Here is a 1,117,409-nt window from a genome sequence, read left to right as displayed (position 1 = left end):
AGAAGAATTTACCAAATTTGCTTCAGAGGAACCAAAGCAGCCAGTGCCTAATGCAGATTCTGTCAGGCAGACAGCATAGCTTTGTGAGCTCTCAGGTGTGTTTCATGTTGTAGTATTTGTCCAGCTACACCATTAAGTTCAGTGTTGCAGCTCTCTCAGAAACCAACAGCTGATGCCGAGGAAACAGACAAAGACACCTCGTGCAACATCACAGCAATGGTGTAGCTTCATAAGCCAAGGAGGGAAGAAGTCCTGTGCTCAACTGGCAAGATTTGCCATGGGGTTTTGTTATTAATAAAGTAAAAATTAAATTAAAAAGTCAGTCCTTCCATCTCAATCTAGTAAAGTCAAATGATGGCAAATTTGGCTTCGGTATGATACAGAGGAGAAATACTAAGCTGCTTTTCAGTGAAACCTGTTCAAATTCAGTTGTTATGCCTCCTGTCAGTTTCTCCTTTAGCCATTGGGACCCGAGTAACAAATCACTTTCCTTAAATCATGGAACCAAATTCTACTGTTATATCACAAGCTTCATTTGGGCTTATATATTTGTGTTAGGGTAGTGAGAACAGAAGTTGGTCTACAGCATTGATCTTCACACGTTCATTAAAAACACAGCCTTATTCTATTTTCATGTTGTTGATGAGAGCTATTTCTGGGCACAAATCACTAACTGTTAGCCTTTCCTTTGAGAGTATTGGCCTTTCTTTTTCTAACTTCTTCACTCTGCTCACTTTTTCCTCCACCTAATTTCCAAATTTAAAAGTCTGCCCAACACAGAACTGTTCTCATCAAGCCCCTGCTGGGGCTTTCAGGTGATGCAGTAGCTAATGGTCCTGACAGAAAATGAGAATCTACCACCAATTTTGGAGGAGGCAAATTTTCCAGGAAGCAACAGACCGTGAGCAGATATTGCGATGCTTGCAAAAGTGGCAATTTAGGCTAATAGTTAACTGCCAAAAGGAATTAAAAGTTATTGCAGAGTAATGTGCTGTGCTAGGAACCAAAAATGTGATTACTCGCTCTGGGCTTCTGAATTTCAACACAAAGGTTAGATAAACCTAAGTCAGTGCTGCCTGCCAACAGAGCCCAGGATCCCTCGGGATATCTAGTATGCTGCCCTAAATCTATATTCAGTGACTGGAAAACAGTACTTTGTTCCATCACCAGCCAGATCTGCTCAGCTTAGGTTTCATACAGAAAGCGCACGGTAACAACCAACGTCCTGAGAGAGAAGGGCTTGGGCAACTTGGCAGTGCAGAAGAAAAGTAATACATTAGGCTACAAGAAACTGGCAGTGGAACAACAAGAAAAAAATTGCTACAGCTGATGTTTTGTGGCACTGCCTTGCAGGTTTTAGAAGTGAGACAAAAACCTGCAAGTGTCACGTAGCCCTCCCTCTCCGGGCAACTTTTACAAAGAAAGTCAGCAAGCAGCCCACACACAACTTCAAAGTACAAAACGGTTACATACTGGCTAATACAGTCAGTAGGTAGCTAGGACTGAAGAGCTACTAGAGTAAGGATTAATATGCTTTCCCGTCTCGGTTAGATGTCTGCCGACCCTTTGCTGCCAGATCTGCTGGGCAGGTGGGGAAGGGCCAGTCTCCATCACACCTTGGGCAGGCTGATCCTTGATGTCGCTGACCTACCAACTTCAAGCACCCCGTCTTCTCCTTCGGTTTTATACCTCTTCGTATCACTGTGGTTTTTTTCTTGAACCCCTGAGCTTCTAATCTTGCCTCTGCCTGCAGTTTTACCTTTCTTATCTTGCAAGGCTCTCATCTCTGTACTTTCTCACAATTAAGCAATTTTCTCAGAAGTCCAAGCCAAGGTTTTGCAGCTGTGCTGTATCACAGCAAGGTCTTAGACCACAGAGAGCTGAATCCTTCAGAAGAGGGTCATGGCTCTATGGTCAGGGCTATAAAAGGTAACTGGAAGGAACTGAAGTACCAGAAAAAATGTCCAGCAGACTAAGCCTTCGAAAAACTAGCTAGAAAAAGGCTACCAGGTAGGTAAAGGGGAAGGAAAAAGTGAAAAGAGGAGATAAATTACCAGTTGGCTGGGCTGGTAGACTGGATACAGAAGTGAAAGTCATTACAGAAAGAAATCGTAAGGAAAAAAAGCAGAGCACAAGGCAACCTCTGTCTGACTATGACAAAGAAACAGAGATGAGCAGCAGACTGGAGAAGAATCTAAGGGGTAGGAGAGAATATGGTCAAACACAGAAATAGGCGAAGACTATTCAAATATGTGATGTAACATCTTTGTATGTCTTTTACTGCTGCTCTTGAGAAAGCAGCCATCTCAGACATGAATTTGCCAAAACGGTCTTATTTATATAGGGCTTATAATGGAATGGCAGAAAAACCTCTGCTTTCCATCTCCTTTGTAGCTGTGGATAACTACATAGAGATCTGGAATAGTGCCATATATGTTTGTAAGATCCAGTTTTTCCCTTGGCCAAATACCACATAATGATCACAGAGAAGATAGCTGAGGATGTAGTTTGGTGCAACCAAACTGTTTGTATCCAAAATGATTTGAGAGTTTTAACAGCAAAACCAAGAGTTGATAAAAGGAGATTTGACCAGAATATTCCAGGCTTTCTGATCCCAGTGACATTGGATGGTGAAGAAAGGTATTCTTGCGCAGGCAGCTGGATGTCTATGACTTACTGATCCCAAAGGACCATCTGGCCATGGAATGCCTGTCAGGATACAGAGAAGCAATAGCACCTGACAGCGTTACCACAGCCTTGTGAGTTCCTGACTCAGCTGAGCAACAGGAGCTGCTCACGCCTTTGCTCCTGGTCCATCACATATCCAGATCTCCTTTTTAAGGCATGAGCACACATGGTGATTTGCAGCTGAAACAGGCTAGAAGCATAGATGTAGCTTCTCAGTTAATTATAACATAGTAGATTGCAATAACCAGGTGAGCTGTAGTTGTCCCTGTTTGGGCCGGGACACGATACAGGCCCTTGGGAATCTGTTTCCACCATCTGCTCTTCGGTGCAGCTTGAGGTTCCTCCCCTCTGCTTGGGGAGGCTCTTTGTACTAGCTAAGCATGGCCAGAAAGGGCTGCTTGAGTGGCTGATGTAGGAGCTCTCAACAGTCCTTGCCCAGGCAGGCTTCAGCCTCCCAACAACTGGAAAACTTCTTCCAGCGTCTGACTGCCCCGTCTCCTGTTGGGAATTGTTTCACAAATGTGTGTAAATAATACCAGTGAGCCTCAAAGCAACTTTCCTAACAGTAACTGGTATGGGAAACACATGCCCTGGGGCTTGGGAAAGTAACCCATGAGTCACCTACTTGACTTTAAATGCTGGAGAGAAAAAATAAAAGGAAAAGCACCAAGTTTATTCAACAGAGTCAAGGTTTAAATTTTGGATTACGAGCATGAAACAAAGCTAGAAAAGAAAAACACAGACATGACAACACTTACAACAAATCTAACCTTGGTCTGTCCTTCTAGCTTGACCAGGGATTTCTCCGAGGCATATCTTCGCCTGGGAAACCAGGCTGGTGACTCAGCAAGCCATCTCCACTGTCTTGTCCCACTTGCCAAAGCTGACTTGTGGCCTTGTTCACCCACAGAGCCAAAACAGCATCCTCCAGACCCATCTTCCTCCTGGGCACTGTCTTTCAGAGCTGACTTTTCAGTGTAACAGGCACCTCTGCCCCAGCTGCCTCCAGGCAACATTGCCTGAGATGCAGCTGAGGCTGTATCTTCTCCCTGCTTCTTGTTTCTTTCAGCACCTCTGGCTTCAGACCTCCCTGATCCGTTATCGTCTCACAGGAACACAGCACAGTGCATAGTACAGCACTGCGCAAAACTGTACAACCTCAATTTTGCCCATGCACCAACTTGCCTTTATTTCATTTAAGTAGCCTCATTGATGGCATGACATTTTCATTACCACTGTAGCACTTTATAAACCATACATCAACCGAAGGATTAACTACATAAACATCTTGTTAAATTCGCTGTCACTATTTCACTATGATCTGATGATAATCGCATAACTTATTGCTAATACTAATTATCAGTCTTGACAGATTTGGCATGTATAAAGATTTCTACAGTCCCTTCCCAGCATAAGCATTTCCCCACCTCCTGATCACCACTGCTTTTGTGTCACCCAGAGAGCCTCCTGCTTTCTCTACAGGATTTCTTAACTCTTTCAGCTGATTCCACAGCTGCTCTACATCCACCTAACTGAAGTGGTCCCATCTGGAAAGGAAATGTAAGCATGAGTTGATACCATATGATTGCTTCTGGACATGGTATTTCCTAGTGATGTCACACATCTCATGAAAAGTCTGCAGGCAAAATGCATCTTAGCCAGAACTGAAAAGAAGAATTAAAAGTCAAAGACGAGGAGTTGATGAAGGCATGGGTTTGTTTTTCCTTTGTGGCAGGAAAATTACAGCCACTGACCTGCTTTAATAGTTGACTCATTAAAAGATGTACTACAGCCAAAACTGAAAATATAGAAGCTGGTTTTGGTTTATAAAAAGTACATAAATTATTATGAAGTATTTTTTGTTTAAAAGTGGTAACTCAGCACACTTAATAACTAGGGTGCCAGCAAACTGATAATTTTATCTTTACAAATGCTGGTACAAAAATGTCTTCCAAAAAACTTTTGGCTTCCAGATATGAGAACTACGTACCTAGCAAACTTATCCTGGGGTTTAGATTTAGTTTCCAAAACTATGTTTTTTCCAGGTGCTTATACTGACAAATAAATTGTGTGGTTAACAGAGGTTAAAAGAGGCACTGCTAAACCTTCACTGGTTTGGAGAAAAGGATATTTGGTAGATTTTGGAGAGAAGTATAAAAGCAGAATTTCTGAATGCAAGCATGCTAGCTAGTGCACGTCCTTCACATTTTTCAGAAAGCAAAGGATTCCCCAAAAGAGACCAATAGTTTCCAACTATGAGTTTACTGCATAGATTTATCTTGTACCTTTTTAAGAATGAAATTAATTTTGCTTCAGGCAAAAAAGTATCCCTATATATACTTTTAATGTTAACTATACAAAAAATTTGTTAGACCTTTAGAGTGTTACTACTGTAGTAAAAGCCACATTTCTTAAAACCTGCTAGCATATATTAGCTAACAGATTTGCACAACACTTTAAAACCTCAGGATTCTTGCTTAGGATAAAGAACAGGGAAAGTCTGTTAACAAAGCTAGTGCTGTTCTGTTTGTAAGGTCTAGTATAAAATGGCTTTACATTCATAAAATGGTATTACATTCACCTATTGCCTTACACTCACCCATAGCTCAAAATGTGTATACAGAGCAGTAGGACTTAGCTAAATATAATGGATCTGTGATGATTCTACCTGGTTATAAAGAACTGTTGAAATTGGATTAACCTGTGAAAAGTGAAGAGACAATGAGTTATGGAGATAGCACTTGCTTCTCCCATAGTAAAGTGTCTGCTACATTATGCTGTTAAAAGAGCGCTACTATTTGGGAGGGACTTTTCACAAAAGAATTGATATCTTACACACCATATGGTCTGCCCTTCAAAAACCATAGCTAGATGACAGATATCCTACCTTAGCAAGTGGACTGCTGCAGCAGTTCGCATCCCAGTGCTAATGGCACATTCTTGTCCATCAGTGGCAAAATTCCACCCAGCCTAGCTTTAAAAGCCTCTGTGTAAATGGAGGATAGAATCACTATAAGTTTATCACATCTAAAAATTTATTAACATGCTAGAAATTATTTAAATGGATTAATTTTTGCAGCCATATTTGATTGTATAAGTAGTTTTTCCCTTTGACTTGCCTGCTTAAGAACTCTCTTAAGCTGTCTTCCAAAACATATCTGCAGACATTTTCTATACTTGATCTGTTGCTGGTTTTTCAATTTCCTACCCTGGCTAAAATAGCAGAGGTGCATTAATATTACTCAACTTTCAAAGTAGTGCTAAAAACAAGAACTCAGCAAAGGACTAAATGTATCTTCAATGTTTTACATAGAACTAACCAAGAGATCTTTATTGGGGTTATTTCAAACAGAAATACATTTTCAGTTAACTTTTTCCAGGGAAGCACAGATTATATGGGAAATTTTCTGTATTAATCTAGAATATTAAAAAAAAACCAACAACATTTCATTTCAGGTTGGCTCATACAGAAATTAACGTATTTCATTTTGCTGAGCCGACTGACATGACTTACTTTCTGGCACTTAAAAAACCAGGAAACTACCTCTCCCTTTGCCCCACAGGAAATATTGAGTCCCATTCTCATCCAGGGATGACATTACAAGTTTCTCTCTGGCTGAACTGCTTGATGTGTGGGAGTCCCGCAAAAGTAGGTGATTCACAGGAAAATTATTTTTGTAAGAAGGGAAGCATATCTATAAAAGATTTTTTTTTTTAAAAAAAGGACACTTGATCACCCCTCCAAGGCACTCAAAATGGGAAAATCTGGGTAAGTACTGAAGTTACAAAGTGCCTTGGGATATTTCAGTAATTCAAGTCATGTGCAATTTACAAACTTTAAAGTAATAAAATATCTTGAGATTGAAAATATTTCTACATTTGTAAATTCTTGATTTTTAAGGACTTGATTCCCAGGAAAAAAACCTTGAAACATGAGCATTTCATATCAGCAAAGCTTTGCATGCAAATACCAGAATTCCTTGTGCGGGGCAATTCCAAGCCCTGGTTAGTTCTCATAATAGTCCCCTTCACTCTGAGAGGTTTCTGTAGCATGCATCAAGTGAGTGTAATTATTACTCTCCTAGAAATTCTTCTATTAACACTTTCTGCTTATACCTTATATAAGGTAAAGAACATTTCCTCACCCAGGCTACTACTCAATGATATAACTGCAACTTCCTGGAGCTGAGATTTCTGTGTATCGCTCTATAAAGCCAAGAAATCTTTTAAAGACATTTCTCAGCTACATCCTGGCTGTGCAAACACAAGTCCCTGGGGTACCAGGTGGATGCAAAACTTCTCCCAGGTAGAGAAGCCTTGTCCTCTCAAAATCATCTTTCCAAGGTCGCCATTTGTGTGGAAAGCACCATGGAGAAAACAAAACAAAACCACACCCCAGAGCAAAAGCAGTTGGGTGTCTTGAATTTCTTTGGACCTGTTGCCCATCAAAATGACTTAAAACCAAAGAAATTTGGTAGTCTACTGATGTCTAACGTTTCTAAAAAGTACTCTCATGTGTTTACCCATAAGGACACAATGGATTCCCCATTCCAGCTCAGCAAAGAACTTATTCTGCAATCAAAAGGTAAAGCACCCACTGAAGTTTTTTGCAGTCCCATTTTTCTCCCCATGATATAAATCTGGCCACACCAAAACCACCACATCACTATTGCACTGACAACCCCTAAGACTGAGCTTTCGCTCGCATAGCACTAAGTAAAACCTGTCAAACTGTTCTATGACCACTAAACTAACACTAATGACTTCTTCATCAGCAGCCCCTAGGCTCTAGCAAGCAGAAAATGACATTGATCTTAATCAGATCAGACACCAGCTTCTCTCAACTCTATCTCAAAGTCTATTTGATTTCATGCTTCATTATAAAATCAATTAATTGTTTCATTGCCTAGTCATTTAATATGTTATTTATAAAACATATTGTGTTGATAATCAAACGATAGCAGGCAGTCAGGATATTTTGTACTAGCCCCAAACAGCATGCATGGAAAGCGGCATTATTTTTAAAAGATGCAACACACATAAACCAATGCCATGAATGAGTTCACCTGATCATCCAAAGTGGCGTGATCAATTGTACCAGCCAGGGGGCATTTTCTGCACCCTAAAAGCCCTGCTTTCACAGGGCCTTCACAGCCTTTGACAAGGAGAGAAGTACCGTTCACAAATCCATCCTCAGCATCACCTTTTGCCAGTGCACTTGCACTTCCCCGCAGAAGAGCTCAACCTCCTTAGAGCTGAGAGCAGAAACATCTTCAGTGCAGTGAGGTATTTTAGAAGCTGAAACTAAGCATGGAACACCAAGTTAATTAGTACAAACATTACAACGTGCACTGGACATGTGGAAAATTGAAGCCAAAATGAAGCTCTTTTGTTGTTTTGCAATAATTATTTCATTTTCCAAGTAACCTGGAAATTTGAGTTGATGTTTATGGAAAATGGGATCATTCACTCGAGCATGAGTTTCCAAATGAAGTTTATTTTTAAGGAAGTTATTTATAGTTTACTCTATCAAGTTTTTCATTTACTTCTAGTTTCAGTAAAGCACCCAGCCATGACGCATTTGAGTTCAAGATGCACTTCTGAGGATATATATCTAGAAACATTCATTTCAGACAAACAGGATTCTAACATTAGCAATAAGAGAAAGAATTTGCTAAGCTTGCACATATTCCAAAGAGCACTTTACCTTAGCTTTCCTGAATAAGTGCTCCTATAAAAAATATTTTTTTACCTTGGATTTAAATTGTACAGTGTAGTTCTATCCACTATTCTTTTAGTTTATTTGTTGATAATCTGTCGTGTTCTCTTCTTCTGTGACTTACAAATAGTCTTTGGAAGTGGCACAATGACATTACTTTAACCCTGCCCCACTTTTGAGGTATCAATAATTTATATAACCCTGTCCTGCAGCTCTTCTGAAACCATTCCTTATTCATGTTGAAGCTGTACAAGTCTCAGTCAGAGCTGAGTTTCATCCAGCACAGTATCCCACTTTTGACACTGACCACTACTAATTATTTCAAAGGACATGCACCAGGACTTAAAAAAGTAGATATGGAATAGCTTGCTGCCTATAGAACAATTTTTTGCCCTATTAATTAGAAGTTGATTTAGGTCTCCTCCCACATTTTTATTTCATTTAATCAATATCATGACAGCTTTTGATAGTTGAATTATCTACAAAAGCATATACCCTTTTTTTGAGTCCTAAAGCTCTGAGTGTGTAACAGGACACATCTGACCACCCCGGGACACTGGCAAAGGCAGTCCACTACCTTCCTCAGGCAGGACATCTCCTGTCAGTCAATACGATCAACGCCACAGACCTGACTTCAGTTTGGCAGGTACCCTACTGGCAATGCAGGGAATGACTGGAATTACAAGTGACTGGATGGCTTTCAATAAGCTAAGTCATATTCACCCAGAACACAAGTATTCAAGGGAGAAATACTAATCTCAAACCAGCTTAAAACTATCTTACGTTTTAGGTGTTCCTCTGTCTTTTACACAGAGGCAGCTAAAGTCTACAGTGTTTCACATCCTCCCTGCTAGGTCCATGTCTGCTGGTCAGGGTCTCATTTCTATCCATTCCTGAAAAGCAATCTGTACACAAAGGTTATACTTCTTCAAGCTTCTTCACTACTACTCTGACCTCCTTTCCCAGCACAAAGCCCTAACAGCTGCATTTACCTGCATTGCTTAACTGCTGAGAAATTGCCTTAATCAAATTTGTCCAACTAATGAAAACCCCAGGTGCATAAGTTGAGGTCACATGAGGAGGACCATGTCTTGTGACAGATATGCCCCTGTGAATGGAATGAGCACACTGCAATGCTTTATTGCTGCTAGGGAACCTGCCTTCAAGGGGCCCGACATATTTGGCCTGTTGAGTAGAGCCCTATCTACCCCATGGGCTCCCAGAGTGGGAGAGCAGCAAAACTTCCATGCTACAAGTGTAGTAAATGCCAGCTGGAAAGCATTGGAAAATAGGGTCTGAAGGAATGACTCTCACTCTGAACACCCGAGGTTAAATAAGCCTATTTGACAAGTCCTTAGCTTTTGGAAGATGAAAACTATTACTCTTCTGGAGTGAGGATGTGCATATTACAAGTAAACACTTGGCCTCACCAAATTGCTGATAGTTGCCATTGACTTGGTGAGGGATTTAATAATTTTTTCCATTTAAACTATGTGCTACTAGGAGACATTTTTATTTAAGTATCAATTTCCAATATTTCTCTGAGGCATAGAGGTCTAATACAGCTGGATTACTTATTCAGCAGTCTTTGTTCTCTTTGCTTGAAAGATACCCATCTCTAAGAATTAGGTAAAATATTTCTTCTGGCAAATCTACTTACAACAGCACTTTCATAAACTTCCATAAGTTAGGATGATTGTATACAATACTCATAAGCTGAGAATTACATTTCCTCACGTGTATCATCCATAAGTACAAGAAGCTTTGCTTCCAGGCTTCTGCCTTCACTATTTCAGAATCAAAGAGTGATTAAGGACTTCCTAAATAACCCTCCCATCTTGTAACTAGGAAGATAGTTACTAATTTCAAATTCAGAGGAGAGTCACTTTCAGGACTGTACCCCAATAGGGAAGAGAAGAAAAACAGCTGTAGATCATAATGTCAGTGGTTTTGACATCCATGATATGTCTTCTCTACTCAGTTTATTAAAATTTAATGTCACCATTTGGCCACTGCAAGGATGCCACTTAGGAATAAGTGGGTTTAAGTCTAACTTAATCATGAACAGGCCAGGTTGTTTTCACGTTTCTGTTGAGTAGGATTCAAAAGCTTTGCTCAGTGCCAAGAGCTCCCATCAAGTGCTACAGAAATTGAGATTGCACAACACCGTCCTGGAATAAGTTCTAAATTTACATAATTCACTTAGGCAGCAAAACTTTTCCCAGAGGATAGCACAAGTCCACAAACAGGTTTAGGTACTCACTTCTGGTGGGTGTACCTTCACCAGCTCGAGTCACAGTTCTGGGCACGCCAGTAAAAGAAAGATATGGACTTACTGGAGTGAGGCCAGCCCAGGGCCACAAATGTGACTAAGGGACTGGAGCGCCTTTCATATATGGAGAGGCTGAGAGAACTGGGGTTGTGCAGCCTGGAGAAGAGAAGGCTCAAGGGATCTTATCAATGTATATAAATACCCAAGGGGAGGGGTGTGAAGATAAGGGAGCCAAACTCTGCTCAGCAGTGCCCATGGACAGGACAAGAGGAAATGGATATATATTAAAGCACATGAAACTCCATCTGAACACAAGAATACACTTTTTTACTGTGAAGGTGGTCAAGCACAGCAACAGGTTGCCCAGAGATGTTGTGAAGATATGAAAAACCCAACTGGACATGGTCCTGAGCAACTGGCTCTAGCTGCCCCTGCTTGAGCAAGGGGGGCTGGACTAGAAGATTTCAAGAGGTCCCTTCCAATGTAAAAGACTCTAACATTAACACCATAATCTGCAACAGCAACACTAAAAACATTATTCTATTACTGCTATGTTCTTGCACATATAATATCAATTTTTGCATCATCTGTAGTTTTCATTGGGCTACAAGTAACTGCAAATAGTTTCTATTGATTAGCCTCTAGTTGGTGGATAATGTAAGGAAATGAGGTCAAAGATAGCTTCAGCAATGGAACAAACATGTCATCTGCAGCATTAGTGGTCGGCTAAAGTGTTTGCAACCAAAGTCAGACAAAGGGCAAATCCTCTTTCCAGCAACTCATTGTGCTAAAAGAGATAATCCTTGCATTGCCTGTGATTGCTTTTGGTTCAGTTCTCTGCTTAGGAGAAGGACCTATGTAAAATAAACCTTGTGAGAAAGTGTAAACTATGCTAAACTTAGAGGATGGGTGCCAACATTTTTACCTTTTTACTTTCCACCTGAAGAATGCAAACACATTCCTGAACCACTGAGTAACTAAATCAACAAATGTACTTCTGCAGGTGGCACAATTCTCCCTTGCTTTTAAACACTAACATGCACATATAGGTACTCCCAAATAAACTCTTACTGTACTTTCATTCCAAAGCACTGCACTGTGTCTCATGCAGTGTCCTCGAAGCCCTTACCCCTTCTGAATTCTATCAGAAGGTAACTGATCTATCTCAGGTCGTAAAGAGAAATGTCACTCTTCAGCTTCTACTGGGTATAGAAATCTCCACAGGCACTCAGAAAAGAGGGCTCCTTACCTAGCTAGCTGGATTTTATCATCTGTGGACTCTTCTCATTTTCTTTCTGGCCAGAATTACCCTCACTCATGGCAAAAGCTCAGCAGTACAAGGTGTAGGCAGATAACACTGTTCCTCTTTTTTTTTTTTTTTTCTATCAGCTTCCTTAAATGAATGTACAACTTTAATTTCAGTTACTTTAGGTCAACAGCTTTAAAAAGTTTGCAAAATATTATATTAACTATCAAGAACACAAAGCTACTTTCATTTCTTTCAGTACTGTGCTAAAAAAGTCAGAACACTGCAATGATTTTGCTGTTTCTTTAGAGGAAAAAACAGAAGTGTATTACTGAAAGCCTGTATAATAGAAGAGTTTGGCTAAAAGAAAAATTAAAAGGAACTTAGTAAGTTTACTGACATCTTATCAAAAGTGGAAATTTCAAAGCAGAAAGTACTCAGTAGGGAGCATTTTGGTATGGAAGAAGAGCCGTACGCAGCTTGGTGAACATATTCTGCAATGTTTTTCTATTGTCTGAAGACAGGAAATCCATTTATTAGGATTATGTATTCTGCAGTGAGAAGCAGATAGTGTTCACCACTTAAGGAGACTCTATGCTTTTCATATGCAGCACAGAGGGAAATGATACAGTATCATCTGGTGTCGGGGAACGCAGAAATTGGGAAAAGAGAATAAGGCAAAATTGACATCTGAAAAAAGACAGCGGTACCCAAGCAAGTGCTCTCTGTGTTTCTCAGGCATACACCAAGACTGCAAGCCTGCTTGCACACAGGCGAGGATCTGTACAGGACACAGCACTCAGCCTGTGAGCTGCCAAGTGTCTTCGCTCTCACTTGGCCATGACTGTAGACTGCACCTCTCCAGCTCCGACTGCCACCCTTTGAGGAGGGATCTCATGTCCTGTCTGAGCAACTGGCATTTGCTGCTTGATGGGGAAGAAGCAGCCCTCGCTATATGTAGATCAGCAGGGAGTCTGATGTGGAAATGAGACAAGGATGGCTTGGGTGACTTCTAACAAACTCAGGAGACGACCTGGATAAGCAAAAACTCCCTAATCAGTCATTCAGACAGGTCAGGAGATCTGTAAAGAACTGAGAAAGCTGCCTGCAGGTAAGCTGTCGGACTGACAGAGTAACATTTAGGGTTGGACAAATACCTCTGCTTTATCTTTCGGCATGCAACCGGCCTGGTACGACCGTACATCTGATATTCAACCCCACCCTAACAGCACAGTCAGCTCCTCCAAGCCCCGTGTTGCAACCTGCTTTCCTCTCTTCCTGCCACTGTCTGAATCAGTGGAAACAAAAGGGCACATTGTCTGAACGGGTGAGTGGTTTCATCACGACTTCCAGAAAAGCTGAGCACTGAGAAGGAAAACAGGCAGATATGTTACCTTGTCTCAGTTTCAGTCCCCTGAAGAAGTGTAGCGATTATTTAACATCCAGAGGGCTGGGGGGAGCCTCTATTGCTTGCGGGCTTGTCGTGGTTTAAGCCCAGCCAGTAACAAAGCACCACAAAGCTGCTCACTCACTCCTCCCCCCTGGTCCTGGTGGGATGAAGAGAAAAATATAAAGAAATGCTCATGGGTCAAGACAAGGACAGGGAGGGATCACTCAACACTTTTGGTCACAGGCAAAAGACAGGCTCAACTTGGGGAAGAAACAAAATCAATTTAATTTACTACAAATCAAATCAAAACAAGGATAATGGGAAGTAAAACCAAACCTTAGAACACCTTCCGCCCACCGCTCCCTCCTTCCTGGCTCAACTCCACTCCCGGTTCTCTCTCCCTCCTGGCGCAGGGGGATGGGAATGGGGGTTGGGGTCAGTTCATCACATCTTGTCTCTGCCGCTTCTTCCTCCTCAGGGGGAGGACTCCTCACTCGTCCCCTGCTCCACCGTGGGGTCCCTCCCACGGGAGACAGTCCTCCATGAACTTGCCTGTCATGGGTCCTTTCTGCAGGCAGCAGTCATTCAGTCACAGACTGCTCCAGCGCTGGCTTTCCCATGGAGTCACAGCCATCTTCAGGGGCCTCCGCTCCCCTCCGTGGGCTGGGGGGGGACAGCCTGCCGTCTCACCACGGGCTGCAGGGGCATCCCCTCCTCTGCTCACCTCCTCCTCCCCTCCTTCTGCACTGACCTCTGTATCTCCATAGCTGTTCCTCTCACATTCCAATCCCACTACTCACTGCAGGTTCCCCTTCTTAAATCTGTTCTCCCAGAGGTGCTACCACCGTCGCTGATGGGCTCAGCCTGGGCCAGAGGTGGGTCCGACTTGGAGCCGGGGAAGCTTCTGGCAGCTTCTCACAGGAGCCACCCGTGCAGCCCTTCACCCGCTACCCAAACCCTGCCATGCAAATCCAAAACAGGGCTGCTGTATATTCACAATTTTGATGCTTAGTATAAAATAGCGCTGTATGTCAAACCATGTGCCATGTTGTAAGACATTGCTAAATCGGTCAGAACTTCACAGGAAATTGCAGGTAAAATATCATCTTAGTTATCAAAACAGTAAAAAAAAAAAAAACCAAAACCCACACACCATGGAGACAAGGACAACTTACACAGGTACTTAACACTCTTGGAAAAATCTATTTTCACTAAGAAAAACAGACTTACAGATAAAGATGATGTTGCAAAAGCCTTAAGATTACAGCAAATATTTTGGAGAAGACGTCAAAATAGTTGTAGTTCAAGCAATTTATGTTTTCCTACGATTTTATGAGGGTAGTAATCAAGTAAATCAAATGTTTTACATCAGCGTCCAAGTATTTTTCCTTCCCACAGCAGACAATGACAAAAATATCGATGTCTACAACAGTGCAGAACTCGGTCTTTTCACACAGTGCACTTTTAACTTTTTCGTTGTTGTTGTTCCTTTCTGTTAACAAAGGACTCTGAAACACCAGTTGCACCCAAACCCAGAAACATTTCTGGTGAAGTGCCAATTGTACTTGTCTAACCCTCTAAGTAGTGCAATAGTAACACTCCCAGTACCTGCAGCAAACGCGAAGAGTGAGCTGCTGTGCAAATACCACTGCAGTTTGCCACCAAGATTTTCTGTATTTCAAAATCAACAACAAAAAGTGCTATAAATTTAACAGCAAAATATATGTAGCCCCTTTACAGTCCTCACAGTCCGTATTCGCTGGATGCATGAAGTCAGTTTTATGGCAGTATCTGTCAAAAGCAGGAGGCTCTCGTTTTCATTCCTTAGAAGTCTGCAGTTTATGGAAAAAAGGAGAGGAACAAATAACTGAAGGACAGTGGCCTTTTGAAAGTCTTAATATTTCTCAGAGACTGTTATGCTATCTGCATCTCCTGGAAAGAAAATTGGAAGGAGGAGGGAAGGCAGAAATAAACATTTTCATGATATCATGATTGATGGAGGACCAAGCATTCAAAACCAGAAACCTCTTGGGAACAACTCGCCAAACAGGAATCTTGATCTTTTCAGATTTCTGCAAGGGAAGCAGGTGGAAGGTGGAATGTATTCTGACTTTGGCGAGGCAATAGAAGTACTGATACTAACCTTGAAAGGCTTGTCTCTGCAAAGTTGGAGTTATTTCACATTATTTTCTGTTATGCTGAAGAGAAAAGAAAACAAATGCAGGAATCCTGAAAGGGCAGGCTCTGGTCTTCATATGAATTAAAGCTCAAATCACTGAAGTTGATGAATAATTTTGCACTGACAGAAAGTAGTAGTCAAATTGGTTTTATATAAGATCGTTTTACCCAAAAGTGACTTCCTCCAGCTATGTCACTTTGCTCAGTGCCATCTCTGTCACTTGGGAAACTGTACAATTATAAGCAAATATCTCTGGCTGGTTGCTGATGATGGACACATCTTGTCTACCCAAATGTATCCAAGGCACTTAATAATACACCCAAATATCTCCCCAAAGCTAAAATGAGCATGCTACCAGAAAAGATAGGATTTCTTCCATTTTGCCTCTACAGAAGCAGTGTAAAGAGAGAGTGTTTGCAGTTTTGCTCTGCAGTTTCATAATTACCACTATGTGTGGTTATCAGAGCAAGAACATAGAGCATAACTGCTGTTGGAAAGTGCATTTTGACCCAGATCATCCTTCCATGTACCATGCTGGCAGGACTATTTTATGTTCTCTGGCACCTGAGAAAAAGGAAAAGGGCAGACATCCCTCTGTTCTCAGGAGCTGTGAGAGGAGATTCTGAAGCCAAAGGCAACTCCTGATGCTCTCCCTGCAGAGCTTTTCCCAAATGATTCTCATTCGAATCATGACTGCTATTTGTTAATTTTTAATTAGTTTTGCAGTTTACACCTGTCTAACGTCAAACAAATACTAGCTCCCTTCCCCTTCTGCTTCGTTTTCAACCACTAAATGAAAGACACTGCCTTAATGTATTTAACCTTTGGGCCTCAACAACTGCAGACAAGCACAAGACAGAGAAAAAGCAGTAAAATATTTATGGCTAGATTTAGAAATGGCCTCCAGGTCTATGTATCTAGCTTTGTGCTTCTTTGCTTTCTGTGGGCAAATCAGGAACGCAGCTGCCTACCGCACACAGTTACCTGTGGTTTTGCACCGCGAGCTTCAAGCAACTGGAAGCAAGTACCCTTAAAGACATGCCCACAGGTCTGAACACAGCATCAACCCAAAAGAGGACGCAAACGAAAGGCTGGGAGGCCAAGCGATTGCGCCACGGGGCAGGGCAGCACACGTCAGCTGAAGTCCCCATAAGCCTCAGCCAGCCAGAAGCACCACCACGTGCTGCGCGTGGCTCATGCGCAGCACATCCAGCTCGTCCGGGAACACACACGCTACGTGATCAGGCTGTGCTTGGGCAAGAGCTAACTGTCTGCAGCTTCAGAAATCATCAGACAGACGAATGGGGCAAAGAATAGAGGAGGCTAAACCCCTTTTACCTACCTACTTGCTTTTCCATACCCACTATAAATTCAGACAAAGAACACCTGAGTAATTTCTCTTTAAGCACTTCAGGCTATTGCTTAATTCAGGGAGGAAAGAGAAAAACTAGTAATCCAAATATGAGATTATTTTTATTTTGCCATGGTCTTTGAGAAGCAGAACATGCAGAGTCCCTTTCTCCTTAAGCACAAAAGAGTAAATGCATGATTTCCTTGCTTATAAATCCAAGACAATTTTCTATTCACTTCTGTTAATTTTCTATTGACTTCCACACTCAAAGCTTCCCTGGTTTTTGAGTTCACATTTGTTTCTGGTGCACAGAGACAGAGATTCACCATTTCTTCCTCCTGTCTCTGCAATCGGTTCCAAGGACTTCCTCAGTCCCTTGATGTTAATTCTTCCTCAAGGTTAACCATTAATCATAGAATGGTTTGGGTTGGAGGGGACCTTTAAGATCATCTAGTTCCAACCGCCCTGGATGGGCAGGGACACCTTCCACCAGACCAGGTTGCTCAAAGCCCCATCCAGCCTGGTCTGGAACATTTCCAGGGACGGGGCATCCACAACTTCTCTGGGCAACCTGTTTCAGTGCCTCACCACCCTAATAGTGAAGAACTTCTTCCTTACATCTAATCTAAATCTACCCTCTTTCAGTTTAAAGCCATTACCCCTTGTCCTATCAAAGACATCCAGAGTTTCAGCTGAACAAGTTCATTCCTCACCTAACATTTTCAGTAGGGTTTTCTTATATATATCACATGTATACTTCCTCTAACCTCCTTCAACATACCAATATGCTGGGGACACAGTGAGCTTTAGATGTAGGCTAGCTACGGACCTGGGCAAGTTCTGTCATTTGGAAACAAATGCAAGTATTCCCCTAGTGCACTTATATTGCATTTACCAGTACTGGTTTCTATTGTGATTAGAGCAGTTGCTGCTGGAAAGTCACTACTGGAGCCATGGGAGACATCTTGCTCCTTTAAAAGTAGAATTCTGGTTTTCAGGCAGGATGAAATATTTCACTTATGTGCTTCACAAGGCACCTATTACGTAGTAGCAAAACTAAGGCTTAGACATTGCCTCACTCTCTTTTGCCTCACTCTCTTTGCCAGATCGCCCCCACATACTTCCAGGAACAGAAAACTTCTCCTACAGCAATAATCTGGAAAAAAAGAAACTCCAACCACCCAAAAAAAAAGAAAACAGCAGCAACAATGACAACAAAAAAAACCCCGCAAAGTTTTTAAACCCTGTTCTTAATCCACTTTAGTTTCCTTGAAAGTGATTGTGATATTGAATGATTCATTTTGTTGAATCACAAAGGATGGCGTGGAGAAATTATTTTGGGTGGGAACGCTCACATTTCAAAAGGTTGAAGTGAAGAATTTCTCCTCCTTCAGCCCTTCAGTGCCTATCTGTAAACAGGGAGCGTGTCCTCCCTGCTGAGGTCCTCTGCCTGCTCAGGACTCCCCGGGGGGTTCCTAGTGAGACCATCCAGTACTTGTTCACGGGATGAAGCAGCTTAATGTTTTTAAGAAGGCTTCTCTTTAAAAGCTTTTGATATTTGCTTGTTAAGTAACACATTTGTGTAATGTTATCCCTGCTGAAACTGACGTGGAGGAATTGGGCAGACAGCACATGTTACATTACATTACGAGGCTTAACATTTCACTAATTGCTTTGACCTACTTCTGTGAATCACAGATTATTCTCCTACTCATAAAGCACATCTGATTCCTTTACATAGTCGTTCATGCAACGCAATAGAGTTGCAAGAGTCCATAAGGGGACAAAACCTTGTGATTTAACTATCCAAACATAAACAGACAGCATCTCCAATTTTCATCAATACTTTGACCACATGCAGGAAATGAGGAACAAAGCTCTCTTATCTTCTGCAACTTCTACACAGATATTTATTTCTTAACTCTTACTTCCCTTTTACAGAGGGATAACAAAACATTAATTGAAATAAGAAAAGCAGCTGACTGGCCTTGACTATGTGTTTTTTTCCAGTTCCATGAGGGAATTTCTGCAGGATGCAATGGGAAACAAAGCAACAGTAGAGAGACCACAAACGGGCATGGGTCAGCTGTCAGCTGATGTACCAAGGGCCTCCATTCTATGTCTCTATGCTGAACTGCAGCTTCTGAAGAGATGGATCCTCTGGCTATTCATCAAGAATTTGTGCTTAAATGTCATGTATGCATGTAACTCCCTATGAGTTGGGAAGAGCATCATTGCTCCTCTGCTAAGCCAGAGAAGCTATTACGATAAATGTATTCTATAGGGTAACTGGGCTTTCATTACCGTGACCAGTTTCTTATAAATAGGAGTGCTAAGATAGAGAAAGTAAGCAGTCTGCCAGGTAACTGAGGACTCGGCGTTACTTACATGAAATGCTGAAGCAAATGCACTAGAAAAAGTAATTCCAAACGCTTCCAAACTAAGCAAAACATTACGGTCCCGCGCAAATTCTCAAGTGCAAAACCAGCACCTGAGACAAGAGCCTGCTGAAGTTAGCACATGTCCTTAAGCCAGCTTCACCAGGCTTTGGATCAGGGTCTTTCATATACAACCACTTACACCCATGAACTTTCCTACTTCTTATGAATAAAGCCAAGAGCAATTTGAAGATGAATCTCTCAGCTGATGCTTTTCATTCTTCTATGCACGAAAGCTCCCTGCTGCCAGGAACAGAGGAAAAAAAGTTATCAGCTAACCCCAAAACCCCCAAATTGCAGGCTTCTCTGTAGTTGATTACTTCTCTAAGCTGCTCTGCTTCAAAAGCAAATCTCATTATTGCTCATGTAATGATCTCATTGATCATTAAACATTGCCTTTTACTAGAGCTACAGTAACACTGGAAGGATGTTTGAGTAAGAACGGATAGTTTCCTTCAAATGCATTCATGACCCTTCTGTATACTTTCTACAAAATATCATAAACAAAGCAATGCAATTTGCATGAGCAAAGCAAGCTGCAAATGTTAAAAAGTGTTTATATTCACACAGATGGTGTTTTTAAAGTACACTCACCTTTTTATTTTATGGTTATATTTCAAATTAGTAAAAAGCAACAACATAAATTCACAATAAAAAGTTTAAACATGTCAATTTTTCAAAAAATAAATACCTGGTATTTTCAATCCTCCTACAGCACTTCTTTGAGCAAAACTTTGTAAACTTAAGTTGCATTTGCCAAACATTAGGTCTGTCTGAAGCTGTATTTCTTTGGCTGAATTTACTGCTTCCTAAAAGAGAATGCGAATTGCTGAGCTCTATTACATATAAACATAAAAGTCGAAGCGCCTTTGCTGCATTTGCAGGTTTCTAAATACAGGCCTAATATCCCTCATTAAGGGGCTTAAAAATTGTGAAAGGTATCATTACTCACTTCCTATATCTTATACTAAATGTTCATTGGCTCAAGTCTGTAATGGCAGCATAACAGTGTAATTAAAAAAAAAAAAAAAAGGCAGGGATGAGGCGAGGGAATTGCTAAGGAAGTGAACACGACGGCTATATCTAAATTTATAGTGAAACTTCACACTTGACTGGATTTATTCTCCTGGACACACAAGTAGCTGCACTAACAGCAAGTTACCAGTCTCAATAAGATGGTCATGTCTTGCACAGTGCAAAAGTTGGCTCGCCATAAAAGCCTGGTTGGGATTTCCCTTCCAGCAGGGAAAAGCCTGCAGCATGGTCAGGTACTTACTCCCAGTCCAGTTCAGGGAGAGCTGGACCCTTACTATTCCCCAAGCGAGCCATCAGGAAACGCTCCTGCTGCAGATGTTTCTACTGACACGCACAGTAAGCAAGCTATCTCATCGTAGAGACTTAAAATAAAACATGGGCAAAAGCATGAGATGCTGTGTCTTGTTTCAAATTTTCTGCTTAACTATTAACTCTGGGGCGGAAGGTGGAGCAGCAACTGGGAAAGAAGAGGTGGCGAAGGGCTGGCCATGAGTGGTTATATTGTGGGGGACTGAAAATACCAGGTATTTCTTTTTGGAAAAGCTGACATATTGCTTTTTTTCTAATTTGAAATATAACCATAATAGCCAGAATGATCCTACAACGCTTAGGGAATCACGGGGCACGAGATCTGCCCTGTAGCGTACTGATCCCGTAATAGCCTGGGAATGCTCTGAAAGGGACATCTGCCGAACTAAATCTTGGATTTAATTTTAATCCATGTGACTTCCTCTGCATTTATCTAGGGCTTTCAAACTGAGAGGAGTGCCTCTGTGCTGACCAAGAAAGAAAATGTGTCATTTAGTTAATGTCTTCACGACCCTGTGTAAAACACACAGAAAACATCCTTTCGCCGACTTGGTGACTGCACGCAATTGCCAGACACATGCCCGCAAAGCTGTCCACGGGGCTCAGCCGACTGCAAGAAAACTAGATGTTGCTCCATGACCAAAGGACAAATTGTCAAAATGCAAACCACTGAGTTGCGGGGCGTTTCACCGCAGATTCTCCCATGAAAATGCCTCTGCCACAGTCCGAGGGGAAGGTGTCTGACCTCAACAGATGTCTCTCTACCCAGGTTATATACACACTTTGTTTAATAAATCATGATCTTGGCTGGTTTGTTCTCCCAGCCCTAAAGCTTCCAGAAGTTGGAGAGAAGTGAAAGACACTTTAGGCGAAATGCCTCGTGCAACAAACTGATAGACAGTCCCAGCTTTACTGCATACAACTGGCAGTTCAGCAAATTTTTCATGCCATCAACAGCTGTTGCAGGCCGAAAGGACAACAGAAATGGAGAGCTTAATCTGTAAGAAATCATCAACAGAGGGAGCTAAGGTTAAATCAGTTCAGCGCATTACTAACTTCATTATTTTAAACTTGCAGGCACAAATCACTTCCAATTTTAGGAAGTGCAGGAATTTATTTGTTCGTTCACATGCACATTGAGCAGAATCTGGCAGAAAAGAACTGCTTTTTCTTCAGAAGAAACCTACCTCCTGATCTTGTAAAGAGCTGTGCTCACCTGAGTAATGGGTGCTTCTGAGCACAACCTCTGTAAATTCCACTGTTTGTATAATCGCACTCCCTGCCAGACTCTAAGGTGCTCAGAGCAATGCCGAGGGAAGGGAATAATGCCTGCTCACGATGCATGGCCTGAGCACGGCTTCCACTGGGCAGGGACTGAGTTACCCGTTCAAAAGATGAAGTTAAAAATTTGGTCCCAGCGCAGTTCTGCCACGAGCTGGAAAGATTTTCTCCCCTATCCACATTAAAGATTTCCTACAGGCAAAGGGAAAAAGGGCTTTTTACTACCTTGTCGGTCATTTGAGGTATAATTGTAGTGCAAAGAGGTGGTTATTCTTCATACCAACTCAACAAAGGGAACTCTTGGAGTGAGGGTACAGTTTTAACTCATAAACCAGCTCTCATCGAAAGTAAAAGCTACATTACCAATCTTCTTATGAATGCTTTACCACATATTATCACTGGTGACCTTGCCAAGGTAGGAGTAAACTGCTGTCTGTTGAAAACAATTCCTGGAGAATACCTTCTGCTTCCCTTTGAGAAGGTTCCAGATCCCACAACATACTGCTGTGTTCTACACTCTGCTCCAACTTAAAATAAACTCAACTTCTTAGTGGCTCAAAATCTTGCAAACATTTGTAAAATAAGTTTGTTTCATATTCCATTTACTTGTCTCCAACAACAAAGTTTGAGAACCATAAATATTGCTTCACTTTTCTGCTAATGAAATGAGGAAAAAATCTCAGCTGCTCCTCTGCAACTGAACAAACTCTCATACCCCATAGAGGCTGCTTTACGTACAATCAACAATTAAAAACTGGTGAAATATGGTTTTAGTGAAACCACTTTAAACTTCCCTTTTTGGGATGTAATCAGAATCACCACCCCCGCATTGACACGCTGGAGAAAAGGAATGTTAAAGCATAAATCTGCAGCCAAGGTAAGTCCAAAAGCAGGGATGTGCCACCATTAAGGTAAGCCTCAGCAATTTGGCTCAAAACTCAGATTACACCAGTCCCAATTAGAAGACGCTTTGGGTTTCTTTTGTAAACTTTCTCTTAGCTGTAAAGGCTGCTGGTGGTTGAAAACTCAGTTGTTGGCACCAGGGAAAAACATGTATTGCATGGAAATGAGTTGATCTGCGGCAAATGATTAATGGTGTAAGCTACAAGGATCTGGCACCTCCTCATGCCACGGGGGAATGCTTTGGTTAGTGCTCCTCTGCAGAGAGGATGCCTGCGAAGAATGCCAACAACCGTTTATTTCTACAAAGTGAACGAGGCCTCAAAGCAGATTTGTGCGGTACACATCAGACCTATCTCTTTAGCAACAGAAAGCTTTGGTCCAATGCTACTGCATTCTAGTCACACACAAAGAGGAAAGAAAAGCACAGCAGTGTTGAATGGACTCTGTTAAGGTCAAAGTAAAAATGACCTGGAAAAAGAAAAAACAAACAAAAAATCACAACATCCATGACAGAGAAGCAGCAGTAACATCACAGACCTCTAACTATTAATGTGCATTACTCATGGACAGAGTTTGCTCAAATCCTCTTTCTCCTTCTTCACTGATAAGAGAAAAAAAAAAATCTTAAATCACTTTGTTCTTTATGACAAAGGCTTGGAAGTTATATTTTCTTTTTTTGGGGTTGTTTTCTAGTTCTGACTCCTCTGTTTTAATGAGATTGCAACTATTTAAGGCATTGTTCTATAATTAGATTGCATACTGTAGGGCTTCACATTGGTTAGAAATAATCTAAGACAGACATTTCTTGGCTTGCTCCACACTTTTTAGGTTTTAAAAAAACCCACCCATCATCTGACTCAGCTCCCCAGTGTCTATTTTTTTATTATTATCTTTTTTTAAATGTCATTTTAAAGCATTTCTTGCCCTTGAACAGGAGCTGAAAAACTCCAGTACCCATTTTGCTGTACTAGTCCAAAAAGACACAAAGCTTGCTTGTTATCCGAGGGAATGATGAGTTTGCTTTGTGCGTGTCTGTGTGTGTGTGTGAGAGGGGGGAGAGAGAGACTCATGATGGCATACTTGTCACGGGGAGTGGTTTGCATATTAATAAACAGTATATATGAGCCTTTTCCACGGAGGCCGGCACTCAGAGGGACTCCTGTGCACTGAGGAAGGGACCACGTATCACTGCACCAGAGTGAGTTCTGTTTCAGCTTTGCTTCTTGCCACAGTCCGGCTCCTCTCTGTCCCCTTTCTTCTTCTAACCCTGCTCTGCCCTCCCTAGGGCTACTGTTACACCAGCCGCGTGGGGGTTAGTCTTGTCAAATTATGCTATATGTAGAGCAAGTACTGAGAGCATTTCATTTTTAGGGTTTTGTTAGGTTTATTCAGCATGAGTCTCTGACCAGTGCTCCTGGTGTAGTGAGGGATAGCCATGAGCTCTACACAGCGGCTGCAAGTGTAACTCAAGTACCCCATCTATATACCTTCTTTGCTACTTACAAGCATCTTTCTTTAAACTGCCTGCTGTAATTAAGACATCCGTACGATCACATGCACTGCTACAACCAGATTTCAGAAATTACAAACTGCTTTTCTAGCAACAAAAAGGCAGATCACTAGCCTGTTGTTACAGCAAGCCCCCGTTTCTCGCCAGTGCCTGACCCTACCAGTACTAAGCTACTTCGATAATCAGGGTGCCTGTCAGAGAGAGACTTTCCAAAGAAAAGACAGCCTCATCAGCATAGCAGCAAGAAGTTGGTGTGGGGAAGCTCCTGGCATTCTGCAGGGAGTTTTCAATAAGTGAAAAACCATTTCAAAGCAATATTCTATTAGATGTAAAGGCTGATTTATATGCATGCACTTACATAACCAAGCCAAATCTATGCTAATGTCAGAGGAATTAGATAAATATTAAGCAGCAGCAACCAATTCCTCCAGGTCATTTCTGTGCACCGTTCTGTCCATTTTCCAAATTCCTGTCTTCTGGTTCACTAATGGATTAACATACTCTCGTCCTAATTCCCACCACTATTCTGTAGAGGAAAACCTCCTGCATATGCTTCCACTCGCTCCATTTTTCCTCTTATCAAAACTCACAGGGTTTTTTTGCTGTTGATTTTTGTCTTTTACTTCCAAATGACACTTTGAATAGCTGTTCAGGATTTTTTTTTTCTTTAAATTCTAACTGCTGTCATTTGCCTGTGTGCATAATCCTCCTGCACACATTTCCTCTGTTAAAAGCCATCTTTTATTCACTGCTCATTTCAAACTACCCAAGCTAACAAACCGTAGCTATAAAGTATTTTTCCTGGACTTCTATGCTCCTTAGAACTGTTTATAAACACTGGTACTTTCGTACTCAAAAGTTGCAACTTTTGTAAAGCAAAAAAAAAAAGTTAGACACAGTCTTTTGTAAGTTTACTTTTGTTTATTCTTTTGTTTTCTTTAATCCAAAAGAGAATCCACCTCTCCCTAAAAACGTGTACATAGTGTGAATTACTCCCTGCCGCAGATGCGCACACGCCCAGATGCACAATCAAATCTATTTGGATAGAAATAAGCCTGAAGCTCTCCAAATTTTAAACCGAAAATACACACAAAGTAATTCTTAGAGTTCTGGGTTTGTGCACACGCAAGCATGTTAGCCAGTCATCTTAAGTGCAGCACACCCCTGTGCCACCGACAAACACACTCTGCTGCTCTAAGGGTTTGCTCTTAAGATTTTTGGTTGCTGTCTGCCATACACAACCTTATTCTAAGCAGTCAGAAAGCAGAAGTAACTGAAGATGGTGCTCACTTTCAAAATACCTTTACTCAAAATCTCACTGGCAAGTAATTACACTGCCTAGGAACCACTAACATATTGCTGGTATTGGATTAGCAAGTGGCATGCCATGCCACTAAAAGCTCTGCTTGTTCACATCAGCTGGAGACTTGTCACATATGCTGCAAATCTCAAACAGGTGAATTTTTCACCCTTTTGCCAGTTAGTCCGGGGGGGGGGGGGGGGGGGGGGGGGGGGGGGGGGGGAAGAATCTGCCAAATCCCACATATACATTTTTAAGTGCCATCATTCTGAAAAACCTCACTTATCAGGAGTTAGTCTGCTAAAAGTCCCATATAATAAGCTACAACAATGAACTGAAAAAAATGAAATGTTTAATTTTGCATCTCTTTAGAAGTAACTAAAAACGTTGCTGGAATGACTCTGTAAAGCATGAGCATGAAATGGGATAGGAGAGAAAACAAGGACATTCAGTGAGACCAGACAGACACATCTACGCTTTGGATTTGAGTAGCAGATGGCAAAGGGAGAAGGAAAACAAAGAAAGGTATACAGAAAGGATGGTTTGAACAGTCTCACAATCTTTCTTTAGTTTATGTTTGACAACAGGAAAGAACAAATGTGGGACACCAGTCTCTGTAACTGTACGCCTCAGGTAAACAAGCTTTTTTTTTTTTGTGCCAGGGTACTCTGGGGCAGAGCAGGGAACCCGCAGAAATTGGCACTACCGCAGAGCCAGAGTCTACTCAGTGTTTTCACAAACAAAGGTGAAACCGGCTGCAAACTGCTGCTCAGAAAGTACTTACTTCTTAAGTGTAGGGACACATAGGTTAGGGTTTTACATACCAGGCAGTTTGTGACCATAACTCATGGGGTCTTGGACGTTTACCACTTACAGCCAAATTTTGATGGTCCCCAGCCTTCTGGCCAGGTGTTGCTCAGGGCTGTAGGTCCACACTTGCTGGTGCTGGTCCTCTCAAGAAGACTGGCAATGTCCAAAGAGCGCTTTAGAGAGGTCCCGAGCGTCCTCAGGCTCACTTCTGTCTGTGAAAACAATCTCAAAATATCTGAAAATACATGAGATCTGCGCCCCAGCCCACTGTGCTGGTGCCTCCTGGGCAGGGTGGTATGTGCCAGGCACCCCAGGGCAGAGCAGGGGGACAGCAGGAATTTGTGGCCGGGAGACCTGGTGGGTGGTGCTGGAGAAGTCTGCAGAGTGAATAAAACCTTGCCCATTCTTACCCATGCCAGCTACAGGGAAGATATACTGTGCTGAAAAACCTACCTAATTCTTTTTCTTTCATGCCTGTGATTTTGTTTATTTTTGGCAAGTTGTACAGAGGGTTCACAACATGTGACAATTAAAGAGCAAAATAGTTTAGACGAGCAGGGGGAAGGATTTGGCTTTTGTATTCCCCCTTGTACGTATACACACACACGTACCCGCGGCTGGGGTAGGAAAAGCAGCTCATTTTTTCACATCCAAGGAGAGATGCTAGGTGGCCAAGAGAGTTGTTATACAAATTACTGTGCTGGACCAGCTTGAGAGTTCAGGAAATGGACATGAAATCACCCTGCTAAAACCAGCAGCCGTCTTTGGAGAGCTGACTAAACCCCTGTGACTCACAACTGTGCTCTTTGCTTTGTAGGGCTGTTGTGAGGGGGTGCTGTTTTATCTGGAGACTACAGAGACAGATGCAAGGCATGAATTTTACAGGAATGAATGGTGTTGGCAAGAATTAAGGTTATTTAGGCTTTCGTTCTACCACAAAAGGCTTCAGGGAACTCTTAAGACATCTGATGAGGAAATAAAAGACTGAAATAGTCTCTCCTGAGAAATTATCCTAACCACTCCTTAGTCTGCATCTTTCCTGAGATCTCTCCTCTTGCAATTTTATTTACCAGTATTTTGCGGTCTCAGGTGTGCAATTTATTCATTTGAAGTTCATTACAGCTTGGGAGGCTGCACAAAGCAATTTTAAAAGTTATTTACATAAAACTGGGGCCAAGTAGCTGCAAATCAAGAGACAGAGGATCAGACAGAAAGCAAAGTCATCACAGATGTTCAGGCCCTAAACCGAAGAGCCTGGCATGCCAGGCAGAAGGAGCCGCACGCTGCCGAGGCAGCCCAGCGCAGCCCTCTCCATCACCGCCTCTCTGCCTCCTTGTACCTGCTGACATGTGAGCACTCCCTCATTCACTTGAGTTAAAAATGAATGGGGTGAACTTCAAATATCTGAATTCTTATCGTTTTGTCTGCATGTGCCTGAGGGGCAGTCACATGAAGAGCAGAGGCTACAAAGTCAGCTTGGAGAAACCCAGTGGACTCTGGTGTTCTCCTTCAACAACAGCCTTGACACTGACCACCCATTTGCTGTACACTCACATTGGACTCTCACCTTCAAAAAAACCTCTCAGATTAAGTAGTTTTCTAATCCTCCCCTTTCACCAAGGTGTGGGTTTTTTCCCTCTGTTCCTGAAAGAATTTTCTAGAACTCCTATTTCCCACATCAGTAAACCAAGCCTGGAGCTCCCTTGGACAGATAATTGCTTTAAGCTCTGCTACAGCCTCTTTTTTAAACCCACACATTGACAGATCAGGCTTTCAAAAGCCCTCGCTCACAGCACAGCTTTACTCATCAGGTCGCTTAACATACTCATATCATTAGTACTTCTCAGTAATCCCACAGCAATGCCTTAAAAACTATTCTCATGTTAGGAGGCTAATTTCCACCACAGGTTGCAAATAGCCAGCATGCTGGGTAAAGACATGCAAAATCTCACCAAAAAAAAAAAGAAAAAAAGTGCTTTAAGCCGTGCATACACCTGATCTGGAAAATCATGCTAAGAAGTATCAGGCCACAACCATTACATTGGGATTTGTTATTTCAAAACTCAACCCTACATCAAATTGCATAAACATTTACATCAGATGATTTGTGTGTTAAACAGAAAAGAGCGTGCAGTTTTTTTCTCTTTTCTCTCCAAGGTCGAGATTTCTATCCGGCATAGAAAAAGAACTAATTGAATTAAAATGTTTATTTTCTAGAATTGGAGTGGAACTGGAAAAGACACCATTGCTTTCCAGAAAGACAGTTTATGTCAGACTGAGAGCTGACAGGAATTAGATAGAATTACTTAAAGCTTTTCATTTTATTCTCTGTCAAAACACAGACTTCTGTGGAAACCTTCCACTGGAAGATTTGCAGTCTTCCATTAATCTGCCAATATTCTCCAATTGTTCTCCCCCAAAAGGGGGGCAGAAATTTTCCTATTTTCTTTGCTAAAAAATAATTAATTAAAACATCTTTTGGCAGGAAAAAAACACAAACCAACAAACCATTACTATTTTTAGTTTTCAAAGGCTGAAAGTATCTCTCAAGCCTCTAATATTTTTTACTCCATGTTAAAAGCAGGAGAAGTTTATGCTGAAGAAAAGGAAAATGAGCATTTTTCCTTTTCACTGTGCAATAAGAGAAGACCATCCTGATTCTTCAATTCTCTGTTTCCTAACGGGAATCCCAAAGTCATTAGCTTCCCCATTCAGGGAGTACAACACTTAAGATACCTGCCATGCCCCTCAGTTTTTTCCAGCGAAAGGCAAAAGTTATTTGTCTTAGTGTTAATTACATGCGGATAAACAGCTTGGATTAAGCCAGTGCCTTTGCCAGGCAGAGTTGCCAACCTTCGAGGAGTCAGAAGGGGACCAAGAGCCAGCCTGTGACTGGTTCTTGCTGGCATGGACGGATTTCTCACCATCAAACTCTTTTCTCTCCAAAAAGGGCCAATACATCACTATTTCTGTTTGTGTTTTCAGCTCTGAATTTAGACATAAAATATAAACACAGGGAGTGTTTAGAAAGAATAATTTTTCATCCGAAGGAAAAAATTTAAGGCATTCCTGCACCCACCGATTTGATCAGCAACCAGAAGGAGAGCTGCAGCGTCCCCTGCAGACAGGGCAAGGCTGCTTTCCAGCTGACTCCTGCCTTTTCGGCATTTCTCAAGCAGAACAAGGTAACCAAGCACGCCTTTCCCCAAACCTTTCTGACCGTTATGTGAGGTTGGTTAAATAAAAACGAAGAAATAGTGAACACAGGCATTTTCTATTTTTCCTACTCTGCTAAAACTGCAAATGCATTCTGTAAAATTATGGCTATGGAAACTTTTCTTTACTTGCCTTCTACAATAACTATTTAGGTCTTGTATCTCTGGTTCCTTCCTCTGAAAACTGAAAATTTAAAAAAATGGAGGCAGGAAAACTCACTTGGACAGGGAAACATTTTTTAAAATTGAGGAAGGAGAACGCTGCTTTAATACTCGGCTCTCCAATTACAGGCATGAGGAATTCACATATCTGAGAAGGACAATAAGCAAGACAGGCAAAACTGAACTTAATATTCCTAATGCTTCTCAGGTGAAATAAGGCAGAGTTAAAAATCTTTCTTTGTACTCCATAAAGTAACACAACTCTCCCTGACCCCTAAGGATCAGAACCAAAAATCCGTGCTTCATATTTGGATAGGCCACTCCTGAGATAATAGCCTCAGGAAAATCTCTCCGTTAGTGTGTAGAGATTCTTTTGTCTGTATATACAAAGAAAAAAACCCATAGACCCAGCCAGCTTCTCTCCTTTCCCTTTCTAAACTGAGTTTCCTAATTGACATTAGCACTATTGGGCCCTGCGACTGGGAGTAAGGAAGAGAAGGAATAGTTTTCCCTCTGAAATCCCAGCGTTACCATTAATGGAAAATGTTCAGCTGATACTGGTTATAAGAACCTCAAGCTGTATACGTGGCATGGTACATATAGGACATCACAGGAATATATGAGTAAATATATGAATTGGCTGAAATTGCAGTGCCCCCTTCACCCCAGTAGGATACCCAAATCAGGATGTTGGGTATGCATCTATTTCAAACCTGCTCATCTAATTTCCAGGCCAACTTTGCAGAAATACCTTGTAAAGAAATAGCAACTGCTTTAAAAGCAGCCCTAAGAACAAAAAGAGAGAAAAATGTCCACCAAGCTTTTCAGCTTTGGCTAGGTTATTGCTTAGAGGGGGCACGAACTCTGTTTCACACTTCATAAAGCAAGATGCTTCTTGGCAGAAAGATACCTGTATGAGTGGACGTCGATTTGTTGCTATGCTTTCACCTTCCAAAATCATGAAAGTGGAACATATAATATCAGCTCCAGCAACCCAAACACTCCGGACTGATATAACAGCTTAATCTTACAATAAAATCAACAGAGGTATCCACTGACTGAATCAACACCTACTAGTCCTCAGAGGGACTTTTTCACCTTCCTCATCAGACATAGCAGCACCTTCCCTTCTCACACCCCTCAGCAAGCACTGGCTTTCCTCCGGGAGATGCCAAGCTCCAGCCCGCTCTCCCGGTGGCCGATCGCAGGCCCTGAGTTCCCAGATGCAGCCCTAAGTCGTATTAGCACAGGGAAATGAAATGGAGCTCCTTCAAGGACCATGACTGGTTGCAATTCAAGCCAGGACAATGACACTATCAGCCGAGACCTCCAGCTTCCCCTTTTTGGCAGGCCCATGGCCGGGGCAGCATTGTGTCAGGTGCTAGCTAAGTCACTCCTAAATTAATGAAGTACCCTCATGTTAAATAAATACACATACAGTGCAATACATCGTCTCTTCCAGGCAGACAATTCAAGTCCCAGATTTTTAGAATTACCCAGATGAATCTTAACCCAACCCTACCAGTCTTGCTTGCTGGAGGGAACAGTTGGGCTTTTTTAAAACTTCTAACACTAATGAAACCTTAAGGCCAGAAAACCCTTAATTTCTCACAGTGCAAAGTACAATTAAAGTGGACTTTGCACCATGAGGTTCTTTGTCAGACTTTGGACGGATGTGAACAAATAGCTCAACTAACTTGTTTCTTCCCCTCCGCCCCTAGCTCAGGGAAAAGCTCTCTGCTGCCTGTCACCTCAAATATTAATAACCTTATCCAAGAAAATGAAATAAAGCGCTGCCTTGTGTTTTAATTTTTTTTTTTTTTTCTGAATTCACACACTGAGTATCTGCATCCAGGTTTTGATGTCTCTTACTAGCCTGAGGAATATTTCCTTGTATTACTTTGAGGGCTGGCTTTTCCAAAAGGGAGATGAAACACTGCTCCTCTCCAAAGTCCAGCAGAGTTGTGGTGTTAACTTTCACAGGGCAAAGGCTCAGGCTGGGCGCGCAGGACTGTGCACGGGCTGGCAGAGGCAGCCTGCTCTGGGTTGCACGGGGCACGCACCCGAAACTCATCTTGAGCAGGCGAAATGCAGGAGGTGAGCTTGTGAATTACCCTTTAAAGCAGGGACACATACACTGTCATCCAGTAAAAGCAAAAGCATTGCATACCTTGCAGACACCCGGACTGTTTGCTTCCATATCCTCCCAGTACATTCATAGTTTCTGGTGCTTTTTCTTTTCTGTACTAGTGCTATCTGAAATTCAGCATTTTAGTTCTTGGAGAATGACACTGATTCTTTCCTGGGCCCTGGGTTTTCACTCTAATCTTGCTTGAAGATTTCAAATTAGTTGCTCGGTCCTGCTTCAACTGGAATAAAAGCATCCCAAATTCATCAAGTAATACACTATCTCCATAAAAACATGAACAGTCTTAAATTATTTGAAATCTGTCCTAAGATGTCTGAGATGTTTGTAACTTCAACCTGAACTTTTACTCATGAGTAACTTGGAGGATACCACCTTTGACACGTATTTGATCTTCTCTCAGATTTTCTGTTTGATTTTGTAACTGAGTGGCTCCAAAAGTTGAATTTAATCACAAGATCCATTAATCTTCTGTTTAAAGGTATGTTAAAGCCAGTTAAGCTGGCTTTAAGAAAGACACAGAGGAAAGCTAGAAAATCAGCTAAGCAGGTCAACAACTTTAAAGTATTAAAGCTAATTTGATAGTAAATTTAGACTAGTTCACTGCTTTGAAAGTTGTATGTGATAAAACTGGGGCTGAGGTTTCCGCAGGCGCTGTCAATGTAGAACAGGGCGGGTGTACAGGTGGGTCCTGGCCATGTATTCGATGCTTCAGAAGTTGAAAAAACATTGCTTAGATGGCACATTTATTGGTGGAAAGTAAATCAGCCCCCTCCTGCATTTATACACATTTGGCTTTGCAATGAACTCACCAAACATATTTAATAGCACTAAGCAGGTGGCTAAATGTTTGCAAGTCTGGGCACTAAGGTCCTCCCCCCCACCAATGTCTTACGGTATTTTTAAGCCATGACTAAATCTAAAAAAAGAGAAGTCATTTTAAATAGCTTTAAAGATTCCCCCCCCCCCCCAAAAAAAAAAAACAACAAACAAACAGAAGCACAAACTGAAAGACCCCAAATAGACCTTTTTCCCCCTAGAAGTGACATTTTTCAATCATTTAATATTTTGGATGTTTCAAAAATGGTTTTAATTTGTTCCTCATGATCCATTCCTTTAAAAAACACACTGGGGAAAATGAGGTAAAGGAGGATAGGAAAAAAACCCAGCAACATATTTTGCATGATTGGCAAAAAGCTAATCCGAACACAGACATTTCTTTCATTTAGAAACTTACCTGTAATTGTTTAGGAAGCGCTACTGACATTTCACAATGAACACAAATGAAAAATAAAACCTATAAACATTTCAAAAACATGCTTACAAAAAAAACCTATAGAGGCCTTTAAAATGTCAAGTATTTTTGCTAAACTCCTTGTAGGGTTTTTTTTTTGTTATTCAGAGATGGAAAAAAATTCCTAAGCTTAAATGTGCATCAGCACTGCAAATACGTGATTACTCCTTATGGTGTATTCATTAGAAATTTGTTTAGCTTTGCTTTAGACATTTCAAACAATAGTTTCCACTGCTTCCTTGACAGGAAGGAAGCTCCACAGGCTACTACAACAGCCAGAAAATCTTCCTGATCTTCAGCCAAAATTCCCTTTTCTTTACATCATCTCACTACTCCTGATTATACATGTCTTTGTATACAAAGTTCTCCCACAGTAAGAAACAGACTCTCTCAAAATGCTCGCCACAAGAAGTGTTAGGCTTCACTCATCTCCAGCCCGCTCTCTATATACCTGTCTACTGCCTTCCTCGTGACTGTACCTTAAAATCTTCTATTCCTGGGCTTTTAAATGCCTTCCAGCTGTCGACAACTTTCCGCTAACACAGGGCTAAGCGGGCTAGAGGTAGCTGAGATGCTGGAGCTGGTGTGAGTGGTGTAGTAAGTCCAGGGCACTGGAACTTCTATTGCTGTTTATGAAGAAAGGTCTGCGGACACCCCTAAAGAAGGGAAGCAGGCAGTACGGGGTTTGCATCTTAAAGGTCGTGTCTTCTCCAAACGCAGATTGAATCAGTAGTATTCGCTTGCCTTTCAAAAAACTGGAAAGTAAGAATCAAGTGGTTTTTTTTTTTTCCTCTTTGATTCCCAAATCACTAAGTCATGGCTAATTTGAACCTCAGATAACGCATGCTCTTTTAAATATGCCATTCCTTGCTCACAAATGACCACACAAAATCAGAAGCAGGAACAAATGGGGGGGGGGGGAAAAAAAGCTACAGTCTCATCCTCTCTTCTTACTTTAACTTTGCAGACATATAATCCAAACTCATCATGCATAAGTAAATAATATAGTATAATAATATATACTATTATTATATAAGCACAATAAAGCATAGTAAGTAATAAATCTGGGCACAAAATTTGAAAATAACGTAGCAAAGTTTTGCCACTTACCTAAAACATGCTTGAAAAAATTTGGAATTGTCAAAATTTCTCTTTAGAGAAAGAAACTGTTATACCCGTAATCTGCGAGCTGCATTTACCAAGCAGCAAACATAGAAAAATAATCACATCCTAATGTAACTCATTTTGTCTGCAGCTTTCTTCTTTATACAGTGCAAAGGAACACAGCTGCTTGACTTAAAAAAAAAACCAAACAAACAAACAAAAAAAACCAACAAAAAACCCCCACAACATTGTAGTGGTGCCTTTGTTTTGAAGCACTTGTAGATATCTCCACTGGTAACTCTCCATCTCTGCTCCTGCTTCTCTGCTCGGCGATCAGCTGTGCAAAAATCTCCATTTACTAATAATTTCTTCTGACCTTGCTGTAGGGGAACAAGTATCTTTCACAATAAATTAAGCAGCCTCCAGTGTGCTCATTTGCTGTGATTTTTTTTTTTTTTTTTTGCCTTTGCTACTCTGAGGACAGAATGTAGATGTGTTTACTTTTGAGGACAAAGTGGCAGAGACAGTTTGCTCTCTCCAGCGTGTGTTAAGTGCAAGCTTTCCCAGTATCTGAACAAAGAGCCTCTCCCTCTAAAGTGAAAGCTGATGATACATTTGCCCTCAAGTATATGTTTTCAAAGGCAAAATGACTAAATAGGGGGTTGTTTCTATTGCAAGGTTATGTAGTAGCACTTACTCATTAAAAAAAAAAAAGTTCCCTTTCTTTCCTAGTGCAGATGATCTGTGTTGCGTGCTTTATTAATAACACTCTGAATCTGGTGGATATAAAGAATGGTAAGTGACATGCAAGGTCTACTTTAAGGCCAAAATGAGAAAGGGTTTTGCTTTGGGTGAGGAGGTAGATGGTTGTTTTATTTTCCTTTAGCCAGTACATTTAAATCCCAGCTGAGCTCATAGATCTCTCTTATTAAGGTGCTATCTGTGCAGAGTTTAAAAGCTTACTTTTGGTTTAAAGCAGCCTTAGCTGTTCACCTTTCCTGCACCATCCTTTTTGTACAATCAAACCCATAAAGTATTTTCTTCTGTTGCCTGCTACACCAAGAAGCAAACATAGCCTTCCTGTTACATGGTTCCTAACTAGAACTGAAGGAAAAAATTCACACGTAAACCTAACAAAGTTGTTTCAAGTGTTCTTTTGGCTTCTGTACAGAAACTGAGAATTTGATGATGAATATCTCACAACAACAGTGTAGACTGGTTTCCATAGCAAATTTTCCTTCTAAAATAACTTGGGTCAATTGCCTACGCAACTAGGGTAATAATTAATGAGAAAAATCACAACAGTTTGGCAATTCCCCATGATTTGATCTTGGATGAACATCTCCATAAGCAACAGAGGCTGAGCAGGACAGACTTGAACAAAATTGCTGCTCAGGACAGCAACGATCTTCTGTTACAGTATATGATTTTAGATTTGCACTCTGAAAAACACTTTATAAAAATGGCCCGAGTTTGGACTCACAAAAAAAGTAAATGAAAGCTGAAAGTTCTTAATACGTCTGAAAAAATCAAGCCATTTTTCTGAAGATACACAAGGAGGAACTGCAGGTTTAACTGTCATTGTCCACATCTGAATATTGTGGCTGACAAATGCAGAACAAAAAGATGTGACTAATGCAATGATTGCAAAGTACAACACATCATGACTTAGTGTAACATGTCCTTTCCATTGTACAAGCATATGTTTCAAAAGCAAGCATATGGTGCGCTTTTGTAAAAAGGAGTTGAGTTACTCATAAGCAACACGGTGTCTTCCCTTTCAGGGATCCAGCATGCCACAGTACAAGCTGACATACTTCAATCTGCGAGGACGAGCAGAAATCAGCCGCTACCTGTTTGCCTATTCAGGCAAGAAGTATGAAGACCACAGGATAGAGGCAGCAGACTGGCCCAAAATCAAACCAAGTAAGTAACAAGGGATCTTATATCCAAAGCTCTGCTAGAAATGCTGTCAAAAAGCAAAGCAATTGAAGAGATACCTATATGTTTCATAAGCAGAAATACATTTAATTCCTGGCTTTAATTAAGTCTATGGGAATTTTATTGTCTAGACAGCCAAAATGTCATTCCTGATGCTCTCATGGAAATCCAGATCCAAAGCTTCAGACAATCTAAAATGAATTACCTGCTGTCATCCAGCTGGGCTTTTACTCCTTGTAAATTCAGTTCAGCTTTTGTCTGCCCAAAGCTAACCAAATGAATGCTAATCTTCTCAGTTGCTTTGGAGGATTTGGTCTCAAAGACCACACTGCAGCCTTCACCCTCATTTTAGAAAGTCAGATTGGAATTAAGTGTCAAGAAGGACACTCCTTTTCAACTAGAAAAGTCTTCAGAGAGGGAAAGCGATGACAGAAAACAAAAAGAAATCAGTTGATATAGCAAAAAGAAAACAAAAGGATCAAAAATGGTGCTAGAAAATAATTGTTCCTAAGAACAACCCCTCCCAGCCCTTCCAAGAGTACTCTGCAGGCTACTATACCCCATCCATTTCACGTTTTTTAGTTAGAGTAACCTCTTTCCAGCTATTAAAACTATTTGTTATTTCTGTTTATTGAATGGGCCTTAGTTCAAATGAAACAGATCTTGAGTTTGGAGACTTGGGATATGAAATCAGAGATAGCTGTGTCTTCATTTCATGGATTTGGCCCATGTTTTGCTACATGGGCTATGACTTTTCACATCCAGAATGAAGAATAACGCCTTTAGTGTGGGGAAAAGGCAAAACTCATGCACAAGGCAATTTCTATTAATCAAGTAATTTTTCTTGATAGGTTTTCACACCATTTAATAAACCCAGCCAACAGGCTATGAAATGTTTGTAGGGTGCAGTTAAATTTGTTTTTTCCCATAATGCTCTCCAAGTGGCAGCTGAAGCCCATCTGTGGTGCTCAAATCTAGAAAACACTAGCTAACAACGCACAGAGGAGTGTAAATGGGATATTTTCAGTTAGGGATTGTTGACTTCAGAAACCTTTTCTTTTTAAGAGCTTAAACCTGTTGGCCATGTGATATAGCTTACGTCTCTCCCACTGCAGTTCTCAAGGAAGCAGGGCAGAAGCTAAAGGTGAGACTGAGAATTCACAGGAATAGCGGAAAGCTCTTCATAGGCCTTCTTCATACTTAACTATGCACGTATTCACACGTACACACACCCACTTATGTCCTGAAGTAAAGTTCAGAGAATATTAGCAAAGTATAATTCTATGTAGAGTTTTGCATACTGATTTTTAAGTGAGACAAAAAGACAAAGTGTAAGTAGTGACTTAAAGGCTACAGAGGCATTCATATCCTAGGACAAGATGTTCTAATAGCAGATCTATCAATCAATATTGACGATGTCCCCAACATCCAAGCCAGCACAAGAAACAATGCAGGAAAATCCTTCCTATGCTTTTCTTCAGTGCTCACATCATGAATTTCCCAGTGAAGCTTTATAGGTACCGTACTTGTTCACTACAGTGTATGCCCAGCTGCCACACCATTACCACCCAAACACTGGGAGAAAAGGCATCCTAGGAATCCTAAGCCATACAGTTTGTAACTGTATCTGCTGCATTAACAAATGTCTGTCAAGTCATTTAACCTTTGGATGTCTTTGTTTCTTTCTGTGATGTGAAAAGTTTGTTAGCAGGTTTACCAAGGGTTAATTAAGATTTTTCATTTTCTCTGCATAATGGCCTTTCATAGCAGCCTCTACTATGGAATTTAATCTAGGGATCAGTCAAAGCAGTTAAGAAGTTTAGTAAAATGTGGGAGCTGCTGCTTTCAGATATGTGAAATCATCTGTGCAAAATTTGTGCTGGCCTAGGAGTTCTTTGATTTCAGGCTTCTGTAGACAGCGTGCTTCCAGTGAGTCAGTGGATGGGAACTGGAATGTATTGTGCTATTTGACCAGGAAAATGTACACCTACAAAGAAATGGTTAGATGCATGTCTGAAAGTGCTATTACATCTCATACCAGGATGCTAAACTTTTGCTTCTGGAAGGCTCCCCAGATCCTAGCTCAAGCACCAATGTAATGATGGCATTTGCCACCAGCAGCATCTGCATTGCAGACAATATGCAAGTTAAGAGGTTCATCAACTAAAACAAGAGTAAAGGTATCTTGTTTGTATGCATAACAATGTAATGCTGCTAAGGAAATTGCCTGGAGATCAACTAACTGATGACTACCTCCTCCTCCTCCTCCTTTGTGAAGCAATCGTTACTCATGGTATTTCCAGACAAAGTAATCTCCCACAGGCAAATCATTCAGCAAAACTCTAAATAAAAGGTAGCAACAGGGCTTTGCAGTAAACAGCCTTACAGGGCACAAGACCACCAATAGCCACTGCTCCAGTCTGTCCTAAGTTACCTAAACACCAACTTTGCAGGCCATGACTCAACACAAGAAATGGTTGCCTCCTAGCTAGGGACTAGGTCGCATAGGGTCTGTGTGTCTTAACGCTCCAGCAATATTGCATACAGCAGAGATGCACCATTTGCCATAAGGAAAACAAACCACTTGCATTCTCCACTATCCTGAATTTTCAAAATGTGCCTCAGCTGCCTCCATGGAGGTGGGGATTGAAGAGAAAAAAGCACCAGCCCTCAGGAAAGCAGGTAGCAGAATCCTTGCCAAAAAGGCTCAAATATTGCTGTGTTCAGCAGTAAATATGAAATAAGGGGATCTCTCCAACCAACTGAGAATACACAGGCATAGTTCACTCTATTGAGACATCTCCTACACTACTGTCATTCATATTCTGTATTCAGGTCTTTCTTATGAAGCTCAGGATTATTTCCCCCCCCCCCCATTATGCTTGGACTGGGTCCACTTCAAAAAGAACAGAAATAAAGTAGCAGATGCCAGTCAGTCTCATCCTGGTGAAAACCAAAGGGTGGTGTTTAGCAATGATAAGGGGAATTACCGCTGCATTTGATGTAACAGCTAATGTAATAGCAGTTTGGTACACCACTTGTTTTGCAGCCCTCAAAAATCATTAGAAATGGTTCAATTAATTAAACTAATTACATAATTATATATTGAAGTGAGATTAAGAAATACCACTCAAATTGCTATGCAGACTTGCATATAGTATGTTTGCATTTACCCACTTGCCTATGAAAGATCTGAAATCAGTTTTGACTGCGGAGTCTGCAAGTACAAAATAATGTCCCTCTTTTTAAAAAAACTTCAAGTATGGTGAAGTAAGATAAAGAAAAAAAAGACCTAGGGAAGAGGAAACTCTATTCTCTTAATAAGTTTGGACAAGGAGAGCCTCTTCGTGATTCTTGAACTACTAAGGGAACAAATCAAAGCAGCTAAGTTTCTCTAAGAGTACAAGGAGTCAGGTCTCTGCAGAGAGGATAGGTTTGCTTCATCAATTGTCACAAAATTAGAGAAGGTTTTGCAACAAATACCACCCTCCCACCCAAATCATCATACCATATAAACCAGAAAATACTGTCATTATACTGAAGAACAGACTTACTTCTTAGTTGTCCTGTAAAATTGAAGGGAAAATAGAAAATGTGTGCATTAAGATTAATGCATGCACAGAAAGGCCATTTAGAAAGCAGACTTGCAGCTGCTGCAAGTTTAATTTTGGCCTGGACTGAAGAGTGCGATGGGTTTTGTTGTTCATTTTGGCATTTTTCATGTGGCTCTCCCCAGCAAGCTGTTGTCTTAATGGTCCTTCAGGCAAATAAGTAACTCCTCGCTCCTAGAAATACTGTCTTACTTCATTTTGTTTACACCCAAGTGGTGCTTTTTTTTGTATGAGAGGGAGGCATATCATAACAAAAACCTTTATCATTTGGCCTATACACTCTGAAATTAAAATCTGTCATTTGGCCTACACACTCTGAAATTAAGATTTCTGTAACTCAACTGTTGGAGTTTTTTCCCTTCTATCACTAATCAGATCATCTTTGGTAAGTTTTCCATTGCTGATTTCAGGTGAGGATTATAGTTTATAATATAAACAAATTTAAGCAAGCTAGTATGTAAGTATTAGTGTTGACTAGCTTTAGCGCAGAATTTTAAAAAACAGCTGAATATCAAGTAGCAGCTTTACATGACCCTTCACTCTTTATATAATCAATAATTGTTTAAATAAGTAAACAAACTTACATTTTACATTTCCTTTTGAACAGACTGCGACTTGACTGTACCACCATTGAAAGCATACTTAATTCAAGATCTATGCACCAGCACACAATAGACTCATTCAAGATCTGTATTACCACATAATAGGCTCCTCACAAAAAAACGTCCTTGTACTGACATAAGTCATGATATAGCAGATAATCCATTGTAATGGTGCACAAAGTTACCATCCTCTTGAGATATCAGGCTAGCGTGCAGTAACAGCTTTTGTTCTGTGGCTTATTCAGGGAATTTGAAGCAATGGCAATTATGCAGACTTTATAGTCATTGCAAAGGACGCTTTCATTGCACTGATGGCTGTAAATGTCCCATAAACTGTTTAGGAGGGGTGGAATGTTGCTTGAAAGGTCCTCAGGAAACTTGACAGACTAATTATTGCACTGAAAAGACTTCCAACATAACAGATAAATCTTGAGAGATACCTGACAGCAGGCAAGAGTTCTTCAAGGGAGCGCTCATCCTGTTTCCTGAGTGACTTGCTGCTTTGTAGCTCTAGCTAAGATGTGGAAATAGCAATCTTTGGGTAAAAAGCAGAGCTTAGCAATCACTTCCAAGGAGAATCTGAGTTGTAATAACTACAGTGCTAAAGCTGGGCTGAGGTTAGATCAGAGCACCATCCTGGTCATCCCTTTCTAGAAAATATGGATTATGGATGCCTCCAGCTCCAGGCCAATTGCTTCCCAGGGGCCTTGCTCCTCTGCCAGCCTTACATAAAATAAATCTTTCACATGCTTCTTATTGGAAGATGCAAAGTATCTCATATATTTGTTACTCATGATCCAATTTAAATATTAATGGAAAGGAAAAGCAGTTATGGTTAGTTTTCAAGGCAAAGGAGAACTTATTTTGACATATATATTGTAGTAAGAAGCATGTCTGTGACATTTATTTTCCCCTGTCTTTGACCAACCCAACTGCCTTACTATGACATCAATCTAAACTGCTTGATTGCAAAACCATTAATTATTCAGATTTTGAGGAACATTCAAATACTTAAAACCCGGCTGCTTAGCATCAAGGCTATAGATGATTTCAACACAGGCAGGAGGAAGGATGGGAAAGAGGAGGTCAACGCGGGAGCGTTCGTCATAGGAAATAGGGGAGACTGAACTCGCGTCTGGGAGCAAAGCTGAGGCGAGTCAGGATAAACGTGGGGAAGAAAGAACAGAGATGAGGAGGAGAAGAATAATGAAGAAGAAAAGATGATTGGACAAGGAAGAAGGAGTCAAGGGAAGGAGAAAATTAAAAACTGTATCTGTGTAGGGGTTCCTCACTAGCTGGGCAAGAACAGCAGGGAGAAGCGCAGCACAGCACTAAGCTCTGGTTTCTCCACACCAGCAGCCAACCAGCGTAGCTGCCAGGCTTGGACAAAACTGTGCGTGGCTCTGTGTTGTGTTTCCCTTCCCTGTCCTTGACAGAGAAACAGGCCCAGATGAGCACCATCCACTGGTTCGTGCCCAGGAGGATGAGCCAGGAGCTCATGGTCAAAGGGAAGGCCTGAACACTAGTGAGAATCGATAGGCATGCCAGGACAGGAATAGTGACCACAGCCCTTGGGGACTTCGTGGGATGGAGACAATTTATACAGGTGTCCTTGCTTTTAACACACATCAGGCCTCATCTCCCCTGCTTAGTATCCAGCAGAGACTATATAAACATCACAGTTCTAGTCACAAAAGCCAACCAAAATTAAAATATATATAAAAAGGAATTCATCCAACTCCTTAGCACTGCACAGATACTTCAGTGAGTCCTTTCTCAAACGAGAAGAGAGACTGCAGATCAGTCTGATGAATTACACTCACCCTCTGTCAAGGTTTTCTTCATGGGAAGTGTAAAGTCTGTGCAGATTTCATTGCAGCATGCAGTGCTAAAAACAATGAATAACTAACATAATAGGAAAAGCAAGAATTTGCTGATAAGAGTTCAATTTAAAGAAGACTACAGGTTTAGTTATCCAAACAGTATGCTTTTTAAAATCCCTGTTCCTCTTTTCAGTGAGTTTTCAATCTAAATCTGGAAATCAACACAAGGGTTCTTAGTGCCTTCTACTTCAGATGAGCAACAAAGCAAGCAGAAACTGAAAGGGAAAGGGCATATATTTTGTGCATGCCTGAGAAATGACGCTGTTTGTATGATGATGGCAACAGACTTTTCTAGTTCTCCTTCTTAAAATGTATTTGCTCAGGTGGGAGTTGGAAACTTTGCAAGACAACATTGTTTTGAAAAACATGGAAAGGACATCCATATGGATACACAGGGGTATAAACTGACGTAAGTATGAAGCAGCCCCCTAACCGATCAAGGTTAAAGAAAAACTAGCAAAGTGACACTCAGATCCTTCCAGGCTGCACTACTTTGGCTTAACTGTTCATTCACGATTGCTCTCCAGTGCATGTTGTTTCATGATTTGCCCCCACCACCCTCATTCTACCCAAATGAGATCCTTCTCACATTCCAGCTTCATGTGCCACCTCTTTCACTTGCTCGTCTCACGTAGGAGCCTGGCAGGAACAGCCTAGGTGCTGTGTTCAGCTGGAGTCACACGAACCATGCCTTTCACCAAAACTGTGTAAAATTTAGCAGTTTTAATACAATGCTTATACACAGGGCACATTTGGACATCCCCAGAAGTTCCTTGAACGTGTGTTGTCAATGAGCAGAGCTAGGGCCAAAAGCACCATGGGAGGCTCAAAGCAAGCCACTGAAAGCCCATATCCGTGAATCTAAGGGTAACGCTGCTTAAATTTGTGTACAGACAGATGGTTTTCTGTTGCAGTTTGGAATCCCCGAGTAGATGGCCTGGCTGTGGGTTTTGCTGCACTTCAAAAAACGGGCTATGGGCAAGGTGCGTAGAGGCCACATCGAGGTCATTTGTCAAATCTTGACCTTGCCTCCAGCAATCAAACTGCACCCCATCCAGCGTGAAGGCTCTTCATGCACCCTTCCTGAGGATGAACTGTGTGACAAAAATCCACCCCTTCTTCTCCACTTGGAAAAGGAAGTCTCCAGTTTTCACAGGGAACACATTCCTGCCCACAATTATATGCAATCAATCTCCTGGTTTTGCTATGAATTTATCAATATAGGAAATTGTTCTTTTAGTTACAAGAGCAAAAAGGTACTTCACTGCAGGTTACTAAAAACTTTGGTCTTGTTATATGAATTTTGGATAATAATGTTTCAAAGGCAAAGAGATATTTTTTTTCTATAAAATTTTCCAGACTTAAAATGCAACTTTATAAGACATTATACCTTCTCCTCCAATAAGGAGGAGATGTACTATAAATATTTTCTGCCCCTTGACCATTCTTTGCTATTTTCTTCAGCTGTAAAGCAGCCTGGATATCTGCCATACTTTCCAGTGTGAAAGAATAGCATTCCCTGCACCCAAGAAAAAACAACAGATTTTTACAATGATCTGCACAGCACAAGTGTGATTTCTTCAAACATCTCAGAATTGCACTAATTTACAGCCTATTAACTCAATACTCAACAAAAGTCAGTGCATAATCATATACATACACTCTATCAGCAAGAAAAAAAAAAATCTATGTTTATATTCAAATCACAATTTTTTTTCCTGTTCTTTATAAGAAAAAATCAAATGGCATTTTAAACACACAAGAAAGGAAGGAACATCTCCCATTTACCATCTGGTATGATTTAAATAGTCCATTGTTTAGTAATGATGGCAATAGATATGCTGCCTCTTAGCAAAAAAACCCCAACCCTCATTATAAATCAAAGCATAATGCCTTTTGAACATCTAAGGCTCATGGGACAATGTGCAATAAAATCTGCTTTCATATATTAATTTTATACTCACATGATAAATCATGCAAGTGTATGAATATTTCTACTGCACACAAAACAAAGCTGTGTTTGCATATTTTTAGTGGTAAACTCAGTTTCTTTTCCAGGAAAGAATAACCAGATCTTAATGAAAATAGGTCAGCACTGAGGAGGAAACACTTCGTAGGCATTACTCATGTTTTCAAGAAAGGAATAGCAATTCCCTTGAATTCTGTGGGCTGCTAGGAAACAAAAAAAAAAAAAAAAAAGTTAATCCAGAAGTAGTCAGATTACTGAGAAACAGAACATGAGAGATTACTGCCACTTTGCACCCAGCTGCCTTTCACACCTTAATCCATGTTCCTCAATTGTCAGAAAGATGCCTCCCTCCTTTTGCTGTAATCAAGGGTTTCTTAAAAAAAAAAAAAAATATCTGTACAAACAAACCAGCTTTCATTTTCCTTGTATCAATCAACAAACTGAAGCATCAGTCAAAGCTCCAACTTTTAGACTTTACCCTGTACATAAACACAGCAGAAAATGGTCTGTTCAGTTTCTAGATGAAGCAATTGTAGTTTCCCAACCTGAGCAGTGATCATCATGTTTTGACAGTTATTGCTACAGCGCCTGGCTTAGTCACATTGGCCTCGCCAAAACTGCATGGGCTCAGCAGCACTTCTACCCGGGGCCTCCAAAAAAAGGACAGTTAACCCCTTCAGGGGCAGTGGTTATTGCTCCTGAGCTGGCTGCGCTTTTGCCATTACCTATTGCCAGGCATTGGGGTACAGCCTCACGTGGTCTGGGGGGATCTGAAGATGGCCGTAGGCCGACCACGCTGGCACGTCCAGCAGTCACGCGTGCTCTCAACCCCTCTGCTTGCACTTGCTTGAAAGATGTGCTGGTGTCCTGCACGAGCAAACGTTATTTCACAGCTCTGTGGCTTTGGAGGCAGTGATGCTCAGGGCACTCTGCACCGTTAATCCGCAGCACAGAACCAATGCTCGTCTCATCTTCACAACCAGAGAGCTTTTCGTTTTAGCATCTAGGGATGCATCTTTTCCTCTCTGGATTCTCAATGAAGCGATACATGGACTTGCCAGGACCTTGCTGCTCTCTGGGCATTAAACATATGAAGCCCTCTGTGCAAAAGTCTATTATTGTTTCAATAACAACTAGCAGTGCATGCTTTCTCCCTGGAGTACAAACAGCAGCTAATGCTCTTTGAGCTCTCTTGCTTCTACTAGTCATTAGCATCAAAATTTATACCAGCTTCACAGAGTGCTGAACTTGGGGCGGGGGGGGGGGGGGGGGGGAAGTATCATGAGTACTGAGGTCAGATGCAGAAAAAAAAAAAACCGCACAGAGGAGTCCTGAATGTCTTGTGCAGCTGCCAAATTAATTTTGCAGATACAGATTTGACATCTAAGATACCGTACCTAATGTTATTCACACACTGCATGCTAAACCACAGAGCCACGTGGCAGTGTTCATCATTGATGAAGTTGCCTTGATAAACAGGTCACAAATACGTAAGGTTTCATTATTTTTCCCTTTTCACTAAGAACTAAAAAACCTCATGGAATAGAAGCGTCATTCCAGCTGTCCCATAAAGACAGTTCTCCTGGGTTTGAAAGCACTTTGCATTTTTCCATTAGCCAATGTTCTTACTTTTCCGCTACTGCCCTTTCACATCGCAAGACAGTCTTAAGATGAGCGTACATCTTATTTTCATAAAGTGTAATCCAGATGAAAATTGGGTACAAAGCATTTGGCTATGACCAGCGCTTGCAATCACATACTTGGAATTTATGAAATAGCATCCTTTGAAATGCAGAGATTTAAAGTTCCCCCAGTGAACAGCACTGGGTTCCCACGAGTAGTTTCTCACTGCCCTTAATGCGACAGTTTTTCCCAGCTTAAGCTTTGCTCTGAGGTTTCAGCCCCATTTGATATCATGCCAGCAGCTTCTCCAAAATGTAGAAAAACAGCAGTCCAAGTTTTCACATACATTATGCTACTAAATTAATAACTGAAAAATAAGATTGATCTTTTATCTCAAACTCTCTCACAGATATCCATGATGCCTGCTTAGTTTGACTTCCACTATATCTGGAGGCTTCCTCCCCATCACTGACAGAATATTTTTTTTTTAATGCAAGCCAAGTCAAATAAATTTGAGTATCTTCTTAGCATTTGCAGTTCAGTGTGAAAGCTGTATTTGTCCCTTGGTGATGACTGTCAGCTGAAATGTCTTGTCAGAATATAAGTTCTGAAATACAGATACCTCTCTGAATCACTACTTCTGAATTTAAAACAAGTGTAAATGAAAAAGCACCTTTGTAGTCTTTACCCAATCTCTTACTTCATACCCCAGCTGGATCCTGCACTACAAATCTTTGCTTAACCTTGGCAGTCAGTCTCCTGGGGAGGAAAAAAAAGGGAAGAGAAGGAAAAACCAAGATTCCACTGAAAAGTTTCCCTGCATAAAGAATTCAGGGTATGTAGGAGCACATTCAGCCTTTACAGCACAAGGCTAGGAAAAAGGAAATGCAATACCTGTTTTCTACGCTATAGTTGCCTTCTTGCAGGGTAATCTGGTTATATCCTTAACCTTACTTTTCTTTTTTTAGTCCATGCATTTCCCTACAGAAATACTGTGAAACTTAAGTGCTATGAGAATGCATACCCTCCGAGTGGTAAAAGTGCAACTATTACAGACTCCCACTGTTAAGGGCTATGATTTAACTTTTGGTTGTTTTTTCTTTTTTTCTTTCCCCTCCAAGCTATCCCATTTGGCAAAATCCCTGTTCTGGAAGTAGATGGAGTTACCATTCACCAGAGCCTGGCAATAGCAAGATACCTTGCCAGAGAATCAGGTAACACTTATTTGACTATTGTCTTGCTCTGTTCTGCACCCACCTTTAAAGCTCAGAAAAAATACACCCACAGCAAAAATAGAAACAAACCAACACCTCAGCAAGCCCAACCTAGCAGAAGTCAACACCAGTGTGGCAATACTGGTATTAGTGGTCTTCCCAGGCATGAAGAGTTAATAGTTTCAGCCTCTCATTGTATCTGCAGTTTGTCTACCAGCACCAAGTGTTGACCACAGAAACGCAGCATACCATATAAGATGCTATTAGAGATGCCAACTCAAAGAGTGATGGTTTAAATAGCACTGAGGAGCACTGTGTGGTGGCATGCCTGTGTTCAGTGGCCTTCCTTACCATAATTTGGTGCCAATTTTGCTCGGTGGGTCGGGGCTGCTGTGGCAATCCTGATGAGATCTCAAGCTACATCCCCTGTGGTTCCAAGATCAGAAAGAAGAAACAGAGCAAGGCACATCCTCCAGGATGCTGTACGACAGGGTTTAGTCACTCAAAAGTCACATAGAATGTCAAAAAACAGAAAAAAACCCCCAAAACCAAGGTTCAAAGTAACAACCTGTAGTGTGAAATGCTACAATGTTCTGAAGTCATGGGGCTGAGCTCCATACTCACACTGCAAGCACGCACACCTAAAGGAAAACTCAGAAATAATCACCCTATATGTCTGATTGAGTTTCCCCTCTGCATACTGTACCTGGGGTTTGGGCTGATTTCTTCAGCCAATAAACTTTATTCACCTGTCGCTGCATGACAGAAAGCGTGTACCTGTGGCTTCCCTAAGGTTCTCAGGGAAGTTTCCCCTGGAGCTAAATTTGAGCTGCCAGGCTAACAGAGAGATTTCCAGGAGGAGGAGGTTTTGGAAGCATTAGAGATTATCACAGTCAGCAGGCAGAGCACTCTGAAGCAGATTTAGGCAACAATTCTGAGCTGGCAGAGAGATTAGATCAGATGGTGACATCACTTGCATCTTAAATACTTACATGCTACGGAAGTAGTTGACCAGTTAGATAAAGTGATATAAGACTTAGTAATGCAAGCAATCAAAGAGAGTAGTCAGGGCTTGCTTTAGGTCAGCAAGCTGTCATTCAAAACCATCTGCAAAACTGGTCCGGCTGAAGGCAGACATGTTTGTAGTGTGCTGAACGTCAGCAAATCGAAGTGGGGGCTGGGAAGCAAGCACTATCCTACTTTTTTACACTCTGAGCAAAGAGATGTAACCTGCCTTTCAAGATTTCTCACATTTTCCAACGGAGGCAACAAGCAGAAGCGCAGAGTGTTATTCTTCAAGGCACTAGCACAACATATTTTCAAGCGTGTCTGCAATACTGTGTTCCTGCCAATTTCCTCCATCCTTGATACAATCTACTACTTGCAAGGGAAGAGAATGATGAGCGTCCACCTGGTAATGAAAAACGATGAGAAAGCCTGCCTTCCACCCACGCTGCCTCCCTCCCTGTCTCCTATCGGAAGGCTGATCTGGAGCTGTGCTCCTTTTACGGTCTGAAGTTCTGAGTTAGGCATTCCCCAACACCTTTTCCATCAGCTTGCAACAGCCACAAAGGCTACAGTTCTGGAGCACACTCAGACCATGCTGTTCTCCATTCAGTGTTAAGTCACGCTGTCAGCTACAGTGGGAAAAAGAGCATCCATGGAAGGGGAAAAAAATCTTTTCACCTTCCTAGTCAGAACTTGCTAGGTCTGCCATTAAGTCTGCATATATGTCCCTAATACTTTAAAATTAAGAAATGGTATTTTTTGTGTCCATCACTAACAACTCTTTACTGAAGGCTCACAGAACTTAATGCCCAAAAGGAGAGGCACCCCCCTCACCTTCAAAAGCATAAAGTTTCAGTAAGGGAGATGACTTGGCAGAGGAAGGGCATACGGTTTATGGGAAACACAGAGCTTCCAGGTGAGGCTTAAAGAACAGAGGAAGAGAAGGATGACCTGAACCCGCACAGAGGTGAAAGCATGAATGCAGGTCTGTGAAAAGAGAGCGAGGGAAAAAAGTAGCAGCATTAGGAAGAGTGCAGGCAAGCCAAAGGACAACAGGGGAGGAAAGCAGATTTGTAAACAAGACAAAGTTTGGCTAAGGTGCCCAATTACAATGAAGTAATCAAAAGCAAGCAGGATGTCACGAGAAAGTTCTAAATGGGGCTGAATGGGCAGGATAGAGGGAAAGAGAAGCAGACTTTCACAGAAGCACTTTCAGAGATTGTGTTGACCAAGATGGAAAGACCATGAGATGGAGAAGGATATTGAAAGCTGGGATGGGGAAAGATTAACAGAAAGGAATTAGTGCTGACCCTCACTGAACATGCTGGGGCGGTGGAAGGCAGAGAAGATAAGAAAGCAGTAGTCAGGCTGTGGGGTCAGGTGACGGAAAGAACAACTCTCTACCTAGAATGGCTGTATGAGGCTGGAAGGGGAAAAAAGCAAAGGTAGATGAGATTGCACCTGGATGCAAGGAGTCAAATGCATGCTGTTAGCGTCCAAAAAGCCCTGGAGAGCATGTATTTTTACGGAAATGTTCACAAAGAACAGAGTTTACCTTTGGGGTATCAAAGACTCCTGCTGATGCTGTCTCTAACCTCCCTTCATATGCTTGCTTCCCACAGGTCTGGCAGGTCAGACGCCTGTGGAACAGGCGCTAGCTGATGCCATTGTGGACACCATAGATGATTTCATGACACTGTTCCCTTGGGCAGAGAAAAACCAGGACGTGAGAGTAAGACAATCACTAATTGAAACAAAGATAGCACATAAGCCATGACTCTGTACCTGAGCATCTCCTCTGGAGACACTGCCATGTGTCAATCCCTGGGTCTATCACCTCACCTCAGCAAAGCTGAGCTGGAGGAGCTCTGTGGTTCTTCCTCAAGGCTAATCCAGCCAATGCCGTCTGCTCCTTCCCACCTTGTCCTTCACCAGATTCTTTTCACCCTTGGTGGAAATGATGAGGCCATCATGAGCCGCCCCTCACTAGTTCACCTTGAGCCAAGGATGCCATATGGGCATACATCAAACTGCTCTTCAAAGGGGAAAGACACAACACTTCCACCCCAGCCAGCACTGTGCAATACCTGTATCTTGTCGCAAACAGACTAAGCTCAAATCATTCTCTTTCTGCTAACTCAAGATTAACAGCTCCACCCCACCTTTTTTGCGCTTCCACATCTTGATTTCTTCTTGGTTTTTTAGTAAGCATCAGTCTTCAATACATCAGCTGCCAGGAACAAATGCTTTTCAATTACCAGAGCGGTGTAAGACAGCAAGTGCCTTTAAAGAGCGGAGGTAGCACATCCCTCACTGTCACTGCAGCCGTGCTCTTCAGACCCCCGCGGCCCCACCTCGGTCCTCGGCAGTGGTGCTGCAAGTACTGACACCAGGCTAACACGCTGCCATGGCTACTTTAACATACAGTCACAGGCAAAGTCCTACAGCATTTGGGTTTTGGGGTTTTTTTGTTGTTTTTTGGGGGGGTTTTTTTTGTTTGTTTGTTTGTTTGGTTTTTTTTTTTTTTTTTTTTTTTGCATCGGTCCAGTCCCTCTCACCAGAGCCCCAAATGCAGGCACGCAGATCAGCTGCTGGGGGAAGAGGGTGATGGATGTGTTAACTCCAGTGTTACAATGGCTCCACACAGCTCCGACCCAAGCAGATGACCTGACCCTTTTAGGAAAGGGGTAGCGTAACAGCAGGTCTCACCATTAACTACCAGTGCAGCCACCTTCCATTTATTCGAAGGTAACGTTTCAGATCAACTAGGGTATCCTATTACAGAAACCACAGAGTACAAAATGTTGCCCCAAACCAACAATAAATAATGAAACAATATGAAAGTGCTCTGAAATCTTGCAGGGGAAAATCTGAAAGTATGTGTTGAGGTTTTAGTATTAAAAAATGTGAATTACTTAATTTCCTAATGATTTCCTGACATTTCCTAATTTGGGGAGGGGAGATTGACTCATGATTTTTTAATCATTTAGGAACAGCCACACTATTGCTAATGCGTTAGTGGAGCAGCAGCACTACTGCCACAGTACTGCTACTCCTTTACAGGGAAACTCCCACAATAGTGCCTCCGTGTGTCCCAGCTTGTACTCAAGCACTTCTCCAGAATAAGGACCCAGACCATGTCACCAGTGATTAATTTAAAAGGGAAGAGAGGCCGCAGGCAACCCTTATATGCCTGTACGCACGTATGCATGCAAGGGAGTGTTTTGAGGCCAAGGAAGATCGAGAAGCTTACTTTCTGGGGATCTTTTAACATTTTTCTCACTATTAGCTGTTCTCCTTCTCTCCTTCTGGGTCCGCTGCCACCACCTTGTGGTAGAAGTGGCATCTCGTGGTCTCTCAAGGCCAGATTTAAGTCGTGTACACATGGTAAAGTCAGAAAACTTCCCCAGGCCACAAGTGGTTACAGGAACACCCATCCCTCGGAGAAGGGTGGAAGGATGCGTTATGCTACTACCTAGCCAGCAGCCAAGAGAAAACCAAGCAAGGTAAAGGGAGCAGAGGTGGAAGCTGCCCATGGAAGCTTGCTCCGTGCGAGGCACGGACTCACTCTTCACCCTACACCCCCCAAAGAAATAGCTGCAGTTGCAACAGTTTTGTCATGCTTTGCTAGAGAGCTCCAGGATTGAGACAAGTAGGTCGTGCTACTCCAGAGGGTGGATCCTGGTCATGTCCCCACCAGCTTCACAGGTTGACTGGGTACTTCTGTAGTTGGAGGAGGTCATTACCATCATGGTCACACAATAGTTTGGGGTTTGTTTTGGGTTTTTTTATTTATTTGTTTTGGGTTTTTTTGTTGTTGGGGTTTTTTTTTGTTGTTGGGGTTTTTTTGGTGTTTTGTTTTTTTTTTTTTTTCTTTTCTTCAGGGAGGGCAGGGGAACTTACTTAAAAAAAGGAAATGCTACAGCACAGGGTACAAATACGAAATTTCTAGACTGCAAACTTCTGGCTGTTAATTGCAGTCACCACATTCAGCTGCTAAGCTCTTAACAGACAGCAGAAAATGATGGCAAATCTTCGAACACATCTGCAAAAATACTGATTTTATTTCAGCCTGCATTTTTGGGACCATTTAGGCTGCTACCTCTTCTAAATTTTATTCTTTTTTTCATTAACCTGAATTTCAAAGCTGTTGAAATAATTCCATTCCTGTATAGCAGTGCTTATTTAACCAAGCCTGAGTATGTTCCTCCAAAATTAGGCCAAGCACATTAACTGCACAAACTGTGCCACACGGGTCAGACCAGATGATCACAACAGTCTGCAATCTCACTTGCTTCCAAGCAGGTGAGAAGAGAAAACCAGACACAGTTTCCTACTCCAAAGGAAACAGCTAACCCTTCAGTAACAGTCTTAAAATTTTCTGCTATGGGGAACAGCTGGCAGAGAACCACCATACACTACCTCATCCTTCATCCATTAACACACAAATACTAAGGCCCATACCCTTCAATGCAGACTTCAGCCTTTAAAAATGTATTTTAACCACCTCAAATCTCATTGCTGTGGAGACAATAAAAGCAGAATAAGCTGCTAACATAAAAGTTCAAAGATAAACCCAGCAAAAGCTCATAACCCAGGTTCCACATCTCACACGAGAAGGACTGGTAGGGAAAGATAACTGACCAGCATCTAACTGACAGCACGGAAAAACCGAGCTTAAGGGATTCTGGAAATTTGAGACCCTGTACACTAGAAAACACAACGTCCAAAAGAATCCCCCCAAACTATGACCGTGAGACATTGGGAATACATTTATAGACGGATTCTTCCCAACTCTATGCCAGGGCTCCCATCTTGCTGCAGCTTGGTGGCTGTCAGCACAGATAAATGAGCAGCATCACTCCGCACATCGTGTTTTAGCATCCAGGAGCTTTCAGGTGTTCATTAAGGGACCAGTTGGCTTAAATCATGGCTCACTGAGCCATGAATGCCATGTTTTGGGCATCTAACCCACTTGATGGGTAAATACCTCAGCTTTCCTGAGTTCTATCATGCCCCTTTGCATGCATTCAAGTGACAGTTACCTCTGCATTTCTTCACTTATCTTAAATAACTGCTGTTTGCTGCATCAATCCTGACTCGGGTGTTAACACATTCCTTCCTCCAAAGAGAACTGAGAGGACTCTAAAGTTTGGGTCAGACCAAATGATTTCACTGCCACCCTTCTCAGATTTCAGCTTTCTTTTTCACAAGAAACCCCCCAGATACCAATTTTGCTGACTGACTGCTGTGCTTATGCCTTGGTGTGCATCTTTGTGTTCCGTTCTTCCCCCAGAAACAAGCATTTGATGATATCCTCACCAACAAAGCACCTGAGTTACTGAAAGATTTGGATACTTTCTTAGGGGATAATAACTGGCTTGTAGGGAAGTCTGTAAGTATATTTTTTGTTTCTCCCATTCCAATCAGGTTGCCAGAAAAATGAAATCATTGACTATTGCTGAATTTCTGGATTTCGTTCCAGCCCATGAAACAACCCTCCCCACACTTTTAACTCTTTGTTCTTACCAATACACAGTTGGTTGCTCATTTGCAAAGTGAAAATTGTTTTCCATACTATTAGAAAAGTGAGGCAAACCAGGACTAGGATCTACATTTTCTAAACCAGTTTAGCAGTAAGTTACCACAAAACATTATAAATGCCTTTATGCTAGTCAACACAGATGGGAGTTTAGAAATCTGCTTATAATCACTGATCAATTTATAGGACAATATGAAAAAAATTCTGAAAATATAATCCCTTTTTACCCAAAACTGTTTGGAAACTAATTAAAACACTTTCCTGCAGCAGTTTCAGCAGGAAAGATTAATATTATAATGCAAGTAATATTTGTAGCAAGGGCTTTATTTAATGAATTTTTACTTAAGTCAAGCTTTGCATTGCAACCTAATTACTAGCTCTATAATTATAGGCTTTAAAAAACACACAAAACTGATCAATTCATGTTTCATTTCTGCAGTTTGCCAAGAATATTAGTAGTCCCAGCTCTTGAGATTACCAACTACAATTTAGTGCTTTCTCTCCCATTTCCACCAGGTAACATGGGCTGATTTCTACTGGGATGTATGCAGTACAACACTTCTGTCCTGTAAACCTGACCTGGCAGACAACTACCCCAGACTTTTAGCTCTCAGAGACAGAGTGCAAGCAATTCCAGCTATTGCAGCCTGGATCCAGAAAAGACCGAAGACTGCAATGTAGATCAGCTGTTCAGACTGGAAAAAACAAATGCATGTTTAGTTTTCAACATGACAAGCATCCTAAGTTATTAATTGCAACGCCTCTAAAATTAATTTCAGATGGGTATGCTATATCAAATCAAAATCTACCACTTGTATCCATTTATAAGAGAGAATCTAAAAAGCTGATTTAGTCAAGTAGAGCCTGTGGTTTCAATCACATTCCCCCCACTACTAATAAAGTGCTTGATCAATCCAATTATTGTTCTGTGGACTCTCAAAGGGAAAAGAGATGAGTAAACCTTCCTGGTGAGATGCAATCTCAACAATACTTTGTTTATTGTAGACTTTCAATCTGGAGGAAAGCAGGCTAATTAACAAGAGGATAAATGTGTGGGAGGACTAAGGACACTAAGCAAAAAAGAAAAAAAAAAAAAAGACAGACCCACTTAGTCAACAAACTTCAAGCTTCTCAAGCATTTTCTTTAGCCTCTTGAAGTTTATGCTGTACCACTGGGAAAAAAAAAAACAAAACCAAAAACAAAACACAAGAACCCCAAACAACAGCTCCCCCCCCAAAACCAAACAACCCCCCCAAAACCCCAAACCCAACCCAAACCAAAAAGCAGCTGCTCACCTGAGCTGGTGCCCACACCAGCACCAGTTCTCCATAAGCACACCAGCTGCAAACTGAACATTCAGCAGCTCTGTATCTCTTCCAGTATGTAGGAGACAAAAACTGAGGGGCAGTGGTGGCAGGGGTGGAAACCAGGTTTAGGACAAATGAAGAAACAAACAGTTTGTTCTTCCAGCACTTGGGAAAACAGGTAGGTGAAAATCCTGGCAACGTGGACAACTGTAGATGCAAGTGGTTTACACAAACTCAAGGAGAGACAAGTGCTTGCAAGAGGACTCCACTGCGTGGTGTAAGCAGGTAAAGCACAACAAATTTGGGCAATCCTCTGGGCTGAAAATGGCCACTGTTGGAAAAGTTATTTCCCTTCACAATTGCTTTCCCCTCCCACCATATGGATTATTTCATTGAATCATATGAGTGACACCAACCAACCACTAAAAGTTCAGAGACAAACCAGGTATTGGCAGAACTGAAAGCAAGGTCCAATCTTTTTCTCATTCCCATACGGTATCTCCACCTGCTTTGCAATTCCTTGCATGCTTTGTTCTAGCTCTTTACAGGTTTTTCCTTCTTCAGCTCCCACTCTGCTCTCTTCTTCAGCAACAGACTTCAGATAGTTGGGGTTGTTTGTTTGTTGTTCCCCCCCCCCCCCCATCTTTCCCGACCAGAGACACAGAATCACAGCATGGTTGATGCTGAAGGGACCTCTAGAGGTCATCTGTTCCAAACCCCCCAATCTCTTAAGACCTCCAATTAAACAGGGTAGAAAAAGTTACAATAAACAAAAAAAGGCAGAAACACATATAAGCTTCATAGCACTTAAAGACAGATACTGACCCCAGGGGTCTAGGGATGTGATTGTTTAAGGAGTAACCACTGCTCAGCCAGACTACATTAACTGATTACATACACATACCAAACTGAAACACCACACAAGCCACCCTATAGGGCAGGCATTTTGTTTCATTTCACATTTGAAGCAAACAGGCAAGAAACATGCACATACAATGGGACAAGAATTGGGTTAGGATCATGCTCAACAGAAATAGACAACCTAATTAACTGCAGCATTAAACGCTTGTGGTTGTCTTAAATCCCACTATTCAGTCCAACAAAACAGGTGGAATTAAAGCAGCATGGTAGACAAACTGATTCTCACCCTTCTCCCTTCCCATATAACAAACTATTTCTTCACCCTTCAGCTGTGCATTTTGGAACATGCAGCAGTGTCACAGATCTCTAGTAAAAGCCAAATAAAGTTCAGTTCAAACTCTGAAACATTTTAAAAGCTTTCATTTTCCATCCATTTTGTACTTGCAAAAATCATCCACAGTTGGAAAAAATACCCACAGCCATAACCAAACCAAAAAACCCAGATGCCCAACTCACAGATCATCTCACTGACTAATCAACTAGCAGTATCTGAAGACAGGCTGAAATACTGAGCAACCATGGACTTCCACAGCTCTTCCCTACTCTTCATATAAAACTGCTTTAAGCTCCTTCAAAAGATGCAAAAAGTGTCTTCTGACTGTGATAACCACACACAGAAGAGTGGTAACTATCAACCCCATATTGCAAACCACAGTGAATTCTAAGATGCAATCCTCCAAGAGATTCAGCCTGGTACAGATTTGCTGACCTCTGCACAGAACATACAGCAGCTGAGGCTTTAAGAGAGGGCAGGGGCAATAAGGACTTCCCCATACTTTGCCTTCCCCTCAGCTTCTAAAAAAGCAGCAGTCTGAATCTTAACTACTCTGAGTTCAGAAGACCAAATTTCAGTCTTTTCCTCTGTCCAGGGAAATGGATATCCTCCTCTCCCACCTCCTCAAATCACATCCTTGCCAGCCGATTATAAACTTCAGGTGGAGACACACCTCATTGTTGACACCACTGAAGCTCTTCACTGAGAAGAATTCAAAATTCACTGAAGCTTCAAGAAGAGAGCAAGACACAAGCTTTGTGTTTAGGGCACTTCATTGGCAGAGCGCCCATCTGGTATCTACACCAGGGACTGACAAAAAAATTGCAGCCCAGGTAGAAAGTTCCATTTGGCAGGAATTCTGTTTTTATAACTGGTATCCTAACACAACTGTGATTAGAGTATAATGAAACACTAGTAATTAACTACTGCTGGATAAAGCCAAGTCAATTCAAATGGAACATTTCAGCTAGTTTGAAAGCTGCCTATTTGATTTATAACATGCAAGTTATCACCCCCTCTCCTCAAATAATCACAAAATGAAAACATTTTGTTAATCTATGGAATTTTATTTGAACAAGTTGATACAAAACCAGTACGGTACATCAAATGAACCAAAACAAGCAGAAACAGACTCGAGCATTGTCAAATAAGGCACATATAAAAAAATCTACACTTGTAATCCAGTGAAACAGACAGTTTATATATATATATATTTGGAGGTAGAAATAATTACAAAAATACTGACAAATCTTAAGCAGTAGCAGATTTGTTAAAACAATTACTACTTAGGTCCCCGTTTTGAAAAGTGAACTGTAAAATGTTTATTCAGCATCTGATGTTGGCACATTTGGGCCATTTATGTTTTTAAGCATCAAAAGAATGCTATTGGTGTTAAAAATTTTCAATACCATGAGGAATACAATAAAGAAACTACAAAAAAGTTATAAATGTTCATAAAATTCACGGTCATCAGTAATGTAAGAGTCCTTGGGGTACATCACCTTTCTTCCTTGAATTCCACAACATATGTACATTTCAGAGACCTAAAGAAGCTTTTAATAGCGTGGCTATATCTGCTGGAATGGTTCCTTCTTCTCCTGAGAAATAAAAACAAGCGTTAGTACAGCTCAAAATATTTCACATAAATAGACAAAAGTCTAGATCCCCAGAACTGTACAAAATCCTCTACTTGTAGGAATCTGTCATTGATTTGTGGGTCAGACTCAAAGGGCTTTTCCTGTCAGACCGAACAATAATCAGCACAAATACATCTTTCTAGTTTATTTAACATGAAAAAAAAAGGCTTGTCTGCATCAAGAACCTTGTTTTTTCAGAATAATATATTGCAGCAACCTTAATTCACTTAAGCAGACATCATTACGTGCAAGAAACTTACCTGAATCTGCTGCAGTCATATCTTGTTCTAACTTCAATTTCTGCTGGCTGATTTTGAGCATGGATTCTTCAATAGTTCCCTTACTGATTAGCTTTATGACTTTTACTTCTCTGAAAACCACAAAATAGGATAAATCCGTTTTTATAGTTTCTTTGTAGTAGTGCAAAAGGGAAGGATGCTATGCCTTTACTCAGCTGGCAGTGGTTTAAAACAAGGAGGAGGAAATGAACAAAAGGGCAATAGGAAGAGCTTCTAGTTTTTGTCTGGACCAACTGTGCTCTGTACTGCCAGAAAACTTGTTTTCTTCCGCACTCCCAGCCACCGCAAATTCTGAATGGTCACAAAAATCTCCACTAATAGAAACAACTTAACTTTCTCCTCATCCCATACTACAGTTGAAATACCAGTTATTAAACATACTCTATTGCTCACATTAGCTTACTCTGACAGAGGACTCTACAACGGCCCACTCTTGATGATAGGGTGGCACTTTATTGCTTAGAAGTCTCCTGAAGAGAACAAACAGCTTTGCCAAACAGTCCCAGAGACTTCAGATCTGCCTTGAAATAGTTCCTTGCACCAGAAATTTTAAAATTATAGAGAATTTGAGAGTTACAGAGAACTAGAAAAAGGAGAATGTAAGTTGGGTTTGTTCTGGCAGCAACATATGCTAAGACAATTACAGTTACCTAGCTCCCACACAACCCAGAGCTGGTTTACACAAGTCTCTGCTTAAAATGGCAGTTTTAATCATAAAATATTGTCCTTTTAGCTTCCTTTGAGAGCTTGCCTCCAAGAAAAGCCAAGCATTATAATTAAAAAGTCTTACCTCGTCTGACCTACTCGATGGCATCGGTCTTCTGCTTGCTTATCATTGTAAGGGTTGCAATCAATGTCATGAAGAATAACAACGTTTGCTGAGGTCAGATTAATTCCCAAGCCACCAGCTTTGGTTGACAGGAGGAATACAAATATACCCATATCCGTATTGAACTGATCTATTAGATGTATCCTGCAGAACACAAGAAAACACACATCAGGCCTTGGAGAAAACACCGCACGGGCTCCAGAGTTGAACACAGAAGTTAGGATGATCTTTTGAAAGGGAGGACAGTGGTGTTTGCAAAGCAGCTCAAAAGTACAGATGTTATGCAGAAGGAAAAAGGGTACCAACAGTCCTCAGCAGTGACCAGCGAAACATACTCAGTGACAGATCGATAGCAAAGAATGAGAACAGGCTTGGAAAAAGATTTTGGATGATCATAGAATACAAAGAGCAAGTTGAGGGAAGACTGAAGTACATGAAACAAATCGGGGGGAGGGAGGAATTTAGCTTCATGACTGTCTTCTGTACTAACTGCACACACAAGGGAAGTAACAGACTTCAGCTGTAAGTGGGAAGTAATACCACAGCAAGAATGACAATTTTTTGAAACAAAGAGCACCTAAAAAAATCTAAAAAAATCATGAAACAGGAAACAGCAGAAAACCAGCACAGCTCAAATACAAGAAAAGCATTGCAACATTTTCAGCTGTAAAGGACAAAGTAAATGGTCTGTCCTAGAGAAACAAAGGGGCTTCTCTGCCTACTGTAACAGAGATGTACTTCCAAGGAGTATCTACAGCTGAGCTTTTGTTATGGCATGCTGACACACAAGCAAATCAAACACACCATGAACTGCTGAAGACAAAAGTTTTCCATTTCGATAGCTACGACTGTAACCCAACCATCTAAAACTCACCTTTCAGCCTCATCCTTACTAAGGTGATCTGAAATCCAACATTAAACCCCTTCAATGCCCAGTGACCACAGAATTCTATACATTTGTCATGATTTAACCCCAGCTGGCAAATAAGCATCACATGGTCACTTGCTCACTCCCTCCTCCCACAGTAGAATGGGGAAGAGAATCGGGGGGGGGGGGGGGGGGGGGAAGCAAAACTTGTGTTTTGAGATAAAGACAGTTTAATAGGACAGAAAAGGAAGGGATAATAGTAATAATAATAATAATAATAATAATATACAAAACAAGTGATGCACAATAAAATGGACCTGCCGAACAGTACCCAGCCAATCCTTGAGCCGCGGTGGCCCCTGGCCAACTCCCCCAAGTTTATATACTGGGTATGACATCATATGGTATGGAATACCCCTTTGGCTCATTTGGGTCAGCTGTCCTGGCTGTGTCCCCTCCCAACTTCTTGTGAACTCCCAGCCTCTGCTGGCAGGGCAGTACAAGAAGCTGAGAAGTCCTTGACTTAGTATAAACACTGCTTAGCAACAACTAAAACATCAGTGTGTTATCAACATTATTCTCATCCTAAATACAAAACACAGCACTATACCAACTACTAGGAAGAAAACTAACTTTATTCCAGCCAAAACCAGGACAATATTGGAAAACAAAGGTAAGGGTTTTAAGTCACCTCCCCGCCTCCATGCACACATCCACTTTTTCTCTCTCATCTTCAGCAAAAAAGACACATACCGATCAGAAATCTGTGTTTTTCCATCCAACCTAATATATCTATGTTGCCAATGTTTTAGGAAAACTTCCAAGATATCCAGCATCATAGTAAACTGGCTAAACAACACAACTCTGTCACCCTGGAAATGACAAAGCAAAACAAAAGTTTTAAAAGACTTCAATGACAGATAACGAACTACACAAATACTTTATTGGTACAAACACGTGATTTTACTTCAACTGAATTGCTATTTTCCAAACTAAAAGACTAAGCTGAAATTCATCAAGTCAGGACTGACTTTCAGTGAAGATATCTTATCCAGTATTTCTGCTGCATTAACCCACCTTTTGTCAGTGCAATAATTTTTTTAGTTACTTTATACTTAGGTGGCCCAAGCAATCTAGAAATCATGTCAAATGCATAATTGACAGACCTACTCCATCTATAAAAAGCAATAAAATATTTTCATCAGGAACTTAAATTTAAGCTATATTCCATATAATACAGAGCAGTAGCACTCTTTTGTCTGAAATAATCAAACAGATGCACAGTGTACACTTGTGCAAACTCAGGATACTCTGAAGTACATGCTTATTTGTAAAATAAGCCACTTTGAATCTATGACTCAAAGCAGTGACCGCTTCTTACCTTTACACTGGCTTAATACATACATGATTATTCTAATGTAACACAGTCTTATTGAATTGCCAAAAGAAGGCCAAAATTCATGTGCTGTGAAAATGATGCTAGCCCTCCGTACATTGAGAAAGTAGTGTTAACTCGGGATTAATATTCTGAAACTTGGAAAAATGGGAAAGCTTATTTCAGCTGTCTCTAAAGTGACATGCGTAGGCAGGACTGCATGTTAAAAGCTGTAAGCATTGCTTTGCAATACTGCACATGTACTAAATCACATTGTAATACTCCACAGAAAAGCAACTGGGTTGCATATACAGCTAGCAGACATTAATTTAACCAGTTATTTAGAGCCACCCTTTAGATGGACAGAAAAAGATGTTTCAGCTATCTCTAGTACCAACCTTCTCTTTAAGGTCGGAGAGAATGCGTTCCAGTGCTCTAAACTTTCCAGAATCCAAGATCTGATCCATGTCTAACTTGAAGTCACTGACGTGAGAATATTGCTTACAAAGCAAATGCAGCTCAAAATCTGTCATTACTGTCATATCTTCAAAGATAAGGTCAGGGTTAGCATCACAATGTGTGGGTTCCTGTTAGCAAAAATGAAGGGAAATAATGCAATACACGATCTCGCCAGACAGACAAGAAAAAACAAAACCACCACGCAATAACATCCAAAATTTCTGAAAGAACAAAGTAGCACAACTAGACATGGACAAATGCCAGAGTGTGGCTCATGCAAGCAACAAAAGATGAACTCTGCAACCCCAGGTTTATAGTAGAGGATCATTACTTTGCAATTTAGCTTTTACAAGAACTTGTACTACCAAAAACTAAGAAGTATATGCTCAACCTCCGTAGCAATTACCTACTTCCCATCAAGCCCTATGACCTTTTACCCCTGTATCAGACCTCTTCCCCTGAAGACACATTCCCTAAAAGGGAGGTCCAATCCTTGGATAGATGGTAGAAGACATGGGAAGCCCAGCCCAAGATGTAGGGTGGGTAGAGGGATGTCATGCCTGGAAGAAAGAGGAAAAGAAAAGCCACATCTGGAGAGTACGATGGTATGAGTAGGAATAAAAAGGGACAAAAATCCTTCATAAACCAATGGGTCACTTCTTCCCTTCCCCCCAACCTTGATTGGCTTTATTTTAAAACAAAGCTGAAGCTATTCAAAGCCAGCTGCAACTTTCTTAGAGCACCTGCTGCACGTTCAGATTTTTTTTTGTATACTTTAGAAAGAACCAACAATTTTCCCCAAACTCCACAGGCATTAACCCCAGCCAAATTAAAAATAAATAAATAAAAAAAAATCCTCAACAGTTCAATACTTATGCCTTCCCTATTTTAGTTCTGTACAGCCTAGATTTCTTGCTAGTCAGAAAATACTAGTAAACTCAAGTGCCCACCCAAGATATTTTTCATAAGTACTTTGGTTTTAAATTTTGGGGTGGAGGGAAGAGGTGTTAAAGGGGAGCTCATGAAAAGGAGATGACTGCAGTCCCACAACTGTTCACTCCATTCTAATATCTCATACAAAAGTCAGTGTTAAACACATACAGAGCTTGACTAGAGCACTGGATAGATGCAGAGAAATAAAAAGCAGCAACAATGAATTAAGTTTTGCAAAGACACACTTTTGACCAGAGGACTGACAATTTAAAAAAAAAAAAAAAAAAAATCTATTTAAGTTGCATTAAATGTTCTGAGAAATTAAAGATTGCTTCTGAATCTCATCACCTTACCTTGAGCATAAGCATGGACATTGTCCTGAGCTTGTCAGTCGTGTAATACTGACGATGCAAGAGGGGGTGATTAGCCATTTTTCTAAGTTGCATCATTACATTTCCCATATCAGAGTTTTTCTCTGTAAACAAAGAAATAAGGTATATTCAGAAGTAGTACATAGATGCCTATCTGACACATCTTTATCTCTCAGGAGAACTTTATTTGTAAGGACTGAATTTGACATTTCACCTATTACCTGAACTTAGGAAAAATTCATAGAAGGGATATAGTGAGTTTCTGAGTATTAGACATTTCTACAAAGCAAGGGCTTTGTAGTCACATTTGACATATGTTTGGGCATGAAAAAAATCCAGCAAAAGGAAATGAGCCCCTCACATACCGTTACTGTTAATAGTTTTCTTGAGCTTGTTTAAGAGATCACAGTATAGTTGTTCCTGTTTCTCAGACATGGCACATAATTCAATGAGATCTTTTTTGGGAGGTAGTTGTTTAAGGACCTGCCAAAATAAAAACATACCAGGTAAAAACTGTACTGTAGTGAACAGTCAGTAATTCTGTACTGTCTTACAAGCCTGCTTTTAAGCTACTCTGTTCATTCTCCCCTCCCCAACTCCTTTTGTTGGCTGCAACTTTGCTGAGTCAGCAGTTTGACTTATTCAGAACTTGATTTGGATTATACATCACCCCCCCATCAAGTAACATGGTCTGCACACTTCAAAACTGCACAAAATAATAAATGTAATACCTAGAACCTACTCCCCTGCTAATCAGAGATACCCTCTTCAAGCCACTGACTACTAAAGTATGCAAGTACACAGAAACACTTTTCAGATCACTATTAAGTTTTTCCTTTCTTTTATATATCCAATTCTAAATAGAAGAATTTAAATAGGTTTTGGATTTTAGAACAAAAAATAAACATTTTGATGATAGCAAAATAACACACATTACTAGTAATATACATATACACAAATACATACATGCACATTCACTGCCTTAATCCTTTCAGTTAAAATAAAACATCATTACTACAAAGTCACAAATATTTTTGTGGTTAATGTAGAGGATTTCTCACTTCTCATCGCTTAGCAGTTAACTGAATCATCTTTCAGTGAGCTTTCCTAACTAAAACTTCCAGCTGTAAATAGTCAGCAAATAATAAGCACCAAATCCCAAAGCTGCAGCAAGTCATTTTTTTACTTGCAAACTCCTGAAAAATAGCTCAAGTTTCTTGCTCCTCCTAGATAAACAGCTAAAACTAGCACTGACAAAATTTGACCTTAAATTCTACTTTTTGTCTCAAAGATTATCAGGCTTTTCGATAATATGAAACCATTATTTTAAAGATAAAGCATTACCTCATCTTTTACTCTTCTCAAGATGAATGGTTTTATTATCTGCTTTGCATGTGCAATCCTCTCCTTTTCATATATGCTTTGTTCTTCAGCACTCTTCTAAGGAAAATATTGCAAGAATTAAATTACAGTGTGAAGTTTTCAGCTGTAACAACACTACCTTAACTATTCTAACCTGATGAAAAACCCAGCCAGAACAGACAGATTCAAGAGGACCATTAGTATTCTGAGATATCCTGTTATGCCACATTCTTACTTTAAATGGTTTGTTTCATTGTTTTATTTTCTAGATTTTGATAATCACATTACCTGTTTCCATAAGACACCAATAAAACAGAAGTTATGCAGCAATGGCAGTGTTGTAGCAAAAAAAAAAAAAGTTATTTTCAACAAGAGAATATAACATACTTACTGTTTTTGAAGAGAACATCCTTCGGATTTCACTTGTGCTACTGCTGAACATATGTGGCATGACAAAATTCAAAAGGGACATCAATTCCAACAGATTATTTTGAACTGGAGTCCCCGTTAGCAGTAAGCGATTCTTTGCCTGTTTGTCCAAAGTGGAAAACAGCAGTGAGAAACATTAGTCGAACAGGTTAAAAATGGATATTGGCAGAAACAACACAGCTATGGAGAACTGAGAAAATGAGCTTGGTTTAAATTATAACTATTTAAACTTAATATATATTTAGAACTCATGAAATAATTTCCTGGTTAAGTCAACAAAACAGTTTACAGATCTGTGGGGAACTGAGCATTTTAAGACTATTCAGGAAGCCTAATCCAGATGTAAGAAAAGCCTTCATGGCTCTATTCGGGTTTTTATTGTTTGGTTTGGTTTGTTTTAAGTTAATGTGCTAATTGTTGCTCCTATATCATACCTTTTCTAATGTCATACAGTACTTGCACGCAAGTTTTGAATTGCAAGTACAAGCCATAGTTTAATTGGTTAAAGATCAGCTTCTTAAAAAGGCTTTTCATGAAAATATGATCTTGAAAAAGTCATCGTAAGTGCCAAGTACAAATACTACAGTGCTAAATCACAATAATCAGAGAAAGAGCTGTACTCAAATTCTCTAGTTTTCAAAATGCTGCTGACTCAAACCACAAGCTACACGAAAAAATAATTTTAAAGCTAGTTTTTCTTGCGCAGTCTTATCAGAGTAGGTCCTTAAATACTACAATGTTTCAGTGCAAGTCGTCAGAACAGCATTTTTATAATCTTTACTATTGTGGGATAAAACTGGAAATTTGCTTAATACTGAAACTGAACCACTACTGTCATTGTAATGATGCTATAGGAAATTTATTACATTTCTTTGGGAGCTTGTATCCCTGAACGAGTTCACAATGCAGGATCCACTCCTAAGACCACATCAACACTTATAACTACTCACATACTGTAGTTTCTGGACCACTATGTGTATATGAACTTTACAGTTAATACTCCATTTTTTGCCAGCCCATAACTACAAAACAGAAAAAAGAGGAGTTGCCCCCTCTAACCCAACAGTAACTAAGCCTCTTACATTAATTGTCATAAGGTGCTGGTAGCGTACAGAGCTCATGTTCTTGAGCATATGACCTTCATCAAAAATTGCATAGTTAAGCTTCAACCTGCGAAACAGTCCTCGATCATCTGAGCTGCTAATTGCACAGTTGTATCTGTCAGAGAAAGATATCATAAAAGACACATTAAATGCAAATTTAACATGAACATGCTGTTATCACATTCAAATTAAATTCTCTAAAATTGTTAAGAGTTATGGAGAGAATACATGAGGGCCAGTAAGTAAAACTGCCTAGAAGTAACCAACCATAACACAGTTTACTACTGGCAAATAATTACAGTTGACTTGATGAGCCAGTGCTCTCAGTAACACTTTCCAAAAAACTGTGCAAACCTATTACAAAGTAATATATATCTATTAGCATGTATTATGTAATTAATAGATAATATCTAAAGCATCTATAACATAGTATCTGTTAGACATTAATAAAACCTTAGTTAACCATTACCTGAAAACAAAAATAAGTTCCCTTCCCATCTCACCAAACTCCAAACATGGTTTGTTTTGTTGTACCACTAGAGGTCAGTAGCAGCTAACAATCTCACTTGTCACACAATTACTGTACTTACGTAGTTACAATCACATTGAAATCGACAACTTTATTATTAATGTCCACCCTGAGATGTTTCCTGTCTTCTTGGGATCCTACAAAAGGACAAAACATAAAATGAGTACGATTACATATATTTATATACATACAAAAATTAAGACAGTACACAAATACATTCAGCAATAAATATGCATATTTAAACAACTGTCTTAAAACAATGCTTCCATGAGCAATTCATCTTTTCTTAGGCTGACCATGCAAGCAACTGTATTATTGGATTCATTTCTAAATTAGATTCCTCACCATAGTAAAAAAGGACATTCAGTTCAGGACACCACAAATGAACTTCTCTTATCCAGTTATCTGTAAGACATCATTAAAATAAAAAACAAGTCATTTATCCTTTGTTATGTCTTATGTAACTTCAGACACACCTCAACATTAAACCAAACATCTGATTTGAAAGCAAATCCCTTTAAATTCCCCTGAAGGTCAAGAATAATATTTAGGGAAATTAAACAACCCACGACCACACTGCTGTAACTCACTCTTGCTTAACCAGCTTGGACTTTAAACTCCTACAGAAACAGACCCTGCGTGGTCTGTAACCACCACGAAAAAATAATACAATGCTTAACTTTTCAGCCCAATTGCTTCCCTAGATGGCTAAATCCTCAGAAAGCACATCACTTCATTTTTCGGTACTCGCATCCAGACGTGTTTCATTCAGGAGACACAGCGCCTCTGGGAGTAGGCAAGAAAGCCTGACAACTCGACCCAGCTCCAGGAGTACAGCCAGCAGAGCGGCCACCAGCAAGGTTACCATGCCCAAGGGGAAACTGCTTGACAGTCAACAAATGCTGACCCCAAACCACAGCAGAAGGGGGGGGTCTCTGGTAAATTCCACGTGACCCAGATCAGAGCTGAGGAGACACCTCCAGAAAAGTGACAGGAAAGCTGCGGATAGACCATGCTTCCCAGGCATTCCTGTGCTGGATGGCTTGGGCCAAGCTGCCGCTGCAATTCACGAGCCTCTACGATTCGCTTCACAAAAGTGCCTTCATTTACACCTTTATGTACACCTCAGGTTTTAAGGAACATGCATATTTAAGAGTTAGTTAAAAAAAATGGCTTCTGGTGGATTTTAAAAGCACACTGAAAACGGCAATTTTGAACTGATGTTGAACAACCAGAAGCTTTTCTGATGCGTTAAGAGAAATTTTTGAAGCCCAAATAAGTATTTTATATTAAAAGCAACATTTTCTTTCTAAATTAAACTTGTTACTTTCTCCTTTCTATAATCAGTGAACAAAACCAAATTTAACTCCACGGAGAACTAGTTTCTGCTCGAACTCATTGGCTTCACTGACATATTTTATTCCACCATATTCTTCCTGCTTTTGACTGAGGTCATTAAACAACCAAAATACACAACTAAAAGTCAACCTCATGATTTCAGGATTTTGATCTGCTTTGACAGATTCTGTGCAGCAAAGAGGAAAAAAGACATTGAATGTCTCAAATGCCATGATACCTAATCCTAAGCATAGCCTGAAGACTGGGAATTTCAGCCAATATTCAGTAAGCAAAGAGACTACTTTGCTAAACAAGTTCAAATTGTAACAAGCAGCTTTATTTTTTGTGAAGCATACAGAGCATATTAAAAAAAAATTCCATGTTAGGTCTAATTAATTCAGAACAAGCCTGCCTTCAGTATGGTTTGCATTCCAATTCAAATTACTTAAGGAGCTGAATATCACCATAAGAAAATTAAGTTTTCTTTCACAAAATTATCTTTGCTTCACAGTCTGTCCATGGTTTTTTTTTTTTTTTTGAACAAACAAATAATTTTGAGGCTTGTAACTTACCTAATGTTGAAGCTGGCACAACTATCAAATGGGGACCCCTATTGCCCTCTTGGTAGAGATAAGCTAGAAATGCAATAGCTTGAATTGTTTTTCCTAAGCCCTAAGAGAAAACAAAACCATTTAAACAAAACTTACAATCTGTAGAACATTAACAGTGTTTTGTACTCATAAGACAATTATAGTGTAGTCAATGTTAACTAAAGATTACAAATCTGCATAGAAAAATTGTTCTGTTTAACCACATTGTTTTACAGAAGACAATTCCTTCTTAAGTACAATCACAGTCAAACTTAATTATCTTTTCAGCTCAACATTTGAGCATCAGGAATTCATCTTTTCCATTTATGAAGTTTTTCATTTTAGTTCAAGTTCATCCCTCAAATCTTCTTCAAAAATTTGCCTTCCTGAAACAGTGCTGCAGACAAGTTATTACTTGGAAACTAATTGTTTCTTTCCATTTGAGCCAGTTGTACAAAGGATATTCCAGCTATTTCTGAAGTGGAATTTAATATGGAAATCAGATTTCTTTAAGATAAGCCTATGTATACACCAATACTCACTTTCCTGTCTTCTGTATCATGGATTTAAAAATTTATCTTACCTACCACAAAATATGCACATAAGGTAGTTCTTACAAATACGAAACATACGGAAGTTGAGAAACACTGCCTGAGTCTTAGCGAAGCAAACCCATCCATTCATTCATGGTTCGTCACAAGATGAACAGCAGCCAGGATTAAAAGCAACCGACAACAAATTTAGCATTTGGCAGCAGCATCACTAAGTTTGTTCTGTTGTACAATTACTGGTGGTGTCAGCACGAAACAAAACCTCAAACCCCTAAGCTCTTATTTCAAAACTTACAGGGAGTGTAATAAGAGATGGCTGAAGTACTGGAGAAACAGAAGAGGTTTCTACGCACTTAGTTTTTTCTGTATTGTTAACTACCTGTTTTGAAACTAATGGAGAAAAGTAGAAGATAGGGGCTCACTGCAGCTAAATGCTGGACAAGTAGAATGAATTATATTTATGTGCAAGGAGCTATTAAAATGAATGGTTTGAGGATAACCTGTTATGGTAGAAACTGCTTCCATTGCATCAGAAGATATGACATGACTTGTAATTATCAGTGTCCATGAATCTTAGGCTACCTTTGACTTTCAAATTGAAAGTAAGAGCTCATCAGCTTCTAAACATTTGGAGAAACTGTTTGCAATTTAAGTTGTACTAGCTAAAACAAATTACTTATCTTCTGCTTGGCATTTCTAGGAAATGAAGAATTTAACAACGTCATTTTTGCAAAACTTTTAACAATTCTTAAATGATCAGTTTCACACTTACCATTTCATCAGCCAATATGCCATTCAATCCGTGTTTATGCAGCAGTGCTAACCAGTTCAAACCAATCTTCTGATATGGCTTGAGTTCCAAACTGTTAAGAAATCAAGCTTAACGTTTAACCATCTTTTATTTGTTTCTCCACAAAACACAACTTTACACTTACGTTAATCACAGAATGGTAAGTTTAACATTGCCTATATTTTAATGCACTTCAGATCGCCTCGTGTAGTGAAAAACACAAACTTTATTTAACCAGTCACCTGAATACCAAAGAGCATTTCTGAACTTTGCAAGTAGTTTATCTGAATTTTCATATATCTTAAATCATCAAAATGAACGTTACAATAAATAACTTTCTTCTCAAATAAGTGGTCTACAACCACTTAAAAGCAGCTCAACAACTGCTCATTTTTAAAATATGCAAAAAATTAAGTGGCCTTTAGTGGCGTCGGCACCAAAAAAACACCTAAACACACACAACCCACAAAACACTCAACAGCAAGTCAACCAGTTCAGCATTTTTTGCCAAAGAAGAAACATCACTGGTAGGCTCCCTCCAAACAGTTCCCTCTTCTTCTCAGGTTTTATTTTGACATAGCTGAAAAATCCTTTTGCTATTTACCACTAACAGCCTCCAAGTCTAATCCAGGTTGCTACCCTGGCCATTCCCACTTCACCCACCCTTCTGCTTCCTAACCCTGAGGATAATGCCCCCTACCATACCCATTTCCATTCCTCCTAAGCTCTCTCTTTATTCCCAATATCCGTTTGGAGATCCTTACCAATTTACCTCTCTGACATTAGTCCTTCCCCGCAACACATCCCCGGTGCCCCTCCCACTGGATACAGAGTTCTAGATCATTTTGTACATCTGAACTTCCTGACCAAGGCCTTCAGTCCAACTAATAAACTTTACAAGTTTGCTCAGGTTCATTTCAATTTGGCACCTTTGAAAGAAAAGGTCCCCCATTACAGAAACAGTTTTGTTTGGGCTTTTGTCTGAAACAAGTTGACAATTCATGATCCCATCACTCAAGGTTGGCTTCTACATTCATCACAAACTGCAACAAGTAACACAAGGTATTGAGCACTGTTATATCTTTTTGGTTTTATGTTCTTATCCTCCTCACCAACTTTCCTGATACATTTAAAAACATTTGTTGTATTCCCTCAAGTATTGCACATTGCTATCAAGCTCACTGAGAGCTGGTAAGTGTCAAACATTTGCAACTCTACTTTCAGAGACTGCAGTTTTGAAAATCCCAGTATTCAAGTATACCTTATTCTCTGAAACCCTTGTAAGTATAAAAAATTGAAAGATACCTCTGATTCAGAATGGAGGGTTGCTCTATGTTCCATCCACATCCTCCATCTTCAGTAATCCTGGTTACTTGTTTTGTCAGTTTATTTGAAATGTCTTCACATTTATTCATGAGCTTTAGAACCACGTCCCTCTCCTTCAGCAGTATCTTGCAGTTCCACACTATGTCTTCTGACAAACCAGTAGTCTTAGTCATTTTTGTAAACTGCAAAACAATAATAATAAAAAAACCCAACTATGAACACTGGTAATAGCAGCAAAGGTGCTATGGTGAAAATCCACAGCTGCTGCAGGCAGCAAGTATTTCAAGTAGCAGACAGCAACAGCATCCCAGTCTCCTGTCAAAACTTCAAATATTCATTACATGCTTGGCCCAGTGCAAAACTTTGTGAATCCACACAGAAGGTCAGCATTACAGCTCCTCACACTGTAAAACATATCTTAAAATAAAAGAAACAATTTCTCTGAAGAGTTTCTAATGTAAAATATAGGAGCTTTAAACTCTTAAAATCCTCAAGGAGAGGCAATGTACAGCGCAAAGCAAGCTTTGAAGGCCCGGCCCACTAACAGAGCAAAACCACAAAAGGAAGAAAAAAAAAAAAAAAAGAGTACCGATTATCATTAGATTTCCTTTTAAGCAGTCCCTATTAGATACTAAAGGTGTAAGATGTAAGCACAATGTAGGCATCAAAGCAAACCAACCTATGAAGAAGGCTATTAAGGTTTTGTAATTAATCTGTCCGGAGCTCAGCATTACTCGGTTCCAGTTCTAACTGTACCACAAATGGCACATTCAAACCAGATTTAGGCAGACTGGAAAAAAAAAAAAAAAAAAAAGATTTAATGGCTAAGAAGTTTCCCAAAACCGTGTCAGGTTTTTTGTGATCACCAAGTACTGACAGGCCCAAAAGATCAACAAGAATTGGTTCATTCTTTTCAGTTCTTCACATTTCAGTGTTGGAGGAGAATTTCTTCACTAAGCTAAGATTTACCTAAAGTCTTTTTTCTTGCAATGAACCTGACCACCTGTGAAATCTACGAAACACAAACTTAGACAAATCTACCAGGTCATTAGCACTTGTCCACACATTTTCACGGGCAGTACCATCATCCTGACAAGGTTTTAGCACCATTTAGTTTCTCCATTTTTTTGCATAGAATCATAGAATGGTTTGGGTTGGAAGGGACCTTAAAGATCACGTAGTTCCAACGCCCCTGCCCCCTGCCATGGGCAGGGACACCTTCCACTAGACCAGGTTGCTCAAAGCCCCCCCCAACCTGGCCTGGAACACTTCCAGGGACAGGGCATCCACAACTTCTCTGGGCAACCTGTTCCAGTGCCTCACCACCCTTACAGTAAAGAGCTTCTTCCTTACATCTAATCTAAATCTACCCTCTTTCAGTTTAAAGCCATTAACCCCTTGTCCTATCACTACATGCCCTTGTAAAAAGTCCCTCCCCAGCTTTCCTGAAGGTCCCCTTTAGGTACTGGAAGGCTGCTGGAAGGTCTCCCCAGAGCCTTCACTTCTCCAGGCCATGCATGTTCTTCTCCAGCATGTGTGTGTTTCATGTCAGTATTACCCTCATTTTACAGAGGGACAAACAAGATAAACCACACAAATGCATTTTCTAAACGTCACAGCAAACAAGCTGGCAGAGGACAAGTCAAGCTACCAGAATCTCAATGTAAATACAAACTAACACGAGGCCTCTGCACCACTCCTGAGCACACCAGTGTTTGAGTCAAAAGCTTGCAGCTGAGCCATGTGGACAGCCCACATTCAGTATCACTGTGGCTCCCTATCCCGCAATAGCATATTCCCTCCTATTTTGGCTGAGAAGAGATCTTTAAGTGCTGTAACTGCTCTGCCACCATGTCCTCATCTTCCCAGAACACGTGTTCCCACCTTGACCAAAGCTAACTTCCTCTGCTGCTTTGTACTCTGAGTCTACTACTTAGAGCAGAGGTTGCTTCACTCATGCTTGCTAGAAGATGCATCTAATCTAGCATCAGTTTTAATTTTTTTTTAAAATGGCTCCATGTCACAATCCTTCCTACATCAATCATGAACACATGCTTTCTCCAAGAGCTCTTGATCTTTTTGTAATGAGAATTGCTACTCACCAGTCTCATTCTCACAACCTTGTGCCAGCCACAGACTTGCCATGTGACATCGTGTCTTTAATTAAAACTTAAATTTTCCTAATTTTTTCCTTTTAAACTATAAAGCATTATTAATTTTGACACAGAAGCCTTACTTCCACCACTTGCTTCCTCAAGACCACACCAGCTACTTTACATTTCCTTTCGCTAAACTTTGTATCTTCACTACAATATGGATATTCTCCATTTCAGAGCCAAGAAGCCTGAAACTGCATCAAAACAGGCCCTTCAGGCCCACCAGCTTCTCCTGGATTCCATGTAGGGCCATCTACAAAAAGTGTAAAACCTTCTAATAAATGTATTTCTGCAGTAACTGGGGTCATATTTGTAATTATACTATTTTCATGCATATTTATGCATAAATATATTTCACTGTAAAGAACAGACATCTTCCTTTTTTTATTAATGGATTTAAAGAATTGAGGAATACAAGATCCTTTGGATTTGCCATTCTTTTGTTAAAACAGAAGTAATTTCCACAGATTTTTCTGAATTTTAAATCAGGGATCTGTTAAAATTTAACACAAGACTTCACATGCATGTATTCTAGAATTCCTTCCTTAAAAAAAGGAGGGGTCATATGATCCAGCTATTACATGTTAAGTAACTGATTAATATTGCCACATTGCAGAGTACAAGCAAGCTTTGTTGAGCTGAAATGTACAAGCAGGCTATGCTTTGACTCCAACAGAAATAAAAAAAATAAATGGAGTGATGCCCTCTACTGACAGCCTGCCGTTACAGTTTTGGGGGTGTTTGGTTTGTTTGTGGTTTTGTTCCATTTTAAACAAAACCCAGAAAGTTTACCAACACTCATAGCTTAAACCAGGCTAAGGCACACTTGTCAACACTTGCAAAAAAGTTTGCTAAATAGACACCTCTTAAGAAATAGAGACGTAAAGAACATGATTTTTAACAGGCAATTAAAAATTTCAACATTTGTTTTGATGCCTAAAGCTTTGGTTGGCATGAATATAAATCCTGTAATCTATAAATAAAGGTATGGAGAACGAAGCCATCTGTTATTAAGAGAAATTGTATTGTTTCATGTCAACACATTAACATCCATCTCCAAGTTACAACAAGAAAAAACTTTAGCCACTGGTTTACATGTGAAACACACGATGTTACCCTGTCGTGCAGAACACAAAGCAGATCCTCAGGTGGCCTTTGGTTTACTAGAAGCTCTGACATGCTCCCAGGCTAATTTTTTTTTTTTTTTTTTTTTTTTTTTCCCCCCTCATATGAGGTCCAAAAACATGAGACCTTCATGGACTACTGAACCTCTGAGCTTCCACAGCATGCTTTGAAGAAAGGTCCACTGGAGTCCTGGGCTGCAGCACTGCCCATAGTGCATAACCGCCACACCAGCGTGCTCTGCTCGGGTTTACTTTACACCACTTCAAGGCGATTTAGGATTTCACTTTACTGCCTAAGGGTGAAAGGCAGCCTCAACCTCCATCAACAAACTCCAGTTCCACCGTAAGCAGCTCCCATTTCTACCCTGATGCATTTGCTGCTTCCCTTCAGTTTGCTTGGGTCCACAGTGCTTCTGGATTTTCTTCTAGTTTGGTTTTTGTAGCAGCTTGTACATGTGCAGCCAACCAAAATGAGAGATTATAAAAAAGCCAAAGCTACCCTCCCCTGAGTTTGTATCTCCTAGCTCATATGCTACTGCAGTATACAAAATATGATGCACAAGTAAGTCCATCTTTGACTGCTCAGTTCTCCCATTCCCCTAAAAGTGATAAGCTAAAAATATGCTATGTCAAAATTTCTATGCAATATTTTGCGTCAGTTTAACTTGCATGTACTCCTTAAGAATTTGTAATTTTTAAAAACAATAGACATTGTTTAATTCACGTAAAGTCTTTAAATGCAAAAAGAGAGGGTTTATTTTGTGGTAGAATAATACCACGAATGAGAGAAATGAGAGGATACAGCAAAACTCAGATACATATGTTTCTATGCTAAAAGAAAATTCAAGCAGTTAACAGGTATAAACCTTAAAAATAAGAAACTAAATAGCATTAAACTCCCTCCAGTTTGTACCCCTGCATCTAGTAGAGGCAGTGTGAAATTGCATTGGGCACATACACCAGGCCAAGGAACAGGACACCTCCCCAGACCCCAAAAGTTCAGCTGGGCTCCTTCTGGAGCCAGTCTTGGCTCTGCCCTTGTTCCTTTGCACACACTGAACAGGCAGGTATTGGCATTACATGACCGTGTTTACAGCCTGTCTGCTGAGGAAATGGTGCTGAGAGCTGCCGTTTCCAACACTGGCCAATTCCAACAGTCTGGAAAAAAAAAGCGCTGTTAAAACTTAATTAAGCACCAACGAGTTTTTTAGAGGAGTGAGGGTGAGGAGGAAGGGTGATGGGTGCCCAGAAGTGCTTCCACCAAGGAAAGAAATCATGCTGTCTGCCAGCCCGTAATGTGTGCCAGTGGGGTGTCACCAGCACCCCGAAGCAAACAGGAGAAGAAGGTGGGAAGCCAATGTAGGAAAGGACCCACCAGGAGGGGAGGTGTCTCTAACAGCTGTCGGTTTACCAACACATCTGTCCTGAGGAGGTGTAGAGCATGAAGCCGGTACAGAGCAGGCCTGCACCGTGAGAAGAAAACATCACTAAACACTGGCCCCTTGCACAAAAGCTACTTAACATGTGACATCAGACCAAGACACAGGGAGGTAAACTTTCCTCTTCACGCTGCCCTGCAGTCTGCTCTGAACCCTTGTCTTCGCCTTGCCCTCCACAGCCAGCCATGTTCTCGGTGCTCCTCCCTCCCTCTCCTCCCAGCCCTCCCAGCCCCGCTTTCTGCTGATCGCCCTTTAGTTTGCCTACCCCTGCATCCCCATCTGCTCCCCTTGTGTTACAATCCCCAATTTCCAGCAGGGGAGAGCTGCTCCTCATGAACTTCTGCTCCTGCATCTCCCATTTGGTCGCCACACCTCCTCTTGTGTCCCAGCTCCATGCTTGGGCTTGCTTCTACAGCACGGGCACCTGGGACCACCCTTTCAAACCTTCTGCCCTCAAAAAGCAACGCGCAATTTTGAGTTGTGAATACAAGGAGTACTCAGAAAGACGCTCCCTCAGAGCACACATCCCAATCTATTTTGTGACCTACTACCCTCCCTACGCACACAACACATTCGGGAGAGGCCACAGGCCCTTGCACAAAGAAGCATCACTTCTCTGAACAAGGAGACAGACACCTAAAGCCTCAAGGACATACCTGAGCAGTCTTTATGCAAGTTAGTGTTTGAGAGGAGGCAATCCTGGCTAGTCATCTCCAGCACTGAAAACTGGCTAAAACTACCCTCCTGGAAAATGTAGTTGATCTACAGTACGGGCATTTCTAAATTGCCAAGGGAATTAATCCTCATGAGCAAGGATGTTTTCAGGTCTCTCCATTTATTTTTTGAGAACCATGTTTGTTAAATTTTTTTCTGTGTGTTTTAAGTGTTATCAGATCAAGTTAAACATCTGTCTTAAATATCTGCTGCAAGGAATAAGTATTTTCAAGCATTCTTAATAACTTCACAAGCTTGAAGTTCATTTAAATCCACCTGAAAAAAAATTCTTAGTCCAACTTAAAAAGCTTGTCCAGAATAAAAAAAAAAAAAAAAAAAAAAATTAATTTACATTTTCCTGGAATAAGATGTTCAATTTCCAAGTAAGTAGGCTTTAGTCCTAATCTCAGGCTGACAGCCTTAAGATCTTCCTCAATTCTAATAATGAGCAAGTGGTAACAACTTCTAGTGCTTTACATTGTGTTACAAAAGATACCATTACAGTAAAAAGAGACTTTAAAACTAAGCCAATTTCTTTAATGTTGAAAGTGAATCAGCTCTCTCCATTATTCTACCACGCTTATTAATTAGTAGGAAAAATATCGGGTCACTGAGCTACTGGATCTTTAGAAACAATTAAATCCACACCAATACAAAACATCTGCTAAGATCTGCTGCAAACTACTACTCTGGGCAAGTATTCACAATACTACATAAACATGTGGTTGCTGACAGCAGCAATCTTTATGAAAGACAAATTTTGAACACAAACAGGCCCATGCAGCTTTTCTTCTGTTAAATATTTCACACAGAGAAAAGGAGAACAGCCCTGTAGCAAATATTTCTGCAAAGAATTAAGCTCAGGCAAAATCCAACAAGTTTAGAAAGCAACAGCCGTATGACAGATGTTCTGTGAGAAGCCAAAGGCTTGGGGCAAAACGGATTTCTTTTGCAGCATACCTGCACCCTGTATTTTTTAAGTATGCTCCTCTCATCTCCCCCCCTTGCAACACAACATACAAAGATCATTTTGTTTTCCTTAAAAATCTGTTTAGTATCTCTTACTGTTTTGTGGTAAAACATTTCACACACCAAATAATAAATGTTATTGTTTTAGCCATATTGAGGAAGTTCTGTTCTGCTCTGAAAAAAATACAAGCAGAACTTGCATACATCAGTGGGGGAGGTTTCAGAACGCATACTGATGAAAAAACATACCAATTACTGTGTAAGAGGGCCTACGCTCAATTACTGCTTTAAAATCCAAAGCACTAATAAATTAAACCAAGAAAATCTGCCGTAATACACTTCAAATTTCTTACCAGGATGTTGCTCTTATCAGGTCTGATGTCTTGCAGTTAACTGAAACTGCATGAAACGTGAAGGCAACAAACAAACCATGGAAAACATTTGAAAGTAACATCCCAATGACAGTAGATATTCTACTTACCAAGAGGTATCATTTTCCCTTCTGCTGTGGATTGTGGTTTAGCCTTCTGATGCTTTACCTTTTATTAATAAAAACACAGCAGCTCGCGCCACTAAAAAATGGCTGCATTACTTAGCTAGCAAAACCATGCTAGAGACTAAGCTGCAGTAGATTAAAGAAAAAAAAAAAAGAGGCAACCAAAAAAACCCCACACGACTGTTTCTTGTATGAAACTGAAAATATCCATGCTGGCACCTTCAGTCATGGAGCTACCCTGGAAGCTGCTGCTGCTATTCAAGTGTCTGCAGTAAAGGTCCTGCCACGTTCTTGCCTCCTGCATGGGTTTTCAGCTACAAGAGCTCAGAACAGGCTAGCAAACACCTCCTTCCCAAATGAAAGCTCTAATTTCTTCTTCTACAGTGAAATCAACCAACTTTCTATGCTACAGAGTGAGTGACAGTAATGTCAGCCAATCAGCTTGAGTTTTTCAGGAAAATCACCCCTTAATTCATTCAAAATCAGGTCATATGACACTATTTGAAATGCTATTGGCTTAGGAGGAACATAGCATTTTAGCCTAATCAGGATAAGGCCACCCATCTAAGCCTCCCTAGGCTGAAGCCACCTTGACTCTAGGCAGGCTGGGGATAGGAAAAGAAGAATGCAAACCTACCAGAGCCTCCCAGCTGTTAAAGGGCCGGAGCGCTATTATCTTCTGAGCCTTTTTCTGAGAACACTGGGGAATCAAAGCCAGTTCGCTCGGGGAAGCATCCTGCAGGAAGCTGAGGATTTTCACTTTGTAGCCATCCTCCATCACTTCATCGCCGCTGCCGTAGTCCTCGTCAAGGGAGCTACCACCGTCTTCAGAAGCTGACTCGTCCTCCGAGTCTTCTGTTTCTCTTTTAGTACTCCAAATGCTCCTTTTGCCTTTGTCCTTTTTCCGAAAGCCATTCTGCTCTTTCCCGGTAGATTTCTGCTTTGGCTTCTCTTTACTCTCATCACTTCTGCTCTTGGCGGAGGCTTCAGTCCAGTCAGAAGCTTCACTTTTGGGAGGAAATCCCATGCCTATGCATGCGATATAGAAGGCAACAAGTCAACGCGTACTGGTTAAGTGCGAATTAAAACCCACTGTTCTTCCAAAATAAAACCTATATAGATATAAAACACCTTTCTAGTATTTAATACACAACAACTCAACAGCAGGTGTTACTAAGAAAAAAGAAGAGAGGAGCAAACACCATGCAAGTCTGTTTAAAACATGTAAATAGTACCAACTGTGAGTATGAGATGAGCAATACTAATTTGAATACTGCTCAAATAGCAGAAGGTTTTAAGTAACTATCTTCAAATACAGATGATCAACGCTATGTAATATGTGTCAGCTGCAAAAGCTCCAAGGTAAGAGCAGGTAGGCAAGAACTCTGATGTATCACTGGGATGAGATACTGGTCCCACTCCACCTGACTGCAGAGATATTAATTCTGCTGATTTCACAAAACAAGCCTACTTTCACCATGAAAATTATATACTTTTTCCATTTTAATGGATCTCAGTACAGCATTAGAGGTGGGACAACAAAAACATGCACTTGTTAAAGAAACTAGAAGAATGAGGTATTTCAGACAAAAATAACCCTACTGTCTTAAAGTAAGATAGAGGTTATTTATACAGAATGTGAGCAAGTAATTTTCAGAAGTGACTTCTATGGGTTTTTCTTCCTTCTTTGGAAGAAAGCACTTGCAACGCTTTCTCTTCTGCCCAATCCCAGCTTGCTGCTGATTGACTCCAACCCTGATGTCTGCTTTCTCAGAAGCAGCAGCAGCAGGAGGCAAGGACCCAACCTCACACATACTGATAGCTTTCTCCACTTGTAAAGAATCCAGTCAAGAATACTATCCTGTCCCAAGAATACTTAAATAGCTGATACAGCAAAACATATAGATATCTGACAGCTGTGTAACACAAAAATAATCAACTCATTAAATAGTGTTCAAGTTATAACTCACAGATTTACCTGGAATCATGGTTCTTGCTCCCTACCACATTTAATGCATGGGTATTTATAAATTGGTTGCACAATTTAAGGCCTATTTCTAGTATTTTTCTCTCCTAGAATATATTTTAAAAGGATAAAACAGCATATGTCACTTGTCACCTACGCAGTTATTTGCAATTACTAATTTACAGATTACCCGGTTAAAAAACAAAACTTATTCTTAAACAAGCAGGAGGGGAGCAGGTGTCAGCTTTGACACATTTCAAAATATATTTTACGATATACCTACAGGTACTTACAACTTCTTATATAAATCTGTGTTAGCAAGCAAAGATATTTATCCCTACTTACAGAGCAAAAGATAAAAAAAAAATCATGACACTTCAAAATACAGAAGAATTGAGTTTCCTTCTTTTATCCTCCCCATAATACTATTTTCAAGTATCACTGCAAGTTTCTAGGCATAGTGCTGTCAGGACTGTTATTGCTGGACATTAGAAAATATTTGTATCACAAGTCTGTTTATCTTGGGATAAAATGGATTATAAATCTGTCGTTACCCTCATCATCTTCTGCAAACACTCTCAGGGCCTCCAGTGCTTCATGAAACACCCAGTTATGTTCCTGAAGCACATCTCTGAGTTCCTAGTAAAAGATAAGAAATTTTGTACTGTGGTAAGATAAGCAAAAGCTAAGTTTCTGTGCATAACAATGTTAAGGCACTAACACTTAATTGCACATGGCAAAGAAAGCCCCTGTAAATCAGACGATTCAAAATAAAGGAAATCAAAAGGAGAAAAACCTTTCAATTTACCCTTATACACTCAGTTTAGACAGAGCTGCACTCCACTTTTCAGAAGAGTAACACACATAAACAAGCTTTGCTTCCAACAATTTAAAGCACAATATTAAAATGCCCTGACCAGTTGCTGAGTATCGTCAGGTACTAAACTAATACAAAGTGCACAGCATATCTAGTTGTCCAGGGGAGTAGAGTGTGACAGAGAGGGAGAGATGATTTTTCCACGCATTTTTATAATAGGTCATCAAATTTGACTATGCCAGGCTTGTCACAGGACCAAAAAGGTAGGATGAGAAGTTCCATATAGTCCTGATTACATCCAACTGCTCCGAGTTCAGGGCAAATTACATTCCAAAAGCAGCAGAGAAGACCTTCCTACCCTGGGCTCTTTCCAAGAGTGCTGCTGGTGTAAGGACTGTTTCATTTGGACTATCAACAGCTGCAATTCTCTTAAGTCGTCAAAACCTGATATGCCATCAGGAGACATGAGCTCACCTCCTTATCCAATCCAGGGAATGTATTTTGCAGCTTCTTCACAAGCATCTCTTGCCTCTCCCATTGTCTTTGGGGTTCTGACTCATCCAGCTATGTTAAAAAAAAGAAACCTATTAGGTTTAATGTAAATTACAAGCATAGAAACAAACAAAAAAAACCCAATTCAAAACAATCAAGCCTAATCAATATTGCTTACACTTAAAGACCCACTCTTAATGACAAAAGCACTTAAGACAAATCCAAGTTGCAGAAGCGATTCCTCATACATAGTCAATGATCAAAATAAGACCAAAACTTTCATTAAGCATAGAAAATGTCTTCAGTCATAAAAGACTGGCATTCTTTACTTGATAAGCATACACAGTGCAAAGTTACATACCAATATAGAAATAATTTAGAACTATCTAGTTTGTATTTCTTTAAAACAAAAAGTTAGTAGTGATTCTGCATGATACTTAAGGCAGAAGATGGCAGGGTTAACAGTCAGTCACTTAGGTTAGATTACCAAGCATGCAGTATTTAACCCACCATAAACATGTCAAATGGTGTGTTTATGTGAAGATTTACAGGTGAAAAAAAATCCACAAATACTGTGTCACAGCACCATGGAGTCACATCAAAAGCTGGCTAAAGTTTTCATCAACAATAGCTTCACTAACAGCTATTATCAGCCTGCAAAAAGGGAGGTTTCTTATGAATAAGTGCCAAAACTTCCACATGCCACAAGCTGCTCTGTTATGTATTCACCACAAAGAATTATGCAACTTCCTTCACACAGCTTTGAATGCAAAGTGATTACAGATCTACTTATCTACAGCAGAGATGCCAACAGGTTTGATCAATATTTACTTCGCTGAATGATGCCATTTGCTGAAATAGCACAAACCAGATCACCCAGAAGCACTCCAAGTAACAGAGGACAGTTCCTTTCCTCAACGAGCCTATGGTACAGCTACAGTACGTACAATAGCTGGCAAAGTATGTTCTAGTCTTAGGAACAAGACAAAAAGGAAGAGGGAGAAGAAAACCCTGCCAGTTTTCTATGATTTTCTAGTACGAATTCTAAAAACCCGTGTTTCTGCTTTATTTTTCCTAATTCTTCCCCTTTTAACTGTAATGGAACTGTTAACCAGAGAAATCAAACTGCTGCATGAAACCAGGTCCAGTGAAGCATTGTTTGCTAGTCTGGCTGGGTAATAATTCAGTAAAGTCTCCTTTGTAACCTAACCCAGGGGTTTCATGAGAAAGAATAAACCCAAACCCTGGCAAATCTTGCCTCACAAATTTCACAGCTGTCCTCCAGGAAGTAGAGGGCTACGCAAGTAATATTATTTTTGCTTTCATGGAAAACTCTGCATTTTCTTCGGTTTTTTTCTGAGGACAATTTTTGGTTAAATTTCAACAGAGATAGTCACCATCCTCCATCCAGCCTCCAGTATTTACTGTAGAATTCCCTTTCTCTACCCTAAATGGTTTTCAAGGATGTCTACTGGGATGCCTGGGAGCTGACCTCATGACAACACTGTAGGACCATGCATAAGATCTGCCAAATACCAACCTGAATGGACCAGGATAATTACATAGATCCTATTTATTAGCAGAGGTCAAAGTAATCATTCCTTCAAATGTAACCAATTAATTCCTTTAAAGATTTCCCTAAGTCATAGTTTCAAATTGTCCTGGTTTCAGCTGGGATAGAGTTAATTTTCTTTCTAGTAGCTGGTATAGTGCTATGTCTTGGATTCAGTAGGAGAAGAATCTTGATTACACACTGATGCTTTCAGTTGTTGCCAAGTAATGTTTAGGCTAAGTCAAGGATTTTGCAGCTTCTCCTGCCCAGCCAGCAAGAAGGCTGGAGGGGCACAAGAAGTTGGGAGGGGACACAGCCAGGGCAGCTGACCCAAACTGGCCAAAGGGATATTCCATACCATGTGGTGTCAAGCCCAGTATATAAACTGGGGGGAGTCGGCCTAGAGGGATCGCTGCTGGGGACCTAACTGGGCATTGGTCAGCGAGTGGTGAGCAATTGCATTGTACATCACTTGTTTTGTATATTCCAATCCTTTTATTATTATTATTGTCATTTTATTATTATTATTATCATCATTATTAGTTTCTTCCTTTCTGTTTTATTAAACTGTTTGTATCTCAACCCATGAGCTTTACCTTTTTTTTTTTTTTCCTGATTCTCTCCCCCATCCCACTGCAGGGGCAGGGAGTGAGTGGCTGCATGGTGCTTAGTTGCTGGCTGGGGTTAAACCACAACACAAATATATACATAAACAAGATTAATTCTGTAACACAGAACAGTAGCAACAGATGTTAAACTTCATCTATTTGAGGAAACACAAGGAATGACCTGATGAGGCAAGGTGATCTGTAGCCTTTAACTTCCACTGATGTTCACAAGAACTGAATAGTATCACAGCCTCACATACTGCTACCTGCCACCAACCACTTCCACAAAAGCAGTGAACAGGCTATTGGGATACAAATCCACAAATGCTAAAGAACAAAGCAGATAATTCCATTCAGAATTACCAAGGAGAAGAAAGTAGAAAAACCTCATTCACATGGCAAGATTTGAATTTGATTGGATTTTCTGATAAAACCCACCAACTTCATGACACCATTGTCATTGGCCAAGTCAGCTAATTCCACTTATTTTACAATGCACAGAGAGAAAAAACAGTACTTACATAATTAGCTTTTGGCTTTTTTGTGACTTGCTCATTTCTGGTTTTGCAATTTGTTGGAGAACCTTTTAGTTTCCTTTTACGAGAGGCAGCTTTGAAAAGAATTGAGGCAGAAAAGAAGAATTAATTACTTTCATCAAGTTCACCCCAAAACAGTAGGATCATTCAACCAACACTATAGTAGCTACTTATTAACTGCACAAGACATTTACCAGTCTCCATAATAGCTTCCTATTATAGTCCACAGATACATTGAAACTTCAAGCAAAGCAGCTGCTTTAAAGTATATGTTAATTTATGTCTGAGTTTTCTTTAGTAGTTTGGCAATTAATCAAGCAATTACCTCACATACATAACTGAAACAGCTTTTTTTTTTTTTTTTTTTACTTTATTTATAATTGCCAAGTGTTTTACACACAAGTTGCATAAAGGTATGTATCTGTCTGTTTTTATTCAAGCACATTGCTTTTGGAAAGTTGGCATTTAATCAAGGCTGAACCCCAATCATGAGTTGGAATATGTACATCACTGCCAGTCTGGAAGTGCTGATGACTAATTTCTGGCTCAGGTGCACACCCGAGAGGTTATCACCAAACAGTTTTCAACATTAATTCCAAAGGTCTGAAAGAAAACTGTGCATATTAAGTCAGTGATAACTAAATATCAGCGATAACCATATTACTTATAAACAGTCCATATAAGCCAGAACTTTCTGAATGTTTTTGGGCCCTGGTGATTATCAAGAGATTATCACTTAGCATTAAGACCTGCACCATCAGGCACATTTTCTGACTGCCACCGTGCACACTCATGAAGGAAAGAGCACATTACCACTATTTCTGCACATTCACTTTGCTTGAAGCAGCAACTGTTACCAGACCAAATTATTGTAAAAGTTCCTAGTCCGTGATCTGGAATAGTACTGCAAGTTATATCTTTTTTCCAAGAATGACTGCCTGCAGAGCTTTGATGTCTGATACTAGCATCTCTGGCCAACCTGCCCTCCCAGACTGCCAAAGGAGACCAGGGAACAAGCACACGCAGACACACACACACAAAGCACGCTTACTTTCCAATCCAAAAGACTGTCCAGATGATCAAAATAGTTTTAGTTGTGCAAAATTAAGTAGCCATATCTTTGCACAAAAAGATATTTTGCATTGAAATATTTTCAAATAACCTTTCTACTAGACTCATTCACTCTCTCTGACATCAGAGATGTGACATATAAATATTTTTTAAAAATAAATCATTAAAACATCCCAAAGGCAGAAAAGTAAAGCATCAGCAATTCTTCCTTTCATGAAGGATTTGGCAAGAGATACTAGAAAACACTGATAAGATTTTTTTTCCAAAGTCTATGTATTTTTATATATATCAGTATAAATATATGCAAGAGGCACAGTTCAAAGCATCCAGAGAATGTGCCAATGGAGGGGAGGCAGCTCTCCTTCACCATTCAGACCTTGACCTTTCTGCCCAAGAACCTCATTTAAACAATATTGCCAGGAAAAGCCATGCTACTAGCTTAAGTCTGAGTAATGTGTTTGTCTTGATAGCAAAGCTACGGGCTGTCGAGCTGCTGTTGGGTAAAGCTCTAGAAGTCATGGGGGCCTCATGCTATTACTGCTTAAGCTCAATTAAAACTGCACTCAGGATGGATAATTTGTAATACGAACAGTGACCCTGCAAACATCTTTGCCCTAAAAAATACATGGGCTCCATATAAGAGTATTTCAAGGATCTCCCTGCTTTGAAGTCACGGGCTGAGCACTCAGTAGTCTCTGAAGAAAGCCTGAGCGTGAGCCATTTTAGAGGCAATTAGACTGTAGCAAAGGATCTGGATAACCATGGTCTCAGGAACTTATCAACACAGAACTCTTCAGAAATCAACCTGTGGTCTTCTGAAACCCACCACATCAGAAAGTTGGGATTTTTTTTTTTTCTTTTGACATTTGCAGAAGACATTCACTTTGCAAGGTACACTTAATTATCCCTTCTTGTGCTAAGGAAGCATACAGCTGAGGGGATGAAGAAACTCTACTACTGCTAGATGGGAAGCATCCTTGGACCGGAGGCAGGGCCCACTGGGACTTCGAGGAATCCTTGTCCTCTCTATAAATTTTATCATTAACAAGCAATGAGAAAAGCAGCTCCAGGGTTTCAAAATTTGAAGAGGCATCTGTAATTACTTCCAGTGTTATTTGCTGCTACCACTACAAAAAAAAAAACCACACCTTATTACTGTGACTTCCCCCACCACTACAAAAGAAACAGTCATTTCTGCCCATTCAAAAAGCAGTGAATATCAGACAGGTTTACATGAGGCTTCAGCTCAGAAGCACCCTGACTGATTTCGTGGTTTTCAAGATGTATGGAAAACGACACCAGAAACAAATCACAAGCAGCAGGTATTAATATAACTTCACATCTTTTTCATACACATATTTTCAGAGTGTCACGTCTAATCTTTATACTTATAAGTCATTTGCAGTCCTTCTTGGTTTAGCTATATACAACTACTGAATTCAGGCTATAAATACGAGTTTGTCATTTTGGAAGGATAGAAAAATTTGAGGACCTCAGCCACGCTTTTTTAGCAAAGCCATGCTTCACAAAACTGGATCTTGTCCCTGACCTCTCACACAGTGAACACTTCACAACAAGTAAAGCATATCATAAATTGACATAGATAAGCAGATGTTCATTAATGTCTCCATTTTTAAAAAATGTGTCCAAAATAAGGTGATTTATACCATCACTTTCAGGCATGCTTACTCCTAACTAAATATTTTATACAACAGCTGTGATTAGTGAGAATTTTGCTGCCAAGAAGATTTTTCTGTGGGCTCATATTGAAAGGATGTGAAACAGCATTCTTAGATCAACACAAAAATGGCCAAAAGGCAGCACCTACATACCAGAAATCAAAGTGGTTTACTTCAAACACTGTGAACTGCAACAAAGTTTAAGGACATATATTAGCTTAAATTGGTTTAATGTTAATCAAAACCCTTGAAAAGTAATCATAGTCTTCCAGGAAGGGATTTTCCAGGAGCAGCAGCACTCAGAAGTAGTATGTCCCTCAACAGTATGCCAGCTTTAGTATTCTATTGCCAGCATCCAAGAAGTCCCATCTATAGAATCTGATCATGCACAGTGATAACCTCAAAAAGTTGGTCTGGTTGGGTAAAAAAAGAAACAACAAACAAAACACAAAAGCAACCTTTCATTAAAATTAGCCCAATGTTTTAAAGCTTTCTGATAATTGTTAGAAATCTTTGAAGTTGCATATAAAAATCAGAAGATGAAAATATGGTACATACAACGGGGGGAACCAAATGGGCAAAATATCTTCTACTTTAGAAAGGGAGTAAAACTGTTCTCCCACAGCACATGAGCTTTCTAGACATATTGCTTCCAAATACATAGGATACTGCATGAAAAGACATATGAACCTCTTAGAACAACTAAAATAATCAAGAGTGATCAGAAATAGCTTTTTCCATCATATCCAAACCATGACGATCTCTCAGGAAAACCATGGACAACTGAACTGCAAACAGATGGAGACTGCTGACATGGATCAGCTGTTTATAATGATGTTAATATTCATACCAACCTTCCACTCTTCCCCCACCAACTCCAGTAAATCAGTCAAAAAGATTAATATAAGAGAAAAGATTTAACCCTGGACTTAGGTGATGTCAAGAAACAAACCCAAAGCCCAAGAATGATGACCCTTTTACATGCTTACCACTTTCTACACACTCCCACATCATGTGTTGGGTTTTTTGGTTTGTTTTTTTTTGTTTGTTTTGATAACATCATGAGACTACACAAATTCAGATGCAGAACAAAAAACCCTAAATAAGCTCTGAGGGCTCAAAGGCATGGTTTGGGGGATGTTTTGCTAGAGAACCATGGGGATTTGTCTAAGGTTTAAGACTAATAGTTCTTATTCAGAATTACAAGCAAGTCTTGAAGTCAGCCTGAAAAGAAAATTGTGATGGACCCTGACACAAACAATATCTAGTTACGAGTGGCTACATACTCCGGTATATTTTTTTCATACCGCCAGATTTCTCACCTACAACATTTAGAATTACTATTGCTAACTCATTACTATTTTGCTCAACTTCTGGGCAAAGAAGGAACCAGCAAGAACAGAAATCACTTAAGGACCCACACAAAAAGCAATCCTGAGATTCACAGAACAAACTCCCCTTTTTTGTTCTATTTTTGGATTTTGGTCCGCATCCTCTATTCACCTTTCCCCTTGCAAAGCGTGTAATTTCAGGTTTGTATTATTACAATAACAAACAATAGTATAACTTTTAGCCTATGCTTTGCCACTTTTTAAATACCTCCCAACCAAGTTTACTTCACTGAATCAGCTACAGCTTCTAAAGTTTTTGTTGTTTTTTTTTTTCTTGTTAAACATACCTTCGTCATTGAACTTCAAACCAGCAGCTATTGCTTCATCCATTGTGCGTGCTGATTCTATCAACTGCAAAAAAAAGTCAACTGCTAAGTGGTGAGATTTAATCCAGTTGAACAATGGAGGATAATGATAGATCAGGGTGATTGAAATACACTTTAAAAAACACCCCCAAAATACATGTATTGTAAAATCCAACAACAAAATTAACAGGTACCAAATTAGCTAGACTGATCACATAAGCTGTATTTGAAAACACTTTAAAAAACCTACTGGAAAACCTTTTTAATACAATCTCATTTATTGTCGCTTTTTTTCCTACTTCACAAACATGCTGTGCAGGTTTACCTAAAAGCTTTTTTCCAAAACCTATTCAATGTTACTATCACAAAACCAGATGATCCAAAAAACTGATTTCTTAACTCATAAAACGTCTGCATACTGTTGTCACACTGGCCGATTTCTGGAAAGTACATTTCATGACACTGCTAACACGCCTCAAAGTTTATCTATACTTCCCCACAGTCCTAGATTCTTTCTCCATCTATGTGCAATCTCAAAATAGATCATTTTTACAAATTAATTGGATGTTGAGACTTTTAGAATGCTTTCTGCAAGTGAGATAACTGCAACACAAGCAAATGGCTTAAAGGTTACAAATACGAAAAAACATAAAAAATGAAGTTATGAGGAATCCCAGTTCCCAAGTATCTGTCCATGTTTGTAAACAGCATCTTACAATTTTGATAGGAACACATAATTTCCTTTTCAAAAGGCTCATGATTTTTCCTTAACAGCCTTCATCAGTTGCGTAGCGTTTGTCAGGACAGAGTGTTCCAGATTCTCCATCTTCCTTCAAAAAATGTTGTGGCTATGTAACTGCAGACAAAAATTTGCACACCCTCTATGTACTACAAAGTTCTACTGATACAGGAGCTATCTTGCACTCTGAGAATAAATACCATCAGCACAACGTACCACTGAGTAGTTAAAAACACCACTGCAGTCACAAAACAGCAGCCAGACACACGTGTCATTTCTATTTACTTTCTAAGCTACAATGAACTGTTATCACTCTTTGGTTTAAATACATTCTTCATGGACAAAAACTGAAACTTCATACATTCTGAACATCTACAATGTAAATTTCATTACAACATCCAGGAAAAAATTCCAAAACTGCTATTTGCAACCCCTTCTTTCTTCCTACTGTAGAGAGCCTAAACATAAAGCTTGATCCACTGGGAAAAAAACACCCAGCAAGGAGCACCAGTAAAATTTCCATATTTCTTTAGTGACATTTCAACAACCAGGAAACTTAACAGATTAATTTAAACACATTTAGCTTTGAAAACTAAAGCTAGTGAAACCTATTTATTTACACATCAGCACTGAAAAGTAACCTTGCTAAAAGTGTATTTTACTGTAATAAGTTATCATAAGGTTACTGTTGATTTGTACTGTACATTGGACAATGGCCAAGAGTATCTCAGTGTCCTGGTTTTGGCTGGGATAGAGTTAATTTTCTTCTTAGTAGCTGGTACAGTGTGGTTTGGATTTAGTGTGAGCATAAGGTTGATAACAGACTGATGTTTTAGTTGTTGCTACGCAGTGCTTATCCCAAGTTAAGGATTTTTCAGTTTCCCATGCTCTGCCAGCAAGCAGGTGCACAAGAAGCTGGGAGGGAGCATGGCCAGGACAGCTGATCTGAACTAGCCAAAGGGATATTCCATACCACAGAACATCATGCTCAGTATATAAACTGGGGGGAGTTGGCCAGGAGGGGCCCATCACTGCTCAGGCATCAGTCAGTGGGTGGTGAGCAACTGCATTGTGCATCACTTGTCTTTTCTTGGGTTTTATTTCTCTCTCTTTTTTGTTACATTCCTTTTCATTACAATTATTATATTTTATTATTGTTATTATTACATTCTATTTTACTTTAGTTATTAATCTCAACCCATGAGTTTTATTTCTTTTTGATTCTTGTCCCCCTCGCACTGGGAGCAGGGAGGTGAGCAAGCAGCTGTGTGGCTAGAGTTAAACCACAACACTCAGGTTCACGTCAGCATAATCAGAATAAATTACAGTAAGTTCAAATCTACTCTCTTTTTGCCTCACTGGAAGTACTAAAGGCTTGGAGTATTAAATTTCATAAATGCAAGGGTGCAACATATCATCTGCTGAAGAAGATGGCAAATATTTCACTCATTCTGCATTTAATCAGTTAGCTGCACTCCAACAACAGCTGTTATCAGTAGTTATCAACCAAGACAGCTATAACTAAGATTAAACATCACAACAGAAAGAAATAATAGAAAAAAATTCTATATACTGGAATTCACTATTGCCAAGTTGATCTAAAGGTTTTTTAATATATTTTTATATATATAAAGAGTGTGTGTGTATATATTCATTTTTAAATATATATAATTGTCTGTGTATGTAAGCATGTGTATATGGAAACATTACACAGCTGCAGTTCCCCTAAAATACATTACTTTGATATACCCTTTTGCTAATAAGAATTAAGGCTGTTCCCTCTAATAAAGACAGAGGCTCAGCAGTACTGCCTACAAAATAGTCATCAAAATAAATCAAAAGAACAGCGTATTATTACTTGTAGTAATTCTTGGTCAGTTTTTTGGGGAAAAAGTTCCTTCAGTGTTTGCAGCTTTGCATCTCTTATGTCTTCCTCTACACTCTTTACAGCTGGCAGCTGATCCCCACCATTTACATATGCCAACTGGGGTAGTTCATCTTCAGGCTGTTCATCATCATCAGACTGTTCAGAGCTGCAGCGTGTGGGGGAGGAGAAAAAGAATTAAAATTTATTTTTGCGTATGAATGTTTTACTCTACCAGAACATTACTGTAAACCAAAACCAACAGGATCGCACAAAATGTGTTTAGATGCATTCAGTAAAAGTGAATCAACTTGTACCCAAAGTGATACCTCCTATTCAGGACAAAATAAAGCATATATGATTAAGAACAGTCTTCTGTTTGCAGTAAACACATTTCAACTTCACAAAGGAAAGAAGAAAGGAGGAACAGATAAGGGAAATACCATGACTTACCCTCGCATTGTGCTATAAAAGGTTACTTGCCAATTTAGCAACAACCATCTTAATACATTTCATCATTTCAGCTACCTGAATTACATCACACCATCTCAACTTTGTCTCAAACAGTCTTGCTAGTATTTATTTGCCCAACAGATAAACAGATGTACGATAAGTTCTTTATAAAAACTTTCCGGGTGCAGTATCAACTCTGTCCTAGTTCTCAGCTCACTGAGAAAGAAGATTCAAAAATCCTTATGCAGTGTCTTAAACATCTAAACATGGGAAGAACCTTTCTGAAAAAAGCAAAGTCCTGAATTTACTGGAAGATTTATTATTAGAACTAACCTGCAGGAAAAGCAATCCCTATATATTTTTCATGATACTCAGTTGCACAGAGAAGACTGAATGTAAGTACAGGTCTCCCATCCTACTGCCCTCCATAGACAGATAAAAATCTCCTTTCCTGAATGAACATTAATTAAACTGTATGCAGTTTGCCATTTCATAGAGACTTCACCATCAGAAAGGCTTGCCTGCAGGCCTCTTCACACGGATACAGGTAAAAGACTAAAAAGAAACCCGTTTTTCCTCACTATCTTTCTTTAGCTGTTGCAACAGACAGATTGCAATACAATTGTGAAAAAAGTAGTAACATGCCACTTATGTAGAAGATACACACTATTTTGAGACAACTGTTCATCAAATAATCCTTTTCTCCCTATCCTGTTCAAAAGGCACACACAGCCATGTGGAGTCTCTGGTTGTGCTTCTCAGAGAAAAAAAAAAAAATAAAAAAAAAATCCTCAAAACAAAAAATAACCTGAATTCCTCTTCAATCCACCAAGCCATTTAGTTGTAAGCTTCAGAAGATGAATCCAGCATCCACTTTAAAAAAAGTCTTAGTGAAAGGGTATATTAAAATTCTATTAGGATGTTTCAGATCTTTTTGCCTTAATAAGGAAAAAAGTTTCTTTATAAACTGCATTTGAAAATGCAAATAAATCAAATGGATATGGTAAAACTGCAATTCCCTATCCTCTCCTATTGGGGATTAGCATCTAGATACTTGTCAACAAAGCCAGAGTTGTACACATCATAGTCTTGTCCTCTCTGTATAATCACATTCTTATCAAGCATGAAAAAACACTCATTTAACCGCTAAACGAATATGACTCCAACCCACAAAATCTAACTGTGTCAGAGTTCTGCTTTTTTCCAACAGAGTCCAGACAGCAATTCTGCTAGGGAAGCTTGCAGCACTACTTTCTGCTTTATCCCTTATTCAGGATAAGGGGGCTAGGATACCCTGCAAAAAATAAAAAATTCACAAAACCCTCAAACACCAGGTAACACATGCACTAAAATGCACAGTGCAAAGACACTCGATTGACTGATTCTGTGCAAAGCCAGGCTAAATTCAGCACAAGCCAGAGCTCATAAACCTGGCCAGATCCAAGCTAACTTCTGCCACGCTCTCAATTTGTTTATTAGCTCAACCAGAATGCCACTTGTGAGACAGCTTAGTGGGTTCAGTATACATCAATTAGCACCTGAGCCAACACACCACGCCAAAGTGTCAGGCACTGGGGTGCCTAGTGCGTAAGAGACTGGTGGCTCCACAGGAGTAATGAAGAGTACAAGAGGATGTAGCTTATGTTCATCAATCCCACCAGGAGCCACTTCGCTGTCCGTCTCTCACTCCCAGTAATCGGAATACAGTATAGAAATAACAAGCTGTGGCTCCGCAAGTTGGATCCTGCATGGCTTATTAGTGTCTGCTCCACATGGTACAAAACTGCTTGTACTGCTTTCAAATCAGGTTGATCCCAGAAGCAGTGTAACTATGTTCACACAGCACTTCACACAAGCCAATTAGGTGCATGCAAGCAGCTTGCCATCTCTGTACCCTTGCACAATTTACAACTTAAACCATAGACAGAAACAGAAGTTCACTCTGCTAACTACTAAATTTATTTATTTTTTTCTTACCAAGCATCTGCCTTAAGTTGAAACTTCGGGGAAGATGCATCAAAAAAAATATTCAAGAATTTCAGGTAATAGCAGCAGGGAAAAGCATTATTGCATTTCTGCTGACAAGCTCCAGTAACTCCATACTCTGTGCAAGGACTGAAAAATCTGAGAAGAGACTATGCCTGTTAACTATGCTATTCCCATAAAAGTTTTCCACAGATTATTTCAGCCAGACTTTCAGAAAGGCAGGTTAAGCCATCTTGTTTTGCTTAGCACTAGAACATTTAAGGGGCACAGACAATTACCATATTTCAGTCACACAGACGTATAACTAGCAGGTAATAAATAGCAGGGGTTTCGTTAAACCATTCCAACTGGTTGTGTGAGATGTCTGTCTGCATCTTATCTCTCCTGCACTCTCCATGATGCCTTTTTAGCACCCACACAAGTGACCTGCACACTTATTTTCTTCTCCCAGCTTATTCAAAAACATAAATTTCCAAATCACTAAAAAACCCCAACTTTTCACTAAACATAGCAAACACATCAGGCAACTAATACTTTAGCTCAGGAACTCTTATACTACACACTGAAGCTCTACTTGCTTTCCTGTCCACTATGGTTTCATAAGAAAATGAAACGAGCTAACATCAACTCCAATATAGTTTAAAACTAATAAAGCAAATATTTTATGGATAAGCTTCCAAGTGCCATTAGAAGGGTTTCAGAGGGACAAATGCACAAACGTATAATAAACACCACACATATCATTCAACATCACAGAATTCCTCCCTCCTAAGTGTCTTCTCTGAGAAAATGGCTTAAGATCTGGATTCTTCTTCCCTGGAAATCCAGTAAAGTTTAGTTATGGGCAGGTAAATCACAAGCCAGTAAACTAGAACCTAGCCTCTGACTTTCAAGTCAGTATTTCAAATTAGAACATCACATCAGGTTGCACAAACATTACAGAAAACTGGTTTAAAGCATACATTACAACCGCATCTCTCCTTGGAGCCCTGTTTTCTTTTGCAGCACTGAAGTTTCTTGGTTCTTCATCTTCGCTGTCTGAAGACACATCTAGGAACTGTACCCCTCTTCGATGCTTGAAATAAGATCGTTTCCTTGTTCTCTTGGCTTCAGGAGTTTCTGGGATGGCAGAGTACCGTGTGCAAGCAATTTCAACAGGAGAAAAGATAGGAGACAATGACTTAAGACTTCAAATATTTATCTGTACTTAGAGCATCAGACAGCTATGATTTCATCCTTATACACAGCAACCATTTAAAAAGAACTCACATCCTTATGCATGGAAGATTCCTGTAAGCTGTATACCTCAGTGGTAACTTACCTGGCAAAAGATCCTCAGCCCTCTTAGATCAAACAAATAATTTTTATACCACAAAGTTTAAGAGATCATGTATTTCAGGTTAATAACTACTTATAAATACATTTTTATTTTTGGAAAAATGAATCATCAGCAAAATCCTCTGAACTACTTCCAGGCTGATCAGGACATAGACAGAAACATACTGGTGTATCTGATGGCTGATTTATGATCTGCTTGTCTTGATAGCGTTTCAGAAAGCAAATGCTGGTGGTGTACCGCAGAAAATTAGGAAGCTACACCAAGGAACTTGACAGGTAAGTTGCAACTCCTATAGAGATATAATGTATTTAGCCAGTCTTTTCCACATTATGCTCCAGATGATTCTTAACAAAGAAACCTGGCATATGGAAGGATGCTTTGTGTTACGTACAAAGCATCAGGATATACAGAATCTATACATAATCAGGATATATCACTATGAAGACATCTCACAAATCATATACTACCTTCAATGACACTTGCAAAATTGACCCACTACGTGTGCATTAGCATGTATTAACTTTGCAGTTTTGAACACGCTTTTAAGACAACCAAAAGCATAAGCAGCCAGTCTATCTATATAATTCCTGAATTAGTCATGAATTATGCATGACTAAGTCCCCCAATGTCAGCTACAGCTGAAACCAACTCCATGCACATATCTAGATGGGGAAAACATGACCACACAGGCAAATCCACACAAAACCTGACATACAAAATAGGTCTTGCACCTGAAGTGGAGAGATGATTAGAACACTGTAAAACAAAAAATCAAGAAGCCTACACTTTACTAGACTTTGCCCTGTCACCCTCTTTCAGCACAGTACCAAATGCAGCTAAGGTAAAGTATGCTGTAAGTGCATATATTGTGTATTTCAAGGTGGTTCTAACTAAAACTCTGATGCTCCCATATAAGCCTGGACAAGGTAAAACACATGGTTCAATCCATTGCCTACGGAGGCTAGAACTGTTGTGCTACCATCTCTAGAAAACCCTAAGGAAAAAAAGATTTTTAGTTGATACACATGGACTTGAACATGCAGCTTCTAGCTCTTCTGTCTTTAAACCTGCATTAAACAGAACTAAATACTTGGACACAACTACCACCTCTTAAGTGTGCTATTTCATGTCAGTAACTGAAGAAAAGCACTCAGGGCATTTTGCAAAAGGTGTGAGCCAAGAACCGTACATAGCCTGACCTAGTGCAGCAGTCCCACGCATTCAAGACTTCATTCCTTTCTACCACTTCCCCATTTTTACAGCCAGTGCTAGAAAGAAAGAAACAGTTAGTAATCCAAGTAATTTTGTCTAAGACCAGACAAATTACAGACCCCAGAGGCATATGACTGAAGAGAGGAAGGAGAACGCACGAAGCGGAGGATATGACAGCTGCAGAGAGCATTTTCTGTATGAAAGTAATCTTGCAGAAAATAAATTTAAAATAACTCACTGTGGCAGCATTTGATGGAAACAAAGATAAATCCTAAAAGTACAAGCAATTTGCTGACACAGGAAACTACCAGGTGATACTGGCTTTGAAAGGGAAAGGTACCCAATAAACTAAAAAATTATGGTACCAAATGTCACATAGCGCACTACTGAAAAAGAACTTGAAAATGGAGCTTAACACTGGTTAAAAGGATGGGACTAAGTGTAACTCAACCTTCTTTAATATCCATGAGGAAATGTAAGTAAGGGTTCAATGACAGTTCAAAAAAGCAATCATTGAAGCCTTAAGTCTTCATATGACCTTAGCTATGCATAGGAAAAACCCTACTGAAAATATGAAACACGCTTCCAACCAGGCATTAGTCCATTAGTTTGGAAACAGAGGAGAGAGAAGAAGGAAGAACACGTAATTATTGTAATCTCAGCTTTTAATTCACAAAAGAACATCACAGTCTGCCAAAGAGTTAGTTACAACAAGTAAGAATTGTCTTGTTTTGGCATCCTGTTTCAGCAGAGAAACCCATGTTTTAATTTCCATCTCAAAACCTCTATTGTCTGGCATTTCCATATTTCTTACTGACCAGGTTTAATAAGAAGGGGTTTGTCTGCCTTTTGTGCCAAAGAAGAATCTGCTTCCCAGGTGACTGGCAAGTTTTACCTCCTATCTGCTGCTGCTGCCACCCAGCCCACACTCGCTTCTCTACTCCAGAACCGGGGCACACAAACAACAGCCGCCTCCTGCTCCCCTCCTGGCTGATCAGGACAAAGGTCTGCTGGCAGCAGAAACACACACACACAACGCAGACCCCTCCGGTCGCTGGCCTTAGATACCCAGACCACCCAGGATGGAGCCTTAGCCTCCTCGCTTGCTGGCACCAGAGCCCCCAGGACCTACACCCCACTCTGGTTGGCAGCGCAGACCCCCTTGCACAGGCTCGCAGACACACGTGCCGTGGATCATTCCACCTTCTACCTGGTGCCTGGCACCGGCTCCCCTCATCTTGGGTTGCCCCATGCACAAACAGGCAGCTCAGACCCTCTGGTCCCTCCCTGGCTTCCCAGGCTGCTTCACCTGCTCACTGGCTTGTCCCCTGGTACCCCCACTCCCTCCACAGGGGCTGCGCAGGCGGGTGGCACCAGAGACGCAGGCCTCTGCAGCCCACGCTGGCTGTCACTTGATTTTCCACTCGCTCTGGTCCCTCCAGCTGCTGGCACACCAGACACATGGGCCCCTGCGACCCCTGGTCCTTACTCCAGCTGCTGGCACTTAGACGCCCATTGTCGTGGTTTAACCCCAGCCAGCAACTAAGCACCACGCAGCCGCTCACTCACTCCCCCCCCCACCCAGCGGGATGGGGGAGAAAATTGGGAAAAAGAAGCAAAACCCACGGGTTGAGATAGGAACAGTTTAATAGAACAGAAAAGAAGAAACTAATAATGATAATGATAACACTAATAAAATGACAACAGCAATAATGAAAGGATTGGAATGTACAAATGATGCGCAGTGCAATTGCTCACCACCCGCCGACCGGCACCCAGCTAGTCCCTGAGCGGCAATTCCCCGCCCCCACTTCCCAGTTCCTATACTAGATGGGACGTCCCATGGTATGGAATACCCTGTTGACCAGTTTGGGTCAGGTGCCATGGCTGTGTCCTGTGCCAACTTCTTGTGCCCCTCCAGCTTTCTCGCTGGCTGGGCTTGAGAAGCTGAAAAATCCTTGACTTGAGTCTAAACACTACTTAGCAACAACTGAAAACATCAGTGTTATCAACATTCTTCACATACTGAACTCAAAACATAGCACCGTACCAGCTACTAGGAAGACAGTTAACTCTATCCCAGTTGAAACTAGGACACCCATGCACACAGAACAGATTCCCCTCACCCAGGAAAGGAGCTAGAAGAGGATTTTAATGAGAAGACAGGACTGACTATGGTGATCACAAACAAGGTATGGTCACACAAGTATACCTGTCTATGTGTAACTGACCCCCTGTTATCCCCTTATCCCTCTACCTTCCCCACACTTGTTCCTCTACAAACCACTGTGATCCCTCCCCTTCCCCACTTTCGGTTCCTCCCCTTAAACATCCCACAGCAAGTTTCGTACAAACCAAAGAAGCTCCTACTTGTATCTCATAATAAGTCCCATACCCCTAAAAGTAGCAACCCCCCTCAGTCTGAACGGTGCTCCTTGGGAGCCTTGCTGTTGGCTCATGGCGACGGGCATCACCCTCAACTCATGGGGCTGACAGCCCTCCTGTGACAGCCCTGGGAGAAGCCAGGGCAGGGGCCATTCCTCCGATCAGGTTATTCGGGCTCCCCCACCCGCCACTGTGCCTCTGTGCAAAAACAAGCCTTTTACCCCATGATGTGACACAACAAATCCCACCTATGTGGCTGGTATTGAAGAAAGAGGAGCTCCCCACTGTTGACAGCGTCTGATTTGCGTTGTAAGAAGATGGATGAGAACACAGAGCAAGAGTGAACAGGTAGAAGAGACCCCAAAATTAAAGAAAGAATAGCTATAGTTTATTAAGAGCCTCAGTGAAGGACAACCAGACAGTAATTTACTCTGAACTGGGGTGGTGGATGGGTGGCAAATAAAAAAAAAAAATCTCCACCTGAGAGCTTTGAATCACAAATAAGAAAACAGACCAAAGCAACTACACAGGGAAGGTGCAGGAGAGTCAGCTACATAACTGCTGGGAGAGTTGAGTTTTAATGATACGACTGTCAGAGTCAGTCCTCATATGAAAGGATTTTATAGCCTCATAATGCAAATACAGCATCATGGGCATCCTCTCCCCTCTAGCGCGTCAATCCTTTCTTAAAACTCACGTGCCTATAATCCAAACAGCAGTGGTGCTTTCTCAGCTGCTAACTCTGGAACCATAATTTCGGCTGGAAATAAAAGCAGTTTCTTCTGCCTCCATTCACTAACGCAGAAACTTGCTGAGTCAAGTTACTACAGAGCATAATGCCAGTTTTCAAAACTGATTTGCCAGCAGAGACTAGACACATAAGAGGCTAGAATAAATTCATCTGATAATCAAATGCAGGAAAGAGCTACATGGTGTCCAGTTCCTTCACCTGTGATAAAAGGCCTCAATTTTAATCGAGTTATCAAAAAAATCTAAACTGTTTCTATCACTTTCAAAACATGACAGAGGATTATGGCAATGATTTGCAGAAGAGGCAAAAGTCTTACTTTGCAAAGTAATCTTGTTATCTGGTAAAGCCCATACACATGTAAACTTAGGAAGGCCTAAAAATTACTAGTTCTGAAGCAGTAACACACTGTCCCAAGACAGGCCTCCCTGCAACCTCCCTGCAAGACCAACATGCCGTAGAGAGTTCCTCAGCAGTACCTTCTTCTATCTGTCCATGTTTGGAAGGAGACATGTTGTCCTTGACACAGTTACTTTGCTTTATCTGAAAACCATATAAGTTTTAAGATGAATACTGGAGAAGAGCAAGAGAGACCTCTGGGAATGTATCAAACATTTTTGTTAGATTTAAACATAAAGATGCAGGCAAATTTCTTTCAGCAATTCCTCTCTAGCAAAGAAAAATATATAAAGTTGTGCTAGCTGAGCAAGGGTTATCACAATAGGACAGAAATAGGAGATGCTTAAAAAGATGTGAATGGAAATACCAAAACAGGTCTATAAGAAACAGGAGAAGTTCATATTTCTACTGAATTAACAGACTTGATCAAGCCAGTTTTCGTGATCTTTGCTTTATAGGCTCAACTATATTCCAGACTTATTTCTCCTACAAGTGGCATGACATGCAAATGACAGGTACTCATGACAGCTTTGCTAAGAAGCATCCTTGCTGGATTTAAAAAACAAAAACAAAAACCAAAGGAAGCTTACAAAAGTAACACAGTCTTAAAAATAATTTTATTCTTTACAATATAAACCTTGGAAGAGGTTTAGATTTAAAGAAAAAGAGTATTTACTGTTTCACGTGGTGACTTCTCATTTTATTTTTACTTTAAATAGCAATCACTGTCCAGTCTTCAAGACAACTCCTAACTCCTATACCTATGAAATGCTGAGCTGCCTGGAAAAAGCGTTCTCCCTCTCAAAAAAGCAGTATTTCTTTCTCACCCTCCTCTACCTATTCCACTGAACAGAATCCCTTATTAATTGGGGGAGGGGGGAAGAGAGCAGAAATCACATATGTCATTAGGAGTCCTCATATTTAGAGCAAATTATAACCTTGTAGAGTAGTAACAAATTAAACAGTTATTGCCACAGCATGTAATTATTGGAGGCAGAATTTCCTGATTATAGGCGATTAAAGAGGACTATTAAGGAATGCCTGCAATCATAAAACCAGTGTTTGACTCTAAGGCCAGAAATAAGAAAACACAGAAGTATCCCTAACTGGAGATGTAAACAACAAAAACAAACCCCAACAGCAACTGATTTTTGCTATCATACAAAGAGACTCCATGAGAATAACTGGATCAAACTGTCTATGATTATATGGAGACAGTGTTAAGTTATGGATGAAGGTACTCAAATGCAACTATTTTTATAATGTTAGAGCAAATATTTTTTTTACTTTAGTAAACACACAGTCTCAACTACTCTTGAAAAAAGGTCACCTTGAATTTTTTTTTTTTTTTTTTTTTTTTTTAAATCATACTCACTACAGTCTTTCGGGAAGCATATACCTAGTGCAGAGCCATAATATATTGCCCTATAATTCCAAATAGAACCTCTTACACAAACCATTCATCACACTTAGAGAAAGCCAGCCTCTCCTCTCCCAAATAAAAAACAAAACTGAGGTAATACTTCGAGGCTTACCACATTTACTAACACTGCACAACAAACATTGTCAAATGGAAAGTAATTTCCACCTAGTTTTGGAAAGCAGTACCAAATGCATGGTACTCAAGTCTACAAGCTAATTAATATTCCATTATCAAAGGAAAGTCTTTTTCATTTGCTAAAACAATCTTAAATGTGTTCCTCTAAGGAGACTTCTTAAGGAGACCATATTAAAATGATGGTTACTTCAACATATTTTCCCATGAATCCTCAGAAAAGTTCACTAGGTACCGCAGTCATTACTTTTCTCCAGAAATGCTTTAAGTAGAATTAGACTCTACGAACCGTGACATACGCAAAAGACATGACTTCCTCACATCATAAAGAAAATTATTACAGATCAGAAAAAAAAAAAAAAAAGCAGTCTCAGTGCAAGTGGATGATATGACACTCTCAACATCGTACACTGAAAGTGCAGTCATTTGGGTTATATATCTGAATAGTATAGAGGGGATATCAACAAAATCAACCATCAGTAACAGGATTATATATAGTAGTTTAATTTCATCTACAACTTTTATTTCAATTCATTGTTGAAGCTTTGTAAGCATGCTTTTTGAATACTAATCTCATTTTGAAATTCATAATCGTAATTATTCTGATTTATATAGTTCTAGTACAGTTCTGCTCCATTTCTACAATTGGAATAATCTCATTATCTTAGTACACCAGGCTGTTTACATAACTAAAAACATGTAATTGAAAATTAAGATAGCTTCACTGGTTTCTTAACAGACTAACAGAAACCAAATGTGTGTATTATTTAGTAAATAATACTAATTTTTACAGAAATTTGTAGTAAGCCACTTCAGTGCATTTTTCCAACTCTTTAGATAGGTATCTTCCAGATATAATTTGATAACTGCCCCCATAGTAGGTTTCTACCCCTCAGTTAAGTGATGTTCAGAATTACCAACTACAAGTTGGCTGCAAAGTGACTGCAAGCCTGTGTAATTTTGAATATACACAAGTGTATAAAGACAAGCAATTCTTCTGGCCATCATACTACAAATTGCTTATTAAACTGTAAGGTATGCATGTTCAATACAAAGCAACAAGAAACATTGCATACATACATACCCAGGGTGCAGAACAATCTACCAATATTAGTTTGTTCTGGGAAAACAAAACAAAAAAAAGAGCTAAAAAGATTGTGTCATGAAACACCATAATAGACGTACATCATCTGACTATTTTTCCCAGGATGAATGAAACTAAAACAATCATATATTTTTGTTAGATGCATATTTCAGGACACTTGACAAAACAGCAATCTAAAGAAAACCCTAGGAAATGATACTGAACCATTTGCGCTCCTGAAGGAAAAAGTCTGATTTTAAAATTATTTTTATATACACAATATGACTGCATAATACCAAATGAAATAGGAAAAAAAAGCCATCAGCTATTTAATAATTCTTTTTGTTTGTATAAGTGAAATCCAGAACACTCTTCTCTTGTTTCACCAGTTTCATATACCAGTATTTTGTGAATACACTGTGTTTGTCTTTAGAAGAAATATGAGTAATTGTTATCCTCACATGATTTATTGAGCATTAGGGCAAGTTAATTTTAGTCAACTTGGTGTAAACTGCTTCTTGTACAAAACAACTCAATACTTTGGCTTATGTATTTAGCAGTAGAGAGAGCACTCAGTGCCATAAGCTGGTCATCTCTGTACCTTTTCCATTATAATACAAGGAAAAAAAACCCCAACAAATAGCTGTCCATTTTATTTGACCCAAAGCAAGAAAACTTCTGTCTTCCTGTTGCTAATTTGGAAGAAAAAGGAGGACTGGCATCTGCTAATCAAATCTAGTTTCCTCTTCTACGTTTAAGTGCCTCCTATCCTGCAGACAAAATTTGAGTGTTTTATTTTTGGTTAACTTCTATAGATGTAGAAAATGTTATTTGATTTTTAAAATGGTTAATTAATTCCTTTAAATGGGTTACACAACAATGATGTGCAAATAAGTGAAAAAAAGTCACCAAACCACTCCATCTTCTTTAAACACTTAGTATCTGTGTAAGATGAAGCATTATGTAAACACAAAGTACTAGCAATTACATCTCTTTTTTAAACATTAATTAGCACCCCAGTTCTACACCAGCATCTGTGTCCATGGACTCTTACTTAAGTCAGCTACTTGCTGTAATTTTGTCTGCACTTCTACTCTACTCTGTTTTACTGGTAGCTACTATCACCTCCCACTAGTTTTCCCTCACAGTTACTTTGCCTTCCACAATGGCTCCTCTCTGAGGCTGCCCTTCATCTTTCCTTTTATTACCTTATATCTAAACTCATACTCATGCGTCTAAATTGGATATTATGTCCCTTCTCCTCCTCAGTCCTACCCCTGTAGGATATAAGCCAAGGGAGACCAGTATTTTGAAAAACAACAAGCTCCAAAGTTTGTTGGCCTTGGTAGTTATGGTCTATCTACATGCTTCCACTGACAAAGTCCACAGGCAGATAAAAGGAAAAAATATAATATTAAAAAAAAAAAATCATAAAGACAAATAAGCCACAAAACAAGCAGCACCATCCATTATTTCACATCTATGTTCACAGTTCAAGAAGGGTACCTGCATTCAGTAACGCCTACACCACACAAGACGTTGACTTATCACAGACAGGAAGACGACACCTGTTCCAAAGCATACTTCCTCAGAGTGCCAGTTTTTTCATGCAATCCATTACACAGCACACACACGCAGAAGCCACAACTAACAGTTGCTCGCTTCTTGTGTTAAGTTCTCCCTGCCACCAAAACATCCTTTCTGCTAGTGGACGCAGGCTACTTAACTCCAGACTGGCAACTCTCAAGCCAAGATTTAGAGGTTTTTTATATTTTTTTAAACATAGGGCACCGATTGATATTTACTAACGTAAACATAACAGCACTCCAGTTAACCTGCACAAACCCAAAATTCATCGAATAGTAAATATCAATCTACTATAATATTGATTTGCCTCACCTTTAAAAGAGGAACTCCTCCTTGTACATGAAAGGTTCTCTGTTATCGCATAGATAAGGTACTATGATAAACTACCTTCCACCAAGGGGAAGTTGTATGCAAAACAGATGTAGTTAAACGCCAACTGATACTGTTGCTCCATTACTGACTAAATGCATAGTCAAAGTCTGTCTGATCTCTCCAATAACACTTGTATCTTGACATCCGTATCAGAAGCGTTACAGGGAATGTCTGAAACGTATAAAATAATCAGCAACAAATAATTTATGTTCTTCCATTCTTACTCCTTCAGTAACAGAAAACCTACTGGTGAATGTGATTATGCAGTTGACAGCTGTTACAGTTGTTTATTACTATTAACTGATGAATCCAACCAGAAACAGCACATGTCTAGTTTATCAGCCAAACAAACCAATAAATTACTATACAAGCAAGTTTTTCTCATTTCCGTGAAAACAACAAGCTGCTGCCAGAAAAGAGAACAAATGCTGCTACAAAACTATTAATACAACCAGCTTGTGAGAATCAGCAGCAGGTTTCTCAGCACTTTACAAAACCAGGCCCAGCTGAAAAGAAACTGTTTTCTTTCTTTTCAGTTTTATCTGCAATATTCCACATTGCATTAGCCTAGGACTCTAGTGAAAAAGTTAAGTCTGTATAGCGATGCATTTTTCAGACTACTAAAGGTGGTTTTTTTCCTTTGAAAACCCTGAGATACTGTATTAGTGTGAAGTATTAGTAAAGATAATAAATAGGAAAGCATGACATACGTTAAACATTTAACTTGTAGGTTGTTTACTCAACGGAAAAAAACATTTCAGCTTCAGTTATCGGACGGTTTCCAACTTGCCTGTAAAGGTACAGATTCAATGAGAGCAAGCACCGTTACAAATGAGGATACTTTTGTGGAAATTGCTGTGAAATGTGTCTGCACAGCAAAGCACGTTTGTAGAACAAGCAAAGAGGAAAAACAAAAATCCCAAACGAAACAGTTTTTTTCCTTCTAGCGGCGAGGTACCTACGCTGTTCTTATGCTACGTGCAAAACACCTGACTCACCGGTTATCTCTGTCACATCCGAACCCGGAGTATCTGGCCTGTTGCTGTCATCCGTAGCCTCATCCTCATCCCCTCCGGCAGCACCACCCGCTGCAGAACTAGCCGCCTGCGCCTGGGCTCCCGAAGGAGACACGGTTTCCTGCTCCGCGTTTTTTCTCTTCCTCTCAAAGCGAAAGCGGTCCAAATTGTAGAGACTCATATTCCTGACCTACCGCTGCCGCCCGCGGGAGAGAAGACGGGCTCCACCGGGCAGTTTCTGTGGGAAAAGCCGGGAAGAGGCAAGAGGCGGCAGGGCTCAGCAGACGCGGCTCAGCAACGCGCCGGCGAAGCGGCCGCGGCCGGAGGGCCCCGCCGACCGGGCGCTCCCCAGCGCCGGCGCCCCCGTTCCCAGGGAAACGGGAGGCAGGCCAGCGACGCCGTCAGGCCGCGGGGAGGCACCTGCCCACCCCCGCCCACCGCCCTCCTCCCGCTCCCCCGGCCTCCCTCCTCCTCCTCCTCCCCCCACCGCGGCCCGCACCCCCCGGACCCCGCCGACGGGCCCCGCACACGCACCTGCCGCGCACCGGGGCCGGGGCCGGCGGGCCGCGGCCGGGCAACGGAGGGAGGGAGGGAGGGAGGAAGGGAGCGGCAGCGGGGCCGGCCCCCGAGGCAGCTGCCCGCCGCCGCGACGGGGAGGGAGCCGGCGGCGGGGAGCACGGCGCTCCCCGAAGGCTGTGGTGGCGGCGGCGGCGGCAACGGCCCGCTCCCTTCAGAATCTGATGCGCGGTGGCGTCGGCGCCCGGTTATGGCGTCACCGCCGCCCCACCAATCGCCCCGCCCGGACGGGGCGCGCGGGCGCGTGCGCCTTCGCGCCTTTTCCCTCGAGACCGGCGCGGGCGGGTTCCTGCCCCACGCCGGGGGGGGGGGCGGGCGGGCGAGCGACCGACCGTCGGTATCGCGGGCAGCGGCCCGTGGGGTTGGGTGGCTCTGCCCCGAGAACGCCGCCGGCGCCGAAACGGTGCCCTTAAATGCCGTAAGCGGCAGCGAGGTACCGAAACTGCCTTTACGTGTGTGTTCTTCAGGTGCTAGCCACCTGCGAAGCAAAGCGCTTCGAGGCCTGGCAGAAATGAGGGAGTATTATACTGGGGAGCCAGGTGCGGCAGCTGTTAAAAACTATCCGGGAGAGGTTGTACCAGCTAGCAGAAAAAAACGGGAAAAAAAAAGCGCCACTTCCCCATCCGTCACGCCAGCTCTGCAGCGCTGGGCTCGCAGAGAGCTCCTTCGCCGTTGGCGATACTCGCCATTTAAACGGCGGCATCCCAAACGCCCAAGCGGGGGTCACGGCTGTGCTCTGCCAGGTTACGTGCCGCTGTCAGCGTTACGTAGTACCGGGCTGCGCGGAGGCAGGGCTGACGCTGTTGTCTGACAAACTTGCTACAGCCTGAAGGCTGGAGGTGATCCAGGTATTTCCAGAAATGCCTGGAAATTTCTTCCTGTCAAAATTAGTTTCTGTCACCGGTAGCCAGCAAATCTAGGTCTTGGCGACCTCATGCCGAATCATCATCATCATTGATCCTAAAGTTTGGTTTTCTGAAGGAGACTCTCGTGGAAGTTGCTCGGCGCTACCTTTGCCGCTGTGCCTTTTACTACCTATCGTGGTGCTCAACAGTCGCGTTCACCTAGCACGAGCAGCTGGTTCGACGCATTTGTGCTTGATTCCAGTTCTCCTGCCCTTTCCATCAAGCAAATGACAAGGAGAAGCGGTACTGGCTTCAAAAGGCTTTTCCACCTCACACATCTAAGTGACAAACCCATCCCTCGTATTTATCAGTAGTGTCTCCTCTTACTCCAGCCTGAGGGCTGCGGCAGAACAGTTTGTCATTTTGGTCTGCGCTAGAGCAAGAAAATAAAACTCGGTACTGAACAGGCAGACAAGCTTTGAGGAGCAAAAGGATTTGGAGGAACCCCTTCCCAAATCAGGCTTCAGCGAAGATGTCTTGCCTCCAAATCAAATACTAATTTAATATTTGGGTAGCAGATGAGTTGAAATTGCTCGGAAGCTGCATTGTGTCAATTCCAAATTCAAATAATAAGTTGCAGCTGAACGTGTAAATTGAACGGAAGGCGGATTTCCCCTGCTGAGGTGGGTGCCAAGGCACAGGTGGATTTGCAGACGTGGCTGGTGGTGGAACAGTAGACGGTGCGGAGATCATCTGAGGTTTTCCCCTGAGGTCATCCCCTGAGGTGGGCTAAGTTGTGCTGGAGAAGGATGAGCGCCTGGGCTAGAGACACTGTTGACGTACAAAAAGGCAACTGGTCTAGGGCTCTCATAGGAGAATTCTGCCTTGCAACTCCTACCCAAGAAAATAAGGCAAACAGCAGTCTGAAAAGGGGAGAAGGATCTGCCTGTCAACACAGGCTCGGGCTACTACCAACTTCAAATTCTACCCACTTGAAAGGCAAGTAACTCCCAAAAACGGGAATAAAGCAGTTTGTAGGTACATCAGAAGCTAAGCTGGGTGAGGGTTATAGGAGCAAAAAGGATGGACTGTGAGGACACTTTCACCTGAGCATGTGGGTTTAGCTCCTTCCTGGGACCTGGTGTGATTGCCTCACACAAACTTACAGCAACACATATAAACGTCTATATTTTAAGGATCTTGACAAGATTTAGACTGCTCTTTCCATGAGGAGAGGATAACAAAATACACGTGCGAGATGTTAAGCCACATTGCTTGACTGACTTCAAGGACACGGTCAAACAATGATGGTAAATGTACAGAAATGAATAGGCTGTGAAGCTGAAAAGCTGAAAGTAATAATAGAAGAGTTGAGAAAAGAAAGATGAAACTAGAGAAAGCAAGTGTAAAGGGGAGCATACACTCAGGCCAGCCTGTGACTCAACAAGGCAGTCAGGACCACCAGCCTTGGGAAAAAAACCAAAACAAAACAAAGAACATGAATTCCAGAACTTGGGAGAGAAAGCACCTACAAGCTAAGAACACAGTGAGAATGAAAGGGATTAAATTCAACACTCCAGAACATGTCAGATTTTAAAAGCATTGTGTTAACAGGAATTAGCATGAACCTAGAAAATGCTGCAGCAGATTATTTCAGTTTTTTACAGTGCTTTGAACTTGGAAAGACTAGGTAATTGGTAGGTATTAGTATTATTAACAAGCTATCGTGAATTCCTGGCAAGCAGGGTAGGTAAAACATCTTTTTTGAGGTGCTAATGACACCGGTTAGACAGCTTGTGCTTGCTGGAGAACTGACAGATTGCTGCCTGCTATTGTTTTGAAGGCTGATTTATGAGATTTTTTGGAAGAATGGTAGCAGAAATTTGAAAAGAATCTATTTATATACAGAATTGCTTTACATGCAACATTAGAGCTGTTAAATTTGACTTGTTTTTACTTAAGCTACAGTTTTGTTGCTACACCAGTGATAGAGAGGAGCATACCAGATGGTATGTAGGCCGCCTGAGATAATTATGAAGGTTGTCCTGATTTTGGCTGGGATAGAGTTAATTTTCTTTCTAGTAGCTGGTATAGTGTTATGTCTTGGATTCAGTATGAGAAGAATGTTGATAACACACTGATGTTTCCAGTTGTCGATAAGTGGTGTTTAGACTAAGTCAAGGATTTTTCAGCTTCTCCTGCCCAGCTAGCAAGAAATCTGGAGGGGCACAAGAAGTTGGCACAGGACACAGCCTGGGCAGCTGACCCAAACTGGCCAAAGGGGTATTCCATACCATGTGACGTCATGCCGAGTATATAAACTGGGGGGAGTGGGACTGGGGGGAATTGCTGCTCGGGAACTGACTGGGCATCGGTCAGCAAGTGGTGAGCAATTGCATTGTGCAACACTTGTTTTGTATATTCTAATCATTTTTATTCTTCTTATTATTATTATTGTCTTCCTTTTCTGCCCTATTAAACTGTCTTTATCTCAACCCATGAGTTTTACTTTTTTTTTCCCCGATTCTCTCCGCCATCCCACTGCGTGGGAGGAGTGAGCAAGCAGCTGCGTGGTGCCTAGTTGCCAGGTGGGGTTAAATCACGACAAAGATTTATAGAGCGGTGATATATAATAATGGCCCAAACACTGAAAGGAGCAAAAGAAAACAAAAATATCAGATTAAAATTACTCTTTTTTAAATTGATGCAAATTGATTTTCATTATCTTTAGTAGAAGTCAATTCAATTTTTCAGGTTTAGTAATAGGAGTTTAAATCTGTCCAGATACAGAGAGTTGCATTTTATATGACATTTTACAAATCGACAAGGTATTAGTAAAATTGTTGTTCACTGGTAAACAATGAGCCAAGACAAAATGTGTCTATAGCCATTCCTAACAAGTCTCTTTCTTCAACTATTCTTTCATCTTTGATTCGTGCCCTTTTTGTGCCCTGTCACTTCAACGAGCATTGGTAGGGGTGCTCTTTTGTATTAAAAAAAAAGTGAGGGGGAAAAGTCTACATTAACTACAATGTAAGAACACACCGAAGTTGTACTGTGGTATAAAATCAACAGGGTGTGTGACAGACAGATCCTCATAGCACATCTGCTGGGGCTTGCCACCAAATATTGTATAGGATTAGTGGGAAGTGTTTCTGCTTTGTTGTAAATTGTGAGCAACCAGACAACTTGTCAAATGCAGATGGTTTGTACTTGATCATAAATTTAAAAAAGAAAATAAAAAGAAAAAAATGTAGTAAAATGTTGAAACTAGTTCAGTTGCAGCTGGAAAAGCGATGGGAGTTGTACGTAGTACATGACATTGCTGTAGCAACCTCACCATACCTAAATATATGAATATCCAAACTATTTTGATGTGTGAGCTGCACAGTGATTACAGATTAAGGCCTCAGGTCGGAACTGTCCCAGAGCAGTCTCTTTTCTCTCTTACCCAAGGGGGTGTTCCTTTTTATTGTCCATTGAATGGACAGCTTATTCGATTCAGCAGACAGTAAAAAAAACCACCGTTTGGGGAAGAATAAGAGGGTAAGACTGGTTTTGTAGTATGACTGGTTTTGTATTGGTATTACTTTACATGAGTCTCATTTTTTGTGTCTGAAGATACTTTAAAAGTGTTTAGTGTGGTTCATGTTTACTAGGAAAGTGTTATTCCAGTATCTTTTTTCTCACCTGGGGTTATTTGAGATAGTTTATTTCAAGCACTATTATTTCAAGATTAATAATACAGAAAATAATTTTTTGTAGTTTATTTTATTTGTAAAAAAAACCCCACATCTTAGTTATTTTCATTTCCTCCACTTCTCTGAAGTAGTCAATTGCTCTTTTTGGTTTTATATGTATTTGATTAAGAAACGAGAGAAAAACTGACTGTAGAATTTAGGATGTTGTACTTGTTACCCATGTCATTCACTTGGGCAAATGCTATCTCAGAAATCAAGCTAAACATATTTTAAAAACTGGCTAGCTCTCAGATGGCTATGTCTTGTCAGAAATTATGCATCTATGATACTTCCAGTGATTTTTTTTAGTATTTTGAGGTTTATTGTCATGTGTTTTCCAGCATGATGCTCCGGAATAAATATGCAATATGATTCAGTACTTAATCATAGAATAAATGGATTCTGCACCAGTAAAGGTGGTGGTTATTTCTCCAGAGATTGAAATGGCAGCATGCTCAAGCCTAACAGGCACAACTTTCCACCCTTCCACGCTGCACTGCCCTCCTCCTGCAAAGACTTACATGCATTTTAAGTAGTCCTGCTCCTTTGTATGCCATTGTTTTACCTTGTAATGGCTCAATGAGAAGGTAAACAACTTTATTTCGGAACAGTAGAGTTAATGAAGCTTGGTTTCCTGTTAGTTTAGGTCTTTGTCCTTCAGCTCCTCCTCTCTCCCTCTCTACATAGTGTCCTAACTCCCCATTTAAGTCCTGCACCATACCGAGCAGATTGCTGCCTCACCATAGCACATGCTATATATGCTGAGGAGCTGGCTGTGGAACAGAAAAGTTCTGCCTTGTCCTCTCAGAGTTTCACTTCCAAGGAACTTCTACTTAGTGTGAGGACTTCTGCTTCTCTTTCAAATTCGGTTGAGATTTGGATGTCCATTTCAGAAGTTTTTGTGAGGAGCAGGAAGGGAGTGTTTGCCTGATTGGAAGCTTGTCCTCCTTAGGAAATCAGGCGAAATGTTACAGCAACCAGACAGTCCCCTGTAGTAAACTACAGTCATTTCAAAATGCCATTTTGTTGCTTCTGAAATTACTTATTTACAACAATAGTTATAGAAGGAAGGTCCGAAATTTTCTCTAAGCTCTTAGGAGACTTGAGTTCTTAGGCATTTCCATTCAAACAGATTTTTTTTTTTTTTTTTTTTTTCTGTCTAAACTAACTTAATTCTGATGAGAGAAGTTGGGTATGTATTTGGAAGGAGCAGAGCAACGGGGGGCTATTCTCAGAAAGCAATCTCGGAGAAAAGCCCAGAGGGCATTTCTGGACTGTTTAGGTGCTGTGAAGTTACATCAGCCCTTGATACCTTACAGGATCATGATAGCATACCATGGTTAGGAGTGCAAACTAGAGTATGTGCACTGGCAGGCTCTCCTGGGGCATCACCTCTGGCCTTTATATGCAAAGTCTTGGAAGGAACACAGCAAGATCATGCCCATATCAGGGGAGTCCTTTGGCCAGGTATTACCTATTAATGCTCCTGCATGCTTAGATAGGCTTTCCTCATTGTTTCTGAATCTTGCTCTTCATATGTAATATGATTCTTAAAAACTTTCCTACACAAAGCAGGAATTGCTCCTGAAGCATGCTAAATGGTACTGATCCAAAGGAGTAATGCCCAACCTATTGCTGATTACAGAAAGAGTAGAATTCTACTAGATATTTCCCAGAAATACTTTATACTTATGAAATAAGATTTTGAAAACATTTGGTTTATCTAAATGTGGAGACATATAAAAATAATTTTCTTACAAAAATGTGAATATTACTTTTAAAGTGCTATATATTTTCTCAAAGTTCATTAATGATCTTAAAGTAATTAAACTGTGTGCAATACCAGCGGTAGAATAATTGCTTAAGTAGGGGACTCAGTCCAAGGCGGCGGGGGGGAACCCAAAACTTTACTGCTTTCCATATCTGTTGCAGTACCAATTTTATTGTGAGTGGCAGCTACAAAGATTGGTACCACTTTCATGTTATGTACCTCTTCAAGGTGTGGACCTTATGATATTACAGCTGACATTTCCTCTTTTTGTTCTAAGAAATGAAAGCAGACTAGTCTGAACTAGCTTTGTAGGTTGCCTGATGAAAAGCTCAATTTCATGAAATATACATTTAAATCTATGGTTTATGTCAGAGGACTTCCTTCTGTCCAGATCTGTTCCTTACAAGCACATGCTGAGTTGTAGATACATCTGTCTGAGCCTGGAATATCAGTTTCATTGGAACAATCAGGGAGTTTCACATTTCATTCTGCTCCTGCTATACTTGCATTTGGGCACAGCAGATCACCCATGCAGAGTTCACCGCAGGACTGCAGACTATCTTTAGATAATTTAAAATGTTCTCGATAGGGCACAGTCAAGTATGATCATCTACTGCACGATTTGCCTTCCCTCAACAGCCCTGATTTAGGGGCATCCTACATATCCTAAGCACTTAGAATCAATATTGAGTCAGAAAACTATGCTAGAAAGGAAAGCAGTAGTTGCTGTTTATTTGATACTTAAGGAGTTAAATACATTTGAAGAAAATGCAGCTTCATCAAAATCAGTTTTGCCTGAACTGCTGAACATATGACCTTTGGAAAAATAGGAAGGGACATACATATCTTATTCTTATAAGTAATTGCTGGTGTTATCAACTAGTGAAACACACAGTATAACAGTAAGCCTTGCCATTATTTTTAAAACAGCACTGCTCAGGAAGCACACTGCATTACATTTGGAAGATTATTCTGAAGTTAAGGTGTTATTTTAAAAACTGGGGACATTTCTTACCATATAGATTTTTGTATCACAAAGCCTGCAGTACTAACCGGGGAAGTTTCTTTTAATACAGATTGGTAGATGACTGTCCTGGTTTTGGCTGGGATAGAGTTAATTTTCTTTGTAGTAGCTGGTATAGTGCTATGTTTTGGGTTCACTATGAGAAGAATCTTGATTACACACTGATGTTTTCAGTTGTTGCCAAGTAACGTTTAGACTAAGTCAAGGATTTTGCAGCTTCTCCTGCCCAGCCAGCGAGAAGGCTGGAGGGGCACAAGAAGTTGTGAGGGGACACAGCCAGGGCAGCTGACCCAAACTGGCCAAAGGGATATTTCATACCAGATATTGCATACCATGTGACGTCATGTCTAGTATATAAACTGGGGTGAGTTGGCCTAGCGGGGGGATCGCTGCTCGAAAACTGACTGGGCATCGGTCGGCAAGTGGTGAGCAACTGCATTGTGCATCACTTGTTTTGTATATTCCAATCCTTTTATTATTATTGTCATTTTATTATTGTTATCATTATCATCATTAGTTTCTTCCTTTCTGTTCTGTTAAACTGTTCTTATCTCAACCTGCAAGTTTTACTTCCCTCCCCCCCATTCTCTCCGCCATCCCACTGGGTGGGGGGGAAAGTGAGTGAGTGGCTGCGTGGTGCTTAGTTACCAGCTGGGGTTAAACCACGACAATGACAAAACCTGCTATAATGGTTCCTAAATTGTTCAGTTGCTAGAAACTTGACATATCTAAAAAACCCCAGGCATGTGCTTAGGGTTTGATTCCACCAGATAACCACAGGATGCTATGGCAGTGAGCTTAAGCTGCTCTCTGTAAAGCTGAGAATGGACCCAGAATGAGAACCTTAGAGAGACTTTTTGAAAATACTTTTCTACACAGCACCTTCATTTGCTGTTAAATTGCAAAAAATGCCCACAGTTTATTAATTAGATACAGTTCTGCAGCAAGACAGTTGCCATTGTTTATAAACACATATTTTTTTTCTCTTTATACTACATTCAGAGTTTGTACATTACCAGGAAAACTACTAGCATGTTAAGGCTATCAATAAAAGCCCAAAGTCAATAGCTGATGACTGAATAACCATAAAGAGGCTTTAGAAGCAAACCAGTCAGTATGAGAAACTGGGTTTTAAAGGCGATAGCGATCCTGTGGACATCTGTTTGCCAGTCCTAAGGACTTAAAGGGGAACTTAGGTTCAGAACTGTATGAACATACATCATTCTTAAGGATCTTGGGTTGGTCACCCGCAGCTGACACCTCCCGTATAATTTGCAAATCATAGACTAATCACTTTTTGTTTCAAGGAACAATTTGGTGAGGAGCGTAAGCATGCCCTTCTGACTCAAGTGAAACAAGTAAGTTTCCAATCTATGCTCGCATTCTTACTTTTTGGCTTACTGCTATCAGGCTACACTGCTGTAACTCTCCTATACTGGTGCATACTCAGTACATAAGCTGAGAGAGTAAAAATGAACAGGAAATGAAAGTGCTTTGGCCCAGTGTTCATATAACTGTCCCCATATTTCACCAAAGCAATGTCACAGGAGCTTGCATAAATAAATACAAACATAAATACACATTTGCACAAACACACCTTCTTTTTTTTTTTTTACAAATTATATTTGTAAAACCTGATCCAGCTATTTTTTCCCAGCTACTTTTGAGAGAGAGGCGGACTGAACTGGACTTCAGAAAGGGTATCTTTCAGGGCCGAACTTGGCCTTAAGAAAATAAAATTTATTCACTGGCACATTATTAATGCATAAGCAGTAACAGAGTTCTGTTATGTACTGTTCTGAATCTCAGAGAAACTGGAGCAAGGCATATACAGTCTTTCATTAGATACATTTACGTGTTATTTTATGCCCCTTCCTTTGTCTTTAATTCATGCTTTAAATTCTAAAACCTCATTTTACTGCAAATAGAGTGCTAAAAGAAGCCTTGCGTGCTCTGGATTAAAAAAATCAGCTAACTCTAAATATACTTAGACCAGTTCTTTTTCTAAAAGAAAACCTTAAATAGTTCTTTGCACTAATTTTATACTTTCTTCAAGTTTCTTTATAACCTACTATAAATTGTTGCTTCAGTTTTTGATATTTAAAAATTTGGGTAAAGGTTTGTGTAAATGCCTTATTTTGCATACAGGAATAGATTAAATAAAGGTGCACTTCCACTCCTAGGATCCGTGTTGCTTCCTTCATTTCTGTTTCTGTAATTGGATCAATGCACTTTGTTTTATTTTATTTTCCTTTCCAGGAAAATAAGCCTTATTCCTAAAAACACGTCTTAATATTAGAAAAATATTTTTACTTCCTGATGCCAAAGCTGATAATCTTGTTAAGAAGCTATCTTTAAAACTTTGGGATTTAGAAAAGCTGGCATAGTTAAACTGGGATTTATATAACATTTTTTAATAGTAACTGCTTTTTAATTCAATTTTGTCATATTATTATAAACTTTGCAACTAATGATTACTGTTATTAGGCTGCATTTAACTATTTGCACACAGTAAAGGCTTCACACGTTTGGAGAAAGAATGACAATTTCCTGTTGGTATCTGTGTAGTGAGATTCTGTATTTACTCTAAAGTGAAAGATAATTTTCAAGGCCACAACACGACCAGCTGAAGCTTGAAACACTTTAAATGAGAGGGAATGATTATGCCAATAAAATGCCAAGAAGTTATAAGCACTTAACGCACGCCCACACACACGCCCCCCACACGCACCTAAGGAGCAACAGCCAGCAGGGACTTGTGAAAAAGCAACGTCAAACCAATTTAACTTCTTTTGAATCAGAGCAGGAAGGCTTCTGAATATGGGGAAAACAGCAAATGTTATATATGTTGACTTCACTAAGGACTTTGCTATGTAAGCAATACAATGTGTTTGTGTCATTATGACATATCGATAACTTGGGGTATCCTATAGCATACCCATAAGCCATAGAAACACCATCCAGATTAAACTCCAGAATTGGTTGATGGCCCAATAGTGAATGGTCAGCATAGAAGAATATATTGAATGGGGAGTGTTCACATGGCTTCTGTGCAATCCTTGTATTTACAACCCAGGTCAAGGGATACACGCTGCACGTACCAGATTTGAAGATGACACCAAACTGAGACAGGACTGAAAGCATGCTGGAGGTCAAGGTTAAAATTCAAAATGGTCTTGCAAATTAAAGAAATTGTTTGAAAAAATTACATGTTATGCAACAGTAAAAAGCACAGGTTCCACACAAGACAAAAAAGAGAGTAGCACAAATGCAGTTGAGGGGGGGAGGAAAAAAAAAAAGCCTACATAACAATTCTGCAGAAGCAGATTTGGGAGTGATAACAGGTCACGCCACTATGAAAAATGGAAACACCGTGTTTGGTTGTATGAAAACAAGTACATCCCCAAGACTTCTCTTTTCTTTGAGTAGAACTGTTACACCCAGCGCCCAGTAAGGCAAGAGCACTGTATCCAGTTTGGGACATACAGCTTTTTTTATTGCGGCTGAATTGGAGATAGTTCAGAAAAGACCTCTGTTTATTCTCATTTCTCTAGGTCATGGTCTTTAAAGAAAGATTAAATAAGCGGGACGTACTGAATATAAAGCAGAGAATACCAAGGAGAACATGTCTGCAAGTACACAGAAAGATACTGCAGGAGAGCTAGAGAAACATCTGCCCCTTATTTTTGTGAAAAACAGAACAAGTAGTGATTGCATTAGGCTTAAGAAATTCTTTCAAACCATAGAGATAATTAAACGCTGGAGTATAACATCTGGTGAGGTTGTGAATTTGTCATCATTAGAAACTTTTAAGAACCAGTTAGGCAAACATCTGTCAAAGCTGACATAGATATAGTTGATCCTGCCTTTGAGCAGAGAAAGGACTGGATAATCTGCAGCCCCTTCCAGCTACATTTTTTAAATGATTCTTTCTCTCTCTTCCTCTGTTTCATTAGTATACTTTTCCCAGCTTCTTAATCTGCCTTCTTGCACCTGATTTCAACTAAAACAACACAGGACAATTCAGAAAGTCATGTAGACCTCACGGAGGCTTTCCTTAGTTTAGGCTTTTAATTCATTTTTACCAGGTAAGACAACAATATCACATGAACAAGCCCGTGCAATTGGTTTTAATACATTACAGTTTTCTTTGGTCAATAAGTATATCCTTCAAATGAGAAAAAACAATGTTTGAATCTATTTACAATATAGGTTGTAGTTAGATTATTTAGGGATGTAACAAGCCCCAAGATTCCCAGCTCCTGCTTTTGAGGTGAGAACAAAGAAGGGAAAAGGAAAATGCTGAATAAGGACTCTGGTTCTCAAGCTATGATGAACTGAACTACAGCTCCTAGAGATAGATACTACTGCCTCTAGCCAACTGCCTCTTCTTCCTTCCATGGTCTCTGCCTCTCTGTAACGTAGGGAAAGACAGGCCACAGCTTTGCCGGCAGACTTCACAGCCCCTTACACGAGGTCAGATACTCGCTGGTCTGCTAAGGGCTGGGGCTGACAAGAGTTGTCCTATCCCTGCTGCCAGCCACACTTTGTGATGAACATCAAAATGACAGACAGACAGCCATGGCCTGCACAGAAACAGGGCAACTTTCCTTCTCCTCCTGCGATCCCAGCAAAGCCAAGAGCCGGAGCACAGAGGTCATCCAGCTAATGCATCTCCAGCCCCAGAGGTGGGGAAATCAAGCTGATGTAGCAGTCCATAAAGCAGCTATTGACAAATGAACATAACCCCATATAAATGCCATGTTCTCCCTGGTTTGTTCCTGTACCGCATGTTTATAAAAGGTCCTTTTTTCACTGTGAGAACCAGCACAAAAGGAGCTCGGTACCACGCAGAATTCATCTCCGGAGTTTTTTAGATTTCTGACTTTTTATATTCATTTCTTTTTGGAGGGCAGGGCAAGGGGAATATTTAATAAGTGTTTCTGAAGAGATGCTTCACATTTAAGGCTTTGTTGAGATTTTCAATTAAAACAGAATAAACCTTTTGGGATGAAAACAAATGTGCCTTTTAATTGGCATGGCCCATTAAATGCAAACACATTGTATTGCCTACATAGCTAAAGCCAAGAGGATATTTGCTAAGTATTCCCTAGCAAGTACTGTGGTGCCTTATTTTCTAACTCACTGCTATGCTGACAGCTCAGTTTTCAAATACTCATTAAGTGAAGTCATTAACATTTCTGTCACTTCTGTCTTAGCTCTGTAAACAAATGAATGTCAAATACATTCTCTCCTTTAAGAAGACTAAGAATAATAAAATACATATTCTTTGTCTTTTCTATGGCTATTTGGTTAAACAATCAAATCATGGTAGAATTTTCAACTGGAGCAAGGCAGGCTCCATCATCTGCATGTCAAGAATTTTTGTTACTGCTCCATTAATGTCTTAAGAGCCAGTCTGGAGAAATCTCTCGCCACTGCCATCTATAGCAAAGAATGACTTCTGTGCTAAATATCGGCCTGCTAGCAATTTTCATTTTCGGCAGAAATCCGGTCATCAAGTGCCTAAGCAGGGCAAGTGGGATGAGGGATGCTGCTGGTTTAGAAACTGGGGCCAGCTCGTTCCCATGGCCACCGACTGGGGGGGGGGGAACTGCCCCAGGGGTTGGGGTTGGTAACGCCCTCCAAATCAGGTTAAAGCAGCACGGGTTTTTTTGCTAAAACTTTTCAGAGACTTAGGTACATCAATTGTAATAGTAGTCTTACTGAATTAGTTATGAGATAGTGATGCATTTTCGGGTTTTTTTGCTAAGACTTTTCAGAGACTTAGGTACATCAGTTGTAATAGTAGTCTTACTGAATTAGTTATGAGAAACTGATGCATTTTCGTTTTTTTCTGCACTACTGTAAACACCCCATGTAATACAATCTTACTTAATAAATATAAACCAATTTAATTATTACATGGATCATGTCCTCTCCTTCTGTTAATGTTGCGTATTAACATTTCAAAATTGATCCTATTATTTTTAATAGGATTGCATAGCAAGATATAACTTAGCATGAGGAAGTACAGAAAAATACTGCTCTAAGTGAAAGGAACAAATCTATTCAAAGCAACTATACAGCATAACACATACTTACACCTTGGCCTCTAATAGAATCATAAAATCATAGAATCATTTAGGTTGGAAAAGACCTTCAAGATCATCAAGTCCAACCGTCAACCATGCCCACTAAACCATGTTCTGGAGTGCCTTGTCTACGTGCTTTTTGAATACCTCCAGAGATGGTGACTCCACCACTTCCCTGGGCAGCCTGTTCCAGTGCCTGACAATCCTTTCAGTAAAGAAATTTTTTTTAATATCCAATCTAAACATCCCCTGCCGCAACTTGAGGCCGTTTCCTCTCGTCCTATCTCCAGCCACCTGACAGAAGAGACTCAAAGAGAGTAATGTGTGCTCACATTAAATTCAGAATGTAAGGAAAGAAGAAATTTAGGGGGGGGGGTTGCATCTTCTTGGAACAACTAATAAAAATATATTTGACATTAAATGACAACAATGTGAGTTCTTCCCATAGTATACCTTTTATGGACATTGTACCTTGCGTGTCTCATTCTGAGCAGGTATTCAGAATGATTTCCCCATGTATCTTCTGACATTTTTTTTTCCACACGTTTCCAGTCATTGTGGGGAAAAAACAGAGAAAATAGGATGTATGGCACAAAAGCAAGATTGTTTTTTCCATGCGTGTACAGTCATTGCGGGGAAAAAACAGAAAATAGGATGTATGGCACAAAAGCAAGTTCCATGGAAGAGCTATTTAAAATACAGCTCAACTGCACCTTTTTAAGCAGCAACTGGTCAGATTTAAGAGTTGGCATGAATTTTTAACTGCAGTTAGGACTAAAGCTCACTACAACTTGCAGTCAGGCACACGAATTTAGGGTCAGGTCCAGTTTTAGGGTCGTGTATAGGTAGCCCTCAGCTCTACTAAGCAAAAAGGTAGAAGTGATGCAATAGCTAAATGTCCACTAGATGCCAGGCTTCCTTTGCGGAGCAGAGCGGTCGCGCCGGCTTTCCACAGGCTTTCCACAGATGGCCGTTCTGTTCACGCTCTCACCGATGTAGTGGACACAGGCTTTAGTGTTTAGCACCAAATCCTGATCCCTTCGATGGCAAACCCTCCGGATTTATCTCTGGTATCTCCCAGAAATTTCCGAGAGGCAAAACATTTTTCAGAAGGATTAAAAATAGGAGTCATCAGTAAGAAGAACTGGGGGTTTTCTGTGTCCCTCTGTTCTCTATCAGCAGAAAGCTCCCAGGGAAGAGAACGGCATGAGTTTTGTGATTGACACACTCAATCAGCAAACAAACCTAGCTGAACAGTGGCATGGAAGACTGCTGACTCCCTCCTGTGCTCCTGGTGCCGTCATCGACAGGTAGGTGACCTCCAACCTCTGGCTGTCATCAAATAGGCCAGGCAGCAGCTCAAAATATTGACTTAAAACTACATTGGGGCAGTATTTGCTTTCTGATTATCTCGCTTCTGCAGTTGAGAGAGGCTTCCAGAGTGCAAGCGTCCCTCTGCGCAGGGGGAGCAGGGGATGACAGGCCAGTAGCTCTGCCACCACTAGCAGTGCCTGGGGCAAGGCACGCTCCATCTCACACCATGGACCAGCCGGAGCACCAGCGTGGGGCACAACACGCTCCGGCAGGACCGCGCACCTCTCCAGGAGGTCACAGCTGTTTATGATGCTACTCCCTCACGCTGGCACAAATTCAGGCTTTTCTGTTGGGATTCGGGTTACCTCTAAGAAAACGGCACGGTGATCAGGAGCCACGCTGGCTCCAATTTCTGAAGAGACCAGAGTTCTGTGGTGCTTGTTGTCTTATTAAATGGAGGGTTGGGTGGTCTGACTCCCTCATCATTAGTTCAGCTCAGTGGTTGTCTGCTGTGAGTAGACACCTTAATTTCAAAGGGCTGCTCGCAGGAGAAGAGAATACCTGACCTGAGTAAGGGCCTCTGGCAAGTTAGAAGCTACAATAGTTAAATTACCTATTGCTAACTTAGAACATTAACTACTCAAAAATGCCTACCTATATTATTCAGAAAGCCCTTTCTTGAATTCCAAATAGGATAATGGACATGAGATCTTTCTGGAAACAAACCAGACCAATTAATTTGAGAAAAATCACTACTGGAAAATAATAATAAATGCTTTCTTCTGTCTAGGGTAACATAACTGCCACTCTGCAACTAACACATTTTCTTTAGTTTCATTTAAAAAAACCCCAAAACTTCTTTTGTTCATTCATTAAAATGAACTTTGGTGAGCAGACAGGTTTACAAGTATTTAGTATTTGTACCCATATTTCTCCTCTCGGCTCTCAGATTTTGCCTCTGGCTCTGCAGGCCCTGTGTAGCGTTACGGCTTGATTTGCAGAGAGCATCCTGCGCAGCTCCCACAGCCTCTGAGCAGAGATCCAGGCACCTGAGGGTTTTGAGAAAATCACTCAGAGCGGAGCAGTTCTCTGCTCACCTACCAGCTCTTCCTGATAATCCTGCCATACACTACACGCTGGAAACAATTAGGGGGGTAGAATAGGGCTCTCTGCCACTTCGCCTGTCATCAGCTTCCCTGTTGAGATCAAGTTGCATAAATGTTAATGGTCCGGCCCGTCTCATGCTCGTCATTGTTGCATCCCTAAACCCAGCAAAACTCTGTGGTATTGAGTCAGAGTAATCGACATATGTGAAAGGATTGCTGCGGTATTAAACTTTGTCAGCACTGTGAGCTGGAGATTTATTTTAGAACTCGATTTTCCGTGTGAGTAAAAAGGAAAAACGATAAAATCTGCTACTAGGATCCCATACAGGAAAAAAATGTTACTCTTTAAACATGTTAGAGGGACCAGCCGTTTTACACTGGGCAGATCCTCGTAGATAGAGACATTTCTTTATTCATGTATCTCAGTGAGTGGTAAATGAGGCATGCTCACAGAAGTTATTTGGGATGGAAATGAGTCTAATTAGTCTATCCAACTTAGGAATAGCACTGTGAGGCAAGTCTGGGGAAGACGGGAGTTAGCAACAGAAACAGCAGTGGAGAAACAGTTATGTGCTTTCCGCAGTTAAGCAGAATATTTATTTGAGGTTTCGTTTGACAGAATAAACAATAGATAAGGGGTCAGTTCAAGCAGGCAAACATTTCTAAGAAACTTGTTTAAAAACATTCTTATTTTAATCGCAGGGTCTATAAGTAGCCTCCTACATATTCCTGCCTTAGTTTTCAACTTCATAATTTGTTGTACAGTGAACAGTAAAAAGCTGCTCAGTTACTTCAGAGCTTTCTGAATGGGGCAGGGGCAGATGTGCTCCGAACTTAAATTATACTAATAAAAATTGGTGTATTTTAAGGTTAGCGAGGGCATAACAATGATTTTAAAATAAGCTGCTAGAATATGTACATGTATTTTATATACTGACAAATCTTCTAATCTGCAAGAATCACATCTAGTAATGAATCACATTCTTGGAGTGAATAATTCAGCCCTTGACGCCAACCTCTGAGGGAGAATATTGTGGTCATGGTGTCTGAACAGTGTGGTAGCTATGGCTACCTATATAATTCTTAGCAATGGAAAAAAAAGTGACAATGACATTAAATTTAATCAGGTTCCCCTTTTCTGTGGTTCCCACTGGGATGAGCCACTAGTGTCTTGCCTTAAATATTCAAAGCCTTCAAAGTTTGCATGTGTTCATATACTGGGACAATATCCTGCTAATAGAGAACAATGGATCTGTCATGTATTTCTCCTGTGGGTAGCCGTAAGTCTGAATTTAGTTAGTATAGGGTATTATGATTGCTGCTTCTTTAGCGATTGTCTTTACATTAGTCTTCACTTAGAAGGAAGGAGAGCAGTAATGAAATGTAGGCAAAAATACAATGAACTTGGCTATTTTGGTTTGGAAATATGGAGCAAAGGACTGTGTCTTCTTAAAAAGATCCAGCTTTATTTCCAGTCACACTTCATCTGATATGAATGAGCTGGTACTACGTATCACATGGCTGAATACATTTGGGAAGCACAACCTAACATATATTTAGGAAAGAGAGCTTAGAATCAAACGAAAGGAGCTAAATGCACAAATTCTTTCAATTTTCATCTGGTAAAATTCATAAATACTTTTTGTGTTTTGTTGACAGAGCAGTGAAAATGTGACTTTTATTAATAGTTACTAGCACAGGAACTTTCATTTGGATTTCCTTAATCTGCAGTAAAATTCAGTAGTGAAAAGGTTGAGACTGACTATAAATATTTGTGAGTATTGATTTGAAGAAGATATTTTAAAACATAGTCCTTAAAAACCATTTGTTTTGTTTATTTTTAAGTGGGAAAGGAAAAAAAGAAGGGTATTTTTTGCTATTAAGTTGGAGGTAAAAGTTTCACAGCAGGTAAAACTGGTGCCTGTAGCTCTTACAGTTAAGCACATTTGACAGAAAATTGTTCCCCCAGTTTATATTTCTTTGCAGAGTCCCTGTGGTTAGAAAATTATCAGATCTGTGATGATTTTATATTCTGTCTCTGCCTTTTTGGTAGCTTAATGGTGCTTATCTCTGTCTGGCATAGTAATCTATGTTCTTAATACTTTCTCAGAGAAACAGAGCCACAATTTTTAAAACATCCCTAGTAAGGTGTACCTTTTCTCACACACATACTCACAAATGAATACTAGTAAGTGAGCAAACACATAAGCGCCTGCCACTATTTCCACATGCAAACCAAAACACTTGAGAAGAGCTGACTACCTCTGCATGTGACATTCTTGCAATCTGTATCTCATTAAATGATGTGCAAATAGGATACCTATTTGTCCTGTTGGAACTCAAACTAAAGAAAATGCCACTCTCTTCTACAATACAGTACATCATAAATGAAACAGGATGTTATCCACCTTTATTTATTTTTCTAGGTTATTATATAGTCATATATGCTACTCATGATCTTGCTGCCTGAATGTTTCTCATGGTTATGATGCGTTCACGTGAACAAAAATGTTTATTTTTCTTGCCCTTTTTTTGCTCCATTCAGAACACATCAAGGACCCAGCTTTATTTTATGTTGTTTAGGTCATTTAACATCAAAGAGTTAGATATATATTGATCATGTAGAAAAGGCTACATGCTCTTCTTTTTATTTTTACATCATAAAATCCATTCTGTAAGGAAAACAATTTCCAAAAAGCTTGTTTGAGTCAGGGCAGTTTGCATCCTAGCTAGAAAACCAAGCTCCTTGGTATGATCAGGGACATCAGTCTCATCAGCTTCAGTCCCTGAAGCTGCAGCACCTTAGGTATAGTCTAACAGTAGAAGGAGACGTTTAAGTTTAATTAAACATAACAGCATCTTTTTAGGCACAGTCTATCCCTAAGGGGTCACAGAAATGCTTGCCCAAACAGAAGCAAGAGTAGGACTGTCCATATTTCCCAGACACGCTTGCTGTCTCCACGTGGAGATTTTCTCCAGGTGGGACACAAAGACTTTGGCCTTTTGTCTAGGTTTTTACAGGCTGCCCCACTTAGCGCAAGCCTCTTGTTCTGAATGCAAATTTCACACCAGTGGCTTTTACACATGCACAGACTGATGACACAGCATGCGTGCACTAGTTACAGTTCTTCCTCAATTTAACACACACATGAAGGTCGGATGTCTCGGGCTCCCCGTGGATGTGTGCTGCATAGCACATGCTTCTATCCAGGAGATGCCAGATAAAAATGGCAAATCTGCTCAAGACTTCTGGTTACCTTTAAGGATGAACAGAGGAATGAATTCAGCCTGCTCTGTTCCTCCTTGCTCGTTACCCAGATGTTCTTGATGATGATTCCCCAGCCCTACTGCATGTAATACAGGTTTTGGTTTGAGATCCATCTACATTTTAAACTTGTGTTTGGTCCTGTTGTATGGAGAACAATTCAGATTTTGAACAGGACTAGATAAATTTATGGTTTTGAACATCTGTAGGACTAGTAATCCAGCTTTATTTTAACATAATTTTTACTTATAATTTTCCTTCAACCCCCCTCACCAAAACCAACCTACCCCTCTTACTGCCACTTCAAAGCTTTGCTTTGCAGACTGTATCACTGATATGATAATGCCAGAAAAAAGGCTTAGGGGAATAATCACCCCAAACCTGTTGACACCACAAAGTGATGTGTGGTCTAATTAAGACTTAATACTGAGCTACATGTTAAGATACAGAATAATATGAAGCAAGTCAGGAAAACTGAAAGAGTTTTACCTCTTGCCGAATCAGAGTTGTTAACTGGACAGTCAAGCGCAAGAGATGACATCTGCTTTGACAAAACAACTTTTGCTTCTCCAAAAAAGTGACACCCAAATTTAATCTATTTTTAAAGGAGTGCCAGATCTTTCTCTTAAACAGAGCAGTAGCAAATACCTGACTAGTAGTAGCAAGCTGAACAGATCAGAATAAAATAAAGGGCTGAGCCAGTTGGTTAAAAATTACCGTGCCCCCAAAACTGGCCACACGCTTCCTACCTCTCTGCTGGCACCAGGGTTTCCCTAGGAGCTCGGAGGTGTAAGGTGAGTCAGCTCAGTTTGCTGATCCGACTGTGACCTAAAATGGATGGCAGGGGGAAAAAAATCCCATTTCAGATTTAATCTTGGTGCAAGTAGATGGTAGTTTTCCTTCATCTGTATCTTTTATGAATATTTGGAAGTGTATCAGCTAGTCACAATGCTTTAAACAAACATTTTTATTAGCATTTCCCTGGAATAAGTAAAGGGTGAGTTCAAAGTAAATGACTATTAACAAGGCACTTCTTACCCAGCCACGTAGCAAATCCATAAACTGGGACACCTAGATATGATAACTCCTGCTAGCCAGTATGTTCTTAGATGAAGCAAAATGATAAAAAGGTGGTTCCCCACAGAAGTTGTGTAAACCGGTTTGGGAGCAGATATCACAGAGGCTGAGAGGAACAAGAGTCTTCCAAGGAAGTGGTGACAACAGGAGGGTTCACTAACAGGCAGCAAGGTGTGGGCACCATATCTGAACCACAGAGATGCTAAGGGGAATTAGCACAACCATGAAAATATTTCATTAGAAAAACACGATTCTCTCTTCCCTGGACAGATCACACCACTGATGGCCAAAACACCACTCCTGATGATCACTAATTGATACCTAGTTGACACAACTATACATCTTGCAATGAATTTGTCATAAAGACTTTTTAGCTGTTGTTTTTTCCTGCAGTACTGTATACTGATGATACAATAACACGCTGGTAGGCTTAGTTCTCATTTGAAATTGAAGGATCTACGACTGAGACCAAGAAAACAGCAAACTACAAAAAGAACAAATTTACCGGAAGAGAGAGCAGAAAAGCAGGTTGTGACAAAATGTTGTGCTCAATACAGAAAGACATAAATTCAGATATTGGGATATCAGTTTGAATTTTATCAGAGATTCCTACAGCAATGGCTACAAGAAAGCATAAATTACCTTTATCAGTTTTTTTCTAAAAATTAATAGTGGGCCAAGAGAAAAACATCAGGGACTTTTTTCTTCCCCCTGCTCTTGAAAGTCAAGTCAGGATCTTAGCATTAATACAAAAACGACTTCAGAGTTAAACTTCCTTGGTGCATTTAGGGAAATGATGTTGCCATCATTTATTTTCTTTCTGGTTACACAGCCAGATCCTAGTGCAGGGCTGTTTAAAAAAATATGTATTTTTCCAAGTAACTGTATACTTCAAGGCATGGTTAAATGAAACTTTTACAAGAATACAGCCGTGAAAATGTTTAAATCATCATTTAAAAACTATGGATACTGGGATTCATTCTGCTATAGCATGATACCTAAACTTATGGTTGATGCATGTTCTATTTCCCGTGACTACAGAGAATAATGCATGTGGTTTACTTATTCTCATTTGACTTTTAAAATTACTTCACTGATTGTTTTATTATCATCATGTTTAAGTTCAAAGTCCTAATACGGGCCCAAGACTGAAATGAATATCAGTATACATATATTTACACTCTAGGATCTGTACATATCTGCATAAGTATTCAGTCCCAGCACATCAGCTTCACTCCTTGCATTTTCACAGGAGAGGCACAAAATGTTTTAGATGAATACCCAAAGTGCTAAACCTGGCAAATGTGATCCCCAAAGAGGTAAAAGCAAATGAGATGTACCCACAGTGACCACTTCCAAAGTATGGTAACAGCCTTTAAAATAGTCACATCATCAATAAAGCCATTTAAATGAGAGGGAAGTTTGATCATCTCAAGATTTGGTAGAAGAGCTGTGTTACTAAAATAACGTTACCAACGGATAAAAAAATCAAACAAGAAGAGCCTTTCGAACTAAGGCAGCTAACAACAGTCAAGGGATTTCATCTTGACCAAATGGCCAGAGAAGGTGTAGACTCAGGCAGAAATGAGGGGCTGGATCCCCACCATCCCACAGCAGCTGAGGCACAGGATAATCTTATGTATAATACAGATTTCAGATTATATGGTTAATGGGCCACACATTAACACGTTTGTCTTCAACTGCTAGCTCCTCCAGACCTGTTGTAAAAAGCACACTTACCCCAGCTATCTTTTTGTATTTTAGATGTTTTCCCTTTTTAATGCAAACTCAGTCGATCACACAATCTTGTCTGAGTATGATTAAAATAGTGGTTGGCCAAAACTAAAAGCTCTTCCCCTTTGACTTTCTACATTAACCATGGGGAAACCACCTGACTTGCTTTTGGAGTGTCCTGGTTTTGGCTGGGATAGAGTTAATTTTCTTTCTAGTAGCTGGTATAGTGTTATGTCCTGGATTCAGTATGAGAAGAATGTTGATAACACACTGATGTTTTCAGTTGTTGTTAAGTAGTGTTTAGACTAAGTCAAGGATTTTTCAGCTTCTCGTGCCCAGCCAGCAAGAAGGCTGGAGGGGCACAAGAAGTTGGGAGGGGACACAGCCAGGACAGCTGACCCAAACTGGCCAAAGGGGTATTCCATACCATGTGACGTCATGCCGAGTATATAAACTGGGGGGAGTTGGCTGGGGGGGGGGGGGGGGGGGCACGAATCACTGCTCGGGAACTGACTGGGCATCAGTCAGCGAGTGGTGAGCAATTACATTGTGCATCACTTGTTTTGGATGTTCCAATTCTTTTATTACTATTACTATTATTATTAGTTTCTTTCTTTCTGTTCTATTAAACTGTTCTTATCTCACCCCACAAGTTTTACTCCACACCGCCCCCCCCCCCCCCCCGCGATGTTCTCCCCCATGCCACTGGGTGGGGGGGAAGCAAGTGAGGGGCTGCGTGGTGCTTAATTGCTGGCTGGGGTTAAACCGCGACATGGAGGTATAAAAATACTAATCAAAAATGATGCTGCTACAAACTGAGGCTATACAGGCTTAATGAAGGTGTGGTTTTTTATTGCTCAATTCCCCTGATCCCTGTGATAGCTCTCCAGGGGGGAACGATGTAATAAAAAGGGTAAGCTGATACAGCCCTTTAGAATAACAATCTTCTTAATTGCTTTACGCATCTCTTCCGTGGACTTGCCACAGGGGAGCACACCCTGTCGGCAAACAGCAGTTTCTGTAATACAGGTATTAAACGGCAATTCCAAAGTGCACCAACTTGCGAGTGCCCAGCAGAGCCCGGCTGATCCTTTATCGGCTCAGCACAGGGCTGGTAAGATTATTTATTGTCCTGTGGTGCAGCAAGGTTAGTTGTAGCTAATTCCACAACACATTCCTCCAAAGCAGTGTAAGACTGGTTGTTAGGACCATGTTAAGCCTGGGGCACAAGCTACACATCTGCAACACTGAACGTCCTTCTGAGCTAACAAAACTTCTGACCTGGTGCCGGGTGTGTCCCTGCTTAATATCTTGAATCCCTTCAGAAGGGGGAATAGCTTTCCTGGGATGCTGGGGACCACAGGGATACTATTGTCACAAACTGAAACGTACGGCATGACGGTTTTGGTGCCCTCTTTTTGGGTAGGATTTGGTGACAAGCAAATATTATACCTTTGTCATTATGACAAAGACTCGCTGTTCTTCCCATTGCGCTAAAATAAACCAGCCAAGTCAGCACAGTTGGGTTTCAGATTCCAGAGGACAGTGAGTCTCACTTGGGAAAAACTGTTTTTTATTTCACAGACTGACCGACACGGACAGTATCAGTTGGGGACACATTGATTCTGGTTTGTTTTTCTGGTGTTTGAGAATTGGTCTGTAAACTCTGCTTGCTTCAGAAGCCAGTCACTCCAGAGCTTGTGGGATGCATAGCTTCCCCCATCTCATAAAGTATCAAAGCCCCAAGCTTGCCACTATGATATGAGGAATTTTTAGCTGTGGTGTTTAAATTAAGAGAATCTGTGAGAAATCCAGGAACACCTGAATCGTTTATGAACGATTAACAGCATCAGGTTAGTCAAGGGTCAAAGGGGAGAGGTAACTACAATATATAGTGATTAGAATTGGTATTACAGGCTAAGGATAATTTGATACGGTTGAAATGCTGGTGTATGCGGTTTGCCCAGATGCCACAAACACAACAAATAATTTACAAAAACATCCTGTGAAATACAAAACCCCTGTCCTTCAAGAGAGTAACCACAAGAGTAAGGTCCTCTTGAAAGAGGACACTTGCAAATTAAGACTCTCACATGTACTTTTTCCCAGTGTGATTCTATGCTAAAAGCCAGTAAGTAAAACTCATAACTTCTCTTCTGGGCTTAGCATAATAACTGACTAGATGACTAATGGCTGGAATACATTTGCACTGCTCACTCCTCTCCGTGACCCTGGAGGACTAAGGCAGCTCTGACAGGAGGAGTGGATTCTGCACCGTCCTGGTGGGCAGCTGACTGGAACCTCCAACATCCTCAACCTTGCCCTAAATGTATTTTACCGGCAGGAAGAAAAAGGTCTTCGCTCTTCATGATGGGTCCTTGTGAGACTGAAGACAGCATTTATTTTGTTTGCTTTGAGACTGAGAAAGTATTTCACGGGTGCTTCTCTCCGGCTTTGGGAGAAAGTCTACTCAGAATTGCAGCTTAAGGAGACCTAATCAGGATCTGTGTCTGCATGGGTGGCAGAAAAAACTACGCCCACTGCTCATAGAAGCCAGAAATAACCCCATAAACATTTCCACTTTCCAACGAAGTAAGGGGGCAGAGCTGTGACTGAGTAATGAAAGCACCCTTCCTTAATTCTTGCAAACAGACATTTTATGCCCCAGTGTGTATGTCAGTCGAATTCTGAAAGATTTTTGCAGCTTTCATTATTTGCTTCCTTGCAGCATGGTTCAGCATCAAAAGTTAGCTACACTCTTTGCTCCTAAAAATATTCTTCTTTTTTTTTCATACCTAATATACTTACAAGAGCAAATTTAGTTGAGGAACAGGAAAAAAGTCTCTTAGTAAGGATAAATAGAGAAAAATAGCTTGCTAAGAGAGGCAGGCTGTTAAAAACTCACCAAGGGCTCACCAAACAACATAAGGACATTTTTTTCCTATCTTGTAATAGCTTGCTGGTTTGCAAGTACATTCATCTTTGTTCCTTTATGTCATTACGCATTACCTAAAATATATTTATGTGTGTATTGCCTATATTCAGAGTTAATATGAGCTAATCAAAATTTGTCCCATTAGGAATCTTTGATCTATTCCTGTATAGTGTTGATGCTGTGATAGAGCAGACACTCATAAACAGCGTGCCATTTCTCATATTGTGCCTATTACAGCCTTTGAACCTGCAACCTTGAAAAAGCGTGGCATGTGGTGATGTGGGAGCACAGCAAATCTGCGTCAGTCAAGCAAAATTACTAGTCCAAGGGGTTTTGTTGTTTGTTAAAAAGCACTGACTGTCTCCAACCCAGCTTAATGCTGTTTGCTTTTGTGTGATGTCAGGGAAATTCTTCCTGGTAAATAATAAATATTTAGCGAACCTCCCATAGATTAGATATGTCAGCTTCTAGATGCTTGAACATTTTGAAATGGAATGGGAAAGAAGGGGCTCAGTTGTTCCCTTAATAAAATTATGTGTTTCAGAAGACAGCTTGGATCACCAAAAATGGCAACACAGAGCCTGCAACTTTCTTGACGATTCTTCTGGTGGCTTTCAAACTTTTTGCCTCTGAACGAGCCTCCCAAATTGTGCAGATTAATGTGAGAAATCCTGCAGCTGAGTCGCTCTGTTTGCGCAAACCGCGGAGAAGCAGGGGCACCTGACTCCTGCCCGCTGCAGACAGTGATGGATGTCCCCGAGCAGCGCCGGGTTCAAGTACTGGGATTCCTGGCGCACAGACCGTGCACCGCTCTGCTCTCAGATGCCGTATCAAGAGCTAATGTGGCGACAAGGCGCGCCAATCCCTAAGGTTCAGTGTCTGGTAGTTAGACTCATTACAATTAGTCAACTTGATATATTGTTTACAATTTACACCAAACAAGCTTGGGGCTAATTATGACTTAGCTAGTTTGTCTCTTTGATGTCAAGATCCTCCGCAGGAGGCCCAGCAAGTGAACAGCAACTACGTTTAGTCTCAAGCTCAGGTACAGAGAGTCAACATGGCCTTCAAATTCAATTGTAGCTGGGCAAAGTCCTCAGACATTAAGAACTATATTAGCGCAGCTGATAAACTTGCTGCGAATAGATTTATTTCTATGTCCTTTTAAAACACCTGCTATCCAGGAAAGCAGCGATTAAGAAAAAACCCCACAACTGTGAATTTCAGCTATTGCTTAGTGTGTCCAGACACAGCAAGACTTCATCCACAGAAAATGCAATGAGAGAGGCCCAAATATTCCTTCATTGCACTGAAATTTATGGATGGCATTTCTGGTTAAAGTTGCATTTTTAAAAAAGCTATAGCATAAAAGAAATGGTTTGACCCTTTCACAGAGAATTCTAGGTTTACTCTACCATTGTGTTGCTTAAATAATACTGTATGAATGACAGCCATGTGATCAGACATGCCAAGGTATTTATTCTACAGTTTCGAATCACTGAAATGAATTAGTAAAGTTTTTAAGGAAGAAACTAGATCTAGTCGGAAGTGAAATAAGAAAGTAAAGGGTTTCCAGAAGAACACAGTGCTCCTTCCCTCGATGAGAATAGTGAGTCACAAAAATCCCCTTTGCTGTGGACACCACTGTCAGATCGTTGACCTTGACTCTCACTCTCACCTTTGGCACTGGGTGCATAACTCACGCTAGAACCGATTATCCCATCGACATGCCACAGTGGCAAGAAATGCTGCAGTAAGAAAAGTCTAGCATCGTGTAAGCCTTCTTAACAACTCCTAGATCAAATTTGTATGTTTCATAGCTACAAGGTTGGGTTTTTCACCCTTCGTTTTTGCAGCCTAGCATAGGAAAAAAGTTTCATACTCCTTTTGACTTGGTAGCAGTAATAAAGAACCTGCAGCTTGGTTTTAGCTGACAGCTACGGTGGTGAATCACAAGACAAAATAGCATTCCCTTTGTTCTTGCATACTTGGATGGAGTCTGCCCTGCCTCTCAGAGAAGTCAAAATGTACGTCTATTCCCACAGTAAGATGACATGCTGGAGTGTGAGTTTATTCACTAATTTGTGGTTTACAGCTCTAACCGCACTAGGATTATAGACAACATTTTAAAACTATAATCAGAATTTTTATTTTTACAACACCTAACCTTACAGTATCAGTTTTGAATAAAACCAGAAAAGATACCAGCCTTAGCCTAAAAGATTGTCACCTTTGCGTGACAGCTGTCACCAGTTGGGGGGGGGGGGGAGTGAATTCAGTGGAAAAAGCCCCTTACCTCTCCCTGAAAAGTTAACTAAAAACCACCAACAACAACTTAAGATTTCCCAGTAAACTCTACCCTGTTCCTGAACAGTACTTTTATCAATTAGTACATAAGTATTTTAAAAAATTGGAAGACGGGTGAAAACAGATATTAGAAACAAACTCTGAATAGTCTGAATTTTATAGTAAATTCCCAGCCACTTTGTATTCTTTGACCTCTCTCTCTATTTTTCTGTAATTACAGCAAAATTTGTTTAACTACTGAGGCAAAACGAGGTTAATAGATGGGATAAAAATTGTGGTCATGAAAACATTAAAATAAGAGTGGGTAGTCAAACAAGATGATGCCTATAAATGCCACTTTCCCTGACTGCCTCCAAAAAACCCACTTGTGAGTAGCACCGATGAGAGAGAATCCCAGGTAAAGTCCCTGAAAAAAATACCGTGCCTAAAGTGAAATCAACCCAATTTTGCAGACCTTATTTTTAAAAGCTATTTCAGTTGCAGCTTTATCCCTTCAAGTGTTAAAAGAAGAGATATGCCCCAAACTTGCAGTCTGAAATGGGATGCAAACTTTCCCCACCATTTCAGATAGCCAGTCAGCTTATCCACAGAGATGGACATTAACAGCGACTTTTAGACCCATGGTTTGCATTAACCCATCTCTGCTACACAGAGAAACCTGCAAACTGAAACACCAATATCTGAGAAAGTCCTAACCAGCTTCCTCATGAGATTTTAGCTTAAAAAAGGAGCTTTCTACTGGATCCATTTGGGGCATAGCACACTGGGTCAAAGTCTTCACAGGGACCGAACTGAAGTCCTCCTGAAACCTCACGGGCGTATCTGAGAAGATAACTGCAGTCACAGCAGTTATTTCCATATTGATAGAACTGTAATGGACAGTTTACTAGTTACAGCTGGGATTTTCTGTTTCTTTTGAAGCTGAGGGACCATTGTTTTGCAGCTATGGCTGCTGTTATGCGCTATGTTTATTCCACTTGAAAATCTCTGACCTCTGCATTCCCTGTGTCATAAAAAGAACAAAGCAGTGAAAATTGATTAATAAAAGTCTTCGACTCTACTAGCAAAGCAGTTACGAGCATCAGGAGTTTGTCTGAGTTGAAGAGTATGTCCTCCGAGACTAAACACCTCTTTTTTCTAGTCTTTTGACCCACAGGAACCTGCTCCTCTCTCCCTCCACTGAGTAAATTCACCTGGCCAGCTGGTAGCAAAATTGTATTTCCATCCCTCCTGCGACAGAAGGATAAAGCTGAGGGAATGTTATAATGCCTTTATAACATGAAAACCAGTGGTGAATCTCAACCACCTGAGTTCTGTCTCTGCAGGACAGTGATAAATGTCCGCTTGAAGTGCAAAGATCAAGTGCTGGGAGAGCAAGGTCAGATGCTTTACATGACATCTAATGTGACTGTCATTTCTCAGGCTCGGTAGCCGATGGAAATGTGGCGACAGGATGAACCAATCACTAAGGTACCATGTCTGGCATTTAAATAGAGTGCAGTAATTCCAGCAGTGCCAAATGATTAGAGATCTAATTGCCATTGTCTAATGAATTCCTCTGTGGCATGGCGTGTATGTTCAAAAAAGCGTTATGCTGAGTCTGGCAAGGTATTCTCACTAAAAAAGCATTTTTAAACTATTAATTTCTGGTTTTCTACTCCTAAATAGTCTCATGAATTAATGAAAGGTTCCATACAGGCATATCTATAAATAATGGATGACCATTTTGCTGTTTTATTGGGAATTACCTTTCTATACATTCCAACAGTTGGCTCAAGGGAAATACTGTTGTCTGTATTAAATGCCCATCCAAGATCATTAGAATTATGCAATTCAATTTTTTGTTTTAAAAATCATTATCAACTTCTTTTCTTTGAAGAGTATATCACCTTATGATTGTTTCAATGTACTAGTGACAGATACAAGATATTAAGCATCGATTAAAGGAGTAGAAAATATAATTTATTGGGAGACTGAAGACCTCCGTGTATTCCAGATAAGGTGACTTGATCACACCCTCTGAGCACCTGTGGGGGAACAGAAATTTGATGACGGATTGCTCTTCAGTTGATTTAACACAAGCCATTACACCATCCAGTGGTTTCATATAACAAATGTAACTTTGGGTAAACTCATCCACAAAATTAGATGTCCCTTTTTAAAATGGGATAGTAGTCAACCAGTCACACAGTTCCCAAAGACTGTCATGACCTTTCTACTCCTGATGATGTCTAACTACAGAAGGAATTTTTTTTTCCTAGAAAGCTATGTTCTGTTTCAACAAAATACGAACTAAGTCAGGCAGTCCAATGGCCTGTGTAACACCAAGGAATCCTGCAGGCTATGACGGTGTGATTCCCATCTGCTCATGTAACCTAAACATTTCCACTTGGATTCAGATTTTGACACTCGCCTGTGCCACCTCCCCTTACAAAAAAAATGCTTTTCTCTAGAATCCTGATTTTGATTTGTTCCTATTCCTGAAAACTTAAAAAACATGCAGATAACTAAAAGTCTTGTCAGCTGAACATCTGCTGACGTGGGTTTTTAGCTGCCTTCTTCATAAATGGGGAGGTCTTCTAAATGCCTCTCCACATCACTTTCTGATCTCCTCCTAAAGGTCAGATCAAAGTGAACAAATGTAGGCAGATAAAGTTGAATGCAAAGGGGTCCGAGCTTTTTTCAGATCCTGTGATTGACAGCTAAGGCCTTGCACAGTGACAGTGTCACTTGAGAGACCCTACACTTTTTTTCCCAGGTTTTCTGCAGTCTCTGGTGTCACGGGGGGACAGCCCCCTGTGGTAATGCCAGGCTCCTCACTGTCAGGGGGCTAAGACCTGGACTAATTCATTGCGGTGCAGTTTAATTAAACTGCACCGGAGTTGTTTCCCTGGTAAAATAAGTGTGGGAAGAGAATGTGTGTCAAAAGAGACATGCCTCTTACTGTGTGTGCTTTATTGTTACACCACAGCTAATATATTGTGGGAATTCCCATGGAGTCAATGATAAACTATATTATCAAGCTCCATAAAATAGGCATTCTACTAGTGAGGGTTACTGTAGCCCACAATTCCATTAATCCTCCTAATTTATTATATTATAGCTGTATGTGAGGTCTCATAAATTTATTATACCCCTTTCATCTTGATAAAAATGCTTGTTTCTCCTCTCAAATAAAAACCCTTATTATTTGTTGTGTCTGTCTCTAAAAAATAAATGTATCGGCCACTTGCAAGAAAATATGATTATTGGCTGAGAAATGTAAACTGCACTTGACATGTCTTCTGCCATAAAATTAAAGAATTTTATTAAACCTTGCTTTCTGAGTACAAAAACCAGTATATGAAGGCCCATTGAATTTTTATTTGCTTTTGTTTTAGAGCATTGCATTCTCTTTTATTTATATATATATCTTTACAAGGTTTTTTAATTTAAAGCCACAAAACCTGCATCTGTCAGCTTTGCCTTTCATGAAGGCGGCAATTTTTGAGACTCAACATTACATGTCTCTTGGAAGTTGATTTGGGTGGCAAATAAAATCATTACCTCTTTTAGGGCATTTCCCATGAGTAAAATATTTGACGATAAGTTACGCTGCAGTAATCTATACTGAAACATTTGATGTATGCTAATATATGTGCTATGTTAGGTAAGTCTATATGATGAAAATAGCAAACTTTTCCCCTAGAGCTTGCATCCCTGAAAGCGATGCAAAGTGGCCTCCATCTTTCACTGGGACTTAATGGATGGGATAGAAAGCTTGCTTCAGCCACAGTCTAAAGAGAGGAAGTCCTCTATCATGGTTCAAAGCAAAATATGATCTTGACTTAGTGGAGTCTCACAATGAGCAATGTCAAGTTTGGTTGAGGAACGCAGGAAAGGCCATAGTGATTCAGCCCAAGGGCCCTTCCAGGCCAGTGTCTCTGGTGGTGGCCAGAAGCAGGTGCCTGACTGAGAAAAGGGCAAAGTATGTGACACTTTCCCCATACTGCTATCTCAGCAGTATGATATCTCATACTGCTATCTCAGACTGCTTTCAGCTCAGAAGATTTCTCGAAAGTGATGTTGTTGGTCTTATTTACTAATCCTCCTTGGATCAGTCTTTCAAACATTTCTCCATTCGCCTCTTGAACCCATGTAAACTTTTTTAAATCCACAACATCCTTTGGCAAGGAGTTCCATGCAGCTACTTCATGTTGGGGTGAAGAAACCATATCCTTGCATTCGTTTTGACCCCAATTCTTCCTCACATCACCTGAGAGCCCTAGATTTTGTATTAGATGAAACAACAAAATGGTACATCCACATCCATTCTCTCCAGGCTGCTCCTTATTTTGTTGATCTCTGCTATCCTCCCAGTAAGTCCCCTCTCTTGCAAGCTGAGGAATCCATGCCTGCTCAGTCATTCCTTGTGCAGAAGTCACTCCTTGGACACCTACATTTTAAGAACAGGATTTCCTCACCCTCCTGTATCTTTCTTCCTTTTTGGATTCTACTCCCAATTATCAAGGTGTATTATAAGCTTTGTTATGGGATGACAATCTACTAATCCAGCTCTCCTTGTGAGTAGAGTGCAAAAGCACTTATCCGGAGCAGCCAAAAATATATCAGCTTTATCTGTGGATAATTCCTATTCTTACTCCTTGCAACAAATAAGACTACCAGGCTGGTCAATTACTGCAGTGGTGTTTCTTCCCCCACATACTCGATGCTTTGCACAGTCTTTGTTCTAAGACGTGCGCTACTGTGGTTGAAGACTTTTGTCAATAACTTACTGAAAGAACCTCTCCATTTGTCCTCAATCAGATCTTAGATTTACATTAAAATACAAAGGAAGAACAACTAATAAGACCACTTAGTGCCTGCTAAAAGCTAAGAAACGGCAGAAATGGGGGCACCTGTATCACACAAGAGGTACTCAAAGCTGGAAGGTCTTTGTGGGGAGCTGGCAGTATCAGTGCATTAAACTGGCTCAGACTACTCCAACAGGTCCCAGACTTTCTGCTATAGTAGTCAGGAATAAACTAAAGCTCACGTCACCTGAAACACAGGGAGCCAGTGCTCTTGGGTATTTCTAGCATTAAGAACTACTACCACCCAAGGTACAACCCACGGATTTCACAATCAGTAAATTTAGTACCAAAATCTGGTTCCAAGTCCCGATGAAAAGGTTTGAAACACAAGGAAATGATGCTGAAATCCTACTGAATAGGAGACTTCAAGACAGGATAGTCTGAGTCAACCAAATGTAAATCTCCCCTAGGCCACATTACAACAAATGTTGAAACTAGCACCTCACGTGGATCTATAAATTGTAAAAAGCTGCTAGTGTTAAAGATTACTTTTAAACATAAACAAAAAGGCTGAGGGAAAAATTCTGAAATGTTGTGATATGATCTTAAAAAAGGCATAGGGAGGAAGGGTAAGAAGGCTAAGAAACACTCTAATGTGAAAGAGGATTCAGTGTTATCTCAAAAGCCACCCAATTTTCTGTTTCAACACAGTTTCCTGTTCGAAGCTAGGAAAAGTCACTTTTTAGAAGACTATTATTCCAGAAAAGTGAAGTTATTAGAAGTGTCTGATTTGGTGTAATTAACTGCAGTTCAAGAAATGAACATGAAGCAAATTATTTCATTGGGAACCTGGGAGGAAAAAGAGTATTGTTTTCCTAACAGCCTGAAAAATAATGACTTGTAGGTCATTTCCTAAGCACGCCTTTGCTCCTTGGGGAAGAAAATAATAGATTTAAAACTGCATTGAGAGTGTAGCATCACGAGCCTGGGTAATTAGTAAAACCAGAAACAATGCTAAGAGAACAGTACCTAGTATCCATGCTGGCCCTTACCTGGGCTGTGTGTATGGGGGGTGCAAGGTGGAAAAATCTCCTATTCTCCAGAACAGTTGATAGGCTTTGTCACCATGGGGGAAAAAACTTTCCCCTTCAAGCTGTTTAGAATAACCTGATGAGAGTTGCTTTCTATGAATCTTTACGGAAACCCTCAACGTGGAACATGTGAGTCCAAGAGAAGACTCACTCATTTCTGTGCTGATCTGCACTACAGCGCATGCTCGGACAACGCTACTAAAACTAACAGAATGATGGGATTTTCTTGGAAGTGATAGAGATAAGAATCTGTTCCATATCATAAAGTCTGCCTCTCCGCACAGCAGCCTCTTAAGTGGGCAAGGATAGGATACTGGACTCTTAGCTGCCTTGAAATCACATTGTGTTTGCTAGGGAATGAGCTCCCACTCCTGTCGCCTCCTGATGTGGCCACTTTTAGACTGTTTTGTGTCTAAAAGCTTCTGATCTCATAACAGAAGAAAGAACTTTTAGGTATTAAGCCAAGTACACGCCTTGAAATCAAGAACATGTTATTAGTTCAACATTTAAACTCTTTGGCCACATTTCTGTTACTGCTTCTGAAACCACAGTGAGACATACCTTCCACAGCTGCATTAGGCACCACAAGATAGAGAAATACAGAAACCTAAAGTAGATCATAGGCTGGCTGTGCCATGAAATGTGATGCTACTTTGGCTGTCTATCAATTCTGTTGTTAAAATTTCAACAAAAATTGTAAGGCTAAATGAGAGTGAGGTCTTAACCACAGAGCTGGTACATCCTGAGACACTGTTTCATAGAGAAACTCACTGTTCGAATAGCAACATTTCACACACTCTTCCCCTCCTTGTCCCTTTTCTTTCTGTCAAAAGATGATCTTCATTCTTCAGATAAATACATTGCTTGTGGTGATTTTATTGTGCAGCACAGCCCTGTGCCAAGTTGTTTTCTCAGTTAAGGACATCCCTCTCCAATGTTAGGTGTGGATTTCCACTGGCCAGCAGATTGTTTCCTGCCTAAAGATGCTTGCCTGTTTTTTTAAATGCATGTATCCACATCCTTCTTGTAATGACCAAAAACAAACAAAAAAAAAATCACTATGAGCAGCCAATGTGAGACAGTTTTCTCATTCTAGATTGCAAAAATTGCTCTTTTATCACTGAACAGTGTTCAATAGCTATTCCTTATGCTGCAATCTTAAATTTGTCATCCTCTTTTCAGTATTTCACTTAGTCATATTTAGCAGCCATGTGATGAAAACAACTGAAGTCTTTAAACCTCTACAACTGGTATCCTCAAACACGAGCAAATTTGTTCCATGCTATATTAAAATGATCCATTTTCACATAGGAAATCGATCCATCAGAATTACCAACCTATAAAAAGTGTCCTTCAAAATCATTTTTGTGCAATACCCATTAAGTACAACCACAGTTCATGACTATCACCTTAACTGTCAGCATGGAAAGACTTTGAAGCAGTAGTTGGAAGACAGGTCACTGCTTTCAAAGAGGACATTTACTGCCTGCCTTTTTTTCTTTTTCTTTTTTTTGTTTTTTTAAACTATGTGAAATTTAATTCTAGATTTTGGCTAGCCAAAATCCAGTATTTGAGACAGAAGGAATGTGGACCTGAATATGGTATTTCATCCCATTTGTCCCTTTAGCATGATGCTACCTAGATTGAGTAACACTCCCTATTATTAATGGACATTGGCTGATTTCAGTGTGATTTGCATTGCTCCAATATTTTGGGATACCTCTATGACTACTGCCATCACTGTATATGGGCAGAGGAAATGGTCTTCACATAAATCAAGGCTTTGCATTTCTCTACCTTAGTATACAAAAGTGATCCTTCACATAGCAAATACTTGGCTTTTAAAGCCAAGCTGAACAGGTCGGAGGAGAGTATAAACACACTCCCTGACTTGCCTCGGCTAACATCTCCCACAGACAGAGTAACGTTCCATTAGTCGCAGATACGGGAGATATGCTCAGGACAGAGTTTAGTATGCACATAATCCAGTGGAGAGACAGGATTCAGATTCGAAAAGGTATTTTGGACTGACTGCGTTTAATTGCAATAGAAATGAGGCATTGAGGTAGTACATGGATGTGGGTATGAGTACTTCTGTATTACAAGATTAATGAATATGCAAAGGCAGCAGGAAGAACTTTGTAGGACAGTTTCCTAGAGGTCTGAGATGTATACACTAGAGTGAGACTAGACCCACATGGAGATTAAAGCTTTGTTTTCTCAAGAAGGAAAGAAAATTCAGTAGGATTTACTGTGCACAGCTACAAAAGCACAGTTAGTGATTTTCACATAAGTCAGCAAGATAAAACAAATCCCACATTTTTCACCAGTGTTTAGCTCAACTCACTGAAACTTGTAAATTCTTTTGCCTATTAGAACAGATCCTATTATTAGTTAGTTATCTTGGGAAAATGCACGCTTAGGAAAAACTTTGCCATTGCCATTTTGTAAGCACCCCTAACACTGTAGGCTCATAGCACCCAAACTGAAACTGGGAAAAGAAATAAATAAGATGTTCATAGAATTAATCTATTTTTATCTGTAGGATGATTTAATATATTTGATTAAAATTGGAATTAACCTGTCATACAAGACAATTTTCCTTAAACTGTGGTGAACAAGTACGAATCCGTCACACGTGCTGCACATCCTATCTTATTGACACATGGAGAAGCTACAACAGCTACATGTCTTGCTCAAGAATAGAAACGCACCACCATACTAATGAAGTTACCTCCAGCCTGGACAGCAATGTGAATCTCAAAGCTCACCTCATATACAAATGTTTGGAAAAACTGATTTGAATCATGCCCAGGAGGTTGACACTGGAAGAAAAGCGTGACACTGAGAAAAGTGAATGCTAACAAAGAGGATGCTTTAGGGAAACAAGCATGTCACAAGATTCCTTGCTCTGGAAATCAAGAGGCTTCTGCTTTGAGTCTATAGCTAGGCTGAACTCAGTTGTCACATGAAGGGGTGAAAAGGGGTGATGCAGGCTAACAGTACAACTTTTATATTGATTTCTCTTTGAGTCCAGAAATTTAGTTGGGGAAAAAGAGATCGGAGGCTTACGTGACTTGGCAAGGAAACAGACATTTGGGGTAGAGAGGTGTGCAGGCAGGGAAAAGGTCCAAGTGTGAATTACTGTAATAAAGTTGAGACACATTCAGTGCATACAAGGTTCTTCCATGTTTGTTGGCAACAGTCCTGAACTGACAGCATATGAGGAGGCTTGAATTTAAATAGCCTCCAATGACAGCCATTTGAAGAGGTTGTTCAATCTTAAAACAAAACAAAAATAAAGCCATTACACTCTTTGTCTAGAGGAAAGTTCAGGGGGAAAAAAAGGGATGAGAAAGCTGTGCAGTTGGTCAAGGTTAGGAAGAAGATCTAATAGAAATATATGACACAGTTTCTCAACCTGGGGAATTTTTTTCACTATACTTCTGTGGGGACTTTGTTTTTTTCCAGTACTGCTGTAACTTGCAAGTGCTTTTGTCATGCCTAATACCTAGTGAAGAGGTGAAGCGAATAAAATTTCACCCCTGCCTTCCAAATCTGTATACTGCTGTAGTGGGTTGACCTCGGATGGTTGACAGACACCCACCCAGCCACTCTCTCACTCCCCCTCCTCAACAGGACAGGGGGCAAAAATAAGATGGAAAAATCTGTGGTTTGAGATAAAGACAGGGAGATCGCTTAACCAGTTACCATCATGGGCAAAACAGAGTCGACCTGAGGAAAATTAATTTTGTTTATTGCCAATTAAAATAGCCTTGGATGTTGCGAAACGAAGATGAAATTAAAACACCACCTTCTCTCCTCCCCATGTTCCCTGGCTCAACTTCACTTCTTCATTCCCAACTCCTCCACCTCCCCAGCCCCCCTCCTTGAGCAGCAGAGAGGGATGGATTTGGGGGATTGTGGTCAGTTGATAACAGCCCTTCCCTCTGCCGCTCACTCTTTTCCCCGGCTCCAGCGCGGGTTCTCCACCGGCTGCGGTCCCGCAGGATAAACCTGCTCCCCGACGGCGGATCCCTGCTCCCGCGCCTGGAGCACTTCCTCCCCCTCCTTCTTTCACCTTGATACTTGCAGGGCTGTTTCTTACACTGGTTTTCCTCACCCCTCACTGCTGGGCAGCGTTTTGCCATTTCTTAAATACGTTTTCCCAGAAGCACAGCCCTGCCCTGCGGTGGGTGGGTTGGATCCGGCTGGAACCGGCTCTGTCCGGCCCGGGGCAGCCCCGGCCTCTCCTCACGCAGACCGACCTGCAGCCGCCCACTGCCAGCGCCTGGGCGCCTGCACTCAATACTATTACTCATGAAATTTGAGTGATAAGGCCATAATTTGGCCTTTTTTTTTTAAAGGGACCAAGGGCGAGCGTATGCCAAGGGACAGAAACCCAGATATACAGGTGACCTCCTCCCTCCAGCACCTCCTGCTTTTCCCGTGCTTGGCTGCTTACGCTTCAAATTCTTCTTAATACATTAAAAGGGGTATGTTAACACGTTTGCCGCTGATAACCAACCGAGGCAAAGCGATTACAAATCGTACTGCGGGTGACAATCCTGCCGCTCGGCATTCAAGGAGACTTCTCCCAAAGACTTTTTAAACATCTCCCGGCGACCTGCAGTCTCAGTGGGAGGAGGAAGGGCTCCCCGGTAGCAGCCTCTGCGCTTGCCCTGAGGCGGGCTCGATTCCCAGACTCGGTGGCAAGCACAGCCTGTCCTGCAATAACCCAAAATTCGAACGCGCCCGATGCAACCCAAGTCCCACTAGCCGTAAATTTTACTTTCACATCTCCAGCCTGCCGCTGGGGCTGGTAGGAGCCTTGTGTCTACACAGAAGATGTGCTTCCAGGGGGTGGTGACAGCTCTCAGAAGAAAGCAGTGAGTGAAAGGGGAACATGACAGGGGGCTCGCTCTGACATGGACCTTCGCAGCATGGGAGAGGTTGCAGGGACGGCGGAGGGAGCCAGCGCAGCCTGGCGGGGGGACAGGACGGTCGGCGTTAATTCTCACCCTCAGACAGAGCCTTCTACCAGCAGCTTGAATCAAAAAGAAAGTTTGCTTTTAAATCATAAGGAAAGTTTCAGGGTGTTAAAAAAAAAAAAAAGTCGTCCACCATAAAGAATGTAAATTAAAATAAAGCAAAATTTAAAATGGACTAAGAGTAATATACATTTCTGATCAAAACAAAGACTATTTACCTCAAACTACTCGCACACAAACCAGTATTTTCAGATAACAAGAATCACCTTCTGCCTTGACTATTTATTTATTTATTTTATTGATTTGTTTGAAACTCTTGCTGGGGACTGTTAAGAATTTGGAGTAAAGCAGCGTCTTGCTAGAGACCAGAAACACCATGTGCATGAAATAACTGAGTGCGCCTTTTAACACCTCAGGAACAGCCCAAGAAATAACATGAACATTTTCAAATACAAGTTTTCTATTTCTAGAACTAAGAAATGAAAATAAAAATCAGAGATCACAGCCAGTGTTAAAATAGTTAAAACCTGAAGCTCAGCGTGTATGCATGGATTAATTTCAGCAGTTGTGATTGATTACCCAAGTCAGAGAGCAGTTTTGCTTCCACTGTAAATTGGTGTTATCACTTACAGAATTCATCTTGCTTAAGTGAGAAAAATGTCTGTTCACAGGTAACACTTTAACCCCATACACACTCTGGAAAGAAAACAGGCAGTGAACGTAAAGGCAACGGCAGCTACGGACAGAAGGACTTGGATTCCTAGGATTTTGCATTGCTCTGCCTGCTCTTGCAGATGGAGCGGGCTGGTGGAACAGAGGCTACAGAAGATACACGCTCCTGCATTTGTACCACAGACACGCTCGCTGACCAAATTGCAGCCAGCTTTATGAATCCAGCCTTGAACTGAGAAGTCAGAGCGCTGTTCCTTTGTTCTTATTTTGCTGGTTTTGTTTTTTTGGGGGGAAAAAAAAAACCAGTGCAGATCTAGCATTCCTAGATAAAAACTGTATTACAAAACAGTAAGTGAGGGCTGGTGGTTTTCACAGAGATGCCCTTGAAGAATATTATTATGAATTGGCCTCTGATGACTCATGAAGTATGTTAAACATAAGATCAATTCTTCTTTAGAGTTCTCTAAACACAATTGCACAAATTTCAGGAAGTTTTAAGGTCAGGGTAAATTAGAAATACGCACTTATTCTATTACAAAATTCAATTGGAAAAAACCCAATGGTTTGCCATGGAGCAAAACCACCAGTATTTTGATTTTAACACAAATTCTTGGAAAACTGGTTGAAAAACAACTTCCAAAAAACCATACCTCACTTTCCTCATATATGCAAGCAAGCAGTGAACATCTTTATTAAGTGCAGAACACAGTCTTAATAGGCAGACACTCTTAGTGCCACTCAATAAAAACCACATTAAAACATTTCCGAGACGTACTGGAAGTATCTGTCAGCAGTAGATTGCATTGCTACATTCAGAAAACCAAACTAAGTCCCAGCATTACCAGGCTGGTAAGATGCATGAACAGCACGAAGATAACATCTTAAGTTTGTTAGGGAAAAAAACCACATCACCTATCAGCTATCATCTTTGGCCAGCACCTGGAATAAAACAAAATAGCTCTGCAAGGGTGCTTCATGCAAGTCTTCTCTGCCACAATGGCGCAAACACAGGAGGAGGGACGGTAGGAGAACCTGCACAACAGTGTGGAAACCCATGTGGAAAATAAGCAATTAAGAATAAGCAGCAGCTGTCAGTCACTGGCCATGCCAGGTCCTTTCTGAGCATGCCATTAGGGCTGTACATGTCATGTCTAGCATCCCCAAGCATTTTGCTTGGCTAAAAGCTTTTAGGGACAGAAATTCAACTAGGACTCCCAGAAGTCAGGGTCCATCCTGAATGAACAGAAACAGAAATACTGTCTCGCAATGGACATGCTCAGAGGTTATAACACATGAATTCACATAAACATGGTGCTTCACTGGAGAGGAGCTAAAACACTTGCCAGCACAGATCATCTTGAGAAGGGAAGGGCTAAGAGGAAAAAGTTCTTCCAAAAAAGAGGCTTACTCGGTCAAAAAAATCAACCCAGAGTCACCAACCTGGCCGCTTTGCAGGCGTTTCCTAACGCAAGCCAAAACAAAAGTGAATTTTTAAAAACGTTACCAGAAAGAATTACAGGAGTGGTAATTCTGAGCATTTGTGCTCCACGGACATACCCTCCTTTTAGAGGAGTAGGGAAAGGGCTAACTCAGCACTCTGGCAAAACTCGGTGCAGGTAACTCCATGCTGACTGCTGAATTTCTCCACATAATGTCACAGCTGGACCTCAATGACAAGAAGAGACCACAGTCCCTTTCACAGGGAACTCTGAGAAAGATCTGTCTGAATTAGTCTTGCAGGCACAGTTTGTGAAACTCCACGAGCTCTTCCAGGTTCTCTAGTACATAAAATTGCAATGTTAACTACAGAGCGGTTACTGTTAGAGGACTAACAATTATTTAGCAATGAGTTGAATACAAAAGAACAAGTAATTGCTTGTTTTCTTTACAGATTACTTAGACTATAAAATAGAACTTTAGGCAAAAAGTATCGTTCGCCATTAATTTCTAGCTCAGTAGATGCAAAATATTTGCGGTACAAAGTGAACGTGGACCCCTGTCAAAGTGCAATGTTTTCTCCTGTCTGTTTAAAGATACCAGAGAGGAAAGTGCAAAGGAGAAATGCCCCCAAGAAAAGCCAGCTAAACTCTGCTTGCAGTGAAAAGAGCCTGGAATATAATGTGGTACCAGCTCTCCAAACCAATCTTTGTGCGAGGAAGTAAATGTTAGGGCTTGAAATGGGAAACTGAAAGAGGTCACTCTGCTTTTATTGAGCTTTTCCTTCTTGTCAAACCAGCGGGTTGTGTGTTATACTCCTTATGGGTCACTGATAGCCTATCACAAAGCCCCCTCTGTTTGGATACCATCCCCGAAACCCCACCAGCCAGCAGAGCAGAAACACTAAGGTGGAGCTACCGTCCAAAAAGCTTCCCAGCACAATAGCTGCTGCTGTCACGGTAGGACAATAAAGTGGATTTTATGCTGGTATATTTTTCTCATCATATGCATGACAGAAAGTCTAATGGGCCTTGCTAGTTTCTTAGTGGCTTTTAAGGCCCTATAAAATAGCCTACTATCAGTTTGATCTGTGTTCTCAAGATGTCTGCCTGAACATCAGAGAGCTCCAGCAGGAGCTATGTTTTCATTCCCCCAACCTGCATGGAAGAGATAAGCTAATTAGCTGAGAAATTAGAGAGGGAAACTATTAGCATCACAGAAGTGAAAATGAAAGCACTATGAGAATTTATAGATGGGGAAGACCTACCCACCTACTGCTTTCTAAGGTCTGGAGGGGTTTTGTTAACATACCTTTTATTTTCTAGGGGAAAGCAGTTCCTGCCAACAGTTCTGATCAGCAGGGACTTGTTTAATGTTGGTGAAGAAACACTTTATCCTTCAATAGTCTACTTGCAGTTGAACCTCCAACTTTATGGAGTTTCAAAAGGAGCCTATTTCTAGAGGACAAAAAGATTGAGCTTCAAAATTACTGATGACAGGAGCTACAGACAGAGATTTGGGTAAACAAGTAGAAGGGGAGATGCTTCTCTTCTGGTCAATACTTCATGCCTGGCCACTGAAGTCGTACCCATCTCCCTTCTCTCTTGGCAGCCTGGGGCTGTCCTACATCAATTCACTTGGTACCAGCTCCTTTTGTGGGACTGGTATGTCCTCATCATTACCCCATATCCATCGTTATCCTCAAATCAGGACAACAGATAAAGCTTTTTATTTTTGCTTTCTCTCAGTCTTGGTTATACTGGACTGACCTACTGCAGCTGAGTCCACAGAGACAGTACTCCAAGAAGAGAAGACAGATGGATTGCGTAATGTTTTTGCAGCATCACTTACAAACTTCATTCTTAGAAAATAAAGAGATTGATTTATTCTGTTTTCAGTTTTACACGGATCCGGATTTGCTGTCTTGCTCCTACAGTCACATCTGATAGACTTGCATCTTTTCATTAATAAGTTATCTACTGCACAAACACGTGCTGTCATTGACCCAGATTCTGCCAGACTCCCTCACAGTCAGGAATACCTTCCTTTGCAACAATTTCCCACATATTTAGCAAAGCTTTCCATGGACTAAGCCTCATACAATTTGAGCATCGTTAGTAGAGTCAGAATGGTGATTCGGACGATGCTGAAGTTTCACAGAGAACAGTTAAAAATTGTCTCTGAAGTAGCTCACAAGCAACTTCAGACTTTGAAAACTCTGAGGTTCGGGTTAGTTTCCAGAGATTACTTCCACAACTGACGTCCATCCTACCTGAAATCAAGGCTGCAGAAAATGTTACACTGGAGTAACATTTATCTTGCAGCAGCTTATGTTTAGACCTTACAGACTGATGGCAAAATATATCTCTGTCCTGCAAGCAAGTCCATCTAGATGCTGAAGTTCTGCAGAGCAAATACAGTCACAGGGGTTTTGATGATACAAAGCAGAGAAAAATTGGAACAATGAAACTTTTGTCTCCTCTTAAAAAAATGTAAAAGATAAGTTATGTAACCACCACATGAAAAAATAGGCAAAACGAAAGCATACAATCAAGGAAAATCCAATAGATATTTCACACATATTAATCATACATATAGAAAGTCAGCTGCAAAACAATTCATTTTTAACTCCTTCCCTGGGAGATATGAAAATATCCTTGTCTCTGCTAAACACGGCAGAAATCAGGGTTGGTGGTAAAAAGGAACAGAGACAGGAGTAGACCTCGTTCACCTAAAGTTTTGTTCCTAGCCCTGACCACAGTTGACTCTTGTTTCTGACTGAAGAGGAGATCCCCTTTCCTGTCACATCTCCTGCCACATCTCTTTCCTGAGTTACTTTCCAGGAGGCTTCAGACCCCTAACAGAGGGAGTACTGCCAGACCTGCTCCAGACTGCCCTAACAGCACTTCTTCATGACTATTCCCATGTTCCCTTCTTGCTGCTAGAATGGTTCTCTGTTCCTCTTCCCTGTCTCACCACAGATGCATTCCCATAAATAGATGATAAGGACCAAACTCATCCCATTAAAGGAATTTAAGAGAACTATGCTTCTGAATAACTCTCCCCCCCTCCCAAACTCCCTCTCAGAAAAATTCTGTACATAGCAGCAAAACCAATGCAGCAATTGATGCTGTGTCCCTTTCCACTTAATGTTCCTTTGAATACTTAAAATGCCTTCCTTTAGATATGCCAAGCTTTCTCAGTGCCAGTTCCTGGAATTCCTCTTACCTTCATGTGATCCCACAAATGCAAGCAACCATTTAGGGAGAAACATGCTCCAGGAGCCAACTCATGGAGGGAAAGATACTGCTTCGCTGCAATGGTAAATTTGATTGCAGCGTGCTCGGACTACTTCTACTTGACACTGAATGGGTGTACGACTGCACTAATTCTGTCACTGTACATGGGACTACTCAGCTCAGTGAGGTAATTACAAGTTAATTTTGCAGCAACATGCCCAGTACTTCCCATGTTATTGCATACAAAAAACCCTTGCAGCAGCTACCAGTGCTCTCCCAACAGTGTCATGAAACAGGAGGCAGGCAGAGATACCCCCACTGATGGAAGTGGAGAGGTGTCTTGTTTTTTCCAGAGCACCTAGGTCAGAAGAGATAAGTATGCATCACAGCCTGTTTTTCCTGGTGTGTCCAGGCCATTTTCAGGACAGAAAACACTTGTTTTATTACCTAAATGTATGTATTACAGTGGTACTCAGCTCTTCCACAGACACGTGGGAACAACCCGGCTTCTGGCACTCCCCACCTCTCTCTGCATCGCAGTGTAAAGACACAGGATTATGTGGCCCAATATCCTACAATAGTCCCTTTGAAGAACACAGAAAAAAGTAGAAGTTAATAAATCTCTCTCAATACCCTCTTGAAAAGCAGAAAGTTTTTCCATCAACTGCTAAGGAAACGTTTCTTCTGTTGACTAGTACTTGCACTAAACATATATATATTTACGTAAACATTTTGTATATTTACTGTTGGTTTTGAGAGACATGATACACATGTCACTGAGGTCAATAACATTTTAATTGCTAAAGAATTTTTTTTCGAAGCCACCTGGGAATGGTTAAAACAGGATACAGGGCTTTTATTTCTGCTTGCCTTCACGAAGCAAGCTCTGTTCTCTGCTGTACACACGATAGTTGCTATGCATACAGATAGAGCCTTAACAATACTATTCTGACATTTAAGTATTTCACCCTCTGTGCAGGACAGCCTGTTTGTATTTTTAAGCCTGGTTCTTGGGCCAAATGCAAAGAGACCACTGTGTGACTCTGAGCTTATCTTCTGTACTCCCATCTAAAAAGTTAATGCTTGGGTGTGTCAGATATCACCTGGGGATTTAAGCAAGAGGCTTTTTGCAGTTAACCCAATCCTGTGACCTGCTCTGAATTACCTTTGATTTGAAGGCAGTTTAGTTAACTAGCAAACTACCCCTTCTGTTAATTGGAATCAAATTCTCCTGAAAGGTGGGTGCACAATAATTCCTATTTTGCCTCCTTACTGGCTCTGTACATACTCTGTTACACCTTAGAGCAAAAGTAGCGGTGAGACGCAGGTGGAAAAGGTTATTTTGTTATGCTCACCTTCTCAAGTCTAGTTTTCTTTGCTGAACATTTTTGAAGTATCAGCATCTAGTTATCCTGGCAGTTGTCTATACAAAGGTTAGTGCCTCCTTGGTAAAAATGCTTTCTCTTCACTAAGAGAAACAGTTTATTCACCACTGGTTTCTGTTTGGCCTGTGCTACAGTCAAACTCACTTTCGTCCATCTTTCAGCATCTGGAAAAGCAGGGTAATAAGCATGAGCTCTGTCTCATTTCTCCTCGTTACTGATTGCAAAGTTGGTATCCAGCCTGTTTGCAGAGTGGTGGTCCTGGTTGCTAGACAGGCACTCTTCTTGTTTGCGGGCTAAATAAAACCTGATATAAGCCCTTAGTCAAGGGCTGCAGTAGGATTTTGTATTGATGCCACAAGGGAACTGAGCAGGTAATAGAGGAAAAGTGTCTTTATAGCAAATTGTACAAAATAGCATAGGCAGCGGCTGAGTTATCAGCCGGATTTTAGACTCAGACAGGGAGCTCTGGGGGATTTTTCCAAAAGGATTACTGGTGCAGTGTCACCGTGAGCCAGGATCATCATCCCACCTTGGGTTGCTCCGTGCTGTCACTGTGTTAGCACACAGAAGGCATGGGCAACTGCAGCTGCACTGACATGACTCCTGCAGTGCCCTACAGCGTCCATGGGATCGACTCTGCCACTACAGCCAGGATCAGCTTCTCTTGCAAGGCAGATTACTCCATCACTCTGCGGCAATGCCTCCTTAGTTCTAGCCACAAAACTATTGCACTGTGAGAATAGGCAGCAAGGGGATGTTTTAAGAAGTTACGTTTCAGAAAAGAGGGATATTTGATGAAACATCAGTGCTGGTTACTTTCAACAGTTTACCAAATTATAACTGTTTTATAAATTCTTAATTATGGCAAGAATAAATAGCAACTGAAAAAGGATCATCAGCCAGATACGTGCCTGGAGAGCTGGTGTGTTGCTAGTCTCTCCACCCTTCACTATACCTGCTGGTTTTGTCACTTCTACAATTAGACTATCAGAGACACATGGCACATATCCCATGTCCTCCTTCTGCAGACTGACTTGCCCACGTAGGGGACGGCGTATATGATAGATATTCTGTCTTACTTCCACAACTGATGCAAAGACAGAGGCTTTACAACAGAATCACTTGCATTGACCTAGGGGACACATGGACATTCTTGTACACAGCAATTGTTATCATTTTGTCACCCTAATCTTTCCTTGAGGACTGATGCCTTTTTCTTACTGCCCTCTAGGTTTTTAGACGAAGCAAGATTACTGGTTATATTTAAGATATACATTAAATATAACTTTTGGTAAATGAACAACACCTCTTGAAAACCCTGCTAGGAATTGTCCCCAGGGTATTTCCTCTGGGAGAACCTAACTCAATTTTGGTGATTTAAAGGTTCTGTCTAGTTCTTTTAAATATTCCTTTGACGTTGTATTGCTCTGCTTGTAATAGATTGTTATTGCCCTATATTGAGTTTGCAGAGTGAAGGTAAATCTTTTGTGATGTGATTGTGCTGCCCCAAACTCAATATTGTTCAGAGGTCCTTTATAACTCTCTGGTTTCACTGCAACAAGCAGGACAAATTTTCATTTTTACTCTTTTAGATTTTTATTCTCTGTTCTGCAACTCTAGGGGATATATTTACAGGTAATGCCTAGTGCACTTTTCATGAACTGAGAACTCAAATGCCATGATGGGACCACTGTTACTCCCTCTCCCCCAACCACTGATTTACAATATATGTAGGGAGAGAGAAGGAGAGAGAGAGCGCGCATGTGTGTCCTGGCATCCTATAGTAGTATTCCTAGTACTGTAGAAAACCAAAAAGCTTCCAGTTCTGATATCAAGTATTTCTAAAGCAAGAATTGCCATGATATATGTAACGTACACATTTTCATGTAGTATTACCAGCCTGATTCCTTATATTGGTACTACAGGTACAGTAAATAGCTACATAGTACAAAAGAAGACTTGTTGACACAGGTAATGAGCAAACAGCAGTCAATGTACTATACAATATAAGCTTTGCTTTTTCTATACTGCATCTACACATGCAAATGCATGCATGAACACACATCCAGTGGAAAATTTGCCTATGTTACATCTGCCCAAATGGATTTTTTGAGAACCCTTCCTAGATGGACAAGTGGAATTTCGTGAGCATGGTGTCGGGTACGAGCACACAATACTGACATCTGCAGGTCAGGAAACCTTTCCTTTTCGATGGTATGGGCCCAAAATGTCCTGAAAGCATTCACAGCCTCTGAGCGCACAGGACTCTGGCACAGGTCTTGAGCTTCTTCCTAGGTTGCATGCACAGAGCCAGCAAGAGCACCCACTTGGCTCCCCAGCTCCTCTCTCGGATTGCCAAGAGCTCTCTGGGTCAGGGAGGGTAGCCCCAAGACCATTTTTGAAGTAAGCTTTGCAAATGCATTTCAACAAGGGTGTATGACAAACCCACTTCAAGGGCACCATCCCTATGCTTGCTCTTGTTCATCACGCACCTCGAGTTCAAAAGGCTCCCCTGCTGCCAGATTTCCTAATAGAGGCTTAAATAAAAACAAGGAAAACTTTGGAGGCAGATCACATTTCTTAAATGAGGCAATCCACATATTAAATTTCCTCTCCCCTCTTTTTAAAATATTTGGTAGTGACAGTGAATGTAGGATGGGATTTTAAAATTTTTCCAGGGAATTAGTGTATTTTTGTATGAGGATATTTTCATTTTGCATTCTGCCAAGTAGCTTACTAGACAGAAAAATAAAGAAAACTCTCAGTTTATCTCTTTAAATGTCAACTGTCCCCAAAGTCTTTGTGTTTCCCTAAATGCTTTGACCCCTTTTAATGTTCAGGTTTAATTTGGAAAGCCACACAGACTGCAGAGGCAGTGTTTCTTCCGAGGAAAAAAGGAGCATTCTTTTTTTCTCATCCTTGTATTAGCAAAAAATATCTGTACTGCCTAAGGCTATTTAGGAAAGAGACTCAACATTTATGCAGGTTAATAAAGCAAAGAAAGAAAATAGTTTGTCACTATTGTGTAGCTCTTCTTGTTTCATTTCGGTTTTCATTTGGGGTCTCTTTTTTTTGTGTGCGCACATACTTCTGGGGAGGTAGGATTTCATTAGAAACGCTAAAGAAAACCAACCTTAATTAGTCTGAAACACATCAGTAAACTCAAGCTTGCTGGCGCAGAGTCATGTAGTGTGAAAGGCTGATACACTGGGGTCAGTCATGGTGAGTTAGTGGTTTAGTAAGACTCCCATGAGTCTACCTCTCAAAACTATAAGCGGTCAGCAAGACAAAATAGCCTTGATCAGCATTCAAAGTCATGCCTCTCTGGACAGGATGGTTAGCTACAGTTTTCTGCCTACTAATGTTGCAATTATTCATGGTGCCCTTTGTATCCTGGGTCTCTTATTCTAAAATGTTTGGCTCAAACCCTTTTCCCAGGTGAGTGTGCTTTGACTTTCTGTAAGTTAAAGGTCCTTTGTGAGATGTGGCTCTGACTCAGAGAACACGATCTGTGAACATTTTATAAGACATTTGGGGCTAAAATCTGTTCTGACATTCAGGCAGACACCCCATGCAGTACAGGCAGTGCTGGCCAGGCCAACGGATGTACCCGCAGCATACCAAAGACCTTGGGGTGAACAAGTCTGAATTTTTATGGAGACCCTCAAAACATTTAGAACACAACAGAAAATTGTTGTGTTTTCTTGGTTTTGGTTTATTTAACATGGCCAGCTGAAAAACTGAGATTTTGGACTTGTTGGGAACGCTTGTAGGAGAGTAGAGATGGACACTCATCAGGAAACAAAGAAGCCAGCAGGCAGGGAAGTCCCATGTTGGATGCAGTGAGGATGTCTGCATTTGGCATTGGGCCACAGACGTTATGGAAGGGGATGATGTCCTCACCCAGACCAGTAACTTGGCTCAATTCAGCCCGTTTCAAATACTGGGGATTCCATTCCAACAAGAACAAGGGATTTAATAACAAAAGTCTCTTGAGGGTATAATTTCTTATTTGGTGATTTTCCTCTGGTCATAAAGCTGAAGGTGTCTTGGGAGGGAGGACAAGAAGGTCTAGAGCAGAGATTGCTGCGCATTCACATGAATTCTGGAGCAGATGCTTGGCAAAACAAATTAAAAAAAAAAAAAAGAAAGCTTCAATGCTACTCTCAATATTCTGGGTTCTACAATAATATAAACTGACAGAAGTGCCTGGTATCAAATAAAAAAAAGTATCAACATTGTGAGACACAGAGCAGCACTGCAAAGCGTTGGCAGCTATAACCTAAACAGACCCAACTAAGATAAGTACCCACAAAACCCCAAATTCGTTCCAATCTTACCTGTCTATTTCCTGACCATAAACAGACTCACTAAAAATCCCCAAAACATCCTTGCATCCTCAGGAGCTTCTGCTTCCCCTAAGAAAGCAAAGGAAGAAAAGACATGTTCCAGTGTTCCTGCTGAAATGACTGGCAAAACTGCAGAAACAACCCTGGAGAGAATTCAGGGGGAGGTATATTAGATTATAAGAAGCTGCCCAGTTTACTGCACGGAACATGGTAAAAGTGCAAGATGCTATTGGAGACAACCCTCAGCACAGCCCAGTGGAGTCAGGCTCCTAGGGAGGCAGGGAGAAAAAGGGGCCCCAAGGCCAGTTTTGCTTATTTTGTTGGTTTTTTACTTCCATATCTATATGGAGATCTCTCTGGCTGATGTTTAGCTTTCTTTGTAGCGATTTTATCGCTGCTACATAACACATCCCAAGGCATTAACAAAAGAATAAAGCTGCTGGGACAACCCAGCTGATCACCAGGCTCCGATACGCCGAGCTGCCATCATCTGTCTTTTCACCAAGTGCCTTGACTGAAAGGAAGCTGGAAATAAGAGGCGAGGAGCCAGTGCCCAGTGGCACTGCAGGGACCACAGGAGGAAGATCACCTAACGCATTTTGCTTTCTTATTGTTAGCTTTGTCTGATCCTGAAGTACAGCTGCTGGTAGGTGAGTTTTCCTAGGGTCACTCCTTCTCTTCACACTCTGCATTAACTCCTTCGCTGCCCCGTGGCGACAGCTGTCACACACCTCATGTAGAGCATTTTGAGAAGTTGTGTGGAAAATTGACAAAGAATTTACAAAAATCTTCCAATGGTGAAGGATTTGGGGTGGCAGAAGTACACTGAAAACAAGAAAGATTATACTTTCAGTCTTTCTGGAGCCTCCCTCTTTTCAGTCACATATGCACAACAAAGCTTAGTGATTTTGTTTCTTAAGGAAAATCATAGCTTAATTTACACAAAGTGGAATTTCTGAAGTGGGAAATGATTCTTTCTGCAATGGGTAGCAGAGAAATAAAATCAAGCATCACCTTTCCCTCCCTTACAGGTCCTTTCCCCCTCTTCCCCAGCCTTTGTAGGGTCTGTTTTTCTGAAGAGTTAAATTGGGTGGTTCTCAGGGGTTTACAACAGGCATAACTATTCCTGAAAAACAATCTGATACATTCAACTTAGCAAGGCCCTGCTCTTTCCCTCTAATCTTTCAGCAGGACCCAAGGGAGGCTAAAGCTGAGATCAGCCTATTCTCCCCTCGAACTTTGATTCACTATTAAATTCCGCCTAATGACGATGACTTTGCCATCTCACGTTCATCAGCGGGCTACACGCAGAACAATGCGGGCCCGGCGGCGTATAGAGGGACATTGTTCCTGCCTCCCGGTTGCTCTGTTTGAGCAGCATCACGTGAAAATCCTCGTTCACGAGAGACATGTAAAACCAGCAAGCAGTATTACTCTCCAGGGTGCGACGGTAACTCAAGTCATACCTTGTGCATGGGCGTTTGTATTTACGTGATCTCCTGTTGAGTTTAGAAAAACAACAACAAAACCTACAAAAGAATAATGTATAAGGAAATACCGGAGAACTCGGTGGAAAGTGAAATGAGACGCTGTGACAGAGGAGTCTTGTGCATGTTCACTGCCCAAGTGACTTAATGATCTGTGCTAAAGTCCTGTACCTCGATTTGTACATCTATGCATAGCAGAAAACAATTTTTATAGCCTTTTAAATCCTTGATTCCTTACCTGTTTATAAATAGCATGGCCTTTAGCAAGTCGGCATGTTCCCCATCACTACTAACCACTACACAAAGATTCATGTGCAGACTTCTATACCATTTTACAAGAGTGCCCTAGCCAGGAACAGCACTCGTTACTCCAAAGAATAACTCAGTTTTCTTCACTGTCCTGAGAGTTTATCGATTTCTGTCCAAGATTTCCCAAGCAGACACATGCGCATGTATACCTTACGTGATATCTGCAGGGTGCTGCAACCCAAGCCGCACAGATCATATGCAGGGACGCTGTACGCTCGAGGTCGGCACACACAGCAGCACTATCCCTGGGACTGCGGGACAGTCAGAAGGTCAGGCAGGTAGCCAAAAGCCTCTTCTCCACCCACATTATTCCACCAAGTACCAGCCCTACTGTATTGTAATAAGGACCACAGCTCTCAGTATTTGTCCATCTGTTTTCTACATCCCTATTCTGCATTTCCAAAGTTACAGGTAGGCCATTACGGGTGCACACTGTAAGCAGCAAGAGCTGAACCTTCCATGTTACTTTAGTAGACACTAGGCAAGAAAACAACAAAAGCCTTACATTTGCTAGGTTGCTTGCCTCTTTACACACTAGGTAACTCTTTTACTGCCTTGCTCCAATAAATAACATTCTCAGTACACGAGCATTGTAGACTCTCTGGGGAAAAAAAGGCAGAGACTGAAAGGCAGTAGTCCAGGCATGAAGCATTTTCAATGCTAGCAATTGCTTGGAAACTACAAGGACTCTGTGTCTTTCCATCATTCCCTCAGCTCCGTCTCTAAAAAAAAAAAAAAAAAAAAACCAAAACCAAAAACAAACAAACAAAAAAACCCAAACAAAAAACCAAAAAAACCTCCCCATACCTTTAACAACAAATTAAATTTCATTATTTCAAATATTTTTCTAAACTACTTTTGCAACTGAACCTAGCTAGTTTAGTTTTCTATTCACTGAAGTGTATACAGCTACTCAAACTAGGTGCTTTTTTGAACTGAAGCCTGAATGTGTTATCTGAAATTTTTACCAATCCAGCTCAAAGAGTATCCACTGCAAACAGGAGTTGGGTGCCCTTTATTCTCTTTCTGCTTTTTTTACACTAGCAAAGACTTTTTAAAACATTTCATATAAGATGTTCAACCTGAAGGAGTAGCTCATTACCCAGAGGCAGCAGCAAAACAAAGTAGAAGGAAAGTAAAAGAAAAAACCTAATGCCACGCATCAAAACATATTAGATATTTTTAAGTTTCTCTGCATGCACACACATCAGCTTGACTCAGGAACACAATGTCTAAAATCATGCTAGCATCAGCATTGGTTAGGGACAAAGAAATCCGTTCCCCCAAGCACAAAGCTTAATCTGATTTTTCTCATAAAGTCTATTATGAGGTTTTCACTTGAGTCATTAGATCAAACTGATGCAGTCATCAAATCAGGTACTAGACCCAAATTTACTGAAAATCAAATTTTAACAGGTTTGTGGAAGTTTAATATACAGTAATGAATATCCAGAATATAATAAGTTATCAGAAATAACTGGTGAAAATAGAACTTTATCCACAGGAATACCAACATCACTAAAATAACCAAGGTTGAAGCTACCTGTTCGTTTATGAAAGGACTCAACATAGGCTCACATTTTGTGAGGGCACTGAAAGTTGTACGCATTAGAACACAAAATACTGTAATGCTATTAGCCTCACAAGGGAGGAGAAACTGAATTTCAGAAGCTGGAGCTTTTTTTTTTTAATATTGGCTAAAAGATCTTTTAATCCTTTTTCTGATTATACCAACAAAAGAACAAAGAAAGATCTAAGGACTGGCAAAGAATGTTTTAACCCATGTTCCCGTCAAAGGGAAACAAATTACTCTGCCCTTATCTCTGAAAGGAGATCCAGTCTCAGAGTAACTTGGCCTCATGCGAGGATGTGCCTAGTACCAAAAAGGAGAGCTCCAGAGTGAAAAGGAAACCATTTGACTTTGTGATTATTTTTATTACTTGCTACATCCTTTTCCACGTCAGGCACTCACATGTTAGGATTCATTTACCTAACTGGTCACAATTTCTCTCCCTTTTTAAGACAGTGACAAATAAACCTCAGCTCACTTTAGGTGCATCTCTCAGCCATTTTGAAAGATAAGGCACAGCCCTCCTGTGGGATTCTTGCTCAGGTTTATCGCTTGGTTTATCAACCAAATACCAGAAGAGAGAGCGCGTGGGCTAGAGAGTGCGAGGAGCAGCACTGAGAGCAGGACCTCATCAAAACCTGCCTTTGGAAGGCAAGTGCAGAGCCCCTGTGAAATGCCTTTGCTTCTGCAGTTGCCATTTCATTCTTCTGTTTGGCTTATTTTGTTCTGTTTCTCAGCTCCACATGCCTGTTTTGTACTTTGGAAGGTGACTGCAGTACACCAAGCAACCTATCAGACCTGCGGTCTTCTAATTATAGCAATTTAAGTTGGATACCAGGCAGCTCTCAAAGCAATGGATCTGCAAACCTCACGTAGATGAGTCCCTGCTTGCGATGTGGAAAGTTTCTCCCTCACCTTCCCTGGGACAAGCGAGTCCCACCCTTGTTCCTGAAACACCCCAAGTTCAGCCCCCCACATGTTACTCCCAACAACTTTATTGGCGGCCTGCGATGGATATTGCATCAAAAATTAAATTCCAGTTTATCTTGTATCAAGGCAGTACCCCTGTCATGACATCTGCTCAGCTCAAACCACCTCATACCATGGTAACACCTTAATTTGTCATTGTGACAGGGGCAGAAAGTGGCATTTCTCTACCATGTACAAATATATAGGCAAGAGCCACTTACAATGAACAAACAGATAATGGTTCTTCAACATCTAAAGCCAACCCTCACAGTTGGTTACATTCATGCAGTTACACTGAAGCCAGGACAGGTAACAGAAACATGAAACTACGTTGCTGGCCTTAAGGAAACAACGTACCTTTTAGGTATAGCCCACTTTTTAAAATGGTATTTGAACAAAATATAATTGCTTTGATCAAGAATATTTCAACTATTTTTTTTTTTTCAGAAGTGTTTGCAATCAATAATTATTTCATAAAGCAAATGTTATTTCAGATAGGAGGTGAATTTCAAATCTCCAGCTGGCCTATTAATCATAAAAATTGCAAAATCCTAAACTTTGGGTCAATTGTTCGCTGTGCAGGAGAAGCAAAAAGATTGCTGTAATATCATGTTTTCTTCCATCTTTCACTCATCTTTCAAAACTCGGATGTGAATGGATTTTTCCCCTCTCAAAGCCTCTCCCCTTTAAATGCTTGTTGTCTCTACCACTGATCAAGTTTCTGAGAAATGACTTTATGTAAGAGATTGAGCAAGATAAAGTTGCCACATTTCGTTTTATCTTTTTGGTTGAATTATTAGGACTTAAAGTTGTGGTGACAAGACTGCTACCTTCTAATAGGCCCTGTTGCCATGGGAGTGGGCTTTTTGAAAAGAACAAGGCCCACGGCCACCAAGACCTTTTTTGCTATTATTTCCATCCTCGGCCAACACAGAAATCCTTAGTCACAGACAGGAAAATGCGGTGTAGTATACACAGTAACACTTGCTGACAGTGAAAAACAAAAGGAGTGGAAACTAATACTGCAGAAAGATGAATTGCATCACAGCCTACAAGCAAAAGCATTTCTCTTCTGTAAAAGAAATGCTTTGTGCATCTAAACAATTCCCTCGCTCTAGGTCTCTTCAGAGATAAAAAGGAAAGAGGGCTGTCATCGTACAAAGTAGGCATTTTGGAACCGACAGGAATTTATTTTCCTCTGGGAAAAGAAAACACCATGTGGCGACAACAGGCAAATGAGCAAAAAAGTGTCTACCAGCGATCCACCAGCTCCAGTGCCTGGCCACCAGGTACACCTGGAGAGGGATTAGCTGCACAGAGAGGATTAACGGGGAAGGATTGCTGTGCATGTGAACAGGGAGACCTGCTTCTGCCATCCCCATACTGAGAAATGCCTTCAGTCAAATAAAGAGCATTTAAAGCCCAGCTGGTGGACTCCATCCAGAATCACCCATGGGAATACAAAGATCACGGGACAGGTTGGAAAAATCTGGTGCCTTTCTGCAGGCAAACATTTCACAGGCTTAATGTCTGCATTCAGTTAAACATTTAATTAAAGAGGTCTATCGGGTAAAACTCTGACTGCAAACTGATTTTTGCAATTCAGCATGTTCTACGTGGGTGAAGACTCAGATTTGTCCATAGTTCAGTAAAGCACATTGCAGGCTTCTGGTAAAAGAGATTTAAATACAGTGTGGTGGCTGATGAAAACTAAACAGTTTACCTGTGACAGATGTTCACTATTATTTTCTACTCAGAGCAATTTTTAGAAAGTCAGCTTTATTAATACCCAAGTATTCTTCTTTTTGAGGAAAATATTAATTTAGCTGCTAGGACAAAAAAATAATAAAAAAAATCAGAAAGCTAGAAAGAGAGATCTCTATGGATCACGCCGAAGACAGTTATCCATGCAGTCAATCCAGCTTTTATAAATACAACAAAAATCGTGTTATGCTCCTTGGGAATTTCCCATATCAAAAATGGCCTTATAAAAGCACAAAAATATTTTTGAAACAATGCATCAGTAGCAAATTTCAACACACACACTGACAAACATGCATGCACCTTCCTAAGAAGCTATCTTTCCAGACAAAGGGTGAGAACAGAAATACACAAACAAATCAGCATGAAAGAGTACCTTAAATTGTAAAATGCATCTCATTTGGCAATGCTGGGTTGCTCTCAAAAATATTCTACTTCGTTTATCCAGTCAAGTTTTAAAGGATGGTGCACCTATTCTTCCTCTGCATTCTCAGCACAGCTCTGAATATGGCACATTTATTTGAAACCAGGTGTCATAGCAAGAAAAGACTTAATTTTTATTCCCCAGAAGTACATATTAAAATCAAAATGTTTCTCAAAGAAACCATTGTATTGCACATCTTTTGCAATTTTCACATTCATTTCAGCAAACTCCCAGGACAAGGGATTGGACACTACCTCCCCGTAGTGTTCTCCTGAGCATGGGTTTGCTGTATTGAGGCCAGTTAAAGCCCAGTGTTGAAGCAAGGAGTAGCAAGTCACCTCTGCCTCCCATGTCTTCAGGGATGATTGCCTTGTTTGAAATTCAAGGCCCACAATTGTGACAAACGCTACTCTGATTCTGCAGCGCAGCTCCTGCGAGTACCGTGGAGGGATAAAGACTCCACAGGGCAGTAACCCACACACCGTAGCTGAGCCTTGTGGCTAGAAGGCAGGGAAGCTGCTGACAAGTGACTTGTCTTAAAAAAAAAAAAAAAAAAAAAAAAAAAAAAGAAGAAGAAAAACTCAAACCAAAACATCAAGACCAGCATTGTATTGCACATCAAGACGCAACAAGAACAAAAACAGAAGCAACACCATTATTTTCTTTTCCTGCTTGTGCTACAATCTAACACACTGATGCATTAAGTAATGTTACTGCATAGGAAATGCCTAGCAAGCATCGTCCCTGCTCCCTTGGGAAACAATATTCAAAATTAACCAAATTATAAGGAAAATTTTTTTTCCCCAACTCTGGTCCTTAGTCTCCACCTTTAAAGCAACAGCACCACCAAAAAAACTTAACCAAGAACCTTTACTGTTGCTTTTTGGAGAGTGAAAATTTTTTCACCTGTCTGGGATATCTACCTGAAATTTGAAGACATCTTAACAAATCAGCTCAGTTAAAGCCAGGTTTATCAAAAAAAGAAAGCTTGATTAATATAAAAGAAACAAGATATTCAGTGTATACCACCTATTTATTGCAGTGTGGCTCCTTAATGCTTAGCTCTACCCATTTTTGCTGGTTGGCGATGCTACTTCTTACCAACAGAATGGGATTTTTTTTTTTTTCTTCCCACACCAGAAAATTTTCTACCAAGTCCTCTGAAATTGTATACAATGGTATTACTGCAGTTTGCACTAGAAGAAATTGTCTAGGATATCACCAAAAGGCATAGTCCTGGAGAAGAGTTTAATCAGGCAAAATTACTGCTTACTGGTAGTTTGTTATAAGAACTGCAAGAATGTGTAAATCTGTAGGTAAATGAAGCTGTTCCCTTGTTAACATCTACAGATCTACACTAGCTTAGTTGCTCTGTCTAGAGCAACTGCTTTATTTAATATTCGGTCTTGAGCAGTTGACCTTGAGCAGCTTTTCCTTCCTGTGAGCGAACAAACAGTTGCATTGAAATAAGAGACACATTTTTAATTGGAGAAACGAGCAGCTGATACTACAGGTCAAGCTGGATGGATTAAGGCATCTACAGCAGCTCTGGAGAATGGGGCAGAGCCAGTCTCCTGGAATCAGGAGGTGGGTGTGGGTGCTCCAGGGGAGGGCTCCAGGGATCTCAGGGGTCCATAGACAAGGCATTTTCTTTTCCTTTCTCTCCCCATCTCCCACTACTAGTCTGCACTGCTCCTGCAACACCCTCCTTCTCCTCTTATGTGTGGGACACCCATCTTCAGTCAATGCCTTTTGCTCAAAGTGCCTGTATTTGCATTTACACCCCTACAAAAATGCTCTCTTGATTCTGTCTCCAGTGCATTCCCCAGTCACTTTCAGGCATCTGCCAAGTTTTTGGGAAAAGGGTTATGAAAAGGGATTCAGGCTAGGAGGAAAGGACCAGATATACTTTTAAGAGAAGGGTCAGGACCACAGGACTTTCTGCTCCTGCATCCATGGGAAAGGGCACATGATAGCTGTTGATGCTTAGGATAAAGTGTGAAATACTGGTATTACTGTCAGCTATTATATACGTGACTAATTCATGCTTTGAGTGTTAATAGGTAGTTCATAATGGAACAATAAGATGTCTGTGAACCCTTGCTTACTGTGTAATGAATTTAAGGTTAGACTCGATGTCTTAAGTGTCTTTTGCAGCCTAAATGATTCTATGATTCTGTGAATGCAACATTTAGTCAAAAAGTGAAAACAAAAAGGTGTTACAATGCGAAATAATTCTGATGGCTGTCATAATCTATTTTCAGAATATATTAAAAATATTCAAGCAAAATAAAGTCTCTAAGTAATAACAAAGCAAATCAAATGAGGCTTATGAAACGTATGTAAGTCACTCAAAACATACTGAAGAAGGATGCATATTTTAAGGATTAAAAGACTGTATAGGGAATTGAAGACTGGAAAGTACTGGTAAGATACTAGCTAACAAACATCACGGTTCTCTACTTACTTTTCTTCTAACTACAAAGAAAAACATCAATTCATTTTCTGGTACATCTGTGCATACAGTGTTATTCCTCACGTACACAATGTTGTTCTTCCCACTATTTCATATTAGAAGAGCCTAATTCATATTAGAAATACTTACTAAAATCAACAAAATCCCAGCAGTTTTCTTGAGAGGCGCTGGGAAGTGCCTCTAATTCTCTAATCCTAAATTACATAGACATCACTTCAATTTAATTTATGTAGGAGAAATGTCAAGTGTCCATGAGACTGGACCTCCTGGGAAGCATTCAGAAATGTAGATGTAAGGCCCATGCCTATTCCTATTTAATCACATACATCCTTAGAAGCAGAGACTTGAAACAAACTGAGTAGGGGTATTCTCTTGATCCTCACCTTTTTCCAGGCATTTATTTCTGACCTGCCTTCATTTTTAGTGCCCAACTTACACTTAGTATCGGTCTTCTAAGGTAGTTTCATAAGGATCTGGAAAGAGCACTTTGTAAAGAAAATTGTTAAGCAGACATCTCTATAAATGTCACTGTAATAAGTTCCACCGGTATTTCCAACTGTGCTCAGGTGGCTGAGCATTTATACCAGGCTCTTCCTCATGGACCCCAAGCACCTCCTGTGCAAGTAAACAGCTAAACAGATCCACATTTCCATCTTACCTCCTGCCTCCACACCCCTACAAGCACGTGTTTTCACACCGACTTTCTTCTTTTCTCTGAGGGGATGGTGTACTGGGGGGAAGCACAAATAAAAAGCCATGGTCTTTAAATTTGATTTGAAGGTGGCGAGTTTTGTGGTGGTTTTGATCTCCTCCAGGCATTCCATAATCGTGGGCCAAGTTGCCTAGAGATCTTTGTCTCCCACACTTCCAAGTCTCTCTGTTGTGGCTGACAGATCCATTGTTTTGGAAGCATGTAGCTGTCATGGGAGGTCATGATCTCCCAGGCGTGAGGCAGTCCCTTCCCTACTTTGGGTTGGGCTTTGAAGATAAAAATGGTAAATTTGAACTTGGGCACGAGTGCGTTAGATAGAAAGCCTTCCCTTTCGCTCCTTGAAAGCTTGTGCTGGTAGGCAGTGGGCATCGCGACAGCAAACCACAGATATGGTGATTGTTATTAATGTTATGGTTTAATAGCCAAAGTCAGCTGGGTCAGGGCCCATAGTGCCTGGGATACTGTAAACATATAGTAAGTGGCAATCGCTTAACCAAAGAGCTTTCATTTGACCTTTATATTCCTTCCATTGCATCCCCTCACTCGTCACCAAAAAACATCTGCAATGACATTGGTGTAACATCAATGTGATATTGCCTTATAAATTTAACCTGAGGATGAAAACTGGAAGTTCCTGAAAATGAATCCTATGCAAACCATGCAGAAATATAGACGTGAGGCTTTTGCCTGCTCCTATATGATAAAGTTAAAGAAAACCCACACCAAACATGTTTATATTACACGCCTAGTGTGGACTCTGTCTTCCTACATTGTATCTGTAACATACACCATTTCAGGGCACATTACCTCCCTCTGCAGAGGGTACGCAACATAAATATAAATACAGGCAACATTTGCTACCACTAAGCTAACAGGCACATGCTCGGTTGGTCCCGACGGAGCCCTTCCTTATGGTTTTCTCAGGAACCAACCCTGCCGCTTGTTGTGTGACTTCAATTATTATTTTTTTTTTCCCTTCCTACGCTGATGCTCTGTCATCTCTGGGTACCAGCAGAGTGGATTAGAGCTGCCTGTCAGCTTTCTCTGCCTGTGCGAGCTCACAGAATAGCCGGGGCTCACGGCGTGCTGGCCCCGCTCCTGCTCCTCTTGGCAGAGGAATAAGCTCCGGTTTCTGGCAGTGCATCCCCCTGGCACACGACAGATGTGGGGCTGCCCTTGCCCTGGTGCAGCTGGGTAGCCTAACAATGGGACCGGATGGGTGCTCGCCCAGCTTTTTCTGCTGTTATACTGGAAGAGGAATAAAACACGTTTATAGTGGTATATCAGCGTGCATATGAAGGAACGAACCAGCCCAACCACACTGGAGAAAAATAGAGGAAAAAAAAAAAAAACAAACAAATTCTATGAGGTTTAAGAAAAAAACCTTTAAGAGGAACAAAGTTACATTGGCTCAAAAACTGGTTAATACTGCTTGCACCCAGCGTCACGCACCCACCTGCTCCCCAGCTCACGTCAGCAGCTCGGGCTTCACTGAATGCTGACCCTTGGTCGTGTAACCAGAGAGCCAGGACTGGAAAAAAGCAAGCTGCAAAGGGAAGCAGTTGTGCTCCAGCATGCTCTGAGCCACCTGAAGGAAGCTGCAAGGCAATCCCTCCGCTGACCACTGTCACACCTGAAAGCTGCTGGATCCCCGCTTTCAAAATAGACTTGCCCAATATGCACCCTCTTGTATCGAGGGCCACAGCTATACACATTAATCAATCAACGCTGCCTAAAATGTAGGTTACTGTTGGAAAGGGAACCTGTTGCCAGCCTGTTATCCTAATGGGCAAACCCCATCTTTCACAGTGGTATCATTTATCCTCGCCAAGGAGATGTACTTGGCAGATGCTGCAGGTAGAGGTAGTTCGAAGTGCTGAAGGAAGCCTCACCAAGTCAACTAACACCTCCCAGGAGGTGCGCTTGCTAAGCTTGTCAAGATGCACACTTGTTCTTAACAAGGGGGTAGGTTTTGTGGTGCTTCCCCTTCCTCAGATGCATTTCTGCATAGAGGGAGTTACTCCCACCAAAGTCCAGAGCAGCCTTCTGCCCCACTGGGCAGTGTTTGCAGGTCAGCATGCTTGGGATGAGGCAGCTGCACCACAAGTGAAACTGGAAACAGGAACCCAAACTGAAATACCCCAGTCAGTATGGTGGAGCAGAATATTTTGGCTTGGGAAAAACATTGTGGGTTTAGATTTTAATTTGCCAAAATGTCAAAAAAATACTATGGAAATTATTAATGAAAACATGAAACCTTTAAATAAAAAAAATACTTGGCTTTTCTTGTCAAGAGGAGGGCAATAACATAGCTTGTGCCCAGCTTTCCTTGCATCAGTATCTATCAGGCATGAATGGCACAACTTTTCTGCTTTTTTCTTCCACCTTTTCATGCTTAGAAAGAACAGGAGCGTTAGTACTTGCAAGTACAGTAAGAAATAAAGAAGTGTTAGTGAAAAATTAATAGCTTAGAAAGCTGAATTATTTAGTCCAAAAATTGTCATTTCTGCTACTAATGTTATAGTTGAAGTAAAAAAATTATATTAGGTGATTTTTTTTTTTAAGTCAAAAAAAAGGATTAGTACTGAGTTTTAGATTTTAAAAATTAAAATTCATCCATTATTCAAGTAATTAATTACTTGATGAGTAACACTCCTTAGAAGCTACTTCAATGCACTATCATTGTTTCTATTTTATAATCATGCCTTCTCCTGTGGTTCTGTGGTATGAGATCCTCTGAAAATGAGGCAGCGTTGGGTAGCCAAGGGTCCAGAGTTTTCCAGATATGGGAGAAGACAGGAATTATCACCCAGCATGGAAACTGAACACTGGGGAAAGAGTCCACGTATTAGTGGTTGAAGGACATGGGGTAACTGTGCTGGACAAGCAGGGAAAAGAAACCCATCGCGGAGGAGATGATGCCTTTTGTGATATCCTCATGTGTGAACAAAGGGACTGGGGCAGCAGGGAGAGCTCTCAGCTACAGCTTCCAGTGACCCACTTGCTCTGGCAGGGCCTGAATTTGTTGACCTTCAGCATCTAATTCAAATGTTAACTAAACACTTAGCCTGTGCGTGAGGAGGATGTTTGGAGAGCTTTGTCCTTTGAATTATTTTGCCAGTTTATTCAGTTCAGCCTCTTTGGATTTATAGCACAGATACTTGTGAAGATCAAAACCGACAGGCTGCAGTTCAAAAAGAGAAATGAAAAGTAAATTCTTCAGAGCAGAGACTGGGAAAAGGGAGTCTCGAGTGCTATGGGACAGGAAAATGCAGAAAAAAGTAGCTCAAAACTCAACCGTGATATCTCAATTTTGTCATAGTGATAATTAAATCTCTTAGTCACTGCTTTAGTTTAATGTACGTTAAATGCAAAAATAATTTTCATAGGTAAAGTCAAGAAAAGCTCATTCTTTGAGAATTAGGCTGGGACGAGAGGAAATGAGTTCACCTGACAAAGTACAGTGGAGAGATTCAAAAAAAAGAAATGAAAGAGGGAAAAACCCCCAGCAGAGAGGGATTGGGAAAGGTCTGCCAGAAGGACCGATACTCTGAACATCTGGCTTTTCAGTTGTTGGTATCTTTTATGTATCTTCCAGGTTTTTTTAAACTAAATCTTTCATAGCCAAAAGTACTTAGGGACTTTCATCCCTAAAACTCACGGCAGACAAAATGCTTTCTCCCTTTTAAATGGAGGGGAAAGTGATGCACAGGTGCAGTCATTTGTTCAAAGTCCCCCAAGGAAGTCACTGACAAAGTCAATTAACATCTTGTCCACTCAACTATAGTGCCCTGCAGAGAAGGCGCCTCTACGTGATGTGGGTCAAATTCATTGCACAAGCCATACCCACGGATTTTAAGTCTGTTCCTCAGAAGGATGGATAAAGCACAGATAACTTTATTTCCAAGTATTCCAAAACTTCATCCTAGATCAGAGCTTCATCTTGTACCAGTGTTTCACCATCGTATGTTACATTTATGTAGATGTATGTATCTCTCCGTAAAATATACTGATGATGCAATATTTCCATTGTTAAGCTGTCAGCGAAACGTTGACCTTTGCTCCTTCTAAAACAAACTTTCCTGTCAATCAAAATCTTGTTATACATGGATATGACATTAGACCTAGGAATAACAATCTTGTTGATGGACAGCTCATCTGCAATGACTCTCTTTTTAAATTGCCCACAGTTTAAAGCCTTGAACAGCCAACTAACAGCACTCCCCTCTAACCTGAGAGCTATCCTTGAAAAAATACAATTAATAGTCATACACACTGTAATTTTCCCAAAGCAAACAAGCAAGCTGGGGAGTTGTGAGCATCTGGGGCTACACCTGAGAAGTAGGGGAAATGGAGAAAAAGTACAAGAAAACAGCTGAAGGTTTGGTAGAGCTTTTTTCCCCACCCCACCCCTGAGGGGGCTGAGATTTAAACTGGGAAATTTTCAGTGCGTTACTTTAGCAACTACCAGTTTAGAAAAAACAAAAAGTTAAAACAAAAAGTAAAATTTAAATTAAAAAAATAGCTTATTTCTAAACCAAGAAAGTCAGTGACAAAAATTAGAGTCATCTTAGGATTACTACAACTTCCACTAGCTTGATGCAGTCACTCTCTAGGAGACCTCACACCTTCTTTGTCACAAAAGTAGTAGTAAGGAGCTAGCACCATTTGTTAAGGTGCATTTACCACTCAACAACTTCATGTGTGGTTACAGACAAACTCCTTGACTTCAAGTCACAAGGTAATTTGGGTTGGAAGGGACAGCAAAAGGTGTCTAGTCCAACCTCCTGCTCAGATCAGGATCAGCTAGGAGATCAGACCAGGTTACTTGGGGCTTTATCCAGTCAGGGTCTTGAAAACTATTCATTTTGGTTGAAGATTATCTCATTACTAGAGTACTTCCATGGAGCATGACTTCCAAAGAACTCTGCCTCTTCTTTATCAAATACAGACACCAAAAATTACTGTGATCGAGAGGGGGAAAAAAGCATTCATTCAACAAGATAAATTAGAAAGGATACGCTTGTTTGAGCTGATCATTATAGCTTCCAAATAGACACCTGAATCCGTTTTGTGCCATTTTGCTCGCTCTGTTGCCAGAAGGGCATCAAAAAGGCTTATCTGTTTCCTGTCATATCATTCATACGCTCTTACCCTCCTTATAACTACAAAGGCTTCAGTTAACTTGCCAGCAATCATTCAGGCTTAGCACCTCACTTAAAAAGCTCCAGCAAAACAAAGCCATGTAGGAGTGCAGAACAACAGGGGTCCATGCAGCAGAACCCGTCCACACCACAGTTCCCCGGCATCCAAAACTCACCGACCTCCTGGTTGCACCTGCCCAGCCAAAAGATCCTGCCCTCTCCCATGCACCAGACTCAAAAACAACTACAGCAGAAGAGAGAATGGTATCGCTGCCAGTTTAGTACACTAAAACAGCTTGCGAGAAGAGCCCTGAGCATCAGAGGTGAGCAAAACACCGTGCTGCTGGTATCTATGGGAGCTTTTCAGCATCACTCAGTTTTAGTCATGCCCTGGCCAACAGGACTCTGCCAAGGAGCATAATTCTCAAAAGACACAACATAGTGGAAGAGGCCCAACTCCTACATGTGTCGGATGCTGAATGATGCAGAAGCACCACATTTATTAAGCATCCTATCAGACACTCACACCAATATCATTTACATGTGCCAAGACCATTTAACCTCACAGCTTCCTTTGGAACACTGAGGATTTCCTTAGGGTGCACTAGGATTAGGAAGCAGATTATTTCCCAAGAGTCCACAATGTAGCTTTCCCTTCTCTTTTTGCTTTGTCTTTCTCACATATACTCTCTTAGCTCTAACTCTAGTCCATGCTTCAAAGCTATGGGAAGGGAAAGCTTTAGAAAACAGAACACGGCTTGCTGATTTGCTTTTCTCCCACTTCTGGCAGCTTTGCAAAGGGAACAAATTTTTTCTGTGCTAGTGAGACTTCTCTAGGTGTAGGGGAAAGACAACACCCCTCAGCTTTACATGGGAAGAATGAATGTACTTGGGCTCTCCAAAGAATAAAGGATTTGGGTTTTGGGGAAGACTGCGAAGCTAAACCACCTCCTCACACCGTAGGAACTTAGTCATTGCTGAGTACCAGGATGTCACCACCCTTGGTCAAAATCTGGAGTGCAATGACTGGGTATTCTCTCAAGTTGCTCAAGTTTTAACTCGACACTCACTTTGTGATGACTTTGTGGAACTGCTAAGAAACTGGGTTTGGGGACAGTCAATGTTATATTAGTGCAGTTTTTGTTGTATAAAGTAGTAAAAGTTAAAAAGTGCTGGGTGCTCTTTGACATTACCAGATCCATCCCTGCTTCCGTGCAAGGCAACAAAAACTTGTTCCATCACCTGCAACAGGAGCAGACTCAGGTACAGCCAGGTGGCTTGCAGGACAGATTTCTGCAAACCTACCCCAGATGCTTAGCCACAGGGCTCCTCCATTCACACGTCTTTCCCTTCTGCAAACCTCTTCTCCAAAAAAAATCATGTCTCCTTTCTCAGAGAAAATAGTCTGCATTTTTCATCAGGGCCACACCACAGGTCTTTATGATTTACAGATCCTGTAATTTAGAAGAAGGCAAGAGAGGGGGGGTTTGAAAATAGAATCAAGAAAGAAGGAAGCATTATGTTATTCTACATTTAGTAACCATAATGCTATAGAAACACTACTGTAAGCAGTAGAGTTTTGGTGTAACATCAGAGAAGATTCACTTTTACTAAACAAAAAGCTTTGAATTAATGGAAGTTTCTGATGAGAATTAAGAACTGTACCCCACAAGGAATCCAAAACAAAAAGAGTTGAACGCACAGAATGCCATACCTGAAATATTAGAGTCAAAATGTTGTTGTTTTTAATGGGTGTCGCTTTCAGATTTGGGAAATTACAGGCACCGTGATAAATATTTCAGGCAGTTGATTACAATGAAAAGTAATTAACCCAGCTACAACAACAGGTGTTGTATGGGGAAATGCTGGCTTTTATCATGAAGTTGTGGGTGCATGTGCTAAGTGCATTCGTCATTTTCTCCTTTCTTTTATTCAGAGAATGCCCTGGGGAAAGTATTCCAGTGCCAGCATTTATAGGATATAATGAAACCCCATTAAATATGTATCTGACTGCTAACAACTGTGTAGAGAAAGAATAACCTAACTATGGTTATGTAAGGCTGTCCGTTCAGACGGTTTTGGTGGTGGTAGTAGTAGTCTCGTCTGATCTCATTTACCCTGTACTTAAACTGCTGGGTTTGAGTTGAGGAAGAGAACTGTTATTTTTTGTGTCACTTTACTTCATTTTCTAATTAACAAATGCACACAACAGGATTCAAAGCTCTGTTTGCTTTAACAGATGTTCAGAGAGCTAGTGCATAGCACACGTGTGGGTTTGAATGTTGTTACACTTGTTAACCCAGAGCCCACCCCTGACAGCCAGACTTAGGCACAGACTCAAGCACTTGCAAGGAAGGGTGCTAGAGTCACTGTCAGAATTGGACTCACATGTCCAATTCTCTTTTCCCGCAGAAGTCGCCCTTACATAGAAAGTGCCAATAGACATATTGCAACCGCCCACTCCCCCAAATAATGCAAAATACATGCAGAAGCTTCACTCTCCCCTTCCTATCTGCATTTAGAAGGAGACGGAGGTGCTGTGTCTGCTTTACCTGGCTTCCTCCAAGCTGATATAACCTTCCCCAGGCTCTGAGCATCTTGAACAGAAGAGGAAATACAGGTAAAAAACAGAGCAGACAAGCCAGGTGAGAGGCTCCTGCAGAATGGCAGGAGGACAACGACACTAGTTTTCCTGACCCAAGCTGCCCTCTCTTCCATAAGAGACCCCCATCCTTTGCTTTTTGGCAAGAGATGTCTTAGGCTGCCTGGGCCAGTGTGTGATTGGCAATGGGTCAGGAGCCGCAGTTTAGCACGGGGCATCCTCTGTGCATACAGACTCCTCACAGCCCATGGGGAGAGGCAAGCTCCCGACTCTTACAGCGGGGGAGAAACACAGAGTCAGCATTGGTGAGCTGCAAATTCTCTGAACTCATAAACTTTGCATTTTCTTTCCCCTTCACTGGTTATTTCTTATTAGGATTATGCAGCAATATGGAAAAGAAAAACATTAGTATAGATCGCTATTGTTTTCCTCACCAGTAATAAACTTAGCTGCACGCATTCCCTAAGGAAAAAGGCAAAGAAAATAACATTTGTGATGGCACTTGTTATTTTTCTCCAGTAGGAGTAGATATAGGAGATGTGTTTTAAGGCGGGTTTGTTTATCTAAACAGAGTTGTCTCTCTTAAGCCAGTTACATGATTTATGAGGGAAGACTTTTCAGCCTCTAAACAGCCTTAACAGCCTCCAAACATGCTCATAAAGTGTAATGTTCCTCCCGTCTGAGGCTGCGTGAGTTCAAAAGTCATCTCCCACTTGTGCAGAGATCACTGCTGCCTCATAAACTGTGAATTTACGGGGAACAGGTTACATCCACTGACCCCCAGAGACAAAAGCCGAACCTGACACTGATTATTTAACATCTTACTGACAAATGCAGCTCAGAACAACAAAAAAATTTGACTCCAGGCATTTTCCTTATCACAGTCTGAGCTTTTGGGTTTGGGCTGGACTTTAAAATTGCAGGGGGGGAGGTTGTGGTGCCTGCCATGTTACTTCCCATATTCAAATACAGACATGAGCATCTTACTTAAAAAAAAAAAAAAAAAAAAAAAAAAAAAAAGGCATTTTCCTTATCACAGATGTAAAGTAGTTCAAAAAAGCATCCAGTCATGTGAAATGAACATGACTACTTAGAGTGTCTTCAAGAGTACACTGTAGCAGGTTGAAAAGAAAGAGCAGACAACGTGAAGCAGGTAGAAAAGATATTTGAGGGTAAAAGGCCCATTGCCACTAGCAGATTTGGGTTTCCATGTTAAGCACCTATCTTAAACCTGCTACCTAAACGGCGACAAGCAGCTTGCAATCCAAGTACAAACATATTTATCTGTCAGAAAAGGCTTCTTGGGAAGATCGTGCCTTGACACCTCAAGATTGACTGATAATTTTAATAGAATCTGTTATCTGGCAGGGGGTTGTTTACCGCTGACATTCAGTAACACCGCGTCGGTGCGTACGTGCACACGCACACCGCACGTGTGCCGAAAACACGGTCGTTCTCTGGCACTGGGAGCCTTTCCCTTGCAGAAATATTGCCGCGCTGACAGAGGCGGAATGACTTTGCCCGGACGGCTCTGCCTTTCCCTGTCCCGTCCCAGCAGCCCTGTGCTCGGCACATACCACCATGTCATCGGCTCCCCGGCGTGCCTGGGGCTGCCCCTGCTCGCCCGGCTCTGCCAGGCTCCCCAGCAAGGAGCGAGAAAACGATATGCAGGAGAGCAGCTCTCTTTGTTTAACCAAATTCAAACAGTCCCACTGGAAAGGAAGGATGGATGCTTCCTAGGAAGGGCCCGGCTGCCCGCCGTCTCGTGCTGCGCCGAATGAGGTCTTATGAACATTTCTACCCAGAGGTTTCTGTACATCACCATATAATCCTGACAGCCGGAAGGGCTGGTAAATATACTTGCTATTCCTCTCTCAAAAATACATACATAGAAATTAAACCCATCATCAAGAAATCTAGTTTTACTAAGAAAGCAAAGTAGCTGTAATGACAGGCAAGTGCCAGGTAGCTGTTGAATAAATTCCGTGGTCTGAAGCTAGTAAGAGCCAAGAAATTTAATATCTTTGGGGAGACTTTTCTTCCCATTTTATGAAAGAACAGTTACAAAGATTTCACCCAGGGTCTGTTTTAGTATTATGCATTGCATAATTTTGTTCACTTTTCCAATTTATCTTTGGAAAAAGCACAATCCAAAGTGGGATATCTGGCAACAGCTTGAGAAACAGCAAGGCTAAGCATCTTCAGTTGTAGCATCTCTTGCCATACATGCAAAAGTCCACCTAACTTGACCAAATTATAAGCCACTGAAAAACTCTGCTTGCAAAAGTTCAAACTGCTGACAGACACACTCTCTGAGCTACTGAAAGCATGGTGCATCCCATGGCTCGAGGGACTAAATAATTCTGAAGAGGTTCCCCTGCAGCTGCAGCCCCAGGCAGAGGAGCTGAGGGCAAGGAGACCACGCTTGCTCACACTGCTGCCTCTCAGAAAGCAGGGAGGACGGCAATGAAGACAGCTGGGACAGCAATATGATGGGAGAGGGGAGGCAGGTCAAGCATGGGAGGATCTGGGCTGCTGCAAGGGCGAGTGGTGGGCATGTGAAGTCCTGGCAGACAGTTTTGGACCTGTGAGCCTCAACACTTCCCTGGGGGCAGCAATGACTTCTGAACCCCCCGGGGAAGTATGGACTTTTAACCATTAGTAACAAGTTACCTTCCAGCTTGAGACCTAACTACCGTTACCTGTAACCTGTTGGCTCAAGTCACAAAAGGTTCTAGTCCTGTTGATGGCCAACATAAATATTAATATGAAGACACACAACAGAAACTCTAGTTTACTAACAACTTTGAAAAGTTAAACAGAGAAATCACAGTAAAGGCATTTGAGTGTGCAACATCACAGCCTAAAAATTCAGGAAATACTAGAATTGAAGTTGTTGTTACAAACATACTGCAATACCTCCTTTAGTCATGTTAGCACAGACCATTTGCTTTTTTTCGATAGGATAATTCCTTCATTTAATGCATTTGGGGAACAAATCAGGATTGTGTAGCAAGAAAGGCTATTGCCTGTCTCCAGGGTTGCAGAAATCGCAAGCGGTCTAGAAAGCAGTCAAGGGGTGGCAGAGTGGCCTTGCACTTTAGAGCAAGCACCAGAGAGAGCCCTTCCTAGACAGTAGATGCATTCTCCGCTACAAACGTGCTTAACGCTGGTAGGCAAGAAACACGGCCAAATTCTTCACAGGTGGGATGTGATTTCTATCCCTCTTGGAAAACCCTGCTTCTGAAAAGCTGAGTAGCAACAGCTGGAGCTGAAGCAGCGATACCTGTGATGCCTGCTACAGGACCATAAGCATCTTGGACTGATCCCCCCAAGTTTGTCCGGACTTTAGGCATAGTCTCATTATTTCTCTTCCTACCTCCGCCTCCCCGAACAACCCCAAACAACCCACCCTACTCCCTTATCCCAAAGTGTAGTCTTGGAGCTAAGCTGGTATCTGTGAAGCACTTGAAATACTGGGAAAAAAAAAACCTGGAAAAAAAAAAAATCACAAATAAAATAGCTGCTTTGTGTACAGAGTAGGATATAAACTGCATACAGTAAGTAAGGTAGGGGCCAACTGAACCACATATTCAGTAGGTCAACACATACTCTCACAACAGCAGTTACCCAGCGAATTAACTAATTACTTGTGCAGAAGAATAATACTCCATGACCATGTAATTAAAAATAAAATAATAAAAATCTCATGGGCTTTTGAAGACACTAAAACCAGCCTTAGGAAGTGAGTTTTCATGACAAAAATTAGTCTGGCACTCCGTAACTTCTGAAATCTGTCTTTCCAACTTTTACAGTGTTTATAAAACACTTCATAGATGGTTATTTTTTGCATGTAACTGAGTGCACAGAATGTCCTGCAGACGGATGCATCAGCTCAGCTCCCTTACACAGGGGGGTTATATTGTTTCTGGGAATGGGAACCAACTGCTAGAAGACTGCAGAACACACAGTTTTGTTTTCAGAATGGTTTTAGATATCAATTTATTTCTAAAGAGACCCCTTTTGGGTTGCTTTTAACTAATTGAATGAAAAAAAAAAAAAAAAAAACAGATCACTTCCTTTGGCCTAGGCTTTATTTTTTACTATTTAGAAAAAATAAAAATCAATAAACTGACAAGCAATTCTTTTGCGATACAGACTCTAATTTATACCTCACTTTAGCCAGGCAGCAGGCACAGAATTTGTGGTACGAGCTGTCAAGATGCTGAAAGTGCAGCCTTGGCAAAATAAAGGTTTGAGAGAGTCTATCTGTGGTATTATTTACAGACAGGACAGCTGTGCCGGTGACTGAAGTAAAACACCCTGACTAAATATAATCTGAAGCCAGAGATAAGTAAGTGTTTCAAAGCTACGTCCCTACAAGAGGCACATGTTTAGCTTTTCATGCATCACAATGGATGTCCCACATGAACTTTTCTCTTCTTCAGGTTTCCTTCAGCCCCCGACTGTCCCTGTCACCCTGTGCCAGATGGGAAGTGAGAGCTAAGCCGATCCACCTCTTTGTGGTGGAAACCCCCCGAGCTTCAGCTACAGGTTACTGAAGCCTTCATGAAAAATTCAGAGCTGGTATAACAAGCTTGCTGAAAGTAAAATGCGTGTCACATTATCCACCCTCCCCTTTTGCTAGCACTGAACTACCATCGCTGAGAGGTAGAAAACATGCCTGTAACAAACTTGTACAGGGATACAGATGCAAAAATAAGCATTAAACTCATTCCTGTTTTCACCTTTTTAATTTAGTGGTAAAATTAATATAGTGTAAAAACTAAGGAGCAATAAAAGAACACAATAAAGTGATTTATAGAGACGCAGAGAAGAAATGGACATGGAAAACTGCTAAGCTGCTAAAAAGATTGGGACATGGAAGTATTTTGTGCCTTTCTCAGTAGCCAAGCCCTTGTTGTTATCGTGCATTAGATGTCATTTATAAGTGGTAGTACACCACTTAAATTTTTGAAACTATTTCAGATGCTAAATTTAGTGCCTTTTAAAAGGTGTTATTTTCTGTAAGAGATCAAGCAAAACAGTGGAAGGCAGAACGGCCCAAGTAGAAACCAGCTTTGGAATTTGGCCCAACCTTCCCATTTATGCTTTCGCCCTGCAAGTGCAACGGGACACCCACTGCCAGCCCTTACTGCGGGCAAGCGTGCAAGCTCATCCCTGCCATCTGACATGCAAAATATTTGAGATGGGCTGTGGAAGTAATATAAACGCAGCACTTGGTTCTGTTCATTAGAGACTGTGGGCTCAGGGAGGTGGGGAGCGGCGTTCCCCTTTCAGCCAACTGCCTGCCATGTCACCCCCTCGGGAGTTTGCTTCTTGCCTACATACTCTGTAGTAGTAGTATTTGTAGGGAAAAGCATAAATAAGAGTGGCAGATAAACCAGAGAGAGGCTGTACAGGGATATATCCTGGTTGGGATAAACAAAGACTGTGTAGGACATTGCTTCTTTCCTTAGCAAGGCTCCAACTTCCAAGACTTTGTCCCATATCCATTTGCCACTCAATGATTTTTTTTTTTTCCCAAATTAAAATGGACTCAAGCATGTCTCTAGATGTCCCCTCATATGGTGGAAAAGAAAGCCAGATGCAAAGGGTGCCCCACATGCTGCCTCTGACTGCCTGCCAGGAGAGCCCCACGAAAGGCACATACCCAGCTCTCCACAGAGAAAGCAGTGGAGTCCCAGCTCTGGTCTTCTGAAGAAAAGAGCTCCTCAAAGATGCACTTCACATGGGAAAATCCCATGCAAGTGAAGTGTGGACAGAGAGATCACCATGGTCATCTTAACACTTGACTAAAATCAGTGCTTCTTTCAGCCCTGGTGCTGACACGCGCAGTTCATTTTGGGTCACGCACACCTATTCGTGGGGCTTAGGCATACTTCAGAGCCCTTGGAGTCATCATGGACTCAGTTCAGCTGTTTCAGAAGTATTATCAGGCTACCAAGATTACAGACAAAACAAAAACCTTACAGCAACTACGTAATTTGAAAACCAATTCTCAGAAAGTAGTATTAGTAACAACTGATTGTTTAAACAGAAATCACATTATTACAGTAGAGAGAATAATCTCAGTGGAGCTTTAATGTCGGGCAGGGCTTGACCCAAGCATGATGGAGATACAGGGAAAATTTAGCATCACACACAAACTCTGCAACTTCCCACAGCACCAGTACTCTCTTTCCAAGTAAAGGGAAACCTGTGCTGCATCCACAACCTACGCAACTCACTACTACGCATGTGGGTGAGCATTGATCTTTTTTCCTTTTGTCTTTCTAACCTGCAAGTCTCTGTTAAAGTGTATTAACACCTGCATCTCAATTTAGAAGTGCCTTTCTTCCCTATCCAGAGAAATAAATATGGGGAGTCAGTATAAATATTCATGCAGTAACTTTAATGATCTCAGAAGGTCTATTGGTAGAATGAATTGGCGGGGGGGGGGGGGGGGGGGGAGATGTCTGTGCAGGGATCTTGTTATTTGCCACAGAAGGGCAGCTGCCTCTGAAGTGAAACAGCAATTGCCAGAGCCATGCTGCAGCCTTACACAGCAGCTTGGGTCACAACTTGTGGATGTTGTATTGATCTGAAATGGCACGGGTGATCAAATAGGTTTAAAAAAAAAAAAAAAAAAGGGAAACATGATTGCAATATGGCAAGACCTTAGTGTTGTTAAAACACCATGAGACTGTTAAACATTTGAGATAACCTGAACTCAGAGTCTAAACGTCACCTTATAAAACAGCTCCCACAACAGGGTCCTGTAGAAGGTACATGGTGAAGGTCAGGAGCACGCTTCAACTCTTAAAGCCCTCTCCTCACTAAAGCATTATGGAAATGATCTTCACTTCTCACAGCCCCCTCTACTATGATGTTTTATGCTTTGCTGCTCATCAGGTGAAAGTATTATTACCTGCAATCTTAATGCAGAACAATTTAATGGAGACAAGAATGTTACTAAGTCACCTGACATACTTTTTAAAGAATTGATATGGTAGTGCATGCTACCTTAAATTTTGGGGCTATCAGTGGAGCTTAAAATTCCTGTTTCATATTTCATTTGCTGTTTAGAAAAGTAAGAAAACCCCAAATCCTCCTAGGAGAATAAAGCAAGTCTTCAAGACATTTTATGTGCTGTCCGCTGCTGTGCTAAAGCCTCACACCTGCCAGGGGGGTACAGATGTTGAGCAGAGCCTTCTCTTGGGCACGTGGGATGGGGGGAGCCAGGGTGGAGGGGACCCTTTTCCCATTCCGTCCCCATTAATTCCTTGCAGGGGCCAGCACAGCAGAGGGGAGGGACCCAGGAAGAAGCGGTTGCAGCTGCATGATGCCCCCAGCTTTTGCTGCCTGGGGAAGCAGATTTCAGCAGGAAGGTGTCGCAGGGGCAGCTGGGCACACAGCGGCCGGTGGATTTCAGTAGCTCCATAATAAAACATGGGACCCGAGCATGCCGAGTGCAGCATACCCCAACTCCACAGCAGGCTAAGCAGCATCCACCTCCCTTGCCCCAGCCCCTTTTCCCTGGAAGAAAACGTGGGTGCAGGGGTCAGAAGAGCGCATGGTGCTCCCCGACCAGCAGGGTGGTTGAGGCCCAGAACGGCAGGTCACCCCGCAGAGCTCCCCTACCTTCCAGGCAGCCCTTCAACCTGCCAGCTTGTCTCAGCCAAGCCAGGACCCCACATACAACAGCAGCCCTAGTAGACACCCCAAATATAATCTCCCTAACAGTTAAATTGTGCATGAGAAAACAGATTCCTGGAAGGCATCTCACTTACTTCTCATACATACAGGCAACAAGTGTCCCTCCATGTCACTTATGGCAATTACTTTCTCCTGGAAAAATAGACCTTTGCTTTTATTAGACAGCATTTGGATTAAGGCTAATTACATCCTTGCTTGAAGACTTTAGATAAGAGGTTTCAGGCTAAAAAAAAAGTAGCTTGTGCAGGTATAATGTTATTTCTACACACGTGTTTCTTGCTTTTCCAATTCCTTCTTGCCAAGAAAACTTCAACGTAATCATTTCTGCATGAATACTCACTGATAGGGCGCCACATAAGACTGATATGTACACAAGCTACTGAGAGCATGTAAGTAGTCTCAGACAAACTGGAGAAAAATCCACAAAGACTAGAAACTCATATGACTACATCTGTCTTTCTACTCACTACTTCCACCTCTTGCCAAACTCAGAATTTAAAAAAGAAAAAAAAAAAAGTAAGTAAAATCCTAAGCATTTTTGTCCTAACCAACTCTGAGATTTGTGACATGGTTTTACTCAAACTTGAGGTAAAAAGTGCTTGCAACTGTTTCCCCAAGTCTTTTCTATTGAAGTTTTGTAAAACTCTGGCTTTTGAAGTCATATCCGTCATATCCAACTTTGTCGTCAAACACCGGTGCAATTGCTTAATGAAAATGATTAATAATTCACTGGTGTTTTCTTTTGCAGTATAGGGTGGCTTGTGACAGTTATGAGTAACATTCAGTTTTGTTTGCTAAGGATTTTTTCCTTATTTTCCCCTATCTCTATTATCTTACAACCTAATCCTCTACCTACCTGCCCTGGCTGCTTTTACACTCCCTCATTGTTTACAAAATGAATAATGAATGGCTGATAACCTGCAGCCAAATCCCTCCCACCCTATTTCTCCTGCCTGGTCTATGCCATTTTCTAGTTTATTCCAGCAGCTTGGTTTACAGGACTTGATATCACTTACATGTTTGAAAGAAAGAAATGGGAGCAAATAAAAGTGTAACAAGGTGAAAGTTCATGTCAACATGAGCTATAATACTTATCTATTTGTAGGTCATTTTTGTAGCATTTGTTATATAGCAAAATTAAATATGTCTAGCCTTATCTTTAGAAAGTAATACAAAAACACACAGACCGTCTAGAGCAGCAAGAAAATCACTGCAAATGCCTTAACCTGTTTCTGAAACACTTCTCCCATTTTCCAGCACCAGCCTATGTCATCCCTGTCCCTCAGGTCATCTTCCCAGCATCCACAAATGCCATTTGAATTCTCTACCTCTCATGGCTCAGCAAAACACTCATGTCCACTTATCACTTGTATTATCATATTTTGTCAGTCAATGCACAAACGTCAAAAAATGATCTTTGCCCCAACCAGCAAGCGATGACTTACAAGAGTCTATGAAGCAGAGCCATCTCACGGGCACACACAGCCCTCCATGCAGGGATGAGCTTCCGCTTCCCTGCACAGCAACAAAAGCTGGGTCAGGGGATGCTCATTTTGACTTTCCTGTGATGGCCCTGACTTCTGAAGACTCATTTTTAATTTAATTTTCCAGCTCAGCATCTAAACTAAGACCTGGGCTGCTGCTGGCTTCCATTTGCACTAGCAGCAATTTTGTTTGAGTCACTTGTGGGCATCGGAGCCCAGGTGCTGGCTCTTAGCTTGCCCTAGGTGTGTTCCTCAACACCTGCACAAGGAAGCTGAAGCTGCCCAAACTGCAGGTGAACAGTTAAAAAAAAAAAAGTACATGTGGTCCAGACCAAGCATGCCACGAAATTCAATTGTTGGGCATCCATTTTTCTTTTTCAAGCTAAAGTTGCATACATTTCTTTTGGCATCAGAAGCACCCAAACTCTGGCTACAGCTGTAGCCAGGAGCGTTCAGATACTGCATTAGCAATGAATGCCCATCAGCCTAGTTTAAACCAACTGAAGTGGGCTTTGGCATACAAAGTAGTGTTGATGAACTTCATATTATTCACACAATACCCATTCAGCTGGGATTTTATGAACCAAAACAGTAAAGCATGTGTTCTTGGGTTTGTTGATGATTCAAAAAGTTAAGACGACCTGCTTTTACAGTTCTTCCACTAACATACATCATGCAAACAACTACAAAGCCTGTTCAAATTGTTAATATATATAGATAATTAAATGCATCACATACTGTAATCTTACCAACAAAGAGAACATGATGATAAAACAAGTGAAAGGCAACAAGTGAAGCTAAGAATTATTAAAACGCATGTAAATTGTAAAAACTGGTAATTTAAAGTTTACACATTTCATGGGAAAGCCAAATTCATGCCTGCTGACAAATAATAGAAAAAGAAGTCTCTCTCGCTTTCAATTAATTTGGGGCCTGATCCTCTGGGCAGAAAGGGCAGAATCAGATTCCTGTGTATTAGTGGCATTTTCACCAGCACAGTGAGGTGGTGGTAAATCCTCTGCCTTTCAAGAGAAGGAAATTAGTCAAGCTGGCTGGAAGATCAATGCTTTGAGACTTGATTTTGTTCCAGTGCCCATTCACTGGAAATTCCAAAAGAGACGTGATTTTCAACATGCCACTTAGGAGTTTATGAAATGAAATCTGGTTTGCATGATGCCTGTGGTTTCTGACAGCAGCTGCCCTGCAGAGTCCCAGGCTCTGGGCAGATCGTGCTAGGTCCAGACACTGGCACTGCTTCAGATCACTTTTCTTTCAGGCTCCTTCAAGATAACTCAAGACCCCCAGACCACGTCCTATGGGATTTCAGGGACTTTTGCTGTCCCAGGTCAATGACGGTCCTGACATTGGGGTCTTCCCCCAAAGCCATGCACACTGGAAGGTCTGAGTCTTTCTTCGTGATGGCTGGCTTCTGAAAGGCAGAAGACCTTCAAGGCCCAGTACCTGTGACAGAGCTACAGGTTCCTGGCAGCCTCCAAAACCTACCTACACCGAGAGGTTTTCTGCAGAACAGTTTGCAAAACACTCTACGAAGCAGCACTTTTTTTTCCCCCCACAAAGTTATTTACTTAGAAAACCCTGACAAGTTTAATTGTTCAAAGTTTGAAATTAAACAGAGGGGCACTTGAGAAGGTTACCAGGGCAAGAGGGTTGAAGAGATGAAGAATGGCCAGTGGGACATGAACCCCTGACACTATGTTCTGGATACCACCAGGCAAAACACCATTGCTGGTGTCTCACTTGGAGGCAACATCTAACTTCTGATCATTTCTGCTTTTGGAGACTAGCGTGCAGTAGTAGGACATTCAGAGGCGAGTCAGGAGGTGTCGGCTCATTCCTGACGGTATCACAGAGCTTAGACAAGCAGGTCTGAAGCAGATCCTCCACATCTAAAATGGAGATGTTAATTCCAAACATAGTTCGGCAGGATACTTAGGCTTGCTTCATCCAAGCGCATAGCAGGACTTGTAGTTTTTGGATGGCAAATGCTATGAAATACAAGAAAAGTTTAAAGGGTGGGGCTCTGTTGAAAGGAAAAGAACACGAAGAAGGTAGAAAGCTTCCTGCAGTCACAGGTGAAGGAAACGGATCAATAAAAGATGGCATAGGTATCTGGCATATAATGGGAGCCTGAACATTTTTTTCAGGAAGATATCAGGAAACACATGAAAATTTAAGATGAGACATGAGGACATAAACAGATAGTTGGAATGAGGTGCCTGTGAAACTACTGCATGAAATGAAGGGACAAGAAAGGAAGCTTTTAGAGGGATTTCAGAATAAGCAACATTATGACTAGCCCAAATCCCAGATGCTAAGGAAAAAAATGGAGAAGAGCAGGAGAGAGAAAGGAGTAATGATATCATCATGACAATATAATAAATAAAAAAGTCATATCTTTCTTAACCTAGCAAACAATCAAAGCATTTTTGTGGGAAAATCTTGTACTAAGAGTGCATAGTTGCTTAATTTCCAATTAAATCCAGCACCTAAACCTTTCTATTCTTTGCATTAAAAAATTAAATAATGCAAAACAACTTCTGAGAAATTTAATACTCTAATCCTCTCAAGAGGCTTTTATAAAAGGATTTTGAGACTCAGCAGTTAAACAATTTCCACTAATAAGACCAGAAACACACAAAGACATTTTGAAAAATTATATCCACCTGTGGGTTGCATGCAGGGTTTGGGGCTTTTTTTTTTTCTTCCACTATTGCCAAAGTATCTGAGAAATAAAAGTAACCTACTAAGAAACTAAATAACATTTTTTCTTTTCTTTCTGTGACGCAAGTTTTACACAAAGCTTCAAAATGAAATTCTTCCCATGTGTTTTATTTCAGCCATAAAATGCACATTATAGTACCACTGAAATGCTACAAGACACATTTATGCTGTGCTCATATGGCTTTATGCCACCTGGCCAAGAGGCATTGGTAAGGCAGTCGAGAACACACCCTGTCGTGTGCACTCAGTTTTTATGGCCCATTCAGAACGCATCATTTTCATCATTTTGAAAAGGAACAGAACTAACGCCAAGAAAACACCAGCCTGGGTAAAATTAGAGTCAGCTAAACTTACAGCCAAAATACAAAGAAATCTGAATACCAACTCCCTATGCTGGAAAAATATTTAGCCAATTCATTGACTTTTCCATTGTCACACTGTACCTCCCTGTTACAAGCAGGACTAAACCTTTCAGTGCTATCGATATCTAGTGAAGCTGCTCTTCAGTTATCCAATTTATCACCTTTTCTTCGGAACTACTTACCACCTCTTCTCAGACTGAAAAAGAGCACACGCACATGCGCAGCTACGTGAATTTTCAAAACAGGCCCCGCAACAGGCTGGGCTCAGTAGCGCGCGCCAGGCGCTGCCTACCCTCCCGAATCCCCATCTGCTAACTGAATAGGTATTCATTGCGTAGGGGGCTTTTGAAACACCCCTTATGGCTGCGTAGCAAAGGGCAGACACCCACTATAAACACCATTGTTTTGGAGCCCTCTAGTAGAAGATTCACACAGAGTTGTAGTAGCAACCCTTTCAATGGGCATCTCCCGTGCCAGAAGAAATTGCTGTGCTGGCAAATTAACAGTTGCGTCTGCTACAGAAACAGGAAGGAAATACATTTTTAAGTGAAGGAGATGAGCTTTCCTATTTTGCTTTCTTCTTTTTTTTAAGCAGGGATCTGTCTCACATGACCGAACCAACAGAAATGCCCCCAGAAATAAGTACTTTGATTCTTAAATAAAAGTGTGAATCTGGTAAGGAATCTATTTCTTTTGTAAGGGGAGAGATGTGTTTTATGACTTAGAAGATGATCCAGTTTTCAGAAACCTAAACGGCAAAGATTAACTTTTACAAGGTTCTCTCAAAACTCACCACGAGCTGGCATTTGTGCAGTGCAAAAGAGACCTTCAAGGCACTGATGCAGTCCGTTCACCTGCTCTAGCTTTCAGATACATTCTTACATTAAGTGCATAGATGATTACAAGACATTCAAAGCCCGGGCTTACCACCCTTACCTGAGTGATACATTAGAGTCCTAAATGAGACACCGGTATGGCTCCAGCTAAAACACGCATATGTACGTTTGTGTGAGCAGGGCTTTGCAGGCCCTGAAGTTGCCCATGTAAAATCACCAAAGCTAGAAATATACAGTGAAACTTCAAGCACCTACATCAACAAGAAACATGCTATTATTGTTTTAATAATGTTTTATAACATCAACAACAAGGGCTTTCCCTTCATGTATGGGATCCTTGTTTTAATTATCATTGGATAGCTCATTTTAGTTTGGTTTATAGGCACATCCTGTGCACTCTTGCACAGTTGAGTAATCCCATTTGATTCCAAAGGCTTATTTACGAGCATGAAGATGACTTACAGTAATAAAGAGCTACACCCTTGTCGTTCCAGCACTCACCTGCTTACCGAGAATGTTATCATAATACAAACAATGAAAAAAAAAAAATAAAACCCCCAAACAGATTCCGTTTTCAACCATGTCTGAGCAAAGCGCAACTACGCAGAGAAGGATAAACAAGGATCCTCCCACAGCTTCCAATTCCTACACTGGTTCAAGGTGAGAGAAGGAAATTGGAACTACAGTTCTCAGAAGGATGAAAAGTTCTTGTTTCACTGTGGATCCAAGACAGATGATTCTGACTCCCCCCCCCCCCCCCCCCCCCCCCCCCCCCCCAGGAATGAAACACCTACTTTTGAATGCCCTACTTCTGTTTTTTTGGTGTTTTTTTTTAATGCTATGAGCATTTCTTTCTGATTTTATATCAAAACTAAATTCTTGTGCAAACAACCTAATTCTATCAAGCATTCTGCTTTAATGTAATTGCAAATTCTGATAGATTATAGTTCTGCAGGGACTTTTTTTTTTTAATAAATGCTTTTGTTATCTTTTGTTTTATACCTACTTATGTCAGTGTTTTTATTTCGTCCAGCAATAAGCCTCCATGTCTCTGTCTTAACTTTTTTCCCCCCATGGAAAATACCCCTCTCCTACCCAGTTTTTCATCCTGTTTGCTTCTTGTCTCTTTCAGACAGAGGCCCTGCTGCAGCAGAGGACAGGTTAACATCCTGGGGGTAGAGCCAGCTCAGAAGGAAACAGATCTTTCCCTGTCAGCCACAAACTATTGGTATTCTCCCCACACAGAGGCAGTTCAGGGAGAGGCTCCTGCCAATATAAATCCACTTGGGCTGTGTAAACAGACAGAAGGATCAGAGACTGTGAGCTCCAGAGAGAGATTGCTTCCTTGTGATAAACTAAGCTAATAAGTAAGTTTTAAAAAGACCAAGACCTCAAACATTGAGAGCTTCAAAGAAGGATGAGGTTATGCAAAAAATATCACTTTGCATGGCCAATTGCATCCTTTATTTAGGCTTCAGAGGCTGCTGAAAAGGAAATCCAGCTAAAGAAAACAAGAAGAGAGTCAAGGCCTTGCCTGTGACTCCACAGCTTACCCATGCCAGTGCAATGTGCTACACCGGCATGCCAGAGCCAGATAGGGAAACACTGAAAAAGTCTGTCCCCTGATTTGTGCCACCTGCTAGTGCCTCTTAACTGATGTTAGCTTACAGCAGAGAGCTGCTGTTTCATATCAGCTAGCAGACTGGGCACTGAAAAGAGCAAGGGACTTCCAGTGATTCCAAACACACCCACTTCTTTTTTCTCTGGGGACTGTGAGCTGAATTTTACCATGATGCTTTGGGTCTATCAACTCTGTACTCTGAAAATACGATCCATGCCACATACAAGTAATTAATTACTGCAGTTACCAGTCCTTGTATCTCTCTCTCATGTATATGCCAAAAATCACCCACTCAACAGCCCAAAGGATTTATTTTGATGTGGTACTTTTTTTTGGATGAACAATATTGTTAAGTTAAATCACCAAACCATAGATCTCCCTATGGACAGCATTCCTGAAGATTCAACAGTCCTAAGATTGATTCTTAGCACAGTTATTGTAAGAACTTTTTATATTTCATTCTGAGCATTTTTTACCTTCAATATTTTGTTTCATATTAAAGCTCATAAATTGAAATACAGACTGGATCAATATTGCCTGTTTTCAGCTATATCATAATGAAAATCATCTTGCACAGTTTATACGAAAGACAATCTGTAGACCCTCAGAAGAAATTACCACTATGTCACCTGTGTAACGAGCCCAGCTTCTGTGCTTCACATATTACTCGGGTCTTACAGCTATGGATGCCATATAGATTTAAAATACAAACTGCATTAAACAGGGAGGGGTGAAAAGGGGTTTTTTTTTTGGGGGGGGGGGGGGGGGGGGAGGTCGGGGTGGTGGTGGTGTAGCAGTCGGTATTAGCAGGAAGGGACTAAACCGAGGAAACAACCCCGGAGTTAATCAGCAGGGATAAGTAAACGTATAACAGAAAAAAAGGCATTACGAGCTGCAGAATAGTCTCCAGAGCCCGCAGCACGGCGGCAGAGCCGGGAGCTGCCCGGCCGGGGCGGCCCGGTGGCTACCATGGACAGAGCCCGCCGCGCCGCCCGGCACCGGCCATGGGGGACCGGCACCGGCATCGGGGCCGCCCCAGCGCGGTGAGAAGGCAGCGTCCCCGGGCAGAGCAATCCCTACAGGGAAATATTTCTTGGGGGGGTGGGGAGGAGAAAGAAAAAAAAAAAAAAAAAAAAAAAAAAAAAAAGAGAGTTTCTGGCGCGCCGGGGCTGAGGAGCAGAGTAACAAACCCCGCGGCGGGAGCGGGAGGTTTTGCTGCCGCCGCTTCGTGCCGCCCACCCCCCACCCCCTTTTTTTTTTTCTTTTTCTTTTTTTTTTTTTTTTATCGCGATTTCTGGCTTAGGTCAGACTTGCCTCTGTTGATTCAGGGCATCCTTCGGAACACCTGCCTCGGAGCAGTTACCGCATTGGTATTAGGCGAGCACAAAAGCCATGAAGTTCAGTTGCAATAAAACGTTAATAAAAAAAAAATTTATTGCGGGGTGTGTAAACCTAAAATTTTAAATTAATCAAGAGAGAAGCTTATAGGCAACTTCAAAGGTTATTTTGTTAAACATAAGCATGTCCTACTATTTACAATCCAAAAGCTTTGTTAAATGCATTTTGTTTTGGGCAAACTATTCTTCCTGCAGGTTGATCCTGTAGAAGGGGAAATCGTCACCCCTCATGGATTTTCATTCATTCTGGGTATACAGTATGCTCAACACGGGAATTAACCGTTACTGATTTTGTAGTCTATTACTTCTGAAGGATGGTTGCCGTTAACACCTATTTTCCCTAGATAATGTGATGCTGAAGGGAAATCTGAAACGGCAATAGAAAATCTGAAAGGAATATGCTGACACTGCACTTCAAATAATTTTTCAAAAAGCTCCAAAAGTAGAGCTAATATCTTTAAACGACTCAGTAGGGGCCAGATGCTAACACTGTTATTCAAACCAATTAAGTATCATCAAAATCTGAAACTGAACTCAGTGCTAGAAATGAAAATATGTAAAGCTGATTAAACTATCTGATGCTGCCCATTAGTAAAATAAAGTGTTTCTTGCCCCAACTGAAGATTTTTCTGAGTATCAATTTTGTCTCCAAAAGATTAACAGTCAAGTAACCTCACCAAAAAGCCAGTGACCTTAAAAAGAAATAATCAAAAAAAAAAATGCAAAAATGTGTTTAATTATCAGAACCAGTTTCCTTCATCTTAACATTAAGATTTGTAAGATTTGCAGGAAATGCAAGCTGAGATTTATATGCAAGTAGGACACAATTTTTGGTGGAGCACGGCATTGCTCAGATTTGCCTCTAATTTTCCTTTCAGTCAAATAAACACCTTGACTTCATATTTTTCATTTACATTTCTCAAATTTAGTTTATGAAAATCAAGAGGATCCATCAAAATTGATGCTTTCATGAAAAAAAAAAATGTACTCAACTGATAATCTGCTGGGGTTTTATTTGAATAAACAAATTAAAGGTCTGCCAAAGGAAGACAGCAAGCTATTTGTTACCAGTATTTGCTGCAGACTTTGAAGAGTCTTATTCAGTCTCGCCTGCCAATCCTCTGCATAGACCCTGATCCTGCACCATCCACTTCAGGAATCTCAGGGTCAGGTCCCTGCATCATCTCCACCAATGTTGTCAAGGCGTGCAAGTATAATAAATACGACTGCAAAATACACCCACAGATATCACTTCAGTGTTTAAGTAAGAGGCTGCATTTTCCTCCCTGCTAAGCGCCCAACTGCCACAGAAACAACCAAAAACCTCTGAACACTCAGCAGCTTTTGAAACCCAGAAGCCTGACTTTAGATGCTCATCTTTCATTTTTGTTATTTCTATTTTGGGGAATAACTTTTCTTGCTTCCTGTTTTAAGAACACTTGAAATTACAACGACAGAGTCTCAATGGTAAGTTTTGACCCAGTCTTTTCAGTTGGGCCATGACGATGCTCTTCTATTTGCTCTTCTTTGATTACTTGGAAAACAAAAGGAAAACAAAGACAGAAGTATTCTTTCCAGCTGTCAATTCCCCCAGCGGTGGGAATACTAGTGGAAAAAAATATGAATCACTTTTTAAACTCTTGTTTAACCAGGGATACGTAGATGCTAGTGTCCCCTACGCACACCTCTACAGCTGAATAGCCACAGGCACACACAGCCAGGGACCCTTCAGCATTGGAGAGCATCGGGGAGGTTGTGCTCTGGGGCTGCCACCGCAAGCTCCAGCTGTGGAAGTGCTGCAGGTGCAGGCCTCGGGATACCTGCCATGGGGGTGTCACCCAGGCATCACAGCAGCCCCAGGCAGGTGCATGGCAGTATTAGGAACTTTCTAGCACACTGCCAGTCCCTCACAGCTGCTTAAATCACACTGAACCATGCCCCAGCCCCTGGAGCAGCCCAAACCTGCAGGCCAAGGTTGTGAAATTACCATTAAAAACACAGCACAGAGTCTTCACACCCCCAAAGCCTGAAGGAGCCCAGCTGAGAAATGGGTTCATAGAAATGATACCTAGCAGCCTTTGCAGGATTAGGTAATGAAACCAACTAATACTGCCTTTCCTCAAAACATGCATCACTCCTGCAGCCTTGGCTTTGAATACTGCTTAGTCTGGTTCCCCTGGGAGCTGTCAGGGATGGAGTCAGCAGTCACAGGCAACAGCAGCATCCAAGCAAAGCAATCTTGCTAACCCCAAGGTTACAGCCAGCAACAATTCTGAGCTTTTGCTATCTTTCTCAATGGGCAAACCCTGGGAACCTAATAGCAATTCAGAGCCCTTCCATCCCAGCTTCCACCCTCACAGCACCAGACTTCAGTTTTTTCAAGCCTTTTTAAACAAAAAGCTTTCCAGATATTATGCAATACAGAGAGGAAGTCACCAAACCATAAGGTAGGGGAGAGGGTTATTTGGATGCTTTGCTAGCCAAGTAATAGAAGTGTAATTGATTTCATCCAGAAGTCTTTCCACAACCAGAGAAGAACCACATGAAAGTTTGCTATGAGAGTATTTTTGCAAGACATTCTGGGAAGTGGTGCAACATGACACAGGTCTGGCTGTATTTATCACAGCTTCACCACAAACATTGCAGCACTAGTAATTTCAGAAAAATAACAGATATGCTTCCTACCTGAGAGGTGACTGAGGCCAGTAGATACTGCATGTTCTGCACATCAGACTGTGCCTTACCTCCTCACATGCCCTGGAAAACTACCTCAGACCCATACTTTCACCCACTCCAGATAGGAAGCTCCAAGAGGAGCAATTTATGCAGCCTGGTTTGGGCTTCCTCACCTCCAGGTACTCCTCATCAGACTTAACGAGGGAACAACCTATGGGCCCAAGGATTTTCCTTGCAGAAGCCTGCATCTAGTTGCCATCCTTCCCAAAGTGTTGCTCAGCTTCACCCTGCAGCAGAAAAATTGACCTGTCCCTCCCTCTCAACCCACCCTAAATAACGGGCTACACCTGGAGCAAGGCATTTGCTCTGCATCCTCCTTCCTCAGGTGTTGGGACAGGATGACCCTACCAAGAGGCATGGTGAACCATCTCTCTGCTGGTGAAAAGTCAGCCTCAAGCTGAATATCCTTTGCTTTGATAGCAACTGGAAATGCTTTTGAAGGGACTGGAAGAAAGCACGTGGTGTGAGAAGGCAGCAGCACACAGCCTGCACTCATGCCCTGTCTTTGGCCTTGGGCTCCTGTTGTCCACAGCATCATTTAATGTCGCTGGACCTCAGGTCCTTCTCCACAGACAGGACAATACCTCCCAAGGATGCTGAGGAGCAGCTTAGGGACTGAGAACTATACAAGTAGCCCCTATATAAGCTTTAGTCAAGCTCTCAACTGTGCTATTTCTCTAGTATTGAGTACATAGCTATGATGGTCAGCCTACAAATCATCACAGTTTGCTGAGAGCATTTCAGGGGACTTTCATATAACACTGGCTCTTAGTTCAGCATTAGTACTTGCATGAGAAAAATAAAATAGTAATAATAATAAAAGATTATGTGGGTAAATACAAAACAAATACTAAAGTGATACTTTTGCCTACAGCAACTGAAATCCAAAGAAAACCAGCTGTACAGCAGCACTTAGCCCACTTTCCATTGCTTTTTTAAAATGGAGTACAGAAGAGCCCAGTGCCCGCTCTGCCAGGGATCCCTGCTTCCCCTGGATCCCATCTTTTCTCTAACCCCGTGAACAGCCTAATGCCGCTCTAGCGGAGGAAACCAGCAGCAAGCCTTCTCCCGGCCTCGCCGCCGGCAGTAACTCTCCCTGCAAAACACTTAGGCAAAAGGACTAGCCTTTCTACGTTAAAAAAAAAAAAAAAATAATGCGCCACTACCACCTCTTTTTAAAAGGGGACTTTAGAGAAAAGATGCTGCAGGAGACATTATCGTGCACGGCTCTTTCAGAAGCTGGGCTGGTGGATTAAATAAATGAATAAATAAATAAGTAACCCGGTCTTCTCGCACTGCTCCCGGGGAGAAGCGGGGGCGGCCCCGGCCGGGGGGGACACCGGTGCCCGCCGGGGAGCGGCGGGAGGCCGGGGCGTAACTGCTGGTCGCGGATGCCGCCCCGGAGCCGGGAGCGAGCAGGATCCCTCCTCGGGCAGGATAAAAATATTGACTGTAGATAAGGGAGGTGCAGGTGGCGACTGAGGGCACGGCGGCGGCTCCCGGCGGGCGGGGGTCAGCGATGCTAGTTCCTCTGCCGGGTCCCCGAGGATTGCTTTGGGGATTTTATGGGAAGCAGGTGATGTCGCTAAACGCTCTCAGGCTTATTTCAAAGTGTCCCCTGAACTGGGAAACTTTACACCTGTCGTGGGTGTGGGAGGGTGCGCGGAGTAGCAGAGGACTTCGTCAGTGCATCTGCCTCCCGGCTCGGCAGAGCCCTGGAGGAAGGAAGCAGGAGAAATAAATAAAAGTTCAGAAACTTGCAGAGTCAAACGCTTTTCCCTGCCCGTGGCCGGAGCTCCGACAGCTCCGCTGGGTCGTTTTCGGGACGCACTCCCGGGGGCCGGGCGCAGGCTGGCGCCCACTCGGGATCAGCCCCAGGGGCACCGGCCCCGGACGGGGTGGAGGGACCGGCCAACCACCCCAGCGTGTCCCGCCACAGTGCGCTGCCAGCACAGCGATCACCGCTAGCGGTGACGGGGTCCTGCTCTGCCTGCCCGCCCGCGTCCTCCCCACGCGTGGCGGGGTCCCGCAGCGCCAGGGAGCACGCCGAGGGGCGACGTGCCTCCCGCACCTCCGGGCAAGGGCTCGATTACTCTAAGAGAGTAAGAGGATTTTGAAGCCGTGCAGTTTTTGCACCACAGACCCTACGTGATGCCCAGCCTATGCACCTCTTGCTTCTGCCTCTGGATAAAACTGTGTTGCTGAGCATTAGATGGGAACAAAAAAAAAACCCCAAACCAAAGATCCCGAAACATAAAAATATTAATGGGTGGTTGGAGATGAAATGATACGCGCTGACCCGGTGGGATCGAGGGATTTCCTTGTCCCAGGCAGACCTTTTGAACACCAATCTGACAAGTCGAAGAGGGGTTTACCGTGCCGGTGGGCTCGGTGTCTTATTTCAGCGAGTCACGTACCATTAAAGAGGCACTTTTACAAGTTTGCGGTGAGGCGACGAGGCATTAAAAGCTGCTCGCTCGGGAGGAAAACGCGCGGCGGCAGCGCTTGGGGAAAGGGTTAACCCGCTGGCCGCCCTGCCTATGAAATGATGGTAAATTACCCGGCGCGTTCTCCCGGGGAAGAAATTAGACTTCAAAAGGGCTGGAGCCCTCCTGAATATATATCAAGCAGATGGGCTGATGCGCTGTCTCGCTGATGTGCAGTTGATTAACCGCCCCATAAAAGTGCAGCAGCCCCGCTCGCCCGCGGCGGGTGCGCGCCGCCGCCCGCCGCTCTCCCGGGCACCCCGGCGGCGGCAGCGCGCATCTCCGGGGCTGCTGCCTCGGTATAGAGCAAGGGGGGTGGGGGGAGAGAGGGGATGTCCGCCGCAAGGGACTGGGAAAGGAAGAGAAGAAGGGAGCAGAGGGGTAATAACGAGAGGGGAGAGCCGGGGGAAGGAGGGGAAAAAAAAAAAAGCGAGCGGGGAAACAAATTGGGGTGAAATGCAAAAAGAAACCTCTTCATAAGCGGAGGGGATCTGCTCTCCCACTCCCAAATCTCTCTATCCCTGGCAGCGATACACAAAGCCCACCCCCGCCTCGACACAAGCTCCCACCGCAAGTCCCGGCTACCCGCCGTGCTGAAGCGGGTGCGGCGGGTCGGCACCCCCCCCTCCCCGCCCCGAGCATCCCCGGTTAAACCGAGCTGGGGGCGAAAAGCCGCGGGGAGCGGCAGAAGGAGCTGAGCGCTCCCCGCTCCCGGCTGCAGGACGGGGCAGGGGCGGCCGCTCCGCCGCTGTCGCCCCGCGGGAAAGCGCCCGGCTGCGGTACCGGGCTCGGGGGGCTGGGGGGTGTCGCACCCATCCCTGTAGCTGCTCGGTAAAAACGCCTTCTCCCTCCTCCCGGTCCTAAACGGGGAGGGAGAAAAGCACACGCCAGAAAAGCCACCCATTGTAGCGTTTAAACGCCTCGCCGCTCAAACCGCCTTTGACACGCCTTGGCTGGGCTCCCGAAGGCATCCTGTGCCATTCGATAGCACTTCAGAAGGGGCCTCTCTCTCTTCCCCGCTCCGGGGCAGCCTGGACATGGCCAGCGCCGAAAGAGGCAGCGCATTCACCGTACACGGGCAGCGCCGGCAGCGGAGCCGCGCTCTCACCTAACTCCCCGGGGTGGCGGGGTGTGGGGGTGTGTGTGTGCAGCAGCTCTGCAAAAAAAGACTTGGGGAGACTCAGCCTGAAGTTAGGCAGGGCAGCATATGGCTCTTCGGGGCCGGACCCCAGCTCCGGGAGGGCTGCCGGCTGCGCGCCCCGGCCCCCGCGGACACCCGGCCCCCGGGCAAAGCCCCTTGTCCCCGGCCTGGGCGCTGCGCGGCTGGGCTGCCCGCGGAGGGGACGCTTCCCACGCCGGGCTGGCAGGGCCCCCGCCTGACCCCCGCACAAGCCGCCCCCTAGCCCCTTTCCCCGCATTTTTCTCGCCGGGACTGGCAGGTCCCGGGCAGATGCGACGGCAGGCGGCCGGACCCAAGGACGGCTCCCGCCGGGTGCCGGTGGGTAGCGGTGTCAGAGGTGGGGCCACCCGTGTCGGGGGTGCACAGCGGAGCCCGAGCCGGGAACTGCCCCACGCGGGGACGGGGCTGTGGGGCGGAGAGGAGCCAGCGCACTTCCCCCATGCTCCTGCGCGGTGGGAAGCGGAGGGCGGCTGCGTGTCCCTGCTGCAGCCGCTCGGACCCCTGCGAGCGTGTGCACGCGTGTGCGCGCCCGTGCGTGCCGGCCTTCGCGTGGGCTCGCCCGTCCCTGTGGGCGCCTGCCTCTCCGAGCTGTCGGAGCAGCCACGCTGGGCCGTTCCTGCGTATCCTTTTCTCCTCCTTTGTCTCCCTTTCTTTGGCTTTGACTCTTTCAGGTGCCCCGGCGGTGCCCTCGCGTGCTGCTGGTTGCTGGGAGGTGGCGTGGCTGCCACTGCGCTGCTGTTGTGCGAGGGGAGGGAGGGAGGGAAGGGGGGCTTGAATGCTGGCTGTTGTGCTCGGCCGGGGTGGGGGGGCCGCAGAGGAGGAGGAGGCCGAGGATGATGATGATGGAGGGGAGGGGGTGACGACGGAGCTCACCGCGGGCGCGCAGCTCCCTGGGGAGCCGCCTGAAAGGCCGCTGCGCTCACCAGCTGACAACGCGTGCTCCGCTCCAGACACGGCGCACCGCGGCCGGGAGCCAGGCCAGACCCCCCCCCCCCCTCCAGCCCCCCTGTCCCCCCCATTGTCCGCCCCATCGTATTGTCCGCCCCGCTCTAATTAAGAAACACTGGCCCCACGGCCAGCTCCCCCCGCCGTGGTCCCTGCGCTTTTCTGGTCTCCCTTCGCCGGGTTTAACCCTTTCTCCCCCTTCCCTCCCTCCTCCCTCCCCGAGGCCAGAGGTTGAGCAAACAGCAGCCGGAGAGCTGCACGGCAGCGATGCGCTCCGGCCGCCGCGCCGCAAACTCTTCGCCCCGCCACCGCCGCGCCTCGCCCCCCCCCCCCCCCCCCCCAAATCCCCGCCGCGGAAACGGGCGGGCAGAGCCCCGCACCGGAGCCCGCGGCTGCGGTTTATCCGGCGACCCGGGCTCAAAAGGCAACGGAGCCGCCGTGCGCCTCGCACAAAGGCGACCACCTCCCCCAGCCCTATGCCATCCCCCTCCCTCCCCCGCAGTCGTTTCGCACACCCCGGAGGATATTTAGCGTTCAGCCAAAATTTAACGCTCGGATAGTGCGCTTCTGACTCGCCCTTTTCAAATAAAAGCCCGTTTAAGACGATAAAACCCCACGAAGCAAACCGGGCGAAACTGCTTCCAGGGGCTGGTGCGCGTCCCCGCTCTTGTTAAAAAACTTTGCGCTAGTCTATACAAAACAAACACTGTCGCAAGCTCAATAAAGCGATTTATCCATCTTCATTACTTAAAGAAATGTTGTCTCTTTGTTTGTTTGGGAGATATTAAGCATGCTTAGCTTGCAACACATAGTTGATTCCTTTGCTAGTATCTTGGATACTTGGATCTGACTTTGGAAGGTAGGAGCTAATTGCTAATAATGGAGAGAAAGGAACCAGCCAGCATAGCGGGAGTGGCCTGGCATATGGGGAATGAGCACTCTGAAATACTCAATATTCAAGTTTCCAAAATATTAATGAGATTATAGCAACCTGCAGCTATACGTTACAGCTTGTTAACGGAGTGTAAGAGAGGGGGGCTGCCAAGCGGTTGTTATGCAAACTCTATAGCTGAACCTTAAAATGGAAATGCGGCTGGGTATGTCTTTCAAAGAAGCGTTCAAAAAAAAAAAAAAAAAAAGAAGAAAAAGACCCTCAGACGGCGAGTGCCGCGCTGTAGCTGCGAGCACCGACTGCGCCATGCGGTGCGCTCATCTGCCGGGGGCAGGGACCCCCTCCGAGGGCACGGGGAGCAGTTTGATCCGCGCTTTTCAACCCCCGCGCCGGTCCGCAGCCGCAGAGGCAGCGCCCGGGACGGCGGGGCCGAGGGAGGGTGCACGCACCCCTTCCACCCACGGTCGCCCCGCCGGCACCTCCGGGACCCCCTCCGCGGGGTGCTGCCCCCAGTCACGGCGGCAGCCGCGTACCCAAAACAAAACAAATAAACAGAACAAGACCCCCTCCCCCCCCCTTGCCCCCCAAATTGGTGATATTTTGCTCCCTCGCATCACTCCCGTGCCGGGAGCCCACGCGTGCTCCCTAAGAAGCGAGACTGGCTCCCAGAGCCCAGCAATAAATGCCGTAGACCAAAGGTGACCCACCCCGAAAAAGCTGGCGGGTTTTAGGAAGGAAAATGACCCTACCGATGAACTTTTCACCCTACGGGACCGTACCCGCCTCGGCAGGTACGGGGGGGCGGCGGCGGCGGCAGTGGCGGCCGCGGGTGTTTGCGGCGGGCAGGGCGGCAGCCCGGGATTACCGGGGGAGGGCAGGTGCGCCGGGTTAGCGATCGTCCCTTAGGAACCCCCCGCCCCCCAGGTGTCACCTGCTGAAGCCAGCGGGACCCCGGCACCGGCACGGCTCCGGCTTAGCCCTGGGTCTGGTATCACGGGCAGGCTGGCCAAAGCATCAGCCCTCCCCCCCCCGGGTTTAACCCGAGCCCAGGGGCCACATCCTGCTCTCCCGGCCACCCGCCGCGCCGCTCGCGTGTCCCCAAAACCCCGCCGGCTTTCCCCGCCCGCTCCCAGCCCTTCCCGCACGGCTTACACCCCCCAGCGAGACAGACGAGGCTCCGTAGGGGGACCCGCTCGTGTCCCCGACCGCGGGGGGGGGGGGGGGGGGGCTGGAGCTGGAGAGGGGAGGGGAGAGAAGGGAACGATGTGACCCGAGCGGCGGTGCGGGGACAGGCGGGTACCGAGCAGCGCCAAGCCCCTCGCCCTGCACTTGTTGCAATTACCCCGGCTCAGCTGGGGACGGCGGGACGGAGATGGGGCCCGATCCCGGCGCTGCAGGCAGCGGGGGGCAGCCCTGCTCCACGCGGGGCACAGACACCCCCCCAACCACCCCCCGGCCCCAGGGTCCGTGCGGTCCCTCTGCAGGGAACCGGGGCGTTCCGCCCGTCCGGCGCGGTCTGCCGTCTCCCGGGGGCATCGCCGTCCCGGGGGCTGTCGCGCTCACCCTCCGCCGCCGGCTTTTGGCACCAGCCCGGCTCGGGGCGTGCGAGGAGAAAAAGCTAAACCCGACCGCGCTTTCAGGCTGGTTTTGGTTTGGTTGTTTTTTGGGTTTTTTTTCCCCACGTTTATTTGATCTCAAAAAAAATTGTAAAATTAAAATACATAAAACAATGGCAGCTGGCTTTGCTAAAATTAAAATAAACGATTCTTGTCGTAGAAAAGTTGTTTTTTTTTAAAAAAAGAGAAGCAGAAAGAGTAGCAAACACTCCATAATAAATACGTTTCCTATTACCACAAAAGCAAAATAAAACGGACATAAAAGTTTGACACGACAAAACTGTTTTCGTTTTTAAGAGAGCGTTAGGATTAAGTGGCTTAATTAGATATTGGTCTCCAATTGGCAGTTAGTTAGTAGCTTTCCTCTTGAAACCGCATCTCCAGCCGCTGATAAAGTGCTTGCGCCAAGTTTCCCCCCAAAAAGACGCCGACATGGTGCGCTAAGGAAAATCCATCTTTTCTCCGCTATTTACTTTTTGTGTGTGTGTGTGTGTTTCCACAGCAATACGACCCACGGCAGGATGGGTGTGCTGGAAGACGTGGGTGTCAGCGCGGGTGCACGGCCGGGTGGGGAGGGCGCCGGCGGCACCCCCCCCCGCGCCGGCCAGCAGCAGCAGCGGCAGCAGCGGCAGCAGCAGCAGCAGCGGGGCCGGACTTTTCTCCTTGCGCATCACCTGCTCGCCGGCGGCGCAAGCCAGGCTCCGCGCTGCAAGGCGGCGTGTTGGCAGGAGGGAACGGCAACGACTTCTAGGCAAAATAAACTTTTGACAGTGGTAACTAAAAATGAAAAAAAAAAAAAAAACAAAAAAACCAACCCCAAACCAAAAACCAACCCCAAACAACCGACCCTGACAGATAGGGCGGGCACAGTCACTCGCTAACAGCCATCCCCCTGGACGAACCCAGGAGCTGCCGGGGGTGGGAGAAGAGGGGGCGGATTTCAAAGCGACCGAGGGGAGCCGGTGCCGTCCGAGACGGCACGGCGGCCGGCTGCTCACCCCACGGCGGAGTCCGTGCTCCGAGGGGCGGCCGCGGCCCCGGGGGGGTGCTGGGGACGGCGCCCCCGCCCTAGCTGGCCTCGTCGGAGTCGCTGTAGTGGGAGCGGGGCGAGAACTCCCCGTCGCTCCTGTGGGACCGGGGCGACGTTTTGCTCCTCTCCTGCGGCGGCTGCCCGGGCTGCGGCATGAGGAGGGCGGGGGAAGGGGCTCTCTGTCCCATCAGGGCGCCCTCCGCAAAGGCGGGGAAGTGCAGCGGGTCGAGCTGCACCGAGTAGCCCCCCGCGGCCGGCGGCGGCGGGGGGAAGCGAGTCCTGCCGTGCCCGGGGGGCGAGGCTCTCGGCGGCCCCGGCTGCGGCGCCGGCGGCCCCGGCGGCGGCCCGGCCCCGGCCCCGGCCCCGGCGGCGCAGGGCGGCTCGAAGGGAGCCCCGCGGTGCTCGGCCTTGCCGGGGGCGTCGGGGGGGGCGGCGGGGCTGTGCAGCAGCTCGGCCAGGGCGCTGATGTAGATCTGCGCCATCTGCAGCGTCTCGTACTTGGAGAGCTTCTTGTCGTTGTTGAAGGAGGGGATGACGTTGCGCAGCTGGTCGAAGGCGTGGTTCAGCCCGTGCATCCGCCGCCGCTCCCGCGCGTTGGCCGCCAGCCGCCGCTGCTTCTGCACGCCGCTCACCTGCGCCCGCAGGCCGGGCCCGCCGCCGCCCCGCGGCCGCCCGCCGCCCGCCGCCGCGCCCCGCGCCCCGCCGGGGCTGCTCCCGCCGCCCCGCGCCGCGCTCCCCTCCGCCGCCGCCGCCGCCGCCGCCGCCTCCTCCTCCTCCTCGCCGGGCAGCAGGTAGCGGGGCGAGGCGGCGGGCAGCCGCCCGGCGCAGCACACGCCCAGCCAGCCCGGCCCGAAGCCGCAGCCGCCCGACTCCGGCCCCCGCGGCGGCTCCGGCGCCGCCAGCTCCCGCGCGCCCTCGGCCCACGCGGGCCCGCGGCAGGCTCATGGCTCTAGCGCGGGCGCCGAGCGCCCATGGGGCGGGGGGGGGGGTTGGGAGGGGGGCGAGGGGCAGGGCCGGGCCGGGCCGGCTCGCGGCGTGCCCGCCCGCCTCGCGCGTGGCGGCCCGACGTCTCCGGTGTCGGCCGGGCGCCGCGCCCCCCTTTAAGGAGCGGCACGCGCCGGGGTCCCCCCCCGCCTCCGTCCCCCGTCCCCCCCCCCGCTCCCCCCCTCCCCTCCCTCGCGCCCCACCCCTCCCGCCGCCCGCCCTCCACTCGCGCCGGTCGCGTGTCGGCGCGGCCAATGGCGCGCGCGCGGGGGCCGGCGCGTGCGGGGAGCCAATGGCGCGCGGGGCGCGGCCCGCCCGGCGCGCGGCGCGGGGGAGCGGAGGTTGGGGGCGGGGGGGGGGCGGGCGGTGTGTGTGCGAGTGTGTGTGTGTGCGTGTGTGTGCGCGCGTGTGGGTGAGCCGGGGCCGGCGGCACGCGCGGTCCCGCCCCGCCCCGCCCGGGGAGGCGCGCGCCTGGCGGCAGTCCCGCGCGCGGCGGTGCGGAGCGGGGTCGGGGGAGCGCCCCGGCAGCGCGGCGCCCTGCGCCGGGCGGCGGCGGGCGGCCCCGCGGACGGCGGGAACGGGAGCCCGCCGGCACCGGCCCCCCCTCGCCCCGCTGCCGCCCGCCGCTGCCACCGCCGAGGACGCTCCGTCGCGCCCGCCAGGGGAAACGGTCCGTTTCCTTCCCCGGCGGGCCCCCCGCCGGCCAAACCCCGGAGGCTCCGGTAAATGCCCGCCTTGGTGGGCACGGCGCCCTGCCTGCCCGCGCCGGGCACTCGCTTCCTGCCGCCGCGACGCTGCCCCCGAGCTAGCGGTACGGAGGGCCGCCGGCCCCGGGCCGCTGCCGCGGGGCGCCCCGGGCGCTGCGGGCGGCCGCGAATGAAGCGCCGCGGTGCTTTGCAGGGGTTCAGCTGCGAAGCTGCCGAGCGTGTGCCCTGGGCTCTAGCACGTTAGCCCCGCGGGGACACGCGGGAAGCCCGCGCGGGAGGCGGTGGGTGAGAAACGGCGGGGCGTGCGGCCGGGACAGCACGCTCGCCCTGCACCCGGAGCTCCACGTTTTCGGCAGGGTCCCGATCCGCCGCCGGCAAGTTCTTTTGTTCGGCCAACAATAGCTCCCCAAAGGTGGTGGTGAGGGAGATGATAACTCCGCGCACGCATCCTAACTTTCCTTCCGAGCAGCCGCCCCTCCCGCCACCGCCGCCCGCTTGAAGAGGAAAAGTGGAGGTTTACTCATGTGAATAGGCGCGTTGAGAACAAAGTGATGGGCACAGTATGAGGTAGATATGTTTTTTCAAAAGTGAATAACTCGCAAGCCAAGGAGGGAGCGAGGGAGCACAGCAGCTCAAAGCCGTGCAGCGGTGACATAAAATGAGCAACCTTATTAGTTTATTAGGCTGGCTGAGCGCGCTCAGCGCATTGCAGGCGCCTGGGGCCCACCTTCCACAAACAACTGGATGTTTTCGAGCAACCGCGACGTGGATGGTTTGCTTTCTTTAAAAAAGAAACCGAGGCAAGCCTTCGCTATTCTTTTCTGCTCGCAATTATGGTTTAGAGGCAAAGCTGCCGGCCTCCCCCCCCCCCCCCCCGAGCAAGTAATCAATTTCCGATCAAAAAATGAAAACGTTTACTTAGTAAGAAAGATGAAAAAGGAGGAGAAGTTTATGCCTTGTTTCTGTGTATTATCCATGAAGTTGGCAGGCCATCTATTTGTACCCGGCAGCGACTTTTATAAGCTCCTATCGTATTACCGCACACACGTAGATGCTTATAGCATTAAAAAAAAATAAATAAATCCTCTCCACCGTGCTGAACGGTACTGTTTGCCAGCTAAATACCCAACCCTCCAGCTTTCCTTTCCGTCGCCAGGCACCACGTGTTCCCTCACCCGGTCCCGGCGGTACAAGGTTTCTTTGCGAGGAGTCCCGCCGCACCCTCCTCCCCGGGGTTAAGCCTGCGCGTCCCCGTTTCGAGCTGCTCGACGCGAGGACCGCGGGCCAAAGCGTGGAGATGAGCGGGAGCTTTGCCAAGCGGGAGCCGCTGACACGCGTTCGCAGACGCCTAGCAAGCTCGCAGGCATGGGGAGAGCGATGGCGGTGCGGTCTCGAAGTCTTAAACACCTCGCTCCCGGCTGGTGGGCCACGGGCCTGTTGCTCCCTGGCAGCGGGCCCAATCCTCCAGCCCACAAGCCACCTGCTTTCCAAGGCCCCAAGCACGGAGGGAAGCGGCATCCCATTAGCATCCTGTGCGGATGTGGGGCGACTGGTGCCCAGGAGGGGCCCTGGCCTCTGGGTACCCCACGCTCCCGGCAGGGCCGGAGCTCACGGCAGCTGCTGTGGGGCTGCCCTTAGCAGGACCGCAGTGGTTTTACGGGGCGCAGGGGAGATCAGCCTAACACCCTGGCACGCTCCTCGGACCGTCAGCCCGGCTGAGAAACACTTCCAGCAGCTTATTTTCCAAGCGTGTGTTTTGTGAGCGCGCGCTTGGAAACTGGAGGCATTTGAGACTGGCTCGATAGTTTGCCTTTGAAAGGGCACACACAAAAAGCCATTTTCCCCACCAACACTACTGGTCAGAGGGGGAAAAAAAATTATTTCATTGAAACCCATTGCTCTGCGTATGCCCACGGCTGCTGTGCACGCACATGCACTCTGAGTCAAAGTCAAAGGCAAAGGGTGGTTTATGTCAGCGCTGGGTTTAGCTCTGCTCTCCCAGAATAAGATAAATGTAAGTGATGAAGAACTCCTGGGGCTGGCTGAACTCATTTTGTATTCAACACTGCCCGGCCCTTTTCTCTTCCCTTTCTCCCTCTCTTTGTATGTTCAAGCCTACTTGAGTTTCTTTTTTTCTTTTGTAGAAGTTGGTTCTTTTGAAGCGGTTCGAGGCACGCCCTGCCGCAAAGGGAACTTCACGGGAGTCGGAAACACAGGCACACCGGTCTGAAACACTTACTGTACAATAGCAGGAATGTAGGAAGCCTTGAAAATGAATCTGCTCTCTCTAAGAAAGTGTCAAAGCTTTCACAGGAAAACAAACTGAACTTATCCCCGTATCTTTATGCAGATTTCCCCCTGCTCCCCCCCCCCCCCCCCACTCCCCGCTCCCAGTCTGGTTAAGGGCCGAGGCAGCAACTCAACTCGGGGTCAGGCACATATTAGTGTTACAGAAAAATGGGTTACGAAAGGGGGGGAGAACAGACTTGCAAAGCCAGAGACATTTTCAAAGCACACAAAGCACGTGGGCCAGCCCTCAGCTTAACTGTTCTCAACAGTCTAATTGCTCATTCAATCCCATTTCAAGATCAGCCGGCTGCTCTGCAGGCATCACCACTGGTTAGGAAGTATTTTATTCCTTCTCTTCCCTTGCCCCACTTTCTCCACACGTTCTCCCATTTCCTCCCTTCCTTTTGAAAAGCAGGGAGGAACCCTCTCCGTGCCTCCTCTGGCTTGTGATCTGGTCTTCAGGCAGTTAAACGCACGAGTGGATAGAGACAAAGTGTGAGTGTCGCTTACTGAGGTCAGGTAATCCTCGCTGAATCCCAACCGCAACCTGCCCAGGCCTCCAGCAAGAGGAGGGAAGGGGGATTCCTGCCCACCTGGTGGCCGACCTGCACCCTGGGATGGCAAACCTTGCCTAGAAGCCACTACAGTGAGCTACAACAAGCACATAAAGACAATGCACAGCCTAATTTTCAGTCTCCTCGACTGCACCATGGGAATATTCACCCAGAGAAAGCGTTCATCTTTACATTATTCAGAGCAAGTGAGCCAGCAGCAAGTCTTTCTCAGACTCCTCCTATGACCAGTGCCTGATGCTTTACTGTCAAATGTGTTTTAAATACACATTAGAAGTGATGACTGGAAGAAATGCAAAAGCCCAGGTACCTGGGACGTTGCTACAGACTCCAACGTTTGTGAAACCTGCCCCTTTCCACTCGTCAATAATCGGGACCACGTTGCTGCTGAAGCAGATGTGCCCTCATTTCTGCAGAGCAACCTTCCTGGGCAGGTCGTTAAAATTACCCGATGTCATTCACTTCGACTCTTTGAGGGTCTATAAAACTAATTCCCATTTCCTGGTGTCATTTAGCCCCGTAAAGATCTAGTGCAGACCGATGCTCTGGGGTTAACCCTGCAGACACTTTCTGTTTGGTACAGTTAATTCTAGCGCGAGTACTCCCACTGCCTCCAAGAGAAATGCAAAGCATTGCTGTAACAATACTTGCCTACCTCCTGGGGTCATTGTGAGGCGTAATGAATTCAGCTTTGTAATATACTTGGAAATCTTATCTATAGAATTTACACCTACATACTCTTTGCCCTTTTATTTCAATGGCTGTAACTGTTACTGTGAATTTAACTTATGCTCATGTTTTAAAAATAAAAAGCTTCATATTCAAGGACGCATCACTAATAATAACAGTTTTCCTTCGGTCACTTTTTGTTTTAAACACTGTCTTGTTTTTACACTCGGCTTGGCAAGGAGTTTCCACTAAAACTGCTAAATGCCTTCAGTCCCACCAAAGTCTCGGAGAGTTGGGACACTTCTCAGCTGTGGGACACGTTCAACAACAGGCCTCCAGGAAAACAAAACAACCCCAAACCATCAAAGACCATCACGCAGGGGCTTGCAGGGCTGTTGCCATGGTCTGGTAAGTACTGCCATGGCACTGGATGATCAGAGGACCTGGTATGGAAGGCAGCAAGCAGTTTCCTCCCGTCCTAAGCTTGGAAAAATCTGACCATGGAGGCGCACAAGTCTGCATTTGCTTGGTTGCTGCTTCTGACAGGAGCTGTAACCCAGAGAGCTGGCAGTAGCTCAGACGGGCAGCTTTTGGATTAGGATCTGCATTACCAAGTATATCCCAGAGCTAAGCTCTTGAAGGGAGAAGAGTTAATGACTTAAAAATAATTACACTCTGCACAGAATTGAAAGGTTTTCCTTGCAGTGCAAGACTGCTTTAATGCAATGGAAACACTAGTATCAGACCCAAGGGATCTGTGTGTGTCAGAGGCTTTACACTTTCCCCATCCTTGAGCTCCTCATGTCTTTAATAGCGATGTTATTCCAGGTATAGTTTGTTGGCCCTCTGCAGCAGGAACAATTCTGCTGGGCCTGTGTGTGCTCACACGCACCACCCACAGGTCCATCATTTTAGTCACTCTTGAAATGAGCAACAACAGAATGCCAATAACTGTCCTTGCTTAAGACATTGTGTGTTAGAAAGTGCTTTAAAAACAAGTGTTGTCTAGCATGCTTTCATTAGGCTGTTACTTAATACGTTTTACTGATAAAAATCACTTGACCAAGAAAATGAACAGTGCCATCAACAGTTCTACAGCATAAGAACACCACTTTATCAGGTTTAAGATTAGAGTATTAACATCCATCCATCCATCCACCCACCCACAGAGACAATATATGCCCTTCAAATCACATCTGGTCACCTCCACTTGCTCTCAATGTCTCTTGCACCAGAACCCAGGGAGTGTAAGTACTCCAGATTTCTAGGCACGTAGAATTAACTGGTACTAGATCTGTTTTTTTAAGTGATCGCCACAGCATTCCCTCTTTCACTGTCACTTTAGCCATTGCACAGAGTATAGTTTTAAAGGTCTGCTCTGGGAAAAGATTCTAATCATAGGCTGGAAGTATAAACTAAAAATTTAGCTTGCAGACTCTGTGGCACAGTAATAACGTATTTCAGTGGACAAGTGGGAAAAAACAACAGTTGATGTGTAAGCAGGAGGAAAAAAAGGAAAAATCTGACATCTTAAACAGTCGACATTGCCTCTCAACAACAGTGTTACTAGAGCAGTAAACTGGGAGCGGGGGTGTGGGGTGTGTGTGCTTCAATTGTACTGGGCCTTGGATATGGCATTCTCGCATCCATCACCCACAAAGCACCTGGCAATTACGCAGCCCTGTGCCTGAAGGAGGTTTCTTAGCAGTGGAAATACCAGCCTGGAATTTGAATCTTTGCAGGTCTCCCGAGGAGAGAAGGTGTCTAAAATGCAAAGAGTAAATATTTACAGTCACAGAAGCCAAAATAATGCAGAGAACAGTGGTCCCTCTAAGGGGAAAAAAGCAAGCAAATGGACCCAAGCTGGTGCTGATCAGCACCTTACATCAATCCCCCAGAGCAAACAGTATTTCCCCATGAAAGAAGCACTTGTCAGCCAAGAAAAAATACTACCTTGCCATCCACGGGAAATCTTCCTGTTTAATCCCTGACAGCAAAGATCACGGGGGCTTCTAGGAACAATCAATTTCCAACACAACACAGCACCAACACAACTTTCAGGAACTACCCCTGTGAAAGGCTGTGAAAACAAATCCCTCTGAAGACATCTTCATGTGGTCTACTACCTTGTAAATTAGGATGTCTTCAGAATTTTTAAATACTTGTTAAAAAAGTAGAACCAGAATAATTTTTCTTCTTCTTTTTTTTTTTTGCATGGGGTTAAGATACCCATACATCCCCCAGCACAGAAAGATTTTAAAGTGCTCTTAAACAAATCCTACGTATGACAAAAATTAAGCATTTTAAGAGGCTTAAGCTTTAGGGGCATCTCAAAATGCCAAGCCATGCAGAAGACTCTTTCCAGTCTATCAGACAACAGACATCTTCAGCTGAGCGTTGTTTGCAGTGCTTGCGATGGGTTTCCTCATTGGTTAAGTTCAGAGACAGCGATGCTCAGTTGCAGTCCTGTAGCTCTTGGGAAGCAGTTCTCCTGTGGCAGCAGGCTTGCAAAATCCTGCCTGTGGCAAGATCTGTACCTCTGGCATACCCCCGGGCTGCAGATCGGTTTGCTCTGGAGCTGGAGGGACACTTGCTATAGTTTGTAAGCATTTCTATTTTCCAGGCAAGCAGGATGTTTTGAACTCTGTAAAATTTTTAGGAATTCCCGCAGGGTGAAGCCTCATCTGCAGCATGCAAGAGCTATGTTGAGGTAGAAGGCGAGGCTAGGCACAGCTGATGGCCTGGTGAGGCCAGGCGCTTGAGAGCTTTCATCAGGAACCCCCAGTTTTCACTAGCTTGGGTGTATAGCTCTCACAGTCCACATGACATCCCCTGTGTGGGTCACACAAGTGTTCAGTGTGAGAACCCGAGCGGCTCGGCTTTGGGGGGGGGGGGAGTGGCAGGAGTAACCACCATCCCACCCTGCCTCGTTTGTGAGCACAAAACCCCCCCTCTTGCTTCTGCGTGGCTGTTGCATCCGTGCCACTAGAAATTATTTTTGCTGCAGGCCTGTGTACACCTGCATCCCAGTGAGAGCGCGAGGAGACGACGTCTTGCCGGGAAGGCAGCGCGAAAGCAACGTCCAGCAAGAGCTGCTTTGCTAAACAAAAGCCTGGTGTCTCGGCAGGTCCCTCCGTGCCCTGCCACAGCCTGCTGGGATGGCCATGCGGGCGTTTCTCTCCTACCTCTCCCAGCAACACCGGTCTCCCCGGCTCGGGGCACCCATTTTGGTGGCGCAGCTGCTTGGTGGGCACCATTTGCCAGTCGGGCTCGCAGAACCCAGGCCACCCAACCGAAGGTGCTCCCCCCAAAGCCTCACCCTCGTGAGACGGCGGCGAAGCCCACCGACCCGTCCCCGTCCTCCCCCCGAGCCCCTCGGGTGGGGTGTGCGCCCCGGGGCTGCCCCTCTGCCGGCAACAGGTTGAATATTGTAGGTGTGGGCGATTAAAGTGTCGCCGGCACAATGGCGGTCTGTGTCCCATTCGCCACGCCCGGGCTCCTCTTTGGAAAGCGCACACAAGAGGTGACACGGCGCTGGCCCCCGCCATTATGCCGGCGGCATAGCGGCGCGGCCCGCCCCGTCTCCCGGGAAATGCGGCTCCCCCGGCCGCCGCGGGACCACCGCGGCCGCGCACGGCTCCGCGCGCCCCGCCTCAACGGCTGCCCCCCTCCTCCAACGGCTGCCCCCCTCCTCCAACGGCTGCCCCCCTCCTCCAACGGCTCTCGCCCTCCCAAAGGCTGCCCCCCCCCGGGGGAAGGGGGGCACACGGGCGGCGGGCGCCTGGCGCAGGGAGGGGCGGGCGAAAAGCCGACGGCGGCGCCCCCGAAGCACTTCGCGGGGACAAGGAGCCCCGGCTGCCCCGCGCCGCCGAGGCCCCGGCGAGCCGGAGCGGGACCCGAGCGCCGCCGCCGCCGCCGCCGCCGTGTGGGAGCCGGAGGCGGTGCCGCAGCGCCACCACCCGGGCGGCGGCGGGCACGGCGGGGCGGGCAGGGCTGCCGGTCCCGGCCGCAAAAATCATCCCCGCTCCTTCACCGCTGCTTCCCGCCTTCCCCCGCTCCGCTGAGGGTAAAGGCTGGTCAAGCGCTTGTTGAGCCCCCGTCCCTGGAGGGGCAACAGCCTCCCTGGTGAAACTCCTCAAACGCAGACTTGCTCCCGCACAACGTGCAAGGCTGATGAAATACAGCGCGCTTTTCGGCTTCGGATTCCCCGAACAGCAGCATCAGCCCGGCTCGGTGCGGGCACTCACCGTGCTCCCCGCAGGCGGCCGGGCTGCTGTTAGCGTCCCCCGGCCCGCGGGGTGCCGGTGCAGCAGGCGGGGCAGAGCTGGGAGCCCGTCCGCAGGTTCCCGCCTCCGGCCGAACGAAGCACCCCGGCTGCCTCACCTGTGCTAGGCCGTTAACGGCAGCGAGGAGCCAGGTAAAGCCGTCAGCGAGTAAACACAGTGGTTATCCGGGGCAGGTGTGCACGAGATGATAGACAGCAGTAGATTCAAGCCAGGCTGAGAGACAAGGCCGAATTTAGCCCCTCCAGTCTGCTATTGACAGGAGCGCTGAACCGAGCAATGCCACTTTTTTGTTTGAGAATTAAAGCCAAAACTCTCCATAAGGGAAAAATCCAGCTAGGTGTTGTACAAAGGAAATAGGCTGCTGGGTTTGGGGGTTTCCAACTCCAGCAGCAGAGTAACCAGTGCTAACAGTGGGCTTTTTTCCTCGATCTTTTCCTCTTTTTTTGGCCATGCTTTTGTGAGTGACCACTGGAAATCTGTATGCAAACGCACTGCACCTGCTTGTTCCTCATATGGCTTTAACCTACGAAATAATAGAAATGTATGTCTGTACTCCAGGTTAACATCTATTTATACTCCAGCAAATTATACCATGGATAATCATAGAATCATAGAATGGTTTGGGTTGGAAGGGACCTTAAAGATCATCTAGTTCCAACCCCTCCTGCCATGGGCAGGGACACCTTCCACTAGACCAGGTTGCTCAAAGCCCCATCCAGCCTGGCCTGGAACACTTCCAGGGACGGGGCATCCACAACCTCTCTGGGCAACCTGTTCCGGTGCCTCATCACCCTCACAGTAAAGAACTTCTTCCTTACATCTAATCTAAATCTACCTCTTTCAGTTTAAAGCCATTAACCCCTTGTCCTATCACCACATGTCCTTGTAAAAAGTCCCTCTCTGGCTTTCCTGTAGACCTTTCCTTTAGGTACTGGAAGGCTGCTGTAAGTTCTCCATGGAGCCTGCTCTTCTCCAGGTGGAACAATCCCAACTCTCTCAACCTGTCTTCATAGGAGGGGTGTTCCATTCCTCTGATCATCTTTGTGGCCCTCGTCTGGACTCGCTCCAACAGGTCCATGTCCTTCTTAAGTTGAGGGCCCCAGAGCTGAACATAGTACTCCAGGTGGGGTCTCACGAGAGTAGAGTAGAAGGGCAGAATCACCTCCCTTGACCTGCTGGTCACGCTTCTTTTGAAGCAGCCCAGAATGCGATTGGCTTTGTGGGCTGCAAGTGCACATTGCTGGCTCATATTCATTTTTTCATCCACTAATACCCCCAAGTCCTTCTCCTCAGGGCTACTCTTAATCCATTCTCTGCTCAGCCTGTATTTGTGCTTGGGATTGCCCTGACCCAGGTGCAGGACCTTGCACTTGGCCTTGTTGAACTTCATGAGGTTCATAACACACTGGCTGTAATTTTTAGAAGGAAAGCTGCTTGTATGTGTCAATATTTATGGAATAAATCCTTAGAAATATTTAAGGAAATAAGTTTTCCCTTTTCAAACAACCCATACAAGATATAACAGGCCTAATATACTTATGAATAGGCCTACATTTGTCAGATGATGTAGCAAGCCTTTAAAACTGAAGATCACAATGATATTTATTGAAGACAATAAATATCTTTCAAAAGTCAGATTTCCAGGTGTATTGGCTCTACTTCTACCTATCTTTCATCTTGATGTAGGAAAAACAAAGCTCCCTGTGTCTCATATCAGTTATACTTTCTGTATTGTATAGAGAGTCTAAATGGTTGTCTTTTTTATCATATAAAGTGTTTTACGGAATTCTGTTTTGTCAGAGAGGAAGAAGAAAACTTCACCCACAGTTTCCTCAACCTGCAGAGATATAAAACCAATCCAAGCAACAGCAGATATTATTCAGAAAGGTCTGTAAAAGTTAGAGCAAGGCAAACCATTGCAGTGTTGCCTGAGCACTATTTCGTCAAGCAACATGCTTTTCTGTTACACTACATCAATTTCTTGCTGTGTTTGCTGTCATGCTGCAAAGACTATTCCTTAAAAATGTGTCAGATAGTAGGAGTAGCAAGTAACCACATTATTAGCTTTGTTCACACTATTTGCTTTCTTTCTCCCGTTCCCCCGCGTGTAAGCAAAAGAATTAATTAGTAACAACATGGGTCAGCTGTGATTACTCTTACTGTGGTCCACAGGGAATATTCATATACAGGGAATATTCAAAACCAAACAAGACCTCCCCACTGTGTGTGTGAAGAAGCATGTCCCTGGCCAGTGGGGGAGAAAGGCAAGCTTACCAGCGGTGGCAGGGCTACAATGCACTCATAGAGCTGCCCACTCCCCTTTTTTTTTTCCTGGCACTTGACAGGGACACCAGCTAGACTGGCAGACCGAGGCAAATGTAACACAAACAACCCATGAGAAGGTTTGTTTTTTTTTTTTTTTCCCAACTGTGCTTTTTAATTTCTAGGAGTTGTAAAACATTTACCACCTTCACACCAGGCTCCCAGGCAAAATGCTTGTGACGGCATCTTCTGGCCGCCTCTGGCTGTGCCGAGTGGGAAAAGAGCATCCCTCTGCAGTCAGGTAAGGGGAGTAAGCAGCACCTCTGAGCCTTTCTTTGAGTGGCAACAAAAGTTAGATTCAGGTGGGGCAATTTCCTATATGTAGAAGGAGGATATGATATTTCCATTCATGAGGATTGTTCCTGTGGATGTTTGCAGACGGGGCTTTGATCCAGTTCATAATGTATCCATCCCGTACATAGTCAGAGAGCTAACAGGAAAGCCTGCGTAGTTAGAAGGGGCTGCTGCGAAGGAAGGGGCTGCTTTCTACTCCCTGGCTTGCTACATTTTTCCAGTGATGTCCCATCTATAGTCATGTGCCAGTGTGGGGGACTGGGATACTGCACCCTGCGTAGCAATGATGCTGCCGCAGCCCTGCAGGGAGGGGAAAGGCAGGCAAAGTTTGTCTGTCCTAGTGGGCAACCAGGTGTGAATCCTCAACTTAGGGGTGGGGGGCATCTTTGCCCTGAAATAATCACCCCTTTCCTTTCTCCTCCTTCTTTCCATAGCCTCCCTTGAGTCTGGTGCTGGGGTCAAATGGAGGGGGGTGAGGGGGTGGGGCAAGCAAGCAGCTGAAACAGAGCTGGGGGCAGGGAGCACAGCTGCAGAGCACTCACCTGGTGGGCTGTAACACGAGGCTCTTATGGGGCTGCAAAAGCAAACCTGCACATTGCACCTTGGCAGAGGCTGTACCTGAGCTGCTAGTTTCCATGCCTTGTAAGGCCAAGTTACTATGCTGCCACGCTGGCTGCGGCATGGGCAGGGACAGCAATCTAGGGAAGCACCTGCAGCTGTGTGGTTACATGAGGAGCTCAACAACTATCTCATGAAGACATGCATGTGCACCCCCCCCTTTTACTAATTAATGGGTTTCCCTTAAATGCCTTATTTTTATTTGGGGGGGGGGCAGTATTATATTGGATGATAGCTGGATTTGCAAATAAAGCTGTTAATTTTTGTTTTGGCACTCCGCAGCAGTCCCTTATCCCGTGTTGTCTTGGTGCATCACCCGCTTGGAACAAGGAATGGGACACAAGCATTTTTTTTTGTTTAGAAGGGGAAAAAATTATCCTGCTTTGAAGGAAAGGTTGGCCTTACTAGTGCTGGTAGGAGCAATTAGCTACAGGAGCACCGAGCTGTCATGTCATGGTGGAGGGGTGTCCTGTGCTTACTGGGCTGCAAGTAGCCTTCTTTCTCCACTGGTATGGCAGTTACTGATGCCAGGCATTTGTACCAGGGCTCATACTGTCGCTGCGCCCGTTCACATGCTTTGGGCAGCATGAGCAGCACCTCTGGGGAAAGCTCCCTGTTGTGGGAGGCTAACCTGGCATACAAAGGGCTCCTGCCCTGATACGTGGCACTTCCCAGCTGCTGGTGGGCTCACACACCGCTTCTGGAGGGAACTGGGGAGAAATGTGTGACCCACTTATCTGCCTCTGTAGCCCTGCTTACGAGCCTCAGGTATGTCCATAACAGCCCCTGCTGTTTTTAAGGGGCCAAAACTGGTCTGAAATGACTGCTGGGGCAGAAGGAGCTGTGGTGAATGTGTGTCTCTGGCCTGTGAACAGGACAACCATTGCCTCTTCCCACTGCCAACCCACCCGGGTGGTGCAACCCTCTCCTTGGCTCCCTGCTTGCCTCTCTCTCGTCCCAGTATCCTCAGCTAAAAGCCCTTCTCTGAGCATTTGGGAAGGAAAGATTTATTTTTCCCCTTACAGCAGTGAACTGGTTCTGAGATGCTGAATGCTTGCTTCTGCCTCATATTTCCTGTGTGACCTGGAGCACAGTAGTTAATGACTTGACAGTTCAGTTTTCTGGCTGTAATGTTTTTCTTCCTTCTGATGTATGTTATAGAAATAAATTCTGTAGTACATGCAAAGCGTCGTGCCACTGTGACGAATGGGATGGGGGGGCAGATTCTGTAAGTCTTGACAGATAGTAAATTTATTTTTATAACTACACCTCTTGCAAGGTAATTTTTTTTCATGAAATTCATGGCTGTAATTTTGGGGCATTGGTACAGTTTTTTGGTTAGGAATTCATTAAGCTGTGAATCATTTTGCCGGCACTGACCTTCCTTTGGAGGCTTCTGTTTCTGACCTCATGAATGATGCCTTGGGCAAGACATGACAAGCTGATAGGTTGTGATGATGCATTTGCAGTTGCCCACTGGTCTTGATGTGACATGTGGATGTGCTGTTCATGTCACAGTGTCTATCAAAAGCTTTGTCTATGACTCATACTTAGGAGCAGATACTTGATTTTGACATTTATTTCAAAACAGCTCTGCAGAGTGAAGAGGAAACACAGGTATTGTGACCGAGAGAAAAATGGATAAAGCAGATCTGTGTTGGTATGATGCCTTCGTTGCTTTGGAGACCCTATTTTTTTCATTAGCTACACCCACAAGCGTGCACACAGGAAGCTGGTTTACTTTTCATGTCATCACTTTTGTGCAGACTTGAGAAATTAAACTTATCTGGGGTATTAAGCTCCAGTATGCTGTATTGAACCAGCTACAGTGAGTCTTCACAGGAAGGCAGCTTTACATTCTCATCACTTCATAGCATTCTATGTGAGTGGGAAAGAAAGAGAAAAAGATACTTCTAACAAATCTGATCTATTTAGGGAAACAAAACTAGCACTTTGTTTTGTGAATACAGGAGGGAAATCCAGGAGACTTTGGCTCTGGTCATGCTGCAGGTGAGTCAGTGACAGCTATAATAATTCCCTTGATTGGTGCAGCAGGATGATTTTTTTATCTTCAGGTATTTCACTGTTGGTCAGTATAAACATCTTTCTAAGTGATCCTTTGAAATCGGATAAATATGTTTTCTTCTACTACTTGCTTTTTGTTTGTAGCTGGTATGTCAAAATGATTGTATGACTAGAATCACCATGCAAACAACTCATCTTTATGTACAGCTGGCTTCTACTTCCAGTGGAGCTACTGCAGCAACACACTTGACAGGCTTTAACACTATTACTTCACTGGATTTTCATTTAAAGAAAGGGAGGAGAAGTGTAACATAGGGTTTGCCTTAACGTAGCCTGTTATATAGAGAGTACTTACTTATGTAGTATCTGTAAAACTACCTAGCTCTAGGGGTGTCTGTGAGCATAAATGAGCGGGACAATGCCTATGCTAAAGACAAAATGAATGACTTATGATGCCAGCAGGACAGCACTTTCCAAGAGGTCATGATTACTTTACAGATCAGGAATAGCCTAAAACTAGGACCCTGATCATGCAAGCATCTTTGTGCCTAAGTGAACCCCTATTAGACACACTGTAATGTGCATAAGGGCTTGTAGAGTCAGTACCTCAGTTTGCCATAGCTCTGCCTCAGAGAAAGTAAGTAGAGTTGGTCTCTTGGCTGATATGAAATAATAAAAGTAGCCTGATTATAAAAGCTTCTAGCATCCTGTTGCTAGGCATTTAGTGCCCACTGATGTACAAACCTATTGGTATTAGTGTGTAGGCACCTTTAAATTTTAACCTCAAGTCACTTTCACTAATCTAACTTCCTTTAGATTTTTATGTTACCTGGATTCAGTTTTTTTTTTTTTTAACGTAGCAATGAACTGAGGACTCCTTCCAATGTATTTCTGAAACTATAAAATTAAATCCCCTGAATGCCTGCTAAGCTTAATAGAAAATTCTAAGAGGTCAAAAATATTATTAAGTGAATGAAATACACTGAATGTAAAAAGCCAGCAGACAAACGTTGGATGCTGCAAGTTAAATCATCATGGCTGATGTTCTTGCAGTACATTCTGCATGACTTACTTACTAATGAGTAGGCCATTAAGTTTAACATGTTAACAAAACTTAAGGATTGAGAAGGCCATAATGAAATACGGACTGAATTCTCACACACTAAAACTTTCGTCAGATCTAAAGGCAGTGTATGTCCAGCATCAGAGCAAACTAACTTCTGTGCAAATAAAGATGGCAAATGTGATTCTATAAGAATAATGACCATGTTCCAAGAAAATTCCTAGATTACACTAAAAAGGATGGAGGTGGGATGCAGTATTTCTACAAATCACGTCCTGTATATGTCAGTGCCAATGAAATCTCAAATCATTCTCCAAAACGCCGTCCACATATGCTTTCTGAAATCTAAGCCTGACATTGATAAACATGGTAAATCGTGGTGATCTCCACGAATGCTCTACACTGACCTGACTCATTGCAGCCTGGCGAGCTCATCCCATCTCCTCAGGCTAAATCCCCTTCAGTAATGGTGCCGCAAAAACATTCACGAGTGGACACCTTGCTACAGACTGAAAATCCCACAGCACTCAGCAATTAAACAGGAGGAAACGCAAGTTTAGAAAACAATTTTATTAGACAAATTATTTAGACAAATTATACACAGAAAGCTCTGCCACTTGTAACTGAGGCCTCCAAAAAGTGTTTTGTGTATCTGTATAATAGGCAACACATCAAAATAGGCCTATTTTAAATATCGTACATGGTTAACAGGTTTTTTTAATAGCTAAAATCACTGCAACATCTGGTATGTCCCTACGTAGCTTGTTGGAAAGAAATTTTCTTTTTTTTTTTTTTTATTTTACTCAGAAGTGTGGATGAGTTCATGAATGTTACAAGGGGGAAGCAAGTTGTGCATGCTTTTAGACACTTGCTACCCTGGAAACAAAATGGCCTTTTGCATGATAAGAATTTGTTCTGCCTTACACAGTAGACAATATTTGAAGATTTAGTACAAAAAACAGTGACAGTACAAGATGCTCCCCCAGAACAGAATTAGCATCAAAATAGAATAGATCTGAAGAATATACCTTTTAATTTATCCTAAAGCAAATCACATAGGCTGATTCCTATTAATCCTAGCCAAAGAATGAGTTAGGTTAAAATAAGTGTATGGTTGCATTAAAAACAAAACCAAACCAAAAAACTCACAGGATAAACTGCTTGCTTTCTACTTAACTGCATTTTTAGTTTTAAGGATTACAAATTGAAAGCTCTTCCTACATTTCTAACAGGTAACAGTGTTACTTTAAAAAGCTGGTGCCAAAGTGGGCACTCGTTTTGCTCTCACTGCTGTTCTTTCTCTTGTTCTATACAGTTGGCACTAATGTAAAAAATACATAGCTCCTCTAAATCTAACTTAACATATAAAGGGTTAAAATGAGCGCCTGTTCATATTTTTTTTTTTCCTTAAACAATACATGATTATAATTAAGGCCACATCTGTATTTCTCGAGGGCTTTTTTTTTTTTCTCCATTAACACCGTTATTGTATTGATCAACTGCACTGATTTGGAAAATAATTTATTAACCTTTGATCTATGTTTAAACTTCTCTAGAACTATATTAGTTGTTCATGAATGTGGTATGCCTAAGAGAGAGTTCCATTTGTCTAATTAATTAAAAGTGAAATTATCAAAGTTAGCCTTATAGAATGCTCAATAGCCAATGCAAAACCTAACCAAAGGAGTTACATCTAGGTACAAATGTTAAATTGCCCCAGATGTTCTAATAAAAAAGTATAAAATATGCTTTGTTGGCAAATGATGCAAGTCAGAATAACATTAAAGCAACCTGTCTTTTCTAAATGAAAAGACCCCCTGCACTGTACATCTTTCCTGTATACAACACATTTTTACTAAAGCTTTATTAAATGAATTGCAATAGCAATGGCTGCCATTTTATAGCTATATATACATGTATATATATATACACATACCTGTGTGTATATATGTATATATATATATGTATGAGATACTAATTTATTTAACACAACAGAGGCTTCTGCCATATGATACAGTTTACTGTACATAAGAAAAACTTTTAACACTGTACAATCACATAAAGGTCATATGCACTGTTGCAGTGCAAAAGTAGATTTAACTGTAGTCTTTACTGGCATAGTAATGGCTTTTTGTAATCCTACAAAACTGCATTCTCATATTATGGGGCCTGAATGGTCTTTTAACTTCATTTGCTTTGCTTTTTTTTTTTTTTTTTTTTCCTTTTTGCTTTTTTTTTAATTTTTCCATTTTTTAAACTGCAGGGTTTGCCTTTGGTCCACAGTTAAAAGGACACACAGCAGTGGAGCGCTGACTGGATGCAGCAGAATACATGAAAAGGACTTAAGTTATTGCAATTATAGTAAAAAAGAGCGGTGGGGAAGGAGGAGCCAATGCCCTTCTGTAAAGTAATCCTCAGGGTTTTTCTATGCACGAATTGCTGCATGTTTCCTATATTTAAAGTATATGAAAAGCCTGAAGTAACCAAAACCTAATGTGGTGATAAACCAAAGAATAAGTGATTCAACTAGTAAAGAGAATAAAGGGAGACGGAGGAGACCAGACTGAGAAAACAGAGAAGAGGAGGAGGAAGAGTTGTTACTAATAATCCTGATTCTTAAATAAAATAAAAAAAGGGGGAAAAAAAAACCCCAAACAGAAAATCACCCCCAAACAAATTAACCCTCAAAACCAAAAAATAAGGAAAAGAAAAAAGGTTACATCCATGTTAGTCCCACAATATTACAGCTGCTCCTTGCAAAGGGAGTCCTAAAAAAGAAACAGTGAAGAAACTTGGTCTGATGCTCAGATGGAGGTGCCTCGGTCTGGGTCACTACCGATATTCAGCCCCAGAGTAGGAGTTGGTTGGTAAGGGATAGATGACATTGTTTTGATGGGGCTTCTGAAAAAGCCACCATTGGGTGCCCTGTGCCTGAAAGGGCCAGTTCGGTGCTCGGGCACACTGCCGAAGGAGAAACCCGAAGCGGCTTTAGCAGACAGCGTGCGGCTCAGAGTCTGGATCTGTTCTGGTATGAAGGTGGTTGTGGTGATGTGTGTGTTTCTGAAGTCACTGATTTGCTCCAGTGCCTGACGTGTGGGTAAAGTGTCAATGTCCAGCGGGGTCAAGTCAATCGACGAGGTGGAGAACTGTTTATGGGGACTGTCGTCGTCTGTGCAGAGGCTGTTCACGCGCCTGTGGAGGTGCTCCAGGTCGATCTCCTTGTCATCCTGGGGAACGAGAAAAACAAGAGGCACAGCTCACCATCGCCATTTGTCCTGGGTTGAAGCTTCACAGTGCGATCAGAACTGCTTAGGAAGCACAACGCACAATTAACTACAGCTGGCTGTTGGCTGACGGCATCTCTGAACGTCACCAGCAACCACCCCCACCACCTGCAGCTGGGTGGGCTAAGCCAAACCGAGGCAGACCCTTACACCACAGCTACCTTCAAACACTCAGTCCGAACAACTAAACTCCAAGCGCTACCGCTTGGTTTCCATCAGGAAAAGTCAGGCTCAGAGCTAGGTGGGTTGGACTAGCAACAGCTGAATAAGAGTAAATTTTGTGCCATGAAAGCAAAGCATAATCTCAAATGCCTGGGATGATGCCAGTTCTTCAACTCTGCATGAGGACTAAATTTGGATGTCAACATGGGAGGCTCCGAGGGACCAGGTTGTGGTCTTTGTCATCCTCTCAGGGCTTAAGGAAGGGCTAAAAACATCTCAGGTTGCTTTTTGCCTTTATAATATAAATTGTGGTGTAGAAAAGCTGAACTTCCAGACAAAAAAAAAAAGCACTGGTGACTCACTGACATCACACAGAAAGGAGTACACCGGGCAGTTTTAAATTATGATGCCAACAGAGGGTTTAACCCTCCCCTTACCTACAAAGAAGCAATTCCATTAATTCTGATGGAATTACGCTCTTGTGGGTGAGAAGAAGAGAAGGCGGCCTCAGGTATTTATTATAATATATCATTCCTCCTCTTATCTCTGTCCCTTTTCCTTCTTAAATCTCTCCTCCCAGAGAACAGGTTTGTTATAATTGAGAATTTAAATGCATGGAAGTTAAAAAAAGTGGCGATGTCCTGGGTGACACAATAAATCATCTGTATTGTACTGAACTGCAAAGCTTAATTCAAAGTGGCATTAAGTATATATATACAGGGGTATTCCCTCAGTCTAGGTAGCACAGCTCGCTCAGAACAAAAATCGATTTCAACTAACCTTAAAATTTACCTTAATCTCTGTGAAATCTACTGGCTCTTCCAGGCCACTAGAAATATCTCACACTCTAGGACCTCACAGAGGATAATTAGGCAGCCGATAGGTGTGCACTGATGACTTCCAGCCTTGATTACTGCAACTCAATGACTGGCTTGATCCAGAGCTCCCTGAATCAATGGCAAAACTCCTAGTATACCGAATGGGCTCGAGATCCCTCCTTTGTCTAGGAATGAAGTCAAGCACTCTGAAAAAGTCCACACCTAGAACAAACTGCAGGAGTTCATCTACTTAGCAAAATGGATCACCGAATATTTGCACTGGTACCACGCCGAACACAGAGCCCGACTGGAAGGAGGCTGAGAGGCCAGCTCCCCTCCTGGATTTTACCCTCCAAGGGCAGGGACAGGGAGACAAACCGGGGGAAAAGGGGCAGGGAACGGGGCATCAGGGATCTCCCAGGGACTGGACGATCGCTGACCACAGAGGCTTTGGTTTGAGCTCATCACGGGAAGGAAAAAATGCAGTGCTCATTTCTCAGACTTAGCTTTCTGTCTATAGTTTATTCACATGTGGACATAGACATGGGTGCACATAACAACCACACAGGTGACATTGAAACCAAACGCATTCACCAAACGCTCTCTCCTAAAAACTTTGGAGCTGCATATGGATGCAGGAGAACTGGGGCCACATTGGAAGCTAAAGAAATATACAGAGGCTCCGTTAGCACGAGCAAGTCATGACTATGTCTCTGAGGGACAGTCCTAAATATTTTTGCTTTTTTTTTCCTTTTTTCCTTTGTTGGGTTATTTTTGTTTGTTTGTTTGTTTTTAATTTTGAAAAAACATACAAACACTGTAATTTAAAATGCCGATCAGGAAAAGATTGGAATTTCATCACTTCTGAGCCTCTATAAGTTACTCAAAATATTCCTCTTCTCTTACAGAGATGCATTTGGGGCTAGGGTCAGACCAGTGAAAATATGTAAGTGGTGATATTCTCCCATGCTTAGCCCACAACCCAATCTCCACCCAATCGATACACCAAAATGAGACCCACTCACAGTAAGATTGTGCATATCTCCATAATATGATCTTTCCTCTTCTCTCTTGTGTGATCAGTAGTGAAATATTCAGCAGTTTTCACACTTAAATTATCATCAGGCTTCAGAGTCAACATCCCATTGAGATTACTGGGGCGGTTCATACTTCTCTCAGAGCTACCGTTTAAGGCTGTCTGCAGACTCAGGCAGACATCATTGAATGGATTACTTCTGGTACGCGACCGAAATGTTATCTTCGCAACCATAAGACAATTTTTTTCAGTATAAATGCTTGCATTCTGGAGCACAAGATGGCAGCCACCAGGAAAAAGGGTTGGCTTGCTGACCACAAACTGGCCCAATCTGACCCCCGATTCTGGACTAGTGGCCTGGAAGAGCCAATGGATTTCATGGAAGCTAAAATGAATTTTAAGAAAGTTAGTTAAGATGTATTTCTTTGCTGAATGACCCCCACATCCAGGAGAGTGGGGACATTCAGCACATACGTCCATGTTAAACTCAGTTTTGAGCCAAGCTTTTCAATTTAGCGTTGAGATGCAATTTTAAATGCTAAGCTAATGACCACGTAACAAAGATCAAGGAGGCCAAATTATACCATTTGTGGAAAGTATACACTTGAATTTCTCTGCATTTGAAAACTGAAATAGGAAATTTTATAGTTATATAAAATATCCGTGTTGTTTTTTTCTTTTCATTTGTTATTTATTTTTAAGTTTTGCACCAGATAAATATGTAGTATGAAGTTCTGAAAGTTTGGGTAAACAACAGTCAAGTAAATTTTAGGTTTTTAAAATAATTTGCCAGTTGAAACTATACGGTTTCTATTCCTGAGAAACCCAATTCAAAGACTAGAGATTCTTTTTTTTCTTTTAATAATGGTCCGGTCCAGATCTTGAACAAAAAAAAGCTTGGGAATAAAAACAGGCAAGAAAAGATTAAACGTATTCTAATATCAGTGCCAATGCTGTCTAATTAGGTAGTGTAATTAATCCAGCCTGATTACACAGCATTAGATTAGCAGGAATAAACACAATGGAGAAACTGCAGAGAAGGCGAGACCACGGCACAAATTAACAGCAATACCCCACAAGCTACACAGATATGTCTAAGCTACACAGATAGAAAAGCTATAATTGATAGTGCTACATTAAAGCTCATATTTAGGTTCAGCTTTGGGCATCACTGCCAAGTACATTTTAATAACTTCTTTTCTCCTAATGTTTTTCTAGTATTTTGTAGAGCTAAAGACTCAATTATGAAGGTAAGAAATTTGTCGTAAGACTGCATAAGGCTCAGATGGCTGGTAAAGGGACAGGCAGATTGCCACAGGAAGGAAAATATTACACACGCAGGTGTAGAAGCAAGCTCATCTCTGGTATAAAATAACATATCTCCCCATGGTCTCCATCCAAGATTTTCTGAAACAAGTCTGTGGTACATTTCAGAAATAACTCTGGCCTGAATCTGGAAAATATAATGTACTCTTGCTTCCCTGGACTTCAGATGAAATAACGAGAACTGAAGTTCATGGAAGTCTCAAGAGGTTAACATTTCTGAAAATGGGGACAAGCTTATTTAAGAAGCTAACTGTTGATTAAAGGGCTAAACTTTGCAAATCTATTTTGAAAGACTCAGCCACTGAGCTTAGGGGATATATTTTTCAAGAAGCCGCCGAGAAACCTTTGAACTTACTGGTGAGAATTAGCTCTCACCAATGGGAATAATGAACTAAATATTGATGTATTAATAATGTACTATTCTACAAGTAACAGTTGTGTTTTACTCAGAATAGTTGCATATTTATACATCATCAATATACATTTTTTTTTTTTCATTTAAGCTTTTCTAGAAAGAACAGCTAAAGAGATTTTGAGGAACAACATTTACCTTAAAAAATCAGGGACCTAAGGAAATACCTCTGAATTTGATTCCCCACCCTCTCTAATGCTATAAAGTCAAGCCAGCAATCTTTAGGGTGCATGAAAATTCCCCAGGAGAAATGGAGGGTCTAATACCTCTTTTGATGGAACCCGGGAGCCTTTCCTTTTATTCCACCACGTTTCCAACATTGCAATGAAACAGGATAGGACAATCCCAGCAGCGAGGATGCAGAAAACACCTGCAAAACTTTTTATGTCCAGGGCACCTCCTTTCTGTTTGGTATCCACAGATGAGTAAAGATCACATTGACCGTTCTTCGGCCACCACTTATGCTTCAGTATGTCCATGTCACCATTCTGCTGCAGCTCCAAAATCCTTGAGAAGAAAGCACAGAGTCAGGGGTTACAGTGGGGCAGTGGAGGTGGCACCTGAGAGTGCGAGGATGTAATCCGACTACTTGAAACCTTCCCATGAGTCTCGGAAAGCCAAGCAGCTGATGACTCCAGATAGACTGATTTAGCCAGAAAAGAAAGCTTGAATATGGGGTTGCCTGTAAGACTAAGCATATAGATATCTATGCTCCACTCTAGATACAGGAAAGCACACACAAGTCTCTCTTTCCTTCTTTTAAGACCCTTAATGAAAATCCTTTACTTAATATACCATATTTTCTTACCTGTCTTTCACTACAGACTATGTCATTTGACTTGTGTAGTGCATTAGATATTTGATAATATATATTTTGCATTTTAATTGCTGAAGAAGAGACATTTCAATCAATAAAAAAAAAGAAAATACAGTTCAGATGTACCACAGGATACACGTTACCTTATTGTAAACTGATTTTTATCATGTTACCTACTTGCTGCTTTGGAGAGAGAGCAGAACCATCTTAGCTGCATTCAGTGATGACCTAAGCTAATCTTGCCCAATGGGAGCGTGCGACCTGCTGGTAAGTGATTTCCATAGGAAGGTTCTTTGCTGCGGAATTCACTCATCCTTGCACCTATGTACACAGCCCATCACCAAAGATTTACTGGGCAGCTTGCAAGGCCAACGTATTTAGCTAGACTTCCTGTGGGATGAACAGTTTGAGAAATGACAATTTTGTTTGGAAGATTTTCATATTTAGTTCATTTATTCCTGAGGAGAGTGTTTTTTTAAAAACATCCAGAAGTGACTAGAGTAGCAGCTGGGTGCATCTGGTTACCCAAAATAAAAAATTCAATGATTACACTTAAAAAAAATAAAACAGGGGGAATGTTTTCCTTCATGTAATGAATTTGTTTTTCATTTCAGTGTTGGAAGGCAAACAATTACTTGTGCAATCATTTGACACAGCATGCAAAAAATCCAAGTGCACACAAACCAGCAGAGGTCTGCAATGTTGCTACCAGAGACTGTACTGCATCAAAGGGGGAAGAAAAGCTGTCCCACTCACTCAGGGCTACCATAACAGCTCAATGCAGTGGTCTACCTCAACCTCAGAAGACCAGAATATTATGAAAGGGAGTTTGAATGCACCTCAGAAGCACAGGGCAACTGCTCTATACAGAGATCATTCAATCTCTAATGCCACTTGAACAGGTAGTCATGTCAATGAAGCCACTAAATTTTCTGTGGCACATTCAAATGACTATATACTTATGCTGTGGTCCTACCAGGAATGGGAGACTTCAGGCAGCCATCAGTGGCTTAAATCCCAGCACAGCTCTGGAGTGCACCTCTGCTTCCTACCTAGGAGTAATTCCCATGGCTGAGCTCCTGACCTGTTCAGAGGGGAACTGCTTGTCCACCTCTGTGCTGTACCAAAGGGAACAGTGCCCTTGAAGAATAGATTGCAGGTGATACACACGGCTTTGGAGTTGTCAGAATCACCTTGTTTGCATATCTTTGTGTTTATAAGAAGTGGGACAAATTCTGTGCAACGCCTGCTGACAGTACATCGCTGAAGGTCCAGCCCTGAAGAACTGTGAACAAGGTCAGAGTTGCCTGGGCTATATTTTGAATTGTCCCAACCCAAGGACAACTTAGGGAAGCCCCACCCCAAAGCTTCCTGAGGGGGCAGGGATAAGTCAAGGACTGGAGGACTCTCCGTTCTATTGCAAGAGACAGAATAGCTGTTATGAGACATCCATGTTCAGAGGAGCTTTGGGGGCATGGGGACCATACACAGGATTGCTGCCATTGCTGCCCTACAGCTGCCTGTTGGGAGCCTGTAGAGAAGCTGGCGCCAGACCCAGTAACAGGAGGAGATGCAGCTGGGACAAACTGGAACATGAGCAATCCTGACTAGATAAAAGGAAAAAGGGAGAGGTCAAACACCAGAACAGAGAATTTGCAGCGTCTCCATCCCTGGTGATATTCAAAGGCCCACTGGGCAAGGCCCAGAGCAACCTGACCTAACTGGACCTGCTTTGAGCAGAGGGCTGGGCTGGAAACCTTGAGATCCTTTCCCACCATAATTACTCCTCTGTGACGGCCAACACAGTCCATATGCTACTCTCTGTCATGGCATAGAGTGGTTACAGACATAACTCACCATAATTCTGGTTCTCACTGCCCTAGCATCCTGCATTCGGACTTACGCGAGTATTTTGGCCCAAATATTCCAGTCTGTCAGGTTAGCAGGAGCAGCAGATAGTCAGCATAAACAGAACCCTTTTGTCTAAGTTGTTGTAGAGTAATAGAAGATTAATTTTTGATGCCCAATCCAAACATTTGGCATATATGTTTTTTTATTTAGGAGTTACTGTACTATCTACACAAGGCAGTAACAAAACAACATTGTGGGGCTTATTTCTTCCAGCAGCAGCTCTAATCCCTGAGCAGGGCTATTTTCTCTCTTTTATTCAGTCAGTAATAGAATGAACCATCCAAATGATTGCTCTATTCTCATTAATTAAATGATTCTTCACTTGTCAGTGTAATTCCTGATTACACAAGACATCTTTTCAACAATAGGCATTTGCATAAAGACACTGAACTTTAGCTTGTTCCTTAACAGAGATTTATTCCTAATTGTACTCCTGTTAATTATTGGCAATTTTCTTTATGGATGTAACATACAAGTTCAATTATTTAAAGGAAAACATAAAAAAGAAGCAGAAACTGGGGATAGTAATTACATCATTACATGGAAAAGCTTAAGAGATGGAAAGCTTATAATGAAGCCTTGTAAAACTGTAGCTGAAAACAGATGTTGAGAGATAAAATACATATCAAGAGAAATTATAAGAGCATGAATAGCTAACTATATTAACTTCATACAGAGAAAAAGGGGGATCCCACTTCTATTACACTTAGTAAAGACTTTGTTTCTGAATTCACCAGTTTGTGGAACCAAAATAATAGTTAACATACTAAGAAGATTTAACACTACCAACCTGTTCCTAGTTATGAAACTTCCTATTTTTGTAGCACGTTTTCAGAAATGAAAATCGTACTTTTATGGAAATTCCATGAAAAACAACATGAGGAAGGGTGCTTTCTTGAGAGCCTGCACAGCCCATAGGCCCTGCTGTCCTTGCGTGCTGCAGGCGCTTCCCACACGATGGCACCCTTTCCCTAAAAATACGTGCTTTTCCTGCAGCTCCTGGTGGGTGCCCTTACACACTAATCAGACACCTGTGGGGTGGCAGGCACTACAATCAGTTTCGAATTTGATTTTCAAATTTAATAAATGACTAAAATAATAATGCATTAACTAAATGCTCTGAATGATAACGATGCACTAGACACTATAATTCCAGCAAGTGCCTCTTCTCCCAAGTCCCAGATTTTTACAGCTGAACTTTTTCCTTGACAGCCTTGGCTCCTCTGAGCCTGCTGCCTTTGCATGGAGTAGTATTGCAACGCGTAAGGCAGTAGTAAGAGTGGTGGAAAGTAGTAAGTAGGGTGTGTGAGTTCCTGCTGTTTTGAAACACCATAGTCTTAAAAAGTTTACAAAAGAGGCCTATATATTGAAATAATCTGATTTGTCTGAAAAACATGACCTTTAAAACTTGCTTATGGATAGAGTGCACGTCTTAATGTATTTTTCTCTAGCAGGCAAACTGTTACAGTAACATTTTTCAAGGCAATGACTAAAGTTACTGAGCTGCACAAAAGAAAACGTCTGCATGCACTTCAACTAATTTGGCCCTGAATTCACAGTGCCAAGTGATGTCTAGTGGATATAAACACAGAAACCTAAACTGCCTGCGGTTTCCAAATCTGACAGTGATGTGAACAAATCCTACTGAATCAATGGGAATAGGGCTGGATTCAACTTGGTAACTACATACTTTGCTCCTGGCAGTGAAATGTAATTACTCCTGCAAAATACCCACAGATAAAAAAAATCCAACTTATTATGATAGCAAGGTGTCACAAATGCTACAAAATTGAGACATCTGTGACAACACTGTTTTTTTGATCTTGTTTTATTCTTTCTGAGTTATCAGTAGCAAGCAAGAAATGCAACAGGCTATTTACAATGCGATCAGAAACGCTAATGCATGGTCTGAGATGCCAAAGGTTACTGAATATTGTCTTCCTGCACCCGGAACGTGTTATCCAGAGGGATAACTTCACCATTGGCACTGACAAGGAAGAGGAGACGATGACGTGCTACTCTGGCTCTAGTCTCCCAGATCAGGCTGCTGGAGGGAGGAGATGCACAGAGCCGTACAATGAGTGCCCACTGTCAAAAGGGGGGGCGGGGGGGGGGAGAAAAAGTAAATAAATTTAAAAAAAAAAAGGGGGGGGGGGGAAGCTGTTTGTGTACCTCAGTGGGCTGTGCCTTGGGAGCCCAAGCCGAGATCCCAGCCCTTGCGCCAGCTCCCGGGGAGCTCCTGGGTATGTCGCATGGGTCACGTCTGGGAACGCTTAGTGCCTGTGGATGGGGCCAGGTGGTTAAAACAGCTCAAGTAACTTCTCCAGTGGCTAGCCAAGAGTCAAATTCCTCAGGCAAAACCTCCACACCAGAGCTTTTCTAACAAAAATCCAGTACCAAGCCTTCGTAGAATTCAGTTCTCTTCTTGTTAAACTAGATATAAAACTAAGCTGATTTGTGACCATCCTTCACTTCTCAAAGTAGACAGGCAAGAACCCACAAGGAGGTTTTACTTTGTTTCAATGAAGCAACTGCCTAAATCTTCCTTATTCATGGCAATAACTGGAGTGATGCCAACTCCTACTGCATCTCCTTGAGTGGGCTTTAGGTTTTGGCAAAGCAGGCCCCCCTCTCGGCAGCAGAGCAGCTTTCGCAGGTGCCACCTGCAAGGCTGGCTCGGGGCTTCGGTGCTGGAGAGGGATGGCTGCTGCCCAGTTCAGCTTGCTGCCTCCTGCCTGGGGAAGAGGCAGTCCCAGCCATGGGGAGGGAAAGAGGGAATAAGGGTGGAGACAGGCAAGTAGGAAGCTCTTGGGGGTCCTTTTCACCTCCTCCCCTGCCAGCAGCCTCGCTGAGACCCAGTGAGTTTCCATTATTCTGACCTTATCCTTGGGGCCTCGCAGGAGATACACGTTCATGCTCAAAGCCTTGACTTTGAGGCTATTCCCAGCGCCAACAAATAGTGTCATTCCCCAGCTGCCCAACAAATCACGTTTGCATCATATTATGGCCATGGACCACGATGAAGCTGCTGAGGAGAGCGAAAGATACTATCTGTGTTCACCTACAGCAGGGGAAGGTTCCTGTGTAATTTGGTCTTGCTCGAACACTACAAAATAAAGAGATAGGGAATGGTCAGAAATAAAACTCAGAAGCATTTAGAGAGCTGGTGGGAAGGTGTTCATCCAGAAATGGCTGCTTGCCTGGCATCAGCTGCACTACCCAGTTAGCCATCCCTAGACCTAAGCCCAGAATTAAAAGGGGCACCAAATCTTTGAAAAACACAGCCCAGAGGTAAAGGAGGTGTGGGAAGGTGTAGGGCAGAAGTAGATGTCCCGGGGTGAAAGAAAGAGGGGAGCCGTGCCAGCGCCTGTTCCCGAGCAGACTGAGGTGATGGTAGGAGAGCTTACAAAATGAGCAAAGCACCTGGAGGCAGAGAGATCATTGCTATTCCAGTCCTTCCTTCAACTACAGGTCTTGATATCTGTAAACAAAAATGCTGGTGTTGAAGAGACTGTTTTCTGTGTGGGTTGTTGGTTTTTTTTTTGTTTGTTTGTTTGTTTTTTTTTTTTTTTCCAAGCCAGTATTTTAATGAGCTGCCAATCACAGGCTCCACGAGAGGGAATTTTTCATGCCAGCCAAATGCAGCTTGGGCTGCCAGATTAGACGAAGCCATGCTCCCTCTCCACCCGTTCCCACCACTTAACCCAGCAAAAGAGCACCCTTGGGTCCAGCTGGGAAGCCTGTTTTCTGGCAGGGACTCCAAGCAGATTTAAACCCAGCTAACTTGTGCCCCACAAGGGCGGGCAGGTGGTCGCTCCAATCTGCCCTTAAGCAGCGCTTGGCATCACACTGCTGTTGCTAGGAAGGCAGTACGCAGAAACAAGGATAAGCATCTCACCTTCTAGATAAGATAGAAGAAGCAGTAGTAAACCAGACGTGCTGTTCAGCATTAAGGATTTGCATATCAAACAATACGATAAGAGAGAAAGCAGCTGACCTTCTGTTTTGCTCAGCAATAAACCATTAGCTTCAGAAGATGCAGCACTCATGACTTGGATCCCATAAATTAGTATCACTTTGTTCAAATTAGTGAACTTCTTTTTACTTAAATCTGTTAAACTTATGTGGACACTCTCTCAAATACAGAAGGCTGAACTTAAATGAAACAGCATCCGCAGTAACAAGAAATGAGATATTAACGATATTGATTATACAGCTGTGGTGGAATTTTATAAGGACGGCTTTATAATAGTTTGTTTCAAGCCACGTAGTTTTGCTGAATACTAACAATTCAGAAACCTAGATAAAGATGAAAATCAAGTTATTCAAGATCTTCTGCTTACTTTTAATATAGAAAAAGTTGAGGTGAGCTTAACTGGCCTTTCACCATGCAGATCTTTCCTGCTCAGGAGAAAGCAGCGATAAAAGTATTAGTACCTATTTATAAATCCCAAATGACAACAGAACATCTACAGACAGTCGCATAAATATCATGAGTTCATTAAACCCAGTGCTGTTATGATAAACACCAAATTAATTCATTATGGCAAGTCATGGTACACCACCAACCTTATTAAAACAACGAAACGTACTTTCAAGGTTTATTGGTTCCTGTGCACTACCTGTACTCCAGCCCTCTTTTAGAAAATTACTTGAAAAGCGACAGTTACTAAGCTTTTTAAAAAAATTCAATACATCATGGTCACAGGAACACCTAGTTTTCCTCTTGCTTTCATAAACCATAAACCAAAAGCAAGTCCCTGCACATGAAGGCAGGGACAGCTCCTGGATTCTGCAGAAGAGCAAAGCAGACTTGCACGTGCTCCCCACAACCAGGACAGCTCTGCACTTCCTCTCCTCGGTTTGCACTGGGAAAGGCTGTCTTGCTAACTGCCATGCTTCCAACATCATCTCTGAGATCCAAAGATCAGCTGTGATGTTGCACGTGATTGCCGTAGAATGGAGATAGCGCTCCTTCCCAAGATTACACTTTCTTCAAACTGTCCCCTACCATAATGCTCGTGCAACACTGGAAGCAGTCATAAATGACATTTTGACTATACGAGGAGACAGTACGATTACATACGTATGACTTGAGTCGCAGGTCCCAAGTTGCATGTAAGCAAACCAGTAGCTCTTTTCAGAACTGAAATAATTGATGATTTCACACAAAATCAGGAAACCTCAATGTCCAAAGTCAGCAGGAGTTTCATCATTAACTTACAGACAGCAGAGACCAACACAGAGCACATTTGGGAACCCAACCCTTCTGGTTAGGCTGTGACAAAAGTGACATTTTTCTGCCTCGGTACAGGATACCTGGATTAGCCAAAAATGGAAAGCTTGGAAAATGCCCTTTCAGTCACCACATACTTCTCAGATGTCTTCTCCCCCAAATCTCACCTGATCGAACATTTCTCCCCGGTGTCACTTGTCAACTGTCCCCTGCCTGAGAAGCCCTGTGGTTAACAAGCCATGTAAAGAACTGCACTCCTGCTTAGCAGGAGAAAGCAAACTATTGTAAAAAGTACTTGAGTTTGACTTTGTTATTGTTTTTTCTCCAAGAGTGAGATGCAAATGGACGGTTATTTGGGTCAATTACTATTTAATGTAGTTCATTCTCAGATTTTTTGAGTACAAAGTGATAAATGAAACACAAAGAGTTTTCATTAAGAAAATGCCCAAATGAAATATTAAAATGCTTGCCTTTTAAGGAAAAAAATATTTTTTAAAAAAATTACATCATAAGGAATAACTTTAACTAATCTGTTTAGACCATCTGCTGATGCCCTATGGGAAGGATAAATAAACGAGGAGTTCACTGAACCTGACCTAGCACTGAATGAATATGCAAGCCTTATCTTCAGCTAAGAAGCAATTTCATGAGAAATCAAATTACTAACATGATTAATCTTAAGAGTTGTGGTGACTAGTGAACTTTAATTTTTATATACTGTATATGTTTATGCTACCTTTAAAAGTCAAGCACTCATTACAGCTATGACAATATGGTCTTTGCTAATATCAAAGTTGGGCTCCAATGAATTGATAACAGGCAGAAAGCAAGCAAGCCCAAAAGACGCAAGAGAGCTGAAAAGGAAAAGACAATTAAGTCCCACAGAGACCCTGAACATATCTGCAGTCAGAAAGTGAACACCTTGGGTGGTCTTTGAAAATGTCAGCATCATCCTTAAGCACACTGTGATATTTGGGTTATTGGGTGCAGGAAAAGATCTTTCACTTTAGCGTAAGAATCTGGAAATGATCATCTTTGCTTGGAGTCACGCTTCAGGCAGTGCAAAGCCTCATTCTTATACGAACTACCTATATCCACATTTTGAGAAACAGAAGACATCAGTTGCATTAAGTCCTGTTAAGTGACAGTCTAGAACAGCTCATTTTTAAACTGAGATCTAGGTGGCACTTGCATATTTGACATTTATTTGATATTTACATAAGCAAAGATGACAAAAATATATAGCTGATGATTCTCTCAGGTTTTTTTAAACTGCTTGTCCAGTGCTTTTTTTTTTTTTAGCCCTTAAAAATGTAAAGCAAAGCCTTCAAATTGTTCTTTTAGATAGTGTTTAAATGAGTGATTTACATAGCTTGATTTAAATATCATCATTTGGATTACAAAGAACCCAAATCAATAGTTTAAAGCTATCTCCAAGGTGAACAGAATTGTTGATAGAATAGGAGAAGCTAGACAGATAAATACAGAGTCTGAAGATCAAATCACAATAATACGCTTTGTGTCTGAAATTTGACATTTAAAAATATCTCAAAGGCTCTTATCTCCTAGATACTTGGTTAAAGTAGTGAAAGCTTCCCAGATCCATTCCCATCCAGGGTTTTAAACATATTGGGGTTTGAAACCAGTACTTCTGAACATGAACACTGCATTAACCAACCACATAGATTAATGCTATACGAAGGAGAGCCCTCTCAAAACAATCCTTTAGACACTGAAAGTGAAAATGTTTAAGGTATCCTATAAGATATATTAGTGCTTCAAAATTCAATTCGTTACTTTGATTTGTTTTCCCAAGCAAAAGCATTTCATAGAAGAAGCATTTCTAGAGATACCCCCAAAATACACTCTTTCTTTAAAGCCTTTTTAAAATCATAGTAATGAATACTCTTCAAATACACACAGCAGTATAGTGACTATCTGGGGAAGCCTAAGGAATTGCCACAATTCTGCCTAGGAAATTATGAGAGTCCCTGCCAAGTTTACAGGAGGCACTGAAGAGCGAATTTGACTGTCTTTTTAAAAAATTAAGATTTCTTACACTATATCTTGCAGTTTGAGAAATGCCACTCCTGCTGTTCAGGCTAAATGTGTGTCAAACCACACTTTTAACACAAGCCTGACCCAAGTAACAAATAGATCTGCCTGAGATGGGTGCCACTAGAAATATTGCCTAGGGCACCTCAGCTGCTCTGGGGCTAGCTCTGCCTACTTTCCCTTCCAAGGTGCATCAGGTAAGCCTTCCTCAAAGACACACGAGATCTTAAATTTCTCTACCTTGATGAGCATTCAGATATTTTAACCTCCCTTAGGTGTAGAAGGAAATGATGAAAGATAGAGTAGTACAGCTTTGCAAGCAAAAAAACCTGCCTGACTGCTGTGCTATGCTCAGTCTGTGCATAGCCCTAACTGATGCGATGCGTTGCTGCTGCCTTCTGTAACCGTGTTGCTCTTATGTATGGGGAGATAAGCTCGGAATTGGTCTAGTCGCTCATCTTCACCAGACTTAGCGATTACCTTCAATAACGCATCTGTGCCAGGCTGCTGACCCCGTGTATGTTGGTTTTCTGCCGATGGGAGAGCTTACTGACAGATTTCGAAGACAGAGCATCTTTCAGTGCCGTTGCAGGACTACCAGCAATACAGAGAAGCTAAGAAGCCTGGCACAGAAACCCTGCTAGCTACTGGAGGTTACAAAAGTTAATAATTGATGGTTTCTTGCCCACCTTCCACTGCAGTGTGTGTCCTGAGGGGCTGCAGTCTACTTTGCATGATAGGAATCAGCACTTTAAGCAGAATAATGTTTACTCACAGGATCACACTACGTGAGATTTCCGTATTAGAGAAGTGCCTTGATAAGAACCGAGTGCCATTCAATCTGGATAACAACCTGCAGGAGGACCGAGTGTTTATTCTGTTAATAAAGGCATCTCGCTGGTAATGCTGCAGTTTTTCAAGAGCCGCAGCCAGCTAGCTTGGCTGTATTCTTGTCTCCCAAACTTTGCCTAATCAGGTCCTCTGGTCCCTTCTGCATTGCAATAAGCGAGGGCTGAACCTACTCACATGCATAATGGTACTTTTTTTTTGGCCTCTGGGTTTTAGCGCTTTGGAACAAGGCAGTGCAATCCAGACCCACCATTACTTTCGCTGCTGGAGGAAGCAGAGCAGAAGGAATTGGCAGGAGGATCTGAAGATTTGCATTTCAACTCATACCTTTTTTCCACTCAAATCTAGGCCCATATTATTCACACAAACTTGAGGGATGTCTGTTCTGTGCAAAACAAGTTCATTAGGCAAAATAGACACGCAGCAAAGCCACTAGCATACTTAAGTCTTCTGTCAGAAATTTCAGCCCAGGCAGAAGCACGAGGAAATAACTGCTTTTCTTTGCAACTAATCCATCCAGATCAGAAATGAGACTTTTCCATAGGGTAAGAAGAATAAATAAGAGAGTAAGAATAAGTAGAGTAAGATTAAGTCCTAGCCACCCACAAGAACATACCCCTCTTATGCCCTATATTTCTAATATTTCATATTGGAGTATCCAATGATTACATTCAACAGCAAACATACAGAAGCATAAGTTAGAAACAAGGTAAACAGGAAAAGTTTCACGGAGTAATCTCAAGCTTAATTTTTAAATTGAATGTTAAAAAAAAAAAAAAAAAGCTTCCCAACAAAGCAATAGTACAATCTGATTCTTTTTTAACTCCAGAATGATTTTAAAGCATTTGACACTGTGACAAAATTTAGTGATTTTCATGAGGAAATCTGCCTTCTTTCACTGTGTATCTTGATTATCAAAGTTCGCATGGTTAAAGCGAGTAATTTTCTTACATTCTACTCTTAAAAGTAAGCAACACAATTTCAGTATTTAGTTTTTCAGCCTTAGAGCCCCTAATTGTTTCTCAGTGTTTGGGAGGTTCCTATGTTTTTAGAAGTGTGGGTTTCCCCCCCTCCCACCAATCTATTGGTAACCGACCTGAATTATATTCCATTTGGCTCAGGGGAATAGGAGACATAGGAAACATAGGCTTGCAGAGCACACATAATTTGTATCCTAAAAGTGTTTTACAGCTTGACCAACCAAATCTGCAATTACAGGAAATGCCTTGAAGCAAAAATCTTTCATAGTCAGCCAGACTGGATAATGGGCACACTTACCCTCTGTTATTGTACCTACTGTCACTTCTTTTATAAAATGATTAATCCCACTTGCAGTTATGCAATTTCTACTATCCAAATCTCAGAGGAGGAAGCTTGGGAGCAAATAAGTGAACCTTTCCCTCCTTCTCCCTTTCCTCCCTCTCCAGTAGGCACAGCCCACAGAGCAGCTTCCCACAGAGGCTGCTGGGCTGGGCTTGCTCATGCTCTCATGACACCGTGCCACAGCAGACTGATACGGTTTGCTACTACTGACACAAAGCGATGCAGGGTTTGCCATGTAAAGTTACAAAAAGTATCCCATCATTTTCCTGTGCTTTGGGCCAGGTAAACTGTGGCTGAAAGAAATAACCCCAGAAATAAACCACAAGGTGCTCTTCTATCAACTCCCCTCTGCAGAATGCCAATGGCTTTGTAGGGAATTTAACAATTTTACAGCATAGGTCAAAACCAAGCCACTTGGTACTGAGATTCAATTTGGATAAACTGGTGAGCCTGCTCAGACAATCTGTGCATATCTTGAAAAAGATCAAGGGCATGAGGTCAAATTCTGCGGCTTCTTTTTGATAGCACAGAGAAGTGAGCTCCTTCTTTCTGCTGGCAGAGGCAGATCCGAGAGCTGGATGAGGGCTCCTGTTGCTGCCCTGCTGCACGTTGCTCAGCTCAGAGCACAGGGCAGGTTTGGTGATAACCAGCTCCCATCAGAGAGTCTCCCTAGCAAGATCCACTGCACTCAAAAGTAGAGTTTTTCAAAAGACATAAGAGAAAGGGAGCCATATAAAAAAAAAATAGTCTCCCAAGTTTAGGGGGAGAACCAAGACTATCCTGACTTCTCTTGAAAAGCTGTCTGGCAGAAGAGATGGTAGCATGAGTGGCAGGATATTCCCAACCCTAATTTCCCAATTCCAGAAAGTAAAAGTTTATTTGTGGGAGGGGAAAGGAGGATATTAACAGGTTCTTATTTTTACCCAGCCAGTTCACCTTTCTCTGCCTCTGTGTCAGACTGAAAATTAGGATTCCACTGAATGGCCCTGTCACCATGCTGCAAATCACAGCTGCAGAAGATGACACACAGTAAATCACTGTCCTTTCACTGAGAGCTGCCATAAATAATGCCACAGGAGTTCTCCCCCTGCAACCAGCAGCTGGCTGCAACTGCTGGGAGCAGAGCTGTAATGCAGCCCCAGGTAGGGAACGGAGAGAAAGTGGAACAGAACAGTCTGAAAAATAAGATCCTGGCATTTATCATCACATTAACTTGTAAGCCTTTCAAAATATTTGTCTCTTCTCTCCCACAGGAGAATTTCTATAAGCAAGTTGTCATAACTTCAGACAAATTTCAAGAACGCGCTACGTTAATTTTCCTAAAGTACTTAATCTTAAAAAAGTATTTTCATTAACAGCAAGTATTATCACTCTGCTTTTACAGAAGAGAGAGCTGAGGCAGAGACAACGAAGCAGGCATGGCAAGATCAAACCCCAGGTGACTGATGGAAGCAGTGGCTGAACCCGGTCCCTACTCTCTCTATTCCCTTTCGCAGTGGGTATATTTATTTGTTTTCCTAAGAGAAAGTGGAAAAAAAGAGAACACAAGGAAAAAGAGCAGTTTGGCAGGCTACATGACAGGTGGAAAAGGCCAAAGATGTGGAAGTGTATTAGCCATGACTTCCCAAGCAAGCAGTTGGCTGACTCTATTGCTCAGCCTCTTCATCAATGACAGTTTTTGAAGGCTTGTGCTGCAGCACAGCCTCTCTCTTGCTGGTTGTACGTGTTTCCCAGGCATGGGCACAGCCCCAGGGTTACTGGCAGGGCCAAACTCTGGGCAGGCTCAGCCCAGAGGGGGACCCCCAAGGCAATGGACTGCAGGAGAGCTGGAAGGGACATGGCCCTCATGGTGGCCGGGCAGTACCACAGCCCCTCTCCAGCTCTAGAGGGATTAGAGTGGCACTGGTTGCTGGTGACAAAAGGGAGCGATGGAAGATCCTTCTTCACATTCCTAGCAAAGCCATAACATTTCCCAGCCCTTTCCAGCCCCACCTGACACCAGCCCTCCCCTGAAACTCTGCACCATTCCCACACTGCTGTCCTTAACTACAGTTTTTTCACCTACTTTGGGTCAGACCTCACAAATACCTGGAGACAAGCTCCAGGAGATACTTCTCTCCCAGGGAGCACTTGACTGAAGAAGGTGACCAAGGATATTTATTGCAGTCTCTCTCGTGGATGCTGCCTGCAGCTGGGGGTAAATAGCAAAAAACCTAAGGTAACCTCAGATTCATTCCTCTCATGCTTGGCAAAAAGTAGGAGCAGGGGCTTTTTGCAGCACACTCACGCTGCTCTAAGATTCATATAACTATGATCAACTATATAGAACAGTTTTAATTAGGATTTTGCTAATCACCAAGCATCTGGCTAAAGTTTCCCTTGAATATTTTTCTAGCCAGCATGGAGGGTAAGTGGATTTGCCAGAGTTCTGTAAATACCAGTTGTTAATAAAGATGTACCCAACCTCTGAGAATTGGGTAAAAAAAAAAGAAAAAAAGAGTCCAGGAACATTCAGATATGGCTGTGATTGACTGTGGAGATCGTGACGATAGAGGGAGCTTTCCATGGAGATTGTTATATGGATATTTAGGGCTGAGCACATTCCAATGAGTTTTTTTGGTTAGACCAGTTTCTAATTCTGATTTCAATTATAAACTAAGAAGTTTTGGGTTTTTTTTCCTTCCAATCCTCCCTTTTTGATTGGGCTTCAGGTCAAATTGGGTGTTCTGGCCAAATTTCTCAGAGAGAAAGATGCACATGCAGGTTGAAGGCAAACTGGGCTCCTGCCCTGTTTGCCCAATTCAAAGCAAGGACTGGAAGCCAGATGTCCTTTAAAACAGGGATTATCAGGTAGAGAAGTCATGCCAGAGACAGCGATAAGAGACTCTTACCCCTGCAAGTAAATCTCTAGTTTAGAAAGCTACTTCAGGGTGCAGGAAAATCAGATATAGGAACCTGCCTGCATTAAGGATTGCTGTAAGCCTCTGGAAAAACCAGATACCAAAGCTTAGGTTTCTTCTTATTTTTCCCCCCTCCGAAACAGAAATTTGGCTTTCCAGTCAGCTCTTCCAAAAACTGGAATTAAATACCCAGCACAGCATTTCTCTGTTGGAGAGGGCCACCTTCAGCTGTATTGCTGTTGGACCAGAGCCTGCACTAGCCACTCATCACCCTCTCTGGCACAGGGAGGACATGGATGCGAAAAGGCAAAGCTCACCTACGCTGCCTGCTCAATAAAAGCTCTTTATACCAGTTAAAAAGATTACAGAGGGCTGGCAGCAGCACTGACTACTTTTGAAAAGTCAGAGCAAACCCTCTGCCTTCTAACACCTACCTTCTCTCAGGATGAGCTGCAGCCAAAGAGATCCCAGCCAGCAACACCTTAAGCGTGAGACCGTGCCTGCACTGTGGGAATGAACCAACACCTGTTGCCTAAGGAGCCTCTAATCACAGGCTGTGTCTTTTGATTGTGTAATTCCAATTACAGGTGAATGGGATCAAATAAAATGGAACCAGCTGCAGAGTAGGGCAGCAGACATTTTCTCCTTGCTGGAAGCAAAAGCCAGCACAGCAAGGCAGTAACTAGTGTTAACAGAGGTGGGAGGAATATTTTGTTTTAATGCCACTGCTGACAGAATGGAAAGGCAGGCCAGGTAGCCCAGCACAGAAAGCTTTTGCAGGCAACAAGATACTTATACTGGCTAATTCTCTTCTTACACCCATTTTACTTTAGGGTAGTAATACTGACAAAACAGTTGGTTCTTGTCCCCATCTACAAGAGAAGTCAGGTTTTATTTCTTTTCCTGATAGATGAGCTCCTTAAGACTGTGCACATATTTGCAAATTGAACTAATATTTAACATGACACACTATGGATTTTTTAAGCTCATTTTTAGTGCAAGCTTTGAGTTTAACCAGGTTTCAGGTGAAACCCCTTAGAGTTAAGAATGAAGTTCAGAGTTACTGCTTGCTTTTTGCTTCTTTTTCTTAAATAGATAAGGCAAAGAATAAATCCCACGTGAAGACTCACCAGTTGATGGAGAGTTTCAGTAGAAAAAAGAGATTCACATTTAATTTTAAAAGATTTTTTGGAATACACTATATTTTCAGGGTTTTTTTTGTAGTTTTTGTTCAGAGGACATGAACCTGTTTTGCATTTGGCACTATTACCTGTCTTTCCAGTCCTGGGCATGGCCCTGGGGGTAGGAAGAGACTACTGGATAAGTGGTCACATTAGAGTGGCTTCTGGGATGCTTCAGCCTTGTTTACCTGCTTAGATTTTGAAGTCAGGGCAAAGAGGGCTCTGCTTGCAAGGGAGAGATTTAAGATCACTGCCTGAAGTCTTAAGCCCAGAAAACTCATGGAGAAACCTCCAAGCTCCTTGGACACGCTGATCCTTTGCATCGGCAGCATTTCCAACTCTTGTAATAGAGCCTTTTCCCTAAAGTACACGCTGAGAAAGGACAATGAACACTTCAGGTTTTCATTTCATTAGCTCTTCATTGCTCGCAGTCTGCCTTGCTATGGGGGAGAACTGCCACAGTGTCACTCTCAGATGCTTAAAAACCAGAGAGAAAAATGAAAGATGCATTTCCTTTCCTTTAAATATATCTCTTTTGAAAAGCTAATATCTGTTTTTTTGGAGCTGTGATTCACAACTTTGGGGTGTGCGGTACTTTAGACCTTCACTATTTCTCTTCAGGCTGCAAATGAGGTGATGCAATACATTCCTGTTTACCTCATAGTATTACTTCTGCTTTATAGATCACAGATCAAAAAGGAGGCAAACTAGGTCACACGCAAAGCCAAGAAAGATGAGAGGATAAAGGGTTATGAGCTGAGGCCGAGACAAGCAATTGTACATTTAGGAAAGAGAGGTGGAGATGGAACATGAGCCGAGACTGTAAATACCTGACAGGTAGCAGTGCAGCCAGCGGGAGGCGATTAGGCTGGTAGAGATAATTGGGTGGCTGAAAGCTGAGACAGGACATGTAACTGAGGCCACCTACAACAGGGGAAGGAAATCCTGGTGGGGGACAGGGATCTGCAGCACTAACTCTGGCAAAGTCCCCCTTAGCTGCAGGGAGATGTCCCCAGGCTGGGAGGGTGGGCACACTAAGGAGACATGGTGCTGGCAGAATCAATGGCAAATCTCTCCCTAACCAGGGCCCATGGCCCCATGGGCATTTAGTGCCTGCTTCTCTGTCAAGGAGATTCTGACCTTCCGTGTCTTGCTGGAGCTGCTCTCTGCAACTAAAGGTTTAGCGGAGGGGATGGGATCATCAAGCTGATTGACCTCATTTGGCTGGAGAGGAACCAGTGACAACATAAGTAAGTAGCCAAGGAAAGGAAACTGGCTGATTTTATAGTCTCCCTTCCTTCTGTCTCAGTAAATCACATTTGAGGGCTTTTATGACAGTCTGATAAGAACCAGAGTTACCTGGTAAGCGGCACTGGAGAGACAGGTACTTGTGTGCTCCGTAGAGACATGTAAGAATGACACAAAGTTTGGTAGTCATGGGGCCTTAAAAATGTAATGAATTTAATTTCTTTTCATGTTGACACATAGTTTATAACATCACCTCCTGAGCTGAGAATTTCAGGCAATGTTTTCCAAAGCAGCTAAATAACATCAGCATCTCAGGCTTTTGCAAAAATAGACCATAGGTTAGGGCAATTTTACCTTTCTTGCCACATTACAAACAGTGGCCGTAAAGGTATACCCAGTCCATCTCTGCCCATCACTGAATCACTGCATCTTAGACACGACTATGTTCATGACTTATAACTGACTCTATTTTGTATGTCACTATATAGCAGCAATATCCCAGTGGAGTGCCAGCAGGTTTGGGGAACGCCAGCACCTCAAAAGGGGTGCAACTAGATCACAAGGAGCACACGTTGCAACATTTTCTCCTGTGCAGATGCTGTTCAAAGAAAGATGAACGCTTCTCACACTGGTGCTTTTTGCTTTGGTACGATATGAGATCTCAGTGCCAGCATTGAGACCACCAGGCGCACACACGTGGCTGTGTTTGAGCAGGGTAGCAGGCAAATTCCATCATCTTTATGGAGTATGCAGTACCGCACACGGCAGTCAAGCAGCAAAGCTATTTTTCCTCTTGTAATTACTTACAACAGCACTTCTTAACCTGTGTGGCACTGCCCCCTCCCCATCCCGCCCTGCTGAAATGCTACGAACAGCAAATGAGGTGTGAAGCCCCCACCTCACCTCAGGAGCCATCAAGTATGATAAGGTACAAAGAGCTCTTAATTAGGCTACCATGGTTTAGAAGAGCAATTTATACAGAAGCACAGGTGAAGCTTTTGAGAGGCTCTGAGAGACCTCCCTGTCTTGTAGTGCTCATACAACATGAGCTCCAAGTCATTACCAACCTTTCAGAAAATACAAGATGACTACCCAGCTCTCTCTTGGTTACAAGGGGCAGGTGGGAAGAGCAGCCATATGAAGCTGTACTTACAATGTCAGATTTTCCTCCAATATACAGTACCCACCGTACAGATAAAGGTGATGCTGCCATAGCTATGTCACTTAGCTTGATGCCTTTACGGTTTGCATCTGATAAGACGCTGGTTCAGAAAAGGTCTCCAGCACAGCCCCTTCATTAAGAATGGAGACCATGGCCTTTCAAACATGGAGTCTTTCTTATTCACGAGATTATTATCTGTTCCCATGGGGCTAAGTTAAGCAAAAACACTCCTCAGCTGACTCATTTCAGCAGCCAGAAGTTGCTCAGTTTTTCTTATTAGCACCTTGTAAAAGACTTCCCAACTTGTTTAATTTCAAAAACTTAACAGTTGAAAAGAAAAAAACTAGCTAGAAAAATAAGATAAAAGACAACTATAGAAAAATCATTATCTTAATTACAGAGCAGCTTTGTCCTCTAATGGGAAGGTAATTTTTTCACAAGACAGCATCGCTCTAATGGAGGATGCACTTTAAATAGGACCGCAGTTTGCACACTGCACTGAACTTCTAAGCCCTCACAATTTGTATTATTTACTGCATTTCAGAATTGTACTAGTGGATAAAAAAACACCCATTTTTTCCCAGGACTGCAGATTCATTTTGCAGAGCTCCCCTGCTATGGAACTAAATATCCCATGATATTCAATGAAGTAAAACAATAGCAATGGACATTTTGCTCAGTGGGTTTTGGGGGTTTTTGGTTGGTTGTTGGTTGGGGTGGGTTTTTTGCCATGGCAGGCATTGCTCTCTCTTCTCTGCAAATACAACAGACAAACTTGCAGAGGTAGAAAACATGATCCTCTGTCTTTTGCCCCACTATGTGGCTGTCAGTCTGCGAGGTGCTTCTAGGGAACTGCAGCTGAGCCAAAAAGGGATTGTTCATCCCCAAGGAAGTATCACTTGCAACCACTCATCCTTCTGAGATTTGGTGCCTCAGCTGCAAGCTGAGGGAGTGCCCTGGAGCCCAAGCTCCCTCTTTGCACTTGAAAACGGTGCCATTGCTCTGCCCTGAGGTGGCAGGCTGTGCATTACTGGCTGCTTTTGTCCCTGCTCCCATCCCCTATGGTCCTATTATTCTCCCTGTCTCCAAGGTAATGCTGAATGTGGTGGAGTACTGTGGACGCCCACTCCACAGGAGACTGCTGAAGAGGAGTTATTGGCAAATAACCTTTTTGTTCTGTGATTGCTCTTCTGTCTTCTTGCCTCCAGCAAAACAGAAAAAAAAAAAAAAAGTCAAACCCCACAACTGTCCTTGATGTAGGTAAGTATCCCTTCACTAATACTGGGTATTGCACTGCGCTATCCAGTTGGGAACCGACCTTGATGTTAATTCTAAAAAATCACATCAGCTGAAATCACATAACTTAGAACAAAGTTGTCACTTTGCATGTTTGGAAATTCGTTAAGGGCATCCTAACATGCGGGATGCTCAAGTTGCTCTGGCCAAGGAGATCTGTAGCATATTCTGAAAATATAGCACTATTTTACACAGCTCATATCCTAACAGCATTTAAAGCATTTCTCCGCTACATTTTTTCCTGCAATGTTGTAAATACTCAATTAAATTCTCTAATGGTGTTATCCTTTCAGAGGGGAATATAGAACCTGTCCTTTTCAGATCTTGCATAAATGCATGCTTCTGGAGAGCATCAGGTTAACTCTGAGACTTAAGGCCTTCTCGTAAGACTTGCAGAGGACATACAGGATGGAAGATTCATGCAAGCCTTAAGCTGAAGTCTTTACATGGGAGGTCCTTCTGATCAACAGTTGCTCCTGAAACGTTCAAAGGCAGTTTATAAAAGAGGTATACTCTTTTATAAAGAGTGAAATGCACAGCCATAGCTTTAAGGAGCCCATTGTCAGTGGGGTAAGAAAACTTATGTTCATGATTACAATGAGAAGACCTGACAGCTATGAGGACTCCTGAAGAACACTGAAGTGACTTAAAAATAGGAAGCTACTTGAAGATTCATAGCACTCCATAGGTTGGAAAAGATGTTTTGTTGCTACTAGCTCACTCTGGTAATCAACATCACCACAAAGTTGGCTGCTTCCAGCAGACTCAGATGTCCTTTAGCTGGCAGAAACCACATTCTGTCTGCTTGCTTGGATGTAGGTGGGACAGAAAAGAACACCAGTGCTAAAGGGCAGGGCCACAGCTTCCCAGTAGTATCTGTAACATCCCAAACAGGAAGTTGGAGGTGTTGTATGATGTCATTCCTCCTTGCAGCTGGAAAGTATTTCTTATTTGCCCCAATAGCTCCTGAAAACTGTCTGTCAAAGTGGAGAGAGGGCCGAAGCATAGATCTGATCTTCTGGGGGTATGCCAGTGGGAGGATGTTGGATGGATGGTCCCACCACTGGTGCCAGAAGTGCTCTTGAAACTTTTGAAAGTGTCATTGTAGAGTGCCACAGGAGCAACTGAAGTCTGAAGGAGGCCAAAAGTATATTTCCCAGCAGGCCTGTAGTCAGGCTTAGTAATCCACACCACTACACCTTTCTTAAATACCCAAGGAACTAGTCTGAAGTATACCCCCTGGTGCACCACTAGAAGATGAAAGGATCATTGGATTTGGTCACAAAGGTGACCAAAGCTATCATCAAAAAGGCTGCCCAAAGAACAGCGGGACTCATGGAAACATACTGGCGGCTTTCAGTTTTATGGAAGATCTGAAGTAAAGGTCACCTAGCTCACAAAAGTGTTTCCCACCTGGGACATGTGAGAGGCACAGCCACGGACAGAGATCCCATACCAGAATCTCAAGCCACTCACCTCTGGCAGACCCTCAGAGATAACAGAAACAGCATTTCCACCTTCATCAGGGATAGACACAATTTCAGGTGCAGCGCTGTGTAGAGAAAGTGTACCTCCTGAACCTAACAAGAAGAGTTAGGCCCAAAAGTCTTTTTCCACTCAATTTGCATGAATTAGGTTTTTCTCTCAGTGGTCCATTTCGGGTTCACAAGATGAGTTATGACAAGGACATTTCCTTTTCTGTCAAGAGTGCATCACTCACCAAGGACCCATTCTTGATATGGACAAACCATTTTAAGATTTATTTCTGATTCTAAGCACTGCTTGGGAAAGTAGTTGCAATTCTCTTAATTTATGTAAAAAAAAATAATATTCATTTACCTGCTCAACATCTGTTCAAGATTCTTTTTGGTAAAAGCTGTATATAGTGGAACATAAATAGGAAATCTAAATATTCCGTGCAAATGTCAAGACACACTCTAAATATTATGATCCCACACAATGCACAGTGTCAAACGTGACAATGAAGGCAGGATTTACTGCTCACAGTCCAAATACATAAACCACCATTAATTCAAGTGCTGCCAGTAGCTGATCTACTTTGTGTAGAAAAATTACACTCAAATGTGAATCAAAATTTGAGCTATGCAAGCTGAGCTTTCAAAAAATACTTGAAAATATAGTGCTGCAATGGTAAAACAAAACCTACAAATTATATTTTCAGCACCCAGCTTGGCATATATAATTACTCATTTCTGAGAAGGCAGTTTGGCTCAATTTTTGATAATTTTAACTCAGTATTTTATTCATCATGTGGCTTGTGGAACATCAGTTAAAATGGGAATGCTCATACTTGCAATTCCTCTTTTTGTTCAAATAGAATTGCTCATACTCTGTTTTTGTTCATGCACTTCCAGTCATGGCTTTCTCGCAACAATTTTTCCTAGGGAAAGGTGTAATATTTCTGAACATTACCATCTGTAGAAGAGCTGGCTCTGTGTTAAAGATTCAGAAGTAATAGCCAAGCAATACAGATTCAGTTCTTTACCAGGGAACAGCCTCCCTGTGCTCTCACATGGGAGAGCCTGATCTGCAACTTTGCTGAAGAGGAGGCAACATAATGCAAAGTACGAATCGATCTTTTATTCTGAGCTGTCAGGGAAAAATACATTTCCTCTACAAAAATGTAATTTCTTTCAGAGTTTCTATGTCCTCATTCAAATACAATGAATAACCAATAAGCTATATCTACTCTCCTGTCGATCCGTAGGTATCATTATGGAAAGTGTTTCTGCAAAAGAGCTTTGTCTAAGGGGTACTGCAAAGCTTGAGTCTCAGTTCTAGAAATCTGGGTTCAAACCTTGGAAATTAAAATTAGGTCTCTATAATGTTGACATAAATTACTTCCTTTCTTTCTGTACGAGAGTAACTTAAAACCACATATCTCCAAAATTGAGAAGAGAGTCTCTTAAATCATGAATCAAGACCAGACATTCTTCCTTTAGGCAAAAATCTAAGTTTTGACGACAAGCAGTGCTGATTTTAGAATGTAAAATATGCCATCAAACTTTAAGGCTATTGAGGCTAGAAAGAATCATCCTCACAAGATGGTCTCCTACAGAAGAGAGAGAGGACGAGAGAGACAATTCCACCCACAGCTCCCACCACAAGCCCAGCTGGTGCTAGAGCAAAGGCACATCTTTCTGAAAGGCAAGATTTAAAATCTCTAAGTAATAGAAAATCTTTCATGCCCCCCTTCCCTGCCCATGGAATTGTTCCAAAACTTAATTACCATTGTTCAAAAGAAAAACACAAACCAAAAAAACCAAACTCCAAGCTTTAACTCATGACTGAGTTCATCTGGCTTCAATGCTTTTCTAGATTAGAGTACTCTTATCAAAATTTTCTTCCCACGTAATCACACTATAATCACGCCACAACTGATCACCTCTTCTCTCTCATTTTGATAAGCTGAATAGCTTGAGCTTCTAACATCTTTCATGATAGTCATGTTTCTCAGATTCCAGACTGCTTTTATATCTCTGAATTTTTATGATGTATCTGTACCAGAAATGAACTTAGTATTAATGACCAATAAAAATCTCACCAGTGTTGCATATAGAAACAAGTAGTCCTTTTTCCTGCTCAGTAGCATCCAACTTGTATATTCAATTCCCATTATTTCTCCTTAGGACTCTCCAAATAATTAATTTTAGAGGCTGTTTGTAATAGAAAAAGATAATTTCATTTCTAATGAAATACTTCATCTGGCCTAGAGTAAAATGCTTTGTTTCAAACTTAAGCAGCTAAGAACTTTCTTTTTTTTTTTGAAGTGAAATGAAAGACAACTAGATATAAAAATAATTTTGAATAGAAAAATTGTTATTAACATTTTTATGTCAATATTTAACATTCATTTTTGGGCCCAATTTCTGAAAGACAAAGAAATTTATGTCACCATCCCAGTACATTTTGTCTCTTCTTGCCTTCTTTTCCCTCCTGAAATCATCTCAACAATTTCACAAACAGGCAAACTGCAGAACCAAGACACAAGGACTACAAAGGTCTTGTTTCCATGCAGTTTATTCCACTTCAGAGCGAACCAAGTTAAGTAAGAACACAGTACTCATCTTTCTGAGAAATAATCTACGTGCACCGTTATTTAGATGAAAGTGGATTGTAACAACCTGAATGCAGGGCTCCAATACATGCCAAAAGAAGAGTGCACTGAGTCACTCAAGGCAAAACGCAGCTTGGAGAAACTTTATTAACTGTAATGCTAAGTTAGCACTGAGCTGGCGCAGCTGGCAGCTAGGGAAGCAAAGAAATATTCCCGTTTGAAACATGAATACCACTGATTTGAAAATTTTTGAAACTATAAACACTGGACCCAGCAATGTAATTTTAAAGTTAATTTTCAGAGAGCTGATACAAGAGCAGTCAATGCTGGAATAAATCAACACACCTCACTGAACTATTTATTGTCAGAACAATAGCTATGATACACACAGCCACTATTCTGGAAAACAGCCTTAGTATTACTTTTTAAAAGGGAAATGAATGCAATAAAAGGTTCTCAGCCACTGCAAAAGCAATAACAATATTAATGTCATTTGAAAAGATGGTCAAAGCACTTTGCTAACGTTCATGAATCATCAGCTTCTTTTGCAATGTAATTGCTGTGTTTGGAAATTGCATTTCCTCACTCATTTATATTATTCTAACCATTCTTCCAGTCTATTTTTTAAAGAGTCACCACATGTCCAAGAAAAAATAAACATGAGCATTGGACGTGCTTTTCTTCTGCTTTCATTACAGAAAGGGAAAATATGGTTGCAGGTGCCCCCTCTGAGCAAGAAAAGCTGTCCTTCCCGACAAGCAGCTCTGCAACGTGACCACGAGCTGCTGATGGAGTTGCTATGGTTATAAAGAGGTCCTCTGTGGGAGACATCTTCACTTGTGATTAGGTTTTGACAGAGGCAGAGGGACGCTTGATGTGGGAAGGAAGGAAGGATGAAAAGAGCATCAGCCATTTTACCCACGTGAAAGTGGAGTTACGCTACATCTGAAGCGTTTTTGGAGAAAGCCCTGTTTCTCCAGGAGCAGTGCACCAGGACAAACCTTGTTTCTGACATACAGGAGATTTCTGCACAGGCCAGAAGTGATGACCATACACAGAAATAAAATAAGCAGAAGTGGAGCTGGTAGAAAATCTGTGGATTTTCCTGCAGTCTTATGCAAGAGACCATTACACTTTCCAAAAGGCAATGAGACTAGAAAAAAACTAATAGATGAGTGAGGACCTGGATGTGGCAGCTCGTAAGTGAGGTTTTGTGCCCCTGCACCAGAAGCGCTAAAGGAAAACAGCATTTGGGCTTTTCATCCTAGCTGCTTCTACTTTTGTTCCTGAAACTCTGCCTCCTCACTAAGGAAGGCTGCTAACGAGGGCAGAGAGGAACTGGGGAAGATGGAGCTGGCCTGTCCCAACTGGGGCAGAATTTAAAGGAATAAAATGTTGAGCATGGGACTGCAGCACTTAGACTGCTGAGGAGACTGGTTAAATCATCAAACAATAAAAAAAGCCCTCTTCCTTTACCTCCCGTTGCCTCTTCTCTGTCCTTTGGGATCTAGCCCCTTGCACAACAGTCCTCCTCTCCTCCTGCACACTTCTTTCCATCCATCCTGCCAGTCCCGGTCGAGAGGGATGACCATCTGAGATCGTGCTGGAGGGGAAGCTACGCTCCACTTTACTGTTTATTAAACTATTTGCCTCATCATATAAAATGTGTGGGTTTTGTTCCCTCTCCCCACATCCTCATCTTCGATCTTCAGAGTAGACTTTTACATGGGAGGATGGGGCGGGAGAGCTACATCTGCTATAAGAGAGACCCACCCTTGTGAAAGGGAAAAATGAACTGAAATCTTTATTTCAGAATACCAGGAAAGCTCAAATACCGACAAGCAAAAATCCTTCCAAATGAAGTTTTAGTGAAATAAAGAAGGCTGACCAGAATGTTTCAGAGCGTGAAAAATTGTGAATAATAAACAATATGAATTCTGTTTTACTGGCAAATCTCATCACATAAAAAAATCAGTCCTGTGAATCATCCTTGATGCTGGCTAGCAGACTCTATGTTCAGAGCACAATGTCTGCACTGTCTATAAATATTACTACGGCCAGTAAACTCAAGGCAATGGCAAGGGGGCTGTAAAACTCTTGAGGGTACCATACACTGCAGTGGTTGTAAAAAATGCCGTAAAAGCAAAATGATCTTTTATTAAATCTTTTGTTTGGGAGGAACTTTGCATTTTAACAGGGCATTTAGCAACCAGGATAGCTTTCCAAAAGCAGCAGTCTCTGTGCCCACAGATCGGATTTGGAGCCCCGTGAAGTCCTAAAATGACTTCAGGCAAGAGGTGAGGGCCCATCCCCATCTGAACAAGTAGGACGTTCAGTGCTAACACAAAGATCAGCTTGCCATCCCCTCTTCCCTGGCCTTTTACAGGTTTTACCACACTCGATGTAAGGGGAAAGGCGAGATGCAGCAAAGAGCCTAAAGCAGCCTTTCCTGTTACAGTTTTGCTTTCAGCAAATGGAAACCCCAGTTTGCAAACTCGCTCTCTACCCAGATGATGCCCAGGGCCAGTGCGAAGCTTCACTGCAGGCGCAGAGGCAGGAGGTGGCCCCATGGCACGGTGCACAGCGCGAAGGGCCACCGCGTTGCTTGTGAAGGAGCTACTTCGGAGCTGCCGCTCGCTCTCAGGACACAGTTGACAGCTCAGGGGCTGTGGATGGCTGATGGGCCACATCTATCCGCTGGTACCAACCCATCCATAGCTAGTATGGCAAGGCAGGGCGTGCCTTTTGCTTGCAATGAATTCAAGTGAGAGTGTAGACTGCTAAGTCTGTCTGTAGTTTTATGTGTTCTCAGCTAAGACCAAACCTCCGCCACCTCGCTCAAATATTTTGAATTTAAATATGCAGAAGTTCAGGAAAAAAAGAATTGCTTCTAAAAGCTCAGTACGCAACTGCAAAAGCTCAGTATGGAACTACAAAGACTGATGTCTAAAAAGCTACACACAAGCTAGCTAGAACTAAACCCCATCCATTTTATTTATCACATGTAGCTAAAGACAGTGGCAGCGTAAGAAAGTTGCACGGGGCCTGATGGGCCAACTGTTGTGCTGTGGCTTAGTACCACAGCTGATAACCAGGCTTTTCTTATTCTTTTCCTGCAATGGGATACAGCTGAAAGCGCTCTGGGGTATCCATAAAAATCAGAATGGTGGGGGTTTCTGAAGTGCAACCGTCTTATGAGATGAGAGAAAAATTTGGTCTTGACGTCTAGACTGTTTCCTGGTCTTAAGGCAAATACTAAAGAACCTTCAATGCCCTGGCCAGGGTGGAGAAAGCTCATGTGAAGACACAGATATAAAACTCATTCGAACTGCCTTCAATTCAGATGTCAGGACTGACAGGATTATGACCAAATCGAGGGAACTTTAATATTAGAAAGCCAGACAGCATCCTCTCAGACCAGATGTTGATTATTTCAATGGAATAAAAATAAACATATTGCTTACAAAATTAATATTTTAGAGGTTTGATAGCATTTGTCAACATGTGCATTCATAACAAAATACGATACACTCTAAAGATTAAGCATGACTCTCGTGTAATGCCAAATGAGTACTTTGAGAGTTGTTTTTACATATCAGAGGTGTAGAACTTGGCCCTAAGAGCATTAATATTACCTTTAGGAATAGCACATTAACAGCAAATCCAGCAAAACCCTTCACAGTACACTATAAAACACATCTAAAACAAACTCCACCTCACCCATAGAGAGCTTCAATCTTTGGATAATTCAACACTTCTCATTCCTATTAAAAAAAAAAAATCCCTCAGACTGACATAAATTCAATCTGTATCATCTTTTCTATTACAACACAGTCTGTCTCTATTAGGACATGCATAGCCTAATCAAACACAAATGTTTACTTAAACTAGTCAAGCTCTGTGTATTTTGTACTAAGCCAGCATATCGTATCTATTTAACCCTTCTGCTTTTCTGGCCATGTTGCTTGGATTGCATCTAACTGAGTACTAAACCTGTTGCAATGGAATTTAGGTAAAGAGCTCATGAGGGAAAAATTGCACTCCATTCACCTTAGCCTTTTGTCGCATCAGCTAGTAACATTTTTAATACGGCCTGTATTCCACCAAAATACATCCCAGAAATACTTCTGCAACTGCACTGAGGGGGAAAGAGGGCAGCACTGCTTCAATCCAAACAAGATTTGTGGCATCACACTATAGGCTATAAGAGCAGCATTTGCTCCTGCAGGCACGGTAACTGAATTTCCAGGCTATAATTGGATGATGTGGTTTGCACCGTCTCCAGAACCCCTTGATGGAATTACATCTGCCTGATAAATTATATAGTTTTCAGAACCGTATTTTACACAATGCGTGGAGCCCTGTATCCTAAAGTCTTGATGGGTATCATCTACCTTCTGCTCCTGCCACTCCAAGAGAGGCTTAAAATACAATGAGCAGCCCTTTGCTCAGACATGAGGCAGAAAGGGAATGCCTACGAGCTAATGGGAGCCTGCTCCTTGCCTAAAGGACCTTTCCTTTCACAGAGTGCAGTTCGTTCTCCCTCCCCGGGCTAATGAGAAGGGCAGGAGGCGGCAGGGAAATGGGATGTCTGCTGCTGTCTACAACAACTTTTCTTCCCACAGAAAAGCAGTACAAACCCACAGAGCATCAACCACCAGATTTTCATATGCTTGGTAAACTGCAAGCGTGACCAGCATCAGGGACAGGCTGCTGAGTTTGGTTTGACCCAATACGTCTTTATTAAAGAATCCCAGTGTTCTTTTATAGCTGAAATTTTAATATGCTGAAACAAAGTGGGAACGAAACAGGATTAAATTTTGGGTTCCTCTGATGCCTTTAAGTAGAGGACAGTATATGCCAAGGGAGTGGATTTCAATCTGAGAATGTAGAAGGAATTGAAAAATAACCTGCATATAACTGTAGCAGTCCTAATGGCAGCCTAAGCCCCCGAGAACCGATGAAAGAACAGAGTCTGCCTTCCTCTATCTATCCCCTGACTAAAAGAGAATACGCAATGAGGTTGGACAGAGAATAAATGAATGAGAAAATAGTCATTTAGTATACTTATTTAATTAGTTCTTTCTGCTTCTAATGGTAATGTGGCAGACTACGAGACTGAACAGAACAAGGTAGCTGCCTATGGCATAATTAGGCCTTTTAAGGAGGGGGAGAAAGGCATCAGGCTGCACAGACTGGCAGAGAAGGGAACTTCAGTGAGTACCTAATTTCCATAGCTGCAAACACGCAGCTTCTTTAATTAATGCCTCTGATAAAGCACATAGGTTTTTTTGTTTTGTTTTGCTTTAAATTTTTAAATAAAACACAACCGTTATCTGTCAATCGAAAAGTACTTATTAGGTGTTTACATTAGATGATAATGGAGTCCCCAGACAAAAAGATGATCCCTGGCCCCGAATATGTAGAAGATTACCTTAAGTTTTAACACCTGAACACTTTTTAAACAAGAGAGTGAGTAGGAATGGGACACGAAAAATGGAAGTCACCAGAGGGGAGGACTGTCCCAGACCTCTCTTCCTCCTCCTCCTCTTCCCCTTTAGAGCCAAAAATAACCACTTTGGATTTTGACTGAGTGACCTAGAGCTGGGCACTCTCCCTTTTCTAACATACGTAGCAAGGGGCAGCTTAACACACAGCCACACACCCCCCCACTGCAGCCCCTCGTCCCGGGGCAAACCTGAGGAGACCAAACACCTCTTGGGAGGTTATTCAGCCCACTCAAGACACTACTGGAAACAGTCAGATAATTTGGTCACCAGCAGCTTGTAAAACAAAAGTAGAGTAGGATAAAAAGCTGACCTTGTAAAAGAGCACTCGTAGATCTGTGTGACCCCCGCCCCGCGTATCAGGAGCAAACACGCTGTCAAAATTTCTAGTTACAATAAAGATGCAGCCTTAACTAAAATTCTTTGATTAAAAATACTATTTTGGCCAAAACATAAATATTTTCATTGGGCCAAAATGCATATGTATACTTACGTAGATTCATCCCTAGGTGAAGTGTAATCCTATTACAACCCTACATCTGTAGCATTAAAATCCAGAGACTCACATAAATCGATTTTTTAATGGGTGTTTGATCTTTTCAGAGAATCCTGCCCCAAATCTCTCTCTTTGCTGAGACTTCTCCTAATGTGTCAAGCCTCCAAACAGCTTCAGTGTCCATCTGCAACATACATCGCAGTTTGACAGAACTCTTTCCCTTAAACTAATCAAAGTTTGGCTCTAACCTACACTCCTGTGAGACACAGGACAAGCATTATCTTAAGTGCATCTCTGTTCATTTAACAGCCTAATTTAGGGTACACACAAGCACAGATCAGGATCATACCTGGTAAGAAGCTGCTCTGACTGAAGTTGATAAATACCTAGCAACTGATTTTAGTTGGAATTGAACTACCCAATAGGTCAGCAAAATTAGTACCTTCCTGAAAATTACTATAACTACTCCAGATTGTCTCACAGAATTGCATAAAAATAACACAGAGGGTCAAATGAGGAATTCATACCCGGACACCAAAACCAGCCTAGAAAGCAGCATTGAAAAAGTGGTCTGATATTCATGACAATACTCTATTTATTCCTAATCCAATGACATTAATGTTTATGTCTTTCTTGGTATGAATAAACCAGCATTTCCCTGCAACACATGGAGAGACACTTTACAGATCCTTCAGTCTTATTTATCAGGTAGATAAGCATTTCATCAATTTTTTTTGCTTAGCCGTGCTTTGCACGGCGTTGCCCTTTCATCTCTTGCAACAGTTTAATCATGCAATTAGGAGGTTTTTCCTTTTTTAAAATTCAACTCAGCCTTGTATTTCAGCACGTTATCTTTATCTGGGGAGATGAGTAACACCTCTACTTAACTTTTATGGTTAAATTTGCAAAGGCTGGTGCTGTTGAGGCCATTCCTGGCAGATGTTTGGCATCGGCTTGCTCCTGTAGAACGGGCACCTGGGTTTATCAGCCTGCAGGATTGCAGCCAGCCTCCCCAGCTGCTCATAAAGCACCGTATCAGGTACCTTCACACTAATCTGCCCTCATATCCCACCACCCAGGACTTGGACTTGACATTTTCGGTCCAGTCCTTATAGAGGTGCACATCGCTGTGACGAAAGGGCATGTCACTTGCACCTTTGTGCAAACACTATAGGTATTGGTTAGACACCTGGGGGTCTGACTTCACCCCAAAATCAGTCTCTCTGGGTGTCATGATGATGTCCACCATGCCTGCATAGGAGCGAAGACCCAGAATTGCGCTGGTGGTACTCTTCAGTTTGGAAACCAGAGCCAAAAGTGGGGGTCAGCCCACAGCAGGCAGCTAGCAGGCAGGCTGCCCTCACATGTGTGCGGCAGCGCTTGTGGCAACAGACTGCTTCATTTTCAAGAACTCACCTTTGTTTTTCTCCTAAAGGGAAAAAAAAAAATCAGCAAACAAGCTGATAGGTGACGGGGGACTAAGCTAATGTCTACTAAACTCCTGGAAGGGAATAATTGACTTTGGTGTGTTTTGGATCTCTCCCTCATTTTGCAGGATTATTATTTTATCTTATGCATGCCTTGCTTTATATAAGCTTCTGTGCCACTTCTGCAAATACGCTGCTACACCTGATTCTGAAAAAACAGAGCAAAGTATAATATCTTTGGAGAAGAGAGTTGATAACAACACTACAAAACAGACTCCATATCTTGCAAAAAATATCAGTATCTGAAGTCACTGCCACTCCTTTAATCATGCTAGTTAAGCTGGAACAGAGATTTTGCAATTTTCTGAGCAAGATTTGCTCACTACTAGGAACAAAAAGCGAGCACAGTTAACATTAGACTGGGCAGTGCACCTTCTGGACAGGTTTGTAAGCTTCTTACTGGAAGAAAATAGTCATACACTTTTCCAATCATGCTCCTTGGACAAGGAGCTGCTCTTTCCCCTTTCAGATGGGTTTTACTTACAATGACATATTTACTGTCACATGTACCAAAGGGAACAAAATAGTAAGGAGGTCTTGGTTTTTTTGTAAGGTCCAAAGCATCAATTTAAAATTGCTGCATCTGAGATCACTTTAAAAACCAGAACAGGTGAACATAGCATTATTGTTTCCAGACCCATATGCATATATCTCAGAAACCAGAATATTGGGGTTTTTTTATAAACAGAACTTTAGCATCTCACCGTCTATTAAAACTGGGATTTGCTAGATGAATTAATGGATTTTGTTTACAGTTTCGATTCAGTTTATCTTTTCTAAATAAATACATAGGTGAGAATGACACGGTATCAGCAAATTGAAGTGATAAGTTTCATAGTTAGTGGTCTTCATGTTACTTCTTTTTTACTATTAATTTATTAAAATGATAACATGTACCATATAAAACAAATTAATTTAATATATAACATGTAAATATTTTTTAAAAATTACGTAACAATTATTATTTATTACCAGCAGAAATAGCTGCTTTCAGAGTTGGGTTCATGGAAGTCAGTGCAGAGCCCTGATCTAACCTGAATCAATAAGCCTGGATAACTGGCAGCAGCTTTCTGAATATGAAGCATTGATAACAACCCAGTATGAATGTACAGGAACCCTAAAACCATTATTCTTTGAAAGGAGTTTGGCCCACAGGTTTCACACAGAGTGTCTCCATTTCTTCTGTCCTTCCTTCCATTTCCTGGATGCATGTGATGTGGCTGTTCAATAGACCAAAGTATGAAAAATACTTAATAATGACTTTTTCTCACCACAGTTAGCATGCATGAAATGAATGAGGCTTCCTGCATAAGGGATAAATCTATAACTAAATGTCAAAAACTATAACTCTCTCTGAAGGTAGCTTATTAAGAATTTGCTATGGTTCATTTTACAGTGACACTTCCATATTCAGGAGTGTCAGAGTACAGAGGAGCAGCCTGGGATCAATTCATTCTGACATAAAAAAAAAAAAGGAGATTAAAAAAGGGGGAAAGAGGGAGAACAGAACTAGCATCTAACAAAGCATCTGGACTCATTCAAAGGTAAAGCAGATTCAAGATTCATTATTGAGCCCCCCCAGTCCCAATCAGACAGGCTCTGTGACACAGTCAGGGTGATTATAGCTCACTGGAGGAATGCATGGCAGTCCTAAAGCCCCATTTGCTTAAATAGCATGATATAGTTCTTCCTCCCAAATCATGTATTAAAGCTCTACAGAAAAATAGCATAAGAGTGAAATACACAGTATGCATATGCCAGAAAAGACCAACACCAAGGCTGTTGGAAGGAAAGTAAATTAATGTCTATAGTAAACTCAGGTTTCGGATACTATCAGTTTTTAAAAGCAATACTGGAAGCAATGCAAAGTTTTACCTAAAGGCAATAGCAAAATGCAGCTCTAATTCTGCAAACTGAGAGACAGAGAGCAAGAACATAGGTTTGGGGTTAGTGATTAAAAAAAACCCAAAAAACATCAGTTCCAGGGGCTGGCTAAAAAACTGCAAGTGAAAACTTCCCCTCTGGAAAATGACATCTCTGTAGCAGTGTGCCAACCTCACCAGAACACTGATAGGGAAAGCTTCAACACCACTGGAAAGGGAAGTGTCTCTCTATACTGCTTCCCCCAACACACAAACTTGATTACTTTTTATCACCATCTTCTGGTTGGAAAATGAGGAATGGGCGTTTTCCACCTTTAGAGAAGCCTTTAGACCTCTCCAAAACAGAAAAATTGCAATGGAGGGCGGGCACAGCTCGAGGGAGCCCTGCTCAGCTCGTTTGCTGCCTCCAAACTGCTGCAGAGGAAAATGGTGAAAACGAAGGGGAAGCACGAAAAGCCACAGTGTGTCCCTGCTGGCTCAGCGGGACCCCCCTGGCAACGTGTGTCAACAAATGCGTGGTCCTGAAGGTATTTATTTTTGAATTTGCTTTCACAATTGCTGGCTGATAGTTGAGATGGGACAGTTACCAAACTACCTGGGTGGTTATTGGCTAAGTACTCAATAAAAGGGATTAAGACATGTTCCAGCAGCTCTGTGATATATAGCAGCATTCCTGGGAACTACCATCTCTTACTGCCAAAAGTTTGATGCCACCTTGTTTGCATTTAAGTGCAAACTCCTGGGGCAAGCCTGAACCGGAGGTGTTTGCAACGTATCTTGGCTTTGTTCAGCGCTCAGACTTCTTCAGTTCTAGGGCAAACAGTTTCCCCACTTACATATCTTATTTCAAAGTTTTTACAGTGAGCTTTATATCCTAGCATTTGTAAATAATAATAAAATAAACAAACAGCCATCTCAATCCTTTTGACCTCCTTTTGGGATTATTTGTAATGTCACATCAGAAATGAAACCCATCTTCTAATGAACTAAAAGCACCAGCACTCCCAGACCTGTGCGTCTTTTATGGAGGTTGGTCTGTAAGAGCCTGTTTATGAGAAAGAAAATTACTGCCTGGCCCAGAGCTTGGACTTTTAGGTGCTGCCTGCCTATATATTTGCAGACTATCCATAAGAAAAAAAAACCCACAAAAAAACAGGGAGAAAAAATTGGGATGCTCTTAAAGGTTCATAAAAGCAATGGTAATTGCAAACCACCCAACATACCTTTGCGGTCTTGGGTGGGGATAACATTACCAGTAAAAACACACAGGCATCTCTAATAAGCTAGCAATTTTCTCTTTTGGCCTCCCATCCCATATTGGCAGTGTCTCACCTCCACAGCTCTGGCTTTGGGTGTCAGCAAGGCTGGATGTGACCTGGAAAGGAGAGATGGTGCAGAGCTGGGGGGAGGCCCCCAAAGAAACAAGTCTGGGGAGAAAGTTAACACTGAGCTTCAATTCTCATCTCCTTTTAAAAATTGGTAAATAAATGTAAATGCAAGGAAAGGCCTCTGACTTTCCAGAATATAAAGTCTGGTCAAGGCCGTGAGAAATTACCTGTGATTTCTAACGAGTGGCTTTTCACTCCCTCTGTCGGAGAAGATGCCTCAAACTGATCACAACGGCATTACCGGGGCAAGAACAGCTCAAACGCTGCTTCTGCTGATTTTTCCCTCCTTATGAAAATGAGCAAAATCTGACGTTAAAGAGTCACCTGACATTGCCGAGATACTGCTGCTGCATCCAGTGCCAGTTTCTCAGATGCTTTATACTGTTTATTAACGGAGAGAAAAGTTAAACAAGTTTGAATATTTTAAACAATGAACAAGCTAACAGCTCTCCACCACAAATAGATACACAGAGCTCAAGTAAAGACAAAAAGATTAAAAAAACCCCAAAAACCATTATTTTAAAAAGGATGTTTAAACGTGTTGCTAAGGAATCTCCCGATTCCCAGGATGACTCCGCGTGCTCTCATGGGGGTGCCGACAGCTCTAGCGCCTGAGTACCTTGCTGCCTTGAGACTGTTGCTACATGGACCATACTTAAATGCTCCCCGTGTTTATTCTCCTGTGTGTACGTACATTAACCCTGGCTTCCCTTTGGCAGTGTACTGCCCTGCTTATTTGGTCTGTGCTCCTCGGCGGCTGGAGCTGACTGATGGGCCATCAAAAGCAATGTGAAGGGCAGTGCCGGTTAGGGGATTGTCTCAAGCCTTACGCTTTTTGCAAAACGCTCCCCAAGCGCATCCCAACACGGCACTGACTGTACCCACGGTCGGGTCCTGAGCCTGATGTAAATGAAGTGCTTGGAGAGGGACCACCGTGGTTTAAACTGATGGGAGCATGAGCACTTCTAATGCCCTAAAGAGGCTTCTTCAGTAGCTCCGCTGGAGTTAAAGGATGATTCACATCAGCAAAGTTAATTACATGAGCACATGTTTCAGGACAAAGCTGAAAATGATTAGATAACTACTTCATTTCAAAACCCCTTCCACTTGTGTTTTTTAAGTGCCTATTGTCTAGCATAGCACTTTTGTGCATTTTTAATCACAAAATTTTTGAGTACAGAGAAACAGGATATATAAGTACTAAATTTACACATACATTACATTTTATATGAAAATTATTGAAAAGACATCTCTGATGCCCATATTGCAACAGGGGGTCTGTGCTCTCTCCAAGAGGCAAGGCGGGAGATTTCTTCTGGAAACTTCTGGACGGGAGAGAGTCACATTTGCAAAGGAACAAACTGAGAAGCTCTCTTCTTCTCTCACCTGACATCATTTTCTGCCTGCCTTCTTCTGCCTGTTTTAGAAGAGCTACTTTCTCACTCACGTAGAGAAGAGATAATACCTCTTATCCAAAAAAGCTTCCATTTTAATCACATTAGCATTAATTAGCAGAAAAAAAATGATATTCTAATGACGATACTAATTACTTGCAGAGATCTCAATACCTTCAAAGCATTGCATGAGAATGAGTAGAGTAATGCATAACTGTGCATGCCTTTTGTCAACTCCAGTATTATTTGATGTTCATTAAATATTTTCTGGAATTAAAATGCACGGTACTTTATAACTGAAAGCCTAATTGTTTAAAAGAATAGAAGCCACAGAAGCAGCTTTCTATGATGGAAGAAAGTTTAATGTTCTCATCAGAAGAACAAAACATGTTTAGCTTAGCACCTTTACTGTCTATGTTATTATTTGAGGGAGCACTGTACACTGCAGTTGTGTGTCTGTTTTTCAGAGGGACTGTGGATAAGTACAGTTTATTAAACCCTGCTGAGACAATCTGTTGTGTCTGTCTGTTTTAATGTTGTTATAAGTCAGTTAAGCATGCACCATACTTGTTAGCTGCATATATACTAATTTAATGTATTGATGGGCTGTCAGCACAAATACCTAATGAATATTAAAATACAAACTCAGATACAGAAATGCAAAGCAGAGCCAGCATGTGGTCAACATTTTGAGGGACAGGCAGAGAAAGGAAAAGACTGGCGTTCAGAGTAAATGACAGTAAACACTCATGAAATGAACCTGAAAACAAATCACTAGCAGCTTCTCCGGAAAGATGGAAGAAAATAATAATTAACAGTCTCAAAAACACAGGCTCTAAATATACGGTGTGAACTTTGTCTTCTGCCAGCTGATTTCAATATAAATGAAACAAAGGACGGTTAGAAGACCAGTATGCCAGTAAGACAAAGAGAACTAGAGAAAACAGAATAAAGACACTGTACCAGGGGACGGAGGGGAGGGGAGAAGGAGAAATCTCCCACTGTCTCTTCCACGATGCAAATTTTCTGTTTAACAATGGCTCTAAAAATGGATAGCCGTTGATACTTTGCATGTTCTGCATAATATAGTCTTTCAGCAAAAGCGTGTACGTACAAATTTCTCCTGCTTCAAGAGAATGTGGCAGGAGTTTGTTGGGCATGTTTCTCCCTATTAGATCATATTCAGAGCTGCAGCCAGCTGCTTGTTAGAGATTCAAAGCCTTGTGCACCATTCAGTCCGAGCTCAGAGGCATGCTGTCTATCCTTCATGAGGTTTGAAGTGAAAAGCGAATTACAAAGAGAAAGCCCTTGGGCCAGACGAGAAAATATCAAACCGTTTCAAGCAGGGAGGCAGCAGGGTAGAGACACGTGAGCAGCCACACGGCTGATGAAACCAGGAGAAACAGCCCAAGTCGTGCAGGATCTGCCCGGAGTTTGATCACTGCTTCCTTCTCCCTGTCCCACCTCCCCAAAATCATAAAACTGCCTTGAAGGTGATGGGGAACTGGCACATCTACCAGTTGCAGAAAAGGGAAGAAGAAAAGAGCAGTTAAATAGCAGGAGAGCAGGAGGGAAGTCGTGGTGGGCTCCCACCTGGGAACACCCCGCCAGTGCAGAAGGGACATCGAAAAGGGCCCAGTGCAAAAAGCTACCCCTGGAGCTGGTGGCTCCTTCATGGGTGGAAAGCCTGCGTGGACCTCCTGCTCCCACCCTGCGGGGTAGCGACTCACCACTGCCCACCCACCCAGCAGGGACTGCAGGGATCCGCAGCGTCCTGGGGATGAAGGGACTGCAATGCAGATGCTGTGTGCTCATCAGCGTGCAGGGACACGTGGAGGCGTCGGGAAATCTCTGCCTCCGCGGGCGACAAGGGAGATGCAAAGCTGAAGCGGGCTCCATCCGCGGTCGTTAGGGAGAGCGGTCAGTTTTGATTTAGAGGTAAGTGACGTTTCTCAGCAGAGACCTTCGTGCAGGAGACAACGGGGGGGAAACCTGCAGATTTATCTATGGTAGAGCCTTCCTAGTTAGCAGCCAACAGCTGTGTTTGCTGATGGGGAAGAGAATATGTCCTCACGGGTCAAATGCGCAAGGGCTTGTCAAAATTTCAAGCATTACGTAAACACCCAGTGGAAAGACAGACAGCAAGCCTTTGAAATGAAAGGGAAAATCAGCGGAATTGTAAAATTACGTTAAGAATCAGAATCCCACACTACATTAAAAATATGCTTCCCTGGTGGCATCAGTCACAAAAAGATTTAACAATAATCTTCTGATTTAAATACAACCTAATATTATCAAATACCTCACCTTATCATTTGAGCCAGAAAAGAAGGGTGAACATACAGGTTTCTTTAACATCTCTCTGCCCCCTGCACTGCTCCTCTTCCCCAGTTCCTCTTCAAATTACTTCAAATGGCCCCCTACAGAGCTACGAGGTGTGAAAAGCTTTCTGCTTCCCTGATCATTTGGGTTCTGGCTGCTCCTTCTCCAGCCCGGGAGAGCAGTCGCAGCGGTGGCCATCAGAAATCTGCTTGAGGAACCACGGCTGGGTGGCAGGCTGGGATAGTAAAGCAGAGGAGGAAAGACTAATCATAGCTTGGCACGAGGTACTTCATCACTTTGACTTTACAGGTAAGCAATCTCCCCGGGTGAGGCAGTATGGGCAGGGACATTCCTGGCAGAAGAGAAGAACAACCTGCTGGGAAACTTCAGGAAGAAACAATTTTTTGGTCTACCAGCAGGTGGTGGGTAGATGATGGAAAACCCAGCTACAGAGATAAGGTGAGGAGAAAGAGCATGTGTTTTGAATCCAAGGGGATCTACAGTTTTGGGGTGGTGAAGAGCTGAGGTTTGCACTCATTAGAGATTTCTTACTCAAACCAAAACGTGTGTTGCAGAGAGCTCAGTGCAAAGCCACCGCCAGACTTTTAGTGAAGAAAAGCAGGATCTGGACAAGCACTACTGCCTACATCCAACCACTTTGTAAGTCACTGCTCTTTTCCTAATTTCCAGGGTTTTTTTATTTGCTTTCTGCCATTAGAATAAGGCCTGGTACACAAAGGTAGATGTCAAGCAAACATTCAGTTCAGTTTAATATGATAGAGTGTAAATAACACAGACTTTACATTCGATGCTCACTAAATAAGACTGCATTATTCCTGTCTCTTGTGGCTTTTTTCATTGTTTCTGGGAGGAAAACATAGAAAGGCAGGAAATCACTTACTCTGAGGTAGAGGCTTTGCTTCTGTAATAACTCACCAAAGGCCTAATCCTGCTGGGTTTGAAGAACTTCGGTGGGACAAAGGATGTTTAATTTAATCAAGTGTTAAAGTCATGCGTAAAACAAAAAATAAGGAAAATAAAGGCGAAATAAAATGGAACCCTTCTACCAAGAGGCTGAAGGCAAGAAAAGGAAGTAACAGCCTAACCGATGCCTTCGTGGATGAACAGCTAGAAATATTTGCTATGTCCAGGAAATAACTGAAATATCTGAAATCACCCTTTAAAACAGAAAACAGCTCCTATTGCTGATAATGGACAAGCCTACAGACTGCTTCACCGTGTGGCAGCAGCGCTGAACTGGGCAGTGGTACAAGTGGGAAAACAAGGCTGCACGCACTAATTTCCCCAAAACTAGTGAGGAGAGAAGGAACGCAGGTTCGGCTCCACATGCCTCCCCCCAGAGAGGGACGGCGGCTGCAGCCAGCTAGCGCAGCTCCCGGGGAGCGGGGCTAGAGGGAGGTGAGGCCAGGGCACTGTGGGGATGTGCTGAATGAGGCAGAATAAATCCCTGCTCAGCCAAAGCTGACTTGGTGAGCACGGGGAGGTGTAAGTGTGCCCGCTGGGGTGAAATATTTCCAAATTCAAGCAGCCATCCACGCATCTATCATCCAGGCACCGGGGCAAGAAAAGCGACCTCGTAATGACTCGCCCATTTCCCTTGCTCAGTCATCTTAACAGCAACAACAACAGAAGAAACCACCTTGAAAGCCTGACTTAGCTAATATATGCAACCTCAGGTTCCCATCAGCGTCACTCCTGCCTGCTGCCTTCTTCAGCCCTGCCACGTGTCAGGCCCACTTCTCTTGCCTTGCTATTACCTGGACGCTAGGCGTGCAGGTTAGCTACTGTACAAACCTGCTGCTTCAGCTGCAGACTCGAGCATCATCTGCTGAGAATTTTCAAAATACCTCTTTTTGCATTGCTCTGGTTTTGCAATTTCTGTGTTGTTAAAGGTCCAGAAAATAAACTGGTCTCTGGCACTGTCTTCGGAGGAATTGAGGAAATGGAAATGCCTCGCAACTAAATTCCACATTTGAAGCTACGTAAAGTTAGTTCCAATCAAGCCATCACTTGTCAAAAATTAAGAGAAGGCCATCATTAGGCCTCATTTCAGCTGGTTCGAAATCAGTAATTAACTTCTCAGAGAAAACAGATGTTTTGCAGGGAATCAGAGATGACATTTTTATGTGTGATGTACTTTTTGAGCCAAAGGAGGCTGCACATTGACAGTAAACATTATGCCAACAAACCTCAGTAGGTTGGAAGAATCTTCTTCTGCCCTAATTGGGGATGGTTTTCAACAGTGGGGAGATTAAAGCTGAAGCAAGTCAACACATTTAAACTGCAGTAAGCGGAGCCTTAGCAATGCGAGGTTCCTATTAACCACTAGCAGAAACGACAGAGGAATAAATGTGGAAACGATCAGCTCTGCCCTGCGCTGCTGCCGGCTGAGGAGCCTCGATCCGGGAAGAGGAAAGCAGGGAGGGAGGCAAAGCAACATTAGCCCATCACAAACCCTAAATTATGGGGCCTCCAGGGTAGGAACGCTCTGGCTCATGGGTGCTTTGCTCTTGCTGGGATCTCATGCAGACCGGACCAAGGAGAAGTTGCAGGCTAGTTGCTGGCAGACCACGCTGGGCCAGTTGCACCAGTCACAGACGTGGAAAGGCTGGGTTTGTCTGTAACCACAGCACGCAGTCGCTTTTGCATCGGTTGGTTAGTTGTTCCTCGTTCGCTTTTTTTAAAAAGCTGGGAATTTGGGAAATGATAGAAAGGCCTGTCTTATCTCACACCTGACAATGCTGATACAGGCTAAAATCAGCAAGCTCTGTAAAATGCTGCAACTCATTTAAACATACACAACTGCACACACAAGCATAAGTATTAAGAATACAGCCGACAATCATAAAACATGCCAGCCCATTGTGCATGCAGGAAGGGAAAAGAGAGCTGTCACTTTGGTGCTCAGACACCACAGTGATGGGCACCATACAAATGATAGTTCTCATCTAATATAAATTAGATAGCGGTTGCCTAAAAGGCTACTATTTTGGAGTACAAAGCACTGAAACTTGGGTAAACCAATAATATAATATTTCCTGTAGCAAGAAAGGCAGGAGTGCCACAGGAGAGTAAGGTTTTTCTTATTAATGACTAGATAAAATACTTGATTCCTTCCACTTTGAAAAAAACCAAGACGGCAGAAGCACAAGGAAATGAAGAGGACAGATACCGGGAAAGGCAGAGGACAGATCTGCTTTGGCAGGGAAATGAACTGAGTGACCTAACAAGCCTTTTCCATCTCCAGCTCCTGTTTCTGTGTTAAGGGCAGGGTTTTCTTCAATTTGCAGAACTGCCTCTGCCCCAGTCAGGGCAGCGTGGGAGAAAGCACGCCAGGGGAAAATTCCTGGCCTCTTTCTTGCAGGGCTAAAAGCACGCAAACCTGCTAACCTGCACCCTTGCCTTGTCTCGGAGGGTCTCAGCTGCCATGGCTCTACCCAAGTACCAGTGCAGCCTTTGCCGCTCCAGCTAAGAATCAAACCGGTAGCTTTTATGTTGTAAAATAAATTTAATACAACTGGGAAAATCAATTTTATTTTGTTTTGTTCTAAACTGTGATCTACTTGCTGACATGGATCATTAAGTAAAGTAGAGCGAAAAGGACTGGGAATGAATGAAAACCTATTTAACAGAGCAGCAGCACTACCTGTAAGGAATAACAACAAAAAGACAATGCAGAGTATTTAAGGTGGTGGATGACATTTTATGTTCATCTCATCATGCCAGCATAGTCCAGCTACTCTGGAATTTGTCTATGTAACTCAAAAAGACAGAAAAAACATACTGTGGCAATACGCAATTTGATGACAGAAAATTAAATTCTGTACAACAGCGACACCCAGTACTGTTACGGATGTAGACCCTTGGAACATTTTTTATTATAATCTCTGTTATACAAGGCTTTGAAACATGGCCATAAAAAAATTGCTTCATAATAAAACTTGGCATATAGCACAAGAAGATCTTAGCCCAGAAGAGTTGTTGATTTCCTTTCTTCTCCCTGCACAGACCAAATGCTAAATTCACTTACAAAACAAAACCAAATAAATATATTTTCATTAAAGATGAATTAAGCATGACAGTTTGGCCTGTCTTACACGTAAAAGAGAGAAAAGAAGGTTGTTCCTAATTTAGAAATACACTGCCTTCATGGGCCACAGTGGCAGCTGGGACCTAAGCAATGAAATCTCACAACTCTGCATAGTGATTTAATTGCTTTGGGTTTTTTAACAAGTTCCATAGCATACAGGATAGCTATCGTTAAACACAGAGTTTTCTTTCTTAAAGCTCCCTATTATGCTTTGCTGAAATACGTAATCAGAACTGGCCTAACGCTGTTGAAGCCTGTAAGGCTATGTGTTTTGTATTTCCACTGGGTCATGAGAGTAACTCAGCCCAAACAGACCTTGCAAAACCAGGGCAAGCAAAGGAATCTCCGAGATGTTGCTGAGACAGAAGAAGAGCTCCAGAGATCCCTCGTGGTAGTACAGCATTTCTTTGGTCTACTTTCCCAACAGGGACTTTTTGCAGAATCTGACTCTTTTCTCCCCACAGAAGGGATGCTCGGCATGCTGGAACAGATCTGTGCCAAATGGCAAGAAATCTTGAAGGACTAAACAATCCAGTGAACAATGTTTTTTACAAACACCCTCTGTGCAGGCTGACATATACAAAAGTTCTAGTTGTAAGATGATCAGAGCCTGCATACCACTACCTAAAAATGAAATTTGAACATATTTATACTCACTAAACAAGTGGCTGTCAAAGGCAAGTATCAACTTCAGCAAATATTTAGTTGCTTCAGTTACAAATTGCACAAACAAAAAACCCCAAAGAGTTTGATGCAACAAGCCGATCCCCAAGGATCTAGTCAATGATTGAGAATTAGTGAGAAAAGACTTGCAAAATTCTGAATTATCCCTGCCTTTTATCCAATCAGTCTGGAAGGCGATGCTTTAATGCACTCTTTTTAAAAATAGAAATTAAAAGCTGATTTTGCAGGACATATGGAAAACTGTGAATTCTGAAAAATTAAAATACAGCTCTCCTTTTTAAAAATGTGACAGTGCACGAAGTTAAATGCTTTCCGTAGTTACTCATGTATGATTATAAAAGATTTAAATAGCAGCTTTATGAGTTTTAGTGAAGGCAGAAGGCATCCAACCTGTGAGACTGCCGCGTTAACAATATTGGCAGGGACTGTACAACAGCAAGCATTTTCTAGTAGGACTGTGTTGCTCAGTATATGTAGCTCAGACTTTTGAAAAACAAAACAAAATACCCTCTCCATTTGGTGAATTTGATTCCTGGCTATTGTCTCCCAACTTTGCCAATGGCTATTATATACAGGTACCCTTTAGGTAATAGATCCCTCTATTACGTTTTATTTCCTTGGCTCCCACCAACAGTTTCTAGAAAGAATGCGCTGTTATTCACTTAAATTGGACAATTCAACAATAGTGGAGGGAATAATGGAGAAGAACCACAATCCCTCAAAGTGATAATAACCTGCAGAGATATTTCACTGCTCATTTTTTAACCAAAACCTGACATTTCTCATTATTTCAGAGTGCAGACTGCCTAATCCAGAAGTATATCTATCACAAGTAATTCAGGTACAGAACTGACATTGCAATTATTTTTACTAGTACTAGCCAAAAATGAACTATGTCTCAATGACCACAGATCAAATCTCTCCTACAGATATAGCAGTATACCTGCATTGAAAACTTCCAATTATTGGAATGAAAACATGCAGTTGTTGATCCAAAGAAAGCATTTAGGGAAGAAAGTGTCTCTGTTTGACTCCATTTATTACTTTCCAATAGCCCATCCCTGTCAAATAACAACAGTATTTTATATGTTATTTAACATGTAAAAATCCATCAGAAAGCATAATGAATTTATCTATCAAGCAGAGACAATAGTAGTTCTAGTGCAAAATGCTCACAATAAAATTTCAATCCATGGGAAACACACCAGAGCCTGGCTTTTGCTGGAGACTCCAAAACAAGCCTGGTTTTGTTAAAAGATTCAGGACCCAGGTGAAGACCACTGAGGCAATTTATGTTTTTCATCTCACAGCTCTTACATGAAACCAGGCTCTTGGTGGCAATCATGAATACTACCTCTGACTATACAAAAAAGAGAAAAATAGACTTTGTTCTACTTTTACCAAGGCTGTTCTGCATTTTTTTTTTTTTTTGCAACGAACTGTAGCAAATCTCAATGGCACTATAGAAAAATTCAAGATTCCTGTAATTGTCCTACTACAATGAATAATCAGAGACCAAACGCTGTGTTATTATCATCAGCTACATCTCTGATGTAATCTGCATTTATTATTCTCCAGGTTTGCAAAGAATAGAGGCTTGCTTGGAAGAACTGTAAGCTTTAGTTTACAACAATGGCATTTTCTTCTGTGCTACCATTCTCTTTATGCTGAAGGAATGTGGGTGTGAGAAAAGTGAATGGAATTGAGCTTTCTCTTAAAAAAAAAAATTGAATAACCAAATAAAGGTTTTTTGCTGAACTACAGTAATACATTCACATCAGGCTTTTTCCTACACGAATGAACAAACTGGTATTACTACACTGCTACTTAACTACATGATTGGGATTTTTCTGCCAAAGGCCATCTTCAGTGTCGGAGTAAAACCAAAAAAAACCCCCAACACCCCTATATTTATGCCTCCTATATTTATCATTTTTACCGAGGTTTCAGTAAAAATTATTTACCATGTTGAGGCTTGGGTTGCACAGCCGATGAGGAACAATATATACCATACCAGCTAGGAATTCATCACTTGGACATGAATGAGGACAACAAAGGTTGGGGTGTAATAGTGACTAACAACCACCAGCATGATGAAGTTGCAAAACGGGCAAATGCTGTGCCAGAATACGCTGAGCAAAGTACTTCTGATATAAATTGTGGAAGGTACAGGTGCAATTGCATCCGACACACTGCACAACTGCCCTTACCCACCTTCAAGAAACCAGAACTGGTGCAGATAAGTGATACAAGGATAAATGGGAGAACAGAGACCTTATCTCAGGAGAACAAAAGCCTTTCCAATGTGCATGAAAACAAGGAGAACCGAGAGTGAGTGAAGGCAGAAAGAGCGATGGAGAAAAGCAATATGAGGGAAAAGCCAATGACAACAAAAGCAAACAGTTACACCCTGGCTATGAAGAAATCCGGACTGTAGAGAATGCCCTAGGAGTAACATGAGGGAGGAAAAGCTCCCCAGCAAGAACAGCACTAGAAAAACAACAGATCTCTCAGGGGAAAACACTCAAGTGAACAAAAATCCCCCAGTCTGGTATTGAGATGGGGCTTGATGAAGTTATGAAAGGACTCATATGGTGTGCTTGCCTATCATAGCAGGATAATGGATTCGGTGACCCAGCAGACCCCTTTGATTCTTACGGTCATATAACAGCAATAAAGCAAATTGCCTGTAGCTTTGTCACTTGGGTCTTCTATCAGACGAATGAATATCTTGGACTGCAGATCTAAACCAAGCACCCCAGCGCAACAGTAATGGGTTTTGGCATGCTCCATTGGTGTTCCCCCAACGGTAAGGGAGAGACGTGGTGGGTGAAGGACACCAGACCTCTCATCTCAGCGCTCCTCCCCTTCTCTGCTCTGCCCTCCTCCTGCCAGTGCCGCTTGGTGCTCCCCCTCTGCGGGCCTGCCTGGGAAACCTGGTGTGGGGCTCCCGGCTTGCCCAGCTGCCAACCCCAAACCTAGCTCCCTGTATAGCCAAAACGTGAGAGGGATCTCAGCCCAAAGACCACATCAGAGGCAACTCAGAGCACCTAAGGTAAAGTAACCTCTGGAGACCCTTGGGTGGTGCACAGCTGCCAATAGCTGGCTTTTGAAAACAGTTTAGCTTTCAATGGCCTAGAGTAAGTGGTCTTTCTAAATAAAAACGTCTATATAATAGTAATGAACCATTAACTTTATTAATGCCAACCAAGCTTACTTAAAATATTCTTATAAGTGAGCATATAAATAGCTAAGTAAATGCAAAGTTATTTCAGAGCGCTGCAGGGGATATTAATGATGATAACTTCACTCCGCTGAGACCCTGAAGACTCTACTCAAAAGTTAAGGTTTCCTTATTAAAATTACACTTAAGACTTCCTGGTCTAGCAGAGGTTTATTTGCAGCAACCCACTTTTAGTGCTGAGGGCTTGTAACACTATTACTCTGGCTTTATTATTAGCGGGTAAAACACATATACTAGTGAGCTGAAGGTCGAATCCCAGTGTTTGATGGATGGATGGTTCAGGGACCACCCCTCCTTTCTGTGAGGATTTTACACACTTTACTCTGTGCTAACACGTGATACTGGGAAGCACTTTCTTTCTTCTCACTCATTACATGTCCACAAAGGAATATAAGATTAACTCTCACTTCACCAGCTGTCTAAATGTCTGTAATCTCAAATCACTGTCTCTAGTGCCTTCTGCTGATAATAATCCTCGATATACAACGTCAGCACAAGTATGAAATTAAAGCATGTTATGGCAAAATGCCTTCCAACACTGTTAAAAGTTTTGGCCTCCCACATGAAATGAATCATTACAGTATTAGTTTCCTTTTGCCTTTGCTGTCAAGTTCTCTGTAGCAAAAAAACTGCCAAGGGTTTTATAATGGCTCCTGTCACCTTGCATCCAACCGCCTCAGAAACATGTACAGTTGACTTCAGCTATCGCTTTATCTATAATTTCATCCTAAACAACCCCAAGCCCATAAAAGCCACAGAAGAAAAATTCCCACTTTATTATCATATTGAACATGTCATGTTCTTGAAATAAACCAGTATCATGAGGCTTTAATCCTCTTTCAACTTCCCCTAAATGCCATCAATCAGAAAACTGTCAGCTCAAGAGTGACAAGAAACCTGCTTCCATTCCCCAGAGACCCTGGTGAAATAAGTATTATTAGCCCATTTTTTCCTTTAGAGGGGTTCATTACAAAAGAGCGAATCATCGAGAAATGCAGCCTCCAGCACAAGATCAATATTGATATATCCCCTGTTGAGAAGTTTTAAAACGCTACCCAACATGCGGCAAAAACCTTTGCTGTTTTCCAAGGCATGTGGTTAAGAAAGGCGCTGGAAAGGTGGTTGTGCGACTTCAGCAGGCATGTGACAGAGCCTCCCTGCAGCAAAGCTGAAACACGTGTGTGACAACCTGTGTGCAAAGACTCCTCTTTTCCCTCCATCACGAAAGCCAGACTCTCAATAGAGAAGTAGACAACTCTTGCCCAGACTTTTGCCAATCAATAAGCCAAAGATCCTTCTTGTCTTCTTTGTCTAAACATAAACCAACCATCAAGCAGCCTGGGATATTTCAAAACATCTCTGTTTGTGTCAAGTTGCTCAGCAAAATAACAAATTCATACCAAGATGTGCCACAGAGATGATTTTGTCCTATTAGGTGTATCTGACTTAAAGGGCTGTGAAGCATTTTCTCCAAATTTTGACAGAAATTAATTTGATCCTGTCTACGGAGCTCTGGACTGAACAAATAGGTACTTCTCCCCCTTCCCAGACTTGTTTTGCATGGAAAGGGTAATTTTATTTTAAGAACAGAAGATGCTGGGAGAGCATATTTGAATAGATATATATTGTAATACTGCTTCATGGCCCCACTCTACTAATTTTCCCTGTCATCTTATTGAAAAGAGAATTGGTAGATTACTCTTATGAACACCTGGCATGTTTACATAATTTTCTTTATCTTGCATTTTCTCTATCAATTTATGTCTATTTACAAGGATTTCAACTTCCTCGGTCAATACAGACAAAATTCCCAGGGGGGAAATTTAGTGGGTGGAGAGGTTTAGTAGTTGAGAGTATGAAGCCTTCTATTTTGTGTTTATCATCTGGTAAAAATAATCCATAATTCAGTTAGTGGTAACAGCATGCTGTCACCACATGTGGTTCTTCTTCAATCTTATGCAAAGAAGTTTTCAGACTTACGTCTGCCTCCGCTTCATAAAAAAAGTAACCAGACCAACCCACCGATGTTAGAAGTGTCAATAGGCAGCCCCAATGTTCAAAAGCACTCAGACGGAAATAACAGCCTGTGGGCCCTGTCCACAACGTAACATGGTCACACGAGTCTCCACTTCTGTAGTCTCTCTTCCCTAGAGCATCGGGGAAGCTGGGGCTAAGCATCGTGGAGAGGCTAAAGGACATTAATGAGAGTCCGTGTTTTTTCAAATGTGACTTGGGGCTTCTTTGTAAATTATTTCCTACTAGAAAATGGACAAATGCATGCTGGATGGGCAGATGTGTGAGTACTATAGCAACTTGAAGAATTACTTCATAGAGAATGACCCATTTCTTTTATCAATTGTTTCAAATGTCATCTTGATTATTAAAACCCAATAATACTCATCTAGGAGGTCACATGAAAGACACAGGATATTGATTCACATCAAATGATCTACCAACTGCTACAGCCCCAAACATTTTGGTCACTAAGCAGTATTAGTAACTGATACTTTATGCTTCTTTGAACTGCTACTTCTTCTTCTGGCCATCACCTTTCCTACCCTCTTCCAAGCATCCAAGTTGCAACCATCTGACAGTAATTGCCATGACAACTGATGCTGGTCCCAAGAGTATGAAAGACAATACTGCCAGCAAAATTCAATAAGCAGTGTAATGAAGTAGAACAGATCATGGGAAGTTAGTTGTGGGTTCCTGGTATGGACAGTGAGCAATCTGGAGGATTCCCTGGGTGTCCCGGGGCTATCCACGTCCCAAGTTGGAGCATTCACATATGCTGCTGAGGGTGACGTAAGTGCCCTGAATAGGACAGAGAGATGCTGCAAAGGAGCAAACTATAAGCTTGGAGGAGAAAGGCAGCAGGCTGATGGCAGGGGAAGAGCAGTTTAAAATGAATTGAACAGATTTGCAGACAGTAGGGCTAGAAACCGCCATCCTGGTCAACAAAGGTCATCCTGGTCCACAAAGTCCAGCATCCTGGTCCACAAAGGATCTCACACTGATGTAGGAAAAGCTGGTGGAAGATTTTTCAGAGCACAAATCAGGATTAGGCGCCCTCTTCCCTTGTATTTTCAACTTCCTAAGCTTTCAGCTTACTGCTCTTCCCATCCCTTCCACGAAGTAATCATCTGAAGACAAAAATCTAACATGTTCTTACAAAATTGAAAAGAAAAGAAATGAGCACACTTGTTTTTATCTACTCAAGTTCTAATAACTAAGGAAAAGCCTTAATTATAAGCATAGGTTAACTGCATGGCATCATTACAGGGCTGATTTGGAGCTGGCTGACTGAATTAATTGCATCCCTTACCTTCAGGTTTCTTTGATACGGAACTTTAATTCAGACTTTACTCATTTTATGATGACTGATTCTGGAATTATTATAAGCATTCTTTTCTATTTCTTTCTATCAAATAATGGTCTTCTACTTTCAACTTTAACAAAGATTTCAGTTTAAGAGTTTCTAATGACATTTAAGTATCTAGCTAATACTAGCTAATTTAGCTAACTACAATGTTATCTAGGAGCAGACAGGGTAACACAGGAGAAATGGTCCGCTAAGAGCAGCAGTTCTGATTGACAAGGCATTGAGCAATCATTTCATAATTTCATAATTTGTTCCCTCTTTTGAGTTAAAAAATAATCCCTAAATATCATAGTATTTCCTCCTTCAACCACAAATTACTCCATTTCATTAAAACCAAGTCCAAAAACTTAGCTGAAATTTCTTAGAAAGAAAGCTCAACTTCAGAGTGGGTAATAAACCTCCAGCCAGGAAACAATTCTCTAGAAAAGCAAATGTTGCCAAGAAAGCTTCTTGCAACCCTGCTGTCAAAGCACTATGACTCAAGGCAAGCACCACTAACGCCCCAAATGAAAGCGATGCAGACTGCTGAAAAGAACAGCAGAGAGAAATAAGGAACTTGCTCGCCCAGATGCAATGTTTACATTAGCGCTGGCAGTATAGCAAGAGGCTCATGAAGTCCTGCATCAGACCTGCGGAGAAAAAGACTGGTTTGTAGGCAGCACACCAGGTATATTGCCATATCCACGAACAGTAAATCATCAGTTTTACCTGCAAGCACCACAAACTGAACTTTAAGGTGCCTCCAGATAGGAATAAACTATCCTGTTTATCCAGATCAATATATCAGTGCAGACCTGCAGCATTCCTCCTGCTGAATAAAGATACTGTGCTATTTACACAGAGATAACCTGCACCATTACTATTAAGATTCAGCCCTGCGATAATTCCAGCTGTAAAGGATCAGCTAGATGTATATTAGCAATCTAAAGGGCTGTAACATTTAAAAATTTTAGCAAGGAGCTTATCGTTGCCTAGCCAAGATGAAGGGCTGGCATCTCTACTTTTTCCTCAGTTTGGAAAAAGATACTAGTGTGTATGCAAGTGCCTGTGGGGGATGAGAAAGCTTCTCTGTGAGCAAGCAAATCTTCAGAATTGAACCTGAAATGTAGCACTGTGGGAATCATCTTGAATTGCAATAGGCTGAAAGGAGCACAGCATGGTCTGCTCCCAGTCCTGCCAGCCCAGGACAGAAGTCTCCCGGTGACAGTCACTTACCCAGGCTTTATTTCAAACACAAGCAAAAAGATGACGACAGTTCAGCCCAATGAACGAGACAAACCACTCACACTTCCTAGAAACTGGGGAAAAAACCCAGGAAATAAAAAATCCTCTCTTCTTCACAATGAACAACAGTACTGATCCCAAACACCAGTTCTGTTTTTGAGGAGGTTTTGAGACCACCACCCCAAGGGAGCAAGTGCTCACAGCTCTCTCTGCACCTCCCAGACCCAGACCTTGCCCAGCCGTGCCGGGGACTGCTCCCCTGCACCCACCCAGGGCTTCACCCCGCGGGGTCCCACCGCAGACCACCACCCCTGCTTGCCAGCGCCAACGGGTTTCTACACAACACTGAAGCAGCTAAAAGGGTCCGTGTTAGCTGAAGCAGCCGTAGGAAAGCGCTTTGGGCAGAAAAACAGGAAAGAGCCGGTGGTGCCAAGGCACCAGGTGATTTGAAATAAAGCCGGCGGGAGGGAGAGGAAGGATGCTATGCCCGCGCACAGCCCGTGGCTGTGTCGGCTCCGCAGCCTGCAGCCTCCCTTAATCTCAGCCATCGCAGCTCTCGGTGGAAGCAGAGAGGCTGCTTCTCCTAACTTCAGCCCTTAAAAAAACCCCAATGCCAAAACCACCCTGGATTTCTTGTACAAAAAAAGGCCTCAGAGCAAGTAAACAGTTAAGCCATGTGGCCTGCGCTAGGAATAAAGAAGGAAAAGCTGGGAGAATGGGCAGAAATGGGGTGGTGGGAGAAGTGGCTGCTTTGCTAGCTGGCCGAGTGATTCATGGTTACCTTAGATGTGTCGTTCATTCCCCTGAGCTTAGTTTCCCACTGCAAGTTGGAGTGACAGCCCCTTTGCTTGTAAAGCAGAAGGAGAGGGTATTGCTATGCGTTATTCCTCTGCTCTCTGCTGCTGGCCCAGCTATGCGCACAAACATTTCATTTTGGGGGTGAGAACAAAATATAAACGCTGCTGCCAGCACAGCAACTTACTTATACAGCCATGGATATGTTTGTTCTTGGGTTAAGCACCTGTCAGTAGTTCTTTCTAAAAGCCCTTGTTTTCAAGAGGACTTATATATTTAACTGGAAGCAAGATTGCTACTCTTAAAAAAATTAAAAAATGAGCATTGCAGGTGTTTCTAATTTAAGAGGGACATGAAGATCAACTAACCTTCACTTCCTCTGGGTTTTAACCATGCTTCATTTTCAATGGCTTTTTTCCTATGGATTTTACGCTTTTTTTCCAGATTTATATAAAATGGTGGAAGAATGCAGGGAAATTTGGTGCTGCAAGTGAACCCCAATGGTTTTTTGAAAGCCCTGACGGCTGCACAAGCGTGACTGTCAGAGCTGACACCTTTCTGTAGCTTTGTATAGCACTTCACAGGCAGAAAAAGAAATGAACGTAAATTCCCTGTTTCATGGGGATGTTAATCTTGAGCCTTACACCTAAATTATGCCAAAGACATATTTATAGGATTAAATCCTCCCGTCAGCTATAGCAGTATAAATCTGGTGTAATTCCATGATCTGAAGATCCATTCCTAATTAGCTAAAGTCCCCCAAACCCAAGGAAATTAATGCAACCAAACGATATAAAACTAGAGTGCATACTTCTCAACTAACTCAAGGCTCAGTTCTGCATGCTGCCTCTCACATGCTGCTCTAGGAATACCCCAAGCAAAGACAAAAAAAATTAGTCCTGGGCCAGGAACTTCTAATCCCTGCTCTCAAGGCTGCAAATCTGTGCTTACTACCCTGCTACTTTTCTCTCCAAATATTATTGTAATGGAGTTTGTTTGGGTTTTTTTAATTAAAAAAATTCAAATTTTTAATTAAAAAAACAAACAAACCCCAAACAACATCTTATCTGTCTTACTGGCTTTCTGTAGGAACCTGATATCTTTGGAGATACTGATAATCTCTTTTGGTCGTTTCATAGGCATCCCGCCTACGAAACTGCAGCCAATAAAGTTATTTTGCCCTTTCATGCTTGTTACTAGTCGAAACCTTTCTGCTTTGGTGAGAGCAGCTGTAGTACGTAGCTGTACAAAGCCAGGTAAGTAAGTGGCAGCTTTTCTTCACTGCTTTGGAAATTCGCCTGTTGTTATACTATTCTTTCAGCTGAACACAACAGTAGCAAATATAAGGGAAAAAAATTATTTTTTTTAATTAAAATAAGCATAAAAGCATCATTACCTTTCCAAACAAGTGTGCTTCCCCCCAGGGTTCAGTCCTAAACTGTAATGGCTTTTAGAGTGAACTAGCAAAGCCCCTGCATGCTATTAAGCACATGCAAGAGGGAGATGTGCTCATGTGCCATGATAAATTACTACCACTAGGACTTAATCAGGAGTGTAAGCATCCTCTCGGGCTAGGCCAAAACCCCTTGGTATACTGTGCTGTGACTATAATGGACTGATTATTAAAATCCTTCTACTGAGAGCGATTATTAGAGGAATACGATAAAGTATTTGATTAAGAGACGGTCCAAGTATAACATACTTTAATGACTCACTACCAGGCAGCAGAAAAGAACATTTTCGATACCTTGTATGTGAACTTAAAAAATTAGATTTTTCCTGATTAATTCTGTTGTATGGGATTACAAATCCTGCCTTGCCCTCCTCTCTTTTTTAAAAAAAATTATTTATTTGGCTGGTCATTTAAAGCATCTGTTTCTGTTCATTTACTCTAATTTTATTCTGTTTTATCTATTGTTTTATTGAGCAATTTCAATATTCTGGTTCTACATATGACTTTTCCCTTAGTCAGGAACTGCAGTCTGTAATAACAGCAATCAAGGCAGTTCACTCTGACAAATGTATGTCAGAAAAAGACTGCTGTGACTTTGAAATATTGAAAGTGACTGATAACATAATGTGTGAAGCAGAATAAATGCATACAAATGGAAGTTTTAGCTGAGCAGTCAAAGTATGAACTAAACACAGTGTCAGAGCACTGCACTGAAAGCTCTACGTGCAGGTGGTTACAATGGCAAATTACTAAATGCACTTTGCAAAAGCGTTTTATGAATAGAGTGGCAAGCGCAGTTTTTCCTTGGCCACATCATCCTTTTTTTTCTGCTTGCACTTAGTCATAAAGCAGAAAGAAGTCATGTTTAGGTAAAAAACCTGGGTCTGGAAAGGACTTGACTAGAAAAGTCATCAGAGCTATGATGGCTGGGATGAGGGCCCTGCTTTATTTTGGGCTAACCTAACCCGACTGGTGCTAAAGCAGCGTATAAAACACATTGTGCAAACAAGAGACCCCAGCACATCCAACTGGTTCATGTTAGCGAATGCCTCTATCTGTTTTGTCCCTGCAAAAAACCACAGAGCCAAGGTGTGCTTGTTTGGGAGCCCGTTCTGAACCAGGCCAACGCCAGGGACTAAGTCTGTGAAATATTTCACGGGAAATTTGGAGCAGACTGGCAAGAGCCTAGTTAAGCACACCTGCTGCCTGTGCCCGGGTTTCGACGTGCTGCAACCTCGTGCTCCTCGTCGTGCTTGTGCCAGGACAAGCCGCAGCAGCGCTATGTCTCTGCCTGGGCTGGGCAGAGGCTCTGTAACGCCTGCAGCAGCAGGACAGCTGGACGTGCGCTCCAGGTGCCTACGTGCCCGCTTCCCGTGACTCAGACCTTTGGGGGCTCCGGTACGCGGTGCAGCCCAGCCGGGTTACGTGGTAACTGAAGCACACAGCACAGAAGTTTTCCAAAGCCACTTACTGTTTACACCACGACAGACAAAAATCTTGACACAAGCCTCTCTGCAGCTTACTGCCTTGGTTTCCTTGCCACCACCAAGTCATCTTTGGGATTTGGACAGAGGTCCATAAGACCTCATGAATTCTCATCCCCAGAGCATTTTTTCCTCAAGGCTACTGAGGTCCATACGTTCAGAGAGTAAGCGCTTCGCTACCCCATCTTCACCTTCCAACTAATCCAACCCTCTCTAACCACCAAGCTCAGACATACTGGTGACCCTGCTGGGGACACTATCCGACTCCTCCTCCCAGTTTGCACCTGATTGCTTCGGGGAGCAGCCTACCCCACAGGCTTGCTCTGAGACACAGCAGAAAGCTTCTCTGGGTAGTTTCCTTACATTTCTCACTTTGCTAATCTCCTCCCTGCATGGAGCTGAGCAATAAGGAAGGCTCCATTTACTCACCCCCCATAATCATTCACAAGCACCCAGCTCCTCCCTCTTCTCAGTGCCTCTCCTCTCATTCCCTCTGTCCCTGCAACCAGCTTTCTTCTTCCTTGCATCCCATTTCAGCAAGGGAAGACACTTCTGCTACAAACCCTGCTACCACTCTTCCTTGGCTCTACATTCCGGAAACTTTCCACACACTCTTTTTTTCCTTTCACTACCTCCAAACTTGACTGAAGTCATTGAGCAAGGCTAGCACCTTTCTTCACCTACCGACGATTCAAGGATGGGTGACAAACAGCAGATAGGTGTTTTATGGCAGGGGAAATCTCTGCAGGCTGAGGTAGGCCCTGTGGCAGCAGTTCCACAGACAGAAGCTAAATTCTTAGCTCAGGTATGGATAAATCCCTCCAGTTGTCATACCATCAAGTTCACTATTTATGAGAACATATTTCAGCTTTGAAAACAAGCTTTATTTTCAGGCAAAAGCCTTTCATTTTTATCTGGAAAACAGGACCAGCTGAAGACTAGCTTTATGGTCCAGCTAAAGGTTAATTACCTTTTAAGCCAACAAAACGGGTTAGGAAAGATCTATTATTCTCTCGTGTTTTGCTACTCTTGCTCATTTTAACTGAAATAGGTTGATGAGTATTTTGAGCAACTTGGGTAAAGAGTCAGGAACCTCTGGCAGGTAGTGCTGATATGGGGTAGGCGAGCTAAACCCTTACTTGTGGTTATTATGATTCTGTTGTCAAGACAGCTGCATGACTGAATCCTTCCTATTTCCAGGGAAAGCTTTGCACTCATTTTCCACCCCACTTTAAAGGCAACGCTGCTGCCCAACCGAGTCAGGGTGAGTAGTTAAACCTGTTCCTCCGAAGACTGATGCACACAAACATAAAAGAAGGTAGCCAGAAAAATGTACTACAGGAAAGCGTGCATTAACTGTAAACCTAATCTCTTCTTTAGGAATTCATAAAAAGGCAAGTTCTTGGAGGGAAGCCACTCGCTGAGACTTCTTTTAGCTTTACTTTTAGCAAGCAGTTTCAAATTCTGCAGCCATGCACTTACTTACTCTATAAAACTTTAAAACACATGAACAACTCAGCTTACAATAAATGTTCCTTCCATATAGTTCGATGAGCAACACTGCTTCCACTGACTGTACTGCACACACGTCGCTGGGTAATATCTGGTCATTTTACACGCCAACTCTGAGGTGCCTAAGGCTATAGAGGTGGATAGAAAGTAGTAAGAAATAGCTTGCAAAGTGATATCTACTGGCAATTTAACACGTTACAATTAGACTGTTTTCTCTGGGGTGGTGCATGGATAATGATGGGGAATTAATATGCGTAAACAGCTTACCTAGCTTGCCTTTCTGAAACCTTGAATGCAGTGCCCTTTCTGAAAGTGAGCATTGATTAGGAAAAAGAGAAGGCATGAATCTGTCCTTTTCATGGCACCTCTTTTCCAATGTGCGGCAACTCCTCCACCACAGCATCATTTGGATGCAGCGGTGCCTTCCCATGATGACGCTGGCAGGCAGGTCTCTGATTTTCATAGCTCTATGCTGTATGAATGCAAGAAGATCTAATGCCTTTCCCTTATGATTTTCTTTCTTATGCTTCATCTCAGTGCTGCTACTTCAGGATCCTTTAACTTACCCCATCAATTAATATTATGGTGTATTTAAAAAGCCCACTAATCTGCTCGCTGTCTATATGTTTTCATTAATTAATTTTCCATCATGTGCATGTTATAAACTTCAGATCTGCTGCAAAATCTTTTAACCCACCTCATCAGTTAATATTACAGCAGATTAAAAAGTTGCTAAAGTCTGTGTTTCTGTCGGCGTCTCCATCTTTTTCAACTTCTAATCATGAATTTATTGTGAGACCTGCAAGCACCAGACGCACACCATCAGGAACCAATAAAACCATTTTTCCTGCTCTCGCAACGCGATATGTGGGAGCCACAGCTTCTCTCTGGTCCTACAGCCAGCAGCCCCCGCTAGCAAGTGAGATGCGAACGGCTAATAAAGCCAGGAAACGTTTCTGATGACGGTGCAGGAATCTTCAAAACCTGCAGCTCTGCATTAGGCAGTTAGCGGAGTAGGATGCAAAGGGACAACATCAGATCATCTGGTCCTTAGGGAAAGCTATTATACAGGATTACAGAAGACTGTAAGCTTGGATCAGATGGTCGTGGGCTTGGTAGAAAAAAGAAGAGAGAATAGTGGCGAGACAAAAGCTTTCTGCTAGGGCTTCATATGAAGTGATGGATGCCATTTTTTAAAATCAGAATGAAGCTACATCTTTTCTTATAATCTGTTTGAGGTTACAGGTCTCCAGCCTGGATGTGGTGGCCCGGGAGCGAACTGTGCAGAACACGACTACTCTGCAGCTCCGCCGGGGCAGGCAGCTGTCTGTCTGAGCAGCACTTCCACAAGGTGAGTTTCCCAGCATGAAGGCCAATTGCAGTTTATCTTGGATGACTTGGGTCAGGAAAAAGGAAGGTGGACGTGTTTTGAGACCTAGGGCCTGGTGCAATTCCCAGTTTCACCCCTACAAGTCTAACGTAGACAGCAAAAAATAAGGACAGCCGGTGTTATTTTGGATGGCCAAGAAATATTACATTGGTGTGTTACTACAGCGTTTTTTACTTAGTATCCTGGTTATCTGAGAAACTATCTTGTTATTATGTGCTACTCTGAAGTTAAGGCTCTTATTAACGGTGACTATATCTGAATCAATTAAGACTGGATTCTCATGTCAGATTGCACAGAAATCTGGAATTAATTTTGATTTTTTGTCCTCTCAGTAATGTAATTTCAGTTATATGAACTTGTGACATGATCTAAGGGCAGGCTCTAAGAATTAAAGTCTTCTATCTAAATTCAGGAGTTTGCTTCAAGTCCAATAATTCTCCTAATTTGCAGAGTTTTCTAATTTTCTGGAATAATAAGAAAAAAGTTCTTTCGGTGAGGATTTTACTAGTTTCTCTGCTATATTTTTCAGAATGTTATATATACATCTCAGAATAGTACTTCAATTCTAAGCAAATAAATGAGGCAAAGCAAAGCTGAGCACTTACTAAGGTATCCACCATTCTGCAGATGATCACTGTATTTAATCATGAAAAATCCAATTAGATCATTATAGTCTGTCCTCTGGAGGGTTAGGATGTAATCCAAAACTCTTATTTTCCCCATAGCTGGTAAAAGATAAATCAGAGAGTAAGGGACACTCTCTTGAGTTTTCATATTAAAAAAAAAAAAAAAAAAAAAAAAAAAAAGAGGAGGGCAGGATCTCCTCAAAGGGGTACATAGATAGTCTGAAGGACTCTGAAAAAGAAATCAACGTAGTTAGGAAGGAAGTAATTTTCCTTGCACTGCAGTCTTTGGACATCAGTGACCTCCAAGACACAGAATGAAAATCTAAGGAGAGAGAATTAATAGCGAGGAGACAGGAAGAACACATATTTATGACTCAGGGCAGGAACTTTCTAAAACTCAAGGTTTTGCTGATGAGATTAAAAAAGGACAAGAGAAAATCCATACTATTTATTTAAAGTATATCACTAATGATTTGCTAAGGGGGAGTCTGAAACACTACACGATGGCTCTCTTCTTTGCCTCCAAAGTTTTGGACATCTGAAAGTGCAACACTTGCTGCTAGTGAGGTGTCTTTAGGCTTGCCATGGGGAAATCATTGTAAGTCTCTGTTTCTTTTTCCCTCCAGGACAGAAAGAAGTGACTGGCTTCTCTAGCAGCAATACAAATTCTTTGTGACCTTTTGTGATTTATGCCAAATTCAGTCCGAGGTTTCTGCAGAAGCTATATGGTAGTTGTACCTTCCATACATTATGCCATCACATACCCCACCTCTCACAGATGCCCACCAGGAGGTATGCAACTGCTGCTTCTTCTTCTGGAACACAGAAAACTTTAAGCGTCCGTAAGCTTGTGCTTGCCGGGGTGAGTGCCATTTGGCGAAACACAGCTGACGAACAACAAGCAAGAGTCCCACACTGCGGGCTCCGAGGGCAATCTTGCCTTCTTTCTTTTCTATTGTCACTGTTTCCTTTTATTTAAAAGTGAATTCTTTGGGGCAGAACGTACATGGATGCTCTTGAGATATGAGGAATGCAAAACAACTACGGCTTGATTTTTCAGCGATACTGGGTGTTGACAGCTTCTAGTTACTTAAGTGAAAAGCTGGCTGCTGGCATCTGATGAGTTTCCTCTCCCTCTGCCTCTAACGTGCTGCGTGGCCAGGACTGTAGCGCAGAAGAAGAGAGTCAGCCAACAGAGGAAGAGGGGACGTGAGTGGGATCCGAGAGCTGGGCTGCCTCCCCCTCCATGACCCCCACCGAAAGCCAGCCACCAGTGCAGGGCTTGAGCTATTGCTGCTGCACTGTAGGAAGCACAGACATCCTCTGAAATACTCTTGAGAAGAATTTGCAATTATACTTATACCTCCCAGGGGTGCAATGGAAGTTTTAAAGTCTAGGGCTGAAAAGACTTCTTAACAGGTGTCAAATTTAGTGCCAACACACAGTTCCTCATGAACCAAATGACACATCCTCTTCAAACTCTCCTAGGAAATTTGGCAGTTCTTATTATTAAAGCCCCTGTCATTACCTTGAAAGAAAAAAATATATAGAGAGAAAACTGACACGCTGCCTGGAGGCTGCTGGTGCTCAGAAGGTTAAGTCTTAGTGGCAGAGGAAAGGGGACAGCAATGTACCTGAGCACACATCAGCTGGCTGCCTGACGGCATGGCCAGATGTGTTTGTTAAGATCTGCAACACGTGAACGAAGTCGTCAGGGTGCTACGACAGGTCCATCATTCAAATGTTACCCAGGTTTTTTTTCTGTATTATTTGTGCTATAGCCACAGACCTATTTTCAGGATGGACTTGAAGCTTCTGTTTTCAGAGAGAGTGTTAGGCAGAGAGTGGTCACAGGTGCCGTGTGGGACCCCAGGTGGCCACTTTGCCATCCCAAAACAGCAAAAAGCCAATCTCATTCTGCAGTCAGACAACTCACTGCTGCCCACTCTTTGTTTTGCAGAGATTTTCTGCATGTGAAAAAGAAAGGTCTCAAAGACCTGTTTCTTTACAGTGCTTTCAGTCGGTTACCCTTCTCCTTCACTAAACCATACCTGCACAAAATGCTTTTTTGAAGGCATCTTGATATTGCACTATGAACTACCGGTATAACTTTTCTTATCAAAACCATTTTGTTCATATGCAAAATGTTAGATTTCCTTGAGTCTGGAAAGAACAATCCTGATCAGGGTTTCATCTTCTGTGGTGTGGCTGGAATTAATTTTTTAAAACCCCACCAAATGTGCATGGAGTTTCTAAGTGATGTGCATTTTGCCATGCTCTCCACTAATATTTCACTATACTCAAACTTGCATTTGTAAGAATAATTCTGATTTTAAATTGCATCTGTTCAAATGTGTGGGAGCAGTCACTCTTCTCTCTAACAGATATAGGCATCACCTTACACCTGTAAAATTATAAACACAATATGAATCAGTGCAAGCAAGTGTACCTCAATGGCAGCACATTCCCATATAATACTTGTTTAATTGCATCAATTTAAAATCAAGTATATACTGAACATTTTGTGCTAATTTAGCTGTAGCCTAATATAAGCATTTCGCTTTCTGGTTCCTTGGTAACTGGAGGCTCATTCCGTACTGGTAGGACTGCATCCCATGCAAATACACGGGCACTAGCTGGTAGCAGCAGTTTGAGGCTGGGAGCAGGGCAGCTGTCGGCACCGGCTCCACACCATGCTCCGGGCACTGCAGCTTGTGTGCTTCTTCAGTGCGGTGGGTACCAGATAACCAGGTGGTCATCAGCTGCGGTCCCACATCCCAAACGCAGGTACGTGACCACTAGGAACATCACCGCGGCTTTGGTTCTCACAATGTTCTCAGTTGTTTCGGGCTTCTTTTTAGCACCTCACAAACTGCCTGCGGTCTAAAGGGACACGCCATCATGGTCAGCTACGGGAGGAAATGACATCAGGGAATTTAATTTTTGCAAGGCCCTGGATGTCTTTTGATGGCACCTCAGCATTTCAAACTGATCCCAGGTTTAACGTCTTTCTTAAGTAGCCTAACTGATGGGTAAACTCCCGTAGAGACTGGAGTACTTCACAGAGCAGGTGAATATCGTTGCAGTCTCCAAAGGCCACAATATTTTGCATGTGTTAATCCCCTGGAGAACAACATAGCCGACGTCCCAAACACAGAGTGTTTTTGGAAATCCCAAATGCCTAAGCTTTACCACAGTGTTATCTTGACAGCAACTCATGCCCCATAGCATTGGAGAGAAGGGGTGGGTGTTTACACCTCTCTATCTGTTTTCCTGTCTCTCTGGAAATCGCCTGAATGTTCAGAAAAGGTAATGAAAAGCCTTGAACTCGTGCCCATGCTTCCTGCACTGAGACCAAAATCTCCTGTAAGCTTGCCAGACCTTTTACAGCTGCACCCTAGGGAATTAACACTGTGCAGCTTATGGGTTTATATGAAATTTCGTAAAAGAGAAGCCCTGTATTTTCACATAAATATATTTATTTGGGGAAAGATCAAGAAATGCCAATATATTTCAAACCAGTTCCCTACTGCATTAAAGAATGTGAAATATTCATGTGAACATTTGCTAATCCTATACAGTGAAATCTATTTCCCTCTCTATTTAGCATGCAGACTGCAGCAGCTGAAGGTTGTTCAGCCTTTTCATTAGGGAGAAAAGTAAGGATGATTTGTGAAAACTACATGGAAGTAATCACAAGGAACAGTACTGAAGGGTTTTTAGAACAAAACCTTGTAAGCTACCTTGTAAGCATGCTTTCTCTTTCATGTGTTTGTTTCTTGTATGGTGTTTCACAGCTTCAAACTGTAAATTTATATTTATGGACATAATTAGAAGTGCAATATAATATGCTTTCATAATACAGAAATAAAAATTTAAGGGGCAGCACACACATTTTCAGAACATATATCTCAGGCTCTCTAAATTCTTCAGTAGGTAGCATCACTCCAAGCAAATTCCAATTTCTCTGTTCAACCATTACTCCTGATAACGTAATGAGTTGCTTTCTCATCAGTGCTAAGTTTTGTGTATCCATCCAGACCCTCTGTGGCCCAATATCTCACAAATAATCCCTTTCTTCATCCACCTGAACTCTGATAACTATAGCAGAAAATGGAAAATGAGGAAATCTGAGTGCCTATGATCCCTGATTCAACCAGGGAAAAACATCTGACCTTGGGAATTCATTTAAGTCTCCTTATGCTATGGATTCCCTAAGCGTTAAATGGAACTGGCATTTACTTTCCACTGAGAGATGCTAATATTTAAATATTGCTTCGAAGATCCTCAGATAAAAAGAACTATATATGTGCAAATTTTTATGCTTCTTTCTGCTTTCCTACAGATTCAAGATACAATAATACACTGAAGTGCTGAAATTTTGTAACAAAATAAAATTGCACTTGGAAATGTCAGGTCTGCACAGACCAGTGATCCAGAAGTCACTAAAGGCAGTGTATCAGAAGATGATGTAACCTAGCCTCTCCAGGTACTGAATACTGTGACAAAGAAGATAATCGCTTACCAGAACCAGCCGTGACCATTTCCCCCGTGTACCCAGAACTGTAACAAGTATATAAATGATGTCAGAAGCAGTCTCTAAGGGGTGGTTTGGATACATCCACCTTGACTTGGAGAGGAGTGGCGGCAGGGAAGAATGCTCATCTGTGCGGGCATGAGCCATGCCATGCCACTTGGCAGGTTCACTGTATTTAGTAACAAAGGCACAGCCTATGAAACTTCCCTGTGTCTTCAAATTTTTATACTCAAGCTTACATGGGTAATGCTCTGAAGAGGATCACTTAACACCTTGACTAGCACCTGAGATCTCTAAGAGCTGGAAGCATTTCTTAGAAAGATTACAGGAAGAAATTTTACTCCTTTGTTTTGCATGAAGACCCTGAACATCGCAGAGCCAGCCTGGTCATGACTGGAATATTAAAGTATTCAGTAAATAATTGCCTATAATGCTAATTGTAATATATAAAGCACATATATATTTCATTGAAATTAAAGTTTTCGTTGATCCTCTGAACTTTTGTATTACGTTACTGCTATGTCAGCACAAGATTCAGCCAAATCACCCCCAACATGGAACAGTGTCAAAGAATTCAAGTCTTCTCTGTTCATGCAGTATGTGTGAGCAGACTGCCATTCCTCTGAATCTGCATATTGTTACTTACTACTTTTTCCCCTGCCTCATCCTATGGGCTGAAGTCAAAGGCACTAGCCTGAATGAAGCATATTCATATGCCATAATGGTTCACATTCATTATGGCAACCACACAAAAGAAATTCCATCACAGCAACTGTAAAGTTTTGTTACGTGTATCTAACACAAACAATTAGAAACCTGGGTGAGAGAATAGGTTCAGAATGAAAAAGGATCATGAGATTAGCCCACATCTTCTAAAAGCCGGACCGCAGATATTACACTTTTAAAATGTTTGGTTGTTTTTCACATTTCACACACATCCTGATTTAGGAATCAATACTAGACTGAAGCACAAATACTGCAAAGGCACAATACATACAATTAATCTAGTATTTCCGATCCTAGTAGAAACACAGTACCAGAAGCATCTCTAGAGATCTCACTTTTGTAGCCCAAGTGATTGATTAGTACAGGGATAAGCATCTAAGCTCTTGAGTACTAATAGGGGTCTTTTCACTGAAACATCAAATGTTCATGTTCATCCCCTTCAGTTTTCCCATCAGTGTCCAAGTTTACTTTTTTCTCTTTAAGAAAAGGCTTCTGTAACAGGAAGAGTTGGGTTATGCTGTCCCTCTATAACAAATGAATCAACTATTTCCTCATTTTCCTGCTAATGAAGTTCAGCCTATCTCAGTAATGTTTTCCAAAAGAAATGAGAACAATTCAAATAAGAGCAACACAAAGTATTTTTAATGCAGTTTCTAGAAAAGTGAGTAATCCTGTGTCTCTGAGGAAATGAATGCCTATGTAAGAAATGAAGTGGCTTGCAAGCACAAGATGTTTTCCCTTCACAGAAAATTAAATTAAAAGAAGGGTCCAGAGCTGAGAAAGACCTTCCCTTAGGACCTGCTCCTCCTCCTCCAAACCCTTACCTTTGTGAGAAAACATCTCGGTAGGGGCTGCCGTGCTGCAGTGCAATCCCATATCCTCTGTCCGCAACAGTGTTCCCAACCGTGTAAAAAGAGCAGTCTGCGTCATTGATGGCCACGTACTCCAGTACCGCTGCATCCCATACAAAGGCATAGTTCCCATATTTCACCTGCAGTAGACAGAGGAAGAGCTCAGACTAAGGACTGTCAAGTCCAAAAGGAGGTCAGTGCACCTAAAAACGTGACAGTTTCAGCACAGTCTGTTCGTTAAAGAAAGTGAAGCTTGGGTGTCCAACAACTGTCAGCACAAAAAGTGCACCGTGACTGCTGCCACGTGGTGCTTTGGCCGAGCACCTCAGCAGAAATGGAAGAAATGTGATCTGAGAACAACATGCTGTCAGTGAAACAGCGCCGTGCAGGAAACCTGTACTGTCCCTCTTCAGGACACAAAGGAAACATCAGGCTCCCACCATCAATGCTAACTTCCACCCCAAAATCCCCCTTAAGTTTTTTCTTTGAGGCATAAAACCCACCATTATTTAGAGGGAAGGTAGGCATTCACATTGGGAGAAGCGTGGGAGGGTAGGCATGGCTATCCAGATGGAAGACCACCATTCAAGATGGTTGACATTTCAGTCATTTCAGGTTGCTGTAGATGTCATGAACACCCATTTGTCTTTTGGGCTCCGTGCATGATTGTGGGCAAGATCGCACCAAGCAGATTTTTTGGGATTATTTTTCTCAGCATGAAGGGTTTTCACATATCTTCAAAGACTTTCGTACAGCAAGATCATGTAAGCCATTTTAACTGTTTGACTAAGACAAATCCAAACCAACTCATTATATTGAAAAGCTTTTAAAGTAACATTTTACTATCCATTCACATTTGAAACAAATCCAGATTTCTCTTTTCATTTAAATATATGGTATATATACAAAATTTAAACATTTATTCAGCATTTATTCAGAAGCAAGCTTATCAAAATAAGCAATGTCAGTACATCATTTAGATTAGGCTTTGACAATGTAGATTATGTTTTTAAAGACTGTTTACACATAAAAGTTACTGAAGCAAGCCACACCGGCTGCTTGCTCATGAGATGTAGTGCAGAAGGAACGATTGCATTTGGGACACATTCCTTTTCATGCATAATGAATCTGAATTACACACTGCAGGCCTGGAAAGGGAATATTTCCTATTTCCATTCATAGGCATGGTATGGGGAGGATTTGTGCAGATTTTGGAGCAGAAAGGGAGCCATGTTATCTGTGGACTCCGCATGATTGGCAGGAAAAAGAAAATTCTTTTCAAAATACATACACACACAAATGCAGGACTGGGTCAGTTTTAATCTTCAGGCTCTGAAAATGGCCAAGAATGGGGTTTTTTTTGCCTCCCAGTGGAGGTTTAGGTCTATCTAAATGGCTAGGGAATAAGGCATAGAAGTGAACCCACTGTTAACAAACAATACAACTTGTATGCTTGTCTTACAGGCACTGCAACTCGCAGAGCTCTTCCTAGCTTGGGTTATTCTGATCTTCCTGCAGGCACCACTCGGCTAAGAAATAGATAACATGACTGAGAAAAAAGCCCTTCCTAGGAGCGTTTAAAAGGATAATGACTCAGACTGAAAAAGTATCATGATGTGCAGACAGCAAGGGAGGGAAATAGGAGACAAAAGCAGAAGATCAGAAGGGGGAAAATGAATCCTAAAGGATCAGATGGACTTTCCAAACAAAGGAATTAGGGAAAAGTGGGGTTCAAAAGACAAGTAATTCTACAAGCGGGGACATAACCTTTGAGGTGATGGCAAGAGCAGTGGGTTGGTTATGTTTTGTCCTAACCCACCCTTTTAACGTCCTAGTGCATTGAATTCACATAAGTGCTTGTAAAGAGACTTATCAGCTGCTCAGCTGGTCAGGAAAAATTCTCTTGATTTGCCTGCCTCGCTGTAAAACAACTCACAGTGAGAATATATAGAAGTGGTAAAAGCACTTACTGTCAATAATACCTATGATGAAGTGGTACATATAAGATCCTTAGAACAGACCTGATAGTATCACAGTTCAGGTTCCCACAAAGATATTACTTTTCATAGATAAGATCACAGTGAGCCTCAGTTAAAGCACATGGGGCAGGAAAGAGATTGAAGAACCAGAAGGGATCATCCCAGCCATCTACCTTCAACATACAATTGCTCCATGCAATAAAATAGATCCTTTTTAGCATTTTTCCCCTGTCCATTTACAAATCTAGGGAATTCAAATCCATGGAGCAAACCTAAGTTGCAATTGTCATGCTTGTAATCACTCTCTTTATGGAACTACTCCTCAGTCTAACAGTTTTCATTGCTATTCAATGTATTTATTTTTACTATTTAAAAAAAAAAAAAACCCACAACTTTCTTATGTCATTCCTAGTTATTTTTCCTTTTGCAGTTCTAAATATGCTCACTTTGGGGGCTGACACCTTTCAATTATTGATGAACTTTTCTGTTACTTAGCTGAGCTGGATATAACTTTCTTTAATCTTTCTTTGCAAATCTATCAGTTCAGTCCTCCCATTAGCTGTGACCCTACTTTTGAACTATCTACAATTCTTAATTTTTATATACGAGGAAAACATCTGCCTCACTAAGAGAGAATCAGTTATCTGGCAGCTCAGGAGGCATATGATTCCCTTTTTAGCATACCCTTCTCCTGAGATTCATAGTCTAAACCCTCTGCCCATGGATATTTCACACAGCTTAAGACTGGTTTTAGCCTGAAGATCTTAAGAATAAAATTTTGCTAGATTAGAGCATAACTGCAATACTGCTGATGTTTTACAGATTTGCACCTACAAATAAGGAGTAGCTATCATATGAAAAGCTTTGGGGGATGATGCTCTGTGTGAAAGGAGAAGGGAATTTCAGAACAAAATGTCAATTAAAAACCTATATCCTTCTCTCTCTCCCTTTTACTATGAGAAGCACTTATTTTGTAACTTTCCAATAGCTATGCTGAAGACTTCCGCTCTGGGCCTCAAAACGAACAGCAAAATTCCAGCTCTGCATTATGAGAAAAAGTTAAGGAACTTACAGTCAGTCAATTATGGGGGCTAAATGAAAGCAAAATCTCCTTGGAAAAAGAAACAGTTCTTTGTAATATTGTCATGGTTTAACCCCAGCCAGCAACTAAGCACCACGCAGCTCCTCACTCACTTCCCCACCGACCTCAGTGGGATGGGGGAGAGAATTGGGGGAAAAAGGTAAAACTCGTGGGTTGAGAGAAGAACATTTTAATAGAAAAGAAAGGAAGAAAATAATAATGATAATAATGATAATGATATTAATAGAAGGATTGGAATATACAAAACAAGTGATGCACAATGTAATTGCTCACCACTCGCTGACTGATGCCCAGTTAGTTCCCAAGCAGTGATCCCCCCAGGCTGACTCACCCCAGTTTATATACTGGGCATGACGTCACATGGTATGGAATACCCCTTTGGCCAGTGTGGGTCAGCTGCCCTGGCTGTGTCCCCTCCCAACTTCTTGGGCCCCTCCAGCCTTCTGGCTGGCTGAGCATGAGAAGCTGGAAAATCCTTGACTTAGTCTATACACCACTGAGCAACAACTGAAAACATCAGTGTGTTATCAACATTCTTCTCATACCTAGCTCAAAACCATAGCACTGTACCAGCTCCTAGGAAGACAATTAACTCTATCCCAGCCAAAACCAGGACAAATATATACATAACTCAATTCTTGCAGAAGATCTGCATCCCTGATTCTACATTTCCACATCATTATATTGGCATTTTGCATTGAGATGATAACATTTCAGGACGGTGGCAAATCTGAACGCTGTTCATACACCACTGCGCAGCCCAGGACAGCCAGGAAAGCATTTGTAGGAGGGCAGCATATTGTCATACAGCAGCAACCCCAGCTTTCCAGTCCACCAGGGCATGGAGAACCAACTCTTCAGTCTCCTTCCCCGTGGCATCCCGCCTGTCAGTATAGCAGAGGCTAAAAAGGTTTTTGGAGTATTTGATGACTATTGCTATAGGAGAAAAAAAAAAATTACAGGCAAAATTGAACCTGTTCATCAGGGTATTTTGAACTCATGCGCTACACTGGTCATTAAGTGAAACTGGGAGGTACGGTACCAGACACAAATGCTTGACTAGACTTAACGGTTTTGTGAGCAATTCCAAAGGAGTTACTGTAAAAAGAGTTGTTACACAGAATAGGGTCCATCAGCACATAGATGGTAAAACTATTTCTATGAGGCTGTTATATTTCTATTTTCTATCACTGCACATTTACAAGATTTTTATTTGCTCAAGCCCTGCCTGTAGATATTAGTTAAAATTTATCTTTGATGACTCCACCAAAACCCAGTTGAGTTATATGAGGAAAGCATTTAAAGCCATTACACTGTTGCATATGCACATATTTTATGCCAACATCGATGTGGGTAGTATTTCTTCTTACAGCTAACCCGTTCACGCAGAGTAGGCTGAATAATGTATTTGTGTAACTCCAGCATTCTAAAACCACATTTTTAGGTCTAGAAAATTAAAAATTTCAAAAAAAAAATTGTAAGTAAACAGCGACCAACTATTGCAATTTTTCACACTTGAATTCTTGGACAATAACTTTTCTGTTTTTTAAATTCTTCTTTAAAAGAAATACAAAGAATCCTCATGAAGGAAAAATTGTACACAATAGGCTGCAGGTTAAACAGAACTGGCAGTTATTTTTCCTGCAGAACTCTTTTCAATATTTCATCATAAATAAAATGTGTTACCTGTTAGAAAAACAATGCAACTTTTAAGGCCAGGGAAATCTTAGTTAAGTTTCAACTGATTAAAATAATACTAATTTCCTGGAAGAAAATCTGAAAATTATTAGATAAAGCTGATGAAGCACATTTTCTGAATATCCTGTGCCTACACCCTGGTGGCACAGTGGTGATGCTTTTTCTACTCATTTCCATTACGAGTCAGGTGCCATCCTTCCCCGCCGACTGCTGTACACCTTTCCCTGTCTATAAAGTTGTCAGCTGCATTTTAGCCAATTTAGTTTGTATTTTTAGCCATGAACAGAAACAGACTCTTCCACAGCATAGCAGCAGTGACTCCAGCTCTGACCTAAACCCAGTCAGGGACACTGATTAATTATGGGCTCCACACAGCGCTTTGAGAATAATTTTCTCCAATATGGACAATTCCACTGCACTGACTACACAGGGGAAAAACACCATCGATGCCGCTAGCCCTATGCCTATCAGTGTGGACCTGAGACTTTGGCATATATAAATACAGAAATTAAATTTTTGACATAATCTTTGCATATTCAGCAAGCATGCAGTAGCTGCAGCCTGCAGAGGGCTGCACTCCATTCTACAAAACAGCCTTGCCAAGGCTGCTATTACATGAGGAATGGAGAAGAGGGAACAAAATTGAATGAACATTTGCAAATATATGAGTCAGAGCTAATATATATAATGTGGATATTGTATTCCGAAATGGGAAACGGCAAAGATAAAATTGGTGGTGGAAGCTTAAATCTAGATTTTTTGTTGTCAGATGTTGCCAAACAGTTGATGGCATTCACAACGGAGTTTTTTTTCAGCAGAAGGGAATGGAAACACATTGATCTCCATAATCCTCCTGCAAGAGGCCAATGAAGTTGCTGTTAATCAGACTGAAGCAGAAGTCAGATCTCTTCTACCTTCAGAGAAATTCTCATTTGCTAATTTGTTTTCCTCCAGGGACAAAGGTTTCAAGTCTTGGTTTTGTTCACAAAGGGCACAATTCTGGCTAACTTCTATTTGGAATCCCAGTGAAATAAAATCTTACATTTCAGCTCTGTTGAATAAAACACACTAATTTACATTTCTCTCAAAACTGAACTTTCTGTAGTTCTGAAGTGCAATTTTGGAGCTTCTTGCCCCACACTCCTTGCAGGCCAGCACGTGTGGCTGATTTACATAACTTAAGAGTGAAATGTAGTCATGTGATCGGGGAATATGAATCTGACTGACAGCTCTCTGCAGTGCATGATGGAGTTGGATTCCCATGGTGGTATTAGAGCACAGAATAAAAATTCCTATATACATAAGACTCTATTCAGTCATCAAGGCAAGCAGCTAATTTAATAATAATAATAACAATAATAATAATCACCACCACCCTTTAGGATGTCATTTTGCAGGGTCTGTAGGAAGATAGGGGCACTAAATTAAATTAAATTCAAGGGGCACTATTTGACAAACATTGAAACTTGTTCTTTGTACTTATTCAAACAGAAAAGTGTGGATTCATTTCTAAAAGCATTATTGAGCTAGTGCCCAGGGGTGAACAGCAGCAGGAAATGAAACACCGGGGAGCTTAGGGGAAGAAAGAAGAGGTTGGAAATCCCAGCCTCATCTCCTCTTCAGTATGAAGTTTATCTTTCATTACATTGTCGTATCAGCTTCAATGGCATGTCTATTTGCTTCAGATAAAACTTAATCAGGAAAAGCATTAATTCCTCATATGCAACCTGCCACCAACTTCTTGAGAAAAGCCTAATGATCACACATTCACTTGTTACACTGGGCAGACCTTGAATAATTCATCTGGAATTAGAAGAATTACTCGGGTATGAGAGCTCTGTAATGAGAGAGCGCCTTTGTGTTAGAATTTTTCCAGTGCTCAGTGCATTCCCATTTTGCCATTGTAATTAAACGCATCTTGTAAGTTACAAGAAAGAAAACAACAAGCAGAGCAAAACAGAGTGGAGACCAATCAAAGGTACAATTTCTGAGGGCAGTGGGAGAACAGAGCCAGCTTCTTCTCCAGGTAATCACAGCAAAGCACTAAAAAGGCAGCAGATCACGCTAATTGCTGACATGCAGCTGAACTACAGGTTCGTTACAGCTAACATTAATTTCAGATGGAAGAGAAATAGGAGAAAAAAAAAAAAAACAGAAAAAAAAATCTCAGAAAAGCAGACCTTTGAAAGTTAAGGAACCAATTTTTTTTAATGCCAGATTCTCATTTATTTTATGACAACTAAGTGCTGCAGATAGTAATGGAGACTATTTTAAGGGGATCACCAGTGAAGGTCATACACAGAAATGATATGAAAGCACTTCGGGTTCCTCAAAAACTTAGATCTGTGGTAGCCAAGTGGCAGTCTCAACAATGAGGCAAATTTAAACGAAATGTCACTGAAGTGACTTCCCCCCTTCTGATATATTTGCATTTTTGTGGCAGCTAATCCCCAATAAAGAACATTTAAATGAGAAAATGTACACAGATAAATCCTCTTCATTTGGGTGAAAAAGTAAAATTCTGTAGATTAAAGTATCATGAAGAAGATAAATGCAGGTAAATTTAGAGAAGCAGCATCCCTCTTTAAATTAAATCAATCCAGCACCACACTAACTGAAGGGTTCTTGTTCCCATTCTTTAGAACAGAAGCAGAGTCAATCTAACTGCAATTCTTGGGCAGCATCCCTTATTCAAAGAAATACTCATTGAATACCAACTGCAAGGATAGGAAAATCATCAAAAGTCAAAAAACTACTCATCAAAACCATTCATCATCTGAAAAAGAACTTTAACCACAAGAAAATTCTTTGCAAAACTACCAACGTTACTGAAAAATCCTCCAGTAAAAGCTCATTTGAAACAATACAGTTTCATTTTAGAAACTTTTTTTAAAGAAACTGACTTAATTTTCAGTTTTTATGTTCCTTATACAAGAGCTCTGACCGCTTTCATAGTGGTAATAGGATTCAGGATGTCCCACTACTCACGCAAAAGGATTTAACTATCTTCTTTTGAACCATTTTATCCTCCTCTCTTCGATAAGTGTCTCCTGCCCAGGTTTGGATGGAGCCAGCTTGGCACTGCAAATCTAGACAGAGTATCCTGAAGCTCCAAAATAAATGCTTCCCAGCGCCTCTTTCTTCCCCCTCTGAAACTACATTGCACAACAATTTAGCTTGTTTCCCCTCATTTTGGTACCCTGCAGGAGACAAGAAGCACCAACTGCTGGCAACCTGCACTGCATTTCACAAGCTGGGGCTGGGGTGCGAAGGAACAGGTTTGGATCATAAAGCTCAGTGCTTCCACAACAGTTTGTTTTCAGATAGACTTTGGTGGTCTTGGAAGCTGCTTCTTCCTCTGGAAACCCTGCACAAAACCATCAATCTTCTTCTCTAGAAGCAAATCTTCCCCTTAAGTGCAGCTGTTCATGCGGCTGTGGAAAGAAGCAGACTGAGATTTGTCCCAACCCCTTAAGTTTTCTACCTTTCAGTGATACCTGGCAGCCCCCTTCCCTGAGAGTTCATTAAAGGCTACTGTGGGGTCTCTCTAACTAGGTATTTCTTTCAGGCTATAAGTTCAGGCTGCTGCGCAGACTGGTGCCATGGACGGTTTCCAGCAAAGCACTCCGGAAAAACTCCACAGAGAAATGTCTGCCCTATGGTATTTCCAGCTAAAGCAACCGTTCTAAGCCCGATCAGGTCTTCTGCAGGCGAGTCAGTCCCTTCTCACGCAGGCCCAGATGGCGGATGCTGCACAAATAACCGGTCCTGCCTCCCCAGGTCAGGGCATTGTTAAGAGCTGTTATTCCTCTAACGTGTGGGTTCCTAATGCCATCACACCGCCCCTTGTCACCGGCTTGTCAGGTCTTTGGAGACCCCACTGCTGAATGCATTTTAATTCTCACGAGAAGGTGCTTTGAACCCATAGGAAAGGAAGACATTACAGATCTGAGCTAAGAAGGTTTTCTCTTTCTTTTACAGTTTAGGATCCATGGAAAACATCAGGAGCTGTGGGAGGAGGAAGACCAGTGCGGCGGCATTTTTTACTCAATTCAGACTGCCTGCTTGCTATCACTGTGCAGACAACTGAGAAGATGATGCAGCCTAACAAGTTGTCACGTATTATCCCCGTCATCTTAAAAGCTAGCTCCCCTCTGCTGCTGCCCACCCCACAGCAAGCTGCTAGGGGGAGCAGCGTGCCAGGGCGAAAAATACAGATAGCACATCTCCTGCAATCCAAAACACTCAGCATTTCGCACTCACCAACTAGGAAGTCAAATCCATCATATAAAACAGTTAATACACAGAATACGGTTACAGTCATTTAAAACCACAACTCGGCCTCTGCCAGGCAGAGCAAGTCCAGGCAAAGGAGCAGGCACCCGGGTTCTTTATGTACAAAGGTACATAAAGATATAAATGATGCCTAGGAGTTTCAAGCTCAGACAGCACCCAAAACAGTGTAACTTATTCATCTGAGCACTTTTCACATCCAACTAAGGATTTTATATGTTTATTGCAACTCTAATTTCAGGTGATAGTAGGGCTTTCGCATCCTCACAGAGTGAAATACTTACAGCCTTTGCCTTAAAGTGTAGACAACTTAGTTCAGCTCTGGCTACAACCTGTGCAGGCATTTCCACTTATTCAAGGCTATAACATTCATTTTGCACACCTTTGTAAATAACCAATGAAATGCAAGTCACAGACTCCCGTTATATTTGTTTCTAATTCAGCCTGACCTGCCCACACAATAGCTCAGATGCCAGAAATGAGTTTACAGTTGACAGAACTAGGAAACAGCAGCCAAACATCAACTAAAAAAACCCCAGAACAGCCTGTTGTAAAACAATCACTCAATTCCTTATCATCCTGGAGGATTCATTCAGAACTGATATTTTTCATGAAAGATTTCTAATCCCTTCTTTCTCCTGAAGCAGAAATAAACAGAAATTCCCAGGCAGTGCACTTGACACAAACTCAGAGAGATAATGTTAAACCCAGAGCTTTTGCTTGATGCAAGTGATAAATGGAGCTGGACAGAAACTAGTTATCTTTCTGCACAAGGAGTTGCAAGATTTCAAATTATGGAAAAGAATCACAAATTTTGGGACCAAAACCAATAAAAAATCCATACTGGAGAATGTTTTATTCCAAAAAGTTGACTTTGACCTAAATTATTTCCCTGCAATGGATTAACATTTCAAAATGAAAAAACATTTTGATCAAAAGTTAATAGTTCAGTATGGAAATGTCCTATGATGACATGTTGACAATTTTACAGCTTTTAAAGGTAAACAATGTCTTATAAAAATACCTCCTTCTTTACACAGTTTCAATTACTGTAATTCTCTAGTGGATAAATCCCTAATGACAACTCACTCTGGTTTACTTGATCTATATTTGTAGGCATCTTAAAAAAAATCTAAACATATATAAATAGAATCATTAATATAACAAGCAATTGTGTTTCCTACTTCACTCTAGATTTCCCATAAGTCTGCTAAATCATGGAAACTTATGTCTCCTTATGTTTTTCCCGAGCCGCTCAGATTCAAACTTGGACAAAATATGCTGTGAAATCTCATTATAACATAAACAAGAAGAATAGTTCTTTGGTAAAAATACAGTGCAATTAGTCAGCCAGTCTTATTTATTTTCTTAATTTGAGTTTGATGTGTATACCCTGTGTCACTGGTGTTCTTTTGAAAAATATAATGCAGCTGGGTTAAATTCAAGTACTTGTAGTCCTACCACATTAATAAAAATGCCACGGAGTCTTTGAGATGAGTAATGAGAAAAGTGGAGTTAAAGTACTTATGGAATGGAAAAAATGATGGTACAGGATTATTTTAATTATGATGATACAATGCAATCAGCTGACTGGCCTTCTTAAAATAAAGTAGCATTTCACCTAGAATTAGGAACATCAGTTGAGATTTTCTTAGTTACACAATGCACTTGCAAATCAGGTATTTGTGCATGCAGTGTGGACAGCTAAGTGCCCAGTTAATCATGTACACCAGTAAATATCTTGTGTGAATGAAATAATTTCATTAGTTAGCACCAAACAATGGGAAAGGAAAATGTAAAACACAAGCAAGAGCATCATAAAATCATCAACTTGACATTCTAGCACTTCATCCAATGTACGGCAGGTATCACCTGGCATCTGTGTGGAGGTGGCTTGAAAAATGCCGCTACCTTGTTAGGAAATGTAATCTCATTCAGTGTCATCTTATTTATTTTACCTTGGACCTTGGACTATAAGTAGTCAATTGGACCATGACTATAAGAAGAATGAATATCTAAACTGACGGTTAAGTTAGTTACATTTATATCATAACCTAACTTAAAAATAACTTCTACAGAAAAATAACTTTTACAGAACTATGCCATGAGAGGGATAGCACGTTGGATACATATATACTAAATGCGAGGAAGAACTGCAGTTTTTCCCTGGCTTTGGAAGAATTAGAGAGAAACCACAGTACTTCACTGCACCTGGGAACCCAGCACAATGGCAAGGGTGGAGAAAAGGCCTTACCTTCTTTGACAAAGCAAAAAAAAAAAAAAAAATTTACTTGCCCAGGTCTATTGTGTTGTCATGCTCCTCATTCCTTCAGTATGGATTTTTAAACGGAAAACAATGAACACAATTTTCTTCTTCACTTGTTTAGGGAGATATTGAAAGGATGCTACACAGCTGCTCACAAATTGACGATACATGCCTGACCAAGTTCTCAGGAAAAGCAGCTGCACGCCTGCATCTGTATGCACAGCCCACACAAACAGCTATGCAGCTGCACAGTGCTCTGTGTGTAGATACATCCCCTTTCTGTGTTCAGTTATATTAAAACATCATATGCAATGCAACTGCCCACATGTGGGTTCTTCTTCTGAAAATATGTTCCCTTCAGACCCAAATGGAAAGCATAATTCCTACTGATGGACATCTACATCAAGTCCAATGTAGTATCTTTGCTGCTATATCATTCATGTTAAATTTTAGAAAAAGTTTAATTCAGAAGGTGTATACAAGAAAGCAGAGGAAATACAATGCCAGGAAAATATATCCTCCTTTATCTTATGTATGGCATATCTATGAAGACCGTATTTTATTTTATCTGAAGAAGATAAAACCACAATAATATTTTCTCTTGTCTCTTTTGACTTCTTTTTAGCTATGTTTATTCTTTTTGTCATATTTCAAATTATTTAGAGCCCAATAATGCAAGCTCAATGGGAATCTAAGGCCCAGTACAGACATCTACATTTGGCAGCTACTGAATAAGTAACAGTCAGTTCAGTGGACTTACTCTGTACCTACATGGGGCACACACTTGGAGCAGAACCTAGGTCTAGCAATGTTCGAGCTGAATGAACCGAGAGATAAAACACAGACCTGTAAGGGCATAAAATATGGCAAAAGCATAATAAGAATAATAAAAAAAAAATCTACAGATTGCGTATAATACGATAAAGATTAAATCAAAACTGCAGTCACATAATGTATGTAAAACTTGTCATGGGGTGTTAGAAACACCGCATAGCTTACAAATTTTATAGAGTAGTAATAACTAAAACATACTGAAAGCCATATAGAATGTGTGTGATATAATCATGAAAGGATACAATACAATTTGACACAGTATCTGTCAAAAAGTGTACAATGTAAAACTCTATGGGGACTGAAGAAACGACACCCGGCCTAGGACTATTATTAGAAAGAAATTCAAAACAAACCTTCTGTAAGTTTCTCTGTTATTTGGATGTAATTTGTCTTTGTTCAGCTAGGAAAGGATCTGGATGTTACATAATGTTATGCAAAGTAGTCCTTGCTCTTATGAGATTTTCCCTCCACGTTACTCAGTTCATGAAGTCTGGAACAGTCAAGTCAGCTTCCAAATTGGTGGATGCAAATACAAACAGAGCTGAGGTCTACAACTGACTGTTTTCAATGGATGCCAAATTTGAGCTAATGATTTCTCCTGTTGGATGTGAGGAGCAATTAACTCTAAAGATAAGAAAAAGGGTGTTGTAGAAAGACAGGGCAAACCTTTAATGGGATGTTCTGGGAAGGTGGAGAAACGTGTGCAGAAGCCAGTTGATGAGAGGCTGAATTGGTTGATTCAAGATTTTGAAAAGCAGGACATTAGTTTGGGAGTGGAGAAGTACAGCAAGAAGGTTAGTAAAATCCATCAGATGCAAAGAATTTATGTGATCTTGAGTTACACGCTTGGCTGATGTTTCCACTCCTTTCCACTAAAGTTCATTTTAATTTTGCAAAACTGCTACTAGGTCTGATAATGGGGAGAGTCTCAACAGCACAGCATGAGAGGACGTATTCAGAAGTACAATTCTCTAAATCAGGATTGTTGTTGGTATCTATGGAAAGACAAAATAATACCCTGAGTCTTTTCCACAACTGTTGTCATTCCCAAACATATGTTATGTGCCAGTATTTTAGCCAGAATTTTGGTATGAGCTCTTTTGATTTACTTTTGGATTTGTCTACTTCAATTCTCTTCTGTGATCTCATGTCATGTTTCATTTTTTTGTTGTGCTGCTCTCTGTGTTGTGTTCCATCTGCCGCTCCCTTTGTTAAATCCAAAATGATTTAACGATCAAGCTAATCAAGAATAAGATACTGTTTAAGGAAAACCGTCTCCTTCATTTAGCTTTCAGCACAACTATAGCATAAGCGAAGATGTTCAATTTAATAATAGCATCATCTGAAGGACTGAAAGCATTTTACAAACATTCATTAACTGATGCTCACATTTTCTTTTGTGAGAAATTGTTCCCACCTTTGCTGTTTACACCTGCCCCACCTGCACCTACATTATTATGTGTTGTCTCCAGACTATGCTGTGAGCTGCAACGTTTAGGACTCCAAGAGAGATTCATATAACAACTTGTGTGGGAAGACAAGACTTCAGCAAAATTTTAGCACTTGCGGCCAAAATTCTGATTCTGAAGATACTGCTGCTTATAAGCACCTAATCTTTTTCATGCCAAATTCTGCTTTTGAGCAAGCAGTAGCTGTGTGCCTCTCTTCTATAAGGGATGAGCAGACTGGTGTCCTCTCTCATACCAATGCTCAGTGAAGACCCATGAATGAGGTGACAGGGTACCAGTGCCCATTGAGAGGCTCAGTCCAGCAGCCTCCCCAGGGCACACTTGAAGTGTCACATAAAACACAACCACGCTCAGAACTCCTGCCAAACATGAAACAAAACTTAGAGGTTTTCAGATTTGGATTTGTCACCTTCCTCTTACCACCTGCCGTGTCGGAAGCTACCCCACGCCATTTCTCCATGCTGCAGGACACAGATTATTTTTTCCAGTGTCTCCCACAGGTCACAAATTCAGACTGTTTTGGACCAAGGTATGTTGCAGTACCTTGGATCAGTCACAAGAAAGATGTCCTGGCCATCCATCTCTTACACAAAGGAATACTCAGGAACTGCAGCCAGCACTTAGTGGAAGATAGATGAGAAATTTTGAGGTTTCCTAGGAATTTCTATCCTGGTTAGGGACAAGACTCATTGATGGGAACGTGCCATGTCCTAGATTTGTTTACTCACAGGTTGAGAATTCTTGCGGGAAAGTCATGTATGCTGGTTTTGGTTGCGATAGAGTTAATTTTCTTCATAGTAGCTAGTATGGGGCTGTTCTGGATTTGTGCTGAAAACAGTGTTGATAATACAGGGATGTTTTTGTTACTGCTGAGCAAGGCTCACACAGAGCCAAGGCCTTTTCTGCCTCTCACCCCACCCCACCAGCGAGGAGGCTGGGGGGGCACAAGAAGTCGGGAGGGGACACAGCTGGGGCAGCTGACCCCGACTGACCAAAGGGATATTCCAGACCATATGATGTCATGCTTCAGCATATAAAGCTGGGGGAAGAAGAAAGAAGCAGGGTACGTTCGGAGTGATGGCGTTTGTCTTCCCAAGTAACCGTTCCACGTGATGGAGCCCTGCTTTCCTGGAGATGGCTGAACACCTGCCTGCCGATGGGAAGCGGTGAATGAATTCCTTGTTTTGCTTTGCTTGTGTGCGCGGCTTTTGCTTTATCTATTAAACTGTCTTTATCTCAGCCCACGAGTTTTCTCACTTTTACCCTTCCGATCTCTCCCCTATCCCACTGGCGGGGAGTGAGTGAGTGGCTGCGTGGGGCTTAGTTGCTGGCTGTGGTTAAACCACGACAGTATTACAAGGAAATCCCGTCCCGAGGTCAGAGCAATAAAACAACCAAAGCTTCGGCTCTTTGATTGATGTTATGACCAGAACCCCTTGGTACTTACAGACTTGTATAATACAGCTGCTTATCTACTGTTTTTTTCATTACAGATGCATTCTATTTTCCACCCATCTTGATACAGTCCCTGGTATTTATATCCCTCCCTCTGTTATATTCAGCAGGGAATGGGGTCTGTTTTATTTGATTAACGAGCCATTCTGCAAACAGCCACAAACACCAATCAACCCCCGTGCAGTGGGAAAGCTTTAGAGCTGGGAATGGTAAACAACTGTCTCCTGCCATTGCAGTCCCAGTGAGGGAGTTGTGCAGTCTATCTAGATCGGGTATTTTATGCAAACTGATAGAAGAATGAAATGTGATTACAGCCTGGTTAAAATGCTTCTTAAAATACTCTGCGTGGCAGTTTAATCCTCTCCTCCCATAGCTTGGCTATTAAAAGGAAACTGATTTATTGTAGTCACATTTTCAAACTGGACAACTCTGCCACCTAATTCAAATACAAAGAGACGTAAACTGCTTGCTGGCAATTTAACTAAAGAGAATAAAATGGTGGAAAAAACACAATTAGCATTACTCTCCAGCCTAAGGAAAGATTCTGGTTATTTAACAGAAGAATGTTAGCTTTATTTTTAGTTGACACACTTTAAGAAAGCCAGCTTACCTACCTGGCATACCTTCCTCAATGCTGTGCTGTTACTTCTAAATTTTTAACCTGATGGCTGGAAAGTTCACTCCATCTAATTTCTTTCCAAGAAAAGCACTCAGAAAACATCTTCTCAGTTGCCTGAATAAGGTCAGGAAAAGACAGTAGCAGGAGGCATCGTAATATGTGGTACAGAAAAAACACATTATTTTGTTTGGCTTTCTAAGGATTTTGTTGCGTATGAAAGGTGCCAGGTTAATGCCAGAGAATGAAAGGTCTTTTATGATTTTCATTTGTCACTGCCTATGCAAGTACACCACTGACACATTGCAGTCTTGCAGATTTGACTAACAGGAGAGGGAAAACTATTTTTCTACATCCATCTGATCCTCTACTCTACTCAGCTGGGACTGCCACACTGGTGACACTAATGATGCAAAACCTGCAGGAGCTGAAAATACCGTTTAGGTAATGTTTAGAAAAGCTCCTCTGCACACCCACAAAGGAGCTCAGAGGCAATGTCAGGAGCGAGAGCCCAAATAATGCCCTGCCGGGCTACTCCCTGGTCCATCCCAGGAGCCACCCACAGCCCGTATGCACAGCCACGATGCACATGCAGAGTCCCATTTTAGTTCAAAACACTTGTCTTCTAGATTTCTGAGCCCTGCACAGGTGTTAGGAAGAAAGCTGTGTGAAACTTCTGGCTGAATGAGATTTGAAACCCCCTGAGATATTTAGTGGGAGTTAAAGAGCTGTGTTTTCATTTCACATTGCTCCAGAGGAGGCAAGTGAATAAGGCTGGAGAGCAAAGCACCCGCAAGAGCCGCTGATCATGTCCTGACACCAGAACTTAGCACAGCCCGACAGCCTCTGCACTGGAGACTTTCTGTTTACTATAATTGCCCTTTAAAGAAATACCCCCCTACAACCCAACCTCAGGATTTTGTTGGCATGAGTATGGTTTAAGCCCACAAAAGTTAATTATATGTTCTGGCACTCTGCTGAGTAAGACACCATTTTTTTTTTTGTAACAACTATCCAGTTTGAACCACCAGATCTGGTGCTTCAAACTGGTCCTCTTCCTCCTCTCTCCCTCCTTAAAAACAACATAAACCTTTTTTTTTTTTTCTTTCTCAAAACACATGGGGTTCAATAAATTGATATATTACAACAAAATGCAGTTTTACTAGAATATTTCCCACTATGTATAATCAGATGACTAAGGACAATGTCAAAAAACAGCCAGCAGCAAAAGTCTGCTCAGTCTCCACTCTCCCAGACCGGATGTTTTAAGATCTCTCTGGCTCTACAACCTGTACTTGCATTTAAATGCACATGGGTATTTAGAAGCACAGGCCTGGAGTTTGTAAACATAAACACCATTTTAGGGATGCATAGGTAAAATTTTAGGTTCTTTTGTATTTGAAAAGTTAGCCTTTTCTGTGCTTTATTTCTCTACATGATATCTTAAACCATACTGGACTTTCTCCTCCCTCCTGTTTTGAGACTAGGATGTAATTAAAGCTTCTGATACTTAGATACTTGATACTTATATATGTTAGCGACTAGAAAGGTTGATTTTCTTAAGCATTCTGCCAGTGCTTTTTAGTCTATGATTTAATTTTCCTACACCATCCTTATTACTTCACTAACATTTCATTGCCTACCAATATACTTATTAATGTATTGATTATTCAAGGATGATAGTGTAAAAATTTGTTATCAGAGCAGCTGCAGGTTCTCCTTGAGCTATCCTCTTTTGCTTTCCTATTACTTACAGCTGTAAGAGTATTAGAATTAAAAAATTCTGAATGATTTCATGAGGGACTATTAAATGTCTTACAGTGGAGAATTGCTACAGGTCTACTCACTGCAATTGCATTTACTGGTCTCTGGAATAGACTTTTTGTTTGTTTGTTTGTTTAGTAACAAGTTATTTAACAGAAATCATATAAATCTGTCAAACTGTTTTATGAATAATTGGTATAGCAGCTCCAGAAATACGAAACAAGATCTCTCTGTTACCTCTTATACCTCTCTCACCGTTTAAAATTTGCAACCTCATAGTCCAAGACATGCTTTAGAGCTGGAATGTACAGCACATTTTATACATCCCTTTCTCATTACTTCTATTCATGTCTTTTTTCTGTTGCATATATCCTTTAAACAACCTTACATTCAATCCCGTCATTTGCATTTGTTAATGCACCACAATGTATTTGAGTATTATTAAAATATGTTAATACACAAAAATGATAGCTGGAAAGATTTAAGCAAGAAAGCGAATACATTACCACGTTCTGCGCCTGAAGCAAGAGTGTGCTCTCCTGTCTCCATCTATTGATCATTAGACAGAGTCTGCATTTCCCCTGATCTGTGTGTGATATGTCCCTGGTGCAGCCCACCACACTGTGAGCCTGCAACTGGGCTTCAAAGTGACAGAGTTTTGGAAAGCTTCATGTGATTGCAAAATGAAAGTCACAGAATTCATTGCACAGATAAACAGCGAGACAATGTAAGCCAATGGAGATAGCAAAGGGGAAGCGTGACCACATAGAGAGGTGAAGGGTGGAAAGAAGAAAGGCTCAGAGAGCTGGGAAAAAGCTGAAGTAGCTGGTATCCAAACAGAAAGGACAGAGGGTCAAAAAGCAGAAAAATGAAAAAGTAAAAGGGAGGGAGCAAAGTGAAGCGAGAATTCAGAAGGAAAAGAATGATCTGAGGTTGCTGGAACTGTGTAGGAGTCTGTGTAGTCCCCAGACACCCTCGGTATGGTGGTGTTATTCATCTTCATGAACCTGGAAATGTTACAGAACCTCTGTAGGAAAAGCACTAAATTAATGGAGAAAAAATGGAGAAATAAGAGTTCACAGGACCAGAATAACAGAAGCCTAATATGTTTCGTGTCCCATGTAGCCAAACAAGAGTGCTCCAAATGCCAAACTGCTCTTCTCCATCAGGCACTTTATAGAGTTTTTCTTTCTTAGGATAACAAGAATCCAAAATGAGGAATCAGAGCACGGACATGTCTCTCTGCCATGGAAAGGGACATGAGTCACAGAGAGGGTTCAGCGAGGGAGCTGTGGTTTTACTACTGCCATTGCATGAGTGGGTTAAAAAACGCAGGAGAAGGACAGGAGGAACCAACAAAGGAGGAGACATAATTCAAATTTCTATTTCTCCCTGAGGCAGCAATTTTTGACAGACCTTTTCCACTGATGGTTTTGAAAAGGGATATGGAACTAGATCTGGGCACAAAAGAAAATGTGTGGTTGTTAAACTGCACAAATTCGAATCCTTTTGTCACCCTCCCATAGGAAAATGGCTGCAAGAAGTGACCTGAGGATGTAACAAAAAGTACTTCAGGGTGGACTTTTTACTCATCCCAAGCTTTGCCTCCCCACAGGTTGCACAGAAATGGCCCACATCAGATGTGACCAGAGTAAGGGAGCATATTTGCAGGAGTTTGTAACTTCCATCAGGAGTCTCTCTTGTTTAATAAAGAGCAATCTCAGAGGCCTAAAGGATTACAAGACTTGTTATGTCATATTCATTCCAATTCCTGCTAAATCAAAATGAATGACCACTTGCCAAAGTGGAATGACATGCAAGCAGCACACCTAGTTTCTGAAGACACCAGGCACTAACAGAGCAGAACAGCGAGCGCTGAGCTCAAAGTCATCCTGCAGTAATAAAACCTGAGATAACATACATGCTACTCCAAAATCCAGAGAAGGGTATATCCCTCCACAAGCTGCTGACACACAAGGGGAGTTTCACTGCTCTGCTAGTGTCCCAGCAGAACTTGCTCATCCCTCTACAGTTTTTGGTCATTTATAGCTGCTGGTCATACTCTTTTTTGCTGAAGCAATGCCATAGATGGAAGAGCCTAGAAAGGTAGTACATACAATTTTAGCAACTGCATTAGAAGCAGATTTATGGGTTGGAAAAATTAGCAAAAGTTTATTACCTAGCAAAAGTTTCCCTGTATTGCTTTTTCATTGTATATACCCAACATGCTTTCACTGTAAGATGCCACATCAGGACCAACGTCACTCTAGCAGCAGTGCCCAAATGACAACTGACACTCTACAAAACTACCCCCTCAGTACCTTTCTGTCCCAAGGAATCTTCCTCTCCCAAACCCTTCCTGGCCTCTGCAGCTGATAAACAGAAGGGAGATCATCTTGTTTTGGTTTTAACTGAGAGAGTAACATGCAGCAGAACTTCTGTTTTGCTGCAAATATATCCGTAAAGACATCTCCTGTTTTGCACTCTTTACTAAAGCCTGTATTTTACTCATGAGATGGTTTGTAACAGCACCCATGAGAGCTGTTTCTCTCTCAGACCTCTCCTGTGCTAATGCATAATAAATGCACTCATCACATAGTAAATACTCAGCCCCCCCCCCCCCTTTTTTTATGGAATATGACAATAGCATTGCTCTGTTAGACCCTAATATGCACAAATTAAGCAACTCATTTGTAGGGGTGAGTTCAGCATCCTTTTCTGTTTATGCCACCCTTTCTAACAGGTGCCTCCGTAATACTGAGTGTGGCCAGCTGAGAAAACTTCAGCAACAAATAATGCTAGCAAAAAAATTGCCTTTGAGCATTATCCTGACATACTCATGTTCAGCTTTTACAATCACTGACTGCAAATGCACTCTTTTTCTTAAATTATTTTCTAATTGTCAGTTTTCTTACTCCCTGCTCCCTTGCAAAACTTCCTGTCCCCTAAAAATCCCAGCTTCAGGAGGGAGCTCGGAATTTCTACAATTAATCACTTGCCAGTGCAAATGAAAGCAGCACTCATGCTGCTTAGTTATTCAGAAATTTAGTGTGTCTCTCATATAAATCTCAGGATTACGGTATTCAGATGTGATATGGCCATGGAAACAAATGGGGATACATACCACCCTGGCAGCAATTCCCAAAGTTGCACACTACCAGAAAAAGGCACAAGGAGCTATAAGGGGGATAAACTAAGCGTTGCCAGCTAGAAACTCCTCATACAGGTAGCCATCAGCAGTTACTCTGCATGTTGTGGTCTAGATACACTCACTGTCAGTGTGGTGTTGCGATCCTACCTTCCCCACCTATCAGAAATATCCAAAGTTCTCCAGCATTAAAAAAAAAAAAAAAAGGAAACACCTATTCATTTTCTCTACAGGTAGAGACTGAGGGCTATTTAACACAAAATTAATTCTACTTTTTGCATGTGCATGCAGATTGTTTTAGACCAAATACCTGGCAATGCACCATGTGCCTTATAGTGGCAGCTACGTGCACTCTACAGAGCTGGTCTCCTACCATTGGGACAGGGATGCACTCCGGGTGTTTCTCTCATGACACCATCCCACTTAGTCCACTTCTACACAAAAGAAACCCCAAGTGAAATCTCTACCAACAAAGGAATCAATTTTCCTCTCTGGACTGTTTTGCCATGTAAAAAGATGACTACAGGGTTAGAAACAGGCTAAGGCATGAAGTACTTAGCTTTGTATTTGGCCATCAGGATGAAGGGTGGGGACCCCCCCATCCCATGCTCACTCCTCAAAGGGCTGTCAGCCATCCTTTCTCCAGCTGAAAAGTCTGGACTCAGCTCTCTGCAGAATGCAGTTCTACAGGATTCGAGCAAAATTAGTTCCTCGGGGTATATTTTGCTGTTTCTTATTTTTATTGCAGTTTCTAGTCATGGAATATGATCTTATTTTGATAGGTAATGTACAAAATAAGCCACCAAGAAAAATAGGTTCCCAGCTTAGGCACTCCCAACCACTCTCTAGAGAAGGAAATTGTCTGTCTATGATAGCTAGGAAAGAAACTTGGGCACCTAAATTAGGCACCTAAGGTTACATATGATGGAAGTATCGTTGTAGCCATGACAGTTTAAGGATCTAAGTGAACTAAGGTTTTAAGAGAGAATTACCTCTGAACAGAAGAAGGGATATATCTGTGGGGAGACCCCTAAATAACCAAGCTTTCAGGCAAATAAACCTTCTCTGAAAACAAGCAGAAAACTTCAAGATTAGAAAACTGTTTCTGAGATTAATGCAATTATGTTAATCAATGAGGCAATTCAAGAGAAATATGTAGCTGCCACCATTGAAGCTGGAGAAAATGAGAGATGATAAGGACCGACTGCTCAATAATATCTCCCCCGCCCCTGCCCCCATCTTTTTATATTCTATCAGACTGTTACAAACTTTAGCTCCCATGCTCATCTTTTGAAGTTAGGCTGTAGTTCTACTTTGAGGATGAAGGCTGAAAGGTCACACACAGAGAGGTTGTTTTCTGAGAAACACTTCATCTGATAATGGTTGTGTTCATTAACTTAGTTCATTCTAAGGTATAGTAGTCCTTCGGTTTCACCCACATCACATCTATGATGGTATTTAGATGACTATAGTGTGAGTTCCTCTCTCCCCTCTTATTTGGCAGTTATAAAATAAGCCAAATGAAGGGAAAGAGCATAAAGAAACAACAAAACAGTGCTGCTCAGTTGATGGGTAGTGATCGTAGTACACCAGAGACCTAGTTGTCAAGGTTTTAGTTAGTGCAATAACAAAGGAGAGTGTTAAGGAGTTTGCAGAAAAGACAACACTACTGTCTTGAGGGAAAACTTCATACCTTACAGAAGAGTCCTTGGAGAAAGCATAAAGATGCTTGCTTGAAAAAGGAGTTGCACTGAAAGCTCACACGAATGATTTCCAATTCAGAAATGAGAAAGCTACAGGGAGAGTCAGAATCGACCACAAAGGGCCTTGAAACTCAAGACAACTTTTCTTTTTTTCTTCTTTTTTTTCCAGAAGCATTTTCAATAGAACTAAACGCATAAAGAATGCTTTATAAAGGCCCCAGAAAATAACATTGAAAACTACTGAAGCGATGGTCTGGAGCTTGTACGGGTAAATCACAGACATGTTATGGAAGGCGAATTGGCAAAACTTAAACACGAGCTTAAGCAATAGAAAGCCACAGCAAAGAAAATGAAGATGATGAGGTCAGCTACTGTGGGTCTGAGGTTGAACTAAGTTAGTGGTCAGACATGAAAAGACAGTAGAGGAAAACACACAAATTTTTTTGCTGATAAAAGGAGCTCAGTTCAATGTAAGAGAAGCAGAACTGCAGGTTGTCTCCCTGGAGCCACTAGCTGAATTTGTCTGGACTTGAGAATACTCAGGGATGAGCTACAGATAGAAAAAACTATGGTCTTAGATGTAGGATAGCCCACAAAAATTGAACAGATCTGCAAAATTCTCCAAAACAATAGAAAGAGAAGAGAGAGAGCAAGCAAAGACAGTCGTGGAAGGTAGACTAGCATGGCACCACAGCAGGACATCAGTCAGTGACATCTGAGGCTGTTAAAGTGACTGGCAGGCATATGCAGACTGACCTTTGAACAGAAGTCATGAGCAACTTGGATGGTATTTCAGTGAGAGCAAAAGGGGAAAGGTACATTCCGGAGCAGGTAAGATGAAACAGGAGATGAACTCAGACAAAATTTTCAGGAAACTTTGGAGACAAAAGGAATACGGCAGTAGTTGGCTTGCTTAGTTGTTGGATGAACACATGTCTGTGTAGATCCATTTCTTGATATGTAAGATGACTCAAATTTTGATTTAAATTTTTGTTGGAATAAAGCTAAACTCTGCAGAAGATAACTTGCAGGTGTTCTATTCAAGATAAAACCTGTGAAAATTCTCTAGAAAGTCAAAGTTAGATCAAACTTTAATATATGCTTAGGAACATTCGTGAAGGAGAGCAAGCCTTTTCTTGAGCCTACCTTGAATTCTGAGAAAATGAGGCAGCAGGAAAACAGTTTTACATTTCATTTTTAAAGCTATGCACAGAATCTTCGTCATGCTCTGTTAACTGTCACAGATCTGTTATTATACATCCAAAACACATTGACCCCCTGAGCTAATCCAGATAACTATTAGCCTTTTGATAATGCCTGAAAGTAACACCACACTGCGTTTGCAGTGTTTTCTCGTCAGGATTCTAAATTTTTGCACTGCTGCAAGTTTGTTTAAGCCCAAGATATGGAAGCAAAGATACACAGGATTACAGGAAAAAAAACAACCACCAAACTTTCTCCAGGCTGATTATTCTTTTGGCTCATGCAAACTGAAGCCAATTTTTGATAAGGCTATGAGAAATACGCTTTGTAATGAAATATACCCCATTCCCCCACCCCCATAAACCGACATGTTGACAGGCTATGAGACTTTAAACAACCTAGTGTCAGTGGATCAGGCATTCCTCCTGTCATTATTAACAGCACTTCACTGGTAAATCTGGCTCAGGTTTTATGTTGAGACTTGCTTTCCAGGAAAAGGATGCTATATAACAAATAAGATGGAGCCAGACCACCCATGATAATACCAAGTAAGGACAGCAGGTGCATTTGGTACCCCCAGGCACCTGTCAGCTCCAAGTCATGGACTGTGCAGGAGACAGTAATTCCAAAATAGATAAACTGCACTGCTGAATCACAGTGCAGATCCAGTATCCAAAAAGTCTGTTTTCATTTTCTCTTGTTTTCAGTGTCTTTTCATTGGCCAACTCCATGGTCAGAAATGTTCACAACAAAGATGTATGGACTTGCATGTATTAACTAGTTCTTTTTGTGGTGTGATCAGTGTATCTGCCACCAGAAGGGCAATTCCAACAGCAAATTTGTGAGTAAATCAGGATAATTAGTTAATTCAGGGGTTTTTTGGCCCATCAATAGAAATCTTCATGCTGTTGCTACTGCTGCAAACAAATTAAGAATAACCATGTCCAGTTATTAATAACTTGTTCTAGCACAGAATGGCAAATCATTATTACCCCTTTCTTCCCCAGACAAATCACCTTAGCAAAGTGTTGTTATGGCCTATTCATAGGTAGTTTAAACAATATTATTACTGTTACAATATTCTCAGGAAGGTAAAAGTGCCATCCACAGTGTCCAGGGAAAACAAACAGGCTCAGCAGTTGCTAGCATGTTTCTACTGGCAATGTAAGTAGGATCACAAGAAAATCAAAATCTCAAGACCAAATTCCTTTTGATACTGTGTGCAAGTTGAAGAGGAAATATTATGAGAGCCTAAGAGGAGTTTCTTTTAACGCACCATCCAGAAGCATTATTTCTCAAGTTTCCTACTGGCTAAATATTTGGCAGATAGAGTTAAATAGGCAGAGGTTTCAAACGCATTTGGATTCTTCGTATGCAGCCTGGGAAAGGAATTTTCCACTTTGTACTGCTGAGAAAAATGCAGATGCTGTAGGCTATGGTATCATGTTCAGAGGAACAAGGAGGGTAGGATAGGGCATTAGGCACTATTATACTCTAGGGAAGAAAGAGCAGACAGGGGCACAATGGAAGCACTTCATTATATTTTAAATGGGAATAGTTCCAAGGATAGGAAAGCCTGTGGTGCTTGTAAAGGATTAAGCAGGGTAATGTGCTTTTTAAGAAGACATAAAGAGGTATGTAATGTGATATGTTTAAGCCTAAATGATTTTTCTTGGAGTTCTCAATGAATGTTTAAGCAGGCATGACTTAGGGCTCTGTAAATCCTCTCCAAATAAATAACTTCTGTGAAAATAGAGATTCCTTTGACAGAATGAGATGCATATTTCATAACCTATGCAAAAAAGGAAAATCAATTTGAGATACATGAAACATTTGGGAATAATAAAGAAAAAAAGAAGATAAAAATGAATATTCTCCAGAATAATCCAAGCATATATAGGAATACAGCTACCTCCCCATCAATTTTGATTTGACAGGGCAGGAAGACAAACAACTGAATGCTTCCCTACCTTCAATTCAGATCTTCAACTGCTTTTTGTTGCCTTTTGAGAAAGGAAGAGACAATAAGTGGCAAAAAATATCTGGAGTGCCTGCGCTTTTCAGGCTGTCTCCTGTTTGAGGTATTTAAAACTCTGCTCTCTCTTCAGGGTGAATTACCCAGCTGCTCTCTAACCAGACCTGATGGTGTATATAGCTGTTCACTACAGAGGGAATAGGAGCACACACAGTGATACGTATGCACCTGATTTATGAGAAGAACAGGGCCAATAAATATCAAAATATGAAAACTAACAGTGGCATGATCTTCCCGTCTTATTCCTCTTGCCTGCCCTGCCCTCCTGCCAGGAAAAGCAGGTCAAAGTGGTAGATTGCCTGATGCAAAATGGGACTACGCAATCATTGTCATTTGGCTGTATTGTATTTTCACTCACACAGGTGCCTTTCCCCATGAAGTCACTGGTACAGCAAGCAGGCAGTCCTGCTGAGCGAGCGGGATGATGCGATGAGTAAATCAGCAGTTGATCCCCCTCTCCTTCCCCCTGTTTATATATACATTAGTATTAAACTGCTACTTTCCTCAGAATAAAAAGAGTGCCAGCTCCACTGTAATTTGCAGAATAAAAGCAAGATAAAACTAAAGGACTTTTAAGATATAACAGAAACGTTTGGCAAAGCCTCTTCTGCGATGGCTACGTGTAAACCCCATTTAACCTCGGAGAAGGTGCAGCAGGGAGTGTTGTTAAAGAAGAGCATGTCCGCCGCATCCATAACATCCTTCCTGCACACCTCTCTCCCATGGTGGTCCCTCCTATCGCAGTCCCTTCATGGTCATTAGGCAGCCTAGTGGAAATCCCTTTCCCTGTACCCATTTGGAAGCACTCGTTAAGCCTCAGCCCTCACTTAGCACTCCAGGAACGTGTGCGGAGGTAACGGCCTCGGAGAGCTTGGACAAACTGCTGTTCAGTCATGCTTTAGTGCTGATTAATGGCAGAAACAAAATGAAGCACAGAGGGAGACCTGTTGGCTTAGCTTGTCCAGGGTTATAATCTGGTTAATAGCTCTGATGTGGCCAGTTAAATTCGTTCAAGGCCCTGAAGAACATTACGAAGTATATAAATAGGCCAAGGGGACCCATGAATTCTTTCCTCTGAAATGTTTTCATTTTTTTGAAGTATGTTACAGAGATTATAATCTCTGCCTCTTATCAGCTACCTTTTAAAATATTAATTTTCCTTGCCCAAGATTAGCTTTTAACATCACATTCTTCATCCACCTTTCTTCCTGAGCAGGCCAAGTACAATCTCCCAAAAGCTTCTGTGTGAACAGCAACTGGCAAATAATCTTTTTCTGAGTCATTTCTTCCTGTAAGGCAAAAGAAGGGGAGACACTGCGCACACATAGGTGGATGTGTATGTTCATTAGAATTGGGTCTGAGCCCTCTGATATTTTAAAATTGGAGGGTGGTTGGCCTGCTAACATGCTGCAACTTGGTTTTTCAACATCATCATTTGCAAGTGCTTATTCCTGGGAAGCAAAGGCATGGGAAATTAAAGAACTCAGATATTTCTGGTTTTGTAGGTTTTAGGACAACAACTGCCATGTTTCCAGGAATGAGAAATCAAAGGCTGTAATCTGGAATTACCTGCCAGCATGATACACCGTTGTTTTTTTCAGCTAAAAGCCATTAGTCAACACAGCTGTGTTTGACGTGCTCTGGTTTTTGATTCTTCTGAAACCCTTAGTATAACTTGGGAAGGCAAACAAGAAGGAGGGCAGCTCTTTTTTTTTCATACAAAAGGCAAAACCCAGCTTTATCGGCCCCTTACAAACTGAGCTAAAATATATTTTCTCAAAAAAAGCAATTTCCTCTAGCCAATACATTTTCAGACTGTCTTTTTTTTCTTGCTTTTTCAGCTTATGACTTTATCTAAAGGGGTTTCAAAAGTGCAGTTCCCCAGGGCCTCTCTTGCCTCTTCTTTCATGCTGTTTAGTCCTTCAGAGGAGAAAATATGATCTCAGTTATACAGAGGGTGGATTAGTGATTTTTCAAACTCCAAAGAATCTTTGTTATTTTGTAGTTCTTTTATTATCAAGAGATCACCAGTGATTTCATCATTCTTTTTAACATACTCTTTCCTCTTACATGTTTGTATCCAGTGTGAAAACACCAGAAATTACAGGTTTTCCTGGCAAATGGATTTTGGTGGGGACAAAAGGCAGGTTTTGTCTGGATTTTTAGTAATCTCTAACCCAGGCTTAAAACAAGTTAACACACAACTTCATGCATATTTGCTTTAATCAATCTTCACATTTTGAAGTTTAAAATAAAATATATAAAATACGATATTTCTCAGATTTGATCTAAAACTCTGAATATGAAGATACAATGGTAGGGGAAAAGTTTGTATACAGTCACTCATTAACCCATATTCACCCTCATACTGAACTTTATCATGGATTAGTGTTCTTATAAAAGCTGTAGCTGTCAACCAAAAAAATAGGAGGGAACTATTGCATTCACAAATGTGCCTACAAAAATTGACTCCTGCTCTCAAAATATTTTCCCACGGCTTAACCCACTACAGAAGGTGGCTGTGAGACTCTTCTTTAAACGCAGATCATCTTTTTCTGCCTGCCTCTCTCAAAACATACATGACTCAGAGCTACAACTGAAAGCCAAGATTTTCAGTGTCAGGAGTCTACAAAAATAAGTTAATCAATGTCTTGTATTCAAAGTGCTTTAAGCTTTGTACAGTACATTGCCATGTCTTCTGGGGTTATAAGTCCAGCAATCCTATTCCCATATTGCATCCCGACAAATGCATTAATCATCTCTCGTACCTATAAATCCTTTTCAGAGCAAACGCTCTAGGTACTTACATTTTAAAAAGTCATTGAAAACAAGCTACATAGCTGAGAAGTCCTAATCCTCCATGCCAATGCAATAGGCTTGCAGAAACTGGTACCAGGCATGATTATTATCTGGGTGCAAATGCATCCCTTACAGTTAAAAGCAACAATTAAACAAATGTGGTATTACAGCAGAGCATCTCCAATGGGAAGCAAAAAGGAAGTCATACCAGTACCTTTTGAATGCCTGCGGTCGACTCCAAGACGTTGTTCTCTGAGCCATTACTTCTGTTAATCATCCGCCACATTTGGGAATACATGCTGTCCCTCTCAAAAGGATTCATCCCTTTCACTCGGACGTGCTCATAGACTGCGGAGTCCAAGACAGTGCCATAAGGAATATCCGTCTGTCTTGAGAGATCCTGGAGAGACCTTAATTGTTGGTGAAGAAAAGAGACACAGGAGACTTGAAGCCACATTTTCAAGAGGAAGGAGCTGCAGGCTAGCAAAGGGCAACATACAGGAAGATGGCTGTCAAGCTAGTTTCTCTTGTTGTTTTTTTTTTTTTTTTTTTTTTTTTTTTTCTTAAAAGACGAAGTGAGACTGAAAAATTTTTTTTATGGTTTAAGACACAAGGAGGAATATGAAGTGAAAGGAAGGGGTGGAAAAAATGAAAATGGATGAAAAAAGAACAACGGAAGGAGCAAGAGGATACTGCCAAATACCGAGCTACTTTGAGCAGGGGCAAAGGAGAGAAGGGAGCGTTACAGTCCCTCCAGCCATATGCAGCAAGTCCAACAGAAGTTGGGTAACCGCCTATGAGAGTGTGGTGCCACCACACACCCTGCTGCTGGGGAGCAGGAGTGTTAGCACCAGAATTCACCAAATCTAGCCCAAAGCACCTGAGTACTTCTATGTGCTACTCGGTTACACGGTGAAGAGCAGCTTTTTGGTGGTATTCCTGCACTGAACTGTGCACCCATCACACAGGTCACATCCCACACTATTTTCAGCAATAGGAAGATTTCTGTTGCAGTTTCATGAACTGTCTTTTCATTACAATTCCTGTTATTTAGTCCAATAAATTTGTTCTACTTTACATATGATCTCATCTTATCCATTCCCTATAAGAAGAAAAATTAACCAGTTTAGAAGTTTCTAAAGCATCCCAAATATGTTTTTTTCAACCCTGCTTTGGACTTGAAAAGGTATATTAGAACTCTTTAAAGTCTCCTTACCTCTTGGCCTTTATTTTCCTGTCCTATAGAATTGCTCTCCCGTACTTTTGGTTCTTTAATGGCATTCATTAAAGTTTCAAAATAACTACTGCAGTATGTCTACTGCCTAAAACCCATTACAGCTTTCCTGGCACAAATTAACTTTGTATAAACTGCACAAATCTAGTGGATGACACATAAGGACAAATCAAGGGGCTGAATGCTGTCTTAAAGTAGGCAATAGCAATTTGTATAAGCTCATTGCAGCCACAGAAAATGCAAGCACAAATGTAGGAAACTCATCAAATTTCAAGTTGTGTTTCTGAAACCCATAAATATAGAGGTTAGTGAAAATGGCTCTATGGGGTGTGAGTGGGGGAAGGAGTTCTTAGGTGTTCCAGGGATGGCACTGAAGAAAACAGTAATCGGATCTCAAAGTATATTGTATGCCGCTGAACACAACAGAAAGTAGGAAAAGAAAAAATCAATAGAGCTCAATGGCAAGGGTTTAGAGGTTAGTTGAGTCAAAAAGAAATCCTTTGAAATTCAGACATATGGGCTTAGAAAAACATTGAACAGGAGCTAAATTCTAAGCAGATAACATATAGCAAGTACAAGGAAGGGATAAATTTAATTTTGAAGAGTAAATAACTAATGGTATTAAAAATCCCACAATCCTTTCCTCTTTCTCCAACAAGATGGCATTCCTCTTCAAGCACATAAGCAGCAGGGAACCTGCAAAGAATCAGTACACATATGGGATCATCAAAGGTGAGCTGCTAAATGAAGCTTTTCTTGAAACCAAGTATATTGTTCTTCTACCAGAGAACTGAGACATGCCCTTTTCTAGGAAGAAAAACCTAAGACTCTAGTAGACTAAGGTATCAGGAGAATAAGTACTGTGGCTAATTTGTAATTGAAAAGTAAAAAAAATAATATTATCAAGTCCAGATAAACACCTATGAGTTCTGAAAGCTTAAATATGAAACAGCTGAGCTGTTAGCAAAAATATGAAACCTCATTACAGCCAGTGTGTGAAAGGGAAGCAGTAAGTATTTTTAAAAGGCTCTAGTAGTAATCAGGGGAATTACAAAAGTAAACTAGTAAGATGTTATGCTTAGCTTTAATAAATAAACTGAAATAAGGATTAATACTTTTCTAAAGATCAGTACTGAAGATTAGACATAGCCACCAGAAAGGTTTCTCCAGGGAAAGCAATTCAATCATCTATTACACTTTGGAATTACTAAACAAACCCAAGAATTTAAAAAAGGCCTTCATCTCATCAAACAATATAAAGATGGAAGTATGGACAGGCTACAAAGGAGGAGTTTAGAAACACTTCCTGGCAACTCTGGATAGCATTAGGAAAGCCAATACTCAGCTAGAGTGGGTGCTCTTGAAGGACTTCAAGGGTAACAAGAACAGCTTTTGCAGAACTAAAAAGAACGAGGAAAGTGTGGATCTGTTGAGGGGGACAGCAGACACAGCTAAGGCTGAGGTGCTCAATGCCTTCTTTGCCTCACTCTTCCCCAGCAAGGTCTCCAAGGTCTCTGTGACTAGAGGCAGGGTTCAAGGAGGCAATGAACAACAAGCCGTTGATGGTCAGGTAAATCCCAACCAGACAAGGCAGGGGCTGATTGAGAGCACTAGATCCATAGAAGTGCATGGGACCTGGCAGGCTGCATCAAAGTGTGCTGAGAGCTGGCCAATGTCCTTGCAAGGCTGCTTGCTTTAATTTTTGAAAGGTGAAGGAAATTGGAGGACATCCCCGACCACTGGAGAAAGGAAACATCCAGACTATATTCAAAAAATATTAAAAACATCATGGAGTGAGTCCTCTCAGAGCACATTTCTGAGCACATGAAGGAGAAGCAGCTGACTGGGAGCAGTCAACATAGATTTACCAAAGGTATGTCATGCCTGACCAATCTGGTTGCCTTGTACAGTAAAATGACTTAGTTTGTGGACTAGACTAGAGAAATGGATGTAGTTTGCCTTACTTTAACAAGGCTTTCAATACTCTCTCCCACAATATTCTTGTATCCAAATTAGGTCATTAGGCCTGGCTGGGTAGTAAACCAGCTGGATAAATTCCTGGTTGGATAATCAGACTCAAAGGGTAGCTCACCTGGAGGCTGGTAAGAGGTACCACAGAGGTCTAACCTGGGACATGTTTTTACCAATAACCTGGAGGAGATGAATAAGCACCCTGTTGTCAAGTTTGCACATGACACGACATTGGGGGACCAGCCGATTGCTCAAGGACAGGCTGCTGTGCAGAGGGACCTAGAAAGGCTGGAGGAATGGGCTGACAGGAGTGGTATGAAATTCAGCAAGGACAAATGCAAAGCCCCGCACCTGGGGAGGAATAACACCCTGCAACAACACGGGCTGGGGTGCAGCTCTGCAGAAAGGCAGCCTGGTAGACAGCGGTGGGCCTTGGTGAGAATTTCTCTCTGTTTCACCATTAGGCAATGTGTTGTGTAGAAGTAGGTGTACTACTGTTGCATTGACAGTCTATCTATCTGTCAGAAGCATCACTGGTGAAAGGCACTAGATAAATACAACATACTATATTCACCCATTCTGTGTTACTGCTGCTGCTGCCAATACACTTCTGTATCTCTTGGCAGTGCTGAGAAGTGCAACGAACTGTCGCAGGATGCATATTGTAATGTCCTGTAATTGCTGTGTTATTTGTCATACATATGGCTAGAAAAGTGTACAAAAAGTATTTACTGAGTCTCCAATTTCAAGTGACGACACCTAGCAAAATTGCAATCATTACTTTACAAGACTCTGTATAGCCATACAATTTCTAATGTAACAAGCAACAAAGCATTTTTTCTGAAATATTATTGCTAACTGGTATACAAATGATATGTGTAGCTGCTGCCACAAAGCAGTAAGGTTAGAAACAGCACAAAAGAAAACCAGCTCCTCTATATAGCTTGTGGCTATAAAAGCAACCTTGCTATTTTCAGAAAGGCAAACCAACACAAGACACAAAAGGTTAGTCCACAAGCGTACTACCATCAGGTATGGGAAGGGTACTACAAACAGTCTGAGAAGCAAGCAAGAGTGCCATCACCCACAAAGGCATCACCGGCAGGGAAATAACAAGAAGGAGAATTAATGTTGATGCCTTCAGGAAGGCATGTTGTAGCTGCCAAGTCTAGCATTAACTACAGTCTGCAGTTCTTTACTGTTTGGTGTGCTATCCTAAAACACAGGATGCCTCTCAGCTGCCCTGCTCTGCATCTTTTCACAGTTGCAGCAGGTGCTGCTCTATGCTGAGAAAATGATGGCAAGAGGACAAGAAGCAAGACAAGTATGAGTGAAACTCTACAGACACACTAAACGCTGTTGTCAGCAGGAAATCCCAAGTTTTGGTTTGCCTGACCCTATGCTTAGGAGTGAGAAAGAAGTTTTGCAGCCTTTGAGGTATACATGTGCGTATGCTGCTGCACAGGCAAGCTGCAAAAATGGAAAAGACCTATCACATCAGTGGCTTCATCCCCTTACACAAACGTGTCAAATGGGATCATAATATATATGACCTCTTTTAGAATCTGTTTTTTATAACCTGCAACTCTGCAGACTACTGGTATGACATTCACAACCTAGCAGCTAAGGTACAGCAAAACAAAGAGAAATGACAGACCTTGACAGAACTAATAAAATTATTAAACTATTGAGGTTCCTTTCCAGAAGAAAGAGTTTTCATAACTACTTTGCCTCCAGCCTAGTTTGTAGGTTACACATTGTTTGATGTACCTTTATTCCTGGATTAAACAACCCATTCTCTGTTCATACCAATACATTTAGTGGAGACATAAATGCCCAGCCTCACTATGTCACCCAGTCTCACCACACAGCTGCCACACCAGATCTCAAAATAAGGAAAAAGTATTTGTCAATCTGATTAATTCCCATGGGGTATCCTTTGATGCCCAAATGCTGATACCGTTATCCACACTGGATGGGGATTTAATTTTGCTATAGTTTTACTGATCTCAGTTGAACTACCTGCAAAGCAAAGTGCGGATCTAACATGAGTAAGGGAATTATAATCCCACATTTTAAAACATTCAACTCTTTAGATTTCTAATTTTGAAGCAATAAGGTAATGAATGATAAAAATTGTTTAAAAATAAAAAAGCAGATATAGTTGAAAAAATTGTTATAAAATAAAATACCTTTAACTGAGCTTGTATATAGAAAAGTTCTACTCCTAGGGAAGTGACCATGCAGTCAGGTCACAGTTCAGCTTATTTTTGGTTATCGCTCATGAAGCATTGTGGGGAAAAATGTTATGTGTGGTATTTATGGTAAGTTTTTTTCTCATTACAATTACTGGGAAAATACCAATATTATCCCATACAAATTAACTACAATATAGGGTTATTCTGAGGATGAACTGAGTCATTTGAGGATGAATTATTAACAGACACATGCATTTTTCAGCATTTGTTGATTTTGTTTAGTATTCTGCACCTTAGTCAGGCAGCAGTTGTCAGGTCACTTTCATTTTCTGGTTTAGTACAAATTAATTACTTTGTAATTTAAAAAATTATCCCTGCTTCCAATGCTAAGAAAAAAACCCCCAACGTATTAGGATTTGCATATGTTTCTTTCCCCAAAGTATACCCACTTCTATAAATTCAAATCCTAGACTTAGAATTGGTAACATGTTGTTCATATATGTGAGCCAAAAGTGTTTAAAAAAAATACACAGAAAATGTAGAAAAACAAAAGGTCAACTCCATAAAGGAATAACCAAATTCCTTTTTGGGTGATTAAATACCATTGAGGTCAGAGGCTTGGGCGTCAAAGTATCTTTGTAGATCTGGGTTATAGATCAATTTAGGCTAGCCGTGTTGTTAGACTTGACTGCTACACAGAACTGCTTGCAAGAAGTAGTCACTAAATTTTAGGAGAAAATAACTGATGTCATGGTTTACACTGAAGTCTTTATGACTAATTCAGATAAAGCTTTCCAATGCTGCCTTTTTTTTCTTTTTTTTTTTTTTTTTTTCCTTAGGACATTAAGGATTAATTCACAGGCAGGCTTAGGGAACAGAGCACAGCAAGCCAAGAGATTTGATTGTTGGCAGTGACAGCTGTGTCAGAAACTAGTAATACTGCTTGCTAGCCACTTTGAAGATCTGGATGAACCATGTTAAAGGAAAGGTTAAAGAACATTCTGGTTTTCAGCATAAGGAAATATCTACTCCAATTACTGCATTCTTGTGCAACCCCCCCTTGCAGAAAACCTGTAGGCAGTTGTATTGAGGTTTTTAAAGCCTTGGGGACATCTTGGCTTCAAGTGAATCATGGTTTAGGAAAAATGTTGTGAAAAGAATGACTAGGCAAAACAAGGATGACAAAAGACATGCTTTACTGCTATGCCTCCATTATTCGGAGGCAGAGGTCTCACCTATCAAATAGGACGTACTACTTATAACGTGGAGAACGTAATGGGAGCTTCTTGTTTTACAGAAGACACAAGACGCAGACTCTCCCCTGTATAACGCATACAATCTAAAGTCTTAATCAAGCTTCCACACTTTTAGAAGTGGATTAGATTTAAACTTGAAACCACCTAATAGTGGCCTTTCAAATGACAAATCCTTTGACTTCCCCCCTGCCCACGCCACTCCCCCAACTTTTCTGCAAAATTTCAGTGCCTGTGAGAAGGTGGCAGCACCCTGCCTTTACCCAGGAAAACAGTGCAGTGCAGTAGTCTGAGTAAAATCAGTCTCTGCCAATGGACTCTAATTCTGTCCTGAAGGAATCATAAAACACAGTAATGGCAATACTGGCTCAGTGATGAAATTCACAGCATCAGCACCTATGAGAAATAGCTCGAGACCTCCAAATTTATTTGGCATTTACCAAGAAAAGCCACTCTTAATTACTATTCATTCATGTTGCATTTGAGACAGTGATGTAAAGATTTAAGGAACATAGAAATTATGCTTTGCTTTGCTGCCACAATGTTTTGGCATTTGAAATGCTGACTGTCTTGATTTAAATGTCATCTGCAATGTGGGTCAAGCATGAACAAAAGATGCATCTAGGAACTACTTTATGACTTGCGTGCCTCTACTCCTGATATTGCCTGTTGGCAGAAGATGAAAAGCTGAGATCCCAAAGGTATTGAGAGTAGCCATTTGTCTGGAAAAGGAGATTAACGTCCACTCTTACTCTTCTTGTTCCTCTAAGTTCATTTAAAAATTGTAACAATTTGATCCAAATTAATCAGTGAAGCAGAGAACAAATGCCATCAACTTCAAGTGAGGTTATATGGCAAAGATCTACTTTGAGACTCTAGGGAAAGGGAACATTCCACTAGGCCCCCCCTAGGGCATTGCCTAAAAAAATTTGTATGCTTTTCTTCTCAAAATAGACTTCTGGGTACCATGAGGCACTGATTAGGAAAAGTGGCCCAACCTTCATGCCAGCTGAGAAAGGAAAGCTGCAAGAGCTCTGAACAGAAACTGGCTACACATCCAAAAGCTGAAATGCAGTAACTACCCAAATGTTCCATGGAAATGAAATGTGCTGTGGGCTGCTTGAATCCTCCTATCTTTCGTAAAAGATATCACAAGGACCGTACCTTCAACAACACACTGTAATATCTGATGCTAGCTGGAAATCTGAAATGAAAACCTATTAACTACTTGTTACATCTGTGCAAACCCACTGACTTAGTTTCTTTCATTTTTCTGACTTCTCTGAAGCTGGCTGGATAGCACTACAAGCAGAATTTGGTTTATTTTCTTTAAATACTTAAACTCATTTCCATTCTGGCCTTCAAAGCTCCCCAAGGTACAATTTGATCTGTTAAAAAAAAAAAAAAAGAGCATCAGCTTTTTTCTTTATTGCTTATTCATGTTTCCCACTTTGCAGTAATTCAGCATGGTAAACAAACAGCCTCTCTCTTATGTGCTGGTTTGAGTTCCAATTTTGGCAGTTTTGTAAACTAAAGTTTTACACTCCCACCATAGTTAGGATAACTTCATTCCCTAACGGATACTTAACACATCTAATTACTCTATTTTTGAGCTGCAAGTGCTGTTGAAAAATGTCTTCGTTCTTTCATTCCAGGAGCTTTCCAGCTGCAACATTTTCTACTGAATAAAACATTTTCAGTGACTTTGCCCATAAATAATACAGCACAAAGACCAATGTAGTCCCAACTGTATATAATAACCTCAGAATTCCACTGAGGGTTTTCTAGTGACATCATAATAAACTGCATGAAAAAGCTGAAGATGTATTAAATTATGGTTTGGATATATTTTATTCTTTTTTACACATGATAAGAAAACTCAGACATTTGTCACCGCAATTTGAACATTTTTCTGGACTACTTCAAAACTAGAAGGGACATAATTTCAAAGCAGGATGCAGAGGCATATTTCATATTTATGAGGACAAACCAAATCAATGAATGTATCATTATTATTTATTTTGCATGTACAAATTCCCATGTTATTTCTTTACGCTCCTTAGTCAAATGTAAAGCTTTTTAAACTTAAAAAATATAAAAACCCCAACCTCCCTCAAAACCTCAAGATCAACTCTGACAAACATTGACGCAGAATATCATTTTACTCCCCGATAAATTGTGAAGGGATTATAATTGGGACTACTGAGTCAAACAGTTGGGTTGTGTCAAAATAGCCCTGAAGTATTCCATGATCTCAAAGTCTGTTATTCAGATCTCAAAAGAAAATGATAACTTGATTTAACTGGTAATGCAACTGCATCAGGGGAATGATTTGCTCATGTGATTTTAGTCTGTTTTACATGTGTCTGTCTTGGAGTGTTTAGCCCTCTAATAGATGAAAGTGTTGAGGTTGTTAGCTCAGAAAGGAAGGATAACAACCACAGACACTTCATTTCCAATGGGGAATGAATAAGGACTGGTAATGCCTGCACAATTTGGGCCACAGGACACCAACTTCCTCCTCTGCCCCCGCTCAGGGAGAAAGAGAAAGGGTTTATGAAGTGCAAGAGGATGCTCTTAATGGGGAGAGTCAGGAGATAACCATGCACCTAAAGTGAGGGACTGCTTCTGCTCTTGGGTCTGAGCTTTGGCTCCCAATCGCAAATAAAACTCAGCTGCTATTGCAGATGTTTACTCGTCTATGTGCTGTCAAAGCCTGGATTGGGTTTAGTATGTAGAAAATCTTCACCTAGAGGAAAAGTGCCTTAGTGAGACCGTGGTGATTGGCTGGCATGCAGTGATGCTTGAACCTAACCAATGAATTCACAGGAGGTCAAGGCTCCCCCTGCCCAGTCTACACTAGTGGCTCACTTCAAAGAGATTTGGAAAGCAGCTGAACTAGAGGCAGCAAGACCTTAGGGTGATGATACACAGAAGACAGGGACTTGAATCAACAACTGGAGTGAGAAAACTGAATTTTCCCTAAGGTCAGCATTAAGCCTGACTTGAAGGTCAGGTTCTTACCTTTCTGGAAGAAGAAATACAGGAGAATGGGCCTCTCTTCTTTAAAGTCACTCTATCACTTTTGCAAAGAAGGATTTATGGGAAGGGCTAACTTTGCCACTCTCACATACTTTCATGGATTAAAAACCTGCTATGGAAAAATGGCCAGCTGCCACTTGGAGTGCTGGGCTAGCTAATGCTTCGCTGTATTTTCCAGTCTCTGCTTTGACCCAAGAGGAAGGATTTGGGGGTGGGGGAGGTCACTGGAGCAGTGGGAGTGTGGATAAGTCAGCATGCAGCTTGCTGAAGGAGGGGAGACTGGAGAACAAAAGGGCAGCAAGAGAGGGTAGGAGACCTAGAAAGGTTTCTGTGGTATGGAGACATGAGATGATCTGGAAAAAAGGACTGGAAGGTGTGATAGAAAAACAGTTCACCATAAAAAGAACAGGGGAAGACAAGGACATTCATGTTAGGGAGGCATGAAGCAAAAGAACCAATAGACAGAAAAAAGAGAACAATGTGATCTGTTAATGTAGTAAGAGAGCACCTGGGAGCACAAGGAGCAAAGGTGACTAGTAAGTGAATTTTTATTGTTTGTTGCCTTGGCGAGAAAAGGTGAATTCAGCTTTGAGCTCCCCATACATTGAAGAAGCATTGGGCTCCTCCTGATCAGAGTGTCAGAGCACAAGTATTGTGGAATTCATTTGAATGGAAAGCATAGCCTGAAGACACACAGCAACAATTTATACTTTCCCATTTCAAATACTGATACACTGGTTATCTCAAACTCAATTGCTTCTTTCAAAATATGTATGTGTGCATAGACATGTATATATATGTGCCACGGAAGAGTATCTACCAGATGCCAACAATTCTGATCCTAAAGACAAAGTGCCTTCAGGGAGACTGGCAATCTATGGTATATTGTCATTTTTTTAGCTTCCAAACTACTTCTCAGGGTGATAAAAATTTCTTTCTTTTCTCATATTTAAGTATACATGTATATACTTATTGTTTGGGTATATTTTATATATTTATTATATATATAAGTATGTATTTTATATATAAGTATACATGTATATATAAATTTATACATATGACCACTCTCCTTTTTCCTTCAATTCATTCATTATCAACTTACTGGATGGAGTTCTCAATGCGTGTGATGGTGAGGAAAGCTGCTAGGTTTGCCGTGTAGGACGAGATGACAATCAAAGCAAAAAGCCACCAAGCTCCCATCATCAGTCGGGTTGCCAGGGTTGTGTATGGAACCTCTCCTCCTGTGGGGAAGAAGGAAAAGCAAGAGTTTTCATTTGGCAGAAGGAAACCCAGATCCTCATTGCTTATGCATTTCTTAGGAGAACTAGGCCCCAAGGTCAACAGGGTAAAGCAGTTTACTAGAGCAAGGTGCTTTAGTAAACTGAGCAGGACTTGGAGTCACACTTTCTATGCAATGAAAAGCACTGAAGGAAGCCCACACTGTCAGCCATAATTACTGTATTTAATTTCTTTTGCTATTGTGGCTTTAATTGCAATTCATCTGCCAGTCCTGTCCAGTAATGGAAATAGACTTCAAGATCACAGAAAAAAACCAGCAAAAGTAAATTCTTACAACGTTCTTTCCTTAGAGATCTTATCTACAAACCTTAATTAAGTTGTTCTTGCATTCTTGAGAACACAAAGTTAAAAAACCGCCATCAAAACACAATTACTTTTCACAGTTCTGTAGGCAGGCAGATGCTCATGAGAACCATATGTATGTGTCCAACTTGCTGCAAGTGAACTCGGACATGCAAAAAAAAAAAAAAAATCACATGTGTTGAAGAAGAATGCAAAATTGTTTTGTGTTCCCATAGTTGCTTTCCTTTAAAATCCACCTGCCAAGTAAACAAAATATTAGCAGTGGTTAAACCTACCAGGATGAGCTGCACAGCACTGCCTGTGTGACCAGAGCCCAGTTCAGCAAGCCATGAAAAGCATTATTTTTTATTCAAATAGCTGCCCCCAAAACACACTAGTTCGGAGTCTTTGAGAGAGCTCTTTCAGTTAAAAACATACAAATCACAGATTTTTAGATGAAAGAAAATTCATTGTTCTAAAAATACCCACTTTCCCTGCAGTATAAGTTTTGTCACAGCTACAAGTAACTAGAGGGAACAGGTGAATGCAAAAAACATCCACAGTCAACTGCTCAAGACATTCAACTTTTTCCTCTCCCCCCTATACTCTGCAATTTGAACAGCTGTCATTATTTTTGAGGTAGCTTTCTCAGATGCAAAATCTTATGATGGTACAATACCTAGGATTTGCAAAAGCAGTTGTTACAGAGTCAATCACCTGGAAATATTTTGTGCTGGATCTTCACTTACATAAAAATTCCTTCACATTTTCCCAGCAAGTAGGTTTAAAGGGAATATAAATTACAACTGTTCCCATTCCGAGTACAAATAATTTTCAATTATGTACATGAACCAGATATTTAATCAATGCTTGAATATGAAGAATCACCTTATTGTTTTGTTCAAAGCTTGTCCTAACTATACAAAGCATTGGGAACTCTGCATCACCATACAACAAACAAATTTGAAACTTTTTTCCTACTTCAGTGATGTGGAGTTGTAACATGTGGAATAATAACTGACTCCATTTATATTTTTGTATATAAGTACTGAATTCCTTTGCCTTTTAAGAATTCCAGTACTGAAAGACAAAATCTGCATTAGACCTGCGCAGTCGGAAATAAATTTCCTTTTATTTCCAAGATGCCATGTAATTATCTGAAATAAGATTCTGCTGATCAGATTGGGAGATATTATTTCAATATAAGGACTTTAAAAGATGAACATTAACTTCAACATCTGATGATTTGGTTTTCTCTCCCACATAAATTTTAAATGATTTTTAATAGAATATTTCTACTTTACAACAGGTTTTGCAAAGTCTTTGGAATACTTCATTTAAAAATGATTTTTAATAAAATGAGAGGAGCAGACAGCAATATCAATTTATCGGGAAAGGCTGTTTGTACTTTTAACTTTCAGGTGCCAATTCCTGGAGATAATCTTCATATTGAATTGAAATGGGCAGAATGATATAGTAGAAGCCAATGATCTCCTGGACATCCTTGCGTTTTCATTTTTCAGCTTAATGAGTAAAACTTTAAGTTCTGACTTTTTTTTTTAATTGAAATGAAATGTCAGAAAAGAGAGGACCACTGAAAGTCATACACCTGCCTTCTGGTTTTCAAGCGAGGATGCTGTGCAATAAGTGACCACGAAAGTCTTCATAGACCTCTCAGCCACAGCATTCCCCTACTGTTCATACAGTGTAGTTTTCCCATACATTGGTAAGGTTGTCCCCACTATTCACTGTTAGCTTTTCTTTTTTAACACCCATGTTAACAACAGACTTAAAAAAACTGAGTGCTGGTCATCCCAAGTGCTTTTAGTTCACCCAGGTGTTTGTGAAGTCTTGTTCCTAACTCACAGTTGTACCTTGTATATCAGTAGTCAATAAATGAAGATGGAGGACAAAGCTTGCATCCAAGTACACATACAATAAACACATATCAAAATAATTCATCACTCCCATCCCTACTCTAAAATCTTTGCACTGATGCTTCATAAACCACCATTTCTAAAGCAAGACTGACACCGCAACTGCATAGGTGCATGATTTTTAAGTAGTATGGGCAGGGCAGTCCACCTCTCCCAGTGAAAGAAAGAAACAAACAAAAATCAAAGATCTTTTACTGCCACAGTATCATTTCTTTGGCAGCTATTAGGAGACCTAATGTGATACGGTCTTGTTCTATCGTACTGTTTGCTAAAACACTTCCTGCACCATGACAGCTCACCTTAAGAAACCTCTTTGCTCCCTTCCCCCGATTTTGTTTCTAGGGATAAAACTTTCCAGAGTTTTCTTTCAGTCCAAATTTACATGTTTTCTCAGTGCAGAAGAGCACCAAGTCATTCAGGAGAGCAACAATCATTGGTTTTCCATTAACATTACCACAAAGAAGAGCTACAGACCTAACAGTCGCAATTGTTGACTGTAAATTAGTATGCAGAAGGGACATGCATATAAACCTCCTTGGGCTCTCCTTCCCAATATCTAGTATGAGTTTCAGGTTCATGGACATCTTTATGGATGACAGCATATTCTAGTTACAAGAGGCTACGCACAGGACACATGGTGCAAGGGAGGAGGGAGCCAAGAAGATGAAACAAGTCTTTCCCTGGTATTATCTTTCATATCATAACAGCAAAGCTTAATAACCCCTAACGGCAAAGGGGCCACCTGATGCCATGTAAACACATGATGGTGACCAGAGTAAAATCTGTGCTATCACACCTCATTCCTATAGCAAAATTCATCAATGGGAGTTAACATGCCGGTTGTTGTTATACTAAAAACTACTGTTGTAGCATGCTGAGCAACACTTAAAAATACTGAGCTCTGCTCATGAAACAAATGGAGATCAAAGAAGACACTTAGCAGCCCTGGAGTTGCTTTGTCATCTTAAGAGACAGACCTCAAATGAATACAGAGGCTGTATTATTCTTTAGACTTGTCCCTTCCAGTACACTGGCAGAAGGGTATAAAGCAGCACAAAAATGCCAATACCCATAGATTACCTATGTTGTGACTACAGCTCCTAGTACAATTCAGCTGACAGTTTTGAAGTGTACTAAAAATCATTTAAAAATCTAATCTGCCTTTCAAATTTTCAGATTGCATGTGCAGGAAGGAAAAGAGATTTTCTAGAGTAAACTGACCTAGCAAAAATCAATCTTACTGAGAGTTTTCTGAAAGAGTTGAATTACTGTAGAAATGCCAGTGAAAGAAATTACTTTTAGTCCTCCCACTCTCATCTAATGCAGCTCTCCTTCATCAATCCTAGACTAGTTTAATGCTGGCCTACTTCAGATGACAGGCTTAGGCGGCAACTTATCTTATGAATTCTTGTTTAGTCCCATTTCTTTCCAAGTGCTTCACGCTAAATATCGGAAGGTAAGAAAAATAACTCATTGCCTTGACAATGCAAACAATACAATGTATAATTATGACAGACTTAAATATAGGGAAAAACCCACCTTAGGAGATAAAACGTGAACCTATACAACTCCCATACAGATTTCTAATACCTTTTAAGTTATTCTCTCTTGTTAACAGTAAGTTTAAGGGTTTCTTCAAGTAAAAAATCACAAGAGAGGATTACAGGCAAGGAGTAGGACTGAAATCATGAGAAAAATGGACAAAACAGGGAAATTGAGATCACAGCCTGGTGAGATCTTGGTATTCCATAACTCTGGACTAAATTTGAATAATTCAAAATGCATAGGCTGGTTCTTCAAATATCTTGTTCTCAGGGATTTGTCAACTGCCTGAAGAGAAATTGCATTTGTCTGTGTAGTCCAGAACTATGAAAGCATTACAAATAGAAATGGAAAAAATTCTTTCTTGTGGACAAAAAAGAAATGGTGAAACGTTTCTTGAAGAAGTTTTAACCGCATTTGGCACTTCTGAGATCAAGCCTGGTAGCAGCCATCTTGCTGAAAAGCAATGGAATTTTTGTTACCAGTCATTCACACAATAAATGTGCAAGATAAGGTCTCTCTCTGATTTAATATCAATTTAACAACTTCACTGGGAATGCATAGTATTTGCAAATAAAATTCATTTGCTTTACCAGCTCAAAAATAATTTTTTTACTATTACCAAAGCAAATAGCTTGGCAGCACAGAGCCCACAATGTTGAGAAAACTTGGAATTGATTATTGAGAACAATAATGCCTTTTGAAGATTAATTATTGAAACGTACTTTTTAAACAACTACACACACAGAGAAAAGCCATAAACCACAATTATTCTATGATGTCCTGAATTTGATAACTCTACTAAATGATGTTTCTGGGGGGAGTTGAGAGCTGGACTGGGTGTCTACTGCAGCTAACCCCATATGTGAAGAAAGAGGCTTAGATGAGAAGGCTCTGCCCTTCTCCTACAAGAAGGAGACTACAAGAATCACAGCTTGCAATTTCTATTTGTGATAACCACAGCTGCCAGGGAAATCCCAAAGACTAGGTTCTTATTATAGACAAAACTCAGTTTGTCACCAATACTTACCATCAAGGCTACCCTACCATTCTCACTTCAAGAAGATATCTCAGGTGCGAATAACTTTGTCAAATTTCAATCATTTAATTTGCAATAGTCTCTGCTGCAGGTCTGCAGTAAGCTGAATTTCTGTGTAAGGAGTTTTAGCGAGATTTTTTTTCAGATAATTTTGAGAACCATAAAAAAGATGTTAATTGTGACTGTTTTGTCGAGGAACTGTAATACTATCAAACTTGAAAGCAAGGATCTTGACTGTGCTTGGAAAAGGAAGGTGAAGAAATAATAGGGTGGGTTATCTGGGGACAGATTTTGGTTTTGCTTTTTCTTGCAAAAATTCTGCCCACATTTAGTGAATTATTGGCCTTTGGAAAAAGACACAAAGGACTGGGAGTTGGCTGCAGTTTAGCCTTTAGCTTGTTAGAACAGTCACATCAATTATGCTGTGCATCTGCAATTTCCATTTGCACAAATATAAAGTGTAGAGTTCTGTTGCAAACAGTTTAGATCAATGTACATCTTATGTTTTCTTTGTGAAAGGGACATTAATAGAGAGTGGGTGTAAGGGGAGTAGTTTGTATTAACAAAGAGGCAAAGGCATTTTATATTTCAGCTATTTTTGCCATGAGAAACAAAACCTAAAGTTTGAGCTCTGATATCTTTACAAAACTCTGCAAAGCAGAGCTCTTCAAAGGCAGAATCTTTCAGGGCATTAGCTATTGCTATTGTTCTGTTAAAACCTTTCTTGATAATATAAAATCTCTCCTGTTTTCAATTGGCAATGTTCAATTCAGTATAGGACCAAAAAAACCCCAAAACCTCTACAGTCAATGAAGCCTGTACTTATTTGTACCAGCTGAATAAATGCAGCTTGGAAGGTGTTGGAAAATCTCTCATCATGAATTTTTCTTCCTTTCTTTTCATTTTTTACCCATACTTTTCCTTTCTTCCCTGAACTGTGCAGAATGCAGTCATTTCCATAGCATATAAGCTGGCATGTCATAACCCAAGTTTGTAATATTACATTGTGTGCTGAAGTTAACACTCATTGACCACAGCAGGCATGGCATGTATTCTTCAACAGGAGAATACAGCCCCTTGAATTGGTAATGCCTTTCAAATAAGCTTGTAAATCAGTGGCTGAATTCCCTAGCCTTGCAAATATTGGCAGATTGCAGGGAATTGAGAGTAGGGAAGGAACTGAGCATGAGGCAGGGCTGGCAGCCAGATTCTACAAGGTCTGGACAAGTTCAAGAGCCAGCTATTGCTTTTATTCACCACACCACCTGTTTCTCCCCTAGCATTTTGTTTTTATTAAAATGTAGTGATTTTTGTTTATTTTTTAATTTATATATGAAAAGAGACATTCAGATATTTTGTTTCACACATGAAACATTTTTTCAGGTCTTACTTCCTAAAAAAAGAGCACTGCATCTAGGTATTATTACTACCATTACTATTAATACTGTGACAATACTCCAAATATATTAGGTAGTAAGTTATAGGAATTGGTTTTTTTTGGTTCACTGGAAGCAGTAGGATTGGAAGGGAACCAATTTTTTTTACTAAAGTGATTATAAAAGGTTCCATCATATCCAAAAGATCAAGCAACATTTTTTTTTTTCCATAAAATAGTAGAAGTCATGCATAGCAGCGTTTTTCATTGTCAAGATATTCTCACATATTAGTTTGCTAAAAATAAACGCGATGTAAATGAGAAACTAAAATCACTTCAAGAGAGATATTTGAAACATTTAAAAATGTTGAAATATTTAGAAATCTTCATATTTTCTTCTATTTACCATTAAAACAATTTAGTGGAGCCATTGTAAATTCATGGAAGTGTTGGCATTCATTACTCTCAAAATTTGAAATATGAGATAAATTTTTGATGTCTATCTTCCTAGCATACAATTGATAGAGAAGACATTTTCCTATGCCTACTCCAACAGCATTAGAGCTCTCCTGAGTTTAGAGCTGGCCTATTCTTTTCACTGAACAGGAGTCCTTTGTATGTTGAACTGTGCTTAAGGGAAAAACCAAACATATCCTATCTCTGTCTATACTGAAAATCTCCTTGTGTATCCTCTGTTACTAGCTTCCAGGCATATTCTCTCTCCTCAGGCACTGTTCAGTGTCTGGCTCGGGTGTGGCTCCCAGCAATACATGACAAAGCATTTTTCTGTATGCCACTGGTGTACTTACCATGGACACACTTTGGCTTCCTTTTTCCCGTTATTTCTACAGCCTTCCTCCTCCTTCTCTGGATGATTTTGAGGAAAAGGGCTGTTGTTGTACTCTTTGAGAAATACTAATGTTTTGTATAATTATATAACTTCAATACCAGACTTTTTAATGGTGATATCTTTTGGAACTGTCAAGTGTCTGTCTATATTTGTGAAGTCTTTCAAGCTGTTACATCCATATATTAAGATGGAAGAAACACTTGAGTTGAAGGTTCATTTTGGTCTTCAGGCTTTACATTAGATTTTTTTTGTCAGCTTTCTAAAACCTGCCCAACGCTCCAGGACTGAGATCAACAAATAGTGGTCCTGGAAGCTCCTTAGCAAGCTCTTTTAAATTGTTTGGGTGACATTTGTTTGGATTTGCTGATTTGAAAATGTTTGACATTAGTAGCTACCATTTAACATCCTCTTGACATGGAAAGTATTTAATTTGTTTTTTTCACAAGCACAGAAGAGAAATATTTATTGCCTATCTGGCATAACTATTTTGAATGGTATCACCTTCACCTAATGCACCATTATCATTAAGGTTTCTTTAGCTCCTAATAAAATATTCAAAGCCCTGCTTCCTGTTTTTCTCAACTCTGACTCACCCCTGTGTACACTTGCTCCCCAAGTCATTTTTCCTGAAGTTTGTAGCTTCTAACTCTTGGTGCGATCAATGTTCCTTTTTGTTCCCATCTGCTCTATATGTGCATTCAAGATGCTTCAGCATGGGCAGCCTGAGACTTGAAACATACATCATTCAGATTGAATGCCCCTATTATATCTCTCATTTTCCCTTATGCATTACAGATACGCACTAGAGGAGCCAATCATTATCTACTCCAGTGTAATTTGGTGGTCTACAGCAGATATTGACTCCCACCTCATTTTGTGCTCCAGCCATTAGTACATGGTCCCACAAGAAATTAAGATCAATTCTTTCCAAGTTCTCAATGCCTCTGAAATACCTAATGCCATTTTGACATAGTGAGACTCTTCTCCCCCTTTTGCCCACCTTGTCCATCTGTTTTTCAGTACTTCATAGTGTCATATGGTCCTACTAGATTTCAGTAACACCATGAAGACCAAATCTATATTTGTGAGTAATTCCAACTGCTCTTGTTTATTACTCAAGATTTCTCGCACTGGTCTACAGGCAATTAAAGAATGTGTTCACTTTGTGATTTGGTGCCGTGATTAATTTTTTTTCCCCCTTAATGTCTTAATTCTGAACTAAACAATCACTTACTCTCTCCCATTTGTTGTTAGTGTAATGATCCCCTGACTAATCTCATTACACTTGCTCCCTGGAAGATTGTTTCCTTTCAGCTGGGTAGGAAGCACTGCCCTCATTGCCCTCCCAGAAGGGAAGCAATGATCCACAAAAGAAACCTCTCCTCATTTATTTCTCCCTTTTATGTGACAGGGAGAGTATCTGATATGATCTTTCTTCTCCTTCAGGCTTATTTCTAATCACTCCTAGTCATCTGAAATCTGTAAAGTGGTTTGAGAAGCTGCATCTTATACATCCTTACAGAGCCTTATCAACAGCTCTGGAAGCTAGCTAACCTGAGGGTATATGCACAACCTTGTGCAGGTAAATGTAGGCTCCGCCCAACCTCCTACCGACGGGGCCAGGCATGAGCCAGCCCCAATCTGAAAGAGATTACCATGCTACCTTGTCACTCTTGGTTACTGCTGGCCAGTAATCACCTCCAAGTTATATTTCATATCTTGCAAACTCCCTCTGAAAATCCTCCATTTGCTACTGCTGTGCATCTGTTTGGATGTGCCTTTGGCATTTGACTTGCATACTAAGGCTCATTGCTCAGCTCTGTTTCCTCATTAATAGGAAGAGATTACCCATGCTGATATTTCAAATGCTGGGGCTAATCAAGGACCAGTGGCACTGCCACCAAGCCCTCATCAAGTTGTGGCCCAGCATACCCATCTCATAAACCTGGTCGGACAGCCTTGACACATAACCTGATGGACAAATAGAAATATCCAAAAGATGGCCCAAATGACTACTCACAAATTATTTTGCTTGAAATGCCCGATCCTCAGTCATGTTCTTTGAACCCTCCCTCTCTGAAGCTAGAAAATGCTCTAGCGCCAAGGAAAGAGCTAGCGCTACCCCGTGCAAAGCATTTCAGCCTACTACAGTATTGGCTCACCACTGGATTAGCAATCTACAGAGTGTTTATAAGTTTGAGTCTCTGCTACTTCTATTATCAAATTATTTTTCTATCTGCCTTCAAATGCCAAGCGTGGGAAAATAATGGAAGATTGGTGAGAAGGATTTTAAACACGCTCAAGTGACTTACATCTGAGCTGTCGAAAAACATATATATCATACTAATTGTTGTTTGGCCTTGCGTGTTGGATAAGTAGAACATCTGTGTTTAGATAACATAGGCCTGTGATAGAGGCACCCTATGGAATGTGCTTCAGTTTCCTGCCCTGCTGTGGGAAAGATCAAAGCACAGTGGTAAACTATGCCTGCGCGAATCCCTGAAATACAGGCGAAAACAGCAGGTTCGTTGATCCTCTACCACGGACTGAGCTCCGCAGTGCCTGTGTTCCCGCTTGTGTGCCTCTGCCCAGGTGCTACTTCGGGCGTCCCCTGGTTGGTGAGGTAACGAAAATAAATTTACTCTTTGCATTTCATACGTGGTTTTGTGGTTGTTCCTGCATCCTGCCTGTGCCTGCTCACGCACGAAACCTGCCCAGCTTGCTGTCTCTACTGCAATGGCTTCATTCTAGTGACAGAGGGCTAATCATCTGGCCACCAGACTCCCTTGTAAAACTCTGCCAAGGTACAGCAGGAACTGTCATAGACATCCTTGATTAAAATTTTGTTTGAAAATTAATCTATCTGCAAAAGTCTGTCAGACACAGCTATTCACTACATGCTTCCAATCACTCGTTTATGCAGAGCCCCCTTTTCTCCTTGGATCTAATTTATACACAACAGTAGTTAGAGGCTCTATAAACCTGAAAATTAATTCGTGACAATAGCACTGCTAAGGGCAAATCAAGGAGGGCAGCCAGATACAACATCCCTTTAGGTAAATGGGAGTTGTACCCGTAAAAGTCAGCTTTAACTCTGTCTTAATCCTCAGGTACTGAATACAGGCTTTCTAAATGTTCAACATTTCCATTTTGAGAACGAATGGGTTAGAGTCTCTTTTAAATCACTTGTAAGCTGTGACTAGACCACACAGGATTCAGCCTCTAGAATAATCTAGATAGAACTGTGCTCTGTCTGCTACTACTTTTTAAAGCTGCTGCTTTTTTATAGCTGTAAAACCAATCCATATACCAAACCCCTATTCATCCTAAACATAATGATCAGGTTTGCAGAGAAGAAAGCAGAGAAAATTTGTTCATAGGAGAAGCAATAGCAAGTCAAACCCAAAATCTAATGGACTTTGTTTAAGGCTATATTAAACATATATTCAAGCCTCTGATTAAAAATGAGAACAGTACAATGATGAACATTTTTACTTACTTGTTCTAATCAGGAATTTTTAGATAAAACACAAATATTTAAATATATACTGAAAGTATAAAAAAGGGTCTAATAACTGCATTCCAGAAGAAAGGGATCTAATGTGATAATGGAAAGTCTAACCTCTTCTCAGCTGAGCTGAGATTCCAATTTTCTGCATCACTAGCAATGATAATGTTACACAAACAGTGTTCAATCATTAAATTAATTCCCATTAAATCAATGTCCTTAAAGGCCAAGCAGTCCTTTAATAATTACCGGATTAAAATGATGTTAGCATAACATACTAGTTATAGTATATTTATAATTCCCTTCCCAATAATAAATTGTTTCTTTCCACCCATCTTGCTGAAATGGTGACAATGAGGCAAAAGTTGGGACGGGAAGCACATCATATCACCACATAGCAAATGGCTGTGGTCTAGCTTCTCCTGGTATCAGTGATACTTCAACAACATACATTAATCAGATTTGCATTTCTATTATGTAGTATTTACAGTATGAATCTTCAAGAGCTCTAGGAATTAATTCCTGGCTTTTAAGCCTAGACCCACAAAATAAATGACTTCTTTCAGATATTAGCAACTTTGCCATGGTCAAATTCCATCTTTCTGCAAAATTAGCAAAATATGATGTTCTCAATTGGAAATCAAAGTGCATCATAGATAAATGAAAATGCTACAAATAATAGTGTGCAGTAATTTAATTCCAATACATTGTAGTGACTTGTGCAACATAATTACACAGAGAAAGGATGGATAGACTTTACAGTGCTTCTAAAAGTTCTGGAAAATGTATCATAAAACTATATTTTGTTTTTTTCTTCTGCTCTTCCGTCATTGCAAAAGAAAAGTAATGACTGGAGCTGAAGTTTGAAAATGGAGGCGTCTACTTGTATTTGCTAAAGTTACTGGGAGCTCTTAGATGAAGCATTACCAGACTTCTGCTACACATATCCAGATGCTGACCTATCATGCAAGTCTTGATATTTGAAAGTAAATCTTTTGATTGCTATAACTATGGCCAGTCTGGAACTGTGAGGCTTGCTGCCCACCTCTAATGAGTAAGTTGGCCAAAATCTTTCATATTAATGCTGCTGAAATGCATTGTTTTATCAGAAGACTTAGCAGCGTTTCAAATTTAATTTTGGGTTTAGCAAATACAGTACCATTCAATTACATAATCATAAATAATTGTGCAATAAGCCTAGCAATTTTACCAACAGCTGTTTGCTCAAAAGAAGCTCTGACAGATAATCTTTCGTTGCCGGTTTTATGACATAGGGCAATAATTTTACATGATATAATTATACACACATGTGGAGGCAAACACAGACTAGAGCTCAATGTGCATGTGTAACAAACACAAGGATCTTCTGGGATCCTCTTCTATAGCACTGTGATGTGTGCTTTTAGGATTGCACCTGACCGCCTGCCCATATAAAGGCATTATTTGTAGCCACTGCAAATGCATCAAAATGATACATGCTCGCTATTATTTTAGAGAATACTGGCACCTGATCTTAACAAATAACATTGCACGTTGGCAACCTTCTGATTAGATTTCAAGAGATGCTGAGATGCAATCTCCCTATTACTAATGGCTGGATTCAAATGCTCTACAGCCTCAAACAATCAACCACAATTATCATCTACGGTACATATTCTTAAGTGGCTAAGAAGCTAACTGTCACATACAGTTTGCATAGTGGTGGCCTTTCCATAGACTACTGACAGTGTTATACGTAATACGTTCCGGGATGGCAAAAAGAACTGTGCACAATGGACTGAAAACAGGCCATCTGTACATACAATTAACATTAAACTGAACAATGTCATTAATGAGGTATTAAAGTGCTGCTTTAGCTAAAAGCCTGTCAGGGAGGACATTATGAACACAAGGGAGAAAGAGTCCCCTTTGGTTGCAACTGAGCAACTATGAACCACACAAAACAAAAGACAATTCAGTGAGACCATAAGGACAAACAATAATTCCAGTAAAGCCCCTGCATCTTTTGACACGTACTTTTCTCCATCATGTTTTTTTACCTCTGCACAGCTCTGTGACTCCAGATTTTGAGGGTGAAGAGAATTTTTAAAAAACATCACATACTGAAAGATAGTTTTTTGCTTGAATTTTCAAAGTATTATGAAATGCTTTATAAATCTGTTCTTGCAACATTTCCAAGCATCCATCATCACAGTGGCACCTGACGACTTCAGAGGCAAGTCAATCACAGACATCTCGGATACAGTAGTTCAGTTTTCATGTCACTAATTCTAGTTATCCTTTAATTTTCAGAGTGCTTCTCTGTCATGAACTTGTAACCTTACAGAATTCAGTCATCACTAATGCAGAAGCTCTAATTATGTTCCTAAATAACACATTTTAAAATTTAGACTAAAATTCTACTGCAGGTACATCCTGTAATGTTGTTATCAAAGTGATCTCTAAAACACAGATGACCTAAAGTGGTACTATGACAGTTCATAGTGAACAGACGAAAGAACAAAACCCTCATCCTTTTAAGTTTCACTGAGAACAATGCTATAATGTCATTTATTGATGAAAATCGCTAATACAAATGCTTATGTGTGAAAGTTGAATAACCTGTTTTTTACTGCAAAGCAGCTATCACCCTGTTTAAGATCATGACTTGGATTTGTTAGAAGTGAAAAGCAACTTCAAAGATGACTTTAGTGGATAGTGAGGGTTATCCTCTTTGGGGATAGATATAGAAATGAAAGAAGCTATTGTAAGAATGGAATACATGCTTATACCTAAAAATGTTCTATTAGCAAGTATATCTGGGCATGAACAACAAACACTCCCACTCAACAGATTTATTGTCATGGTTCCTTAACAGCCTGTTAGCAGAAGACTTTCTATCTTTCCCCTTTACTGTTATCTTTACTTTATCCTAGTGTGGAGGAAGCAGACTTTTCAGTCAAAATCACACATGTTCCTTCATCTCAGTTGTTGTTTGGTAGATGAGGTATCACACATGTTTAACCCAACACCATCTCACTAATTTTGAAAGCACTGAAAAGGTGAAGTCCTACTTTATGATCTCTCCCTCCCCTATTGACAGTGGAAGAATAGAAATTAAGCAGCAGGAGGTTCCTACACCAGAATGCTGCTGTAATGAAGGCAAACCCCTTAATTTGCATGCTGGGAAGCTGACTAAATAAAAAATACAAATAAAAAGACCAACAGTGCTCATTTTCCCATATTTGCTGAGTGGACCTTCATCTCAGCAATCAAGGAAAGCAACGGGTTGGTTAACTTAATCAAAAGGTTAATTTGGTATCATTATTTGCTTCCTTTCAATATGAATTTTGGCCTACTCTTTTTATACACATTTTAATATTACAAGAGGTCTGAGGAAAAAAACCTCAACAGCTGAGGAAGGGAGACTTTCCTGTCAGCAGCTTCAAAACCTCTTTGCTACTCCTGCCTTTACAGTTTGCAGGCAATTTTCCTGGCACCTACCCACCAGTTGGTGTTACGAAGAGCCGCATGGGTGGATACAGCTATGGCACAGCTGCTGCAGAGGAGGGATCCCCACAGATCAGAAAAGCAGTGGAAAACTACCATGGGTTCCCCTCTAAAGCCAGGTTCATCTGGTGCCTTGGATATCCTCTGCTGAAAAAGGCTCATCAGTTTGTAGACAAAGCTTGTGTCATCCAAGCAGAGAGGGAGTATTTTTAATAAAGCTAAAACTCATTTCTCACTTCCTCCCTACCTTAAACAGCCAAAATTGCCAACTTAAGTGTAAGCTTCTGTGCAGGAAAATCAAATAGCAGGACAAGTAAGGCTTGCCTCTTCAGCTTCTAAACACCTTTGCAGATAAAAATGTGGGTTACAGTCCTCCTCCATGCAAGAAGCATTCAGTTCCTGGCTAAATTGTTCTTCCTCATTTCCTCAATTAAATATATATTATACACAGGTGAACTCTGTAAAGTCAAAACTGATTACTTAATCTGACTCTAACTTATCTATTCTTTACCCAAATATAGTATAAAGTCATGTTAGAAATCATAACAATTAAAGAAACTGTTCTGAGTACAATATTCACCTCAGGATGCTTTTGAAAGACCACAGAAATTGATAGATGCCACAGACATCTAATTCTGCTTTGTCTTTTGCCTCATTTGGTCTTGATCAGCATTTATACTATAGCCAGAAAGACATTACCTTTTCACAGTCAATTAATCAGCCTTGGAGCTAGTCCTAGGGGAATGAGGGTGTTTTTTTGGGCTTTCACACCACCATTCATTCTCCACCTCCTCACAGAAGGTGTGTCAGACACATCTCTAAATATACTGCCTCATGTACCCAGTGCTATTACTCAAGCAAGCAGGTGCACACAAGATATAGAAATCCATTATTTTAGATACTTCCGAGAACGGCCTGAGTCTTAACTTCAATTTAGGGGAAAATCCAAGCATATCCCCTGGCACTTTAACGCTAGCGATATCACACTGCTGCAAACAAATGCCCATGCTACCGAACAGTTTACTTGGACCATGGTTATTCCTTGGAATTACATTTTCAAAAAGAGACAATCAAATAAACCTCTGAAAGTGGTATGCACATGAAGCTACATCCAATGTTTGCAAATGTGTACTGTATACATGACAATAATTCTCAGTATATGTTGTCAGTTCCAGTGACGGCTTGTACTTTCCAAACACATTTGAGACATAGGACACAGTTGCCAAAATTTAGTTATTTTTTTGATGCTGTCAAGAGGGCTGGCCAAACCATTGAGACATGCAGAAAAGGAGCATGGGCACCAGAGGGCTGCAGGACCTCTTTCAGAGAGATGACTTTATGAAGGTACATACTCATACTAACACGTAAGCCTAGATTTAATATAATAAAATGAGAATTTGGGGGTTTCATGTTTAAAGGTGGAACTATAATGTCACAAATATACCTGCTGGTGTACGTGCTAGAAAAACATGGAAACTGGTTTGTTTCCTAATGTGTTTGGTATCTGACTTTCATTTTCCCAGCTTAGTGCTGTGCATTTTAGGCTTAGCAAGTCTCTTCCTCTTGTTACAGGAACGTGTTGAGACCTGGCATTAGTTTGAAGAGCAATTGATATTGTTAATTAATGAGACTGGCATTTAAGTTTTGCTTTCTATCAGAAGATATAAAACATGTTTTTATGAAGGAAGATAGGTAATATCTCCATTTTACAACTAAAGAACCAGTATACAAGGTATTAAATGAAGTTTCTATGGTCAACCAGCGGATCAGATACAGAATCCAAATTAGGAACTAGGTCTTAGTCCTAAAGCCTTTATATTGGATCTTTTTTGATTTTCTAAACTTGAAAAATAATTAGGATTCACCACTAAATATCACACGTGAAGATATAATTGATTTTTTTCAAAACGCTTTTAGAGTTTTCCTTTGAATATTAAATACATAAAGATTGGTGTACAGTTAATTAAGAGAAAATGTCACTAAGAAAATACATTGTTACAGCATAATGGTTTCCTGCTGATAGGGATATGCCGAGAGTGAGATAAGCAAGATGGAGTAATTTATTAAGCAACAGCACACTCCAGGCAGTGCATTTCAGGAGGATTATATCACGCCTTGGGTGGTAATACAAGGAACAAGACTGAGAATTCTGAGCAGCTTTAACCATCCGAAAAGTATTATAATGACTTAGAAGTGCCAAGGCTTGGAGTCTATTTTATTGCTCTTATGAAATGTAATTTAAAGAAGGCAAACAGTAAGATTTGCTCATTAACTGGGCATTATGAACATAATTGGCCATTACTTACACCACTGATGACCAATCAAAATCTCCAGTTGTGACCAGCATTTTAAACTAACCAAAACATAAGGGGATAAAAAAATGGCCCACCAGTGATGCTTTCACATCATTTATTTTATAACTTTGCTAGGTTAAGCAAGAGTATTAAGATCTCTGAAGAAAATAATACTTTTGCAGGTAATACTTCAAGCACCCATTATCCTATGGTCAAACCCTATTTATAAAACTATAATGAATGTTTGTTTTGTTGCAATCACTGAGAAGTGGTTAAATCTTGAATCATTCAGCCATTTTAAACATATTTCCTGTTATAGCAAAAAAAAAAAAAAAAAAAAAAAAAAAAATCACCTGCCTGGTTCTCTTTCTTACAGACATTTCCAAGTGAAACAGAGCCTTGCGTCTTTACCTGCATAAACTAAAATCCTGCCAGCCCAGTTCAGAAATACCTCCTCTTACAGAAAAATTTAAAGTAAAATGAACAGAGTGGGATAAGAGAGAGACAAAGTCTTTCTATTGTGTCTTTCATATTAAATACAAAACATTGTCATTTTCTATGTAACTTCATTATTTTCTCTACATTCAGTTGAATTCTATTAAACTAAGTAAGCTTATCACTGTATTCTGAAGCAAATTTTGAGAGGCTGCTCTCAAAATAAAATCCTCTAGAACATTCCTCTGCAAGTTCTTGGTAAAAATTACGCAGCATTTCACCTGTCTCAAAAAACCAATCTATTATAAAAAAAGGGTTGGGAATAACTCTAAATCCTGAACTTCTGTTTCTTAAATCATTGGTTTTCTTCAGTAATGGTGAAAGCAGAGTGCTCTCTAGAGTATTTCATAACAAGAGCCCATCAAGTAGTAGAAAGCTAATAGAAAACCTTCAGGAAGTTAAACTAGGTTCTCAGCAAGTATAAATAGACATTGTGCCATTGCAGTGATTTGATTCAGTTAATCTTGATGAAGCTTTTAGTAAAGTTTTTAGTAAACCCAATTTCCTCTCTGAGACAGTAGTTTGCTCCCTGTTCATATGGCAGGTTTCCAGTATTGGTGTGTTCTAATAAGGGCACAATTTGAGGGTATAGTGACAATGCCAGGGCTGAAGAGAAAGAAAAATGCGGTTGTACAGAATAGCACAAAAGCTGAGCAAAGGCTATATGATATAGCATTATAACGTATCACTCAGACTGGTTGAGGTAGGAAGGGACCTCTGAAAGCCAACTTGTCCAGACAACCCCTGCCCAAGCAGGGCCACCTAGACCCAGTTGCCTAGGACCTTGTCCAGATGGCTTTTTAATATCTCCAAGGATAGAGACTCCACAACCTCCCTGGGCAACCGGTGCCAGTGCTGTCAGCTGGGTCGCCCCCAGCATGTACTGGTGCACAGGGTTGTTCCTCCCCTGGGGCAGGACTCTGCACTTCTCTCTGTTGAGCTTTGTTGAATATATAATAATAGAGGCCTGAGGAGGAGCCAGGCCAATGGAGAAGAGCAGGAACCGCAGGACCAGTGGGGTCACGAGTGATACCCAAGAAGAATGCTACAGCAATGGTGACCACCAGCTGCAGCCTGAGGCAGGCAGAGAGCAAGACCTGTGAGGAGTGGATTGAGAAGCCAAGGGGAAATACAGAGGGACAGAGAGAAGAAACCCACTGAAACGGAAACCTTAACAACATTTTCTGTCCAACTGGCAAAAGGTAATTTTGAAAAGAAGCAAAATACAGAGCTTTTTCTACTTAGTTTTTTAAGATAGCAAGTCGAAAAGAACAAATTCAGAAGTCATGACGCTAAATTTCAACATAACTGAAATCCTCCACAGTCTGAATCTATAAATTTGCTTCATCTTTAGACATAAATAAACAACTCAGAGATAACAGATATTATCTGAACTACTCATGCCTGAATGAGTAGTTCAGAGTCAGAAGCATTTGTTTTTAATATCATCCACAGCACTGCATGGCCAAGATCACTGAAAAGTCTCTGCCTTCTCAGTAGTCACAGTATATTGCAGATTCTGTGGGCATATTGGGTAGTAAGACAAAGCATTTCAGTGCACTGGCCATCATTTTTTTTGTTTAAATGAAGAATAAAAAACCCCACTTCACAGTTTATACACTTTTATATTAATTGAGCCTCCCTAGTTACATTGCAGGTCTACTGTCAAAATCGTCTCTTCTAACAAAAAATCACATGTATCTTACAAATACAAAAATAATGTATATAAATACATACACATTGATCTCTGTAATGAATCAACATAAAATTAAAAGGGCAACTGAGAGAAGATACACCTCTAAATTATGAGAGTCTCAACATGGTACGTAGACTGGTCACTCCAACATGGGCAGGGGCAGGGGGGGGAGAAAGGCAAGTTCAAGACCTAAGCTTATATGATATAAGAACCAGTGACAATAAGTTTCAGTCTACGTTTGAAGGAACAATTCAAAATACTTAAATTTTGCAACTGAGTATGATAGTAATCATAGACCTGCCTTAAAAACTATTGGACTGGTCTGTGCTGACTCTAGTCTACAGACAATGACACAGTATTTTTCTCTGATCTTTCAAAAGTTGCAAAAGGTTAAAACCTGTTAGTAGAATTTGATGAGAACATCAGAGTCAAGGCTGAAAGAAAATATAAAGTGACACAGTGGACCAAAGTTACCTGCTAAAATCTTCAGATTTTTTTAACTATTTCAGAAGAAACTAGCAAAAGAAGTCCTTTCTGTTTCAATCAAAATAGGTTATGAGTTTCCTTAAGGAGTGATTTGTATTTTTGCACCAAAGGCCTCTTTTGTCTTCAGAGATGTGGCAAGTCTGGAGCCAGTCTGTGTGCTTGCAAATCATTCCTCTAGCTAGAGGAAAGAAAGAGAAGACAATGCCAAAATGTGCTTGCTAGCCCCAAAGAATCCAGCACTATCAAAGCACTAGGAATCCTTGGTTAATGCTGCTTTGTTTCTGTCAGTGCAGGATATAAAAGCATCGTTGGCTGTATGTTTTGATAACAGAAATGAGTACCTTGTCATGTTTTAAATCAGCAGCTGAAAGACTTCTTAAGTGAATGTGACAGTATTTGAAATGTCCCATGCTGCCACACTCAAGACATGCCAATCACAATTAATAGCAACAGATTTGCTATTCCAAAACAAATAAAACCTGCAGAGTTTTTCTGCTGAATGAAGAGCTGATGAGTGAAAACAGAAGCAAAATTATCACAATAGCCAGTTAGCCTGTCAATGGAAATTACATTCATTTGTCTGTATTCACAAGGATTAGTAAACAATAACACTTCAGCTAATATAGTTTTTGTTATATTCGAATTGAATGTGAAATACAGGCTGACATTATAAATGGATCTCTTACTCCTTTGCACTGGATTTCTGAGGTCTTCTGAGTCTTTATGTTTAAATTGGTCTGTAAGTTTCCTATATTTTGGTATCAACCCTATTAAATTTGTGTCATTTTTCCTTCTAGGAGATTAAGGACTGTCCTGCTTGTTATTTGAAGGAGAGATTTATCTATAGCTTCCCCTCACTCAGTAGGAACCAAGTGAATATTTTATATAATTCTAGTGGATTCTAAAGAGTTGTGCTGAAAATTCACTTGGTAGGGTGGTAAGATCTCTCTCTCTCTGAAAATAAATGCCTCTCGCCTTCCAAGTTCTGTGAATTTCTTTTTCTGAAGTCCCACAACAGTTTTGGTGCTCCCAGCTGCCATGTCCCACCAGCAGGTTTTACTAACACTGAGTTGCACCTCATGACCCTCTTACCATGGGGAGTGGATGCAGATCTCCTTGAACAAATTCCTTTTCTTTGCTTTTTCCAGTAAATTCTGCTTTTTTGTCATCTGGTCCCACTTATTTTCATCTAATTTCTTCCTCATCTTTATGCTTAATTCAAGGCTTCCCTCTAAGCCCTCCTCAAGCATTCATTTTTACTGACTGATCAAAAACCCTTTCCTTTGTAAGCTAACTGAGCATTTATTGAAGGGCTCCCTTGCAGGCTACTACTCTGGACCTATGACTTAGGAAACTTTGGGACACCAGGCAACACAGGCTTACTTGGATAGACATTAGGCAAACAATTCAGATAATAATTCATGAGATTGAAGTGTGTGATTAAACTAGCTTTGCCTCCTTTAAACCTTTGCTGGGCAGTCTCCTATAAAGCTTTTAGGGACTAATGATGTTGGGAGTACAGCAGGGATGCTAAGGCTAATACTAAGCAATAAACCTATGTAAAATTACTCACATTCATGCAGTAAAGAAACTAATTCACAAGTTTTAACCTAACAGGCAGACAGATGTAATGAGTCTAGCTCTGTAACGGACCAACTGCTCTCTCACAGTTGGATTCCCTAAGCAGTTACACTGGGAATATTTTGGACAGAAAGAAAACTTTATAAACCCACCCACATACATTCAAAAAACTTCTGTAGCTCTCAGCTGGCTCTGAAGTCTTTAGTTTTCTTTAAAAAAAATCCACAACAAACATGAAACAATCTCTTCAGCTTTCCTCAGCTGGCCATCACTGCTCAATGCAAATGATAATTTTAAAAGTAAGGTCTCTAGGTCAATGTGCTTAAAATCAGACCTCTTGTGGAACTTCTCAACTTCAGCTTTTCTTCCTTTTTTTGGATGGTGATGTTAATTTAGCTTTTTTTCCCTTCTAGGAGTTTCATACTTGATATTCATGCATACCTTTAGCTTTTATGGATGTAATCTGATTGTTTCTAATAGGGAATAATGTAACTTCTAAGTTACATGTTGCCAGTGTTACACAAATATGATGCTTTTACCTACAGGATTCCATCCAAATTCATGTTAAAATCCAAAAAACTATCTGGGAGTTTTGAGGCTGCAGTGGCCATGGCTCTTTGTAGAGCAGATGCTCCATGCAATTACAAATTGCATGTGTACCTGCAGTGCTAGTAGTAACTGATGAACAACTACATGGATATGCCAGAAGGTATTCATTCTGTTTTGTTTTCAAGTGTTACTATCCAAATCTTCTTCTCATATGAAGCTGTGTTTTCTTATTCCACTTTGCATTACAACCCTAAGTTGTAGACCAGAATTTTAAGTAGTATATACTAAGCCAAGATCTGTAGTCCCTGATGTCTTTAGGATGCATGGTTAAAGCTCTGCCTGAAGAGGTAGATTATGAAGGACTTGGAGAAATAAACAGAATTGGGGAACAGCCTGGGCTACACCAGATGCTAGAGGGGATTGAGAAAGCATCCAAGAAGGCCAGAGAAGGTTGAGTCTAAACATTGTATAGGAAAATTGAGATAAATCAGAAGAGGGAGGAGAGAGTATCAGATACAATAAGACCATTTAGCACTGGTGGCTACTCAAAACTTAGCTCAAAATCCAAATCCCAACATTTTCTGTCTGGCTGTGTAAGAACACAGCACTCACGTTAACTATGAATAATTCTCCAGCAGATGATGAGAAATACTTTTTTTTTTCCCCAGAGAAAAATCATCTTTCTCTAGACATCTACAAATCAAAGCAAGCTAGCATGTAGTGCTCTGAACTTCTCATGGTTCCCACACTGGGCACCCAAATGTCTTAGAAACCATATAGCACAAGGCTTTCCAGTGCTCCCAGTCCCTCATGGACTGTGGGAGGGAGGCAGGGAAGAGGAAGGTCTCTATAGCGATGGGGAGGATATACAGGTTTTCTCTCAGAGGCAGAGTCTCCCTCTGTCTCTTACCTTGTTGCACAAAGGATCCGTACACAAACCACATGGAGTTGTAGAGGGTTGTGGAGGTCATGGATCCCATCTGAAGGCGCGGGGGGTTGAGCCAGTTCAAGAGGTAGACCAGTAGCCCTACTAACAGCACAGTGCCAGCTATGCATGCCCACAGTGAGAGGTCAAACGGCGCCAAGCAGGCAAACATGTCCACTGTCTTCTCCGCCTTTCGAAGCAGCACGCCCACTGAGTAGTCCATGTAACGTGTTGTGAAGTCCACCACATTTTCCCTGTCAGGGGTGATGGTTAGGGCAGAGATCCCTATATCAGCTCTCTGAGGAAAGAGGGAGAGAGAACAACATGCATAAGTAGGAGCTACAGAAAAGATCTTTATTCCTCTGTGCTTTATAGCAGCTAAACTTAGGGAGAAGCAGATGCCAAGGCCAACATCTTAAGCATCATATGTGTGAACACAGAAATGTGACTAAAGCTTGAACAGAATAGCTGTACCACGTGCCTTAGTTTCTGTAAGAAAACCTCACTTGGTGGGCTTGGGCACATTACCTCTCCAAGTTGTTATTTTCCAAGGAATCAAAATACTTCAAATACAGATAATAGCTGGAGGAAATCTACTTCTGGTTATTTTTCTCAGCCTGGCATACTGAAGCCATCATTGCCATTGTGGCAAAAGGCAGACCTTGTGTATAGCATTTCCAATCAGAGGAAATTAGTTGCCTGGCAGAGCCACATGATATCCAACATTTTGATGACATGATGATCAAGACAAAGGGCCACTGCACTGGGGGCACTTGGAATTCTGAAAAACATCAGTTTTGGCTGCAGAGTCTGAAGTGCAGAAAAGCAGATATTCCACACAGTTCCTTTACTATTAATTCCTCTATATCCTTCTTTCTGCTAAGCAATTCCTCTCTATGCCAACCTGTCCTGCAGCTACCCCTTGGACTTGTTTTGTGCCATTTACATTTTTTTGTTATTTAAAGAACCCATTTCAGATGAGAAGAGGATGAATAACATTCCTTGATCTAATCATTGTATTTCACAGCATGTCTGGGTATGGGGTCTCCAGAGGCACCAGGCACAACTACAGCAGGTGCTATTTTACTTTTCACAGGTACAATTAGAACTGCCGTGAAAACAAGAAAGGGCATTTAAAGTCGACACATTAACACCATTTTAAAAAGTCCAAATACTGAACAAAAAGATCATAAATTCTAGATATTTTAATATGAAAGAGAGTACTTAAAATACTTTAAGCTGCTACTAGTTTGATTTAATCCCTTTCTGTTCTGCCTAATGCAGTGTGTGGTCTTTTGGAAGGGGGTGAGGAGAGCTCAAAGGCTTGAAAGTGTGTCAAGTTTTATTAACTCTCTTGAATTTCTTTCTTCTTGCCCAAAGAAGGCCATAGAGATTACTAGCTCTTTAGAAATGTGACGTGAAGTATTAAGTGAGAAGGTATGGCAGCTGAAACTGATTGGAATCACATTTGCAAATCATCTGGGCTCTTTTAATACCATCTGCAAAACACTCTGCAGCCCATGGTACAAACATATTTTTAATCACAGTGCACTTAATACTTTGGTTTAAATGATGTTACTGTATATTAATTGTTCACTGGCTTGAGAAAGTGGTGGAAGATAGCTGGAGGCCTGATGACTTGGACAAAAAAGTGTTTGAAAATATTGATTTGCTTAAAAGCCATGAATTACAGCTTCAGCTTTAATTTGTGAGTTAGATTCTCTACTGTCTTAAGTGAAGCTGTGTTGACGTGCACAGCTAAAGCATGGCTTCATGAATTCACTTCATGTCCCTTCCTAGCAATTTTTTGTGAGTGATGATTTAACTGCCCTTTGCCCATGGGCAGCAGCAAACCCAGTCAGTAAGCCAAGTAAAAGTTTTTTTCAGAATTGTCCATGGAAACATTCAGATCATCTAAGTCTCTATCCTCTGATTATAAAACTTCTGGTCAATGAGTGACTTGAGTGATTCACAGTATCTGCTAACAGTTAAGTCCTAGCTCCAGCGAGCAAGTTGCAAAGCAGTCATCATCTGAACTGTTTTCCACAATTGTGAATATAAATATATTTTAAAAATAATTTAAAAATGTGAAAGTCCAATGCTCTATACCAATATTAGTCAAACAGGAAAATATGGTTACATTTAATGAATAGGGTTGTTTGTGGTTTTTTACCTGAATGTATATAAAAAAGTGAAATAGGAATTCAGGGTTACAGGAGGACACATGAAAACAAAAAGTTCTAGACTTAGCCCCTGCTGTTTAACTTTAGCTGCGTTATTAATTATCAGCATGTTACTAAAATACTTCCCTACCACACTAGATTACTGTGAGGTGCTAATTCAAGTTGTGTTTGTACGATACTTAAAGATTCTCCACTGAAAAGCAATATACATAAGTAAAGAAACTTTTACCAGATAATAATTACCGTAACACTACATGACTAATAGAATTTTTTGCTTTTTCCCCTCTTTTTAAAAAGATAAACATATTTCTCCATGAAATATGTTGCAGGGCATTGCATGAAAAAGCACAGTATGTCTTATTTGTGGAAATACTGCTTCTATTTTACATCTCTGGGGAGCAGTCCCTCCAAATTCCTCAGCATTATGGTTCCACTCTGGTTATCAGCCAGCTATGACAGAGGAGCGACGTTGTCCCAATGGAAACGTTGCATTTCCTTTGTCATACTGCAGCAGCAATTGTGATATAATTATGTCTTGTGATTAAAGAGTGGTAGTAAAGTAAAAAACAGAAAGGAGGGAGGTAAGTCTTGACTTGTCAGTACTCCTGTGTGTAGCTGTTTACAAAAAAGTTACACTGAAATATGACAACTCATATTCTTAACTTACTAAATTGAATCATAAACACCAGTTTACCAGAAAACTATATGTTTAACACAAAACCAAGCTTAAGCTTAACTTAATAGTTGATCTGCTGATGGTGAGGATTCTTAATTATTTACAGATTCTGTCGACTTGTATCAAAATTGGAAGATGAAAAAAATTAAATGCTTGTCATTAACATGTCAAATTGGATCAGAGAAGACATCAGTTTGAAGAAGTCAAGTTTCCCTTAGTGCTTCTGAGATAGAAAGGCAAATGCATGCAATTATGTCAATATTTAGATGTAAAGCTGCCAATCTGAATTATAAACATGTAAAACTGTCCACGCACTAAGTTTTTGCAGTGCCAAAATCAACCAACAGTCTGCATCTTAGATGTCTGTTTAACACATTTCTGATGAATGAAACTGCAACTCCTGAAACTGACTGACTGAAAAAAGCAGCAGAGGGCATTATTTTTCTTTATGTGACCTGCTTAGGAATTTATATTCCTTAACAGCAGTTCTCCTGAGGTCATTGTAGAGCAACATTACCAGAACCAGAAAATCCAAAACAAATGACCAAATGGGTCTGACAGCATTGTTACTGGTGTCACAGAACCAGCTCTTCAGCAAAGCCTAGAAATCCCTGAAATGCCCCTATGCTACTGCTTAAGCAAGCACATCTTGTACACATAGAAAGCAATCTTATGATGATTCCTGTGGGGTCATGATCAAGAACAGGGAAACTAAAGGAATCTACTTTAAATTGCTCCTGTGAGGCTTTTCATTTTATCCATTTTCAGTGTCAGATCAAGTTTCAACAAATGTTGGAAGTAATAAACCACAGTCTCACATGTTATACAGTTATTAATATGGACATGCAAAAATTAATCAGAGAGACATTTTTGCTCAAGTTAACACATATACATCCAAATAATTCTCCTTTTACTCAGCTATTATTTCTTCCTTCTCACTTTGTCCTCCCTGTATGCTTTCTCCCTTCCTATGCTACTCCCCTTAGGAAGATGGATTAAAAAAAGAGCCTCATAAAAAAGGCTTCTACTTGGCTTGCAGTTTGTCTTAGAAATGTTTAGGCATGTATTTAGTTTTCCTTTTCTGATGGACCTGAGTGGAATCAGGCAGTTTTCCCTACACTATTTGCTTCCTGATGGCTCCTCATTGAAAAAAAATCCCAGCAATCAAGGTAGCATGGTGAAATGTGGGAAATAATGGTTGATGGATGTGAGTATCACCAGGAATTCCAGAGCCATGCTGGAAAGCCTGCTGTCCTCTCCCAGAAGTGGCATTAGCCACTTCTCTTGCCTGTCACGCAGGCTCATCCCTCTGGTAATGTGGACTTGAGGGCAACTAAAGTAGTGCTGTGGAAGTGCTGTGGAAGGACACAGATAACTAATAGCAGAAAAAAGATCTGCAGTAAAGCGCTGCTCCCCTGACATGGTTTTAGCCTCTCCACAGAAAGCTGCTGCGCTCTCAACTAATCCTGTTTGTGAGCTGAAGCTCTGCGGGATGCACTGGAAGCCCCGGTCATTTGACAGGTCAGGGGCAAGAGAACTACATGCTTCTCTCAAAGAGCATTTTTCCTCCATAGACCTTCTGGTTCAGGTGTTCAGAAAACAGAAAGCTTTCCATAGCATGGTTACATTCAGTTTACTTTGACAGGAGAAGGTGTATGGAGCAAGGATGTACCTAACATAGGTCTTGACAATCAAAGGAGGGGAGACTTGAATCAATTTCCAAATTCAAATTAAAGACCAGTTGCTTTGATCTGCTGATTCCAGCTCCTATTTTAGCAGCCAACAGGGACTTTGTCTTCAAAGCTGGAACAGAGTGAACTTGGCATAATGTCACATCCATGAGGCCAGCTGTGGACCTAGGGCATATACTTGGCACCGCAAGGCTTCTGCCCTGCACTGCAGCTCAAGCAGGGCTGCTGCAAACAAGAGCAGCCCCGGACTGCTCTCACTGATACCAGGACCTGCATCAGAGCCTGCTGCACGCTGAATCAGATTAATGCAAACAGCACGTACTGATCTTGAACACAGAAATTATGTGCTTGCTACAGCAAATGCCATTTCATATGGCACATCTTCTGTACTGGCCACAGACATCCTTCTCAATGAGATGCACTCAAAAAGAGAAGGCAGCTATTTTCTATTACCCTTGAGTGGGACTTGCCTTTTGCAGAAATACATTGTTCCCAACTCATTTCTGGCTCAAGCACTAATAGGCAAAGAGCATTCCCTCTGTTTCTGGATTTCCTCCACATGTTGGCGAGACTATCATGGGAGACTTGTTGGGAAAACAAGGAAACGCTCTGTTTTAAACAGGTTAGACCTTTAATTTGAAACTATTCTCTGCTCCTTTGCTTCCCCTCACAAAGTTGCCAAGCAGATAGATATTTGAGTTCTGGGAGCAGAACTCAGTTCACAGTAAATAAGAAAGCAGCCTTTCAAGAACAGCTTGCACTTGGTAAGGGGTAGATATACCCTGGCTGCTCGCCCAGAGGTTCTCTTTGGCCTTAAGAGGGACAGAGAGCGGGAAAGAAGGACACAGTGAACCTTTACTGTTAATTATATAAGGGTTAAGGGAGATAAAAAATTATACATTGCAATAGTATTGGGAAAACATGTTTTTTGAATTCCAAACGCAGTTCCACTAACCCTTCATACTTTCATAACTGTACAGAAAGATTTCATATCCATTAAGACTCATTTACAGCAAAATTGTAGCAGACTGGTAAATCTGTTCCGCTCATGACATCTACCTACAGATCTAGGTGGTTACTACCTTAAGCATGTTATTAGAATTATATGAGTCCCTGCCTACTAAGGGGACAAGAATGCCACACATATTTTTCAGTGAAACATTTGATTTCAGTTGTTATGAGTTCTGCCTTATGAATCACTCATTTCAAACAAATAAAAAATGTTCCAGGCCCACTTCCATCTCCAAAGCCATCTAGGACTAAGACCCCTCCAACTCGTGTTACACAGCGGCCTATTGAGTCCCTTGCTGAGTACTGTAGAGAGTAGGGCATAGGATAACATCAGATTTAAGGAGCAGAAAAAATGGTAAAAATAACTCAATAGGCCATTGTGGTGTTACCTCTCATTATTAGATGAGGGATTTTTAGTTGTTAGAGTTTAGAAGATGGAGGAGAATACACTTTTCTAAGTGGCTCCAGCGTATCATCTATGATCACAGTGTTCCACCTTCCAGCTTTGTAAGGGCATACAGAGATGGCAAAGGAAGTTTATTACTACAGTCTAGATGTATGACCTGTGCCACAGGTATGGCATGTGTGATTGTTTCCCATTCCAACAGGTTTCCTACTGCTCAGGAAGGCAGAATAGGTTAAACCTATCACTAATCTTTTTCCCCAGGGGGATCGTTTTTTCATTTTTTGATTATTTTTTCCTTTTTTTTTTTTTTCCTTTACTGCAAGACTTGTTTTCCAGCATTCTGCTAACTTTTAACTGAAGTATTTAATAATTAGGTCCTGTATCTGACTGCGCTGCTCCTTATTCTTTGCTGTGATTACCAATTAAATTCCACCTGCAGATTTGGAAAAGCATTTCCATAAACAACCAGTAAGTTATTTACATGAATATCTGCTGCAGTTATTTAAGGAAAAACAACAAGTGTAGGTCTCTAGCTGTAAAAGCTGCCTCTACAGGTTAACTAAGAGCAAATAAAATATATATGTTCATGGCACAAATGAGACATCAGCAGAATAGAGTCTGCATAGCCCTTTCTCTCTCAGTGGGAGAAACTGCAAGCAGATAAGATGTGAAGAGTGGAAAAAAAAAGAAAAATATGGTACATTTATTTGGTTTAATTTATTTATGAAACAATATTAAACATTTAATGTAAAATTAAGTAGACTAAATGGTTTATTAATTACAGAATAGAGAATATACTACTCTTGATTCACACATCTACATAATGTAAGTGTTATTATATACCAATAAAACATTTTCTGTTGATTATATACTTCACATATTCATCACACCAACATTTTTCTAAGTGGTATACATTATTTATGTAATGTATCACTAATTACTGCAACACCAATTTTTCCTCTTTTGAACAGCCTCTTCAACTCATTTTTGTCGGGTCTTGCCAAATTAATTAGGATGCTGTGCATCCCATTATTTGTCTGTATTCAGATTTGATACTCTTGTACTTTGGTTGGAAAAAAGAGATTGCCCTGCTTCTTAAATAATTACGAGCAAGCACTATTTCCAGCTTTTTTCTTTGCCACCCAATGCACCTGGGCATACTATCAAATGCTGGTGACACGCAATGAACAAAGTGCTATCAATGGCTCATTAAAAAAGGTTACTGGCTAATGTAAACATAATATACCACATATTATTTAGCTTTATCACATGACCTTATTTGGTAAGTTATTAATAACCTTACCTTAAATACCAGTTCTCCTATCAGTCCGTTCCACGACCCATCATCTTGAGGACTCCCATACTTGTGATCCGGTGCAACATAAATTTCGTATTTAAAGCCCAGGTAAGTAGCCAAGGCTTCCAACACGTCTATTGAGAAGCCCTGATACTTCTTCGGTTTTCCCAGAACATTTTCAGACACCATGACAAAAGGCTCTTCCTAAATAGAAAATAAAGGAGGCAACTGTTAGTAAAGCAATTACACACCACATTTGGATGCTGTTTTTTTTAAAAGGAGGAACTATTTAAATACTGTTTATACAAAACTTTCCTACAATGCATTGTTAGTGGTGCCTCTTGCATTCTGCAAAATGATAATTTGTTATGTATCTACTTCAACAGAGAAATTTTATTCTCTATTAAGTATTTCAGAAGTAAATCTTCTGTTGTAATATTACAACTGAAATGCTTTTCAGTAATGCCTTCTGACCACACTTATACTTGGTAGGGCAGACATATGTCTGTCTATACGGAGGATTCTACAGTGCTGCCAGTTTCCACTGGCTGGGCAGACACTCTATCTGACAAACACAACTACTAATTGGTGCTGTAAGGAATGAAAAAACATGGCAAAATAAGTCATACCACAGAAACCTGCATTCCTCTTGTCCTTCTATTCTAATCTGAATCTGAATACAAGCTGGTTGATTTTAAATAGTTCTATCCAAAGAGCATTGATTTAATTAGTTTAGGGAAAATCAATTATGGGACTTAAGTTTGTCTATAAGAATGATTGGTGAATATTCATCAAAAGGATGACCATAATAAAGGATACAAATAGACGCTGAAAGTTGGAATTGGTTGGTAAGATTTCCAAACAATATGCTTTGCTTTTCCTTATCCCCAAAATCTGTAATTGTTTTCTCTATTTTTTTAAATTCATATTTCTAATAACATTTTCAGAAAGAAATAATATTTTTTGCTAACTTTAATTTCTTTTTTCCCCTCTCTATTATTGTTCCTGTTGAGTATTTAATTTCTAGACATTCTCCTTCACACAAGCACAAAAAGAGATCATATTTCTGAGCACAAAAATATATATATTAGCCATAGATGAACCTCACTTATGTTTGTTCTTTATTTTCTCTGAGAACATCTGTCTCATCTACCTAAGTAGAGCAAAGTATCAAATCCCCCCAAAAAGCATGAGGGCACTGTAACACTTATGGGGCTTTGTTTTGCCTTTTTTTTTTTTTTTTAATATTCTGTATTTCTTCCTTTTAATTCTTTACATGGTGCTGTAATTTAGTATGAGTTTATCAGGAACATCTATTCTGAGGCGCAAAAAGTTAGTTCTGGTTTGTCATGGCCATGACAAGCACATGAAACCACATCCTGATCACTTCCTCCTAGTCTGCATAACCCACAAGCATACAGAAGAAAACAGAATTGATTTTCTGTAGCATTTGTGACCCAAACTTTAATTGTAACTCCAGAGGCATTTTTGTTTGTGTTTAAATAATTTTTTTCTTTGTTATTCTACTACTCACCTGTCAATGACTTTGAAGCCAAAGTACTTTCCACAAATTTTTCACTAATACTTCACTAAATATTTTTAGTTTGTTAGTGTGTCACTCTATATGAACAGGTATCACTGAACTTCAGGCAGGATGTTCTCGGAATAAGAAAGCATCATTTGTAAATGCTTGAGTTAACATTCATGAGGATAGCCACATGCTGAGGATGCCGCCAAAGAAGCAAGGATGCAACCAGACTGCACTGGCAGGATGTTCTTTTCTGACTGCAGGAAATCCAGACCCCCCCACACACCCCCCCAAAACAAAAACAAAACCCCAAACCAACCAACCAAAAAAACCCGCACAAAAAGAAAGAAGGGTTGACTGTCTCAAGTTATTATTTCTCACTTGTCAGATAGAATTTCTTTCTTCCAAATTATCCAAGATCAGCCAAATGGAATAAAAATGGAGGACAGCAAGTGCAAGTGAATTTTTAAAGTAGTTTTCCAGTTCCTGGGTTCCAAGAACATTGAAGGAATTGAGACTAAGTTGATGAAAGCCTCTCCTAAATGAAAACACAGAGTGAATTCAGCTTTGCTGATCACTTGGATGAGAGATTCCCTACATAGAGACTCAAAACTACTGGAAAAAAATGTTTCCACAAAAAATAAATATTGCAATTTACCAATCTAAGCACACTATGCACAAAATTCTAAAGATCTATGTATACAAAGGGTGTTTTAGAAGTTGGTAATTTTCACATTAGAAAGGATTTATTCTTATCACTTCTAAGTTATTAGAAAATAGTTGCTCATAAACTGAATTTTTATTCTGTTAGTTAAAAAGCAATTACTAATTGTACTGATTTAAAACACTGTTTAAAATGCAGTTTATCACAACTAATTTTAGTCTGTTATTAAGCTGTGTAATATTGTTTGCTGTTGAGAGATTTACCAAAAAAACCAATGACCAGTGTGCTATATATTTAATGAAATATAAATAGTCAAATAGCTTTATGCAAAGCAACTAACACTTCCCAACTTCTGTTGAGGCCTGGAGCAGCAAAATATTTAATTATATTCCAAACAAAACAAATCTATTGCTATGTTTTTTTTGTAATTGTTTACATTTCTCATAAGGCATTGAAAGAAGACAAAGGTATTTGTCTTGACACCCCCACCTCCCCCCAAATGCTGCAGGCTGAAACTGTGCCAGTTGCCCTTTTGTACACTGGGAGGGTGTTATGGGAGCCCCTATGGAAAGACATACACATCCCTACAGTACTGATGCTAAAATGATTGTCTCCATCTTTGAGAAAGCAGATCTCGTAGAAAGAAAATACACAAAAGAAAAACAGCCAATACATTTCTCACCTACTGAACAGAAAAATGCTGAGAACAAAAAATTAGCTTGATGAAAGTAGGTGTCAAAACCTGATAAGCTAACTGATGAGTTTGGAGGTGGTAAAATACACCTGGATGATGAAGCTTCCATTCGACCCCAATAAATTCAAGAAAATCCTGATACACTTTCTCTCCAAAGCAAGTAGTAATTCAGACTATATAAGCAGGTCTTTCTCAGAGAAGCCATAGAATTGCCATCTTTGGAGATACTCAAAACTCACCTGGACACAGTCCTGAACAACCTGCTCTAACATTAACCCTGCTTCACACAGATGCCATCCAAGGGTCCCTTCAAACCTAAATTGTGCTAGGATGCAGTGAAGAGATCCAAGGAAGGCCACTGTTCCTGCTTCTCCTTTTCTTCCATTTTTGGAGACACCTCTCTAGGGAACTGATGAGCCTCTGTGGGGCAAGAGCGGACTTCACAGCCTGTAAAGTCAGGGAAGTCTTGAAAAGCAAAGAAGTCACAACACGCATGACCGAGGAGGAAAAAAAAGGAAATTAATGGATTGCTCCCCTTTAACATCTTGGTTTTGCAAGATGGATAATCTGCCTCACTAGACCCTACAGCCATCGGGTAGGGGATGGCTTTGCATCCAACCTCAATGGAGATCCGTTAAAAGAGGAGCTACTTTCCTTCTACTTTACCCCCAGTGTGCCTCCTTGTCAACTGAATGCAGCACTACTAAGCCTGTGATAAGGGCTCCTTCTCAAAATAGCTCCACAGTTATCACTGTCTGGTTTCTTCTTGGGATCTAAGCTGTGCTGCCCTGATACAGAGGAGGATGGGTTTAAGATTCGATGTGGATCAAAGGATTTTACACAGTGCTGTGGGTTAACCCTGGTAGATAGCTAAGCACCACACAGCCAATATACTACCTGCAGCAAAATGAAAGTCAGCAGCAAACAGGTAAAGTTTATATTGGGTGAAGCTGTGCATATTGCTTTTTACAGCTGTAAGAAGGCAAAGTCTGGTTCCAGAGATGATTACCCCCTGAGCAAGAGAAGCTGCAAAATGCTAGCACACTAGCACATCTTAGGAAGGCTAAAGGCAGACTCAAGATTAAGGCAACACGGCATAAAAAAAGGAAATTTTTGAAAAAGATGATGTGACAGTACAAGTATGTTGGAGAAGCAGCTCACAAAAACACTTGTCTCCATTTATTTACCTATTATCACTAGGTTTCTAAAAGTTTTTAAGGAAGAAGCTACATCTTAAGACTGACATAGGTTAACAGCATGCTACATATTAAGACTGACACAATTTAACATCTTCCTCCCACCAGAGCAACTAGCTACCTTCTTATGCAATAGCTCTGCTGATGCTTGGTTCCTTCATTAAAGTAATTCTACTACTCAACCATCACAAATCTACTCAATTTTTGTCAGTTGAGTTGATCTAATTGCCAGATAAATGCCAGCCAGGACAAGCACTGGAATAAGACTGTACAAGGAGAAGGGACGGAAGTACCAAGAATGTGCCCTTTATGGTACTAGGGAATGGTTAAGCATCTCAGACATCTTACCCAAACCTATTTTCAGATGTTCAACACAATATTATTTGAGCACATTTCACAAATTAAGGTTTATCACTGAAATACTTGGTTGAGTAAGAAGACTTATCATCACCACTTTCCACATGCAGAACTGAAATGCACAGATTTCATGACTTGTACAGTTGAGAAGTGAATCCAAGTGTGTTGGGTCAGGGACAAATGCCTTAACCACAGACTGTTTTCCCTCTCTCTTATTTTAATGCTTTAAAACATTTGTACTTACATATGTATCTGTGTTGTGGCGAATCATGAGTGTAAGAGCAGGAAAACCAATAGTAGAAAGCAAGCATTAGATGAGAACAAAGGACAGTGGGATCCAAAAATGAGATGTCTAGACCCAGGGAGAGAAGAGTCTTACTCTTGAAAGGACTGCTTGCTGGTGTAAAACTGCAAGTGGACAACAGTGACTGTAACATGCCCTAGTCCAGGGAGAACTGATAGCAGGGCAATATAAGCACAAAAAGGAATGTGACACATCCAAAACCCAGCCCCCAAGCCCTGCCCTGAATTTTACACAGTGGGAAGTAGGGGGTAGAGAATTTATTTTGTTTTATTTTTAACATATCAGTGGAAATCAGGAGTTGATAGTACAGAGCTTGGAGCAGTCTAGATTCAAGATTAGTAGAAAGAAATGCTGCACTTTATTGCTTTTTCCAACAAGATAAATGGCCAACAGTTTTGCCTATTCAGGACTTAGGTTCTGGTGCACATAAAAATGAAGTAACAAAAGGTTTTGTAAGTGCTTCAAGAGTCTACAATTAAAAGTACAAACTATGGTTTTTATTTACTCCGGTGAAATTCTTAGGCACGTGCAATAATTTTGATGTAACAGTTGGACTGAAGTAATATTTTTATATCCTTTACTAGACCACTTAATAAAGTTAAAAAAAAGAAAGAAGAGAAAAGCTTTTGGGCAGAGAAGACCTTCATGTTTGAAAAGAGAAGGAGCAATACTCAAGCTAAATAGCAGAAAAGAACAATTACTCTGAGTTTAACTTGGTTCTGTTAATTAATTAGTCAATCAAAGAGAAACACTGGCTTGTAACTGTGCTACAGGGGTGGATGATAAAGTCAAGCAATAAATTCAGGCCTTAGAGGAGGCAGGGAAGGAGAGCAAGAGAACAATTGCTTGTGAAGTGTTTAGGGACAATTTACATGTAGGGGAAAAAGTACATCCCTAAACCCCGAGTCTCTATTTGGGATGATTTTTAGCAGCCAGTACGATAGTGACTTTAAATTCCAAGCTTTGATAGTCATCTTCTAGCTCTTCAATGAAAATCAGGTTTTGGAGGTTCTGGTATTTTTGTATAGATTCTCTCTTTTTGGACAAATCACAGAAAAGTCTCTTGAAAGAACAGAAAAAGCACCATTCAAATCTTCATCACAGCACTCTAAATAAGGGGAAGAAAAAGTTGCGTTTGGTGGCCTGTTTACAATGAAGTAGTGGTCTCAGTGCAGCTGTTAATGACTTTACATGCACACCACATCATCAGGAGATCACTGAATGGGCAACGAGGCAGATTTTCCTTGTAATTACAAGGGTGGATTCTGTGGCTTTAAGCTGAGAATTATTTCAGGATAGAAACTATATGGAGCCATGATACACTGCTCTGCTGCACTCATTTATGAGAGTCTTATGCTTGCTCTAAAGATAAAAAATGCTAAAAAAAAATGCTAAGACATACTTTATAAACAGAAAACCAAAAGCAAACCAGAATGTTTGGGTTTATTCTCCTGCTCAGCTGAATCCTCTTTTCCCCTTAGCATGGGCAGAGAAACTTCCTAGCCAGGAGGCTATACAGAAATTATTAAGTAAACAAAAAGTTATTGGCTTCTGAGATCAGAGAAACTGATCACTGCTGAGATTTACAACACATATTGGGGCTCGACTCTAAAACTACAGATGGATGGCCTTACGTGCTTCTACTATGTTTGGAAGAGAGTTTTGAAATTAGGTAATTATATGGGTGGTTAGAATTCGTAAAGCGTATGAAAATGACCTCTGTGTCTACTCATCAGAAATTTCTGAACACACTGGAATATAATACTTTAATATTGACACTCTGTATTCATTAAATGGGACTCTGTATTCATTAAATCTTCCCTTCTTCTCTACTGAAAGTAGAAAGAGAGAGGAAAAAACAGGAGCAAGATATGAAGCTCAGTTGTGGGCAAGACTGTCAACCTGTGCTCGGCACTGACTTTAGAAACAGGGGACAGGCACATTCAATGCCCAAGCACAGCCTCGGCAATCACTTGAAGTAAATATTCACTGTGACACTTTAAAACTCCCATCACCTGCAAATGCTAAGAAACTGCTCCCCAAACTGAAATTCACTGTCATTGCTGGATCTCTCAACATCCTTCCAATGGCTGCTGGCTGACCAAGCACAGCCATTATAACCGACAAGAAGCGCTAAGTCTCATAAACCATAACCAAAACATTTTCAAGCACAGGATGCTATTGTCTTGTTGTTAGGCATAAATATTTTTTTTCTTGACTCCTAAAATAATTAAACACCCCATTTTATATGTTAGTAATTTTGCATTTCTTTCCCCAAAAGATTTCAGTGAAATATGCAGTCCCAAATACTTAATTTCATCAAGTGCTTTATTGACCACCGTTTGGTAGATTTTATTTGGCTAGGAACAGCACAGCAGCTTGTTATTTTTAATTGAACAGCAATGTACATTACTTTATGTTAGAATCAATGACCAAAATTTAATTGAAACATTTCATTCTTTCATTACAGAAATTCTCCCACTAGCAATGGTTATAAAAGTTGCTGCAAAACATAACACAATCCCCACCCCTTAATAACACTAAAACAAAGATGAAGATTTCAAATTTACAGAATCTTCGATAATTAAGGTATTATACTCATTCAATATCCTATTATGCCAACGGGCTGTGTAACAGTATTGGCATCGAAAACCACTGTTCTTGGATCCTGTGCTTTTCAAATAGACTGATTAGAAAGTCAGTTGTACTAACAGAAAAGTCTCCTTGCCTGCAGCGAGAAGCTAGTTCACGTCCCAGAAGCTGAATTCAATATTAAAGGAAGGGGATTTTACATTTGGCCTTTGTTTACCACTCTCCTTATGCATGTGCTTAGTCTCTTGCCTTTTTTAATGACAGTTTTAATGTCATCCTCAAAAAGACATGAGTTTGTGCTTTCAGTTACAGTACTTCAAACAATTTTTTTTCACCTGAATGAACTGGTGGCTTCTGGATTTATTATGCTATTTAGTTTAGTGCTATTTAGAAGAAACAAACAAAAAAATGTTAGCACCCCTCCCCAATACCTCCCATGGCCCTGCAATGGGACTAAGGCTTCTTTCAAAGCAATCTATGGCAATGGTCTATTAGGATGCAGCCAAGCTTTGTGTATTGATTTTAATTCACAATAACTTAATGCACCTAATAGCTCTTTCTGAACCGTTATAGTTATATGATAGGAATATGGATTGAGATTGGAATCGATTGGAGTGTTTTAGAGTATGTCTAAACAGCGCAGTGTTAGCTTTAATGTAGCTAGCTCAGATACTGGAATTAACAAAAGTGTAGTATGGGTATATTAACCTGCTGGGAGCTGCATTATGCTTCTTCCAGCAGCCATGCAAGAGCTCCTATTCATCATGAATTCATATAATACTTCATGACATTGCACTGTCATGCAGTTCACCTCCTTTTCTATCTTGCATGGTATGGAAGGATAATTACAATCAGAGTAAAAACCTCTTTCTGTTTAAAAGCCAAATTTCCTGTGTGCTCTGTGAACTATATGAATCGCCCTAGAATGCAAATACGCCCACAGAGCAGATAGGTACGTGTCAGTGAGAAGATAAGAGCTAAGGAGCCTTGAGAGGTAGCCCTTGACATACAAATGAGTTAGGTTGGTCCTACCAGGTTTTGCATTGCACCTACTTTGCCGTCAAACTGTGGCCCCAGCCAGGTCCCCAAATATTTTAATTCCTTGATATTCACCTCATCTAGTATATAGCACCCGCTACTTTAGAAAAATGGATTGGAAATATTAATTGAAAACAAAAGGGGCTGGGTTTCCCAGCAGGCTCTGAGATTAAAGCTTGTAAAACAAACCATCACACTAGTCCAAATGGCTCCTGTCCCCATTTTCTGCTTAGTAAGTTAACCCTAAACAGGGCTGGCAACCCGTGGGAGAGAAGCAGGGCAGATGGATGAGGGCAGGAGGCACTTTAGGAACCTTATTTTCTTCCATCTCTGTTTATGGGTCATTGTTCTTAGTCGCCAAGAAAGAAATGCACAAATTCCACTCCTCTCTGCTTTGTTGCTTTAATACTGCCACTTTCTCTGCAATAATAAAACAAACTTTTTAGTAAGGCCTGTTGCGATAGGACAAGGGGTAATGATTTTAAACTAAAAGAGGGTAAATTCAGACCAGATATAAGGAAGAAATTTTTTACAATGAGGGTGGTGAAACACTGGAACAGGTTGCCCAGAGAAGTGGTGGATGCCCCATCCCTGGAAACATTCCAGGTCAGGTTGGACGGGGCTCTGAGCAACCTGACCTAGTTGGAGATGTCCCTGCTCATTGCAGGGCAGGTTGGACTAGATGACCTTTACAGGTCCCTTCCAACCCAAACTATTCTATGATGCTATGACTCTAGTCTATATTAAGGATTCAATTTTTTTATTAAGCACCCAAGTATATTAAATACATTGATGTGCATGTAACGATGGCATGCTGTCTGCATATACAGAGAGGAGTAGTAGCATTGAAATATGTCCAATATAATGGCAGAGATAAGGTTACAGAGGTCTGGAAGGGATTAGCATCCCAGCTGACTAGCAGTGTAGAAAGTTTAGGCTTAATTCAGTGTACGGCACTAACATGTATTCTGGAAGTTTGTGCCTGTGCAGTAAGCTGGGACCTGTTCAGTCAGTGCCAGAAGGCACCAGAGCTTAAGGAGCAACTTTTATATGCTAATAGCTCCTGAAGTGCTGAATGGGAGCACAAGCTAGAAAAATAGTAGGTGTTATTTGCTATGCAGGGTAAGTAAGGAGAAAAGGTGAAGAGGGAGAAAGACACGTATCAAGTCTTCTGAATGTTTGTAATAATTATAAGTGCCACATAATGCAATTATTACCAACTTTCAGCCTTTAAGTTTCTACCTGCTTGAGATCATAAGCTAAAAACTAGGGAACTTCACTGTGGAGCTAGTATTTCCCAGTACTGTCTCCTTGCTTTCTAACAATACCTGGCTCAACTGAAGCCTAGATGTCTTCCCTTATTTTCAGAAATTAAAGTGTCTATGTGAAGAACATGAGATAACATAATCAGGCTTAGAACTGCAATAAAAGTGCCTGTTTCTTACAGTTAAATTGTTTCTAACCAGTACCTTCATAAGATGAAATCTTTACTAAAGAAGAAGTATAAAATGCATTTTATAGAGTCTGGGAATAACAGCACTATTGCATTTCCTGCATACTCAATATTTAAAAATACCTAAATTACAAATAATTCTGACTAAAGTTTCTGAGCAGAGTTACAATACAAACTGCTCCTGCAAACCCCTCTCTTTAGATTGTAATTCTCTATACATGTTACTATGTTCTTTTATTCCAGTAATATCAACCTATTTTCTTTTATTTGCCTAGAAATAGATATGGTTTCATGGAAATGCAAGCTAGAAAGAATCTCTAAACCCTTCTCTGCTTTCTCTGACTCAGGATAAAACTACCTAGACTAAGCAAGACAAACATGAACCTACTCTTCCTGGACAGACCTCTGACAAAGTAGAGTCCACAGCCTTCTTAGAACTGAATGCCTAAGTACTCTTAGCATTAGAAAGTGTAATAGGAGCTCTGAGAGCTACACTTAAGTTGTGATGAGAAGCATTTGCTATAACTATTAATAGTTTACTTACCCTTAGAATCGTTGAGAAAAACTTTTGATCAACCAAAGAGCAATTAAGTTCCATTTTTAATTTTAAAGATATGATAATAACTTTTTAGGAGACTAAAAAGCGATTCATATTGCCAGCATATATCCCAAGCCATTTAAAAAAATCCTCCTTATGTTAGAAATGAGTAACTACTATTAAAACCTGTAAAAGTGAATAATTTTTTTTAATGTCAAAATTTCAGTTTCAATAAATGCTTGTCCAGAATCACGCCCTGAAATCTGAATTCAAGTTTCCAAATTGAAAAATCTGCCCCATGAAAAGTTATTCCAACTCCAATTGACTTTTCCATAGGTGAAAGCCAGTCTTGTCACACATATCTCATACTGAATGACAGCTTTCAGTCAACAACCAGAATAACTATGAAGAATAGTAAATAGCAAGCCTAATCCTGTCATGCATCATTACTCCTGATGATTTCATTCATTTACCAATGAAATGAACACCTCTACCACTGTTGCTATAATTTACCACCATTTCACTGAACATTTTTCTTGATATGTTTGTCTATAAAAGATCCATTCTTTCCAACTTTCTTTCAAAGACGGACATAGGCAGCAAAAAGGAAGAGAAATCAAGACACAGGGATTTGTTGCTGTCTAGGAAATTTTGCATTCTTTACAACTAGCAATGGAATATTCTAAATCTTTGAGTATTTTTGTAATATTTTAACTACAGCACACATGGTATATGCTAAATACATTACTGAGTTATAGTATATGGAGATTTTTATGAAAGACTCCAGATAGAATAAACTACATAATTCACAGCTTTTCTTTTTCAAACTTAGGTGCATAAATAGCCATCAAAGAAGGATTTATCCCTTACAGATAAAAGAGTAAAATATGTTTGCTCAAAAGACAAATACTACAACTGATGAAGATAGTCAAGTAATGTTTCTTAACCTTACCACTTCCTAAGACATTTCTGCTGCCATAGGAAATTCACTACGGTGCACTATAGTCCAATATGCTGATATTGTTGAGACACAGAGCAATATATAATTTAGTATAATATGTACCTTAAATAAAATTATTTTTTAAAAATATTGTAGGCACTGATGCATAGAAGATGTTGCCTGACAGAATGAAGAAGGATTCACAGAAGTGCACACCATTCAATTCTGGAAGTGGGAAAAGGGATCAGGACTACATGAGAAAAGTAAGCACCCAAAAAATGGGAGAAAATGAAAGAGGCATTATCTATGACACTATTCTGATTGTACACTATTATAAAATATTTATTCAGTATTTCCTGAGGTATCCTACATGTAACCAACCTTTGCTGCAGTTAATCTTTATTTTAGTCAGTCACCGATGTTTTTGTCCTGCCATTGTTTTTAACCTTTATCACTTCTGACTGTTTGCTCCTCTGCGTATTGCTTAAAATGTCTTATGCCTTTCCTTCTTCCTCTCACTCTGAAAGCTGCTCCAGCTTCTTGGAAAGGACTTTTTTTACTTTGTTTAAACCAGTGTTGGAAGTCAAATCCCAAAGATAGTCTCAGCTTTTAAAACCAGGACTTAGCTTCATATCTTACTTTTCATTTTTACTCTGAGTGGCAAGTTCCATAGAAAAAGGGACTGAAGATGCAGACCTCCTGCCAGCTCACGTCCGTGAAGATATTGTCTGCTTTCAGGATTGTTTCTTTCCTAATCTGGGCAACAAATGCTCATGCATTTAATGCCAACCATTGAGAATTAAACTAGTCCACATATGATAATATTTTCCCTGGTGTAAATGATGTGTTTGGGTTTTTTTGTTTGGTTTTTTTTTTTGTTTTTTGTTTTTTTGCTATGCTTATCTACCCTTCTGCCAGCCCTCTTGCTACACCATGTCCCATGGTGCCCACCTGGAGCCAAGGGTCTACACACTACCTCTGGTCTACCTAGCTCTGTGCAAGTAACCTAGGTAATAACTCTCAAGAAATAGTGCACAGGGATGTATGGCAAAGCATAATTCAGTATCGTTTGCTATTATTTTTCTTTCCTTCATCCTGCCTGCATTTTCAGAACCATCCAGATATGAAAATACATGCCTCCTGTTTGGGACCTGTATCTAATTTTCATGTAAAGTACAAATATATTTTGCACCATTAGGAAGTTTTACCTTATGTACTTTCAGAAAAGGCTCTGTGCTTTTCAGTCAAGGCATTAATTCTTTAAAATGGGGAATTTCAAACTTTTTCCTTTTTCAAACAACAGGGGCTTTTTTAGAAACATGATTTTGCGAATACCTGCTGGCCTGTTCATTGTCAAACAGGCCAAATCTCATTCCATTTCTGATGGCTTAATATTCATATGAATAATTCATTAATTGCCACTGCTAGTAACATGATATTATGAGAATATCTGCTGTATTCTAGCTCCCTTTCAATAAAACTGAGCAGCTGAAAAAGAGGAGGATAAACTGAAATAGCCAAAATGGATATCTAGCTAAATTCGTTCTTGGACAATTGTTCATTCAAGACACTCTGAATTTGTTTGGAGTTATTATGCTGCCCTTTGATTGAGCTACATTTCAGAAACTCAGAATGCATTTCAGAAATTCACCAGCAAGTCACTTGAACTTAGAAGTAACTTGTCAAACACAAAGTTTAAACTTTGGCTGCACATGGGGAAGCAGTTCAAGACAGAGACATCTGATATTTAAGTAAGACAACACAAACCTCTTCTAGAAGCGTAGAAGGTGTGGTATTAATCCAAGTCAGATTAAAACTTTGAATCACATGTACGCAGGCATGACTATAGTTCCCCTCAGAATAAAACACAAAGAATTCTTTCTTATTCCTATTTATGCAAAGGAGAGAATTCCCATTAACTTCAGAGGAGCCAGGATTCACTGCCAAATGAAACCAGAGATTTCCAACTGGGGGACATACTGTATTCTGTCATATTCACAAAGAGATTTTGGGTTGGATCTGCAGACACATAGCCCAGAATTATTAAATTTATCTAGGGAAACGAATTAGTAGATGGATGCAGATGATGGGAATTGTTCAGCACTCGCTCTTTGAAGGACTGCTTTGGGAACATTAGTTGCAATCATTTATCATTTTCAGACTGCAGAATGTTTCATTTCCTAATAAGTATAATGCAGTAAAACCCAGTTTTTGCAATTTGCTGTCCTCTCAAATTCTACTACAATTTTTAGAATGAGTCGTTTTCAACCTGAAGGCATAACAAAATGAAATTGGAAGAGGAGAAGGGTTGCTATCTAGAAAGCCATGACAGATTCGAAGCGTTAACAGAACAAATTCACAAATTAATGTTAACTTCTCAAATCTCAATGAAAAAGAAACCTATTCATATTCAAAGGTATTATTATTTAATTTTAACATAAGCTTTCTTGTTTCCCAGGTCAAGACCATACTGTTAGAAACTGGCAGAATTAATAATAAAAACTAATCATTCATAGTCAATAATAGATTCTTTACTTTTAACAGAAAAGTATTGACTTAACTGAAGAACTTGGAAAAAGGTGGAAAAGTATGATAAAGGTTGTTGCTAAAATACAGCTGATGGGTGAAATCCCTCTTGCATTCGCATCAAAGGCAAGAATCGCACATTTTCATCACATAGGTTAAATATGTCTCCTGTTTTGTCCTCTCCAGCAGATATAGAACCAGATGAACACTGCACTTCCACATATTACTATGGCCTTGATTTACCTGAAAGAGTTCTGTTGATTTGTCCAAACTATAACTTGAAATTTTTATTCTATTTCACAGAATTAATGGCTTTAACAACAAATTTCCTTCAATAATAGCTGTAAAACGAATAGGGCTTAATGAAATTCTAATCAGTGTCTTTGTTGATGAAGTTTTTCTAAATTGAATAACAACAGAGGGACTAAAAGTCTAATCTTAAAATGAGAGAAAAGAAGTATTAATACTTTTTTTTATAGCTTTGCTTAATTTCCAGTGTGATGGCATCCCAGCTAAGAATCCACTCAAATTCAAACATTATATCTATTTATTCATTCTATTCCAGTAAAAATAACATAATTGCACCTTTATAATAAGATATGTGAATAAAGATGGAAACCAAGCTATAATTAGCAACAAGGAAAGGCCCTATGAGTTTATCCTATAGCAACATATATGTTTCACGTAATGATATACTTATGACAGCTATTTAGAAGCCAGCATACCCTCATGAATAACGCTTACTTATGCATAGTAAGAGCAGTAAGAGAAACTGCTAGAGAGTAAGCACCCTAAATAATGCTCTGGCACCCACAGGGGTGGCAGCAACGTCCATGGATATCCAAAGATTAGAAGAGGTTAGAAATAATTAGCACTTTGCAATTCTGGCATCTGCACTGTCCAACTTCTCTTCAGGCTTTCGGTTAGTAGCTTGATGTTCTGTCAGTGTATGCCTGTCTGTCTGCCTGCCTCTCTCAGCGCCATGAGAGTTTGTGGATAAGAGAGAAATAGTATTTTATCTTCCTGTTTTCTGGCATTTGGGGGAAAGTACCATCAGTCAAAGGAACTGCTAGTGACAAATAGTGTTTCTGGCTCATGAGTTTGCATAAGTATTTGCTTCCTCCCTTTATTCACACAGTTTACAAAATCCTTGCCTCTCATCATTGCTGGGTAAAATCAAATGAACCTCAATTTGTTGTGTGGTTCACAGTTGGTTTTGTCTAGATTGCACTGACCAGCCATGCAAAGCTCTACCATTTTAAGAGAATAAAGGAAGGTTTATGCTACGAAACCAATGTAAATCATTTGCATCTTCCCTGTGTATTGCCTTCAGTGCACGTTCTACATAAAAGGAGTTTCAGTTAGCAAAATGGTAAGATAGCAGATTTTAACAAAGCACGATTCAGACTTATCGTGTTTTTCACTAGTTGTGCATGGAAGTTGTCACCAGTTGTGCTTTAAAACTGTCAAGAAAACCAAATGACTTTTGTGTGCTTGCATGAGGCAGTGTGTGAGGACTGCAGTGAGGACACTGAACTGTAATGTGCTATGTGCTGAACTTTGAATGTCTGCCTTCTCTTTTTATTACTAATATAGAATCCTATCAGCATAACTAATGACTTTTTTGTATTTTTGCAAGTTGCTAAATATTCATGCTATAATGACTTGAAGGAAGAATGCTCTCTGGCATGTTAACTAAAATAACTGGGGATGAAATCAGAGGAATAGAGTGGGGAGAGGGGGAAGAAGAAGAAATACCAAAGAAAAGTCAGAGACTCTAATTTGAATTTATTTTGCTAGACAACATCTACAGATCATTTTTGTCAACAGAAAATTACACTGAATCAAATAACATGAGTATCAGGCAAAACACAAAGACCAGCCACTGCCACCATGATGCTATTTTGATGAACATGCAATTAAAGTATAAAAAAATCCACTATACTGCTTTGCCTTTTTCTGTGCATTCATCCTTCTTATTGGTTGGGGGTTTTTTTGTTTTGTTTTGTTTTGTAGATATTATCACAGGAAGTTCTCTAGTGTACTAAGAGCTGGAACAGACTGGACAGCCTGACAGATAATAGCTTTTAAAGACCCATAAAATTATTGGAGGGGTGCAAAACTGCTTGCTCTGTGGCACTGACACGCTCTGGTGATTTTACTTTCCACTCCTGACCGAGCCTTTTCCTTCATCATGCAACGTCAGCAATGCAAACCATGGAAACCACTCTTGCCTTGCTCTTTATAAGCAAGAGGTCAGGCCCTCAAACACTGAATTGGTAATGAAAAACATGAGTAGATAGTAGAGAGAAGGAAGTAGCTCAATATAACCTTTACAGTTCTGCAGCCCTGGGTCAACTTTGTGTTCGGGCATCGGTCCAAAGAGGCCTATACATCTCTTATTCATTTCTTTTTCTTTCTTTCTTTTTTTCCACTCTAACAACTTCTGCTCAAGCAGCCAAAGTTTATGACAACGAATACACTGGCCTCATATCGCAAATACCTTCCTATTCTGGTAGACATTGTCTGTTTGGCTTTAAACCAACAACTTTGCTCCAGCTGCTTAATGCAAGGTGTTCACACAGGGAAAGAACCTGGCTGAAGAAGAGCTAGGGGGGGACAGTAGATGTTTTACTGAACTAATGTTACTCACCCTAAGCTGACCTTGAATATTTTCCAAGTGCAGCAATTTGTGTCAGACTACACTCAATTTGGCAAGGTAATTGGAAGGCAGCTATATCTTATGAATCATTTAGAGTTTCAGCTAGGTAACTTTAGCTTACAGGGCACTTGAAGTTGCGGTTTATCAATTCATACAGTTGTGTTATCTAATTTAATATGCGTCTGTGCGAGAAACGGGTTTTAATGTGTTTGATTCACTCGGAAATGAACTGTACTGATAAATAATTTTATTTCGTAGAAATTGCTCCATTGCTCTGGTATTGACAAGCTGAAGTCAGACACTCGAACACCAACTAAGTTCTTGGTAAAATGGTGTACTTAATAAAAAGTTGAGGCAAGAGGAAGAAAATACATTTCTGCTAGTGCAAAAGGATGAGGATCTACTTACCAGCACAGTCACCACACGCAGAACCACTCCTCGCATGTTATTCTCCAACTTTCTGTCTGTTAGTGACCCATTCAGACCAGTGATGGGATTCCAGCAGCCGAGCTGAAAGAGAAAACAGAAATCATTTCCTCATTGCCCATAAAACTTTGCCAGTCATTCCTCTTAGGTGGCTTTAAGCAGGAACGTACCAAATAAACAACACCTTCTGGAATCAATGGGATGGAAATTCAGGGAAGGGCTTGCTCACAGATTAGTCTTTAAATTGCAAATGAAGCAATTAGGGATATCAGTCTGTGCTTTTAAATACCAGTGTGCAATGGATGACAGCATCCAGAGTTTGGGGGTATGTGTTTTGCTTTAGAAGAGCTCAGGGAGGACTTTTATATTAATGAAAAACACATTAAAAGTAGTATGGCTGTGACAACGCTTCTACCTTACTTTCAGTAATACACTATGTCCTGGTTTTGGCTGGGGCAAAGTTAATTTTCTTTCTAATAGCTGGCATAGTGTTATGTTTTGGATTCAGTATGAGAAGAGCGTTGATAACACACTGATGTTTTCAGTTGTTGCTGATTAATGTTTAGACTAAGTCAAGGATTTTGCAGCTTCTCGTGCCCAGCCAGCAAGAAGGCTGGAGGGGCACAAGAGGTTGGGAAGGGACACAGCTGGGACAGATGATGCAAACTGGCCAAAGGGGTATTCCATACTATGTGATGTCATGCCCAGTATATAAACTGGGGGGACCTGGCTGGGAGGATCGCTGCTTGGGAACCAACAGCATTGGTCGGTGAGTGTGAGCAGTTGCATTGTGCATCACTTGTTTTGTATATTCCAATTCTTTTATTATTATTATTATTATTATTATTATTATTATTATTATTATTGCTATTTTATTATCATTATTATTATCATTATTAGTTTCTTCCTTTCTGTCCTATTAAACTGTTCTTATCTTAACCCACAGGTTTTACTTTTTTTTTCCCCTGATTCTCTCCCCCATCCCACGGGGGGGAAGAGTGGGGGGGAAGAGTGAGGGGGAAGTGAATGTGCAGCTGCATGGTGCTTAGCTGCTGGCTGGGGTTAAACCACGACACACTAATTGGAGAAATAATAGCTACCATCATTTTAGCACGCTGTCTGCTCCAGCCCATCTTTCCTAGCAGAACTCTGATGAAAGGAATTACACTAGTTTTAATTAAAGCTTGTACTACTCATTGACAATGAAACAGCAGTGATTTTTAGCCAGGTTAAAAATCACTTTTAGAGATGATTGAGGAAAAGACCATTGGATAGGCATATCACAGTATTGAGAAAGGACTGCAACAGATAACGCAGAAAAAGGAATTCAGCTGTGAGATGCTTTGCATTTGTGCTATCATATTTCTTGGGCTTCTATGGACAGAAGCTTTTTCCCAGGGATCTCTCTAGGACTAAATGCCCTTCAACCTGAATTTAGTAGATTTTGACCTGTAATTTAGCTTCTCTGAAAATATAACTTGTGTACATTTTTACACCATGGTAGATGCTTATCTTGGGTACAGAGAAACAGACCAACCAACCACTCATCCCTTAGCACCACGTATAAACATTACTGGTTTCATTTTTGGAATTCATTACCACATTCATCTGGCTTGTGCAATTACCAGTGTTAAATCCAAAACCCAACAGAAGGACAATGGTGGACTTCAGAGGACTTTGGAGCAGAGTCTCAACTATGGCATGTAAACTAATTGCCTATGTAAACCTGTTATACAAAGGTATCAGCACCTGCAGATACCAGTTCTTGCTCTGAATTGCCTTCTCTACGGACTGTGCATGAAATCCACAGAGGGATGCTCATCTTCCGACTTGGATAGCTAACAAGCCTCTAAACTCAGGTGGTTTTCATGTCCCTATTTAAAGGCACAAAATGTAATGCTCTGACAAGATCAAGACTAACGTCAGTAGGTTACTGCTGGGCCCAGTGGCCTCCACTAAGACTAGTCTCTCAGAGAATTCAGCCCTATAATCTGTGAGAAATATCAACTGTAAAACATGCAAAACGTTATTGTACTTTAACGCAGTCACAGAAATGGCAGGGTGCCTGAACCAGCTGAAGGGGTCTGTGAAAGAATGGGAGTAGCTTTGCTGACTGTGATTGAACACAAATTTACAGAAAACATTATTTTCAGTCCTTCATGGGAAAAGCCCTTGTATGTGTGTTTCATAGATCTTTCAAAGTGAGACAGAAAACAAGGAACAAACTCCGAGTACACACGTTTAACAATTTAAGAAGTGGACCGTTTGAAATATTTGTTTTCTTCATTACACCCACTAGGCTATTTTAGAGCAACTTCTAAATTATTTAATTTCAATATATTCATATCAATTCTTGGAAGATGCCTCCTTAAGAAATGGGTGCCTCAAAAAGTAAAAAACCCAAACCTTTCTGCAATGATATAAAGGTTAGGTTTGACTTGATGATCTTAAAGGTCTTTTCCAACCTAAATGATTCTATGTTTCCCAATAGAAGATGGCCTTAAAACAATGTAGTCATTTCTCTCTGCCATTTTCAGAAGTGCTCAGATCTGTCCTAATTCTTGCTACTTTGAAGTTAAGGTTATACTATTGTCAGGGAACAAGCAAGGGTAATGATGAGCACACTTTTAATCTCAAGTAATAACTAAATCAAGGATCTACTGGATCCAGCAGAAATCATTGGAAGTAGCAATAGGATATGAGGAGGAACTAAAGTATGAGGCATCATCTCTTCCAATTCCTCATCTGTCCAATAGCTATTTCTAAATAAAAGCACAAACTATTACTGCTTGTTTTCCTCACTTCATGTTCCCATCTGATCACAAAGACCAACAAGAGACTATAGTAGCCATCTCTGTTTCTTCTATACCTCCACAGCATGTCTAGCTGTTCACAGCAGTATGGATGGACTGCTGGCACGTTCCAGGTCCTCATCACTCCTCTGGCAAAGCCCTCCAACACCTTGAGCTGAATAATCTACTTGCTGATGTGTGTTACCTGTAACAATGCAGTGAAATGTAGTGAATGTATTTGAAGTGTGTGTACTGTACACTGTATGCAATAAACCACTGCCATCCTACAAAGAAAAGCATTTGATAGTCTACATTTTCTGTACTAAAAATATTGAAAACAGCACTGAATTGAGAACAAAAGTGCATTAAATTAATTCCACGATTGTCATTCTTAGTCACATAAAGAAACTAATTAGAACTTAGATCCACTTAGCATATCCAAATGTGTTGGAAGCATAATTACCACACAAACCGTACTGCTTTTGACAGATTCAAACCCCTAGGAAGTTATTGAAAAGCCTTTGTATCCTTTTGACGTTAAAGTCCATTTTTAATTATGTACATTAATGCGTACATATTTAACTTTTTAGCCCGACCCATTCTACCTTTTAAGGAAAAAAAACCCCAACATAACTGACTCCTGGATATTTAGCATAGCACTAATTCTCCTTCAAAAAGGCATATTTTATTTTCAATTACTGTGCATTTAATTTTCAATTCAATTGTTCCTTTATGTAGCACAGCCATGGCGAAGACAAATGTGCAGTGCCTTGTCAATAAAGTTGAAATTGATTTTGAGTGGGAGCTACTTACTGTTATTAGGTGAAAACAAATCTACATTTATTGATGACAATTTGAGCCTGTCATTGCAGCAAGCAGCAAATGTAACTTGCTGAAATAGCAAGATGGTGGTGGTATGAAGCTACCTCCTCAGCTCTACCTCTCGCTTAACTGCTTCTGCAATGCATTTGTTGCTTCTGCAGTTACTTCCTTTTTCTTTTGTTCTGTCTTTGATAGTTGAAATGAGAGACTAGATCAGGCAATAACAGAATCTCACATTAATTCTGGTTGATTTGTGTAGAACAATATGGGGGATAGAAACTCTCTATTGAGCACAGTACTTGTCATCTTCATATCATATGAATTTTGTCATTTATAGTGCTTGGTACTTCAGTTGCAGTTTCTTTTATTTATTCTAATGACAACATTCACTTTGCTACATTCCGTTATAAAATGATGAAGATGGAAAAGTTGTCAATGTTCTGCTTCCTTTGATATCAAATTTACAATCTCTTACTGATCATCCCACCTCCCAGCCTGTTATCCCCTTTATCATCATTATTAGAATGGTTTTTTCTCTCCTGTTTTCCTGGCAGAGCCGAAAATTGATCTCCCTTCTTCATTAGAAATTTTTGCCTATGTGAACTATGTGTTATGGAAGGTCTGTAATTTGTATACCAATATTAAAATAGGCAAAACCTATCCTACGTATATCTGCAATTTCCAGACACTGATTTATAAGGAACTTGGAACACTAATCTATAATGCTTTTACAACAGCTTACAGCCAGATTTTCTCCCCTACTTCCTATGAAATCAGTGAATTCTGCTGGATACCTGAGAGCTTTCACTTTTTTTCTGGCAGAGTAAAATGCAGATTAAAACTGTGTCAATTAATCGAGAAAAATACACTGGCCTGGTGTGATAACAGTTGAGGACAACTATAGAAAATAAGGAAAACCAGAATACTGATATGAATGCATTACTTAAGTGCTTGTCACTACAGGAGAGTGTAGAGTGTTCTGCTACTCCAATTAATATAGAAAATATACAGGAACCGGTTCATCCAGCACTGCTATGCAACCACCTCTGAACTCAGACTGCATCACAGCAAAACTACAAAACAGTCAAGAGCAGAAAACACTCTAGAGAAGCTGCAAGGGAAATCTGAAAGATAAAACACCACTACATCTGCAACTGGAATCAGTCAGGACACCAGGATTTCTATCACTCCTCTTTCCTTATTTTCCTGGCATTTAAAGAAAAAAAAAAAAAAAAAAAAAAAAAAAAAAAAAAAAAAAAAAAAAAGAAAAAAAAAAAAAAAAAAAAAAAAAAAAAAAAAAAAAAAGAAAAAAGAAAAAAAAGAAAAAAAGAAAAAAAAGAAAAAAAGAAAAAAAAAAAAGAAAAAAAAGAAAAAAGAAAAAAAAAAAAAAAAAAAAAAAAAAAAAAAAAAAAAAAAAAAAAAAAAAAAAAAAAAGAAAAAATTAACAAGATCTTGGTTTTACTACAGACAGCCTGACAAAACATTTCCAGTGGAAATGCCCACCACAGAGCACTGTTGAGGAACCACTCTATCAGCAGCTCATAAGAGAGCCAGTCACCCACAGAAATATGAGCCTTCTTGCCTGCAGTACCCATATGTTCTTCAGAAACTCCCTTCTCAATTTTCATCCAGGTCCAACCTGCTTCAGGAACTGACTTTTTCCAAGATAGGACTTCAACAGAAGAAATGTGCATTAACAATGCCCTTCTTGATTCCAAAGCATAATAACTTCACACAACTGGAAAAAACATCATGAAGCTGTCATGGAACAGCACTCAGCTAGGAGATTTTAACTCCCAGGTGTGCTAGGAAGACTCAAAATGGGATACACAAAAAAAAAAAAAAAAAAAGAAGAAGAAGAAGAAAAAGGGTTTTTTTGTGATGCGTGGATTCAGCTTTTACAAAATTTGCTAGGATACCAGTTTAGACAAAATTCAAGCATGGCAACATAGAAATAGTTTTGCACAGAGTATTCCTGATGCCTCTTGTCAGCTGTTGTTTAATACATCTGACAGTGACTGGGAAATCAGAGACTAAATCCTATAGATGAAAGACTATGTCTCACAGAAGAAACACCAGAAAAGATATGTTTCAGTTGTCATTCTGATACTGTCAGTTATGTAAAATTTAGTCGGACACTCTGTCACCTGGTTAAAGAGTCCTTTCAGTTCAGCTCCCTAGCCAGCACCCAACAGTTGGTCAACCAAATCTGCAAAACGTCTGATGGCCAGGGGTTAACCTGGGCTTGATTAAAGAAACAAGGATTAGTTTTGCTCTTCACAGCAATTTCCTAATACGATTGGTTAGCAGGAAAGCTTTCTGTGTTTAACTTCTCCCTTCACTGGAGCTTAGGTAATAGTCAGCAAATAATAAGTTGTTAAAATCAATAGAAAATACTGTGTTCAACAAATTGGATAATGTATAGCAGCACTTGTTTCTCCTCCATTCTGTGTGCTGAAACCTATATAGTTCTGTGCATTCAGTTAATTATTTTGTACAGTATGTTTTATTGCTTTAATTTGTCTCTGGACAAGAAGGAATGACCTGCCCCTGGACTCTGTTACTTTCAAGCTATGTTAGGAGAATGTGAATACCCAAGTTTAGTTTTATATCCAGTGGCTTAAGGATTATAATTGCAGCAGTCAAGGTGGTCTATTTGTTTTATTAACTGATCATAGACACAAGTGCAATAATCTAAGTAAGAATTTCCTTCCTCAAGGCCAAAGCACATGGCAGAATAATGCTGCACACAGTTAATAAAATGTTTTGCTTTGGGGACTGCTCAAATATCCTTTTCATATTGAATTGAAATAAAGAAGCTAATGGAAAGTTACCTGCTGGTAACCTGCTGTTTGTTTGCCTACCAGCTCTTGACTCAATATTTTCTCAAGGACTCATGCACCCAGATTGGTGCCAGAAGTTATAATTGGATGTTTTAGACCACTGACAAATGTTGAATATATGGGAAAAAAACATAGACTGCATAGCTGTTCTCACACTGCGTGTTCCACTCATGAAGCTCATGCTAAGCACTTAGGCCAAGCTTCCAGATGAACTCTAATGGTATGATTTTTGGAAAGTATAGTAAATCACCACATCTCAAAGATAATGAACCATCTCCCCAAGTCAGTGGTGTCATTCTAATGGTCCCTCATGTTTTTTTCCCTTCATCTCTACCTTACTTTCTCTATTACTGCTTTCCCTTTCATTTGAAATTTGGTGGTTTTACTGCTTTCCCTTTCATTTGAAATTTGGTGGTTTTAATCTATCATTTCCCACTTCTAAGTGTCCTCTTTTATCTTTGGAAAACACCCTTTTTTCCTTCTTTAGTCCTGTCTGTGAATTCAGTACTCCCAGTGGTTCCCTAACCTGTGGTTATCTTCCTCTTTCCTACCTTGCAATGCCTCTTGCCATTTCTCTGTGTACTTTCAGCATACTTTCTTTCCTCTGTGCTTGTCTTTCCCTTGATCTTCCCTGCTGTTTCCTGTGCCTTTTTCCTATCTTGCTCTTTTAGTTTAGAGTTTGGGTTGGTAAAGGGACCTTACTTCTAACTTCATCCAGCTGTGACTCATCTTTCAAATCACTTTGGGTCCTTTCTCTTTAGCCCTTGGATCGCCTTTTCTCTCACACAGTCCTCTATGGAAACTTTCCCTCAACTCCTCCCTCTCCTCTTGTGTTGTGAGGGAGATGGGACTTACCAAAATACATTACCGTATAGCCCTGCTTCCCTTGCTTTCACCTTTCATATTCTTTTCACTCCTGTCCCCTGAAATCCTTAACACAACTCTGAAGAAAAGACCCAGACAAGGATATTAATGAGCCGGATGGTGTCTCTTTCCCAGTGCCTCCGTATTTCAATTAAGTCAAATACTCAGAAAAGCCTGTTCTTTGACCCAATACAGACATCACCCCTTTGCCATTTGGTGACTTCACTGTGGATCGCTGTGCACGAAAAGCTCCCCTGGGAATCCCGGTGGTGCTCAGGGGTTGTGTGGCAGCAAGCATTCACGGGGAAAGTATCTGTCCTTCTTCATTCCTTCTGTACCACAACCCAGAGCACAGAGAAAGCACAGGCATGCAGGCTACTGGCATGTTCTGGCATTGCTTAAATGTCAAAATGACCTTTGTGAGGAGGCAGGTTTTGTTCTTCTTTTGCTGAAAATTGAGGTAAGAGTGTAACAGCTGACAAGAGCATGCTGCTGGTGGCTGCCGGTTTTGGTCAACAGCTATAGAGAGGCCAGTAACCACTCAAGATGAGTAACACACTTGCCTTTCAGACTTTATGAGTCGACCTGACTTGGCCATATATCACCCAGAATACACTGCAAACAACAGGAAGCTGGGAAGGAAAAAAGGAGTTTCACTGAAGACATATATCAGTTATTAAGTCTAACATCTACTTTTATGATTTTTTTTAACAGTATATTTTACTGTCTAGAGTCTGTGTTATCACCTTGTTGTGGTTTATCAGGTGATGTAAATAAATTAACTTAAAATAACATAAATAGACTCTTCCTCCTCCAAAAAAAGAGAAAGTAATAATTTTTCCCCAAAACACAAATACACACACTTTCTTTTTTCTTCAGAAGGCAACCCCCCCTTTAGACTATCAAAGTTCTTCATACTGCCAGAGTAAAACTCATTAATGCCACTTCTATTTTACATTGAAAGCTTGCTCACTGATGTCTGAGTTATTCCAGAGAAATTGGTAATACCAAGTAAGTTCAGGTTTGTGTGTAAATACAGTCACTTTGATTTTTTAATTGCAAATCCTTGTCTCCTTTCTCATTAGGCATATTAAGAGTTTAAAAGGATCTCTTTTATCTAAATCATGTAAGGTCTGGAAAAGAATACTTTAAAAATCAGGGTTTATAATTTAATTTTGTCCATTTCGTGCTGAGACACCACTGCATCTTTATGATACCAAAGAGAAGAATATTTAAAGTTACTACTCCAGCTTGTATTAGATCACAATATATAAGGCTTTTGTATCATAGTAAAACCTTTGATCAAACCTGATCAGTGACAAACAATGAAAAAATATTGTTTTCCACTGGGTTGCATGGAACCTCTCTACAGGTAACAAAAAAACCATGCGTGGCACATTTCAGCTTCTCATCAGTTCCCTGGGAGTATATGAGTATTCTTCAATAGACTCCCAGCTTTCCCTTCAGCTTAGTAAGGTGCTTTTTGGGGATTTGATTTTTCAGAAAGGGTTTGACAAAGTGGAACATCAACAAAAACCGTTTGCACTGTTGCAGGGCTCAAAAATTCTGGGGGCAGCGTTCCAGAAATAAATCAAAACTGTAACAGCATAGAACAAACCCAGCACTGTTTCACTTGGAGAGAAGTGGGTTTACGGAGCAGGACTCTGAACAAACCAAGTCCAATAAACCACATAAGTGAATCCTTCAGAGGAGAGTAAATCGGCCTATGCTGAACACCCTGCTTCTGCAGCAGACTGCTGCCAGTGCTGAGTTACTTGGGGTACATCCACACACACTGCATTGCAGTCAGCTCTGTGAGCAGGCATGCTGAGAAGCACCTTGGCTTTTTTTCCGCAATGCAAATCTCCCCTTGAATATAACCACAGAATTAGCAGTCCAGGAATCAGTTCTGGAAGTAAATCCACACAGAGAATTGTGTATTAGCTTCATCACTCTCCAAGCTGGGAAGAAAAAGAAAGGCTGTTGTCTAGTTCCAGCCCAGGAGCTGCAGTAGTAGAGCAGTAGTACTAAAGAAATCTGTGCTTGTTTTAAAGGAAGCTGACAAGGAACGCTGTGTTTAGGTACACATGGGGCACAGTGAGGCTACAAAACATCTGGACTAATCTCAGTGGCACCTCTTTAGCCCTATTTTTGAAGTGTGAGCAGAATTATTACACCACCACTTGCACAGAAATGCATCAATGAACTCTACATGTGGTTATCTTTTCATATGAAGCACAATGTTATGAAGCATACTTTTTTTCAGGTATAACATATGGGAATCTCCCTTTTGCTTTGGCAGGCTAAAGGACTTTAAATGAAGCAATACTCCACCACTACTTACTCAAAAGTAGATGTATTTATTTATTTATTTAGCAACTAAATGCTCCTTGAGCAGTGCTGCTGCTGTGGTTTTCCTTATGCATGAAACACAAGAGTTGCATTCACAGCACTTGGGTAAAGGGTGGGAAATGTTCCTAGGTTTCACATACCATGGAAATACATGTTCTGAAAACCTCTGAAAGAGGACACCCTAATTTTTAAATATATACTTACACTTAGCATGTTTGGCATTGCTACATAATTCTTAACTTCAGCATGAAACAGAGAATAAGAAACAGAAGAATACATCCCTGCCTTACTCAAGGCACTGATATACTGGCATGAAAACCCTCCTTCCAAATACCAGATGCAAAGTCAAAGAGAGGCACATGTGATAAGATACTATTTTTATCCCAAAGAATGTGGGTCCCTGTCTCCTCAGACAGGTTCAGCCTCTCATCATCAACATGAGAGGCAAAGGAATTAGTATGGAGGTAGTGTGAGAACATGCACCACTGTTCAGTACAGATGATATACATATCTTAAAGCATATTTGTACATGTCTAGAAGCTGTTCAAACTTACACAACATCAAAGTAGCTTACACTCTGTTTTTCAGCACAGAAGAATTTGCCAGCTCCTTCTTAAATGTAGTAGAAAGAAAGAAAGATCTGATAAAAGCTTCTCCTATTCATCCCTGCCAGTGCAACATGCTTCCCAGGCACAGGGGCTGTTCACAAAGCATCAACACCAACGACAAAAAAAAAAAAAAAGATTAAAAAAAAATGCTGATGGAGCATGAGAAATTCACATGAAAGGCCAGTTTAACTCATTTCCATTTTATATATGCACATGTGAAGGCACTCCTGAGAGTGCCTAAAGAATGGAGACCTTTGGTGAAAAGGGGAAAACCAAAACAAGTTGTTACTCAAATATTGCCTTCAAGTTTCTCACTACAGAGTAGCTAACATGTTCATGCAGCAAGCATAGCACTAGATGATAAACTGCTTTCCGTTGATTCTGCTGATTCCTGTGACGCTTAAATGGGAAATACAGAGATTGAAACAATCTTTGCTTAAACATAGATCAATACTCCATTCCTAAAATCCAGGATTTATTCTCAGTGTTGTCAGAAAAAAAAAAGAGGCTTGCTAAGTTGAATATGTCACAGACTTACTAGCTTGATGCTGGCTAGTAAATCAAAGCAGCATTTTGTCACTGATATGTTAGAAAATATTATTCCAGTATAACCCACACTCACAGGGTGTATGGCTAGAGTGTCACCAGTTTTCAGTGCATTATGGACCAGATATTACAAGTGATTTACTGGATCATATAGTTTTGAGACTTTGGTAGTAAAGATAATAAGGTTGTGGGATGTTTTTTTCCACTCCCTCAGCACAGAACAGCTTTCTTAGGAATCAGAACTGACAGCGAAGAAAATAAAAAAATTTAGCACAGCAGTGACCAAGCAGAGTATCAGTACCAAGCAGTAGCTGAGAAGAAGCAACAGCTTCTTCTGAAGGCTGTTTTTGGACCATGAGGCTTGGAGCAGTGAAGAACAAAAAGCTCAAGAGTGAATTTGAGGAGATGGTTGTGGCCAACAACCTGGATTACAAAAGTGAACTTCTTCCCACTAAATACAACTGCAGTGGGAGCAGATGTGTTCACCTAGAGTCCTAAAGATCAGCACAGGGGCCGGGAGCACTGAGCACTGGGAAGTCTTTGAAGAACTAGGTCATGGTCTGTCTCACACCAGGAGTCCCTCTCTCCATGGGGTCCAGATTATCCTTTCTAAGATTTTTGCTTCCAGATGATCTAGCCTTAGTTCCAAAGCACAGGCCTTTTTAGCTTAATAAACTGTTACTGAAATTATTTCTGTGCTAGAGGCCCTGACAGAACTGCTACACTGATAACCAAATGTTATACTGATAATGATCAAAAACAATTTCCTCTCTAACTACCAGCACTATAAACTCACCTTCAGCACAGACAATACATTCAGCTGCTTTCCTTTCTACATACCACAGGACATCTGCTACCTCATTATGTAGCAGAAAGGCTGTCCCTAAGACAGACAGACCTGTGCTTCTATGGCCTTCTGATGATGCCCTCAATGACACTTTAGAGGTATCATCATCTGACCACCAGGAAAAATGTAATTCTGATAGCTGGTGGTGATGCTGCACAGCAATCACAGCTGAGTGTCAGACTGTACAAAACCTGTTTAAAATGTTTATGTTACACCTGTGCATTACACAACACACACAGTTTAAGACAAGTTTGGTGTCCACTGTATTTACTACTAATCAGTTTTCCACAGAAGAATACCTAAACCCTAGCAGGATTTGTTAGTAGGTAGTTCAGTAGAGCCACATACAGGAGTGGGTGCTTCTGTATTAGAGAAACAGAGGCACGAGTGAGCATAAATTTCATATGCTGCAGTAAGGGTGGGGAAAAAGGTTGCCTATTAAAGAAGGGCTCAGATGAGTAGTATAACATTTTGTAAAAAAGTGAAACATTTCTATATGTCTATTATTTACTTCTGAAAATTCTAAAAAGCACCACAATAAAATAGCATTACAAAGGCAGGCTATGACTCTCTCTCTGGTGCAAAAAAAACTACTCTGACAATTAGACACAAAGTTTCTAAGAAGTCTCTGAAAAGTGCTAACAGAAAAAAAAAATAATCACCTTTTCTGCTTTACCATCAGTCGGACAAAACTGGAAGGTTAAAGGATTTGGGGAAGGAAAAAGCTGAGTTTTGCCTACTAAGGAAAAACATTTTTAGTAGATTGCTCTGGAGAACCTGAATGGCTGACAGTGTGAGTGATTTTACAAAGTCATTGCTCCATACAGTGCAAGTATTTGCCCTTATTATGGTGAATAAGCTTGTCAGAACAATCTACATATCATGAACACTTAAATGGCAAAGTATATGTAGTAGAATACCTGAAGGCTTAAAGTATCCTTGTGGAAAATAGTAAACCATTAGTTTAAAAGATGAATTGACACTTCTAATAAGCCCTCTCTAGAATAGCTGAATCAGTAAAATACATTTTTATTACAAGTGAAAAATCACTGCTTTAATGACACTAGAATTTGCCACAAAAATAAATTAGCAATATATCTTTAGTAATTAAAACTACAAAACACAATATAAATCTATCTTGCAAAGGATGGAATTATATTTGCTAGTACACTATATTCCCACAAGAGATCCTGTTTAGCATACACAATCCTGAAATTGTGTAAAGAAACTAAGAACTTTAAGCCACTGAGATTTTTCTTAGTTTAAAATTGCAAAGAACCTTCTAAGAACATATTGTGGCATATATGGCAGTGATTATTTAACCAGCTAAGTAGTTATACTGTGCTCATCACTACAGCGTTTCTAGGATTTAATTTTAAGGGATAATATGAAATTTAAAATCATCTTTCCATTTGAAAAGATCTACTACTTTTAAGAAAGGAGAAATGTCTATCTTAAGATTATATTAACAAATCAGTAATTGGGCTCAAATTACCTTCTTGAACACGTTACAGCTACCATACTTGCCCTGATTGCTTGCTGCTTCCTATTTTCAACAGCACCCACTTGATATGACTGTAAACAATATGAGGTAGGAACTACACATGAGTAACCTATGTAATGGAGCTTTTTACTGTATTCATAACTATCATGAGAGATATAGCCAAAATCAAGTATTTTGACCCCATTTTTCCCTGAGTTTCAGCTGCACCTTGTTTATGTTGCCTGCCTGATAGCTACCAGGCTGTTTCTCCTGTATAACCAATTATTGAGGGGTTAGAAATGTCCAAGAATTCTCTCTCTGTATGATATACCCATGGATATGCCAGAATCACAGCCTTTATGCTATTGCTGATGAAAGTAAGTATGTTAAGCTCCTTCCCAAGAGAAGAGAAAAATTTCTTCAGTTGGTTACTTCAGAAAGGTGACTTAAAAATAATAATATCCCTCCAAATGTTAGACACAGCCCAGGAACAGAATCCTGGAGTCCTGTTTCTCAACAGGTTGTGGGTACCACTGCATTATCTTCCAATGCACACTTGAAGAATTTCACTGGAGACGCTAATTATCTTTCAATCAGTAGGACCCAAGATTAACAGCCACACTAGAGAGGATGTAAATAACTTCAGGGCTAAGCGTACTTGCTTGAAAGCTGACTCTTGTCTGGACTACTCTTGTCTGAGTGTTCATCTCCATTATTGGAGGAACAGTTGCAACAGAGAATTTTACTAGTTTACATAAACTTAGAAAAAAGACATTATTACTGTAGTTTCAGACTTTAACACAAACTTCCCCTATTTATTTATTTATTTTTAATATCATGGTCTTTTAAAATTTCACTCTCAGACTAACCTCCATCTATGCAATCCCAGGTAACATGCTGTAAGTCTGCTACTTCAGGCTAAAGAGAAAAAAAAGTCAAAAGAGCCTATTACATGGTGTGGCATCTATCCATTGTCTAAAGCGGAGATGAAGGCTATTAGCCTGTTAGCATTAGTTCTGATTTAAACACTTTACTCTAGACACTTTCATTAACTGTGTTGACATAGCTATATATTATTCATTTAACCTGCATTTCATTGCACTCCTAATATGCAATCATGTTTTGCAAATGTGAACCTGAATATAAGGCATTCAAGAAAGGCTAGAGTCTTGGCTGGTGTAAGCCAGAGTATTTTAGTGAAAATAAGCCTCACTAGCCTAGTTGAGATCCAACCCTATCTCCACACCTGCAAATGCAACTATATTTCTTCCTAGAATAGGACCTGAATATATCTCCATTTTTAGTACAACACCTGGGATTTATGCTCAGCTCACTTTTCATTGCATTAAAACACTCATTAGAATGAGAATTTGTACTGTTATAGGAAAGGTAAAATGCATCTATGCAAGATGCACTAAAACTAAGTGAATAATTCATCTACTTTTCATATACAAATTTATTCGTGGAATAATATTCTCTAATAGTTCCTGTTATGGAGATTACAGGCAGTTTCTCCAGAGCATTCAATAATCAGAAAGCTATGCTCGTTCATTTGGCTGGACACATTGCCCTTACAGAACTTCTTTGTCTCATGATTGGACTATCAGGTTTCTGGCATGAACATCTGCATTTATCAATTCAATTCTTACCAGTTTAAAACCCATGAAAATACAGACCACATACTTTCTAAAGTAAGCATTAACAGTAACTTAGTGTAAGCATTACACGGCACATGGTAGTCCTACTCTCAGTAATTGTCATTCTGAGTTTTTAGCAAATTTAAAATCCTTGAACAATCAAAACCGACTAAGTCCTTAGGCAAACAAGCAGTGGCAAGTCCAAGCCCCTGGCACCCAAACCAGTCTGTCTAGTTGTTTTGTGATTTATTTTTTTTTTTTTTTAAAGATAGGTTTGAAAACTCAGAGTACTATTAACAATGTATTAAACTGTAATATATTCACTAATGTCCTTCTCCCCCAGCTAATGGGATTCATAATTATCTCACTTCGGTAGCTAAGATAATTTCCTCAATATTTCTTTGCTGTTACTTCTTATATGCTATTTCCCTGATGAAAACAAGGTTTAAGCCCCTCCACCAGGTGTATTCCTACCTTTAATGCACTGGCATCTTCTACTCCCATCTCCAGATAGCTATTAGGGTCATACCTCTTTTGAAAAAAATTCTCTAATCAGCCCAGTCTATTTCTGTGCTAATTATTGCTATGCTCAGAATGACTATATTGAACAGATAACCTTAACATATACACATTATTTTGAATTGTGTGGGCTTCTGTCTCCCTGCTCCTATAGAAGTGTCATTGTAGCTCTGCTGGTATAATTCTATGAACAGGCTAGGCTTGTAGAGAAAAGTAATATCTTTTATTAGACCAAGAGATATAGTCAGGGGAGAGAACAAGCTTTGGGCTCAGAAAACTAATGAAAGTCCTCAGAGACAAAAAAGCTTTCTTGTTTTTTCCTCCAACTGTATTATTTGGTCTTATAAAAGATATAACCTTTTCCCTATAGGCCTGACTGTCCTTGGTTATAACAGATTACTTACGATGGAGATAGGTCAAAAAGAAGTTGTAGAACAAAAGAAAGTAAACCAAAAAGCCAAAACCACAGCTAGGGAAGGTAAAATCATGGCCTAGATAAATAGCAACTCCTTGCATAGAATAGTCTGCCTGACAGTTCTGAAGATGGTCACTTCAACCTCAATACCATGACAGGATTGCTTGCCAAGACTACTAACCTCTTGCCCAAAACACAACGATCAGTTTTTTGGAGAGAGCACACAGGCGGGTTGTTAATTAGCACACTGTCAGCTATCTGCAGAAAGCAGGCAGGAAAGTGAATGATGCTCAGGTGAAGCTATGTGCGTCTAGATTTAAGGATATGAAGGCACTGAAAGAAGGGCTCCCCATGCATATCCATAGCAACAGGAAAGCTACGGAAAATACAGGCTTGCTGCTCAATGGGCAGGGGACCTAGAGACAAGAAGCACAGGAAGAGCTGAGGAACATGCTTTCTTTGCTGGAATCTTTACCGGCAACGTCTGTTCCTGTGCTTCCCAGCTCCTGCACCTAGTGACAGATTCTGGGGGAATAAACTACCACCTGTGATGCAGGGAAATCAGAGGGGATGCTTAAACAAGCAAATGAGTCCGTGGGACCGCACAGGATATATCCGGTAGGGCTGAGGGAGCTGGTGGATGTCACTACAAAACTCTGATGTTTGAAAGGTCATAGTGACTGGAAAAAGGCAAACATCACACCCATCTTCAAAAAGCACAAGAAAGAGGACTCAGTGAAGGAAAGACTGTCCAACTTAACCTCAGTTCTTTGAGGGATTATGGAGCAAACCCCTTTGGGAGGCACTTCCAAAGACACAAACAACAGCAAGGTGCTGAAGAACAGCTGGCAGAGATTTTCCAGTCAAATCATGCCTGATCTGCAGATTGATTTCTGCAGTAAGGAGGACTGGCTTGATGGATGAGGAGATAGCAGTTTGCTTGACTTTAGCAAGGCTTTTGACATGGTCTATATTCTTGTAGCCCAGGCTACATTAGCAAGAGCATAGCCAGCAGAGAGCTAGGTTTGTTCAGCCAGGATAGGATATGAAGAGGAATCTTACTGCTGCTTATAACTGATGGAGGGGTGGGTTACAGAGAGGATGCAGCCAGACTACTTTGTGGTGGTGCAGAATAAAAGAATGAAAAGCCACAGTCACAGGTTGGAGCAAAAGCAATTCTTTGCTGTTAGAGCAACCAAACACTGGGAACAGAGGACCCAAAAGGTTTTGCTCAAAAGAAACAGCTTTTGTGTCACTGAAAACTATGATTTTCCCAAGAAAGGAAAACCATTGTAGATGTCATTACTCAAAGGCCATATAATCACCATGGTTAACAAAGCTAAGAATCTGAGGGGGAAGAAGGGAAGGACATGATCCAGGTTTCCACTCAGACAGCAGTGAGATGCCAGGCATAATCTAAAATAGAAGTGAAGGACAGCCCTTTCCATCTGAAGGTGATGCTGTCTAGGGATGAAGGCAGGACATCCCGTCCATGTGGTTCACAGGCAGATGATGCCTTTGAAATGAGAAAGCAAACTTCTTTAAGTAGAGTGAAGAAAAATGGTGGAGATTTTAAAGCCTCTCCTTTATCCAAGCTTTTCTATCTGTATCTTCCATCCAAACAATCCTCTTTTCCTATAAGATTCTGATTCTTCAAATCCCAGTTTATCAATTAATCCAGATTGCTTCTTACAGTAGACAACTGCTCCTCTAGCTATCTGCAAATTTTACCAATGATGGTTGTCTAGTTTCTTGAAGAAGGTTGATAAAAATATTTAAAAGGAAAACAAGCCATTTTTCTTGAATATAAAGAGACCTCAGGACTAACAGCAGTTATAATACAGAATCATAGCATAAATTGATGTATTACCAGACAGGTATAATAGATGGAGGTTTAAACAGTAATTATTAAGGTCACCCTATGATTTGTGCTATGAAGCATCCTTTTTTCATTTGTTTGATATTGTCAATTTGAAATACATAGGCTGAAGTTTTCCACACCAGATGTCATAACTCATACACATACATAATTTGAATTACAAAAGCTGGTATTCAAATAAATTGGTCATTTTCTCATTTCTGAGTAGTATCCAACCTTGGAAATGCTTTAAATCCTTTTTTTCAAGTGATAATACAGTAGGTAGTGTTTTAGCATAACTTCTACCAAGTTCCCCTCCTACTATTTTTCTGCTTGTTTCACACCTTCTAGCTGGGTAAGTTCCAGGTTTTGTCTTTGACTGACATTTAATTTATTTTTTTAAAACTAGGGCAAAATTTTTCCAACTCTGCGAAAGGAAGATTGCAGGAAAAAAAAGTATCCTCAAAATTAAAAAAACCCTAAAAGTGTCATGACCTACTTTTAATGCTGTCTGGGACAGGAAACTCAGTTCAGCAAGGAAACAAACAGTTCGTGAAAAGTTTGCATATGCTAGCTGAAGCATTTCTGAGATAGACAAACAGCTCTGTTCGCTATTTTCACTTTTAAGCTATTCTACAACTCTGGTGCTAGATCATCTTGGTAAAATCTGCTTTAGACAAATTTTAAAATCTTGCTAATATGCTTTTTTCTTGACGGAATGGGACAGAACTCTTAATTCATCGCTTAGAACACTAGAATTAGAGGTTTAGATTTTAGCAGGCTCTTCAGAGATTGTTTTCAATCACATCACAAAAGGCATTTTTAAGAGTATGTATCACTAGCATTGAAAACCTGAAATTTCCTGTGGACTTCATGAAGCTGTTTCTGACAGATTAGATAATAGCTTGCTACTAATCAGTCATAAAAAACCTCACAACACTATTTTATGGGTTTGGTTTCTGCCACTTCTTGTTTGATGAAACAATTCTTTGAGAATCAGGAATGGCTGTTTGTTCTTTAAAGCAAAGAGCTCTTTTTTCTTTTTGTTTAGTAGAGCACAGGGTTTTCATGTAAAATACCTAGAGGAAAAATGTCTCTTTGAATAGGACAAAATTGTCTTTTCTAAGGTAGGCTTGACTCAGTGATTTGTAATTTCTCAAGACATCAGGCTTGCTAGTTTATTCTAATTCAAACTCTCCTACTTTGAAATCAATCATAGGCACATATCATAATTTGAATCAATACCTTAAAAAACACTACCACACCCTTCCTTAAATGTAGAAAAACAAAAGATAAAGCAACTTCTGACACTCACGAAATAGTACCTTTTCTATTCTTTAGCTAGTACAGAAATCATATTAAAAAAGAATTTTGCAAACAGCTAAGTCTTTCACCCAGGTCCTAAATCAAAGACCCAAGAAACTGGTGAAAGTCTATTGACTACAGGCATCTCTGGGTCAGCGTGCTCCAGCTTAGATGCTCAGCCCCATTTTTATTTAGCTCTTCTCTAATTCTTAAGGAATGTGGCTGAAAAAATTCACTGTGAATAAATTATCTCATGGAATGAACTGCCCCAGTTCCTGGTGATTTGTTCTTAGCTTTTAGGTATTGACAGAATTAATAAAAAACAGAATATCACAGAGCCTCAGACTGTCACTTCAGCATTTCACTTTTTTGACTGAAAGTCTGAAACTCTTTATCGGATCGTCTAATAGGAAAGGACTCTGTGGCGCATCCTTGGCACAAGTATTTAGCAGAGAATTCCTAGCCAAAGAGGGAAGATGAGCTACGATGAATGACTTCAAGCTGTCCCTGCAGACCACTGGCTCTGGGCTGTGCCATGGGCCTGGCAACAGCACCAGCACTTCTAGCAGCCCGTGTAGGCTACAAAACTACATGAAATCAAATTAATATCTGCAAATATTAATTTTGGAGTCATATATTGGTTTTAATCCCTGCACCTCTTACTCCCAGCATTCCTAGACAAAACACATAAGCAAAACCTTCAATGTGTTGTTAGAATTTAGGAAATGAGTTATTAAGCAAAGAGAGTGAAATTCCATAAGTAACAATGGGTGTGCAGTGGGACCACAAAGGATGGGATTAGTTGGAATACAGAAATGCTCTCTCCTGAATTTTTTGTGTTAACAATTTTGTAAAACCTCTAATTATTACAGCACAAGACCTGCAATTCTAAAATCTAGAGCTTAATATCAGGCTTCTCAGATTTGCTTTTGTTCTTATGCCAAGCAGATGCATTTGCTGTGTATTTGTTATTTGCTTTCTCTGCAACAGTGAAACAGCACAAAAAAAAAAAAAAAATCCAAAAAACCAGAAGATGACAGAAAAGATACTGTGTGTCATTAGAATAGTAAAATTCAGTGCTGCTGCAGAAATCTGTATAATCTGAGTTCATCTGCAAGTGTAGAGAATGCACAGAGGAAAAAAAACCCCAAACCAACTCTTTTGGCTCAGAGCCAAGTTGCATAACATGTAAATTAGCTAGTTCTCACAGATCTCTTCCTAAAGCTTACTGCTGCTGTATTAGGTACCTCCTTAAGATTTATGGAAAATGGATGCAAGTTAATTCAATTCACAATTTTTTCTTGCCTCATTCCAATTACATGAATCCAGCAAAGCCCATAAGCACAAGGGAACTGGACTTATAAAGCACAAGTTAAAAGTGGAGTTAGGATTTTTCCTGTAATGAAGCTACCATCATCTTCCTCCAAAACACAGCTAAGATGAACATGAAACCAACTCTGTAGCACAGAAGATTCTGCGCTTGCAGTGCCTATAGTAGCAAGTGGGATATGTGGGAGAAACTTAGAGTGATGAAGATCTTCCCACTGCCCCCTATTCAGTATCTTGTCCAAATGAGCAGAATCAGACACAAAAGTGTATTCTTGCAAAAGAGGAAAACACAAAAAAAAACCCCTCAAGGAAAGACACAAAAAGTAGACGAAGGTCCTGGCCAAGCAGTTCTGGATTCAATTAACCCAATGAAAATTCAATATCTTTTCATAAGTCTTCATTATCTCCTTTGATCATGATCTGCCTTTTTATGACCTATTCTAAACCTTAAAGGGTAGGTTATCATCAATGTCACATTAAAGAATCACTGTTCCCTTTCCGCCTCACACTCCTACTTTGAAACTGTAGGAATATAATGAACCTCTTAAAATGTATATAGTCAAAGGTAAAATGTTGACAGCTGTGATGAGAAGAATGAATTTCCCTTCATCTAAAAGTCATGCTTTTTAAGCCGTATATATCTAAAAGGAATATAAGTGTTGAATTTCTTCCTTGATGCAGTGTTCATATAAGAGCAGCAATTCAAATAGCCATGGTCAATGCTGGTGAGAACTGTAGTACAATATACATAAAGTTCCAACAATTCTTCTAGAGGGCTCTTATCATTCCAAGGGATCTTCAAAGACAATTCAGTAGAAGCATGTCAGTAGTGTTAAGATTCAAAAGAAAAGAAAAGGAATAGGAAAATAATACTACTTTAAAAAAAACCCCTCTTCTCTTAATGCTGTCCAACACACAAGGATCTCATTGCCAAAGATCAACTGAGCAATACCTATTGACTGTGGCCGTTCCCAACTATTACATCATCTTGGTCTGTATTCAAGTCATATCAAGGGATTCCAACAATTTGAATGGACATTGAACTTAGTGCCCGAATTCCTGTTGCGGTTTAACCCCAGCCAGTAACTAAGCACCACGAAGCCGCTCACTCACTGCCCCCCGACCCAGTGGGATGGGGGAGAGAATCGGGGGAAAAAAGTAAAACTCGTGGGTTGAGATAAGAACACTTCAAGAGAACAGAAGAGAAGAAACTAATAATGACAATAACAACAATAATAAAATGACAATAATAATAATAGGATTGGAATACACAAAACAAGTGGTGCACAATACAATTGCTCACCACTCACTGACCAATGCCCAGTCAGTTCCTGAGCAGCAATTCCCCTCAGTTTATATACTGGGCATGACGTCACATGGTATGGAATACCCCTTTGGCCAGTTTGGGTCAGCTGTCCTGGCTGTGTCCCCTCCCAACTTCTTCTGCCCCTCCAGCCTTCTTGCTGGCTGGGCATGAGAAGCTGAAAAATCCTTGACTTAGTCTAAACATTAATCAGCAACAACTGAAAACATCAGTGTGTTGTCAACATTCTTCTCATACTGAATCCAAGACATAACACTATACTAGCTGCTAGAACGAAAATTAACTCTATCCCAGCTAAAATCAGGACAATTCCCATTCTCTGAATCCAGACAGATTAGCTGCCTTACCTCATTAGAACACTAGGAGTATAGTTTCATAAATGCCTATCACCATTTAAAAGAAATAAACTTTTATGGATACCAAAATGACACAAGTATTTGGTTACATAACTACAGGCCTAAGTTTCATTCTGAACTGCCCCAGTTTAGACTCCACCACTCACTTTTGTACCAAAATTTTCCATCTTTTCAGAAGTTTGTGACATTCCAGCACTCGTTTTGCCACAAAATCATCCCTGAGCTGATTGCTTAGAGTCTGAGCACTCCTTTGCTTCCTATATGCATTGACAACTCTAATACTGATCTCACTACCTTCCAGTACAAACTATCTCCTGTGAAGCTGACTCAACCAAACATTCACACAAATTCTATTCACGTTCACTGCATATAGCACTCATGACAACACCAAACATCCCATTTTATGATATTTTGGTTTCAACCTTATGGCTCTCAAAATTGCATGGTTTATTACATGCTGAAAGGCAGCTGATGCTATGGAAAACACAAGTTAAATGCAAGACTACTTTTAAGAGAGCCTGAAAACTGGTAGATAACACAGATGGAATTTTATTAACACAAGGTGTGAGCCCACCTGCACAGTTAATGCAAGAATATATTTCTCTTCTCCACTTTGTAAATTCAGTTCCCGCTGCTGTTAATGAGAACAGTGCATTTAATTTTCTTTGCGCCGTATCAACAATCTGATATCACAAACATAACGAAATTAAACGCTTCCTACCCTGAAGGCTGATTTATCAAATACACAAAACCATATCTGTAATATGAAAGTAGCTTAAGTGCTATGTTAAATAATGCAACAGTATTTTAAAAGGGTAAATCAAACAAGAATTGTGAAAGAAATTTCAGTTCAGTGACACAAACTGAAATATGACATAGATGTGCTTAACTCACAAATTCCTGAGCTACACAGGCTGATATCTATTGCATCTGTACTTTAAAATAAATGTCATAAATTGCTGTGAAGGCCAAAGAGATTTCTGAAAGTTTCCAGAGACAGTTCTAAATTCAGCAAGAAGTCAGATACCTTTCTCTGCAAGATTATTATCCATCATAACATATGAAATCCCAAATGGAATGCATTCTCAGAAATAATGATCCAATACTAAATATTTCATTTACATACTGAATTACCTGGGAGAATTCTATGTGATCATCAAAGATTATTAATCATATCAAGCTGATTAATTTTAATGTGAAACCCAATAAATCTTAAGAATTTTGGGCAGTGCTTCTATTTTAACACAGTGATATTGACGAAACTTTGTCCTCCACACCCTAAAAGTAATATTGATGGAGAAAGATTCAGGGATCAATATGCATGACTGAAGAAATTCATGACCCAGCACCAAATGAGCAGTCATGCAAGAATTTTGATACCACAAATATCAAGTGTAGAATCACAGAATCGTAGACATGAAACCCAGGTAAAACAGAATGTGGCTTTACTTGCCTGAAAGAAAAGGTTTTTCGGATTTTTTTTTTATGTGGACACACCAAATCATTCAAGCAAGACCTCAAACTCTATCTTGACTATATTTTTGATGCATAACTGATTTGTGTGATTAGATTTGATAGTCTTACTTCAAAACTTGATGTGAAAAGCAACTAGGATTCACCGGGTTTATTTCTCTCTTTTTGGAGCTTCTAAAAGTGGCTGGAGAAGAGTATTATTGGCATGTTTGTTGAGACATTCCTCTATTTCTCATTATTAGAGGTAATTGGTAATAGTACTTTTTATGTAAATTACTACCTTTGCTATTTATTATGTGGTGCCACTATCATGATTACTGCTAGTGTGTTTAGATACCTAATCAGTACTAATGTCATCATCATAATGGTGACTGGGAGAAGAACTAAAGCTCCCATTTGGTGAATTAAAATACAAGGAGGAGCAACCTCTGTTCTTCAATCATTTTGAGATGTCACTGTCAATCAAGCGCTGCCTTACAGTTCAGCATCTGCTGGAAATACTTTTTTCCATTCAAGCCCAGCTGCAGCTCAACTATACCATATGTGAATTTTTAGATTTTTCTCATTCACATTCAAGAAATATTTCATTTATAAAATTAAAATTATTAAGACTATCTCCAGTTTCATAAGGGTTATTTGGGGATGACAGTCAGTCACTAGTAGCTTGGACTGGATTTGAATCAGTGACGTAAATAAGGGACATTCTGTAATTTGTTATCATTTCCTGAGCCAAGCACAATGATGTTTTACATGTTCACATCAAGGAAAAGCATGTAATTTGATCAAGCTGCAAGCGCGAACTTCTTGGCAGAGCCTGCGGGAAAGCAATGACAATAATAAAATGGATAGGCAGGTTGTCAAGAGAAATGAAAGTACTTTCAACTGCACACTTTTAAAGAAAATCCTGCAGTGGAGGGGCTGAAAATGTTGTCTACAACAGTGCCCATGGCTATCCTGGAGGTGAAGGATTAGTTTATGAACTATGGACATGCTATTATTAAATGAACTCAGATAAGAGTTAAATTCATTCATTTACTTAACTCTATTCTTGGCAGTGGAGCAAATCCTCAGTGATGTAAATTGGAATTGGAGCTATGACAATTTCTAGCATGAGAGTGTCTGACCCTAGAAGTATTTATTTTGCTTGAAAAAGTAAAGACAGTTTATATGTAAATGACATGCAGCTTTCCAGCTCTGTATAATCTGTCAATATGGATGTTAATTTCACAAAGACTGAGCAATCTCTATTCTAGAATAATAATAGGACTTGATCCCACCAACCCTTACTTGTAGCAGTAATCTTATTATGGTGGTGGGACTAGAACAACAAAATAAAGGCTACTGTCATGAACAATTTCAGGTGAATGCATATCATATGATACTTTCTTTTATATAATTTCTTTGATGTGTTTCCTGCTCTCTTTCAACATAATGAGTGATGCTAAGAGCTAAAATGAAATGTTAGGGCATCTATTAAAAGTCAGCTTTTCGATGGATTTTCAGGGAGTAGTATGTTTTGCAAATAGATCTGGATGTAGGCAAAAATATGATTTTATATGGGAAATCTGATATCAAAACTCCTGCTAATCTTTCTCCTCTTCATTATAAAAGGATTTATACCTGAATGCAGAAAACATTATGCAGCTTAAACCTGTCACATGAAGTGTTTCTTTGGAGAATTTCCCCTCCTGGGAGTTTCAGGTATAAATCCAGATCCTCTGATTTATTCCCACTTTTGATAGCCCTGGCCTCAATCTGCAGACTCTGCTTTTAAAGATTTGAAAAGAGCCTTATAGCATCTTTAAAAGCAACAGTGCTAAATCCATTTCAAGGTGTGTCGTAAGATCATAATACAGGCTATAGACATAATATATTTTTCAAAAAGGGCACATTTAAAGTGTTTTCTCAGATACAACACTGAATTAAGTCACTTCACCTGAGAACTACCAAGAGAAAAATGCCAGGTGCAGAAAATGAATAACAGCATATTTCATTTCCATTTTCATTTCACGTTCTCCTTAAAACATTTGAATTTATTTTGTTTTCATTTTCTTCTGACCTCATTAGTATTGACTTCAGGATTTTCAGCTGACTAACAAACAGATCTGTCCTGATAGTAACACACATATTGTAAGACTCTTTCAGTAACATTTTCTAATAATCTTTCTCCAAATCATTCTGTTTCTAATAAAGTTTCTAATAAAAACAATGCATACTTTTGTGCAATATGATATAAGTTTAAATTACGTAGAACTCATCTCAAAGCTTAGAAGCATCTGTGCTGTTTTAATAATTATTCTAAGCCTCTGTGTTTGGGGCACTACTTTAATTGGTGAATTAGTTAACTTAGTTAAACACACAATCTTGTTTGATTTTGCTTTGTTTTGTTCATTCCAAGTTCTTTTCTAATATGCCAATATTATTTCTGTCCTCTTTGGGCCTATGACTCTATCTTTCATTCATTCTTTATATCCCTTCCTCTCTCCTTTCTTATTTCCTGCTGTCTGCTAGACACAATCTCTCCATTCCTGCAGAAAGCAGCAGATGTTATTCAGGAACATAAAAAAAGCACATGGTTAGGCTTGGCTTCTATCTACAAAAATGTCATGGATGCCTGTCCTGGTTTCAGCTGGGATAGAGTTAATTTTCTTTCTAGTAGCTAGTACAGTGTAATGTTTTAGATTCAGTAGAGAAGAATGTTGATAACCCACTGATGTTTTCAGTTGTTGCTAAGTAATGTTTAGACCAAGTCAAGGATTTTGCAGCTTCTCATGCCCAGCCAGCAAGAAGGCTGGAGGGGCACAAGAAGTTGGGAGGGGACACAGCCAGGGCAGCTGACCCAAACTGGCCAAAGGGGTTATTCCATACCATGTGACGTCATGCCCAGTATACAAACTGGGGGGAATTGGCCTGGGGGGGTATCGCTACTTGGGAACTAACTAGGCATTGGTCAGTGAGTGCTGAGCAATTGCATTGTGCATCTCTTGTTTTGTATATTCCAATCCTTTTATTATTATTATTATTGTTATTTTATTATTGTTGTTATTATAATTTTTATTTTCTTCCTTTCTGTCCTATTAAACTGTTCTTGACCCACGAGTTTTACTTTTTTTTTCCAATTCTCTCCCCCATCCCACTGGGTCGGGGGGCAGTGAGTGTGCAGTTGCGTGGTGCTTAGTTACTGGCTGGGGTTAAACCATGACAGTCCTTTTTGGTGCCCAACGTGAGGCTGTGTTTCCACCCCTGGGGCAGTCGATTCCAGGTGTACTGACACACCTCCAAGTAAAAGCAAACTGTGGCCGGCACTCTGCTGCCAGAGGGATTGAGAAAAAATGCATTAGCAATATCAATTGTGGCATACCACTTGGCTGCTTTTCACTGGAATTTTAGCCTGTACTTAAAAGTAAGAAAGTGCCAAAAGACTCAAGCACTTTTCTGACTGGGACAATTAGAACATGGTAACCTAGGAATCACAGCAGTAATAATATTTATCTGGACTCAAAAGTCAATTGCCATAATTAAAAACAAAGGAATTCATTAGTTGGCACTGGATGGAGAATGGTCAACTTGTATCATACCAGCAATATTAAAAACAGAAAACCAGCATCTTCCAGAAAAATTTGGTTTTGTACTCTTAAGTCACTTAAGTATGTGTAAGGTCATTTACCAACACTAAGACCGGTAGAGTAAATAAGTATCTGTCAGCCCCAGATATTGCCTGAAATATCTACAGAGCACAAAGCCAGAATGCAGGAAGACATACCAACTTCTTTGTAATACTTTTTCCTTGGCAGCAACTACTGCCATTGTCAGAAACAGGCTATAGGGCTAGGTCAATTTTTAGTCTGAATTTGTACAGGAGTTCTTGTCCTACAAAACTGAAAGACCTACATGCCATATTGCAGAGCATTACCAAAAGAACATCACTGATGTTCAAACCTCATCTGTCAACCTTATTTGGGAAAGTAGCTTTATACAGGATAGCACATATGACATAAGCCTGCTTAGTCCTATTCGAACTTGAACACATTTTAAACAACTAAATACATGCTTCATTGCTCTATTATTATTTTTAGTAAGGATGAATTTAAGCATAGCCTTAAGTGTTTGCCTGCCTCTGGCCCTGTACATATTTACTTCTAACATCTGTACCTGAAACTTCAATCCCTCATAAACAGCCCTGTGCCTTCACAAACTATAAAACATAAAGCATATAATCCAACATCGGTTGCCTACCTCACTGGAACAAACACTGATAAATCAAACTCAAAAGCCCAAAGGCAGTTTTAAATAAATAAATAGATAGATAGATAGATAGATAGATAAATAAATAAAAGCTTTTGTTTCTTTTCATGAAGAAGGTGAGTTGCACAGGCAAAAACTCTTTCCCTTTCCAGCCCCAGTCCCATTACCTTCCCTTCACTCCACAAATAAATAAATAGCAGTTATTTTCTCCAGTCTGCTGCACACCTCTCCAGGAGACTCCTTTTACATATGGAGCTGTGGGGTTGCAGAATTCGGAACAGGGATTTATGAGCTATGTTCTCGTCAAAAGGGAAAATGTTAATAGCTTTTAAAAAAATAAGGGAACGTCAGTATCTTATCAAAGAGGATGTACCTAGAACTTCCATGAGCCATGCCTGTGCAAAAATATTATAAGGTATAAAACCAGAATTCTACAGATTAAATAAGGCTATTTTTTTCTTCTTAATTTATTAAGCCCATTTTTATTTCTTTAAAGGCTTACTATAATGCTGTCTTAGCAGGCAGCACATACCAAATTTGTGGTCTTCTCTTGTGTAGATGTAGGCCATGGGCCCACACAACATATATTTTGCAGTCACACAATTTGCAAGTTGTCAGATCTCTGTACCATTTATTATTCCTGCTATCATCTCAGAACATTTTTATGAGCCAAGACACTTTTTTTTTTTTTTTTTTATCACCAGGAAAAAGAACCAGAAAATATACCAAAAGCAACATTCACATTTTCCAAGACAGAAGTTTCACAGAACACAGATAAAGGTGCCCTTGATTTTTCCAAAATGCTTATGTTCCCTTGATACTCAAGTTTCAGAATCAACTGACTGGGAAATAAAAATGAAAAACCCAATGTTTCTAAAAAGACTTTAAAAAAAATACATTGGTTGGCCAAAGATATACTTTAGAAAAACTCTATCTTACTAAATTTTCCAGTGAATGAAAAAAATTTTATACCTTGCTTGCCCTGCCAGGTTATCAGGCAATGAGTTATCCCATTCTCTGATAAGAGTAAATCACTCAGAAAAAAGAAAAATAATGAAGGAAAAAATTCCTTGGTTTATATCACACATTTCACCAACATAAAGGTATTTGATAATCATATGAGGAACTGGAACACAAAATCATGACACACATAAATAGATGAAAATAAAAGAAATATGGACATGATTTAATTGACAGCGCTGAGGCTTATGCTTCTGTTAGATACCTTTACAAGAAAGCAACTGACATCTGTTTTTGGTAGATGGGTATGGAAGTGGCTAACAGGGTCTCAGCATTATTACTTTTATATAGATGTGTCTCTCTTTTTCCAAAAAATAACATCAAGTCTAGTGTTGCCCAATTTGATTGCAGATAGTGAAATGTAGTTATTTCCATCTTTTATTTGAGTTCTGAGGAGAGCCTGAAGTAGATAACATATACCACATATATATGACTGGATGTCAGCACTACAATCCCCTTTTTCCCTTCTCTCAAAGTCAGTTTGCCTAAATTTCTTTAAATGCAAGATTTTTCAGTTCACTCCATTGATTTATCTTTTTTCTTAAGTAAACACTGACCTTTCCTTCTCCTCCCAACTTTTCTCTTGAGGTGTTTTGACATAGACCTGTCCTTGGAAAAGTAAACCTGTTAATTTTAGCCAGAACCAGACAACCTGGCATTTCCAAATTAATGACCTAATCAAACAGGCCTATAATGCTAAAACTGTGATGACAGGTAACTTGGTCATTAGTGTAGCTGTTCGCATTTTGCTTGCATTTCTTCTGACAGGCATTTCAGATCAAGTTAAGAGGCATGCAGGTCTCCCAGACTGAATAATACCAGTCAGTTCTGCGCTTGGGTGGGGGATACATGAAGAAAACCTGAACTGCAGCAGGAAATGGAAGGTTGGTCTTCACATGCTGCTGTTTGGAGAGAGTTAAAAGTATAATTTCCAGCACTAAATTTGCATGGACATACTTCAAACAGCACTGTGCACTTACACTGGTTTTTACTGTGTTAGGCTACTTTTCTACTAAGGTTTGCATCTTACTTTTGAACACAGATTGCTTCAGTGTATCAACAAGAGTTTTTTTCTTTTTTGAAAGTGGGAGGAGACTATGTTTCTAACAAGATGTAGAATAATGACCTAAGCACAGCAAGGGGGTTACAGAGAGGAGTGAAAATCTCATGTCCAGAACTTTGATATAGCTGGGCACAAGCCCGTCTCACAGTACATCTGTGCATCAGACTCACTCGAATGAGGAGACAGCTTCTGTGTCTAACACCCTCCCTGAAACTGGTTGTCCATGAAAAGATAAGGCAGTCATTTCTGATGAAAAAAGATTTCTTTTTTCTGTTTCAAGTAGGTAGAGAACATCAACCTCTTTTGCACAGCCTGCTGGAAACCCATCAAATGGTTGTAATTTCTGCAGTAGGGTCTGAGCCAGGATTTAAGCGTAGGCTGAAAGAAAAGCTCACGCTGACATTCCGTCTCTAACATAAAATCCCAGTGCACAAGGAAAATATTTACACATATTTCTTGGATTCAGGCTGCCTCTTATTTAATCAGTGTAAAACTTCGTGAAGTCTCTGGCAGAAAATACTCTAAGTACTGCAAAAGTACAGATTTTACATTTATAGTACCAATAAACCTAAGACAAGTTTACACAATTGCAGTTCTGTCTCACAATGAAGCGCTTTCATCCAAAACTATTTAAGGAAAATATATACAATTCTTCATCTACAGTCAGACAAATAAAAGTGCTTTTACAGTAAACAGGCAACATAAGATATTTAACAGCAACCCAAAAAGAGGCTATAAAACCACCACTTTCAACTTTAATGGAGAAAGAAACACTGTGATTTCATGATTAGCCATAAATGCCATGCAGTGCAGAAGAGTTTCCTTTACAAAAAAAGATGACTCAAAATGAAACACTAAGTAATTCAGACCACAGCTAAGATGGGGAAAGATAGCATAAGAGGAAAATGAGAGAAGAATCAGATATACAATTAAAAAAAAAAAAAGCCATTTAGAAAAGGAAATTTAGATAGCAGTTTGATCTCAAGACATAACAATGAATTTGCCTGCACAACATCAGGATGCCTTAGGACAAGGAAGAAACCACAGCAAGTGCTGCAACAGGCAGGGCGGGGTGTTCCACTCCACCAAGCCAGAACCTGATAGGAACCATCAAAAATGCTGCAAAAAGAGGGGGCCACCCCACTGCTTTGCACTCCACAATAACCTGAAGAGCTAGCAGGCAGCCTTGGCTGTAGCATTATAAAGCTAGGGTTGCCACGTTTCTCCCGTGTCAAGGTGTAACATCCTTCTCTTGCCAAGGACGATCTTGCCTAATCCTATTCTAGAGTAGCTGCCAGGTTTTTTTAGCTTATATATTTTCTATTTTTGGATGTCAGTTCAAGACTTATGGACAGAGCTATAGTTGCACCTACTGCATTCTTGCCCCTCTTACTCAGACTCTTAACTAGTCACTGCTACACTGGTGCCAGCAATCCTTCTTTTTTGGGGGTAGTAGCAGTGAAGCGTGCATCTGGTGTTGCTCAAGAGTATTTGCTGTCTAGCTGGTGCCCTCTCTCACCTTTCCCTACAGCTTTGCTGCACACAAACTGTACAAATCAGCATAGTACATCGATTATCTTCTGAGTATTTTACTAGTAACAGCAATATTGCACAGTAATTATTCTTTTCACACAGTTCACAAGTGATTATCAATGCTCAGAATTGAATCCTCTTATTATTACTGGTAGGACAACGATTGCTGACCACAAACGTGTGTTTGTGCACACAGGTGAACGCATTGGTGTGGAGCAATGAAGGAGAATAAGTGAAGGTAAAACCATATAGTAAGAAATTAGGCCCTGTGGAACATCAAATTTTGCAACCTATCAGATACAATTACAGAGTGATAAAGATCTTTGAAAAAACAATGTGAGTGTAGTTGATAACTATATTCCATCTTGCAGCAATATCAAGTTTTTAAGGTTGTGGTTTAAAGCATTTGACTTCAGTCATTCATAAATATGGTGCTAAAAGCCTGAAGCCAAATATTACATTTGTTATTTATGTGAGTAGTTTCACTGATTTCAACCACTGGAATAAATGAAGATAAATGAATGAGAATATGTAAAAGGAATTACACTGTTACACACCTACTTCTCGTCATACTTTATCATTTCTGATGTGCTACATTACAACTGAGTCTTAAAATTAGGAATTAGGGGCAAAAAAAAAATAATCAGTCTTTCAAAATAACTTTTAACTGAAGTTTACATGAATGCACATGTCCATGCACATACACATACAGATATATTAATACACATTTGATGAACATGAGAAAGTCAAAGACCTGTGCTTACAAACATGGCCACAGATTTAGAGTACGTACATTTCCAGATACTCAAATTTCCAAAATCTAGGCCCGATTTTTATAGAATTTCCACGAAGAGACAATATCAACTGAAATCAACACCTCATTAGATCAGTCCTTACTGGGTAAAACAATGCAATCACTTTACATCCAGAGGACAAAACATACAGCTTGTTGACCTAGAAAAAAACAAACCCAAAATCTCTAGCGGTGTCCACAGATTTGTAGTTCTAATTTCATCTAGAATAAGCACGGAACAAGCAAGACACAGCGCATAGGTCAAGTGAACTTGGGAATATGGTATCCACAGAGACAAATTTCTCCTACCTTTCTTCTACCCATGTCAAATAGGCGGAACTCACATCCGGGAAATAGGGAAAAGGAAGAGGCCAGGTTGTCAGTAACCAGAAGAAAAAGAAAGAGATAGAAAGATTATTCCCTGCCTAAGCATTGAGGGAGGTAAAGACGAAATAATTGAAGAAGAAAGTGGAAGGGACCTTGCAAGGCCACCTAACTTCACCAGTTTTTATAAGGCAAACGTAATTGTAACTATACAAATTTTAAAGATAGACCTTTGGCTCATATGAATGTATCAAGTCATCATATTCCTATGCAGTGTTTGCTAAGCAAACTGCAGTTCACCATCAGAGTACAACATGATGCACTTTATTTTAAAGCTCTGTATGACCTTACTGAATGAAGGGGTTGGCTTCTGGCTCTTAAAGGTAGACACAGCTACTAAATACAAGTCAAGGGCGTTTAGAGCATTCTGTGACTGGATGCACTGAGCAGTAAGAAAAATAATTCTTTTTTTTTTTTTTCTTTCTACCTGGCTGTTTTCTTCCAGGGACTTTTTACACTAAGTGTCAAATATGAAATGACTGATTCTTTTCCTCCTATGAATTAATCCATTAGAAAAATCATGATCAAAACCATATTGGACATAGTTCCTTCTCATACAGCTCAATATTCAAGACAGATGAATGGAAATGTCTACATGAATCAGGCTTGCTTATTAAAATCCTTCATTCAGTTAACATGAACACATCGCTTGATTTATTATAGTCCCATGACACATCAGTAGCCCACAAGTGCCATGTTATAATATTTAACAAAAGATATACTAATAAATAAAGTATTTGTGAATAAATCAGCAGCGATTTGTCTGCAGTGTCTAAGTATGAGCAAAGTATTTGGCTGATGACTTTTTTCCTTTCGGTACACGATGAAACCACAAAATACATTTTAAAGTCTTCAATTATGTTGCAAGTTGCAGAGTTTGTCATTGGCATTATTAGTCTGACATTTATCCTTTTGTTCAAATAGCTCTGCCTAATAAAATGTCCGTATCTTTTTTTAACTACATAGCTTTCCTATGCACTTGAGGCTTTAAATGCATTTTAAATATTAACAAAGCTTTCATTAAAATGCAGAAACAGGGGTGGGGGAGCTACTAGAAAAGGCTTTACTCTGTCTCCTTTAGTTTTATGTGGAAGTATTAATCAAAACCTTCATTAATATTGTATGAATTCAGAGCCTTTGCACAATTGGAATGCACATTACTTCTTATTTACATTAGTTTTACTTTAGGGTACTCCATTTAACAAAAAATTTAGGAGTCTGAGGATATTTATGCACGTATAGAAAGTGCTATTTTACAGAACTCATGTTCCAGGCAAACTTCTGGATTTACAAAATGGAAAAATGAAATTCAGTCGGATTTTCAAGCAGCATTTCCAAAAATATGCATTTGATATGACAACGCCAGGTCTGGGAGACACTTATTATTGAGTGTTCAAGATTTATGGTTAAGGTCTCCTTCTTTCCTTCTAAGACTTGGGGTGAAAAAATGTGCACTGTTCACAGATAGAAACATCCACAGCCTCCAGGAAACTGGGAGAGGTTAAACAGAATTATCAACTGTGCTGCTAAATACAGAATTAATGGGGTGGGGGGACGGGTACACACGGACGACGACACAACATGTCTGTTGTAGATTAAAGTCACAAATAGCAAAAGCTGTCATGGTATGTGAGGGGAAGTCCTTTCTTAGATAAACAGTGTTAAAGGACAAAAATGATAAGAAAGGAATGGTTTCATATTAGCAAGGTATTACTAACATCCTGGTATCTGTACTAAGCTCCTGGGATCTGTGCTGTTTGACATATTCACACATGATCTAGAAAAGCTGATGAACAGCAGAGTGACAAAGTTTGCGTATTGTGCTAAATAGTTCTAAGGAGTAAACATGAAAATGGATGACAAAGAATTCAGATAGGTCTCATGGTACTGAGTGACCATGATACAACAACAGATGACATTCAGTGTTGATAAATGTGAAGTAAAGTATATTGGAAAGAACTATTTTAACTATAAAAGGACAAAGGAAGGGGGTGTGTGTCCTAGATTTGCATGAATATCAAAACCTTACAAGGCTTCAAAAAGCATAAAGAATAATCCATTAATCTAGGTTCATTAAACACAAAGGCACTATCTTAGTCTAAGAAGTCTTTAAAACTTGCACTGCTAGAAGGCGCGGCAGTTTATAGACAGACTGCAATGTTTTTCTATTCTTCCTTAAGCATTCTCCATCAGGCTTCAACAAAGTGTATTAGACTAGAGGACCTTCCCAACCCCTTCTTATATTATCTGAAACAGATTTGTTGCAGCCAAAATCAGACCTCTCTTATTTGTTATTAAATACTACCATTATCTTTTTGTGATATTACTGCACTGCAAAACACTGAAACAATATGTTCAAATACTCATGCTTGCCCCTCCTCCCATTAATGCAACTCTATTCATTTCTTTATAGTACTTCCTCCCCTTCCATGCCTACAAACCCTTGCATACCTAGACAGAAGCTTCAGAAATTGAACAGTTTGGTTTTGGGGTTTTTTTTACAACATTGGTTCTACTAGATTAGCCCAGCTCTACATATGAACAAGTAGTCAGAAATGACTAGTTTTGAAAAAATACAACCTGGAAAAGAGACATCCTGTGGGAATTCTGCTACTGAACTTCACTGAGATCAAAATTTCAGTTGTGGATTCATACAGATAATTAAGAATTTCACTAAAAAGCTTTTTGGAATCAAAGGAAGGAGGGGACTTGGGATCAAGCTTTTAAATGGGGAAAAAAGACTGCACAATGGACAACTTCTACAATATGAGTAGAATGCAGCAAAACTTGCATGAAGTTGCATAAGTTAGGTTTTTTTTCTTTTTTTCAGTAAGACTTATTCATGTCTTCTGGCTACAACATTTTTAATTCCAAACAGCAACACGAAACCAGATAGATATGAAACCCAGAACTAATCTGTGAGCTCCAGTCAATATTATGACTGTACTGAGCGAGCCGAATGATATAAGTAAGCATAGTAAATTTATATTCATGGTTCACTTGTACGGTGTAGACTTATCATTATTCAGTATGTGAATTTTATAAATGTGCCCAGTTACTTGCCCCTGCTAGAAAGCCACTTGAGCATTTTCATTATATGTATTACACCCAATGAAGTTAAAGGATTTTTTAAAATTTATTTTAAGTGTCATCATATGGGGATACCGAGCTTTTAATTTTCAGTATTTTTATTTGCTTTTGTCAATTCTCTAAATACATAAAGTACAAAGCTGATCTATATTTACACTGAATGATGTAAGGCCACTGCCTAGCTTGTGATCTTAGATTAAAAAAAATAGAAAAAAATTGCCTGTGTTAGGCCTTCTCCAGGACTTTTACTAAGAATAAAGTTTACTTAGTTTGAGTTTGACTGCACTCTTGTAGCACACAGATATTTTTCAGTTTAGAATGAGTTTATATTTGCCTACAAGAGTACACTGTAAACATGATAAAATCTCCCTCCCAGAAAGCAAAAAAGAAACTAACTTAATAGTGGTTCCTCTTGAAAAACTGAGATATTATGTTAGTGTGAATAAGATGATTAAGGGAAAACTTAGAACCTAATAAAATCTTTTAGATTTATATAATTTGCCTTATTTTACAAAACATAAATGAAACTTCCCTACCCAAAATCAGCACCACATTCTATAATACTTGAAATACATTAAATCCACTTTGTAATTTCTGGATTATAGCCATCTGTCTTCTAACGCAGATGTCCAAGGTGGTAAATTTGCAGGCAGCAACTTTAAATTTTAGTGTAGGAATAAATCCAAGTACCATGCATGTTGAAAATGAAACTGAAAATCACTTACAAAGCAGGCCTGACTGTGTAAAATTTCCAGAATTTGTCACTTGAGATTGGTTTTGTAATCTTCAAACCAGAGGTTACTCTAATTCAAGATATACCCAATTGCTGATGTTTGGGGTGCAGGGGGTATATTTCAAGGAGGAACAAGACAGAAAAGCACCTTAAATTTATTCTAATAAAACTACTCACATTCTGTACATGCAAAATCAGAAGGAGCTTGAGGGAGTAACTTGTTTGAAGATGCTACAAACCTTGTTGGGAACAATTAGTGTCATGCTCCAGTTCAAGCTCCTCCCTCTGCTTCGTTACGCCCATCTATTTAGGGTTAACTATTTGGGAACCCATTTCCCAAGTCCTTCTACTTACACATCAGAGCCCCCCTAGCAATGTGCATACCAATTATGCATTTAAAAGCACTTCTGCATTTAATGACAGCCTAGCAGGCAGACAAATGAAGAAAAAAAAGAAATGTGAAAAAGAGATGCAATATTAGGACTTAGGAAAGATGTATTACACTAAAATAGAGGCAATTTCTTTCTCCAGTCAGAATAAAAATACATAAAAGTATATTCACATGGTAAATAAACATCAAGTGCTAGAAACACTAGGAGTGAGGAATATGAAGAGATAATCTTATCTATCTGTGTGTATCTATATAAAAAACTGGTTGCAGATATCAGTGAAGCAGCCATAATACACATGGGGCTGGTGTGCTAAAGTTCATCTTGTGAATTTTGGGAAGGATGAAGTCTACGTTACCTAAGGAATTTCCAAGCCCCCATTTTTTTGAATCAAAATACAAAAAGGAAACGTCTCCATTCCAGGCTGGAGTACTACCTCAGCCTGATGCTGAGGATCTTGCTTACACCATTTGATACCTCCTTGCCTCTGATACTGTTGTGTTGATACTAACCCCATACTGTAGACTTACAAATTTTCCAGTTCTCTCTCTCTATACAGCAGATGTCTTGCCCTGTCTTTACATCCCATGAATGGTGTAGTTGGCCGCCTTTGCCAGTTATCCAAGGTTTTACTATATGTCACAACAGACTTAACAGGTAACAGCTAATTATCAGGCAAGATAGTTCAGGCAATCAGCTCAGTTCCTTAAAAAGAATAATAACAAGCTGTTAAGCTGCATAGAAATTGTAGTGCAATAGGAGGACAAGAATAGGATTGATCAGAAGCTATGATATGTTCACAGATCATGCTGGGAATCTCTGGTAAGCACAATGCATCTTTAATGCAAATCAATATAGACAGTCTGACGATGGCCCTTGAGAAGGGAAGTGCAATCAAGCTGCTGCTCTGAAAGACAGAGCCGGTCCAGCAGCGAGCACACGGGTTCTCTCTTCCCAGCATCAATGGGAGTGAAGAATTTGGTTGATAATTACGGCCGTTCAAATGATTTTTGCTGTCAAGTAGGCTGTAAAATTCAGGAAGATATTCTGGGGTTTGCCTTATAATGGCAAATTACTCATTGACAGAGCACAGTAGCACCATTGTGGTGAGCCACTAGCAAATATCAGCCTCACAAGCTGCAGGTGACGTATAATTTGAACAGAAATTATAGTCAAGTTTTCCCCATATTGTCTTGGGAGCTTCAAAAACCCACTCTCAAACCCATGAAGTTTTGCAATAGCTTTTTTAAAGAGAGAAGTTACAAAATGAAGGCACATATATACCTCCAACCCCCCCACAATCTTATTTTCAGATTCTCAGCTGTAATCGTGTAGGCCCTGTTCACCAAAGAACAGTAGGTGGGTAGTAATTTTTACAACATTTACTCATTTATTTCAACACGGTATCTAGAGTTGTACTTCTTTCTATGAAAAATCTTCAACAGTCTCACTAAGTGTCTCCAAAACATATGGTCCTAACTCTCCTGTTTTTAGTAACAAAATGGAGTGGGGGCAAGCAGTGATATTCAGCAAAGGAAAAAATGCTTACGTTGAAAAGTCAGTAAACTTCTAAGATGTAGTTTACATTCCACATTAATTCAGGATCTTGAATTAAATGTAGGCTTTAAAAATAGGTTGAACTAATTTCCTATATCCCCTATTCTCTGTAAACTCCTATGTAACTGAACTTGGAGGATTTTGAAATTAAAATTGGATATAAAAAAAATAGCATACTGCTACCCTAACAACCACATTTCTGTCTGAAAACATTGATTTCTTAAAGGTATTTCACTGACATTTTAAATGCCACAAACTATATATAGGCACACTGGTGGCAGCAAGCTCTGCTCCTGCAGACCAAATGCAGGAGGAGATGAAAGGGCTTGCACCAGCCCTTGCGAGAGATGGTCATGGTGATTAACTGACCCTATCCTTTTGGTGGGGGACAGGAGTCAGGAGGGGCACCTCCCATATCACTGCAGACAGGTCCAATGCGAATGGTTCAAATGAACTGCTTGTGCCCATGCCCTTAGATCATGAAGAACCGCGTGAAGAGAGGCACAATCCCTGAAGCAGCTGAAACAAGCAGAAGGCTTTCCAGGACTGCGCTGCGCATGCCCTCTGCACACCATGTATCTTCACTGGAGGAAACATGCAGGGGAAAGCAAAGGTAATTATTACCTCAAGGAGTAAAACTCACTCCATGTGATCTCTGAGACTAGGGGCTACAGTTTCCCTTTGGTTTTTCCGACATACTACACCAGCTTTCATCTGGTGAGGTATGTGAAGATGTCAGATGATGGTAAGTTAGACACTCAAATTCACATGAAATAGCTTTGTTACCAGAAAGCACATTTGCCTTTAAGCAGGTACTTTTTTTCATGGTAAAATCCCCCCCGCCCCGGACAAGTAACCAAGAAATCACAAATTAATATATAGTGCTTAAAATTCACATGGATAAATCATCCTTGGAGCTTAATTGACCATACAGTCCCTAACATTTTGTTAAATGGATTAAATACCTGTAAAGTTGTAAAAACGCCTTAAATGTTATTACTTCTGCACCTAAACTTAGGAACTTAAATCTTTAATTGGCCATATAAATCTAGAGTGCTTTCATCTTCTGAGATGCTGAAGACTCTTTGCTCCTATTAACTTTGCAAATTTAGGTATCTAGCCCCTACTAAGCAAAAAACAACTCTCCATGCTTCTAGTGTTTTCATCAAGTATACTTTTAGTGTGGGATGATATTTCCCTCTCCAAGGAACAATTATGTAAATAAAATTAACATATATGTATTTATTTACATTATACACACTTAAAAACACAGTTAAAATTGCTTTTTCACAGTGTACTGTTTGATCTTACAATCTTACAGTTTAATGATTAACATATACTTTTTTTTTCTTTTTTTTAATTACTGATGTGTTAATTATATAAATATCCTACCACAAGAAAGGATGGGAACTTTGGCTGTGTGGGCTTTTTTATTTAGTGTATATTACACCACACCATTTCCAAAGTACCCTAAAGGGTCATAAATGAAAATTTACACCCAAAGGCAGTCTAACATATCTAAGGGTTTTCAAGCAGCTTCTCTGAATTTTCTGGAGATAATTTAGTCTTGTTGGAAGAAAAAAAATGAAATGAAGCATTCCAGCAAAAAGTATATATATGTATGTATGTATTTGTGTGTGTGAAGAAGAATTCTATCTAGCCTACAGGAAGATAAAAACAGCTTACAACAAAGAGGATCTATCACAAAGAATAACTCAAGCCCATAGAAAAATCAATCCAACGTGCCACAGACAGAGCATGCAGTCTAACAAATCCACTAATGCTCAAAGATCAGGAACAAAATTTGAAGACTAAACGTTAAGGAGTACCATATGGCAGAAAAAACAAAACTGAAACAAGATAGAAATTACCATAATAAGAGATATCCAATCATGACCACAGACTATAGCATGACATAAGATAAGAGCATAAAATAAAATAATCTTCTCATAAATCTGTTGTCAGGACTCATGGTAGCTCTAATGAACTGCTCCACCAAAGCCTAAACCCAAAAGTAAACAGCAAGTGACCCTCTTCTAATTCCCCATCCAAGTCACTTGGTTCATTTTACACTTACATTAGAGTGATAAAAGCCTGGTGAGCGAGTCATTCGGCAGAACATGAAGAAAATACAATTTGATAGCTTCCCTTAGTCTGTCTATCTATCATCATGTTAGGGAGGGGCAAAAAGAAGGAAAAAACTAATGACAAATATTAAGAGTTAAGAAGGTAAGGACAAATTTGCTGGAAGTTAAGAAGAAAAGAGAAACTAAGGTGTAAAATGGCTCCCTATAAAGCTATTAATCTCAAAAGTTAAACCCCAGGCACATTTTCCTATGACTGTCTCAGGCATAACGTATTCATTACTGTCATAAAGAATACTGCCATGGCAAAGCTCTGCATTTACCATTGGCACTTGGGAAGAGAGGAGATGGCGAGACTTTCCATTCAAAGAGGGGTCAATGGAAAGAATAGGAATAAAAACAAAGAAATGCAAACAATATCTGCTACTGTCCACAAGCAACCCATGAATCTTTTGCAGACTTGCAGCAAGCGATCCCTCTCAAGAACTTAGGCACCCTCTGAAGTAGAGATTTCCAAAAGATGCATGATTGCCAGGAGGGAAAAGCCTCAGGGCTTTAGAAATAGATAGGAAGATCTGGAGTCAGAAGTCCATCTCACCTTTGGGGCATTCAGGATTTCCAAACATCCTGTATTTGAGGCTGGGCAATCTATTTTCACACAGAGAGCTCTGAGGCCTAGGGCTTTATAGGACAACTGTGGGCCACCAGCTTTCCTGTACGTGCACCTATATGTACGTATGTGTATGTGCATACATATTAATGAGCTTCTGTATGAACTTAAAATGAAACTGAGCTCAGCCAAAAATTTTTCTCAGCTATCCCAGGTCTTCCTCATCCTCTGCGCTTTAAGAGAGGGGTGCAATTTAAAGGCATTATAACTATTTCTACATAAATAAGATATGCAAATAATAAATTATTTGAGTCTCAAAATTACAAGCAGCGACTGCATTGGGAATGCTTTTCATTAGCTGAATTACGGGGAGAAGTCTGAGGGCAGTGGCAAAAAGCTAAAAATAAATGTTTCTTCCTGATTAGTGTTTCAACTTATTAGGAAGTCAGTAGTTAAAGCTGGACAGTGATCTTCTAGCTGTAAAGGGGAGCAGAGGAGATATCTGTATCCAGCTTTTGACATTTCACACTGACTGCATGTACTTGGAACCCTTGGACAGCAAAAACAAAGCAAAAGAACACAGAAAGCCAGTGTAGGAAGCAGCCATATTCATTCCCTTCCCACACTTCTCCCAAAACAGCGTTTCTTCCTCAAAATTCTTCTGTTCCCACATTGACGCGGGGACAGGAAAATGAACATCTTTGCTGTTGTATCACCCAGTGATATTAGAAACTAAAAATAAAGAGGAAAAGATATGTCCTGCCATTCCACAACATTACTGAAGGGCTTCTCCCTACCACCCACTTTGATCTCCTACATGCTTGCCCCATACTCATGTCTCTAATTTGCACCAGTTCTCAGCCTAAAACTCACCTTCAAGTGGCGATTGTCTAGACAAGGCAAATCCCATACACAGGCTATGTAGAGAAATGCACCAGCCAGCCAGGTTTGTATTTCTAAGTTAAAACGTTGGCCTTTCTACTAATGCAGAAATAGTCAGCAGAGAATACCAGCTAGTCATGAATCTGTCTCCTTCAAAAATGCAGTAGGGGATGGGACGTATCCCACAAGACTGACTTGAAATAACAGCTACGCAAGAAAGAAGTCAGGGAACTGCGTGGCAGCCCCGAGGCACTTCGCAACACTGCGTACCGAGATTGCTGCATCAAATGTATTGCATTTTTAAAACGTGTCATGATTCCTCTTTTTCTGCTGTGTTGAAAGAGAGATGATTGTTTCCCTTTTCAGTAAAGACGCAGACAAAAAATTAATAACCATCTCTCAACCTGATTCTTGAATTGTTTTTGCTCCTTCTAATTTCCTGGCAAAGCCTGTAGTCAGTTTGCAAGGTGACATTTGCAGAAGCTCCTTACAGATTGATTGGCTAAACTGCTGGGGAGCTGAGAGAATTCGTATAAAGAATGACCTTCATTCATTATAAAGTCAGACCCGCTGATATTGCCACATGCCAGAAAAGCCCACCCGCTCCCCACTTGATGCTCAGAGAGGGCCACTGCTGGATGCAGATCACAAGCAGGACAGCAAACAATAGGCTGGATGATCTGCAGAGCTCCTGATAACCCTCTGGTGAAAAGTCAGGTCATGGTGCTGCCTACTGAATGCTAGACAGGAAAGGAGAAAAGCAAACTTTTCTTGGAAGACATCCTGCATAGTAACAGTTACCTGGAGGGTAATAGTGACTTCAGGCAGTAAACATGTGAATCCCTTCTCGCTCTGAATATGTGCAGGCTCTCTTTGTCTTTCCATCACCATTTGCCTCCCTTTCAGCCTTTTCTTTGGAAGTTGCTGCACTCTTGGTGTAGCTCAAACTTTCTGTTGCTGACATGTCTACTCCTGTCCTTTCAAACAAAGCAGCTCGGGACAGGGACACTTGCCAAATCTGCATTCGGTACAGAACAAGTCACTGATCTGTATAAAAACATCTAACATGGATCAATAATTTTGCCATGCTACCAACAATGGCAAATTGTGTTTTAAATATTTCTCAGTACAAAGAAGCATGTCTGTGCTTTGGCAATAGAACAGACTCTGAACTCCTTACGTGGCTCTGGACACGTACCAAATTTCTGTTTTCTTTTACTTCTTTGGCTTGAAAAAACACATTGGCAAAAGACAAGATGTGTTGGTTTATTTTTGCCCATTCACTCCTTTGTAAATATTGCCATAATATAGACCTCCTGAAATATATGGCAAAACATAACTTTCATCAAAAATGATCCCTTTGGGAGTTGCAAGGTACATATACAAAATCCGTGGCATTTCTAAATTATAGTCCCTCCTGCAGTATAAAGTCACAGCATTTCTGAACCAATAATGCTATCATTGAAGAATTTTCTTGATTACTTTGAAGTAAAACACAGAATTGACTGAAGTGTAACTATAGTCCTTGATTTAATTTAATCAGATTTAATCATGGCACAGAAATCAAAGCTCATGTTTTCATGATGTGTTTCTCAAAACCTTTCATAATAGCATGTGGTTAGGAAATCGTTCATGGTTTAAGGCTCTGTGTACGACTTCTCAGTTCTCCCAAATATCAGGCAAGAAGCATCGGTTCAGGGAAACTCAGGGAGCTTGCAAAACTTGATCTTCTTTTAACAGAGATTTGGAGGAGGAAAGATATTTATAGGCTTTGAAACTAAACTGTGAAATTAGCTAGCTAATATCTCCAGATACCTTTCGCAGTTCTGAATTGCCGTCTAGAGCAGCACCTTCCTCTACATGTATTGGAGGGAGATTACTAGTTAACGTATGCACTTGCATTAGCTGTCTAAAATTGATAGGTTTTAATAAAATAGTGACTAGCTCATTATTCCAGCAAGCAATTAGCTTTTTCATTGCTCACAAGACACACAGACTTTAAGGTGTTTTAAAAATATTTCTATACAGTTACGGAAAAGAATATATTGTCATGAAGTTTGTATAAGGTTGAATACATAAATAAATATTTCTACATGCATATGTCCACACATCATAGATCAAACCAGCTCACTCACAAACTTCAAGCTGAAATAAACTGTACAACCATCACAACTTCATGGATACTTATTAATCTACAATAGCCAACTTGCTATGATTTCCTAGCAAATAACACTTGCACCAAAGGAAAAATCCTTTTTGCTCTTGGGTAAAGGTTTGTAAAAAAGAGACCAGTTTTAACTCTCACCAAGAGAGGGCAGTGAAATATCTCAAATTATTAGAAGATCCCACACAAGAGCCATATACCTTTATAGCAAGCATGATAGCAAATAATCTCTGCAGACATTTAATTTTAAATTCTGTGGAGCATTCAACTGATGCTGTATTATTTTTAACTAACATCCTCCCACCCTTGAGTAAGTGTACTGTTTTGTTTGGAACTGGAAAAAATAGAAAGAGATTATGGATAAAGCTATGAGTCTTTATGAAATAAGATTTAACTTTTTTTTTCTATTTCAAACAGGTTTTTCAAAGTAGAATATTAAGAAACATCTGCCTTCTACAGCCCGGTTCATAGCAGTGTGTAAGTTTTATTTTCAGTTTTAGCTGACTTCTCCAGAACGCGGAGACTTCACTGCTTAGCTCTATCCCATACTACTTCTTCTTTCACAACCCCAAATGGCAAGTTAGCAGGCTGCTTTTTTTCCCCACTCTTAATGGTCTTGTTACAGGTAAGCACCTATGCTATGCTGTTCAGAATGATTGATTTTTTTGAGGAAGTCAGGACATCCATTTTTTTGCCTAAGGTTATCTCAAGACTTTTAGGTTGAGAAGTTTAAATTGTCCTACTCCAAAATGTTTCATTAAAATATCTGTCATAAGTCTGCTATTTGTGGTCTCCAAAGGACTGCAACATCTTCAAGTCAATGGCCTCTTGCAATTCTGAGTCTACTGCTATCCCCACAGTTTGAAAAATACAGCCAGCAAAAAGCCAGCACCCTTCTCTTCTTCACACCCAGGTGAAGATTACTGTTTTGCTGAGCTAAGATAATAACCAACAACTGAACATGTAACCTTTCAATGGATAGATGTAATCCACATGAATGTACTTTGACTTCTACAGAAAGATTTTGGGGTTTATGTTCAACAGGAGGATTTAAGAGAGATCACACTGATGATAGAACTTGGCCAGTCTGGCACATGATTATATATGATTATGTTTGCACTTGCCAAGGCACCTTTCAAAAGATATGGTAAAAGTGTTTAAAAAAAAAAAGAAAAGAAAAGAAAAGGAAAAAGAGAGAGGGAGAGAGAAATACACTTCCACTTCATTTTATCAATGGTCTTTGAAGGTTTAGAGTGGTATTAAGTCCTTTTATTAAAATGGATTTAACTAGACCAGACACTTACATACAGGCTTCTCCTCTCTTTCTAAGGCAAATGCAATTAATAAGAAAGTACAAAATAAAATAAAGATGAGGACAAACATTTCTTTAACAAGGTATCATAACATTCTGTGTTTTCTTTATTGATGTTTACATTTTCTCTTGCAGAAATGATTTACCTCAATATGCTAAAGTGGCACAACAAACTAGAAAGCAGCTTCTAATGACTAATGGACTGACTGACAGGAAAGCTGTCAGAAAAGAGCCTAATAAAACTTAGAAGGAATATACAATCGGAACCAAAAAGAATTCCGAGGAATCAATCTGTAATAAATGTGGAGTATGATGTTACATACTGAACATATTAAACAAATGGGGATGCAGTACACTATCAGAAAAAGAATATCAGAATTTCTTATTAAAGTTTCCTATCATGTTTGTCCTCACCCCCCCCCCAAACTGTAAAAGCAGAATGAAAATCTTTGCCATGAAATCAGTTTGATGTGAAATTCACTCCTCTTTGGACTGAATGGAAATGCTTCAGTATGTAGGGATGCTAAAAACATTTGTATTCAGTGCATCAATCCCTGTTTAATGCAATCTGTTGGTGGCCTACAGTCACAAAGCAACATAAAGATTGTATTCTCATGTGGGAAGATATCCATCACTTAGTTGGTCTTGTCATGTTTGTTTTCCTGCAGACAAAATAAGTGGCAAAGCTACAAGCAAGCAGGGTGCAAGGTCTTCAGCAGTAAAGTTAGTAGCAAGAGAGGACAATAACTTCCACACGCTGTTCAGCGTACAACAAGCCCCGAGGCTAAACAGAGAAATCAATTTAACTATCCAGAATCAAGCGTATCAAGAGACTCATTATAACTTTACTGTAGACCAAACTAGCTGTGAATTATTCTAGTCTTTCAAACACATTTCAAAAGGTAATTTGTGAACAAATAGGTCAAAAAATATTGGGGAAATACAATTTACCTTAGTCTACACTGACCTAAAGGCTGTACTTTAAAATCTTTCTGCTAGAAACCAGACACATTGACTATCCAAGTACTGTAGATTGGGCTTCGTATAAAATATTTGCTTATATCATTACCGTTGTAGAACAGAAATTCCACCTTACCTGTTCCTTCCTCTGCAACAGGCTGTCACAGGATAACATAAAAATCTATCCATGTGCACTTCATTTTCCAGGTTGTAGCCCCACTCCAGAATAAACTTTGTGGAATTATACCCACTGACCCCCACCACTAGCTAAAATCCACTGTGTGAGCAAAACTGTTCTGACAGTGAACTGGACCTCCTGTCTAATTCAAAGCTTGGACTAGCCCTCCTGTAACCTTTTCTGAGCAGGTTTTTCCAGTGTGCAAATGAACCTTTCACGCATTTTATGCCATTGCCTACATCCCTGCAGCAAAGCATGGGAATTCTCAGACGCTATTCTTTGCTAATGCAACGCTACTTGTGACGCACTTTGCAAGACAAAGCAGGCTCACACAGTCTCCAACATCAGAAGCAGAACTTGTAACTTGAGGAAAAAAAATCAATGAAGCAGCAAGAAACATACACCTAGCAGCAGGCCTGGATGGCTGGTCCAGGGATTGCAAGGCAAGGTAGTTGCTGCAGTGCAAAGATAAATAGGAAGATGAAGATAACTCTTAATGTATACAGGAACAGATACAAGGAAAAAGAGTTTATAAAACTGTTTAACCTCTGTGACATCAGTGGGACTGATACTCCCTTTAAGAAGTTAATAAATATTTTAAGAAAATTGCATTAACTGACACTGTTCCAGCGAGTGATAAATGTGGTTTAATCATGGATATATGCTATTTAACTAGATCCTAACTAAAATATTTATTTTCTTACTGTGTCTGTTTACATCAAATATTTGTCTCAAGTAATATAATACATGGCTTAAAATAAACTGTCTAATGAGATCTCAGATATGCACATTCAATGGGGAAAACACACATTTTATCAGTAGTTAATAAATTTAGAGAGCTAAGAGTACCTGAGTACTAATTCAGAATACTAATAAGTTTAGAGTACTGAAACATTCTAGAGCCAAACTGATGCAAAACACCAGTATAAGGCTTTAAAATATAATCTATTATTTTTAAAAGCAATCAAGTTATAATGCAAAATCAGTAGAGGTGTATACAAACTGCACGTTGCATGAAAATATTCATATAAAACACTTATGGCTCATTATTAAGGCACTGCAGTAGAATGCATACTTCAAATCAGATTTTTATGAGCTATAAGTACATTAATGATTATAAAAGTGTATTAAAAAAACCCAAAACCAAACCCCAAAAAACAAATCCAGCATTTCAGACTAATAGCTTTATGACTAGATAAGGTGCAGAAGCAGCCTGGTTCAGCATGTATCAGGAAAATGCAGCAAAGATGAGACTAGATCTGAGATTCAAGAGGAACCACGAGGAAGCAAAGAGGAGATGGAAGAAATAGAGGCAAAGCAGCAGGTAAATGAATTGAAAGCACACAAAACTGCCAAAGATTATACACATAAAGGGTAGCATGATTATTAGCACAGGAGAGCAGGGTGTGGCAGTAATAGAGAAGAGATTGCAATATCTGCAACAACACTGGGATCACTCATGAAACAGAGAATGGCCCAGCCATAGCAAAAGAACTCTTTCTTGCTCTAGCCATGGCTTGGCTCCTATCTCTGGTTTTGCTTTGGCTTCTTTAGCCCTCTCTCCTAGACAGAAATATCAGATAAGTCCATGAAAAAACAGGGGGCTTTATTTGCAGGGGTTTAAGGGAGACACCGTTTCCTGTACCATGCACTTTACTCTCAACATATGTTTCTGCTGTCTGCAAATATGTTCAAGTTAATAGTTATAGCTAGTAAGTTATTAGTTTAAATCCAAATGTTATCAACTTCAATTTTTTTTATTTTTTTTTTTAAACATGCAGGTTTTGGTATATTACGCTACATTTTTCTAAACCAACTCGTAAAAGCTTTACATATATAACCAAAATTAAAGTTAATTTGAGCTCAAATTTCAACAGAAGACCTTCTGCAATTTATCCCATCCTACCCTTTTCTGTTTACAGAAGGAAAATATTCTATCCACTGCTATACTTAAGAAAGAAACGCCCATAATAATTTTCACAGGTTTTGAGAAATGGAGAGAAGTAGTATTGGAAGTAACAATGAGGCTATTTTCTAACAGACATCTCCCACAGGCGCCAGACACACCTTGCCAAATTCCTTAAAACACAGTATTTCCCCCTATTTACTTCTAGCCTAAAGTGTTTCAAAGCCTTGTTAGTGCTTACAATTTCCTGAAAAGCTTTATTTTTCAGAAAAAGAGGTTCTATCAAATTAAATTCATTCTGTTTACTGAGATGAAAATGTAAAGTATTTGAGACTTAATACGTGTCACTTTTTCTATTACTTCTGCTGTGCATTTTAAAGCAGGAATACACCATGACAAGAGTATTTATTATTAATTTTTATTGTAATTTACCCTTTGATTAAGGCATTATATCATAACTTTAGAACAGGCAAAAATCTGAGCACTGTAATTTTAAGGCTGAATCATAAAAATCTTTCAACACTATGAAAGAGCTATAAATATTATGAAGTCATCGAAAGCTTCATCATCCTCGTCTTTATTATTTGTAAAGAACTTAAAAGGTGCAAGAAGGTGGCCCTTACCAATTACAAAGAAGTAACCGTTTATCTCTAGAAGTCACTTTTAAGTTTCTTTTAATTGCAGGATACAGCTATAATCACTTTATGGGAAACATATCTCAGTATTACCATAACTGCAATATTGAGACAAAATGACATATCACTTTTACTTCTGAAGATCTTTTGGCAGATAAAAAAATATAATTGAAAACTTCTCCTTTACAAATGATGATTTATTCTTAGTAAACTCCACCATATTTTGAAATACAAGAGCTGAGTAATTTAGCTGGAAACTACAGTACATTATAAACAATGATACAGCATCCAAGTTGAAATCACAGGGACGCTTCTCTCTGTCTTCCCAAATATCGCTATTAGTTTCTTATCTGTCTTAAAAACACCACAACAAACAAAGATTTACTGTACTTTCAGCTGTGTTGTGCTAACAACAGTGGAAAGCAATTTCCACAGATTGATGCATCATTTCTCCTCTCTCCCTTTAGCTAACCACTGTACCCACACGCATTTTCTGGTCCAACCCAAACGTGATACTCCCCATTGTCTCAAGCTGTTCTCCCTGGTGGGCACCACTCTCCTTCACCAGGGGACAGCTGACCCTTGACTCTGCTAACGTAACTCTGTCTGACACTTGCCTATAGATGCCTACGTCCTTCTGATGAATTTGGGAGCCTTTAGCAGCTTCATGGATGTTTTCACATTCCTGCCCACTGCAAATCTACTCCCACGGCTGTGGAGGCGGAGGGTGGTAGACACTACATATATATATACACACACACAGATATATAGAAGGTGTTCTCAGTGGAAATCCACAGGCCCTGCACTTTCACCGAGTTCAAGTACCAGTTTCCCAATCAGCTTATAACTTGCCTAGCTCCTCTAGATCCCACAGCCTGTGGAGGGAGGACTCAAGGGATTAAATGTTTGGGTTTGGGTTCTCTCTGCTTTAGTAGAAAGTGGCACTGAATACCCTATGGCCACAGATGCAAAGGTTATTGGCCTTATCAAGGCCGCTTATCCCACTGCAGGAAAATACTGCCTAATAATGTCAACAAAATATCATTCAGCATCATGCTCAATGAAATAAGTCTTTCCACAAAAAAAAAAAAACAACCAACAAAAAAAAAAAACCAAAATAAACAAAACCCAAACCAACTTGCTTTCACCTCTGCTATACATGAATATTCAGTGTCTAATAAGACACATTTTCATATTTTCCTGCTAATAGACTACCTTGGAACAAAGAGATCTTACTGTAAAAGAAGACAGTTCTGCCTACTTTAAAACTTGTACCAGCAAAGTTTTGATCAATATGAGCCTTCCAGGCCTTTCAGGGGCTTATATGACATTTATCAGCCTACAAGATAACACAGCCTTCAAGAAGAAGTCCCTTGCAAAATGTCCAAATTAGAAACAATTTATTGAAAGGTTGGACCAGATGATCTTTGCAGTCCAACCTGGGCTGTTCTACAGTTCTATGTTTCATTATCGTGGGGAGGCATTGTTGGCAGGACATAGCAGACCATCTAATTGTGTCAGTCTTGGCTTGTGGTTGTTGAAAAAAAAAAACAAAAAAACCCCAAAAACCCCCAATTTATCAAATCTTGTGAAATATGCGTAGGTCTACTTCCACGTATTATGGACTAAGATCTGTTATAACCCTTAGACATATAAGCCTTTCCAAGGCTGTGCATTGACCTCTTAATTCTGAGAACTGAACAATACCCTTTACCACCCTCAAAAGCTAAGGCTAAATGACTCATTTCCTACTACCATCTCTTCATGCCTCCTGTTAAAAGAAGCAGCTCAATTTTTTATCATCCCTCTCTCCTATCTACATGGTTTTCCAATTACTATTAATTTTTTACTAGGATACCCAATTTACATCCAAATTTGGATGGAAATATTTAACTTGCTGAAGATATAGTTATTATCTCCCTCTTCATATAACAAATTAGCTACAACACCCCCTTTTTTTGGATTAATGGTGGGTTAAATGCACTTATTACTTCTTCCTGCTACTGGAAAATGTGTGTTTGTTCCAGTTGCAAGTATTCGTGAAATGAAGCAATTTTCATCAGATGATAGCTTTGATCGAAAACAAACCAACTCTAAAGAGCAAAAAACAAGCATTGAAAACTTTTGAAAACTTTAATTCTGAAAGGCATCTATAATTCATTGAGAATCCCCACCTTAAAACAAGTAATTCCAAGTTAAGCTAAGTGTTTTATCCTATTAATTTCAAGGATGATGAACCACATTCTTGAAGCAGCACCCACTGAGTGCTCCCTTAAAGGTGAAGAGAAGTCCCTAATGGGATTTCCAAAATTGCATAGAAGCATTACTGCCTGAGAGGTCAATGAAGCATTAAGTCCATTCTTAAATCATACACAGTTCCTTCTGACATTATTCAAAATGTCAGTTTTGAGGCACTTCAAAGTTCCCAAGCACTTCAGATCTCTGAAGTGACTTACAAAGCTAATTTGCACAGCTGAAGTATTTGAGGATAAAAATTCACCACAGCTTGCCAGTCAGTTCTGCAGATCCATGTTCACCAGGAGGCTTTCACAGCTAAAGTAGAAGAAAAAGCCATATAACCATAGTAAAGGTATTTCAGAAGTGGCCCAACCAATCATACTGAAAACTGTAAAGGGTTATTAGTAGCAAATATCAAATTTGGAAAAACAAAAGTGAAATAATCCCTTGGCCTGGCTGACCTGCAGCCAACTGCAAGCAGTTCAAGGGGAAGAGAAGAACCCCAAAATGAAGGAAAAATGTCTAATGGATACAAATCAAGTTTCACATGCTACATTAACCTGACCAACATTCAAATCCAAATTATCTTTCCTACTGTAGTTATTAAAAAACCCACCACCCTATTTCTGCTATTCAAAATTTTTTCAGGACAAAAAAATCTCTGCTGCAAAAAAATAAATGAACGAAGTTCTGTATCATTCTTTGCTCTTACGCCCATTTTGAAGCACAGAATAATCACACGGGAGCCTCTGTGGTTAGGCACTTGCCTAGCAGCATCAACAGAAAACAGGAGTTACTGATACAATTCCTAGCTTTTTTTTTGTATTATTTTTTGACTGATCTTTCTCAAGTTTCCATTGTCATAACAAGATATTAAAGGAAATTAAAAACACAACTTTGAAAATGGAAAATATTTCTCCTGTTCTTTGCTGTCAAGACAACTGCATTTTCGACAGGAGATGGGTAAAATGTAACCTCTTATCCCGATGAACAAAAATGAATAAAAACCATGAAACTATATAATTTAAAGCACATAAAAAAAGATTTGTCTCTAGCTAATGAAAGCAATCAGTCAAAACAGGCAGTTCCCAATCCACTGAAAGCCGTTTTCAGTAAGAACATTCATATCAGTTTTGACAAGAATGGAAATTCCAAGGAAAAGACAGACGGACTCGTCCCTGCCAAAATTGCCAAGAGAAATACTACAGAGCACCAAGGTCCCAAGGGGAATTTCTGTTTGGCATCAATGCTTCTCCCCAGGGTCCCATTGCGCTCTCCCCTCCTCCACCCTACATTTTCCCTTTTTCCCCACTGTTCCCAATGCAGGACCAAACCCCTCTTCACTCCGGAGTGCTGCAGTTACTCAGAGGCTTGAAAGACTTTTGGGGGGTTCAGATCCCACTCCTTTAGCCCTGTAAATGTCCCTGCTAAAAGCCATCCACCCTGCATGCTGAAAACTGGATAAACCTCTATCTTAATTATTTGAAACCAGGACAGTTGAATTTTAACCCAGGCACTTAACCTTATTCTAGACTGGGAAATCTGGACACCAGCTTCTCTTACAGCCTAAAATCACATTTCTGTTTTACAACAGGTCCCGCTTTGTTCAAATGCCTGAGCACACTGGAGCTCAGCAGACATGGCTGATTGTGCTGCTTCTAAGGAGAAATAGGTGAGATAATATGTCTCTATTACACTAGGTTTGCCTTGGCTTTGTGGGCATTAGTTTGGAGTTTGAGTCCTGGGTGATTTTGCTCATAAACCTGATCCCGGCTCTCATATATTCCTGGTGGATGTCCTGCTCCACAGGTGAATAATTCACAAGGAACAGGTTGCTCATAAGACTGCCTGTACTAGCAGCTCTGCTCTGCGTTTATTAACGATCGCTAGAAGGAGAACTTGAACCTTGGTGTTCCATATTCCTGTGGAAGCATCCACCAAGCCACTGAATCCACCTCTGGCTTCTTTACTCTGCATTTGGCATGAACACTGAAATACTCATCCAGACAAACAGCCTGGGGTCAGAGCAGGCACCTGAACAGTCCAGCACCAAGATTTAGATTTTCCCCCACCCCCATCTGATTCAGAGTGTCCAAAACCTGACAAATTCTCCAGATGGTACACTATTGATTACTTTGAGTCAGTCTGTCTCTCTGCAGTCTCAGATTTTAAAAGAAAATGCTTTATTCAAAAGCAAAGAGAAGGAAATTTTTTAAAATTTTAAATTTTCTAAAATCCAGGAATACAATTATGGATAGAAGCTTTTTTCCATTTTCCATTAGACTCAAATATGCATTTAGTTTGACTTTTAAGCTAAACAGAAGTGCACTTTCAAGTAAATCACAGTTCTCTACTAACGGTAGTTTCATTCTGATAACATGCAAATTCCCAACACTTTCCAGCCAAATTAAATTTCACTGAAATTTCACAAAAGATTTGCAGAAGTTAGCAGAAAGTAAAGAATCAGTCACCGTATCTTCATCTATTGCATAGCACTAAATAAAGGAAAGAAATGGTACTCTCCAGCAGGTTTACAGCAGATTTAAGCACTGTGCTGAACTGGAACAGCAGGTCCCAGTTCAGCAAAGTATTTAATTACCCCTTTACCTTTAGTACCAAGTAGTTTAGTTCATTTCTAGCAGCCTGCTCATGTATTTAAAGTTGCTTTAGAGAGAGTATCATGTTAGTACTGTGCCAGGTCCATCTTTTCTATCAACACTAGAGGCAAAGCAGTCAGACACAGTGACATTTATTTTCAACGCACTAGAAAATATACCATCAATAATGTCTCTGTAAATTGCAAGTATATCTTTCAGTCACATCATAAATTAGCATGTCAGCCTTTAGAAACAGCTGAAACAGATCACAGCTTGAAGTACCAGGTGCTGATATATATACATTTTAAAAATCACATTACAGAGCTCTACCTTTGATCACGATCACAAAGGGAACAGGTGAACCCATCATTTACCTCAAGAAGCTAACCAAGCAGAAGATACTTTGTCCACTCTTGGTTATTAAATAGTGTTAGTTAATAAGTGTCAGCAGAGCTGTATAACTTCTTTTTTTACCTAATGAAGCAAAAGGGAATAAGAGATAAAATATGCAAAAAATAATTTTAAACTTTATAAGAAGAGACAGCAACTTCCCCAAGATCAAAATATACACTTGGAATATATGTTGCTTCATGATGCAAATGTAAGAAAAAATTATATACTGGATAACAAAGCAATGCCACTATTGCAATCAACAACTGTTCTCAGATGAAGTGGAAGTAGCAATTATTTTACTAGAATGAAAACAAAAAAATGCAATACATTTTCCTGTCTCTGAATAAATAACACAACTATAGAAAGTTCCACGTAACTCTTAATAATCCATGAAAGAAAAACCCTCTTGCATTGACTCCACAGGGAAGGTCCTGCCATTCGCACTGGCAGAGGGAGAGAGGAACAACACATCTGTCAGGCATTATGGCCAAAGGCCTTCAACCACATTCACACGAAATGCCTCACGCTACAGATATCTCTTGGATTAAAATAGATAATATTTCCTCCTTAAGGTCATCAAATTAAAATCATTTAGGACAGACCCGTACAACCCTACTGGACAAATGCGGAGGGCTCAAAGCCTCCTGGGTTACCCAGGTGCCCCACCCAGGGTATCTGTTTTCCTGCACGCCCACAGCCCTATCCTTGCTCCAAGACATCCCTAGGTGTCCTGAATGCAAAGAAAGCGTTGACATGGACGTCCTGGTGTAGCGAGGAAGGGATGCGAGAGCTTGGTGTGTCATCTCATTCCCCTACTGGGAGCAAATGACAGAAATCTTCTTTAGAAGAGAAGAGAAACACACAGGAGGTGGGTGTTTGCTAACAGATATGGAGGCAGAGCAAAATGCACCACAATTTCCAAATGTCCACACATGGTAAGAAAACCAGTGTGGGAACAGGAAGAAAGTCCTCTAAACTTCAAAAGGTGTAGCACAGAGCCTTTGAGGATGAGCCCATTCTGAACTACGAGGAGCACTGGAAACAACATGAACACCACTTCATTTCTGCAGTGCTGTTTTCTATACCACTAAGATATAAGACAGTACTCCTCTGAGCTATCAACTTCCTTTTGTTCGTTTGTTTGTTGGATGGTTATTCGTAGGAATAGCAGCTTTTATTTCAACAGTATAGATAAAAGTATTGTGCTGAAATTTAAATGTCAAAGAATACATACTCAAATGTCAAATACCAACAGACAAATGCCAACAGAGAAATGTCAGAAATACACCCATGTCTCCCACTGAATATAACTATATCTGCACAAACGCAAGCCACAGCATGATGTGTAAAAGCAAGAGTTTTTCTGCAGTTCCTTTGGGATGGTAACACCACTGGTGTCAATAAAATCACTCTCTGGCAGCAATCTGACTGTATTACTCTAAGTACCCAACTCTGGCAACACATATAACCTAAGCGATCCGTGGTCTGCAAGGTGATGGATAGCATTTACAGACATAACGGTACAAAACTTGTATTTCAGGCAAACCCCACTCCTGAATTTGCTAACTTGTCACTAGATGAAGGACCCCTAACACAATGAACTTCCACATGAATTCTCCCACTGCTTTCCACGTATGACAGTAGCCCATGAAAGTTGAAGGAGAGGAGTTGTAGACAGTTTCTGCTAGATACATGGCTTAATTTGGGCAATAAAAACAAACATAAACATTAATTCTTGGTGTTCACTAAACTGTCTGCTTTTTTGAGTCCTAGCAATATTAACCTGTGAATATAAGTGAACTTCTGAGAAGTAACCAAATGACTCCAGAATCCAGACAGAACTGACTTCAAGCAGAACTTGGACTCTTGAAAAATTCGACTGCATTTTAAAATTTTACTTGCTTTAACTAAAATCAATTGATTGTTCCTCAGGAAAGAAAAAAAAAAAGGAAAAAAAGAAATCTTTACACACTTGACTTGGTGCGAACTTCTGGTCCCAATGATTTCAATGGGCCTTTTGTCATGATTTCACCCTTCATTATCTGCTATAAAAGTACTTGGAAACATGTTAATTAGGGAAGATGCATTTGTTTAGAAATTTCAGTCAGTCTGCTAATTGCAGCTGCTTCCACTAGAGTTGAGAAATAAAAATGGTTAGGTAGCTCTGTAGTCAGACCACTAAATACGTGAAAATCTGAAGTGCACTTTAATTAGTGTAGCTAACAAAAATATATCTCACTCCTGTAATTATTGTGATTTGCTTCCAACACTAGTGGCTCATACACTGTAAAGTAAAACCTAATCAAAGATAAAATATGTGAACTTTTGTCAAAAGAGTAAAATGAACATATGGCATTTTCCCCCTAAAAATTTTCTTCTCTACCTCTGATGTAAATGTTTTAGGATCCACAGCTTGTTTTTTAACTTTGTGACACTGATTATAAATGCCATATTTATTTTAAATCCTTTTACTATTCAATTTAGTGTAAAAAAATTACAATATATAATTGGAATTACTTTGAAATTTTTTTTTGAAAGACGCTTCCAAGAACAATTATCACATTCTCACAATATAAACAGAAATTTCTTTCTAAAGAAAATTCTTTTCTCTACACCAGGATTCTTTCTAAAGCTTTCTCTGGATCACTGAATGCTGTTTAGAAAAAAAATTGGAACAGACTAAATCTGTTCTGCTCTAGACACGTTCTTCTTTTTAACCAGCTGTAGTGCATCACAAAACTCTAAGGACAGACATTTATGGTGCAAACAAGGAAGGTTCAAAAAGCCTGTTTGTACTACCTCATTGTTTTGCACAACTTACACGGTCATTAATCTCCTCTTTAAAAGTAAACTGTACCATAGTTTAAATTTGTACCATACCTCTAAATTATACCATCGGAAAAGAGTTAGAAAGGCTAGGAAGTCTTTTTGTGCTTCTATATTTCCAAGACCTTTCTGCGGGTCTCTCTTTCTCTTCTAACTTTTTGTGAAATGGAAGAACACAATTTAATGCTTCTCTCAGGCATTCACCCAGACAGGTCTGAAGTCGAAAACCAGCCAAAGTTAACCAATTAGATTAAATGAAGAGATACAGATTTGTCTTAGGAAGGACTACCTGGTTGCTCTAAAGAATAAATAGCTCCTTGATGCATAGCATGGAAAATAAATCAAGTCAAAATATGTTGAAACAGACTGAATTAATAGGTGAGGGAAAGGACTCATCCAACATTCTGGTTGCCTAAAGACTGTGAAGCGCGCCTCCAAATATCAACAAGATCCAGCTCCATTTAGTTTCTGAAGCATCTGTCAAGATCTCTGCTTAAGGTGACATAACTATAGGCACATGTGTACATTAAGGTATTAACAACAGATGAAACAGCAGGAATGGAATAACAATTCCAATGAATAACGGAGGAGAAATTTCAGGAGTGTAGAGACACTTTTAACTTCTTATTTATCTCTCCCTTCTTTCAAAGCACTTATCTGTTACTGCAGAAGGTATGCAGACAAATGAGGTACTCCATCATATAGTGACACTGACACGGGGAAACAGTTTACATATATTAAGATAACTTCCTCTGTCATTAGCTTTCAGACAATCACTGCAGGTTCCTCACAAAAACCAGTGTGATCCAATACACTAAATAAAGAGATCTTGGTATTATCTTTCAGGAGGTCTGTCTTTGAAGGAGAGTTGCTCTTGGAAAAGCCTATTAGTCTTTTATTTTCCTAAGAGGTATTGTAAGATTTTTGCTACTTTTGCCATCCCAGATGGGCAGCTGTCCAAAGTTAAGGATATGCATTGCAAATAAAGACATGCTTCCACCATTCCTTACACAGGACAAATTTATTTTTACAGACTAGCAAAACCGAAATACCAAGAAAACGTAATTTTGCTGGAGATGTACGTCATTTCCTCAAACAATCTAAGTCCAAGTATTTGGACTATGTCTGGCAGCTGAATACATAACATTACACTTATTCTGTAAAAGTTAATTTCTATTAAAACATCAGGTACTTATTTCATGAAGACAAGAGATTACGGAAATTTTGTCTATGTTACAACAGATTTTCTCTTCCTGTACCTATGAATTTTAATCACCTAACGGTTGCAGCAGCCCCCTTTGACCACAAGTATCAAGTGCTATTCTGGGTGCTCTAAACATAACCCAATGTAAAATTTGCTATTTTGGAAACAGGTTGCAAGGGTTACAAAACAACAGCTTTCACTGGTCTTTTGGGACAGTCGACCAGCAGTTTGACAGTCTGTATTACACACCACACCTTGATCAACACAACCTACTGCAAGGCCTCTTTGCAATAATAAAACAGATGGGTACCTAGAAGTTCCAAGACTCTTCTCCCATTTCTTACTCCTCTTAATGATATACAACAGCAAGTTATCTGCCATCTTCTATTAACATGGAACACAAGAAAGGTTTTTAAAAAAACAATGAAGATAGTCTCTTGTTTGAATATACGTAGCCTCACCTTGCGGATGCCTCTGCCAAGATCTTCTCCATAATTTGTCCCCAGAATTTCAAAATGCACATTGGGATTCCCCCCATTTTCTGCAAATTCCAGTTCTCCAGTCAAGCCATTTACTCCACCCTATTGGAAAAAAAGGACAATGGAGTGAAAACTCAGAAGTAGACAATTCTAATAACCTTTTGTTTCTCCAAGGGATTTGTGCACTAAATATGCAGAATACATACACAACTACCAGAACTAGGACAGTTTTCCAAAGACCACATTTCCCTTAAAATTCTGAAGCCTAAATTGTTCCTGCATCATTTAAGCTCTTCACAGAAGAATAAAACTCAGCAATGCTAAGCAGATGCAATACAAGCAATAGTCTTACTCTTGGTGCATTTGCACTCCAATTTTTGTTCTTTGACCCATCAGCATATATGTGTAGACATTCTAGCCCCATTAAAAAAAAAAAGTTTTGCAACTAATTTTATTGAAAGCAAAACTAAAGACAAATATATATAAAAATTTGCATAAAAATTAGTTTTGTTTGTTTATTTTTGCTTCTCCCCACCAATATTTCTCGCCCAAAAGAGATTTCCACGTAGGATCAGGTTGAGTTTTGGATAAATTTAGATGTTTTTTGAGCCCAACACAAGTGATCCACACAAATGAAGAGGGGCTTGTCTAGCTGAATATATTGATTTTTCTGTTTTCCTCCACGATTCTTGTCTACTACTCAGAATGCATGACATGAGCAGCAGTGCAGTGTATTTTCAAGCTTGCTTTTATTTTGTTACATTTTTGTCAGAAGGGGTTAAAATACTAAAGATGAAACGGTGAATATTTACTATAAAGAATCAGAGTTGAAAGGGCTATACATGCCATAGCAATACTCAAAATATATTCCAGGGTTAATTCAACATGACACACATTTCATCGTTGTATAAGAACTGCAATGACCTGAACTGTAAAATCAACAGAGCCACGTGAAATGCCTCCAATGAAAACCTTTAGCCTTAAAAAATTCCTTCAGTTTTCAGATTCAGGGAAAATTAGATGTTTACCCTACTCCCTCAAAAAAACTTGAACAATATTTTAAGTATGTACAAGGAAAAAAATCTGCCTCTGGTATAAAACCATATGAAATGTGTAGCTTTTCTTCAAACCATAAAGCAAGAGTTTTGCAGTTGTGATTGCTCTTACAGTTAAGAGCTTTATTATTTGAACTGAAAAAACTGGAATAATATTACATAAATATTTCATGAAGTGCCATTTTCAGTTAGAAACAAGATAATACTTTGTGTATGTACATATATATTTATTTTTTTTAAATCTTTTTTATAATATTTATTTTTTGGAAGAGATACTAGAATGAAAATTAAAAATAAAAGGAAAAAAACAACATCCTGATTAAGGGTACATCTGCACAGGCTTTTGCAGGAAGACTCCAGGTCATTTCACCCTCGGTGAGAGCTAGCCAGACAATTTTGATGGTTAGCATGACACTGAGGTTACTTATTAGCTTGAGCACAATCCTGTAATAATCACACCTTTCATGGCTTTTAGACTGGGGTTAGCACACCTCTGGCTGGTTCAGAGTAAAGACAGAGTGAGCTTGCGTTGTTTACCTGCAAAATCACTTGAACATATCCTTAGATAAATAACTGAGTTTCAAAATATAAATGTTTTCTGCTAACTTAAATTTGACTACATCCTATTCACGAACCAGAAATAAAACCTGTTTCACATACTTTTTTTCTCCTACGGTCTCATCTGGCTTTTTGATTAATTAAGCCAGAATTTCATGGTACATGTGATGTAGAAATGCCTGCAAAGCAGCACAGATCTGCAAGGCTTGGGATCCCCATCTGACCCCTGAAAGCCTCCATCTGGCTGACTTGCCCTCCCTGACAGCGTACACCTGTTCCTAGTCCTGCACCACTCTGACCCCTTACCATACACTACTTTTATTATATTATACTTCATATTTCCTATATTACTTCCTAAAACTTTTTCCCTGACAATATGAATTAAACCTGTGGGTCTGAGGTAGGTAAAATATGAAAAAATAATTAAACCATTATAGACCATCTGAGCTGCACCATGATTTCAAGTGAGCCACAAGCAAGGTCTGGAAAAAGGAAGGGAAAACTCCAGAACAAAATGATTAAAGAAAGGAAATATTCAACACATATTAAAATCTGTTAATACAGAAGCTTTGTACAGCAGAAAGTGTTTTTCTTTTTTCTTATTTTGTGACAAAGTAGTTTTAAATTGGGAACTTTCAATATAGAAAATTAAAGTGACTTTATTTTCCAGATTGAGAGTGTTCCCAATAATTTATGGGACATGAAGACAGAATCATGTCTAAAATGTAAATGATTTTTTGAGACTTGAGACAGCAATTTAAAATTCTAGTCAACTTTTTTTATTTTTTATAGCCTTTGTCTTTATTTGAGCAAATATGATAAAAATAAAGATCATTTGAAGAAGTATTTCACCTCAGTTACATTTGAAGTAATGAAATCCACTTTTTAAGAAAACACAGGATTCTTTGGAAATACACGGCCCCTAACATATAGTACAGGTTAACAGAACTTACCTACCATATTTTGGAATTGAATCTCTATCCAAAACCACTGTGCAAGTTTATTTACCTTGATTTTTAAAGGGCTGCAACTGTTGGGGCAAGATACAAACTCTAAGTCTGTTAGTTCTTTTTATTTGTCTGAAATGCAGCAGTAACCATAACAACAGTTTTTCTCATTCATCTATTTTGGCAATTTTATCACACTTTGAAAATTTCTCATGTAAGGGTGTCTTTGATTAGAGCTTTCTTTCCTAGACTGTGTACATCTGCAAATAGTGTAATAAGAGCTCAGCTTAGATGAGAACGCTCCTGGCTTGGAAAGGGCAGAGGCAGAAAGACAAAACAGTGAAGAACCACCCGTATAATACCAACAACAATACTAAATCCGATAGGAGGCTTCTTGGAGGTCCTGATGCCTCCTCTCTACCTGGGACCTACCTTGCTGGACCTGCAGGCCAGGCAATCCTGTTATTGCTCTCTACTAGTCCTCATTGTCCCACACAGCCTTTTTACAAGGCCTACACGAGCCCGCTTTGTTGCTTAGGGCTGATGGAGTGGGACAGCGTATTGCCTAGGAAGAGTTTCAGGACACCGCTCCAATTATTCTACTTGGTCTTTCACCATGTGGATCCCTCTAAAGCACTTACTTGATTTATGGCATGTGTTTTATCCCTCTGCTAATGCATAGTGGAAAGAGATCACAGAGGAAATGGCCATCTGTATGACAGCTACTGATCCAGTAACTTCCTGACGAGATTTTTCCAAGTTATTTTAGTGTTAATTATGATAATGGGTAAGAGTCAAAGAAATTTTTCATTCCATTTAACTTACAGAAACAATGCTATTCGGGGGAAAATGAAGAGACATTTATTATCTACTCTCTCAAATTCCTCTAAGGTTGAGCTGCAACCATGCAATTTCCTGACACATTTAAAACTGAAGAGTGAAATGTCAGTCGTTAGGACAAAAATGTTTTACTTACATTTCTGATCACCGCTCTGGGCTTTGCAGAGCTGTTATAAAGCTTGGCAATGTAGTTAAAGCCTACTCAAGTCCCATCCAGACTGGCAAGATAAACTACAGTTTATATATGCTTAGGCACTACTATACTGTAAGTCTCTGAAGAAAGCACTATTTACCCTAGCAGTCAGGACCTCACTTGGGAATGTCAGCTTGCCAATCATCAGTTATAAAATATTGTACTTGCTCTCACAGTTCCTGTTCAAACTTCCTCTTTTTTTCAAAATACGGTTATGCTCAGACACTAGCTATTTTGCAATTAAGGAAAAAACTGTGGTTACAGGCAGAAAAAAAACTGCTAAAAGCATTAAATACGAGTTTCACATTTTATTCTTGAAAAAATCTGATATTGAAAACATTGTGGCGTTCTCAACACATGATTTTTAGCTGCTAGCGAAGAGAGTCTGATCTATTACCTGAAAAACAATTTGGCATCTTTTTCGCGTGTCACCACTGAACGTCACTGACATTTCTGAGACCAGAACTGGTTGACAATTCCACCTATGATTCATGAAATAGCACAAGGCACAGTGCATTTTCCACAAAGGAATAGGCTCTATGTTGCTGCTAGCACTAAAAATTTGCTGTTTGTCAGTGAGCTAAACAAATATGATTGGGAATAGATCAGGTAAGCGTGAGAGAAGATATATGAAGTAACTTGATGTCATTTTTCTGAGTTGATCCTCCATATAATCCTACTTACATTTATTCTCAGGCTATTCGGGAAGATTAATTTTTCCAACAGTAGCATTATTTTCTGGTAATACTTATTTCTCTCACTGTAAAATAGCTTTACTGAGAAATAAACAAGTGAGCGTGTGTTTGGGTATAGTTTCTATTACAGAAGTGAATTTAGAACTAATAGCTAGAGCTGGCCAAATTCATTAGAAGGATTGTATTTCCTGATGAATTTAACTATTTATTCAGTTCCAGAATGGGTAGAAACAAATATTAGATTTTAGTAATTGTAGTGGGCTTAAAATGTTTTTTTAGACTTTTTCCAATCAGCTGGAGTTGTTTGTAGAAATAGCGATGCAGGAATCAAATGTTCAACAGTGAAAGTAACAAATGACAATAGCGAATGATTCAGACAGCTATTTCGCCATTTCAAGAAATGTTTGAAACTAATTCCCCCTCATTCCCTGCTCTTCCCTATTAGCTCATTAATCATAAAGAAATCAGTTTATTTACCGCCAGAGTTCTCCTATTTTTAAGAACTGCTGCTGCAGGTAGAACACCAGCATCCCTTTCTCTTACCTTCTTCAGTGTGTAGCTTTATAGAGATTTCCCATCTCTTTCCTTATTTTCCCCTCTAGAAATCAGAGAGAGATTCCCTCTGCAGCTAAAACTGCCAGATATTCCTGTTTCTGGATCTCTGATTCTAGAAGTTCGATTTTCTTCCAGAAAAAGCTTCCCCTGGAACTAGTTTTTCCTGCTTTTTTAGCAGCTAGAGCTCAGTTGTGTACAGCAGTAGATGGCAACGTCACTTCCGCTTTGCTGCTGCCAGAACAGCTACTTCAGTTGCTAGTCCTTTTCTAAGGCAGGCAGGCTGGAATTTGGCATCTCTTCCTTAACTCTTACCCCCCCAACACCATACTTGGCTACAAGTGACACCCACTGAAACTACATCGAGGTGAGGGACAATCTGGGACAAGACGGTGATTCCAGCTCTGCGATACAGGTCGTTATGAAGGTGGAGTTAAAGTTGTGCAGAAGATGGAAGTTCTTTTTCCAGGAGCATTTAAGAAATCTCAGAATACATCTTCATCCTGAACTGTAACAGTATCTTCTTATGATACTCTGTTATACACTACATCTTTGAAACAGTGGTGATTTCAAAATGAAAATGCAGAACCCTTTATTCAGAAACTACTTAAATACCACATGGTAACTTTTCCCTGTTTTCTTTCAAAATTCAGGAAAACTAGTACGTTTTTGAGAAAACCTTTTTATTTCACTTGATTTAGAGGATGTTCCAAAAGGACAGGAGAGAAAAGATGTTTAAAGAAAAAAACCAAGATGGAAAATGGAAGCAGTCTCAGGAAGAGATAAAATGTTTTTTATTTTTCCTTTCATTACTTTTTAATTTTATTGTTTTTCTGATACCTCATCAGACATTCATCAATACCAACTTTTTAATTTCAAAAGCACACAGCTGTGATCCTGAGGTTCTTCTACATAAGTGCTTTAGTTAAACAAAAGGGAAAGTAGACCACAAAACTAAAGAAGAATTCCTCTTTCTTGTGCAATTCCAGCTCTCAGCTGCAATCTTTAGCTTTCCTCTGCCTAGGGATTGAAATGGTACAGACGTACACACACAGAGGAAATTTCTGTATTTCATTTTTTATTAAATTTTGACTTTCAATTTTAGCATGTTACTTCTAGAAATTAATCTCTGTCAGCACAATGCAGTATATGGAGTATTTGGATTATTCAATTTACACCAACAAAATGGCTTCTTATCAAAGTCATCTCATTCAAATAGCAGAGAAACCCCAAAGCAATAGGATGCTAGCCTAGTTAGCTGCAGACATCAGGAATTTCCTCAGCATTTGATTCATTTTTTTAGCAAGCTAACTACAACCCTGGAATTTCTACTTCCTCCTGCCTTCTTGAATGTTTTCATATTTCTCCTGGCCATTTCTTTTCATGTTTCAGGGTTAAGAGCTGCATAAATTGATCTTCAACACAGTGCAGCTCTTCTGTGAAAGGTCACAGAAGGAGTTTGTTTTATTAATCACATTGTTTTAGGAGGTCAGAATTGGAAGAAGATAAACTGGATAGCTGGGACAATGTGGTAAAGAATGGAATAAACTCTCTTTGAGATGCAAGGAAGACGAGATGCTGGTAAGAAACAGCATAAAGGATGTTTATATAGGAGAACAAGATCATTCTCACATCCACAGACAACACAAGCAAGCAAATAATAGTAATGCAAAACAGTCAGCAGCCCTTTCCACGGTGCAGTACTTCTAGATTTAGAGATGCTAGTAGGGCTACCAGACTTTGCCTGAAACTCCAGCTCAGATGGTAAATTCTAATTCTAAAGTAGAAGTGGGTATTTTGAGTTTTCCAGCTCAGGCATCCTATTCAGATTTGAGTAAGTAGAAATAGCTTTTAGTTTATTAATGAAAAAGTGTGCAATAGTACTTATAAAATGCAAGCTGAGAAGAAAAGTTCCAGAACTAGCCTTGCCTGAAACATAGCTTAAAATACATGGGACTGCCAAATGTGAATTTGAAATTGCTCTGATAGGTTAAGAGCAATAGAGTCCCTTAAAGCCATATCCTGCCCCTGAAATAAGAAATGTGTCCTGGATTATCCTTGCAGTCTCATGACTTCAAACTATTAGAATGGAAACTGGGGAAAGCCACCAAAGAAAGCCTTGAACTGTTATTTTGGAGCTAATGCAGATTGACCGGGGACTGAGGAAAAAATAAGCAGTGTTCAAAGGAGCCTTACATTTTGCCTGCATCATTGTAATTTCTGGTGTAGTTAAAGACGTAATGCAGAACTCAACTTCTTGAAACAACATTATATTTTAAATTATTTTTTATGTCCTTTTAATGAAAGCCATAAATAAAGCACTTTTTTTTTTTTTTTTTTTTTTTTTTTTTTTTTTTTTTTGCTGTCCTGGGGTTTGTTTTTTGTATTTATAATGTAGGCACTGCCAGCACTTTAAATGTAAGTATACATTATCAGGAAGTACATGCAGACAAATGAGAAGGCAGTTTTATGAAAGACATCAATAACATAAGGAGACTGAACCGAATAACTTACAGGGAAGGGTAAACTACCAACCTAAGCATATTTTGACTAAATACCAACCCAGAAGGCTGTGATAATTGTCTCTAAGCACATGGAGGCTGTAAACATCATGAAGAAAGGGAATAAATAAGAAAAAATATTTTTGAAAAACAGGAAAAGCATCTTGGGCATGAGCATGATTAAGGTATGAAATAATAATCACAGGGAAGCAGTGAAATCTTAACATTGGATAAAGCACTGTAGAGACTGTTATAGGGAACAGTTATGCAATGGCAGAATATAGACTAGATGAGTTCGGGTTTTCCTCACTCTCATTTCTATTATTTCACTATATTAATATCAATAGCAGTGCAACAGCAAACTCCACAGAACATTACGCGAGTGTAATTCTGCAACCTTATTTTTTCCTTTTACAAATAAAATAGTAAATTTAGCTGCTTTACCTCCTAACCTGTGACACTTTTTAGATAGGATATTATTCATACTTGAAAATTCTACTAGTTTGGTAGTTTTGGTAAACAAACTCATTGACTTAATTTCAAATATGCTCATTATGACATAGAAAAAAACCAAAACCAGTTAAAGACTATTTTCTTTCAGAAACTGTAAATACATCAAAACTACTGCTTTGAATAGACACTGCTGGTACTGGCAAGAACAGTGTGCATCTCAGAAGGAAATACTCCCTAATGCAAGTATTTTAGAAATCAAAGACGAGGAAATACAGGGAAAAGGTACCTTCTTGATGGTTTCCAACATCGATCGTCCTCCTTGCCAGGGTTTAGAGTTCTTCCTGATGCAGGTGAGGCTGGCCATGCTGTGCCACTTCCTGTCCTCCAGCTTCTTATGGAAGGCGTTTGCCAAGAGGAGGACAGTGTCGTATATATACAGGTTTGAAATCTGCAAAGACATTAAAAGGGGAGTATTAGCATTATTATTTGTGGTCTCCTGCCAGCAGCCAGAATTTATCATTTGTTTTGCTGTACCCATAATCCTCTGGTAATTCAAACGACTTATTTGGTATGAAGAAGAAACTGTAAGAGTCAAAAAGTCATATCTTTGGCTCTCAAAAACTGCAGCTAGGGGCTGTCACAGTACAAGTGATTTGCAGAAACAAACTACACACACGTGAAGTACAGGCAGCCCAATCACTGGCACAGCTCCACTTGCAGGATTTAAAGCCCTACTTATGAACATAAACAGACTTTTATTTTTAACCAGTTGCCTGCAACTTTCAATTTTTCAGTCACCAGATACTTGGACACCATCAAATTCTCTTCAAGATTGTTTTGTTCCTTTGAAAAACAGAAACTCTGAAAATTTAAAATAAATCATTTCATTATGGTTTTTGTTCCCGATTTTTGCAGTCAATTCTGAATGAGGCAATTTCTGGAATGGAATACGACCCGATGAAATCTTTCTTAGTGTGCAGTTGCATGTCAATTCTGCAACTTATAGTGTTTCCTGTCAGAGTATTTGGCAATGGCTGTTAATTCCTTGCAGGACAACACTCTTACTGAGTAAATGTGTACATGTTTCACTGTGAGCATATTTACCCACATACGGTGTGAGGAAGTTTCAGTCTGGCATCAAAGAGAGAACAGTTGAACTCAAGAAAAGAAATTACTTGTGTGCCAGTTCCACTTACCCATATACTATTTCTATATATGAACTTTTAAATGCACACAGTACAAAGTCAGATGTGAAAGATACAATTCAATGTAAAAGAACAGAAGCTCAGAATTCATGAACACTTCTGAAACAGGTAGTTTACAATATAGCTTTATTTCAGTCATTTCTGTCCTCAAATGGCAGGGACATTTAAGTTACTAACAGTATCATAAAGAGAAACCTCAGGTCTCCTGAACAGAGCTTCTCGGGAAAAGACACGATGTTCAGAAATGAGAAGGACCTTTGGGAATATTATTTTTAGATAACCTATTGGTCATTTGAAGCCATGGGGCCTGAAGTTACTGGGGGAAACTCAGTTTCCTCAGCTGTGCTATGAAGGGGGCTCTTCAGCATTCCTAGTTCCTGAAAACAAATTAGCTAGCAGCAATTTGCTAACTGAGGCAAGGTTGCTGGGGTTTTTTCTCTCCATCAGTCACAGACAAGCCAGAAGACATTTCCCAGATTTGTGGAATACGTTGACTGCTCTGTGTAAGGGTTCCTCCGTACAGATGGTCTGCTCAAAACCTTAAAAGAAGAAGGAAGCTTACAATAGGAAAGTACATCAACTTTGTGGAGAATGGCCCTATTCTGCCTCTTAAAAATATCCAAAGACAGGGAAAGTCCTGCAGCTATTGGGAGGGGGTGTACACCAAGGAAGCACAATAATGCTGAAGATCTGAGATACTGATTGGCAAATCCACACATCACCTTAAAAAAAAGGGAAAAAAAAAAGAAAAAGGAAAAAAAAAAGAAAAAAGGGGGGAAAAAAAAGAAAAAAGGAAAAAAAGAAAAAAGGGAAAAAAAGAAAAAAGGAAAAAAGGAAAAAGAAAAAAGAAAAAAGAAAAAAAGAAAAAAAGGAAAAAAATTAGCCTCTCTTCCTGCCTAATTACTCCTTTCCGTATAATCTATTTTTTAAGTTTTTATTTTCTTATGTAAATTCCATCTTTATGCTGGCTTTGCCTCTGTCACCCACAATCTGCTCTGTACAGTTCTCACAGGAAGGTTTCATGACAGACTTCTTCCCTGCCTAGCATCCAGGAAAAAGGTCATCTTTCTCCTTACCTTGACAGAATTTCATGGGGCATTTTGCCTTCCACATATTATTGAAGGAGATCTAATGGTCTGCTGCTTTCCCTCCTGATAATCTCCCAGGATCCTCTATTGCCTTTACCACTCTACATTGTTAGTACCACAAATGCACAGAACTTCTGATCCTTATTTCCCTTTTTCGTTAAATGACGATGATGCTTCACTCCCTCTTTCTGGAAGACACTTCTTTATTCTTACTTGAGCTTCTCCTGGGACTCCAGTGGCTATGAATATTTCCATTTCAGTATTCACCTAGGAACTAATTTACTTTCTGCAGATGCACAGGCCAGGCATCACTGTGTATGACAGGATTAAAAGCATGGATTGCAGATCTGGGTTCAGATTAATCAAGCATTTTTAAAATAACTTGGATGATTTGTCTGTGTATTGTAAACCTACAAAGAATTCAAAGCATTTCAGCTAAAACTGTATTTCCTCAAAGAAATCAGCACCACAGGGACATTTGTTAGAGGGGGAGAGAAGGAATTATTACTGTGCTGTGAGGCAAGTTTATTTTTCATAAGCCTTCGCCAAAGGGAAAAAAAACCCAAAACCACCCCTCTAGAGAGCACAGACAATAAGGTCACTAATGAGACTAAATTGGTACATGAAGGGCTACAGATGCCAAGTCATCATTTCCCAACAACATGACATTGCTTTCAAGGTAGCTTCCATAACCTAATATCATGGGAATAGAAGACTATTGTCACAGTTCATGAGGAAGGATGCACTCACTAATCTAAAAGTAATATAGCTGGGCCTCCATCAAGTATTAACAGGGCTCAGGAGTACAGAGTTCAGCAATTATTAAGCATTGTTATTCCTTCACTAATAGTTCAGCTTAACATCTACAGCAATCAATCACTGATAATGCAATGACAAAGACACTACTATTAATTTCTGTTTCTCAGAATCACCCTTCCCTGTCACCACCAGAAGTATGCTTCATTAGTAACTGTCCCAGTGCACAGAGTGGGGCTGTAATTTAAAGTCACTTTACACTTCTATTCATTTCCCATGTAAATTTACTGGGACATTTAACGCATTACCTGGTATCCATTACTGATCCTTTATTTATTCCAAGTCTCTTAGACTAATGGCTGGACAATTGCATTACCAAGCAGTAACTAACCGCATAACCTCCTATTGATGCAATTCAAAATTCAGATATGAATTTTTTGTTCCAGAGTGTAGAAGAAAGCAGATTAAACATGAGTGATTAATCTGGATTAACAGTGTTTATTTTATGTGTACTTAGACTATTGCACTGAATTGTACTAAATACTTCTATGAATCCAGTTTTTAACTTCCTGCCTCCAAAATGATACAAATTTATAGAAGTTGTTGTTTCAACTAAGACAATCCCAGAGACACAATGAGAGATCTTCACCAAAACATTTTTCAGTGTTTTAATAAACATGCTGAAAAAAATTAATTATTCACACAGACTTTAGGGGGAGTAATTCAGAAAAAATAAATCAAGAAATCCACCCTTATAATTTCTAGAGAATATTTCTGATTAGTCACACTTCAATGGCATAAAAAAAGCATTAGAAATTTCAATTTATAAACAGTTCCAACGCCCCACTGGAATAGAAGTTGATTTATAATATTGTTGGGGAGAACAAAGAAGCAGCGAACAAACCCCACAGCTACTCAAAGGTCTGTGCATCATACAAAGACACAGGGGAAACTGTGTCAGAGTTTTTCTTCCTTTCATTTTTTAGTGTTGTCTCACTCAGCTACTAATGAAGTGCAGCGATCTCAGGGAAAGAATGAAAAAACTGTTCAACTGTGCAGAACAGTTAAACCAGTCAAGCTTCCACCACTCCTTTGAACCAAAACATTATGAAAGTTTTCAATAGGAATATTACAGCTCTCCAAGCTATAGGTTGATCAAGAAGCACAGGTTAAGGTATAAGGTCCAATCTAACACATTAAATGGAATTTGCCAATTTGTAGAGAATAAACTTTGATTTCTAGAACTTTTCTTTCCTTGAGCCAGTTCACTGTTGAAGTGAAAAAATGAAATGAAAGTGAAGTTGAAGAGAAAAATAAATCAAAACGTGAAGCCTCCCATCGATACATGATTCTTATTTTCTGCCTTGCTGTAGTTGGTAACTTTGTTCATGAAAACTGCTCTTTGCAATCTCTAGCGGCTGCACGTTAATCACATCCTCAGTTTTTACACATTATCCATAGACTACCGAAGTTCCCACTAGGACCATGCTGCCATAACAGAATGGTGCAATCTAAAGAATTTTCACAGATCCTAAATAGCCTCTAGAAATATCCTATGCATCCGTTGACCTTACACAGCCCTGTTTATTTTAAGAACTCTAACAGGATTGCCATGCAGCGTGCTACGGCCAAAGTTTTTCACGTCATCATTAGTTGCTTACTGGCTGCTTTGTGAACACTTAGTGAGGCAGAGGCTCTTACAGCTAACCTGAAACAGGGCAAGACCAGCCACGCTTCTCCTCCTTTTCCCCTTACATATTTTCATTTTAAGAAAGGACACTCTTCAACACCTCCCTATTTCTCTCCCATTGTTTTCTCTCCCTCCTTCAGCATTGCGAGACAACTGCTCTTTGTTGTTCAGATATGCTCCTCCTGCACCGCTGCCAATGCAGTCATCTTTCCACAACTTCATAAATGACCACACAAAAAAACCCCAGAAGTAAAATTGACATCTTAAGCCAATTTCACACTCCTGATTTACCATAGCTTTGTCATGATGAAGCCTAACCAGATATACAAGAGAAATAGAGGACTTGCTCTTGGAAAAACTATGTTAAGTCAGGACAGCGACCATGATCCTGTTGCTGATTTCATGTGGTAGGAAGGCTCTTACAGTTTGATTGTGATTTATAATTAACAACCCTGAAAATAAGGCCTTTTTGGAACATAGGCATAGATTTACGTGCATACACCATGAGACTTGAAACAGATGATGCGGGTGCTCCCCAGGAAGGCTTTCCTATTGACAACACATTTGAGGTTTAGAGAAGCACGGCAACCCAGGAGACGCTGGCTATAGGGAGGAAATTCTCGGTGAGATGAAAAAATTAAAATTTAGCAGGGCAACAAACAACCACCCCATTGCCTGAAGATCAGGTGGCTTTTTTAGACTTCCTTCTCAATTGCTGTGGAGCGGATGAGTTGTTCTTGTCCATCAGTCACACTCTCCCCCCGCCCAAGTATTTTCTTTTTATGCCATGAGCCATTAAACTGCATGTCAGAGAGAACATGAAAAATAAACGTTAAATTACACTAAGCCCCTGGGGAAAAACCTTGAACTTATCTAGAAAGAGAGTTCCCAGGTGGGAATAGACTGCTATATGAACTACCTCCATGCTTTGGGAAAAAGGGTCCTTCGGATCACACAGTGATGAAGATATTCTGTGGTTGCCACGGAAACAACGCTGACTTATGTTTTGGGGGACTGGAAACGTCTGTCGAATAATCGTTAACCTTCCAATTGACCTTCTCACCAGCTCCTGCACATCCACGTCATTTATTTCCTGGAAGACAAGGCAAGAGAGAGAATATGCATGAAAGTTAAAATACAGAAATGTTACCACCTGATTATAAACAAAAAATAAACTGAAAGGACCAAGAGGTGTGTCATTGCTACATGGCTATTGTTGAGCTCTGCCACAGCCTCAAAAAGAACATAAGCATGCTCATTATAACAACTGACATACCACCCTTACAATAATTGCAAAAGCTTAAAATGTACTGTGCCCAAACCTCACCGAATCTTTGTAGATGTAAATGGGCTTAGTTGTTTCATTTTGGGGTTTCTCTCCCTCTCCTTTTACCTTTGATCTTTTACTTAAAAGTGTTTCAGAGCGTCCTTAGCAGATAATGTGTAAATCAGTAGGAAGTCATATGATGAGGTATTTCTAAGTGTAGCATTACTTAGGAGCTGTGAAGGTACAATTATTCAGGCCTTAAGTGTTCATTTCCTGGAAACAGAATATCAAGAACCTATCAACAATGTGCAAGTTAGCAAACATCATTTACCAAAAGGGCAAAGAAAATGCATTAGAGCATTCTAGGTGTGTATGTGTTTGTTTATAGCAAGACCTAATTTAAAACCAACTTTTTACTCCATAGGGTACCTATTAAGGCTTACAGCTGAATGCTCAGCTCTACAGACACAGACTTTAAAGAAAAAAATAACTAAGTAAATACATCGATATGTGAAATACTAAGCTTAAAATACTAACTTTAAGGCAGGTTAGGGAAACCAGAAAACCAGTTCTTTACATAGTATGAACTCCTGCAGTTTAGGAACACAGTGTTTTACACCATTGAATGATGAGGCCCTCGGGAACACAGAGCAAGAGGAGTGTGGGCTCACAAGCAACAGCAAGTGACTCCAACCTTTACATAAGAACTTGAACTTTAGTTAAACACAGGTTTTTTTCTGACGACTCAGATAGGGTCAGCTGGTAGCTTTCAAGGCAATTCTGTGTCTGTATTTTTCTGTAAAGCAGGAGAAATAATCTACAAAATTGCTCAATCTTTTTAACTAGAATCTAATTTTCATCACGCTAAACTGTTTCTCCATAATCTGTATTAATTACAGAGGCTGATGCCCCAAACTTTCTAGATGTTTAAATTTGTGGATACACCCCCCCAGTAAGGGAGGTGCTTGAGGAGCTCCTACTAGTAGCCTGCATTTAACATAGCCTTGCAAACAGCCACAGTTTATTGAATATTTCTGATTCTCATTTGTGTATTTATAGCTTTTCATTTTTTAAAGGATACAGCACATCTGCACAGTTATACCTGTAACTAAACACCAGCGTCTTTTTTTGCGTCTAGCTTCCTGATCTATACCCATAATCAAGAACTTAGGACGCACCAGGAGATAGACTTGACCTCAAATTACAGAATCTGTCTTGTGAAAAGGAAGCCAAACTTTTTGAAAAAGCAGCTCTTAAAATGTTAAGACGACTATCCTGGTAATTTTGGCTTTTTTTTTGAGCTTCAGTGAACATTCTTTAATTATTTTGGAACAATTTCTTTGGACATACTGGTATTTGTTATTTCCTCTAAATTTTGGAAGAAAAATACATGAGATGTAAATTTTGACTTCTACGCTCTTGACTACAGTAACAGTATTTTATTCATCTTCACAGATTGTCATAGTTTCTGAATTCATCTGTTATTAATGTTCCTTATGAAATATAGATTTTTCTGCTAACAAAAATAACACATGGCATCAGCTGTGTCCAGTGTAATATCTTGCATTTCTGGTCGATTAATTCTTAATGTACCACAGATAATGGTTTCTCTCAGCTTAAGATGCCGTCTTTTCATTTAGTCTGTATCATTTCACTAGCTGCAAGGTAAAAAAAAAAATCAAAACTGCTGTTTTAGCAAAATGCATGTAATCTTTTTTATAATACTTTCAGTATAATCAGAAAGGAGAGCTCAAGAAACTTATTTTGATTTTAAACTATATCCTTTCTCAGAGGATTTAAAAAAAGTTTGCCTGGTTTCATTACACACTGTGCCCAAACTGTAACAGCAAGAATATTAGACTCATTCTAATAATGTAAAAACTGATACCTGCATGGGCACTTTATAATGCTAAATAATACTTTAAAAAACATTTTGACTTTCACCTGCTCAAACATTTATCTTTTCTGCCTCAAAAGTGTATTTATTTTTTCTGTATTCAGCATTTTTTGGTGCATTTTAATTAGAGTGCTTTCATTTTAACCTTTAGGTTACTACCTCATATTTTTATACATCACCTGGGAACTAATAACAGAATCCAAACACCAAAGAGATTTTTGTATGGCTGCCAAGGAGGTATATACATCAATAGATTAATGACAACTATTATTTTAAATGCTGTGAATTCCACTGATTATATCATAAATTCAGATTTTAGGTTAACAACAAAGCAATGCCATGCAAACCCAAATTCCACTTCAGTCATTTGCTACATATTTCTTTGTCATTTTTTTAATACTTGGCATTGACTGAGTGACGAGCCTTTTATATAATGACTCTCCAATATCATCTCTCATTCTTGAATTTTGGATCTGACTTAAGAAAACTATATAAAGCAACTATTGTATGAAAGGAAACAATTTTCATTTGCACTTCAAACGAGGATACAGTATAATGATATAAGGATGGCAGATGATCTGTTACACAAGCACCAAATGTCAAAAAAAAAATGACAAAGTTGGCCAAGTTGAACTGAGTTGGCACCTGTATAAATTTAGGCTAGGTTATGTGTTGGGTTTTTTTTTTGTTTGTTTGTTTTGTTGTTGTTGTTGTTGTTTTGGGGGGGGGGGTTTGGTGGTTTTTGTTTTTTTGTTTTTTTTTTTTTTTTTTAAATCAGATGTTCAATATATAGTTCCAAACCTTTCTTTTGTTGGTCTGAACTTGGAATAAATGGGAGGCTGTCCTATTTCAAATTGAACGAGGATAAAATTAGATGTACATTTCATCTGAGTAGGCAAATAAATAAGGAAAGAAATGCTATTTTAAATTGATAGCTCTTTACAGATGAATTAGGAAAAGGGAACTGAAGAGGATCACCTTGACATATCAGGCAGAGACTCCAGTGGGAAGCAAGACTATATACTGGACAACTAATATATATTACCGTTCAGCTTCGTCTCATTATTTTAAGATAAGCAACCTAGGCAGAGACTTACTATTCACCACAGAGCAACTGCACCAGTAGTGAGAGACATGGAGGGAAAGAATTTATTCACATGCTCCTGTAATAAGCACCAAACAAAGGCAGCAATACTTTTTCTTATGAAACACCTTAACTTTAGGCCAAGACAATGATTCCGGTATTTATCATATACTGGACATGCCCTATTTTCCAGGGCATGCCATGTCTTCATCACATCCCACATGACACTCAGAGGGGAGAGTGTTTTTTCCTCCTCCAAAAGCCAGCAGCAGTGAGCAGGGGGAAGAGTGGGAAAGGGTGGCCACTCTTACACCCCCTTGAGGCCTCTGGGCTGCCACAGCCCATGCCATAGCATAACTGGGCTATGCCCTTCCTGAATTTCTCAGCGCTTTCCAAAGAGGAGTAGTGGAGGGGAAGGCATAACTAGATGAAGCTCCAAGACAAGTAAATGGAAATCTTGAACTGCATAATCATTTGCTCCATTTTTATTTTCCTTAGGTTTCTGAGATTCTGGGGAGGATGATGAAAAAGAGAAAATTGATAGGACAAGGAGAAATCAGCTTTTAGCTTTCATAGAGAAAAAAATCCAAGAGCATAGAGAAAGCAGGGCTAAGTCAGTCTGTCCATTGAGTCTTACCTGTCTGAAAAAAAGAGCTGGCAGCTTGGTTGCCGACCTGTACCAAAGAGGGTGGCATTTCACACATGACCTGCTGTCATCATTGGAAATGTAAGGGTTCAAATGGACCTCTAATGCTACTATTAATCAATTACCCATATTAAAATGTAGAATTGTGTGAACTCCTGGAACTGAGCTGTGATTTTAGGACCTGATCTAGCTGCTCGAGCTTAAAACAGTCATGCTCTACACTTTTCTTCATGGTGGAGTGCATAGGGCTGAAACACAATGGAACAAGCTGACTGCATCAGCCAAGCACCAGCCCTCTCCTAGGAAAAACATGTGTTCATCTGAAAGTAGCCTTTGAATACAATCTTGTGGGTCCCCCAGTCCTCTGTTGTGCTATGATGGGCAAACCTGTTGGATCTTTTTCCATCAAATGTTCTTTAAGAGAGTTTGGGTTTTTTTTTCATTCTTTCCTCAAAGGAGGAGTTTTTCCAGACTCTGATTTCTCTGGTAATTAGAAACCTTCTACTAACTTTCGCCCTCTATTTATTTATGGGCAATTTGAACTCATTTGTTCTTGTGCCAGCCTTGTCCTCTAGCCCTTGACAATGATGTATTTATTCACACTCTGTATGTGTTTATAAACAGAGAGCATATCCTCTTTCAGTCTTTGTTTTCATAGGCTAATCAAGCCAACATTTTCAGTCTCTCCTCACACAAATCAGCTTTTCTGTGCGCCCGTTCCATTCTAATTTTAATAGAGCTGGTCATAATTGTGCACATTATTGCAGATAAAATGCAACCAATCCTTTCTACAGTAGCATTAATATTTTCACCTCCTGTATAGCAACTGTAGGCAGTGGAAAGTGTTTTGAGCTGTCCTTGAGTAAACAATAGTAATAGAGAACTGGTGGCAGCCTTGGGCATAGTAAGATGACTCTGAAATATTTTAACAAAGGAAAATGCTTCAGAGACATGGATTTAAAATAAAAAAGGACATTTGTTTCATTTAAAAGGAGCAAAAGAAAGAAAAGTGATGAAAATCATACAAATGCCCCTTTCAGTTCCACTAAATCAAATCTAAGCTTACTGTACACTTGTGATTTAAGAGTCATAGAAGAAATATAATTTTAATATCTTGGGCTTTTTGAGGTTATATTTACTATTGTGTAGAAGAAAAGAAACAAGCAGAGACAGACAGACAGAGGGAGAGTGTGAGAAATCCATTCTCACATTTTGTTAAGACATATTTGATCATGACTACATTCAAATCTATAACTCCTGCAAATTTTAAATAAAGAATTGCACCATCTGCTTTAAGGCCCTGAAGAAACAGGAACATTTATTTGGAGAGTGTGTTTCCTCAGCTGACTGCACTGATCAGAAGAGATTTGTATTATTTGCAAAGGACTAATACATGTATCATGCTTTAGCAAATTATGAATCCTTTCATTTTATCGGAACAACCTCCCTCCTCCCACACATGCATTTCCATTATGATACACAGTCTTCAAGCAAATTTGCTGTATTACAGAAAATAGCAACTAATGGGACAATAAAAATTAAGGAACTCTTTCCGGGCATTATAGCATTTAAAGCGAGCAATTAAAATAGCAGATGTTACCTCACAAAGCCTAAGCAGATTCCTGATCACAAAACTGTGATCACTATACTCGATGTGTTATATCCCCTTGGCACAATGATGGAGTAGGAAAGAGAACTCCAGCTTATTTTGATATCTCAGTGCAAGGAATTATTTGAATCATATGTGGATTTTGCAAAACAATGCATTTTCACTGTGATAGATCATCTTAGAATTTCAAATTAGGAGGCCAAAGAAACAGCATTACAGTTACTTAGTTGACAGTCTGATTTAGCCAATACAGACACACAAACACAGATGTCTAAGATGTCACAAAAAATTCATGTAAGCAACAAAACACGTATGTTCTTCACATGACTGTCTGTAGCATAAAGCTGGGTTCTCAACCACTGAGGCCCCATTCAGTGCTGGAAAAAAACACAGATTACTGGTCAGGGGCAATGCAAGGCTCAAACCGATAATTTCTGCTGGACCTGGGTTGTCTTCACAGCACTTTCTGAGGCATAATTTTCTCCAGGGAAAACTGGCTAAAATTCCACTGGTTTAAACAAATAGGCCAAAGTACAATCCCAATGCAACAATGTTATACCTTGCTATAACCTTGAAAAAAACTGCTTTGGATTCAGTTACCTCACTATTAGCACACTGTACTATGAAAACCTAGTATTTAAGTATAAAAACAGAAGTGCACAGTAAATCCAGAAAGCACACCTGGAATTTACACACAATATCTCCAAGCAATCTTTTATCCTGAGAATATACAGGAGTCGCACAATCTACATGTTAGGGGAGAGTTATCTCCCCAGGGAATTAGGCTGTTCTGGACCTAAATTGCTTTTCACAAAATAAAAGAAAAATCTGAATGTCATCAAATCTAAGACCGACTGCATTGTTCAATGTTTATATGCAGAGTTACTTCACATGTTGACTCGTTGTATTTTAGCTGACAAGCGTTCATGGAAGAACCTATTTCACAGTTTAAAAATAGGATCTCAGTTTAACTTACTTTCTTTTTTCCCTTCATGAACATTCATATATGACCTGATCCAGAAGTCCACCAAAAAGCCTCCCACTAATATCAATAGGTTTGGGTATCAACCGTGACTGAATTCTAGGGGAATTCTTAAAGGAAAGGGAAAGATGGGATTCTATTATTATTATTTTTATTATTAATAAAAATCATTAAAATATAAACAAAACACAAGCACTCCAATACAAAAGATTACATATGAAAAAAAGATCTTAAGAAGATCCTCCAAAACCAGTCAGCTCAAGTCAAATGTGAAATCTCAAGATACTTAGAAGGAAAAGGGCTTTTTCATTTTATTTTCCATTTATTCATTCAAGCACTTCTGTTTAAAATAGGCAAGACAAACCAGCAAAGTCCAAGAACTTGTCATTCTATTTTTATTAAGCAACATCCACTCCCCCAGCATGTCTGAACTTTGTCGTAGCTTCTGCTTCCTGTTGGCAAAGTCAAGATCAGCATGAATATTGTCAGTAAGCCTGAAAACAGGATTCATGGTTCACAACAATGTTCACTTGACAGTTACCTCATTTATAATGATCCAGTGACAGTCAAAAGCAACCAAATTAGTCTCCACGACCTGAAATAGAGAACAAACCAGCTATCAGTCAGCTTGCTTGTGAAAGCCAGAAAAAAAATTAAATGGATGCTCTCTGCAAATGACAAATCCCAAAGCACATGCCCTCAAAGACCTTTGTTATTCAACTGAGGATAGAGAACCTTCAGCAAAATTCTGCAGAAGCATTTGTGTTATTGTTTGACTGCTAATTAAACTTGGAAAATACATTTCTTTGCCGGCATCACAGAAAAGAGTGTGTTTCAGTTGACTGAGGAGAAAATGAAATCGGTTTTGCCTTAATATTGTGTGTGGAGAGGGAGCAACAGAGAGGAAGGCAGAAAATGAATATCAAGTAACTCTTGTCAGATTTCTGTAGCTCCTGCCTCTAAGGTCTTTCCAGTGTACACCTACCCTGTAAGCCTGTGAATTAAAGAAAATGAAACAAACTCAAACCAAAAAACCCCACACCACAGATGCTAGGGTTCACAGAAATGCAAAGAGTGGGGAGGAAAGTGTTCCCTTGAGAAAGAGGGCTGTCACAGGGATGATGAATGATGGCCTGTCCCTGGCTCCACACACAGAGGGCTTCTAATCCTCCTCCCATGCATTTTCTCCTTTCCTTTGCTGAAAAGCATTCTAGGAGCTGCCTCTGTGCTGGACTGAAAATATACTTCCTAACTCATCTTTCACTCAGCTCTATTCTTTCCCTCCTTGAATACACTTACACTTCTGTGGCAAGTCATGTTTGATTCACCTTTGCAGTGGAAACAGAGGGAAGAAAATACATTTTGTCTGCTTGCATTACCTAGGAAAGAAATCATTGACAGGAGGGAGGCCAGAAACAAACTATAGAAAAGACTGGACAGCTTTACATTTTTTTTTCTAAATGAAACTGAATTAGCATTGGCACTGAAATAGTTTTAAAACCAAATTAATCCCATTTTACTTTTATAATCACCATGCTCATCTTGATTCACAATTCAAAACTACTGGATACTTAAAACTGTGTTGAATCCCAAGAAAAAGCAAAGAAAAATTGAAACAAGGCTTGGAACTTACAAAGTTTTAATGTTCAAGTAGATGACTAGTGCTGTGCTCTTATTACTTGGACCACTGCACAGCAGTCATATTTGGCTTTTAATGATGACCAACACAAATAGCAGTTGCCAAGGATGACTGCAATTTATACTGTGACATGTCCAAAGGAGAACAATTTAACTGGCCACAAATCTTAAGAGCAGCAAAAGACCCCATACCAATAACCTTAATTATTAATTCAAAGGCCATTAGAACTGGGGTCACTGCTTATTTACTAGAATGATAGGCAAGATTGGAAATTCTGATCTGGAGAGACTGGGGGAAAAAAGGGGAAGAGCAGCAGTATATGAACTGACTTCTTATCTGAAACTCTCACAGCACCAGTAAGAAATGAGGGGAGATGAAAGCCATAACTGCTATTGTGCTTCTGGAAAATTTCAATATTATTAGCAGTAGGAATCAGGGTCCTTACTTTACATGGAATTTAGACTCACTACTCTTTCTCTGTGGTGACAACAGTAGGTTTTGTCATGTTGCTTTGACATTTTCTTGCATTTTCCACAGTAGGCATCCACATGGCACATATAAAAGAACAGGTTAGAAACTGAGTAACTAAGTGATAGGAGGCATCACAACAGGCCCAGCCAGGATGCTTGAACTGGAGCATGGCTGTTCTAATCAGATCTCTTATATCAAACCAGTTGGAATACAAACACATCCAGGAACAGAGAAAGGTTGAAAATGGACAGAATAGTAACAAAGTTCTCAAGGGAGCATTTGCTCCTTATATAAAGTTCCCAAGCATAGAAAGTTTATGCCATTTACAACATAAGCAATGCCATTTAAATTTTCCATAAGAAAAAACAAATCAACACCTTAATGAAGCAAAACCAATTCTGTTAGCCAATCTACATACATTTCCCCTGAAAGCAAGCAGAATTTAAAAAAAAAAAAAAAAAAAAAAAAAAAAAAGGCAGCACATCTGACATATTTTCTGGTTTCTTGTCAGATTCCTGGCAACCTTGACCCTCACAACTTCTGGCTCCAGGATGTCCCACCGGGAATGTTTGCCCTGCCCTAACTACTCTGCTCAAGATGAGGTCTCCTGAGGTTCCTGTGGCTCTGAGGCAGCCTGCCAGAGGGATGCCCTTGGAGTCAAGGCTCCCAATGGTGTTAGGGGAATGACAATGATAATTATGTTCCACAAAGGGCTCCTAAGCTCTTTCTCTGCTTCAAAATGGCAGTCAACTGAAACTTCAGAATGAAAGAATCCACAAAATGAAAATTCGCATTTTCTGTTCAGTTTTTAATAACACAGTAAAAGTGGGGTTGATCACTTCTTTGTGCCTGAAGCTTCAGCTGATCAGATTTTAATGCACTTTATCTTTTACTAAACCTTTGGTTTCAGTTCATTTAGTTTCTTTATAAATACTTGGTTCTGTGTATCTACTTTGCTCAGGCTCTCAAATTTCAATTAGACAAGGCCTTTTCAACAGAATATGGTTCTAAGTGTCACTGTTTTTATGATGTACAGCTCACAGACCGCTTAAGCCAGACTCTGGAAGAGGCTTGCTGGTCTCACAAGTCACTCATTATTTCAAACAGCTCAGGCTACCTGTAACAAATTTATTCACAACTTGCAAATAATAAGATGAAATGCATCCATTTTTTAGTTACAGCTGAAACTCTTCAGCAGAAAGATCATGTTTTATCCATTAAAGTTTATGCATTCATGAATCTACTTAATATTAAAGCCATTTTCAAAAAGCTTATGTCAAATTGAAATGAACTTGTAATGTACTCAGAGACACTCAAACTAATATATTCTAAGTTTAGATAGGCTACGAATAGCCCCTGGAAGTGTTCCAGGCCAGGTTGGATGGGGCTTTGAGCAACCTGGTCTAGTGGAAGGTGTCCCTGCCCATGGCAGGGGGGTTGGAACTACATGATCTTTAAGGTCCCTTCCAATCCAACCCATTCTATGATTCGATGACTGATGATGCCCTGAGAAAGTTGCTAGATTTTTATTTTTTTTTTTACATTCCATTTTATTTGATGAAATATAGATTTACATCTAAACTGGGACTCAGCATTAGACTGGAATTTCAAGGCTGTCTTTTTGTCCTTGGGTCATTCAGTCTTACCTGATGAAATCCTAGTCCCACTGATATCACTCACAAAAGAGCTGTCCATTTCAGCAGGATCAAGATGCTGCATCTCGGTCCCTCACCTCTGAACATCTCTTCTCCCAGTATGGCCTACGTTGTCCATTTAATTGACTTTAAAGTTGGGCAGTGCACATTCTGACTATGTCTGTATAAATTGCAGGGCACTATACTATTATCATCATCATTAATAACCTTCCAATATTTTCCAGTTATAGTGCTTATGTTTTTCATTGTAAAAGAATGCACAGGCACATCCACTGTTTTAGAGAAAATAAATAAATACAATACTATATAAACCTTCAGTTTTGATGCTTGAAGGAAAAGGTTGTTCAACTCTAAAGTTTTCTTCAAACACTAACAGTAATCATACGCATAATCTCACAGCCAGAAGATTCTCTCGATCAGCAGTTATTAAGCACAAGTTTACAAGTTTGAGTTTATATTAAAACAGTCCCAATAAATAAATAAATAAAAATATCTAACCTAGATCCAATTATCCGTCAGTAAAACAATCATTACTTGGACACAGCAAGGCTTTATAGTCATGACACAATGTTCCACAACGCTCTTGTCTATCTACTGAGTTTGCTGTTTTGTTTACTTAAAAAAGCCACTGCATTTTCACTTGGAAGTGATGATAACAAATAAGATTAAAGAAAAAAAAAACACAGAAGGGCATGGCTGGTTCTGCTTAAACTTGATCATAACCTAAAAGCGCATATAACCCAGCTTCAACAGAAGTATATAATGCAGTTGTGTAGAAGGTTTCTATGACTAATATGTTCAGAAAGTTAAAACACATATTTGTTATCTGAGTGATGATCTTTTTCTGGTTGAAATTCACATCTGCATGCATATCAAGTGAGCTGGCATGAACTTGTGTTCTGTGCCAGGGAATAACTAATGTACAAAATATGCTTGCAAAAGCATAAGGGCAGTAATGAAAAAGAAATCTGATATCCTGTATAATAGAAGCAATAAAGCAATTTGATGAGGGTGTGTAGGAAGTAGGGGCTTCAAGACCCCAAGCATTTGAATACAAGTCAAGTTTCAGATTCATCTGCTGGTTCTGTGACAGAAAGCAGCGCTGTGCACTCCTGAAAGGCAAGGGACAGATTGGAAATTTCCATACAAGACAGAAGGCAGGTGAACGTATTGTTTATGCAGCTCACCTCTTAAGCTAAAACTGAGAAAAACTAGAGTGTGCATTCATAATGAGTGCTGAACACCAAATCCTACACATATATTAAATGGAAGAGAATTGACCCTTTCCAAAACAAAGAAAACCATGCACATATTTGACAAATTCTCTTCTCACACTTCCTCTAGGGGAAATTGTACAAGAATTCAGCTGTGGGTTACTAAACACACAAAGCTATATTCAATGCAGAGAGCTCTCTAAAGCTAAATATAGCTGCTAGCTGAGAGACTATTAGGAGACAGTAGCATATATGCCTACCCTGTTCTTACTGCTCCCTCAGGCATTTGCGTACGGACACCTTTAGAGATAAAGACACTGAAACAGTCTTTGGTCTAACCCAAGATGGCTGCTTTTGTCCTTCCAAATATATTTTGCTTTCTTAACTGTGATGAATCGTATTAGCAGTAGCTAAAAGAAGCAGGAACTTATTAATTCTGTATCAACTGTTGTGCAGTTCAGACTGTTTTTATTTACTGAAAAGGTAAGTATTTGAAACAATACTAAAAAAAGCATTTTGTACTGTTGAGATGGCATTTCTGCGGTGCCATTGAGTACCTCCACTGTGCAGGAACATACATAAGCAGATGAACTCCAGTATGAACTGGGGAGCTGCATCCTTGCAGTCTAATGTCCATAGCAACTCACAGATTCCTGTCTCACCCAACTAAATAGGTGTCAGAGAATAAGCAGAGGACAGCCAATATAGCCAACAACTTCAGAGAATGATTTTTCTGAATTCATCACTTTTTCAGCTATAGGCTGTTAGTATTCAGTTATTTTTAATGCCGTATCGCATAATTCTCCAGTACTAAGAATCAAAGAAGCAAGTTATCAGGCCAGTTCTGAAACAGACTTCATGAAATTGTGGAAAAACCGAGAAAGAAATTCACTCTCTACCCACTCAACCACTGCTCAGACTGAGAGTTCACACCAGAGTATTTGAAAACACTGTGTCATTAGTTGCATAAATCCTGCAGCAAAGGATACAGCCCATCGAGTACGCAGTGCCATTCATACACAGTCATAGAAATCCACAGCAATAGATATAAAAGATCATTCTTAACATCTTTTTAACTTTAGAAATGCGCTCATGTCAAACTTCAGCAGTTCTCCTAACACCCTATTAAAATAAATCAAACTTCTGCTTCATGAGGAAGGTGTTCCACTTAGTCAAACACGGATGCTATGAACCGATGAGCAAGAACATGGATGAAGCAGAAAATAATTGTCTTTTTCTGAGGAATTCAACTACACACCAAGGGAGATTTTGCAGAGAGCAGAAAAATGCTGTCAGGAAGACAAGTGATGAGCAAGGACAAACCATCTGTCATTGGCAGTAACTCCAGAACTTCTGAATCTTTGGAAGAGCCTGACAATTTATCACAACTATTGCTATTGTTCATGCTCAAACCTTCAAATGGTCTAAATGCAAGACAAACTAAAGCAAATACAGCAGTAGTAGTGCCAGCATGCAAGCTTTTCGCACGTGTAATAATAAGAAAGCCAAATAGCTTTCAACAAAAAGGGCCTGTAGTTTAATGGAAAATGACATAAAAAGTTCTCTACACCTCTTCTTCCTTATAGATACAAGCCCACAGGTGTGGGCCAAAACTACAAGATACAGATCAGAACCCTTACAAAGGAAACCCAGAAAAACTGTTCTGGATCTTCAGAATTCACCTCCATACATATGCAACAAGTCAGACAAGTCTTGCAAACATCTAATGAGCAGTAACGTTGCATGTATGAAAAGATCCATATAGACTGGCCATCTCGAGTATCTCCTGTTTGAAGCATAGGGGAGAGCTCCTGGGCTCCAGTTTTACCTTTGCTACAATTGGGACTGCTCTACAACAAGCTACCCAGATGCCAGGATTCATTTCTCAAAACGTTGAAGAAAAGTGTCTCCAACTAGAGCTGGCCTTCCTGTTAATTTTCTGCTCCACCAGGAGCCGTGGTAGTGACTGTGAATCTCTTTCTGCTGGACCACCACTGAGCAAACCACATTTTCCATTTGATTTTTCACAAAAGCCAACAGATGGCATTGCATAATCCCTTGTTTTGGAAATGGCTGGCATTGAAATAATTTAGAAAGTGATTTAGAAAGTTAGTTTTTTCCAAGAGTTGAGCTGGGACACAAATTCCCTGCTAACCTTTTCCAAACATCCTCTGTCTACAATATGTCCCATTTATGTGGTCTTGTAATCTGAACTGCACTCTTCCAGCTGGAAGACTGGTAAAATGCTTTTGTCCAATACCACTAGATTTGTTGCCCATGTCTTTTCACAGACAAACCTCTTGGAGTCACCACTGCTGTTTTATAAGTGAATATATGCTTCAACCCAATTTTCTCTCCCTGGGTCATAGCAATTTGCTGATCACTAAGATATGATAAAAACCAGGCTTCCTGTACACATGTGAGACAAGAAGCCACCCACCCTGAGAAAAAAAAACACAAAACAAACCAAAACCAAATAAAAAAAGCAACCACCAAACAAATAGTAGTCAGACACTTTTTCTTAACATTTCCTTTAACTGAAAAGGTATGATTTAACTAGTTTGGGCACCTAGAGCAGTCTCCTGTAGTATAGATGGCTCCTCAAGTGGTGGTATGCAAAGCAAAATAAGACTACTAAGTGTAATGAACGGGTTAACTTTGTTCATGAAATCGAGAAGGGGGAAGAGACATATTGAGAGTTAACATATGCCTTGTGTAAATAACAAAGCTTGCTTAAGTGATGCGTAAAAGGTCACGGGAAGAGGGCAATGGCTATAACTTACTAGATAAGGAGGGAAAAGAACAACAGCTATAACTTACTAGATAAGGAGAGGAAGGACAACAGCTGCAATTACCAAGACTGTATTTCCTCCACATCAAAAGACATTCTACATCTAAGGATACTTATCCTTGAAAAAATTTACCGAATCTGCATAGTAACAGACCTGCACGAATGAAGAAAGAAGAAGCAGGACAAGGCGGAGACTCACAAGAAAGGGGTACATGAAACGTATATAAGGAATGTAACGGTAACATAAAGTTGCGAGCCTGTGGCGGAGCATTGCCTCCCCAGCCGCCCAGCGCTGTTTTGCTCTCTTATCGCTTGCTAATAAATTCGATTTTTTTATCCAATACAAATTGGCTCCTCCAATTTGTCACGAGCGTTTATAACACTAAGTAGCTAATGTACAGGTAGTACTAAGAAAGTTAGGTGATAAACTCAAGACTCCCTTAACTGGTCTGAAGTTTGGAAAGGTAAATGCATGGAGTCATACTATTTAGTATGTTGTACTACATTAAACACTGCAGGACTTGTACATGGAAATCCTGAGCTTGTCTCCAAGTTCGCTCCCCCTCTTTTTTTCATCTAGCTGCTAGTTCATTAAACCACCACCATTTTATCAGGCTATCTGTACCATTTCTTCCTGCTGGTGCCACAGCAAGACCTTTTCTGTGTCTCTGCTCTTAGCCTTTGAGCTTCTCAGTAGGGAAATCAGTTGCTGATTTATAAAGCTCATTCTTGCACACCAGAAACTAAAGCTCATAAAAATCTCTCTTCACTGAAGGCAATATTTTTGGAATCTAATTTTAATCTCTACCCATTTCCACTCCTGAGAGGGAAAAAAACCACACGTAGAAATACTTATTTTTATTCTTATGAAGCATCATCTCCTTCTGGGATTCCTTTACCTCAAGTTCCTTCTAAGCAAAAAAAGAATACATTGGGTGAAACTTGATAGAGAAATCCTTAGGCCGCTAGTCATCTAGTTACCAAGGATTAAAAAGCAAGCCTCTAAGCATTTGGTGGGGAAGACATCTTCTAGTCTCCTCCTAAGGACAGGTGAGATGGCTGACATGGCTTCATTTGCTTGTCTCATGACAGCACGTTTCTTTGAAAAAGAAGGAAGCAATTGAAGTACTTGATCAGTTTTCCCCCTTTTCAGATTTATTTCAAAAAATTACACTTTTAAACTAAAAGAATTGGGTTATTCCACTAAATAATTAGTTTTATATTGACTTGGCCTGCAATCCTAATCATATTTGAAACAAGTCAAGCTCCAGGAAAGATTTCATCTCCCTTGCCCTAAGATTTTAAGAGATGGAGGCAGTTCAAGTCAAGAAATCAGCCCCATGCTGAAGAAAACAAGTCAACAGTTAACATTCAATAAAAGTAAATAAACACAGCATTAACACTTCAGTGAGTGTGACCATAGGCTTGCACTGAGAACACAAAATAAAAACGCATTCTGTTTGGGTAGAAAAGGCAATTTTAAATTTTTAATTGCCTTCATCATTGAGAAAAGCTAATAATGTATTTATTTTACAGTAATCTAAAAATGCATCCTCCTCTGAGGTTAGCCTGTAGACTATAGGTTTAAAACAATACCTGTAAGTAACTTAAGCATCTTTCATTTTAAGGATTATTTTATTCTTACAGTCAGTTTTGCTATTCCCAAATTTATGTTTTGATTTATATTCCAATTATCCTCCTGAAAAGTATTTGTAATATCCAGTCGGAAAAAAAACCAACACCCAAAACCAACAAAACCACCACATGTCTGTTCTGAAGCTACTTGGCTTTAACTCAGAACCATGAACACATTACGCTACCTGCACTGGAAGACAGTTGCTAGAAAGTAGAATAGTATTCTCAATGAACAATAATGTACCTCCCACCTAGAAACTGCTTATTTCAAAGTAACAAAGTGATTCAAACCCTCATCTAAATTCAGAAATTCAGATTCTTTACTGTTGTACAATTGCCTGTATCTTCCTTTCTTGTTAAGAATTTCATATAATCTTTTTTATACATAACTACATTTTGTTCATACTGATAGTACTAAATTGATACCTGAAGATCTCTTGTTCTTTATCTGTTACTTTTTTTTTTTTTTTTTTTTTTAAGCTGAATTCCATTTCGAAGTCTGAAATCTAAGCGGAAAACTCGAGCATTTGGGTTGAACATGGGCTTTGAATCAAACTGGTTGTCATCACCTTTGAAGGTGAAGAATCAAACATAAGAAGCCTAAATCTATGCTAAAGTCTCAAAATTTCCTCGTCTGTATGGATTAAGAGCTGGAATCAGAGATTTCTCCCAACTGTGTTGTTTATTTTAAAACACCTCACCATCTCCCACACTCAAACACATTCAGGAGCTACCCTTTGAGTGAACTCGCTCTAGATTGAAGGCTGTTGACAAGTCCTCCAATAGAGGGAAAATAATTGCCTTGCTGACTTCAACATCTTTGTAACCGACTTCATCAAGGCCAGAATTTCTCCACAACAGGGAAAGCCGGGGATTAACAAAGCTTTTTCATAGGTTTAAATTTATTCTATCCATACACATAAGTTATTTTTCTAAGCAGAATGAAAAGTTTGATTCCTACTTTTAACCCCTTGCGGACTTTATAAGTAGCAGCAGGTTTATGCCAAGCCTTACTGAAATGAAGAAACCTTTCAACTTGTTAACATGACATGAGAAGCTCAAACAGCCAATAAGTCTAGGCTTTAACTTGTAGAGGAAAAAGGAATATCAGTTTGACAATGGATCATTCCTAATGTATGCTTTAGGTAATTAGGCTGCTAGTGAAGAGAGCTTTGGAGGCTGCAGGAAAAGAGTACAGATGATAAAATGGTATCGGTCATAATTTCAACATACAATCTTTTGGTAGCTCATATAAAAATATGCAAATTCATATTTACTATCTCTTTACACCTGTTGCATATATGGAAACATATACATGTTTCTAATTGTGAATCATGATTAACCAGATAAAGTTATCACTTTAGTAAGGCAGTGAACAGTTAAGACTGAAGAAAAATACACTTGTGAGGCACAAGATTCCTTCCCAGTGTGCATTAGTGTGGGTTGACTGCACTCAGCAAACGGACATTGATTCAAGTAAAACTTGTAAAGGAATCACGTAAGGGTAGTATTTTAAATAACCTTGCCCTTCTCATCCACATCTGATTTTATACCTGAGTAATTTTACAGATTGTAGTGCAGTTACTCTTGCTTTACAGCAGTTTAAATGAGAAGAAGAATAGTTAGTTAGGATGGAAACCACTGTCAGAAAGGGTGAAAAACATGGGGTTTGAGGAAGAACTTGAAGGAAGGAAGTGGAGAACAGCAATACAAGAACAGGGTGACTAAATCAGAAAGGTATTTGGTAGTGTGAACAAATACTTTTAGACTGCCACTGTTTAAAAGCAAGCAAACAAAAAACTCAAAGACAATACCAGTTTTTCTTAATAGCAGCCAATTTCCATAAAAAAATTCGTGTCCACTCCAGGTACCAGCAACCCAAATTAATAGAAAAAACAAACTAACCAAACAAAAAAACCCAACTAAATTTAAAATAGTCGATTTGGCCAGTTTTTTGTTGATTGTTTTCTGATACTAGGTGTGGGTGCTGTTGTTTTTAAAGGTTTGAAAGACTTTAAGTATAAGAACTATTAAACATATAGATTGAATGTATATCTTCAAACTGAAAACGCAAGGCTTCGTTCGTCTTCTTTTTCCAAGAGTATCAAAGGAATATTTTAGGGCCAGACCCTCTGAATTCATCAGCATCCGTAAGTTAGCCAGATTTTCCTCAACAGGGGCTGCAGGATGCCATGTGTTTTTGAAAACTTGCCCATTCCATTCAGGTTTTTAAATGTAAGTTGACTGCCTTGAAAATCCAGCCCTGGTTATGCTGGCAGCATGTTGTATATTTTATTAGTGATATGGAAATGTGGTTTCAACTCCGTTTGCATCTGTTAGCAAACTGAAGATCTAGTCTGACTGCGTAGCAGGGAAAATGTTAAACATCATACACTACAGAATATAATGGTGCTGCTCTTTTTTCTTCTTCACTGTCTGCCTTAAAAGCATTTGTTGCTGAGCATCAGATTGACATTACTGAAACAGAAAGTATTTCATTTTCCTATCACAGGCATTATTAACGAAGGTCACTGTTCCAGTGACAAAGTATCACTAACGCCATCAGCTCTTTTTGCTCTTCAGCTTTATGGTGGTGCCTGTCCTGTCATTTTACATATCTGTAGAGAACAACAGTGGCAGAGGTTCAAGCGAGATAGCCTGCATTTCTGACTTGCACAATAAACTTAGCATTCAGCTCCTCTCCAAGTATGCAGGCTGAAAGCATTTTTTCTGGTAATAGGAGTTAAAGAATCAAGAGCAGTTTAATAGAGTTCTAACTGGCTGCAGGCTTGAAGCTCCCTATGAAAAAAATCCTCTCAAAAGCACGTGTACCAAGACAAAATCTATTCTAAATATATTAAAAATATTCTGACCATCAAATTGCAATATCAAAAGCGAAGCCCATCGGCCATTTTGATTTCTGTGCTTCACAACAGATCCATAAAATGGATCACTCTTACCAAAGATCCAAAGGCATTGCAAGCCCAGAAGATCTGCACAAGGACTCACTAAGTCTTAGAGAGGGCATGGATCGAAACAGAGGCTTTTTTCATAATGGTTCTAAATTTTCCTAATAAAGTACTTCCACATTTTGGGAAATTCTGCTATTACCCTACTTTCAGCCAGTCAACAACATGAACCTAAGCCATAATTTTAAGATTTTTAATATTACCATAACATATTTATGATAAGCAATGTTTGTCCTAACATCAACCATGCAACACAGTTCAGATTCAGCTTCTCCCCAAAAAACTGCTGGCCAGAAATCTGTTTGCATACCTTAGGTCTGAAATCCTTCATATACGCCACTGAAAGTTATTAACAAAATAAGATTCAAGGTGTAATACAAAGTACTCTGTGCATTACCATGTTCCTATAGCTGCTAATGGTTAAGCTGACAGAAGTACGACAACTCAGCAGAAACTGATACAGGTTAAATTATATTTCAGCCCTAAAAAGAAAGAAAATATGTACATTTTTTTCATCGTTGTTTTGATGTTGGTTTAAAAGCCGGTTCCACACAGCAACTGCATCTGGATCAAAAGTGTGCAAGCAGCATCCATTTTTTTGAAGGACAGACATTGGGGATACAAACATGCCAGAACTGAGGCTCAGGCACACATGAAATACAGCTGTAGCTGGGACATCAGCTCAGCTATAATATGGGACAGATCCTAAAAGATTGGAAAGAACTTTATCAGTGAAAGAATAGCACAACTGGCCAACATGTGTTCATTTACAGAAGATGATGAAGCCTTCTAGCCATCAAGTATGAGTAGATATTCTAAACCACTTCTGTTTTAAGGTATTAAAAACAAAATGCAGAGGTATTATAGGAGAGGCAAAGGTTGCAATCATAAGAAAAACAGAAAACTATCGGCATTTAACATACACAGCATAATTTGAGCCATTCCATACAGTTCTTTAATAAATTACAGGGATTAAGTTGCTAAGAACTGTTTCTCGAATTTTCACTGTGGAATAGTTGCCCATTTCTTTTGGCTTACTGAACAAAGAGGCTTAAATTAGATCCTTGCTATCATCTTTTAAAAATAAATTGGAAAGCTTTGATGGAGAAAAGTGAAAAGAGTGGGAGAACTTTAAGAGGATTTGAGCATTCCAGAAAAGGAAAAACAGCATGCACTTTGTTAAAAATACAATTAGTTCTGCATTTTAAGTTTGTGAAAGCGACGATAGCCTTAGCAAAATGAGCTATAAAGAAAAATGAAGACCTTTTTCACTTTTGCAAAAAGCGGTATTGAAGACCATTCTAGTCTAAGCCCGGATTCCAACTGTATTTTTTCATGGAAAAGAAACTAAACCCATCATTTTTAATTGCTTTTTTTGAGTTTAGATCAATAAACATCAGTAACTTGATTCACACTTACGGTAACAGTCCCTCTCAAGTCAGTGTAATTACTCAGTTGATGAAATTACTCATGTGAGAAAAATAATTCATATGTATAGAGATTACCAGCACAGGTACCTTGATGTAAATTATGAAAGGCACATTACAGAATGTCATAATTTTTCTAGAATCACATTTCTTTTTCCCACAGGTACTGTCAAACACCTTTTTACCTTTAAGCACTGCATTTTTGTAGCATTCTTTTCAATCATCCCTTTTGACTAACCTGAACCAGAACAGTGATATATCTCTCCTATTCTGACTATTAATATTATGGGCACATGGTCTTTGCTTTTGGACAGTGATAGAAGCAAACTGACAGAACCAATAGCCAGACAATCCTTGAAGTGATACATGAGCTTTACACAAGAATGATCAACAAGATAGAGCACTATTCTCCCCAGACTGATTGATAGGAAAAACAAGTTGGTTATAAGGCTGTATTTTCAGCTGGGAGCAAGTACATCAGAAGTCCTCTGTGGGTCTCAAGTATACAGTGTGCAAAGCTGAGCCAGTCAGAAGAGTAAAAATAAAGAAAAAGATGAAAGGCAGAAAGAAAAAAAATCACAATTATCTAGAAAGGTCATTATTTGTCTATTACGCAGGAAGTACAAGAAATATACATCTGTCATGAAGAAACAAATTACAGTGAAGTTTGCTGTTCACCTAAGCAAAATTCTGAATGTGTGAGCATAATTATGGGCCCATGTCAAGTCCAATTAAATCCCAACTTACCAGAGGCAGGCGGGCTGGCACAGCCCAGTAGAGCTGTGTCAAATGTCAGGCAACTTCTTGAGCCATTTCCCAAAGCTAAGTCAGGGACAGGATGGGGGAAAACCCTTCCTATGTCCCCCATCCCTTCCCCATCCAGGAACCTCACCTGCGAGCAAGAAGGGACCATGATCACTGCACACTGCCGTGCAATTAAACATAACTGCTCAGACACTGCTAACTAACTGCACCTGAATGCATTTCTATAGCTGCTTTTAGGGGCACACCATATTCCCTCTGTGTGCTTCATATATGGCACTGCCTACTCTGACGATGGGCACTTATGTCCCTGTCAGCCCCAGACCTCTGCTGGGCGTCACCACGCTTTCTTGTCTGCCAACGGCACGTTTGATCGCCATCACTGAAGTGCCATGAGGATGAGAAGAAAGATTTCGGAGGCAGAGGCAAACTGCACCAGCAGAGCCTTTGCTGGATATTTTATTGTTTTTTCTGGGTATTCCCCTCCTCTGTTTTTTCAGCGTTTTTAGCTGCTGACCCCCTGCTGAGCAAGAGGCCTCCTCCCTGGCTGCCACAGCAAGAGCAGCCAGGGAAGCTGTGACGACACATTTGCTCCCATTCCTTGCCACTTGGATAGGCAGTGCCTTTGTACTGCATCTTTTTATGGTACTTTTTCTTATGTGCACACTAAGCATTTTGTCTAGCTGAGTCAAGAGAATTATTAAAAAAATAAAAACCAGAAAAATTTAAAAATAAAATCTCTTCTGCGATCAACCAGAAACTTGAGGAAGAGAAAGGGAGGGGTTTTCTATGGATATGTATTAAAAGTTCATGAGAGACAGATACTGATTAAAGCCCAGTAAGAGAGACAAAAGATCTAAGGAATCATGAGAAATTCAAGTTCAGATCATTTTCTGCACTGGCATCCTGGAAACATGTTAAAAACCTTCATTAATGCAATGTCTGATGCTTGCAACATAGGCTACAAAATACAGCTATCTGAAAACAGCATTGTGCCAACTAAACAAAACAAGCTTATTTTCCTCTTGTCCTACAACACACGATTCATGTATACATATATGCATGCATCACACATTTATTCCTGTTTGTTTCATCCACCATGACTTGTCCTATACACTGTCAGCTTTTTCTGAGAGATCAGAAATGTTACTTTGTATGTGTGAAAATGTCCTTTACATGAGTTATAATCCATCCCCTAAATTTATTTCCCAAACCAGCCATTTTCCAGCATCCTGGAACACAGAAAATTTTCCTCATAAACATCATAGAAAATGTCTTCTACTGAAAAAGATTCAAACTTTGATCCATGACCCTCTGCACACCATAACACATCTCCAAAATGGAAGAGAGGCCATCAAAATTGCTTATTGTGTATCTATTTCACTCTCCCCTGGGGAAAAGATGATAAAGGCAGAGCAGTACCATATTTCTGTCAAAATATGAATCTTCCTGAATGTACGTTTCAATAGCCAATAGATGACTTTTTTATATATATTTATGGCAATAAAAGATATTTTTATCACTATTGTTCTGCACTTGTATGATGTCTAACAATGACATCCTGGCATGTGACTGAGCGATAACTGAAACAAATGAGATACCTTCTCTAGCAAGAAGTCATCACTGTTCTTAAGATTATACTTTGATGTTTTAAAGAAAGGACTATAATTTTTGCCTTTACTTTGAGAACAAATGCAACAAAAACCTTGGAATTAAATATGCAGTACCGTATCTCCCAACGCCAAAATAAAATTTGATCTGAGAGTAGCTAGACTTAGAGGTATCATGACAAAAACTCCTGCTTTAGTTCAGTAGGAGGAGGGATAGATGGAAAGGAATGAAAAGTCATACTCCTTCACCTAATGCAACTAAGCCACAGCTCTGTGTCACTTTTTAAAGGGCATTTAAAGTACAAATGTACTTGGCATCACCTAGCTGAAAAAAGTGCACAGACTGCACTCCTTTGGAGGTCTCTGAGGCTTTGTTCAGTCTGTGGATGTATGCTTCTTGAAACCCTGTGGTGGTTTTTTGCAAGTGCATATTCAGGGAGTTGGAGGCACTGGAAAAATTACGCTAGGTTAATCAGACCTGTAAGTTAAAGTCCCTACAAGTAAAAATATTGCAACCACGGTTGTTTTTCTGCTCTTCCTCTGGTCCTAGGGACAAGGGTAAAACACAGGAAGGTGTCACGCCATGCTCTCACACGCTGAATGAGCCCATATTTTGTGTGCAACAACTTCCCATCTGTTGCGCTTGAGACAGGACAGTGCTCTGCAGATACACAGGCATGGTGAACAGGCACCAGATCTCCTGTGTATTAGCTATGGGTGCTCTTTCGCACTGAGGCATGGAACCCGGGCTTTACACCACTTACAACTGTCACAATTCATTACTGAGACACTCGAAAAGGCTCTAAGTAGGGGTGCTAGCTCCCCTCTGCTCACTTCGGATTCTGTCACATTATCCCCTTACCAATCAGGGCACATATAAATGGGAAAAAAGAGGGAGGATGTATGGCTGTATTGTCCTTTCCAGGGGTAGATAACATTGAAAGAACAACTGTGAAATGTGGTACAACAGTTACATGGAACATGACGTAACAGGGAATGGTTTTTATTCATTTTTAATACAATTTTGTCCTCAATGGGATTCTGGTCCTAGACTCCGCTGCAAAACACATTACTACAACTAGATTATAATAATGGTGAGGTAAAAAAAAAGACTGACTTTTCTGAAATCAGTCTCCTGCTTTGAAAAGCAAGAAAGAAGGTACTGCCTACCAGCCACATGAGCAAAGCAGGAGCACTCTCAGCTATATTCACACCAGCAAAGACAATATCCAGTTTCCCAGTACTGTTGCAGCTGAGCTGGTGGGTGCAAGTAAGCACTTAAACAGCATTCAGACCTTATTAATGTTGACTGAACACTGCCTGAGGTCTGTCTACATTAGAGTTATGTGTTGGTGCTAGCATGGATGCACCTACAGAAGTACTAAATCAGATAATAAAGGGACCAACACTGATGCAATCATAATGAATTTTTCTATATTTTAGTCTGGAAAACTTCCTTTACAATCTCAAGCACATTAATTAACTGGAATTTTACCATCTCTGCTGTATGAGCATAGAGAAAACCTGGGGAAAGCCGTAAGAAAAAGGACAAGGACAAAAATGAACGCAGAGTCAACACACTGCCTCTGGATTAAACATACACACTAATAAACCCCTGATAGCTGTTCTGAATAGGCACTGTTGAAATATTATTACTCAGTATCCATAGTAAGTGCCACTAACTACAGATATAAAAGAATACATCCAAAAAACTATATCTGATTTTAAAAATGTGACCTATAAAATAAAGCAAAAATGACACCCTCCTAAAGGGGAGGAAACGTTAGGGAAATTCTGTGGATATTAATTGCAGAGCACTGAGCCTCAGATAACAAAAAACCTCAGACAGAGAAGAATCATTTGCAGTTTACACCGGCTTGGCTTATTTTGCATTGTGTTTCAATCTCAGGAAGAGAAACAAATCTTTCAAAGTCTGCACCTTCTTTTTCAACCCTCTACCTTCCTCTTTATTCAAAATGACAATATAAAAACAATAGAAAAAGGATACATGGCCATATTAAATTTGGTCCCAAATTATATCCCTTAAATTTTAAGAAGCTTTTATTCACACCAAAACAAATTACCTTGTTTCCATGACAGCACAGGAAAACCTAGTAAAAGGAGCTTATATTTTGTGAATTATTTACGAAAGTGTCCAAAACTTAGAAGTGAAGGATCTATGTCAGCTAGTGAGATAATGAAGCCAATAAATTCATTCAGCCTTTGTCCTTACATAACCTGGAAACTGCTGCAAAATGGTCATTTAAGCAAGTGACTTCTCTTTACCGCAGTACCACGCTGTAAAACAGGTCCAATAAGCTAATGTTTGACCATCTGAGCTTGTGGTCCCCAAAAACAGAGCTGAGTCAGCAGACCTCTGCCAATTTATACTTGCTGAGCTTAGACACCTAGATTTTAATATGCATAGTTAAAATGAGATAAGATTTTATATTTTTTTAATATATATATATTTTATATTGTGGAAAGGAGGTGCAAGGAAATACTTCCCCTAAAGGTCTATTTGCTGCTTCAATCTTAAAGATAGTAAGAAACCTTTATCTACAGCCTCAGGACCTTTGACCCTACTTCATGCATTGGAAGCTGACTGTTTTCATCCAATTGCTGTTATTTGCCAGTGCTATCACTTCATTCCCAGAATAATGGGATGATATTAGGAATTTATTAGGGCAGAAGCACAACTTGCTCATGGAATTGTCCTGGTTTCAGCTGGGATAGAGTTAATTGTCTTCCTAGTAGCTGGTACGGTGCTATGTTTTGAGTTCAGTATGCGAAGAATGTTGATAACACTGATGTTTTCAGTTGTTGCTAAGTAGTCTTTAGACTAAAGTCAAGGATTTTTCAGCTTCTCATGCCCAGCCAGCGAGAAAGCTGGAGGGGCACAAGAAGTTGGCACAGGACACAGCCAGGGCACCTGACCCAAACTGGCCAACGGGGTATTCCATACCATGCGACGCCACATCTAGTGTATACACTGGGGGGAGTGGGGGTGGGGGATCGCCGCTCGGGGACTAACTGGGTGTCAATCGGTGGGTGGTGAGCAATTGCACTGCGCATCATTTGTACATTCCAATCCTTTCATTATTGCTGTTGTCATTTTATTAGTGTTATCATTATCATTATTAATTTCTTCTTTTCTGTTCTAGTAAACCGTTCTTATCTCAACCCACGAGTTTTACTGCTTTTCCCGATTTTCTCTCCCATCCCACTGGGGTGGGGGGGGAGTGAGTGAGCAGCTGCGTGGTGCTTAGTTGCTGGCTGGGCTTAAACCACAACAGGAATGCAAAGGGTCTCTGAAAATAATCCTATACAGATACATAAAAAGACTTTTCTAAATAATTTTGAAAAAAAATAAAGTTTTAGCGTGAAGGGCTCTTACCTGCCCTTGCTTTTGTGACAGTGGTATTTTCCCATGCTGAGATACAGAGAAACTCACCTTCCTTGTGTTACTGTGTCTTTTCTTCATAGATGAATACCAGTGCAAATGACTAAGGACAGAGGGGACTACAATGAATTAATTTCTTAAAGTGTATCTAGCTCTGTAATTAAGGCAGGTAAACCATGTAACAAATACTGACAAAGAAATGTTAGCCTCTACCAAGCTTATTTTAAATAAATAAATAAAAATCAGTCCCAGGCATACCCATCCCGATGTGGCCACGTCTCATTTTATTAGGTTTGTGCTTTTTCACGGTTTATCCAGTTCATACTGAAGGCACCAAATTCTTGCAGTGCAATGTATTGAGACAGATGGTGGTACAACATCCCGCCCACCCCCAAACATAAGTCATGGAAACTTCTTATTATATTTAAACCAGATCACCTGTAAGTGTTACAGTGAAAAAGGCAGTATTCTTACAGTGACTACCCACAATTAGCCTGAAGTTAAGCCCCCAGATAGAATACGATACACCCTGTGAACAATTTCTCAATGAGATTTGAAGCTGGATGTGAACTTTGAATTCAATAAGCAAACTCTTTAGCTCATGGATTGCAGGAATTTGCACATCAGAGCCCAGAACAGTATCAATATAGCAGTTTAGATCTTACAAAATAAATCAAGATTACACCTACTTCTGAGGACATTCATTACTGATGTACCATAGCAATGCTTAGGAGACATAGGGAGAACAGAGGTTTAGGCACAAGCTGTTTAAGACCTGTTGATTTACTTGCAGTTATTCAATCCTTTCTATTCAATCAGTTAACTGTGCTAAACAAAGTCCTTGGGGTGAAGCATTTACACTTAATTATGGAACTGGTATAATTTGTCTTGCTTTCAAATTAACAATTTATCATAGCAACAAATTAATTCTCTCTTTCTTTTTTTCTTAACAGCATATTAGCACATCAACCATAGCGGCTAACCTCATTTCACTCCCATTATTAAGAAAGTTTTTCCTTTTAATTTAGAGAAAGCATGAAATTTTACCACTGGATCTACAACTCAGCTATGAATAACTTATTGAGAAAGTTTTCATTTCAAATACAAAATGAGTTACAGACACAAATTTAACCAAGACTAAGCCACTGTACATAGTTCTGGTGATGGAACCATTAACTTTTTGGATAATACAGAGAGTTTTTATTTACTTCTTGCTTAGTTGCTACTTTCACACAACACTCTAGTGATTCCAATAAACAGACTATTAACAGTTCTCCTAATAAAATGTTTCATTATGGTTCTTTACACAAATTCATTGCCTTCAAAATCTGTAGTTCTCACTATTCATAAAAAAAAAAAAAAAGTAATTACAGCAACCAAAATGCTTTCATGTAACAAATTGGCAGTCTGATTGACTCAGAGTGAGAGGAACCAAATTCAATTATTCCACAAAGTTTTGAAAAGAGTTTTCTTCAACAGTAGTTGATTTTCAGTTCCCAGGATTTGACTGAAGCTAAGTTTTAAAATACACCCTGAGAAAACACAGTTATTCTTGTAGTATTTGTGACCTTATGAGAACCTAGGAATATTACGACAGTTATTGAAAACTGATTCTGAGGTGTTTTCCAGACTGAAGACTGTTCAGTTAGCTGGACAAGCGCCCTGATGCTTATTTTCACCAAACTTTGGGACTATTTATGGTTTACCCATTCATATTACCACACACTGAAAAACACTCTGAATAATCAGAGAAAACAGAGCTTTATTTCTAGGTTTTTCTCTCAGCACGATAATTGCTTCTCAGAATACTCCTGCAGGACAATCAACAGGGGCATACGGCTGAACACAGAACAATGGCTTCAGTGTTAGAGGCTCTGAGCACTTATAAGGACCAGTGGATAGTCAGCATTCCAAAAAAATCAGGCTACAGAGAAGCACCTAAGTTAACCCAACTAAATGCAAGCATATTAATGCTAATTATGTTTGCTAATACAAGCATGTGAATATGTTGTCAGAAACTGATTCTTTTGCTCATAGACAACATGAACACACGTCCTGCAAAACTATGTTTGAAGAAGTGTTTTGATATACACACCGAAGTACTATGTGTTTTTAGGTAATATTGAGAAACTGAGCTTTTTGCAGGATAAATTATAACTATTTTATCTTAATTTTATAGTTGTATGCTTTTGAAGAAAACCTTTCCGCTACAGAGGGAAAAGTAGCTCTGCATATATGTATACGTAGATGCATTTTATGCTAAACAGTCTATTTTCTGTAGTATACTTGCAGCAGAAATGGAGAAAAGTCAGAAGAATAAAGAAAGTAACAGAATGAAAAACTATTTGAATGAAGCACAAAAAGCAAATTTCTCACATACATCCGTATATCCTTCTATTAAGTAGTCTCTCTGGGGCTCTGAGACAAAATGAGTTATACATAGAGTCCTATACATACTCTATAGCCCCACTGAATTCTGGTGGCAGTTGGTTGATCTGCATATAAGAATACATTATCTAGGGAGTTTACTTTAACCTTTCTGACAATTTAAAACAAGAAGAGAAGACGACAAAGACACCTGTCTTGCCCGAAAGCCTGAAACAAAAGCCTATTAATTGCGTATAATGACTTTTGCCTTGGCCAACTTCCTCTTTTATAATCACAAGGCTACCTGTTGCTAAGCTTGTCTCTTATTTGCTCCAACCAGCATGCTGCACTTTCACGTCAAATTATATATGTGCAAAATGAAAGTTCCATAACGCCTAAGGGAATGATTCCCCACAGCTTGAATCAATGGTAGCAATGCTGAGATCTTCTCATATAAGCTTTCAGAGGGCATCTTAAATAAAACTACCTTCAAAATGAGAAATAAACTAGTATGAAATACATACCTAGATAGTTCCACAACCACATGCAAGAATATGTGCGCTTGCCTTTACGTGCATAGAAAACATCTAAGCTTTCAATAATAAAACAATTGGAAAACATTGGATGTATGGCCAGTACACCCTCGAAATGACCACGTCCCCTGCCCCCTCAGCTAGCCTAAACAAAACCAAATATGAAAACACAAGAAGGAACAAAGTAAGCAATGACTGATAAGAAAGCAAGATATAGGGCATCTGTGACACTGACCAGCTAAGAGGGAGGAGGACTGGCTTCCCCTTGTATTATCTACTCTCATGTAATAATACCCACAGGTTTGTTATTAAAAAAAAAATGCTGTTAGATAATCCACAGTGACACACATGAAAATACAGATTTCTGTATTTATGGCAATGCTTACTAACTGCTAGATGCCTTAAGCCACTGCAGTGATGCTCTTCCGCCACCTCAGAGCTGATGTCAGAAACAGACAGGCAAGCTGGGGAAGCTCAACAGAGGAGATGAGCATAATTGTGTGGCACCTCAAAGCTCCCCCTTGTACCTTCCAACCTTTGCTCTTTTCCTTCCCATTTTCTATTAGTTTCCCTTGCTGTGCTTTTCCTGAACTCCAGCTCAGCATAAAATCCCATTACCAAAATGTCAAGGCAATAACCATATCTGTATCTCTCCTTCCTTTTTTTCCCCTGCAAAATATATACACACTGAAGGTATTATTATGGCTTTATTATTTTAGGTAATTAATAGTTCCAGTTCAGGGTAGGAACTGATTATGCTTCATATTCTGTAGTGCATACTGGAGAGCTCGCAGTCCATATTAATGTACAATGTACATTACCAATTATAAGTAAAACATATAGTTGGTATTCAGTGGAGAAATACAGAAATAACAGTATGGCAGCTATGAGATTACTTAAGAATCCTAAATCTTATATAAATAATAGCAGGTACAACTCAAATAGTTAAGGATCTGTAAGTTTATTTGCTAGAATAGTCAGTTATGAAAACTGATTTCTTGTGCTTTGCCTCAGACACTCAACACAACATGATAAAAGCCTGTAAAAACTCCTTTTTTCTGAGGGAGAAAGGACACTTCTTGTGGTCAGTGGAAAATTCTCAGTCACTCCTTACACACACACATCCTGCTGACTGCAATTCATTAAACCTCCAAATACAGTCCCAATCTTTCTGAGATACCGCTAATTGACAACTATGAAATGGGGAGGATCCCATCTGGCTGCTCTGTCACAGCAACACTTACCCATTAGCCCACCCTGTTCACCTGTGAGAAAGCCCCCTTCTAAAGTGCCTCCTCTCCCATCCTACTTTTTTTGGTGAACTGGTAGAAGAACTGATTCAGGTTCAAAACGGTAACAAAACTCTTTGTGTGCAATTTCTAAGCAATCATTCCTTGGTTTTGTGGTTGACTTTTTACATCTTCTCCCTACACAACAGGTGCTTTCGGGTCAACAGGGAGACTGCATTGGCCAAGACTAAATGGGAAAGCAGACAAGGCCAGTTCAGTATATATAGATCTGTATTATATACATATATACTCAAAGTCCCACTAACTTCTATTGTATCATGAACACACAGCGCCATTGAAGTGGAATATATCAAAAGCAGGAACCCAGCAATAGATATGTCTGTCCATCTGGAATAAGTGAGAGTTTCTTCAAGTATTTCTTTATACTGCAGCTTTCAGAGCTGAAACAAGAGACAGAATACAGCCAATTTTCTTGATCATTAGTCAGCTGTCCAGACAGTGGTAATGAAGACATTTCAGGTATTGGTTTTTTAATCCCTTTCTTTTTTTGAAGTAATGGATATGTCCCTAAACATCCCCCCCCCCCCCCCCAACAGGTTGCCTCACTCAGTGCAAGGAGCCTGTATATGATTCTACTTGAAAAGACATGGACACACCATTGTCAGTGAAGCATCTCTGCTGCCTCATGTAAACAAAGACAAAACACCTAAACCAGCAGAAAACAGGGACCAACTGTTAATGAGGAGCAGCGACAATATTTTTCTGGCTTGCTTTACAAATTGTAGACAGAGGGCAAGTCCCTTCAACCCTTGGAAAATGACAGCATAAGCGCTACCTGGCAGAGCAGGGCAAAGAGCCAGAGTACCAGATCTGTCATTCCTTATTAAAAAAAAATAAAATTAAATAAATCAGGATTAAACCCACACCTGAAGAATTTTATTTTTTATTTTAAGACAGGCTTGCAGCGTGGAGATTGAAATACTGTTCTGTGCCAGGCTACCTACTTGAAATTCCTGTAAACAGTGTGAATTGACACCACCTCCACCCCCAAATACCAGTGCCAAGAAATGCTGCTCTTGAAGGTCTAGACAGCAGCACTGTAATGTGGAAAAAGAACAAAAGGCACCGGTGATCCACCCCTCCTTTCAAACCCATGGTTTCTTCTGCTTTGCCTGCAAAAAAGGAACCGTTGCTGGTCCTACAGTGCAAAATCCCCAGCGCATGGTTCTGTCCCTCTGCGGGCTGCAGTGTCCCCACTGTCTCTGTTAACACCCACTTGGAAATGCGGGCCTCCCTGGGGAGGCGAGGGGGGGGGCAAGGGCTCCCAGGGCAGTGAGAGCCTGCAGACTCGACTGCCTTCTCTCAGCACTGTTTGTATTTTCCAAGAATCAAATGCTGCACTGAATTTGTTGCGCAAAATGACAGCTGAGCAGCTCCTTTCTCTTCACCGAGTTAATAGCATCAGACAGACGCCACTGCGGAGTGCAGCCTGCTTGGTGACTGATTTAAGACTCTTGCTTTACACATTACCTGGATTTTTAAGGTTAAAAGGCTGTCACAGTGCAGGGACTATGTCATTCTTTGCATCTTGTACAGAGGCTAAAGTTGGCAGTAAATTAAGCACAAGACAAGGACAGGGGCAGGATGTTGACAACTACCTGTTGTCAAAAACCTCACCATAATAATAACCTTTTCTGCTAAAAAAAAACCTGCACATTTGTTTCAAAACACTTCTTTCCATTTTCTATTAAGGTCTTTAGAGATTATATACGTCTTGGACCCTCATTCTCTCAGCTGGCACGTTCCTAATAAGGCTGCTGATGCAATTCATATTAAAACTAAATTGTTTTAAGATACCAGAAAAAACCCAGAACTGCAAACTGGGGATAAAAATAGGCCATGCAACTTCAAGGGAACAGCAAAATTTCTGCCTCTAATGTACATTTATGAAAATTCACCTCAATTCCCATTCTCTCCCACCTCTTTCTTAGTACACAGTTTGAATCATAAATGCCAGCAAGCAACAAAATTACTATCCTGAGAAATAAGGAGGAAACCTCTGTAGCAACAGTGATTTCCTTCACTTCCCTGGCTCATTAATTAGCAAATATTTTCTTCTGAATGCCCATAGACTATGTCCAGGAGAGTGTCTAAGAGGAGAAAGTTTTAAATTAGCAATGGCAGAGCTGCTGTAACACCAGCTGATGAGGTGCCGTGAAGCCTATATGCGAAAAATTCTCACTGTCTGCAGTTTGAATTTACAATGATTTGTAGGATCAGAGCTTCTATTATTAGAAACAATAAGCTATTAGCATTTTGAAGTAATAGAAAACAAATCTTTCAAAGGGTTTCTTCTCCCGTGTCATCATGCACTGATAGTTTAAACTTCATCTTAAGGACAGGGCATCTCAAAAGCCCTGTCACCTGGCCAATTTAAAGCAGTTGTGAAAGTCTTTTCCCAAGAACTTAAGTTCACAAATTCCTAGGTGTTTCAGTAAAAGCAAGCTGGGAAGCTCTTTTCTAAAACTCTTAGAAAGCCGAGTGGAAAGAACTACTAGATTTCAGAAAGGAGACCAGTATCGGCCTCTGTAATCCTCCATATGAGTATCAGAATGAAAGTAGCAGTTTAACAGCACAAGTATTTGCTAGTAAAGCTATAAATGATAAAAAGAGGAAGACAGTTATTTAGAAAAGCAGTATTAAGGAAATTATAAGAAAAGTTTGGAACTGACATCAAATTTTCATATGGGATGTACAGGCATTAGTCTCTTATATGTTCTAAAACTCAAATTACATTTCCATAGCCAGAGTCCTAAACTGACCCCAAATTAAAGTTCCTTTCATTTTAAGATAACTTGACCCAAGTCAGTGGAATGAAATAGCCAACGATGAACAAAAGCAAGGTCCAGAAAAATAAATCTCAATGTATTTATATCTGAAATTCAACTAATATTGGGTTCAATTTTTTTTAAAAAGCACAACAGATACTATTCCTCAGCATGGCTTTAAGAGTTAAGCCCAAGATATGTATGTCTTCATCTTTGGTTTCATCAGAAACCTTTGCCTTCAGAGAGAATTAATTTGTAATAGAATAAAACATTCTATTCCAAGTGGAAAAGTGTATTGTAGAGAAATCATTCTGGAATAGCTTTTCTGGAACAACTGTATAGATTGAAAAAAATCCCTATTCTTCTCTCATACAAACTACTCCACTACCTTCTCCTCTTATATTTTCAGTCACAACTGAGTAAAAGAGATGGAATATGAAAGTAGAACGAAGCAGAGTGGCTTCAGATGTAAATGAAAGGAAATAAAAATACAGAACTTGCCTCCTAAAAGTATTTCTCAGCTTTAACTATAGCTATACAATTAGATAAGAATGTTGGGGAAAAAACAGAGAAGACAAGAAAGAGGTGTAATTTCAGCAGGTTCTTGACAAATCCTGGCAAATTTCTTTGTTAATCGGACAGAAACCCAGAGTGGTGAAAAGGGCACTTCAGTTAACAAGACAAGGCTCCTGCGTTCACTTTACTAAACTAATGTCCAAGGAGAGAGAGGAAGATACAGGGAGCAGGCGGGGAGGTGTGCTAAACACAATATCCCAGGACTATATCATAGTTATGTCGGACACAATATCATATAGCTTGTAGACACTTGACTACTATTGGGGTAGATCTCTTGCTTGTGCACTTTTTTCAAAGCTGTATCCTGGGTTTTTCTAAAAAAACAAAACAAACCCCTGTTCTCTCCACCCTGATCATAATATAGAATTTAGAAAGGGACAGTAAGAAATAAACCATTTATGACTAGGACGGTAGCCTAAGGATGATGATAAAAAAAGTAATAATCATTTGCATCAGTATTTAAGGGGTGGTCACATTTTCTAATTGGGTTGTAAATGTTTTGCATACAACTATTTCAAATGGTTTCATGGAGCAACTCATTCTGTAGCCTAGGTACTTTTCATTACTCTAATTCCACTGGTCTTATATTTGTAAGTGATTCACTCCTAATCTCTCATGAGGTGATTATATATAGTTTAATATCTGCTGATATTTTCTTGTAAAGTATTGTCAATTTCTGGGTATTAATTTTGGCCATTGCTTACCTGGGATGCTGCAAGTGAAGCCAGGAGATCTCAGAGAAAGAGGCATTCATTTTGGCATTTCTCTCCTGAGAATCTGACAACCAAACATTTTTCAAATGATATTCAGAAACACTTGGCTTACCAGATAGGGAGAGTATTTTTTCCGTTTGGCGAATGCAGCAAGCTGTTTGCATCACCTGAATTGCCCCTTCCTGAAATGAGGAAACCTCATGAAAACCTGTTATCTAATTCCTAAGGTCCTTGGATATATACTATAATAATATAATCATTCCCAGCTTACCAACAGTTAAAAAAGACAATTATATGAACCTGATGTTCTGATCTGAGTAAAAATCCATTATGTCCAAATCTATGGAAAAGATTATTTTTCCCCTTGACATGTGGAACAATTCTGCAGATAAAATCTTTTTTAAATGCTTAAGGACAGGATTAATTCAAAGAACAACAGAAATCCCAACTTTTTGAATGGCCATTTGCATCTACATTGCTATCTTTACATCTTAGTCTCCAAAATTATATGAAAATATATGAAATATGAAAATATGAAGTACGAAATATGTGGAAATGAAAAACTAAGAGGTAGTGTCAGTCTCCTCAGGGGACCCAATTGCTGGTTCAGTTCTTCCCTCTCCACTGCCCAGCTCTGCCAAAAACACACCAAGTTTAAATTGTAAATCATAATACAGCCAAGCTGAAAATCTTTCCCAAGGGCAGAACATGTTGCTTCTGTTTTTTTGTGGGGTTTTGGGTTTGGGTTTTGGGTTTTTTGCGTTTTTTTTTTTTTTGTTTGTTGTTCCCCCCCCAGATTTATTTTGGTATAAATACAGTGTTTTCTGTAACTGCAATATAAGGTTGACTGGTATTCTTCAGAGAGCAAGTCAGTTACATGTCTGACTTCTAAATTCATCTACTGTGAGGAAAAATAGCAATATATACATCAATATTCCATGCAATGCTATTGCTTGGGTTGGCAATATTTTGACATTTTAATAGTATAGATTCTATATAGTATAGTACCTTTTTTTAGAATACTTACTGTAGGATGATTTGTGAGGTAAGGTATAATCTATACTATAAAAATCTAGAAAGACTGTTGCTTTTAAAAATGTGTATTAGTAATAATATCTCTGTAGCTTTCAGCTTGCAAAAGCTTCTTACATGAGTACTGGTAAGGGGATTCATTTCTTGCTCTGGATTTGCACGTTTCTGTTCTTCTGTCTTCTCCAAGGTATGATTAATGAAATCTTCTTTACATGACATTCATTGCTAGTTTAAAGGATTTGTTCAGGGTATTTAATATGCATATAATATCAATATTGGTCAAATTTAGATTATATGCAGAAATAAACTGCATAACTACTCAGCATTTTACTTTTGCATAACTACACTTGCTAGAAGGAACCAAAACCAACAGTTAATGACTGCTCAAATTACTAAGAAAAATATTTTTTTATTACCTAACATGAACAGCCAGATTAGACAATCCACTGATGTAGAGGATGGAGAATGGAAGACATATAGAGGAAAGAAGAGGAGCAAAGGACTTATTCTGAAGGGACTGTTTCAGTTCAGAGCCCTCTGTTCCTTGAACACAGCCAAGATAAGATAAAAGAAGAAAGGAGGACCTCTGCACTGCTTCTTTGTTCTCTACCTTTAGTGGGCACAGGTGCAATAGCATGACCTTTCCTTTGATAGTATAAAAGACAAGAGGAAATTCTAATAGCTTATATGCAGTACTTGATATCAGTAAGAAACAAGTGCTGTTTTAACTTCTAGTCCAACATTCCCCCCCTCCCCAAAACAAACCACCACACAACAAAGAAAACTCTTTGAGAGTGATTATAACTTGCTAGGAATGTCTTAGCACATTATTTAGGCAAGGACAGCAGGGACTCCTCTACCCATCACAGGGTCATACTTGTGTCTCTTCTCTCACAGTGTCTAAGAATGTCATGACCATTTCTTGTAGCTCACTGTGCTAGCTACAATCAGGTTAAAAGAGAGGGAAGGCCCAGAAGACCTCTTCCCTTTCTTGCTTAGCTCTTCTCTCCACTGCAAGCAGCCACCTTCCAGATAAAGGCACAGCAGGGCTTTCCTTCACCTGGACCTTCCACAGTTGCAGCTCAGCATTTTCTTAAGATGGAAAGAGCATTACATGGTAAAACAGTTAAGCTGCTAACACTGTCTCTACCTGGCTGTCCTGGTTTTGGCTGGGATAGAGTTAATTTTCTTCTTAGTAGCTGGTACAGAGTGTTTCGGATTTAGTGTGAGAATAATGTTGATAACACGCTGGTTTAGTTGTTGCTAAGTAGCACTTATCTTTTCTAAAGACAAGTGATTTTTTTTTAACTTATATTCCTTTTCATTACAATTATTGTTACATTTTATTATTATTATTGTTAGTATTATATTTTATTTTAGCTATTCAATTGTTCTTATCTCAAAAAAAAAAAAAAAAAAAAAAAAAAGAAAATAAGAAATAAAGCCCTGAAAAGATAAGTGATGCACAATGCAGTTGCTCACCACCCAGTGATTGATGCCTGAGCAGAGATCCGCCCCTCCCGGCCAACTTCCCCCCAGTTTATATACTGAGCATGACATTCTATGGTATGGAATATCCCTTTGGCTAGTTCAGGTCAGCTGTCCTGGCCATGCTCCCTCCCAGCTTCTTATGCACCTGCTTGCTGGCAGAGCATGGGAAACTGAAAAATCCTTAACTTGGGATAAGCGCTGCTTAGCAACAACTAAAACATCAGCATGTTATCAACATTATTCTCACACTAAATCCAAACCACACTGTACCAGCTACTAAGAAGAAAATTAACTCTATCCCAGCCAAAACCAGGACACAGGCACTCAGGTTTGAACTCCAAATATGCATTTCCTCTAAAATACTAAGCCTCTACCAAAAAGGTAGCTGTCAATCTTCTACTTACTATTGTTTCTGAGAGCACCTTTCGGTTGCTTACAGGAGCGTGAGCCCTGTGTTCTTGCTATACAAAACCAGAAATAGAAACACAAGAGAAATGCCAGAACAGGGCCTAAGAATCCCTTCCTTTTTCCACTTTTTTGCTTGCACTATATTGTAGAAGCCATGCTACTCAAAAGGAAAGGAAGGGAAAGAAATGGAAGGGACCTTTCCATGGAAGTGCTGGACTTCTTTCCTCATTCTGTAGCCACTGAAAACACATTAGAGACCTAGCAAAACACCTTCCCTTTCCTGCAGCATTCTAGCCTGAATCACCAAGTAAATATTTCAAATGCTTTTTACATTTCAGAAAATTACACTTTTCAGACACTAGGCTAATGAGACATTCCTCTGGGAGTTTGTTAAGATGCTAGAAAGGTTCCTGAATTACAGTGTTGACTTAAGCTTGTTAAAGCAGCTATTCAGTAATTTTCCAAATAACAAATGATTGTGCTAAGTCATCTAGCTAGAAGAAGCATTTACTGGTGCATTTGGACTACACACAGAGTTCTGACTATAAACAGGTTTTTTTCCTGCCTGTTCCAAATACTACTTAGGATTCTGAAGTGATAAAGATGATATAACACTAAATTGCCTCATTTGAAGCACAAATCTTGAAAGCTGCGTGAGAAAAAGGTGTCAGGTAAGTTATCACAAGACAAATTATATTTCACGTTTGTATTATTCGAACAGCTAAAAGTGGAATGTAAGACAAGGACACTTTGCTAGAAAGCAAAACAATTTTTGTGTTAATCTTGGTCTAGTTTCTTCTGCAAGACAAAATATTGGGACTGAGATCCGTAAGTCACCTGTGCCAATGTAGCTTATTCAGTGGGAGATACAGCTGAGGGTCCGGCCTTCGATGGGGCTGGAATCAGTCCAATTTGAAATGACTCAAGCAAATGTCATTTAAGATCAATCTACTTTCCACACCTTCAATTACCCTTGAAAATAGAAACATGCTCCTGCATTTCACAGCACTGAACAGCTTTGTTATTAGATCTTTTCACCTGGCCTAAACTAAGCCAAGTGGCTAAAATCCATAGCAAAAGGATCCTTTCCTGAGTATTTGAATTTCAAAAAGACGAAGGTGTGGCAGCCACCAAGAAGTGAAACGACTTGTTCACCTTTAGAGAGCAAGTCATTAGCAGGCGTAGGAGTTTAGATTACTGATCCTACAGTTAATGCAAGAGGTCATCATATATCTTCAAGGCTTCTTTTCTCTATTGTATTATAAAAACACCTGCTTCCATGATGACAGAAGTTTTCAATTTTCCTTGGAAGTAAATTTTAACTTCTGGTTTTACATAAACCTGAAACCAGAGCTTGTAAATGGAAGCATCAGCAGACCCTGAAATACAGTGAAACTATAATGCTTCTCTAATGACTTCATCTGAGCTAATACAAGGTATTGCTAGTCAACAGAGGGTAAAATTTCATTTTGTTATTTATACATTATGAATTTTAAAAAAATTAGTTTTTTTGCTCAACAACATAAAATGAAAGTGCTGAATTTTAAAGTCCACAAATCTCATGCGAATTTCACCTCGATTCAGATATTATACTGGTGTTTGGAAATACGAGCCTTTCTGTGAAATTTCCATAAAAATCCAGTTTACCTACTTTATAATTTTAAAGGCTTAAACTATTCTACATGGTTTGTGTTCTCTGTAGCCTTGAAACTGATTTCGTGTTTTCCTAAGCTTTGTTGAACAGTTTGTGACCTTCCTCCTCTCCTCCAAATGTCTCTCTTTAAAATACTTATACTCAGAAATCAAGGGGAAAAAAAAAAAAAAAAAAAAAAAGCATGTATGTCTAACAAAGAGATGAGGACAGTAGACCATGGCTCCTAAGATGAGAAAAAAAGACTCCTGGGAACAGCTTTAAAATATATTTAAATATAAAAGAAGCTACCTAATGAGCAAATGTACTAAAAAAGAGGCTTCCCCTACTTCTCTCTACATTATGTAATTGCCCAGTTTGGATTTACAGCATCACTTCAAGACAGAGAAGTGATCTGAGTAGTGGGTGTGAATAACAGTACTTATTAGGCAATAGAAAATAACTACATTAAATGAAATTGTGGTACAGTCCATTAAGTATAAAACCTTCTAATTACTCAATTGGATTTCCAAGCTCTCCTTTCTATTATAACACATTACCTCCCAAGACTGTAACTATTTCTGTAAATATGGATGAACATGTATTACAAGAATCAAGACTTGTGAAGTGTTCTATTCCTGAAAAATACCACTGAAACTTCCATTATAAATACAGTGGCTGTACCCAGAAGAGAGATTTAAAAATGTGGAGGAATTGCGATCAAGTTTTACCTCTCTCTAAAGTAATAAGACTAATCAAAGATCCATTTAATCTGATCATAGCCTTAGTAACCCAAAGCCACAGGTACTCTTAACAGTATTTCCAAATGGTATTTTGATTAATTTCAGGTTTTGCATCTGCACAATGTGTTATGAACAAATATGAGCTTGGTCCACCCATGCTCTGACCCGAATGAAAGTCAGAAGAAGCACACACTCCGTATTAATATACCGTTCCTGTCAGCAGAGATAATTAAGTGATGTTCAGCATTATACCATCTGAACTCAGCTAGCTTTCTACCCGCTCTAACTGCGGACAAAGAAAGCTCATGTCTGCCTAAAATGTATTCCATAGGCACAACCCATCAGAAATTCACCTGTTATCAACCTCCCAACCCAAACACAAAGGCTATTACCTGCATTACAAAAACTCCTGTGTGTGTGTGAACTCACAGGTTTATGAGAATGTGCTAGTTGTAACATGTTCTCTCTAGTGAAATATCAAACAATTTAATTTGACTTTCTCATTTCATCCACATCCAAACATCTTGATATTGTTGTTGCTATGGATTTATGCTTTTATGCCTGTATAGTTGTTATTACTATTATTAATAGGGTTTTGTATTTATACCTTTAGTTATATTTTAGCATCATGAAAAGAAAATGCTTCAGAAGGGTTTCTTTTCCCAATTTTACATTCAAAAAGAAACTTTCAAATACTGGCTTTTAATTGCAGCTCATTGAAGTTTAGAGGTCTCAAATATTATCTCTGCTCAGGTCCCTTTACAGCTAAAGTTGAAAATATTCCCTTCTTTATATACACTTAAACATGTAATGGAATTCTCTTTCAGATATTCTAAATGAGTAATTTATAATGCAGATAGTTGAACTTGCCTATTATTATTTGAGGAACATATTTTGTCTCTCGAGTCTCTGCCATCTCCACACATATTGTGCTGTTGCTTGACCAGGATGCCAATACAATAGTAGAAGTTTGAATGTATATCCTTATGACTTGAGATTTGTAACCCCATGGATTTCACACCTACATTACATGAATTGTCAACAGTGATTTTGTTATAAATATATATCTATGATATATATATATAAAATAATTAGATACACCAAATAAAACACAGGAGTATATTTAGCTCTAAGAGATACTTAAGGCATGTGTGATATTTTACAGGCATCAAAATATTATGCCATAAACCCAACATTTTTAAAAGACTGTAGCCAAAGCAATACCTAAGCGTACACTTGAACATGAACCCACCTGATGAGATTCAAAAAGGTCTACATCATATAAATTTCCACTGAGGAAAACTGTGGGTAAAAATCAAAGGGAATTTTAAATGTTTAACCTCCCTACATATCAGCGATTGATTTTCAGGTATCAATATAGATTTAATGGCATATTTAAGAATTTAAACTGAATCTTAGCATGCATTTCAAGTCATTTTGCCTTCAGATTCTGAAACTAGATGATTTAGCCCTATCTATATGAATAGCTTGATGGAGTACTGTCATTCCATAGCATCAGGAGCCTACTGGGGGTATCTAAATTTAGATACAAAGCTTACTTCCTTGTCTGCCTTGTAGAGTAGCAGTTACCTTAAGGACTGATAACACTGATAATGGAAACCTCACTGCTCTCTGAGTCAAATGCAGAAATATATCTTGTCCTTTTTTGGTTCTGAAATTAAAAGCATGACCTATCTTGATTTTCCTATTGCAGTGTGAAAGCTTGTTGAATTAATTGTGTCTGACATTTTTTAATGAGTCTTTGCTTACAGCACTAAGTCTTTTCTAAACTAATTCAAATAATGTACATAAAATCATATGAATGAGACATGTGACAGAGGTCCTGATCATTCCTGACTGTGAAGGACAGATTCTTCCGGGAACCCCAAGTACTGAGCAGTAAACTCCCAATTTCAATGGTAATTTGATGCCTAATTCTCCTAGGTTCTTTAAATTTTATGTCAAATATCAGTTTGAGTCACCGTATTTTTCCTCTACAACTCGAACCAATCAGAATATTTCTTTCTGCTATATGATACTGCTCAAAACAGTAGACCTCATCACAGGGAAACACACTTCAGTACTTCTTTAGAGTGTCATGTTTGACACTTAGTAAGTTTTAATTATTGTTGCTGTTCAATTATATGAAGGGCAAAGCACAATTATTAGAATTACCATGAAGTTAAGTACAGTACTAATCTATATTAATCAAAACAAAGACCATTTTACATCTGCTTACTATTTAGATTGTATATGTTAATATGTAATGTCTAAGCATAAAAAAGAAACAACAGCTCCAGCAACTTAGTGACAAGGAATGAGCTTCAGGAAAGAAAACTGCAGGAAAGTGTGTATGAAATATCACATACAGCCTGAGATCTGTCATCACAGTAACCATCTCCATAACTATTTGAGATAGACTTATGAAGAAATCTCTCTTTCATATTATTCCATAATCATAAAAAAACTCTGAAAATTGAAATGAATTTTTCATTTAATAGTTCTCCAAATCCACTCTGCAGTCTCCAAAAAAATTTGAAAGTCTCAGCTCCAGCCTAGAGACGATGTGCCTAATACAAGATGATAGGCACAATTTACTGTTGTAATCATGAGGTCTTTTACTGGTTCAACGACTGAGACAGAGTAATTTGACACAATTCTGAGCTACCATATTTGAAACAATGGGAATCTCACGTTTGCAGCTTTTATAATGAACTTCACATTTTCTAAGTAGCTGTATCACTTGATCTTGCTTTCTTTTTACTGTCTTTTTCCTAACGCCTTCAAAATCAGTTTCTATTATACAGCAAGGAAGCTGCTACAACAGCAATGCAAAACACTGGATTTCTTAGTTAAACAATTAATGCTTGTGAAGTACTTTGAAAATGTAAAAAGCCATGGATTTGGAAAGTAATTTTACTAAAAGTAATAAAAGGGCAATAGATATTTGCACTCTTATTAATATAGAATATTTTCTTACTGTATACCTAATTGTTTCAAAAAAGACAGACAGACATTGTGAAATCACTATGTAAAAAGAAAGCCTTTGTCAAGCCTGTGCTTAGAGCTGCATGGGTAAGAAAACCAGTTCCAGTGTCACAGGACACAATAAACCAAACCGTCTCTCCAAGAGATGGACATTGTCTGAATAACCTCCCCAGCATGAGAGCTCCCTGTGTCAGCACTAACTGGCACAAACTAGTGCCAGAAATAGCAGTTGCCTCTTCAGTGTGAATGGGCATAGGTTAACACAGCTTCAAGTTCGCAACAGCAAAAGAAGCGTGTGCTCTCTTGTCACTGAACATCATGGTAAGCATCTTTAGGGAAGTCAGTTCAACACCATGTCCTTGAAAGAATTATTTTTTTGGTAAAGAGGCAGCCTATTTTGAGGCCACACATGCTACCTGAATGAACTTTGCTTGCTTGTATTGTTCTCACTGTTTTTTCTAAGTTAGGTGTGACTTGGCATCACTAATGCCACATAGACATAAAAATAAATGACCTCTTATTTATCAGTTTGAATTTTCTGTTATTTTCAATTTAGGCAACAAAGATTTATGTTTTAGCATCTTCCATTCTCTTTCTCATACTGTCAAATACTTCTTAATTATGTTAATCTCAAAAGGTGCTGTCCTACTGAAATAAAGAAACTGTTTTAACATTATCAAGACTGATATAACTTGAAAACACTTCATTGTTACTGAAAACAAAGGTACATTCCTTGAAAATAATTTAATAAACTGTTTGGAGATTTTATTATATATATAGGCAAATAATTTGTTCATACAAATTAAAGATACTCCACTGCACAAGTGGAAACTGCAGTGTGAGAGAAGATGGTCCTCTGATTTGGCATGTCATGTAGACTAAGATAGTCTATGATACTGACTTCCACCTCTGATTAACCTCTCCTTTAGAGTGACTTTGGTATTTGAGATGGTAAGTCTACTTTAGCATTGCTGAAGTCTATAAGCATAAACACCTGTCACATTTCAGGTGAGACTTAAGGTCCTTTAACATCTTACTACTTCTGAAAATTTTTCCTTAAATCTTACTATGGCAGTTCCACCTTGTTCGTGAGATGGAAACAGTATACAAAGTTTAACAAAGATGAAATAAAGGTATGCCTCAAAAGAGTTTGACTTGAAGACTGTAATTAAATGATGTTCCAACATTCCACATTACCAGAAACATTTGTTGTTGGTTAACCAAGGGAAAATGTTTGCCCGTCTGTCACAAAACAGTGCTTCTGACATTCTATGAGGAACTAATTGCTATGGATAATTTGATCTTTAAAAATGAAAGATTTGTGGTTCCATCATCACCAAAACTGGAAATGTCAAAGATAATTCATCTGGGATGCAAGAGGGAAGGAAATGCAATCTTAGAGCCAGAGACGCATTGTTGTCTTTTTATAGGAATATAGAAATATTGAAGAACGCACTCATTTTTGGAAAATGTTAAAAGTGAGAGCACAAAAGGCTAATTTCTCTTTCCAGAGAATGCAGATATGCAGAAGGCCAACTGTGGAGGTAACATTGCACTAGATAAATCAAAATGTATGCAACTATCTACAGGAGACTAACAATAGAGAGAAACCCACATGTAGCCAATGTATTCAAACTGCAGAAAATTAAATGTTGTTACTTTTACCAATGACTTCTTAAGAAATTCTCTACAATAGCTTGTTTTATGAAGACGACCTAGGATTTAATCTGAACAAATGTTTGTGGTGTTTTTTTTTCTCCTTTCCGTAATAGCAATGGATAGAAGGAAGATGTAGACAATCTTGCGCCTCCGTGGCTATGGTTGTAAAACAGCACAAGAAATTAAATCAGTATATGCACACTGAATAACAGTTTATATCCAGATATAATGTTCTGATGTGTACATAATAAGGCACACCATGATTTTAGATTGAAGTATTGAACTAAGTCTTAGAGCAGAGGTATTTTATCTCTCCTATGCTTTTACAGTACCTAATGCAAGTAGGCACTCAGCAGGACTAGTCTACAAATATTACATATGAAATTGTAATATGTAATGTCTTCTGTAGCTAAAATTCCCCCAGAGAAATTAGAGTTGACAGAGTATGCTTTTGGAAGATGACAAGCTATGGCCAGGTCAGCTACCAAAGAGAGAAGTGTCAATGAACAAAACCTTAGTAAATTAGAAAAGATGCAAGTTGCATGTTGCAGTCATTACAACTGCACATGTTTATGCATTCAGTATTACTCAGCTCTTTTAAATTATGTTATGATATATTTAAATGCACTAACTATAGAAACTGAAACCTCATCCTTCTTTCAAAATGGTACAGGAACTTAATCTGCTAGGTTTACTGAATTTCCTTTCAGTTTTAACTATAAGGGGTTTTGTCATATTTTGTGTTACCTGAGATGGTTTTTGATTATTTATTTTATTTCCAAGGTTTTCAGTAATAATTTAGTTTGTGAGTTCTACACACATTTTAATAATTCTTTGTACCAACCAATTCGTACTAGAGCTACATTAAATATTATCTCATGGCTTTATGACAACATCAAGAAACACCCTTCACTTTTCAAGTTTTAATTGATGATACAGATGCAGTAAAAAAGGCATTTCAACTATTTGAAGACTGTTAATAGAAAGTAACATTGTAGCCATCTTACATGAAAAGCGGATAATCATCTACTGGGTTAGAATCATAGCACTTTGGAACAATTAAGCAAACAGTCAAACAAGTGAAAGTGTCGGCACATAGAAGCTGCAACATGTAGTTAGGGACAGAGAGGAGGGTGGGACCACAGCAGTCAGGAAATTAGGCTACTGTGGGACCTCAGTACAAGTAAATTCTTAATAGCAGTGCACATTGCATGAGGAAGTCCTATAGGTCAAAACCCATCTGGGCACGTGCATAAAGATGAGAGAACCTGCCTTTTGAAAGTTAGCATCTGAAGTGTAAAAACAAGATAGATAGGTTATGTAGGTAGACAGGTGGATGAGGAGTACAAAGAAGCAAGGGATTATTAGTCACCACAGTAGGCAGTTGTCTAAGCATAACAGCTGCCTGTACATTGTCAAGTTAATCATAGGCAAGGTGACAAAAGAGTTCTGAGGAAGGTTTGAAGTAGGATAACAAATTGGTGTAGTGTGAATTAGTAGCATGCTCTTTCCACGTGCAAGGGAAAGTCATGGCAGAAGCAAGATCACTGAGAAAGCAAGCAATGAACAATAATAGACGGGCAAAGCAAACAAGAGCTGACATATGAACACCATTTAAAATATAAAAGGCAACATTCAATACTTCAAAAAAGGCTCTGAGAAAAAGAAAAAGCTTTGTGTTCTACACCACTAGGAAGGCAGACCCAAGAACAGGTAGATGATTAGAGCAACAAGCTAGAAAAATAACCTTTCATCAGTATTTTGAATAGCTTCAAGCTGGGTGAGATTGTATTTATCAAGACCAGAAAAAGAGATTTTGCAATTGCAAGGAACACATGGTAGCTGTGCACCTTTTATTGAGAAAGTTGGCACCTCAAAGTTACTTTCTAGACAGAATTAGCTATATTTAAACACTGGACAGATGTGAAGATCCTGAGAAAGCAATAAGGGATGGATGAGAATGTAGCGGCTTGCCCAGAATGATCAAACAAATAAAGATTAAAACTTGCTAAAGTTTAGGTGATTAGACATTAAACAGATGTCTGAAAGACAGGGAACACGTATAAGTTGGATGAAGATCCAGAGAGAGGCTAAATCTGTGAGTCATCAGCACAGAGCAGATCCTAAATTTATGTTCACAAACAATTTTCCAGACATTACGTACACAGAGAAGATGGCAGGAAATAATTATGCCTAATTGCAAATCATCAGCATCCATACTGTGAGAGTCATCCATAGGATGAAAGCTTGGGTTACTAAGAACTATTTGACTGATAAAACTCACCGTAGTAACCTTTGAGAGACAAGGACTTACTGATGTTGATTAATTTTGTTGGCTAATAACTATTACCATCAAAATCTTAATGAGAAAAGAACTTCCCTCTCCATTCTAAATGTGATTTTTCATATTTTAAAATTATCATGCAGTGAAGGGATGATGTCAATATGTATTTATACATTTGTTACCATTAATAAACAGAACTTCCAGTCATAGGGAATTACCAGTATGCAAAAACATAATACAGATGCCTAATGTAGAAAAAATGAAACATCCTTGTGCAGAACATGCAGAAAAGTGACAGAAGAATCAAACTGAACACAGTGAACAAAAGCTATTAACAGCAATGGATTGTGTCAAACAAATCCACCCTACAGCTATCACGTGAGATATGAGCTCCTTGAAAAAATAAGCACCACCAGGAAAATCAGTTAAAAGTCAAACGAAAGGAATCAGGGAAGACTTTTTGTGAGAAACACAATAATTGTGGAAAAGTAGAAAAATGCTATTTATTTGCACAGATATGCTTTGGTGTGAAATATGCTCTTGTGAAAAACATCTAATACTCCATTTGTCTTAAATTCATCAATTGTCTTCTGCCTCAGAATGAACTTTCACCACTAAGTGCTACATTTCCTGGCAAAAGTGATGAAATTTTCTTTGCTGAAAATCTGGTATTTTTGTATATCACATAATATTAAATCAAAATAGCAAAACCCTTCAGGACAAGAAGTGAAATCCTTGAGCAAGTAGAGGTGCAGGACTAAGCAAAATGCAGAATGAACTCAAGTCAACATTGTAAAGGAGAAGCAGGCTGCAATGGAAGTTGAACTATGAGCTGTGAGGAGGTTACAGGGTTCTGACCCTGACTCTCGAGGAATATGAAAACAAGCATCAAATTTAATAAGTGGATCAAACAAAGAAAACCAAAAACCTTCAAGCAACCAGAAGCTAAAAGTCCCAGTTTAGTCTTATTGAGTGCAGTAGGTGTGATTGCCTTGGGCAAGCAAGAAATGTGTGCAGAAGGCAGACAGTTCATCATCTTCAAATCTCAAGCACTCTGTCTTGAGGTCAGATTAACTGAACTGGATAAATTAAAAAAGACAAAGTAGAATATTGATAAAGTTTGCAGGGACATCATAAAGAAGTCATATCTCCACCCTAGCAGGCCGTGTGCTCCTAAGGAGCAAGGGCATCTCAAGTCATCAGGGCATTAACTCCTGGCAAGATAAAACAAAAAAAAACCCCAAACCAAAACCACAAATGGGGCTTTGTGTAAAAACCACCAGATCATCACACAAAGGAGGATCTGACTCAGTCACCCCATGAAAAACAGGATGCCATCTGATCAGAAGGGAAAAGATATGGAAAATTTTATTGTCAGATACAAAATATGTGGGAGTTGCATGCTGATTTTCCCTCTGACAATATGTGGTTGGCCCCACAAAAAGTGTGAGCTCTTGGCTGTGGTCCACATGGGCACCAGTGACAAAGGGACAGAAGGGCAGCAATGTGCGGAAAGGGATCTACCCAAAGCTACATGGAATGAAGCAGTAATCACTTAAGACTGAGAGGCTGCAAACGATTCCACAGTTGGAGATGAAGACAAACTCTGTATCCCTAAGAAAAGGAGGAAGAAAAAATCTTCTTTAAAATTGATATGCAAAAGGAACAAGAGCATAGCCATATTATATGTATGTTTCCATACAAATCTTAGAAAGTCAACAAGGCAAGAAGGATGAAGTGATACACCTGATTTTACATAACAACTGATGTACAGGGCATCTCAAAAATCTTGCTCAATGGAAGATTTACCAGGCTACATGTCAAATGAATTTCACAATATATTGCAGCAAAGAGAAAATTCACTATAGTAAGACTTACCTTAAAAAAAGGGGGTAACTATAGACAAAAAAACAGTCAAAAGAATAAAACGCTCTTAAGTAGAAACTATATGAATTGTATTGAAGTATAAGCTATATCAAGTGTTCAGAATGCAAGAAAACCATGGAAATAGGTTTATTTTGAATCTATTAACTTAAAACTGATCCTCAACAATCATTAATTTTCCTTGCCCTTCATTGACTCTTTCCTCTTTCTCAAGTCTTTCTGCAACAGAGTACCTCAATCAGAAAAGTAACTTTTCATATCAAGCAATATTATTTCCCAGTTCTGTGAGGGGATGCACATTTGTACCAGGCTTAAAATTGTATTTCACACTGTTATTACACATGTATATATTTGAACTCAACAAATTTAATCCTGTCGAATTTATTTTAAAATCCAAACAAAGTATTTGTCAAAACTGAAAGCAGCTCCAACAATTTCTCCCAGGGGAATTCTATACCTCAATTCCTCTTCTCCTATTCTCCCAAGGGAAAGCATTATGCAATTGAGACATACCTCTTTTCCCTATTTTTTGTAACACACATTAGAAATATCAAAAACCTTGAGTATATGTATCTTTTTAGTATTGTACAAACATAACAAAAAATTCCTGGAGCAAACACTAACATTTATACCTCAGGGAACATCACTGTACTGACAGAGAGACAGACAATATACTGTAAAGCCTCTGATTTGGCTGCTTGATATAACAAGAGTAGTGAACAGAAATGACAATGTGACATTAATTTTTAATTTTGGATTCAAATAAATATTCAGTTAATTTCACATATTCTTAATACTGTTTTCTGAAAATAAATCTCAAGTCATCTCTCTCAGATCTCCAGACTAGAAAAAAAATTTAGCACAAATAAAAGCATCTGTAAGTTATCAGAACTGACCCTGTATTTCATTACTAGTAATGTCAGGCTGGCAGCCACTATCTAAACAAGATTAATATGAAGATTGATGAAATGGACAACAAAAAAGTATTTTCAGTTGAAACTTAGCAGTTGGCAATAGGGATACTTAAATTCCCTAATATGGATGCCTTAAGAGCAAAGACATGAATGCTCTCTCTGTAATGAAAGACCCATGACCATAATATACCAGGCTGAAATGTAAAGCGCTCAGCTTGGAAGTAAATTTAAAAGCTAGTCAGGAGAAGAGCAGCATGAAAAAAGGTCACATAACTCTGCAGAGGATGTAGATATTTGAAAATCTGGTTTTATTCCAGCTTGGAATGAAACTCAAGAGTTTTGAAATTCTATGAAAGAGATTTCAGAGCCCAGGCTCTCAGGTAATCTGCCTGACTATCTTAGAACCACAGACCATAGGAAACTTGAAATTTTTTGATGGAAAAAACCTCTTAGCTGGCTTCAATCAGGATCTGAGCACTTAAAGTCAATTAAGTTTTTCCAACATTTAAGTAATTTACAGAACAGAAACCAGAGGCTTTATTCCTTAAATATTGATTCCAACAGCAGCATACTGCTGGCATGATTTCAGCACTACAAGCACACTTTTTGGCTTATGTATGTGTTAGACAAATATATGTGAAACAGTATATAACTAAAACATGTTTTTATTTTACAATTATTAATTTCCATTTCCTAAAATTAAGGCAAACTGTTTAAAAAAAAATTAAAAAAAAAACAAACAAAGAAGCACAAATCAGATCCACATTTACATTGCCACCATGAGGATGCACCAAAGAATTAACAGGGCATATGAAGTGTGGTGTAATTTACACATTATAAGTGGACATTTTAACCAGCTGGTGAGTGTATTTTGCAGGCTCTTCTCTGTGCTGATCTGCATAATACGGACAGGCTCTTTGACTCAGCTTTTCCAACACTAGCTAATGCTTTTAGCTCTAAGGTGCACAGTTCAAACTTGGCTGATGGTTATCACACACTGGTTCTTCAAAGTTGCCCAACTGAGAGTCTGACAGACAACCACATTGATAAAGAGCTGACCACCTACCCTCCAGACTGCCATCTAACTTCATCTGAGACCAAACCACCAGAGCATTCAGAGAAACAGATCTTCACTGAGAAAGCAAAAATGACTCAAATATTTCATAAACTACAGTATGGTTTATGGCCAGACTGACACACTGAATCACACTCTGAAGGGGAGTAGGAGCTACTGTACAGCTCGGGTTTGAAGAGCTCACATCAATTTGAACAGCTGAAGAGACGTAAAGTTCTATTTTGCCCTAGAGAGAACATCAAAGCACCTGGAAAAGTTCTGACCCCAAGTACCCTGAGGCTTCCACATGGTACATCTCTACCATGTTATCACCTGGGGATGCTGGAGATGCCATGGGCCCCAGCTGCAGGGTTCTCTGTGAAGCAGGAATTCTGTAGACCCAACAGCCCCTCTCTCCTGAGAGGGGAAAATTTTGGTACTACAGTGTTTATTTATGAAAAACATATCTCCCTCTGAAAGCTGCAAGGGCTCTCAGAGCACATTCTGTCTCTTTGTTCATATATATATCCAGTCAATTCAAACATGAACTCTGTTTTAAGGACATCACACATGTAAATCTTTCATTCCTCAGAGCATCTCAAAATGCCAAGTATGTTATTTTTGAAAGTCTCTGTTTAAATTAGAGCTTGTGGGAAGCTGCTTTCATCATTGGTTGATTGAAACGGGAGAAAGCTTGAATCAAACCCTTCCCTTTCCCTTTTCCTTTCCCTACTTCACCCTCAGCACATCTCACTTTTTGTTCATTGCCAAAATGGTGAATAACACATGTAATAACCCATGGGATTTTTTTCCACTATAATCCCATAGAGAAATGCCCTGTCACACGATGAGAATCAGACTACTTCCCTAAGCTAAGGCAAGCTGGCACTGCCTGAAGGCCGCCTTGTGGCCTGTCTCCAACTACCTGAGGAGGAGATAAAAGGAGGTCCTGCACTGGTACCTTTATAACTAAATTAATGTCTTATGTGAACCACTCTTTAAGGCTACTTCATTTACCAAAGTCCTGAAGAAAGTTGACAAAAATCTATCTCTTCATTTAATTGCTTCTGAATTTGTATCTAACTCCTCAGTAACGCTGGCTCAGAAGCCAGATAAAGCACAAAAGACCAAACAAAACAGACCTCTTTCCTCTTTTAACACAGCAGGCCAATAGTATATTCTTGCAAATTTCATTTTCCTCTTTTTCTTTCTCCTTGTGTTTTCATGTCCAGCCACTGATTCTTAAATTAATTTGTGCTGACACCATAGACTCCTACTGCTTCTCATTCTTTATTTGCTCTGCAATACGGGAACTTCTGTAAGATAAAAATATTTATCGATGTTAAGATAAATGTTGATTCCCTTCCCCAGCAAATCCCATGTGTTTTCAAGATTACATTTCAAGAAACCCTACCAGTCTGGAATATGGTATCACTTTTCAGACTTTGTTTCAAAAAATTATAGAATCATAGAATGGTTTGGGTTGGAAGGGACCTTTAACCATCATATAGTCCAACCCCCATTAACCACCTCATCAACGTTCAGGTTCATTGTTTATCATGTATCACAACTAGTGCCAGAGCTAACTGATGGGTCACCCACTGAACATGCCAGGAGCAAAAAGGATGCAGTCTGAATCCCAAACAAGGGCACTCAGCGACTTCATGGAAAGTTCCGTCCTAGAGGATCCTGAAGAGGTAATACCATGTGATGTGCTAACTACTTTTTCATATTACCATAGTTTTTTGCATTCATCAGAGGACAAATTTATTGGCAGTTTACACCAGAGAATCTGATATCATAAGGCTTAATGTTACCAACATCCCCAAAGCAGGTTAGCCTAACACACTTTAGTACTTGTGTAATTAGCTTTTTCATGAACAATAATTAGAGAGGTCTATGTTTTTTTCACTGCAGAATTTGGGTTTATTGACAGCTTTAGTAGCTCTGACTGCCTAGTCACTTGCAAGGAGAGATAAAATGAGCGAACCCACCAAGGAAGCATAGGGCTCTTATTAGAAGATAGGGCCCTTAGTGTGGATGACATAGGAAACCAGTAGATAACATGTTTTTACAAAATCAAAGTGATACTTTTTATATCTATTCTCACAATCAGCAGAAGCAGCTGTTATTTTCATTTATGGAAATTCTGAGATGAATTGCAACCATTAATTAATTTTCCATTTGAAATGAGAGCATCCAAGACAAAAAAAAACCCCATATCTTTTGAAACCATTTACAAATAAGCTAAATAATACAAGTCCTCACTAGGGAAAAATTATGTGGGGATATGAGAAACTAATATTGCCTAAAGCTAAAATCAGCTCTTGATATCAGCAGTCCACAACTGCTTACATGCTGTGGAGACCACAAAGTCAGTACGTACTTCCAAAATAGAATAAATTATCTTACAACAGTCTTCAAAAATATCACTGCTGATTATGAAGTGGGCACTAAAGCAAGCTGAATCTTGAGGTACCGATTATTATAGCAATTGTTTCTAATGGTGTACTAGGCATTTTTATTAATGTGCTGTTAATCTATTTGCAGATAATTATCCAATTTGGTTGACCAAATTTTAAAAGAAAGGATTAAAATTGACACAATGATTACTGAAGCATATGTGGCAAAAACATTACAGCCAGAATAAAACTACAACATGCATACTGAAAAAAAGGAGAAAAACATGGGAGACCCTGCTCAGCTAAATTTCATAAGCAAACTCCCAGCAAACACTATGAAAGGGGTGATAGGGTATAAAATTCTATCTTTACTTTAGAGCAAACTAATGAGGTAGCTTCATCAGTGCCACAGGGAACGTTTTTAAAATAGATGAAATAATGGCTATTAGTTCTCCTCATTTCAGTCTGACAGATGGACAAAACAATTTAGATATTAATTGATTATGAGTCAATTAATTGTGCTTCAGGGTTAGAAACATTCAACACTGAATTTTCATGGTAGCTAGGAAATCAGTTATATTTTAGGGAGACCTAGGTAAGCTAATACACTGGCTACACCTCTCTTTACTGGTGGGAAGGAAGGAGGCAGAACAGTTCTGCCAATCAGGCAACATGACTTTGGAGGAAGAATTGGATTAGAAATAGTTTTGTCAGATCTTATCTCTACTTTAAGTTAATCCTCTCTAGCTGTCATTTTATTTCAAAAAGACACTCATCCTGTGACAGTCAATTGCATTTTAGTTTTGCAGATGTTCAGAGTGCGCTTTTTATAACATCTACATGAATCAGCCACCCTCAGTTCTGTGGAAAATATGTACTCTAATACACTGGCTGTCTCTACCAATGTGTATATAATAGCTTTCTTTCATTAATGTGTTTTATATTTTTTTATTATTATTATTTATTCTGTTTGGCTGGTTGAAGCAATTTGCTCTCTATGGGAAGACGTTTGTCTTTCAAGAGGAACACAACAGAGGCATTTATAGTGAAGCTATGAAAGCAGGGAGGAAGGATAAGCAGTAACCAAGACTATCAGATCCAGTTAAAATCGCTGGTATAACAACAGGAGAATATAATTAACTATGGTAGCAATTTAAGAAAGCAAGACAAAGAATAGCCAACACAAATAGAAGAAAAGAATTATTATGTCTTTAAAGATCATGGAAGGTCAGCCCCTCAATTATTTTAGTCCAGAAAACAGCATACCCAGCAAGATCCCAAAGAAGAGAAGGTCAATGACTGAGTCATTAAAAAACCTTCTAGAGTAACAGAAAGAAATTTATAGGAAAGCATAACCAAACAGTCGTCTGCACAACAGCGGATATAAGATTCTCACAGAGTACATAATGCATCTTCTACTCAGTACATAATCACTAAAGCTCCTCTTCTTTTCTCTCAATTAAACACATTAGCAGTTTAACTATAGTTTTCATAAATATTTGTAATAAATTACTTATGAAATTGTAATGAAACTCAAGAGTTGTACTTAGACTCATGAATCTTCATTCCTGTCCTAGTTTCAGCTGGGATAGAGTTAACTGTCTTCCTAGTAGCTGGTACGGTGCTATGTTTTGAGTTCAGTATGTGAAGAATGTTGATAACACACTGATGCTTTCAGTTGTTGCTAAGTAGTGTTTAGACTAAAGTCAAGGATTTTTCAGCTTCTCATGCCCAACCAGCAAGAAAGCTGGAGGGGCACAAGAAGTTGGCACAGGACACAGCCAGGGCACCTGACCCAAACTGGCCAACAGGGTATTCCATACCATGGGATGTCCCATCTAGTATAGGAACTGGGAAGTGGGGGCGGGGAATCGCCGCTGGGGGACTAGCTGGGTGTCGATCGGCAGGTGGTGAGCAATTGTACTGTGCCTCATTTGCACATTCCAGTCCTTTCATTATTGCTGTTGTCATTTTATTAGTGTCATCATTATCATTATTAGTTTCTTCTTTTCTGTTCTCTTAAACCGTTCTTATCTCAACCCGTGGGTTTTGCTTCTTTTTCCCGATTTTCTCCCCCATCCCACTGCGGGGGGGGGGGGAGTGAGTGAGCAGCTGCGTGGTGCTTAGTTGCTGGCTGGGGTTAAACCACAACAATTCCAAGTTACAGATTGGGACAGAAGAGAATTAAGGATAGAAGATGACATTTAAAAGTTCATTAGATAGTTCTAAAATTCAAACAAGAGAACAGGTTCAAAACCAGAACACTGGTCAAAACTTACATATAGCAGGGTATTTTTCTTGTTTCATTATACTCCAGGATGAAGAATTTTATTGTATAACCACAAAAATTCTGATAGTGTAAATATTTGTACTGATAACAAGACACAGGGCAATTAGAGTCCTGCATATTGTCATGCATACACCTATATAATGAACGTATGGGCATTTTTTATTAACAAAGTAAGTTTTGTTTCTATGAACAAAATAATACACTACAGCTTTTGCTGTTGACATCAGAGAGGTAGACCTGGTTCACATCTCGCAATTGTGCTACCCTCTGGCATAGGAATATCTATCCATAATAAATGTCACATCACTAAACACCATAAAGCCAAAATGAAGAAAATCCAGAAAGAAGAAAAATGCACAGATATGCTGTGACTTTCTTATGTTGTAAAACACACAAATGTTCCAGTTCATATTGGCTTTGGACACGAACTTCAGTGAAGGTCTCCTTATACCACCAACACCACAGTAAAGGATGTAAAAGCATAGACAACCATGGTACAATCCACAGAGCATATTGGTACGACCAAAATTGTAACACCAGGCAGGCTTTTGTCTCACTTTTCACATCACAAGCATATGAGGCATGGCTGATTGCAAGATGAGCATGCCCATATCCTGCTTTGCCTCAGCTGCTGTTATTAGCAACCTTAATTAAAAAACAAAACCAACACACAGCCAACACACACGTGCCAGCTGAGCTCCAGCCTACCAATATGCAACCTTATTTTTCAGGAACAGCAAGGTACAGCTCTAATTCTAAAATTCCTGTCACTGCAAAGGACCTGCAGATGGCCACCAGCTCCTGTTCTTCTAGATCTAGACCCTCTGTGTTGGGACAGATTTCCCATGATGTTTCCTCTTCATTTTATATACTAAAATAAACCACGTTAGCTACAGCGAGCACTGCATTCTGCCCCAAGAACCCCAACACTACATGGCGAACCTGAAATTCACTCTCCTTCTGATACTTTCCTGAAAATACAGAAACAGAAAGGATTGCTTTAGGTTACAGTCGTGGTAATGACGCATATGATACAAATCCCTTTGAAGCTGATTTATTTCACCAGTTGGACTTACCTTCCTCTTTCATTTTTCTGTAACTAAAATGTTTTATCTTTGAACTTGTACCCTATGGTAAGTAAGTGCATATAAAATCTATACCAACACCACTTCTTTCATCAAACACAGGAAAATAACATGAATTTTCACTTCCAATCATTCAGCCATCCCAATCATTCAGCCATCATCTGGATGGTCTATACTCAAGGCTGCAAAGGCATAAAAAGTAAATGAATTGGACTAAGTGATAAATCCAAGAACTTCCTCAGATTTTTACTGAAAGGTAAAATCTAGAATCCTCCAAGACCCCTGCTTCCCTTCTTGCAGATTCAAAAAAAACTCAGAGACTCTTCTGCCAAACTTACAGCATGAAAGTTTCAACTTGTTCAGCATTCTGAACATGTTTTCTGAACGTCCCTTCACTAGAGATTTGGAAGATCCTATGAAGGAAAAAATCCTTTAAGCCTCCAGCTCAGTTTGCAGCTACAGATTCTATGTTTAATACTGGAGAAAGACAAGAAAAGAAGATATATTTCATTGCATTGTCATTAACAACAACAAATTACAGTGGAGTTTGGCTGAATGGGATTTATTCCACCACAAGCTACAATGTAGAAAATGGACTCAAAAAAGGCAAGTATGCTCTACAGGAGAATGCAGGTCTAAAAAGCTCAAATACTCTTAAAAATATCGGTGAGAAAGATGACCTTAAACATTAAAGCATTGTGCCTACTTACAAGAAAGAGAAGCAGAGTCACTGACAGTGCAAGATCTGATTTTAGCCTCTGAAAACATCTCTCCTAGATAAACTCCAGTATAATCAACAAATACACTGATGATAAAATGATAGGAAAAGAAGATAAAAATAGCAGTAGGCAAGTGCATATGGCTGCTGCTGATCCTTCACCTTCATCACTGCCACCTAAAAGAGAACTGCTTGAACTGTTGCCTTTAGAGATTTCAGGCTTGTATTTTATGTAAATAGGATTGTTTAAAAATTCCCAGAGGATCACAAATAAACTTTCACAAAGAAAATGTGATAAACCATAAAGTCATCCCTCAGCCCAATGGGAAATCCAACAGGCTTCCCATGAGACCTGTGCATGCTTTTCCAGTGCATCACTGGATCGGTTCATCACTGCTGAATTCAACTGACAAATCCTTTCTCATCCAATCTCCATGTTGCCTTGACATGAAGAAATTCTTCAGGCAGTAGAGTTCATTTAAAAACATAAAACTCAGGTAGGGTTTTAGATGATAGATGAATACACTTTTATTTTTGCAGAAAACATATGGATGTAGGCAAAATAATGTTACTATTTAGCTCTTAGGCACTATACACAGGTATGCAGGCATTACTCTTTTTATCAAGGGAAGAAGTAATAAAGTGTGTCCTGGTTTCAGCTGGGATAGAGTTAACTGTGATTCAGTAACATGTTCAAAAGTCACATAGCATGTGCATGGCAGAAGAGAATCTAGCTTTCCTAAATCCCAATTTGATGCTTGTTACTGAATGTACCTGGGATTGGCAGCCTATGGCACACATGTAAAAGGCAAACCAGCAGATTTTAAATGGCAGAAGATCAAAAGCTCAGATTTACAAGATTTTAAAGAGGCATCTGTGGCAAAGAGTAGCTAATAGCTGAGCTACAAATTCAGCTGTGCCGCAAATAGAGGCAAGGTACCACCTAGCGCATGCAGTTAAGGGACACATTAGATGATGTCTTCTCCAGAGCTATTTATGTGGACTTGATATCTATCTGGAGTCTTCCACCTCTCCCTGCTATGTATGTTATCTGTCACACCTGAACAAAAACCACTGCCATCTGCTCCCACTGGAAACTACAGAATTTTTGCCACAGGTTTCAGTGGAAGTACCACCCAGGTGCATCAGGTTCTTAACTCCTATTTTCAGCTGCATTCACTTCACCTCATGTCTGTGTATCATGCTTTTGACTACAGACAGGATAATTTTCTTCATTAATAAAAAAAAAAAAGAGAAGAAAAAAAACAGCTAAATGTTATTGTAACATTCCTTAAGATACATGTAAAAGCCAATGAGCACAGCAGCACAGCATAAGGTTTAAGAAAGAAAAAAAAAAAAAAAAAAGACTGAGCTTCCATGACCTTTGGACACACAAAGGCTGAATAAATCTTGTGGAGAAGTTGAATAAACTGTCTTAATTCACAGCAAATAAGTTGTTTAAAGAAATAAGCCTGTTTAGAGTGCTATGTAACACTAAAGCAAATCCCTGTCTCCAGATCTAAGCAATGTGTGATTTGCTGCATGATGAGATCTAAAGCTGAAACCTCATGAAACAATAACCATGTCACTATATGAAGAAATTGTATTTTTTCAAGTACAATGACCTATTATTTTCAATAGAGGAATAATAACCAAATATAATAAAAAACAGGACACTTGCCACCAGGAATAATCTAATTTCATAGAATAAATGTTACTTCTCATTCTATTCACAGTAACCATTCGAAAAAACATGGTGAAGGTTCAATAACATAAGGCATTTTTAAATTACATTTGCTCCTTAAACATTCACTTTTCTCTTTCTTTTTCACTTGCCCACTACATGGCAAGAACTCTTCAGTACTTCACTTATGTGCTTTATTCTATTTCCTCTATTTTAACATTTATAAAGAGTTCTTTTATTCATGAAAGTAGTAGTGTAGCTTCTCTTCATCTAAGATAAGGTAACCTTATTTTAGTACTGTCCCACATCAGCCTGGGGTAGAAAAAACCCACATTTTAATTTGCAAAAAATCATGTATGGTAGATCGTACTAATGCCTAAAAGATGCATAATTTTAATTTTCTTTGAAAATGAATATAGACAAATAAAATGGCACCTATACAGGTTGCTACAATAAGCATGTCTGCATTCACACAGGTCAACATACAGGACTTATTGCTACAACTCTCAGATTTGGCAGCTGCTAGTTTTGTTGAATATACATTTTAAATAATTATAACCCAGTTCTGTGATACATGTGAGCTTAACTTTAAGTAGATGTTTAACAGTAAACATTTCCAATATCTCTAGCATAATCACTTGCATGCTTGAAATCCTGACCTTACTGGGCTCAGCAGCTTAAAGTTTATTGCATAATGGAGCCTTTGGAATAATAAAAAGTTAGTATTTTTAATTACACAAAACATACAGTGTACAGTGAGCTGAAAAGCAGTACTCTCTCCAATCTGGGAACTTACAATGACCACTACATTGATGGCTTGAAATTGTCAAGCCCTTGCGACAGCTTTGTTGGTTGATACACGTTGCCAATGCTCTGAAATTTTTGCTAGATAAACTGCTGAATCTTGCTGCTGCAGTTAAAAAGTGTTCTCACCTCTTTCTATAAGAGGTCACTATCTCTGTAACAAAACCAAGAGACGGGACCTAGCAAGGGGCACTGAGGGTATACAGTCACATCTGCTGAGTTTGCTGCTGGGGTGGTAACCCCTCCATCGAGGGGAAGAACTGACAGCTGGAGGTGGCAGTGTCTTCAGCTCCTAGACCAAGGCCTTCCAGAGCTTGCCTGTCAAAACTCCAGCAAAATCCCTGGCTGACGCTAGGGCTCTTTCACCCATGGCTTACTGGATATCCAATGTGTAAAGTCTTCTGCTAGTCAACATAATTTTCCTCTATATCTAAAAAACCGAATCAGCTGTGTCATCCCTTCCTTGTAGTCTTGTTATCAGCTCCTAGAGTCTTTGCACAGAACAACATATTAATATTTCTGCACACAGTTGATAGTTTCCATAGCTAAACAGAAATAAAGTTGTAAGCAGAGATGTACTGACAGCATGTTGGCCACATTGAGGACACCTGGCTTGCTTCCCAAAATTGCTTTGTTAGCCCCAGAACCCCTGTTGCAACCTGAGTTTCCTGACCTGTTCCTCCTCCTAACCCAGCCTTCTCACACTTGGCTTTAGAAGTCCTCGCTTTGGAAGGCAGGCTCAACACAGGGGTGGTTTTTCTCTTCCCTTTCCTAAATCGTTTCTTCTGTTGTTTTGAGATGCCTTCCTGCCAAGGCTGACATGGTGATAGAGACTTTCTTGGCCCAAAGAGTCCCTGCCCTTTTGTTAAAGCACCAGGTGATTTTTTCTCTTTTTTTCTACTTTTGTTTTCTGCCACTTGACCCTGGATTTTTGCTCTCATGCTAAGCTGGCAAGGACATCCTATTCCTTTTCCCCTATATGGCTTTTCATATCCTGCAAGTTCATCACAGATCAGAAGAACATGTGCAAAGAAACCCCACCCCAAAGCAAAAAGCAAACAAGTGGTACACAGTTCACCTCAGTCACCAGTGCTGTCAGAGAGCATAGCAATTTTTGTGCAAGATAGCTCCGAGGTGCTTTTCAGTGATCACAAAAGCTTCAGTGGCAGTATTTTGCTTCACCTGTGGGACCTGGGTGGGACGTGGGTGATTATTTGAGGGTACAGAAAGACCTCACCCTGCTGAAAATACTGAACAAGTCACCAGTATATCCCTGGCAAAGGATTTCCCAGATGCTGCCACTAAACAATCTGGGGAGAGGTCCCAGTCTCCATACCTCCACACTCCTTAGCCCCACTAAATGTCACTATTTCAGCACAATTTTTTGCCTTCTGCCCCTCTATCCCCATCTCAAAGCAATGAAGGACATTAGACAATTTGGCTGGCCCCTCCCTCTTGCTTTAAATTAAACCTTTAGCCAGTAAGGAGAGATACCTGCTCCGAAGTCTTCCTGCCTTTCCATGCTCTACAGAGGGCAAATTAATACATAATAGTTAAAGAGAAGATGGGGTTTTATCACCATAGGCAGAACAGTGTATTTACATCTTCATCTCCCTTTTCTTGAGTATATAAGTATAGATGTCATCTCTGCAAGATCTAGAGATACAAAAGCTGGAGAGAAAGAAGGGAGCTAACATAAAAAAGCAATGCTGCTTTTAAAAAAAAAAAAGAACAACCAACATTCTGGGTTTGAATTTTCTTACTTAGAAATAAGAATTTCAAAGAGTTAGAACAAAGATAAATTCTACCACAAGGAATCTCCTATTTACACAGACCAATGTCTGACTATTTACCCTAGAAAAGTTGTTACTTGCATAGTAATCAAGCCCACGCTTACTACAGCTGTTGCAGAGTGAATGAACCTTCTTCTCAGCTAAACAATGAGGGGGTTCAGCCAGATCCATCCTCTAAGAAGGGACGAAGCAGCAGAGACTATGTGAGGTCTGGGGAAAGAAACTGACAGCTGAATCCAACTAGGCAGCCAAAAGTATCTTCTGGGCAGAAAAGCCATTAAAAAAACAAGGGCTTGTCTACATATGCAGTTGTTTCTTGCTAACTTTGTATGGTTTACATGCTAAATCCACTAGGTTAAACTGAATTTCAGAGTTAAACTGATGATGCACAAGGCACCGTCTTTGAAATAAGCATGTCCACGCTTGAATTGTTTAGAAATATCTTAACTCATTGGCAGTCCATAGGCTTTATAACTTGTTTGCCCGTACAGTACAGCTGCTGGTTCAACAGCAAAATAACAGTTTTTAATACCCATTGGCAAAGCTATCCCAGCAAATTTCTCCTTACACAGACACCGAGTGTTAGAGCGCAGTTGTTGTGTAGTTCATTCCCCGCCACCAACAGAAATAAAGTACGGCAGTAATCATACTTCTATTTGAGTAACTCTTCCTATTGAAAGGCTCCTGCTGTCAGTTTTACCAGTCACACATCATACTCCAATAAATGCTGTTATGCTGGCAAAACCTGTAATGTAGTGCCTGATGTGAGACTCTCTTTGAAACCCACTCACAGGAGAAGATAATGACCTTTCCTGGTAGCCTTACAGTCTCCAGGAAAGGAGAAACATTGGGATTTTTGGGTGTGGGTGGGTTTTTTTTTTCTCTTTGGTTTTGGATTTTTTTTGGAAGGTAGAGGCATTGTGAGTTTGGTTTAGCTGGTTTTTTTGTTGGTTTGGGTTTTTGAGGGTTTTGAGCGGCCAATGCCAAAGGGGGAACTCCAAAATAAACTGTTTACTTTCTTGGCAACACATACATGGCAACTTGAAAAGATGACGATGACTTTGTTACTATGCTGGAGTGTGTAAAAATAAATGATAAAGAAAGTGCATTTTTTTTAAAAAAGAGTGTTTCTCTTTAGTAACAATACAGAAGTTTTGTTTTGCTGAGTTATTGCAGTTAGAGCCCTGAACCCTGCTGCTTTCAGGTTGAAATGTCACGGGTTGAAATATCTTACTGAAAAATAAAACATTTGTGACTTGGGCGATGAAACAATGCAGAACAATCTAAAACATGCCCACAAATTGTTTACATCTTATAAGGCACTGCAGACATTTGGATAGAGCAGCAAACCCTCATTACTCAGAATTAGCAAGCTTCAGTGTGTAATGAGGACAGCAGAATGCCTAGCCAAAAAACAAGAGGGAAAAAAAAAATCAAAAAGAAACAAAAAAGCCTTCTTCTAACTAATGTTCCTAAAAGGCATTCACTTGAGACTACATATGCAGAGTTAGTTTTTAAGCCTCAATTTCTGAAGACCTAGGCAATAGGAAAGCATAAAAGAAAAGTAATGCAAGGTACAAAGAGATCCAAAGAGAAATTATAGCAGAGAAAGTGTTTTTCTATGGAACAGAAAACAAATACATTTTTAACCATTGGCTGAAAATGAAGCGTATACATGCATGTAAAAAACCACATTTGAAATAGCACAGTGCTGTGTAAAAAGAACCATGCCACTCATCTAAAAAAATTACACAAGTCATAGTCGAATGCGATATGCAAGTGTTCTGTCTCTAAATTGTGAAGAGGTTTTTGAAAATTCTCTCCATATTGCTTGCAGTTTTTGTTTAAATACATAAGCATAACTTTAGCCTATCATCTTAAATTCTTCATTCAGATCCAATCCTTCATAAATTCTATTACCTTACTACTACTCAGTGGTACATAACAGAACATTATTGAACATTATTTTATATAAAAAATGAAATGCCAATCAGGTAAACACATTTTATCCACAAATAGATATTATATATAACTAAGTAATAACAAAACTGTCAGTTGTAAAGATTTTTTAGTGAGGGACACAATGAGCAAGGAAATAGCAATACAATAACCATGAGCTTCAATCAGGAGTTTGAAGGTAATTCTGCATATTTCCTAAATGTTTTTTGCTCATGCAGAATGTAGTTATACTGTCCTGTATGCACATTCATGAGGACAAAAAAACACCCTTGCATGATGACCTTTGAAGAGAGAATGTTTAAATTTTTAGTTGTTTTTTTTTTTTTCCTCGTTTGATTGTTTTTATGAAGTCAAATAAACTGAATCTTTTGACAAACAGCTGCAGTCTTGGTCAACAAAACAAGAAGTTACCAGTGATAAACACATACCTCTGTTATGAATGATTTGGCTGTAGAGGGGTTCATTATAAGAATAGCCCGTCTCAGAGTATCCCGGTAGCGGTTCAGTTCTTCTATTCGCATAGTGGCAAAGAGCCCTGTAATCATTTTATTGATGTTGTTTTCTACTTTCTGCAATGCTACATCCATTCCCTGTTGAGATACTTTGTCCAAAAACTCTTGTATTCCACGGATATCTAGGAAAATCAAAAGCCAAACAAGATGTTAATTGGTAAGTGGAAAAAAGACACAAATAACTGTTCAATTCATCTCACAGAAGCGCTTTGTTCAGTGTCAGGTAGACCCCTATGGGCTTTCACTTAATATTCATTGGAGCTCTTCCTGAGCTATGCTCATGGCATTTCTTAAAGTACTAAAACAGGAGAAAGAATGGCCACACATCAGCTACTGTCCAAAAGAATCACTAGAAAACAAACCTACAAATATTTCTAGCAACTTTCCTAATTTGGTCATTCAATCATCACACTTGTTCCTTATTTTTCTTAAAAGAATTTCACACTAAAATCCATAAAGAGCAGTGAAGCTATGATGACTGTAACACACAGTGCTTCCTTGAAGTGAGGGTTGTCAAAGGGCAACTGAGGGGAGGAAAGGTAGGAAGCACTTTTTCTTTTGTGGGACTGAAAATTATGTTATCCACTGCAATGCTATGTAGCTTAATGTATTTAAGTGAAGCTTGGGCTGTTCACTCATCAAAAAGTCTTAATGTTGTTCTAAATTGCACAGCTATTTATTTCCTTCAAAAACAAAACAAAAGCCAGACATACAGTTGCAATGGTACTACCTGCTCTCATCTGATACCACCGCTGCTGGCTGAATTTAACAAGTTCTTCCCTAGCAAACTGTTCTAGTAGAGCTTTCTGGCTCACTCTGAGTAAAACCTTCTTTAAAAATGACTTGGAAAGGAAGAAAATGCTGTTAGCGAAATGCTGTGTTCACTACCTAGCTTGTAATACCTTTAATGTCTCCCAAACTGAAATGGCTGGGTACTCTCACATTATGATGCTACCTCAAGCTTGTCCAAGCCTTTGAAAGGCCTTTTCCAGTAGAGAATTCCACAAAAGCAAGTAAAAAGCTTGTTTGGTTTTTTTTGCTGCTCTTTTGAATGGCTTTACCTGAAACCCCAAACTTTAAGCTTAAAATTGTTCAATGACTTCGTAAGTCAGCGCATGGTCTCCTGGACCTCAGGAAAATCCCTCCAGCCTCAGTGAGTCCTCACTTTCTGACCCCTACTGACCACAGCAGTTTCTCAATCTTTTTTTCTGGAGCTAAGTCATCAGTTCCCTGACTTCTCTCCCCAACAGTCACTCAGACCTGCTTTCCCAGAGGACGTTCAGCAGGAAATCCTCCCTTCCCTGCTGGCGTGCCTGCCTCCCACACACCCATCTGATCTCATTTAGAGGAACAAGATGCAGCCTTAGAGCCAACAAAACAGACACTGTCCGACACAGGCACTAGGTATGGGGGGGCAGATTAAAAAAAAAAAAAAAAAAAGGGAAACCAGTAACCCAACATATAAAGGAATTTCTGAAGAAACATTTCTTTGAAAATAAAGGGTCCTGAGGTATAGGAAGGCATTTGTGGTTAAAATGCATCCAAAAAACCATTTTTCCTATTAGAATACCAAATCTGGTCTCTCCTAGGTAAGAGTTCAATCCCATCCCTGGGGGATTGCAGTTCCTGCTCTGCTTCCCTTATACATCCCTGGTGCTCTATCAGTCCCTTGTGTTGATCGCTCATTTTCCAGGGGAATGGCAAGACCTGAGGCCACAGGCTGATCATGTGTCTGTCTTCATGTAACATCTTATTTTTGAGAAAGCTTCCAATTAGATTTTCACAACTGCTTGGCTACTCTGAGATCTTTCATACTTACCTATCCCTCTTCCCCTACTCCCTGCCTTTCTTATATGGGGGGGGGGTGGGGGGGGGAGGGGGAGGATCTATTTAATTCTAACATGGGATGAGTAAATATGGGATGAAAAATCTCAAAGTTTCATACTACTGGAAGCACCTTAGATGCAGTTTGCATGTGATACGAGAGGACAGCGAAAGGCTGAAAAATCAGACTGAAAGCAGACTGGAGGGATGCCTGAGCACAATAGACTCTAAGCCATAGACAAGATGTTACACGAACAGCCATAAACTTGACCAGGAAAGGGCTCTTGGCTGGCCCTTAGGGTGGTCTATTTTGCAGGTGATAGAAGTGACACCATGCTGGCACATTGCGATAACAGCTCAGGGTAACCCCAATACAACCACAGAGAATAGTGGAGCATGTATCTGTTGTTTACTTTATCAGGATTGCAGTAGCTATGTTCTCATGAGGTACACTGACAGGTGACAGCTTTTAGAGGAACTGAAGTTCATTTTAAGACCAGAGGAAATAATGAAAATCACTTCTTTTGAGAAAAATATTGTGAGGAAGTCTCCTAAAATTTTCCCCTAAAACTGCCTAGACCCTGGCACCCTCCACTAGCCATCAAGAGAGCAGTGCTACCAGCACTCAGCTGTGGTCAGTCCTGCAAACATGAGGCATACGTGGCCAGAGGTCCAGGCTGCACAGAGAGAATTATGTGACAACCTGCCCCCTCAGCAAAGCATCAGCAACATGACAGAGAAACCTGTGTGATACACCCTTGAGAAGGTTATGGAGAAGTCACATGTGGATTTAATATGGGAACTATGACAGTGGAAGTATAAGATCAGTACAACTAAGGTGCAGCTAGTAACCACGGCAGATGAACAGTACACGGCCCAGAGGGAGCCCAGCAGGAACACTCCAGCATCCAGATCTGATGGGCCTTCAGGGAAAAGCTGGAAATACCTGAGCTAGAAATCTTTATGCTGACTTGCTAGAAAAACTGTACCAAAACTAAATTTAAGCTTTCCTCTTTTTGAAGCCTAGTGAATACTTTTTTTACTGAGCTATACATTTGAGGATTTGGGGGGGGGGGGGGGGGGCAACATACTCCAAAGTTTAAAGATTCCGACAAACACAGGTGATTTTGGCATTTGACTTCAGGTTATGGCAAAACAAGACATCTGAGAAGTTTTGGATTCCACAAAAGTCCAGCAGCCCTATCAAGAAGATCTGAGGCTTAGACATTCACACCTTGATCTGCTTGTTTTTGGCCACAAACAGTAGCATAAAGAAAACAAAGTTCAGTCTCCACCGTAGAGAAAATGCTCTGTCTGTCTCCCCAGCAGAGATGTACTAACTAGAGAGTATTACAGATAGCTATCCTCCTCCAGCACTAGATTACCAAGATATATCAAATTCTAGAGAAATAGCCATGTAATAGTTTATAATCAAACAGTCCACAGAAATAATTCAACAGGGTTAGTCTTGGAAGTCAGACGTTACAATCAGCAAGTTTGGTCTCTTGACTAGAACTCTAAAGTACCACAAACTGGAAAGAAGTAGTATTTTAGGCATTTAGGCTATTTTAGGCATTCGGCACTGCAGCCCCATTCTTCAGACACTGCCGAAATACCAGTATTACTAAACACTTGAAGAATAGTTTAAACATGGATAAAATACATGCTTACCCTAAAAATAAATTCTATAAAAGAATCACATACTAATTACAGCTTCTATTTAATATCTAAATCAGGAAAATTAAATTCAATCTAATCAGAGATGTTAGAATTTTTTTTGGCACTTTAAATACCAATTTAAGGAGCAACAAGATTATTCAAACTGCTACAAATATGCCTAGTTTTATGCAAATGATGAAATAACTTCTTTCCACTGTAACCCTTTCATTCTAAAGTTTCTGAGGCTCACCCCCTCAGAGTTACTTAACATCCAGACAAATGGAATAAAAACTGGATAAAACTGACCAGTTGGAGTCAAAATTATTGAAGTATAGGGAAGACACATAGATGGGTTCTAGATACACTATCAAAATATCAGGGGAAAGAGTTACTTAGGCTATGAAAGCCTTTTTAAAAACTTAAATTCTATAGCATAAATCCATATATTCTTCTCTGACGCCAGAACAGGGTAAAGCAGGAACCACCAAAGTTTTATTTGTCCTTTCAAAACAAGAACATAATTTCATTTGACTTGAATTTATAAACACACTAGAGTTATTAGCTGATATTCTGTATAATCTGTGTTGTCCCAGAAGCCAGATTATGGGATCAAATGGCTTGCTTTGCCACAAATATCTGCAAATATAAACACTGAAACAATTACATTGAATCTTCACCAAATGAAGGGGCAAAAGGGACAGAGGTCCAGTATTATTCTACAGTTCTAGATTTATTAGGTGACCATGCCAACAGTATGGTATCTGTGTGATATGCTTTTAGGAAAACAGCACCATTCTAATGAAGAAAATACCAAAACTAGATTCATAAAACCTCTTTACTACTTATGCCTTTGGCATTGATACAACACAAAGCTGTGGGCGGGAAACGCAGACTTTGCTTATACCTCAGCTTACCCAGTAGAAGAATGGAGGTATTGGTGATGCTCACCTGCTGCTATGAAACAGCAGAGAGCACATAAAAACATCCTGCTATTTAAATGCTATTTAAATCATGATGGTGCTTCCAATATTTCAGCAGCAAGTCACTAGCAATGATCACATTTAAAGTGTATGCCAAAGAACAGATGCTGCCACTGAATGGGCAGCATTATCTTTCCTGCGTGGATTGTCCTAAAGTGGCACATATCCACACTGCACTGTGGAATCATCTTTCTAATAGATAAACTCCTTCTGCAGAAAAATCTGGCAAGCAACCTGTGGCACAGATGGCTCTGCTGCAGAGACACAGGACTGTTTGTGTCTGGAACACAGGTGTTTCTCACCCTGAATTTGCTAGCCAACCTGTTGCCTAGCCAGAAGACACTTTTCTATTTTCTATTTAAATCACATGAGTCACAGTCATTTTCAGAAATGCAGAAGAGCTGCCCATTATCACCAGTATTAATTATCCTCCTTACTGATGAAAGCCAAAGTTACCACATAGAAACAGACCAATGCTAGAGCCAAAGCTGCTATCTCCTCTCCCAACTCAGTGTCACTATTAGTTGGTATTACGTTTTCTGTTTTTTCACTGTACAGCCATCGCTTCCACTCTACACATGCGTGCACAAGAACATAGTACCATTCTGCAGCCAGACACTCAGCATCAGCTGTAGGGTTAAACCGAGGTGGAAATGTAAAGAAACATTACCAAACATTCTCTTTTTAACCAACATTGTGGCTGATTTAAGAGATTGTGAAGTTGGCTTGGAAAGTCTAATAAAAAAAGAGCAAGGCAAGCAAAATTTATCAAGGACGCTGTTGGAAATTACCTTCCCTGACTACCCATACATAACCATGCCACCACAAGGAAGAAGTCTATAGGAAGTTCTTATGCTCTGCACCGCTGGTGCACAGGTCTAACACTGGACACACCAGACTGGCTGCAGCCACAGCTGAGGTGCATGTGCAGGGCATCCTGTGTGGGTGAGCGCAAGGCCCATGGCCTCCTAAACTCTGAAGACCTGATATATTCAAATGCAGGTACTCAACATAACACCACTCAAGCTGAGATCTGAATTCAGACGCCAACTTTACCACAGACTTGTCATTACTGTGTCAGTTATTGTGGACCTGACCTAAGAAAGAATTTAGGAAATGAAGCGCAAGTCAAATTGAGTGCAAGCACCTAAACTGACACCATCTTTTCATTGAACAATCTTTTTGATACTGGGGAAACCACAAGAAACAAGTATCTTAAATGCTGTTGCAGAGCATGCTCAGAGCAGAGCTAAGCATTCTTCACAGACTACAGGTTCTGTACCTAAATCTCCTTAAACGACCAACCCAGCAGGAACACTCAGACCTCACCTAACACAAACAATAGCACCATTTAATGGAAAGCTCACCAGCTGCATGGCAGAAAACATGCACAGCCAGGTGATAGGGAAAAGGAGCCAGTATTTTCAGGAGATCAGGAGCATTTAAAACCTGCAGCTTTCCACAACACCAGATTACCGGATAAATTGTGTCTTTGCTCTCTTTTCACTGAGGTCTCTACACTGTATATGTGATAAACCTGTAACAAGAAGATTCCTGACTTCCATGACCTGATCTTGATATAAAAAAATAATATGTGGTCTTTCCATAAAGGATTTTTTATCACTGGATCAGATGTTCCTCTCACTACTTTGATCTCTCTGGTCCTATGTAACTTTCCTTTACCATCTCTGTTTCTATGCAGGGGAATAATTTCAGAGGGAGCAAGTCCCCTAATCCATCTTGGAGAAAGTCTAATGATCAGGATATCCTAGAACAAAATATGCTGGGGTTCTGGAATCTCATATAGGAAAACCAGTATGTATATGCAGTGAAGATTTTTAGGCTGTACAAAGCAAACAGCAAATATTAAACATCTTGCATGCTACGTACCTCTTATACACTTATCAAAAATGAGAAATCTACAAGTTAGAAGTAGATGCAAAGTTTCTAAAAAATTTTCAAATCACACTACGACCAGAAGAGAAAGATGGCACTATTCACCAATGGTAATAAATTCATCCATCCACCTCTATCATTGTATTCCACCTAAATTATAAGGCGCTCAACTCAGCCCTTTGGTTATCTCAAACCTGGCTTACAGTCATTAGCTCATCCTGTGTCTGATACCATTTTAGATCTGAGAACACTTTTTTCACAGTATCCAGATGATAAATACCAACTGATTCAGCTGTGACAGTAAAGGTGAATGCACCTGTCATAAATATTCACTGGCTGATTTACACAAAAGACCACTTTATTTGTACAGTTGATGAGAAAAGCCATTGTATAACAAATGACACTGTTCAAATTCTTATCAAGAAAGCTTTATAAGCCTAGCACAGTGATTCTTCCTTACACAATGATGGCTAACATGACAGCAACTATTAATTATGGAAATGCACTGTACACAAGGGAGATGTGCAGCTCCAGCTGGACTCTGATGGTGCTACTGCTCTGCTTAAAGCCTTCAGCAAAGTGTTCACATTCCTGTGCACGTGTTGATATTTATTAACATGGTTAAGATCTAGACTGAGGAAAACAACAATTTAGCATGATGATTCGATAACAGTCCTTCATCCTACTTTCACAGCAGTGGGATTCCCTCTCATTAGTCAGTTTATATGTAATTCAGTGAACCTCCAAAGTAAAACAAACAAATAAAAAAACCCAATCCACATAGCTCTTTCATATTAGCATTTGGGAACTGCAAAGGAGCAGTTACCTGAACTATTTCGGCTGGGTGATCTAGCTTCAGAGACTAGAGCAGTAATTCAAACACATTACAAGTAAATTCAAACTCAAATGTTTAATTACCTATGTAATCTCATTTATATTATCAAAATTTCTGGAACCTAACAAATGGGGATGATATTTCTTGGGGGAAAATGAAAATTTGTAAATGGTAAGAATGACTGTTTTTTCCTCACTTGCTTGCAATTTTCTGAAATTTCTCACATCCCCAAAAAAGACAACAAATTTTCTCAGATTTCTTAATATCATTCAGTTGAGAAAAAGGACAAAAAATATACTTATATACTTTTATTAAAAGATGTTTCCATTTCAAACTGTAATAAAAGCAAGTAACTTCAATTTTGTTGTTTGCTATGAAGTATTGTTGCACCACTGAAATGTCTATGTAATACTTATTTTAAAGGATCATCCAAATATCATTTACATTAGCTACTTTTTGTTTCACACCATGTATTAATTATTAAAGATTATCCATTAAATAAGAAAAATCAATATAGATAGTCTCAAGTAGCTGAATCAATGTTGGGGGAGAGATATTAACTTTTGCAGTTTTCAAATCCTGCAAGACTTAAGTTTCCAACCTTACTAGTGATTGACACAAGATTTTTCCTTTAAGTTTCTCAGTATTTTTAACTGGAAAGAAAGAGGGAAAAAAAAGCAAAGGATAAAAAAGATAAATAAAATTGAAGCTAGAACTAATCCTTAAGAGTATCAGCTGCTACCTTAGCTTCTCAAAAATAGAAAGGGAATCAGACTGTGATCATCTCTCACTCGTGGAGGCTGACAAGGCAATATATTCTATAATCATGTACTTTTGACTGTATAACATGCTCTCTACCTCTTCGTTCAGTTTCTTTTTTACTACAGTTTGCATTAGAGATTTCCAAAAGGCTTCTATGAGTTGCCCTTGAGTAAAACAACCTCTTGGGGAAAAAAAAAAAAAAAAAAAAAAAAATTCCCTTCCTACTGCCCCCAAAGATGATAATGGCTTAGAGCCTGGTGCTGTATATCTTCAGCATTTACTCTCCTGTTAAAAAACATGCCAAACTTGAAAAATTATACTTAAATCCTATACAACTGTACAACAGGGCTCTATATCTCTGCCTAGATATATGCCTCTATTTAATAGCAAGTAATCTATACTTCTGTCTGTATGATACACCAACTCTCCCTGCATGTCACTACCGCTCCCTCTTGGTTTTCATAAGCATGAGGAACCATGCATCCTCTTCCAAGGAGGTGGTGAGGAACAGCAAATTGACTGTCCTTGCAGACTTCCTGTGATGGGTTGACCCTGGCTGGTTGCCAGGTGCCCACCAAAGCCGTTCTATCACTCCCCCTCCTCAACTGGACAGGGGAGAGAAAATATAACAAAGAGCTTGTGGGTCGAGATAAGGACAGGAGAGATCACTCACCACTTACCGTCACGGGCAAAACAGACTCAACTTGGGGAAAATTAACTCACTTTATTACAAATCAACCAGAGTAGGGTAATGAGAAATAAAACCAAATCTCAGAACACCTTCCCTCCACCCCTCCCTTCTTCCCGGGCACAACTTCACTCCCGGCTTCTCTACCAACCCCCCCCAGCGGCACAGGGGGACGGGGAATGGGGTTTACGGTCAGTTCATCACACGTTGTTTTCTGCCGCTTCATCCTCCTCAGGGGAGGACTCATCACACTCTTCCCTGCTCCAGCGTGGGGTCCCACCCACAGGAGACAGTCCTCCACGAACTTCTCCAACGTGGGCCCTTCCCACAGGCTGCAGTTCTTCACGAACTGCTCCAGCATGGGTCCTTTCCACGGTGTGCAGTCCTTCAGGAGCACACTGCTCCAACGTGGGTCCCCCACGGGGTCACAAGTCCTGCCAGAAAACCTGTTCCGTGGGCTCCTCTCTCCACAGATCCGCAGGTCCTGCCAGGATCCTGCTGCAGCGCGGGCTTCCCACAGGGTCACAGCCTCCTTCGGGAACCCACCTGCTCCGGCATGGGGTCCTCCACAGGCTACAGGTGGATATCTGCTCCACTGTGGACCTCCATGGACTGCAGGGGGACAGCCTGCCTCACCATGGTCTTCCCCACGGGCTGCAGGGGAATCTCTGCTCCGGCGCCTGGAGCATCTCCTCCCCCTCCTTCTTCACTGACCTTGGTGTCCGCAGGGTTGTTTCTCTTACATGTTCTCACTCCTCTCTCCGGCTGCCGAAAACTGCCTGTCCCAACTTTTTCCTTCTTAAAAATGTTATCACAGAGTGTTTTTTTTTTTTTTTTTTTTTTTTTTTTTTTTTTTTTTTTTTTCTATCGCTGATTGGCTCGGCCTTGGCCGGCGGCGGGTCCATCTTAGAGCCGGCTGGTATTGGCTCTCTCTCGAACATAGGGGAAGCTTCCAGCAGCTTCTTACAGAAGCCACCCCTGTAACCCCCCCCGCTACCAAAACCTTGCCACACGAAGCCAATACACTTCCTGGTAATAAACCAAGTGTGACTATGTGTGTTATAATCTTACTTAAGACAAATTGTTCTCTGCCTGTGCATCAATCTGCTACTCAATAATTTCTTCAGTTGATTAAAACTTTACACTGTGGAAACAGGAATATTTTATGAGTGGACTGGCGCTGTGAAGAACATAAGCTATGAAAGCGATGCTGATAAACTAAGACTTAGAAATACTGTAATAAATATTTTCTGGGTTTTTCCTGTCTCTCTGCTTCCTCTTTTTCTTGACTGGTTAAAACTCTCAGAGAGAAATTTTCTTTTCAATTTATGATACTACCTGACATTTGCGATGTTATTATGTCTAGCTAATGTCATTTTTCCAATGGTGGTGTAATTTCTTCCATTCAACATGCAAAGTACTTTCTTCAGTAGCTTCCTCGTTTGATAACTGTTCATTTATTTAGCTGCCAAAATACCAGTTTACAAAATCAATTTTAATACTTCTGAGAAGATATTAAAACAATGTGTTGAGAGTTGAAGAATACTTAGCAAACAGTAGTGGAGATCAGTACAAGGTTCAAGTATTCAAATATTCCTAGAATAAGTCACTTTTCTTCTGAACACTTGCAGACTGTGCATATACGAAAGAAATCTCATACCTCTGCAAAACTTCAAGATAGCACCTCATTTACAGCAATTACCCATTACACAAGTGTTAGGAGAACACCTACAGTTTTATTTTGACCTCAGCACCGAAATTCTAGATATAATAAAAAATTTGGTCTTCCTTCCTTACTGACACAATGCAGATGGCTGTCAGGCCAAACTTTCAAATACTTTATCCGTTCCATCCTTAAATATAGCAACATGAGCAAATGACAAACCCTCTCTCATCTTTCTACATATTCACTTATAGCTCCTGGCATGCATTTCCCCAACTATTACGTGGTTAAAAAGCAGAAGCATGGCCATTATTCAGCTAGAGAAATTTTATAGAATAGTTCAGTTGTCTCAGAAGTTTAATAATTTTAGGCTCAACCAAAATATATGTTCAATTTCCAGTGGTAATGTCAACCAGCAAAAGCAAGTTGTTATGAAAGTTCTCACAAACAGCTGCTAACTTGCAATATAATTAAGAGACATATTAAAGTTACACAGATGAAAAATACATGTTCCTTTCCTTATCTGGATGACATAATAAATACTAATGGAAAAGAAAAAAGTTCAATAATAAGCTTGAATTAATTATATGTTTATTGAGGCACAGTGAAGTAAATGAGTACGGGAAGTTGGCAAAGAGCCAGATGAGTAATAAACAGTTTTAAGCCCGTCTGGAGACAGACTTGAGAATATTATAGTCATCAGGCAGCTGAAAACAGCCTCAGGGTAATTATAAGCATTTGCAATCGATTAAAGAGAGCATGATTCTTTTATGAATCTTTATTAAACTTGCATTAAAACTTTAAATTATTTGAAAATGTTGTGTTTTCAAGCACATCTTTGTCAGTGGTCATCATATATTTATTTCTGGAAAATGTGTGTGCAGGAAAGTGTCAGTGGAATTACTTACTCTATATGGTTTTTAAAGGAGATGCTAGGAATCCAGGGCCCATAGGTACAGATGGGCATAATCTCAGAATATCACCCCTTTTACAACACAGGAGGCAGCCTTTCTGCAAGCAGCTAAGCCTTTTGAGTTCCAGATATACTACTCCTTTTTCAGGATCTTTAAAGAACAGCACTCCAATCCTATAGCATTACACTCAATTTATTTGAAAACAACTACCTTCCTAGGGAAGGGATGGGGAGAATGCTCTCTTTTATCTTCATAGTTTCACAGACCTCTTTACTTAGGCTAGAATCCTCAGTAATACAGATGTTACTGCTCTCCTCAAGACTGTATTTTACTTTGTGTCTTTCTCCAAAATCCTCCCTCAGATGGCGCTTGAGACATCTTTTTAGTGATATGACCACGTACCTCACACCACTGCCTTCATCCATCATGCACAAGTAATCTGAAAGCTCTGTGTATGCTGAGGAGCAAGAAGGGAAGTCCATGAGGAAATTTCTGCGAGACAGATGCCCTCTAAACTCTTTCCTGCTGCTAACCTCCTCCCTTCCCTTTCAGCAAAGTCTTCAATTACTTCTTCAACCTCCATTTGCTATGGGAACGCTTCCTTTAGCATCACAGAGTAAATCCCCTTCATAGCCTTAATGCTTTTTTTGTTTCTTTTCTTTACAAAAGTTAAAATTAAATTACCACGTAAGGGAATGGCAAATATCTATCGCCAAATACAAATAGTATTAGCAGGAAGGTCAAAAAACTGTAAGGAAAGTTATCTTAGTCCTGGAATGAGTAAATATCGCATAAATCAACAGTGATGGTTGCATATCAAAGGCATGCTGGTTTGAAAAAACACAAGGTTAGGCCAGAAATTTGGAGAGAGAAGTGGGGTTTCTTAACTTTTCTTTTTTAATATAAAATACAGAAGGGGTTTTAAAATATTACTGCCACCACTATAAAAGAGAATAGGAAATAAGACAAAATTCATTCTCCAGAAACAATCTTATTCCCCCAACCTTTCTAGATAAAGCACAGAATCTTTCTATCTGCTTTGGCACCAACAAAACATTAAAAATAAATGTTTTCAAACAGCTAGACTTTCTCTCTTTCATCTTAGAAATGCAGAGATACCTACACTGTAAATTGCACAAAATTCACAATTATGTTCTTGCAGTGATTGACTGGTTTCTTCATAAAGAATTTACTACTACAGAAAAGTATCTACATATTCCTGGAAAATACAGTGAACTGTAAACTGCCTGAAAAGACATGAATTGCAAAAGCTTGCCCCTGGTTGGTACACCACAGAGATAAAAACCAACAATATGCTGGGATTCTAGATCAATTACTCTGCTTATATAGCCTGGGCTCACACATTCAGATCTCAACTATGTCATTTGTTTTCCTCTGCGATTGAATGCGTAAGGGTCTTTTTCACGTTACTATTTGGGGACTGGCCATTGTCAGATGCCAGTCTGTGGGTGAGGCAGGATTTGCTGCATTTTGTTTGCTTTGAACTTGAAACCATAAAGTAAAGATGTAATAACTTGGCAAAGCTTGCTCAAAACGTTTACAGCTGTCAGTGTCTCTTTTTACAAATCTAAACTTTGCAATTTCCAAAGGTATAAGTTATACATTTATAGCGTCCAGTCTGAAAATGCCTTCACTGAAAAGGGTGCTGATGGTCCTAAGGAAGAGTTCAGAGACTTAGTGGAGGAACTGCCCAGTCTCTACACCCACTTGTAAGAAGGAGATACACAGCTACCCTCTGCAGCACAGTGATCCTATGGTTTGAGCTGAGCAGTCAAGAATGAAAAGAGTAGGAGCTGATTTGGCTGCTTAAATGAAGTAAAGTGGGCCTGTACATACTGTGCGGATAGTAATTTTAATAGCAGGTTGAGAAAGGCATCAATCTACTGCATAATTTTGCTGCATGTCATGCCACCTACTCTTTAAGTCTTCAAGAAGACTGTTCTTAACAGCATTTGAAGAAGTGCAGAATTGTCCTTGAACACTTTTAATATCCTCATATGAAATTTTCTGAAACAATATCAGATTTCATGTCCTGGGCAGGCCTTTATCTTGTTTTACCTCAAGGAACAAAACACACTGCATACAAGGGGCCTGACTGCATTATTTTCACTGGGAGTTTGATCTAGATCATCCCCAGCAGAGAACAAGGATGGGGGAAAAGACAACTCATTCTGATTTTTAAAAGTTCGTCTGCGTTTATACGGTAAAGATACAATCGTAGTAAATGAAATACAAACAAACATCACCTAAGTCTACTCAAGTTAAAATGTTCTCTTTTCTCACCTCCTCACTCATTAACTGTTACTGTGTGTTAGCCTCGTATTTGTTACTGGCAAGGCTCTACCACTGACAACAGACTATGGCTGTACTAAAATCTTTCACTAGTTGCTCAGCTTAACTAAGTCAACAGTGGCAAAATATTTTTTTGATTGTTATCAAGGTATCTTTTGTTTTGTGTTAGAATAGTCAGCCTACCTACAATTTTACTTGGAAAAAACCCATCAGTTAAAAACTTAGATGTCAATTATTTCAGAAATGCATTTCTACATCACTTCTTCAACACCCAGCTGGTTATGACTTAATGAAAGAATTGCTTCCTTCCAATACTTTAACTGTTGATAAAGAACCTTTAAGTAGACTTGAATCTTCTAGCATTTAGTTATAAGTAGTGTTCAAATGTTAAAACTGAATATACTCATCTACTTATATTCAAAAAAGGATAACATTGGGGAATTAACTCTTGGCCCTGCAGAAAGACACATTTCCAATTATAAACAATTCTCTAACTCTCTGATAATGAAAATTAATCTATGATAGACTGCTAGATAAAAATCAAAAGCAATTGAATTAATAGGATTAAAAAACTATGATATTGATAAATTGACACATAAATGGTTGCAGCCTCTTTTAAAGGTGCAATGGATCTGGTTTAGCACAGTATTTACTTTGGATATGGCCCAATTTTACTGTAGGAAAACTTATTTTAAATATGAAAGGCACATTTTCTTTCACAGAGTGAAATTATTACTGGAAATAATTTGAGCAATACAGCTAAAGTATTTTGTTATAAATCATTAAATCAAATCACTATACAAAATAATTTCTCAGAAAGGAAAGTATTGGAATTCTCCTGGTTGCTGGAACCAGTCAGTCTAACAGCATTTTCATGTTTTCTAACTTACAAAAAGATGGCAACACTAGGGGGTGGGGGGAAAAAAAAAAAAAAAAAAAGAATTAACACATATCAGAATCTATATTCCCATTAATTCTCAAGTGCCATTTACTGCTATGCAGGCATCACTTAATGTTATGATATGCACCTTGAGAAGGAAAGATCACCACATACAAAAAAAACCCACCAGGGCAAGGAATTGCTCTGTTTGCGTAAGTGTCAGTTCTGCAGAGGACTGTGCAGAACATATCAATAATGTCTTCCTAATATGAATTTAATTCTAATGCAAGTGTTGATCTCCCACCTACTTTAATGTTTAATACTAAATGTTACATTAAAATGTCTAATATTAATGCTGCAAGCAGTTAAACTGAGCAAACCTTCCAACCAGAATTTGATTTTAGGTGTGTATGAGCTGAGAAAAGAAATATATCTCATACTGCGGCAGATCCTCTCAGGCAAGCTGAGGAATGGGACTGGGATCTTCCAGAGAGAATTGCAACCACCCTTAGCTGCACTGACACTGACGAATGGGATGGCTTACCCCTGGGCTTCCACCCCATGTCTGCATGGCCAGTCTTGATTTCTTTCTAAAACAGGCACAGAAGCTAACAGTAATATTCCCTTTCTCAAGCTCTTCTGGGGTTCTTGGGCTAGCTCTCTTTTTTAAAACCCAAACTGATGCTGTTTTTTGTTGGGTTTTTTTTGTTGTTTGTTTGTTTTTTTTGTTTTGTTTTGTTTTTTGTTTTGTTTTTTTTAAGTATTTCACATCTATAGACCCATCTAAATGAATGGCTTTCTCAAACATCACAGAATCAGAGAATAATTAGAGTTGGATGCGACTTCAGGAGGTCACATAGTCCAACCTCCTGCTCAAAGCAGGGTGAATACTGAATTCAGACTTCTCCATTCTATAATCCATTAACAAGTGATTGCAGCTCCTCTTTTCATGCTCTGAATTTCTCCACCCCTCCCACTCTGCAAGCCCCTCTTTGGTCAATACAGTACCTGGGAAGAGAAAATGTGCATTGTTAACATACTGGAAACGCTTTGAGTATATCAATAATGTAGTAGGAAAAATGGAGAAAGCAACATAATTTGTTAAGATTTATAATACACTCCTGGCAATATTACTCTCCGGGGACTGCTAAGAAAATAATGTCATCACAGGTACGAGGAAAACTATTGCCATAGATCAAAAACTGGCTAAGAGAATTAAGAACAGGCAAAATACTGTGTTAAGCCTAATGATTTCACCTGAAACAGGGTAGTCAGGAATTAGAGAGGCATTCCAGTACAAGCAAGAAGAGGGATTGGAGAGACAGAAAACAACTCTCATGGTAATGGAAATAATAAGAGAGGCCTCGGGTTAGAGATGGTGATCTGAAACTGCTGCTCTCTTGTTCCTTATTAAAAGTGGAGGAGGACATAGTCAATGAAATCAGCAACATAAAATTTTACAAAGAAACTGTAAGAAGCAAACCGAGAATATAGAAACTGCTTGCTGCCCTCGGATGGCTGCTGAAATCAAGGATTTTGTACAATTTAAGGAAACATTATACCTTTGCACAGATAATAACCCTATTCAGAATTGCAGGTTAACTTAAAACTCAGGTTGCATTTAAAGTCTTTCTATATATGGTATTAGTTCCAAACTATGCACACGCACAAACAACAACAAAAAAAGACAACACCCCCCCCCCCCAAGCCCCACAAAAACCCCACCCAAAATACCCAAACCACACAAACAGTCAGAAAGGGGACAGACTGCTCAGTATATACTAACTGCAGAATTTTTTTTTTTTGCACCTTTTCCTGATGTACATGATAGTGATCACTGACCAGAATCAGATTACCAATCTGTCTTGGCCAGTATGGCATTACTTGTAGACTACTGAATTCAGAATGCCATAGAGGCTGGTAGAAAGACTTAGGATCTGCCACATGTCACATCTGTGGATGATGTGTCACTGAATAAGCTACTGGTCTGAAACTTATTCCTTGCAGGCAGGCATCTGTGTTACCTAAGTCAGACAATAATGAGATTCTTACCCAGAAATTAAGGACAAAATGACATGGTGACTGAACTGCATTCTCAAATTAAAGAATGAAACTTGAAAAATTTAAAACTAGTATTTACAAATATAATTATTAAAAATATTAATTATAAAATTTGTTTGAGGCTTTTAAACTCAAAACTACATGCAAAAAGATATCTTTTAGCTGCAAGATTATGGTCGTCTTCATAGGTACATTGGTACTTAAATGCACAAACTCATAAAACACAAACAAAAATACTCTTTGCTGCAAGCTTTTTGGATGGGTGTTTTTTTGTGTGTGCTCCTTATCCTATGGCTCGTGCTTTTAGGTGCTGCTTTGTTATAAATAGGAATTCTCCTTTTCATCATTTTTTATCGTTCTAATTTAAGAATTTATTATGTAGCCAGGGAACAAAAATCAATAACACCTGACCTGAATGAACCAGATATTATGCACAGCAAATCGCTGAAGTGAGCATTTTTCCATAACTTAAAGATTTAACTTTGAAAATAAGTTTTAAAATGTTCACCCAAACCAGTCATGATTACTTATGAATAATGGATGCACCTGAAGAAAACAGGTCTGGTTTCAAAGCAATTTTCCATAGAAAAAAGATCATAAAATTAGTTAACTAATGCACCTATACTAGAGAAATATGCCCAGCTCTCCTCTCAGCTGTAGAAAATATCTGTACCAAACTAAGCTGAGTCATCGAGCTGGATGGTGCAGTCTTGTGATGCTGCTGTCTGTCACACTTACTCTATCACACAACAACCTTCAATTCAGCACCTTTCAGGAACACTGAATGAACTCAAAAAAGAAGGAACATTGTCTTCTCCAAGCCCACCTCCTGAAGTTATTCACTCTACAGAAGTTCTCTCTATGAGTTTTATATTTATGAACAGCAGCTCATTCTTGCTGAGGCCTCTGACCTACATTCACCACTGCTTCAGCTTCTGGCCATCAAATATATGCCAAGAAACAGGAGAGATTCACCACGCAATGAAGAATTCTACAGAATGTAAAATCTTACACGTTGCCTCTTGAATTGTCATCTCATATTTCTACAGTCCAAAAAACAAGAGAGCTTGCTAAAAATTTTTATGCTTCATAAACACTGGCAGAATAGAATGCCAGATAAGTTCTCAATTTATCAGCTAACTCTAACAAAGAAATTATCAAATAAACCTGTAAACGTTGATGGATTTTAGAAATAGATTTCTCTGAGGTGCTGTGAAATGCTGACAGAACTATAAATGTTCACAAGCAAAACATAATCTATTGGAAGACTATAAAGATGTAATGTGACTGCTTTCAACAGAATTATGGATTTGACAAAAATCGCCCTGCTAAATAAATACTTACCATAGTCGTTATCATAAAAAATAATGAATTTCTGCCAGGCATATTCTGTGACCACCCTCAAGATGACATCATTTAAGTAGACAGGGGGGCGGACGGAGAGCGTGTAGTCATCGTTGCGGTTGCTCCTGGTGAGCCCGCAGCCACTCCTTGGCGTTCCTGCTGTTGAGCGCTGGATGAAGAGGTGAGGGATGTGCATGGCATCTGCCAGCGACTGCAGGGATCCCGCTGACGTGCAGCCGATGGAGCTGACAAGGGCCAGGATGCCTTGGTTCATCAGGTCACAGGCTGTAATAAAACACAGCGATATTCGAGGTGAGAGTGGTTCAGTGCATAGGACCTATTTTGGTGTTGAAATGCAGACACTGGGAATGGAAACACAACAGGTTTGATCAAGTGAAATATGGATAAAATTTTGCATGTTGAGTAGTTCAGACCTAAAATGCATCAAAATCATGAGGCTTCTCTATTCACTTTGTGCTGTCTTGTGGTGAAAGCTGGAAGACTGCCCTGTCCACCTTGCCCAGAAATGAATTATCCCTTGAAAATGAGACCCACTCCTGGGTCTTCTGAGTAATAAGAACCGATTCCAGCTACCAAATTAACATGACCACCCAAGGAGATAAGCACTCTTCAAAGTCTAGCACAACAGCTCCATGAATAGGATCTTTGCATTATACAGAGAAAACTGGAAGAAATCACAGCTCAGACTTGCTGTCAACATTTGAAGCCAACTGAATATGATTATGTACATTAACTTGTCCAAGCAAAAACTGAGTTGCTTTTGGGTTTTAAGAGATATATGAAATAATCTTATGCAACTACTTATTTTTCTTTAAAAAAAAAAAAAAAAGCAAAACAACAAAAACACACAAAAAACCCCAACAAAAAAGTTAGTCTTACAAATAGCAAAATGTTTTCAAAATTCAGTGAACAGTTTATATACATTTACTCTCCTCAATTCCATAAGAAAGGCATGAACTTGCTTATGCAAAAGATAACACCTTGTAACTAATGTTCCTGTTAATGAGGGCTAGTTACAGAAGAGAGTCTGAAGTACAATACCAATGACATCCACATTAATACCAAAGGCGTTTATCATGATTAATGTTAATGCAATCAATAAATATCAAAAGAATTAATAATGATTAGGTCTGTAATTTTGAAGGATTACCCTGCGAAATAAAGCAGAGTCAAGTGTTTAAATTGGGTTTCTAACAGACTTGAGAGCTTGAATGAAGAAACAACACGGGTTTGTAGCATAATTCCCCAGAGCACACCCCAGGCTAAATTCTGAAATACTCAATTTGCCACTCGCAAAGCTACACATGCAGTTAGCCTGCATTTACACATGTAAATTAGGTAATGGGATGGTAAAGAGTAATATGTATTTACGTATGAATATCTAATACTAAACTATGCAATTACTTATTCTGCAGGAATATTCTGCATACACAACAGGTGCAGGCAAAAACAAGAAACCCACATGTGAGAATATATTCCCCTAAAAATACAAAAACATATTTTCGCACCAGACCTGTTGTCTCATATCATATGGCTCCTACAGTGAGTAATGTTTTACTTCGCAAACACTTATTGATCTCAATGGGAATATTTACTGTGTGAGGAATGGAGTTGCACATTCAGGACAAGTGGAGATTGACTTTGTAGCCAAAAGGACAGCACAGGCGGTCATGAATGCAGAGAACCACCTTCTCCTAAAGCCAGTGCATCTTTCTCATTAAAATACAGAGGTCTGGAACATGCCGTGGTGAGCTCCCAGAGCATACTGATGCCGCTGAGGCTCCGTCTGATGGGAACACTTCTGAATTCCTTCATGCAGATAAATGTGGGAGGGTGAGCATTCCCACAGAGAAGTTTCAGTGTTTTGGTTTAGGATGAAGTGTTCCCTCTGTACATGCTCTGAATATAGCTCAGCTTTTGGCCCAGCTTCTGGGCTTCAGGTTAAAGGTAATACATTTTCAATAATCACAAGTATTGTTTTTCAGAAAAATATCAAATATCATTAGTAATTGGAAAAAAATTATCAGTATCTCACAACTTTCTAATATTCAGAACATTTCAAAACAATCTTATTAGCTATTCATCTTTTATGCTGCTTGATACATTCTTCATCATCACCTTCAACAAAGATAAAAGGCTTGTCAAGTTATCTTTTTAGCGAAATGCTGAATCTCTTTCTTGATATGGTTCTCCTGCACCAAGTACTGCAATATCTAGGTTGCATATCCCAGTAAGAAAGCTACTGCTTCAGAAACAAACTATTTTTATTGATATATTGATCTATCCATCAACAAATACCTGTAGCTATCTATATGTCATTAGATATCTTTATAGCTAGATATCAATAGATTAATAAAATTGATGTCAGGTTTTGCAAAAGCCTGCTTTTAATTCAACGAAAATTTAAGTCTACATGATCCTGATGCCACCTGTTCAAATAAAATATGTAGTGTGACCCTCCAGTCTCTTAAACATGACTTTTAAAAACATAGCAGAGTCGAACTGCATACAAAATCACTTGAAAATGTCTAATTTTCCAGGCATACTTTCAGACTGAGAATAACCAGTACACTCCCCATAATGCTATGAAGTGGGAAATACGCTTTTTGTGAAAATTGTTATTGAAACATGAAGGGGAAGAAAACAGCACGGAACATTTAGCTCCACGGGGCTGAATGCCAATACTGGCAAACAAACTGAATAAAGGATTAAAATCTTCTCTCTTGACACTGCACCACATTTGTTACAATAGCCTCAGGACTGAAGTTGCCTGAGTGGCTCTTTCTTCTATGATACGCTTATGAGAATTGCGTGTGCTGGATTGGGGCAATATGCACTTAATTATGCTCGCAAATAGACCTTATTCCTGTACACTTAGAGACTAATACACAGAGAGTTAGCTGCTGGAGAAAGGGCTGTTATCTGAGGCAGGCTTTTCCAGAAAATGAGTGCATGAGTTGCAGAGTTTGTCTCTGAGTCAGTCTGACTGGATTATTCTTTGAACAGAAATATAATTTCTACAATATATACATATACAAAGTAAAGCCTAGACGATATGTCAAACTATCATGTACAATATTCATACATTCCTTAGCCAAGCAGAACTTCTCTAGGCTCCAGCAGAAGATTTGATTAGTAAAAAGCATAAGACTGAGGTCTATATGTTTTCTTAAACCCTTTTTCCCCCCTCACAAACAAAAGCTCTATTAAATCCTTTTCCTAGTGATCCAAATATTTCAACTGTCTCTTATCAATTGACTAAAAGCTCTAGTTCAAACATATTTTAAATCCTGGTTGTATTCCCTTCTTGAGCCTGAAATATTGAAGTTATGTTTTCTCCCACCTGCATTAAAAAATCCACACACTCATATATTATATATAAAAGGACTTAAATGCTATCTTGCCATTCAAAACTCTGTTGCAATTTAATTTACTACAACCTCCTCAGAGATTCTATTTCCAAGATGGTATTTAGCCTACTGCCAACATGATCAAGGAATCTTAGTTTACCATCAACTAGAAAAAGAAACATGTTGCTGTGTCTTTTAAGTCCTCAGTCAGGACAGTAGAAATGTCAAATTCAAATGGACTTGGACATAGCTCCACTGCAAGTTTAACAAAGAAGGAACAGAAAATTAGTAATACTGTTTGTAAAACACTACTGTTCCATACTGTAAGTTATGTTTAAACATAAGTTGTCCAGACATTAATTCACCCTCACAGCCACCAGATAGAAGATGCTATCAAAAACTGGAACTTCACCAGCTAAAGGAATAAAACCGATCACAGCATTTTACACATTGCATAGAGAGAATATCAAGAATGTCTATAAAATAAGATAATTTAAAATGTTTCTCCATTGTAGATATACATAGCACATATAGCACACAGCATGTATAGCACACACTGGCATGCACCCAGCATTACATTTAACTCTTCAGCTTATCTTGTCTTTCTCAAAATGCGAAGTTACTGGACTTCCAACACCAATGGGCTGATTGCCAGTAACAAAAAAGCAATCTTTTACAGTAAAATATATTCTAAGTTAGTTTGGCATGGCATCTAAAGAAAATAAAAAAAACTATTTTTGTATTCAGTATGCTATTTTTTAAAATAAAGAGCATAGCCAATGCAATTTGAAATAAATAATTTACATCTAGGCTATCAGCTTGTATAAGCACTTCCAGCAAAGCAGAATTTAAATGGCTGTGGTTACAAATGTGTCCTTAAAATGTATTCTCTGTAAAATGGAAACAATGGTAGGTCCTTAAATAACTACTAGTTGCTGTAATTCAGAAAAAAAAAATCTATAAATAAGAGCAAGTTTAAAAACAGATGCAGGAATAAATAAGAAGCACAAAAAAAAAAAAAAAAAAGGACTGCTGAGATTTAACTATTGCTATGAATGTGAACATTTTCTTACTTATTTCTCCCTTTTTCTTCCTGATAATAAATCATATCAAAACACCCTCATACCCACAAACTGATGAGCCAAACTGAAAAAAAAATAGTATAAGATGTCTGGAGTCTTCAGTAACAGCCTAATTTTGCTCCCATTTAAATTGCTACTTAGACTAAGTCAGACCAACTCTTAACATTATTTTTTTCAAAATGCTAAATACTGTGCATAAAGAGTGGGTAGTATCCCTTTAAATAATCAGAGATGTATTCTAGGGTCCTTTTCATCTTCTATAATTTAGAAACTACCAGGATCCTTCCAGAACTGTAGTGTTGTTTGACCAAGTATAGATTTAATTTCTGTTCACTCAACATAAACCCTGTTCCCAGAGTCCTGGTCCCATGGGCCTGACTTGGACATCCCAAAGTCATTCCCCTGGATGTCCTTTTTAAAGCTGGCATCATTTCAATCTCAGTGCTCCTGGGTGTTTTCCACATATTACCCACATAGAGCAGTGCCTCAAAGCTATTTATCTGAATGTGAAGCTGGGGGAGGGGGGAGAAACTCTCGTCACTGATATCTCTGTTTTGGGATGGAGAGTGAGGGGTTATAAAAATTGTTTTCCCCTGTGCATCTGCTCTGTGTTTTGGAAGTGCTCCAAGGACTCTGAAACCAGGAGGGCTCCATACAATTGGGCAAGATTAGTGTTCTCTTGATTTCTGTAGAAGGTGAGTACAGCCTTTCCACAGAAACATTTTTTTAATCTTCTTACTCTCTTTTGGGTCCTGTACAATTCACCACTAGATGGATCACAGGTTCCCTGGAAGGATACTCAGATTTGTTCCCCATTCCAGCAAAATAGCCAGGAACCTACAATCTGGTCAGAGGTCAGGGAGAAAAATCTAGTCCATAAGAACCTCAGGTTTTCCCCATACATTAGCCATGAAGAGAGTATTTACAGATTTATTAATGTAGACTGGAAGTTCATCATCCCTTCCATTACCCTATTTGTACTAATCCACATCCAAATCAGGATAAACAGCTGATTCAAGGGGCAAAATACAACATCAGGTGACTTGAACATCTACAAATGGATATTAGGCAATCAGAACTTCTATGTAGCTTTGAAAATATAAGTTATTATTTCTTGTTTACTTTGAGAATAATATGCTGCTAACTGCTCCTCAAATCCTTTCTTAGTTTCAGGATGCTGATGAAGACTGAGGGACTGTAACATGCAAATCCCGTGTTGCAAAGGGTAAGGAATAAGCTTAAAGTCTAGATTTCTTTCACCGAGGTGTTCTGCTCCCTCCTCATCAAGTGGCCATGCTAACCACAATGCAATTTTTTTGGTCTTTGTCACCTTTAAACAACAGTCCCAAAACATTCATGAACTCATTGCAGAAAGATAATGTATTCAAATGAAAAAAAGCCACAAACACTTACAAGAAGTTTGAACAGATAAACTACAGGTCTTTTTGTTTCATGTTCATAATCTCAGATGCAAGAAGTATGGATAAAATGTGATTATGAGACCCATGATCAAGTGAGCCTGGCCTCAAATTTTCAATAAATCTTTTTAGTCACTTTTGGATAGCAGTTCTGCTCTTGCAAATTACTTTTCCTTCATAACACAATAGTTCATCCCAGACTTAGAACTGAATTATTTCAAGATGAGTGACAGCACGTTTTTAATATTCCCTGAAAACTATTCAGAAGGAAATAAGGGTAAGATGGGGGAAAAAAAAATATTATTGACTGGATTTAAAGAATATTCTCCTCTACAGTGCAGATAACAGTCTATCCCATTCCTTTTCTTGATGGCATTATAGAAAGCCACTTCATTTACATCTTCTCTGTAAATGTTAGCCAATCTCCCCCTCTTCTCCACTACATTATACTTGGACTGCTAACAGTATTTTATATTCACTTGTAATTAACCTTTAAGGGATTTTAGTTTGTCCTGACTGTAAAACAAACTTGTGTTTGAGTCTTAACAGCTGTGCTTCCTAAGCCTTGGGATTTCTTTGTTTGGGAAAAATAATCCAAACTTCTAATATCTAAGAGTAAAAAATATTACCAGAGAGAGCATTTGCATCTCCGTTGCACAAAACACCACAACCACTTTTGTATGTTTTTGTTGAAAAGCATTTTGTAAGTCTTTTCTGGGTCAGATTTCTTCCTGTATACAGGCTTTGCCGATTATGATAAAGTTAAATCCATCACATTAAAATTTAATAATTCATCTGAGCCTTGAAAAAATAAACTAGAAGTCTCACAAGTTTGGAGGGAGGCAAGCTTTATACACAAAAGATACTTTGACACCATCTCTTGCAGCATGCAATGTGAGAGCTTGAAAGAAGCACAACTTGCAAAGGCTACCAAATGGAAGGCTTCACAAGTTCTCTTTTTGGACAAAAGTCCAGATTTTTTTTTTTTTTTTTCTTGCAAGCCAACCTACAGCTCTTCTGTTCAATTCTACAGAGGCACACAGAGGGCATGTGTCTTGCCAGATTACCACACCGGGCAGAGAAACAACAGTACAACTACTTATACTTTTCACATCTGGTTTCGCCTGGTATTCAACAATTGCTTCCAGGCTTTGTCTCAGAGGAGTGATGGCTCCCAGCCCTTCAAGAAGCCTGAACTGCTTTGAAAAACTTTAAAAAACCCCCAACATTTTAAAGAAGTTACACAGCCACAAATCTTCAGCTGAAGAATAGCTTTAGCTGCCATCTCCTCTAGCACATGAGTATACCCCCCAGAAAGTGCTACAGCTTTTCAGGGTTCCTATGGCTGAGAGATAAGAAGAGCCTGTAGTGCTGACTGACCTGGAAAGAGGACACTGTGACAGCCAGCACTGTTATAGAAAGGTTCAATATGACTGCTAATGGGTGAAGAGGGGCAGGGAAAGAAGGAGGTTAAGTCAATTAAAGCCAGGCAGTGACATTCATTGGAGAAAGGGCTAGAGACGCATCACAAAATTGACCTCTAGGATCCTGGCGTTCCAACAGGGATGTCTATCTGCAAAGTTAATGTAACTGTCCTAGTTTCAGCTGGGATAGAGTTAACCGTCTTCCTAGTAGCTGGTACGGTGCTATGTTTTGAGTTCAGTATGTGAAGAATGTTGATAACACACTCATGTTTTCAGTTGTTGCTAAGTAGTGTTTAGACTAATGTCAAGGATTTTTCAGCTTCTCATGCCCAGCCAGCGAGAAAGCTGGAGGAGCACAAGAAGTTGGCACAGGACACAGCCAGGGCACCTGACCCAAACTGGCCAACAGGGTATTCCATACCATGGGACGTCCCATCTAGTATAGGAACTGGGGGAAGTGGGGGCGGGGAATCGCCGCTGGGGGACTAGCTGGGTGCTGGTTGGCGGGTGGTGAGCAATTGCACTGCACATCATTTGTACATTCCAATCCTTTCATTATTGCTGTTGTCATTTTATTAGTGTTATCATTATCATTATTAGTTTCTTCTTTTCTGTTCTATTAAACTGTTCTTATCTCAACCCGTGGGTTTTGCTTCTTTTTCCCAATTTTCTCCCCCATCCCACTGGGGGGGGGGGGGGGGGGAGAGTGAGTGAGCGGCTGCGTTGTGCTTAGTTGCTGGCTGGGGTTAAACCACGACAGTAACCCACTGGAAAATAAGAAATGCAAGGAAATCCAGGTCTAGATTCCAAGAATGAATCCAAAATCCTCCTTTTTTTCTGTGCTGATCCCTCACTGACACAAGCCAAATCTCACCTACTGGCAGCATCCTTGCTCAAAGTGTTGCATGAACAATTTCCATTCATCCATTCAGCAAAATGAAAACTTTTCCTTTCATGTGTAACTATTGGTAGATTACACTTGATTACCTATTTAATGATGAAGCATATACTACTTTGGTCTACTGTGCAACTTCCTCCATCCCTTACTTTGTTCATCGTCGCCCTTGCACTGTTGCTGAATCTTTTAATTTCCTTAACCAGCACTGTTTGAGAAGTTATTAAGCAGCACATAGTGTCTGATACCCTTTTTAATAGCTAGCTTGCCTGCTGCAGAGCAGACAATTGCTGCATAGCAGCAATTATATGGAAACAAAAGGGCTGAGTCTTAAAGCAGCTTAAAATAAAATTAAAGACAATTTTATCAAAAGATAACATCATGACAAAATCATATGGATTTACTCTAGCTCTGTGTTCTCTGAAAGTCTGTGTAGAAGTGTTGGGGAAAAAACATCAACAACAAAACCTGTTTAAACCTTGAGCATCAACAATTCTCATTTTATGGACTTGCTCAAAACAAGCCAGGGCAACATTCTTGTTAAGAGAATAAAACACTGAACTTCATGCCATTTGACAAAAATTACACTTTCCTTGCCACCTATTAGTCAGATTGTCAGGTAATTTTCCCTTCCAGCCTTTCTATCTTGGATCTAACTTTACCCTCCTGTGTGCTTTTTTCTTCCCCTGAGCATTGCAGAACATTGGCTTTCATCCTCCCATGGCCTGTTCTCCCTTTCTCCTTAGGATCTACTCCAGCCAGGTAAAGCAACTTGCTCTCTCTCTTCATGTTTTCTCCTCCACCTCTTCTTTTTAAAAAATTTTTTCCCCACCTACTTCACCCTATCTCCTCCAATGTCAAGAATCAACAAGATCTAGAGGACTTGGCACTGGACTGAGAACCTGAAGGCTCATATCCTGGTCCCACCTCTCCCATTACTTTGTTGCGTGACTAACTTTGGATGAGCAATCTGATTTCTCTTATGCTTTGGTGATTATGATACTTTGACACCTTCGTAAAACACTTTTGCATGATCTAAATAAAAAGGATTACATTTGTGTTCTTCCCCAAACCATATTTTCCAGGGTTAGAAGGCCCATTTCTTAGCATAATTCACATTGTCAGAAGTTCCTTTACATCCTCTCTCTTTTCTGAATACTCATGTTTCATAGCTCCCCTTTCTTGCCCAAACTATTAGTATGGAGACAACAGGCTCTGCTGGAGAGATGCAGTGTGAAGCACAATACCACAACCTAGTCCAGGGCAGACAAAAGAACACACAGCTGGTAGCATTAGTTTAATTGCAAGCCCTACAATGGAAAGAGCTGCCTGTGCTGCCCTGGATGAGCTTGGCATTCTCCCAAGCATAGATATTACTGAACAATACTGCTCTAAATAAGACCATCCCCCAAAGGAAAAGAAATCTGTGAACAGCAATCTGGGAGAGCTTTCTTTCCTATAGTGCAAACGGCAAATGTTCAGGGAATATTCTGCTAAGGGGACAGTAGAGTAACTTTTTTTTTTTTTATGGCATTGTAGAGAGAGAAAACTATTTTCATAAGCCCAAAAAAGGCACACTTTTTTTTTTTTTTTTTTTTTTAAAGAAAGAAAAGAGAGGCAATTCTACTAGACAAGTCAATCGAACAGAGCAATTTGAAGAGCAAACAATACTAAGGCCAGATCTTGCATTTGCCATGAAAGAGGGAAACAGACTCTACATCAAGATAAAAGAGCTTTGTATGAGAATAAAAAGAAAGCAAGGAAGACAGTACATCAGTTGCAAAAAATACATGGATGTGAAAAAACTGAGAAGCCTGTAGGAGTTCAGAACATCAGTTCCATTAGCAACTCAAGAAAACCTTAGACGAGTCAAAACAACTATCACCATTATTATTTGCTAAGAATAGACATTGTGCTTATTTCACTGACTGACACACAGAATAACAATCATAAGAATAAAAATATCAACTACCTTTTATAGAACACTTTTTTATTTGTAGCTCTGAAAATGCTTTGCAAAGAAGCTCAGCATCTTCATCTCTATTTCACAGAAGAAAAAAACCAGATGTGCCAAGGGGAATTACTTGCCCAAGGTCAGAAAGCAGAGCAAGGAAATTGTTTGCCATGCCAAGCTAAAACATACACAAAGACTGAAAACAAAGTCTTTTGTTGCAGCTTTTCATTGTTTGTTTTGCGCATTAGTGTGCCATTGAAAGCATTTCATGTTCTGAGCCCAATATAACTAAGCTTTATGAAAAGGAAAGATTTGAAAGGCAAGACGATGTGGCCTACAACAATGGGATTAAGTGACAAAGAGTTCCAGATGTGCAGCATCCCCAGAGTAAGAGCACCGTTGATTACGAGGGATGGGGGGGGGGGGGCATGTGCCACAATATTGAGACACAGGCATGTACGTAATGGGGAGTGAAAGAGGTAAATAAAAGCAGACCTGTAGGTGGGAGACAAAGTCTTGGCAGATAACACAAAATGCCAGCAGATGTGGGGAGTGTATTATAAGTATTCAATAAAGGAATAATCATTTCACAAGGAAAATTACAGATACAGTGTTCAACTGAAGGGAAATCATAAGGTATTGAGTTAAGAGGGGGGAGGAAAAAACCATGCATGGAAAATTCAGCTCCTGCGAAATAAACAGTCATGATCAGGTGTTTTGGACAAAGGCATATACTTGTATCAGACTGGGTACCTGGTACCAGCAACAGAGGAACCCAGCATCTCGGCTCGTATTACTTACAAACATCCTCAACAGGGTTTCATATGTGACATGCAACCTGATTGGTCCTAAAAACCTCAGATAAGCTACATATTCACTAACTACCACATAAGACAATGAAACCCAGAAGAACACATTTTAAAAGGGTTGAAGGTGCAATGCTTATATAGTGAATATACTAATTCAGCAGTGTTAAAACTAGTGGAAGGCATGGGGACAGCAAGAGAACCCATAGGTTTTCACAAGGAACAACAATAAAGGAATATGAAGAATAAGGGGACGTAACCACACCTTTGAGGTCATAGAGGAGGATGTTAAACATTAGCTGGCAAGTGATGAGGCAGTGAGATTTGCAGCTGGGAAGTAATAAATCCATTTAGACATCAAGGAGGAGCATGCAGGTTGCTGCAATGTGGGAGTAATGGAAGAGAGCAGAAGGTACAGCAAGAAGGCCGGTGACAGTGATACTGTAACAGCTGAAGTGGTAGATAGCCTATGCATTGACAAATGTGTCAGTTAAAAGGGCAGTGAGGAAAAATCAACTTGGTGCATGTTGTAGACAAAGCAGCAGCAGGGCTTGGCAGCAGCCTCAGCATGTGAAGAGAAGGAGAGAGAAGACAATGTGCCTAAGTCTGAGAGTCTATTTTTGTTCTCTTACTCCAGGAATAATAATGGTGCAGTGTTCCTTTGGTGCCAGTTGCAACCTTTTACTGAGATTGCTTTGTCTTTAATGGTTGCAAGAGATGCCAGGAAAAGAAGGTAATGCAGCTTTTCTTTTCCCTTGACTTTTTCCAATGTCACAGAAAAAGAAATTTGCATAACTCTGAAATGGAAAATACACAGTTTTCAATAAGGAGCATTTGGGTAATACTAAATACTTAACCTTAATTGGAAGCAGCAGTTGTTCTAAAACCATGAACACCATGATAAAACAGGATTGCCAGATTTAACACCCACCTCTGACAATGAAGAGGCACGTGTCCAACAAAAGACATACCCAACCAACCATCAGAAATCAATTGACACAAATCCTATTTGGAATCAGAAGCAAGGCTTCCCTTTGCCTGCAAGTAGCATTTTAGAACTGTATCTCTCCCTGACAAACACAAAACCATGTGGGGAGGAAAAAAGTGGTCTCAGCTTCCAAACCTGGAGCAGGAGTAGTTTTCCACAGCCTGTATAGTGCAAGGCAGCAGTGCCAGCTGCAGGAACACCACATGGAGTGAAGCAGTTGAACTGCTGAGTCTACTTGCTTGCTTTTCCCTCAAATGGAAGTTACAATTTTCTTCCTAGCTCTCTTAAAAGTTTTAATTGTTATTGGATCTAAGCACCAGTGCTCACTGCATTACTTCAGATACCAGCAACTTTATTCCTTCATTGCAGTCTTCAATCCTGTGGGTGCAGCATTTCATGTAGTGATTTTCTCCCCTTTCTCCAGCTCTTTCATGAAATGCACTGCCACAATATCTCTGTACATCAAGTGTATCGATTCTACTACAGGATTCTGCCTTCTTGGCACATTTACTCATTTTGCAATGGTATCACCTCACAAGTTTCAAGTGAGTTGGCCTGTCACTAACGGATGTGAATGAGAGGGGAACCAGGCTTACTGTGTGTATCGAGAGCTCCTGGCTGCGGATTGCAAATAGCGTCATTCCCTTTAGCTTGCTTTTTCTACACAACATCACAGGGGAGGCACAAAACTCAGACATGTTTGCTTCAGATGTCAAATGCCTCTGGGGCATCACACCTGTGTGTTTAGCTCCAGTTCTGAGTTCTGCACCCATGTGGAAAAAGGGACCCACCATCATTTAGCTTGCATAGCTTGCAGGGATGCCCTGAAACTGGCACTAGAGTACTACATACCACCATCTGATCTGCAGTACTAGATGACACACCATGGGAGAGCAAAGAAGCAAAAGAGAAAAGAACTGACATAAACAGTATTCTTTTCATTCAGGCATGTCCAATACTTTATGAAAGCAAGGAAGTATAGTTATTCCCATTTTACCACAATGTCTGAAGTATATGACAGATTAAGCAGCACATCTGAAAAGCTGGAGTTATAAAACACAAGGCTGTTTTTCTGCCCAGTACTTAGGTAAGCAATAAAAGCCTGGTCCATATATAAGTAAGTGGCACTCTAAATGCCTAAGTCTGCTGTTTGAATCCTGTGTGCACACAGAAAAAATGCTGAAGTTTCAAAACTGTTTCTTTAGGACTCAGTAAAGCACAATTTTCATAGTAACGTGAGCACTGCCAAGGGCGTTGTAGTAATGCCTACATGGTGTTTCTGCCATTGGGCTGGTCTGATCAAGGAACAGACACTGCCTACCTTTCCCACTGCATCTCATTAGTGTGCTGCAAGAGGCGTTCCATGGAGAAAAGGAAGAAGGTCAGTTTTCAGAAATTTAATTACAGCTGACTAGCTGCCAGGAGTAAATAATTTCAAAATGCATTGTAACACATGAGTTTGCATAATTCTAGTACATTATTCCATTGTCTATAAGTCTGCTTCTGCAGAACTTGTATAAAACAGGAGGCTTAAGCTTAGCAAATAGCCCTGATCTCATTTTACCAGTTTTGAAAGGTGTGAAGTTTTCTGACTTTTCCAAGAGTTATGCCTGATCTTTGCCTATGAATTAGTGAGGAGAAAGCCAAGTACACTTTGCCATTTCTCAAGTTCCATACAATCAATTATTTTCCCCTTAGCAGGGGAATTTCAAACCACCTATATTCCCCCTTGTGCTTTTGATACCAGCTTATTTTTAATAAGAATGTAGTCAATACCTCAGAATTTTTTTTACAAATTAGATGAAGCATTTTCTTATTTGGTAGGTCTGCAGCACCCATACACACAAATGTGTATGTATACACAGAAAACATCACATGACCGTCTCCAGCTTCTCCTTGTGCACAGCAATATTCCAGGTCAAGCTGCATGGGCCAAATGCAAAATCAAGAGAAAAAGACAGGCTTCAACTTTAAGAACATAGTCTCCATCATTTATGGAAGCTGCCTGCATTTCTAAGCCTTTAAGTCATCCAACCAGAGAAAAAGTCTAAGGTCAGTGCTTTGTAAAGCTTCAATTAACACAGGCACATATTTAGTATTAGTGCAAGAGATGACCCCAAATCCAGTGGTTTTGTCCCCACAATGGAAAATGAAAGCCTTTTCTACCCTGAAATTGACATTTGAATTAATGCAGCTTTCATTCCTTGTTATTTTGTATGAAGGCAGATGAGCAATGTCAAATACCATGGAGTGAGATGATTTGCACAGAAGTTTGAAACACATATAAGGACTGTCAAATTACCACACTTCCCAAAGAAAGAAATAAAAGGGGAGACAGAGCAGGGAGAAAAAAAAGAAAAAAATCCTCTTATTCTCAGTATCACTGCCATTTCTAGAGCTAAAACCAAACAGTGTTAAAATCCAGGGACATTTAAATAAAGAATAGCAAAGAGTAAGCCTAGTAACTTCATGCATCTCTAAGATTTGCAAACAAGAGAAACTGGTAGAGTATTTAAAACAGGAAAAAAAAAAAAACCCACAAAAAAAGACCCAGCTCTGTTCTCTTCCTATTTGAAAAATAAGGACACAGTCCTGGAAACACAGTAAAACACCCTGCTTAAAGCAATTTTCCCCACTAATTACTAATTTAACAACCTCAACAGTTTCTTCCAGTAAGAAATGATTTTTTTCCTATCACCTCATATTTTTTGGACTGCTTGGTGCCAGTCGGCACTTAAGGCATCCCAAGATTCTGAGGTTTTCGCAGCAATCTAAAATTGTGATTACAACTCCATTAAATGCCTTGGGAATGCCTCCCAGGTCTGGCATCACCAACATGCTTTATCCCAACTCCATCTTCAAAGGCCTTGTTTCCCCAAGACTTCCTTTCTCTTCAAAGGACATGCAGGTATAGAGCCTCGAAGAGACCTATATGAAGTGCTTCACCCTCTCCAGTGGAACAAACTGCAGCCACAGCTTCACCGTGGAACTTGTATGTTAACCTCACTTTTGATGTTTGCCAGAAAGACAATTAGCTATATAGATATTCCTCTATCTACAATGTGATTTACAGTAAAGTCCTGTACATTAACTTCCACAGAGGAGCCTGGGAGCTCAGTTCCCTTGTATTTCCATGTACAGATTCTTGGGAAGGTCTCCAAGTCTATTTGCAGATTTCACTGGAGAACAACAATGAAACGTACCATAAAAGCTCTTATGAGGTGGGAGGAAGTTTCAGAGGGCTGCAGACCTCAAGCCATCCTCATATATCACCTTTTCCAGTATCTGATTCAGCTGTTTCTCAAAAACAACAAACGTGCTGTTCAGGACATGGTTAGTTCTGAGACGCAATCCCCAGTGGACTCTATCCTACTGCCTTGTAAGCACACATATACTGAGATGTCACTGTATTGCATGTTTCTATCAGCTAAAGGACAGCTTTCTTCACATGCAAATTTTTTATACCTGGGTGTGTAACAGAAATAGAAACTCCTCTGGCTGCAGAATATGTAAACTGCCCACTGTCTTTGGTTATTGTCTTTTTGCTGTTAATAGGAGCTGGCACAGGCTCAGGGATTCACACTAGCACATCCTGCTGCAGAGCTAGGGACTACTGATATTTGTAAAGTGTCTTCTCCTTTCACAAAGGAAAACCATAGCACATAATACTGTTTCAGTGGACTGATACCATTGTTTTATTTTTAATAGATACAACTGCAAAGGGAATTGTTAACAGTACTGTTGTTATGAAAAATAGATTAGACAAAACAATACACTTTATAGAGAAAGCTGCTTACATGAAGAATGATAAAATTAGTAGGGCACCTGTTTTAAAATATAGGCTATGACCACTTTCTTGCAGCTGAAATAAAGAGGATTACCAATTCTGCAAATCAGAAACCTGACCACTTCCAAGTGAGGGGATTTTTAAATAGCACGTCCTTATGGTGTTAAGTAAGCCTGGACAAACTAGACCAGGGAAACCTTTACATAAAAGCAGACAGCCTGGCACTGGGGAGGCAGACATCTGTGAGAGAGAAGGAGAAACTGCTGGCTGGCAAAGATCCCTTTTTGTCCGACTTTGCCCTTAGTTACAGATGGCCATGCTTCTTTCCACATTCATTTAAAACTCCAGCCAAAGGGCACTCCACCTTTCTAGATTCTATTTTCACCCCATAACTTCCATCTACAATACCACTTGGTTTTCCAAGCTGGTATGAACAGGAAGGGGTCACTGCCATATATACTATAAATTATGGCAATTTAAGCAGACTAAAGACCAGGTCTTACAAATTGAAATAAGCTAGCTCATACCCAAAGCAATCTAAATTACAGTGAAAAAAATTCCAGCCTGTCCAATGCAGGCACACTATTACGTTTACTTTGTATGCCATGCATTTACTTTGTAATATATTAAAGGAAAAACTATTATAGTTCATAACAATTGCATTATGAATTTTACCAATTCAGGTCAATCGCTACAGATGTATTTAAGGCTATATGACAGAAAGTGGAATTGAAAGTAAAGCCTTGACTTCATCTTTTCAGGACATCTATCACTACCACTAAAGTTGTTCCAGGCAGGATGGGTAAACCCCCCAGCACAGACAGGCTGCTGCAGGATTTTAACTATCACGTTAGAGAGACAGTGTTTTAGAAGACTTAAGACAGGACCTGTGCATAACTCTTACCAGCAGTTGTCTCTGCAAGCAAAGGTCACCAGTTTTTCATCCAGAAGGCTGCTGATGCCTTCAAATTCCAGAATTAAATTGGTTCACCTGAATCTGGGCTCATAAACCCTTCTCTTTACCCACTTGCTCTGCCACAGTCCTAAATTACATTTCATTTATGTGATACAGCCCTTGCAACCCGAATGCAGATATCCGTTGAGGGCCTGCAGTACTGGGAAAGTTTTTTCATTAATTATAAGCTTGCTGGAAAACACAATTTTTGTCACCCTGCTTACTTGGAGAGACTTACCCCTTGTGAGTAATGCCTACACATATAATCAACACGTAAGCAACTAAAGCAATCATTCAGGATGTGGAAGATTTAGACACAGTTTTCTTCTTTACTTAAGAACACGACCTCAGGTTCCCCAGTCCAAGGGAGCCTGTTACTACTTGGACAGGAATATACTGGGTGGTGAAGCCCCAGACTGCCTCTCTGACCATTTCACTTTGCGTAGGCTGTCAAACATGTAATGGAACAAGGACCGTAACCCAGGGGTCCAGCAGCCTACTATTCTCCCATCAGACACTCTGTCCTTATAGTACAGTGATTATGAGAGGTATAAGTTGAAATCTTTTGTGGCAGAAAAGAATTTGTGCCTCCTATATCCTGACTGCATGCACGAATCACTCAGCTATCATGTAAAAAAAGAGAATCTCCTCCCTTAGGAATTCTGGAATCTTGAGTCTCACCTCCCTTGCTGCTTCTTATAAAAACTTCAGACAAATCATTTTGCTTTGGGTAAAGCAGATACTTCTTGTCTACTGGAATAAAGTTTTTTTTTCATATTTTATTCTTTTAATCTCTTCTTTTCAGCAGCCAAACCAAGAAGTCTAATTGCACACAGGCATGAAATCCCACATAATTCAAGCTGCCTTTAGTAGACTGCTGAGAAGGTATATGGAACACATATCCAGCAAGCATCTTAAAGGAAAGGAATTACAATTGCCTTGCTCCTCTTAAGGACAAATGATATGGCACTCAAGTGAGATAGGGTAAATGCACATCGCTACCATTATAATTCATGTATTTAATCTTACCCTGTTGTGACCTGTGAGAACAGTAAGGTAACTTATTCCCTTTACTGCAGATGGTCACAGAGCATTTGACAAATCAAAAATTTACACTCTTACTACCCAGTAACACATTCTTTATGCCACAGTCTCATAATCTTCTTTTCAAATGTAAAGGAGACGTCCCTCTAAAATCCATGCACAGAAAAACCTGATATAGAATCTTCAAATCCAGCAATATAAAGAACCCTGTGGTGATACTTTACATACATTTTGAAAGACAAATGTGTATTATTTAATTTAATTTAGGGTAGATGACATTATAAAATCAAAATAAGTACACAACAGGGTTTGATGTTTAACCAATATTTTGCCATTTTTTAGATTGCCAGAGAGAGTAATACCTACGAGGAATTGTCTAAGAGGGCTCACTTCTTTGTGTTATTCAAATATACAAAAAAATCCCAACCAAACCAGAACAAAAAAACCGCCACAAAACAGTAAAAAAAACCCCAAACTAAAACAAAAACCCAACCCAACTAAAAACCCACCAGGCAAACAGGAAATGCAAACAAGATAGTAAAATGCCTGAACATAAAAAAAGAAACCAAAACCATACAATGCTTCAAGGATATCTTAAAATCAAACCCTTCAAACCTTTCACTCCCATCCAAACATTCTCTTACAGAAACTAGAGACACTTCTCACCATACCAAAACCAAAAATATAAATAAGAAAAGCCTCATTTTAGGCACTTATAGAAAACCACCCTGTACTTCCTCTAACTCTGCTTTGTTTTTATTCTTTCCCAAACTGAAATTTCTTGGCTGTACTAGTTTACGAGACAGATATGCTTTTAAGCAGGGACCACAAATGAGCACATACAGCTTTATTCATGACACAGTGATAACAGATATTGAACTTAGAGTTACATGGGAGACAGTTTACCTCACCCACATATTGTAAGATTTCAGTAATCTCTCTTGCTTTACATCTGAACAAAACCAATACATGTAAAAGCTTTGCTGTCAAAAACATTAACAACACAAAAATGACAATGACTAACCTTCAAACCTTGTCTATATTTAGTGAAAGAATGCAGGTGAAAAAGAGAAAAGTTCAAAGGATTGGTATTCATTTTTATAGACTGTAAATGCTGCAACAGGACAGACTGAACAAGGGTCGTCCCACAATAAGCTAGAAATAATGTTCATGGCACTCATCTGGGATAAGGGGAAACCAAAAGTTCAAGATGCTGATCCAAAAATCACTGAAAATAGAAATAGGAAGGCAAATATTCTACGTCCTGTCACCACATTAACCTGTGTGGTTACTTGGGGGAAAAAAAAAAAAAAAAAAAAAAAATCCATTGTGGACCTGCAGAAATATTTCCATTTTTAAATATAATGGAAAAAAGTGTCAGTGCAATTCCTGTTAGCAATAATTAATTTGTTCTGAGTGGAAAAACTGGGTCAAATTCAAAGCTAGTATAAGCAAATTGAACTCCACGCTGTTACGGAATTGTTAAAAAAAAAATCCACTATGGTTTCATTTGCCCTCTTTTTCTTTGGTACCATTTTTCCTAGGGGAAAGCTGCCTTATCCCGTAACACTTACTAGAAAGGTAAGAAAACTACTAAACCTACCTGATACTACTGCTCTCTATCAATTGGGATATACTGTTCAGGACTCTGAGGCTAAGAAAAGCACTGTGTAACATCAGGAGAATCACTAGATTGCTGGAGGTAACACTGCTTCTAATCTTAACGGAGAGGCTTCATCACTCCTGGTTATCCCTCAGGAAGCAGAGGATAACAACATCAATGATGCTTTCCTCCTTACTTACTACACACAGGCCATTTCAGGTTGCTGAGTCATTGGATAGGATCTAAGCCATCAGATCATCCTTAAAACATCACATTTAATTAAAACTTGCTTGTTCCCTTCCTACTTTGTCATCCTTCTTTCATCAAATGCAAGCCTGGACATCAAACCTCAGAACAGCATCTTTATTTGCTGCTGCCAAAACTAACCCTTGCATGAGGGATATTTATGTTTCTACATGGCTAGGGCATGTCCCTAGCCTGAATGTACTTATGAAAAAGTTTACAAAAAGAAGCAGCAAATTAATATTGATTTTTATTTATTTTTTTAAAATAATGATTCCTTAAATAGATTGCATGGTACTGCCACACTTACTGCTTCATAGCACCTCTTTCAAGGACTTGTAAAGAGAATGTAGAGACCTGCACATCTAAACAATTTCAGCAGGTTGAGAGAAACATAGACAAGAAAAAAGTGGAGCGGGGAAGAAAATGTTTGGGTTTTTTTTTCCCACTCCTTTTGGCATTTGTAGAGAGGCTTTGGAGGAATCAATATTCTCAGATTTATAAGAAAAGAAAGCAGGGGGCCCCAAATTCCATGGCCTTTACAGAAGCAGGCTTCCTGTTAGCTCCACCAAGGAAATGTCAGATCACAATGACAGCCCACAGCAGCAGCTACCTGAGCGCCATCACATCGACTAAATGGCCTGGAAATGGGGCACTGCTGGAAAGTGCTAAGCAGCTGTCAGAAAACCACCCTAAACCCAAAACACATACACAAGATACCGTGTTGTTTTTAGCCAGAAATGAAAGTGGAAATAGGTCTTCTAGTTTTAAATTATTTTTGGTGCTGCAGAGAAGTGATGTGCAAAGGTGATCTCAGTAGGTAACAGCCCCCTGCAGAGCAGAGACAGTAACTACTCTTGCTGGCTCACTGGCTGTGGGGTCATTGGCCATGATGTGCTAAGTCCAACTTCAGGAGCAAAATCTTCTCTGTGGGAAACAGTGACTGATGTTTGACCACAAGCATTATGGTAGCATTATCACAGAGAAAGCAAACAGCAGAGATATTGCATCCCTTCAGAAAGAACTCAGCTGCATTGATTTTTAGCTTATTTAATAGAAAGAGGGGAAAAAAGAAGCTGAGAAAAAAAATCCTTGTAAATGCATATTAGTTGCGAATGCTCTATTGGCTCATCTGGGCAAAACCAGCAACTTGTGAGAATGGTTGTTGGCTTGAGCGCAGGTCAATCAATCCATTATAATTTAAGTGCAAGCTGCTCTGATAGAGGCATTAGTTTCCTACTACATCACATTTGCAAGGAGGAGGAGTTAAAAAAAGAAAAAAAAAGTTAGAACAAGAGACCTCTAGGACTGGGGCTCGCCAATGACTTGCAGATGTCAGAGAACCTTGTTCATCAGTTGCAATGATTTTTCAAAATGTCCCATATTTACAGCACATGAGAAATGTTCACTTTTCAGAATAAGTGATTTCCTAGGAGCAGGGGCATCTAGATTATATATTCTCATAACATCTAGGATGGAAGAAATTAAATTAAAAAAAACGTTGCCAAGCCAACATGTACTAACTTGCATCAGAATGCAGTTTTCAAACAGCACACCACACCCACCATGATGTGAAATATGTAATAGACTCCTTGCCAGAATGACAGACAAATATTTTTCTTTTAAAAACAGAATTTGAGGATGGTGGAGGGGAGTTGAGAGGAACATAACCAGATAAACATATATAGTATCCAAAAACTTCACTAAAATCAAAGTACAGAAACATCCACATGCCCAGAAGAAGATGGCAGTATATCCTGCATTCATTAACAGCCAGCTTATGGCTTGCCAACTACCTGAACTTTTTCCAAATGCTTTAGCTAGCTCAAATTTGAGTGCAGTCCATTTTGGCTGCAAATTTAAAAATATGTCCTTCCGTTCATGTATATTGCAATCATTTTGCAAGTGCTAAAGCTAGGCATTACAATTACAACATGCATTACTCAAGCATTTATGTGCTCTATTTGGTTATTTTTATCACATTCATGCATGCAAGCGTACATCTCAAATAATTCAGACCACATCAATTTCAATTCATTTAAAGCATAGAAAACCTCTATGTTTGCTTTGGAAATTAACACATCTAAGAGATTCCTTATTCAGGAATGGGAAACATTTCTTTAAATGGCTTATTTTTAAGGCAATCTGTGTTTATTCTTTAACTTAATGTGACTGGCAGTCACATTAGTTTAGTACATGAAAGTTGTTTTCTACAATCAAAACACTTCACGGATGCTACCAATCTAAGGTCATTTCCCTGTACAACTTTGATTTAGGAGGGAAATACAGGGAAAAACTCAGATTATTTTCATGAGACTATTTCATACTCCATGGAAACTTGTACAGCTGAACTGAACTTGTTTTCTTGATGTGGCAGTTGCCTAGTATACTTCTTAGACTGAAAAATGACAGTAAACTAAAAAAGAGAGCACCAGAAAGATATTTGTTGGCTTTTTAACACCTGAGAACTTCTACTTACTAATTTTTTTTTTAAATTTTTTTTTTTTTTGCATTGATGAAAGTTATATTGCCAGGATCTACCACTCTGCATGATTTGTGTGGCATGGGGGGAGGAACTGCATATAAAAATAGATACCTAGTCCCATTATTTAATTTACCAACTACAATGCAGGAAATAGTCCTGAACACTTGCTTGTTTGTCAATATCCTTTGATGATCGTGAAGAAGAACTAATATCATTATTTTAAGTGCAAACCACTGTATTTTCAGGGTGGCCTGTTATAATTCTCCAACAGCATGCTGTACCCATCATCAATACCAATATTGCTTCTTGCATTTCTGTGTCTGTGTGTGGGTACACACATACAGTTACTTCCCCCATCTTTTGTCAAACCTGTGATTCTCCTGAGGAATTATTTGCTACTTCTTTAAAATAGCAAGGTTGTATTGCAACAGGTTTCCAATAACGTAACTGCTTTAATATTCTTGGCATACTCTTCAAAAACCAAACCAAAACAAATCGAAACACACAAAAAAAAAACCAAATGAAATTGCATTTGCTAACGGGTGCATGTCGCAAGGCGCTGGCAGTGGGCGGCTGCAGGTCGGTCTGCGTGAGAAGAGGCCGGGGCTGCCCCGGGCTGGACAGAGCCGGTTCCAGCCGGATCCAACCCACCCACGGCAGGGCAGGGCTCAGCCCCGCAGCCGAGATGGCCGCGCCTTGGGGAAAGGGTGTTTAAGAAAGGGCAGAAAATGCTGGGCAGAGAGAGGATGAGGGAACATGGAAAGGGGGAGGGGGTGATGAAAATAACAGAGAAGACGAAAGTTGGAGCAGGAGGAGGAGAAGGTGCTCCATGGCCGAGCAGACATTCCTGAGGGACTGTGGCCCATGCATCCACGCAAGATGAACATCTGATACCTGAAGGGATCGGACTGGGGAGACAATGGTCACTGCTCTGGGTATATTTGTAGCCTGCTTCCTTGTAGCATCAGATTTACCCCAGCACAGTAGCAGTAAACATTCTTTTTCATCATGTGCATTGTTACAAATCTCACTTAAACATGATTCTGACATTTTCTAGTAGAAATGCTCAGCTCTTCACAGATGTCTTCCACATCAGTAATGAGTTTCAGCAGTGACAAATGATACCCTCTGTGGTTTTTTCTCACTCATCTTCTCAATACCTATTTTCTTCAGTATTCCCTGCTGAGTACTCTTTAAAAGTTTGAATCATCTTTTGACATAATAGACAGGCTAGTGGTTCAATAAAAAAAAAAAATATTAAATCTTGCAGGATCAAAACTCCAAATACTACTGGAGGAGGGAAAGAGGCATTCAATAGGTGGGATGTCTACACCAAATTAAGTTATCTTAGCTGAAAAGCTCAGGTAGTTAGTTGATGTTGAAGACAGAGGCTGATTCAAACCTTAAACAATTTTTAAAAGAAAGTATTTCTAGAGGTGAACCATTTTACTTTAGAACTGTGTGTTAAGAGACATAAATATCTCCCAACAGAAAGCTATATATTTTGTTTTGCTTTGTTCAGTCCTTATATGTACCTCTTTTCAGGTATGAGGATTTCATATTACGAACCTGTTTTTCATATTTATAAGCCTCTCATTCTAATGGCTAATATCGAAATGCATCACTTTTAATTTTAAAACATGATAGCAATTTTTAAGTTTCCAAAAACTCTGTAGAACTAATTTTGTGTATATTTACCTAGAGGTTAGATACTTACATATGTTTATTTCTGTTAGCCTATGTTTCCTTTGCCATACATCTTTCCAAAGATCATTTCCACCAGCTGGCAAATAAGCTTAAAAATTTGCTGCAATGTACCAGGTACAATGAATACCTGTTAACCATGATCACGTAACCAAACAGCCACAACTTTCTTCACCCAGATGAAACTTGCTACCTAAAACCAGCTCCTCCTTTTAACAGATAGTGCTTACCAAATACAGAGCAGGTTAGAAATACAGACAAGACCATTTTATTTATACTGAAGCACAGTAGCCCTCCCTATAATGAGCAAATCTTCTACTTTTTACATGGTATAAAGCTATGAAATGTAAGCAGTTCATGGTGATGCTAGCAATCCTTCCAATACCTCTGGAAACAGTAATTCACCCATTAAATAAAATTTTCTAAAATTTTACCATCATTTTCAATTTCTGTTTCTTTCCCTCCCCCTCCTTCTACTTTTTTAATTAAAGCTTCTGAGGAGCACTGATTGAAAGGTCTTTTATCCTCTTATTGCTTTTTTAATTCTTTACCTCAGTCCTTTTATACTCCTCCTTAATCATGAATGCAAATAAAATTCAAAGTGTAATCAGCAGCTGCCTAAGGAGAGCACTGAGCTCTGTTGCCATGGGAACAGTCATGTCAGTCCTTGACCAGAGGAATAATCACACCTACCTTTTTGCCTTATTCCCTTCACCATCCCTCACCCCCTTCCGTTTCAAAGCACACATGCTTCCCTGGAACATGCGATATCTGACAACAAATATTTGCCACTGATCTAACAACAAATGATCACCAACATGAAGGTCTCTTAGATACAAAATCCACCAGCAGCAGTGGCTTATGTGGCTTATGTGCTGGTCCTCCACATTGAGCATCATCCTAGGGCTCACGGGTACAGGATAAGGGTCCTGGTTGCCCAGAATTAACCACTCACCCAGACTCTATCTCTACAAACAGCACCTCCTCAATCAGAAGCACTAGATCTTTTTCAATTCAACATCTAAAGAAATTACATTATTCCTATTAAATGTCTCTCAAAAGGTCTAACTGACCTGTTAAAACAAACTTAAAGGTCCCAAGACAGAATTTTCAGGTATGAATAAGAGAATTCACATGAACTCCTGACTCCTTTTCTATTCGATCTGAGTTTATTTGTCAAAGTATATCATCAATTACATCAACAGTGCCCATCACATTTTAGGTGTAACTAGCAACTAACAATGCTGCTGAAGTTACAGAGCACTAGATTTTAGTCCAATTATTAAAATGAGATGAAACTAGACAGATGTTCCTGCAACATTATAATGCAAATGTTCTTAATTCAAGAGAGATGCTTCCAACTACCTTTATCTTGGTGTTACTCTATGGAAAAAGAGGAGCAAAGTATAACAAAATTGCACAGACAGGGCCATAGTGCTGTTCTCCCCAGGTCTCATGGTGCCCTTGTGAGGTGGGTTGACCCTGGCTGGACACCAGGTGTCCACCAAAGCCGCTCTATCACTGGTCTCCTCGACAGGACAGGGGAGAGAAAATATAACAAAAAGCTTGTGGGTCGAGATAAGGTCGAGATCACTCACCAATTACCATCATGGGCAAAACAGACTTGACTTGAAAATTCATTTTGATGGGAAAATTAATTTAATTTATTACCAATCAAATCAGAGTAGAGTAAAAGAAATAAATCCTTAATCTTAAAGCACCTTCCCCCCATCCCTCCCTCCTTCCCAGCTCAACTCCACTCCCAAATTCTCTACCTCTTCCCTGCCAGTGGCACAGGCATACAGGGAATGGGGGTTGGGCTCACTTCATCACACCTTGTCTCTGCCACTCCTTCCTCCTAAGGGGCAGGACTCGTCACTCTTCCCCTGCTCCAGCATGGGCTCCCTCCCATGGCAGACAGTCTCCACAAACTTCTCCCACGTGAGTCCTTCCCATGGGGTGCAGTTCTTCACAAACTGCTCCAGCGTGGATCCCTTCCATGGGGTGCAGTCCTTCAGGCACAGACTGCTCCAGCGTGGGTCCCTTCCATGGGGTGCAGTCCCTCAGGCACAGACTGCTCCAGCGTGGGGTCCCTCCCACAGGAGACGGTCCTTCACATGAACTTCTCCAACGTGAGTCCTTCCCACGGGCTGCAATTCTTCATTAAATGCTCCAGCATGGGTCCCTTCCACAGGCCACAGTCCTTCAGGCACAGACTGCTCCAGTGTGGGTCCCCCATGGGGTCACAAGTCCCGCCAGAAAACCTGCTCCAGCATGGGCTCCTCACTCCATGGGGCCCTAGATCCTGCCAGGAGCCTGCTTCAGCATGGGCTTCCCACAGGTTCACAGCCTCCTTCGGGCATCCACCTGCTCCAGCGTGGGGTCCTCCCTGGGCTGCAGGTGGATATCTGCTCCACTGTGGACCTCCATGGGCTGCAGGGGGAAAGCCTGCTGTCTCACATGGTCTTCACCATGGGCTGTAGGGGAATCTTCGCTCTGGTACCTGCAGCACCTCCTCCCCCTCCTTCTTCACTGACCTTGGTGTCTGCAGAGTTGTTTCTCACATATTCTCACTCCCCTCTTCCAGCTGCAAATTGCTGTTACGCAGCAACTTTTCCTCCTTCTTAAATGTTATCCCAAAGGTGCTACCAATGTGGCTGATGGGCTTGGCCTTGGCCAGCGGCGGGTCCATCTTGGAGCTGGCTGGCATTGACTCCATCAGACACAGTGGAAGCTTCCAGCAGCTTCTCAAAGAACCTAGCCCTGTAGCCCCCCTTTCCCTACCAAAACCTTGCCATGCAAACCCAATACACCTCAACACCTAGATCTTCTGCGTGGTGGTTTGCTCTTGCTAAAGAGTACCACGGCCCTCAGCGGTGCTGGCACACTACAGAAAAAGTAATATATTCAAATAAACACACATTATATTAACTATTTATATGATTTCACACAACAATTTTTCTAACTTCCTGCACTTCCACCTGCTCACTGCTTTGCTGAGGTTCTTGCCGTACTATGATACTTAGCACAGTGTAAATAGCTTAGCCCACTGTTTCCAAAAAAGGGGGAGAAAATCACATTGGATTGTTTCTGAAAATCCCCAAGCAGGGCTGGTTAAAATGCGCTTTAGAAAAACTACAAAAGATCTGAAGAAGTGGAAGTATCTGATAATGATGGCCAGTTTTGTCTTATTTCTACACGCTTCACCACAGCTGGAGCTTTTGCCCAGCATTTGATAAATAACTGACTCTTCTGTTGTTTTTTGGTAAGTGCACTGGCACTCCACAAATTGTAAATGTGCTTGAGTCATTCAGCACTAATTAAACTTTTAAATAAATAAGAAACCCTTTAATCTCACAAACTCAGACAGAATCCTCAGGGGACAGCCATTGTCCTGACTGAAGCAACTGTATATTTAAAGCACTTAGATACATACATATGTATACACACACACACATTCAAGAAAGTAAATAAAAACAAAATAATAAATACAAAAATAATAATTTATTTCCTTTAACCTTTATCTGGAAACTACATTAAATGGCCAAAGTCTAGACTTTCATGCTTATTTAAGACTTGGTTAATCGCACTTTTACCCCTTGGCACTTGTTGAATGCATCTTCATTAAGTGAAATTCTTAGTTAAATTGTCCCAATTAGGCCACAGTCATCTTCATTCACTCTAATTATGCCAAATCCATCTCATCAGAGATGTCTCACTGATGTCCCAACTCTAATAAGTCTGTTCTAATGAAACAAAAGTAAATCACACAGGATGCCACCGCACACATTAGGGAGAAGGCAAAACTGAAATACACCACGTTCCCCTGCCGAGTGAATTTCATTCTGAGACATTCCCAATTATATCTCTGGGAACAGAGAGAACCAGCTTGCTCCTTCTTTTTAAATTGAGATCTGACAATTAACTATACACAACTACTTTCCTATAATATCTTTATTCCTCTTTCAATCATTTGAGAGCTGAGTACAGCACACAGCATACTTGCAAGGAAGACAAAAAGGCAAGTCCTTGAACAGAACCATGTGCTTTCTAACGCTTCGTATAATTAACTGTGTCATATTAAGAAACTAGGAGGCCCTTAGGTATAAGCAAAGCTTGACATTCAAAGTGCTTGTTAAACATTGGCTACACAAAGCCTATGAAGCATAGTATGAGGTCTATGTTGTAGTTACAGACAGTCTTTTTTGCTGGCAATTGTAAACTTAGTTTGCTTTTTGAAACACCCACAGCAGCAAGAAGTGTTCAAAAGATTATATTGAATGTTATCTTATTTTCAGCAAAGAAGGCAACAGAGAAATTGTCACTAAAAGAACAGAATCAAAATAAGAGATAAACGAAAGACAAAAAAAAAAAAAAAAAAAACCAAGGAAAAAAAAGCAATCTGAGAAGAAATTGCTCTGATACCCTATTAGAATGACATCTGTTTTGGCGCCATGTACTCCTGGCTTTATGCCAGATCCTCACTCCAAATATCATGCCTTCATGTAAGACTTGATGTAAATATGAGCAACAATCCATAATATAATCTAGCAGATTCACCTAACTTTGCTATCTCTTGTGGACAGCCATTTTCTTAACTAAGACAAATATTAAAAAAATAAATGAATTAAAGGGAATGACTACAAATGGTAATGAGGGAAAAAAAAAGAGTAAATGGGAATTATATAGAGTGTATAACTTTGCTCTTAATTTCTCTGATTGGGTGTGATTCTCCAGTGAAAGAAGCACAGAACATAATTAGTATAAAGGACTCCTTGACTTGGTCAGGTTTCCTGTTTTCTGACACAGTGGTGAAGATGGGGAAAAAGGTGAAATAGGTTGAAAATACATTTTATGAAGATGGGGGAAAAGGTGAAATAGGTTGAAAATACATTTTATCTTCCAGTTTTTACTTAAAAAAACCAACCACAGTAACACACTAACCTCTATACATATTTGGTTTATTGAGACAGGGCTAAACTGGGAAGTCCAAACTCTATTAACATATGCAAAAAAAAAAAAAAAAATCCACCTATCTCAGAACAACTGACAATCACAAAATACATGGGGGCAATTCTGCCTTTCTCTTACAGCCTATAATTCTTTTCTATCTAGAACGTTAACCACGATAAAACATGATGTCTATATCTACAATTATGCCAACACTGCCTCTGGAGGGCCCATGAGTTCTTTTTCTCTTACTGTTTAGCGTGTTGTATATTTATAATTCATGTCCTTTAATTACACTAATATATTTTATCTGAAGGTTGCTATTGTTGCTCTTGGCTTTTTACTCTCACTCTTGCTTAATACATTCTTTCAAAACCAAACCCAGATGCTTATGTCTCTTTCTTAGGTATCAAATTTTAAATCGGGTTTGCTTGCAGTTAGTTGCAAGGCTCTGTTAGCACCATAAATTTTATGCTCTTGTGAACATGACATGTAGCGCACACCCAGCTCTTACAATGTCTTCTACCATTCTGTTGCTGTACATTCTCTAAAAGCAGCCTTGTGGGAGCACAGAGAAGTCACCTACACTAAAAGAAAGCTGCAGAGAATCACATCACACACTGCCTTCTGGAAATCACCTGAAGCTTCAGTTGGATGATAATGACTAGCAATTTACTAATTCCCTTTGTACGCAATACCTAGAAACTGAACCCCTTACAGTGCTTTGCATCCTGATCACATTGGTTTGAGGCACAGACAAGCTCCTGAGTTGTTTCACGGTCTGAGAAAAGGAGGTGGAAACACTGTTGTTTTCATTTGAAGCAATGAAGTCCCAAGACTTCACTTGGTCTTCAAGAAGACTAATTCACATGTCACTTACCTACTGATGTAGGAGCTAAACTTCTAAAAACTTAAGTTCTGTGTGTGGAATATTTTCCCTTTTGTTTGTTATTTACTTGCACAAAACAGATGTGAAAGATGTATCATTCACTTCTAATAAGTATTTTCTTGCATTCTGAAAACTTGTCTTGAAGACAGATCTCTGTCTTTAATTTCTACTAGTGCTGCATTTTGGCACATTTTCCCTCAAAATGTCTCAAAACTATTTAATATTGCTGGAAGTAATGCACATATACAAAATCTATATTCATGATTTGCTTTCTGTGCATTGGGATGGTTATGAGGTAAATAGAGAAAAAATATTCTATACTTTTTTAAAATTTATTTTAGGCTTAACTGTATTGTGCCTTTTTCAGGTAGCTTCATCTCATTTCAATCTCACATAAGTGTTTATTTATTCCCATTTAGTTTTTTTAAAGAACCCTCTATTTTGCCCTGTAAAATCTGATCAGGAAAATTCTCTGTCTTGCATCAGAATGTGAGCTGGACTGTGAAGAAAAAACACCCTTCAAAGTGAAGTCAGAATGTAATAGTAATTACAACAAATGCATATTAGTACACATTTGCCTGAAAAAGTATCAAAAGTCACCTCAACATTAATTGTTATATATCTTCAATTTTAACTTCTGAAACAGTTTTGCTTTCCTTGTCAGTACCAAAATAAGCTGGTTACTCTTTTAATCTAATAGCCTTCAATTTTTTCTCTTGAAATAGGATGTCATCTTAAAAGCAAAGGCTAGTTTGATGAAAAGTAATTTTTGTTCTATTTTTCCTTTCTGATCAAGCATGTCTCTGCAATTTCAACATGAAATTATCTTCATCCTCCAGGAGTAATCTGCACTAAATGGATTGTTTTAAAAATAACGTTATCTATTGTTCTGACTGTGAAATGTAAAGGAGGATGGTGCAGCAGTCAATTTTCCAGTGCAAAAGAATAGCGTGTAAGGTACTGAAATGCTTTAGTTAACAAATAACTGTGATATTACTTCAAACAGCATAAACCTGATTGCAAGGTCAAATTAAAAAACAAAACAAAACCAAACAACAAAACAACCCACACTCAAACACCCAACTTCAAATCTGCATTTGGCAACTACTTATCTGACTGATTCAAAAAACCTGCAACTTTCATTTCTCTCTTATGGCTGAGAGGCGCTTCTGTATCAGACATCATTGCCCCTTTCTCCTTCCCCAGAATTAAATGAGATGAAAATATATTGTACTCTTGATAACTAAGACAGCTGATAATCAACACAAGCTATAACAGTGTTAGAACTCCTAGTAAAGCAGTATGGGGTTTCATTGCTACAATAAGTACAGCCAATTGCAATGTAAATAGCTTCAGTAATTCTAGTTTAGAAGTCTAGTTCACTTAAACTAAAATTTTCCTAGTCACTTTTGTAAATCAGAGTTGGGTGGACTTATTTATTGTAGTTGGAAGGGACCTTAAAGATCATCTAGTTCCAACCCCCCTGCCATGGGCAGGGACATCTTCCACTAGACCAGGTTGCTCAAAGCCCCATCCAACCTGGCCTGGAACACTTCCAGGGACGGGGCATCCACAACCTCTCTGGGCAACCTGTTCCAGTGCCTCAGCACCCTCACAGTAAAGAACTTCTTCCTAATGTCTAATCTAAATCTAACCCTCTTGTAGTTTAAAACCGTTATCCCTTGTCCTATCACTACACTCCCTGTTAAAGAATCCCTTCCCAGCTTTCTTGTAGGCCCCCTTTAGCTACTGGAAGGCCACTATAAAGTCTGCCAGCAGCCTTCTCCAGGCTAAACAACCCCAACTCTCGCAGCCTGTCCTCATAGGGGAGGTTCTCCAGCCCCATGATCATCTTCATGGCCCTCCTCTGGACTCACTCCAACAGGTCCATGTCCTTCTTATGTTGGGGGCCCCAGAGCTGATCACAGTACTCCAGGTGGGGTCTCACGAGAGCAGAATAGAGGGGGAGAATCACCTCCCTTGACCTGCTGGTCATGCTTCTTTCGATACAGCCCAGGATACAGCTGGATTTCTGGGCTGCAAGCGCACATTGCTGGCTCATATTCAGTTTTTCATCCAGTAATACCCCCAAGTCCTTCTCCTCAGGGCTACTCTCAATCCATACATCACCCAGCCTGTATCTGTGCTTGGGATTGCCCTAACCCATGTGCAGGACCTTGCACTTGTCCTTGTTGAACTTCATGAGGTTCACACAGGCCCACCTCTCAAGCCCATCAAGTTCCCTCTGGAGGGCATCCCTTCCTTCCAGCACGCTGACCGCACCACACAGCTTGGTGTTATCAGCAAACTCACTCAGGGTGCACTTGATATCATATCAAATATGTTTGATATAAAAGTAGAGTTTAGGGAAACGTCATTATCATAAGACAAGTTTTAGGCATTTAAATGGCTTTTATATACTCCACAATTATTGCTAGTTTCTTTCATCTTCTGTTTGCATACTCTCAGAAAAGAAAAAAAATAATCTATGTGGGGGAAAACCAGAGCAATTTATTTGTATCTTGTTTAATGTGACTATAGAAACTGCTAATATTTTTCCATTGTGGATGCCTTTCTAGGTTTCTTATTTAGATGCTTCAGCTGTCCTCTTTAATAACAAAGTTAGTCTCTTGTTCAGGAAGCAATGCCTGAATATGAAATATTATGGATAAGGTTGTTTTTAATGTAGATAAAAGCATGGCACAGTAAAATAAAAAATAATTTGTATTGCCTCCAAAAAAAGGAATTTGTAACTCAAAATCAGTCCCTGCAGATAATGCTTCATTACAGCTATACTCACTTTGTTTTAACCAGAAATTAAAGCAGTATTTAAGCAATAAAACTTCCATTACAAGCTTAAGAAGTCCAAAAACAACAAAGACCCTAATGACAAATCAAAGTCATCCAGAAAAAACACACTCTCCTTCACCACAACAGGAGACATTTTAACTTTCATCCCATTAGTAAGTTTTCCTTTGCTTGCAAAATTTCTTGACATATCTCCATTCCCTAAAAGCTAAGTTCTAGAATAGATAACTTCGTAACCAGTAGACTCATGTTAATGGCTACTTCCATAGAAAGGCAGAATTTAGCATTTCTTGAAGGAAGCTACTAGGCTTAATTAACTAGTTAAGGCACACCAAAACAATCAAAGGACACAGAAGTGAATGAAATGCCACAGTACCATTGCCACTAACCAAACTGCAAAGAGCAAATGCAATTGTTTCACACCATAACATAAAAATAAATAATTTCTGCTTCAAGGGACAGAACAGGCCCTGAGCATCAGGCACTGAATTCAGACACCATTTTTGAACTATTTGAACTAAATAGAATTGTAGTTCTTCATGCAATATTCCTGATGCAGCAAAGCTTATATGTACCTGTTAGGATACTCTGCTGAATCAGGCCTTTTCAGCACTTACAGGCACTTAGAGCACTGATCTACAAAAGGAAAACAAGCATTTGAAGTTATAAAGAGCTAAATGTTACCTGATATATTAAGAAAATAAACACAACCAAAGGTAAATCTTTAGAAGCACTAGAAAGATAATTTTCTTCCAGTCAAAACTCTTAACTGCTGCTGGAAGTTATGTTAATATTTAAGCATAACCAATTACCTGCCATGGAGTTCTTAGCCATAAACAATGCAATGCTTTACAGCACTACAAATATACCACTCTACATTTCTTTTATACCGTATCTTATATGCAAATGTATCCGTGCTCTTCTGCTATGGCATAACGTGATGAAGGCTCCAGCTCAGAGAAACAGCTAAAGGTTGGGGTTTTTTAAAGGATTGATATGTCTGTATGCTTTGGTCTATTCCACCCCCAGCAACTCCACAAACATTTATCCATTAAATCTTCAGTGCACAAAGGCTTAATACACTGATTTCACTTTTACCTACTAGCCTAATTGCCTCTGAAGTTTATACCATCTCAGATGGTTCCCTTTTAATCATTTCCCATGCTGACTCTTGGCTCAGCTTACTAACTAGCATCTGCCAGTCAAAATGGTCATGCTAATATAGAGCTATGGTCAAGGGTGATAAGTGACAGTTTTACCTCTCTCTGGTGACAAGTGATGGGGGGGGGGGGGGGGGGCAAGAAAATACTAAGATAGGTACTGCAGGCTTGTATTTCCCAAGTTATGACTGAGCGATTTTCAGGTATTATTTATTTGGTTAGTTAGGTAAGGCAAAAGATGTCACTTCCAACTTTACCTCTAATTTTACAAATGCTTAAGTGTAATTCTTCCTCACCCCTTTAGAAACAGATCCTGCTTCCATGGCTTTCCTCAAGGGTGTGAACTATGCACTAGAAGAAAGAAGAAAAGTTTGTCTTCTCAAACAAAACAAGCAGCAAATCTGCCTGACAGATCTGACTTCTTCTCTGAGTCAGAAATATCTTCTGTTAGGGTTGACGTGAGGATTTCTTTGAGCACCTGTTGGCCATCCTTGATCAACACGTTACTCAAAGGAAGAACACAACACAACTTCAAGACAAAATGGTATTCATATTCTGTCAGACAAAATGTAAGCATGCACAAACCCAGTAAAACATCTGCATGGTATTGACAGACAATGAAGTGCTTGAGTTAGGAATGAATATCTTGGAAATTATGGGTTGGCTGGATATTTTGTAGAAGACAGCCTAAAACCAGAAGTAATTTCCCCTGCGTACAGCATGGGGAAACCCTTTGTAAACTTTGATGCTATTATATGTACAGTACTTAATGCTTTCCTAGTTTATGTTTGATTTACAGATAAAAATGTTCTGCAGATTTCTCCAGCTGTGCTCCCTTAGCATATTGTGAGGTGCTGCAATCTGTTTGAGAGCAGCTGCTTGTTCACATGTAGTTTTATTTGTATCAGTGTAAAATAGCAGCTTGCTACATGAATAAAACATGCTTTCTCTTTGCCCTGTTCTGGTAGAAAGATTTATTTATTTAATTTAGTTTTACATGGAGGAGAGCTTTCTTTTTAAATAAGATGATTTTATTTTTAAAAAATTAAAAATAATTTTCAATTATGTATTTTAAGATTCTGAAAAGTCCATGTAGTTTTTTTTTGAATGTGTGGGATTTCATTTTGGTTTGAATAGAGATGCCTTTGCAAATAGATTTATAAATGTGTTCAGTGTATACTTTGTTTGAAAAGCCCACCTCCATGCCAATCATCAAAATGATCAAACGCACAGTACACTTTCAGAGTTATATGCAGAAATGTGCCATCTTCAATAGCAATGGTAACTACATAATACTTTGGAAATTTTCAGTTAGTGGCTAATTCTAAATATCTAGGGAGATATTAATGATGATCTGTTATCCCAATATCACAGGTGCAAATCAGCATGTAATTTCAGTTGAAGTAAGTAAGCCATAGGAGACCTCTGAGAGAGGTTTTAAAGTGTTTAAAGCCCACTTATATTGGATTTATGCCCATCAGTTCCCAGTGGGACTGACCCTGACCTTCCACACTCAGTGATGTCTGTTAATACAGAGAGGCCCTTGCTATGCAAGGCCACTGATCTCTCCTGTAACTTCCCTAGGTTTTCAGTCTCTCCCATCAAACTCATCTGGGAACTAGGCTCCAGCCAGGAGCCCAAGAGGAACACTCCAAACAGCAGTGGGTGATTTTCTGTACTCTCCCCAAATGCTTTCAAAACAGCTGTTCTGTAGAGAGCACTCACCCTACCAGTGCCTTAATTTCTGTCTTTTTTCTGTCTTAGGTTTCTTTATTAACCCTGCCTTTTTAGTATTTTGGTAATATGTTAGACAATTTGGATCTGGTTATGGCATATAAATTCGATGAAAGCATTAACTTACTCCTCACTTCACTACCCAATGGGCAGATTTATCTCCTTTTTCCCTATGCCCCTTCCCTCCCAAACAGGGGGGAGTACACCGAGATGAGTGTAAAAAAGCCCCACATTTCAAACTCACTTTAACTTGTTGCCTACAAAAGTTCCTGGAACAATGAGGCCCACTATCTATAGACTGTTCATTTGTTTCTTTAGACACTCTGAGGTGATTTCTATAGACTGTTCATTTGTTTCTTTAGACACTCTCTGAGGTGATTTCATGGACTTCTCCCCACCATACAACCTCCATTGAAGTACTGTGAGAAACACTGAGTGAATAAATTAATAATTCTTCATCTTGTTTATACCTCGCATGATTTTTGACAACACGATTGCATTCTCCTCAAGAATCCTACTCTATTTAAACTCTCTGTGCCTAAAAATTGCAGAGTTCAGCTAATCTGAATTTCAGCTGACCATCTTTTTAACAGTGCTGAAAAGTAAGTCACAAAGCCTCAGCTGAACCTGACTGCATTTGTATACTGCCACTACAGATTTTACATTCCATTGAAATATCTATAAAAAAGCTTTTCCCATTTAATTGCAGTGAAACCTTAGGCTAATAGCAAGTCAGTATATTCAGTCCCCTGTCCCTTCACTGTTTCACAAAAGAAATAAACTCCAAAATAAACGTATAAGGTAGAACGGTGAACTTGATAGCAACAGCCTATTAACATCACTAAGAATGATGGGGACAAAACATATTGGTAACTTTATTCAAATAGTGAAGGATAGGCATGAATTGAGCTAATTAGAAGTGGTCTATAAATTAAAACAATATGAGGTTAAATATGAATATACATACTGAGTAAAAATTCTGGAAGGCAGACAGAAAAACTAATACAAGTGAGCTAAGGTTTATGTCACTGAGGACAAAGATAAGTCAAATCTTTTTACCAAACCCCTCTCTCTTTACTGCTGATTCTTTTTGCCATATTTCTCTACCTGCATCATTCAGCCAGCATGAGGTACAGAAAGGGATCTATAGTTCACTGAAGCAGACTAAATGCCCAAAGCCCCCGTTTTCAGTTTTCACAGCAGTTTTCCAAGTCACTTCTTATTGGTATTAAAGATATAGCTGCTAAAAGTGACTGAAAATGAGTTTTAGAAAATACCCTTCATTCAAAGTACTCAGGAAACATAACATCCTCAAGACCCAGACTAAAAGAAGAGTTATCACACTCATTCCTGCTCCATTTTTCAAAGAAGAGGTATTACATTTTAATTCCTGGCTCCAAATACATCTTCTGGTTTGGATCTTATGAAGCCTTATGAGAAATGAATAACAGGGTTTGAAATCAGATAGAATTCAAAGTAACAAAAATCTTGTGAAACCAGTTCACTGCATAGGCTGACTGACATTTGAGCTGAAAGCCACCGGAATGGCTCAAGACATTTTTGTGCCCTCCAGTTCAGATTAGACCACTGACACTGACTTTCAAGCGTATTTAAATACAACTATTCATTTCTCATCTGCTCTCACTTTTTTCCTATCTTCTATTATTCATTAGCAGCCAGTCCTGTTTTGAAGTCAGATTCCTGCTAAAGAGCAGTATGACTCCCTAAACTTTGAAGGGCAGGCTTGCCCATTTAATAAAATAATGCATTAAAAAAATATTCAAATTATCTTAGGGAAGAAACCCCAAACAACAACAAACCCTAGCCCTCAATATTATCCAGTGCCAAAGTGTCCTGAAACAACCCAGGTTGCCAGACCTTTACTACAGAATTGGAATTACAGGGTTTTCCCCCAGTCTTGTTAGATCTCAACGGTGATTCCCATCCATCCTATTCCCCAGATCTTGCAAGTGGCCAAGCTCATGATGCATGGTTCAGAAAGGATAATGCAAAGGTAAGATAAGGACCAGGAAAATATGGTGCTAAAGCCAATCTTTCCTGATTCCTACCTTCAGAAAATATCTAAAACTCTTGCATCTTATGCACTCCACTGAAATTCAAAGCAAGCTATTCTGACAACTCAGTTTGGTAAGACATCTGGTTATTATGGCTGTGAGACTGGAGGTCGAGTGGCTGGTGTTGACAGAAGGAAAGTAAAAGCCCTACAGAATTACTTATTTTCAGCCTTCCTATAGTTACCAGGCAACCTGAAATACATCAATAGACTCCCACAAATAATTTTAACCAGAGAGAACTGTCCCTATGTACTACGTGATACTGAGCACAGAAAACCAGACCACTTTATTTGACTTAGCACTGATAGAGCTGCTCCTGCTTCTCCCTCCCCTACAGGTTTTAGGAGAACATTTGTAGTTCAACAAAGCACCCAGTCACCACATCCTTGCAGGGGGTGAAACAGAGCACCTCAGTTCTGAACTCAACTGTTCAACCCATGTCATAGGTCCAGATTTGCTCCACAGCTGCCGAGGGACATTTCCTCCTGCCGTAGCCTTTGCCATTTTTCTGCTGCAGCTGAAGTGTAAAGATCAATGTCAAAGGGAATATCTCAGCAAGCAAAGAGGAGATGATACTAGTTTCATTTCTAGTGGCGAGACTCTGCCACCCTGCATCAGAAATAATCATGCCTTTTTACCGTAGAAGACCACGAGGCCATATACAAGCTCAGGCACAGCTTGTGGCAGAACTCTGCTCTTCAGGAAGGTCAGCGAGCGATGTGTTACTGTAGGCCCACACAGATACACAGGCTCACAGAATCCCCATTTACATTTCTTAAAAGGATTTCTTACAGCTATACTCGCAAATAGAGTGATTATTTTTTCTTTTAGACACACTACACAGCAGTAATGCTGCAAAGCTATACAAACTGCAGAGTAAAAATGATAAGAACCTACAAACTGTCCTAAAAATCCATGTTCTCCTCCGAAGTTAATTTAGTAAAGTTCTCACAAATGTTCCTGTTCCATAATTAAATGGAGTATAAAAAAATAATAAAACCTGGCATAACTGCAGTGGTAAAATAATCCTGCATCTGCCCAATGAACTGCTTGGCAATCAGCCAGATGTTACATTTTATTTAAATGCCCGTATTACAACACTGACAACATCCCTGTGTACCTTCTTTCATTTCTTTCTCCAATGGCACTGCAACTCTCCAGATACCTCCTGTGGTTGATCCCAATAGTTCAACAACAGCTTCTCAGTTGTGACTGACTATATATTAGGCCTGAATCTCAGTCAGCTTGAAATTATGTACAAAAAGTGCCGTACATAGCAGTAGGAAAATGAGACAAGCACATGCTTTTCACCTTAGGATATAAGGTTACATATGCACCACTACCTTTTATGACAGCGTGAATGACTTTCTCAGCTATAGCACAGCCTCCTTCCCCTCAAGGGATATAAAGACATTGTGATGGGTTGACCCTGGCTGGTTGCCAGGTGCCCACCAAAGCCGTTCTATCACTCCCCCTCCTCAACTGGACAGGGGAGAGAAAATATAACAAAGAGCTTGTGGGTCGAGATAAGGACAGGAGAGATCACTCACCACTTACCGTCACGGGCAAAACAGACTCAACTTGGGGAAAATTAACTCACTTTATTACAATCAACCAGAGCAGAGTAATGAGAAATAAAACCAAATCTCAGAACACCTTCCCTCCACCCCTCCCTTCTTCCCAGGCACAACTTCACTCCCGGCTTCTCTACCAACCCCCCCCAGCGGCACAGGGGGACGGGGAATGGGGTTTACGGTCAGTTCATCACACGTTGTTTTCTGCCGCTTCATCCTCCTCAGGGGGAGGACTCATCACACTCTTCCCTGCTCCAGCGTGGGGTCCCACCCACGGGAGACAGTCCTCCACGAACTTCTCCAACGTGGGCCCTTCCCACGGGCTGCAGTTCTTCACGAACTGCTCCAGCATGGGTCCTTTCCACGGTGCGCAGTCCTTCAGGAGCACACTGCTCCAGCGTGGGTCCCCCACGGGGTCACAAGTCCTGCCAGAAAACCTGCTCCGTGGGCTCCTCTCTCCACAGATCCGCAGGTCCTGCCAGGATCCTGCTCCAGCGCGGGCTTCCCACGGGGTCACAGCCTCCTTCAGGAACCCACCTGCTCCGGCGTGGGGTCCTCCACGGGCTGCAGGTGGATATCTGCTCCACCGTGGACCTCCATGGGCTGCAGGGGGACAGCCTGCCTCACCATGGTCTTCACCACGGGCTGCAGGAGAATCTCTGCTCCGGCGCCTGGAGCATCTCCTCCCCCTCCTTCTTCACTGACCTTGGTGTCCACAGGGTTGTTTCTCTTACATGTTTCTCACTCCTCTCTCTGGCTGCCGAATACCGCCCGTCGCAACTTTTTCCTTCTTAAAAATGTTATCACAGAGGCGTTACCACTATCACTGATTGGCTCGGCCTTGGCCGGCGGCGGGTCCATCTTAGAGCCGGCTGGTATTGGCTCTCTCTCGAACATAGGGGAAGCTTCCAGCAACTTCTTACAGAAGCCACCCCTGTAACACCACCCCCCCCCCCCAAAACCTTGCCACACAAAACCAATACAGACATAAGCAGAAGGTATCAACCAACAGGCCTTGATATTGCAATTAATTAATATGTTTTAACTGCATAATTTAACAAAGCAGAAAAAAAAAGTAGTATTTGGAACTGACTAGAATCCATACATTTCCTCAGTTAGCAAATGTGTGCTATATGAGATCATATTGCACATCATTCCATAAAACACACTTTTCCCTCTGTTTTTCTTATTACCACAATATTGTTGTGCTTTTGTCTCAATATTTTTTTGAATAAACATTACTTTTATGGTCTGCAAATGTGGGCAACAAAATCAGGCCTGAAAAAAGGCATCTATCTTCTCAAATGGCCTTTTCATTTTCATGTACAATACAAGAATATTCTCCCAGAATTTTCTTAAAAATAAAAACTGTTGGAAGACCCTTATCTGTGATTCAGAAAGCTACCTGTAATTAAGTAATTGCAGATGGCCACAATGATGTGTTCATACCCCAGTGAAAACTCCAAAAGGTGAGTTATTACAAAGCTTAAATCACCCCAACCCTTTGGCTAAGATCAAGTTGAGCAACAGTTTAATATCAGATATACCCTCTGTCTGAGAGACAGCAGAATACCAGATTTTGGGATCTAATAGGTTTTTTCCCCTTCTCCAAATATTTTATAATTCCAAAGGTTCTGATTCAATGAGGTCTTCACCAAGGTCAAGTATCTAAACTGAACTATTACAAAGCATTTCAGAAGAGTCAGTCTTCCTTATCATGTCAATAAGCTGTGTATTAAAAAGGATTTATATAAGACAACACTTGCAGACTAAAGGGTCAAATCCTAATTTTGTAAGGGAAAAAGTCTCAAAATACTGCCAGACTATAGCTATGAATTTTCCTCATCCTCAAACTGTTAGAAAAATTATATACACTCTCAAAGTTGTATTTGTGCCTCTAAACAAAACGAAGGAGCTATTTTAACAAAGTGAGATATTTGATATATATTTTTTTCTCAGAAATCAAATGAAGCTGCTCTTTACCTACTGCTGATTTTAGAATATTTTTATCAAATATATCTAACATTTTTATTTGCCCAACATGAGATTTCACACAGAAGCTTTGTCTTCAGAAAGGGCCCAGTACTCTGTTTCTGAAAACACAGCTCTCTGGAGTTTCCCCTTGCTCCTTACTCCAAGTGAAGCAATGAAAACACTAGTTAACTTACCTCTTCACCATTCAGTGAGCCTCACACCTGTGCTATCACTAAAGCATGGGCTTTTAGAGGTCTCATCATCATCTGGGACTGCCACGGGTATTTCATTACAAAGCCTATATAAATGAAAACAGTGTTCTTTTTCCCCTCAAACTAGGATCCCAACTCTAAGAAATACTGCGCACAGCAAACCTTTATTAGCAAAAGCAAGTAAAATGTTTCCTCTTTCTCCTCTGAGTCATTCTTCTAATGACACTCAGTTTTAAAATAGCACAACTTAGAAAAGGTAAAGTACACAACTACTGACAAACAGCGTATTTTTATATTCTGTTATCCCGTTCTGATTTTTCCTCTCCTACTACTTATAATAACATCAATTAATGCCCAGCCACCCACGAGCTGATTAGCGAGCACTGAGGGAATCATTGTACCTGCACTAGTCTCTGTGCAACAGTTTAACAGTTGCGAGAGAGATATCCACCTGAGGTATTACGACAACAACCTCACACAGTACTTCTAAAAAAAAAAAAAAAAAACCCACAAACAAAAATAGAAGAAAATCCCCTTTTATGTTCCTCACACTGCAGAGACAAGCGCTGTAGCTGCACACGTACCACCATCATCGTAATACAAATTTAGCAAAACATGTGCCTTTGCACATTATATGATCACACATTAGTATAGTGATTTAAACATTTGAATATGTAGTGCCTGGTACTTAGGTAACTGTACTCTTGCTGCCGACCTTTTCAGTTTCCTGGCCTGGAGGACAGAACAGTCACAGAAGGACTCTTCTCCAACATCCCTGCTCTGCTCTTACCCAGGTCTATGGGTCCGCAGCTGTCACACATTAGGAAAAGACTTCAGAAAACATACAAAATGCCAAATGGCTAAGTCTACGCATTACAAACCCAGTAACTGCCTAGAACACTGCCTCGTTTGCTACTCTGACACCGTATTTTGCACTCCAAGACAGTACTTTTTTTCTTTCCAGAATACACAATGGCTGTATGCAGCCCAAATGAATTGCTCAATTCTGTTCATGGTGAGACATAACAGACCATAATTTATTTATTTTCTCAACATTTACTGAAAACTACTTTCTCATCTCAGATACAAAGATCTAAGCTATTTTTATCTAATCTGTCTCCTGTCATTTCTCATCTAAACCAACAACCTTCTCTAAGGTTTTTCATTATCGATTGTTTTCTCCCCCCATAGAATAAAGTTCTCTCTCTTCAGTAATTCCAACAAGCAGAATATATTAATACTTTTAATCTATTTTAAAATATTATTTGCAATGAACTGTTTGTTTTGCTTTTGATTACTATAACAGATTATAACTATTTCTTTACCATGCCTCTGTATTGAAAACTTGACACTAGTAAGTTTTTGTTAAATACATAAAAAGAGATTAATTTACCCACACTCAAATCCTTCTGGATTTTCTTAAACCCATTACATTACCTACTACTTCATAATCCTATTTCTGTACAGCAGAAAATTCACAGTAAAGATTGATTATTCTAATATTAATAATACTCTTACACTCACTTATCTTCTGGGAAATTTTTTGTATATGGATGCATTAGAAAGTCAGAAGTCTACCAACTCCTGTCAGTTCCTTAGTTCAAAATAGCAAAAGCAAGGCAAGTTGTGAAGAACCAATTTATCTATTGCTTCATTTCCTGATACAACCCAGAACCTGATAAACTCAGGTGATAATGTTTAGAGTCAGGTGTGAGAAAACTAATTATCTACAGAAAAAAAAAAAAAATCACAGGGGAGTAACTAATGAGCCCTCACACTCTACTTGTGACATTTAATGCTTAATCAAATGTTTTCTTAATAACTTGTGGCAAATAAGTGAAAACTCATAAAATAAACAATTTAACTGTAAAAATTCCATTTATTCACACTCACTAGATTAAACGATTAATTTCTTAATTATTCCACCTGTAACAGCAGCACTGGCTATTGTGTTACACTTTTCAAAGAGGCCAAAGACACCAACTTGCTTGAAAGTGACAGTGTGAAAGGTGAAAATGAAGTACAATTCATTAAAACTGAAATGCAAAGGCTACGCTGATTTGGGAAGAACAAGCTTATCAGTCAGTGTCCTAACTCAATGACTAGCTCTTTTCAGTAACACATATATAATGTTATATTAACACAAGATTATGTCATTGCATTGCATCCAAGTGTTTCACTATAAAACAATCAAGAGACAATCTGACCAGGAAAAGAAAATGCCCTTATCTCTACTAGGAAAAAGTTGCCTTTACTGATTTTCACAACTTTTTTTTTTTTTTTTTAAATCAGTTGTGTCATATTTTGACATATCAATCACATTGTGACATGTCAAAAACCACTCTTGTATTTTGTGCTTTGACTTATGTCATAAAACACCATACAAATGAAAAAGCAAAGCTTGGAATTAAAATGAAACTCCTTCAACTGAAATGTCATAAATTTCCCATTATGTTTCTCTGAGGGAATTTTAATCAAAGTCCATACAATGTAATACTTTTTTTCCATAACTTTTCCCACTGAAAATTTCTTTTGACAAACATAGTCCATTCCTTTCTATTCTTGGGACATATTAAATCATGTTTTCACTACATCAAACTTCTTTGCTGTTAGTATTTAGCAATAATTAGTGTTATCCATTCAACACCAAACATAACGACCAGACATAATATGATCAAATGTAATATATAAACCATTGCATTTTTGAACACAAAGCATTTTTGATTGTGGCAACAAAAATAATATAGAAAATTTGATTTTCAGCAAACATCTTGAGAAGTCTGCACGATTCATACTATTTACAAAGAATCAGAAAAAGAGAGCTGGAATGGATCTTAAGAGGTCATTTAAGTTCCTACAGCAGGATCAACTATATATAAACTATTCCTGTCAGATATTTGTCTAATCTATTCTTAAAAACCTCCAAAAGATGGAAATACTGAAGTCTCCCCAGGCAATCTATTTCAATGCTTCACAATCTTTAGCTTAAAAGTGTTTCTCAATACCTAACCTCAGACTCCCTTGCTGCAATCTGCTTCCATTATATCTTGCCCTAAGTACATTTGCAGAATCCTTTGTTCCTGCACTCTTCCAGTAATTTTTTCTGTCACTAAACAGTGTTAGTGTCTTCAGTTTTTTAAGTTAAATAAATCCAATTCTTTCACCTTGCCAAATATATTCATATTTCTAATATGGACAATTCTTTTCATTCCTCTTTTTTTCATCCCCTATATAGTAGTTCAGTTCATGGAAGAATACAACAAGATTCTCCAAACTTACACAAAAACAATTAATTCAGCCATACAATTTACTAGACCACTAACTGAGCTGCATTTCTGGAATAGGACCAGAAAACCAGCAACAACATACTCAAGCAAGTCTTGCTGCTAGTTTGTACCTTCTTTTCACTTCTACTAAAATCTTGTGAAGGGGTTGCACTAGTCAAAGAAGGAAAGATGGGAAAATTGTGCAAAGGGACACCCACATGCTTCACTGAGTGTGGTGCCCTTGCTATAAAATGCAGCTCCTGAGGCTTCCATGAAATACAGGCTCTACTTTGCTCTTACAGTGAATTATGGAAGTCCACCCTGGAGCAGTCTTATAACTTCTGTGCAAATGAGACATCAACAGTGGCAATGGGGTGCCTCGTCTGGAGGACTAGCTTTATGCTTTAAAGCTTGGAGGTGTAAGTCTAACATAGAGGTGTGAATACCACAGACTCCTAAAAACAGGGATCTTCTTAACTGCTTAGAAATGCTATCTTCAACAAAAGGCTCTGAAACATAAATTTTACTATATTACTGATCTCTTAAATGCCCTCTCCACTTATTAGTTGGTAACAAGCTACAGAGAATTTTTAGGTTGATAAAAGGAAGTGAATGGTATATACATTCTTCTTTGCAACAGTAGATACATTTCTTTAAGGTTAACTAAAAGTTCATTTCCTCCACCTCTTTTGCTAGTCAACAAAACTAGCAAGTTACATCCTTGAGACTGCTCTACAAAACTTCAATACAATATCCTTAACCTCTTTGTAAACCACCTATTGAAGACATTATGAAAGCTTCGGTAGGGTAATTCATTAACTGTTCCTTAAGCAGGTTGATAAACAGTTATCTGAAAGCTATTAATTATAGGAATACTGTATACTTGCACATTAGAAGTGATCAGAAAATATATTAGCATGTCAGGATTGTAAACAAAACAAACTAAACATTTGTCATCATTCCCAATTTCTCTGGGTTGGCAAAAATGAAATAAATGACAGGTGGCAGAGATTCCGGTCACTAGAGATAGCTACTCCTCCTTCATAACCTATAGTCATGCTGGTTTAGCCCTAAACCATCCCACCCCGCTATTTGTCTGTAAGTCTAATTCCTTGGTTATGTATTTAAGAATACACAATTCATTATATACTCTCCATTAGAAATTAATTATATACTCCCATCACTCCTGTGCCAAAATACATCGTGTCAGCGCTATCTAATATCACCTGTATAATTATCCTCCAAAAACCCACAACTCGGTTCTAACAACCACAGAAAAGCAGAAAAATGTATGTTGGAAGAGACCTTTTAAGGTCACCTAGTCCAACCCCCTGCTCAAAGCAGGGCTAGCTTCAAAATTAGATCTGGTAGCTCAAGGCATCATCCTGCTGAGTTTGGAAAACCTCCAGGGATGGAAATCCCATAGCCTCTCTGAACCCCTCTTCCAGGGTTTGACCTCCCTCATAAGAAGGATATAAGAAAAGAAGTTCCTCAATATAAAACAGGACATAATGTGTAGGGGAAAATAGAACTCAAGGTCTTAAAACCACCTAAGTTATAGAAAGGCAAAAGGAGAAAGAGAAAAATTTTCTCATCAGAAAATGCTACCAGCAGCAAAAGAAAACATAATACATAAATATTGCCATGTAAACAGCATCCTTGCCTGTAGCCAGACTGCAGAGGATGGCAATGCCATTCATTTTATAGTGCCCTAACATCATGTTTGAATTGTTTCTTTTCTACAGATACAGCAAATGAGTCTTAAGAGACGTTTATCATACTCTCAAACAAGATCTCCTTCCCTGTTAGACATGTACTCCATTTTACACTAAATGTGATTTGGACAAGCCTAAAATGCTGGGTGAAAGAGGTGCCCTTGCTGCTAGATCTAAGAAATACCCGGGAAACGTCCCCACGAGTGCGCCTTTGGGAGTCGCGCCATAGCATTACTCAATAAATTGCTGACTCCACAAGAAGCACAAGCCTACAAGTTGAGTGTGCTTTTTTGTTAAAATAGCTTCCTTACACTTATTGATTGATTAAACACAGAAGCAAAATCTATCTGCTTTTATTTCTTTTTTCTACAGCCTCATTTTATGTAGCACAAAAAAAGGCGAAGCTTCATTGCTTTCTTCTTTCAGTAAAAGAATATAAAACAATCTGCAAGCATGACGATTACCACCATGATGCAGACTAGCTAAACTATACAAACACCGAAACAGGAAGATAGTTTCCTGAACTGAGACAACAATTATGCTATCTTTAGCTATGGAAATTATAGTATGCATAATCTAATTCCTTTTATTTTTTCAAAGGAATTCAAGCCACTGAAATTTATGTAATTCATTCAACTACTTTATTGAACAAGCTCCTATATTCACCTGTCTTGCACATAACAGAGACAACCATACTTTCCACTTCTGTTTTCAAAACTAAAGTTACTGTAGGAGTTGCAGTACTTGCAGCTATTACTGCCTTTCCAGCCCTCACTGTGGAAGAACTAAAAGCAAAAATCTGCTCACACACAGTCAGGTTTATGCTTAGATACGACTTTGTGAAGCAAGCAGGCACTGGCAGTACACAGAGGCAAAGCAGGCAATGCGTATATTCAAAAGCTGTGCTATCTTTTCACTAAGAGAACTGAAAGTATTTCATTTAAACAGAATATGAAATCATTCCAAATATTGTGTGGAAAATTAATACTGACAGGATAAAAGTGATCACATTTACTTAGCCCCATTTGCTGATTTTTTTCTAAACTGCAGACTAAAATGCAATTTAAAAATAAACTCTCTTTGAAATATGATCCTTGAAATGTTGAACATGACAGAGGCACAGTAACCAGCAGCCTCAGTAGACTAGTCTGTATTTAAAACTATTCAGTTCTATTAAAAAGATAACACAGCTCATACGTATCTAAATACATCTCCAAACTGTTTGGACAACTCAACAGATATGTGGGTGTTCTAAGTATGCCCTTAGTTAGCTACATAATTAGACTTAAATTTCAACTTTGTTATTGCTGTAGAATCAAAGTTGTAAGGAAATATACAACCAGATGTTTCTACGACAAACTTTTCAACACTGTGTTGTTCTTTAAGGCTGGGATCACACACAGATCTCAGCATAATTTTTTTTTAAACTGAAAGATGAGAGTACTAAAAATAATAACTGCAGATAGGATCTTGAAAATATACACTGGAAAAGGGTAAACCAAAAGTCTAAATGTCAATGGAGAGGAGAAAATAAAAAATACTCCTTGTGCCTATCCTACAACTATGTTTGAACGTGCAGGATTGACAATACTGAGTCCATCTCTCTGATGCTTCTTCCTGGAAGACTTGCCATCAGTTTGAACTTAACACAGCAAAAGATCTGCTGGCTTTTGGGGAAAAGACATTTTCTTTCCCAAAGCCCCTTCTCATTTTAGCTGTCTTTCCCCTGAGGATTGGTTGGATTGGTATTTTAATTATACAGAAAGCAGGAGAAAAGGTGGTTTCAAGGAGGGTACTTAGTAGAAGAAACAGCCAGTATTGCATGCTTTTGATAAGCACCCTCCATAAACGCACATTTTCTCCTGCTTTACATATAGCTAAAATTCCCGTTTACGCCTTCACCAGTATAAACTGATGTTATTGTAACTCCTCCCACCAGGGCCTTTATCACCTGTGTTGCTCTGCCTGTTCGAATGAAATTTAATTGTGAACTTCAACTTTTCTGGAGCACAAACAGCTCCAAACTTCAGCACCTATCTTTGGCTACTTTCCTTTAATCCATCTGGCCATCGCTAGCCAAGCTCACTATAGATCTTACCTTCCTAACAACAGGAATTCCCTAATCTTACCTAATAATGCTGCCTCATTTCCTTGTCCCCGGGCTCCTGACCGTTTGAGCTACTGCTTCCACCATTTCAGCCAAGCCAGCGTCTTCTAGTTTTGGCCAGCTGCTTTCACAATCATTTCGCTGGATTATGATAGACAGAGAAGACAAAATAAGCTTTCTGTTTTCTTCAAACAAGCCAAGAGAAAACTGAAATCTGCACAACAGCAGTATACACCACTTGACTAAATCTTTCTGTCCTTAGACTGAAAGGGTTTTTACAGCCACAAGAAAAACCTGTAACTATTTGGGAAATGCTGCTGAAATTAGTTTCCTACATACAGTCTTACAAAAAATCATAATAACAACAGATAAAGTTCAGCCACTGTGGTAGGTACCTGTCATTATCATTTGTTGAGTGTAATAAAGATTTTTATGTAATTAATCAGAGTAATGAATTTGTTAGGCTTGTGTTTTCATGCAGGCAGACTTTTGCCCATGTTTTGCCCACAGGCTGCTGCTGGAATTCCAGTGCCATTTTAAGGTAGAATTTCAGAGCATGACAACTGTGTATCATCATATCTTCTATGTGGTCTTCGGAACAAATGTTGTAATACCACATCCCACCACACACGTGGGGCCTGTGGCCACAAATTAATATTGGAGTAGCAGCTAAGTATTTTATGTTTTCTGAACAGCTCATGCAACCTAAATCTATATTTAATGAGTGCATCAAATGTAAACAGAAGCAAATATTGACCTCAGTTGCCCAAAATATCTGCTGTTAATGTCATTAGTTTTCCTGAGGAAAATTCCTTGCTTGCTGTTATCAGATTCAAGAAAGTTCTTATCTGATGTTTTCCTGTTTTGTTTTTAAGTAATTTTCAACACAATTTGCCATAAAATGATTTTTTAGCACCAAGGGGGAAAAAAAAAAAAAAAAGGGACATGCTAATTGACCCCTGTAAAATTGAGAAATATATTTTAAAATCTTTGGTTGATGACCAGACTCTAATATGGAGCAAGCCCTGCTTTTATTTAGAGGAGGGAAAAGAAATTAAAAAATCAAACTCCTTCATTTTGCACATAGGGACTGGAAGCTGGCGTAGCAAATCTTCCTCTTGGCCAGCATCCTCTTTTAGGTCCAACCAAAATGTTCTAAAGTCACAAGGGAGGAAGGGATGTGGGAAGAAAAAGACATGGTGTAGAGGATGAACAGTGGGAAAATGAGGAAAAAGTTATCAGGAAAGTGGGGTTGAAATAGATGTGAAAGTGAATTTAGGAAAGAAATGGGACAAAGATAGATACACATACTTTGAGAAGAGACAGTACTGTAAAACAATGAAGAAAAACATATATAGGGTATGGATTGAAGTAGAGTAGATCATGTGAAATCATGGAAATTGAAAATCTAGCAGCCAAAGCAACATCAGGAAGAAAGAATAAGAAAGAGAGTTGGCATTCAGACAAGTTAAATTAAGAAGAAGAGACAGAGGCTGTTATACTGAAAACAAAAGGCAATGAAGCTATTGGAAAGTGCTAGGAGAGGGGAAGAAGTAGCGTGGGAGATTGAAGAGACAGTGTAGAGACAATCTAGACTTTCACATTTAAAGTGGTTCAATTACTTTTGAAAAGGAAAGGCATGGGTTTATTACGTTCAGTAAGTGGAGGAGGAGTGGGGGGAAACTCTTCAGAGCAGGATCAGTTTTGAGACTGAAGAACAGCAGATACAATATTCTAGGAACAATTAGTATATTAATCATTTACTGCATCACACAAGAAGTAAAACCAGACAATCCTGCAAAGTGAAGAATCGTATCCGAGCAACCAGGGAATCTAAGTATTTAATATAACACATTCAACATCAATTCATCAGGCACAATGGCTGTTTGTTTATGTAAAGTAATGTATCAAAAGCTTTACGAATTTTGGCTCAGGGACTTGGAATGTTTGATACTTGAAATTTTAATAGGTTTGGGAGAAGAAAACTCTCCAATGAATAAAGCTGTTTTATCTTACAGGCATCTCATAAACTGTTTAAATAGAATTTAAAATATATTAGCTATCAGAACCAAAACTGTTTTAAAAATGGACATATGATGACTTTAGGGGTTAATTTTCCCACAAGAATCTCAAATACATCACAAAAGTATTGTATAATGTATATAATGTGTCAGCTGCTTTTGGAGCTTTTACTAATCTATTTCTTAGCCTTTAGAGACCTCTGCTCCTGAAGCACTCATTCCACCTTTACCATAGTGCCATTTCTGGATGCCAAGCACTTTTACTATAGGAGGAAGTGGTGATGTATGCTGAATTATTATGTGGCTTAATGAGCTGTGACACAAGGTACAACAGTAGTATACTCAGGGTTGAGTGGTGAATTTTATGGCAAAGCTCAGATCTGAGGGCAGTTAAGAGCCTTTTCACCACATCAAGGAGAGCTCTGAGTAGACATGGGTGAAAGGAAGGTGGGCTGCACTTTTCGGAGGTCAGGCACTGGCCTCTGGCAGTGGTTGACTTAAAGTGATGCTTTCCAGGTTTGACCTTTTGCTGCCAGGATGAAGAATGTTTTGGGGATGGTTTAAATGAAGAAGAACACAGCCTACTGCTACTGGACTCCAAAAAAAGTAGCAACAGTACTTCCTTAGGAGATGAGGAAGTGGACTGCATCTGGCTGGGACACAATGAGCATTTTTCACAGCAGCCTGAACAGTGCTGTGCTCTGGATTTGTGGCTAAAACAGCAATGGTAACACACCAGTGTTTTTGTTATTGCTGAGCAGTGCTTGCACAGCTTTGAGGCTTTCTCTTTTTCCCACTCTGCCACCCTGGTTAGTAGGCTGGGGTGGGCAAGAACTTGAGAGGGGATTCAGTTGACCCAAACTGACCAAAGGGATATTCCATACTGTATTATGTAGTCAGCAATTATAGCTCAAGGAAAGGTGAAGGAGTTCAGGATGTTTGTGGGTATGGCGTTTGTTTTCCCAAGCAACTCATGCTTAGGTCCTGCTTTCCAGAAAGTGGCTGGACAGCTGCCTGCCAAAGGGAAGAAGTGAATAAATTCCTTATGATGCTTTACTTTCACACGCAGCTTTTGCTTCACTTACTAAACCGTCTTTATCTCAATCCCTCAGTCTTCTCACCTTCCTTGTCTTTTATCCCTATCCTGTGGGAGAGGGGAGTAAATGAGCAGCTGGTTGGGTGCTTGGCTGCTGGCTGGGGCCAACCCACTTGAGGAACAATTTTTTATTTCTCACAATATAGCTTGAAATTACTATCAGGAACAACTTATTCCCCCCACAATCACAATGAGAAATGCAGGAACCTCTCTTATACCCAGATGCTGCAGCACAAATATTGCAACAAGTTGATGATGATAATAATAATATAAAAGCTCTTCCCCATTCTGAAATTCTACACCACAAGGTGCATGGTTCCACTCGGGAAAATAGCTTTAGGCCTTCATAAATATGTTTAACTTTTCTGACTGACTTGTTTGACAGATATTTGACTACGACAGCCAGAGGTAGAGGAACAAAACACATGATTAGAAATTTTACTGTGCTTACACAGCTCTGAAATATGACACTGTGTTGGTGCAACCGAAGGGCTCACACTCCCAGTAATCTATCTGGAATGCTAATTAATGCTGAAAACATATGAAGCCAGTTTAACATTCCTCCTGGGTGGGCTTCCTCAGAGATAAGGATTACTACATCATCAGTCTGATGTATTTGTATTGTATTTCTCGAAAATATGGCATCTTCTCAAAAATAAATATCAGCTTGCTGAGCTTCTGTGAACCAATGCAATTTTGCCTGCTGCTATTTTCCTAGGATGGAAACATGATGAAACACTGATTGGAACGATAGATCAATGTAGTACTCAGACGAAACCCAGCTGAAAACAACAGTTCTTACCTCCACAGTATCTGTGCATTGATCTTAAAAGTTTAGATCCTGGATTCAGATCTGGGAAGCACTTTAATTTCTAAATACAGCTGTCAGCAGACATCTGCCTGCCTTTGTGTTGAAAGCAGCTGGTGTGGGAAAGTTAATAACAAGGAAAAAATATAAAAGGAACAGAGTCCTCCATCATGATTGAGAATCAAATATTAATGTTTTCAACTACAGAAAAGTCCAACAAGCTATAATTTTTATCTCTTATTGATCAACACAGTCTTAATAAATCCTAGGTATGAAACAATGGGTAGAAGAGACAAGGGAGGCCATAACGCTATACATTTAGCATTAGTCTAAAGAAAGAGCTGAAATATGTAAATTATGCTGCTATTTTCACTGGATCTTTTGTCGTTGTTCCTTCAGTGAATATGAGGGACAGAAGCAAGGAACTTCAACAGAATAGATAACATCTGAAGAATGGACAAGCTGACAAAAGAGATTAGTGATGAGATGCGAGAGATCAGCCTAGCCAGATAATCCTCAACATGTGTGTAAGAAATGAAGGAGAACGTGAAGGTTATGTACAGGATTATTTTTCCTAGCAATAAGTATCTGAAGGACAACAGAAAAAAAAAGTTAGCATTAAAGACAGTTACCATAAAAAAGGTCAGTTTAAAAGTTAAACAGCAGTCACTGCTGCTTTATAAAGTGGGAGCCACAGGCTACATGAACAGGGCTTGTTACATGTGAGGCAAGAGGTCTGTTCAAACATGGAAAATGCCACGAGAAAGAGGAGGAAAAAGGAAATAGAAATGTACATGTCAGGAGGTTGCTAGTCTTCATTGTCCCTTAACATTAGGCGTCTTTCCCATCCACTAAGTCTTGGCTGTATTGCATAGACTTTTGCTGTTTTCTTTCTTGCATAATTTTCTCAGTATGTTCTGGTGCTGACACTGACTTCTGGAATCAACACCTTGCTACTACATATAGGAGAATTTTTTACTTCTCAAGATTAGTATTTTGTTGTTGTCCGCAGGCTTGCCCAAACATTCTCAGTTAGGGCATATGCCTTGTGGTTTATATTAAAATGGTTGTTGCGCAGTTGTGCGAGATACAGGCCTATTAGAAATGCATAGTTTCTGCTGTACAATACAGCAGCTACACAAAAAAGTGGTCACCGATTTCCTAACCTACATTCACACACCAGGGAAGTAACAGAACTTGCCCATTTTGTCACTGTCACGTATCACAGTCTGACATGCAGTATGTATTAACTAGAGAGAAAGAGCCACATAGAGTGAGCAAGACACTTGGAAAAGGAAATCTTGCAATTCTGGACATGCTTAGCACCTTGATGTGCATCAGTAATTTGAGGCAAGTATGCAAGGGAATTTGTGAATCAATTCAGGAATTACTTTTTAGAAATAACGTGGGACTGTAATGTCTTCTATACTTTACCAAGAATAGCAAAACTTTGATCTTAATGACTTTGTACAGGAACCATTCACACCTGGGAGCAGAGATTCTCATCAGTCCCAATACAGAGCCCACTGAGTGTTGCACATGCCTTGCTCAGAAACCTGGGTCATGCCATGTTACTAATCCATAAATTGCAATGCCTGTCTGCCTAACAGGTTCTTCTGTCATTTAATGCATTAGTGTTCCTAGCATCTGTGAAAGGTACTCAGATACTTTGGTGAATGCTGCATTTTAAAAACCTGAATAGGTAAGCAGTTTAATTATTTAACATTACATCTCAGTAATACCCAAGTGCTTTGGATTTTCAGGGAAAGTTTGCATGTGAATAAACCTGTATGAGTGTTAGATGTAATGCATTAACTTGAAAAATTACTTCTGGAAGAGTCTGTTCCATAGCAGCAATCAGATGCTGCTGTATAATCTTATAGCTATCATCCTTCACTTAATTGTTGTAGGAACAAGTTCATCAGACCATCAGAAAAACTCCTTTGAGAAGAACTGATATAAATCAGTGTAGCTCTGGTGATTTTAATAGAACCACACCAATTTATGCTAGTTCAAAGCAATAATTTAGGCCTTTTGTTGTTGCTGAAACTCACACTTGAAAAATAAATACTTTTACATGCACGCTGTAACCAACAAGGACGAGAATCATACCACAATATGGCAGACAGAGCTGTGCTATAGTCAGGCCCCACAAAATCTCTAGTAAATCCCACAATGCTACAAAACATCTCAGAGTATGGCTCACTAGTAGTGTTTTTGTTGTTTGTTTGTTTTGTTTCCAAATATATTTGAAATATGTTTGAGTTTACCACTAGTCTTGTTTATATGGCAGCCCATACAGAATGCTGCTAAGATATTTTTTCTAAACATCTGCAGAATTGTCCTGGCTGTAAGTAACTGCTAGTGCTACATTAACCTCTTTTTGGTGAGGTACCTTACATTCACACATTAGGTCAGTTACAGATAACTTCCACTATTGATATTTTTCCTGTGTCTATTCCTGCCAATACCTGAAGCACAACTACAGATTCCTACTTCATGGAAATATATTTGCAACCTTTTCCTCGTTAATTGGTGCTACCTTGATTCTATGAGACTTGGCTAGGAACACTTTCCAGCTCTTTCAATGTCTGACTACTGCTTTAGGAAGGGAAAGAGGAGGAGGAAAATCTAGGATTTAGAAACAGTTGCGAACCCTCTTTTGCTTCCACTCCAAAGGACTATTAAAATATTATAAAACTAATATCTGAAAGAAATGTCATTGATGCACCTATAGCACAAGCATTAAGATAAAATACAGTGGCATCTAGAGTGTCCATTGACCATATTTTCAAGCAGTTACAAAGATTTACCTTTATGGATGAATAATCCCTGGCAGAAGAATTCTTCTGCACAGAAAGATTAGAGAATAATAGAAATTATCTCCTTTTTTTAGGACTAAAACTTGTGCCTTGCCATACTGTGAATCCAAAACACACTGTATAATCTGTATTACTGTTTCCCTACAGGATCTGATTTGACACAACAGGTAAGTATGTGCATAACCTGGATTCAAGTCCCTCCTACTGGTGTACCCCTTTTTCTTAGATTTCTGAAAACATAGACATTGAACATTACCCAGTAATACAGCACCAATTTGTTGGAGGAGCTATCTGTGGCTGGAACGGTTTGAAGATTTCTTAGTAACAGCTTCCAAATACATAAGTAAGGCAACATCAAAGGCCAGAAGTTTTTAGACAATGAGAAGCAAAGAGGGTTCCTGTAGTCCAGTATACTGACACAGGCTCATACAGGTTTGCTATGTAATTGCCTTCACTGCAAGCTTTAACTCATAAATGAAACCTCTGTGTTTTCTACATGCTAATCATTAATCTCTTTATAAATAAAATAATCAGAATATATAAAAAGGTCTGTGCAAAGAAAACTGACTGGAAAAAAGGAAGTTAAGTTTGAAAATAACAGCTTTGCCTGAATCCCTGGACAAATTATTTCTGTGCTTTTCATTTCTATCCAACTGTAATTTTTATTTAGATTGCTTTCTTCAGAGAACTGGAGTATTATCTCACAAGGGTTTTTCACAATCCCAGTGATCTTCATTGCTATTCCTCCATAAACTTTCTTTTAAAAGTTATTATTATCCTTACATTTTTTAAAAATTATTTTTTTGCCAACAAATTCCCTCCAACCCTTACCTATTCTTTTTGTGAGCATTAGTGTTCCAAGGTAAACATTTTATCATCAGAGAATAAAAGGAAAATAATTAAAATTTTATCCTAGATTCTAATTTTAGAGGGAAATTTCATTGTATTATACACTTATTGTATTTGAAGGAACATAAGGATATCAGAGAGAGAGGATGAAAGTCTTTAGACCCGTCAGTCTTGCTGCATATGTGGAGCTCTAGCAGTGTCATGACCTCAATTCCCCCATGATACTTCCATCAATAATACTAAGGATGTAGGTAGAATTTTCAACCTCTTCATCTCTTTCTGCTAATTTGTCACTCTCCAAGTCCTGGAGCTAAGAAACTCCCAGGTTTTCTGTCCTCTATTCATATTTTATAAAAAAGTTAATTACAAGACTTAGAAGTCAAAAAGCTGAATGAAGCTCAGCTGATTTTAATGTAAGGACAATGAAAGGTAATTATCTAATCTACAGCAAATTCAGTGGCATGTTCAGCAAAAGAAAAGGTTTTAAATATATATTTGAAAGCAGACATTTGTTGGCCAAATACTAATTTCTGAAAATGCTCATCTGATGCAAATTAATTACCCAGCCTATACATTTTCAGTATTTGGAAAATACATTTACAATGAAGTAAAAATATATTTTAAAGCATGCATTAAAACCTCACCACTGTCTTTACAACTAAGTAAGCATATACCAACATAGCATCCTTTTTTTTTTAGAAACATCTTCTCTGATTTCTGTCATCTACTATACTGAGGTACTACAGAGCCCTACATTTGTAATAATCTTTCTAGATGTAACTTCAGATCTTCAAAGGTATTTAGACACCTAACTCCCTTTGATTTAAATGAGAACTAGGCAGTTAAACAAAGAAATGTGCTTGAATATGAAAAAAAAAATTGTCATCTTTTTCAGGAAAAAATTATTTAAATGTTTAGAATATACCTTCACATAACTACAATCAAGCAAATGAAATGTTATCACAACTATATAGGAGGAATTTTTCAGCTAGTCAGGATGCTTTCTTTACTGAATTCAGTGGATTACTCAAACGGTCACTGACACCAGGGGGTCAATTTTGGGGGTAAAATATCTTGGAGACTGGCTCGGGGAAGGTCTGGATAATGAAAAATAGCAGTACCCCACCACCTGTGAAAGTCATCTTCCCTTCTAATCTGCCCTCACCTGAGATGTCTCCCCATTTCTCTCTTCCCCCAGTCACCTTTGTGGTACTGCTCCTCCCCCACGTTATGCCCACACTAGGATGTGAAACGGTCCCCACACCAGCTAGCAGCGATTCCCAGTCACTGTGCAGAGGTTAAGAAGTTCCAGGGGCTATTCCCAACGGGTATTTATATTCAGCACCCTGATTTTTGGTGACAAAGTGAAATCTCCAGAATACATGATGGCTGTTCATGTCAGTTGACTCAGTGCCTGGGGACACAGTGTCAGCGTCCTTTACATCTTTGTCTACGTTGACACTATTTCTGCCTGCCCTGCTTCTTATTTCTCCCATTAAGTCAACTTTTACACATCCATGTCTTTCTAGCATGGGAAAGGGAAAGGAAAGGGTGAGGGTCTGCTCCTGGGCTGCAGTAGGACAAATAAATTGAAAAAGTGGAAAGAGGAGGACTGAGAAGTACTAGAGGTGAGACAAATAGGGCCTTCTCTTCTCGCTGACACTGGCAAAAATATGACTATGGTTTCCTTGGAAAAGCTGCCCTAACTGCTGCACAGGACATCGGCAGGTGCAAAAGGTTAGCCAAAGATGACATTCAGGTTGGTCGCTTACTTGAAGCATCCAAAACTTGTCTCCTTTGGCTTTAGCAACATAGTCAGTCTGCTGCTGTCTTTAGAGCTACTGCCTATTTTGTCTGCTGTTTGGAACCAACCCTTCATAAGTAAGGACAACAAAGATCTGAGGACTGCAGGAATGCTCAAGTATCAAATTAAGATAAATGATTTCTTCTTTTTTTTCCTTCCAGACATGAGTACTGCTAATGAAATCACCTTGATTAGTCTCAGAAAGAGTCAACATCTGAATGATATCATGAATGGATGTTAGACGAGAAAATTCAAAATGTACATTTGCCATATTATCTTTCAGTTATGTAAGAATGATGCCAGTTGAATGTGAACCTTTTAAGGTATGATGAGTAGGGGAAAAACCACCATTTGAAAAGTTCCAAAATATGCATTAGCACTAATAAGTCTTCTGTAATAGGATTAAAGAGCCACAGTTAAGGACAATTTAAGCTTATTTCATAATGATTTATTCTTATATGGCATTTCTCCAAAGTGCCATTTCACCATCAACCTCTCAAGTTCAGTCAAACCAACCCAAAGTAAACCTTTACTAAACAATGAAAGAAATTCAGTCTCTCTCTTCTTGGCATACTAGTTTTATGCCTGAAAGAATATACAAACTAACTGAAACTGCACTATTGGAATCTGTGTAGGTGTAGAAACATAATGTTAGGAATGCACTTTCATAAGGTAACAATGTATAGATCCCACTAGTTTCAGTTAAACTTCAAGGAAAGCCTAAGATTACAGAAGATATTTTAATTTTATAAACCAGGACTAACACTTGTTCATGGAGCAATATTCAGAAGTGGATCTAAGCAAGCCTAAATAAGCCCACATAAAGAATCTGAAAAGATACTATTTATGTGTTTTTCCAGCCCTTAGTCATGTGTGAAATCAACCCAGGCTTCAGGTTCACATTCACTTGTTAATGATGCAAGTCAAGTGATCCCCTTGCCCAGGCTGGTATACAGTATGGAAAGTAGTACAGGGTGAACCACAGAAGAAACTCATGAAAAAAATCCAGCCAGCAGAAATGACTAAAACATGTAGATAAAGCACATATGAGAAGAGTGGAGAACTGCCTTCTACCATACCTTTAGCGTTTCTTTTTTTTATGGCCTAAGGGCGTATAAACAACATTTTGATAAGTGGAACTCATTGTAATATTGGAGTCCAAGCCTTGAACTACATCACTTTCCATATCAGTTCTAAATCCAGCCTCAAATGACTACTGCATTATCATAGTCTTCTATATAAAAAAATACAGCAACTTTCAGAAAAATACTGTCCCAGAATAATTTACTCAATGTTTATATACTGTTTGGGTTTTTCACAAAAAAATTTGCATCAAGACTGAGGTATGAAACAAACATTCTCTTTTTTATCTGAACATACTCCCACAGCAATGACTTTTTTAAAAACAAATCTGGTAAGTCATGTATTTAAAATGTGCCTGAGCTATATAAATCCTTCTAAGACTTTGAGCAGCAAAACATCTAGAACAGTGTATCACAGGAAGTGGTTTGGTTTTGGTTTTTAAAGATTCAGGGAAATAGCTGCCTAGCTCTTCTGCTTAAGTATGTTAAAAGCACAAAAATACATGAATGGTTGAGGCAGCAATATACCAATCCCTTACATTTGCACATAAAGTACTAGGGTTTGGATGTACAAATGTCTTGAAAAAATTCCTGCTTGTTATATCATAAGTAGTCATTGCATTTTCTGAAACAGAAAGTATGATGCTTTCATGTCTGGCTATATTCCAATTTGGGTAATTGCATCCTACCTGCATAAATTGCATTGGCAGTTTTCATTAGGCATGATATTATTCTTTATTTCCAACTTTACATTATTGCTATATGCTATTAACACACAGCTTTTTGTGCTTCAGCTAAGAAGTGGCTGCATGTCTGTGAGGAAAAGCCCACATATTCATTCTTCCTTTTTTTTTTATCCATTCCTGACTGCTCCCCTGAAACAGTATTCTGGATAAAATTAAGAAGCAACTCTGAAATCAATAATACATTGCAGTAAGAGTCTAATTTTACACACGCACCCCCACCTTTTTTAAGGTTATAAAATAATCTTAAAAAATAATACTTTTTGTTGCTTTTCAGACAATTGTTGAGGTAGTTATAAGCTTTGTGTGTTTGGTTTTGTTCTGTTTTGAATGTTTAGGTATTTGATTAGCTTGTGGCAAGAGGAATGAAAAATCAAAATGGTATTCCATCAGAATTTAATCCAAAACTAAATATTAAGAAAGTTTGGAAACACCTAAAAGAAATCATCCCCCCTACATAACACACAACATGCAGCCCAAGTCCTGATGCAGAACCTGAGAAAATCACCACCTGTGTTGATGGACTGAAAACAATGGCAGTAAGGCTGTCTCCAATGCAGAATCTGTCCCAAGAGAGATCTTTCTGTTTATTTTGGTATGCCTCTGCAGATTTACATTCATTTGTAAAATTCCGCACCAAGCTAGTCTATTTCTTTACAGTTACAGTACAGTTGCTTTTGCCCATAGTTTGCGAGTAAGTGTTTATGAAATAATGATCTTCAACTTTTCAAAGTCAATTAATTTAAAAAAGTAATCAATTAGATATGCACTAGCATCTCTTCCAAGATATTTGTTGAGAATAAAAGTCTGAGTGGATTTGGTTCAGAAAAATTGTCTGTCATTATGTAGGAAAATTCAGATTCTGGTACTAGAGGCAGGAAGGCAGTTTGGACTAAATTCTTGCAAAGAACCATCGCCCTAGCTTGTTTTGTTTTGTTTTTAACTCTGTGGCCTCTGCAATGGAAGATAAAGCATTAAGACAGCAGCATTAGCCCCATATTGCAGCATCAGCAGCATAAATAAAAAGATAACTTAAGGATGGTGCTCAGTTGTACATTCTTCACTGCCTTTGTTCTGCCTGAAGTAGAAGTTAGATAAGGTAAGGTAGTTTCATCTTCATTTATCCAAAGATCTTGTTGACATTCCATAAGATAGACTCTTGGAAGATATTTTTTATAACATCAGCCTTGATGAGCTGAAGACAGGAATGAATTTGTTCTCCCGTGGCTGCAGAGAGATTTTCAGACCATCTACCACAATTCCATCATAAATGATAACCAGAAGGAGGTTTTTATTCTCTCTCTCTTCAAAAGTATGATTAGACTAGAAAGTATACTCACAGTTACTGATCCTAGAAAAATATTTTCTTATATGTTAACATGTGAAACCAGTAATGGATTTGGGGTAGGAGGAGGGGAGAGGAGGAGGGCTGCAAAGGACAGATTATCCAGTACAGTCAATAATCAAATGTTTAGGCAACTGTACTGAATAAAAAAAAAAATAGCACTCTAAATGGACTTCCATCAGGCCCTGATTTTTTTTTTTCTTTTTTTTTTCCCCAGTAACTTTATCAGATCTAACATAATGACTTAATATCCCTTGGAAGATGTGTTACTGATAAAGGTGCTCCATAATGATGTGACATCAGTAAGGTAATTCCCAGAGTTGGAACTAACAGCAAGTACGCAACATGTATCCACACTGGCAAGACAGTGGCTGTCCATTGATTTCTTGATGGGTAACTGAAGAAATACTTTTCCTCTTAGTGGCACAAGATTACCAACACCACAAGAATGCCAAAGGCATTCTCTCATAGGTGCACTTTGCTAATTCACTATACCTGACAGCCAAGGCAGACAAAGCAGCTGTGAATCCTTCTAGACAAATTTTTATCTTTGCCAATAACTCCCAAAGATTTCTACGAGGTGGAGATGCCAGTGAAGAATGGCCATCACCATACTTAAGGATTGTGATTAGCCTTTCTGGAGACACACCAAATATTCCTTCAAGCGATGAACCTAGAGAACTTAATTGTATGGCTTTTTAAAGACTAGCTGGAGATATTTAAAGACTAGCAGAAAGGTTGGGTATTACTGTGAAGGCTTTGTCCTCTGTTGTAAAACCAGATCAACAATGATACTCAGTGAAAACCAGAAAACACTTCCACTGATACTTGAATTGGCTTAGTATGCACATATGATTAAAATTAAAAAAAAAAAAAAAAAAAAAAAAGAAAAGGCAGAAAATGTGCTTGCTGAGGAATGGTGTTTCATAGCTAGCAAGTCAGGTAGGTGAGCATTAAGAGTTGTGGTGGTGTGAAAAGAAAGATGACTGACAGCCTGAAAATCTTGATGACTTGGTTAGCAATCAGTTGCAGTGCCACCTGATCTGCAAATCATTTTTTTCTCCCAGTTCGAAGGAGGTGACCTTTCTTTTGGGCCTTACCTCTAAGGTTATAATGAAAGAGGACAGCTCTCTCATTCTAAAGGTTGGAAAACACTTTAAAGGTGCTCCGTGTCTGAAGTTTTATCTCTTTTAATTTAAGACAATTTTTATCAGCAGAAATCTAGCATTCATAATTACAGAGTTCTACTAAGTAATCAAAGAGCTGTTCTTTTAGCAATGGAAATAAATTTTCTGTTTTTCTAAATCTTAAAACCAAATATAATGAACCTATTCTACATCTAGGCCCATGCTTTCCTAAGCTTTTCCTGGAAAGAATGTAAAGCTTTATATATTGTATTCATACAGCCAGTGCAAGTCTCCACAGCCTCTGCTGGACAGAGAAATGAGTATGGCCAGGGTAACCCATCCAGAGTACTGCTGAAACCTCTGTTGTCTGTAATTTTTTTTTTTCTGATAAAGCCTTTAAAGTGAGCAGAACTACGAATATTACTCATCATCTTGCACGGATGAATCCCCAAGGCTCAACTGCCTCCACTGCATCCAGAAAGGATGTGCATTTCCAACATTGCTCCAGTGGATGTCAGTGAAACCTACAATTTGTTTTATTGTGTTTATTCTACTAAACAGTCTAACTCCCAGTTTTTCTATGATTTCCAAGCATGATCATGTGAGGTTATAGTAAATGGCAGAACCATTAAAGTATTTTCAAGTGCAACTCTGATAATGGTTTATGGTGGTTTGAATATTGTGTTTGAGAACCATTCATAGTCCATTGATTCGCAAAGTCAGGAATCACAGTTCTGAAGAGAAAATGCTCTTACCATAGATACACATACTACTTCTAGGACTATATGCATTGTTTATTGGTAACAAAAATGAATGTTAGTGGCCTATGGAGTGCATAAAAGATAAATTACTATCAGCAGACAACATCTCTACATCAGTGGGATGAAGGAGCAACATTATAAAAAAATTAATATTTAGGAAATGTTTCAGCAGCAAAACTTGAAACAAAATCCCTCCCTATCAAAGAAATTTTAGTGCACTGAGCATGCAAATTAAATTTCACAATGAAGTGGTTACAATAAAAGCCTGTGAATGTTCATATGAACTCTTAAAGCAAATATAAAATGTTTCAAGGAGATGCCTTTGTTTTCTCAGTGTTTACTTCACATCCCTGCCATAAATTAATCAATTTCACTGTAATTCCCTGAGATTGCTCGATTTAGTGGCACAGTAGGCAATATTAAGAACTGCTTATTACTTCAGGACACAAAAAAAATTGACCATTTTTACAAATTGGGAATAACACACTTGTATCTTTCACGACAAATTGTCTCTATCCCATTTATTTTATTGTTTTATTTATTTATTTATTTATTGTTTTATTGTTTAATGTTTTATTTCCATTTAAATACCTAAGGCATACCATCTGCACTGTCAGCCTACACTCTAGATTTGATGTTTGGGTTGGGGTGAAGTTAAAAAAAGAAATACAAAATATATCCCTAAATATTGAAATGTGATTAGTCTGATGCAAATCCCCCTCTTCCTCCTCCAAGTCCTGACAAGATCTGACTCACCACTCTTGAGGGTAGTTGACTTTCAAAAAGTGGGTATTCAACCATTTCAATGCACTTTTTTTGCCTCTTTTGGGTGCCTGTAGAAGGAATATCTGTCCCAAATCAGTAGCAATTTTTGTTTTCTGGACAAATGTTAGTGCACTCATTACCTCCCACAGCTTGCAACTAGAGCACCTTTTTCCTCTTGGGGAAACTAAACCCTGGGCAATGGATGGAACCAGAGCACTTCCACAGCTTCCTGAAGGTAACTGACTGATCAGTTGACCCATGGCTTTATGAAATATCTTTCATCCTCAGAAGATCGTTGGTTTTAGGAAGTTTTCTTCACCAATTGTTTCACTTACATTTAACAAAAATGAAGTTATACGAATCCTAAGTAGATGGTAAACTGAAAGTTTCTCTGCCTCTGTCAAAGTTTACAAAAACCTTGAACAATAGTTTTGTTTTGGATCCTTGGCATTTATTAATGCAACAAGTTTTCACTAGCTAACTGAAATGCTTTGCATCCTGTGTATAGTAATTATTTTAAAGATTGCTGATACTGTTTTTTATTTGGCCATAATAACCATCTGTGACAAGAGCACGTTGCTTTCAAAGAAGGTGTGAATTCTTCATGTGCACTTAAGCTATTATTGCTTCCTGAGGTGTACTGGGGATATTGCAAGATTTTATGAGACAACTCTCAGGCAACAGAAGAGCTTCAGATCTGCCTGGACTGTCTAAACCCATGTGTATCAGTTACTACATTTCTGTCATCTGTCTCTGTCAGTGTCCTAATACAGGGGCAACAGCCATCTGCCTGTGCTAACAGCATCCCAGCTAAGTGCTGCCCTATGACTGAGTAAGAGACGTCAGGACTTGACTTGACTGCAGCTATACATGGATGTAGGAGGGGATGATCTTCGTGGATACAATTTCTTACCAATTGAGAATATCAAATAGCACTCACTCACTAAAGTGTTCTGGCTATCCCTCTTATCCACCTTAAAAATGACATTATCTGGAAGACTGCCATAACAACATTGCTCTCCCTGAATGCCCAGGAATAATGGAGCAAATCTCAACCCAGATAAGGGATATCTCTTATGTAGTCAAACACCACCTCTTTGGTTACGCAGCAGTACGAAGTTGCTCTTTCTTCTTATTTTTAAACTACCACACTGTATCTGACAGAAACTGAATTCTAATATATTCTGGCAAGAAAAATTAATCAGAGGAATATAGAAAGGATAAATACACATAAACCCCACATTTTGTCTCACACCTGCCACCATCTGATAAATAATGTTTACTAACCATATTGATGAGCATGCATTTACTATCTGCCACCGTATAAGCTGAGAAGCGCAGACCAACATATCAAGCAGCCACACAAGCAATGACAAAGATAGACTAAAATATTTTTCAACATAAAATAGTGAGAGCTTTATGCACTCAATATACTACAGTTCCATTTAATTTCAAGAGTTCTATTAAGCATTGCTCTAATTGTACATCACTTACAGTTCTTGATCTGTGAAGGGGGATAATAGATGTCAAGTCATTGTGGTAGTAGCCATTCATTCAAATGATATTTTCAAAATAAGAATCATACATGACTCAAAAATCCTTATGAGCACACTAAAAGCATCATCACAAAGCCATCTGTTTTAGGCCATGTAGAGCTCAGTAACAAAACAAATGTTGCATTTCATTTTCAGATCCGGGCTTATTGATTATTTTATCTCCTGTGCTGCAGAGTATGCCAGAAGGCCCTGCTCTGGAGGCAAGTTGCAATGAAAAGAGACAAGAATTTTATTAGTGATAGAAGACGCATAGCTCTGCTCTGGGAAAAATTACACAGCTCTCCAATGAGAAAAAATAATACAAATGAATGAGGCCTGACAAAAAGCAGAAAAAAGCCTGCAGCTGCCATAAAATTGATAAATGCTGAAAGGGATCTCAAAGATAAGCGTAATGATGCCTAAGACAACGACATTTCATTATTATATCTCTGTAGTTGTCTAGGAGAGCAGGTGAGTCCTTGATCCGTTCTCTACCATGCCGATCACTATTTTGCCAACCAAATTAGAGATGAATCACCCACAGGATCTGCAGTACAGTGTACTGCAGCTCCTTTTGAGAGAACAGCTCCTTTTGACAGAGCAACACCTACAGTAACAGCATTACTGCCAGTTTTATTGCCTCCTAACAACACCTAGAGAATTCATTGCTTCTATACATATACATTTTTTTAAGAGTTGGGAGTGGCACAGAGAGATGTGAGTGGGTGCTGTTTATGGCACTGTGATCTTTAAGAAGACATGGCAGAGTCTCTCTCTGCTTCACATATTTTCTGATAGAAGAAAATAATTTGTCTGGGGATGTTTTGACCCACTGTTTTCCACTGACAGAAAGATGTCTTCAACAGACATAGCTGGGAACCTTAAACGGACTAACGACTGCTGCAACCCATTCAGGCATGCAGGCACTCCCTCTCCATCACCATTTGTGAAAGGGCAAAAATGAGTGTTGTCTCAGCTGGGAAAGAAAAGGTATTTAGGTAAGTGGGTATATGCCCCTCATCCCCAAGTAAGAGTGAAGACAAGTTGCTGTTTCTGTCAGTTGTGCAAAGGTGACGGTTGGACATCAGCTCCAGTTTTAAGAAAACTTGATAAGTGGCAAACACGGCTGTACAAAACCAAATTTGTCCACAAACTAACTTTTTAAAAATCTTGCTCAGGTCCCTTCTGGACTAATTTACTGAATGCTGACTCAGAACCTTGAGTCTGTTTTTCACCTACTTTCCACATAAAGTGATTCAATTTCTTATGAATTAATTTCTTCTCACTCCACAAATTCTTAGATATCTTGGTGGTTTAAATTACTTATCTCTAATAATAGTATATTAGCATCAATCCTGTTCTTTCTCTCCCAAGGTTTTATACACCTTGATAATACCCCCTCATTCTAGTCCCCCTAGAGCTTCACAGACCAAATTTGGCTAATCTTTCACATCTTGCAGACTGTAAATTAGAGGTCTCTGCTGCAACCTAATCTCAGCAATGTCCTTCTTATTATAAGGTCACTGGAAGTGCACAAATTACTCCAAATGCAATTTTATTATTTCTTCAATTTGTGCCAAAATAATTTAAAATGAATTATAAGCATAACTATTTACAACCTCATATCAAGACTTGCCTCTTTTTTCTGCTACTATGTAGTATTCTATGCAGACTATATTACCTACAAATAATTTTCTTAAGTTAAAGTCTGCATTTCTCTCCCTTTTCCTGTTGTAGGGTGTGTATTATTACTTTTGGGTCTCAGTTCCATTGCACTTTAAACTTTCATGTCTCTAATCCATTAAAATAATACTAGCATAGAAAGCAGTACTGGATTATTTTAATGGATTAGAGACATACTGTATTTAAGGACATAACACAGTCTGAGTTATCAGCATCAGCCAAAGTTTGGTTTTGCCAGTGGCACAATATTTTTGTAATATCTCCTTCTCCAAGGTCATTTATGTATGAGGTAAGCATAATCGTTTCTAAAAATGATTGATGCTGCCTAGAAATTCAGCCAAAATTTACTGGCATTTGCCCATTAAAAGAAACAACAACCAAACCCCACACTTTAAAGCACTTGAAATGTTCCTATTTGTATAGCTTGATTTCACTTTTTTATAGCAGTCCTTTTTATTGTAGTAACAAACATTTACTTGAGAGTTAGCTGATGAATATCATATGAAATAGTCCTATAATATAACAGCAGGGCTCTGTGGAGAGGCAAAAAAGGTTTTACAGATACCAGAACTGAATGATTAAATTGTGATAAACTTTCTACAGATTCTTTTTATGATTCTCTAGAATCTGACAGGAGGGATTTAATTCTCTATTAAATTCTACATAACGGTTAAAATATTCAGGCTGATGTACAAAACATACTTTGAATTGTAAGTGAAATGTCTTGCCATTCATCAGCAATTATGTCCTTAATAAGTTCTGACTATTGTCAAAGCTTTCTAGCTTGTCAGCGAAGGTATGCAAGAGCTGATCTCTACAGGAAGATTTAAAAATTCAAAAAACTCTCTAGAAAGCTCTCAGTAAAATATGCCTTTAGGATCTACCAATAATTTTTGTGCACAGTTTCATGAGAATCACCCAGTCTGGGGTGAATAATTCAAAGCAAATGCATATTATTCATCTCTTTAGGAAAATATTTGTAAGCAGATCACAGATTTTCTGAATGTATTTATCACCATACAGAACTGCAGTAAGCACAAACTCTTCTATTAATTTTAGTGGGCTCTGGATTAGATCCTATTTTAATTTCCTCTAAATGCATTTTAAGTAGGATTTTACTTGCTTAGCAAGAAACTTCTATACAGAGCTCATTTACAGAGCACTGAGTATTTGCTGCTTGGTTTATTTGGGCATCACGTTGTTGCTCATGTCAACATGAATGACATGACACCATTCTTTCCCATTGGAGGAACGCGACTCTAATCCTAACAAAAGGGAGCACGTAAAGGTAATGGGATATTTTAATGTCTCTAGAGAGGCTCAGGGATTAGGGTGTTTCACAAAATTCCTACACCAAGTCAACGTTGCTTATCCCCAGAAAAACTATGTAAGTTGTACTTACATCACTATGTTATGCTGAGAGTGTGCAATCTTTATATTCAATTTATTCTATCCCTGATGGAGATTTGGGGATCAAAGAGGCAAAAATATAGACGCAATGGTGAGATTGTCATTTCTGGTGTGCCGGCACTAGAGCTCACAGATAGAAATTTGGGGTCCTGCTCCTTAAGCAATACCCCACATGGAAAAAAATATCATACACTTACTGATTTTTGTGTTTCTCTGTACCACGAGCCTAACAGTTTCTTACACAGATTATCAGTATGCATGAAGTATCCTGGTTAGAGTGGACAGAGGAATACCAATACCATGCTCACTTATGAACTTGGTGATGTTTTCAGGTTCCTGGCAAAATCTTTGAGTGTGCCTGCAGTACCTAAAGTGAACCTCTATCCCTGTATACTCTTCGAAGGAAGAAGTTTGGCATGCTAGTCTACAAGAACAACTGTCTATGCTAGCATCCTGGGAACATATACATAGTATTCACCCACCACCACCAAGGATATACTACAAAACTTGCCTCTCACATTAGTTCTGAATCAGAAAACTTCGGTGAGCAAGTGCTTAACTCAACAACTCAGTAAAACAATTCTTCTCTCTATGTCCTCTTTGCAAATGTACAGAGATGGGAGTAAGGGCAGCACCAAGTTATATACACAAATGTAGTCTTGGCTATCCAATGCAAAGCTGTAAGCTGGTCATTTATCCACTAAATAATTTGTATTTTACTAACTACATTGTGTTTCTTAAAGATTCAAGAAACCTTCCTTAAATTTAGCTTTTAAAGTATTTGCTTATTCTTTGTTATTCTCCTACACGTGGAATTCCTCTCTAGATCTGAGAATTACCAACAGGTGCTGATGGTGATTTTATCTCCTTTGTGAGTGTGTCACATTTCATTTTGTAGCAGGATATTTTTTAATCCTTTCATCCTAAAGTTCTTCTCCCCTCACCAGTAACGATTTTGGATATACATATGACAGATATTCAATACTCTGCAAGCACTGGTCAATGCAAACTAAACTGCATAATGCTTCTTGAGTCACCATCCCCCAAATCTCAAAGCACCTACAAAGAATCCAAATTCTTTATCTTATTATTTATCTACCAAAGCTGTGCATTTGGTTCATTTGAACTTTCCTGCAGAGTTGAAAGAAAATTGTGCAGAGACTTTCAGCTAGCCGAAGCCCACTAATTGCACTGTGTTCCCAGGATGTGATTACTGAAGTGGAGTGTAGGAGTAGAGTAGTTTTTGTTAGTTTTATTTCCATAATCACACCACCAGAGAACCATAGCTAACGTCCACTTGCATTTACAACTGAAGACTATGTTTCATATTGGAAGTCAGTAACAGCAATAATGAGGGAAAGCATCATTTAATGGATGTGGTTTGGTTTTCCTCCAAAGCTACGGTCCAGCTATATTTCATAGCTGGATAGGCAAGATACAACCTGTGACGGTGCTCTGCAGTTGGGTTGGCAGCAGGCAGCACTTCCTGAGTTTATGATTTGTCTGGAATAACACTACACAGACTTTACCACAAAATTAGGAAGTGATTCAGAATTGTGCAAGATTCAAATGCATGTGTATGCAATACATATGCCTTTATGTCACAGGACTAAAACTGGGTAAACATACATGGGGAACAGTGTGGGGAAAGTGAGAGAGCGGATGAAGCCCTCTGAAGATTTTGCTCTTGCTGTATGTAGAAGAGAGCACATGCTAAAAGTGATAATGGCAAAAGAAAACCATGAGACAGGCAAACAGCCCAAACAAATTATGTTTCAAATTCAGCAACTCCTACTGCACTTTGTGGATATTTTTTAAAATGCAGATTTACTTAAGAGTGTAAGAAATATCCTACTGGGCCTGCTTTTTTGATCAATGGTTGCTCTACCCGCCATGAAACTGAGTATGCTGATCTACCCTCTCTCTCTGACTGTGGCAGAAGGAAAAGCTATTTGGGAGCAGATATCTGCAGTCATCGATTCCCACTTCCCCTTCCCAGGCAACTCCAGTCACTCACCCAGGAATGTTGGATGGAAAAGGCTTCCCTACCCCTTCCCCATGATGTCTACTACAAAACTGCTGCCCATGGGTTTGACTAATCCTCTGTGAACCCCCTACTCTTGTCTGTGTGCATTTTCTGCTCTGGCAACAAATTCCAGAAGTTCAATACCACTGATAAAGAAAACAAACAAAAGTACTTTCTCTTCCACATTGTAAATGGATTTCCTATAATTTTGGTGCATGCAGCCCTGTTCTACTTTATGATTTTGTTCATCTTGGTCATATCCTCACCACAGCATTTTCCTTCTCCAAACCAAAGAACCCCAGCCTTTTTACTCTCCCTTCGACAGCTTCTTTCTTATGCCAAGACGACTGTTACTTGGCTCTTCTAGAGCTACTAACAGCTTTGCCACATTCTGCCTACCTTGGTCCTAGGCCAAGAAAGTGTGTTTATCAGCAAAACAGAAAATACTATGGTCCGAGACTTCTACTGGAAGAAGGTTTTTTTATGAAGTTTGATATTATTTAAGAACAGAACAGCTCTGAAATATCAGATCTTTTTCTGATACCTTGGAAAACAGGGGACACAGCTTCATGGAGCAAATTAGAGTAATATTTTCTGCAGTCATGAAATGAAGCATTTAAAAGTGAAATAAGCAGAATCACATTTTCAAGAAATAATTGTTATCCCTGGAGTAACTCCAAATCCTCAAGAGCTTTGTGCATTTCTCATGCATTCCAACACAGGAAAAAAGGCGCGTCTTAGTAATCCTCCTGAAGCTGAGGGCTACAGAGAATAACTTGGTGAATTGCATTATTAGTGTCAATGTTGATAAATACATTCAAATATTTTCTCATTTTTGCTGTCTCTGTAGATTTCACATTGCTATAGTGGAAGGTTAAGCAGGCACCATATCTGTAGAAAACAAAGATTATGAAAGATACCTAAAGTGGATCATTATAACATAACAACTGTGGGTCCTCCGGGACATGGATATATTACTGTGATAATACCCGAAATCCTAACACTTCAAGATTAATTTAGTATTTATAGAATATGACACAAAACCTGATCTCAGGAGACCTTTTCAAGACCTCAGCACTGTAACACAAGCTATTTAATAAGTAAGAAATAAAAATAAATGCTAATTCTGTACGACTTTCAAAGCAAAGAACTATGGGACAGATGCAAAAAATAATTTGGGTGCTTACTCTGTCAAAATCAATGGATCCATGTAAATCTTGGCCTAAGTGTTATAATTTGGCAGTTCATCAAATATATTTTGTTTAATGTGAAATTACTGGTCATGTTTAATTGGTTTCTAATGTCAATGCAAAGTATTTCTGTAGTCAATTTGCCAGTTTGTGAGTTGAAATAAACAAACACAAAAATAGTAATTTGGGAGAACTTTGTTTTGCAGGTTGTCAAAACTAGATACAATTTTCCTTAATTAAATCTAATTATTAAATTATGCAGTTTTAATTAGTTACAAATTTCAGATAATCTTTCTCACCAATGTTGAAAGTACCCAAACCATGTCACTCATATATGTGTTCCTTAGTACAAAATTTATCCTAACTAATGACAGCTCATAATAACATGAAAGATTTCCTTTCCCTCTCTTTTTCATCTCTAAAAAAGAATGAATTGGAAAAAGCAATGAATTTCCAACATGGTGACTCCTGAAAGTAGCCACTTGACTGACACAATACAGTACAGAGGAGCTTGTACTGTTTTGTTTTTTTTTTTTTTCATTCTCATCCTTCACACAGACTCTTGGGCTTTACTTAATGAAACGTCCACTGTCTCTCTCTTTGTTACCCAAGGGTGATCTTGAGTAAATTAATATGACAGACACTTTCCATAAGTAAATAAATGGAACTCCTGAAGGCTCCAATACAAGATACAATTATATACTTACCCAAGAAGAAATGGTTTGTTCCTTGCCAAGATTAAAAACAAAGAGTCCAGAAAGAGAACAATTTTAAACTAAAGATAAAAAAAAAAACCAAAATGACAAACTTCACAAACAAATCTTGAGCTCAGAATTTTCCTCATAAGGACAGAAGGTCTTTTTACTTGTCCATTTTACCATCAATAAAAAGTCACTGGTTCTAAATATATAGCATTATTATTATTATTATTATAGACTTAAATACCTTCATCATGCCCATGAAGTAAACAGGACTAATGGTGACACAGCAGATCTGAAACACCAATCCATACACTACCTTGAGTATTTGGAAAGAGACATAAAGGAATACAAATAGGACTAAGGTAAATTCCTTCACTAATTTCATTAAGAATTTACAGAAATCTGACCTATTTACTAGACTGGAGCATCACAGAAAAATGAAGGGTTGGACGATCAAAAAACCAGGCAGCCTATATCCAAAATGAAGACTGTGAAGTTGCTATATTCTTATATCATCTTTAACAAAAGCACACTGTTTTCTGCCCCTATTCTACCCCTCCACCACTGGGCTCAGCTGGGACCCAATTAAAGCCGAATATATGCTTTTTCAATACCCACAAGCTTGACCCCAGGCACACATTTCAAAGCACTAATTTTCATGTTTTATGTATTTCTAATTCAGTTTCAAGTTTCAAAATAATGTAAATAATATACCCTCTTTTAAAGCTGTTTTTATTTTTCAAATTAATTTGTTCCTTTTAGCAAAATTGGTAATCCAGAAAAGAAAAGATAAGGGAAAGGGACACTCTAGCCTTGATGATGTATACTTAGGAAAAAAATGGCTAAGAGCAGCAACTGTGCCACTTTGGTCTGCTTTCCTGAATCATCACTTCTCAGCAACTACATTTGTATGGGAACATACATCTGTTGCAGAGCTGGTTTTTTAATGCCTTTCAGAGCATGACAATCTAAGTTGATCAATGTACTACATGAAGGTAGGATTTTAGCCAGGAAGACAGCCCCATATGATCTTTCATTTAGCTAGCACAAGGACAACAGCAAAGCCAGAGGTGTGGCCTTCAGTGCATCCATCAACCTGCCAGGTACTTCAGGCTAGAGACTACTGAAATCTGTGCTCTTTCTGTGGTTCTGCTCCCTTGGCAGGCCAAAAAAATGATGACGTAGTCCCACATGGGGTAATCATATATTCATTTACTACCTAGACGCATCCTCCAAATTGAAAAAATCTGCAAGAGAAATGGACATCTTTGCCTCAGGTATGCACTGTCCTTCCAAATGCAACAAATGGATGATCTGTTATCTAAAAAAAACCCTGTAAAGCCAGAAATTGTATGATTGCATATTATAGAAAAGGGAAACACTTTTCAAATGTCATGTACATGATGCACAGCCTTTCCTTTCTTCCTGAGGAATTAAAATCTGTGATTTTTGCAATTCAAGCTAAACAGTACATTCACCAGTTCTGGGTAACCTAACTTTCAGATCTCTGCATCCAAATTTAAGTAAGGCCTCATAAAGCTCTGCAGACTGGATAGTCTGAACCTACTTATAATAGCAAAACGATAGCAAGCGTGTTTTCTTTATATAAAGCTATGTTTTTGCAATGAAATACGTAACTGGGGTTGTTATCCCAACTGTAACACTACGCTAGTGCAGCTGCACTCTCTTTCCTCTGGTCAGCATTAAACTTGTTTCTGAAGTTTTGTTCAAGATGCATGCCACTGTACAATGCCATTTTTATACAATGTCTTTCAGAGTACAACGTGTTCTGACTACAGGTCCTTGCTGTGATGAACAGAAGGTCACTAGGTCATTTTCTGGCAATTAAAGTGTTTTCATAGAACAAAAGCTTGTTGACCAAACCAATCCTTTGATATTATAAAAAATATTCCTCTAAGACTCAATAATGGGAAACTGTACACTGCTGTTTGGTATGTATACAAGATATTTGACATATAAAACACCCTGAAAATAGAGGGGCAATGGAAATAAGCCACATATCTCTTCAGACCTCTCATTGTTACCCTCTGTTTTGGTAGTCTCAAAGTATGACTTGAAAGTAAACTTGTACAGACAGTATGATTTAGATTATGACTTTAGCCCTGGTTTAATTTTAAATTATGATTTTAGCCCTGGTTTAATTTTCTTATTTAGACATACAGTAGGATGCAGCTATAACTAAGAAGTGAAGTTCACATGTAAATAAAGCTTCAGTAGTCTCCCACAGACTAGCCAACTAATAAAATCATGAAGTCAAAGTAGTAACAGTTTTAATATAAACAAATTTATCCAAGTGTATACATTAAAATGTTTCACATGAGGCATCACATCTTCACACACAAATTAAGATCAGTTTTCCATTGCCCCATAATAAATAGAAAGGAGAGCAGGAGGTGGATTTGCAAAGAAATAAAGACATTTAGCACTGAACTGTTTCATACAAAGCAGGAAACAGTTTCTTGCTGGAAGAAATACTTTTGTGAAACACAGATGCCATGCTGTTTATCTAATGACAAAGCAGTTGAACCAGAAAGATGGATGGATTCTCACTGGTATTTCCTGCTGACCACGTTAAGTACCATAGCTGAGAGATTTTCAGACTTTCCCGGAATTACTTTCCATAAGACTTGATCGAACTAAATGTGCTCTATGCAAATCTCTGAATATAATGAAACCTGGAATCAGCAAAAAAGGTTTTCCTTGCACTCACTCAAACCACAGCAAACATAGCTATGTAGCCTAAAATGCAGAAATAGTGCTTGCACAAAGACTTCACGGTAGATAATAACCTTTCTGTGCATCATCAGAGGATTTGGGCGTTTTTAGATTTCACTCTGAATTACAGAGGAAATGAGGTTGAGTTTCCACATTACTCAGAGTGCAATCAATTATAATACTTCAAATTAAAGCAACTATCTCTACGAACGCTCATCACTACCCTGCAACATGATGTAGACATGCTAATTTCATTAGGACATTTTGAAGCCTCAGTTACATATCTTGTAACGCAGTCCTCCAAATGAGCTACTGTCACATTTGCCTAAAATTGCAGTGAGAACAGTCAAAGGTAACTTTGCTATTATAAAGCTTAAACTGGATCAAAAGATAAACTGGGACTACCACACTGCTAAGGTCTTCAGCCAGCCAGCAAACCCTCCTCCCACCCCCAAACAATAAAAAAACCCAGGTACAGTTTAAATTGACATAAGCGTCACTCACCACTTTGTGGCTAACTCAGTGGCTAAAGTAACAGTGAAGAAAATTATCTCAAAGGACTTTCAGAGAAGAAAGAATACGATCACTGTCGTTGTTAGACTGTTGAGACTACTGTTCTCCGAATACTTTAGCCTCACTCAGATTTACCTTTCTGTGTTAGTTTTTAAGTTCAATTTCTTTTCTTTTATAGCTGTAAATCAGTTTGCACTAGCCTGTGCAGCCCTTCTCAAAGCACTGGAGCTGTGTAGATGAGCTGCACTGATTTACAGCATCTCAGAATTGGACTCAAAGACTTTAAGTAGCATGCTGAGATTGGATATGTAACATCTATACCAGAGCATCTAGGATTTGATTGCAATATAATGAAGAGTCATTTAAGTAATTACTTTTGCATAAATTACTCTATGCTGGTACATTCCAATCTATAATTGCCGCACATTACAAGCACCATGGTTACTAATCAAGGGGAGAAAGGAATTCGAGACCTGGAAAGAGCAAGAGAAATTAGGTAGAGCAAATATATGGTTAGACTAAAGAACACATTATTCATCTGCCATCTTGACATGTAGTATGCATATAAGCAGGAGGGTAAGAAAAGGGACCTAAAAGTGACACACCTACCTACCCCAGCCCAGATAACATGTACTTCCATGTGTCATAGAATATATAAGCCAACTGACTAGATTCAATCAATATAATAAATTCCCTCATCATGGTTTAAATTAAAAGATAAATCAAGATGCCAACATTACCATGTTCTGTAATTCCATAGAACCCAATAACCTTAAAAGAAATTGTTCCTTTCATTAGAGAAAAACCTGTGTCCTAGATGTAGCAGTCTTTCTCTGTTTTAGGAAAGAGTCTGTGGCCATAGCAGAAGTCCTTATGCTGATTTCCAATAGCAGAGGAAACCAGCACACAGGACCCTGGCAAACACAAGGAGAGTAACGTGAAGTAGAGCACTGGTAACCTGAGGGAAAGCCCACCCGTTCCATAGACAGCATAGGAGCAATAGCGGCTGCTGATTTCTGATGCATATTTGCAAGCTTTTTATGACCCTGGCCTGATTTGCAGGTTTTGCAGTCAAAGCCAAAGCAGTTTTGACTGGTACTCATTTTTCGTTAGGAACACTTGGCACAGCTGCTCGCTTATGAAACTAAATGTCTTGTGACAGTAAGCGTAGCATGATGGAGGGGGTCTGGCAGAGATGCCAAATGATCTTTGGCCTTTATTTATATGTGACATTTCCAGACAAAACATTTTATTAGATAAGCCACTAGGGAGCAATCCTTCAATAGCTACAGCCGTGCTCTTCTGGCAAAGATAAGCTTCTGAGGATGCAAACCACAGGTTGGGAGGGTATGTTCTGCAAAGCAAAGTAGAAATGGAAGAACAGGAAGGGAGAGCCCTTAAAGGGGAGTCATATTTGGACTGAATGACTCCTGAGGCATCATCACATTAAGAGCTGCCCACAGCAACTATCCTGGTAAAGCACTGGTACTACCCACCAAGCTCAGCTGTCCCACAATTCATAGAATCATAGAATTGTAGAATGGTTTGGGTTGGAAGGGATCTTAAAGATCATCTAGCTCCAACCCCCCTGGATGGGCAGGGACACCTTCTACTAGACCAGGTTGCTCAAAGCCCCATCCAACCTGGCCTTGAACACTTCCAGGGACGGGGCATCCACAACCTCTCTGGCAACCTGTTTCAGTGCCTCACCACCCTGATAGTGAAGAACTTCTTCCTAATGTCTAATCTAAATCTACCCTCTTTCAGTTTAAAGCCATTACTCCTTGTTCTATCACTACATGCCCTTGTAAAAAGTCCCTCTCCAGCTTTCTTGTAGGCCCCTTTTAGGTTCATTGACTGATGTTAAATAAACCATCCACATGCTGCCATAATGACAAAGAACGATTACATACATTCAGACCATATCAAAATCAGAGTAGAATTTGAGGTAAATACAGGCAAATCGAGAAAAAAAGACCCACATGATACATTGAATTTCTGAAACACCACAACTCAAGATGGTTTTCTTTCACAAATTCCATCGGCAGTCCTGTCTCACATAGAAGTATGGAAGTTACAAAGTCTGAAAGTTTACAAACCATGAAAAACAACATGTGGAAGAACATATCATGTCATTGATAACAGTTTCAGCCATCATTAGAAAAATTATGACCATATATTCAGGAAACTGGGTCAAAGTCTGAACTGCTTCACTATTATCTGGAATGAAAAGAGATTCAAAGTTTCTGCATAAGGCATGGAAAGAGTAATTAGTAATTAAAAGACATAATTAAAGAATACAACGTAGAGTGAGGAATACAGGAAAGAACAGCTTCCCCCTTGCCAGCCCCTCCTTACAGGTTGTGTTGGTGGGATATGTTGTCTAGCAATCTGAAGTTAAAGCTAACAAAGTCTTCTGTGTGGGAATAGATTTATATACACATATCACACACACAGCTACATAAACACATATGCCCAAACACAAGCTAATCCCTTTAATGAATCCAGCCCACAACAGTTTAATCATTACAAATTTTCTTTATAACAGAAGCTATATTCAGATGCATAAACACAATGCAATCTCACTTGGAAAGTACTACAAGCTTTATCCTTTCAGAACCTGAAAATAAGGCCTGATTATTTTTTCTCCTCAACTTTCAGGTCTCCTTGGGCCCAGATTTTAAATCTTCCTGATGTTAATTTCTGCAGCTTAATTATGCTACCATGATTCTTCTTCCCCACTAGACATACAGTGTACAAGTCTACAGAGAAAACATCAGTTCCTGGCAAGAGCTCTTGGCAAAGTAGAGATCCTTCCCGCTTCTCAGAGCCATTTTGAATATTAAGACTATGCACAGAAATACTAAAATTTGTCATGAGATGGTTAGGATTTGTTGAAGCCCCCTTTGAAGCCCTGTTGACATCTTTGAGTCATGTTTTGAGCTTGGCCTTTCCCTTGAGATGAACAGAAGTGCAACAGAAAGATGCAGAAGAAACAAGAGAAAGCTACAGGAATAGAAAAATATCTTAGCAGACCTCCAAACCTCTACCCTTCTAAAACTATTCTGAACAGATAGGTAAAGGTGTATCAAGCCAAAGCTGTGGCTTTAGATGAAACCTGCATTAAATTTAGAAGTTTCTGCTGCTCAGTAGTACTACAAGTTGCACAAAGAAATGGCTGGCAATATACTTTTATGTCTGAACACTGCTGGTTAATATTGGGTATGGCCAGCTATTAGAAGTTTCTGGCTGGAATTAGAGTAAATATTTGATCTATATATCCCAGCTGATATTATAATCTGTATGACATGAAGGAATTTTCTCCCAGAAGGTAAATAAGTAAATGGAGTAAATGAGGTAGTGACAAAAACAAAACTTGAATAAGCGAGTTACAGTTATCCAGTCATAATTCCATTTTGTAAAATTATCTTTCAATAAATACAGACTTCTGAAAACGAAGAAATGAATTAATATGGACATTCATGTAACCTTAGCTACCTTAGTTCTTCCCTCTACTCTCCAAAATCAGTGATAACGAGTGTGATTTTTTTTTTTTTTTGCAAGCCTCCCAGCTTCTCTCATTGTTACACGTATTTGTATATATATTGAATCATGAGTAATTAGTTCCAAACAGCTTAAAAACCCCCAAACCTAGAAATGAGGCTATCAGGCTAGTCATGATCAGTGAAAATCATCACTGAGACAAATATGTCTCTCCCAACACCTCTGTCTATGATATGGAAAATTCCTGAGAAATACAGTGTTGCATGCGCAGATTGTGCCAGTTGTCAAGTAGAGGAGGTTGTCAGTGGTTGAAAGAGGAAAAAACCAAGAATCCCAGGTTTTACTAACAGAAAAATCCTTACTTTCATTCTTCTTCCAATGAAAAATACTGCATGACAATCCAACACTAATTCAAAAGTAACAAATTCACTTATTAGAATAGAGGCATTTAGATAGTCAAATCAGGGTACAATCAGTCATGGAAACTGTTAATTGTCCAAAAGGACACAGCCCTCATATCATCTTTCTCATCCTGAAATACAGTATCTTCTGTAGACAAATAAATCAGACATTATGGGGACTAGATTTACTGCAGTTACAGGAAGAGCAGTATTTGCCTTGTAAATTCTTGCAGTGCTCTTTTCCTCATCCCCACTAGCTAAACACTGGCTAAACAAGATGAAATACTGATATAGTATGGCTACCTTTGTATTATTAAGGCATTAAAAACCTTGTTATTACTAAGATGTCAAAAGCAAGACAAAATTATTTTCAGTTGCCATTTATCTTTCAGTGGTGGCAGTAAAAGCTGCTGAATTTTCTCTCAAAAACAATTTCAACTTTCAATTTATGCCACTACATATTGTTGCCTATACAGCACCTATTGTTTTCAATACCCACAATGAGCCACAAATGCTTTTTTAGCCACAGATGTTAAGGGTACCCAAGATTTGATTTTAGAAGAGCACAGAAAATAAGCTAAGGTTTTTCACCTCTGTCTCCCTAGAGAACAGCCAGGCTGCATGTCATCTCTGCTCATCTCAGTTGTGAGCAGATTTTAATATGCTGTCCATGTTACACCTGGGACACAGCTTCAGTGGCCACGCAAAATAAATTTCTGGGCTTTTTTGTTTTATATTAGATTTTTATATTACATTTATATGCTCTATTACTAACATAATAGTTTGGTTTGACCTACACAAGGATATATGGACTGTCAATGTCAGATGAGCAGAAGAGATCAGGGACCAGAGGTATTCCCCCATCTTGTCTGCATTGGTCACTTGAATTTAGCACGTGACTGCCAGAATAAATCACAATTTCCAGCTTATGCAAGGTATTCTTTTTTCTGTCTCTTACTATTAACAATTATGGCTGTTTTATTTAAAATAAGCTCATGGAGTACTCAGGGAGGAAGCCATGAGTTAGATTCAAAGTGCTTGGTTTCTCAGTAAAATAGAGATTTGAATTTTTATTAGTGAACAGAAAGATTTATCACCTAACTCTAAGAAGGACAATTGAAGTTTTACTTACACACTGAGACACACGGCCAGACCGCAGAGCTATCACATGGGTATTCTAAAACGCACCACTGCTAGAAATTGTATCGCAGTAAGTCAGTATAAAGCATATTCTTTAGAAATCTCAGCCTGGGAATAACTCAATTCCTCAGGCTCTCCAGTCCCAGCTGGTTGAAGATTACCGTGCAGAAAAAAGGCTTGCTGGAGATTTTGTTGGGGTGCTGCCAGTTTAAGTTCTGGTGCAACAAAAAGCGTTCTTTGCTACAAGGGAGACAAGGACAAGATGCAGCACCTGATGTGATCGTTAGCTGCCTACCTGTTTGCTTGCGAGGCTTAGGCGCAGAGGAGAGTTTGATACAAAATGCAAGCTCCAGTCACTGTGTAAGTGATGGACTTGTCAAAAGATGAAACACAGCTGCAAAATACTGCCTTATCTGTACAACTCCACTCCAACTAGAAAAAGCAGCTACATAAAAATGACATGGCAGCAAGGAAGGAAAGAGAAGGAAGAGAAAATGAAGAAAAAGAGTGCAAAAGGTAACGAGTGTGACGAAGATCACCGCAAAGGATACCTTTTAAACAATGAAGTGAGCTGGATGTCCAGAATTGCACAGCTAGGACCCTAATATGACCTGTATGTTCGATACCTGTCTAAAATTGCTTGTAGCTTTAGATCTTTCTAGAGCACTAACAGGCTGGAAATATGTGGCGCTCACACCATTTCCTTCCCCTCTGTGCATGGAGACATGTAGCAGAAGAGTGCAAACTGGGTGACTAGGTTTTGCACAGGCAAACAACTGCTGAAGATGCAAGGAAACAGAAAGATGAGGACTTCAACAGCCACAGGAAGAAAAAAAAAAAAAAAAAAAGATCACAATCAAAAGAGTGTAGTCCAAATATCTATAATGATTTAATGTGTCAAAATAATAATACCTCTATAAACCAGCCTAATTAGCTTCCAAACTAGAAATATTTCTTTAAAAATATTTATCAGTGTTAAGGCACGTTTCCTATTAAAATTGTAAGGACTTAACACCACAGAGAGTCTATGTTGCAAAGAGAGTAGAACTATCAATCTGGAAAATATTTATGATTCCCAGTTGAAGATGATGTTTAATGAAGCCAGTAAAAATGCAAAATTACCTTCTGACTGCAAACTCGCCAAAACATTTCAATGAATTTATGTCAAGAACAGCCTGCTTTCAACAGTTACTAATACAAACCATTTCACTGCAGTCTTGGAAACAGGCATTTAGACTTTTATGGCCATATTTTCCAAGTCATGTACACTTTATGCTACAAACACATCTGTTTGAAATTAACTCATGAACATGATTATTTAATGTGCACAATAAAGTCAAAAGGTCTAGCTGGCCATATGCTAACAGCTGAACTGTACACCTGCCCTGAACTTCACTATAGATCGGTTTATGCATCACACTACAAAAACCTGGGGAATTTTAGCTTTTTTTCTTGTTTCTATTTTTCCCTTTGTATTTGTACACCACTGACTTACAAAATATAACAAATTTTGGGTCTGAGACAAATGTTTTCTTACATGGTCTTCAGCACTTGGAGAATACTATCAGGCAGGTATCATTGCCAGCATGCACTTAAATATCTGTCAATCACCACAAACCTTACAGTCTGTGAATAAGTAGGAAGAATTCGTTGTGCAATTTTATGTGACACTACTCAGGATTCAAAAGGAAAAAAAAAAAAAACCAAACAACAATGCCAGAAAAGCTATATCCTGTAATGATCTGCTTCCCAGTTACAATGAATCAAATGTAACTATGAAGATTTATGTTGTGCTATCAAACATTAATGTTGATGCTTCATGTCTTTATGCTGCTTTTAATTAATTTATCAGCAATATTCTTTAGAAATGCCGGCACTATGCTCAAAAGCTTTGTTCACCCTTCACTACAGAACTCTACATTCCCAAAAGCAGTAACAAGCAACAGTTTGATGTCTGACACAATATATAAAATGTACTCTTTTAAAGATTTGAAATCCCAGTGTTACTTGTGAAGGCAGAAAATGAACTGCAGAATCTTTAGGGTTTCTATTTAAAAAAAATGACAGTATCACAGGAGTTACTTATCAATATTGACATTAAATTTATCAACTGAATCCTAAGTATTTTTTCCTTCAAAGTACAAATGGAATCTTACTATTTCATGAGCATATGAGGCAATCAGGAATCATATCCAAGTATCTCGTATTTTAGGTAATGCGTGATACCATACTGAAACAGATTTTCTAAATGGATTTTTTTGGTATAAACTGGGGTGCCCCTTGCCTGACTTGAAACATACTCTAACATTATCATTCAGAAATGAGATCCAGACAAAGCCCAGGACACAGAATAATTAGGAAGTAAACACTGCACTAGCATATTTTCCCAGCCTTCAGCTATGTTGGCTGAAACCAGAGTTCATGTCCCCTAGTTAATGGTCCTCCACGGACTGTTTCATCATTGAATTTGTCTAATTGCTTTGGATTTTTTTTAAACCTACATAAACTTTAAATATCTACATCATTTAGCAAGAAGATGCACAACAGAAATACTTGTCCTGCAAAGAAGTAACTATGTTTTGTGTACTAAATGTACTTGTGAGCAAATTAAGTAAGTTCTTGGCTATTATTTACAGGATTCTGAACATGCAACTGGGCCAAATAACAGATAGCTGAGATAGTTTGGGTTAATTCTATTCTGGAGGATTTCTTACTATAAACTACATCTACTGGAGGACTATAGTTAATACCTGGACCTGAATTGTGTGATAACAGTAAATTTTCTTTTCAAAACTAAGACTGAGGAGGATCTTTTGTTTGAAATGATGGCTATCATACACAAAAGAAAAATCATAATATTTAGCTTACTTAAAAATAAATCTAGAAGAATCAAGATATAGTAATGATAATTCACATGTGCTGGAGGACCTGACCCTTTCATATTTGAAAAAGCCACAGATCTACAAAGCCAATGTCTTGTGGATTATAGCTATGCACTCTCAGGTGTTATGCTGTAATGAGGACAGACTTGTTTAATATTCATTACTCCTCTTCTTGTTTGCTCAGTAGAGGGGGTATTTGAACTCTAGTGTTCAAATGGACTTTACAGACTAATTTCCCTTGGGTAGTCTTTTTGTTGAAATTCCTATAAATTGATATCTAATCAAGGGAATAAAAGGGGATGGGGAGAAATAAACAGTTGCAAGGCTTGCTAGGGTTCATGAACTGAAAAGTATTTTCTTTTCTGAGAGCACTGAAATTTCAGTCATCAGAAGTTTATCTGAATTTTAGTCCTAAATTAATTCTATCAGATGGTGTTTTCTTCTTACATTTGCACAGGTGAGGAAAAGATCAATTTTTAAATTATCAGTTTCCTTAACATGAATAAAATGCACATTTATAAATGAGTCATTATGTTAGAGAACATGAAAAACTCAGAAACAGAAGGCGCTCCTGCCATTCTGTTGATCTCAAAGAAACAGTATTTGTGACAAAAGATTGTTTATTGAATGAAGTAGTGCAACAGATTGCCTCTGGCAGTGACCAATACCTGATGCTTTATAACACAGTAAATAAAAACACAATGCATTTAGCCACGCATACAGTGTTGTACATAGAGGATGGTTGCTTTTTTTTTTTTTTTTTAAATTGATTCTTGCATCAATCAGCTTGTATTTTCTAACATGCAATTTGTTTATTCTTACTTTCACACAAGCAACAATATACACATCTTGGAGGTGGTGGCCTAGAACCCACTTACAAGATGCATTCTTCTATGATACAAGAACAACCCAATACAGAAAAATTAAAATCATAATCCATAATTAACAAGGCAACAAACAAACACAGCACTGTACTACCTTGAATAGAGAAAAGAATAATATTTTTAAAGGCTTTCTTGGTTATCTCTAGCCTGATGGTCTTGTGATTGTTCTCATCTTCCAAGTTTTTCTTCTATTGTTCCATAATCCATCATTTGCCTTGAAAAACAATTTCCCAGCATTTATAATGCTCCTGCAAGCAGAAATGTTTATCTTTGTTGTCTAAGATTAATTTTGTACCCTACCAAGATAATCAGTTTGACTGAAGCAAAAATTCTCTAAACATCCATCCTGAGCCAACAGGAAGAGAAAACGACAAAACTGAAGACAGGGCTGAGGCAACCTGATCAATTAATTACATGTATTTAGTTGACAGAAGTCTAAGGTATTATACTGAAGAGACCCATCTAACTAAATGATTAGATTTCCAACCATTAATATTAATACTGAAACACACTGAACACTGAAACTTCTACACTGACTTGTTCCTTATCTGTAGATTTCCAAATGATATAATGGATGATATTGGAGCATACTGAACAGCACATCACTGAAACCTCTGTAGTGGTTTACAGGCAGTTCTTTACCCTCTCTTACCATTCAGATCTTGATTAAAAACTAAACAAAGCATACAAATAAAACCCAACAGCAATTAAGCAAAAAAGCCAGGTAGCTAGGGTTGTAGCCTTCGAGTGAAAAGATGAGGAGGCTTTATCTTGCTTTAACACTGTCTTTTTGTATGACATGAAACATCACACTTCCCCTTGCTCCTTTGCCTTCTCCCACTCTCTGCTTGAGCTATGTGCTCCTGCAAGGTGTTTGTGTGATGTCTGCCTAGAGCAATGATGTCCCAGTACCAGCTAGGGCTCTGCTACCTTCCATTGATCCTTTACTCATTCATCATGGTTTGCTAGTGGCTCCAAAGTTTGGCTGTGATTAATAACAGGAAAATATCAACAGTCTGGGAACTGAGCTTTGATTTGAATAAAAACAAGTTATTTACCAAGCTGCACTAACCTGAAAAAGCCTGTGAGAGCTAGCTCTTGTGTAATATTAGGTCCTCTTCTTGCCCTACAGTCAGAACCCAGAGTCAGATCCATACAGATGTTGTCAACTCACACTAGTTCTTTAGAGGACCTTTGACCAAATTCTTCACTTTCCCAGAAGGACCATGACTTTTTTGTTTAGTTTTTTTTTCTTCCACCTTTTATTACTATGGTGAAGTTGGGAAAGTAGTTCTGACCCTGGGCTGTTAATCTTTAATGAAAATCCTGCAAAATGGATTTCAGAGCTGTGTCAAACATTACATGAAGGTTAACAGAGTTTAATAATTTAAACCAGTCATTCACCTACATGATATTACAAGTACTTTTGCCTTCCACAGATCTGCATCAAAAGTCTTACATAAAATGCACCAGTAGCTCTCTTTTTATTTATCAACATCTCTATTGCTCATTCCACTTTCTCAAGCAAGCGTTTCTCAAAACTGCCGCAATGACTGAGCCATCAGTGTCTCATTTTCAAAGAAGACTTCAAGAGAAATTCTCAAAATGTCACAGGAGAATTTTGTCCCAAACCACTACTAAATTTAAATCTGAGCTGGCTGTTGACTGTCTTTTAGGCTGGTGAGAAATCTTATGCTGTAGACATTTAGAAATTTATGTGTTCACCTGCCCTACATGCCTAGTCATGGTCTAGAAAGCCATGATCTGACATGCTCACAGCGTGGTCAGTACTATATACGACTGACCCTGGAAAGCCTTATAGATGGCCAAGGCAATAACACTAATAAGCCCTTGCTAAGAAGGGCAGCTTAGCCACACAGGCACCTCTTCCACAGCACAGTTTCCAGCTCCTGAGGTGTCTTGGAGAATAGCTCACATTAGCTAGCAGCAAGGCCCAGCAAGTGCCAACCTGAGGAGTGACACAGTTGACAGTGTCCACACTTCCCATGTTTCAGGCAGGGGTTAACTTGGAGCTGTGCTGGGCCTGTGGACTGCACGCCCTGCAGTCAATGGGCTAGATCTGCCAGTTCAAAGTCACTTGAAAGAAATCTAGTCAGGGTGCTCCAAGTTTACTCTAGGAGGTGGATGGAGATGATTAGAAGATGGGATGTGGAAGCAAAATGCCCATCCAAATTGAAAACTCAGTAGTGCCTGGCTCCCCACTCTTTCCTCCACTGCACAATGCAACCATGCCTGTGTCCTTTTGAAAAAAAAAAAAAAACCAAAAAAACAACCAACTACTTCGGTTTTCCGTATTCTGCAGTGGATTTACAATTCACAGCGGTCTTGTGAAGTATAACCAATTACCAAACAAGCTCAAGTCCATCTACACAAGCTGTAGTTGCTGTAGTATGGATCCTCTTGAGATTATAGTGGGTGACTAAAGGCAGTTCCCTAAAAAAATGTTGAAACTCACATAGAAGTAATTATTTGAAGCTGGCAGGACTAGTAAAACCACCCAAAGTTAATCATTTCTTTGTCTTTGTAGGACCAAGGAAAGGGGTTAGATTTTTCAGTAAAGTTTTACTATTTGATCCAAGTTCAACCCAATGGGCACAATTTTGCAAACAACTCAATAGGATGAAGTGCTCTGATGAGAAAAGTTGTGCTGTCGGAAAGCATTCATGAGACAGTGCTACAGGAACTATGACCCATAAATTAGATGTCATTGAGTTTATCCAGAAGAAATCCTTCAATGTAGGAGTGTATCACTGCTGGAGCAATTACTTCTCAATGGTTTGTTGGGGATTTTTTGGTCCTTTAAAATAATTTTCTAACCTAGCAGGGTTACATTAACTCTAAGTGCTGGTTCTGTTGGAACTTGTCCAAGTGTAAACTGAAATTCCCTGACCTTTGAGGCTCAGAGAAGACCTGTTAACATAATCTGCACTGATCACTTTTCCTAATTTAAACTGTTTGGGTTTTTTCCTTCATTTTCTGAAAAATGACCACAGTGTGTGTAACAGACACTTTTGGACTCTATAAATTAACCTGGCTTGACCTCCAAAAGAGAAAAATGTTTTAAAAGGGAGAAGGAGTAATTATTAAGCTTTTTGTCTGTGCTGCTTGTCAATTTGCATAACATTATCTGTAATGCTTTGCAAAGCTTTTTTTGGAGGTCATCTAATCTTGTTAAATCTGTAACAGGGCTGCCACTGTATCAGACTTAGATGACACATTTGCACAACACAACAAGTCCCTAGCAATGGTGATAAATGTGTTTGTTCCTGGCAGTCCGACCACGCAGATGCTTATTATGTATGTATGCATGCATTTACGTTATTTAATCAGCTTCAGAAAGGAGAAAAAGGTCTCAGGAACCCAAGATATAGTTTGCTTTTGTATGCACTTTCAGCCTGCTCGTGATAGTTGTAAGCAAGCATCATTTGCTAGCTGATCCAGAAAGATCATGAACTTCTTAGAGATTCCACACTGTTAGTATTGTTACTGTTTATTTACACAGACCTAGCCATGCAGATGGAATAATAACCAAGAGTATCTTTACCCTGTCTAAAACACACCAACTGGAAACTAAAACATAATAAGCGATATCAAGTTTAGGGGAAGACAAATGTTGCTAGCTAGACTATTTGTAGCAGAAATTTCCTGTGGCTAACAAAACACATGAAACTAGTAAGTGGACTGTACATGACTCAGATGCTTTTATAAAGCATGAAGGATTGAACTCATTTTCACTTTAGGAATCCAGTCCATAGGCATGCCTGTATCACAAAGAGTTGAGGGGAAAATCTACACACAGAGGTCAATCCTGTAAACCCACAGAGACAGGAAAAAAATGTTTCAGGCACATGTAGGTCTAAAGAAGGCAATTTAAAAAAAAAAAAAAAAAAAGACAGACACTATTCAGAAGTTGGCAGTTAAAAGGTAAATTGCAAGCAAGCCATTTATTCTCATGAATATGAGAAAAAAGAGCATGTCTGTGTCTCAGTATTTCGTAAATCCAAAGGCTAATATAAACCAACCTGTTTCAAGAGCAGCCTAAGTCCATAAACTGCTACCAATTGAGACAGAAAACTTCAGTTTAATTATTGTCCTGCTACATTTTAATTTCTTGACCATGCTGATTAGTATTGAAGATGGTAGCTTTTATTTGGTCAAACTTACAAAACCAGAAAATGCTTATAACACATGGAGAATTAGGTTCAGTATTCCCATGCCACATGCATTTAGAGGTGAACAATCTCTCAAAACTTGTAACTGCTTAAAGATAAAACTTAATATTTCCAGTATCTTTCATTTCAGCTCAAATTGATGTAAGAACTAGAAAAAAATAGAACAATAGTAGCTACTGTATAGCAAAAATATCACATACATGTAATGCTGTTGAAAATGAAAACTGTTTTGATGGGTAAGTAAATTAATTTGTTAGTAGTTACAGTCATAATAAAGAGTAGATGAATTAAGGGGACCCATTTTTATTTTGGTAAACTGCTGAGTTAATGTAACTACTAAAAGTATTATCTTAACATTGCCTACGGTTTAAATGGACTTTGCAATTTGAAAGACAATTTATTCTTGTCAATTTAGTGACAGAACCTGAAGAACTGCAGAAGACAAGCTCGAGTAGTCTTAATACTGACTCCTGTTCCTTCATCTCCTGTGAGGAACTTCAACAAATATACTGGTGGAGCAACTGTTTTGAGATCAAATATTGTTGCCCTCTGTAGAAAGGTCTGTTTGCTGGGCTTACTATGGAGTTAAATCTGTTTGAAACTTAATGTTAGATCTTCATTTTCTTTGTATGTGGCGGGTTGACTGTGACCAGTTGCCAGATGCCCACCCAGCCGCTCTCTCACTCTTACTCCTTAACACAGCAGGAGGAGAAAATAAGATAAAAAAAGCTCATGGGTTGAGATAAGGACAGGAAAATAATTTACCAATTACCATCACAGTCAAACCAGATGGAACGTGGGGAAAAGTAATTTAATGTATTGCCAATTAAAATAGATTGGGATGGTGACAAAAAGACAAAAACTAAAACACCTTACCCCACTCTCACCTTCTTCCAAGGCTCAACTTCACTCCTTCATCCCCAGCTCCTCATCACAATCTTAGCTATTTACAGCAGACACTAGACATGCTAAGGTAAATAATGACATTGTATTTTGCAGGAAAACACTGATATATTAATGCTGGTTTATGCTAGACAATTTCCATACTCAGAAGATACCTCTAAATGACAAGTTGCAGCTTGAAGGTCGACCTGACTCTGAAGACAGTAATAAGTTACCAAAGTCTGTAGATTACTTTTACTCATTTGCCTTTTCAAATCAAGACCCACTGTCAAGTAAGAACTTATGAAAATTTAGAGGAAAGCAAAATTAAGAGCTCAGGTTTCCATATTACCACATTAGAAATCCTGTTAATAACAAAAGTGTACAGTGATAGTTAACACAAACACTACATACAGCAATCTTCCCTGAAAATATTACTTTCCTTTATAAATAGCAAATGACTGTTAAAAGCAGCATGAATATTTGTATAATTTATACTTAATTGGTGTAAGTCTGGTATTTTCAGTAATTTGCCCATATTTTACAGGGGACACATCTAACCGTTGATTCAAACCTAGCTTTTCAATCTGCATAATTGGTTTTGAAAGAAGGAAAATCACAACTAAGCATTAATTTGTATGGATCAAAATGACTTTCACTCCATTTGTAACATCTAGTAAGTTATTTTAGGTAATATGGTAATATCATAAAAAGAATTTTGACCTTTATTCCAAAAGTGAATTTTTAATGTCCAATAATACTTTGCCAAGAATCTTGCAGACATAATAGATGTTAAAAAAGCATGTTCCTCAGACAGTATCATGCAGTCATGCATGGTTTGCCAGAAAGATAGGATGGCAAAGTGACCACACTGCTGGTGAGATGATCTACCGAATGTTGCAATAGAAGCTGCTTCCCAGCTCTGTGATTATCCAAATATAATATTAATTCATGTCACAAGCTGAGAATACCATAGAACAAGACAGAGATGCATTCTGGTTATTTCTATACTGGTTAAATAATCAATAAGTGCAAACTGGAATAAATCACTTTTCCACTGATATAGGTCACTGTATATTTCTATTTGTACAGCACAAGGAGGTGGATTTTCAAAAGACAACTGAGAGATACAGATCATCAACAAATTCTGTTAAATGATAAGATATGACATTCCTCTCAGCACTTTGAAAATTGCCCACATCAAGTGTTTCTACTTCTAAAATAAGAAGTGAAAATTATAGTGTTTCCAGTATGGCCTTCAATCTTTCTCTCTTGGTTAATGATTACAAATGTCTAAAATTTCTGGATATATTTTCTCAAGTGAGAAAACAAATATTCATTGGCCTGAATATACTGGTAAAGGGAGACATATAGCACCTATCATTTGCCAAGAAAAATATTTTTAATATATACAAAATACATGTGTGTATATATCTCTCAGATGGTGGACTATGCAGCATATTATTTATATTATTGCTGTTTCTGTTTAAGAAATAAGCCAATGTATTCAGGACTAAGTCATATATTCCAAGTCTTCCTTTATAATCTTACTGATGGTTATTATACTAATATTGACTCAGATTATCTTTTAACAGAGCTTTTCAAACTTTGCAACATTCTAGAAATTAAACATCACAAGAGAGAACAAATTCTTGCTCAAGAGTCTGTATCTTTTGTCCTCATTAAGGCCCAAAGTGGCAGAGGAAGGGAATGGAGAAATTTGCCGATCAATTAAAGTCTGACTTGTTTAGGAGAGAACAATTGAAGTTCGCTGTAAGTCAACTTTTGCCCAGTTTCATTACAAAAAGGCTGGCATGTCTTCTTCTCAAAAAAAAGGAAGCAATGAAATCTTAACAGTAATGGCAAAATGATACTAAGCAGACAGGATATTTTAAAGGAAAAACCCAACTAGGGAAAAATACAAGTACTTATCATCCATTTAGTAAACTCCTTTTTAAATAGCCTTTGAAGCAAAATAAGGATTTTTTTACAATTACACCAAAGCAATCACATAATTCTGCATGAATGTGAAAACAAAGTGGAGTACTGTCACACCTCCAGAAAGACTACTGTTTGTCTGATGGGGGGGGGGCGCGTCTCTATTCCAATGAATTAACCCTCCAGGCAGGAAATTCACCTCAAAACAGACAGAATGGGGGAGGCGGGGGAGAGGGGAGGTACACATGTTTAAGGAGGCATGAAATAGTTTATTTGAAATATCTCTGTACTTTTAAATAAGAGCTGATTGACAAAAGACTTGATCCAAAACTTCGATCACATACAAAGGTCATTTTTTTGCTATGGTCTGCTCAGAAACACTTACAGGACAAATACCTTTGACTTTTCCTTTGGAGCAATTTAGGACGTTGATTAAAGAGAGAAAAAAAGTGTTCGGTGTTAAACCATGTGTATGAAAAATGTAAGTCAGCCATTCAACATTACTAACACTTTAAGTGGGCTGTGAACTAAAGTAGCTAAGAGCAAGGCAGAACTCTGGACCCAGACTTGATTTCCCCCCCCCCAAAGAAGCTGGGTGAGGTGGGAGAATAGGCAGTGGAGATGGAAAAACACTGAGCTGTAGAAGAAATGGAGTTGACTTTTGCTGGTAGCACTATCATTCTCTCACAAATTTAGTTATTCCTAAAACTCTGCTTATATCTGAATCAACACACCCCCAGTACACAAACTTGATAACATTTCTATAAGAATAAAAAGACTAAAAGTGTGGGGGGAGAAAAAATCCCCTAAATCTTCCATTTTTCAGACTATTGCAGAACTGATTCCTAGAGTAGGCTTATCAGCCAACAGCAGAGTAGGGACAGATCTTATTTTTTTAAAGTTTGCTTATGTTACAGGTTAAAACATACACCATCTCAATTTCAAGGTCTCCAAGGAGACAGGAAAAAACATGTTCCACTTTCAATCGCACAGATATAAAAATGTTTGAAAGTATAAACTCTTAGAAAACTTTAAGGAGGTAACCTTTAGGAGATGATCTGAAAATCGTTTTGAGAGAGATCTCAATTTTCTAACCTGCTACGCTGGGGGGATATAAGTTCATGAAGTATGTTCTTTTGTGATTTTGACAACATGTATCTTCCTAAAGAGGTCAGGAAGCAGAAGAGAATTTACAGACTCTGTTATTGGTCAGCTCAGTGAAGATGCTACCAAAATGAAACAGAACTGTGGAATATTTATGAACAATTTCCAATAACTATTTCTCTACTACAGAGGTGCTCCATGGCATTCACCCTACATGGTCTCAGGTAGACAAAGCTACTTAGTCATTCCAGAAATATACCACAGTCCGTACATAAATCTGTTAGAGGATCATATAAAATAAGTGAATAATTGAATGAAAAGTCCATTTTTTACCAGATGGCTTCACAGTGACAAAACTAGTAACTGTAAGAAAGAAGCAAGAACCCACACATTCATTTAAATATTACAAGGATCAACCCAAACCTTACCTCAAATTACTCTGAGATTAAAGAAGAAGTCTAATTAACTTAGCAAATATTTGTGCTGAATCAGGTTAGCTGTGATCCTTCAGAGGAGGACAGGCTGATGAATCTATTACTATCCTCCGGGCCCATATATGCTCACTGAAGAGTGAAAGGTGGTGTTTTCAAGAGAAAGGCATGGCTTTGGCAGGGAGAAGGGGGACTTTTAGTAAAGACACCTGCTGATAGTTGGCTAAGTGTGACAGAGCAAGGATTTCAGAGCTGGGAAATGCCCAAAGCGAACTCCACAGAGCTGGAGAGTGTCTCTATGTACTTTATTTATTCAATGTATCTATGCTCGATGATCTTAAAGGTCTTTTCCAACCTAAATGATTCTATCATTCTATACATACTGTGCAGCATGAAGTATATACGTCTCACTGTACACAGTTGCCTTTGAACACAAGCCACTTTTGAGTGCTTGTGACAGTTCATTTCTGGGTGCTAAGAAAAAGCCCTGATGCTGTAGGCTCACATATAACAGCATTTGTTTACATGTGCCATGTGCATATTCTTTCTTACTATGTATGTAAGTCCTATTACCCTAAAAGAAGAGAATACATAATTCTGTACTCCTTCGCATTTTCTGTTTCCATCTGTAGCTCAAACAGATGGGGGGGGGGGGGGGGGGGGGAGGCGGGGAGTCTAGTCTTGGTTATTTCTATCCCAGAAAAAAAGCAGCAGCAGGATACTTCGCAAAACAAGCTGTCCCTGTGAAATTCCTGCCTACTGCAGATTCAGTTGGCAGCCTAAGCTTTGAATAAGCTTCTCAATTTCTAACATGCTTCTTTGGAAAGCTGCTGCACATCAGAGTTTCCAAACCTGTGTGAGACATACAAACTGTGTATTTTTATTTTTCATGTCAAGATTATTGAATTATTCAAATCTGGAAATACATACCAGCAAAATACACTTGCCTCTTTGTTTTGCTGTTTAATCATTTACCAAAGACATTTGGTGCTGGAAGTTGATGATGTCACCAACTAGATGGTCACACAACTTGTGCTTCTTTATATTAAATTATTTACCCCTAAGCCATTGTCTGAATTCCACCTTCCCAGAAAACTCCCTCGGAGAGCCCAACTGCCTGCGTCTGTTCCAGAGACTTTTGGAACCCTCTCCCAATGCCAAGACACTCTAAGATGCCCAACATATGGTAAGAGGCCCAGGTCTCTGTTTAATATTTCTCATGCAGCTTATCAACAATTTTGTGCACCATAGGCAAGGGAAAAACAGTGTCCCAGGGCTCTTTATGGGTTTCTTCTCTTCCTTCTGCCATATTCTCAGGTAACAGGTTCCTTTGTTTACTCTTGTTACACAGGGCTCTGGGCCACTCAACATCGCTCTTTTATCATAGCATTCTTAATTCTTTTCTTTTTATATGAGGTGATGTCATTTAAATTCATATTTAAATATACAAACTCAAAAGCTAGTAATGATAAGCTGGGAGTGTCACTGGTTTCCACTAGTTAGATCTTGTTCTGTATCTAGAGTCAATTATATAGGTGGTGGAACCAGCCATTTCCCTGAATGAATGGCAGATCTCAAGTATGATCCCCAGTTTATTTTAGGCTAAACGAATCTTGATACACCTTCGTATGTAAAGATAACTATAATTCACTGAAGATTACTTCCAAATCACAAAACCACAGATGTCTGACTTTAGATCAGACAGGGCCGAAATAATAACCAAGGGGAAACATGTATTTCCACAGCATAACACATTTGAGGATCTTCAGCATCCAAATAAAACTGATGTTTGTTTCAGCAAAGCACTGCAAACTCAGGGGAGTGTGCCTCTTCCGCAGTCCTCCATGACAAAACACAGAGCTTTACAGGGTGACTCTTTGAGGTTACTGGTGTGTAAGAGCACCCACTGGCCAATTCTTGTGAAGATTTTTGTCTACTGTCTATCAGTAGCTGCTGTAATACATCTTCTATAGCATATGTGCAACACAGAGCTGCAGCTAGTCGAACATTTGGAGATGCCTGACTGTAAGCTTGTACCAAGTGCTGCCATGGTGTAGCATGTCAATAATCCATGTTACTCAGAGTGGAGCATCAATGGATTAAAACATTCCCCAATTACGCCATACAGCACAATAGAGTATAATAGCTGTGAACAAGCCATTGTGTCACTATTAAGGGTTTTGTCATGGTCTGTCAGAGAATACTAAGGAAAATTCAAGTCTGTAGATTGCTGGTAAGATAAAATGCAATGTCTCATTCAAATACATATGAAATCTCCTTGTGAAAGATTTACATGCAAAATTCCTCTAACTGTTATGGGAATTAGCTCTATGAATTCCCCACACACTTATGGCAGCAGGATAGGCCCTTGTGACAGCATGGCAACAAAGGCTTTGGAAATTTGTTACTGAAAAAGCATTGAGAATTTACTGGTAGGTAGGCTTGTTGTCTTTCATTGGCTCTTTTCTTCGAATGAAATAGCAAGTTGTTTTTAATCCTTTTGTACTCAAACACCCAAAAGGCACTGGTATTTATCTTGCAAAACTTCAACTGAGTCATTCCCTGCCCCCCCCCAAGACCTCCTTTGAAAAGCATCTATACTCCTAAATCTCTCTTGCCCCCTCCTTCTGAGTATAAAAGGAACATTTGTAAACAGGTATATACAAACTTATTTGTACCATGTTAATTCTCAGGGCTTTCAGCAACGACAGAGAGAGAGGATTTCCTGACATTTAACAGAAAACAGGGCTGATGGAGTCACCCTTCACCAGCGAAGCATACCTGTGATACTAGTGCAAGCAGCAATGCCAGCATCAGGTTTACAGAAAGTCCAGGTTGACTATGCTCACGGCAGGTTGTTACAAGCCTTTAACCAGTCCCACTGAAGGAAGATATTTAGAGCAAGGGTGTGTGAAACATGCCAAAGCTGAACCCAAAATCGTTCCTGCAATGCCTGTGTATGCTCTAAGATTACCACTGCAACAGGGTACAACAACCCCTATTGTCACAGGTTAATAACATTCCAGGGAAGAATTCAGTGATATTCAGAGATTTACCTTTTGTCTTGTCTTTGCTGTTTTCAGATACAAGAAAACCAGCTACGTAAACAAGCCTTTTATATGAGAAAATATTGGGTTAGTCCTTGGGGACCTCATTCATACTCTCTCCCTTTCAATTTATTCCTTTATATACTAATCTAATATGTCGTTTCATACCACCAGAAGCCTCCGATAAGCTTTAAAAATACGTATGACACCTCTAATGTAATTTTCCTTCTTCCTTTAGACAGATGGTCACACATTACAACCCACTCTGTTTAGATTCACACAAAACCTAAATAAATCTTGTGCATCGTACTCACTTTTAAATAGCACCCAATCTTAAGACTAACTGAGCTAAGGTAGGACATATTTAGGGCGATATACCAGATACAACATGGCAGGGCACAGGCAACATTTTTACCAAGTCTGTAACTCACATTAGGTTAGAATTAAACACTGGGTTGTTTGCTTTGGGCACCCATTATTGCAGTGTTCTTTTTCCTTTTAACAAAGTTAGTGCTAAGTCTTTCTGTTCAATTTTATGCAAACCACAAACAAATATGTCACCTCATTTTAACTTGCAGATTTTTGATTCAGGAAACAATGGAAAAAAGGGAGGTAGTCGCCAAAAGCAGTCTGACGACACCAGACTGTCAGAAAACACTTTAAATTAGAAGTTTGTATAGTTTCTGGCCTCACGTAACGAAGCAGAGAACAGCTTTGGCTGCAGGGCCATTCTAATACAGAAAGATGTGTTTTAATAATGGATGCAAAGTATTTTATCAGCACAGCAAGGAGGGATGAGGGTGGGAAGATGATGAATGACTTAAAATTCTGCAGGGGGTTTCTACTGATGTAGTTGTTTAGAAAGATGCCATGCTCTGTCACACTGCTTTCCCTTTCTCCAGGCTATAATGAAATGAGTGCAGCTAGGGAATCATAACCTCATGCAAGAGCACGGCATGGTCTTATCTATCTTCAAGATCTAGTGCTTTACTATCTGCAGTCATGTGGCATCAGCTCAGAAGATTAATTTCTTCAAAAGAACCAAGTCAGAGTCTAGTCCCTTTGCCTGCAAGAAATGCCATTTGGATTAGCAATCACAACACAACCTTTTCACTACACTCAGAGACAATTAGGATACACCAGATTTGTTTCAGACTCTTTACCTGCATTGCAAAACACTAGGACCTTTTCGTTAACTACCTCAGTGCTAAATATTCAAGGGACTAATTATCTATAATTACCGTTCATGAGCTATATCAACTGCACCAACCTTACGTGCTTTCGTCCAAAGACATTCTTCTTTTGACAAAACAACTAAGGCTTACTTCCCTCTTTCACAATTTATTTCACGGTAGTGTTCTGCCTAGTGCCTAACCTAGATATTGACCCTTAATATCAGCATTAGAAGCAGCTGAACTTATATGTATGTACATACTCTGTGTAAGACCAATTCACATCGCTGCCAGTGATCCCAGAAATGCAGATTTACATTTTACTTTCTCTAGTACCAAACTAAAATGAAAAACATAAAAGCTAAAACTTAAAAAAAAAGTATCTACAAGTTGGATGTGGAAATTTGAACCTCACTGTTCTTTTAAATGTAGCCTGCTTCTAGAGAGAACACACACTTAGGGAATATGGGGATGCTTACACCATTTTAGAATCAAAAATTTTGTATTTATTATACAACAACAGAAGTCATAAGGGCTTGAATTTTTTTTTCCTTTATTCCTCTGCTAGCAGCTAAAGAAATACACAAACCAGAATGCTGTGTTTCAGCAATACATATTTCTGTTTTAAATCACAGGCAGTAAGAGGGTGGACTTTCACATTCATTTCAAAAGAATAATTGTAAATTTTTTTCAGCTTCTTTTTGCTCATCATTTTTTAAGAAAATAGTACTTTGCTAACTTATAGTAAGATGATTCCACAGGCATTCCAAGGAAACAACTGAAAAGACCCAAGACTAATTAACTTTGCAATGTGTAATCAAATAGACAGTTTCACATACAGGACCTTGGAGCATGTCACTGTATTAAATGACACATGCAACACTCCTAAAAAATAACAACCTGCAAATCCCATGGCTAAAGCACACAGGCATTAGACAACAAATTAAATCAGAGGGAAAAAAGTGATACTTGGTCTTTAGCAGGGAGTAAACCACAGGAACACCCAGTGTTGCATACAACATATATCAGATGTCAGGGATTTCACACAGCAAGCACACACTGAATACAAATACTGGTGTCATTATATGATATCCCATTCACCTGCAAATCAAAGTAAACAAGCAAATTCTAAGTCACAAACCACAACCCCCCTACCAAATTACACATAAAATATCCAGGAGGACACCGTCATAGAAGACATTTTAACAATACTGGAGATACAAAGATTTAAAATTAAGCTGGATTTTGAGTGCAAGACCTGGAAACAACAGTAAAAGCCGCATTACAAACAGGTTAGAGAAACTGTGACACAGAGAGCCAGAGCCGGGTCCACTGCGCGTGCACATGAGTGTAGTTCCCAGTATTTCACCCAAGCTGGGAATCTGACTCCTGGCCCCTCCTGAAGGCAGGAGATCCAGACCATTATCTCCTTTGTACATTTATCTCACAGAAAGAGCGTGAACGACACAGAATCTCTACTAACAGGTTATGCTTTTGAGGGTCTGAATGGCTATGTAGCCGGTCATTTGCTGTACTGAATACATTGTGTTTAACTGGCTTTGAACACAGCAGAAGAGGCAGCATCATTTGATCTATTGAACTGTTAAAGGTCGTTTATTGCAAATTTTAGGAAAATACATGCTTATATTAGATTCAAGAGAGTAAAAGGATGTGCTGACAAAGGGCACATTTATTAGAGGAGACCTAATTGCATACTTAACCTTAGGTACATGCTGTCTTAATGGCAAATGAAAATATGCCAAGCATTTTATATTTTTCAGAACAAGGGCCAAAGGCAACAGAAGAATCAAACTCTCAACACAGAGAAACCTTTTCTTTTTCTCCATTTCATCATAGCTAAAGCAACCTCTGGATGCCCTCAGATTAAAATATCTGCATACTAATAAATAAGACGCTTCACAGAAGAGGATCTTTATTCTCTGCAGTGCCAGTTGTCCCACCCACTGCTCTGCATATATACTGCATATACTACTGGACAACATTTGGTTAAAAAGGTCTTATATTTAACCTGTTTGCACCTTTCTAGATCCATTTTGTTGAAATTCCTATCAAACGTCGCCTTTCCTACCAGTGCACGGCAAAGCAAAATGTCACACTGAGGGAAATTGCCTCCAATCATCTCCAATTAACTACTATGCCTCTCAGTAGCTGCTAAAATCACGGGGGCTATAGGGACTTAAATTGTCCTCCAAGGCTTTGGAGGGAGATGATGCATGATTATATATTGAAAAATCCTTTTTGAGGATAAAAAGAAACAAAACAAAACAACACCCACATTTGCTCAAGAACGGAAAACTGAATTGGGAGAAAAATCACAACACTGATCTCTCCTCTGCTTGAAGCTGATCACCACGATCATGTACCAGGGAATCGACTCCCTGGTCCCAGAGTCACTCTGCTGGTTTTAGAAGTCTTTTATGAACTAGTCCCTGGGGAAATGAAGGGGACAAAATCTCAGTCCACAGTCATGTCCACCTCCACCCAACAACAAGGGACAAGAGTGGGTATACAAGAGGAAACCTGCCTGGAAGGTGCATGGGGAGCCAGAATTTTCTTCCCAGGGTAAGAGGGGAGGATGTGAACTGCTTATTTACAGAAAAGACACTGTGTGCTCCTTGTTCCGTGAGCAAGGATCATGTCAGTGACCAAACAAGTGAAAACAAAAATTCTGTGGAAAAACAACCTGTGAAGCATCAGCAGCTGCAATCCAAGACAAAACAGACAAAACCCATGTGGAGAAGCATGCATGTCTCCCTGGTTTCACAGATCAATGGTTCCTTGAGGAAAAGAAACCCTTGTTACGTTGGCCCACAGTAGCTCCTGACAACCTGGGTGAAAGAAGCCTGGATATAATTCAAAGCAGACCAGCACAGAGGGTACGGAACTGGCACACGCAGATTTGGATATTCACCCTAGTACATCAATCTTCAGGATTGTTCCAACTTTCTTACCATGTGCTAAAGATTTATACCAAACCTGGGGCTCTGTCCCAGAAGATATTCAACTTGCTGAAGAATTCAGAAAAGAAGAAAAGGAAAAACTGACAAAACAATAAACACATTTTTTACTGTATGCCCTCTATCTTCACTCCCCACTTGTGCATGGGTTGTAGGGGCTCAACAGTAAGAACTCTGTGCCAACGCGTGATCCCCCCCCCCCCCCCCCCCCCCCGCCCCGAGACTGTCAGCTGCTGAGCAGGTGTATGCTGTGCATGCACCCCCCTCAGTTAAAACAAGAAACCTAACAGCATAGCGACATATTTGCTGCAGTCAAACATTAGAATATAAAATAAGCAGGCATTTGAATACTAGCAAAATAACTTAAGATCCCGATAATTTATTCAAGTGACAATGGCAACCTGTACTAAAAATAATGCTTCCTCCCCTCTTACAATGCTGTCAGCAGATATACAGAGACTGAAATTTCAGTTTGTGACAGAAGTTGTATTTTTGCATTCTCAGAGGTGTGAAAGTATGGAAAACAATAAGAATCACAAGATAATATGAAATACCAATAATATTTGAGCCTAAAGTAGTGTTTTGCATTGTGAAAATAATGCACAACTATTACTTAATTCTAGGAGCATTTTCATAAGCAAGCATATATTTTCCTTCACAATTTCAGATGGAAAATGCGGGAATAGAATTGTGCTTCTGAGCACCCAGGACCCCAACTCACGTCTTTTTAAATCTCCCAATCAGGTGTGTATTAACCAATGCCATGCATTTATTCTATTATCTTGTATTTTGAGAATTCACAGGGGAGGAAAGGTTTGCTTGCTTTTAACAGTCCTCTGATATAGTTGGTTGGGCTTGTTTTTTTTTAAAAGGATTATCTGTCATTTGTATTTGTTCTTGTAGATTTTATCAGCAGTGTTAGTCACCTCTTCCATTCTGTCCATATACCCTTCTAAGTTTACCATGAATGGATGACCAGATCATTTTATTTACAAAAAAAAAGTATGGACTATTCCCAAGATGGGGAGGGAGGGAAAGACTGAAAAGCCCTTTATTGATGATCCATGCGTTAATTATCACTTTTATGAAACCAGTCCAAACTTCATTAAGATCCAACGAAATTTTAAGGTGTTCTGAGAAAGGTGAAAAACAGACTATGCAGAGGAAAAAATGGTAAGGTTTCTACCACCATGAAAGAATACACGAAGAATACAGAACAGTGAAAGGAGATTAAGAAAGAATTTACTTAAGAGAATAATTAAAAAGTTGACATGTGCCAAGGCTGGAACTGCAGCTTATTTGAAGAGTCTTAAACTCCTATAAATAAACCACCAGGCAAACAAACAAAATCTACTTCTGACAAGTTCTTAATCCCCTAATTACCTGAAAGAAATCTGTTCACTCCCTGAAAGTTCACTTAATAGCAGAATGTGTACTTTGTGGTATAAAAGCATATTTTAAAAAATCCTGGAGTTAGGAGAGTAAGTCTGAACACGTTTGATGGAAATCAGTGTGTAATATGTTGTCTGAATGGAAGATGACCGTAAGCAACTCATTTCAGATACTGAAGGGATGGCTGAAGAAAAGGAAGTTTGACATTTCTCAGAACCTCAGGAGTCCCCCCAAAAGATGGTCTGCAACAGGAGGAAGGCTTCATTTCTCTGGTCATTTCTCCCTCCTTCACCTCCTTTTATGTTTCATTCAAAATAAAACTCAAAGATAAAACAACCCCTCAGTGGGTTAAAAAATGTTATGATTTCATCAGTCAAAATGGCAGAGCCCTGTTATCCTGTCGTGGTTTAACCCCAGCCAGCAACTAAGCACCACGCAGCTGCTCGCTCACTCCCCCCCCCACCCAGTGGGATGGGGGAGAAAAATCGGGAAAATAAGTAAAACTCGTGGGTTGAGATAAGAACGGTTTAATAGAACAGAAAAGAAGAAACTAATAATGATAATGATAACACTAATAAAATAACAGCAGTAATAATAAAAGGAATGGAATGTACAAATGATGCACAGTGCAATTGTTCACCACCCGCCGATCGAGACCCAGTTAGTCCCTGAGCGGCGATCCCTCTGCCCCCACTCCCCCCAGTTCCTATACTAGATGGGACGTCCCATGGTATGGAATACCCTGTTGGCCAGTTTGGGTCAGCTGCCCTGGCTGTGTCCTGTGCCAACTTCTTGAGCCCCTCCAGCTTTCTTGCTAGCTGGGCATGAGAAGCTGAAAAATCCTTGACTTTAGACTAGGCATTACTTAGCAACAACTGAAAACATCAGTGTGTTATCAACATTCTTCTCATACTGAACTCAAAACATAGCACTGTACCAGCTACTAGGAAGACAACTCTATCCCAGCTGAAACCAGGACTTATCCCAGTTGAGCAAACTGAGTTCATGATTTGACTCCTCTGAAGGTAACTAAACAGAACCTGTAATCATGTGGATAACTTACCTGAGTTGAAGCCTAACTTAATAGCCAGTGAAGCCCTCTTTCCAGGAGTCAGTCTGAACTGTGGATCTGATTTTGAGGAATTTAAGTATTTCATAGCTGATCAAGTGGAAGCAGTATTGTGAGATTAAAAATCCACACTCCAGGGGAAGAAAAAAAAAAAAGCTTTCAGGTTGACGCTGTCATTTGTGACATACTTTACACCGTATCTGCACTTTTCTTTCTACTGAAATTCAAGTACTAAAGAAGAAAAGTGCCGTCAATTTATCCCTCCACTAAGTGCTATTTTGTAAGGTTTTTTATTCTCTCAATGTTTTCCACTTGCTTAGGTCCAGATTCTGCTGCTAATACCTACATTTTACATTTTGTCACATAGTAGGGTACAAACATCAGCATCAACAGAAACAAGGCAACTAAACTGTTCTTATAACAAATGCTTTGCAATATCAGATTTTAAAAACTTGCCTGTACCCTTACCAAATTTCAAAATACACTTTAAAGGACTTCTACTATTATTGCACAGTTTTCTTCCATGAAGTATGTGTTCAGGCTAATTAAAGAGGCTCTAAAAAAAGTCTGCTTCCATACAGTAAAAAAGTAGGTACAGAAAGCTTCCAGAAGAAACCTTTTTCTCAGTGATGATTACAGAAATCAATATATCACACATGATTATTCAAGACCACAAAGACAAACCAGGAACCTCTTTTTTCCTTATAGAATACTTTTATTTAAGTCTAACTCAGAGAATTCTAGGAATATTTCAATTGAAGCCTGCTCTGAGTTACAAGCAGTCCGAACACCTAAATTCAAAGATAACTGCTGAAAGTAGGAAAATATGCTGTAGAATATCTTTGATGCTTAAACAGTCAATAAGGGTACAAGCCTCTTTAAGCTATTTAACTGCAAATAGCAAAAACTGCTTAATATCATTGCTATATATAGTAAGATATTTTATGCATAAATATGTCAAGGTCATTTGGTGTCATTACTAATATAAGAAGCCATTTCAGTATAAATGATATTAATTGGGGGATTAATCAGTCATACAGCAATGCTTAAGCAAATTCTTCACAAACCTTGCAAATTCAAGGGTCACCTCTCCAAATATTTAAAAAGGACAATTACTTTTTTCCCCAGTTTATAAATCTCTCAAGGACACTAAGCTGGGTCCCAGCTATCAACTTACAAGGAATTTCTGCCTCCACAGAGGTTTCAAGCAACAAATAAAACAGTGGCTGTTACTACCACTCGTTGTCCTCAATAGGTTATTTCTTACACGTTACTAATCAGAAGCCCTTACTATGGTTTCATAAGATAAGTACAGTCACCATTACCCACTTTAGCTTATCCATGACAAACTAAAAAGGATCAAGTGTGGCAAACCACCTTTAAACAGTGTACTGTTTCCAGATGAACAGTCTCTATAAATTTAAAAAATAAATAAATAAAATAATAACTAACTATAGAAAAGGCTTATTTTAGTTTAACTACCTTAAAAGAATGTCGCTATGTGAGACAGTCCTGTTTAATGGTGCAACCACAATAACAAAAAACCCCACTGTGACTAAAATAATGAAAGATGCTTTGCTGAGAGATTTAAGAAATGACTGAAACTTGACCTACCATTTATGTTTTGCTAGTATTTAGCAGTCAGTTTGTAGCAAAAAAAACCAAAACCCCAGGAGCATGATGTGAACAGAAGTCTCTAGAAATGAATGAGAGACTTAGGACTTCAAAATTATTTTATTCCTATTTCTACCAGAAATAAGTCAACCTTTCTTTTTACTTTCCAAAGGCTACTAAAATTGGAAAAATAAAACGAGCACAGATGTTAATCACTGGTGTTAACTTCCAAATCCTATGTACTGAGCTAACACACTCCAGAAGATATTAGTTTAAAATATAATACAAACGAAATTACTGTTCTAATTACTGGGGTTTGTGTGCATCTTTTTTTAAAACTTGACAAATTTTTCAGTTTTCACTTTACATTGGAACATCTGATACTGCTGTAGGAAGGGAATAGCTTCGGGGTCAAAAGAGACAAAAAAACTGGAAGAAATTTTTAAGCTGCTCATACTGCTCTTTTTAAAGGTAATAAGAAAAAATTTAAGATATTTGATAAATATTTTTTCATACCCACAGTCACTAAAGACTTACCTGAAATTAATTAGAGTAAAATGAATAGGCTTTGAATTAACACCTAAAATGAGCAATTAGGATGTAATTAAGGTAAAAACTGAAAAGATGTGTATTTTTAAATTTTGGAAGTTCATAAAAAACCTATTGTCTTTCCAGATTCCTACCATGTTTGCTGCTAATGGAAAATAGAGATGAAGAAACCAATATTAGGTCAAATAACAGAAGAGGAGCTCTAATTTTTTAAGCATAAAAAAAAATTAGCAGATATTAGAAATGAGTTACTTAAAGTTATCCATTCTATTGCAAATGCCATTCATTGAAATACCATTCATCTGATTTTCATCCTTCACTAGAGCAACCTTCTCCAGCTAGAAAGCACAGACCCAATTTAATTGTTTAGAGATTGCGATGAAGCCCATATAAGTTCATGTTTTCTCATGATGTCAATAGGCCCTATGTTGGTTCCTTTGGAAATGTTAAATCATAGGATTCCACCTCACTCAGAAATGAGTCATTGGGTAATATGCACAGTTCATAAACATTGCCAGCATCCACCCATATGGAATACAAAACCCCTTAAGAAATTAAATAGGCTTAATATAACAGTAACACTTTTATATAGAATTTATATAACATTTTATATACACACCTGGATGTATATATAAAAATTCATACACACACACACTGTATGTACTATCATTTACTTTTTCTTAAGAAAACTGTGCAGCTGAAAGTATCATTTAATTTGAACTCAGCTATCGAAATACATCTATCAAACTGTTACTCCCTGATCATTTTTCCTACTGTTTACTCTTGCCTGTAACACCACAACAACTTCAATACACACATATTTACAAAGGCTGTAGTTTCCAAAATGGCCTATTTCAGGTCCTCTCTTTTTTCATCCTGTATCTATCGCAAATGCAAATCCATGACTCTTCTACAGGTGGCTTTAAATAACCACCTCCTTTCCCTTCATGCAGCTGAGGAGAAGGCAAAGGGCGGGAAAGCAAAGCATCGACTCCTACCGTCAGATACAGCTGGTAAGTCAGTCTCTTCATGTTAAGGCTCTATGTTGAATGGGGCAATTGGCCCAAACTTGTGCTGTTCCATTTTCTAGGCCGGAAGATATAGTACACATGTAAACTAACTATTACCTAGATAGGACAAGTGCTCTAAATGCTGTCTTTTTTGGGTTTATGACTGCAATCCTTTTTCAAGATCCACACCTGAACTCAACATGGTAATTCATCTGCTATTTTAGACAGGAACTTCACCACACACACCTTTACCTAAAAGAGACGCGATACTGGCAGCATGAGTCTGCTCTTCTTGGCCTGCTCTAATACACAACACTGTGACATAAAGTGCCTTTTTACTGAGGTGGGTTTTGTTGGTTTTTTTTCCCTGCCCATTTCACATCTACTTTTTATAGTACTTGATGAGTCACAGCAAGACAGACAACTTAGATAAATTGGATCATAGCCAGTAAAACCCATCTCACAGCTGCTCTCTACCTCTGCAACAGAAACATCCTTCATCATAAGATCTGTTAAAATAAGCTGTCAATAAAAATTCCCCACATTTATCTGGAAAAGAGTTGCTGGCAGAAAAAGCCAGTAGCAATAAAATCAGAGATAAGGCACTGCAGCATCAGTCAGCATTCAGTAAAGAAAGAGAATCAAACCACTGCTTTGCATTTAATAAGAATTAGGCCAAATATGGGGCCAAATATTCAGCGTTTGTAAATCACCTGAGCTCCACTGAGCTTTACCTGTTGACATCCACTAAAAAGACAAGTCTCTTTCTCTGGAAATGAAATGCCATATACACTGATCTAGAAGAGAGAGGAAGGTGTTTGTACACTTATTAATATCCTGTACATCCCACCCAATGTTTCTCTTTGAGTGCAGTGCCACATGGGCATACACTAGCTTACCCTGAGTAGGTCAACAATTTCTACACAGAAAATGGCAGCCCCTGGTCCTGGATGTGGTATCTAGCTTAATTGAAGGCAAGAAGCTCTACTGCCTGGGCTGCTCTAATGCTGGGTATGAAAAAACACACTATTTCTCTATGCACTGCACAGCCATAGGAATAACCTTAACAGTCATTCTTGTTGCAAAAGCACTAATATAGTCATTTTACATGTGATGGAAGTAAGGCAGAGAGACAGCAAGTAAATTGTCCAGCCACAGGCAGAGCCGATAGAAAAGAGATTTTCAAGTCCCAATCCGTTGCTGCTACTTCTAGACTGTATTTTTGTCTTCTTAATGGCCCACTATTGATCCCCGCTATAGAGCTCCTTTCAGACTCCATATGTCTTAAGCAAAAAAGACAAAACCAGATGATCTTTACTGGCACAAAGGTGCTCCATTGTCTCTGACTAATCTACTAAGAACAAAACAATGTTCAAAACAATCCAGCACAAGGCACTACAGCTGAGAAAAAAAAATTAATCTTCTATTATTCCAAGGTTTCACAGTACTTCTTTTTGCTGATAGAAAAATACTTATACAGCACGTCTAGAATTACATCACTACTGTTTAGCTGAGAGCTCGGAAGAGGCAAAAAAATGACTCTCAAAATGCCAGTTACAAAAAGAGACTGTTTCAGACATTTGAAGTACTTTGTTGCCCCACGTAAGCTTCTGAGGTCTCAACATTCCAGTAACTTATCCACTCCACACAAGTCCTGTCAAGGCCATTCATATTAGGTGGACAGAGGAGGAGGTGTGGTTCTTTAAAAGGAGCAAGCAGAGCTGCAACTCTCCATCTATAATGTAAGTCCCAGTGAAGTCCTCAAAATCAAATTTAAAGAATACTGAAGTGCACAGATCTCTTGCAGGCTCCTTATCAAGGGATGCCTATCATTCAGAGGATTAGTTCGATTAGCTTCCAGCTTCAAACCCAGCCTCTCTAAGAGCCTGGACAAGAGGGGGCACAGCATTAGCTAGGAATATCTACTCTCCTTCACTGAGGACTGTGAAACCTAGTGAAACATGAATGCTTTTGATCAATTAGGTTATTTGTAGAAAAAACTTTTCACTTCTGAACTCAGATGCTAACTGAAGCCACATTCATGTGATAGTTTGAAATCAGATTTTAATGTTTGAGGTTTGATTGCAAAACTGTCACAGATAACATTGGTTGGTGCTATTTCCCACTGCCAATAGTTAGGGGGCTTGCACAGAATATGGAACTCAGGTTCTTCCCTTTTGATCGGAGGGAGTTGAAGCTGTATCTCCCACTGTAACCATCTGGCTATTTCATAGGTTTGGGTAAGGTGCTCCCAGTTTCTCCCACTGACACTGTTCTTTAAAAAAATGGGCTTGAATATTTATAAAGAAAAAGGAATGCAAGTCTGCTGTTCATCTTCCTTTCCTTTTAAAGTGACTATGGATTTGGCCTCTGCATTTGTCTTTGGGCATCTTGTTCATCCAGAGATGAAACACTGCAACTCACTCAGTTTGAAACCTCTGTGTATCTCTTTCTGAAGAGCTTTAATATAACTTGGTTTTGTTTACCATGAGTTCCTTTTTCTAATCATTGATCTGAATCCTTCCTTCTGTGCATGATGCTTACTCGAAGAGAAAAAAAAGTTCTGGTGCTTTCTTATCATGCATTTTATTCTTGTACTGTGAATCAATGCATTTTGCTTTAAGGCATTTTCCTTCACATTCTTTTAACCAGCGATGAGCTGAATGTTCATCAGTAGCTGTGGGATACAGCAAAGAGAGAGCAAAACGAAGTGCCGGGCTATGCACTGCTTCCTTTGGGAACGAGGGATCAAATCCAATAAAGGACTTACAGATCTTTAACTTTCCAAAGACTGCGTCACAGAGTACAAACAGCATTCAGGGTACCCTACCCTGGAAACAGGCAGATTTTGCGATTCCACTGACACTACAAACTGAGCAAGAAACAGCCTGAAGTCTGCAGATTGATCATACAACTGCCAAAAGTTCACCCACAGAAGTATGCTGAAAATGGGTGTCAATCCTTGTCATGCTGCAGCTTCCGTAATGTGAGACACCTTGAAATGACATAGTCTACCAGTCACAGCAGTCTCCTTGTAAGGCACCTACCTATTCCCTGTTTGCCCAAGACTATATAATGTCCATTCTTACAGTTTCGTAGCAAAACAGCAGAGTGAAAGAGGTGGCAGTGATGCTGTCCATATTACCCTTGCATAAGCAATAACCTAATGTTGGGGATTCACAGTGAGGAAAGAACAGCTCTTAGTTCGTTCTTGCTCCTCAGCTAGAGGGGGGCTTAAGTCTATGCCTACCAAGGGAAAAATGGCCCATGCAGCACGCTGAATAAGGAGCTAGGAAGTACAGCACAGTCAAAATAAATCAAGCTTTACAAAGCAGAGGAAGGAGTGCAACTTCGTACTTGAGAACTCACATGAAAGAAACCACCCTAATCCCTTTTCCTTGGACTGCCCACATGCATCATCCAGCAACTGACTACCTGTGAAGTCTAAAGCAAAGCCAGAATAGCAGTCAGGCCTCCTAGGCACTGAAAATCAAGCACTAGTCAGTGTATCAGCGCTCCTTTCCCTGCAGTATTGTTCCGCCCCCCAGTCTCGCTAACGCCTTTCAAGCCTCTTCTCCACTGGTCTGAGTGAGGTCAGTTCCATGCTTACCTTCCAGGAGCTTCTTAATAATGACATTACTCAATGTCCATTTCTCCCAGTAAAAAATTAATGGACTTATTAAATAAATTTTACAAATAGCTTACTGGAAAAAAATGTTATGCCTTTGAAGTCTACAACATTTACAGCAAATTCCTTTCATTAGGCAGTGTGCTTTCTACTTCATAATTAAAACAACTTTAAAAGTAATCTGCTGGGTTTTATATTCAAGCCTTCTTAACTCTTATCTTCCTCTATGAGTAATAACAGCCTTCCATTTATATAGCATTATTACATGAGAATTTTCACGTAAAAAAATATGAACGTTCCACAAATGCATAGGCATTTTTTGTCCCCATAACTCATACAGGAAATTATTAAGTTTTCATATAGAAATTCAGTATGTACCAAAAATACGGATGAGGATAGTTCTTATACTGATAAAAGGAGGTTAGGAAGTTTTACTTCAGACAGAGAGAACACTCAGTAGTCTCTTGAAACACCTGGCTTCAGAAGGCTCCTTGTCTGCTGGACCCCTGTGAATAATGTTTCCAGCATTACATTTCCTATGGCCATTATGGTCAAATTTCATTGAAGTTATGATTTCATACAAATATGTGTATGTGTCTCTGTGTATTACTAGAAACAGTGACATGAGCTATCTTCTGTACTAACTGTAGAAAAATAAATTTTGTTCCTCATGCTGACACCTTCAGGGACTTTTATAAAGACAGTATCTCTTGCTGACCATAGGCCAACATGATATAGAGGATGCATAAGTATGGGTGTCTGTCCCTTATATATAAAGATAAAAAAAGATTAAGATCTCTAAAGATTAAACCCCCCCCCAAACCAAAGACTTTTGAAATAAAAAGGTGCAAGAAGCACTGCAAGAATACCACCTTTATGCTAACATAGGTCATCTTGCAGAACCTTTTATTGAAACAAGTGACGTTTAATGTTTGACTATGTCATTTTAGATCAGAAAAGGCTCAATAAACAACCACCACTACCACCCTCCCCATCAGGAAATATCAGTTTCATTGGACCTTTTTTCACAGAAGACTTTTTTCAGGCTCAGAAGAGAACTTTCATTGCACAAGAGCATGTAATGCAGTACCACCAGGGTTTGAAGAGTTTCCAAATGACTCTCTTGAATTCAGGTCTGCCATATTAAGGTCCATAAACTAATGGGCATTCCAGGCTAGGTGACCATTTTACTGTACTGACTTCTACCTACTGTAGCTAGCCTAAGCTTCCTGCAGGGTATCAGATTTATCAGACTGCTATGATAATGGCCATTCCAATTTTTGAGCTGCATTACTTTTCTGAAAAAAATAAAAAATCAACTACCTTTCATAAGACTTTTTTTTTGGCCTAGCTGTACTTGGCCTGGCTGGGATGGAGTTAATTTTCTTAATAGAAGCTCCGATGGTGGTGTGTTTTAGATTTGTGAACAAAACAATGCTGTAGCACACTAATGTTTTAGCTATTGCTGACAGTGCTTGCACAGCATCAAAGCCTGTGCTTCTCACTCTGCTCCCCCAGTAAATAAATTGCGGTGTGTGCAAGAGGTTGAGAGGGGACACAACCAGGCAGATGACCCAAACTAACCAAAGAGATATCCCATGCCACATAATGTTATGTTTAGCAAAAAATGGGAGAGGAGAGGGTTTAGGGGAGTTAGCCATCTTTTGCTCGAGAACTGGCTGGGCATTGGTCTCCTAGTGGGAGGTAGTGAATGATTACCTTTGCATCACTTGTTTTGTTTTCTTTCTCTCTTCTGACACTTTTCCTTCACTTTTTACACATATTTGATCTCAACTCACAAGTTTTATTGCTTTTACTTTGCCCCCATCCCATTGGGGGTGTGTGTGTGGGGAAGTGAGCAGGCAGCTGTGTGGTGCTTAGCTGCCTACGGGAGTAAACCCCCAATGCCACTGTAGTTCAATGATACATAAAAATTGTTTCCTGCTCATTTCTGCTGCCTGGAACTTAAGTCAAAAGAGAGGGAAGGATTTGCCTGTTCACAACTGTCATAGCACGTGACAGTGAGGAAGAAGAAAATAGTAAGAGGTTTCATGCAAGCCCTCTGTCACTCTAAGCACCACCGAGAGTAGCAGACTTAGATAGACATACAATGAATAACTGACTACTACTGCTACACATTTTGAAATGGCATCTAGTCCTGTCTGAAGACATCAAGACAGTGGAGATTTCCCTCTTTTGTCTAGTGGCTTATGTCGCTGCTGAATTAACATATCATCATCATTAAATCTTTTGAATTTACCTGCCTTTAGCTCTCCACCCCTACTTTTTGTTATGTTTTAATCTTCTGATTAGAAAAATATATCCTGTATTTTCCTTCCTGAGAAGGTGTTTATGCTTTGTACTTCTCCTATACTTACCTCTCTATATTCTTTAAAAAAAAATAATAAATTAAACTGTTGATATTTATCCCATCACCAAAAATATTTCTCTCATTCTTTCAACTTTTTTTGGTATCTCATTTTTGGAGTTAAAGATGAAGTCATCAGTAGACTAGAAAATTATAGTTGCCAAGGATGCAAGGTAATGATTCAAAATAGGGGTCAGATGCCCAACCTGGTACACAAGAAATATTGGCATTTGGTATTTCAAAGGGCCAATTTCCCAAAGCTATTCAGTATTATTTTAAAGAGCTCTGAAGAAGGAAGACTTTAGGAAACTCTGACTTCTTTAGATTGGTTTATTAGATGACATCCTAAAATTCCTGATGACTTTCAAATAGTACCATAATACCACACGATGGGAAACGTCACAGAGAGGTAGGCAGACAGAAAAATGGCCCTATATTTCAGACAGCAATTTATTCAAACTACTTATGAGTCCTTGAATCCTTTCACTTACTGTCTCCATCCTTTTGCTGGAAAGACCTTATTCTCCCTTCAACCAGTTTCCCTGGGGAGTCCATACTAGTGACAGATCAAAATACTCAGTAGAAATTTTTGAGGCTTTCCAGAACAGGTGGAGCACATCATGAGGATATGTTGCAGAGGGCACCACCTTCAGCACGGACACCCATCCCTTCAGCACTGCACTCATCAGTTGTGTGGGGAAGGGACACAAGAAATGTCTCCGAGGCTGGGGACTGGAAGTAGTCCCCAGAGACTTCCCCAATAGTTTAAAGAACTGCTAATTGTCTTTTGACCACAAAGGAGGAAAGGAAGACATGAAGAAAAGCATTTGAATCTCTGGGCATGCACCCACATCCCAGTGGGCAGGACATTTGCTAAGCCTTTGCTGAAGAGTAATGCTACAATGAAGTGGGTCAGCAAGATCAGGAAGTTTGAGATTCCACCAAGAGCTTATGCGTGTAACAACTTCTTACAACCATCCTGTGCCATTATCTTCACACATATTGTAACATCATAGATAGGTAGTGAGGCACTACACATCTGTGAAAATTCAAGAGTATTCAACATGAAAATACTCTTTGCTATAATTTTTCAGTGTTAAGAAGAGTGTTTTTGATCTCCTAAACTGAGAGCAGAAGTTGGCATGAACTGGCTGGTGTACTTCAGGGAGTTTTTTAACCTGAGTGCTGACAGCAAAGTATTTGAGCATGCTCAAATTTCAAAGCTGCTCTACATTTTCACAGGAAGCAACACCAGCCCATCCAACTGCACTCCCCCCAGTGCTGAAATAACCTTCAAAAGCAACACAGTTTTTTGGGCAAGAATTCTCAGGGATTACTCTTTGATTTCCCTTAAAAATAGATGAGATACATCAATAGTTTATATCTTAGCCTCTTCTAACCACATGGTAGTGTTCAACTTGGCAATTTTCTTCTTGCACACTGCAAATATACACACTACAAGTATATAAATGTGAATTTTCCTATGTTGCACAATACCTAGTTAATGACTTTGCAAAACTATTAAACTCTGTTTCTTAAAATCTACCCAAAAAGGTAGCACTCAAATTACAAGCAGTAGAGCCTACTAGGAACAAACTATATTAAATACCTTCTACTTAGGCATAATGAATTGTACATTCAGAAACAGACCATTCAAAGGGCTTCCTGTAATTGTTTCACTGATAAAGAAGGCTCTACTCATAAAATGGGTAAGTCTAAACTGAGAACAAGGTAGCTGTCGTGGTTTCAGCCCAGCCAGTAACAAAGCACCATGAAGCCAATCACTCACTCCTCCCCCCTAGCCATGGTGGGATGAGGAGAAAATATAAAGAAAGGCTCATGGGTCGAGACAAGGACAGGGAGGGATCACTCACCACTTATGGTCATGGGCAAAAGACAGGCTCAACTTGGGGAAGAAATGAAATCAATTTAATTTACTACCAATCAAATCAAAACAAGGATACTGAGAAGTAAAACCAAATTTTAAAACACTTTCCCCCCACCCCTCCCTCCTTCCCGGCTCAACTCCACTCCCGGTTCTCTCTACCTCCTGCCCTCAGCGGCGCAGGGGGATGGGGAATGGGGGTTGGGGTCAGTTCATCACACCTTGTCTCTGCCGCTTCTTCCTCCTCAGGGGGAGGGAGGACTCCTCACTCTTCCCCTGCTCCACCGTGGGGTCCCTCCCACAGGAGACAGTCCTCCGCAAACTTCTTCAACGTGAGTGCTTTCAGTGGGCTGCAGTTCTTCACAAACTGCTCCAGCGTGAGTCCTTTCTGTGGGCCAAACTTCAGTCACAAACTGCTCCAGCGTGGGCTTTCCCATGGAGTCACAGCCATCTTCGGGGGCCTCCGCTCCCCCGCTCCCCTCCGTGGGCTGGGGGGGGACAGCCTGCCGTCTCACCACGGGCTGCAGGGGCATCCCCTCCTCCGGCGCACCTCCTCCCCCTCCTTCTTCACTGATCTTGGTATCTGCAGAGGGGTTCCTCTCACATCCCACTTCCCTCTGCGCTGCAGGTTCCCCTTCTTAAATCTGTTCTCCTACCACCGTCGCTGATGGGCTCGGCCTGGGCCAGAATTGGGTCCGACTTGGAGCTGGGGAAGCTTCTAGCAGCTTCTCACAGGAGCCACCCCTGCAACCCCTCCCCTGCTACCAAAAAAACTGCACCGCACAAACCCATAACAGTAGCTTAAGGATTCAAATAAAGAATTCTTTCCAGGAGACATTCACTACCAACAAGCCATCACTATAATCTGTTATTTGTGATTTGTAAAATGGTGATTTTAGCAATAGATCAATTTACTGATTTGAAACTAAACCTCCTGCACTCTTCAAGTCAGAAACTCATTCTTAAATGAACTAAACCTTATATATATTTCTCTAAGAAGCCTTTTCAAAACAGAGGAGGGGAAGAGTTGACTGGATAAATGCTTCCGTTACCCAAGAACAAACACAATACAAAGCTGTTTATATTATCTTGCCTACACAGCACAGTACAACATTTTCCTTCTATATAATAGCATATTCTGCATTTACAGAACAGAGATATTATGACAGAGTTGTTTTATTCTGTTCAAAAAATGACATGCATCAATGGGAAGATATGAAAAGAGCACAAGGAGGAGATTTTTTATTATTACAGACATGGTAATCTGTCGTAAATTAGCAAGGCCATTATCAGCCAGAGCACCGATCTATGCTTCCTGACAGGAGCTCATTTCAGAAGCTGTGACATCTTGATTAATGCTATATACTAGCGCTGCATTTTACATGCTATATATCTTTAGAAAAGTATATCACCTTGGATAGGATTTTGTCCTAGTTCTTGGCAGCTGACATTAAGGAGCTTAGTTAAACATTTGATTATGACTACTAATTATTGCTCAAATTAGGACAATGAGCAAAAATTCTAACAACTGCTTTTTGGAAAAAAGGGTTTCTTATTTTTATATCATGGAAATAAATGCACAAGCAACATCCAGTGAGCTTAAGGCATTAATAAGAATTAATATGTTTTCAGAAGTTAAAACAATTCAGTTGATGGCATTAAGCACTGCTTCTGCTTGCAAATTTTCTTAGATGCTGTTTGCTGGAAACTGTTTCACAGATGATCAGTTTCTGTAACAGCTTCACTGTTTCATCTTTCATACAGAAGCAAGTCAGGGCCTTATGAGAAAAGCTGCATCAGAGATCTGAGACATAATGCTATCGAGTCACAAACACATCGTGTGTTTTGTAATGCCTGCATTAAATTTGAAATTACTATTCTGCTTTACAAATGTGGCTGAGCTTCAGCTGCAGAGATATTAATCAAAAACAGGTAGAAAACAAGAGATAGCTGCCATTTTTAAAAGAATATAGAAAGAGTTGTTTAAAAAGAGATTTCCTATTTACCTGCCACACCTCCCAGGAAGGGGTTCCTGCTACATCCATTCCCACGTTAGGAATAACTGACAAAGAATAAGCAACAACGTGCCCAATGCCAGATACAAATTGTATCTTAACAAAAACAGTCAGAAGTAGAATTCTGTAATTTATCTGCCTCCAACTTCCTAAACCATGTCCCTGATCTGTCCTAAACCCGTCCCTTCACAGCAACAGCACCGCACCAACCTCATCTTCACAGATGCCCTTCCCACCTCTCAGTCTGGACGCTAGAAAGGCAAGATCAAAAAAATACAAGTGCTTTCATCATATGGGTAATCTGCCCAAATTCAGGAGAAAAAATCTGATATTTTTTTTGCAGGAAACAAGAAGAGAATATTATACGTTTTAAAATAATAGAGCTTGCAGATCCCTTTGGCCAGCAGCTAGAGTAAGGCACTCTCAAGAAGCTGAGACACTTGTGTGGGTTGTTGAATCAAGTGAAGCCAGTGAGACACATCACTGTAACACAGGTGCAACTTCAGCAGACCTGCATGATTTTCATTTGGCTTCTTTACTTTTATGCCAATTGGGTTGATCAGTTTTGAGAGACAAATTGCCTTTATGTAGTGTAATCTATTCAACTGGCAGGTACAGAGCTCCAGTTGTATTTGAGACATGCACAATGCAGGTTATGTCCAGAGATGGCAAACAGGGTATGTTGTGGTCCATAAACCTTGGAAATATGCATTTCAATAAGAACCACCTGAAAAGAGAGAAACAATAATGAACTCACCTTCAAGAGCAATTCCCAACCATATAATGTGGATGGCTGTGGAAATCTCACACAGTGCATGCCATTTCCTTTACTGAGGAGCAGAGGAAAGAAAGTAGACTTGAAGAAATTAATTTAAATCAATAATGAAAGCACTATCTGGGGAAGACTGATTTTAGAAATATAAAGGCATGCACCCTCATGGTGCTTCTTTTAACTGTAGCTTTGTTTGAAATACGTTTGTTACTGCTGTGTGGGTCTTTACAGTGACTAAAGACTTTGGTTTCTTTACAGCTTCCCCAAAGATCTTGCCCTCAGGCACATACTGGCATTATCCCTCCTTGCACCTTGTGCAGGTAGGTCAAATTCCTTATGTTGGGTCAGCCCAAGCCTGTGTATTTTTCTTTTTCCTGAGTGGATAGTGTCAGACAAGGGGAGATTAATGTATTATCACACAGCTTTTGATTTAAAATTAGCTTATCTATTGAATCTCTTTCAGCTGGCCTTTTGAAAAGGATAATTTATTCCAGCCACTGACCAAAGATGTCTCCTCTGGCATTGATTGAAATAAAAGAGCAGTTTTGCTTGAAGAGGATTCCCTTTCTGACCTTTCTTTCACTTGAGACTTTTGCCTGCAATTTCAGTAACCCGAAGCAAATCTCTAGCATATAGTCATTAACCTCATGAACCAAAGAAGAGTGAAACTTGGCAAGAGACATACCTACTTCCACACTTTCCCTCTACCAGCAAATCCCCCATTTTTCTCAATTTCCTAATCACTGGTCATTTATGCCTTACCAGCTAATCTCTCCAGTCACAAAAGAAATAATTAAAAGATTGCATTCATGTACAATTAATGTTCAAATTGATTGTGAATGAAAGTCAGTTTTTGCTTTGACATAATTATGTAAATGAACACTAGAAAGAGTTAGACAGGTGAAGACCACAGGGTTTGATATGCTAGGTTAACGCAGCTGGGCTTCTCTTCTGCTTTGATACACCCATACAGAGAATTGACAATTATTTTACAATGGAAAGTCCTTATTAATCCCATTACAGCCTATACTGCCTGCCCACATAGACAAGAATACTATATACTGGGAATGAAGACTATACAAAAAACTCGAGCTATACCAAATTTAATCTATCACACCAGAAAGGATCAGTAATTAAATTTGCATAGAATCAAGCCAAAACTCTCACCCATCACATATGCCCACAACAGCATACATGCTTTTATAAAATAAAAGGGAAAGCTCTACGTTGGATCCTGTACTTTTACTGTACAGCACTTGTTGATAATTTTAGAGATGAAGGTTTCCTACTGGCAAGTAATTTAGGGCCAGAATTAACACTAAGTGTGCTAAAGACATTTAATGAAAATAGGATTTTTAGAATGCCTTTGAAAAATAAAAAAGGGGCAAAAAGTGGAGAAGTGTGAGGTACAGCATTTTTAAGATCTTACTCAAACTTTCTTCAGACTCTAGCTAATGTTTAAGAGCAAGTACATTTACCCCTCCCTCAGTTGTCAGCATTATTGTAGCCATTTCTCATTGAAGCTACAGAAATCAGAAAGTGCATTGTTAGGTGATACCAGCGGGAAATCTCCTTCCCACAGTGAAACTCTTCTATTTCCTTCCATAGACTGAGATTCAGAAAAAAGAAAGCTTGCCATCACTGACTCTTCAGATGCGGAGCTCAAGTGAAGGTGTGCTGCTCAAAAAGCAATGCCCTGCAACATTTTTTTCCGAGTAGATTGAGGATGCACCGAATGCTTAAATACACTGTGAAACGTTCATGCTTGCTTCAGTTGTAGTGAGCTAGCAAGATTCAAAGGCCCTCAGGTCTTAAAAGACCATCAAAAGTACCGGCTAGGAAAGGATTTTATTACTTGGAAAACAGACCTCCCAGATTCGCAAGTTGCCCAACGTAAGATAGCATAAAAACCTACCCCCACTCCACAATATCTGCCACGTTTTTTCAGTAGATAAAACTGTTTTTGCTTCAAGCAGATATACTACTAATGAGTTTGAAGTTTGAGATGTTTTATCACATGGTATGAAGTAGGCTTTAGTGTTTTTAATGGAACAGTTGATTTCAGATGGTACACAGTATTTCCTCTTTATCATAGCCTGTAAGTTATAGGAAGCTCATCTTTAGTTTTAGTATCTGTTTTCCTGTGATATTTTCCAATTATGTTTTTTTAAAAAATCTTTCATTTCCAGCATTTTTACAATTATGTGTTTTAAGATTAATGTGAATTACCATATGGTTTAAAATGCAATAGACTTCAGTGAAAATTTGCATGAAGCACACCTGGCTAAGTTTGGATAATGGCATTTTTGTCTGTATCATATTCAGTGCTTAGCTTGTAATCAAAGCCTAGTACAGATCACACAAAACTCTTGATGAGCTGAAAATGAGCCTACATCAATCCACAATCCTAAAAGCAAACCCCACCTTGCTGCTTCAACATTTTTACGTGTGCCACCCTATGTGAGGGTGGTAGATTGGTGATAGACCCTATGAGGGTCAAGTTCTTCACGCTAACCACCTTTGAGACTCAGCAGCTGACTTTAGGAGCCAGTAACCTAGTGATTATGTGCAGAAGTGTATGTGACACAGCTTTCTCAGTTTGCACCCACATTTTTTATGGACATACACACATACTATTTACTCACGCAGAATGACTGAAGACCTTTGTACAGAAGATCCACTCAAATTTTAGCTGGCCTGGTAAGTCTTACACACCAGGTTAAGAAACCTCCTGCCCAGATGCTTATATGCCAAAGCATCTAAAAGTGCCTAAAACTATTATGAAAATCATACCGCATTACAAGACATTTTGTTATTGCACATGACAGCAGGCACTGCAATATTGGTCAACCTGAACACGATGGTGCTTCTACTGCATAAGGCCAGTTAGGGTTCATAAACTACGTGCCACTGCACTTACATCCTGTGAGTAGCTCCGCACAGACCTGACACAAGCTCACAACACCCAATTAAGTGCAAAGTAGAGTAGCAGAAACACAGTAGGAGAAAAAGAAGCGTGCATCTTGGCAATAACAACCTATTGGTAGCAGGTGAAGGATTGCAGGCTAAACTTTTCCCTACCAGAAGCAGTTCAAATCTTCTGTTTATTCAGTGTTGGTCAATACAAAAGTCTAAACTGAGTCCCTCAGTGCATTTTCTCTTGAAATGGAACAAGTGCCTGAGAAACACTGCAAAATTCAAAGGGACAGAAAGAAAGAGGTGACTTGGTACATGAAGAAAAGGAAGAATCCAAGCTGCATGCCATTAATCCCATCTCTGTGAAGGGCAGAAGCAACAAGAGACCTGCTGGCCTTTTCCTGGGGACAGAGCTTTTTCTATTGGGCTACAGTCATGCATTTTCACAGCTATTCCTGTCTTTACTGGAAGGCATGCTATTCGTCCCTCTTAAATAATGATGAAGTAAAAACACTACTCTGCAGCAAGACTCTATCGCTCCTAAGGACCTAATCACAGATGACTGAGTAAAGCTTGATTTTAAATTCTACATTATGCCAGAATAATCCATGTATGTCCCAAGATCACTTTATAAGTGAATATAAAATCATAAACTTACCCAACAAAATTTTATCAGGTCATTTATTTCCCTACCAACCATTTCTTTAAGCTGGAAGAATAAAAGTAAAACTAAACATTAGAAGCTTTAACACATTTGTCTGTACAACAGTTGGAGATTCTTTGCCAAATTTATGTGCTGACTTTTGAAATGCAAAATAGAAAGGGGGAAATACATGAAAAATTATAGAAAGTTGCAATGCATTTAGGCTGTCTCTGCTGTAAGTGAAGCAGCACCTAAGTTCCTAGCCATACGCCATCCCACCCAAGTCAGGTAACTGTTTTGCCAATATCAGTCTCTGCAGGGAAGGCTCCTCTTTGTAAAGCAAAAAGTTAGAGCTAAATTTTAATGCTGCTCTCAGATTTAAATCGCTACCAAGAAAGAATACTTTGCATTTTTGTAACACCTAATTTATAGAAATTTTAAAACACTCCACAGATATGAATAAATTCCGTTTCTTACCTCCCATGAAGTGTGAGAATGTTATCCCCATTTTAAAAAACAGAAGCTTAAGGTGTTGAGATTAAGCAATTTACCATAGGTTACAAAGGAAGTCTAAGGGGGAGAGAGAACAAATGCTACAACTCTCTCAGCTCCTCTTCCCCCCCGCTCCACACAACTGCAGCTTTGCAGAGTAACTTTAAAATGTATCTCTATTTAAAAAAAAAAAATAAATTGAACTTTCTGTTTGTTCTCATCGTTAAAAGAAATATCCCTCTGACATAAAGGGGAATGCACAGCTTTAGCAAAGGGGAGGGGATATGTCAGCATGTTCTCAAGGTCTTCCTTTCAGTAGTCTTCTCCCAACTGCACAGATCATTTGTCTTCAAAATATTCTTCCAGCATAACCGACTGAAAACTACCCCATCTGCTAAACAAACTGTTGTTTCTTCTCAGTGGGAACACTGAAGCATAAAAGTCAAAGGTTATGCAAAGGTACCCAAGGACTCATTGTGAAACATGGGATTAGCTAGAGATGAACAAATATATCTATTCGTTTTCATGGTATAAATGAAAAATACGTAAACAATTTTGTCTGTGTGATTCTAGGTCAATCTGGGGTTCTTTTTTCCTCTATTGTTGTATTGAGAGGTGGGGGGGGGGCAAGCAGAAAAAGGAAAAAATAAACAGTCCTCCTCACCTGAAATTAAATGATACTATGTTTCAGTTATTAGGACTGTTAATAAATTTGACTTTTTCCAAAAGAAAAAAAATATAATTAGAATCATATATTATTGTTTTTAAAAAAATAAATTGAAGACTATTTTGTAAATGAACAATATATTTTAAAACATTTCTGCCACCTTCACTCTATTTTGCAGTCTGTCTGAACTAAAGCTAAAGATCCAACTTTCAGACACCACCTTCAGGGGCTATGCTGACCAGGGAGGTAAGAGGAGCACTGACTAAAGAGTCTCCTATCATAGCTCAAAAGCCACCTGTGCTTACCCCACAATTTCCTTCTTAGGCCTAGCCACTGGTGTCCAAATTAAGTGACCCTGTCATGTGCTTTGATATTTTTTCTGACTTGCTTTCTGCATCAGGGAACCAAGTCAGCTACAACAAAAGCCTACTTACAAACCTTCCTGTTGCATATGGCCAGCTGTGAAAAAAGGAGAATTGGTGACATATGGGTCTTCAGCTCCAGGGTTGTAGGTGTTATGATGTGGGCTAAAACAAATCTGGAAATCACTCTCGCTATTCTAGTTAGATACTTTCCATTTCTTCTGACAATAGTAAATACATGGATAAGCAAAAGGAGCTAAAGATAAGCCAAAGTGGTCAACCCCTTATCACATCAATTTTCTCTTGGAAGAAATTGCAGGAAGTGTAGATTTCCAAGAGCGAATCAAAAAAGGCAGAAATATCGCCAAGATGTGCAACAGCCATATAAGCCAGAAAAGTCAAGTTGTTTAGTTACAAAACTGGTAAAACCAAATTGAAGGATTTGGTAGCTATGGAAGTCAGCCTAATCACAAGATTGTAGGGATGCTCCCCAAAATATTTTACTGGCCGTTTCCTTTATACACAAGCTGGGACATGTAGTCTGTGTGGCTCTTTATAACTTCGGTTAATACGCTTCAAAAATTTCAGCTGGATTCCATCCTCAGTTTATGTGCAACAATAATAATATAAAAGCCCTCTTCTGAAGCAGCACTTTAATTGTGAACTTCTTTAAGAAGGCCATACCAGGGCCGAAAGGTCAAGCTTCAACTGCATTAATCAAACACCAAGGTGACAGGGAGTAAGAGAGAATGGTGAATTTTGCTCCTAAATATCATCAAACACACAAACACACACACATATACTATTTTCTTAGAAACAGATAAATCAGTAGGTTTTAGTGTGTCAGAGGTAATATTCAGATTGTCATGAGTGGCTGTGGATTGGGCTCAGAAAAGAAACACTTATGTTTAATCGAGAATTTTTAAAATACCAAAACCTTAGAGAGAATATATACAGGAAATTATTTCCACGCATCTAAAACAACATCTCTGTTCATCATCAAACAACAATAGCACTGGATATTTACTCAGGCCATGATGATCCTTGTTTACTATAGGAGCCTAGGCAGATGAAACAAAAAAGCACAGTTCTACCACTTCTAGTACCGGAGGTTGTTTTCCACTAGTTTGCAGTATGGCACATTCTAATATGGTGTATTGCCCTGATCCACTACTTCCCTGTATCTGCTCCTGCCCAGGAACAGAAGGCAGACAGAATTTAGCCTTGTGGAAGTCGTTCCTGCATGGGATACAGAGCTGATGAACCAACCCTCCGCTATACAAGCTTCGTGGTCCCAGCGGGATGCCAGATTTTCCAAGGGGAGAGGGATGTGGCTGTTCGAGGGATGCAGGTCAGCTGCCGGCCACGACCCATTGCTCCTGCAGCAATCCTGCGGCCTCCGGGGAAGCAGAGCCTGCCTGAGCCCGAGTCAGGACGGCTCTGAGGGTGCTGTGATCTGCGCCCACCACTGCAAAGGCTCCCACAACAGCCCACACAAGCAAGGTGTGAAACACTACCTGAAACCCACTTCTCTATTCTCTACTCTGATGTCCTTTCCCCTCTTCCTATGGGGGACACATTAACCCAGAAAGAGAATCCAGGGTGGTATTTCTTAAGGAAAGGTGGAACAATTGCGCATGAATTCTTCTGCAACGTGAATGCACAAGACCTTAAACCCCAAACTGACTATCATCCACCAGCTGCTGGCCACACCACTTCAAGCAATGGTGACAGTAGCTGAAATAACAGCACATGGCAACTAGACTTTGTTCTTTTGAGCAACTGCTTTCTCCACAGAGGCAGATACTTTAGTTCTGGCCCGAAAGCCATTTATCTTCAAACTAACACAAAGAATCCCAAACAGCAAAGGACATACAACAAGTGGAAAGGGAAGTAGCACAGATTTACAAAGACCCCAGCCCTGCAGAACCCACCTGTTTCACAAGACTTGAAGGAAGATTTCTTATTTCCACTACTGAGTATTAACAACAGATGAATTCAGCTATCACCCACGTAACATGTCTCCCTCTTACTTATTGCTTTTAAACCAGACTGTCCTTTGACGTCAAAAGCAGTGGAAAAAGCATTTATTGCGCAGTCTATATCAGTGCTCAAGCTCCCCAAAACACAGCAAGGTCCCTCCCTGAGATAAGTCCTGGAGTCAGTAACTGAACTATATTCTCTTAAAAACCAATTGGAAACTCAGTATCATTAACTTTCTAGAGGAAACCCTTAAAACAGCAATACTACAGTTTATTAGAGGATCAAGACGTTTTAAAACTCAGTGAACTTTTCATAAGTTTTGCTCTTGATCCGCTTGGCTCCAAGCCTGCTTGAATGGTTAAACTAGCTTAACTCACTGTCATTCCTAGACACAGATACATTCAATTTGCATGAATAACCCAGTGTTACTCATGCTGGAGAGCATGCTAATACATGCTTATGTTTAATTTATTTATTTATTTTTAAGTTATCTTCCTTAAACCCCAAATCTTAGCATCTTTACACTCTTTTTGAACACTACTGAAAAGAACTTTGATATGTTATATTTTTAAAGAAACATTATCAAATTAGGCTTCATGTTTTAATGCAATTTATATCCAAAGACATCAATAACGCAGTAAAAAGGAATGGACTGAAACAGCCCAGCTCTAAAAAACATGCCCAGAAAACACCTTCTACAATTACATTGGTAACCACACAATAATATCTATAACTTCCTAAAGGTGAGGGGTTTGTACTTTTCTTTAGACCTGGATGGGAAGCTATGTTTTTGCAAACTTAAGTTATTTGACTCTATACGGGAATAATTCTGGGAAGTTCTACGGCCAGTATTGCACAATGTTAATGATTTACCATTCTGTTTTTCTTCCTTTTTTTTTGCCTTAATGGGAAGGAAAAACATGCATTTAAGTGTTTCCTGATTCAGGATCAATTTTACTAATGCAAGACAAAGTGTAACTCAGAAAAAACAAAGCATGATACATGTGAGTTTGCAGTTTTTAAATCGTCCCTACTTTAAGATGCATAGTGTCTAATGTATTTCCTGTGTACCAAATTACAGTACCTGAATTTCTCAAAACATGGCAGGGGTGGTTGTTTCTTGTCAGCCTAAATACATTTCAGGTCATTCTAAGTATTTAATGACAAGACATAATGGGCAAAAGAAGAAACAGCTGTATAGGTATTTTAGTAGAGTAGCATTTTTATTCACTTCAGTTTTGAAACTCCTTTTTTTAACAGGTGGAGGACCTACCTTCCCGCCCGTCCCTGCCTTTTTTTTTTTTTTTTCCCCCTCCTCATTTTAAGGGTAAATTACAATTAAATCTGTCATTTACATATGAGAGTAAACCAGGGATATTTTGGTAGAGAAGATACTGTTCCAACAGCTAGGTGCTCCTTTAAACATTTCACTTGTTTTCACACTCATAACCTGCAGCCTAGAAAACAGAAACACGAGAAAAAAACCACCATCGCTATAATTAGTGAGACAGGATTTCATCCTTCACACATCTTAGACCTACCCTGCAGGAGATGACATCAAGTGCTTCTCAAGAACTGCATCGTGCCATGTCATCATCACCTTTAAGGAGTGGAATCATCAGGCAAGTGGGAAGACAACGATTTTCTGTGTAGCACGCACTTTCCGGGGGCAGTGGGAGGGGTGAAGAAGGAAAGCAACATTACTACTGCATTCTGCTCTCCTATGGTTTATGCAAAGAGGAACAGCATTTTCTTTGCAAAATGGAAACAGCCAGTCAATTGCAGGAAAAGTAATTAAGCCTCATGCAGCTGCCAGCCATGTTCTCTCTGGACAGACATTTCAGTTCAGTCATGTTTTGTAAATGGGCAATGACAGTTTGGGGGGAATTTTTTCTTCTTCTTCTGAAAACCAAAAATTTCTATATAAAGTCAGCTACAGAACCCTGCAACAGGCTTCCTAATGAATGCTACCAATACCTCAAATGCAGTTAAGGGAAAAAAAAACAAAACCAAAAAACCTGCTACATCTCATGAATTCAGATATGAAAGCTTACTAGAAAAGGCTTTCATTTCAGATTCATTAAATGCTTTGTGAAATAAAGGCTTTCCAAATTTCTTTTGTGTGATCCCGGATTGTAAGATGAAGCTATAGGGATGAGCAAAAGGGCTTCTGAATGGGTTAAGAGAGTAGCTAAGAACATCCTTTGCTCACCATCCTGACTTGTCATAATATGTCCTTGCTTTAGGAGGAAGAAGACAAAACAAATCATGTCCGGTTGCATTGTTGATGATTTTAACCTCAGGATAAACATCTGGACCAACTCTCAGCATCATTATTTGTTGCCACTATTATCCCAGAATTCACAGTTCTGGAGCAAGACGGCAGCAATGCTAAACCAGTGTGTGTTGGCAAAATAAAAAGGCTGTCTTTCCCTCCAAAACAGAGATATCTAAACAAAAGGACAGAAATTATAAAAAAAACCCCAAACAATAGAAAAACCCGCTGGCATAATACAGATAAGAATGGTATATCCGCTCCCTTTCTATTGCCTCCTTTTAAATAATCATTTGCATCTTTTCATGTCTCTTCCTAGTACACAGAAAGACACTTGTAGTCCTAGTACACAGAAAGGCATTTGTAGTTGAGAAGAGGCTTTAGGAAGCCTTCTGGAACAGAACAAATTTTACTGTAACTTCCACCACACAGGGGGAGTCTATTAACCACATGTGTAGGCAAAAACTCCTGAGGAACACCCAAATCCTGAAAGGATGAATGTGATTTGACTCAAGCACCAACAAGGGAATGTGGCTGCTCCCTCTCCCAGAAAGTGAAACCAAGATATAAGCCCAAATTAGACATTCCAATACCAGACATTTTCCTCAGTCTCTCTCAATTTCGTTAGACAAAATTTTGCTAAATTTTTCAAATTGAAAGCTGAACAGCCCTTCTGCAGATTGCTTCTGCAGACTGTAATTACTGAATGCGTTTACAACGTGTCGTAACTGTGACTTTAGCACTTATGTCCATTAGGTTTAAAATGTAATCTAATGTAATAGTAAAAATTGCTCTTATATTTTATCTATGTGATTATCACCAAAACTAAAGAGAAACTGTAGCCAAAGTCCATGTAATTCCTTTAACATAACTTGAGACTGACCCCCTGTCGTGGTTTAAGCCCATCCGGTAACAAAGCACCACGAAGCCGATCACTCACTCTCCCCCCAGATGGGATGAGGAGGAGAAAATATAAAGAAAAGCTCATGGGTTGAGACAAGGACAGGGAGGGATCACTCACCACTTATGGTCATGGGCAAAAGACAGGCTCAACTTGGGGAAGAAATGAAATCAATTTAATTTACTACCAATCAAATCAAAACAAGGATACTGAGAAGTAAAACCAAATTTTAAAACACATTCCCCCCACCCCTCCCTCCTTCCCGGCTCAACTCCCCTCCTGATTTTCTCTACCTCCTGCCCTCAGCGGCGCAGGGGGACGGGGAATGGGGGTTGGGGTCAGTTCATCACACCTTGTCTCTGCCGCTTCTTCCTCTTCAGGGGGAGGACTCCTCACTCTTCCCCTGCTCCACCGTGGGGTCCCTCCCACAGGAGACAGTCCTCCGCAAACTTCTTCAACGTGAGTGCTTTCAGTGGGCTGCAGTCCTTCATGAACTGCTCCAGCGTGGGCCCTTTCCATGGGCTGCAGTCCTTCAGTCACAGACTGCTCCAGCACAGGGTCTCCCACGGAGATGGTCTCCCATCTTGGGGGTCATCCCCCTGCTGCGGCGTGGGGTCCTCCCCGGGCTGCAGGTGGGCATCTGGTCCCCCGCTCCCCTTCATGGGCTGGAGGGGGACAGCCTGCCGTCTCACCACGGGCTGCAGGGGCATCCCCTCCTCCGGCGCACCTCCTCCCCTCCTTCCTCACTGACCTCAGTATCTCCATCGGTGTTCCTCTCACATTCCAACCCCTCTACTCACTGCACATTCCCCTTCTTAAATCTGTTCTCCCAGAGGCGCTACCACCATCGCTGATCGGGTTGGCCTTGGCCAGAGGCAGGTCCAACTTGGAGCCAAGGAAGCTTCTAGCAGCTTCTCATAGGAGCCACCCCTGCAGCCCCTCCCCTGCTACCAAAACCCTGCTACCAAAACCCTGCCACACACACCCAAAACACCCCTGATGTAGTGCAGCCCACTGGCATAACAGAGGCTCCATCATTACACCCAGACTAATGAAGGGAGGGGCAAAAAGTTTGTGCCAGCTTCTGGATTAGACAAATGGAAAACTATTTGCCTCCCTATATTCAAGGAGAATGAATTTCACAAAATCATCCAGGCTTTTTGCAATAAGTTCTATTTTGAAATAATTGTCCCATTAAAACAGTAGAGATTTATCTTTATAGATACAAGGTACATTACACTAGCTCTTCTTCTTATGAAAGAGGTCTTGATTTGCTTTGAGAGTTTTTGGTATTTTAGTTTGTTTGTTTTTTAAGATTTTTCTGAGCCTTAAAGAAGATTTGTTCTTCCACCTTTTCAAGCTAAAGGATTATGAGATCATATTTTGTGTTTTGGAACCCTGTAAGCCTTCCTTTGGAAAAGCATTCAGTTTATTCACAAGCATTGTGACAAGTTTATGGTCAACAACCTTGTTTTCCTCTCAGCAGGTCCAGCATAGGAATGCAGCTACAATGCAGTCCTTAAGTCAACCGGAATTCAACTGAATTGCAAGGGAACTTGGGAATCCATGTACTAGTATAAATTCTTTTCATTATTATGAAATTTCTGCATTAGTGACTTCCTGATTTTTTCTTTTAAAGAAAAAAAGAAAAAAAGAAAAAAAACAGCATTCACTTCTTCCCCTTCCCTCATTTCACCTACACACAGGACAAGCATCTTTTCTCCAGCACAACAGGGGGCATGCTGAAAAGTTTGAACTGGCAACTCAGTTTTGTCAAGTTTTTCTGTGAAAATGGGATTACTGTAATCATTAATCATAGGACCAGCCATTGCCTCTGAAAGAATGCCAATATGTCTTCATCAGCACACCTCAGAGTAAAGGCAAGTATTCAAATGACTGTTTTGTTTAGATATAGGGACTTCTTACGCTATTTAAAATGAAGAACTTTCACAAAATTTGCAATTGGGATATAATGGGAAGGAAAGAGAAATACTGATCTTTGAGACCTAGGCAATTAGGATCCATACCAGTGAAAGACTTGTGAGTCACAGCATGCCTTAAAAGAGAAGAACAAGGGCTGCAGCCTTCCCTGATGAAGGATGGTTGTAAACACATAGGCACAGCAACATGACATCCAACACAACAATCCGGCAAGCATGTAGTGATAGATTTTTCAAGCAGAGTTATGATGGATGACCTATTATACTCCCTCTTACCTAAGCAGTACATCCCAAGCTCAAGAAAGGTTATATGGGTGGTCTAGCAGGCTTTATTTCTTATATGACAGCTCTAAAATGATGTTCTTAAAATTTACTTTTATTTCTTTAAAAAGTTTTCTAGCTTCTTCTTTTTTAATGTTCCTGTGACACTATTTGCGTGCTGACTCCATCAGTTTTGAGCAACACCACCTGTGTTACACAGATTACAGAACGTATGTCTACTTCAAGCAATATGTCTTCAAGCAAGATGGGTTTCCCTCATACATTGCACCTCAGAAGTGGTCTTTCCCCATATATTCTAAGCATGCCGACCACATAGCAAAGACTGCTTGCCAAGGTTACTGAGAGCCAAGGTACTGTGATCCCATACAGATGTGTTATGTATGCAAATCTGCAGTAGCAAACAAAAAGGCCAGGATGAAGCTTCTTTGCTGCCTAATCTTGTTGACATTTGAATCACTGTTGCTGACGGTGCTTGTGTAGGTCACCGTGACAGCTCATGAGAAGGTGTATCACCTAACTCATGTGCTTAGCTCCTTTCTAAGCAGGACATCAGCGTGAAACGACATCCACTCTGAGTCGTGGTTAGCACTTCACAGAAAGTCTGGCATCAAACAAGCTGCCCTCGTTACCCAAGAGGGAGCCTGCAGGGAAACATTGCTATTTGCTGCCTCTGTCCTGGCTAGAAATGAGCTCGCCCGCACTGCTGAAATGAGGTGACTATTACCACTACATCACAATCTCATTTCAAACCACATTATTTCTCCTGTTCAACAGCAAAGTCTAAAAGGGAAAACACAAAAGCAAACAGTATTGACAGGTTCAATTTAATAAACAAAGTTTTTATGAATATTGTAAATCAGAGTCATTCAGACTTTGAAGACTTCTGACAAATATTTCAGCCCGCCAAAAAGAACACTTGAAGAGATCAGTCAGATGAAACATCTTTGTGAGTCCTGAATACAAACTGATTATTTTCTACAGTGGTGGGGGGATGTCTTCCTATGCCCATAAACACATACTTCCACTGATATTAATGGAGAGAAGAACAGTCTCATTAGTGTTGTATATTTATCTTTTTATTTTTTCAGTCTGAGGATTTCTTGGATAAATTTAATTAAACTGTGCCTGTGCTTTCACGCTTTGAGAACTTGGCATGGGTGGTTGAAATGTGCGTGCTTACTTGATAGTCTGCTTCATTTGCTTAACAGTTTTGGAGGGAGGAAAAAAAAAAAAAAAAAGGTGGGGGGAGGAAGAAAGCATGTCCTCCAAGTCACTTTGACTAAAACCTGCATTTCTGCTTCACTCAACATTTACATAAAATCATTAAACTTGCTTGTCTGATTATAGAAGGACAGAAACTGATTTTAATTCCAATAACCTGGTCACTCCACATTAGCACTGTACAGAGAGGACATGATGACACCATTTTTCCCTTTCTTTTGCGTTTTGCTATGTAAAGTAGCTTACATACCACTGCATGGATCTGTAATATATCAGTACCAGCCTAGAAGCTGAAAGCATACGATGACCTTGGCAAGCAGGTAAGAATACACAACACAGTGTTTAATTCATCGTTATCTAATTGCTGACTCTTTTTCTGGAAAAGCTATTATTTCTCTGTTTGTCTGTTTTTTTCACTGTGAACTCCAAAGCGGGTAATCTCACATCTGAAGTACTTATTTGGGACTAAAAATTGAGGATAAAATCTAGGTCCTGCTGTAGTTGAAGGGAGTTTTGTCACTGACTTCAAAAGTGTTATAATTTCACCTTGTGAAATTTAAAGTCCTTGCCTGGTGAATCTTGCATATTTTTTCCATGAATACCCAATTCTGTCAGCTCTGAAATACTAAGTCTAAGGGGATGCTGCAGGAAAAGTACAGGAGAAAAATGGAGCACTCGGTTTAAATGAAAACAGATCCGTGTGCAGGACTGGAGTGAGAGGCCAAATTTGGGGAGCCTACAAAAGAAGTAACAGAGAAAATCAAAACGCTGTAACATTAGCAATTTACTTGACTATCAACTTCATGTATGCATTGCAAGCATACTGCATGTGGAGAGCTATACCATTTCACGAGCTGGTAAATTCTGCTACAAAAATCTTTAAATGTGGGGTTTGGTTAAGGTCCCTTTCATCACTGAAAGCCACACAGAACATCGAAAAGCAGTTTTAATTAATGCCACCTTTCTGTTCATCCTATACTTTCCAGGGAAAACAATATTGTAATAATATTTTTTGACATTTTACCTCACTTCATATGATGAGCAAATCTTTTCAATGCATAATCAGTCTGCTGTAAGTTTTCACCTAGAAAGAGGCTCTGAAAAAAACAAACACATGAGCAAAAATTCACTAAGCAAGGAACACAACCATACTTTCATCCAAAAACCCAAAAGTACTCAACCCAGATGTGCAACACCAGAGTTTAAGCCATTCTTTCTCTTTATGGTGTCTGAACCAGAGCCTCCCATCTATTTTGGTTTGACTGCAGTAAAAGCAAAATAATATTCTTATAGTCAAATTCATTAACATGCAGAGTATAGACTCATACAGAAGAGGGGGTACAAGAGCAGAAAGCAAGCTAACCCCACATTCATCAACACAAACCTTTTACATTTAGGTGGACTGCAAAGTGAGTTACCTAGTTTTGCCCTGATTTCACTTTTGTCAACCAGCAACTTTAGCACATGGTCAACCAAATTCTGTAAGCCTGTCATACATGATACTTGCACAGATGCTCGTTTAGCTTCCTTCTGTCCTCAAATTCAGCCAAACTACTGTATTCACATGTCCCAGTGAAAGACCTTTTTTGAGCCAGCACACACTTCTGCCCATAGAGATAACCAAACACCTAGAGCACACTATATGCAAACACAGAATAAAAGTATGCAAACAAACCTTTGCATTGCATTCTCATAGATGTAAATTATAATCACCTCCTCTTCCACCTTGTGGCAAGGAAAAAGGACACCCCTGTGGAGCCTGCTCCTTTCCAGAAGTACAGACAATCCTGATCTCCAGGCACAATGATTGCATAGATTAGCTTTCTTTGGGTATGCTCTTATCAAACTCAGATGTTTCTTGGTTATCCATGCAACTTACCTAGCACTATCCCACCAGAACTATCTTCCCTGCAGAAAGGTGCTGCACCCAATATCCATTCATCTCTGCGTTGCTGTAATTAATGCTAAGCTCCAAATTGGATTAGCCATGTAAGGCAGCTCCATAAACAAGTTAATAGGATCTCTCTGCTAACAACACTGTTACCAATATCCAATTACTGTAACCAGGTATTAACCTAATGCTGTTAATCTGTCAGATTCTAAAAGTTAAAGCACACTGCTGTAACATTTTAATACAATTAAAAAGTAATTTTTCCCCTTGACTAAAATATGTGTATTAATTAACACTTTATTTTTATATTAACATTATTCACAGCAATGGATATGTAGAAAACAAACAAACAAAAAACCCAAATCAGCTCAGGGCCTGGGACTTCTATTACTGCATTAGTCCAACAGTGATTTTGACCTTTATTTTTTTTGCCTGTTAGAATAAGACCAATGTGTCCAACCCACTTCTCTAAATAAATGGCAAGAAGTTTTTAACAATTCTTCTAAACCCCTTGAAAAACAATTAATAAAAATAGTAATGATTACTACCAGAATTCACTGTGGAAAAATAAGGAGAAAACCTGCTCATTATTTAAAACTTTTCTCTCCCAGCTTCTTTTACCCAAACGTTAAATACAGTCTATCAATGAAGAAATGGCAAATTACTAAAAAGAGAGCCATCAGCTCATTTAGAACAGAACACAAATTGTACCAGACAACTGATTGTTTTTGATGTTCCGTATAAGAAAGGGACTAACCCAATAATTATGATTTCTGTTTGTTCGTTCACTTTTAGCATAGCAAGTCATGAGCTTGCTAAGCGCTTACGCCATCTTGGGTACAGGAAGCTATTGTAGTACATCAAGATACAGCAAGATGAGCACAAAAGAAAAAACAAAGACCCACTAAAATTTGCGTTCCGGACAGCACAGTTATCTCTCAAAACCCCATTATTTTCTGAATATCCTTCCCACTGTAAAAAAAAGAAAAAAAAAAAAAAAAAGAAAAAAAAAAAAAAAAAAAAAAAAAAAAAAAAAAAAAAAAAAAAAAAAAAAAAAGAAAAAAAAAAGAAAAAATGTAACAATAGCTAACTTATCACAGGATTCACGTTTCTGAATGAATACTAATTCCATTCCTGCTCCCAGTTGAACGTGCTCAGCTCAGCTCCAGGTAGGCAAATAGATGCACTCTACTGGGGGCAGTAGCTGTGGGCTCATCTCACACCTCCTATGGGCTCCACACCCAGGACCTCCTGGGGAGACCCATCCCTCCCCACTACAGCTCGAGGAGCTATCTGTGTGTGCCCACCAGGCTGGTGGGGATGGCCAGGACCCGGCTGCCACCCCGCTGCCCCCGGGGCAGTGGTGCTGCTGCTGCTAGCTGGTGCTGGGGGTGCTGGAGAGGCAGACGTGGAGAAACCGGTCACAGCTGTAAGCAAGCCAGATCACAGTGTGAGGTTTACACACCATAGTATGGGTAAGGGATTCAGCTTGCCCTGAAGCAGAAAGAGCTTTTAACTTAGCATAGGATCAGAAGACTGATCTTCTCAAGAGTCTGAGGGATAAAGGAGACGTTAATTAGGGTTACAGCAATAGACGTCACCTTAGGTATGTCGTGAGTTTTCTGTTAACTTTAAGCATGAGAAAGAAGCATATCAGAAAACAAACTAGGCTGCAATCACTAAAGCATAAAACAATACTGTGAGGCTGGTGTACAAGCCAGAAATCTGAGGCACAAAATCAGATGCAAGTAGAAAGAGATCTCAAGGGTACAAGAAGTAGAAGGAACTAATGTAAGTAACACCAACTTCAAATGTGTAAGACAGAGAAAGAAAAGAGCATGTTAGGGCATATGCAGAAAAGTTTCCAGTCCATCTGGTCCAGCTAATGTAAAGACACCTTTGCTAGACACTTAAAGAACTGACAGAAGCACTCTCATGGAGAAACAGGGAAACAGTGGAAAACAAACAATGATCTTTAAAAGCCAGGGTCTTACAGACCAGCAGCATGAAGGAACATAATTGCATGGCAAATGTGTAAGCCCACATAGATTCAGAAGTTGCAGAGTTACGTTCTCAGTGTGGTGGGGCACAACTAATATTTCCTGGCTGCCAATTTACTTACTTAATGTGGCTTTAGTGCTTCTTGACCTGAATAGGTGTATTCACTTTAACACTTACTCTTCTGGTACAGACCCACTGACTCAGGTCTCTGCTTGATCTGGAAGCACAAATGTGTGGTTCAACGCACAGCACTGATATGTCCTACAACCCTTTGTATGGAAAACAACTTTACTCATGTCTACATTATATTTCCCTTATGAAAAATCAATAATTTGAGAAAGACTTCAAAGTCAGTAATATAAAGATAATAAACATACCATTCATCAGCTTAAGTACTATTAAAATGATAGATAATGGTATATGCTAGTAAACTTCCAAAGAAGTAGTCCTAACTTTCTCTTCCATGGGAAAAATTGGATAAAACTAAAAAATTGTAAATAAAACACTATCATGTCATTACAAGTCTGAGGTACAAATTATCAGAAGTCCATCAATTCCTCCTTGTACAATACAAGCTGTAAAAAAGCACAATCGCAAGACTGTGACTTGTTAGTCCACCCTTTTCTGACACCCCACATAAGCCTGTGTGTTTTACAGTAATAGGAAAAACCCTTAAACCGACAAAACTCCAGACCACTCATTGGTCCACTTATAATGCTCAAGGAAATCTTCCTGAGAGCTTCTACATGCCTTTCTTCATATGCTAGAGCTCACACTGCTTGTATAGTACTACAATGAAAAGTGCAGTTATATATTTTTTAAACGCCTGATAAACAAATCCTTCCATCTCTTAATACAGCCCAGAAGTCTTTGTTTCATTTTATACTTCCTTAGGTAATATAGCTGATTGAAAGTGCACCACATTTGAAAAATATAACTGTATAAACTTAGAGTATGTTCTCAATAATACCAGTGAATTGTTAATTAAATATAATTACTACTTACTCAGGATCAAGGGAAGAAGGACTTTGGAAAGTGTAATCAAAAACAAGTCAGGAGGATCAGGACATGCAGGAACAGAAACTTAACTAACATGTCACAGGAGAGATACCACAGGGAGATTGCCACATTTGACCATCAATCAAAGATCTGACATAGAAAAGAGACTTCATAAAATTTCCTCTCCTACCCATCAGTCCGTACTGGACAGCTTTTACCTTTATTTACGTCACTCAGTAATGGGAGGCCTTATATGTTCTTTCAGACAAAGCAGAGCCACTGAGACACCCACATTCAACATATCCACACACACGTGTATATAAAACATTGATTCTTCTAGGCTGAATGAATAAACTGTATAGCCAGCAGAAGTTCTCTGAATTTGAGACACCTTGCTGTCTGCAACAGAACAGGTCAATGGTTCAGAAATCTTTTCCAAACCCTTCTACAATCCCAAAGCGCCCTGCATAAGAACAGAGATGCAAGCTGCAACACTTGCTAGTGCTTGAGGGTTTTATTTTAGTTTTTTCCCTCTCCAGGCTAAAAGGCAAGCAATGGGAAGAGAGATTGCTATATATCTAACAATTTTGCAACCTAAAAATCAAGACTTACAAATGCTGTGTAAAGTTACCCTTTCTAAATAAATCTGTATTATTTCTCCATCTATAATTCAATTTTCAATAACTCTATTGGCATGAGAAGTTATACAAGTCTTGACAAAGTTAATACATCAACTTTGGCCATATAGGGAAGGTATTATAGTGGCAGTGGGTTAGACTGTCTTATACAGTATCCCAGCTGCAACATCCTGGAAACATTCTGTACCTCGCCTATTGTTAAGTCTATGAACACCAAAGGATGCAAGTTTTCACTGAATCCCACTTACCAACAGTTGGAACCTAGTATCTCCAGTGTAAGTAAATATTAAACACGTTACATGCACTTGCTAGAGCCACAAAACAATAAAGCAGATGTAGGTTTGCATTTTTTGATTATTTTGTAAAGAAGTAGATTTGAAAAGTAGCCTATAGAGGTATGGAACACAAGACTACAAAAACATAATACCTTCATCAAAACACATTTTTGTTGTGCGGTAAAGAAGAGCTGGGAACAGATTCCTATTTCATATGCTAATTAAATTGGCTGGGTTTCTCTGTAGGACCACAGTAAAGGTAATATGGTCTGTGGACTGGGGCTATTAAGAGAAGACACTTCCATTCCATTTTGATCCTCAGACCCTCCCCAGCTAACAGGAGGATTCATGCACAATATCAGGCAGGCAAGTTATTTACATAAAATTGTCATGCCTCAGAACTTCACATGTTCCTCCCAGGACATGCCAGGACGTAGGTAGGTACATCAGGGCAACTACTCCTACTGCCACATTATTTTCAGGCCACTCCTGATGACCAGCGTACCCAAGGAAACGTTAGCCAAGAGCATGTTTCCTGCCGGGTTCTTGAGGGGTATATCATCAGATACTGAGAAACCCCCCAGCACTTCTTGACTCCACCACCAGCCGTTGCTGGACTTCCCTGCCTGATCGATTAAAAGACCCTTCCTTCTCATACATCATAAATATACCATGTATGTACATAAATATACCACTTCTCTTCCGAGCTACTTTTTAACCTGTCTACAACAGGGAAGAGCCCTGCTTGTACCCTTCTCCCTTACATCCTTCCAAACACACAGACAAAAATAATTTCTCCTAAAAACGTAGGACACCCTGCAGTGCCTTAGCCCATCTGAGCCTGTGTCAGGATGAATACTCCTTTCTAACACAGGAATCCCTTGTTGGGCTTCCTAAGAAGTCCCTGCCTCATGCACACACCATCCCCAGCCTTCTCCTACTCATCATGTTGGCAGCCCAGGGCCACAACAAAGGTGCTGGAGGAGGAATGGGAGAGAAGGGGCACAGCAAAGAGCCTGCCCACATACTCATTCACCACAAGGCCTGTGTACAGTCTTACCTATATGCCGCCCAAATATTTCCCTGCCCATGGTGCCACCACATTAGTCTGAACTCAGAGGCTATTACCCCTCCCCAGCATTCATTCTTCATTTTCTCTCCTGCATGTTCCCCATCTCTGTTGTCTCAGCTCCTCTTACCCAAAGTAGTAACTTGTCAGATACGACCTACATTCAGCTTAATTTTATTGAGAGTAGGTAATCTACTACTCAAGCAGAGATGTGCAGAGATGTGAGAAACACTCAGAGACATGCAAACACACAATCCCGGCCTGTTCACTTGCTGGGCCAAAAGCACTTGGAAAGTTGGGGTACTTGAAGCCCATGATGTTTTGCAGCTTCAGCTTAGCATGTGGCAAGACAAATCCTGCTGGCAGCTCCTGGTCTTAGACCTTTTATAGTCACCTGGCTGCCAGGCCAAGTCCCTGCTGGAAGCTCCTGCAGTTGCAAAGTCCCATTGGGGGCCACCACACTTGCATACAGGGCAGTAAATCCAGAAAACATGTTATAAACCATAGAAACACTTTGTTATCAAGTATAAAAAAATATCTTGGTAAGTGCAAGCAGACTGTACTGGCCTTGCAAAGGGACTACTTAACCTTGAAAGAGGTTCTACATTCAGCAGCACTGAATTTACCCATCCATTGAGAGAACAAACAATAAAACAAATACAAAAGAGAACATTTATAAAAAGGTAAGTCCCTTTTCAGTGACACTGGTATCTTTTACTCAGAGCACAGTCAGATTACATAAATAAAATTATTTTTTATTCTTCTTAGTGGACAAGTACACCATATTCAAAGAACAGCTTGAAACAATTTTACACAGGCCCCCTTTATTTACTGTGGCCAATACAAACTGGTGTTTTTCCAAAAGACAGCACTTAGCCACAGAAAAAAATCTCTCAAGATCTTTTCAGATTTACTTCTATGCTAGAGGCTATGTCCATGGAAGGGCAGATAACTCAGAAAAGGAACATAAATACAAACCCTGTCTGTCTTGACCCTTATAGGAAGTTAAAAAAAAAGCATTCCCTGAGAAAGACTGATAGTCTGAAAGATCATCTAACTACGCCAAACAAAAATTAAGTTACTAGACTCCCCTCCTTGTCTTTTTCAGTCCTTGCAACAAAATTATGAGCCATTACACATTACATTAAAAAATATGAGCCATGCACTCAGAACACATTTATTATCAGATTATTCATCCCTGCTTAGATGTGTGTGGCATTATAACAAGTCATGATCACATGCTGAACTCAGATTCAGCAGTCCAGAGAGTGCAGGACATAGTCTGGGAGCAAGCACAGTTGTGGTGGAGGAGGAGATGATGGCTGATCTCCCAGTCCTGCCTGCAGGTTCCCAGAGACTCACAGTGTTACGTCCCAGTGCCAATTTAGATGTGAAGGGATCTTATCCTCCAGCTACCACTCTGGAAGGGCATGACAGACTTGTTGGTCCTATGTTATTGCCTCCCTTTGTACCCTAGGCCATCTGAGACATTCTCTGAAGCATTTGTAATCTGGGATGTAGCTCTCCACCTCTTATTTCCAGATTAAAGTCCACCCTCAGTCACAACAAGCAAGGAGTGCACAATAAGGAGACAGTACTTTTTCTGCAGTCACATCCTGCACTAGAGTGAAAAGAGAAGACAAGGTCAGCATAAACTCTTGTTCTCAATATCCAGTATTTTGGAAAGAAAAAAGATGAAAAAGGTTATCACTCCTTAAATAGGTGACCAGTATTCCTCAGCTTTTTTATACCATATGCCAGTCTGGAAGACAAGAGCACTTATGTGGGGTTTGGGTCAGGGAACAATCCTCGCATGGTCACTGCCTCTTAACTCTATCCTGTAGTCCTCTTTCAGGATTCCTCACCTCAATTCAACTCATTCATAATATAAGGTGATCAAGAAATAGATTCACTGACATGCTGCTGCTACTCCTGAAGGGGATGGTGTGGGTTCCCTAACAGAGACTATTGACGCAGGCCTTCCCTCTTCATTCAGGGTGTAAAAAAAGGTATGGTCCAGATGAACCCTTGTAGCTCACTGTGGATTCTTCCTGGCTACCTTACAGCTCTAGAGAAGAGCTGGTGAAGATATTTTGGCAGCACAGATAGGCTGAGGCACACTTTCCCCAGAAAGAGGCTATCCACCAGCTATATGACATTTCTAAGGCTAAGGACAGGGTTAAGGGAAGCTTGCAGTTGTGCAGATGTGCAAAGCATTTGACCACTTTTCTTACAAGACATGCCTCCGTTCCTGAAGCCTGGTGTGCTTCCTTTCCCTCTCTCTTCTCCTCCCGAAAATGTGCTTATTCCACATTTCAGACTGCAGCCTCTTTGTTAAAGCCCTTCTGGATCTTCTCTGCAAGAGGATCACCTCCCTGAACAGTTGTTATTACTTCAGAATAGACCTCCCTTAACCTTCCACGTGGCTTTGTGGACAGCTCTGTTAAAACTGCTTTGCATTCACACACTCTCTATTGAAAGGAAGGCATAGATCTTCTCCCTGAGCTTTTAGTAGAGCAACTCTCCAAAGCAGCATGTCGTGTGTGGAAGCATCCCAGCAGCAGTGGGAGATGGATGGTGTGGACCATGCCTTGTGTCCTTTAGAGAGAACTGTTGGCAGAATTGGGTCATTCCAAGTGGGTCCCTGTGAGGTGCGAGCCGTTCAAACTGTCTGCACACACATTGGAGGGTGGATGCTCCTGAGGTTTCACCCACACGCATCAGATGGGGCACCCTACCAGCACCGCTAGGCACTAGCTGGGAAAACTGGATCCCTGGGGAAGCCTATCAGTGCAGTACAAGACAGGCCCATGAACACCTGAAGTCGTAGTAGACATGCTTTCAAGATTGGTGGCTGGTGACGACTGATAAGAATCCATAGCTCCTTTTATAGCATTTCATAATATGATAAGTGCACAGCAGAAATAGCCAGAGTGCTTTTTCTTGGGCATTTTCCCAAAGATGGTGATTATGAGCACGGCATAGACTCTAATGTCCAATAATGACAGAGGTTCACCAGCTATACATGCTATTTTTTAAATGATTCTTCAGTATCCAAAGGCTTTATTCAATAAATGTTCTAAGCTGACAATGTAGCAGTTAAGATTGAAAAGGCATTTTTCATGCTTCTATACACCCTTAAAAATTTCAGTTAGCCTATATACCTTTAATGGAAAATACAGCAAAAATCATGATATGCTATGCATCTACAGATGGCAGATGTGTAACTCTGATGTCCAATGTTTACGGTACAGAAAAAAAATCAGTTTTGTAGTGGCTTGCCATCTAACACCATGGATTAATCACTTCTGGGATAAATCATGAAAGTTTCCTTCTGTAACAAAATAGTAGTGTTCATACAGCACGGTATGTAATGGGAACTACAGAAGAAACCGATCTATCCAAGCACTGCGTGGATTTATTGAGACTGATTTATCAGTTTTAATTCACCTAAGCTCAAAAATATCCTAAGCTCTCTCAGCATATGAGAAATTACTTTTATTTGGCTCCAAAATAAAACATTAATTCAGGTAAGTTTTTCTTGAGATTTGTCAAAACAGTTTTATGACCTCATCAAGACTCTTTAGATTAATTCAAAATTAAGTTAGAAAGAAATCCCTGAACACAGGTGCATTGTACAAGTCATACAAGAATTTCAGGAAAGCTGTTTAAATTACTCATAATGGAATTTGTCTAAGACATTAAATTTAACATACCTTTTCTTGCAAAAGTACCACAGGATTTAAAACAGTCTGCTCGGTTCTTTAGCTTGTCCTCTTACCGTAAGCAGAACAGCACAAACAGCATAATACTTTTAAGCCCCCATTACAGTATAAAATAAAAAGGAAGAGGACACCTCACATTATTTCCAGCAGTGCCTATGCTGATACCAGAAGTCACAGATAAACCTTGTTAAGCTTATGAAATCCCATAGAAGCACTATACAGATTAGTAGTAGTAAATGTAGTTATTCTGTATACCAAACTACCCAGAAGTACTTTGATTTAGCTAGATTAATTCAGGTTTGATAACATCAAAACTTCAGGTCATTTTGCTGGTTATACATGGTTTCTGCCTAAGGTTTAAAGTGGTATTAAAGATTTAACATATAAGTTGTCGTTCTTTTGCTGGTTTTACTCTCTGGTACCAGCTCCCACGTGTCTCTAGGTCACCAAAACTGAATGTCCAGATATGTACACAGAATTTAATTCGTTAATTAACTATAGACTTTAACATAAGAAGAAAAAACATTATATTAATTGGAAACAAGAGCAAATCAATACTATTTTTTTCCCCAGAGCACTTTATATTATTACGCTACTTGTCTACCATTTAAGATGGTGATTACCCTCAGGAATTATGACATAAAAAGGTAAATCACTTCAGTTCAATAGACAATTCATATTACATGGAACAGTAATTCATACTTCAGCACATATGAAATCTCTTACCTCTGGGGTTTTCCTCCTCCATTTTTTTCCAGCTAAACACAAGATACAGACTATGAAAAATGTAAGTGAAAACTGCTCTTTTAAGCTCAAATATTCACAATCCAACTGTAAAATTTACAGTATGGAGAACTTTCCCATAAGGCATTAAACATTATTGATCCCAAGATGTGCAAGCTGAATATAAGAATGCTGTGTTCATCCTACTGACCCACGGATTCTCCTAATGGTGCCTTTTGTCACTATTACATAGTCTCTTTAGATACAACATCTGTAAAAATGACCATGTTGTTCCAGGAGGAAAGTTACTACAGGGACAGCAGTTAGAACAAAAAGTCTTGAATTAGGACTTCTGAATTTTATCCCTAATTAAAACAAAGCAGATAACACAGTGTGTTATCTACTATGAAGCACTTAATTGTCTCTCATTTGGATTGAGGATGGGTACAATAACATTTACATGTGATATAGCCATATGAATCATATACACACATGCATTTTCTACATATTTATCAACATCACAGATTTGTTACCAATCAGTACCCTTGCCTAAAGTTCCTACGCACACATACAATTATTATATTAACCAAGTAGGCCTCCAGAAATATTCTACACAGTGATTGAAGTTCCATGTACAAAAAAGTTCATTTCAGTTCACTACATTAAGTAGATGAAAGAGCGCAACAAAAACTGTTGTGTCAAGTTCTGACTGTCAAGTTGTGTCTGTTGTGACTGTCTGTTGTGTTAAGATCATGACTTCCATCAGTAATTAAAATTTTTTTTTTTTTTTTTTTAATAATATTGCAGTCCTAATGCTCTATCTTGTCACCATTTTGCTATTTATGTGGTGGCATTAAGCAGCCATAAGCAACAATAGCTGTTGCTGCAACTGTCTGTTTGCTGGACTCTAATAAAATGTGTCTACAGAAAATATCATATACAATGATCTACTCCTGCTGCCTTTGCTCTGGATAACTAAAAATAATAATACAAACAAATATTGTGACTTTGTTAGTGCAACGATGAGTACACAGCATGTCTCAGCAGATGACATGGTGGTCACAGGACTTTGGTTCTGCTGCAAACCCAGCTGGAGCATGCTTGTGTTTACTTGGAATATACCATTTAATACACCAAAAGTGTAGTGACCCATGGGGGACCAGCAAGTGACATTCCATCAGCAACTGATGTTGTTTACACAGATGCTGGAGAACATCAAGAGCTGTCTTTGACTGGTTTCAGTGACAGAGAACCCTGAGTGCAGAAGGGCCTTAAAGGCAGAAAGCAGAGTCAGCAGAGTACAGTGCTTGAAAGCTTTTTTGTACACAGAGACCCTGATGGCTTCAGTCTGGCTCTTGGCTCTTTGACCCACCCATCCCTGACTCTCCCAAGACCCCATAGTCTGAATTCAGCCACACTCTTTGCACACCACATCCCCTTGCTGCTGCCCTTGAAGCCTCCTCAGCAGCCATGTCCTGTGGGTATCATGTTGCACACAGACAGCTAGGTTTTGGGGTTTTTTTGTAGTTTATCTAAGCAGTTAACTTATCCGAAAGTCTTAAGCGATAGCCAGTCTAATAGTTCTGAACATCCTATTGACTGGAAAATCTATGGGGTTGTTTTCAAGTTCTAAATCTTGATGAAAATGCATTTGGCAAACTGATTTAGATTAAGCAGTGATCTGAGTGTCTGAGATTCAAGCTGTTTTCTGGACATTTTCTTGACACAGAATCTATTATTATCAGGTCCTCAGGGAAACCTGGAGGAGACCAGAAACCCCACATCTTTGTCTCTCATCTCCAGACCTTAAAGCTCCTTGAAGGGGAATTCCAACGGACCAAATTGTCTCAATGTAGAAGAGTAAATCTGTGAAACCAAGGCATGCTTCACACAATAAACAACAGAAAACTACTGACTTTCTATATTTAAGTTACCTTCAGGTATTTAGCAGAAGAATTCACTATCCAGCTCTGTTCTTCCAACATTTTTCCTTGGTACTATCATTTTGACATTCTGTTTTGAATTAACTCCCAAGGTGTATTGATTACTTTTCTCTTTTTGGTCTGCATTTTCCAGATTAGGAACAGTTCATTTCTACTCTACTACTACTAACAATGTCAACTTCTTCCCAAAGTCAACTATAAGCCTTATAGTACCTAATATTTCAAACATGTGTCTAGGTTGTATATGATTTTAGAAACAGTTGCCATTATTGCAGAAATTATTTAAATACACAAGCACACAAATGTACATACACACACATACATATAAAATAAAGTATTTCACACTCAAAAGACCTGCACTGAAAGACTATTAAGGTTGTAATTCCAAGTACTCAAAACCTAGGCAAAATGCCTGTATTCAGTTCTCTCTACACTATCAGTTTTTAATTTCACAAAGGTACTTCCCTTCCTGTGGGATAAGTTCTTCATCCAGTGTGTAGTGTGGGACCATACAACACAAATGAATCAGGGCTGAGTAGTGAAGGTTGCTGTCCATGCCTCATTTGTTGCCAATGCTGCAAGGAGTTAATAAATGGAGTTGGAGACAGACGGAAGAGAAGTGAGGGCTTGATGGTGAAGACAGTTGAATGCTGCTCTGGAGAACTGGATTTCATCCCTATCTCTGCCATCAAGCTCCAGTGTGATGCTGGGCAAACATTTCACAGATGGCTACTAATTGTGTCTTTCTCATTTCCTGCATGCACAGTGGGCAACACCTGAGGCTAGATTTACAGAAGTACTAAGCATTCAAACTGCAACTGTATTTTACTAAAGTGGTTTTCTGAATGGAAACACTGCCGTAAAAACTTGATACTTCTGAAAATTCAGATCTTGCCTCTTCAAACAAATGTTTGATTGATAATTTTGCTCATAAACTCCTGAAGAGTCAATTGTGTATTTTGTAAAATAGAGATAAGGCAGGCAATAAGTTCCCTTTGGCTATGGTTAGGATAAATTCATTAAAGTTTATGCAGCATTTCAAGACCATGGCCCTCTGATACAAAATTCCCACTACAACACTAATAATGATGATGTAGTGTATTTAGTGAGAAGTTACAATGAAGTGCACTAAATACAACATTCAGATATACATCGAGGAGGATTAAAAGTATAAGTACATGCACTGGACAACTGACAAGTTCCTCAGTATGTAAGACTTCTGAGAAAACGATGTGTGACCCACAGGAAAAACTGTTTTACAATATAACTATGTACATAATGTAAAGGACTCCTGATAGAAGGCAATTTTAATTCTGGTATCTCCTATCTTTCAAATATTTGATTTTTGCAATGCTAACATTTATATTTTCTGACACAATTTTTACTTACATGAATGCATATACATTATAGAAAGATTCCTGTCAAATTTCATAGCAGTTTGCAACTGTTGCCTCAGCAACTAAATTTAAACAGATCAGCTGGCTGCAATTTTGACCCTTTCTTTCTGAAGTTGTGTTGAAATTTAGCTTTTCAATACTTCTCAATATCCTTTTGCTCTGAAAATGAAAATATACCACAGAGCGCAGCGATAGGGTTCCTATGAGATTATAGGCAATTTCTGTCCATTGTTGTTGTACACTTCATAAATCAGACAGCCTGATAGTAGAAGTCACACAGGTTTCCTGTTCTCATCTAGTCCACTTGAAGAATTATTTCTGAAATTAGCCATACCCCCAATTCATACTGAGGAACAGGTTTGGAAGTTTTATCTCTATTTTTCAAACTTTGTAACTGAACTCTACTATTTTTGTCTACAGTTTGTGCATGCTGTCATTCTACACCAATGTTCAATAAAGATGAATGTTTCACAGTAGGGCTTATCCTGATCCTGTTGATGCACTGGTGGCTATACCTTGGCCTTCCCCTTTTCCTTTTATCATCAAATCACAAATTGGAGCCACCTCAAGGCTGCTCTAAACTGTGCTCAACTGCAATAGACTAAACAAAGCCCTTCTGGACTCAGGGATTTACTCTAAACAAATTTTTTTTTCTCTCCTGCTGCTCCCCAAGGTGTCTTCTGACACGTATTTCATATTGCAGGCTGCAAAGAGGAGTGAAATAAGGTAGATCTCCTGGCACAATGCCACCAAGGGATTTTCTTCCCTCCAGCACACTCCCTGGGCAGTAAGCTGTGCCAGCTGCCCTGCTGCTCCTATCTGCCGGAACAGCGCAAAGCGGCGTGAAAGATGATGGAAGATCTAGGCCATGATATCTTTTTAAAGAAAGCCATAATTCCCATTCTGCATTTTGTATTCAGGATGTTTCAGATTAATGCTTTTAAAACCATAGCTCTCAGGTTGAGAAAAAGAGAGTTTTGTGTTCCCTCTCCTTTGCCTGCAATAGGCCAAAGTTTAGGGACTTAAAGTCAATGGGTAATTATTAGCAGATAATGAACACAGATTTGCAAGAGTTGGTTAAGCAGTTGTCAATCTGTCACCAGCAGCAAGAAATACCATCAACAGTTCCTACATCTAAGGTACTTTTTGAATGTTTCTGTAAAGAGCTTTCTTCCTGTAGAAAGAGAACCATGGTTACTCACATGCTGTTTATATCTAAATAATTACATCTGCAGGCTATTTTAAATAATATCAGGAAACTTCTCTTAAAAACACAACCAACCTAAATTTCTGCTGATAATGGTATTCACCAAGTGACAGTTTCTGAAGAAGCTCTGTGTGAAGAACTGTCAGTTTTCATTTGAGTTTTGCATTAGAAGGATGCATGTGGAACGATAAACTGTAAATTACAGCAAACTGGAACAAAATTTCATAAATATTAGTTCTATTAACCAAAGCATGATTCTGACACACTTAATACAAGACAATCAATCAAGCTCAGCTTCAATTAAGTTCAGCTACTAATAAAATAGCTGCCATTGTCAGAAACGGAGATTAATTCCAAAGTTCTGAGTTGGAAAAAAAGTTTTAGCATGTGGTATGTCATGTGGAAAGGGAAATCCTTGTGGCTTGGGTACACTGTGAAAGGGAAACCTATGTGGCTAAGAAGCACTCAGCAATGTTATTAAGATACTGTTTATGCATATTTAAACTTCAATCCAAATCACTTCCATGTGATTTCTTTTCCATGGCTTGATGTACTTCTCATTCCACCCTTCTACTTTTTGACCAAGTTGTACTCAGCTGAAGTCATGCACTAAGTGAGACTTTGATACATTGCCATTCTGGCCATGGAGGTCCACGTTTGCCAGTGGCAATGCTGAAAAAAAAACCTCATCAGACAGATAGAATATATTTCATTCTGAAAGAAAAAACTTCAGTAAGAGGCAAACCAGATATGCTGCATGCTATTCCGAGCTTGCATTTAATATGTCTAACTCTCTACACACCTAGAGTCCAAAAGCCACAGAGAAGAAGAAAGCTGGCTTTAGAGATAGCCTTTTTTATTAAAGGGCAAGACCTGCAGATTTTGATTCATTTCCCATTCAAAGTCAGTAATAATAATTAAAAAAAAAAAAAAATCAAGGACTGGACTGTACTGTAGTATCAGCTATTTTAAGGAAATTATCTCTGGAGGAAAATAGAATGATGGATGTAATGGCAACAAGTCCCTGTCAGATTTATACAAACCTAACAGTGAAAGTGGTAACAGATCCCCAGCTTCATGATTCCACCTGCAGCATTTCAAATTCTTGTTTATGCCCCTTACAGAGAGACACACATGAAGTGCTGTGCTCATCTATAAACCCCACCTAGTAGCCTGTACCATAAGCTTTCATAATAAAGTGCCTGATCGCCTTTATTTGTCCTGGAGTAATTTTTTTTTTCTTTTTTTTAAATGTTAAATGTACTTAGTTTCAGCTTAATGTTCACATTTGTGACAGTAGACTTTGACCCACTTCATGCGTGTCTATGTTGCATTAATGAGAACTGGGCAAAACTACCAGAGTCAGTACATCCACGTATAGTAGCTTTATGTAATAGAGTGTTGCTACAGCTGTACCTCCTCTAGTGCTAGCTTGCCTTCATTTACTTAGAATTTCAAATTTTATTCCAATCTCACATTTTAAAATAAGAGCCTGAACTTTCCTCATAGCTTTCCCCATTTAGAAATGTAGTTCTGTATCACCTTTAAGTATTTCTGCCTGGCTACATGAAGGATTTATCTAAATTCCTTCTGGCTGTCAAAATCTTCCTATGACATTATTTCCTTTTATGCTGAGCTTCCATCCTACAAAGATAAACGGGGCATACAAGAAATTGAGGCCAGACATTCACGCAATCAAACGATAATTGTCTTCGCATGTACTATAGCCCTTATTTAAGTCACGGTTCTTTCCCAGATGAAAACTGCCCTTCTCAGGGCAGGGGTTATTCACTGAGCCTTCACACCATACTAGCACAATCCTACCACTTCTTTCTCTTGCTCCAGTGACTGGAAAAGAGAGCTGCTAGGCAAAACGAAATATGAGTGTATGAGCAGAGTTTGCACCCAGCTATGTCCCCCAAATTCTGCAGCACTTCATATTATTTACCCCCTAATGTGTTTTGCTTTCTGACCAGAAGACTGGAAGTCTGGAGTTCAACCTTGAAGTTTTTTGTTAAAGCAAAACAGAACCCCACACTTAAAAAAAATAAAGTCACACACACAAACAAATTACTTTAGGTTTGCAAGAATGCATCACTGTTGTATACTTTAAATGCAATATAATGCCAAACCAGCACACCTTCAAAGTGCTAGACACATCTTTGACATATTTTCATGTAAACTCTTTGGACCAACTTTTGTCATCATGTTTATTCACCAAAACATTATTTCAAGCCAGTGAATTTTCACAAAAAAAAAAAACAAAAAACCAAAAAAACAAACCAAAACCACCTTCCAATACGCTCTCTCCACCAAACCATAAATCACTAAATTATTACTAACCAGCACAAGCTAAAAAGAAGGTAACGAAAAAATGTGCTGTATGTGGAATCTTAACATAGCCATTTTTGAGTCCTCATGCACTTTTGGGCAACAGCGTTGATCTGCTTGAGCATAGAAAGGCTCTCCAGGGAGATCTGGACAGGCTGGATCAATGGGCCGAGGCCAATTGTATGAGGTTCCACAAGGTTCAGTGCCGGGTCCTGCACTTGGGTCACAACAACCCCATGCAATGCTACAGGCTTGGGGAAGAGCGGCTGGAAAGCTGTCCAGCAGAAAACGACCTGGGGGTGTTGGTCGACAGCCAGCTGAATATGAGCCGGTAGTGTGCCCAGGTGGCTAAGGTGGCCAATAGCATCCTGGCTTGTATCAGAAATAGCATGGCCAGCAGGACTAGGGAAGTGATTGTCCGCTGTACTGGGCACTGGTGAGGCCACACCTCAAATACTGTGTTCAGTTTTGGGCCCCTCACTACAAGAAAGAGATTGAGGTGCTGGAGTGTGTCCAGAGAAGAGCAACGAAGCTAGTGAAGGGTCTAGAGCACAAGCCCTACAAGGAGCGGCTGAGGAAACTGGGGTTGTTTAGCCTGGAGAAAAGGAGGCTGAGGGGAGACCTTATCGCTCTCTACAGCTACCTGAAAGGAGGTTGTAGCGAGGTGGGTGTGGGTCCCTTTTCCTAAGTAACAAGCAATATGACAAGAGGAAATGGACTCAAGTTGTGCCAGGGGAGGTTTAGGTTGGATATGAGGAAAAGTTTCTTCACTGAAAGGGTTGTCAAGCATTAGAACACGCTGCCCAGGGAAGTCGTGGAGTCACCATCCCTGGAGGCACTTAAAGGACGTGTAGACATGGCACTTAGGGACATGGTTTAATGGTGGACTTGGCAGTGTCAGGTTTACAGTTGGATTCGATGATCTGAAGGGTCTTTTCCAAACTAAATGATTCTATGATTTTAACCATAAACCTGCGTGCTCTGCTCTCTAGGCTCCCATGTTTGCACACAGAAACTACACACTTGAATATAAGCTCTGTTGACAAGATCTCATCACGCTAAAATTAACAGAACTTCCAAAGCAGATAGAAACAATAAAGCTTGACAACTTTTTTTATTTATTTTGAGTTTGCATCCTCAGGAAATGAAGCATAACAGTATTTGTGTCAATATTTCATATTCTATGTTCATTCAGATTCAAGAAATCAGGTTTCCCTGGCAACATCCATTTTTTTGCCTCCACAGGTTGCTTTAGTCTACCATCACCTTGGCACCTGCGACACAGTGTGACCAGGACAGCTCAGTCAAAGCTGCGCTCACTTGTGCCACTACCTGCAACAGCTGCTGACCTTCAGCTGGCTGTAGACCCCATCACCAAAGGACCAGGGCTCTGAAGCCTGACCTTGCCTTCTTGGTGGAAGCCCAATTAATTTTCACAGATCCTTCCCACAGCTTTGGGTTGTCAAACCACACCGCACCAGGCTAGGTTAAACTGCATCCAAAGAGACAGCCGCTACAGCTACAGGCCAGCTCTCTTGTACAGCTGGCAGTCTATTTAAATAAACTGATATTCAAGAGTTGAAGGCAGAAAATTTGAGAGACAGACAGACAGACAAAGGGTGAAGTCTTGGCTTCCAGAGGAACTGCCGTAATGTGTCTGAGCAGGTGGTAACAATGAGAAGGAAAACCTGTAAGAAGAATATGAACTTAATTTGTATCACAAGTCGTTAACAGTAGCTGAGGCACAAGCCCTTTCACAGCTGAACTGGCATTTGGATTGATCAGTATTGACAGTTTGTTTACCAGGAAGATCTCAAGAACTAGAAGTGCTCACCAAGTAGCTTAAGCTCCTTCTTTCCAACACAGGGAAAATATAGCAAGGGGGAGGCTAGCTCCTCACACTCTGCTGCTGCAAGAGGAAAATAAAACCTTTTACTTTCTGGTTTTGCATAGAATTTAGAAAATTTGACTTGCTAATCTTTTATACGTTGGCATTCTTTCATCTTCTTGAGAGATAAATATTTTTAATCAGGCAATTCCCTTCAGGATAACAATGATTCAAATTATACTGATGAATGATATCAATCAGTTATTAGGCATGAAAAATGTGTATATCAAAGCCTAACAACGTTTATGCTAACAAAAGTGCAGAGCTTTTTTCCTCTTAAAAAAAAACAACAAAAAACCCCTCTAATAGGTTTCTTATACGCTCAAGAGGGTGTTTTTTTTTTTTTTTTCTTCAAATGTTAGAATAAATCTAGCAGTTAACTGGTGAGTTCTGTTTGCAGTAGAACATTATTAAATGTGGCATTAATCAAATTAATGGGAGATACCATGCCATATCCCTGCAGAAATATAGAAGAAGATGTTTTCAAAGGCTGCTTTTTAAAATGGAAAATTAACATTAAAATGGCACTGTTAACTTTAAAGCCCTAGACAGGGTTGCCTTTACTTCCACATTATTTTGCCAGATATCTATCTTGACTCACACAGCATCTGACTTTTAAGGATTTTAAATGATCAGCACATCAGGCCTTCTCCTCAGGGAGTTCAGGCACAGAGCTCTTCCTCTGTCTGTCCCTTATCCTAGGAGTTGGACTGTGACTCTTGCTGCAGAGAAAGTGGCTTTAGTAAAACAGGACGTCTATCAAAGCCTCTCATCACTCAGCTTCTTCACGCAGCAAGGGAAATGCCTGGACCACACCATGAGGTTTTTTATTGGCAAACACCATGTCTTGCAAATGCTTGCTCCAGGGCACCTTATCTATACCTGGCCATTTTGCAAACCAGCTAGGAATTTGTAGTGGTCTGCTGCAGAAGATGTTGTAATGAGGAGACAGCGATTTCAGGCAGAACCTACGGAGAGTATAACCGCAGACCTTGCTTGTAGAGACCTGTATGTTAGCACAAGTAACCACTATATAACCTGAGCTTATACCATGGTTGCCTTTAACTTGTTCCTGTGAAGACACATAGGAACGCACTGCTCTCAGCAGATCTTGGTGGCTGCTAGACAAACTTAGCTGATGCATTTGTAATGGAGAAGCCTGTATGCGGTTCCCACCCAGTGCATGTGCATGACACAATCTACATACCTTATCTAACCTTTAGATTAAGCAGCATACCTATATGTAACATTTCTTTACCCAACAGCAGAAATGATGAATACATTTCTTTACTTTTAAGAAAATCCTCTGAAACCTCCAAAGACCACAACGCCGACAAACCTCATCATAGGCGGGATCTGTGTAGCATGATCAACTTGAAGGGGTTTATTTCATGTTGCGACAGCCAAGGTTCCCAGCATCAGAAGGGACTTAAGCTTGCTATCATTTTTCCCACTACTTCTCTTAACATCAGAAGGGACATAAGATTCCTATCACCTTTTCTATTATTGCTATCACCTTTTCTACTACTTCCATTCTTTACGCAATAAACTCATTAATCAACCTCAAGTGTCTGTGCCTTTCTTATTGAGATCCCAAAAGAACCTGCACACCCTCTGTGAAAAAAAAGAATTCATGATGTGTATCAAGCTATTCACATGCTTCTGTCAGCTACCATACTTCCTTGTTAGGAGAAAAAAAAAAAAAGAAAGAAAAACTAACTCTCATTAGCCAAACCATTTCTCTTGAGGATAACACAAGGACTAAGAGCTATAACACAAGGCTGGAAAAAATACACTGCAAAATCAAGTACCAGACCTGTTCTTTCCAGCTGTGCTCAGCATGGTCTGCTTTGTGCATGGAACCAACATTAGGAGTCTGATCTAGGAGGCCTCTTGTGCTTCACCTACTGTTCACAGAAGACTTGTCCCTCCCCATCTCCACAGTCACCAGTAAGAGTAAAGTGCTCCATGAAAAACAGCTTGACCATTGCTATTATTTTAAGCTCCCTCTCAAGAGAAACAAAACTGAATGTTAGATCTCCAGCATTCAAAGAAAGGAAGACGTCTTAATTGGTGTTCACAAAAGGGTCTCAGTAGAAGACAAAACCAGTAAGAATCTACAAAAAAATTACATTCTGAAACTAAATCAGGAAGCACATTCAATATCCAAACAACTCCCTACAGAAGGGTGACAGAGGACAAATAATGCTCATCCAGATTAAGTTATAGCAAAATTAAATCATTCTCTAAACAGAAAATTTGTATCAGTAATGAGCAGTATAAACACCTAAAGCAAAGCAAGATACAGCTGCAAATTATGGCATAACGTCTTCTTTACAGCTACTTACTTTGTCATTATGGAACTAAGCATATTGTTTAGCTGCTGGTTGCAGGAGTCATTTTTACAAAACAATACTTGTTTTATGCACAATACATCTGGTGCTGAAGATAAAAATTCAATACACAAAACATATACATGAAGATATTTTGCTTAAGTTAACACAGTCATTTGAAACATCCCACCTTTTAAGAGAAGAACTTTTGAGTTTGTCTATGCAAAAGATATGTATGTTAACAGGGATTTCTCACAAACCATAAATCAGAAGGTGTTGTTCAAAGGAAGGTATTTGGCATGGAGAAGTAGTAAAGAAGACTACGAAAAATTCTTGCTCAGAAACATGTTAACCTAGGAGGAGTGCAGAAATACAGAAAATACACTCCCGTGCACAAAGTTCATTTCCCAGCAGTGGGTAAATGCCTAATCCAAATTGATTCTGGCCAATATTTCATGCTTTAATCAACAAATACATGTTTCAAAAAGCTATCTAGGGAAATTAAAAAAAAAAAAAGCAAAACATAACAAAACATGGGTCCTGATCTGATGCCATGAAGGATATTCATTAATGCAGCAACAGATGGTTAATCTGCAGACTTAAAATATGTCAACTTCATTTAATTAAAAGTCAACATTATTATAATATTGCCATCATAAAATCAGGTTCTGACAGCATGCCAAATTTTATTGCTGTTTTACTTTTAAAGAGAAACTTTCTGATGAGGAGCAACACACTCACCACTTCTGTCAACATTCACATGTCTCGATAACCACAGAGCAACTTCTCCTGTGGGCTCCCTCCTGCAGTGGCTCTCCCACACACAACAGGATTTTGATACCTCTACTGCTACACTCGGTAGCATTTCTGGCTGCAGCAGGTTCTGGAGCTGATACAGCTATGCTACTACTGGTACTCAAGCTAACTGGTTTTGTGTCAGATCGAACAGCTCAGCCGTCACCCTGTAATTTCCAGTGTAAATACACAGCAGCGCGTCTAACTGTAAGTCAGGTGTAACTCATTGTAGGGGTGTCGACAGCTGGCTTAAGTTATTTGTAAGGAACTCAACACAAGGATGCAGCTGACATCAAGTAATATTCTTTAATGTCACATATTACCAAAGTAAACTGGCACTGAGGCATGAGGGGTAACTACTAGAGCTGGTTGTTAGCACTGGATAGAACAGTCATTACAAAACACCATGCCACCAACATTATCCTCATCTCAAGTCCATTATGTGACCCAAGTTTTGCCCAAGGCTTCTCAAATATTTCATTAAGGAACACCTCAATTCATCCCCTAACATTTCTGGACTTAAAATCCCAGATGGCAGGGACTGTACCATTGAGGGACTTCAGACTGTGCTGTACCTCTAAGCTCTGCAGGAGTTTTATCTCAAAAACCTCCTCTCCTTATGCAGAAGACTCCAGATCTCGGTGGAAGAAGAGCATGAGCTGCAGGGCCCAGCAGAGAGCAAGCACTTGGCACCCACCAATACCAGAGCAGAAAAGAATCAAATCTTGATGTGTGGGCCCTAGTGACAGCTGGTTAGAGGTTGCAAGCCCTACTATAAAAGTGACAGAAAAAGAGACAGGCAAAGTCTCATCTGGTTATGGACTACTATGCTCTCAGGTTTGGTGCAGACCCAGTTCTGTTAATAATATGAAATACCATCTTACGGGCTTGGATTAATTTGTCACTGTCTAAATAATAAGAAAATAAATATAATACTTTTATCTGGAGGAAAACTAAAGCTTGCTTGCTTTTTTTTTTTTCTTCTTCTTCTTCTTTTTTTTAAAGTAACAAAAAAGCACCCTATATTTCTGAAGTATAACCCCCCATATGTCACTGACCCACAAATATAAAGTGTAAGTAAAAGCAGCACCAGGACATACTGGCTCAGGGGCCAGAGTATGAGAGCTTATTTTTATGTTCCAAGAAAACACCTATAGGCAGTCTTTTAAAACCATTACAAGTGCGTGGTCTGCAGAGAGACTGTGAAAAAAATTCAGAATGCTGTTTTGCTGTATGTTCCCAGACATCAAACAGGGAGCTAAATTCCTGACAGCCGCATCTGCATAATTACCCAGCAGCCGCCTAACCCTTCGCTAGCCCCTATGGACAGTTTCACAGCTGTTACAGTTCTGAGCAGCAGAGCTGGACAAGAGGTCGGAGAGGAGGACAGAGCCAATGGCCCAGATGCCACGGTTGGAAACAAGCAGCTAAACCCTATGTTTTAGAGCTCCTAAGCACACCTCTTATCTGAATGCAGTGTCTGAATTCAATCGACACAGCAGGCAAATGCATGGGGTCAAATTCATCATTGCTCCAGCAGGAAGGTGTACAATGACAATGAATAATACAGTATTTACATGTGCCTTTAAGTATTAAAGGCTGCTAAGCAGAACTTGGTAGATGCTACCAAAACTTGGCGGATACTAACTTCTTATTTACATTTTAATAACTGTGCCTTTTCCTCCAGAGTTTTTGAAGCTTACTCCTTGGATGCACAGAAGAACAGACATACACCTCTTAAAAAAAAAAATCAAAACAGAAAACGTACTAAATTCTTCAAACCTGAAGGAAGAAATGGGCTGCAGGGTTGTCTTAACAGTTTGTATTGGTTCTTATTTTAATTAGAGACTAGATCAGCCACTCCAGATGCCAATCCCAAATCTGAATGCCACAAGAAGAAAGTATGAGTTACATACATAAAAGGTAAGAAGGCAGGCACCAGCAAATGGTGGCATTGCAGACGAAGTGGGGAGGCAGAAGCTGCAGGGAGCTGATGCATTCCTGATTCCTATTTCCCATGCACAACCTTGGGTGAGTTTGCTGTTAACAGCTGTAGAATGTAGAAATGGCTGTGCAAAAGAAGCGGTCTCTTAGGTAACCACATCCTAATCTATTTGAAGCTGTAGTATGGTGTAGAGATTTTCTATTATTATCAGTGGACACATAAAAACCTTAGTGAAAACCCAACGTACAGATCTAAAGACAAAATATAGGTCTAAACAAAACATGATTCTAACAACCCCATCCAGCGTTCCCCGAAGTCCTATAAAAAAGTGGAATTCAATTGGGTCCAACTGTGAGAGAAACATAGTTTCTGGTAGAAAAATATGCAGTGAACCCACAGTCTCTCCATTGTAAGTTGTGTGCTAAATAGCACAGAATTTCAGTAAACATGATGCCTTGCTGGGTACAGTGATGTACTCAACTCTTCCTGATATTCAAAGTAGTAAACCTAGAGTGAACACTAATTATGAGTAATACTGCTCTTTGCACAAAGAAAGCATTTGGGGAAATAGGACTTTTTTCCTTTTTTTTGTAATTGAATTTTGAACACTGGTTTACTTCAGTGTAAGAAATCATCAGCCAGTTTTAATGGTTTAAAATATTTTTCCTCTTTTTGTCAATATAATGAAAAAATGGTAGTTTTCATATAGACAGCAAATGTTTACACCAAAAACCTCACTGAGATCAACTACCTTAATAACTCGTGTCTGTTGGAGCTGGGTAATGCCCTGATGCTTAAATACTTTTTCAAAGCAAAGCATGAGAGTCCAAGGATATCTCCAGTAAAGCTAAATTTTTCAGAAGCAAAACAATTCAGTTCCCAGAACACTTCAGGATATGTCCCAAGTATTTCACTATGTCAAAGAAAGAAGAGAGAAATTACAGGAGGACATGAAATGCTTACAACCTGATCCAAAGGTCACAGGGATCAAAGGAGACACTCATAATGACTTCGGCAAACTCTGGGACTTGATCATAGTCACTCAGAAAAGGACATTTCAGAAATTTTACTATTTTCTTATGTTATTGCCAATGTAAAATCAAGAATAGGTTCAAAGAACTAACAATACATACATACAAATAGTTGAAATATTCAGTCCTCCTCAGTGGTAATACACTATCATTCTCACAGTATCTCTCATTAAAGTACTGTGAGTATTAAACTCATACAACTCCTATACATTGTAAGTATGATAAAAAGAGATCATACTCAAAGATAAAACATATGCTGATTACCTGATATTTTTGGATATCACAAAATTCACTTTCTAGTTCAAGCCACTTATTTTAATCCTAACTAAAAATAGCAGGCTTGTGAATTCCTCTGCTAGCCTGACAAGTAGTCTAGACATGGTTAGATAATAGCATTCACCTTTGCCAGTCCCCTCTGAGGTATTAAACATTTGTTAATAGTTTAATAAATTCCAGTCAAATAGTGCTTTATGACAGTCACATCAGTTAATAAATTCCAAGATGTTTATAACTACAAAGATCAGCTTTGTCCTGAGACATCTGAGTTAGCATAAATTATGAACATACAGATGTTATTGACATATGGAATAAAAACATAATTGATTAAAAACATACTGCAAAATTCTCTTCATGATCCCATAAATACAGGCAAGTAACAGTTACATTTGTTATGACAGATACTTTAATAAGCAAGTAAACATCAAGATATTTTGTACCATTCCAGAAATCCTCAGTTTTGCAAAAATGTATTTAACGTTTCCCTAATACTATTCAGCATTCTGTAATCCTCACATGGGAACAGCTTTAATGAGAGGCAATTCTCAGTAGCACTTGGAGCCACAAGTCCACCACACGTTTCTCTACATCTTGAAGTATTTCCTGAAAGTTTCTCTTTTCCTCAAAATCCATATAACCTTGCTTTTAGTTAGTTCCTCAGACTACACCCAGTATCTCTGAATAACATGTAGCATTTTACAAAGTGAAGATACAATGTATTTTCTTACAAGTACACCAATCCACATAGGAAAGAAATTTTGCACATTATTGAACAATATTTGAAGCATCCATGCTCTTTCCAGGATATATATTTATCTAAGCCTTGTCCTTCAGCTTTCATATATAATTTCAAGCCATCACTGCCCAGCAGAAGGTCTAACAACAAGGAAGGAAATAATGCCTTTATGTGACTCGGCATCGTCCTAATAAAGCAATATCTGAATATGTGCTGACCTAAACCTGCAAAGAGCATCTGTGTTAGTTGATAAGAGATCTATACAATTGTCAGGTCACAGATCATTCTACCTCCATGTTTCAGTTTGTTGCAGTAAACACTGACAGCTTCAGCAATCACAAATGCTTTCCTGCTCCTACTATAAAAAGTTTAATATTGCCAAACCCATTCATTCCCTCCAGCCTTCTTTACCCCACAACACAGTGCATGAAAAACAGCAGCCTGTACAGTATGGCTACAATCAATGAGCATATGGGCCTCCATTTAAGAAGGATAAATTTGTTCTCTGCTGATTACTTAGAGAAATATAATCGGCGTCCAGCTTCTGCAGCTACTGCAGAACATCTGGGTTTCCCCTACCTCTCTTTTTCTTGACAGGAGAAGGATGAAAATTCCCTTTCTATCTAATGGCTCTGCAGAAAGAACACTGCTGCTGTTCTTGGTGGGGAAGGAGGTAATACGATTTATTGATGTTAACCTGAGAAGAGTTTTGGTTAGGATTATTCCCATCTATTCCAAAAAGACAAGGCAGGGAAATTAATCCACTGGCAGTTAAACTGTGAAAAGCAGAGTCAGAAGTGATTTCCAACACAATCTTTTGTTAATTTTTGTACGTGGCCACAAATCAAGAGATCTGATCACAGCACTTTCTGTTTAGAGAGCCAAGGTCAACTGAACTAGTACAGGACCTGTGGTGGGCAGGGGTTGGTCTTCAATGTGATAAAAGCTCACTTGCCTAAGACAAACAGGACAGAGATGTTTTATCCTTTTCAGAAAAGCTCTTTCAAAATGTCTGTGAGTGCTTCAGGATCTAAAATACCAACTTACAAATGGGTTCACAAAGGCTCACGGTTAAAGAGATCTAGAGATGGCCAGTCCCACAGGTGTTAGATTTCTCAAACTATCACTGCCTGGTTAATGACTGTTACTTTCCCTTTTCCACTTCTCCTTAATTCTTTGCCAAGAGTACCAACATCAGTCAAAGCATCTGAGGAGTCATGTCACCTTGCAGGAATTCTGTAACATAGTAACTTGGTATGAAGAGGAATAACATGCAGTTTCACAGAGCCTGGCACATGCAGCCACGCTCAGGTCCTACAGAACTTCGCTGGTGTCAAAGCCAGGAGAAAAGGCTGGCCTATGGTTTGGTGTCAATCTGGCCACAGCTTCTATCAATGGCCAGGAAGAACCTCAACAATGAAGAAAACAGCCAAGAATTGTATCCAAAATACTGCACAATTCATTGCAAACAGTCAGGAAAGAAGCTCCATACACCTGAAATAATGAGTCTATTACCCTGGGAGCACTCCAAGATGGTCCATACATCTGAATTTTTCTAAGTAGACCACCAGACACCGAAAGTAGAGAATTCCTACCCTTTGGATACTAGCATGGAGCAGAAAGACTGAGCCTCTGGGATGTGACTACAGTTGACAGATAAACGCTATCTGCATTGCAGAGCTGTTAGCCTAAGTTTACATACTAAGGGGATGGGGGCAAGGAGGTGCTGCAAGCCTGGAGATGTGTCTGAACGTGAGAGATGCACATCATCAGGGTGGAATAATTCAGGGCAATCTGCTCCAACCATAATATGAAGAAAGCACTGATGTGACTCCCCCTGCTACGATTAAGCCTGCTTAGAACCCTATCCAGACAGCATACCAGCAGAGCAGGTTTTGCCCTTTCTCTGAAGGGCAAGCGATGCTGCTGTGCAGATAACGCTCCCCCGGCACATCCTCTGCCTGGAAGTGAACAGACAATTTGCCCCTTTACGCAATGCCTGCTGGGTCCAGCTGCATCGTACCCTGAGGTCAGCATGCCAGCCACCCTCTGGATCTAAACGGCCTGATTTTTCCTGCCACCTCTTCCCGTCCTTCCATGCTTCAGACGTTTCAATAATAATAACAACACTAAAATAGAAAGCAAAGTATCCTCCCGAAGATGGTTTAGACATGTTTTAAATACTAATGGCAAGGGAGGCTCAGGGGAGACCTTATTGCTCTTTACAACTACCTGAAAGGAGGTTGTAGCGAGGTGGGTGTTGGTCCCTTTTCCCAAGTAACAAGCGATAGGGTGAGAGGAAACGGCCTCAAATTGCGCCAAGGGAGGTTTAGATTGGATTTTAGGAAAAATTTCTTCTCTTGAAAGGGTTGTCAAGCACTGGAACAGGCTGCCCAGGGAAGTGGTGGAGTCACCATCCCTGGAAGTATTTAAAAGATGCATAGATGTGGTGCTTAGGGACATGGTTTAGTGGTGGATTTGGCAGTGTTAGGTTTACGGTTGGACTCAATGATCTTAAGGGTTTTTGCCAAGCTAAATAATTCTATGATTGACATCCTAAATTTGCCACTCTGTGGCTTCGTTTCCCTCCTCTCCATCAAAGTCATCCTCTGTTTCTCCGCGCCACCACCACTGCTCCATAACCAACCCTACAGGGCCAGATTTTTCCCTTCCATCAGGACCCTATCCTTTCACTCCTACCTTGGCTGGATGCTCCTCTCCTCTCAGACCTCCATCTCTCTTATCCTTCACCTCTTCCACTTTCCCTTGCTCTTGCTTTCTCCTTGCTCTTCTTCAGAACTGCCTCAACACCACCCTTCTCATAGCACTCAGTAGCAACTGCACTGATAAAACATAAGCAAATTATTAATCTTTTTTTGAATCTGTGCTGTATCTAGGTTTGCAGCATTTCTCAGGTGTTAGCTAATGTACGACTCTTCAGATCTTTTTCCTCAGTAACTCCTGCACTATAAAAGGCACAATATACTTGCATGTATCTTTGTTCTTATTTGCAAGTTAGCTATATGCAGACATGAACTCACAGACACTGGTGCAGGTTTCTGAATTTTGGGATTCTTTTTTCTCGGAACATATTTCTCCAGATGAACAAAACACTCGAGACAAACCCTTTCAGAGTATTTATAGTTGAATAAATTGTACAGTTCACTAGCAGCTACTCCCTATGGCATTTGGTTAATATAAGCTAAGCAGCTTTATTTGCTTTACTGCAACCCTGTCTTGTTTGCCCTTTAATAGCTTTTTTTGTGTGTGGTTTTTTTTTCCTCCACCATTACTCAACAAAGAATTTTAAGACAGAAAACAAAATCGACAATTCCTAAATGTCTCTGCTCCCAAATGGGAGCTTCTTTTACTGTCACGAACACTTAACTGGCTAAAAAGCAGAAGGCAATTTTTGCTTTTGTTTACTAGAAGAATACATGAAATGCATGATGAAGTTAAAAAAAAAAAATTAAAAAAACCAATAAAAACTACCAAGACCCTATCCTCAGGGAAAGGGGCAACTCCACTTTGGTACATGTTTTGGGAATGATCATGGGAAACTTACTCAACAAAGCTAGAAGTGAGACATTTTTGCAGGTGTGTAACTGATGATTTGATACAGGCACTAAATGAACAGCAATTTTCCAGATGTTATGCACCTGAATTCCTAGCTACAACTGGCAATTGCATGCTTAACTGGGAACACACTTACACACTTAATGTCTTTCCCATACAGAGCACAAAACATTTTCCTTGCCTTAAAGCAATCACTGTTACTCACAAATAGGTCTGCGAATGCATACAAGCATAGAGGTAACCATGCAGAATTACATATCTTATTTAGGCACTATGAGACTATCAATTCCTGGTGAATGTTTTTCCAGTAGAGGAAACTTGTAAAGGTCAGACCCTAGCATTATCAGATAACTCCTCTGGTTCAATGTCTAAGTGTACTCATCACCCATCACCTCTGAGCTGCAGATGCTGAGCACTTTTGGGGGGGGGGGGGGAAAGTCTCCTGTAAACATACTAATGAAAGTAATGAAGGCAAATTCCTCCAAATCCACCTGGAGGAAGAGATATTTACAATTATATATTTTCTTATATTCTGAAATGGTTTTTCCCAATCCATTACCTCTGAAGGTAAAAATTCAATATTAAACAGATGGCATCAACATGTCTTATACTCCCCCTGAATAATATTTCCAGAACAACAGAACAAGTTTAACAATCAAGTAAAGAAACAAAATTAATGCAGAAAACAGTAAGACAGAACTAGACAAATCACTGATAACACAAATTATAAGTTATTTGATTCTCATGTATTATTCCTCAGGTAAAAAAAAGGTGAATATATTTTGTAGGTAATACTTTTGGGGCTTGTCTACATAGGATAAGTTTGCTTATAAATAGGCAAGGACATAAGTGCGTATCACACTATTTCCTCCTAACTGCCTTTTTTCTTCTAAGGATTCTTACCAAAATTAGAAAGTATCTCTCTGAGAGAGAAGAGAACTGAGAGTATCTACACTGAGCACAACCACAGACTAGCTACTGAACTACAAATTTACCCCTAATTTGCCTGGTTGTAATTATTCTTCCCCAGCTAGATAGAGGGGAAAAAAAGAATCAAAACTTATCTAAATCCCACCATCTCAAAAAACAGGAAAAAGCCACAGACTTCTGTTTCCAAAAGAAAAAATGTCACCGGGCTGAATATAAGGAAAATAAATTGTTTTCATCAAATTCTCCGACTATGGAGAGTTTCAGGGATGGTACTTCTAAAAACCAAAGTTGATATGTAGCAGACGCTCTGTGTGATTTTGAAGAAAACTGGTTAATATTTTCATGACCACTGTCAGAAGTATTTCTGTCACTAGTGTCAATTTTTTCTGCTAATACAGTATTTGGATGAAGATAGAAGAGAGGTCATTGAAAACAGAAGAACCAACGCCATACTGGAAGCACAAATACTCTTACTCAAAATGTGTTGGGTACTGTATTTTGCAGCCGAATTGAGTAGAGAGGAACTAAACAACAGCTTGGTCAGTTTTCTCTTCCCATCGGGTTCTTAGGTTACTTCTGAAGTACATCTATTCACGTGCAAACACCAAGCTAGAGACTAACGATGCCAAGTTCCTAAAGGGCATTATCTGAGAAGTTAATCACTTCAGTTATTTTTCCAGGAGAAAACACTCCTCTTTAAACATAATCCCAGTATAAATCCAGTGATATTAATAGAATGCTTTTTGATTTGAACCACAGTACCCAATTCTGACATGTAGCCCTTGCTGCCACTGGCGTGTTTTAAGGACTTTTACTCTAACTGGAGAGCTAATGCACAGTGGAACGACAAGATAAGGACAACACACCAAAGATTTCCTAACACATTTACCTAAAATCTATCAATGAAAGATAGTTAGGTTTTCTTTATTGTGTCCATGCCTTTGTGCTCAATTCCAAGCCCTTCACTTACATCTAAGAAGAAAAAAAAGCATGCGGGACAAGATTCCCCCTCCCCAAGGTAATTTCTAAAAGTGATTTTATTTAATTCATTGCATTAACTGAGCAACAGATCCCATTTTTTAATAAAGTGCTGAGTCATTCTCACGTAAAATAAAAAAACTTTACTAAGCCTATTATCTTCAGTGCATCTGGTTGGCATCAGACATCTTTAAATAATTATTTATCACATCAAATGGTAGGTTGTAGTTTCAGTTTTTCTTCTTAGTTTGTTCTTTGTCTGCCAGTTCACTAACAAAATAAAACCCCCAAAACCAGACTTTCTCTTTTTTTCTTTTGCAGCATCAAAGATTTCCATAAGTTGTACTATGAAACATACCTGGAGTCTTTACAATAACATTGAGCTGTGTTATGCTTCTAAATCAAACTAAGGAAACTCATTAGAGTTATTCAAAGAGTGCAAGAACAAAGAAGCATCAGTAAATTCTAAATATGCATATGCTTACTTCAAAAGCTCTCAGTTTAACAGGAATTGGATCTTCAGAAATACTTCAGGATCTAAGCAATGTCAAGGAAAGATGAGAAAGATGAGAAAAAGCAGGGAGAAGCTTTTTCTAAGAAGTGACAGGGAATCAGACTGAGCAACGCAAAATTTTCAGAATGAGGCCAAACACCCAGGGAGGAGAGAGCTGCTCTCCCAGAGATGAGAAAAAGGCTACGATTGCCTTCTAGGACTTGGGGCATCCTAAGCCTAGATGTTCAGTTTTCATTACACTGTACTGATGTAAAGATGATGAAGAGGCCTCCCATGATAGATTTGCTACTCTCCTACAAAGTTCAGTAGTACCTATCCATATGGTCCTGATGTGAAATAGCATCTTCAGTCCTTCATCAGTGTAACACACTTAAAGTATCTCTAAATAGACAATCTAAGGCATTAGGGTTTGGGGTTTTTTTGTTTTTGTTTGTAGGGTTTTTTTGTACACTGATTTCATTTAATCATACTCAATATTACAATTCCTTCTCAGCCCATTTGCAAATTAAACTAAAGTTGCCTCTGCAACATCCCCCCTTTGCAGCAGCTTGTGCACTACAACAGGAGCCATTCACAGACTCTGGCTCGTTCCAGGCTTAGATTTCCAAACCATTACGCATCTTAGTGTTCCTCACAAAGCAAATCCTGAAGTGAAACTGTGTTTCCTAACAGATGCTGCAAGCCATGTTAGAACATCTTAACAATAGCCACACACTTGAAAAAAAAAGGGGGGGGGGCAAGTGTCTGCACAACTGCAGTAAATACAGATGTTGCCATGTAGTTATTGAATTTAGTCTCCAGATGTGCAGTCCTGCCCTCTTCCCACTTGCCGTAGATTACCTGTAAACTGAGATGGTTATTGGGGAAAGGAACCTGTATTACATGTTCACGTTACAAGTGGCTACATGCAAACACATTGGTGACCAGGCAATTTAGCTGACACTGCACTGAGGGAATGAGTTTCCAGGCCTTTAATTAAATCCTGATGGGAAGGAAAATACCTGTACAATAAGCTGTTCTGGCTTATAAATGTGAAAGTAGTGAAAATAGTCAAATTTTGTCTTGCAGCAAAGTATGAAAAGAAAGATGCAAAAGGCCCAGTTGCAATGCTGCTTTTATCAGCCTAGGAAAGTGGGCAAGTTTCAAAATTTCCATGTATCCAAATCAGAAAATTACATCAAGATCTGAGGATGAATTTGAGCTGACAATTAATCACCCATTATTTCCTATTATTTCATCCCATCCTTTGCAAATAGCTCGATGAATCATATTATCCTGCTGTACAAAATAACATACCTGCCATGAACGTCACATGCAGTATACTGAAAATTGAATGTCTTCCCATACAAGAAAGAAGGTGCATGTGTGAATACTGCTGCAAGTACTTAATCTCAATTAACTTTATACAATTTATAGTTTATGTAATTTTCTTCCTCTCATATTCATTAGCACCGATTCCTTTTCCTTCAACCTTATTTTGACCAATTTTTCATCTAATACCTATAACAATCCCTGTAAAGACCTTAGCATATATTGAAATACAATCTGGGCCCTCCAGCACTGTATTCTGAGTCACACAAAGCCTTTGTATCTTTAAAACATTGGGGGTGGAGGAGCATGCACCAGAAAATCTGAAAGCTCAGTGATGTATAAACAAGTACAGATGTTCACTGCCAAAGATTTACCGACCTACTAGAAGGCACTCCAAATACAAGTGATAGCTATGTAAATGAGAACTGGTGGTCTTCCACATCTGGCCCAGCTTTCAAGTTCACCATATATACACGCAGGTTCTGTTAGGAAGCAATTTCAGGGACATAAGCCTAGAGTTTAAATCCATCCTGTACTTGCCCGTATAAATCCTTCCCCTTTTTGTGACCTCCAGCCACTGGGATTAACCAACAGTTTCAAAGATAGGACATTGTCCAAGCCCAAATGAAGTCAAAGAGGATCCTTCCAGGCCCAATGCAGGTACCATCTGTGATGCCCAGAAGCAGCAAGCATGCTGTAAATACTAACAGGGTAGCCTCCAAAGTCAACAGCAGTTTTGCTACTCGTTTCAGAAGTGCATGATAAAATCCCACAGGTGCTATTGCCATCCCCCAAAATCAAAGAAGGGGATAAGCTCTTGGGTTTTTATTATTACTATTATTAATGATTGATCATCCAAAGCACATTGCAGTGAATAGAAAATCACTTGAGCAGGTTTTCATGCATATGTATTTACATATTTAAAATTTCTACAGAGCTACCAGTGTCAAATTATATTATGCTATAATACAAACTCAAATAATTTTGAATACTGGCACAGGGGATGCAGTTAAGCATTCCAGTAAAAATCTAGTGTTGATCATGAGTATAGGGCTTCCTATGGAAGCTTATTTTACCTTTTAATAAGAAATTCAGGCTCAGCTACTATGTACTTAAGAATAAAGCTCACATTTCTAGCTACAACCAATGTATTCATGCAACTATTTTATATATACACAAAATGCAAAGACACAAATCCTGATATTTTTGCTTAAGATAGTTACTTTAGTAATTCCATCTCTTGACTATGGCCAGCTGGGAAGTGCTGAATTCAGTCCAGACTCTGCTGTTAATGATGACTCAGTGGTACTTTCTGTAATGCTCACTGCAGTTATGTGCCTGGTCTCAAATAGCTGCATGTAACAATAACAGTTTCAGGGCCCTGCCCAGATTCTGCCTGGAAACTTTTACTCTTAAAAGAAGATTTCCCACAAGTGAAAGATTTGGCCATGCAGGAGGATGACTCGCTAATGGCCACCCTCATCAGAGCCCCAATAAGAATGATGATTGCATGCTAGGCACACAAGAATACATAAGTCTGAACTCACCTGAGCTAACAAATTGCCAAAAAGTAAATAGCAGCTCCTTTGTTCAGCCTTAGCAGGCCATAACAGAAAGAATCATCTGTGTTACAAGGATATGGTTCTCTAATACAGCAGAGACCAGCAAGACTGTTCTTTCCTGATGGACAAGGTCTGACCACAAACTTCTCCACAGCATCAGGAAAAACCAGAAGCTGCTCAGAGCAGGTGTTCCTCTGCTGTGTCACAAAGTTAGCAAACTATCAAAAGACTTAGCAGGTGAGCTTTAGTTATTAGCCCCTGCAATTAGCAGATCCAGAAACAATCTGATGGCTCTTGAGCCATGACTAAGAAAACCCATTACAGAACCCAAGCTGGCAGACCATGACCTTGGAAAGGAGGAGGAAAACACTTCAAATTCAGCTGAATACATCTCCTTGTTTTTTTTCTCCAAAACAATTTTTTTAATATCCTCACCCTCTTGGGTGGTCACCTTACAGGCATGGACTAAATGCAACCTGTGCTCAATTACAGTTATGTCAATTATATTGTAAAAATAAAGTCTCAACCTTAACACCTGTGTCTATGTCATCCTACTCTGTGTGTCTAAGCCAATGAAGCCATGGTTGTTGCAATCAGGAAGTCTCAATTTTATTTTTTCCCTAAATTCACATTGAGAATCTCAATCTCTCTCTTTCACACACACACTTTACTTCACCTTGTAAAACCCTCTTAGAAATGTTTGAGGGAATCTCGCATCACCTGCTTGTACACTTACAGGAAATCTGCAGCAAGTTAATTACCTAGAAGGCCCTCTAGCACACTACAAAGTCTGGCTGTAACCATCCATGTATACGCATAAATAACCAACGCACACACACATCAACTACAGTGCTCTGGAAAAATCACTTTAACTGCTTATCTTTCAAAATCACTTAATTTCTTCTGGTGAAGGAGACTGTATGAATCACTGTTGTAAGCCCATTGTCAGAATGCTTAGCTGACACTTGCTCAACTGAATAAAAATGTAGAGACCAATAGAAGTTGAAAGTAGAACAACTCAGAATGTAATTGTCTAAGGTCCATTTTTCTTAGTCCTCCTAAACCACAGCAGTGCAAAGGTTTGTGTCCCTCCAATTTGTCTATCAAACTATCAGATTCGTCTGAGACCATTTTAAGCTGTGCATTGTTATAGTTACTAATACTTCATAGACAGATGAAGAGTTGCTTGTAGGCTGCAAAGTCATAAACCTTTATATTAATGTCTTATAGTAATTTTATTTCAAGTTGCTTATCAGTTCTAGCATGAGGACTCAATTATCTACTAAACATTTTCCTGTTCCTATAGGCATACTGTGCTCAGGACTCTCTTTGAAGCTTCCCAAGGAAATATATGGACCAGAGTCTGCTTGACCACTTCTAAATGATCATGTTCTGAAGAGAAGCAGAAAGCTTAAAGACATATATATTGCTCTTGGCAGTATTGCTTCATTAAATATAACCCACAAAAGTGAAACAGGATCAATAATTTCTTACTAAAAAAGTAGGTCTTAAAACATTAACTCTTCAGGTCCCTTGATGAAAACCTCACCTTAAAACTTCTACACTGTACATAAATGAAGCTTGGCTTCTGACTGAGTGTAAAACAAGGTAGGGCTACTTGGAAGTTCAACCTGCCCAGCAGGCTTTGTTTGGTTTTTGTTGTGTATCCTTAGATCTGTCAAGTTGCTTACTTCTTGTCTTCACTCCGAATATGTTTGCTCTTTGTCAGATCCTCCCCCCCCCCTCAACTCAACTCAAGGAAAAGCCCTTCATCTTTCATTTTCTCCTTTATCTTTGCATGCTATATTTTTCTTTGTTCATTGTTCTTTCTAGTTTTATATACTCATCTGCCACCCCTTCAGCAAGCTGCGTTTTTTAAAGTCCAGAGTAGAATAGATCTTCATCCAGCCACTGAGTTAATTCCGAACACAAGCATAAAACCTGCTTTAAAGATATCCTACACTTACAATGAACATAGCACTAGCTTAAAATTACAAAAGTCCAAGAAGCTTCGATACAGGACTTAAGAGAAAGAGTACCACTGCCCTACAGCATTTATTGCATTTGTTCAGTACCTTTCTCTCCATCTGCCACTCTGCCACAGTCACTTGCCAGTAGCTTTATAACTACATCTATTTGAAATCTTTATCCTGTGTTTTTCTTTCTTCATCTTCCCCCCTTAACCTCCCATTGCCCCCTTTCTTGGCTCCAGTCTTCTCAATCCCACTATAATAAGGCTTTCACATTCTTTTATGGCCAACAATGCTACTGTTTCACCATGATTCTGTTCCAAAACACAGCTGTTAGAGGAACTTGAAAATTCATCTTCTAATTTGCTAATTCTTTTTTTAAAAACAGAACAAACCACAAACACTTCTGCTCTTGGAGCTGGTGTATTTTCCATGAATGCCCAGCAATATTTCCCTATTTTGTTCATTTTTCTCTGCTTTTGCTTCCAGTTCTACAAAGATATCATATGCAGTTTTGCCTAGTTTCTACCTGGCTTTTTATTTTTCTGAGCTGCACCAAGTAGCAGTACTTTTAAGCAAATCTTGAATTTATAGACCAAACAAAATATTTCTCTGTCGGTGTCTTAGAATTCCAATCATCTGCCCGTTTCCAATAATACCATTCTTTATATTAGTTAAATTAATGGGGTAAACCAATTTCAGCCTTTTAAAATAACAATCAGGCCCAGAGCATTCACCTTGTGTTGCTCACCAAGTATTTTAACATACCATGCTGTAAATAAAATATTGGTTTCCATATAAATGGACAATGGTCTTTAAAAAGATGTCATTATCTCCCAGTTTTGATGGGATTAATTCTTCTCAATAAATCTAATATTTTAAAATGTCATGTACATTTTAGCAATGATGTCTTGAAAAGGATTATTACCACATAGGGTTTAATTTCAATGAGGACATTACATTAGAGAGAGAGAAAGAAAGGAGAAGGGGCTGGGTGAAGAAGGACGTGAAAGAATCTATTATCCAAAAGACATAATGAGGGTGGACTGAACTCACATACTAGGCATATAAATTTCAAAGCAGAAAATATGATTTCCACTGATACATATTTTATAAGTCTCTTCTCAGCTGAGCCGAATTTTCAGCGCCCCCCCCCCCAAAAGGAAATCAAAATGCAAAACAAAATTAAGTGAGAGACAAGGAAATAAACCAAACAGAATGTAAACTCTTCTTCTGAGCAGCTGCTGGAACAGTGGATTTAAGCTTTTCATATTGAAGTTCAGGATACAAATCAAGTTGAATTAACAGAAATTAAAACATGAAATAATATTAAACTGAGAAATTATACAAAACACAGAGAATCTGAAATATCAAAATACATCTCCCACACACCTTACACAATCCTGAATTGCTGGGGAAATATTGATTAATGGTACTCCATCTACAATTGCTGTTGAAACAATAGCAAGAGAAATTGTAGACAACACAAAATACTTTGAGAATCATCAGTAATGGTACACTTCGTCTTTGGAACTACAACCTTAACATAAATTAAGAGGCAGATAAATAAGAAGTGAGAACGCAACTGGATTTCAACAGCTCTGAATCACTTTCTTCCCTTTTAGGTTGTCCTACCTGTACATCACCGAGGAAGGAAAAAAAAGGAAGCACAGGATATGCTGCGCTGAAAAAGCGTTTTGGATTTTTGGTTTTGGTTTTGATTTGTTTGAGGGTTTTGGGGTTTTTTTTTTGTTTGTTTTTTTGGGGGTTTTTTGGTGTTTTTTTTTTTTTTTTTTTTTAAATACCTAGATATCTTGCTGGAATTGCCTTGTTGGTTGTGTGGATGGGTGTGTTGCCAACCCTCTTTTGTGTCAGTTTATTCGGGCATGTGCAAAAAGACTGCACCAGCAGTACATACACAGCTTAAATGTATAAAGCAATTATTTATTGATGAGCACACACACACACAAGACAGCAAGGTTAAGAGTTGCTAGGCTACTGTGAGAGACTGAAAGAGTTAATGTCTCAAACGTTGTGGTCGGGCAAGTTCTGCTTAACAACTAAATCTGCATAACAAAGAACTCTGCCTAGCAAGAAACCCCAAGTGAAAAGCAGCCGATCAGCACCCATCAGCAACAGGAGGGGAGGGCTGCTGGAGGGTGCCCTGTGCTGATGTGCTGTTCTGATGTGCTGAACAGGGCAGCTCACCATGCAGGGAAGGGGAAGTTACTCCCCAAAGGACCCCCCAAGCCCAAAGGCCCACAAACCCTCGTGACACCTAATTAGCCTAATGCCTGCCCGAAGGAGGGGCAAGGATGATAAAAGGACACAAACTGAAGCCCCGGGTGTGCAAGCCCACCGGAACTGGACCCCTCGGCTGCCTGAACCAACGCTGGACCCAGGACCGGTGAATCTTTCTCTTCTCTCTCTCTCTTTCTTTTCCTTTTCCATAATCCCTACACCTCATCCCTTTAGACATAAACCACTGACCAAGTCTGGGACTAGGAGTAGATCCAGCCGCCCCTAGGCTCCTCTCTGAAAGGGAGTCTAGAAAGCAAAGGGGACCGCTCTGAACCTCGTGACTCAACGGGAAGGATCTCCTTATTGTCTTCCCTGAACCGATTCCCAGATAAGCAAGGCCTGTAGTATATGCTTGGTGATGCATGGTTAGCACATGTTACACAGTTTACTGACATAGTTTCATGACAATTTTTGTTGTAAGCTATACCAATTTTTGTGGTGAGGATGCCAATTCTTGTTGTGAGCGAATAAAAGGTGAGTTTTGTGAGTTAAAGGATCCCTGGTGTCATTTCACCTTAATCCTGACCTGGGAACCAACAAACCTGAGTCATCGTCCTGAGAAATTGGGACGTGACAGCTACTCACTACCCTGCTAAAAGACTCAAAGGGTTTTTGCTGGCCAGGCAAACCCAAGCCCGGAGGAGAAGGGTCAGCTTCTGGAGCTCCCTGGAGCAGATTCCCTGTGCGGCCAAGCTGCCACCCTCCGCCACCTCTACTGGCACCAAGGAACCGACTGGCTCACAGCTACATCTGCTGACCTCCAACCAGCCTCTTCATTTTCTTTAGTTTTTTAACACTTTTCCACATCAGCTCTTTTCCTCTCGATTCTTTGAGGTACTAAGAATCCTTGTCTCTACAGTTCTGCCTCTGCCTGTAATTTTACCTTTTCTTTTTCATTTTTCTTACAGGCTTTGTCACAGCTCTTTCTCATAACTTTGCGATTTTCTCAGACATCTGAGCCCAGGTTATGTAGCTGGACTGTGCTGGAACAAGACCTTGGATCCCTGCAAGATACACAGCTGAACTGCGTAGTTCAGGAAGAAGTTACAGGGCAGATGCAGGCAGAGGGTGTTACAGTGTACAGAGAAATCAATACTACAGGAGCAAAATTCTCATTTTGACACAAATGTCTAGATCCAGCCTAAGCCAGAAATAAAAATACCTTGAGTGTTGCACTGGGGGAGAAAAAAACCCCAAACCCAACAACAACAGAAAAGCCCCGACAGTTAAAATACCTAAACATGGCCTAGGCTCATATGTACTGCAACACTTGATCTTCAAACTTCAGCATTTATTAAGTTATGGAGCTTTCTTGCTAAAACAATTTGCCACAAAGGACTGATACTCTCCCACCAGCACTGGAAGGCTTTTGCCCTTAGGCATTTTCAGTGAAGTATCAGATCTCATAATGTTGTTTGTCACCTTGCCCTGATTGCTTATCACTGAAAAAGTAATCTCAGAAACATTTTCTAGCAGTTAATCTACTAAACCCAGATGTTTGTGAAAGAGTTAAACATAAGGACTTTAGAAGAGCATTTTTTGCCCTTCCTTATGACCCCATCCTCTGTTGAAAATTGGTTAAATCTTTAGAGCATCTGGTTGGATTTGTTTGAAATAATATTTCTCTTCTTTTGTGATTTAATCTTTACTTTAACCTTTAGTATTCCATTGCCCTTTTGCCCCATAAACCCACTTACCATTGCACACCAAAGCTCTTGGGGTACCCTCATATGCTGTGCCATAAATCCCGTTTCTTGATACGTACACAGGATACTTTGGTTCCTCTTATTGAGACAGAACAAGTCTAATTCTGTGCATTAATATATCCTTATATTTGGGAAGTTATTGTTTAAATATTTCATGTAGAACTGCCTCATTTATTTATTTCCTGGAATGAAAGTCTGAATAATCTGAAGACTGAAACGCAGAAAACAAATTCAAAGCTAGAAAATAAACATAATACCATCTGAATAAATACAAAATTACATTTTCTTCTTGAGCTAGCATCTCTCAACTCGTCATCAACTTCTTGGAATTTTTTCAAAAAGCAGGAATAACTTTTTGCATCATGAGAACAACTTCTAAGTTTCTTAATTGCACACACAGATACTCTGATGCAAAGTCAAACCCTTTTACCCACTTAAAAATACACACCTTGAGATGTTTAATCTCTTCAAAGGCAGCCAGACTTAAATGCAAGTACGTATGTACTTCTGGCAGTCCTAAGAAATTACGAAGAAAAGACCATATCTGAGATCTCAAACTGCAATGTTTCCTCATACCAGCACCCACATGGATGCTGAAATGTGCCTTTTCCCCTGAAAAGCTATCCCTTTAAATGCTGTGGACAGGTAACAGATTTGCCTACAAGGCTCTCTTTTCCCACTATGTATCTGGCTTTCAATAGAAGAGTGATCAGCTGAAATAAACTTTATAATAAATGATGCTTTCTTCAACTCACCCCCAGGCATTTATGCAGTCTACAATACCAAGATACATCTCAGGATTCCTCCAGAATCAATAATCAGTTAAGAAAGGATGTAAATATAACAAGAGTCAAAAAATTCTTCTTTCCAGCCAGAAATAATAGCTTCCCTTTATTTTCAACTTGAACTTCAGAGCTTAAAAGCCTTTAGCAAGGAGAAGTATTTCTTCTGTAAGACTAATTGACAAATACACAAGTTACATTGCCAAAAGTGACAGAAACACTTCAGAGATTCAGAATAGCAACACAGCTTTTTGAAAGGTACCCCCTCTGTGCAATTTAATACATAACCAATGAGATTGCTGGTTTTATGTTCAACACGTGCTCATGAGTTTTACTAAATCTCAGCAGCAATTTATTTATTTTAACCTCTGTCATATTACTTGTTCAATAGCATGAGGGATTTCATTTTTTATCGCTTCAGCAGCCCTTTCAGAAAAAACGTCTAAAATATATATGTAATTATTACCCAAAAGGCCTGTGATTTTGTTCTGATTCTCTTTCTGACCACTGCATGAGTGAATTAAAATTATTTATCACAGCTACAATTGTAAACCTACAATTAGGATTTCAATTTTTAAGATAGTCTAGAGAGGTTTTTCAGAACTCGGATTTATTATCATAGTTACAGAAAGATGGAAATTTCCAGCTCCCCTGGTCATTGCTCTGTAACAAAGATCCCCACATGATGTGTCAAAGTAAACTTCCAATTCATTTGGGGGTCATAGTTTCTCAGATAGTAGGGGCTATCTGGACCTTACTTCAGCATGGTTTATGAATACAAAGGAGGAGAGAGTATATGGTCTCATTTTTAGTTGTCCTTGAAATTCAGAAACGCTGAAGTTTAACTTAATGTGGTGTGAGTTATTACCTAAAACCTCACAAGCAGCAAAACCTGCCAGTTAACCTCACCGGCAGCACTTCAGTTCTCCCCTTGCTATTGCTATTACCCCGCATGTTTTGAGAAGGAAATGTCAGGCTTTGTGTCTTATAGTAAAACAGAATATAAAGTATTTTAAAACTGGGCTTATTAGATCATTTCTTTTGCATGAGGTTCAGCAGCACTAAAGCACTATTGGCAAGTAATGCTTGTTTAGCTGTTCTTTCATCAAAAAAGCTCTTAGACTTCAGTTGCTGAAAAGGATGACAATGATATCTAAATTACAAGAATATGAAAACAACTGCAAGACAAGTTTTCACAAGTACACATTTTACAGATGCAGCTGATAACTTTTAAGTTTGAGACCATAATACCATGACAAGCGCTTGGGCTAAGAGGTCTCTTATACCACAAAGGAGTTGAAATTTCCCTAAGAAAGAAGTGATGACTACCAAAATGGTTTTTTGACAAACTCTCACAGTTCTTAACCCAACATGGTCACTAGAGGATGATCCAATTGAACAGAAAACAGTTCACCTGTGTTACTGCAAGCAGACTCTACTATCTTATCACACATTTAACCCCACACTGGGTTAAAACAAAAAGTTTGCATATTGTACCTCAGTCCCTTTTACAGGACAAACAGGTAGATTTGTGAAGAAAATTCGCTCCTGTCTTTTAGCCTAGCACAGTATTTCACAAACATTGGCCAAGACAGGAAAAGCTACTATCACACAGTTTTGGTTTGGGATTTATTTAAATGTAACATTTTCAAAGTTCTGGTGGGTTTTCCCCCTGCCCTGTTAATTTCTAACTTTTCCCAAAGTCACCATTTCCTATTTGGAGGAAGTAGCAGACACCAGAAAAAAATTATTGTTCCCCATTAACAGGCCTATCTCAATAAACACTGATCACTCCACTTCTATAGATTCCTGAGGCTCACGCAGCTGGAAATGTCAACGAGCATAGAGAACACAGAGCTAGACCAATGAAGGGAATTCAAATTTGTGGAGGTATCAACCATGTTCATCTCCTACCTAGGCCTTGCAGAAGACTTAGGTGACTCCAAAACAGGATCAGCAACAGCCACTGTGTAATCAGGACACTGCCTATGGCAGCCAAAAATAAATCTAGGAAAATAAAACCTAATTCCATCAAGGCCAGGTTCACAAAGCAGTGTAGAGATTTAAACATGATTTCAATATACTTAATCTTAAAACAAGTTAAATTATCAGTAGAATCTGAGCTTCACTACCAGGATGGGGAGAGATGCAGAGAATTTCAGGTTCAGAAAGCCTGTAACTTTCTGCCAGAGTCAGGTGCTCAAACTACTTTCTACCTGAAAAAGAAAAGAATGTCACTCTTCTTCCTTTAAAATATCTAATAACTCAGTAGGAAGAGGACTCATACCAAACAGGAGACACCAAGATTCAGTTTCCTCCTCAAGCTTTCAGTCTTCTCCCATCAGTCTCAGGAATACATCATTATAGACTCAAACTTTTAAAATTACTCTCTCTCCAAAAAACTGCAGAGTTCATGGGCCATTTGAAGTGGCCACGGTCATCTAGACTTTGTCATTGTCTTTACCTTATCTGTAAGTATGCCGGGGTATGCATCCTGTGCTGCTTTTCTGTGTTAAATTGAAAAGGTAATGGCTAATATACAGGTAGAGATCAAAACAGATGCACAGAAAATGGCTCAGTATCTGTCGATACAGATTTATGTGTGATGGTTGTGTCTGCTTTAACTTATCTAAAGACACCACTTCCTTCTCAAATACATTTTTCTACTTAAATGAAATTGTTGACATACCAGACTTGCACAGCAATTACTTACTGGGGAGCAGGATTTTAAAGATTTTCTCTGTTTTCTACTGATAACATAACTGAAAACAAAATAACCTTCCTTTTTAATTTTACAGTCAGACTTAAAAAGTTTCTCCTTTGTTTCTGCGATGACATCAACATGCTTCATTTTTATGTGACTTCCAAATCATTTTTATGACAAAGCCCTTAATACTGTTAATTTTCCCTCATTTTGTAAAAGCCAATACTATTCAGATTGTTCCACTTGTGAAAATTTCAGTACAGCATTTTAATGACATTTTCATAATTTTATAAGTGTCATAACTGGCAGCAAATCACACAAATGACATGGAAAATTGAGGAATTCTTGTCTATATTTCAGCTCAGTTTTAACCACCTCACCAGAAGCTATGGGAAATAACTCATGTCTTCCACTGCAAATAGACCTACCTCTTTCTTTAGTTCTTAAACCTGCATCTCATATTTTATCTTGCCAGAAACAAAATGCCAATAATTCAGAGGGAAGCTCTCTTAATAGCAAACACATTCCGTATCTCTACTATTCATTTAAAAAAACCAACCAAACAAACAAAAGCTTTAATTTAAGTGCACCCTGTAAATGCAGACTCTCAAGATGAGAATGAGTTCAGCCGCACCACTACAGTCAATAGGCTTTGGAATTTAATCAATGACGTCTTCCATGAGTGGCGAAGTGAATAATTGCAGGTGCCCTACTGTAGTCAAAAACATCATTTGCAGATTCATTTTAGCCTTCTCTGGAATAACACAGCAAGTAAATCTCCATCAAGTCACCCAGCAATGCTTTCCAACTTTTTTTAGCCCTTGCAGCCCCAGGTGAAAGAATTAATTTAACAACAAAGCACTCCATCTGACCAGGAAATCATTGGCTCATTGATTTTTTATCACTTCATAATATCACACCAATATTTCTTCAAGAAAATGTACTAAGCCTTGGAATGGCAAAGTGCACTGGGCTCAGCCAGGTGTGCAATTCTATTGACATCTTGTGCATTTGAGGTTCAGATTAACATTTCTAAATAAGGTAACCTCTCATAGAAAATAATTATGATCTCATTTTGTTTGTCTCACATCTTACATGTGTCATTTTAGTTTGTGATCCCTATATCCTTAATACTTTAATCACTGCCCAGCAAAATTTCCACTGATAACAGGTTTCCTAGGCTTTTCAAGCCTGAAGTAGCAGCTTAAACAGGCATGGAAAACAAATGTCAACTTTACTTTGAAAAGCAAACCACCACCTCTCCTCTTACACCTTTACCTTTCCCCTCTTCGGGCAGTCCATCTCAGGACTCATTCATGCAGTATCCCACCTCTATGGGACTTTGCTTTGAAAAGGGACATAACATTTCTCATAGTAATACCTACCAGACCTCCTAATGGAAATCTTGACTAGGAAGCCACTGAGCAATCAGCACAGAGCAGAGGAGGAAGTCAAGATAAATACGATCTAAATCTATCATAATCAACTTCAAGAGGGCCAGTCTCTTGCTCTCTAGTTATCAGAAAGGAAACGACACCTTATCTCCCATTTCTTAAATTATTAGAAGGCATTCAACTGTAGCTGCCTAAGACTACTTCCAAGCACAGCTGTAACTTGTTACTGCTCTATGCTGTCAAAGAAACTATCAAAAGTCTGCTTTCCAAGAAGCCTGAGTGTGTCTCATTCATCTCAGCTCCTTTAACAGATTCATTAAGAGCTCATTCTTTTATTACTTTTTTCGTCGTTAAGAGGGTCTGTGCTATTGAAACAAGTTCTTGTGGGAAGTTTGGATCTACAGCTGAACCATCTCACTGCTGGAAAACATTACATTCTGAGTAATTAATTGACTCTAGTTCTGCTATTAGGAGTTCATTTCTTTGAGTGTAAACCTCTGATAAAGAAATCCAAAAGAAAGTACCACATGAATAAATTGTCATGAAAATGTACTACAGAAGGTCCCCCAAATGTCCTTACTTAGCCATTCAGAAATAGTAATAAAAATCCACAGTGAATTTCAAAATTATTTCAGTTACCTATAAGTATACACACACGTATATGTCTGTCTCTCTATCCAAAGTTATTAAGTCCTGGTCTAGAACCTGCATGTCAGCTAACAGGGTTGAAGCATTTGTACACGACTAAATTAATTTAAAATACAGACCCATATAAAATAGTTAGGAAGATGCACCTTCAAGAAAGCAGAGGGAAGATTTTCATTATTTATAAACAACAGAAGTTTTATTAAAAACTTGACTGTATCAATTTAAGGAATGCATTCTGACAACAATGATTAATTTTTAGAGAGCTCCCAGTAAGCCAAAGAAAGTACATTTTGGACACTTACCAGAACAGTTTCTACAAAAGATTACTGTCCCTTTAGAATAACCCATTCATAATTGTCATTATCATCCCACTAATACAAAACTGCCAGTCTCTTGACCATTCTCCTCTTAAGTCTCCAAGGTCTTCCTGAAAATTATAACCCGTTTACTTGAAACAGATTTTCCTGTTTAAGGTCTGTCCAAAAGCTTGTGAAAATGAGATTGGAAAAATAAACATTATCTAAGCTCTGTAATAAAATCATACTTCCATTTGTTCTCATGATAGCCTACAGAAGCATTGTATTAAAATTTAACGTATCAAGTTTCCAGCAAGGTTTACCAAAATAAACAGACGTTATCTTCATGTGCTAAGTGCAAACTACTCTTCCCTTCTTGTAAAATTAATGAGACAAAGGCTCAGCGGCTCTCCTCTCTCACCTCGCCTTGACAGAAAGCAATTTTCTTTGTGTTTCTGGATCTGATAAACATCTAATAATGAAAACACTCATTTGTTCTGAGCTGCTTTTTAGCTGGGTAGGAATACACACAACCAGCCCAAATAGAATAAAAAAGCCTGCGTTAAAATCTCAATGTGAGTGCAACATTAATAATAAGCACATTCTCACAAAATGTAGAGTAGTAGTTCCCATGGCAACCATAAGTCTCGCTGCACATCTATTAAAGTAGGGCCTTTCTTCACATAAGTGCCAAAAGCGCAGATAACTTGCCAACAATTTGTATGGTATGTATTTATATGGGCGTATATGCATCCTCTATTGCATTAGTATGAATCTTACTAACTACAATTAATGCCACAGTTGTTCTCTCCCCCACGATCACTGAAAAAAGCCACTATGGAAAATTGTGTATCATGTTATACACCATTTCTCAAATATTTTGACATGCCTGTCATGACTGTGTGACCTTCAAACCACAGATACTATTTAAACATCCCCTGATGCCAGTTAAAAGGGTCAGAGTCAAGATTTCAGAGTAGCTGCTAATACTGCATGCCCTGTCCTCTTTGCAAATACAGCTTCATGGTTCATACTCCACTAATACTGGTTTTGGTTCCTAAGAACCTTCCTGCTTTCTCCTGTCAACTTATTTTCCCTTTGACAAAACAGTACTTCAATTAGCATTTAATCGAAAAACTAAGTCTCTCAAGTCTCTCACCATGACTCTGAAAGCCCAGAATTCACTCTTGGAGCAAGAGTTCTTCGGTTTTGCTACTCTACCCTCATTTCACTGCTAAATTTTTGCTTTCTATATTACTGTTGCCCCCCCCAACACCCTTTCCAGTCTGCTACAGAAAGCAGAAGAAATATTCATGCTACTGTCTGAAATATACTTTGTGATCTCCATCATGCAGCACAAAATGCTGGAAAAAGCTTCAAGAGCTAACGACACACATCTGGGTCAGGTTCAAAACCCAAAGTGTAGGCCCTGACCAACTGTTTCCAATGCTTTCCCACTCATGACTAAATATCTCCTTCGGCAGCCCCTTAATTAATCCAAGACAGAAATCTGTCTATGAGATTATCTAGATTAGGTATATGATATGTTTATAATCTCAGTGCTCTCATCCCAGTTTGCATCTGTCGTGGTTTAACCCCAGCCAGCAACTAAGCACCACGCAGCCACTCACTCACTCCCCCTCCTCAGCTGGACAGGGGAGAGGAAATATAACGGAAGGCTCATGGGTCAAGATAAGGACAGGGAGAGATCACTCACCAATTACCATCACGGGCAAAACAGACTTGACTTGGGGAAAATGAACTTAATTTATTGCCAATCAAACCAGAGTATGGTAATGAGAAATGAAACCAAATCTTAAAACACCTTCCCCCCACCCGTCCCTTCTTCCCAGGCAAAACTTCACTCCCGGATTCTCTCCCTACCCACCCCAGCAGCACAGGGGGACGGGGAATGGGGGTCACAATCAGTTCACCACACATTGTCTTTGCTGCTTCATTCTCTTCAGGGGCAGGACTCCTCACACTCTTCCCCTGCTCCAGCGTGAGGTCCCTCCCATGGCAGACAGTCTCCACGAACTTCTCCAACGTGAGTCCTTCCCACGGTCTGCAGTTCTTCACGAACTGCTGCAGCGTGGGTCCTTCCACGGTGCGCAGTCCTTCAGGAGCACACTGCTCCAGCGTGGGTCCCCCACAGGGTCACAAGTCCTGCCAGAAAACCTGCTCCAGCGTGGGCTCCTCACTCCATGGGGCCACAGGTTCTGCCAGGAGCCTGCTCCAGCATGGGCTTCCCACGGGGTCACAGCCTCCTTCGGGCATCCACCTGCTCTGGCGTGGGGTCCTTCACAGGCTGCAGGTGGATATCTGCTCCACTGTGGACCTCCATGGGCTGCAGGGGGACAGCCTGCCTCACCATGGTCTTCACCACGGGCTGCAGGGGAATCTCTGCTCTGGCGCCTGGAGCACCTCCTCCCCTTCCTTCTTCACTGACCTGGGGGTCTGCAGGGTTGTTTCTCTTACATGTTCTCACTCCTCTCTCTGGCTGCAGTTTTCTGTGCCACAGCAACTTTTTTCCCTTCTTAAATATGTTATCCCAGAGGTGCTACCACTGCTGCTGATAGGCTTGGCCTTGGCCAGTGGTGGGTCTGACTTGGAGCCGGCTGGCATTGGCTCTGTCAGACGTAGGGGAAGCTTCTAGCAGCTTCTCACAGAAGCCACCCCTGTAGCCCCCCTGCTAGCAAAACTTTGCCATGCAGACCCAATACAGCATCTTTTATAAATACTGATGCTCCAGGGAAACCTTTAGTTATATACTGCATGAGCAAATTTTGAGAAGTTTTAGTAAGTAGTTATGTTTCATTGCTTTTCCAAACAAAGTCTATACAAAAAGATGGACCTTACCTAACTCTGAAATCTTACAATTCCTTTCTAGAAGTAAGAATTAACACAAAGAATGCTATTCTTTAGGATATCTGGAAAATCTCACTATGGGATTCATTTAAAGCACTAAGAGCAATGGTGCACGTACCAGAAAAATCACCCTTTTAAGTCTGTTCCCAAATAAAAAGTCTAAGAAACAAACAAACCCCCTCCATTCAGAATGATGTACAGACCAAATCTGACTCATTAGACATTTTGAAGGCTAAAAGACTCAAGTACTTAGTTCTGATGTTGAAAACATGGGATGTACACTGTAAGTCTGACCCTGAAGTCAATTATCCACATCGCAGATATGAGAAAAGTCATGCTTTTGAGAAACATGTGGTATACGTATTTCACTGGCTATGTCTTAAACTAAGAGTAAATAACTTGGTGATGCTCACATTACATAATCATTGCAACAATAGCTGAAACACAGTGCAAAGAAACTTTCTTAAACTAGTAAAACACAGTTAATTTCAAGATAGCCATATGAAAAAAGCTCTTTGTCATGGTTTAACCAGGACACTCTTCAAAACAACTTTCATTCCTAGCTTGAAGTTTATCACGCAGAAATTCAATATTTAATATAAATAATCCAGAAACTCTAAGCAGTTGGAAACAGTTGAAACTTAATAGGCAGGCCCTATGGTACAGTAATAGGACACTAAAAGGGAAGTAACAAGATTTGCCTTCTGTGTTTCACTTCTCTGAGTCTTATTTTTCCTAATGCTGAAAGGGAGAAAATTTGAAAAAGGTAGATTAAGTTCTCTGTGAGAGGACTTTATGAACCCTGAGTGTGCTGTCACTGTGACAGACTGAGTAGGCTGCAACTAGTCATCGTCACCTGTCCGGTGCTCCCTTCACTTGCCATTTACCAGTTAAGTAGACTCCTTCATCACTGCCAAACCTCTTATGTGTAATATTTCTGAACTTGCCTTCATAGCTATCTTTCCATCTACTGCCATGTACAGCTCTACAGACCTTCACAGATCATTATCTCACCTTATGGAGAAATGTCAACAGAACTAGCACGTTCAATACTGAGTTTATCCCAGGCAACTCTGGCACTCATTTTCAGTTTCCATCCATCTCCAAGTTCTTTTTTTTAGAAAAAGGAAACAGTAATGTGCACATGTTCTCTTAAGCAATATGTAAGATGTTTTGATGACTAGAAGGAGCTCTTTGAACATGTTTTAAAGTCTGAAGTACCCTTACTGATACAGTCTGCATTCACAGCCACACAAAGACTTGAGGAATGCAGTCTGGATGACCAGCAAATCCCAAGCATTGCGGAAATTCAGTCTAGATGTTCACTCAGAAACGCACATTTTAATCACATTCATTATAAACGCTCCTGTCTACAAGCCCAACCTAGAATTTAGGATTAAAGTACTTTAGACCTGTCAAGAACAGAAAATGTAGATCATCCTAGAAAATAAACAGCTGCAAAAACAGTGGAGCATTTTCCTCCATAAGTATAAAGTCAAACAAGTTGGTTCCCATGAGCAAAAAGTCAAAACTTACTCCATCCACTGGCCTGAAAATAAATAGCAATAACACTAGCACTTTGGATAACAGCATGCTGTGGATCTTCACAACTCTGCACACTCATTAATGCATTCTCAAAAAGCATTCAGATACAGAATTACAAGTAACCTTCTTACTGGATAAGGAAACAATTATATGGTGAATTTCTGACTTTCCAAACTATTTATTGTTAGAATCATAGCCTTAGTCAACAGAGATGGAAGAAGCCTTTTAGGTGACATTAGAAGACAGATTTATATAAAAAACAGTGCAAGTCATCACTCCTAACATCTGTACTCTTAAGAAGTTGAAAATGAGAATTTATAAATCACTATATCATACAAAGCTTACAAAAAAAAGAGAAAAATTGTCAGAGAGTAAGGTTGACTCAAAAAATTTCAAGCATGAATTGTATTTTGTGTTGGTAACTTGCACAAAGGATGACAAAAATGTTACAGGGCTTCTGAAAGTAAACTTTGAGGCAGGGGGAGGGGGTGAGGGGAGATAAAATTTTCCATTTACTGTTAAAGAGCTTCAGATATAGCAGATAAAAGATAATGCACATAAAATGCAATTGTGCTTATAATTAATCTGTATTTCTAATATAGAAGAATATGTATACTAGACATATAATAGAGATATTGCCAAAGTGCATATGCTGCATAAAAGAACAGTCAGGTACAGATTTTCTCCTCATCATCTCTACTTTTTTTCTGTAAGCTATTCCTCTGATTTCTATTTTTTTACCTCATTTACTTCTTTCTTACCTTTCTTCTCTGTGTAATTTCCCCCATCTACTGACCATCATTTTTTTTCCTTCTGTACATGTTGTTTACCTTCTCCCCCATTAACCAGGCAAAAACATGTGGAAAATAAAGATACAAGATGTTCCTGTAGTGAATGTCATAGGAGGATTACAAAGCTGTTCATTAAATTTAATTAAACTTAACAACGTTCCTCTGCCTGCTGGAAAGGATTACAGTAACGAGTTTAAAGATGGAAAAAATGAAACCCAGAGAAGGTAGGGTCTGTCCATAGCTCCTGAAAAAGAAAAAAACCTATTTGATGAGTTGATCTGAGGTGCTGATGCCTCAGACTTTCCATTGTTTTGCAAAGTCACTGCCTGCTTCCCTCCTATACACTGCTAAGCACCAGTACTCTTGTAATATAATGGGCATACAGAAGGAGGTTATGCAAAACTGGACTACAAACCAAAGGCACATGCTGCTGGAACTAATTCTGAGTTAGAGGGTCCCAGTGAACTAACAGAATTGACAAAGGTATAGGATACATCATGCATTAAAGGTAACGTTCTCTGCTTAGGAGAGTTGTAACAGCATCATACTCTGAGAGCTGCCAGTCAGGCTTTGCAGGGGTGGAGTACGTGAGGCCAGAGCTCAATATAGAAATTTCTGCTACCTAATTCACACTTAGTCATACCTGTATACTCAGAATGACCTGAACAACAGCTTGGCTGGCACACAACAGTCTAGAAAGCTGAGAACCTATCATTACAGATAAAATTAGAAGCAAAAATAAGATGCTTCTAAAGGTTCAAATATGTTTGATCCAAGCATTTGATCTAGTAATTTGTCCATGTTCTATTTTAGCTTATTTTATATCAATTGAGCTTTAAAAAAATTCCTTAAAAACTCAAGCTGCAGCAACTTAGCACACACTTTTTGGATTAACTGAGTGGTAAGTTTTCAAACAGGAAAGTGAAGAGCTATTGAAGCTATGCAACCTGGCGAAGAGTTATGGAAATCATTATGAACTGTACCATGAAACTTCAAATAATACATTTAATACTCAGTGAGTACCCTCATAAATCACATCAACATGATCTTATTAAAAGGGGGACAATCTTCACTTCATACATAATCAGTATTGATACTTGGTCAGAAGAAACTCACAGCAATGGGAAACTTTATCCAAAGGAGGACCAAATCAAATAGACATTTCTTCTAAAATGAAATCAACTGACAAAGAATCCATACTTTTTTGTTATGGATTTAAAAGGGAAAAAAAAAAGAAAAAGTAAAGCCTTCTACACTATGGCACAAAAGATTATTTAGCTCTTTGAATATTCTAATGTTCTTCTGTAAAATCAGGAATTATTTTTGACTTATCCAGAAAATACAAAGGATTCAAATAAGAACCATGACTGAATCCATGGCTGATTTCAAAATCAAAATTGGGATGTCTTCTTTCCCTGACCTTTGTATTCTGTTGCTGTGTCCTACAGCATCTTGATTAATGTCATTCATAAATGAAGGAAGGAACCATGTCGATAAGCAAAAGTCATATCTTGTAAGGGCAGTATGTTTGACTTTCAAGCAAAAGTGAAATAGAGCTTTGCTTTTTCTGTGTAATTAGCCCATTGATTTTCCAGGAAATATCATTCATCTAGTTCCATCCTGTCCGTGTCCTCTTAGCCAGAAGTGTAATTAAAAAGCCAGTTCCCTTGGGTAATGGTAAAATTAAATGGAATGTGGGATCTCACAACACAGGACATTTCCCAAAGCTAGTAGACAGCAAAGAGAGGTTAAATCTTTTTAACGCTCTGAATATTATGGGTCAAATTAATTCCTAAGGTAGCTGTGTGGAAGTCATGGTAATTTGCCCCAAGGGTAGACTTACAGAAGATATAGGATTGTCTTAGCAGTTATGATTTCCTGAATCGCAGACCAATGGTTGACATACTGCAAGTTAAAAATCCTGAAACTTTTGAAATGGGTATTTGTTACTCCAATAAATACATTGCTGCTATAGCCTCTAACAAGTCTCTAATTAACATATTTAACTATAACAATGCACAATCTTAAATACAGCTGCTTAGTCTTTATTGTGATACTTAAACTTTCTTAACAGAAGTGAGGATAGACAGGAGTGTAAATAAAAAACCCAGCATTAATACTATTAAAATTAAGGGGGATAATATGATGCCAACAGAGCAAAAAGCTGCCTAAATTCACATCTTAAGTGTTCGGTCAACTTGAAAGTGATACGGTGCCTGAAGTAAATGACACCGAGTTATAGTGAGAGTTTATGTAGCTCATGTTCAGCATTGACTCTGTCAATTTTGTAAGGTCCATGTTTTCTGGAATCCAACTGATATTTCATTGCAAGGCTTCCTTCTTAGAAACTGGGATTTTGATGCTAAATATTAATGCATTCATTGTCTCTCAAAGTTTGCAGTCAAGGGCAGAAAGCCTTAATAATCTCTTTTAATAAGCTGTGATGTTTGCTAAGAGAAAAATATGAGCATTTAGTAGATTTCCACCACTTATAATCCGTGTCCCTTACATGTTTGTCTGAAATGGGGCAGAAAAAGTGAACATCATTTTCCACAAAATACTGCACCAGTGATGTATGCCACAGCTTTATAATATTTTCAGCATTTGCCTCTATTTCTTTCTTAATGCAGCCTAATGTTTTTATGGTTCCTGAACACCAATCAGATGTTTTTACTGGAGTAGTGACAATTATGTCTAAATTCTGGGGAATGCAGGAGGTCCCTGACTAGTTACCTTTGATTAGAGCTTCTTAATGCATCAGCATTTTTGTATTATTATTTTGGAGCTATTTAAGTAAATCAGTAAAACAAGTTAATTTCCAGATATTATAGCTCTTTCCCCAAATTTCTGTCCATTTACCAGTATTCAAGACACAGTCTGAATGAAAAAGACTGTTTCAAGAAATTTTTCCAGACATATAACTATCACCATATTTTTGAGAGCTGTTTAAAATTTCTTTTTCAGCTCTCAGAATTTGAATAAATACACAACCATTCAGTTATGAAGACATAAAAATGTTCTAATTAATAACATTTCAACAGCTTTCCATGTGGATTCGGTGTGATGTCTAACATCTCACGTTGACCGCACACTGTCTTACAGTTCACTGATGCCTCTCCCTACAGCTCATTTTTAGTAATATGGTATGTACTGCAATTAGATGCCTGAGTTCATACGTCCATCTGTTTTCTGGTGCTTTGCCTTCCATTTCATGTGATTCCTTCTCTCCATTGGTACAAGCTACTCACTCATCTAGAGACTAGAAATATTTAATGCCACATCCTTTCCAGTTTGCACCAAGATTTCTGAGAGTGTATTTTTGTATTGTCATCAGAGGATATGTTACACTTGTGCCAAATATGAACTACATGTACATTACACAGCATTACGCAGGTAATACGCTACAAAGCAGATGCTTCTGGCTAGCTTCCTTGTGCATTCCACCATCAAAATTTCAATCAGTGTAACCCAGAATAAGCACACAGAAATATGGCCCTATTCAACATTCAATCCGCTTCAGGCATCCTAAAGTAAGAATGTACATAGATTGACTTACCTGTAACAATTACAAAGAATACTGCCAAACTGGCATTGATAGTCTAAGACAACCACATCCAAGTTTCAGATGTGCAGTATCATTGAGGAAGACTAATAATATGAATGAATAGCAGACAAGGTAAGTATCCTGTTAGCTGCAGGACATTTCTACAGAATCTGTAGTATTTTATATGGTACTTTACTACTTTGTATATAGGATGTATACAAAATTTGGTATACATGCTTATAGAGGCTTTTACAAGTCTAAATAGATAAAATTGGTAATCTATGTCATTTTAAAAATGAGTTAAAAGTATAGATTTAGGTACTACATCTGCTCTAAAACCTTTCTGCCAAAAGGGAAAACGCACTGAGTAACACTACAGGCACTGGCTTACTGGTTTTTATGATATACAATTAACTATGAAATCCAAAAATATCTGTACAGAATCTGTCTCTCTGTATTTACACTGGTTTTACTAAGACAAGAATTTGTCCTTAGTTATCTAATTTAGGAGAAGTCCCTGTTTTAAAAGAAAGGGTTTAAATGTGGTACAAACTGTCTGAGTAAGTGACAGGCATCCTTGGACTACATCCAGGGGCAGCAGGCACATCTGGGAAAGTGGAAGTCAAAGAGTATTAGTTATATTAGAGGATTTTTAAAATAAACTGACTTACAAATCTAAGTGGATCTTTTCCTTCAGATTGCTATAAAGAAAAGCAGGAAAGTCTTTCAGAACTGTGCAATTCATGTCAAGTTCTATCTGGCTGAGATACATTAATCGGGTATTAGTCAATTGAAGAGTACACAACAGTTAACCTAGTGTCAGTAATAGCCAAAGCAGGTTTCCTATGCTTTGCCAGTGAAAGTGCCTGCTACGAAATAACTGCAAAGAACACTAATAATCTATGAACGTACTTATTTTCTCTTACGTATACCTATATCACATCCCTTAAAGTGCCCAGCATGGGACAGGGTGAAACCTTGCTGGGATGAAAGTATGGAGAGGAGTACAGGTCCAGGGAAACCACACACAAGGAAAAATCTGGTCCTAGTGGTGTTAACATAAATGCTTTTCTGCCTCTAATAGGATCAATTCATTTCACTCTAGTAAGCTTGCAAGAGTGAAAGAGCTACCAATTTCTCCCTTCCTAGCTGCTCAATCTGTTACATACACATGTATATTTTTCATTTCAGTGATTTTTCAATTACAACACTTTGCTCTTTGTCTTCTGAAACATTTCTTTTTCTAAAATATGATATATAATACATAGCTTGCAGCTAAATATTTTTCTATAATATGATTTGCTAACACAGTCTTTTCAACAGAGCTTTTTCATTGCTGTTGCTGAAGGAATAACATTTTCCTTCAAAAATGCTTCTGTTTTTCAGTCTGCTGTTGGACTGACCACCATAAAAAAGAAATCTGAAATTGAAGAAACTAGAAAGCTTCCAACACAAAGAATATTAAGAAATACAGTTGAATATTTGGATATTCCATGAGAAGGCACATCTTAATGTCAGATTTACATAATCTGTCTGAAGATAAAGGTAAGTAAAAGTCATCTTTTACTTATCTTTTTATTGACCTTCAAGCAGTGATGTAGAAACAGTAAAAACTTCATGGCACTATTTAAATGAAGGTGAGCTGAATGCATAAAACCTTGTGATAATCAGTTAATGCAAAAACTATTCAGTCTCAGCCTTCCTGGTAATGTTTACTTAAACTTTTTCCCCATCTTAGTATATTTAGATTTTGGGGTTGAGTTTGCTGATGGCTGAATGCCCTTCTGAATAGGATCTTATTTCTTGCTTGGTCCTTAAGCTCTTTAAGAATTGAAGAAACTCAACGAATAAGTCTGATTTGAACTATTTACTAGTGTCATCAGTGAGCTTCACTGTCTGAGGATCATGGATCACTGCAGCCTAGGAGTACAGTATTTTGTCACTGCACATGTATACAAAAAGGTTGAACCTGGGAAAGTGAGATACCCTGATTGCAAAACCTCTCTATCAGCATTCTGCACCACTCTTAAAGGTACATATGTTAGTCTGTAGGATGTATGGCCATACATCTCTGTGCATAAATCTTATCTGTTCCAAGAGAAAAGTAAATCTCCCTAACAAATTCTTCAGCAAGGACAGACTGAAGTTATGGCAAAGACAAATCTGTCTGTGGAATAGAATACAGTTTTTCTAGTGCAAACTTAATTTTATTTATATGTCCATAAAATCTGTTCTACAAGGAAATCCACCCAGCATTAGACTATGACTCTCTTGAAACAGAACTGCCATAAACATGCAAGAGTATAAGAAGCATCAGCTCTGAGATACTATCAGTACTACTCTCGGAGCTAGGAATTATTTTACTATAATCAAACAGTACTAGATAAATGAGATCATCAGTGGGATATTATTTTTGGGTGGGCGGAACACTGAGAGACTGAGGCTTAATTAATTTGAGCTAAATTAGTGCACCAAATACATATTTTTGTTAAACATTTCTTGTTATGTCAAATCTTTCCTCTTAGAAAGAATAAAACCCACAAAAACCATTATTTTTGTGCCTATAGCACTACATATAGCAGAGCAGGAATGGCAATCTTAACCTTCCTAGCTTTATCACACTTTTGCTAGTAAAACACCGGCTAAATCTGCAGCATAAAATATGTCCATTGATAATGTTTTGTTGAGCTCCTTAAGTTAATGAGCATATTGTTTAAAAATTTTCTAAAACAGTGTAAGCCATTAACTGATCACCAGTGAGTTTGCAAAACTACTATGGCTCTTTCTGATCATATATATGGTCACAGTGAAAATACCTGGACTAGTCGATATTGAAAGGATGTTCTAGTATTACCATTATCACCTAATTCAGAAACCACAGGAGGATGTTCTCCACTCATGATGGTGATAACACCTATATAGTCTCTTGGGCTGCTTTTGCATTCTTATATGATATACGACATGGATCCCTGATCACTTGGGATGGCATCCATGTGAAATGATGCTTGGGCCATACCCTTAGGTTTCTGTGAAAATCAACCAGTGTACAACAGCAACGGGCAGAAAGGGAGGGCCTGTGCACATTGCGGAATCAGGACACTGCTGGATGCACATCCGGAGTCAGATTGTGTGAAATAATTTGTGAAACGCTCTGAAATATACAGTACTGTCCTGGTTTCATCTGGGATAGAGTTAATTGTCTTCCTAGGAGCTGGTACAGTGCTATGTTTGGGGTTCAGTATGAGAAGAATGTTGATAACACACTGATGTTTTCAGTTGTTGCTAAGTAGTGTTTCGACCAAGTCAAGGATTTTTCAGCTTCTCATGCCCAGCCAGCGAGAAAGCTGGAGGGGCACAAGAAGTTGGGAGGGGACACACCCAGGACACCTGACCCAAACTGGCCAAAGGGGTATTCCATACCATGTGACGTCACATCTAGTATATAAACTGGGGGGAGTGGGGCTGGGGGGTGATCACTGCTCGGGGACTAACTGGGCCTTGGTCAGCAGGTGGTGAGCAATTGCATTGTGCATCACTTGTATTTTCCAATCTTTTATTATTATTGTCATTTTATTATTGTTAGTATTACCATTATTAGTTTCTTCCTTTCTCTCCTATTAAACTCTTCTTATCTCAACCAATGAGTTTTACTTTTTTTCTCCTGATTCTCTCCCCCATCCCACTGGGTGGGGGGGAGTGAGTGAGCAGCTGTGTGGTGCTTAGCTGCTGGCTGGGCTTAAACCACAACAAGTATGAAGGTCTGCCACCTTCTCTTTCTTTCAAGCAAGTATCCCAGAAACATATACTTGCTTATGAACAAAAATCATCTGACAACTATTTACAAATCAAACCAATTTATAACTACCTGTGAAGACAGTACAGATATGCGAGGTTGACTGGGAAGATCAGGAAAAAAGCATAAAAATAAGTGAAGTAACTTTGATATCCCATTATCACTACATTTTGTGGATACTATAGATATACGCATCAGTAGAACTGTGTTCTTTCTTTAGCTAAACAATAACCTCTCTCAGCTAAATTGTCAGGCATTTGGACTGTCCAGTTATGCATTACTGTACAGTAATGCAGTCCAAATACAAATACAGTATCCTTGTTTACTTTCTGATACCTATGGAGGTCAAATAAACAACCAGATGACAATAACCACAGTAACTCATTTGATCAAGGTCATAAACTGCTAGGGTTTTAAATATAAACCTACTTTGAGGACTTAAAGGTCTATACACTAGTTACAATGCTTAGCTGGCCTTGAACTAAACAGTGTATACATTCAGCAATTGAGCTGATAAACCAGGCACGATGACATTAAAAAAGAGAGCTAGCTACCTTCTAGCTCAAAAATAATACATAAAGAATGACAGAAAAAAAAAAGCATTAATTCTACTGTTTTTAATGAACCTGTAGCAAAAGCTGAAAATGCAAAACTCGAGGTGCGATTGCATATAAGAGATGGAGAGACCAGTTCAGCTAAAATGAGGAACATCACAGACCATAAATTACCCATTTTTCTGAAATTTAAGAAGTTCAGCTTTAGAGGGTTTTTTTTGCCTTGCCTGATTTTCCCAAGCAAATTAAAATTCGAAGAGAGAAAATTATAAACACAATCAAAAAACTCAGCATTTTTCTGTTCCGTTTGTGATTTTAAGGAGCTATCAGAAAGCTTTTTCCCAGAAGATTTCTGATAATTTTTCCAAGCAACAAAAGTCTCAGAAGGATAAAATTTGAGATTAAAAAAATCCCTTAGTGTGTTATCAAGTGCCTAAAGTATTGTTGTTATACACATAAAACTTGCCTTTAAGAAGGAGAAGAGGGGACCAAAACCACACTTTGGTGCACAGATCTTAACCAGATTTAAACAATTTAGTTAGATGCCTAAAAGTTAGTTTTTTAAATCTAAGCCACTCACACAGAAATTCTTTTTAGTCAATGGAAGGAAAGAGGAAGCTTCAAAGGGCTCTTGAGTTCATCTATCCTAAAATAGGATGAATTAACCTTGGAAAGTATCTACCTTTCCATTGATTTTAGAAGGGCTTAGACAACTATCTTACATGCTGAATTTAACATAAAAAACTTTGTATCAGCTGGTGAATGGAAACAGTCCCCCCCAGCTGCTGTTATACATTTCAGGTAAAGGTGAGTCTGCGAAAATTATCAACATCTGGTTTGTAGCACTTAGGCTTCAACTCCGCAAAGCACCAGAACTATACCTGTGGGCCACTGAAGTTCCCCTTACACTGTTAAATGGTAGGAACCCTTTTTTTCTGGTCCTTCTTATGAAGAAGAATTTCACTCCACAGAAAAAAAGAATGAAAAAGATGCATCAAGAAATGCTGGAATTTGAGGATCTGTCAGCCTGTAGCCATGAACCTACAATGCGAGGCTGGGCAGATCAAAAATAGAAACTGAAAGCATCCAAACTGTGTTGACACATTTAATTTGATCTGGTGCTGAGAATAGGCTGCTTTTGAAGGGGCTGTGTAATTTCCCATATAAAAGGATAGAGAAAGAACAAAATGAGAAGCGTACAGTCTTTAATATGTTTTTCCTCCCCAGCCTTTAAGATGTTTCGGCCCTTGCAGACATTTGGAAATACCCTGCTTAAAATGAAAGTAGTAAACAACACTGATCTCCACCAACTTAGCAGTACCAAGAAAGAAATGAAAAAGCAGCTCAAAATGCACAGGGGAGATAGAAAAATAAGGCTGAGAGGGTCACTGTGGACCAGACTGTAGGTTATAAACTAATCTTTGAAGATTATAATGCATCCTAAAGAATGCAAATAGATTATCATTATCTACTGTAGGTATTTGCTTCTTATTGAGAAGCTCCATTCCTTGCAGCATATTACTTAATCTTTTTCAGCAGTGTCTCTTCATGCTTTCATTGGCTTTAGTGAGAGGTACTGTACATTATGCATAACTTATATGGGAAAAACCCATAACTAAAATGCTTATGGCTACCACTTTTATGGGATGCTGCCAGCAATACAGACGTTTTCTTTTGCTTGTTTGACTCAGGTCTCAGATTAACATGCCACATTCTAGTGGAACAACCACATGCGACCCCCTGGCTACCAAAAAGGGGAAAAGAGCCTGATTTTCACTGACCATATTATGATCTGTTAAGGACATTAAAGTGCAGAAGTTTCTTCAGGTGAACTTTTGATAAAAGCTGACAGAGGGCACTTTCTGTTTAGATTGTGAAGTGATGCTACTTTAGCAGTGACCTTGCAAACCCACTTTACTAACAACATATGCTGGGAAAGAGAATATGCTTGACTAGTTTTTCTTATTTGATTTCTATCATGTTTCTTTTAAACTTGAGTAAGCCATGTGCTGCAGCATACATTATTCCCATTTTCCCACTTGCAGTTTCCCCAAAATCATAATTTTCAGCAATATCAGGCTCCTCCCATTTCCTTCAAAGTCAGAGTTGCTGTTTACTGCGTGGGAAAGCAGTAAGCATGACTCCTCAGCATCTCTGCAGCTGAGGTGCTGGCTGCTGTGAGATGCCAGGTAAATCACATGTGCTCCCCCCTGCCTCATGCTCTCCACCCACACAATGGCAATAATTCTCTGTACCTGCTTTAAGTGCCGCAGAGATTAAGTAGGTTTTCTTGGGGGTGGCCTTTTGGTTCCCAGGACAAAATTAGTTCGGCATCTTATATTGACATTTTGTTTGATTAGGGAGCTTTGTTGTACTACTGTGAGCTGCTATAAGTATATGCTCTAATAAGATTCTAATGTGAAGTGTACCAAATTTGCTGTCATTTCATCAGCAAGGAGCAAGCAACAGCTTCAGCCACTGCCATTCTCCAGCTTCAAAGAGCAATTTGGCTAGCAGCAGTCCACGGGAAAGAAGGGACAATATTCTCAAGTAGGTTTGAAACAACTGCCTTTTTTGATACTTCCCTGAGGGGATGGAGCATATGATTTCTTGGACATACACATGCACCACTGGCCCTACCAACAGCAGAGCAAAGTTATTTCTAAATTTAACTTTTGTTTAAAATGGTAATTTTATGGTTTTCCATTACATGTAAGAATAATTACATATTTTACAGAACCTTAAGCATGGTTTTACTTTTCCTGAGCATAAATATATTAAAAAATGGTTCTGCCAAAGAATAGTGGTGACACAAAAAAGCGTAAGATCAGCAGATATAGGAAAAAAAAAAAAAAAGGAAGGAGAAAAACCAAGTAATAAACAAAAGATAAACAGCACTACAAGAAGTGCATTATAAATGCTTTGTTTCCTAAACAAGGAGAGATAAAGATAGGCCAAAATGAGAGAAATTTTGCAGGCTTTCCTTCAAAAGAAATGTATAGAGTTTGGGGGGTTTTAACTGTGTAAGTAAAATTCAGGTGGACTCTGCTGATTGGTGACACTAATTCAGAGCATACAGGAGACAAATGGATTGTATCCAAAATAAAACAAAATGTTACTTCTTGGCAAAACAGTCACAATGCAGTCTAGAAAAAATCATGCTAATTCATTCTCAGAATATGTGAGATTAAAATAGTTACTTTCTGGTATCTTTATGATGAGACAGGAGTCTAAAGTCTCCATCATACTATAGAACAGTGATAAGCTTTATTGGCAAAGCTTTCACTGTATTTACTGTAAAAGTGTCAGTTTGCTCTTTTCTGGAGATAGCAAGACAGTTTGTGTATGATTCAAAGACAGACAACCTTTACCCGATAATTTACTGTATTTTGCTTCTGTGAGTTTTTCTCTAAGGAATGGAAAGTGTCATACACTGTAAAGCTCTTCTCTCTCCCCTGCAAGACAATCAAAATAGTTTTCAATGTGGAAACAAAACTGATAAAGTCAAAACATCCTTTTGAACTGTATTATCCAGTTACAGATACAGGGGCAGAAAGGTATTAAAACCCCCGTAATTCACAATTGCATTGATCAAATTTAAATTGCTTAAATTATTCTGCAGAAAGCTATACTAGCTTACATCATGATCCTTCAAGCCACAGTATGACTTAAAAAAACCAGTAACAAGAAAGAAGAGCTTCAGGGTAAGTATTGTGTGGAGTAATTAATTACATTATATATAATTTCACTTTCTTTGCATGACTGGCTCTATAAAGTCTGGCTAATGCACTTATAGCTATATTTCTCGAGTTAGTTCTTAATTGTCAAACGGACCTCCTACCACTCTGTTACTAAGATTTAGTACAGCTAATAAAGAAGATCACAAGCTCCTTGGAGCAGGACTCACCTCATTATTTGTGTAAAATCTAAGCACAGTGATAACACTACAGTGAGAAAACACGGTATTATCTATTCATCATGGTCTGTTCCAATGAGCCAGTCGGAACTGTCGTCTTGTGCAGAGTTTTATTTTCAAAGCTTCAAGTATTCCAAAGGTTCAATATATATTAAAAAATACAACTGTAGCTGTTTGATAGTGGATGAAATGAGGTCCAGTTCGAAATCATGCTACAAAAACAGGACAATGTGTAATTTTCTGGTCAGAGAACTGGTCTGAGGCTCGGGAGTGGAACAGAGCTATGATGAACATTGTGCAGAATTACTAACTGCAGCTTTAAGTGACTTCTAGTGTTTACTGATAACCAGGATCACCACCAAAATTACACATTACCACTGAGCAGTTTAATATGCCTTGATTCTGCTTGACAGTTATTTCAATACAGCTATGAAATATTATGTGAATTTAAGTATTTTTAATTCTAAACAGTGAGATGACTTCTGTGATATGAAAATCTTGCACATAGCCATAACATTACTAGGTGCTCTCAAGCACCTTTCCTTTTTCAGTCTCAAGATGTATTAAAAATAACGGTGAGTTTTGGAATGTCATCATTATTCTTTTTAGTAGCTTTTAGCAGCAGGGCAACATCCAGTCAGAAACTAAGAGTCAGCAATGGTTTATATAAGGATGATAGCTATATATGGAATATGTCTGAAAATAGCCCATCACCATAAGGAATCCATCAACAGAGAGGCACGTACACATACATACACAGGATGGGGATCCAAGCACATCTTGGTGTTCCTCCCTCCAGCTTTCATCAACTTGGAGAATCCACGGTAACATAAGGACAGTGTAACACATCAACAGTTAACACAAATGTTGGATTATGACTTATGCATTCAGAAGCTATGCAGGCAATGTATACAGAGTGCAGCAATATTCCCCTGCCTCTCCTCTACAGGAGAAAAGCTCTTCCTGTGCTCCCCCAGATGCTGCAGATTCTGGAAAAAATGAAAGCAGCCCACCCCAAAACTGCGCCTAGTAAGAAGTGGGCAAAACCAAGCCAAACTGCAGCTCCCTGAGCCTGGATCACTCCACAAAAAAGTTAATGGAGTGAAACGGCCACACTGCATTCAATATGCAAAGGGAAGCTTCCTCTCTGCAGGTATTTCTAAGAGAGTTTTGCAGTAAGCTCAAGCTATTCTTAAGTTGGAAGCACTAAAAAGCACCTGTATAGCCGGACTTCCAGATCTGTTTACTTCAAAGCTTCTGAAGCTGAGCACTCCAAAACTATGTCATAAAACTAGTCTCACCACCATACCCCCGCAACTTTTGATGTAAACACCAGAAGGCAGTGGAGAACCCTCAGTCTCCCCAGCGGGAGTTTTGCCAAGGTCCACCACTTATATTCAACACAGTTCTTCTCACCCAACAGAATGGCATTACAGTCTTGCCCTCCTCCAAAACCATTATACTTGAATATTATTAATGGTTCCTTGGGCTACAAACAATTTTTCTGAATATTTGCAATGACTAATAGCTAAAGCATAGCATAATGCGCATCCCCACAGATTAGCCATTCGATCCTTAAGTTGTCAGGTATGATGTTTTTCTGAAGTGAGACAACACAACTTGGATATTTAGGTGACAGCTGAACAAACAGAAGATTAACGTGATGTGCCAGTGTTTAAAGCAACAAGACAAATAAGACACAATTATTTTTTCCTTTCTTTCAAAAATAAAAACATTGAAAGGACTCATGGTAATGTCTGTGTGTGCAATTTATAGGAGCACATAATGATTTGACTATGGATTTCTTTTTGATAGAGTGAGAAGAGATGCAAATGTCAATGGGAGCTGGAGTTTCTCTGCAACTGAAAGTCAAGCCTTTAGTTTTCAAATTATTGGCACTTGTTTTTGAAAGACTTAATAATGTTTTGAAATCTAGAAGGGTGGTTTTTTTCAAGCACAGCCATCTTATTTAATTTTTTAACTCCCTTTTCCAGTACTCTTCTTCCCCCTCTCCCATCAATTCTATTTTCCTCTGTTTTCCTCCTTTACAGAGGAGACTACTTCGAGGCCACTTATTCACCTGGACTGCAAGGAGCCGCTCAGAGCTCCTGCTGCAAGGAGATTCGAACAAAGAGTCAGTTTAATCTGTGCGTGTAAAATAGGCCAGTGCTATTTAAAGTGACAAATTTAGGCCTTGATTCTGTAAAAGAATTATGCATATGCCTAACTTGACACACACGAATAGTCCCTTTGCTTAAGTTTATTGTAAGGCTAAGAACAGTTTTCAATGGCTTAGGGGTTTAAATTCCATTTTCAAGTTTGTCTTACACACCTATAAGCCTTCAACTATTTTGAAAATGGAACTTAGCCTTGGTTGTCATTTCCGAGCTTAATTTTTTATACTAACTGAATATATTTTGCACAGTACCTTCTAGTCATTTTTCTTATCTACCAATGTAAAGGAATGAATTCTTAATACAGCACCTCTTTGGAAAGGGACTGCCTGCTGCAATAAATAACACCTAAAATCAATGACAGTTGTATGTTGCTTAAAAATTAGTTCCGCTTTTTTGTCATCTCTGTTCATCATTTTCAGGCTTTGGACATTTGGTTAGGAAAAACTTAGGGGTTGTCTGACAGATGAGGCGGTGTACTCAGGTTCATGATTAATATGACAATTAAATTAAACACACTGTACAAGTTCCAAAATTTAATATTCAAGAAGTTAGGTGAGTTAAATTAGGTAGAGGGGAAATAGAAATACATATATATACACACACATATAAAAACCTTAAGCTGCTGAAAACATCATGTTGGCAAAGACCTAGGATGTCTCAGGCACTTTTGTGCCCAGTAAAGCAGCCTAACAATTATATTTAATTGAACAGAATTTCAGTTCTCTAGGGCACTTTTACTGTGGATTATATGCTTACAGATGAAATACATAAGATAGTGCAAAAATTTAGGAACATCCGTAATGACTTCGGCGAAAGGTCCATTTACTCAGTGTGCTGACTGTGATGTGCAAACATGCAAGATACCAGAAAACTGATACCTCCCCTTCAGCACACCCTCTAGCTTTTGGAAATGAAAGATTTAGAGATATCAAGAGCAAACACCATGCAAGTCATCTTCTACAATTAGAGAGTTAAAAAATTTCACATGAGAAAGGATGAAAGGCCAGATTCTGCAGCATTTATTTGAGTATTTCTTCATCTCAATGAGTTCTTGTGATTCCCTCTAGTATTTTGGAGCACCTCGGGTTTCAGCTGCATGCTAGCTCAAAAATATGTACCAGTAATGGCCAACACCTCATTTAACTTGATTATAACATGTAGAATTGATTGCTTTTGCAAAAATAATGCCATAAAAAAGTGGCTAATACTGTGAGAAAATGGCACTTGTGGACCCTATCAACCTCTTGCATTTTCAGCTGACAAAACACATGGGATCTTCTCCTTTGCGAAGTACAGCACTTGACCTGAGCCTCCCAAAGAGTCACTGAGATGAAAATGATAACTGGCTTACTCAGCAAGTGGCACACTGCTTCACCATGCCTGCGGGGCCCTTCGGCAGGCATGCGATGTCTGTGTAGGGCAGAGGGAGAGTCTGCACCACCCGCCCCCTCAGCTGCCATCAGCAACAGGCTGGTGAACACCCAAACACAAGGTATAAAATTCTTCCTTTTTTATTTTTGGACATTATTTAAGTGCTTTATTACCCTGATGTCAATTCCTGTCAGAGCCCAAGCATATCACACTTCTCCCACCCTTGCCTGTGAGGGAAAGCAACAGGAGCTACCAAGCTGGCCATCAAGACAGTCCTCTGCTGATTTCACAATGTAAACAGTTGGATAAACCACTGCCTTTTTGTTCTCCTTTAGACATGTTCAAGGTGCTTGATCATTCACAGTGAAATCTGTGTGAATTTTGGAATTCCAGAAATTCTGGAGATTGAATTTCCAGAACTCAATGGAATTAAATTATTCAAAAAGTTGATAAGCCTCCAGAAACTTGATAAACCTGAAGTATTGACTTCCAGACTGCATATGCATTTTGGCACCCCTCATTCTAGAAGAAACAATTTTACAAAAGCTTATACCATGAAGAGATGATACCATTTTGTTACACATAAGATTAGCAATGATACCTCATTCTCACATCTCATTCTCACATAACAAGAATTAAATTCAGTTTAAAATGAATTATCAAAACCAGTAATGCTGCCATAGTGAGTCAAATTTTCCTTCCACTGGAAATACTTTTCAACTTTCAGTTGTCATTTTGCTGCATTATGAAGGTCGAGGCATCTTCAATGCTGCAGCAGACCATACTGTAAAAATGACAATGTGAAGGCTAAAACGTACCAAGCATTTGCCATGTCAACATGTCCCCAGTGAAAATCCCTTCCACTTCATGAACTGGACAAGCCGTATGCTTCATTAAGTCACAGACAGCACACTCATTAAAGATCAATGGCATCTTCCAAATGCATTTTGTTTTTCTTTAATCCTAACATATGGTCATAATAATGCATCTAACAGTAAGCTTGGGCACTGATTTTTAATGAAAAATAATGTTCAGACTGGCCCATGTAATTTGCTTTTATGTTTCTGACCTTGTTCTGAAATGAATCCCCATAGTTCCCAAACATTCTCATTCCAGGTTCTCAGTTCTCTTGCCAAGAAAGGCAGATGTCATGTTTGTAACTTACAATGTCTCTCTTTAAATCATACCCCTTCATATAATGCTGGTATTTGTTTTCGCTTCCTATGTGCACGCCAACTCCCAAAGAAGAAAAAAAAGAGGTCCAAAGCATTACCTGTAAACGCTAGTGATAGCAACACAGATATCCCTCACAGAGGCACGCCGTGCTTCTTTCTAGCATGAGAAATGTTGCCATTTCAGAGACATACTACATCAGCCTATTTTACCATCTGTGTAGGAGCTCCACGAGCCCAGAAATGATCACAGTGAAGAGTGATCAAAGGTCTGGCAACTATAGCGACATATTTCATTTTTGAATGGAAAAAAAAGTCCCACTGCATTTGCTACTAAGGCACTACAAAGAACAACTTCATACATTGCAGTCTTCTTCCAAGTATACCGGCCTAAAAGCACAAACTCTCAGCTTTCACTTTTGTTTCCGTCATCTTTGCTAATTACATATACAGGCAGTGTCAATCCTTTCTCCACTCATTTTGTTTTCTGGCATCCACTTGATGGTGAATGCTAACATGTACAGTCAAAGTAAGAGTGATACACCCACAAGACATCAAGTACATCATTTTAAGGTGTATCTGGAGTCTGTTCACAATATTGTTGTCCATGAATGAGTTGAAACAGTCACTTGTCTATAGTTTCTTCAGGGCTGTATCTAAGTGCTAGGCTTATAATCATATTACTCTTAGGGTAGAATCACATGTATTTTCAGTTTGACCACAGAACTAAACTACCTACTTGGTCATCTAGCTTTTAATCAGTCTTTAGGTACTATTTAACCTTCTATTGAATAATCATTAGAATTTAAACATTTACCTCCCTTTGTGGAGATGCTGGCTTCTAGAAGAAAGAATTAACAAGGACATGTTTTTTATTCCACATTAGCTTAGCTGAACATTACTCTTTCCTGAAATACTCACTGAGTCCATAAATGCTTGCTCTTCCGAGCCTTAACTGTTAACTTTGCCTTCAACTAAAGTTCGCCAGCCCACACCTTCACCAGAGTGTGCTTACATTCCTCCAGGCTTAATAAACTGATCCAATCTCCAGCCCTGATCCAGAAATATAGGATACTTATTCCTCCAACACAAGGACTAGGACCCAACGCTTTGGATAGTCCTCCAGTAAAGAGGGCACTTCAGTTGCTGATTTCCTGTGCTCTGATACTAACCGTAATTCTGTATTTAATCATAGTCCATTGGCCACACTTCTGCACCAAAATAAAGTTATGCAATCTGCTTTCATAGCCATCTTCATCCTACATGACTACTGCATGACTATTTTAAGTCTTTTCTTCCCATAACCCTAATTCAATCTTAACAAAATGGGAGTGAACCAAAATGCCACCAAAATTGAGAGAGATCTTTCTTCTGTCATATGTGTCGTTCCCTGAGATCCTGCAAAAACCTCCAGTAAACTGAGTTTTTCAATCCTTTATTCCCCAAACCTAACCTGACCTCTAGCTTTAACCAGTCAACACAACTAGCAGCAGGTATTCCTGTAGGTCTTCCTTTATTACATAGTTGACACTATCTTTAAGTTCTTACTTTCCAAACGCCTTACTTTAACTGGAAATTTGAATGATGCCTCATACTTTTCTTACACAGTGAAAGCAGAAGTCCGCTATTGCTCCTCCTTATACCAGCACTCACCCAAAATCTGAGGCACCGGCATAGCACAAAAAGAAATAGTGCTTCTACCCCAATTGCTGGAATCTTACTCCTAACTGTAGCCCTAACCTTAGTTTTTATCATAGCTGAAGGGATCTTAATTTTACAAAAGCACACATGGAATAACTAACCATTTCATCAGTAATGTTCTACCTGGTATCAAACACAATTTTAGTTCTGTAATCCTAAAGAACAGTAATAACCAGAGGTCTTCAGTAGCTCCTTTCTCAAACCAGCCCTAATCTTTGTTCTAATTATAGTCTAATGATGCATGTGAACATGTGAACCAAAGCATCCTTCAGATGCTAACCACTATCTTAATCCTAGTAGGTTTGCAAGACTCTTCAATAAATAGACCTGTCCAGTATTGGAATTCCCAAATTCAGATTCTAATCCTAGATTTAAGCATAATTTAATGACCCATAACTTCACCAACAGAAGCATTAAAAAAAATCCAAAACAGTCCTTTGCAGAAGTGTATATCTCTGTCCTGTTGACTTTTTAAATATACCAATGACAGATGCAATGTGCAAAAAGCTGAGAGGTGACTCCATCATTCTTCTTCCAAAGAGATTTCTAAGAGTCCTTTCATAACAAGATGTCACTAGGAAAAGAGCTAAAAGTATAAAACCAGGATTAAACCTGCTCCAAATTTCCACATAATTTTGATTAGTTAAATGACTTTTCTTTTGTTCCTGATTTTTTTTCCTACAAGGTACATGACTGTATTTAACTTTTTTATTACATGTCTTTAACATTCAAAACTGGAAATGAAGTTTGTATCAAAGTCAAATGAATTAACACTAATTCAAGGAAGAAAAATGTTCAATTAAATTCCAATACTTATTTTTACGGTTTGATTTCAAGCTTATATGTCACAATAGTACAAAACAGGAAATATTTAATCACTTTATGTTTTTGTGATGAAGTAGTATTTGAGTAGAAAAATCCTTCAGCAGTATGTTTGTCTCCAAACTCAGACTATTTGGACTTTCTGGAGTGTTCACATATGGGAAATGGCTCAGATATTTTGCTCTATTTTCAGTTTTGTTCGAAAACTATTTGTCTCTTCTATCTAACCATGTCTTAGAAAGCTGCCACTTTTCCTGTGCGGATGTCTTTTTAGCAGTGTCGCCATTAGTTTGCAAAGTACTTCAGAAGTGAGGGGCTGGAAGGCATTACGCATATTTAAGTTGTTATTATCACATTCTGTAAAATTTATTCTTGACAAGGGTTCTTTTCTGTTTTTAATATCTTATTTTTCTGCTTTCCCCCAATTTGTACTCACTTCCCTAATCCTTCAGCTGTCTAGAGGGTTTTCTAAGTGGTTGCAGCAACTGGGTATTGTGACATGCCTTTATGTTTTCCCACAGCTAATGCTCAGCTTCACTCATTTTGTTGCTTTTAGAAATTTGTTAGCTTTATTTAAAGATACACTTGGTTTAGACCTTAGAGTGGTCTACCTGCTGAGTTAACAGTTATTATTACCTGTAAGGGGAAAATGTATTTTGAAAGAAATGAACAACATGCATTAGTGAAGAAGCTTTTATATCAGCAATTAAATAACTTATCTGAATTACAGTGACAGATTTGCAAGTAAACTAAAATGTCACTTAAAAATGACACTTATGAGAGCAATGTGGCACAATTACTTAACTTGCTGTAAAGGAATGTAATTCCTGTAGGAACGAACAATGCTGTAGCAACCTAAAGTCCACATCATTATTTTAGTAGAGCTGAAAAGACAAATTTTCCCCTCACGTTTTCATATTCTTTTAACAAAAGACATACTTTGTAAATGTAAATGTGTTTCTTTATTAACCATTGGGTAAGATCTTGGTGAAGCCAGCCATGAAGCCAATTCTTCAGTTTAAGAAGAGGAAACACAATTGATGAAAAAGCAAAGATGACTATTGCTGAAATGTCCTCATTCTCAGAGACAGAAGTTTTTAAGGACAGTGTCTTTGAGTAGGTTGCAAAGAACCAGAAGTACCAGCACATTCACCTCCCTTGATGGCAGCTGGGTGTCAATGAGATTACTGGTACACACAAGATATCCAGCACCGGGCACATACTGTTGGTACTGACATACCCAAATCCAGTGCAATTTTTCAGTCGTAATTACATTGTCTTCACTGAAACTATTCAAGTGTTTCAAGTTAAGCATGAATTTAATCGCTGTTGCTATACTACTGTCATAATTTGTGAACTGTTCTGTACCCTCCTAGGATTAAAGATACAGCCTAATTACAAAATATACTAATACCAGTGGTAAAAAGTATTTTTGCATTATTCGCATATTGTGCAAATAGCATATGTGTAATTTCACTGCAATCAATGGAAATCACAGATTTCCATATCACATGCTAAACGCTGAGGTTGATTACCATTATATTTAATTTATACTAATCAGTGTGAGCCAAGTGGGGCTTTAATATCACATGGAGATTTACAGCAATTACCTTTTTTTTTTTTTCTGTTTTTTTCCTTTTTCTTTTTTTTAAGGGAAAAAAGCAAAGGTACCTTGGGCCAGAAATGGGTGTTCATACACAACACACACAATAAGTGCTTAGAAAAAGATAATATGTATTTTAAAACCATTTGAATGCTGCTATTTGAAAATACTTCAATAGAAAGCTTTGTCTTTTCATCTTTGAGAGTTCTCCTGAGCAATGATAAATGGATTTAGTAACCCTTTTAACCACGTTTCTAAAGGTCTCTAGAAGTAGTTTCTTATCTTTCTCAGAATTCAACAAGAAGAAAGAAACTCCCACATATTTTTTTTTCTTGGAGAAAATTACAGATTAAAATCAGATCAGCACATCTCAGCATATGGTAAGTATGTATGTTACCTCAGTATAGAATGTTTCATTTCATATATTAACAGTCCTCAGGCTGCATGTGTCTTGTATTGCATGGACACAGGAGAAAAAAAGAAAAGACATTGAAATCAAAACAATTTTCTACCATATTAGCACAAGCCTTCTGATCTTTCAAGTGGTGCAGGTGAAAGAAAGGAAGTTTCAATTGGCATGACAATGATAAATCTCTGATTCTCAAAATACCGTCAAACAACTGACATCTCACACAACTGAGGTGACCCAGGAAGTAATTACCTAGAATACAGAATAAATCAACACTGGCTTTTCATATTTCATCATCTGTTTGGTTGGGTGGTTTTTTGTTTGCTTGTTTGTTTTCTTTAAGGGAGGGTGGGAGGTTGCACTAGCTGTGTAGGGAGGACAATGAAACAACTGGTTTATACAACCTTCCATGCTATTTACTACTTCTACAGGAAAATAAAGAAGCTGGTTTTCCTCTTTGTGCTTTGTTTCAAAATGAAGTGTTAGCCGTAATGCCATATTGAATGAAAAATAACAATATGTGTCTCTTATTAAATCTAGATTTTCCATTTTATTGAACTTATTCCTATTTATGACAACAGTGTTACAGAAAAATCAGGTCTTGTTTTTTTCACACAAGCTTAAAATCTGCTCCCCTACAAAATAAGGTGAAGTCAACTGAATTAAATCAATTCAGAGTTCGCAGCTATTAAACATTAATGCTGAAACTTCAATGGTTTAAAAAGCTAGAGGGTACTAGTGGGGTAGAAGCACAGACCAGAGCTGGAAGGCCAATCAAAAATAACAAGATTGTAGGATGGATTTCAAGTGAAGCAAGCTTACATGGTACTTAAGATTATGTAGTCCTTTTCAGGTCTATGAGGCAACATGAAAAACAAATCAATGGGTAACCTTTGGAGAAAGCAAACCAAGACCGTTGACATAGTGTCTACACTTGACAGTATAAAATGCATTTGATGCATGGGAAATATAAAAGCTTGTTCACTTCAGACAGAGAGGGTAAGGATGACAATTCTGAACTGAAGCCTGTGAAAGGAACTCAAAGGAAAAGTATCGTCTTACCATGAGAACCTGACAACCTATGCTGGGATCATGGAAAACTGTATACATTCATATCCTTCTACTGAAGCCAAAATGACCATTTCCTTCCTTCACGCGCTGACTTGCAGAAAATATGTTAGACTAAAGACATATGAGGTAAGGATTACCTAATTATCTCTTGGAAATTGAACTATCATGAAATTCTGAATTGAGATCCAGAGCTCTGGATTAATTCTAACTTTCAACTTATTACTTCTTGAAATACTCATCTAATTTAATACTACCAATAGATGAATTTAAAAAACATTAAAAAGAGCAGAGAATGTTAGTAGAAAATACTATTCAAGTTACGTCAGAAACTGTTTTAACTTGGACAAAAGTAAAAAAAAATCCCATGTATAGGCTACCTGAACATTTCAACTATTCAAATTGCAATAGCAAATGAAAAAAAAAAAAAAAAAAAAAAAAAAATTGGCAGCCTTTCTTTGGGACTATTTTGTTTGAAATCAAGACTCCAAAGCTAACTTTATATTAACTAGTTCATGCCATTCTGATTTACAGATGAAAGACAGAGTCAAAGAAAAGGACAGCTGGCAGAGAAAGGGGGGAACTCTGATAAATACACAAACATTTTCTTCAAGAGGGAACTCAGCAAAGGCAGAAATAGCAGGCAATGCATGATGAAAACCAGAAATACTTTTTGAAAAAAAGATTTGCTTCATTAAAGAACATGATGCTCAAACTCATCCATTTCAAATTCAAATGCCAAACCACTACAGTTCATCACAGCTTCCACACTCTGTCACGTCAGATTTTGAAGGGAATTTCCAAGACTTAATAGGCTGCAGAACACATTTCAGAGGCAAAATGTTTTCCATAAGGAAATACCTTTTCATAGCAAATAAAGAGCAAGGTACTGCAAGATACTCCCCCAATCCTCATCCCCTTGCACCACTCAGTGTGGGGAAGGAGGTAGAGGAGTCAGGGATGAGAGACTGAACTTGAACCTTGGAAAGAGGGAGAAGCATTGTTTTAAATTTTTTGTTTATCACTAACAAGATCTATTTTAATTGGCAATAAATTAAATCAATTTTCCCCAAGTTGAGTCTGTTTTCCCCTGACAGTAACTGGTAAGCAGTCTCCTTGCCTTTATCTCATCCCACAAGCTTTTCCATCTTATTTTCTTCCCCTGTCCTGTCGAGACTGGGGAGTGAGAGAGCAGCTGGGCAGACATCTGGTAACTGGCCAAGGTCAACCCACCACAGTTACAGAGGCTGTGATAACAGGGACAAGATAAGTGCAGTCAGCAACAAAATATTCAGGCTGTACCTTATTGTGTTATCCTAAAATGACACATCACAGGAAAGTGAACTATGACGAGAGCAAAAAGTGCCTACATTTTTAATGCCTTCCCCTATCCATGTTACCTGGAAGCTAAAGTGACTCTGTATGTCAGAAGGTATCATATCGTAGCACATGGTAAGTGCTGAAGGATTGGGCGATGTTTATTTTGCTTAACTTTAATAGCTGTGTGGGTAAGGAGATGTCAGGTCAGGTTTGCAGGTTCACATATTACCCACGCTAGAGCACACTGTTGTGAGACTTTCTCTGTGAAATCTCCATTTCTTTGTTACTTAGAAAGACATCAATTTCCTTATGGTGATTCAGTGTCTACCATCACAGAGTACAAGTGGAAAAGCATAAAACAGGACCAAAATCTAATTGTAAGTTAGGTCATTATTTTGAGGTTTAAAATTCTATTCAGGAATGCAGAACAGCTGTATTCTTTTTAAGGGCAATGTACCATATAGATCTATATTATTACTTCATAGTAACATATCAAAACAGTTTTATGATCCTGTAAAATAATTAATTAGGAAGGGCAGATTTGGTATAGTCTCTTTTACATTTATCAATGTTAAAATGAATGCATAACATTCATTGGAATTTGCAATACCAAGCACAAATGCAGATCAGCTCTTTCATCAGAGTACTGTTACATTGTATTGACATAAAAGCTTTTTTCTTATAATATGCCTTTTGCTCTTTTTGTTATTGCTAGAAATCAAAGACAAAATTACCTTCCTGAAACCCCTTACAGGAGACTGAATCCAATTATCACTCAGCCAGTGAAGTTTGAAACTTACAGTCATGCAGAGAGTACAGCATTTTGGAGTTCAGGTACACTGAATGTGCCTGAAAGCAGAATTCTCTCTTTATTTTCCGCTCCTTGCTGCATTCTAGATAAGACTTTAACCAAATATTCGCAGACATCTTTTTCAAAGATCAAGAAAAAAAACGGTAGGGAAGGGAAGTGGTTTTGCCTGGATAATCTGTAAGACAACTCCAGACACTCTGGCTTTTAGGATGGGTATCATATTCATCACCTCAGTAGTTAAGCATCCAATTCTTACTCTCACTGGAACAAGAGAGAGAAATTGAGGATCTTGGCTCAGATTCTGTCCAATGGAAATTATGCATATCAAGAAGAAACACAAGGCTGTCTTCTCAAGGATAGAAAAAGAGTAGTTTTACTGCTAAAATTAGCTCAGTCTCAACAGAAACCAGCATCAACACTCCTTAGTCCTATTTCTGTCTGTTTGCATAGTTTGTTGATTTTGAAGACAAATGTAAAAGAAAAGCAGCAATTAAGATTTATAACAGTGTTCTTTGTTGCTGCATCCAGTTGGATATTTGTCTTTCAGTTTACTTATCTTGATATTATTTCAATCTCTAAGAATATTAACAAAGGCAACAACTAATGCACAAACAATGAAGAGCTAGAAGTAAGATCAAGAAGCGTGCAGACAAAATTCTATACTCAGAATGATTACCTCTGAGACCAATCTCAGAAATTAGTGTCTGGAATGACTAAAGCATAAGTGAGACCAGAATTTATCCAGTTGCTTTGAAAATGAATTCATAGATATAAACTGTATTAGCAGTTCCACAGAACACTAGATTTCCTTCCCCCCTGTTATTTATCCTTACATTATTTTCTTCTTTAAAATGTGTTTCACAATTGTATTCAACCAACAGAAAATCCAACTTGTAGTACAGATACTGAATATTGACACCGAATGCTCATTATTACACTGACCAGTTGTATAATCACAGCACTTTTCATGGTGAGTTACAATATCTAAAAATATCTATTTTTGTTTTGAAATTTGTCATCCAAATTCCAGCAAGAATATCAATCACAAACAGAAGGAGCAGCTAGAAGAAAGTAGATTATAATGGTTATTAATACACAAACGTGGCAGAGATTGGGCAAAACTTGTCCAGAGCTTTCACGTGATTATGAGACATGGAAACTTTCATAAAAAGCAGAGATGTAGAAAGGGCAGTAGTGAAGCTGTTCAATAATATCAGAGAATCAGAAAGAATACAATTCTTTCACATTGCATGGGGCAAGTCAGGAGCATGACATCTTGAGAAGAAATGCGTCTTCATGGTTATTCAGATATGTTATTTGAGATAACTGGGCTTGTGATCAAATGCTTTTTGAGTCCAACAACCAGACCAGGGACTCAGTAGACCAGAGACAGGAAGATCACATGTGCCTTGTCCAGATTATATAGGAAAAGCAGGACAAAATTCCTACTGAATATGGCTCCATGCACATAACTGGAGGACAGTAGTGAGAATGCAGCAGATACAGTCTGTTCCAAACAAAAGACAAATGAAGTTTGACTAACTGTGGTTAGCCACACAAATCCCACTCAAGAGATCTCCAGAAATCTAGCACACAACAGTCAATGATAGCCTGCTGAGTTAGACATTTTCCTGTTTCCAGTAGTATAGCACCACTGTAAAAATCTAACGCTCCTTGGCACATTCTTACTGCTTTATACACTACAGGCGAGGGGGGGGGGGTGGGGGGGGAATCAACGAACTGGTTCCCAGCCAAATCCTATTACTTGGAAACGTAAATTTACATGCTGAGCATGTTTTTTCTTTCTTATCTCCATTTTCTCATTTTGCAGCACTAAAAGTAGCTTCAGGGTGCTTTAATATTTAATTCCATTGAGAACCTTCAATGCTTACATCTAGCTTTGTAAACTTAATAAAAAAAATTTAACAGAAATATTGCAAATACCATTGCTAGTACTTCAATATCTAGAAGGATCAAAAGAGAGAACACATGCATTAATACATCATCCAATATAGTTTTTGATGCTAATAGTTACTCCCAAAAAATGAATGCCACTCACAGTATTTTAGTAATTTATCTTACATTTAACTTTGACACAAGACAACATATCTGCACAGATGAGAATCAGGTCACACAACAGAGCTATTAGGATGCAATTAATACATTACTTTTCTCTCTTTTTTTTTTTTTTTTTTTTTTGCATAAGAGATTTTGAAAAACCCAAGAACATTCTCCAATCTAGGGGAATTCCACAGAATACTTTTCCAGATTTGAAATGAGCGTTTATCCTCAGAGATTCATCGGTGCTCTGATCCAGGTCACACCAAGGAATCTTTGCAATGAACATAAATTTCTTAGGGTGAGGATCATGCATAGTTGAGAAAGTTGGGGACCTTTTAGCTGGGAATAACTTTACTTTAAATAATGAACTTTATGCCTAATTACTGATCTCAGTTAAGAAAAAAATGGACTTGTTCTGTAGTTATGCCAAAATAACAGAAATAAAAAATGACTCAATGCACTCTTGAAGGAAAGTGTTGCATAAAATATATACACCATTTATGTCAGCAGTTCTCAAAATATTTAATTGCAGAACTGTTTTACCTTCTTCAAAACAAATTTAGACTATGTATTAGCTTCTCTACAAGTCTATATATATTTTTTTAAGTTTATCACACCGTTGTGTCCTAAAATGTGAAGTTAGTTTAAAATAGCAATTCTGTAAGGTGCTCATTTTTCTACAAGTTTTATGGGATTGAATGCCTTTCAGCCTACCACCCTTTTTTTTTTCCTTTGCCTTCCAGAATTAATGAAAGCATTCAGCTTCCTTTAGAAAAGCAGGCAGAAACTTTGCAAAAAAACACAAGAGAAAAAAAAAATATAATCTACCTTGTTTTGAAAGCTATCAGTCAGGAAAAATACCTGATCCATTTATTAAAAAAAATAAATAAATTCCATCATACCACACCCTCCTCCTTCACTGTGCCATTAGAGAATTGTACTAATATTTATCATTCAATATCTCTTTAAGTTTTACTCAGCTCCTCAATACATTGAGTGAACAAATTTCCCAATAAGTCAGAGACTTAAAACATTGGACACCAGAAGCCGTATTGATTGAAGTCAACAAATATCACATGTCTCTGAACTTAAGAGGAAGGCTACTGTTTTGTACATTGTTTTGCCCTTAAAGGTAATATATTTAATTTTTTTTCCCCCTTAATCAAAGCAAATTGTAATCATATTCTAAGAATTAAATCAGTAACTGGCTTCAATCCTGGCAGCATCAGAAGGGAGCTTGCTATTCAGGCCTGGTTCAAAGAAGCTGTAATCACAGTAGAGTTTCTTTTCTTTGAGCTGGGGGTGGAAGGGTTCACTTTCTCAAACATATTCATGAAAATATGACATATTTCTGTTTAGGAAAAAAAATAGTTTTTCAAGACTTGATTATAGTTAAAAAAAAACTATTGAATTTGTAGATATCAGTTCAGTCTGAAGACCTTGCTAGAAAAATCGTTTCACAGCAGATAAGTAAACCTTTATTTGGTGCCTATATTGAATGTTTTTTCTGAATTTTAAAATACTTAACTGTGTTTTTTCATCTTCTCAGTTTTGAGAACATATTAGATCAATTTTCCTATGATTGAGGGTGCAACCATCAGCTGAGAAAACAGGTCAACAAACACATTCAGCAGCCTGCAGGCAAAACATTTTGAATAAAACAAAGTTTGATAATATACAGACAAGCACTATACATGGTCCCCTATGAGGCTTCTCCAGCATTTTTCACAGAAACAGATGGCTGAAAGGATATTAGAAATTCTAAAGAAAGTTTATGCTCAAATAATTTTACTAGCTTCTAATTAATTTCAATTTACTGCAACAAATTGCTGTCCTGCAATGTAAGACAACCTCACTGAGGACAATGCTAATGCTCAGCAGAAAAATGTTTTCCCTTTAAATCAGAGCAAAGACATATAAAGCCTAGTGAAGACATATATGGCATAGAAAAAGCTTGTAAACTTCAGATGTCAAGAAAGGTGTACCTAAGAAAGAGCTAACAATTTAAACATCATCAATTTCATGTTTTCATCACAGACCTCAAACTCCTCCCTGTCATGGTTTAACCCCAGCCAGCAACTAAGCACCACGCAGCCGCTCACTCACTCGCCCCCCACCCAGTGGGATGGGGGAGAAAATCGGGGAAAAAGAAGTAAAACTCGTGGGTTGAGATAAGAATGGTTTAAGAGAACAGAAAAGAAGAAACTAATAATGATAATGATAACACTAATAAAATGACAACAGTAATAATAAAAGGATTGGAATGTACAAATGATGCGCAGTGCAATTGCTCACCACCCGCCAATTGACACCCAGTTAGTCCCCCAGCGGTGATCCCCCTGCCCCCACTCCCCCCAGTTTCTATACTGGACGTGATGTCACATGGTATGGAATACCCCGTTGGCCACTTTGGTCAGCTGCCCTGGCTGTGTCCTGTGCCAACTTCTTGAGCCCCTCCAGCTTTCTCAGTGGCTGGGTGTGAGAAGCTGAAAAATCCTTGACTTTAGACTAAACACTACTTAGCAACAACTGAAAACATCAGTGTTATCAACATTCTTCGCATACTGAACTCAAAACATAGCACTATACCAGCTACTAGGAAGACAATTAACTCTGTCCCAGCTGAAACCAGGACACTCCCTAATTTAGCAATCTAAAGGTTGTACACAGCATAGCTGATATGAAATAATGTTTGCCTTTAATGCCAAAACATGTAAGATTTTGTAGTTTTAAATGGGGTTCATTTTTCAAATGTGAATGTCAAAACAAAGCTGAGTTGGTTTGAAAGAATAAATTCAATAAATGAATACAAACATTAACCTTTGGGATGAAATTTGAGCAACATTTGTAAGAGTGTATACAATTTTATTAACTGGTGTAATTTATGTATTCATTCGTTTTCCCACTCCATAGCAAAGCAATAGTAGGATTAAAGCAATATGTCCATACAAGTATTTGGAAGTATAAAAATTATCTTGCAATGGAGCTTATGTATCTCATGAACTGTTTCTTCCAAGTCATAGCTGTAATTTTTCTCATTAAATATGACAGCACAGCAAAGCTTTTAACATAACATAAAAATTCTTAATAACTAGAACTGAAATGCTCCCACTATAGATCACTTCAGGCATGGACAGATGTTTGAAGATACAGCTATGAGATATTTCCACTTCTGTCTCTCTAGCAGACTTAAGCCCACTTTAAAAATCTTACCCACAGATTACCAGGAAATAGCCAGCTTTTTTGACTCCCAAGTATTTTACAGATAGGAAAAATCAGTCTCAATGAAAAATGACCTGGAGTCATTTATCCTGTCGAGCACGTGTTTTTTCATTACCAGGAAGGAAATGAACAATGAAGGAAAAAAAAAAAAAGAAAGAAAGAAAGAAAGAAAAAAAAAAAAGAGCAGACAATATGGAATTTATTGACATCTAGGTCTGCTTAGTGTTAAGGTCACCAGCTGAGGATGCCAGTTTTGCAAGAAACCCTTCACCTCACATGACATTACTGGGAACTCTCACAAGCATGGACCCCAAGAGCAGGGTCTGAGCTAGCACATGAAGGTCTAATTATGCAAGCCACAGAAATATGAAAGCTATGGAAAGCAAATGATCATTCAGCCACCAGCCCATATAGAGGATCTCCTGGGTGGCACTTTAACCCTGGAAAAACTAAAAGCAGAGCAGCAAGACACTCTTTCTGCAGCTGAGCTTGCTGCCTGTGCCTTGCCATTGCACTAAACTGCACTGAGCACAGGCAAAAGTGCATTTAAATGCTAAACTCCGCTGAGCTTTCAATCCCATTTGCAGGGCCCCAGGGAACCAGTGAGACAAGGGGAGTCAAAAGAATCTCAGTAGACATAATAAAGGGGGATGAAAGATGATGTTTAGCGCTTACATTGTTGAAATTAGCTGACATAGAGACAGTCCTTGATAAGAAGAGCTGGTCCTAAGAACCAGCCAACAAGGTAAAGACAGTTCCTGATAAGAAGCAGGAGCTGGCCCCAAGAGCCAGCTAAGACTGGTCTTGCGGCTTGGGTGAATACCAAGAAACCACTGAGCCTGCGCAAGAAGAAAGGTTACTAGCGGTGACGAAGAGGAGTCATCTATCTTCATCTCTGCGACCACCAGACGACCACCATAAAGAGGCACTGCGCAAGCGCAGTTGAGAGGAGACTATGGAAATGACCTCTCGGAGCTAATTTTAATATGAAGCGGGGACAGGTCATGCATATGTATAGGCGTATTGTGAATATGTAACACTTGACCGTATAAACTTGAAACTAACTGCCGAGTCGGGCGCGCACGACTTTGGTGTTTGGTGGGACTACCCCCCGTGCTGCCCAGCGCTGAATAAACATACCTACTTTACAATCTCACTGATTGTGGAGTCCGTTTCCGCACGTCACCAGCACTCCTAATCCAGCTGCACCCAGGAAAAACACTCTCTTCCATCAACACTCCCTGACTAACTAATAAGGTGTCATGGTTTAACCCCAGCCATCAACTAAGCACCATGCAGCTACTCACTCAGTTTTGGAAACTGAGGAAAACAGGTCTACTTTGAGCACACCCAGAGTGAGGTGGCTGCTCCTCTCACATGCATTTCAACAGCTTCTTGAGCAGTCCTGCTATTTCATGCTGGGATTCCTACAGCATCCCTGTTGTCTGAAAACATCCCTCTCCCATAAATTGACAAGAAGGAATGAGAAGAGAGATAAAGGCAGGCATGAGCAAAGATAATAATGTGAAATATTTCCTCCTTTCACCATTTCTCTAAGTGTGACTCTTCCTCTCATCCTTTTTTCGCCTACCTTGCAATTTCTTAGACAACCTTCCTATTCCAAGACTTAAAGATGATAATAGATTGAGAGCAAATAATGGAATGAGGATCGGTATTTCAGCTTTCTTGGGAATCTCATATTCTGATTTCCAGAAATAAGACACCCTGTAGATGAGCTCCTAAATACATACTTAGCTGTCAAAAGAATAGGTCTCACCTTCAAGTACAGAGTGACTTAGCCTATGAGCTGTTGAATGTTCAAGTCTTTTCAATGTCAGTCTATTTATTTAAATACTTTTCTTTTAAAATCTCAGTCTAACTATGTGCTTACAATCATTTCTCACAAATACCCACAGGATAAAGACCACAACCGTACTTGTTTATTGACCAAACGCCAACAGGTACACCACGTTTCCAGATTCCCGTTTACCCAAGGAGTCCACATGGGAGGTGAAGGAAAAGTTGTGACCATGTCCCAGATCCCTTTCACGGATACAGGCAGTTAGAGGAGGCTTGGGGCTGGATTTTATCTTGAAATGGGGAACGAACACATCTGAAGACTAAAGAGCCCTCTTGGGTTCAAAATTGCAGGCACAGTCAGAGAGAGAAAGGATACACTTCAAAGCTAATTAAGTCATTAGCAGTACTTTGAAGACAATAAACTGTATTTAGCAAGATTTTAAAAATGATTAATGAATCGGTCAACACACTGACTTCCCCAGTTGTTTGTTTATTAAACAGGAAGTGATCATTTGCCTTGGAAAATGAACTTTTCCAGGATAACACACTTTTAACTGAAAATTTATTTTTCTATTTAACATCAACTACTGCATCTACTGTTTATTGCATGCTTTCAGTAATAAATTCCTAATTGTAGAAATTCTATTACAGGTTATACAGATTTTAGATGGAATTACATAAATTAATACAGCTTCACTGCTGAGTGCACCTGTGCAAAGTATCATTCCTAATATCTACTTCTGCGAGATGAAAATACACATCACTGAAGCATACATTGTCTTTTTTTCTTAATAGATTCCATGCATAGGTGGGGACAAAAAGATTAAGTATAAGAAACCACTGTTCCAAAAGCTGTATTGAGTGTCTTTAGCTGGTCTGTGAATCTTTTGTAAATATTCTCATACAGACAAAGAATTTGAACTGGCTGATGTAATGGATTAATTTGCTTCAGCAACCGCGTGGTTCCAGACACAATCCATCTAAAACATAATTAAAATACATCTGCTAGATTTGAGGCTAAGCTTTTTGAGAACAACAGATTACATTAGAAAGATTTTAATGAGGACAGGGCTGATTAAATCCTTGCTTCCTCTTTTGGATAGGAACTGGGGAATCCTGTGAATGAGGTTAACATACAATTTACTAACTAGAAGTGTATGGAAAATAAGAAGGAAGGAAGAACTAAAATAATCATGGGGTCTTTTGAGTTTTTAGTAGCACAAGATGAACGTGTTTAGCTTGTATTCACTTCACTAGAAGAAAAGCAAGTGGCTATTATGTATCACTGTCAGCAAAGCACTATTATCTACGTTATTATTCCTGTATCACTTTCACAAAATACTGCTGTTTTCATATTATGTCAGGTATGTTTTACCATGCATCATCCTCCACAGTCGAACTAAATGCTAAGTACTCAGTGAAACAAAAACTGTTTGGGTAGAAATGTGCCACACTTGTGAAGTAATTTACATGAATTAGTATTCACATTAGCAATGTTAAATACCCTCTGATACCTCTAGATGAATAGAAAAGTGTTGAGTCTTCCGTGGGATGACAGGATGCTTTTATAATTTTCAAAACTTATTGAGGAAGACAGAGGTAAGGTCCTCCCCAGAACCTAAAAGTTGTGGGTTCAATTCCCAGCCTTGTCACATATTTTCTATTTCTTTCACTTCAGGCAAATCACAGATAATTTCTCTACTGTCTTTGGCAGAGTTGGGAATGTAACAATACTCAGTATTTATTCTCTGTCTGCAAACTGGAGATAAGTTGGTTTGGGGGTTTGGATTTTTTTTTGTTTGTCTTTTTGGGGTTTTTGTTTGGTTTTTTTTTTTTTTTTTTTTACTACCACGCTACATGGATGAATTCATTAGCATTTGGGAGACATCCAGATGCCAGGATGGCAGAGGTCATATTAATAATCTCAGTGTTAATGATCTAACACTTATAAATTTCAAAACAATCACCTGAATAAAGGTCCAGATGTTCAAAAGGATTTACCACCACAGGGTTCCTGTTATAGACATCTTGACGGCCCCTCCACCCCCCCGCCCAGCACTAGAAACACAGGCCATTGTTTTTGGCCTCTAACTATGATTTCAGAAGATCATGTTATGTTTTTAAGATCCTATCCTAAGCTATCTACATTTCCCAGAAAGAATTGGTGAAATAGAATATCTGGAATAGAAGATTTCCCTCTGTTGTCTTCTTTTAAAACCCACAGGAAAAGTTTAGGCAGTTACAAGCTGTGAGCCGGGACTTCACAGATTCAGAGGTTCATTTTAACAGTGTCATCAGGTTATCAGGCAATAAATCTTCACTTGCTCACTGTAATATTTTGATTCCCTATTCTGACACTTACATAGCAAGATGAACATTGCCCAGTGTTCACCTGACCGTTTAAACTTCCCCAGTGTCATCACACACAATTCCTCAAAACCTGCAGCTACCACAACCTCTTCAGTATATAATCATAGATTTGTAAGATATTACAGAATTACTACTTAGCACCCAATGCTGCACCTAGTTACTATTTTATTTCAAAATTTTATTGCAAAAATACCTTTTGTAGATCACTTAGGTAAATTGTCTAATACTATGTACAAAAAGCTTAATACTGTGTTCCATCTTAAGCATTTACACCACGACTCTGTTGTAAATCACCACAATAATATGCTTACTTTGCATTTTAAAATTGAAGCAATCTTTCCAATAGTAAGATTCAGATGAACATGCAGACAACAGCTCTTATGGCTGATTGAAAGATGAAATGTTTATTATGGTGGTTAAAAAATAATGCTAAAAAAGACTACTGAGCCTATCTGCAAGCAGATCATAATCAAGGGAATGCATTTCTCAATGTTAATTTCTTAGATCACTGAAATTAGGCATAACAAACACCAGACACACACATACTGCAGAAGAAATAAGCTTATACACAGACCCCAGTTAGAACTGGGATCTTTTAACAGTATTTTTCAGACTAGAGCTAGACTAGAGCTAAAATATCTAACAATACTGTGAATGTATTCTGCTAGTACAAAAATTTAACTGCTAGCAACACTTAGAAATGTGTCTCAAGAAATAAGATGATTTTTCAACATACAGATGAAAAAAATTTAAAAACAACCCAACAGATTACAAGAGCTAGGAACAGCAAAGGTCTTCAAATACACATATATTCTAACAACAATACACACATACTTCATGCCAGTTGTAAACAATCCAAGCAAGAGTTTATGATGTGCATGCAGACTCAGTGTCAGTGAACCCAGAATCACTCAGTATAAAACTAAAGACAAGGGAGCAAATTCAGAGCGACACAGCATGTGACACAGTCACACAAAAAAATAGTATTTTTCAGATAGGCACACGCTTGCCCCATGTGCACTCACAGTTGACCAAATGAGCAAGACTGCCGTTAGCAAAGCCTGAGCCCAAGGAAATAATCCGTTCAAAGAGATGGGGTATTCTAGCCCAGGTTCAGGAGTGTGCCTACCACATTCACAGAGCCTGCGGGTAGCTCCGAGCACAGGCTGGGGGAACTCACATGTCTCTGCACAAAGCTGTGCTAGCAGACACAGATAAAGAGGTGTCATAGAAAGAACTGAGCAAAACAAGGGAGCAACACACAGGTCAGAGTGTGAAAGGAGGAAGGCTGAGAGCAAAAGAATTGATTACATAGGACTCCATCAGCAAACCATCATGCACGTCCTTTGTTTTTCTACTGTGAGCTTCTAAATTTCTCAATTCAACAGACTATGACCTTCAGATATGCCTGATTTTTAGGCATGCCACGCTATACAGAATTAGCTCTATTTTTAAAAACTGCAAGAACAACTACTACAATGGGACTTTTCCCATTAAATATTAAAGTTTTTCTTTATTATAAATATTTTATATTTTAAAAAGTTGCATAATACTTTTAGTACTGAAATTCCACAGCCATGAAGACTTACAAGTTATATTGTAAACCTAGAGGATTCTTTCAATCCAAGTTGCTCAGAGAAATTCTGCTTATCCTCTTTCATTTAATGATTCAAATACTAAACTTGTTTATTTTACTTCTGGGGAATCTCATGTGCAAAAGGTTTCTAATGATATAGAAGTGTATTAAATTATGATAATAACAGGCAGGTTATTTTTTACTGGGACTAGTACATCTCTGAGCAAAGCTAAGCCAGTCAAATGCATATGATTTAAAGGCTTAACATGGTGCATAAAGAGTAATCCTCAAAATTTTTTGATTTTATTGATTCAAAAGCCATGCATCCTCCAATTTTCACTTCATTAGGCTATTTACATTTCATAATTCCTTTCCTTTTTATACTTTAATTAACTGACATCCAAACTTCCCCTGATCTCTGATAGCTCTTTATGAATGGCAGGATTCAGGCTGTGACTTATTTACTGTCTCCTGCAAGAGTGAAACATGAATAACTTGTCCTTCGATTCCACTGATCCAACATGTCCTTGTGCAAACCAAATCAAACTGCACTGGCCCTTAATTGCAGTCTTTTGTAGCAACATGAACCTTTTATACTGGGTCACTCTGAGAGTCTTCACTCTCAATATGGCAAGCAAATATGACACCTTTTCGAATGTGCAAGATTTCTAATGTGGAACATTAAAATATCATTAAAATAAAGCAATATATACCAATGTGAGATATGAAAAGTGGAATGTCAGAGAAAATCTGGCATGTATGCATAGTCCAGTGATGTTACAAAAATAACACTCACTTCCACTTCATTTTCATTACCTATTTTCCCCTTTATTTTGTTTCTTTTCTCTGTTAATGTATGCTGTGACACATACTTCTCTTCATTTCCAAGCTCTTTAATCAGTCTGAACTACATACTTATACTTTAGTGAGGCACTCAAGAAGGAGTGAACATTTTTCATTTCAGAAACTTCCAAAGATCTTTTGTTTCAGTATACAAAGGTCAAAATACAAAATTGCTTAATGAGAGACGGGCAGATTTCTGACATCCCAGAGAATACAAACCAGCACTTGCTTCTTTACATATCACCTCAGGGACACTTTCATATGTGATGTTCTCCTGTGCAATTTATGCTAGAGAGAAAGCCCAGTCTACATGAAGAAATGTTAAAAAAAAAATTGCTGAGATTATTTCAATGACTACCAAGTACTATTACCAGTATTTTTAGCAGCAGTGCTGCTCAAGGTAAGTGATGTGCCATTCAGGATACGTCTGACTATGGCCACCTACACTAGCACTCCCACAGTTATTAGCAGTATTTGGCTATATCCAAGTGATGGCTGTTTTTTTAAATAGCATTGCTAACAAGGCATATACACAATGCAAGTGAAAAAGGGGCTGAAACGAAGCACCCATCCTTTAGCAAATCTGATCTCTACAAAAGGAAGGGTTCCAAGCATTGTCTTTCTAGAAATTGTACATAATGTTTCAAGTCTATTTCCTTTAAAAGTAAAGAATTATGTTTTTCAATTTCTGCTAATAATAGAACCAGAGAGATAAAGGAGAGCTATAAGGAACTGTTCACATAATTAAAGGTTTTCATAAATAACACCTCAGCTTGCTATGCAGCTGAATTTACTACAAAGTCTGAAAGGGAATTATATCCCTTCCACTGAACACTGTGGGAAGGTTCAAGAAAGCTACACTGGGTGTTATTCTCTATTCAACTTCCAAGGTGTTCTGAATTGTTTCTGTAGACTCCTGTTTTATATATATATCTATAAATCAATTTACATATCTAATATATCATATATGGTTTTTGTTCATTGGAATGATTTGATGGAAAAATCTTAGTCTTTGAGACTATTATTATTTGTATAGAGTTATTTTGATGCTAGCAGTTTTTCAGCGTAAAGTCTCTTTGCTGATAAATGAGGTTTAATAGTTTGGGATGATGAGCTGAGCCCCACTACTTCTGTGCTGGGAGAATTTCCACTGCTCAGCACAGAAGCTAAAAGGCTATGGAAGTTCCCATGCATGCATTAAGGTTTTTTTTTTCTTTCTTACATAAAGCAAAAAGAGCAAAGCCATACCACTAAGCAGAACTGCCAATCACCCCACACTCACCTGGGGAATCCCAAGCCAAGGTCCTGAACAGACCAATTTAGGCTGCACTTGAACTTACGTCTCCTTCTACAGAGGACAGTGTCCTAGCTGCTGCGTTGCTGCAGGGATGGACTTTTTCCTCTGCCTGGCATTATTACAAATAATTAAACATTATTTAATGTCATTCACCTACAGCATAGAACAGCAAGGCTCAAACTCCAGATCTAATGAGTAGTTAATCACTAATACAACATGGCACACTTACAAATTAGAGGATTTCAAAGAACACAAAGCAGGAATGTGGCATATTTGAGACCAGGGTTTGAATCAGGCAGGGTGAGAATTGCATCCTGGTTTTCTGTATCTGTACTTTTGGGCCTTTACTTTTGATAAGAACTCTTAATGCTGCCAAAACTGTCACAGTATTCCTGCGGAAAATTTTGGTTTGACAAACCTGCCTGATCTTGGAAGCAGAAGCAACAATTCACTTTGACACACTTCAGATTGACACCAACAACTACCAGCACACCTAAACAATTTAAACAGAAAACAAGTTGAGCTGGGAACGATCTCTAATCTCAAATGAACACGAAGCAAGTCCCATGCACAGATCACACAAGCAATAAAGCAGGTCTACCCTGCAGACCAGAGAAATGGCATCTTTCTGGAGAATGCAGAAGATCTGAGAAATATATAAGCAACAGGAGGGTGTGCTCCTGACTGGCAGGAACAGCAGCTTGGTCAGCAGTCATCAACCAGATCTCACTAGTATCGACCTGGTATCTAATGGGAAGTAAAACATAAAGGTGAAAGAACACATACATGGTGCCAACATAAGGTTTTGTATTTAAGTTTTTGGAAACCACATCAAGCCTAGTACACAGAAGGCCACTGGTATGGCTCTTGTGCCAACAGCACAAGACAGGACATTCCTGTGATTTTTTTATACATGCTTTTCACTATTTTTTTGAAAGACCAGATTGAAATTGCACATTCCCATATAATAAAGACATCCTGGTTCCTTTCCTCCCCACCTCGCTACCCATTCATCATTAAAATTGATACAATGTACACTTTCAGTAATAATTGAGAAGGAAAAGAATTCACAACCACCTCTTTTGCTGGTAAACACCCACTTTATCTTAGAAAACACTACCTGTCCTCCCATCTGATACCTGTTAGCCTCCCCGTGCAGAGAGAGGATCTATCTTTGAATTGTACAGTGCATGTAACTGATTCCTCAAGAACTGATTCCTGGTCAGAGAAAAAAAAAAAATTACAGCATTCAGCTTTTTTTGTAGGAGAGTCTGCTTCTTTTCATTGCATAATCTCTGTGCACACATTTAAGCTCTTTATGATATGAAAGGAATACGTTCTGTCACTTTAAAAATCAATCATTGGGAAATGGGTAACGTAAAAAACATGATAGGCAAGCAGTGCAGTGTAATGGAATAAGCAATACCCAGAGAATGTGCTACTCTGAATTCCCCAGCACTTGGCTAGCATGAATACACAAGAGCTTATCTCTCGCCCTATGTTAATCAAGGCCTCTGACACTGACTCCGCAGAGCGCACTGATAATAACAATAATAATAAAAAAGGTTCAGTACTTGGTCCCATGTTTGCTGTTATACTTTTGTGACAGGAATGACACACTCTACTTCCCATGATGGCTGGGGTTAAATAGCCAACAATAGATGCAACTTCCAAGGCACTGCTAGAACTGTTCAACCGTAAAATAAACACTGCTTAGCATGTTTTAAATAAATACTAAAGAATTAGAGAGCACATGGTAGAGACATTAATCTCATAATCTTCCTAGCATGTCCGCTGTTTATGTGAACACAGACAGGTGGTTCAGGCTCGGGCTGACGGCTGCTATCAGCTCCAGCCTTGAAATACACACAGGTCCTAAATTTAAAAAACACTGAATAATCACATTCTGCCTGAAGCTGTTGGATCTGGCCTGGTTGTTCAGGATAGCCTGCTAACTGATGAAGGCAGGATGTGTGTAAGCCCAGCCTGGGTACATAACAAATAAAAGATACAGTTCTTGTGTCCAGAACCCCTTATAAAGAGAATAAGCATCTTCCTGCTTTCTGTTTGGAAAAGGTGCAAAATACACAACTGACAGCTATATCCAGATTTCAGCCTGTAAAACATATCATACAGTAGGACTTCATTAATCATTATTTTTTGCAATCCATCAACGCTGCTGTTTTGCACCTCTTTCTAGAGAGTATAAGCAGCTACTTGGTGTGACACACCAGAACCACATACATGTGCCTAAAACTTGACATGCAGTTGCTAAAGAAAACTGTTTTTCCCCAAATCAAAACCAGCATGTCACAAAACAGGTGTATGTATTGATCTTTACTTTGAATATGATGTTCATGAGACAGCCTAATTTTATTTAATTCAAAATAATAGCAAACTATGAATGCAACACAGATCAGATTTCTGTTGAGATTTAGAAGTCTTTTGAAGTCTTTTCTGATCCATTAGCTATTGTCTATCAAAATACTGGATGTGCTGCGCGCAAATGCATGCAGGAGGAAAAACTGCAGCTGATTTATGTTTTTATTACTTGACACTAGCAGAGTGTACCACAGCTCAGAAAATGCAATCTCTAAAATGATTTAGGTGTGGATGATTTTATGTCATTAACATATTATAACCAGAGCTCAGAGGTGATCTTTGAACTGGAGGTATTATTTCAATTAAATGGAAACTGACATCCTTTAGTCTTGAAAATAAATTAATTCCTTCCATAAGGAATCTAATTCCACTTCTACCTGCAAACTCCACAATATTTGGTTTCTCACAATTACCAGCAAGACTTCTACAGTTGGACTAGCTGATCTTTCTTAAAAATACCCCCCCCCCCTTTTTTTTTAAATTTATTTATCAAATCCCCAAATTAGATGCTAGGACACTGCAGAAAGATTGTTACATGTGCTAGCTCATTTTGACAGCTGGTTTCTGCTAGCTACAGCAAATACGGATGGTAGGAGCCTCTCAGAAGCAGTAACTAGTGAGAATGGGAGCAGAACTGGTCCTACAAGGAAACTCTTAGTCACTGTCAAATCCAGGAGGAAATTTAAAATTAAACCCTTAGAGTTTTTTTGTTGTTATTTAAGAGGAAAATGATTTCCTTACTCTTACACAACTCCAATTATACTATTCATTATCAGGGCTTCACTTAATTTATAAGTTTCTGACTTCATGACTCATCCCTCTAATCCCTCTCTGCTTTGTTTTGTTTCTTTTGTTTGTTTGTTTAGTTATTTTTAATCTAATGGCAAAGGAAGAAAACAGGAGTGGAAAGAAGGAAAAGAAACAGAGGACAACTTATAGAGGGTTCTCTTCCAAACTGAGTTACAGGATCTGTGGGGATCGGGAGGCAGCAGAGAGAGAAGTGATGGCAGGGGAAGTGGTGGGAATCAAGGAGTTGTCAGCGTAATAGTTCTCTTTTAAGTGATGAAGTATGCGATCTTTTCTCTACTGAACCTAGCAATGCTTGCTCTTTCCATCAATACTGTTCTCTCAAATCCACACTGTCTCTCCTTCAACATGATTTTGCTCAAACCTTCCACTGTCTGGAAAATTTGGGTCAAGCTTTGCATTGCATTGCAATTTTTAAAAATCATGCAGCTTTTTCCATTCCTTGCCAACTCTCCAAAAGCACAGGAAAAAAAGAAAAAATATGAAACTGTATGTTATGTTGCGGAGGCAATGAGCCCCTTTTCAAATACAGAGAAAATAAGTATTAAGGCATGCAAAGCAACATTTTAAAGCAGTTTTAAAATCTTCCTTTCTTTTTGTTTCCTCCTTACTGTTATTACATCCCTAGCAAGTTCTAGATGGGGAAGAACTATGATCTTTCCAATGAACTTTCCAGTGTTATTGAGGCAAGATTTGAATACGGTTCTTTTAACAAATAGATTGCCTTCTAGTTAACAACATAGCAGAAGACCAAAACATGAAACAAGTTGTAAGGACTCAAGAATAGTCTGTGTTTATCATTCCTTTATTTTGATAAAACTAACTACTGCAGCATGCATTATAGAATCAAACAGTGCCTGAGCTCAGCAATGGGTGAATTTGTTCGTGCAAGTATATTGAAGTTAATTACTCACATGCAGGAAAAAGCAAAATACATACTCCAAGAGAGTCTCTCTTTTTCCACCTTCCTTAAGATTCATTAAGTGACTCTAAGACTGTTTACTTTTTACAAGGCCTTCGATGATTCACTGGGATTTTCAAAAATACGTACATGACATGGGAGCACAACTCCCATTGATTTTTCCAAGAAAGTGCATCCAGAGTACTTGTATGTTTCTGAAAATCCAGCCTCCCATGCTTAACCCTCCATTCTGTTCCAGTCAAATATATATGAAAGCTTTTGTGCTGTAAATACAGTATGTGCTGCCTAAGACAAGCAGTGATTAAAGAGAAGGGGAGGGATGAACCATGCTAGGGGTACCCCCAGAACTGAGAATCTGAGAAGTGCATCTCACAGGTGAAGGCAGCTTGTGACTGAAGTGTTCAACTGCAAAGACCAACAGCGTAATTCCTGCATTCTTTTCTAAAAGGATACTTTGTGACAACAGATGCCACAAAATTCAAATAAGCTTTCCCAAACATCATACACCTGAAAGACTCACATCCTAATCTCTCCCAGCCCTCTTTGGCCAAAATGACTGACTTCTCCAGAAATACGTGGAACAGTATTTTGGCTGGCAGAAAGGGCTGAAATTTTATTGATGTGACAAATCAGTAAATACATATGTGAGTGCATCTTTGTTTCTAGTTCAGGATCTGTGACTCTCAGTACTGCTTTGAACCAAATCCTCATTTCTGCAGTCTGAAAATGTCTGGAAAGCCTGAGTATTACTTATCTCCTATTTCTTAAATGCATCCCGAGGGACTCTGAAATAGTCTGAACTAAATTCACTGCTTCAAATTTAGCTACTAAACACTGTAACATACAGAAAAGTAAATTTCAAAGAGTGAGCTTCGTGGACATAGACATGTGAGTCCTCACTAATACAGAGCTCAGAATATTTCAGAAATGACAAGCCATAACTTTTGCCCCATTTAAGATTCAGCTTTACTGTTCTAATAGCAAAAAGTGGACTTAAAGAAATACTTCGGGAAGATGGAAGGAAGATGGGAAAAGGGGATGTGGGTGATGTGGCAGAACTAGGTCTCACCAACACGCTTAATCTAGTGAAGGCCATACTGCTGCTCAGCCTGAAATCACAGGTCATTTTAGCCCCAGGATTAGGGGAGAAAAAAGAAAACTGCAGGCCACCTGCCTCTACATTGCACAAGGTGAGCAGAGTTCTGCTCTCATTATACAGCAGTCCCTCACCCCTCAGCTGAACCATGGCTATGGACATGCTGCATTAAAGAGTAGATACCAGCAATTAGGACAAACAAGTCCTATTAATTAAAGTAATTTTTAAACGATTATCATTATCACTATAATCGAATGAATGAATGGGGATGAAAACACTTAATAATTTAGATAAAGCATTGGAATAAATAATTTTCCCATGTTTTTGCCAGCCATATTTCAAATGGAAATATTATATATTGGAATGCTCTTTGCTGTATGTGTGGAAGAGAAGCTTAAGTACTATACATGGGTATAATTACAAATCCATACCTGTTTACTACAATGATGACAAATGTAACAGCTGGATTTTCATATGATCTACTGCTACAACTAGGCCTGAAATAGAAATGCAACTTCAAGCTACCAAAAATAATACTGCAAGCACAATAGCACAATCATTTTAATAACTGAAAGCTGTCTATTTCACTAGTATAGGAAATGTAAAGATAAATCACTAACATAAAATACAATAGTTTATTTTACAAGTACACTGAGATAAGTTTTACTTCCCTTTCAATTTGTTTTCTGCAGAAAATATCTATATTATGAGTTTTTAATTGGTAACATGTATAAAAATAGAAAACAGTTTTTTTTTGTTTAAAGCAAGAAAGCTGGAGTGAAGAGGCAGCGTCACACTCTTGGGTGTTAGGGCTTCACCATAGAGATCACAAAGGAATACTTCCTCTAGAAATAGCTTCAGATCTTCAGCAAGACATGATGTATGTTTTCCTGCCCTGTTTACCTCTGACACATCAGGCATTCGCCATTGATGCAAGGGGGATCACAGCCTCAACAGGCCACTTGCTTTATCTTGTAGAGCAAGTCACATAGCTACTCCAGTGCTGAAGAAGAGCAAAAAGAGCATTTAAAAAACCAAACCAAACCAAACCAAAAAAAAACCAGGAACCAAAAAAACAGCTGGAGAACCCTGAAAAGTGATATTATACTTGATAGCTTGGAAATATCACTGTATTTCTGTTTCCAAGAAGAAATGAAAGCAGCAATGCTGCAGCAAATTACTGGAACTTGAAAACGTGGAAGGATAAGAAAAAGATGGCACTGCAAAAGAGAAAGACCCAGGGAGGTAAAAAAATAGTCTTGGGATTTAGCTTAGAGATGATGCTTATCAGTAAACCCCACAAGGTGGAGAACTGTATCATTAGTGCCCGGCTCCTAAGGCTCCAGGATGCCAAGGAGAGGTCTCATTTAAAAAGGTTGGAAAGTAAAAAGCTAAAAAAGCTCAGTTGTGTCGATATTTATGTTTGGAAGACAAATTTAATTTGCCTGGATTATATGCTGTTTTCTTCTATTCTAAGTGGATATTATTACAAGTAAAACATTTTATCAGATTAGTCAGAACAGTGAGCTTTACACAAACATTTCACAAGCGTGTAATCAAACAAGTTTTCAACAGATGCCTGCTTCTTTTAAGTTGTATTCGATACAAAGCTACAAGTCTGATACAAATTTTCATAGTCCAAGGCAAAATTATGTGGAACTTCCCTTATAGCAATTTCTAAGCTTTGCAATTTTTTTTCTTTAGTTTCAGAATTCACCTCAAATTTTGGAAATCTATCCAACAGGTTGGTTTTTTTTAATTCTTCCTTTTCCTTTTTCTGCAGAAAAAGTTCAGCCTGCAGATATATATTTAAATAAGGCAAATAAACCATCCTCTTAGTAGATATAGATAACAAAATTTCAAAGCAATGGTAGTGTGGGAAAAGGGGAAAAGAAAAAGAGGAGAATTATCCACTCCTCAAAAGTAACAGACTTTAGAAGCATGGCTCTTCTATTAAAGGTAGCCATTATATAACTACTAGCTTGTATATTGGTCATTTCCAATGTACATAATTCCTGTATTTTTAGCATTTTTTTATCCTCTCCCACTATCTGGGAGCCTTTCCTGAGTCCCTGTCAGACTGCAAACACAGAATGAAAAAGACAGTCTCTGCCCTAAAGACCTGCCAGCCCAAGTATGAGGCACGAGACAACTGATGGAGAGAAGCCAGGGAGAATACAAAAACAACGAGATACTGGTAGTCAGCATGACAGGCACACCAGTTGCCTGACTCTTGTCAGGCTTTTTCTAGAGACAAAGGGTGTATTAAGGGAAGGTGCAATGGAGAAACAACGTGGTGGATGTTTCTATGTGTCGATGCAAGTGCTTCCCAAGCGAAAAGGAGGAAGCCCACTAGCATGCTAACATGTGGGTGACAAAATCCTTACATCATGGGCTGTCTGAAACAGGATGCAATGGCATGATATGACACAAACAATACATAGGCCAGGAAAGGTCTTCAGTGTCATTAACAGAAAAAATAAGCATCTTACTCTGACATGACAGAGAAAGGAAGGTCATGCGAGAGGTTAGCTGAGAGCAGGCAAAATGCTCTAAGTCACAGGTTAAGAAAATTATTTTGGCAGCAGCTCTGAACAGATGTGGATCAGAAAATATGGCATCTGCCAAGACCAGAAAACAGAATATTGCATTATTGGGATATGAAATGTTATGACTTCTAGATTTGTACATGGCTAACAAAAGCTGTATGTTAGAGCTCTCAGGTAAAAAGAAAATCATGTAAGAAGAAAGCAGATACTGGGATACAAAAGGTAATCAAAACTGAGAATGAGATCAAGGTTATAGGCCAAACAACAGAAAACAGAAGATACTGCCCAAGCAACTAGGAAGGCTGTACCCTGCCCTAATAGAGAGCAGATAAAGAGCTCTGCTTTAGCCCCTTTGAAATGACAACCAGTGCCAGGTGAAAATTAAACTTTTCCTGAAGACACCACCACTGTTTAAACGGACACGAAGAAAGAAACAACACTGCTATCAATGTGTTAATTGTTTCTCACAAAAATATCTTTCAAAGAAAGAAGCTGTTATAGATGCTACTGATACCTCAACCACTAGCTGGACCATTACTGATAAAGGAGGGTAAGCTTCCTCTTGCAGTACTTTTAATGGGGACCAGGGGTGTGCAAAGCAGTTCCTATCCACCCCTACTTTAACTCAGCTACACCACCTTCATGTTTTTCAGAATACCACAACATCTCCAAGCTAACTCTTTCTTAAGCTGAAGAGGGCAGAGTACAGCATCCTTATCATCCTTTCAAAAGACTCAAGAACACCGGCTACTTCTGTGCGATATGAAGTTATTCTCAGGGACTGTGATCATGATCTCCAAAAGAACTGCCCGACTCTATTCCTTAGGAAAAGATAGCATTAATTCCAGGAATCCAAGTAAACTTGAGAAAAGAACACCATAAATGTAATGTGTCAAACAAACAATTGTAAATACCTCATAAAAACCAGGAGACCTGAGGCAGCTAGATAACAGATTTTAAGAGCTGAATAAATTAAACAAATGGCATCCCCACAGACTGTTTTTCTTACACTTTGTAAGTACTTAGGCTTCATTTATATAAAACACTTAAAAAAAGAGGGGAAGGAGAAAAGGAGACACTTCCTATGATGCCTTTCAGTTCAGTAAAGCAAAGGTTAGCTTAACCGAACTCTTCTTTTGGGAAATACATGGAGATTGCACTGTCTGTAAGAATGGACTGAAAAGGGGGAGGGATAAGATGGACAAATGATAGACAGGTGGAATTAATACATTCACAAGGGGAAGTGAGCAAGTGCCAATCTAGTTTTATCTGTCTATCTACAGTTCTGACTCCAGATAATGTCTAATTCCCCTTCATGAGGGTTTGAAAGAAACCTCCGTTCACAAGCCATATGAAATCAAATGTTAGTGCAGATTCTACGAAAAGTGCTCGTACTAGCCTAGTAAAAAACATTAAGAGCTTGGGAATTAAACATTAATTTTCAAACACCAAAAGAACAAATCATCGTGCTTTTAAACCCACACAATTTTGTGCATCTCTAAACACACACCCACGCTGTTCTGTACATACAGGAAATTCTCATTAAATTAAATCTGAGCCCATTTACAGAGCTTGCAATGGCACCACAAACAAAGTGAAAGGTATTACGGAAAGTTCATGAATAATTTAAGAACAACAGAACAAGCTGTCTTAAGTATTGCCAAAATGCAATAACGTTAATTTTGAAGCTGGAAGAAATATTTAAAACAGTATGTTCTTAACTAACTACAGCACAAGCCACACTGCCATCCCGAAACTAGATTTGTAGGTGTTTCTGTCTATATAAGTACAACAAGATATTCTAAAGACTTGAATTTAGGCATTTGTCTTGCCGTCAGAGGTAATTATAGATACACTTGCTACAACACTTCTGCATTATCTTCCCACACAAAGAGAAAGGATCCTCCTCTTTTTCATCATCATTGCAAGACAATTTCAAAGGTGCCTTTTTGCACTGTGGGGCAAAAGCAGTGACTTTCGCAATGTGCTCAGTTCTTTGGAAACAATTGGAAAATCACAAGTGGGTTTTGAAAGAAATTATTTCTTTAATAAAATATTTCATCAGAATATGAATAGGAAGAAAGGCTCTGCATTTCAAATATTCATTACCCAGCTAGAGGTTTAAGGTCAACCACAAGCACCACATGAGAGCCTAGACTGTTTTATTTCCTCCATGTGTATGATTTTGCTACCAGTTACTATTTTTCTTCATTTTCACTTCATGCATGATCCAGTATTTTTCTATTTCTTATGTCATATTTGCTCCTTCTTAAGAAGGACCTTTCATAACAAAGTAATCTAATCTATTTGTTTAGCCAGGTTGACCAAAACATCATTGTGGTTACATTTGACTACTATGTGACCACCCACCCTCTCTCATGTACTCACTAACCACACGACCTCCACCAACACACCTGGCTATGTACAGAAGAAAAATGAAGTCTTTATGCCTGACAGCATGTCTGATTATTTACAGCTTTCTATTTCAACACAATTGCTTTGTTAAGGCTGCTGTGATTTCCACTATTAGGCCAGTTATCTGTATCTTCCAAGTTTTATTCGCTCTAACGTCTGGCAGGATATTATATTGAGAAAAGATATTTAGGAGCCATTCAATGAATAGCAAAGAATTTAGATGCAAGATAAACAAATAATAGGACAACCCTAAAGAAGACCAATAACCTTCCTAGGTGAAACTGACTTAGTACCATCAATTCTCATAAGTAAATAAATAGAAATTATGATTATTATCACTGGCATTTAACACCTGTGAAAGAATAAACCTTGTTTCAGATTGGAAAAAGCGTGACAAATGGATTAATTCTCTATTTTGGAAATGGAGGCAGGCAGTTCTTAGTTGCAATGAAAGCTGTAAGAGTCCCAAATTACTTAACAGTAAAGAAGTCACTCAAGCTCCGTACTCCTGAACCTTCCCAGACCAAGGTGTAAATCTTTGGGACTAAGTAGATATATCTGAACGAATTAAGAGCTTAAGACATAAATCTCAGAGATTCAAGAAAAGAACTGATCAAAGAAAATAGCAAGTAGCCTCAGACTAAAATCGTAAACCCAAGCTAAAAGTCTAAAAGGGGTAATTTTTGAGCTCCCTCACATCCCTAAACTGAACTGATCTTGGAAGTATCTTTTTTGGGGGTGGGAGTGGGGGCTGTTTGGTATTTTCATCCATAAAATACTGTGGCAAGTGTAAAGCTCAACTAGACGGCAACATAACTGCTCCACAAGGATACATAAACCAAGGCCATAGTTTGCAGGACAACAAAGGCAAACTAGTGATTTTAGCTCTCCTCTTATGTACCAATTCAGCAGTTCCAAACAGTTACAACTACTCATAATGACTGAAAATAAAGGACTGCACAGGTGTAAGTGGAGGGCAATTATACAATGAAAAATATCATTTAAGCAGAGCAACATCATTAAAGCTACAGCACAGCCTGATTTACAGCTCACAGAGGTACTACGTAGGGCTGGCAGTTTAGAAAACATACACTGTTACCGGTAAATTGAGAACACTTTATATGAAAATCACTGAAATACAGAAATTAAATTCTAAAAGGTCATGGTTACAGATCCACCTCCCACTCTCGGCCTTTCACCCTCTGAATACAGTAGTGATTGAAGGAAAGGTCTGCATGAGGGGAATGCAAGAAGAGAAGAGGAGAACAGAAGGTTCCTAATGCAGAGATGGTGCTTGGACTTTGACTAGACTGAGGAGGATTAAAGCTAATTTAACATCTCTTCCTAGATGTCTTCCAAGCATGTGAGAACAGCAGAAATATATGTCCTCCCAGCAGCACCGGTGAACCAAGTGCGCGTTCACCATACATCTTCAAAGCCAATATAGGCTATATTAAAACTGGTTTCTTCTGTAACAAGAAGAAACCTGAGAGCAACAGCAGTGGATCATAAAACACTTTACGATAACTTAAGCATTATTAGTATAACAGTTTTTGTCATTCTTTAATATCTCTCCAAAGACTGCGGAAGAAGACAGAGCTTCTAGAAAGCAAAATCAAAAACAATACCAAGGATAAATTAAATTTTGAATTTATTGCTAGGCATAACTGTGAAGCATTAACAATGTACACAATTTCATTTAAAGTTATGAGGAACATGACCACTCTCCGGTGTTTTTTAAAGAAATTAAGCAATAATTTTATTCTAAGTGAATGTTCCAGAGGGTAAATGACTTCTGCAGTGCAATAAACGGTACAACAAATTGAGGAGTATATTTTAAAAGTAGGAGCAATTTTCCTTCCATAACCTTCACTTGAAAGAAAATTATTGCTATTTTATTAAATAGACTAAATGAAAAATAAATTAGAAGGCATTTTATGGGTTTAAATACACTTAATATCACAGTAAGATATGTGGATTTAAATGGCAGCTTTCTAAATTATACTGCATTGGCAGCACAGAATATACAGAACATTTCAAAGAAATAATCAAGCAACATGATGGGACATTCACTATTGTTTCCTAGAGGACCCATGAACAGTATCAAAGATCTATTCCGTCTCTGCTTATGCAACTTATTATTCAAAATTTCACTTCATATAAATCCAAGATTTTGGCAGGTTATTGCTCCCCTGCTAAAAAAATTGCAGCAAAATCTAATATCTTCAGGACATACAGTCTGTACAATGTATGTATGGGGGAAACTGTAAGATAAATCTTGCATGGCAATCTGATGCATTTCCCAACCAAGAGAAAGAACATACCACTGATGTGCCAAAAAAGTTGCTGAGCAAGGTTATTTTCTTAATAATAGGAGAGAGATTCAGTTCTTAGAAAATATGGAAAGAGTTTTTGATATTACAAGATGTTCTACAACATAGCACAAAATAATGAGGAAAATAGGTCTTACATTGAAGCTGCATAACACAACAATAATTTGTGATTTTTTTTGCCAAGTTGCCTAGTGGAACTGTCAAAATTAAGGACTTCTTGTTACATAACAAGAAAAATGTCTGTCATGTTTACCTAACTTGTAGGTAACTAGAGTATTCATGTTTCCATTGATTTTGTTTATTTTCATAATGTAGTTAATAAACTTTCATAAAATGGCCAAAAAGTATGGGGCTTGCCACTAAACCTAACCCTAAAAGGAAGTTGTTGCCTTATGCAGAAAGAGAAAAGCCACTTAAAAAAAAAAAATGCATTGCTACTGTACAGTACTATTTTTCATCGGCCTGTACTTGAGTCCCTGATGATTTTCCAAGCTGTTACATGGCTGTAAGTTGACTCTGGAACTGTTGCTGAGGTTGATAGCAAAGCTAGGAGCTCTCAGGTGAAGAACTGCATGGCCAGGCACAGTTTGCCTTTAGCATGTATGAATACAGAATGCAGTGTCATGGTGTTTTACTTTCTCAAATAACACTCATTGCATTTCTTTACAAACCTACACTAAAATGTATTCTACTCCTTTTATATATTCTGGCAGTTCGAGACTACCTCTTTGCTCCTGTTTTGTTTGGCTGAAAGTTTTCATATGATGCTTCACGAAGTTGCATAAATACGAATATTTATTACTTGAGCTGCACACAGTGAAAAAGCATATGCAGAACCATGTGCAGAAATACTCGTTGCTGATTAAAAGTCTGTAACTGATGACTACTAGCATTTTTCCATGATGGTGCTATCAGTTTCTTGTTAGCTCCCATCAGGATACTCAGCCTACTTTTGGCACAATCCCAATTTTGCAACAGGGTGCAGATCTTCACCTTTTTATGCAGACTGAAGGACACCTTTCTGACATACAGAATGTTTTCTCAGTATCTGAGTACCAAAGAAAAATGTTCACAGCTACAAAAACAAATATTAAAAAAAACCAGCGCAACACGTTTAGCCTAATTTTGAGGAAAAAGCATGGGTCCACTATCACTCTTTCTGCTTTTCCCCATTATTCTGAATTCACTGGCCAATGCATTCTCAAAAAAAAATGAAATGTGCAACACCTGCTGGGAGACAGAGGAAGACCACCACTGAGAAGCCACTCTGGGAAGTTTTCTCAAGCCCTTCGCCACCTGGGTATTGCTCTTCATCACTGATAACAAAACATTATCAGCCACAGGCTGAGCTCCATGACCTGAACTAGGGCCCTTTGCTGCAAAGTCAAATAGTACCTTTGGAGAGAGGGACGAGAGGAGAAAGTGAGACAAACTTTACTAATACTGCTTTCAACCTAAAACTTCTTGAGTTATCATGATATTCAAACAGGCTCTGACTGAATCTGACAGGAATCTCTTCATAAATTATGGGTCTATCCCAGGCCTTTTGAATTAATACAATTGAGGCACAGATTTTCCTGTGGTACAAAAATTAGTAACATCTAGAGCCATTTTGAGGCTTCCTCGGACTCCCAGTTCAGAAAAGTGTTTTATCAGTAATAGTTTTAAAGCTCAAACTCACTCCTTTAAATCTACACTGGACTAATTGAACCACTTTCCCATTTCTCTGATAGAGCCTTCTTATAACGCTTCCTTGCAAACCAAAAATTGCTCCAAATCTTTCAGAGTTCAGACACAACCTGTGCTCCACAAATGTATCTTAAACATGCTTTCAAGTCTGTCACAATACTTTCCAAGCTAGGAATAAAAATCATACATATGTCGGGAAGAAGCTTAATTCTGTGGAACAGCTATATTTGTAATGTATAAGCATAAAGCTTTTTAAATATATGTGCATTTTTTAAATTGATATTTATAGTTTAAGCAAATATTTGCTTTTTAAAATTGCAAGAGAGAATTTTGGGAGTAAAACAAGAAGCCTTGAATACAGATAGTTCTTTGCACATGTATGCAACGAGCTGTCCCCCATCCTGCAGAAACCCCGCAGTCAGCTGTGCCAAGGGCAGCTTTCCCTATGCTGAGACAGAGTTTACAGTGGCAGATGTCTCACCCTTGTAGTCCAAATTAATCTGGCATAGTGAGTAAAAGGATGAATTCCGAGAGGAAAAAAAAGTAGTTGTTTCTAAGGCAGTTTTGTAATACATGAATTGTGGGGGTTTTGTGGGGTTTTTGTTTGTTTGTTTGTTTTGGTTTTTTTTTTTTATTTGGGTACCTTGCTCTTCTATGCACTCTGCATTTTTGTCCAATAAATCTCTCTTCAGGATTAATTCTTGCCTATGACTCATAAAAGCTATTAGTTTAGAAATTATGGCCAAACTGAGTGGCACTTGCAGAAAAGTGATAGAATTTATTTATTGACACATGTAAAGCAATACTTTGAAACTATAAAGCTATCTTAAATCATGGTCATATTTTGTTATGCTGAACTTTGTCATTCCTCATTTCTCCTCCTATTTTTTAGTCCTAATTACTCCTTTTTCCTTTTAATGGGACTAAAAGACTAGATGGCCCATTCATAGGCAAAAGCAGCTAAGCACAGAACAGATAATGACAGGTCATTTCTGACTAGGGACCTTTGGTGCTATCACAAACACACACATAAATCGCTACCAGCATGAAAGGAAGAACAAAAAAAAAAAAAAAAAGGAAAAAAACCTGGCTCCTTCCAGATCAAAATGGTTACAGAAAACCTACAAGCTGTTGGAGTTATGTGAATAACACAGCTGGTGTATTTCTTCAAACACAGATGAATGTAGGTAAACAAATTGTCATTTTTTTTCACCATTTTATTTCAGCTTCTTGAAGCCAAAAATGAATGTGTATTCCCATTCTAAATGGCAATAATTAAATATTCCACCACAAAGGTACTTGTCCATTTGCTCTTTGAATAGAACTGAAGAAATGCAGTACAAAATGCCTTCTTGATAAAATCTTCACCTGAAATGTATATCCATGAAAATGGCAAAATTAAATTTTAAAAGGTTCTCCAGAAACTGGAACATGGTCTATCAGGTATTTATTAAAGCAATTTAAAGTCACAAATGCAGCAGGCTTTGTGCTACAACAGTAGCAAGTGGGCTGAGTTGCATCAAAGCGGTAAAAGTTTGAATTTCCAGTAGAAAGGAAATGCTAGAAACAGACAATAACCAAGATGTTGCATAGACAAGTCATTTGCTTTGTCCTTCAATAGTTATCTATTTTGAAAACAAAACTATATTGAAAGATCACTTATACTTCAGCTTGATTGATGATTTGTCTCTTTTGCTATCCTTTTACTGGACAGCAGACCAATAAATTGGTAGTGACTCTGAGTGACAGTAAACCCGGAATTTCAAGTAAATTAGAGGAAAATAATCTGTATGGATAGGAGTCAAAACAAATACCAAAGTCTGATTTTTTTTCTATTCTCATAACAGAATTGGGATGTAACTTAATTTTGTAATGATGACTTTGAACTAAACCATCTGCTTTTTTTTTTTTTTTCCCTCCTTATTTTTCTTACTTTTTCATGTAGACTACTATACTTTCATGTTCCTAGGAGTCAATAGCAAAGACTAGATTTACCGAATGGCGACACTCTCCTAGGGAACAGTGTCTGGACATGAAGATTTACAGGTCACAGCACCTAGTCAGGTGAAGCTGAGCAACTCTGCAATGGTGTAGGTCAAAAAGTGAGCTTGGATGTGTATAGGTAAGCAAATACTGAGTAGGCTCAGGAGGGTCCTGGTATCTCCACATCTATCACTGAATCAAAGTGCTACTGGACTGCTGGGTCCTGCCTGGCTGTTCATACTTCAGAAAAATTGTTGAAGACTGAAGAAGATTCAGAAGGCAACCTCAAGCCCTGAACCTAAAGAACCAGGAAAATATGCCATAAAAAGGAGCAGTAATCCGTTTCACCGATCTAAAGGAACATGAAGGAGTGACTTGATTACGGTCTTTAAGAACTACATGAAGCAGAAAAATTTGATAATGGAAGAATCACAAATGAATGGCCAAAACCTGAAGTAAGATTAATACAGTCTAAAAATAAGAAGGATATTTTTAACACTGGAGGCAATGAACCACTGAAACACCTTATCATGGGTTGACATCAGCTCTGCAGCATTAGAAACATTGAGCTCGGTGCTTTCCAAAAAGCACAGTTCTATAGTTCAGCGACAGCTCCTCAAAGAAAGGTCTCTGGTTAAACGGCAATAATGACCCCTTCACAACCTCCAACACTGAATCTAGAGAAATGATTGGGGGATGCAGGGGAGAAACTTTAGTGAATGGGTCTCAATTAGGTGACAGTCCCACACACTGAAACCTCACAGCAGAGCACATGATAAAAAGGTAAGATATGTTCAGTTTCCAGCAGATAATATAAACAAATTGTAATAGCATCCACATCTTAATTGTTTTATTTGAATGTATTTCAAATTCAGTGGCATCCCTGAATGATTCCTATTCAGGAAAAAAAAAAAGGCAGCTTAATTAAATTCTATGAACTCAAGAATTTGAATTGACAAAGGCGGCCAAAACCAAGATGTGTTGTCAAGGCAACATGGGCCAAGAATTGCCTTTGATATCTGTTAGACCTGACAGTTGATAATATTAGGCATCATTTGTGCAGAATACTGATGCATCTAGCTGTAATTTTAATTTATAATGAGAAGCAAAAGCAATGCCTATAAGCAAAGATAAAATCTCATGTATTAGAAATGTGATGTAATTTTTAGTTTGATTTTTACTTATGCCAATCAAGCAATACTGAATATAACCCCTGGATGTTGGTGTCAGATTCAACACAACACTGGTAAGGAAGTGTTATCTCTAAGGGCCCAATTTAATTTTTAGCAGTTTAGGGTTTGATAAATGTTGGAAGTTAAGCAAAAATGGAATTCCCTCCAGCTAACTCAGTCAGATAGTTTATTACAGCATTAATAACTCCATCTTTGTCATGTAATTAGCAAGTAAAATGCAGAAAGGTATTTGAAAACCATACCTTCATGAGTAACCCAGTTTCTAAAAAAAGCAGAAGAAAAGGAAACACAATACAGAAAAAAGGAGGAGGGGTATTACTCTAATTTGTGACAAGCACTTGAGCATGCCAGAAATAAAATCAAAGACACATAACACCCAGAACTACAGCCATTTGAAGTGTACTATAGGCTGGAAGACAAGATTTAACCCAGACCATTACAGCTGGGGGGGGGGGGGGTTGGGGGTGGGGAAGACAAAATTAGTGTTTAGGGCAGAGTGTGAGTATTTGCATCAGAATCCTGGGGCATTCACTAACTCCATTTTTCTTGCTCCTTGAGGCATATCAGTAGTGCTGGACAGCAAATGTTTCTGCTTTTACTAATTATTCATTGCTAAAAGATCTAACTGGAATAAGCACAAACCTGGAGCTATAGAGTTGTCAGAGAACTTCTGTTTTTCCTCTCTCCTCCTTCCCTCTTTACTTTAGAAGAAAAGAATGACTGACGAAGCCACTGATATTAATATCTCTCTAGCACTACCCTGTTCCAGTTGGTTTGGAAAATATGAAAAATCTTGTAGGAGTTCAAAACCAGATGAATAGAATAATTCCCAACATTACTATACAGATTCATCTGTATCCAGATGTTCCTGAACTCCCTCAAACTACAGTTGCTTCTTAAGAGATTACAGATTAAAAGTAGTTCCCTGAAGTTTTTCTACTAAAGTTTGCTTTGTTACTCTGTCCTCAGACAAGCAGAGACATTAGAAGTTCACTATAGCTGTAATTACAGTTTCCACAGCTGATTTTCAGAGAAACAGTTTGGAGTTTCCATACTACTTCATTAGAAAGTAAAGGTTCACTGCATCCCTTTCTATCATAAAGTAAATTCGGACCCTACCACATTTGTCATGCAGGTCTGCAACACATCTGCTGCAGGTCCCCAGTTTGGATGGGGAAGGTACATTCTCCATGATCCCTGCATATTTTCCCAGCACCCTGTACTTCTCTACTCACTCAGAGAGTAAACTACACTATTCTAAAAATTACTAACTTTACAACCTGTGGTGGATTTTACCTTGGCTGACTGCCAGATGCTCACCCAACCTCTCTCTTACTCCTCCTCCTCAACAGGACAGGGGGAGAAAATGAGATGGAAAAGCTTGCTAAAGGCAGGAAAATCACTTACCTGTTACCAACATAGGTAAAAAAGACTCGACTTGGGGAAAATTAATTTAATTTATTGCTAATCAAAAATAGACTAGGATGGTGAGAAACAAAGACAAAACAAACCTACAAGACACCTACACCCAATACACAACGTGAAGACAAAACACCAAAGAAAGCACAGTCTCTGCATGTCAGACATAGCCATAGGTCTGTGATTGTTAGTGATCGTCCAAATGTCACATCCAGTGTCCCACCTCAGCTAAATGACAAAATCCAGAAATTATGTGCCATAATCACAATAGACTAGGTCTTCAGCTTTTGTAAAATGGTTGCATGTATCTGCATTGCAAACACTAAACAGCAAAAAACAATTTATCTCCTGACAAACTAGTGAGGAAACAAAGCCCTGGGATATGGAGTCTCCAGAATTGGCAAAAAGGAAATGTTCTGCCCTGTTGCTTGAGCATTTGGTAGCAGTGGTAAACAGCACCATAGTGGTGCGTGGAAAGTTAAGTCTATAAATCCCAAGGCTTGATGTCTTAGTATTTCTACTTGAAAAAGTTCCATATAGGGTTTTGGGAGCAAACAAACAAAAAACCATAAAATGTGGACAATAGCCTTGCATATACAATACTGTGTGAAAAAAAGTATGGAACACTAGACTGCATTACGGAACATAAGTAAGATACAACCCATTAGAGGAGAAAAAACATATGAAAGTGAACTTGAGATGATTCATTTCTATGAAGTAAATTGAACCTCTGGAAATTTATACATTTCTAATTAAAAGTCCAGAGGAAAGAATCAATTGTGTTTCTAGCCTAGCCATTAGTTCTTCTCTGTGTTTTTTTTATTGGATCTGATTGCCAGTGTTATCCATCTAGGAAGCTTCATTATTTTGTTGTTTTAATAAAGTAATGTGAAGATGAATGGCCCCTCCCATGCTACTGAAAGAAGATTAAATGATCAGAATAAACCTGCGGTTGAAAGTTAAAAGCATGTAAACCTAGAACAGACTAAATTAAGGATTACCACAATACATGAAAGAAAATGACTTTCATGAACTATGCTTTTCTTAAAGCAAGGCAGCATCCTAGAATTGCATTTAATTAACAGAAAATGACCACAGCTATCTATAATATCACTAACACTCCACTTTCATAACTGTGTTTTATGAGAGAGAAAATAAGGAAAAATGAAAACGGAACTGTCTATACAAGTCCAAAGATCTGCCTGGTACATTCATATCTTTGGAACAACATCAGTCTGCTTAGTCCATAATTAGTACACGTGTACGTCCTAAAACCTCACTTCCAACTACAAAATACATGCACATAGATTTTCAAATTGATCCCTAAAGAACTTACAGCTGAATTTCAGATCCTTCTTGCTTTATGTAACTATGAAGTACACTCACATATTTTTTGCGGATGATATTTCAGGTGGAGAGAGGTTGTTTGGTACTTCCATCTAACAGACTGTTAGTTTTGCTGTCTTGGAAATTCATGGCAGAGAAACTGAGATGAGAAAGGAATTATTAGGAATTATGTAACAAAAGCACATACTTTGGTTTTTTGTTTTGGGAACAGGCTACATATGCAAGCATATGTGCATTCAAAACCAGATTAACCAACTTAATGGAAGACCACCCAGGCCTGCAAAGCCCAAAGAAGCAGCTGTAGCAGGAAGGTGCAAGAACAAACCAAACAAAGTACTTGTCTATTCTTTTCCTAAAGACCTGCCACTACCACTGCCAGCAAATGACCCCATGGGACAGTCATGTTGTTGTATTTAATGAATTCTTTAAATTGTTTTGGTTTCTTTTAAAATTGCTAAACTACATTTGAACATGTTTGAACCCTCAAATCTCAGCTCTGAAACCTCGTAATATGCTTAAGACTGCCAAGAAAAACTACAGTCATACAAAAGAACAGCTCTGATATGAAGATGAAGGTAGGCAAAATACAGCAGAAGGAAGAAAGAAAACTTTTATTTGTACCTTTTATCAAGAATATAGAAGGAAGACATCTTCCTGAAAAATCATTCTTTGCTAGTCACATGTGAATGGCTGAACATTATACGACAAACTGTTCTGCAGTTTAAGAACTATGAGAAAAGAAAACCCATCGTACACCTAGCCCAAACTTCTACTGCCTCCAGCTGTGGCTGTGAATTACAATTATAGGTCTTTCCTGCAAGTAGAAAAGAACAAGTCATATTTCATATTCTTTTACATTGTATAATACTTAATGTGTGTAGAGAAAAAAAAATGAGGTCATCTCTCAATCTCTTATCCCTCATCTAAAATTTTATCGTTTTTCATAAAATACATTTTTGTTAACTGCATTGACCCAATTACCACTCATGTATGGTCTTGCTTTTCTTCTTGCTAATATAACAGGTAGTTATATTACAGAGCCAAAACCATGCGTAGTATTTCAAGTCTGAGGTTAACAAGACCATATTTTATCACGCTAAATACATTTCCACTTTATTGATATTTTCTCTTTTGTATCCACTGCAGTATCCTTTTCACTGCAACTCTGATTATTCTTTTTATTCCTCAGAGTGTTTTAAGTAAAAGTAACTAAGGCCAAATCCAGTTCTAATGAGATGAGGGAAAGCTTTGCCATTGACCTTAGTATTACCATGAATTGGCCGTTAGTGAATAAAAGCTGTGCACCTCTTTATCCTCTGCATATTATTCAGTCTTCACAGCACATCCAATACTTACAGACTTTTGCTGATTTTCTAATGTATTTACATTCTCCTGCAAATGTGCAGTGTCTTGCTATGATGACCATATTCTGTTTTATTTTTAATCTGCCATTTACTATGTAATGTACATGTATATTGTATAAGGTATGTTATAACAGTGCATTGGGGGTGCACATTAGGGAGAAAGCTGTTATTTGCTTTGTCCTGCTGCTGCACATTAGGCCATGATGAAGCTTCTCGGAAGCAAGTATTTCCTTGGGGCTGAGATGCAAGGTGAGTGAAGACAGAGGAGGAAGGAGGACTGGAAATGGGAGCTTATCAAAGGGACATGAGCCTGAACAGCAGAAACGGCTGAAAGAAGAGAACAGCAGACAAACACTCAGGCCTCAGTGATGATGGATAAAAGCCTTCGTCTGGAGACCCAGAGGAGACCACATAAAGTTGCTCTCTAGCCACAGAACTGCTGGGGTGAAACAAGCCTGGAAGAAAGGCTGTGGTGGTATCAGAGAAGGAATGTGAAGACTACAAGTGGAGATAAGTCGGGCAGAGTAAAATTTGTAAACTTTTGACATCAGTTTCAGTTTACATGGCTATTTTGAGGGTTTTTTTCTGCTTTAAACTATTAATTGCTACAATTTATACTCAAGGTAAGTCTGGCTTTTGGATTTAAAGCTATTTTTGTCTTTTGGGGACACTCGCCACAGAGAAGAGTCTAGGCAAATCCACCTAGAAGATGTAGCTGACTCAGTCTCATCACACCTACAGAATGCCAAATATTTGTGAGACCTTTCTATACACAAAATATGAACTCATGAGCTCTCATCTGAAGACAGAGAAGCTTTATTACCCCCACACAAACTTGCACTTCTGCATGCACCCTCTCTCCCATAGATACCACAACTCTGCCAGGAAGCCTCCTAAATTCATGACTCTTGCATGCAGGAACTACAGTCATGTTTTTTAAATTTATTATGTACGCTCATTGGAGAGCTAGCTTTCTAAAAATGGGTTTGTGTACAGTAAGTTTTAATTTCCAAGACACTTGCCCTATTCTGCTCAGTGCCATTCACCTTGATGACTTATTGTTATTAAGTAGAACTCCCTGGATCTTTCCTGCATGTAACGTTTGATCTCTCTCATAATTCCAGCAGTAGTACTGGCTTATTTTGCATCATTAAAAAACTGCTGTAGTTTATCAAGCACTTTGATGAAATTCATGTTTATATGCATTTACAGCAAGGTGTTCTCTAGAACTTTATTTGCACTTCAAGAAATTGAGTCTGAAACATTATCCCCCTCATATTTGGTAAATATTCTTCCCTATTTGGTAAATATACCAGTACACAAAATACATCAAATAGTTGTTTGGTAAGTACAGTTGAGTTTTCTCTGCTAAATAACTGAAGTGTGTTTTTCAATAAAAGGAGAGGAGAGGTATGTGCAAATGTGGAACTACCTTATACATGATCTATTTTATAATCTCTCAGAAAGATTAAACTAGTGTATTATCTAAATGCTGCCCAAATCAATTCCTTTCCCAGACAGTTCCATGGCATTTTTTGAGGAATCTCTGGCCTTTTAACTTTCCCTGCATTCCAGGAGGCTTGCTGTTATGCTTACAGAGTTCCTGCATTATGAAAACTTTCAAAAATTAAGGCTATTTACGATCATCTAAGAGCTCTCATAGAAGCTTCTAATAGTTTCTTGAAGAAGTAAAAGAACTTTTATTTTCCCAGGTTTCATAAAATCATCCAGTGATTTGGAGCACAGTCTTCTCAGTGGCTCAAGAGGTGGAGATACAGTAGCTAACATTTTGAGGTTCTGCCTCGTTGAAGACTAAGAAAATTTGGATGAAACATGAATCAGATACAAAATTTTAAACAGGGCACAAACTATAAAACCTGTTCAGGACAGCTAATCCTACAAGGGGAACTGTCTGAATACACCAGAGATACTGCCTTACTTTCAGATTCAGCCTCTGACACAGTAGGTTATGCACTACAACACCAAAACCTAGTCCAGATACCCACTACCCACCTAATCTTCTTTCAGTCAGTCTGCTAAGTAGTTGAAAATATCTGCCTAGAAAGGAGTAAAATGCAGACATCAGTTTTTTAAAAGAGTATGTAGGGAAAACATCTTGGCAGTAGTGACTGGTCACTATATTTAGTTTGTAAGAGAAGCTGAGGAAAACCATTACAACAATGAACAGATTCCTGCAGATTCAGGACTGAGACGTCAAGATGGGACTCCTCCTCTATAGTTTCTGCCAACTAAATACTCCCAAATGGTAATGCCACTTGCATGTACAGCTTTTACAGAAGGAATTGATGAAAATGCTTATAATTCAAATATTAATCTAATTGAAAATTCCATTAACAAAGAATGTTGGAGTGGTGGTGTATTACAGATTAATCAGAATTCATTATGACTCTCTCGTTTGGTGCTAATGATTCCTTGGTCTTTCAGTAGAAAACTGAGGGATATCTCTAGCAGCTTACAGGAGTTGTCTAAGAAAAAATATATTAGCAGTAGCTCATACAAGCAAAATGCTAGGAAAGTGCTCCATTTTACAAGGGAAATACCATACTGAAGGATAAGCATGTTCATAGCACATATCAGTGTGGCCACACACACAAAGAAAAGCAGGTGCTTTAATCACTGAATTCTCTCAAAAATTAAGAACTTGCTCAATTCCCTCAGTAGTCTCAACACAGCAACAAAAATCATAATCATATTATAAATCAGCTAAAAGAATGGGGGCAGCAGGAAAGCAGATACGTGCAAGTTTAGTTTTTGAGTCCCAGTGTTTACTTAAATTCTGGAGTGAAGCATTGTTGAGCTGCTGTGTTTTGCACCTGAGGGGGTTTTTTTTTTTTAGTTCTTTTTCTCTGAGGCAATGCACATTTGATTGTAGTGGCATGCCTTTTAATAATTGAAGGCATTTAACCTGAGCTGCAACCCAAACGCTTTTCTGCAGTCTAATTTACAGCTCTTCAAGGCACAAGTTCTTTGCACAAGAATAAGCAAGAGATACACTGTGGGCTGCCATGAGTTTGCGAGTTGTTTTTTTTTTATTTTTCTGCTTCAGAGAGTGTCAACTATGCAGTAAAACTAGATAATATTTTGTGGCAGATTATACAGTCTGTGGTATGTACAGGTACTGTTCCAGAGTTGTGGTGACAGTGACATGAATAAAGGCAATTTGATCTTCCCTGGAACGCATCACAGCAAAAATGGGATGATAAAATGAATCAACACTATATTCCATTTTCAACAACAAGAATATAGGCAACTGTAATTGTTACCTTTCCTTTTCCTTCACCATCCACAAATATTTATACTTTTAAATGCTACCTTCTGGTACATGGGAAAATAGTAAATAAATAGCACATCAGACATTAGAAAATGCATGTTCTGTAGGCTCTACACCCAAGGGCAATACAAAACCCAGGTAAGCACCTAAATTACTGTTCTACAAAAGACATAGCAGGATACTTGTTTTTCAGGTTTCCCATCAACATACATTTGCCAGCTGCATGGAATGATATGGAAAATACATTTTTATAGTCCATAGTCTGCAGCTACCATATCAAAGTTGAGGCAGTGCTGTGAATGTCACTGAATGAGAAAAGGCCAGATTTTATGTTCAGATGATATGTCACATGCAGCATGTCCTATCATATGTAATTCTTCTTTTGCTCTCATAAACACAATCTTTATTGTGACATTAATTAACATATATGCTGAGGAATGAGGGAATGAATAGATGCTAATAAGGCCTAGCAGAAGAACCGACTAGACAGCCTGGTATGCCTTTCCCAACTCTGAATTCTCCAGATCTTTAAATCATTTCACTGTACTTCAACTTGTATGTCAATAAGAGAAGAAAAGAAAGAACATTGGATATCTTAAGCAAAATGAGTTTAACCTTAAGCAAAGCAGCAGCTAAAAATAACCTACATCAATCTTACATTTAAGAGACAGAATCATACCCAATTAATTTTAATTAAGTTATTCCATTAGCACTGATTTTCTTTGACACTGCAGTGCATGACCTCCTCTACACTACGGGTTAGCACCAAGGCTAACCCATCATAACAAACTACCTCACTTAAACTTCATTACGTTGTTGCACTAATGGAGTGGAAAGGATAAAGAGAGCATCTTGCACTTCTTTTGCCAATATCTCTGCCCTCAGAGAGGTATTCTGCTAGTTCACAAGCTCGTATATGCACTAGGAAGATGCTGTTGTCTGCTATAATAACTTCAGCATAAACTTCTATCTTCTGCATAACTTCTTTCTATCTTAATGTGGCAACAGCAGGCATAAGTTACCATACCAAATTTTTCTTGCATTTCAGCTGCTTTGTTATAAGCCACTCATAGCAATTCTGCTTCCCCTGCCATCCCATGTGCCTCTCCTTCCTGCCCCATACCTCTTCCCACCCTTGTCTAGAGTTAACATTTAAAAGCATTTTGAAGTTAGAATTTAAAAGAATACAAATATACCTCCCTTCTGTTGTCATCATGCAACACATCCCCTGAGCAGTAGGCTTCACATTGTGCCCTACAGGCAAAAGAAACATTCACTTGCAGGAGAAAAAGCACATTTCTACCTCAAATTTCTATATCCAATTTACTGACACCTGAGATGATAACCAAGAGGCATTTAGAGAAAAGACACTGGCCTCCTTTTTCTTTCAAATATATTTATTCAGAGCATTGGCAGCTCACCCAGGTGCTAAAAGGGTCCATAGATTTTAATAAGATTTCTTGGACGGAGACAGTGCTTCCTGAAACCTAGTAACTAAAGTAACATTTTATAGCTCAATCTAAAGGTAGCTGAAGTTTATCACAAGAGATTGCTTTAGACCACTGTGGACTTCCAGAGATAATTTCATTAGATCATTTGAATACTAGGCCTGAAATAGCAAAGAATGCAATTTTGAAGAGAATGCATTCCTAAAAACAGTATCCAAAAGTCAAATTATAGGTAGAACTTAATATTAAAGCCCTGGAGACTCTTTAAAGCCATTTCTCCTAAGAAATGAGCCAAAACCTCTTGAATTATCAGAGGTGTCAAATCTGCTTTCAGCAGAAACTCTCCACAGACCATTTCATTAAATCATTTGATCACTGGCCATTAAATAAAAAAGGAAACAAATTTGCAGGAGAGCAGAGAAGGAAAAATAGCTATAGTTAAGTATAGTAATTTAAAGTTGCATACTTCACACATCATTACTGTCATTAGAAACATACTAATATGCTAGCAAAGCCACGTGCTAGAACTAGTGAATAAGGAAAAGAGGATACTGCATTTGTTTGAAGAAGTTCAGCAAAGTTCATTTATCCCCACAAATATCTGAATTGCTTGCTCAGCTTTAGATGTGGAAATATTGAAAACAAAAATGTTGATCAAGTGGTACCCGTGGCCAACTTTCTGTACTCCTCCATCACTGTTTAGTCTGGGATTACTGAAAAAAGTGCAAAAAAATATTTTAGGATTTTGATTCATCTTCTGATTGGTACAAATTGTGTTCTGCTCTCCAAGAACTTGATCCAATTTCAAATAATTCATATTATTTGTACACATATTAACAAATTGAAATGGAATTCATACATTTGTGGCATGACTTTGTCTTCCATTATACAACTCTGGGTCTCAGAGGGCAGTGACAAAGCACCAATATGCCTGCTACATTTTCAGTAATAAAAACTGGAGAGAGATGAGGGAGAAGAAAAGGAGAATTCAGCTGTGTGTATGAAGGGAAAAGAAAGGTGACTGTCAGGGAGAGAAAAGGAGATTACAAATTTGCTAAAATGAATAATTTAAAATTACACAAAAATGCATTTAAATATGTTTTTCCTTAAGTGAATCCTAAAAACCATACAGAAACTGCATTGTGGAAGTCTTTAACAACACAGAGTTTGCCAGACTGCATCAGGCTATCGGTCTATCAAACCAGTAAACCAGTGACAGAGGCTTCAAGGAGCTCAACCATGTAGCATCTACTCAATTGCTTTGGACAATTGTTGTTTTCTTCTAGTATTTATTATGCATCTTGAAAGATAAGTTTTGCTTATTTTTTCTTAGTAAGTGGAACTATAAATTTTATTGAACATAAAAAGAAGTCCTTGCATTACAGGCTGATTCTGTTTTGCCTATCTTCATTGCTGCAAAGCACAGGAGAACAAAGCAGACTGTACTAAATGGTTGATGACAACTTTTGTCTTCACCAGACCTTTAACAGGTAGTTCAGAAGGGAGCAAAAACTCCATAATACATCCTATTGTACACCATTATACTGTTATATCGTACATGTTGAGGCTATTAATTCTTTCAAGTATGAAGACTGAAAGTCCAAGGCAGTTTTAAGAACCAACAGTGCTGTAGATCTTCCCTGTGCACATGTAAGGAAAACCTCTTAAATTCCTATTCCAAGAAGTACAGACCCCAAACCAACTGAATTAATGTACACAATTCCCTGTGTCAGAAACACTTCACGGGACTGCAGTCACATCCAGAGATTAGTAATCTCCCGTCAGAGATTTTCTTAAATTATTTTTTAAAAGCTAAGCAAGAGCTAATAAAATTTTTTTTTATAAGCCTGGACTGCACTTCACTGCCAGGAGGAAGACCTCTGCTGAGTGCCCTAGGCAGGGAGCGCTGAAGCTGTGATTCCTGAAACTGCTCTTAGCATGAAGTTTCACAAGAGAGCTGATCCAACAAGCTGCTGTTTATGAGAACAGGTAGTTATCAAATCCCAGTCTCCTGGCCTCCTACTCGCAGTCGTATTTCCACTGAACAGGAGACTCACTTCTTTTGGGCTGGGTTTGTTTTCTCCTTGATTGGTAAACTGAATTGACTTGCCAAGGGAATAAGTAACCAGGGAAATTGTTTGGAGGGGAGAAAAAGCATTTGGCCAGGAGTGGAGGGAGGGAGGAAGCTGTTAGTTCATGCAACCTCACTTGTGCATTACATGTCATAATTTAAGTCCCAGTAGTCCCAGGCCAGACTGAGATAACACAGAACCACCTTCTCGGGTAATAACCACTTCCTCAAATACATCTGAAGAATGAAGACTGCAAGACCTGCTTATTTATTACCTGGCAGATTCTGCATTTATTTATGCTTGCACAAAGGGACTGTCACCAAGTTTAGGGGTATTATATATACCTTCTTCACAATTTTAATGATGGTACAAGCATGTAATCCACTGCTCTGGTTCATGCTGGTAAGGAATATTAAATATATACTTTCAACAAGTCAACTGATGGATTGTATGACAAAGCTGCAAAGCTTGAATACTAGAAACATGGAACTCAGAGATCCTGACCTAGGTGATTTGGCTGATAATCAAACTGTCACTGTGTCATGGTTTAACACCAACCAGCAACTAAGTATCATGCAGCTGCTCACTCACTCCCCATCCCACTCTATCCCAGCTGAAACCAGGACCCACTGATTCCTTCTTAGGCACTGGAAGAGGACAAAAAAACCCCAACAGCAATCAAACAATATAAGCATTCTGCTAAATTTGAGATATTTTTAAATTCTTACCTGTGAGTCAACAAACAATCACCACGATTAAAGAACCCATCTTGAGTCTTGGCAAAACTTTTTTCTGTGGGGAGTTTACTCATCTGCGTAAAGCCCAATGATGCAACTTCCATCAGCAAAAGATCTGTGTGCTGGTTTCGGCAGGGATAGAGTTAATTTTCTTCATAGTAGCTAGTATGGGGCTATGTTTTCGATTTGTGCTGGAAACGGTGTTGATAATGCCCAGATGTTTTCGTTACTGCTGAGCAGTGCTTGCACAGAGCCAAGGCCTTTTCTGCTTCTCACCCCACCCCACCAGCGAGGAGGCTGGGGGTGCACAAGAAGTTGGGAGGGGACACAGCTGGGACAGCTGACCCCAACTGACCCAAGGGATATCCCCAACCATATGATGTCATGCTCAGCAGATAAAGCTGGGGGAAGGAGGAGGAAGGGGGGGAGGGGGTGTTTGGAGTGATGGCATTTGTCTTCCCAAGTAACGGTTACGCGTGATTGAGCCCTGCTTTCCTGGAGGTGGCTGAACACATTCCTGCCGATGGAAGTAGTGAATGAATTCCTTGTTTTGCTTTGCTTGCATGTGTGGCTTTTGCTTTACCTATTAAACTATCTTTATCTCAGCCCACAAGTTTTCTCACTTTTACCCTTCTGATTCTCTCCCCCATCCCACTGTGAGGGAGGTGAGTGAGCAGCTGCGTGGTACTTATTTACCGGCTGGGGTTAAACCACAACAATCTGGGAGGATGCCATTAGAGCATCGGATTGCAACACGGATCCAATTTCACAGCCACTGGCCTAAGGCATGTAATCTCATCTTTGCAATTTTTTCACGTTTTTCATGTTTCAAAGACTTCCTGGTCTGTGCCACCATCATACCTACGCAAGATAATGCAAACACCTGGATAGTCTACCGAGTCATTCCCCTTAGTCCTGGTCTGCTTTACATCCAACAAAGAAAAAGGGGACATGCTTGCAATGACCCGGCCTTATTTAGCTATTTCTCACACTTAGTTCATAGTTTGTATTTAGTTGAGACAGACAAATGACAGGCAAAAGAGACAGATATTTTAGTGCCTCTCACCACGGCATCTAATCATGCATCTAAATAGTGTTTTGGGCAGAAAAATGAAATGAAGGTTGCAATGTGAGAAGGATGAGATTGAAACTTCTTGACCTCTGATCTTTTAAGCTGAAGAGTGATGTGTCCTCTAAATTTCAAGCCACGGAACATAAAAGGAAAAAATATGTGCTGCCACCATGGTCTAATCATGCATAGTTAGGTGTTCCTAGCCATCAGCACTTTAGCATACTTGACTAGTGATGTATGAAGTAGGCCACCCCTGGAAATTGGTTTTCTTGCCCTGTGTCCAGCACCAGTGTAACCAGAGGCCATAAATACTTAGGCTGTTCAATATCCTCTTACTTTTATTTTTTTAGAATGATTTATTCACGTAACCAGGTTAAAATTGCAGCAGTAATTCAGATTGGGGATTGAAAAGCTGTCTGGCTTCAAGGCACTTGGGAGTTATTACCCATTTAGACTACAGGCAGAACAAGCCCTGTAGCCTGATTTGCTGACATTTGTCCAAAAAGGTTTCAGCACTGCTGTGTTAATCGACTGGCCTTGATTTGGGAAGGGGATAGAGCACAGATTTACTCCCCTCTTTCACCATAAGCTCAATTCCTACTTCCATCCTCTTTTGGACCACTTAATATCTGTCACCAGAAATAATTAGTGATACTGAAATGCAACGCTCCTGTTGATTCTGTTACCCAAATTGTTTTAAGAATTGTGGTTCACTGAAATTAGCCATTAGCTACAAAGTACAGTAAAATAAAGTTTCTAAGATAACAATCCTGTTTACAGAGTGCTAGCTATTGGCCTCAAGATGACCCTAGAAGAAACAAAAGATATTGCAATAAAAAGAAGGTGCCTGATTCAAGCTTTTATGAAAACAGCCCAATCTTAATTTTCAGGCACATCACATCTAGAAAGCAATTGCTCCAAAATTTTCATAATTTTCAGACTATATTCCAAAAAGTGACTTGCCTATCACCCTGACACAATCCTGTCACCACAGAACCAATTTTGAAAGCAACATTACTCGCACAATTCATGGCAAAATAATGGGGTAATATCTGGATTATATGCCCCCCTTTCACCTACTGGATTTAGTGAGCTTTCCATGAGGCCACCTAGAAAGTGAAAAAAAAAAAAAAAAAAGTATCTTGTTTTCTAAACAGCAAGACAATTTTGATTCTTCACATCTGTGAAATAGTATTACTAGCTGAGTTGGGACAACAGTCCTAGGAGTAGCATATTTAAGGGAGCTGGAAAATCAAAGGACATTCAAATTGGTCATCTACCTTTAGCTGCTTTCACTCCTGCTTTAAAATTGGATCAACAACAGCCTATCCCTTTCCTGCCAGTGATAACACAGTAGCAACCCAGATGTAGTGAAATTATTTTATAAATATGGGCCTATCAGTTCTATTCATGGTTCTTGTTCTCATCTCAGCATGGGTCCCATATGCGATTGAACACTTTCCTAAGCAACTTGTTAATGCAAGTGTGAAAAAAATGCAAAAAGCAGTGAAGGAGGTTAACTCATCTAGGACCAAAAGCCAACGTGACACATAAAAGTACATTGAGAGACCTTTCACACCCGCTTGCCTGGATGCTAGGGTAGCCATCCTGACAAGCACTTCAGATCTGTATCATTTCTCCTTCTGTCACCACTTCAGTACTGCTGACAGATGCAATCAGTATTTGCCCAAAGAGCAGATCATTTTTCAACTGGACACCATAGAGTACACACAAATTGTGCAGAACTGGAAAGAACAGGGGCATAATCTGTTTTATTTTCTAGAAATATTTCTTCTGTCTCAGTTTACCTCCTTGATGCTGAGCTGGCTAACTGCACAAATTGCAACAGAGAAGGGGAAAGATGATTCCATCCCAAAATGATTTCTGAAATATCCTGTTGACATGACCTGAGATCGGAAATTTCTGCTGAGCTCTAAATCTGGTGACTGATATCTCCTTTATGTTAGCACAACTTAGGGAAAGGCACGCGCAAGAATTTTCTCTGTCTCCTCATAGCTTACCTAACTTACTTAGCATCACATCTTAAGCCGTAATTGCAGAGCTTATCTACAAATATCTCAATGCTACCCTCTGCTTGAAGTACAGGTCTGTGGGTCTTTCCAAAGGTTACATTTCTCTCCCTTCATTCTGAATGTATCTGATCAAAGAGGCTATTTTAAGTCTTTTTAATCAGATATTGGTCAAAGGCCTTTATGTTGACATGCAGGAATTAAGAAGCTGAACCTCTGAGATCCACGTACAATGGAACAGTTAGCTTTAAAATAACAAATCCAAATAACTGTGATGGCACAGAGCTCAGTAAGCAATATTAATTCAGTACCAGGCAACTCTCAGAAGCTCTGCTGAGCTTCATCCTCATGCAGCCTTCAGTATTGGCAGGCTCTGTGCATAGTGGGGTAATAAGACTTTCACTAGGGGGAAAGAAGGGAAAAATATGCAACAGCTCCCACCACCTGAAGGGTACAATGGATATGGGGTGACAGGATGTAAAGCAGCTTGCTGTGCCAGGGCAGTGGAAAAAAACCTGCACTCTGGAAAGGGCATGTGTGAGTGCACAAAACTGCAAACTGGGCAAAACACTAAGAGAAACACTTGGTGCACCAGAGCTGCATCGTATCCTGTCTGAAAACCTGGGTGAAATTTGCAATACCTACAAATGCAAAAATACCAGCTCACACTTGACCGCCATCTCCTCATGCCAGAGATAGCAAATATTAACATTAATTACAAATCTCCTGCAAATATATAGGTATTTGTGCTAGACCTACTGGGGCTTCAACTCATGTTGCAAGGAATGCTTGGCTGGGCAGCGTGAGAGAAGCTAGAAAGTCTGTGTATGTGGAGATAAACAGAATATTAAACACTGTAGTAAAACACAAACATTTCCAATGATTTGGAAAGTGTTTTCAATCACTGGAATATAGAATTTTAAAAAAGAAACAAAAAAAAGCCCCACCCCACCACCAATCTCGCCAACTGGAAGGAATGCTTGAAGTGCTCTCCCTACAGATGATAGTGATTGCCAAGTTTGCCTTTGGAAGAAAGGAAAAAAAGAAAAAAAAAGGTACTGTAGGATTTTTAAGTGTGCAGCACAAGCATGCCTAAGGAACCCTGAACTAATGTTGATTATTTCTGTTAGCAGTCAAATTCAAAACTTCTTAGCTCCTCTCTGATTTCAATTTGTACCTTTCTGTCCTTTACAGTTTTAGTAATGGACAGAGTATCCTGCACCTTTGGACCAGCATGGTCATTACACCATACAAAAAACATATCCGTGAGAAGCACAGATTTATAGGGTACATGTTCTTCCTTCTTCACTTACAAACAAAGGTACTTTGCTGCATGGTGCTGGGAGGAAAAGCCTGCTAGGATTTTACCCCTCAGTACTAGGTTCACTATATGTACAGCTGCAGGAGCTGGAAACTAAAAAAGAAAGACACAGTCAGTGCTAGTTGTCTTCTGATCTGAAAACTAGAACTGAGATTTTCACCCTTCTTACACTTGATGGAGATGACTCTGGACAGGTTGAGTTGCCCAGCTGCTTATGACAGTCCACATCAGAAAGCTTCTTCAGGTAGAGCAAATACAAAATCCAAAATAAATGTGTTTTATTAACATTATGTGTTTTATTTGTTGGTTGCAAAACAAACTAATCTAAAGGCTACATGCAGACTGTCAAATGGGATGGCTAATGAGAATCTATGAGACAGACAATAGACAAAGACAGTGCTTTAACTTGCTGGCTTTCAAACCAGATTGCTTTTTTTCCTTTTGAAGAAACTATGATTTTTTTGAGTGAGAAGGAAGGAGGCAAAATCACCACTTAACTAGATTTAATGAGCCTTTGCTTTTCCCATTCAGTAATTTCTTTCACTGTGGATAACTTGGTTAGCAATACATCTTAGAATCTACACAATATTTGTGCTGTTCTAAATTAAACTGTTTCGGATGTAATACCTTTCTTGTTTTCCCAGCCTAAACAACTTAGTCAATAAGAGATATAACAAAAATAAGGGATATAGACACCACAGGAAAAAAAAAAGAAATCGTAAAATTCTCCACTTTTTTATATGGTACATGAACTATATCTTCTTGATCTGTCTGTAGATCACATTAAAAAGATTCTACTCAATATACAGAAGATATAATTTATGCATAACTGTCTCATAAGAAGCTATGTCACTGATTTTCAAAGGCATAACTCTCATTCCAATTTTCTCAAAGAATTTTAGCAGAAATTAGGAACCTAAATACCTTACCGGATCTGAGCCTTTATCATTATGCTCAGCAAATATCTAACACTCGCTTGTTATAGTACAATAGATATATTCTACAGTACAACAAAGTTATCTGAATCATGATGCAGATTTTATACATTTTACTGTTCTTAATGTGGCTGAGATCTGTTAAGGCTTCTTTTCTTTGTAACAGTAAAGGAATATTTTCCTTCATAATTTAAATTTCTTAAGAAAAATGGGCAAGAAAGAAAAAATAATAATGAGCAGCAAAGACAATGTAAAAATAATTAATATTTAAAAGTACCCTCTGGAAAATTTCACTTTTTGCATTATATCCCAAAGGAGAGAGAGATTAGTACTAATTGAGAGTAGTATTACTGCAGTAATTCCAGGAATAAATTACATGGCCCCGGTTCAAAACTAAGAGTAACTCACTGACTAATACACACCATACAGATTAGATACACTCTCAAAAAAGAGAATCTTTTAATCTCAGGCCTCTCATATCTAAGGTATGGGGTCATGTCTACCTTCGCCAAACACTGTGTTCATTCCTGTTGTCATTTTTATATATCATTTCTGTTTTGCTTTTGCTTTAACTGCACTTAATAAGTTTATTGAATGTATTACCAAAGGTAAACTGAATTTACTGAATTATTTTGACCCAGCCATTGGGATCAGCAGTGCTCATCCTGTCTTTCTCATGACCTGTCACTGATCATAACAATATCATTACTCTCCTTTTGGAAGTCACAAGCAGAAATGACATCAGATAAAAATTAAATCCTACTTGGCAGATATACCAGGCATTTTTCCACTGGATCTGCTGCTCATCTTTGATATTTCCACCTTGTCTGACAGGGGCTGATTTTCTCCTAATTAGCATCTGTGTATGGTCCTTCACAAATTATGCCAACTGGATCGAAAAATACTGTCATTTTAATCTGGTAATGTTTTTCATCCAGATTTTGCAAATAATTGATCTCGAAAGGTTTCAGAGAGGCATTTATTTCTTTTTTATCTGGTATGCCTCAGCGTTCTCATGTAAATAATTCTAACGTTCCCTTATTTTATTATGCGGAGATGCATATAGGTAATGCAAGTCAGTGGACAAACACAGCCATACGTATGGTAAAGTTAAGGGTATAAATGGCTAAATAAGCCACAGACATCATATTTCTTTTCAATCACAGAGCAAACACTGAGTACATTAAATGGCATTTATAAGATTTTTGGTTGGGGTTAGGGTTATATAGCTCAGCTATACAAATCTGAACTTCCAAACTTGCATACTACTCAAATGAATAAAATCTCTTATCTTGGAACAGGGCCATCTCTAGCTGGGATGCAGACAATGTTGCTATATTTATCATATATTTGGTTAGAATGTGTATAATGAAAAAAAAATCCCATATTGGTATGAAAGGTCCATACAGAACAACAGCAAATTATGATTTGTAAATCAAAAAAATATCCAAGCCAATGAAAAGGACCATGGAGAAATAGCAACTGCTGCACCGGTTTGTGGGAAAAGAGGAAAAACTCTTTTTAAAAAAAAAAAAAAAAAAAAAAACTTACACCATACTTCCAAGAAAGGAATAGTATGTGATCAAATGAGAAGCCAACATTGGAAATGACAGTGAATTTTCTCATGACCTTAATTTATAGTAAGTCCAGACTCACATACACACATTAAAAAAAAATGGCTATTTGGCCAAGGTCTTTTGATAGATTAGGTCACTGTATAATTAAAAAGAAAAGAAGCTTCTGATTATCAACATCACCATATTCAGCAATTACCAACAGTTTGTAAAACCTAAGACGCTATTTCTACTGTCACCATTTTACTTTCTCTATCTCAAGGAAACTGCGTTTAAGTGATTTGACCAAGGTCACTCAAGGAATAGAGGTGGACTTCATCCTCCCTGTTTTGCCTCTAGCTGAAGTTAAATGGGCAAGGTAAAACAAAGTAGTCCATAATGAACACTGACTTTGTGAGTGGGTGTAGCTTCGTACTTGCAAAACATTAAGCTGAAAGCAAAATAATACTACAATACTTCTACAGCCAAATTTTGCAATGTACTGCATTCCACTCTGTCCTGAATCTGATGGACATGTGTTTGTAAATAAGGACATTTTCCTAGCAGTGAGGCTGGATATGGAACTTATCAAACAAAAGAAGAGAAGAAAGCAAACATTGTTTCTTCTTAGCATCTTTTCACATAGTTCAAGAAACCATAACCAAAATTTACACCTGTCTCCTCCCTCTGGGAAAAAAAAAAAAAAAAATTAAATCCAACAAACCTAAAACTTAATCTAAACCAAAGCACAGTGTCTAGCCTTTCTGTACCAGAAGAAAAATGGGAGAAACAGAGCTGCTAAGTGAGGAAACAGTATAGGTCAGTGGAAGAAACTTCTGCCAAGGTAGCCACATACAAAAGGACAAATGATATACAAAAGCATCCTTCTGCCAGTGTATTTTCCTTTGTGCCAGGAGCTCTCCCAGCAGAACAGAGGTGGACTCATTTTTCTTTATCTGCGAGTTTCGCTGGCTACTTCATGCTGTTGGAAGATTTCTAATACAGACTGACTCTCGACTATTTCTGGGATACATCAGCCTTACACTGAAAATAGTGTTTCCCTTGCAAGAATCACACAAGATTTTGTATGAAATCAGAAACTTGCCTCTAGCTGTAGTGAAGGAAAGAAAACAAGGCTTTATACTCTTTGGGTGTGGGACTTTGCAAAAGCGCATACAACTGCCAGAATACTCATTATCCAGCGATGAAAAGAAGCTCCACAGAAACACAGGTACTTTTGCACTCCCTCACTGTGAAATCTGGCACGAGCCTCAACAAAATTGAAATTGCCAGTGACGACACCTACAAAAATAAAATTAAGTATAAATCCTTCTAGTAAACAGGTGTGAAGTTCTGTTAGTCATGATACGCTCCAAAAAATCCCTTTTTGCCACAAAAACACAGAATCAATAAATTGACATTAAACAATAAACGCTGCTTTTTTAACCATTTTGAAGAAGTGTCATAATTTTGCTTGTACACTAGTTTGATGAGCAGAAGTTGAGCTTCTCACTATACTCAAAGCTACATCATTAACATAAAAATGTATGACATCTATAAAAGTTAATAGGCATAACGCTAAAAGCTGCCAAGTATAAGAGCAGAATAAAAATGAAAGCTCTTCCCTTCAGAATCCCCGTAACTGTGAAATCCATACCCATCACAGCACTGTGCCCTAGGTTTTTCTCCTCCAAATATAACACCGCCAGAACGTTATTTAAGCAGTGCTGTGAGAGCTCATTACGTTTTAGAAACACAGCCACTCTTCAATAAACGAACAAAAAAACCCCCAAACATATACAAAAAAGACGTATTTCACAAAGGGATTTCAAGTCACACACCAAACTGGGAGTGAATAAGTCTTCCCACCCTATTTTAAGTACTACTGTTAGCTTGCTTAAATGAGGTCTGGCATCATGCATTATCTGTATCCATGCTTCCAGACTGATGGCGATACCCAGTAAAGAACAAATCCAGTAAGTCTGTTCATGAAGGTTTTCTTATTACCATGCTAAAGTGTGGAATGGTTGACGTCTGCAGTCTGTCAGCTCCTCCAGCAAGATCTGATGCCTCAGAGGAAGGTATAAATTGCTCTCCAATTGACCTACTCATCTGTACATAGGCACAAATTATCTCATTGAAATATATAGGAGATCAATAACAATAGAAATTGGATTTTATGCGTGTTTATCTCATTCCACAATTAAGCCTCAATTGTTCTACATGCCTGTAACAGTGCTTGATGCTGTCTCTGACAAGAAATATAAAACATAAGCTCAAGCCTAACTGTGTTTAAGAAATCCCTACACTCCAAAATAGATGGGTACTTAAATCAGACTTATAAAATCACCATGAAAACTTATCAGTGCAGGTGCAAAGACTCATTGTTTCCACTTACAATGATTATGAGAGAAGAGGATGATCATCTTTACAACAAAGCAGACTGAGAATAAGCACATCACATCAAACAAGTCTGATAGGATAGGCTGGCTGAGCAGAATTTTATGATCCTCCTAATAAAATATTTGTTGAATTCCCCAATAGGTATTAGTGGAACAGGACATTAGTGGACCAAGCATGAAAGTTGGCCATTTGGTCAGGCAAAAAATGTTTTCTACTTCATGTCCCTGTTACTAACCCAGCAATATCATTCTCCTGGAACCATTAACAAATTCCCCTCTGACTATTATACTGCAAGCAGAAAAGGAAGAAACCAGTTTTTACACATCAGTAAAGCCCACATGATCTGCTTCTCTCTGTACAGCTTGTCTCATCAAATAGGAGCTCAAATACAACCTAAAACTCAAATGGTACAAAAAAAATTACTGTTCAGGGATCAGTTTGTCTAAGTCAATATCCATCCATCTGTGGATGAAAACAAAGACATTATTTGATAATATACAGTAATGCTTTACAGACTTCAGGATGCATAATTCTTATTCTAGCTAATCACATATGGATTTAGACAAGATGATCTCAGTTTATCCCTTCAACCAGTTTGGCTTTTGCTCTTTAATTCCAGAGAGAGAGTGATACGTAGACAGAAAAGGTGGACAAATAGAGTTAACTGAGTCAACAAACATGGAAAGTCCAGAGCAGGCAAGAAGAACCAGAGTTCGGAGGAAAAAGACATGGAGCAAGACAGCAGCTCATGGAGACTTGGCACTGAAAGCTCTGCTCTCCTCCAAGAGGAGCTTGGGAAGCAAGCACAGGAAGTCATGTGCAGCAAATACAGCTGTTGCCCAGTACTTCTCCTGTGTGCACCCCTGTTACTGAGATGCCTGCAGAACTGAGGCATCTATCTCTACAATGCTTCAGAAGGAGCTCTTGTTTTAGCACCACGTTGGTTTGATGGCATGAAAAAATTACCTCCCTCCCAGTAATGCCCATTTCAGCAATGTGGCATGTACGTATGTCAGGACATTGGACGTTTGTACCTTAGTGGAGGAAAGACAGACGTTACTTGTAGGTTTTGAAAGTGGAAATACAGTAAGTATTCTTAACAGTTTCTCATCAGTCACCATTTCATACCTCCTCTTCCTTCCACTACTGGAATCAAGACACTTGATTGCCAGTACCTCTTCCCCCATTCCTTCTACTTGTCTGCAAAAACGCATATGTCATAACTCTTTTCTCCCCTTCTTTCTTCTGTATAGGGAGAATATCAGGGACCTTTTCAGTTTCCAGCAACTCTTTGTATCCTCAGGTGCTTGCCCTGTGCTGCCAGGTATATGTGTACCAAGTTGAATGTAAAGTCTTCCTACGACCACATAGAGCAATGAATGAAGTGATGAGATGAAAGGAAACAGCAGCTCCTTCAGTGTAGGAGTATCATGAGGCGAGAAGGTGTGGTAAAACATGTTCCTCTAGTCTAAAACTGTTGCACTGGAAGAGTGAGATAACAGAAAGTTGCCTGCAGTTACATTTAATGATATCTTGACTGTCAGTCATTCACAGAAAGTTGTTACACATCTCAAGCTTTGGGTTCAGTTCTTTCCCAGGGGTGTGGGGCTTATTCGGTACGTGGATCCACAGTGAAAGCACAGGCAGAGCTATTCCTCGGATGAGACGTTCTCACCTCTCGCTCTACAGTTCCTTATGGAAATAAATAAACTCCTCTTACTCTGTGTTGAACTCATACAAATTAATTTCAAAGGTACCTAGACAAATAACAGTGTTGGGCACTTCCGTAGCTTTCCAGGTATGAAACCCTAGCCTGCTGAATTGCACTGTTGTGACCTGCAAGCATCAGTGGGGCAAAACATACCACCGTGGGAAGAAAAGACTATGAACAGTCGGTCTCCCTCCTCTTGGAGCCAACCCACTGTCACATGCTCTGCATCAAAGCCAACAAGCCACATGCCAGTTCCTCTCCTCCTTATCCCATCATGCTTTCTCATTTGCTGATTTGGCCTATTAACATAGTCAAAGTAAAAAACTTAGGTGGAAAAATGGTTTAAAGCACTACTGATGTATGACAGATAGATAAGTAATGTCTTAATACACGTACCAAGTATTAAAAAAGGTTGCCAAGCCTCCTGTTCGCTGCAATCTCACATTTTATTTATATACACTGTGGTGTATAAATACATGCTTATATCTTAAACAAAAACACAGAAATAAAAGACGCAACAAAAAGACAAGAAATTATTTGGTACCAAGGTTATCTGGATAGCTTCAAGGACAGTTCTCAGTAACCACTCTTTACATGGCTCTCTCTACATGTTATAGTTTTTTAATAATACATAATGTTAAAGCTTCTTGCTTTAAGAGCTTCTGCTTGAGGCCTTACAACATTTTCTTGTAAAAATGTTTCTAAATGATAAAATCTCCTGTAAAACTGTATTTGCACTTAGACAATTTATCAGAGAGCTCTTTGGTTATAACTGAGCAGGGTAATCTCAGGGGAAAAAAAACTATATCACAAATGAAAGAGACTAACACTGGCTGCCTTTTGTCCAAAATACCACGTAGTACTCTGCTACTTGTTTTAAACATGACCATGACATTCACTAATGCCATTTTTTAAAACAATGCTTCAGATCCAGAACTATTCTTTCACTATAAATACAGAAACTCCTTTGCACAAGTGTTTAACCATCTCCACATGGTGCCCTTCAAGCCTCTTGTTGTACAGTAAAATTAAAAATAAAAGGCAGACATATTTAAAGCAGCACTGTGTCTGTCAACCCTGGAGTCGAATTCCCACAATTGCTTCTTCAGGGATTATATGCTTGGTTAGCCAGTGGATGCTCTTCCCAGGGCTCCCAGTGCTATTCAGAGTTGGCTGGAGGAAGTTACCACTTGCGCTGTGGAGTTACTTGGTGAAGTGTCCTGCTTTTCCTTCACAGCCCTGCACTGCAGTATACACAAATGGATTACACACTCTGACTGCTCTTTATCTGAAAGCACTAGTTCATCACATAAAAAATTTCAAGTGTCAAATAGCATAAGTGTAATGAAAATAAATTTGCTTTGCCTTGATTTTCTCTTCATATTTTTGAATAGGTTATTGCACTGCATATGCTGTAATAGTACAATTTCCAACAGGCCTTGGTAACTTGTTAGTAGAGAAAAATATATTACACTGTGTGGTAATGTCTTGCAAAGACAAATATTCTCAGGGGAAAGAAAAGGAAAGAGTGATGGGTAGAAGAAATTATAACAATAGGCAATAAAAATTAAGTAACTTTCAAAAGAGACCAGTGACTTAGGAAAACAGCCACAACTGGAGACAACTTTGACTGGAGTTTATTACTAATGTACCTGCAATAATAATTTTAACAATTGCTAGTAGGTGGGATGACACAACAGTACGAATACAATTCCCAATCAATTTTCTCTCCTCCCTCTCTACCTAAATCTAGACATTAAAAATTATGCTACAGATCTGCATTTTATTAATAGAAAGAATAACTGAAAGAATTTAAAAGCCTGGCAGACAAATTTCTTTGAAGTTTTCTGCTCTAAAGCCAAATAATCAAGTTGATTCCAACCCACTACAATGGATAGATGGGTGAACAGGGAGGGAGGCCTCTGAGTGCTTTCTTGGCATGTTGCCACTAACTGAATGGCAGCTGGTAATTAATAACCTTTATCTAAACAATAATTCATACAGGATTAAACTGCCTTACAAATGCTATGGCTTGATGCTGCTGAAATTATTATGACCTAATTTTAAATCATTTTTTTCAATGAAATCATCCCCTGACCCCATTCTATGTGTGTATTTTGGCTTACAAGGGGGTGGTAGGAGGCACAAGGATATTTGATCCAGTGAGTCACAATACACCCACCTTTTTTTTGGTGATTCTTACGTCAAACACATTACAGAGTTAAGCAGCCTAAAAATCTGCTTAATGAAGAGAAAGTTAACAGACAAAATGCCAAACTTCTGCACATTGTACAGAACATCTTTGTCAACTTCAGATAAGTAATAATGAGTATATTCATAATTCTGGCTTCCAAATGGTAAAAAAGACACCAGAAGGACAAAAATAATAAACAAGTTATATCACTGTAGGAACAGGCGGGAGGAGAATCTTGGGAAGATTCACCCACTTCAGGTCAAAACTTTTTTTTTTTTTTTAGACTCTGGCTATTTTCATATCAATGTTGTAACTATCAACTTCACACTAAAAAACTTTGCGTTTCAGGAACCCTTCAAAAGAATTCAAGCTTTAGAGAAAAGAAGAAAACAGCAAAAGATGTGCATTGTGCGCTAGTCTAGAAGTATAAATTGGAATGAAGTTTTAGAAGCAGGCTTGGAAGAGGGAACTGTATATAGTGCCTCTGTATGTATGTAGTCAGTACTGGGACACCAGCTTTGCCGACATACATCTTTTTAAGCAAACGGAGGCTCACATCTACCGCCAATGTTATCAGCAGTACGAAAAAGCAGTCACTCAGCCATATTGAAGAAACACTGTAAAAAGAGTATCTAATTTCTTTTTTAAGTGATCTCTATTTTGGTAATCACAGCTTGATAAAATGTGAGCAGTACAATTACACACTATAGATAAACAGCCTCTTTGGACCAACTTTAATTACTTCAATTTGATTAAAGAGATTTTTCTATCTGAGTTTGCACTTCAGAACATTTATTAGCTGGTTGAAAATATTATCACCTGAGCATCTAATTTGGAGAATGCAGATCCTTTTGCTTGATAGAATTGTCCCCATCTCTTTAAGTCAGGAACAACATAGCAAAAGGCATACACTAGTCATCAGAAGTCCTGGGCTGTATTGTCTGGTATCTTTCATAACACGCAATCCACACAGGTAAAAAATGCTGTCTTAGAAGCCCAGATCCTGCAAGCAGACACTGGATTAGGAGACATAAATTTCACTGTCACAATCTTTTTATACTCCTTTTTAACATGGGCCATTTTTTGTTCTTCCATTTCTCAGGTACACAAGCAATAACCTCAAAATGATAACCTCAACCATTTCCAGTGATGGAGAAATTAAAGGAAGCATTCAGCACTGTTTATAGCATGCCTTAGTAGCCTCTATTCATCCCTTTGGATTTTGTTTCTCCTCCTGCAAACATTTGAAATGAAATGAACAGGCAACACTGAGACAACTGCGCAGTTGTAACTCCCTGCTACTTCGTGGGGTGAGGGTGACAGTTTAATACAGGTGAGCTTTTTAGTGGTACGCTTGTTTAAGGCTCTGCAAGACTTCCCAATGAAGCCATTTCTGAGAATCTTAGGATTGCCCTACAACCAATTAAATTACCATGTTCAGCACTGCTGAACTTGTTATCCTTCACCTTCAAAAACATTAAAAATGCAAATTAAATATACGTTATATTAACTGAATAAAACATGAAGCTCTCTTGCCCTCTTACAATAATGCAGAGCAAGGAGCAAAAAGTGAATCAGGCAATAAACTTGGTCTTGTCTATCCTGTATTCAGAGTTTTACTTGGAATGAACAGATCTAATTTGTTTGTACAGCTATTGAAAACAACCAGAACGCGATGCCACAGGAAGCGGGTGAAGGGAATGGAACAGATTCGTGATGCTCAGGGATGTCAAATTCTTGCTGCTAAGGTACAGTGCCTTTCAAGTGATAGCAATTATCATCCTCTGAAACATCTCCTCTACCCCATCCCTGGATTTCTCGGCCTCCAACAACACACATTATGCTAAATGGCCCTCTTGGGAGCCTCCAAAACTTCTGAATGGCAAGTGGTATTAGCTCAGTCTGGGGAACATTTCTCTCTTCTACTTAGACATCTGCATTGCATTATCATAGCCTTGCTTTTTCTGACAGATCACACAATTCGGACAGCCCTTCAGAGCAGCCCAAACTCTGATGCTGTAATCAGATAGGAAGTCTGGACTGCTGGCTGCTGCAAAGAGAGACAGTGGGGAAAAACAGCACTACTATTCATAAAAGGATGCATTTTCAGTATCTGTTTACATCATTTTCTGAAAACAATCTCATTCATCAAGGAGAAATGCTTTCAAATCAATAAAGCTAAATGTCTATAATCCAAGAATACTAAAAGTTAGCTGAGGAAATAATTGCTAATATGCTGGTATTAAATTTTAAAATAAAACTTGAAACAGTGGAGATTTTATGCAACACTAAAAATGTTACTGTTGCAGTACTGAAGGAGGGCGACCCAATAACGATAGGCCTCTCACTGTGGTTTCAACCATCACAAACAGAATAATGAAAAATTATAAAGGTGATAAAGAATTAGAGGACAGGTTATAAATGGTACCAGTCAGTCTGATAACTGTGTAATAGCTGAGATAGTGTGCAGGTATACTCATGGGAAAATACATATTTTAGAATATATTTTAAAGAATACCAAAATTAGGCTTTGTATAAACTGCTAGTTACCTGGAGAGGCAAAGCTGCATGACATAACTGTCCCTAGAGCAGTTCCTAGTAAGATCACAAGACAGTTTGTCTGTAATGGAATCTTATATAAGTTACTTATTCCGCAGAAAACTAAATGCTATCCAAAACCTCATGTTGTATAGGTAGAGAGCCAAATAAAACACTAAAACAAAAGATAGGAAAATTCCACCTCCAGGAGCACTAAGAAGTTTTCTTCTGCTCCCTCCTGACCCTCTTCTCCAAACCAGATAAGTTGTTTACACACATGAGAATATCAAGGAACAAGAAAACCAAAGCAAAGTGTCCTAAATAGTAAGGGATTTGTTTGTTTGGGTTTTGCCCCTACACATTACAATGAATCTTTGTCTCAAGTAGTCTGAAATTTGAATGCTTTAGATTCTACATACAAGTAAATTTGTTCCAAAATAGCTATTCTTAAGTAAATATCTTCATGGACATTCATAGCCAATAGTCTCTGCAGACTGGAAGAGACCACAAAAAGATTCGATCAGAAATAGTTATTCCCCTTTTAATTCATATCCTAGATTAACACAAAGAAATTTCTCAGGGTACAAAGCAACCTTCATCCCACTTTGGCTCACTGTAGATTTCTTGTTACTGGTCCATATGACCACAGCCCTGCAGATCTGTAATGCAGAGGTCTGCCACAGGGAACATAGCCAAGGAGCACGCACTCCTTCCAAATTTAGTGAAGTCCAGAGTACAGTACAGAGAAAGACAAAACTTGGTTCAACTGTTTCAAGAGGCAACCGGAAACAGCAAAGGTAAACCTCATAAAACAGACCATTTAAGTTTACACTTGTATACTTATGCTCTATATAATTCTATAGCGACAGTCAAGATATGAAATCTTATTAAATTTAACTTACATGAATCTGGAGATAAACAATGTAAGAAATAATCACACTGCAGCAGACTTCGAGCAAGCTCTAGGAGAATTGATGACAAGCTACCAAAAGCAGGTAAACATTTCAAAGTTCACTTTCATCCAAGTGTAACATACAACCTGGGAATCGTATTTTACTTTTCTAAAAGTCTGATATATCCAAAACTGCAATCTATTCTACCTAGATATATATTCCAGCTGCCAGATGTAATGACTCTGCATGACGGACACTTCTGCCAAGTAATTTTTATGCCAGGTAAAGCTTTAGGAAATTTCTATTTCAAATGCTCAAGTTACTGCTACAATGATAGGTTTAACTGAAAAGATTATTGATGCATTTTAAGATCACATCATGTATGTTCTTGTAGCCCTGGTACCTATAAGAATTTTATTACAAGTTAATATCCTGTATGTACCCACACACACCTCTACCCAAAACTATTCTTTTGGGTTTTTTTTCTAACTGCAGTACTTTCTTTCCCATTAATGCATTGCTAGGTATAAATACCAAGAATTTATACAGATGATCGATTTGAAGAAATATCCTCAGATTCCTTATATTAGCTGAAAAATGCAAACCCATTCCTTTCTTGCAATGTCACTGTTCAGGCTTTCTGCAGAGTCCAACAGAGGTTCCAGACACGGGTTTCTACTCAATTCCTGTTTTGAAAGTGAGAGCTAGAGAATTAGGCTTAAAGCCTTCATATCTGTTTCTGTGATCTATACACCATTTAAAAAGACATAACCCAACCCCATGGGAGATAGCTTTTCAACTCTATTAACAGAATTTGAGAGTCCTCAATAGAAATTGAAAGAAAAAAAGAGATTCTGGGTTAGACAGCCACACTAGACTTAAATTATTCAACCCATGACAGGTAGGTGCGTTTCATATTTTTCTAAAGGTTTCTTTCATTTTCCATTACAAAACAACCAGATACACAGATGTATTTTAGACCTTGGAATGATATAATTTACTCTTGCTTGATAAATCTTTATAGTTAAAATAAATTTGGTTAATTTTGCTTAAGTTCTTCTGTGTGTCACAACTGAGGCCCTCAGAGGTTGCAATCCTTTGTTCTTCAGGTTCCACAAAGAAACAGAAAGAAATAGCACTTGTTTTTCTGTAAGCACGAGTATTTCTCCAGCTTTTCCGTAGTCTTTATAGAATACAGTTCTCTACAGAAAAGAGATAACTATTCAGTACTAAACTCTTCTGACTTAATTGAAAAGTCTGTTAGCCCCTTCAGTAGCCACATGCAGACACCCCAGTACTTCTAAAGCTCTCCAACTCTGCAAAGTCTGAACAGTAGTATGTGTGTAAAGACTTACACTTATCTTTTGAAATCAAAATGGCCAGCGTAATTCACCTCAAGAAACAGAGCAATTTGAAAAGCTGGAGAAAGTGATAATTTCCTAGATAAGAAAACTTTCATTCACTCTGTAATCCTGCAGCTGAGTAGCAAGTAGAGATCTCCTGTGATGCAGAGATCTCACCAAAAACTGCATTCAAAATCTCTTGCTTCCAGCTGGGATGCTTGTTTCTCAAAAATGTACAAACCCTCTTATATAAGTAAAATGAGTCTTGCAATGAATCCTACACTGCTTCCCAGGTGGCTCCATATCACCAGTAATGATCAAAATCTGAGGAAGTTGCAGGGAAGGAAGACTTCAAGACATTTTTATTGTGCTACAGTCAATAAACACCTACATTTTTGTTTACTTTGCTTCTGCATCTTCTAGAAAGCATTAAAAAAGCCGCCATGAACTTTATGCATTTGCCCTTTGGACAGTTTATCAAAATCTCTAGCATTAACACCACTGCATTCTAACATGCATGATATTAAGCAGGTTCGCAAGGGCACTAACAAATCTTTAAATGTTACTTTCACATTTTTCACTTTGTACCATCCCTCACTATTTTCCTACACATCAGTGGCACAGGTCAGCTTGTCAATCTATGAGAAAGAAATCTTCTCTAAAAAAAACATGACGGCAGTCCGTCTCATTTGCTACTTTGCTTCTGTTGCTTTTTGACAGACCTTTCTTAAATTTCCTATATTTCAGCTACTTTTACTAAGATTGAACACCCCTTTGAATTGTGAAGAATCTGAGTTGAACTGTGAAATAAATTCCACTGAAGCGTAGCACCCACCAAGATCTCATGCAGCAAGAAAACTTTGCAAAACACACAAGCTGATAACTTATGTTGATTCCATTTTACTTCTATTATTTTCAGCCTTAACTTCGAATAAAATCACAACAGACACACTGTTGCATCCAAGGATTTTTTACATGTAATATTTTCCAACTTGCTATTGTACAACTGATCTCACTGAAGTTATCAGAAAGAGTTGCTGAGCCTGGTGCTTCCAAGCATGAGTAACCATACTGATTTTCAGAGGTAATTTAGTATCTGGAATTTTTATTCTTTCATAATACCAGCTAAAGCTAAGTACTTCTGTTCTAGATTCCTGTATATTCCTGTCATAAAAACTGGCCAGATAAAAACAAGCAATGTCAGAATTAACCAATGACCAGCCAGAAATAACCAACAGGAACAAATTGGGCAAGAAAAGTGGATATGTTATGGTCATCCCTTAAAGAAAAGCTCAACCAGTTCTCTAGAATTTATTTGTGGAGGAGGATACTGTAGTTTAGCAATACAAGAAGCATTCACATGAATAAAAACTACTCAAAGTTCTGCTTTTCATTATCAAATCAAATGTGAAATCACTTACCCACAGACAGTTCTGAACTTACTTTTTATGCTGTAAAATAAATTACTTCTTCAGTTTCAGATAAGAAAACAGCATCTGCTGATTCATAGCAGCTTCTAACTTTCCCATAAAGTTAGATTGCACATGAAATGAATGTCTGAAGAGCAGAAAATCACCCAAGGAGAGAGGAGAAATGTATGTGAACTGGCAAATCTATTACATGTATCAACCTAGTTTAGGGACTTGACACAGAAGTCAGAGTTAGAAATTCCTGAGATATGATCTTGGCACGGTCAAATACATTTAACAGGTACATTTCATTTAAAAAAAGCGATTTGAAGCTTTGGAACTAGTTCTGCTCAAATTCCAAGGAGTCTTAGGATTACAGCACTTGCTAAAAACCAAGTATCTTAACACATTGCCTTTCTTGCTAAGTTTATTGAAAGGAGGAGGAATGGAGACTAGCCATACCCAGCCCCATTTGTCACATCCACAACTGCCTTTTATATGTGGAAACCAATTCTTAAAGAATTTTGATGCTACATAACACATCACAACCTGTCAAAGTATTTTTGATGGCATCTTGTCTGCGAAGAATCAGAACCTACCTCAAGCAAGCCTTACTGACCTAAAGGCTCAGCTGGCAGAAGGTTTAAGTAGCACTTTACATGAACTATGACTGCTTATCCTCCCTTCTGACAGAAAAAACCCCTTCACAATAAATTTTAATAATATAGTTTCAGGCATGAATTGATGAGGGTCAAGAGATCTATGCAGAGAGAAAAAAACAAAACAGTGTTACAGAAATTCTTCATGGTGTACTGCAATATAAACAACAAAATGTTGATTTCCTCCAAGGCACTCCAAAAAAGAAGTTGACAAATATTGAAAAAGAAGTATGTTTTATGCTTAAAAAATTGTGAATTGAGTGTGACTCATAGGGCCAAGCAATAACTGTGCATGGGACATGCTGACCTTCTTTTAAAAGGTTAATCCTCTAAATAATGAAAGTCAATGAAAAAAAATGTTCCAACTACAGAATTCCTGTGAACTATCAATCTAATGCTCTTACCTGGTATTGAAAGATACAATTTGCCTGTTAAGAAGGAAGTTGTTGTTACTAGCAAAGACTGCAAAGAAAAGTCTTGCTTCCTGGAATACAGAAAAATGCTTTTCTGAATAGTTATATATTTTTTTCAAGATAAAGTAGAACAGTACATCTTTTAATGCCATAGGTGAACTAAGACAGCAAAGAAAATTACTTTCAGACATCTTAAGTTAGTGTTTTCAGAGGTTTGTTTGCACTCAGCTACTACTATTCTAAATCAAGGTCACTGTGTTTGTCTAACACAACCAAGTTAGGCAAAGTACTACTTGCTTCTGTGCTGCACAGGTATCTCTAGACTCTCTCCCCTGTCATCAGAGGAAGCAATTTCTACCCCATGATGTGTGGAACTCAACGAGCCAAGCACAGAGAAGAGTATGATTTTGATCCATCAGTGCCAAATTAAGATAGAATGAAAAGTATATAAAAGTACATTAAAAAGATAGAAAGTATTGGAGAGGCAAGAAAACCAAGTGGAAGTTGTGTTCTTCCTTTAGCTACACCTATTGACTCCCTTGTCCTTTCTTCTATCAGAGAATTAGGATTAGCAGAGTTCAGGAAGAAACTAAAATTTCGTATGTTTCAAGTAGAACTACCAAGCCTTTTAACAAGTGTCTTGACAAGTCCGTCTCTGCATCAGCTCACACTTCAGATTGCACCCATTAGAGAGCACGTTAGCTGTTATAATCTAGATTTTTTTTTTTTTTTTAACTCCTTCTGGTAGTCTGAATGGATTTCATCTTCTCCAAACATTCCTCTTCTCTGTTCAGGAAACAAAGTTTTGGCACCCCTTTTCACTGAAACAGCAATCTCAGAAAGGCAAAAGTCTCTTCTCTTAGTGCAGCTGGCTTCTTCTGCATCTGACCAATTAACGACTGTTTGCTTTCTGCTTCTGGCACATAGCATTACAGCAAAGCTGGTCCAACATCTGGCTGCACCTGGAAGGGGGGATCACGCTCCCTTCCTCTGCCCTTTGCAAGGGCTGGCTATCACTAGGCTTGCCACTGAGCTACAACTTGGTACTTAAGAGACATAACATAACATTTTTTAAAAAGAAAGCAGCTTCTTGCTGGCTTGCTTTCCTGCACCAGGTCACGAAGGGATGGGATGAACATAAATTGTTTACCTGTAACATGAAACTGCAATTTCTGAGTACAGCTCTCTGCTACTTTGTGATGACCGAGCCCAGTACATCGTAATCCTCTTGCCATAAAACATAGTGTCAGAAGCAAAACCTCTGTAGGCTTTTACTTATTTAGCTGTGTTTTGTGGCCTGGCACTCTGGAAGATTCGTTGTGATTTCAAACTTTTTTCCAGACATCACAGGGCACGGCCATGACCTGCAGCCACATTTTCTGCTTCCAGCAATAACAGAGGAGCTACAGCCGCCTGGCACAGTCATTTGGGCAACCAGAGGGGCAGGATGCAAAAAGGCTGCTAAGATCTACAAGTTTCTGGAGAAAATATGCCCATAAAGGAAACAAAATAATGAATACCAGCTGTGAAAGAAAGTTAAGTCACTGATTTGGGATTGCTTAAATATATCCCTGCTCAGGAAAGCCTTTAAGCAGGTGCTTAATTTCCACATGAAGTTAAGTCCCATGTCTTAGTGCTTTATACTCTTACATAAAGATCCCAACCCCAAAACCCTCTTGTGTATCAACAGCACATGAGAGGCTCTGCAATACTCCCGGGTCTATTCCAGGCTCAGAGTAAATGCTTTCTGATAACCATCAACACTACCTGTTGCATCTCCCCCCACGAGTGCTCCACTTAACCACTGCACCCTTCAGAGTGGCTTGGCTCACCTCAATAGTCTTTCAGACTACACAACGAAGAATTACAAAAGATTGGATTTTAAGGAGAAAAAAGTTTTAGAAGGACCAGTAATCACAGAGGCTAAAGGCACACCGCCAGTCAAACAGAATAAGCATTACAATCTCACAGCAGACATCCTTTCAAAAAGATAACATGAAAGGTTATGGTTTTCTGATATGATTAGTGTTTTAATAAAAAACTGCCTAGTTTCAAAATCTGTCCTTGTAACTGCTCTCTTCTGCTCAGATAATTTTTCATAAATTGGTATTTAGTCAAAATTACTTGGTAGTGTACAATATAAAGGGTCTAAGTAAGAGGGAACCAGGCTAAAATATAATTAATTTCCACATCTAAGAGAATGACCTTCATAATTCACTTCAGGCTTCACCTCCAGAGTGTCATGGCTCATTTCCTCATTATCAGGATTAGATTTTAAAACACTAGTGTCCTCCATAAAGTACACTTTGACTCTGATCATATACATAGAGACGAGTATGTTTAAAATTATTTGGATCACATAAATACCCAATTTCCTCAAATACAGATCAGTGTACTTACTAAGAATACAGCCTGTGCCCAAAGAGCTAACAGGTTACAACAATACAAAAAAAGCTTGTAAATTAAACAAAAGATATTTGAGAAGGGAAAGAAGAGCAAGGAAGACTCAAAGGGGAGAATTAAATTAATTAAGCAATTAATTAATTAAAATTAATTAATTAAATTGACTTTTAGACAAACACAGATATAGATGCATACAGCAAATACGGCTCTGTACGCAGTCAGATATGTATTTATACCTAAACTGTCAGGTGAAACAAAGACTTAGTGACTTTTGCTAAATTCAGAGAATTTTGTCAGGAAAAGCAAAAGCAAAATCCCTAACTAACATTATTTTACAAGAGGACTTGGGAGGACTCCATATAGCAGAAAACAATCGAATGCAGCGGTTTATTGCTTGGTAGTTGCCACACCTGACGCAAGCTGGCAGGCTGTGAGGCCTATCTGGGAATATACATTTCTGGTTGGACAGTGATGATTGACTGCTGTAGTGATTCTAGTGGACATTGCTTCACAAAAAGATGGAGAGGAAATCCGGATAGGGTGTCCATTACTTAAGGAGATTACTTTGGGGGACTGACAGCCTAGGGTGCTAGCTAAATAATTGGCATCTAGGAAGATGAAGCATCTCTCATTTGCTTTGTCTCTATACTTCTGTTTGTTAAAATACCCCAAAAGCCTTCAGGCACAGTGGCTTTAAACATTTAAATGTACTACTGATATTATTTAATCACATCACAATTTGTATAGCTCTCTTAAAAGTAAACCACTGGCAGTGTGTCAGAATACATTAACACAGCAGACTGAAGCACCGTGTTTAATGTATGAAAACATACATCGGGCACTTGTGAACTGCAAGCGGAAACGTGCATATTGCAAAATCAGAAATGATCCAGTCTGGATTTAAAGTGTAAGTACTGCAGAATATCAGTCTATCTAGCTACTCCTATAGTAATGTGATAAAATTCACTCTGCACTCCACCACCAAAGGGCATCACACTTGTCCAGTTATTTATTCATTTATTTGATTCACCTTTTTAAAAGAGGCAAAGATGTTAATAACCTGACTCACAGTCACATGCTTTTTAAGCAAAAACCTTGGAAGGAAATTCTTTCAAGCCTATTAAAATTTCTCTCTGTCATTTGAAAGTGGAAGCTCTGATAGAAATGTCAAAATCTGCCATAAAAATTAATGTTTAGCCAAACTTTGGCAACTGGCAATGGCAAATGGCATCAGTGTTAGGAAAACGACTCTTGCTGTTTTAAAGTCATGAGAAAGCAGAAGGAAAAAAGACTGCAGAAAGGCAGTGGGGTACATAATGCACTCTGAAACACTAGTCCTTGGTTTGATGTGTAGTCCTACACAAATACCTCCAGCCATATCGTTGCATCTGAATGCTGTGATGCGGCCAAGTGCAACCGTGGGATGCTATTGGGTTTCCTGGTCACCTGAAGAAAAGTGGTTTCCATACAAACACTAATATTCTCTCCTTGAACCACAACAAAGTCATGCACCAGTCACAAAGTATATGTTCACTGGGTTGTAGGTACTCTGTGAGACAACGTGGATAACAGTAACTAAAAGATGGCAGGATCTTGCCCTAGCCTGCACTGTAGAAAGCCTCTTTTTTCCCCCCTTTGGCTCAGCAATTTGGAAAGCATATGTCAGAAAAGGCTCTTCAACTGCACTACTATCTGTAGTTTAAAGTTTTTAGGTTTGCCATCTGCAAACACTAAGAACTGCTGAGCTTTGCACCTCTTTTCCTCAAACCATGTTTCTCACATTGCTTAAACTACCCTGGAGAAATCCATTCTTGATGGACTGATTTTTATTTTTTTTTTTTTAATTTATTTGGATTTGGGGAGATTTTTTGGAGCTGAAGATAACGGATTTTTTGTATCTTCAAGTACCTGGAAGTCCACTGCAGTTTACAGCTGCCAGAGTTTGCTTTCACACTGGAAACAAAGATAATGGAAGTTGTCTTGCAACTGGCGAAAACATTAGTACAGAAAGAATTAGGAACTAGAAAACACTGGAGCTCAAAATTCAAAGACTGGAGAGTGGTGGAAGTCTTGCAATTACTGTAACTGCTGTAACAGTATGAGGCCTTACTCAAAATAAATCTGATCCCCTTTTACAGTTTGCAGTATGCTCTGGGTAGATTATTTCCAGGCAAAGGAAGGTCACAATAGCTTTGAAATCGTTGCTGAAAATGTGTTAAATATGCATCCTGCTTCTCCTAAACTAAGCCTCTATTACACATCCCTTTTCTAGATCAGTCAATGCTCACTCTTCCCTTCTCCCTGATCTTCTCCCATGCAACCACTGTCTTCCCAACTATCATGATGTTATCACCAGTGTTTTAAAATCTTTTTTCTTAAGCTGCCAACACTTGGACTCCAGTAGCGCGTTTATGCAAATTGGAGATCTGATTGATTTTGTGGGGCTAGCAGGACTAAAATGAGAACAAAGCCTGTGTAGGTGTACCAGGCTTCTCACCCAGCACGTTGAGAACAGGGCAGGCAGAGTGCCACCACTACTGGTACATTATGTGGATGCACAGAAGATCGGTAATCCAAAAGATTTTTTGCCATATTTTCTGAAATATTGATGATACAAGCAATTTGCAATTGCAAACATTTCCAACAGTTTCTGATTTTACAATGGAATTTTATATCACTATTGAAATGCTTCTCCTCCTCTTCTCTCTTAACTTTCTATAGTTCATATCCTAGTTGAAAATGATTTTTTTCTCCCTCAGTATCAGTAATATCGTTTCATGTCAAAATCCATTTTATTGGAAAATAAGAAAGCAAACCTGGAATGAAATGGAAGGGCAGTGAAGAAGTGCAACCCTGTAAATGTTTAATCTCAAACCGAACATGTACTGGTTAACAAACAGGACAAGGAAGGCTGAGAAATTTGAAGAAATAAGTGATACAAAGTGCAAGGAAGTTCAGCAGTCCATGAAATCTGTGGATTTAAACAGGTTTCTACTACAGCAATAAGAGAAACGGGAAAGGACAACCTTATTACGTTCATCTAGTCCCAAAGGCCAAAGCAGATGTATCCATCAGGCCGTAATTTCTGACCATAAAACTTTGCTTGAATAAAATCCTGCATGTGACCTTCATACGTATTGCTGCCCTACAAACCTCTCTTACTCTACAGCTGAATCCCATTTAGTTATGACTCACTGCCTTATTTACTTCACTGATCACAATAAGCTTTCAAAAGCCATTACGAAGGCTTGAGTTGGTGTCTGTAAGCATACTCTGGTGACTAACCTGAATGACAAAAAGGTTGGTTTAAAAAAAATAAAAATAAACCCTACATATATATGATTGCAATAGGAAAACTTGTCGAACAAAGCTGATTTCAAACAGCATCAGTCAAATCTATTTGTCATGCATTATAGGTAGCCTATAGAAGAAAACACTGGATCACTATAGAGATATTATTTAAGATAGCTAAAATGTGATGTTGTCGAAAAGGAGGTAGGATAAGGGAGCAGGCTAAAAAAAAATATATCGGCACCAAATAGAAAGAAAATATTTGCCATGAGGTTTACAATATTGGCAATGGATCTCCAAGGACCCTACACACCTTTAGACATGGGTCCTGCTGAGCTCTGACAACCCTCCAGATGCTGTGGATGCCTCAAGCACTGCAAACACCTGCAGAGTTTGCTCCATAACTCTTGGCATGCAACTGGAAATGGCAGCATGGGGGCTGTAGAAACTGTGCTGCCCAAGGAGGCAGATCAGCACAAGCCAAGGTATTACTTCTGGTTCAAGTTACCAAAGTCCCCCCTTCCTTCACTTGCCTTGCAACAAGAATTATGGCAGACAATAACACCTGCATCAATGGAAAACACCTTCCCTCAAATATAAATAAATCAGTATTGCAAGAATACAACTTTGTGGAAAATGTGTAGAAGACAAGGAGGGTTTAGGGAATCATTAGCAGTAGATTGAAACAGATATTTAGTAGTCTGTCTACCAAGGTAACTCAGCAGAGAATCCCACAAAAATGCACAGACTATTGCATATTTCGCATTAGCCATTCAGCAACCATATGATCGTGTTACTTATGAGAAATTAAGGATTGGAGGAAATAGCAGGCTTTGAAACATAAAATTTAGGCTTTAATTATTAGTGTATTGAAGTAAACACAAGAATAATAAAAGTCAGGGAAAGATAAGAGAACACAATGATTTTCTGACAAACAAGAAAGAAGTGATATATTTATTTCAACCAAATTTCCCAGTGAGAAAAAAAAAACCCAGTCCATTAAAAAGACATACAGACGCATGACTCTTTTCAAAAATAATTACAGTTTAAGTATATTGTAGAACTCAAAACCTTTTGAAGGCCTATCCCACCCCTCTTTAAATACCTCTGTAAATTTAAGTGTCATAGGAAAGGAAATAAAGTTTATGCTATTATACAGTATTATTGCCACTAGTATGCATCTGGCATCATAATTCCTTGTTTTGTAGTGCTAAAATACTGACTTGCTACCATGCAAGAACTAACTATCCCTACTTCCTTCATCGTCTGTACAAAAAACCCCTTAAATTCCTGTTTTCCCTTTGTAGCACTCGATATGGACACAGCATAAAAAAGCCAGCGACAATATTCTTTCTCTCTCAACCACACAAGCACACAAATATTTCGAGACATCACATAAAAGAGTATTATCAATATTGTGAAGTACTTTGTATCGGCGGAAGAAAGGAAGAGAGGAAGGAACATGCCATGCTGGGCATTTCCACAGGTGTGTGTCACTGACACATCTCAGCAACTGGGCTGCAGCTTCTGCGAGGGCCTGGGATGCACCATCCACATGCCTCAGCCACCCTTTTCAGCCACTCTCCTCCTCTGCAAACTCTCCCCTGCGCCCATCAGGCTGGAGCTACGCACACCGGGCCATGCACCTCGCTGGTCCTCATCCCAGCCTACCAACTGGGCTTGCCCTGGACTTGCCTCCCCCCTCGCAGGGCAACCACAACCTCATCCCATCCTGATGGGTGCCCATACCACCCCACGATGTTGACAAGCAAATGTGAGTCGCACAGGAAACCGCACGCATCATGCTTGCTGCTGGCCCTCTCTGACAGAGCATATATTGAAGGGGAGAAAAATTTCCCTAACTTAAAGAAACTCAATTTCACCTCCTATTTCCATGCACTAGAACATGCCTATAAATTGTCCCTGAGGGCACTTCCAGTGATATTATGGGGCGTGTCATTCACAGCTCTTCTAGGATAAAACCACTCAGCTTTGCAATACAGTCTTATCGCTCCAATCAGAACCCTTAATGAGATGCCCTAAGGTACAAATGGAAGACATTTCAGGGCACCATAATAATTTATAAAAACAGATTCAGAGGGAAGAACAGTAAGTACCGCAGAGCAGCCGATCCACTCAAATTCATTATCTTTACATCCCAAAATCAATATTAAGTATCTGAGTGTTCCTGTTTACATTGTTTGGGAGTTACTTGCTAATTTTGCTAATAAAATGAAATAAAAGGTAGAAGTAATACATGCTGTCCACTAGTGCATCATTATGAAAAATAAATTTGTAAATATCTCCTCTGTATCTAATATCCTCTTTTATTAGATCTTTGCTCATGACTTCTTGTTTTTTGAAATTCAAAATGCTAGGCAAGTTTAAAAACCTTCTCTATTCACTAAAAGGGGCATATTTTAGACAAATTTAGACCAATTTTGTTATTATTATGGCTCTAATGCTTTAAACTAACATTACCAAACATTAAAAGCTCTTTTTTTTAAAGGCTATTCTGTAGTTTAGACAAGATGAAAAAAGTCAAAACCATAAAAAAACACAGATATTGTGAACTAAAACAGAGCAAACATCAAGCAGTTTATATAAAAAAAATATTATAAATAAATAGTAGAATATAATAATAAATAAATAATATCGTTTTTGCACGTTAGGCTCTACCTGATGGGAGAGGCCATGGTACCTCAGACTCATATTAGTGTTGTTATGCTTCCAAGGAAAGGGTTGTGCTGGCATGGAAATGGCAAGTTTGGGCATACTGAATGCCATACACATTTAAAAACCATGAGATTTAGCTGGTAGTATTTCTTTTACAAATGGAATACAGAAATGGCCTGAGTGTTTAAATTCTCTTTTTCTTGTGTTTAGTATAGTGCACTCTGGCTAAGTGTTTTTCCAAGGGATAAGCCATGAAATATGTGGCAACAGTTACAGAGGTCCCCTTCCCTGCTGCTAACACTTGTAAGAAATCCAATTAAGAACAGGGACAAGTGATATAAAGATGTAGAGGAAAGGAGAAAGTGAGGAAACTGGTGCAAAGTAATTGAAACATTACAGTGCAGCTTATGCCTATATTCAGTTAAAACACATTAAAAGAAAACACATTAACTGTGGCAAAATAGTTCAACAAGCAAAATTTCAGATATACGCATACAAAAGATGCAATCTTTGTTCTTCACTCAAATTATGCCAAACAAAACACAGGGCACTTAAAAGATAGTGAATATGAGGCTTTGATAGCCATGTAGTTATATTTGACCATGCACTTACAAGAAACTGGTTTTACTGGCAAATACTTTCTTGAACTCATCAATATCACAACAGAACTTTCACCCCCAATACATGGTAATAAAATTTATGTCAAATCTAGTCCGTCACATTTCAAATATTGACTATACCAAGATATTTTCAAAAATTACAAATGTAACTTTTGCAAAATATAAGTAAATGAATATTGAAATATTGGGTCATTAACGTCTTTGGAATGTTCTACTTTACTAGACACTCCTACCTGAAGTTAGAAATAAATGAGTTGCTTAAAACATCTTTCTGTGAAATAATTTGCAATTGCTCTAACACAATGATAAAGGAAATTAATTGCCAAGTTTCAGTGTTAATCAATGTTAACCACAGAGCATCAGCTAACATTTTCCATCCTGGATGAATTGGAAAAAAGCTTAAATACTAACAGTACAGAAAGTATCTAAAAAAGATTGACCTCACTTACCCATTTTCCCCTGCTGGATCCTAAAAGTATCCAATAGCTTCAGTTTTTATGTTGGCCTTTTCAGATTCAAATAGATTGAATTGATTCTGATTGGAATACTTTCAAAATCACTTCTTTTTCTGCCTCAGCGTTATCAGGCTCAGACTGTAACGCTTCTCATTACACAGGTCTATCCACTTGTAAAACTTAACAAAACAAAAAGTTCCTAAATTCTCAAAAATGAAGAATGTCACTGATAAAAAAATTGTCATATAAGCATTAAAGACCTTTTCATTAACATTGCCTTTTCAATGGTCCGTTGAAGCAAAACAGGTATTGACCTTTGACTTCACAAGTATCAGAGCAACTGTTTGCAAGTTCGCTGCTTAAATCTCAAGTTCTACCTCAAGTATCAATACGGAGCCAATAACGATATAGAAAGTCATCAAAACTTTGTTTTCTTGTTAAGAAAAGTTTAATAATATACCTACAATAAACATTATCTGTGACAGAAGTTAGTGTGCCAGAACAGCAAAGAAATAACGTACGCTTAGGAAACAAGTTTGAATCCATATTTCTAAAGACTTCATATAGCTGTCTTTCCAGACAACTGCTCAGTCACACCAGCGATTTACTAATCCAGCTCAGAGGGATTTCAAATACTGACTCCTGTTATCATCCTACTGCTATCACAGGAGCCCAAAGCAACACCCTTATCTGTTGTCGAATAATTGGGGAATGACAAAGGATGGTCTGAGTACAAAATCATATTGGATACAGGTGGCTTTCTGAGTCATCAGGTTATCTCTAATTCCTCCTATATAATAGGTAACTTCTTCAGATGTATGTTCTGAAAAGGTTATCCACACAACAACCTATGGTTTCCAACTAAGTGTGTTAGTTGCACAAAATTAAACTGAAAAGTAGTATTGAGAAGTCATAAAGTAAGGACTATTGGTTTGACAATAACTTCAAAACAGCCTGCAAAAGAGGGAAGATGTAGGCAAACTGTGTCTGACTTCTCTACCATTTTTCAAGAGCCTTTACTTACAAAATGGATAAAAGCTAAGTTTATAGCTTGAAGTCCCTAGACCAACACAAACCATAGTAGCTAAATCCAAATTTAAATGCAATAATTTAATATTCTATATAAAGAGAAGCCAACAAAAATTACAAATTTCTTATAAAGCTAGGAAGCTGTCAGGGTAGCATTTTGCATATGTCTGCAGAAACAACAGCAGGAAATCTGTTTAGATGTCCTACCTTCTTGAACCGCCTGAAACGGATTGTTGCCATCCACAAATGTCACTGAACATGTGATTTTCTCCGTTTGTAAGATTTCATCATTCTGGTTGAGATCAGCAACTGCCATTCGAAAAACTTCCTCATCTTTTTTGGCAGATTCATCAAAAATTGCCCCTGGGGGGAAAAAAAAAAAAAAAAAAGAACAAAAATCACATTGCACCTTTCACCTGCAGTATCCCAAAGCATTAATCATAAGCACTTAAGACATTTTAAGCTATAACATCGTCCCTTTGCTCACTCCTGAAGAACGGTTCTCTCAACATAGAGCCCAGAAGCTACTTCACAATATACAGAATTTCTACATTTTGACATAATTTAAGACATAAATTGAAGCATTGATTCCAGCTAGAAATATTGGGGAAATCTAGTTAAGCACAAAACAAATTATCTGTATAGGAACATGGCCAAGAAGTGAGAACTAATCACCTTTCCAAACATGCCATTTAATATATTGAATGACTGCAACGGGCTAGGATATGCATTTAACATCATGTGTAGTGACAATTAAAAAATATAAAGTTCAAATGAGGTGAGAATAAGCCTAAAATGTTTGCAGCACTAGGGAAATGAGTTAGAATTGGTAATCATGATCAATAGACAGGTCAGCAGCCGATATAAACTATTTCAGATCTAAGTCCTATTGGATTTGTAAAACAACCACTCCAGCTAACTGTCTGACTCTTGAAGTCAGTAAATTAAGTTCAAGCGGTTAGTTAAAATAATTTCTGCCTTTATAAATCTGACAGAAAGTGACTGTTCTGCCTTTTTCCCTAAAACCTTCAAGCAGAGCATCGTAAACAGGAAACCATTAAACTCAGGAGGAGTTGGCAGAGTGAGGGTGTCCAACCCTTGCACAGCCAATTCTTCAGATGTGTTGAAAAAGAACTCCAAAGCTAATCCAGAGATTTTAGCTGCTTTTTTTTTTTTGCTGTCTTTAAACTATAGAATCACTTTTACCATCACTAATTTCCGATTATTTTACATTTGCTTCTTGTATGAAGTATTTATGCAGAGATGGCTCAAATGACACTGTTATAGTCCTATGAAGAATGCTATATTGTTTAAAACCCTCAAATTAGTGCTGTTAGATTTTTTCAAGCACCTTTAAACCTTTCATTGCCAGGCAGTAGATTAAAGAGACAGAAGGGACACTTCAAGAACAGACTTTTGAAAACTGTATTTAATCATCATGAAATTTCTTCAGTTTTCAGGTTTATTTATTCTTGAGTGTTTGTTGTTAATAAAAAACACAGCTAAGGCAGCGTATGTGGCAAAGGCAGCCAAAGATAATAGAAAATGCTGATCACTGATGATTTCAGGTAGATCAGTGCTGAAAAGAACTGATTTACAGGAAACAGCTACTTTAAGAGAAATAAACTTCATAGACAGTGTTTATTGTGTTTTTCTCACTGACCTCCAACACTTATCTCCCTGCCAGCACCACTCATCCTACATGAGCATCATCTCTTCCTACAATCTGACCGCTTTGACTCCAGCATTTTCCCTCCTGAAGCTGCTGCCATCTGGAACAGCTGTTCTTTACCTCTCCACCTCATTCACCTGTCATCTCTGTGCAAATCTCAGCTGAAAACATTCATTTTCTCCCTTGCCCCCATTTCTCTTTCCCTTGTTTTATTTAACTCCATAAAAAAAAGTCACACATGGCCGAGAATACGCTTGGTACGCAAGATGCTGCAAACCGCGCCTTCTCCACAAAGACGACTATTTGTGTATCCAGGTAGCATTTAAAGGTACAAAAGACTTTGTCCAATGATACACCTTAAAGCATGTTTGTTTCTAACCTTATGGAACAGTTCAAACCAAAACCTCACATACTTCATTTTGGGGATACACCTATACTGATGATGATGACATAGCCCAGCAAATATTGTTAAAACTCTGAAGGAACAATTTTACATGGCTACTAAGTAACAAGGTTAAAATCAAGAAGGGGAAAAAAAAAAAAAAAGTTGGAAAATAATGATAGTCATTAGTCAAATTCTATCCCTGTAGAGTAATTCTGTAACAAATGCCACACTGAAAGGAAGTGAGCGCGCACAGGTTTCATGCACGCACACAGGGCAGCTGTTGACTGTGTTGCAGAACAGCATGGCAAACCAAAGACCTTCCAGCCAACACTGCAGAGTACAGCTTATTCTACAGCTGGGAAATGTCATCTTAAGCCTGGCTTTGTACCCCAGAAAATCCAGGTTGTTTACTGAGTAGAGGATACAGAAAAGTCCAAGGTATCTAGTGCTTCCTTTGCATGTGCCATCGCAAAAATCCCCTTCAGCCCCATAGCCCTTCCACTAGGCAGCAGAGAACTGCTCCCAAGACAGTGCATTTGCCAGTCCAGCATCAAGTTTCTCAAGAGATGAACCTTCCTGAGAATATTTCTTGTTTCTTTCATGCACAGACATTCCTAATAAACTCCTATGCTGCTTCTCCCATTTCTGAGCCTGGCTCAAATCCTACCTCTGACAGCATCTGGACATACAAGGAACTGGATTAGATGAAACTCCATGCAGCCTTCACAAACAACGCTCTTTCTCTCTGTAGTACAGTGACTCCAGTTTTGCTCTGACCACTGTTTATTTCATTTACGCCTCCACGTATCAGACACAAATTTCAAAATTCTCCTCTAACCAATACTACATCTGACATTTTAAACAAGCTTCCTCACAGAAATGAGACATTATCCATGCTCTAGTGTAGGAGCATCTCCATAGGTAAAACAAATACATGGGTGAATTACAAAAAAAGTTGTAACCATAGTTCCCGCCTGAGCATTCTAGCAGGAATTAGATTGTATTTCTTCAGAAACTAAGGCCTCATTCATTAGAGTATCTAACTTAGCCACAAAAAAAGCATGTTAAGATATAAAAAAGATGGCAATGTTCCTTTCAGGAGATGGCAGTGCACAGCAGCACATGCATTAGAATTTAAACAGTGATAAGAGAAATTCTCAAAGTTTTATTTCAATTATTAAGTAAAATTGGAAAACTAAAAAACAAAACAAAACACAAAAACCCTGAATCATTTGGAATTGTTCCTATTCTCATATATACATTTTTAGGTCCCTGTGTTTTATTTCAACTATATTCCATGTGTCTATATATCTCTCTACATTACACAGGTTGGGGGGCTATTATTTTTGTTTTTTTCCTAAAAGAAAAGCCATTTCAATGAAAAGGTAAAAGGTATGGTTTGGATTATGCTAACATTGCTGGAATATTTTCCTTTTCCTGTGGCTTCAGGAATCATCCTCTAGTTGACAGGAGTGAATTTTCTGATGTAAAACAGGTCTATTGAAATTTTTACAGCTAGCTCAAAATGCAGCCTTTAACTACTTTTGTATGAGGTATGACTTGCTTTCCTTGCTATGGCCTGAAATCACACCAAAGTTTTGATGGTTAAAAGACTATGCTTGAAAGAATAAGCAAGTCAAACAAACAAACAACCCACCCAAATGAACAAATAAAGGGTATCACACTTTAAAATTACTTCTATAGCGAGACCTACATACTCTCTCATTTCCTCATGTACAGCTGCAAAATGAAAGAATTGGAATGACCACAAACTTATTTGGAGTACGTGTCCAAAAAGAACCCTTATGGCTATAAGAAAAAATTGTGGCAGAAAGTAATGAACAGCTGAGGAGAAAAAGCAAATTATTCCTACAGATACCGTAAGACACTCACTCTCTAGAAAATGATGCAACAAAACTATTTTACAAAGGGAAAAAGTCTTCAAAATTATACAAAAGTAGATGCTGTTCGTTTCTTTTCTATGACACCCCACTGCTCACCGCAGCTGAAACAGGCCTCACACTAAACATGTCATTTCTAACTATATTCAGGGAGTATTCCCATGATTGCATCAGGACCCGACATGCTGACATAGCAACTACTTTGCACCAGTTTCCCCCTCCTGTTTTATTAGCATGTCATTACTTTCAGCTTTATTTCAGAATCTGGATGAGGACAGCACAAATGTAATTCTCTACTGGCTTTTTAAAAACCCTCAGCACATCAATAATGTCCTGTAGCTTAGCAGAGAATTCTTCGTGTTTAACTATCTCATTTGCACTCAACCATGTCACCAGAAATCTGTCAATTTAAATGAATATAGACCAAATCATACAAATGCTCAATAAGTTCACTGAGTACCAATGACATCATTAGAAAGGCTATTCAAAGATCACTTGTCCTACTGACCCATACATATAAAAATACAGTCCAAATTAGATATTTTCAGCTATTTCTATAGAGTAATTTGTGTAGTCTAGTGGAATCAGCCCAGAAAACGTAAAATGGGAGAAAACACATCAAGACTGCAAGGATGAAGTGTGAAGAGATTTAAACCAATGTTCACCTTTCTATTGGCTAAGAAAGGACAAAGTCCATTGCCTGCAGTGTTTTCAAATATTATAATTTTAGTATCTATGAAAGTATGACATTTCTGGACCTCAGTGCCCCATATTAGACTCAGGAAATTAAGTACCTCATTTCAAAGAGGAGGGGGAGTACATGGATTAAATGCCATTGTGAATTGAGGTCACAGTTCAATTTCAGCACATAAGTTTGATTTTCACTTAATAACTATGCACACACATACCTCACCAATAGAAGCAATATACACTTTGCCCAATAATTTACTAGTTCACAAGTCCAGGAATGTTTGGAGAGAAAAGGGAGAAAATGGGGAAGTGTAAAACACAGTAACTTTTTGAGCGACTGTCTGATGTTCTCAGCAGCTGCTGATTCTATGAAAATTCTTTGTCCCACAGATACTGCCAGCCTGTTCCAGTGTCTGAATCCAATTCCACTGTATTTTCTCAGCTGCTGCTATGACATTACTATTCTGGATAAGAAACTTAATGCCGCTGCTGGGAGAAGGATGGCCATGCTGTTAACACTCAGAACTGGAAGCTGCGGGGTTTGAGTCCTCATGGCAAACCTCATCTGAGATGTCCTTCAGGGCTATGAGCGCATTGCCACAGGTCTAGCTCTCCAACATCAAATAAGGTTAGGAGACATTAATTTCTGGAGACTTAAATCAATGAGACTGATATTTGAGATCCAGAGATACATTGTGGAATAAAATCCCATGTTATTTCTAGGCCATATGAGTGTCTGGTTGGGAAATTTTTTATAGAATCCGTTCATTTTTAACAATAATGGCAAATACTTGCTATACCACGTACTATCATGTCTGTCTGAATGAATATATACATACAGCTTTAGAAGGCAAATTATATTATAATGGAATTATTGTCAACAAGAACAAGAGGGACTTGATGTGTTTGAGTCTGGCTGCGCTCAGGTAGGAATTTAGAAGGTCACATACAGGGACCTTCCCTTGCGCATGCAGCTCCCCATTATCATGGTATTCAGCATGCACTAATACAGCTGGACCTTAAAATTCACTTGTGACACATTTAGAGCTGCTGTTAAGTTTCCCTATTGACTGATAGGCAGTCAAGTACATGCAATCACGTCTTGATGTTGTCAATGAAGGGAAAACATCAGCATGCTTCGCCTTTCTCTTTTAACTTGACTAAGTTTTAGAAACCCGTTAGAAAGGGTTTAGAAATCCTTTAGAAAGGGCACAAGTAAGCTTGATTTTTGTCATTGCAGCACAAACGGAGTGGAAATCCTCTGCCGCCTCTGTATCAGGAAGGAGTTTCCAGCACATGTGTCCTCAGCTACCTCACACGTCACACAGCGGATGCCAGGCGAGGCACAGGGCTTGGCCGTTGCACCCCCAGCCCTCGGAGACCACGGCTGGCTCACATGGGGCCAACATGGGGCTCTAGCTCAGAGCAGAGCCAGTCCCTTGCGTCTGAAGTCATCAGCCTCATGAATTTGCTCCCCAGAGGCTCTCTACTCTGCACCCTGGGGATCTCGGCGCCAGTGTGCATCTAGGCCAAGCTGAAATTTTTGAAAACAGTACTTGTTTGTTCATTTTAATTTTTCAAGACTTTCACAGCTGCCATGATGATGGTGAAAGAGACAGAAGGGTAGGCTGAGGAGCACCTGCGCCAGCTCCTTCGGCAGAGAAAGTAATAATGTGCCCCTGCCCACCAAACTGTAAAGGTAAATTTTCTCCTTCTACTTTATATATCTCATATTTTTACATGAACAGCTCAAGAAATTGAACAATACGTCAGCACGTATCTTTCACTATTTATCATCAGACATGTAAAAGAAAATTAAAACAATCAGCTTGCAAGACTGCTCAAGCAAAAGAAGCATCAGGCTTACTGTTATTTTTTTTTTTCCAATTGACTTTTGTAAAAGTCTGCTTCTGATAGAGAAGGGTTCACGTTTTTCCAGGCACGCCATGAGCAATGCCAGTTTCCCTGAGATCACTGACAGTGGTTGACCATGCATTACGTATGCCTGCATACAAGTTGCTGCTATCTCTGAAACACATTTTTTAATCAAACACCATTGCATCCATTTTTTATGTAATGAAAAAAAACAACAAAATCAGTAAATACACAGTCCACACCTAATCAGAATACATGAAAAAAACCCACCCCAAAACAGAAAACCCCCACATTATTTTCCAGGGAAGCCACCATCGCTGCAAATCTTGCCATCTTGTTCTGCAATCTGGTGGACATATACAAACGAATTGTACGTTACTGGTATTTAAGGAATTAGAGAAGCTACCCTTTTAGTTGAACAGAATAATTAAACCAAAGATTAAAGAGCTGGATTCTAGAATGAAAGATTTTTCCACCATGTTTCCCCATTCACACTCAAGTTCTGCAAATGCTTTGTATGCACAAGCCTAACTTTAGGCATATGAATAATGTCTCTCAAGTCACACCTTAAAATGAGACTCTTTGCTGAGCTTAATACAGCGCTGCCAACTTTGTACGGCACCACTTACTCTAACCACTGCAGAAGGTACCTCTGCTCACTCTGGGAGCTACACCATAAAAATATATTTCTGTTCCTTTTTTAAGTGTTTAACCTCCTGTTATCAGTGCAGCTATATGGCTGGAACATCATGTAAACGACGCAACAATTCCTTCCCTTTGTTGCTTTTTGTTTTCTAACTTTAAATATTTGAAACAAAGAGGTGAATGAGGAATTTTACAGGTTTTTCAATCTGGCAAACTGCTAGAGGCAAAGTCTATTTCAAATACAATGAAAGTAAGAAAAGTGCAGTTATCATGGAAACACAGAAAAGTCTCTCCATTCTTCTGCTGAAGCACAGTTGTTTTTTAATGTCCCAATCTCACAGTGAAACAACCAATATAGCTCTGCTTGTTTCTGAAGTCTGTTATTTGTTTTAAATGATTTGACTACAGGAGGATATTCCACTGTATTATACCTTTTCTTTTTTTTTAATTTTTTTTTTTTTTTCTTCTCTCTGGAGTATACTACCCAGTTTTGGAAGTATTAAGGTGGCTTGACAGGTTGACAAAGAAAATAAAGACTCAGCTTCTTATAAGCTTTTCTGAACAGATTTACGTACAGTGAGAGCCAATGCTTCAGGTACTGTACATCAAACCTATTAATTATAAAGCAATATAGAATATTTCTAGAAAAGCTGAAACACAAGCCTGAAGGCATGGAATCAATTGTCTTTGCGTTACCTTTACAGAATTTAATTTTAATACATTTAGAGGCAGTCTGGGGCAAATTTATTTGGCCACAACAGATGCTGGAAATCTGTGGAACTCTTAGGAAATTTTGAGAATTACTGCTCTCACAGTTCACGGTACTAGTACACACACTGGAATTTTTTTTTTTTTTCTATTTAATTCTATTGCAACATTGTGGATACACATCAGCCTCATTGGGAATTCTGTTCACATTTGGAAAGAACAGACTCTAAGATCTTATCCTCCTTATTTACACTGTCCATTGGGCACGTATGCACAAGCACGAACACTTTCCAATCACCACTGATTTATTTTAAGCTCATCCTGACAGATATTTCTAATTGTCAAGTTCTAAACCACCATTTTACACTTATATTTAATATAAGAAACGTTACAATTTGTCACAATCATCTCCCGAGTCTCGTTAATCTCATTAAAAACAGCTGCCATTTACTAGTCCCTTTTTGTGAAAGGTTACTGTTGGCTAGAGAGTACAAGTAGGAGGAGGGCAGAGGGAGAGGAAGGCGAAACGTTGGGTTCTTGCTAAAAAAATGCATTAATTCAGGCGCATTTTTTTCTCTAAGAAACATATAATCGAAGGCATTTTAAAAGGGTAATTCTAGAAAATCTTCTGGTAAATAATAAAGTCCCTTCTCAATTGCTCTACATTCTCATTAACTTAAGTGATCTTTCAGTAGAAAAGGAGTGTAAAAACTACTATATCAAAGGAATAACGATTGACATATATCTTGCATTTTTTACAGCCAACTAATTGATTGCACAAATTGCAGAGCCACAAAGAATTTGTTCCTGCAAATTGAAAAATACTGCACAAACCCCCATTATAGCGTTGAAGACTGCTATCTACTTCTGTAGATGCAGCAGGGCACAATATCATCATCATATAAACAATACATTTTATACACAATGTACCTTTCACAGGATAAGAATTAAGATATCTTCTGCGCCCTGTTCCACTATAAACTTGATGTGGTGATTAACTACAGTGATAATATCTTCACATTCATTATGCAACAAATGAGCTGATAATAATGAGAAGCTTTTCATGTTTTCTATCATATCCATAACTATCGAGTTGGGGTCTAGCTGTGAAAAGCATCTGGTTTGGTAGATATTATTGCCGCATTATTAATATCCCATACAGAAAGTTAGTGTGATGATCATAGATTTGCTGAATAGTATCTGCATTCTTAAAAAAAAATATTAAAAAGAAACCTTATAATGTATATTCAGAGCTTGCTTATCTGCTGTTTTAGAACCAGAGCAAATGCTTATTTGATATAGCATTTTATCATTTTTATTAGCCCCTACTTGTGAATGCAAGAACACCTCACAAAGCAATGTCAACAAGGATGACTGCATCCTAAAAAAAACCCTAAATTTTTGTTAAGCATTTGTCATTGCTTATTGTCGTCCGCTCTCATACTCATTGCTCTGCCTCTACGTGCAATTCTGCTTTGTAATTTTTGAAAAACAAACTAATGCTTTAATTAATCAAATGATGCAGACTGATAGGTAGAGATGGAGGGAAGACTGCTGCTAAACTATTTCTTTATGACATGGAGCAGCTGCAGCACCTTACTCCACTAGCAGCTGAACTTTGTGGAGAAGGAGATTACCAATATGCTAGAGATGTTGCCAATATACAAACATATACCTACATAAACACACAGTGTAAAAATGCAAAGATTACAGTGTAAAATTTTTCTGGAGGGCATTTTTCTGCTTTTTACTTCCTATTTCACTTTAAAAATTTACACAAGCCTTTTGCTGCAAATAGTTTAATCATTTCATGCAGTAGAGCAGCCTGGTTTACAACACTGAAATACAGGTGTTGAAACTAAAGATTGCCATTGGGAGGGTATTACAGGAATAAGAGGTTATTTCTTGAGTACCATACAGTATATAAATCCAGCCTCCTATTCGTTGTAAAAAATAAGACAGAGAGGTGCTGAGTCAGCGTATCATAGACTCACAGAATGGTTTGGGTTGGAAAGGACTATTACAGATCATCTAGTCCAACCACCCTGCCATGGGCAGGGACATCTTTCACTAGATCAGATTGCCTAAAACCCCACTCCAACCTGACCTTGAACATTTCCAATAATGGGGCATCCACGCTTTCTCTGGGTATCATACAGAAGTACAGATACCTGTTAAATAGATTGCTTTCTATCTGTATCTATATCTATCTGATACCTTGTGTAGTGTTACGAATCCCACGGTCATCCCAAGAATTAAGTAACAAGGAGGAAAGCAGCAGTGAAAAACTGTTTTATATGCCTGACTAAAAACTAAAAGGCTGACACTGAAATTGATCATTTTCTTAAAGGGCTTTTCTTTTCTTTAGATCAGGTTTCTTACTCTGCTAGAGGAGAGGCATTCAGCAAATCTACACACAAACATGCTCTTTGAATGGTAATAGGAAAAAACAAACAAATTAGTCTCATAGTCATCTAGCCCATTTTCTTGCCAAGGCAGGACTGTCCTGTAGAGTGCAATTTACATTCCAGTTGAAAATTAACATATGTAACCTCTTTCACTCTTATGTCACACAGAGGGTAACAAATCTGGAAGCAATCAGTTTCCAATTACAACACAAAAAAATACATTCAAAAATGCCCTAAGAAATAGCCACTTTCTGAAAAGGGTACAAATGACCCTGTTTCTGCTAACATGTTTCGTATTTACTTCTCAGTACAGATTTTGCTGAACTAGTGTTACTCCCCTTAATTGTAAACCTTGTATTTTATCATTTTGGTAAAAGGACAACCCATGCTGCTCTACAATTTGCTCTCCAAATATTCAGGGCTATGGGCTCAAAGTGACTCCATGATCATGGATGTTGAATACTTAAATTCCTCGCCATTTTTTATAGAAAATAGTGCCATATCATCTTTGTAGTTCTTACTCATGTTAGAAAGAATAATTTCTACCTTCACAACTCATAATTTACAAGTGTGTTGTCCTGGTTTCAGCTGGGACAGAGTTAATTGTCTTCCTAGTAGCTGGTACAGTGCTATGTTTTGAGTTCAGTATGAGAAGAATGTTGATAACACTGATGTTTTCAGTTGTTGCTAAGTAGTGTTTAGACTAAAGTCAAGGATTTTTCAGCTTCTCACGCCCAGCCAGTGAGAAAACTGGAGGGGCTCAAGAAGTTGGCACAGGACACAGCCAGGGCAGCTGACCAAAGTGGCCAACGGGGTATTCCATACCATGTGACATCACGTCCAGTATAGAAACTGGGGGGAGTGGGGGCAGGGGGATCACCGCTGGGGGACTAACTGGGTGTCAATTAGCGGGCGGTGAGCAATTGCACTGCGCATCATTTGTACATTCCAATCCTTTTATTATTACTGTTGTCATTTTATTAGTGTTATCATTATCATTATTAGTTTCTTCTTTTCTGTTCTCTTAAACCATTCTTATCTCAACCCACGAGTTTTACTTCTTTTTCCCCGATTTTCTCCCCCATCCCACTGGGTGGGGGGAGGAGTGAGTGAGCGGCTGCGTGGTGCTTAGTTGCTGGCTGGGGTTAAACCACGACATGTGTATAAAAAAAAAAAAAAATAGATTTTCAGAATATAACTGACAGATAAGTCGAGTTAAACTTTTTATTTAAAAAATTTCACCCAATAAATTCTGGTAATGATGCTTCTATTTTGGAAAGGGCAAAAGACGAAGTGGAGAATAAGGAAAGCTTAATGTCCTCCTACATGAGACACACCAAATATGACCAAAAAGGCCTGCTTTAAATTCCTTCAATTCTCTACTGCAATTTGACTTCACGCTTTGTTTTTAATAACCCTACAGTTCTTCAGCAATATAAAGCTCTTTGAAAATTATTACGCTGCCATATGAAATGCCTGTGAATTTACATTTCCCAAAGCCTCACTGCAAGTCAATTAAATGTAGTCAAGTTCTGCTAAAGAGTAGTTTCCAGGGTGCAATATATGTCTGTAAAAAAAAATAAAAGTATTAAATCAAGCCATAATTTCTGATTTTAAGACAGAAACTCTGTGAGGAATGAAGAACAGCTGTTTCTTCCATTGGCTTCTATTATTTTTGTGCTCTTGGAAGGCAAAATTAAAAGGTAAGACTGAGGCAGCAGCCGAGCTATTGCCATAAACTGTGGATGTGTCAGACACCTCTTTCAATCCAAATATTCCCTTCCTCTTTCCCACATTTGTAGAAGACTTCCTAAGATAGTGGTATACAATAGGCTACTTACAAACGTGAGGCTGAGAACCTATTGCTCTACCATTTAAAGAAATAATTGTAGAAGAAATAAATGAAGCATAAATGTCAACCTCCAGCACCAGGTCCAAAGTTGCTAATAAACTCAAATTACCCCAAGTTCACAAACATTTTTGGGAAACTAGCCTGACCTTTGATTTTTTTAATGAAACCTAGAACCATGCATTTGGTTTATCTCCTGTCAAGAACCACTTATAAAAAGCCATATGCAAGTGAATCATTATATTCCCATTTTAGAGATTAAGGAATATTAAGAAGATGTGCAGTGACTTGCTCAAACACTCAGTAGTTAGTTGCCTGTCAAAATTAGAATAATCTAATAAAAAACTGATTATTCAAAGTACCTGCCTATTTCTATCACTTAACACATGTAATCTTGGAACACTGATATTAAAATAACAGTAAGTATGCTATTATTATAGATCCCACTCTACCTGAAAATTTCATAGGAAAAGAGGTTTGGGGGTTTTCTGTTTGGAGAGGTTTAGGAGGGGAGGTTTTGGGGTTTTGTCTGTTTACTTGGTTCAGGTTTTTTGTTTGTTTGTTTGTTGTTTTTTTAACTGAAGTGGCTGTAAACTGAAGGTGACAAAAATCTTGTGTATAATGTCATGAAAATCATTCTAACTGGAATAGACTTGATATCCAGTAACTTAGGCAAAGACTTTTTAAAAATGTTAACATCTTATTGAAATTAGAAAAAAAAATTGCAAGCTGGAAAGTAGCTAAAGAAAATAAAAGTTAAAATTATACAAGAAAACCAAGAAAAAATATTTTGTATTTAATCATATTCAAATTTAAACATGCAATGCAGATACTGGGAAATGAATAAAAAGATTTCAGAAGTGATACTTACGGAGAGATAAAAATTGTTGTTATTATTGCATGATCTGTACTGATCAATTCAAGTTTGTGAGGAACCAACCAAAGTGAGAAAGAAGCACTTTGACAGCAGCTAGCTGTAGCCAGCAGATCATTTTGATAAAGTTTTCTTACTAATTTACAAAAGTGATAAAAAAGAACAAGCAACAACCACACCTCTGCCATCATAAAAAATATATTTTCTTTTTAGGAAAGCACTAATATAACCTAAAATAGTTCCTGTTACCAACATCTCAGGAACAGATCAAGGTTTAGTTTTCTCTGAGTCAGCAGAACAGTACCTGTAAACAATGTGCATTTTATTTTCTGTCACATTTGATAAGTACCCAAACAATGAATGCACAGGAAGCCCAAGCAAGAAGCATAACCTTCATACTCTTGTTCTTGTAGTCACTTTTAGTATTAGTAACTCTTCCAGCTCACTAATTTAAGACAAGACAGTTCGTACAAACCACTTCTACAACTTTTGGAAAACAACCCCAGTAATCACTGTACATAAGAAATATGAACATTAAAGGAAATTGGGAAGTTATTTTACAAAGCAGAAGGACACATATTACCTTCAACCCTAGAACCCAAATTCTGCCCTCCTTTGCACTAAAATACTTCAGTGGATACATTTAGCTCCATTTTCCGGTGACTTCCGCCTTAATTAAGTTCTTTCATGGTTTGGGAAAACATGAGTAAACGTAGCTCACACTGACTTTGCCTGCAGGCCTGTCACATGATTAGACATAAAGCTTTAAAATTTGTCTATGGGTTTTGAAAGTAAGTATTGCTGTATGACTTAATTATTACTGCATCATTTTAATTAATTATTACTGTATTATTCCCAATTAATATAGAATACCTTGAGTATATTGTGGCACATTTTATCTGGGAGAACGTTTAATTAATTTGCCAAATTACTCTGTAAGACTACGCCAGAATTCTACCTAATATAAATGCTTCTTGTGCCCATAAATCCTGGTACTCAATTTCCTTACCAGAGGTTAGTAAAAATCCTGAAAAATCAAGCACTGCTACAGGGACTCCCCAGCAGACTGTTCGAAACACAACTGGTTTCTTAGAAGATTTTTTCTTTTAAATATATTTCTCTTGTTGGCCTGTTTCCAAGCAAAAAGAGGATATCTATATATCCTATATTTAACAGTAAAGGAAAAGGCATTTCTAAGAATTAGATCACAGCTTCAGGCATGACTCCAAATCCCTCATTTTTAAAAGCGGGTATTTCTTTACTGAAGTCATGATTTCCCATGCTAGATCATCACTGTACAATCATTTACTGTTTGTAACAAAGTGAAGTTTACTGTAAGATAAAATTCCTGAGGAAAACTATACTGCCTAGGATTTGAGAGCTATGTACATGCTGCATAACAACAAGGTATGTATACTAAACTGGCCCTTAATGAAGAGGAATATTTACTGAAGAAATGGGACTACAGCAAGTATTTGCATCCAGATCTCCTCTTCCATATCCTGTGTTCCAGATACAATGCAATGGAAGTCTGTACTCAGATATGCAGCTCTAAAATTAAGTTGTAAATTGCAATCCACAGTGTCATGAGCAAGATTCAACTTCCTTCCTCTTGGGGGGGGGGGGGGGGAATCAAATCTCAAAAATAGGTAATACTCTACAGAAAAAAAATATTATTCATTGGATTGACAGGGCAAGCAAGAAGTATTTCCCTGATTCTTGGATTGTAGAGGATTTTCTTTCAGTATTACCCTTCCAGCCTCTAGTCATCCCAGTGAAACAACTCCTGATGGTTCCTTTTACAGGCTGAAGAAAAATAAGCCTCACAAAGCATCCTACACACCATTCATACGTAAGCATTTCCACTTTTCTTTTTTTTTTCCCTTTTTTTTTTTTTTTTTTCTTTTTTTTCCACATACAGATAACATAATTTTCCTCTTTGGTCCTAGAACTAGAATGCCAAAACAAGACTCCCTGTAGCATAAGGTAAAATTTACACCAGGCACTGAAGAAGGGACAAGAATGCAGAGCCCTGCCAGGTGTGTCATTACGCTACAGAATCTTCCCACATTTCTCTTCCCTTCCCTCCTTCACTTTCATGGGCTTTGCATCAATAAGCTTTCAATTTCTGGATAGTAGAACGTCTTCAGCAGTGCTGTAAATACGTCTGCTGCAGAGTACCAGGACGCTGTGATGGTGCTGGGGACATTTTCATGGCACATAGTTTAAACTCCTGAGACAGGATAAAACTGAGCAGAGATCTTGAGTGCTTTTTAGAAGTTCTTCGATAATGTCCTAGCATACAAGAGGAAATTGCTGGACTGCCCCATATTCCACTGTGTTTCATAAGTATGGGAGTTCATGCATCCAAGTCCTGTAGAAGATTCAAGGCTGTAAAACCCAAAGGACTTTCATACTGTATTTCTCTGCTTCTCACAACTCAGGGAGGAGCCAGGTTTGAAAGCACCCTTTTGTCATCAGCTATGCTTACAGAAACCAAGATGTATTCTGGCTGAAGTTTCAGCTTTCCTTTTTGGACATCTTGGAACAAACATAATCACAATACAAACATGCAGGCCATGAATGTTTCTGATCTAAGCCCTAGTAGCTGATACAAGTTTGATGCCTGGGTAACATTTTACACTGTTGAATACATAAAGCTAGGTATTCCACCTCATATAAACTGGCTTTGGAATAATTGCCTATCCTCAGAAGCTTTTAATCTCTATTTCTGCTTATCTTATTTCTCTGTGTCTGAATAAATATGTGCAGAAAATTGGGAAGAAAACTATTACTCAGGCTTGAAGGTGAATGACTTACCATATTTTGCATCTCTAATTACTTTAAAAAAATCCCTCAATACCTCTTTATATAAGGTGGCAGGGAAGTTCTCTTTCCTATCTATGCAGGGGATATAAATAAAAACATCACTCTAAAAGGTCACATTGTTATATTTACAGTCTGCAGTAAGCCACCCTGCAATATGAAATTCATGGAAAATTTGATTAAAAAAATGAAAACGCATATACAAGCTCACAGAAGGGGAACACTGTATAGAATTATCATCTGTGCATACTCATGCATACAGACTCTCTAAAAGAAAGTGAAGAAGCAAAAGAACATGTTTTCCCAAAGAAATGGCACATTGCATTTTCAAAGTGAAGGCAGAGCCTTCTAAAAGTGTAACAAAAATTGGTCAGGTAGAAGTCTTCTGGGGTTTGTAGGCTCTATCTTAGAACATATAAGAATGACAAAGCTAATGAAGACTAACTATTTGATTGCAATTTTTCAGTGTTAGCATATATAGTCCATTATATATGAGTCCATGTCTTAAGCGTCATTTTTCAGAGATGTTTATAGCCCCAAAGAGTAAGGATCCAAAAGGAAAAAAAGCAACAAATCTGAAAAAAAAAAAAGCTTGTGGGGTTAGTTCTGCTTCCTTTAAGTAAACACTTACACTACTGAGTCATTATAAAACCTAAATTTCCACAAATAAAATCTTCCAACTTCCTCTTCCATAGGACTGCAGAAGAGTCCATTTGCCATACTACAAAAATAGATTTGCATATTACCTGCCTTTTTTACACTTGTTCTTTTTATATTGGGTTACTTTATTCTCAGAAATATGCAGAAGAGTTAGAGAGAATTCCAGGAACAAAAATAATACCTGAATTCACATTAAGGGATGGGAAAATTTATGTACAAGATGATCATCAAATAATGATTAAGAGTGACTGAGCAGCCATAATCACTGCTTAAATGCAAAAGGGAAAATATTTTCTAATAAACTCTCACAACACAACTATTTTTTCTAAGAATCCAGCAGTAAACAGCTATCCATGCACTTTTCATCAACAGTATCTTTATTTTGTAGCCTGTGTTTCCAAAACATTTTATCAATTGCAGTCTGCAATTCAACTCTCATTTAAGTAATAAATAAATTTGCTTTTCAAAATATCTTCCAGTATCTCCTGTGCTGCTTTTTGCAGCCTTTTCACTATCATATACTACATTCAGTTTCTAGCAACCATATCAAAATCTTGGTATCATCTTCTGAAAGTAAAGGGGAGTAGAACCAAGTTTCAACGAGTGTGTGGTGGCTCTACTGGAAAGCATGCGAGTACCAGGTTACCCTCAGATACTGGAAATAGTATCTGTGGTTTTAAAAAAAAAATATATTTATTACCATTTCAATGCCTGCAAAAGAGTTTTTTTAAGCAGCAAGCAGGAAAGCAATCATGATAATCACTGCAGAGAGGCTAACCCGCCTTTCACCTACTTATGCTGTTCATGTACTGGAACAGTCTTAGTAGGGATATAATCAAGTCCTTCTTTGAGAAACTAGAACTAATTTTCAGAAAGATTATTTGTGACATATTTCCTGAGAAACCTGAAAAACTCTGTGGGTTTCAGGAAGAGCTTGACACTTGGCCCACATTCTTCAATAGATTATCAACGCACGCAGGACTGCTTGATATCTCTGCACAGCTCGAGCACATATCATCATCTTTAAAACAAAACCATTCAAAACCAGATTCTCACCAAGCACTGGAGACTCAGTGCTGGTAGGGCATGGAAATTAAAGAGACAGAAAGGTTTTTATGAACCATGGGAAACCAATGCTAAGAGCTTAGCTCTTACTCCAGGGAGCAACAAATCACCAGAAGATACAGACTGAAAGCCTTCACCAGGAATCCTCAGATGTCCATTGGTTTAAGTTACACTCTAAATGAATTGAATATATTTCAATATATATTTTTATATATATATATTTGAATATACATTTAATATATTTGCTTTTTAATTGCAAATCCTACAAACAGGAGTCAGTGTGAAAATAGCAGCTCTGGAAGCTGCAGATGAGATTAAGAAGAGGCAGAAATGGCAAGCAACCTACTAAAAAATTAGTTTCTAGCTTTGCATTACTTCCTATGGATTTGCAGTGGGGTTGGAGGCATTATCCCGGCAACCTGAAGTGGCCACAGTTGTTTTGCAACAGAATGTTATTGTACAAGTGAAGTACTGTGCTGAAGTACTGCAAATATGGAGTAATTGGAGGTTCACTTTTTTACGGTCATTTTCAAGCATCTCTCTTGCCCAATTAAAGGGCTTGGCAGGTGATTAATAGTGGCCTGAGGTTGTACTTAAAGGAAAATGTGGCACAGGCTGCACGGCAGCTGCAAGATAAACACATTCTTGAAGAGTAGCAGATCATGTGCTGATCACGTGCTCAAAGGACTCAAAGTAGTTGACGTAATCTGAACCAGAAAACCAGGATTTATAGGGTGCAGACGGTGTTTCTCCTACACATTTCAACAGGCTCAAATACTGTGCTGTGTAGCACAAGAGAAAACGTTACCCAGTTAACATTTACTAGGCTGATTTATATAATAAGCCTTTCTCATGCATGCATATTATTCTTTAGCATCATTACTATTAAGTTACCAGATCTTGTAAAGCTGCTCACTAATCAAAAACCCACCAGGAGCATCCATTTGCAGGTGAAGAATATAGCGTCAAGGAAATTTCTCTATATATTGTGCGAGGAAGAGACACTTCCTGCAGCTTTGCTGCCTTTGAGAGGCAGGCATGCCAAGTGCTGACAGGAGAATGAATAGAGCCAGTCATGCTAAACATGCATCCTATTGTTTTGGGATGTGTCGGTCAGATCCACTGTCAACACATTTTCTGTTTCTCCCTCTGCCTCCCCCCACCACCATCTTTTGTTGCTGTTGTTGGCAACTTATACTCATCCCAATGGATTCAAGAAGAATATGCTGTGAACCATGCTGCATCTGCCGGAGCCGCTCTTTTAAAGAGACACATGCACGTTTAATTTAATTTTTTTTCGAAAGGACTCCAAAAATAACCCCTTGGGAAGCAGGAAGTGTTTTTCCCCTTTTTAAACTAAACCAATCTCTTGGGGAAATTCACTGTGTTCCCTCCTCGCTACAAGGACAGGAGAGTTTCAAAAGAAGATGCTGGCTGGTGACACACACCTCTCCAATGCATGCATGTGTGCTGCCATACACACATACATACACATATACACATAGGTGTGCATCTATTATTACTGCTTTACAACAATTAGGTTCTGAAGGGAGCAGTCTCCCAAAACTTAATCATGCTCTTTTTAAAGATAGGCAGCCTGACCAGTCATTTCACCAATAACTCAGCCTAAGTCAGCTCTGTGTTTGTGGGCAGAAAGAGCTCATGTTGAGTTAGAAACCTCAACATGGGACATGCAAGTTGGGATTCAAACGTGAGCAAAGTCTGAATGCACTACAGGTATTTGAGACAATTCCTATTCTACCACTTTTAATGAAAAACTGCAGCTTTTCTACATTTTTTCACATCCAGGTAAAGAAATAATTCTTTAAGCCAAAATAAAATGTTAAATAATGAAATAAAGATTTATAAATGAGATTTATAAATGATGAGGTGAAAGCAAGGAAAAAAAAAAGGTGTTATCCTCTAGGAAAATATTTTACCTGCAGTGTCACAAACAGACACATTTCCCCCAAAAAAACACTGTCCAGGACTTCAGTAAGGTCTGGAGCTTATTCAGACTTTTTCTACTGGTAAAGGAACATGTGGGTGAACTGTCCCTCAAAAAAGCATGAGGCCTAACATAGATTCAAGCTCAGAATTTCTGGAGCAAGGACAGTGTGACTTCCAAGACCTTAAAAGTCAATGACAAGCCAGAAGGCAGCTTTGGTTCTGTTTCATTTTCAAAACAGATTAAACTGGCAAGTAGCCTTGAGCTTAAAGAACAACAGTAAAATGTACGCACTCTGCAAACTGGTTCCTTTCAGGTTTCCCCTTAGGGGAAGCAACACATTTGTCAGTGTAGGGAATGCCATCACTTGCCTTCCCTGTGGCCAAGTAAAGGAACTGCCTAAAGAGATGCTTATACCACAGCCACTATGAATGAAATCAAAAGATGATAAAAAGATAAGTTGCCAGGGTTCTGGCCTACACACATTTGAAGGAAGACCAAAATTACAACCTACAGTGAGAGGCTGTCAAAGCAATGGATGGCAGAAAGTCACCCTGCTAGACAAAATAGGAAGACTGCAATATCTACTCTTTATCAATCACACAGACTGCATCGCCTCACTCTTTTTAACCCTAAAGCTTCAGAAAGGAGAAGACAGGCTTCTGAGGACCCCTAGGTTATTGCAATGACAGGGAATCAAACGAGAAATAAGTGATGTGTAGAGAGAATGGGATCAAAAAAACCAGAAGCCTATCAATCTGTTTCAGGAAACCTTGGGCACCCGCAAAGAAAGGAGAATATTTTCTAAGCTGAAAGATATCCCAAAAGTGACATCCAGAAGTTGAATAAACAGCATAGCTCCTCCTAGGAGGAAAGAGGGAAGATGTTCACTTAGGGTTACAGAACTTAACAGGCTACCCCTGATCAGCAGGTTACGCATCAAGAGACTTTTAAACTTTACTACTGCTTCCCAACCTTATGCTGCTTCTGATGACACCAATGAAGTACGAAAGACTTGTTAGACAGAGTAATCCCATCTTACTTCAAACTCTACAAATTTATAAAGAAATAGGAAAAAAATACATCGCTTGTCAAAGTTGAGTTCTTTGACTAACATTTTGAGTGGTATTAAAAGACTGGACAGCCAGTGCATTCTGAACTGATCATGACCTACTGCAAATTATTTTTTTTTAAAAAACAACCACAAACCAACAAAAACTCCATGTATTTTTAAGGCATTATTGAGCAAAATATCCTGAAATGTTTGGGGTGTACCATCTGCAGAGTTTGGAAACAAAAGAATACATTCCCCTTGGCAATTTTTCACACCCACATGCTTCAACTTTAACTTGCTAACTAGGTAATAGGATTGATTACCAAATAATACCATTTTCATCCTGTGGGAAATGTCCCTGAAAGAAACTTGTTATGTGACCTCAGCCTATGACACAATCAAGCGTGAGTCCTCTTAAAAAGTCTCATTAATTTCTTCTTTAATCTTGGTTTTCAGTGTTCTGTTCACTAACGCCTGGTTCCTTTTTTGCACTCTCTCTTCTCACCTCCTCTCTTTCCCTTTCAGCCTTAGCTCCAATTTTTTTCTCTGCTCCATTTACCACACTATCTCCCATCTATTCCTAACTTCATCTGCTAAGCCTTTGCATTCCGTTGCAGTCTCTCCCAGGAACATGTTTTTCAACCATACCTATAAATCCTAGTCTGCCTTTAGAATAGAAATACAATGCTTAAAAATGAAATAGGAAAAAGTAACAAAATAAGTCTAATCACTTCTATATGTTTTCTATTTTCCATTCCAATCTTTTACTCTCAGTTACACATTTAGAGTGACTTCTTCAAAACAAGGCTATTTAAAAGAAACTGTGACTTCAGTTTGCCTGGTTTCCAGATGTAGTATTACGTTAGAGTTGCATATCTATTTATTTTCCATGACAAACCCTAATTGCTGCGCTCCTTCTACATCCACTTTCTTGCAACCTAAACACAAATAAGTAGGTGAAGTAAATGGAGATTACAAGAAAGAAGTGCAAGCATTAAGAGAAAACTCTATTTTTATAAATCAACTCAATTCAGAAGCCTACATCAGATTTAAATCAACATAATTAAATCATCATTGGCTGCTTGCAAATGGAAATAAGAGAAGAATAGGTCATCATTTATACTGTGGCCCTATTTTTTGAAAGAAAAAGTAACATTTTTCCAAAGACTTCTGATAATATTCACTTTCCAATCTCACAGAAATTGTATGAACATAAGTACATAGAGAACTGTGCAATCTTTTGATACTAGAGTGGTTTGGGCTAAGTATCATCCATCACCATTGGAGCGCTAAGGTGGAATTTGTCTTGACCTCAGATTTGTCTAGTGACTCAAAGAAAATCAGTAAATGTCCATATTCTTAGGGAATGCAAATGAATCTATCGAAGTGAGAATTCAGAAAGTCAGGAAACCTTAGCCTGGATTCCTCTGTGGAGCATTTGCTTGCTCTTATCATCCAATAGCTAAAATCAGAAAAGCTTTAGCATAGTTATCAGTTTTCTTTTTTTAGAAGTGCACTAGGCTAGACATGCCCCACATACAAACTTCTAGTGATTGCATACTTGCCATTTTATCAGATGTTTACCTGTAATAATTACTGTTATGGCATCCTGCAGCAGTGCTAATCTGATGCTACAGGTTAGCTCAATGATTACAATAGTAGGTATTATTAATTAAATGTGGTAAAGATTTTTTATATAAAGACTTAGTAACATGGAGAACACATTTTTACTTATTCCAGAAGAACATCAAAATAACATTTTACAACACTAGACTTAGTCTGGCTTTATTTAATTTAGAGAGAAATACTGCATTAAGACTGAAATCAAACAGTCCCAGTGCAACAGCAAAAATTTCTATCATTTTGCAGATATACTGTTATGTCAGAAATATAATTTCTTTTCTGAGAACAATGGTGCTAATTACAATATGCAATGAAGAGCATCTGGAATCTAAAAATCAACTTATGCCTGTGTAAAGACATCCATTAGCTTCACTGGGCATTGAATCAGGCTGTTACTGCAGATCGGTCAACGTAATTCTCCTCGATGTATCAGACATTAATGAAGTTAACATGGGAAAGAACAGCACATGGCAAACAGCTGATGACAAAATTGCCCAAAGCGCTCACCTACTGCTGAAGCCTGCCCATCAGGCACAATTTCATAACATTCTGAAAAGCTCTCGGACTCCAGACAGTATTCTGTTGCTGTCATTAGAAACATACTCAGTGACTTTTCTTAATCCATTAAAGGTTAGTACTCACTGTTATTTCTGGTTACGAAGAGGCAGCATTCTGGCACTGCTTTGCAAACATTGATTCCAAGTGGGAATTTTGCAGCCCAAGTTTATGAAAAGTTTCATTCTTTGCTGTCTACAAAATCAAAGTAACAACAGGACAGATCTTAACCACCTCCCAACAAACCCCTCCAGCAGACAGAAGAGATTAAAAATTCACATCTTTTTTTCTTCCTGGGGGTGTAATAGAATAATAATATAGAATTTATAATAGAATTTATGTCATGAGCTTGGACATCCTGCATTGCATGAATTTCATCTCTACTCATTTGGGAACAAATGATTTTATTGAAAAAGTCACATATGTATAAAACATAAAACCCAGGTACCATTAACCTTACAAAAGTGAACTTGCCTTTGAAGACAAGCTTTTAGATGCCTAACTTCAATAGCTACTAACTTTATTGAAAGCCTGATAACAATAACCTTGGCAATCAAGAACCTCGAGTCTTCTGGTCTACTGGTAATGTCCTAACACTGATGGAAATTAAAGACAAGTTAGTCAACCTATACCCTCAGTACAGATTACTGACTCAAAGTATACTCTGAGTACTTGCCCAGCCAGACTAGCCCAAATGAAGTATCAAAACAGGTGTAACACTTCTGTATTCAAATTACCTCATTTAGATACCCAGTAATCTCTAGAACACTGCACCATGCTGTCTGGACACTCTCTGCATTGTTCCTTAGAAAACTACATTTGCAAATATTTTTGTTGCTGTTCTCTGAAATCCCTCACACTTGGAACCCGAAACACTTCCATTGCTCTGCCCCATGTCTGACAGGTGTGAACGCAGACTCCGCATTTTATTTCCTAGTAAGAAAGGGTAACATATACTTACCTTCATGTAATGGTCCTTAGTAAAATCAGTATTGCTCTGATTTCTAAAGTGAGGCATACCTTTGTATGCAAGCAGTGTTTATAGAAGGCATTTGAGATGTGCGCCATTCACCTTTTCTGTGTGAGATTCTGGGTACTCAGCACCTCTAACCATCAGATCAATACTGCATGTTAAACAGTTTCTTTGTCAAAGGCTCCTCTGTGCTGGCACGCTCAAGAAAGTTAAGATCAACATAAGTAATTCCAGTGTGAAAGACTTCTTGCAGAGTATACTTTTTAGAGACTTCTCTGCTTCTACACAGCTATCTTCCAGTAAGGACTGAATTACAGAAATATAATCTCTTTCATTTGATTTAGGCTCATTTTTCACTGTTCTCTTGCTTTGATTCACCCTAACTCTGTTTTTTCCAGCTAAGAATGAGTAGCTACAAGAGATGTATTTCGGTTCCACAGCAGAGCTAGCTCACTGCTGCTTTGAATCCCCTAAGTCAAGTCTTCAAAGACAGATTCTGGGGAGTACCTCCACAGCGCTAGATTCTTTTGGGTTTTTATTTTTATCCTTTTTGCATCATTGTCCAGAGTAGATGTGGCAGTACTAAGACCACCTCATGCACCTCTTAAAAATTTACTTTCTTTTACAGAGGAAACACAGAACATCTGAAACAAATTGGTAGGTCTTCAGATGGGAAGACCTTGGGTAAAAACGTTAGTGAACAAAAAGACTAGAGAGCTCTGGCACCTTTGGGGAAGTTTTTTCTTGTTTGAGAAACACTGAGCCTAATGATTGCAAGATCTGTGCTCTGCATCAGTAGGGCATGGAGGGGTTTCAAGGAACTGAAAGCAAGGTTTCTCCACTCAGAATAAGGAGTCAAGGCAATGAAAAGCAGACACCCACCAGTTCCAGAAAAGGGCTCATAGATTAGAGGAACATATAGGTGAAGGAGATTAGCCAGGAGTAGACAAAGAACAAACTCTCCAATCATTCAAGCCAGTTGCCAAGCTTGCAGAAAAAGAATAAGCAAGAAACTAGGCAAGTTTCTGATGGTATCTCCTCTCCAACAGGAAGGTTTCTGTTGGAACCCTGTCTGATTTCTATGTGGGTTTCATCACCATCAGTTTCTTATCAAAATTGAAACATCTTGCAATTGGCTGGTTTCTGTAGAAAATACTGACCCTGATCAATTTTTTTTCTCCTTTACTCTAAATGAAAGCCAACTTGATGCTGACTGTAGTTTACCAAGCCTCAAATTACTCAGACTGCAAATTGCTCTTGCTTAGAAATATCTTTCTGCCCTCACTGCAAAACTATTTTCCCTTTGTACAGAACAGAATCAGACTGAGGCTTGCAAGGCTTCTGCATTAAGGTGAACAAGTACAACTTCAACTGACACAGCACACCATTCTCTCTTCAGTAAATCCCAAAGACATTTTACGATTCTGAAACTGCAGAGTCTAAATTACCAGGCTTGCCTTCTAGCTCAAGAAATAAAGGTTCATGTTTCCAGACAAGGGGGCCAACAGTTCTGTCTTTTCAGATGACCAGTCCAGGGAACATTATTACAGTTTGAAGATGTATTAACCTTTAGTCACAGTTACTCATTTACAAACACACTGTATTGAATGGATTTTCTTCAGTTAAAAAAGGTTGATGTTCATTTGAAGAGGTCAGTGCCACTTTATCAGTGTTACAAACACACTACATTAACTTTATCTAAAAATACTGATGAGGAAAAAGAAAAATCAGGTACTTTTTTATTCCTTACATTAACTTTATGAACTACACATATAGTTCCTTATACAGTAATTGTCACCCCTTTTTATAGTCAGGAAGTCGGCTTTCATTTTAATTTATATATTACTATTTTAAACAACACACCAAGGAAGATAAAACACATGAAATTGCATTTGTAAGAACACAACAAAATTGGTAGGGTGACCCAGAATCAGATGCGGTTTCTCAAACCACTGTGAAATTTATCTTTTTGAAAATGACAAGATTTTGAATTGTCAGCATCCCTTCAAAGTACCACTTTCCGTCAATGCTTATAAACACCTGCTATAAAGGCCCAAAGAAAAAACTACATTGTAAATTAATGTCATGGTAAGGTTAAAAGGGGAAGTGAAGTTAAAAGTAAAAGAAAAAAAACCCAGAGCACAAGTAATCAGACATTCAGCATTAGCCAGCCCCAATAAAGAAAAATGGTGAATGCTTCCATATTGCTACTTTCATTAGACCAGCAACCCACATAATTTATGTCTGAGACAGAACAAGCTTTGCCACATAGTAGAACGGTTTTTCACAAGCTTCAGAGAAAGTAATTTGACCAGATTACATAATCCTTCACTGCTCTTTTAACAGCATAAAAAAATTAAAATACAGTCAGACATAATTAGTCTACTGTTGAGCTATCTAAATACTCAAGGATCTTAAATTATAACTTGTGCAGTCACCTGGAATATATTGTTGATGGTTTATTTTAATCCAAATAAAAATGAAACACACAAATTGATCTCAATTATTCAGGCCTGACTGTGGTCAAATTTTGAGGGACTTAACATGATCTACAAAACCCTGGTGGCATTTCTTTTTACTGTCACAAACAGGGAAGAGTAGCTAAAGATCTGTCCTTTGAATTCAATTGCTTATACTGGTTCTGTATAATAAACTGAAAATAATACACAAGCCAATTCTGTTGTTCTTCAACCACACAAAACTTATGGCTACCTTCTCCTGCAGAATGTTTCTAAAATATCAAGTTATCTTCATTTGCTTACAATAAACTGAGCACTCTATTTATGATATCTAACCATATAGGATTTCAGCTTGTATTTGAAAGAATAAAATAACCCTAAAAAAAAAAAAAGGAAAAAAAAAAAGGAAAAGTGCAGCCAGAAGACCTGCACTTCTTATCTGGATGTTAACCAACCCACAGCATTTCAGGGCAGTTCATCCACTGATAAAGAAGAGGTTTGCCAACAGATTACACCATGAAAAAATTCATAGCACTTCAGTTTTCTCTCATACGCTTTATTAATGAAGTAAAAAGGCCTTTATTTTCCAGTTAACTGTGCTGTTGCAGCATGTGTCTTTCCCATTAAAATATAATTCAGACAAGAGTAAAGCAAACACCTGCTACCTGCCAAACACAAAATAACTAGCATAAAACTCAGCTAATGTCCCTTTCTGCACTGCAGAGTGCACACAAACCCTAGGAGGGGAAGACTGCAGGATTCACTCAGATATAATTAGCTCTTCAAAGGGTGTATATTAATAAAAAATGGTTTTATAGAAAAACTTTATAGTAAAAGGTTTATAAAAATCAGTTCAAAATGTCATGAGGATGTTTTTTTCTCTTACCCTACAGCCTAGAGGAACATGTAAATCCTTACTGTAACATACAAAAACAAGTTGGGTTATCCAGACCATGAATAGCCTTCTCCTTAGAAATACTTGTACATTCACTTCACTAGCAAGCCAACATCAGAGTTTTGGTCTCTCATCATGTTAAAAAAAAAAAAAAAAAAAAAAAAAGCTGTCAGTCATAAACCAGAAAGAACTTGGGTACTCAGCTTACCCGAGCACTACCATGACTGCTAATGGTCTGAGAAAATGTTGCTTCTCAGTGCTGTATCTCTTGAACGCTTTTGTCACTCAGTTGGTCCACGAACGGATTAAGAATGCAACCCTGCATGGGTACTGTATTTAATATTACGGCTGATAGACAACAACACTGACCTCTAGAGATGGGCCTGGAGGGCAGACGTGCCTTTTTTAGAATAAAAAGAGCTATTTCATTGTGTGCGCAAGCAGTCCTGCTGTCAGCTCTCTCTTCTAATTGCCTGCCACAGGGTTTTAGAACCAGAAGCCCTTACAACTGCACTGAATATAAAAGTACTTATGTCTGGGGCATGTACAGCTTCAGGTAACGTACAGCCATGCTCAGCTTGCCCCTAAGCCACCCATCTCTGTGTCTGATTCTTTTTCTTTACATTTTTGCCAACTAACAAAATAAATGTGGCATTGAGAGAAGACCGTTGTATTATAAGCTAATATATATTAGCACATACCTTCTTAAAGTTAAGAATGCTTGTCTATCAAGACTGTCTTCAGGTGGGAACAGAATTCTCATTTTAGGAAAGCCAAATCTTCAGCTGGCTCTACCAGCTTGTTGTTAAGTTATTGCACAGATAATATGCTCTGAACAAACAAGTCAAAAGGTGGAAAATTCCAATAATAAAGATCATAAGTCAGCCTAACAAACAACAGACTTCTTCCCTTTTCTCTCTTCCTCAATAAAAATGGGTCATCATCAACACGAGAAAGTGATTAAGGATGATAGCCATCTGCTATAATAGGTAAAATTGTGGACATCTGTTCAGGTTAACAGTCAGGTGGGTTGGATTGGTCACAAAGAAGTTTCTTGAAAGGGTGGTTTGCATGCATCAGAGAGAGAAATTGGAGCAACTCAGTTTGAGAATTAGCTAATGATTTTTGTCTCAGAAGCCTGAAATGTAGATAAACAAGTAAAGAAAGAGTGAGCAATACAGACTTTAATTGACAGGAGATTCTTTAACACCAAACACAAATACTTAACAACATAGAAACAATAGTCTGCATGTATTTAATTCCTATCTTATTAACTGTATTAACATAAATCAAAGAAAACTCATTTGGCATGAGGACACACATCATAAAGCAGAGATGCCTGTATCTTATCTAAACCTACGTGGTTTTGTAATTAACATGTCTAGCTGGTAGTAAATATTACTATAATGAACTCTCACCTGCAAAGCTCAAAACTATAGCTTACAGTTTTAGGCAGCAAGACAAAAAACTGACACCTGAACAGTAAGCAAAATTTGGTCTTGATGCCTGAACATGACCTTCTAACCAGAAATAAATAACCCAAAACAAAAAATAAAAATTAGAACTAGACTCTCCTTTGCATAGAAATTCTTCTATAGATCTGCATTAATTCTGCACAAATATTGTAAAATCTTTTCCTGTGGCTGTCTTCTGTGGGATGACCTTGTGCAAAAAACAAGAATGTAAAAAAAGGATAGCTGGAACTCTGTATAGCATGGGAATGCTAGAAGACCAAAGCTATCCATGGGGACTAGGAATAGAAAAATGCTTTTCTCTACTGTTCAGTAGTAAGCCGTGGCCCTTGTACTTGCTTCCCGATCCAAACAAGATGATGCTTACCCTGTCATAACTGGAACTGTAAAGCTGAACGTACATTTTCTATTGCTGGCTTTCTAATGTCAACAGTGTTTCATGGGGATAAGGAATACTGTTGGGGAAAAAAATACAAATATTATAATATAGTGCACTAGAGTTTGCAGGTGAGGCAACTTGCTTATTTCTGAAGAATCATTAGCATGGTTGAGCACCAGTATATTGTAACAACAACAAATAAAAAATTCACATCCAAACTTTCAAGCAGGAAAAAAGGTGCCGTTAGCGTAGGCTGGAAACCTTAAATACCAGAGGCCCTGATGATACCGCTTCCACTACTGCAGAAGGAAATAAAAGTCAGAGAGTTATAACTGAGATCTATTTTCTTAGCTCCTCCAGCAAAATGTCAGCAAACTGACTCAAATGACAGTGACAGTTGCTAAACCTTTCTTCAAGGAGTAGTTCAAAGTGTCATTGTGAAACAAACAGGATTCTCTTGTTTTCTATACAAATGCTCACTGCCTTTCTACTGTACAGGTTTTTTGTTCTCATGTTTTGGCTTGTTCCCCCATCCTCCATTCATTTTCAGTACAGCCACACCGACGGGCTAAATTTTAGGTTGAGAAAAACAATAAGAATGTTTCTGAGAGCTTTCAAAAAAATACCAACAGAATAAACAAAACTGTGCCTTCATAGAGGTGTGTCTTGAAGCTTGTTTCTTCCCAATCCCAGCACAGCTGGGAGATGATCTGCTATTCCCTTGTAAGAATGGACAGGGAAACAGACAATTTTCTGGAAGACCATGAAAAAACATTTGAAACCTTCACAAAGCTGGCATTCAGGTAACTTTTGAGCAGCATACTAGAAAACCCATAACCATCTCAGGGCTGACGTGAAGCTCATGCAGCTGGCAGAGCGCCGCAGATGGTGGGCATACAGGGTGACTGGCACCTGCAGCTTCCACACCCAGGAGACAAACCTTAGTTTGTCTGGATCCAAACCTGAACAGCATTAACACCTCCTCTAGCAGTCCCACAGATGCTACTGAGGGGAGCCTGGCTTCCACCAAAATTTTATGCCATCAGTGTGCCCACCTCAACGCCCCAGATGCTCTCTTTCATGACCAAAGGCCACGAGGGAGCTGGCATAACATTCAGAGTCTGACAGCAAAGCACCCTGCCTTCCTGCAAACCAAGATACAAGAGCTCAATGATTTTTAATGACCCAGGCTGCACTCTAACCTGGAAATCCAACAAAGCTTTGAAATATCAACCAGATTTAATCTACGTGCACCTGAAAGCAACAGTTCCCTGGATTTAATACTGGACATGAAAAGCAGCAACATACAAATACTATCATCTGCTCTGATTAGCTTAGTCGTATCTGTTACATTCTCCTGCTGCGTCTCAAAGTTTTTCAAGAACACATTTTCCCCAAACAGTGCCAGTCCTTCAGACTTAATGCCTTTGTTTGGACAATGGATGAATCAAGAAAGATTCTGAAGCCCAGGATGAAAATTCTAGTTGAGACAGAGCTAAAGACTCAGTTCCAATTTGGAGCTGGATCTTTCACATCTCAAATGAATATGGTATTCCCTACTGGCTACCTCAAAATGCTTTTCCCTTTCATTTATTATTTTCTTCCAATGTGGACTGAAAAGAAATACTAAAATAAGAACGTTTTTAATGAATTAAAATGCCTGATTCTTGTGCATCCTATCTTTAAGAACCTGGGGCCCAAGTCTGCTTAGTGCAGGTTTAGCCTTGATGGTACTTGTAAGCTGAGAAAATCCCTTGACAAAGATCTCCCTGGTTTTTTTACATGGATATCTGAGTGATATGCAGAAGTAGGAAGTAGTAAATGATTTATATTTTTCTGTGTGTTAAAGTGAGTCAATAATGAGCATCTCTGGAAAGACTCAGAAAGGCCTCTCAAAAAAAAAAAATTTCTGTAGGATTTTTTTTTCCTCAGATGAATATTCATTGGAAATCTTGTAAGAATTATGTCTTCAGAACCATTAAGAACTGCTATTTGACTTAATAAGCAAGAAAGTGACTTTTGTTCAGGTTTCTTAAATATTCTGTTTTGGTGAACACATATTTAACTCGGACATCTGGCAAAGCAGTCAGAAGGAAATCCTTGTGATTAAGGGCCAAAAGAGCTATAAGCACTGGGAAGATATCCAGTAAAAGAACCGATAAAACTGGTAAGAAAAATAAATAAATAAATAAAAAAGAATCTAAAGCCTAAAGCAGCAGAAAAAAAGAAAAATATGGCATAGAAACTCTACATTCCCTCCTTTTGTTTCAAGTTATTTTCAGCTCTTTCTCTCAGTCTGACCATCTAATTTATTTATTATTTTTCCATTTTTATCACCAGTCTTTGGATTGAGATCAGGCTTAATGCCATCATAGAACAGTGCAGCCCTAAGGACACAGTAGTACATGGTAACACACTTTTCCTTTCCCTTCAAAAGAATGGCAGGAAACAAAACTGGCTCAGCCTTTGACTGTTTTTCTACAAGCATCACTCAAGGGTTGTGTACCTCATAGGATGAGCTGTTAAAAGCAAGTAGTCTCTGCTCTTATGTCTGTGTTCCATTAAGGCATTCAGTGCTATTAGAAATTAAATTCAGAGTCAAAAAACACACTGTATGTAAACATGAACCTGAACTCTTCAACCCAGCTGTATTTCATACCCTGAAGAGGATGCTACACCAACTTAGTTGAATGACACTGTTTCGGATTTGCCTCGCAAGTTTTGGGTAGTGGGGGAGGGGCTGCAAGAGCGGCTCCTGTGAGAAGCTGCTAGAAGCTTCCCCGGTTCCAAGTCAGACCCTCCTCTGGCCCAGGCCGAGCCCATCAGTGACGGTGGTAGTGCCTCTGGGAGAACAGATTTAAGAAGGGGAACCTACAGTGAGTAGTGGGATTGGAATGTGAGAGGAACAGCTATGGAGATACCGAGGTCAGTGAGGAAGGAGGGGAGGAGGTGCGCCGGAGGAGGGGGTGCCCCTGCAGCCCGTGGTGAGACGGCAGGCTGTCCCCCCCCAGCCCACGGAGGAGAGCGGGGGAGCAGATGCCCACCTGCAGCCTGGGGAGGAGCCCACGCCGGAGCAAGTGGATGACCCCGAAGATGGCCATGACTCCATGAGAAAGCCCACGCTGGAGCAGTTTGTGACTGAAGGCCTGCAGCCCATGGAAAGGACCCGTGCTGGAGAAGTTCGTGAAGAACTGCAGCCCGTGGGAAGCACTCACGTTGGAGAAGTTCATGGAGAACTGTCTCCCATGGGAGGGACCCCACAGTGGAGCAGGGGAAGAGTGAGGAGTCCTCCCCCTGAGGAGGAAGGAGCGGCAGAGACAACATGTGATGAGCTGACCCCAACCCCCATTCCCCATCCCCCTGCACTGCTGGGGGGAGGAGGTAGAGAAAATGGGAAGTGGACTTGAGCCAGGAAGGAGGGATGGCGGGGAAGGTGTTTTAAGGTTTGGTTTTACTTCTCATTATCCTTGTTTTGATTTGATTGGTAGTAAATTAAATTGAATTTGGTTTTTCCTCAAGTTGAGCCTGTCTTTTGCCCGTGACCATAAGTGGTGAGTGATCCCTCCCTGTCCTTGTCTTGACCCATGAGTGTTTCTTTATATTTTCTCCTCCTCATCCCACCGGGGCCGGAGGAGAGGAATGAGAGAGCGGCTTCGTAGTGCTTTGTTACTGGCTGGGCTTAAACCATCACATACACTTAGTAAAACCTCATGACTATCTCTTGTTCAACTTAATTCTTAGTTACTTATATTCATAAAAAAAAAAATTGAAAACCAAAACCAAATAGTTGTAAGAAAGTAGTAAGGAACTGCTTTTAATGGTTCACTCTTCCAGTTGTATTTCATCTTCTAGAGCTGTCTTTAAAACTCCTTGACAACTGAGTTCTAAACTTGATAGGCTTCTAAGAGCTAACTGTTCAACTTGTCCCCCCGATTTCAAACCGCTCATTAAAACTGGATGGCTATAGACAACAACAAAACTAAAGCAGCGCACTACAATCCAGTTGCTTGAGGGAAAATGAGGTATCTTTGAGAAACTCAAATCCACTAACATTTGAGAAAATAGTTTGTTCTGGAGACACTTTGAAAGTTATAGATCAAGCTCATCATGTTCTTTCTCAACTTTTTTTTTCCCCCATCCCATGCTTCTCACTGTATTTTACTTACCATAATTTCTTCTTTCTCGTACTTAAATTAAAGGAAAAGATCTCAGAGCAGTAACTACTTGCAGCTAGGAGAAACTGTGACCAGTGCATATTTCATAAGGGGGTTTTGGAAACCTATTCCCGATGACATGTTGCCTATATTACCACGTGGAAAAGCTCATCTTTGACTTGGTCTGTTTTTCTGTTCTGAAAGGATAATGGCACAGGGTAGAAGCAGACAGGAAACATTTTACCCATCTGTTTGGATTATTTTTTTTTAATTACCGGACTAATGCCCCATGTTCTAGATGAGCCCTCATGTAATTTTTGAAATTTCATGTTAGTTTTGAAATTTAAAGAACTTCTCTTCTTCCTGTAAACAGTAATTATCACAACATATATATATGTTCATATAATGATAAGTAAAATCTGTACCTGAGTGCAGAGACAGAGGCTGGTTACGTGAGAAGGGAAACAAAGAGCCAAGCAACATATCAGTCAACTATTCCAACAGACTTTAACCAATGGAGCAGGCTTGACTGAGAGGTTTTGCCCACAACGCAACATACACAATCACAGGATCAAAAAGACACAGCACTTGCTTTGAGCTTTCAGGCCTGGATATGCTTGAAGGCCCTGAATCAAGAAGACTTTCCTCTACACTTTTAGCTCAGACATCTCTCTTTTGTCTCAACATTGGGCCCAAAGCAGCTATGAATGAAAATGACATTAAACTGAGCAGTTGTCAGCTAATTTACACCAAATTATGTAATGACATATAATCTGAAATGCTAAAGCTCCTGGTGGTCACCCTATGAAAAACTGATACGCCATTAATTAGATCAGTTCCCAGATATTTAAGGGACTGAAGCAACTCTAGAGAACCAGGCTGGAGGCAGAGAAACAGAGTAGACAACAAAAACATTTCAAGCTCTAACAAGTCTTCCATGCTACAAATGAGAACCCAACCATTGCTAATGCCTTGTCAAGACGGAGTGAAAGGAAAGGACATGAGATTTTGATAGGTAAAAGAGAAAAAAAAATTTCTGAGGGAAGGAATGGATGCAACTGTATCTGGGAAACAAGAAGGGTCTGTGACCCAACTTCTCATTCATTTAGACAACAGTTTCTCAACAGTTCCTCGATTTTACACTAATCTTTATATGCGCTTCTTCCCTTAAAAGTGTATTAAACTGTTACAGATACTTTCATATGAAACTCTAGGGAAATAGTCTGAAAAGACTGTCAGTAAAATTTAATTTGAATAAATTCAACAATAAAGAGTATAGCAATAAACACTGATCATTAGCTTAGCTACAATTATTTCCTCTGTAGATTTAAAATAGGTACATTTTATTCCATATTTTAAAAGAATAGTAAAACATTTACTGTGAGCTACATTAGACATGAATCGTACAAATACTGAGCATTTGCTTCAGTATGGTTTGCCCAAATGGAATTAGCTCCTTACTCACAGCTCCTCAGGTTTAGTACATCACTGCATGAAAGGGCCTTTTCTAATTTCTGGTTTCTTTCTCAAGATGACCTTACAAAAATCCGTATTTACTGATTTATTTCACTTTTATACTTTTAATTGTAGTTTCTGCCAATATTAGAGAAGTAACACGTTATTTTGCAACAATTAGGATCATTTTTCAACTTTAGTCCAAAATGTAGTATTTCTCAGGCTTCTGGGCTCTTCAGAACACCTGGAGAACAATCAGAAACAATATCTGAAGAAAACTTACATAGAGAATGAAAAAAAGGATCAGAATACCTAATGTATCTTACATACTGTTGCTACTTTAAAGAGCCTCATCCTATTTTTTTATCATTGCATTTGCATTAACATTAAAAACCAACATCTGCAGAGAATGTGCTACTAAGAAATGCAACCCAAGGGGTACCATTAAAATATAAAATAAAATAAAAGAGAAGAGAAGCTGATTTGCCGGGGGATTGAAAATATCTCTCAAGTTTAAGCCAAGATTTTTCTCCTATAAAGCTGTATCTTAATTCTGACAGATTTCTCTATTAGATGTTTCCCCTAACAGTTTTGCAATGCTTGCTCAAAGAACAGTCTGCAAAAGTTTCTGTTTCCTTCTTCTACACAAGGCTCCCTTCCCTTTGCAACTAACTGACTCCAGGGCCAGAATATAACATACCAGAAAATCTTAACTGAAACCTATAAACTCTGTAGGCCAGCTACTTCACTAGCTAAAAAAAAACCCCACTGCCCCCCCAAAAAACAACAAACCATCAGAACACCCCAACATTATTTAACTTGTGGGTTTATTTGCAAGCACCTAGTAACCAGAAGCTTTTCAGGATGTTAATGAAAAAAAGGCAAAGCACAGTATCAGCAAGAGAACCATCTTCTGAACAATTAATACTAAATGGAAATCACACACACACTAAAAGTATGTTTGCTCTGGAGGGACTGTAGTATTAAGAAGAAAGGGGAAAGACTATGGTGAACTGTAAACTATTTGTAGATTATTTATAGTCCTTGGATTTATTCCTCATGCTGCCCTGAAACATGTAAGTAAATTTAATGACTCAGAGTTTGTTGACAACATCTTGTATATGGCTCAACTAAACCAGATTTTGGGCCAAAGTTTTGACTTGCTTCCTCTTTTAAGAGGGATCTGTGCTGGGAAAGGAATATTTTTCTGTGCAGAAAGTCATAAAGATATTTACATCTGTGCATCCTTTTAATAAAATGCAGTTTCAAAATCCCCAAATCTTCCGGTGTTGAAAACCTGAAGCTGAAAAAGCAGGAATAAACACACAACTGAGTGTATGGTGCCTAAGCAGCGAGAGAGATGTTGTTACGCAGCACTGCTAAAGCCCTCTCCACAAAACATCATCCAGAATGGCAAATATTAGGCTATCCATGCCTCAAAGCACATTGCACTCTTCATCAAAAGAGAAGTCTTGGCAATTAAAGATACTTAAGTAGGTAGCACTTTACTCTCTCAAGAGTTCAATAATACTGCAAACCCAGCCGCATTCATCATCACCAGATTTTAACTTTCTATGATACTCTGACATTTGCACAGGTCCATATCTAAATTTCTAACTTTGGGTGATACAAAACAAACATATACTCCACATTTGTTTGTCACACCACTAAGAAGGTCCACTGTTTGGATTTTTAATGGCATACATATTCTAACATGTAAATGAGCGTAAAATGCGAAGAGAATACAAACTAACATAGTTGTATAAATGCAGGCATGCCAGATAAACTGAGATGCTCATGGCTATTGCCTCTGCGTGCACAGCTAGAAAAACTGGACATGATTACTTTATATATATAGTGTTTAGTTATGATCTTAACTAAGAAGAGAAACAGAAACAATTAATGAATCGCACGTGTGACAGTTCATAAGAAAACCCATCACAAAATCTTGACAGAATTTTAATGATCAGGAGGCTTAATGCTATGCAAAAAGAGTGAATGTCATGAAAACAAGTAAAATTGAGAGTATGTAAACAGCAAAGACCTAATGAAAACCAGTAACATCTCAGAATATGTAAGGGTAAGTACTATGACTAATTTTGCATATGCTGTCCTATTAGGTTGATAAACTGTTCTTGTGAAAGTTACAATGACTGTTAACCTGTCACTGCTGTTTCTAGAAGCTTCCACAGTCCCAGCAAGATCATAAATTTAACCATAGATATTAAGTACTTGCACGACTCACAGACATTGGTTCATTACCTAGACCACCTGATTCTTGTTAAAATTGAAACCTGTCTTCCGTCAGCAGAAATTCATCAAGGGAACTATAGGTCAGTTCTCTTGATTTAAAAACACAGGTTTTTTCCTTCACATGAAGTGAGTATGGGAAAGTTCAGGGCAATATCAAAACAGCCTCTACCTATAAAGTCTCCTCTGAGCCATAACCATTTTATCTGCAGAAAAAACCCAAGGTGCTTTGCTAGAAACTCAGTGGTAAACATAACTATACATCTACAGAGTTCACCTATCAATATCTGAATGCATAAGGTGGCACACAAACACCAAGTTACCAGTTAACTGCATCCATAAGATTGGTAGAGTTCTCTTTCTCCCTCTCTCATTAAACCTGGAAGTTGACCTGTGTGTTGAATTGCGCATACTAAACCTAGAAAGCTTATTTTATCTTGTAAAGGTCATGAAAGCACTCAAACTGGTATGAAAATTTAAAACATTACATTAGTGCATTTCATTTTCACAATTTATAATCTTCATGACTGATTTAGTACTATTTAAGAGTTACAAAGAACATATTCATGAGACTGAAAATATCCATTAGGTTTGGATGACAGACTACGAATCAGCAGTCGTTATTTGTTTTTTTTTCCCTTCTTTATGTTGGCCTTGTCTTAGACTTTTTAGTTTTGTATCTTGAAAATGCAGATTTAGCCCTAAGCGTGACGGCATAGAGTTGAGCACACTGTCCATGATGCATTAAAATTTCAAATCAGTTAATTTTATGTGCATGCTACGCAGTTGTGACTTAAATGATCACCAGAAAACAAAAAGAAATTGATTAGCTGCAATATTGGCTTGAGAAAAATCAGATGGCACAATCCTGAGGTTGAAATACACTACACTTGCCTGGACATCCCTGCTAAATCTCTCTTTCCATCACAGGAGATAAATTAAAAAAAAGAAGAAAGAGAGAAAAATTATATGATTTGCCAAAGGTCATAAAACACTTAAGTGGCTCAGTGGGGAACAGATTTCAGGAGCTCCAATGTCATTCGAAAACCATGAGTCAACAGTACCTTCTGGGTACGTGTTCACAAAGCAGTGCATGGTGCACAAAAAAAGAAATACACAATTTGAGTACTTGATTACTGGCTTTATTCAAGAGCCAGCATAGTTTGTCCCTAATACTGAGAGTACGCTGCACGTATATATGTAGTTCACTTTGTCAACTAAAAAAATAAATAAATATACTGCAATCTAATGCAGATCTAAATTCAAAAGATCCACAATGGCAGATGGTCATTAGCTGCAGGTAAGATCGATTCCTTAAAGCACTTGCATTACATGTAAAAACAAAGTTTTCTGGTCCAGTTTTTTTGTGACAGAAATGTCACAGCTGCAACCTTGACTGAGCATCTAAGAACACAGAATTGTCCTGGCACAAAATGATATGGAAAGGTGTCATGCAATTTTATGCCGGAAGCATCCTATTATCAAGGAAACTTAAAGAATATGAACTCTCTGAAGGACAACCAAAGTAAATTTAGTAAAGCCCGGCAGCTTGTATCTTAGTGAAGCATGCTAAATTTATACAGTAGGTGGAGACACCTCTTCCACAGAGTGAAGAACAACTCAAGTAGCACTCAAGCTGGCATCATTAGTGTCACTTTGCATTCAAGGGTCAAGGTAACCAAAGGCTACAAAGAAGAAAGTAATAGTTCTAATTCAAGCTGTGAGTTACTTTATTTCAGTGTTAATTCTTTTAATATTTTATTGCTCTCGATACCTTCTTGGTCTTTCAAGTTATCAGTTTCTACTTTTGAATCCTTCAAGGGAGCTCAGTAAGAGTGTCAGGCTCTGTAAAAAAATTATGCACCCCTGTACTTATTTCTCTACTTTCTGGAGATTCCTTTTGTTTTAAAAAGTTGCAGTGATATAAACCAAGAAATAATGGTATAATTAATCTCAAGGAAGAGAGCATCACTATTCAAATTAGAGCTAGGAAAATTCACTGTAAGCCCTGAAAAATACAGCATATTATGTTACTTTCTACAGAAATAAAGAGAAGGTAGGATAATTATAAAAAGATTTAGTTTATTTTACTTTAAGCTGATTGACTAGACAGTATCAGAGGCTACCCCCAGTCATCACCTACAATTAAAAATGTAAAACAATGTACAAGTGTCAGTCTCAGGTATCATTCACTGACTGACCCAACCCCTCATCAATGAAACAAAAACGGTCTGTCTGTACAAATATGCGCTCCATCTGGAATGAAAAGGTAGCTGAAAAGTCAACTTTTTTTTTTTTTTTTTAAAGCTGAGCATACAAAACCAAAATCCAGTGAAAAATGCTTGACAGTAACTGAAGGTGACCAATCAAAGTATCCTGAAGCAAAAGTTATAACTGTGGCACTAGAAACTGAACCATAGTTCCTGAACAAGCAATAAGGCTTCTTCAGTGGTGGAAGACAAGCAGGAAAGAAAATGCAGGGCAAACAAAGTATACTTGCCAGATACGTGTCAGTAATATAAGACAGGGTTATCCAGAAGTATGGCTTCGTAGCCATTCAGAAGTCTGTGAACCTTCTTTAAGTGATAAATATACAAAGAGTATAACAAAACTGAGTAGCTTGGCTATGCAAGTTGCATACGCAAGCAACTAAAGCCTCAGATGCTTGCTGGAATATATGCAGCCCTCATGCAACAGCTATGATCATAATTTTCCCTGAGCCAAAGAGAGAGGCTTTCATACGTAAATACAGAACCTAGAGAAATCAAGTATGACCAGCTCAAAAAAAATGTCCAATGCTTCCAACATCTAAAAGAGTCATTCAGAACCCAGGCAAGGTTCTACTCTGCTTTTTATTTTCCTTGCTCTAGTTCACACAAAGCTATCATCAATGCTTTCAGAAGACCAGCATTATTACTTTTTAGTTGGCAAACAATGATTTGTTCCTCTCTTCACAAATGGAATGTTGTCCCACCCTAATACATGGCAAGGTTCCCACTGATGTCAATGGAATCAGGATCTGAAATCACACCTTTCCTGCTCATCCTCTAGCGACTGAGTTATTGGTGCTAACAGTTAGTTCCCAGCTTAAGAGAGGAGCAGGAAGACAGTTAATATTTTTTTTAATCATGTTGGTTGAGTTACCCTAGCAATAGGTCTTAAAGTAAAAAAAACCCAACCCAACCCAAACAAACAAACAAACCCAGCTAGTCACACATGTGAAATACTGACTAATAATCCAGATCCCCTACTCATTTACACAATAGTTCTTCTGGGTGCTATCTTGACTGAGAGAAAAAAGCATAGGAAGAGGAAATTCCCTACGGTCATTTAAATTGTAAGAGCCTTATTTTGACTTTTCAAATGAAAAATCCTAATCTTCAAAATGGGTTTGCCAGCAAAAGCTATCTTGAATTCTGTCTTCCAAAGAAGAAAGCCCTCACAGTTATTCGAAAGCTTTAAAGGTTTATTCCTACTGGAAAATCCATTTAAACAAACATTCAGGCAGACTTTCCTTAGTGCAAAAAGGAGCTTCTGAAAACTTTAAAAATAGCTATAGGGTTTTCAGCCTCCTGAGGTCAGTCTTCCTTGCACAGTGACTGCCAATCTCAGTACCAATCTTCTTTGGAACTGTCAAACCTATAGCACTGCTTGAGAAAGGCTCTGCCAAGTGTAAAATATTTCTCTTGCAACACTGATAAACATAAGAACAAAATAAAAATCAGTTGTCTTTACTGCAACAATTTAAACAACTTACCAGAGAAAGACAGACATCCACTATAAGAATATCACAACTATCTAGTGTTGGTCTACGGCTAACCACAGCAAAAGGTTACCACAGCCTTCAACACAGCCAAAACTTATTACAAGAATTGAAATATCCAGAAGGTGAAATGTTTAATCACAGGACAAAACATAAGTCCTTGAGAAAGAATAAGACAAAAGGGGTGCTTGAATGGCCAAGTGGATGAAGGTTGTTAAAACGAAGTTTGGCATGTTTCAAGTAACCCTTTCAGAAACGGATTACCGGGACAAGTGCCAAACTAAAAAAAAAAAAAATTAATTTACCAAAGAATATGTTATTTCTGCAGTGTAAATGCATAACATACTTAAACACTACCAGAAGGCGAAACAACTTCCTTGTTCTTCGTAACTTTTCCAAAAAGCCTCTGTAGTAACTTTACCTGATTTATAGAGTCAGACCCTTACAAACCACTGAAATGGCATTTTAAAAAATATCTGTATGGAATTTTTTTTTTTCTTTTTATAAAGGTTCACATGAAGCTATCCAAATGACTTACAGCAATATATCTTCTGCTATTAGGACATTTGTCTTGACTCAGTTAGAAAAAGGCAAAAGTAGTAAGCACTTTCTTCCCACTTTTCCACATTTACAATGTTCTGGGTTAGACTCAGTGCTTTTTCCGCAGTGTCAAAGCATGTATATTCATTACCCTGGGTCCTTATACAAATCAGTTATTTGTTATTTTAGTTTGCCTGCTATGCCAATCATGTAGATGAGCATAATCATAAAGGATTATTCCAACTTCTTCATTGCTTCTGCCTCAATGATCCTTACTTAGGGAACATAGTCATTAATACATCTCTTTCAAATTTTATTCAAAATAATATCATGATTCTGCTGTCTTGGTATTTTGGGGGACTAGAGTCTGTGCTGTAATTTGCAGTGTTCTAACTTGGTTGCTTCCTTGACCTCCTACTTTCCAACACTGAGTGGGGAGTTCAGGAAACTACAGCACCCATGTTACCCATGTGGTCCATAAATATTTCTATTACACTTTGCTCGTTAAAATTAACAACATTTCTGAAATTTCTTTGCAGTCATTCTGTTGTTTCTTGGATTTATTTTAATTTCATGTAACGTTTTCTACTTTTCCAATCTAGTCCTTTACTGAAGCCTTAAGCTCTTTCTGGATGGTTTATTTTTACCTGCAGGAAACTGCTGTTGAAGCACCATTAATATGTATTTTCTTTTCTTCTCCCTCACCCTCTACGTGTGTATAGATATAGATATATATACATACACAAAAAATGTGTGTGGATATATATACACACACACACGTATGTATGTATACACACACAAGTGTATACACATTTGATTGTAGTAAACAAATTTCTGAAGCAGTGTGAAAAAACACCTAAGTAGTTCCCATGTTTTGCATTTCCTAATTTTACTCTTTAGAACAGATACACTTGACAGCTTATGAAGATGTGCTGGCAGGTTCCCATTATCTAGCAAAGACTCCTTTTACTGAAGCTTCTTAGCCACAATGCCCCCTTTAGTGTATTAATCTTTACACCTCCCCTGAGAGATGAAATAAATGCCATTATCCACTTTCATAAAACCAAAACAGAGAGGTTGCATTTCAACTGCTCTGTGAGTAGCAGTGGCAGCTAAACTGGGCTGTCAGTAGCAGTGGTGATGACCTATTTGCCTGGCTGCCTAGATTCAGGTCTTGGTCAGATTTTGGCTTCCTGATTTGGTGGTTTGTAGTAAATTCTTTCCATCTCCAGAAGAGATCTCTCCTTTTTCATTTTTATCACATCCCATAAATATTCAGCGTGCCTAGCTCCTTTTCTGCTCTTGCTCACAGATCCAGCACCTTGCCTGTTGCCGGGGGGGAGGCAGGGGGAAACTATGCAGGTCCTCAAAAACCACCAGTAAAATGTTGCTTTCTAACTTTACATACAATGATCCTTGCTGCTTCACACTATCACTCTGTGCAGAGAAAGAAATTGAAGTATAATGTCAAAACAAGAATGCAGAGAAAACTAAAATATTAGCTGCAGTTAGAGAAACATGCTCTTCCACAAATTACAGGAAAAAAGCAGGTTTCTTTTTCTTGGGAGGGCATTCAGATTCTGCCTCCATGATTGCTGCAGGGACCAATAGAACTATCATTACAACAGGAACTTATATTAATACAAAAAGCCCTGCTTTAACTGAACCTAAAGCAGATTGCATATGGTTTTCTTCTGCTGTGCCTTCACAGTAATCCTTCTAAGGTACCAGATAGTTGAAAGCTATGGAGTTGCCTTTGCAGAAGAGAACAGGTCAAAGATAAGATCTCCATAAGCTCTGCCTACGTGTACTCAGCAGGTGCTATTAAAATAGGGAGTGCTGACCATCAGCTGTTTAAAAAAAAAAAAAAAAAAAAAAAAAAAAAAGGAGAAAAAATAATACACCTGGAAAACTGCTTATGGCAAAGGCTCTCAGCAACACCATGTTCCTGCCCTTGTGCCAATTCCAGCTATAACAATCTGCACCCAAGGATCAAGTCACATCATCACGGAGTAGGAATAAAAAAATCAGAAAAATGCATTACTCTTAGAACGAGATATTACTAAATTTTATCTTCTACATTGTTTTTATAAGTGAGAAACAAGAGACAAAGAAACATACTGCTAGGAAGTACCTCAAATAACTCACTTCACCTATCTCCCTCACCAAAAAAGTCATACAGTCCTGTGGTTGTTTTACCCATTCTAACACCCCTCCTAGCACAGAGAATTCACAGCCTATCCCAGGACTTAGCCATTCTTGCACCAAGAAAATCTCTTTATGTCCAATTTCTCCAAACTAGAAATATTCCTCTGTATGCCTTAACTACATCTTGCTTTGGCTAAGGCAGCTGATTCCTTGAATACAAATTTGAATACTTCCATTTTTATAAAGGGTTTTTACACATAAGACAATCACATCTCACCCCAACATTTTTTTATTCCAGACTCTTCAAATGCAGATATTCCAGAAATCCCCCAAAACACCCATTTTCTAGCATTCCTACTTTTGTCAGCTTCTTATAGACTCTGTCCACCTTTTTTCTTGAAGTTCAGAGGCCAGAATGAAACAGAAAACTCTGCATAAGATTTTCCACTGCTGATGAAGAGAGCGAAATAAATGTTTGCAGCCTTACATCTGACACTGCAGTCCTTAATTAAATCCTTTTTTTGTTTGGGTTTGGTTTTATTTTTTTGTCATTACCCTGTTAACTTGTCGTGGAGTTTCTGCTCCATTATTTCCTTTTCAACACCAGGTCCCAGATGATTTTCTATCATACTGATTTCAATCCAGCTATTCCATTTCCCAGTCTTGAATCCAGTTTTTTTTTATTCCTACATAGGAATACAAATAAACCTTTTATATCTGCTCTTATTCAATTTCATCTCATTGATCTCACATAATCTCTGAAAATTTGTAACAACATAATTTTACATCTTTTGGGACTGTGATTCTTGTTTCTTAATGAACCAACAGAGAACTAGCAATGATTACTGTAAACAGGGTTACCAATAAGGCGTAATTATCTTAGCATCATCTTGCATTTGCATTATTTACAATTTTCTTTTTTTGAAAGCCACATGAGAGACCACCAAAGAACTCACCACATCACATGTGCTAGGCAAACTTTACTACACGTCAGGAAGTCACATTGGTTTGACATTACTTTTTCTTTGTAAAATCATATTGGCTTATTCTTGTTCTGTAGGTTCTTAAGAACTGGTTGCTTGTTAAGTTGCTCTAGCCTCTTTTCAACTCTTGAAGTCAGGAAAGAAAGACTGTTAGATCAGTCACGCTTGCTTTTCCTCTTTTGAAAGATTAATTACCATGTTTGCCCTTCTTCATCCCTCTGGGGCCAACCCATCCTCTATGAGCTCTCAAAGATAAACACTGCTGGTTTCTGAGCCATTGATTCGGTTAGTTCCTGAGGGATTTTAGGTAAACCTCATCAGACCTAGCTGACTTAAATACACCAAGCTGGGATAAATATTCTTTGACTTGTGCTTTTCCTGTTCTGGCCTATGTTCTCATCCTACTGTTGATTTTAATTATGTTAAATTGTTATAAGTAACTTTTTAAAAAAGGCCTGAAACACAGAAGAAAATGGAGCATTTTAGCTTCATTGCAGCTATCCATTATTATCTTTCTCCCACTTAAGCAATGATTTTATCGTTTTCCTTTGTTTTAACACATAATATGGCAAACAGAACACTTTTATGGCCTTTTAATGTCTTTTACTCATTGGAACTTTCTACATCTTTTCAATTTTGTCCCTACATGTTTGTGTCACCCTTTCATATGTGTCATTAGCAAGATGGTGCTATGACCACTTACAATATAATTCTTTCTGATTTTAGAAAGCTGTGATTAAACTATATTTTTCCTCTTAATGTCCCTATCTGTGTTTTACATCAAAATAATTTTGTGTTGTGCTCTTGATATTGCCTCTCTAAGAAACCTTTCTCAAGACCTTTATCCCTTAAATAACAACTTCTGTCTAATTATAAGTTGGCTGAAGTCTACCTTTCAATGCTCATCGCCACTGATTTTCTGCTATCATTGCTTCTTTTTCTTATAGTCAGAGAGATGGTACTCAGTAGTCCAACTGGTCCTTTGAAGTATTATGTTTCTACAGTGCTTTCAGAACACTTTCATCCTAATGGCCTTCTGCTTTCAGACTCTGAGCTCTATCCTCGCTATTTGTTAGAATCAAGTCTGAAATAGTTGCTCCCTTGGTTATTTTTTCCACCTTAGCAGGTCACCTTTGTTTGCTCGAAATATGGAGAAAATGAAATTTATTTCAGGGTGTTTTAGCAAACACTGATTCTTTTCGCAAATCAGGTACTTTGATCTCAGCTGTACACCTCAACAATCCTCCCATGTACAAATCTATTATGATAAGTTTCCACTTATTATTTCAATATATCTTCATTTTTTAAATCAATCCCTGAAACTGTTTGATGTGGAGCCAGCTTTAGAGTGAAACTCTGCCTTCACAGTATTTAGTACACCTCTGCAAATGTTTACACAGTGAATGCATTTATTCTGCTCCTGCTTTTCAGGTAGGAATTGACATAGTAAGTTCCACATATTTAAGGAAATCATAGAATAAACGTTTGGGGGACAGCTGAATAACTCAGTGAAAACTGTGTGAAACCTCCCAGCACACAATATTGTGGCAAGTTCTATGAATACATCAGCTCAATAAATTCTTCAAACAGGAAGAGGGAATAAAACAGAAATTATTTTCATATTCTGCAAATCCTTGGTGTAGCCACTTAATGAATACTGCATGCAGCTGTGATCACGGTATCTCAAAAAGCCTAAGCTAGAACTGAAAAAGGAAAGATTCTTATATCATGAAGAGTTCATTGGGGAGAGGGGGTAAGAACAAGTGGATGTAGCAGATTAAGTGACATGATCACTGAAATAAAAATGCAAAATCAAGCATTTGATAACTACTATACACAACTACATGAAATCTCTCAGTTGTTTGGGTTGGGGGCGGGTGTTAAAGTTGGAATGATGCACCTGCGAATAACAGTTAAAGACCAAAGAATCTGTAATGAAGTCTCTGATCTAACTTTCCCTTCAGTGCTTTTTTGAAATCACAAACTTCTGTATATATTAGAGAAAAAGGTCATATTTTTAAGAAGTATAGCATTAAGAACTATTTCAGAATACTGGAAAATAAAGAGTGTTCAACCAGGAAGTATAACTTTATCATTACAATTTGCATCACCCCTAAAGAGGAAATGGGATCTCTTCAGCTAACATATAAAAATGGTATTACTGCTCTCACATTTTTTTGGTATTAGCTGAAAAAAATGCTGTAAGGCTCCAATTGCAAGTGCACGAAGGTAACCCACCTTGCTATACCTTGCTTCAACACTGCCTTATATTGAAGGCCAATAAAATGAAGCACCTCCTGAAATTTGGGAACTCTTTCAGCAACTTTCTAAAGAATTCCCGAGGAAAGAAAGTTTCTGATACTTGGTATTCGGGATTTAACAATGAATTCTTGTTTGAATAATTTTGTCACAGCATGTAGTATATGAAAAAGTCAATTATCTAGAAACAAACATATTTTTTTCCTATTACACTGTAGACAGAGTAATATCTTTCAGAATTAATCTGTGCATTATCAGCTGCAAGTAAAAGTGCACTGTCAAAGTTCAAATGTATAATATTTACTTTTTCAAATATTCCTAAGCATTTCACTGCTCAACTGATAACATTTGAGCAAACAATAGATTAGTCTCCTTGCGACTGTATAGTAATGAGCAACTATGAGAAATATTTTGCTGTACTCATGGACTAAGGCACCAGAGAACAATACATTCTTTCCAGCCAAGTCTTGAATGTTTTTTTCTAAATCTGCCTAGACTGTGAATAGTGCAGGGCAGTACCCTCCCTAGCTACTTGAACGGGGTCTAGTGTAACAAAGATGTAGTCTACGTGCAGGATTTATGCTATAAAGTAACAATATTAGAAATCAATATTCAACATTAACAAAGATTAAGGCTGAATTAAACATTACATAAAGAAAACTGAGAAAGTTAAAATAAACCTCGTAGGAAAATTTCATTAGAAGTAAGTAGATGCAGTCTGAACAGGCATGCTTTTGCCACCACTTTTATTTTGCTGGATTTATATCACCATACTTGTATTCTAAGTGTTTAAATTACAGTCCTGCTGTATCAGTGCCACAGCTTTCTAGAGAAAAGACTGGGATCAGAGTGCCATACTTCACTGAGTAAGAAACATCTCTCTAGTGCATTCTGGGTCAAGTATTACTAAAATGTAATCTATTGTTTCAATTCAACGTTCCCTTCATTGTATGAAGCCCTGTTACGTTGATAAGAAAATGCATTTGAAGAAATGCAGTGATGACTCCCAAGGTGACATCTAGAAGATTTCACTCTTGGTATCAAATAGACTGTGCTCAGCTGACTACAGAAGAGCCCACAGCTACACCTCTGAAACGTCAAGTCTTTTGCATCTTTTTTGGCTAGAAATAATGCACAATGGCAACAAAAAAAAGTAAAACTTAATGCAGGTTCAGTATTTATGGCCTTTTGCACTACTCGAGCAGTTGAAACTTCTATCATTGGTGAAGAAAGTCTGATGGCACTGGAAAAAGCTTACAAGAAATTTTGTATCTCTGACAGAATAACATTTTGGTTTTCCTAGATGAAGCCCAGTCCATGTAAGTTATTTGGCACATTAGCTGTGACATTATGGTGGCCCTTCATGCTTTGAAACAAAAAGAACCTTTAGGAAAAAAAAAAAAAACCAAAACCCCCAGAAAACCCAACAGAAACAAAAACCCCTCCACAGTTCTCAAAAAACAAAACAAAACAAAAAAAAACACCCCCCCCCCCAAGACAGTTTTTGAGAGGGTTGGGGTTTTTTTCTTTGTTAATCCCCTATTTTTTTCTGCTAATCCAAGACGCTCAGAAGGTGGATTCTGAAAACCAGACATTACTAATGACTGATGTGATTAACAGTACCGATACAATAATCACACAAGCTTCTGTAGTTGGATTTCAACTGCTAGACAAGCCCTTAACAGAGGTATGATCCTTTCAGCTAAGAAAGAGTGTTTTCTACGACTAATCTCTTTAGCTTCACTGGGAATAAAAATGATGCTAAACTTTATAGATCACTGACTAATGCTAGACAGCACATGGGAAATTGTTTGACCTGTTTGCACTCATAATAAAGAAACCATTTCCCCTAAGGACCTAGAATCTCTATGAAAAAATTCAGTACTGAGGTTTCCTAGTTAATACTTGTAAAATGTGTTGAGGTCTGGGACGGGAGCCACTACAGAAACACAACATAATTTCCTATGATAAAAGAAGAGGGAAATGCACAGAAAGCAAGCCTCTAATCTTGAAAGCAGAAGAGTCATATGAGCTCTTAATTGTTTAGCATAATTATAAACATATGAATTCTTAAAAGACTACTGCCCCATTGGGTGCAGCATATTTTCTATAATAGAAGATGAAAAATGACAAGTTAGGTAATATTTTTGCAGAAGACAATTTACATACTATAATGGATCACAGACTCAACATAAGTAAACACTGTTATGTTTTTACAGGGAAAGATAAACATCACACTGATGTACAAAGTGGTGTTTAGCCTATAAAAGACATCAGTTAATTCTTTCACTCTCTGCAGTGCTCTCAAGGAAGCTCCAGGCATGTGTTCCACTTTGTGCACATCACTTTAAAAAAAAATAAGTCCAGTGATGGACCGTAAGATGGTCATCCGGAAAAAAAAAAAAAAAAAACCACCCCAAAAAGAAAAACAACACCACAAAACCTAGACATCAGTGAGGACAATAAGGCCTAGAAAACCTGATCTGTGAGGAAAGTCTGACAGAAAGACAGCATGGTGGTAAAATTACTAATATTTAATATTTGAGATGTCTGGCTAAGGAGTTATCTTTACTAAAATAACATTCCTTTTAAAACTAAAAGCGAAGAGTCTGTGATTGTTTTGAACTCCCCACTTGTGAGCTAAGGTAATACCAGGTGTGCCGCTCCTACAAGCTCCACCAAGAGCCATCTCCCCACACTGTCACGTTATTTACTGTTTGACTTTTTCTTTGAACTTTGGCAGTTAGCAAGCTACTTGAGTCCAGCTCTGCCAGGGATGGATACCTGGCTTTGTTAAGATGGAAATGATTGTTTTTCCTCACCTCTTTCTTTTTTTCTGAAACAGTCTATAGGTTGGGTCTCTGCAAGCACTCGGCAGAGGACAGGGGCACGGCGGGGGAAACACTGTTCTCTCACTATGACCATAGTTAATAAAGCTTCTGTCTGACCTGCCCTAATTTGTACTTGAAGTACCCTGATTCTCTGACAACACTATTAATCCTGGAGAAGGAAAAATAGATATTATGTGTGAAGGAAAACAATTCTGCCTTCCCTGACTTCTGAAGACAGAACGGTTAAGTGGTTTTCATTGGGTTTTAAGAAAATTCGTATGGAATTCCCCTCTATTTTTTATTTATTTCCAACTTGCTTTGTCTACCTAATATAAAAATGTAACAACTTTTGTGTTAGGATTCAGGAGGGATGAGTGCCTGACCCTCTTCAGGTCCTTTCCAAGCCTATTAGTTATGATTTTACAAAATAAAATCTCCTTTTGGATGAGCATACATCGTGAAACATTTGTTTGCTGGGCATTGACAGAATGGCCCAGGACCCTAAGACTGACAATAACCACGTTGTACTCCTGAAGCAGAATGCCTTGTAGCGTGCCTCCCTAACCCTGAAATCACCCCCAGGGAAAAACCATCAGACATTAATTTATTCACACAATCCAAATACTGACAGCATACTTAGAAAAGCTTTAGAGATCCCTTAAAACATCTAAGACTAACATTTGATCTGATTAAAGATGAAAAAGCTTCCACAGTAGTCATATGATAATGGTCTCAATACCATGGAAAGATTTCAAAGCAAGAAAAGAACTAATCTTAATTTTCATATGACCATTCAAAGCTTGCAATTACCACATCTAGGATTTACATTGGAAGAATCAAATACCATCAATTAGTAATACAACTAGTTCAAATGATAAATAATTTTCTCATGTCTCTGTTAAAAAAACTTGGTAGAAAAAATAATCTAGACAGTATTTCTCACATTTTCTTTTGACTGGGTAATGACTGAAAGGAAAATCCTCAGAAATTTTGATTTTAGGGAATGTTAAAGAAAACTATAGATATGTGAAAAGTAGGAGTTACAAGGGAAAGTATTTTACAGCAGTTGCTACTAGTTATTGATATATCGTTTCACACACAGTATAAAATTGCTTTGTTTTAGCTTTAGATATCTTTCTATGAATATTAACTTTTGTATTATAATCTTTACTACCCTTTCTGCCTTCAAGAGGAAAATTAAGAAAGCAAAGAAACACTGCAGGAGCTTATAGTTTTAGCTATTCAATTTCCTACTCCATCCTTGGAACATATTTCTTCCTTCTCCCCACAAATATTTTGATCAGAAGGCAGAGTTCAACACAATAATCCCAAAGACAAGTAAATGATACTTAATTCCTAAAGACATCATAAACAATCTCATCACTAACCAACTTCAACATCTCTTACTTTCCTCATCTGGAAATTCCAGGTTTCAAACACAACTGGTCTGTTAACAGTGCATGTTAAATAATTTTGGAGTTCATTAACAATTTTAAAAAGTTGAATAAATAGAAATCATTTACCATTGGGCTGAAGATGACCATTTTGACAGCTCAAAAACAATTGTTTTATGTTAATCTGGTTTGTTTTGCTTTCAGAAATTGTAAAAAGATTTGTTGAGTAAAATAATGGAATTTGAAAATCATGTAGCTCCATGTCATAAATAAAAATACAAAAATGGAACAAAGCATTTGGAGTGAACAATTTACTGAATTCATTTAATAGGAATTAATTTTCTGTTTTGTTAAAAAAAAAAAAAATCTGCATTTTTGCAGTGCAAGTAGTTTTGTACTAATTTTTTACCCAGTTCCATTAGTTGACTGAGCAATCTGGCCACAGTTCAAGGAAAAGACCCCTTTTTGCCCAAAATGCCATACTACCTCTTCTATTTGCATTGCAAAAATTCCTCCCCTCTTGCTTTAATTGGTAGAACAGAAACAAGGGTTAGAGATTTCTACAGGATAGGTGAAATTCATCACTCTTGCTATGTTCAAGTCAACATCCCATTAGACCTCTTTTTTTCAGAACTGTCCTTAATGCCACAGATAACATCAATTACTCATTTCCTTTCTGGTCAGTAGCCTTCTGACACAACAGCCAGCACAGAACTTTTCTAATTACGGAGAGCTTGAGATTTCAGTTATTTCATTTCATTTAGAGATATTAAAAAAAAAAAAAAAAAAAAAAGGAAAATGTTGGGATAGAAACTGAAGTTAGCACACCCACAAAATGGGTACAGGCACATGGGCATCGCTGGCTCCTCTCACCTTCTCTTCCTCCAGATTTTTCACAGAAAGAGGCTAATTGTTGCTGCTAAGAAGCTTTTTAATTTTGAAATACTTAATCCTTCCAAATTTTTCAGTCACATTTGTCTTCCGCAGAAGCAGGAGCATAGCATTGTGGGCACAGGTCATGGCGCGTGATATAAAAATGAGACCCCACAACCAGACAATCAAAAAGACTTGGCTCCCTGCCTTGCTGCTTCTTTTAATCTGGCACCCAGGCCTCACAGGCTTTGCTGCACACTCAGACACTACATCAGTAGCCAGAAGATTTTGTGACAATTGGATAACAAGTGAAAGCACTTGCTCCCAAAGGGTAAGAGACTAAGATCTCAACAATTAGGCAGCTGAAAAATTTATAGTTTAAGTACATTTTTTGACATTTGTTTGTCTCCACAGTTGTTCCCCCTGCCATCTTCAAGGGTTCATTACCAAGTCTGTGCTCTCAGCCCTTTCACCAAAGAACATAGCAACATATAACATAGTAGCATACGCACCAATGTAACAAATAACGTGCATCTCACAACTCTCAGAGAACAAGCCTTCCAGGGAGAAGAAAAGTTAAAATATGAAAAAAAAGTAAGGACAGAACAAAAACTCATTTCTTAAAAACAGTTTACTTCACATCACTCTGACTGTTTATGCTGAAGGAAATTCAAAGCATGGAAAGAACTGGGTTACAAATTTTTTTTGTTAGAGGAAGCAGTATAAGCTTGTCATAAAACTGAATTGAAAATATACAACAATAAAATTTCTGTATCTCAAGGAAGTTTCAAACGAGAAGGGCAAACAGACCAGTCCCCTTTCCGCTGCCTGTGATAGCCCATGAATATGCATATTAACATAATGCACACTTAAAATAGATATGCCTACTGGGAAATCATTACTATAGTCAATTATTGGTAAAATAGAAAAAATCCTGATGCCTGAAGTTAAGATTTCTAACCACTTAACTGATTTCCAAAGGTTACGCAATCACGCTGAAATCAGTAGAGCCTCGCCTCTGCTTTCCATTAGACTAGACTGAACTATTGGAGTATTAGTCACTAAAACCTTTTTCTTTCTGAACTAACCTGTTTCTTATGCTAAGAGACTAAACTCTGGTGTAGACCTGCTGAGCCGAGTTGCATTTTTGTATGAGTCACAAATGCAGTTCTACTTCTTTAGCTTCGGTGAACAAATCACACTAGAGTAGTGTGCTAATTAGTGAGGAGATGACTTATATTGACAGGCAAATATCATTCTAATTACTAATGATGAGAAAAGAACTACAGAAAATACCCTTGTGGTTTAACTGTAACACCATCACTGATGAATAATATAAATTCTATTTAACTATATGAAAGTTGCACACAGAGTATTCTCCAGCTCCTCTTTTAATCAAAGCAATCGCTACAACCTCTTTTACAGACTACGCTCTTCTGTAATTTCCTCTTCTGTCTTCAAAACTACAGAAAAGCCTGAGTCACCCTGCCGCCCCTTTCAGTAACTGGGTGCCTTAATCTCTCCTCTGATGTTTCAGTGATATCTACAGGTCACATTTTACCCACCCATTGATCTTTTCCTAAATGGCTCTGAGCCCTGATTTTGCCCATTCCCCAGTCCCAGATTAGCTTTCGACGTGTAAGAGGCTGGTTGTATTCAGTAGTGAGGAAGTGAGATTTTTTTAAAAATACAAACCTGTTACAAACCTGTATTTGACCCCGGCCTAAAGCCCACATATTTCCAGATGAATCTACAAAACTGCCTCCCGCCACCCTCCCATTTGGCTAGAAATGATTCAATAGGTAGATTAGTAAGAATTGATAAAATGCTTAGAAAACAGAAAATCAGCTCAATCGGATTTTCCACATTCTACTTTGCTTTTTTTAAAGTTCATAGATAATAAAAATAGATTGATCAATTTATCCACTAATTTTATTTTCAGGTTCTCAAGCAGCTGGACACTCCTGTATCATCTGGATACTCCTGTATCATCTAGATTTCAAACACTCTGGGGAAATATTTTAAAAAGCTGAACACTGATTCTGTGTAGGAATCTGTAGTAGGGGTTGTTTGCCTCTTTAAGAGATCATTACAGTACTTGGTTTAATATAGTGTTATTTCAATTTTACATAACCTACATTTCAGGAAAAATCTGACCATACCAGACCCTCTGCAAGAAATACTAAGAGAGAGTTAGACAGTTTACTTACTTGCTCTGCAGACACATTTGTTTGATTAGCAACTTCCACTCAGAATCTTAATGCCTCTCACTACCTGTCTAAAACGAATGGGACATCCATCCAAGCACCACTGAACACCTAGGCACCAACTTCATATAAATGATTTTCTGTTGTCAGTGTAGCAATAATTATTTAGCAGTGTAGCTGCTATTATTGTTCTTCATATGTACACTGAGACTTGTTCATTTGAGAGTGCTCAGCACTTGTACATGAATAAAGATTATCTTGTTAGCCATTCAGTATCATGTCAAAGATACAGGTCCAGGGATGGTCGCGACACCAAGGGGACTAGTTAAAACAGCAAGGAGCCGCAGCAGGAAGGATAAAGGGTGATACAGAGTCCTCAAGATAAGCAGTTACAATTAATGACCCCTTAGAGCGTTAGGCAAATATGACACTGTTTTAAGTGCAAGAGTTAGAATTAAAAAGCCAGGCATGACTTTTGTTGTACAGTATTATCCTCAAGAGAATAACAAGAATATGCTTTGAATGAGAGAAAAAAAGGACAGACACAGACAACAGATAGTGCTCCAGTGATAATTTTCTAAAGCTCTTCAGTACTCCAGTAAATGTAAGTCAAAAATGACCTCGACAGTAAGCAGACTGGTGCTGAAAGCGTGTCCAGCGTTACAAGAAACCATTGAGAAGTTGCTAAAACTGTCTGGCATATGTCTCACCTCTAACAATCTTAACCTCCTTCTGCTAAACTAAATATACGCTAAGGTCAGCTTTTGCCTTATAACTTCATAACTCCTTCATGTAACTTGGTGGGGTTTAATAACTAAAGTGGTAGGGGAGGTTGTTTGGAAAATTAGATATAGTTGTTAATGTTCCACAGATTTCTTTTTAATCCTTTAGAGAGAAATAAAATTTCAATATAATCAAAGAAAATAAGCTGATGACTGCCACTGCTAGCCCCTTCTTTGGAATAAAAAAATTACATGGTTTCTAAGAATTTTGGGGAATTTCATCATTCCAGAAAAGCTGTTCTGGAGAAATTTGTTTTCAAATATGATCTATTTCATTCTAACTCTTCCATGGTGAGTTGATCATGGATAAGATAGTAAAACTCTCGCCTTCTCTTGGACAATGCCTAACCTCCAGAATTCACATTTTTAGTCAAGTCTTTGAGGTGGCTACTTCATTTTTAGCTTCGCTGTCACATTTTCACCTACACAGACATCAGGAAGATATATTTCCTTCTCTTACACTTAAATTAGTTCTTGGTCTCAGGAACCCTAACTGCACAACACTTCTGGTCCCCTAAACTAAAGCAATCCATCTCCATCATAACCCTGTCATTCTTGGAAACATTGTTTCCTATTCACACTGCAAAAACCATTCTTTTCACCTGAAGACCTGAGTTAGTAGTCACTTCTGTCAGTATCCCCTTCTCCTTTTTAGCATAGAGCACAGCATTCTTAATGCACGCAGTTTAATACTGAATTAAATATTCAAGTGCAGACTGGAAAGGTCTACAAGGTAGAGGAGGAAAAAGTAGACACAGCTCTAATAAAGGTAGAAGGCAGAGGGCAGCCTTATTAACTATGGATGACTATATTTCTAAATTTCTTTGCTCCTTTGGTCTCTTTCCACACAGTGACATCCAGTCCTGAAGACAGAGATTTTGTGATTACATTTGCATGAAAAAATACAAAGCTAAATGAGGTTGCACTTGTTCTTCCACGGTCAGCTGACACATCTCTAGTTTTCAGTACCTTGTAGCTTTCACACGAAGACTACTCGTTATGCAGCGCAGGGTCTACTTAGCAGCCAAACTTTCACACATCCACTATCCCCTATAAGCCCAGGAATGGAATGAGTCATTTCATTGGGCTTATATTACTTGATTGATTCACAGTTTCCTAATAATCAGCACACTGAATGGAGAATCCAAATATTGTGAGAGGAATAGCAATAACACTGTGTTTTATGAGACTGTTCAGAAGCGCCTCTGATGTACATAGCTCAAAAGCCCCTAAACCTTTGACATTAGCTATACTGCCTCCTACTTTCTTAATAATAAAAATAATGGGAGAATAATACCTTTTAACCCTTTTCTCAATCAATTGAATTAACCAATTATCTATAGCTGTATTTAAGATAGATATTGCTGGCCTTACTGTTTTTCCCTGGAAATTGGGGTCTGGATGCCAGAATGCATTAATAGAGAAGCACAATTTTATCCTACTTTGGTGAAGTGAAAGATAAGAACCTAACGTATTATCTGGTAAAGGGACTAGTTATTTCCTAAATAGGTATCCTACACAGCACATATACCTAGCCCTTCCGAGCTCTTGTGAATAGCACATTATCTATTCAGATTACATTTTTATCTATCCTTTAGCCAGCATGACTTGGCTAAAGGCATATTTCAATCAATAAAAAGATTTTGGTTTATATATACATATATTTGATTTATAGACATGTATACACATACACAGAGGTGCATATGCTCACTCGCACACACATATTCCTTTTGCCACAAAGTAGAAAATGTGCTTAGAAAGCAAAGCAAAGACTACAATTAAATATGCAATTTTATTAAGTCCTCTCTTTGCTTTATTCTTAGGTTTTTTAATTCATTCTTAGGAAAAAAGGCACACTATTTCCATTGACCCTTAATGTAATGTGTTCCCATCATACAATAGAGAAGTTTTTTCATATTAAAGAAAATCACCCTAAAAGCAGAGACACCAAGAAAAAAAAACAAACCACAGAATTAGATTCAGGCAGATGTCCAGAATCAGCTCTCAGATCACTGAAATTCGGAGACTGCAGCATGTATTAATGAAATGCAGACCTACATTGCAACAAGTGCAATATATATATTCAAGGATACTGTCTCTGCTTTTTAGTTGTCACTACACTACTACAAACAGATATTAAGTGTACCTATAATGTATCTGTATTTGCAGACTCAATTATATTTGATACGTTGACAGGTCTTTAGTGCTCATTCAGGGAACTACTCGCCACCAATTTACCATCTAACTTTCCTTTTTTTAAAAGTAAGAAGGAAATAATATGTTGAGGAAATAAACTGTTCTTGGCAATGTTTTTTAACATTGCCACTGCAAACTAATAAGATCTAAACAAGGTATAATACTTATGTTTCACCTAATGGGAAAAGAAACACCCATAGCAATAACAAAAAACAAGTCTAGTTGCGTAAAAGCTTTGGTGACAGGTACAAGTGCTGCACAAAAACATCTACTTTGAAATTTGTGAGGTTTTTTCCTTCCTTTCAATTTTTTTTTGAGAATTAGAGAATTAGGTTAGAAAGTAAACTAAAAGCCAGCCACCAAAGAAAAGCTAGGTGTGTGCAATGAGGCAGAGCCACCTCTACATCCTCTAAGGAGAATTAGGATATATTCATTTAATGTGCATCAACTACTTGGTCACTTCTTTCCAGTTTCTATAAGCAGGCAAGTGCCTTTAACTCATCTGCTTAGGATTGTCTCAAACTGGCAGGACCTCTGTTACTGAAAATAAACTGCGAAGCATGACACGGCTCACTGGTTTTTTTTCTGTGCTGAGATTAAGGTAAGGAGAAACTTCCTGGATCTATCATAAGGGATACCTAAATTTAACTCAGTCTTGAGGTTCTATAGTCAAAATAGGTTAATAAAAATATTGATCATCTTCATTTTTACAGTTTTGTGACTCTGTTCTTAACAAGGCTAAATGCAACACTAAGAAAGGCTGACACTTCCTACAGTGGAAGCCTGATAAGAAAAAAATTGTACTGGATTCTTCATTACCTTCCCAGATTGCTTTCACAGCTTTGGGAGGTCTGGAGACCACTAAAATGTTTGGTAAGATTTAGCAGTTCTCCAGTATTGATGCTTGCCTAACTGTGGCACAAAGCTGCAATTTCTTCTTACTAAAAAGTGCTTGGGCAGCCAGTCTTCAACTCACTTTGTTTCATTTCCCTTCTTGCCTCTTCAGCTGCTTTGACATCAGAGAGGCAACTGTGTTTAAACACTTGCCAGGTTTGGAAGACACCTGTTAGAAATACATGTTTCAATTGTTCTTCCACCTCAGAAACATGAATGGACAAACAAAGGCATGAGAGCCAATGGCAGCATATCTGTACACTTCAGCAGACAACTTCCATGTGAAACCCCACCATGACTGTAGAGCCTGACCTGAGGACTGAAAGCAGTTATAACACTTCCATTCACTTCCAGTAGAAGGCCTAGCACACAATAGGCTACTTAAAGCTAGCTTAAAAGAATCTTCTATGAAATGGTTTCAATAAATGTGAGTAAAACCTTACCTTTGGATACACTCATGGTAAATAGCCTAAATCTAAGGAAAAACAGCTCTCTCCTCCCTCTGGTTCTAAGCACTAAGAGAACTACTGACTCCCACACTAGGAATCCTTTACATGTAAATGATACATCCAATCACCACTAAAAAAAACCTGAAAGCATTGGGTCAAGTACAATATTGATGTCTAAGAACCTTTAAACTCTTCTTCCTACAGTAGGAGCTTTTCAACTCATGTGTCAAATTCTCATTGCCAAGATGGCAAGCTCTTTTGCTGCTGTTGCTCTTCTAGATCATTAACAGAAAGACTGAGATTTAAGTTCCTGTAAGCTTAAACACACAAGTTGCTCTTTCAGCTGGCTGCCAGAACTCTCCTCCTCAACCATATTTATGATGAATGTTCCTCTCCCAGGTGGGTGATATACAAAGGAAATCCAATCAGAGCTCCCTATTTGGAATTGCCATTACAAAACATAATCATTACAGAATCAATTTTACAACAAAAGGTATACCAATACCTTTCTGAGATCCCAAATAACTCCAAGAAGAGCTGAGTATACAAGATGTAACTTTCCACTGCTTGTGAAGTCCTCTGTCCTCATGTGAAACGATCTGCAGTCCCTTTGCAAACATATGCCATAGTAGAAAATCAGCTCCCAAGTCCTTTCTGAACCACTACTGCTTCCTCAGCCATGCCTCCAAGACCGAGCTGCTTCTATGTTCCTCCCTACAAAGTGCTTTCATACTTCCTTTCTCTAGATCTCAGGTTTCACAGCAATGCACTTCTATTAGCCCTGCCTGGCATCCGTAAGTAGCTAAGCATACCAATATGAACAAATGATATAGGAATTATCCTGCCAGGAATATTTTCATCAAAGGAGAGAAATGTTAACATAAAATGGTAGGGACCCATCCTTTCAGTTCATTACCCTTGTCTTAAGTATGAAGGCAAGAACAAAAATTAAGCTTCTTACCAGCACCTCCATGTGTCTTTCATGCTACATGGCTGCTATTGCTAAAGAGCCCAGCAGCAAAAAAGTAAGTCTAGTAAACTTGCCTTCCTGTCTGTCTGTATTATTTATAATAATTGCCAGGGGATGAGATGCTAGCAAGTTCTTTTCCAAGTTCGGCCATGGACACCACCAGTTGATAACAGTGATAAAGTTGAGAGCATTGGAGGAATTACACTGACTTTAAAGCTGCTTTGAGATCTTTGTGCTTTGATGAATTATATCCAAGAGGAGCCAGTAGTTACATAAGTGTATTTTATATCGACATTTCAGTAAATCAGGATCCCCACCCATAGGATTGTTCTGTGGCTATCCTTTGTCCAGGTTTCTGCTGGGATAGAGTTAATTGTCTTCCTAGTAGCTGGTACGGTGCTATGTTTTTGAGTTAGGTATGAGAGGAATGTTGACAACACACTGATGTTTTCAGTTGTTGCTAAGTAGTGTTTAGTCTAAAGTCAAGGATTTTTCAGCTTCTCAAGCCCAGCCAGTGAGAAAGCTGGAGGGGCACAAGAAGTTGGGAGGGGACACAGCCAGGGCAGCTGACCCAAACTGGCCAATGGGGTATTCCATACCATGGGACGTCATGTCCAGTATATAAACTGGGGGAGTGGGGGCAGGGCATCGCCACTCGGGGACTAACTGGGTGTCGATCGGCAGGGTGGTGAGCAATTGCACTGTGCATCATTTGTATAATCCATTCCTTTTATTATTACTGTTGTCATTTTATTAGTGTTATCATTATTAGTGTCTTCTTTTCTGTTCTATTAAACCGTTCTTATCTCAACCCATAAGTTTTACTTCTTTCCCGATTTTCTCCCCCATCCCACTGGGTGGGGAGGGAGGGAGTGAGCGGCTGCGTGGTGCTTAGTTCCTGGCTGGCGTTAAACCACGACACCTTATACAAGAACATTGTTAAGTACAGATTCTTAAATGGCTAAACTGATGATGCTCTAGAAGACAGCTATATATTAAAACAAACCAACAAACCCCAAAAGCCAGAATTTGAACTTGCCCTTTGCAAGAGAAATGGCTGGTAGCAGGGCAGGGAGGAGAGGGAGGAGGGATAATAATCAGAATTCTGACTTCACATTTATTTTCTAGTGTCATTAAACCAAGTTAATATCAAGGGTGAACTGTGCTAACATAAGCAGTAACAGCTCCTGCCACAGACTAGGGTCAAAAATCAGGATAAACAAACTATAATCAAACTTGGAGAAAGCTGAGAAGTTTAAAATTCTAATCCATTTCAGTCTCTGCTAGGCTTTTCTGAGAAATAAAAAATGAAAGTCATAGGCAATCATTGTTTCTGCAGCAAAAACACCACACAGAATAGGAATAGCCAGGTGGGGAGGAGGCAGACAAAATTATTCACATGCTGCTTTTATTTATTCCTCAGAGAGCAGTGCAGCTGCAGGGAATCCTGAGTAGATGTTCACTTCCAGAATTAATGTTACGTAGAAAGAACAAACACGAAACTCTTCACTCTCTGTTTTGCTGCTTTTGCTGCTAACATGCATCCCTTACATACCTCACTGCATGCGGCCATCATTCTTTTAAGTACTCGACAAACCACTAAGCACGATATCTTATCCTTCACTGAAAACAGCTCAATAAAAAAAAAAAAAAAAAAAACCACCACCAAACAGACAACAGTTGGTTTGTAAGTATACTCATCAAATTAACAAAATGCCTTTTTGTTCAGGAAATCCATCATTTAAGAGGAGGCAAGCAGGCAAGCATAACCATACACAGCTACCTAACTGGGACAATTAAGTATTTGTATGAGTGACTCATTTCTATTCATACTTAAGTGCACATTGTACAGATGGAGTAATCCATTGATATTCAAGCTTTGTGTGTTAACATCACGCATCCTTTTAAACTAGATTAGAATTTAAGTCAGTGAATCATAAGTGATACAGGTAACTGGTAAGGGAGGAAGACTATTCACGTGGCTAGTTATAATGACTCCCTGTCCTTCACAGGAAGGATTCCCGTCAACAACAGTTAACTTTATCACAATAACCAGTCTACCTTCAAAAAAAACCCCAACCCAACCACAAACCCCAGGTAAACTAAATGCAAGGGGTAGCATGGTAGAGCCTGTGAGAGTAAAACCTTTATATTCTTACCAGGCCTCACTATCAGTGTGTCATCTATCTTTACAGCACAATTGTTCTTTGCCTTTTTTTTTTTTTTGGTTCCCCTCCTTTAAGATTTGAATTCTTCCTGCTATAGGCTGTTGTCTTTTTTACGAGCAGATTTGAATCTAGTACATTTCAGGCACTACTAGAGACTAGAAATCAATGGTGATATCTCTGTAAAACTCAAAAATACTCTTGTTTAAAGAATGTATTTCTATAAGACACCATATTTGTCACATTTTACTTCTGAATAGCGCTACTACATTATTAGTTCAATAGATTTCTGCAAGATCGTTACCTAGGGGTCAGACACTAGCTAGATTCAAGCCTTATGTTTTTATTCTGAGTTTGTTTCTGTCCAAAACAGACATCTTGTGTGAGATGATTAGGACTGATCCTATTTACGCAAGGGGACCCGGGCAGATTATATATATAGTTTACAGTTAAACATAGAACCCATAGCAGAACCGTAGACAGAACAAGTTGTATGACCCTGAATCCACAGGATAAAGAAAGAGGATAAAACCCACAGGACTAAAAAAAAAAAAAAAAAAACCACACCAAAAAAGAGAGAGAGAGGAAAAAAAGAACATACAGGGCAGATACTGTTCCCTACTATCTTAACTATTTCTAATTCCTTACATGAAGTTATAAAGCTGTGCTTGCACTATGGCATAAGCCAAGCAGTGTACCAGGAAGGATACCCAGCACAAATAAAGGACTGAAAAAACTCAGAGAACCAAAAGCCTAATATTGTGTACCATAACAGAAGAATAATTTTCAACCTAATTTAAAATAGCAGTAAGAGCCACTATTGAAGGAAATGCCTAAGATTATATAGAGCTTTAACTACTATTAAGACTCTAACAACTCTAAGGCTATGTAGAGCTAGACAACTATTGGTATCACAAACTAAGGCAAATGTGAAACTTCCCAGAGACCTAAAGCATGAGGTATATGTGAAAGCGAGCAAGAAAGAAAGGAATCTCAGAAGAGAAAGAAAAAAAAAAATGTAGAAGCAACAGAAAAAACTAGGAAAATGCCTAGGAAGAGACTGTTGGCGTATTTTAAGACCTGAAAAATGCTGGCTGATGTCAGCAAAGAAGCTCCCTCTTATTTGATTTCACTAATGCATGGAGAGATTGGACTTAATACATCCTTTGTACGTAACTAGGATTGCATCAGAGAGATCTGTTTTCATCAACAATTTCTCTTTACTGAAACAAGCCACAGATAATGTGACCAGGCTTTCATTTTTAATGTACACAGAAAATAGTCATGTGAGGGGATACAGTCTCCCTTTGTTAGGCTGCACTGATGCTGAGGCCCTTCATACTTGCTTTGGTACTAGAAATAAGTAATCAGAGGAGATAGAAAAAGTCTTATGTTTTAGGACGGTGCATTTTTCTCCATGTAAAAAATAGGGTCTTAAAGGTATCCTTTGTAATAAAAGGACATCTTTTTACTCTAAGACTGTTTCAGACACCCCAGAAGTTCAGTTGCCTTCTCTGAGAACTGTAACACAGTGAAATAATGAAAGCTTTAATTTGTATAGCCATGATACCTGGTACTGGAAGCAGAATTTTCCAGTTATCTTCCAAGTTATGCTTGGTTATATTTCCAGTTCTAGAATTGAATTTCAGTTATCTAGTGAAAAAGCTTATTCTTTCAGCCCTATATTGTAGAGAGCTTCTGACAGATGGCATGACAATGCATTTTAGGATTTACTGTGTAATATAAAAAATATACCAGATACATGAAATTATTTTTGTTGGATAGCTTTCATCCAAAAAACAGCTTAAATGTTACCTCAGGAAACTCAGCTGGTAGGAACTACCCCATCAGCTTGTCAGCTAAGTCCACTTTTGTAATGGCAGCCTGAGGATTGCTGTCAAGACTGATGCAAATCTAAGATACAATCACCCTGTACTCATGCACCATCAAGCATCATTTCCCTCCACCCCCTTACAGTGGGATATAGTTCTAGTGAAAAAAAAAATGACATCATAAGAATTGTTGTCAGAGGCAAGACTACAAAAAGTGACCCTAAAATGGAACGAGGAGATTTGGATGGAGGTGACCAAATACAACTCTAGTGGTGCAGCAGTGCGTAAACTTGGAAGTCCATTTGGTCCATTGCTTTCTCTGGTGTCACACAGCTATAGGGAGGGGTTTTGGAATTGGCTGCAGTTTCCACTGAAATTTCCATATTTCAAATGAAGGTACTAACTCTTCCTCAAATAGACTGAGCTTAAAAAAAAGAAAAGAAAAAAAAAAAAAAAAGGAAAAAAGTCCACCCCACCCCCCATGTATTTACAACTGATGTCTCACCAGGCACAGAGTACATGCAGGGGCGTGCATAAATGTGAATGTGCACTTGTATTATCCATGTGTGACTTCTACCCAGGTGAGTTTAGGCTTTAAGTATCTTTCAAAAAAAAAAAAAAAAAAAAAAGAACAGAAGAAAATACATGCACATCTGAGGATGGGGAGGAAATGTTTGCTGAGCTCTGCATACAAACATTTCATAGATCTTTTACTTTCAGGTACTCATTTATGCGATTTACACAACATTTAAGTTCCATAAGAAAATAACTTAATATTCTCTCAAAATGTTTCTCTGTCTCCTGGTTTCAACTCTAGTCAAAACCAACCTTTTTTTTTTTTTTACTATCAATCTTAAAAAAAAAAAAAAAAAAAAAAAATCAAAATCCTAATGTTTTACACATATCTTGCTTGTGTTTTTCTCTTCAATATTTAACTTGCGTATCTTTTTCTAAGTAGCGCCACTAGTATTTCCTCAAGGAAAAAGGCATTATGATTGACCAAGACCTTGTTACTTCAGGAAGCAAAAAGTCTCCATGTACTTGCTTTTCCCTTAATGTAGCAGAGCCATGACTTCCATGATACACCTTTTATACACATAGATGTTGCTTTCTTAAATAACACTTGGTATCGGGCTGTTTTTTTCATTTATAAAGACAACAACAGTAATTTTGTAATCCTTAGAACACACTAGTTCACTTTGTATTCTGTAAGGATTTTTCTTTTGATTTTACTCTAGCTCATCTTGCTTTTTAAGTCTCCATAATCTCTGCACAACTGCAAACTATTAGCACGTTTTTCAAATTTCAAGTTCTGTCCAAACTCCATTAAAATTATCACCTTTTATTTCAGATAATGGCATCTTATCTTTTTATCCTCTACCTGGCTCTTTATCACAGTTTGTCTTTTCAGCATGAAAATATCCCTTGCCATAACACTTTCTCACAGAACCCTACATTTTTTGCTGTGCAGCTGAGTTAATTCAACAGAAACAATGTATTTTAATTTCACATGGCTACACTTCATTATTTCATTGGTTACATTTATAATTTGAGATACTTTTTAAAATAACAGAAATAACAGAATATATAGAAATAACAGAGAGTAAGAAGCCCCGGAGTCTTTAAAAGTTTATATTTAAATTCCTATTTAAAAGCAAAGAACTACTGCATCCTCCATGGAGGAACTGTTGTCAGTCACCACAGTTTCATTGGTATTCATTTCGGGTCACGAAAGAGGCAAGAACTGCAGACAGGAGAAGAGGAATACGGTTTGCATGCAAAGGAAAACTGCTCTCCTGCAAGGTTAAACAAAGATAATTTTAGAAGCCTTTCCCAGTAATGTATTTATGCAGGTTTTACTGACCTAAATGAAAACTTTAAACCAAAAAAACCCACAACCTTTGAAAGATGGGGGGGGGGGGGGGGGGGAGGAAGGGGGAGGGTGGGTCTTGGGCATTGTTACTTTCAGCTAAAGAAAGAGGAATTCTCTCTATCCACGTATAAATGAAGCAGCCGACAGCTTAAACATGCAATATAAGAGCTTTTTATAAGACTAATCTTTTTAAAACAGTATTTTATTATGGTCCACTTATTAATACAGACAGGATCAAAAATACCAGTTCTTTTGTACATTTAGACATAGAATTCATCCCACAAAAACCATGCTATCTCTCCTCCCCCCACACACTTTCTTTCAATTCTATTGAGGTCTTATAAAGCCCAACACGCTGCAAAACTGGACAGATATTAGATAATGTAAGAGACAACGCAGAGCAAGTCAACCTTTCTTTTTCTTTCTCAATACTGCCAAATTCTGATTCCTAGTTATCCATAATCCATTTACATCCATATATACACGTCATAGATATCTCCATGGAATGCAAGTTCCAAACCACTTTTTCCACCCTGGACTGGCATTTTGACAAACCACCAGATTTCCATCACACTGCTACTGTTGTCTTCCAAACTGTTATTTCTATTAGAAAAAAAGGACTAGCACTTGTCACTGAACCTTACTATATATACATATATATTTCCTGGAATGTATCTTCAGCAATGATAATGGGAATCATATCACTTCAAGGTACTTCAGCCATTTTTAAAATATAGATAATATGCAACACTTAAACTGTCTCTTACAGATACTGCAGGAATAATGGTAAACATCACTGATATCATCAGATGAAAGGCCATACACACACACATACCAGCCGATATCCCTGGAATCACAGTTGGAAAAAATGCATTTACAAAATTGCTAAAATATTTTAAAGATAGTATATATATCATGTGCATTCCAATTATCTCAAGTACCAGAAAGCTATGATCAGAAAAGTCTGTTCTGCAGCTTCCACTGACTACACTAGTAGTGAAGCAGAGTAAGAAGCTTCATTTCAATGCAGGAGAGTGTGGTATTGCACTTGTCTTGGCAAAAATGATGCAGAAATCAGTGGGCAGACCACAAGGATCTGCATGGCACTTTATGCTGCCCTCTGGTTCACAACATAGCCCTTAACATTACCTTATTCTGTGACAAAGCAAACATCAGTGTTCAAAGCCAAGACTCTAGCACTCCCAATTTTCACACAGTATTTTCACCAGTTGCTTTTTCAATGATTTTATTTTTTTTTTTTTTTTTTTTAACAGTACCTTCAAAAGTGGTTGGACAGACCACAGCTTGGGGTCATCAACTTTCTCCACATTCACTTAATATTAGATAACACAAGTTTTCACCAAAAAAAATAGTGTGATAAAGTATTTTATTTCATTTAACTAGTTATAAAATTGTGAAGTGAAAAAGTACAAGTTAAACACTTCTGTAAAAACTAAATCAAGGATTTTATTATCACAAAGGAACAAGCAGAGAGACTTCTACATCTCAGTATTATCACATTCAGAACTGTATTTCAAAAACAATGTGGTAATTCATCATCACCTATGCATAGCATTCAAATAATTTTCATAAGAAAAAATATGAGCCTATACTTCCCCCAGTGAGACTGAGAAGTCCATCATTGAGAGAGATCCTCCCTCATGATTTTGTAAATAAACACTGCAGTGATATACCAGGTTTATACACAATAAACTCAGCACATCAGAATGCTGGATGTCTCAACCTAGCCACAGAATGCTGAGCAGCTAGTAAGGCTTGATTGTTACTTACTTATTTTTTTTTTTATTTAAAAAAAAAAAAAAAAAATAATCAAAACTTGAAGGTCTGGATATTTTTTTGTTTTTAAAAACACTTTCATAATAATCTTGACTCTCTTCTATTGCCCTGCTCCAACCTGCAGTCCAAACACAACTTCAAAGCCTTGAATAAATGAACGCTATAGCCAAGATGACTAATTTTCCATGTTGTGTTCATCCTGTTATTTAGGAATGAACGACAGTCCTACTGTTTGCATAATATGACTCTGTGATGTTAATATATATAAAGTACAAAGGACAGAAAGCTAGCCTCTGACATGAATTTGCTCCAGTTAACGAAAGTATCATAGAAACTTACATAATTTGGAAGAACTTTTGACAGTTTAATCCTATTTTAATGAAGCTTTACCCTTGAGATGTTACTTAAAATCTGATTTGGCATTGGACCAAAAAGTGCTCTGCTATTGCAGAAGAGTAAGAAGTTCCATATACTGTAGTAGGAATTTCCTTGATAGATTTTCTTTGCATAAACCTGACATAGATTTATAGTGTTGACACTCTGCAGAGAAAGAAAGTGAATGCATTTTTCATTTTCTTTGTCTTTTTTAAAAGCAGTGACTCATCCCTTTTTCACTGGATGTAAAGGGAGAATGGGTAAACAGGTCATGCCATTAAAAACCTATCAAAAAGGTATCTTGAATGGTATATAACCACTAAATTTAAGGCTGTCTCAAAAAAGGAACAGACTGCATATCTAGATTTGCTAAGAGGACCAGCATTCTTCAAGAGTTGTGATGGCATATGTGTGAATGAATAGGTCTTCCCTCTTCCAGGCAGATGTCTGCCTCCTAGAAGTTGGATGCTGCTGCCGTATTTTCAGTCTCCCAATAGCAGATAATTCTATTTCTTGTTGATGGTGTTTCATTTCTTTAAGCCCCAGAGTTGGGGGCTTTCTATATGATTTCTTTTTTTGAAAAGATGGAGGTTAATGAAAGCCAAGCTTCTCATTCACACACCAGTTTACATTTGAGAGAAACACAAACCAAGGGATCATACTGACAGGTTAAACCCCCCCCTCAAATTAAAAAAGGAATTCTTCAGACTACACATTTAGAAAGGTAGCATGTGTTAGTTTTGCAGCCATACATGCATTCAGAAAATCATAGGTGTTACCATAAAATCATTTGCAAAACCTTTAAAATTGGGATAGACCAATAATCACAGTGGCAGACTAATCCCTTCATTTATTTTAGAGTGAACTCCTTTTCCTACCCATTAGTGAAAAGACTAAAGCAAGAGTCCACCAGCAGCTTTGTTAGAAAGCTGCCTTTCATAGAATATCCCAACATTTCCATTTTCTCCTTGTTTGGGCTCCAACAAAAGTAAAACTTTCCCATGAAATTCTATTTTGAAAATATTTACATTCGCATTTCAGTAGTCAAAAAATACAAACTTCGTATTGTTGAATCATTCAATTCAGATTAAAATGTTATACTTCAGTAAGTAAATCTGCTGTCCCTTCTGTATAGTTACAATTAATTTCATTCTGACATTTTTACTAGAACATTTTTATTTCATTTTAGTCTGGATGTTCTACATTTACTGGCATTAAATATGAAATGTTTTATCAAAGGAAACTATCCTTTTTCTCTAAATACAGCTTCTCAACTCATTTGGATTTTTTTCCTCTTGAAAATTGTCAAAATTATATTCACACAAATTACGCAACTTTTTAGATGAAGTATCTCTGAAAAGAAACTACTCTGAAGGTCTGAATCAGTTCTAGGTGTCAGGTGCCTGCTATGAAAACAACATGGAAACTTTTACCCTGCCATTGCTACACCCACCCAGTGCCAAAGATTAGAATAGCAGCACCACCCTGTAGACTTCCAAGCATAACAATGGCCTTCACTGGAGAGAAAAAGCAACCTAGCAGATGAAAAGTGCACAGGTTCAGATCAAAAGTAACTAGAAGGGAAAAAGAATACAAAGAAAGACAGCAATAAACACATGTCTGAAAAACCTACGTTGTAGATATCTCAAACTTCTTTAAATTACTTGGAAAATTTATTGAATGCTGATTCTTCAGGTAGGAACATCAGAAGCTTAAGGTCTTTATTTAAAATATGATGCATTTAAGTTTTTTAAGGATTTAAAGCATTTTATTAAAAAGTCTACACATCTCTACACAAATTTTTATTTTCTGACAGAGGGAAGCAAATATCATTCTAATGGCCTTGCAAGCTGGACTTTTAAAGTGAAAGAAGGACATGTACTCAAGCTGTGATCATAAATTTATGTCTCAACAATATAATATCTTTTTGTGTTACTGGCAGAGAACATGTTTGCCTCCATACAGGATATACTAATCTGTAACTCCCAACCACAAAAAAATGAGGTGGCAGAACAGAAGCAGCAGAGAAGACTGGTAAATTGGACTGTATGTTTAACTCCAGTCTCAGCCTACACACAGAATAGGTGGAAAGAGATCGGTATTGTTCCCTTCTAGTTCATTCAATCACCCTCCTTTATAGGTTAGTTTTTATTTTTCACAGCTGCAAAAGTTCAAATATCCTAAGAGCAAAAGAATGTGAGATTCCTTGGAGATTTTTAAATGGAATTTTGGGATGAGCCATCCCCAGAAAAATTTCCAATGCTCCACCCCAACGGTGACCCACCAAAGCAAAAAGATGGATTGGAGCTGCTGGCTAAAAGAGAAGCAAAGTTTTCTGATATACTCAAAACATTCACAAGTGGTCAGGTCTCTATTCAGTGCTGTGTCGCTTGAAAGGAAGAAAAAAAGATTTTGAATGAGATACCTAGATATAACTGAAAATATGATATTTATTTACTATAAAAAATATTAATAGTGTGGAAAGAGGAAATACTGAGATTCTCATTCAGTTGCAATTTGAAAGTCAGCCCACCCTTACGAAATTGACCATGAAAAATTTTGAACAATTTTCATTTGCTTTATTCCACCCCACTTCTTGAAGAATAAGCTGAAAACTATTACAAGGTACTGTTTCTAGACACATTTACCATATCAGTAAAATGCTAGTTTTATACAAACATCAGTAATACTGAGGTCTGCTCTATGAAGTAACTATGTTGAGCTAATCTAGGCTAAGCAATGAATCCATTAGCTTTCTTTGATTTTCTACTGCCAGAATGGGAAAAGCAGTCACCCAACAATAACCATGTCACAGAACACTGTTAGTTCCCAATCAGAGCACTTAAAAAAAAAAAAAAAAATTATTATTGGGAAGGAAAAAAAAAACCACACACCAAAAAACCCCCAAACAACTGTGACCACTGCCAAATTCCCACCACGGGGTCAACAATAGCATCTCAAGCTGTTTGTTAAACTTCAAAGACAGATGGCGGAAGAGGTTGTAAGAATGACTTCAGGGATGCTCACTGCTAAAAGATTCTCTCTTTTAGGAAAGAATATCAATCACTGCTGTTATTGTGCCAATAACATTTATATCAAAAACACAACAATGGAAAGAAGCAAGGTCACTCCTCTGAATCACTGAACTCCCAAATGACTCCTATATAATTTTGATGACTGAACTACTATGATTGTTTACTTGCTGCTAAATAGAAATCTGCAAAGTGACAATAAGAATGAACAGATGAGTTTTGTTAATGAAGCTTTGTACAATGCACCACCATTATGCACTCCCTTATAAGGTATTTTCTTTTAATGTATATGCATGTACTGCACATGCACATTTTGCATACATATCTATATAGTCACTTTTTTAAAATATAAAATTTGTATTTACACATAAACAAAACATGGAAATCTTTCTATATGAATTAGCCATGTTAACATGCTTTGTCTGAAAAGTAAAGAGGTTAGGAAATACCAAAATCGGGTATAAATGTATCTTGTACATGCAAATAAAAGTAATTTTCACTCTTGACAACATTTGTAGTGCTTATCTCTAAAATACCGAAATGTATCAGACACATCAATCTAAAGCAACTCTTAGGAAAGCGTTGCCTCAACTCAGATTTCAGTCTCATTCAGATTGGAGATTGCTCTTTTGTAAGCTTATACTACAATGCTAAATGTGCAAACATTAACTAGTATTAGGGAACTAACCTGAAAACTTAAACCTAGTTTCACTCATTGAAAACACCTCACAGAACTCAGGTGGACAAGGTTGTCAGATTTCAAATTTAGACTCCATGGCAGTTCTGGGAATTGCACTAGGAGTCAGTGCCACAATGTTTGGCCCTTTCTTCTGACAGCACATCTAGAAAAACTACAAGAATTCTTCTCTCAGTAATTTGCCAGCTGACTTCAAACTTCTCACTGCCCAAAAACTGTGGGCATTTTAAAGTGATGCCATGACCACACAGTGATGTAAGAAAAAGCTACAGACAGTTAATCTATTCCCAGGGAAAAACTGAAACAAGATGGATGGCTACTAATTAATGAATTATAATCAGAATTTATAGATATTTTTCACAATTTAAGACTTTTGAACACAATAACAGATTGTAGATCCAAACAACCTACAGCAATCTCTCAGTTATCATTTCCATTACAACTAATATTACAGTACTCAACAAAAGACTTTAAAATGTGTAATAGCTTCTAGTCTCTCTCCAAAATTTTGCTTGTTTCAGCTGTAAGCTGTGACAAAAATATTGTGGCAACATACTTGCAAATAACTATTAAATTAAGGATAAATGAGTACTGAAGACAATTCTCTAAATTGTCAGTTTCACTTACGTGGACTTGTACTATTTTATTTCACTCCTTCCATTTATTTCATTTCTTCTCCATTACAAAATGGTCTGTACAAGCATAACCTGAATGTAATTTTTCTCCTTTAAGTTATTCTCCGCATACTTACAAGCTGCCTGTCTGCATTAATAACAGGATAAATACCTCACATCTCTAATGCATAAGATCAAGAGATCTAAAGCATCTCTTCATTGCTGATACAACACTGAATTGAGCCCTTTATGAGTTAAAAGACTTCATTTAAGTGTGGTGTTTCTAACGCAGCCCTGTTGACTTTGGAGTATGTTAGTCACTACATGTCACATCATGCCCCCAAGATACAAGAGTTCCTCTGTATGCATTGGTGTTCTCAACCTTTGCTTTCCTACTTCTGCTCTGCTTCCTGCTACGTCCAAGTTTCAAACACAATCTGCAAGTCTTCCTTTTTTAATCTACATTAGGAAATCCTTCAACAGTAAATTATAATTAAAAAGAAAAAAAAAAATCAGCCTTATTTAAAATATCTTAAAATATTATTTCATTTCAAAATTCTTTTTTCCTCCAAGAGAAATATTTAGCATAAACATTACAAGGTTGTCCTGTCACCTTTAGGCCCTGGAACAGGTGAAAAGGTACCGAACTTCATCAAGCGCAGAAGGACCAGTCAGATCTCTTTTTCTCCCTTCTTTCAGGGAGAAATGATGTAGCATAATGCCCTCAAGAGGGCTCAGAGTGAACTGGGTAAATTAGAGAAGCAGTATGAATAACAAATCAGTCAAATATTATAAAGTATGAATATAGAGGGCTGCACCTAAGACCCACTGGCATCCCCAACCAGAAGCCCTTCACAAATCCCATGGAGTTTCTACAGTTGCCTGTGCACACCCAGATGGTCACTCCACAGCAGCAGAAAAACCTGTTCCAGAGTAGCAGGTCTGCAAGCCAGTGACCTCTTTCGTGTTAAACTGGTAGTAATCCAGCTTTTAAAAGTCTTGTGACATCGTATAGAGTGTGATTTGTATATCAAGGTCTCAATAAAGTCCTTAGACATCAAAACAAACACCTTATTCCTAATACACAATCCTGCTGATTAGCTACTACGCTAGGAAGGAATACTACTAATCTCGCATACCACAATTTCTGTACAGGTAAAATTCTGGAGTAACATAAGGAATTATTGGGAAATAAACTACTCAAATTCCAGAAAGAATGAATTAGAAAAGTCTGCCTTCTCATCTAATGAAAATATAGTGCTTTGGTACATGACCTTTTTTTCTTTTCTTTTGCTCTAGATCTCTTTTTTCCCTCTCCTGATGAGCTTCAGTAAACCATTTGGAAAATCATTTTCCTTTGAAATATCAATAGCTGTAAAATTATAATAATTTTATTGGGGAAGGGATCCAATTTTATGTGACATACCAGTTAAAAGAAACCAAACAAAAAACAAACCACCCCACACCCAAAAAAATCCCACAACCAAGCCTAGGAAACTGTAGAGAAAGGCAAAAAATACCAAATTGCCTTTTGTTGACACTGACCATCACTTTCCCCAATAAAAAATGAAAACTACAAGGTTTCCAAGTGCCCCTGAGGAAACTTATTTCACAGTTACCATAATTTGCCATCTGTAGTTTTCTTCTTTAATGAAGTCTTTAGAATAGACCTCATTGCAGATGAGTAGGAACTGTTAACTCTTCATTGTGGGGGTTTTGACAACTTGTGCAAGCTCTTCTAAATTAGACTTTTTTGCATATTAAAATGTAGATTTATCCTTTCCTATATGAATCATTACACACTCGGTTTGTTAGCCTGTTAGTCAGGAAGAACGTATCAGTTGCACTTTAGAAGCTGCAAACTTCATTACTAGCTAATGATACATTCAAACTATCTGCTACAACTGAGTACCCAGAACTTCACATTCAGGTATGCTATAATAATATAGGCATGGCTGATGCTTCATATAGTCTATTGTTCACATTATTAGATGAGATAAATTTAAACAATTATGGAAAAGATTCTCTTAAAACTATTATAGGTTGCTTTTGTATTTTGGCAGTCAGGATTAAAATCATCACTTAATGCTTTATTGAATTAAGGAAAAAAAAAAAATGCTATTGAAATAGCTCAAAGACCATTTGACAAGTAGCATATATTACAAAAATGAACCACCTGCAATTATTTTAAAGCCTTATTTGCTTTCTAAATAAGGATCTGCATCAACATGATGCTGAGCTGAGATCTACGTTCATTGCTTTATTGTCACCTCAACCTTTCATTCTCCATCTGTCTCATCCATCTCTTTCAGTCTGCCATGACGTATACAAGGATTTCTTTGAAGAATATCCTGTAGCTAATACAGCAAACTAAAATGCATAATAATGTATATAAGCAAAATATGAACAGGTGATATTGAAAATGATGTGGTTTAATGTTTGTCATTTAACTGTTCGAGTCATAGTCACTTCCCTTTATTTTCACAGTTATAATCATTGGCACATTTGTGACAACCCTCATTTTGTACCTGTGTCTCATTTACCTACAGGGTTTTCCTTATCTGCAGACTTAACAGTCTGTTAAATCCACAACCTATACAAAGTCATAATATTACATGTAAGCAGAAAACCTGCTTCCTACACAAAAGCATTGATTTACTATATAGTCAACATGCCTCCAAGATACCAATTAAAGGAAGAAAAGAGATAAGCAGCTAAATCATTGAATACTCCACTTCCCACCCATCAGTTCCTCTTTCCAATCTCACCTGTATCTTTTTCACTCCCCCACCCCCATCTATATATTTCAACTCTTACCTCCTCCTGCAGAGGTGATCATGCTTTATGAAAGTTTGGACTAAAATCTGCACAGCTATGTGTATATTTATGGCCCGAGTTAAAGCTATATACTGGCTGTTTAGGAGGAAGAGTGGTTTGTCAGACTAGCATAATGGAGGTTGAGAACAGGAACATAAACATGGAGTAAGATGGGAAATGGAAAAAATTCATCAAGTTGCACAATCTCAGTGTGTAAGATATCCAATCATAGCCATACAGCTAATAAAATTTAAGTGGAAATACAAAGAATCACAGTTATTAAAAAAAAAAAAATATGGCTAAACCTAGAAAGCAGTAGGCCTGTATTAACATTTTCTTCCTTTAATGAAAGCTGTACGTTTATGCAAACAGAAGATATCCTCCAACCGCTTTATATTTACAAATGCTGTAATATAATCTAATAGCCAGTCAAATATGAACCATAAAATATTCAATAAGTAAACAGTTCCACTGCAATTTTTAAGCACTGGCATTTAATAATACTGTTTTCTTGATTTATGATCAAGATAGCGAGATGTACTTTCAGTTTTATCAGTACTATACTAATGGAAATGTAATTTACCAAAACAATTTAAATATACCATCCAGCTTCAGAATACAGTCTTGTAAAATATAATGTCAGAAGCAACCTTTTATCTGTGCCATTTCTTTGGATACACTATGTATAATGAGATCATTTATAAAGTTCTAGTTTTATAACCACTTTTCAAACCAGTATTTTCATTTACATTAGTAAGTAAACCTGAACTTTCAGCAAGATGTTACCTTTTTGACACCATATGCTTGAATTTCAATTAATGCCATGTGAATGAGAACATACGTATTTTCCTTTCTTTCTTCTTGCCAGCTACAATGAGAGAACACTAAAGAATGTAAGGCAGCATAGCGTGTGAAGCTTTATACAAATTTCAGTTTCAGAATATTCAATTTGATTGTCCAATTCCCAATAATTTTCAACTTCCAGAAGTTACAATCCCTGTGTTTTAATATACATGTGCTGTCCTAAAAGCAGGGAGGTCACATGACTGAATTCCATAGAAAACACTAGTTAAATGCCAAAGTTGTTCTCTTGCATGGAAATAACACGAACCCAGTAAAAGATGAAAGAAAGTTTATTTACAGTAAGACAGAAAAGGAGACTTCTTTGCGTTCTTTTACTGGACTCAGACCCTGAACGTCTTATCCCCAAGATTCCAGAACTAAAACACAAGCAAACTTCTAAATGAAATATAGCTTGAATACAGAAAGTATTAGACTTTGAGAAAACAGCATCTTCTTAGTCAGTCTTCCTCACAGAACCTAATACGGTCTCTGCATGGGGGAAGAGCGGGGACAATTGCACAGCTTGCACAATCGCAACCAGGTCATTATATACTCCCTGATACCCTGTGACGTGAAGTTCTTGAGTAACCCAGAGCAAAATCCAACTTGACTTAAAAAGAAGTTATTATGCTTCAGCAAAAAATAATTCACATTACATTAAGCATATCTGAGTCTCAGTAGTAACTTGATCAGTATCTGCATAAGATAGTTTGAGAAAAGGGGAAAAGTGTAGAAGAAATCATTTACGTAAATTACTCTTTCAAAGATCTAATTGTGAGAAAAAAAACACGTTCTGCAAAATAGCACTTGCCCCAAACTCTTACTGGTGCTTGAAAGATTTACCATCCTATTGCACTTCCTGTAAAATCTTCAGGTTAGTATATATAGTACCTATTGTTAGTAGGAAATTTATAGAGATTTTTGTAGATAGAGTTTAGAAACATTTATGGAAGTTACACATAGCAATGAAACAAGGATTATGCGATAAAATAATAAAATAGTTTAAAAAATCAAATATTAAAATAATGTTTTATAAAAATGAAAATCAATTAAATAAAATCAGGGGAAAACTGAAGACAATTTTCTCCAGTGTTGTAACCACATTCCAATGGTAAACCAAAACAAAAAACCAAAATATCACATTTTCCTTCTTATACTTTCCTTCTGAGTGAACAAACAATAATTTTTTTCTGTAGATGAAAGAGTATACATTATATATACTCAAGCAAAAAGAGGTACTTCCATGGTAAAATAAAGAGCAGTGAAAAATATTGTGACTTTTATGACAAGAAGGTCTATAATTATTTCTTCATTTCAATGTTAATCGATTTTCTTGTTCTAGAGTATTTTGTTTTCCCACAGCCTTCCTTCACAAGCCCTCCCAGTTCACAATTCATGTCAACGATATTTCCCGTTTTGTGTAACAAACTGTAACTGGACCTATAAATCAAGATCTATGCAAATAAAATTAGAGCTTTTCACATTAGCGTAAAATACTAGTAAATTGGGCAAACCTCTACATTAGCTTTTCCCAAGCTCATTAATTGTAATAACAGCAGCCAATTTAGAACCATTACAAAGTAGAAGTACACGACAAATACAGGTACAATGCTCTGTGAACTACATATACATATTTGAGAGGAATATGTTTCAAAGATTTTTAAAAGATTCAATTAACCTAAAGCTGATCATCTTCCAGTTCAAAACGAATCAAGAAGTACTTTCACACTTTGGGAGAATTAAGTAAAAAGGACACCTTGAACAGCTAGATAGTTCCTGAAACAACCCAAGTTTTTAAGCCATCACTGTTAAAAAAATTGAAGGTTCTTTCCTATTATCACTTCTCTATTAAAGTCTACTTGAAAGTAAAAAAAAAATTACCAGTCTGCCCTTAACTTCTCTATTGCCATAAGGAGAAACTCTAGCATACCTTAAGTGTAAATAGAAATTTTCTCAACAAAGAATCCAGAGCAGAGCGTAAAAAGAAAATCAGGCAGCAACTGCTAGCAGTAGCCTATTGAGGCATTTTTGTTTGGTATGCCAGTCTTTTTCTAAGGGCCCAATCATGCTAATTGTCAAGTACATCCTGCAGGGCTAAGTAGCCCCAGTTCCTGTTTGGATTTGGGCCTCTTAACTGCAATGCGCCTCGCTGCCTGATTCAGAAATAGGTGGCTGTGCAAGACCAGTGTACAAGAACAGCATATGAAGCATGTAAGAAACTGAGGAGAAATACTTGGGAGCCCTGCTGGACAGGAGTATGAACACAAGCCAGCAATGTGCTCTTGCAGCAAAGAATCCTGGGCTGCATTAGGTAGGACATTGCCAGCAGGTCAAGGGAGGTAAGAGTCTTCCCCTCTGCTCAGCACTGGTAAAGCCACACCTGGAGTGCTTGGTCCAGTTCTGCACTCCCCAAGTACAACACAGACATGGGCATACTGGAGAGAATCCAGCAAAGGACCTCAAGAGAAGCAGGATCTTCTGGATGTGTATAAATACCTGAAGTTGACCAGTAAAAGAATGGAGTCAGACTCTTCTCAGTGATATCCAGAGAAAGGACCAAAGGCAATGTGCACAAATTGAAATACAGGAAAACTCATTTAAACATAAGAAAACACTTATTCACTGTCAGGTTGGTTGAAACCTCTGGGCACAGGTTTCCCAGAGAGGTAGTGGCATCTCCATCCTTGGCGGTATTCAAAACCCAACTGGACACAGTCCTGAGCAACCAGCTCTAGCTAACACTGATCTGAGCAGGGGGTTGGACTAGGTTACCACCAGAGGCACCTTCTAACCCCAACCATTCTTTGACTCCATGTGTGATACTTTGAAATCAATAAAAAAAATTTAGGGACTTCACAACCTTGTATTTTCATACTTCTGGACTAGGCCTTAGAAGAGTAATGTTAAAAATCAAAGCCTACAGGATTAATAGTGTATAAACTTTGCTTGGAGATTTTGGCATACTCTTAATTTTCTTAGGTACCTTGTAAAATTACCCCATGCTTTCAAATGCGTCAAAAATACCAAACACCATCATTTTAAGGTCTCAACGTTCAGAACTAAGATACCATCCCTTTCTTGCCTTAATAGGGAAATACATTATGTTAATCAATCACTCCTATTGCCATCTAAAGAGAAACAGTGAGTGCTAACAGAAGAGAGTGCATCAGCTGGTTTTACCTTTGACACAAAGTACTTTGTTGGACTTTAAAAAGCAAGCCTGGCTTTGAGTCATTTGGCTGCTCTTGGCCTTTTTTACTGTCAACAATGACACTGTTTGACCATTTTGTCTCAGAAAGCAGCTGATTCTTCTACAAGCCAGAAACTGGTTCAAAGCACAAGGTTAATTAAATACAACATGTATACAGGGATATAAACAATCATTTAAATGTCCTCTAATGGGGACAATCCCTGGAATAGAGGGGAATGGAATTGTGGAATATGGAAAAAAAAAAATCTACCTAGTATTGGTATTTTTAGCTTTACGCTCCCAGAAATGGAATTCCCTCCTGGAATGGAATAAACAATATTTCTCCCTTCTGGAGCTCCCACAGAGCTTTTTAGTGATCAATTGCTGTAATGCATATTATTATTTGTTTCCCTTTTCAATGCAATAAAGAGGACTACTTGCTTTAAAAAATAAAAATAATCTGCAGAGTCAGAGGAGAAGTGGGGGACAAAAGTGCTAAGAAATTACACACATTTTCCAATCTGTCAAAAATAGACCTTTTAACTTGTAAATGCCAATATGTACAAAAATATCTAACTAGGAAGAAGAGCATAAACACAAGCTTGTTATGAATAATGAACTGAAATTGCCCACTGTGTAAATAGGGCAATACTGCTGAGTCAATGCAACATTGGTGGAGTGAATAACACATCCTCCCCACTTACTCAACATTTTAAAGCTCTCAGGAAAAGACTGTCCTGTAAACCAAAGAAAGTAATTTTAGACATACTGGTTTACAGGTGATCGCTATTCTGAGCTCTGTCTAAGGCTTCTGAATTAACTCCTGACCTCAAAATTGATTCAAACCATAAGCCATTATGAGTCCATTTGAAAGCACTTCCCCTCCCCCAAGTGGGTTTAAAAGAACCTTATAAAATGATAAAAATAAAAAGAAACTAACTTTAGATCAAGTAGGAACAAATACTCAGAAATCAGGATACAGTAAGAAAACCAAGCAATACAGCCATTACAGGTAGGATTTTCTCTTTCAAAAAGAGGAGCACTCATTTTCTGAGTAAGTGACTCTGTTCCATCTTCAGAATCATACATGTCAGCAGTGAGTAGTTCTATGAACATCGGTGCCTCCAGGATGATATGGCCACTTATGTGGAAGACTTAGATCCTTCTGTTTACCAAACATCTACTCAGTTCAGTTTTCCTCACTTGCTCCCCCTCCTTAGCCCTTCCCCTCCCCCCCTTCAATGACAGCAATCATGCAGTTGAACATCTTCCTTTCAAAAAATCCTCCTCCTGTCCATCAGAAGAACTTCTAGCTGAATAGGTCATACCTGGAGTTAAAGCAAGGCTAACACACAGACTAAGTTCTGCATGAACTAACCTATTCCTGAGAGCGTATTTTTATAATCTTTGCCACCACTATAAACTAAAAGGTGACTCATCTAAGACTCACTGATCATGTTTTGCAAGGCAGATCAGTTACTGCAAGTCTTACAATAGGACAGAATCTGTCACAAGTACATTGTACCATGTCTGTACAGTCTCCAATAAAGAGAAGAGACAGAAGGCAAACGAGTAGTTACACATAGCAGTACTAAGATTTCTAAGTGTGCAAGGAAACCTGGTCACATATTTCTGTAAAAAATCTAGCACAGGCAGACCCCCAGTACCGACAAGGAAGCTATTGAGAAAACAGAGCCAGGTTATTCATGGTGGTGCACAGCGGAAGGTTGAGAGACAACAGCCATAAACAGGTGGTTCCAACTGGATAAAGAGGGGGATAAAAAAAGGGTTTCACCATGAGGATAATGAAGCATCAGAATCCAGAGAGGTTGGGGAAGGTCTGTCCTCAGAGACGTTAAAGCCGTGAACAACATGGTCAGAATTTAATGCTGACTCTGCTTTGAGCAGGAACTTGGACTAGGGACCTCCTGAGATCTCTTGACCTGAGTGATTCTGCAATTCTACATCATGAAATCAAAGAGATACACAGAAACTCAGAAAGCACAGCAAGAAAATACTTTCTGCATGATTATTTATATAACCCTTGCACTGCTAATGAAGCTGTCTTTTCAAATGTCCGAACAACTGATTCAGGGACTAATGTATTTGACTATGCAACCATCAAAACAGGAGAAGAAAGTGACTCATTTCTCTAGCATTATTTAGTTTGGAGAGGCAATTTAGCAAAAAGCATCATTAATGTTGTATGAAGAATAGAAACATCACCAGCAAATAGAAGCAGCAGGTTAAATTTCCTGCTAACTCTCACATGTTATGTAGCTTGGTCACTCTAAGGAAATAAATAGTCTAACACACAAATACATCTCCGAACTTGAAAGGCCAGTAAAACAAGTAGACAAAGAAGACCAAAAAAAATTTTACGTACTCTTATTTCACCCCAAACTATGACTTTTTTTCTTGTGGGATGCAGGAAGGAACAGATAGGAATGAAAAGACAGGAAGTAAATTTTGAAATGTTCATTTTAACTAAAACTGGTTTTCACCTCTTTCTAATATTTAGCTCCAACTGCTACTACAGTGATTTTTCTAGAGCTGCTTCCAATACTGCACAAATCAACGCTATATCCACAGAATTCTCCAGAGCATGTACATGGATATTCTGTAGTAAGATAATACAGCTCCCGTTATTCAATTGCAAAAATACTAAGGTTGTTCTCAAACTTTAATTAGCACTGACATGACTTATTCCTGAAATATACCAAATCACTTGGGTTTTCTCCAGCGCTTTAAGGTTAGTTATATATGATATATGTTAATTCACGCAATGACAAAGAAAAAAATTTTCTATATGCAACCTGTAATTTATCACTGAAAACAGAACAATAAGGTTCACAGAAGTATAAATTAATGCCTTGTCCTGACACTGGCTTCCCTGCAGCAAAACACAGAACATGCCCCTCCACAAACGTACTGATTTTACATGCTACGATAGTCTTATTGACTTCAAATATCCTCCTTATTCCCAGAAAGAAAACAAAACAAAACAAAACAAAAACCACAAACAACAAAAAAAACCCCAAACAACCCTAAAACCCCAAAACATCTTCTCTGACACTTGATGAATGCTATTCCCATCAGAAATCGAAACACAGCATTTACCTGGCAGAACCCTTGCATTATAAGGAGACTGAAGTGCAGTAGCTGAAAGATGTCACAATATCATCATGCTTGCTTGGTGAAAAGGAAAAATTAAAAAAAGAGAAAGATAAAGAATCATTCTTGACTTACTTCCATAAAATATTACCATTTTTAACATCAAAAACTACTTGCTGGTAACAACTCTCACTTCAAGGCAACAAAAGTACTTCTGATGAATATTCTCCTGGAAGGAATGCCCCCAATTCCTTAGATGAGAAATACAATTCTTTTGCTGCCCCAAACACCAATGCTCCTTTTCTCAAAAAGAATAAAAGGCCAAGAGCGTTACCCTAGAGTTTAAGGCACTTCAGCATGTGAAATCAACTGGGCTGTTCACGCACTTAGGTAGTTGCTTGAATGCTGCTGAATTAGATGCAAGAAGAGGTAGAAGTGAAAACAAAGTCTCACTTTCACTCCATGGCAATGTGCTTGGTTATATATTAGTTAGGCCCACTTATATTTCTAGACTGGGTGCTACTCAGAGAAAAATTTCCCCAGAGATCTCTTGCAGTGACTATTAGAGCCACCTTTTTCTAATACGGTATTTCTTTCCCACACTTCTGCTGGGCAAGTAATGAAGAAAACCGATTTCCAGTAAGTTTTATCAAAAAGCAATCCAAAGCCCAGCACTGCTACCAAGGACAAAATTGTATTGATTAAACAGAAAAATCATTCTAATAATAACCTGATACACACATAATTGCAACAACTTCTGTACAAAGCAGTGGGAAAAAAAAAAAAGACAAAGAAGATCTGGTAACAAGACAAACAAGAGATTGAAGCAAATATAAGCAAAACTAGAATTTAGTTCTTAAAGTGGTATTTGAAAGTCCCAGTCAGACCAGAATGTATTTTTCATTCTCAGAAGATGGTAGGTATTACGTTCAAGGTACCAACAAGTAAAACTACCCTCACTGCATTAAAATCAGCAATGACAATACATAAAATCTCATTTAATTTAGCTTAACTCTGTTCTTAATCCAACTGGAACTATGCTGGCGAATTTCTTTATTTTGCATATTTCATATATAAAACTGAAGGCAGAGGAAGAGTTTTGAGCGAAGTGTTTTCTGAGGACAGGTTGTAGCAGAGCAGAATTGAATTTGTGGCCAACATTTCTCCTAACCAAAATGCTTCATTAAGCTGAGGTGGTATGCTGACTGAACAGCTCAAGGAACAGGTATTTGGATAGCAAATACTGCCTACTTGGTTTTTTAGATCCCCCTTAGAAAAAACAAAGCATACTATCACACTGAAAATACCATTGGAAGGGGACTAGGTTTTCTTCTCCATGTCTTTAGGGAACTGTAATCACTACATGATGAATCAGAAGAGCTAGGCAGAAAGGGTGTTTGTTTCAACTCCAAAGCATGTTCCTAGCATTGCACTACCTGCCCATGCAAGACATAAGACCAGGTCCAGATAAGACAGCTAACTCGGAAACCTGAAACATTGGCCCAGGGATTGAAAGCAGTACCAAACTGACTCATTTGGGTCACTGTGGCTTATATAAAGATGAACAGAGAAGTCATTCTTAAGGAAAAAAATAATGTTGAAAAAGAAAATGCAGTTAACGTGTAGACTCAATTTGAATGCCTGGACCAAAACAGGAGAGGGCCTTTTTGAGGTGACTTAAAAAAGGCAAAAAAAAACCCAAACTGAGCCAAAATAGCCTTAAGTGATTTAAACTCCTATAGGAACTTAAACTTAATTCAGCTGTAATCTAGGTAGTGGTGTTAATTATACAGCTGAGGTAAAGCAGTCAGAGGATGGCACAAATGGCAAATTTGGCATCTGAACAATGTTACTGGCACAGGCAAGGAAGGCAGGGGAAGTAATAGCAGGAAAAAGCAAATAAGCTTGGCTTATATACCGTTCCAATGTGCCAAGGCCAAATACATCTTCTGTAAAAGTGCCTCCCTACTCCTATTAATTTAAACACCAGTTGTGCCATTTACCAAAGTGCTCAGATCAATACAGTATTTTGGTCATGCAGATTATGGAGCGATGGCTGGAGTGCTTTACATGCCCTTGGCATAAAGTTAAAAGCCACTGTCACACCAAGTCTTATTTTGCCTTCACAACTAGAGATGAAATTATACAATAACTAAGTTCACATTCTGCAGCAAAGAGGTCAGTAAGCTAGATATCAATAAATCAATTTCAAGAAACAGTTTGGACTCAGACCTTAAGACCTCTAAACACGTATAACAGAGTCAAGCATCTGCTTGATACATGCTAACATAATAGTACTTTTAGTAGGGCTAACTTGCATTTTTTTCATATGTACACAACATAGGTAGTATAAGGTCTTTTACTAAAAAAAAAAAAAAAAAAAAGGTGTTTCACATATTGAACTCAGGCTCAGAGATATGTTTTTTTTCCCCAGGACTTGCCTCCCTCTGCAGCCTTCACCAAAGGACTTATCTCTCAGACAGTGAAATAAATAGCATCTGGGAATGAAACTCACCATAAATAAGTTGTGACAATGCTCATATAAATGAGCTGACTCAGACATGTATTCACATTACACCTTCCTCCTTTCTACACCAGCAGAAACTGTGTCCTCACAGAGAAGTCACCACAAAAAACCCCTAAGCCTTATCCCCAAAGGATGCTCCTCCACTATTTCTACAAAGCAGAAATTGCTTTACAGGGTCTTAATGAAAAACTGGTGTGTACCATTTGACCAGCATGTTTCCATCACATCCCCTCTTCATGCAGCAACACCCACTTTTTAGATGATCACTTAATTTCTGAATAGGAGTGGGAAAGAAGTTATAGCAGGGAGGTGCCCTCAGAAAGACCCTTCTACCACATGCCACCTATCAGGTAGAAGATGAAGCTCAGCTGCTGCGACTTTAACAGTTATGGAAAATTTGCACTTTACTACAAATACTGTTCTGTTCTACAAGGAGCAAGCCATGCTTACTTTCTTTGATTGTAAAGTGGATAAATTCCTGCAGCAGCGATGCGGATAGGAATGGTGCAAGGTAATTTTACACTAAGTAACATTCATCATAAAACTGTTAACATAGATGACAGTATCCAAGTCTCTTGTTAATTACTTGACTGTAAAACTTTAAGAGCTTTAAGTTGATGGGTGTTCTCAATGGAACAGATATAATTAATTCCCCAGGAAGGAAAAATAAACCACATTTTAAAAAATGCATACTTCTATGTAACAATGCAAATGATGTTTTTCAAATTTCTACCTCTTCCTTCCCATCCCCTCACAGAACAGAATACATCTGTGAGATTTATAACAGCATTTTAACAGTGGAAATAAATGTAAAAGTTAACTTTCCAAGACTTCAACAACAGCAAATATGAGGTATGAAACAATATTTAGAGCCAAGAAAAATGTTATTATAGGAAAAGGTCTGTAGCTATTGTTGAAATAAAGAGTGTATTTCATTAAAGTGAGACTAATTTCTATTTACTACTAAATAGTCTTTACTAACTACTAAAAAGCAGAACAAAATAGAATAAACAACAAAATAGGATCTTCCAGGTATGCCACATATTCTTGCACGGCTTTTAGCTTTTAGTAAGCAAGAGGTGAGGAAAACATTAAAATCCATTATTTTCAATATTTATTTTTTTTCCAAGATGTCTAAACTACAAGACCCAACAATGTACTATAAAAAAGTTAGTGGAAATGGAATTAACTAAAACAGTGGTATTTTTAGAGAAGCTGTGAGAAAAACAGAATGCAACACTTGCTGTTAACAGACTAGTGACACAGAATTTTCTTTTAAATAGCAAACGGATATTTGAAGAACAATACAATGTTTTAAGTAAGCTATTAAGGCTATGTTTCCCATAATAGAAGCAAATCTCATTGTTTGCAGCATGCATTTTTTTTTAAGGACAAATCAGAAAAAAGGGCTCTGAGACAATTTTGCTCCAGATACTATTTCACATATGCACTATGGACAAGATTACACCTCGTTTGACCCCCCCCATGCACACCTGGAACATTTTTGCCAACACTTTCCCAGCAAGCTCTGTGCCTTCAAACACTCCCATGCATCCTTATACCGAGTCCCATGGCATGTAACACCTGCCCTTGTTCTCTTGCTTCAAAAATACTACTTTAGCAGACTGCAACACAGGCTTCGCATTATTTCAGTTAGTCTGTACCAAAACCAAACAAAAAAACCCAGCCAAAAAAGACCAGAAACAATCATTACGATAAAGGCATGTAGAGATTACCAAGGGCAAGCACTCTGTAGTGTTCACTTCGCTGTAGGAAGATGAGGATAAAGGCAACTTTGCATCTGGTTTGGGAGTCAGCCACAGTGTGGACTTAGTCAAAGATGACAGTAACAGCTAAAAGTGCATTTCATTAAGAACCAAGGTAACAAATTACTAGCAGACTAGAAAATAAATCCCTACTCCACTTCCAACTGTTAGTAAACTAACTTTTTCAGACTCAAAGGGGCAAAAATTAAGACTGAACTGTGAGTAGTTATAAGGCAACGTAAAAGCCCTCTGGATCACTCAGCTGCTTCTAACAAGGTATTCCAATAGATGGGTTATCCAAAACTCATAGTAATTTGCAGGAGGCAATACTGGTTTTGGATGACAGTTGGACTTATAAAAGCTTCGTTTCATCTTGACCATCTTTTACCCATAACTTTTGCTAGCAGACGGAACAAGACAAAGGTGCTGATGAATGTAAAGGGCAAAGAGAGAATGATCCTTCTTCCTTTGCATTTCCTTCCTCAGGCTGTTCTTGTGACACATTTTGTGCTCTAAACATCAAAGGCTCTTTCTAGGCCTGCAATGACAATTTTGAGACAGAAAATACAAAACTAGCACAAGCAGAATGTAAGGAGTATGTCTTTGCCTTTCTCCTGCATATTTTTTTCCCAGAGCCTTCAGGTATGTCCATGTTGCATGTCATGAAGTACTATATTGAATGTCATAGTGCATGACAGAGTTACATGATTTTCACATTTGAAAAGTTGCTCTGCCTGTGGCATGAATTTTTTTTTTTAAATCAGTATACCTCTAATACAAATTTTGAATAAAGACGGTTATTTACACAGAATGTTGTGAGCAGCATACATATCCTGATGCACAGAAAATCAGCATGATGGTTGGTGTTGAGAAAGTGCAGTTAACTGATTATAGCTGGAAATTAAGGTTTAGGACTCCTGGATTCTTTCCCTAGCTGTGCCAGTGATTATTTTACAACTGGAGTCTATGGCATTTTATAATATTGCAAAGAATCCTGAGGCATAACTAATATTTATAGCATAATTTAAGGTCCCAGGTGAAAGACATATTCATCAGGACATACTATGACAATTAAAATTTGCTAGGTAAAAAAAAAAAAAAAAAGTCATTAGTGACATAAAAATTCAGGGTAAGTGTGAAGTGACCTGGGCTTATTGTTTCTGAAGGAAGTCTTCTGAATCATGCCAGCTGAAGATCTGCCCATGGCATTTTGAAATGTATGCTAATAGTTTTTCATAGAATAATTCAGGTTCAAAGGGACCTCAGCAGGTCATCTGGTCCAACCTCCTGCCCAAAGCAGGGTCAGCTATTCTTTAATCCTTCACAAAAAGCCATTTATCATTCCCTCAGAGCTAAGTTATCAAGAGCATCGTGAATTGTTTAGTAACCTGATTACAATGACGAATTAATCAAGCCTGAATTTTGCTAATCCAATTACAGTACCCTCAAAGAACTCAATGCATGTTTGGATGCACAATGCAGTTACTAGTGATACAGGGCAATTCATAACATTTTGAAGATAAAGACAGTGTGGTTTATTTAGCACTGACTCTGCTAAGAGAGTGTAGACATAGGCATTCTCTGTTAAGGAGCCAAAGGGTTTAACACTGTGTTTTAAGTGTATATAATGGGAGAGAACGCTTACAATGGGTCTTCTATGGATGGGGAGCCAAAGCTCAAACAGCCATCAGGAAGAGGGAACATTACTACAGGTCTGAGTGCGAGAGTGCACTTCACTAGCAGTAGCTCATGATTTATACACTGGGGCACGAGCCACAAACAGCACAACTGGCCACAACTACCTTTTAATACAGAGCTAGTAGAGATCAGCTTTGCCCTGACAATATGGAGAATCACTCAGAATATATTCCCTCTGTGCACTTTAGGAATGGCTGTGAATGGACAATCTCTTTGATTTGAGCTAATGTGTATACTCATCTTGGGGGAGAACAACAACAACAGGAAGAAAACTAAAACTATCATCTTGTCTGATCACAGAATTAATTCATTCCATGCAAACCTTCTTTACCTCAATATGTCACATATCCCATAAGATCAGTACTATTCTGGTGTTTCAGGAAGACAAATAATATTATTAGCAGAGAGAAGTTATGAAGACACAGCTTCTGTAAAGATTTTTGTATCTACTTGCAAGTTAACATACACTAAGCCTTTGCCTAGTCAGATTCCACTGACAAGACTCTTCAGCTGGCATAAATTGCCACTGCCCTATTGCTGATTTCTACATTTTAAATTATTCGGTCCACCAGAATCTAAGTCATATTTTCACCAATATTTTAATGTGCAGTTTATACAAAATTGCTTTTGTCCTTCAAAAGAAAAGACAACGACAACACAAACTAATGGATGATGAACAGCCGCTTATTTGAATTGGCATTTAAATTTACTCTCTAATCCTGCAACCATTGGGGATCTAAACAACTGTGACCTGATCACAACAAGCAACCACGAATATATGGATCTCAGTCTAACAGGAATACACCGAGCAGAAGTACACTTATTTACCATGCATGTTTCATAACAACTGGGGGTTTTGTAGATAGGAACTGAGACATTGGTTAAATTTTATTTACCAAAAACATGAGTAAAAAAACCCCCAACTTTAAAATAAGATAGAGTTGCAAGATTTGATTTAATCTACAGTTACGTATAGGTGGAAAGTTTAATGCATACTAGCCAAGATACAGAGCAGGTGCCAGTGAAGCAAGCTAAAAATGAACCTCCTGCATATGGATGCAAGTTAGAGATTTGTGTGTGTTAGCAGAAAATAAAATACATTACCTGACTTGAGGTACAAACAGAAAGGCAGAAAAGAAAGACTAGCAGAGGCACTCCATACCCTTCAGCTGGTTTAGCCTGAGAATTCTTCCCAAAACCATACAGAACACCCCTAGCACACCTAGACAAAGGCTACTTTTAAAACTGTTACCATAGATATCACTGGATAAATTTTTTTGTTCCATCTGTTGATTTCTCTCTTCCTTTCTCCCCCCCCCCAGCCACTACTTTAACTCTCCTCCACTTCCAAGTCTGTGCTTGTACTGAAGGTAGCCTCTCTGGATATCTGGACTTCAGTGACAACACACTGAATCTAAATTACCTTTATTTAAATGATGTTTTAAATTATAATGTACAAAACCTGCTGGTTTGCTTTTGGCTCCTGGGATGTTTACAATTAACGAGCATAATGCTATAATGTCATCCCACTCCTAAATTCAAGGGTGTGTGAAAAGAGCAGACAGGAATACACACTATACTCCAATACACATATTATGTGCTCCCCAGCCCCCAGGTTTAAGGCGGCTACATTCAAAATCCTCTGTAATACTAACATGATTAAATGGCTATGTTTAAAGGCTGTAAGTTCATAAGCTGTACTGAAATAATTTGTGTAGAAATGACACCATCTCTTTTCCCAAACACAAAACTTATCACAGTCTATCAAGAAAAAGCAGTATTTTTCATCACTTATACAAAGGAAGCAATCCTCTTAACACTCTAAACCGGTAAATGCTATATATTTCATGCATATCCAATACAGTTGAAGAGTGGGGACATGGCAAAAATACTACTTTCTGGGTCTGTAGAATTCCACCAGGCAAACAATTAAGCAGTGCTTTGACTGATGGGGGCTCTTTGACCAAAATTTGCTCTTTCCCACCTGACATAATAAATCAAAATATATTTTATGTCATGCCCAGCTCCATTAATGTAAGTATACTTGCAGCTTTATGCACCATACGTAAAATATCCCCATAAAGCCAGCCACAGCAGCAGTGGTACCATGCTCCTTTGCATAGTCATTCTGCCCTTGCAGATTGGGTCTTGTACAGTCATAATTAAATTCAATCAGGACTAATTTATCTTGTATTTTAGCCAATATTATTATACTGAGATGGGCTGAAAGTAGCTGTAGGGCTTTCTTTATTCAGTTATTACAGGAATCACATTTCTTTCCAACAACTAATAAATGGTAGCCAATACAGCTAGAGGACAATACAGTGGCAATGATGCCAAGCTACGTAGGTTAAAAGACATTTCCAGATACAAGAATAGCAATTATGAGTGGCAGAAATACAAACTTTCAGTCTAAATGTACTGTTAACAAATTCAACCATCCATAAACTAGGTCAAAACCAAAGACTTCCAAGTTGTTTCTTACTACCAGAAAGGAAAGGATTGCTCAGCACAATATGTAAGGGTCACACTGAGCTTTAGATATACCAGTCAGGTAAATGCCTTAAAAGGGAATAAATAAGTGAAAACAAGCCAGTACCAAATGCTGAACAATTACTTCGAAATAACAAATAGTCTTGACTTCAGAATTAACTTCCCTGGCTCTTCTTTCCACCCATACCGAAAGAAATTAATTAAAAAGTAAAGACAACTGCACAGCAAATAATAAAAAGGCACATAAGTAAATGCTTCACAATTTCATTATGTAAAAATAAGTCTTGTTGTATTAAATAATGTTATATTTTGATCATCTAATGCTATTGCTACTCTACTGCATGCTAAAAATACCTCCACAGATACAGATTATTTTTCAGCATCTATATTACTGTTCTCCATAGAGCTATAATGGTTTATATTAGATGAGGATCTAACCCTGTTTTCTTCCTTAAACAAATCCAACATTTCACATGAAATCCATTTTGCAGAACATCTGTTTACTCTTCATTATTAATACATGATCATCACAGATCTCATTCTGTTATCTTCTTTATAAAACTAGCATCATGAAAGAAACAGCTTATGTATGAGGATTTCAGTATCTTAAGTACATTCTGTCCTTCCCAAGTCATAAAATTTTTTTTCTAACCAGATGACCAGTTTCCTGAATCAAATTATATTGTAATAATATCTGAGGTAGTTTTGCCTCTGAAATTGGTGTTCAGGCATTTTAAAGTATGATTAAACTTATAGGGAGATGCTGTCTTGGTCCAGGTGAAAAAAAACTTTCTCTAAAGCCACTATTAGGGGGAAAACAAAAAATTCAACGAATGCTCTACCACCGATGCATAACATTTACTTCATTATGCTAACAATGCCTTTTAGAAGAGCTCAAACAAAAAGCATACAAACAGACCAACCGAATGAGAGGAAGCTAAGGACAAGAGGCTACAGAGAAGCACGTTCCAATTTCTACTAAAACCATGAAAAAAAAACCATTAAAATAAGTTAGGAGACCCTACATAGCATCATGGATATTACATATATTCAGTGGCTGTATGTAAGTGATGCAAATGATCAGCTGTAGCTTAACACAGGTGAAAAAATACTGCCTTTGGGAAATGTTCACTTTTTTGAGATTTTTGCTGATACAGATGATCCTGTAGCCAAAGACATCCCACAGCCTCAATCATTTAAGTAGACCCTGTGCTTAGCAGTCAACACTACTTGGCAGCAGTGTCGCAAGTACTAGAAATTCTGGCTCAATGCTTGCCTCAACAGATGAAAAACCTTTCAAAAATTGCTCTGCTGAGTTTCACCTATTTTCTCCCTACAAATTGTGGGGAAGGGCTTCCAGTTCAAAAAAGAAAGAGTAGAAAGCCATAACTAATGGAAAGAATTCAAAGTTTCAGTCATGAATTTTAGATCTTCATTACAATAGGAAAAAAAAAAATTCTAACACACCCTCCAACATGTTGAATAAAGTCTTAACTATGAAAGCAGCCCCACATCATGGACATATCACAAAGTGCTTTTAGTGATTTATCCATAAACTTTTAAAAACTATCTTAATTGTTTTGAAGTCTTTTATAGTAAACTACTTTTTCTGTTAAGGGAAACATAAATGCCAATGCTTTATGTTAATTACATGTCCTGATAACAATAAGCAAACAACCATACTTCTCCAGATATCTTTTTTCTGTCAAAATTGTCACCTCCCCTACTAATGTTATAAATAACTTATATGCAAATACATCTAGAAATGCATGACTAAAGTGCATTTAATGTATATATTAATTTGAAACATGCAATGCAGACGAGTTCTGATCAGCATGAAGATTAATACAGAATATGTACCTAAAAAATGCACATAAAATTTATGGTGTTTATACTCTGCTTTACACCAGAGAGAGTAATGATCACTGATAGACTGGTTTGTTATATAGGATTACTTTTTCATAGTAATACCTATTCTTTTAACATCCCAGTATAGGAAATGGAGGCATTAATCTACTGCACAACTTCACAAACAAATTAATATGGTTGGGGCTCAGCTCTCATTTTTTGCCTTCAGACATAAAACGGAAGAATCATGAATTTCAGGATTAAAACAGAAGCATTTTATCTTCTTTCTAGAAATAAACATGCTAGAGCTCTCTGATGGCAATGAATGTTAACAACTTTACACACATTTTGGAATGCCAACACATTTTTGCACATGCTTTTCCACTGCACCCTATGCATCTGGCCAAAAGCATCGTCTTCTTTTCCACTATCCTTCAGCCCTTCCATCTAAGATGAAGATATCAAGCAGTACCCTGACCTGTACCTTGCCGTACTCTAAGTACAGAAACTTCTGTCCACTCTAAGTCCGACTGGCCAAAGCTGAGGACAGAAATCTCACTACCTCCCATAATAAATCCATATTAAGGACTACTCAAAGAAGAAATGATAGGCTATAACTCTTAATTTTGTATGGCTTTTGGGATACTAAGAATAACATTATTATTTTGATAACTGCAGTTATTTTAAGGTAAAATTTTTTGAATCTCACTGTGTTTCAGTCAGTGCTATCAGTGCTTTCAGTGGAGGGGAAAAAGTCAATTTCTAGAGCTAACAATTAATAATTCACTTATTGCCCATTACTTAGGAATTAGGTTAGCTCAGGAAATAAAAATTTTGCTGCATTCATAACTCTAGGTAGTTAATGTTTGCAAAACAAAGGGTTTTTTTCCCCACATAAACCCCCAACATCCTTTTCTCTGCAGAAACAGCCTATATTGCCACAGCCTTGCTGAGGCCCAGCAGGGGCCCAGAAGCAGCATGATCTCTGGCATTTAGGCATTCAGCTTCAAAATTTGACTGCGTCCTATTGACAACATCTGTCTACAGCTATTAATCTGCCAGTCATAAAGCAGTTGTTGTAGTGGTGGCCCTGATTGTTTCTATAAATAAATATCAACATATCTCAGTCTTTCCTGGGCAAAGCATCAAACAGGCAAGATGATTTGGAGGAAATCTTCACAATTTTTTGCATCACCGTAAGATAAAATTAGAGCTTTACAACAGTATTCCATTTGTTGAATATGGAAATCTTAATAGTTACCTCAAATATACATATGTGATTACTACTGCTCTGGTCAATTCACTGGTGATGCTTTCTTCTGTACTGTAGTTTCCATTACTCTGATGAGCCAGTGACATCCAAGAGACACAACTCAATACTGTTCTTCTTTCAGGAATGAGGAAAATCTTTCTACCCTCTCAAAAATGTTCTCTGGTTGCTTTCCCAATGTCCAAAACAACTTAAAAAAAGGGGTTTCCCCACCTTTGTCAATATGTGATTATGCAAAAACAAATAAATACAGAGGTTTTTTGGTGGTTTGGTTTTGGGGTTTTTTTTGGTTTGTTTTTTTTTTTTACACTATCAACTTGTTTTAGCTGTTGCCAAATCATGCTCTGAAAAATTTTTGTTCCCCACTGTACATGAATGCTTAAAATGAGGAACATTTCATTAACAATTCCATAACAAAACCTACGAAAGACAATAAACTACCAGGTGACGGCAGAAGGTGTTGGACATTGTACCTGATGCAGGCGCCCAGGCGCTGGCAGTGGGCGGCTGCAGGTCGGTCTGCGTGAGGAGAGGCCGGGGCTGCCCCGGGCCGGACAGAGCCGGTTCCAGCCGGATCCAACCCACCCACCGCAGGGCAGGGCTCAGCCCCGCAGCCGAGATGGCCGCGCCTCAGGGAAAGGGTGTTTAAGAAGGGGTAAAAAACAAACAAACAAAAACAACAACAACAACAAACTTAAAAACAAAACAAAACAAAACAAAACAAAACACAACCAACTGTGTAGCAGTTAGTAGAAAAGAGTTAGGAAAAAAAAAAAAAAAGTGTGAGAAACAGCCCTGCAAACACCAAGGTCAGTGAAGAAGGAGGGGGAGGAGGTGCTCCAGGCACCTAAGCAGATATCCACGCTGAGGCCCATGGAGAGCCCTCACTGGAGCACGTTTACCCTGAAGGACTGCGGCCCATAGAGAACCCACACTGGCGCAAGGAAAACTGTGAGGAAGAACGAGCAAGAGAGGAACTGTTACGGACTGACTGCAGCCCTGACTCCCCATTCCCCTGGCACCACTCAAGGGGAGCAGACAGAAGAGCTGGGAATGAAAAAGTGAAGTTGAGCTGAGAAAGAAGCAGAGGGGTGGAGCGTAGAGGTCTTTTAGTTTTTGTTTTTCACTACCCCACTCTATTTTTAATTGGCAGAACATTAAATTAATTTTCCCTAAGACATTCCTGTTTTGCCCATGACATAATCTCCTTGTCTTTATCTTGACCTACAAGCTTTCTCACCTTTTCTTCTCCCCCTCTCCTATTGAGGAGGGGGAGTGAAACAGCAGCTGGGTGGGCATCTGGCAGCTCTCCAACCCACCACAGACAGAATAGTAACATAAGGCTGTATGCTGCAGATACAGAAAGACAAAATCTCATTGACTGCAATACTCCAAATTAGAATTTTTCTCCTCATATGCTGCCCAGTGGGAGCACCATACACATACAAACTGAATATCGGACTACAGATTTCCTGTGTAAATTTGAAAACACTACCCAACATTGCAGCTATGGTAAATTTTTTCATACTTATGTGACAGACATACATAATGGATGTGAACTTTGCCTTTAAAAGTCAGAAGACTTCAGTGTTCTTGCAAATGAAGATCACTCCATCATAAAAGTACATAAACACATGATTAATTTTAAGCACATAATCCCACTTCAAAAGAACAACTCAATGATTCAAGCTAGCTACTCAAAATTTAAGGTAAGGCAGATGATAGTGATTTGATTCTTCATTTCTTAGAGGTACGTGGGGACTGTTTGGGGAGTGGTTTACCCAGAGGTAAAAATAAGATACAGAACTTAACTGTTTTAACCAGATATTTAAAAGCATACATTTTATTCCAGTTTTAGGACTACTTTCTTTGCTGACTATGGAAAGTAAATTTCTTCCACCACAACAGAATGATTCTACATGTGTCTTACCAGTTGTCATTGGATTTTAGTTTTCCTACAGGCTTTCCCAACCTTCCCATTACGTATGAAAAACTGTACAAAAGTAAGTGTTAAATATGACTTGAAATTGAGTTTTACTGACTCTCTGACAGTGTACTGCAAAATATAAAATCACATCTGCAAGAGAAACTATATGCCCTTATTCCAGGAAATGCAGTTTGGCCATAACTTTTATGCCCTCAGAAATGCGTAATTTACATTCTTTCAATTTAAAAAGGTCACTGTAAAAGGTGTCACCTTTATAAAAGCTGTTTCAATAAAACTTTACTTCCACGCTGTATTTTAAAATTAATTTGACCTTGAATTCTAAATTTCAGAAAGGTGAGTATATAACACTTCTTTCTGGACGACCATTTTAAAAAATATATAGATATTTGACAGTATATCTACTACCTTTTAGACCACAAATTAGGACACTTGGCAAAGAGAGATGTGTTCCACCCTAGCTTTTAGGAAAGCATGTCCTATAGTTTGGAGTATACTTCATCGGTTCACTTAAAACAATAACAATTTTTTTAACAGTTAATTAAAAAGCTTAACAGACTTGCATTTCTGGCTTCCCAAGATGACAGAAGACAAACCAATTATTTTATATAATTATGCCAATAAGGGGAAGGATCTGAATCCCTTCAACAGGAGTTTAAACCCGATCTTGCAAGGAAATGTATAAGGTATGCATCAACATTTAGTAACAAAGGTAAAATCACCAAATACTAGCTTATTTAAAACAAACAAACAAACAAACAAAGTGAACAAAAACCCACACACCACCACACACACAAAACCCCCTCCAAAACCTAAAAGAAAATCAGTTTCTTGTATTTCTTATAGCACATATCTCTTGAGACAGAGATCAGAGATCAACTGGCAACTCTAAGTGAACATCTTCAAAATATCACATTCCTTATTACCCCATAACATCCAATATAGGTGCAGTGAAACAATACCTCTTGCTAAGGTGTAACTCACCACAAGACAAGTTGTTTTTGTGTATAGCCTGCCTCCTGCAGTAGCGTAATATTGTTCATTTCTTAATGGTCCTCGCATTACGGGTCAACATCTTTTCTTCAAGGATCACCAGATTTGCACTCTGAAGTGGTCTTCCTCTATTCAGACATTTAGCCTTACCTATGTTATTTCACAGTTAGCAGCTATCAGCTGCATTCACATAATTTCTTTTTGTACTTTTCAGTACAGAAATTATATATAATGTATTGCAAGTCCTCTCATGCCCTTTCCTCCATGATACTGTCTTACAAATCACTAATCTGTTATCTCCCTACCCACTAAATGTGACACTTTATACCCCTAGTTTAGCAATTGCTCTCATGGCTTTGTCCTCAGCCAAAAGACGTCTTTGCATTAAGTTTTTCACATTTCAGTTCTCTCAAACTTTTGTTAGCACATGACATTATTTGTGAGAACCAGAGCTTGCGAAATGACTGAAGTGATTTTAGACTTCAATTTCTATGGCTCACTTCTAGGATATATCTGACAATATCTCTCTCCTGGGAAGGGGAAGAGAAGCACTCTCCTTAAGATTTAGGATTTTTCTCTGCTTTCTTATATATAGGCTGACAAAGCAATGGTATTTTGTCCTATGGTCACAAGGAAAGCACTAATTGGAAAAACAGTCAATAGCAGCAAACAACTGGTGAAAAATACCTGCCAGTTGAACTCCTGTTTAGCTGGTTTTTAATCCCTATTAGAAAGAACAGGGTGCCTGTGAAGACAGGAAGATTTTTTTTTTGGTTGAGTGCAATGCCTGTATGCAAATACACTGCCCTTCTTATTAGCAGCTGTGTTTGCAGTTTGAATGTATGCTATAGTTAATGCTTTCATAAATTACTGATCTAAATGGTGCATGTGAAAAGCATGAAAAGATATTCCTGAGGCTTACAAAAGCATATAAATAAATATGCTATAATATACACATTATTTTTCTTAAATATTTTCTTCATAGTGCTCAGGGTTATCTGTTTGCACTTTATGAACAGAAGTACATTAGTCCACTATAAACATCTACAATAAATATTGTACGAGAGTACTTTCAAATGTAGGGCAGATTCTAAAATGTACAAAGAGCTCTACATTGGTGGTATCCATTCAGGAAATACTTGATGGAATATTTTATTTTCATCATCTTTCTCTATATAATTATGCATTTACTGTGCCTGTTGTAAAGTCTATTCAAATAGGGGGAACAACTTTTGGAGCAATACTAGCAATACTTTCTCAAGCGTACAGAAAGAAGTGAAAAGTTGAGATCAGCACACAGACTCTGTCAGGAACATCTAAATGTCCTAATTTCCCATTCTGTAAAGTCTTACGTATGTGCATCATTTTCTACACATGTGCAGATTTCTCTGTAGATACCTGAGCTTCTAACATACTTGAACATAAGCATGATACATGAGCCTTTGAAGAACTGGGATCTTTTCCAGCTCCTACTGACTTCAGTGGGAATTAGTTTATCCTTCAGCATATATTGTCTAACAAAAAGCCTGTTAATGTAATTAGACTAAAGATAAGAATAGATCAGCTGGAAGTATCAATAATAATTGGGGCTATTTCAAATGCCACAACACCTAAGTTTTCCTACAAATCATTAAACTGAGAATTCTCTAGCTTTCCACATTACCTTTTCTCCCTGGTTTTTGTGCTTGCAAATGCAGGAAGATTTAACTTCTCCATTTTCAAGTAATGGATTTTGCACATCAATACAAACACAATACCAAGATGGTAAAGAAAAGAAACATCACCACTTATAAAAAAGGACATGCCAACTGTTCATTTTCCTCTGCTCTTTGAATTACCCATTACAGAAATACCTTTCTCCACTCTTACTGGAAAAGAAGATGATGGTACAAATTTGGACTGTGAAGACAGTCTCCAAATTGAGAGACAATCATCTTTAAGATGGTTGCTATTGAGTCATAAAGAGAGGTCAGTTGTTTGTTTTGGTTTGGGGTTTTTTGGGGGTTTTTTTTGAGAGCAAGAGAAACAGTTCAATACCTTTTTTATGTTAGAATCCAGACAACTTTGTTAACAGGCTAAAACAAACCATACTTCTTAAACATCATGCGTAAAGGCAATGGGCTGACGCTGTCAGCCATTTCTTCACATCAGCAAAGAATCCTGCTGTCATCATTAAGACCATGTAGAAACAAATAAGCCCACAGTCTGTATCAGGGATGATATTATTTCTTGCTGAATAAGCAAGTCTCTTAACAGAGATGGCACTTAGATCTACCATGTGGGTTTCTAGAAAAATTGAGGAGGAAATTAAGGTTAGGAGATTAAGAATTTTCAAAAACTTCTTCTCCAAAACCATGGCATATGTTTATACAATAAGCTAATATAATAGTCCTAAATTATTCCTAAACAAAAGATTTATTGAGAGGAGTCACAATGCAAGTTTGATTTGATTACATTACTATTATATTACTACAAACTGCTCATGAACTCAGTCCTAGCCAAGAAGTGGGAAGCAAGATCAATTGCAAGGTGATATTCAAAGCATTTAAGACTAGAAATTCCCTATAAATAGCAGTCACACCTACTCCCTCCTCTGTAATATACCCATAGACTTGCTCTTCAGTGAGATTCCATCTGGACAAATACCTTTTCTCACACAGAGTAACAGTCAAAAATTTCCAAACCACGTTGTTTCACTGCTGCAGTCCTTGCAACGCAGCCAGAGTCTGATCCAGTGGACTATGAAGCAAACAGACAGGCTTTCATGGCCAATACAGAACCATGACCAATAAAGTGTGCACCCTTATACAAAAGTCATTGTAGCAGGTTACTCTAATTGGGTATCTGCATGAAAAATGACCAACTATCCTGTTAGATCTTTGATTTCAAGCCAGGGCTTTGTCTATATTGCCAAGTGCCATCCTTTTCCCACAGATTTTTTTGTGCATGCATGCATCTATGTACACACACACGCAATTTAAAATACTCTATTCACAGGTGTGGGAAGAGATAATTGGCTTTCTGTCAACGTTAGTAGAAGCAAAATAGTTAAGCAGACCTAAAAAGCAAGTAGAACAGTTCTGCTGTTGTGGTACAAAGAATTCCTGTTCTGAAAGGGATACATTCTGAAAAGCTTTGTTGATTTTAGCACTACTAGTCTCCTTCTAGTTAATATGTTTAAAATCAAAATCTCAAATAAAGATGATCTATTGAGAAATATTAATATAAGATTTTGGTTCATTATACTCAGCCTTTTCTCTGACACAAATTGGACATTACAACTTTAAAAAAAAAAAAGTCACACTTCTGTCTGCATATTTTGTGCCTTACTTGCAAGAAAAAAACATGAAAACCACAGTTATTTTGCTAACTGAGATTCAAATCTCTTCCTTGTCCTCCAAGGAGTATATTTTCTTTGTGCACGGTTAGTAAACTTTAAGAGCTGAATAAAGTTGAAAAATCCAGAGCTCAGACATTTTATGTTATTCTCTTTCGGTTGCAATGCATGGTCTTGTACAGAATCTGCAGGAATATTAGATTTGTGTTTTCAAAATGGCTTCTTCTATACCAATTGTCCTAATGATCAAAAGACATAAATTATTAGGAAGAAAACAGAAAAACTGAGTGATAAGGTTTTCTGCAATCAACGTCTCTAATATGTATGAGAGTGGGACATCATTTCACCAAAACAATCCATCTGTGAAGTATGCTAAGGGATGACTGCGTTTGGATACAGCAATTAATCACCACATTATTTATAGCACTTCAGAAGCAGCTTACAGTACATTAATCAGGGATAACTTCTGCTTAATTAACAGAGCTGCCAAAAATGTCAAACAAGACCATAAAAAAAACCCAGAACTGAGTAAGAAAGAATTTACAAGGGACTGGTAATGACGAAATATTCAAAGTTCCTCTTCAGCAAGGTCTTCTCCCAGTTTCACTTCCTACAGCACCAATAAGCAACAAATTCTATCTACAAACAACTACACCACATGACTATGTCAGTAGCAGCAGATACTCACAAGTAAAAAGAAAACAAAGCAACAAGAAGTTGACGGCAGCAGTTTTAGTGCACTGCCATGCACACAGCCATGTGGCAGTGGAAGACATAGGAAATGAAGAAGGAACTTTTCTTTTTTATTTTTTCAAATCTTCCTTTGTGTAACCACTGGAGTGAAAAGGTGTGCAGATTACACCCAAATTCATTGTCTCTGCTACTGCACGGACTCTGTTAGAAGAAAAGGAATAGCACAGCTTTTGCTATTTAATCTGCTTTTCAAATCACGATTCAATGGAAGTCTCTGTACTATGTAGAGGCTCGTAAAATAAAATCCTATTTGCCAGAAGTGTGAAAGACGGTGTAACTCTTCCATTCAAAGTACTTGAAAATAAGTTTAGCAATTAAAACTAAGTAAAACATTAGTGAGATATGGGGAACATGAGTAATTTGCATGTTAGGCATACGCAAATTAGAAAACAAGATCTGGTTTAAAGGAATAAAGAACTTCATAAAATTACATGGCTATTAAAAGTAGCTTATATGCTAAGAAGTATTCTGATTTACATAAGCAAATTTATTTCAATTACTACATGCAAATGGTAATTATATCAAGTAAAAACAAATTTTTATTGAAAGCACATATAATTATAGAAAACATTAATGAATCTTTCAAGTTTAGGTCTTCAGTAAGAAGGGATAATGAATAAAAAATAGAAAAAATGCTGTTATTATTCAGCGCACAGCTGAAAGTTTAACTATGAAGCAACTGTAATTGGGTTTCGTCAGTCTCTTTTAGCACGGTGTCTATAGATTTCCAAAGGAATTAAGATTTCCACTGGAAATATCAGTGAAGCATTTATTGTTACTTGCCATACTTTAACATCCCATAATAAAAATACTCTTTTTCTCTGTTGAAACTGTGTCTGTCCTCGTGTAAATAAAGATAGCTAAATCTACGATTAGTCTAACATTTCACATGTATTAAAGATAGGTACGTTTAGGAACTTATCTTTAGTCTAACAGCATTCACAGAAGTCTTCATGAAACTGTCACTTGACACCAGAACATGCATGCACAAAAACCTCTTTAATATGTATGTTTGTACGTATATTGTGTTTATGAAATGGAAAAAAATAAAATGGACTGAAAGTGGAACCCTCTACATTTCAGAAGTGGTTGAAGAAACACCCACCTATTTATGTGAAAAATTATTTCTGTGTCTCTTACAGCTGAAGGAAAAAGAATTTCAGGACCTACAAAGACAGAAAAAACCACCAACAAATTCATTTGCAAAATACAGATCTACATAAAAACCACACCTAGCTCTCATTGTGCCCCCCCCCCGCCCCGCCAAGTTAAAAGTTGCTTGTCCAATAGTAGAATTTTGGGCAGTATAAAAGACCACTGCCAACGCTTTTAGTATAGTTATTTCAAATCATTCACATGGTTACCATTTGACTTAATGGGTCTTGAAGTGCATTTGTCTCCTTGTACTGGTTACAAAGATTGCCATGAAGTCACTGAAAACACACTTAAAGGGCTCAAATTAAATATTCAGGTTACCTGGTAACAGTAACATCTCCAGCCACATAATTTCAAATTATTCTGGAAAATAATATTCCCCTCCCAATACTTGTGTTTTGATGACCTCACTGAGCTTTCTCCTGTCAGCTCAAGTGCATTTGAGATCAACGGGGCCTGGGACAGGAGGACGGAACCCCTGTATAGCTATGTACTGAAAGGGTTAAGAAATATGGTTTACACTATTTTGTCACAATACTGTTTAACTGAAACAATCAATCAAGAAGCCTATACATTACTCCATTTTATTATATCAGCACTTTTTAATGTTTTGTCAGTATTCATCAAATGGGATGACAGCATGTGAGCATGTATAGTAGCATTCCCTGTCAGTGATTCAGAGCAATAAAACACTAGATTAGTCAATTCTCAGCAATACCAGGCAGATGGTATAGATTCTTCAAACAGGTGTGGGGACCTAAAATGTACCTCTACCTTTACCCAGTGACAGCTCACTACAATGAATTGCGTAAAATAAAGAAAAAGAAAAAAAAAATCTAAAGTGAACAAAACAACCTGATTATTCTTCAGGCATCCCAGACTCAGAGTAACTTAAATGGCAGTCCAGCACATACTGGAAATGGCAGATCAGTCTCTAAGGAATCTTACAATTCCTACCTAAAATGCAACTCAGTTCGCTATTTCCTGACAAACCCTTTATGCCTGAAACAAAACACTATCCACCCGAAGTCACTATTTCAGTAAAAATTGCATCAGGTCCCCAGAATAACAAATACAAAACTTACTCCTAAGTATCTCTACAACTCATTGTAAAATATCCCTTTCCTTTCTTTTCTGCAGAAGTCCTTTTATCACTGATAACTGCTCTTAGACAGGCAATGTTCTTTCACCACTGATAAGTACTCCTAGACGGACAGACTATGCCAGACAGATAAAACTGATGCAGATAAGCAGTTTGAGCATTTCATAGAACTACAAATAAAAAGGTTTCTAGAAATGAATGATAACCACAAGCCCAGTGAAAAACCTCTAAACACAATGAGGGGTAGGGTAAATGCCTTCACTTTACACAGAAATGCAAAAAATACAAATAAATATGAGAGACAGAAAAGGTTCCATCTGTAGAAAAACAGCATTCTACTTTGAATCAGAATGCATTTAAAAATGCAATGTAAGAAAACCCAGCCAGGCAATACCTAAGCTCTCTATATCAGAGTCAAATCAAATAACTCACCATATTTGGCAACAAAATCAGACCTAAAAACTGAAACTATTATGAAGGCCTATCTGAGAAAGTAACAGTCACCACATGGTCTTGTGAAAGGTTCTGTATGAGACAAATTCGTTACCTGCAAACCAAATGACATGGCATCAGCTTTCACTGACAACCTCAGAGACACCTTAAAGTCAACAGGAGGATTCTCCTAATCTTATCCCTAAAAAAAGGAACAGAATATCTCCTTATCACATGCCAGCTCTGAAACAAGAAACAAACTTCAGCCAACCAGTGAAAGAAGAAGAGAGAGATCTTTTTGCATCTCTCAAGGAAAACTCAAACTCACTGAACCTCCCCAGGTCCTAGAAATAGCTTCAGGCATTTATATAGGCAGATATCTACCAGCTACCAGGCAACTTCGTCAGGTTGGCCCAAAGTCATGATCACAGTCCATCTGAATGAGACCTAAGCCTCAGAGAGAACTCCCTTTAGTGTGAAAAACTATTGCAAAAATGGTTATTCCTCATTCAAACCCTGAAACCCCAGGGTTACTTGCATTTTCACATGTAATTCAATTAGTAACATTGAGACTAACTGAATTGCAGTAAAGAAACCCAATCATCAGGTAAACCTTGTGGTTTCTGTGTTTCACACTTTGCCTTTAATACCTGTCCAACACGATACAGGATTTTCATTCTGAACCAGCTACCACTGCAGCGGGACAAATAAATAACAGAACTACTTAGGAGTCATGTGCAATGCATTCTGCATAGAATATTAGGTTGGAAATGAAACCATGCATGCTAGTAATCAAAGGAATCAGCTTTCACAGGGAAGCTAATCCTCTTTTAAATCTAAGAGACACAAATAAATCTAGGAAAACCGTACCCCACAAAATCTTTGTCTTTCACTAGCAGATGTTAAAGAGCAATCAACATGATTTAGCAGCATTCCTGGAACTGACATTTTACTGGATAGTTTCTGATTAGTATGAAATGTGTCATTAGGAAGTATTTTGCATGTCTGAATTAACTAGACATTGGAAATAACTATATTAAGGATTAAACAGTGATTTGGGCAAAAAAGTTATTTGGTAAAAAAACCTGAATGTCCTCTTCCCTACTGCCTTTATTAGCTATGACTTTGAGCTTAACTTTAGCACGCCTTTGAAAGCACTGTGTTTATCAGTCTTAATTTTATGTCTCAGCCTAATGTAAAACATAGCCACTTACCTCATACCCAGTGGCCTTCCTGAGCCTCTCTGTAACCAACTCTTTGGAAAGCTTATAATACAATTTCATTCACTGAGCAATTTTTTTTTTAAAGAACATGCAGCAGTGGAGTTCATAGGAATTCATTTCTATTTTCTTTTCCTCAGATGCCTAGGAAGATTTTGATATTTCTGTTGATCCTTGCTATGCTAACAAGCTAAACCGACTGTGCTCTGACAAAAGCAAGAACTAATGAATAAGAGAACAAAACAACATAAAACAAAATAATACATATACTACTGATGTAAGACAGGTCTGTGACAGGACCAGGAATGAAATTACAGTATGGGCTCTGTGAATCTACTAAGGTAGCTGATGATCCCTATTTCATTATCATACATGTCAGAAAACACTTACATACTAAAGAAACTTTCACTGTACTTGAATGTACATCTCACCACAGTTCTGATTCTCAGACTTTCTTATGTTACTTTCTTTAAACACAATAGCCTACAAACATATTTTAAATATTATTCTTGTACTTTAAAAATATTCAATCAATCTAACATTTCAAATCAACTAACCTACAGTGTACTCTTAGATCAGGATCAGTAGGCTTTCCAACACTCAATCCGAGAAAGAAATATTGCTATACACACAACATATATGCATTGTCAACTCTCTTCCTTTGCCATTCTCTTGTGGTTTTTACATCACTCCTTTCCTAAGTGACATCAGTGCTAGTTAGCATTGGTGCCAAATTCCCATTCTTGTTCTTTCAGCCACCTGTAGTTTCTACCAGCTCTGCGCACTCCTATTCCTCTCTGTCTCCACCCTTTCTCATATAGCACATTCACACCTTCCCATTCTTCACCACTGTTATTATTTTCTTCCTTTCATCACAAATTCACACTTTGTTTCTCCTTTCCCATACTTGTGCCATCATTCTAAAGCTCCTTACCCTCCAGCAATTTGCTGCTTAGGAGCTTTCTCAATCAGTGGTGGTATATTTATATTTAACAGCCCTCTGAAATATCTTTCCCTGCTTTTGTGCACTTGCTTTTTTAGATCCATAAAAACCACTCAGCATCCCTAACACCCAACAGCACAGTTTCGCACAGCTTAATTATGTCTTCTGAGGAGCATCTTCTTTTGCTCGTTTTCAGACTGCCTTCTGCTAGCTTCATTTGATGCCCTATTGTTCTTGTAGAGAAAGAAACTATAAATAATAATTCTCCATTCATCTTCCCTCAGCCTAAGAATGATTTCTAGATTCCTGTCATATACCCTTTAGTCACATCTTTTTCTAGTCCAAAGAGCCCTTGATTATTCAGTTGCTACTTCAGAGAAAGTAAGTCTTTAATAAATTTTATCATTCTTTTTCTTACCTTTGCAAGTGCTAACATATCCGTCTAAGATAGTCTTTCAGACCTGGGCATACTGTGAATGTACATAAAGCCTCAAAAACAGGTTTTGGGGAGTTTTCCACTCTTTTCCCAATAATTTCTAATGGCCTAGAATTATTCATTGCAGCATGTAAATCTCATTCTTGAAAAGCAGTAATTAATTGGTTACCCATCATTGTGTATGACTGCAATTTGGATTTCTTCTACCTCTATTTGCACCTCCTCATATTTGCTTTGACTGAATTTCATCTGCTTTCTTGCTGCTCTTAGAAGTTGCTCCTTCTCTTCATTACCCTAACGAGCTTGGCAATCTCACAAGAATTTCATTGTTAGTCACTATAAACCCACTTCTCCAGAACATTCAGACCCCAGTGTAAAATCCTACAACATCCTCTCCATTAAGAAAACTGAACACTAATTCCTACCCTGTTGTTTTGGGGGATTTTTTTAGGTATTTCTCCATGTTGACTACCTCTCATTTCCTCTCATTGTTATTTTTTAGTTAGTTTTTTCAATAGTCTCTTTTGTGAGAAACCTTTTCAAACACTTTCTGGAAACCTAAGCACATCATATCAACAGGACTACTCTAGCCCCCAAAGTGAATTCTAACAGTAAGGAATGACTAAATAAGCTTCATTGAGTCTTCCCCAACATAACATATTTACTTATATGTCCAATAACTATTCCTTTTTTACAGTTTCTATCAATTTGCTGAATGCAGACTGACTGGTTAGTAGTTCCCTGGATACTCTCAAGAAATTGTTTTATAGCTTGACATCACATTAATGTTACTACAACACCTTGGTACCAAAGAAGTGTTAGGTAAGTGGCGACGCAGTAAATACAGTTCAATTTAACTATTTTACCCTTAAAGGTCCTCTAGAACTCTTGGGCAAATGCCACCAGTTTCAGATATTTTTAACCAACATTTACTGCTGTCTCTTCTACTGAATTACATTCTCTAATCAACTCCTGGGGGGGGGGGGGGGGGGGAAGAAAAAAAAAAAAAAAAAAAAGAAGAAAAAAGAAGAAAAAAGAAGAAAAAAGAAGAAAGTAAAAAAGAAAAAAGAAAAAAAAAAGAAAAAAGAAAAAAGAAAAAAAGGAAAAAAAGGGAAAAAAAGGAAAAAAAAAGATGTCACCACGTGGGGATCTGCCCAATTTATTTTGCATTTACTGCAACAAATCCTTGTTGTGTGTGCACGCGCTTTGCTTCAACTTCTTACACTCTGATCATCCACTGGCCTAACAGACACCCCACACCTGATGAGTTAGAGAAAAGTCTTTGGAAGTTCTTCCTCAATCTTGTTTGCTCTGCCTTACTGCATTTTTTACACTTAACCTAACAGATTTTACATTCTTTTTCTATTTTTGATATTTGAATGGGGATTCAATGTTGTGAAGAACATTCGTGTATTTAGTAATCTTCTAATCTCGTTGTTTAATAATGATGCTTTTTTAATTTGGTCTTTCTAAAATGCTTTCATGCATTATTTTTTTTTAGCTTCCAATACAGTGGCTTGAAACAATATCCATATCATCTGTAAAGATGATTTTTTTAGCTGCCTCTCAGTTTCCTTTTAATAAACATCCTCATTTTTCTAAAACTCCCATTTGTGGAATTAAGTACTGCTGTCTTGGTTCTTCTGACTTCTGTTGTTCCTGGAAGGATGTTGAATTTAAGCACGTTGTTACAGAACATACTTTGGTAATAACACTGTGTCAATAAACTGCCCCTCTATTGATTCTCTCATTAGCTCCCTCAGTGAAGAGTCATTTATGGTGTCTAAAAGTTTAGACTGAAATGACTTGACAACTACTACCCAATTGACATGGGGAGGCAGCAATCATGGTGAGCTGAAATAATACATTTCTCTTGTGTTTCCTGACAAGTGTCTCTGACCTCTCCTGGTATGCCATGTTCTCTGTCTCCACTGATCAAGCACTTACCAACAGTCTTGTTACTTATACTAAATTTAGGCCTGGAAATTCAATAGGGATTCTTAATTACTCCCTGACATAGTTAATTTGTTTATCTGATAAACCTTTGCATTTCTTTCACTACATAGCAGTGTTTCTCCATGTGCATGACCTACTCTTTCATATATTACCTTGTTACTATCCTAATACTTCTTTTCCTTCCAGAAAATTCCCAGTATGCTTTTTACAGCAATAGACTAAGTTAAAGCTAGGCATCCTATAAAATGCAGGTATCATGAATTTTACAACCCCCCACAGAAACTCTTAGCATTTAATGAATACAGCAATGGCAAATTCAATACCTCGGATGTTGGAAGATTCCAGAATTAAGCCTGTCTAAACAAACTCTCCCTAACATCCTTGTATGCATATGGCATATTCTCTATTTACATTGAAATCCTATATTTCTACAGGACATCCATTTTGTTCAAAGCAGGGTATGGATAGTACTCAATTTATAGTTACTCATCTCTTCTTTCCACATTCACTACCCAGAGTGTAATCCCACAGTATTTACTGGACACGATCCAAACCCTCTGCTGAATACAGAATTATTACTTTCCTCATGGGCTTTCTATGGTTCTCTTATTGTATTATCTTAGCGTGCTCCTCTTTTTAACAGACATAATTAATCTAGCTTCATACCGCTCCTGTAAAACAAGGTGGTCCATATTATACACAAGGAACAGAGAGGCAGCAATTAAAAGTAAAATTGTCCATAAGTCAATTAATTGTAGCTGGCTAATTAGAAAACAATATCTTAGAACCCACTATATATCTCTATGAAACACATTTCCAATGATATGATTAACACTATAACCATTCAGAACTTCCTCAAGTGAAATATCATGTATATCAAGTGAGGGAGCCAGAAAAGAACAAGCCTGAAAGTTTGTGTGACTTGCTGCATATTCAGCAAATGCTGGTTCTCTATAGCCAAGTTTTCCAGACTATTTTGCTTTCTATTCCATTGCCTCTTTTTTCATGTGCTTTGCGTCAAATACAGAAAAGAAAGGACAAGCTATGCAACTTTGCTTCATTCCCATAGCACAGGTTGTCATGTACATAACCTTTAAAAAAAAACCCAACAAACCAAACCAAAAAACACCTGATCATAAAATTAGACTAATGCAACAAGCTTATAAAATATTTGTTGACAAGCACACTGTGATCCTCTGTGTAATAAGCAGTCTGTAGAAGAACATGAGCTGCCTACCCTACCATCAGGTCTCACCGATCCTCACCGTCAACTGTGAATGAGTTCAAACCCAGGCTCTGGTGAGTAATATGTACAAGTTCAGCTGCTGTCCTATTGCACCCCAAGCTTACTCCTGTCCTCTTCTCCTGCATACACCTAAGCTCATGCTTCTCTACTGTGCTTTACCAGGGGGCTGAAGTCTAAGGCTGCCAACTACTGAAAAGCAAGGGAAGGAACCTGAGAAAATAGAGGTGAGGAATGAACAGTCCTCTTGCCATGCAAACAGGGCAACAAAATGTTTAGCTCAGTTCACAGGATGGAGAGCACTAAAAGCAAGTGTAGCAGGTCCACGCTGCTGGGCAAAGCGATTGAACACACAGTTGTGCTTAGACACCAAAGACACATGTTAAAAGTTAACTATGTTCTTAGTGTTCCCTCACATTGCTCGAAAAACGTAAAGGAGCTAAACAGGTTACATCTTCTGTGGTTTGTTTGCTAAGCCACAACAAATTTGTCTAAATTTCACACACATAAACAGACATTTTCTTAACAATTGCTTTCAATTTTTTTTTTCCCCCCCGGAGAAAAATGTAGAAGTGTTTTGTCTAAGCAAAAGATTTTTCATTTAGCTTGGTTCTCAGTTATTTCTAAAATGCATTGAACTCATCATGCAGTTACAGAAGCAGAGCACCTTGACAGTCTGAATTTAAGGCAGAGAAAGAGTCACTGAAAAACCTACAACAGTGGAAAAAAGTCTGTTAGGGACAACAAGTTTGGTATAAAAATAGTCCACAGAGATCTGAAAGAAATGTAGTAGAGAAATTTTCTTTCGAGTAAACAAGGAAGGTTTTTTTCAGTCCTTTAAATCTACCCATCTGCCTGCCTGGATATAGTATCTGCCTTTTCAGAATTTCAGATAAGTGCCAACGAATAGTACTTAAGAAGCTGGGATAAAATTCTTTCATCTGAGATCTCAACAATTAGCAAAATAATGCACAGCTGCATTGAGGACAGGCTACAGATAAGCTAGAGGAGATGCCGGATGATAATCCACAGGTACATAAAAGGCTGCTACAAAGAGGACGGGAATAGCCTGTTTTCCATCTTCATTAATGGATTCAACTTGCAGCAAGAACAATGCATATTAAACATAATGGAAACTTTCAAACAGCGAAAAGAGTAACAGACTGTGACAAATTGCCTGGCGAGGATGTGGAAAGTCTGTAATTAGAACAGGCAAGACAGATATCTGCTAGGAATGATACACATAAAATTACTTGGGGCAAGAGGATTACCTCTTGAGGCCCACTCCAGTCCTAGTTTTCCACTTTTCTTTATACTCTGTAACAACATATCAAATTAAAACTATTTCCCTAAAATTGTCTCTGTAAGGAGTGTATATTTAAAAGAATTCACCTCTCCCAGTAGCTATGACTATTCAAAAGAGAAGAAAAAAAATGATCATTTCAGGTTTCCTTACACTAGTTTATATCATCTGAAATACTGGGAACCTAGAAAATGCTTCCACTTTCATGCGTACCAGCAAATGGCATAGTTCTCTGTGCACACAGAAGTCGGGTAGCTGCATAAATACAAATTGATGATATACTAAGTCAAAGTGCAATGACACAACAGCATTCATCGAAAAGTTGATTACCTGATGCGAAGATGCCTCATCTACCTTTGGCTGTTGAAAAAAAAAGAAAAAAAAGGGGCAGGTGCCAAGGGGGAATGTGTATGTAATAGTGTCAATTTTTCATTCAGACTAATGTATTCCAGTATAACAATTATAAATTCCTTATCATTGTTACAGCCACCTGAGCACTTTTTTTTTCCTCTAGTGAATATCTGTCTGAGTCTGATTTATCTTTTTTAAACAAAGGCAATTAAACTGGTATTGTAGAAGATATGCCGCTCCTCATGTTGCCGTCTCAGCATCCTTTCCCAGTCCCCCCAGGTTTCATTTCAGAGGTATGCCGCAGCCACCCTCGTGGTCCTCTGACACAAGAGGGTTCAAATGCACACTGGCATCTCATTCGCAAGGTCTCTGCTGATCTGAATTCACTACCTACTCTACACTGGTGAGCTCCAGACCAAGACTGACTGAGACTGTCCCTGAAGCTGCAGCTCTAGTAGACTGCTGGCAAATCAGGCCCAGGAATTGGAGCACAGAACAGGCAGCTCGTTTCACCGATACTTTTCCAAGATTTATTGGAAGAGGATGACAGAGCATGGTGAAGGAACCTTCATGACAAGAATGCAAAAGGGAGACAAGAAAGAAATCAGGAGGGTTATGGGGGAATAAGGGAAAAATGGAAAAAAACAAAGTTGTGAGTGATAGTTGTAGGTAGGCAAAAAAAGTGACTAAAGAAGGAAACTAGCAGTGGGAAATTGAAGGGAAATGGTCATAAGTGAGGTCTAAAAGTCAAGGAAAAGATGCTTGGGAAAGGCATCCAGAATGGCCATGGGGGGAAACCAGGACTTCTCTAGAAACAGAGGAAGCAGGAATTAGATCATACTTTCGATGAGGATTGGGGCAAACAGGAATAAGAGTGGTGGGATATGAAAAAATGGAGATGATCTGGAGAGTGGCAGTCTGGATTTGCTTTGCAAGAAACCTGAGAAGGAGGAAATAAGAGGAAGAAATGGACTTGATACAAATGAAAAAAAACCAAAGATCTGAAACGTAGGACTGTGGGAGAGCCAGAGTGGTGGTGGAATGGGACAATGGAACAGGAAGGAGACAGTGAAGTCTGGATATGGATCCAAAGGACAGGGAGAATGGGATAGGAATCTCATAATGAGAACTGGAAAAAGAGAAGGAAAAAACAAAAGAAGAAAAAGACTGACTCATACAATAACGGGGCGGGGGGTGGTGGGGAACTCGCTGGCAACAAACCTAAATAGTGAAAACAGGGTCTCAGTAAGTAAAGAGAAAGAGCCTAGAACAAGGAAAGGAGAAAAGTGGAATCAAACATAGAATAATTTGGAGTAAGTGGAGTATACGCCACACCAGAGCCTGGAATGCAACCAAACAATCCCCAGTCTCACCAACACTCTGCTGCCAGCAAGCATCTATGAATCCCATCTGAGAAAAACCCACATATAGCGGGCTTTCACAGATAGTCAGCAATTGCATGCTCTCATTTTCTGGTTGCCTGCCTGGAGGCCCTGGGGTCTGATTTGCAGAAGTGCTGAGCACTTGCAACAGTGACTGAAGTCAACGGAAGTCACTGTTGTGAAAATAAATTCATTAATGTTTGTGATGCACTCAGATACTATGGCAATGAGTGCCATGGAAAAGCTCATGAGAAAATGAGTAATTCTGACTTCAGAAGGAATTTAAATGGAGTGCAGTAAGTAAGATATAGGTATACACATTGAACATCAAGGTAAACACAAAGTACCAAAGGTGCTCTACAGAGGGAATCCATTCAGTCTATCCAATACACTGTGAGGTAGAAGCTGTATAGAGCAAAAATACTGCTGTATGATATAAAGACTATTAATGTAGGTACACAAGGAGTATATCTGTCTAGCGTCATGAATGCTTGACTTTTGAAGCTATATTAGCTGATTGGTGTTATTTGTGTGAATGTTACCTACGTACTCCACTCACATAGACAAGTAACTGGTGTGACCTCAACATACAAGCCACATCTAAAATGCAGTTTGTCTTGCAGACTTATTAGTATGGGTCATACACACTAAAGTCAATGGGCAGTTTCGCGATGACTTCCATCAACATGACTTCAATTCCGTGATTAGTTCCACTTAAAGGAGTAATACAAAATGCTTTTCTCAAATTTGTACGTACCCTGGAAAAGGATAGTGCTTATTGGCCCATTACAACCTAATACACATTAACAGAAATTAAGTAAACAACTACCATAGCATCCTAAAATAATGAAGAGATAGTTTTAACAGTGTTGGAGGGGTTTTATTCTGCTTAATACTACCTGATTCCTCTTTTTGCTGTTCTCAATTTGGCTAACTAACAAGGCCAGCATCATACCCACACTTACTGAGGCTACTCAAATTCATAGTTTCTCCCATATTTGTTTGCTAGACTGGGGCTGAGGTCAGTTTAAATTTTTACCTTCATCACTGATAAATTTATTTTCTTTTTGTATTACAGTCAGTTTACCATTCTGGCTTTCAAATACTGGTGTACAATTACTGTTACATGACAGTTTTCCAGTAAATAAAAATTTAGCTGGCTTAAGAACTAAGTAAAAGATTAAAGTCAACATTTCTGGAAGGGACTAATGATTCTGCCCAAAGCCAGAAGAGAAGGCAGATGGTTAGCACTTCCAAAAAGCAGGATGTATTGAGCTGGGCAGCCCAAACATTTACCAGCTTAGGAAAAATCTCCATCTGATTGCTCAAATATAAAATAAGCTGGAATGTAAGTCACATGTAAATCCAATTCCTTCACTTTCAAAAATCCAACCCTTTGATTTGGAATGGAGCCAAAAGATGCACAAAATCATTCACTGCTGATCCAACTGAATCATGAACGATTTAGATCCTTATCAGGATCAGCATTTTTTCAAGCTACAGTCAAGGCCTATTAGTTTTTCACATTATTGGATAATTTTTTATCAGTTTGACAAGACTGCTTACATCAAAATATTCCTGTAAAAGCAGTAAGTCCCATGCTATTTGTACAGCACTGGAATTTTGTACTTACACATTGGGGACACCGTAGAAAACAATTTGAGCTCCTGTGATTATCAATGAGACTGAACAAATGCCATTTTCCTAAGTGCTTGTGTAGTATCTGCATATGGGCAAACACAGACCTACAAGAGAAGTGTCTTCCTGCTACTTCCAAGAAGTAAAATTACCTGCTACTAGATAAGAGCTTTTGTTCAGAACTTTAAAGTGTGCTGTTTCCTAACAAAGCAGTCATTACATCCATACTTTATGGTTTGGGTTTTTTTCTTTAAGTACAACAAAGATGAATGCTGTCACGGAAATGTTCTACACAGTAACTTTCACTCTGGATGTGTGAGCAAGTTCAAATAAGATATGAAAGAAACTCCAGCTGAAAGCTTTTTGAAATTCCATTTTTTCAGCGCTTCCTGGTTCTCCCCAACACCACTCCTATTAGCACTGCAGTAGCACCCAGTGACTCCCGATGCGGACCAGGACCCAGATTAACTTCAATATTAATTCAGAACTTTTAAATTTCATTTAATAAAATATATAATAATCTTGGTGTCTACCACAGGTGTCATCTAGCAATCCATGTCTTAAATGTACACAGAGGTAAACAGAGAGATCAGTAGCCTTGGCAGCCATGAGCAACACCCTTGCCCATCAGTTCCCTGTCATCTGTGACACACATACATCATAGATATTCTCATTTTTGAGACTTCAGTCCAATTCTTTAAGCTGTTTGGTTTTTTCTCCTTGTTTGGATCAGAGATAAGAATGGACAGGATGAAGCAGGTAAAAGGGCCACTGTTCTGAAGATATTTAGCAGATTTAAACAGCAAAATCATGTTATTTGCATCTGACCTACAGCTTTACCCCTGCTCTGTTGAGAGCTGGAAAGAACAGCTGAAACACAAAATACATTCTCTCGTGTTATGGCTAACCATGTCCCCAAAGATTTTCTTAAATCCCCACAGGATATTCAAAATGGAAGCAAACAATGAAGAAATGCTTGAAAACAAAAGGTCTAAGGTCACCCCTCAAATCACAAACAGAATATAACAGAGTAGAAAACATTTGTAAAATTAAAAATAAATAAATAAATATATTTTCACTCATGGTGGAAGGAGGCCCTGACTGAAAAGCAAGATAAATCTTATAACAAATTAAAATTTAAAAACAATAAGATTTACCATGATTTGTTTGCTTCCCGTTTTAATCTGCTGCATTAAAAGGGATCAGGATTCAGAATTTCACACTTACTTATCACCTGGTTAAACAACATTTAGTAGCACAGCACCAGGGAGCTGCTGTGCCACTGAGCAGAACATAGACTAATTCTACCCTGATCAAGCAGCAGTCATTGCATCACTATATCATTAGTTTACCCTTAGAGAGATATCCCAGTACTGCAGCTATTCTAATTAAGTTTGTTATGAGTAAGTGAAGTGTGGTGCACAGTAATTCAAACATTTCTATGGCAGAACTATAGAGCATTTCAACAGGTATGCAAAAAACATTTTTTTTTTTTTTTTTTTAATCTGAAAGCTCACTATAGCTCTGGTTTGCAGCTATCAGAAGGAGAAACATTCCAGATTTACATCTTGAAATCTGCCTTCAGAAAGCCAGGACCCAAGTCAGCTGATAAACTTTAAGGCTTAATTGAAAGGAAAGCCTGTCAGTAGCTTTCAGTCTCATTTTGCTTCTGTGTAACAGACTCAGTTTTAATTTGTTGTGCAAGATGAGCATGAAAAGGTAAGACTGGGTCACCTAGTGAGTCACCATACAAAATAAATGACTAATGGGTCTATCTGCATTTGACAGATTGCGGTTCAAATCCTGCTGCTCCTTCAGGAAACGCAGATCTACTCCTTGAAGGAAAAGGTGTTCACGGCACAGGTTATGCAGACAAGTTTAAAAAAAAAAAAAAAAAAAACCAAAAAACCAGCCACTTCCTACATGCTGCCTTTAGAAAGTTCCTGTTAACTTTGTTTATTGAGAAGAAAACATGATTACAGTGTGTGTAATCATTTGCCTCCACACAAACTCTTGCACTGACAGATACCACCACCTTAATTCTGCTAATGTGACCATGGCTCTTCTCTGCCCCCTCCATTGACTGCCCTTTGTACAGTAGAGATTAAATTTCTTCATATGCTTCCCTGCTTACCTATACAACTCTGTTTTCCTGTTTGTTTTTTCCCCACACTAAACCAGTCTGTTCAGTCTCTGTGTCTTCCTCTCACTTTTCTCTCAAATTCTGAACTCATCAAAATAGAGGTCTACCGTACCTTCTTTAAATCCCCTCTCAGAAAGTTTGCTTATCATATACATAGACAGCTATTTGCTAAAACCAATGCGGTTTTCTGAAGTTATCTATTTAATATCCGCACAGATTCTTTCCAAGACTGAAGTGCTACCCCCAAGTTACACACACACAGGGGGGGAAGACAAAAGCAATACACAGAAAAAAAAAAACACAACGCCCAAAACCACCACCCTTCCCCCCCAAAAAAACCCCAAACCCCAAACAAAATGGTTTAGAAGACCTGCAGCAGTCCAGAGAACCAACAATTGCACTTAGATTAATGGCAGTTTCCAACTCTGGTGTTCAGATCATTATATATATTCTGCTGAATGGAAATATTTTCTGTGCATATGCACCAGTCACTCCCAAAATCCCACACAATTACCACAGTTATTTTCTGTTGATCTACAGGAAATAATTATCTCAGATATGACTGGTTTAAAAAAGTTGCTCATTTTTAATAGAAGCAACTGGAATATACAGATTAATTAAGATCACAGAATGGCTGAGGTTGGGAGATACCTCTGGAGATCCTATGGTCCAACACCGCTACTCAAGCAGGGCCACCAAGAGCTGGCTGCCCAGAACCATGCCTAGTTTAAGGTGCTCCTTACCAGGTTGGCCAGCCTTCTGGCAGAGATACTTTTTCCAGCTTTGTAAGGTGGATCCTGTCTCTTCCAAGTAGCCTTCAGAAAGAGTCCGATGGTGATAAAACCCAAGAACTAACCATCAGTATTTTGCTTTAGAGTGAATGACAGCACACTGGCAGAAAAAAATCCCAGGCATAGGTCTAGTTCAGCCTGTTCAGATGGCCAGCTTACTCGGACTCCTACTAGAAAGTTTTATCTATATAAAATAAATCACCACTGAGCCTAGAAAACTACCAGAATAGCATGTCCTCTCTTCCTTGTACAATTCCTTCAATTAGGGAGCTATGAGTAATTCTTGTTGCATTGGCGTTCAAGCCAGAACCCTCTAGTGTCAGGATCTACCTCTTACATCAGCTGTGATTGAAAGTACTTTGGTATCATTTGCTTTGAAGATGATAATATTTTCTTTTACAAGCCAACCTCGCTGCAGCAGTTGAGGACACTGCTATGACAGGATCACAGAGTTAAACATTTGAGACCAAGTAGAGCCTTTTGTTTGTTCCAAAAAGCAGCAAAGAAGTGCTGAATAACATTTCTAATTGAAATCAACAACCAACCGCACCTGCATTAGCAGCTTGTGGGTAGGAAGACAACTGGAATGAAAGGAGGAAAATAATAGCTAATAGCAGAGAGGAAGAAACAGATTGATGACTTACATTTTTGCTTCACTGCCCGCAAAAGTGTCCTCAAACACTGATTTATTCTAAAACAGCAAGTGTTTTTGTGTAACTAGAGACTTAGATTTCCTGATTACACAAATCTTTATGATTTGGTTTTATTTAATTTGCTGGATATTTCAGAGATGTGACCAAAATGCTGTTTCATTCCTCCAAATTGAGACAAAGTAGTGAATTCATAACAGAGACAGCTTCTTTTCTTTTTTTCCAACCCTAGAGCTTTAATTAAACAATAAGAAAAAGTTCAAAAGATTAAAATTCGATTCCTTTCACAGTTATTCAAGTATTACTTGAATAACATATTTATGTCAGTGCTTTGTTAGCCAATTGTACTACTTACAGTGTAAATATGTAACAAAGACCTTTACTCCAAGAAGCTTATGAAGGATAAAACTATAGATAACAGCTGGGTATAATTAAAGTACAAAACCAAAACTGGTATCTCAGAATTCCACAGTCAATCAGTTCCACAGTACATCAAGGTCTGAATTTTTAATTAAAAAAAAAAAAAGGAGAGAAAATATTTAAAAAAGGAACTCAGACCTTTCTTGCATATCACAGATTCAAGCAGTGCAGAAATTCATTGGTGGCAAGAAAAAAAAAAAAAAAAATCATTCTGCTGCACCAGAACATGCATAATATACATCAGCAGGAATATGCTTAAACTAAGAACATTAATTCCCCACCCGCCAAGTCCACTGAGCCGAGTAGGCACCATAGTCCAGAGCTTTAAAACAGGGAGGAGTACAGCTTTGCTCATCTTTAGACTCCTGAACTCTTACAAGGCCAGTAACTTCATCCTACCTTGTAGAATGGAGTTAGGTTACCGGTTGATAATAAATAAAAGCCAATATGATACCAAATGCCACTAGAAAGGAGCATTCAGTTTGAGGACTCAACTTTACAGACTCCAGGGTCTCCATCTCAGTAGGTCTGAAAGGCTCATCAGCTTCAGGGGACTGTGCAAGCCAAGGCAGATTTCCCATGACAAATGGTAGACATTCTGGCACTGCAGAGGACTAGATGCCTGTGGAAATGTCACCAGCGTTAAATTAGGAAAAGGTGTTTCAGCTTGCTGGACATAAGCAATTGTGCTCCAAGATCCTACTATAACAGCTTTCTGTTTTGCTCTAGACTTGTAATAAACTTTGGTGCAGGGAAGTAGGACAAAATATCCAAATGAATGCTTCAGTACTACCTATTGACAGACACCATGAGGACTGTCGAACAATGAAGAAAATATGCTACTCCACCATCTGAAGTTCTGGTGCTTGTCCCTTCCTTCTTCCTACACGAAAAAATCATCATACAGTGTTAAATCTACCCTCCGTTCTCCATGTTGGTGTTTCATTTGAACTCAGCAGCTGTATCAAAAGGAAGGTTATTGACACAGACTGCAGTATTAGCATCCTTTTTTTCAGAAAGTGATGCAGTAAAGTAACAGACTCATCAAAGCTTAAAGAATTGCTTAATATCAGTCACTCCAGCCAACCCAGGTTTATCAAATTAAAACAAACAAAAAAAACCCCACAACATTGTTAACAGTAATTACTTCCCAGCCTTTCACTGGCAAATGGTTTAGAGACCAAAATAGCAAAATCAGATTTAAAAAAAAAAAAAAAAAAAAAAATCACAACTAGATAGTCACACAACCTCTATTTCCTAAATCCCTTATTCTCCACTATTTTATTCCTTTGTCATACTGGCTTGTAAAGCACTGCACTCTTCTTGGCCTGCCTCCAGGAGAACATCAGTTTGAAGGTAAAGTTTGCATGATTTGACTGTGAAGGACATGCCCCTTCCAGTCACAGCATCCCCGAGCTTCTGTCAAAATAATCTCCTTCTTCATTATTTGATGCTGACATTCTGGAAAACATTACTTGAGAAAAAAAGGCAAACACACACACATGTACACATGCTTGGGAGATGGATTTGGGTGGGTGGGCATATCTGACAGAACCAAAAGAGCACAATAAACTTCCATGGCAATCAATTTGAGTAGAGCATGATACTTAGCATTGTTATAAAATTGCTTCAGTTTCATTTGGGGAGCACTGATGTATGGTTTAAAATTACTTTTGAGACTTTTAATGGATAAAAAAAGTTGTTGGAAAAACAGCATGTCACAAAGAGCAAGCGTCCAGTCCTCCATGTGTGAACATCTCTGTTCACACCAATGTCAGTTCAGGGTACACTGCAACGTTGCCTTTCTTTCACCTCTGACAATCCAGATAACAGCAGGAAGAAGCAATGTCCTCATCAGTGCTGCTTACTTGATACAGATGATCACTGTTTATAAAGGGTCATAAGGTCATTTAGAGTCAAACACATACCTGCATTTTCTCTGTAAGATTAGGAGACAGCATTTTGGTGTAATCTTTCCTATTTACATCATCCTTTTTTACCAATAATTCAAGTGATACTAGCAACTAATGTCAGTTCTGATGCTTCATTGAAGCTCAGCTAATTAAAAACCCCACATTTCCTGTGCACCCCAAAGAAAGTCTGGACCTGTTTCTCCTCTCCCTTCTTACAGTAATTTTTCTGGGACTGCCTATAAAGCTGACTAATCCAGTCCCACAGTATCTGTCCGGATGTAACTGCCTACATCCAGCTATTGTCTCATCTTGTATTCACACTGTAGGCACTTTAGAATTTCAAGTAATCTTTGTTCTTTATCAGTTTAGTAGTAACACAGTGGAATCCCTGGTAAAGACCGGAGTCCTCAAGTGCTACAATACTACTACTAATTCTACTACCTACAACTGTTCACCGGTTTAATAGCATTCTATAGAGTTATTCCAGATTTCTAACACCACAAGAGTAAATAATCAGGTATACTTTATATAAATACAATAGTTAAATCCTGTTGTCTGGGCTACTCTGAATGTAGTATAAAATGGCTCTGTGATTCAGAAAAATGTGTCATTCGTAGATTAACTTCTAGCCAGATTTACCTCAAACAAGCGAGCAGAAACGAACTTTTCAAATCAAGATTTTAAAACTATTCTGTTTCCAGTAAACAATATAATCGCCTCACAGAGACTTTGACAAAGATGAATGGTGGCTAGAAAAATATTTTCAAGTTCTATTCTGTAGGATGTGACTATATTGTTATTATTTGTAATACGCAACTAAGAATGGTAAAGCTACTGGTAACAGAAATATCCAAACAGCATTTAGAATTGAATATGAGAATATATATCCTCCAGTTCTCTTCCCACTCTACCTTACAACTGAAGGAGAGTTTAATTGCTAATTTCAGTCAGGGCAAAATTAAACCCTTGAAACCTGCTGAGAGTATGTAAGGCACTGTTAGTGCTGGGAATGTATCTGTCTGGATTATAAACCCAAACAAGCCCAACTACATTTTTGCCAGCACCATAAATGTTGCTGTAAATCCATGGCTTATGCCAAGTCCAAGGCAAGTGTAAGCCCTCTCATTTCCTAGAATACCTCCACATGACTTGGGTTAGAAAGAGACCAGGCAGGATTGCTCCGAATGCCTGAGAGCAGACCTGAACATGCTGCCTATGCATAAGCCAGACTTTGGTTGCTGAAAGCCTGTCATACCTACCCTTGTTCCTCCTCTTACATACCAGGTTGCAAACTGAGTTGACACCTAACAAGCCCAATATCCATATTGTCAGACCAAGTCTGTGTCCCATGCAAATCTACTCAGCTATGGTTTAGGTTCCACTGTCTACATGCAAGTATCCTGATGTAAGAATAAACTGTTCATCTAAGTGTGAGCACAGTGGTAGCGCAAACTATAGAAAGCAACTTTAAGCTCACTCCACATCTGTCAAAAGCAGACAAAACACGAGGAGATACTAGTAAGTCTAGCTGAAAACTCCCAACTGTCCTAAGTTTCAGTGACTACAGCTTGTACAAGTTACTTCAAAGTACTACCTTGAATATTCTTTAATAGCTAGGTGCTGCTGCAGGAGAAGGTTACAAATACCGGCCAAACAGAACAACAACTAACTAGGACAGGCCTAAGGCACCATGGTCATGCTCTCTGAATTCAGAAGCCCAGGAGCATTCTGGAGATGATGATATAAAGTGTGAGCATACAGAAATGCCAATTTTGTGTCTCAGTTAACTTTTGCTGGAGTATTTCGCAAGGCATACAGTCACTCATAAGCACAATACTTAAAGTATTTAAGAATACTTAAAAAGAAGATTGTACATCCAAGATTTTTATTAGAGGCAAAATAATGACAACAGCTAAGATCACATGAGGATGCTAAAGGTAGTCACACTTTCAGAAGTCCCTGGAAATGTCAGCAGTCATTACCTCAGGTTTCAGTGAAGAGGCAAGATCTTATAGGACAAAACATGCCTATTGATTATTACTGAAGAAGAGCTCTAACTAATGAACACAGTGCACTTATTTTTCTCTTCAAACCCCTAAAACTCTATCAATTTATAACTGTGTTTGTTTATGCTAGACCCCAATTTTTTCTTATTACAGAGGCCCTAATCATCTTCTTTTAAATCTATGATTTATGTTCTTAATTCTTCCTCTTAACTTCTTTCCTTTTCATGTATGATTTATATTCCTTGGTTTTCTTCTTAACTGGCAGATGCCCTCTCATAATACTATCTACCTTTTCTGTCCGAAAATCAGGACAGTGAAGAACTTTTGCTGTACAGATGATAAGCTCAAAGACTTTTTCAAAGACCGACTTTGACTATCCATAAAAACTTTTTCAACATAAAACCCAAAAACCACCTGTCAAGACAGCAATAGGTCTGAGATTTCACACAAACATGTACATGTAATACTAAAAAAACACACTAAAACTGTTTCATTGAAGGATCCATCTTTGGAATACTCCTCCTCTGTACAGCTGTCTGAAAGCTTTTATCATTCCTACAATCATCATAGATTTCTTACTTGTAATTAAATTCTCTGAAAGCTAAAATTTTGCCTAATTTAAAATAAAACAGACTGACAGCAAGTATATTTCATGCTTCCCTAAATTATTTAGTCTTGTGTTGCAAATATAACCTGCTGTAAATATGAGGATTTGTATCAGTAGTGACTCTAATGGTTTTTAGCCAGTAAGGATCTCAAAAAAAAAACCCAAACAAAAAAACAAAAACAAAAACAAAAGAACCAAACCCCCCCCCCCCCCCAAAAAACCCCAAACCGAAACCAACCCACTATCCCATTCAGCTTCATCATAAAAAGGAGAGCTGAAACCACACTTGGATTATAAATTACCACGACTCACCCCAGAAATGAAACCGTAGGGTAGCCAGGCTGCTGGGGCCTTGTGACATACCCCCATGAATCATGTTTTCTGCTCCAGTTGAGTTGTGGCATGCCAGTCTCTGAGACTGTGGGAACAGCCAGGGAAAGCCTCACTGATGGCTGCTGATGGTTTGAGGTGCCAGGTTTAGTGCTAGCATGTGCGTCATCCACAGTTAACAAAAGGAGGGAAATAAGGCTTAGAAAAATTATAAAGGGTTATAAAGCTCTGGTGGCATTAGACAACACTGCTTTCAAGGTAACAACCTCCCTGGTTTCAATTCAGACCCATAAACTCATCTTTGTCTACTCCTTTAGGCTCAAAAAAAGGTGTTTGGATTGCATCCTATCCCTAGGTTCCCACCCACAATCACTATTTTTGAATATATTCTTCCAAATGGTTGGAAGAGTTTCTTCCCTCATGAGATCATCTATTTTATTAAGCAGATCTCAGTGGTTTAGCAGCAAACACTTATTCTATTAATGTAATAAACTGTAACCTCCTCAGCTGTAGGATTATAAATTACCCAGTCCCTGATCTCATTAAGAAATGACTCTCTAGAAGTGTTAATGAAACAAAGCAGAAATACCAGTTCTCTGATACACGTTACAAAAGCCAGGCAGTTAGTGTCTGTCCAGAAGGGGGTAAAACAAATTCAGCAAGGGCAAACTGATTTCATCTGGGCAGCATCCACTTAATTCAATGATTGCAGAAGAAGTAGAAAGAAGTTTGTTTTCATTATAATATGAATCAGCATGCAAGAAACAAAAGGGGAATAAAAGTTAAGATTTCTGTTAAGTTGTGCATGTATCTTTGACACGCCAGTATAAAGATCAAAGGTATGGTATTCAAAAGAAGGGAATTTTGGCATAGGGAAGATAGCCACATAAACAAAGTAGATGAAAAGAGCAGAACAGTGTGCTTCTAAGGTTTATAAGTGAAAAGGCTTGTTAAGGTGAAACTAGAGAACATGCCCAGTTCTTATAAATACCTTTAGTAAAGACTTTATCCAGTTTATTGTCCACTGTCATGCAAGTCACTTCTAATTAAAGCAAAACTTAGAGCTCTAAAATAAAGCTGGTTAATATGTTTTTAAGCAGATGCTGCATGAGTACCCACCAGAAAGCAGAAGATTCTGACTCTCAGAACGTGTAACTGATATAATTTCTGCACAAGCCCATATGGCTCCCGATTTTGAAGTTCAAATATAGGCTATTCCATTCCTATCCAACAGAAACAACAAAACTGCACATTTCCATGAGTACTTCTCAATATTCCTAATACTAATGGTACTCATGCTAGAAATATCTGCAACTGTGTGCTTACCCTAAGAGTCCCTCACCAACTCAGAGGGCAAAACCTAACAGTAAAGCATCATTACCCTGTTTTGCAAACTGCCCTATAGCCAAGTCCTGGGGCAATGCTGCTAGGCTTTGGAGACCTATTAAGGTGGATTTACTGTGGGACATTTAATATCATTACAAGAAAATCCAACCAAACCAGGAGATGCTGTTGGAGGGACTGTTACACACCAACAGAATCGTATATATGAATCAATATGCATTACTCCGGTTTGATATAAATCAATATGGCATGCATGAAAGTTATATGCTTTATACTTCCTAATCTATAGAGAGTCTTGTTTTAAGCAGCATCAAGTAAGTGTTATAATAACGTTTGATTTCCTTAGCTATCAATTGATTGCACGTAACCAGCCCTTCACCGGCTCTTCGTTCACACAGAGAATCCTAAGTAGCGATTTACTATGGTCTTTCAGTGGAGACAGCAAAACCCTGTATAAAGTGTCAGGATGCTTAGTGAAATATTTAAGCTTTAATCACACTTACTTCAAGCCATCACAGAGAGAAGTACATGCAATACAATAAAATAACAAGGCAAAACTGCGCAAGTGTGACCATGCATTCTTCCTGGCCTTGAATCTTTGTCAAAGCTCAGGCGTGCACCCCTGGCCTTGAATGCTCCCCAAACTCAGCAACGCTGAAAGCTCCTCTCCTTGAACAGGACAAGCTGAAACACCGAATCCACTAAAAAATTGCCAGTCACTAGACAAAGAACACCAGCTCATGATATGACCTGTACTGCCTGTCGAGAATCCAGCTATAAGTACGAGCTTTCTTTGCTAACCCTTCAGACCGGGAAGAGGCTGCTGATGGCTGTGCTGGAGGGGCTCCCATTACTCCAACAGCCAGCGTCACCTCCTGTTGCTGGAAATGCCTACTTCTGTTTGCAGCACAGAGAGGGCAGTGATCAAGACCAGAGGGTCAGGAATTTGTTACTACTTGGTATAAAACAGCCCTTACCTGCTGATCACAGGTTACTGTTAATCCCAAGTGAGCATGTGTGTGAGATCTGGTCCTTTCACCAGGGAACCCATGAACCCAAGTCACAAATCATTAATGGTGGTGTGAAAAGAAGTCACTCGGAGCCTTGTCATTCTTACACTAAGCAGCACTGGTGAAATTCAGCACACTTTCAAGTGACTTTGTAGGGTTCAGACAGTTTCAAGTCTCTGGAGAGCTAGTTTCACCCACAGTGTGGGATCATCCTCTGGAAAATGGTCATGTTTGTGGGGTAAGCTACCAGTGTGACAACTGCAAACATTACCATCACCGTTCCTCTGAAGCTTCATTTACACCAACTGCTTACTGAAATTCATAGACCGTGATTTATTCACTTCAGATATGCAGGAAGTTCTTAAGCAATCCTTGACCAGCAAAATTCTGACAAAGCAATTTAAAGTTGTCTGGTTTCTTCCATACCATTTCACCACACCTAACCTCTGCCAGGAATTTTAGCTTGCTGGGATTATTTTGTTTTTACTGTACATCAGCAAATGTGGCACAAAAAGATAAAACAGCTGCATGCTGCTTTTCCTCCTCTCTGATGGGGTGTATTTCCCACCTGGAAACAAGCAGCACTGTACAGAAACAAAGCAAAACACAGCCTTGCTGACTGAAAAAAAATCAATCTTCTTCATATACTTTATGCTTTTTATAAATAGTACATTTAATTTTCTGTTTAATTCAGCAGAATCTGTTTGCTTACTTCTCAACCAGTTCATCAATTCATGACACTTGCAATGCCCCTAAAACTAGAGGCTGCAGACAAGACAAAAGTAACATGATGCATATAAAGTTTGTTGGTTTGGTTTTTACAAGATATATACACAATTATAGTAAAGTTAATTAATTTGGGTTTGTGTTTAAGTTTATAATCACAATAAATTCAATTTGCATGTCAGCAAATTGAAAAGTTCTTGAAGTTCTCTGAAAAGTGTTCTGCATTGGTATGCATGCTCCACTCTGTTCCAAAATCAATGCAGCTAAACATTAAGTTGAAAGACAAAAGAGATCATATTTCTTAAACTGATAAAAATTACACAGAAAGGGACCATTCAAGAAGAGACAATCCATTGCCTTTTCAAGACCCTCTGATAAAACCTAGTGTCTAAAGCCAAATACAGGACGATCTGCATGTTTCCTATGCTGTAGTGACTTTTGTTTGTCTAACTTAGCTACATTAGTGGTAGGAGACCTTTCTAAAGAACATCAGTAATGATGACAACACTGTTAGGAGAGGTTTGAGGAAGTGGAATGAAGATTTTTTGTTTCCCCCAGGATGGAGGTATATTACTTTTTACCCAAAGACTACTACAGGTAAAATATATACTTGCAATTAAAATTATACTACAACAGAAACAAAAAACCCTCTAAACTTCTAATAACTGAAAATATATATTCATTCTCTTTTAATTAACCCAAATTACTTTTATGTGAATAATGAATAAAAGTTTCTTACATTTTTATGTTATTGGAACCACAGGAAAAATTCTCACTTACAGATTCTTTTCCAGGAGTATTGTGAAAGATACAGCTTGTATAATAGTTTCCAGGACCAGAAATGATCAGAAAGAATCAGCCCCAAAACTCCTCACTACAAACTAAACTTAGTTCCCAGGCCATTAGATCAACACCAGCTCAGTCAATAAGACACCAGTGGAACAGCACCAAACTGACCAAGAATGTTCATCACCACCAGGTAATTGAAGCAAAGTCCTTTTCTGTGTGGTTCTCCTGTATTTCTGGTGTTAGTAAATATACTAGATTACTGAAGTTATTGTTATTCTTCAACAAGGAAGTTAATAATATTATTATATTTCAGTTGACTTCTTGTCACTTAATTTTACTGGAGCTGTATTCACTTCTGTCTCTGCTAAACCGAGGGACTAGACTAGCTGGTCATCCAAGCTGAATTAACGCATATTCCTTCCCTACATGTCAGTGATACCACCACAACTTCTTGCATAAAGGTCAACAGTTAACAGTAGCAACCAGAAATAAGCCTACAGGAAACCCAGATTCACCTCAGATACTTGAAGGCTAATGGGGTACCAAACTCTGCCGAGTAGCTGAGCCAGCTGTCTTCATCCTAAACCATTGTAACTGTTCAGTGACTAATCTGGTAATTATTCAGTGACTTTGTACATATACGTAGAAAGAGAGTTTGTAACTTGGCACATGCTGTGGACACTGAAGTCATTTCTTTACAGAAGCACTCATGAAATATGGATGAAGAGTTTCACTTGATTTTCAAAAAATCCAAGATTCCACTGATTTTCTAGCAAGTTACCTCAAAGCCATTGCCCTCAGAGGAACTAACTGAGCCAAGAAATGATTCTGAAGAAACCGCAGACTTTCTTTAGTCCAAGAACACATTGGGATGACCTGGTCCCTGTGTCCTCAGCTACCGTTTACTCCAAGAGCAACAATTCTCCTTGGAAAACATCACAACAGAGCAAAAAGGCAGCACTGGCCTGGCACCTGTAATCAAAAAGAATGTGATATTTTACAGAGGGCTGTACACAGGAGGGAGAGAAAACTAGAGCCCTTAAGGCTTTTCTTTGTTTCTGCTGCAGAGAAATCTTTTGAAGGCCATCACTTCCACATAGGAAAAAAACCAAGTTTTCCTATTAGACAACAAAAAACCAAATTACATAGCGTAGAAGATGTTCAAACCAGTTGGAAGTCAAGGGGCCATGGAGTCTGAATTAGATGCTGTGGAAGCCAGATTTTGCTCACATTTGACTGCAAGCAGCCCAGAAGCTATCATAGGCAGCAAACACTGCTGCAAACAAGCACTAGAATGCAATTATATTCATATTTTGAAAGTACAGATTGAATAAATGGATTGCTTGTCATGTATTCATCATTCATTTTCCACACCAATCTCATGTATGGTAAAACACAGAAAGCAAGCAAACAATTCTGCAAATTGTATTTGTCTCTTTGCTTTTCATAACCTTAAATTCTTTTGCCTTTTGCAGACATCAGATAGCTGCAGAATGGTATGGGGATTAGGTAAACCGCAGAGTAGTTCTCTGTAGCATTTTAAGAAATGGTTCTAAACACAACAGCTAGCACAAAAACAAATGTCCTACTGAAGGCAAGTGCCTGAATCATAATCTAAAGTCTCCAACTCCTTAAGTGTTTTTCAATTGATACAGACGTACATGTTGATGGAAATACATCACCTAATGAGTTTCCAGCTACTTTGACTGGTCCATCAGCCCTGTTAATAGAAGTGTGTTTCCTTCTCTTTGCTAATGTGCTAATGGCTAAAATTTATCATCTTCCAGCACAACTCTGACCAGCTAATCTAACAACTCACAGTATAATTCCAGAATAGCTTAAAATGTTAAAATACATAGGCTAATCTCATCTAGGACACTCATTTGCTTCCTCTTCAGAGTTCAGGGAATGTATTTCTCCTACATTTTTACATAGCAAAAAAAATACATCTTTTTTCCATTCAGAGCAAAGTCAATGGTCAAAGTTGACAGAGTCTTGTACAACATTTTAAGAACTGTTGTGGTCCAGAAACCAAAATTACTTGCTTCCTACAGCAGTGGATATTGCATTAGGTCTAGTTTGAGAATATCAGCAAAACATTACTAAAGCCAGTAGGGTGCACAAAAATAACAATATTTACATACAGAAGGCCAAGTTACCTGCTAATGCTACCACCTACCTGCTAATATTATACACACACACCCCCCTCCAAAAATAACTGATAAACAGAGTTTATAGCTGACTGTCCCTTTTAATAGGCAGCTATGGATTTAAAGAACAATCAGCACACTACATTTCCTACCTCTTATCTTAATTATTGTTCTACATAGTTACAAACGGTGAATAAGGAAGGGGAAAATTAGAAGACAAATTAATTCCTTAATCTATCAGAAAACACTGTAGGATTATACAAACAAATACAGAATTACCCATAGAATAAGAGCTACATATGCATATTGGAACAGAAGGAAAGAAACTTGGCATGCAGGAAAAATAAACATTAGTAACTAGAAAGAATTGTTTACCTTCTACAATAACAACAGTCTTAACGTTACCAATCTGGATAGCATATATCCATATAGCCAAAGCACTCAAGCCTTAGTCCGGGTTGAGGCATCATTTTTAAATGCCACAGCATTAAAACAAACAAACAAACAAACAAAACCCAAACCCAAACGTAACTTACAAGGAAGTTTTCATTAAGCTATAAAAATAACCAATGCCCACCAATGTAACTTCTATGTCTTTAATAAAAAGAAAACAGTAAGGTATGGAATTTTTTTTCTTTATGTATAACTGCCCCCACTTTTAATATTAGTATGTCCATCAGCCATGGTTCTGTAACAAACTTTCAATCAGAAGTGGGGAAATTCTTCAAATAATTATTTTCAATCAGTTGTTGAAATAGAAGCAATATTGCATTTTCAGTAATGATGCAACTAAATTGTCTCTCTGAATATTGCTGGGGGAACAAAATAATAGAAGTATGTAGTTACATGTGACTATGAAAGTAAATAAGTATATGAACACTCTAGGAAGGATTCCCACTGCCACACTAAAACATTTTATATATATGCTGTCATCACCTTGTCAAGATCTGGCCATACCACATTAGTTACATATTACAGATGATATCATTCGGAGGGAATAGAACATTCCGAGTGTACCTCAAAGTGACATGGAAAAGCTCAAGGCATGGGCTTTTGTTTGTTTGTTTTGAAACTCTGGATACTGCTTATCTGTTCAGGATGCCCCAACTTTTCCATGTTCCCTTATAAAACCTAATAATTGCAAAATAATATTCTGAAGATAGTGATGGAGCCAGCACTACTCACTGTTACTCACACAATAAGACGAGTGACTTGCCCCATGTCACCCAAGAATTTGTGGAAACATCAAAAAAACCATGGGAATCTCCCGAGTGCAAGTCAAGTGCTTTAACCACAGCATTATTCTTACTTCTAAAGTGTACTACTAATCTGACCTTGTTTGCTCAGAAGATATTCCTAACGCTAAAGCTCTACAGTGAGTGCTAACATTTCTTCCTATGAGTATTTTAAATAGGATTTGACTAATCCAGCCAGCATAATAAACAACCCAAATCTTCCTAAAATGTGAATTCAAGCTTAACATTTAAGACTTACAATTCTTGGGTAACTTTTAAAAAATCCTACTTTTACACTGCTTGGCCTGATATGAAATACCATAAAAATATTCATTATTTTAACAAGACTTCCAGATGAAGATTCTGAACTACTTTAAAATAAGCTGTGAAGTAGTGAACTTTTGAAAGCTTATTCAAACTTAATCCCTTCAAATATTTTAAGCATACAATGCTGTAAACCCGTGGACTTCAGTGTACAAATAAAGGAATATATATATGATATGCTTTATACCTGTACACCTTGGCTACCTGTACAAAGCAAGCACAGATGGAACAGGGAAAGGAAGTTAAGGGGATTTTGCTGCCCTTTAAGAGACACAACTAGAGATACTGACACATGCACACTAGGACAGCCAGATGAGGAGGATGAATCCCAAATTACAGAAACTCCAAGCAAAAAAACAGGACAGTAGGACATCCTTCAGAAGGTAACAGTGGACATTATCTGAATCACAGAAAAGGTGAAGCTGATCGAGTGACAACACACAAGTAAGGCTATGTAGAGAAAACACTTGCCTTGGATGCGCCCCGTTCAGTGGAAAAATACACATTTTCTTCTCTGTTCAGGCAACATGGCTCACCTCTTTTTTTGATACCTATGCCAACTTTGAACTGGGGTGGGTTTCTTTTTCAAAAAAAAAAAAAAAAAAAAAAAAATCTGAAAAATGAACATAAGAAATGACCATACAGGTTATTTTTATCAGTTGACTAAAGTCAACTAGGTTGTTTTACGTGTTGTATACATTTTGTAGGGTGCACATCAATTTAGTGGTGCCTCCCTTCAAAAACACACAATGTTTGTAGCAAGCTATTCCTGTTAACTATTACAGCATCTTCTCGTAATATTTCCAATGGGAATGTAGTTCTCAAAAATACTTTTGCATTTAAAGACAACCCCTTGGTAAGAAGAAAGAAGCAGCAGCTTGTAAAGCCTACCTGAAATATAATCAGAAGTTCAAAAACAGATGTGCACTTTTCCACACTAACACTTGCTTTGCCTTGTAGAATACATGATAGGGTTTTAATTAGCCCACTATTGGTGGATTTACAATGATAGAGTACTGTATGTCAGAGGAAAAAAAAAAAAAACCAAACACGAACAAATAACCCTCTGGTAATTCAGGAAATCATTTACAATTTTCAGTTGTAGGTGTTCAAACTGGATATTCCAGATGCACAGCAAGTGCAAAATAGAGCAATTCCTTCAGATAATGCAAGTTTGTCTGCAACAGCAGATAAGAATCTGTAAAAAAGAAACAGGTAGTTTCCTATACCTGTGGAAATGCATTTACTGTATGATTTGAAACACCAACCTAGCTACCTTTACACAAGCTAGAGCTTGACTGCTTTCATAAATACACATATATTTGAAGCGTGCACCTAAAGCCCCAATTTCTGCCCGTAACAGTAGCAATCCACATCAGCACTTTCCACCCTCTAGTATAACTGAGCAAACAGTCCAGCTCCATCACTTACAAACAATCATTCTGGAAGCATATGTCCTGCTGTCAGCTGGTACAGTGCTATGTTTTGGGTTCAGTTTGAGAAGAATGTTGATAACATACTGATGTTTTCAGTTATTGCTAAGGAGTGTTTAGACTAAGTCAAGGATTTTTCAGCTTCTCATGCCCAGCCAGCAAGAAAGCGGGAGGGCCACAAGAAGTTGGGAGGGGACACAGCCAGGACAGCTGACCCGAACTGGCCAAAGGTGTATTCCATACCATGTGACGTCACGCCCATTATATAAACTGGGGGAAGATGGCCTCAGGCGATCGCTGCTCAGGAACTGACTGGGCATCAGTCAGCGAGTGGTGAGCAATTGCCTTGTGCATCACTTTTTTTGTATATTCCAATTCTTTTATTATTATTATTACTGTCATTTTATTATTGTTATTATTATCATTATTAGTTTCTTCCTTTCTGTTCTATTAAACTGTTCATATCTCAACCCACACGTTTTACTTTTTTTTTTCCGATTCTCTCCCCCATCCCACCGCAGGGGGCGGGGGTATGAGTGAGCGGCTGCGTGGTGCTTAGTTGCTGGCTGAGGTTAAACCATGACAGTGTATCACAGAATAAGCTCATTGCTCGCATCCAAATTTTGCATTCCTGAAACAGAATACCTTGCTCTAGTCACTGATGGAAAAAAATACATTTTTACAACTAACAGTTGTACAGTAAACCTCAAAGCTCTTAGCTGAAATGGTATCACTGTGATTGGCCATGCAAATACAATGCAGCATAAGACAGAGCTCTACCTGAAAAGTGCAAACACAGCAGACAAGACAAAAAGTGTTCAGTAAGGAGATACAACTATGCACATGGACAACAGACGTTCATCAAGACAACAGCTGAACAGAGTGCAACACTAGCTCATAAGGAGCCCTGATGGTTTGTTTCATTTTGACAGCTCATATGCTTCAATCATTGTATGTCTTCCCCAAGGTCAGAAAAAGCCCAAAATTGAATCCAATTTTACAAATTCTAAACTTATTCCTTAACTATAAAACTGCTTTTTGTCTCCTTTCCTATTAGTGGAAGGAAGAACAAAGCATAGAGCAGGAGATACACAGGGTTTGCCCTGGACAAACATCGAAGTAGACCAATGGTCCATCTTGTCCCATCTTTAGTAGTTGACAGCAACCGATACTTTAGAAAGGCATTAAGCCCACTGAAAATTAAGTAGCTTCTGAATAAGGTTTTTGCCTCTTGAGACAAATACTTAAAGCAATACAGAAGATAACAATAATAGGAATAATGTGTAAGTGGTATTTCCACCTATGTTTAAATCTGGAAATGTGAAGATTTCCCTAATCAGTCTCCCTTAATTCAGACACGCGTGAATACTCCACATGCATTACTGAAAGGCTGCTTACGAGTATTGGCAGCTACTAATGACTTTGAATAAAAAAAGGCAAGGAAGTAGTTGATGGGAGGGAGAAGGGAAGGATAAAAGGACAAGGAAGAATCACAAAAACATAGAAGATGTGATCCAAAGTCCAATAAAGCCAATGGAATGATTCATACTGACTTCAGAAGTCATGCCAGAGAGTCTGAAAAGGCAGAGAACAGATTTCAGGCCTAATGGCAGACATGTTATTTCTCCAAATGTTCTACAACAGAAGACATGATGTTTACTCTAAAATAATAATCTGTAAGAGAGTTATAGCCCATTTTACTTCCTTTTAAATGGCTCTGGCAGCTTTTTCTAATGTGTGATGTGGGAAATCTTTTCTTTTCCCCCATCGTATCTCCTAAAAAAAAAAAAAAAAAAAAAATAAAATACTATCCACACACACTCATGTCTATCAGACTGTGTTAGTGGCCACACAACCACAACCCTCAGGGATTATGAAAATAACATGACCTATGAATTGCATGCCCTGCTTGAAAAAGTGGCAGTCAGTGACTACTTTGAAAATCCTATTAGCCCTTCATCATATTCCAGTTAGAAATGAGAAAAAAGAGCACAGCCAGCAGTCTTTATCCTGATGACCATTCCAGTAGGAGCTATTACCTAGAAAAGAAGTAATACAGGAATAAAATTCCATCCGAATCCAGCAACATGTTCAAATGTACACTATGGTCTGGGTTGCTTAGCAGGTGAGATGAGACAATGAGAAGTTCTTTCAGATCTTTACAGAATAGAAAAAACAAAGTCTGAGAATATTTCAAGGCTGTATTCAGTCAGCAGCCTCAGTGGTCAGCAGCTGAAGGCAAAAACATTGTTTTGCATGACAAAAACAAACACATGCAAAATCCTTTGTTGTGCCACCTCATAAGCTTCTTGGCTGCACAATTTACGATAATCAGGAAAAAAAAAATAGAACTTCTCTATCTGCTCTTCACTTTTGGTTGTGTATAAAAGCAGTTAAATACAGACTGTACACTGAACAGAAGACCGAGGAAAAGTGAGTTTGGTACTGTGCCCAGGTGAGTTAGCCCTAGGACCCAAACCAGTGCCATTTAAAGGCATTGTGATATACTATGGAAATGACACCAACAAGAACCTAAAAATCCTATTTTACAAGAAGCAGACCAATAAATAAGCAATTTAAAGAGGACTTCAATAAGTATTTTGGCTCCAAAAATTATGTTGTGCTAATAAATATAATCTGTCGGCACAGATGGGGAAAAATAAGAGGTAGTAGAAGCAGAAGCATTTCCCAAATAGTTTCAGGCTAAAACTGTTACTGAAGCTTTCCCTTGCCTTTCTGGAAACATGAATACAATAGCATTGTCCTGGGGCATGAGACTAAGTAAATGAAGCTGACAAGAAACAACAAGACAACAAGATTACAGAAACTTCAGCATGGACTGCTTTTTACCATGTACACAGACAGCACGTAAAACAGGTCCGTGACCTCAGGTACTATTACCACAACACGTACACTAAGCAATGCTATTAGATGGATAGTACCAGGAAACACAAGGTACGTTTCTCTTGCCATTTAGCTACGAATTTCAGTGACAACTCCTGCCTGAAAAGCTGTTGCCCCAGAAACTTCTCCATTTCCTTCCTACCATTATGCCAGATCCCAACATAAATACACTTATATGCCAATCCACAAACATGTAGTCACATTATCTTAAAGGTCTGGATCTCAAGACCAAGGGTATTGTTTGCAACATAGGTACTATGATGATAAATGTCACTGCAGGTATCAAATTCTGTCTGGAGGGACTGGCCCAAGACACAGTGAGAGAGACAGACAACTGCTTGTGAAAAGCACCTGCCAAGTGGCAGAAAGCTCTCCACTTGGTTGGCTTCACCCCTCGGCATTTCATGACCGCAAGAAACTGCTGGCACACAGATAAAGCCTTAACTCTCCCCTGGAAGCGGCTTCCGGGATAGTAGGATAAGGGCAAACCTGGGATGGGATAAGAAAAAAGAAGCTTGCTGGGAATGAGAAAGGTAGGCAGCAGCATACACAAAGCAGGATGCTCAGGGCTGGCCAGGAGCATGGCCTAGTTTATTTGGTGAGAAGGTAATGAAAGGAGGGCAACATTACACCTGCCCTGTATCATGCAGCCTGATGCAAAGCTATGAGCTGGCTTAGCTACCACGAGTGGCTCCTCAGCAAATTGTACCAGAATATTCCTGGGCTAACTCATTCTCAGCTTTGTCTCAGTTAGGCCCCTGACACTTTCAGCCAGGCTGCTCTACCTTTTAGCAGTCATGCTTTTTAAGAGACACTTGCTTATCTATAAATAGAGATAGGTACCGAGGAGGATTCACTGTAAGAACTGTGGTTTTGAACACTTCTAAGAATTTTTTTTTAAATCCCACATAGCACCTTTCTGCACAGTTTTTAAAAAAAAAAAAATGTTTAGACTAAATGATTGTAAAGGAAGAAACAGATAGAACATGTGCCCTATACAGCATTTCACCATTTTTATACTCCATCACGGAGGCAAGAACTGTATGATGACCTGCTTCAGTTCCTGCTCATGTACGCTTTGAATCTGTCTGTACTAAAACAGTTTTTAAAGAAGATAAACATCTAAGTATGAGGAGACAAGCAGGGAAAATGATGTGGGAATACACCTGACTTCGTTCTCACGCAGGGTCACCATGCAGTAGACCTGGTAGCGATTACTCAGCACCCAGTCATGATAAATGGAGATCCCTCAAAGGGGCAGGTTTGCTGACTGACAACTGTGAACTGGCCAATTCTGTTTCATCAGCCTATTATTCACTGTAAATGTGTGGAAAATCCATCTGTTCTTACTTCTCCATATACACCAGATATGAAAGGAAACAAAAGCCTGTCTAAGCAAAAAGCAAGAGCATGACAAGAATACCCTTAAGATAAGACCTTATTCTCACAGTACAAACAGTCTCCATTCCCCATGCCTCAGATAGACGTTTGCTAACACAATAGAAGGTGGCTCTCTGTACTCCCTCTCTCACATCAGATAAACCGAAATACCTCTCAGTAATAGTACAAGACAACATAGTTGCTTGGATTGAGCAACCGACAGCCAGGAAATCTTTCATTTACCCTGGCTCTACAGTGACTAGTCTCAAGCAAGTAACTTCATGGGTGATCAGCCTGTCTACCATGAGGAAAAAAAAAGGAAAGCAGTGTGGGTTCCTAAGGGGCAGTTTGGAAGACGTGAAAATCTTTACACCTAAAGTAACAAGTGAAAGAGACCTGACTCTTCAAACAAGCAATCAGTTCCAGTAGTACTTCCAGCATGGAAAAATAATAAGAAAAAATAATAAAAGGTAGAACTGGTATAACATCCAGGAGAGTTGGTCTTAGTATGTCTTAGCTACATGGACAACATAGTCATTGTACCAACAGCCATACGTAAACACACACAACCTGTACTCCAGCAAGAAATACCGATGAAAATTATTTCAGCTAAAGGCATATGAGAGAGATGATCTACTTCTCTGCAGAGCTAGTTAAGAGCATTAGTTATAGCCCATGCATGACTGTGAATAAATAAAACTCAATGAATCCTTTTTAGGAGAGGGAAGAAAAAGACACCAAAAATGCTTCTGGTTGGCCGCATTTTCCCTTTTCTTCTCAACTGGAATTTTTATAAAGTGTATCTTTTAATATGGATCTCCAAAATTAAATATCGTGCAAGATGTAGCTGTTCGCTAATATGAGTAAAGCAGCCTTAATACTAGCACAGAAAGCATTTCCTAACAGATACCAGTAAGTTACACTGGCTTTTGGAATAGGTTCGAAACTGGTCTGACCCTCTTATTACTAGATATTGAATTATTTCTGCATTCAGCTGAGAGAAGTCTGGGGATGCAGATGTTCTGCTACCAAGAACATTTCCAGCAGCAGATCACCCTCTAAGTGTAGACCGACTTTCATGTCCAGAAAGGGCTAAGTGTTTAGGTGGTGTTCAAAGCCCCATAGGAACACTAAACAAAGAACTGTTTCTCAGTCCAGAAGAGCTAAATGATAAGGAATGAAGCTTTCTAAATACCCATGGTGAGAACATTCCCTTGTTATTTTGTCACACAAACTGTATTTGTAGTTACCACTGAATTGTTACTGTGACGTAAATGAGAAGCAGTTGTAAATAGATAGGATTCTGCTGCAAAACTGGGGGCCAAGCTGGGAACTGTTAGAAACAGGCATCACTCTAGTCATATACCACAAATATTTACTCCTTTATGTAAGCTGAGAGTGTGACACAAAATCTCTAGTAGGCAGTGGTCCCCACAAAGAATTTATGACTCCTTGATCTAAAACACTAATTTAGACTTTTCTTCATGCCATGACTCCTCTGCTCTTTCTGGGAATTACAGAGATTTTTAAATAGTACTAATCCTCACTAGCAGATGGTAGTAGCACTTTGTCAGAGCATTATTACATTTAAGTTAACACTTTGGAATTTTAATGCAACGGCTCCAAGACATACTCCTCAAAGCCCTCCATAAAAGAGCCATTTCAAAGCTTACATCTGCTGCTGTCCACTGACTTCAAACCATCATGAGAAGCGGCCTTTGAAACAGCAGTATTAAAAATTATAAAATACCTTCAAATTCAAAATGGTCAGGGCGATTTTGCGAAATGAATTGCAACTGGTAACCTCTGTTGTACCGCTAAAGCAACGCTAACAACGACTTACCTCTCCATGGTACTTATTCCTGAAGCTGCCTCAAAAAACCCCAACGCTGGTTATTCCCAAGTAGCAAACATTTGATTATTCATTGCAGATGCCTGAAGGTGAGAGGGAAAGAAAACTGCACACACTTGTTCTAAAGAGAGAATTAGGCAGAATGAAGGGATGGGGGTTACAGGGACAATTTTAACAGCTTCCAAAGCACCAACACTGACAATTTCTATATTCTGTTTATTACTTCAAGCTAGTGGTACAAAATGACGCAAGGACCTTGTTTATATAAAGTTAGCCTCTCTCTCCCTTTCATGTTCTGGATGGGAGTCCATGAACTTAGTATTTTCTGAAAACAGTTGTACTCCTTACTTGACACAACACAAAGAGCCAATTAATTCTAGCCTCAGGGACATTTGGCAGTCTTACAAAAAATAGGGAAAAAATACATGCCTTCAAAAAAAAAAAACCCCACGGTACTCTAATGAACAGCTTTTTTTTTTTTTTTTTTTTAACTCCTAAATCCTGCAGAAGATTATTTTCAGCATTTGGAAACTGCTATTGCTATCATTATCTACCTTCCCCTGCGGAAGTATTTTCCTCCTCCTCCCATACATCATTCAGCCCTGTTATTAGAGATCATTGATCTCAAACAGAAAAATATTTTAAAACCTATTATCCCCAACTCTTATTGTGTCTCATTTAGAGGAAATACAAGTCACTGGCTGTCCCTTTGCTGCTTTGAATGAAGGTTGGACAAGGCTGACATTGACAGAAAACCAGACTTTAGCCTCGACCACCCAAATGAGGACACATGCCGTAAGATAAGCGTGAAAGCGGATCCACTCACCACTCTGGAGCTTCACTGAAGAGAGGCCTAACTTTTAATGCAAGCTATCCAGCTATTCGAGATGAGGAGAGAGCTAGAGCTCTTCCTCTCACTCCACGAAAGACCTGGCAGTGTTTGAAACCAGAAGCACGCTGCATTATTTTCCCTTTCCTTCCTTCCTAAACTAGGTCAAAAGTCAATGGAGCAGAAGCTGTGGCTGTGCACATCCCTTCCTCCCACTCGCCAGCCACAGAAGCTGTGCTTACATGGAGGCACGGTACAGACCAGCAATAAAATGCTGCACGGAGAAAGCAAAGGAAAATTATTTAATCAGAGGGATAATGCTAAGGCACAGGAAGGTACAATATGCTCGGAGTTATCCTGGGAGTAGAGGGATGGAAGATGACACTTCAGTACTCATTGTTTGGATCTGTGTACAATGGTACTAGGCAATACAAAGATAAAATGGATCTCACTTTTCTGCAAAGTAACCAGGTACAATTATCAGCTAAAGAAAAAAAAAAAAAATTAAGATCCACCTCACAAATCAAGCACTTTACACTAAAAGCATAGAGGCTGGATAGAGAGAAACAATCCCATTTTCTAATCTATAATTTAGTTTCTTTAAAACTTAATATTATCTTCTTATAGGTATATTGTTCTCAAAGCATCGTTTGCATTATGTTATTATTCTTTTCAGTAATATTTGGGTCATTCCATTGCCTCACTCCTTTAGATTTCCCAACTTTCCTCGTATGCATACACATATACCTCCTCTATACGGCCTGTCCCAAAAGTTTAAAGCCCAGTCTCCAGCCCACAGAAGTGTAACATTACCTGCTATTCCCTAGAAGTATCCTGTATTCTCACAAAGATGCCCCAGCCCATCACTCAGGCTAGCCCCCCCAAACATTTCCTGCACCTCCACCACCCAGCCAACTCCCACCACTGCTAACCACAAGCCTCCGCTCCTTTCCAGAACTCCCACATGGAAGGCACCACCAGAACCTTCCCCACAGTACTCCTGCTCCCAGAGCCTCTCTCTGCTGCAGAGAAAGCCCCAATAACGCTTTGTTTCCTGCCAACTCATGCTGTCCTTTACCTGCAAACTCCTCCTCTCCTTATAGCTAGACACAGCATCGATGACGTCCCCAAGACGTCACCCTCCATGCTGGTGATGCCAAGCACTGCTGATCACTCCCTGTCTAGCATATCTATTATATACAGGACATGTTTTTCTTTTGCCCACTACCCTCAGCCATTTTATTTGGCATAGTCCCTATACTCTGCAGCACTGCCAAAAAGGAGAGAACTTTTTCAAGTAGATGGGTGTTTCTCATGTACCTCCAGGATGCAATCCAATTCCATAACAGAAGCTACTCTAAGAAGTTGGAAAATCATTTCTCTAGATTGTTTCAATAATATTTCAATAACATTCTAGACACTCCGCAAGGCTAGCTAATGAGGCTGCAGATGCTTTCAGAATCACTGATTATATTTAAATATCTCTTTTAAACAAAGTAGGGCATTTTGCAACATACATTGTTCCACTTTCCCAAAAAGGGCTCTCTTCTTTCTACCTAGACCTCTTCCAAAACTGTACTGTTAAATATTTTCCCAAACAAGAGAGAGTGTGCATGTGCATAACCATGCATTAGTTCCTGTACTAGGTAAAGCCAGAGGGTAATATGTTGGCCGCTGATGAGATAACGAATGTTTTTATTTCGCCAGTTTAACCAGTGTTATTGGCAAGAAAGCATTGTAGGTAATGATTATACACACATTGCTGGCCTTCATTTCCCATCAACTCTCCTACCTCAGAGCCTTAAGTTTTGTTATCACGTGCCCCAAACCAGGAAGTACTGACATCAGCCACACCACATCTGTACCTTCCTGTAGACATACCTATGTGCTTTCATTCCTTCGTACCCAGAGTGATCATTCACGAACATGAATGAATGAATGTGTCTCTCAAAAGACGCCAAAAGATTTGCAACTTCATCTCCTGGTGTACAAACTGTCTGAGTCGCAGAGAGATCCAAGGCTTCTCTTTCACTTCATCTTCAAATCTTCCGACAGCCAACTTTGTTTCATATTTGTACAGCTTCTAGCACAGTAGGGTGCCATTTCACGATTTGTATTCACGTTATGACTTCCTGCCTGTAAGTAAAAAGCCTCCCAAATCTCTGTGTTGTTACTTAAGGTGGAAACTAATGTCATCCCAAATTAAAGAAAAATCCAGCTGAGTACTTTCAAAAAGAATAATCCCTCTGATAACTGAAGAGATGTGTGTTTATACATTGTATATGCATACATTAATACATACCCCATTGCTTGGTATTAGCCTGTAGCATGGAACTGGAAATTTAAGTAGTACCTGAGTAGTATATTTTTTAAGAGATTTATAGCAAATATAGTAGCGGATATACTCCTTGCTTCTATACGTACACAAAGGGGAGAGCTGAAGAAAGACTAGCCTTAAGCATAACAACCAACTTTTGGAGGTATATTTGTCTCAAAAGAGATCAAATAAGTGGGATTCCAGAGAAATAAAAAGCAGCTTTATCTGTCCAAATAACAGATATTTGTGTTATGGTATGTTTAACTTTGTTCTTCCTGGACAGAAAAAAACATATATTTAAGAGTATAGAACATAGTGACCATCACAACTGCTTGCCATGAACTTGGAATACAAGAGAGAAAGAAATGAATAAAAATAGTGAAAGGGAGAAGTATGTGTGTTTTAATATGACCAGTAATAGCTATCACCTGTCACTTGCCATTTAACACACAGTCCGTACCATACACTGGCTGTACACTGCAAGTACTCTACAGTACTGCCTTTGATACCTTATTTTCCTCCCCTCCTTGCATTTTTACTCATTTTCTTTTTTAATTTCCTCTTGAGCATAGCTTGTCAGATAAAACCAGCATAACTTTCAGGAAACTTTTTCCCTTTCATCTTTTTTTCCACCCTACTCCGCCATCATTCCAGAACTAATGTGTGCAATGGAAATCTACTTTAAATCTAATGCTGCACTTACAAATCCATCAGTTTACAGGTAACTAAAACTACAGTATTTGTCTATTTACCACCTCTTCCACGATAACTTTAATGCTACACAGAAATGCTGTAGTTACTTTATTATCCTTTCTCATTAAGTAAGCGTCACTTTTTATGTGGGCTTTTTTTTTTTTTAATGCAACACTTAGAGCTTACAGAACATCCATCCCTTGAGCTGATGCAGTTACCCCAGTCCAAAGCAGGAGCAAGACTCTCCAGCTGAAGTGCACTCTGTGGTACAATAGAGAATACAAAATACCTCCTTCTCTGAATTAAGTATATTATCACTGAAACTAGGATATAAATTTTGAACCTTACAAAACCACAGCACTGCACAATTTGAAGCCCATTCCCTTGCCAAGTTTCATAACTGTCATCCAAACACTAGTACATTTCGTCTAATAACCTTCAATTTCAGCCTGTGTCCTCCCCGTTACACAGATCAGTTGTAACTCTCCAAGTCACATAAACCATTATTAATTACAGCGGTTGCAGACACAAGAGAATCTTTCCCTTATTCCATCATCTCTCACAACTGCTTGGCCAACAATAACCAGAAACCAAAGCCTGACTCCTACAATGAAGAACAGGAGAGGAAACTGCTCTGCTGGTGCTCATGGGAAGAGACTGAAGTACATAAAGATATGGCAGGAGAGACACCTTTTCTGCACCCACTCTTCCTCTAAATGCTTCCATTTTAGTCTCTATGTTTATATTACTATGTCAAGAATACATAATTAAATTCTACGTTGTCGTGGGAGACAACAGCAGTTCCTCTTCTCCACATGCTGCTTCAAATGCATGAGCCAGCTAAGAACTGTGCCCAGAAGGTTTTGCCCAGGCCTTCCTTACCTGGTGTTGAGGATGGTTTAACTAGCACAGCACCACACTTATTTAACATGCACTTAGCACATATTCCGTGCCAAGTATCACACTGCACCAGCTCAGTATTGCACCTTCTGCAATACAGTCTACAAGCCTAGATAAGCAACAAAGCAAGCCATGGTCAACATTAGGCCAACATAGCTCATTTTGGTAACTACTGCAAGCAACAGATCAACTCCTACTTGCTAATGGACATAGTAGATGGTGCAGAAAGATAAAATAACATCGCAGAAGGAAAGGAATTGCATCTGTATCCAGGAAGCCCAAAGGAAGCCAGTTGCTAGACAGCCAGTCTAGGGTACAAAATGCCCCAGAGAAACGTGTGCTTTCATGCCCAGTTCCCAGCCACTACAACAGTTTGCTGGCAAACTGCGTGTTATGCTTTACTGTTGGGTTGTGTCTGTCATACTTGCCTCTAGGCACTTCTAGATAGCACAAATTAGTGTATCTGGGGCTCTCACAGATGGGTGTCAGTGTGACCAGACCATGAACTGAACTGTAAGGCCTGTAGGATGCACAGGTGTGGAGCCATCCAGGTTTTGACAGACCTGCCAAGCCTGCCTCTGAAATCAAAGTTTTCTTCCAATTTTACCAGCTTAGATAATAACTTATACCTTCTGGAATTCAAATCTAATAAAAAAAACCCCAACCAAAACACAAAAAGTGACATCTGAGTTTGCAGATGCAGAAAATTATCCTAGTTTGCCTCATTACCAGTGCATCACCTGAAGTCAACATTTTGCACATACCAAGCTATCATGTATAGCAATATACTTACATAACATGTTTTCAGAGTTTGATTATTCTCTCATACTTGCTCAAAATATAGATAATTTTATGAATGCTGTTTCCTTTTTCTGTGGGTCACTTTAAAGTCCAAACAGCAACAGTAATTGTCTATGTCTAATACGTTTTTTAAACACCGAAGATACAGAACACAAACTATGTTTGGAGAGTGTGTAGATGAGAAGAGTTTTACCATGCTATCATATATAATTCAAGTAATTAGGAAAATTAACTAGAAACTGATAGCCAAATAGAACTACTCTTTCACATAAACTACTTTTAAAACCATTGTTAGTGTGCTGGAAAAAAAAAATAATCAAGCAATGGAGTAGGAGTGACAAAGAGTAAAAATACAAAGCTCAAAAGGCAAAAGCCTCCAATAAATTTCAGCAAAAAACAGACTGTCATGGCAGATTATAGATAGCTATATATCAAATGGAAGAAAGTGATGTAAGTTCAAGTCTATATCTAGGGAGTAACCTAATGGCTTACAAAAGTCATCTCCTGCCAATACCACTTGCTTTACAGGGCCAGGGAGTGGAAGAGAACCATACTTAATGCCTTTGTTCATTAAGTTAAATGAACCTTAGTTGGTAGGTTTATGTAGTCACAGTCTTAAAAGATTTTTCTCCAGTGTGTTTTTTTCAAAGATAGCATTGTGAGAATAAAGGATCTGTGCATCCATAAGTAGTCATCTGAAAGCACACAGCAGCAGCGATTGCCATGTCAGGCATTTGTTAGGACACCACTTGAAAATGGATGGTTGTGGTTTTTTCTCTGTCTTTATCAAGGACAAAGAACTTGAAGCAATGCTAAGAATTATTTAAGAACATAAAAAGGAGCCGCCTGCTGTAGTCAACAATCCACAGGCTCAATTTAAAAATCTTCTGAAGTCAACTAAGCAACTCACCTGGATTATGACAGACTCTGGATCAGGCCCTGGTGATCACTAAGAAACACGCCAGAAAGCAGTGACACCTAATGGCAAACATGCCTTTGGAAGATACCAAGCCGTTATCTATGGCATGTAAAATTATCCCTCTTTAGCTGCAGAGCAACTAGCACTAACACACATTACAGGGACTGAAATACTATCGCAGATCTAAGCATCTAGGAGAAAGTTTAAGAAATAGCGCATATAGAAACACAGAGTATGTTACACACACTGTGCATTTAAGTAGAATATAGTTACTAATAAAACCTACTGGCTGCTAAGCCACAGCATGCTGTATTCCAGATCTTCATGCACATGTATGTTTAAAAAGCAAATAACCTTGGCACAGTTCTAGAGCAGGGAAAACAGAGACCTGAACGCTCATCGGTAGACACTACAGGCACACAGAAATTTATTTGTTTTTAATAAATTTGTTTTGTTGCTTATCCTGCGCTTTACAAAATGTATGTGAGAATACTGTAATGAACAGTTAGTGACATACACTACATACTTTCTAATGAGGCTTTACCAATAGACAGCAAATTTAATTCCTATTACCAACGCACAACACAATACAAGCCAAGCTGCATTGTAGGTACGCCAGCTTAGAAGAAGAAATGTGGACGTGCATACCACCAAGCTAGAAGACTCCCTTTCCCTTACAAAAAAACTTTACGTTTTAAGGGCACTATGAATATCAACAGAAGAAGTAAGCAATAGACCCCACGTTGGAATTGGCCTGATATTATCATCAATGGTACAGAAGAGCTTAAAAGTATGAACCAAAACTCAGGACCCAGCAATGCTGGGGACTTGTCTCACACAAGGAATGCAGCAGTCTGGGCCTGCAGAGTCTAAAAACTGAGAGGAGTAAAGGAAGAGCAGACCTGATTTTCTCTTAGAAAAAAATATACCATATATAAAAATATTTATTAAAAGCATATGTATAAATATATGTGAAAACACTTGTAATATATATAACTAGATATTATATGTATTTCTGAACTTGCCATTGAAAATATAAAAAGCTAAGGGCAGTACGCAACTGACTGCGTATGACCGAAGCCACTGATAAAGAAAAAAAACAACTTGAAGTAATCGGGGTACCTGAACTATTGCTGCACACTGCTGCAATGAACTGGCCTTTAAAAATACTTTAATGTATCTTTTTCAGCAAAAACTCTTGTACCATACTACGTGACCACTGCCCTAAGTGATTTTGCTGCACCTAATACACACATATTTGCATATATGTTTCTGTAGGCACAACAGGAAATCTATACGCACTTACGGATGTATTACTATGTACATGTCAAGTGAAAAGAAAGGAGCACGAAGTACGAATATAAAAGCATGAGACCATCAGCTGTAGAAGATAAAAAGCATACACAAATTGTGCAGTTGACAAGGAATGCCACCTAATCCCTGTTTAATTAAAGCACTATTCTAAACTCCTGTTTAGGGAGAGAGAAGTGTGGGACGACTGATGTATGAAGAAACTATCAGGCAGCGTGGCTAATCTCAAAGACTTTGGAGCTTTCGAGCTACATAAATCAGAGCGACTTTTTGAATAGCCTCATAAAACACAAAATCATTGCCATTCCACTCACGACTTCCAGATTCTTCCTACAGCATACAGATCATTAGGAAACTTCTAAGCAATCAAGTAATGTGGGGCTGATGAAATTACTCAATCAATGCATGGACTGAGAGAAGCAGCATAATACAGAATTGCACAGTTTTGACATGGTAACCCTGCCCCTTTCTTTTTTATATAGGGGTAAGGAAAATTACAGCGGAGTCGATTCATTTCAACATTTTCACAAGAGTGCTTAATGTAGTCTTTCTGAACTGCCAGTTCCTATTTATAATAGCAGGGCAGCAGAAATGTACAGACTATAAGCAGCCCTACCAATGTTTAAACTATGACATAGGAAAGCGTGTATTTTTAAATCTGTACATTTACATATGCAGACCTGCTCTAATGATCAAAAGCCACAGCTGTAACCATTCAGAAGACAGAAATATGAAAAAGCGTATCATAGATAGATACCAGTCGCTGTACCCCTCCCACTGCCATCACCAAGTCGTTAATCTCTACTCACTAAATTTTTTTGTCATTGTCTAAGAGATGGCTGGTAACATACTTTGAGACAGAAGACATCCCTTTAAAGGAAACACATCAAATAATACGTAACAAGCAAGACAGTTAGTGCATTATACTGAAAAAGTACATGCTATCAGAAAAAGGGTACGCACAGGTAAAGTGTTATTTCTTATGACCATCTGCCCCTCCCAAACATGGGAAAATATTTTCCACTTGAATATCTTAACACTGCAGAATGAGAAAAAGATAATGCATTTATTTTGTTTGTTGCCTAAGGCATCAGTACTACCTCTGGTAGTATTTCTTTTCCCCTGAACTGAGGATTTTGGTTTTTTTCTTTGGCTTTATAAATTCTTCTGTAGCTAATTTGTTCACAGAATACCCTGCTACTGCTTTTTTTAAACTCATAAATAACTACAGTTTATTATTTATGTCTAAATAATTTATATGTAAGTTTACTCAGTACAAGTGGGGAAAACTAAGGGGGTCAGAACATCCAGGTCACAAAATACAGTGGTGCTACTAGGGGCCAAATTTTCATCTGCAAGCTGTACAAGTTGGAATATTTAGCTATCTACCCATTTAGTGTTAAAATAGTTCTAATTTGAGGTCATTCATTTTCAGTGTATTCATTTTAGCAGATTTAAAGCTCTGTGTAACAGCTATCAGTTTGCCATTTTCATGGCAACATAAAACAGTCTATAAAAAGAGGTAATCCCCTTGTCAACTGTACTAATTGTCTCTCAAGACAAATCAATTGTGTGAGAAGCAACTACTTTGGTTTGGTTTGGGTTTGGTTTTGTTTTTTTTTTTTTTTGCTTCCAATAAGGATTTACTCTGTTGATGCATCTAATCACTAACAGCATTATAAAGAACATTACTGGTTAAAATGTGTTGCATCCATCATATATAAACAAGTGAAACAAAATTGTCCTTAACACGAAGAGAGAGAAGCGATCATCTCCCTTGATGCTAGTGCAAAGGCATACAGCTTGCCCAGCAACGCTCCCTTAGCCAGGAGGATGTGAGACAGGGGATTGCAAGGAAACTCCTCAGCTACTACACAGTCAAAATTTTGCCCCAAATCCTAGGATTTGATCAGTTTGTTACAAGCTCCTAAGAAAGAAATCGTAAGACGTAACTGTCTCCTTGTGCCGCTTTAACAGTCTACAACTGGGAAGAATTAAGAAAAAAAAAAAAAAAGGAAAGAAAAGTCATTCTCTCTTTAAAAGGAGGACATAAAGCGCTGCCTCCCCTGTGCGATGTTTGATGCTCCAGTCGCACACAGCTGTAAGGACTGACCCCTATAAAGTTGCGGTTCCTAAGGGGAGCGGGAGCCCGTGGGCTCGGGGGTGGGGAGGGCTACACGAAGGACTGGGGCATCGCTGCCCAAACACCGGTGTCCTGCAGGAAAGCTCTTGACGGTCGGGCTTTCCAAACGCTCTTCCCGCTTCCCCTTTCACAGCAACCCACCACAGGTTTCCCCCACGACAAGCACCGGCAGACATATTTATAAAGCCAACCGGGCGGAGAGCGGCCGCTGCCCCACGGCCGGGGCCGGCACCGCGCCGGGGACCTCCCCAAAGCTCCGGCGGGACCCTGCCCCCAAATGCCCCTTCCCCGGAGCAGCGCGGCACCGGCCGCCCGCCCGCCCCCGCGTTTCCAGGCTCCCGCTCCGCCTGCGTGCGGTGCCTGCAGATGGGCGACCGACCGCGGGGGAAGCGCCCTCCTCTCCTCTCCCCCCCCCCCCCCCCTCCTCTTCCCCCCTCTCTCCGCGCATCCCCGGCCGGCGCAGGGGGGCGACCCGCTCTCGCCAGCCGCGGGAACAAAACGCCGCTCGGCAGCGGGGCTGGGCTCTTCCCAGGGATGCGCCTACCGAGGAGGAGGGCTGCCGGGCCGGGGATGGCTCCGGATAACGGGGGGCGGGGGGGAAACAGGGACGGACGGCGAAAGGAAGCCCGGCGCCCCCTCCCCGGCTGCGAGGCCGGGCAGCGCCGTACACGGGCATCACCCGAGCTGCCCCGCCGCCGCCGCCGCCCGCCGCGGCCGGGAGGGGGGGCCCGCCGCCGCTGCCAGCTGCTCCCCCCCCCCCTCTCCCCGCACCCGCCGGCGGCGGGGGAGGCCGCTACTCTTCCCGGGCGCCGCGGCCCCGGGAGGCGGCCACCCGGCCGGCAGGGTGGAGGCCCGGGAAGGGGGTGCGGGGGACACACACCAGAGCCCCCCGCCCCTGCGGCCGCCCGCCCGCGGGAGGGGAAGCGCTCACGTTGCCAAACCACCTGTTCCGCCGCGGGAGAGGAAGGCGGGATGGGGGGGGGGAGGGTGTGAAGGAAGGAAAAGTGGGGGGAGCTTTAGCGTGGCTGTCACGGTGGTGTGGGAAATACGGGGTGGCTCGGGGTCTCCCGCGCCCGAGGGCGAGCCGGGGCAGGAGGAAGGCAGGCTGGAGCTGCGGGGAGGGACCGGGGAAATGCCCGAGCCCTGGCCCCCCCAAATCCTCAGCCGCGCAAAACCTCAAGGTCTAAAGCACGCACATACCCCGCCGACAAGAAACCTTTACACAGAGCGGTAGGGGAAAAAGAGGACGCCTAAGATCCTGGTAGAAAGCAATTATAAGAGGGGAACAAACAAGCAAACAAACAAACAAAAGCAAGCGAGCGAGGGATAAAAGGGAGCGGGGCTGCGGGGGGAGGGGGGGAAGCCTGCTAGAAGAGAGAAGGTTGCAAAGGAGAGCTGGAAAAGTGTCCAGCAGCACCAGCAGACGCAGCACCCCCTTACCGATATGAATGATTGAATCTGCAATCGCCGCTTTCCAGGTTCGAGTCCAACAGACGGACACGACCAGGATGAGGGAGAAAACTTCCATCTCCTCCGGAGGTCCAGGCTTTGTAACAACAGATCTCTTCGCCAAACGGTGCCACCGCGGAGGAGAGCGCGGCGCAGGAAACCCAAGAGTTTGAGGTGCCGCCGGCGGAGCGCGTAAATCCCGGTGGCTGGCGCACAGCCGCGGCTGGGCAGCAGGGAGCGAGCCCGGGGCTCCGAGCGCCTCTCTCCTCGGCGAAACCCCGCGTCACTTCGGGGGGCTCCTGGGCAGCACCAGAGTTGCTGGGAGCGCCGGCAGCAAATCCATCCAGCCCGGGCGCCGCCGCGGGCAGCAGACGCCTCTGCTGGTCAGACGATCCCCATCCTTCCGCCGGGTCCAGGGATCCGCTCGGTCCCGGCTGCTGCACAGCAACTTCCAACCCACGCCACGCACACGCTCTCGCACACACACACACACACACGCACGCAGACACGCACACCCAAGCTCACACACGAACCCTCTTGGCCAGAGAAGCCCCAGGAGCCCGCAGCAAACAGCTCGCCTTCAGCGAGGGAGGAGGAGCGGGCAAGCGGGAGAGCAGGCGATCCCGCTTCCAGCAGCCAGATTCCTGCAGGAAAAGCCCCCCCGGAGGTCAAAAAACAAAGTGAACTTCAAGGTAATGCAGATAGTAATGCAGAGATTTCCCCCCCCACCCTTCGCTTAAAAAAAATTGCTTCCCACAACTGGAGAAAAAAATAGAAATCTGCAAATCAAGCCCAGCGTGCTGTCTCTGTCGCGCAAGGTAGTGGTTGGACAGGGCAGGAGCGAGAGGAGGAGTGCCCGGAGCAAGGCAGAGGAAAGCAGATGATGGTCTGCAGGTTGCTTTTGGAGCTTGCTTTGCTGGTGGGATGCAGAGAGAGCTGGCAGCTCCAGTACCAGCCAGCACGTTGCCTAGAAATGGATCACCTAGGAGAAGGAGAGAGAGCGAGAGATAAGTGCTATCAGCCAGAGAGGGAGAAACGGAGAGAGCGAGCGAGTGAGAGCGCTTCTCTCTAATAACCACCTCCTCCCCCTATCTGCAATACAAGGGAGAAACAAAATAGAGCTCATCTCCCTTGAAATCTTCAACTGGGACTAAGGCACAGACATAGGCAGGAGTGCATACAGCCTAAAAATACATTAGGGGGAGGGAAAGGGGCGGGGGGGGGGGGAGAGAAGATCTTTTTGAAGTGTTATGCTTAGCTTAAAAAAAAAAAACCCACACAACAAAACCACCCCATTTATTTAACCTTGTAACTCCGCTGCAGGTATCAAGTTCAAAGCTAGATGGGCACTTTTGCTTCTCGGTCTTTGGCAACTGAGTCAGGGACATTGCTTGAAGGGGAAAAGGAAAAAAAAAAAAAAAAAAGAAAGAAAAAATCAGGGACACCTGGCCTCAAGGGGAAAATGAAGACCTAAAAATCTATTAATATGACTTTAATTATCTGTGTTCTTGATGGAATTCTCACAATTCTTTAAAGCAATGAATTGGCTTTCTTCTTCCTCTCTCTTTAGGTAGTGGAGAAATTTCTATGGGAAAACATTTAAAGCCCACTTTTCATGCTCAGGGTACTATGAATTCATTAACCAACTAATCCTCAAACTTCTCGTGCTGTAGTTAAATACATTATCCCCATTACACAGAGAGTTGCACAGAGAGGTTAAGTATGTTCCTATAAACTAGCCTAAATTCCCACTTTATGTCTTATTACACTTTCTTCTGACTGATTTTTCTAGTCACACTAGAGACAGGATGCATAAGTCAAATAATTGCTCCAACATAGTGGTTATATCCTAAACTCACACAAGCCATTGATAAGGACTGGTAGTCCTTTTAGAAGTCTACGTAGAGGTTGATCAACCCCTTTTCTTCAGAAAGAACCTTTTTTGAAGGCATCTCCTTAGTTATAGCACTTAATCTAAGTTCATCACATCTGACTTGCATGTCTTCTTTCAGCCATGGAACTAGTTAGCAAGCACACTTGTATACCTACAAAATTTAAGGATTTAGTTCAAGAAGAAGAAATAAGATTTTTAAGAAAAGACAAACTAAATCACTGTTAAGGAGCAAGATAATTGAATCTGTAAAAAAAAACCCACCAGCAGCAATTTCTACTTTGCTTAGGTCCACATTGGCAGGTGAGTACTTCCCTAAAAATGGTAACACTCAAAAGGCTTCAAGCCAGATCCAAAGCACAAAGTACGGCTCATCTTTTCACTGGCTAGAATGGGCTTTCTCTCTTCTAAAAGCTGTAACAAATCACAACTAAAATGGACTTTAAGAGATAAAAGAAAAGGTACGTAAAGAGAACAAATGAGCAGTGCGAAGCAAGAGTCTCACAAATTATGTCACTCACGTGCTGCATTTGTCCATATCCTCTGTGCAAATCACAGATCTGTTATCAATAACAGCAAACAGTAAAAAAGGCTTTTTTCTATAAATGACAGTTTATGCACAGTGAGTGTAATGGGCATTAATTTTACAAGTAATAAATTCTGATTCATCTGAGAAACTTTTGGAGCTGCTTGAGTCATTATTACTTCTCCAAAAAAGAACAGAGTTCACAAGAAATGTTAATTTGCTTCTTTGGGGGGCATGTCAGAGCAGTACTCTTTAATAATGTACAATGCACAGTAGGCAGAATAGGAATTGTGATGGAAACCTCTGGAAACTTATAACTTTTTAATCCTCAGTTTAGATAATACTAAGAATTTTGAGGCCTTATCTAGAAACCAGCTATCCTTACTAACTCTTTAAAGCATCCAGTACCCTGAATTGGCCACATTAAGTGGAAATTTTCACTTAAGTCTCTAGATATACTTAACGGGACAGGAGGCACAGCCAAGAGTTTGTAGTTCACAAATACCCTCTACCTAATAAAAAATGCTTTTGAAGTGTAGTCCTGAATAATAATTCCAGTGGTAAAGAACACTACCTGAAAATTTGAAAGGAACGAAACTGAAGTAAAAAGTAAATTAAAATAAACTTACTTTAAATAATGAACACATTATTGACTTAATATGCATCTGACAGAGACAAAACCATTTGCATTTCCTCACTTTAACTCTCTTCAATTCTTATTCATTAAAAACAAAAACTGGTGTCATCCTTTTAAATAGACTGAAAAAATCTTGTGCTATGTGGTTAGTTCAAGGTATCAGAGAAAAACATTGAAAAAGGAAAACAGTATCTTCTATTCAATATATGCTAAGCATTTGCAGAAAATTAGTCAGGGGCGGCGGGGGGGGGGCGGGGAGGGAGGAGTAAAAAGAGAATTCCAGAACAGGAGTTACTGATACTGTGAAAATATTATTTAAAAAAACCCAAAACAAACAAACAAACAAAAAAAAAACCCACAAAAAAAGACTACTGTTCAGACCTCGGCAAATACAGGCCTCTAATAAGCCATGAGCACCATTCTCAGGACTTCAGTGATTGCTGCCTCAGGCACTTTAGAAACTTAAGTCCAGCAGGTTTCAGCCACACTGCTCATCCTTCACTACAGTTTCCCTCCCAAAACATCCTCAGTTACATCAACATCACCTCAGCTCCACCATTAGCATCCATGGGAGAAGCACCACCATTGACCAGCTAATGTTTCTAACAACGGGAAGTAGTTGTCTTCTTTCTAGTAGTCTAACTAAAATGTGCTTAATGGTTGACGTACCTTATGTTTCCACTGATAAGCTATTACAGTGTTGCACATTAATGCAACCCCTAGAGGAGCAGCAAAGAAAGGATGTTCTTGTGAAACAGATGCAGCAAGGGGAAAAAAAAAAAAAATTGTCCACCTAATGTTTATTTCCTTACACCCACACATAACACTCTGCTACCTTAACCAAGTCAGCTTGGGACCTGAGCTTCTCTCTACAGAGGAAAGATAGCTAGATACATAAGTCTCACATGCCTTTCACTCATCTAAAGCCTTAATTTTGACAAGGCTACGCCCCTTTTCCCATCTGGTTGGCCAACAGATCTGACCATACAGAGGTCAACTTTTGATTTGTTTAATTCTAAGTCCCAGGAGATCCTTCAGGTATTTGAAAAAAATAACATAGTGATAAAACAGTCTCACTTACAGCCTTAAGTGTTGGGAGATAAACAGCATAGCTAAGCCTTACAATGACAGTCCTAAATTACATAGCAAGTATTTACCATTCCCCACACATGAGCATTAAACATGCCTTTTGCACATTAGAATTCGATATTTTATATTCAAAGGTATTGCTTAAACTTACAAAAAGTTTAGATGAGATGAAATCAGGTTATACCCTAGGTTAGTCCACCAGTCCATTTGCTCCAGCACCTTTTCCATGAAGGCCCATAAGTTACTACTTTAGAGGGGAAAAAAAAAAACCCAAAAACCAAACAAACCACCGGTATGCACCCATCCCACTGTTCTGTGCTGTGCACAGTGGGAAAGGGAGATAGGAGAAATTCCTTCCTGACCCTACTAAGCCATCACCTTCTACCTTGAAGTTTGATATTAAATTAACCTTTTCATCTTAGCTTGCGTAGTTATAAATCTTGTGAACAGTCACAGAGTTATCCTAAAATACCATAAATAGAAAAAAAAAAAAAAAAACAAAACAGGAGTATTAAACTCTGTGACCTTCTGTAACAGTGAATTCCAGCATTGCCAACTGGCTGTGAAAAATAACATTTCTTCTACTTGGTTCTAATTTACTCCCCTCTCTTTTGTAAGATAGTTCAATATTATTGCATTAAGAGGTGGGATTAAAAAGAACTGATCATCTGTTACAGGAGAGAACCATCAATCACAAATATGTAACAGTCATACCCAAATTGTTATTGATGCCATCTGCACATGGGAGAATGGCCAGGAAGGCCCACCTACTATTGCTAAGATTGGTTTCTATTTCTGGACTTTTAATATCATTTGTTTTCATTTTCACTGCAGCTTCTTCTTTGAGTCTTTGTGGGTCATTTTTTAAATGAATACTCCTGACGGGAAAATTAACAGTAACTCTGTGAATCTCCATATTTCTTTGATGGCGGCTATAAGGAAGCATGCGCTTTTTTTCTCTCTTCAGACGAAATTTGGAAGTTCTGATTTGTCACCAAATAGTAACATTATAGATGAAACACAGGACCCTGTAACACCCTCAGAATGCAACTCTCGAAAGATAACAACCAGATTTGGCAACCAGATCAGCATGGGAAGCTCCCTGCAGAGCGCCATTTCAGTGGGCATAGGATCTCCCCATAAGGATGCCATTCCCAGATCATATTCTAATTTACATGTGATGAGGCAAAAAAGTTATCATTAATTTAGTTCTTGTTACTTACAATTATTATGATGTAGACTGTAAGAAGATCTGCCCAACTTTAAAATTTGGTGTACTCAAGGCTAGCCAGATAAATATTTCATGATAGTAAGACAACCAACCATGGGCCTCCACCCTCTAATTTACATAGGGCAACATGTTCCACTTGACAATGCTATTTCAATCTAAATAACACTGAGTTTCCCCCGTTTTAAAAACACAAACTGACAAATATCCCTTACCTTGCATTGCTTTTTTTTTTTTTTTAAATGAATGCGTTCTTAAAGTGCTGATATAAAGCAGCTGACCAACAGACCTATCAAGAGACCACATACCACAAGCAAATGTTCCTCTGCCACTGAGCTGGCACCCAGACTCTCAGGGAAAGCTGCTAGCTCTGAGAGGCTACTTCAGTTGACACGTCTACTCAGTCTTTGCTTTACCTGGCATAACTTCAAACAAGAAGTCATCTGGGAGGACTTCAGTCAAGAGGACATCTGTCCATTAGGAAATAGACTTGCTTCAGTGACCGCCAAATAACCTTCAAATGAAAGCTTTAGCCTACTGCCAACTTTAAGGTTTTTCTCTGTATTATGAAAGAGGTCCAGGTTAATAGGACCGTTTGAATTCTAAGTAGTGGCCCAGACATTGGCTCCATCTGTCCTGTCACACTTTGAGTGAAACATGCACTCTTGGCCCTCTGTCACCACTTCTGAATAATGGAGATAATCTTGCCTTTACTTAATGGAATAGTTTGAGGACTAAATTAGTTCATTTTTTCAAATGCAAAGTATTATATCCTTTTCCAATTTCCTTCATTCTGTTTTTCCATAGCTTAAACACGTGAATGTGTGTGTATCTGCTACAGAGTGAGTGCGTGTGTGTGTGTATGCACCTGCAGACAGATAAAAAGATAGGAAGTAATTTCATTTGGCCATTATACAAATAAACACAACATTAAATATTTACTGCATTTCAACAGACAGTGCACGTTGTGGCCTTGAATATCTTATCACAAAGGAACAAAACCCAAACCAGAATCAAGAGTTATTCTGCTGGGCAGAAGAAATAAAAAAAACAAAACAAAACAAAAAAAAACCCAAATTGTGCAGTACATCACAGGGATTTCAAAGCTTTTTCCTTTTTTAAAACTACATTATTATTGAATTTCGTTGAGAGCTTGTGTCTTATCCTTTAGCCTTGCTACACAAAACTCAAAGTGGTTATGAAGTAAAGTCAACCCTTAGAGCAACCAGTGTTATCAGAGTGAATTAGCAGGGACTGCTGCTGAGGTGGATTTATTTTGCCTCCCTTTAAACTCATATTGTAGATCTCCTGTCTTGCCTGAGCCATCCTGTTATGTACCTCTCTTAGAAGCTGTTATGCTACTGGAGGGAGGACATGGTGCCTAATAGCAGTAAGAATTCTTAGGCATGATCTGAACAGAAAAAAACAAACTTGAGAAAACATAACAGAAGGAAAAATGGTGTCAAGTCATTCATCTCATTGGCACAGGATAGAATGCCGTGCTCTGAGATATCTATATATGTAACATCTTTTCAATCTTATCTAGGTTAAAAGGAAACCAGAGAATAAATTCTCCCTTCTCTTGCTTCATCTGCCCAGTGAGTACTATCAAGCCAAATTCTTCCAATGCCAAATCCTTCTCTGTAAGCACCCAGCTAGTCACCCTCCTTCAACCCTGAGAATCTCACTCAAACTCCCTCTTATTCACCACTTTGCAGAGTTGTTTTCTCCTCCAGGACTTCCCTGGTTCCTCCTGAAGATGCCTTACCTCAATACTGTATATATACAGTTTCACTCTGCTGTCTTGCTGGTGCTTTGTGTCTTTCTCATATTCCTCCTCCCCCCATTATTCACCACGTCACAGTCATAGCCCTTGCTGCTATTTTCCTGTTACCCCTTCTTTTCTTTCCTTTCCCTTCAAGAGCTATAGAAGCTGGAAGAGAAGCAAGGCACTTTCTGCCAAGGCCACCTCACAATTATGCCAGGTGAAAAGCAAGCCACAAATGGTGAAGAAAGCCAGTAGGGGAAGGAAGAGAAGCAGGGAATGTGCTGACATTGGCAGCCACAGCTACGGTTTCTACCTACAGATCTTCTACTGGCAGCAGGAGAAGAGTCACTTTAGCAAATGCTTGGTCAGGTCTAAGAGCTTGGATAGGGTATCAATAGCAAATGCAGAGGCAGCACTCCTAGGAATTGGTGAAGGACATGTGTGTGTTTTCTGTCTGATGTCTGTCCATCTCACTCCTAGCTACTCTCCTGATACCCATTAATGACTTTTGGCTCATTCTAGCCAGAGGTTCAGGCTATAATAAAACTAGAACAAGGGCTGATCACGTTCTGTGGAGAAGCCGCCAAGCCAAATACACCAGTCACTGGGGAAGGTGTGCACAGAGAAGTCAGGAAGGCTGGAAAACTAGCTTTGAGAACATGACGCATTATAGCGGAGAGGAATCTGTAAAAAAGCTTTAATCAAAGAAAGACAGCAGAGCGGTGGCAGAACACAGTGAAGTCACAGTTCAGATCCGAGTAGCTCTTCATGTAGCCTTTTAGTGTCACGCAGCTGAAGGACTCAGACTATTCTGGATAGTATATGGAGTGAGAGAGCCAACCAAGAGCAAACCATTTTAACTGATCTCATTCTACATCTTCACTGCTGCTGAGAAGAGAGGAGGGAGTTTCAACTGTGACAGTAAAAGAAAGACCAGTCAGAAGTCATCACTGAACCAGAAATGCCACATGCTGTCTGGTTGCTTCATATCATGCAAGACCAGAATCAGCTCAGTCTTTACTACTGCAGTGGTGGAAGAGATAGTTGGAAAAGCTTAGTATTCGAAAACAGAATTGTTATTGCTTTCTGAGCCCATGGTTCAAGCAGGGGAAAACCCAGCACATTAGATTCTTTTACCTATTTGGAAAAGTTAGCAGGAAGACTGTTAAATTTGGTGGTTTAACAAAAATATGACTCAATTATTTGTGAAAGACAAATAGTGCAGGCATTGCTAGTTATTTAACACTGTAGTTAAGCTGGCACCTGCAAAGCTCTACATATTTTTCTATTACATCTTTATTTACTAGTAATCATTAGTGTTATATTGGGACTTCTAACAAGACTAAGATTTCATTGCGGCAGATACAGCACAAAACGCATAACAAAATAGTCCTCACCACAAGTACAGTACACTCTGATTACACAAGAACAACAAGAGTCAGGAAGAGAAACAAGAAATACGTTTCGATACCTAAGAGTCTTTAGCCATTCTTTATGACACACGTTTTCACACTGTTATTTTCAGTAAGAATTCCTCACCTTCCTTTCATTCCTTTCTCCCCAAAAGAAATACTAAATCAAGGTAGCTGAAATAACCTATTTTAAATTTCTTGCTTTGATGCATTAAACATAATTTCCTTCTCTCTGTGTTTTCATCATAACAAACAGCATCATTATAGTTGACATTTACCTTATTCCACAGTATTTCTGTCATAAATTAAGAAAGAACCATTAGATCCAATGACATGGCAAGGAAGAAAGTACCTAACTAACATGATAAATTATTTGTGGTGATTTTTAAGATAATTCAACTTTGTCTGTACAGTACCTAAAATTAAAATAAACAACCTATTTTTCTCAGTTGGACCTGGCTTCTGCAAGTAGTTTTCACATAATATTTACCCTACATAACCATCCCAACAGGACTGGAAAGGCCACACAACTCTGAAGTGCTACTGTTTCAATGAAAGCCAGTCAGAAAGACTTCATTTTAAAGAGCCTCTTGAAAACATACAATTCTAATAAAACCCTACAGTAGATGGAAAAAGGGAAACACAAAGTAAAATTATCTCCCTATTATGACCGACTTTTCGTTGATGCCTACTTCATTTGCTTAGAATTACTAACAAGTGAATTTTGAAAATAAAAAAGCTGCAATTTCTATTTTGACTAGGTTAAACATTTTCTTCACATTAGTGAAGTCATGCTGATAAATTAAAACAATTCCTATTAGCAGGATTGTAAAATGTGTTTTGGATGACTCCAGATATTGAATGTTCCTGCATCATCCCCATCACACACACACAAAAATGCTACACTATCTATTTATACTACAAGGTTTCCAACTGTTACTGTTCTCCATGTTCCTTAACCTCTTTTGACTTTTCCTCTTTAATGTTTACTTTTCTGGTCTGTCTCTTTTTCATCAGCTTAAGTCACAAAAAATAAGCGGATGGTCAGTATACATTTAGATGACCAGTGAAGTATAAGATAGTTCTGAGCACTTACCTGTTGGGTGAAACACTGCGAAGAATTTCACCACTGGGGACGATGACAAAGTGCCCCATTCTGTTGTCCTTTGCCTTTCAAGTTTGTGGTCTATTCCAAAAAGGCAAGTAGTAACAACAGTTAAGCTCTTTTAAGTGTTACTTGCACCGAGTACTTTCTACATTCCCCCAAAACCACCCTCCCGCCAAAAAGTTACTCCATAAAGCCTCATTTTAATCTTCAGAAAAGAAGATATTGACAGTAATGTTGTCAAAGTGTAGTGAATGGCTCAATAGCATTCAATACTTCTATTGGTCATTTAGCTATGGAGAAAGGGGGAGGTGTTCAATAAACAGAATGCTTGCATATGTTACACCAGAACAACATAATTCGAATGCTTAGCAAGGTCAGAAAGAAAAAGCTGACCACTTTAAAAAAAAAACACTTTTCACCTTAAAAAAAACCCTCCACCTTCTAATTACTTTATTAGACAATTCTCCAAGTAGTGTAATGCTGCAAATGTGTATAAGTTATTCTTGTAGATAAGCAATTACATGTTTTATGACCCTCCTTACATATCTGAATGGACTTCTACTGACACATGAACTAAGTGTTTGAAAAGCTGTAAACCATTTAGGCTGAATATCTGTGGCCTGATTGCATACTTCTCTTGGGTATCAAAAAGTTATTCAGGTTCAGTAAGTTCTGCTTCACTGAAGGTCTGCTGTAAATACTGTGTTTTTATTTCCCACTTCTACTCTTTTTCATGTATACAGACATGGTGACACATTTATGCAAATACATAGAGTTTTGGTCCTTTACTATACATTACTCCTCAAGTAATTGCAGGGAAGCATAGTGGAATTGCTTAAGGAGCAAAGGACAGCTGATTGTGGTATGCACATCAGACTGCGGCCCTTGGCTTGTCCAAGTTAATTAACGAGCTGCAGTTCCAGATTTTAAACTGCCACTCTCACAACATGAATTTCATCCTGACACAGGAAACAGTGAGGGGGAAACAATAATTGCATTAAATGATGTTTAAAACGTCTTTGACAGGTGAATCTTGGCACAAAATGGAAAGCAGGAAATCACCTCAGGGGGTTAAAACTCTAAACATACCTAGAAGCTTCTGTTAGCATCAAAGGCTTGGTTACTTGACTCTCTTTCAAATCAGTTAAAGTCTCAACTAGATCAAGGCTAAACACATCTGCTCAACTCTCCGCTTTGGAGAGTTTTGGTAAAATCAGAGGCTTTTCCCATATACAGAAAGTTGAACACACAAATACAAGTTTGAAGGACTGGCGTTTAATGGCATACAATTTGTCTATCAGTTCTCCATAGCATTTTTTTACCACTGTTGTTAACAAAATTAAGCATAAAAGAATCAATAACCCATAGGAATGGCCACGTCTCCTTTTTGGCTGTCAAAGTTAAATGGAAAAAGAAAAAAATAGATATGTAGTTTAGTAGATGACAGAGCATAAGCAACTTTAATAAACACACTGTCAGAGAGATTCTTCTACCCCCAACTTTGGGCAAAACTACCAGGCACACTACAAAGTAGAAGTCTGATTTCAATCTCACTACAAATAGAACGCAAGCAGCTGCTCATTTGTAAGAGAAAGCGATTTTGCAGGAGGCTATCAAACTTGGACTTGAACTTAAATATAGTCATTAAAAAGGTTACACAGATGAAGTCCAGCAGGGAAAACTGAATTTAAAAAAAATCAAGTAATGAATTAAGCACTTTAGACTAATTAGCTCTGTCTTCTATCAAGCTAGGTATAAAATGAGAATTATTTCAGTATAAAAATCAGACTTTTAATAGAATGAAGTGAGAACTGAATTTTTGGGTCTACTCAGAGGAGCAGAAATTAGGGAATTGCCTCCCTTATTTGCTAGAAAGCTACCTTTAAAGAAAGAAAGAAAAAGAAGTCTTTAGGGACTTAACATAAAAGAATCCAGAGGAAGCAAAACTAGTTTCATATGTGGCAGTATGATATTTTTCCAGCATTTTTGACTGAGGAGGGAAACACCCCCCCCCAACATGTCCTCTTCCTTCTGGATGACCTTTTGTTATCCAGACCCATGTATAAAACACAGGGCTGTGGATAAGCACTGAAGCAGGAGGGGACTTTTATAAACCCTAGGGGAAATAATACTAAACCAACTGATGGATGTGAATTTTGAATCCCAGTGTCAGTTTCCTGTGGTATACAAAGCAATACAAAGGAACTCATCCAAGAATGGTGTACATTTGAATAGGTGGTTGGAGTTTTGCCATCAATTTAATTTTTCTTTAAAAAACAAAACAAAACAAAACCAAAAAAAACCCCAACCACCCACACAAAGCCTGCAAGTTGAAACAAAAACTTTGCATGATACATTGCTATCCAAAAAAACCCCCAACCAAACAAAAAACTCCAGAAGAAGCAGTATCATCACAGATTAAGCTCTATGGCAGCACAGTGGCTGGAACCTGAATCTCTGTACATCAGGCGAGTCCCTGAATTATTAGGCTATAAATAAGGTCTGGCTGAATAGTGCTCAGAGCTCTCAGGTCATGGGGACCTGGCCAGAACAGAAACATTTGCCTTCCCTAGATAACCAAATCACTGACAGGACAGAGGCTCTTGTATGCACCTAGGACTAGAGCCTGACACAGCGAGGATGAAAATGCAGTACTAGGAGCTCAGAAGTACTCCTTGGTACAGCAATTTAAACAATGCACCTGAGCTTCTCCTGACAGAGCTGTCCCACTTTCTATAAATAATGCTCTAGCTGAGGGAGATTGACTGTCTGCTTAGGCCATTCTCGCATATGATTTAATTTGGACCTTCTACTTTTGCAGTGAATGGCCCTGTCTGTAGAAGTAGCAGTTATTCTGAGGTGTCATTTTTTTTTCCTCTCCCCCCCCCGCTTCTTTTCTTTGTTGAGGATGCACTTGGTAAGATTTAAGATTAATTACAGAAAGGACACAGTTTTAAAAAATTTGAAAACATCTGTGAAACAGATTGCTTGTATTACATACCTAATCCATGTATATTATAAATGGCTCCACAATATTTTTTTTAAGATGTTACACCAAAGTTGCCATAACAGAGTGAGCCAGTAGCAGTGAACCTGTTTTGTGTTTTCAACTTTGGTTTTAAAAGTGCTGAGGGACATAAGGCAAAAGACAAAGATGTGCACCCATCTTTGTTTAAAAAATAAAAAAGAGGAAATGAAAGACTGTGAGATGAAAGCATCAAGGGCATATTCAGCTGGTCTTTATAAGAGTTTGCAGTAAAAGTCAGCACAAGTAGAAGAGCCCATCCCCAACTTCATGCATGCCCAGCAGGTCATAACCATTCAAAGGAAAGCCAGTGTATAACATACAGACCTGAACTCCAGCCTAACATCAAAGCTGCTACCCTTTGTTTCAGCTCCTTTTAGTACACCTAGAGGAGGGACAAGAACACTTTGAGAGGGAAATTGCCAGGGAGACAGAGAAACAGGGCCAGTGTTTAGGAACAAGTAACACTCCCCATTGCTCTTGTCTGTTTGTACAATTTCCACTGTTGATAGAAGTCAGTCTGAAGAGTCTTTAGAGAGAAAAAGCTAAAGAATGGTACCATGGGCAGAGCTAATGCTGTGCTATGAAAAAAGTTTAAAACTATTAATAAAGGTTAAGTGTTAATGATAGACAATAACTGCCAGGCAACTTTTGATGGTTTGATTTTTAACCAAAATAATTTTTTACATATGCATCCTTATGCAACTAAACCTCCACACACGCATTTCCAAAATGTGCATCTTAGCCTCAAATAAGGGGGGAGGAAACCCCTCCAAAACATTTCATCTGACTGGTGACATTTATGATACCACTTAGACTGTCACACAGGAGACCTTTAGCTCTCCAGTTTTCAGGGAAACACCCTGCTTGACGATTTCTAATGGGCAGTTCTAGTCCACATCATCTCAGAGTTACTGACACATACAGTATGTGAAAACTATCTATGTCAAATAAGTTTCCGTGCTATTTTTAATAATGCCTGCTCAGCATAGTAAGCCATCTTTTTATCATAACAGTACAGAACAGACACCACAGTGATGTAAAAGGCAAGGTAAGTTACTTCATTGGATTTTGTCTGTGTGATTAGGAAACTTCAAAAATATACACATACATTCAGATAATTTGCTTTCTAAGTATGTCATGTTTCATAATTTGATTGTGGAGCAGAGTTAAAAAGGAGGCAAAGAAGTGCCTACAGTTGATAGGCAAATATCTGCATATATTTACCTCCAAATGAGTATTTATATGCATTTTGAATTTAAATTTACACGTATACTGATACTGTACTTTTGAGAGTTGATCTAAGGTTTCTTTAAAAAGAAAACCTATTCCCAAAGTACAAAACTATTCCAAGTTTAGAGTACTAGCACAGAACCTTAGAAAACTTCTGAAGTTAAGATAACTTTACCTGCACTGTTTTCAGGTACAATATATAAACACAATTTGTTACTGGTTTTGAATTTACCTGGGGTAGTTCCGTTTACTCCGAGGTAGCTTTCTGTTCTTGTTAAAAGTTCCATTAATACTTGTTTTCTTTCTACGCTTGATGCCTTGAATATTTATATGACAAAATGTTATACTGTCTGGCTAGGGAACCGAACAAAGCCCATTTCCTTTATAGGGGAAACCCTGCAAGTTCCCTGAAAGACGCAATACTTTTGAGACTCCATCAAAACCTCCCAAACAAAACTTCTAAAAGTCAAATATGTGCTTATATCATTTTGAACTAAAGAAGCTACCAAAAAGACAGAAGAGCAAAGCTACAGCCTGCTATACCAGCAGTAAAGTCCTCCCTCTCAACATTCCAATAGCTTCCATTTACTTTCAATAAGGCATGCAAATATTAGTTTTATTGCATATCTTACATTCACCCCTGAAATAATAAAGAAAAATCTCAGATAAAGCTGGAAGCATTAATATTTCACAAATTAATAATAATTTTTTTAATTTTAAGTTTACATATATAATTACAAAAATATATATACATGTATAATATATATATGCTCACACATATATCAGCAACAAAACACATTTTCTTCAAAGTCTCGTTTGTTTTCACTGTATGAAACATGCCTTAATGTGATATGCCATGCAAGGCAAGATTGAAAGTTTTACTTTAAACATTCATGAATTCCTAGAAACATTAGGGTTTTTATTCAAGCTGCAGACTTACGCTATTCCTCTTCAGAGAATAAACCAAATATTTTCATTAATCAGCAATAGAATGATGGTAGTTAAAAATCCAGAACTCGATCTCTGTATCCTGGAAAGGTGTATAGTATATACTGAAAGGCAATGGGATACCCCTGAAGTATTTCATTTCTCTAAAAGAAATGTCTCATCTCAGCTGTTCTTCCATATCATGGAAGTTAATGATCATGGCAATAATAAATGTACAACATGAATCAAACAACATTTAGAAAAAGTATGACTTCCTCTCCTGGTCTCTTTTTCTCAGCCCAGGAATTTTCCTAGAGGCTTATCCTCTCATTAGATTAAAATTTGCTGAGTTCATCTTATACTTACTTCAGTGCTTATACTCATAATTTTGGCTCAAGCACAAATATACTCTGGTCAACAGCAAATGAGCATCAAGAACATAAATGAATCATAGGTCCACAAATCTTTGAGATCACTTTTAAGAAAGACTTGGGAAAAGAGCAAGCTAATTTGATGAAAACAATCAAAGAGGTTGTTATGTATCAATTTATTTTTTCCTTGCAAATTTAATGATGATAGCTACATAATGGTCATCCCTCATCATAAATAAAATCTGCTCAATGAGATCTAACAGATTTATTTTTATATATTCTTTAGATCTGTCTTTTATGTCTAGCAATGCTACTTTGATCACCAAGAATACTTATAAGTAGGTGTGGGACCCTGACAATTATGAGGATCCATATTTTGCTCATGTAATACTCTGCTGACATTTTAACAACTTATCTAGATACACCAGACTGTTTCCACATCATTTGTTCACTTTCAGACGTTCTTTCAGCTGATGTATTCATTTCACTCAAAGCCGTCAATTTGTGGTGTTCTTTGAGTGCATAAAATTTCTTTAGTAATTAGATCATGTATTTTTACTTTCCATTTTTTAAACACATACTTTGAAAACTCACTCCTCACTTGGCATTCACTTAGTCTCAGAAAGATGTACGTCTAAACTTTGTGCTTTCTCCAAATATTAATTCCATGCCTAATTGAAACTCCTCAAGTTGCTACAGTCAGTCAACACTTTCAATAGATTCACCAGCAAAGGCATTTACTCCTTAACTGCCTCATTCCTACAGTTTGGAAAAAAACTGATTTTTTTTTTTTTTTTTTTTTAAGACAGATCTACATACTCTAAAGTGCTAACATAAAGTCACTTATTGTAGGTTCATGATGTTCTCTGGTAGAGCTAAGAGTTGTGAAACTCTTGCTAGGGAAGCAGAGCAGAGTTTTGCTTTAAAAGACAGTACTTCTCGAAGACATCCCAAGGTTCCCTGAGGAGTTTTTGTTTCTGTACATTGGGCCCAAGCTCATCTTAATTTTTGTCCAAAATGTTTCTTTGCAGAGTCTTTCCTAAATGTCCCACAGATGGTTCAGAAAGCCAAACAGAATTCACAACAGCTCAAATAGCCTCACCAGCCTCTCTTACTACTTCCTCATTCCTCTCAGTTACAGTTTCTTTTTTCTAATCCCCAGATTAGACCTCAAATATCCCATATTGGCTCTTCTGTATAGCAATGTCAATTTTTTAATTTTTCCCCACTATTCTTTTAGATAAAAAAAAAGATGACTTTTCTTTGTCTTGTGTTTTTGTGTCTGTCTCTACACACACACTTAAACATTTAAGAAATGCTTTGAGAATTACATGAGAATACTGGGTTTGACATATCTGAAGATACAACTTCTATTACCCAGGACAAAATGTACTTATGGACTGAAAGTGTGAAATTGAACTTCTACCTCCTGTTTTTTATATCATATAAAGGCTTCGAAGAGCCTATTTGAAAATGTATTACAAAAGTGTTTCGTGTTGGCCATTCTGAGATTAACTGGAGATTTCTGGAAAAGATCTGTTAAAACTACTGACTCTGAACTCAGATAACATAGGATCAACTCAATGAGCTCATGCGTATATCATGCAGTGTCATTGTTATTGCAGCAGTGAGCTCACATCATGGATCTGGATTTCACTTGCACTGATGCTATACACTCAACAGGGGGAAACAACAGTATAAAACCTGATAAATTGGCACATTTTTAGCACACGTCGTAAATAAGAACATAAACCAAAACTGGTTAGACTGGTTTCTAACCACTATCTCTCTTAACTGCAGCCAAAAGCAAATGTCCACTTTGTCTAAATAATGCAAGTAGTAGAAAATACAAGAAATGAGGCAACCAATATTTTCATAAGATTGTCTCTGAACTTCCAAAAATCTAAAGTCCAGAGATTTCCTATGCCTTTCCTTACCTCCTTGTACAGTTATTCAGTTCAAAAATAAAGTTTGAAATAAAGCATAGGTTTAGAACTTTTTCCAACTTTTATGCAGTAAATTCGGCTAGTCTTTGTAATTTGCACTCCATTATGTAAAGCAATAGTGATTTTTTAATAATTTTCTATAGAGATGTTTGCTTAGTCAAAATTTACTATCAGCGAATTTTACAGCTCTCACTCCTTTGGCCAGGCACTAACAGTTGTTTGTTTCTCATAAACTCCACCAATTTCTCTAATTTACCTCTCCATCTACAGTCAGCTTTGTCATCTAGTGTCAGAGAAAAATTAAGCACTTTTAATTGTGCAACATGTCACATTTTGGATTGCCATCACACCAGGGTAGGACTCTGAACAATACGCTCTCTTCTCACATATCTGAAAGCTGAGAACTCTTCTAATCAGCTATACTTTTCTCTACTTTTTACTTCCACCCATCACATGACAAAGATGTCAAACAAAGCACATTTGAGAAGTTAAGGAATAAATACTTGCAAATTCTACACATTTTTCTTTCTGAAAATGTCAGTCTTCAAATTACTTTTTCTCCGAAATATGAATAGTTTTTCTCCTTCCCCAGACAGTGTGTATATAAGTATACACTGTTGGACTTTAAGTGTGAACAGTGACTATTACCAGCATTTCAAGATATATATCACTTTTCAAGGGATCGCTACCCATGGTTGATGGTTTTGGAAATTGCACTTACATCCTTTATCAACTAGTACAGATTCAAACTAAGTTAGAACGTGACCAAGGTATTTTCAGCACCCTGTGTTTATTTGTCTTACATTAGAAACGAACAAAAAATTCCCAACCAAAACCACTGTTCCTATGAAACTATAAAACTTTCCAGGCAAAAAGAGAGAAAGAAGCAGACACTGAAACTAATCTGACCAGATTCATAAAAATAGAAAAAAATAAGTGCTCTAAAGAATTTGCTTCAGTTTGGCTACTTTAGACCAGGGTATATAGGAACAGCCCACTGAAGGGTAGCCTCTACCACAATGATTAACTGCATAACTGGCTTAAGGCAATACAGATGCAACCAGTTCTGCAACTCACATTAAAGCAGTAAGGCTTGCATTTATAAACAGATGCATCTTAGTACCTTGAATCTCAGGTCTCTAGTATATTTACTTTGTAACACAAAGTAGTATTTCAGCCTGATACTTTGCTCTATCTAAATAGATGACAATATGATCCATGTTCATGGGAGCCATGAACAGTTAGATCCACTGATGCTGTATTAAATTACTTTATTAATGTTTCAATCACAGTATCTAGTAAGGCTTTGCTGTAATCACTAGGACATAGAAATTATAGAAAATGGTTTTTTGGTTTTGTTTTTTATAATTGTATTGGTTTTGCTGGCAAGGTTTTGGTAGCGGGGGGGGTTACAGGGGTGGCTTCTGTAAGAAGTTGCTGGAAGTTTCCCCTGTGTTCGAGAGAGAGCCAACACCAGCCGGCTCTAAGATGGACCTGCCGCCGGCCAAGGCCGAGCCAATCAGCGATAGCGGTAACGCCTCTGTGATAACATTTTTAAGAAGGAAAAAAAGTTGGGACAGGCAGATTCGGCAGCCGGAGAGAGGAGTGAGAACATGTAAGAGAAACAACTCTGCGGACACCAAGGTCAGTGAAGAAGGAGGGGGAGGAGATGCTCCAGGCACCGGAGCAGAGATTCCCCTGCGGCCCGTGGTGAAGACCATGGTGAGGCAGGCTGTCCCCCTGCAGTCCATGGAGGTCCACGGTGGAGCAGATATCCACCTGCAGCCCGTGGAGGACCCCACGCCGGAGCAGGTGGGTTTCCCGAAGGAGGCTGTGACCCCGTGGGAACCCTGCGCTGGAGCAGGTTCCTGGCAGGACCTGCGGATCTGTGGAGAGAGGAGCCCACGGAGCAGGTTTTCTGGCAGGACTTGTGACCCCGTGGGGGACCCACGCTGGAGCAGTGTGCTCCTGAAGGACTGCACACCGTGGAAAGGACCCATGCTGGAGCAGTTCGTGAAGAACTGCAGCCCGTGGGAAAGGCCCACGTTGGAGAAGTTCGTGGAGGACTGTCTCCCGTGGGTGGGACCCCACGCTGGAGCAGGGAAGAGTGTGATGAGTCCTCCCCCTGAGGAGGATGAAGCGGCAGAAAACAACGTGTGATGAACTGACCGTAAACCCCATTCCCCATCCCCCTGTGCCGCTGGGGGGGGTTGGTAGAGAAGCCGGGAGTGAAGTTGTGCCCGGGAAGAAGGGAGGGGTGGAGGGAAGGTGTTCTGAGATTTGGTTTTATTTCTCATTACCCTACTCTGGTTGATTTGTAATAAAGTGAGTTAATTTCCCCAAGTTGAGTCTGTTTTGCCCGTGACGGTAAGTGATGAGTGATATCTCTCCTGTCCTTATCTCGACCCACAAGCTCTTTGTTATATTTTCTCTCCCCTGTCCAGCTGAGGAGGGGGAGTGATAGAACGGCTTTGGTGGGCACCTGGCAACCAGCCAGGGTCAACCCATCACAATAATTATTCTTGGTTTTACTTCCTATGGCAGGAACATCAATTTACATGGAAATTAGAAAGTTTCAGATCTCACCAATTTATTTGTCACAGATCTTCCAGGAATATCATCAGAGTCTCATCTTATGTGTGGCTCTTGAGAAAATGCCTTTGTGGAAACAACACTGAGAATTCCACAGGCAGGGTTTTTCCACTGACTTATCTATAAAAACATTAGCACCGTGAGCTCCCTGGGATCAGATGTTCCTTTCTATCAGCGTCTTCTCATAGAACTCATTAACTTAAGTAAAAGAGGGACTGCAGACACACAGGTACATCTGAAAAACCCTCTCTGACTTCAGCTCATTCACTCAGTTACACATGTACATACCTATTAGTCTTAAATGGGTTTGGATCAGCAGCCTAGGGGAATAATCCAGAAGGATTTGGGATGTGCAGGAAGAGTTAGGGGAAGCGACAGGCCTGCGAGCTTTCTCTGACTACAGACAATACATGAAAAGGAAAGAAGTCAGTTCAACTGTTAAATCTAAGCTATGCTTGCAGGGCTGCAAGACAGATTTTATGTTACAAATAAGTATACATTAAACAGGGAGAATAAACAAAACAAGTGAGATATAATGAACACAGAATTGTACAAAATAAGTATATGAAGGACCCATATTTTACCTGGAGTGACAATTTAAAAAGACATACTTCTGATATTTTTCTCATCTCCTGGCAAGACCTCACTGCATAAATATAACATTAAAATGCCTGTAGGATTTTATTTACAGTAAACTGAAGACTATGCAAGTTCATCCAGCAGTTATATCTTTCAACAGTAAAATGATAGGTCACCAAGTCCAAAGCCTTTTATTTATTTTCCTGGTTTGTGAAGAGATAGTTGAAGATTCTTTTGCTCTGTGCATTTCAGTAACAGATTCTGCTTAATATCATCTTAGTGGGAAACCATGTGAAAAAAATCTGGGTTCTACTCTTTATTCAAGCTACTGGTATTTTCATATACATTGTTCTGTATTGGCAACAGAGATAAGGATTTTCCTGGGGTTTGTGCTCCTAAATCAGTGGGACATTAAAAAATTCCTCTAAAGAACTCTTGCAGGTGAATTCTATGCCTCAAAGTGTTTAAAAAAAAAAAAAAAAAAAAAAGTGGTCAAACAACAGGCTATCAACCCCCATCACTTTATTCTAAAGCTGAGAGTCTTACCATAAGGCATGCACCATTTATCAATATTGAATTTCAAAACCTCAGGAAAGCACATGACTTCAATTTCTTGGTGGGTCTCAGGATTGATTTTGTATCAATCTTACAAGATCTGCTAGTAATCCTGCGCAGTGAATCCCTTCTTGGCATTACTCTATTTTTCCTCAGCTGTACAGAAAACCCCAAGAACAGAGTTACATCAAAAGAGACATCATCTGACAGGTAAGGTAGACCTTGGAAAAAGGACACCTCAGTGTTTCTGAATCAACACAGGGCCTTTTATTCCTTGTGTACATATCTCAGAAAAACATTGTGGCCCAGAAAATTTTTAAGCAGATACTGCTTTCAGCATTTCTTATTTGATTATTTGCATTTGAGGCATTCAGCTGAGGTGTCAAAGCCAGAGACAAAAACCTATGCCTCAATAAAAGCATAAGAATTTATACAAAATAGGATCCCTGCAGTTCAAGCAATGACATTTGTCCTGCTGCTGAAAAGTGCATCTCTAAGGTGGTCCACCTTTTGTTGTGTTGTGCAATACAAATATCCAAACGTGGCACCTGCCAGAGGATTCTCGTCGTTTTCATGGTAACATTCAATAGCACCACGGGAAAAGCACCCATTAAATTCAAAAGCTGTAGCACCCAACCGATGACTGCATAGCCATCCAAGGAGTAGGATGAATCCTACTTGATATTCACCACCTTGTAACTCGTGAGAGATTTGAATATTTTACTTTTCAGCCACATATATAAAACATTGAATGGAGGGGGCTGAATATCCCCTTTTTCCTCTGATGATAACCACCTAGAGGAGAGGAAGAAATGCAACTGTATTAGGCTTAAGGAACATAAACAAGTACATGGACATGCAAGTAGAGGCCAGCATAGTATCCTGAAAGGAATCTGTACAGCAACAAGCCTTCACCTTTCCACTGCCCTCTCTTTCACAGGATGCGTACTGGGTTATCACCATAATCCCATTCCTGTATGATTTGGAAGCCTCCCTCAAAATTTTTACACCTTGTTGGCAACTCAGGGGTTTTTTTGCAAGTCATCAGTGCTGAAAGAATTGGAGGAATAACCTTTGCAGCCCTCAATGCCCACAGCATGAAGGAGGCTGCTTAGTTTCACAGATAAAAATTTTGAGGAGTCTATGAAACATATACTCAGGTTGGGTACTTCTATGAACATAAATTTACCACCTCATGGGATTACTTGCACACCCAATTTTTCCTTCGGAAGCTGACAAACAACAAAGCATAGGGCCTCTGAGCAACCCGATCTAGTCAAAGATGTTCCTGCTTGTTGCGGGGGGGGGGACGGGACGGCTAGATGATCTTTAAAAGGTCCTTTCCAACCCAAACTATTCTATGAAAGCAGCCATCATAGCCTTTGGCATTATATACCAGGAAAGTGTAGCCCCAAAACTTTGTGTCCATAAACAACTGAAAAAAGTCCTGTTGTGTCCCCTTTAAATTCCCACTCTCATTCAGTTTTCCCTCCTGTCTCTTATTCATCCTACGGAGCACCCAGTAATAACTCCGTAGCAAAAATGTAGTTCGGGATGTGCATCTTGGTCTCCTGCATATATTCCACATCATAGATAATATAGTCCTGCTCTTCTGGATTTTAGACCACAGGTATGAACCACTGGTGCTGGTTTACATTACAGTTGTGTTCATAGCACATCTGCACTTCCAGCTTTCACATTCATGATGTTTTTCTACATAGGCACTAGACTTTTCACAGATTACCACAGTCTATCACAGTCAAACAATCAATTTCTTTAACAGCTAGGGTCTCGTGCCTCTGTTAAGCACTTCCCAGACCTGCACAGCAGCCTACTGCTGGGGCACTTTATCCTTGTCCCCAAGTTAACTGCACAGCCGTGAGACAAGCGGAGCTAGCCTTCCCGACATCCTTAACACCATAATAATGTTAATCATGTAAAAGGAGGAAACAGTGCCTGGAATATTTAAGACTGTCCTTGGGCTTAAAAGGCTGTACTTATGCTGTTGCTTGTTTTGTCTCTTTGCAGTGACTAATCAGAATCGTTTAGGTTGGAAAGGACCTCTGGAGGTTATCTGCTCCAACCTGCTTCTTGAAACTAGGCCAATGGCTTATTATTTCTATATATTTTAAGTGTTACTTAGGCTTTAAGCAAGTGAACAGTAGAAGGCAGTCTCAAAGACCTGCCTTTTCTTAAGAAAAACATCCCTCATTTTATCAGTATTCATAGATTAAATACTCTACTGAACTGGAACAACAGACCATAGAGACATAGCATTTCTATTTCATAGAAATACACATTTCTCTTTAATCCCATTGAAATTAAAAGCAATCCTTATGTCCTGCTTTACATATTGAGAATGGATACAGGCCAATGTGAAAGTAAGGTGATCTCTACACAGAAGAAAGGTGGCCTCTGCTTGTAACCATCCCCATGTGGAATAGGGATTCCATTTTTAGTGTGCAGTCCAATATATTTTCATCTCAATCTCCCTCTATTTCTTCTGTCATTTAAAGAGAAGAAACCAAGACCTGTTTCATCTTATGCTTCTTGACATAGTGGAATATCTAGATTCATCTTCACTTTGTAGGAAAATGCAGTCTTGTGTCTGACACATGATAGTGTCTTAAACAGCTCTATTCGTGTCTGCTCAGACTATGATGATGACCCAATTAATTAGAAGTTTCATCCTCAGCTGATAGGGCTGAATGACCCATCACTTAAAGTTAAACATGTCTCTGCAGTTTGATAAATTTTCTCAGCAAGTCTCCCTGTGGCTCATTCTTTTTGTAAATGATGGAGAGGAAGTTACCATTGGTATTTTAGGTTGATATGGTACATTAGCCTAGGTAACTGTGGAAACAATTTTAGTAGGTTTAGTATTAAAAGATTTTTTTTAAGTTATCATTTTATTAGAAAACAATATTTACCAAGACCTTATATCTCAAGTTTCCTGTTTGCTGCCCTATTAATTGGGGGAATGGCACAGTTTATTCAGGCAGATAGAGTACTGCTTATCCTTTGGCAGATTTGAGCCCTTTGACTTGCACATGCAAGTAAATGAGAAACTTCTTTTTGACTACAGTAGGCTTCAGTTCAAACACTTTATTTTAAAGGCATTTCACACAAAGAATTGACATAATTTAAAAGACACAACTAGCTACCTACTCAACAGTACACCATGTTACATAATGCCTTCCACTATTTTAAAAACAACAACAACAACAAAAAAAAAAATCAAGAAATACACATCACACACACAAATATCCAGACACAAAAAGGAGAAGGACGAAACACACCACGCAAATTTGTTCCATCACTGGTGACTCTGGTATTCTACATTGGCAGTGAGCAAAGCTAAGAGCTGCTTTCTGCAGGACTTCTGTAGAGGAAATTTCTCACAAGGGAATTAAACAAAAATGAAGTCACAATGCATGGGGTTTTGTTGGTCATAATGGAGCAAAGATTACTTCACAGACTTACATAATAGAATAAATAGTCTTTTGAGAAAGACTGTCCGCTGACATAAAAGACTGGCTGACATAACTGCATAATTAGGATTTCACTGGAATGAGGGGAAAAACACACAACTAAACTATCAGAATCTGCTACCAAGTAGAGATTTTTTTCCCCCTTTGTATAGTCAAATAATTATATAAGTGAAGTTCTTGCCTTAAGGATGATACTGAGGTAACTCTTCAAATGAGCTTGCAAACGAGTAATGGTCAAAGCAAAATGACTTCAAAAGGTCAAGAACCACCCTGTCTCCCATCAATGTAAATGCTAAAGGCTTAAAATGAAGAAAGCCTAAGCTAATGTGGTCTCCTTGTGATATACCTGTCTATGTAAAGAACATTGAGTAAGTGCTCCTCTAAAGTACAAAGGGGAGGGGACAGCAACCCCCATATCATACAGGGAAATTTGTTACTCTTGCATTTTGTGGCCAGGTTGCTGGCAGATGCCATCAGTTTAAGTGTTTCACAAACAAAATTATTCTCAATGATTTCTCCCATTCAGTATTGTTAAAGTAGTAAGAAATAGAAGCAAGTGATTGTTGAGTACACTGGCCTACTACTTGAACAAACAATACCTCTGTGTTTATTTCCATGCTACAGAGCACTAAGATAAATATTAAAAAGCTCTGAACATCAAACTGAAAGATTATTCATGTTTTCAAGAAAATTCTGTATAAAGGCCAGCATTTTTAACTGCTGCAACCTCACTAACAAAATAGTTCTACCTGTCAAATCAGAATCAGCATTTCCATCTAGACCATCTTCAAGTTTCTGAATACCTGTCAGCTACAGAAATTGCACTACATATTTCTTCAATAGGATTCGCTTCCCTTGGAGGATTTTTTCCAGACCACATTACTTAGAATTAGAATTGCCAGTGTCAGACACACTCAAATCCATTGTGTTTTAAGGCTGCAACATGTCGAGTTCAGTGAGATTTGTGGCTGCTCAACTATTTGTAGAATCTGGTCTTTAAACACAAGGGTCACATCTACTCCTCGTACTACAATATTTTAATTATATTATGTATTAATATTACCATTTCATGCAAAACACTAGTAAATTAGTTTATGCAGGTTACAGTTATTAAATTATATTCCATATTAAGTTACTCTATCTACTGTATTTTTTAGTGCTTCCTTTGAGAAATTTTATTCTGTACACTTGCAAAGGGAGAAATCTTTTTTTTACTTTTTTACTTACTTTGTCAGTAATAATAATAATACTTAAGTTACATGATTAAGTATCCTCCATAGTATTTCAGCTATTATTTTCATTCTTTTCTGCTTTAGGTCTTTCCTTGTAATTCTCCAGTAGGCCTTTATGGATAGACAAATACAGTAAGCTATCTACTGGCTAGAGTATGTATTCCAATTTAGTCAGCAATATGTATTCGCAAATACTTTTTAAGTTGTAAAGCTAGCTTAACTGCAGATTCAGGTATCGTGTCAGAATTTTCTCTCTTATATTTTACATTGTTATAATTAACTTTTGGCATGTTGAATAGGAATTGCTTGTTGGGGTTTTTATACTATAAACAATATGAAGATACTCTGTTACTATAAACTGTAGTTAATCACATGAGAAGATGAGTATCTATATTAGAAATAGTTGTATGGTACTATAAACATAATTTGAAAAATCATACACATCCTGATATACACATGTAATGGGTAAAGTTAACGCAGAGCATGGAATATTAACTCAATCATCTCCTGCCATCTAGATACTTTCCTTAACCATGTAATTTTTAACTTAACAACATAAAATTAGCATCATTTGTGTTTTGGAAACAAGATTGTTGGCACATTCCAATTAAATTTATGAACACTGGAACATTCACTTGACAGATTATAAACTACTGCTCATTATAAGTTACCTTGTTTCAGAGCTATAATTGCTGGAAAAGTGTTGAAGTATCTTCTTTTGGTTTGAAGTGGAGTAGTAATATTTCATTAGTTTCCTTGTATTCTAAAGCAACTTTGCTTGAAAGAGCTGATCAAAAGTTATCTACCCAAAGTGAAACTATTCAGAAAGTTTTCAGTTCTGATTAGAGGGAATTAAAACCAAACCTCAATTATACTGATTGCCACAGCTCTCACCAGCTTACTCTTTGGTAAAGATAACTGGAAGGCATTTTGATTGCTCACATACCCTCTATATTCTGTAACATAGAGAGACAGCTAACCTACTGCTGCGCAATCCTGTGCAGAACTTCAACTGACAAGTTTCTCAAAAGGCAGAGATTTTTATTTTTTTATGTAAGTGCATATTATTTTTTAAGCTTTGTAAGAAAAAAAAAAAGGCAAAGGAGGAAAACATATTCAAAGTAACTGGGAGGGATCACCCTGAAATGGGGTCTTTAAGTTTTTTTAGATGATGATGACCTGGGACTCACAGGCCATTAAGAATCTTGTTCAGCTACTAATCAGAAAGAACCAGGTTGTTACTCTCCAGCTACATGCATCATGGTAATTCTACATGTTACAGTTTGCAACTTTGAAATGGAAATGAAACTTTGAAACGTATTTCTAAGACAAAGGCTGCAATGAATTATCCCTTTTTAACTTGACTAATTAGCTTCACTTCCCCTGAGACTCTCTTTAGTAGTTTCTTTTAACTTCAATGTCACTCTTTCATGATGACACCACCGATCCACATACAAACCCATTATCACAAGTAGGCTCTTGTTTCAATGATTAGTACAGAGAGAGAATAAACAACAACCAGGAGTATTAGCTTGACAGGTATAACAAATGAGAAGAGTCTTAAAAAATAAGAATTATATGTGCCAGCAGAGATCAATCCTAAAACTTTTTACCATTAGGACTTGGAATATAAATATCTTATCTTTTACTTTCTGGTACATGAGAACAACATTATAAATATATGAATATATGTATGTATTACACATTGCACTGAAAGGGACAAAATAATTCTCTTTTGCACTTTGGCTAGAACAGTACTGTATGTTGTCCTAACCTAGCAACATTTCTTTTTTTAATATTATTACCTTACCAACTGGTCCATAGTTGCTTTCATACACATTCATCGTGTTCACTTATCTATACAGATACTTTTCTACAAAGTATATCTATATATTTAGGGCTTTCCCTCTCAAAATGTATATTGATGAGAGCAAGTGTCTTAAAGGTTCAGAAACTAACATATACTTTTGTAACCACTTAACCAGTTAATTGTTGCTGTGAATTTTTCTTCTATTTAGTAAAATTATCATATTTTTCTACACCTAAATAGACTATGAACAGACCTCAGTATACAGTAATTTGTTATTTCCAAATACACAAACAAAAAAATTCCACAAAAATAACAATTCCATCCAATTAATCAGTAAGAACTGGCAATTTATTCACTTGTTCCTTTACTCTCCAACTATTTGGGATCTATTATTAAGCCATTGGATGTGTCATTTTAATCATACACTATTTGTGTGTTTTGAGAGGCTGACCTAACTTCACACAATGGGCTGGGGGTACTGTTTTAAAGCAAACTGTCCTATGGACAGAGAAAAATTAGAATGACTCGGTTTCTCTAACTCCATGTGTACCCAAGAGGGACAGAGCAGAAATAGTTTCTTCTCATCCATTGAAAGACCTGCCTTCCTCCTGCTGTGAGCAGGAACTGAAGTCAGATTTTATTCTACTTTCCATTCCCCTCTCAACCTATTTACTCTCAGTCAGGAAGCTTGACAGTTAGAAGAGGCTTTCTACAATTTGGCTGGAGTCACAGAGGTGGCTGGGATAAGCCAAGTGCCTACTCCTTCAAACTCTAACTCTGAACAGGAGCAGAAGTGGTCTGGCCTTAACCATTAAAAGGTATTCTACCCACAGCCTCAATTTTCACATTTTAGAAACACTATCCCTGGCAAAATACTATCCTTACTAAAATGAGTAAAAAGCAAATGGCCATAACGCGTGGACAGGAAGCAAAATATTTGGAAGCCATTTGAACATCCAAAAATAAGAGGTTTTTTCCTTTGCCATTTCTCACATTCCAGCTAAAACTTCAGTTCAGTGCTGCTCATTCAGCTGAAGGCCTGATCCAAATTTTTAATCAGCCACTAAGACTATTTAGCTGTACTAGAGTCTGTATTGGTCACTAGTGACTTAAAATACTGAGTCAGGATTACCATGCCCAGTGGTGGACTCAAGCAGGGTGAAGCTCTAAATCAGATACAGGGTTTCTGAGGTTTGAGAGGAATTTACAACTCCTGTACAATGCCAAGGAAGAGGAGCATTTGAGTTTTCAGAATGAAACTGGATGCCTTTCTGTAAGTTAGGCATGATTCAAATTAAAAAAAAAAAAAAAAAAAAAAAGCATTAAGCAGTTGTAACAAGGCAAAATGAGGAAGTGACTTGTAATACAAGAGCTAAAAACCTAACTGCAGCTTATGACTCAAAATAAACCATGTTGCTATTGTGTTATCAGTATCTTCAGTCCCAGTTTTTCCCATCCTGCTCAGGCTTCCCGTTGGTCCATTCAACCTGTCACCTCTGAACACTGCCTCCTCTTCTGTGCTGGTTCAGGAGTTTGCACAGCTCAAGTCTCTGAGATGGGCTCCTACCTTCAAGTGGGGACCTGCTGCTCCTTAAACAAGTAACCCCAAGAAGTCCCACTGGCATAAAAATGGTCTTCAGGAAATCAGGCAATGGGAGAAATAACAGAGGACTAGCAAAAGTAGGATGTGCTTACTGAAGATTGAAACATGGAAACAGCTCTTTATGTTTTAGCAAGAGTAATCAGGCATATAGTAAGGAAGACAGTATGTGAACATGTGGGAGTAAACGTGTGAAACCCAATAAACAGCATGGGTTTATTGAAAACCTAGTAGGTCATGCCAAAAGAATCTAATAGCTGGCTTGCACATATGTTTGCTTCTGATTTTACCTTAAAACAGGAGTAGTAGATACTGAAAACTGAGTTGGGTTTAGATTGGACCATGAGAGCATTGCAAGGGAATAATATAGTACACCATATCATAGTGACATTACCTTATGGCACACACAATGGGATTCAAGTGTAATACAATGTAACATGCTCTAGCCCTTGTGTAGTACTGCATATGTTTCAGTGAGCAATATACTCTTAAACAAAAAAACCTAGCAAACAAACAAATAAGTGTTATTTTGGCAAAGATTAAAAATACCCTAATGAAATTCACACTTACTGCATCTACTACCTTCTCTTATCTGCACAATCAACTAATTACTGAATTTAAAACACAGAAGTTTGTTTGGCATGGCTCAGTAGAAGTGTCAAACTCATGTTGTTTATCATTTAGACAATTTTTCATTCTGAATTTTCACATGCTGCCATGTACATAAATGGCTTTAGTCACCAGGAAAGTATAATTGCTCACCCAGCATACAGCTCATTTACATTGAGATGTAGTGATAAAGAATAGTGCAACCAACTGAAACCGCAGAAGTTGTAAGCGGTTAGACTCTAAAGAAGGTATCTGAAATCTCCCATGATTAGAGCATTTTGATGAAAAATTCTTGATTCCTTCTATTTTTAGAAGCAGTGAATACCTCAAGATTACCTCCCAGTAGAAAGTCAGTATCAGAAAGCTGCATGTTATTTGGGGAATTTTATCCCATAGCACATGGTCAGAAAAATGCATCTTTAGCAGCAGATTTGTATTTTAAAAAAGTACTAAAACAAGCATTAAACAGAACTACTCTGCTTTGCTTTGTTTTATCAAACAAAGTATAGGAACTTAGATTTGCACAAGAATATAGAGTCTATTGTCTTCTGAAAATACTGAAATGATTCACAGAACTACACCCAATTAGTCTGAGACAAAGAAAAACACTTAAATACAACTGTAATGCTACTGTAGTGAAGTGTTAGTGTGGTGTTACAGGAACAAACCAATCTATTTTTGGAATTATAAAGCAATTATGTATACAAAGAAACCATTGCAGCTCTTGCTTCAAGTATTTACCAATCATATTGCATGGTCACCTACACATTTCCTACATGATCTCCAACAATACATTGGATATTGTTTGTGCTTTCTGGAGAAGGCTGAAAAGCATACAAAAATATTTTTCAAGATTGCCACCAAGTACAGTATAACATAGTATATCCTATAGCTAAAAAGATACATTTTTAAAGCAAAAACATCCATCCAAGAATAATCAAGCACTGTAAGTTATATGTAGCAAGTTGGTTTAAATTTCATGAGGGAAAAAAAAAATGAAGGCACATACCATATTAGCATGAGGAAAATCTAGGAGAGTCACACTGATATAAAATATTTTAGGGGTTTTTTTTCACATTCAAAGGCACGTTGTATATAGTATATTTATGAACATATAGGTATCCCTCTCATGTCAGCTGTTTTAAAAGAAGCACTCTGAGTAGCATGGAAGAGAGAACCCAGATGAGATTTACCAATCCCATTAAAATGTATGCTAGAGGTCCTATTAATTAACATGTACTTTAACTTTCAAGTATAGGCCCCCAACACCAGTGAATTTCATAGGTACTATAGAATTCTCCTGCACCAAATTTTCTTCAGAACTGGGGTGTTTGATTATGTCAGAGAAAGCATATACCGTAATAAAATACATATTATGATTCAGCTGGAACATTCCATCCTGCTATGACAACCATCAGTTCCTAATTTAATACCAAGTTTGTAGTTGCATCAAACTTAACAGGTAGCAGCATTTTGTTCTGTCCAGGAAACCAGAAAGCAAATTTGACAAAGATGAAATGTCAAAGCTGATGGAGCAAACTGAACACCTAAGAACAAATATGGGGCAGAACTGTGGGGAAAAAAGAGTCACCCTTACCAGAATATTTCAAGTTCACTGCCTATTTTTAAGTAAATAAAAATAGGCAAAGACTGGTAAAAATATTTCAGGTGGCAATGTTACCCAAGTGAGTAAATACACTTCTTATTTAATGTTAACCTGAAACATGAGCGGGTATGGAGCTAAGCTCTCAGTGCTTTTGCTTTACATATAATACAATAAAACTAGTCCAGAATAAAAAGCAATGAGACACTCTCTGCCTAGAATATGACCAATAAACAAAACCCTCAAAATTCAGTCACTTATGAGACACAAGCTTCACACAGTGGAACAATATTTTCTATTTATATGTTTTCAATAATTCCTGAAACCAGAGAAAAGAGGCTTTTTTGTGTGTCCTGCAGATTAATTCCTTGTACCAAGAAAAGAACCATAGAACCATCTCCACCAGAGAGCATGCGGCCAGGCTCCCCGGTCTTCAGATGAAGGAGGCAGCAGGCTCAGTTCTTTACCAACTCTGCTGTTGATGCAAAGGCTTTGCAAGAAAAACAGGCCCTGGAAGAGGGAAATTCAATACTGTTTAAGGGTCTGTAAATTCCTAGCAAATTCTGCTTGTTGTTCAGTGCTTACTCAGTGCAGATTCAGGATTACCAGTGTGGTTTACATGTGGTCTGAAACAGCATCCTTCAGATAGAAGTTGGATGAAAGTTAGAAAAATAAAAAACTAAACAAACAATCCCTCCCAAAACACACACACACACAACCAAACACCAAACCTCAAACCCCCTTTCTTGGGTGAATCAGTGTAGACACAAAAGCATTAAACTGCAACAGAAGACACTCCTTAACGGTAAATAAACGATAATCGAAATAAGGCATGTGACTATCCTACTGTGACTTACAATTCTTCATTAACCTTCCATCGTTCTACAAAAATATAGAAGAAAACTGGGGAGAACACCAGCTAACCAAATACAAAAAATTTCTTATGACAGAAAAAAAATTTCCCAAAGTTTTGCCTGATTTTCCCAGATTGAGACACAAACATGTTTAAGAGCCAGTGTTATCTCCTCCTCCTTGCTTTCACTAAGTTAACTCTCTTTATGATCAACATATAAGCCTTATACTACCTTATGCATGTATTCACACAAACATATAATTCTTTTCATTGCAAGTAGAATATTACCTACCAGTTTCTGAACGACCCCCAAAGAGTTGTCCTAAACTGGTAAATATTACATTTGAAACACAACTGCTTGGAAAACATCTTATTGAACCTTTCTCTATAAAAGGGAAAAGATGGACATAAACCAGATAATTTACCACATGCACACAGGAAAGCTCTTTGACAATGTGACATTCCTAAAGCATTCACTGACATACACTACAAAGAACAGAAATACATTACTTTTCTTAAAGGAGAATAAGGAAAAAAGAAGCATTTAATAAAAACAAATAATCAGTTGCAAACATGCAGCACATAATACAGCTTTCAATCTGTCAGCACTCCGAGTCATCACACAAAAATTCAAGGGCAGATGCACCAAAGACCAAAACAGCTCTTAAACTTCCTTCCTTCTTTGTCCCTTTATAATTCTATCGGAGAGTATTTGCTTCCTGAGACCCGAGAACTGATACAACTACTTTGTGATCATCGTGTAAAGATATTCACCTATTAAGTGGATAGGTATCTTTGAAGGGCAACTTACAGAAGAGATATCTATCTTCATAAAATTTTGCTTCAGAAACTGTTCCTAAAACACACAGCTCCTTCACCTCTGAGCTTGCACTTGAGCTTTCATCAGCTTTCATAAAAGTTAAGCAACTGGGGGGAAAATTACCCCACAGTGTGTCTTATTTAATCTGACCTTTTAAATGGTTGAGCCTCTTCTAGCTGCATATGGTATTTTTGTGTCTTGATTTGAGTGACCTTTATTTTTTCTGAACCAACTTTTCTTTTTTAGCAACTGTTAAACATTTTACGAAACTACATAAAATAGTGTAGAGATAAGTGCAGGAAGGCAGGTGACAGAAATTCAAAACAACAGCATGAATTTAACCCTTGATATTTGACTAAAGATTCAGCTACCTTGTCTCACTTAAACTGTATCTAGACAAGGTTTGTAAGCCTGAACTGAAACGTAACAGACAATCATGGATTCATGTAATTGTGGATTTAGGACATGCTGGAAAAAGACAGGAACAAAAAGCAACATGTGGTATAGCGTGAGAAAGCATTCCTTTGAAGGGAGAAGTTAGAACCATAGCGGAACCTTAAAAATGAATAGAGTTTATTTCCATTGGAAATTGGAAGAGATTATGTTTTACCTTTTTACTTGCTATGGTCAGCACATGGATGTTGTGTCTAAATGTTTGTGAACTTGTTTTTATTAAGTAGGATTTAAGCTTGAGAAAATATACCTAGTGTTCTACGCTAGCAGCACTTTCTCATTTAAAAACATTTTTACCTAAGCGACAAAAAGGAAAGATTACATAAAAGTAAGAAAAACTGGAAGTAAACACAGAGGGGGTCCTGCTGACCATTTCACTGCCCTATAATCCTGGAAGCGTCTCTCGTCCCAACAGATTAAGTATGCGTCCATACTGCACAAGTGAACAGCAGCAGGCTTCCCCTTGGTAAACCCTATCACAAGCAGGGAGCAGTTTATTTGATTAAAATTCTAGGACAAAAGAAGAGACAAGCTTTTTATCAGATTTTGCAAGAAAGACCAACTTGTCTATATATTCCTCAAAGACAGGATGAGCAAACAAAATCTGCCACCTGGCCTTTACAGATAAGACAGACCATTTCATTCAGTGGGAAAACACTTAATATTTGATTCAATACAGACAAAGGTTGCTTTTAGTGCTTGAGAAACAATATAATCACACTTCATTACAGTCCTTACAAACATATCTAAGAGTTTGCATTATGGATCTCCAGAAGGCATCGCTTCTCTCCAATATCCCGGTAACAATATTGGCAGTGGCACCTTCAGAGAACTTCAGCTTGCAAGTCAGACACAGGAAAGATGCCAGGCCTGTACCAATAAAATATCTATTTAAACAGGGATGGGACACTGCGGGCCAAGTGAAGTGTTTTAAAAGAAACCTTCTTCAAACTTTAAACTGAGTTGCTACAAGAAAGTTTGCTATCACCACTTGCAAAACTAAAGCTTTGTCTCTCTACAAGTTTTCCAAACTTGTATTCTTTGGGGATATCTCAAAGTACATGGAAACCAAGGTGAGACAAATAAAAGAGGAGAGTGCTTTCTCTCCTCCTTCACTGGTAAACAGAGCTGGCTCTCCTCTCTGGATGAATGGTTCAAATACAAGTGCCAGTATCACTGGGAAGGCACATGTGCCTTCCAACCTTATATACTATGGATAAATGCAAGATTAGGGTCTCCAGATGATTATCCTTAAGCACATATCTGTGAGGGAGAGATATCTATTTACCCCACACCAAAAACACTTAGTTAAATACTTAAATAGCTTGCTGAAAGTTATCTGGGAAGCATATAATAGCATTTCTGCAGGAATGTAGTTACAAAGACAAAAGTATCAGGTTATGTCTAGACATAATACTTAATGTTTTGATATTTATACACCATTTGTTTCCATCCTTCTCCCCTCCCCTCTTTTTTTTTTTTTTTGCATAAGCTCTTCTGCATACAAACTCTGTTCAATGAAAACCTTTCAAAAAATAGATACTTATTCTATAGGTACATTTATTCCAAGGTGGAAAGCTCCATTTAAACTTTCTCAGAAAACACATAAGAACCCAAGATGAATAAGAAACACCTATTAAAAAAAAAAAAAAAAATCATTAAAAGTGAGGAAGCAGCAGCAGATCTATTTGTTTTGCTGGCTAGATGGATACCAACAACATCTAAAGGAATTAAGAATCCCATAAAAGAAGAGTTAAAACCACAAGAAAAACAATTACCTGCTTTATAGTAATTGGTAATTTTGTCAGTTAGTGGCTTGCATTTGGTGGATACAATAAGTGGTAATTTTGGTAACCTGCAATTCATTACCATAGGCATGCAAGAGAAAAACTCAATTCCCAGTCTGGTATAATAGAAATTACAGCAGAGATTTATAACAATCTGAGATTTATAACAGTCACAGATTGTTAGCCAAGGTCTGAGAGAGAGAGAATAAACGTAAGCATTACATAATCTATCTTTGTAGAGATAGATGCAGGCCCACTCTAGCATAATGAATCCAAACATACAGTAGTTGACTGTATGCCTGAGCACTTCAAGTAGATGGGTGTTAGTAAGCAGTGTTGATCAGATCATCTTCTAGATAATTTTAGTTCTTTAGTATAGTGGACAAAATTTAGTGGCATCCATGCACTGAAATTCAGAAATTAATTGGCTAGATATTATGGTCTTCATATTACGCATAGGGAAACCAGCAGCAAGAGAAAGCAAAGACACTTCAAGACTACACAGCTGGCTCATGCAGAGGTAGGAGCAGGAGTAATGATTAGACCCATACTTAGCCTGCGAGATCAAACATCTGTAAGCATCTTTTGAGTTATTAGATGCTTGTAGAGCACAGCTACATAAATCTGGGATTTCTCCCCATCTGAGAGTTGGTGGGAGAAATGACACACCTTTTTTTCTGAAATGTTGAAGGCTTCTGAAAAGGTTTCTGAAGGTCACCTTCTTCCCATGGAGTCCTCTCATAAAGGAGAGAGAATCATGAGTCTTTGTGGAGCAGGCTTCTCTGGCACATTCTCTTTACTCCTTCCCCACACGTCATTTCATGATGAAGTGCTTTTCCTGTTGCTCCCACCATTTCTTACTGATGGCATACCAGTGTCAAAACCTCCAATTATCCAGAATAGCTGCCCTGCTGCCTCAGACCTCTGCTCTGCACCAAGTAGCAAGCAACCTCTACTTCAGGTACCAAGTCTGAAATGAAGTAGGCAGGAGAGAAATGATCTGTTGCTTCCAGATGATCCTGATACACAACACTGGAAGACATAAGCACTGTCATGGTTTTCAGCTTGGTCACTCTGTCCTCCCTGTAACTCTCTTGTTCCCCTGGGCCTCATCTTATATGAGGTTATTGGGAACAGAATAGCTCAAATACATTTCTGCAAAAAAATAGAAAGGAACAGGCTGCCCAGGGAAGTGGTGGAGTCACCATCCCTGGAGGTATTTAAAGGACATGAAGATGTGGCACTTAGGGACATAGTTTAGTGGTGGACTTGGCAGCATTAGGTTTACAGTTAGACTTGATGATCTTAAAGGTCTTTTCCAACCTAAATGATTCTATGTTTCTATAAAACAGAGCTGGGACAGGTACAGCAAACAGCGGACATCTATGAAGAAAAAAACGCAGGGAAAGGCTGGGAGCTCTAAGAATCATAGCAGGAGTCTCAGAGCCCAGAAGTGCACTGCATAAGTCAAGCTCCTAAATGTTCAAAGTACAGTACATTAGATATACAAGTGAAGTGTCTGCCTGGGCCAGGGAGCTGAATCAATATTAAAAGGGATCAAGTAGGAAATGTTTAACTGCACTTTGAATAGCTAATTTAAGGGAGATGAATCTTATCCTTAGGGCCACATTTCGCATCCTTTCTTCCTTCTGAGTACTACTTCACTTAATCCAAAATTACTATTTGCAAAGTATATATCTTTGCAAAATGAGCAAGAGTATTACAAGCTGACACTTAAACTATATGACTCCAGAGCCAGGGACTAGCTTTTATTGTATGCAGAGCAAGCTTTGATTGTGCTGTTAGGTACTACTGAATATACAAATATTAACTAGTAGTAAACAAGCAGTCTAAGCAAGCAAAGAATCCTGAGCTTAATATTTGTTTCTGAGTTCTCCTAATAACAAAATGTCAAGTAAGGAAAGATAGATTATTTTTTTTTCTCCCCCTAAACTTTTTGCTTTCTTACTTCTGCTAAACTTTTACCCTTGAAAAATGCTGCTATATTCTTATACATATGAAAGGACACAGGGCAATTGAAAAAAGACCTTTGTTATCATGGCTGCAGTCTTAATGACAATCAAATGGTTTACAGGAGCCTGGCAGTGTGAATGTTGTGTGATCCCATCAGGTTGATTACAATGCTCTGTATGCTACAGTCAGGGTTAGAGCACTGAATTTAGTAATGCACAGAACATTGGATTTAATACTGAACAATGACATTGCACATAAAATTTATAGTGCAATTTACAGGTGAACTTTAAAGACCAAAATCAAGATATAATAAAAGAAAAAAATTATTACCTTTTATTACTTAAGAAATTGACCGATAATATTATTAAGTCAGGCAAGGTGCAAATTACTAAACAGATGTAATCACACCATTGCCATCTCCTAGCAGTAGCTGGATATGAATATATTCATAGTCTTTAAGGCATCATTACATCATCTAATCAGATTTCTAGTATTTTACCAATTAAATTTTTGCCCATTTTCCCTGTAGCATGCCAATAACCAAGATTTGACTATAGTCATCAGAACAAGAAAAAAAATGATCTATGCTTATTTCGGCCCTCCCACACCCAAACTCTGAACCAGTGTTACTGCTTCCTATGACCTGCTGGTTACACATTCTGTTTAAACCAGGGACTGATACCAACTACAATCCAATGATACTGTGGTTGTAGCGAGGTGAGTGGAAAAAGCCAAACCTGAGATAACTGTTAATAAAAATAAACCAAAACAAACCAACTCCCCAAACCCAAACCAAAACAAACATCAGTTCCACTTCTAAAAAAAAGATTAGACTATTTGTGGACTGTTACCAAGCCTAACTGAAGCTCAACTGGCAGAAAGAACGTTTGGTATTAATTTGAATTCTTCAGGAAATACACAATCCACACTTCCCCTTGGCAGTTTGTTTCAAAGGTTAATCACTCTCGGCATAAAAATCTGTGTCTTATTTCTAATTTGAGTTTATGCATCTTCTACTTCCAGTTATTAGTTCTTATTATGATTCTTCTATTAGATTAAAATAGCCTATTACTACATTTTCTCAAGTCTGTCAATCATTTTCTAGGTCTCTTTTCCATATTATCTTCAGGTTGTTGTTCCATTAAATACCAACATCACTGTGCAGTGCAACAGAATCAGTGTCAACATTACTTTTATTACAGAATAATGGAGGTAAAAATCACTTCTTTACTGCAGCTTTACTATCCTGTGTAAAAAAACCCAAACATACAGACAATATCTGCAAGAGACCATCTCCTGATGGCAAAGCAGTAACTAGTATTTCTATATTGTTTCTGCAACCTCTAAAACCTCTAGTGATACAGATTCCTCAAGCCTTCCTTCCAGCTACTTCAAAACTTCTCCTAGCATAAGACAAAAAAACATCTTTATTTTATGCCCATCATGGTGTGTTTGATGCATAGAAGAATATGGAAAATACTTAATTCATTCTCTCACTGCAGCTAATTCACATATGCTTAAAAATTTTCACCTTATCTCCTGTTGTCTTTATATCCCAGAATCCATTGCCTTCAAGACTTCTCCAAACCTTACAGTTTCCTAAGCTTCCTATCATTTTGTCAGTGAAGTTTTCCTAGGCTTTATTCCCTTAGTCACAAATTCCATGAAGTATTGTGCAAAAAGTTAGAAAAGATAATTAAGCTAAAGTTTTACCACAGTAGGCAGGTCTTGTTTCCTCATTTTGCTGATGATCAGCATCTGTGTAGTCTGCCTACATTTAAGCACAATCACCAATAATATCATGTTTTTCCCCAGAGGGCTATGTGTATGACATTAGAGATAAGCCCAAACATGGTGCACATTTAAATAAGGTTTATATAAAAATTAGACAGCATTCAGCAATACCCATGACCAGCATGAAGACCCTGTTCAGACACAGTTCTGTGAAAATTTCACAGAATTGATTGGTGAAAAGGTATTTTTTACATTCATTGAAAAAGTGATGGCAGATGTGAAAGGATGAATGGGCAATGGGCTCTATACCTGCTATTGTCACATCTCACCTGGCACAAGAGCTTTATTTGCCCTAAGCAAGTGGGAAAGTTTAGTCTGATATGACCTTAATCTTTGTGTGATAAACAACCTCTGTTTTAAATATTCTTTGACAAAGAATGTGCCTTTATGTAGTTTATTCCCTTTAATAGCATTAGATTTGGGTCCTTGTCTATGTCTCGGCCATCTTTATATTGCTACCACTATGATAAAAAATGGCATACCTATGAAAGCGTATGACCTATGTCATCAGAAGCACATCCAAATTAAATGCAGTGTTATCAAAATTCCACTGTAACAGGTCTACATTAGAGATATAAAATTACTTTCCTAGGATAAAATTTCAGATTTTCTAAAGCCTGGTTATAAACTTGCTATTTACAATATATACAACAGAAGTCTTGGGTGGATAATGAATTCCACAATTTAAACATATGCTGTGCTATTCACTGCAAAATGCTGTAATTTTACCCTTTCCCCCAGTTTTAAAAGTAATTGAGGGAGAGTTTTTCTGTGATATGTTTCCTCCATCATCTTCTATATTTAATATCACATTAAGTACAAGGTCTTGTATTTTAATCTTGTCATTATTATGAATATTAATAATAGAAAGACAGTTACTACTTTTCTTATAAAACTGTTGATATTGTGAGCTCTCAACTGAAGTGTAACGTATTTTCTATGTTCAATTTTTTAATGAGTACCTGTGCTTTAACCAGAAAAAGTTTGCACACGACTCTTCTTTACCAACACAACTTTATCACACATACACTCTTTTCTTGCATGTCCTGCAGTTTAAAGAGCCTAGTAAAAAAAAAAAAAAAAAAAAAAAAAAAAAAAAAAAAAAAAAAGAAGAGGAGACAAATAGGTACAAAAATCTAGGAAAGGAATGACGAACAAATAAGAAAACATGATTATAGCACTCTGCAAACTCATAGTGAACTTGCATCTCAAGGACTGTGCAGCATGATCCCCTGTCTACAGAGGCTCTAGTAAAACTGGAAAGTCTTCAAAAAAGGAAAATAAAAGGATTAGTACAAAGAAATGGGGTCAGACTTGAAGACCTCCCAAAATCCTCCCAACCTGAATTATTCTATGAATGAACAGGTACAGGGTTATTAGTCTGGATAAAGAGAAAGATACACATCAACTGTCTACTAAATCATGAATGGCATGGAGCGAAAAGGTATAGAAAGAGCACCACATCTTCTGATACAAGAGCTAAGTTGTCCCAGATAAAAATTACTAGGTGGCAATTTTAAAATAACCAAAAATTGGTGGTTCATCACATAGCTTGTAACAAAGCTGTGGGATTCCTGGCCACAGGATGCTGCAAGTTAGTACAAGTTCAAAGAGAGTCTGGGTATCTTCATGGAAGAGAAAGTCTTTGAGGGTTAAAAAACACACAGAAAGCCCTCTAGCTCAGTAACTTTCCAAGTTATAAATGGTTTGAGGCTGGGAAAGTGATGAAGTATTACTATGCACTTGCCTCGGCAGTCTTATACTCTCCCTCAAGCATTTGCATTTCCCCCCAGCCACTGTGAGAGACAAGATAGCAGGCTAGATAAATGTTCAGCCTGTCCCAATACAGCCTTTTCATTGTATTAGCTTCCTTTGTCCTTTAGATAAACCATTGACTTCCAATGTTTTAAGCTGAATTTTGCTAATGAATCTTTCTGCATACCCCTTTATTTGCCCACTTTAAATGAAAACACCCCCTCACACTAACTTTGTCTCAACTTCGATCTGCAAGTGAAATGTACTTTCTTCGACCAGGTTTTACAAATCATTGGTATATTTTAATTACATTTCTGAATTTTCTTAGAGACTACTTACCTGTGAATATGAGGCCCTGACAGGATTTCACAGTATGCTACCTAAAGCATACATCTACCAGACTCCCACAGTTGTCAAGAAACATTACTCTGGCACAGCCTACTCTTGCTCTCAGTGGAGTTCATGTCAATCAATAACAGGAGCTGGATCAGGCCCTTAGAGTGAAATACTGCTCTCACTAATGACAGAAAAATCAAGATACACCTGCAGTTCTGCCCAGGAGGAAAAGGCTGCTGACCACAAGGAAGCTGAACTAAGCATCTCTAGAATACCAGAATGGACAGTTTTGCTTTGACTGCCTTCTTCAGTGTTTCTCCATCCTGTCTATTGGGTCTTTTAATTTACTTCTCTTGACCACAATCCAATGGCAATACCACCTTCAGGCTTTTCTGTCCCTCCACAGTATGCCTTCTGCACATGAGAAAAAACTCCTATGGAAGACATGTATTCAGAAAAACTCTCCTTTTAGATCTCTTAAATCCTAACTTTATTGTGGTCATGATACCTAGAAATTATTCCTGTCTGACACTAGTTAAATAAAACACTTCATTTAAAAGGAATCCATTACTCCATTTTTTTGCCAAGCCCTATGTTTTGTAGAGCGTGACCTGTTTGTATGATTTATCTACCCCATCCTTCTGATGTGTCCTTTTGTCTCATCAGGATAGCAACTATATTAGCATTTTCAGTAGAGTATGTAGTACAGAGGTGTCTCACCCCTTGCTGTAGTTCAGTTGCTACACTTAACATACTTCAAAAGTCAATTTAATCTTCAAATTCTTGCTGGAATGGATACAAAAATCAGATATTTAATACTATTTGAACATGTTTACCCACAGTTCAGTCCATCTCAGCTCCAAGACCTCTTTCCGACTTCAACTTCAGTTCAACTTTTCAGATTCAAGACTTTCAAATTCAATCCTCTTAAGATTCACACAGTATTTAAGTGGCACTTAGCAATGTTTGAAGGAGCAAAGCACAACTCAGAGGGTTTGATACACACCTGAAATTTCACCTTCTAGCAACATCTATCTATACTAACCAAGCTCTTAAAAATTGGTCTTGGCATGAATGCGTTAGTCTTGTCCTTATGTGTTTAAAGTTTAGAGTACAAGTGTGCAAACAGTGACTAAGATACTATTCAAATCAAAGACTAAGCTGGCTTTAGAATCTCTCTCTCCATTAAATTCAGTCGACACATCTGAGCAGTGAAAGTAGGTTTTACTTAGTTTGCATTAATTAAAATGTCACATTCTATACCATTTCACCCGTTTTATGTTTTGCCTTTGATTTTTGAAGTCTACCCGAGTTCTGGGTTTGTTCGTTACTAGCTAATGAAGAAAAAAAAAAAAAAAGGAAAAAAAAACCAAACCAGGAAAAAACACAGCCCTCCACTAATAGTTCCAAAGTCCAATCAAGACTTGGTTTCTGTTTGAATCCATTCTTAAAGAGTGCAGCACTGCCCCCCCCCTTCCCCCCCCCCCAACCATGCCTTTAAATATCTTTGAAGAAAGATGACAAAAACATGCTCTGTAAACTTACAGAGAACAAAAAAGTAAACTTTTAGTTTGCACCATAAATTACAGCTATTTTCTGCAGAAAGGTCTAATCTCTTTCCTGCCTCATCTAATTCCACACCTTTCAGATATCTCTTGTTGATAAGCCTAAGAAGCCTCTGTAACTATCTACAGTTTCCATGATGCTAAGCTATAAATACAGAAAACTAAATAAAACTGAAGTACTGTAGCTGCAAGCGAAGAGGCAATATCATCCACTTCGAAATTTCATACACTCAATTGTACAGAGGTCACATTAAATGCTCAGAGCACAATGATTCAGGTGAAGCCTCGCACAGGACTACTGTAGCAGGTCAGTGGTTATGGTGGGGTTTATCCTTTCAGCAAGTTCTAAGGCACAAGTGTCCAGATATTTAAAAACAAGTTGTCATTCTGAGCACTGGGAAAGTTACCACTTAAAAATGAAGCAATCTTTCTAGTAGTCTATCTCCTGTTGCCTGATGCACTCTGGTACACAACATGTGTACATGGGCACTTTAACATACAGGAAACCCAAACTTTGAACCATGTTCAACATCTAAAAACTCTATATATCAATTGTCTAATTATGAACCAATAATTTTACTTGAAACAGTGATCTGTGGTAGCAGTTTTTCCTGGTAGAAATGCTTTCATACTACTGGGATACTTGATATCAGCTTATAGAAAGATCTTCCAATGCTGTAATATCTCTAATGAATACTAATGTCTTTATTAGTCTCTGATTTATTGACTTACATTCCCGCTATCATGAAGGAAAGGTACCACAAAGTTACTTCAAATAGAATGAAATATGCGTTAGGGGAGAAAAAGTGAATAACCAGATATAAAAAGTATATAAACAGACATATTTGTATTCTATTTTCCACTTCAGAAGACAAAAGTAGTTCCATTTTCTTCTGCATGGTGATGCTTTATAATCAAGTTTGTACAGAATAAATACTTTTCCATTCAGACAGACAAATCCATGTTACGAAACAAAAGGAAGTGCTCATTAATTTGGGGGCAGAGAAATAGAAACGAGAATTTCTACTAGCAACAATTGCTGGCTCTCAAAGTCACATTGAGGCAAACACAAGAAAAATCAGCGATGACCAGATTTTCTGTAGCCCTTTGCCTGGTAGTGAAGTGATCTGTGCAAACCATAGCTAAATTAATGCTAAAAAAATAATTCAGCTCCATTTTTTAATAAAACCGTTAGTGCTAGACAGGTAGAATTTTCTTTCTTTATTTGCAACATCAGCAAGGTAACCAAACATTTTAAATGAGGAATTGATGTTTTAAATGCAAGTAATTCTCATAATCATCCCCTCCTCACATTTTGGGGTCTGGTAGAAGGAACATTTTAGCGTAGTAGATTGCCAGTAAGCACACTTAACAGAGAGAGCAAATTACAAGTGAACACTGCAGAAAAATTATAGAAGTTTTTTGAATCTAATTATTTTTCATTTCAGAATTATTTTTCCCATCACAGTCATTGGACTGCTTTTGCAATATTACATTAATAAAACAAAACTGTTTGCAGGTTCTTGGCAGTTCTTTTGCATCATGGGACTTTAATAACACACATGGATTCAACACAGACTAGAGTGCCAATGCAGTCATTTGGAAGTCCATGGTTTTGAGATTTCAACAGAAGTACATATTGTGAAAACAACTTATGATGGATATAAAGATTAGGAAAAAACCCAAAGCTTATATATATGAGGGATGGAAAAACTCTTTTTTTGTGGTTAACTATTTCATCAATGAGGAAAATTAACTTTAGAGAATTAATACAACTCCTACGTAACCATTAAGAAGAATGAGAAACAGAAGGTAAGAGAAGCAGAGAAAGCCTTAGATAACGTGACTAAAGTACACGTTCCAGTCATTTTAATGTTATGTAGTATATGAGATAGAACAAGAAAAGCCACAACTTTCACCAACTGAAGACGCAATGGCATTACAGCTGATCATTATAACATCACATTCTGTCTGTTGCCCAAAGATTAAAAAAACCCCAAAAAACTAGACCACTGAAAGTCCCATTTACCTTTACAGCACTATTAAATGCTTCAGAGCAGTCAGGTAGAGAAGATCAGTTTTCAGATCCCAGCACATGCCTTTAAAGTCATAAATTAACTAGCTAGACTAACACCTACTTTTGTTCCTATAGTTTTGAATTGCATTGGCTGAACTTTACAAGCTTCCACAGTTTTGAGTGCCATTTCTTCAGCTGCTGGGAAGAAGGGCACTGGTGTGGTTACCTCCACTTGACAGTGTTCAAGCTGCAGCTTTGTCTGAGAGCACTCATGTAACTGAGGGCAATCTGAGACCTGGGAGGAGAAAGCTGCTTCCTCCTCCATTGTGGACTATATAGATTATTATTTTACAGGGGCAGTCTCAAGCTCATCAGTGCTGGCCAAGATGTTTACATGCTGCTGCATTACAAATAGTAATATTAAGTAATTTCATGCAGGACATTGCTTACTGTTCAGCGCACAAAGCCAAATGGTGTGTTCTTATAACCTACACTGCCTTAAGTTACAATGGCTTAAAATGCTTTTGCATTCAGTAATGGGAGATCATGCTGATGAAAAACATTGCTTGTGAATGCTTGAGAAAAAATTAGCCAGTTCTGAGATTAAGTTATTTAAAACAGTAATTAAAATAATTTCTCTTTTTTAGATAGTTCCATTGCTGCATACCCTGGAGTGCTTGTAAATAATTGGCTGCTTCACTGGAAAGACTCTCATATTTCTATTACAGCAGATAGTGACCAGGTTATTATTATAAACCTCTTAGTTTCACAACACACATGTGAGCTTAAACACATGTTTTAATTTGTCTAAGCTGGAAGGTTCCTATAGCATGAAAAATACTAGGATAAAATGTCTATTAGATGAAAGAGCAGAGTATTTTTGTTCCAATAATTTAATTATTTTAACAGCCATTGACACATACGTTTTCCTATAGTTTCTAATTGTTTTCTATTCCCTAATGTCTTGGAAGGGGAGGGGGAAAGAGTGAACTTCATTTACTGGAGAAAGAACACTACAAAACAGAGTAGCAAGTCCCGGTTAGTTAGGGCATTACTCTGCAATTGCTTGTAGTATAGCACAGAATGTTATATACTATCACAGCAATTTGTGATTAAGGTTGTCCAAGGAGAGGATGACGTGTCTGTAAGGACAGCTAAGGAACATTTATAGTGCAAGACTAGAGCTTATTTTCAGAGATGGGTGAAATCCTGCAAAGCACTTGCATTTTGCACATCAAGTTTTTTAAAAACAAAAAAACAAAAAACAAAAAACAAACCAAAAAAAACCCAAAAAAACCCCCTCCACACCACTATCCTGAAAGATAAATAACTAATCTATCCAAACCATTATTTTTTACAGCCTTAATAATTATCTTTTTTGCTCAGTTATGAAAAATAAACTTGGTGTATATAATTCATTAATTTTAATGTCAGTCTGATGACTTAATAAGATAGTTTCTCATACTGAGAACAGCAAGTTAAGACATTTGTGATTTATTAATTGGTATGTCTTAAATGGCAAATATTTCTGAAGCTAAGGCATAGAATAGCACCTCATTATTTTGAATATACCTTGTTAAAGGGCCAAGGTCTTGCCTCTTTCCCACGAGGAAATTGTCACTTCATATTGTGCACTTGAATTTATAGAAGCAGTAACTCAAGTGAGCCAACATTTCAATTACAGGGCATCATATGAGTATCAAAGTACTTTTTCTCTTCTCTCAGTTATCGAGGTTTCAGTCTCAATGGATCTGTGACTTGCTCCACATTGCACTTCCTCTTCTCATATTATAAGTCATATTCTTCAAAGTCAAAGTTCCTTGCGAGCAAAGTATTTCTAGGTCACCGAAATAACTGGGATAAAACACATGTGGTATAGGACAGTTTTACTTGACATAATCAGCCAAGTCAGGCAAGTCAACAGTATCTGTTCAAAAGGAAACCTATTCACTTATGTTCCCAGAGCTGATAAAGTTGACCTGGACCTAATCAATCTTTAGCTCAGTGCCTTTCCATCACAGAAAAGAAACATAATAATTTACTAGCAGATACCGTATATAACACCTAACCTTTGCGTTCTGCTCTAGGATCATACTCTAATCATCATCATTTTCTTCCTCCTTATCCTTAAGGCTGCCTGCATTGAAGGACTCCCCTAAGTCCTTCCTTCCCTCCCTCTGTTTTCTAATAGTCTTCCAATCTGTACTATAGAAATAACACATTAATCTTTTCTCAGTATGTTTGGGCTATATCCACTGTGCTTTTCAAGATCTGGCATCTGTATGGGGATTCTTTTCTCTCTTTTTTTTTTTTTTACCTTGTGTTAAGCATCTTCAAAAATAAAGGGAAAAATACATTAGGAAATTGACACCTGCTTTACCCAGATTTTCAGTTTTGTGGTAGTCATGGTGCAGATATTGTACTTATGCAAGTCAGTCATATTTTGATGTAGGAAATTTACCAGCTTAGCCAAAAATGTCATCTTACATTCACATCTGTTATCTCATCCTCACCCACCCGTGATTTTTCTGCTCAAGATGCATCTATATCTCTTGCATCAGAATGACAACTTAAAACTATGCAGCGTAAGAAACCCAACCACCAAGCAAGTGGTTCCTAATCACTTGGGCAACCCTGAAAGCTTACCAGATGTATAGTCTTGCTTCTGATAGTCATTGTTCCCTCCCATTTACCTCTGTACAGCAACAGAATCCTTAACATAATACTGAATAAAAAAGAAGTAGTAATTGTTTGGGGGGCCTAGGTTAAAGAACTTAAAACAGAAGGGAGGGGAAGCTGTTATTCTAACTACTCAGGAGGAAACCATTACTATGGCAGCCCTCTGTCCTAGGGTTAATTGATACTGGTATGTCCAGTATAAATAAAAGCGCTTCAAATCAACCTACCAGCACCTCTCACTTCTTTTCTGTTTAACAGATCACCCATCCTAAAAGGTATTTCTAAGCATCCTAAGTCATGCTCTTACCCATACTGATCTGTCTTCTTCACATTACTCTGAATATAATGTATAGGAAAAACTGTGTGCTGTCTGTAAAGCAGGAATAAGTACTGGAAGTCTGATGGGACTTTGCTATTTTTGATAATACCATGTTTTTGCACATCCAAAGAGCAATGAAGCTGGTGAAGGGTCTAGAGAGCAAGTCCTACAAGGAACAGCTATGGGAACTGGGGTTGTTTAGCCTGGAGAACAGGAGGCTGAGGGGAGACCTTATCGCTCCCTACAACTACCTGACAGGAGGTTGTGGCCAGTCTCTTCTCCCAAGTAACAAGCGACAAGACAAGAGGAAACAACCTCAAGTTGTGCCAGGGAAGGTTTAGATTGGATATTAGGAAAAAATTCTTCACCAAAAGAGTTATCAAGGATTGGAACAGGCTGCCCAAGGAAGTGGTGGAGTCACCATCCCTGGAGGTATTTTAAAGACATGTAGATATGATGTTTAGGGACATGGTTTAGTGGTAGACTTGGCAGTGCTAGGTTAACAGTTGGACTTGATGATCTTAAAGGTCTTTTCCAACCTAAATGATTCTATGATTCTATGTTTCCTCTTTTTTTTTTTATCTGTTCACATGGAAGTAAGAAGTCCTTTTGTCATTTTTCTCTTGAGATCTTGAGCTTTAATCCATCTGGAGTTCAGTCTTCAGCTTCCATTTTAGAAAAGTAAAAGATTTCACTATGTGCTGGTACTATACAGCCCCCAGTAATAAAATATCTTTCTGGAAAGCATTTCAAACCTTCTGCTAAGTAGTAGGACTTATCCACGAAAAAAAAAAAAAAAAAAAAAAAAAAATTCTTGACCTGAATATGATAGTGTCTGTCATCTTGAAGCAGCAGCCACAGAAGTTTCTAGTAGTGGGATGTGCATCCAGAAAAATAGTACAATAGGATAGAGTGAAAAGTACAGATCACACAAATTATTGAAGGTCAAACATTATCTATAAGAGAGTAAGATTAAGTGCTGCATAGCCAATTTTCTCTATTTCATCTCCTTTTGCTCTGATCTGTTTAACTTTATGAATTTTTCAATAAAGATGTGAAGAATTCTTATTTTAAAATGTACTACTATACAGCTAGATTAAATAGTATTGACTGAGTTTCTTTAAAATTTGGGTTTGTTGCAGTCAAAAATTCAGAGACTAAAAAAATTTTAAAAATTGCTGTTGTGGCTTGAAACAAAATGTTCAATAGCCCTCAGCACAGCAAAACTAATCAAGACCCAAACCAAACACCAACACAGCATTTTTTTCCCCCAGCAAAGCCTTCTTATTCTTTTTGAACTCTATTTTTATTATCAACTGTTAGATTAAGAAAGAAATCATGTAATTATCCTGATATCCTCTGTAGACTGTATAAATTTATAATAGACTATGTAAATAATGTATTAAAATGATGAAATAAATAACGGCATATTATAATTTATTTCCTTCATCTGAACACTACTTTAAAACAACTGTTTCAGATCAAAACATTATACTAATTCTTTTCACTTTCATTCATGAATTAGGGACAATGGGGTATAATTAGAGACATGTGACCATTTTTAAAACTTACAATTCTAGCTACAATTTTGTTACAAAACAGATTTATTTTCTTCAGCAATCCTATCTTTTGTTGCACTGTTAAGCACTTTACATGCTCAATTCCCATTTTGTTCCCTTAATTTGCATGTCAGGAAGGCTCCATTTATCTCCTATCACACCATATGAGCTGCAATGGATTCCCTGTAAACAACTGCTTGTCCTATAGGTGCATGTGCTACTGAGGTTCTGTGGCATTTATGAAGTAAACTAATTCAGATGATCTAATAGAAAAACCCAACCATGAAAACCCATTGTTGTCAGAGGTCTTTTCATATGAGTGTGCTGAATACACATCAAAACCATTCCTTTTAGGTACCAGCAGTTTTTATGTGCATAAGAGCAAAAGGAATGGTCTTGGTCAGCCAGCCATGTCAAAGAAAGTATTTTCTGATACTAAACAAGCTTAATTTCAAAGTCAGCTAGAATTTGACCTTTACCACACATACTGGACAGACATTCTAAAAATCTTACTTGCCTGATGGCAAAGTTTGTAGCAATCCTCGTTCTCAGCAGACAGCATACCACCTCCTTATGCTCTGGCAACAAGCCTCTTCATGCTTCAAAGTTATTTATGACACCTCGTCTTCATACTGGTGTGAATCTCCTGTCCTCTCACATGCATTTGTTTGCCTTTCCTCAACCCTTTCACTCTTCCTCTCTCTTCATCTACTGTCCTTAATCTTTGTCTAACTCATCTCCAAGTCCTCTGTTTTTCTGGTATTAAATTCTACTTTGCATGATCTTCTGTCAAGCCTTTACTTCTATTTGTTCCTCGGTGCAGGAAGCTTCTTGGACAGCTATATTGTTTTCCCTTCTAGCTAGCCTCTTTTGCCTTGTCTTTCACAGCATGAGCTTCTATGGATTGCCCTTCTGCTCTAGAGTTGTGCTCCCTTAATGTTTTGTTCAGTAAGTAATTGCAAGTCTTAAGATTATCATCTATTCTTTTCTATTGTGTTCCTTAGCTGCAACCCGTCACTGCCTCCACTTGCATCTAAACGCAGTTTAAGGACCTAGACATAAGGAATCTTAGACATCCTATTAGTGTACGATTACAATGCTATGTCTAATATTAGTTATAATCACATCATGCTTTTCTTTTCACATTACAGTAGTTGCAGCTTGTTTACATGGCCCAAGTGATGCCTCTGCTCTGCAATCACAATGGACATTCAATGGCTTAATGGATGCGACAAAGGGTAAAAGTCCATTTAGGACTTGTAAGTGTCAGGCAACTTCATGAGTAACTACCTTCCCTAAAGTGCCTATTTACACAATAACTCCACATCCTCTCAGAAGTGAAGGGGAACCTAAGGAAGAAGGCAACTATTATCAGCTGGTGTAGTTGTGACCTTCAAACTGGCACACTGCAGCGCAGTTAAACCATCCCCATATATATTTGTCTAACCTGTGTCACAAAAACTACTATTTTGCCTTGAAATATCTTTCCTCTTAGTTTGAATAGACTGCCTGAAACTGTCTTTCACTGCTCCACCATTGCTTTCTTTTTCTTTTCCTTAAGTTTTAAGGGGGAAAGGAAAAACAGAATTGCCTTTCAAGTTCTGCAGCAAAATTGCTCTTTTCCTTCACCCACCTGGGTCCTGTCATTGCTGATTCTCTGGCATTTTAGGCTTTTTGTCTAGTTCAACCTTAGTATGCGAAGAAGCCCATTGTCATGGCTAAGATCAGGTAATCACCTTCACCGCCACATCACTGAGATATCTAGAGGCACCCAGGGCAGGAATTGCTGTCAGCCCATATTTTGCATACATATATAACCCCTGATTTCTAGTCAACCTGAATATAAATGTGAATTTAATAAGGCACAATCTGAACTATAAGGGATTGGGGGGGTGGACCCCAAACCATCATTCCCTCCTATTGTGGATGTTCCAGCTAACCATCCCAATACGAGCTAGACAAAAACATATTCTACTTGACAATCCAACCATGAGGTCTTTAAGCGATGGTATTATCACATGTTTTAGTGTAGTAAGTCAGGGAAAATGTCTGCACCTTGATTGCTATATCTGAATACGTTAAAACACAGGAAGGGAAGTTCAAACTAATTTACATCCTTTGCACATCTATTAGACTATTGAATTTCTGTTGAGATACAAAGAAAAAACATCCCTTATGCCTTGTAATCTGGAAAAATAAATTACACTGAATGTGTTCCAGTGTATAAATCTCAATTTATTAAAATTATATTTCTAACTCACTTTAAGAGATCAATTTCCCCCATTTCCAGAAAGCAAGAACTTCAAATACGATAGTATTTGCACAAGATTAACAATTTAGGGTGATTCCAATACCCTTAATCATGTTGAACAACTTTGCTTTGCCAGTAGCCTGAGTTACTATTTGGGAAGAAAATTACTACCCAACAGCAGAAAGAATGGCAGAATTCTGATCTGAATTTTAATAAAATCCAAATGAAAAAAAAGATAGGAACGTTATATAGTATAATTACTATTAGGAATATTAATATAATAAAATAGTAATAGTCCTCCTTATACTTTTGTTACAAAGTAGCAGCAGTTCAACATGCACACAATTGTTGCATTTGCACTGAGCTCTAACAAAATTTGTTGAACCTTTATTGCTGAGAAATCACAGATATTTGTTTCCTACAAGACTGAGTCCTTAAAAAGCAGAGAGAAGTTTTGTGTCCTGTAAGCCTGGATGTAACGTTACTGCAAGAGGTGAAACCGCATTTGCTCTGCAATAAGGGCAGCAGGAATAGGTTCGATGTAGGAGGTTGAATGAAGTTTAAACTGTATGCTTTATTTTTCAAGCTCTGGTTAAAAGTGTTTGACAGTGAACTGTCAAAGTAGCTGGGTCCTCTTTCTCAGTTCTTTGCTTTTGTTACTTGCAGAAGAACTAAATGATAGCTCTCAATGGTTACTTGCATAACATACCATAATGAGACTGAAGAAATATTATTAGATAGGAAGAGTTACAACTGGAAACTGGTACACCTTAATTGAAAAAAATCACTTATAATCACATCACATAGCACATTCCTTGATAAGGGCATAATGAAATATCATATCATTAACTGAGTGCCCCGCAACGATCCTTAAGACTTCTATTGAACAGTATGCATCATTTTCATAGGAATTGATATGGCCAAATTTGTGAATGTAAATGTGTCATTATCATCAAAAAAGTGTTATCAAAAAAGGGTAGTCAGCTATGTCAAAACAGAAAACAGTCAAGTTTTAATAATTATTCAGGAAATTATAGCTTACAAATACATTCTTTCCTGCAAATTACTATTTTCAAAATCAGTTATCATCCATATGTGAAGTTGCATATGTTTAAAACTATCAGCAAGCCTAGGATTCTTTCTGATTGTGCTGGAAAAGTTGAAAATTCTTCAGTTTTATGCAAGTAACTAAATAGTAAACAGAAAAAACTTCAAAAAACAGGTGTGCTTTGCCACCCTCAAGAAACAAAGCTGAAAAATTATGTTTTTCCTTATACCAATGAAATTTTAAAAATTCATAAATCTGGGAAAGCTGCCACTTACAAAAAATTTTTTAAAAGGTAAAAAGTAAAACATGAAATAATTCCTACATATTGCATATCCTCATTGCATTCAGAAAATGGAGGCAAAAGGAAAAATTGAAAATGCCAACATGCAAAATATATATATATATATCTCTATTTTAAAAGTTGAAGAAAGTGCTAATCTTTACTATCATCTTTCCAAAAGAAATGGAAACTCTGGAAATTGTAAGATGACATTAAATTATAAAATCAAGCACTACAATAAGTTCTATCTTAATCCTACCTCTTTTAAGTAGGTATTATGATGCAGATACTTATTAGTCAGTCATGGCCTCTTTTTCTTACAAAAGCTGTCCTACCTTTGGGATGCACACAGAAACGTAGAGAAAAAAGTCAATTTGTAGAATGAGTATTGCAGTTAGTACCCTTGCATTTAAATACTTGATATATTTTTTGAAGACGACACAAGACATTAACCTTTTTAACCAGGAACTCCATCAAGGACTCACTTTAAGAGCTTAGAATTGATAACATCAGTTTTAAAGAGTCACCTTCCCTCAAGAAATCCTGTAGCTAACAAATCAAATGCTGGTATAAGGACAGTTATCAATGAAGGATCTTACTGGATCATCTTTGGGTAGGTGAAAACTAAACTAGCTCTTCATGGGGATTATTTCACTATGAAGTTGCAGCTAAGTCCTGCAAATGCAGGTGCCATGCCAGTCACATGCACAGCAGCAAAAATGTGGAGTACCATAGTTACTGCCTTGCCCTGTGCCTGCGCTAGGGGAGCAAGCATCATTGCCTAGAGTATCTCTTCGCAGACCTTGGCTGACCAGTCATGTGTCCATGGAGTAATGCCACCAGGGCCTGTTTAACAAATACCCTTGCCCTATCTTTCTGCAGCTAAAGCAAGCGACAGAGAACCAAAGGATAGAAGCAGCACACTGAAGCCATGGTGTGCTAACAGGCTGCTTTGAAAGTCCACAGAGCCCTAATTTACCAGCATGGTTCCAGCAACATCAATGCCAGCTTGCTGGTGGTACACATTTGCAGTGTTATCTGAAAGCTCTTTACCGATCAATTATGAGTATGTAGAGCATGCTCTGGTGGAAGGCGGTCTCAAACTGTGCACACATGAGGAGAGGGAGGAGCAGGCATGCTGAACTGGACCCACCAGTATAACTTGAAATGTTACTCATTAGTTCTGCAAGGATTATTTGGCTGTTTTTACCCTTTAGCAGTGCTGCACTGGCAAGGCATGCAAGGCCAGGATCCTGCAGAGTTCTGATATGCTCAAGATTGCTTAGGCTTATATTCTTTATTGATGGCAATTGTAATATATTACTAAGTTAATTGATGCTACCAAGTACAAGATACAGTTATATGCTAAGCAGTTAGATGAGGGTGATTGAATGAACACTTGAACAGCTGAAGGCAAGAGGGCACTAGCTCCCAGTTTGGATGCAATGTCTCAAAACATTATTTATAACTCTCACTGGCTACCTATTGTTAGCACAGCTAAAAGTGTATGTTTTCATAATCAGTGTGCAGGGTACATGTCTTATTTTCTTTACTGATTTGTCCAACTGAAAATCAATGCAACTAGCAATATCAGCCCAGCTGCAAGAGAGGCAGTCAGAGATAGACACCATATGTGCACATTTCCAATAACTTGATTTACATCTTGTACGTACATCTTGTCTTGCACATTACCATGGGGTATACTATATCTGCATGGTACAAGAGTTTAAGGCCATACTTACTTTAAATTTCTGGGATGCTGTGAGACATAGTATTTGCAGAGCATGTTGTGCCTGTAAACCTTGATAGGCTCCAGGCAGGTATAGATGTGCTGTTTAGCGAGTGTCAAATCAGAATTCTCATAAAATTAATTTCTACAGGTAATTTAATATTCTCCCAAAACTTTACTAAAAGCTTTTGGATTAACTGCATCTGTGAATTTGCTTATAGATATGCTAAAGACAGGCAGTTAATAAAAGCAAAACTAAACACTTAATATATTAAAATATCATGGAGAAGGAAGTTGCAGACAGACGAGCTTCTCACCAGCTATACTAGTACTGTCTCATGGTAATCATCCTTTAAGATGAACATTCAAACAAAATTTCACATACTAAGAATGGCTACAAGCCATTTCAGTGTCACAACTTTGTATCTCTAGTCTGGTGACAACAGTCTGCTTTCCATTCTCCTATTTCTTCCTTCACACGTGCTGCAAGAAGGTGGAAGGGTTGTCTGTCTCTGTACACACCCTACGGTCACCAATGGCTTAGATCCCACGCTGTCTGCTGCCTAGAGCAAGGTGGGCAGAGAGCCTCAAGCAGCAGCACGGGCCACTCCAGGGCTCTGCATCCCAACCGCTGGCTGCCCAGCAGGTATTTCCAGCTGTCACTGCCCTCCAGGTAATAACTAAAGTTTGTGGGCACTCCTCAAGCCAGCTACCAAATTTCACAGCGCGAGTACCTCTGCAGTTTGGCATGTACAAGTCATCTCAAAACCCAGGGTGACAGAAGTGACATCTGCAGTCTAGCATTGTCTGCAAGAAAAACGAGACTGAACAAGGTGACATGGCATGCCATCCAGCTGCCAGAGAAGCAGGTGGAAAGGCTGGAAGATGCTGGCACAGAATGCAAGAAATATCACCAAAGGTGTCTCTAGTAGTTGAACTATGTTCTGCTGGGATCAAGACAAAACCATGCATCTCGAACTCTTCTTGAAATAAACCAAACACTTCCTTTTGTATGCTAAGTCCTGTACAAACCAGGGAAATGAGCACAAATGCACAGGTAATTTGACACTGTTCTTATGTAATGGGTCAACAAACATAGAAAGGAACATTTTTCAGAATCAAGTTTCACATTTCATTCCTTTTTTTTTTTTTTTAAAGGAAAAGAGAAACATAACACTGTTTTCTAAGATTTTCTTATTGGGGAAAGAAATAATTTTGATTAATTTCTCTGCTGTGGAGAAAAAAAAAAAACCCACCTGTAGGGCCATCTGCAACATTGTTTAACAAGGTACACTGAAATGGAACTACTTAAATGCAAAAGCAAGTGGGGGAGTGGGGGAGGAGGGAAGTTGGCCCTTCAGAGAGATAAAGAACAAGTGACAAAGAGACAAGATATGACATTTTCTTACTATGTTCAATTATAGGTGACCACTAGAGAGTGTCCAGAGCTGCAGAAGCATTTGACACAAACTATTGGTTTATAAAGTGACCTTTAAGAAGTTTGGATTTTTTTCTCCCCCTAAAGGCAGTGTCTGAAAAAGTTAGTTACTTATCTAGGTACAGCATTTGCTTTCTAAGAGCAGTGTATGTGCAGAAGGCTGTCTTCATTATGGTAGCTACAAATTCAAAAAGCCCTCAAAAATATACATAAGCCTGAAGAAATAAAGCAGTGGTTAAGCTATGGATCTTTTTAAATGCATCATAATAAATTCCAGCTGTGAGTTCACAGGGAAAATATTTTACATTAACATGCTGCTTCTATGTATGGCCTTACAGAGAACAGGGCTCATCTTCATTCTAAATAATACCATATATAAATAATTCATATGTTTAATTTTGGACTACACCAAAATGAATGCCACAGTCCACCTCATAGGCTAGTGCATAGCAGTTTGACATGAACAAACTGTGGATAATGCCAAGAATCCACATTTACCTTCATGCTCCATTAAAAAAAAAAAAAAAAAAAGTGGGTTTTTTTTGGGGGGGGGGGGGAGAGCGGAGGTGTTTGTTTTGTTTTTTTTCAATTAGGGAATTACAGAAGGCACTACCTTACATCAAGCTCCTTGCCTGGCATTCACAAGGCTGCCGTACATGGTGAAAGCAATGCTAGCAGAGTTTCCCTGCCAAAAAAAGAACTGTAAGACCTGACCTGAAGTAGTTGTTATTTCTCCATGGACAACCCTGACTTCCTGAAGATCTCAGGGAAATGGTCGCATAGCTATATAGCTTTACCACTGAAGAAAAGAAAAACCTTACATCTCATGTGGTGACAAAGTAGAACTGATTTCCATGGAGGGATCATTCTTTCTAAGCTCTTCTGAGTTTTATAACAGGAGTCGTCAATCAGAACAGAAAGCATTGTGTAGAAGTGCATGCATATTGGATACCAAGCATCCTATAACAGTGTTTATTAAAACAGCTCAGGAGAAAGAAGATCTCAATGTCCTGATTTTAACTTTAAAAATACTTTATTGTTCTTTCCAAAAGTATGACTTTTATATTTGTGAAAACTAAATATTTTACCTGAAAAATATGAAACCCAGATAGTTACCAGAGAATTACAAAGTTGGTATTCATATACTTAGTTAAACATCCAAGTAACAAATTGAAGTAGTTTGGGCATTTGTGTTGAAATCTACTGTTGATATCCTTTAGGAAGTGTTCACAGGCTAACGGGAATCAAAGCACTGATCATAAAGCCAAATTTCTAAACCAATTGTGATCTTTCAAATTTGCTATGTAAGCTTAAAACTTGAAAGAATTTCTGTTAAAAAAAGAATTTATTTCCACTGCCACCATTAATAGTGGTCAAGTAAAATGATAGCCAGTGTGATCCAGTCTCTTAAGAGGAGGAAAAGGAAACTCATCATTTTTAAGACAGAAGCACATAAAATTTCAGTCTGAAATGGGAAGATGCCAACAGCTCTGAAAATGCTGGTGGGGTGGGGGGAGCTCAGGACACCACACTTTGGATTTAGTACTAACAGTTGTAACAGGGCACCGGGACAAGAATAAGGATATTCACACTCTATATTACTACATTCTGCACATATACAATACCATTCACTAATTAGCATTCTGATAGATGTCACACCCCTTTAATTCGGACCCCTGCCAGAGAGCAGATTCACCACAGTATATTGGCATGGCTCTAAACAATAAACAGTACACCTGCCTACAAAAGACCTTAATTATAACCCTGCACTAGGGACAGCACTAGATTATCATTATTTACCCACAAGGGAAGAAAAGCCTGGTGATATGATCTAATAGGTTGGAACATGGTTTGATGTAATGGATCTGGCTTTAATTTTCCTGACACAGAGTGCTGAAGGTAAAGTGATTTACAAAATTAATAGCACCTGCTGAATAACAGTGCTTGTTTATTAAAAGTATTAATTAAGGAGCCTTGCATTAGTACAGGTTCAATACAGAAACATCTGAGTTTTTAGGGGTCTGGAATCAAACCCAGTGTTAGGGGACAAGGTTTTGCACACTATGTATGGGGAAGAGCTGGGCACCTCAAAAACCTGTACAAAATGTGGCAAGGACTTCAAACTAGTCAATGTAAAATGCTATGCTAACAGTGTCTGTGAACTGCTTCCCTTCCCTGGGCTACTGAACCCCAAACTGCACTCATACTGTGCGTGCCTCTGAGCTGCTCCAGCCCCAAATCCTCCCCAGGACTCAAGGAGCAGAAATGTTCACAAGTACCTGATCAATTTTCCCTCTCAGCCAGGTGCTGGTAATGCCAACAGTGGTTCTCTCATGTTAAAGACATTTATTAATATCCTCAATAGAGGACATTGGAGAAGAGCATGATGCTATTAATGCTCTGTCATACCAAGTAGTGTGGTCAACTTGGGGAAGGGGCAACATTCTGTTCTCTTTCCAAAATACTTTATATATACACACACACACATATATTTATAGCTATATATATATATATATCTCCCCATATGTTGCAAACACTGAATGTTTGGTAAAAACCATTTACAGAGCAGTGTCCAGAACTCCTCACCTCCCATCCAAGTGCCATTGTCACTAGACTGCACACCCCTTATTACTTCTTCCTGAAGGGCTTAGCATGCAGCTGTGCAGTAGATATCATACTGTATAGTTATGTATTAACTGTACAACTTTTTCCTATCGGGAAGCATTTAAGATGTTTTTGTATCCAGCTATCAAAGTATTTTTCACTTCCTGATCTCTGTAGCTGTACCTTCCAGAGGGTGCTGTAAGCACCAGGAGAAATATTATGCATTTCTTAAAAAGTATTAAGACATAATTTCCAATTCTATGGCTTAAGTATCCCTCAGTAGGGATCTAAACCAACAATTTGCCCGTACATTTTTGTTTCAATACATGCTACTGTCTTTCTGTGTACCAGATATCTGCAAGTAGACTGTAGTAAAGACAATGATAATAATGACAAACTAGAAAACAAACAGCTTTGGCAGCAAGTAGCAACACATGTAAATAGAGAAAGGGACAGCAAGTTCCCCAAATATTTATCAAATTATAAAAGTCAGTAACTAGCTTTTTCTTCTAGTAACTGCAGCTTCTCTTGTCCTGCCTGAGCGCATTAGTTAGTGAGCCTCAAACAATATCTAGGGACTTGGGGCATGTAACTGCCCTACAACTAGGTCATAATAGAAATAAAATTAAAACAAACAAACAAGAAACACAGCCCCAAAGTGTCCATTAGAATAAAAAAACAATTTCAAGCTATTTTATTTTAAAAAATATTTGGGGTTTAGTTCTCAGGTAGGAGAAGTACACAATTGCAATGGTCTCTGATTTTCTGAATAAAAGTGCTTGGGACCCAACAGATCATCTTCTGAAGGCTTAAACCTTTGAAGTTTGTTTTTTTTTTTCATTGACTCTACAGTTGAAGAATTTGTCCACTGAACTTGAGCAGAGTTAGAGCCCTGCAGAACTGAGGACAAGAGAAGGGGTGGAGAAACACACATAGTGACATGCTCCCTCAAGGCCCTGTGTGGAAATGCAATTGGGAGACATTGAAATAACTGCAGATCCCCTCAAATACATTTCACAGGTTCTGTCAAAAGGTTTGGGAAACATCTGATTGACCAAAAGGCCATAGCTGTCACAGCATGGAAGAAGCACTTTGCAGCTATATAGACAGAAATGTTTTAGAGAAACCACTCTATTTCAAGGCAATTCCTCACTGATCTTTCATGAGAGGGAGAGGATACTCTTCTCAAAACAAATCTTTGGGGCTAGGTAATTTGTAAGATCCTGGTAATATTCTTTGGAGATTCATCTCTGTAGCAGTTTTTCCCAAATAAGTTAACTGAAAACTGAACAAAAAAACAACAAAAAAATCAGTCTTTCTTATCCTATTATAGTCATGAATCAGAAATAGAAAATATTAATTCATGGTGCTTGACAAAATGTGATCCTTGTAGAGTTATCCTCTGTCTACAAAGGCAACACATGACCTTGGCTTGATATCAGAACTAGAAGGAAGACATATTAATTCTCACTGAAGAGTAGCGTATTTAGTCCAAACACAAACTAACAGTTCAAATTTGATTAAGAATACACCTTAAAAAACTTTCTAGCAGTCTACTAGGAAAGGAGTTCTCCTTTGAAAAAGAACTGTTAATTTGCAGTCCTCTTCAGAAAAAATGACAATGTGAAAATAACAACTTTCCTCACAGGTAGCCAGTCTCACATCATCTGACTGCAGGTCAAATAAAAAATGATACATTTCACTCTTCTTTGTCCTACAGGATTGGGATAGATTGAATGATCTGCATACTATTCCTATACCCAACTGACAGAACAGTCACTAAGTACTAATCAATTACACTTTCCAAATGTATTGTGAAGCAGGTTTAAATTAGCTTGCAGAGCTCCATTTCCAGTGATCAAAAGGATGCTAGAAAGACATAATCAAAATTGTACTCATAGCTGTTTACCGAGCTGGCAGTTAGTTTGCAAGATGAATAATTTCTAAATTAACTGTACTCATTTAATAGAAATAGACATAGCTGATAGTTATTTAAGTCAGTTAATAGCTAATTAACTCAGTCAGTAGACAGATGTATCTAGAATAGATATCTTTCTATCAAAGAAGCCAATGACAATGATATTTTAACTGTAAGTCTGCTTTCAAAATAAAACTGTCCTTAACAGCCATTGTCAATATTTAGGTGCTGAATGAAACAGCCTTAAAATGCAATTCTGTAGCCACTGATCCTGAAAGGTACTGCACAGTCCCAATTCCAGGAGGAATTAAAGGTGTCAGAGTAAAATAAAGGAGCAGCCAATAATATATAGGCAATCATACCTCATGATTTGAGGCTCATTCTGTAGATCACAAGATTTCTGAAAAATTTTGCATCAAAACAGGTATGACAGACAGAAGACCCAAGCAGCAAAGCTAAAAGTGGTAAAATCCCATGAACCTTCCTCTAAAGGGTTTTTCTTGCAAGAAAAAGCAACAGTTGATTTATTCATTCAGACAACATGCTGGAACTGATTGAACAGAAGTATTTTGAACATACAAGACATAACCATACTGAGGGTTTTTTCCCCCTTAAGGACAGGCCAGCAAAACATTCTTTTACAGGTGCATTCTTAAGGTTTACCTTCCTTTACAAGGTCACCTTTTATAATTAGCAATAATTGCAATTTTGCAAGTGCTCCATCTATGGAAGCATTCTAAACTGTACAGGCTTTAGTCTTGGCACAGCTTTTGCTACCAAGTTTCTTGCTAAAGACAGACAGACTTTCATATGCTGCCTTCCTCCAAGCTACATTTAACTGTGATCATTGACCTGATTTAAGGATGCAGAGGCTAGACAACCATTTCATACAGAATTATGCCTTCAGACAGTAAACTGAACATACTGGACACCACAGGTGTGATAAGCTGGGTACCTACATTATCCATCCATGTCCTGACCCTCAGGTGCATTCACACTGTGTAGTCATATAACCTTCCAAATTGTCCCTCTGATGTAGAGGCCTCTGAACTCAGCAGATCAGGGGCACATGCTTTCTTACAGCAGGTCCCACGTGTTCATGCTGAAGTGCCAAGAGTACTTCGAATCTACAGGAGAGGAAGACACAGGATTCAGAGGCGCCTCTGGCTGCCAATGAGACAGGTTGCACTGCAGCAGCATCCAAGAAACCCTGAAGATCACTTGTGATACTGAACATGAAACAGAAGGAGACTGCTGCCTGCAAGCGCTCTGAAGAGAAGCACAATCATGAAAAACAATAGCTTGAGGAAAATACTTAAATACAAAATTGAGACTCTACCTCGCATTTTGCTTTCCTCATGGTAATAAGCATGTCTAATGCACCTACACAGTCCTCAGACCTGACAATGGCCACATACCATTAATTCATCTGTAGAGATTGACTGCAGCTAACCTGAGCTACAGGGTAACATTCAGCTACATTGCACAGAGCTCAGGACAAGATAAAAGACTTAGCCGGAAAGCATCTCGCTCTTATTAATCTAATTCTGGGACCTGACCTAACCAAGTGATATTTACTGAAATACATCTACTGACCCAGAGTCATTACTTGGCCTGTAATATTAGCCTAGCTTTGAAGTGCTGCCTGCCTTTATGTTTAAAAAGTGAAGAAGGTGTCTGGTGCTTGACCGCACCAATACTTGCGCATAGCATCCAGATAAGTTGCTTCAGAGAAACTAGTACAGGATATTGACATTTCTGGTTTAAATTAAAGCATAGAGTTGTTACAGAAGTTGGGGGAGAAAGATACTAGAATAATGTTAGAAATATTATAATCAATGTATAGAAATACTATATAGGGCAATAATTCTTATAATACTGAAAATTACCTTGTTTTCTTGCTCCAATTTGTAGTACTGGAGCCAGCCCCAACCTTCTGCTTCATTAACACTGTCTCTCCTAACCTGGTACTAGATCCAGACTACAAACAGTGACAGGGGAAAGATTTAATGTTTAACAGATAAATCAAGGCTCCCCAGCAATCCACAGCAAAGTAAGCAAGCAGGAGCTGTGTTACTCTCATATCATATCTTAAGCCTGGTGAGTGATAGCATCGACGGTAAAGGAAAGTTATAGTGCCTTCACGCTAAGGTACCCTAAACACCGTTTTGATCCTGAAACAGCCTAGGGCTGTGAGGGCACGACGATGCTGTAATGCTAAAGCCTACTTTGCCCTCTACTCTCTAAAGTTTTGTCACGTTGTTCTGGAAAAGGGAGGGCAAACTTCTAATTTTTTTTGGTTTTGTTTTTTCTTTTTTCTTCAGTGACTGGGATAAAACTGACATTGTGCAATACAAATAGGCCAGAACAGCGTTTCATACTTTTCTAGGAGCCCAAAATTCACATGGCTCCAAGGAGCAAAGGTACAAAGACAGCACACCAAAATTAAGTAGCAGATAGAACCTGGCAGTCAAAGTTGACTTGAAAAAGCTTTTTACATCTGCCAATATATCATGGCTCATTGCAGGTGAGCATAAAGAAAAGCTTTTAGATATTATAGCAGCACCTGCAGCAAAAAGTTATCCTCAAAGTATGACTCACCTTCACAGTTCCTCCATTCATAACACGGCTAGCACCTACTTCAAGTGCACGGCTTTGAGAAAAGCACATGCAGCTACACGCAGCTGAGCAGAACCAGATCACTGCATAGCCTGCAGTCAGCAGAGGGCAGTGGAAAGTATTTTCTTCTTAGAGACTTCGTTTCTGAATGTAATGCTTCTATTATCCTCTGCATTTAGAAACATTTTGTGATGCTCTGCCCTGATACTGATCTCCCATGGTTTTATAATGAACTGGGTAGAAAAGCTCCATGTTTTCTGTTTTGTCTCATGCCTTCGGAAGGCCTGTGGAAGGTATTAGTCCCTCACTCCTCCTTGATTTTAAATTCTGCTTCATAATAATCGATATTCTGGATAATAAACCTGCTCAAGTATTTATTTCACCACGCACTAAGTAATCTGATTTTAAAAGATACTAAGCTTTAGATATAAAACAATTCACAGCTCCTCAGCAATCCATGGCAAGCAATTTCCCCAATTTGATATTGTCACAGTACTTCTACGTGCAGCAGCAGAGAGAGTAACTAGTTTAGACAGGCCAGGGGTCATCATCAGCACAAGCACTGCTTGATTTAGATCTGCTTGAGCTAAAGTCTCATCCCAGCTAGAACAGCAACTGCTAATCAAAATAGTTCCATTCTTCATACTAGGAAATACTCATAGAACATTATTTCATGTTATTTGGCCAAATTAGCTGGCTGCATTTAGTAACTTCAATTTTAAAAAAAGGACAAATTAAAATACAGAGTAGTAGTATTGCCTAATCCACAATTCCTACTCTCTACTGCATGACAGCACATAGCAACGCAGAAACCATTATTCTTTGAGCTTCCTCATCATACTCCAGATTGATATATCACTAAATAGAAGTTACCAGATCTTTAGAATTTTTTTTTTTTTTTTAACTGGACAAAAGGTTAAAAGGCAAGAAAAGAACTCACTTTGCAACATCCAAACACCATATTAATCCCATTTCCAATAAATATCCTTTCCTTGCTGAAATGCTGTTTGAACATTTTAAGAACAGAATATTGCTACAGAAAAAGTAAATTATTAAAGGTTTGCAGCTAGTGTATTCTTTCTAAAGCAGAAACACACACAGCCAGAATGGCCAGAGCCACCACAAACAAATCTGCACCCCTGGAAAGAACCATTACAGCTAAAGGGCACTTAGGTTTCTTAGACTTGGAAAAGAGTTACTGTACAGTAAGGAGACCATGTTAAATGCAGGCATCTGCTTTCTGATAAGCCTTTAGCATGTCTTTTATTAGAGGACCATTAGGCCTTGCATTTATTTGTAAGATGTACAAGGGCCAAGGAAGAAGGACAGAGGGAAGACAGATATACCTCACTGGGAAATAAAGCTACCACCAACAGCTTCTTAGTGTTACTTTCAGGTCTTCAGTTACTTTGCAAGCCTTTATCCTGTTTCTAGTTCCCAAATGACTATAAAGGTTTATGGAAAAGTTTCTGAACAGACATTTGGCATCCAAATTCCTGTTTTAAGATTGGCATACTAATTTCTTTCTGCAAACTTCTTACTAAAAAAAGCAGCATTGTGACCAAAACCAGATAGTATGTCCTATTAAAGTGCTTTTTATAATATTTACAGCCTGCACCAATAAAGCAGTCATAATTAAGACAGAAAAACTATACTGTGAAAAGCTTACTCCTTTTACTAATCATTCGTGATGATAGGAATGTTTCCAGTAGTTTTCAGCCAGGATCACATGGTGCTAAACTTTTCATAGTCCATAATGTAGATTGCCCTTAAGTTGTTATACTATCACCTGCTTGCTATAAACCCTAAATGCAAAGGCAAGCTCTACAGTGTTTTTATTTTTCCTCTAGCTTTTCCTTGATACTGAGATATAAAAAAAATTATGCCGCATCTTGCTAAAACTTAGTCTTGTTCCTCTAAATTTCAGGTGTTATTGATAGTACATGGAAATAATTTCATGTAAGTTACCTTAAGCTGGTGTAGGAAAGGGGCAGCAAGGACAAATACAGTTTCATTTATAATTATCATCCACTCCTGATACCCCAATTTATCTCAGAGTCATAAAACAAGATCAAAAGCTTGCTTGCATACTTCCCTGAGGTTTTGTGGGCTGTTAGTTCTGGGTGTGGTTTTGGGTTTGGTTTTTTTTTTGTTTGTTTGTTTTGGTTTTTTTTTAAACTATTTATACATATATAAAACTGACATTATGTCAGAACAACACAAATAGCATCTTACAAGAAAAGCTCTGTAAGGATATCAGTTACTGACAAGTAAATACAGACTATGAAGTCTACTCTTTACAGCAGTAGAATACCTCAGCAGGGACCACTGTTGTCTCCTCAGAAGCACTGCAAAAAGCCAAAATTAACTCAGCCTAACCTTTTGAAGTTAAACAGGTAGTGATAAACAGCTCAAAACTACCCCAATCCTGCCAAGTATCAATGTTTCCGCTAGTCACCTCAACATCACGATTTGTTTTCTAGGCATACACACAAATGCCTATGACCCAATTTCTTAGCATCTAGTTACAAGAGCCTTGAAAGGCTTTTCATCAGGAAAGGAAAACAAGTTCTGGCATTCTAAGAGCAAAGTTAAAATTAACGAAATGCACCCAATAATGTTAAGGCTGCTTACAGTTACGAGGCACAGAAAATAAAGGCGAAGGGAACACAGACAATCCATCCCCTTTCCACTGCTGGGCGTCTTATGCTCCCTTTGAGCAGTTATCAGCAGTCTATTCAGCATTTAGCTTGGCTTTACCCAAATCTGGCCTGGCTTATTTTACCGCAGGTCTCTATGAAAGTCCTGCAGCTTGCAGAGCAGCTCCAGCCAAACAACTTTGCTAGCTGTGGGCTTCAAAGATATACATCACACCCCATGAGTTTGCCCTATTCTGAAAGAGGGTGTAGGCATCACCTGCAAAGGAGGTTCAGAATTACAGCTTCAGAGCTGAGCTTGCAACCCTGTGAAAGAGCTTAGAAAGGTCCCCAGCCAGTGTTTATTTATCAAAGCTCGCTATTTCCCATGCCTACAAATCCGAGAGATTTTGCCTTACTAAAGTTTAGGCCATCGTTTCTTCAATGCCAGGGTTCCCACAACCACGTATCAATATTGTAACCTTAAAAGGGGGGTAGGGGGGGTGGGGGTGTTATTCCTCCCAAAATCAAGGTTTTAATGAACTCCTGCTGCTGGCAAGGCTATTTAAAGCCAGCTATTGCAAAGTACAAATCTGTGGCACTGAATTAGTCCATCATGTCACCAAACTTAAAGACTTGAACTTTTTATCTTTTGCCTTAACTTTTCTTCATATGCTACTAGTCAGAAGACAACTGTCAAAAAAAAAAAAAAAAAAAAAGAAAAATTTAAAAATTATATAGGTTGTTCAGGTTGCTTAAAGCTGCAGGAAAGTACACCTGAACCTTTTTCACTATGCTAAGCAATCCTGTGCCCAAAACAGTTACCGAGAAATAACCACTTTCCAAGCTCATGGAGTTTACATAACCATCCACAACTGTACATAACATTTCTCATATTGAAAAAAGACACTTTTTCATACAAGTATTTTCTACTCTCTAGCTTTAAATCTAGTAGTTTCTTTTGCTAGGTGCTGTCACATTGCAGATGTCAGATTTTCTCCATTTCCAAGCATCTGTAGGTCTTCACATGTTTGAACAGGCAAAAGAGTCTCTGAACAGGTCTTCTTCATATTTCAGTTAAGGCTGAGGGGAAAAAAACATGGCAGGATTACCCTCCCCAAATGGTGCAGTGTCTTCAGTTTTCATGCCAGCAACATTTGACTTTGCCTTTTTTGTGGCACTCTTTGGGGACTGCTATATAGGAACCTAGCTTGCTTTCCCTGCAAATAAGGGATAATCTCCTAATGCACAGCCTCTGCAGAACCATCCTATTTATCCCGAGAAGAGTAGCAAAATTTAAGAATTTAAATATGGCAACACATAAGTGCATCTCTATAAACTCCAGAGAGTTTCACAGTGCAGCTACACAGCTCTCACTGGGAATATTCTTGCCTTTCGGGTTATGAACTGCCTGCTGTGGCCAAGCTGTACAGCTCTGAATGGCTTTGTGTTACGGATTATGACAAGCCCAGGATATGACCTGTAGACAGCAATATGAGAATTCACTAGGGCTCATGCTTATGGGTTTGCGTGTTGTTTTTTTTACCCCCCCCCCCCCCCCCTTCCCACTTCATAGGGAAAATACAGTATATAACACCAATCTGACACAATGTTGTATCATCTACTGGAAGGTGCCTGTACTGGGATATATTACAATATATATTGTTTCAGAATGGCTTTCATACCCTTGCCATAAAAATGCTAAAGTGTTAAGAGTGTTGTAAAGCAAATTATTTTGTGAGTTACAGAATTATTTGGCACTAGCTCTTTCCTTTGTTCTTTCCTTGTCTCATCTTTACCCTTGAGTGGTATCTGCTTACCAAGCTAAGCCAACAGCTGTAGCTATACCTTTGGCAGTGAACATAACCTGGATTTAGATGACAAGCATATGAATACTTTGCATTTTACTCCACCTCTCTGCCACCCTCAAGAACAGACTCAGGGTCTGCAAATGATCTTTCCTGATCATTTACTTGGCAAGGTCTTTGGCAAAAATTGATCATTGACAGTAGAGCAGCATTAACAGTAAAAACACCTACAGAAGACTCAGAGAATTGGATTGGGTTTGATACCACTTGTTTAGACCCTCTGCCCAATAGAAGATGTCCTACCATATAGCAAATTTCAACAGCATCCACAGGCTTTTATTGCCAAAAGGAAAGAGTTTCATGGTAAACTTCTTTTAGATGCTATGCCTGCTTCCAACACAGATATTTCTCTTCAGTAGATGCGGTTGGTGAGAATAGACTCCAGCCACAACATTCAGTCTTGCACTCTTTACCCAGTGCTAGCTGACCAATTCCCTTCCTAGAATATATCCCTATTCACAACACTCAGTGCTGTATGCAGTAGAATCCACTTAATCCTATATATCTCCAGCTCCAAAACCTACGAGAAAGACTGAATGGGAAATGCCAAGGAAAAGAATAACCAGGATTGCCTTTTGCTTCTCATTTTTGGAATTTGCCTGGCTGACTGGGTCTGTACACTGCAAAGGCATGTGCAGAATGGGAAAGAAGCAGTCTTTGTATGTGGAAAGGGTTTGGTAGTAGCTGAAGTAACTGCTCTTTTTTACAGTGACTGACAAGCAATTCAGCAGGAGGCATTTTAAACAGCAGGCATTTTAAAGTAGTTGCTATCATTTAAGAGCTCATTCAGTTGTTAGAGGTAGCCAATACACAGCAGTAATGGGATCTGTGCGCATAGTCATGTGAAAGGGCTGATATGCACATTCATAAACCCACAGAGAACTATCGGTCACAGTTGCTTACAGTTAGTCTACTGCAACCATGGAGAGCCAGAGCTGCATTGTGCCTTTCTGTGTCAGATTCCCAAATAATTTTTCATATACACACTGCAGTGAAGAAGTTATATAGAGCATTCCTCTTGTTCTACAAACGTAAGTGATCTGTGTGTGCTTATGGAGTCCACGTATGCATGCAGTTCATTACACCAAAAATTTGCAGCAGCACTGACACAGGTTCTTCCTGCACGCAGCATTATCAAGTTGGTTTTACATGGAGGAACAGAAAGACTCTGAAGGAACGTATCCTCATCAGAACCTTTTGGGGGAAGGTTGTAAATAAAGCTCATTTTTCATTTCAGCAAGAAATCTATCATCCCACTGAGTCATAACAGCACGGAGTGATTTGTTATTTACACAGACAAACACACTGAAGCACATTAGTAACAAAGGAGAAGACAAAGCCACAAGCAGACTCTAATAAAGTAGGAAGTGCTAAGTAAGCAGAGGAAAGTAAGCCAGTCTACCATGAGATTAAGTCTGTAACATTGCGACTTAAAGTTAATAAAACACCTGCTTTTTCAACCTAAATAGAGAGGTCCTGCTGCAGAGAAACAGCCTCTGAATGACACAAACAGCCACATAAAGAAAAAAAAAAGAATACAAGAGTATTTCTTCTGATGATTATTATTATGAACTATATGAAAATAATTTTCAGGATAATTCTGCTATCACAGTATTCTGAGAGAACAGATACATACTAACTGTTCCCAAGTAAATGTTAAAAGGTAAAGATTTTTACATCCCACAAGTCATTTGGTGCTCGATACAAGAACCATTTTATCTTAAACACCACAAATACAACACTTTCTAACACAACACAGATTGCACTCTGCTAAACATCACCCAACAGCCACTTAACAATGAAAGCCACAGGTCTAGAGATCAACAAGATGAAGCCCAACCTACTTATTTACAACTTGATATAACCCATTGCAAGACATGGGATCAATTTTACAGTCTTTGTTTGGGTAAAGCTCCCATTAATTTCTAAGGCAGTTCACCTTCTCAAGAAAGATTAGGCCCTCTATTTAACCAGGGAAACATACAGAAAAGCAGTCATCTTTGCCAGGTGAGAAGCAGTTGAGAGTGAAGAGAAAATGGGTGAAGGCTAGAAAAAAACAGAGCAAAGGGACAGACCAGAGCACACACTTAAAACCAAACTCACTTTAGCCAACAGCAAGATTTCCCCATTCTTCTACTGTCACCAGGTCTTGATCCAAAGACATGGCAAACTCTTCTGTTTGTTTAACTTATAGGTTAAGAAGGTCTCACACACACTGATCAGCTATGTTTCATCAAGATCTGATTTGTGGGTGCACCGATCAGAGCACAGCAATGCTTACCTGTCTTGAGACTCTGACCTCCTCTTCTCTCTTGCTTTTCAGGTGTTTCTGTTTCATGCATTGGGTTTCAGCCACAGGAGTTGCTCATAACATAACGTCAACAGCACCCTCCCTTCAGAGTCCTCTGCATTCTATCACCTAATGCTCTCCACCTTCTTCCCCAGCACACAGGCCTCTCCCATATTTCTACCAAAGAGGTATCCACAGCTGTCAGACTGAAGATAAACAATGCATGTGTTCAGTAACCTCAGAAGATTTTCCTGCATTTTATATACCTTGTAAACCTTTACGTACCTTTATAAATAAAGCCACTAGAAGCTTTGCCAGTGGGATCTCTTCTGAAAAGCAGCAAGCCTTGTACACATCTGATAGCTATGTATGCAAGCACCTGAATACTGGCATAGATAAGGAGGCACTTAGGGAGGGACAGAAAGGATACCACAGAAAGCCTAAACTATATTAAAGCAACCTACATTACCCTTTGTACAGTAATATTAAGAACAAATAAAATATATAGACAACGTTTATAGTGTAAGTAGAAGTTCAATACATACAAGCATACTTGAACAAAGTTTAGTCTCTTGTACATAAAAAAACGTTCTCAAACTCACACTATTGACTGCCTAGAAAATTATCTTTGAAAATGATCACTCAACCTTTTTCTTGCCATTAGTCTTTCTGGTGTATGAGCCTCTTCCTATCAGCCAGAAACAGCAGTGAGGCAGGATGAAGTTCATTGAAAAGATAGATACAGAATGAAATGATACCAACAATGAACTGTAAAATACAAAAAACCCCAAACAGATCAAGTCACTGTGACCAAAATAAAATCTATAAAGCAACAGATGAGCTATAATAATAAATCATCTATCACTGAGACCAGTAAAGTATGCATGTTTGTTGGAGGGAAATAAACTTTGTTACAAAGGACAAAGCATCTGTGATGTTTTCCATAAGCCTGAAGAGGAACTCTACCTGAAGGGCTTCCCAGAAGAGCTGTGTGGAGCACCTTGGGGAAATGCTGACAGTGAGAGCTTTAGAGAAATCAAGACAGAATTGCATGCAAGACTAAACCAACACATGGCAGTCATCAGCAGAAGCCCAGCCAGCTCCCAGCTAGGAAAACATGCGTTATCCACAGGTTATAGAATAAACACAGATGCAGCAAAATGAGTCACCAGAGGAAAACAAAAATTTAAATTGGAGGCAAATGAAGGTTTTTGCACATGCATGACAAGAAATCCATTGAGCAAAACTAATTTTATGTCTGTGCTGGAATAGCTGTCTTGCATGTTAAAAATAAAAAGACTACAATGGTAAGAAGGGAAGTACCATATAGCCTCAGATTCTAGAAAAAAAAAATAAAAAATCAAAAAGCCCATGCAAATAAAAAGGACTGTATATCCCAGAAATTTATTTTATAAAGAAAAAATATTAAGAAAAGAATAAAAATAATTCAGCATTGTCAAAGACAATCTGAGAGCAAAAATTATGGTGCACATAAAATAAACATTCACACTTCTTTTATTCACTTCAAAAAGTTAGGTTCTTTTCATGGAGCCTTATGTTAATATATTTTGCTTTCTGTTACTGCAGGCTAAGAAGGTACCATGGTTATTCAGTGCACCTCAGCTGATAGACAGTAGCTCATTCACCGTCAATAACTCGACTGTGGGTCTAGTGTGCATACTGTGTCTTTTCACACCAATAAATCTTACTCTATTTCAAATGATAAAGCATGACTAGTGTCACCCCGTATCCTGAGGCATACAGAAAATAAATGGTTTCCAAACCACATAAATACATGAGGAGCACATAAGATTAAAAAAAAAAGAAGACAAGCCCCCTCACATCATAATGATTTTATTTTCTTTTTAATGAATAGCAAAATTGGTCATGGAATCAGACCGTTATTCCACTTGGTGCTCTGCAAACACGAAGTGAAAAGCCAGGTTCAGTTCCACTGAATGTAGTTCAAATATTAATCAAGCATCTTCTGAAATCTGTGTTAAAGATAACAAATATTTTCATAAAGGCTCAGGTATGAGGGCTGTTTCAGAAGAATGCAGTGTGTGATGCGGGTGCTTCATGCACAGCGGATCCTAACCCTGTACTCTATCAAGGAAAGTGAAAAATGCTTCCAATAATCTGTGAACATTTCCACTATAAAGTAAACAGGATTTATAAACTCTTTGAAAATGAAGAAAATAACCTACAGCTTCTAGAAGTGTTTTTTATACTATTATGATTCTACATCAATTTTTCTCCCCATAATAGCCTTTCTAGCAAAAAAATCTATGCACAGTATAAGAGCCAACTGTTACCTACAAGCCATCTCTGCAAAAATAACTGCTGTCAGGGGCAAAAGAACTGTTTCGAAATCAGGAGTCACAAGTGGGTTACCCTGTGTTACTATATGGTTTTAAGAAGTTGCTCAATCTTTTGGTGGACACCTTACTACCTATATATGTTGATTCTTGGTTATCCAACAAGAGAAGGAGCTGAATAAATATCTTGAAAGTGATCTGCTGTTCTCAGATAAAGGGGCACACACAGCCAGATTTTCAGAAATATGCGTAGGTATACGTATACTTACATTTGTGTGCATTCATGCTTTATGTATCATAAGTTCAAATACTGCAGACTTTAGAAGTCTAAATAAAAGAAAAATAGTTATTTTGTATAGGAAGTGAAGCAAGCTCTTAAAACTCAAATACATCACTTATTTTAAGAGACATAAAATCACAAACAGTGAATGACTGTAAGAAGAGAGTATTCAGTTAGTTAGGTATGGACAGCTGGGCCTTACAGAAATGTCTGTCTTTTTATATGGTAATGCATAGTGGTGTACGGAAGGTTGTAGTCTTGATTTTGGGCATGGACCCACAGGAATTGCCAGGCGTTCTGTTACAAGGCAGCTCTGGGTTTTGGAGCCTTTCTCATTTGTTTGTTTGTATTTTAAATGGCGGGGGCGGGGGGGGGGGGGGGAATCCAGACAGACTTGTTTGGAGATATACTTACAACAAAAAAAATGAAATTGAGAGGAACAGTAAATGTTAGTTGCTAAGCAATATACTTTTCATAGTCCAGATGGAGCCCCATCCTGCATGGGAGTCTTACTGTTTCCCTTTAAATACTGTATAATAACATCAGTTGAAAATGTACTCTCCAAATGGCATCCTGTGAGTCTGCAAAGTGGAGTGCTTGATTCAGCCTCGCTGAAGTCATGAGTGCTGCCTGAGGAAAGCCCGGCTGTCAGGCAGTTCCCGCGCCCGAGCCATTCAGCAGTTGTCCCGTTAGGAGCGTGTTGCATTTATGGGGATAGACAACTGCGTATGTAACTGCTCCGGGTTTTTTGTCTCTCTGGCAGGTGTGGAGGGAAAAAAAAAAAGACATGTAAACTCCACTGATTCATCCCTATGCACTGCCTGCTGGAATAGTCTTTCTTGCCACCTCATTTCCACTCAGGACAAAACTAGGAAAAAACCCCAAGCCCTAAACATACACACACACACACAAACACACACAAGCAAACTACATAAACAGGGGGAAAAAAAGGAGAAAATCAGGAGTGGCAAACCAACGATTCATCAGTTCAGCCTTGCGAAGTGCAGACAAGACTGAGGGACATCGTACAACCCCCAGGTTCAGCCAGCTCCACCAACTTGCTTCCCAAGTTGAGGATGCCTCCTAATTTGCTCAAGCAGGACAGAATGAACCATGCATATGTACTTGTGCAAACATACAAGAAACTCCCTTCCAATCACCTTTGCTAACTTAGTTTTCTGGAATATTGATCAGTATTATCAAGTTTCTAAGCAGATGTACCAATAAACAAGTTAAGCTGAACACTCAAATATTTATTTACTGGCAACTTTCAAATTTCCTGAGTATCACTCATACAAAAATAACTATAAGATCTAAACATCGCAGTGTGTTATTGCTGTGAGATGATGTGTAACAGCTGGCAATCTGCATTTTCTGGGTATTAAATATTACTGAACAATGTTAAAGAACAAACATACTGTTCTCATAGGGCCCGATTCAGGAAAATGAGAAGCTCTGACTCCCACTCCCTTTGCTGGGAGCCAAGAGAATTCATCTCAGAGGAATGCTTTGGAAGTGTGAGCTTCAAATTAGTTTGTTTTTTTATTATTATTATGTTCTGGATCTATAATAAGCACAGCTGTTTACTTATGTGCTAGCTATGTTTAAATAGACATTAGAGGTTAAAATCTAATTTTCTAATTTCAATAGTATGTGCAAATGGTCTTGTTGCTGCCAGAAAGTCATAGTGTGCTATAAAAATCCATAACCATCTTCATCTCTGTTTTCACAGTGCACATGTATATTAGAATGGATAAATGTGCTGACATTCAGAAATGGCGATGAGCTTTTTGAAATGTCTGCTCAAAAATGGATACTGTAGCTGGATGCATGTCGTTGCCGATGAAACACATTTGAAAAGATTACATGGTATTTTGCTTTCTTTCATGTTTATCAGATATTTTGCCAAGTGAGCCTATGTTATACCAAGAGCAAACCAGTTTTGCCTTCCTTCCAGTTTCCTTCCATTGCTATGCTTATTAGGAAAATGCATTGCCACCACTTGTAGTCCCTGCAGCTAGATGTAGAGTGAGCAGTTCTCTACCGTATCACAGTAAAAGCATCAGAATAAGGCTCTTTTGTCAGAAAGGGGTTATGTTGTGCCACAAAAAAAAAAGACTAAATGAAAGAATAAATGAATGTTTCTTAATTTCCCTTTAGCTTTATTGCGTTTTCCTTGTTCTGCATGTTGTGCCTGAATGTGTTATAGTCTTCTCGTTAAATAAGGTAATTTAGTGAATGTGTATTGTTTCTCTTTTTATCATTAGAAACAATCCAAGCAACTGGAGGAAAGAGAATTTATTCCATTGTTTCTGCTGCAATTGCTGGTCTTCGTCAAGTTATTGATTAAAAAAGATGTTTCTTCACTTATAATTCTGTTACACTTTGAAGAGCCTGTAGAGAGAATTTGGATATGAGCTCTGCTCTTTTTTGTGAGCTGCAGGGATATCTTGGTGGGATTTGCATCCTTTGATAGATGTGTCATTTTTTAAATATCATGATATGTGTTTATATTAGTATGTATAGTATGTGTATTTATGTGTAGAAAGACAGTAGGTAAAGCCCTAAGTTTCTGTTATAAAAGGGTAAAATATAACAAACATAAATGGCATTATGCAGCACTGACAGGGACAGCCTTTGAACATTCATTGCTTAACTATGGCAATAAGACTTTTTAAGGTATTAATTATGTTATCTTAGCTTCCTCAGTGTTACAACTTTTCCACTTTTCCAGGGTTTAACGGCAGCTTTATTTTTTGTCTAATGCCAAAAGCAACATCACACAAAAGTAAAGAAATATGAACGTAAAGCAAGGGAGAATGATGTCATGTGGGACCAAACATTGTTAGAAAAGGAAGAGAAATAAAGCAACCCTTCTGCCACATGCATGAGCAGGCTTAAGCTATGACAATATTCTCACATATGTGCTTCAGAGTCGGGCTGCACAGTACCAGGAAATAGCAGTCAGTTTGCAGCTAATAGCGGAGCACATAGGGAAATTGAAAAGGGAAGGGCTTTAAGGCAAGGAGGAGAAGGGGAGAAAACTGCAGAGAGTATTAAGTGAGGACATACTTTCAGAGAATATCAGTAATCCTTAATGCAATCAGAGGCCTGGTAAAATTGAAGTACATAACGACTTTATAGCCATGGAGAACAGGGGCTGAGCTCAGCCGCTCTTGGAACACTGTGCTTGGCAATCTGCTCTGCAAGATCCTTGGTGACTTTACTGGGGTTATTCGGGGCTCAAAGTGCTTTTCAGTACGAGCCCAGGTTCATACTCGGAGAAAGAGGCACAAAAATAGCCAAGTCAAATGGAAAGATGCAAAGGAAACAGAAAAGGGGAAAGAGACCAGCATTAAGATAATCTTTGAGAACATTAGTATTGCATTTCACAGCTTAAAAACTTACAGAGTGCAGAACTCAGAAGCAAAACAGAGCACTGACACACACGGCAGTCTGAAGAATTTAAAGATGGGTATTGGGAATTGAGAGATGGGAATTAATTCCCTTGCCACTGAAAGCTGAGTGCCATTCCAAAGTGGCAGAAAAGGAGGCACTGCAAATGCAACATCAAACATTTAAAAAACCTGATATTATACCATATTTCTACTCAAAAACATGGTGAATGTCTTAGTGTGACATCAAAGGCAAAAAAGGAAGGTAATGTTATTACAAAGGTTGGTTCGAGGCTATCTTCTATTAAAAGTCATGAAGTGTAACTGAACATAGCAAAATCCTGGGCAGCAGAAAATATTTCCCAGCAACTTTTATTTGTCTGTGGAAATCATTGAGACAAGGCAGAGTGAAAATGTCTTAATCTGAGTTCTTTAAAGTGGACATCTACCAGGTGGAAAAACATGAAAACAGAGTGGATTCCCTAACAGATAAAAATCTGTCAAATCAAACACATGCAATAAACAATGAAGTCTAACTTTTGGTTCCCTTCCATGTGGAGACAAACACACATTGATGTGGAAAGTCCTTGTAGCTTCAGACTGACGGTCTGGTAAAGTATAGCCATGGATTTAGTTTAGCATTTTTATCTGTCTGAAAGTGCTAGCCACAGCCTTATCCTACTGGAGGAGGAAGATGGTCAGGCTGAACTGAATTCCCTTCTTAGAAACCCTCTCACCCTCTTGTTATCCTTCTTCAAAAAAACTTTAAGACCACTTTTATAAGCTTTAAGATCTTTAAAAGGTTGAAGCTGTGTAAGTTCCATTGTACTGAGGCCTCTTTCTGCTAAACCAGTCAATATTGTCTCTGTTCGCCTGATTCTGCGAATATTCCTCTGTTGTCCTCTGCTTAATGTTTAGATCAGGAGCCATTTGGGCAGGAATTCCATGTTTTGTAAATACATCTACAAACCTAGTACAATTTAGTCCTACCCCAGAATAAGGATTTTGGATATGGTCATTATTAACAATAAAAATGAAAGTGGCCAGAATAAGGCAGCTGTTCTCCAATAAAGCCGTGTCACTTGGAGAAGACATTAGCAAAGCAGTAATTGGGTTTTCTGAATAATTCTCACTTTATCAGTAGAAGGAATATAGAACCACTCAGTACTTCATGTACTAATACAGTCCTTGAGACAAGCTGTAAAAGAGATGAAGCATCTCATCGCTAGAAAATAATTTAAGACTTATGCCAGACAGAAACACGAACACTCACTTTTCTGCAAAAGTAAGAAGATACTCAAGATTTAGAGATATTACTTCCAGTTGTTTTAACAAATTTTCAAAGTTGGGGGGAGAGGTGGGCGATAAAATAACTGCAATTGAACTTGGTTTAAAAAGTGCGAACTGATACCTTTTTTTGCTAATTTATAACTGTGTAAGATGTTGTCCATTAACATGGAAAGTAAAAAAAGTTGTACAAATGGCATAGCTTAAATGAAACCAAATGTCAATTCATGTCAATGTGCAGGAAAAAGGTATTACAGCTAGAAGAATGTGAAAGTTGTTCTGGTGAAAGAAGATGACTAGCAGAGGGGAAAATGACAGCTTACTAGTGTTTTATACCACGCTACCCTCAGATTTTAAAGAAAAAAACCCAAATGTCACTAAAGCTTGAAGCAGCAATAGCTTTCCAAGGGTTTAAACTGTTAGAAAAGCTGGCTGTAGTGAACACTGTTAGAAGGCACAAGGGGCACCGGAGGGGTTTGCAGTAAAGCCAAAACCAAAGTAGCTTTCAAGATCAATCAGAAACTGCTGTTTCAGGAGCTGTGCTAGAATTAATGCCAAATAAAATGCATGCTACTCCACAGAGATTTTAATGAACCTGCTTGGAGGCAACAGAATGAAGGTGCCGTTGGCATGGAGCAACATTTCAAAATAACCTGGAGCAGGTTGCTTAAAGACCAAACATTTATAACAAAACTGAACAAAACATGAGCGGAAACTGGGAAGAGGTTAATGAACTTCTGTAAGCAGCATCAATCGCTTCCTAAAACACACAGAGAAAACAAACTACATTCAAAATTTTTTTAAAAGCACCATGTGAGATACATTACAATCCTTTGAAAAGGAGGGAAGTTTGCTTAGCTGCTTTGAACAACTTTAAGCATTTACATTCAGTAAACAAGACATCTAGAGAAAAATTCTAGTCAAGCCCTCCTGTCCCTCCAAGCTAAGTTCTTTGGTATTTTTCTCTCTTTTTCTTCTCCATCCACCCCACACTCCTTTTCATCTGTGTTTCACTTTCAACATACCACTTGGGATCAGCACACAGCAACAGCCACAGTGTTTCTGAGTAACTGTGCTGTGCCAGAGCTAGTGATGAGTTTATTCGTCCGTATGCCTGAGCAGCAATTCCAAGGCATTACTTATTTCAGGTTTTTTTTGTATTAGGAAATTTTTTCACTGCTCCTGGAATCTGAAACGTGTTTCAGCCAACTATGTAGTAGTGAGAAATTATGCTCTAATAATCAGTACATTTTTCAAGCACCTCAGTGTTCAGAAAGTGGATATTTTCAAAGCCAGCACTGGAGAAAAAGGGGTGATTCTTTCATCAGCTATAACATATTCTACTTCCCCCCCCTTTTTTTTTACTTATGTTGTTTTTATCCTGACCCTAAGAGGAAATGACTGTCACCATGTGACACTTTCGGAGCTGAGCTGCTGTTGCTAAGATAAGAGTGCTGCTTGTTTGACCTCTGAAGATTGGGCAAGGTTATTGCTCTAGTAGTATTAATTAATGGTGACGAGTTCCAGTTGGACCAGGCACAATGACTGCTGGATTATGGCACAGTCCTCAGGGTAGCATCTTTGTAGTAGTGTCACCCAATGGTATGAGACTGCAGCTGAATTAGCAAAAGCATGGGAGAAAAATCTTAGGGGGAGAAGAAAATCCAGGCCATAAGTTCTAGCTCATTAAGCTACTGCAAACTTTCTGGTGAAATCTTAGCTTTTCCAATGGAGACCTTTCAGAAACTTATTTTTATTTCGAGGAGAGTCTCTTTCCTTTTTATTTTTTTGCAGGCAGCTAGACTGGATGATCTTGACACGTAAGGTATGGTACTTTAACAAGTATGTCATTCTGGTGGAACAATTTGTTTTAAAACAGGTTGGTAGTTAGATTTTTCATGCCATTGGTAACTAAGATGATGTCATCAGTTTCAGACACCAAAAGGACTTGTAATATACTTGAAACAAGTAGAGAACATGCCCACAATTCAATTCTACTTTTTATTCAATTTGTTTCCTGGTAATTTTGAACCAAGTGTTACAAGGAAAGAATGCATCAGAAAATTGAAATGTATCAATGTTACCATCTTACCCAAGTGAACTGCAAGACCAAATAACACTTAAGTAGCAAAAAAGGTAAATTAAGTCCTTGAAAGTCTTTACTATTCAGTACTCACATTGATAGCAACACTGTTGATGACCGTTATGAATGTCACTCATCGCTAGTTCTTACTGCACTCCTGTATCTGAACCTGGGCTAGCTGGAGTTAACGCTTTTCCCGAACAGTAAGAAATTAGAATAATTGATCTGTGCAGCTATTCAAGCCTAGCTGAACACAGTAGGGATGAATGCATTTGGAGCAGGTGTGGAACAGCTCAAACATAGCTTGTTTGGTCAGAAAAAGGAAACCTGTTTCGTTAATTTTATGCATTAGGAACACTTAACTATAAACCAGGAAATACTCCCAATAGCAAACATCTATGCTCTTGGCTGTACCTGGCAGACCCGGGGTGGGGGAGGGTGGTCTGTGTGTGTGTGTCATTCTTTCCTTTCTCCTACTTTTTTAAGCTTTTAGAAGTGCTTTAATGAATTATGGTTTGAAAAGTTGCTGGGGTATTTGTGTGACCCCCAGCAAAGCTGTGGGAAACAGCCGTTTCTGGCAAGCAGGCGAATGTACAAAGCTATGAATATCCTCAATAACTGTTTTCCAAGCCATACAAACAAGTATTAGGCACAGCTGAGAATCGTCATCCTCTTTGTGTTTGGATTCATATCAAGAAATCTCTTTTCAGAGACAAGACCAGGAGGAACAAAAACAAGCATAACGCAGAGGTGTTATGTGTGTGATGAAAGAATAGGGGACTGCCAGCAGAGCACCATTTCTATTTCCCTCTTACTTTCTTTTAGACAGTATATACAGACATAAGTCTTGCAGACCAGCAAAAGTCACAAACAGTGATGCGTAAGATGTACATGGTATAAACAAAATCTTTCAAAAGAAACAGTAGGCTGGGTGATATCAGGTTTAGGATCTCAACAGTCTTTCACCACAAACCTCGGGGATTTCAGGACTAGGCTGCAAAGGCCTACTGAGAGAGACATTCATTATTTATGACCTTGGATAAGGATAAACATAAACAAAACACTGACAAACAAACAAAAAGCTCAGCAGAAATTATACTGTGTGGTTTTACTACATTAGGATTTTTGGTTAATAAAGTGTGCGCGGTTTTTTAGCAACAGTGTACCAATTTAAAATAATAAAACCTAATGAAAAATTAACAATAACATGAAATGTTTCAGTAATGTTCCCTGTAATGGCTGTTGACATGGGAAATAAATCATCAAAAGGATTTCTGAAGAACAAATTTAACAAAGAAATATGTAATAAGAGTGGCTTAGATAGCTATATTCAGTACATAGACTTAAAATGTAATTCTACATTCTCCCACATTAAATATTTAAATTCTCATAAGGAACAAAGAACGTGGGACTAACTTTCTCTCTCTTCAGGCATATTACATTTCAAAGCAAGGATGTCCTTAGGATCCAGCTAAAGCCTGGATCTGTGATTGTATTCTACTGTTTGGCCTCAAACTAATTGTAGCAGAAAATTAATTATGTCCAACATTTCAAACTTAAGTTTTTAAAAAGCAGCTTGATCCTGAAGGGCAGGAGTTGCTCAGCATGTTACATATTGAAGCTCTAAGTGGCCTGATTTTTCAGAACTGCTTGACTCGTCTAACACATTAGCTTTTGATAGAACCAGATGGTGTTTAGGTCTTGGTATTTCAAGGCACCTTGACACAGATCCTGAAATGCATTTCTGTATAATTCAAACTGATTTTTAATACCTCCAAGGGTCTTGCCCCTGGGTACATAATGACAACATTTGGAAACTGCAGTCTAAGCATTAGAACTGTGTAGGACTGTGTCTGTGTAACACATGTGCAGGACAAACACAATTTGATGAGTAGGGAACAAAGGAAATAGGTCTTTTTGTCTAAATCTAAAACACAAGGGAAAGTTTGTGCTAAAGGTCTGGCCTATTTTATTTTTTTTTTTCATTTTACAGTCTGTGACTTGTAAAAGGACTCCAAGGTTAAAAATCTGCTTAGTTATCTCTAGCTGAAGATTTCAAATTTTTTTTTTTTCAGGGATGTCAGGTCATGTATAACAAATAACTTTTATAAACAATAACTGGAGTGGTGATGGAAAAACAAGGAGAGAAATCCTATGACTATAATAGATTATATTTTTTATTACCCAAGCTACACGAAAAGCCTGAATTTTAATAATTAAAAGAAAACAGCTTAAAATTAGGACTTGTTGACTTTCTACGGTAGAACGCAAGTCTTCTGAAAGATTTTGCTTCCAAAAGGTGGGCAAACGTTGTATGGAAAATTCTCAGCTCTTTCACGAAGGCTTGTTGCTGCAAGGTGGTTATGCTGAGTATTCTGTAAAAGGACTGACTTGAAATATAAATGTCCTGTCCTTGACTTGTATTGAAATTCTGACACTTTCTGAAGTTTATCACAAATGCAAACATTGCTTATACCTTTTGGAGACTTTGAGGGATCTGACTTTTTATTGAAGATACAGGCATTTTAAAGGCGTTTTACAATGTTTATCCATTTAAACTCAGCATCAAAGCATCACAGAGAGTATTTTCTTCTGAAACACAAGGATTAATGTTTATACAGAATGACCTGCAGAGTATGGAGGTTTTAAACTAACACCCACTTTGTTTTGAAGGGAAACTATGGAAGCACTTGGAGTCTCACTGTAGAGGAAATGAAGTAGCTGACCTTTTTTATGCTGTTCCTTGTGATCTTTACTGTGAAATAATAACGATAATGATGGGAAGGTTGACAACGCTTACTGATATGAGCTACTCAGAATAATAAGGAGAAACATGTCCTTAAACCTGACTTATAAGTAAAAATGAGCTGTTAATCCTCACAGGATTCCTCTAGAACACAATCAATAAAATGGCAACTGATTTTTTTTCTTTAAATCCATATTCCCCCAAAAAAGCAACAGACAAGAAGTAAATAGAAGAGCTAATCGTACTATGAAGTATTTGCCTAAGGATGCCGCATTCAAACCAACTTTTGGAATGAATAAATACAACGGTATTATTGAATTAAATATAATTCAATCTTATTTAAAAACGTGATGCATTTGAATTGTTCTGACTCTCCTCTTGTGAACAGTGATAAAAATAATTCAAAGCAAGAGGTTTGTTGTTAGAGACAGGCCAGAACCAGGCCCTTGTCACTAAGCTCTGCAGCCATACAACTGATTATATGTGTTAGACTCTGCAATATTTTTTTCAACAGAGTTTGGTGAGACACTTTGCAAAGTGCTAAAAATGCACAGTAAGGAGGAGCACTGAATAAGCAGAGAGATGGATGACGTGAGCCGACAGGTCTTTTCAGCTTTTACCTTGTTATCTTATGGGTCTACCAATAGGGAATGGAGAGAAATCCAATGACTTTCCCAGCCTGAGGATGTTGTTGAATACCAGACTCCTTAAAAAGTCACCAGTCTTTAAGGTGTGATAAGCTAGAGTCACAAAAGAATTTCACTGTTGTAATTATTTAAGCTAATTATTATACCAGTTTCCAAATCTAAATTTGTTCTTTTCTGACTAAAATAACTCCTTCTTTTGCTTGGGAAAGAAAATGTATGGGGTAAAATTCCGCTTGCTGAAGTCCACTGCAAAATTAAACTCCCCTCCAACAGAACCACAAGTTCACAGCAATGGTGTTAAAATGTTTGGTCTTGTGTTCCTTTTAAAAAATCTTAAGGGTTTAGGGTTTTTTGGTTTTTTTTATTGTATGTTTTTATAGGTGAAGTATACGCCTTCAATACAACTTTAGCAATTGCACTGAACAGCCTTGTACAGGTGAACATCAGTTAGGTTATATCTGAGATGAAAGAGTGTTTTTCATCTTTTAATAAGAAAAGCAGAAAAGCAGTGATTATTTTTATCCATTGCCTGTTTTGCTTTACATGTTGCTTAATACTGGTTGTACTGAGAGGTGAAATGAACTGGATTTTGAGGGAAGAGTGGGCATGTGGGGAATGAGATCTTCTTAATTTAGGCTTCTACAGACAATGAGTTCTCTGCATCAAAAGACTGTCCATAGGTGTTTTGATTAAAGAGACAATCTTGACTACAACCTAGCCTATTCAAAACTTCATAAACAAATCAAGTTAAACTATTTAAAGAAAGCAATGCAAGATAAATATGATCAAAACAGTCAAGCTCAGGAGTGACCGTTCCACTGTATCCTGAATGAGCAAGAGACTGACATAAAGGGTATGTCTAAGTTTGAAGTTGGAAGAAATGATCTGTGATGTCTCCATTGATACATAAAAACATAATGTATGCAAATTACTTACCTAAATGTGTAATGCAAGACAAGTATCTTTCTATGGATAATTTAATCACTGAAGTCTTTTAACTGGACTAGCAGCCTTGAAGAAATTCCCCTCCATCTACATGTCAGGCAAATTATTCCCCTAACAAGAAACAATTCCTGTTCTATACTGTCAATCCCATCTGCTCTCGGAAGTGGGAGAGCAACTCTGAAGCATCTGGTAGGAATCTTACTCAGGTGGTCCCATGGAGCCAAAACCAATCACCACAAGATTTTTGTATTGCAAACTGCAAACCAGGGATCCTCAATACATCAGTGATCTACAGGCTTCATGGCCACATCCCCAGCTGGATACATTGCACCACGCAGGCAATGAAATGGACCCTTTTGAGATACACCACCGACAGCTGATATTTAGAAATCTGGCATGATATATCATATTCAGGATAATTTACAACCTTACTGGGAACTGAATGTCATTTATTACGTTATTAAATTGCCACATAGCAAACATTTGGCATAACTCAGACATGGAAAGTTGCATACAACAGGAGCAAGCTTATTCTCATCTTTTTGTTTGTTCAGCCTTTGAAAGGCTGAATACCACATCACTCACTCACAATACTCATTAATTACCTATTTCCTTGATACTCGTTAGCATTTTGTTTTCTTTGGTGATGGATTCATATATAGACATCTTTATTTTTTTGCTTTATTATCATGCCTGGAAGACTAACAGAATAATATTAGTTACAGAAAGAATACTCTGATTTAATGTATGAAAACAAAAGGTTTTTTAAAATTACTTAGCTCAAATGTTTAATGTTAAGAAACATGCTTTATAACCATAAATGTGACGCTAATTAGGCATAATTTATTCATGTATCCCACTGAATCATTGATGACAATTTATTTGAGAAAACTAGGTTCTTCTGCATGTTAGTTTATTTATATGCTGTAAAACCAAAAAGATTTTTAAACTGTATCTATTACTATAGATCTATTTTTACTCTTACTCAGAAGAAAAAAATTACTTCTGTCTTAGCTTGAAAATTTTTCTGCTGGTAAATGAATTTTGTAAACTGGCAAAAGAATTGGTAACTTCAAACAAAACCTGATTTTTGACAACATAAGAAGAGAATTCAGTGTACATCTTTATGTCCATAGGAATATGTATCTGGTCTGAAAACTGCTTCAGCTAAATAAAGCTGCATTCACATGATCTTAAAACAATAACGATAGCCAGGCTAAAAAGGTATTAGCAGTTTAATTAGACATGTAAGAGCTATGTACAGCACTGAATAGTATCTATGTTCTGAAAACAATTGTACATGGTAGCAGTTTCAATTATGTTCCTTGAAATGCATTTCTGTAAAATCTTTTCCACAATTAGCCAGCCAACGTGTAAGAAATGGAATGACTATTGGACATATTATCCCAGCTTATATGTATTTGATAGATATAATAAAAAAAAAAACATATTCCCTCAGGTGTCTGGATGGGCTAGTATCTGCAAATTTACATATTCAAAAGTCTAGAAAACTCAATAGGAAATAAACATCTAAACCACCTGTTCTTCTCAGGTTCTGTTTTCACATGCCAATAAAAGGTTCTGAGGGTTTATTTGAAACAATATGCTTTATATTGCATTGACTGCACTGTATGTCATATCTAATAGCCTTGAAGATCTTTGTTGGAATTACACAATGCAGCAGGCATTTTTGTTAAGGCCAATTTTCTCCTGAATGATATATGTACTTACTTCACATCTCCAAAATGATTCGTGACTGATAAGAAAAGAATGGAAATTATTTCTTCTGCCAAAGCAAATAGTTTTATACAAACTTGTTTTTACTATGTGGTAACCAAGGGCAAAACCACAGAAGCCTTTCCTCCTCAAAGGAATAGAAGTCCAACAACGCTCCGTATTGCTAGAGGTGTGTTACTAGCGTAACAAAGTCTTTACTGTGTGACTCAAACAGGGCTCCAGAGCACACAGAGAAGTCAGGGAGTCCAGGTATGACTCAGGTTTAAAGTGTCAGTGGAGCCTCAGAGAGATATAAAATGGCAATGGTGATGAAGTATAAAAACAAAGGAAGAAAATAGCTAAAATAGTTAGTGGGTCACAAAGCAGGTATAAGGCAAAGTGTATTAGAATTCTGACCTTTTTACTACAAAGTTTCCAAGTTGGCATCTTTTGCTTTTGAAAAAAACAAAGAAAAAAAACTCCCAAACCCGCAACCCAGATTTTCTGTTCTTAACCAACTTGAGGTATTTCTTGGCACCTGGTGAAAATGAATCTAAAGTGTAATTAAAAAAAGCTTAAGAAAGCAGCTTAGAACAACTTTCTGAAAAGCTACTATTGAGAAAGTCTAGGAATACTGAAAACAGACAAGGAGAGGGAATAAACTTCTTATTATCATAATCTATCATTAGCAAAAAGCCATGGTGTGAGAGAACAATATTTGCTGTAGATAAAGCATTGACAAGCTATCAACATCAGAAATGAGAAAGCATTATCATTATTACTATAGTAGCATTTGGGTGCGAACATTATATAGAATATATATGCAAAGGACAGGGATAATAAGGCCCTCCAAAATCCATGGTTTTCGTACCCCTCTATAAATGATGGAGCTAAGAAAAAATTTCTTCCAAGGGTACCCATCATGCCAAGGTAGAGGCAAACCTGCAATCATTACAAGCCTGTGCAGCCACAAGATGGCTCGCAGAGTGACAGCCTGCAAAAGGCACGTCAGGACTATGGGGTGCCTATGCTCTCATTAATTACAATTTCCATTGAACCATACACAATGCCTGTTTAGTCCTGGCAGTTGCATCCTCTGACATGTTAATGAAGGAAGACAGGAGTACAATCTTCAAATGCTTCTCAGGGACAGAATACCAAGTATGAAGGGAAGGGGAAAAAAACAATTGCAAGCAGATGGTGAGATGCATAAAGAGAAAGCAACGAGCAGTTAGATTATATTCAACCTTTCACCTCAGTAATACCAGTTTAAATCTTGTATATTCTAGAGTAGCACCATTTCTGAGACAATAAAAATAAATATAAGACTGAGCCTTTGGCTTTATTATCTCTTGTCACAGCAGTGGAGAAATTATGCCTTTGGGAGTCAGCTCAGTGATAAAACTATTTATTAGGAATTTAATAATTACCAAAATGGAGGGAAAGAATGGAAAATCACAATACACATCATAATCCCCAAAGATAATTATTTCAGACATAGATAAAGACAACATAACATGGATGGTTTTAGCTTGAGAATACAATGATGTGATGTAGCAGGACATGCATTGCCTTTACACAGAAAGTGGAAATGAAAACCACTTTTTTTGTACATGTTAGTATGCCTTTTAACTATTAATATACACTGCCTATGCAGCAAGAGACAGTTCCCTTATGTTCCCTTATTTGTTTGCAAAGTATCAGCCACACAAAGGAAGCTGTAAAAATGAAAACAGCAACCATGGGGGAGGTAAAGAAATCCAGGTTTCATTGCTAAGCTTGACCATTTGATAAGTTTCAAGAAAGAAATCCAGGTACCACAACTTATTTTCATCACCTCACATGAACTCTTCCCTTGCTGATTGTGCCATACTCTATAAGGTTTTGGTGCAGCTTTCATTTCCTCTCTATAAGCATCAATAAACTTGGCTAAGAAGCCTGACAAGGATTACTCCTGACTATTTTAATTACAGTGGCCTTTGTATCATCTCTTCTATTATCATTCCTCTTGTACACTGATGCAAGAGAGCTGGGAGAGTCTAATCCCTGTTTGCTGAAATCATTCCTTACAGGCTGCTTACAAACAGCCTGAAATCTAGAAAAGATACAGGTGGCTCTAAAAATACTTAACTTCAGCACTACTTTTCTGCTGAGCAGAGCTTGGACACTTCATATTATGCTATGTTGGTTGTTACAATTAGAACTATAGCAACACTTTTCAATACCGGTTGCTGTGTAATGGACCTAGCATCCACAGATCTTCATTAGGAATAGGAAAAAAATTAAAACTAAAAAAAAAAAAAATAAAAACCAAAACCCAAACCCTATGAAAAGGAGGCCTAGGTGAAGAGATGAGTTCTTCAATAGAATAATTAAAAGAAAATCCATTATCCTCCCCAAATCTGCAAAATTCACGCCAAATAAGCCAAGTCAAACTAAAGGATGATGAAGGGCCTGGTTGTTTCCCAGCACAGCTGCACTCCTCTTCTCAAACAAAGGCTGGAGCTAACTATCTGAAAATATTCACTTAGTTATGATATAATGAAAGAAATATCAGACCTTCTGAATGTTATCACACCTGTGGAGTTATTGAAAAAATATTTTAATTGAAAAAAAAAAAAAACCAAACCTGTCCCAAAGATTCATAAACTAGAGACTTCTTTTTGTCCTTACTTTAAAAATAGTATCAGCTTCAAAGCTACTTTTCCATTTCAAACTTGTATGAGTAAATCATAGACCCACAACATCAAGGCCAAGAAAATTCTCCTGAGTTAAGGCCCAGTTCATTTGATTTAAAACAAACTGAAAAAAGTTGCCCAACAGTATTAAAATCAAAGGGAAATTTCCCACTGACTTTTATGAAAACCCAACTTTCCTAAACAAACCAGAATACTTGAATACCAAAGATGACAGTCACTGATTTTTTAAAAATAAAATCATTGGTATGACCATCCCAAGAGACATTTTGGTAGTGAATAGTCACCTAATGCCTGTAGAGAAATAGACTGTTCTTTTTGCAGCAGCAACCACACATCTGACTGAGATTATAGATGGGTTTCTGTTTATGTGGCACCCAGGAAAAAATAACATTAAAAACTACTTGTCCAAATTAGCAGAGCAGTATGGTGATGGGCAAAAGTAAAGAACTGGAGGCCTTCCAAAATCTTTTCCTGTGAATCAGGCTGTCCTTCAAACATACCTATCGTTTAGAGGGCAACACCTTCCTTTGTGTTTCATTATACTAATTCTTTTGAACAACAAAAGCTTTCCAGGGAAGTACCTGTCGATGTGAAAATCAAAGATGTGCTGGGTTGAAAGGCATCCAATGGCATTACCTAGTTCATCTTCCTCCTTTCAGGCAAGATGAAGTGCATACCTAGGACACCCCAGACAGATATTTGTGTGACTTGTTCTTAAAAACTCCTGGCTTACCTCCTTACATAAATCCTCTGTCTACAGATTAAGATTGTTATGTTTTATCCCATGTGCAGAAAAGACACAAATTCCTATTAAGAGTTTTGATGTGCTGGAAGATTTTCTGTTTCTCTACCAACACTTTCTTGTATCAATAAAGCAAACCCAGCACTTTGAGCTTTCTAAATCTAAATTAATTGTTATTATTTGAAACCTGTTACTCTCTTCTAAACACCACACCGTTTTTAAAGGTGGGGTATGTAGGAAGGGTTGTGATACTTCCGAGTACAATGTATCTGCTATTATGTTCCATGCAAAAGGGAACAGAAACAGTGCCAGCATCCACAGCAACAGAATCTGTTTGCCTTCCTCCTTCGGGAGCAAACCAACATGTGCAAACATGTACAAACATGAGGGCTCTGTCATTTGCAAAGTGCAGCAGTTTTAATAAGACAGGATCCATCTGCTTCAAGATGAGCAGAAGATTATTTGTATGATCATAACCTCTTTGTATGTTGCAGAAGATCTCTGGTACATTAGCAACATGGAGAAGATGCACAATAGTACATTTACTTATTTAGCTGTAAGTCATAGGTGTCAATATTATGGAGGATTTTACACAGGGTTGATTTTCATTTAAAGAAAAGACAACAAACAGTTACTTGAGGAGATTTGGGAATGGAGCTAGATGAATGGAGCCTTTTCTTTTGAAACCTCTGCTTGGTGGTGGCAATTCACCTGTGAAGTTTGCCCACTTTTCAGAAAACTCAAACTTTTAACAAAACTCAACTGACATGATTAACGTGGACTGAATTTCAGATATTTCAGACACAATGTGGAGGATCTTACCTCAGCCAAAGGACACTGGATCAAATGTGGGTGCAGAAGACATATCTTTTATTTGTAATATAGAAATAAGTGTAAATATCTATTTTCCAGATTTATCTAGCTTACTGCTGATTTTTCATTTGTTACAGTAATCTCCTCTTCTTTCTTCATTAATTTATGCCCATAATTAACATGTGCCCGGTAATTATATGAAATGGTATGGAACATTCATATTAAAACTAGGCTCGGTGTAGGTTTTGGTAACAGATGTTAAGCATGTCTGATGAATCATTTTAACCTGTAATACCAGATAAAAGCCTAGAAAAAACAATTAAATGAGCCCCTGAAGACTCAAATAAGACACCATCAAACAATTCACCAAAACCAGGAGATCTTACTTGTAGCTAATTTATTTGAAAGTCCTTTCTGAGATTTTTCTCAGGAGTAATGTTATTTAAAATAATTGTTGCATGCAAAGGATGGATTGTAACTCTCTTCCACCAAAGTATTCATGCAAATACAGTGATTAGAAATTATCGATTTGGTGCTCAAAATATTGGCACTTTAAAGTTTTGTTCTCCCCCTTCCTTCTTTTCAGAAGTGTTTTGCACAGCGGTGCAGTGATCCCTCTAAACTGGAGAATTGTGATGAAATAGTGAAGCAATATGCTATGCCACAGTGCATATAACGATACATCTGCTGGTTGGGTGCGTTTTTCTTTTCTTTTGTTTCTTTTCTTTTTTTTTTTCTTTTGGCAACTATATAACCTGGCTTTTAACTACTGAAGCGTGGTTCATAAAGCATAGATTATTTTGTTTAAAATTCTTTGTATTAATCTCTGCTGGAATATGGATGAAGAGCATGCATACCTATCCCCATTGCTCACAGATTATCTAGTACTGTAAATTTAGAATACCTTTGATATGACACACTACGCTACCATGGGAAGAGGCACAGTAATAAAAGCTCAGCCTGTGTAATACTAGTCCACAGTTTCACTGTTCTGCTTTTGTTCCACTAGTAGTCTGCACAGATAAGAGTAGCTCTCAGGTTATATCATCAGGGACTGGCTCTATAATTTCCCATGTCCTAGGAGAAGGCCCAATTTATTCTGCATTTTTATTTCTTTACTACAATTTTTTTTTTTTTTAATTAATAAGACTGTGGAATAGCTGCAAGACTTTCTTTTCAGGACGTTAGCTGCTCTTGTTTGTAATTCAATTCACTGCCTATTACTAACCTATGGATGAGAATTTCCTTGCATACAGAGTAGCAGTGGAAGCTTGCTTGCTTGTGGATACCTGAACAAATACATTTGGAATATTAAACACCTGCTAATTAGAGGCAGATTTCCAAAATCAACATGTGTGCCTACTGATGTGGGCAAATTACAAATTCCTCTCCAGCTGGACAAGAGAACTGGTTCAAGGATTTTGTTTTCAGCAGAGAGATCATAGCTATATTTGTCTGGAACTGCTTTGTATATAAGGATGCCTCTAGACAGGATAACTGGCCAATGTACATGATTTAGACTAGTTATTTTCTAATAGCTATGCCATTAGACTAGCCAACTATATGACAGGTTTTCTTCACAGCTTTATGGAATATCTTTATATAACCATTTGTTTTCGCTGTCAGACTGTATTTCTTTTCCCTTAGTTTTCTTCCCAGAAGGAGACCTAATCTTAAAACGTAACAGCAAAATGTCAACTTGCACTGAGGTACCTAAAGCACCATTCACTGCGTGGTGATTTTGAGAAACAGCAATAGTAACGTTGCCTTTTAATAAAGTATGAGACGAGACAAGTAGCAACAGCTTAAAATGTTGCCTTTAAATAACCTACTGCTGTCCACAAAATGTGTATTAAATTAACAGAATTATAACTGAAGAAGACATTATTTCTAAATAAGTTTCTAGGACTAATATTGGCATAGTGTTTGCCTTAAGAAAAAGAATTTGCCAAGAATCAAAGATCAAGTCACTTTTGAATTCAAAAATACTATAAAATTATTCTGTGTTAAAACTACAGGAATATCCTTATCTCTGGGTTACTTCTCATTTTGTTTTTCTCAACTCCTGGTCATAGATTCCTGTGTGCTATTGCTAAACTTAGAAAAAACAAAATCTCTGGCTTTTTTTCTTCTTCTTTTTTTCCCTTTGCAAATACTTTCCAGGAGTATAATCTTCTTACAAGTAGACTTGTTATGAATGTTTTTATAGTGCTGTTTTGGGGTTTTTTGGTTTTTTTTTTTTTGTTGTTTTGGGGTTTTTTTTTTCCAGGATGTAAATATACCCAAAGGAATACAGGTTTTATCTAAAAGTATTTTGCAGCATTTTTCTAATAGGTGCCAAGCTTTCTGTGTACCACAATGAAAAAAGAGATTTTACAGAATCAAAAAACCCCAGAACAACCTAACAACACATTTTGGGTATGTTCTTCAGAATAAATCTGATTAAAAGAAATCAGTTATTATCAGTGGCATGAATTTCCAGGAGCAAACATTTCCCATCTCCAAAAAGAAGTGCCAGCAGAAGCAACTGCCATCCTGTTGCCCGTAATTCCAACTTCAGATCCCTAGGGAATGTTCTTCAGAAACCTAAAAATTTCTGGTCTTATTTCTCTCTTATCTCGTCTCTCTTTCAGTACCTCTCACTGCCTATTCACTGGTAATTCAGCATGGATAGCAAACCCCCCCCCCCCCCCCCAAACCCCACAACCCTAAAAATCGAAGATACTCGAGAAGACAAAGAAAATTTGAAATGGTGCCTTAACTGTTGGGAATAAAAAGTAAGTGACATAGACTAATGCGTCAAAGACACAAACCCAAGGTGTATATAAATTGATGGATGAATTAAAATGTTAAAATTAGAAGAGAGGGGAAAAAGATGGATAATCTGTCATTCTCATAATACATCAACATTTGCTCATGATCAGAGACTTCTTTTAAAGCCCATTTTATCACAAACTTCAGACTTCTGTTTGACTTAGTAACAAAGCATCTGAATAGAGGGGATAGAGCACAAATGTCTGAACAGCCTTAAACAGAGCATTACAACTGGCTGTTACTATAATAAAACTGCAACACTGCTCTGAAGCTGAAACAGAATCTCATGACTGTTACTCAATAAATTTCTAAAAGATAGGTTCAATAAAAATATATCCAGTTTCTGCACTACAGAATCTCACAAGGCCACAAAAGCTTTATATATTTTATTGAATTATGCCTGAAGCATAGATTTGTAAATGAGAAATTATCTGTTCCTGAAACCTAGCAAGAAGATATCATTTTATTCTCCAAAGCTGATTGTATCCCTCCCCTACCCCCCTTTTTTTTCCTGCACTCAAAAGAGCAGGCTAAAATAGCAGAAGATATTAAAGACTTTTTTGGCTGTTTAAAATACTTATCTGCATATCATAAAAATGCAGATGATTTTTTTTAAAAGTGAACAGTGCCATGGGATATAGTTACGCTATAGTAGGACAGTCTTTTTAATGTTCCTGTTGTGATTTTAAGTAGGTAAGATTACTGTGTACAGCACTTACTCTGTTAGTGAAGCATGAATACAAAGACTGTTGCTGAGATACAATTATTTTTTAAAAAACATCTAGGAGATGCTTTGTGCTTGTTTTGTTTCCAACCTTAATATGTCTTTTTGATATATCTATGAATTATGTCTAGGCAAGTGGGCATACACATGCACTAGAAAGCAGTCAAGGTTCCTCTCTATTTTGAATAAAAGAATATTCAAATTATTTGTTTAGTCTTCAGTAACTCACTGCCTTAGAGTCAGCAGATAACATTCACTCAGAATGGCTATGATAAATCTGCAAGAAATATTTGTCGGAAGTCATTACATCTTAGCTACTAACGTAATAAGACTTCACCTTTCAAGAAAATCAGAGGAAGAAAAAAATAAATCATCTAAGGAAATTTGGATGCATCTTTCCAACAAGTCCAGAGTTTCTAAAACAGTGTGGATTCTGTTTATTCATAAGCCCAGAAACCAGTGCTGCAGCCAGACATTACTGCATGTCCTCTGTAATGTCGCCCAGCGAGGGGCTGTATAATTTAGAAAAGCAAACCAGAAGACTGGTGCCTCCCTGTGGAAACATTACTGTATTTTCACAGACGAATGTCAGACTCATCCAGCCATCAAAGGCAATGCTGCTGCCTGATGTCTGAGTCAAAGACAAACAAACAAATCTAAAGATAACTTTAATGAAGCAAATATAAAAGGATCAAAGACATAGAGGAAAGAAAGGAGGTGCATGCAACAGTAGCATGCATTTGGAGTTAAGCTGAAAAACAAGGAAATTCAAAGAGAAGGAGGGAACATGATTTCCTGCTTCCAAAATTTAGACATAAGCATGGCACCTAAAAAAAGAAAATGAAACATAAATCTGGTTCATTTCTCCATCACCACAGTGAGCTTACTGGCAGTAAAGCCAGCAACAATCCCACTGCACACTCTAACACTGTTCAGGCTGGCTGCAGGGCAAATGCTGTGATCCTAAAAGCATACTGAAATCTCAGCTACTACCAACTAAAAGTTCCACTGGGCAGTCCTGCTGAGAAGCCACTCTCGACAGTTTTCCACAACTGCCATCCATTATCATGGGGTTATGAAGGTGCTCTGTTCTTTCCAAGCCAAGAGGTACACAGAGTTTGATGAGTATGGACTGTGAGAAGTAAAGTTGAGCAGATGATAAGGATGGAAGTGTCTCGTTAGTGACTGGGTAGGTTTGAAAATGTGGATAGGAACAGAAAAGGATATAAATGGAGTCAAAGCACCATTTAGGGGTTACTGAAGCATGAGTTGTTTAAGGACTGAATTCTCTTGATTCAGGAGATTCACAGCCACAGTGAAGCAACTCCTGCTTTAGATGATTCCTGCACAGCCCCTGCTGATGAGTGCTCAGCTTTTGCTCCAGTTAATGTCGTCTAAAGAATAATCTTTTAAGGTCCAAAGCATATACCATAAGGATAAACTAATCCCCTGATGTCTATCTATCTCCAGACTAATAGCAATAAAAAGGAAACATTAATATTGTTATATTAGTTTAATTATTATTTATAACAGAAAACCTCAATATCTTAACCTCACATGGACTGCACTCTGCCTAGCTCTGCAGCTTGGATTTTCCTTACCTTACGAGCAGCTAACTATTTAGCTCTTTAAATAACATACACTGTTAAGTTACAATAAAACCAATTTGCAAGTATTGTTATTCCAGTAAACAATTGGAAATTGCTTCTTACAGATTTTTTATAGTAAGAAGAGTTTTTAACAAGTCCTAGGAAAATATCAGTTTGTCATAATCAGTAAATTGCATGCTTGTCACTAAATTTTACATAATGACTTCAGCAGAGGTAACTACAACTATTAACATGAGTAACTCTTCCACAGTTTAATGAACAGGAAACCTCTCATGTTATGGCTAAAAATAAGCAGTTAAAGTTAGCTGCTTTCTAAAGCAATCTGCAATGGAATAACTGCAGCTTGCCTTACTGTGAACATCAGAGAAAGGTACTTCCTCAGAAGTATAGACTGGAGAAACCTACCACAACATAGCTACCAAGTACTCATTGACAGCAAACAGGAAAAAAGGTAGAAGTACCTTTTTCTACCCTGAATGTGTTAATTCCTGTTCCTCTTTCCTTAGAAAAAGCACTTCAGCAGAACAGCTTATCCCTTTGTGACCTTAGGGACACTAATAAACCTCAAGTCATATGTTGGGTATTAGCCAACTCTGTAATCTGCATATGCCATCAGCTGGAGACTAGGAAATTCAGAAAACTGCTGTAAAATAAACCTTTTATCAAGACAGGGAGGGATCTTATGAATTCTTTTCCTCTGGTTCCCATCAAAACATTTTGAAGTAAGACTCTTTTTGAACAGGTCTACCAGGAATATCTACATATTGCAATCGTGCCTCAGTAAAGTCCACCTCCCCTAAGACTGTAGCAAGAGAATAGTAAATTTTCAATACTTGCCCTTCTTGATACTTTAAAAATAATTTTTAAAGCTGTATTTAGTAGGGAGAAGGGCCAACAGCCAGGTTTATGGGAAGCCACAAAACACCAAGTGAAAAAGGGAGTCAGAGCCTTGTGCACAGAAGATTATTTTTTTAAAATTTTTTTTTTTTAAACACACTTTGAGGAACATAGTGCACAGAATGATATTTAAGATAGTCCTTAAGAGCGTTGATTTCAAATTAAACTGTTAAGCTGTTAAGTAAATTATGAGAAAGTCAGTGAGAACAGAATTGTCAATTGCCAGAGAAGTAGAATCTGAAGAGAATATTAGTTCTCATTTTCATTTTGCATTTTCTACACCTGTTACGTACTATGCAGAATCCAGTGGTTGTTCATAGCTCTGTGGTACCACAAACATTCAAATATTAGAAAATGTATTTATGCACAATTTTCATTATCTATCTCTATATGTTTATATATCCATATACAGGTACTACTTACCCATCATGTATCTCTGGTTACATGAGCTTTTAAGGTTCAAACTTCAAAGCCTTCTTTAGAACCCTGAGGTCCAGAACCTTGTTTAATGAGATTCTTCTCCTTTAACTAGATACCTGGTTGAAACGGTTGAAAAACTAGAAGAATCAAAGTGTCTTTCATGAAACTGGAACCAGCTCTAGGGAAAACAAGCACAGTAGGATAAGGATTCTGACTGCTCCTTTGATTAATGCTTGTCTTCTGGGATGGGTAGGGGTTTTTTACTCAATATTTCCATAGATCCTAAACAATTCTATAAAATGTATAGTTCATACTATACAATATCTTGATGAAATACAATACCATGTAAATGGAAGTAATGGTGAAAAAAAAAAAAAGAGATTGTCATAGGTTTGTGTGACTTCAGGAGCTGCCAATTCTGTATTACCAAATGTATGGTAATAATTGCATAAATAGATAATGCTAGTTGTGGCCCCTCAGTTTAGTCCTATCCGTTTCACACTGATATTCAAGTAATCTTCAATATTGCCTTGCTTGGTCATATGAAGACATAACAATGACAAGTGCAGTAGTTCAGAAATGTTACCTGGATACAATAAAAAATTAATTAAAATTGCTGTGGGAACTATAACTTTGATTAAACATTGTACAGTGTGATAATGTTAAGTAGTCCCATTAGGTATTTGATGCTGAATATTTAACACTAAATTTCCTTCTGTTACTTTGGCTAAAGTATTTCCATGGTTCTTTTTTCAATTAGATTTCGTAAATTTTGTGATATAAAGAAACAGGCTGACTTCTTGATAAGTGGTTTGCACTTTTTAATATACCCAGTAGGAATTCATAGTATTTTTACAGGTCATATTTCTTTCTAATTCCACATAATGAAGCTGTTGTTGTGAATGCTGTATCACTGATGGTGAATAAAACCTTTTCATACTAAAAAAAAAAAAAAGTTTTCTGCTCTTACATAAACATAGGAAATTGGGATTAAAATAAAATAAGATGTGAAATTAAAAATATCAAATGTATTATCAACCTATATTTTGATAATTGCTACCAGATTTTTTGAAACCTTTCACACCTGACTTGAGTTTTGCTGAAAGTTTGACTTCAGCTGTGTCTGCTAAGTACTTGAAACCCTGGCTCATCCACCTATCAAGCCACACATTTGCGTGCATTATAAATTGAGATTACACTTTGTCTGATCATTATAGGATCTACCTAGAACACTACTCCTAGCTAATGTTGCTGAGACTTCCCACAGTAAGAATTTGTAAGGATATGTAGGAACACAGAGAGTTTATAAAAGTCTGTGTGTTTTCCCCTGAATTAATTTTCCATACACAGTTTGCATCCTTTGTGGCCTAAATTAGCCTAGGAACAACAGCAGACAAACTTAAGCTGCCCAGACTGAAATTTTCTATATTACATGTCTACCTCAGGCTGATTTCTTTTTCCTTCAAGTTTCATTTAAAATAATTCAGCCTACTTTTAGGGGAAAAAATACAGAGCTTTACACTATGGTGGAAAGATTTCGTGCTTTGAAGTGAAGGCTTGAAATCAGGATGTGAAATGCCTGGGTGTCAAGAATGTGCCTTCTGCAATCCCTATGAAAATCCAAGCAAAAAAAAAAAAAAACACATGTGGCAGGGCAATAATACCCTCCATTTATCTGCTCAGCTGATTGAGCTGCTCAATGTAGACCCTGGGGCAGGCCAACACACATGCATGGGAGGCAAAAAATATCCTAGTTCTGACCTTTCCGTGGCAAAAATATGGCAAGTCGAGCCTGGGGAGGGGGAGGATAGGTCTTCATTCAAGTGGTTTGCATAAGAGTTTGTGTCTTTTTCAGCAATATTGAAATCAGTGATCAGAAGCTTGTGTTGATTGGTGACAGTTCAAGTAAAATTCCCTGACTTCCCTGAGATACGTTGCCCACAGCACTGTCTCCTAAAGAAGAAACCCAGTTCTGCCTCTGCATGTTAATACTGACATTAATACTGCTGTGCCTACCCAATGAAACAGGGCAGAGAAATGGTGTGTGCTCAAAGCTAAACCAGCCAGATTTATTTACTGATTTATTTATGCAGACCTAACCTCCAAAGAGAAACTGCTTCTTTTAGACAGAGGAAAAGTTTATGCCAATTTTAATGTACATGAAACTATGGCCCTAGAATTGCCTTTCGAGGAAACAAAAATCACATTTTAAACAGTGTTTAACCAGGCATTAACTAGGTGTGAAACTCTAAGATAGTCTATTAATAATGAAGTTGTCGACTAAAAATTTAAAGAAGCAAAGATCAAATAAAGATGAAACAGACTGAATCTCATTTTTATTCTTGTATCTTTATACAGTGGAGTATTTTATGTCATTTAGTCTTTTTAGACTTAAAGGAAAAATTACCTCCTCCTGCTTTAGGAAAGCTGTTGAACTGGACCAAAACTGTCCACTTAGATATTGCCAATTAAGGAGCTATTATGGAACTGCACCTTCAAATTGTTATTCTGACATGCAGTCATATGTATAGAAACATTTTTCAGGAGGAAGACCCAGTTCTCCATATTTTACAAGAAATCTATTCGTTAATATAGGCACAAGAGGATCTTCTGTGTAAATGAAGATTCCTCATGGGGTTGTATTCCCATTGCAAAGGTAGAAGTGAGAATCAAGATAATACTTTATAAATTGAGGTAGAAGTGCACTTTCTGTTTTGGCTTTCTATTTTTCATGTTAGGGGAAGGAATGATGACATGTTCATAACAAAATATGTAATGACAAAGCATGTGCATAACAGCATAGTTTATGCGTTGCTTTGTAAGGGCATGAGCTAGTCAACATTATTCACATAACTCCCTCTCACCTTTTTCTTGCAGTGAAGATATTATGAATGTTTTTTTTGTTTGTGGTTCATTTTCCTCTCCAGACAATAATTTCCCTGCATCCTTATTTTCCCTTTCCAGACCCTTTTATACACAAAGAAGGCAAATGCAAAACCAGAGGAATTATAAACATAATACATTATATACCATGTAAATGCATTGCATTAAAATTATATTCAAAATAAGACATTTTAGAAGAGAAACATTTTTGTAACTATTTCAAAGAAAAAAAACATTTTCTGGTTCTTTTCAAATCGTCTAAGATATTATATCTGACACGTCTTGAGTTATAAGATTTCAGTGTAAATTTACACATTAGTGACTTACTGCTTACATTTGCAGTGCAAATATGCTCTTATAGTGTAGTCTAATGCCTTGGTTTAATCTATTTTGTAACATAATGTAGTTGGTTCTAATAGTGCTGTTTTTTTAAAAGATTGTAAAATATTTTGTAATCATATAGCAGAAGACGCAAGAATTCTGTGCTTTCCTATGTTTACATTCTCCTTCCTTACAAATCTATCCATTCTGACAGCAACCAATCCCAATTAAACTGCTTTGGAAACTGATAAAATGTCCCTGATGTGGCCTTAATGTAACAGAGAATCAGGCATATTCAATTTCACAAGAATGCTTTCAATTTCTACTACCACAAGCAAGGCTAAACTCAGGTGCTGACTCATTAAATATGATTGCCATTTACACTAAGACCTCTTCACACAAATCCTGCTTTGTAAAGTAGCATTAGTGCTAAAGTGAATCAGATCCATTAACTCAATGAGCCAGTAGCTGGTCTATTTAAACTTTTGGGGGGGGCTATAATTGACGCCTTGGGGGTTTTCTATGGTTATTCTTTTAGCTCTGTGAATAGTTATTGATTACAAGAAATAAAACCAGTTATGCAGTCCTTCCAGGGGCATTTTTTCAGTTTCTTTGGGTTTGTCTAAATAAAAATGAAAATAAAATATGAAAGTTTAAAACATCTTCCATTTTAAGACGTTGTGATGATCTAACCTGTACAGGTTCAAGTAGGATTTATTAATATGATTTTTAAAAGTATGTAGTTGTCTAAAGTATAATTAGATGCTTGAGGGTGTTTTTGAAAGTGTGTGCTTGCCTCACGACCATTGAGATCACATGGAATGACAACTTCTTTCCCAAGATCTAGTATTACCGCCAGCAAAAGCACTGACTTGCATTCTGGATGACTATGCTCTATTAATAGCATTCAAACTCTTGAAGAAGAGCAACCTACATAAAAATGTCCCAACTGATTATGACTTCCCCTTCTAGAGGGTTTGGTGGTGATAAATTAGAAGCTCATTTTCTCATGTGTTGTGACCAAGAGCTGTAGCAAAACAAATGTGCTCATAGGAAAATGTTACCAACCAAAGAGTTTACATCCAGGTTGCTTATTAATAGCTCTCAAAACATCATTAAAGGGAAGTATTGCTATCCTCATCTTCCAGATGACAAAACCAAAGAGTTTTGCCACAGAACAGTAAGAAAGTAAGGCAAGTATTACATTTATTTCATTTTCTATTCAAGTGACGGAGGCCTTGCTCTCTTTTAAGCTACATGCCATATTCCTTTTTTCCAGCAGTAAGCCATGTCTACTATTATAAATCTCATTCTGCTCAGAAATTACCTCATTAGAAAACTGTATAATAATACTTTAAGAAGCATTAAAACCTCCTAGGTCTTCCAGTGTCCTTGCCTTATGTCAGAGCCTCAGCAGCCTGTGAGGTGCTGTAAATGTACACAGAAGCCGAGTTATTATGGCTCTGTTAAATGGAATTCTAAAGAGAGTTCATCAGGGATGTTTAGGAACTAACTAATCCACAAGATAGGCTTGTGAATCTGTTTACCATCCAAACATGAATAAAAACATTAAGCAAATGATGGTAAATTGCAGCAACTGTTAAATACTATTGTAAACACTGAAAGGAACAAGTAATGTCAGGAGCAGGGCCCAACATTCATGGAAGAAAGACATCTTGTATTTACGCCCTTTCAGCTGAAAGGTGATCCCTAAAAGTTACCGGACTAGGATTTGTTCTCCTCCTCCATCAACTCTCCCGTGCCAGCCTAGAAAAGTAGCCAGAATATTTTCTTTCAGCAGTGCAGTATTTACAGAATATGGCCATTTTTCTGCCCCATATCCTCAGACCATTAAGATAGCTAAGATACTGTTGAACCCTGAGTCTCAGTAAAGAAGCAAGGACTAGAGAGACATCTGCTACTATACTCTGAAAGATCTCATCTTAGCTTTACAAGGCTCAACATTTATTATTACCTTTCCTTTCCATTACTTTAACTCATCTCAGTATACAGGTGCAGAGAAATGACAATAACATTTGAATATATTTTATTCCCTTTTTTTATCCTCATCTCCCTTTTAGCTCTTTTCTTGAGAGAATGACAATTGCTACTGCGGGAAAATCAGTATTACTGCTGTCCAAAGTAGATTCCTCCCAAATGTAAATGTTTAAATATTAGCACATTTCTATATGGTAAAATGGATCATGGCTGCATGTCATCCTACCGACACCCTGAGGCTTGTCCCAGGATGCTCCTGAATTTCCAGCAGTGCCTGCTAGCAAAGCACTGTCTCTGATCGGCCCTTCTCCTTCACACCCCTGGTGATTGATACTGCAAGAAAAGGCCCTTAGGAGTTACTCAAGCACCAAGGAAAACCAAAAATCACTGAATTACATGGAGAGGTGGTGGTGGGTTTTTTTGGGAGGGCGGGGTGGTAGGGGTGAGCTGCAAGGGTGGCCTGTGTGAGAAGAGAATCAGGGACTGAAATGCAAGCAGCTTTTCTGCCTCCTGTGATATCCTTTAAAAGATTTGTACAATCAAAGTTGGTATGTTAAGGACATCTAGGAAGCAAGGAAACTTGGTTACGACCAATTCCACAGATTTTCAAATTTCCACAGACACCTACCCAAACTACACAACCTGCAAAACATAGCGTATCTCATTATCACAATGTCTCAGCTCAGATCTTCCACGAAACCTGAATTGCTTACCTTTAAAATGCTGCTGCTCTCTTACAGTTTCTGTCAGATGGATCACTTTTCTTTTTTAAAAAAATAGCTAATTACCTTGTCACAGCCTACAGCTATATTGCTGACCCTTCTCTGCCCAAGCAAAAGCGCTTTGGGTTCTTTCTATTGACAGAAAACATTGCTGATACAAGTCCTGTATTTGGAGAAATGCTGTTGTTTACACAGAAGATACAAACTGTCCTTTTCCCTTAAACATGAAGTAACATATTAAACAGTTTATTTTCCAGTAAATATTGCCCAAAGAGACATTACTGGCTCTCACTTCAGGTTGGTGGGGGCATTTGACACACAGCTGAGACCAGTTGACCACTCAGCCTCAGCTGCAGTTGCTGTCAGACCCAGGGCATCGCCTTGCCTCTTGGGCTTTGCTGTTGATCCTGAATCAGCTAGGGCTTCTTCTTGGGAAGAAGGCACCCGAACAGCCATCTAAATCCTGCTGATGGTCTTAAAAAACAAACTAAAAGCAAAAAAAAAAAAAAGCCCCAAACCCTGCAACCCTAAGCACACCACTCTGGTGGTGACGCTATTTGGTGCTTGGAAAGAGATGAAAGAACTATCCTTTACTTGAAGTACATGTGCACCAGTGGTGTTCCTCTTCAGACAGAGAGGAGGAAAACAGCTCTGTTTTCTCAGAGGAACCCTTCCTGAGATTGGTAGACAGCTTCAGCACATGGTAAATGGATTTTTGCTCTGGAACTGCTCATAAATTTCAAGTTGGACTAAAAGATATAAGTAAAAAATTTGCCAGCAACACTGATAAAAGCGTCAAAAGAAAATCCGTAAGTCAGAAGCACAAAACAGAGCAAGACTGTATGTTTTATAGTGGGGCTAAGGGCGGGGTGGGGTGTGTGTAGAAAAAGAGGGAAGTGGTGATGATAATGAATCTTTTCTTACCTTGGCTGTGTGAAAGATGAACTCACATGATGTATTTTGTGATTAAAAAGTTTATTGCTAGAGGAAAATAGAGAAAAGAGCTCAAATTAGTGCAAGAGGACAGCTGCAAGTGAAATGACTTTAGAGTAAAATTTCTGAATAAGCCTTGGACTAATAAATGGAAGCTAGGATTCTCTTGCTCAGTTGTATGTCTGAGACTATGATATCATAATCTCCCTTTTTTTTGTATTTATAGTTTTTCCCCTTTTCTCTTAATATTAAAGAAATTATAGAAAACATCATGCATAAACATCACTATAATCCACCCAACAGGGGCATGAGAATTACCTCAGGTAGAGAACGAAGCTGAACTGGGTCTCTTACGGTCATGTACAAAGACATTAACTGTGGCTATTGTATGAGCAGAGAAAGCAGTGAGGGATATTCCTCTTTCTCTCTGAAATGACCTGTATCTTCTAGTAATGACTACTGTGTTAAGATCCATGAGGCAGAAAGTGGCAAGGGAAGAAAATAACCTGTTTCTGGATAGCAACTCTTTTTAGACATGCACTAGAATACTCAATCTTATCAAAACTGAAGCCTTTTTAGGCATGAACAGAAGTAGTCTTCTATGTGCTTGTGGAAAATTGAGATTAAAAAAGTATGACAGTATTAGAAAAGTGAGGCTGGAAGTGTTTGAAAATGTTTAGGGTTGCAATTTAGGTTTTATTATTTTTTTTTATCTCTGGCTTTAATGGGTTTGAAACGTGATGTGCTTTAAATGTACTGACTCTAGCTTCCAAGTGTTGGTCCACAGGTCTTCCAAACTTTTAGATGTTAGTGTTTGTATCAATTTTTGATTCTAAAGTTTGTTACCTGAGCCCTAGATATTCTCAGAAAGCAACTATAAAAGTGAGACCTTAAGTCCTACTTTCAAACAGCATATAGCTTTATTCTACTGACAAGTGCATGCTTAGTCACTGGAACAGGGAGATGGACAGGACTGGGAGAGAAGGGCATGTAGTTACTATACTACTGCTTTCAAAAATAAGTCCTACACCACATCTGTGCTGTGCAAGGAACTACTGTTTGAAGACCTCTATCCTTCCACTTATTCAGCTGCTACATCCACAGTATTATGTGGATATATCTCCATCATACTGTGTCTGGAGAAAATATCAACTCATGACCTGGAATCACTCTCCCTGCACACACACTGCTTCTCAGACCTAGAAGCAGCATGGTTGATGCTACACTCAGTAATCTCCAAGCAGAACAGACATGCTTTTGATCTCATTTTTAACATCAGTTTAATTAATGAGCCTCTACCTCCATTATGAAGTACCAGATAAACCAAAATCTTTTAATGAGTGGGTAAAAATATGTGTCTCAAAAAATGGAGGGAAAGCAAGAATGGGTGGGAGTAAACAAGGTCATGTTTCTGCAGTTATACTCAATGATGCCAGAAGGCTATTTTCCCTGACTGCTCTAGGGATTTTTCTTATGCTTATCTGCATAGTAATCCCTGGTTCTGGATGGGGAAGGACTCTGGAGAAAATTGAAAGTGTCCAAGTAAGAAAAAAAATTTGATTCTTCTTATGTAAGTGTGAGGATGTTGGGGGTGGAGAAGGTGATTTCAGGACATTTATTCTTTTTGCAAGGCAAAGCTTGGGACATTTGGTAGACAGTCCTGGGACTTGCAGACTTCTTCAGGATGGTAGAGGGGCTCTGAACCAAGGAACAAAAACTTTGCCTTAATGAAATGCAAAAAAAGCCCCATGTTATGAAACTTTTAGCTATACCTTATGACCAAAAAAACCCTTTAAGTATTGCCACTCAAAACCAGCTAGACATACTAGACAAACACAACTAGCTTGCCTCTCCCAGGACGAGGCCTCATTGCAGCTGGACCACTACTCTGAAGTCAGATGAGATAATAAAGTTAGTTATTAACACCCTGTATGTAAAAAGTTAAGAGAAACTTCTCAAACCAACAATCCCTTTTATTAGTAATGTTTCCAAGAGAGATCACTATTCCTGGTGTCCCTGCAGAGCAGAGTAAATTTCTTCACTTTATGGTTTATTAATAATCTCCAAGTTTCTGCCAAGATAAGTTAATTTCTCTCATGTTTTAGGTTTAAATTTTCTTGTTTTTCTCAAGAGTTCTTTAATGGACAAGGTTTGGAAGGAAAGCAGCTGTCAGTTACATTTTAGAAGGTGGTTTTTGGCAGAGACATTTATTTTCTGAACATTGCAGTCAAATCTGTCTAAGAACTGATAGGCCAAGGTCAAACTGCAGTAATCTTTTGAAAGTAAATAATGAATCTTTTCAAGTATTTTGACAGGAAACAAACTTTTCCAGCTAAAGGGCCATGGAAATACAGTGCATGGAGAGGTATACATATAAATATATATTTTTATGCACATGTGTACAAATATGTGTGTGTGTGTATGCATTCAGAGCTAGAAACAATTGTGGCATTTGCTTCTAACATCATAGTCCAGGTGACACTTGCTGAATTGTAGGCTTTATACTATTATAACTGCATTTTTATGAGAAGTAGGGAAAATGTGTTTGGGGTGCAGCTTTCAGGAAAGTACTTATTTTTAAAAAACTTCAAGGGAACAGTGCATCTCCTGCTAAAGACAGAAGCAACAGTTAGAAATAGTGGGATAAATAGATTTGAGAGAGTCACAGTTCACAGCATTTTAAGAAGTGATTGATGAATCAAAAGGATTGTGGGTTAACTGCAGATATGAATGAAATCTTCAGAACTTACAGATCCTAAATATCTGTACTGTAGTTGAACACAAGGCATAACAACAAATTGATGGATGGGCAGTTCTGTCCCTCCAGTCCATGATTCTTTGGGGAATTACGTTAACGTATTATTGATAATTCTGGTATCTTCCCAGAAGAACCACAGAAGATAATGCTGCTTACTAATGCGATCAGCAAAAAGAAATGCATGGGAGATGAGCTCCTACCCATCCATTCTTGCCTGGGGCTACCCTTCCATGCAATCTATTAGTCTCCTTGCAAACTGTCGTGTTGGACTGCTGTTGTCCTGAGGACAAATATGATGAATAGGATCCCAAAATTCTGTTACCAGATATAAAGTTTAAATTTCATTTCCTCCTAACTCTCAGAAGGAAAAGTATCATTTTCCCAACACAGGTTGGTTAATTTAAATATTCAGATGGAAACAATACTAGCAACTTTTCTGTTTTCCCCTATAACCAACACGTAACAGGTCCAGCTGGGGAAAGGAGAAAAACAAGAAAATACCAAGTCAAATCTAGAAAGTGATAGAATAATGTCTAGCCATCTTTAGAAGAGACATCACTATTCTCAAGGCACAGTGAGATGTCTTCTTATTACAAGAAATATGCATTTAGAAGGGTTAAATGCAAACAAAGTAATATAGATGTTTTCACCCAAGTAGCGAGCATGTTGCTCTCTTTTTACCACACCTGTATGTAAAACAAACATTAATCAATTTTCATTTTTAAAGTTTGTTCCTGAGAGCTCATGGAACACATGCTTTATACAGTTCACAAGACATATTTGAAGAAATAGTCAGAGGTATTTATATGGATATTAAAATCAGCAATGTGTTTTTGTATTTAGATTTTTAAGAATACTCGAGGACTTTGGATGTTGAAATGTTATGCATGTTTTCAGCACTATTTCACCTAGCATCACTGTCTGAAGATCTTGTGACTGCAAAGAGTTATTAGACATGTAGTTACAGTCAAGGATCACAGCAGTATTAAAGATCTGCGCCTGTCCTTTTATTGTTCTGTTGTTCTCAAATTAGTAAACCCTAAAAAATAATGGGTTTTTAAAGAGCTCTCACCTCTGGCATGTGAAACCTCTGGTTTCACAGTTTTCTGCAGCCCTCTTAACACTGGCAGAGTTACTGCTTTTTAAAAAGGTGGATTTAAAAAAAATAGTCAAGTTTTATTTAATATTTGTCTGAGTGTTACAAAGCCTTGGTCTGCCTTTGAATGACAGAATGTGTAATGGGTGGTAAAACCCATTCCTCTATGAAGCAGCACACTGATAACAAAGGAAGCATTTAAGAGCAATACTGCCTGAAAGGGAACGAAATCACAGTTTGCCAATAAAGTCGCTATGCTTGCACTTACTGGAATTATTCTATCTACATGCAACATGCAGCCCAAGATGGAAAACCAGAAATTTGGCTTTACGGATTTTTTTTTTTAAATTCACATAACAGCAATGACCAATGCAATAACAGTATGTGGAGAATATATTGGATGAATTACACATTTTGAGATCCAGGTTTGAATATCTTTTTAGGAAAGAAAAAAAAAACGGAATTGGATATGATTTCAGAAAATATAGATAGTAAAAGGAGTAACTTAATTATTGTGATGAAACAAATTATGTGGGTTGTTTCTTGATACTACTGGATATTGAAAAAGAAAATTTGAGTGTATTTGCACTTACGAGAGCAGGGCAGGATTATCATTTCCAGCTCATTTACATTACAAAATAGAGCAGCTCTTTCCTTCCACTAAAGAGGGGAAATAGAGCATCTTAATGTTCAATTATTGAACAGTTGCTGTGTTTGTGCAAAATGCACAAAACATAACAGAGAGAAACAGGAAGATAAAACAATCATTCCCAGAAAAGTGAATCTTTCTTTAGTTTTCCCTGTAATTTAGGCAGTCAGTCATACAAATATTTATGTATACCTAACTGAACATAGGAGAAAGCTTTAATTGGGCTTTTCTGAGATGAAGCTTCACTGAAGTGACACAAGCAAGTATGGGAGACAGTAGGCTTGCGAAGAGGTATTGTCTTCAGTTTTCCCACTGCTGCTAGTTTATGTAAGTGTACCCCACTTATCCATGCCTCAGCCATTCACTTCTGTGTTCAAACCATTAAAAATAAGCATCTGCTACACTTCTCAGCCTAAAATCTAGCCTAATAATTCAAATTATCACAACTTATGTATGTATTTCTCTCTAGATTCATGTATGTATACCAGGACTACTTCTGGATATCACACTGCCAATGACTTTTGCTAATTGTAAAAAGACACTGTAATAAACATTTCAAGAGTAGAAGCAAAATTAATTTTCTGCTTAGAATTTTTGTCTCATCATCTAAAATCTTAGTAAGAATATGTCTGCAAATTCTCCAATTTTTGCATGTCTAATTCAGGCAACCCTTTTTCCTTAGTTATTAGGGCTGCAGAATCAAATACATTCCTATTGTAGTATTTCCTAGGGAATGTGTAATATGCTCTCAGATTTCAGCCTATGTGCATATTTGGAGAAAGATGCAAAAGAAGGTGATACAGACCCTGTTCTTAAAATGGAAGAAGGGGCTAAATATGGCCCCTAGATCATACACCCACTAAAAGATAGGCAGGATGCATTCTTTTTCCTCTACACTCCCCAATACTAAGGGGGACAAGGAAATTTGAGTTGTCTTTTCCCTTCCTTTTCTTTTCTTTGTTTTCACTGAGGATCAAGCTAATACATTTCATTAAATAGGAGGCTGGAAAAAAAAAAAAAAAAAAACCCTACAAATAGCGGGAAAGAGAATACCGTATAACATTTTGGGGGTTTTGTTCCCTTCACAACCTATTGAATAAAAAGAAGCCTTGCTGCCAAGCTCTCTGGATCTACTCTAATTTAAACTTGTACTCTTTCAGTGTTAATAATTCATTTATAATCTGACTTAAAATATTAGAAATAACTAAAACAAAACTTCCACAGAGAAAACAAGCTTTTAAGGAAAACCTAACACAGCGAACAGGTCCAGCATAAGAAAGGGCAGGGAATAAACAAGGGTAAGGCTTTCTCAGATACTGTAGCCCTTAATTATTGCACACAACATGAAATAGGGTAGTGCAGGTCAACAGTATGCTATAAAAATTGATCATAGATCAAAGGATCGTCAATAATGCAGCTGCATCGCAGTTTTCTCTATGTAATTCCTTATAGAGCTTTCTTTTTACCAATGTCAGAGGGAACACAATAACTTTTGTCTCCTCTTAACTTCTTCCCCTACTAAGGGGTAGCATCAATAGTTAAAATGTTGATTTTGGCACAAATGATATCGCACTTCAGGATTCTTACCTCAGCCTGACCCACAAAGGCTGTTTAGTGAGCCCTGTATATGATATTTTTCTGTTTTCACTGACTCTGAGCAATAAGCAACTTTGCAGAGATTCTGCTTAAGCCAAATTTTCTTCCACAACTTTTTTCTACTTCATGTGCTTCCCAGGTAAGAGATAGGTAAATTCTATTCAGCACATTTAGAGATCTGCAGTACAGATGGCAATTGTGAATAACTGTTTTAACACCTGAGATAATAAAACAGGTCAAGAAAGAGGGCATAGACTTTGTCAAGCCTTCTAAGAAGGTGTCCTGGTTTCAGCTGGGATAGAGTTAATTGTCTTCCTAGTAGCTGGTACAGGGCTATGTTTTGAGTTCAGTATGAGAAGAATGTTGATAACACACTGATGTTTTCAGTTGTTGCTAAGTAGTGTTTAGTCTAAAGTCAAGGATTTTTCAGTTTCTCATGCCCAGCTAGCGAGAAGGCTGGAAGGGCACAAGAAGTTGGCAGAGGACACAGCCAGGGCAGCTGACCCAAACTGGCCAACGGGGTATTCCATACCATGTGACATCACATCTAGTATATAAACTGGGGGGAGTGGGGGCAGGGGGATCACCACTCGGGGACTAACTGGGTCTCGATTGGTGGGTGGTGAGCAATTGCACTGTGCATCATTTGTATATTCCAACCCTTATATCATTACTGCTGTCACTTTATTAGTGTTATCATTATTAGTTTCTTCTTTTTATATCCTATTAAACTGTTCTTATCTCAACCCACGAGTTTTATTTCTTTTCCCGATTTTCTCCCCCATCCCACTGGGCTGGGGGGGAGTGAGTGAGTGGCTGTGCGGTGCTTAGTTGCTGGCTGCTGTTAAACCACGACAGAGGGGAAAACGGTGAGGAAATAAAAAATCATAGTTGAAGTCACAAATCTTTAACTTGTGCTAGCCAGATCAAAACAAAGTATAAGCAAGAATAGCTCCTTGAAAGGACAGGAGTTTGATGTAAGCTTACAGATGCAATCTTTACTTTGGCATTACCATCACTTTTTGGCCTGCCTTTTTAGGCAAAACCAGTAACGCTGTGTTTAAATCTGGTTTTGTTGTATTGGTTAGTGGTGCCTTAATATTTAAAAAAATCTGACTTATTCAGTCTCAGAATGGTATAGTCTTATTTTACACAGGCACACTGTAAACTATGTGAATATGTCTTATTCTCAGTTTAGCTGTTATAGTTTACGTGACATGCTGTCAGATGCCTTCCATATTTTGAATATACACTGTCTACCATGCCAACTGTTAGGTCTGTGATACTTTGAAACAGCTAAGATTTCTCACAACTGCTTTAGCCTCTAACCTCAGTGATCAAATCTCAATATGCAGATTTGGAATGCCTAGACATCTATATCCAGGATTTTTTTATTTGCCCTTCATGATGAAAAGCTCTGGTCTTTTTAAGCCTTGAATGAAAATGTTTCTGAATTTTTAAAAATCCCCTATATTTCATGCCAAAATCTCACCATATAATTGAATATGACTGATCTTCTGCCAAGGCCTGAATAGCAGGGAGAACTGCCTGCAGACACGTTTCACAATTTCTGTTAGTAAAGCACTTCACTTGGAACAATTTTTTTGTGTGTGTTAAAACTTCATTCTAAAGTTGTGGAAAAAAAAAAAATCTGATGCTTATATTAATTACAAAGTAAACAATTTGATCAAGACTGCAGCACAGATCTGTCAACCACCTCATTACTTTCTCAAATTTACACTAAGTTAACCATAGTTTGCTTTGGTGTTTTCTTACTTTATTTTCTTGCTAGCAAATTTACTGGTAGTACTCTGACTTCAGGAGAAGCAGAATCTGTCTTCTGGATGGGTAGTTGTTTGTTCAGCAGGGACAAAGCCAAGACCCCCACATTGGACACTTACACATTCAGTTCACTTCTAATTTTTGTGCAATAATATTATTATTGCTCCCACCCTCACCCTCCTGTACAGCACTGCTGCTGCCACATGCATCTTTTAGTCAGAGCACACAGGACAAATCTGGCATGTAGATCCTGATATTTAACAGGCATACAACTCTCACTGGTGCCGAGTCTGGAAATTTTAACCAAGATCTTTAAATCCAAGAAAATGCTGCTACATTGTTATATTCCAACCCTTACTTATTTCCTGTTAGCAGTAAATTGTTGCTTACTTTTGAATGTTTCTAGTAACAGTTTCGTTTTTTGAAGCCAGAAGTCTGTGTTCAGCTACAGCAGTATCACTGAGGGTCCATACTTAGCAATTTCTGTAGAATCACAAATAGCTTTGTCTTTTTTGCTCTTAAGCACAGATTCTTTGAAAAGACCATTTGGGCATGCTGGAGTGAGTGATTTCCAGTAGATGGAAAACAAGCAAAGCCATCTTCTCTGTGACTGCTATGGTAGGCTTCTTAAACAAGACAAAAGCTACTAAGGAGACACCATCCCACTTACTATAATTATATAACCCTTATAATTGTCCTGTGCTACATAAGAGGAAAGGAAACTAGAGAGGGAAAGCTGCATTGGTCCTGCAAGCAGAATTGTCCCAAGCTTGGTCTGTTTGTTGTGAATCAAACTTGTTTCATAAAATTAACACACAGTAGTTTGACATGGCTGCTAGGAATTATATGACTGATACCTTTCTCTGAAGCACGGGTGGACACCTCACAACTAGCATGCCAGAGGAAGATCAGTGCCTACACACCTAAGGTGAACAAATTCACACTACTGCAGATGGCAAAGACAATCCTGCCAGCATCCCTTTGTCTATGAGACAGGAGGAAAGCTCAGTTTGGAAGCTCTGCTGACCTGGGCAGTGATAGCACAGCAAATGGCTAAGTCAGCCACAGAGCTTTCAATATCAGGATTTGCATATGCATCCTGTCATAACTCCTACTCTGTGTTCTGGCGTAACAAATCATGGGAAAACTTTTTCTGGAAAAAGGTTGTATTATTATATAGTCTCCTCCTGTCTCTAAGATCAGAAGACAATCATTTAAAAGGCATGCCAGGTACAGCACATTTGAATAGTGCCCAGCAGAACAACAACAATACAGTAACACGTTTCAGTATTTCAGAGCGATGAATGGTATCAACTCCCCCAAAGATGTTTAAAAACATACAAATAAGAGTGATTAATTTCAGAAAGTTCCATTACTGAACATGTCTTAAAAAAAGCATATTATAAATGCTAAATTGTGCTTCCAATACAGTTTCAGCTCACCTTGAGACTAATAAGGTAAAATATATGTTACGCTACACTATTTATTAAAATCAGTTCCATATATACATCTAGGTGGCTCTTTTCTTAAACTATAACATGAGCTGACCAGAGTATTGCACGATACTGGCATAAATATTCTACAGTGACTTGTATTTCATGTCACACAGCACTTAATAACTTGTTAATAGTAATATTGGGATTCAGCTAGAAAAGAAAAGGCTTTCAGAAAGAAAACATCATTTAGCAGGCTTCTACTGAATGGTTCCAAGACACCTTTGTAGGCTGGAAAAAAAGAAGTCATATTTTCCGTACATAACCTTTGGCAAAATACAAGTATAACCAATCCCTCATCCCCTTATTAAGCCATTTGAATAAAGGGAGGTTTCAAATGCACAAATGCCAGCCAGCTGTTTGATTCACCTAAGAATAAGGAGTACATTGTCTATTTTCCATTGTGCTTTTTGAAAAGTCCTACTTTGCCCATTAAGAAGTTAAAATAGAAGGTAAAATTTCAAACAAGATCATGGCACAAAACTGGTCATTTGGGATCTGATGTGACAGATCACTAGCATCAAAAAGAAACAAAAGAAGGGGATGAAAAATAGATTTGTCCAAAATTAGAAAAAGATCAAATGTAGAAAAGGAGTAGAATATGTACAGTCATGCTATGGGAATTTTATCTTGAACTGAAGAAATTTGTCTTTTCTCTTGAGAGTATGAGATGAATCAGAGTTTGGGAGGATCTTTGAACTGGGAGCTAGAGATATCACAAAGAGTTCCTGCAACAAAGGAGCATGTTGTGACACCAAAGCAAACCTGTATACAAGTACACCAGAAATCTGGTTGAACATTACAGGCATGAAGAATTCTTCTGCAACTCTTACTCCTGACCAGTGAATGTGGGTTGTTGACAATAAGCTACCCAACTCCCCTTTTTGCTATTTTGTCAGATTGCCAAGTGGTGCAAAATGCTTCAGGTTATACATTGCATGTTCATCACCTACGTGAAGATACAAAAAAGGGAAAGGAACCCCATTGTCATCCCTGCCTGCCCAAAAATTGGCTCAACCTGCAACACCCATGTACAAGGGGATCTCTGAGGAGCTTATGGCTAATGGTTTCTATTTCATGCTGTTGGTGTCTTGCTGACCTAAGCAGCACAACCAGAGCAACACACATTGGTTGTTCTTGTTGTTGTGGTTTTTTTCAATAACTACATTACCATGTTGACACAGGTTGAATGAGAGAACAGAGCCTCAGTGCAGTGTGTCTAGGAAACATCAAATGCAATGATATTCTCCACCATAAAGGGATAATTAAAAGACAAGCAGATGAACAGAAATGAACACTCTGAAACTGAGCAAGAGAGGGAAGAAGGATCCAGGTTTTCTTAGTGTGTCAATATGAACAGGTTCAGAATCATATAACACAATCTTTTTAACATCCATTTTGCACATTGTTTCGTGTGTGCTGGTTACTCTCCTTCCCTTTTCCCAAGAATCTGGCCCTTGACCTACAACAACATGGTGATTTTTAGTGTTCTGCAGGAAGGTTGGCTTAGTTAACCCTGATACACAATGAAGCAAACAAGGCATTCCTAATGGGAACATGAAGAATACCCTACTGAAGAGCATTTTAATCTCCAATCCCACAACTTTATTGCAAAGTTTTTCCTCAAACGACAAAACCTCAGACTTTTTACTACTGACACCACTTTTGTAGAGCTACTGTTACACTGCTCCTGAACACATCCCCATACTCTTGTCATTTCCCTCTATAACTAGAAAACCAGAAAACATAAACCTTTGTCTGTACCTCTACACAAAGGTAAACAATCTCTATAAGACATTTTTTGGCTGAAGGCCATCTATAAGTGACTAAGCCATAAACCTCTGAGCAATGTGATTTACAATACAAATGCTACCACAGTAGAAATGAAACTCGGTCTTAGTAGTGTGAACAGCAACTCCTATTATAATGAATCAAGACAGTAATCCAGATAGTTTGAGAATAATATGCTTTGCAGTTTTTGGATCATTTAACGAGGCCTATCATGTCTTTTCTGTACTTGAGAGAGAATTATTCTATGTTTTACGAATGGGGATTTAACTATTTCTAAAACCTCACTGTTGAATATAATTTTGTCACTACCCAAATTTATATTGTAAAATATTCTATTGTCTGTGAGACTGTTGCTACTAATGGAACAGATTATGCTAGCTTTTCATTGCTATTATGGACAAGCACATGGATGAAGCAGCAAGAACAGTGGCATATTAGAAGCCAAGCAGACTTGTGAAACTTCATTCTTACGAAAGACTAAAGCACATTATTAGGATGAAACACTGCACTTGAAGAAAAGCAAAATGACCCATTTTGTTCACACACGATAAGAGAGCATTTGGATTGCAAGAGATCTGTTTTAAGGTAACATATCCCAAAGGAGCTCTAGGTTAGTGCATATGGGAGAGATTTCAGCAGGGACATATGTCAGAGGGGAACAGACATCAGAGTGACAAACCTTTAGTTATCTTTAGGTAGCAAAACCAATTCCTTTACAACAGGTCAGGGATTCCTGCTGTGAAACGGGGCTCTAAAAATCCCACTCTCCAACATAGGAGCGTGCTTCTAAGAGGTTGCTGTGTAAGTATTTTACCACCTTTCAGAAGTTAACCAGAAATACTTTTTAGAAGATGAGAGCTAAAACTCTTGTGTAGTTTTTTTCCCCAAACAATGAAATATCTTGTGGGTACCTACTAGTACAAAGACAGGTTGTTCTGCTAGAATGAATATGAACTTTCTGTGTTGAGTCTGGCTGTAATACACTGTGGTATTACAAATGCTTAATACATCACATTTTTTTCTAGTATTGGGAGGCTGAAGTTACAAGTTGACAAAGGACAAAGTCACATGTACAGTATAGTGGTTATCCATTAAGAAATTCTTGCAATTTTTGTCAATTTGAAAGCTGGTATTGCACTACTCAGCCCTGTGACACTTCAAGGGAATGAATGCTCACTGGGAGGAATGCTGTTGCCACCTTGATTCCAATGGAAAACTCAGCCCACCCTTCCCGCTTTTAGAACATTAATCTTTTTATTGTAATTGCATCCTAGAAGTTACAGTGCAGAAGATATAATTTCCTTTAAAACTTGTGGAGGAGTTGAATAGCAGAAGAAAAACTTTATCAATTACTACAGTAATCTGTTTGACATACTCTAAAACAGCATAGTTAGTTGATGTCTGTTGCTACTTGTGTTCAGAGTAGCCTCTCCAATGGTCACTAATTCTGTTTCAAGAACCTACTCTCAACTACATTGGTTTTGCCTCATACCACTAACCTATGTTAATCACTGCAAAGGCTTTTTCTTCCCCCTCCCCCTCCATCAACCCACATACAGTTACTTTTATCACAAGCTATAGAAAATCAGGTTTGGAACACAGATTTCTTTTGCTCATGTAGCACAAACAGCAACAAACATAAAAAAGGTCCAAAGAAATTCAAGCCCCAGCTTCCCCCTCTACAAATTTTATCCAGTTGCTATAATTTGTAGCCCAGGTTTTCCTTCTATTCTCTCCAATCATGTATCTATAAAGAATTGGTCAACTGATTAAGTGAAAGATGTACTGAAAGTTCCTTATATACTGCACAATGACATTTACCAGTTTGCACATCCATATTTCATAATGCCACAGCAACCCTTCATTAGTCTGTGATGTAGCATTAAATGTGCACATGGGTGTCAAATGAACTACTGACTGAATTCTGTGTTTGTTGTCAGTTAACTGATGAACTAACTCTACTACAGGAAAATTCCAGTAGGCTTTGGCTACTTTTGACTTTAGTTTGTTTCCTAGGAGCTATAAAATACCTCAATAAAATGCCATTTCAAAAAGCAGAAGAAAGAAGGAAATCCTAGTACATGGAAGAACAAGAGACTATGCTATTGCTTACCTCTGCTGTGGACAGCAATAGCACAAAATGTTATATTGTGTAGTATGTTGGATTTCTTTTGTCGTGCACTTAAATGAAAGAGCGAAAAGGAGAGTTGTCTAGGGCAGCCAGAGGGTAAGAGAAATAATTGTCTAGCCTAACATAGGGAAAACTGAGGTAGCAAATGGAGAAAGAATGCTCTTTAAGATCTTAAGAAGTTTTACTTTCTGAAATAAATGCCTTCCCTACAGCAGGGGCCCAGAAGCTGTTTGAGCTTAGAGAAAGGTTATTTACAGTTCTCATTGCATTGACACAACTTGTTACAGCAACCAGGTGTCTCCCTGTCTTCAAAGCCATGCAGGCTTCCAGGTGACTTCCATGGCAGAGAAAGGATGTCGTAAAAGATTAGAGAGGATATAATCTTGACGAGGCATAGGAGCTCTTCCCCCCCTCCATTCTGGAAATAACAAAACCAACCAACCAACCTCTGAAACCCAAAAAAAACCAGTTGAGGTAGTTGTGGAAAATTAGTAGTTTTCAGTGTCAGGAGTTTTCTCTAATATTCAGCTGAGAATCACCTTCATCTACCTCTAGATTCAGACAGCAATTGATCATACTTCTAAACTTTCCCTTTGTTAAGCTAATTTCTATTCTTACAATGACATCTTTAATATTTTGGTTTTTCATTATTGTGGTCCTATTACTTTGTTCCCAGAGTATATTTACCTTTGCCAGCCTTTTCAGACAATTTTATACCTGCAGACCACCAGTGTATGTACATAGAAAGATTTACTGATTTTTCTATTGTTTAAATGCATTTGCAATAGTGAAGCGATCATTCATAAAGGCAATAAGTGTGATTTTACTGGATCCTATAATTTCCCAGCTTTCTGATTAGAGGCATCCATAATGTGTTTGGATGCTGTATTGGCTTTGTGTGGCAAGGTTTTGGTAGCGGGGGTGGTGTTACAGGGGTGGCTTCTGTAAGAAGCTGCTGGAAGCTTCCCCTGTGTTCGAGAGAGAGCCAATACCAGCCGGCTCTAAGATGGACCCGCCGCCGGCCAAGGCCGAGCCAATCAGCGATAGTGGTAACGCCTCTGTGATAACATTTTTAAGAAGGAAAAAGTTGGGACAGGCAGTTTTCGGCAGCCGGAGAGAGGAGTGAGAACATGTAAGAGAAACAACCCTGCGGACACCAAGGTCAGTGAAGAAGGAGGGGGAGGAGGTGCTCCAGGCGCCAGAGCAGAGATTCCCCTGCAGCCCGTGGTGAAGACCATGGTGAGGCAGGCTGTCCCCCTGCAGCCCATGGAGGTCCACGGTGGAGCAGATATCCACCTGTAGCCCGTGGAGGACCCCACGCCGGAGCAGGTGGGTTCCCGAAGGAGGCTGTGACCCCGTGGGAAGCCCACGCTGGAGCAGGTTCCTGGCAGGACCTGCGGATCTGTGGAGAGAGGAGCCCACGGAGCAGGTTTTCTGGCAGGACTTGTGACCCCGTGGGGGACCCACGCTGGAGCAGTGTGCTCCTGAAGGACTGCACATCGTGGAAAGGACCCATGCTGGAGCAGTTCGTGAAGAACTGCAGCCCGTGGGAAGGGCCCACGTTGGAGAATTCGTGGAGGACTGTCTCCCATGGGTGGGACCCCACGCTGGAGCAGGGAAGAGTGTGATGAGTCCTCCCCCTGAGGAGGATGAAGTGGCAGAAAACAACGTGTGATGAACTGACCGTAAACCCCATTCCCCGTCCCCCTGTGCCGCTGGGGGGGGTGGTTGGTAGAGAAGCCGGGAGTGAAGTTGTGCCCGGGAAGAAGGGAGGGGTGGAGGGAAGGTGTTCTGAGATTTGGTTTTATTTCTCATTACCCTACTCTGGTTGATTTGTAATAAAGTGAGTTAATTTTCCCCAAGTTGAGTCTGTTTTGCCCGTGACGGTAAGTGGTGAGTGATCTCTCCTGTCCTTATCTCGACCCACAAGCTCTTTGTTATATTTTCTCTCCCCTGTCCAGCTGAGGAGGAGGAGTGATAGAACGGCTTTGGTGGGCACCTGGCAACCAGCCAGGGTCAACCCGTCACACGTCTACCTCATCCACAAATACATACACAACATCATTTCTGTAATTTTCTCTCAATTGTCTTCATGGGTAAGTATGGTGGAGAAGAGGCATGCAAACATAAGTCACCAGAAAGAAGGAAATCTAGTGTCGAAGGGGGGCAAGGGGGAGGCAGAGAGGAAAGTCCCAAACTGCTAAAAGTATTCAGTGGTGCCAAATACTTTCTTAATAAGATTTGACAGAAAGGTTTCTCAAGGTATGTCTGCAAAGGCACATAGCTGACTTAAGAGTGCATATCTGTTGAAGTCACTTAGGGTCTTTGGAAGAATCCAGTTTGAAATGCATTTCACTTTTTGGTGTGATTACCAGGTGTATCTTGACATCCATGTCAGAAGTCGAACTCCATTGACACTCTTGCATATATAGATAGAAATATTCTTACCAGCAAAGCAGTGTCAGTTTGGGAAGGTTTGAAAGTCAGGCAGAGATTGCGGTTAGTTCAGTTCCCAAGTCTGTACATGAGTGGTACTAAGATTTATACCTTACAATAGCATTTGTTCTATTAGAATAAATTCTTTTTTGCTATTTTTGTCTTTAGTTTCAGAGTATTGTTCTTGATTACTCATATTAACTGGAGCTGTATTGTGGTTAGAAATTGATTTCTACTTTGAATCATTAAGGTCATGACCTTTATTTGTTCCTTCACAGTTCTCCAATATATCTCTAAGGAATTGTTGTAATTTATTTTGCAAATTACAGATCTCAGGATGTTTCATTTATTTATATTTTTAATCTATATTTTAATTAATTTCTCTTGTTAACGGGATATGTTTGTGAATTTAAAACACAGTTTTCTTGAGGCTAGAGATGTCTTTTGCTGTGTGAAGTTATCTGCTGTGCAAAGTTGCTGTTGAATTCCTGGCCATAAAATGTGTGTGTGTATTAATCACCTGAGTGCAATATTTTGCATAGTTTTGCTCATATAATTTTCTTTTGAGTATATTCTTTTGTCACTATTTGTGCTTCTATTTAAGATAACTATGAAAAAGGTGTTGACCATTTAGCCCAAAGTCTTGACTTGCTTTACAAAAATCTATATTTGATCCCTTTCCCTCTTTTTTTAATATCTCATCGTTTATGGTTAGTGCATACAAACTTTCATAGTATTACCAAAGTCAGTGGTTAGTTTACACCATTAGAGGATATGTAATTTTTATATATATATAAATCTACTTCTTAGCCTTGAAAAAACAACTAAGACTTGTCACAAAATGTATCCACTGCCAAAGGAAAACCTCAACAAGTTTTGACTGTCTTCTGTAGTAACAGAGATATTTTCATGCTGTTTAGTTTGGGAACACAGTATAGCGGATGTATTAAGGTGTTTCTGTTTCTATAAGCTGGCATAACTCACGTCAGCAGGGGATTCACATCTCAGCTAATACCGCTGATCAAAAGGGCACATGTACTAACACTGTTCCACTCACCTCCAGTCCACTTCCACCCTTGCCTTGGTCCAAATATTTGTGCAACCAAACTGCAAATCACACCAGGCAATGATGTAGATTAAAACCAATCTAGGCAAAAATAAAAATCATAACTGGAAACTAGTTCAAAGTACAACTATAGTAACTACAAATAGTTCAAAATGATCTATGAAGTACCATTGACTTCAATGGTCCACAAAACTGTGACCCAAACAAAGAACTGGAAAGGTAAATTGCATACCTTTGGCTTTTTCCTTCCTCACTTTCTTCAACTGCATCTTCCCCTGCATATCCGTCTTCAGTAGAATTTCCTGCATTTGAGACTTGAATTTGGTAACAACTTCCCAACTTGCATCCCTTATTTCTTACGTAGATTTCCTTTTAGCAGTCTTCTGTTTTAGAATTTATTTTGCATTTGTCTCATGAATTCAAACAATTCAAGGTAAGTGTAAAATAAATTCTGCCTCAGGTATGATATTCACTGAAGTCACTAGGTCTTTTTCCTGATGGAGCTAAGTAGATACAGACTTTGGTCTATTTTGAAGTTCATATTAAGGACATAGTTAACTGCTGATAGAGAATAGTAAAATAGGCAAGGACCCAACAGTACAATGAAAAGGAGTTTACAGTAAAAAGGAACAGATATATTTTGTTCTCATGTTCCAGGACTATGTTTTGAATAAACTGATTTCACTTAGTATCTGAATCCCCAAGTGAAAAATGCCATCAAGGTACTCCAGTTATGAAAAACTCTATAATATTACCAGTCATCTCTGAAGACACAACACATGCTAGGTTTCCACTAGGTACCAGTCCTCCCATGTTGCTGAGTAGACACATTTTTCTGCATAAATAGAACAGAGTGACAAAGCACTTCCCCCCCAAGTTTTAAGAGTGAGTGGGCATGTGTGTAATGATGTATACCTGCAGCATTCTGACAGAGAAGGTGAACTTTGAATTATATAGCCCTAGTTGAAAAAAAATAAGCATGAGCTAATAAAAACAAAAGGATTAGGGATAACACTCAATGATTTCCCGAGTAACTTAGGAGTTGCGATAAGGGAATAAAAGGAGGAAGAAAAGCAGTCTGGTTAGAGTCTGAGATAAATGTGGCATTAAGAATAATCCAGAAGAAATATTGAACAATCAACAGCAGTAGTGATGTTGAAATCTGCATAGAAAAATTTTCACATACATATGCTGGGAGGGGGAGATCACATGAAAAAGGCCATTGACCTAGATTTTTTGCCAAATGTAGCATAGGTCAGATCAGATTTTATTGTATGTCTGCTCCTGGTATCAATATGTGTGCAGTTCAGGAATTTGCCCTGTAAGGAAAAATTTTTCATTGCACTGAAAGCGGGAGGTCAAAGAGAAACAATCTTCTTCCTACAGTGTGTCACATCATCTTGGTCTGAATTTAACCCAGGTAATTGGAGAAATTCTTATTTGGAACAGAGTACAGATACAGGGAGAGTATATGAAATGTCACAAGCTAAACTTAACATAGAAAAACCTCAGAAGAATATGCATGGGAGGGCAAACAAAGTCAAGCTTACTTTTCATGATCAGTGACTATGACTGAAGGGACTGTGGCTTAAGAAGAGGCACTAAATAATCTAGAAGAAAAACAGTTAGATGAGAGCCTCTTATTCCTCATCTCTGTTGCTCTTCTGCACTGTTGGTGTCCTATGGTTCCTATCAGTAAGGCCCTTAAACAAGTTCAAGAGCTTGGCAGTACATCTTTCTAATACAAAACCAATGTAAATTGTATAATCATTATTACTACTCTTCTCACCTAACACTTGCTGCTAGACTACCTGTTGACAAGCAACCCATGAGGGTTACCCAGACTTCCCGGCATTTGCTGAGCAAAGCAGCAAAGCAAAACCAAAATGGACTTGCCTGGACATTTAGAACCTACTGAGGAGCACCATTTCCTTTCCAGTAGAGATGCTGTTACCTCAAAACAGCACGGCAGAAGACCAGAGAAAAAAAAAATCTTTTCTTCAGCAGGAGGGAAAAATCCTGTCCAGAAAATGGGAAAAAAAATGGGTAGCTACTCATCTTTGCACAGGTCTGATGTCCCTTCTTACCCTGTTATCTGCCAACAGAGGAAGAGTCTGCCAATCAGCAAACAAGTAGGAAGCCAGAGCAAGAGTAACTAGTCCTGTGTTTGCTTCTGTTCTCCAAACCCAAGCTTTTGTGGTTATTTTTGTTAAACTGGGGGTGGGGTTGGGGAAAAGCAATTTAACTTCTTAGAACTGCAGATTTCTTATAGGATTCCATGTGATAGCCTCCTGATAAATTACTGGTGTTTTATAGCCAATGGCTGCTAGCGATCCATTGAGCGCCATTAGTACAGTCTTATTTAGTCTCCAATGGAGGAAAAAAGGGTGCGAAAAGTAGTAAGAAAGTAATCTGTCTGGAAATTTAATAGATATATAACATAGCATCCAAAAGAAATCAATCTAACAATAAGGTTTTATTTTCTCCCTTTGGAGCCTTTTTTTCTCCAATTTCTTCTTTTAACTGCCATGCTAACAAGCCACCAAAAAATCCAAACCAAGACAAACTAACAGGTAAGTCTTCTCTTGAACTCTTCATGACTATTACATGCTAATCAGAGAAGAAAAGTATCTGATTTGTCACATTTCAGGATTTGGATTGATTGACAAATCATCGCAGTTTTCTGCAATATGTCTTTTTAAATGAAGTAAGTTAGAAATATAATGTTTTATCTTAAGTAAAATTAAAGCACATCAGAGAATACCATATGACTCTGCTCCTTCTTAGTATTAAAAGCCAAACATATACTTTTATGAGAATGACTGATTAATGACAATTTAATCTGGGATAAAACTCATTTTATACAAATCATCTAGAATGATTTTTCTAGCCAGATATTCCACCAAATATATAATGATAGTCAATTAATGAAATCATATTTGTGTTAGGCTGACAGACAGTCTTTGACTATCTCAAGTTCTAGTAGAACAGAGGCTCACATTTCCAATAATTCTTTGCAATAAAAAGTGATTTTATTTGACTACATTCAATACTTTATGGACCTTTGAGTATTTTCTCAGTGATTATGCTGTACTAATAAATTTGAAATACTTTGAATCATACATTCCTATCCAGCATTACAATGTCTTAGTTTTAAAAATTTAGATGCTTGTATGTCCCAAATTTACAAGAGTTCAGGGTTGGATGGGGGGGCTTTTATTAATGTACCTTATTAATGAAATCATTGTCTGGGCTTAAATCTTTAGTTAAGAACCAATCCTTTTTCAGTTAAGTTCATAGCCAACTTACACTAAGCAGCACCTGGCCTTTTGATTTTATGAAGCATAGTTAAAATCCATATTTTTTAAAAAGTCAACTGTCTGATTTGGTCCAGAAGAAACAAGAATATTTTCTCTAAGATACATGTTAGATTGTAGGCAATTATAGCTGGTTGTTTTGTTTTGTTTTTAATTTGCGTGTAGGTGCATATATATGCATCTCCATCCACAGCTGTACTCAAACACAGAATGAGGACCAGATTATGAAGTTGAAATTATTCTTCTATTGAAACACCTATAATAAGTCTATGTATAAGTACTAAACAAAGTGCATATGCATTCATACAACTTGGTAAGTTTCATTGGTATAAGTTACTCCAAGTCAATAAAACTGTACCAATACAAAATAGGTAAAAATTCAGATTTTATATAACGCACCTCTAAGGATACCTTAAGATGTGTGAATTATGTATTAGCGTGTGTTTATGAGATGATGAGAGTGAGTGCTCATTGTAAAATAAATATTTATTTTTAGTAGAATGTTACTTTTGTTGATCTCAAAGACCTTTAAAGTGAAATATCCAGCTCAACAAAGTGAACCTAAGCAATTAACCATTCTAATTTTAAAAAAAAAAGAAAATCCTCTAGTGCTTTTCTTTTTTTCCACAAGCATATATAGACAGACAAGCAACAGGAAAAAGCATCACAAGGAAAAACGAGAATCTTAACAATCTACTCCCTAATTTGTCATCTTTATAGATTGTGAGGAAGGGTAGTCTACAAAGATTATCAAGAAAGAAGATCAAGGGTCTCAAAATGCAAAGAAGAAAATTGCATCTCATCAGATAATGAACTTGTTTTTAAGTCATGAAAATGATAATGAATCCATTAGTAATGCTGTTCTCAGGATTAATAATGAAGATGGTGATTGTGAATGTAGTGTAGAAGAAATATTTCCATTCTAGATGGAGGAAAATGGTATAAACAACAGGTAAATGAAAGTTAACTAGAAAAGGACAGAAGAAAAAGATACATGCTATTAGCAAAGAAGCAATAAAAATTTCACTCAACAAATGAAAAATTTCAGAACAGAATGCGGCATTATTAGTACTGAACTGGAAGCTAGACAGAGCAGATTAACCCATGAAAGATATGAACGCAAACGTATCATTTCTTGTCTCAGTTTGAATATTGTAATGTATTCTGCAAGTCATCCATATGCTGCTACATAAATCATGAACTTATAGTTTTCATTTTACCTTGTAGGAACAGCATTGTTCCCTATACTGTAAGTTTTGAAACATTTTCACCTATTGGATCTCAGAGGACATCTACAAAGTTATTTTCAAAGGAAAGATGCATGAAATATAATTTTTACTTCAGTAGTGATAAGTATTATCTTGAATAATCTGTTAGTATTTCATAACCTGTTCAAAACTACAAGCACACTAAATAATCTTATTTTGATATATTTATTCTCATTAGTAACATGCTCATCACATGTAGAATTTAGATCTCATTCTCTAGGCATTTGATAGGAAATTTGGATGGAATAAAAATACTAAAAGGTTATTTTTTTAAAGGCCTTAGGCATTTAATCATTTTAACAGCATTTAACATCTCATAGTTCAAGCAACTAAGTCCATCACCCAGATCTTACCATTAAAGCATCTTCCAAGTCAAATTTCAAGCAGCTGCTCTGCACTGATTAAGATAACAAATGTTAAAAAGATAATTTCTTTGAATTTGGTACATCAAAATGCTATTATTATCAGTTACATTCCAACTAACAACATGCATCTGATGTACTAAAATATATCTTTGACATTCATCAGTCTACTAATAAAAATGTGAAATGGCAAACTGCCACTAGACTTAAAGAAAAGGAAGTCACTATTAACTCTTTGGTGGTTTTTTTTGTTTTTGTTAAATCTGAGGACAAAAAACAGGGCTCATTTTATGCTCAGTGTTCAAAAATTTCATCCTTTTTTCGGAAGTAGCACAACAGAGAAAAAACATTCTGAAAAGAAAATATTTCCTGAATGCTTGCTTTCATGTCTCCTTGCAGAAGGGACAAAGGAAGGAGCAACCTGAGGGCATTCTGTGCTGGGAATAGGATGAGGGAAATGCTGTCTAGATGTAGTAAATTGCAAAGCGTATTGGGACAAGGAGTATCCAGGGCCAGAAGAATGCAGACTGCTATATTAGATAATTTCAGTCAGCACCTCTTTAAAAAAGGCCTTAGGAAGGAATGATACAGGTGCTGTTGTCAATGTTTCTAGCAGTAGTGAGGGTACAATGCAATAGAGCTGGAGGAGAATTTCAGTCTGGTTTTTGTTTATAGCACTAAAAAAGAAAAAAAAAAATTCAGAAAATGCCTTATTATCATCTTTTTTTGTCCTCATCATCCCTGTAACAGGCAAGACAATTTGTCACTGCTGTAGCTGTCCATGGAAGCTAGAAGCTATCTATTCATACACAGCCAAAATCTGTTTACTGATTTGAACACAGTTCTCCAGTGTCACGCTGGAAAGCAAAAGTTCGTCCCATGAAGTGTATTTTCTTGCAAGGTATACGTCAGATGATTAGACCCTTATTCAGCAGGCAGGACTATTTCATTTCAATGGAATGATTTAGATCAGTGAGCCACTACTTCATTCAATCTTCCTGTTTAAATACACTCAGCTTTATGCTGTTTTTTGGTTTGGTTGTTGTTTTTTTTAAATTTCTATATCTTGTCCTTTTGACTGGTAGATATATAGTCAACTAGTTGCACGGTAAAAGTCAATCTGCTCCGCCCAAAGTACTGTGGCTTCTTCATTATTAGGTTTCATTGCAGTTAAAGTCTACCTGGCTGGCTCATGTCATTTTGTGGGAGGTAAGTTAGGGTGGGAGAGAGATCAAAGAGTAGAATATGAAGTAATATGTTTATTTTAGATTTTTTTTTTTTAAAGTTTTACTTCAGTAGAAAAGAGCAGATGAATTTTACTGCATGTATATCCATTTCTCTGAAGGGATGCAGACTCCAATTTAATCACCTTAGCAAATGCCTTAATATTTACTAATCAAAAAGGATTATGTGTATTAAATATGCATATACTGATATGAAATGTGGACTATGATGCGTGATGGCTGCAAGAATTCACAACATGTTTCTTTCAGACTAAAACAATCAGGCAGCTGGAGCTTATTCAGCCTTAACACATTCACAGCAGACTACTGCTGGGCTTTCTGCTCTTCGGTAAAAAACATCAAACAGTATTTTATAAATAAGTGACAGTGAGTAAAATTAGCTGATGTTCCATATCTAGAAACACCTTGAGCAATGCATTATTCATTGAACTATGTACTGAATTTATTGAAAGAACCTTTGGTACAGTTCATTTAAATTGACTTTCTGTTTCTTATACAAATCGCATGATACAATAAAGCACTTGTACTGCTGTAAGATACCTTATATGCTGTATTCTACACAGTAAAGTAATTGACAGAATTATATCTCTAGGTGAATAAACAGAGTGTAATTGTCCAAATAATTGTAACAAAACTGTATCAAATCAACAACGGGATGTTAAAGCAGAATCAATTAAAATTCAATATGAGGCTGCAAGTGTCAGGTTCAGCCTGGAAAAACACCATTTAAAAGCCTTATTAGTTTTTTATGGAATAGACATAAGAATCAAGATAGCTTTATCCACAGAAGCATCAAGTAAAGTGGCATTGTGTCAAGGTATATGGAACAATTTCTACTTTTACTGTATCTTTGGTGCCATTCGTAGGACACTTAACTTCTGAAGTATTATGGTGGGTATTAGATTTTGTTTCCTGTCCTTATTTGTTGGTTGGAAGAATGACCACTAATGCCTGGCCCTGAAATCTGGGTAATTTTCTTCTTGCGCATCTCCACCAGTAATAAAGAGCCAGCAGGCTGCTTTGTGACCCTCAAGGACACACACTTTTGCAATCCTCTTAGCCATCAAGTCTTTTTCCATGGTTCAGGACTGAGGGAGGAGAAACTGAAAAGCAGTTGTATCTGTAGTGGCTAAATAGAAATAAAAGAGTTCCCAGGACACATAGAATATAGTTATAGGTATATAGAGGAATTAAAAAAAAAAAAAAAAAAGGCTGTTTGCCAACCGTACCAGTTACAGTAGATGCCCTAAATTTCCTTCTTAAAAAGAGCGAAGTTGGTCATAGGTGAGAAGAAATGGTTAGCTGAAGAGGCCAGAAGGAGCCCTAGAAGATACAAATTTTCTTTGATTCTTTCTCTCCATTGTTTCTTTAACTCTTCTCATTTCCAAACTCTGGAAGAAACTCTGTGTTAGCTTAATCCAGTCTCGTTCATATAACTTGCAACATCTAGTTTTCTTCTCTTCCACCACACTCCATGTTCATTTAGCACTTACTCTTTTTACATGAAACCTGGACATGTTAATGTATGTGTTACCACCTTGTGGTAAAGAGACCATAATGTCAGGAGTGGGTGCCAAAAAGTAATGACATCTCCATTTAGTCCATTTAGTCCACCCAGCTTTTGAAGCAGGTCAACATCCTTACTAACACATGCATGAGTTTTTGAAGGATTTATGTGCTATTTATATACACAATATGGAGATGTCATTATTTAAATGGCATTTAGCCAATATTAATTATGTGCACATTTGAGATGAGGTTATTGTGCATTAGTTAAGTAAAACAATTCATTTATGATTACAGAAGTGACTAAACCCACATGTCCTAATGTACTCGTGTTCTGAGCCTCTTTCTTCTACCCTCATCCTTCCTTCCCACAAAAAAAATGACAGGGTTTATTTCTTTATATTTCCATGTCTGCTATTTGTGAACATTCAGTTCTTCATTTGAACATATTCTCTTAAGCTTCCTAGTAAATAATTGATGTTTCTAGAAATAATTGAGCAAATTTATAATTACTGCAAATTACTTTTAGTTAAGCAAACTGTACTGTTAATTTAAACCATGCCATACTAGTTGGCAAAATGCACAGTAATAAATATTTCTTTTCAAATATTCTGTGATTGAACTCGATAATCAAGTATCTACTGAGAATCAATTCATTCCAGCCCTGCAAACAGGGAAATCCTCTTAAAAGATTATCTTGCAATATAGGACTATTACTGCATAAAAAATGTTCTTCAGGCCTATGAAACCAAACACAAACAATACCACCAAATTACTCAGAGAAGTAGCAGTATCCCTCCAGAATACACATTACAAAGAACAAAATTAAACAACTTAACACAAGAGATGAAATATAGCAAGTGATTACTCTAAGCCCCCTGGGGTTTCTGAAATTAATCTGCCTCAAATTGTGACTCAAACCCCCACAAACACACCCAGGAACCCTTTCTCCCTCTGAACTGTCTTCTGTTTCTTTATGCTTTGCTTTGAGTATGTTCCCTCACTTTCTCTGTTTATTTTTTCCCCTCTGCCCATTTGGCTTTCATTTCTTCAATCGACCTCTTTTTCTGCTCCAAACTACTCTATTAGATTCTTCATTGTTCATCCACACTCTTCCTTTTTCTTTGGTATGCTTTTTCAGCATTAAAAGCTTACTGCTTTGAACAAAGAATGGGCAAGGCCTCAGGACAAGTTATATATCATTTAAGTTATGTATCATCTTCTGATTTAGATTAGAGTTACTTTAGGCACTTCAGGCTTACATTAGGCTTCAGAATAGGCAAAGTGTTTTTTTCTTTTCCGTGGTTCTTCCTTTTCACTTGAGTCATTTTTTAATGGAGTTCAATTCTTTGCATGTTATTTCTTCAGCATCTCTTTTTGTCTATGTGGTGATAGAAATAAATGTAAAGCTATACCAAAGAACTCAGCAGACACAATGAGTGTACATGCCACATCAATACTTGTCCTTTTCACCTCTTAGAACTTCACAGCTTCCTTTGATGGGCTCTGTCTTGGTAGTAAAGACATGGAACATAAGGAAAAATAATCCCCCTCCCCCCAAAATTCTTTAGCATAATGCAAAATTTAGGATTACTAAAAAAAGATCATACCGTTTCCTCAAAAACCACCAGCAATGTTGTCCTCAGTACAAGCAAAACTAAACTACTGCAAGAGCATAGAATGCTTTGAAGACTATTTAAATAGAGAATATACTCAAACAGGCAAGATACAAGAAATGACAAAGATCCAGTGCCTCCATTATCCTCACAAAAAGGAGAAAGACTCCAGATACTTAGTAAAAAGACTCAAAGCACTCATCTTAAGCAAATTACTTTATTCCAAACAGAATCCTGATAGCCAAGAACAGCAACAGAGGTAAGGAGCAAATGTTCCCTGAATTCTCAGTGTCAAAAACTGGGCGCTTATACAGTAAGTGCCAGACCTACTGCAGATTTACACCCCTAAAACCCATGATGAGTTTTGATCTAGCTGAGTATAGGTTTATGTATTATGAACTATTAAGACGTGTCTGTATACAATGCTGTAGTTGTAAACAGTGAAACTTGGCTTTCCATGTTAGGATGCCTGAGTTTCCTACAGCCCCACTAACAAATACTCTCTCTGTTTTACATACAAGATGTACTATAGCAAATCAAGTTTCTCGTGTTGTTTTCAGAAATGCAAATCACTGAAAATAGTCTTTTATAGACCAGTGAGATGCATTAGAAGGTTTGTTTATGATGCATTTCATATTGCAATTTTTTTTTAAGTGTCAGCCATTGATAGATTGCATAGCATGATGGCACTTTTATTCTTCTGCTCTGTAGGAAGCAGATCCTCAAACGGTTCATGACACTCTAGCTTATGAGCCATAGTATGTGATTCCACATACACCTACACAGCAACTGGAGTGTGAAGAGGTTAAAAGTATCATTGTAACCATTGTCACATTTACTTTAGCATAACTAATGTATGAATTACTTCAAATGACAAAGCTCCTGTTAAAGCGAAATTTGTAACCTTTTGCTTTTTTAGAAATAAAGGACTTAAAGATACTTACCTACCTTCCTGTCCTACATGGACTATGCTAAAAAATGTCAACTCACTCACTGGGTCTGTACATTTGTCAATTGTTCAAATTTTCACCACACGTTAAAAATGAAGCTTCACTTAAAGTCAAGTAGAATAACATATGATGCTATCCTGTTCTGATATTTTCCCTTGACAAATGTCAAGTTCTACAAAACGTGCTCCCAAGTAGAAATTTTGAAAAGTTTTTATTTTGGCAAATAATTTCCTGATAACAAGCTTACAAGAGCTAAAAGCATATTGATAAAACTGAAGAGTTCACGTACTGCCTGGGTACTTGCAGACCCTGACAGTCCTTCTCAGGATTAACCCATTTCAGGAATTTTAGAATGCAAAATAGTAAGTAAGCATATATAGTCAGGAATGCATTTTCAGTTTGCCAAAAAAAAAAAAAAAAAAAAAAGCCCCACCCAAAGGTATTAATCCAGGACCATTTTAATCACTTAAAGCCTCTGCATGGGCATGTAAATAAGTTTTATCCTACTTTTTTTGAGATACTTCTAATGTGTTATTTTGCTTCAGTATCACTATCCACAAGCTAGCTCTCCTACCATGTTTTTCAAGTGTCCTTTGCCATTTCAAACTCCTTTCAAATTTCCTGACTACTTTAAGCACATTTTTTTCCATTGATAAAGCAGCTTATTCGAACCCATTTTGACAAATAGCAGTGCTTGTTTCCACTGATGCAATCTCTATCTTGCAGTTTCACTTTCTTTCCACAATTCCAGAAGTATATACTGCCCTGAGGGTAAAAACAAAACAAAACAAAAGACACCAAAAAACCCACACACACCCCACAAAAAAAACCCCACAAAACAAACCTCTCCAAAAATACCACACTACAAAACCTAAATGTCCTGTCTTCCAACTAAACGAATAAACTGTTTCCTTCTGTATTCAAATCTCATAGTACCTTTGGGTTTCAGTCAAGGATCTGAGTTTATTATTTAACACAGTGTGCTAGAATGTGTGTTTTGGCTTTTGAAAAACATCCATGGAAATGATCCTTACCTCAAAGAATATATAATCTAGGTAGGATAGGATTTTGTTGTTGTTGTCGTTGTTCTTTATTAATCCCATCTTTCTACTCTGCTAATAGAATAAAAATAATAGCAATAAAAAAAACAGTCTTACTTTTAGCTGGCGGTCAACTTTGTATCATTACAAATTGCTGTCCTTTCACTATATTTGAAATCTTTTAAAGAGAGAAAATGATCAGTTTAAAGAAAGTGTTCTTCACATACTCGTGCAGAATGGTGTTTACAAAGCAGATGAGGCTGAAGTAATAATCTGGAAAAAAAAAAAAAAAGGAGGTTTAGAGGCTTGGTGGTTTGTTGGTTTTGGGGTTTTTTTTGGTTTGTTTGGGTTTTTTTTTTTTTCTTTTTTTAATTTTATATTTTGGAAAAGTTTGAATGTAAATATTGGGGTGAATCAGCAAAAAGAATATTAATGGGTGAAAGAGAAATGCCATTTTCTGTCTTGAGGTGCCTGGAGTTAGTACGTAGTACCAAAGAGAGATTACATTTCATAAGTGTAAGATAAAAATACCTTTCAGATGTTAATGCCATTGTTAGCTTAAAATTTATATGAATCTGGAGAGTCTGAAAAGCTATTGCATTGAGAAACACTGCACAGAAAGGGATGATAATTAGAAGTGAATGTAGGGTCAATGGAGGTTTTTAAGTGGAACGTTAATGGATTGGAAGAAGCTTAGAGGTTATATAAAAATAAAAAGTACATTTTCTAGCACAAATCTAGTGAAAGTCTACAGATTATTTTCATCTCCAAGAAATGTGATTTGTATTAATATTGTACTCTCTTCCATTTAGTCATCTGAAAAAAATTATAAACTCTATATGCTATGTTTTCGACTTCTTACATGGTTTAAGGAACAAGTGGGGTGGGAATAGTTATCTGTATGTTTCTGTATTGGATTTCAGAAGCAGCAATGCCAAAAACCCCAACTTCACTCTGCTCTATAGAATTACTTCATATTTATAGGGTTGTAGCTAAGAACAGTTTTTGGATTTGTGTTTGTTTCCTCTAATACTTCTTTCAGAAAACATATTATAATAATTAAGAATGAAAAAAAAAAATCTTATTCTTCACTGTTCATAAACTGCCTACAGAATATGTTCCTTTATTAAAAATAAAAGAAAAAAGCTTTTTTTTTTTTAAGTTAGTAATCTATAGCAACTTTTATAAGTTTGAGATTTGACATAAAATTTAAAAGTCTATAAGATAAAAGGTTGTAAATATATATATTTTAAAGCATTGATAATAAATACTAAGGACTTTGCCTTGCCTGTTTTTTGTTGTCATTTAGGGGTTTGGGATTTTTTTTCCTCCTTTTCTGCATTGCCTTTTCAGGTCTATCTTCAGAGACTTCATCATTCAGAGCAACAGCAGTGCAGCAAATAGAGAAGTAACATGAATCCTAGCAGAGAGTTTGACCAGAGTGGGGATGAGAGCAAGAGTAGGCAGATTGATCTGAGTCACTAAGACAAGGGTTAAAAAAACACATAGGAGAAAATGTAGACAGAAGACAGCAAACATAAGAATTCCGGAAGGTAGTTTACAGAAACAGGTGCACATTCTGTATTTTGTGTGGTGAATGACTGGGGGGGACCGCTGATTTAGCAAACAGTTTTTATAGCTGATGAAGGGTGAGCTAAACTGGCTTTGTTTGACAGCTTCGTGTAGGAGCAGGGAATGCAGTGTCCCATAGTAATTAAAAGGAGCGGGAGGACTGAGCGATGGGGACACTAGCATTGAACCTCATTCAGGAAGTGGCTGAAACCTGTGAGAAAAAGGAGTAAATTCCATAAGGAGAGCACACCAGAAGGGAAGAGACCATTATTAGGAGAGAATAGGTTAAAAAAAAAAAAAAAAAAAAAAAAAAAGACTACCAAATTGGTGTGAGAGTTCTATATTTTTATATTTTGTGGTTAAGACTTGCAGAGCAACATGCAATAAGGCAAACTTACATTTGGGAAGAAAAAGTCCAAAAATTTACAACAGCTGTTCTTGTCTGTGCAAGAAACCAAGGTAACTAACTGGACACAATTAAAGGTCAATCCTTGTGAACTTGTGGGGCAGAAAACTGAAAATAGAGAAATAAGTCAGAGAATGGTAGTTCTGTATTATTTCTTAAAAACTAATGCTTTATATTATGGCAATTTTAAATATGATCATGAACAGAAACTAATTTCAGACAGTGAGATACAAGTGCAGCTACAGTCCACCTGAAAAGAACAGGTTCACATGCTACCCTTTTGTTTCCACAAGTCTTGTTCAACAACAAAAAAAACAAACAAACAAAAAACAGGATAGAGTGAAACCATTACACACTTTTGCATCAATGGCAGATCTCTACCAAAGATAAATCACCACTAGGGGAGGGAAATGTGATGAAAATAAAGATGACTAGCAGTAAGGTAACACTTAGACTGTGATTAGTGTTGGTTCTCCTTCAAACATCAGCTATAAAGAAGAAAACTATTGAAAAACAAAAGTATGTATGTTTCTCTGTGTGACACAGGAATTGGAGCTTATATTTTTGATACTAACAGACATCCAAAGCAGAGTTGAAGGGAGAAAAAAAAAAAACCCCAAACTGAAAAACAGACAAAGTATCTGGACTAAAATCTGACTCCAAGTTAATTGACCTAAATTGTGAGATTTCTATCATCTTCACCTTGATGAGTAATATTCTACTACTTTTTATTATTACTTTGGACTAGATCTTGGAAGCATTATGAAACCTCTGGTATCTCGATGTGTTATTTTATGAAATCGGGGTTTTCCACTATTCTCTCTATTACACTTTTATATATACCAGAACCTAGGCCCTAAACAATGTTATTTCATAACGCTGCTTACTTGTAAGACATTTTTGTAGTATAAGTGAACTTGATTGTCATGTTCAATCTCTAGATTACCTTTACTTTAATAGGTGTTACTAATTAAGATGTGAGACACCACAAATCTTTAAATATTTTCAGGGTTGTGTACCATCTCTTTCATTCTTCTTTTTGTAATACCATCTCCATCTGCCCTTTCAATTCTCCCCCACTACACTTGCTTACTTCAAAACACTAAAGACTTTGTGCAGAGGAGTATATTATACGTAAACTTTTCCAGTTTGGGTAGACAGATATTTGTCCTATATGTATGTAAAAATTCTTACAAAAAAACTACCTTCCGAAGCCCTCCAGAATTTTATATTTCAAGAGACAAACTCTCTGGAAATGATGATTGTCTCTAACTGCAGATTACAAGTGAGATAAATATATTCATCCATTATGGCAGCATGTGGCCATAGAGCACAAAGATATCTATTACTGACAAATCAGGTACCGGCCTCCCCATATGACACTAAAAAATTTAACCTTAAAACAGAAGGATAGTTGGAATAAAGCCTTTTTTTTCTCTCAGATTTTTCATTTAGAAGACTGTACAGTGCTCCCTGGTGTTTGGCTTTAAGCTTTCCAGCTAACTGAAACATAAATATTAGCATGTTTTGTAAAAGACAGCTTTTGTAGAAGACCTACTATGGTGCAAGTAAAGAAAGATCGAAGTGATACCTGGTATACCTTTTGTTATCCCTTTCCCTCCCTACTAAGATCAAGCATGCTATAGCCAAAAGAGAAACAAACCATTATAAGAAGCTCGAGAAAAATAAAATAAAAATAAAAACTGCTTAATCCAAAGGTGATAAGACAGCTGTGCCAAACTAAATGCTCACTGCTGTCAAAAAAAAAAAAAAAAAAAAAAAGTAATTAGATTCCACCATTTTCTCCTTCCATTAAGTTGTGCCCTCACAGGGCTTCTGTTGCCTAAAGCTGGCACTTTCTTCAGTGAACCAGGTTGGCTTAAAGTGACGGAAAAGTGTTTCAAAAAAGAGACAAATAGTTCATGTTTTCTGTAGGTTTATTGAGCAGAACTGGCTGATCAACAGGTCAGTCAGGCACTAAAGCTGACACAGGAACGAGTTTGGGACCTCCTATCTTTGAGTACAGGTTGAAATACTTATATCATCCCTTTGTGGCAGCACTGAATTTGGCTCAGCCATCTCAAACATCTTGCAGGATTAAGTCTAAAGGATTTCTCTCTCCCTTTAGCCAGCTGATCTGCTATTGATACGTTCCTGACACTCAATCTCTCAGGATTTCTACCTTTCTGACAGAGGGAACCTGTTCTTTGACTGCATACATTAGAGAAAACCACCATCTAGCATATCATATTTCATAGCTTTTCTTCATTTCCGAATGCCTCCAGGAGCTATAAATTGACTTGCTAACTGTCATCATCCCTCCTCATCAGGAAATTGTTTACCTTTACTTCACAAGAATCCTTCAAATTGTCTAAAGAAAACAGAATTGTCTCACTACCTTGGAGGTATTCACAATGCCACTTCTTTAAACAGACGTTCTCACATACTTGGCTGCCTAATTAACGGTTTCCCCCTTCTGCCTTCCAAGTGATGAGTCACCCTGGAATACAGTTCAATTTAGAGTGGATCAACTCCATCTACTGAACCTTGTGTAAATCTATACGTTAACAAACATACTTGTTACTAATATCTAAGTGGTATTACTCTGTTCATTATTGAAACTTCACTGAAATCATAAATTATGCTAAGTGACCACTGGAGTAATAGGAGATTAACAACTCATACTAAACCAGCCTAAAAATACCTAAGTAGACACTCTTTATGGAATTCAGTTGTGTCTTACTTTCCCAGTTAAGTTTATTGCCTCTATATTGCAGCTTCTTCCTACAATGAGAAGATGACTAGAGAGAGTACTTGATGGAACATCATACATTCTGCCTTTTGTCATATGCTCTAATACATATTGTGTACACCAGTAAGTGTTATGTGGTAAATGTGGTAGAAACATGTTGGTAAAGCTCCAGCATTGGTTGCCCAGTTTAACAGGCTTATAAGCAATTTTCACAAGGTTGAGCACTTCTAATTACTATTATTGGCAAAAGGAATCTCAAGTGCTTGGCAAGGCAATAGTCACTGACAATCACTGCTGCATGTAGGCTCGTTCTTGTGTGATGAGGCAGAATCAAAATTATTATTAGCATTCTTAGACCATCCAGAGTTTTCCATGATGATAGCTTTCTCCATTCTTACCAGCAGAATTGTATTGGTGAACACAGTGTTTTAGGGAAAAAGGAAATGCAGGACAAAATCCTCATCTCCTTCAGGCAACACAACTGTCTAGTTATCTTTTCCCGTAGGGCTGTTTGCAATGTTTTTATAGACAACAGTTCTTTTGTTAGAGGAAGAACAGAAGTTCTTGTTAGGAGAACATGGAAATTGTATGAATAAAAGCTACAAAATCTGAGTTTGCTCAAACCGGTGTTTCACAAACAGCCTTAGTGCCATCTAATATGTACATGATAGGGATGTATATCAGTTCTTTCAGTGGACTCCAAGTCCACAGAAAACTCCCGGTGTAAAAACGCCCTTTTTGGCCTCTGTTTGGAATACACACACACACATACATCAGTTGAAAACAGGCCTCCAAGAGCACAGGTTTAGAATAAACGTAGCATAGAATTCTTTAAGTAGGATTTACTCAGACATATTTTCATTGATTTTAATTCGCATAACCCAAGTAATTGTCCAAACTCAGATTCCAACATCCTCTTTCCTAAATTAGTTCTACTTGAATATCTGGGGAGTAAGGGGCACATCAATGTGAATTCAGGTGCAATGATGATATCGCATGCTGCTATTGCTACTTTTTCAGTGTCTTATCACCTAGACTATAAGAAAAAGCCATGGAAATGGCACTAATGATGTTCTTACAAAATAGTGCCTGAAATGACACCAGGTAGATGAAGAAAGCAGTCATCTGCTGCAACTAGGAGCAAACTCTGTTTACTGTCATATAATAGAAAAATAAGGTACTTCAACTATTTATCTTTTTGTTCAAAATATGAGTCAGAGATGAACAGGTTTAATGTTTATAGACCTCCTGAAAAATTTGTGTTCATAGAGCACTTGTGGATAATTTACAGCTATTGTTGGTTTAAACTTATTTACAGGAATTTTTAATGCAGTGAACATGATTTGTCCTCTGTCTGACTTTCCCTCCTGAGGTTCACTTTGGTAGCAAAATAAACTTTACAATGACAGACTAAATAGCATCATTTTTGCTAGCACAGCTTTTCAGCACAGTAGAAGCAGCAATCTGCTGGACCCCTGCTGTTGCTATGGTTTCCTATCTTTGTTTGAAAAGTTAAAGTTGGTAGCAATACTTAAACATTTAGGGTCACAGATCTGTAGCCCCAAACCTTGGCATCCTAGTCCTCAAAAGATATTGTGGGTAACAAACCATGCCACATATAATTAGAAGTTTCCCCTAGGCTTCTGCATTTGACACACTTCTGATCTTCTGTAAGTGAAAAGTAGCTTCTGGTGTTGAAAATTAGTTTACATTTAACATTTCATCAAAAACAATGCAAAATCTTCTATCTCAACTCATATAAAAAACTTTAAAAAGGTGCATTTCAATTATCTTGCTTAGGGGCTAACCTTGTGCCTGTAGAGTATCCCATGGATGTCCCTGAAACACTACTCTTACTGAAGGAGCCCGTTAAATATGATTAGCCGCGAAGCACTGCATCAAGTGTAGAGCCTTCATTGAAGTCAGGAAACAGCCTCTTCCAAGGTCTGGTTCTGAGTCTTTGTCCTCACCAGAGACGAAGTAAAATAAACCCTGGAGGCATGGGAGTTAAGCAGAAAGCAGCTTGCTCTCCAAATCCCTTTGTGATGCCATCACACTGTTGGAGTACTTCTGGTTTCCCAGATGGCTAGCTTTATCTACAATGTGCATGTTGGAAGTTGGGTGTTCAGGGTTTTTTTTCCTGTCAAAAAGGTGACTTCATGTTTCTTCCACAAGTATCTGCTCATTATAACTGCCTTACTGAAGATAGTCTCTCATATTCAGGCATTTCTTGGACTCTTTTCTGATATTAATGTGTTTAACTTCAAAGAAAGTTTGTGTCCATGGAAAGAACACAAATGAGGTTTTAATACATAGTTGGGTACCTTTTTCTGTGCTGATCTGAGCACATTTCACGAAATATCATTTACATCTATATCCTTAAGACCTTAGGGAGTTTTCTTGTGTAATTTAAACTTTCTATGCCCCCATTAACAGCTTGCTTTTGTCACAGGATAATCAATGCTTAGTACTCCATACCTATATTTCCAATTTTTTTTTTTTTTTTTACAAGATTATCCAAGAACTTAGTCCTTTCTAAAAGTATTACTCAGCTCTTGAATGCTTGTAGTTAGTGACTTGTACCTATAAAAAATCTTGATGCTAATAATGTCTATAATGTATGCACAATTTCATTGCCTAGAGGTGTTAAGCTTGTGTTAGAGTTGAATTACTCTAAATCAGACAAGTTTCCTTCCTGGGCGTGAGACATCAGGATCTATTAGACTGTTTGTTAGAGTAGTACATTTATTCTCCCAATATGTTTGTCCCAAATAACTAAGTTATTTTAAACTGTTATTTTATATGTGGCTCTCCTACTCTCTTCTTGTTATTGTAACCTGGACAGATTTATAGTTTTGGAGACTATCATCTCTAAACTACATGTTTTGCAATTCAGCCTTCTTTGTAATCCATACCCATTGTTATGTATATTTTAAATTGCCCATTTGTGCACAGTCCTCTCCTCCCTGCCACAATCTCATTGTATGACGTATGACTTCAGCAATTAGTTTTTTACTAAAACCAGCTAAAGACAAGACATCAGAATGTGTCTTTCCAACTTCACTATTTGGTTTCCTCTGTTTGCCTACTCTAACTGTCACCTGAAGTTAGAAACTAAAGTTTGGTCAAAATAAATTTAGTTTCAACAAGTTTATATTTCTGTTTCACATCAGAATGCACTCATGTTCCCAACTTCCCTACTTTTTCATCATTTTTTTTTCCATCAGTTTCTCCTCGCATTGCGTTCTGCGACTCTTGTAACCCAATATATAGATCAAATGCCTGTTGTGTTATGTAAATCTAACAGTAAAGACAAGTTTCAGGAAAATTGCTGGAAGAAAGGAGAGACTGAATAGTTCTGGATACTGTCACCAAAAGGTTTAGGTTCCTCATTTTCCATCAGAGGTTAGAAGGTTGAGTGTTATAGCTTTGGGCTATTTCTACAGTAAAGCGTGTAAATTCCTCTTAAACACAAGCCTTGTACTATCACCTCCAGTCTGCTGCTTGTTTAGCAACCTTGTTAATATCCAACTAGCTCTATGTGTCTATGAATTCTTCACCAACAAGGTGCTAATCAGAAATTCTTAGTCTAGTCACTAAAGCAACAGTTCTGGATCATCTCCAAATCTGTTCCCTACTAATTGCACTTCAGAGAACCTGGCTGACCCTACTCTGAGGCTTCCAAAACAAGTCTAATCCATGTGCTCTTTAGAAGCTTCTTGTAAACTAAATTGAATAATTGCACAAATATATGTGTATACTATGAAAGTAAAAATTTTGGTACAAGAAGGGCAAAATATGCAGCAGTAGTCTTTGTTAGACTTTCTAGTCCTATCAAGGAGCATAAAGACTGAACACCTTCCCAAATGCAAACTCTGTTCAAGGTATGTGTTGAGGAGTGCCCAAAGGGATGGGAAGGAAGAGGAAAGAAGAGCAACAGGTTGAACTCTCAGAGAGTATTTAGCACTATTAAAGCTACACCATCTCTGGCAGTAGCCAGAAGCTAATTTGTGGGAAACAGTAGGAGATTCACCAAATTGATCTCCTGACTGTGTATATGACATATCAACTCCAGTGACAGTATTCACTGACTTACAGACTTTGTAAGCATGGTTTAATGGTCAAGCGAGACCTGTTTTCCATTAATCAGTCTAATCCCAATTTGTATCCATTTATAAGTTTTGGCAACCCTGTTTGAAAAAAAACCCTACAAAATAAAACAGGCTCATGTGCTTCATTCCTGTACAGTGTTTCCACTATATCCTGACACAGGCTGTGCATTTTGAGTCACAAGAAGAAAAAAATTCTGATTAGTGTTACTAGACATTGTACATCAACATAACTGATGTTAACCCATATGAGGTATGGATCATTTTTTCAATGCCATGGATTCCTTGTATAAGGAATCTGAAATATGTTATAGTGGTTTACAGATCCTCAGTAAAGATAAGAGCACTCTGGAGGAGAAAATTATCTCAAATTGCTTTACTACTTTCTTTGTCAGTATGGAAAAGAAAGAAACCAATATTGACAGTCACATGTGTTCTTAGCTCTTGTGATATTTTTTTTCCCCCCCTCAAACTCAACACTTTGCGGATAAGATGGTCATTTCAGTGCACTCCCCCAGGGAAGCATTAGGGGCCAGGAGAACTTACAGGTGAGAGCCAGGATTGCCAGGCTGCCCTGCGGAGCAAGGCAGGTGGCAGGTTTTTTCAGGACTCACATTGAACTCCAGGAATGAAACAGGGGATTGAAGTTCAAAGCCATTACTAACTGAATCCAGCTAAAATTTGGCTTAAATTGTGAAACTGGTAAATTGGCTGAGTCCAGTTTAAGTCCTTGCTCCTCTTTGTTGAAAGTCAAACCAACATAAAAATTTTTCCCAAAGGAAGCACGACTTTAGAGACGGTAAAGAATGGTCCTTTTCCTTAGCAAATAGCAGAGGTGTGAGTACGTGCCCTCTGGGAACCATAGCTATCATGGGGAAAACTCATGTCATGTTCCCAGTGGAATAAGACAACCTGCCATGTATAAACAAGCAGGTGTTCAGCATTCAGCTGTGTTTCTGCAAATCATTCCTACCCTCTGCATGCATTAGGCCTGCTGGGAAAATCCATAAGCAAGTTCTGCTGACTTAACTATAGGGGTGTTTCTTTACTTCATCTGGAAACAAATAGCTGAAAATGACCAAGATCTAAAATACAAGTTGATTTTATCCTCCTAGAACTGCTTAAGAGTAATCAGTCATAAAGAAAAGCTAATTCCTAGAACAGTTTGGGAAAATAAAAATGAACTAAAAAGTAAATTTTTCTTTCATCCCAATCCAGGTCAAAAATCAGTATTTATAAACTGGTTTTCTTGTTCACTTCCTTCTTGGTTTGCAAAATTATAATCTGTACAAAAGGTAAAGGAAGGATGCACTTACCTTTCTGAAGTACTAGGTAGCCAGATACAGAAAGACAAACAATAGACCTTATGTGATGAATTGGGATATGTATTGGAATCAAGCAGTTAATACTCAGTAGAGCAAAGCAAAGAAAAAAAACCCCAACCCCTAAACACAGCCAGTACCACAACCAACCTTGTAGAAAGAGATCCTTATTGTTAGAGCACTTTGGCTACGGTATGCTTATTAATGGGTAAAGGCCATACCATTTACAACTAGAACCTTCATTGACACCCTGTATAAAACTTAAAATGGCTATAGGATCATAGAACCTTTTTTCTTTCCAAGAAAAGTTAGCCATTAGCTAATTGAATTCCTACTGAACAGGCATATGTCTTACAACTATTTTCATAGTTTAAAGTGCTGCCAAAAAACCCCCCAAACCCTCTAACATGGAAATGTATCTTTTCCTTGGTTGTCTTACAGACAAAGGTAGAATGCAATAGTAAGATTTTATCCTTGGATTCTCTTTTGCTTCGCTTTGTTGTATGGGTTGGAGATTTGGGGGCAGGGGGGCAGACAAGTAATATGCCTGTATGTAAGGATTAATACTTTATTGGAAGGCTGCCTTTAAACCTGTTAAAGCTTTTTATGTAGGAGGTTGGTTTTCTAGCCACTCTTCATTTGTACTGAACTTTTAATGAGTTTTTTGTCGGTTACAGTTTTGTTCTAGACTGAAAAGCAGAAAAAAATTAAAGTCTGATTTTAAGACAAAGTACAGGAATTGTAGTTTATCTGACTCTGAAAAGTGATTGCTTAGATCTCACTTCAGTACTGCATGTTTATGTACTTGCATCCATAGCTGATGCAAGCCAAAGTATTAAAATTGGCTTTCATAGTTTTGGTCATTTAAGTCAGAAACAAGCTCTCATTAATCCGAGTAGAACTATATTTGACTTATTACTCATGAAAAAAGTAATTTTACAAGGATCAAGTCAAACCCCTCACCTACAACCTGGAATACTCTAAACCCACAAGGAACTGAAGCAAATATTGATAACGCTGATACTGGCACATCCAAGTTTCAGACATCATATGGACTGTGATGTTTACAATAACTTGCTACGAACTGGATCAGGATCAAACAATAGTTCAGGTATAGCATCAAGTTAGAAAAAACATGTCTCCAAATATTTGAGAGATTAGCCTGTACTGAGCTTGTATCATTGCTTACACAGCTCTCAGTATCCAAACTATGATGCACCTGAAACTTCAAAGACTCATCTTTTCCTGCATTATGTGGTTTTGTTACCTGAGGCAGATGGATATGGTTTCACAGTGCCATTGATCACACGTTTGGAAGGGGATAACCCTTCCAGATGGCCCTTGCATGGAGTACAACACCAAGAATGGTTAGGCACCTAGAACACACACCATCCTAGCTCAAAACAGTCAGCTCAGAAAAGGTAACATGGTCCTATGCTGTAAAGTCGCACAGAATAGGTTACAAGTTTTTTGACAGTAACAGACTGGAGAAAGTTATATGTATTACCCCTTGCCCTGCAGCGCAGGCTGACATGCTGTCCCTATATAGGTACTGGCACAGAGCAGAAAGAGTATTTTTTTATGGGGTTGATCAGTACCTAGAAAGATGAAAGAAAAAGCATAATATTCTCCTGACAGAAAGGGAAAGCACTTGTCAACACTACCAATGGGCTAATGAAGGGTCAGCCTTCAAAGATACCTTATCTTCTCAGCATCTTCAGGTATCCATCCTTGTTTCTGGAAGCCCTGCCTGGTATTTTGATGCCTAGTACTTTGCTCATGTGTCCATCCACTCCTTTTCTCCTCTCAAGCTAGAAATACAGCAGATGTCCTTGCAAATTAAGAAGGAAGCATATATTTCTCCTTCCTGTTTGGGCTTTCTGCCGGCTGGAAGCAATAACCTTCAAAAGGTGACTGTCAGCCAGATTATTGGCAAGCAACATCCTTGTAATTCCAAACAGCAAAGAATAAAAGACAAGGGCAAGTATGACTTTTTTTTTCCTCCCAATACAGCAACCTGCTTTTATTTTTATGCAATCACCACTATTTCCATTAGAGACATACTTTGAAAGGTTCTTTGCCATCAAAGATTAAAACTGACAAAGCAGGATCGAGAATTGCTCCAGCCTATAATATTTGGAAATTACAAGCCCAATTCTGCCATTAGATGTTCATCACATTTTACAATAACACTAATATGGCTATATTTTGCTATATTCAGTTGGGAAAAGCCAGTATTTTTCAAGTGCCATCTTATTTATCTTCATTTCTGTAACAGCATTCATCAACATTATTTCTTGACCCCCACTACAGCTTCTGTCACTGAATGTAGTTTCAGGGCCTCCCTGAGAAAAGGATTCCTATATAGTCATATAATTCCATTGCCTATAGCACAGACTATACCAGTATGAAGTTTCTTCTTTCTCCAAAAAGCGTAAATTGTTTTTAGCCAAACACAGTAACTGTTGTGACAGAAATAGTGACCGGGGACCCAGACATCATGCTCAATTGGGGGTGCAGATGATTGCAAGCATAAAACTGCCTCTGCAGGTACTGTGCCTTTTTTTTTTTTTTTTCACCCACAGAAAAACACCTGTTTTCAGGCTCCCCACCCCCCACCTGTACTACTCAGTAGTCAAGGTATCTCAGTTTGGAAACAAAAAAATACCAAAACCAACTCCCATGGTTTTCCAACCTGAAAGTAGAATTTTATGATACATTCTTTACTTCATTCCAAAAAGCATGTTAAATTAACTTTTGTTCATGTTTACTGTCAATACTCTGTATTTTCATTCAAGTTACATTTCTTGATTTCCACTGTTGGGGAAAAAAAAAAAAAAAAAAAAAAAAATCAGTTTCAGCAAATATCTCTCTCCAGCCACCTCAGGCTCTTAAAAAACCTCATATGTTCACACACACAAGACAACAAAGAAGATAACAAAGACTTATCTTTAAAATAAATCTGTAAGAATTTAGACATCATTTGGATTGCCATGAAAAACAGGGGAATTTCTAGATTATAACTTCTGCCCAGACACTTTGTGTAGTAGTCACCTTCACCACTTTAATTTAAGTGCACATGTTAAACAGGAAAGTTGAGAGAAGGCACTTTTAGAAGCATAGCACTTGGATTTAAGACATACAGCTTCAAATCCTGATTTAGGCTACAGCCACTGGGTAACCTCAGAAAATCTGTTTAGGCTGGGTTATAAATTCTGTTTTTCAAAATGCAAATTAGTGACCAATAGGCTTCACCGGAATACATGAGTTTCTTGACATTAATTGTATAAAACTACTCATGTAAGTTAGGCACACATTTAAGCATTCTAAAGTAAAACAAGAATTAATCTTATTGCTGTGTTGTTTATGGGAATATGAGGAGGGGGAAAAGTCAACCTTAAAAATTTTATTTGGTAAAACTATATTTAAGACACAACTCAAGGTTGCTTTCCAGGTTATAGCGATACCCCACTTTCCCTCAAATTGGCTCAAGGAAAATAACTGATGTTTGTGTTAGACTGTTTGAGCTGTTTGCTAGAATTATTTTTTATGAGCTTAATGAAGTGCAAGGTTAAATTGTGACAATAGCTGCCATGGAAATATGTGTGTAGCCAGTAATAATTAACTAATCAAATTTAGTCAAGAAAGTGACAAGTTTACATACACAATGCACAGCAGCTACACTTAAGGGAGTTGCCCTTTTCCTATAAAGATATTTGTTACTCTGCTTCTGCCAAGCCATACTGCAGTCAGCCTTTGTAATGCTGAAGTCAAGAAAACTTGTCACTTTATTTCTGCTTAAATAAGCATGTGACTTCCTGCAGTTGGTTTTTTGGTGAATGGTGAGAAGCACTGCCAAAGAGGTAATTGTGACCTGCCTAATCTTCTATTCCAATGATTAACATCTAACAAGACCAGAAAAAGGAAAAGTTTTCCCATGAAAACCAAGGAGGCAGAGCATTGCTTGGGTTTTCCCTTTGCTTGTTTTAAAGTTAAAACTTCTTCCAGTAAACCACACTTACAAAGCTGGTTGTGCCAGGACACCACGGTAACTGATTTTGGGTCCCTCTTTATCCCTCCTCACTCTGAGCATTGGTACTATGAAGGTCAAGTGTTGCTTAGGAGAACTTAACTACCTTCAAAACACTACAGAATGAGGAGGTGAAAAGCTTTGCTTTTGCTAGTGCATTAAAACATTTAAAGAAAGTTATTTGATATTTTCATTTGGATATAAGTTTTTAAGAAAATTAGTATCTTATTTTTTCCACCATGCTTATTTCTTAAAGGAGAAACTGGTTAAGTTCACCTTGAACTTTTAAAGGCTGATTCTTACAGCCATGTTTAGCTTGATAATCTTTTTATTATTATTATTATTTTCTTCTTCATTCTTATTCTTTTAACCTGAGCAAAGCCACCAAAACAGAGGCATTCCTACACTGAGGTTGCACGACATCCCTCACAAGGAAAGTTGAATAAGAGGAAGGCACATTTGTCCTCTTGCAAACCTTCAGAAGCAGTGGTGAAGTTCCCCTGGACTATGATGATCAGTGTATCCCAGTTCTTCACATGAGAGCAGCACAAGAGGATTAAAAAACAAACAAAAAACCCCAACACATCAAAAATCTTTGCCTGGGTTACATTTTAAAAAAGAATTTACCCCTGGATTGTCAGGAGGTGGGGGTGTGTTTCCCCTTGACAAACAGCTCCAGCTTATGGAGCTTTGATCAACTTGTTAAAATAAACTTTATAGTTTCCCCCCACGCCCATGTTGTAACTTACTTCACTCAGATCATCCAGCCTGCTTTCTGGCCAACCCTAAAATCTAGACAAAATCTGGGAAAGAGGTTGATGAAAGAGAGATGAGCAAAGTGCCACAACAGGCATTTACAAAAATTTTGTGCTAGAGTTTGTATTATTAGTAAAAAATAAGCATAAGTACATGTTGAATTTGACTAAAAGTGTTGTATTTTGAGCGTTTCTTTTGTTTAGCATGCAGATAACTTGCATTCACTTATTGAAATCGGGCTTCTCCTCCCCCCTTAGCTTGGCAGAGGATGGGCATGTTTTTAATAAAAAACTTCATTCTTAGGCTGAAGTATCAGCAGTTTGACTAGGCTATGATGTTTCAAAAAGCTCATTGTAATGTACTGTAAACAGAGTACTGTTGCAGCATGTTAGGGTTGTTCCCCCCCCCCGCCCCCTCGAGTCAAATTCTATAAATGGGAGAAGAAGTTGCCTGAAAAAGCTTGTATTCCAATTAATAATGATAGTACCCTCACTGTGTTACCTAGTCCTCTGCATACCACAATAAAGCGTTAAATTCTTAAATCTGCCATCACACTGAAAAGAGGTCTCTAGACTGCCCAGAATAGCAACCATCTTTCCTAAAAGTGCAGACACAGCATACTAGAAGAGCAATGGCCACAGCCTTAAGACTATAGAATCCACTTGGATGGTACTAATTTATCAAGGAAACTACACTTTTTGTTAGAAGACAAATGCAGGGCCAAAGAGCCCCAGGTATCTTCAGACCTTACATAAGTGATTGCCAGGTACTTGTTCTGAAGGATGATACCATTTTCTGCTATTAGTACCGAAAAGCAGCACAATTACATAGCTAGACTAAATCCAGGCACAGCTGCAGCTACCAGTCCTTCAGTATGCATTTTCAGTGCAGTAACAGAGCCACTGAAAGAGTGGCTGTAATGGGAACCCTCAGGGCACCTCGTCTAGGGATTGCTGAAGTCCTCTGTTCTCCGATACATAAGAAACTGCTTAGAGAGTCCCAGTCTGTCCCACACCATCTGATACCACTGATAATGGGTGTGTTGACTCATAGTATACGACAAGAAGTGGTGATGATCAAGCAATTCTGTGACAGCAGCTTTACGCCGTAGGGTAATGTTTCAGACAAGAAATCTAAATAATACTTTTGCAGCCATTTCTCTACACACATCACACTCGCACCCCTTCCCCAGAAGATTGAGCATTAATAGGGTCACCCATTAATAGGGTCACCCATGTCTTGCAAAGTGATTATTTTTAATCTAAGTTATCAAAATACAAAGGATGTGTTAGAAAGATTATTCTTACAGAGTTTAAGGTAGGGTTTGCTTTTTTTGGTTTTTGTTATTTAAAAATCAGAGCTTGCTGTCCTAAGGCATCATGAACATCACTGCCTGGTTTTGTTACATATGTACAATTGCATCCACAATTTTCTTAATCTACATAGGAGAGAAACAAATGGCTTCTCTCCCCGCCCTTCTCAGAGTGCCAGACAGTTTCAAGTATTACCGATCTTGAGCAATCATCAGTACCATTTTTAGGGTGACAGATGGAAATTGTCATTGTTTCTATAAATATTTAAAGTTGCTTAAGCAATTTCTATGAATATTTTGCTGCTTTATAAATACCTTCAGTAATTCACTTTCTCAGTTGGCTGTAATGACCACAGAAAGTAAAATAAGGAATCAGCATCCTTTACCACATGCCTTCCAAATAGGAAGCGGCTGTAGCTCTTGTTTTCCTATGTGCTATATTTTAATTATACATATGTAAAGCCCACGCAGTGATATATTTACCACCAGAAGGTTTTACACTGGCAAACATATCACAGTTTCAGTGATATAGCATAAAGTGAGTTTAGTCTTTTATGGGCTAAAGGTTTGGCATCCGTGAAGTTATGCTACATGTAGAAGTGGTGTTTGGGAGCTGCACAAAGTCTGCAATGATCTTTTGTTATGTCAGAAGACAGAAGGCTAAAACCACCTGGATAAATTAAATACCCATATGGCAGGTCTGAATAATATGATGCAACCCAGTGGCCACATGCCTATGCTGCTGTGGAACAAGCTGCAGCTATTTCAGAGGGTAGAATTTGAAGTTACCTCACACCATAGTACCAAGGTCAGAGCATGCATTCCATATGGGCCAGGGCATATGTTCCATGTGTGTTCTTGTGAGTTTACCATCTATTTATTCAGTAACATTTCTACAGCAATTGATTAAGCTAGACTGAAATGAGATCCATTAGAAAAAAAACAAAAACAAAAACAAAAAACCCTTAAAGAAAGAGGAGAGGGCAATTTTTAAACCTGGGATAGTTTTGTGTCTAGTTTACAGCACAGTCCTCCAGTTCTTATGGCGGCAACTTCTTGAAAGGCTTTAGAACCACATAATGCATAGTTGAAGTATGAGCTAAATCAATCATAGGTTTGTCCTGAAGTAGCCTGCTCTAAAACACAGTATTTTTGATTCCTTAAGAAAAGAAATACATTCCTTGTTGGGGCAGTCTAGCATTAAGGGGTAGCTCATTATGCATCCATAAACAGTTTAGAGCTAAAGTACAGATAAAGACAATATGATTCAGCTTGCATCTGTTGCCATAAGTGTACAGCAATTTAAATGTTCTTTCTGGTACTTGGTACAGAACATGTGGCACCTGAGATGTTTAAAAAAAAAAAAAACCAAACCAAAAAAACCCCCACAAAACTATTTCTGAGCTGGGAAAAGGTATATTATAGAATAGTTAGCTCAGCCCCACAAAGACAGAGCATTTGACTTCTTACAGAAGTACTGAAGAACACCCGTTGCCTCTGCACCCTGATTTTCCAGGCCTACCCTTGTGAGGGATGAAGGAATTTAAGCTTGGAGAATTGGGAAATGCAAGACAGAGAGCAGATGTCCTGTCATGAAATGGGAAAGAGAGAAGAGATCCATGGCAGAAAGGCAACTCTCAGGTCTCGTGTCTGTCAGCCTCCACTTTCCAAGTTCTGCACTTCAATTTTTTAAGCTAGCTGCTGTAGAAAGCAATCCAGCTGCAACCAGGTCTGGCCCTAGCAGGGTTACCTCAAATGCAGCAGAAGTGAGACACATGACAAGGGTCTTCAGCAGAATAATTTCTAGAGAACAGGCTATAGAAACAGTCCCTCAAAGGATTTTGTACGAGGAGTACAAGTTACTTTTAAGTTTAGAATAACTGCAGAATGGAAGGAAGCAAGACATTGAAATATTGGAAGCAGTTAACACAGAGGGCAACATTTATCTGATAAGTACTAAGATGTGTAACTCCTGCCCAAGTCGGTTATTTGAACCTACCCCTCCCCAAGCCAGCACAGGAAAGCCATTTTAGTACAAGCCATCCAGAAGCTGCCAGCTGCTGAGGAGCAGGGGGAAAACAAAAGTTCTTCAGATTTTTTGGTTTCCTATTTATCACTGGATTGTCTGAACTATGATGGCAGCTAGCTGCTACTCTGGCACATGTAGTTTCCTGCAGATGATAACCCTGATGTTTGGCATAGATTAATTCATTTTCAAGCCAACAAAAATAGGTTTGCTGCTGCCAGCAAACAGCAGTGTATAAAAAAAGTGGGGGACCAAACCAGACCATTGTGTCCTGTTGCTACCAGGGTAACTTAGACAAGCTGAGTGCTTGCTGCACCGCCCCAAGAACTGCTGCAGCCAACAGCTTCCTTTCAACCTTTACCCTACCAACTCGACCAATTTATACAATCACACCTAAACGTGAGAATGAAGGATTCAGAGGAGAAAAGGATACTTATTTTTCAGGTGCTTTTTTCTCTCACACATCAGTGTCCTGAAGTCACTATCTTTCTAGCTACTTCTGATCTGCACTGCAAACATCTGCGTTCTCAGAAGTCTTTAAAGTCTGTCGCACACACACAGACTACAGAGGAAGTTCTTGTGAAGTATCCTTCGCAGCAAAGGTTGCTGACAGGAGAGGCAATTCCCTAGTTATTCATCTATCAGATGGCTAGGCCCTGCAATACATTTTTCTTTCCAGTTCCTTACTAAGAGTCCATGCTGGTAGTAGACTTTCCCTAAAGCTTTTTAACAGGTCAAGAAAGGCAGTTCCACAAAGAAGGATGCCAAAGAAGTGATCTGTGGCCGTGTGTGTTCATGTAACAACCCTTTCCTCCTCCCAGAGTTTCTTCTGTTCCTCCAATCAGAACAGAAATAAGAGTCACTAGGAAATACCCCCAAGCATTTCCAAAGAAAGAAAAAAAAAATCTCAGCAGGTTGCTGGGTCTGGGATTTTCCTTTACTGAATGTACATAAATGCCTATTAATATCAGCCTCAAATTTCCACATTCTAATAGAATTAAAAGGTTAATTACATTTGAAGGGGTAGGATAAAGAAATTAATTTATAAAATCATATCTAATTCATTTATAATCACTTTTGAAATAGAGTATAATAATCAGTTGCTCAAAGCTGTCCACTGTTAGTTTAGATGCCCAAGTATACCATGTCCAGCTTCTAGCTGTTGCTCTGCAGGTGCATGAGTCTTCATTTTTATTTTTTATCTTGTATACATCCAGGGCCAGAGCTATTGGTACCAGTCAGACACTCGGTGCTTTAGGCTGTCTGAAACAGCACTACATACGTGCCTAAGCAACAGACTCACGCCCAAACTGTTTTACTTAAAGTTTATTTGCACTGTTCAGTATTGCAGGAAAGTATTATTATTTCTACATATTCACCTAGCCTGAGAAAAAAGAAAAACTAATTTTTTTAGAATGTCTATTAATAGAGGCCTCAAATTTCCATGTTCTGATATTGATGTGGAATATCCTCAATTGTGTCTTTTTCCAAAAGCTCTTTTTTTGTGGGCAGGTACCTGTCCCTAAATGGCCCTTCCAGTCTGTTGTAATCTGCTGAATGTGGGTTCTGTTTTTTTCAGAATGGGGGTGAGAACTTTTGGACAAAAAGATATTTTGGTACTTCAATCTATTTTAGTGCCTCAAAATATTTTGCTGCAAAAAACAATTATCAGAGCAGGTATGAAGAAAGGAAGAAATACTATCCAAAAAAACAAGGTGGTATTACTATAATTTTTCATTTAAGTACCCTGCCATTCCAATATCCTTTCCAATCCAACTTCTCAACTAAAAGCAAGGATCACCAATATAATAGTCAGTCCTTTCTTTCCTAGTTGTACCCATTTCTCCCCATTCTCAAAATACTCGTACTGGGAAAGCGTCTAGTGTGCACAAGCTCCCAAAGACAGTAGTGCAGAAATTAGATTTTGTTTAGAATTTATTTTTTTTAAAAAATACAGAATTTGGCCTATGGTTTTATATTAAGATTCATGTCATATGGTATTATAATTCATATTACAATACAACACATTCACTTCTGCTAGTATTTGAAGCAAAGCCAGATATAACTATGCTATAAGTTTCTACTTGAGTCACTTTACTTGAGTTAGAGTGAAAAATACAAGCTTGACTTGTGAGAAGTATGTAAGTCTTTCTATATCAAGCCTCAACATATTAGCATGAGCACCCAAAGGGGAATCCATTATATCCTAGGAAACTCAGATATCAGAAGTTTGAAGAATGCTGTTCTGATTTTGAGATCTTTGACATGTGTTAAACCAGAAATAACTGGGGGGTTGGGGGTGGGGTGGGGTAATCAAGTTTCATAGGAATTTCTTATACCACAATGAATTTTGGTCTGAAATGAGAACCAGAAACTTTAAACAAGAGTTGTGCAGAATAGTTGCACATTTCATGGGTGCTAATATTTTTCTTTGTTTTTTGACCTTTAAGTCCCTAAATTGTAGCCTGAATGCAACAAACATTAATTGTCTACATCTTTACTACCGCAAGCCCTCACAGCCACTGAGGATACGATAAGATCCAAGATTCCTAACGGTACTCCAATTGTAGGATAACAGATCATACATATTCCCCAGTCACTTATAGGCTACCAACTGATGCACCCCCTCTCCACATTTATAGCCTGTTGTGTCCTATTTTTGATCATGGCACCCTAACTGAAAGGGTTGGCATATCTATCAGACATCAGATTAGATCTCTTTTCATTACTATATATCCAGAGAATACTTAAGTGAAAAAAAAAAAAAACCAAAAAAAAACCCCACCCAACCAAAAACCCCCAAACAACCAAAAAGCAAACAAGGGGGTGGGGTGGGAGAGGCCTTGGTAGAAAGTAAACTGACAGTGTAATGCCTATATATACACTCATAGTGCACATGGCCCTCTCCCTCCACAATCTATATGGGCCAAGCCATATATTACCCTTCTCTGAAGGTGGTCAGAGCTCTGCCTTTCTAGATTTTCCCCAAGGAATTTGAACATAACAGGTGTAGAGACAGTACTGGTAAGCCCAGCCCTCCCAGGCATGTAATGAACAGCCCCAATAAGATTTCCATAATGATTAACATTAAAAAAATATTATTCAGAGAGAATTAAAAGCAAACAAGGAGATGGTCAAAGTGGAGAGTGGGATGGGGAGAGACAGTTGGGGTTCAACAAAACAGTGAAGCAATTTGACAAAGCTGGCACCGAAATAAAATACCAAGGTCTTGAGGTGTCAAGATGAATATTATGCAACTGCTAAGAAATAAAGGTAGGGTATCAGCAATTTAAGGAAACTAGATCTATATATAAAAATCTGTAACATTGCTAGAAAGAAAAAGGGCAAGGAGTCTCTGTGCAGACAGTTCAGCCTTAGAAGAAAGTATCAAGAGTCACTTGGTCACTGAGCTGGCGCTGCCTTTTGAGAATTACAAGGGGAATTTCAAGGCATAACCTGGGAGGGTTTTTCAGGTTGTTTCAGATACACCAGATACTAGTTAGAAATTTTATCCTTGAAGTCTGCCTTTCAACTCAGGAACCCCATAGTGAAGTCAGAGCTGCCAAAAAAGTCCCAGTAGCATTAATTTGGATGTGTAAAAACCTTTATAAAAGGACCCCAGTCACTTCGCATGATTTGTTGCTTTTACCATTCTATCGGTTTTACCACCAGTCATGAGTTGAAAGATCTTTCACAGCAAAAGAAATTTTTTTTTTTTTTTTTTTTTTTTTTTTTTTCTGTAAGAGAGTATGAGCTTTTTGGGAAATGGTGTGGGTCAATATCTAGCACTGCCATCTCCCAGTCCATACAAATTTCATTGCCACAGCAATACAATTCAGTGTTATGATTCCAAGATTCAAGCTCTTAATTTTACAGTTAGATTGCTCCCACTATATATTGCAGTTTTCTGATGCCTTTATGCATCAGACAAACAGTGACAGCGTTCACATGATGGAATTAACACTGCATTTTGTGGATGCATTTCTTCCTCAGCTTTATGTAGTGGGGTGTTACCATAGAAACTAATAAAGAAAATACTTACTTATATGCACCTTATCTGATGCTTTTCTACTGAATATTTCTTTAAGCCTTGATGCAGCTAAGACACTGAGATGCCTTAGCTCCTTTTATTCTAATGGAGCTAAGTGGAGGGCATAAAGAATTCCACAGAGTTAGGGTTCTCTGTTGAAGCCAACGCTTTTCTGGTTGCTTATAGGTGTTAGTTTTATCTTCTTTTCCTCCCTCTCAAAGATCCTATCGCAGTCTTTTGCTTCTCATCTAGTTTGGTCTGTTTAAAAACTCCAGAATCAAACGTTGCTGTGAGGAATTGTATCTTTACAGCAAGAAAGCAGAAAGGCTTGAAGAAGGTGTAGTAACAGTAGGTCCACAAGAGTTCACCTATAAAATTTTAAATTAGTTTTTGTGTCTCTGTGTGCATGTGTGTATGCACATGCCCATGGGTGTTAGAGCAGACTACAAATTCAGATATTTTTCATGCTTCGCTCTCAGAGATCAAGAATTTCTGTCCTGAAGCTATTATAGACTGAAAAAGAGAGGTCAAAACTGAGAGCAGCAACACAGATGAAATAACGACCCCAGGATTACACACCTAGTTAACAACAGAATTAGGGGCACAAATTCACACAGTCTTAATTTGTAGCCAGAGCTCTCTCCACTAAGCTATGCTAAGTAACAAAAGAACTATCCCATTGATTTCATTAGGCATCAGTCATGTTTCAAAATGAAAATCAGTTTACTAGAAGGAGAAATGTGATGGGCAAGTAATGATAGGCCAGTATGAATAACAGGTCAATCGACATAATGAACTAAGGGATTAAAAAAAGAAAAAAAAAACAACCACACCAAACCCCCACAAAACAAAACCCAACCCAAACTCATTTAATGGCTGCAAAAATACTGGACTCCACAGCATAGCTATCTCCCAATAATAAAAATTTCACAGTGCGAAAGCGTAGGACCATATTGACTTACCAAAGCATTCTTTCAGCTGGTTTATTGTAACATTCTACTGATAGTTGCAACATTTCCACCCTTTGTGCAGTCAAGTCTTGAATTTGTATCCTTGAATCAAATAATGAGCCTAAACTACTATAGTCTTAAAAACCCAAGATAACAGGTAATTCCAACTATGCTGTTCCCACCCCCTTGTATTGTTTCCCCACAAAATACACTTTCTCTAGCTGCTTCTGAATGTTACTTGACCAAACCCCCTGATACCAATAATGATAACCACAGCTACCTTTTCCATTCTCACCTTTTAAAGCCTGGTACTTATCCCATGACCTGGTAATTAAATCAGGCACAGGTGATACTCAGTTCTTGAAGGTCTTAGTGTCTTAACAGGGTCAGAATACCTTACATTATAGATAGAAATTTGTAACAAAGTATAAAAGAAAATATAAAAAAGAAAGAAAAAAAGAAAGGAGACTGAATAAAATGACTGAAGTAATTTAAAGCAGTACTTATATCTAGCTGGTGTTGCTAACATGAGTGCACATCTATGTTATGCAGCAGCATAGAGGTATATGCATGCTGATTCCTTTAAAATAGTGCTCTGTGTAACATCAGGTTGCTTGAAACAGTGCTGCATGCAGATGTAATTATGATCGCAAATAATTTAACTTGCACTGAATCACTATATGCAGGATTTTTCTGAATAAAATTTAATTCTTAGATAAATTATTTCATGTTTGTCATTAAAAGTGGTGAACTCAAGGAACTATGCTAATCATTAGTGGTTTTTGTGAAAAATCTTCGAGTTCAATTTCCTTTAATTTTATATCAGTATTTTTTTCAAACCGAAACCATGAATTAAGACTTAGCTTATTCTCTTATATGTGGTTTTCTAAAGCAACAAGATTCATAATATTTTTAGAGTTATTACAACATAAAACATTATAAATAATAATACATACCAAACAACTGAGGAGTTACTTTGTTCTCTGCTGAATATTGTTTCACTCTGAGTAACCATTAGCTTTTGAGGTATTTACATGATAGGGAATAAATTCCTGTCCTGTTGTTTCATAAAGGATGAGAACAATTTACAGGGAAGTAAGGAAATGTATATGACATGTAAATGTGAAAAAATTCTCAGGCACTTTACAGACTATCACCATACAAAGACTAAGCTGTCCATCATTTTGGACACAGTCAAGCTTCATAGAAGTGTTGTCACATGGGGAAGCTTCCTTAGCTCCCAAACACTTTGTATAACCTGTGCAAATTTCAAAGAAACTTCCTCTTCCTTGCACTTGCATCTAATTTGATGTTCCTTTAGCTTCGTTGAGTAGAAGGCTGATAATACAGTAATTTAAATTCACAGAAAAATATCAGTGTTCTGTATAGATATGAACTGGTATAACACACTGTCACAGATTAAAAAATATTCTTCTACTGATATAATAATAATATATTTCAGTTATATTTTTCCTTGGAAGAGAAATATCTCTCTCTCTCTATATATACACACACACACATATATAAAGTAAAATAACCTGTTAAGCTTCACATTCCTGCAAGGTGCCTAAATGCTAGAAAGAATTACTACGGACACCACTGAAATGGAGCAGCTATTGAACAGTGCATAGTAACAGTAAGAAACATGTTAGAGTAGGACATATATTTTTAACATTATTACTGACCGAATAGTAGACATATAAGTACTGTGAAATGAGCTACAGCCATTTCTAGATGCAGAATTGGAGGCCAAGCTGAGGCTTTCAAAGTTGGGACTGGAAATGGCATACTGCTGGTGATGCAATAAAACCCTCCAAATAAGCCTGCTGGACTAAGAATGTAGCCCACAGGAATTATTAACACGCAGGAATAAGCTGAAGTAGAACTTTGCTGGCCACTAGACTATCAATTATGACAGGATCAGCAATCACTTTGGTCTTCATATTTCTTTTATTAATAGAGCACTGTTAGTGATGACAAATATTTTATAGCCTTACAAATGTGGTAATTTGCTTATTTCTTCTATATTTGAATCAAAGTAATATTAATGATTTTGGCCTTTGAAGGTTAAGACATTCATTTAGATATGCTACAGGGAAAATGAAGCAAAGTGGAGGAGTGTTTTATAACATCCTTACTTGAAACACTGTGATGGACAATACACAAACATAAACATAATATAAGCAAAAGAATATAGCAGAAAAAGAAGCTAAAGAGAAGAAAAAAAATTAGGCCTAATTTTAATTATGTATATTACTATTTTCACACTAAGAACAAGTGGGAAGTGGAGTAGGGAACTGAGAAATGTTGTGGATGCAAAATTACTTTGATACTCAAGAAATAATGTAAAAAGGAATTTGCAAAATACCAAAGCAGAATGGAAATATTTTTTTCCTGCAACACAGTAGAATTTTTGTATATACCCTTTTGATTGTGTAAAAAGTTCTGAAGAGGTGTTTGTACTTAATTATTAGCACAGTATCAAATAGCTTCAATCTACAATTCTCATCAAGTGAGAAAATAATAGGGAAAAAATAAACTAAGTCTTTGATTGTGACAGATTGCTAACAGCATTAAGTCATAAAAGTATTTGTGTTTATTAAGGTGAAACATGTACTTCACCAACAAAAATATGAAGAAAAGTCAAAGAAACATAAGATATTTCAAAGAAACCACAACACAGGTTCATCATAGAATAACATAGGATTTTTATTAACCAATTCTCTTTTGGCAGAAAGCAAAGAAACACTGTAAGAGCCCTTTATGTTCACTTCAAATATGGAAATATCTGAATGTGCACCTCTACAGTAAGGTTTAAAATTAAAATTCCATATAAATATTCAAAAATAATATTTAATTTTTTCCATCAAACGTAAAAGTAAAAATATGCCAACTAGAAATAGGAACAAATGTCCATTAAATAATACCAATAGAATCCCATAGTACTGTTTTATGAACTGCCATAACTCTTCAAAGTAACCCACAGAAATCATAACCCCGGTAATCTGATTAAAAAAACAACAGAGTGCTGCTTGATATTCTTCAGAGACAACAGTGTTTGTATCCAAAGGCTATGTATTTTTTTTCAGTCAGTGCACAAAGATTGAATTTGAAACAATCAGGTTCTTATTGCACACAAGTTACAAAACCTCAAAAACAATTAAAAAAAAGAATATAAAGGAAAAAAATCAGAGGACATGAGGTACTGATACTAAAATCAAAGGTTAGGGTTGTGCCTTGAACATTTTTAAATATTAAATAATACTTGCCTGTTAAATAAGGATAAGAATTTAACTAATTTACGGCTTTGTAGGGTAAAACCACTAAAATCACCAATGAACTTGTCCAGTCAGAAGTGAGAGATATTTTACAGCTTTCTTTTCAGAACACAACTGGAAGTTAGGTACCATGGGGCAAATATCTTCACTATTGCAAATTCTGCTCCAAGCTGATTCTTTAAACTGCCTTTTTAAGTGTGTTATCTCTTAGAAAAAAATATTCTTATTTCTTTCTTTTTAAATTTAAGTTACCATTTAAATCATCAAAGTGAAATCCTGGACTTGAGTATGTTCAGTGAAAAAGCTTTTCATTGTCTCTACTCTTTTCAATACTCTTCAATAGTGCATTATTTATACTTAATCTTCAAGTGAAGATTTTCCTCCTTTTCTCATCTGTGTTACTCTTTTAAAGCCTCTAATTCAATTAATTTGTATGGTATTGCCAATTACATTAAAAAATTGTTTTCAATCGTATATAACAACTGGCCTTGCAGTGTACTGTTATTGAAATTAAATGGAAGTTTATCAACATATAATACAAAAATCAATGTCTTACTAGTCCTTCAATTTTTATAGTGGTCAGTAGTTTAAAAAAAATACCATCCTGAACAGCAAGATACACATAAACAAGTACACCATGAGAAAATGATCAGATATAATGTCCAATTTTAATAAATAAAGCAGAACACTTCCATTTAAAAAAAAAAATATGCCTAAAGCTTTCTAATGGCCATAGGCAGTATTGAAGAACATGTACAGTTTTCAAAAATACTCAGAGTTGGCCTAATTTTATTTCTCCCCAAATCAGTTTGAATTTCACATAAGCCAAAGTGTTTGTGGAAATATTTGTGTAAAAGTTTTCTCACAAGAATCGTGGTCCTTCATTGGAAAGGAAAACCAAAACCGTGACCCTATTAACTAAATGCAGCTCTTGGTGTAGGGTCCAGGTCATGACTCTCTTCAATGTTTCCTTGTTGTTTAGAGTAGGACGATACCTACCGAAAGGGCATTACCATCGCTGCATGAAATACAATTATACAAACCTACTTCAGATAGTTAGAAATGACTACACAAAGTGCAAGGCTTTAGGGATACAGTCTTTTTTTTTTGTCTGAATTATTTCTGTGTTACAATGCAATTGCATTGTTCTGCTTACGCTTATCCTTCAGATAAAGATAACACCCTGGTAATAAAAAGATATAAATTCACTCAGATGCTGTTTGATCGAAATATCGAAGTACCCTTATCCATACTTTATAGTGTTATGTGATCATTTTATCTCATTTCTTGTTATTCCAAGAGATTTATTTTATAAATATTACTTCAGTGTATTTCACAGAAAATGGCTATGCACCACCACCCTCAGAACAGAAAAAGAGCTATCAATCTGTCACCCTTTACCCTTCCATTAGATTTTTCCTAGCTACAAAACATCTGTTCTCCACTTACACAGATTTTTATATACTGTTGATCCTCTTGCTTAAACAACATCAGATGCATCACTGATTAAGGACTTTGATTGCCTATATTCTCCTTGTAATATTGATCATCCCTACACACAATCTGTAGAATATGTACAAAAACATTCTTTGTTTCTTTTCACGCTCTTAACCATGGGAAAGAAATAGATTTTTTTAAAAAATTAATGATTTGGAAAGCAAAGCCTGATAGTACAGCTGGACAAGGGACTTGAGTAGGAAGGCTGTTTCTTATCTTTTCTACTTATCTGGGGGGTTTGAAAAGTATTTATATCTAGATATAAGTAAAAATACTTTTTATACATCATACCTTTCAAACAATAAATATAAATGAAATTGTTTATGTTAGGAAAAATACTATTTGTTCATTACCTTTTCAAAGAAGCGGAATTTGATTGTTTTACTTTGATGGGATTGTTCACATGCTTACAGTTAAGCAGAGAATTCTGAACCCTGTTGAAATCAAGTTTAGGTAAGAAAAAGAATACAAGCTAACTTGTAGTTCATATTAAGCCCTCATATAAAGTGCATTGACATAATGGGAAAATAAAAATAAATTAAAATTCTACTACTACTGTTGATATCCATATACATTTAAACACTACACTATTAGGGCTTTTTCACTGTGATAAAAGCAGGCTCCAATCGGGCAATGCATATGTTTGTACAGGTGCTTAAGTAAGTTTGAGAGTCTTTTTGGGTAGATGTAAATCAGCTGTAACCACACCTCACCAACAGAGTGGGAACCTTCAGTTAGGAAGTGGAATTTTTTCTGTGAATGTACTACTTACTACTCGAGCAGCAGCGCAACAGTTCTGGGAAAAAATATTAAACATTTTAATGATCAGATATTAAAAAAAGCCAGTGGAGCCTTCTTAAAGCAGAAATGACACTGTGGTGCAACCTGTCTACACAGTCAGCACAAGTCCATATCTAAAGGGAATAATTCTGAAATTCAGAGAGACACAGCAAGGGTCACAATAAAAAATATAAGGAGATATTATTTGTGCACTAGAAAAATCTTCTCAGTGGAGTATTTTCTGCTCTATAATCTCTATATGGATTTGGAAAACCAACAGATGTGACACTTGCCACATCCATCAGATTCTCACAAATCTTTCATAGTTAGTATCAATCAGAATAGGTTTTCCATCCCCAGGAATCATACTGAGACCTTCAGGTAATTTTATTGCTGCCCTGCTTTCATAGGACCAGGATTACTTCTGCAGAAATTCTCAACAGTCCTCCCTGTAGTACAGGATTGTGGGAAAAAAAAAAAACCATAACAAGGGTGATTTGCTGGTAATGAAGGTAACAAAAATGGCAACTCCAAAAATATTTCACAGCTGTACAAAATGCAAGTGACAGCTCTGGCTACTGAGAATCTCAGATTTATAGAAAATTTATGCTGATAAAAGTTACTTTTTTTTCCCTTTTTTTTCCTTTTCTTTAGATACAGAGAGGTATTTTAACTATATTTTAAAAAAACAATTAACAACAAACCATTTCCAAAATATTTCAATAAGTTCCTTTACCATTAACTTTGCAACAACAGAAGATCCTTGAAGAGGAATATAATTAAATACCCTGCAAATCTCAAGCCCCTCAGAGAGGACAGATATCCAGTGTCTTTCATACTATAAGGAGTTAATATCATCTGCGTCACAGTACGTACGCTCTCACAACCTGGACAGATCATCAGTGAGGAAGCAAGATCCAAACAGACAGAGTTTACTAGGTTAAAAACAGCACATGGCATTTTTATCTTTAAAAAATAAACAACAGCAAGATATGTTCTGCAGCTGCTGAAATTTCCAAATTATCTTAGAAGTGCCTTATGTAGGACACATTAGAGTAAACTTGGTTTAAAGGCAGTCATGGCCTGCACAACTTGAGTATGTTCTCCTGAGGGATCTCTGCCAACTTCTTGCTGACTGGAGAACACTAAAATACATCCTCAAAATGATGCTGTGTGTTTCTCCAAGCTGGGAGAAGACCTCCACCATTACTTTAAATGTACTTTCTCACTCTGTACTGCCTACTTCATCTGGAACAAGCTTCAAACAGCAAATTCTCCTCCAGAAAAAAAATCATCAATAGTTAGAGTGGAAGAAAAGAGGCCATAGGACATATTTCAGTAATGCGCTCACACATAGAACTTATGCTTTCGAACCACTACAAGTGTGTGTAAGAGGACTCCTCTGGATTTTTTTGCTCCAGGTATTTATTTCAAATTTTTGTTAGAGGTCACTTTTACTCTACTGGACTTCATTTATGATCTACGTAGATGTACTAAGAGTTCTGCAGGGATTTTTTTTGCTTTTGAATGTGAAGGAAAAAAAAAAGTACATTCACTATAGATTGTGAAGTGGCATTTTTGCTAAGTAAGTAAAATATTTTCTTCTCTTTTCTGTAAACCAGGAAAGATTTACAAATTCAGAGATCTCCTATGCATAAACTGAGACTAGTTGGATTAAAGGCCACAATCCCAATTGTCAGGTGACTTAACTCAGTATAGTCTAACTGAAGTCCATGTTACACTAATCAAACCAGTGGAGACATGGCGCAACAGTTATGGCCTATAAACTACAGTACTGATTTGTAAATATCCTATTTTCATTAGTTTGCAGAGTATAGTGTATTTAACAGTATAAAGTGAATCAGCACAGACAGAAATCACTACTTTCAAACCAGTTTTTAGGATAGGGAAAAATATCAATTTTTGGGCAGTGACTGCAATGAACTTGTAGCACAAACATGAATACCCTAGGTAAGCTTTCAAATACTTATTCAAACCCCATGTGAACATCTTAGTCTGGATATGCTCTCTTTCAAAATTTCCAGAAAAAAGACACATAAGGGAAGCCCTTCTAACATTTATGTGTATGTGTGTATGTTGGAATGAAAAGCAATAAAGTTAAAGTCTGGATTGAAAAAAAGGAATCTATTCTATCTGTTTCTTTTTATGTATAGAGGGTCAGCCTGTCTTGAAAAGGTGGCAGAAGTTTATGCTGCAGGATGCTTTCAGATGCTGCTAAATAGCCTAAATAGAGGAGAAGTTTTTAGTGAGACTTCTCCCTCTGGTATGCACAAGCACACAGCTTGAACTTTATTCACGTGCACAAGGCATACCAAAAAAACCTCTTCACTGCTCTGAAAGCCAAATATAAGAACAGTACTGGACAAGCATTTTCCTTCCATCTTAATAATTTATGACCAGGGTTAGCCCTAGCATGTTATTGTATCTTATAAACACATCCTGCAGAAGCACTCTACTAAGGGAAGTAAGGATAAGTCTAGAGATGATACACCATTTCAGGTGTGGCTCTATTAAATTACTAAAAAATATTTAGGGCACAGATCTAACGTTTCTCTTCCAAGTGATTGTTTCAAAAAATGGGACATTGCTTCAAATGGAAACAGCTTTTCTTTGGGGATTTCCTCCTCCTTAAAATGCCCTCTATCACACTAAAAGATATGGAATTAACAAGAAATAATTTTCAGTAGAAATTTTACAGTTATGCTTTGTAGTACAGAAACATACAAAAAAAAAAAAAAAGGAAAAAAGGTACATCTGTGAAATAATAAGTGCCTTTTCCCCCT

At 39.1% G+C, this 1,117,409-nt stretch overlaps 4 protein-coding genes and 1 long non-coding RNA gene across 12 annotated transcripts; 1 reads left to right on the top strand and 4 right to left on the bottom strand.

The window, feature by feature from the left end:
- Positions 1-5,473: 5,473 nt before the first annotated feature.
- On the bottom strand, positions 5,474-13,435 carry LOC115343828. The gene is made up of 3 exons (XR_003924294.1): positions 13,320-13,435; positions 7,755-7,992; positions 5,474-5,672 (listed from the first exon to the last, which is right to left on the bottom strand). It is a non-coding gene; the product is annotated as an uncharacterized LOC115343828 (long non-coding RNA).
- A 10,360-nt stretch (positions 13,436-23,795) lies between these two features.
- On the top strand, positions 23,796-54,663 carry HPGDS (hematopoietic prostaglandin D synthase). The gene is made up of 6 exons (XM_030010129.1): positions 23,796-24,009; positions 36,137-36,278; positions 47,103-47,195; positions 49,826-49,935; positions 53,500-53,598; positions 54,262-54,663. Exons 1-6 carry the CDS (start codon positions 23,932-23,934, stop codon positions 54,424-54,426), a joined length of 687 nt encoding a protein of 228 aa, XP_029865989.1. The 5' UTR covers positions 23,796-23,931; the 3' UTR covers positions 54,427-54,663.
- A 2,631-nt stretch (positions 54,664-57,294) lies between these two features.
- SMARCAD1 (SWI/SNF-related, matrix-associated actin-dependent regulator of chromatin, subfamily a, containing DEAD/H box 1) lies at positions 57,295-105,841 on the bottom strand. Of its 4 annotated transcripts, XM_030010100.2 has the most exons (24): positions 105,626-105,841; positions 105,074-105,329; positions 94,357-94,513; positions 90,950-91,124; positions 88,335-88,398; positions 83,892-83,980; positions 81,193-81,282; positions 80,456-80,540; positions 78,573-78,964; positions 71,017-71,219; positions 69,694-69,784; positions 68,353-68,452; positions 66,788-66,847; positions 66,504-66,579; positions 65,893-66,028; positions 64,773-64,910; positions 64,364-64,459; positions 63,385-63,502; positions 63,002-63,123; positions 61,655-61,843; positions 60,635-60,753; positions 58,975-59,157; positions 58,146-58,255; positions 57,295-57,846 (listed from the first exon to the last, which is right to left on the bottom strand). In XM_030010100.2, the coding sequence occupies exons 2-24, from the start codon at positions 105,270-105,272 to the stop codon at positions 57,785-57,787; spliced, it is 3,054 nt and encodes a 1,017-aa protein (XP_029865960.1). In that variant the 5' UTR covers positions 105,273-105,329; positions 105,626-105,841; the 3' UTR covers positions 57,295-57,784. The 4 variants fall into 4 exon arrangements, with proteins under 4 accessions (XP_029865960.1, XP_029865969.1, XP_040979096.1 ...); XM_030010109.2 differs by lacking the exon at positions 105,626-105,841 and having other exon boundaries at positions 105,074-105,511; XM_041123162.1 differs by lacking the exons at positions 83,892-83,980; positions 90,950-91,124; positions 94,357-94,513; positions 105,074-105,329; positions 105,626-105,841.
- A 92,943-nt stretch (positions 105,842-198,784) lies between these two features.
- Positions 198,785-200,483, bottom strand: ATOH1 (atonal bHLH transcription factor 1). The gene is given in 2 exon segments (XM_030017021.1): positions 198,785-200,264; positions 200,266-200,483. Coding segments are annotated over 2 exon segments (906 nt in total). The 5' UTR covers positions 200,283-200,483; the 3' UTR covers positions 198,785-199,375.
- A 15,238-nt stretch (positions 200,484-215,721) lies between these two features.
- On the bottom strand, positions 215,722-955,958 carry GRID2 (glutamate ionotropic receptor delta type subunit 2). 5 transcript variants are annotated; one of them, XR_003924280.2, is made up of 18 exons: positions 954,859-955,956; positions 806,502-806,657; positions 526,010-526,294; positions 508,107-508,312; positions 451,555-451,608; positions 444,448-444,621; positions 439,076-439,237; positions 430,978-431,097; positions 372,330-372,431; positions 355,436-355,633; positions 348,151-348,463; positions 325,921-326,059; positions 315,335-315,530; positions 286,730-286,896; positions 222,471-222,711; positions 220,456-220,851; positions 219,405-219,662; positions 218,281-218,393 (listed from the first exon to the last, which is right to left on the bottom strand). XR_003924280.2 is itself a non-coding variant. In XM_030020211.2 (16 exons), exons 1-16 carry the CDS (start codon positions 954,944-954,946, stop codon positions 217,971-217,973), a joined length of 3,024 nt encoding a protein of 1,007 aa, XP_029876071.1. In that variant the 5' UTR covers positions 954,947-955,949; the 3' UTR covers positions 215,722-217,970. The 5 variants fall into 5 exon arrangements, 3 of the variants coding, with proteins under 3 accessions (XP_029876071.1, XP_029876080.1, XP_029876098.1); XR_003924278.2 differs by lacking the exon at positions 219,405-219,662 and having other exon boundaries at positions 218,202-218,393; XM_030020211.2 differs by lacking the exons at positions 219,405-219,662; positions 220,456-220,851 and having other exon boundaries at positions 215,722-218,393; positions 954,859-955,949.
- Positions 955,959-1,117,409: the final 161,451 nt, after the last annotated feature.

The sequence above is a fragment of the Aquila chrysaetos genome, chromosome 1, assembly GCF_900496995.4.
Source record: "Aquila chrysaetos chrysaetos chromosome 1, bAquChr1.4, whole genome shotgun sequence".
In the NCBI taxonomy this organism is placed as follows: Eukaryota; Metazoa; Chordata; class Aves; order Accipitriformes; family Accipitridae; genus Aquila; species Aquila chrysaetos.
Note: the sequence above shows the minus strand (reverse complement) of the source record. Positions and strands in the feature narration are given on the sequence as shown.

Coding starts and splice junctions, on each gene's coding strand:
- HPGDS (XM_030010129.1), top strand. CDS start 23,932: ATGAGCCTTTTCCACGGAGGCCGGCACTCAGAGGGACTCCTGTGCACT. Junction 24,010..36,136: donor CCACGTATCACTGCACCAGA/GTGAGTTCTGTT, acceptor CTTCCCTTTCAG/GGATCCAGCATGCCACAGTA. Junction 47,196..49,825: donor ATACCTTGCCAGAGAATCAG/GTAACACTTATT, acceptor TGCTTCCCACAG/GTCTGGCAGGTCAGACGCCT.
- SMARCAD1 (XM_030010100.2), bottom strand. CDS start 105,272: ATGAGTCTCTACAATTTGGACCGCTTTCGCTTTGAGAGGAAGAGAAAA. Junction 94,514..105,073: donor GGATGTGACAGAGATAACCG/GTGAGTCAGGTG, acceptor CTGCCATCCCAG/AAACTCCTGAAGCCAAGAGA. Junction 64,460..64,772: donor GGATGTTCTCTTCAAAAACA/GTAAGTATGTTA, acceptor TATTTTCCTTAG/AAGAGTGCTGAAGAACAAAG.
- GRID2 (XM_030020211.2), bottom strand. CDS start 954,946: ATGGAAGTTTTCTCCCTCATCCTGGTCGTGTCCGTCTGTTGGACTCGA. Junction 348,464..355,435: donor TAGGAGAACTGGTATTTAAG/GTAAGGTTATTA, acceptor CTCTTTCCTCAG/AGAGCTGATATAGGGATCTC. Junction 326,060..348,150: donor CGGATCCTTTGTGCAACAAG/GTAAGAGACAGA, acceptor TCTTCCCCACAG/GAGGAGAGGTTCCATACACA.